We start from the raw sequence: 915,360 nt of genomic DNA on the forward strand, positions 1-915,360 counted from the left end.
CAGATGGGAAAACTCAGCATCTGGTGGCTAAGGACAGAGCAGGGTCCCAATTCATAGCTGCTCTTCCATCCAGAATGAACAAATAAGTGAAAGCCAATGAAGCCATTGTGTTGTTGATGAGATTCACCATATGGATGGTTTATGGCTGGTGAACAATGAGACTAAAAAAGGTATTCCTAACGGGAATGGTTACCCTGACCTACAATGCCCATGCCGGTTTGGATGTATAATGTCCCCCAAAATGCCATGTTCTTTAATGCAATCTTGTGGGGGCAGATATATTAGTGTTGATTAGGTTGGAATCCTTTGACTGTTTCCATGGAGATGAGACTCAATCAACTGTGGGCGAGACCTTTGATTGGATAATGTCTGTGGAGGTGTTACCCACCCCTTCAGCGTGGGTCTTAGTTGAATCACTGGAGCCATATAAAAGCGTTCACAGACAGAAGGAGGTGCTGCAGTCAAGAGAGACACTTTGAAGAACACACAGGAGCTGAGAGAGGAGCTGGAACACAACCTGGGATCAACAGATGCCAGCCATGTGCCTTCCCAGCTGACAGAGGTTTTCCAGATGCCATTGGCCTTCCTTCGGTGAAGGTACCTGATTGTTGATGCCTTACCTTGGACACGTTATGGCCTTAAGACTGTAACTGTGTAACCAAATAAACCCCCTTTATAAAAGCCAATCCATTTCTAGTATTTTGCATAATGACAGCACTAGCAAACCGGAACAACAACTCACTGGGCCAGAGTCTGCTGACCCCTGTAGACTGTGTTGGAAGAAAATTACGTATCTGCTAAATGCAATTAATTCTCTTATAGATACACAAGTGATTATTTTATATTCTAGATACACAGATAAATTTGGGGGGACACATAAGAAGCTGCTCACAATGATTGCTTCTGGAAAGGAAAGAGGTGTGAGGAAGATGTACATCTTCTTACTTCCCTGTGGGTAAATTATGATTTTGGACTATGTATATGCATTGCCTATTCACACACACACAAAGAATAAAATTAAAACAGTTCCTAATAAAATTACAAGAGAAAAACCTTTTGACCCAGTTATTGCTCTCCTGGGAATGATTACCTACAAATAAACCCAAATGTGTGAAATAATATGTATACAAGATTATTCACTGAAGCAATTGCTTTTAATAGAAAAATTTTGAGGACTTAAATGTCCATCAACAGGGCGCTGGTGAAAAAGATTATATACACCCATGCAATCCAATACTAGCATCCATAAAGAGGAATAAAGAGCATTATGTATTGATAGAAATGAACTACGTGATATTAACTGAAAAAGACAAGTGTTATTGAGTGCTCACATTTGAGTTTTTTTAAAGTGAGAGGATTACATACACACACATACATGTAAATGCACACACATGCACACACATGCACAATACACATACATATGTACACATACACCTACATATATATACACAGAGACATATGTATACATGTACTTTTGCTTTTATAACATATTTCTGAAAACGTACATAAAATTAGTAACATTGTCTCTGGAAAAGGGAACATGCTGGCACAGATCATGTGTGGCATGAATGCTTTTTATTTCAAAAGAATTCCACAGATGTTTTACATGTCCACAGCATCATTTAGATAAGAGAGTGCCCCTGCTTCATACAAACACTTACTTGAACGCCTGAGTGAAGGCAGTTTATTAAAACAAACCAAAAACATCTATCCAGTCACATTTCTGATACAGACAACATCCTGTAGAATAAAAAATCCACATCTATAGGTGGTCTCTCTGTATGTGATTTTTTGAAGTTAATATGTGCATGGCCTTATCACACTGATCCGGTGAAAAAATCTTTCAGTTTGCAGGTACAATTAGCATTCCTTAGTCTGTTGCTATTTTCATTTCTTTCTCTCTTATCAAGCACATTATGTGTGAAGGGAAAAATGCTACCACACCTTCTGACCTCACTCAGCAAAATTTTATTATGAAGACAAGGCTCTTTTGTTGGCAGCCACAGATACTGTTCTAAGAGCACACAGGCTCTGACATGGTCTGTGGGAACGTTCTTCTATAATTGGACCCACTCTTTCTAGTTAAAAGGACGTATCTCATTTTTTTTTTAAATTCTCCCCCCCTCCTTCTCTCCTTGCTTCTCTTCTGCATGAGTTTAAAATCCTCCCAGGAACACCCTGTGATTGCAAAGCTCAAACGATTGTTATTAAGGAAGTTTTCATCTGAAAAGATCTAGAAACTAGGTAGTTTTTGTGTTATATGGCATTCTGTCCAGTATGTCAAAAGACTGGTTTTTGGTTTCATGGGGGTGGGTACAAATAACTGGTTATGGATCCATTGGCACTTTTCTGTATTCTCATCAGTTTGGAGACCAAATTTTGGTTGAGCTAAGTAGGAAAAAAGTCATATAGTTTTATAGTTACGAACCATTAGAACTGGAAGGCGGGTTGGACACAAGTGGGTTGAATTCTTCATTTTACAGGTGAGAGAGACTAAGTGATTTTCCAAAGGTCACGTAACTTACTGCCAGAGTCAAACCTGCCGATTTGTTGCATGATATCATATCTCACTGGAAAGGAAAAAACTCCAGAAAAATTATCGTGTTCTTTTTCTCCCTTACCCATGTCTGTCTTCTACCTGCAGTAACCAATGTTTATGTATAAATCACCTCCTGTGGATAACTAAGATCTTAGAAGTGAGGGAAATTAGATTGTCCTCAAGAGTTAATTATGAGATTAACGAGCATCAGCTGCCTTCCCTGCTGAAACGTTTCCTCCAAATCTACGGTCAAAGGTCAGCTATTTTTGTTAGCATGTTAAGTCACTTGCCAACTTCGTGACACTGGCCGGTGGTATTAACAATCTAGAGCGATAACAGGATTTCATTGTAAGAGTTTGGACAGCAAATCTAAGAGAGGAGCTGGGGGTGGGGGCATGCAGAAGTTGACCGTCCTCCTAGGGCAGGGGAGACGAAGGGCTGGCGGCGGTGCTGAGAGTTTCTTTCCCATTGTCAAGACTCCAGCTGTAGGGAAGGGTCCTTCTTGAATTCTCTTGGCCTCCTGGTCTTCTTCTGATCTCTTTGGCTCCTGCTCTCCCACCTGACCTCTAAAAGGCAGAGTTGCTGAGAGCTCATTTATCTCCTTATCACTTGACACTTCTCTCAAGGTGATCTCATCCTTGGACAAATGTGAAGCTCGACTCCAGGCTTCTTTTGAAATATTCTTTCTTTCCTTTTCCCTCCCCTCCCCTGTCCTCCCTTCCCTCCCCTTCCTTTCTATGTCCTTCCCCACCCTTCCTCTCCCTTCCCTTTCTTTACTTTTCTTCTCTATCTAAACTATATCTCAATTTCTCATCTATTGCTTTATCATCTATCATCTGTCCATTTATCTACCATCTATCCTTCAGTCCATCCTTCTATCTATCCAATCTATGTAAATTTCCACCCAGATGTCTACAGGGTTGTCACAAACTTCACATGTCTACCGTCATAGTCTTGGTCTCTTCCCCATGTCCTCCCCCAATGTGTGTCTCCTCAGTTTCCCCAGTGCAGAAAACGTCACCGTCATCTGCCTGGTTGCTCAGGTCAGAAACTTGGTCATCACCATCCTCGAAACCTCCTTCTCCCTCCCCTTTGATCCATCACCACGATGTGTTTCTACCTCCTGACTATTTCTCGAGGCCACCTGCTCCTCTACCTTCCCTGCTGCAGCCTTGTTCCAGCTCACTATCTCCTCTACTTGCAGGACTGCAGTAACCTTCTGATGAGTCTTCTCATTCACTCTTCTTCCACTGCACCCCATTTTCCACCCAGTAGCAAGTGATCATTTAAAACCACCGGTCACGCCACCTCCCTGCTTAAAACCCATCAGCGGCCTGTGTCGCTCTGCCCCTCCAGCTGGCACCCCGTCCCTCCCCTCCCCTGAGCACGGTCCTGCCCCAGGGGCTGCCATCCTCCTGTGGATCCAGAGCTTCTCACCCCAGACGCTTCACATATCATGTTCTCTCTGTTCAGAATTCTTTTCCCTCCACAACCCTCCTCTCCCCCACTGCCTCCAGCTGCTGCTGACCCTTCAGTCTGACTTGAAATGTCGACTCCTCAGGAGGGCATTCCTTAACTATGCAGTCTGATTCAGGACTCCCTTAACGGTCTCTTGCAGAACCTTCTTTTTTTTTTTTTTCCTTTTTATAAATGTATTTGTGTAATTTTTTTGTCTTTCTACCTTACTTCCAGCAACTAAAAGAGATCTGGCAAACAATGGGCAGTCCGTGTTGAGTTATGGGGAGCTACGTTAGCTGAAGGGATTTTCAAAAGATAATCTGAACGTCTTTATCTTTTTGACTCTGTTCTAGCCAAAGCACACTTTTGATTATGAGTTTTCCTCCCACATAGCTTGGCAGCTGAGTGAGAATGAACTGATTTTGAGGCTCTATTTGGGGGGGAAGCATTTCTTCATATAAATTTAAAAATTGGTGTACATGTACACTTCAATTCGTGGGTGCCAGCCTGGAGGTCCTGAGAAAAGTGAACTTGCAACCTTAACTGGAGGTCAGGGCCTGGACCACCGTTAAGTCACTAATATCAGGTGTGAGGCCTCTTGTCTCCGAAGAGCAAAGGGTCACTTAGGGGAAAGGCTGTCCTTTCACAGCATGACTGATTTCAACTTATATTTCATTTTGGAATGCCAGTGCTGGCTAACATAGGAGGTATTGCCAAATTTTTGCCAGTTCCTGAAGATAGCAGTTACCAAATATAGTTGCTATCATCTGTGTGAAACACTGAGGAGATTAGCCATGCTCTGCTCAGACTAAACTTCTAAGCTGGTATATGACGTCCTTTTCTTTAACATGATTTTGTGGGATTGGGAAATCCACACCTCTACTGACGTTTGCTAACCAGCCCAGCACCAACTGGACAGAGATACTACAGAACTGAAGAAAGTTTCTTAGTGAATCTAAGCAAGAAATGTCCTGTCTTTTTACATGCCAGGGACTGTATTAATTGCTATCCATATATCACATCATTCCTTTCTCATCCTAACTCTACATAGCACAGCTATGGGTTAGGACCCCCCATTTTACAGATTAGGAAAATGTAGCTGAGAGAGGTTTTGTGCTTAGTCAATAAGTAGCAGAGCCTGGCTCAGGTGCCTGAACTCCTAGGCATGCCATGAAACTGCCTCCTCCTGACTTGATCACTCGTCAGTGGGTTGCTTTAGTGGCCCAAATCCCTATCTTCTAAGTCTCATTTATATTGTGATAATAATGCCAATGGGTCATGTTCAAATAAATGTTTGGGTATCATTTATTAATTTATTCAATAAAGATTCTTTGGGTACCTTCTGTACACTAGCTGTTGTGTAGACTCTAAGGAATGTTGATGAAAAGATGCACTGTCCTTTCCCCCCCAGAAGCTTGTAGCCTTGTGGTGAAATATCCAGATGATCAGTGCTATTATGAAGGCCCAGTTCTGCAGATTCAGAGAGGGTATCACAGAAACATGGGTGTGAACTGACCCTTTGAAGACTGGGGATTTGCCAGGCAGATATGCAGGAGGGGAGAACGAGAAGGGAAAAGGGTTCTGGGCAGTGTGAGCACAGACCTGGAGGCATCGCCCAGTTGGCGTTCAGGAGGCCTCTAGCACTCGGTGTGGTGATGGGAGTGTGGGTCAGTGAGGAGGGCAGGAAACAGGGCTGAAGAGACAGCCAAGGGCTTATCCACATTGAATTTTTATTCTACGCAGAGAGCTTTTGAGCAGGAATGGATACCTAGTCAAACCACCTTTAGCAATGGAGTTTCACCTTTTGGGCTCAAGTGTGCATCCCCAAATGACCACGGTCTCTGTGTCTCTTAACTCATGCTATCAAGTCACTGACTCTGTTGGTTTAGATGTATTATGTCCCTCCAAATGTCATATTCTTTAATGCAATCTTGTGGGGGCAGATGTATTAGTGTTGATTATGTTGGAATCTTTTGATTATTTCCATGAAGATGTGACTCAATCAACTGTGAGTGAAATGTTTGCTTGGATTATTTCCATGGAGCTATGGACCCCACCCATTCATGGCGGGTCTTGATTTAATTACTGGAGTCTTATAAAAGGAGCTCACAAACAGAAGGAGCTCAGAGCAGCTAAGAGAGACATTTTGGAGACAACCATTGAAAGTAGACTTTTGCTATTCCAGAGTTTGCCTGGGAGAAACTAAGAGAACACCCCTAGATGCCTAGAGAGAAACATCCTGAGAGAAAGCCATTTTGAAATGCAACCTTGGAACAAGCAGATTTCAGCCACGTGCCTTCCGAGCTAACAGAGATTTTCTGGATCCCAATGGCCTTTCTTCAGTGAAGGTGCCCTACTGTTGATGCCTTTGGACATTTTCATGGCCATAAGACTAACTCTGTAACCAAATAAACCCCCATTATAAAAGCCAATTCATTTCTGGTATTTTGCATAATGGCAGCGTTAGCAAACCGGAACTCTGACCATCCACCTGAGACAGATGTCTGTCCCTCCTGACGGACTGACAGGCTGGTCCAGGTGTGTGTGTGTGTGCATGTGTATGGAGGGAGGTTGACTGAAGCTATTCAAGCTTGGGATCCCAGGTAGGGTCAACCCTCCGGGAACTATGGAAGAGCAAGCTTCCCTAGGTGAGCTGCAGGTGACAAGGGCTATAAAGCTGTAAAGTTTATCTAGGCCAACACTGTGTGACATGGAGAAAAGTCTGGATTCTTTAATAGATATTTACAGAAATAAGAGAAAAACCATCTATTAAAACCTCAAAGTTATCACTTGAACATTTAAAGCAATTCCCATTTCATGACCCCAAAACCCACCAACCGTGTGAAATGATCAGAATATTTTTGCATAGCTATTGATTTTGAATTATTTAAAAATGAGTGGGCATAGAAGTCATCTCATAAAATAGTAACACACAGTGGAGAAGGCAAGCTGTACTGGCAGAGCTACTTCATAAAAGTGACTGGGTCCCTGAGTGACTACGTCGAACAGATGACAGATAACACCCACCACCATCATTCACACTGGATGTTGCTGTAAAAATGATCCATTTATCTTTATGGTGTCAAGAAACTAGATTTGGAGGTAGACTGATTTTGCTTGCCTAGAGAATGCAAGTGGGAATGATGTGTACCAATTTCAGGCCTGGCCTGCCCCCAGCACCTCCAGCTCTGCAGGGAATGGAGCCCACCCTCCCTGTGTCTGGGTCCCTGTGTAAAGGGCTGTCCTGGATCTGTTCACAGCCCGGCACTGTTACGTGAGCGGGACACGGGTTTCTGTTGGGTTTGAATAAGCATATTTTGGGGTTTACTGTTACAGCTTTCAGCCTACCCTAATTAGCAACCAGCCATTCTCATGTACTATCTATTATTTTATATCTTCCCTAAGGGAGTATAGGATTAAAGAAATGATACTCATAAAGAGATATGAAAAAAGTCTAATGTGAGTTTTCAAAACTATCTGTATATAAGCATTTTCTTTAAGACACTAAAGTAAACTTTTCTGCAATGCTTCCCACTTCTGTGTTTAAAAACAAATGCTAGAAAAGGATCATCTGATTTTGTGTCATTGATAGTATCAAAATTAAGAGTGAGCAGGAGAAATTGTTATTGCTCTGATATTATGTAGTTTCATGTATATTTCCTGTATTCTCTAAGTCAAAATTTCATAGAAGAATCTATTCCTTCTCAGATACTTATGGACTTTTGTTTCTTATTCTGAGTTGAAGATAGCTCTACTTATATAAAAGTATTGCTTAATAAATGAAGTAATCTTACAAATAGACACTTTAGAATTTATAGAATAGATAAATAGAAAGGACCAAAAAATCCTAACATTCCATTTTAACAAAATATGTATAGTGAATCTTGAAAAATAAAACATGCAGAGTAGCAAAGTTTTAAAAATTGGTAGATCAGGATGAAGACTGTTCTCTTTATTTAATCATTCTCTATGCTGTACTTTATAAGCTATCTTCTTCATTTTATGTTATCTTAATTTGACTCAATCAGAATATAAGCCCTTCAGCAGATACAGTAATATGGATACTGATGATATCCGCAGGCTGTTAAACCTGGGGAGCTCTGAATCAAAATACAGAAAACATTTCAGAGTGGTAAGAAAGCATACGCCACTATTTCCAACTCAAAATACATAACAGCTTTGAATACCATGTGCCTTGTGTCATACAGTAGGAAGTTTTAGAAGTTCTTGAGTGCTGACTTTATTTTTCAGGGCCCAGAAATGAATGTTTATGTGAAACAAGTACATAATAATGATGAATTACCCTATGGAACTGAAACCTTGAACATCAAACCTTAACTGGTTTTCATAGAAACCTGGCACAGGTAAAAACAAAATTTTCCCTTGAATAAGTAAATAATTCACATTTAAAGAATAAACTGTGCCTAATTAAGCATCTGGAATACTATACGGCTACTTTTATTCTCGTCATAATATTTTCCTCTTTGAAAAACTTGTAGGTTCATGTTTATGTTTGTCATATGTTTTCTATCTTAAAATTGCTATCCTTTAACAATCCACTATTACTTATTGGCAATATAAATAATTTTGTGCTTTTCAATGACACCAATGTCATGTTCCAGTTGCTTCATTTCTTCTTCCAGCTTCTGCTTGCGAATCTTCTTTGGAATGGAATCTATGAATACAGAAAGCGACTGGAACTCTTTATGCACGTCTTCCCAGTTCCTCTTCAGCCCCTGGATATAGGAAAGAAAACCAGAAATACCAGAGTGAACTGCAAAAGTAAAGTAAGCTATAAATGGTAAAGAAAACCCTGCTGGTAAAGAAAAATTGTAAAGAGGAAAAGGAAACGGGTGAAAATAACTTTAAAATGATATGGATTCATCAAGCCCTTGGCCACAGTTGCAAAAAATACTGTACAGCGGCCAAACTCTGTCCTTGATTATGTGCTCCATTCCCACTGGGAGTATTTATTTTCTCTGTTTTTCATGTTACTGTACTTGTTTTTACCATCAGATAAGTATTTGCAGAGTTTTGAGTAGTATGAAACTAAGCTCACAGCAAATACTTTGGTGAAAATAACAACTTGGAATGGCTATCTCCAAGTAAAAACATTCTTGAACTTAAAAAAGTTCTGCTACTTTTCTTTAGGATTTTCTTTCTAAACCATTCTCCTCATTCTGCAACAGAGAAATCACACTGAAAGAATTGATTCTGACTTGCATGGCCATATTTTCTTGTATTTGGCAAAATGGGATTACACAAGATATCAAAATTCAATTTTATGATATGATCTTTTTATGAATTTTCAATGTTAGAAAGAACTCTTCCTCTATATAGTTGAGGGATATATACTTCCCATGAACGTATTCAAGAAATGACAGAAATGTCATTAAATGTAAGACATATGCTAATTCAATGGTCTAGTGAATGTTTTACATACTCAGAAACCAAAAAATCCAAAATCAGGCGTCTCTTAGGAGCAATGACAGTTATTTTCATCCCTGCAGAGTTACCATTTCACAGTGCACTAGAGCCCCATTGCCAAAATGGTCTTAAACTAATTAAATGTATGCAACAATGTTTCATATATGAAAACTTTTCATAATTCACTATGGGGAAACAATCATTTTATTTATGCACAAATAGAAAGCAAAAAACACAAATGCAATGTAAAATATTGCATTGAAAACATGGTCCTTGAGAATCATGGTTGTACATTTAGGTTTAAGGGAGGATTAGAAGTGTCTTAAATAATGTCTTTATAATAAGCTCTCGCAGTATGCATTTAATCTTGTAGAAACATTTGAGAACAATAAAAGGGCCATGATTTATTTCCACACTTAGGTAAAAGTGGTCATAGATAGAGCACACTGGAAGGAATAGGTTGGTTGGGAAAAAAAGGGAACAGATTTTGACCACTAATTGAGTGAGATTATATCAAGAATTTGGGAAAGGTAAAAGGAAAAGACATCAAGCTTTTTTTAAAAAAAAGAGAGAGGTGGATGGGTTAGTAAAATTGTGTAAAAAGTTTATGAGATGTATTGCAAAAAAGAAGTCTACAAAAGAATTCCATTTTTCCGTTGTCTTTCACTGTGAAACGTAAAACGGGTTTCCACAGTGCCCCACGGAGGTGCCTCCTGCGTAAAGGAAATCTATATATTTATATGCTTTCAGATAGCAAGGGTTTTTCATAGTTAGTTGGGTGATATTTCCATATTTCCTCTGGTCACAGCAGCTACACTTTCCCCGTCTTCTTTTCTAAAGGATTGTTTGCTCTTATCTTCTAATGTGTACAACAGTGTTTGGATGAAAGTCAACAGCTGGGGATGGAAATTAATATAACTAATATTTCATATTATGTTGAAATAACCAGCTTGCTGGTTTTGAGATATCTTTTGGTTATTTCACCTGAAATATCTTTTACCTGTCCTAGCAATTGTGATTCCCCCTTATTTTTATTTCATCATTTTTCTCTCTCCTGAGTACTAAATAATACGTTTAATTTTGGAAAAATTCAAATAGGCAGAAGCAGTCATCAAATCAATGAGATGTGCTTTCCGTTCAGCTCAGCTCTATGCCGTTCCACCCGTTCTCTTCCCCTGCCTGGCTCTGTGCCTTGGGATGGGCTGGGGGCTGATCTGGTGGGCTGCACCAGCCCCTTAGCCCCCTGCCTCCGATTGGAGCAGCCATGGGGGCGCGTCTCCCCTCCGTGTCATGCTTGGGCGTGCCTACACTGCCTGTTGGGAGGCTGCCTTCCCGCCCCAGCCGGGACAGGGCCCTGGTAGCCCGGCTTCTTCCCTCTGCCCCTTCCAGCCCAGGCTGGTGGCGGATTCCCACCACCCTTGGTCCGCGGATGCCTCAGTGGTCCCTGCTGGTTCCCTTAATCCTGCTTCACCTCTGCAGGTAGCTCCTTCATTCTATTCTCGTCAAAACCTCTGGCTGAGGGACCAAGGCAGGGTCCCTGCCACCTCCTGAGTGCCTGTGCATTATGCACTGTTTTGGAAAACACTGGCCTGCAGGCTGGCAGACATGGACTTCAGTTCCCATTTAGCCACTTGCTAATTTTGTGACCAAGGGCAAATGCAAACCAAACTCAGAGTTCACTGACAATAAGGGCTGCATTTGTTTGGTTTTGCTTTGTTTTCCAGTCCAGCCCAGTCCCCCAGGTCTGGGTACAATGCCTGGAACAAAGGAGATGCTCAATAAAGGAATGAATGCATGAGGGAGCCAAGGAGCCCACTCACTGCATTTCATACCCTCATCTGCACAAGGAGGGGCTTGGAATCATCGGGCCAGGTGGCTCCTTCCAGGCACAGGGAGATGGTTATGTCAGGAAGACTGGGCAGATGTGGCCTCCTAGGGGCACACAACCATGCGGACCGGGAACTCTACACCACGTGTCACCAGGGAGGGGACTGGTCCGGGGACTGTCGGGAGAAGAGCGAGAGGCTTTGTTGCTCTGGCACCTATACTCCCCAGCCAAGGGGAATGATCTGCTGTGGCAGCATCAAAGGCTATGCCAAGAAATTCTGTAGTGGCCACGGGTGATGGTGAAGTTCATGTGTCAACCTGGCCTGGTGACAGTGTCCAGCTGTTCAGTCAAGCAAGCACTGCCTGATGGTTCCTGTGAGGATATTTCGTGGATTTAACAAACGTTTACTGATGACTATGATGGCATTGATCAAATGTTAAGAATTTATAACGTAGGACTCCATTTTCTAACAGGAATTAATAAGGTAATAAGAGGCTTTTTCTCTTTTTAAAAGGACAATAAAATGACTTTGTAGAAATAAAATAGCAAAACAAAGGATAAAGTACTATTTTCACCTGCATAGGAAACAGCGTAACTACAGAACCCTGTAGGTGCTTAATATAGATGGTGGTGAGGCACAACTGGTCACATCCTCCAATATTTTAAGTGCTTTTGATAAAAGTCTTGCATTAAAAGCTCAAATAGAAATATGGCTTTAAGTCTAGATTATTCAAAATAAGGAAAAAAATTCTAAAATTTGGGCATTTGAATGGTAGAAAAAAAAAAAGTCGGTCAATGACAGTTTCAATTATTCTAGGGCTCCATCTAGTGAAAATTACTTTAAGGATATTATTTTTGAAAGATACAGATAGGGACCTGAGGATGAAAAAGATAATGCTGTTTTGCCTTATCTGTGCATGATTGTGGTAGGAGTGTGGTAGGAGCATGTACGCCACTTCGGGAAGTTACAGCAGCTCAGCACACTGGAAACGAAATGCCAGTCAATGAATCTCTATGTTACATTTTCCTTTCCCCGAAGAGTCAGATTTTCTATATGTCACTATAAGGAAAGGAGATTGTCCCGATTTTAAAATCAAAGGGCTGACTTTGATAATCAGGTTGAGGATGCACCTTTTTTCCAGAGATGCTCCAAAGAGTTGCAGGTGCATTTAAATGTCAGGACACTTACCTGCAGAACCGCCTCCCTTTCTTCATCGGAGAGCCTCTTCATAGACGCTTTCTTAAGGTTTTCCTGGATATAATTATCATACTCCTCCTGGGCTTTCTTTACTTCTTCATTTCGCTTGCAAATATATTCAGGTGTGACACCATAATCCTGTAAGGGTTTTTCAGAAAAAAATAAATGACCAGTATCCTAAATACAGTCTGATATATACATGTATACCCACCAGTGACTGGGAGAAAAATAAATGTTACAGATCTAAAGCCTTTGCTCAAAACACTGAAAATGGACAGAAGTAGGTAATTTTTGCCCATTGGGAATTTGTTAACTCCAGTCTTCTAAAGCAGTTTGTCTTGTCACGGTGGTCGCTGGTTTCCTTCTTTTCTGATCGTTGGGCAGGGCCTGCTCGTGGCTCATCAGCCTTCTTTTACCCCTAATACTTGGCCCTTCTTTATTTTTTTTAGGTGCTTTGGCTTCTGCCTTAAATATCTTGAATTTCTGAGCCCTCTTTTGCATGGTTTTGTTAAATAAAAGAAGACAAATATTTCCAAGGCATTATAAAAACAAGTGCTTAAAAAAGATACCAAGCACATCAGCTTAAAGAGAGAGGAAGTTGTCAATATTCTCTGCCTAGAGAAAAAGGACATTTTTCACTCTTCAAAAAATTATTTGAGAACATACTTGGCATTGGGTATTAGAGTGTAATAATAAAGGTGAGGCTTCTCTTCTCATGTCTTCTGAGTTCTATAGGAAGACCAACTCACCAGACAGAGTATAACATTATATTCAAGTTCCCTGAAGCACAATGAAGGACCCTATTGGGAAGAGAATAATACGGGATATTTTATTTTAGAGAAAAAAGGAGGCCAGGCAAACCCTCTCTGAGGAGGCCCTTAGCGTAACCTCTCCCACCCCCCCTGACCTAAGATGTAGCCTGAGACCTCTGTCACTTCTGGTGGACACCTTAAGAATCAGGGATTACTGTGCCAGGTTCTTTTACTCTCTGCTACAGTGAGTGACTGGCAACGTTTTGGGATGCCTACATCCTGGGGTGAGGACAACGATAAGCATGCAGCACAAGCAAACCACAAGACTTTCTTGCTTGAAGTTACTGGAATTTGGGGATTATTTGTTATGACAGCATAATCTAGCCTAGCTTGGTTGAAACAAAGAATAGAAATCCTAGATAAAAATGGAAAGCTGCAAAGCACTAGGCAAACAAACTATGAAAGCACAGTTTTCTGGTCAGTGAGTGCAGTGGTAAACAGTCCAATCTACTGCAGGAAACACAAAGTCCATCATTGCATTATAGCTCAGCCCAATAATTACATTCATAACGATGATTCTGAGTCATCAAAAACAAAGGACTATATTTGGCAAACCCTTTTTAAGGGCATGGTGCAACACATTTTAGAAAAAAATGATCTCCCAAGTGGGTAGAAGTTTTAGAGCTCTGAAATATTCCCATATGATGGGCCACTGAGGGTTAATGCATATTATTTATTCTAATGATTGAATGTATTACAATACCCACTCCTTACTGAACTTTTATTAGGTGCGAAGAACTGTGTTGAATGTTTAATATACTTTATATCATTTAACCCTCGCTACGGCCCTGGGATAAAGCCAATAACTTGTTAAAGATCACAGTGCTTTGCGGCAGTTAGAATCTGAAATGTCTTACTACTTCTGCTTCATATTCTACGTAATCACCCATGCTTGTTTGTTTTCACAAATTGTTTCTCATGGCTGAAATGGGCAATGACATTTTCTCTGCAACTAAAACATGAGGTTCACTCATTTTTAAAAATGGCACTGTCCTTAAATGGATTTACTATCTTATTTATCAACAGAGATATTTACAATTCAACTGAGATGTGAACAGTATGTTGAACGAGTCCCGCCTGCTTCACCAGCAAGACCAGGAGGACAACAGATGCATAGGAAAGCAAGCAGGTACAGGTAGACTAACCTAATATTTTTCTCTGTCTGTGATGGATACTTGCAATTTTCTGTACAGGGTAGAAAATTCCCTGCCGTGGCTGGGCAGGCAAAGGTGGCCAGGAGGAGAGGGCTGGGAGTGTGGCAGCTGGTTGCATGATAGTGGAGAAAATGTGGACTGGAAGTGGCTTTAAAGAGCCAGGAGAGGGAGAATCCACTTTTCCCCACCCTGGGGGACAAGAGCTACGCGCAGCCTCCAGGGGCTACAGAAGGAGGGAGCAACCTGGGAGAAGCCTGACGCAGCAACCTCCACACGTGCCACCATCTCCTAGGCTCTGGCTCGAGTTCTTCCAAGGTGACCTTTGCCTACTGAGTGGGAGGGGCTCTTCGGAAAATAAATCGCCTCCTCCAACAGCGGCTTTGGGGTTTCTGTTTTGATAATGAACAGGGACTGGATGTGTCACGGCCCATGATTGGGCTACCCAGCGCAAGCCCCCTACAATTGCTTTCCTCTTTTCTTTTCTCTCTTATTTTTCTTCTTTCCTTCTTGCCACATCGTATTATTATTTATTATGTTAGACTTTGTACTCATATTTTAAAAGGTGTGTTTCAAGCACTTTAAAGCATGAAACACAATTTGCATAAGTGTTCTTTGATAAGCTTTTATTGTTAATTTTTAAGATCCTCTATATTTAAACCATTTAACCCAATGTCTATAATTTTTCCCAATGAAATTATATGCCTATCTGATACAGACCTTTTCAGATGGAAATGAGGACCTGATTTTCTTTTATGTCCAAAAGGACTGGATTCTTTTAAAGTACATTCAAGACCTGCTTTACCCCTAACTAAAAACAAATGAATATATTCAAGTGGAAATAGGAATGTGAATTATTTTCACAACACTGATGGGACTGGATGACTTCAAGTTGTATTATTCTTCATTTCTCTCAAGTTGCACAACCTAATGACTAAATATTAGGATCTTCTGAAAGGTTTTCTCTTCTAGATTTACAGCACCAACTATGCTTTTAATGATACTCCCACCATAAAAAAAATAGCATTGTTTAGGAATGTTAGTTATAAGTGTTAAATATATTAACAATTGAATTTAAGGGAAACAATGATAGCTTGCAACTACCGAACTATATGGTGAGGTTCATTCCAAGTTCTCTGCAATTTTATTACATTAGATTTGGATCAAAGGTTGCAGCAGAATGTGAACTTGCAATCCAGATAATTTGTCCAGTGAGAGCACTATTAGGGACAAATTAGACAATCACTATGAACACCTTATTTAATATTTAAATTATTTGAATATTAAGTCAATAATATATCACAAGGCTACCTTTTTATTGATGTACTTTGGAACAAGTCCTGAAGATTCAAGATCATGCTTGTCTCCAGTTCTCTTGTCAACATAAATTGGTTTAGGCCTTTTAGCCACTCCCATAATGACATCAGCCGCATTTGTATTTATAAAATTTTTTTCACTCTGTATTCCCATGATTGGATGATCAGTCCTCAGTGGCACAGGAGGCTTTTTGGGCTCATTCCGATCAAACTTTTTTTCTGTTAAACACAACATTAACTTGTTAATACTCAAATTATAAACATTGCTACTCATATTATTTACAATATTCAGATATTTTACCACTAAAGAAAGTATTTGAGTTTTACTAGTAATATATTCAAATATTTAAGGTAAAAAGCCAGCAGACATAAATGCAAAAAAAAAAAAAAAGTACAGCATAATCAATTAATATGTTAGAAGACAGTCTAGGAGAACAGTATAAAAATTAAAGGAAGATAATATGTACAGACAGGTTAATGAGGGCGAACTTAAAAGGTATGGGAATGGACAGAAGTGATGATATTTCGTTAAAGGAATTATGTGTACGAGTGCTGATTGAAAGGGATTGTTTAAAGGTATGTATCCCACAGATTAGCACTACAAATATAAATAAGTGCTTGCATGATCTATTTCTAAGTAATGACACTGGTACAAAGAGTTAACACAGAATGGTATATGGGAAAAACTACCTATTGCATATTATAGACCATATTTAATAGGGATACCTTACCAGTACCACAAGAATACTAGGGATAAATAACTAGGGGCTAATAAGAGCTTTGGGGTGTTTTGAGTTATGACAATTGTTTAAAATTAAGAGTGATGATGATTGTACAACTAAGTGAAGATAATGTGAGATATTGTTTAACTTTGACAGAATACATGTTATGTGAAATTAGCAACCCCCTACTTAATAAGTCAAGCCCTCAATCTTGAGGCTTGCTCTAGGGAAATTTATGGCTGTAAAGGGAAGGCTATGCCTTCCTATAATTATCCCTAAGAGTTACCTCCAGAGAACGTCTTTTGTTGCTCAGATGTGTCCTTTCTCTCTCTAAACCCAATTCTGCAAATAAATTCATCACCCTCCCCCCAACATGCGACATGACTCCCAGGGGAGTGAATCTCCCAGGTTGACATGGGACATGACTCCAAGGAATAAGCCTGGCCCTGGCACCAAGGGATTGAGAAGGTCTTTTACACCAAAAGGGGGGAAAAGAAGGTAACAAAATAAGGTTTCAGTGGCTAACAGATTTCAAATAGAGTCAAGAGGCTGTCCTGGAGGTTTCTCTTATGCAAGCTCCAGCTGGATATCCCAAATGGCCACAGTATGCCATGCCCCAACCAACAGTAGTCCTGAAATATCTAGGTCCCTACCTGAGATTCTATAAAAGATTCACTCACTAAGTTTACTTTTCAGAAACTTAAATCCCCCAGAGTATTCCCATGCCATATAAGTCCCCAAACCCAGAGGCAACAGCCTCTCCAAGAACGTCAACCAGATGCATCCCCATTTTCCATAATGTTGACACCCCTTTTCAATATGAACAATTTAGGGTGGTCACTGCCCAGATATCCCTGAAGATTGAGAAAGTGATCAAATGAGAGAGAGGGGTAGCAACAGACAAATATTTAAAATATTAATTTGCTATAACAAAAGATTACAAATACTGAGTCTTTAAATAAACTTTTTTTTTTTAGTTTCTAGGGTACTAGAATAGCTAGAAGGAAATAACTGACATGGTGGAACTGTAACTTATAACGTGCTTTGAAATTTGTTCTATAGCTACTTGTTAAATTGCACTTTGAAAGTTATCACATTTCTTTATATGTCATATTTCAAAATTTAAAAATGTACAAAAAAATCAAAGGTAGAAGTACCCCAAATCATATGCTAGCTAAATAATACATTTTTACTGATGATGGTGAAAATATTTTCTAATAAATATTTCAACAAAAAATGTTCAGCTTTCTCATTTAAATAAGTTTAAGAAACATTAAACTTCATTTCTGAGAACTATCAATGTTACCAATAATTCCTTTTTCAGAAGAAAATTACTGTAAATCACCAAGTTAGTAAATTAATATATTGAAAGCCCAAGTATCTATGGATTTTTTTTTCAGCAAAAATATAAGGTATAAAAATAATGTAATACCTGTGTATCAACATTCAGCTCAAGAAATAAAACATTACCAATACAGATGAAATTTCCTCTTTACCCCTCCCTGATTGCATCCTGCCTCCTAAAGTAACTACTATCCAGAATTAATCTCCTTATTTATTTCTTTATTCCAATTTCTCTTAATTAAAAGCACATGAAACTGGCCATTTTTACACAGCCTCTTCAACTTGACCATTCTGACCAATCTATTTTGATACAGCCATATCAAAATGCTAAAATGTAAAATAATTACAATTTATTTCCAAGTATTAAAGGCAACACTTATCTTGACAAGGCCCTCTCCCAATCTGAACCTCATCACATTCACTAGGGACCCTGATTTTACTGACTTCAGCATTGTTTGAACTTTTTATGGGTTTACAGAAATTTCACTGTTAGAAAAACTCCAGTAATTATTGTTAAAAGTCTATGGACTGCACTAACCTTGATCCCTCCCCAAACCATTATAACAGAGTTTTAAAATATTCATTTATTCATTAATTGATTCAATATATTTTTGTTAAGTAATGATTATGTGCCCAGGTAATGTTCTAGGGACTAAGATACAAAAGTGAACAAAAGAGACAAGTGGAGTTTACATTACAGTTGGAAAAAAAAAGATAATAAATAAATAACACCTAATATATAGAACATGAAGTATATATTTGGTTGAACTATATGAAATTGTTTACTGTTTTGACCTACAAGAATGGCTCCTTCTTCCTGTTTTACATATTACTGGGAATGCTTGAGAGTTCTTAGAAATTGATAGAAAGCCTGGAGTGGAGGATAAGGCCTCCTATTGCAACACAAATGGCCTCCTTCCATCAGGTACGTCCAATCGACCAAGGTGTGCACCATCAGTGTGCCTAGGAAACCAGAGGTATCCGTCCTCTAGGTGCAAACATGGCAAATATTCAGCAGCCAAGTTTAAATATGAATGGAATGTATGTGCAAATGACTTCTGTAACTGTAAGGAAATCTTTAGCTTTTGAAATGCTGGCAAGAGAGAAAACTGAATTCTTAGAAAATGGGGAAACAGTTTAGAAGGACTGATAACTTTCTCAGGTGAGTAAGTAGAGTAAAGGTGTAACTCTTGGTTTACGTGGTTGCCCCCTGGATGGAGCCTAAAGCATACTCCCCTTTCCCTTATATCTAAACACCATCTGGTCTCTCGTCCCAGGAGAACAGGCTGGCAATAGGGTGAGGCTCAGAGAATGGGGTGAGCATTTCTCTTTCACATATTGTTTGGTGGGAATGATAATCAAACCGAAAAGCAAATGGCTTTTTTCTTTAGGCTATATCAAAAGGCAATGTCAACACAGCCTTGTAATCATACAGATGTGCTATCAATTGAATTTAGAGAAACGCTGGTGTATCTGTTAAGTGTTTTTCAGTGTGTGCAGCAAATTAGGTGGGGATAGGTTCAAAATGGTGGACTATTCAAAAAGAGATTGGCAGCAGCCTGGCCTGTATTACCCTCAACTCTCTCACTGGACTGGATTTTTAAAGCCCTTTGGACACTCTGGATTTCCGTAATTATTCCTAAGGCCAAGGAGATTTTGTTTCTTTTGTCTTAGTGTATTTCTTAGTGATAGAGAGGCTTCTTCTCTTTCTCCTTCTTTGGTTCATAGGATCTACACAGCTTGGCAGTTGTGTTACACAACATGCTCAACCCTTCAAGATCTGTGAGGGCCCCGGGGATATCACTGGTTCTAAGGTATTGAAATCATCTAATTCCATTTTAGGATTTTCCAGTGTTCTCAAGAGGTTGTGGATGACAAAAGACCAAGAACCCACTAGAAGAAAATACAAAAGAGACTTTGGAAGACAAAGTTCTCCAAATTGAGCACGAATGTGGTATTTTCAGACTTGCTTCTCCCATTCCTCTTGAAAATGTCCCCAACCTCTGTCATGGGATATGAGTTATGAGGGATACAGTGTTGCCACAGGGAGAAGCAGTTCCACTTTTGTCAAAATGTACATCTCTAGCTGGGCTTGAGATGTTGTATTATTTCCTTGATGCCAGCAGACAGAAAAAGGCCAACTCTTTTTTTAAAGACACATACTCATCTGACTCTTCTGTGTATCACCCTAAGCCACCAGGGAACCCCTATTTATTATGGGAAGAAGCTGCTTTCATGCATATGTGGAACAGATCCCTTTTCATCCACTCTCCATTTTCATAAAAACCTTCTTTGCTGGTATCCATATAGTCTCCCACCAGGATCAGCTACATAATTCGCAAGGCCGAGGGAAAAATGAAAATATATGACTCCCAGGTTAAAAATTAAGCATTTCAAGACAGCAAGAGAAGAGCATTAAACCAAGCGTGGGGCCCTTCTAACCCCAGAGCTCTGTACACTAGGACAGGGCGCGCCCATGCGGCAGCTCCGTCCACCACTCGCTCATGAAGCCTCCTCCTTACGTCTGACTCAGTTACTGTCCTAAGAGCCTTAAGAGTTCTGGGAGAGAGAAAGCCCACACGCAAGCCCAAAGTCAAACCAGGTAGTTTCATCATGAACTGATAGTTAACTGTTGTGTTTTTCTTCATCTCTCACCAGAAAGGGTTTCGATGCAGATTGCTCATTGATCAGAGATTGTCTCAGGGGTTTAGAGCTCTCATTATGGCTGCTGTTTGTAACGGAGTCACGTGTCTATAAGGAGCGAGATGTCGAGGCACACAGTGCTGGAGATGGGGCTGCACCGGACGGTCCAAGACGAAGATCAAGATGTTGGTGACATCAGAACGACAGTCTATTGTGGGGGAAATTTATCACCCTCTACTCTCTTTCTACCACATTCTACTTGTACGTTCTCTTGAGTCACCTACATTTTGTTTAATGTGAGGTGAAGTTGCTATCACCTATGCACATTTAATATCCAGAGACAATAAAATAATTTTAGTTAAATTATCTGCTAATACTAGGAAAGAAAAAAGAATAGAAAACCTACCAGGTGGTAGGGTCTTTTCCTTTGAATGTTTCTTTAGAAAATCCTTTGGAGAAGGTACTTCAAGTTTTGCTGGTCCCATAGTTTTCATTGCAGCTTTAACTTTTTGCATGTCATCTTTCACAGATGTCTTAAAAACTGATGAGTACCTAAAATAAAATTTAAAAGTTGTAGCATTTATATTTTTAGTACACATTAAAGTTTAAAAGAGGTAAGTATTTTTATTATGTATGTTTATATTGATAAAGAGAATAACCATAAAGTATAATTATCTGAGCCCTGTTCATCAGGTATAGGAAGGCTAGAGGGAAGCTCTGTCCTAAGAAAGAGGTGTCAAGTAAAGTTGTTCCTAGTATGTCCATATTATCTTTTGAACATCTGTAGTGTTGGTAGTGATGTCACACTCTCATTCCTGATATTTTTGTGTCTTCTTTATTTTATTTTATTTTATTGAGCTTCTCAAAGTACCAGTATTTCTTTGATTTTCTTTAATGTTCATATGTTTTCCATTTCGCTGACTTCTAGTAAATCTTTTTTACTTTAGGATTAATTTGCTTTACTTTAAAAATTTTTCTGGTTTCTTAAGAAGTAAGATTATGTTTTTAATTTTAAGCCTTCATAATTTTCTAATTCAGGTGTTGAAAGCTGTAAAATTCCCTCTAAACACCACTTTAGGTGCATCCCGTAAATTTTGACATGCCATGCTTCCATTTTCATTCAGCTCAAAATAAAGTATCTTTTAAATTACCTTCTAGTATCTTCTCTGACTTAGAGGGTTTTTCTAGATGTGCTTTCATCAGTTTGTAAATACATGAGGATTTTTCAGATAGATTTTACATTTATTTATAATTTATTTCCATTGTGGTTAGAAAATATACTTTCTATGACTTCAATCACTTTAAATTTTCTGACACTTGTTTTACGGCATGAAGGATGCTCTATCTATGTAAATGTTCAGTAAACATTTGAAAAGAAACTGTATTCTGCCATTGGCGGGATTGTTCTATAAATGAAATTAGGTCAAATTAGCTGATAGTGCTTTTAAGTTCTACATTCTCATTGATACTCTGCCTACTTGTTCAAGTTCTTATTGAAAGAGAGATGTGGAACTCTCTGACTATTTTTGGATTTCTTTCTTCTTTTACTTCTATAAGTTTTTGCTTTATATATTTTGAGGCTTCATTAGCAGGAATGTAGCATTTAGGATTATCATGTCTTCTTGAAAAACAGACTCCTTCATAATTATCAAATAACATTCTTTATCCCTTTTAATATTATGTACTTCCAAATCTACTCTGTTTTATATAATATAGCCACTCCAGCATTCTTTTGATTTCTGGTAGCAGTCTCTTTCCACCCTTGCATTTTACTGGGTCTTTCTATTTAAAGGGGGTTTCTTCGAGAAAGCATCAAAGTTTTATACAACATAACAATTTCTTTCATTTGGTGTGTTCCGATCATTCATATTTAGTGTGATTTTAAAAATGTTTGTGTTTAAATTAGCCATATCATTGTCTGTTTTCTATAATCCCATTGTTCATTTTTCTTCTTTTTATTGAGTCTTGGTTTTTATTTTTATTTTTTTGGTGGAAGTGCTAAGGTTTACAGTATACATATTTAACATACCATAGTCAACTCTCAAGTAATATTATGCCACTTCACATATGGTATAAGAACCTTAAAAAAGTATACTTTCATCCTCTCCCCCTCTGTCCTGGTGTAATGTATTTTACCTTTACATGTGTTATAAAACCCACAGTTCATTGTTATTACTTTCCATTTAAATAACAAATTATATTTTAAAGAGATGCAAAAAAGTAAGAAAAATTTACCCACATATTTACCATTTCCAATGCTCTTCATTCTGTTGTGTAAATCTAATTTTCCAAGTGGTATCATTTTTCTTGTGCCTAAAGGACTCCTTAGTCCTTTTTTTCTCCACTGTTTTGGAGGAGAAATTTGTTTTGTTTCTTCCATCCTCTGTATATAATGCTTCTTTCTTTCTCTGACTGCTTTTAAGATTTTTCTCTTGATTACTGGTTTTAAAAAATATGTCTCTTGATACAGTTTTCATTTTTTTTTTTTTTCCTGCTTGAGGCTCATTTTGAGTCTTCGATGTGTAGAATTAGAGATTTCCTCAAATTCAACATTTCTGGCTATTATTGCAATATTACTTCTGTTTCCCATCTCTTTCCTCTCTTTCTGGGATTCCAATTACACTTAAGTTACACTGCTTGATGTTGTCCCACCATTCAAGGATTCTGTTTGTTTTCTTTTAAAGTCTTTTTTCCCCTCTATTTAAAGACTTTCCCCCCATTTCATTGTGGATTTTTCTGTTGCTATGTCTTCAAATTCACCTATATTTTCTTCTTCATTGTCTTGGCTGCTCTTCATTCCATTCGGTATACTATTTTCACTTTAGGCATGGTATTTTTTTAATAGCTAGAAGTTACAGATTTTCATTTTTCTTTAATTTCTCTCCATATTTTGCTCTTGCTTTCCTCTATGTTTTTGAACACATGGAGAATATTTAGAATTGCTGTTTCAAGATCTTTCTGTACTAATTTTTTCATCCATGTCATTTCTGTGTCTGTTTGTATTGACTGATTTTTCTTTTGAGTACTCATTCTATTTTTCTGCTTCTCTACATGCCTGGTAATTTTTTAATTTTTTAATTTTAACTTTTTATTTTGAAACAATTTCACATTTACAGGACAGTTGCAAAAATGATATAAAACCTACCCAGAGAACTCTAGCACACCCCCCCCTCAGATATCCAGATCCACCAATTTTAATATTTTACCACCTTTGCCATTTCTTTCCCCCTTCCTTCCTTCTTTCCTTCCTTCCTTCCTTCATGTATCTGTCTATCTTTTCTGAACATTTGAGAGCAAATCATACACCTCATACTCCTTGAACCACATGATACTTCCATGTACATTTCCTGTGAATCACCTTAAGTGCAGTTTTCAGGTTCAAGAGATTTAACTTTGATTCAAGGCTTGCGTGTTGTATTCCCATTTTTTTTCTTATGTTCCAATAATGTTCTTTTGAGTCTTTTCTCCTCCAATCTTAGATCCCATCCATGACCATGTATTGCATTTAATTGTCATTGTCTCTTTAATTTCTCTTTCTTTTTTTTTTAAATTGTGGAAACATATATACAACATAAATCTCCCTATCCCAACCTTTCCCCACCATTAATCACATTAAAAGTGTTGTACCCTCACCACCATCTATTAGCAGAACTTTTCCTTCACCCCAAACAGAAATCCTACATTCATTTTGCATTAACTCGCTGTTGCCCCATCCCCCACCCCTAGTAACCTGTATTTTACTTTCTATCTCTGAGTTTGCATAATCTCTGATAATTTCCTTCATGGTTAGCATGGAGCCAAAATTTTACATTGAACCAAGCTTGAACATCCTAAATCTATAACACTCTGATTTGCTTTGATACCAGCTTAACTTCAATAGCATACATAAACTGTGTTCCTGTGTTACTATGTTCTTATACTCCTCCGTCCCCCCACCTCTATGTAATTCTTGTCACAAATTATATATTTATGTATTATTAATCCAAAACCATTGATTTTTCATTACAATTTATGCATTTGCCTTTTAGATCCTATAGGAAGTAAAAAGTGGGAGTTGCAAATCAAAAATAAAATAGTACTGGGATTTATATTTACCCATGTCATTATCTTTCCTGGAGATAATTATTTCTTCATGTGGCTTCAGTCAGTTGTCTAGTGTCCTTTCCTTTCAACCTGCAGAACTCTCTTTAGCATCTCTTGAAGGGCTAGTCTAGTAGTGATAAAGTCTCAGCTTTTGTTTATCTGGGAATGTCTTAATCCTTCCCTTATTTTTGAAAATCAGTTTTGCCAGATACAGAGTTCTTGGTTGCCAGTTTTTTGCTTTCAACACATTATATATGTCATCCACTGCCTTCTTGTCTCCATGATTTCTGATGAGAAATTGGCACTTAATTTTATTGAGGCTCCCTTGAATGTAACATGCTGCTTCTCTCTTGCAGCTTTCAGAATTCTCTCATCTTTGGTATTCGATAGTTTGATTATAACTTGGCGCAGTATGGGTCTATTTGGGTTTGCTCTGTTTGGAGTTCGTTGAATGTCTTGGATGTTTATATTCATGTCTTTTGTTAAATTTGTAGAATTATTAGCCATTATTTCTTTAAATATTCTCTCTGACCCTTTCTTCTCCTCTGGCACTCCCATAGTAAATATATATTTGTATACTTGATGGTGTCCCCCAGGTTCCTCAGGCTCTGTTCACTTTTCTTTATTCTTTCCTCTTTCTGTTCCTCAGACTGGATGATTTCAATTGTCTTATCTTCAAGTTCACTGATTCTTTCTTCTGACATCTGAAAACTGCTGTTAAACCCTCTAGGGAATTTTTAATTTCTATTACTGTGGTCTTCAGCTCTGTTTTGGTTCCTTTTGATAATTTCCATCTCTCTATTGTATTTTTCTATTTGTTTTCCTGATTTCCTTTAGTTCTTTGTCCATGTTTCCTTTTATCTCTTTGAGCAGATTTAGGATCCATTTTTTGAAGTCTTTGTCTTGAGTGCCCCAGATCTGGTCCTCTTTATCAATAATTTCTAATGCTTTAATCTTCTCCTTTGCCTAGGCCATCACTTCCTTTGTATGTTTTATAATGTATGGTTCTTTGTATGTTTTATAATCTATTGTTGAAACCTAGATATTTTGATATTTTGTGTGTTATTGCTGGAATTTAGACTGTGAGGTATCTTCCTTAAATCTATATACAGCTAGTGTTAGGAAAGGACTTTCCTTGAATGCCAGGAGCTAATACAAAAAGAAAAGTAAAAAAAGAAAACACTGTTCCCAGTGTTTGCAGATTGACCTGTGTTAGTGCTCTCCTTCAGGGTTTGTCCATACAATGAGTTTAGAGAATGGCTCAAGGCTAAAGTATAGGAACCCCCCCCCCCCCCACCCCCCAATCCTTTCTGTGCAGTCCTGGTCCTTTCTGTGCATGTGTCTTGTCTTGGGCATGTGTGTGGGTCTAGAAATTCCCCCATTTACACAGATCTGAATAGCCCCTCTTCCCTAGAAAACGGTTTCCTTATGGTCCCAGGCACTGTACTGTAGGTCCTTCCTCAGCAGTCCCTTGTCCCAGGCAGCCACTTAACTGCTCTCCCACAGCTTCTCTGGGAGGGTTCTGTGAATCTGTGAGCTGCTTTCTACAGCAGTGCAAGTTCTAGGACAGCAAGTCCCTCAGGTCACCACCAAACAGATTGGGCCAGACATACATGTGTGTTTGATCCTCTGAGAGGCGATGCCGCTGTTCTGTTGTTTCTGTCAAAGAGAGTGCTTAAGGAAAGGACCTGATACAATTTTTAAGATATTAAGTTTTTTTTTTTCCCCCTGGAAAACTCGGACCCCTCCAGAACTGGAACCAGGGATCCATACTGAGTGGGTGAGGGGTGATGGAGGGGCCAGCCAGGGTGCCAGGAGATCCTACTGCTTTTAATTGGCCTTTTTCTTGATTTGTTTTTCACTCTGTTATTGCAATCCTTTAACAGTTTTCTGAAGCTTTTAGAAAACCATTTCTGCCAGTTCTTACTGGTTGTTCAAACCTTCTTTTGGGAGATGGAGCCTTGAAGCTTCTCACTCCGCCATCTTGATCAGGGTGGAAGTGACATCTTATTTGAAGGGGAAAGAAAATCAGTCATCAAAGCATTTTTCCAAATGCTAACTTTACCCGGCACTGTTCTGGCTAGATTTTATGCTGTGTTCTCGGGCATTCCTCCCAATTCAGGTTGGTGTATGATGAATGGATGGTCTCGTTTGTCCCCCCGCAGTTATTCTGGATTATTTACTAGTTGTTTCTGGTTTTTTGTAGTTGTTCCAGGGGGACTACTTAGCTTCCACTCCTCTCTATGCCGCCATCTTGCCCGACTCCCCCATGCCTGGTAATTTTTGATCAACTGACATACATTGTGAATTTTACATTGTTGGTTGCTGTTTTTCTTTTTTGGTATTCCTCAAATTTTTTTTTTTTTTTTTTAGCTTTATTCTGGAACAGTTATGTTAGTTGGAAACAGTGTGATCATTTCTTAAGTTTTAGGGTGGATCCAGAACAGCCTGTAGTCTAGTTCTAATTTGGTCCCAGTATTGAGGCAGTATACTTCTGAATGCATTACTCAATGCACTATGTTTTGGGAGGTGTTTCCACTCTGATGGTAGCAACACAAGCTATACTTGGCTCTGCTGCTTCCTGGTGGTTGTTTCCCTGATCTTTGTAGCTTCATCACATACAAGTGCCAATCACTTCTCAGCCAAAAAATTGAGGGGGATCCTCCTGCAGATTTCTAGAGTTCTCTCTATGCCATTCTCTCCTCTCTGGGCCTCTGGGCCATGAATTCTAGCTGCTTTGGTCTCCTAAAACACTGAACTCTGTTTCCTTAATTCAAGCAGACTGCTGAGCTTTGTTCTAATCTCCCCTTTCTGGGCCTTAGTCTTAAAATCCTCCCCAGAGAGTTACATTGAGGCTGTCACAGGGCTCACCTTGTTTGTTTCCCTTCTCCTAGGGATCGCTGCCCTGTGCTGCCTTTTGTCCAGCGTCTGAAAACCTCTGTTTCATTTTTTTTTTCTAGTGTTTTAGTTGTTTAAAGTGAGAGGGGAAATCTCAATCTTGGTTGGAATTAGAAGTTCAGCTGTACTATTTTTAACAAATGTAGTCTCTTCTTTATGTGGATAAATTTGTCTGGAGAAACATTAAATGGTTTCTTGCTTTTAGGGACATTTCCTCAATCTTGAACTCAATGGCTAGGAAAAAATTATGGTATAAACTGAATGAGGTCATTAGATATCTTCAGGAAATAAATAATGTTCAAGCCAAACCTGTGCCTTAAAATTCTCATGGAATTTGGGATGGCAGATACAGTCTCTTGAATAATAAAATAATTTCCTTTGGTGTAAAACAGGAGTGTGTATACTCCACATACTTTTTTTTCTTTCCTGAATGGAGAGTTTAATAATTGCAATCATGTAATCTTTATTTTTTTAATTTTTTAATTAAGATTTATTCACATATCATACAATCATCCAAAGTATACAATCCATTGATCACATTACTATCATATAGTTTTTCACTCATCACCTTGATCTATTTTTTTTTTAACATTTTCCTTGTACCAGAAAAAGTGAAAGCAAGTTTAAAAAAAAAAAAAAAAGAGTAAAAACAGAACACTCAAATTGTCCCCCATCCCATTCTTCCTTTAGTTTTTTTTTCTTTTTTTGCATTTTTCTACTCATCCATCCACACACTAGGCAAAGGGGAGTGTGATCCACATGGTTTTCACAATCACATTGTCATCTCTCAAGCTACATTGTTATACAATCGTCTTCAAGCTTCAAGGATTCTGGGTTGTAGTTTGGTAGTTTCAGGTATTTACTGCTAGCTATTCCAATTCATTAAAGCCTAAAAATGGTTATCTATATTGTGCGTAAGAGTGCCCACCAGAGCGACCTCTCGGCTCCTTCTGGACTCTCTCAGCCACTGAAGCTTATTTCATTTCCTTTCACATACCCCTTTTGGTCAAGAAGATGTTCTCCATCCCATGATGCTAGGTCCCAATTCCTCCCCGGGAGTCATATTCCACGTTGCCAGGGAGATTTACACCCCTGGGTGTCTGATCCCACGTAGGGGGGAGGGCAGTGATTTCACCTTTCAAGTTGGCTTAGCTAAAGAGAGAGGGCCACATCTGAGCAACAAAGAGGCATTCGGGAGGAGGCTCTTAGGCACAATTACAAGCAGGCCTAGCCTCTCCTTTGTAGTAACAGTCTTTCCAAGGGCAAGTCCCGTGATAGAGGGCTTAGCACATCAAACTGCCAGTCCCCAGTGTCTGCGAGCACATCAGCAACCATCGAGGTGGGGAAGTAGATCAGCAACCATCGAGGTGGGGAAGCCCAACACCCCTGCATTCTTCCCCAGCTCCTCAGGGGGGCTCTGCATATTTTTGTCATTGTTTTTTTTTTTTTTTTTAAGTAACTATTAACTATATAAAAATAAAAATAAAAATATATATTAAAAAAACATTTCAAACAAACCAAAACAAGGGAATAAGAAAAAGACAACTAACCTAAAATAACTACTTTACTTCTAACATGTTCCTACTCTACCCCAAGAAAATATACAGACTATAACCCAGCAAAGGAATAAGAAAGACAGATAACCTAAGATAGCAACACTTCTGTTAATTTATTCCTACCATACCCACTAGAAATTAACAAACCATAGTCATTCCTGGGCATTCCCAGAATGCTAAATTTACCCACGATAACTTATCTGTTCTTATTAGCTTATCATTCCCTCTTCACTAATTGTTCTCTATCGCTAGGTCCTCTACATTCTACATTATAAACCATTTATTTTACATTTTTCAGTGTTCACATTAGTGGTAGCATATAATATTTCTCTTTCTGTGCCTGGCTTATTTCACTCAGCATTATGTCTTCAAGGTTCATCCATGTTGTCATATGTTTCACGACATCGTTTCTTCTTACTGCCATGTAATATTCCATCGTGTGTATATACCACATTTTATTTATCCACTCATCTGCTGAAGGACATTTGGGTTGCTTCCATCTCCTGGCAATAGTGCATAATGCTGCTATGAACATCGGCGTTGGCGTGCAGATATCTGTTTGCGTCACTGCTTTCACATCTTCTGGGTATATACCGAGAAGTGCAATGGCTGGATTGAAGGGTAACTCTATATCTAGCTTTCTAAGGAACTGCCAGACTGACTTCCAGAGTGGCTAAACCATTATACAGTCTCACCAACAATGAATGAGTTCCAATTTCTCCACATCCTCTCCAACATTTGTAGTTTCCTGTTTGTTTAATGGCAGCCATTCTAATTGGTGTGAGGTGGTATCTCATTGTTGTCTTAATTTGCATCTCTCTAATAGCTAGTGAAGCTGAATATTTTTTCATGTGTTTCCTGGCCATTTGTATTTCCTCTTCAGAGAACTGTCTTTTCATATCTTTTGGCCATTTTATAATTGGGCTGTCTGTACTACTGTCATTGAGTTGTAGGATTTCTTTATATATGCAAGATATCAGTCTTTTGTCAGATACATGGTTTCCAAAAATTTTTTCCCATTGAGTTGGCTGCCTCTTCACCTTTTTGACAAATTTCTTTGAGGTACAAAAACTTCTAAGTTTGAGGAGTTCCCATTTATTTATTTTTTCTTTTGCTGCTTGTGCTTTGGGTGTAAGGTCTAGAAAGTGACCGCCTAATACGAGGTATTGAAGATGTTTCCCTACATTATCTTCTAGGAGTTTTACGGTACTGTCTCTTATGTTGAGGCTTTCGATCCACTTTGAGTTAATTTTTGTGTAAGGTGTGAGGAAGGGGTCCTCTTTCATTCTTTTGGATATGGATATCCAACTCTCCCAGCCCCATTTGTTGAAAAGACTGTTATGTCCCAGTTCAGTGGCTTTGGGGGACTTATCAAAAATCAGTCAGCCGTAGATCTGGGGGTCTATCTCTGAATTCTCAATTTGATTCCATTGATCAATATGTCTATCTTTGCCTCCACCTATTTTAAATTTGCAATCATGTGATTCAACCATTTCTTTTGGTGAGCTGGAAGTTACCCATGTTTACGTAAAACAAGGTAAGCATTCTATTCTATATATTTATTCTTCCAAATTAATTACAAAAATAAAAATTAAAAAATGAATACACTTTAGGTTCCCTCATCTCCCCAATCTGTTTCCCAGAATAAACTGTTTTCTATGTTTCTATTTATCAATGAATTGCAACTTGATTTTTTAAACCAATATAAGAATATCTTTCCATGTTAGCACGTGTAAAGCTTACTCTTCCTTTTGAATAGTATCTTATTCCATTTTATAGACAATGTGGTTTTATTATAAAGATCTAGCAGGTAGCCTTATTAGACAACTGGCCCTACTTTCTAATTATTATTAGATCTGGGCTAGAGATCAATTGTTCTAAAACTAAAATTGTTATTCTCAGTAAACATACTATAACTTTGATTTATTGCCAATAATCACTATGTAGTAAGTTACATCAAGTCCCTATATATACAGTTTCAAAACAGTTTATCTTCTTAAAGGGTACACACAGAAAACAACACTTACCAAAAATTGGGATAGTTTGAGAGTGCTTGGTTAAGATTATTTTTCCTAATGGGTGAGATGGGTATCTCATTAATAACAGCTATTTTAAAATTTCAGGCCAAAATTATTGCAGTGTTTCTTTTTTGTGGGGAATTTGGGGCCTAGACTGTGTTAGAAAGTCCCCCAAATTATTTCTTGAGGAGAATTTTTTTTAGAAATGCTAATGGACAACTTGCTAAATTAATCCACTTCCATATGGCAAAATGAATCAATGTCATCTTTTTTGGTAGAGATAACACAGCATGGTGTGTGGGGAAATTCTGGTTTCTTCCTAACTGATGCAACAGTCTGCGTTCCCTGACTCTGCTCAGGTGCCGTGTCCTGCAGGAAGCCCCTCCCTTGCCAGGCTGAGTTAGGTGCCCCTTCGCACACCCTACTGGGTTAATCACCTCATGGGGTTGTAATCTTCTTTCCTCATGGAGGAGAATTCTGCCATGCACATAGATACCCATAAGCACATCTTCAGGCAGAGAAGCAAATGTCTTCAACTCAGCCTCATGACTATATCAAGTAATTAAATTATCAAAAAGGGATGCCAATTCCACCCCGGCTTGGCTGGTTGTTAAAGCTATGCTCTGCACTTACCTGATCAGTATACTTCTGATCTCGGTGCTCCTCAATGCCCAGACCACATCATATTGATGCTTCCAAAATTGCTTTCATTAAGTTATGTTTTGCAATTAGGCCATTGGTCTGTAAGGAGAGCTACAGTAGACCTATGAAATTCTTGGTATTGAATGTAAGAGAATTGCTGAAATCTTCATCCATGACATTACCCACTGTCTCCCCTCTCGAGCTAGCTCCACAGTAAGAGTATTTGTGCTTTGCCTCAGCTACTGCTTTACTCTTATCTTGTGCATAATGTGACGTGGAGTGTAAGAGATCTTTAAAGAATCACATGAAGAATCTTTCCTCCTTTGTAGCTTGGCTGCTTTCTAGTTAGCTCTGAGTCAGAGCTGTTATCAGACTTTAAGCAAACATCTGGGACTTTAAAGCATACATTTTGTTTACAACCCCATTTGTAACATTACCTTACTTCTCTATCATTATTCCGTTACTCAGTCTAAAAGGCAACCTGTTTAAAGTAAAGGGGTTTGGAGCTAGACTTGTGCCTGAATCCCAGCTCTTCCTCCCTCTTCCTAGCTACCTCTTTTGAGTTTCCTCTTTTGCAAAATTGAGATAGCACTACTCATCTCATAGGGTTGTTGTGAGAATTAAATGAAATCATGGTTGTGAAAAACATACAACAGTACTGGCACATTATGAACCCTTATACATTGAACACATTATCATTATTACTAATAACAGTAATAGTATCCTTATTAATATTGGATATCCACATTGATTAAATTTAAAAAAAAAACACTTTCACCCTTTATGTGATTTTACCTGTGCTCTAGCAGACACAGTCTTATTCTCTAAAAATTCAAGTCATGATGTCTAAATGGTAATTATATAAGACAAAGACAGGCTGATATACATTTCTGACCTGTACAAAACAGATTTTCCTACTATGATATATTGTACAGTATGTTTAAGATATAGTACCTGTTTCTGTAATGGAATAAACATCTAAAAATTGGTCTAACATTCACAAAACTCCATTTACCCATACATTATCTGGCAACTAATTTTAAGGAATATTGCTGGCATTTTTTTCTTCTCTCAACACTTTTACAAATATGTGCAATGCCAGAGAGTTGTGCCAATAATTTTTACCACAATCTATATAAATCTAAATGAGAGGCAATCACCCACAATGAACAAACATTAAACTGGTAAGTACATATGGAAGCTGCAATTCTATTGACAAAAATCCTGTTTGTGGATATCCTTCTCCTCATTCACAAGTCTGAAGGAGAATAAAGTGCCTTCTTGAATTATCCTTCCATTACTCAATTTCCCAGGCCTTCAATTCTTCTATAATCTTCTGGTGATTCTATTAACTATACCACATTTTTAGTTGTGGGCTTGCTCTTCCTGGTGATTTTGAAATCTTCTATATGAACTGTGAGATCTAGGTCAAGAATGTATGTATGTATATATATAGATCATATATATGTGATTTTATATATATAAAATTATATGTCAAGAACATGTGTGTATATATATAGTCTATAATTATTATAGATAGATTTATTACAATAATTATTTTAAGATTATCATTACTAATCTTGAGGAAATAAGCCTGAGAACATTTGGGTAAAAATAACACTAGTAATGAAGATAAGTTACTTCTGTGGAAGGCTGCACAGACTGCTGGGCCAGATGAACAAGATGAATGATAGTTTCTAACACTAACTGTAAAACTCTGACCACATATTGCAGCAATGGGAATTCTAGCATAAAATTTCATAATGCTAAAAACAAAGACTTTGGAACATTCTTGACATTCTTTGAATATATGTTCATTTCAAAGAGCTACTGCTTTCTCCAACTGAATTCCTGACTCTAGTCAGCAAAGTAGATGAGACAAGAGCCTCAGGAGAAAGTGAACATGCCATCTTAGGAGTTTATAATAGTCAAGGAAGGGACTGCTCAGCAAATTCACATACAGAACCAGCCTTTAAACAAGAAGATGCTACAAAGACCTCGGAAGACACAGGTATAACAGTATGGAAATGGAATAAAATGGAAGGTAGTCTAAGAAGAATGGGGAGCTCCAAAAATGAAATTCTGACTACATGACACAATCCCGATGAAAAACAGAAAGGCATTTAAAACAATGGTGGGAGCTTAGGGCTTTAATATTCTCATTTTCCAAAAGGCTCCATCCAGAAACTCTACACTGGTGAACCCAACCTCAATTTCTACAAGACTCCTTAGTAAGTTTACAGAGAAGCAATGATTATTGCATGAGGAGCTTCAGGTCAAGGTACATGAGCATAGCTTTTTTTTTTTAAGGGTTATTAGATCCATTAGATCAGGGAAATATCTTAGACATACAATGTGCATCTTGATGTTAGCAAAGAATCTTATTAAATCCTTACTGATAAGGAAGAGAAATATGAACTGGTTGATGGATCCCTTTGGGTTGCTGATTAAACACTCAAAGAAAGTATTGCCGTCAGCTTAGAGAGAGATGTCTAGTAGCCCAATGAAGTACAAAGTACTTGCCCTGTTCGATGGTGGATGGGGATACAAGAGAAAAACTGAGGATATTTGCAAATGACACAAAGCTAGGAGAGTTAGTTAACGGAGTTTATGAAAGATTCATAATTCAAACTATTTTCACAGATTAATGATAAACTTAGTTGAAGAGAATCAGCTACACAATCATATGATGGGAATTTCAATATGAGCCAACGGTGGGACATAAATGTCAAAATGTTAATGGGAACTTAAGCTGTATGTAGATGATATGAAGACAGATACATAGTCCATCAATTTTTAAGGAACAAGGAAGGTGGCCCCAACTTGGGGGAGGATTACATATCTATTCTGAGTATTTTCTTGAGATTTTATATTTATATTTTTAGTAATATTCTGGTAGAAGGAAACTGCACAATAAAATGATTTGGTTTAGTTAAAAAAAAAGTATTGATACACTTCTTTTGTGTATTAAGAGAAGGAGAGAAGACTCTGGGTTCCATGGGCTGTTCAGATTATATCAGGAATATTGCCTTAAATAAAAGGGAAAGAGAATCATATTAGAGATATGAAGTGAATGGAGTCATCAATAGAAGGGTAATTGATTTGGTGAAGATGTTGGAAATCACCTCATGAACCACAACTCAAATTCTGAAAATTAAATCATGGGTTTCCATTGACTTTAGGACTTTCATATCTTAACCCCAGTTCCTAGTTCAATGACAAGTAAGTGCTCTTCCTCCTACTGCAATCACATGGATCCACTGGCTAAGTTCTCACAGCATCTATGATCTGCATCTCTCATTAGGGTTTTCAATAATATCTTGCTTTGTTAATTAACATTATAATGCTTCTATTTCACTTCCTATTAATTAACATTTTAATATCTGTATCTCACTTCCAAAAGGAGACCATAACCTCAGAGGTGTGACAGCTCACAGTGGAGTCAATTGTTGGTTTCCTCAAGGAACCCACCTCTTTGTGAAAGCTGGACAATCATCTTGCCAGTATTGCAAAAGAAAGGTGCTGTGAGCTTTCCTGGAGCTGTGTTTATACAACGGGGTGATGCAAATAGGTCTTGTAGCTTAACAGGCTTCTTTCCTGGTGTCTTTAACTCTTACTCTTAGTGAGGAGTTTAGGCCAGGACAATTTTGTATTAGTGTGGCAAGAGAGAACTAGCTATATATTTTATTGTTCTCTGTTTTTATAATTTAGAGGTTTGTATGCATGCCATCTTGTCAAATTAAAAACCCTCAAAGGGCTCTCTTTCGGCCATCTTCCTGTACCTCCATGATGGTGAGCATGAACAACAAGGCAATGCTCTCAAGAGCTTCAAAAAGGCTGAAAAGAGAGGCAAAGGCCAGCTTCTTCTTAGGCAGTGCTCCAGAGCTACTGTCCAGTTTCCATATGTGATGACGAAGCATGGTTACACTGGCGAATTTGAAATCATTGATGATCACAGAGCTGGGAAAATTGTTGTGAACCTAACATGCAGGTTAAACAACTGTGGAGTGATGAGTCCCAGATTTCATGTGCAACTCAAAAATCTAGAAAAATGGCAGAATAATCTGCTCCTGTCTCCTCGGTTTGCTCTGTTTGAACTGACAATCTCAGCTGGCATCATGGACTGTGAGGAAGCAAGACTAAAACACCCAGGAGGGAAAAGCCTGGGATTCTTTTTCAAGAGATGTAATAGATACAAACAAATAAAATGCTTACATGGGGAAAATACACATACAGCTCCCAATGCTTGTTGCCTACAGGGAGGGTTGACATTGCCCTAAGAAAAAGGGTTCTTTTGGTGCCACTTCTGGATACTTTCTATTCCCTCTCACCATAAGTCCTTTGTCTCCTTATTCCTTCGCAGTAAAACCAAGGAATTCATGCTGTCACTCCAACATTGCCCAAGAACTGATATTCTAGGGCAACATTATACACCTTATAGGGGCTCAGTTAATACTTGCCAATTGAATAAAGATTGCTCCAATAAAGTTTCTTGGAAAAAAGTCACCTAGATGCTTTACTAAGCTTTTTAATTCACCAATGAACAGAATACCTATCTAATAAAATATCTTTACATTCATATTCAGTACCCTATAGAAAACATAATCTACCAGTGGGTTTCAGAGAGGAGATTTATCCTGTATTTTATGCAGGAATATTTCATCAAAAGTCCATTCAGCAACAGTTAATCTGAACACTCCTCATAAAGTCTACAACCGGATAACTTTACTTTCCTGTTCAATCTCTATTAGAGAAGAGAAGCTAATGGAAGTACAATATCGGTACTGCTCCAGTTAAAACCAGACAGGCTTAAAATTGAAGAAACTGCCCATTGGCTGATGATGGTATGCACCCTATGTAATTACTAGTGAAAATAATTGTCTATTAGATCTGAAAGGGACCTTAGAGATTATCTAATTTGTTTTACAGATCAGAAAACTGAGGCTCAGAACCAAGTGAGAATTTTTTCAAAGTCCCAAGAAGACTTAGTTGCAGAGCATGTTTTTTTCAGCCCATTGCTCTTTCAATGACTTGCATTAGGAAAAAGAGAAAGGTAAAACACAGCAAACATTTCAAGTCCTAGGAGAAATGAGATTTTCTCCACTAGTTAGCTTCTTTTCTGCCTGCAGAGTTAAGTAAGTTTAAGAAGACCCTATGCCAGAGAGTAACAGAGTGTTCACTTTGTGGTTACCTTTTTGAGATTTTAAGGGGTCGTATGTAACTCAATTCTACATATTTTTGTCTTTACCCATCCACTCTTCCTTCCATCTAACCATTAGACCTGAAAAAGACCTTAGAGATTATGTAGTCCATCTACTTCTTATCAATCAAAAAACTGAGGCTCAGAAACAAATGGGAATTTATATTTGACAATAAGCTTAGTGGGGGGAGGTTAAGTAATATCCCTTTGGAGAGGGAACAGAGTGCAGTTAGGAATATACCACTCAACTCCTGAAACCAAAAATCAAGTATCCTAAAACAGGATAATAAAATTGTGACTTACTCTTTTCAACAGCAACCCGAAATTTCACAATATGTTGTATATCACATCAGGTACGAACAATTAGAAAAAATTACAGAACAATTACATACTATATTAATAGAGAGCTAAGGTTAACATAATAAAATGGCCATCTCACAGCCCCAAACCGCCCTTGCTGTCAATTGTGAGACGCTAAATACTTTAGATTTTTCTATGTCTTCTCTAAGAAGTTGTCCATCCACGACTACTTTAGAGACAAGAATATTATTTGCTTTTTTTTTTTAATAGGACACGTATGCTTATTTAATCCTGAAGTTGTATAACTATTCCGCATTATTTTCAAGTGGTGATCTTGGCTTACCCACATACCTGGGAGGTTGGGGAGGCTCCTTGAAGTCCCTGGGTATGAGGTTATAAATGCTCTCAGAGGAGCACGTTGGATCCATGGCAACCAAATGAGTCCTTAAAACTTATCCTTAACTTTGTTCTCACTGTACCGATGTCTCGTCCCTTTCTTCACTCCTTCCCTTTCCTACTCCCTTATGAAAGAACTCGGGTTGCCTCCTTCACATAATTCCTCTTTGATCCCTTCTTAGCTGCCCTCTCTTGGAAAGAAAAGAAAATACCCTTCCTATTCCTCTAGAGTCGCTTAGCGTTGTTGACGGGGCGGTTGCCGTGGAAACAGTTACTAGGTGACGGGTCGCTGGAAGGCAGCGCAGCAAATTGGGTTTCTTCTCTTCCCTTTCTGCAGTGCCTTCTTGTGCCTGAGAAGTTTAATATGGAAGACACTGTTGGGGGTAATAGGGTGGAGAACGGCGTCCCTTTAAAAAGTCTGCTCTTTCCTGCCTCTATTCAGAAAAAAACAAACATCTACGATAGAGTCGAGAAACGCACCTATGCGCAAGCGTCCAAAAGACGTCTCTTGTGCGCGCATACCACAATCCCGGTGGGGCGGGGCGAGCGACTGAGACACGCTGACGCACGTCTACGTTAGAACGGGCAAGGGCGGGGCGGAACTCGGTGAGGCGTGGAGGACAGGTGGGTGGAGCGCGGGCGCAGCGTAACGGGCGGTGCAAGGCGGCTCCGGCGGTGGGCGTGGCGCCCGGCCGGCGCAGGCGCAGTGGCCGCGCGGAGGGGGCGGTAAGGGTCCAAAAGCGACTCCCCGTCGCCTAGCGGCCCTGGCGGTGCGGGGACTCTCCGCCCCATTCTCTTTCCCTTTCCCCGTCTTCTTGGTGAGTTGTCTGAGGAGTAAGAAGGAAAAGCGGTAGAGAGCGGGCCGTTCCCGTCGCATGCCTGCCCGGGGGTTGCCTTCCCTTCCCGCAGCGCGGTTGTGACCCCGACTCTGGGTGCGCCCCGAACCCCCAAACCCGGCGGCCCCGCGACCCCTTAGACGCGTGGAGCGGCCCGAGCCCGAGGGGACGGCTTTGACGTGGGCAATCGAACTCGCGTCCAGCTTTTCGTGACCCTTCGTGAAAATCGTCGTCTTTCTGAGGCGCACTTTTCCTCCGTTTTGGGCAGTTTGGCCTTGAATTGTTCATGCGGATGCGACTGCTGAGAGCAGCCCCTGGGGAAGCCTCTGTCGCCGCGAGCCCTATAAGACGCCACGGAGGTGGGGTTCGGGGGAGGGCCGGGCTCCGGACCAGCCCTGCCGAGGCCGCGCTGCCCGGGGAGGGGGCGGCTCGGGGTTGGGGGCCTCGGGGTACGGGGGCCCGTCCTGAATTCCATTAGCCAAGAATAAATTTAGTTTTTCTTACCCAGTTGATCAGATTTTCATTTTTATCCCTGGCGTGTAACAACCATTTCATTTCGGATGAAGGACCTCTTGGGGTGACGTTTTCCTGTTTTCTTCACATCACTGAGCTTCCGTCTTCCAAAACGTTTCATATATGTATTTCGTAGATAGATAGAGAGATACACACACAGATACATGCATATATACACACATTCATGTTCATGTGTGTATATAATATAAACCACTTTAATCTTGTCATTTTCCCTTTGCGTGTCTTTTATTTTTAGTTTTTGCTTAGCATGTAGAGAGAAAAATTCGTTGGAGAACTGTTCCCTATACTTGGTATTTGAATTAAGGACTCGCAGAATGGTAACACCATTCGCTAAGCGGGTAGACATCAGAGAAAGTGTACAAATTTCCAGTTAAAAGGAACACTTTGGGACTATTTATGCTTCAACTCCTGAAAGGGCCAGAGGGGAAAGCGTAATTTCTGCAGTTGGTGCACACCAATTGGCCTTAAGTAACCTTGAGTTTCAGGCGTTACTGAAGTTAAATAATTGCACTGGTGCCTGCTGGTGGTGGGTGTATTTTAAGAATAACAAATAGAATCTGCTTAAGATCTCCTCTCTGTAGGATCATCTGCCATCATGATGAAATTGTCAAATTATTTGGAAAGGAACTTTTTTTTCTTGGATACCTGGTCTTTAATTCTGCTTGTGTTTTGAATGGGTATTTACAAAGAATATATTTCTGATTTCTATAATTCCCTCAAAATGGCAATACTATTCTCAGAAAAATGCCTATGCCCAGCATCATATCCACAAGGAATTAGTATTGGTATACCATCGAGGGTTGACAGTTTTTTTCTGTAAATGGCTAGAGAATAAGTATTTTTGGCTTTGCAAGCCAAGAGTTCTCTGTTGCAGCCACTCAGCTGTGTGCTCTGGCACAAAAGCAGGTGTAGCTAGCTCCTAAAGGAATGTGCAAATGAAGGAGCAGAGTTGTGTTTCAATGAAACTTTATTTACAAAAACAAGTAGTGGGCCAGACTTGGCCACGCGGTAGACTGTAGTTTTACAGATCCTTGATGTAAATGGTATGCACGTGTTTTATGTAGGCAAATTAGGGTTTTTGCTGAACTTTATTTTAATATATTTAAGTGGATAAAATGGGCACAGATGGGGATGTAAGTAAGACACTTGGGAAGAAAATAAATCTTTTATAAAGACTTTCTTTACAGTAGTTTTCAGTTATAGAATTGAGAAGGGTACTTAAAAAGTCTTGAAGAAAATAGTTCAGATGATGAGAGGATATCTAACAACACCAGGCTAAAATAGAAGACTATAACAGAAAGGTTTAGTCAGCTTTGACACTGAGATAAAGGCAGAGATAGGTGGTGAAGTTGTAAAATTGTGCGTTTGGCTTACATTGTGGTCTTTGGATGACAGGGTGTGGCCCTCCCACCCTCTCCATCTATTTCAGAGGCAGACCAAGAGAGGGCTGGCTGGTGGGATTTGGGGTCAGTAGTCAGGAGAGTAGAGCTTCACCTCCCTCCGATTATTTTATGCCCTGGTATAGTTGCATTTTTTTTTTTTTATTATTACTTACTAGAAAACAACATATTACTATAAAAATTCCAACACTTTTTAAGATTTTTTAAAACTCAGAATATGTTTCTTAATATAACAAATAGACTAGATTTAGTCATTTTTCTGAGGAATTTAAAAAGTGGCTGCATCAACGTGTGATGACGAGTGCAACCATGGCCTAGGCTTTTTCGAAGGTGGTTGAGCTATAGCCAGCATCACGAAATAATCTTGGAAGGGCTGTGTCTTACATTTTATTTTAAGTTGTTGGCAAACATTAAATCCTTTTGACTAAATAGGGTGTTGAGAAATTGGTGGTGTGATTCAAGGGTACGTTTGTCTCTGGTCTTTGGTTTACTCCAGGGAAAGAATTTCTTCCCTGAAAGTTTATAAGCAAACCAAACCATAAAAATAATATGCTAGACATTGTGACTCAATGATATATTTTCTTAGTCCATTATCAATGAGTGATTGATATTAAGATATATATTAATATGCGTATGTGCCAAGCCACTGTGATAAGGGCCTGGAATGTATTATGGACTTATTTAAATAGCTAAGCATTCCTTGTATGAGGCAGATCTTTCCTTGAGACTTTACAATAGCTATTATTACATTACAAATCATGTAGTGATTCAAATAGATAAGATAACTTAAAAGAATAATTGAGACACTCAGAGATCTAGCCTGCTGAATTTTTTCCTCTGCACGTTAAACATAGTTAAAATATTAAGATTTCCATTCTTCACGAAAGATTTTATAATTATTATTTGGCTCTATCTTTTACATTGCTTGGTGAAATCCCTTCAATGCTGTTCAGTAAAATTATTTTCTATGATGAGACATACACATATTGAAATAAACCAGTGTCTTAATGTTTTAATAATAGATTTGGGAGGCATGAAAAAAGTCAATTCATTATTTTTCTGTACTTAAAACATTTCAGATGGTTTTTTGAATAATAGTCTTTGTGTGGAATGTTATGATACTGTATGTAGTTATGATTAACTTGATTTTTTTTCCGTTACAGACTCCCCCTTTTGCAAAGATCGGCTTTGCCTCGGAATCAACAAATGCTTCATCTGAGATTGGTTCCTGTGTGTCATGTGTGTGAAAGTCAGTGGGAGTTAAGACAGTACATACAAGCTGAAAGATCAAATAAGGAAATGAGTAAATGAGTTCCTTTTCTTGACAGTTGTATTTTTACTGTAAGTTAAATTCTGAGTTAGCTTAAAATAGTTTAATAGTTTAATTATAGAACAGTTTAAATAGCATAGATTATCATTTTCAAAATGACTGAAAAATTTCAGAACATATTTAAACATACCATTTAACATATAATATGGTTTACTTGCATTTGGTTCTGCCATAGAATATGTAAAAGTCTACTAAGTGTCTGTAAAGCTATTCTGGTCAGTTTAAATGAACATTGTGGCAGTTGTTATGCATTTTACATTTAATTAAAAATTTGACTTTGTTTGGCGTAACATGTTTTGTTTGATAGTAAATATACTTTCAGAGTCAGGAACTTGAACAGTATGGAGAATTGAAGAGCTTCCTTGGATACCAGAATAGTTTTTCCTCTGATCATTGGAAATATTTCTGAATTTTTTAGCTTTACTCTGGAGTGTGATATTTGAGTTAAGTTCCTCCACTGATGATATTTAGAGGATCAGATACAAAGCAATGGTTTCATGCAAAGGAAGTTATAGATATGTAGTTTCTGGCCTTGTTGCTGATTATCAGTTTTTCTTAACTCATTGGCATACTTTTACACCTTTTACTTTGACTCTTTTTCAGACCTTTAATATAAAAAAGTATGTGAGAATGATTTTTAATAGTATGCTTGTAAAAAATACATAAAAAAGAAAATGTCATACCTTTGCTCTATTGTTTGGAAAGTTACTTACATATTTTATAAGCTAATATGTTATTTTACTCTGGTTTTCTGTTGTGAATTCTATGATAAGAAATTTATGATTTAACGTGATAGTCTATCAACATTCATATACTAAAGAGAAATTAAATATTAATATTGTTTAACTTTCAAGGAACTAGTGCTCCAACTCCAAATAGTCCTTATTTGTAGGTGTTATGAACCAATAAACTATGAACCATAATTTTCATTACACTATTCCATAAAAGAAAAGAATTTATATTAATTGGATTTAGTATTCATTTTTTTCCAAGAAGCTATGATATTGGCATTTTTGAATAGAACTTCTATTTATACTTATCAATTTTTAAAGTTTTGATTTTTCAGTGTCTTGAGGTTTGAGAAACATTATTAAAAGGAAAATATTCAATATATGAGGGTTTGGGTTGATATCCATTTTTTAAATGTCCCATAAACTTGAAAAGACTTTTAAACAGTTCATATACTGTAAGCATGATTATATGGGGATTTTATAGTCTGTTGAACTTAATAACCAAATGTGTTTTTTGTTTTTGTTTTGAAAAGGGCTAATGCCAGTTTTTAGATTGGCTTGGGCAGAAAAGTGAAAAGACAATGCTCCACTTTAACCTTAACCGATGTCAGCATCTGAAAAAAATAACACAGAAATGTCTGTCTAGTATACAAGTTAAAATGGATAAACATATACAGCGAATTCTTTTAAGAACCTTTGCCCTTGCAGAATTAAGGAAGTCATGGCATTCTACCCACTCTCTCGCTGGAGACAAAAATATTGTCCTGATGGGACCTCCTGGTGCTGGAAAAACAACAATAGGCAGAATAATAGGTCAGAAACTAGATTGTTGTGTCATAGACGTGGATGATGATATCCTTGAAAAAACCTGGAATATGAGTGTGTCTGAAAAATTACAGGATGTTGGTAATGAGCAATTTTTAGAAGAGGAAGGAAAAGCTGTGTTAAACTTCTCTGTGTCTGGAAGTGTGATTTCCCTTACTGGGTCTAATCCAATGCATGATGCTACCATGTGGCATCTGAAGAAAAATGGGATAATTGTATACCTGGATGTACCTCTAATAGATATAATTAATCGTCTAAAATCAATGAAGATAGATCGAATTGTAGGTCAAAATTCTGGAACATCTGTGAAGGAGTTACTTCAGGTTAGAAGACAGTATTATAAAAAGTGGTATGATACTCGTGTTTTTTGTGAAAGTAAGGCTTCTCCAGAGGAGGTAGCTGATGAAGTGCTTAATGCAGTTAAACGATATCAAGATGTGGATTCAGAAACTTTCATTTCGACAAGACATACTTGGCCGAAAGACTGTGAACAGAAGGTTTCAACAAAATTCTTTAGTGAAGCTGTGATTGAGGGGTTAGCGTCTGATGGTGGGCTCTTTGTTCCTGAGAAGGAGCTTCCAAAATTAAGCTGCGGAGAGTGGAAACGTCTAGTAGGAGCAACCTATATAGAAAGGGCCCAAGTACTGTTGGAAAGGTGTATACATCCTGCTGACATACCTGCTGCAAGATTGGGAGAAATGATTGAAACTGCTTATGGAGAAAACTTTGCCTGCTCAAAAATTGCCCCAGTCAGGCACCTTTCAGGCAACCAGTTCATCTTGGAGTTGTTTCATGGACCGACAGGATCATTTAAAGATTTGTCTTTGCAGCTTATGCCTCATCTCTTTGCACACTGTATTCCACCAAGTTGCAATTATATGATACTTGTAGCTACTTCAGGAGACACAGGGAGTGCAGTCTTACATGGGTTTAGTGGTCTTAATAACAGTGACAAGCAGAGGATAGCTGTGGCCACGTTTTTCCCTGAGAATGGAGTAAGTGATTTTCAAAAAGCACAGATAATTGGCAGTCAGAAAGAAAATGGACAGGCAATAGGTGTCAAGTCAGATTTTGATTTTTGCCAGACGGCTGTAAAAAGGATTTTTAAAGATTCTGATTTTACTGGCTTTCTTACTGTTGAATATGGAACAACCTTAAGTTCAGCTAATTCCATAAACTGGGGCCGGCTGCTTCCCCAGGTAATTTATCATGCTTCTGCATACCTTGATCTTGTTAGCCAAGGATTTATTTCTTTCGGAAGCCCAGTGGATGTCTGTATTCCCACAGGAAACTTTGGCAACATATTAGCAGCAGTGTATGCCAAAATGATGGGAATCCCTATTCGAAAATTCATTTGTGCTTCTAATCAGAACCATGTTCTGACTGATTTTATAAAAACAGGGCATTATGATCTAAGGGAAAGACAGTTAGCCCAAACCTTTTCACCAGCCATAGATATTCTCAAATCTTCAAACCTGGAACGACATTTACACTTGATGGCTAATGGAGATGGACAACTAATGACAAAATTATTTAACCAATTAGAATATCAGCATCACTTCCAGATAGAAAAGATGCTAGTTGAGAAGCTTCAGCAGGATTTTGTAGCCGACTGGTGCTCTGAGGAAGACTGCCTGGCAGCTATTAATTCCACCCACAATACTTCAGGGTATATTTTGGATCCACACACTGCTGTTGCCAAAGTGGTTGCAGATAGAATACAAGACAAAACTTGCCCAGTGATTGTTTCATCTACAGCTCATTACTCAAAGTTTGCACCTGCTATCATGCAGGCTTTAAAGATTAAAGAAATGAACCAAACTTCATTGGGTCAGCTCTATTTACTGAGTTCGTACAATGCATTGCCTCCACCCCACGGGGCTTTATTAAAGAGAACAAAGCAGCTAGAGAAGGTGGAGTACCAGGTCTGTGACGCTGATGTGAATGTCTTGAAGAGTCATGTGGAAACACTAATTCAGAATCAATTCATGAAAGCTTTCTGAGGAAGAGATGTCCTATGTTTTTCTGGCAGTAGGCATGCCATAATAAATATCTCAAAAGTTGATTTTGAGTACAATGGCATATTTCTGTAAATAGCTGTATGTTTATTATCTTTTGGAATTTGAATAGTCTAATCACTAGGACTGTGTCCCTGCACTTGCTCCTTGGAATCTTAATCTGGAAGTGACAAAATGTGGCATAGTGCATGGACCTCTGTGCCCTTGTGTTTTGCTTTGCACTCATGAGGGATTTGTCAGTTTCCACTCTCTTACCCCGGCTGTTAAGTGGACCAAAATGTCTGGTAGCCCTTAGTGACTTGGTGATTAAAATATTTGAACACCGTTGTTAAGTACTACATCTGTAACCATTTACTAGTTCCCTATTGACTAGACAAGAAAGTTATTTTATCACTCACGGTGGCTAACTTGTATGAAGGAAGTAGTAAGCTCATATATTAAGATTAGGGCCAGTGTTTAACCCTTCTCAAACTCCATTTGGACTACAATTAACTTGGTGTATTCTACACTGTCCAAGTTAGATAAATCCTCTGTCCACTCCACTTTAGCTACTTATCATTAGAGTGAAGTTTGAAAATCAATTCACATGATTTAAATCCAGGATGTGGTAATTAACAGAATTAAGATTTTTGAATAGTATTAATAGAAGTACATAATTTGTAATTATAGACATCAGCCTTCCTGTATTATTTGGAGTCCAATCTAACACTGATGTCTCTCTTTCCAATGAATTTTGTCTTTTTCTGAAAAAAAAACGAAAAAACAAAAAAACACACAAAACAGTTGCACACATTTCATTTTTATTCCTTTGTAGTGCAGTACCTTTTAACTGATTTACATTGTAAATGTATTGGATGTTTAATTTCTGAATTAAAGATTGTCATTGAAAGGGCCTATTAATGTAATGGACTACTCTCAACCACAAGATGGCATTCCTAATGTTATTTGTCTTTGCTGATAACCTTCATTTTCAGGGAGAACTATCTACATGAAGAAATATATTAAAAGTAGTTATGATGGAAAGCATTTAATAGTTTAATGAGCATTTGTTTAAATTTTTTTTTTTAAAATTAAACCAATTATTTCTTAACATGGGATCTGTGGCTTAGCTTCTAAAAAGTAAGTTCTAAAATCAAAAACTAAACCAGGAGCAGTTATAAGAAAATAATGGAGGATTCAAAAATTCTATACTTATTCATATATGTCTTTGTTATTTTTTCATTTACATTTAAGTATGTTTGTTTCAGTAGACGGTGTATTTAGGAAAATGTATCTAAATGTTCACTGCATGAGAATGCATTATTTTTCTGGAAGTGGAAGTGACAGTTAAAAAAAAGAACAAGACATGATTGCTGTCCTCAAAAGCTGTAGTTGAGGAGACGAAAACTTGAAAATTAAATCATGTGTGACACAAAAGAGTTATTGCAAGATAGTATGTGACTAAGTGAAGACTGCTGGTTACAGTCAAGTGCTGTGAGGTTTAAAAGGAAAGGGTTACCTTGGAATACCCTAGAGGTTTCTAGAGGACACAGAATCTGAGGAGAGCCTTGAAAGATGGACACATTTTCTACGTGAAAACGAAGGGAATGTGTTATTCCAGGCAAAAGAGGAAAAGGAAACAATTCAGGTGAAATGCCCAAGAGTCCACCTACCTTTATGTGTGGCCAGTTTGTTCTCCCACTGACTAAAACAGTTACTTTTTATCTTCAAAACCAACTCTGGCCCTTCACTCTCAGCTAAAGACCTGTCTTACTTTAGAGGAAGAAGCTATCAGATGTGACCCACCTCAGCCTTTCATCACTGCATCTACAAATCTGCTGCACACGTTCCCATCCTTGCCTCATTCCCTTTGGTTGAGTTGGGTGGTGCTACTCATCCTTTCCAGGGGCCTTCTCCTAGGTGTGTCTTGGACCTTGGATCTATTCCCTTCTGTCCACTCAGATAACTAGGCCACCAGTTACTTCCTCTCCTGTTTCATCAAACTCTCCCTCTCTAATGGAACCTTTATTTCTCTGTCATTTGGACGTGCATCAAAGCAAAACAAAATCTCTGAACATCCCCATTTTCCCTTACCTACTGTAACCAGCCTCTCAGAAGAGTTGTGTACATATATAGTCTCCACTTCCTTACCCCCCATTTTGCCCAGAGAATAAAATCTATATACAGTTTCAAGATATATAATAAAAGCACCCATGTACTTAACCTCGGCTTAAAAATGCACCATCACCCTTAACTTTGATGTCCACTGGGATTCTTCTTATCATGTTTCCTTCTCTTCCCAGAGCCAGCCACTATCCTAAATTTTCTGTTAATTTTCCTTTGCTTGTATTCATAGTTTCACATTGTTTAGTTTTGCCTCTGAATTTTATGTAAGCAGAATCATGCTGTATGTATTCTTCTGTTACCTACTTCTCTTGCTCATGTTTTTAAAGACTTATCCATGCAGATGATACAAGCTACCATTTATTGACTTTTGTCACTGTATAGTATTCTGTTGTATGAATACCACATGCTATCCTTTTAACCATTGGTGAATGTTTGAATTGTTTAATTTTTATCTCTTCTTAAATACCCCATTTTGTGAAAGCTGTGTTTAAGGCAATGAATATGGACTTCCAAACATTTGTGATTATTTCTAGACATTAGAAAATAGTTTTCATATCCTGGCATTAATAAAATAAAAATTTATGATTTATTTATAAATTGAAAAATTATTGATTTCACTTTTTTAGAAATTATTTTACAGTATCATAAATATTGTGAGTTTGTAAGATTTTTGAGAAAAAAGAAATCCAGATTTTTAAGTTGCGTATTAGTGAAAATCTTAGACTGTGTTTCTGTCAAAACAAGAGTTTAGAAGTCAATAAATTTTGTATGAGTTTTTTATTAGATACTAGTAGCAGTTCACTTTCAAAAATAATCATTGCTGGCAAATATCATCTCCCCCAATGCATTATATTGGATTCATTTATAAACATTTTATGATTCAGGCTACTTAATGTTAATAAAGAAAACAAACAGTTGTTTTCATGTGAAGAAACTCAAACCCATGGAAACATAAATAATACTGTTTTTGTCCCCTTCCAGAAACATGAATAAAATGTTTATGAAATGGTTATTTGTGTGGGTCCCATATGTGTACTCCAGCTACTCAAATTATTGGTTTTATCTCTTTGAAACTTAAAAACAAATAGGCTCTGTCAAAAACAAAGTTAGAACAAATAAGCTTTTCTGATACAAAATGCAAAGCCAAGAAATTTGCCAGTGGCATGGAAAAGGGGCATGTCAAAGACAAGCAACCAAATCAGTGGAATTGCTGGGTGGCCGTGCTCTGAATAATTGGCAGGATTTTGGTCCTTTTTAACCTGAGAGTTCACATCTATCTCTGAGTTCTTATGATTTCTTCATCTAATTGGTAATAATTATTTTAAGAAGTCACTACATTGAAGTCTCTTGTGCAGTTGTGGCACTATTTTTTATATTATCATGCCCTTCATTGAGATTTTAATGACTTCTCAAATGCAGAGTTGTTAATGGCAAGTAAGTTTAATTTACTAATGAGGGGAATTTATCATTTTAAATCACTTTACTCCACAATGGATTATTTTTATTAGAGTTTCCTACTTGGTGAAGGAATCCTAAAATGAGTCAATTTATTACCATGTAATAGTAGATTTAATGGTATTTTTGTGATTTTTTTTTTTGAAGCAAATGATTTATTAACCATTTTTTCCAAAATGGAAACAGATAGGAATTTCAGAACTTGTGAGAAATGCTGAAATAAGAAAAAAGCCTCCAGGAATTGTTTTGAACAACTGGAAGAGGTAAAAATGTTTTTAAAACAAAAACAAGTCTTTTCTTGGTTCTCTTTTACTAAAGTGCAAATATCTACATATTTACTTTTACAATCCATATTATAACACTTTATTGTTTTTAAATAGAGAACTTTGAAATGTTTTGTTTTGTTTTTGTTTGTAGCACCCATTGCATTCATTCTTACTGATTAGAGAGCATTTTGGGGGAAAAAAGTGTAAGATTTAAAGTTTTTATTTTATTATTAGTTCTTTGAGGAAAGAATTGAATATACTTATCTGTTACCTAAGGAATCTATTCTCCAGTCAAATAAAATGGAGATTGATGGAGAAGTAGCTGAAATTAAGATAAGTATTTTGATTTTTATTCTGAAAAAAAAAAATTGTCAAGGACATTTTTTTTTTAAATCAGTCTTAAAATTGGATTGACTTTTACTAATTTTAGTTCCATTCCCTGATAAAATGACATTGATTATAGTTATCAAACATTTTGTTAAATGTTGATAAATTGCATTATATTAAAATATGTTTTACAGAAGTAGAGTAGAATTGTGGAAAGCAAGGGGTAAGTATGCTGGCTTTGGGCTCCGAAGGGGCAGGGGTGGATGTTGGGGTGAGATTGAATGGCAGAAGGAAGCCGTCCATCTCCATAGGCTGTTTGATTGTTAGTACCGATATATGAGCAATTTGAAAGAATTCGTCTTTGAATTTCCACTGTAGCCAACACAGTGTAGGCATTGTTAAATGTTTATTGGAATACATTACTTGATTCCTTACTCTAATTTGGTCTTTTTCTGGGCAGTTGACATCTGTGTACCTCAGTTTCCCTATTTGTAGTGTATGTATAATTGTTGCAGTTTGCCCACTCTTGGCAGAACAGTGGTCATTGTTGTCAGTTGGTCACTAAGCACTCATAGGCATTAGGTTGCCATGTAAATAATTGCTATGTAAATTGGAATGCTCTATAGTGACTTGGGAATGAACTCCTCAGCCAGGGATGTATGCCCCTTTTCAGTGTATTAGTTTCCTGGGCTGCCTAAGCAAAGTGTCACAAACTAAGGGGCTTGAAATAACAGAAATTGTCTTACAGTTCTTGAGGCTAGAAGTCCAAAATCAAGGTGTCAATAAGGCCATGCTCCCTCAGAAACCTGTAGGGGAGAATCCTTCCTTACCTCTTATACCTGTGGAGTTGGGAATCCTTGGCATTCCTTGGCTTGTAAACACAGCTTCTCTCTACGTCCATCTTCACATGGCCTCCGTGTGTGTCACTGTCTCTGGTGCTTCTCTTATATCAGATTTAAGGCCCACCTAATCCAGTATGACCTCATGCAAAGACCCCATTTCCATATAAGGTCATATTCAAAGCTGCCTGTGGTTGGGGTTTCAACATATCTTTGGGGGACGTACTTCAACTCACAACAGAAATGCTAGACTACTGACTCAGTGTAAGCAGTGGTCTAATACATTCAGAAGGTATGTGGTTTATTCCTAAGGTAGTGGTTTTCACCCTATAATGCATCAGAATCAACTTGGGATGCTTGTTAAAAATGCTGATTCCCCAGAGTCATTCCCAGAGATTGAGTCAGGAGTGGGATCTGGAAAGTCATTTTTTAAAACTGTGTTTTTAAAAACAAAGTTATACATTTACCTACTTAAAAAAGCTAAATAATTATGGAAAGCTAAATTTTTTTTTAAAAAGTCAGTAGTCTGTGCGTGCTCCTCTCCATATCCACTTTCCAGAGGTAAACATTTCCAAATTAGTTGCTTCCTCTGGCATTGTCCATATTTCTTGATAAGATGTTTATATTGCTATTCTGAATTATAACTTCAGACATTATTTAATGACTTTCTTTCATGAAAGATACTTAGTTCTCTCACTGTCCTGCCCCTACTATCCACTCATTTCCTTTCCTCCTACTCTCCCATTATAGATACAGTATAATTTTGGCAGATTAATATTCAGTGTTTACACTATTATGACTCTAAATATTATCCAGAGCCCAGCCGCATCATATATTATATTACAATTTTTATTTTTCTAATACTTTTGGAGTTGATAATTGTATTTTTCCACCTTTATATAACACAAATTCATCTTCAAACTCTGCCATATGCACAAATGTCAATGCTTGTGAATTCGTTAGATAACCTATCAATTTTATCTTGTTTTGGAAGACATCCTTCTTGCAGCCCTCTGCCCCCTTGTTCCAATGAATACTGGTTGAGCTTTAGGGCTGGGACACAACTGAATCGACCAAGGATTTCTATTCATTATTGTCCTTTCACTGTTCTCCTGTGTTGGATCCAATTTCTTCCTCTTTCTTGGTTAGTTCTCTAATTTTAGTAGAACCTATATTCCAGTAGCTTCCTGAGATAGTATGCACATAATTTTATTTATTTGGGAAATTACTTGTCTAAAAATGTCTTTATTCTATCTCCTCTAGGTTGATGATTTTTCTAGGAATAGAATTCTAAGTTGGAGGTCCTTTTTTTCTTACAGAATTTTGGAGTCACTGCTCTATCATCTAAGTTCTATTGTTGCTTTTGATACCTCTAATGCTATTCTGATTGCTAATGTTCTTAATGCAACCTATTTTTTCCTCTTTGTTGGAAGCTTTTGGCATCTTCTTTTAATATCAGAGTTCTAACATTTTGTCATTTCATGATGATATTTATTAATGTAGGCTTTTTTTTTTTTTTTTTTTTTTGCCTGTTTTGCTGTTGCAAGACTTTGATGGTCTTTTTCAATCTGGAAATTCATGTCCTGCAGTTCTGATGATGAAAAAAATGTATTTTATAATTTCCTGTCCCTCCCCCATTATTTTTCTGTTCTTCTGCACACTCCAATTTTGGGTGTTTTGAACATCTGGAAGTGATCCTAACTGGTAGATTGACTCTAAAAGTAATCCCCCCATCTGTATGTGCATGCTGTTTCTCACATCAAGAGGTGGAATTTATTCCCCATTTCTTGAATCTGGGCTTGTCTTGTGACTTGTTTGAACAATAGAATGTGATGTAGGTAATCTCAAGGACTTCTAAGCCCATGCCATAAGGGAACTGGAAGCTTCAACTTCCTTATTTTTCATCTGTAAAGAAGCATCGAGATGAGAGGTATGTAGAGAGAGGCTTTGGAGAGAAACCATGTTGGATTGTTCCACCTCAGCCAAGTTCCCAAGTGAAAACAGCTATGTAATTGCCCCAAGCAGAAGAGCAGGAGACCCACCAAGCTGAGCCCAGTCAACTCACAAAATTGTGAAAAATAATAAGTTGTTTTAATCCACTGAGTTTTGGAGTGATTTATTGTGCAACAATAGATAAGACAAATATTCTCTAATTCTCTAATATTTTCTTTCCCACATTCCATTCTTTTCTTTGAATTTATTCATTTATTCATCTTTCTTTTGGGGGTGTTGGAGTTTCCACTTTCTGGTTTATTTCTCCTTTAGCCCATCTACTATATGTTTGATTTCTGTTATCCTGTTTTTAATTTCCAATATTCCTTTTTAGTCATCTGAAAATTTTTATAGTTTTCTGTTCTTGTTTCATGGGTGCAAAAATCTTCTTTTATTTATTTAAGGAATTTAATCACAGTTTAATTTTTTTTGAAAAATTTGTTTCCATTTCTTCTGTGGGATAATCTGACTGGTCTATTTCAGTGGGTACCCTCAACTCTATCTGTAGGGCTTTTATTTTGAATTGGTTAGATTTCCTGGAAAGAATCCTCCAGGGATGTGTAACCAAAGAGTGAGGGGGAGGCTATGGGTTGTTATTTAATATGTAGATTTTTCATTATGGGACTTCTTCCAATTATAAATATAATAATTCTGCCCTCACCTGTGCCTGGTGTTCCAGAAATTGAATTCTCTCCATAGAGTAAATCTATAGTCTTAATCAGCTTTCACCCTGCTTCATGGTGTGGGGGATGGTTCACAAGAATCTAATTCCTTTTTTACAGATTTTCAACCAATTCACCTGTCCTCAGCTCCACACTCTGTCCCACATCCTGCCCATTTTCGGAAATAAATGGTACCTGTAGTTATGGAACCATTTTAGGATCTGATGAGCTAATCAATCTGTTTTTGGAGTTCTCATACTGGAAGCAAAGGTCTCAACCTTCTCTAGTCCTTTAAAACAGTGTGCAGTCATCCATCCATTTTCTGGCTTCCAAAACATGCGGCTGCAGGTCTCTTCACCTGCTTTCCTTGTTGGTTTATGACTTTTTAATGACTTGACTGTCATTTCAGTGGTGCCAAAAGGCAATCCAGTTTGTGACCTGGATATTGTTTCTGGTGCTAGACTCTAAAGCTAATTATCTGGACTTTCAGGAGATTCTTTGGTCAACATTCATGTTTTCTTTTTACTTCAGGCAACACATGTTGAGACTTTACAAGAGGGTGTTAGGTTATTTATGCTACAATTCTCAAAATCTTTACAAGTTTTTTTTCTTTTAACTGGATTATTTTATCTGGTTTTTATTATTTATTATTTTATTATAATCTATCTTTTCATAAATTTATTTGTGTTTAAACATGTTCAGAGTGACTTTTATTATTTTCAGTTAACCCTAACTAATACAGTACTAAGTAGTGGTTATAGGTAAAATTAGTGATACTGACACTAAGTATATAGGTTAGTTAAACATTTCCAAATTGTTCCATAAGAACTAAGTATTTAGGGGAAAAAATCTGAGAACAAATGATTTTAGGAAATACTGCATTCTGTATCTCCTTCTTAAAGATTTACAATGTGTGTTAGCATATTGATCCTGCATTGAGGAAACTTCTTTCAACTTTTTAAACTGTTTTTTTTTACCCCAACATATTTGTCAATGGAAGAAAAGCTTGCAAATGTTTTTCAGGGCACGGTTGAAGAAATGTTGGAATAGATCAATTTGGGCTGGGAAACTTGGAGAGGTTTAATAGGTCCTAAAGTAGTCTTTCTAAGCCATTTTTTAAAAATCAAGAAACAATTTATTACAATCTGGGAGTCAAAAACTAGACAGCATTGAGCATACAACAGAAAATTTGGAAGGATGCAGTTGGAATGGGACTAGAAATTTATGGCTTGGAATGCATTTATTTTATATACATGCATACATATGTTTATATATGAAGAGAAATGAACAAGTATTCAGTTAAAGAAACTAGAAAAAGAAGTAGTAAACCAAAATAAAGATTTAAGAATAAACCAGGGGGGCAAGATGGTGGACTGGTGAGCTGAATGTTTTAGTTACTCCTCCAGGAAAGTAGGGAGAAAGCCAGGAATTGCATGGACTGGACACCACAGAGCAATCTGACTTTGGGCATACTTCATGCAACACTCATGAAAATGTGGAACTGCTGAGATCAGCAAAATCTGTAAGTTTTTGTGGCCAGGGGACCCGCACCCCTCCCTGCCAGGCTCAGTCCCGTGGGAGGAGGGGCTGTCAGCTCCGGGAAGGAGAAGGGAGAACTGCAGTGGCAGCCCTTATCTGAAACTCATTCTACTGATCCAAACTCCAACCATAGGTAGACTGAGACGAGACACCAGAGAATCTGAAAGCAGCCAGCCCAGCAGAGAGAAGACAGGCATAGAAAAAAACAGCACGAAAAACTCCAAAATAAAAGCGGAGGATTTTTGGAGTTCTGGTGAACATAGAAAGGGGAAGGGCAGAGCTCAGGCCCTGAGGCTCATATGCAAATCCAGAAGAAAAGCTGATCTCTCTGCCCTGTGGACCTTTCTTTAATGGCCCTAATTGCTTTGTCTGTTAGCATTTCAATAACCCATTAAATATGTGAGGAGGGCCCTTTTTTTTTTTTTTAATCCTTTTTTCTTTTTCTAAAACAATTACTGTAAGAAGCCCAATACAGAAAGCTTCAAAGACTTGCAATTTGGGCAGGTCAAGACAAGAGCAGAACTAAGAGAGCTCTGAGACAAAAGGCAATAATCCAGTGGCTGAGAAAATTCACTAAACACCACAACTTCCCAAGGAAAGGGGGGTGTCTGCTCACAGCCATCATCCTGGTGGACAGGAAACACTCCTGCCCATCGCCAGCCCCATAGCCCAGAGCTGCCCCAGACAACCCAGTGTGACGGAAGTGCTTCAAATAATAGGCACACACCACAAAACTGGGCGTGGACATTAGCCTTCCCTGCAACCTCAGCTGATTGTCCCAGAGTTGGGAAGGTGGAGCAGTGTGAATTAACAAAGCCCCATTCAGCCATCATTTCAGCAGATTGGGAGCCTCCCTACACAGCCCAGCGGCCCAGAACTGCCCTGGGGCGACGGCACTCATGTGTGACATAGCACAGTCATCCCTCAACAGAGGAGCAGGGGGTGCACGGCCTGGAAGAAGGACCCATTTGAAAGTCTCAGGAGCTATACTCCAATACCAAGGACTTGTGGGTCAGTGGCAGAGACAAACTGTGGCAGGACTGAACTGAAGGATTAGACTATTGCAGCAGCTTTAAAACTCCAGGATCACCAGGGAGATTTGATTGTTAGAGCCACCCCCCCCCCCCTCCCTGACTGCCCAGACACACGCCCCATATACAGGGCGGGCAAAATCAACTACACACGCAAGCTTGGTACACCAGTTGGACCCCACAAGACTCACTCCCCCACTCACCACAAAGGCAAAGCAGGGAAGAACTGGTTTGTGGAGAACAGGTGACTCGTGGATGCCACCTGCTGGTTAGTTAGAGAAAGTGTATTCCACGAAGCTGTAGATCTGATAAATTAGAGATAAGGACTTCAATTGGTCTACAAATCCTGAAAGAACCCTATCAAGTTCAGCAAATGCCAAGAGGCCAAAAACAACAGAAAATTATAAAGCATATGAAAAAACCAGACGATATGGATAACCCAAGCCCAAGCACCCAAATCAAAAGATCAGAAGAGACACAGCATCTAGAGCAGCTACTCAAAGAACTAAAGATGAACAATGAGACCATAGTACGGGATACAAAGGATATCAAGAAGACCCTAGAAGAGCATAAAGAAGACATTGCAAGACTAAATAAAAAACTAGATGATCTTATGGAAATTAAAGAAACTGTTGACCAAATTAAAAAGATTCTGGACACTCGTAGTACAAGACTAGAGGAAGTTGAATGACGAATCAGTGACCTGGAAGATGACAGAAAGGAAAATGAAAGCATAAAAGAAAGAATGGGGAAAAAAATTGAAAAAATCGAAACGGACCTCAGGGATATGATAGATGATATAAAACGTCCAAATATAAGACTCATTGGTGTTCCAGAAGGGGAAGAAAAGGGTAAAGGTCTAGGAAGAGTATTCAAAGAAATTGTTGGGGAAAACTTCCCAAATCTTCTAAACAACATAAATACACAAATCATAAATGCTCAGCGAACTCCAAATAGAATAAATCCAAATAAATCCACTCCGAGACATATTCTGATCACACTGTCAAACATGGAAGAGAAGGAGCAAGTTCTAAAAGCAGCAAGAGAAAAGGAATTCACCACATACAAAGGAAACAGCATAAGACTAAGTAGTGACTACTCAGCAGCCACCATGAAGGCAAGAAGGCAGTGGCACGATATATTTAAAATTCTGAGTGAGAAGAATTTCCAACCAAGAATACTCTATCCAGCAAAGTTCTCCTTCAAATTTGAGGGAGAGCTTAAATTTTTCACAGACAAACAAATGCTGAGAGAATTTGCTAACAAGAGACCTGCCCTACTAGAGATACTAAAGGGAGCCCAACAGACAGAGAAACAAAGAAAGGACAAAGAGACTTGGAGAAAGGTTCAGTAGTAAAGAGATTCGGTATGGGTACAATAAAGGATATTAATAGAGAGAGGGGAAAAATATATATGACAAACATAAACCAAAGGATAAGATGGCTGATTCAAGAAATGCCTTCATGGTTATAACATTGAATGTAAATGGATTAAACTCCCCAATTAAAAGATATAGATTCGCAGAATGGATCAAAAAAAAAAAATGAACCAGCAATGTGTTGCATACAAGAAACTCATCTTAGACACAGGGACACAAAGAAATTGAAAGTGAAAGGATGGAAAAAAATATTTCATACAAGCTACAGACAAAAGAAAGCAGGTGTAGCAATATTAATCTCAGTTAAAATAGACTTTAAATGCAGGGATGTTTTGAGAGACAAAGAAGGCCACTACATACTAATAAAAGGGGCAATTCAACAAGAAGAAATAACAATCATAAATGTCTATGCACCCCATCAAGGTGCCACAAAATACATGAGAGAAACACTGGCAAAACTAAAGGAGGCAATTGATGTTTCCACAATAATTGTGGGAGACTTCAACACATCACTCTCTCCTATAGATAGATCAACCAGACAGAAGACCAATAAGGAAATTGAAAACCTAAACAATCTGATAAATGAATTAGATTTCACAGACATATACAGAACATTACATCCCAAATCACCAGGATACACATACTTTTCTAGTGCTCACGGAACTTTCTCCAGAATAGATCATATGCTGGGACACAAAACAAGCCTCAATAAATTTAAAAAGATTGAAATTATTCAAAGCACATTCTCTGACCACAGTGGAATACAATTAGAAGTCAATAACCATCAGAGACTTAGAAAATTCACAAATACCTGGAGGTTAAACAACACAGTCCTAAACAATCAGTGGGTTAAAGAAGAAATAGCAAGAGAAATTGCTAAATATATAGAGACGAATGAAAATGAGAACACAACATACCAAAACCTATGGGATGCAGCAAAAGCAGTGCTGAGGGGGAAGTTTATAGCACTAAACACATATATTAAAAAGGAAGAAAGAGCCAAAATCAAAGAACTAATGGATCAACTGAAGAAGCTAGAAAATGAACAGCAAACCAACCCTAAACCAAGTAGAAGAAAAGAAATAACAAGGATTAAAGCAGAAATAAATGACATAGAGAACAAAAAAAGAATAGAGAGGATAAATATCACCAAAAGTTGGTTCTTTGAGAAGGTCAACAAGATTGACAAGCCCCTAGCTAGACAAAATCAAAAAGAGAGAAGACCCATATAAACAAAATAATGAATGAAAAAGGTGACATAGCTGCAGATCCTGAAGAAATTAAAAAAAAATTATAAGAGGATACTATGAACAACTGTATGGCAACAAACTGGATAATGTAGAGGAAATGGACAATTTCCTGGAAACATATGAACAACCTAGACTGACCAGAGAAGAAATAGAAGACCTCATCCAACCCATCACAAGCAGAGATCCAATCAGTCATCAAAAATCTTCCCACAAATAAATGCCCAGGGCCAGATGGCTTCACAGGGGAATTCTACCAAACTTTCCAGAAAGAACTGACACCAATCTTACTCAAACTCTTTCAAAACATTGAAGACAATGGAACACTACCGAACTCATTTTATGAAGCTAACATCAATCTAATACCAAAACCAGGCAAAGATGCTACAAAAAAGGAAAACTACCGGCCAATCTCCCTAATGAATATAGATGCAACAATCCTCCACAAAATACTTGCAAATCAAATCCAAAGACACATTAAAAAAATCATACACCATGACCAAGTGGGGTTCACTCCAGGCATGCAAGGATGGTTCAACATAAGAAAATCAATCAATGTATTACAACACATTAACAATTCGAAAGGGAAAAATCAAATGATCATCTCAATAGATGCTGAAAAAGCATTTGACAAAATCCAACATCCGTTTTTGATAAAGACACTTCAAAAGGTAGGAATTGAAGGAAACTTCCTCAATATGATAAAGAGCATATATGAAAAACCCACAACCAGCATAGTACTCAATGGTGAGAGACTGAAAGCCTTCCCTCTAAGATCAGGAACAAGACAAGGATGCCCGCTGTAACCACTGTTATTCAACATTGTGCTGGAAGTGCTAGCCAGGGCAATCCGGCAAGACAAAGAAATAAAAGGCATCCAAATTGGAAAAGAAGAAGTAAAACTGTCAGTGTTTGCAGATGATATGATCTTATATCTGGAAAACCCTGAGAAATTGACGATACACCTACTAGAGCTGATAAACAAATTTAGCAAAGTAGCGGGATACAAGATTAATGCACATAAGTCAGTAATGTTTCTATATGCTAGAAATGAACAAACTGAAGGGACACTCAAGAAAAAGATACCATTTTCAATAGCAACTAAAAAAAATCAAGTACCTAGGAATAAACTTAACCAAAGATGTAAAAGACCTATACAAAGAAAACTACATAACTCTACTAAAAGAAATAGAAGGGGACCTTAAAAGATGGAAAAATATTCCATGTTCATGGATAGGAAGGCTAAATGTCATTAAGATGTCAATTCTACCCAAACTCATCTACAGATTCAATGCAATCCCAATCAAAATTCCAACACCCTACTTTGCAGACTTGGAAAAGATAGTTATCAAATTTATTTGGAAACGGAAGATGCCTCAAATTGCTAAAGACACTCTAGAAAAGAAAAACAAAGTGTGAGGACTTACACTCCCTGACTTTGAAGCTTATTATAAAGCCACAGTTGTCAAAACAGCATGGTACTGGCACAAAGATAGACATATAGATCAATGGAATTCAAGTGAGAATTCAGAGGTAGACCCTCAGATCTATGGCCGAGTGATCTTTGATAAGGCCCCCAAAGTCACTGAACTGGGTCATAATGGTCTTTTCAAGAAATGGGGCTGGGAGAGTTGGATATCCATATCCGAAAGAATGAAAGAGGACCCCTACCTCACACCCTACACAAAAATTAACTCAAAATGGACGAAAGATCTGAATATAAAAGAAAGTACCATAAAACTCCTAGAAGATAATGTAGGAAAACATCTTCAAGACCTTGTATTAGGCGGCCACTTCCTGGACTTTACACCCAACGCACAAGCAACAAAAGAGAAAATAGATAAATGGGAACTCCTCAAGCTTAGAAGTTTCTGCACCTGAAAGGAATTTCTCAAAAAGGTAAAGAGGCAGCCAACTCAATGGGAAAATTTTTTGGAAACCAAGTATCTGACAAAAGACTGATTTCTTGCATATATAAAGAAATCCTACAACTCAATGACAATAGTACAGACGGCCCAATTATAAAATGGGCAAAAGATATGAAAATACAGTTCTCTGAAGAAGAAATACAAATGGCCAAGAAACACGTGAAAAAATGTTCAGCTTCACTAGCTATTAGAGAGATGCAAATTAAGACCACAATGAGATACCATCTAACACTGATTAGAATGGCTGCCATTAAACAAACAGGAAACTACAAATGCTGGAGGGGATGTGGAGAAATTGGAACTCTTATTCATTGTTGGTGGGACTGTATAATGGTTCAGCCACTCTGGAAGTCAGTCTGGCAGTTCCTTAGAAAAGTAGATATAGAGTTACCATTTGATCCAGCGATTGCACTTCTCGGTATATACCCGGAAGATCGGAAAGCAGTGACACGAACAGATATCTGCACGCCAATGTTCATAGCAGCATTATTCACAATTGCCAAGAGATGGAAACAACCCAAATGTCCTTCAACAGATGAGTGGATAAATAAAATGTGGTATATACACACGATGGAATACTACACGGCAGTAAGAAGAAACGATCTCGTGAAACATATGACAACATGGATGAACCTTGAAGACATAATGCTGAGCGAAATAAGCCAGGCACAAAAAGAGAAATATTATATGCTACCACTAACGTGAACTTTTAAAAATGTAAAACAAATGGTTTATAATGTAGAATGTAGGGGAACTAGCAATAGAGAGCAATTAAGGAAGGGGGAACAATAATCCAAGAAGAGCAGATAAGCTATTTAATGTTCTGGGGGTGCCCAGGAATGACTATGGTCTGCTAATTTCTGATGGATATAGTAGGAACAAGTTCACAGAAATGTTGCTATATCAGGTAACTTTCTTGGGGTAAAGTAGGAACAGGTTGGAAGTAAAGCAGTTATCTTAGGTTAGTTGTCTTTTTCTTACTCCCTTGTTATGGTCTCTTTGAAATGTTCTTTTATTGTATGTTTTTTTTTTTTTAATTTTTTTTTCATACAGTTGATTTAAGAAAGAAAAAAAAGTTAAAAAAAAAAAAAAAAAAAAAAAAGGAAAAAAAGATGTAGTGCCCCCTTTAGGAGCCTGTGGAGAATGCAGGGGTATTGGCCTACCCCTCCTTGATGGTTGCTAACATGACCACAGACATAGGGGACTGGTGGTTTGATGGGTTTTGCCCTCTACCATAGGTTTTACCCTTGGGAAGACGGTTGCTGTAAAGGAGAGGCTAGGCCTCCCTATAATTGTGCCTAAGAGCCTCCTCCCAAATGCCTCTTTTTTGCTCAGATGTGGCCCTCTCTCTCTAGCTAAGCCAATTTGAAAGGTGAAATCACTGCCCTCCGCCCTACATGGGATCAGACACCCAGGAGAGTGAATCTCCCTGGCAACGTGGAATATGACTCCCGGGGAGGAATGTAGACCTGGCATCGTGGCACGGAGAACATCTTCTTGACCAAAAGGGGGATGTGAAAGGAAATGAAATAAGCTTCAGTGGCAGAGAGATTCCAAAAGGAGCCGAGAGGTCACTCTGGTGGGCACTCTTAAGCACAATTTAGACAACTCTTTTTAGGTTCTAAAGAATTGGGGTAGCTGGTGGTGGATACCTGAAACTATCAAACTACAACCCAGAACCCATGAATCTTGAAGACAATTGTATAAAAATGTAGCTTATGAGGGGTGACAATGGGATTGGGAAAGCCATAAGGACCACACTCCACTTTGTCTAGTTTATGGATGGATGAGTAGAAAAATAGGGGAAGGAAACAAACAAACAAACAGACAAAGGTACCCAGTGTTCTTTTTTACTTCAATTGCTCTTTTTCACTTTAACTATTATTCTTGTTATTATTGTGTGTGTGCTAATGAAGGTGTCAGGGATTGATTTAGGTGATGAATGTACAACTATGTAATGGTACTGTGAACAATAGAATGTACGATTTCTTTTGTATGACTGCGTGGTATGTGAATATATCTCAATAAAATGAAGATAAGAAAAAAAAAGAATAAACCAAAATATCAAACAACATTCAAGACTGAAATACTTTGCAACGTCAATCATAGCCATAGGTTGGCTTTGAATATGATTAGGTAAAAATCAATGAGACTGTTCTGTGCAAATCAATTAGCTATATAGAATTTACATTAAAGAGTGTTAGATTGTTTATTGGGTTACAAATTGTATCAGTAAAATTTATAATAAATTTATATTTGTGTATATATATACGTGTATAAATATATATACACACACATGCACATATATGTTTTCTTCACGTAGTAATTTATAGTGCAGCACAGAATATATGGCAAATATATATTACCATTCTAAAAACCTGAAAACCTTTGCATTCTAAACCACATTTACCAAGTGAGTTTTGGATAAGGGATTGTCAACCTGTTCACTTTTGCACAGCACAGTTTTCTAATCTAACAAAATATGTGGCAGACACTACCATGTGTATTAGGTCAAGTGACCTGACTAAAATGATTCCCTTTCCAAGTTTGACAAAATTTAAGATCATTCATACTTGTTTTGAATTTTACAAGACTTAAGTCACATAGCAAACGTTTTCAGAAAACATTTTAGTTGTCCTTCAAACTACCTTTTTTTTTTTCTGGAACACTCCAATCTGCTTGTGAATGTAAACACAATTGGTTGAAATAATGTTTAAACAATTGCCAAATGAGCATTGGTCATTACCAGAAAATACACCATGCTTTGTAAATTCCACATCAGTGTGGGGTTCTTCTCCATTCAAGTAATGTAATTTAATCCTAAAAGATCCAGATAGCTTATTTTTTCTGCAGTATTGGTATATGTTCCTGAGAAAGAGTCATCAGTTCCAGAGGCCCTCCTCTTTCCCTTAAAATGTTGTAGCCTACCCTGAAGAGACACAAAACATCTTCCTCTTGAGAAAAGTTGAGTAAAATAAAAATATTTTAGTGGCAGCAAAGGGAAGGAAAATATGAGTTTGAATCAGGTCAACAGCCTGAAATTCCTACTGGTCAAAAGCAGTACCAAGATGAAATTTTATTTTATGGAGAAAACAATCAAGGATAAAATGTATAGGCACTTAATAATTTTGAAAAGATTACACATTACACATATATTATTTGATTTGGTTTTTCCCAGGACCTCAGACAGGGTGATGTTGCCTTGATGTGATCACCAGCATGAGAAGTCCAGAAATTAAGTTTTGTCAGTGAATGATAAGACTCAGAGAGCCTGTCTCCTGCTAATCACACTTATAAGAGAATAACGTGTAAACTAAAGAGAAAATGTGTTGACTTCTAATGGTAGATGTATTTTTCCAGGAACTGGGGATTTGGTCTTCTGTACTGATGACTCTCCATCACTTATATGAAGATACTCACAAATGGAATGAACAGTAAGTAGTTTTCTTGATGAACATGAAGTTAAAGGGCAAAGGATAGTTTTAAGGCATATTTCATTCAGAATTATCTGTATCTATCCCACAATAAAGAATGCTTCTGCAGTGAACAGAATATTCTTACCTATTTGAAAAGGGGCATTCTTGTATGGATAGCTGCTAAATCTTGATCTTTGGATCTCAGTTGATTACAATTCAAGATGATACACTTTGAGATGATACACTTTGGATTAATGTGTTCCTTTTTCAGATTTGCTACAAAATGAAAAAGTCATATTCTCAGGCCTTTGGATGCTTATGGGGGACTTAGACAAGTAATTTAACTTATTAAAATATAGTGTGATAAGTATTATAATCAGGACCAGACACAAACATGGTACACCCTGAGCAAGCTAATTAAGTATTTTGTATCCCTTCAAGCTGATGTTCTTTAATATCATACCTGCTCAACTTTCACTTTGAGAAGAAACTAAACCCAGTGCTGGGAAATGATGGAGAAGGGACTTCTGCTGATTCATTATACCCTCTCCTGTATTGTCCTTAGCAGTTCAGCTCTCACTCCAGACTTGCATAGCCTAATTAGCAGAACCAAAACCCTGAATCTAACCAAACTCACTTTTGGTTTGCTAAAGCTGCCGGAAACCAGTTGTCTTTTACAATGAGGATTTATTAGTTTACAAATTTACAGTTCTAAGGCAATGAAAATGTCCCAATTAAGTCATGAAAAGGAAAATACCTTCTCTGAAGAAAGGCCACTGGCACCCAGGGTCCCTCTGTCCATTAGCAACGCACATGGCCAGCGTCTGCTGGTCCTTCTCTCCCAGGTATTGTCGCTTTCAGCTCCTGGTTCCAGTGGCCTCCTCTCTGAGCTCTTGTGAGTCCTCTCTTAGCATCTCCAGGGCTTTTCTTTCAAAGCTCTCTCAGCTTTTTCCATCCCTTATCCTCTCATAAAGGACTCTAGTAAAAGGATTAAAACCTTGAATGGAATGGGTCACATCTCAAATTGAAATAACCTAATCAAAAGGTCCTACCCACAGGAATGGATTAAAAGAACATGGCCTTTTCTGGGGTACATACCAGCTTCAAACCAGCACACTCACCCTCTTTGAAAGGCTGTTTTAATGTGCCTGGGTCATCTCAGGCTTCTTATCCCTAGGAACTTGTCAAAGTAGTCCTATTCTAACCACATACAGTACTGATAAATATAGTTTTCTCTATCTGTGATGTTCCTAATGATGTTTAAGTCTTTGTTTAAGTCTTCTTGAAGGTTGGTGCCCAAGACAATTGGCTGGCTGGCTCCCCCCACCCGCTGCCCTCCCAATCCATCTCAGCTATGACAGTGCTTTAGACTGGAGGCTCTGTGGAGGGAGCCAAGAGGAGAGACCTTGGGACCAGACTGAGGGATTCAAGAAGGCTTTGTTGAGGAAAGAAAAGAGGAGATGATCACATTTGAGCTGAAGTTTAAAAGGCAAGTGACATTTACGAAGGTGACTTGGTGGGAAGAGGGAACAATGTGGCAAGAGTTCGGTATAAAGTGCTCAGATTACCTGGAACAAATAGTGTGCTGGGTCAGGTCTCAGGCGGGATCGATAAGTGGCTAACATAATCAGCTTTTATTTTAGAACATTCATGCTGGCAATTGGGTGGGAGTGGAGGGCTTGGGCTCATGGGCCAGAGACCCAGGAGGAGACCGCATGGCTGAGAGCATGGACTGAAGCAGTGGGACCACAAATGAAAGAGCAGTTTCAAGGGATGTTTAGGAAAGAGCTTTACAGGATTTGGTGACAGATTGGACAAGAAGGGTATGGAGGGGAATCCATGAGAACTCCAATGGTTTACCATTTGTTCTGGTTTGCTAGAGCTGCCATTATGCAAAATACCAGAAATGGATTGGCTTTTGTAAAGGGGGGTTATTTGGTTACAAAGTTACAGTCTTATGGCCATGCAAATGTCCAAACAAAGGCATCAACAGGAGGGTACCTTCACTGAAGAAAGGCTGATGGCATCTGGAACACCTGTGTCAGCTGGGAATGCATGTGACTGGTGTCTGCTGGTCCTTTGCTCCCAGGTTCTGGTTTCAAAATGGCTTTCTCGAAAATGTCTCCGGGCTTCTGCCCTCTTAGCTTCTCTCAGCTCTCTGCTGATTCTCCCAGGACGTTTCTCTCTAAGTATCTCAGAGTCCTCCCTTAGCTTCTCTGGGGCAAACTCTGTGCTTCATCTCTTAGCTTATCATCTCCAAATGTCCTTCTGTCTGCATCTCCAAGCAACAGCATCTGTGTCGGCTCTCTTGAGCTCTCTTAAGTACGCCGGTGCACTGATCAAGACTCACCTGGAATGGGTGGGGCCATACCTTCACGGAAATAATATAATCAGAGTTCTTGCCCACAATTGGGTGACTCACATCTCCATGGAAACACTCAGTTTTCCATTTTGATTAACAGTCAGTCAATCAAAAAGTTTAATAAGTTTGCCGCCACAAGATTGCATTAAAGACCGTGGCTTTTCTGGGTAACATAATTGATCCAAACTGGCACACCATTCATAAATACAGAGAATATAGAAGGTAGGGGATGAATTGGTGTGAATGGGGTGGTGAGGTGATGTTGATTGTTTTGTATGCCTAACTCACTGAACATGTAATTTTTCCTTTTGTTTTCTAACACATTCTAAAATAAATGGCCTCCAAAACCTCTTCAAGGAAGAGGAAGCAAAATGACTCTTAAAGCATCTGGGGATTTGGAGAACTTTTACCTCCAAGCAAATGCATTTCTACTTCTCCTTCTAACTGTTTTCCAAACCTGTCTTGCTCTTCTTTCCCCCTGCCTTCCATATCATGTTCTACTAAAAATTGGCTTCCTAAATCCTGTCCTTCTATTTATGCCCATCAACATTTTCAAGTTGCAGTTGAGGATTTACTTTATTGCACTCTTCTTTCACCAGCCACCCTACCTGTTCATTTTAACTTTAGCATTTATATATTGTTTATAAATATTTTATGGTTAACTTGCTAAAATCCTGGAATTCCTTCTTATAAATATTTACCATTTCCACAATTTAATTATAAATTTATTTAGAAATTTATATTCCTTCCTATCTGCCTCCGTGTCAGTGTATTATTGTCTAAAGAATAAATGCTTAGTTAATTGACTTCTTGGTATACTTCATTCTGATAATTGGCAGTAAAATAAGTTCCACAATACATTTTTGAATTTTAAGCTTGTTGGGCAGCTTTCTTTATATAATGGAATCTTTTAACTTGTAATCACTTTCTAAGCAACTGAATATTATAGGTTATTTCAGATTCTCTCTGGATATCATTACTTGTTAAATATCTACTCCTGATTTTGGTTTTGTTTGCTTGTTTTTTTTCTAGGATACAGTATCATAGGAAATGATGGTTTCCCCTTAAAAGGGGCTTTTGTCTTTACTCTCTTGGAGATCAGGAAAAATAATGGACTTCTGATGACTGTCTGAAAAATTCCCAGGAAGTGTAGAATTGAGTAGTCATGGAACGGTGTTATGCACCCACTTCCCTATCTGTGTTATATTGCTGGCTGTGCCTGTCTGTTGGGATCACCACTTATGACAATACACGTTAGGCATTAGATGACTGTTTTACTCTTAAAGGACTTAGGTTTAAAATTTAAAAGATATTTTTATTATGACAGTGAGCACTTTTCTCATATATAAAGGCCTCTGTTTATTAATCTATAAAATTGATATATATAAGTGTTATAGAAATCTAATAAAATAATATGCATGAGAAAATTTTAAAGCAACATATCATATTATTCTTATGGGTGCTGTTTCTATTACTGTCTTAAATTTTAAAAGAGCCTGCCTCAGGAGAATCGGTGATCTTCTCTTTAGTATAGTTTGCTTTATTGGGAATGATTTAAATGTATTCAAGACGAATCCCTACAATCCTATATCAGGTTGATTCATTTCTGAAGGGAATGCCAATTATAAACACTGGAAGAGAATGGGCAAATATGACTTTTAATGCACACTTTTGTTTCATGCTATGTTTTTAAATAGTTGCTGAGTGATATCTGTTTCTCATAATGTCAACATTGTGGAATGTCCTGTTCATGCATTGCTCATTTAGGACTTGGAAGGAAAAACAATAGTTGTCAACGGTATTGTGAGTTATTGAAATAAGAATGTATAAACTGAGCATCACTGAGCTTACTTTGATCATTTGTTTGCACAGCAGATGTCTCTGTAATGAACTCTAAATTTTCAGTGCCATGAATTATGTTAGTCATTTTAGCAGAACATTGCTTTAAATGAATTACTCTGTTACTATGGATTTTCTGCACCTTTATGAAATGCATTCAATGATAGTTTCCAGTTCTAAGTGCCTGAATCATAAAGCTTAGGAAAAAAAGTTCTTATAATAGGATCTTAGTGATTGATGTCTGCTTGCAAAGTAACTTCACTCAGCTTTGTTTGAATACCCAAATTCAGTCTTCTTTATAGGGACTGTTTCCCTCTTGTACTCTTAACTCAAAATGGTCATGATTTACATTTTTGACATCTGCTTATTCTCTAGCTATAGGTAGCGCATAAGTTGGCCTCAAAATAGTTATCTGAAAGGCATATTCCAGTCATCTATTGTTGCATAACAAATTGCCACAAAACTTAGTGTCTTCAAACAACAACCATTGACTGATGATCCTGTGGATGAAGAGTTCAGGCAGAACTCAGTGGAGTTGGCTCATCTTTGTTCCCCCCAGGGGGCCAGCTGGGACAGCTCGACTGGAGCCAGAGGATCCAAAATAGCGTCCCTCACTGATCTGGGGCCTTGGTGCCTCGGTTCTCCTCCATGTGACCTTTTTCTCCACATGGTCTCCCATCCTCTGGGGCCTCCCCTCACAAGACCCCTCTCTGCAGTAGGATAGCCTTTCCCTGGTGCTGGGTTCCAAAGGCCAAAGCAGAGGCTGCAAGGCCACTTAAGGTACTGGCTCAGAAATCCCAGAAAGTCACCTCTACCACATTAGGCTGATCAAGGCAAGTCACAAGGCCAGCTGGATTCAAGGGGTAGGGAAATTGATTCCACTTCTTGGTGGGAGGAGTGGCAAGGTAACACTGCAAAGGGATCTGGACTCAGGGAGGCATGCTTCATGGGGCCATGTTAAACAATTGACCATAGTTACGTTAAGTGGGTTTTCAAGAGGAACTCATGTAAATCAAGAGGGCATGGCTGCTTGGTCAGGATTTGAGAATTTTAACACCAAGATGAAATGTTGAAAGTAGTAGTCATTTCTGAACCTGGTGGTAGTTTGACAATTTAGTCTTTTTTCCTTAGACAAAGTTGGAGTGCTGTCTTTCTTATCTTAGTGAGAACTTGGCTGTGCCCAAGTTCAGAAAGTATATAGCCTCCTTTTAAACTTTAATGAGATCGTGGGCCTCTTTCTATGTCAATAAATATATGAACAAGATAGGTACAATAATATATTTAATCCATCCCCTACTGATAAATATTTATTTCCTAAGTAGATTTTTGGTTTTAGTGAATACAGTTTTTGCTGTTTCGGAAACATTATGGTGAGCAACCTTATATGTGCATTTTTAGACATTTCTTGATTATTTCCTTAGAACAAATTCCTGGAAATGGAATTGCTGAGATGAAGGGTATAAACTTTGAAAATCTTGATGCTGTCCTTCATGAAAGAAGCCATTCCACTGTCTTTTGGTCTCCATAGTTTTGACGAGTAACTGCAGCTGTTCAGATAATTTTTTGCCTGTATGTTGTGTGTCTTTTTTTCTCTAGTGGTTTTCAATTTTTTAATTTGTCTTTGATTTTCAGTAATTGGATTATAATGTGTCTAGCCATGATTTTCTTTGAATTTATCCTGTTTGGCATTAGTTTGTCATCTTAAATCTGTGATTTATGTCTCTCATCAAATTCGGGAAGCTTTTGGCCATTACTTCTTCAAATATTATTTTTTCTGTTCCAGCCTCTTTCTCTTCTTTTTCTAGGAGTCAGAATACATGTACGTTAGATATTTTCATACTGTCATATAGATCCCTGCAGGCTGTTTTCCTTTTCATAATCTTTTTCTCCTAATCTTTACATAAGATAATTTCAGTTTATCTAAGGTCAGGTTTACTGTTGCTTTCCTCTATGATCTCCATTCTTATTATGAGCCCATCCCATGTTTTTTTTTTTTTTTATCACTCTATTTTTCAGTTCTAAAACTTCCATTTTTCTCTTTTTTTCTTGTTTTTACTTCTATGCTGAGATTTCTCATCTTTTCTTTCACTTCGAGTGTGTTTTCTTTTACCTCAGGGAACATAGTTATAATAGCTGCTTTATGTCTTTATATGATAATTCCAATATCTGAGTTATCTTAAGATTATCAGATGTTGACTGTCTTTTCCCTTGAGAATGAGTCACATGTTCCTGGTTCTTTCATTTGGATTGCATCTGGGACACTGTAATTGTATGTGAGTAGAAGCCTGATGTTCATTGGCAGGCTGTTGAAAAGGGCTTAAAGGAGAATGGAGAAAATGCCATTGTAAGTTAGAGTAATAGAGGATGTAGGGGTGGAAGATTAAAAATATTGTGGCTGATGTAATGTGGAAAGTAAAAAATATTCTTAATAATGGATGATTTTGGAGAAACTAAGATGGCGGCTAGCTGAGACAGGGTGAAAAAAACACCTCCGTGAAAAACACTAGCTAAAAACCAGAAAGTGACCTAGAATACCGGTTACAGCAATGCGCCAGCTGGATGAGGGTTCCTAGCTCCAGACGGGCCGTATACTTGGTGAAACCGGGAGTCAGCATTCTGAAACAAGTGAGTAAGCTGTCCGGAAGACCCGCAGCCACGCGGCGGGCTGGGGAAGCCAGGGTTCAGTGTTTGGAGACCAGCTGGCTCTTTATAAAAAAAAAAAAAAGGAGCAGCTCCAGCAGCAATTGTGGGAACCACACAGTAAAACACAGCAGGAGGGGGCTGGGCTGGCCTCTCGGTGTCTGGCCTGGAGGATAGCCTGCTGCAGACACCCTTGGGTCCGGGGGAACGGAGGGGAGAGCCGGAAGCAGAAAGAAACCCCACGGCTCGCAGCTGGCCCCCCGGAGGGCTGGATAAACTCCTGCCTGGGGACATGCCCACAGCCCAGAGCCCCGCCAGTTGTCCTGGGGCTGGGAAGGAGGAACTGTGCAAGGAGGAGGGGGCTGAGACACCCTGTTCGGCCATTTTTGCTTCGGGCTGGGAGTGCACCACCGCACGGCCAGGCGGCCCGGGGCTTCCCTTGTGGGACAACATGCACTGGTGATGTAGCACAGCATTCCCTCGGCTGAGCTCCTGGAGGAGCGTGGTTGGGAGGGGGGATCTTCTCAGAGAACCCAGGGACGCTACGCCAAGTCCGGTGGTTTATGGATCAGCGAGAGAGAGTGTCTGGGGCTGAACTGAAATGAAGGCTTAGACTCTTGTGGCGGCCTTGAATCTCCGGGATCCCAGGCGATTTGAACATTAGAACTGCCCTTCCTCCCTGGCCGCCCGTACACATGCCCCACATTCAGGGTGGACAGCTCCAGCAACACACCCAAACTGAGTTCTCCAACTGAACCCACAAGAATCATTTCCCTACACAAAGTGGAAACAAGGTTGAGAACTGACTTGAGGGATATAGGTGACTCACAGACACCATCTGCTGGTTAGTTAAAGTATACGTCACCAAACTATGTTCCTGAAAAATTAGATCAATATCCCTTTTTCTTTACAACTTGAAAGAACCCTATCAAGCAAGACAAATGCCAAGAGGCCAAAAACAACAGAAAATCTTAATGCATATGGTTAAACCAGAAGATATGGAGAATCCAACTCCAAACACACAAATCAAAATATCGGAAGATACATTATACCTCGCAAAATTAATCAAAGAACTACAATCAAGGAACAAAAACATGGCAAAGATTTAAAGGACATCAAGAAGACCATGGCCCAGGATATAAGTGACATAAAGAACACCCTTGAAGAGCATAAAGAAGACATTGCAAGAGTAAATAAAAGAATAGAAGATCTTATGGAAATAAAAGAAACTTGGCCAAATTAAAAAGACTCTGGATATTCACAATACAAGACTAGAGGAAGCTGAACAACATCTCAGTGTCCTAGAAGCCCACAGAACAGAAAATGAAGGAACAAAAGAAAGAATGGAGAAAAAAATAAAAAAAATCGAAATGGATCTCAGGGATACGATAGATAAAATAAAACATCCAGACTTAAGACTCATTGGTGTCCCAGAAAGGGAGGAGAAGGATAAAGGTCTAGAAAGAGTATTCAAAGAAATTGCTGGGGAAAACTTCCCCAACCTTCTACACAATATAAATACACAAAGCATAAATGCCCAGCGAACTCCAAATAGAATAAATCCAAATAAACCCACTCCAAGACATATTCTGATCAGACTCTCAAATACTGAAGAGAAGGAGCAAGTTCTGAAAGCAGCAAGAGAAAAGCAATTCACCACATACAAAGGAAACAACATAAGACTAAGTAGTGACTACTCAGCGGCCACCATGGAGGTGAGAAGGCAGTGGCATGACATATTTAAAATTCTGAGAGAGAAAAATTTCCCACCAAGAATACTTTATCCAGCAAAACTCTCCTTCAAATTGGAGGGAGAGCTTAAATTTTTCACAGACAAACAAATGCTGAGAGACTTTGCCAATGAAAGACCTGCCCTACTTCAGATTCTGAGGGGAGCCCTGCTGGTGGAGAGACAGGGAAAGGAGAGAGAGAAATAGAGAATTTTAACAGACATATATAGTACCTTACATCCCAAATCACCAGGACACTCACTTTTCTCTCGTGATCACAGATCTTTCTCCAGAAGGGACCATAAGCTGGGACATAAAACAAGCCTCAAGAAATTAAAAAAAAAAAAAATTGGAAATACTCAAAGCACATTCTCCAACCACAATGGAATACAAATAGAAGTCAATAATTTTTGAACTGTAATTCCACTAGTTACTTCCTACATGATATAAAATACACAAACTCTAAGGACAAATCAGTGGTTTTGAACTCAATGTAAAATATGTAATTTTAGACAACTATATAAAGGTGGGGGAATGAAGGACTATAGGAACATAGTTTATGAGTCCTACTGAAGTGAAAGGGTATCAGAGAAAAACAAGACTGATATGGATTTAAGAGGTTAATTTTAAGCCCCACAGTAAACACAAAGAAATTATCAGAGAATATAACCATAGAGATGAAAAGTAGAGTTTGGGTTACGAGAAATGGCGGAAAGGGAAATGGGGAGTTAAGAAAGGAGTGTAGGGTTGCTGTTTGAGGTGAAGGGAAATTTCTAGTAATGGATGGTGGGAAAGAGCATTACAACATTCTAAATGTGATTAATCCCACTAATGAAAGGCTAGGGAGGGGTTGGAATGGGAAGATTTAGGCTGTATATATGTTTCCACAACCGAAAAAAAAAAAAAGTCTAACTAGATGACAATTGAATGCTAAGGATGAACTTGGATGGGACTAGAGGATAGAGAACAGGTGGCTCAAAGGGACACAGTTGAGACATAAGGACAAGGAAATATAGAATGTAAGCTTTGTATCATTGTTGAATCTATTGTACTTCTTAGCTGCGCTTAATGGGATTGCATAAAAGAATGTTCTTGTTCATGGGAAGTGTATACGTGAATTATAGTGTATGTTCAAGGATGTGTGCAGCTAGCTCTCATATGTTCAGAAGACAGAGCAATAGATGATGGATGATAGATAGGGAGAGAAGAAGGGAGGGAAAGAAATAGCGATGTGACTGCATGTTAAAGTTGGTGGATTGGGATATCGGGGGAGAGGGGTCAGGGTATGATGGAATTCTGTGTATGGGGCTGGTATTGTTTTTGCAACTGTTCATATAACTTTGAATTTATTTCAAAATAAAAAAAAAATTCATAGAGACAGAAAGTAGATTACAAGGTACCAGGAGCGGGGGTGGGGAATGCAGAGTTTCTGTTTGGGATGATTGAAAAGTTTTGCTATTTGGATAGTGGTGATAGTAGCACAACATGGCGAATGTAATTAACAGCACTGAATTGAGAGTGGTCAAAATGGGAAATATCATGTTGTATTTATTACCACAATAAAAATTAAAAGGAAAAAAAATAATGGATGATTTTGCTAAGAAGGTGTTCAGGCATAATACTGAGGTGCTGTCTGGCTTCTTCTAGCTGTCTATAGGGAAATGCAAGAGAAATAAGCTAAAGAAGGAACTCTTAAATATAAAGTATTTAGGACTCTATAGGCTTGAAAATAAAATTCTTTCCCATGTCCAGACATAGATGGAAAACTATGCTAAAATTACAAAATGGCTTCTGGGCAGAGGTTAAATACAAGGTAAGGCTATAAGATCTTTTGTTCAAGACTTAGAAAGCTGCAAGTTGGTGGCTCAGAAAAAAATATTCAACCAGAAAAAGGCCCTCTAATGTTCTTAAAGTCTTGCCTCATATATCTTTTGTTAAATAATAGGGCTTCTAAGAATCCAAAGAGCACTGTTCCTCACCAGCTAAGGTGGAGTAAGTCTAATCGTGATGAAATTTGTGGGTGAGCTTTTCATTTAATGGAGTGAACCCAATAAGATTCACAGAAAACCACAAAGTTTTTAAGAGAATTTTATGAACCATCAGGTTGGACTAAAAGTGACAGCTTGGACTAAAATTTAAATTGGCTTTTGGTCTCCCAAAGTACATCAGCCAGGAACTGACCTGAGAAAACTACACAGAAGCAAACAACAGACATTTCTTATGGAAAAGGCATAATGAATCAGAGGGCATAACCAACAGCTCAGATAGCCCAGCCTAATGTTCTAGTGAATTATTCCTAGGCAGTAGGACTGAGGGAACCCTAATCAAGGATGGCAAATTGTACCCAACCAAAATTCAGAAATGCTATGGACCAGTGGCTCCTTTGTGTCCATTGTTTTCCCTTTTTGAACAAGGTGTCTATAGCAGTTATTATGTGATTCTTCCATCATTATATGTCTTATGGGTGGAGGCCAGGTAACTCTATTCTTTGGTTTGAAGGTTTCTTGAGTTGAAAGGAACTGTACTCAAGCAGGTAAACTTGATAAATTGCTCCCAAAGAGCCTCATTCACACTTGCAACTGATTAAGATGACACAATCCTGGACTTCAGTCATGATCCTGATATCATCATGGGAAACTTTGGAAAGTGTCCTTGGCATGTGGAGGAACATGAATTATTGTGATCAGAGGGAAGATTGTGGCAGGCTGTGTTTTCCAATAATGGCTACAATGATTTTCTGGTTCCACATGTACTTCCAGAATTTTGATTCTTTTCCCATCAAAGCATGGAACCCGATTCCCCTTCACTGAATACTAGCTGACCTTCTTGACTTGCTTCTAGTGAATAGAATATGGCAGAAGTGACACTGTGAACTTCTAGGCTGGGTGTGATATGATTTCCACCTGTCACTATCTCTCTCAGAACACCTACCGTTGAAACCCAGTCATCGGGCTGCAAGGAAGCCCAAACTAACTCAAAGGAGAGACCACATGGAGAAGCCCATGTGGGAAGGAGCTGAAGCCTCCAGCTCACAGCCAGCATAAACTGTCATGTGAGTGGATAAACCTTCATATGACTGTAGCCACCAGTCATTGAGTCTTCCATCTGGGGCTCCAGTGGAGCAGAAACAAGCCTCCCACACTGTCCTAATTCCTGACCCACATAATCCAAACCAAAAAACAAATGGTGGTTTTATGCCACTAAGTTTTGAGGTATTTTGTTGGAATAAGCATCAAAGTAAATAATGAAGTAATGGACTGAAACCCATTGGATAATATATGAATTCATGAGCTTATTCTGATATGAATAATTAATTAAGGCAAAGAAGGGAAAGTTCTACTTACAGTAAAATTCCAACTAATAAATATGGAAGGAATGATAGAATTAGAAAAAAATCACAGTGTAGCAGCCATCATAATAATTGATTCAGCCAAGGATCATCAAAGGATGCTGAAATTCATTGATGAAAATTTGAAGACGAACAGGATAGTTACACAGTCTCAAAGTATGTTCTCATATAATGCTTATTGATTTCATTATTAATAAGGACAAAATACATATTAATTACTTGTTCATTAATAAGGACAAAATCATTATTAGTTAATTTTACAGTAAAGAAAGCTGGCAGACACCATCTTAACAAATAATAAAGATTAACCTCACCAATAATGGGACAAATCAATGTTATATGCCATATGATATGGTGTGGTGAGGATACTGGATCACATATGTGGTATTCTTGACAAAAATGCAAAATTTAATCTAACAATGAGGAAACATTAGACAAATACAAATTGAGGGACAGTCTACAAGATAACTGACCTATAATATTTAAGAATTCCAAAGCCATGTGTGCCAGTTTGAATGTATTATGTCCCCCAAAATGCCATTATCTTTGATACAGTCTTGTGTAACCAGATGTAATAGTGTTGATTAGATTGTAATTCTTTGATTGTTTCCATGGAGATGTGACCCACCGAACTGTAGGTGATAACTCTGATTAGATAATTTCCATGGAGGCGTGGCCCCGCCCATTCAGCGTGGGGCTTGATTAGTTCACTGGAGCACTATATAAGCTCAGACAGAAGGAGCGAGCTTACTATAGCCAAGAGGGACACTTTGAAGAATGCACAGAAGCTGAGAGAGTAGCTGCAGATGAGAGACAGTTTGAAGATGGCCATTGAAAGCAGACTCTTGCTCCGGAGAAGCTGAGAGGACAAACACCCCAAGAGCAACTGAGAGTGACATTTTGAAGAGGAGCTGCAGCCTAGAGATGAACATCCTGGGAGAAAGCCATTTTGAAACCAGAACTTGGAGCAGACGCCAGCCACATGCCTTCCCAGCTAAGAGAGGTTTTCTGGACACCATTGGCCATCCTCCAGTGAAGGTACCCGATTGTTGTTGACTTACCTTGGACACTTTATGGCCTTAAGACTGTAACTGTGTAACCAAATAAACCCCCTTTATGAAAGCCAATCCATTTCTGGTGTTTTGCATTCCAGCAGCATTAGCAAACTAGAACACCATGAAACACAAAAAGGCAAGAAGACTGTGGCACTGTGCTAACTAAAAGGGGACTAAAGAGACATGACAACTAAATGTAACCTGGATTGGATCCTGGATCTGAAATTATTTTTCTCTTGATATAAAGGATATTAGCAGGTCTGTTGACAAAATATGAATGTCTATAGGTTGAATAAGATTATAACATCAAGATTAATTTTCTGTCTTGATAATGGTGCTGTAGTTATGTGAGAAAGTCCTTGTTATTAGGAAATTCACACTGAAGGTTTTAGAAGTAGAGAGGCATCATATCTGAAGCATAGTCTGAAATGTTTCAGAAAAAGTAATTTTATACAGAGAGGGGGAAAGGGTAATGTGATGGTTAGGTTCATGTGTCAGCTTGGCCAGGTGATGGTACCCAGCTGTCTGGTCAAGCAAGCACTGGTCTAACTGTTGCTGTGAGGACGTTTGTGGCTGGTTGATAAACCAACAGGCTGTTTTATTAAATCATCAGTCAATTGGCTGCAGCTGTGACTGATGATGTCAATGAAGGGTGTGTCTTCCACAATGAGAGAATGCAGTCAGCTGGATTTAATCCTATTAGTTGAAGACTTTTAAGCAAGACAGATAGAGGACTTTCAGTTCTTCAGCTGACCAGCAAAGTGTATCCTGAGGAGTTTGTCGAAGTTGCCAGTTTGTTGCCTGAGGAGTTCATTGAACATCTTCATTGGAGTTGCCAGTTTGCTGGCTGCCCTATGGAATTTGGACTTGTGCATACCCACAGTTGCATGAGACGCTTTTATAAATCTTATATTTATAGAAATCTCTCATTGATTCTGTTTCCCTAGAGAACTCTAACTAATACAGGGGATGTCATAAAATGTTAAACTATTTGGGGAATCTGGATGACAATCATATAGAAATTCCCCGTACTAATTTTGAAATTTTTCTGTAAGTCTGAAATTAGTTCAAAATAAGAAGTATAAAAATCTTCAAGATCATGAAAATTAAAGAATGACCAAAAAACTGTTTGATTGTGTAAGATTGATGAGCATTAAAGATATATAAATGCAATGCATGGTCTGGACTTAATCCTTGACTCAAAAAGCAAAGTTTGAGAGGAATGTTTGGATTACTTAGTAGTAGCATATGAGTGTTAATTTTCTGATTTTGAGAGTTGTACTATTTGTTATATTGGAGACTGTCATTGTTTTTTAGAAAGACACACTAAAATATTATGGGGTGATAAGGTATCAAAATGAAAACTTTGAAAATTTTTTAAAGAGAAAAATAATCAGCCATGATTCCTTCATTAATGTATTTACCATCTTTGTCAGGGATTGAATCATGTCCCTCACAAAAGACATGTCCATGTCTTAATCCCTGTTCCTGTGGGTGTGAACCCATTTACAGATAGGTCCTTTGAAGATGTTATTATTAACTAAAGGATGGACTCATTAGTGAATAGGATCTTTGAAGCTCCTGTTTAGATGAGACCAGACTGAATCAGGGTGGGCTGATGTGACTGGAGTCCTCAAAAGCAAAGGAAATTCAGATGAGCAGAGTCAGAGAAAGCCACGTGAAGATGCCAAGGAGACAGATCACTATGTGATGAGGCAGAGGTACAAACCAAGGAGCCCAAAGGATTGCAGCAAGCCAGCGCTAGGATGCTGCAGACCCTGGGAGAAAGCACGCCCTGCCACAACGTTGATTTTGGACTTCCAGCCTCCAAAGCCATGAGAAAATAAATTCCTTTTGTTCAGGCCAATCCAATACCAAATGTATGGTATTTGTGGTATTTGTCATAGCCCTGGTAAACTAAGGCAATCTCTATACTTTTTCTTTTTGTGTATTTTTAAATATCTTTAATCTTATCCTACATGTAATATTTTTTACAATTTTTAAACATGATTTCATTTTAAATGTTCTTTTTTGTATAAATAAGGAAGCAACACTTTCAATTTTGGTCAGTTATAAAATGTTTTGTACTCTGAAATGTCTCAAACTCATTTAAATAAAAATAGTAAAACTTAGTGGAATGACTGTAAAATATATTTACCAATGAAAATGTTTATATCAATAGAATTGTGTGTGTCTATTTATGTTCAATTTTCAGCTTCAATAAAAATGTGTATGAATATCAGTCATCATTTATAAAATATTTCCATCCTTTTTCCTTTGCATGCAACACCTTTTCCCCTGTATTTAATGTCACTTTCACTGGCTGCTTTCATGGTTATCTCTCTAGCTTTGGTTTTTAAAAGTTTGACTATGAAATGCTTAGGCATGTTTGGCTTTGTATTTCTCCTGTTTGGGGTTAGCTGAGCTTCAAGAATCTGCAGGTTGCTATTTTGGACCAAATTTGGAAAATTTTCAGCATTTTCTCAAATACTTTTTCTGTTCTATTCTTGCCACTTCTGCTGGTCCTCCAATTACACATGTGCTAGACCAACTGACATTGTTCTAAGGTCACTGAGGTCCTCTGTTAATTTTTTCCAGTCTTTTTTTCCTCCTTGAGCTTAGTTTAGATGACTTTTATTGACTGAATTTTTAAGTTCACTGATCCTTTCTTCTGTTGTGTCCAATCCAGTGTTAACCATGTCTAATGCATTTTTAATTTCAGATATTGTAATTGTTAGATCTAGGATTTCCATCTGATTCTTTTTCATACCTTCCATATCATTCCTGAAAGTCTTTATCTCTTTAAAAATTATAGTCACATTTTCCTGTATGTATCTAAATATATTTGTCAGAGTTATTTTAAAATTCTTGTCTACTAATTTCAATATCTGGGTCATCTCTGGGACTGTTTCTATTGACTGATTTTTTTCTCTTAACTATTGGTCACATTTTCCTGTTTCTTCTCTTGTCTACTGATTTTTGTCTGTATATCAGATATAGTGGATAAATCTCTGTAAAGATCCTGAATTCTATTATCTTCATTTGAGGAATGTTTAGTTTTGTTTCAGCAGGCAGTTACATTGTTTGTAGCCAACCTTAGTCTTGTGAAGGTTTGATTTTAGATTTTATTATGCTGGGTCTATTTCAGTTTTCATTTGAATTCTAGGGCAAATCCCTTAGAACTGTGGTGTGGACTGATATTCCTAAAGTCCCTCCTGGGGTTTCAGTGGAAATCCTAGGTATTTATCAAGCCTTTCTAACCTGTTGGGTCTTGAACTTCCTTTGTCTTCCCTGCAATAGGCAGCTGCTGAAATCTCTACTAAGTTCTTTCCAGTTTCCAGCTATTTTCCTGTGGACTTCATGGAGTCTTGCCTTGCACATGCTCCATTCAAGGGTCGAACAAGTATTTGAAGATAGTTTATATGCAGATTTGGGGGGTTACCCATCCCATAGATTGCCTCTTTCTTGGAATTTTCAACTTCCAACCACTCTGGCAACCCCAACTCTATCTCTGGCTCCTCAGACCAATAAAACCACTGCTTTCTGCTTGAGATTTATCCTTTCATACCTCACAGTTAGAGAGGAGTACTCTTGAGGGAAAAGTCAAATAAATATGGCTCTTATCCAGTGTAGTTTCCCTTCTTCAAGGGTTGAATCTCCTCTCATTTTTGCCTCCTTTTATTCACTCTCCATTGTTTTTAAATAATTGTCTCTGTTATTTATTTTTATTTTGTCTAGAGTTTACAGTTTATATTCTTGGGTAGGCTAGTCTGATACAAGCTACTTGGCCTTATCAGAAGTTGGTACAATGTACAGGATGAGACAAGAACTAGTTGGCTCCCTCCAGTGCATTTTTGTAATGACCCTTCCTATCCTAGAGCTTTGTGTTTGAGCCAGAGTTCTATTCTTTGCCACTTTGTGGGAAAATAAGATGAGAATATGATATTAACATAATGATTTTTAAAATACAAGTTGTAGGAGTAAGAACAATAAAATGAATTTCCTTTTGGAAAATAAAAACAACTCTCCCAGAAATCAAATAACTTAAAATCTTAGTCAAATGTATTATATTAGCATAAAAAGTATAAACGTATCACTAATAGAATTCTGACTAACGAGCACAATTTTATAAATCATTGTTTCCTAAATTTGTTTAAATCAGTCTTTGGTTTGATTCAGCATTGATTAAAGTCTTGGTCATTTTCTCATTATCCTCGCTGACAACAGTAAAAGGATTAAATGGAAAAAAAACCTACAAGATGATATGGAACAGTGTTTAACAAATGCCACGGGGTGGTTTATTAATTATTATGATTCAATCTGTCTATTTTCTTTTCACAGAGGAAATGGAGTATCTCCTGGTGAAACAATCAGAACGATAGTAGAAGCCATGTCTTTGCAAAACCACAGTGATCTATTAAAAAGCTTAAGTACATTTTATCAAGACTAGCAGCAGTCTCACTGATTAAAAAAAGGAATTCATGCCGAATAATACTTCCAGGCTTTTGATGAGATCATTATGCCAATCATTAGAATGATGGCCTTCATTTTCTAGAGTAAGTGGTAAGCCCTAATTCCACAGTTTGAATTTCTTCTTGCATTTTATAATTTTTATACTACCTTAGAGGGGAAAAGCTTTTACCACATGCTAAGCTAGGCCACCTGCATCCAAGTCTTGGCTCTAACAACAGTTTCGAGACCCTGGGCAAGTTACCTAATCTCTCTGTGCCTTGGCTTCTTCAATTAGAACATGTGGGTAATACCTCCCTGACTGTGTTGTGAGATGACATGAGATAATGGATATAAAGTGCAACAATCTTTTGCTTAGGATGAGGCTAAAATAATTCTGTTTCATAAACTATTGAAGTCTCACTATAACTTTCCTCACACAAAAGGATTTATACCAAATCCTTCTCTGTTGTATCCCAACCAAAGGATTGATTTACTGAAGTGCCCAAAGGACTTTGCAAAATGGTCACTGTCCTTGAAAGTAATCCTATGTGTAGTTTCAGTCTCCTAGAAACTGAGCATGTTGAAATAGAAGCTATTTTATTCCGGTGGAAAAAATGAGAATTTGTCATTTGTAAGTCATTTGAGGTGTGGGCCAAATCGGTGGACTCACTTTGCTTTTTACCAAATAGAATTAGTTTTTGGCAACAAGATTCAGGGTAATTGATTCTGAAGCTGCTGGCAGTTTAAGTATTATCTACTCAAATTCTTACACTTCAGAGAAAAGCAAAACTCGGTTTTTCCTTGTATAAATATATCCAACATAAACACAAACTTTCAAGGTCTGTTCAGGGATGCTGAGTACTTTTTTCTTCAGTGTTTCCATGATGAAGTTCTTGGAAGTCAGCAAGCAGGATTAAAGCTCAGGAGCATTTAAGGCCTCCAGGAAAATGCTTTGTTGTCTTTCAGTCTTCCTGGGTCACTCAGTATTTGATTATCCAGAGTAATTGTGGGCAGGGAAAGCATGAATAATTGAATTGTGCAGACAAGCTCTTGCAACTTATTTTGGCTGAAGACCTCACCCTCCTTAAATGCTTTTTCCAAAAGAGCTAACAAGTAAGGTAGAATAGTTATTTTTCTGTCCTTGCTCTATTTCCTCCATCCTTTCAAAGAAGTACTGACAAAAGAAAAACCGCTTCCCTCCCAAGTCCCCAGTTTCCTCTGCCATAAAGGAGAGGTATCAACAATGAAACAAAAAGCAGTGATAATAATTCCCTGGAAAAGGTAAATTTGCCTTTTCTAGACCTTTTTGGTTATAAAAGGCAGATAGAACTTTAAGCCTGTGTTTGGCTTCTGGCTTTTTCTTTTCCTGCTCACTTCCCAGTAATCTTAAAGGCTGTCTTCCCCTTTCTTCCCATTATAGGCTTTACTGGCACTTCAGAAGTAACAGTGGAGACACATATTTAGCAGATGGTCCCAGCAGCTTCCCTAACATATACACATTGTACAAAAGGATGGCATAAATAATGGAGTGGGCTAGATCTTATTTTAATTTGTGTTATTTTCCACAGAATGTTCTCCTGGTTACAAAACTTTGTTGTTTCTGCCTTTTATCCATGGTTCCTTACACACAGCTTCTGAAACACTCTTCAGGGTCAAGACCCTGTACCTCCTTTATCCCCATGTCTATACCAGGGAGAAAAGTATGTCACTGTCAGCACAGATGGCTCCACCACAGCTCCTCCACAGAGATTCTGCTGGAAAAATTAGGACTGCATCTGGTTCTCTCATGGAACCATGGCCCATGGTATGGCAAGAAGCCAAGTGATATTAGCAAGGAGTGAATCTCAAGGTCTTTAGAGGAAGAAAGGAGAGGGTTGATAGAATACAGAGGGCTCTTAATTGATAAGTGGGAAAACAAGAACAACTAGGAGTAAAAAGGTCAGCCTCAGATTATAGGGACAGCTGTAAGAGGTATGATAAATGACCAGAATTGGGAGATGATACATGGGTTCAAGGCCAGCATGTTCACAAACGTAAAACGGGCACTAGGTGTAGAGAGCAAGGCCGAGTTCTGAATCTGAGCATTCCAAGACATGAAGGGCCAGGCAAAGAGTCAGCAGGCCTAGGTCTACAGCAGGAAGAACAAGCAAACAGAAGGAAAACCAAGCCCAGGCCCCAGTCAGGGGGTTCACATCAAGGAGAAGACACAGATGAGAAGCAGAGTCCTGCACAGGCAACGAGGCCCAAATCAGGAGCAAAACTACACTGGAATCCTGAGCCAAGACCTGAGATAGCTGTGCTCAGCCCTGATTCTATAACTCCTCAAGGGTATGAGCAGGACAGGTTGGAAACAAAGGAGGGCAAAAGATTTTTCTAAACCCTTTCTAAGAGTTGGGGCCTCTGGTGATAGAGGCCTTGCCAGCACCCTTGATTTGGGGTAAAACTTCAGGATTTTTTACTTAAAGACAGATACAGATGGACGTAGAAATATCTGGTGGAAGGTTAAGAGAAAGGGAGGAAATTGGAATGGAAATTGGAAGGGAGAAGGTTCTCAGCGTTTTGTAGGAGGCCATCTATATAGAATGGCGATTAAGAAAGCTGGCTTTGAAGTTGCAATACCTATATTTTAAATGCCATCTCTACCATTTGCTGGCTGATTACCCAGAGCAATTTATTGAACCTCTTTATGGCTCATCTGTAAAACGACGATAATAAAATATTCTTCCTCTTAAGGTTGGGAGGATTCGCTGTAAATTGCTTTGAGGAGCACCTTGCCTAAAGTAGGTCCTTGATAAATATGAGCTGTTACTTTGTTCTCTAGGTATATTCTTAGCAGAGAGTTATTGATCACTGTTCCAGTTTGCTAATGCTGCTGGGATGCAAAACACCAGAAATGGATTGGCTTTTACAAAGGGGGTTTATTTGGTTACGAAGTTACAGTCTTGAGGCCGTAAAGTGTCCAAGGTAAGGCATCAACACAAGGTACCTCCACTGGAGAAAGGCCATTTGTGTCCAGAAAACTTCTGTTAGCTGGGAAGGCACATGGCCGGCATCTGCTTCAAGTTCTGGTTTCAAAATGGCTTTCTCCCAGGATGTTCCTCTCTAGGCCGCAGCTCCTCTTCAGAATGTCTCTCTCAGTTGCTCTTGGGGCATTTGTCCTATCTTAGCTTCTCTGGAGCAAGAGTCTGCTTTCAACGGCCGTCTTCAAACTGTCTCTCATCTGCAGCTCCTCTCTCAGCTCCTGTGCGTTCTTCAAAGTGTCCCTCTTGGCTGTAGCAAGCTCGCTCCTTCTGTCTGAGCTTATATAGGGATCCAGTGAACTAATCAAGGCCCACGCTGAATGGGCGGGGCCACGCCTCCATGGAGATTATCCAATCAGAGTTATCACCTACAGTTGGGTGGGTCACATCTCCATGGAAACACTCGATCAAAGAATTACAATCTAATCAACACTAGTGCATCTGCCCACACAAGATTGCATCAAAGGTAATGGCATTTTGGGGGACATAATACATTCAAACTGGCACGATCACCTACAGTGTGCTAGGCCCTCGGCTGAGTGCTGCAGAAACTGGTAAGCAAAATACATGGTATCCTCACAATCTCAGGAGGTAATCAGTGAACAAAACTTGTAAATCTAAATAAAGTTCTGTAAATGAAATAAAGATTGTGGAAGGTAGAAAATGCCATCTTGGAGTGACATGGAGATGTCAAGAGGTCTTCTTTCTGCTAGTTAAGTCATGGGAAGAGGCAAAAGTAAGGGTATCTTGGGAGAGAGCAGTAAAAGAAACTGGGTCATCCTGAGAACCAGGTTATAATCATAACCAGGAGCTATTGGTGTTAGGAATGTGCAGAGTGGACAGTAAAGCCCAGGGGTGGACACTTGGGGGTCTCTGAAGAATTCCTTGCAATGAAGTGAAGGTGCCAAGAAAGAACAGAGGGAATTCTCTAAGACCAACCCTCTCTCTGAGAGCTGAACAAAGTATTTAAAAATCTGTCTGGAGAGCTGCCATGGCAGTGACAATTTTTTGAGCCAAGATCCAAAAGAGAAGGGACACTCGGAGAGGTGAATGATTGGCCTCAGAGCTTCACTCATTGGGAAAACCAAAGTGGAAAGGTTGGAAATTGGAGCAAAGCTTTCACTGGATTCATAGGGTGGAGAAAGAAAAATTGGAAAAACAAATTCATAGGGTGAAGTTCAGAGATCCAAGGAGGGGAAGGTCTGGTAAATGCCCCAGGCTTTCAGCTGGGGCTCTCAAAATAGGTTGATCTCTTTATAGGCCTTAATTTTTCAATATAAACTTCAGAGTAAGTCTGCTGAGTTCCTTAAAAAAATCCCAGCCACAATTTTGATTGGGATTTCATTGAAAAAAATAATTTGGAGAGAATTGGCTTCTTTATAATATAAATTGGACTGAGACTATGAAATGTGTCCCCATTATTCAGGTCATCTTTTATGTCCTTTCCAGAATTTTACAAATTTTTCCTTAGAGAGCTTATATATTATTGGTTAAGTTAATCTCTAGATATTTGTAGTTTTTGTTGTTGTGAATGGTAACTTGGGTATAAGTAGTTACGTATTTGGATATAACTGGCATAGAGAAACAGTGTGGGTGATTGTGATTTGATCGTGTACTCAGCAACCTTGCTAAACTTGCTTATGATGTTGATTTTTCTAGGTGGATGATCACATCAACTGCGAATGATGACAGTTTTATCTCTTTCTTTTGGACCTTTCATCTCTTATTTCTCTTTCTTTGTAACATTGGCTGTATTACTTCTAGTTCTATGTTAGACAGGATCAATGATAGTAGGTACTGTTTTGTGATCTTAAAGGGAAGCATCTATAATAGCCCCATTAAATATAAAGTTTATCCTAAGGTTTTTAATACCTTTTGCCCACTTTTGTAGAACCTCACTCCTTAATGGTATCAGATAAAAGATAAAAGAGATACATTGCCATAGTTATTTATCTTCCTCCTCCTGTTCTCTCTGTAAAATATGCTTAATTATCATTTTTTATTTGCTTGATATTTCCTTTAAGTAATTTTTTTACCTTAATATAAACAATATCCGTGAGTGATATAGAAACCATCCAAGTAACAAACTTGGATAACTCTGGTCACCAATTTTATTTTCCTTTGTATGTAGGCTGGGCTTTATTTAATTTAAGTTCCAAAGTTGGATCCTAACTATTGAACAGTTGGGTGGCTTTTTTAAAGTCCTGGGTGGTAAATAGTGAACACTGTTTTGTTTTTGTTTTTGTTTTTTTATTAAATTCAGTTTTATTGAAATACATTCACACACCATACAATCATCCATGATACACAATCCACTGTCCACAGTATGATAACATAGTTATGCATTCATCACCACAATCTATCTCTGAACATTTTCCTTACATCAGAAAGAACCAGAACAAGAATAAAAAGTAAAAGTGAAAAAAGAACACTCAAATCATCCCCCCATCCCACCCCATTTGTCCTTTAGTTTTTATCCCCATTCCTCCACTCATCCATACACTAGATAAAGGGGGTGTGATCCACAAGGTCTTCACAATCACACTGTCACCCCTTGTAATCTACATTATTATATAATTGTCTTCAGGAGTCCAGACTGCTGGGTTGGAGTTTGGTAGTTTCAGGTATTTACTTCTAGCTATTCCAATACATTAAAGCCTAAGAGGTGTTATCTATATAGTGCATAAGAATGTCCACCAGAGTGACCTCTCGACTCCATTTGGAATCTCTCAGCCACTGAAACTGTTTCGTCTCATTTTGCATCCCCCTTTTGGTCAAGAAGATACTCTCAGTCCCACGATGTTGGGTCCACATTCATCCCTGGGAGTCATACTCTGCGTTGTCAGGGAGATTTACACCCCTGGGAGTCGGGTCCCACGTAGGGGGAGGGCAGCGAGTTCACCTGTCGAGATGGCTCAGTTAGAGAGAGAGAGGGCCACATCTGAGCAACAAAGAGGTACTCAGGGGGAGACTCTTAGGCACCATTACGTACAACTTTAGACTCTCCTTTGTGGTAATGAGCTTCATAAGGGCAAGTCCCATGCTCGAGGGCTCAACACATCAAACCGCCAGTCCCAATGTTTGTGACAACATCAACACCAGTCCAGGTGAGGATGTCCAACACATCCGCACCTTCCCCCAGATTCTTGGGGCTGGGGAGGGGGAGGCTGTAAATATGTTTTTTATTATCTGCCCAAATTACTCTAGGATGTGTCACTATTTCACTCCAGCCTATACTAACCTACCGTATCTCACTTCCTATTCAAAGTTCCATGCAATTGGAGCACTGTTTTTTGTGTCCTTCTTCAGACGACATTCTAGCAGTCCCCTGGAAAAGGCCGTTTGACTTGACTGCATTGTATGAAGAAACCAATAATCTCCTCTTTCCTCTGATTCATTTTTGTCTTACAAACATCTTTCCTTTTTTTTTTAAAAAAAAACCTGTACCTATACTTAATATCATTTATATCTATATTCTCATCCACATCTATAACTATAAAAGAAAAGCCAGGATATCTTTAAGTAAGATTTGAAAAATCATGTGTTTAAAATCTGTAAGTTCATGAATTTGTAAAATAGAAGTGATATATATCATTGATTTTTGAAATTAGATCAGTTTGCAGATCTATTAGTTCATTGCTTCACTGACAACATGGAAACTACAGACAGGTGAAGGCATATTTGGGGCCATATTCTAGAGTAGGTGCTAGGGGCTAAAGAATAGATGTGTGATAGATTTGGAAACTTCCCATTTTTCTTTTCTTTTTTAGCAAGTAAGACAATCATAGACATTTCCAGTAGAGTAAAGCTAGTAAATGGGGATGCTGAGTCAAGTTATCAAAGGATATATGTATCTTAAGTTTCAAAAAGGATTGCAAGCATTTTATGACAAAGGGGGCTTGTCATGAAAATTAAGATCAGTATCATCCTGTACTGGTGAATTATGACCTAATAAATTAGTTTCTAATTCAATTCAAATTTCATACTTATTCTTTACTGACTACTAATGTTCCTACACATGCTTGTTCATTTTGCTTTATAGGTACAAACTTAGAAAGTTTGAAATTTTATGTAGACACTGAATTTACATGCTTCTACACTACAGACATTACACAAAGTCTACTTAAACAAAAGTATAAAACTGTAGTTGCTAGTCCTGCACAAAGGATGCCTGATTTAAGGGGTTCATGGTTTTCCCTACCCAGAAACATATCTCCTTCTCCTGCAACTGACTTATTAATAGAGAATAAACATTCCACAATTTGAGATAACATTCGAAATGCACCTGCTCATCCACTAAGGGACGTTGGTCCTTTCCTGAAGGCTCAGGAGAGAGTTAAGAAGCCTTTGAAATGAACAAGGCAGAGTGGGAACCTGGAGATGCTGAAGACAGATCCGACCCTGCCTTTGTCCTGTTCCTCTGATTCTTTGAAATGATCCTGTAATTCACTGTTGTGACTCCTGTAATTCACTGTTGTGACACCTAGTGGCATGTAGCTATATCTGCATCGACAGCATGTGGATTTGTAAAATAGTTATTTTTATTTTACAAAATAGCAAAAAAATATACATTGGGCTGCAAAATCACATTTTAAGTACTGGAGAGCAGAGCAGAAACCAGTTGTCCTTTGCTGTTGGTTTTAAAACTGTGTTCCTTAGAGTGCTTGGACAGGATGTGCAGAGGATGGACAGAACTTGTAAATCCCCGGCAAGTTCTCTCATTATGTAATATCCACCTTAGAGCCTAGTAAAATAAGGGAGAAACTGTTACTTAGTCTAACAATTTGATAAGAGAAAAGAGACAAAACTTAATTGTAAGACAGGCTGTTCTCATCTGGAAAGTAAAGAGGCGCGTTTGTGGATGGTGATAGGAGGTACCCCTCATTTGGGATTTTTGTTTTATTCCTAAGACAGCCTCTTTACATCTTCCTGTTCAGGTACTGAACACTCTTACCGGCATGGTAAGACATCCGATGGCATTTCCAGAACCTCAGGAGCACTCACCTGGTGGACACGTTTACACCATCCTGGAGGCTGTGGGGGGATTGTGAGCCCCCAGAGCCAGGCTCATCCTGACCCTGGTCCCGTAAGTGTGGCCTTATGTGGAAATAGGGTCTTTGCAGATGTGATGAGTTAAGACGAGGCCACCTTGGATTAGGTGGGCCCCCACCCAATGTGACCGGTGTCCCTATGAGAAGAGGGAGATGTGGACACAGAGACGGACAGATGTGGGGGAGAAGGTCATGTGACAACGGGGGTGGAGGTTGGGGTGATGCATCTCCAAGCTCAGGAGCACCGAGGAACACACCAGAAGATGCAGGAAGCCTTCTCCCTGCAGGGTACAGAGAGAGCACGGCCCGGCTCTCTCTGATTTGGGGGTTCTGGTCTCCAGAGCCGTGAGATGATCCATTTCTACCATTTAGGTTGTGGTGCTTTGTTATGGCAGCCCCAGGAAACTAACACAGTGGGTTTAACAAAGTGCTGGAGAAAATAAAAAGAAATCTTATTATCAATGTCATTCATTTTCTATCATTGTACACTCAGAGTAAGTAGGTTGACACAGCAGCTGCTGAAGGAGTCCATGCTGATGTAAGGAACATAGGACAGTAATAGTAACAACACTACCTTGCTATTTTTTTTTTTCACTGTGCTGTAATTTATTTAACCAATTTCCTATTTTTGGACACTCAGGTTGTTTGAGAAATTTTGACTATGGCAACTAACCCTGTGTTCTAGTTTGCTAATGCTGCTGGAATGCAAAACACCAGAAATGGATTGGCTTTTATAAAGGGGGTTTATTTGGTTGCACAGTTACAGTCCTAAGCCATAAAGTGTCCAAGGTAAGACATCAGGAATCAGGCCTGGAGAATGGCCAATGGTATCCAGAAAACCTCTGTTAGCTGGGAAGGCATGTGGCTGGTGTCTGCTCCAGAGTTCTGGTTTCAAAATGGCTTTCTCCCAGGACATTCCTCTCTAAGCTGCAGCAACTCAAAATGTCACTCTTAGTTGCTCTTGAGGTGTTTGTCCTCTCTTAGCTTCTCCAGAGCAAGAGTCTGCTTTCAACGGCCGTCTCCAAAATGTTACTCTGTAAGCTGCAGCTCCTCTCTCAGCTCCTGTGCATTTTCCAAGTGTCCCTCTTGGCTGTAGCAAGCGCACTCCTTCTGTCTGAGCTTATATAGGGCTCTAGTAAACTAATCAAGGCCCACGCTGAATGGGCAGGGCCACACCTTCATGGAAATTATCCAATCAGAGTTATCACGGACAGTTGGGAGGGGCCCATTTCCATGGAAACAACCTAATCCAAACGTTCCAACTTAATCCCCACTAATAAGTCTGCCCCCACAAGATTGCATCAAAGAACATGGCTTTTTCTAGGGGACATAATATATGCAAACCGGTACAGCTTGCAGTAGGCACCATGTACATAAATCTTTGTACCCAGCACTCTTTTCCCTTTGAAAAAACTATAAAGAAATATGTAGAACACACCAAAAAAGTATAAATCATGAAAAAAAAATACTGTGTCCGACCATGCAGCTTAAGAAATTAACCTTTCCCCATACAGCTGGAGCCCCAGGATTCCTTCTTGTCCCATCTCCTTTGCTTACCGCGGCAGTAAACATCTCCTGACCACAGTGTTTTTCATTCTTCCACATTCCTTTATATTTTCAAGGCTTACTGTGTATCGCAAAGTCACACGTGTATTAACTACTTAATGTAAGTTTTTCTGATTGCAAATATAATGCATGATCATTGTAGAGAGATGGGTAATATAAAAAAGCATAAGCAAAAGGATAAACAGAAATATAAGCAAAATTATTGCTCCCAAAACACAACTAGGAAATAACTGTTAGTATTTTTATCTGCTTTGCTCTTCTTATTACATACTTAAGATAAAACAATTGGGCTCAAACAGTTGTTTTAAATTGAACAGGGCTTTTTCATTTGGAAGGTGCTTGCTGGTTTCCTGTCACAGGTCCCTCAGCATCCCTGCAAGGCAGGTGTGGCTTTTATGTCCACGTTAGAGAAGAGAACAGAGGTTCCGAGAGATAAGCAGATATCTTGCGATCTCCCAGCTCTCTACTGTTAGGGTCTGGATGTTTCTTTCCAAGTTCAGTGGTCTCTCTGTTAAGATAGCCTGGAAGACACTGCCATTCCTCCCCCTCCCCAGCCACCAAATCTCCCAGAATCAATGCCAGCTCTTCCTTCTCACTTCCTCCTTCTCCTTGCCCTCTTGTGGCTTCCCTTCAATTCAAATGCACACTTGCCTGTTTAACTGGTGCACAAAAGTTAAGTGAGGAGAAGAAAAATAGTGTCATTTGCTTAAAAAGCCGTATCTCCCAAGCATGGTGCTTGTTTTGAATATTTACTGCCATTCCCTACCTTCCTTCCTAGCTAAGGCCTGTATTTTGGTCATAGGTTCTAAAAGGCCTACACTTCTGAAATGTGCTTAAATTGCTCCAGGGTAGTAGAAGCTCTCTCCATAGACATGAATGTCTCACACTGATTCACAGAGCAAATACACTGGGAGAGAGAGACTTTCATTAAGATGACTCACTAGATGTGGTCTGAGTTGGAATGGTAACTACAACAGACAAAAGATTCTACAGAAATCCTGAAAGCCTCCTTTTTGTATATAATGAGTCAATTTTTTGGATACGCATTTTGTTCCTTTCTGTGTGGCTGGTAAAAAGAAACTGTGACGCTCCTCTAGTTATCTCTTCAGCTGCTCGTCCTTTTACTTTCATTGGCAATGTCTCAAAACATTATGATTATGACTCCTCCTTTTCCAGAAGAGAATTCAAGTCACCAGCTCAAGCAACTCCAGCTTGTCAGGTGTGAACAAGACTCTGGGAATGCTTATGGAATAATTCTTTTCTGCCAGTTCAAAGAAGTTGGTGAGGATGCTACATCATCATCATCACCATCACCATCACTGTCATCCTCATCACATCATCATCATCATCATCATCATCATACAGGGTGTCTACCATACTCCTGGGCTGTCCTTAGATTCCTTCAATGTAAACACTATCTTCATTTTACAAGTGAGGAGATTAAGGCTCAGGGTGGTTATTCAGCTAGCCTGAGGTCACCCTGATAGTGAGAGTTAGAGCTAGAACTTGAATCCATATCTGTCTGAAATCGAAGCCTGTGCTCTCCAAAGAGCAGATCCTTTGTGAAGCATCGTGTCACATTTGTGCTGTGTATGTAGCTGAGACAGAGATGACCATAACTGCTTACAGTTCAATGGGAAGAAAAAGGAACACACAGAAACACTTCCAGGGCAGAGCCAATGGTGTGAAGTGCTATGAAGAGGGACTAGCAACATGTCGTGTGAGCCTCGGGGACGATCAATTCATAGTTTGGGGATATTTGGGATTTGGGGCGGAGGGGGGTGGTGCTTGGAAAGGTGAAACTTCATCAGGTATGTTGTAGGGAGTAGTCCAGACAAGTAGAACAATATAAATGTAAGTCTAGAGCAGAGAGAGTGTAGTTGGTGTTTGAATAATTCATAAGAAGATCCAGTGATCATCTGAGGGGAAGAGTTATAGAAGTCAATTTGCAGAGAGGCTCTAGATTTTACTAAAAATAAATGAGTGAATGGATGGCAAGACTAACTGATCTCCGCAGTGCCTGGCGCACTGTGGGAAGTGACTGCATCCTCAACGGCCAGTGGCCTATTTGTATTATGTACGGTGGTGCCAGCTGTTTGGATGTTGTTGGCACTCAATTGTCTCTTCAGAACCCATCACTGGGATGGTCTTAAGGAGACCGGGAGTCACCAGGATGGGAGTCTACTAGGTGGTTTGGAAGCAACATCCCCTGAGCACCTGCCAGTGGAAGCTAACTCACCACACCTGGGGCAGGACTGGTCCCTCTCCCTCCAGACCCAGCTCACAACAGGGCTCTCTGCCAAGGACAGGAGGATGCACTTTGCTTGGAAATAAAACCCCCCAAAAGGCACAACTCATAAACAGTACCTGGAGAAAAGAGTAAGAACAAAATGAGAAATGTAACACAATGTTTATGCAAATTGAAAATATTCACAAAACAACTCGTATTTTGGCAAGAACAGGTACATCCATGAAGATACGCATTAAACTCATCGGAACGGCTGCTTGTGGTGGGAGGAGGGGGAGTGTGAGTGGATTCAGGGTTACCACGGTGAAAAAGTTGTAAATCCTCACACAGCACAGTCCAAAGATAACACCCAGTGATGTGTGGAGGTTTGGAATTAGCTCAACTCTCTGCAACTGAGGTGCCACCACACACACACACACACACACACACACACACACACACACACACACAGTCTCTCTCTCTCTCTCTCTCACTCTCTTAAATTGCTGTTAAGCACTTGTCTACAAGTCCTAGGACGATTAAGGGTTTAGCTTGGTGGCATATTGCGGGGACACAAGTTTTGTCGACTGAATAATTCGCTCGATAAAGCTTTGGGCTCCTGGATTCTGGAAGACTCGATACAGGCTGCTGCTGCTCTAAATCTGCTGTATCAGAATCATAGCCCTGCACTGCTCTCCCTGTAGGATGACGGGCTGCTCTTGCTCTCAGCAGTCAAGCCTGGGCAGGAGGGGCGCTCCCTCCAGGTTGTGCTGGGAGCTGGGCTTAGCCCCCATGTCCACAGTGGCGGACCCTATCCCGGGTACAGCCTGCTCACTCATGTGAGTGCCCCTGCCATGGAATCTTGTAGGACATGCACATAGGCATTTATGCAGGTCTTTGGGAATCTCACAATGCAAAGTAGACAGATAGGATATAGGTGGATAGGCAGACATAGCCAAAATATGCATTGTTTTGTGAATAGCGTCAATGTGCTAAAAGAGAGCCTGTCTCCTTTCCAGCTTTAAGGTAGATCACAAAAGTCTCTCTCCAGTTTGGTTTGCCTCAGTAATATCAGGCCTCAGGAGCAGGGTGGAAGCAAGGATGGTGGGAGGGCAGGAAGCCTCCCTTCTCGCCATATGTTGAAGCAATTCAAACCCAGGACTAATGCTCTCCATTCTAAGAGGCACGTTCCAACTAGGAGCAGATTTCTGGATCAGGAAGACTTTAAAGCTATTCTTTCCCTCCTGCCCTCTTTCCACCCTCTCTTACTTGATTTTAAATGGAGCAGAGAGTGGTTCTCGCCTCTGTTTGCTGATGACAAACAGGAGAACTGACTACGGACCTAAAGGCAGTGGGCAGTTAGGAAGGCTGCGGCCGGCAGGTGGTGGCAGGGGTGGGGAGCCCCCGAGGTGCAAAATAGACCACCTGCCCCTAGCATCCAGGCCTGTTCCCTCCCTGCCAGCCTCACTTCAGTTGACCTTCTCCCTTTTGTAACTTAGTTTTCTATTCAAGAGGGCACTTGATTGATGTTCATTTTGTCCTGATTTTCTTGGTGTAGTTTTATGCTCTGCACTGGGTATAGATAATGAAAGCTCTGCCAGGAGATCCTCTCCAGCATCCAACCCTCTGTGACGGAGGAACCAGGTTTATTTTGCTCACAGTGGCATCTCCAGGGCCTAGACCAGTGCCTGACACACGCTCCTTGGCATGGCAAGCGTCAACAAACACTTGGCAAATGGACCCCTATTTCAGCAGGAATGGAAGGATGGGCCAGCTAATGTTGACATCAGGTGAGACTGGATGAATCAGGCCTGTGTCACCACTTTGCCTTGGGCGTCTGGTGTCGGTTTTACAGGGCGCAGGTGATGAACCCTGTGACCAGTCCCTTGTTGTCCCCAGCGTGCGTGTGGCTCGCCTGTGCAGCTCTGGGCCTGGGCTCTCTGTCTCCTGAGGGCAGATGCCTGGAGGGGGCAAGAAGCAGACCTGTCTGTACAGGAAAAGGCTGAGGTAACAGGATGCTGTTGAGTTTAATCCAAAGTGATCCCAAGACTAGAACCTAATGGTGACTCAGAGTCTAAAGATGTACTGTGCAAGCAGACTGGGTGCCAGTCTCCTGGGAAATTTGGCCGGCCTGGAACCGGCTTCAAATGTGGACTGCTGCTCTCCATTCTAAGAGGCACGTTCCAACTAGGAGCAGAAATATAGCTCAACCAGAAATGGGTCCAGACTCGTTTCTCAGAAAGATCATCAGCAGAAAACATAGTCGTCATCCTCAAAGTCAAGTCAGTGAGGAAAAATAACCCCGGAAAGCCCCTTAGTACCAAATGAACTGAAAATAAACGCCACCCCTGCCCCTGACATACACATACTCACCACACCAAAAATAGGGCACCATCTTCCCTGAAGGAAGTATTTCCAGCTCTCATGGTCTTCAGTCATCAGGCTTGAACAGTGGTGGGCTCTAAACAGAACTGAAAGATGGCTTCCTCTGTTGATGGGGAAGACACCGTCCCGACAGCGTGCAATGATGGTGACAAACTCTCACGCCCCTTTGGGTGAGAACAAAAAGTCTCTAAGTTCTCCTGGCAGGGCCAGCTGCCCAGATGCAGAGTCTCTGAGCATCTTGTCAGCATCACCTTGAGAGCCACCTCCAGCCACCTGTTCTGTCTTTGTGCTCCTGGCAACAAATGCCCGTGGGAGGCTCACATGCCAGAAATGTGCAGCCAGGCCCAGAGTTCTGTTGTCAGACCTTCTTTGCAGCTCTCCGGTTGAGGCTGCCAGACATGTCCAGGTGAGGAAAACACATCTTATCCTGGGATCCGCCCCCGAGAGCAAAACTTCAGGGCTCCTCCACCTGCACCCCTCCTCTCGCCACCTGCTCCACTGGGTCCTTTGGCTTCCTCCTTACCTGGTCCCCTGGAGGGATCTGTGCTCCAGATGGACGGAACCTTCCCAGGGCCAGCCGGCTCTCTTCTCCCTGACACCTTCTACTCTTTGCTAACTGGCTGAGCCTAGAGTTACCTGCACATTTCCAGTTTCAAAGAGGCGGGGAGAGTAGAAAGCTTTGGTGACAGTTGGGCCACTTTTCCTTTGGGTAGGAGGACCAGAGGGCTTGGCCATATTCCGAGTCCTGGCTATGGCTGAAGACCAGTCTCAAATGAAATGGTAAAATAAACATGTTTATCCTTTCTTCTCCTCTCTCCTACCTGCAAGCTCCCCTTCTCCAGCTGACATCCAGGAAGCCAGGGACTTCCGGCTGTGGGGGGCACTGCCCACCTCTGCCAACACCTGGGCCTCCACACTTCTCTCACCTTTCATTCCTGTCCCTTGGGTATGGGAAAGGTCGTGTGAGATGTGAATTCAGTGAACTCGCACTGCTAGATTATAAGCTCTAGTTGTTCACTGCTGTATTGCCAGGCCTGGAAGGGTGGCTGGCACTGGCAGGCCCACAATATTTGCCGAATGTATGTAGGAAGAGCTTGAAATACTGAGCTATCTGCCAACTGGCCCACTCTCCCAGGGGTCACTGCAGAGAGGAACAATAGTCTCTTAGCTGCAGTTGACAAGACACCTTCACATACTCAAGGAAATGGCTTCTGGGGGTGGCATTTCCAGCAGCTGTCGATCTCTGTTTGATGTGCTTTTGCCCGGAAGGTCTCCCTGGAACCCCGTAAGGGCCACCGTTCCGAGAAACTCCTTCTGTGATGACGACAGGCCTATCGAATCACCCTCCCCTGGAACAAACGGGCCTTTCTGCTCTTGCCTCGTCTTCCCAGGAGTCTCCTTTGTTAAGGGACAGAAAAAGAAAGCCTGTTTTTTTAAAAGACTGTTTTGGAACGTTGGAGGCAAACCTTGGGCTTCACGCAGCCACGCCCTGTCTGGGAAGTTCCAGATCAGCCTCTTGCTGTTTTCCCTTCTGTTTGCCCTGTCACGCCCTCCTCCTGAGTGTTTCCTGTGGCAGGAACCTGTCGGCCGGTGGCAGCTCTGGAGCTGGCCCTCAGCAGCTGGTGACACAGCTGGCCGGCCCCCTCCATTCGTAATTGTTGACACTGGGGGGTGAGGTGAGTTGGAGCTCTTTGCTGAGGCCCCTCTCAGGCCTGGGCAGAGAAGCCAGGCGGTGACTCAGGTAGTGGTGGGGGAGGCCGTGAAGGGTGGAGCCGGGCGGCTCACATTTGCTGTGATAGTCACACAGAACTATGCAGAAAACATGGGTGGCAACACATAAAGAACCCCAAATTACCTCTAGACTCATAGCCCCAGTCGTCACTATTAGCATGCTTTTCTCCTTTTAGTGTTGTTCTAGTGTTGTGTGCATTGTTGTTGTTGTTGTTAGTATATGAATTCTTTTTTCTTCTAATAAGAATCTTGTTACCCTGACTCCTTCTTTGGCTGGGGCCGGGGGTGTGTCAGGGAAGATGTGAGGAAGAATCAAGTTTCACAGGACAAGTGAACTTCTAGTTCTGGACCTCAAGGGCCCTTAATTCCAGTGTCTGTGTCTTAGTCCTGGAGGGACTTAGATCCCTGGAGCTGCTCTCTGCTCTTCCTGCCCGTCAGCACTGCCCTGCAGGCCCTACTCTGGGGGCCTCAGGGAGTGTCCAGAGTAGGTGGGCTTGATGGGAAGGGGCTGCTGGACGCAGTGGACGATGGAGCTGTTCCTGGGTGGAGACTGAACTAACGCTTGGAGAACCTGTGACTCTAGTGGCAGGTGAGTTCAGTCTCTGTGAGTCCCGAAGATTCTCCAGCCTTCTCTTTCCTTGGGGGTCATAAGGGTGTTTCAGATGGAAGCTCTCGGACCCTTAAGAGTTGAAAGGCCCCTGCCGGGGGCATCTTGTCCAATCTCTCCTTCCTAAAACACCCTCCAGGTAGCAGCCAACCTCTGCCCAACTTCACCAGGAAGGAGGAAATCGGGGCTGTTTGTGCCACTGTTGGACACTCCAATGGCCTGAAAAGTCCTCATTTTGAGCCAAAATATGATTTGAATGAGGTGGAATTATAGAAATTCATGTATTTTATTGTGATATTTTTGCCCTCAAAGATAATTCTATTTTAGGCTGCATTGAAAGATAGAGTGTTTTTAAAAAGGGGGTCCATGAGCCTCCTAAAATTATGTACAAAATCATATGCTTACATATGTGTCGTGTACTTTTTAATTTCTCTCTGGGAGTCGGAGCCAGAGCTTTGACGGGATCACCATGTCCAGTTGAGGCCATGCTTAAATGGAACACGGGCGGTCCGGACGTGGTTCCGAGGGAGGCCTGCTGGCCTCCCTGCCTGGCCAGCCAGTCCCAGGGGTGCCGAGTGCTTTCTCTCTGTCTGAGAATAAGTCCCCCTTTCCCAAGCAGCGCCCCGCAAGTGTGCAGCCTGCCTCAAGGCCAGCCCGTGGACACCCACACCACCCAGGGCCTTTGTTTCAGACGTGTCCGGTTGTCTGTGCTTTGACTTCTCCACATCAGCACCTCCCAGCTGTGCAACCGGCCTGCACGATCGCAGTGGTGTCCTTGGAATGACAAGGCATTCAGACAAAAGGATGCAGTTTCTTGCCTCCCTAATTCATCATCCGAACACCCGTCCAGGAAGAGGAAATGACTGTGGCCCCGTCACCGAGGCGTGTCCCTGCTTGTCCTTGCCGTTACTCCCTCCACACATGCACAGAGGAACAGTTTTCCCCTTGTTTTAGTAGCAAGCCCCGTCTCAGTGTACATTCCTGTTGATTTCCTACAAGAGCCTTTGGAAGAGTCCACCCATGGGAGCAGTTACAAGGCGTTTGGCATTTCCTAATCAGGCATCCACTTTCCAAGGGTGGCTAGGTAAGCAGTATTTGAAATACCCTAATTAGGGATTGACATTTCAGAGGTGGTCACTTAGCACTTCAAGTGTTATTACTGAAATCTACACCCAAAAGCATAAGGGAGTTTGAAGTAAAGTGTCCACCAGTGGAACGGGTGGAGTTCAAGTCATGCAGTTGGCTGGAAAGATTGTGTGTTCCTCCCCACGCTGGCCTGAGCACAGTGGAAGGATGTGGCAAGGTAAAGTAACCCTGCAGGTCTGGAGCCGTCCTGCCTGAGGCCCTGCACCCCCCCCCCCCCCATTACCTACTGACAGAGGATGCTGTTGTCCTGCCTTTAGCATGTGGTGGCATCTACGGTGTGGTGGACTTCAGAGTGTCCAGGGACAGACTTCAGAGTGTCCAGGGACAGAGCAGGATCAAACCGACAGGCGAAATGACAGCTCTGCACCTGCTTGCTCAGATCCGTTTCAACCGACCAGTGAGATGGGAGAGAAGAGGCGATGGTCCCCACTATCCTACTGGCTGTATTTACTCCCCAGTCCAATACCTGATCAATGGAATGCGTAAATCGGCAATACAGGTCGTAAGGAGAATGAAAGATAAACAAACCAAAGCCTTAAGTTTCTCTTGTCTGATTAGAACCCTTCAAGAGTTCTCAAAAGCTATGAGGGTAAAACTAAAAACGTAATTTTGCAGCTGCATCACCAGGCTGTGGCTCACGTGGAGGGCAGCGGCCACCATCACCTCCCCACACACTGGTTCTGCTTCAGATACGTGGCCCACCTGCGTGGCCCAAATGCAGCCTGCTGTGCCCCTCCCTAAGGCCTTCACGGAGGTGGTTTCCTTGCAGCAAGCCAAAGGCTAGTGCCTCCACAGCCATGGTGGTGGTCGAGAGCCTCGTTCTCCCTGAGCCTCTGCACCCCCTTCCCACGCCCACCCAGGGACATGCTCCCAGCTGGACCTCCACTGTGTGGACTTGCTTAAGGTGCTTGCCATTTGTCCCTCAGTGTTCTCATCTACAAAATGGGAGAAAATCAGTCCCCTTGTCTGTAAGGGGATTAGCTGAGTGCCTGGTACATGGCAATGTGTTCCTGGTTTTTATGATGCCACCTTGTTAATTCCAACTTGAACTTCAAAGGTCATCTCTAGTGTCCTCTTTTCCAGGAGGCTTCTCTAATCACCCTCTGTGCTGGTTTGAATCTATTGTGTCCCCGAGAAAAGCCATGTTCTTTAATGCAATCTTGTGGGGGCAGACTTACTAGTCTTTTGTAAAGGGTGGAATCTTTTGATTGCATGTTTCCATGGAGATGTGACCCATCCAGCTGTGGGTGAGACCTTTGATTAAATTATTTCCATGGAGGTGTGAACCCATCCTTTCCAGTGGGTCTTAATTAGATCACGGGAGTCCTTTAAGAGAGCTCACAGAGAGAAGGAGCTCAGAGAAGCTGAGAGAGAAATTTTGGAGAGAAGCTAAGATATGTAATCCAGAGTTTGCCCCCGGGAAAAGCTAGGAGCTGACACAGACACATATGCTTAGAGATCCAGAAAGAAAGATGTTTGGAGATGCTAAGCTAAGAGGTGAAGCCCAGAGTTTGCCTCGGTGAAGCAAAGAGAGGACCCCAGATGCTTAGATGCATAGGAGTGGAAGAAGCTAAGAGAGTCAGAAGCCCAGAGACATTTTGGAGAAAGCTTTTCAGAAGTGCAACCCAGGAACAAAGGACCAGCGGATGCCATGTGCCTTCTCAGCTGACAGAGGTGTTCCGGACACCATTGGCCTTTCTTTGGTGGAAGTATCCTGTTGTTGATACCTTAGTCAGACACTTTTATGGCCTTAGAACTTTAAATTTGTAAACTAATAAATCCCCTTTATAAAAGCCAATCCGTTTCTGGTATTTTACGTAACGGCAGCTTTAGCAAACTAGAACATCCTCCCACCTCCAATGAAAGCTGGGTGAAATATTTCGCTATAAACTCTCACAAAGCCCTGCCAGCCTCAATGGGAGGACATTCCATACTCTATAGTAAATGTATTTTTATGTGTTTATGTCCACCTATACTCTGTAAACTCCTTGCTATTAATGTGGTGAATGACTAAGATTCCTTAGATGGCCTGTGAAGTGCTGTTAATCCCTAACCTTCTAGGACATTTCCTTATGAGATATAAGGTTCGGTGAAACATGCTCAAAGAGATATTTAGGCTTTATTGCATATTTAATCTTTATCTCTTATTCTAAGTTCATGTTTCATTTTCCAAATGATCTGTATCATCTGTTGATCAGTTATGTTACTTATGTATGTACTTACCCTTAGAGGTAGTTAATACCTAAGACAGTTTTATTGATAAGATGATACCCTCTGTGAGACGTTTCCTTGGCTGTTGGGAAATAGGAATAGATTGTAAATTACTTGTATCAAATTGCTGAATTTTAGTCTATCTACTGCAAGCGCAGGGATGATGGAGAAGGTCACTTCTGCTTCAAAGCTAGAATGTCTCTCAGGAAAGTCTTGAGCTGATAAAACCTCTAACTCCATAGCATCATTGAATGTTGAAAAATTATTTGTGGAAAAAGGAGAATAGTCAGACCCAAGTGAATGAAAGGTCCAAACTGCTTTTTCTAAATGCGTAGCCAGTTAATCATTGACTAGTCTCAAGCTAATAATTGTGGGCAGGACTTCATACAACCCGCGGATCATCCATCTCGCCTCTGGGCAAGTCTTTCTACTCTCAGAGGAACACAGGAGAGGGCTTTCTGCTAAGCAGGAGGGCTTATTTACTTTGTGAATAGGGAAAAAACAGACGTAATCTACTCATCAGGGAGGATCTTGCCATTTTATTGGTCAAAACTGGAAAATAGCAGCACTGTAGTAAACATTTAACAATTTGTTCTGAGGCTTCTTTGGAAAAGCAGAGAGACTCATTATGTCAGGAAATAACCACGTTTTTCTATGTATTTCTATCCTATAAACAATTTTTCTTAATTGCTTTCTGATTTTTTTCTGCTTCTCTTGTGCAAGTGACACAATAAGGATAAGGATAAAAGTCCTGTTATAAGACTCCAGGTGCTTTTGTTCAGCAAATAAATATGGAGCACAAAGCTGCCAACTGTGATACTGCCAGTAAAATAGATTGGAATGGTTTGAAAATGTCCCAGCTAGCATCTGATCTTGGTCAGATGAACAGGTCATTCCACTTGAGGCTCTGTGGACAGGGTTTATGGACATTCATCCTGGAAAACTCTCCTTGGCCGAAACAAAATGTGAGTCTGCTGTCGTTCTTCAGGAAGAAGGTGGCAACTGGTCACACCGTGTGGACGGCATGAGGAGACTAAAATTCCTGGCAAAAGCTATTGAAAATAAAGAGGCTTCAGACCCACCCTCTAAAGCAAGTCATTATAGGGTTTCCGCAGGAATTTCACTATTTGAGATTGTGCACCATGCAGTGCTTAGGACAGGCTCAGGATAAACTCTGGTAGGTTTCTTGAAAGATATCATCTGTATAAAGGTGATAACATTCTCCGTCTCATTATACTGAGGTATTCCATTTTCTTCTTATTTTCTAATATGCCATGTCAAAAATAGGGTGACTAAAATGACATCAAACATCTCCACAGCTGGGTAGTGAGATTAATCTTCTAAGGGTACTCACTGACAGCTATATGTCATCATGATTTTTTAATCTGATTTTTTTTGGAGAGTTATAGGTTTATAGAAAAATCATGCAGCAAAGAGAATTCCCATATACCACTCCCCCTTCACACACCATTTTCTCCGTTAAGATTTTTAATGGGATAAATTTAAGGAATCCTAAGGGCAAGTCAGGCTCATGATGTTTTTAACCAAAGAAATAGCCTAGACTTAAACAGACAACATCAAAACCGTGTGTTATATAAATTCTTGCCTTTGGGCATTGGATAGACTTAGAATTTCATTTCCTGCTTAAAATATTTCTTGCTAACAAAGAATAGGAAGAAGGAGAAGGAGGAGGAGAGAAGAAGGAAGAAAAGGAAGAAGAGGAAGAAAAGAAAAAGAAGAATCCCAACAAGGTTTAGTGAAAAAAAAATACCTTAAAATCCTACAATTCTACCTGAGGAATAATGTTGTACCTTTGAATTTATAATGAATTCCCTGGAGGTAATGCTGATGAGACTAGAATTTTCTTAAATTAAGCAATCCTGTGAGATTCTAAAATATTGAAAGGCAAGTATCTGAATTACACTCCTCCTAAATACTGGAATAAGAATAGCCTTGAGGTTAAGGAAGTTATTTTGCATAATGCAACATTTTGGGAGGAAATACATGAGTGTATCTTTAAGCAGAGATAGATCCGCAGTGAATCAGCTCTGTCAGGACACTGTTTTACAGGGTATAAATTCTGCCCATTCTAGCTGGATAGTGACCATACATGCTGCGTTAGGGTTCTCCAGAGAAACAGAACTGCCAGGAGATATATGCATATATGCAAATATTAAGAGATTTATTATAGGAATTGGTTCATGTGACCGTGGGGATTGGCAAGTCCGAATTCTGTAGGGCAGACTACAAGTTGGAAACTCCGATGAAGGTGAGGTTGAATTTCCCAGTTGAAGCTGGCTGGCCGAAGTCGAGATAGAAATTATTCCTTCTTCCTTCTGAAATCCTCAGCTCTGGCTTGAAGATCTCTAACTGAATGTGTGAGGAGCCTCCGCTCAATGCTGAAGGCGAGTTCCTTTGTTGATTGTAGATGCAATCAGCCATAGATGCAGTCAACTGCAAATACATGCAAATCCATCTGTGAAATACCCTCACAGCAACAATCAGGCCACAGCTTTCTTGACCAAATCAGCCACACTGACATGTGAACTTAACCATCACGCATGCCATCTGGGTACTCCCAGTTTATTTACTGTTCCTAAAAAATATCTTAAGTTGAATACTGCCTACAGAACCTCCACCCACTATTAAGAAATGCTTTATTCTGAGGTTAATCCTGAGTCCTACTACTGACTACCACAACTACAGTAGGACTCTCTTTCTCTTTAATAGTTTTTTAAATGTATTTCTCTATATTGATATATTGTCCTAATACTTAAAGTAGATACTTCAGTAATTTCTTTCCATGAAATAATTTTCCCCCTAAAAACAGTAAGATTAGTCAAGCTGAGGAAGGTAGACAGCCCAAATGTCTCTGCAGAAAACAACAGTGACCTCCTGATTTATCTACATGGTTGGATGCTTTACAGGGTTGGGAAGGGGGAGGTTGGGATGGGGAAGGTTGCATCTCTGACAGTGACATGGTGACCAGGGACCTCTCAGTACAGCAGGACAACATTCAGTGAATTCACTTATAGTTTTTGGTCCCAAATATCTGAGATCTCTTTCAGCCCTGTTGGTTAAGAAAGCAAAAGGAATATGGGAGGAAACTATTAAGGTTCCCCATTGCAGAATGATAGGGGTGAGCAGGGTTAAAAAGTCTGTGTGTGTGTATTTGTATATATGATTTTTAATAGCTATTAAAGTGGCGTGCAAATTTTGCTAAGTACAAGGTAATATTTTTCTTTTTAATGAAAGAATTAGGCATCTTTTCTTTGAGACAATTACAATGTGGAGGATGGTGAGAAGGGGTCATATGGAAGGACCAGATGATGTTTTAGATGTGAAGGACCCATCCCGTGGCAGAGGGACTTGACTCTCCTGCAGGGGTGTTAAGGGCAGAGTGAGAACAAAATGGGTGGAAGTCATAGTTGGGACTGTTGTAGCTCGAAAATCAAGAACTTTCTACCAAGTCAAGCTGCTTGGACTGGACACTTTTCAGAGACTCTGTAGAGAGACTTGTGAATCAGGTGGGGCCACAGCCTTCAAGATTTCTCCCAACTGTAATGTGGGACAATTCTTTTTATAAGTTGAAGTATTTCTTGATCTAGGCTGACTCTCCCTCTGAACTCTTAATCTTTTCAGAATCTGAGCCAATTACATGGCTATGAGAAGAATGGATTCTCCTGGTAGGACTTTTTCTCCTACATATTCTAAAGCCTTGCGTGTGCTATTGAAGGGAGTACATTCTCTGCAAGATTCAAGGGAGACAACATATATCTTTGGCCAAGGAATGTTGAGGTTATTCATTACAGTAAGACAGCAAGATGGGAAGATGAGGAGGGAATATGTGTGAGCTCAAAATCTGATATTGTTTCATTGACAAATGGGATTCATGAAAGTGGCAGATGAATGCAGAATGATCACAAAAATTAACCTTTATTCTTACAATCACTTATATTATTATTGCATACCTTTTATTTCATGCATTTTATCTCATTTCATGTTCATAAAAATCCTATGAAATAGGTTCCATTGTTAGCCTCATTTCATAGCACAGAGGTGTTAATTACTACAAATCAGCACAACCAGTAAATGACAGAGCTGGGATTCAAATCCAGGTCTGTCTGCCCCACTCCCGCAGTCTTAAACATGAAGCCCAGAGGAGTCTGGGGCCAACCGAATATCTGGGGTGGCTGCTGCCCATTTGGCCCTGAGTCAGGCTGTCTGTGAACGACAGTTTACCAAGAACTTGAAAAGCCTGATCCATTCCTGCCCCATAATCTTAGAGTCGTTTGGAACTTCAGAAGCGATGCATGTGAGATATGTATAAACAAGAACATATAAGGAGGAGATGACGAGATTGGGAATTTGTGATCATCTGAACTGCAAGGAAGAAACTTGAGGGTATTTCACATATGTAAAGGTGTATTATCTAATTGTACTTAGTAATATAACATTCTTTATCTTTTATGAGCTCAAAATAAGAGGAAATTTTAACAGAAATGGTCCAGGTCCAAAAGGAAAAATATATTCCTGGCAGAGAAAATTATAAAGCTTTGGAATAAGTTACCAAAGAAAGTTGTGACTTAAAAAAATAATATATATTACATCTGTGTACTGATTTGTGCGTTGACTACATGAGGCTCAAAAAATATCAGTTGGGAAAAAAGTAAACTGTTATTTACTATCATGTAGTCTTAAAAAGAAGAAAAATACATATTCTTTAATTTTCACTTTTGAACTAGTTACATGAAGAGCCAACTAGGGCCTAGTTCACTTTTTCCGAATGGCTGTGCCATGACATCAACGCCACACTGCAGAGCAACGTGTGTTCATATTTTTGGCTGTTTCACTCCTGTTGGCCGATTTCCGAGTTGGAGTGCTGGGTGGAGGGTCTGTGGGTCGAGTCTGCAGCTGCCTCCTGCTGCTTGTGGATCACAGGTCTTGGTTCTCAGACTAGCAGGTGTGGCCTGTCCAGCCCGTGAGCCGAGATTTTGTGAGCACGTCTCGGCCATCAGCTTGTCCCACTGGCCACACAGCAAAATTCACCCTGAAACCCCCAGGCTGCCCCTGAATGCAGGATTCTCCCTTTTGATTCATTGCTTTCATTCCAGAGTGAATAAAGTACTAAGCAGTGCTTTCCAAAGTGAAATTTGGAAATCTAATCCCTTGGAGCAGTTGACATATCTGTTCCCTGAGAGTTGATGAAACTTTGTGAGCACGAAAAAAGAGCTCTCCCAGAGCCTCCAGCTTGCAGCGGTGGTTCAGGGGCTTCTCCTGATGGGCTCTCTGATGACAGCTTTAAAATGCATCAGTGAATTGCATTTTTAAAAAAATAGCTTCAATGTAGTTATTTTAGATTATTTGGTTTTTCTTATGCCTTTGTTTGATTATGGTTAATTTTCTTGGGGTATGATAGCAACACGAAGGAAGCAATGTAGTTATTTTAGATTATTTGTTGTTCTTATTCCATTGTTTGGTTATGGTTTGTTAATTTTCTTGGGGTATGGTAGGAACATGTTGGAAGCAAAGTAGTTATTTTAGATTATTTGTTTTTCTTAATCCTTTGCTTTGTTTTGTTTGAAATGTTGTGGGTTTTGTTGTTGTTTGTTTAATTTTTCGATAAATGAAGTTTAAAAAAATAAAATGGGTCAGTGAGATCAAATCCAGTAGGCAGGTTACTTAGGTGGTGGAGTTATAATGATTGACTTTCCCATGGATGAGCATCTTTTTACAATTCTGATCAAATACTTGCTATTGGAAAATCATCTTCCAAATTAATAATGACCAACTCCCAGTCAGGAGCACTTACCACATATTAAAATACAAGCTCTTAGCCCATAACTTGGGGTTATAATCTCTAGTTGCTAGATGAGGAAACGGAGGTTCAGAGAAAGGATGTCACTTGTTCAGTCACAGGGCTTGGATGAGCTTAGCAGGAATCTTGCTCACGTTTGTCTGACCCATGTTACCCGAGAAGTCCTGCTGATGCTTTAACTTCATCTTCTGCTTCCAGAAAGGAACAACCGGGGTTCTGGAGCAATGAAGGCTGTGGTTAGTGTCACGGCACCGCCTGAGTCTTCCAGCCGCTGCTCTGCCCAGCCCCGCTCCTGCTCTGTGACCCGGGCCAGGCCTGGGCCAGGCCCTCCTCACCTGCCAGGGCACCCATCCCGTGGCTGCTAACACTCACAGCTGTCCCCTTTCTGGAGAATCCACCCTCATCCTGCCCCAGCCAACCGGGGCTCCTCAGGTGGCCGTGCCCACCCACCCACACCGACAGACCTTGGCCGATGGCACAGGACAGCCCCATCACCTCAAAGTGGAACTTTCCTTGTGCAGCTGCTGTGCCAGGGTGTCCCCGCGGGAGCCAGGCTGGAATTAGCCCCCAGCGGAGACACATTCTTGCTTAGCTTCCCCGCTCCCCCCAAACCCACCTCTTCCCCCCGTTCCCCTCTTCCGAGAGCACAAGCCTATACATTGCTTGAGTCAGAATCCCCACTTTAGGCTCTGCTTCTAGGAAAACTGACCTATCAGCTGGATGTTGTTGAGCCTTTCCGTGTTTTAGTACTTAACTCTTATCCAAAGAATTCATGCCTTTAAAGCCCTTATTTAAATTTTTTTTCTCCCTCCACTTATTTATGCTAATTTTTCTGTTTGGCACTAATCCTGGCATCTTCCCCTTCATCTGGGGGACAGACCATCTTAGGAAGAAGGTGAGCTCTTGTGAACCAAAGAGGTCGGTCCTGCTGTCTACCAACTGACAGAAAGTGGCTCAATGGCATCTATTTGGCTCCCTGCTTTTTGTCATAAGTTTACAAAAACGTTGGGGTCTCTTCTCCAAGGACCTGCCACCCGGCTTCTGTTTGGGGGACTGCAGCCTGGCTCCCCGGGCTTTCCCGCATGTGAGGGGTGGTCATCTCTTTCCCCTGACTTGTCTGAAATGCCGTCCTTTTTCTGCCCCAAGGGAGAGCAGCTTGTCGTGGCCCTTTCTCTGCCTTGTCCTCTTGCTGTTTCCTAAGTTGGGCCCCAGAGGAGCCGGTGGCCATTGCACCGGGGCTCTGCGACTCCACCTCATGGGCTCCCTGAGGGAACAATGCAGCACTCTCACTGAGCTGAAGAAACAAATAAAATAAAAATGCATCTTTCCACAGCGGCCTATCTTACAATTTAGAAGACAAATTTTTCTGAAAAACCAGCACAAAATTGGCTGTCAAGAGAAAGTGTCTGTTTGGGGAAACCTGTCAAAAGGATTTAGTTTCTACCAGTTAATCATTTACCATTTGAGGTCCAGGCAGATAAACTCCACCTAGGACAAGAAGATAAGAAAGTTGGAGAGCAGTATAGGAAAATTCACAAGTTCAAAGTCTGGAGACTGTTCCTGTTTTCCCCGGAGGCTGGCAGGAAGAAAGAGTTCAAGGTTCCTCAGTGGCAGAAAGTTCTAATCAAGCTGTCGAGCCTCCTGACACTTACGGAAGACAGAGAGAGCTCTTTGCTTCCCTCCAGAACTTTCTCTTTATTCATTGCCTAAAACCTTTGATTACGTAATCTCTTTAAGCTCCCAAGTGTATCCACTGATAAATCCTGCCCCCATTCCCCCAGTTTCCCTAAGCTTCCCTTGTCCGGGCGCTGCAGGCCGTGACAACCTGTCTCCTTCCCTCTCTGGAGCCTCCCTCGGATGCGTCACCACATGGCTGTCAAAGGAGCTGGCTGTCCACGGCAAAATCCTGGGTGCATGTTCTCCTGTTCCCACAGAGTCTTAGCCAACCACCCCACTTTTCCTGCCCCTTTCTCCCCAGACCATAGTCCTCCCAGACAGACACCACCTCTGTGAATCCCCCAGCCCTAGCAAGGGTCTCGGGGGAAGTATCAGGTTAAAAAAGGCTTGTTCTCAGTCTGCAAGAGACACAACCCACGTCGATTCTTTCTTTCAAATAGGAACATATACTCGAAACACCCCCTATCCAGGTGGTGATTTCCTGCTGATATCCCTTTACCAAGCAGCGTTCTCTTCATCCCGTTGGACATAATGTAAATCTCCTTCAATATATAAAATCCACCATTGAGAGACATCAGCAAATGACCAACTGAATTCTATGAAGTACTGAAAACCACTTCAAACTTATTAAAAATTATCTGGGGCTGTTCTGGTTTGCTAATGCTGCCAGACTGCAAAGGACCAGAAATAGATTGGCTTTTATAAAGGGGGGTTATTTGATTACACAGTTACAGTCTTAAGGCCATAAAGTGTCCAAGGTAATACATCAGTAATCGGGTACCTTCACTGGAGGATGGCCAATGGTGCCCGGAAAACCTCTCTTAGCTGGGAAGGCATGTGGCTGGCATCTGCTCCAAGTTCTGGTTTCAAAATGGCTTTCTCCCAGGACATTCCTCTCTAGGCTGCAGCAGCATCCCGGCCTGTGTGGCTCTTTTTAAAGTACTCCAGTGATCCAGTAATGATCCATGCTGTATGGGTGGATCTACACCTCCATGGAAACATTCAGTCAAGAGGTCACACCCTAATCAAAGGTGTCACTCACAGTTGGGTGGGTCACATCTCCATGGAAACACTCAATCACAAGGTTCCAACCTAATCAACACCAATACATCTGCCCCACAAGATTGCATCAAAGATAATGGCTTGTGGGGGGACATAATACATCCAAACTGGCACAGGGCCATAAATTCAATGGAAATTGAGCTAAACAGAATAAAAATAAAGCTTAACAAAATGGTATCTAATATCCCTGTTTTCTCTGCCTTCCAAAGCCATCAAAGCAAAAATACCAATGTCCATCTATTAATTTTTGTCTTGTTGAAAGGGATTATTGGTTGATGGATTGACTGGCTTAGCTTAGGTCAGAAGAAACTTGTTGATTGACTAATTTTGAATAGCTCTCTCACTTTTTTAGTCTACTCATCAGCAATTGAGATTCATCTCTGGGTTGAGAGAAACATTTATTGAATGTTTTCATTGGGCAATATCTTCAATAATGTTGTCACTTGTTTTTTCTTTCTGGTTTTTGAACCTGGAGAAAGGTGACTGGCTGGTCCCAGCACTCCCCTCCTGCCAGGGAGCTGGGGGCTCAGTCCTTAGTACCCCACCCCCCACACTACCTCTTTCTTAATCTTTCCATCCCTCCTACACCCTCCCTAGTTTTCCCCCAACTCCTTCTCCCCTCCCCATCCGCCTGTGCAGCCCTGTCCTCAGAATCTCCCTTTTAGACAATTACAAAAATTAAGCTACCTCTTTTCTCAGGATAATGGTATTTAACATAACTTCTTTCTGATGATAAAATTAATAAATACTCATTTTGACTTTTTTTTAAATTCAATGAACAAGGAAGAAAATATAAATCTATGTGTAACACCACTTTTCAGAGATATTTGCCTCAGTATTTTGGTCCATTTTCTTTTAGGGTTTTTTTTTGTGTGTGTGTGTGTGGTGGTGGTTGTTGTTAATTAAAATAGTTGAGATCATTTTGCGTAACAGTTCTTCAATATGCTACTCTTCACTTAACACTGTTTTGTAGTGATTTCCCGTGCCATTAAAATGATTGTTAAAGCATGATTTTTAAAAGATACATCATTTTACATTCTGTGGCTACATCATCATTTATTTTCCTATTCCCTGTTGTGGAGTCTCGTCCCTTTCCAAGTTTTGCTATTCAAAATAATACTATAACAAACACAGTTCCCCACATAGCTGTGGCATTTGAATAGAGGATTCTTGAAGACCCCAATAAATGTCTTTTTTTAACATTGAGTTGCAGGAATTGGTTATAGGAGGTGGTTATAATTTTGAGGGGAAAAGGGGGCTCTTGCTTCATCTGCTTGGTGAAAAGGTTACCTTTCCTGGGGTAGCCAAAGTCGGAGGGGGATGAAGCCACTGCTGTTGGAAGGCTGCGCATGCTTAACCTTGGTCATATGAAAAGGAGGTGAAAGGTGGCCAGTCTTCAACTAGTGCATCGAGATCACAGGCTTCCCAGCTCCTACTTTCCCTGCCTCATTCCCAGATGGAGGTAAGGCTGGGGGTCCTCTGGGTGTTGACCCAGTGTTCCCACTGTCTACTTGCTGTGCATACTGTACATGCCTCAATGACTATTTGTTGAAGGAAAGGACAAACCCAGGAATTAAGTGTTCTCCAAAGAGGGATGTGTCTGGGCTAGAGGCGAAACCTCCATTCCTCCTTCTGTTTGCAATTCAGACAACCGCTATTTTTTGGGAAGTCTTTCCACTGAAGGGCCTTGACTCCCTCTAGTGGACGGCACGACTAGGCACACGGGATGATTCTGCCCTGCAAAGTGCAGAAGTCAAGAGTAGATGTCCTGAAATGCCCTCCTGGAATCATCGAAGCTGTGTTTCTGCAGGACACTCTTCCCACTCCAGAGAAGCTTTTGTTTTTAACAGGCCATCTGTGTCTGCTGCTGCCATAGACAAGACATCAGGGCACGCATTTTTTTTCTTCAGGGCAGTATCCCAACTTCTTGCTCCTCTTAATTAATTCAGTCATTTACTGAGTTCTGTTTCTTTTTCACAGTGTTAGCGACTCGCCGTGTCCAGATTCACTTTATGCTGGGCCATGGGGAAGAGGCAACGCTAACAAGAACAAACCCAGAATAAACCAGCGGTGAGCCTGAGAACATTCACAGAATGTATGGGGGGAAGTCATAAAGTCACTTTTGTTTGCTTTTTGTAAATTTGATTTTTAGGGACATAGCAAAAAAAAGGAAGAGAATATTATAACATTATAAGTGTTACCAGCAAACTGGTAACTTAGGACTTTGTGCAAAGTCTCTATGATATGCTTTTCACAATTTGGTTTATCGCCTTAGATAGCCATACCTCTATTTTAAGAATTAATTGAGAAGGCTTTATGCATGAATTTGGCTAAATCCTTTATATATCTCTTCATGTGCTTATGAAGCAGTGGAGCTATAGCCAGATGGAAGAGAAAGACACTAAGAATGGGATAACCCATTCTTGATGGAGTAACAGCTAGCCACCTCCCTCCCTCCTTGCCTACCTCCCCGTCTCCCCCCCCCCCCCAGCTACTTACCTTCCTCCCTACCTCCCCAACTCCCCATCTGTGTGCCCAGCTCCCTACCCACTTCCCTCCCTCTTCCTTACCGCCCCCTATTTATCCACCTCCCTATCCACCCATCCACCATCTACCTACCTCCCTTACCTCCCTCCCTAATCACTACCTACCTACCTAAAACAAACCATAGAAAGCTTTGGGGCTTGATTTTCTTCTTTGCGAAATGAGAGGATTGAATTTGATGATATGTAAGCATCTCTTCCAGTTACAACTATGCATGAAAAAACATTTGACCTCCTCTTAGAGAGTAGCCAAAGGGAAGATTCCTTTCTTCTGTTGTTCCACCACCATCACTGCTTGCTGGTGACCTAAGGTGAATTCCATCAACCAAGCAGAGAGCATTTCCTTTTCAAAATTCCTGGCTGGGGGTCTCCTAAAGCTTCCATTGCAGTTAGGACCGGGGTATCCGTGTCTTAATCTGCTCATGCTGAGGAACAGACAGCCTTCGAGGACTTCACCCAGTTGCAATGGGTGTAGAAAAATGTCCCCATTTCATGGGAATCTCCAGAACGAAGCTTCTCTGTTGGAACCTTTGCCTTGCATTTAAGCTGAGATCAGCAGGAGCACTGCAGCCTCGACCTGTGCAAATACAGGGAGCTCTTGAGCTCAGAGACCCTTTTGCCTCTTTTATTAGGTTGGTGCTCTCCTTATGTGTTTGAAGAGGAGCTATTTATGGTCTTGCAAACAAACTGCTGGAGGAAAGGAATTTAAAGGCTGTCCTTGAGCGAATTCAGGGGGATTTATTTCAAGAGGCTCAACTATGCCTTAACCCTTCTCCCTCTGCTGCAAGTCGCCCCCGTGCTGCTCCCCGAGGCCTGGAAGAGGGAGGTAGTCCTGAGTGAGCACACAGAGTTTGGCCCTGAGGAAGTTCCTTGACTCAGGGCACTGGCTCTTGCTCCGGAAAGCAAGAAGGCTGCCGGTGACCTCATTGACAAACAGGAAAGGAAAAGAAGTTCCAGATGAGAATGTCTCCTGTGGGTGGGTGGGGGCGCCTGGACGCTGGCTGGGTTATTTGCCAGCTCATTCCTGACTTGGTGATTTCAGACCTTTGTCACTGCAATCTGGCTGAAAGAATGCAGGCACTCATTTTGTTTAGAAAGTAAAGGCTCATACTCCTGCTTTTGTGTGAGCAACATAAAGCATGACTACAGCTGCAGATTTGATCATAAAGTGATTTGTTGGAAGAAAATGCCATTAGGCAGGGAAGAGTTTTTTTAAAAGCCTGCATAGCCTCTTCTCTGCATGTTTAGTTGCAGACAATTGGGTGCTGTGACTTAACATGTTACTTTTGCTTTTAGTCTTTTCTGCTGTTCACATCTTAGTCAATTGGCATCTCTTATGCCTGAGTTAGGGAAAGTAAGAAAATAAATCTTCTATTTGATCATTTGATTACCTTTTTAAAAGTGTGATGAGGGAGGAGGCTGAACCTCCTGTTAGAATAGGGCGATACGTGACTCCCAAAATACCTGCATGTGACGCTAATAGATGACACGCCAGAAAAAGGTTCTGTGCTCCAACGTATTTAGTTCACATTTCTTAAAGTGAACAAAGCAATCCCTGCTCTTGGTGGAACCTTAGCTGACCCTGCTGCTGTGTCATCCCAAGATGGGTGATAGAAGGGATGACAGCATCCTGGTGCAACCCGGCGTTGCTTGGAATGAAGTTGCCAGGCTGTTGCTAGGGAGGACGTGTCTCCTAGTGCAGTGCTTGGACTCCAGTGTTGAAGAACTGCTGCAGTTAGGGGGGCAGGAACCCCACTACGCAGCACCCCCTGCAGTCGTCCAGGCTGCCTGGTGTATCTTCTGTGGCTGCTAGTTAGTCCTGGGAACGTGGGCCCTGTGCTTTGGAAGACTCTGCTCGGGCTCTCTTCCAGCTGGGCCTCTTCCCACCAGGGCCAGTGACCCTCCTCCTTTCTTGACCAGTGTGGGCCTCAAAACATCACCCAGGAATTTGTTAGAAATGCATATTTTTGGACCTCAACCCAGAACTAGTGACTCAGAAACTCTGAGGAGGGGACCTGCAATCAGCGCATAGCAGTGTTCAGGTCATTCTGATACATGCTCAAGTTTGATAACCACTGTGCTCATCTTGACCCAGCTCTGGCTGCCTGAGACCCAAGAAATCCCTGCCCAGGTGGCTCTGAGCTCACTTCAAGGGCTTACACAGCCTCTTTCCTGGATCTGAGGACAGATGTACTTCTGATGGGACAAAAGCAGCTCTTGGAGGAAGGTCAGGGGTAGACGGAGCTTGAATTCGTGGGCTGTGTTGTCCACAATTATAATTTGGGTAAGACATTATGAAAATACATTTATCAAGGTAGGAGGATCAAGCACACTTTAACAGATTTTTAGTTTGATTTATAACTTTTAAATATTTAGACACGTGATATATGAGCCTCCATTTTTATTCTTGTCTTGGTCTCTGTAAATGTAAAGGGCGGACCTGCTGCTAAAAGTCCATGTTCTTTCACTTGCCCATTCATTCGTTGGCTCATTCACTCATTTCTTCTTTCATTCACTCACTCACTCACTCATTCATTTATATAGTAATTCATTTGATTTCCATGTTTTTATTGATATTTTCTATTTGCTGCAGTATTGTCAATGATAGCTTCCTATATGTTTTAAATTCATATTTATTGAGATATATTCACATACCATGCAGTCATACAAAACAAAGTGTACATTCAGTTGTTTACAGTACCATTATATAGTTGTGCATTCATCACCAAAATTGATTTTTGACATTTTCATTACCTCACACACAAAAATAATAAGAATAAAAATTAAAGTGAAAAAAAAAAACAATTAAAGTAAAAAAGAACACTGGGTGCCTGTTTCTCTTTTTTTTTCTTCCCCCATTTTTCTACTCATCCATCCATAAAGGAGACAAAGAGGAGTATGGTCCATATGGCTTTCCCAATCCCATTGTCACCCCTCATAAGCTACATTTTTATACAATCGTCTTCAAGATTCATGGGTTCTGGGTTGTAGTTTAGTAGTTTCAGGTATTTACTGCTAGCTATTTCAATTCATTAGAACCTAAAAAGGGTTGTCTATATTGTGTGTAAGAGTGCCCACCAGAGTGACCACTCGGCTCCTTTTGGACTCTCTCTGCCACTGAAGCTTATTTCATTCCCTTTCACATCCCCCTTCTGGTCAAGAAGATGTTCTCCATCCCACGATGCTGGGTCTAGATTCCCCCTGGGAGTCATATTCCACATTGCCAGGGGGATTCACTCTCCTGGGTGTCTGATCCCATGTAGGGAGGAGAGCATTGACTTCACCTGCCAAGTTGGCTTAGCCAGAGAGAGAGGGCCACATCTGAGCAATAAGGAGGCATTCAGGAGGAGGCTCTTAGGCACAATTATAGGGAGGCCTAGCCTCTCCTTTGCAGCAACAGTCTTCCCAAGGGCAAGTCCTGTGCTAGAGGGCTCAGCCCATCAAACCTGCAGTCCCCTATGTCTGTGAGCACATCAGCAGCCATCGAGGTGGGGAAGCCCAACACCCCTGCATTCTTCACCAGCTCCTCAAGGGGGCTCTGCATATTTTTTTCATTTTTTTTCCAATTAACTTTTTTTTTAAATCAACTATATAAAAAAAAATTTAAAACATACAATTAAAAAAACATTTCAAACAAACCATAACAAGGGAGTCCAACATGTTCCTACTCTACCCCAAGAAAATAACTCAATATAGCAACATTTCTGTGAACTTGTTCCCACCACACCCACCAGAAATTAACAGACCATAGTCATTCCTGGGCATTCCCAGAATGTTAAACTCCCCCACGATAGCTTATCTGTTCTTATTGAGTTATTGTCCCCCCTTCACCAGTTGCTCTCTATCGCTAGTTCCCCTACATTCTACATTATAAACCATTTATTTTAGTAGTGTGTTGTTTAACTTCCAGGTGTTTGTGAATTTTCTAAGTTTCTGATGGTTATTGACTTCTAATTGTATTCCACTGTGGTCAGAGAATGTGCTTTGTATAATTTCAATTTTTTAAAATTTATTGAGGCTTGTTTTATGTCCCAGCATATGGTCTATTCTGGAGAAAGTTCCGTGGTCACTAGAGAAGAATGTGTATCCTGGTGATTTGGGATGTAATGTTCTATATATGTCTGTTAATTCAAATTCATTTATCCAATTGTTTAGGTTTTCAGTTTCCTTATTGGTCTTCTCTCTGGTTGATCTGTCTGTAGGAGATAGTGATGTATTGAAGTCTCCCACAATTATTGTGGAAACATCTATTGCTTCCTTTAGTTTTGCCGGTGTTTCTCTCATGTATTTTGTGGCACCATGATTGGAAGCATAAACATTTATGATTGTTATTTCTTCTTGTTGAATTGCCCCTTTTATTAGTATGTAGTGGCCTTCTTTGTCACTCATAACATCCTTGCATTTAAAGTCTATTTTATCTGAGATTAATATTGCCAGTCCTGCTTTCTTTTGGCTGTTGCTTTCATGAAATATTTTTTCCCATCCTTTCACTTTCAATCTCTTTGTGTCCCTGTGTCTAAGATGAGTCTCTTGTGTGCAACATATTGATGGTTCATATTTTTTGATCCATTCTGCCAATCTATATCGTTTAATTCAGGAGTTTAATTATTACATTCAACATTATTACTGTGAAGGCATTTCTTGAATCAGCCATCCTATCCTTTGGTTTATTTTTGTCAGATATATTTTTTTCCCTCTCTCTCTTATTGTCCTTTAATGAACCAATATTGAATCTCTTTAGTACTGAACCTTTCTCCATCTCTCTCTCTCCTTTCTTTGTTTCTCCGTCTGTAGGGCTCCCTTTAGTATCTGAAGTAGGGCAGGTCTTTTATTAGCAAAATCTCTCAGGATTTGTTAGTGAAAAATTTAAGCTCTCCTTCAAATTTGAAGGAGAGCTTTGCTGGATAAAGTGTTCTTGGTTGGAAATTTTTCTCTCTCAGAATTTTAAATATATCATGCCACTGTCTTTTTGCCTCCGTGATGGCCGCTGAGTAGTCACTACTTAGTCTTATGTTGTTTCTTTTGTATGTGGTGAATTCCTTTTCTCTTGCTGCTTTCAGAACTTGCTCCTTCTCCTCAGTACTTGACAGTCTTATCAGAATATGTCTTGGAGTGGGTTTATTTGGATTTATTCTATTTGGAGTTCACTGGGCATTTATACTTTGTGTATTTATATTGTGTAGAAGGTTTGGGAAGTTTTCCCCAACAATTTCTTTGAATACTCTTTCTGGACCTTTACCCTTCTCTTCCCCTTCTGGGACACCAGTGAGTCTTATATTTGGACATTTTATTTTATCTGTCATATCCCTGAGGTCTATTTCAATTTTTTTAAATTTTTTTCCCCATTCTTTCTTTTGCTCTTTCATTTTCCATTCTGTGGCCCTTGAGGTCACTGATTCGTTGTTCAGCTTCCTATAGTCTTGTACTGTGAGTATCCAGAATCTTTTTAATTTGGTCAACAGTTTCTTTTATTTCCATAATATCATCTGTTTTTTTATTTACTCTTGCAATTTCTTCTTTATGCCCTTCTAAGGTCTTCTTCATGTCCTTTATATCCTGTGCCATACTCTTCTTCATGTCCTTTATATCCTGTGCCATGCTCTCATTGTTTGTCTTTAGTTCTTTGATTAATTGCTCCAAGTACGGTGTCTCCTCTGATCTTTTGATTTGGGTGTCCTCTACTTTTTAATCATGGCTTCCTTCAGTTCTTCAGACTACTTTGAAAGCCTTGTCTGTTAAATCCATTATCTGTTTGCTCTCACGGCAATCGCTTTTGCCTGCTTTTTTTTTTTTTTTTTTTTCTGGTGTATGGGTCATACTTTGTTTTTTTGCATGTCTTCTAATTTTTGGTTGGAAACTGGACATTTTAGAGAGTCTATTATAGCAACTCTGGATTCTGGTTATCCTCCTCCCCTGGGGCTTGTCTTCTCATTTGCTCATTTATGTGTTTAATGACTGGCTGGATTATTGTGGTGAAGGCTGTTATCCCCACCTTCTGCACCCATGGATACTTCATGGATGTTGCTCTGTTGTTGTCTTCTGGGAGACACAGCTTTGGGTTTGTCACCTGGGATGACAATGGGTTGGTGGGGCTCTCCTCCTGTTTTTCCCTGGCCATGCCCAGCTGTTTGGCTCCATGACATGCTGGTCGACTGCTGTGATGGTTAGGCTCATGTGTCAACTTGGCCAGGTGATGGTGCCCAGGTGTCTGGTCAAGCAAGCACTGGCCTGTTACTGTGAGGACGTTTCATGGACCTAAATCATCAATAAGTTGATTGCATTTATGGCTGATTACATCTACAGTCAACTAAGGGGAGTGTCTTCAGCAACGAGAGATGTTTAATCCAATCAGTTGAAGGCTTTAAAAGGAAAAGTGATGACTTAAGCAGAAAGAAGAGAGAATTTTCATCTCTAATTCAGCAAGCCAGCCTCTCCTGGGGAATTCATCAAAACCTTCATCGGAGTTGCCAGCTTGCAGCCTGCCCTATGGAATTTGGACTTGTGCATCCCCACAGTTGCATGAGATACTTTTACAAAATCTCATATTTATCATATTTATAGATATCTCCTGTTAGTTCTGTTTTCTTCTGTTTCCCTAGAGAACTCTGACTAACACAATTGCTCTATTTTTTTTCTCAACAGTGCCCTGGGGTGTAAATTGCTTGACAGACAGTTCCAATCAAATTCAGGCTCCTTTTAAGGAAAAGTTCCTGCAGTTGGTGTTTGATATTTTTTCTGACCCCAGGAGGGTTCCTCCCAGCCATGTCCTTCCCTAGCTCTTTCTTGTAAACTTGTCAGCTTACTCTTGAGCCTGTATCTTTACCAAATCCAGGAATGTCTTCCCAATTGCTCCCCCACCACAACCTCTATTGTTCTTGAGAGCACCCTTAGGCTTGATTCAGTTCCATTGGGAAGTGATTAGGGGCTCTCTGTTTTATAGCCAGTTTCTCTCCCCAGACAAAAGCTCTGAGCCATGGCCAAGTGGAGCTGGGTTGGGGACAATGGCTTCTCTGCATGACACTATGCTTTAGGAGATGAGCTCTTGGTGGTGGGGGAGTGAGGGAGAGGGACAGCAGCCTGAGGTCATGTCTGCTTGTCTCTCCTGGAATGGAATCACAGCCTGACGAGCCAGGGCAAGGGTGACGGGGGCCCCAGTGTTCTCAGCACTGCTGTGCCCAAAGTCAAGCCTCCACGTCACACCTCTCAATCACATTCGCCCTGGAATGTCTCAGCAACAGCTAGTCAGGGGCAGGATGGGAAATACTGGCAGCCCTCTGACTGGGAGCTGGGGGCAGAGCGACCCCTGTTTTTATGGCTGCAGCCATCTGGAGTGGAGTTTCTGCCTCGCTGAGCTGGGTGTGGGGAGAGAGGGAGAGGTCTTGGTTCAAATACCACAGACTCTTGTTTTTCTTAATGAATTTTCATAGATTTCTCAAATAGATGTTTCTTCATTTGCTGTATGCTCTTAGAACCACTTGAAGAGGCCTTAAGTGGTTGTTTTTTATATCATTGTCACCAGTTTCACTAGGGAGCAGGTCTGCAGAGCTCCTCGCACTGTCATCCAGAAGTCGATCTTCATATTAATTTATCTGAGCGTTCTGTTAAGCATGTGCCAGGTTCGGTGCTAAATGTTGGAAATACAGGTGTGAACAAAGGAGCCCAGTCCTTCAGCTTATGACCTGTCTTGGTACTTAGATGATGAAGGAAATTCAATAAATATTTGTCAACAAAATGAATGACTAACAGGAATAAAGTGTTTTTCTTTCATGCTTTTTATCAAGAGGTTTGGGAAATTCCTGGCCTATCTTGCTGGCTGAGTTTCCAGACATTTTGAGTCACCAGGAGTGTTACAAGGACAATGCCAGGTTCCAAGAGCCTTGCTCTGTCATGGCTTTTGTACAACATTCTTCCAATCCCAGCCTTACAGAAAGGACTGCAGGGAGTGGTCACCATCATCATTCCCTGTTATTTGTGTGTGTGGATGTGCCTTTGGGAAGTTCCATTGAGAGTTAAAACTGCAGCCTCACCACAAGGACCCAGGCTTGGTGACCACAGCAGTGTACCCTTGGTGTAGTTCTGGCCAGGAAAATCCCTATTTGGATCTGTGCAATGTCAGAAGACCAGTCCATTCATTTCTCTGGGCTTCTCTAATTCACATCTTCTTCCAGCATCTGATTCTGTCTCTTCCAGTGACCGAGGATGTGGCTTCTTCCTAGTCATATTGTTCTCTTAGGGAAACACTACAGAAATGCTGGGGAGAGCTGTGGTAAGAGGAAAAAGTCTCTAGTCCCAGAAAAACCTTGCTGCTGCTGCTCTGATCCAAGCACTTCATGGGTGGAGGCATAATCTCATCCACCCTCCAGATGGGTTGACAGGGTGGGGCTGAAGACATAGCAGAATAACTGGGAAGCTTCATCCAAATATACATTCCTACCACTCAACAGAACGTTCAGATAAATTAATATGAAGATCGACTTCTGGATGACAGTGCAAGGAACTCTGCAGACCCACCCCCTAGTGAAACTGGTGACAATTGTATAAAAAACAACCACTTAAGGCCTCTTCAAGTGGCCCTAAGAGCACACTGACCTCAGGAATTCCACAGTCTAATAAGGTCAGTGCATAATTTGACAACATACAGGGGATGATGGAGGGGTCTTTGGGAATGCAGAAGGTAAGAATCTAATTGTGTTAAGGAAGTGGGGTTTTCAGAGAAGGTTTCCTGGATGAGGTGACACGTGAATTGAGTCTTAAAAGGTGAGAGGCATCAGCCTGGGCATCGATGGTGGGGGGTGGACGTTATGGGCGTAAGGCCAGCCTATACACACACACAGGTGAGAGATGTCATGGGTGCTTGGAGACCCACAGAGCTGGGCTTATTAGATCATGAAGTGCAAGAGGAGGGGAGAGCAATGGATGGTGCTATCACAGGGAGCCTTCTACGGCTCATGAAAGAGTGTGGACTTTCTTCTCTCGGCAAAGAGCCACCATTGGATTGTTTTATACAGGGAGGGGCAGGGTCTGATTGTTGGCTCCAGAGGCAGGGAAACCAGGAGTCTGTTGATCAATAAATGGTTATGAAGGGTTAGATCTGAGAAAGAGTTTGGAGTTGTAATCTGTAAGAACTGGAGACTGGATGTGGGGATGAAGGAGAGGGAGTAGCTGAGGATTGTCAAGCAGGTATCCTGCAGATCAACCTTCCTTAAGAGTAAACACAAAAACGTATGTGCCGTGATAATCTATCTCCAGTCCAATTGTCCCCAAATGACTTGGATTGCAAATCCCAAAGCCTAGAATTCCGTCTTTTTTTATTTATTCATGTGTTGAAGATTCTTTTTTCAAATGCCCCATAATAAAATGTAAAAATGACTGAGAAGCAAATGCATTAAAATATTCTAATGTGCTAGCTGACAATTTTAAATTCTTGAGCTGAGACGGGTATAATTACGATTGGATTACATAAGCGTATACTTCGGGGGCATTTTTCTTCCTCTGGGGACTTTTCACACCAGAACATTTAAAAAAATCTTTTTGCACTTCTTTTGAGGGAAGTAGACGAGGAAGGAAAAGCAAAGGTATATTGCCCTTAGCAACTTGACTTGAGCCTTCCTATCACCACTAAGTAAAAATAGCAACTTGATTAAAGGATAAAGTACTATGGAGCTGTGCCAGTTGCCATGGGAAGGTCAACCCACCCTGGCTCCAAGGATCACACAGAGGACCAGCATTTCCAGACTGGAATAGAATGTGCTTTAGGTGTAGGTTGTTTAATCAACCAATCAATCAAATAATTACCCTAACTGATGTTCCCTAAGCACCTTCTACACACATAACATACAAACAAAGAGAAGCAAAGTCCTTGTGCAGACAACTAGAAAGGGGAAAATAGAGGGGGTGGGGAGAGAATTTCACATAGTGATAAATACTATGAAGAAAGTAAAACAAGGTAAAGAGACAGAGAATGGCTGGCTGGGGCAGGGGTGGGCTGGTGGGGAACTGCTTACGTGGGAGGATTTTAGTGTCTTTGTTTTCCCCAGCGGCATTACTGGTATATTTGACATATGGAGCAAATCACTTTTTAACAACCACCTCCTATACACCACAAAACTATTTCTGGTTACAATTGTGAAATTAAAAGAATAATAATGGCTATAAAAAAATATATAGTAAAATTTTTCTTTCCTTGAACTTTGTTTATATGTACTAATGATTTTTTAAAAAATAAAGCCTAAAGTAAATATTACAGTACAAAAAGGAAACAAGCACAGCTATGCAATAGCTTTTATATTTACTTCACAGTTTGAACTTCAATCCTTTGGCTTGAATCTAAGATAATAATATGTGTAAAAAATAACTTTCTGATGTAAACATATTTATGATTTTCCAGTAATTAGTAAGTGAATATTTTAATAAGTGTTAAAATAAAATATTAGACAAGTTATTATCTATGGGAGTTTGTTTGAGCAGTTTACAAGTCATGACTGAGGCATCATCCAGACTGTGGAAAGGAGCTCTGCCAAGGGAGGGGAAAAGGGGAGCTGACACAGGGCAAATGCAGAGGCAAACAAGGAAGTGTTCTGATGGGCTGCCATTGAGTTTTCATTTTGCCTGGTGGTGGTGAGGGTGGGGGTGTCTTACAAGGTGGGGAGCAGATATACATTGACTAGTATGGTATACTTGTCCACTCTGATAAGCTCTCTCTCCTGGACCAAAACTTGTTCATCACCAGGTGTTGCTTATCTGCTATTCTTCTAGGGTGTACCCCATTATTCCATCTTCTCAGAAAGCCCCTGTGGATCAATTGTTTTTCTCTTCTGGAAAATCCTTTCTTGGAAAGGGGTCCCTCCCAGCAACACCCATTGCAGGTGGCCATTTTATTTTGCTTAACAGTCCTCCCTTTTGGTCATTTTTCCAATGATCTTATTGGAAACTTGACCAAAACACTCTGGCCACCACCATTAGTTTCTTTCCACTGTCTAGTGGTCCAGTGGGCTCATTCTTTCTGGATGGCAGTGAAGTCTGTTGGGTGGCTGTTCAATCACACTTAAACCCTTAGAGTTGGGTTCCTTACTCAGTTGAGTTGATTATGACATGGCCCTCTCTCTAAGTTGAGGTGTCTATTATTATTATTTTTATTTATTTTTATTTTTAGTCTTGGTCCACTAGAGACAGCCCGATTTCTATCTCATTTCTCTTTTGATTAAGGGCAACCCATCTATCTTGAAAGTGGCAAGGAATTTGAGCAGAATCCTTTTTTTTTTTTTTTTAATGTTTTGGTTGTTTCATATAAAAAAAGGGATGTTTAGAATATCATACATTCATTTTAATGCATGAAATATCCATTTATATTTTTAAGAGTTACTAGATAATCTCTTGGATTCATATACACAATAATACACAAATTAGAAATCTTTCTTTAATAATCCAAGAGAACATTCCCTCTCATGTTTTGTATTGTTTTTAGCTAACTAATGATTCTATATGGGTATTAAGGATTACAGTTTAAAATAGAATAAAAGAAAGACCCAAACAGTTCACTAGAATAATTACCTTATGCTGTATTGAATAAACAATAGCACATAATTTACAAGACAAGAATTGGCAAGACAAGTCAGATTTTAAATAAGCATTTTTGGGGTAAGCTTCCATCATTCTCAACATTAATGTTAGAGAAAACATATATAATCACACTGAAAGAATATTTTCCCTTGCATATCCTTTAATTCCTTTAACCTTTTCAAATGTTTTAAACAAGCTGAACTATTTCAATCGAATTGACTTTGGGGCCAATTCCAACTGGTCCAGTTGAGAATGGTGGCAATTACATTTGGGAGAAGGGTAGCAAAAGAACAGAGAAAAGACGGGAAACCTGGTTACTGTATAGATGCCCCCATAAAGCTTGCTTGATGCAGATGTAACTTTCTTATTTAAAAATGACCTCTAAAATGGATTCAAGATAAATAATAAATCAAAAAACATTTCTTTATAAACATAGGCACTTATAGACACACACACACACACACACACACACACACACACATATCCTTTCTGAATATTTCTGTTTCCTGACACTTTTTTGAGGGGAAAAATAAAACAGAATAAATAGAGTCCCCAAAGAATATATTCCGGTGTTTGATCACATTTTATATTCAGTTCTTCTCTCCTATAAATATTTAGTACTGGTGCCACATTTTATTGATTTTTTTAATACCAATTTTGCTGAAATCATGGGCTTTTTTAAAATCCAATTTTATTGAGATATAGCCACATACCATACAGTCATCCAAAGTGTTCAATCAATTGTTCACATTACCATCATATAGTTTTTCATTCCTCACCCTGATCTATTTTTTGAACATTTTCCTTGTACCAGAAAAAGTGAAAATAAGAATAAAAAAAGAGTAAAAAAAGAACACCTAAATCACCCCTCTGCTCCCACCCTATTTTTCCTTTAGTTTTTTGTCCCCATTTTTCTACTCATCCATCCATACACTGGATAAAGGGAGTGTGATCCACAAGGTTTTCACAATCACAGTCACCCCTTATAAGTTAACATTGTTATACAGTCGTCTTCAGAGTCAAGGCTACTGGGTTGCAGTTTGATAGTTTCAGGTATTTACTTCTAGCTATTCCAGTGCATTAAAACCTAAAAAGTGTTATCTCTACAGTACGTAAGAATGCCCACCAGAGTGACCTCTCAACTCCATTTGGAATCTCTCAGTCACTGAAGCTTATTTCATTTCATTTTGCATCCCCCTTTTGGTCAAGATGTTCTCAATCCTGATGACACATTTTAAAAAACTAAATTCCCCGTGAAATCTACAAGATATTAACAAAATCTCCGTCATCTACTATCCCTATTCTTAGACCTTCAGAGTAATCTGCAGATTCACAATATGATACCTCATCAGACTTGCTGCAAGCATCTTTTAGTGTTTCTAGAAAATGATGATTTGATTTCTTCCTCTGTGGAATGACCTGAAATTACTTGTGGTTCAACATATAAATAATGTGTTTTCCTTTATGCTTTCTGGAAGGCTGGGATGATCTGAACTCAAAAACGTCAAGTTTGCACCTGACAGGAGATGGTCCCATGGTTGCAGCTGGTTGTGGAATCACTTTCCACTTTCACTACCATGCAAAAAAGAGAGTAAGCAGAATCCTGAAACATGGTTTGTACAAGAGATGAAAACATATAGACTGATAATCACAATTAAAAGCATAAATGCAAAGCATATTAGTTTTTCCCTGTGATGGTTAAGTTCATTTGTCAACTTGTCTGGGTTATGGTATCTAGTTATCTGGTCAAGCAAGCACTGGCCTGATTGTTACTGTAATGATAGTTCATGGATTTAAATCATTAGTCATTTGATTGCATCTATGGCTAATTACATCTACAGTCAACAAAGGAGATAGGCTTCAGCAAGGAGAGAGATCTTCTCCAATCAGATGAAGGCCTGAAAGGGGGAGCTGATGATTTCAGGAGTCGGAAAGAAGAATTTCTCTCTCTACTTCAGTCAGTCAGCTGAAAAGTGAAAGATCTGCAAAAGGTATAATTTAGGAACTCTAAAATCATGCCACTCATAATTTTTTTTCTTAATTTACTCTTGCGCTTCAAAATAATTATCAATTAAAATGAAAAAATTCAATTTAAAAGATATTAAAGTTCAGGAAAATATTTCATGTATGAACTAATGTTTCTTCTAAGAAAAATTTCGTCTTGCAGTTCTCACTGTTTTAAGATTTAAATATTAAATAAATGAATAAAAACTCTCCAAGTGGTCACATGGAGTGACAGAATTGAAACTCAAGTTTGTCTTTATAGTCACTGTGGCTCATTGTTTTATTTAGAGTCTAGTGTTTAAATGCGGGAATGTGCAGTACCGCAAACTGGCTTCACCCAGAGCTAGCTCAAAAGATTCTGAACTGGTGAAAACTTACTCTCCTAAGAACGCAGGTAGCTAACTCCACATGTGTCAGGGGCAACTGTATGACTGGGATCTTCTCCAGATTAAATTCCATATAAATATACTGTTTGTTAAAGAATAAGTAAAAAAATGTGATATTTTGATGCTTATATTTATTAATACTTAACAATAAACTGCAACCATTGCTTAAAATTTGGACCAACTAAAGATTTTTGGGGGGATAGGGGAGGAGTATTTATCCTTGATGTTTCTTAAAGTTGCTGGTGCATGGTGATGCTAAACAGCAAATGGATTTTGGTGAGATTTATTACTGTTTTTAAATTCTCTATACACAGTGTGCGCCGTGTTGCCTGATGTGGGATGTGGGTGGAGGGTGTGGTTGCTCTGCTCTTGCTGTGCCCCTGGAATTTCCCTAACCTCCTTCCCTTCTGCTGCCTCAAGTCCCCTAGTTGTTCTCTCCATTGGTGAAAGGCTTTTAGAAAGCAGAGCCCTGGTGTGGCATTACTTGGCACCAGTGATCATTTTCATTTCATTCTGGAAGAGTTTATCAGAGCCAGTCCTGAGAGTTTGGCCATTCAATCTTCCATTCAAATGTTTGTGTTTTTTTTTTTTTTAATGCTTTTTTTTATTGTGAACTTTAACATATATACATAACAGTGATAACTTTCAAAATATGATTTAACAAGTAGTTAGCAAATTTCAAAGAATGGCATGGGTCACAATTCCACAACTTCAGCTATTTCCATTATTGTAAAATATAACATACACACAGAAAGGTGTTAGCTTTTCATGTACAGCTCAACAAGCAGTTTCTTTGGTAATTTCAAAAATTGTTATGGGTTACAGTTCCCCAGTTCCAGTTCTTTCCTTATTATGCAATATAGGGTATATGCAGAAAGATGAAGACTTTGAAAGCACAATTCAATGAGTAGCTATAGAGCATATTTCAAAGGATGTTACAGGTTACAGTTCTGCCCTGTCGTTTACCTCCCAGCTACCTCAGCACCCCAGAATCTAAAAAATGTATATATTTATATAAAGTTTCAGTATTCATAGACCTTTGTTAAATCTTATCTTGTTTGTTGCTACACCTTCCTCTCACTTAATCCCTCTCTCCATCTTCAGGGTGTTTAATAATGTTTAATAATCCCATAATCTGGGCCAATGAATGTGACAGGGTTGTGTCCTAAGGGAATGCACAGACACATGGACAAGCAGTTTGTGTCCCGTGCGCTAAGGGTGGGTGTCTACTGGGATAGCAGAGACCTGAGGCCAACGGAGGGGAGACCCCAGAGGAAGCCAGGGGTCAGCTCCTTCACAGCCTGTAGGTTTGCAGCCAATGGCCCTGCAGCTGTCCTCTGAGAGTCCCTGCAGAGGGGGTCTGCAGGCTCTGAGTGCTTTGCAGAGACTCATTTCCGTGGCCGTGGGAGACAATGAGGAGGGAAGCATCTCAGCCCTGGGGAGCGGGGGGGCTGAGAGATTGGGTGACCCCATAAAGGGAAGTCAGGACCCCTCTGCCTTCACAAACATCCCTGACCTGCCCGACGCTCTTTCCAGAGTCCTGCTTCCTGAGAAGGCTTTGATATGAAGAGAACAAGGACCTCCTTCCCAAGAATTTCCTATGAATTAACTCGGCACTTCCTCTGCACAGACCTTTGCAAGAGTTCCCAGGGTCCGGGGTAGCTGAACTCCCGGCCCAGCTGTCTGTCTCGGGCCTGCTTTGCATAATGCACCTTGTGGGAGGCTGCACTTTGCTGTCACCCTCCCGGGAGGGTTCAGGTTTTAAGCTGTGGGATTGAATGGTTGCTAGCAGGGAGCAGGGCAAACTCAAACGCAGCCAGGCCTGGGTCTGCAGTAAAGGGAGCCCACAGGGTCTTCTGAGTCTGTTTTCTTGGGGTGAAAGTGTTCAAATCAAATAGGCTTTCCTTCCACCTCATCACCTATTTGAAGAAAGCCACATGGAAAGGATGATGCGCCATGCTTGCTCGATGACGTGGAGAAGGTCAACCTTCTTCGGGCCTCCATCTCCTCTTCTGGAATCTGGATTGGGTGTCTTGGATTCTGAGATCTCTCCCTCTGTGCTGAGAATCTGGCCTGAAATCTGAGGCCTGGGACCAGGGGTGTGCGAGTGGCTGGTGGGAGAGCGAATGGACACGCTGATGTCTGGAGGTCCCTGCCATCTCTGAGTTCGGATGAGCATCCAGGGGACTAGATTGTTAATAAAGGCTCATACTCTCCTTGAGGATTGGTCACCATTAGGGCTACAAGAAGAACCAAGCATGGTCCTGTGGTCCTTGCTCTCCAGGGGTTTACAGCTGTGAAGGTGGCACACGCAGAGTCCTTGCGAGGAAGCGGCCGACCCGGGAGTGCCTGCTGAGGATCCACAGAGCAGGCTCCTGGGACCCAAGGGGGTCTCAGTGCAGAGCGCGGATTAATTGCACAGAACACATCAACCAGGTGACACCTCCAGAGTTCTCCTTGGGAAAATAGAAGTGGCAATGGTTTGGAAGCTGGACTGAAGGAGGCCAAAGTCATAGGCCCCATATCTGATAACAAGGATAAAAAAAATGTTTGGCCAGCCACATGCCATGCTGGGCAGTGAAGGAGGCCTTGGCATCCATGGCAGGGGTGGGGGAGAACAGGAGGCCCACATAGCAGGCCCTCCAGGATGGGCTGTCGAGACAAACAGAATCAAATGGCAGTGTGGCTGGATCAGGGCACTCCTGGCCAGCTCTACGTACCCCCCAACAGGGCTATGCCCCCTCTCCCACCCCACAGCGCTGAGAGCACTGTCTCGGGCAGGGGACCCTTGACCCCTCAACCCAACCCAAGCCAAGGGATCCCACTGTAGGAGGCACAGTCGGGGCTGGCTGGGCTGTTGGCCAGTCAGACCCTGAGGTGGCTCTCCCTTCTCTGCAGGGACGCTGAGGCAATCTCTACCTCTGTTCCCCCCTGCAGATCTGCTTCTTTCTGTTCTTTCTCTCTTCCTGCTCATCGATGAGCATTTGGTGGAAAATGGCAGGCCTGGCCAGCTTTCCTGGTTCTCTCAGCTCTGGCGCCTGAGATCACTGTCTCTGGGTTACAATTCTAATTCCCAGCCAAAGAATCTCTCAGCCCATGTTGAGTCACATGTCTTTCTTGGGTCCAACCAGCTGTGGCCAGAGGATGCTCTGTCCCTTCCTCAGGGGTATGAGGAATGACTGGTTTCCACAGAAGGGAGTGTGGACACAGCCCTCTCTCCAAGAAGTGTCTTCCATCTCCATGCTGCCACATAGCTTCTCTCATTTTCTTAATTATTCACATGCAGGGGAGCCTCCTCTCCAGGGAAACTGTGGTAGGTGGTGAATTCCAGAGAACATTCCAGAGGGCCTGTTTCCCTAGGTAACGCAGGCCCTGGAACATTTGAGATAAAATTCTGTAGATGAGAGAATGAATGAATGGTCACTGCAGGGTCATCCTGCAGAGATGGACTTCAGCACAAAGGACAGTGCTGGGCCCTCCCTCGGCAAGAAGACAAACTGCTGGCCTTAGAGTGGCGTTGCGTTGGCTGTGTGCTGTTCGTTTTCTTCACACACATTTCCTAGTCATTAACTCAGTTCTGCCTCCACAGAGAAGTTGGCCGGACCTGCCGGACAAGAGCAGCCTGACTCCCTGACAAGTCGTCCATGTCGTGCCCACCTTGCGTTGTGTTCCTGGAAGGGTGCTGGCCCGACCCAGCCGTGTCGCCCAAGGGCTGACGCTGGGCTTCCACAGGAAGCTCGCTGCCTTTGCTGATCTTTCCACATCACTGATTTCACTCTCGGCCCTTCCTGAAGTCGAGAGGCTGCCCCGATGACAGGCGCTGGTCACGAGTGCTGGGAGGAGTTATCTTTTGAAGCTGGGTCCTGGATATTCAGCCCCAAAGAGGGCATGACATCCACCAACCATTTGGCAGTAGCACCCCATCCCCCAATTTGTTGGGTCTCCATTAACTGAAAGCCATCGTGTCCTTACAAAGCAGTGGGCATGGCTGTCACCCGGCTCCCAGCCCTCTGGGGAGTGGCTGTCCCCATCTCACAGTGCTCTCACTGCTACCTGGCAACTCACTTCTGGTCCTTGAACGCTACTTTTCAAATCACTGCCCTAAACCTAGTGCTATTGCTAACATTGTTAAAGTTGGGAAAAATTATTTGGCAGTTAGGAGGTAGATTGCAATTCCAAAGTTCCTCTTCTTTAAAAAAAAATAAATCCAAACTTACATTGTTCTCATTCTCATTCATTCTGGAATAAAGCTTGTTGCAAAGAAGTATTTGCACATGACCCTGTTTGTCCTCCTGGAGAATGACCTTGTTTGGGACACAAGGAAGATGATGTCATTGGCAGGTGCTGAAATTCACCCTGGGCTGCCAGGGGAGTCATCTGTGACGCTCTTAAATACATTTGGCTGAGATTGCAAATGCATTTTTAAAATCTCCCTTAAAAAAAACAAAGCTTTTCATATTTATGATCAATCTCTCAGAGTTATTAAGTACACTGTAGTGCTTTTTTGGACACATTGTGGGTTTTTTTAAATTGTCAGAGTTTTCATAATTGTTGGCTGTAAAAATTTGCATGGACATGTGTTTTCTATTAAGACATAACCTAACATATCCATTCATAACACATTACTCACTGTAGTTCCTCTATTAGCAGCTGGAAAAAGCAATGGAAAGTTGAATTGAAAATGAATTTATATGTGCACTTAGCTTGGTTAATTAGTTGCTGAAATAATGTCCCCATTTCTTAATGGGTGCTCCACTTGATGGATAGGGTGGATGCCAGGGACGAGGTGACAGCTCAAAAAAGCACCTGGCTTCTGATAATGTTTGTCAAAAACATGACAGGAGAAAGCAGGTTGGACTGTTCTATCAGCCAACAAACTCGAAGCTGCCAAGCCAAGAGGCAGCTGACTGACAGCCTGCTTAAAGGGAGGCTGCTTGCATTAGTTACATAATAAAAGTGCCATTTTGTATTCTTGATCATGCTAATCTATGCAAATGCACTAGTGATACATTTCATTAGACCTCAAGGACTCTAGCAGATTATCTGAACACAACTGGGGAATCCTGGCATGAAATCTGAAGCTCTCCGAGAAGCTTGTACAAGATGCTTCCACTTATTATTATTATCTTAAATAAATTAACCATGTGTCCTTTCAATTCGATGAATTGGCATCGCCACTATCAACTTCCTGAGGCCACCTCTGGTTTGCAGTGGTATTATAGCTTTTTTTGAAATTGAAGCTTTCATTTAAATGGTCTTAAAAGTTGGACTGAAGTTTATTCAGTGCATCTCCATTTCCTTGACTCAAATATTCCAAAGTTCCCAAAGTTCATTTTAAGAAGTTGAACTCATTTATCTTCCCAAGGTTGGAGGCAGAGATGGTTGCTCTCGTTTTGTAGATGGCAAAATTGAGCTACAGAGAAATTGCGACTTCTCCACCCAGTTGGTATTGGGGCAACGGGCAGAATCTGCTTCTCTGACTTCTAGTTAATGCTCATGTTCTACCAGCTTCTCTAGGTAGGGATAACTGGTGAGGGACTAGCAAGACCCAACAAACGCTGGAGGTGCAGATGGCGTCTGTCGGAGCTGGGGAGGGGACGCGGGCTTCCAGTTCAGATGTGGTCAGGGAAGGGCCCCTCAGCTCCCGGGGCTCTCTGCTACCCTTTCCCGCCAGGTCTGTCTGTCTGTCAGTCATCAGACAATATTTGCTAAATTCCTGACAATATTTGCTAAATTTGTATCCTTTCCAGCCTGTTGCTGCTCTTTGAATAAATAGAATGTTGGAGGTGGAAGTTACCTCAGAGAACTTCTGGCATAAACTTTTGAATTTGTGGAGACTTGTGAAGAAGGAGACCTGGAGGATTTAAGCAATTTGCCTGGAGTTGCAACCCTCATTCCTAGTAAGTGGCAGTGCCTGTGTGCACACATTCTAGATTCTTTTTATTATTTGTTTTTGTTTTTTTTCTAGTTTTTGTTGCATACCTATGATATGTTACATGTGCATCGAACCCCCACCTTAGTCCTCAAAATGGGTCAAGTTATCCTCATTTTGCAAAGGAGGGAGTGACGTGACTTAGTGAAGTTAAGTAACTTGTCTGTGCAACCGATGTGTAAGGGCAGGGAGCTGAGCTGGATTGGCTGGCTCGGAAGCCCCGTCTTCCCACTCGCCACACTGACCCTCCATCCCTATCCCTCCTCGCTTTTAATTCCTGCTCTGAAGGTGACGACACTGTGACCTTCAGGATGGCCTGGAAATGTTATCTCCTCCTTGCTACCGCATTATAGAGGGATGCTTTGTAACAACGATTTCTTCTAAAAATGCCGAAGCCTAGATCCCTCTCCAGATATTCCAATTAAATGGGTCTGGGATGGTACCCAGGGGAAGTCTGTAGAAGCTCTCGGGCGATTCTATTGCTGGGTTAGAGTTGACAGCTAATGTGGGGTGTTGGAGACGGGAGACACCTCCTCGCTGCTGGAACCCCAGCTGGTGGATTCCCCAGTGGGGCTTTTCGTCATTGTCGCTCCACTGGCATCAACCCACTCACACAATGCCCTAGAAACAGGCCAAGAAAGGGCTCGCACTTTCCCACTGCTTCTCATTGGGCCAGCATTTCTCTCAGAGCTTCCCTTGGTGGAGAAACGCAAGGACATCTGTAGCCGTGGTCTTCCCCGGCTACCCCCAAGGCTGTGGAAGGGGGTCACATCTGGAAATGCTAACGGCCCCCTCAGCTGGCTGTCTCTCCAGGGTTCTTCTGGGAACAGCAGGGCTCAGCTCGTCTTCTAACTGGCATGAAGGTCTCATTTGAGAATATCTAGGGCAAATGTTCTCTTTTTAAGTATGGTGGCTCTTTTGGTTTGCTAACACGGCTGGAGTGCAATATACCAGAAATGGGTTGGCTTTTACAATGGGGATTTATTAGCTTACAAATTTATAGTTCTAAGGCTGTGAAAATGTCCAAATTAAGGCATCAACAGGGCAATACCTTCTCTGAAGAAAGGCTGCAGGCACCCGGGACACTTCTGTCACCTGGGAAGGCACTTGGCCGGCATCTGCTGGTCCTTCTCTCCTGGGTTTCATTGCTTCAGTTTCTGGTTCCAGTGGCTTCCTTGCTCAGCTTCTGTGGGTTCTCTCTTAGCTTCTCCAGGGCTTTTCTCTCTGAGCTTGTCTTAAATTCATCTCTCTGCTTCTTTATCTCTTTCTGTCTTTTATCCTCTTATAAAGGACTCCAGTCAGAAGACTAAGACCTACCCTGAATGGGGTGAGTCACATCTCAATTGAAATAACCTAACCAAAGGCTGCCACTGATGACAGATCTGCACCCATAGGAATGGACTGAAAGAACATGGCCTTTTCTGGGGTACATACAGCTCCAAACGAACACAATGGTGTTCTGGGGTTCAGTGGAGCAAGGAATAGCCCAGTCTCTTCCAATTTTTACTTTGACCGATAAGCCTGGAGACTCTTTAAGGACAGATTCCTGAATCCTAGACTTGTCCTCTCCAATTGTCCTCATGAACCGGTGAGCTGCAACATGCCAAGCAGAAAAGGGAAAGTCATTGTCAACTCAGAACTAGAGGGACTTAAGGGGAGGTGGGAAGGGAGAAGGTGGAGGAGCTGTTCTTTCCTGCTCTGTGTCCACCTTCATCTCCCACCAGGCTGGAATCGGCAGGAACAAACCAGAGAACTGGCCTGTGGAGCTGGGATGCTCACCCTTACTTCTAAGTCAGAGAGCCAGCGGGGACTGAGAAGGAATGCAAAAGGATCAGCCACATTGGGATTTCTATAAACGGTTGTGGAAAAGGGCAGACAAGTGGATCTCAAGGTCCCCTCATGTCACCCTCTTGGGGGTCCCCAGTGCCCCTGGCCCATTAGAACAAGAGTGCAGGCTGGCATGATGACCCCCTGGTCTGAGATCCCATCACCTCTTCAACTCTCCCCTTGTCCTGCTCCTCCTCAGAACCCACACTCACGAAACCCCAGAACATGCCTGCTGCCCCCACAGCTTCACTGGAGAGGGTCCTTCTGTTTGCCCTGCTCTGCTCCTTTCTGCCCACCTTTTATGGCCCAGCTCGTGTCTTTCCTGATGCCCCTTCACCAGTCAATCTCCCTCTTTTATTCACCACACGACACCCTGCTCAGCTTTCTGTCCGAGTGCCGATACCGCGTTCTCACGCACCCTGGTCTAGGTGAGGCTTACGCATCTCCGAGCTCCCAGGCACCCAGGGTCACACAGTTAGTAGATGGTGGATCCGCTACTTCGATCCAGGGAGTCTTTACCCCAGAGCCTGTACTCTGAGGCACTACATCTTGTTGCAGCACTGAAAAGTCCTTGGAGACACTAAACACTGGACTGGGGCTGGGCAGGGGCAGGGAGGGTTTTGATTTGATGTTTTTAATGGAAAACTCCAAAAAACATAGGTGATGTCTGCTTATCAGGCTGTCCAGGGCTGAGAGCTACCGTCTTCGGCTTGCATTTGAATCCGATTGCTGTTCTTCTCTTGAATAGATGGTTTGGCCTCCTTGAGACTGGTTTGTTCCAACCCTAACAACTAGATTTCCTTACGTCTTCCTCTTCTGATCTGGTTCCCACCCGAGGGCATCAAACTCCAGGAAGGAGAAGGCAGATGCGTCTCTGGGTCTCCCACAGTATCTGGCCCTTGTGCTTGGTGGGTGTTCCATGTGTGTTTGCCCATGAATTAAATTCCTTTGTCTTCCTCTGCCACCTTGGCGTACGGGCCTTGGGCGAGCCACCCTCTGGGAGAGGCCGGCGGCCATGCCCCGCCCTCTCTGGACCTTTCTTCCTTCTTCCCACACCCCCTTCTCTGTCTGGGGGCAGCATGTTTTCTTCCTGCAGGTTTAACCCCGTGGGGGTTAGTCCTCTCTGATACCTGCAATGGAGAACAGATGATGCACTTTGACTTCTGTCCATCTTTTGGAGAGGACTGGAAAATACACCATTGACTTCCAGTTGTTTACCTTCAAGTACAATAGTAAATGGAATCTGTGCCAGTTTGAATGTATTATGTCTCCTCAAACGCCATTATCTTTGATGCAATCTTGTGTGGGCAGACCTATCAGTGTTAATTAGATTGTAATTCTTTGAGTGTTTCCATGGAGATGTGGCCCACCGAACCATGGGTGATGACTCTGATTGGATGATTTCCATGGAGGTGTTGGCCCACCCATTCAGGGCGGGGCTGAATTAAATTACTGTGCACTATATAAGATCAGACAGAAGGAGCGAGCTTGCTACAGCCAAGAGGGACACTTTGAAGAAAGCACAGGAGCTGCAGATGAGAGACAGTTTGAAGATGGCCGTTGAAAGTAGACTCTTGCTCTGGAGAAGCTGAGAGAGAACAAATATCCCAAGTACAACTGAGAGTGACATGTTTGAGGAGCTGCAGCCTAGAGAGGAACATCCTGGGAGAAAGCCATTTTGAAACCAGAACTTTGGAGCAGACGCCAGCCACGTGCCTTCCAAGCTAACAGGTTTTCCGGACACCATTGGCCATCCTCCAGTGAAGGTACCTGATTGCTGATGTGTTACCTTGGATGCTTTATGGCCTTAAGACTGTAACTGTGTAATCAAATAAACCCCTTTTATAAAAGCCAATCCATCTCTGGTGTTTTGCATTCTGGCAGCATTAGCAAACTAGAACAGAATCCTATTATCCTATCTTAACTTTGTCATCTCAGATGCTTTTCTCTGCCACTGGCTCCCTCTCCCTGCCCCCGTGTCGTTTTATGAGCATTTCAGATCATTCATTTTGTTCTTCAACTTCTGATCCCTAGATTCTTGATAGACCTAATTCCCAAAAATATGAATTTAAAGATTGGGGCCCATTGTCCAAATGCACGAAACCCAGGAATCTCCAGGATGCAATTGTCTCTCCTGAGCAACTGTATCTCCTAAAGACCCTCGGTTTCTAGAATGGGGCTGGCTCTGCTTCAGAAAAGGAAATTTGTTAGTAGCTGGAACATTCTGGGACCCCTAACCTGACCCGGAACAGCCAGGGATTGCAAGACTGAGGCTGACTCTCCCAGACCTGTGGATGAGACGGCCTCACCTGTTGCCTGTGGCCATGCCAGTCCATGCTTGTGCTGAACATTTGCCCCATTTTTCATCTCTCTTGGCCTACATGTTCCCAACACATTAAAAATAAGATTTCTAAAATGACTTCCTGCATTTAGCCATACCTGATCAACCCCAGAGATCCCCCAGTCTTTCTTTATTTTGCATCCTATCATCATATAAATCCTGTTTTAAAATTCTGTGAAGGATTTTCCAGACTTTTCCCCTAGAAGTGCAAGATTTTTCGACTCTTTTCTGAAACAAATGGCTTTGTGAGGATCTGGAGGTCATATGTAAGTTTTCCTACAATTGTAGTTTTTATATTATTTTGGTACCCATGGTTACGTGGCTTAATCAATTTTCTTCAGACTCTCTGTGTGTTTTTCTTACCAAATACACAGGCATCTGCTTCCTGCTGTCCTGTTGCCTGAGGCTGTGCTCAGGTCTGTTGTGATGTCAGGGTGAGAGTCGCCCCAAAAGGAATTTATCCACGACTGAAAAGGCGTGGCAGCATCCAGAAACAATTTACCCCACCACGCAAGGTGGCAGTTTTGCTGCTCAGCAGAGGCTCGTCCCTCAGGCCTAGTTTTTGGGTCACGGGTCCTGAATTCATTTTGGGCCATATTTATGTAATCTTCCTGTTCTGCACCTGCCCTCAGCCTGTGTAACCTCCCTCAACCTACGCTGGGATTTCAGGGCCTCGGAATTTTCCAGTGAGTCCTTGTGGGGGCTTCCCGCCAGCAGGCCGCGCTGGCACTGGGCGCTAGTTGAGCTGCTTTCCAGTGTCCCCTCTTTCTCCTTATAGGATTTGCTTCTGGGGCCCCACACATGTGCTAACTGACCAGAGGGAACCTGGCTGACATGACTGGAGGGATGACTAAATGCATGGCAGCATTTAATAAATACAGCATTGGAAAAAGATAGTTTTTCTGATCTTCTTGTGACAATGATCAACCTCTTTGAAGGTTTCTGTATGCCTGTGAATAAATTCTCAAAACAGAGTGAGCATATTTTTACCCAGATTCTTATTAATATTGGCAAAACAGCTATTTTTAGTTTGTTACGGAAATAACCCCAATTGGGAAGCATGGCTTTTTAAAAACAAAAGAAAAAAAAAAGCAATGCTGAACAAAACATAATCAATTGGAAAAGCATTTTAATTAATTCTTCTGTTTTTCTTCTGAGAGACGTGGAAAGTAAGAGGAACAGGAAAGTACAGAGGCCAGTAAGTCATGAAGAAATGTTTTAAGAAAATTTCTGGCTTCTATTTCAGGAAGGTTTACATTGACACAGCTAAAACATAGCCAAACCAAGGGCACGGAATTTGACCTCCAAGTATGTGGCTCATTAGTCGGTTTATTCTGAAGGGCTGATTGATAATATTTTCATGTGTTTGGGATAATCAAGGACAGGACAAGGTCACAGGATGTGAGTGACTCCATGACGTGGGGAAGGCGGCTCAGAGATTGCCACCTATTTCCTCTGTCTCGGGCAGTGTGGGCGGCGACTCTCCCACACAGCTTCCGGATCTTTCTTCCCCTGACCCTGTCACATTGGTGGGGCCTTTTCAGTATTCTTTGGCTGATACTGTAGCCAGGCTGGATTTATACAAAGGAAGGTGCTGGAAATAGGTATTTTGGGTTGCGGTGCAGTCTTTCTCCTCCTTGGAGGGGCATGTGCTCTCGTGCAAGGCAGCTTACCCAAGTCACCAATGGCCTTCCTTTTCCAGGTTCTAGGGGCAAAAATTTGTGTCACTGAGCCCAGGTGGGAAAGTCCTTGCTTTTCCCAGGCTGGTGAGGGCACTCCCAATCTGGGCTGCTCTTCCAAGCCTCAGTAAGCCCCCTTTCTGTGGATGCGGTGAGATGGGAGGTCTGGCAATGAATTGTTGAAGCCAAGGATATCTATTATTTCATTAAACAAGTATTGTTTTTCTGGCTGTAAAAGTAATAGTTTTAACTGTAAAAAATACAGGAAAAAAAAGTGAAGGAAGTTAAAATCCCACAAAATACCTGTTCTAGTTTGCTAATGCTGCCGGGATGCAAAACACAAGAGATGGATTGGCTTTCATAAAAGAGGGTTTATTTGGTTTCACAGATACAGTCTTAAGACCATACAGTGTCCAAGGTAACACATCAACAATCGGGTACCTTCACTGGAGGATGGCCAATGGTGTCCGGAAAACCTCTGTTATCTGGGAAGGCACGTGTCTGGCGTCTGCCCCAAGTTCTGGTTTCAAAATCACTTTCTCCCAGGACGTTCCTCTCTAGGCTGCAGCTCCTCTTCAAAATGTCACTCTTAGTTGCTCTTGGGGTGTTTTTCCTCTCTTAGCTTCTCCGGAGCAAGAGTCTGCTTTCAACGGCTGTCTTCAAACTGTCTCTCATCTGCAGCTACTCTCTCAGCTTCTGTGCATTCTTCGAAGTGTCGCTCTTGGCTGTGTCAAGCTTGCTCCTTCTGTCTGAGCTTATATAGTGCCCCAGTAATTTAATTCAGACTCGTCCTGAATGGGCAGGGCAACACCTACATGGCAGTTATCCAACTAAAGTCATCACCCACAGTTGGGTGGGGCGCATCTCCACAGAAACACTCAAAGAATTACAATCTAATCAACACTGATACGTCTTCTCACACAAGATTACATCAAAGATAATGGCGTTTGGGGGACATAATACATTCAAACCAGCACAATACCACTGCTGTTAAATTTCGATGTCACGAAAAAGTTTAAACACACACACATATATATTATGTATATGATTTCTATCACAAGATTAGAACCCTGCTATACATACAGTTTTGTATCCTGCTTTTTATTCACTTAGCATTATAAGGTGGCCATTTCCTCATGAATTTAAATATTTTTCAAAACTATAATTTTTAATAGCTGCACAATAGTTCCACTGTATATGATGGTACAAAGAGTTATTTAACTGCTCTCTTCCTGGTCAATGTTTCAGTTGTTTTTACAGGTTTACTATGCATAAAGTAGTGATAAATATCCTTCAGGTAAATCTGTGTAGTATCTCAGTTTAATTTCTTAGGTTAGATTTCTAGAAGGGTAATCACTGGATTGGGTATTGTTACTTGTGGTAGTTATGTTCTGTAAACTGAATTAGTGAATACTGAGCCGTCGCCTCTAGGAGAAATGCAGGGCTGGTTCCTGTGAGCCTCTGGTCACAACATTTTGTCAATGATCAATACACAACTTGTTGTATGTGTGTTTCTGTTTATAAATGCCTTATTTAATAGATACTGTTGATCCACATTAACATTGAACTTACAGCCAATCCTTACAAAACTTACAAAAGCATATCCAACACACGTATTTTCTTTAAAAGCCACATCACAGCCTTCTTGTGCTTAGGAAAACTAGACAGCACTTCAGCACTTTGCTTGAGGGCCCTTTTAAACTGCAAAATCACCAACAAAAAGCACAAAAATGTGAAAAATGTGGCACCAAATAGATCACGGAAAGGACACTTGCTTACAGCATGAAGGCCAAAACGGGAAAGCAGAGCATCGCCTTGTTTTACCCTCACTGAGAACACGCACATTGGGTGTGGTGGCTTGGAGCCATGGACTCCAGAAAAACATGTCCTTAAATTTAATCCATTTACCTGGATGTGAACCCATCGTTGGTAGGACCTTTCGAAGAGGTTACTCAGTTAAAGATGAGGCCCAGCCGAATCAGGAAGGGTCTTAATCCTATCACTGAAGGCCTTACACGGAAGGTCACATAGAGAGGAAGCCAGAGGAAGCAGCCAGAAGTGGAAAGTCAACAGAACCTGGAAGAGAAGGAGAAGCCAGGGGAGGCCGCCATATGCTTTGCCAGGTGACAAAAATGCCAAGGACCAAGGACCACCAGCGGCCAGCCCCAGAGTGCCTTAGTTTTGGACTTCTCTTAACCGCATAACTGTGAACAAATAAATTCCCACTGTTTAAGCCCATTGCTCGGTATTTGTTTTGGAAGCTAGGAAAGTAAAACATCCAGTGACTCACCTTTTTCAGCACCTTGGGCATGTCCATGAATGATTGCAAAAGCCCCATGAGTATTGATTTTGGGATTACAAATAAATTTTAGCAAGTAGGTGGATTTGCAGATACAGAATCATGAATACTGAGTGTTGTGGATTTGATCGAGTCTCTGGCAAAGACATATTCAAAATGAGTGTGGACCCATTTGTAAATGGGATCCTGGAAACCCTCCATCCTGGACTGAGAGGGGCAGAGATGGGATGGAATGAAGGAGAATGAGCTGAGGAGCAGCACAGTGGATGCCAAGCTCTGTGCTGAAAGGACTTCCTTGTACTGAGAGAGGGGCTACCATCTTGGTTTAGAGAGGGCAGGGCCACCCTGGTGTCTTGGGAGAGCGTTGGGTGGCCACTCCAGCAGGCTGAGAGGACAACGGGTTGATCCACAGATGATTCTCAGGCCTTGAAATCTGATGGACTTTCCTCTCCTGGTTTGGGACTTGCTTGGGACCTGTGACCCTGTTTTCCTTCCAGCTTTTCCCTTCTGGAATGGGAATGCCTATCCTTTGCCTGTACCACCATTTTATTTAGGGAGCAGATAACTTGTTTTCTGGGTTTAACAGGTCCACGAATGGAGAGGAATTTTGCTGCAGGATGGACCACCCCCACAACTGATTTTTATGAGATTTTGGACTTAGAATTGTTATTGAAATGGCTTAAGGCTTTGGGGATGTTGGGATGGGGTGAATGTATTTTGCATGTAAGAACATGTGTTTTTGGGATCAAAAGGGTGGATTGTTGTAGATTGGATCATGTCCTGTGGTTTGAACTCATTTGTAAATGGGATCTTTGAAGATCCTATTAAGATGAGGCCAAACTGAATCAGTGTGGGCCTTAGTCCAATATGACTGTTAGCCCTCATAAGCAGAGGACATTTGGGCTCAGTGGTAGGAGTGAAAGGGAAACAGGAGACATATCACCATGTGATGGGATATTGCTGGCAAGCCACCACCAGATCCCTACATTTCAGAGAAAGCTTGGTCTGTGAACACCTTTATTTTGGACTTTTAGCCTCCAAAACTATAAGACAATGAATTCCTATTCTTTAAGCCAAAGAGTCTGTGGTGCTTTATACAGAAGCCTTGGCAAACTAAGGCGATGAGGATGTATGTCAATGAAATAGATGAGAAGAGATGGTATCTGGTTTTAACTTGCATTTTTTTTATATATAAGTAGTTGTGCCAGTTTGGATATATTATGTCCCCTAAGAAAAACCATGATCTTTAATCCAATCTTGTGGGATATTTGGATTAGGTTGTTTCCATGCAGATGTGACTCACCCAACTGTGGGTGATACTTTTGATTAGATTATTTCCAGGGAGATGTGGCTCTGCCCATTCAGCGTGGCTCTTGGTAGTTTACTGGAGTCCTTTAAAAAGAGGCTGCTGCAGCTGAGAGAGACATTTTGGAGCTGGCTGTTGAAAGCAGACTTTTGCTAGCCCGAGTTTGCCTGGGAGAAACTTAGAGAACACCCCCAGATGCCTAGAAAGGAACGTCCTGGGAGAAAGTCATTTTGAAACCAGAACCCTGGAGCAGATGCCAGCCACGTGCTTTCCCAGGTGACAGAGGTTTTCTGGACACCATCACCACTCTTCAGTGGAGTCACTGAACAATTTGACTACCTATTGTTTATGGCCTTGGACATTTTATGGCCTTAGGACTGTAACTTTGTAACTAAATAAGCCCCCTTTAAAAAAGCCAATCCGTTTCTGGTATTTTTGCATAATGGAAGTATTAGCAAACCGGAACTAGTGCATACTTTTACAAAGACAGTTGGATAGGTCAAATGATCAGCTATTGTCCTGAATTATACTGATTTTCCCAGTAGAATATAAGTCTGATAAGGATTTTTTTTCCTTCATGTTCCTTCTCATCATAGCAGCTAATATCAAACTAGCATTTCACATTTAGTAGTAGACACACAATAATTACTGAAATGAAATGTAAGTCACAGAATTATTATTCTTTTCAAGAACTAATAAGATCATACAAGCCAAGCACTAGTAGAGGGAGGGATTGCCTAAAGCTGATATAGAGAATAGTGATGTTGTTGACTAAAAAAATAAAACGTGATAAGGAAATTAACAACTCCCTCAATTTCATTTTTATTATCCCTTTACCCATGCATCTAGATGCTGTCGGTGGGTAGGCGGCTTTCTTCATACGTGACCACCCAGAAAGTTAAACCATAGTCGTTAAGAATAACAGCTTTGCACCTGACCTGGTTAGGCCAGGTGTTTTCTACTTAGCTCCCAGGTGACCTTGGGCAAAAGTTACTTAACCTCTCTTTGCTTGAGTTTCACTGACGGCAATCTGGGATAATAATACCTACTTCACTGAGTTGCTGTCAGGATGAAAATAAAGAATTTATGTAAGCCCTTAGCTCGGTATCTGGTACATGGCAGGAACCCAGTAAGTGGTGGCTGTGATCGTGGTCTCCTAGGAAGACAAAGCCTCTAGCTGCCGCCAGCATCTGGTACGAAGGTCACTGTGCCATGTCTTTCTGTCATTCTTGGACAGTAAAATGATGGTGAAATGAGTCTCACTCTTTCTTCTCATTATTGCAAATCTAGCCATGTGGCCTGGTGGCTGGTTTCATCGTCCACCCTCTCATCGTGTTTCTAGTGATTATGTTCTCCTGAACCCAGAAGAGAACAGAAAGGACCTAAGGGAAAGCAGTACCAGTGACCAACCAAATATATGTCTGTGTGTTTTAGTCATTCTTCACTCATATTAATTTGACTACAAGAATATTATAATAGCAAGGGACGCAGACCTGGTGTCAGACTCTAAAGGTTGTGTTTTTAATGAGTCACACACAGCTTTGGGCTGCTTGAATGCCTGTCTTTTGGCACCCAGAGAAGTTCTGTTTTTATTCATTTTCCATTTCTTTCAGGATTTAGACTAAATTTTAATAATATAAATTACACATAACTTGTATATTAAAATTCAAACCTACTGGAACGGTGGGATGTTTACTCCTAAAGCTTCTCCCAGCTCCCCTTTCCACTCCTTTTGCCCCCAAGAGGCAAAAACTGCCTACTGGAATATTGGCTGCATGGCTATTAGCTCAGGGACTTGGCAGAGAGAATTTAAGAACCGAGACCAAAAATAAGGGAGATGATGTATGGCACACGCGATTCAAATGCTTGCCGATGGCAGAGTCACTGTTGAGATCTGACAGAAGCCGTCCATTTGTCTCTCCGGCTGCTCCTCTTTGTCCTCCTGCTTCATTAGCACTGGAGCCCTGGTCCCCCGAGTTGCAAGGCCCGGGGGATCCTTCGGTGCAGGCTGGTCTCCCTCCTTCATGGTTTGGTGGGCAGGGGATCGGTTGCCATGGCAACTCCCAGCAGCCACTCCAGGCTGGAGGGAACATTCCCTAAGGCTCGTCCCCATCTGTGTGTCCTTGGCGACTTCCCCGCCCTGGTGAAGTAGGTGGGGAGCCGCTCCCTGCAGGGAGCTCCCCCAGCTCACGGAGGGAACAAACGGGCGGGGGAGATGCGTTGCCATGGCCGTGGCTCCTCTACTACTTCCATTCGAAGAAAGCCTGACTCAGGGGATCTGCCTGGAGTTCCCAATGGCAAAGTCAGCCAAGAAGTGCATTATCACAATGGTTTCCATGCGGCCTTTCCAAGAGAGGGCTTGGCTTTCCGGGGTGGTTGCCGGGGGATGGGCAGGGAGTTCGGCTGAAGGTGCCCCGTTCCCAGGGAGCTCAGTGCCATGGAAACATCCCCAGCGGCAGGAGCCAGGCAGGTGTCTCGCCAGCTCAGCCCAGATGCCGCCTTTCAAGTCTGTTCTCGTTCTCCCATCTCTTCCACAGACCCCAGGGACTCTGAGGGCTTCTCGCATCCTAATTTTTGGGACCTCTGAGATGATGCCTTTCCCCCAGGCTCAAAACTAGTCTCAGGGCAGGATGGTGAGCTCGCCTAGCCTCACCCCTTCCGCTGTCCCCTGGGTTCTGCAACTTCCCCTTAGAAAGAAGGATGATTTTGCTTGTAAGAAAATGGGGACACAGGAGAATCCGTAAGAATAAAGACCATGGGAAAGTCAACCAATTCAACATGCTGTAACTGCGGCCATCCGTGTGGGCATCCTTTTCCTTCAGCGCACAGACCGTCTCGCTAGTCCTGGGCTCGGAGCCTCGGGTGGGAACAACGGTGGCTTTGGTGCTTGAACATCTGGGTTCGAATCTCTTCTTACTAGCTGAGGTGCCCTGCGTGACCCACGCGCCCTTTCTGGGTGTCCATTTTCTTATTTGAGAAAGGAGAAAGTAAAATGCCTTCCTCACAGAATTGCAGAGAGAATCAAGAAGGCAATACATAGGAGAGCACTTCATCAATACTCTACAAATCTTGACAATTGTGGTAATTTTATTCCCCTGGGGCATTCTTAATTGATTGTTTCATCCAGTTATTCTTCCAATGAATGGATTATGGAGCTCATTTTGATACTTCCTTAAGGCGGGTTACGTAACTCTCAGGAGAGTCACTTTCTTTATCTGTATAATGGGATAACACCAGCATCTGAGGGTGATTTGAGGACTCAAGGAGGTACTGAGTGTAAATGTACGCATCAGCACTGAGCTTGATTCGTGCAATTACTGCTACTGAGCACCTTCTGTGTAGTCTTCTGGGGTTCTCTTCTGAATTCTGGAGTCTTTTGCCTCGTGACGCTCTCTAGCATTTTTACAAGCTGAGAATTAGCTAAGAAGAACAAGGCCATAAATCTCCCTCCTGCAGAGAGTCACTGTCCCCTAGGACCAGAGAGGCCATAGGCTTCCCAAGCCCCTTTGTCACTCAGTGGTGGGTTGGCAGATTTGGACCCGTATTTTGGAGCAGGCACATATTGTTGGGGGAAGCTGCCCCTCTTTGTTGCCTCTTTTTCCCTTCTCTGGATCTTTCTGTCCACCCTGACAGGGTCAGTGCCCTCTGGCTGACTCAGGGCTCTCACCCAGGCCGGCCCACCCTCAAGCTCTGTCCCAGCTCTGGGACTTACCCTCGGTCCATCCTCCTGCTGTAGGTTATTCCTTCCAAGCACAACTCAGCGTTCAGGAGTCTAATCAATAATTTATAGATAAGACATTAAAAAGTCATGAACACTTAAAACACTACCCCTCCCAGAAAGTATTTCTGTAGCTCAACCAGGGTTTTCAAAGGCCTCCTCCTCACCCCTCGATGAAAGCTTTCATATCTACATAAGCCTGTGGGGACTGGGCTCTCCTTTCCCTAAACTACCACTAACCTTTAGATTAGTGTTAGATTTAACTGTGCTTTAATTATTTTCTGTGTTCTCCTGTTCTCCCCAATAAGACTGTGAATTCCTTGAGGGCAGGAATTTTTTTATACTTCTTAGTATACCCCACCCTGAGCAGCAGAGTTGGGCGAAAAAAAAAATGAACTCTGCTTAAAATATTTGCAATTGACTAATACTGGTGAGAAGTTCCTCAGCCAGGAGAATGGCTTCTAACACATGGATTTGCATTTGGAAAGCTGAATTCTCCTAAACTCCTGATAGACTGTAATAACTGTTTGGGGGTTCTGTCTCTATATACTTCTTCCGGGATGTATCACCCAAGAGGATGATTCCATTCAAACGAGGAAGCCATTTCAAGGGGGTGGGGTGGCTGTGGGAGAGTTCTTATGACGCCTTTGTATAAATTTACTTCCAAAGAGACATTTGCAGACCTTTAAATATACTATATTAAAAATGTTGACTGACTTCTGATAAACCACTGGAGAGCCTAGTTCCAAGAAGTCCAGGCTTAAAATAGGTCCTATTAAAGGAAGTGATGCCTAATGGGATTGCATCTTCTTTATTGATTAGATATTTTTAAGATGTGCCTTTTGCTTAAAACCAAAGGATGGAAATATAAGGAAAGCATTCTCTAGAATTGTTCAATCAGAAGAAAAGAGCAGGTAAAAGGAATTGAACTGTTAAAACTAGTGAGGCTATCTCGGTTTGTAAAGAAAGTTTTTCTCATCCTCAGCTATGGGAAGGAGAGAGTTCCTGAGACCCAGGGTCCCTCCAGAAAAAGCTGCGGCCTCTAGTTCTCCCAGGTGTAAATTAAGGGAATGGAGTGGTCATAACATCGCACGGTGTTATCAGCGGTTACAAGGCTATAAAAGGGTAAAGCTCTTCTCAAAGGTAACATGCAATGCATCCATTTTTTTCCCCTTGGGGATAAATTAAAATGCCCTTTAGAAGGCAACTCATTGGCTCACAAGGGTGAAAGTCACATCCGCTGCAATGCCAAAGAGCCTGGCTTTCCTCTGAGGCTGTTTGCATAATTGAGACATGAGCAGCCGCCCCATCAGATCAAAGCTGGGCAAGGAGGACGACAGGGCCAGTTTTCCCTTTTGGAGGCCACCAGAGGAAAAGCCGGGTTCTTTGGGGAAAGTTGAGTGTGGGCACAGAGACTGGGAAGGAACAGACGTGGCCCCTGGCTGCCCTGGTTCTGGCATTTGGAGGATGTGGGAGAAAGGCCATGTAGGAGCTGCTGAGGCCGTTTCTCGGGGCAGCTGCCTCCCAGGACTGGCTGACGGTGGGGGGCACCCACCCCTCTTGCCTCCATTTGGGCTCTGAGGGCCCCCCGCCCCAGCTCTCCTGCTCCCTGTGTGATGGCTGAAGGCCTCATCCTGCTCTGGAGGCCAACTGCTCCCCCTGCCCAGCCCTCCGCCCTCCCCCCATAGGCGTTGGTCCTGAGAGCACACCCCACAAACTTCCTGACACAGATCTCCATCTTAGACTCTGTTTCCTGGGGTACTCAGACTAAGACACATCATTTTCATTTTGAGCTAAGACTGAGACTCCCCTACCAGGGAAGATGGCCTAGGACTTCCTTTAGAACTTGACAGGGTAGTTTGCTAATTTTACAGGGGAGGAACTGAGACCCAGAGAGAAGAAAGGTCTGGAAGCATACAGGAGATGCTGCAGCATGTTCAGGCCTGGCCCTGGGCCTGAGACCTCCCGAACCAGCATCCTGATCCTACATCACCAGGTGGCCTCGTTTGCCACCACGCCATGTGGCCGCCAATGGGCAGGGGCAGCTGACTTCTGCGAAGAGAGTGGTGGAGAGACTGGACCAGTGAAGGGCCCTGCCCCAGTCTGGAAAGGTGTCTAGGTTTGGGTTCAGAAGTGGCTGCCAGGAGGTGTGTTCCATTACTGATGCCCTTCCTCAGACTTTTTGTTTTCTTTTGACATCTAGGGGGCTCGTTACGCTATGAAATAGGTGTTAAATATCATGAAGATGAACAAGTAGCATAAGAACCCTCTAGACTTCTATGGCCCAGCTGGTGCCATACTAACAGTCTTGGCGAGGAGGGCTCCAGCCCGGGTAATAGCAGAAAAGTAACCCCGAGGCAGTCTGTGTACAAAGCATTCCAGCGATTACACGCTTATTCTTTAGTGGGTCCTTGTTACAAAATGCTTTACAGGCACTGATTCATTTCCCCAGAGACCGCTCACCACTTACTGCTGTCCTTGAGTGAATGGGTCTGAATCCTCCTGGTTTCGGGGGGTCTACCTCTTGTGTACCACGCTGTCTCACCCTCCAGCGAAACCTCCCCCTTCCTGCTTCCCCACACGAGTGGCTGTGTGGGACCCACTCCCGCTGTCCCCACCCCCAGCTCAGGGCACTGCCTCACCGACCCAAACCTGTCAGCACCAGCCCGCCTTGTTGCCATGGCAATTGGCTTAGCCGGAATCTTCCCAGTCCCACCCCTGTGACAGCCCCACCTGACCCCGTCCCAGTCTCCATGACTATTCCAGGAGGATATGAGGACCAAGTCAGGCAGTCAGAGTGGAAGCTTTTAGGTGGTTGGAGAAACAAAAGTTCCCTCTCCTCTTACACGGTGTGATGTGGAGGTAGGATGGATGGGACGAGGTGTCCCTCTTTCCCTAAAGGAGTCCCGCCTGAGGATGAAGCTGATGAGCAGAGGCAGGGGGAGCTGAGATGACTGCCCAGACGGTGCCGGAGTCGTGATCAAACAGCTCCTGCGTTTCACTCGCTCTCTGGGCTTTTCAGTTATACGTGTGATACATTTATTTCCGGGGACTGTTTGAAATGGGTCTTCTGCTTCTTACAACCAGACACATGCCAGTTGACAAGCTCCCATCACGGCTGCCCCCTCTGCATTGTCCTCTCTCCTAAGCAGCCCCAGTCAGGACCATCCTAGGGAAGAGTGATCCAAAATACAAGATAAAACCCTTGCCAAGAGAAGTCAAAAGATCAGCTCAAAGAGCATCCATGGATGGATTTTGCCCAATGGTTTTGGCCTAACTTAACTCATTGGGTCTCCAGTTGTCGATCATTTATGTTGTCTTATCTGAATATTGAGTTTCCTAATTAGCTCAGTATCTGTGTCAGGGCACAAGCAATGTATTATATTATCTGAATATAATCCTATAGTATTGAATAAAATGTTTTCATTTTATAGATGTTCAGAACTCAAGTAAATTTAAGTCCTACCTCTGCCATCAGCACATTAAAATTGGGGAGCAAGGATACTCCCACCACACCATCAAGTTCTGGGATATAAAATTAAACTCCCTTGGCCTGACTCTTCTGTTAAATCACCAGCAACTAGCAAAGTCTAGCCCTGAGTAGGCACTCAAATATTTGCCGAATATGTTTCACTTTCAATTTGTAATTACAAAACTCAAATGGATAAGAATTTAAGGCTTACAATGTACAGGGTTTCTATTTGGAATAATTCAAGTGTTTTGGCAGTGGATGGTGGTGATGGTAACAAATCATTGTGAACACAGTTAACAGCACTGAAATTTATATCTGAATATGATTAAAAGGGGAAACGTTACACTGTATATATTGTAACAGGATAAAATTTGTTTTAAAAAATCCATGGAACAACATTACACAAACAGTGAACCCTAAGTTAAACCATGAACTTTGATTAATAGGACAATTATAGAATGTGCTATCATCAATTATAACAAATGTTCCACACCAAAGCAAGCTGTTAGCTGTGGGGTGCTGTATGGGAATCCTGTATTTTATGCATAAATGTTCTGTAAACCCACAAGTTCTCTAATAAAGAAGGAAAAACCACACACACCAAAAATCCTCAAGTGGCCGCTTAATACTGTTGGACAATTCCGCACTTCCATTCTCCAAACTCTCATTGTATATCTTTGCCTTTCTTTTTCTTATCCCACCTCTCTCTTAGAAACTAGTTCTCAGGCAACAACTTTGGATCAAATTTCCCAGGCAAAGACGGTTAACCTCTCTTGTATTTTCACCAGTGAATCCTTACAGCTGCTTGCGTCTGCACCCAGTTATTCATTCATTTACTACACATTTATTGAACATTTACCAGAGCCCATCCCTGTGGCTAAAGAGGTAAACAAGACAGATGAATTCTCTTTCCTTGTATATTCTAGAGAAAGTGGATAGAACTAACCAAGTGAAACAAACAAACAAAAATACCAGTCTACTTTCAGAGAGTGATGATGTGCTGTGAGGAAAGTATCTCAGAGCAAGGGGCCGAGAGGGACAGGGGTGCGGTTATGAAGGGCAGTCCGGGAAGGCCTCTCGGAAGAAGTTCCTTCCAAGCAGGGGCCTGAGTATCAGGAGAAAGGTCAATAAGATGGGTGGGGAGGACATCCGGGCAAGGGGAACAGCAGCTGTGAAGACCCTGAGGCAGAACCCACGTGGTTGGTGTTAGGGGCCGCATGGAGATGGGCATCGTGTCCAGGGGCAGGAGGAGACGGGGCTGTTTCTATCTTGATTTTCCACCCTCTCCTCAGCTTTCGCTCCACAGGAGTTCTGACAGCTCCCCCTGTGAAGCTTTCTCTTCTCCTGGCCCCTGTGAGAAGATGGCTGCCTTCTTTGCCTCTTTCTCCCTGGTCCCTCCATCCTAATCTTCTTTGCTGACTCCTTTTTATTGAATCTCTTAATGCTGGAGAGGACCAGAGCTTCTGCCTTGGACTTGGACTTGCTCTCTTCTCCACTCTGTCTCTTTTTCTTCTCTCTCTCTTCTGTCTTTCTTTTCTCTCCTCCCTCCCCTCTCCTCTGCTCCCTTTCCTTCACTCTTTCTCCTTCTCCTTCTCCTCCTCCTTCATTATTTTACTCTTCTTCCCCTCTTTCCTGCCCTCTGTCTCTCTGGTCTCATCCAGCCCCCTGACTTCACATTAGCATCAATTCTGTAACCACCCCTGGGATGGGACAGGCCAGACTTGTCTCTTAGCCCCAGACTCACTCGTTGAACTCCCTACTTGACATCTCCACTTTCGTGACAAAGTAAATATCTCAAAATTAGCATGTCAAACACCACTCCTCATCCCAGCTCCTACAGCAAACATGTAATTCCTGATGTTTCCTCCATATTATTCACAGCACCACTCAGTTGCTCAAGTCCAGTCCTGGGTGCCATCCTTAATTCAACCCTTTTCAGATCCCCCACATCTCATCCATCACCTGGTTTTGTGCTTCCACCCCCAAAAGCTCAAATCTGTCCACTTTACTCCAGCTCCACTGTTGCTAACATGGGCTAGCTTATCTTTCTGCTTCTATCTTGATTTTCCACCCTTCAAAGTATCCATTCTTCATAAAACAAACAGAATGGTCTCTAAAACAACTCTAATTCAGACGATGAGAATTCCCTGCTTAGAACTCCTCGGTACTTTCCAAAGACTTTAAAAGTAAACCCAAAATGGATCCAATATACCTTTCCAGCTTTATCTACTACTCTACCCTCCCCACCCCACTCCCCTCCTCTGGCAATGGCCTCCCTTCTGCATTTTGAATGCACCAGGCTCTTTTCTACATCCGAAATGTCACACTTGTTCCTTTTGTCTAGGTCATTCCTTGCATGGCCCCTTAATTCTCATTCCTCATGTTTCAGCTCAAGCATCAAGTCCTGGCAGAGGCTTTGCCTGGCTCCTCTGTCTTTGCTAGCTCTCCCTCCTGTTTGCCTTTTCCCCACTTTTCAAGTTGTTCTTTCATTTCATCCTGATTATTTCCTCCATGACACCTGGAAAATTTGCAAGTTCTGTGTTTACATGTCTGTTTTCTCATTTCTTGTCCATCTCTTTTTCTGTGAGCGAGGGAACATGTCTGCCTGCGTCACTGCTCTATCCCCACATCTAAACACCACTGGGCACGTAGTAGGTCCTCAATACAATCTTATAAATGAATGACTGGATACAAGAATAAATTACTGAATGATTGGGGATTTAGCTCATGGAAGCCCGCAGCCAAGAATTCTCAGTTGCCTTTTTATTTTCCTTAAGTGCTGTACTGGTTTGTACATATTATGTCTCCCAGAAAAAGACATGTTCTTTAATGCTGTCTTGTGGAGGCAGATGTATTAGTGTTGATTAGGGTGGAGCCTTCTGATTGAGTGTTTCCATGGATATGTGACTCAATCAACTGTGGGCAAGACCTTTGATTGGATAATTTCCATGGAGGTGTTACCCCACCCATTCAGGGTGGGTCTGAATGAAATCACTGGAGCCATATAAAAGAGTTCACAGACAGAAGGAGCAGAGAGCAGCTGTGAGTGACATTTTGGAGAGCAACTGAGAGAGACATTTTGAAGACAGGCATTGAAAGGTGATGTTGGACATTTTGGTGAATGCCATTTTGAAATGCAACCTGGGAGCAAGCAGATGCCAGCCAAGTGTCTTCTGAACTAAACAGAGGTTTTCCAGACGCCAATGGCCTTTCTCCAGTGAAGGTACCCTATTGTTGATGCCTTACTTGGATACTTTATGGCCTTAAGACAGTAACTTTGTAACTAAATAAGCCCCCTTTATGAAAGCCAGTCCATTTATGGTATTTTGCATTCTGGCAGCATTAGCAAACCAGAACAAGTACCTTCTGCTTAGCTTCAGAACTGCAGAAAAATATTCTAAGTCTATCTTCTAATGCAGGTAATCAGCCAGGAATGTTATGAATTTCAAAGACTGCCTACTTTACTTTATGCTAATTTAAAATACAATGGATTAGGTCTCTTTGAAGTCTGAATTGTGCTGTGTGTGGATCTGTTGGACTTCCCTTTCCATCCCCCAGTTGAAGAATGCTGCTCAATGTCTATTTCACTCCAAAGACCAAGATGTGGCAACCCTTGGGGAATGTTATAGTTTGCTAATGCTGCCAGTATGCAAAACACCAGAGATGGATTGGCTTTTATAAAAGGGGGTTTATTTGGTTTTGATGTTACAGTCTTAAGGCCATAAGTGTCCATCAGCAAAGGGTACCTTCACTGGAGGATGGCCAATGGTGTCCAGAAAATTTCTGTTAGCTGGGAAAGCATGTGGCTGGCGTCTGCTCCAAAGTTCTGGTTTCAAAATGGCTTTCTCCCAGGACGTTCCTCTCTAGGCTGCAGTTCCTCAAAATGTCACTCTTAGTTGCACTTGGGATATTTGTCCTCTCTCAGCTTCTCTGGAGCAAGAGTCTGCTTTCAATGGCTGTTTTCAAACTGTCTCTCATCTGCAGCTCCTGTGCTTTCTTCAAGTATCCCTCTTGGCTGTAGCTCCTCTTCAAAACATCACTCACAGCTGCACTGAGTTCCCTCTGCCTGTCAGCTCATTTATATGGCTCCACTGATCAAGGCCACCCTGAATGGGTGGGGCCACGCCTCCATGGAAATATCTAATCAGAGTTATCACCTACAGTTGGGTGGGGCACATTCCATGGAAACACTCAAAGAATTACAATCTAATTAACACTGATAAGTCTGCCCACAGAAGATCACATCAAAGATAATGGCGTTTGGGGGACATAACACATTCAAACTGGCACAGGGAGGGTCCAATAAATAGGCCTTTCTAGAAGGAGGGAGGCTGGGGGTGGGAGGTGATGGTGAGAGTAGGGGTGGTTGTTCAGAGACTTTGGTGAGGCCCTCTGCCTGCAAGCAATATTCCATGGAAATGGTCCTTAAGTGATTGTTGATGATTGTTACGCTGAAAGAGAATATGTATAAAAGGGCTCCTACTGGAGTGTAGGAGGTGATAGATTTCTAAGCAGTTCATAAAATAAGATTGATATTAAACTGGGCAAACTGCTTTACTAGGTGAAAATCATCTTCTCTTGATGTGGGCTTTATACTGGAAGAGAACAGTCATTACTAAGCCAGAGGAAGGGTGTCCTCTCATTTCTATTATGTTGAAAAGCTGAATAACATAGATACATGGGAAATCTGCTTTCAAGAGTCCTTGGGAAAACAGGAGGAGTATTTCCTGAAGAAGAGTGAACAGTGGCTGGCCAGCTGGAAGTGTGTTCTGAATCTGATGTCTGCGCCCACTGACCAGCTGGGGTTCTGAGGAACTGCCTGGAGATGTCTTCACTTTGTGCGACTCCTTCACGATGCATACAACATTGCCGCTGCCCCTCATGGGTATATCCCGAAAGGGCTAGAGTGCCCAGTCAGGCTGGTGGAGAGTTTGTCTAATTGGGTTAAGAACATCTATTTGAGATCGTTACGATGGAAACAAGATCTATCTTGCTGTTTAGACAACACTGGAGATGGTCTTTGATCAGAGGCACAGAGAAAAAAGAACCCAGCCTAGATGTGCCTTGCTCTCTTCTCTGAATTCTCCCAGTACTCTTGCTTCATACGTGCTTGTGCCACTATTACGTTTATTATCATACCTACTTAGCTGTAAGCTCTTATAGCATCAGACCTTTCCTGACTTTTCTTTGCATCCTTTAGAGCCTATAGTGCCCAGGCTTTCATTAATAATGACAATTAATAATGATCACAATAATTGACATTTATTGATCTCATACTCTTTGGCAGTGTGTCAAGCTTGGTGCTGGGTGATTTATTTGTACCAACTTATTTAACCTTCCCAGTAACCTTTTGAGTGATGGATTATTAAAGTTCCTCTTTTCAGATGAACTGAGGCACAGATAAATTGAGGCACAGAGCTGTTAATTAACTTGCCAAAAGACACATAGCAGGTGGTTGAGCAGCCCACCTGACTCTAGAACCTGTGGTCTGAACCTCCACACATTTTCTAGGTGATCAAAAAATGTCTGTTGCATGTGGGTGCATGTGCCCTTGGCGAGGAAGGCTCTTTGGCTCCGGACCACAACAACCTGTAGGCTCTGTGTTGATTTTTACCAATTTTAAGCATTATTTAATCTGGAAGATTTTCAGGAGATCAAGTTAGAATGACTTTATGTTCATTCATTCGACAATATTTATTGCATGCACATATTTATAACGGGCACAGGCTAGGTAGGTGGTCGAGGCTCTGACTTAGCCTATCTTCAAGAGCAAGAGACAGACATTGCAAAAATAATCACAGTAAACAGAATGTAATATAGGAATTGCTGCAGACTCAGGGGTTGCTCTGGAGGGAGAGGAAACTGGTGCAGGAAAGCACAACGCAGGAACCAACCGGGCCAGGCGTCTGGGAGGGCTTCCAGGATGATGGTGTCTTTCAGCTGCCTTCCAGGGCATGTTTGGATGCTGTGCTGGTTTGGATGTATTATACCCCCAAAACGCCATGTTCTTTGATGCACTCTTGTCGGGGCAGATGTATTAGTGCTGATTAGATTGGAACCTTTGGATTAGGTTGTTTCCATGGAGATGTGCCCCACCCAACTGTGAGTGACACCTTTGGTTAGGGTGTGACCTCTGATTGAATGTTTCCATGGAAATGTGGTCCTGCCCATTCAGCGTGGGCCTTGATTAGTTCACTGGAGTCTTATAAAGTGGCTCACAAACAGAAGGACCTCAGAGCAGCTGCAGCTAAGAGAGGACAAAACGCCCCAAGAGCAACATTTTGGAGAACACTTTGAAATGCCACCTGGGAGCAAGCGTACGCCAGCCACGTGCCTTCCCAGCTAACAGAGGTTTTCCGGATGCCAATGGCCATCCTCCAGTGAAGGTACCTGATTATTGATGCCTTACCTTGGACATTTTATGGCCTTAAGACTGTAACTGTGTAACCAAATAAACCCCCTTTATGAAAGCCAATCCATTTCTGGTATTTTGCATAATGACAGCATTAGCAAACCGGAACAGACCCTTATGAGGGAGGGAAAGTGGCGGGGGGGGAGGGGCGGTGGGAGGAGAGAGGGCAGGACAGAGGAAGCAGAATGCGCAGAGTCCTGGGCCAAGAGTGGCCATGGCCCACCGTGACCTGCACCAGTAACTTTGACCGTAGTGAGCTCACTCTAAAAAAAATCTATTTTGCTCTTTTTTCTGTGGTCACAAACATTATGTAAACACACACACACACGCACATACATAAAACGTTCTCACTTTTTGCTATGCATAAAAATGACAAGAACTGAAATCATTTGCAATACTCTTGTACAGAATGCTTTTTAATTTTAAGCATATGAGCATTTTTTGTGTTCCAATTTATGATTTTTAATAGTAGAGTATTCCAGGACATGCCCCCACATTTATTTGATAAATAGCTTTATGATGTATATTTAGCTATCTTCTAATTTTTCATGGTTATAAGTAACACCCCACAGTGCCTAGCAGAAGCAAATACAAATCTTCCTAGAAGAACTACCTGCTATCCCAAGACTTCAGAATCTCCACATACTAAATTGGGCCAAATAATATATCATCAACAATGACAATCAAGTTAGGGAACCACAAGCAAGCCAATGAAAATGACAATCAACAGATTAAGATTTCCAGAGCTTGGAATAAAGGTCTTAGCCTATTTTTTGATTTCTGTCTTAATGTAAATTTTTTTTTGTGAGCTTTTGCTACATATTGCCCAGATGACCCCCAAAAAGTTATAAATAAAAATTTATAACCCCCAAAACAGCATTTATTATCTATTTTACCCCTTCTTCACAACTGTTTTGGTCTTAAGTCTTTACTAACTGAAAAGGCAAAAGTTTAAATTATTTCTGTTTTATTTTGCTCTCCTTTTTTTACTAAAGAGATTGAGTGTTTCTTCTGTAGGGTTAATAGCCCTGTGGGAATTTGCACGTGCGTGTTCTGAGAACAGTTTTCCCAGCCTGAAAGAAGCCCGGCTCCCAGGGCCTTCCACTTGGAGGATGACCCAGGCCTTGGTCAGGCTCTCTATGATCCTCAAATAGAAATAAAACCAAACCTTTCTGTTAAAAGGGGAATAAGCCCATCTGTGGCACTGAGCCTCTCCTGAGAGGCACGGGCCTTGCTGGAGCTCCCTGTGTCTGTGAGGGTGAACCCCTAGTCAGTCTGCAGAGGAAGGTGCACGAATCAAACCCCACATCCAAGCTAGGAAGATGGGGAAGGAGGGAAGAGAAGGAGGGAGGGAGGAGGGAGAGAGGGAGGAAGGAGGAGGGGGGGAGAGGAGGGGAGGGAGGGGGAGGGAGGAGGGGGAGAGACCGGCTGTTGATTCCAGACCCCTGCCTGCCCCTTTGCTGGGAAGGATGCCCCCATGTCCCCATGTCATTCCTTCCTGGACACAGCCTCACTGCCCCTTTCGGGGTTCTCCTTCTCAACGTAGACTCAGAAAAGTCCTTGTTCTCTTGTCCTCGCTTATCCTGTTAAGTTTTACCCACATTAACTCTCTTTTCTGTCTTCTCATTTCTCTTTCTGGAACCATTAACACTTTTTTGTTTAAAGTCAGCTCTTCTTTTGTCCACTTTAGCAGGTCTCTTGCTATTTCTCCCAACCAGCATTGCTCAGGAAGCTGGAGGCCTCGCCTGAGGTCAGGGCGTCCTGGGTCCGGAGCAGAGATGGGGGCTTGGGACCCCATTGAGCCCTGGGCCTGCAGGCAGCTCCCCGGGCGTGGCTGTGCGCTTGGCTGTCCCCGCCGCCCTTCCTTCTGTCCTGAGTCCAGAGAGTCTCGGGCTGTAATTTCCTTGAGTTGTCCCTTTCTTTAGTTTCCTCACTGCTCTCAGTCACCGGGGTCACCCCTGACTCATGTGCCCCCCACCAGCCTTTCTCCCCTCCCGCCCCCCGGGTCAGGGGTGTGAGGAATGGCTTGTGTCACCCCCATCCCTCAAGCCTTCTCTGGCCTCTGAGGCATCACCTAATGACACTGCTGACACCTGCACAGCTCCTGAAATTCTCCATTAGTCATTCCTTTGCTCAGGGCTCTTTAGGTCCCTTTAGAAGTCATTGGCGCTCCCTGGGAAGGGCGAGCATCCAGCCACTTTGCAGGGATGAGCTTGTCTGATCAAGGGGTTCAGAGAACAGGGCCGTGGGCGGATTTGTAAGGAAGGGCAAGGGGAGATAGGAAGTCATGCCCTGGAAGGGATGTTTCAATACGACTGACCAGTGCTGACAGATGTGGGGGGCGACCCCAAAGGCAGGCTGCCCTGTGAGGTGGGTGGGAGGAAGGGTGGACGATTGCCTGGTGCCGCCTTCAAACTGTCCACTCTGACATACCTGGCAAGTTGGGTAACAGGCGACAGTGACACTTTTGAATGAAAGAAGAGAATTCTTAAAATCATGTAGGGACAACAGGTATAAGCAAGGAGGCCCCTGGGCGTACTGGGAGACCAACCCCCCTGCCCACCCCAGTCACGGGAGGCCCAGTGAGGAATCTGTCTGCTGGGGTTGATTAATGAGGAGTTTTGCATCTTCCCCAGGAGTCAAATAAAGAACCTGCTTCCTCTTCTCAGGTCCACACGAAGTCACAAGACAATTGTTCACCTGAATATCTAAAATGTATTGATTCGTATTTATGGATTGTTCATTCAAAGTGAAAGGTGAAATATGGGAACAGACTCCAAATGGACAGGGCCAGGCCGCGAGGGCCCTTGAAGGCCAAGCCGAGGGGCACCAATGGGCTCTTGTCAGCCCAAAGGAAACACCAGGGGAAGGATGCGATGGGACCAAAGGTGGACAAAGCCACCCTGGAGCTGGCGTAAAGGAAGACATTTTTGATGATGCCCAACATGACGATCTTCCAAGTGAAAGCGATGAGGACAAGAACTAGTGCATTAGCCACAGAGAGAAGTATACGAACCTGAAAGACATCGGGGAACCAGAAGCAAGAAGACTTGGTGGATTGCGGGACGTGGGGAATGAGGAAGAGAAAGCAGTCAAAGATGACTCAGGCTTCCTGAAAGATTGACGAGTGAACGGCAATGCTATTCACCCAGATCAGGGACCCAGGAGGAGATACAAGACGGGGGACGGGATGAATTGTCTTTTTACTATAAAATTTAAAGGATGTTTATTATATGCCTGGGGCTTTGCTGGTACTTTCCCTCCCATCCCATGTAATCCTCTCAACAGCCTTTGAAGTAGGTCTTATTTTCACCCCTATTTTAGGATGGGAAACAGAGGCACAGAGAGGTGAAGTAACTTGCTCTGGCCAGCAGCTAAAACATGGTGGAGACTGGACGGGAAGCTGGTAGGAGCACTTGCTCACTCTCATTAAGCCCATCTTTCTGCGACAAACGTTGAACATGTTGAGTTGGTGGCAGCTCTAGGGTTATCTAACTGTTGTGCAGTTGAAGATGAAAATTCAACTTCTTTTCTGATTTGATTTTCTTTTCCTTCTGTTGAGGGGTGGGTATCTCTAAGGTTTGATGCTGAAGCCCACACTCTTTTCTTTGCAGATTACATTCCTTGTGACCTTTCCCCATTTGTGGCTGCAGCCACCACACCCACGGGTGACTGCAAAGTGTTTATCTCAGTCCTTGGCAATTTCTCTCCTCCCTAGTGGCATGGCTTCTGTGGCCTGCTAAACACTCCCAATTGCATGGCTACTGCCATAGAAACATTCAAGCCCTATTTAAGGTTCTGTAAATAGCCAGTTATGCTAATCTCAAAAAGTCACATATCTTTTCAGAGCTCCAGTTTTTCTTTCTATAAAAAGAGGCTATTTGAAGTAGAAGCTCTACAGCACAAGACTTTTAGATCTAGCAGAGCCTTAGAGACCTATTTATTGACAAACCTCTTTATTCTGCCTGAGGTTTCCATAGTTCTAACTTGTGCTGTCCAATACAGTTCAAATGTAATTTAAGTTCATTGAATGTATATAAAATTAAAAATTTGTTTCCTCAGTCTCACTAGTCACATTTAAGAGCTTGGTTGCCCCATGGAGCTAGCAGCACTATCTTGGATAACGATGACATAGAAGATTTTCTTCATTGCAGAGAGTTCTACTGGATGATGCTGTCAATAAATAAACCATGATGTCTAAAGTCAAAGCTATCTTCTCCAAATTAGCTCAAAGTTCATACTTCCTTTATCTCATAGTAGTACATAACGTTGTTCTCCAAGAAATCCAACCTTGGAACCCAGGTATGAAGAAAAGAGGTGACCCCCTCCCACCCATGTTTTGATTCTCAAATCTAATATACCTGTAGCCCATTGATTCTTTTCTTTTGATTTTTAATTATTTTTATTAGAGAAGTTGAAGGTTTATAGAAAAATCATGCAGAAAATCTAGAGTTCCCATATATCCTCCCTCATATCCATAGTTTTTCCTATTAACAGTTTGCATTAGTATGGTACCTTTGTTACAATTGATGAAACAATATTGTTATAATTATATCATTAAATATATAGGGTTCACTCTGTGTTGTACAACCCTATGGTTTTTCAAAATTTATTCTAGTAACATATATTCAACCCAAAATTTCCTCTTTAAGCCACATTCAAATATGTTATTCAGTGATGTTAATTATATGCAGTGTTGTGCTACCATCACCACCATCCATTACCAAAACCCTTCCATTGCCTTAAACAAAAACTCTGTACCAATTAAGTGTTAACTCCTTATTCTCTACTCTAACCCTGGCCCCTGCCCCTGGTAACCTGTATTCTAGTTTCTGATTCTATTAATTTGTTTATTATAATTATTTCATATCAGTGAGATCATAAATATTTGTCCTGTGATGGCTTGTATAACTCAACATGATGTCTTCAAGGTTCATCCATGTTGTTGCATGTATCAGAAATTCATTCTGTTTTCATTGCTGAATAATATTTCATTGTATGTATAGATGACATTTTGTTTATCCATTCATCTGTTGATAGATAACTTGGGTTGCTTCCTTTTTTTGGCAATTGTGGATAATGCCACTGTGAACATCGGTGTGCAAATATCTGAGTCTTTGCTTTGAATTCTTTTGGTATGTACCTAGAACAGGGATTGCTGGGTCATATGTTAGTTCTATACTTAACTTTCTGATGAACTGCCAAACTATTTTCACAGGGCTACACCTTTTACATTCCCCCCATAATGAATGAGCATTTCTATTTCTCCACACCTCTCCAAAACCTGATATTTTCCTTCAAAAAAAAAAAAAAATAGAAGTCATTTTAGTGGGTGTGAAATGGTATCTCATTGTGGTTTTGATTTGCATTTCCCTAATGGCTAATGATGTTGAGCATCTGTTCATGTGCTTCCTGGCCATTAGTTTTCTTCTCTGGAGAAATGTTTATTCAAGTCTTTTGACCATTTTTAAGTGGCTTGTTTGTCATTTTGTTGTTGAAGTATAGGATTTCTTTATATATTCTGGATATTAAACCCTTACTGGATCTGTGGTTTCCAAATATTTTCTTCCATTTGTTAAGTTGGGTTTAACTTTCAAGATAAAGTTCTTTGATGCACAAAAGTTTTAAATTTTAATGAGGTCCCATGTATCTATTTTTTCTTTTGTTGCTTGTGCTTTGGGTATAATGTCTAAGAAACCATTGCGTAATAAAAGATCCCGAAGATGCTTCCCTAAGTTTTCTTCAAAGAATTTTATAGTTCTGTTTCATATATTTAGGTCTTTGATCCCTCTTGAGTTGCTTTTTGTACACGATGTGAGGTAGGAGTTTACCTTCATTCTTTTGCATATGGACATCCAGTTTTCCCAGCACCATTTGTTGAAGAGATTATTCTTTCCTCATCGAGTGGACTTGACAGCCTTGTGAAAAATCCGTTGACTATAGATTATTTCTGAACTTTCTATTCAATTTTATTGGTTTATATTTCTATTCTTGTGGAAATACCATGCTGTTTTGATCACTGTGGCTTTGTAATAAGTTTTAAAATCAAGAAGTCTGAGTCTTCCAACTTCCTTCTTTTTCAAGAAGGTTTTGGCTATTCTGGCCCTTTACCCTTGCATATAAATTTGATGATTGGTTTTCCAATTTTTTGCAAAGTAGGCTGTTGGAATTTTGATTAAGATTGTGTTGAATCTGTAAATAATTTGGGATAGAAATGATAACAATATTTAGTCTTTCAATCTATGAAAATGGAAGGTCCTTCCATTTATTTAGATCTTCTTTGATTTCTTTTAGCAATGTTTACAGTTCTCTGTGTGAAAGTCTTTTACATCCTTGGTTAGATTTATTCCTAGATATTTGTTTCTTTTAGTTGCTATTGTAAAGGCAATTTTTTTTTTCTTGATTGCCTCTTCAGATGGTCCATTACTAGTATATAAAAACACTACTGATTTTTTGCATTTTAATCTTGTACCCCATCATTTTGATGAATTCATTTAGTTTAAGTAGCTTTGTTGTATATTTTTCAGGGATTTTTATATATAGAATCATGTCATCAGCAAGTAGGGAAAGTTTTACTTCTCCTTTTTCAGTTTGGATGCCTTTAATTGCTCAGTTGCTCTGTCTAGAACCTTCAGTATAATGTTGAACAACAGTGGTGATAGTGGGAATCCTTGTCTTGTTCCTGAACTTACAGGGAAAGCTTTCAGTCTTTCACCAGAAAATATGATGCTGGCTGTGGGTTTTTCATATATGCCCTTTATCATGTTTATCATTGAGGAAGTTTCCTTCTATTCCTAGTTTTCTAGATGTTTTTATCAAGAAGGCATGTTGTATTTTCTCATTGCTTTTTATGCATCAATTGAGGTAGATATCATGTGGCTTCTTTGCTTCATTCTATTAATGTGGTATATTACATTAATTGATTTTCTTATGTTGAATCCCCCTTGTATTACTGGGATAAGGGATAAATCTCATTTGAACATGGTGTATAGTTCTTTTATTGTGAACTGCATTTGGTTTGTTTGTATTTTGCTGAGGATTTTGCATCTATACTCTTAAGAGATATCAGTCTGTAATTTTCTTTTCTTGTGGTATATTTATCTGACTTTGGTATTAAAGTGATGTTGGCCTCACAGAATGAGTTAGGAAGAATTCTCTCCTCTTTAATTTGTTTGAAGAGTTTGAGCAGGATTGGTGTTAATTTTTGGAATGTTTGGCAAATTTTACCACTGAAGCCGTCTGGTGTTGGGCTTTTCTTTTTTGGGATGTTTTTGAGTACTGATTCAATCTTTTGTACATCAAGTACTGATTACTTGTTATTTGTCTGTTGAGATCTTCTATTTCTTCTTGAGTCTGTGAAGGTAGTGTATGTTTTTAGGAATTTTCCCATTTCATATAAGTTATGTAATTTGTTGGTATACAGTTGTTCATACTACTCTCTTATAATCCTTTTTATTTCTGTGGGGTTGGTAGTAATGACCCCCTCTCATTCTTTATTTTGGTTATCATGTCCTCTAGCTTTTTGTCAATTATTGGTTGGCAATTGTTTTCTTTTAGCTTTTTAAATATTTCATCCCTCTGCCTTCTTGCTTCCATGGTTTATGTGGTGGCCTGTGGTTAAGTACCCTGAAAAACATGTTCTTAATCTTAACCCATTCCTGTGGGTATGAACCCATTGAAAATAGGACCTTTTGAAGATGGTATTTTTAGGTGAGGTGTGGCCAACTGAGTCAGGATGGGTCTTAATCCTTTACTGGAAGCCCTGTAGACAAGACCGCAGAAAGAGAAGCCATGTAGAGCAGCCAGAATCTGGAACAGACCCCAAAGAGAAATGAGAAGACACCACCATGTGCATCACCATGTGAAAGAAAGGCCAAGGAATCCCCAAGTTTGCAAGCCAGCCAGAAGATAACAATCCTGTAGGGAAGAAAGCCTTCTAAGCCTCTGAAATCTTGAGCTGATAAATTCTTGTTGTTAACCCAACCCACCATATTTGTTTTAGCAGCCAGGAAACTAAAATAGTTTTGGTGCTGGAAAGTGGAGTGTTGCTACGATAAATACATGAAAATTGGAAATGGCTTTGGAATTGGGTAATAGATAGAGGCTAGAAGAATTGTAAGGTGCTTGATAGAAAAAGCCCAGAATTCTTTGAAGAGATTGACAGTAGAAATATGGACATTAAATGTACTTCCAATGTTGTATTAGAAAAAAATGATGAATGTGTTTTGGAAAGTGGAGGAAAGGTGTTCCTTGCTATAAAGTGGTAGAGAAGTTGGCAAAATTGGGTTCTAATGTTGGATGGAAGGCAGAATTTGATAGCAATGAATTTGAATATTTAGGTGTGGAGATTTCCAAGCTAAGTGATGAAGGTGCAGCCTGGTTTCTCCTTGCAACTTACAGAAAAATGTGAGAGGAAAGGGATAAGCTGAGAATTAAAATATTAAGCATAAAGGAACCAGATATTGATGATTTTGAAAAATTTCAGTCTATATGTGTTGCATGCTGTGCTGGTTTGTAGCTGTTGTGTACCCCAGAAAAGCCATGTTCCTTTAATCCATTCTTGTGGGGGCAGATCTACTGTGGGTGGAATCTTTTGATTAGGTTGTTTCCATGAAGATGTGACCCAGCACATTCAAGGTGGGTCTTAACCCCCTTGCTGGAGTCCTTTATGCGAGGATAAAAGACCGATGAAACTCAGAGAGCTCAGAGAAGCTAAGAGAGAAAATCCAGAGTTTGCCCCATTTGCTGGTTTGGATATATTATGTCCCCCACAAAAGTCATGATCATTTAATCCAATCTTGTTGGGTGGGAACTTTTGATTAAGTGTTTTCATGGAGATGTGTCTAACACAACTGTGGGTGATACTTTTGATTAGATTATTTCCATGGTGGTGTGGCCCTGCCCTTTCAGGGCAAGTTTTGGTTAGTTCACTGGAGAATTTAAGAGAGAAACTAAGAGCTGACATGGACCCAGATGCTTGCTGATGCTTGGAGAGGTGCTTGGAGATACAGACAAAAGGATGCTTGGAGATGTTAAGCTAAGAGGTGAAGCCCAGAGTTTGCCCCACAGAAGCAAAGAGAGGACTTGCAGCCACTGGAATCAGAAGCTGAAAGCAACTCAACCAGGAGCAAAGGACCAGAAGATGCCATCCATGTGCCTTCTCAGCTGACAGAAGCGTTCCAGATGCCATTGGCCTTTCTTCTGTGAAGGTATCCTCTTGTTGATGCCTTAGTTTGGACACTTTTACGGCCTTAGAACTGTGAACTTGCAACTTAATAACTCCCTTTTATAAAAGCCAATCCACTTCTGGTATTTTGCATAACAGCAGCATTAGCAAATTGGAACACCCTGCGAGAAGCAAGAAGGACCCCCAGGAGCAGAGAGAGCCATTCTGAAACCAGATCCCAGGAGAGGAGGCCTGTTACCATGTGCCTTCCCATGTGACAGAGGAACCTCAGATGCCAGCAGCCTTTCCTCACAGAAGGTATCTTCCTCTTGATGCCTTAATTTGGACATTTTCATGGCCCTAGAACTGTAAATTTGTAGACTAATAAATCCCCATTGAAAAAGCCAACCCATTTCTGGTATATTGCATTCCAGAAGCTTTAGCAAACTGAAACACATGCTCTGAGTTTGGGATCAGAAGTGGCTCTATCAAAGACTTCCCTGAGCTTTCAGGAAGTGAGTCCCCAGTGGACAGAGCTCCACATGAGGGTTTAACTAAACAACCCTTTGCTAAAACAGGTGTGGCTGAACATGGATCCACTCAGATATTTCAGTGGAAGTAGGGACTGGAAATGTAGTTATCCAGGAAGGATCTGTGGAAGGTTTTGCTGTCTGATGGTTTTGGACACCCCTGGAACTGCACACAAAGTCAGAAGTTTCTTGTGAAATTTGTGTGGGCAGAAGCAATGCCTGAAAGGGACAGAGAAGGGACAATTGAAGGAAGAATGATGTTGAGGGCAGAACATTAGCTTCTAATGTTTGAATGAATTAATTCAGTCTCTTCTGACTGAAGAGAACTCAGGCAAAGAGAGTGGGCCACGTGCAGGCCCACTCTGCACTTGGAGGGGGAAGGCCATCTTCCCCACTGCTTGGAGGGAGTGGGCCCTGTGCCCTGTTGTTCAGAAAGAGTGCCTCCACACCAGTCAGTGCTCGGAGATGGCAGGGCCTGTGTCCCAGCATTCACAGAGAGTCTGGCCACCACCCCAAGTCTTGGAGTTGGTGGGGCCTGTGCCCTAGCATTTGTGGAGAGTCTGGAAACCGTTCTGATGCTCAGAGAGGGTGGGACCCTCACTGCAGTGCTCAGGAAGAGCGTGACCACAGCACAGGCACTTTGGAGGGGATAGGACTGCTGGCCATCAGGCACAGAAGACAAAGAATCAAACCACAGATTGCTCAGAACTTGAGATCAAATGGAGTTTACTCTGCTGGGTTTCAGACTTTTGGGGGACCAATGACCCCTGTGTTTCTTCCAAATTCTCCCTTCCAGAATGGGAATATTTATCCTATGACTGTTCCACCATTGCATATTGGAAGCAAATAACTTTTTTCCTAGGTTTTACAGGTCCACAGACAGAGGAATTTTGCCCCAGGATGGACCACACCCATAACTGACTTTGCTGAAACTTTGGACTTAGTTCTAAAATAGCTGAAGGCTTTTGGGACAGTGTGATGGAATTAATGCACTTTGCATGTGGGAAGAATACATCTTTTGGGGGTCAAGAGGGCCAAATGTGGTGGATTGAAGTTATGTACCCCAGAAAATCTAGAGTTCCCATATAGGTTGATGAGGTTACATCAGTTAAGGTGTGGCCCAACTGAATCGGGATGGGTCTTACTCCTATTACTGGAGGCCTTATAAAGAAGTCCACACAGAGAGAGAGAAAACCTATGATGAGCGGCCAGAAGCTGGAAGTCAACAGAACCTGGAAAAGAAAGAAGACACTGTTGTGTGCATTGCCATGTGGCAGAAAAGCCAAGAGACCCCAATGTTTGCTGGTTGGCCAGAAGACACTGATCCTGGGAGGGAGCAAGCCTTCTCACCTCTGAAACCTTGAATCAATTATTCCTGTTGTTAATCCCACTCATTGTAAGGTACTTGTTTTAACAGCTGGGAAATTAAAACACTGATGAGAAATTAGCACAGAATCTTATTTGGGCTCTCTTGTACATAACACACTGCTTTCCTCTTGTAGCTTTCAGAGCCCTCTACTTGTCCTTGGTATTTGACAGTTTGACTACTATGTGTCTAGGTGTGACTTATTCTGAGTTAATCCTATTTGGGGTTCACTGGGATTCTTGAAGGTATATATTTATATTTTTCATTAAATTTGGGAAATGTTTTGTCACTATTTATTTGAATATTCCCTTTCACTCTTTATTCTCCTTCTGGGACTTCCATAATGCATATATTATGGATGGTGTCCCAAAGTCTCTTAGGCTCTGCTCACATTTTTTTTTTCCATTCTTTTTATTTTCTGTTTCTCACTCTAAATGATTTCAATTGTCTTGTCTTTGAGTTCATTGATTCTTTCTTCTTCCAGCTCTAATTTTCTGTTGAAACCTGCTAGGGAATATTTCATTTAGTTATTGTGGTCTTGAATTGTAGTATTTCTGTTTGGTTTCTATTGAAATTTCTATCTCTTTATCAATGCTTACACATTGTTCTTGAATCCTTTAGCTCTTTTTCTGTGTTCTCATTTATCTCCTTGAGCATGTTGAAAGTCTTTTTTTTTTTTTTAAAGTCCTTGTCAAGAGTGTCCAAAGTCTGGTCTTCTTTGTTGATGATTTCTGAAATTAATCTTGTTCCTCTGGGTAGGCCATCATTTCTTATTTATTTCTTTATTTGTCTTGTAATCTTTTGTTTTTAAAGCACTGATTCTGGGATTTAGTCACTGAGATGTTTGTTCCTTAAGTTTGAATGCAGCTAGTGATATTAGAGATTTTCTTGAGTACCAGTAGCTAACAAAAACAAAGAAACCAAACCATAAGACATCTTTCACCATCTTTGCAAATTGGCTCTGCATTGTACTTAATGTTTCCTTACTCAAGCTGTACACCCTAGTTCTATCAAGAGATCAGCAGGAGGCAAAAGTGAAGTGAAGGGTCTTCTACGTCTTTCCTAATCCCGTATCTTGTCCTGGGCTTGTGTTTGCTTGTAGCCTCAGGAATTTCCCCATTTACAGGTATCTGAATGTCTCCTTTTATCACTTATGAAATAAATAGACACCCCAGGTGCTATAGTGTATGTATTAAAGCTGGAAATCCTTTAGTAAGGGTGTAGGCTGGTTCCACACAATGTGCGGGAGAGGGGAGGAACTGGCAAGGGTGCCATGAACTTCTCTTCCTGTTTGTAAAGCTGCATTTTCTTGATTCAGCATTTTCCCAGTTACTGCAAGCCTTTAACTGTTTTCTGGAGTTTTGAGGAAGATTGCTCTGCCAGTTTTTGCTGGTTATTTACTGATTCTGTGGGGGAATGGCACGCTGGAGCATCTTATGCCACTGTCTTGGTTTTTTTTCATATATCTTGAATAATATCCTTCCTTTCCATTTCCACTATCATCCTAATGTATCATCTCATATTTGAGATGCTCACATCATTTTTCCTACTACCACCCACAATTTATCATTTAATATCAACAGTAGATTGTTTTTACTTTTGTTATCTTTCCTAAACCTTCAGAGATTCTGGATTAACTATAGGACAAAGTCTAAACTAGTTATCCCAGGATTCATGGTTTGACTATAATCTACACTTAATGTTTCCTTACTCAAGCTCTACACCCTAACCAAACGATTTTCTAACTATCCCTCACACTTTAACAATTGACCTGGCTCACATTTAGGCTTCTTGATCCAAAATGTAGGTGACTCCTGTCTTACATTCTAATCATTCCAATCCCCCATCATCCATTAAGTCCCTATGCTATCCCATGGCTTCCCCTTTCTCTTCTAAACTTCACTCATCATTATCAGCAGTATAAAAATAGAGATTGAAATAAAAACAACAATCTACTGAGTGCTTACAATGAATCAGCAACTGTACTAAGAACTTTAGATTATTTAATTTCCACAGAGCCCTATGCAATTCATATCACTGTCACCATTTTTTAAAGTGGGAAACTGAGGATCCTGTTGCTCACATTCAGGCAAATCTTGGGCTGATTACTCTTTGCTATCTTCTCTCCTCAACACTCACTTGGTGCTTGTGCTGCCTGAATGTTTATCTTTTCAAGTGTGGACTCTGTTTCCCATGCTAGCTTGGAAGCGTCTTGGAGGCAGGTCCCAGCTTTACATACTTCATTTGTGGATTGAAGCAGATCTTAAGCTGTACTGATTTTCTTCCTACTTACCTGCTTCACAACTTCTTGCAAACTTCTCTTTCTAAATTCCATCCCTTAACGGTGACATCCCCTCATCTCTGTCTTGGATCCTCAGCTCTTCTTAATCTATATATGTTTGATTCTTGTTATTCACAGTCATGTTCTATGAAGTTGCTGCAAACACTGAATTAGTGAATATTAAACCGTTGCTCCTTGGGGAAATACAAGGTTGGGTACCTGTGATCAGTTTGTCAACTGATAAATTTGTAACCTTATTTCATGTGTGTTTCTGTATACAGACACTTTATCTAATATATATATATTAGACACTTTATCTAACATATATTATATATCTAATATATATTGCTGGTTCATTAACCAACTAAACTCACAGTCAATGGCACTGTAGCTCAAGGCTGAGAAAAACTTCTCTAACACATGTATTTTCTCCATAAGGCACATCACAGCCTTCTTGCACTTAAGAACACTAGGCAGCACTTCAACACGATGCTTAGGGGCCATTTTAAACAGCAAAATCACCAAGAAAAAGCACAAAAATGTGAGCAACATGGCACTGAATATACCATGAAAAGGACACTTGCTTACAGCATGGAAAGCTGAAACAAGAAGGTAAAGCATTGCATCTTACCTCAGCTGGGAATACGCACATTGGGCAAATCAAATTTTTTTCCACTCTGTGCATGTCTGCTAAAGTGCCATGAGTATCAACTTCAGAGTTCCAAATCGATTTCAGTGAACAGATGATCTGCAGATATGGAATCTGTGAATATTCAGGATCAACCGAATCTTGCATTATAGTCTCACAACTCCCGTGGCTTCACCCCAAACTGCACACATGGTTGAGCATTGCTCTTTAACATGTCAAGCCTGCCTGGCAGAGAACACCCTCACACAGATAAAAGAGGAAATCCATCCGGGAGTGGTGGAACCTGTGCCCTTGACCTGGCAGGGCTGGGATGAGGTGAGGCAGGTGAGGTGCCGAGGGTGCACATCGACACTGCATTTGCACAACGTGAGGCTGTGATGGTTTGGAGCTGCAAGTACACCAGAAAAGATCATGTTCTTAAAGCTAACCCATTCTGGTGGGTGTAGACCTATCGTGGGTGAGAACTTTGGATTAGATTATTTCAGTTGAGGCATGCCCCAGGTGGGTGTTAATCCTCTTACTGGAGTCCTTTATAAGGGGATGAAATTTAGAGACACACAGAAGCTCAGAAAGAAAGCCACAGATGGAGAAGCCAGAAGGTGAAAGCAATGAAACTCAGGAGAGAAGGACCAGCAGATGCTGCCATGTGCCTTGCCAGGTGACAGAGGAGCCCTGGATGCCTGCAGCCTGTCTTCAGGAAGAAGGTATTGCACTAATGATGCCTTGATTTGGACATTTTCATGGCCTCAGAACTGTAAACTTGTAAGCTAATAAATCCCCTTTGTTAAACCCCAGTCCCTTGTCCCATTCTGTTTTATAGCTAGTTCTGTGCAGGTCTTTCCCTTTATTGGGTGTTAAGTTTCAGAAACTAATTTATCTTTCTAACCCCTCCCTCGGGGGCTTTATAACCCCAGAGTCACTCAAAAAAATTGTTGTAGAATTGAATTGACTCCGTTCTATCCTTGGCCTGTCTCCTTAGTTGAAGGCCATCTGATAGCTTCTATTCCATGCCCCTCTTGAGTTTCATCCTCGACTACCAGAGATAACATCCATAAAAGACGTGGGGACAAGGTTGGAACAGGCACAGAGAACAGTAATTCAGGAACTAGAACAGTGGTTCTCAAAGAGTGATCCCTGGACCCACAGCATCAGGGTCCCCTGGGAACTTGTTAAAGATGCAAAATCCCAGGTCTCATCACTGACCGACAGAGTCGGAAACCCTGGGAGTGGGGCCCAGAAATCTCTGTGATTTTTTTTTCTTAACCAAGCCCTTTAGATTATTCTGAGCTAGAGAATGATCAGGTAGCAAGTGACGCTTAGGGCGCAGAAAGATTTCTCGGAGCTAGCCAGAGGGAAGAGACTGTAACCTTAGGCTATCAGTCATGTTCAGTAGCAGAACAGGAGCAAGACTAACCTTGGGGAATGTGCTTCTATTAAAAAAAAGCTTGAAATTTCAGATGCTTTGACAATAAAGAGAAGGGCTTAGTTTCATAGACATATTTTATCTGTTGAACAAAAAGTAAAAGGGAAAAATATCAAAAAAATAATGAAAAGGAACTTGAAGAAATTGAAGGGTGTCAGGGGACAGTCAGGATGAAAGAAGGCTGCTCAGGAGCAAGCCCGATGTCAGGGCAGAAGCTAGAGCATGGCAGGGGGCAGGGGGCAGCATGGCAAGGCACTCAGCTCTCCAGTTTGGTCCCTGTAAAGACACAGAAGAAATGGTTCCATTTGAAAAATTGGAAGGAAAGGGTGTGTTTCAGACTATGAGCTTCAGAGAGAATAGAGGAAGTTACATGGCAGGCTTCCCTTATGGATAGGAATGTAATGAAGCCAGTAAAGTATATGCCAGGTTCATCTGTGCAGGGAAATTAACTTTTCCCCAACACCAAGGCTGCACATAGGGAAGCTGCCTGCTGCCAGACGAGTGGTGGTGGAGTGTCAAATTGTGGCACACTGCCGTGGCGCTGGAGACCTGGAAGGAGCAGATATCTGAGGGGCTCTCCACTAGAGGGATACTGCTTTATCCACCTGCCACTGATTCCTACTGAAAAGCTATCTAATACTCTAGTTAGAGGGGAAAACGAACTAGATGAGTTTCTACATAGGAACCACCTGTATGCTCTCGGCTGGACCATGTGCACTGGCCAGGATTTCCCTCATCCCATGACAGAGAAGTTGAGCCTGAAGGGGGGTCGTTCCTGGCCGCTCCCCTCTTGGCTCACACCCTCAACTTGGCTTCAGTGGCTCACAACTCCCATGGCCTGAAAACACATAACTGTCAAACCCAACCACGAATGTACTCAGTGCTGCCTCTTCCCCGAGCTCCGCGCCAGTTGCCTCTTGACTTTGGATTGGAGTCTGATTTTATTATTTTGTTTGGTTTTGTCTTGTTGAGAATGGTGAGGGGTAGGTACTTCTCTCACTGAGAGGGAGATCTTGAGCTCCTGTTTTCACTTCAGGTGCTCAAATGACAAGTTTGAATAAGGAAAGAGATTTCAAAAAGGGAATTCAGGTGGGTGTACTATACAGAGACAAGGGGTGTTTTTTTTTTTTTTTTTCCTTCTTCTTTCTTTTATCCTCTTTATATCTAACACCTAAAAATCTACCCTAGGAATGTCCTGGTCCTTGTCCCAAATCAAAATATCAGCTTTTGTCCTAGGGGAGTGGGTGTGAGGATGGGGGAGGCCTAACTTCCTTGGTAAACATTGTGCCACAAAACTCACTGCCTTTTTATGTCTAGAAAGACAGACAATAACAGATGTTGGTGAGGGTGTGGAGAAGCAGGAATGCTTGAATGTTGCTAGTGGGAATGTAATGTTGGACATCCACCTTGGAAATCAGTTTGGCAGCTTCTCAGAAAATTAAACATAAAACTACCACGTGACCCAGCAACTCCACCCCTACATTCCTGCTGAGGAGAATGAAAACATATGTCCCTGCAAAGACTTGCACATGAATACTCATAACAGCATTATTCTTAATAGCCAAAAACTGGTGTGATAGTTTGAAGCTCTTATGTACCCCAGAAAAGGCCATGTTCTTTGAATCCGTTCCTGTGGGTACAGACCTATTGTGGGTGGGACCTTGTGATTAGGTTATTTCAATTGAGATGTGACCCACCTCGTTCAAGGTGGGTCTTGATCCTCTTGCTGAAGTCCTTTATAAGAGGATAAAACACAAACAGAAGCTAAGAGATTAAATCCAGGGAAGCTCATAGAGAAAAAGCCCCAGAAGAGCTGAGAGAGGAAGCCACTGAAGCAGAAGCTGAAAGCAACAAAACCCAGGAGCAAAGGACCAGCAGATGCTGGTTATGTCTTTCCCATGTGACAGGTGTCCTGGATGCCTGCAGCCTGTCTTCAGAGTTCAGGTATCATCCTTCTGATGCCTTGAGTTCAACATTTTCATGGCTGAAGAACTGTAAATTGGAAGTTAATAAATCCCCATTGTTAAAGCCAATCCATTTCTGGTATATTGCATTCTGGCAGCTCTAGCAAACCAAAACAGCTGGAAACAAATGTCCATCAACCGGTGAATGGATAGACAAAATGTATTAGAGCCATACAATGGAATACTATTCAGCAATAAAAAGGAGCAAACCACTGACACATGCAGTGTTACGGATAAACCTCAAAATCATGCCAAGTGAAAGAAGCTAGAAATAAGAGACCCCATATTGTATTTATATGAATTGTCCAGAAAGATAAATGTGTAGAGACAGAAGGTCTATTCAAGTTTGCCTGGGGTTTCCCATGGAAACTGAAATTAACTGTAAATGGGCATGAGGGATCTTAGTAGGAGGATGAAAATGTACTAAAACTGATTTATGGTGATGGTTGTACCATTCAGTAAAGTTACCCAAAATCATTGACTTGTACACTTGAAATGGGTGGCATGTGAAATGTACCTTAATGAAATTAAAAAAAAACACAAAAACCTGCCAACTCTAGGTAGTCTTGCACAATTCACTTGATTTTCTAGAAAAATCCTTTGCTTCTGTCTAGAATCATCTGAGTTCCTATGAACCCTCTTTGAATGATATGATTTACATTTGCTGATTTGATGCTATCTGTGAACATCTATATGAACAATTGGAGAAATTTGGGGCAGTCTCCTCACTTACCTTATTTATTCTTTTATTTAACAAATAAATACCTATGGGTGTCAATTGTGTGCCAGGTAGTGTTTGGTGGGAAAGGTGGTATAGCGGTAAACAAGTTCAAATTTCTGCCCTCAGGGTGCTTACATTCCAGAGAGGTGAGTAACAATAAACAAGTGAATATAGAATATAATTTCAGAAAGCAATAAGTGCTATGAAGCAAAATAAAATAGGATAAAAATAAAATAGGATAAAAATAAAATAGGATATACATATTGTTGGAAATATAACTCTTATGTTTGTTTCTTCATTTTATTTTTCCATGCAATCCTTGCTTTAAGATGGTATCTGAAATTTCAACAAAATAAACATTACTGGGTTATTTTCCTTTAAGCTTGTAAAAATACTACAAATTTTACAAGCAATTTAAGTGATAAAACTCTAAACCTATCTTCTGTAAGTTTGTTTGGATTTACCACTTTCTGCTCTTGATCAACAAGGCATCATCATTCGTTAGTGAGTGCTGTGTATGGCAGGTGTGTCCTGCAGGCTTGTGCTCCTGGGGGCTGGAAGTTCCCAAGTTTCAAAAGCTCCTGTGATAGTGTGGAGAGTCAAGTCCTAATTGGTCATGAAGTAAACCCCCTTCATGCCCAAGGTCATATGCTGATGGAACATGATGAGCGAAACAACATGTGGGGACAATGGAGTGGGGTGTTTCCCTCCAGAAAGAGAAACAGACAAAATCGAGTAAAGACAAAAGAATCCATTAACCATCTTTTTGTAGGCACAAAACCGCTTGTTGGTACATTTTGTTTTCTTTCAAAGTTGTCATTCTTATTTTTGGATGAGAAAGGAGGACAATACTTGGATTGATGGAGTTGGACTTTCAATGGTTTGCTGTGATTTTTAGTGAAAGCCCCGAGCACCCTTCCCTGTGCTGCTGAATGTCACGTCAGTGCCAACCACGGAAGATCATTTAGCTGAATGTTTTGCCTTGGCACACTCAGGATTTTCCTACATAAATGCCTTTTCCTACTGTTTTTCCCTTGGGGTTGGGAAGTTCTTCAGGTGTCTCTGAATTTGCAGAACTATTCTATGTGCAGGTGGGGAAGGGGGTCGGGGGAAGCTAGCATTCTGGGTCAAAGCCCTAGCGACTGTGGAGGTGATCGTGTGCTTAGGAGGAGTTTAAAAGTGCAGTTCATAGGGAATGCAAGAACAGCCTACGACATGCAAAAAGCAGAGGAGATGACTCTGGAAGAAGTTGGAGTGGCATTACAAGTGATGCTGTCAGGGAGTGCGAGTTTTAAGGGCAAACTGGAGGCAGATGAGAATCAACTGCTAAGTATAAAATATAAACATCTTGGGTAAGCTTTCTGAGTTGGAAATAGACAAACTAGAGAGTTTTTTTGTTTCTTAGAAGATTTCAAGCATCTTTTCTATTAACGTTTTTTTGACTTTCCCCTTTTTCCATAGAAAATACCCGGAAAAGTGTAAGCTCGTAGAAGAAACAGATGATATGGGTGAAAAGCATGTGTGGTGCAGTGGTTCTCAGAGTATGGTCCTGGGACCAGAACTATCAGCAGCAATGGCATCACCTGGGAATTTGTTAAGGTTGCAAATTCTCAGGCTCCATCCCAGACCTACTGAAGTGGCAACTTTGGAGGTGGACAAAAGCACTCCAGGTGAATCCAATGCATATCAGTGATTGAGAACCACTAGTATAGTAACTGAGAACATGAGCTCTGGGGCCAGGTGGCCGTATTGTCTAGGGCTAGTTACATAAATTTTTTCCCCATCTGTAAAATAGTGACAGTACCAAACTGATAGGATTGTAATGAGGACTAAATGAGCTAATATAAGATCTTTAGAACTATGCATGGCCACTGTAAGTGCTATGTGTTTTAATAATTAATAATATTCTTTACTGGTTTTATTTGCATTATTTTCACAGAATAGGTTTCACAATGCACAGCATGGCTGTGTTCACCAGAAGGTCTTCTCCCCTAAAATCTTAGTCTTATTTTCTATGGCTCAGTGTTTCCCAGCATGTGTTCCATTGATCATTTGCATCAAAATCATCTGAGATGCTTCTTAAACATTCAGGATCTTAAGTCCCACCCAGACCCACAGAGATCAGGATTCTGTAGTGATATTTCTGCATCCCGAAATTTCAAAACAATTACTCTTGGATACAATATTATAGTCTCATTTTGCAAATGGGCACATGAAACACAGGGATAGAATATGCTTAGGGAATCCCAGAATCTCGGTAAAACCTGATATAAGAACAGGATTTCTTTGATTTTTTGTGTTACATTTATAGACCATGCTCATTCTTTGTAGTATTATTTGCTTTTTCAGGAATTTCATTGGGGTTATGCCACTTTGTTTACTGACATCTAGATGTTCATTTTGTATATCCAGAGGTATCAACAACCATAGTTTCTGGGAGATATACCTAGACTATATCTGTGCCAGTTTGAATGTATTATGTTCCCCAAACACCATTATCTTTGATGTAATCTTGTGTGGGCAGACCTATCAGTGTTAATTAGATTATAATTCTTTGAGTGTTTCCATGGAGATGTGCCCCACCCAATTGTGGATGATGACTCTGTTTGGATAATTTCCATGGAGTTGTTACCCCACCCATTTAGGGTGGGTCTAAATTAAATCACTGCAGCCATATAAATGAGCTGACAAGCTGAAGGAACTCAGTGCAGCTGTGAGTGACATTTTGAAGAGAAGCTACAGACAAGAGGGACACTTTGAAGAAAGCACAGGAGCTGCAGATGAGAGACAATTTGAGGATGGACATTGAGAGCAGACTCTTGCTCCGGAGAAGCTAAGAGAGGACAAATGCCCCAAGAGCAATTGAGAGTGACATTTTGAAGAGGAGCTGTAGCCTAGAGAGGAACATCCTGGGAGAAAGCCATTTTGAAACCAGAACTTTGGAGCAGACGCCAGCCACGTGCCTTCCCAGTTAACAGAAGTTTTCCAGAACCATTGGCCATCCTCCAGTGAAGGTACCTGATTGCTGATGTGTTACCTTGGACACTTTATGGCCTTAAGACTGTAACTGTGTAACCAAATAAAACCCCATCTTATAAACGCTAATCCATCTCTGGTGTTTTGCATTCCAGCAGCATTAGCAAACTAGAACAATATTCATCACTCAGCTGCGATTTTTTTTCCATTTTTATTGAGATTGTTCAGATACCATACAATTATCCAAAGATCCAAAGTGTACAATCACTTGCCCCTGGGTACCCTCATACAGCTGTGCATCCATCACACTTAATTTTTGTTCAATTTTTAGAAACTTTTCATTACTCCAGACAAGAAATAAAGTGAAAGATGAAAAAAGAAAAAAAGAAAAGGAAACTCTAAACCTCCCCTATCCCTAACCAACCCCCTCAATTGTTGACTCCTAGTATTGATATAGTACGTTTGTTACTGTTAATGAAAAATGTTGAAATACTACTAACTGTAGTATATAGTTTGTAATAGGTATATAGTTCTTCCCTAAATGCCCCTCTATTATTAACTTCTAATTGTATTGTCATACATTTGTTCTGGTTCATGAAGTGATTTCTAGTATTTGTACAGTTGATCATGGACATTGCCCACCATAGGATTCAGTTTTATACATTTCCATCTTTTGACCTCCAACTTTCCTTCAGGTGACATATATGACTCTGAGCTTCCCCTTTCCACCTCATTCACACACCATTTGGTGCTGTTAGTTATTCTCACATCTTGCTACCAACACCCCTGTTCATTTCCAAACATTTAAGTTCATCCTAATTGAACATTCTGCTCATACTAAGCAAGAGCATCTACATTTCTTCCACACGGCAGGAGGGAGAGTCAAAGAAGGTAGAGAGGCAAAAGAAAGAGGAAACAAAAAAAAATGACAGCTAGGAAGCAGCAAAAGGAAAAATAACCTTAAATCAAAGTAGAATAAAGAATCAGACAACACCGCCAATGTCAAGTGTCTAACATGCCTCCCCTACCTCCCCCCTTATCTGCATTCACCTTGGTATATCACCTTTGTTACATTAAAGGAAGCATAATACAATTATTCTATTAGTTACAGTCTCTAGTTTATGCTGATTGCATCCTTCCCCCAATGCCTCCCCATTTTTAACACCTTGCAAGGTTGACATTTGCTTGTTCTCCCTCGTAAAAGAACATATTTGTACATTTTATCACAATTGTTGAACACTCTAGATTTCACCAAGTTACACAGTCCCAGTCGTTATCTTTCCTCCATTCTTGTGGTGTCTCACATGCTCCCCATCTTCCTCTCTCAACCGCATTCTTAGTTACCTTTGTTCAGTGTACTTACATTGTTGTGCTACCATCTCCCAAAATTGTGTTCCAAACCACACACTCCTGTCTTCTATCACCCTGTAGTGTTCCCTTTAGTATTTCCTGTAGGGCAGGTGTCTTGTTCACAAAGTCTCTCATTGTCTGTTTGTCAGAAAATATTTTGAGATCTCCCTCATATTTGAAGGACAGCTTTGCTGGATACAGGATTCTTGGTTGGTGGTTTTTCTCTTTCAGTATCTTAAACATATCACACCACTTCCTTCTTGTCTCCATGGTTTCTGCTGAGAGATCCGCACATAGTCTTATTAAGCTTCCTTGTATGTAATGGATTGCTTTTCTCTTGCTGCTTTCAGGATTCTCTCTTTGTCTTTGACATTTGATAATCTGATTATTAAGTGTCTTGGTGTAGGCCTCTTCATATCTCTTCTGTTTGGAGTACGCTGCGCTTCTTGGATCTGTAATTTTATGTCTTTCATAAGAGATGGGAAATTTTCATTAATTATTTCCTCTATTATTGCTTCTGCCCCCTTTCCCTTCTCTTCTCCTTCTGGGACACCAATGATACGTACATTATTGTACTTTGTTTCATCCTTGAGTTCCCGGAGATGTTGCTCATATTTTTTCATTCTTTTCTCCATCTGCTCCTTTGCATGTAGGCTTTCAGGTGTTTTGTTCTCCAGTTCCTGAGTGTTTTCTTCTGCCTCTTGAGATCTGCTGTTGTATGTTTCCATTGTGTCTTTCATCTCTTGTGTTGTGCCTTTCATTTCCATAGATTCTACTAGCAGGTTTTTTGAACTTTTGATTTCTGCCGTATACATGTCCAGTTCTTCCTTTACAGCCTCTATCTCTTTTGCAATATCTTCTCTAAACTTTTTGAATTGATTTAGCATTAGTTGTTTAAATTCCTATATCTCAGTTGAAGTGTACGTTTGTTCCTTTGACTGGGCCATAACTTTGTTTTTCTTAGTGTAGGTTGTAATTTTCTGTTGTCTAGGCATGGTTTCCTTGGTTATCCAAATCAGGTTTCCCAGACCAGAACAGGCTCAGGTCCCAGAGGGAAGAAATATCCAGTATCTGGTTTCCCTGCAGATGTGTCTTAGAAAATTGCTCCACCCTTTGATGCCTCGGGTCACTGTGCTTTTCTGCCCAGCAGGTGACGTCTGTTAGCCTATAATTCTTGACTGGTGTGAGGCGGTGTGGCTGTGTTCCCCCAGGCTCTGGGGTCTGGTTCTGAATGGAAAGGGTCCCACCCCTTTCCTCCTAGAGAAGACAGACCCCTCAGGTGGAGGTCATTAGCATTTCAATGGTCTCGCTCTCTGCTTGTGCTGTCTCCACCCTTTTCCGCTTCACAGCCCTGGAAACTGAAAATGACTGGGGCTTTCTCCACTGAGCTGAAAAAGAATCAGATAGCCCCCTTCAGACCCAGTCCAAGGCTCTCCAAGGTCAGTCGTCACCCAAAGCCTCTGTCTGTTTTTTGGGGCTGCGTACCTGTAGTGAGCAGTTCACACTCGCTACTTAAAACCCCAGTTGGAGCTCAGCTGAGCTATATTCGCTTGCTGGGAGAGAGCTTCTCTCTGGCACCACGAGGCTTTGCAGCTCGGGCTATGGGGGAGGGGGTCTCCCGACCTGGTTCCGCAGGTTTTACTTACAGATTTTATGCTGTGTTCTTGGGCATTCCTCCCAATTCAGGTTGGTGTATGATGAATGGATGGTCTCGTTTGTCCCCCCACAGTTATTCTGGATTATTTACTAGTTGTTTCTGGTTTTTTGTAGTTGTTCCAGGGGGACTACTTAGCTTCCACTCCTCTCTATGCCGCCATCTTGCCTGACTCCACTCAGCTGCGATTTTACAGTGTGGATTAACTAATACAACATTTATTTTACAGATGAAGAAAAGGGGCTCCACAGTTTGAGGACATTGTCAAAAGTCATATGACTACATACACAGCTGCAGAGGCAAGCCTTGAACTTGAGTCTCCCAAGTGCCAAATGAGTGTCCTTTCCACCACAGCCCTCGGTCCTAATCCTTGCTGATTTAAATGACTTAAATCAGCACTTAAATCTTTTGATGACTCTACCTATATTGCTTGCAAAAATATGATCTCATCAGCTTTTGACCTCTTTTAATTCCTTTTACTTAAAGATATGCTAAATCATATCTTTCTTTCTATAATAGTGATAAATCAATCAAAAAATGAATGACAACTAACAGCACATTACCCCATTACGCATTGCTTCTTCACCAGTGAAAATTTGGCTATTCTAAAGCAATTAGATTAACTTTTCAGGCTGTGATAAACAAGCCTTGGGCCTTTCCAACATGGCCTACAGGTCTCCCATTCATTGTTCTATTATAGTCAAAATCTACCCAATATGAATGTGCATTTAAATAATATGGTTCTTAATTTTGATGCTAAATAGGGATATTTATCTAGATACAGATTATGTTCATATAATTGGGGAGGCATTCATCCCAGGTTCACTCCTTATCTTGGTTATTGTGGTAGGTTGAATTATATTCCCCAGAAAGAAACATATTCTTAATCTTAATCCATTCCTGTGGGTTTGAACACATTGTAAATAGGACCTCTTGAAGATGTTATTTTTAGTGAAGGAGTGGCCCAACTGAATGAGATTGGGCATTAGTCCTACTACTGGAGGCTTTATGAGAAAGCCAACAGGAAGCAGAAGCTGGAAGTCAAGCTTCCACTTAAAGGAATGCTAAAATTGCAAGAGCCCAGCATAACCTGCTCCTTCATTGTTAGATGTGCACTAGGGGAAGGGATGGCCCTCTGGAAAGTGACTCAGGTGCCACCCCAGTACCTCTTCAGTGTCAAATCCTGAGGCCCAGACGCTGTACAGTTTGTGCCCCAAGACACAGAAACTTTAAGTGTCTTGCTTAAAACAATGCTGGGATCAGAACCCAAGTCTTTCAATTATGCTGAGTCATTGAATTACTTACAGAAGGAGCTACTCACACAATTATATCTTCCCTTTTTAAGACATTATAACATTTTAAAGAATTATTGTTATATAGCTTTTCTAAAATATCAATTGATGAGGAAATTATGTCAGTCTTTAGAGTTAAGTAAGTGCAAGATCATATTGCATCCTCTGATAAAATGAAACAAAATTCTTCTGTTATTGCCACATACATTTAGAATAGAGCATTAAGCTGGGATGACATTTATTTAGCATAGGAGCATAGAGACCAAAGCAAAATTTAAGTTGGATATGAACATGAACTCCACTTGTAAGTAAATACAAATCTAATAATCACTCTTTGCCTAGCTATAAAAATTCACTTGAAGACTATGCACTGCAGTTTGGAAAACTGGTTGTTATGTCTTACTCCAGAAGCCCTCTTCATTGACACCAGGCAGAGTTCTCCTGGGAGAGGAGATGGATTTTTAAATAATCAACTTCATCAGCACCATCTTCTGGTTCATTAAAAAAAAAACTATTTCGTGAAAACCTACCATGTGCCAGCTATTGTTCTAGGTACTCAAAATACATCCGTGACCAATACAGACAATGATTTTTGCCCTTTTGGAGCTTATGTTCCAATGTTTAGATAAATTCCCAGTAGGGAAAATGAAATGAAATGATGAAGTAAATCCAAGCAGAGGGATCTTGGAATGCTCTGAGTGGTATTAATGTGAACTGAGGATTGAAGTGAATTTTGTAAATTGCTATTTGGGTCTTCCTTGGTGAATCCGAAAATGGATGTTGTTGGATTTGAATCAGGTCTCCCATAAAGACTTGTTCAAATCCCAATCCCTGGTCCTGTGGGTGTGAACTCATTCAGAGATTATCATTGCAGATATTATCAGTTAAAATGTGAACTCCTTTGTAAATAGGATCTTTGAAGATATTATCAGTTAAAATGTAGCCAAACTCAATTGAGGTTGGGTCTTCATTCAATCTGGTTGAAGTCTCCACAAGCAAAGGAAATTGGACAGGGAAGCAGGAACCAGAGGAGGAAACAGAAAAAGTGAGATTGCCGTGTGAGGGAGGAAGCTTACGGCCTCTGGGAGAAAACATGACTAGCTGATATCCTGACATTGAACTTCTAGCCTCCAAACTGTGCGCCGAGAAATTCCTGTTGCTGTTTAAGACAAACAGCCTGTGGTATGTGTCATAGCAGCCCCGACAAAGTAAGACAAAGGTCGTATATGAAAAGTGGAGGTGCGTGGAACTCTACGTATCCAGTACTAACCAGAATGTCAGAAGACTTTTAAAATTCCTTAATAAATAAAATTTCAAAGCATCAAAATTTTATTTCAAATAAGATAATTAGTTCGTGGTAAGAGATTTCTCAGCATTTTGGGTGGCTTGGCATGCTTATGCGGCTCTTCTCTCTTCTACCGGGGTACCCCAACCTAGAGCTAAGCTGAAGTCTCAGTTCCTAGCCATTAATTCTGGGAACCCCCAATCAGAATCACTCCCCTTTTTGCCCAACTCAGACTCCTTTACTCTCATTCTTTCACAGTCCAAGATTCCTGACTCCCCGGCCTCCCCATCCTGGCCTCCTTTCAAAATCAGAGGTTCTTCAAATATGGCTTTTTTTCCCCCCTTGAAGTTCAGCCGGTAGATGTCTCCATCACTCACTCCTAGTTCAGATCCGCCTCGGAAAGTAGGTTTAATCATTTCTTTAATGGACAGCAAGGAGGAGGACTTGACAATTTGCCTAAACTGAGCAGATGCCCGGGAGGACACGTCTTCATCCTACGTCCCTCCCCTCCGGTTGAAGTCAGAAATGCAACTCCCTTCTCCCTCTTTTCCAGGCAAAAGAAAAGACTGATGTAACTGAGAATGCAAGACGCCAACATCCTCCTCCTCGGCGCCTCCAAGTTTTCTTCGCTCGGAGCCACGAAAGCTCTGCCTCTGGGCTCGCTCCCGCCCACCCGCTTCCACCCCTGGGGTTTCCGAGCCGTGGGGAACAGTGTGGGTGCGCGGACTCCTCGCGCGCCCCCGCGCCCCCGCCGCCCCGCGCGCGCCGCCGCGGGTTCAGCACTGGACAGCTCCCGCCCCAGCCCCACGAATGGCGGGCGGCTGATTGACAGCGGAGCCGACCAAACAGGGAAGACGACGACTTGAGGCCGCCCCGCCAGGGTTTGGTTGCGGCCAAGCCGCCTCTTTAAACCGGCTTTCCCCCCGAGCGCCCGGAGCCGCCGAGTGTGGTTTGCGGCCAAGCCGAAAGGCTCCAATTAACCTGCTCCCAGGCCCTCTCGACTCCGGAGTGACGAACATCTGAAAAGCAACCCTCGCTGCCTGGGCTTCCCCGGGCGCTCGGCGTGCTGGGCTGCGCGCGCTCCGCGCCGTGCGGGAGAAGGGGACGCGGAGGAGCCGGGGCTGGGAGGCGACAGCGACCTGTCCCCGGCCCGATGATGGAGCAGCGTCCCGGGCGGCCGCGGCGGCAGCAGCCGCAACATCGGCTCTTGAGTGCATCTCAGTGAAAGCGGCGGGACCGACGGACGGGACCAGGCCAAGTCTAGCTGCCGAGCGCCGGAGGGGAGCTAAACCTGCTCGGCTCGGGGCTGCAAGGTGCGTAATCCCGAGCCGACCCACTGTGGGGCGGTGCAGCCAGCATTGCCACAGGTGATTCGATTTTCTGTGACGGCAGCTTAGCCATCGGGCCAATTTCAAAACATCTTATTTGAAAGTCCCTTTGGCTTTTCTGGGTGCCATCTGGAGAAGGCGGAAGACACCTAACAGAAGTCTTCCCGTTGATAAATTGATGACCAACATTTAAAAAGAGACCCCTCCCGTTACCTCCTCTCCTCTGCGCGAGGCAGCCGGGAGCCATGGCTTGCCCCTTACTGCTGTGCCTCCTGCTCGCTCCCCTGGGATCGGGAGCTGTGGACGCCAGCCGCGACCCTCCGGGACGGCCGGACACCCCTCGGGAGAGGACCTTGAGGGGGAGGCAGCCTGCCCAGCTGCCGGCTCGCGCTGCTGCCGCGGACCCCTCTGCTCCCTGGAGCCGCTCCGCTGCCGGCAGCATGTTGGCGCAGAAACTCTCCCAGGAGGTGCCCACCGACGTGGCCTCTTACCTCTACACCGGGGACTCCCACCAGCTGAAGCGAGCCAACTGCTCCGGCCGCTACGAGTTGGCGGGCCTGCCGGGGAAGGCGCCCGCCCTAGCCAGCTCCCACCCCTCCTTGCACGGGGCGCTGGACACGCTAACGCACGCCACCAACTTCCTCAACATGATGCTGCAGAGCAATAAGTCGCGGGAGCAGAACTTGCAGGACGACCTGGAGTGGTACCAGGCGCTGGTGCGGAGCCTCCTGGAGGGCGAGCCCAGCATCTCTCGGGCGGCCATCACCTTCAGCACCGAGTCGCTGTCCGCGCCCGCCCCGCAGGTCTTCCTCCAGGCCACGCGCGAGGAGAGCCGCGTCCTGCTCCAGGACCTGTCCTCCTCGGCGCACCATCTGGCCAACGCCACGCTGGAGACCGAGTGGTTCCACGGGCTCCGGCGCAAGTGGAGGCCCCACGTCCACCGCCGCGGCTCCAACCAGGGGCCCCCGGGCCTGGGCCACAGCTGGAGGCGCAGGAACGGGCTCGGCGGGGACAGGAGCCACGTCAAGTGGTCTCCGCCTTATCTGGAGTGCGAGAATGGGAGCTACAAGCCCGGGTGGCTGGTCACTCTCTCCGCTGCTTTCTACGGGTTGCAGCCTAACCTGGTCCCTGAATTCAGGTAGGGGGCGGGGAAAGGGCCGGAGCAAAGTCTTTCTTCCGGCTTCGCGGGTGGGCGTGTGTGCGCGGAAGGAGCGCTTGGCCACGACACTTACGCCTCCGGCTTCCGAGCAAAAGCCCGGCTGGGGGAACCTCACGCCGGCGCCGGTGTCTGGGCGCAAGCGCTCCATGTCTGTCCGCGGAAGACTGGGATCCGCTTCCTGCAAGGGGGAAGAGGGAGGCACTTGATGGAGCGTGGAGACCTCCGCGGCCCTCTGCCTCTCCACCCTCCGGGTTGCAGGGAAGGCAGTCCCCGTCCCTCGGGTGATGCGACCCGCCTTGGGGGTGCTCGCCAGGCGCGCAGAGCGGCGAGCCCCGGATCAGAGAGGAGAAAAGCCAGCGGGAGGAAGGGACAGCTCCTGGTTTCCTCCACTTCGGGTAACCTCTGCCTGTTTCTTGCTTGTGTAGTTGGAGGCACCCGTCTGTTGTTTAGTCAGTTACCAGAGCTTGTAATCAAGACAGTGCAGTCCCCTCCGCCGCTCTGTCCCCTCAGCGGTCGCGTCGGTCCCAGCAGCCTATCCGCCAGCTGTAGGACGCAGACTGCATGGTGCAGGGCGCTCCTTCCACCCGAACCCGCCCCCGCCTTCGATCGGATTCCTTGGTCCCCTCTTTCTCCTGTCCCCCGGGCCAGGCATTCTTGGTTCTCCAGCCCTTCACACACTCATGCCTTTTGTAAAAGAACCTGGTTGAGTTATCTTAGGGAAGGAGGAAACCACCTCTGACTGAATTCTCCCAGGAAGCTTGGAGAAAATTTAATAACAGGTCTGCGTTTCCTTTCTCAAGGTAGAGTGTGGGAGGGAAGGTGAGAATTTGTAAATCCGTAGGTTGTAACTTCTGCCCTGGGAAGTGCTTGACCTTTGAGGTGAGAAAGGTCTAGAAGCAGCATTAAAGAGTGGACATGAGGAATGAACAGAAAGGAAAGGACTAGGAGCTCCAAAGAGCTCTTGGGAGACGGCCCAGCTGAGTGGGGTCCTTCCCAGTTCCCACCTGGAATACCCTGAGAGTTGGGATACCCTGGAAAGGAGGTCTCTGGGGCTGAACTTGCTTCTGAACTTTTTTGGGAACTTGGCAGAAGTAACAAACCTCTCTGGCAAAGCAAGGGCAGAATGCTGTCCTGGTGAAAGAGACCAGTTCGAGTACTGGGTGAGCAAGTGGGGGGAGTCTTGACACTGTCATGAACTGCTGAATGACCTTGAGCAAGTTGCTTGTGCTTTCTGGGCCTCAGCTATTTATTAAGAGAGGGAGTTGGAGTAGATCATCTCTAGAGAGCCATCCAGCTATAACATTCTGTAGCTTTTAATGATGGCAACAGTTGAGAAGGCATGAATGAAAAACTATCTTTGACTCCTTATGACCATATTGAATCTGTGTGTGTGTGCATGCACACATGCTTTTCTTTCTCTTTTAAAGATCCTGTCTTAAACCAGAGTAACTTTTTCTTGCTTTCATGATAATCTCATTTCCTCCTGATTCTTGCAGGATCCTATTAGTAAGAGCTGAGCCCAGCTTGAGTCATTCCCTATTATTTGCTCAGAAAAGATTGGCCAAATGTCGTTCACTGTCAGCAAATTATTTGTGGCCTTCAGATGAGCCTTTTCAGGGAGTCCCAGGATTAATCTACCTTTGTCTGTCTGTCTGTCTGTCTATCTGTCTATCTGTCATCTATGTGTACATTCATCTATCATATATCCAAACACTATATGTCATGCTCTGTGCTGCTTTGCATGTCATATCTTGATTAATCCTCACAACAATCCTATGAGTTGGGTGTAATTATTTTCCTTATTTTACAGAAAACAAAGCTGAAGCACAGAGAGGTTAAGCTTCTTGCCCTAAACCGCATAGCAGTTAAGTGGTGGAGGCAGAATTTGAGCCTACTCTGCACTCTTAACCACTCTGCTACACTCAGTCTTGGGAAGGAGTCCCAGGGTGTTGCATATAATGTAGCTGCTGCTGCTTAAAAATCTATGTATTTCCAAGTGTCAGATCTGGGACTGGGCAGTGAGGATCATTCATTTCCAGAACTATTTCTCTTAAGGATCAGAGGGCATTGGTCACCCGAATGAATCCAGTGCTTCTGCCAGCCAAGATGAAAGGCTTTTATCACAAGGGTCTGAGGTTGTGAAGACTCACACACCCCCTACCTTTTTTTTTTTTTTGTCCTATTCTCAGAAAAGAGTTTGTTTCCTCTGGCTGAGTCTTTAAGCGCTGTCACAGTGCTCAAAGATGATGTTCTCCGCCAAGGCATGAAGCCAGGCTCTCAAAAAAGTCTGGCTCTCTAGAGAAGCTGGCCAGGCCCAGCAGCACCCACAAAAAGCAAAATGAGTTCTGCTCGGTGAGTGCCTTGTCCCATGTTCTGTGCCCCTCAAATTAAGGATTCTGGCAGATATTAATGATAGAATTGGAAGAGATCTTAAGGGGATCAGATTGTTCAACCTGTTGTTTTATTGATAAAGAAATGGAATTAGAAAGGTGAAGTGACTTGTGCAGAGCTCACTTGTGTGGTTTGTAGCAAGAGCACTGCCAAAAAAATGGCACTAAATCCTCTTAATGTAATATCCCTTGAGTCTTTGCTTGTAGACCTACAGTTTAAACATGTTAGTTCTTATCTGCTATCCTATAGGAAAAAGAGATAGTAATTATGTAAGGTATGCCTTAAAATATTTTTACTTACATTAGGCTTGTGATATCCTTGTAGAGTTAAACTTAGGGTCTTTGCTTTAGATACTAATTTTTCTTTGGGGAATTAAAGTAGTAAGGAGCTGGAGCCTATTCTTCTGAATACACAGAGCAGCTCTTGGTGATGGTCAGAACTGGTCAGTCCCTAGGGCAGATGCAAGGCAGTTAATAATGTCTGTTGAATTTAAATGAAAGTTGAGTTCCTTTGGGAAATTAATTCTTGATGAGCTGAAAGGAATTTTAGAAGCCATCTAGTTCCATCTTTTCATCTTACAGTCGAGGAAACTGAGATCCAAAGAGCTAAAGAATTTGCTAGGAGTGGCATAACTCTTTTGTGACAGGGAATCAATATTTTTGAGCACCTACTATATGTTAGATGCTTTATATATACCATTGCATTTAATTCTTAAAAGTAGTTTCTATTTCATAAAAGTTGAGCAATCCACCCAAGGTAATGCAGCTAGTAAATTAGAGCCCAAATCGAATTTAGATTTATCTATGAAAATTGTGTACTCTTTCCACCACCATGTGCTGATTTCCCAATTATGATTTTCATCTTGTTATTTAGAATTTAAAATTAAAAATGCAACATGGTATTGGCTTGAAATAATTAATATATTTGGCTCAAATAAGTGATATATACTTATTCTTTTAAGGCCAACTATGGTCCATTATCACATCAATCTTGTTGCTATTTGAATGGGAATAGAAGAGAAAACATGAATTTGGCCAATTGAGGTAATAAGAAGAGACAAATATTACGTCACCTGAAATTAATTTTGGAAGGAAAATCAAGGCACAGGAATCTTTTTGTTTTAACTTTTAAAAAATTACTATTAGAGTGGTTCTAGGTTTATAGAGAAATCATGCAGATAGTACAGAGTTCCCATACTCCCGCCCACCACACAGTTTTCCCCATTATTAACTCTTAACATTAGTGTGGTACCTTTGTTACAATTGATGAAGCAAAATTATTCTAATTATACTATTAACTATGGTCTGTGGTTTACGTTAGGGCTCACTCTTGGTTTTGTAAAGTTCTATGAATTTTTTTAATTCTTTACAACCTAAATTTTCTCATTTTATCTACTTTCAATTATTCAATTTAGTGCTGTTAATTACATTCACAGTGTTGTGCTACCATCACCACCATCCCTTACCAAAACTCTTCCATCAACCCAAACAGAAACTCCATACTAATTAAGTCTTAACTCCCCACTTCAACCCCCAGCTCCTGGTAACCTGTATTCTAATTTCAGACCTTATGAATATGCATATTCAAATTATTTCATATACATGAGTTATATAATATTTGTCCTTTTGTGTTTGGATTATTTCACTTAACACGATGTCTTCGAGGTTCATCTATGTTACAGCTTGCATCAGAACTTCATTCCTTTTTATGGCCAAAATAATACTCCATTGTATGTATATACCACATTTTGTTTATCCATTCATCTGTTGATGGGCACTTGGGTTGCGTCCATCTTTTAGCTATCATGAATAATGTCAGTATGAACATCAGCGTGCAAGTACATGTTCGATATTTGCTTTCAGATCTTTTGGTTATATACCTAGTAGTGTAATTGTCAGGTCATAATGATAATTGTAAACTTAACTTTCTGAGGAATTATCAAATTGTTTTCCAAAGTGGCTGTACCATTTTACACCACCACCAACAATGTACAAGGGTTCCTATTTCTTTACATTCTTTCCAACACTTGTTATTTTCTTAACAGTAGCTTTAACAGTTTTTTTTTTTTTTCTTAATAGTAGCTAGTCTGGTGGGTGTGAAATGATATCTCATTGTGGTTTTTATTTGCATTTCCCTAATGGCTAATCATGTTGACCATCATTTCAGGTACTTATTGGCCATTTGTGTATCTTCTTTGGAGAAATGTCTATTCAAGTCTTTTGCCCATTTTTAAAAATTGGGTTGTTTGTCTTTTTGTTGTTGAGTTGTAGGAGTTCTTTATATATTCTGATATTAAACCCTTATCGGATATATGGTTTCAAAATATTTTCTCCCATTCTATAGGTTGTTGTTTTACTTTCATGATGAAGTCCTTTGATGTGTAAAAGTTTTAAATTTTGATGAAATTTTGGTTTGCTAAAGCTGACAAAATGAACATACTAGAGACTGTTTGGCTTTTCAATGGTGATTTATTAAATTACAGTTTAGTTTTTAGGCCATGAAAATGTCCCAACCCAAGGCATCAATGGGAGGATACCTGGACCCTGAAGATAGGCTTCCAGCATCTGGGACACCTCTGTCACATGGGAAGGCACATGACCAGCTTCTGCTCCTCTTTCTCTCCTGGGTTTCATTGTTTTCAGCTTCTGGCTTCAGTGGCTTCCTCTCTGTTTTCTGTGGGTTGTCTCTTAGCTTTTCCAGGGCTTCTTTCTAAACTGATCAATTTTATATCTAGCTTCTGTATATGTTTTATCTTCTTATAAAGGACTCCAGTAAAAGGTTTAAGATCCACTTTGAATGGGCTGGGTCACATCTCAGTTGAAACAACCTAAACAGAAGGTCCCACCCACAACAGCTCTGCATCCACAGGAATGGATTAAAAGAACAGGGCCTTTTCTGGTGTACAGAACAGCTTCAAACTACCACAGACCATTTATCGTTTTCTTTTATTGCTTGAGCTTTTGGTGTATCTAAGAAACCATTGCCTAATACAAGGTCCTGAAGATGTTTCCCTATGTTTTTTTTCTAGGAGTTTTATAATTTGGGTTCTTATATATAGGTCTTTGATTCATTTGGGGTTAATTTTTGTATATGGTATGATAGGGGTCCACCTTCATTCTTTTGCATATGAATATCCAGTTTTGCTAGCACCATTTGTTGAAAAGACTATTTTTTCCCAATTGAGTGGAATTGGTGCCCTTGTCAAAAATTAATTGGCCATAGATTTGAGGGTTTATTCCTGAACTTTCAATTCAATTCCATTGGCCTATATGTCTGTCCTTGCAAGGCGCATGAATCTTTGTTATAAGGGTTCTTAGCAAAGAAAAATCTTCCTAATGTTTAATTCAAATCTTAGCCCAAACACTTTGCTTCTGTTTCTTTTACCCATTGAATTTTTTCCCTGTGCAATTCAGGCCCACAATATTCTTACAATAAATAAGTACTTGTACAGTATATACAAAATATTCAAGAAATTGAGTGTTTCATAGTCAGACAGCTATTAGACTTGAGTCAGGACTTTGTCTCCAGTTCCATTTTGTCTCTGACTAGCTGTATTATATCTTTGGAAATCAGTTTCAGCATAATTAAAATGTGGGAATGGACTTAACGATCTCCAAATCCCTTAATAGCTCTTTTTGCTATGAATTCTAAGTAGCCTATCCAAGTGGAAAAAAGAAATCTTTGAAAACAGAGCTGATAAACATAGAAATAGTTCCTTGTGGAAATGATATTGATGGTATTGATGGGGGAGTGACACACAGTGGAAGGCTGACTTCTGAGGGATCACATCTCTTCTTTACACCTGCACCACACGCTTCCATCAGTGATCTGGTACACATTTCTCCTTTCAACAAGAGGGAAACACACAATAGAAGAGAATGATTGACTTGCTCTAAGCCAAACATATCCTATGATTTTAGGGATTTTCTTATGGGCGGGAAGAAGAGGCTTACCTGTAAGAACAGCATAGAGGCATTTTCCTGGGCTATACATCAAAGAGTTTTTTGATGAACTGCTGCTATTGAGGCTTTTGAGTCTTATTTATTTCATCTGTACATTGTGAATGGTAATGCAACTCTTATCAGCCTTCTATAAAGACCAAAGACTAAAAGTAGAATTGTTAGACACAGCTCAGATAAATTTTTGCACCGCAGCTTCTATCTTCCCAAATGTTGTCCTCACCTGACTATAAGCTTTCTTAATGTAGTTGTATTAAAGTCACATTATTTATAGTAATATATAATTTATATAATTGTTTAATTTCATTCCTAATTATTGTGAAGCTTGCAATGTCAGTGGATCATGGTGGAAATACTGGTCTTGGAGACAGAAAATATTGGCACCACTCTGGACCATATCCTTGACTTATGTTGTCACCAGGGACACCAGTTGCCTTTCTAATCCTTAGTTTTCTCATCTGTAAATTGACAGGATTAGACTAGATGACTTCTGAGCTTCCTTATAACCTTAAGTATTATGATTATGCACATAATTAAATATCCCACTTTAACTTTGGAAAATTTATTTGATTACAATGCTGAAATCAGTTAATAGATGTTCATATAAATGCAAAATATGTTCATCAATGTTCAGTGTTTGACTCTGTCCATGGTCATTTAGTCTTAGAGTATTTAGAGAAAGCCCTCTCAACATACACTGAATTAACAAACAAGAATCCTGTTTCAAAATAAGAGTATGATGAATTTCCAGATCTTGAAAGGTCCCCTGAAGTTTACTTACAATCAAATGAAGTTGTTTTACAGATTTCTAAGCCAAGGATCTCAGCATACTTCTGAACTTTCCCTCAAGAAAATCAATCTGAGATTTTCAAAGCTCCTTAGAAAGTACTTAACTCTTAAAAAAATTCTGTTGGCAATGTACTTTGTAGTTGGCTTTAAGAGTTCAAAAAGGGCTATTTATTTTGGAGAAGCAGAGGTGCAGCATCATCTTTTCACTTTCTAGAACATGCATTTGAAAGCAGAAATGGGATTTCCAAGACTGCTAGATATATTACAGGATTTATATGCCTACCCTCTGGAAAGGGAGCTGGTGCCTCACTAGACTGATTTTATAGTCTCAGTTGCTGGACAAGCCAAATGTTACTTTCAACTTCAGAAAGGCAGCAGTTTGTTGTATACTGTTCAGGGTTTAAGGCTACCTGTTGTTTGTTAGTTTGTTTGTTTTTTGCTTTTTTTTTTGGTTTTCAGAGTGCTATTGAATTCAATATACACTGTGTTTTGGGATTATGCCGCAGTATACTAGAATGCAAAGAAGTATGTTGATGCTAATTTGTATTTGGTTGGTACAGAAGCATTAAGGTCCTGTGTGCTTTCTGTCTTCATTTCTGGATTGTTGTTTGCAGGATTATTTAAGTAGAATTATCAAGATAGCACATTGGGATTTTGATAACTTCTGACAGTCAGATGGTGATTATCTGCAGACAGCTCCCTGGTACTGGGGCAATCCCTGGGAGTCTTTGCAGCCAATGGCACGATTCAGCTCATGCCCCGCACGGCTATGACATATGCATCTGTGGGGCTTGTTTGCTGATCTTTTAGTCTTATCAGCTTTTCTGATTTTAGTAAAAACCATTTCAATGTGTATTTACTCCTCCAACAAGTCTTTCTTTCTACATGAGGAATTGTGCTCTATAAAAAGATTTAGGTAGATAGGCTGTTCCATGAAATACTTCCTCAATTTAGGAAGGGGTAATCCTCTTGGCTAAAAGTGATTTTTAGGTCTTTTTACCCTCTCTTTTCTACAATGCCAAAGCTAATACAGCAAGCATGACTGAATTTCTTTTTGATACCTATGGATATTATACTGTACCCACCCCCTCCTTCCTTCCTTCCTTCCTTCCTTTCTACCTTCTTTCTTTCTTTCTTCCTTCCTTTCCTTCCTTCCATGGAAATTTATCGTCTCACAGTTTTTGACACTAGAAGTCCAAAATCAACGTCCAAAGCAGGCCATGCTTTCTCCAAAGTCTGTAGCGTTCTGGTGGTGGCTTGCTGACAATCGGTATCTGCCTCTATCCCGTGGCAATCTGTCTCCTTCTGTCTCCCTCTGGGGCTTGTACTTCTGTGTCCAAATTTCCTCTCTTATAACAACTCCAGTCATACTGGATTAAAGCTCACCCTGATTCAGTATGGCCTCATCTATTTTTTCTTAATTATGATAGCATATATACAACATTTCCCACTTTAACCACTTTCAGGCATACCATTCACATTTTACTTTTATTGTACATGAAATGCACAACATATTGGGCCAGAAACAGCAGAAACTTTTTCTTTTCTTTTTTTTTTTTAAGTTTCCAAAAGTGTATAATGTTTTTTCTGGGTAATGGGTTCACATGAGATTTTCTCCTTTCTTTTTCTTTTTCTTTTTTTTAATTTTATTTTGAAATAAATTCAAAGTTATAGGAACAGTTGCAAAAACAATACAAACCCCATACACAGAACTCCAGCATTCCCTAACCCCCCTCCCCCAATATCCCGATCCACTAACTTTAACATGTTGTCACACCGCTATTTCTTTCCCTCCCTCCCTCCCTCTCTCCCTATCTATCATCCATCATTTATTGCTCTGTCTTCTGAACATATGAGAGCTAGCTGCACACATCCTTGAACAAACACTATAATTCACATATACGATTCCCATGAACAAGAACATTCTTTTATGCAATCCCATTAAGTGCAGCTAAGAAGTTCAAGAGATTCAACAATGATACAAAGCTTACATTCTATATTTCGTTTACCTTATGTCTCAACTGTGTCCCTTTGAGCCTCCTGTCCTCCATCCTCAGATCCCATCCAGGATCATCCTTGGCATTCAACTGTCATCTATTTAAACTGTCTTTTTTTTTTTTCCTCAATTGTGGAAACATATATACAGCCTAAATCTTCCCATTCCATCCCCTCCCTAGCATTCCATTAGTGGGATTGATCACATTTAGAAGTTGTAATGCTATCACCTTCCCACCATCCATTACTAGAAATTTTTCTTCACCTCAAACAGCAACCCTACACTCATTTCTTAACTCCCCATTGCCCCTTCCCCCCTTTCTCTTAACCCATACTCAATTTTTCATCTCTATGGTCATATTCTCTGATAATTTCTTTGTGTTTACTGTGGGGCTTAAAATTAAACTTTTAAATCCATAACAATCTTGTTTTTCTTTGACACCAACTTAATTTCAATAGGACATATAAACTATGTACCTATACTCCTCCATTCCCCCATCTTTATATAGTTCTTGTCAAAAATTACATATTTTACATTGAGTTCAAAACCACTGATTTGTCATTAGACTTTGTGTATTTTATATCATGTAGGAAGTAAATAGTGGAGTTAAACAATTCAAAAATTATTGACTTCTATTTGTATTCCATTGTGGTCAGAGATTGTGCTTTGAATATGTTCAATTTTTTTTTTTAATTTATTGAGGCTTGTTTTATGTCCCAGCATATGGTCCATTCTGGAGAAAGATCCGTGATCACTAGAGAAAAATGAGTGTCCTGGTAATTTGGGATGTAAGGTTCTATATATGTCTGTTAAAATTCTCTATATCTCTTTCTCCTTTCTTTGTTTCTCTGTTGGTTGGGCTTCCTTTAGTATCTGAAGTAGGGCAGGTCTGTAATTGGCAAACTCTCTCAGCATTTTTTTGTCTGTGAAAAATTTAAGCTATCCCTCAAATTTGAAGGAGAGTTTTACTGGATAAAGTATTCTTGGTTGGAAATTTTTCTCTTTTAGTATTTTAAATATGTCATGCCACTGCCTTCTCACTTCCATGGTGGCTGCTGAGTAGTCACAACTTAGTCTTATGTTGTTTCCTTTGTATGTGGTGAATTGCTTTTCTCTTGCTGCTTTCAGAACTTGCTCTTTCTCTTCAGTATTTGAGAGTCTGATCAGAATATGTCTTGGAGTGGGTTTATTTGGATTTATTCTATTTGGAGTTCGCTGGGCATTTATGCTTTGTGTATTTATATTGTGTAGAAGGTTTGGGAAGTTTTTCCCAACAATTTCTTTGAATACACTTTCTAGACCTTTACCCTTCTCTTCCCCTTCTGGGACACCAATGAGACTTACATTTGGACATTTTATTTTATCTATCATATCCCTGAGATCCATTTCGATTTTTTCGATTTTTTTCTCCATTCTTTCTTTTGTTCTTTCATTTTCTGTTCTGTGGACCCCTAGGATACTGAGTTATTGTTCAACTTCCTCTAATCTTGTATTATGAGTATCGAGAGTCTTTTCAATTTGGCCCAAAATTTCTTTTATTTCCATAAGATCTTCTATTTTTTTATTTAATCTTGCAATTTCTTCTTTATGCTCTTCTAGGGTCTTCTTTATGTCCCTTTTATCCTGTTCCATGGTCTTCTTCATGTCTTTTATATCCTGTGCCATGTTTTCATTCCTCAATTGTAATTGTTTGATTAATTGTGCCAAGTATTGTGTCTCTTCTGATATTTTGATTTGGGTGTTTGGGATCGGTTTCTCCATATCATCTGGTTTTACCATATGCATTAAGATTTTTCTGTTGTTTTTGGCCTCTTGGCATTTGCTTTGCTTGATAGGGTTCTTTCAAGTTGCAAAAAGAATACCAATCTAATTTTTCAGAAATACAAGTTGGTGGCATACACTTTCTCTAACTTACCAGCAGATGGCATCTGCAAGTCACCTATACCCCTTAAGTCAGTTCTCCCCAACTCTGTCTCTGTGGTGTGTGGGGAAATGATTCTTGTGGGGTTCAGTTGGTGAACTCAGTTTGGGTTTGTTGTTGGAGCTGTCTGCCCTGAACATGGGGCGTGTGTCTGTGTGGTCAGGGAGGCAGGGCAGCTTTAATATTCAAACCTCCCAGGTGTTCCCAGAGATTCAAGGCTGTTGCAAGAGTCTAAGCCTTCATTTCAGTTTTGCCCCAGATTTTCTCCGTCGCTGACTCACAAACCACCGGCATTGACGTAGCATCCCTGGGTTTTCCGAGCGGGCCTCCCTTCTCAGCTGTGATCTTCCAGGACCTCTGTTGAGGGAAGGCCGTGCTATGTCACTAGTGCACGTCGTCCCTCAAGGGAAGCCCCGGGCCACCAGACCATGCAGGGGCACTCTCTGCCTGATGCAAAGATTAGCCTATAATTCTTGACTGCTGTAAGTTCTGAATGAAAGGCAGGTAGTAGGGCTGGGCCCCACCCCTTTCCTCTTAGAGAAGATAGATGCCATAGGGGGAAGTCATTAGCATTTCAATGGTCTCTCTCTGCCTGTGCTATACCCTTGTCTGGGTCACAGAACTGGGAACTGAAAATGGCTGAGGCTTTCTCCACTGAGTCGAAAAAGGAACAGAGCTAGTCCGAGGCGACCCTCCGGCTCTCCAAGGTCAGTCATCACCCAAAGCCTCTGTCTACTTGTTGGGGATTTGTACCTCGTAGTGAACAGTTCACACTCACTAATTAAAACCCCAGTTGGAGCTCAGCTGAGCTATATTCGCTTGCTGGGAGAAAGCTTCTCTCTGGCACCAGGAGGCTTTGTAGCTCGGGCTGTGGGGGAGGGGTCTCCCAATCTGGATCTGCAGTTTTTACTTACAGATTTTATGCTGTGATCTCAGGCATTCCTCCCAATTCAGGTTAGTGTATGATGAGTGGACAGTCACGTTTGTCCCCCTGCAGTTATTCCGGATTATTTACTAGTTGTTTCTGGTTTTTTTTCAGTTGTTCCAGGGGGACTACTTAGCTTCCACTCCTCTCTATGTTGCCATCTTCTTCAATCTCCTCCTCTCCTTTCTTTTTAATATTTTGTTTGCTCTTTTCTAAAATTTCTACAAGAAGCAATTGTATTAGGGTTCTCCAGGGAAACAGAACCTACAGGAGAATATATATATATATATATCTATAGATACATATCTATATCTATATATATATAATGTAAATTTTATGAGTTGGATTATAGGAATTGGCTCATGTGACTGTGGGGATGAGCAAGTCCAAATTCTGTGGGGCAGGTTGCAAGTTGGGAACTCCGATTAAGGTTTTGATGAATTCACTGGGAGAAGCTGGCTGAATGAAGTAGAGAGAGAAATTCTTCTTTCTCAGCAGAAACTTTTGTTTTTAAAACAGGTGAGGTAAGGATTATCAAAATTTTCCCCACACTATCTAGAAAAGTATTTCACACATATGGTGGGAAAAGACCACTGATAGAACAAGACTAGGAAGGAATATGTCTGTCTCTCCTTTCTAAAGTGCTTAAAGTTTCAGGGTAGAAATCAAAACTTCTTGGTGTAGTCATGTAACTAGCTTTTGGCCAATGAAATTCAAATCAAATTGTGGTGGGGGTGAGTGTTTTTCTTTCTCTTTGCCAACTGGAAATGGCTTGCGTGGAACAGAATGAAGAATTTAGTTTTCTCCTGTAGAGCAGGTTTCCTCAACCTCGGTACTACTGACATTTGGGCCAGATAATCCTTGGTGGTGGGAGCTGTCTTGTGCTTTGAAAGGTGTTTAGCAGCATCCCTGGCCTCTACCCACTAGAGGCCAGCAGCACCCTCCTCCCCAAGTTGTGACAACCAAAAATACCTCCAGACATTGCCAGATGTCCCCTGGGACACAGAATTGCCCTGGTTGAGACACACATATAGATATGCTATTCTGAGGCTATCCTTATTTCAACAGTTCTCTATGTTTGCATGTGTTTATGTTTGTCAGATCATATTTCAATCTATTTATTCATTATTTTTTGTTCATTTGGCATATGTCATTTTATATATAGAACCTGAAATGAATGAGTACTGGAAAATTTTGATGATCAATGAAATGTTAATTTATATTTATATGTCATCAGGGCTTTAAAAGAAAAGTGGGCCAAATTCTTGGCAGAATCTGGTGCCAAGCATGGTTTTACTATGTGGATGGTAAATGTCTTATGTTTAAAATTTCTTGTTAAAATATTTAATTTGAAATGAAATTGTGTATGTGTGTGTGCAAGAAAAAGAAGAGGGGGTAAAGTGCGGAGGAGGACGAAGAGGGGAGAGGGAAAAATGATGAATGAATTGATGAAAAACATTAGCAACCTGTAAGGTCGTGGGAAATTGTTTTACTCTTCCATGAAGCTCTGTTTACCACAAGGCACTTTTACAGTTCCCTTTAAACTGAATATTCTTCTCCAGCAGGTAGTAGGGATCAAGTTTCCGAAGATTTAATTATTATAAAGCCAGGTTGCCTGTGCTTGTGTTTCAGAGCTTTCTTTCAAAAACACAAAGCTATTAATAGGCTGATGATAATAAGCTTATCCCATTAAAGGGGTATTAATACCTTACAATATATATTTTAAAAATATTCCATTTGCCTTTTAAACTTTATTGATTCAACTAGAGATGGACTTATAAATGAACTTTCGCAGAAGAAATGAAATGTTACATAGACATTATATAAACCTTTAATAAACAAATGTTTAAAGATGCAGTTTTTAATATGACAACTGCTTAGAATTCTGTTAAGTCAGAAGAGAGCTTAAAATATAATGACCAAATGAGGAAGAAGAATGTTTAGATGTCACAGGATTTTCTGGTCCAAAATGTCAGTAGTCCCGAGTTTGAGGAACCCTGCTCTACAGGAGAAACAAAACTCTTCACCTTAGTGAATGTAGTTTATGGGCTTGCAGTGACAGGGGTGAGGAGCTCGCTGCTGGCCCTTTGCTAGTGATGGAGAAGGTAGGGGCCACATAGTGAGTGCTGGGGACAAGACTAAGGCTCATGGAAGGAAGAAGGAAGACGGTTTTTCTGGATAAGGCAAACTTGTGAGAAAGGTGTCTGAGGTACTAGCTTAGCAATCAGTTTTGTGGAAGGGCTCTCGTAATACCACCCTCTGCAAGTTCCTTGGCAATATATCCTCTCCACTTTTATGAGAAAGAAGCACATAAAAAAAAAATGATGTTAGGGGTGTTCTTTAAAGAAGTAATGACTTAGTAAATATCTGGGGGAAACTTCTTTCCAAAGAATTAGAATTTTGGAGCAAAAAAAGGATTTTAGAGATCATGTGATCCAATTCGTTCTTTGTATGGGTGGGGAAATTGAGCCTCAGGGGAGGGGTGACCATCACTTTCTAGCTATGGCTGCAGTGAACTCATGGTTTAATAACAGGCACAAATAAAGAGACACTGAGTCATCAGAGAAGGGTTAATGTATGTTCATTAGTCACTGATCCCAAACCTGGCTGGGCATGAGAACCACCTGAAGAACCTGATGATGTGTTCCCAGGCCTTCTCCAGACCCTGTGGATGAAAGAATCTGGAGATGGGAGCAAAAAACTATATTTTTAAAAGGCTTTGTAATTCAGAAGCAGCTGGTCCTTAAACATAAACTTGGGGAAAAAGTAAACAGTATTTCACAAGGTAGAAACATGTAGAATTCATTTTAGAAGATTTTAAGAATTAAAACAAAAAATTGTAAATGCCTAGTCACTTCAGCTTTAATTATCTAGAAAATTTGGCTACCGGCCTTTCTGTATACCTGAAGTATTCCAATTTTGTGAGTGACCCTGTCAGTATTGTCAAGTTTTGAATGACGAACTGCTTCTTGAGGATGGAGAGCTCACAGGTACTGTCTCGAATGAGGAGTCACTGAGACTTATGCTCTGTTTCCCCCTCACTTTATTTTGGGGTTTTCTTTGTGTTGCTGAGTTTAAAATAGGGGCTGTCATGAGAGTGGGCCGCCTCCTGTTATCACTATTTGTCTCTTTCTGTAAATGTCCTATTCCCCCAACCAGCCATGTTTTACAGTTTCTGGTAGCCAATGCCTTGTGTATTTCAGGGAGGCAGCATGGCATTGTGCCTAGAAGGAAGGGCTTTGGGGCAACAGACCTAGGTGTGAATTCAAGAGCTCCCACTTCCACTTGCTGTGGCCCTGTGCAAGTAATTTAACCTTTCCATAGCTCCATCCCCACCCCTGCGGAGGGGTAGAATACCTCTCACTGTTGTAAAGATTAAGCAAGCTTATGGATGTAAAGAGTTAGCATGGCGTCTGGAATTTATTATTGTTTTTTTCAGCTATAGTGTGCGTACCACATGCTTGGCTAGGGCTAGGGGTACTTGGGTAGAATAGTGAAAGTGATGGACAGAATCCCCATCCTCATGGACTTTCTTGAGGGGTGGGGGGAGATAGATAGTGAAGGAGCAAAACAAAAATAAATAAACGATCCTTGATGGAACCAGTGCTATAAGGAAACAAAAGGAGGATACAGTGGAGAAGGGCTGAGAGGTGGGGTGGGTGCATGACATGGGGGAAGTGTTCAAAGGTCCCTCTAAAGAGATGATACCAAGTAGAGAAATGCAGGGTAAGAAGGCGGCCGCCATGGAGCAAGCCCAGATAATCATGTTGCAGGTGGGGAATGGCCAGCACCAGGGCCTAGAGCAGGATGACCTTCGAGTGCTCTAAGAACAAAAAGAAAACCAGTGTTGTGGGGATGTAGTGAGGGCGGGGAATGGGGTAGAAGAGGAGAGTAAGGTAGGCAGAAGGTGCTTAAATATTTAAAATGTGCTTTACAAATTTCTATAGTAATATGTAAATTGTGAATTCATTTTCATTTTTTCCCTTCAGGTGATTTTATTTTAGCTTTCTAGTTTTATTTCGGCTGCTCATTTCTCTTTCCTCCTTCCTTCAGTCTTGGCTTTCCTGCCCATCACCTGCCTCAACTCTAAAGTTTGGGCTTTCCACTTTCTTTAATGAGTCTTCAGCCAAAGAGGAAGCTATTTCTAATTGCATGTGAATGAATGAATTGGAATATTTGAGAGGTATGGGAGGTAGAGATCAGAAATCCAGAATTCCTTGCAAAAATCAATTTAGTGCTTTTTTTGCTCCCAGGCTTAAACCTGTAAAGTGCGACACTTGCCAGACACAGGCAGCAGGAAAACAAGGGGAGAGGCGCAGCGGGTCAACTCCGGCAAAGTGCTTTCTCCCTCCCCAGCAGCCTTGGAGGACACCTGGCAGGTCCCTGCCCTTTCTCAGCTGGGGCTGGCAGGTCCTGTCCTTTGGCTTTTCCTGCTGCCCTTTCCTGCCTTTTATGGTGAGCCCTAAGACCTTGAGGTCAGAGGCTGCCCAAAGAACTGCCAGGAAGAGGTGGAAAGGCACAGAAGTGAGACTGGGAGAGCCAGAAGCCAGACCACACACATTTGGGTCAGGAATTTGTAGGAGGCAGACTTGTATGTCAGGAAAAGCAGTATAGGGAGGAACGTGTCTCTAGTGAAGAGTATTAATGCTAGAAAACTGGAATTATAGGTTTTAGAAAATAAAATCATCATTATCTTCTTCAATGTCACAATTTAGCTTTGTATTCCTTTTCCCCTCCACTTTCCTCTTTTGTTAACTATACTTTTATTTAAAAATTTTCCGTTTACCTTTAAAATGCTAAATAATATACTAAAACCTTGTTTTTTTATTAGAGAAGTTGTAGGTTTATAGAAAAAGCATGCATAAAATAAGAGTTCCCATAAACCATCCTATATTTAACAGTTTGCATTAGTGTAACACACTTTGTTACACTGATGAAAGAACATTTTTATAATTGTATTATTAACTATAGTCCATGGATTAAATTAGGGCTCATTGCTAAAATCTTGCTTTGCAAGTATTCGTTTTACATAGTATCTTCTTTTCTTTACTCCACTTTTCTCCCTTTGCTGTCCCACTCCTGTTGCCTATTCCAATATTTTACCGAATTAAAAAAGTAATTATTTATACTCTGTCATTACAGTAAACAAAATTTTGTGCTTTGTCCATTAGTTGCTTCTAAGAATGAAAATTTGCATAAATGAATGCTTGACATTTTAAGAAGAATGTTCCAAATTTCAAGGTCGAGTGGATTGTCTTCTCTCTTTTTTAGTTCCTTGCTCAAATCTATTCTACACTTGGTTTATGCATGATTGCATGCAGACTTTTTATGCATTATTTCCTCTTGGAGTTGCTAATTACCTTTCCTTTTAATGTTAAAAAAACCGAAAAGGAATCATGTGTTTTACTGATATCTAAGAACATCCAACTTCTTAATCAATCATTCTGTTTTTTAAAGAAAACATTCTTCTTGGAGTCCATGATTTGTATAAATTTTTATAGGCCTTCAGCAAAATAGCTACCATGGAAATCTTTCAATTTATTCATCTTTTGGATTGGTTCAATAATTGTGTGTTGGATGTGGGTTCTAGTTCTAGAATTCTTCTCTCTCTCTCCTTTTTTTTTTGTTTGTTTGTTTTTGGTGTACATTCCCAAATAATTTTTTTTTCAGAAAGGATGTGTGGAACGGAAACATTCTAAATCCTTCTATGTCTAAAAATTAAAAATGTCTTTGTATTCATGCATGACTGATAGTTTGCCTAGGTATAGAAATATAAGTTAAAAGTCAATTTTCCCTCAGAACTTTCAAGACAACATTATATCATTTTTAACATCCATTGTTGCTGACAAGACATTTGATGCTAACATGATTAATTATAGTTATGTAGGTATATTACTTACACAGTATGGACACTTTTAAAATAATTTCTTTTTCCTGGGGGTTCTGAAATTTAATGATTACGTGCTTAGATTCAAATCTTATTATTCATCAGTTTTACCATTTACTGGATCCTTTAAAATTTTTCCAGTCATAAATTTTCTTTTATGATTAAGTAATTTTCTCCTATTCACTTTCTCTTTCTGGAACTTCTACAGTTGGGTATTGGACTCTCTGGTTTGATCTCTAGTTTTCTCAACTTTTATTTTCCTTCTCTTCTTCTTTTTACTTTAATTTCTGGGAGACTTTTTTCTGTTTTCCTTTACTTTTTTCAAAAATTACTTTTCATTTGGAAATATATTCATCTCAGATTGTTCCTTTTTCTTAACAGTATGGTTGTATTCTTAAATCTCTTTAAGGATATTAATTAAAATGTCTTAAATACTCTTCTGTTCCCTGAGTTACTGCTGGATTTCCCAGGTTCTGTTTTGTTTGTTCATATCAGTCCTTCTCCTTTGTGCTACCAGTTCTCCTTTACTCTGGGAGAACTAATAACCATTTTAGGAGGTACAGCTCTTCTCAGGCTTTTCTGTCACTCCCTGTATGGAATAGCTCTTGGTTTTTAACTTGAGAATAAATGCCATCCCTGCTCTCAGGGAGGGGGTGTACCAACTTGTTGAGAAGGAAGTCCTTCAATTAATCACCTTGATGTTCCTCTCAGCTTCCACCCACTTTCTGGAAGCTCTGCTGGAAGAGCAGTTTTCACCTCTACTCCAGCTTCTCCTCTCCTTGGCTTAGCTCCCACCACCCAGGCTTATCATCAGCATGGTCCCAGAGAATTGTGTCAAATCTCTGGTCGCTGCTTCTCTTTTGCAATGTGAATCTCTTCCCTCTTATGCTCATTTACTGCCATTACCGTTGGATTAAGGGGTGGAGATGGTAGAAAGCATAAATGCTAAATTCACCATTTTGAACAAGAACTTGAACCTAGGTTTTCTGGCCAATCTTCTTTCCCTTATATTTACAATATGGACATCAAATTCAGCTCTTTCACTTACAAGCTGTGTATCCTTAGGCAATCCATTCTACCTCTGTGTGTCCCAAATTTCTTATTGTTATTTAGGGAGGATAATATCAACCATAGATAGCTGCAATATAAATTGGGGAAAATAATATCAATCACATACAGTATCAGTGTGGATATTCTGAAGGTGTTTAGCATAATGTCGGATACATAGAGAGTACTCAATAAATGGTGGCTTAAATTATAGGGATCAAAGCCTACAAGTAAAACCTACATTTAGCATCTATCTTGGTTGTCTAACCACTTCTAACCCAAGTTCCTTATTTTAAATTTCAATGGGAACATTTTTCACTTGCCTTATTATGAGTTATTATTTCTGGATCGGAAGTGTTCATTTACATAAGCTGTGTGAAAAATTACCATGAACAGCTGACTTGCCTGATCATATAAAATATTAAGACATAGAAAAAATTAATTAGAAGTAAAAAATCTATGCAGATTATCAGTTGGGTAATTTGGTTTGAAGAGCTATATAAATAAGAGCCAACAGGGGGAAAAAGAGACCAGTATACTTGAATTTAAGAAATTAACAACAAAAGAAGGCATATTTTTGCTTAGATAATGCAGCCAAATACTAACATAAATGGCATGTGTGATTAAATCACCAGGAAATTCCAAGGTATTTGACAGTTATTTTATATTTTAAGACAGATTACATTGTTCCCATTAGACGTGGATTTTCTCTGACAGCAGATGCTTTGTTCTTTATTTTCTTCTCTAGCAATTAAAAAAAAATATGATTTTGGTCATATTATGTAACTTCTCTGAACCTTATTTTCCTTGTCTTTAAAATGAGAAAAGTACTTGCTTTCTCATAGGATTGTTATTTGAACTAAATGAGTAGACAGAGATGAACTCTTTGTACTGGGACAATTGTCCCACCCTATTGAGAAATGCTCATATCCAAAATGGTGATATAAGGAACAGTGTGGATGTGGTTGATAAAATAAATTGCCCTTTTGTTATTTAAAATTGAAATAAAATGTCAAGGTAGCTCAAAATGTTTTCCGTGAAATAAAACCACAAAATGAGACATTAGTCAGCTACCTCTGCAAAAGTAGCAGACTCAAAATACATTTTCAGGGAATACTCATCTATTACTAGACTCTAAACCCTAGCAATTTTAAGAGATGTACTGCACTTAACTTTGAAAAAGTATCTCCTTCAGGAGCTTCAAAATATGAAGATTGCATTTGTGGATGGAGGATAAATGTCCCATCCTGACTGACCTTCATTTCATATTTATTGGTTCTCTTTTCATCACGAGTTATTTTTTTCACTCAAAATGTATAGGTCTTCCCAAGGAAGGCTTGACCTGATTGCCAAAAAGACTTCCAAGAACAAGAAATCAGACAGATGGAAGATGTTTATCACGATGTAAAGTTTTGGCAAGCTTCTCTGGGGACGTCTGCTGCAAAGTAACGTGGGGGAGAAGAGCATTCTCTTGCTTTAAGACAAACTCACTTGTCAAATTCTTCTAGATGTTCTAGCAGGGATCAGGTTTTACAGATAATGTGCCACAGGAATATAAAGTCATGATTAAAACTATGGATAGCTATATGATTGGAAAATAAATTTAAATTAACTTCTAGCAATATTTCAGGAATAGAATTTATTATACTTAAATAATGGTATTAGAAGAAAAGACTGCCACAAAGTCCTCCTAAATTTGACCTCCTAAATAAGCAGAAAACCATTTCATAAAGTTATTTGATAAAGATATTCTTGGCAATATATTATAATACTAAATATTTTTTGTAGAAATGCAGGAAGCAAAAATGAATTTATTTTCTTAAGGCTGCCTAATGGGTCACCATAAAGCAATAAGAGAAAAATAAGGCTATTTACCATGAAATTGTCTTTAGTCTTGAATGGGCCAACTACACTTAGTTGCCAGACGGTCTATAATTAATATTAATATTATTAATAATTTAGCATTCTAATTATGATTGGGGTTTGGTTAAGTTCATTGAGGGTTTGGATGAAGCCTGACATCATGATGACAAAGCAATTTCTACTATTTTGCCATTGACGCTTTCATCATCAGTTTGTTTTAAAAGAACATGCTAGATGATTCTATGGTATGTGAATATATCTCAATAAAATTGAAAAAAAAAAAAAGAACATGCTAAAAATGTTTCTTATCAGGTTGCTGAGATTCAGAGGAGGGTAATCCTTAAGTTTTAGAAATAATCATGCTTTCCTGCCCTGATGTGTATCAGACAGACTTGGATGAACAGATGGACAAGGGCCCTTTAGTGTCCAAATACTGATTTTTAAATATTCAATCTTTTTAGAAAAAGTTAATTATAGAAGAGAAAAAGTTCAGAAGATTGTAAAATCCCTTACTCTAGAGAACTATTTTCTTATTTATTTATTTAATGCAATTTCATTGAGATATATTCACACACTATAGAAACCATCTGAAGTATATAATCACTGGCTCACAGTGTCATTACATGGTCGTGCATACATCCCTATGATCAAATTTAGAACATTTTTATTACTCCAAAAAAGAAATATAAATAAGAAAACCCTAATTTTCCCATACTCCTTAGCCCCCTTCAATAACTGCCCCATAGTATTGGTGTGGTACATTTGTTACTGTTTGTATATCTTTTGTTTTGCAGATTTTATTGAGATATATTCACATACCATATATTCCATTCAAAGTATGCAATCAGTGTCTCACAGTATCACCTAGTTGTGCAATCATCATCACACTCAATTTTAGACCATTTTCATTGCTCCAAAAAGAAAAACATCAGATAGACATAAAAAAGAAAATCCAATCCCTTATCTGCCCCCACCCCCCTGCATTACTGGCCCCTAGTATTGGTGTGGTACACCTGCTACTGTTGATGCAAGAATATTAAGATATTATTGTTAATATAGTCTGTAGTTTGCAATAGGTAATTTTCCTCCATATAAGACTCTAATATTAACTCTTTGTTCAAGTGTCATACATTTGTACAACTTCATGAAAGAACTTATTTATGTCTGTAGTGTTAATTGGTGACATACATGACTCTAAACAATCCCTTTCAACCAAAGTCATCTATAATACAGCACTATTACTTATAATCCCAACAACGAGCTACCCTCACCTCTATCCATTCCAAACATTTAAGTTCTAGAGAACCTTTGAGGAATGAATAGTCATCCTCAAGTTTTAAAAAATAACTTCCTTTACTATAAAAATGTGTGCTCACTTACAAATTGCAGAAAATACAGATCAACCAAAGAACAAAATTTTAACCATTCACAAACTTAATGCTCAGAGACAATCACTGATAACATTTGGGTATATATCTTAGTTGTAAAACTTATCTATTTTAAAAAATTCTTATTGTTTTCTAAAAATCTATATCAAACGTTAAATATTCTTTGATTGCTAATCTATTTTCAAATTCATCAAATATTCTGCAGCACTTTTGACTGAAAATACTGTCGGGTGTACATGTATTCCAGGTTTACTAACCTAATGTGACCTTGGTTTTCTAATACTGAACAATTTACTTGTCGGAAGTAGGGTATTAACAAGCAATTTATAAAGGTCCTAAGCAGAGCTGTTTTCACCTTACTTGCAAGCTAACAAGCTAACCTGTTACCGTTTCATGGATGTTGGCAGAAGACAGGAAGCTCCTGACTCAGAAAGAAGGGACGTTATGCCAGAGCTTCGTGTGCGTCCATGTCAGTTCCCAGTGCTGCCCGGGTCCCGGGGGTGACACACAGGGCTCCTGATGGACGCCTGCACGTGTAGTGGGTTGAGTTATAGGAGTGGAACCCTGAACTGGGGGCTTTGCCACTTTTATATAATCAGAAAGAAGGCTGCTCTTTGTCTGGGTGAAGATGTTACCTCATTCCCAAAGGTCGCTCCTTGAAAAACACAACCCTGAGAAATGGTCCAAGTGGAGAGGTCAGAACCTTGCATTCCTGGGATGCTCAGCATGGCCCTGCAGGAAGCTCAGGCCCATCGCAGACTGCCTCTCCCAACAGGTCTTTTCTATGATATCAGTCTTTGATGGTACTTCTGGACAGATTTCTTGCCTTACTATGGCTCTATTATTATTTCTTTGAGTTCTTATTTTTATTTTTTTTAACTTTACACCAAATTGTAGGATACAGCTTTGAGGTTACATTCAGTACTAACTTGACTTAATATGATTCTTCTTTATATGATTATTTATATGATCACACAGGTATTTTTGGTAGAGCTGGTAGGTTTGGGGGACAATGGCCTTCAAATTTTCATTTACAAGAGTTTTAAGGACCCAAATAACAATGTAAGTTGCTACCTTTCCTGATGAAGATTCTCTGGGTTGGTTAGCCAATTTTGACAGTATTTTACTTGGTCCTTTAAAATTATGAATAACATGACTATTCTATTCTAATGGTTTTGTGAAGATTTAATGAGATAGCATATGTCAAAAGTTCTTTGAAAGCAGAAAAGAGCTAAGCAATTGTGGGGACTTGAAGTAAAATGTTTTCTACATGGCATATTCAATTGTGCAAGCAGGATTTGTAGAACATGTTTACTTTGCTTATTAGTGACATCATTTATTATTGGTTAGGTTTGGTAACTGATGCTATTTTAATTGATTTTTCATATTCTTGTATACTAAGTTAATATAGCACTCAATTGTGAATCTGGTAAATGTACAGATTATTTTTTCCTACCTTTGCTTTAATTTTAGCAAACGCTACATCTAAAAATGGAGGATTTTGAAAAACAGAAAACTTTGTCTCCAAATTACTACCTTATAGTTAAATGAGGAGTGGAAAGGAAAATGAAGCCTTTAGTTGATTGGCAACTAAAGAAATGACTATGCTTCACAGGCTTTTGTAAAAGAAGAAAATTTGCATCCCGTGTATCTTTTAGAGCATTCTCCTACCAACTATCTCATCACCAGAACCATTCTCGGCGAAGAGACTCACTGGTCCTAGGTGAAAGTGCATGTGTGTGCGTGTGTGTGTGCATGTTTGTGTTAGAACTGAGAAGTAAGAGGCGAGGGGAGAGTAGGGACTATGTAGCACGATGCTGGCAGCAAGAACATCTTCAAGTTTCCTGACCACAGGAAGGACATCTTAACATTTCCTGACCGAGAAAGGATGTCTGCATGTTTCCTGACTGCAGAGAGAATGTTTGAACATTAGTTTGTAGAGGCTACCAAATTTGATAGGTCCAGAACCTGCTTCCCCTTGAATTACCCTTCAAGTTCATCAGAGTATGTTTTTGGTTCTGGAACTGCTTGGGGAATGGAATATGAGAACACCTCACTTCCTGTTTTCTTGGACAGCTCTCTTTTCTATGCAAATTTCATGGAATGTGGCTTTCTGCTCTCCTCTAGTCTTCCTTTTGGATTACTACTGTTAGGTCTTTGTACAACACTGCCACCTCGTCTTGTAAGACAAACCCTTAATTGATCTCCATCTGCTTCCTGGATTGACCATACCTAAATACCTCATTTATGGCACAATGCCATAACAGAGGGCTGCCAAGAATACAGAGAACCTGTGTTAATTCAGAAACAGTTGGACTGTACACTGATTTTTTTACCGTATTTCATAGCTGACATGAAAACTGGCATAGTAAGTGCTCAATGCAATCTGGGTGAAAGAACAAATAAATTATATTATTACATTTCCCCCCCATAATCATTTTAGGAATGATATCCTAAAATGATTTTTACTTTTTGTCCACAACACCACCTAACAGAGCTTCACATGTTAAGTCCCTCATTTATCTATGTGTGTATATTGTTAATTATACACACATACATAATAGTTAATTGAGTATTCTGGCATGTTGATCCTGAAATTATTTCTGCAGAATATAGGCAAATAGTTGTGATATATAGAATAATTAATGGACTTCAAATGAAATACATAGTTTTGAGTTCCTGATCTGCCACTTAGGAGCTATTATGTCTTCAGACAAGTTTCTGGACCCCACTTTATCCGTAAAATAGGGATAATGTCTTACAGATTTGTTATGATGAACCTTTCTGGAAAGTTCTTTGTAACTGAAAAGTGTTACAAATATGTGAAGTGTCTGTTTATTGTTGGTGCCATTTAAAAAGAAAATCTTACTTTGACTCTTAGCTTTGCTCATTCTATGGATGCTTGTGATCAAGTTTTGGTTGTAGTAGAGGGAAAGTAAGCTGTGCCCTGAAGTAACCCAGATATCTGCCTATATTTTTCCTAAGTTAGAAGATACCAAAGTATTCTAACACTGAGGACATCCCTGATATGATAGATTTGCCAAGTGTTTTCTCTGTCACTAAAACCTGGGAAGATTGTGTTCTTAGTGCTCTTGTAGTTTTTGTAGTTATGGGTCTTGAGCCAAATGACAGTCTGTGATGCTGGGTGTTTTTGTGAGCAATATTTTCTAAGGATGAGTGGCCCTCAAATGAGGAAATTAGACAAAGATGACAAGCTAAAACTTAACAAAGTCACTGAAACATGAATCTAGAATCATCTAAGTTATATGGTAACAAAAAGAAAATTGCTCTTCCTTCCCCTTAAGATCTCTTCCATTTCCCTTGATCCTGCCTCCATTTGTAACCAATCTGAGAAGTGTTTTCTGTTCCTATATTTTGTGTGCAAATAATTTTAATTAAATAAATGCTGTATTTCTTCCCCTTGGTTCTATCCACATCAAAGATGAGTCTCAGGCATCATCTGAGCTCAGGCAGGTTTATTTAAGCTGCCCTCTTGCAAGAGTAGTGGGAGCAGGCTGATAGCCTGGGCACCGATATGTCACGGGGTCACACAACGGACTAAGGGGGTCTCTGCCTGCAGACCATTCTCAAAGCTTGGGGACTATCTCCCTCTCTTACACCATATTCAGTCCTGGTCATTTACCAGGCGTTTCTTTCATGAAGGAAGTTCAAGCTGTCCTTCTAAGGGTAGGCCTTATTTTGATAAGTTACAGCTGTGCTGAAGTGGCCTAACTGTGGAAATCCCCTGGCAAGGAATGCCTCTTATTCTTAAGTGGCATGAGCTCTTATTAGATGTTTCGTTGACCTATTGGCTACCATTAATTTTATAGCCATAATGTGCCTTTAGAGTATGCCACAATATCTCATTATTTTTCTTATTTTATTCACACAACTTGTAAAATTCTCTTCATGTTGCTACTACACACCCAGTACATTTCTCTACTGCTGTAATAGTGCTCCATGGTGTGGAAAACCTATACAATCCCAGTGAGGGCACCCAGTTGCCTTCAATTTCCTACCACTACAGTAACACTGTGGTAAATTTATATTCCCCTTCATGAACTTGTGAGAATTTCTTTGAAAGATACACCAAGAGCAGGATTACTGAGTCATAGTAGGATATATTCAATTTTACTAAATATTGCAAGATTGCTTTCTAGATTGGCTGCATCCTCTATATATCCATCAAGAGCCCTATTGCCACATATTCCTGCCAACACTTGGCATTATACAAGCTTCTGATTTTTACACTCAAGTAGTATCTGTTGTTTTAATTTGCACTTCTCTGATTACTAATGAGCTTGAGCATTTCTCTTCATATGGACTTGGCTTAATGGGTTTATTTTTGTAAACTGCTTGTTTATACTCTGCCCAATTTATATTATGATTCCCATATTTTTGCTGAGTTGCAACGAATCTGTACCTATGTATATCTAGTATATTCTAGATATTATTTCCTTGTCAAATTTAGACTTTGGAAAATTACCCAATCTGTCATCTTCCAGTTAACTTTGTTCAGAATGTCCTCTCTTGGACAGCATTTTTAAGAAAACTTTTGATGTTATTAGCTTAATCAAAATTTTGCCTTGTGGTTTATGCTTATAGGTTTCATTTAGGAAGTCTTTCAATACCTCTAGTCAAAGATATTTTCTTATGCTTTCAACTATGAACTTTATAGTTTTACTTTTGACATTCAGGTCTTTAATTCATTTGGAGTTTTTCTTCTTTTGTGGTATTGGTGGTTATCCAGTTATTATTGTTTATCTCCATCTAGTGAGCCAGGTTCAATATGACTATGTTTTATTGCCATGATTAGGTAGTAGGTCTTAATATTGGTCAGGCAAGTCTTTCTTCTTGTCCCTTGTTTTTCACAGCTGAGTTTTATTATACCAATTAAAATTAAAGTAAGCTATTAAGTTTCTCAAAAATTCATCTAGAATTTTGATTGGTTCTGCATTAAATTTATTGTTCAATTTAGAGAGAATTGATTTTTTATTGAACTTTTAAGAGCATAGGATGTCTCTCCATTTATTCAGATCATCTTTTTTGTCCTTCATAGTTTTAGAAATTTCTCAGTAGACATCTTGTTTATTTTTTATTAAGCTAACTACTAGATAATTTACAATTGTTGTTATTTTAAATGGCATCTTTTAAATTACTTTTAATTATAGTTTTTAGATGGAGAGCATTGGTGTAGAGAAATGCTATTGATTTTTGCTGTTGATCCAACAACCTTGCTGAACCCTCTTAGTAGTTCTCCTACATGTCTGTTGATTTTATTAAGTGATCGTATCTACAAATAATGACAGTTTAATCTCTTCTTTCTGATCTTAACTCCGTTTTCAAATAGAATTAGGACTTTCAGTACCATCTTAAACAGCATCAGAACTAGTAAGCATTTTTGCCTTAAAGGGAACATAGAGAAAGTTTCTCCTGTAAGTATAATGATGCTATAGACAAGCTTTACTAAGACAATTTCCTTCTATTTCTAATTTCCATTTTAAAAATTAATTAAAATTAAATGCAGTTAAAATTAATTAAAATTAAATGCAGTTAAAATTAAATGCCTTATTTTTAACATTGATTGAAATAATCATTTATTTCTTCCTTTAAATTTGTGCATTTCATTAATATATTTTGTAATGTTAAAGTATCTGTTCCTTATTGAGATATATTCCACTGGATCATGTTACAGATATATTCCATTGGATGTATAATTATTATAATATATTTTAAAATTTGTTTATCCAACATTTCATTTAGAATTTTAGGATGTACATACATAGTTAAAATTGGACTATTTTCTTCTATTACTCTCCTGTGGTTTGGAATCATAATTACATAAAAATGAATTGGATAGTCTTTGAAACTTGCAAAAAATAGAACTAACTATTCTTTGCAAGTTTGGTAGAATTCATATGGAAAACCATCTAGGTCTGAAGCTTTTCTGGGAAGTGAATGATTTAAATTTTTTTAATTTTTTCTATGCTCTTTTTCTATTTTTCTGTTTCCTCTTGGGACAAATTTGGCCATTTTATATTTTCTACAATTGATCTTTTTCTTCTTTCATCCAGTTTTTCAAGTTTGTTAGTGAGTAATTAATAATATTGTTTTATTATTTTCAACATTCCTGTGAATCTTTTCATGCTGTGTATTATTTGCATATTTCTCTTTAATTCTTGATGTTTCCCTTATTCATATATTTTAAGGACTAACTTTTTATAACTGAAAAGCTTTTAGCAACTTTGAAATAATTTTAGACTTTCAGAAGATCAGCAAAGATAGAACAGAAAGTTCCCATACACCTTTCACCCAGCTTCCCCTTCATGTTAATATCTTACATAACCATGGTGCAATTATCAAAATGAATAAATTAAGTGATACAACCCTATTAAATAAACTACAGGCTTTATTCAGATTTCCCCAGTGTTTCCATTAATGTCCCTTTTCAGGATACTCTGAGATTATGCAAATATACTGCTTTTTCTTCAAGTTTTCCCCACTAATTTTAGCATTCATCATTTGGTCTTGTCTGCAGCAATCATTACTCTGGTGTTCTAACGGTGAAATTGTACATTTGTTAATTGGAATTCTACAAGGAAGAGTTTCCCCTTCTTCCCCATTTATTTATTTACTCATTTATTTATATGAGTATGGACTTTGGATATTTTATTTTTTGAGTTATAATCCAATACTATCATTTTGTTGTTCAAATTGCTATCACTTTGGCAATTGGAACTCTTTTAGGATGCCTCTTGTGTTCTTTTGACATGCCTCTGTCCTTATTTTCTGGAATGACACGATAATGTTCCAGGCATATCTTGTATTCTCCCTGCCCAAGCCCTAGAATCAGTCATTTCTCCAAGAAGCTCTGGTTTAATTTATTGGAGAATGGTATTTAGAAACCAACATCTGGGAACTAGGTATGTTTGCAAAGAAATAATTTTTTTCCTCCATCATTTTATTGTTCTTCATTTCATTGGTATCTACCCCTATTTTTAGTATTTACTCATTATCATTCTTTGTATTTTCTCTGGTGCTTCCTCACTTCCAACTTCTTGAATTAAATATTGGAGTCATTATTTTTTTGAACTTTCTTGTTTCCTGATAGATGCACAGTATTTAAACCAACCAATTTCCTTCTAGTTCTGTTTTTATCTATGTCTCACAAATGTTTTATTTGTGGTGTTCTCATTGTCATTCAATTCTAAATATTTTAATTTCTTTTTCAAAATAAATGTTATTTAGGGATTTGTTTTTAATTTCCAAATGAGATTTATTTAAACTATCCTGTTGAGGAACTTAATTTATAATCTAATGCATTATGACTGAAGGACATCGTCTGTATGATATTAATCCTGTGGAATCTGAGGTTCCCTTTGAAATAGTTTCTGGTTTATTTTTTGCTAACTATTGTTAAGTATTCTGCACATGCTAAAACAGAAAGTGAAGTCTGTCATGTGAAGAGCTCTATGTATATGTCTACTAATTATAATGTTTAGATGTTTGCCAACTTTGCTTCTTTTTGCTTGCTTGATCTATTAGATTCTCAGAGGTATATCAAAATTTCCAACAATTGTTGAAATCTTTATTTCTCTCAAGTTATGTGAATTGTTGACATACATACACACAAACTTTACTGCTAGGTCATGTATATTCTTGATGGCTACATCCTCTTGATCCATTGTTCCTTTTCCTAATACATCTGCATTAGTTAGGTGTTCCAGTTACCCATTTCTGCATATAATGCAAAACCCTGTGGAAGAAAGCAATCATTTTTTCTCATAATTCTGTGTGTCACAAATTTGTGGAGGCCTTGGCTAGGTGGTTTGTTTCTGATTTGTGTAGTATCATCTGGGGTGGCTGGGGCTGGAGGATTCACTTCTGAGATGGCTTTTTCACTTCTATGTTTGGTAACTGAGTGGGAAGTTTGGAATAGCTGGGGGATATTTGGGCATTGCTTGAGCATTTCTATCTTTACACAGCCACTCCCCTTGGTTATTTTGGGTTTCCTCATAGCAAGATAAACTCAGGGTAGTTGGACTTTTTACATGCAAAATACACTTGCCCTCTTTCAAGGGCCCTCAAAGTCTTACCTCATATGGTATTGACTTGAATTCCAGAATCTAGTCATCCAAATGTTTAGATGAGGATGAGGCTCCACATGTATGGTCCCTTCAATATAATACTTCTCAATCTAAAGACCTGCAAACTAAAGAAATGTTATCTGTTCCCCATGCCCACCCCCACACTTAATGTATAATTGTGGCACAGGGTTAGGATAATAACAGTAACACTCTAGTTCAAAAGGCAAGGGCATAGGAGACGTATAGAAGTTACTGGTCCACAGCAATTCTGAAGTCCACCTGAGCACCTATTGCCAGTTCCTTGATTAGGTTCCACTCTCAGTCCATGGGAATAATTCTATGCAGTTCTTGTCTTTACCCTCTGGGCTCTTGATTCTGTTCTCTGAGTCATCCTTCCTTTTCCCTAAGAAATGACTTATGTTTGCAACTGAGTAGCCTGCTCTGCCTACTTACTGCCAACAGAAGATAGAAGTAGGGGTGGGCAAAGGACTTTTATCATTTTTTTTTACTGTCTTTCCCTTTTAATCCAAGATGCTAGTGGTCCTGTCTATGCCAGTCACTGAAAAATATTGCGGGTTTTCTATAAATCTTATTGGGCTTCATTTTATTAGAAAGAAACCCTACCCACAAATCTCTTTGAGACCAGGCTTTTCTATCTTGGGCCCTGTTTCAGTTTCCTAGGCTGTTTAAAGTAGGTACCATGAAGTGAGTTGGCTTAAACAAAGGGAATTTATTAGCTTACAGTTTAAAACTGTGGAAAAGTCCAAATCAAGGCATCACCAAGGCAACTGCTTTCTTCCTGAAGACTGGTGATCAGTGATCCTCTGATCCTCTGTCAGATGGCAAGGCACATGGTGGCATCTGCTGGTTTCTCCTGTCTCTTCCAGGTTTCACTGATTCCAGCTTTGTGCTTCCATGGCTTTCTTTCTCTCTGTATTTGTTCTGTTTATCAAGGATTGCAGTTAACAGAAATAAGTCCCATCCTGATTGAGATGGGTAGCATCCTAACTGAAGTAACCTCATCAACAGGAATGGATTTAAGAACATGTTCTTCTGGGGTACATACAGCTTCAAATCACCACAGACCCTGTGACTACTGTGCAATAGTACCCTTGAAAATCTTAGGATCCACATTGTTTAATGGAGAGAGTCTACAAAGCATATCCATAGGACCATTAGAAGGCTTTTGTCCTAGATGAAAGGTTCTATGAAACACTGCCTTATATCATTTTGAGGTCTTAACAAAGGATATTACAGCCCCATCCTGCAGCGGATCTTTCCCTGAAGCCATGTCACATTTTGAGAGTCTTTTGCTAGAAGACCCTGGGGATGAGAAGCAGTTTTATTTTCAAACCCAGCTAAGCCTGGTTTTTTACATTTCTTCTAAGTTTTGCTCAAAATTAACCAGTTCCTTCTTTAGTCCATTATTTATTTTTGCATGTTATCATAGACAGCCAGAAGTCAGGTGGCACTCTCTGAATTCTGCCTTGAAGTGTCCTCAGCCAGATCTACAAGTTCATTTGTTCACAGATGATAGTATTGTCAAAATTTCAACCTATTATACACAAAGTTCCCTTTTTCTTCTGCCTTCAATAATATTTTCCTCTTTGTCCTTCAAGACTTTAACTGTCTCTCTGAGGCCTTTCCAGTGTCTGCCTATTCCTGTTCTCAAAGCCAGTGCTACGTGGTTTTTTGTATGTGTTGTGACCACAACCCAGTTCTAGGCATTGTATTCTGTTCTGGTTATATGTGTTAGGAGTGACTGTCTGATGATAGCTGGTCTACCAGAATCTGTTTTCATCAACTCTTTATCTCAGCAGAACATTTGCTTAATACTAACCCACCAATACTCTCTGGGCTGGTAGTGCCAAATTTTTGTAGAGATGGAGCAGGAAGTTATTGTCTAAGATGACAAGGGGCAGAAAAAAGATTATTTCGAAGCCTTCCTTCAACATATCCAGTCTTTCTTTCCATCTTCAGTCTTTCTTTCCATCCCCATTCACTCACAGCAGTTCATGACAGTTTTTGGTTTTCCTGGGTATTCTTCCTCTATCAGTTGTTAGTTTAGCTGATCCTTGCTTCTCTCTTGTGTATACAGTTTCTCCAAGGCTAATTCTGGAAGTGGGCTGTTTAGGAGCTGAGGAAAAAGTAGAAAAGGCATGGCCAATGTCATCATGGAAATTTTAGTCTAGTGAAGAAAACAGATCAATAAAAATCAAATATTATAATATAGTCTGCTAAGTGCTAAGAAAAAGCTATGGCCAGTGTATTATGGCAGGAATTAGGAAGTAGCTTCCAAATCAGACTTGGAGTTCATGGAAGGCTTTAGAAAGGAGCCAGGTAAGAGTTATAAAGCACAGTTAAGACAAAGGACTTAATCTATAAATGCATCTATAAATTAATGGGTATGTGAGACATTGTATTACGGTTATTCAGGGAAACAGAATTGACAGGATGTATATGTATGTAAATATTATGAGATTTATTATGGTTCCCTCACATGACCATGGGGATTGGCAAGTTGAATCCCGTAGGGCAGGCACCAAGGTTTTGATGACTTACCCAGGAGAAGCTGGCTGGCTGAAGTAGAGATAGAAACTCTTCTTTTTGACTGCTGAAATTCTCAGGTCTCCTTTCAAGGCCTTCAACTGATTAGATGAGATCTCTAATTGCTGAAGGCATCACTTTTGTTGATTACAGATTGAATCAGGCATAGATGCAATCAACTGATTAGTAACTTAAATCCATGAAATACCACCACAGTAACAATCAGACCAGTACTTGTTTGGCCAAACAACTTGACACCATAACTTAGCCAAATTGACACATGAACTTAATCATCACAGACAGTAGAATTGTTTTAGAACCCCATATGTGATTTTTCACTGTCTGCCACAATGAGTCTATGCAGGAGAGTGGTGGGAGAAGTTAGAAGTAGGAGAGATCTGATTATACTGTTATACCAAGGAGCTTAGATTTTATTCTTTAGGAAATTGGGAAATACTGATTTTGAGCAGGCAGTTGTCATAATCAGATTTACATGTTTCAAAATTTATACAGGCAGCAGTATATGATGTTTAAACTTTTGAAGATTGCATGGACAGCAGTGAGGGTTTGCTTGAGAACCTTCTAAAGTCCTGGAATGACATCAGAAATCAGTTTTTTGGTCATTTGTTTTTGCAAAATTTGCAAAAGTAAGATACTGTAACTGCAGTGGCCTCTTTCCACTTGTCTCCCTCACAGTTTCCCTAGGCTGTGGGCATTTTTGGAAACTGGCAAGGGAAAGCTGAAGATAAGTTAGACCATATTTATTGCTGCATATTAAAATAGTTCGCAGTCACTTCTGTGTACAGTTAGTGCTAGCTATTTGGTACAGAAATGGCTTGTGGTGATATTTTTACTGCCCACTGTATCTATCCATCCAGCAGTTATAACACAAAGAAGACGGGCCAGAGAGCTCATGGTGATATGAATGTGTTTCATTATTTTGTACCTATTTCTTAAAGAAGGGTCCTAAACTGTGTAAACCTCAGGAACTACACAATCTGGATCTGTACCTGGAGCAGTGACAGACAGGTACAATTAGTAAGACAGTTTAATGTTTTAAGCCCCGAAAGAGACACAGGCCCCAACCAAGGCGGTGGTAGTTAAAACGGAGGGGAAGGGTCCACATACAAGAACCATACAGGGGGTACAATCTATGGAACTTGGCAACTGCTTTGATTTAGGGGCCAAGTTTCAAAACAAATAGGTTGCCAGCCTGGAAACTGGAAGGATGGAGGCACCACTCACAGAGAGAGACCATAAGGGGACGGGCCACGAAGAATCCAATTTTGAGGTTGTGGCGTTTCAAGTGACTGATAGTCAAAAGAAAGGAAAATGCAGTTCTGTGGAGCACACCCAGGTGTGTGGTGGATATTATTTACTCTAGTTCCCATTCTCTAGAGGCTACTTATGAGTCTTTTTTGGGCCCTCGCTTTCCTGTCCTCGCGCCACCAGGCGGCTGCCACTTCCTCGCCCTCGGAGTTTCCCGGCGGGATCCCACTCGCCGGATGTGGGAACAGCACTTCCGCCCCAGAGAGGCCTGGTCGCCGGATGTGGAAGCAGCACTTCTGTCCCAGAGGCCTCTGCTCAGAGGACGCTGAGCGCAAGCGCACGCGCGATGGCTCTTGGGCGGGGAGTGGAGGGAGTTGACCTGATTCTCCCGTGCTTGCTCCAGGCCGCTGAGGACCCGTTAGGTATCTGAGTCTCAGCATTTTGTTCCACGGGATGTTGTCTCACCTCCCCGCAAAGGGAGCATTCTCTTCCCACCTAAACCTCCAAACCTCCGCTTTCCTTGCTGGAAGTCGAGCGCGCCTTCCCGAGGGCTTTGTAGGCCTCGGGGGCCCAGGCAGAGGCGCTAATGAGGATGAGTCAGCGCTGATTTCCCCGCTGGGGAGCGCGGCTCATTACCTCGTGGCTTTGTGCAAAGCCCGGGATGCTTCGTGAGCAGAGTCGAAATTCTGTGGTGACTTTTTGGTTGCCAGATACGAGCCTGGAATTAAAGGGAGAGAGCTCGCAGCGATAAAGATAGCCATTTCTGAAGCTAGTTTTCTCCAGGAAAGGGACCAGAGTGATTACTGCCTCCTGGAATCCCCAGGGAGCTCCCAGGGGGCTCCCAGGGACATTCGACTGTACTGCGACTATCCTGTCAGTGTAGCAGGATTGTTGAGGAAGACTTGGCCTCCTTGATTAGTAAACAGTTGCTGTGGAGCACATAGAAATGCATTATTTTGATTAGTTAACTCCTTATGAATATCTTCTAAATAAGATTTTCGGGGAGGAATACCAAAATGTAGTGGGCGACAGGAGTCTGGGGGAAATTCTGTGACCCTAAAGAGGATGGCTGGCAATTTTGAGTGTAAATATGAACCTGTTGTAGTTAGACCTTGAAGAGTATGTGGTTAGAACTGTCACCCCAGTGGGGCCCATTCTGACCACCCTTAAAATTTTCAACCTGCCTCTACTTCTATTTCTCTCTCCCTTAACTGCTCAATTTTTTTTTCCATAGCACTTACTACTTTGTAACATATAGCATAGTTTATTTATTATATGCCATCGTTTATTAACTGTTTATCCCACTTAGAATTAAGCTCCATGAGGACAGGAATTCCTTTTATGCTTGCTAGCATATTTCAGAGGCCAAGAACAGTTTTCGCTAGTAGACGACACTCAACTGTTTATTGAATGAATGCAGAAATGAATAGGTTATTTTCTGGAGAACATAATAGAGAGCAGGAGGGGCTTGCAAGATTGGTATGATCCATGTGGAAGGGCTGTATTGAACTCTTCCGTTTGAAGGCAGTCAACAGTGTTTATTGAATCCCTGCTATATCACAGATGATAGTTTTCCAAAGTCCTCAAATTTTAGCATCTCTCTCTTGTACATCCTAATACTTTTTAAATGTCTTCTTTCTTTTGGGTGCATGTGGTTCATGTTTGTATCCTCCAAAGCATCTCTTTTTAATTTTTTTACCTTTTTTTATTAATTGATTCTTCAAAGCATCTCTTATAATGTTATGCACAGACCATACAATATATATTTGTTGAAAGAGTAAAGGGGTGAATGGGTTAAGGCATTAGGTGACCTGGGAATCCAGTTATTTATCACATGAACAAAATTTGTTTTATGGCACTAGGAGCCCACAATGGTAGTATTTTGCAAACTGGGGTCTATTTCTCTGAAGGATTTGCAAGTACCCTATGATAGTTTTTGGTCTTTCATTTCAGTGCTCATCTAAAACATGAATGTAAACATATTCTGGGTTATCTGGGTAAACAAATACAGGCAGGAGGCTTTAGTGTCCCTGTTGCTTTTTGGGGTCTTTTGAGTGTGTTAGCGCCACACAGTGTAGTACTTTGTCATAGGTTAAAGAGAAGAGAGCAGAGATACCAAAAAAGTAAATTATTTATTCACCCCAAGTGACGGCTAAATGACATTAAGCTCCTCTCTCGAAAGATTTCGCAGTGGTTGAAAAGGAGACAGGAGAGTAGAGAAGTGAGTCATAACACATGGTAATATCGGCCTGCTGAAACAGAAATCTGTTACCATATTCCTTTTTTGGGAGTGATTTAGCTTTAGAAAAGCATTATCATGAGTCCCTTTAAATTAATATTCTTGATTTATATTTTGTTGGTTTTATAGATTTGTTTGTATTTTGTAATTTTATTTTGTGGCTACAAGTGCTGTAATAAAAGGATTTTGAGCCTAGGTTTATGTTCATATTTTTGTAATATTATAATGGAAATAGTTTTTGATATGTAGGGGGAATAGGATCTAGAAAATTTTTTTTTACCTTTACAAAGTGTTTATATTTTATCCAAGTTTGGGAAAAACTACATTGTAAAGCTTAGGGCTCAGAACACAGAATATTTATTTCAGTGAAGTCCAAGTGTGGCAGTTCGGTGTAGGACAGGTACTTCTGCTGCTGCTGCTGCTGCTAGTGGTGGTGGTGGTGAGAAATACAAAGGGAGGGATCTTAGGAAAATACTGGGAAATTGGATGAGGAAAATGGGGGAATTCTAGACAAACTTGTAAGGTTTTTTACAATTTTGCTTTTGGCTAGCTCTGAATTTGTGAGTTCTTAGTGAGTTTTCTCAAATTACTAAGTGAAATGCAGTGTTTTTGTTTCCAGCTTTAAATGAAAAAATGTTAATCAGCACTTCTGTAGCTGATGAAAATTTCCATGCTTGGTGTGCACAGGGAAGTTAAGGAGCTGTTTAAAGTCATTGGGATAGAAGATCAGAGGAAAGAGATGTTTATCTTCTGATACTGCTCTTCTGTAGTCCTCAGTCTACTCACCCTCCAGCTTTGCAGTGGGAAGTAGGAATAGAAAGTAATAGATCAGGGCTTGTTTGATTCACTTTACAAGATGGGACACTGGGAGCAGGTAGTATTTTAGAGTCAGCTTTGCTACTTTGTCCGGAGCAATGCTGTCTGGAGTTCAGTCAATCAACAAATATTTGTTGAGCACTTACTACTATTGAAGTGCAAGGCATTATGCTAGGAGCTGAAGGCAGAACAGTGAACATTACAGAGTCCCTGCCTTTGGGACTTACATAAAGGCAGTATTTATTGATTCTATACTATTATGTTTCTGTGTTCACTTGGTTCACTTTACTTGAATGTGAGTGGGCAATTTGAAAATGTTTAGTGCATTATTTCTGCTGATTTGTCTGATTCCTGGGGTAAAATACAGAGTTAGAACAGCTCAGATTAATTTGTTCTTTTCATCTCTCTCTGTTTTTAAGGGGTGTCATGAAAGTTGACATAAATCTTCAGAAGGTGGACATTGACCAATGTTCGAGTGATGGCTGGTTTTCAGGAACTCACAAATGCCACCTTAACAATTCAGAGGTAAGAACATGAAAGTAAAATCCTCTGAAATGGAAAGCCCAGAAATTCTTTGCTTTTCAATATTTGTGTTGTGTGTGTAAGTGAACAAGAGACTTTGAACAAGGAGAAAAATCTCTGTATGCAGGTCTCAGTGCTGCCAAATGAACTGAAAGAAAAAGAAGTAGAAAATGAAACTTAGGCAGAATAATTGATCACTGGAGAACTAAGAGAAGGCTGAAACCAAAATTATGTATGAAGTTTGGATTTAGTTAAAGGCTGACCCTATTCTTCAAAATGAGGTGGAAATTTAAAATAGCCACGAAGTGACAATTCTGTCCTAGGAGGGCCATCCAGGTTTTGTGCACAGCTTCACAGAGTATGATACTTGTCAAAACATTGATGTTATTCATTGAGACACACTGCCATCTGTTAGAAAAGCAATAGAAAAATGCATCAGGGAAATTTTACAAACAAGGAGCGAATTGTATACTGGGACCTGTGTTTGTATGTGTTTTTCCACTTTCCAAGTCCTATCCATGCTTGATTTAATGGGACTCTGGTTGGTAAGGAGCAGGCATAGAGGTCATGCTTCTGGAAATAAGATTATAACTCGTCTTTATAGTTCCAGAGATGAAATGTGGCAACACAATTTCTTTTTCAGTTTTCTGTCTCTCAGATCCCAAAGTGCTGTGAAACAAGAGTACAATACAGTTCCTGATTTTAAAGAAATACTTGGGCTATCCCAACTTTAAGAGAAGGGATTTTAAATCAAAAGGACATTAAACAATAAGCACATTTTGTGCCTTACACAAACAAAAAGTAGGCACCTACATGTGCTCAGATGTACATGCTCCCGTGTACCTGTGTCCACCATGTTTGCCATGCCTGCACCCACCACACAACCCTGCCATACACTACCTGCATACCCCATATCCCTGCACCCCCGAATAACCTTCCACAGTACCCCACATCCCCCATGCCTCCCACAGACACACCTACCCAGCCTCATGCCACTTACCACAATATCCCTTAACCCTTTCCCCTCTTAAATCCCTTAGAAATCCCCCTAAATCCATTGCACATTCCCACCCTACTTCCATAACCCCCGTTCCATCAACTCCCCACACAATCCCACACATTCCCATGCATCCCCACACCCCTCCCACATCCCCTCAAACCCTACACAGCCACCAGCAGCTGCCTCTCACTCCCTATACTTCCCTCAATGATGTGTGCAACTGCTTTAGGTTTGTCAACTCACGAGTGGAAGACCCTCCTTTTGCCTTCTTTCCCTGTTTGCTCTTAATGGTTTTGAACATTTCTAAGTTTCCACTTCCTTTTTGTTGGTTCTGGCATTTCTAAAGGTAGGAATTTCAATCATCAATCTGGTGAATACTTTTAGTCAGATTACTCTCTCCATGCCATTGGCAAATAGCCACTGAACTTGTCTTTTAGCCAGAGTGGAAGTTTTTCTGCATGGGTGTCATATTGTGGATATTGATCTGTGTGTGCTCATTCCTGTATAGCCTTGTTCCAGTGATGTGCTCCTGGGCAGTTCAATTAGCGGCCTGACTAGAAATAAGGGGATATTTACTTTACAGTGTTAAAGTTGCTGCTTGCCTCTAACAATCTTGGTATAGTTTTTTGTTTCTTTATTGCACATCTATTTATTTGACTATGTGGTGGTCATATCAGAGGAAACTGTCCTTTTGAAGGATGCATGTTTTCAGTGCATCAAGATTATTAATTTTCTGGGGTTTGTGTGTTTTAAAGCTTTCAAATAAATTTTGAAAGTATTTGTTATTGAATTATTTCAAGAAAAATTATTATCCTCTACTCTGATTAAGAAAGACCAGGGCCTGGGGTGGGGGTCGGGAATGCAGAGTTAATGCTTAAATTGTACAGAGTTTCTCTTTGGGGTAATGGAAAAGTTTTGGTAATGGATGGTGGTGACGGTAACACAACATTGTAGATGTTATTAACTGCACTGAATTATATATTTGAATGTGGTTAAAAGGCAAAATTTTAGGTGGTATGTATGTTACTAGAATAAAAAGTTTTTAAAAAACAACATAGGATTGTGCAACACAAAAAGTGAACCCTAATGTAAACTATGGACTGTAGTTAATAGTATAGTTATAATAATATTCTTTCATCAATTGTAACACATAAACTATACTAATGCAAGGTGTTAATAATGGGAGGAAGGTTGTGTGGAAACTCGGTATTTTCTGCATGATTTTTCTGTAAACCTGCAACTTCTCTGATAAAAATCATTGAAAATAATAAAAAAGAAAGATAGGTTGAAATGTGTAACTTTTGGGATTATTATATTTGGGAACTTTATATTTATTTGATTATTCTTCAACCATTGGAAAACCATATTCCACGAGACATCAAGCAGAGAGTTCCATGAATCTCGTCTGAAAAAGGTTTGTGGAAAGAAGTTTAATAATCAAAAAGTAACACCACCCTACATTGGGTCTACAGAAATGCATGTTTCCACCTGGGTGCTAGATCCCCTCCCCCACTCCCTTTCCCTGACACTGGTGTTGGGGGGAAGGAGGCCCTTGGTGTGGGCGGCCGCCCTAACTGGAGCTCCCCGGGACTCCTCGCACCCTTTCCTTGGGCTTCTCGAAGGCCTCCTCGTTGGCGCTGGTCTCCTGGGCCCCTGCAGCGCTTCCCTACCACGTGCTCCGTCTATACAAGCAATTGAAAGGCGGGTCCGGGTGCGGTTCGGTTCCTGGGCCTTTCACTGCTCGTGAAAACAGAAGGAAAAATCGCTGATCAGGGCCTTTTTCATCTGTCTGTGTTTTCTTTGTTCTTTGTCACAAATTTCCTGTTCCCATGTGCAAACTGTTTTATTTTAGCAAGGACTTAACCTGGGGATTGCGGGGCCTGTCTTTACGAATATCTGTATCATTTGAAAGAGATACTCAGCGCGGCTTATGGTGGGATTTGTCTTGCTAATATTTGACATTCTGTTCTTTTCAGTACTAGAAGAAGTTATACATTTCAAAGTTATAACTGAGGCAAACTTTTAACTTTAAAAATTTTTCCAGCGTATTGACTTTTCAGCCTCCAGAGTATGTTGAACCAGAACAGCAGGTCTGGTGTTGGAAGTAGAAATGTGGTCTGTGACCCGGGAAGAAAGTCTCAGGTGCGTTTTAGAAGGGCGTGGAGTGGTATATGGAGAAAATAATTTCTCAGTGTCTTTGAAGAGAAGGGTTGTCACACGGGCCAGGAGGCCACTAAGTGGTTTTTGAAGGGCAGAATCAGAGACTACACCCTGAACTGGATTGTGAGATTACCCTGGCTGGCTTTATAAGTGACTCAGGTCACTGCAACATGGGCTTGATCACCTTTTTAGTAGTCATTTCAATAGTTCTTGACCTGTTTTCATATCATTGTTTGCTTTGATTACACAAAATCCTCTCATACAGAATAGTTTATTAAAACAGTTAAAGTGAATTGACATTAATTTTTGTTTTAAAGTTTTTCTTTTGCTTTGTTTTTTTTTTTATGAGAATTAAAAAAAAAATCACTATTTGAAGTAGGACACATTAGGACAGTGGCCCTGAAAATTTTTTGATTACATTTTTTTAATAAAAATGCTTTGAGCATCTATCCCCAATGTCTTTAAGTTTTTAATTTACAAAATATATAAACCTTTTGTTATAAATATGTATTCTCTGTATTATCAATCAAAAAAAACATACTCAGGTTAAGTAAAGATGAAATAATATTTTAAAGTAAATTCCATTTTTATGTAAAATAAATAATGATGATATATTTAATAAGAACAATATGATTGAGTCCCAATTTTTGCAAAATTTTAGTGAGCATGTTATGATCAAATATACATCACCATTTTTAAAAATCTTGGTTTAATACTTGGCAGTGCAGTGATTCAGAGGTCTCAAAGTTCAGCTTATTTTTATATTTGATTTTAATATCTGTCATAGTTGAACAAAGATGCTTTACAAAGATCTGTCAATCCAAATTAAAGAAATAAATTGTTGACTGTGTTTGCTAAATGATGATGTGCACTCATTTTTCAGCTCCATCTACTAGTTTTACAGATTCTTGCAGAAGTACATCTGACAATTTTTCCTCTTACCTGATGTCAGTCAATCCCTGCAAACTAATTGGAAAGCTGAGTAATTTAATATTTTTAAGAATTATGTTAAAAGTCCATTGACAATCTTCATGTGAAGTATTTTTAAACAGATTAGAGAATCTTATTTCCAAGTTTAAAATGTTAGGCTGTATGAGCATTTAAAGCTTTTGGCAACAAAATCACATAACACTGCAAACATTTCAAAATAGCTGTTTCAAAATGCCCACTTCAAAAGACTTTCTCATGGATTGTTAAAAAGTCATTTTTACTTTGAAGTTGTATATTTATGTACATTTTTGAAAATACCTACTGGATGGACACTCCTGACAACCACCTGTTGTCACAGAACAGGTCATCGTATTTTGAACATTTGCTTTTTTTTGTAAAGAATGATGCATAACAAATCTTGTAAGCTCAGAAACAAGTACTTCGCTTTGAGATAATCAGACACTCTTCATGGGAAATGATTTTGTGGTCACAATCACACCCAATATTTGCAATGTTTTACAATTTTGTAAGTATTTTGCATTTGAAAATAATATATGCTCTAAATCCAAATGGCCAAATGTAAGTGGCAGTAAACTGAAGTTTGAAAGCATTTGATGGAACAGAGTAACCACTGTCAATATTTTTGGCTTGAAATTCCCAGTTTTCCCTCAGGATGCCTCAAGTGCCTTATCAGATTTGTGGTTGTATGACATGTGAACTGAGTGAGGGCGTAAATGTCAATCCAAATCCAATGTGTTAGTAAAGCGTATGTCTTATTTTTTTATGTAAACATTAAATATAAATAGAAATTTTAGTATTTTCTTCTCTCATCCCAATTAATCTCCTTGTACTCTGCTTTGGGGACCATTTCTTGAGGTTATCAGATTCACTGTTCTACCCAGAATCACTGGGACAATTGTGTCCTCATCTCAGTCAATGGCTTTATATTGCTTCACGATTGTTTTACAGTTGCTCTTCTTTTCCATTTAATGTATTGAATCAGAATCTGTTTCTGACTCCTTATTGCCCCCTTAGCTGAGTGTTAATGAATCTAAAAATATCTTTTTAAGGCTCTCATTTAGTACAGAGGAAAAGTAATTTAATGCAAAGATCCAAAGTAAACAGAGGGATTGATCTTCTTCTGAAGTCATGTTATAGTACATAGCTTATTCATTTGGCTGCAGTGGAGTTTAGAGTTGTTTTCTAGTCATCATTCATTCAATTCAACTTCTGATTGAGTGAAAACTGCTTAGAAACAGATGTATATCAGATGTCATCTCGTGGCTGCCATCTCACCATTGCTCCTCTTTTCTCTAGAAAGGTCCTGCTTTACAAATCTTATTGTTAATCTCTCTCTAGAATTGTGCTGTCCAATAGATGGCCACTAGCCATGTGTGGCCACTGAAATTTAAATCCAATAATAGTAAACAAAATTAAGAATTTAGGTCCTTGGTCACCCTAAGCTGATTTTAAGTGTTTAATGGCTACATGTAGCTTGTGGCTACCATACTGAAAACTGTAGTGGGTGGCACTGCTGTAGAATCTGGTCTAGCTCACAGTGCTGTCAAGCCACACAGATAATTGCAGCTTCTCAAATGTCTAAATTTCCTTGTACAGTTGAAGCAGTAACATTGCCTTTAAAGGCACTATGGGGCTTTTAAGGACAAACTCAAAATTAATTTTGGCTTATGCAAGCATTCCTATGATCTGTATTAAATCAATTGAAAATAAATAATGAGAAGCTTGCAACTATTTTTAATGGCATTATTTCACACTGAATACTGTAAAAATCTTCCAGTAAATGGCAAAAGTAAATACTGGTAATCTTCTAAATATTTACATTTCTATTGTAATCTGTAGCAAAACTTTTCCTTAGTCTCACTACCAGGACACAGTCTGGTGATTTGACATAAGGTCGCATTCTCCTACAGGATTGTTAGGGCAGTGATCAGGGTTCATTGGTGCCTGGTACGGCCCTTGAGCCGTTTGTGGAATGAAGAGAGCCCACTCTGTCATTAGAGGGTCTCCCTATGACAGCCATTGCTGTTGATTTCTCCTGCTGGAATTGCCCAGATTAAAGTTAATTTTTTTTCTTCATGATAGCTCCTCAGGTATTTGAAGATGTTATCATGTACCTTCAGAGTCGTCTTTTTTTTTTTTTTATCTTCATTTTATTGAGATATATTCACATACCACGCAGTCATACAAAACAAATCGTACTTTCAATTGTTTACAGTACCATTACATAGTTGTACATTCATCACCTAAATCAATCCCTGACACCTTCATTAGCACACACACAAAAATAACAAGAATAATAATTAGAGTGAAAAAGAGCAATTGAAGTAAAAAAGAACACTGGGTACCTTTGTCTGTTTGTTTCCTTCCCCTATTTTTCTACTCATCCATCAATAACTAAACAAAGTGGAGTGTGGTCCTTATGGCTTTCCCAATCCCATTGTCACCCCTCATAAGCTACATTTTTATACAACTGTCTTCGAGATTCATGGGTTCTGGGTTGTAGTTTGATAGTTTCAGGTATCCACCACCAGCTACCCCAGTTCTTTGGAACCTAAAAAGGGTTGTCTAAAGTGTGCGTAAGAGTGCCCACCAGAGTGACCTCTCGGCTCCTTTTGGAATCTCTCTGCCACTGAAGCTTATTTCATTTCCTTTCACATTCCCCTTTTGGTCAAGAAGATGTTCTCCGTCCCACGATACCAGGTCTACATTCCTCCCCGGGAGTCATATTCCACGTTGCCAGGGAGTTTCACTCCCCTGGGTGTCTGATCCCACGTAGCGGGGAGGGCAGTGATTTCACCTTTCAAGTTGGCTTAGCCAGAGAGAGAGGGCCACATCTGAGCAACAAAGAGGCATTCAGGAGGAGGCTCTTAGGCACAACTATAGGGAGGCCTAGCCTCTCCTTTGCAGCAACCGTCTTCCCAAGGGTAAAACCTATGGTAGAGGGGTCAACCCATCAAACCACCAGTCCCCTATGTCTGTGGTCATGTTAGCAACCATCGAGGTGGGGTAGGCCAATACCCCTGCATTCTCCACAGGCTCCTCAAGGGGGCACTACATCTTTTTTTTTCCTTGTTTTTCTTTTTTTTTTTTTTTAACTTTCCCTTCTTTTTTAAATCAACTGTATGAAAAAAAAGTTAAAAAGAAAACAAACATACAGTAAAAGAACATTTCAAAGAGACCATAACAAGGGAGTAAGAAAAAGACAACTAACCTAAGATAACTGCTTAACTTCCAACATGTTCCTACTTTACCCCAAGAAAGTTACATAATATAGCAACATTTCTGTGAACTTGTTCCTACTGTATCCATCAGAAATTAACAGACCATAGTCATTCCTGGGCATCCCCAGAACGTTAAATAGCTTATCTGTTCTTGGATTATTGTCCCCCCTTCCTTAATTGCTCTCTATCGCTAGTTCCCTTACATTCTACATTATAAACCATTTGTTTTACATTTTTCAAAGTTCCCATTAGTGTTAGCATATAATATTTCTCTTTTTGTGCCTGGCTTATTTCACTCAGCATTATGTCTTCAAGGTTCATCCATGTTGTCATACGTTTCACGAGATCGTTCCTTACTGCCATGTAGTATTCCATCATGTGTATATACCACATTTTATTTATCCACTCATCTGTTGAAGGACATTTGGGTTGTTTCCATCTCTTGGCAATTGTGAATAATGCTGCTGTGAACATTGGCATGCAGATATCTGTTCGTGTCACTGCTTTCCGACCTTCCGGGTATATACCGAGAAGTGCAATCGCTGGATCGAACGGTAACTCTATATCTAGTTTTCTGAGGAACTGCCAGACTGACTTCCAGAGTGGCTGAACCATTGTACAGTCCCACCAACAATGAATAAGAGTTCCAATTTCTCCACATCCCCTCCAGCATTTGTAGTTTCCTGTTTGTTTAATGGCAGCCATTCTAATTGGTGTGAGATGGTATCACATTGTGGTCTCAATTTGCATCTCTCTAAGAGCTAGTGAAGCTGAACATTTTTTCATGTGTTTCTTGGCCATTTGTATTTCCTCTTCAGAGAACTGTCTTTTCATATCTTTTGCCCATTTTATAATTGGGCTGTCTGTACTATTGTCATTGAGTTGTAGGATTTCTTTATATATGCAAGATATCAGTCTTTTGTCAGATACATGGTTTCCAAAAATTTTTTCCCATTGTGTTGGCTGCCTCTTTACCTTTTTGAGAAATTCCTTTGAGGTGCAGAAACTTCTAAGCTTGAGGAGTTCCCATTTATCTATTTTCTCTTTTGTTGCTTGTGCTTTGGGTATAAAGTCTAGGAAGTGGCCGCCTAATACAAGGTCTTGAAGATGTTTTCCTACATTATCTTCTAGGAGTTTTATGGTACTTTCTTTTATATTGAGATCTTTCGTCCATTTTGAGTTAATTTTTGTGTAGGGGGTGAGGTAGGGGTCCTCTTTCATTCTTTTGGATATGGATATCCAACTCTCCCAGCCCCATTTGTTGAAAAGACCATTATGACTCAGTTCAGTGACTTTGGGGGCCTTATCAAAGATCACTCGGCCATAGATCTGAGGGTCTATCTCTGAATTCTCAATTCAATTCCATTGATCTATATGTCTATCTTTGTGCCAGTACCATGCTGTTTTGGCAACTGTGGCTTTATAATAAGCTTCAAAGTCAGGGAGTGTAAGTCCTCCCACTTGGTTTTTCTTTTTTAGAGTGTCTTTAGCAATTCGAGGCATCTTCCCTTTCCAAATAAATTTGATAACTAGCTTTTCCAAGTCTGCAAAGTAGGTTGTTGGAATTTTGATTGGGATTGCATTGAATCTGTAGATGAGTTGGGGTAGAATTGACATCTTAATGACATTTAGCCTTCCTATCCATGAACATGGAATATTTTTCCATCTTTTAAGGTCCCCTTCTATTTCTTTTAGTAGAGTTATGTAGTTTTCTTTGTATAGGTCTTTTACATCTTTGGTTAAGTTTATTCCTAGGTACTTGATTTTTTTAGTTGCTATTGAAAATGGTATCTTTTTCTTGAGTGTCTGTTCAGTTTGTTCATTTCTATCATATAGAAACATTACTGACTTATGTGCATTAATCTTGTATCCCGCTACTTTGCTAAATTTGTTTATTAGCTCTAGTAGCTGTATCGTCGATTTCTCAGGGTTTTCCAGATATAAGATCATATCATCTGCAAACAATGACAGTTTTACTTCTTCTTTTCCAATTTGGATGCCTTTTATTTCTTTGTCTTGCTGGATTGCCCTGGCTAGCACTTCCAGCACAATGTTGAATAACAGTGGTGACAGCGGGCATCCTTGTCTTGTTCCTGATCTTAGAGGGAAGGCTTTCAGTCTCTCACCATTGAGTACTATGCTGGCTGTGGGTTTTTCATATATGCTCTTTATCATGTTGAGGAAGTTTCCTTCAATTCCTACCTTTTGAAGTGTTTTTATCAAAAAGGGATGTTGGATTTTGTCAAATGCTTTTTCAGCATCTATTGAGATGATCAATTGATTTTTCCCTTTTGACTTGTTAATGTGTTGTAATACATTGATTGATTTTCTTATGTTGAACCATCCTTGCATGCCTGGAATGAACCCCACTTGTTCATGGTGTATGATTTTTTTAATGTGTCTTTGGACTCGATTTGCAAGTATTTTGTTGAGGATTTTTGCATCTATATTCATTAGGGAGATTGGCTGGTAGTTTTCCTTTTTTGTAGCATCTTTGCCTGGTTTTGGTATTAGATTGATGTTAGCTTCATAAAATGAGTTCGGTAGTGTTCCGTTTTCTTCAATGTTTTGAAAGAGTTTGAGTAAGATTGGTGTCAGTTCTTTCTGGAAAGTTTGGTAGAATTCCCCTGTGAAGCCATCTGGCCCTGGGCATTTATTTGTGGGAAGATTTTTGATGACTGATTGGATCTCTTTGCTTGTGATGGGTTGGTTGAGGTCTTCTATTTCTTCTCTGGTCAGTCTAGGTTGTTCATATGTTTCCAGGAAATTGTCCATTTCCTCTACATTATCCAGTTTGTTGCCATACAGTTGTTCATAGTATCCTCTTATAATTTTTTTAATGTCTTCAGGATCTGCAGTTATGTCACCTTTTTCATTCATTATTTTGTTTATATGGGTCTTCTCTCTTTTTGATTTTGTCAGTCTAGCTGGGGGCTTGTCAGTCTTGTTGATCTTCTCAAAGAACCAACTTTTGGTGATATTTATCCTCTCTATTGTTTTTTTGTTCTCTATGTCATTTATTTCTGCTTTAATCCTTGTTATTTCTTTTCTTCTACTTGGTTTAGAGTTGGTTTGCTGTTCATTTTCTAGCTTCTTCAGTTGATCCATTAGTTCTTTGATTTTGGCTCTTTCTTCCTTTTTAATATATGCGTTTAGTGCTATAAATTTCCCCCTCAGCACTGCTTTTGCTGCATCCCATAGGTTTTGGTATGTTGTGTTCTCATTTTCATTCGTCTCTATGTATTTAGGAATTTCTCTTGCTATTTCTTCTTTAACCCACTGATTGTTTAGGAGTGTGTTGTTTAACCTCCAGGTATTTGTGAATTTTCTAAGTCTCTGATGGTTATTGACTTCTAATTGTATTCCATTGTGGTCAGAGAATGTGCTTTGAATAATTTCAATCTTTTTAAATTTATTGAGGCTTGTTTTATGTCCCAGCATATGATCTATTCTGGAGAAAGTTCCATGAGCCCTAGAAAAGTATGTGTATCCTGGTGATTTGGGATGTAATGTCCTGTATATGTCTGTTAAATCTAATTCATTTATCAGATTGTTTAGGTTTTCAGTTTCCTTATTGGTCTTCTGTCTGGTTGATCTATCTATAGGAGAGAGTGATGTGTTGAAGTCTCCCACAATTATTGTGGAAACATCAATTGCTTCCTTTAGTTTTGCCAGTGTTTCTCTCATGTATTTTGTGGCACCTTGATTGGGTGCATAGACATTTACGATTGTTATTTCTTCTTGTTGAATTGCCCCTTTTATTAGTATGTAGTGGCCTTCTTTGTCTCTCAAAACATCCCTGCATTTGAAGTCTATTTTATTTGAGATTAATATTGCTACACCTGCTTTCTTTTGGCTGTAGGTTGCATGAAATATTTTTTTCCATCCTTTCACTTTCAGTTTCTTTGTGTCCCTGTGTCTAAGATGAGTCTCTTGTATGCAAGATATTGCTGGTTCATTTTTTTTGATCCATTCTGCGAATCTATATCTTTTAATTGGGGAGTTTAATCCATTTACATTCAACATTATAACCGTGAAGGCATTTCTTGAATCAGCCATCTTATCCTTTGGTTTATGCTTGTCATATTTTTCCCCTCTCTCTATTAATATCCTTTATTGTACCCATACCGAATCTCTTTAGTACTGAACCTTTCTCCAAGTCTCTCTGTCCTTTCTTTGTTTCTCTGTCTGTAGGGCTCCCTTTAGTATCTCCAGTAGGGCAAATTCTCTCAGCATTTGTTTGTCTGTGAAAAATTTAAGCTCTCCCTCAAATTTGAAGGAGAGCTTTGCTGGATAAAGTATTCTTGGCTGGAAATTTTTCTCACTCAGAATTTTGAATATATCGTGCCACTGCCTTCTTGCCTCCATGGTGGCTGCTGAGTAGTCACTACTTAGTCTTATGCTGTTTCCTTTGTATGTGGTGAATTGCTTTTCTCTTGCTGCTTTCAGAACTTGCTCCTTCTCTTCTGTGTTTGACAGTGTGATCAGAATATGTCTCGGAGTGGGTTTATTCGGATTTATTCTATTTGGAGTTCACTGAGCATTTAGGATTTGTGTATTTATGTTGTTTAGAAGATTTGGGAAGTTTTCCCCAACAATTTCTTTGAATACTCTTCCTAGACCTTTACCCTTTTCTTCCCCTTCTGGGACACCAATGAGTCTTATATTCGGACGTTTCATATTATCTATCATATCCCTGAGGTCCATTTCGATTTTTTCATTTTTTTTCCCCATTCTTTCTTTTATGCTTTCATTTTCCATTCTGTCATCTTCCAGGTCACTGATTTGTTGTTCAACTTCCTCTAGTCTTGTACTATGAGTGTCCAGAATCTTTTTAATTTGGTCAACAGTTTCTTTAATTTCCATAAGATCATCCATTTTTTTATTTAGTGTTGCAATGTCTTCTTTATGCTCTTGTAGGGTCTTCTTGATTTCCTTTGTATCCCATACTATGGTCTCCTTGTTCATCTTTAGTTCTTTGAGTAGCTGCTCTAGGTGCTGTGTCTCTTCTAATCTTTTGATTTGGGTGCTTGGGCTTGGGTTATCCATATCGTCTGGTTTTTTCATATGCTTTATAATTTTCTGTTGTTTTTGGCCTCGTGGCATTTGCTGAACTTGATAGGGTTCTTTTAGGATTTGTAGACCAATTGAAGTCCTTATCCCTAATTTATCAGATCTACAGCTTCGTGGAGTACACTTTCTCTAACTAACCAGCAGGTGGCATCCACGAGCCACCTGTTCTCCATGAGCCAGTTCTCCCCTGCTTAGCCTTTTTGGTGAGTGGGGGAGTGAGTCTTGTGGGGTCCAATTGGTGTACCAAGCTTGCGTGTGTAGTTGGTGTTGCCTGCCCTGTATATGGGGTGTGTTTCTGGGCAGTCAGGGAGGGGGGGTGGCCCTAACAATCAAATCTCCCTGGTGATCCTAGAGTTTTAAAGCTGCTGCAATAGTCTAATCCTTCAGTTCAGTCCTGCCACAGTTTGCCTCTGCCACTGACCCACAAGTCCTTGGTATTGGTGTATGGCTCCTGAGACTTGCAAGTGGGCCCCTCTTCCAGGCTGTGCACCCCGTGTCCTCTGTTGAGGGATGACTGTGCTATGTCACAGGTGAGTGCCGTCTCCCCAGGGCAGTTCTGGGCTGCTGGGCTGTGTAGGGAGGCTCCCAGTCTGCTGAAATGATGGCTGAATGGAGCTTTGTTAATTCACACTGCTCTACCTTCCCAACTCTGGGACAATCAGCTGAGGTTGCAGGGAAGGCTAATGTCCCCGCCCAGTTTTGTGGTGTGTGCCTGTTATTTGAAGCACTTCCGTCACACTGGGTTGTCTGGGGCAGCTCTGGGCTATGGGGCTGGCGATGGGCAGGAGTGTCTCCTGTCCACCAGGATGATGGCTGTGAGTGGACACCCCCCTTTTCTTAGGAAGTTGTGGTGTTTAGTGAATTTTCTCAGCTGCTGGATTATTGCCTTTTGTCTCAGAGCTCTCTTAGTTCTGCTCTTGTCTTGACCTGCCCAAATTGTAAGTCTTTGATGCTTTCTGTATTGGGCTTCTTAGAGTAATTGTTTTAGAAAAAGAAAAAAGGATTAAAAAAAAAAAAAAGGGCCCTCCTCAGAGATTTAATGGGTTATTGAAATGCTAAGAGAGAAAGCAACCAGGGCCATTAAGGAAAGGTCCACAGGGCAGAGAGATCAGCTTTTCTTCGGGATTTGCATATGCGCCTCAGGGCCTGAGCTCTGCCCTTCCCCTTTCTATGTTCACCAGAACTCCAAAAATCCTCCGCTTTTATTTTGGAGTTTTTCGTGTTGTTTTTTTTCTATGCCTGTCTCCTCTCTGCTGGGCTGGCTGCTCTCAGATTCTCTGGTGTCTGGTCTCAGTCTGTCTGTGGTTGGAGTTTGGATCAGTAGAATGAGTTTCCGATAAGGGCTGCCACTGCAGTTCTCCCTTCTTCCCGGAGCTGACAGCCCCTCCTCCCACGGGACTGAGCCTGGCAGGGATGGGCGCGGGTCCCCTGGCCGCAAAAACTTACAGATTTCGCTGATCTCAGGAGTTCCACGTTTTCATGAGTGCTGTATGAAGTATGCCCAAAGTCAGATTGCTCTGTGGTGTCCAGTCCACGCAGTTCCTGGCTTTCTACCTACTTTCCTGGAGGAGTAACTGAAACATACAGCTCACCAGTCCGCCATCTTGCCCCGCCTCCCCCATTCTCGTTTTTTTTTTTTTTTAGGTTAAATATGCTCTGGTCCCGTCAAGTATCCTTGCTTTATCAGGCTTATTCAAGGGGCCATGCCACTGCTTTATGGATCCCTGTTTGTTTCTGGAATTGGGAAACCCTAACTTGTTTGATTAGTTTTACACAGTCCCTCCTCCTGATTTTTTTTAAAAAATATGATTGTATTTTTTATTATGTTCATGGGTGTTATTTGGGCTAGAGATTTTGGAATAGTTCCAAGACCAGGGTTAGGGTTCACTGTCCTACATGAACTAGGATGTCAAATAAGTTGGTTAAGGGAAAACTGGATCTCTGTTTCAGAGAAAGGTGTTTCTAGTGACTGAGCCGGGATTTCACTAGGGGTTACCACCATCCTGTGAGGGTGAGGTGGGTGGGTGATACATTTTTCCTTTTGTCCATTTGTGTTTTGGGGTCTAGTTAAGTCTTAGACCACTGTTTCTAACACTTGGCTCATGCTCTCCAGCTCTGACTTTTATCTGCTCACCTTCAGTTAGGGATACTAGGCTTCTCTGTTTGAGGTCCACCTTAAAAGTTTGCTGAACTTATTCTTCTTATGATGATGGTTAATATGATGTATGCTTTCTTTGCCAAATTTTTAATAGACTCATTGAAATTCATATATTCACTCATTGATTGTACATTTATTTGTACCTGCTGTTTGTGAGGCACTGTTTTTGGAGTTAGGTATGGAGTCGTGAGCAAGTCAGAGGAAATCCATAATTAAAGAAAAAAATTATTTCATTCCAGAGAGAACCAGAGAACATAAACATGTATCAATTGACTTTTGTTTTAGTACCAACACTACAAAAGGATTAAAATATCATACCTTAGTTTTTGAGACATGGGAATGAAAATGCCTATCATAAAAGGCAAGTTTTCATGCCTCTTCCAGACATGTGAGAATGTACCTATTGGATTGGTAAAGAGTAAAAAAATAGTTTATAATCATCAGTGTTGGTGAGGATTTTGCAAAATGGATATCCTCATGTATTATTGGTAGGAATGCAAATTGTTATCAAGCTTTCTGGCGTGTGGTACAAATGTATTAACATTAAAAAGTCCATATTTATTTGCTCCATAATTTTATTTTTTTCTAATTCTACTTCAAATAATTTAAGGAAATTCAGAAATTTGCATTACATATATAAATATATTAGAGCATTCATCACAGTATTTCATGTTATAATAAAAAATTCAAAACAACTTAAATGTAAAACAATAAAAAATTGATAATAAATTATGATACATCAAAAATAGAATACCACATTACTGTTTAAAATGATGATATCATTCTTCGTTTATTGACATGGAATGATACTGTGGTATAGATTAAGGGAAAGGAGCAGATTCTCCAGTATGATTTAAGGATTAATATGAGTTTTGGAATATAGAGAAAAGTGATGTTATACAAGAAAGTCTTTCTGTAATGTATGTGGATACAGACTTGGTAAGAAGCCACCAACCTGTGTTTATGTTTGAAGATGAGCCATTTTAATTTTGAGAAATGAAATTTATGACTACCGAAATTGTGTGCAAGGTAATTTGTATAAACCAGCTCACGATTTTTTAATCATATTTTTTTTTGTAGAATATAAAATATATATATAGAAGTGATAACTTTCCAAGTGAAATTTAACAAGTAGAAAACAAATTTCAAAGAATTTTATAGGTTACAGTTCCACAGTTTCAGTTATTTCCTTATTGTGAAAGATAACTATGTACAAAAAAGGTAATATCTTTCAAAGTATGCTGTAGCAAGTAGTTATATAGGAAATTTCCAAAGTTATTATGAGTTAAAGTACCATAGTTTCAGTTATTTCCTTATTGTGAAATACAACATACATATAAAAAATGATCACTTTCAAATTACAATTCAACAAATAGCTACAGAGCTAATTTCAAAGGATGCTATGGGTTGCAGTTCCACCACTTCAGTTCTTTCCTTCTAGCTATTGTAATACCCCAGCAACTGAGAAAAAGGAAAGTATATAAAGATTCAGTATTCACAATTTTTAAAATATGAGTGGATTAAAGGGGAGGTGGTGTGGCGATCTTAAAAAAAAAACTTATATGTAAGTGCTGCCTCTATCTAGAACTTGTAAGGAGTATGGTGTTGGGAAGAAGAGGATGGAGAAAGGGAGTCAGTTTGAAGAACCTTGAGGGAATCTATAAGATGGCAGATGCATTGCTATTCAGAGACTTCTTTTTCCTTTCTGGCTACGGCAAGGATTGCTAATGCAAAATAGACAAAAACCCAGAATCAAACACTGCAGGACGGAGTGAATGAATCTACAGTAAAGACTGAAGGCTTTACTTTTCTGTTCTATCAAGTAGATTTTATTGAAATCTTAAAAAATGCAGCTTATTATTAATATTAATAATAATAGTGGCTGCACCTGTTTAGTAATGCGTGCTTTGGGTCAAGTATTATCCTAAATGATCGAGAAAGGCTTCTTGACCAAAAGGCAGAGGAGAAATGAAACAAAATAAAGTTTCAGTGGCCAAGAGATTTCAGATGGAGTCGAAAGGTCATTCTAGAGGTTATTCTTATGTGTTATATAGATATCCATTTTTAGTTTTTAGTGTATTAGAATAGCTAGAAAGAAATACCTGAAACTGTTGAACTGCAACTCAATAGCTTTGATTCTTAAAGATGATTGTATAACTATATAGCTTACACAGTATGACTGTGTGATTGTGAAAACCTTGTGGCTCACACTCCCTTTTTCCAGTGGATGGATGAGTAGAAAAATTGGGACAAAAATTAAATGAATGATAGGGGGTGATTGGGGGACGGGGTGTTTTGGGTGTTGTTTTTTACTTTTATTTTTATTCTTATTCACATTTTTTTTGGAGTAGGGAAAATATTCAAAAATTTATTGTGGTGATGAATGCACCAGTATATGATGATACTATGAACAATTAATTGTAGGCTGTGGGTGATCGTATGGCATGTAAATATATCTTAGTAAAACTAATTTAAAAAAAAAAAGAAAGACTTCCAAGAACTTAAACCAGAGGCAACGAGGAAACAAGTTGTTGGGGATTGAGTCACGTACCCCACAAAAATGTTCTTAATCTTAATATGTGTTCTCGCAGGTGTGAACTCATTTGTAATTAAGATCTTTTGAAAATGCTATGATTGGTTATGGTGTGGCCAAATTGAGTCAGGGTGGGTCTTAATCTGTATCTTGGAAAAGAGAGGAAGACCTTGGAGGCCTTGAAAGAGAAGAAATTCGGATGCAGTCAAAGAAGTTGGAAGCCAGTGGAAACCAGAACAGACAAGAGGAGAGTCAGACATCGCTGTGAGACAGGACTGTCGTCCCTTTAACACCACCAACTCCGGGAGAAAGCTTGTCCTCGCCGGTGTCTTGATCTTGGACTTTTGAGCCTTCAAAACCATGAGACACCAAAAAACAAACAAACAAACAAACAAAAAAGAAACAAAAGGAAAAAAAAGAAGAATTACCCTAAATGTTTTACATGCATTAACTTATTCTTTATAGTTTCCATTTCAGTGATGAGAAAGCTAGGCCTGTAGAGGTTAAATAACTCACCTATGATTACACAGTTAGTGATTGGCAGAGCTGGGATTAGAATCCATATGTGTCTGATACCAGAGCCTAGGATTTTTTTTACTACTAGCTTATACTTATTATTTTCTAGAAAAGTTTTCTGGTAACATATAACCAGAAAAATTCATTTACAATTAGAAGTTAGCATGTATGGGGGTTTTAGATTATAAACGCCTCTTCTCTAGGGGAATTGGGTAGCAGAGGTTATGGTGTAGCACCCTCTGTCGGTGTCACTTTAAACATTGTGCATGGGAATTACATTAAGTAATTGCTGTGAAAATCCTGCTTCCCCTCAGTGAGGAGAGGAATCACTCCCTTTTAGGCTCTGGATTTGCATTTAAGTCTAAGGTAATTGATACACTGGGAATTGATTGAACAGATTGTTTGTAACTTGGAGGAAAGGTTGTAATACACTGTTATATGGCTTTATTTGGGACTTGGTGCTGGTCAGAATGTTCACCGAGTCTCTGAATAATGATAGAAGAGGCAAGTAGAAAAGAATAACAAATTCATTGAAAATGAAAATCAGAGAGTAAAAAGATATTTCCAGGTTGAAGAAATGGACAAAACTCTCTCAAGGTGAAATTTAACAGGAATAAAAGTAAGATCCTGAATATGAATCAAAAAACCTATCTGTTCAAGCCTAGGAAGAGTGACAGGGTTTAGTTGTAGCACATGAGAACAATATTTGGGAAATGAGTTGAAAGATCAAGCGAGTCAACAGATGGTGTGCCTGTAGCAGCAATGATCATGCCATGAAAGCCAAACTAGTTTTGCTTTGCTCTCTAGGTCTGGGGAGGTTCACATTTCACTCACTTCTAAACTTAGCAGAAAAATAACCTGAAACAGGATAATGCATTTCAGTTCCCATACATTAAAATGGACACAGACAAGTCAGAACTTAGTCAAAAGAGAAAATCAGTATTATGAAGGACTTTGAACCTTGTTGTTTGAAGGGCCAAAGAAATTTGGGATATTTTTCCAGAGAAAAGGAGACCCATGCAAGATCTGATAATTGCATTCAAATATCAAGGTGGGTGTTTTGTGGATAATTGTCATTTTTCTCAAAGGACCCAGGTAGGCTGTGACCTATGGGTAAGCCAATAGAAACTGTGGAAGGCCTGTTCAGCTCAACCTAAGGAGAACTTTGTAACAATCAAAATTGTTAAAAAAAAATTGAGAATATATATATATATTTTTAAACAGGGGATTGTAAATTTGGATGTCAGAGTTGTTCAATACCACATTGCCAGGATGTGGTAAGGATGCTGTAGGCTGCATTGTGTTCAGGAAACAGTGAAAGGTATCACTTAGAATTTTGCAGGGCTCGTAAAAACTTTATGTAACTTTGGCTCTTGTATCTCTGCAACCCTCAGATTTTATATTTCTAGGATTCTGTAAAGGGAACAACTAAAAAGGTGTTTTCATACAAAAAGAACACTCCTATTGCCCTGGCAACAATACCTTGCGCTCTCATATTACATGTGGTTGTGTCTGCCAAACCTAAGATTTCCTGATTTTTCTGTTTGATAATGATAAACCAAACTATTATTTGCCATTGCCACCTTCATTCAAGGTAGCTTAATATAGGATTTGATTTCCGGTTACCCATTAAGTGCTTTGGAGAAGGTGATGCAGGACAGATAAATTTTGATGGAAGTGAGAAGAAAAAGCCAAGAGATGTTTAGTTGACATTGGATTGCTAATCTGGGATTTGTCTGAGCCAGAAAAGAGGGAGGGTTGGCACTATTTTTTTTTTTAATTAATTTGCCGCTTTTGCTTATGAATGAATCATGCCTTAGAGGAGACAAGCCCAGATTCCTGCTGCGTAAGGCCATGGAATTTGGTGTCTGCTCTGAATGATGCTCTTTCCTGTACATTCCATGTCACCAGATTGCATCACCAACCTTCTTACATCTCTTGATGGAATATTAGGGCCTTTGAAGTATTTGAATTAGAATGTACGGGGGTGGGGGGTCAGCATCTGTTTGTTTAAGGATTTTACTTGAGATATAAAACCATTAAGTCTTTATTTAATAAGTATCTACTTTATCAACTTTCTGGACAACATAAAATGTTTTAAAAATATCTTATTTATGAATGGTGTAGGTAAAGGCACTTTCAATACTATTTTGCTAGGTTTTCAGTTTAGTAACTAAGTTGTCTTTTGCCCAAGCTTGAAGAGTCTGTGAGATCCTCAAAGTGAATTGTCCCACAGATATCAAGTTTATTTTTCAATTTTTCAATCTCTGTATAAGAAAGTAAGTATTTAATAACAATAAACAATTCATTTTCATTTAGTTTGATATTCTCCTGGATGGTCACTCACTAATTTAGTTTTTTCCAACTTTTTAAGACCTATGATCCCCGTTGATAAATACAGGCACTTCATAAGCCTGGAGATTCTAATATTTGTTCCCCTGGGACTTGCTTCCCTGGTTGCGCATCACTGACTAGCTGTGGCCCATGGGCTGATATTTAGCCTTGCTGTGTGGTTCTGCACATGGAAGCTGAGCTAATAGGTACAACTGGAATCCTACTTGAGAGGGAAATTAGAGAGGAATCAAGGAGAACTGACGTAGTTCTCTGGATGCCAAAATAAATTTCTAAGAGGGCGTGTCAAGCTTACATACAAGTTTGGGTTTCAATCAATGTACAAGGGGCCCCATCTTGTAGGCCTGTGAGTGGAGTCAACAGAAGTTTATTGCTAGTGGGGTACTCTTGGTTCGATGTATGGCAGTGACTTTTGGGGTTATAGGAATGTTATGAAACAGGACCCAAGGGATAAGTTACATCTCCTTGGATAGAGGTTGATGAGGGCTGTACATATTGTCTGGCCCCAGCTGAGAGGGCTTCTGTTGCAGGGGAGGGACCCACAGCCAGCAGGGCTTAGAATAAAAATCAGAATGTAACAAATGTGAGCATGAAGGATTGCAGCTCACTGAGTGAGAGGATGCCAAGGGGATTCACTACATTTGTGGTGATACATTAGTCAGTTTTGCACTCTAACCATTGCTGATGACAAAACAACTAAAATGCTGCCAACTTCCCTGTGGCTTACGGTCTGGATGGGGCTGAGGCTGACGATCGGCTGTAACACAGGTATCAGGGTTAGGATGGGCTGGGACAAGGTGACTCACTTGCATGCATCAATGGACTTGAACTTAAAGTACCAGATTTTCTTTATCTTTCCAATTCAGGGAGAGAACATTTGATGATATATGAAGTTAGTGAACAGGTTGGGAATATGTAGCTAAATTTCTAATAGATCCAATCAGAGGAGCAAAACACACCTCTGCCTATTAAACCTTTGCTTTTGTCATAATCAGTAGCAGAAAAATTGCTGCTTGTCCAATTAGAGTATACAGTGAGTGCCTGAGGGTGACTTTTTGGGGGTTAAATATAGCTTTGCATCATTAGCTTATGTGGGGAAAATCTCATTATGACAGCAAATCAGATCTAATCTGGCACCCCCTCAGCTGCAATTATATAAAATATGGTGGAAACTTGTCAAAGCTTTCAGTGAGAAATGAGGCTACTGGTGCTGTGCAGCCCCCTTTTGAAGCACAATGAGGAATCATGTTGCTTAGCTACAGCCCTTGGCTGATTCAGAAAGCTTTAACGGACTATATTATACAAGTGTTAAACTCCATTCTGTGATGTCTTTTTTCCCCCTTAAGAGAAAAAGCCTGTTTACCACCTTTTTAGTTTTTGCTGTCTTTACCAAATTTTTCATATGTGTTCATCCAGGATGGGTTTCAATTTATTATTGTTTCTCCCTCCCTAGGGTTTATAATTGAGCAAAAACAAGTGGGTGGTTGATGATACAAGCAGAAGGTAAACTATTCAAATAACTTGAAAATGCTTTTGCTCTCCAAGTAATGATGTCTATGTCAACAGTTTTTTTTGTCATTTGAAGTCGTTATGTTTCTGTCCCTCTTCTTCAGCTTATTTGGAGGTTGCTATTGTCTTCACGAGTGTACAAGATGTGCAACATTTAATTATATTTTTGTATTTCAAAATATAAACTCACATATAGGTAGATGGAAAGGTGTAGGGAACAGTGGGTGTAGAGGAGTGGAATTGGAACCAAAAGCCTTTGAAAACAGAAGGATTAAGAGAAAAAACAAAAAAAAGAACAACAGAAAAACCATGGAAGATGTGATGCAATTATTGTACATGGTAGAAAAATAATTATGTAAATGGGGAAATATGTGTCAGAGCCCATGTTAAGGGCAAAAAATTATTCGGGGACTCATAAGGCTGGGAGACCCTAAGAGGCTTGTGGTTCCTGCTCTGTGTCCAGAAAGGCGTACTTCTACATGCTTCTAAATATCTGGAAATCCACTTTATTTTTGTAGCACCACAGGAAAGAGAGCTGTCCCTCAGCAGTGCTTTCTATTATCACACCAAAATTATTGTAATGAAGCAAAGCTAGGATCTAATCTTGACTATGTAATTATTTCAGTCGATTTTACTTTTGGCTCATCAGTACAATCTCCGTTTTATGCATGCAAAAGCTGATTTTCTTGCTGGTGTTGACAATTCCATAATCACCTGGAGGAAATCCAGAGTTAGTTGTGTAGTTTCTTTAGGAAGTCGGATCATGGATAATTGTTTCTATGGGCTTGGTTCCATGCTGGAATCTTTTCTTGAGACAGTATTGCATAGTGGTTCTAGCTTTGGATTCTGACTGCCCACAGTTTCTTAACCTTTGTATACTTGAATTTTCTGTAAAATGGGGAAAATTCTATGATGCATGTAAAATGTTTTGCATCATGCATTCTCTGTGTTAACTCTTCTCCATAGTACTTTGATTGAAATAATTATTAGTACTTGTTTTTTGATATCTATCTTCTATAGTAGACTGTAAGCTCCACTACAGCAGTTTTGTTCACTATTGTATCTCAAGGGCCTACAATAAGGTCAACAGGTATCTGTGGTTGACTGCTTAATGTTCATCAGTGACTTTCCATAGCCCCTTGGATAAAAGCCACCTCATGTACCTGGCTTTCTAAATTTAAATTCTCTCCCATTTCTACAGACCCAACCACTTGCCTTCCACAATACACCATGCTGTTTTATGTCTTCATGCATTTCTTTGCACACATGCTTCCTTTGGGATGACACGCTGTTTCCCACTTTGGCCCCTGACAGACTCTTGCTTATCGATAACTCTGAGCCCCAGGTCGGCTCCTCTGAATCCCTTGCAGACTAGTCTCTACTTCAGGAAGAGCTGATCATTGTTTCCTGTGTGCCATGATGGTACCTTGTACATATTTCTCTTATCACACCTATGATGCTGTTCTAAAATTCATTGGTTACTGTTAGTTACACTTATTGAATGCCTGCCCTTTCACTGTGTCATCTCTTTCAGTGTGTGTGTGTCATATATATACACATGAATATAAGATTGTATTTAATCTGCAAAACAGTCCTAGAAAAGGCCTATTACTATTCAAATTTTACAGGTGAGAAAATTGAGACTCAGAGATTTTAAGCAATTAATTAGTAATCTAAGCCTATGTATCAGTGAAGAACTTGGCCAGATCAGTTACAGCTGCAGGAGTGCCAGGAGACAGGGGCTGTGACCTGCTTGTCTACTCCTTGGTGAGGCTGCTCTTGTGGTGTCATTTCACGTGTGCTATTACATTTATGGAATAGAGTATCTCTGTGATCAAAGGTCTCATCACTATACACATCCAAAGCAAAGATTTAGGCGAATTCTACCATAGCTTACCAGGTACTCCACCTTCCTTCAGGGATGGAAAATGGCAGGTAGAGTCTTCCAAGTATCTGAACACTTTCTCTGATACTCAGATTTGAGGTCTAACTTTAATTTGTTTTACACTTTACTTCATTTAACTTATTGCAAGCAGTTCTAATTAAAAATGAATAGCACTTCAATTAAAATCAATGGTTTTAACTCTTATTAGGGAAATTCTATTATCATAAATACTATAATCAGCTGTTATTTTAGAATGAAATAAAAATCTGCAAATACCATAATGACTTAGCCGTGTGCTTCCATTTCTATTGTTTTTCATTTGTGATAGATGCATTTGTAAAAAGGGTGTGAAGAATTCAGAGTAGGTGGCTCCACAAACTGATTAGTGATTATTCTCAATTCACCATTGTCAAGTATTTTTGTCGTTTATTTAGATTTGAAAGAATGAACAAACACACGCTTTCAAAAACCGTATGTCTCTCTTTTTGACATACAAATAGCTTTGCAAATACTATTCAGCTAAATTCTTATAAAACCTCCTCCACAACCAACCCACCAGATTAAAAATTAGGTAATTTTCTTGACATCAAGTTTTCCAGGATACATAAATGTATAAATTAGAAAAAGTTATTGTCATCAATTAGCTTTCATTTCCTCCCTCCCCCTTCCTTCCTTTCCTTCCCTTACCCTTCCTTCCTTATCTGGTTGCCTCTTCTGTTTTCTTCTTGTCCCCTCTCTCCTCCCCTCCTGTTTTCCCCTCCCCTCCCTTCCCGTCCATCTCTCTCTCCCTCTCTCCTTCCCTCTCCCTTCCTATCTTCTTTCTCATTCATGTACACTCTCCCACTCTTTTCCCTCCCACCCTCCCTTCTCCTCCCTCCCTCCCGTCCCTCTTTATTCCCTCCCCTCTTCTCTCTTCACTCATTCCCTGAAGGAAACGCAAAGGCCAGTAGCTCAGTTGTCCGTATGTGCTGGGCCAAGGTCCTGGGAGTCCCAGGCATTCCGAGAGTAGTGGTTGCACCTAATTTAAAGTATGGTTGTAATTTTAGTGTCTGTTAGTTGAGAAAATAATGTAACAAATTCAATAGTTTGGTATATCATTAATTATAAAAGCTTTTATATTCATTTGAAAAATAAGACAGAAATGGTGAAGCTATGTTTTGTAATTAAGCTATAATGATTGCCTTGTGTGGTTTGTTGAACTTTCTGAGCTTCTTGCAATAATTCCATGAATTCATGGAGGTGTATGGGTTGCAGGTTATATGCTACTGACAGAGAGATTTTTGGTTTATTTTCTGACCATTTTGTTCTGCTTTGATAAAGGCATGTGAGCCTTAAATCCATAAAACCAAATCCAGTCAAGAGTGGAATGTATTAGAACCCAGGATCTGGTTTCATGCATTGTCATATCTAATGCCAGTCCAGCAGACCTTCCTTTGACCGAGTAACAGACCTCCAGAGCACAATCACATTTCAGTTTCTTGTTCAGGGCTCCATGGTGAGAAAATATATTCCATTGAATTGCTTCAATATTTTAGCTTCATACATTACAGTGGTGTTATAGGCATGGAGATCAAAGAAATAATGCTCCTTCTTGAACTTTATAACTGAAAAAGTACCCAAGGGCATTATTTGTGGTCCAATGACTCATGTCAATCACACATTATAATTCATAACTGGGAAGATTATCCTCTGAGAAAGCAGTTTCATCTCCATGCTGGGGAGGTGGAGTCAGTGGTGGAGGGAAAACTTACTGATCAGCAGAAGTAATCCTGTTGATCAGTGGAGTATCATGTAACAATAGCCCTTTAGAAATGCTGGTTTGCATGTGTGTGCATGCGTGTGTGTACACAGATACATACGGGCTTTGCAGAGTTTGTAGAGCATTAGGAGCTGTCCCAAGTTACAAGACTTGATCTTAAGTACTCTGTAGAATGACCTGGAAATATACTAGGAACAGAAGTCTATCTTGAAGTGGGCTCATTTTTCCTTTCTCTAATGTTTGCTGATTGTGGGGAACTGAGTCTTCCATGTTGCCTGAGGCATATCTGGGGCGGTGGCTTAGAACGCTGAGCTGCAGGCCTGCATAGATGGCATGCAGGCCCGCCCTGTAAAGATGTGTGTCTTGTGACTACCATTGCCTTAAACCTAGATTGTATTCACCTGATGTAAATACAACTGATGTAAACATAGGTATCTGGTGGGCTCTCCCCCACCTGAGCACCTTTAGCATATACACCTGATCTTCTGAAATAAATAGCTGGAGCAAGGCTGCATTGTCCTCCACTTAGCACCAGATGCAAGTGGGCCCCCTGCTCCCTTAATTCTTAGCTTTGTGTCCGTGTCTCATTCCTGCGTCGCCCTGTCAGCAGTAGCTGATGGAGAGCTAATTCTGGTTTTCCTCTAGGTGGGAGAGAAAGGAGGAGGTGGGCTGCTGGCAAGATTTCTTTTTCTTTATCAAAGCTAGGAGGAGAGTGGGGTGAGAGGACCGACAGCAGCAGTCAACCTCGAGATTGGCCAGTTATGAATCAAGAAATATTGTTATCACCGACTTTGCCTGGTTGGCTCCTACTACCTTTTATTTTCTGTACCGGAGAAGCCCTAAATAAATAATCTGTAGCATTAAGCTTGTTCATATGTTTCTGCTAGTAAGATTTAAAAGATCTTTTTCTGAAATAAACATATTGTGTACTTACAGTTTCAAATACTGGGCATATTGTGAGTATTTCTAATTTGGTAAATAGTGTTTAAATTTGCCTTCCTCTTCCAGTTATTTTTTTGAATTATTATTTCACTTTCATGTCCAGAGAAGCTAGTTGGATTTGAAAATCAATCTAATAGGGTGCTTCCATAGTTGGTTATATAATTTAACATTTTAATTTTTATAGGATTCTTCCAAAATTATAAAATCAACACTTATTCATTATAGTCTTGGAAACAATACAAAGATGTAAAAAGAAGAAGGAAGAAAAACCCGAATACCTCCTACATTTCCTTCTTTCCACACTGGCCTCTAATCCCACTGACTTTTCCCTCACCTTCTCCGGTACTGGGTGCTAGTTTTTTTTTTTTTTTTTTTTGTCAGTCTGATGGGTAAAAAATAGGTACCTAATTGTTGCTTTAATTTGTGTCTCTTTCATGACTGCTAAGGTTTAGTATATGTATGTGTGTGTGTATATATATTGTGCCAGTTTGAATGTTATGTTCCCCAGGAAAAGCCATATTCTTTGATGCAGTCTTGTGGGGCAGATGTTTTGGTGCTGATTAGATTTGCATGGAAATGTGCCCCACCCAACTGTAGGTGATAACTGATGAGATATTTCATGGAGGTGTGGCCCCACCCGTTCAGGGTGGGCCTTGATCAGTGGAGCCATATAAATGAGCTGACATAACAGAAGGAACTCAGTGCAGCTGAGAGTGAACTTTTGAAGAGGAGCTATAGCCAAGAGGGACACTTTGAAGAAAGCACAGGAGCTGCAGATGAGAGACAGTTTGAAGATGGCCATTGAAAGCAGATTCTTACTCTGTAGAAACTAAGAGAGGACAAATACCCCAAGTGCAACTAAGAGTGACATTTTTGAGGAACTGCAGCCTATAGAGGAATGTCCTGGGAGAAAGCCATTTTGAAACCAGAACTTTGGAGCAGACCCTGGCCACGTGCCTTCCCAGCTAACAGAGGTTTTCCGGATGCCATTGGCCATCCTCCAGTGAAGGTACCCAACTGCTGATGTGTTAACTTGGACACTTCATGGCCTTAAGACTGTAACTGTGTAACCAAATGAACCCCCTTTTATAAAAGCCAATCCATTTCTGGTGTTTTGCATTCTGGCAGCATTAGCAAACTGGAACATACATATATATATATATATTTATAAATAAGCAATTCTGTGGCTATAATGAAAGCACATAAGCATAGATAAGATGCCAGATAAAATATATTTTACCAAGATTTCCCAGTTATGATATCTATAAGCCTGGAAAGTTTGGAAAAACAGAGGGATAGAAAATTTGACATTTTAGAGATAAAATCTGAAGTGATTAGACTTCTGTTCATTAGCTATATTTTCACCATCTGTTTTTCTAAAGAGATTAAGTGAATTTGTTCCTTTAAATGGGGAAAATGATGAATTTTGAAAATAATGTTTGGATTATGGCTACTTTGGATAAGAGATTTCTGGAGGAGTTGTTTTTTGCTGTGTAACTTTTAACTCAGCTACTGCTTAGTGCTGGATTTTTTTTTTTCCTACATTAAATAAGGTAACAGCTATCCTCTGTTTCCTTGTCTTGTTATATGGATATGCCTTTTGCTACACTTCTGTAATCTTTGGATGCTCAACTAATTTCTGATTTGAGTACCTCTGAATTCTTATAGCACTTATAGCTAATTGCTAGACATTTCAAATACATATTTCTACACCTGAACCCATTAGGTGAGGCATCTCAGTGGAGGTGTTTTAAAGTGCTTTGTGCTTAATAAATAGTTGAGTGCCAATCCCCAGTAGATACTTAACAAATATTGGCCAAATGAGGAAATGAATGGTTTGACTGAATGAAATGTTTCTATAGAGTAAACATGGCAATTTTTTAAGTACCAATTTAAAAGGACCTCTCAGTAGCCATATGGGTTTGTGAAATTTTCAGGGAAACCCGAAAGAGGAGGCTGCAGCTGTTGATGGCATAAAATAACCTAGGCCATGTTTAGTGTAATTAATCCACAGATGTAGCCAAATATTGGCAGTAGACCCGGTGAATCTTCATTTCATTAGACAGTATCAGAAGCTACATGGAAGGCACAGATGCTGAAATAAAATAAAATTTCAAAATCTGTCCAGTACAAAAGCTGGCCATAAATTTCATGGGTAATATGAACCAAGAATTAGAATCATAGACTTTTTTAAAACCCAAAATAGAAATTACATTATATAGACAAATAAACAAAATCCTCAGTATTTTCTGAATGATTGAACTCCTTGAGGAAAACTGAGCTGAGTATAAGATTTCTCCATATATTTCTTTATCTCCTTTGCCTTTGCTGACATATTAGTGAATGAGGTATATGGAAAGGGTTAATGCCAGGAAAGAAGCATCATTTATTAGGACTAAATGTTAACAGAAACTTTGTGGTTGACTTTTGGATAAACCCTCACCCACTTTCCTTGCTTCGATAATGCTTTCTTTAACTTGATTTGAAATGTTTTAGATTTAGATTGGATTTTCCTTTACTTAGGATTAATACCATAACAATTCACACAAGAATAATGATTTCATTTCTTTTAACACAACTCTTTTTTTACTGTCTCTACTTAAATTTTTAAACATTTTTATCAATGACATATTAATTAGTGGAGTCTTAATGTTACATTCAGGGTACCTCAGAGAATATGTATTGTGTGGGCAGTTTTAAGACTCATTCAAATAGAAATAAATGCACTTTGCTCCCCGTTGTATCTCCCAGAATTTAGCTCAGTCCCTCACTTGCTGCTCCACTAGCTGCTAGCTCCTGGTCAGATCCATTTCCCACCCAGGCAAGGATTCACAGTCAGGCCTGATAATGTGGCAGGTTCTGCACTTCTTTGTCCTAGGCAAAGAGCACAGTCCTGAAGTTGGGACAAACAGAAGACAGACACAACTGACAATTGGTTCCTACTGCTGTTAGATCTAGTGCAATCTTGTCATCATGGCTTTAGTGAGCTAAACTGATTTTACCCAGTTTAGTTAACTAACCTCCCTCCCAATAACATCTGCTTAAGCCATGCTGTGTCTCACATGTCATAAGATTTCTTCTCTGTTTTGTTTACCTTGCCTAGAATGATATTTTTCTCTTGTTAAATGTACCAGTTCTTCAAAGCCCAATTCTAGACCTATCACTGATCATGAATAGAAGGAAGCTATATTTTGCTCTAATATAGAAGTTTTCTATATTATGCCATTCTACTTGATCTTCTATCATACTTTCTGCTTGTAAATTACAAGCATATCTTTCAAAGCCCATCTTAGATGGATATGTTTTGGAAGGTTTTTCAGTTTGCTAAAGCTGCCGGAATGCAAAATACCAGAAATGGATCCGCTTTTACAATGGGGATTTATTAGTTCACAAATTTACAGTTCTAAGGCCATGAAAATATCCCAATTAAGGCATCAACAGGACACTACCTTCTCTGAAGAAAGGCTGATGGCGTCTGGGGTTCCTCTGTCACATGGGAAGGCACATGGTTGGAGTCTGCTGGCTCTCCCATGTTTAGCTTCTCATTTTTGCGGTTTTCTCCAGAATGTCTCTAGGCTTCTGTCTTAGCTTCTCTCTTAGCTTTTCTAAGCTCTCTCCAAAATGTCTCTCCCTTTTATCCTCTCATAGAGGACTCCAGCAAAGGAATTAATGGGCTGGGTCACATCTCCATGGAAACAACCTAATCAAATTGTCCCACCCACAACAGGTCTGCCCCCACAAGATTGGGTTAAAAGAACACAGTCTTTTCTGGGGTACATAACAGTTACAAACCATCACAGAAGGCTTCTCCCAAATTGCCTATCCCTCATGTTATATTCTTGAGCAAAAGTTCTTTAAAGTTAGCTGAATGCATATGTTCTTGTGGCATTCTCTACTCATTCTTCAAAACCTAGGATAAATGTCATCTTTTCTGAGGAGACTTTCTTGATTCCAAAGGATATCCCTCAATATAAGTTGTCATAGCACTGAATATATTTTTGTAGCACATATAATTTTATTTATTTTTTCCTGTAATTCCTCTTTATATCATGCTTTTCTAACTCTTCTTTAGATTTCATAAGTGTAGGGACTATGTTCATGAATGTGTCTGCAATGCCAGCTGGAGATAGGATGCCTGATTCAAAATGATACTCAATAAATTGCTTATTTAATGGATGTTTGAAACTGTGAATCCTCTATTTCCAGTGAGATTGTAACTTGAGTTTCCTTTATGTGACAGTTTTGTTTAGCATAGAGATTTATATACAGAAGACATAATAATTATTTATTCCCTTGTTTCCGTGTAGCTCCAGCATAGGTAAGGGGGCTGTAGGGAGAAAAGAGACAGGAAATGCTAAATGCCATTAGAAGAGGATAGAGGATTGAAGGGTGGCGAATGTTTCTAGACTTTTGGGGTTCTTATTTTCCTGTTGTGGGTCCCAACCACTTTAAGTTCATCCTATTCGCTTAAAGCAAGAGTCCCCTTTCCATCCACATCTTCACAGATGTTTCATTCTTTACTTATCTGGGTTTGAGAAAATGAATATAGAAATCCCCTTGCTTAGCTCATAATCAGAAGTCTCCAGTGGTCTACTCCATTCTGCTATTTTCACTGTATCTAGCAGCCATGTTATCTCTTTACATGTTCTTCAGACATTTTCTGGGAGTTGGTGCTCTGTTTCTCAAATAAGGCTAAAAATATCCCAGGGCTGGAGCCACTGCTTTTCCTTTATATGATCTTTTACTGCCCATTAGCTCTTTCTTTTTTTTTTTCCACAGTTTTTTTTTTTTTTAATTGAGATTGTTCAGATACCATACAACTATCCAAAGATCCAAAGTGTACAATCAATTGCCACGGCACCACCATACAGCTGTGCATCCATCAACACACTTATTTTTTTTTTTTTTTCAAGTTTTAGAACATTTTCACTACTCCAGAAAAGAAACAAAGACCAAAAAAAAGGAAACTCACATCATCCCATACCCCTAAACCACGCCTCCCCTCCATTATTGATTCATAGTTTTGTTATAGTACATTTGTTACTGTTTGATGAAAGAATGTTAAAATACTACTAACTGTAGTATATAGTTTGCAATGGTTATATATTTTTTCCCTACATGCCTCTCTATTATTAGTCTCTAGTTATAGTGACATACATTTGTTGTAGTTCATGAGAGATTTCTAATATTTGTATAGTTAATCGCGGACATTGTCCAGCACAAGATTGACTGTTTTATACATTCCCATTTTTTAACCTCCAATTTTCCTTCTGGTGACATGCATGACTCTGAGCTTACCCCTTCCACCACCTTCACACACCTTTTAGTACTGTTAGTTATTCTCATTACATGCTACCATCACCCCTGTCCATTTCCAAATATTTAAGTTCACCCTAGTTGAACATTCTGCTCATAATAAGCAACCGTTACCCATTCTTTAGCCTCATTCTATATCCTGGTAACTTATATTTCATATATATGAGTTTACATATTATAATTAGTTCACATCAGTGAGACCCTGCAGTATTTGCCTTTATGTGTCTGCCTTATTTCACTCAGTAAAGTGCCCTCAGGGTTTCTTCATCAACCCATTTCTTTTAAGATGGTTTTGTTCAAACACTATACATTCCATCCTAAGTAAACAATCATTGGTTCCCCGTATAGTCATGTATTTATGTATTGAGCACCATCGCCGCTCTCTATAAGGACATTTTTTCCACAAAGATGGAGGAAGAGTCAAAGAAGGCAGAGAGGCAAAAGAAAAAGGCAAGAGAAAGAGAGAAAAACAAACAAACAAACAAAAAACTTGACAGCCAGAAGGTGACAAAAGGAAAGATAGGATTAACCCAAAGTAGAAAAAAGAGTCAGACAACATCACTAATGCCAGGAGTCACACCCCTCCCCCACTCCTTACCCCCCCATATGCATCCAGCCCTGGTACACTGCCCCTGCTACACCAAAGGAAGCACAACACAATGTTTCTGTTAATTCTATCCTCTAGTTTTCATTGATTGTATTTCCCCCCAATCCTACACTATTTTTAACACCTTGCAACGTTGACATTCATTTGTTCTACCTCATGTAAAAACATACTTGTACCTTTTATTACAATCGTTGAGCATCCTAGGTTTCCCTGAGTTACACAGTCCCAGTCTTTATCTCTCCTCTTTTGTTCTGCTGTCCCACATGGTCCTAACCTTCCTCTTTCAACCATATTCAGAGTCATCTTTGTTCAGTGTACTTACATTGCTGTGCTACTATCTCCCAAAATTGTTTTCCAAACTTCTCACTCCTGTCTTTTCCTTTCTGTCTGCAGTGCTTCCTTTAGTGTTTCCTGTAGAACAGGTTTCTTGTTCCCAAATTTGGTCATTGTCTTTTTGTCAGAAAATATTTTAAGCTTTCCCTCATATCTGAAGGATAGTTTTGCCGGATATAGGATTCTTGGTTGGTGGTTTTTCTCTTTCAGTATCTTAAATGTATCACCCTACTTCTTTCTTGCCTCCATGGTTTCTGTTGAGAAATCCACACATAGTCTTATTAAGCTTCCTTTGTATGTGATAGATTGTTTCTCTCTTGCTGCTTTCAGAATTCTCTCTTTATCGTTGATGTTTGATAATATGATTATTAAGTGTCTTGGCGTAGGCCTGTTCAGATCTATTCTGTTTGGGGTACGCTGTGCTTTTTGGATCTGTAATTTTATGTCTTTCATAAGAGATGGGAAATTTTCATTGATTATTTCCTCTGTTATTGCTTCTGCCCCTTTTCCCTTCTCTTCTCCTTCTGGGACACCAATGACACGTAAATTCTTGCTTTTCTTTTTGTCTTTAAGTTCCCAGAGACATTGCTCATATTTTGCCATTCTTTTCTCTATCTGTTCTTTTGTGTGTAGGCTTTCAGGTGCCTTGTTCTCCAGTTCCTGAGTGTTTTCTTCTGCCTCTTGAGGTCTGTTGTTGTATGTTTCCAGTGTGTCTTTCATCTCTTGTGTTGTGCCTTTCATTTCCATAGATTCCGCCAGTTAGTTTTTTGAACTTTCAGTTTCTACCTTATGTACGTCCTGTGTTTTCATTATACAGTTCAGCTCTTTCGCCGTATCTTCCCTAAACTTTTTCAATTGACTTATTATTAGTTGTTTTAATTCCTGCATCACAGTTGAAGTGCAAGTTTGTTCCCCTGACCAGGCCATAACCTCATTTTTCTTGGTGTAGGTTGTAGTTTTCTGTTGTCTAGGCATGGTTTCCTTGGTTACCCCAATCAGGCCTCCCCAGACCAGAATGGGCTAAGGTCCCAGAGGGAAGAAATATTCAGTATCTGGTTTCCCTGAGGGTGTGTCTTAGAATATTGGTACACCCTGTGATGCCTCAGGTCACTGTGCTTTTCTGCCCAGCATGTGGCCCCTGTTAGCCTATAATTCTTGACTGGTGTAAGGAGGTGTGGCTCTTTTTCCCCAAATTCTGAATGAAAGGCAGGTAATAGAGCTGGGTCCCACCCCTTTCCTCTTAGAGAAGATAGACCCCCTAGAGGGAGGTCATTAGCATATCAGTGGTCTTTCTCTGCCTGTGCTATACCCTTGTCTGGGTCACAGAACTGGGAACTGAAAATGGCTGAGGCTTTCTCCACTGAGTTGAAAAAGGAACAGAGCTAGTCCAAGGCGACCCTCCAGCTCTCCAAGGTCAGTCGTCACCCAAAGCCTCTGTCTACTTGTTGGGGATTCGTACCTCGTAGTGAACAGTTCACACTCGCTAATTAAAACCCCAGTTGGAGCCCAGCTGAGCTATATTCACTTGCTGGGAGAAAGCTTCTCTCTGGCACCAGGAGGCTTTGTAGCTCGGGCTGTGGGGGAGGGGTCTCCCAATCTGGATCTGCAGTTTTTACTTACAGATTTTATGCTGTGATCTCAGGCATTCCTCCCAATTCAGGTTAGTGTATGATGAGTGGACAGTCACGTTTGTCCCCCTGCAGTTATTCCGGATTATTTACTAGTTGTTCCTGGTTTTTTTTAGTTGTTCCAGGGGGACTACTTAGCTTCCACTCCTCTCTATGCTGCCATCTTAGATCTCCCCCCCATTAGCTCTTAATATAGGAATGCCATCATGTGCTAGAAGTTAAAACTCTGAAGTGCTATGTGGACATAATTCATATCCTAGAATACAGAAAGTGACATCCACCGAGATCAGGAAGGTGTCTGGAAATCAAGAGGAATCCAGAAGCGTCTCCTGTTAATGCTTTCTCATTTTCTGTCATCTGCTCTTCATTGGGGTCAAAGTGTGGACCAAAGTAGATCTGAGTTCTCATTCCACATCTCAAGCCCAGCCTCAAGGATACCAAATAGCCTAACCATCAGCCCTAAGGTAGTGAGAGGCTTGAGGAGTTAGGGGTGCACTTGACTCCAACACCATCCTGTATCGATATTTGGGGGCCATTGACAACTATCATCAATGAATAATTTCTGGCAGTCCTCACAGTAGAGATAGGCCTTCTCCTGGGGTCCTTACCTCTTCATAGGCTAGATATTTTTATTTTTGCAGTCAATACCTCCGACTCTAACCCCTTTCTTTTGGGTCTCAACTTTGTCTCAGTCTACTCATCAGAGGTGCCTGTTTCTTTTGGTGGACATAAATGATCCTGGGCCTGCTCTGCTTTCCTGGTTTCATTAATGCTACAGTTACCAGCAAAGCTTTGAAGTAATCTTCCTCACTTGGTGGCTCCTTGGATAATACCCATCTCAGCCATTGCTCCAGAATTCTTCTCTTTATTCCTAAACTGGGCTTTCTCCCAACTACTAGTTCTGTCCATTGTTTCCGGAGAAGAACATGGAAATATCTTTAAAAGCAATTTTTTTCACCAAGATGCTCAACAGGAGCATCAGTCCAGCTGAAGGGGAAGTAAAGGAGGGGCCCAAGAGGGCATCAGTGCAGCTCTTAGCCAGATGACCTGTTGCAAGGCCGTGCTGAGGAGGCCCCTTCTCACCAGGTCTTCTAGGGGCCCCAGGCCCAGGATGTGGCTCTAGGTGAATCCTGTTGGTGACTCAGAACCATGGAATGACTTATTTTAATAGCACAGACGGTAGAGTGTTCAGAGAAGAGGCAGAGAGGATTAAAAAAAAGATGTAAATAGAAACTTGATCTATTTCCAGAATATGACCCATGCTCACATAAAACTGGATTCCGGTTCCTTTGTGAGTGTGTATGTAGTGGAGGAGGGGTGGGGGGTGTAAGAATGTGATTCTCTGTCTTGGTCTGTGACAAATTTGAATACATCTAGTTACCTCACAGATTGTGGTAGAATTATTTTTTTAAAAAAACCTATAAATTTATAAAATTTGCTTACTAAAACCCTGTGAGATAACTCTTCTAAGAATTGGCAAAGACATACTTTAATCAGTCCCAACATAGAGTGTTCTCATTCCTGAGATTTTGGAAATTATGTTTGAAAAATAACAAGCAGGCCTAAGTTTTTATAATTTTGTTGAGAATACCTAGAAGAATGGGAAATGATGCTGACTGTGATGTCAGTACTAAATCTTGAAACATCAAAGAACTATATCTGGTATAGAAGAAAATTATTAAATGTTTTACAGTAGTTATGCTCACATTAAAGTAGACAATGCTATTATTGAAAAGGTATTCTAAAGCTAATTTGAACTTTTTTTTTAAAAATAGAAATGTGTTTTGATGCTTCAGTTTTGCCCATCAGAAGCACACAGGGTTTTTTCGCATAGAGCCATGCCTCCCCTAATGACAAATCTGCTCTAAATTGATTGATTTTTTGAGGATCAGCCCTAGAATAAAGATAGTGAATGATTTCCTCTAGCCACATTTAAAGCCTTTAACCTACTCTGTCCTCGGTAAAGCTCATTTGCAGTGATTTTTAACATGGCTACGTGGACTTGGTCTATCTGAGCAAGTGGCAATGTCAACTTTTGTAGAACACAAATAAACCTCAAAAATATAAATATTATCCTTAAGCGTCATGAGACTTTTGCAAAGAGAGAGACTTCGCTTTATGAAATGATGACATCCTCTTTTGTTAAGAACTCCACAAGCAATAAATCTCTACTGTTTCTTGTTTTATGCAATATGCTTTTTCCCCCTATAAATGTGATTCAGTTTTAATTTCAGGAATGATTTTTAATTTTCCGATCAGAATTTCTGACTGAGGTACTGCAATTGAGAAATCCATCACTAAAGCTTTAATTTTCACTGTCGGTTCAATTCAACAAATATGTGAAGACTGTGAGCTGAGCTTTGTGGGGCAAAGATATGGTACCTGCCTTCAGGGAGCTTGAAGTTTCACTGGGGTGTGGGGTTGGGGAGCATTTATGAAGCAAACAACTCTCAAGTAATTAATGATCAATAAAATGATTTCTAAGTACAAGGAGACCTGACATTTAAAGCAATTAATAGTGACTCCCTCAAAAAATAAGATTCCTTTTACAAGTTAAATAGTCAATGTTTCATGCAACTGATGATAATTGGGGATTTTTGTATGTAGCAGTTTAGCAAGCATGGCTTACTTTTCATCGTGCCTTCATTAGGCTCTATTGTGTCCAGAATAGGCATTCTGGTCAGTTAATGAGGGAATTATATATATTGGTTACTGGGTATTGGAGAGTGGTCTGCAGATAAAGTGGTTATTCTTAAGTTATTCCTTTGGAATCCTCAAATGCTTTGGTGAGGGTCAATGGTGCCTTTTTAACCAACTTGGAGATTTTGGGGCATTTTAACAAAAAAGATACCCTGTAGACCTAATTTGGTTTTTACAACTTTCTAGTGCTAACTGGCGCCACTATCCTGTTTTTGGGAAGGTCATTTGTATTCTGACTTTCCATTGAGATGACAATTTCTTTCTTTCTTTATTACTTTAAAATTGATGGAGCATCAACTATTTTGCCAAATTATTACTTTACTTACCTTTGAACCTTGAACTTAGTCATGTACAAAACAATTTCTTTAATGTCCTATAATGATTTTAAATTTTAATTTTTTCATTAGAATAATGGGGGGGAGGTCTCTGAGAAATGATGCATTCAAAAGTGCTAGGAAAAATAATCCTCAAATTCATGGAAAGCTTAAGAGAAATCCTTAACTATCTAATTCTGGGATTCTACCTTAAACCTCAAGGAGGTTAGAAGGAAGTTGATTATTATAAGTATGTCACTCAGAATCTTTTTTGACATAGGCAGAATATAATTAGAGAAAGAAAGCCAATTTCACAAGTCTACTGTGGAGAAGATACTGTTAAGATGTGACAAACTTTTCAAATGAATGAGGCTCTATAAGCATATGAGCCATGATGAAACCACAATATACAAAGCACTCTGTTTCTGGGCTGTGCTGCAATTCATAATGTATAAAATGGTTCTGATATGTTGATGGGATGGGATAACTTTCTGAAAGAAAATTATAAGTGGAAGAAAATTTTAAGTTTTGCCTTGGGACAAAAGCAGCAAAACTTAATCTTGTTTACTGCTCTTTGCTAGTTTAGAAATTATAAAACCAACACGTCAGTGGAAAAAATGTAGGAAGTCTAGGAAAAGTTCTATCCCTGTTATTTCCAAATAACTGTCTCAAATCTATCCTGATTAGCATTACTTAGCTTGCTCTTTCAAATGTAAGGTAGTATGTGTATGACTCCAAGAGCTTTGACTTCTGGATCATTAAGAGAACTTCTGTTGCTAAGTACTAGGAAATGTGGAATTTATGAAGGGTTTGCTACCACTTTATTTTAGTGTCTCTGGCTGCTCAAGCAAGTATCACACAATAGTTTGGCTTAAACAATGGGAATTTAATGGCCCATGGTTTTGAGGCTAGAAAAAAATGTTCGAATCCAGGCATTATCAAGGTGAATCTTTTTTCCTGAGGACTGGCGTTCTGGGGCTGGCTGCTGGTGATCCTTGGCCCTGGGCTCCTCTGTCACGTGGCCGTGCACATGGCGGCCTCGCCTGGCCTTTCCCTTCTCTTCAGGGTGCTGTTGGTTTCAGCTTCTGACTGCTCCCTCGGTGGCTTTCTCTCTCTGTGTGTCTGTTTCATTTGGCTTATAGAGGACTCCAGTAACTGGATTGAGACCCATCCTCATTGAGGTGGACCACACCGTAACTGAAGTCACCTCACCAAAAGGTCCTACTCACAGTGTGTTCACACCCACAGGAATAGACTGAGTTTCAGAATGTGTTTTTCTGGGGTACAGAGAGCTTCCAGCCACCACACACCTGTATTTTGGGCTTTGGCTCTTTGCAGTGTTTATTAAATACTATGTAAGAAATAACGCCTGCCTATAAAAGTTACCATTGTGTTAGACCTTCTCTCTCTTTTCTTTTTCTTTTTTTTTCTATTGAAACCTCCACAGAGATGCCTTGATGAAGATGTTTTTCTTCATCGTAAAACAGGATGAATTGATTTACACAACCGTAGAAATCAATATAGACTTCTGAAGCTGGGTTTAGGTAAAAATACTCTGAACCAACAGTTCTTGAAGATCAAAGCATCTTATTACATGATAAAAACATAACTGATTTATTTTAAAATATTGTTTCTGAAGAATTCTGGTTTGACTGTTTTAAAAAATGGTAAATTTTTTCTTTAAATCTTTTGGCATGGTCACCAATGCATAAAATTCTGAAAACCTCATAAAAGAATGAGTCCATAGAAGATCACTAAGTTATAAAATAATAAAGAATTTAGAATTTAAATATGAAAAAAAATAAATTCTACTTCTAAAGAGGTTACAATAAAACAAGGATTTCCAGAAATGAACTTGAATCTGTTTCAAACAGATTTTAAAAATTTAGATTCAGAATACCTTTATATTTTTGTTAGAAAACAGTTGAGTATGTGATTGTTTGGAGACTAGAAGTGCTTTTGAAAACACATTGGTGTAATGAGCTTGGTTGATTACTTATTATTCCTAAATCCGTTTGCAAATAAATGCTCCCTTCTTTTAGAAATATCCAACTACAGATCTTTCTAAATCTGCTTTTTCAGGAGAGCTAGTGTCTATAAAGAAAGATAATTTGGAGACTCGGCTACTTTAATGCTCAGATCTTGAAATCAACATAGCAAGTCGAGTGTAGTGCTTTCTGGAAATTCTTGCTGCATGTTTTGTAATGACATCAAATGCCCTATGGATCTGGACTCCCTGCTATTCCTGGATGCTATTTTTATCAGTCTCTCCACTTATACAAATGATTCATATTTTCTCTCTATATATCTCTGTCTCTCTATCTCTCTATCTCTATCTCTCTTTCCAAATAGCTCTTTTGCTGAGAACAACAGCAACACAATACTGTTCCAACTAGATACTTTTACAAATGATAGTTTTATTTTGTTTTCCCCAGGTTCTCTTACAGCTGTCAATATATTCAGCTTTATGCATCAAGTTATCAGTATTTTGTTTGACAGCAGGGCCAGAATGGCAGTCTTTTTTTTTTTTATATGATGTATTCATTTTCTATTTCTGCATAATAAATTACCACAAAGTTAATGGCTTAAAGAAACAAAAATTTATTATCCCACATTGTAGGAGAGAAGTCCAGGCATCACTGAAGCTGGGTTCTGTGTTCATTGTCTCCCCAGGTCTTAGGTTTCTATCAGGGGTGAGGCCTCATTAGCGGCTTAGAGTCCTGTTTGAAGCTCACTGAGGATGTTGGCAGATTCACGTTCCTTATGGTTGCAGGATGCAGGTCCCTGCTTTCTTGCTGGCTTTCATCCAGGGGTCACTCTCAGCTACCAGAGGCTGCCCTCAGGCCCTAGCCACAGGGCTCTCTCACAGTATGGCCACTTACTTTCTTCAAAGTCAGCAGGAGAATCTTACTTACTTAGCCACCTAGCGTAACTTAGTCATGGGAGTGAAATCCATGTGATTCACAAACCTGCCCACACTCAAGGCCAGGGTGGGGGTCCAGGGCTGTTTGCAAAAGGGGATGGGATTCTTGGGGTCCATCTTAGAATTCTGCTTACCACAAACGCCATGTCTTTTCAGAATGAGTTTCCCTGTCAGCGTTTGTTCACTGAGTTGCAGACATATCAGAAAGTGCCGTGACTGACAGACTCCGTTGTTAACCTTGTGGCTGCCATCTGCCTCATTACCTGGTAGCCCTTGCCGTACAATAAGTGAATACTTTAGGCTTAAAAAAAAATGATGTTTAGCAGTCAAACAAACATTAAACAGCTTCTTCAAATCCTAGCATAACCTGAAAATATTATGAAAATATTTGGAAAATGATGTATATCTGTTTAGAAGTAACCTCCAAGAATCTGTTGGAATTCACTACACTTTATCATGCACTCCATAATTATTTTGTGTCATCATTTATCTTTTACATCTTTTTCTATTGCAAATCGTAAGAAATATAATTTGACTATCTTGACTATCAACCAACTGCAGGCAACTATTTAAGAACTCATTTTGAGCTGCCAATCAAATAATTTAAAGACATTTATAACATTTTTGGAGAGTTTTTAATATATGAGCTCATGGTTTGGATTGAATGTTGAGTACCCAGCACAGTGTCTTACCTGTGTAAGTGCTTGTGGAGGCCGGACTTGAAGGTGCTCCATGATTCCCCCTCATGGTGTTTGTGTCCTTGTGTGATCGCCTTCAGTTGAGAGACTGGCTTCTAACCATAGTACACAGCAGGGATGATGGGTGCACGTGATTGTCTGATTGTGTGGTTAGTGCCTTTCTTGCTGGATTCTCTCCCCCTTCCTGGACGGCTGATGGAGCAAGTGACCATGCTGGAGCCCATGTGGCAAGGAGCCGAGGGTGGCCTCTGACTGAAAACCAGCAAGAAACTGAAGCCTTCCGTCTTGCACCATCAGGGAGTTGAATTCTGCTGACAACTGCATGAGTTTGGAAGTAGATTTTTCCCCATCCCAGCATCAGATGAGACTAGAGCCCTTGATTGCAGCTTTGTGAAACCCTGAATCAAAGGACCAAGCTAAGCCGTGCCTGGACTCCTGACCCACAGAAACTGTGAAATAAAAAAAAGACAGGTTGTCTTAAGCTCTAGGTTTGTGATAATACTGTTATGTGGAATAGATAGCTGTCTATATTTGTTGACAGAGGATTTTGGCTTGAGATATTTAATTGAATATGCACAGAGTACTTTGTTCTTTGGATAAAGAAATCATTTTGACACCATTGAGAATATTTTTTCTTATGTTCCTAAATATTTTTCTGGAAGCTTACTTCAAAGCGAGTAACACCTTTTCAGGTTTTCTGGTCAACCTATTACCATTATCAGACTGAAGCTGTGTTCTTTCTGCTCCAGAAAACATATAAAGGTTTTGTGGAGATGAAATGAAACTTACACAATTCCATATTTTTCCTTCAACCCTCTGTAACCCAGGGCAGCTCACATAAGTCTTGGGTTATATTTGCATTAATGTGAGCATTACATTAATGGAGCTACTGAAAAGATAACTTCAGAATCATCAGAACCCAATATTATGCAGTTAAGCTACTTAAAGCAACTTAAATCAGGGAAAGAGTAAATGGCTTCTCCAAACCTTGTTTTCTTCCAGTTTTTTCTAGGTCCATTCGATCCAGCAGTAGTTGGTTGGATGATGCTATTATTAAATGATTTTTAAATGGTTTATGGTTAGATATAAAATATGCTGATTGATTAAGTAATTGCTGCTTACCTTGTTGCAGAATAGACTTTATCCTTAGGAGATGTATTTCTAGATACTTAATCTTCAGCTAATCTATTCCCAGAAGCTTTAGTCTTTATCACTTCTGAATCAGAGGGGCAGGATTTAGGGGCTGAAATAAGAGAATCTGATCTTTAGAAATAGTGTTCTTAGTTGTCATGCTTGGCCATCTTGTTCAATGCTCGCTCTAGTTAACATATTGACATGATCAGCAAGTCTGCAGATAAAAGAAAGCTGATGGCAATAGTAAATGTGTTACAGGTACAGAATTGAGATCCAAAAAATATTCTACGTATATGAATCAAGGGTTGGCAAATTTTTTCTGTAAAGGACAAGATGCCAAATATTTTAGGCTTTTCAGATCATATGGTCTCTGTTGAAATGACTTAACTTTGCCATGGTAGCATGAAATGAAAGCAGCCCATTGACAAAGCGGAAGCGTAAATGGGTGGAGATGGCCGTGGTCCTATACAACTTTACAGAAATAGGTGGCACATTGGATTTTGCCTGTGGACCATAGTTTGCCGACTCCTGATATGGATACTTAATTGTTTTAGACAATTTTTTGTTTTGGTCTTTTCTTTCCCCACCAATGTCCAGTGCTTGCTGTGTTAAATAATGTTTCCATATCCTGTATGTGTGATTCTGTTTCTGGGCTCTGTATTTTCTCCCATTGTTTTCATTGCTTACCTTAGCTCCAATGTCCCATTTCCCTACTTGTTATAACTTTATAATAAGATTTGATATATAGTAGGAGAAAAATGTCCTCCTTCTTTCTTCAGATATGTCTTCATGTTTCTTGGCCATTCATTCTTCTAAATAAATCTTTAAAATGACCTTGTCAAGTTCTGCAAAAACTCCATTTAGAATTTGACTGAATTGTATTAAACTTATAAATCCTTTTGGGAAGAATGGACATTAGAATATTGTTTTCCTATTTATTGAACACATTGTGTTGTTCCTTTTGTTTGGTCCTTTTTACTATCTTAAACTGAAATTTACAATATTATCCAAGGTCTTGCACATCACTTTTTTTTTTTTTTTAAATTATCAAAGCCACGTTTTTATTGAAAGAGGAATGCTCTATCAGGAAAATCTCAAACTGAGGAAGTCAGATTAAAAGTTTCAAAATAAAGAGTGAGTTAAAGTGGCTTATAAAACAATTAAGGCATTTCAAAATGGAAAGTTACAATCATTGGATCATATTTAATTTCTTCATTATATGGTATGGTTTTATAAAGCAGGGAGCAGGTATACATTAGTTACTATAGTATAGTTTTTCATGTTTAATAGGCTATTATTACCAGACCCAGACGAACATATAATTTAGTGTCGCTCAAATTGCAACTTAAAAGGGATGCACCACTTTCTGTTCTGTAGATATCCTAGATCAGTTTTTATCTTCCAAAAATATCCTGCCATTTTTGATAAGGGTGTCTACTTTTGGCAGCTCCTAATTCTTATGTCTGTTTTATTTTATGTAACATAACAAAGGAGTAAAAACAGTAATAAGATGATTCCAAATCCATAGATGATATTAATAAACCATGTCTAAGGGTTTAAAAATAGAATTAGAAATATAAAGAGATATGAATGAATTTCTTAGAATTAACAAATTCTTGTGATTATTATATCAATAAATGAAATATCCATTCCTATATACCCCATTGTTTTTGTTTGCTTACTTTTTGCATGGTAGTTACTCTATATCTAAAATATTGTATACTTTATTAAACAGTTAGTACATGCAAAATTTGTATAGAAAGTGTAATATGAAACCATGTACATGAATATATAATAAAGCAAATGTTTTTGAATATTTAATATTATATCATATTTCAGAAAATAGCATTTTTTCTCAGCTTTTCTTATATTCCTGTCCCTATATTCATCTAATCACATTATTCAGCACTATAGAACACTCTCAAATGACAAACTTGGCAGATAATTGTGTGTTCTTTGCAGAAATATTCTTCAAATCTTTCATTAATTGCAGCATTAAATATTGTATTCCTTTTGAACTTAATGTGCCACTGTCATTTTGAAACACTATATAATATGAATTTTTTAAAATTATTTCCCTTAAGATAATAATAACACATTATTTAATTTTGTTACATTTTCTGAAAAAACTTGCCTTCATCTTATGTATTACTCTTTTTTAATTCATTTTTGTTGAGATATATTCACATACTATGCAGTCATACAAAACAAAGCGTACATTGAATTGTTCACAGTACCATTATATAGTAGTTCATTCATTACCAAAATTAATTTTTGACATTTTCATTACCACACACACAAAAATAATAAGAATAAAAATTAAAGTGAAAAAGAACAATTAAAGTAAAAAAGAACACTGGCTGCTTATTTTTTTTTTTCTTCCCCCATTTTTCTACTCATCCATCCATAAACTAGACAAAGGGGAGTGTGGTCCATATGGCTTTCCCAATCACACTGTCACCCCTCATAAGCTACATTTTTATACAATTGTCTTCAACATTCATGGGTTTTGGGTTGTAGTTTGATAATTTCAGGTATTTACTGCTAGCTATTCCAATTCATTAGAACCTAAAAAGGGTTGTCTATATTGTGCATAAAAGTGCCCACCAGAGTGACCGCTCGGCTCCTTTTGGAATCTCTCTGCCACTGAAGTTTATTGCATTTCCTTTCACATCCCCCTTTTGGCCAAGAAGATGTTCTCCATCCCCACAATACTGGGTCTAGATTCCTCCCCGGGAGTCATATTCCACGTTGCCAGGGAGATTCACTCCCTTGGGTGTCAGATCCCACGTAGGGAGGAGGGCAGTGATTTCACCTGCCAAGTTGGCTTAGCTAGAGAGAGAGGTCCACATCTGAGCAACAAAGAGGCATTCGGGAGGAGGCTCTTAGGCACAAACCATAGGGAGGCCTAGCCTCTCCTTTGCAGCAACAGTCTTCCCAAGGGCAAGTCCTGTGGTAGAAGGCCCAGCCCATCAAATCACCAGTCCCTTATGTCTGTGAGCACATCAGCAACCACCGAGGTGGGGAAGCCCAGCACCCCTACATTCCCCCAGCTCCTCAAGGGGGCTCTGCATATTTTTTTAATTGTTTTTTTTTTTTTAATTATCTCTTTTTTTTTAAAATCAACTATATCAAAAAAAATACAATAAAAATAACATTTCAAACAAAGCATAACAAGGGAGTAAGAAAAAGACAACTAACCTGAGATAACTACTTTACTTCCAACATGTTCCTACTCTACCCAAAGAAAATAACCTAATATAGCAACATGTCTGTGAACTTGTTCCTACCATACCCACCAGAAATTAACAGAACATAGTCATTCCTGGGCATTCCCAGAATGTTAAATTTACCATGATAGCTTATCTGTTCTTATTGGGGTATCATTACCCCTTCCTTAATTGCTCTCTATCACTAGTTCCCCTACATTCTACATATTGATGGTTCATATTTTTGATCCATTCTGCCAATCTGTATCTTTTAATTGGGGAGTTTAATCCATTTACATTCAATATTATTGCTGTGAAGGCATGTATTGAATCAACCATCCTGTCCTTTGGTTTATGTTTGTCAGATATATTTCTTCCCTCTCTCTTTTATTGTCCTTTAATGAACCCATATTGAATCTCTTTAGTACTGAACCTTTCTCCATCTCTCTCTCTCCTTTCTTTGTTTCTCTGTCAGTAGGGCTCCCTTTAGTGTCTGAAGTAGGGCAGGTCTTTTATTAGCAAAATCTCTCAGCATTTGTTTGTCTGTGAAAAATTTGTCTGTGAAAAATCTCCTCACATTTGAAGGAGAGCTTTGCTGGATAAAGTATTCTTGGTTGGCAATTTTTCTCTCTCAGAATTTTAAATATGTCGTGCCACCGCCTTCTCTCCTCCGTGGTGGCTGCTGAGTAGTCATACTTAGTCTTATGTTGTTTCCTTTGTATGTGGTGAATTGCTTTTCTCTTGCTGCTTTCAGAACTTGTTCCTTCTCTTCAGTATTTGACAGTCTGATCAGAATATGTCTTGGGAGTGGGTTCATTTGGATTTATTCTATTTGGAGTTCGCTGGGCATTTATGCTTTGTGTATTTATATTGTGTAGAAGGTTTGGGAAGTTTTCCCCAACAATTTCTTTGAAAACTCTTTCTAGACCTTTACCCTTGTCTTCTCTGGGACACTAATGAGTCTTAAATTTGGATGTTTTATTTTATCTATCATATCCCTGATGTCCATTTCTATTTTTTCGATTTTTTTCCCCATTCTTTCTTTTGTTCTTTCATTTTCCATTTTGTGGTCCTTGAGGACACTGATTCACTGTTCAGCTTCCTCTAGTCTTATACTATGAGTATCCAGAATCTTTTTAATTTGGCCAACAGTTTCTTTTATTTCTGTAAGATCATCTATTTTTTAATTTACTCTTGCAATTTCTTCTTTATGCTCTTCTGGGGTCTTCTTCATGTCCTTTATATCCTGTGCCATGCTCTTCCTCATGTCCTTCATATCCTGTGCCATGCTCTTATTGTTTGTGTTTAGTTCCTTGATTAATTGCTCCAAGTACTGTGTCTCCTCTGATCCTTTGATTTGGGTGTTTGGGCTTGTATTATCCATATCGTCTGTTTTTTTCCTATGCTTTAAAATTTTCTGTTGTTTTTGGCCTCTTGGCATTTGCTTAACTTGATAGGCTTCTTTTAGGACATGTAGACTGATTCAAACCCTTATCTCTAATTTGTCAGATCTACATCTTCATCGAGTACACTTTCTGTAACTAACCAGCAGGTGGTGTCTGCAAATCACCTACTCCCCTCAAGTCAGATCTCCCCAACTTTGTCTTTTGGTGTGTGGGGGTCTGATTCTTGTGGGGTCCAATTGTTGCACCAAGTTTGGAGGTATTGTTGGTGCTGTCCGCCCTGAATGTGTGGTGTGTGTCTGAGTGGTTAGGGAGGGAGGGCAGCTTTAATAATCAAACCTCGCAGGTGTTCCTGGAGATTTAAGGCCTTTGCAAGAGTCTAAACCTTCATTTCAGTCTTGCCGCAGATTGTCTCTGCCGCTGACCCATGAGTCCTTGGTATTGGCGTATGGTCCCTGGGATTTCCGAGTGGGTCCCTCTTCCAAGCCATGCCCTTCTGGGGCCTCTGCTGAGGGAAGGCTTTGCTACGTCACAAGTGCGTGCTGTCCCTCAAGGGAAGTTCTGAGCCACCAGGCCATGTAGGTGCGTTCCCAGCCTGCTGTAAGGATGGCTGTGTGAGATGTGTTAATTTCCCCCTTTTGGCAGAACTCCGCCTTCAGCTCTGGGACAATGAGCTGTGGGTGCACAAAAGGCTATTGCCCATGCCCTATATTGTGGCATGTGTGCGTGTTGCTGGGAACACTTCCTGTCACACTGGGTTTTTTGCTGCAGCTCTGGGCTGTGGTGCTGGCACTGGGCAGGAGCATTCCCAGCCCGCCGGGAAGATGGCTGCAAGGGGCGTGGTTATTTTCCCCTTTTGGCTCACCTCTGCTTCCTTGCTCTGAGACAATTAGCAGCAGGTGTGTGAAAGGCTATCTTCCATGCCAGATATTGAGGCATTCACACAGCCTGTTCCTGCCACACTTCACCGTGAGGTTCTCACTGCCGTATCTGCAGCCGCTTTTGGGCTTTTTAAAAAAGAACTAGTCCACCTCCAAACTTCAACCCACAGTTTCCCCACACCGCAGAGTGGCTGCCAGATATTCAGCAGGCTTACTCACTCATTTCAGAACTCAGACGCCCGGTTTTACCAAGTGCATGGTCCCTGTGGATTTAGCAGACCTTGTCCAGCTGGTGCATCGCTGGAACTGGTGTTCTGGGTCACTTTCTGGCTTTTATCTAGTATTTTTCATGAAGGTGTTTTTTTGCCCTGTCTCTCCTAGCCGCCATCTTAGGTTCTCCCTTGCACATCATTTTTTAGATTTATTCCTTAGCTACCTTATTTTTGTGCTGCTATAGTAAATGGTATCCATTTGAAAATTATATTTTCTAACTTGTTATTGCTGATATGTAGAATTTCAATTAAATTTTATATGCTGATCTTATATCCATTCACCTGGCTAAACTCTCTTAATAATTCTAATAATTTTCTTTTGGGTTTATCATGTCATCTGTGTGTACAATGCCAGTTTTGTTTCTTCCTTTCCACCTGTATTTTATATTTATCATATTTTATTGCACCAACTAGAATCTCCAGTACAATGTTGAATAGAAGTCATGAGAGTAGGGATGCTGGTATTTTCCCTGATTTTTAAAAAGTCAGTTAGCTGTTTCACTATTGCATATGATATTTGTGGTAGAATTTTTTTTTTGAAGATACACTTTATTAGTAAAGGAATTCCCCTAATTTTTTATCTTATGCCTGATAATACAGTATTTGGTTTGATTCTTTATCTTTCTTGCCTTATGCCTCTCTCTCAAGGAAGTTTTTTGTTTTTTCACATCTTGTGGGGCCAAGTTTGTCAGAATTTCAACTGTAAAAATCTTTTAGGCCCAGTTCAAAATGTGTTCATCTAGTGAGGAATTGTGTTTGCTTCTGGTATTGTTGTCACTACCATCTCAGAACCCCTTTAAAGTTTTGGCCTGAGATTTTTTTATGAATATGAATTTCAACAAAAACTAGACATTTTCCCTTTCTTCCAGAGAATCTAAAGCTAAGACTGAGACTGACTTCAATCACCCTTTGGGTAGGGACTATATTTCATTCTTTTTTTCCCTCTTTCATCTTCTGAGCATGTCACCCTTTGAAGGCACAGGTTTAAGAAATTTTCTCTAATCTGACCTTGTCCTTTAAAAGTATCAGAGTAACTGCCAGTTCTCATGCCACTTATTTCTGTGGATTTGTGTTTCTTTTCATTTCCGGCCTCCAGGGAGTTCTTTTAGTTTCTTCTCAGCTAAGCAATGAATTAGAAAAATGTTTTGAAATAGTTTATCTAGCATTTTCAGTTGTACTACCCCAGGATAGGAATCAGTGAACATCTATTCTGCTGTCTTGTCCAAAAAAGCAGAATAGATGTTGTTGACTTGAACCTTACAGTAGCCTCTTGTCCTGAGCTTTCCCTACCCCACCATGGCTATCTTTTAAATCAATGGCTCTTAAACCTCACAGCACATTAAATTCAAATGGGAAACCTTTAAAACTCCTGATGCTCAGGCCACACTCCCGATAAATTAAATTAGAATATCTGAGTCAACAGTAAATTTTAAAGCTCTCCAAGGGGTTCCATTGTGCAGCCAAAATTGAGAACAAATGCTTAAAATCTAGCTGCCCATTTTGATCCGTGCCTATTCCTGTTCACCTACCTTTTCAGCTGTCTTCAGCTGAGAAGTTTACTCCTGAGGCCAGGCAGGCAACATTCACTTAACACATCAGTGTCAGTACTCCTAACTCACTTCTTCAAACCAACACATTTTCTGTGAAACTAAGTCTGCTCTACGTGTGGTTGGCTGAGTAGGAAAATGTTCAGCTTGTTTTTATTTTTCTTTATAACATTCTATTTCCTACATCTTATGCAGTATGCAGATGCAATTTTGTTTTTCTTCACTGAGCAATTTTTAGTGCAAATGCCTCTTAATTTGCTAATTAATTCTGATAGACTAGTTTCACAGTCTCAGCAAATCGGTGTGTGATATGCTTGGATTATGAATAGTTTAGCACAGAAAATGATGTAATTTCAATGGAATAAATTAGAGTCAATTAACATGGCAGTCAGTTATCTTTTTGAATAATGCAGATTTGTTTGGAAAAGCAGTCTGTTTTATTTCTAAAATCATCCCCAAGCTTTTAATTATTATAACTTCCATGGCCTTTCTTCTTTCAGAGCTGATAGAAAAGGAAAAAATAAATGATGAGAGTAGCCAGGCCAGAGGTAGCAAAACAGAGGTAGAGACCTGTCACCATACTGTTTATTATTATTTCTTCTGAGGAAGTAATAAAGACATATTTCTCACCATACTGTTTATTATTATTTCTTCTGAGGAAGTAATAAAGACATGTTTCTCGCTAGTACAATAAATTTCTTCACTTTCTGAAGCTCTCATATGTATCTTTTAGGATTTGGGACCAGGTGGAGTAAATAGAGCTCTAACTAGAGTATTAGCAAATTATTATTTTAATACATTAATTTTAGTGTCTACAAGATAAAAGACCTCTCCCCAAGTGAATAGATGGTTTAACCCAGGAGGGCAGACTTCTCATCATTTAATGGTCAGAGTTCCAGTCTGGAACTGAATCGCTTCAGAGAAAAATCACATTCTTTGGGTTTGCAAGTTGGTGTTTAGGAGCTCACTACTGCTTTCCATAATAATGGATAATTATTATTATTTTCCTATGGGGAACATTTTGTAGAACAACTAATTAATGATTGCAATGCCCTTTGCAAGACATTTGAGTAACTTCTTAGTATTTTGCACTTACAAATCAGTAGAGAACAAGTGTGGATAAAGGAAACTTGTGAGAGAGCTTTTATTTCCTGAGTTTCTGAAATAATTTGCCTGACATTTTATTTTATTGTAGGATTTGTTTCTTTCCAAATGTGCTAGTACTGTATTTGATGTTTAAAGATGCTTTTTATTATTTTTCAAATATTCTCCTGCTGTGTGATAATCATGTGTGCCTAGAAGTGGCTATAAGGTCTAATACATGGCACAGCAAATCTATATGAATTTCATTTTTTGGTTATTACTTCTGTGTATCTGCAGACCTGTATTTTTACCTTGTTGGCTACATTACAGGGTTTTTTTTTTTCAAGAAACCCATTCCTGATTGTTGCATATCAGGTGTTTTTGACTATTGTTCTTGTTTCCCAAACCAGCAGTATAATAACTGGTTTCCAAAGATCCTCCCCTCCTGATGAATCATACCTGCTTCTATTCATGCCCTTGTCTCTTCTGCTCCATGTTGCAATTGGACTGGCTCTCTGTGGCCCATAGAATGTGACCAGAGTGAAGCTGCCTGTCTTCCAACACTAGGTCATAAGAAGCCCAGAGGCTTCTACCTTGGTCTCATGGAAAGCTTGGTCTGGGGGAAACCAGCTGCCAGGTAAGATGTCTGACTAACTTGAGACTTCCATGCTGCAAGGAAACTCAGGAAATTCATTTGAAGAGGTCAAATGGAGAGGTAAATATTAGGCCAGTCTACAACTATTCCAGCCATCCCAGCTGCAATGCTAGATGTGAGAGTGTGGACGTCATTTGGGTGTCCAGACCAGTTATCTCTTCTAATCACCCCAGGCCCAGCCTTCACTGGATTGTAACTGCTTCAAAGAACCAAGCAAGAGCTGCCTAGCTGAGCCTAATCATCGAGCTGAGATGTGATAATAAACCGCTGGTTTAAGCCATTAAGCTTTGGAGTGATTTGTTACACAGCCGAGAGAGCTAGAACAAGTGGCAAAGAAGACTTTGACACTGATGGATAAGCTGTTACGGTGTTTCTTCATTTTGATTATATTTGCTGATAGTATCATACAGTCCTCCATTTGCCAAGATGATGTTCTTGAAACTTGTCATGATATTTATGTATACATTTTCCAGCCTCCAATGCTGTCTTTGGGCCTGATAATCGCTTGAAGGTAGATTTGAGACTCTGTGGCCTTTTTAATATTTCAAGGAGTCTAACCAAAGTGGTACATTCACCCCAGGTAAGACTACACAGTTAATACAATACATTTCTTTGCTTTTAGCAGCTCATATATATCAACCTCTCAGTGTATAACCTTAAAATTAGTGATATTGGAGGGGGGGGCAAGGTGGCAGAGTGGAGAGGTGTAGGTTTTAGTTACTCCTCCAGGGCAGTAGGTAGAAAGCCAGGAACTGAATGGACCAGACAACGGAGAGCAATTTGACTTTGGGCATACTTCATACAACACTCACAAACATGTGAATCAGCTGAGATCAGCAAAATCTGTAAGTTTTCGTGGCTAGGGGACCCATGCCCCTCCCTGCCAGGCTCAGTCCCATGGAAGGGGGGGGGGCATCAGTGCTGGGAACAAGGAGGGAGAACTGTGCTTGTGGCTCTTACTGAAAACTCAGACTGCTGATCCAAATTCCAAGCATAGATAGACTGACACCAGACACTGGAGAATCCAGGAGCAGGCAGCCTGGTGGAGAGGAGATAGGGCTAGCAAAAACAGCAAAAAAACAAAACAAAACAAAACAAACCCAAAAATAAAAACAGACACTTTTTGGAGTTCTGGTGAACATAGAATGGAGAAGGGCAGGGCTCAAACAGAATCAGGGTCATATGCAAATCCAGAGGGTGAGTTTCCTGGTCTGAAGAACCTGTTTTCTCTGCTTTCTTGATTGTTCCTCAGTGGCCCTAATCTCCTTGTCTTTTAGCATTTCAATAGCCCATTAGATCTGCAATGAGGGCCCTTCTTTTTTTTTTCTTTTTTATCTTTTCCTCTTTTTCTAAAACAATTACTCTAAGAAGCCCATTACACAAAGCCTCAAAGACTTGCAATTTGGGCCCAGACAAGAGCAGAGCTAAGAGAGCTCTGAGACACAAAGCAGTAGGTCCAGTGGCTGAGAGAATTGCTGGGTACCACAGCTTCCCAGGAAAAGGGGGGCATCCCTTTGCAGCCATCTTCCCCGGTGGGCTGGGAACGCTCCTGCCCAGCACCAGTGCCACAGCCCTGAGCCTCCCCAAACAACCCAGTGTGATGGGAAGTGTTTCTAACAACACACACACACACCACAATATCGGGCGTGGACAATAGCCTTTCCCACACCCTCAGCTAATTGTCCCAGAGCTGGGAAGGTGGAGCTGTGTGAAAAGGGGGAAATTAGCAGGCCCCATTCAGCCATCCTTTCAGCAGACTGGGAATGCTCCTACACAGCCCTGCAGCCCAGAACCTCCCTTCGGGGACGGCGCTTACCTGTGAGATAGTACAGTTGTCCCTCAGCAGAGGACCTAGGAGCACACGGCTTGGAAGACGGACCCACTCGGAAATCCCAGGGACCATACGCCAATACCAAGGACTTGTGGGTAAGCGGCAGAGACAAACTGTGGCAAGAATGAAATGAAGGATTAGACTATTGCAACAGCTTTAAATCTCCAGGAACACCTGGGAGATTTGATTATTAAAGCCACCCCCCCCCCTCCCTAACTGCTCAGACACATGCTTCATATACAGGGCAAGCAACACTAACTATACACGCAAGCTTGGTGCACCAGTTAGACCCCACAAGACTCACATCCCCATTCACCACAAAGACAAAGTGGGGGAGAACTGGCTTGAGGGGAATAGGTGGCTCGTGAATGCCACTTGCTGGTTAGTTAGAGAAAGTGTACTCGATGAAGATGTAGATCTGACAAATTAGAGATAAGGGTTTGAGTCAGTCTACATATCCTAAAAGAAGCCTATCAAGCAAATGCCAAGAGGCCAAAAAGAACAGAAAATTTTAAAGCATAGGAAAAATACAGACGATATGGATAATACAAGCCCAAACACCCAAATCAAAGGATCAGAGGAGACACAGTACTTGGAGCAATTAATCAAGGAACTAAACACAAACAATGAGAGAATGGCACAGGATATGAAGGACATCAGGAAGAGCATGGCACAGGATATAAAGGACATGAAGAAGACCCCAGAAGAGCATAAAGAAGAAATTGCAAGAGTAAATTAAAAAATAGATGATCTTACAGAAATAAAAGAAACTGTTGGCCAAATTAAAAAGATTCTGGATACTCATAGTACAAGAATAGAGGAAGCTGAACAGTGAATCAGTGACCTAGAGGACAACAGAAAGGAAAATGAAAGAACAAAAGAAAGAATGGGGAAAAAAATCGAAAAAATAGAAATGGACCTCAGGGATATGATAGGTGATATAAAACGTCCCAATTTAAGACTCATTGGTGTCCCAGAAGGGGAAGAGAAGGGGAAAGGTCTAGGAAGAGTATTCAAAGAAATTGTTGGGGAAAACTTCCCAAATCTTCTAAACACCATAAATATACAAATCATAAATGCCCAGCGAACTCCAAATAGAATAAATCCAAATAAACCCACTACCAAGACATATTCTGATCAGACTGTCAAATACTGAGGAGAAGGAGCAAGTTCTGAAAGCAGCAAGAGAAAAGCAGTTCACCACATACAAAGGAAACAGTGGCCACCATGGAGGCGAGAAGGCAGTAGCATGACATATTTAAAATTCTGAGAAAGAAACTTTGCAAACCAAGAATTTTTTATCCAGCAAAGCTCTCCTTCAAATTTGAGAGAGAGCATAAATTTTTCACAGACAAACAAATATTGAGAGAATTTGCTAACGAGAGACCTGTCCTACTTGAGATACTAAAGGGAGCCCTACCAACAGAGAAACAAAGAAAGGAGAGAGAGATATGGAGAAAGGTTCAGTACTAAAGAGATTCAGTATGGGTATGCTAAAGTACATTAAGAGAGAGAGGGAAAAAATATATCTGACAAACATAAGCCAAAGGATAAGATGGCTGATGCAAGAAATGGCTTCACAGTAATAATGTTGAATGTAAATGGATTAAACTCCCCAGTCAAAAGATATAGATTGGCAGAATGGATCAAAAAAAAAAAAAAATGAACCACCAATATGTTGCATACAAGAGACTCATCTTAGACACAGGGACAAAAAGATACTGAAAGTGAAAGGATGGAAAAAATATTTCATGCAAGCTACAGCCAAAAGAAAACAGGACTGGCAATATTAATGTCAGATAAAATAGACTTTAAATGCAAGGATGTTATGAGAGACAAAGAAGGCCACTACATACTAATAAAAGGGGCAATTAAACAAGAAGAAATAACAATCATAAATGTTTATGCACCCAATCCAGGTGCCACAAAATACGTGAAAGAAACACTGGCAAAACTAAAGGAAGCAATGGATGTTTTCACAATAATTGTGGGAGACTTCAACACATCACTCTCTCCTATAGATAGATCAACCAGACAGAAGACCAGTAAGGAAATTGAAAACCTAAAGAATCTGATAAATGAATTTGATTTAACAGACATATATAGACCATTTCATCACAAATCAGCAGGATACACATTCTTCTCTAGTGCTCACGGAACTTTTTCCAGAATAGATCATATGCTGGGACATAAAACAAGCCTCAATAAATTTAAAAAGATTGAAATTATTCAAAGCACATTCTCTGACCTCAGTGGAATACAATTAGAAGTCAATAAGCATCAGAGACTTAGAAAATTCACAAATACCTGGAGGTTAAACAACACCCTCCTAAACAATCAGTGGGTTAAAGAAGAAATAGCAGGAGAAATTGCTAAATATATAGAGATGAATGAAAATGAGAACACAATGTACCAAAACCTATGGGATGTAACAAAAGCAGTACTGAGGGGGAAATTTATAGCACTAAATGCATACATTAAAAAGGAAGAGAGAGCTAAAATCAAAGAACTAATGGATCAACTGAAGAAGCTAGAAAATGAACAGCGAACCAATCCTAAACCAAGTAGAAGAAAAGAAATAACAAGGATTAAAGCAGAAATAAATGACATAGAGAACAACAAAAAAAAAAACAATAAAGAATATAAATAACACCAAAAGTTGGTTCTTTGAGATCAGCAAGATTGACAAGCCCCTAGCTAAAGTGACAAAATCAAAAAGAGAGAAGACCCATATAAACAAAATAATGATTCAGAAAAGTGACATTACTGTGGATCCCGAAGAATTTAAAAAAATTATAAGAGGATACTATGAACAACTGTATGCCAACAAACTGGATAATGTAGAGGAAATGGACAATTTCCTGGAAACATATGAACAACCTAGACTGACCAGAGAAAAATAGAAGACCTCAACCAACCAATCACAAGCCAAGAGATCCAATCAGTCATCAAAAAGCTTCCCACAAATAAATGCCCAGGGCCAGATGGCTTCACAGGGGAATTCTACCAAACTTTCCAATAAGAACTGATACCAATCTTATTTAAACTCTTTCAAAACATTGAAGAAAATGGAACACTACCTAACTCATTTTATGAAACTAACATCAATCTAATACCGAAACCAGGCAAAGATGCTACAAAAAAGGAAAACTACAGGCCTATCTCCCTAATGAATATAGATGCAAAAATTCTCCACAAAATACTTGCAAATCGAATCCAAAGACACGTTAAAAAAATCATACACCATGACCAAGGGGGATTCGTTCCAGGCATACAAGGTTGGTTCAACATAAGAAAATCAATCAATGTATTACAACACGTTAACAAATCAAAAGAGAAAAATCAAATGTTCATCTCAATAGATGCTGAAAAAGCATTTGACAAAATCCAGCATCCCTTTTTGATAAAAACCCTTCAAAAGGTAGGAATTGAAGGAAACTTCCTCATTATGATAAAGAGCATATATGAGAAACCCACAGCCAGCATAGTACTCAATGGTGAGAGACTGAAAGCCTTCCCTCTAAGATCAGGAACAAGACAAGGATGCCCACTGTCACCACTTGTGTCAGTTTGAATGTGTTATGTCCCCCAGAAAAAGCCATATTCTTTGATGCAATCTTGTGGGGCAGATGTTTTAGTGCTGATTAGGTTGGAATCCTTTGAGTGTTTCCATGGAGATGTGACCCACCTAACTGTAGGTGATAACTCTAATGAGATAATTTCCATTGATGTGTGGCCCCACCCATTCAGTGTGGACCTTGATTATTGGAGCAGTATATAAGCTCAGACAGAAGGAGTGAGCTTGCTACAGCCAAGAGAGACACTTTGAAGAATGTACTGGAACTGAGAGAGGAGCTTCAGCTTACAGAGACATTTTGGAGACGGCCCTTGAAAACCAATTTTTGCTCCGAAGAAGCTAAGAGAGGACAAATGCCCCAAGAGCAACTGAGAGTGACATTTTGGAGAGAAGCTGAAGCCTAGATAGGAATGTCCTGGGAGAAAGCCATTTTGAAACAAGAACTCTGGAGCAGATGCCAGCCACGTGCCTTCCCAGCTAACAGAGGTTTTCCGGATGCCATTGGCCATCCTCCAGTGAGGGTACCCAATTGTTGATGGGTTACCTTGGGCACTTTATGGCCTTAAGATTGATGTGTAACCAAATAAACCCTCTTTTATAAAAGCCATTCCATTTCTGGTGTTTTGCGTTCCGGCAGCATTAGCAAACTAGAACACCACTGTTATTCAACATTGTGTTGGAAGTGCTAGCCAGGGCAATCCAGCAAGACAAAGTAATAAAAGGCATCCAAATTGGAAAGGAAGAAGTAAAACTGTCATTGTTTGCAGGTGATATGATCTTGTATCTGGAAAACCCTGAGAAATCGACGATCCAGCTACTAGAGCTAATAAACAAATTTAACAAAGTAGCAGGATACAAGATTAATGTACATAAGTCAGTAATGTTTCTATATGCTAGAAATGAACAAATTGAAGAGACATTCAAGAAAAAGATACCATTTTCAGTAGCAACTAAAAAAGTCAAGTATCTATGAATAAACTTAACCAAAGATGTAAAAGACCTATACAAAGATAACTACGTAACTCTACTAAAAGAAATAAAACGGGAACTTAAAACATGGAAAAATATTCCATGTTCATGGATAGGAAGGCTAAATGTCATTAAGATGTCAATTCTACCCAAACTCATCTACAGATTCAATGCAATCCCAATCAAAATTCCAACAACCTACTTTGCAGCCTTGGAAATGCTAGGTATCAAATTTATTTGGAAAGGGAAGATGCCTCAAATTTCTAACGACACTGTAAAAAATAAAAATGAAGTGGGAGTACTTAACGCTCCCTGACTTTGAAGCTTATTATAAAGCCACAGTTGTCAAAACAGCATGGTACTGGCACAAAGATAGACACATTGATCAATGGAATCGAATTGAGAACTCAGAGATAGACCCCCAGATCTACGCCTGCTGATCTTTTATAAGGGCCCCAAAGCCACTGAACTGGGACATAACAGTCTTTGCAACAAATGGGGCTGGGAGAGTTGGCTGTTGATATCCAAAAGAATGAAAGAGGACCTCTACTTCACACCCTACACAAAAATTAACTCGAAGTGGATCAAAGATCTCCATATAGAAGACAGAACCATAAAACTCCTAGAAGAGAAGTGAGATACGGTAGGTTAGTATAGGCTGGAGTGAAATAGTGACACATCCCAGAGTAATTTGAGCAGATAATAAAAAATATATTTACAGCCTCCCCCTCCCCAGCCCCGAGGATCTGGGGGAAGGTTCAGATGTGTTGGACATCCTCACCTGGGCTGGTGTTGATGTTGTCACAAACATTGGGATTGGCGGTTTGATGTGCTGAGCCCTCGAGCATGGGACTTGCCTTTATGAAGCTGATTACCACAAAGGAGAGTCTAAACTTGCATGTAATGGTGCCTAAGAGTCTCCCCCTGAGTACCTCTTTGTTGCTCAGATGTGGCCCTCTCTCCCTCTAATTGAGCCATCTCAACAGGTGAACTCGCTGCCCTCCCCCCTATGTGGGACCCGACTCCCAGTGGTGTAAATCTCCCTGGCAATGCAGAATAGGACTCCCGGGGATGAATGTGGACCCGGCATCGTGGGACTGAGAGTATCTTCTTGACCAAAAGGGGGATGCAAAATGAGATGAAATAGTTTCAGTGGCTGAGAGATTTCAAATGGAGTCCAGAGGTCACTCTGGTGGACATGCTTATGCACTATATAGATAACACCTCTTAGGTTTTAATGTATTGGAATAGCTAGAAGTAAATACCTGAAACTACCAAACTCCAACCGAGCAGTCTGGACTCCTGAAGACAATTATATAATAATGTAGGTTACAAGGGGTGACAGTGTGACTGTGAAGACCTTGTGGATCACACCCCCTTTATCTAGTGTATGGATGAGTAGAAAAATGGGGATTAAAAACTAAAGGACAAATGGGGTGGGATGGGGAGATGATTTGGGTGTTGTTTTTTCACTTTTATTTTTTATTCTTGTTCTGGTTCTTTCTGATGTAAGGAAAATGTTCAGAGATAGATTGTGGTGATTAACGCATAACTACGTTATACTGTGGACAGTGGATTGTATACCATGGATGATAGTATGGTGTGTGAATGTGTTTCAATAAAACTGAATTTAATTTAAAAAAAAAAAAAGGAAAAAAACAAAAAAAAAACTCTTAGAAGATAATGTAGGGAAACATCTTCAAGACCTTGTATTAGGCAGCCACTTCCTAGACTTTACACCCAAAGTACAAGCAACAAAAGAAAAAATAGGTAAGTGGGAACTCCTCAAGCTTAGAAGTTTCTATAGCTCAAAGGAATTTGTCAAAAAGGTGAAGAGGCAGCCAATTCAATGGGAAAAATTTTTAGAAACCATGTATCTGACAAAAGACTGATATCTTGCATATATAAAGAAATCCTACAACTCAATGACAATAGTACAGACAGCCCATTATAAAATGGGCAAAAGATATGAAAAGACAGTTCTCTGAAGAGGAAATACAAATGGCCAAGAAACACATGAAAAAATGTTCAGCTTCACTAGCAGTTAGAGAGATGCAAATTAAGACCACAGTGAGATACCATCTCACACCAATTAGAATGGCTGGCATTAAACAAACAGGAAACTACAAATGCTGGAGAGGATGTGGAGAAATTGGTCCTCTTATTCATTGTTTGTGGGACTGTATAATGGTTCAGCCACTCTGGAAGTCAGTCTGGCAGTTCCTTAGAAAACTAGATATAGAGTTACCCTTTGATCCAGCGATTGCCCTTCTCGGTATATACCTAGAAGATCTGAAAGCAGTGACATGAACAGATATGTGCACGTCATTGTTCATAGCAGCATTATTCACAATTGCCAAGAGATGGAAACAACCCAAATGTCCTTCAACAGATGAGTGGATAAATGAAATGTGGTATATACACACAATGGAATACTACGCAGCAGTAAGAAGGAACGATGTCGTGAAACATGACAACATGGATGAACCTTGAAGATATAATACTAAGCAAAATAAGTCAGGCACAAAAAGAGAAATATATGCTACCACTAATGTGAACATTGAAAAATGTAAAATAAATGGTTTATAATGTAGAATGTAGGGGAACTAGCGATAGAGAGGAATTGGTGAAGGGGGAGTGATAACCCAATAAGAACGGATAAGCTATCGTGGGAAATTTAACGTTTTGGGACTGCCCAGGAGTGACTATGGTCTGCTAATTTCTGATGGGTATGGTAGGAACAAGTTCACAGAAATGTTGCTATATTAGGTTATTTTCTTGGGATAGAGTAGGTACATGTTGGAAATAAAGCAGTTATCTTAGGTTAGTTTTCTTTTTCTTACTCCCTTGTTATGGTTTGTTTGAAATGTTTTTTTATTGTATTTTTTTTTAGTTCATTTTTACTGAGATATATTCACATACCATGCAGTCATGCAAAACAAAGCGTACATTGAATTGTTCACAGTATCATTATATAGTTGTGCATTCATTACTAAAATTAATTTTTGACGTTTTCATTACCACATACACAAAATATAGTTGATTTAGTTGATATAGTTGATTAAAAAAAAAGAGTTAATTAAAAAAAAAACAATGAAAAAAATATGCCGAGCCCCGTTGAGGAGCTGGTGGAGAATGTAGGGGTGTTGGGCTTCCCCACCTCGTTGGTTGCTGATGTGCTCACAGACATAGGGGACCAGTCGGTGGTTTGATGAGCTGAGCCCTCTACCACATGACTTTCCCTTGGGAAGACTGTTGCTGCCAAGGAGAGGCTAGGCCTCCCTATAATTGTGCCTAAGAGCCTCCTCCCGAAAGCCTCTCTGTTGCTCAGTTGTGGCCCTCTCTCTCTAGCTAAGCCAACTTGGTGGGTGAAATCACTGCCCTCCCCACTATGTGGGATCTGACACCCAGGGGAGTGAATCTCCCTGGCAACGTGGAATATGACTCCCGGGGAGGAATCTAGACCTGGCATCGTGGTATGGAGGACATCTTCTTGACCAAAAGGGGAATGTGAAAGGAAATGAAATAAACTTCAATGGCAGAGAAATTCCAAAAGGAGCTGAGAGGTCACTCTGGTGGGCACTCTTACGCACAATATAGGCAACCCTTTTTAGGTTCTAATGAATTGGAATAGCTAGCAGTAAATACCTGAAATTATCAAACTACAACCCAGAACCCATGAATCTTGAAGACGATTGTATAAAAATGTAGCTTATGAGGGGTGACAATGTGATTGGGAAAGCCATATGGACCACACTCCCCTTCATCTAGTTTATGGATGGATGAGTAGAAAAATGGGGAAAAAAATAGGTAGCCAGTGTTCTTTTTTACTTTAATTGTTCTTTTTCACTTTAATTTTTATTCTTATTTTTGTGTGTGTGGTAATGAAAATGTCAAAAATTAATTTTGGTAATGAATGCACAACTATATAATGGTACTGTGAACAATTCAATGTATGCTTTGTTTTGTATGACTGCATGGTATGTGAATATATCTCAATAAAAATGAATTTTAAAAAATCTGTGATATTAAGTGTAGTTTATTTTAGTAAATGGAATATTTTAAATATGGGGTTTTTGTGAGGAGAATAAAAAGACTTTTTTTTTTGGTGTGTGTTAGGTCTTATTTGTGTTTCCTACTATCACATTCTCCTCCCTTCCAAGTCCGTAGAAGACTGTACTTGCTGATCCGTTCGATTTGGGTTGGGTCATGTGACTGGTTCTGGACAGCAGAGAATAGGCTCTGATCAGAAATGAGAGGTATCATTTCTGAGCCAAAGCATTTTGTTTCTGGCATAAAATAGCCCTCTCTCTCCTTTCCTGCTGCATTGTGCAAGAAGGCATGTGTTCCAGAGAGTGCCTTTCAGATGGTGGAATGTCTGATGTCTTGCATCTGTAGATGACTGTGTTCCGCAGAGTCCCCTATAGACCTGAATTGAGCATGTAATACGAGTGAGAAAGAAATACTTGTTGCATAAATCCACTGGGATTTCAGGACTAACTTAAAAAAATGCAGCATAAGCTAGCCTGTCCCAATAAAACAAATGATTAGCTAAGGTATTTCTCCTCTCTTAAAATAATGGTTTAAAATAATGGGAGAGAGGGCATACTGCACTGATCTATAGGCACCGAGCTGTGATTAGTTCATCACAGAAACCCCAGTGCTGGGCACTGAGGGAGTGAAAGCCTCTCAGTTGACTGCAAAGAAAGGGACAGTTAGGAAAACTGCTATTCTGAAGAAAGTGATCCTAGATGCTTTTTTTTTTCCTTGCAGAACAACTAGGATGAGGAGGCTCTGAAAACAAAATTTTCCTTCTTAATTTTGTCTAGAACTATTCCTCCTATCTCCCCACCCCACCAAAATCTACTCTCCACTTTGATGCCGGTGAAATTTTCAAAATGGAATCTGGTATTATCATTTCCGCAGTTAAAACTTTCAATGTCTTTACACTGCTGTTTGGATAAAGATCGATGTTCTTGGGTTGCTGTCACTTAATTTTGGGTTCTCTGCCTGCTTTCTGGTTTCTTAAATGTGTCCTGCTCTTTTTTACCATGTGAAGATTTGCATATATTCTTTCTTTGTCTTCCACCTTTCCTTCATTATCCTTTCTTCCAGCCTCCCACCCTTCCCAGCTTCAGATCTCAGTTCATCTCTAAATCCGGGAATCTTGTTCTGACCATGAAAGCCCTTTGTTAGAGGATTTCATAGAGCTGGGGTGTTTCTTTAAAGCAATCATCTCAGTTTGTAATTTACGTTTTGAAGTGTAATGACCTGATTTATAGCTGTCTCCCATTCCACACTAGCAGGGCCCTGTATCAGTTTCCTGACCATTTGTGCCCAGTGTCTAGGAAAGTCAACACACTGGAGGTGGAATTAATGCTTTCATGGGCCTTTACCGTGAGGTGTCGAAGACGTTCATGTGGACCCAAAGAGCAGGAGGTGAGAGTGAGCTGTACTGGATTGTTGGCAACACCATAATCCAATCACTGGGTTTTCTGTCATAATGGGATTGGATTCTTTTTAATGAAATTAAACACTTTGGGATTAACTATCTAACGTGAATGGAGTGTTGTTCCATTGTGTTGTTTCATTTGTCTATTTTATGTTATAAGCTTCCTGGAGCCCTGTTTCTTTTTCTTGCAATATAGATAGAAGATGAGCTCAGCACATAGCATGGCAGATAAACTCCATAAATAGTGGCTGCTTTCAATAAATATGTGTAATGAATGAATGACACTATTTTTATGAAATGGCTTGGAGCAATTAATAACCTCATGAATATTCTTTGATGATGAATGTGAGAATGATTGGAAAAAATCATGTAAGAAAATTCCTTTTTGTCCCTGAAAATGCTAGTGAAAATTTTAATTTGGCATCTGCTTGGAATTATTTAATTCATATTCGGTGATGGCCTTATCTTAATTTTTCCATTAAACTACATTATTTACTTGGATCAAATTGTAATTGGCATTGCCTTTTATTTGACCGTTTAAGAAAATATAGTTCAGAGAGATTGGTATTCCTTTTATTTCTTTATCTTTCTATTCTTTATTTCTCTTAAAATATCAATCCAATGTGGTTAAAAACCTCTTTTCTAAAACTACATATAAGCATTATAGCATGCAAGCAAAAATGATTAAATGAAACACCAGTCAGGGTTTAAGAGCATGTACAAAGGATATCTAAAATGTCTGTGAAGGTTTTGTTCTTTTGTCATGGAATTATAGCTTAAAAATTATTATGTCATATTTTAGATCAGAATGTAAAGAAAGAAGCACATGATCTCACTATAATTTCCCTGGGTACAAATGTGCCTTTTAATTTGACAAGCTTCTTTGTGGAAAACCTAGCCTTCATTTTGAATCTGTGGTTGATAGCAGTGTTGTTTTAAATAAGAGTAACTTATTTTTTTGCATATTTAATGATGAGGCCCAAATTCTTGGTTACAACTTTTTGAAAATGTGTGCGTAAGGAATCATTCATTTTGTGTCCCCCACTATATCCAACATACTTTGCACACAGGAAGATTTCAGAAAGATTGCTTAAAGATATGGAGGTTTCAATAAATTAGACTTCTTTAACCTGTTACTTTCAGTTTTATTTATTATTACATGCCTCCCACTATAAATAGAAATATTTACTGGAATAATTTAAATATAATACAAATTAGAGTTGTGGAGAACACTGACAATCCTGAAATGCTTCCAAAGCATAGGTGTTTTGTAGCAAGTGGTAACTTAAAGTCAAGTGCATGAAAAAGTGTCCCACGTACTTATTCGGAATATACACTTCAGTATACCGCATGCAACAATTATCTGAATACTCTATATATAAGATCAAGTGAATACTTAATCAAGTGAGATGAAAGAATATTCTTTATATTCGTACAGTAAAGAGTAAACCGTTGAACCTGAAAATAATATTTACTAGAGTGTGATTTCCTTGAAGTCCTTTGCTTCTTCTTGATCAAGGATTCTTAACTTAGGATCTCTCTGTGAGGGGCATGGATAAGCTTTAGGACATCTGTGAAGCCTTTGAAACTTTACCTAAAATATTGAGCATATAGGCATTAAGAGAGTCTTCCTCGATGAGCTCAGATTCATAAATAAGATTTGGGACACTAAAAACTTATGAACTTACATTTCTTAGGACTCATAGAATTATATACTTAAAATTGATGAATTATATTGTTTGTCAGTTGTACCTCAACTAAGCTAATTCTCCGCACTCCCAGAATTTATCAATCAGTAGTCCCAGTGAAAAGGCATTAAAAATGTGCATAGCAGATGGCAGAGACTTGGAGGTATCTGCTATGTGGAACCCGTTCTTTCACTGCTGTCCTTCCTTCTAGAATGCCACCGAAATTGTTTCCTCTTCTGTGTGCAAACTTCTATCATCCACGTGGAAATGGAGGCAGAGGCTGGTCTAAGACACACAAGAGTAGGTCGGTCACAAGGTGAACTTGTTGTCACCCTTTGCCTTGACAGCCAGGATCAAATAAGGCCTATGAACAGTCACTGCTTGTCAGTGAATTCTTTTTGAATAAATCAATGATGTTTTATAAAAGTCTGTAAATTGTATTAGGAATTTCATAAATATTTTAAGGTGATGCTTTTTTTTTCTTATTTTTGACGTTCTGAAATGTGGGAGTAAAGGAACTTGGTTTCAAAGGCTTTTGCCAATAACTTGTGACTTTATGCAAATTGCTAACTCTTCTTGTCTCTTTTTTTCATCTATAAAATGGAGATAATGTTACTTTCTGTATACACTTTAAATGATATTTTGAAGAGAGTGTGTGTCAGATTAGATATTAGTGTACTTAAAACAAGTCAAAAGTGCCAATTCCATGAATACAGGAAAGATGTTATTAATTTAATAATGCTAGAAAACTTCATGTCATTTTTTTTCCTGTTTGTTTTCTTCTCTAAAGAGGATATGGGTAACAATAATGGAATAGAAAGCACCTCTAGAATACATAACTAACTGACATATATCCCAAACCATGATAATGTTTGACAGAGCACCACAGGAAGTTGAATTTCTCAATATTTCATTTTACATTCACTAGGATATGCTATTTGAGGGAAGAGACTATCTTTTAATAATATCTTGTTTCTCAGTGCCCTGAAAGTAATGCCTAGCACATGGTTGGTACTTAATTTTTTTTAATGATTGAATGAATTTCTGATAATATTTAATAACATTAGTTAATTGATGGATTGATTTTAGTTTGCATGGAGCATGTGATTCATGTCAGAAAATGGGGGAATATGAAGTTGAATTCTGATAACTTTAGATTTTAAACATATACTCAAAATACCCAGGTGTGATTAGCATATGATAATATTGTAAATTCCTAGTGAGCAGAGTTTGTGAAGAAATTCCATTTTACATTCTTTTTCTATAAAATAACTTTGCCGTAACGGGACCAGAATGGTAAAATGACTCTGAAAAATAGTTTTAAATTACAATATGTCAGTTGCCTATATGGCTGAAAAACCTGTGACTTCTAGGTTACGCTCCTCACCTTTACCCCACTTTAGTTTTATGATTTAGGGTAGGCAGAGGAACTGAGGTTTAAATTCTACTTTTTCTAGAATTTAGTAATGGGATCTTTAACAAACTAATGGTTTTGATTAATTTTCTTAATGCGATAACAACATTAGCTAACATTGTTGAACACTATGGACCAGGTACTCATGTAAACCTTATATGAATAACTGGGACAGAGAGCATGGAGGAGCAGTACGCATTTAAGAGATCACTTTGTGGCATGTAGGGTCTGAAGCCTTTTGGACATCCAAGAGCAGATGGTTTTGAGACACAGACTGCTTGCCTTGTTGCCTGGCCTTTCTCATCTCACCTACCCTTATACTTTAAGCATGCCTTCCAATAATTCCAAATTCCAATATTTCTCACCACAACCCTGTAAAGACGTTACAGTCATTTTCCCCATTTCATAGATGAGTAAACAAAGGAACTTATCTGATGTTGTCAGGCTGTGTCTCAATGTGTGCATATTGTTACCAGTACAGCGAGATCTTGATGCACACAAGTATTTCTCTATCCTTCAGAAGTTTGTACTATATCTATGGTACTATTAAGTTTAATTTTAGTATTATGACTGAAACAATTATGACTCTTATTAAGCTTCTGAAAGCTGAGCTAGAGTCTCAGATTCCACCATGTCCAGACTTTTGACCTTTTATATTGGGAATTCAAGCTCTTCTTACCACCTTTGAAACAGGAAGAAATTCTGCTGGTTCAAGGACAAAGCCTTTTGAGTAGATCTAGAGATTGTTGGTTGTTACTGACCTTGAAGGGACATGTAATATTCATCAAGGTGTAAAATAAGATTCTTTAGGTATGTTCATTGTAGAAAGGTTGATTCAGAAAGGTTAATACTTACACACTGGGGGTAAAAGAGAACATTGCTATTTAAAACTACACATGCCTTCCAAGAGAGGTGATTCTTCTAGAGGAACTCTAGATGTTCTTTGTGTGGCTCAAGAACAGATGCTCTTTTGTTTCACCTAAGCATCTTGATTCTTTTTTTCCTCCTCTCCTATTTGCAGAGGAGGAACTGAGTTTGGAAGTAGAGCTGGTATAGAGTTGAGTTTTTCTGCAAAACAGAATGAGACGAATTTGGAATTATTGGAAGACATGCTTAAAGAATAAGGGGAGGTGAGATGAGAAAGGCCAGGCAACAAGGCAAGCAGTTTGTGCCTCAAAGCCGTCTTCAGACCCTACCTGCCACAAAGTGATCCCTTAAATGCTTACTGTTGCTCCATGCTGTCCCAGCTAATGTCACCACCATCTACCAACCTGTACAATCCAGAAATCTACAAATATTTCTTTACATATTCCTCTTTCTCATGCCCTTACCCAATTCCTGTTGATCTTACCTCCTCAATATTTTCATCTAAATATCTACCCAGCAACACCTGTGCTTGAACTAGCACAATCTCAGACTTTCTGGTGGATGTATTCTCACCTTTTCTTGTACCCTCTCATCTGGTCTTTTCACTGCCATTAAAAGTTTAAGAGACTATTGTGTCACAATGCCCTGCTTAGTTTTTGATACTTATCATTGTTTTTAAGATAAAGTCCTAAGTCTTTATTTTGGCCTCTAAGGTGCTGCATGCTCCACCCTGACCACTTCTTCATCTTCTTCTCACTGCTCTCAGTTAATATTACCCCAGCTATGCTGGCTTTCTCTTAGTTCCTCCAAGGTTCCAGTCTCCTTCAAACCTCAGGTGACTTACATGTCCTGTTAACGCTGCTTGGAACTCTCCTCCAGTTTTCATCTGGATAATTCATTCTTTCCTACAGCAGTCTGCTCAGACATGACTTCCTTGGGGAAACTTTCTGACTTCAGACTAGGTTTAGTTTCTCTTTTATTTGTTTTCGTGGCATCTTGTCTGATCTCTTCATGGTATTTACCATCATTTTTAATTGCATAGTTACATGGTTATTTTACTTGAATCTGCCTCTGGCATTATACTGCAAGCTACATGTATCTATTCTGCCCCAGTTTTATCTTTAATTCTAGCACAATGCTTAGCATTAAAGTCACTCAAATATTGAATGAGTGAAAGAAAGGACATTCTAGGAAGCCATCTTATCTACTTACTGCCCCATTGTCCGAAAGTTGTCTTTTTTAAGTTTGGTTCCTATAGTGGTGATGGACATGTTCTTTTCCATCCACTCTGATCGCACATTTAGAATGTGAAACTACAGAAATCAAGGATGCGTGAATGCTACCTATACAAGCAAAGTTCTATTCCAGAATATGTAATTAGAGACGTGAGATCACATTATCATGGTAAGTGTCTTTGTGGCCAAAAATGCCCATTAATACCTTGGATTGGTTCTTCGGTGGTGATGAATGCCTCCTGAGGCAGCTTGAGCCAGCACACATCCTTCTTGCCATTTGAGTACTCAGAGGGTAGCTGTCTGAAATCTACATCAACCGCTTTGAGCAAGGGCATGTAATACTCAAGAGAGCAAAGGAACATTTCTGAGTTACTAGATAAGGTAGCCACTTAGCCCAATGATGTTAACATAATTTAGTAATGTTGCTAAACAGCAGCAATCATTTATGTGCAAGTTTTCCAAATTCATGCTAAATTCTGAAGTAATTTTTACTTTGAGGAATAAATTGTTTGCTTATTTGCTTTTGTGATGCTGTTGGCACATTTCTTAATTAGGGAAGATTTTGATTTGGTGCTTATTCAGGCAATAGAGATGGGGTTGTCTAATCCCTGCTTTGGTATGGGATTTATTTTGTGCTTCCCGTCTTTTCTATCTCCTTTCCTCTTTCTCCTCACCTTCTTTTCCCTCCTCTCTCTAACTCTCTTCTCTTTACCCTGTCTCAAGTACCCATTTCTTATTTATATGCTTTCATGTTTAAGTCAATCCATAAACACAGGCATAAAGACAGAGAAATGGCAGCTTTCTATTTTGAGTAGGAAATTATCTTCCCAGAATGTTTATAAAAATGGGTTACTTTTCTCAGGAGATTCATTCATCAAGACAGAATTTGATCCCCCTGTACAAAATGGCCTGTAAATAGAAACAGTCAAAATATACTAGGATAAATATAGCCATTAGAGATTGGGTAGAGATGAGAAGCCCAATTTGGAGGAAGAATGTTGGCTGGTAAGAAATAGAACGGCAAATGTTCCTTCAAATTGCAACATGAGAGGAAGGTTATCCTGGGATGTACCAGAATTTTGTTTTGTTTTGTTTTGTTTTGTTTTGTTTGTATCTAGGGCTTCCTTGAACCAAGGTAAGGTTGCCGAGCTCCTGGAATTATTAGTGAAGTCCATGCATATGTCAACATCATAATTTTATAGGCTCCTAGAAAATAATAGCTGAAAGTCAGCCAAAGGCAAGAAAGACTAGATTTTAGCCAACACGTCACAACTAATTCATTTTAGAACTGGAACTAGAATTCAGATACTCCGACTCCCAGACCATTTTCTTTCTTTATGTCACTGCGTACAAAGATTGTAATTGCTTTCTGGGTCCCTTGAGATCCACCCTGCGTATCATCTGTGTCCTCCCTTATCCTTTCTAGCTTGCTCTGTGGGCTGTGACCCTAGGCACCATTTCAGTCACCTCCGACAGTTGTCAACTGCAGTATCTCTTAACTTAAAGGACACACAGTATAGTGAACTTTGCAATCTGTCTAGTGTTTCCTCACTTCACCCAGGGAGAAGAAGTTTATTTGATAAATGGGATGCAGTTGAAAATCCATGCTAAGATATTTCTTAAGGGAATTGATATCCTTTCCTTTCCTTTCCTGTCCTGTCCTGTCCTGTATAATATGAAGTAAAAGATTTTGAGTTCTACTTTCTCACCAGGGGCAGAAAATTGCATTTGTCTTATTTTGAACATATTTTGGCATCAAAAGACAGGATAATTCACACCTTCCACTCCAACTAAAGTACTTCAGGAACACGGGTAGGCAGGCTTATTATAAACGACTTTAACTTATCAGGGAGAGATTGTTTGCTTCCCAATTTACTCTTCTCTTCTGTATCTTCTTTATGCATTGAAGAAAATGCTTTCTGCTTTACATAATTTTTCTCTGCTCTCTGTGGTTCAGAAAAAGAGGCAATTCCAGTTGGCAGTGCACAGCTTCCTCTGTGATTGTCCTTTTACAATTGGGATATTTTTCTCTTCGCCTGGTCCAGTTTTCCTGCCTTTGAAGTCACCATATTTAGTAAATCTTATATCTAAGTACTGGGTATTGATTTCAGTGCTCAACTCTTTCTAAACCATTTAGGAGATGCCCATTTTCCTCATATCTTTAGAAAACAAACACACTTATATGCGCTTGCATAAACTTGATAGCGTCTATGACTTCATGTGGTCAAATGTTAACCTCTGTGATATGTGAATGATATGACAGGTTCACTTCTAAAATAAGCTTCTATGACATAAAATGGACCTAATAGAGCTCTACTGAGGGATAGTTTTGTGTGACAATTAATTGATGTGCTCCCCCCAATCAGTATTCCCTAGTTAGCAACATAGGTGATTTAATCTCGCCTGAGCTTGCTCCTCAGTGTTCACCACATGTAGCCTATCATGAGGAAATTGGAGACAGGTGAACGATAAAGGATGGAACTCCAGGGTGGGTGAGAGTGCTTCTGAGGTCAGACTGTGCCCACCCTTTTGATATAGCTAAAAACCCATTAATGCAGAAGTTTTAAAAATTAATTTTGCTTTATGACATCTAGCTATTAAAGTTATACAACTATTTAGATAGGCACTGGAGAGAGATTATGTATTTTAATTCTATCAAGTGATACAGAAATGAAATAAACTGCCTTTATTGTATCCTGTGGTGTATTATAATGAACCAAGTAAATTCCTGATTTTAAATATAGATCATTCTTCATCCAAATCCTAAACTCTGACTTTTGTGTGTCCTGAGATGTGAAGCTTTATAAATTCTGAGTTATAGTGACGAATAGAAAGGATTTAATTTTCAGGAAAACAATACAGCTGGAATTGCAGGAAGTTATCTTTGTTTGAAAACTTCGTTGAGAGAGTAACATCACCAATATGGCAATGTAAGAAATCCCTTGGAAAAGTCTCTCCTCAGAATCAACTAATAAAAGGACAAATCCCACTTTATTGGGACTCTGAAGTATGATAGAGACTGGAGAAGGACTCCACAAATGCTGAATTGAAGGAAAAGGAAAAAAAAAAAACAAAACACCACCACCAGTATCAGCTGGGAGATTTGTGTCTGGACCCATCAGTCCAGATCCCTGCCCTTCACTTGGTCTTGTGTGGCCTAAGAGTCACACAGAGGCAGCAGAGTCGGGGTCCCTCCCTCCACAGGTGCAGACCTTACAGCCTTCAAAAATGTGGGAGAGTTTTAAAATATTCATTCATAAACAGAAACAGAGTTCGAGAACAAAAGACCTGCCTGACATGAATTACTAAAGGGAGTTCTTCAGGTTGAAAGGAAAAGACAGGAGAGAGTAGCTTTTAGTAGTGTGAAGAAGTGAAGATTGTCAGTAAAGGTAACTAAAAGAATAAATATAAAACCCAATAGTATTGTATCCTCAATGTGTAACTCTACTCTTTAATTCCTTTAAGAGTTGGAATATAATTAAACAAGAAAAAGCCATATTTCCTGGTAAGGAACATGCAAAATATAAAGAGGTAATGTGACAAAAACAACATAAAGAAGGGAAATGGAGGGTATTGGAGCAGAGAACATGCATGCTGTTGAAGCAAAGTTGGTACCTTTTCAAATTAGTAGATTATAGACTTAGATTGTGTACTACAAACCCGAGGGTAACCACAAAGAAAGTATTTTAAAAATATACAGAAACAGTAATGAGAAAGGGATCAGTTAGATACATCACAATAAGTAAACTATACAGAAAAGAAAGTGGTAATAAGAAAAAAGAGAGACAAAAAATGACTTAAAATCAATGGATAAGATGGCTGTAGTAAGTACTGCCTTTACAGTAATAATACTGAATGTTAATGGGTTAAGCTTCCCAGTCAAAAGACACAGATTTACAGAATGGATAAAAAAGCATGATCCAACTATATGTTGCTTGCAAGAGACTCACCTTAGACCCCAAAATATAAATAGGTTCAAAGTGAAAGTATGGAAAAAGATATTCCATGCAAATATTAACCAAAAAAAAAAAAAAAGCTGGGATAGCTGTTATACTATCTGACAAAATAGACTTTAAATCCAAAACTCTTATAGGACTGAAGAAGGACTCTGTATATTAAAAGGGGTCAATCTACGAGGAATAAATAAGAATCATAAATATTTATGCACCTAAAAATAGTGCTCCCAAGTATGAGGCAAACACTGGCAAATCTGAAGGCAGACACCTGTATGTAATAGTTGGAAATTTCAATACACCACTTTCAGCAATTGATAGGACATCTAGGTGGAAGATCAATAAGGAAACAGAGAACTTGAATAAAATGATAAATGAACAAGATCTAACAGACATATACAGAACATTGAACCCCAAAGAAGAAGGATATACATTCTTCTCAAATGCAAATGGATTGTTCTCCAGGATTTGACTACATGTTGGATCACAAAACAAGTCCTAATAAATCTAAAAAGATTGAAATTAAACAAATCATCTTCTCTGACCACAGTAGAATGAATCTGGAAATAAATAACAGGCAGATAAATGGAAAATCAGCAAATATAAGAGAATTAAATAACACTCTTGATCAATGAATCAAAGAAGAATTTATAAGAGAAATCAGCAAATATCTTGAAACAAATGAAACTGAGATGACAACATATCAAAATTTATGGAATGCAGTGAAGCCAGTGCTGAGAAGGAAATTTATAGCTCTGTATACTCAATTAAAAAGGAATAGTGATCTAAAATCAAAGACAAAACTTCAAACCTGGAGGGACTAGAAAAAGAACAGCAAACCAAACTTAAAGGAAGCACAAGTAAAGAAATAACAAAGATTAGAACAGGTATCAATGAAATACAGATAAAAAGCAATAGAGATCATTAACAAAACCAAAAGTTGGTTCTTTGAAAAGATCAATAAAATTGACAAACCCTTAGCTAGATTGACAAAGAAAAAAAGAGAGAAGATGCCAATAAACAAAATCTGAAATGAGAGGGGGGTCATTACTACTGACCCACAGAAATAAAAAGGATCATAAGAGGATACTATGAACAATTGTATGTCAACAAATTATACAACCTAGGTGAAATGGACAAATTCCTAGAAGAATAGTAGATCTCATCAGACCAATTGCAATTCGAGAGATTGAATTAGTCATCAAAAACCTCCCAACAAAGAAAAGCCCAGGATCATTTGACTTCAAAGGTGAATTTTAGCAAACATTCCAAGAACAATTAACAAAAATCCTGTTAAAGCTGTTCCAAAAAATTGAACAGGAGGCAACATTCCCCAACTCAGTCTTTGAGGCCCAAATCACCCTAAAACAAAAGCCAGATAAAGATACTACAAGAAAAGAATATTACAGATCAATTACTCCTATGAATATAGATGCAAAAACAACATCTAGTCTTCAACAAAGTACTAGCAAATTGAATCCAACAGCACATTAAAAAATTGAATACCATGATCAAGTGGGATTTATCATTGGTATGCAAGCATGGTTCAACATAAGAAAATCAATTAATGTAATACAACACCTTAACCCAATGAAGGAGAAAAACCACGTGATCCTCTCAATTGATGCAGAAAAGGCAGATTATAAAATCCAGCATACTTTCTTGATAAAAGCACTTAGGAAAATAGGAATAGAAGGAAACTTTTTCAACATGATAATGGGCATCTGTGAACAGCCCACTGCTACTTTCCTTCTAAGATCTGGAACAAAACAAGGATGCCCACAGTCACCATTGTTATTCAACGTTGTACTGGACGTTCAAGCCAGAATAAGAAAAAGAAAAGACATCCAAATTGTAAAGGAAGAAGGAAAAGCTTTCCCTGTTTGCAGATGACATGATCATATGTGTAGAAAGTCCCAAAAATTATACCAAAGCACCTAGAGCTAATAAATGAATTCTGCAAAGTGGCAGAGTACAAGTTCTACATGCAAAAATCACTAGTGTCTCTCAATACCAGTAATGAGCAATCTGAGGAGGAAATCAAGAAAAAATTCCTTTATAATATTAGCTAAAAGAATCAAGTATCTAGGGATAGATTTAACCAAGGATGTAAAGGAATTATACTTGGAAAACTATAATACTTTGTTGAAAGTAGTAAAAAAAAGATCTAAATATATGAAAGGACTTTCTAAGCTCATGGATTGGAGGGCTAAGTGTTATTAAGATGTCACATCTAACCAGAATGATTTACAGATTCAATGCAATCCCAACAGCCTATTTTGAAAGAATGGAAAAAGCAATCAAATTTATTTGGGGAATTCCAGGGAAGATGTGGAGTGAGGAGCTCCAGTACTCAGTCCTCCCACCAAAACAACTATTAAACAGGCAGAGAGTGTCTGAAACAACTATTTTGAAACTCCAGAGGCTGGAAGAATGCTGTGCAGCATCCAGGGAAGAACAGGAGGAAAAGGCTGATAAATTATGAATTGCTCACTGCACATGGTGGCTGCCAGTGCACATCCCTCACTCTTGCAGCAGGCTGCTGTGGGCCCAGACCCTGGCTAGCTACTGATAGTAGAAAGGGACATAAAAATCCTTTTTCCCAAGAACACTTGTGTGCATGGCTGATGATTGAGCACTGCTTTTGATTAGTGAATTTGATCACTGGACAAAGGCTGCAGCAGTCATGGTGTCCACCCCACCCCAGACAGGACCAGTTGCAACCAGTGTTTCAACCCTGTCTTGGATAAAGGTGTGGCACCCATTGTTTCAACGATTCCTGGACAGGGGCAGAGGTGGTAGAGATTTAAAGATGCAGGGCTTCCTCCAGGCTGAAGGGGAAAGTTACCTGAAGGGCAGCATTTGCTGGGCAGGATAGGAAAGCTTATGTATGGGGAGCCATTGGAGTTGTCTTTTTTGCCCTTCCTGACCCCCTCAACAGGATACTTTGGAACAGTGTGCATCCCCTTTGTGGATCCCTGGCCCTGTTTTGGTTGTGAAAGACCAAATTGGGAAAGTCCTCCCCAGGATGACACTCCTCCCGGAATTTGCCCTCCAGGCAAAAACAGCATGAGATAACAAAAGGAGTGTAAGAAGGTATAGAGGCAGACACCCTGGGATAAAGGCCTTCTGGCTTCAGATACCCAGAAGAGGTAGGTTTGTCCTCTGGGAAACAGAGGGGACAACAAAATTTCTGTAAACAGGGAAACTCCAAACAACTAACAAGCAAAAGCCCGGGATAGACAGGGAAAACCCTTCACAGTACTTTCACCTTGGGCATACCTTCCTGTTGAGAAGGCTGAAGCTGAAGAAGATCTCTGTCCTATCACCAGCTGGTTAGAAAACCGGGAAATAGACATCCTAGGGAGTAAAATCCCAGAGTAATATTTTAATATATTAAAATGTACAGTGTGCAGAAAAAGACACAAGCAAAGAAACAGGAAATGCTGGCTCATGCAAGGAAGAGGATAAAAATAGATAAAAATATAGAAAACACTAATGAAGAATATGTGACTGTAGACATACTGAACAAAGCCTTAAAGAAATGGTCTTAAAAATGTTCAAGGAGATGAAGAAAAGTACAGAGAAAGAATTAAAAGATATCTGGGAAACAATGAATGAACAATATGAGAGTCTAAGTAAAGAGATAGAAATATGAAAAAGGAATCAAAAAGAACCACTGGAATTGAAGAACATAATAACTGATAAGATAAACCTCAGGAGGGTTTCAAGAGCAGAATGGAGCTGGCAGAAGAAAGAATCAGTGAGTTTCAAGACAAGACATTTAAAATGAGTCAGGTTGAGGAGCAGAAGGAAAAAAGAAATATTGAAAGTGAAAATAACCTAAGACAGGTATGGGACACCATCAAGTGACCAATATACATGGTATGGGATTTTCAGAAAGAGAAGAAAGAGAGAAAGGGGCAGAAAGAATAGTCAAAGAAATGATGACAGAAAACTTCCCAAACTTAGCAAAATATTTTTTAATATGCACGCCCAAGAAGCTCAGAGAATACCAAACAGGATAAGCGTGAAGAAAAATACACCCTGCCATATAGTGGTCACACAATTAAATGCAAAAGACAGGTTGAGACTTTTGAAAGCTCCAAGAGAAAAGCAATGTGTTGCGTACAAGGGATTCTCAATAAAATTGAGTCCCATCTTCTCATCAGACACTATGGAGGGAAGAAGGCAGTGGGTTGAAATAATTAAAGTGCTCAAGGAAAACAACTGCCAGCCAAGAATTTTATATCCAGTGAGACTCTCTTTCAAAAATGAGGGAGAGATTAAGACATTCTCACATAAATAAACACTGAGGGAGCACATCACCACTAGATCTGCTTTACAAGCAATGCTGAATCAGGGAGTTCTTCAGACTGAAATGAAAAGACATGAGATAATGGTTCAAAGTAGCATAAAGAAATAAAGAATTGTGGTAAAGGTAACAATTTGGGTAATTAGAAATGCCAGAATTATTGTATTGTATGGTATGTAACTCCACTTCTTACTTCCTGCTTTATGCAAATGCATAAAAAGTAATGATGAATCTAGGTTTTTGGATGTACAAGGTACAAAAATATAAGTAACAAGTACAAAAAAATGGTGGGCAGGACAGAGGGGTATAGGAAAAGTATATGCATTCTTTTGAAGTTAAGCTGATATCAAACCAAATATAATTGTTATAATGTTAAGATGTTAAATTTTACCCCTATCGTTACCACAAAGAAAACAGATGAAAAATATATCCAGATAGAAATGAGAAGGCACTCAATATGGTATATCCCAAGAAAGCAAATAAATATAAAAGTAAGATTTAATGGAAATGAGGGACAGAAAAGGTATAAATCTGACAAAGGCTAAACTGCAAAATGGCAGGAAAAACATCTGTATTACCAGTAGGGAATTTAAATGTAAATGGATTAAACTTTCTAGTCAAAAGGCAGAGATTAGCAGAATGGATAAAAAAGTATGAACCAGTGGTATGATGTCTACAAGAGACTCACCTTAAAGTCAAAGATACAAGTAGGTTGACAGTGAAAGGATGGGAAAAAAATATACCATGCAAGTAGTAACCAAAAGGTAGCTGGTGTGGTTATATTAATATCACATAAAATAGACTTTAAATCAAAACTAGTTGAGGTACAAAGATGGTCATTACATACCGATACAGAGAAAAATTCCCCAGGAAGGTGTAACAATTATAAATATGTATGTGTTTTTTTATATATATTTGTAACACCTGAGTCCCAAAATATATGAAGCAAATACTGACAGATTTGAAGGGAGAAATAGATGGTTCTACATTAATAGTAAGAGACTTTAACACACCGCTCTCAATAATGAATAGAATATCTATCCAAAAGATCAATGTGGAAATACATGATTGAATGATACACTAAACCTATTAGACCCAACAGACGTTAAAGAACACTGCACAAAATGAAAACAGAATACACATTCTTCTTGAGTGCACGTGGACCATTCTCTGGGATAGACAATATGTTGGATCACAAAACAAAGTCTCAATAAATTAAAAAATATTGAAATAATGCAGTTTATATTCTCTGACCACAATGGAATGAAGCTAGAAATCAATAGTAGAGGGAGAAAGGGAAAATTCACAAATATGTTTAAATTAAAAAAAAAAAAAACATACTCTTAAACAACCAGTGGGTTAAAGAGGAAATCAGAAGTGAAATTAGGAAATATCTTGAAGTGAATAAAAATGAAAATACAACATGCCAAAACTTATGGGATGCAGCAAAGGCAGTGGTGAGAGGGAAATTTATAGCTCTAAATACTTACATAAAAACGAAGAGGATTTAAAATCACAGACCTATTCTCAGTACGTTAAGAGCTAGAAAAAGGAGAGCAAGTTTAACCCAAAGCAAGCATCAGGAAAGAAATAGCAAAGATTAAAGCCAAGATAAATGAAATAGAAAACAAAAATCAATGAAGAGAATCAACAAAACCGAAAGTTTGTTCTTTGGAAAGAACAACAAAATCGACAAACCTTTGGCTAGATTAATGAAGGAAAAAAGACAGAGGTTACAAATAATGAAAATAAGAAATGAAAAGGGGAACATTACTACCAACCCCACTGAAATAAAAAGTAGGACTATCAGTGGATACTATGAACAACTGTATACCAATAAAGTAGATAACCTAGATGAAATGGACAAATTCTTAAAAACACACAAACTACCTACATTGATTCAAGAAGAAACAGAAGATCTCAACAAACCAATTACTAGTAAAAAGATTGACTCACTAATCAAAAACCTTGCTAAAAGGAAAGCCCAGGAGCAGATGGCTTTATCGGGGAATTCTACCAAACATTCCAAGGAGACAACTCCAATTCTGCTCAAACTCTTCCAAAAAATTGAAGAGGAGGGAATACTCCTTAATTCATTCTGTGAGGCCAACATCACCTTAATACCAAAACCAGATAAAGATACCACAAGAAAAGGAAACTACAGACATTACCTCTTATGAATATAAATGCAGAAATCCACAACAAAATACTGGCAATCCAAATCCAACAGCATACTAAAGGGATTATACACCTTGATCAAGTGGGATTTATCCCTGGGATACAAAGTTGTTTCAATGTAAGAAAATCGATTAATGTAATACACCACATTAACAGAATGAAAGAGCCACATGATTATTTCAATCAATGCAGAAAAGGCATTTAATAAAATACAGCACCCTTTTTTGATAAAAACACTTAGAACACTAAGAATAGAAGGAAACTTCCTCAACTTGATAAATGGCATATATGAAAAGCACGCAGCTAACATCCTACTTAATGGTGAAAGACTGAAAGCTTTCCTTCTAAGATGAGGAAAAAAGCAAGGATGCCCACTATCACCATTGTTATTCAACATTGTACTGGAAATTCTTGCTAGAATAATTAGGCAAGAAAAAGAAATAATTAGAAAGGAAGAAGTAAAACTCTCCCTGTTTGCAGATGATATGATCCTATAAGCTGAAAATCCTGAAAAATTCACAAGAAAACTACAGCTAATGGATTCAGCAAAGTGGCAGGGTACAAAATCAACATACAAAAACCAGTAGTGTTTCTATACACCAGCAATGAACATTTGGAATAAGAAATCTTTAAAAAGATTCCATTCATAATAGAAACTGAAAGAATATCTAGGAATAAATCTTTTTATTTTTTTTACCAAGGATGTAAAGGACTTCTACACAGAAAGTTATGAAACATTGCTAAAAGAAATAGAAATAGACCTAAATGAATGGAAGGATATTCCAAATTCATGGATTGGAACACTAAATATCATTAAGATGTCGATACTCCCCAAACCAATTTATAGATTCAATGCAATCCCAATAAAAATTCCAGCAATCTTCTTTGCATAAATGGAAAACTCAGTCATCAAATTTATTTGTAAGGGTAAGGGTCCCCAAATAGCTCAAGCTACCTTGAAAAAGGAGAATGAAGTTGGAGGACTCACACTACCTGGTCTTAAAACATATTACAAATCCACAGTAATCAAAACAGCACTGTACTGGCACAAGGACAGACATATAGACCAATGGAATATAATTGGGAGCTCAGAAATCAACCCTCACATCTATGACCAACTGATTTTGGACAAGGTGGCAAAGACTACTTGTCCTAGTTTGCTAATGCTGCAGAATGCAAAACACCAGAGATGGATAGGCTTTTATAAAATGGGGGTTTATTTAGCTACACAGTCACAATCTTAAGGCCACAAAACGTCCAGTAACACATCAGCAATCGGGTACCTTCACCGGAGGATGGCCAATGGCCTCCGGAAAACCTCTGTTAGCTAGGAAGGCAGCTGGCATCTGCTCCAAAGCTCCGGCCTCAAAATGGCTTTCTCCCAGGATGTTCCTTTCTAGCAAGCTTGCTTCTCTTCAAAACATCACTCCCAGCTGCACTCTCTTTTCTCCCCCCAAGTTAGCTCATTTATATAGCTCCACCAATCAAGGCCCACCCCAAATGGGCAGGGCCACGCCTCCATGGGAACATCTCATCAGAATCATCTCCCACAGCTGGGTGGGGCACATTCCAAGCAAATCCAACCAACACCAAAACTTCTGCCCCACACAAGACTACAAAGATAATGGCATTTGGGGGACACAATACACTCAAACTGGCACACTACTCAATTGGGAAAGAAGAGTTTCTTTCACAAATGGTATTGGGAGAACTTGATATCCATATTTAAAATAATGAAGGAGGCCCCTATCTCACAGCATATGCAAAAATTTTCAAAATGGATCAAAGACCTAAATATAAGAGCTAGAACTTTCAAATCCTAGAAGAAAACATAGGGAAGCATGTTCATGACCCTGTGTTAGGCAATGGTTTTTTAGACTTTACACCCAAAGCACAAGCAACAAGAAAAAAAATTGATAAATGGGACCTCATCAAAATTAAAAACTTTGGTACATCAAAGGGTTTTATCATGGAAGTAAAAAGACAACCTGATACTCAATGGGAGTAAATACTTTGAAACTACATATCTGATAAGGGTTTAATATTCAGAATATATTTTTTAAAATCCCTACAACTCAACAGTAAAAAGTCAAACAACCCATTTAAAAATAGGCAAAAGAATTGAAAAGACATTTCTCCAAGGGGGATATACAAATGGCTAAAAAGCACGTGAAAAGATGCTCAACGTCATTAGCTATTAGGGAAATACAAATCAAAACTACAATGAGATACCATTTTATACCCACTGGCATGGCTACTATTTTTTAAAAAAGAAAATTACAAGTGTTGGAGAGGATGTGGAGAAATAGGAACACTCATTTGTTGCTAGTGGATATGTAAAATGGTGCAGTCGCTGTGGAAAACAACTTGGCAATTCCTGAGAAAGCTAAAACATAGAACAAACATGTGACCTGGTGACCACGCTAGTAGGTATATACTGGAAAGAATCGAAAGAAGGGACTCAAACACGTATTTACATGCTGATGTGGCATTTTCCACAATTGCCAAAAGATGGAAGCAGCGCTAGTGTCCATCAAACGATGAATTGGTAAACAAATCTTGTTATATACATACAATGGAATATTATCCAGCATTCTTTTGACAACATGGATGAAACTTGAAGACTGAGTGAAATAAGCCAGGCACAAAAGGGTACATATTGTATGATTTCACTGATATGAAATAATTAGAATAAGCAAACTCATAGAGTCAGAAGCTAGAATGTAGGTTACCAGGGGCTGGGTTGGGGGTAGGGAGTGGGGAGTTAATGCTTAAATTGTACAGAATTTCTCTTTGGGTTGATTATTACATTTTGCTAATGGATGATGGTCATGGTAGCACAACACTGTCAGTCTTATTAACAGCACTGAATTATATATGTGATTGTGGTTAAAAGGAGAATTCTAGGTCATATATACGTTACGAGAATAAAAATTAAAAGAAAACACAGGAATGTACAACACAGTGAATCTTATTTTAAACGATGGGCTATAGTAATAGTACAATTATAAAAATGTTCTTTCATGAATATAATAAATGTACTGCACTAATGCAAGGTATTAATAATAGGGTGCTGTATAGGAATTCTGTATTTTATATATTTTATACATGATATTTCTGTAAACCTACAACTTCTCTAACAAAATTATCAACAAAACAAAAAGTGTTTGAGGACCATTTGTTTAGGATAAATTATGTTAAATTACTCTAATAACATTTTCAGTACTAGAATCCTGCTTAGAGCCCCTTGGCAATGATGGATTGTGTGCTGGGATTTTGCTTAAATCATCTTAAATGGTTTCTGTAAAGTGAACACTTTATAATGTGAGCTTTGTTTAGAGATGTGTTTCCCAAAGTGTGATCCAGGACTACCTTCATCAGAATCATCTGGGGTGCTTGTCAAAACACAGAGTTTAGGCCCTCCCCTGACCTTCTGGATTCCTGGCTTATTATGAATCCCAGGTGATTCTAATACATATAAAACATTGCGAGCCACTGGGTTGTTAACTAGTAATCCTTTTCTTTCTGTAGACCTCCTCCCCCTGAACTCCAGAAAGATCCTTTGTTCTTTACCTTAGCTCATCATCAACAATGAAATAATAGTAAAGAGTTAAATGACATTTATATCCTTTGGAACGTATTACACATCCTTTATTTACCTGCTTTTACAGAGAGATTTGGGGAAGTTTTCAGAAGGATAATTGAGAGGTGGATGCTTGAATGCTGGCAAGGCTCTTTACCCATCCTCCATTGCTTCAACTCAGACTTGGCTCCAAAGGGTGGTCATAATAATGACTTTCGTTTAAAGAGCCCTCTGCCATTTATATGGCACATATCATGCATTTGCTTATTTAATTCATAAAACTTGCACATAGAAGGAAATTTCAATCATTTTGCCCAATTCCGTCAATTTACAGGTGAAGAAAACAATGCCTAGAGAGGTTATGTGACTTGTTAAAGATAACACACTGAATTGTTGTCAGAGCTAGAATACGGAGCCAGGTCTCCTGATTTCCAGATCATTGATCTTTTTAGGGAATGTTATTACAAAAATATTGCATATCACACGTTATTTATTTGAAGAGAAAATTGCCTTGTAGCTAGAGCATCATCTTTTTTTTAATTATTTATTTTTTATTTTTTATTTTTTTATCTTCATTTTATTGAGATATATTCACATACCACACAATCATACAAAACAAATCATACATTCGATTGTTCACAGTACCATTACATAGTTGTACATCCATCACCTAAATCAATCCCTGGTACCTTCATTAGCACACACCCAAAAATAACAAGAATAATAATTAGAGTGAAAAAGAGCAATTGAAGTAAAAAAGAACACTGGGTACCTTTGTCTGTTTGTTTCCTTCCCCTATTTTTCTACTCATCCATCCATAAACTAGACAAAGTGGAGTGTGGTCCTTATGGCTTTCCCAATCCCATTGTCACCCCTCATAAGCTACATTTTTATACAACTGTCTTCAAGACTCATGGGTTCTGGGTTGTAGTTTGATAGCTTCAGGTATCCACCACCAGCTACCCCAATTCTTTGGAACCTAAAAAGGGTTGTCTAAAGTGTGCATAAGAGTGCCCACCAGAGTGACCTCTCGGCTCCTTTTGGAATCTCTCTGCCACTGAAGCTTATTTCATTTCCTTTCACATCCCCGTTTTGGTCAAGAAGATGTTCTACGTCCCACGATGCCAGGTCTACATTCCTCCCCGGGAGTCATATTCCATGTTGCCAGGGAGATTCACTCCCCTGGGTGTCTGATCCCACGTAGGGGGGAGGGCAGTGATTTCTCCTTTCAAGTTGGCTTAGCTAGAGAGAGAGGACCACAACTGAGCAACAAAGAGGCATTCGGGAGGGGGCTCTTAGGCACAATTATAGGGAGGCCTAGCCTCTCCTTTGCAGCAACCATCTTCCCAAGGGTAAAACCTATGGTAGAGGGCTCAACCCATCAAACCACCAGTCCCCTATGTCTGTGGTCATGTTAGCAACCATTGAGGTGGGGTAGGCCAATACCCCTGCATTCTCCACAGGCTCCTCAAGGGGCACTACATATTTTTTTCCTTGTTTTTCTTTTCTTTTCTTTTTTTTTTTTTAACTTTCCCTTCTTTGTTAAATCAACTGTATGAAAAAAAAATTAAAAAAAAAAAAACCATACAATAAAAGAACATTTCAAAGAGACCATAACAAGGGAGTAAGAAAAAGACAACCAACCTAAGATTACTGCTTAACTTCCAACCTGTTCCTACTTTATCCTAAGAAAGTTACCGAATGTAGCAACATTTCTGTGAACTTGTTCCTACTATATCCATCAGAAATTAACAGACCATAGTCATTCCTGGGCATCCCCAGAACGTTAAATAGCTTATCTGTTCTTCTTGGATTATTGTTCCCCCTTCCTTAATTGCTCTCTATCGCTAGTTCCCCTACATTCTACATTATAAACCATTTGTTTTACATTTCTCAAAGTTCACATTAGTGGTAGCATATAATATTTCTCTTTTTGTGCCTGGCTTATTTCACTCAGCATTATGTCTTCAAGGTTCATCCATGTTGTCATACATTTCACGAGATCGTTCCTTCTTACCGCCGTGTAGTATTCCATGTGTGTATATACCACATTTTATTTATCCACTCATCTGTTGAAGGACATTTGGGTTGTTTCCATCTCTTGGCAATTGTGAATAATGCTGCTATGAACATTGGCGTGCAGATATCTGTTCGTGTCACTGCTTTCCAATCTTCCGGGTATATACCGAGAAGTGCAATCGCTGGATCGAACGGTAACTCTATATCTAGTTTTCTGAGGAACTGCCAGACTGACTTCCAGAGTGGCTGAACCGTTGTACAGTCCCAACAACAATGAATAAGAGTTCCAATTTCCCCACATCCCCTCCAGCATTTGTAGTTTCCTGTTTGTTTAATGGCAGCCATTCTAATTGGTGTGAGATGGTATCACATTGTGGTCTTAATTTGCATCTCTCTAACAGCTAGTGAAGCTGAACATTTTTTCATGTGTTCCTTGGCCATTTGTATTTCCTCTTCAGAGAACTGTCTTTTCATATCTTTTGCCCATTTTATAATTGGGCTGTCTGTACTATTGTCATTGAGTTGTAGGATTTCTTTATATATGCAAGATATCAGTCTTTTGTCAGATACATGGTTTCTTCCCCTTCTGGGACACCAATCAGTCTTATATTCGGACGTTTCATATTATCTATCATATCCCTGAGGTCCATTTCGATTTTTTCAATTTTTTTCCCCATTCTTTCTTTTATGCTTTCATTTTCCATTCTGTCATCTTCCAGGTCACTGATTCGTTGTTCAGCTTCCTCTAGTCTTGTACTATGAGTGTCCAGAATCTTTTAATTTGGTCAACAGTTTCTTTAATTTCCATAAGATCATCTATTTTTTTATTTAGTCTTGCAATGTCTTCTTTATGCTCTTCTAGGGTCTTCTTGATATCCTTTGTATCCTGTACTATGGTCTCATTGTTCATCTTTAGTTCTTTGAGTAGCTGCTGTAGGTGCTGTGTCTCTTCTGATCTTTTGATTTGGGTGCTTGGGCTTGGGTTATCCATATTGTCTGTTTTTTTCATATGCTTTATAATTTTCTGTTGTTTTTGGCCTCTTGGCTTTTCCTGAACTTGATAGGGTTCTTTTAGGATTTGTAGACTAATTGAAGTCCTTATCTCTAATTTATCAGATCTACAGCTTCGTGGAGTACACTTTCTCTAACTAACCAGCAGGTGGCGTCCACGAGCCACCTGTTCTCCACAAGCCAGTTCTCCCTGCTTAGCCTTTGTGGTGAGTGGGGGAGTGAGTCTTATGGGGTCCAATTGGTGTACCAAGCTTGCGTGTGTAGTTGTTGTTGCCCGCCCTGTATATGGGGCGTGTTTCTGGGCAGTCAGGGAGGAGGGGTGGCTCTAACAATCAAATCTCCCTGGTGATCCTAGAGTTTTAAAGCTGCTGCAATAGTCTAATCCTTCAGTTCAGTCCTGCCACAGTTTATCCCTGCCAGTGACCCACACGTCCTTGGTATTGGCGTATGACTCCTGAGACTTGCAAGTGGGCCCCTCTTCCAGGGTGTGCACCCCCTGGTCCTCTGTTGAGGGATGACTGTGCTATGTCACAGGTGAGTGCCGTCCCCCCCAGGGCAGTTCTGGGCTGCTGGACTGTGTAGGGAGGCTCCCAGTCTGCTGCAATGATGGCTGAATGGGGCTTTGTTAATTCACACTGCTCTACCTTCCCAACTCTGGCACAATCAGCTGAGGTTGCAGGGAAGGCTAATGTCCCCGCCCAGTTTTGTGGTGTGTGCCTGTTATTTGAAGCACTTCCATCACACTGGGTTGTCTGGGGCAGCTCTGGGCTATGGGGCTGGCAATGGGCAGGAGTGTCTCCTGTCCACCAGGATGATGGCTGTGAGTGGACATCCCCCTTTTCTTAGGAAGTTGTGGTGTTTAGTGAATTTTCTCAGCCACTGGATTATTGCCTTTTGTCTCAGAGCTCTCTTAGTTCTGCTCTTGTCTTGACCTGCCCACATTGCAAGTCTTTGATGCTTTCTGTATTGGGCTTCTTAGAGTAATTGTTTTAGAAAAAGAAAAAAGGATTAAAAAAAAAAAAAAAGGGCCCTCCTCAGAGATTTAATGAGTTATTGAAATGCTAAGAGACAAAGCAATTAGGGCCCTTACGGAAAGGTCCACAGGGCAGAGAGATCAGCTTTTCTTCTGGATTTGCATATGAGCCTCAGGGCCTGAGCTCTGCCCTTCCCCTTTCTATGTTTACCAGAACTCCAAAAATCCTCCGCCTTTATTTTGGAGTTTTTCGTGTTGTTTTTTTCTATGCCTGTCTCCTCTCTGCTGGGCTGGCTGCTTTCAGATTCTCTGGTGTCTGGTCTCAGTCTATCTGTGGTTGGAGTTTGGATCAGTAGAATGATTTTCCGATAAGGGCTGCCACTGCAGTTCTCCCTTCTCCTTCCCAGAGCTGACAGCCCCTCCTCCCACGGGACTGAGCCTGGGAGGGAGGGGTGCAGGTCCCCTGGCCACAAAAACTTGCAGATTTCGTTGATCTCAGCAGTTCCACGATTTCATGAGTGTTGTATGAAGTATGCCCAAAGTCAGATTGCTCTGTGGTGTCCAGTCCACGCAGTTCCTGGCTTTCTACCTACTTTCCTGGAGGAGTAACTAAAACATACAGCTCACCAGTCCACCATCTTGCCCCGCCTCCATTAGAGCATCATGTTTTATTTGTTATTTTTAATAGTCTCACCACTTCCCTAGGTCTATTTCTATTTATTGTACATTGTGGGAAAACAGTTGAAAAATACATTTCTTATTTAGTGAGCTTTTGTGCAAATTGTAGCTTTCAGAGGAATTGGATCCTTGTTGCTTGGGTTGAATTTGTTCACACTCAATTTAAGTGTGAAGGCACAGTACAGTTAATCAGCATTTACTGTCATAACACTGAACAGTGTGATTTCTGTTAATTAAAATGTGCTTGGTAGCATTACTGTGCTCTGAGTTGAATCCACCCACAAGCTGTTATGACCACTGGACTACCTCTCTCTCTTTTTCAGTTTTGATATAGCAAAAAAAATAAAAAATAAATAGCAAACCTGCTTTCCCTTTCTTTTTTGGAATTTTTTTATTTAATTAACAGTTGTTTGATATGTTCAAATTGTCCACTGAAATGGGTACATGACTGAGGCATTTTGCTCTTCCTGATTATGTGACAACTCAAATATTATGAGAAACACAGAGCATTAGTCTAAACAGATCAATAGAAATCCTTGTAATTGGGCCCCACTTGGGAAGAGTGGAGGAAAGAGGAATGTTCTAACTTGAGTGGGAAAAGTGTCACATTCTGTATATGAAAAATGATAGTCCTGGAGAACAGAATCTACTGAGAAAAGAAACCATTTTTAATCAAGAAAAACGATTTTTCTATTACAACCCTAAGTAAGAAACTCTCTTGAATCAACCCCAGAGATTTTTAATCAAGAAAAGTGAAGGCAAGTAGAATGATTCGGGAGCTTATTTGTCACAGAAGCAGTAAGGACATAAAACAGTAGTGAAACATATACCCTAGAGTCTTCTTTTTGTTCACACCCAGAGCATTACAAAAGCATGTACCTGTTGTTCAATTATAATTGAAATTTTGCAAGGAAAACTAAAAAGTAAAAGGGGTTTTTGCATGGACTTATAAGAGGAGGGTATCACTGCCAGCATGTATAGGGAAAAAGTCAATTTAACTTCTGCTTCTGCCAGAATGATTGACAAGCTTGATAAAATAAAATAAATGTACATTTTAATTGAATAGCTGACTTTGTAAGAAAGTAAGGGAAATTCCCAAATGACAAAAACAAACAAACAAACAAAAAAGAAACAGAAACAAAGCAAAAAATCCAAACCCCAAGCAAACAGTTGCAATCAGGGAGATATACAAGTTTAGGAACTCTGGCTGCTGTACGGGGAAATGCAGGTATAAGGTCACTTGTCTTGGGGACCGTGGACTCTCTGATGGGAAATTCAAAAAGGGGCTGAATTTGGACCCTCAAAGGGGCTGCCCTCCAGGGAACAGGTGGCCTAGGAACAAACTCTATTTGACTGACAGACTGAAGTACAAAGAAATCTGACACCTTGATGACTCTGGTTTAGGGGGTGGGGAAGCTTTCTTGAGAATGTGCAACTACAGGACTTCCCTCATTGAGATGTGGAGCTTGAATTTAAATTATCTGCTTGGTAGGAGAAACCTAAACCAAGTTAAAATGATCCTTGCTGGCCTAGCAGAAGCAAATACGAATCTTCCTGAATGAACCACCTGCAATCCCAAGGCTTTGGAATTTCCACATACTAAATTTAGCCAAATAATATATGATGAACAAGGACAATCAAATTAGGAAACCACTGGCCAGATAATGAAAATGACAAAAACAGAGTTGGATTTCCAAAATTCAGATATAGGGATTACCTACTAAGTAGTGTACTTGATACACAAAATATAAAATATGTAAAGCAAGAATGAGAGACTAGCAAAAATGGGACACGAATTTAAAGATAAACATGTATAAAATGATGATATAATTAATGAATTAAAAGCTCAACAGATGACCAGCCCCGATTAAACTGGTGCAGTGAGACACTTCAGCACCACCCACCCACCCCAGAAGCTTTGAGCAACCATCAAGAACTGGCAGAAACATCTTTTTCAAAACTCCAGAAAACAGTTAAAGGACTGCAGTAACAGGGCAAGTGCCAAATCAAGAAAAAGGGTACTTGAAAGTGGTGGGATCTCATGGTTCCCTGGCTGGTCCATGCCCCATACCTCACTGGTTTAGCATGGATGTAGCCTGTTCCCCCCGTGCAGATCCCTGGTCCCAGTTCTGGAGGGCACAGAGTAACCCTTGTGTAAATACTAGGAGCAATGTATATCTGCACCAGTCTGTCTGGTGGTGGACTGAGTGACTCACCGCCCCAGAACTTGCCCTGCATGTAAAAGGTGGCTCATGAAGTTTTCCTGTAGAACACTGCAGGAGAGCAGTCATATTGTGCTGCCTGGGGCAAGGGATTGCTGACTGGGACATACAGCGCAGTGCCTGGAACCATATGGAAACTTTCCTGTGGAAGAGAGAATATTTGGGAGAGCACTCATATAGGTCAATATGCAAAGAATGGGAAAGGCATTTTCTTTTTTTCTTTCTTTTCTTCACTAGTTCCTGGCATTCAAGGAAAGGTTTGTCATAACACTATGTAGATGCAGCCTTAAAGAACAGATGCCTTAGAGTCTAAATTTCAGCAATAACATATCAAAAAATAAAAATTTCCAGGTTTTGACAAAGGCGATAATTATACAAGGAAACAGAAGTGATGGCCCAATCAAAGGAGAATTTAGAAATCATCAATGAAGAGTACCAGACTTATGACATACAAAGACTTTTCAAAAAAATGGTCTAAATATGCTTATTGAACTAAAGAAAAATATAGACAAAGAATTAAAGGAAATCAGGGAAATGACAGATGAACACAAAGAAAATATGAATAGAGAATACCAATATACACACTGTGAGTGTCCCAGAAGGAGAAGAAAGAAAGGAGCAGAGAGAATATTCAAAGAAACATGAATATAGAAATCCAAGATGCTCCATGTATGCCAAACAGAATAAATCCATATAGGCCAACATTGTGGCATATTATAATCAAACTGTTGAATGCCAAAGAGAATTCTGGAAACTGCAAGAGAGAAGCAACATGTTACGTACAGGGGAGCTTCAGTAAGATGAAGTGCGTGTTTCTCATCAGAAACCATGGAGGCAAGAAGGCAATGCAATGATGTATTTAAAGCACTGTTAGCAAAAATTTGCCCACTGAGAATTCTGTTACCTGGCAAAACTGCCTTTCATAAATGAGAGAGATGAAGACATTCCTAGAAAAAGCCTGAGGGAGTTTGTCACCGTTAGAATGGCTTACAAGAGATGCTAAAGGGAGATCTGCAGGTTGTAAGGAAAGGACAACAGACAACAGACCAAAGCCACATGAAGAAACAAAGGTCTCAGGAGAGTGTAATGACATGGATAAACATAAATGGACATGTAATTTTGACAAGAATTTCATAAATGTGGATGGATGGAGGTATATAGGAACATAGGTTATACATACTATTCAAGTTAAGTTGGTATCAAAGCAAATGATATCGTTATAGATTTAGGATGTTAAATTTATGGTAATACAAAGAAAATATCAGAGAATGAGAAGGCTCATGGAGACGGAGATTGGAATGCATGTTGCTGGGGAAAGGGGGAAAGTAGGGTGGAGAGTTGAAGTGTGGTGGGTGTGGAATTTCTTTTTGGGGAGATGGGAAGATTTTGGTGGTAGAGGGTGTGGAGGGTACTACAGTGTTGTGGATGTGATTGTTCCCATTGGATGGTATTCTTGGGAAGCGTTGAGATGGGAAATTTTATGTTGCATATATCTTTCTTAATTGAAAATAAAAAGAAAGAGCAACTAAAGAGACAATGACAGTTAAATGCAATACATGATATATGGCCTGGAATTGGGCATGCCTTTCCTCCTGTTGGGCCTTCCTTGTGGTGACTGGGTCAGTCTAGTCTAGAGTTGATATGGGTTTGGGTTTTTTGGTTGCTGTGGTTACTCTCATTGAACCGCAGACTGCAAATTCCAGTGTTACCTTGTGTCTGGGTTAGGGATAGTTTTCCAGGGATTTTTTTCCCCTAATGTCTGCTCTACCCTCAGCTTCAGGTCTTCCCTCTCTGCTGGGCCTTGGAGTTTCTCTCCACACTCGTGCCCAGTTTCCTTACAACATACTATTGCTTCTTGATGCATATTATCCTCATGGTGAATTTTTTTGGGGGGTGATTCTTTATAGTTCTGATTAAGTTTCTGTTTTAGGAAGGCACTGTGTCCCTGGCTCCAGAAGTATGGCTTCCTCAGTGCTCCTACCCCACCCCTGTTGTTAAGTCTGGGACTGACGTGTTCCTGCCCCTACTTAAGAAGTAGAGGGTTTTTCCCCCTTCTCATGTCCTAGCTGCAGTAGGTTTTCACTAGATCTTTATGGGCTAGCATCTTTCTTGACTTTCCACCAACTGTGTAAGGCCTTCTTGATGTAGGGTAGAAGGGGGAGTTGGATCTGGGCAGGGTTCCATGTCTTGCTTGAAGTGTCTGTTGTGACCTTCCCCCAGGTCTGCACCATGAAGGATGCTTTCTCAGGGTCATTGCCAATCTTTTTTTGTGAGTAGCAGGTCATGTCCATGGAGACGAACCTGAAAGCAGTGTAAATTCCCCATATGTATGAGGTTCTCAAATATTTTATACTCTCTTGCTATCCCACATTGAACACTTACCAATTTGTAAAAATTCAGGTGAATTCTTACTGGTTTCTGACAGCATCTGTTCCAGGTAAGCAAGTGCTTGCATCCTGTCTCTCCTTGAAGGTGCTTTTCGATTTTGGATTACAATTGGTTACTCTGCTGCCTCAGCTGCATAGTGGGTTCAGAAAAACTTCGGTGTTTGCAGACTGCCTAGTGTTTTTTTTTTTAGTTATTATTATTGTAATAAGGGTGGGAGCAATGCTTTTTCAAACATTTTACATCTCAAGGAAAAGCTTTGATGTCTCTAACCATTATGTTTCAATAGGATAATGTAAAAATGTGAACTTAATGTGCATGGAATATATTCACAATTTACTAGTTCCCTGGGTTTGGATTAGCTCAGGCAGGACCCCCATTGTAACATAATCTTTACAGTCCTATATACACCTTTCTACCATTAGTGAAAGTTGCAGTGGCAAAAGAATAATAACTAATACATACATAGTGTATACTGTGTCCCAAACACTGTTTAAGCATGTCCCAAATATTAATTCATTTAATCCTCACAACTGGTGGAGGTAGGTGTACTATTAATAGTCTCACTTCACTGATAAAGAAATTGAGACACAGAGAAGTTAAGCGACTTTCTTAACATAACACTAAGTAAAGTTGGGGGTTTAGCCCAAATTTTTTCAATCACTAAGCTTTATTGCCCCTCAAAAAAAATAAATAAAAGGATGATGAATCAGGGAAATTTAGAATTCTGAAGAGCATCTTGTTCTGCTCTCTGATTTCATAAATGAGAAACCTTTGTTAAGAAGATGAGTTAAATGCCTTACCCATGGATAAACACATAGTTTGTGGCTGATTCAATATAGAACTAAGGTCTCTCATTTCTATCCCATTTTTATTTCATAATAGCATTTGATTACAAATGGGAGTACAATTTTAGTGCTCCTGGGTAATCATTAAAATTGGCTTATTTGATTTTCCTACAATTTATGTTGTTGGGAAGAAATGTAATTGTTTTTATTTCCTTTAATTTATGTTGCTGGGAGGAAATATAATCAAATATAGAAACTTAAATTTTCTAGATTTTCTATGTCTGGAAATTCAGTTTTAACTATCTCATTTGGGCAAGGGTTTATTTATAGCTACAGCTCAAGTAATGGAGATGAGGGTAATTTTCAGATTGCCACTTAATTATATAACATCCAATTCTAAATGTCCAAGTACAGAACACATCTCAAGTTAAAATAGCCATCTTAGTTTAGGCAGAGAAAAAAGTAAATACCCAGAGCTTAGCATTTTCTATGAAAGGCTCTTTCCCTCTAGATGTTTATTACTACATTTGATGGTAAAAGCTTTTTGTTCCATTCAGGCAAAACTCTTTTGATGGTTCTTAAAATAACCAAATCTTAAATATATTCATTGTCTTAGCCCTACTCCTGACTCTACCTTTAGATTTAATACAATGCTTATGGAAATTTATATATTCCTTAAATGCAAAGTTTCCAAATCTTATATTCTTCCTTTCTCTGTTTTCTTCTTCTATGGTGGTTGTATTCACACAGTAGAGTATAGTGGGGCAGGAGTCAGAAAACTTGAATTACTAGTAATTTTGCCTCTGTAAAATGCTTTAATAATTGGAGTCTCCATTTTCTCACCTCTGCCTCACGGTAAATGAGGATCAGTAGATCATTCATTTACCTCCAGATATTTATCGAGTATCTATTAGGTGCCAGGCACACTGCTGGGCACTGGGGGTGCAGATTTGAAGAGGACAGGCTGCTCCTTCCCAGTGAGTTCATGGTCTGGCAGGGGACATTGTGTATGGACAATTATGGCATGTGATAGAAAATAAATGTATAACCGAGGAGAGGCAGATCCAAGAGATTCTGAATATTCAGTGGGTGGATTAAAAAAAAAATTAAAAGCAGGTGAAGAGAAAGCATTCTAGGCAAAGGGAAGATTTAGTTTTTTTTCTGAGGGTGCAACAGAGGTATCAGGCTCACGAATGTGAGGGATTGTCATTATTCTTAAGAGATAATATATCAGATGGCTATGAAAGATGTTTGAATTTTGACAACCTCTTGTTAAGGCTATAGATATATATATAGATATATATATAGATATATATATAGATATACCATTAGAGAAATCCTAGTTTTAAATTCATGAATAAGATATGAAGATGGGATGACAAATCAAGACTGTAATTAACTGTAAGAAATTGAATCCTGTAAGTCCTCATTATCAGTAGCCATGTTAAGTTTTCACTAATTACCTTGACAATAAAATCATCACACAATTGGTGAACCTGTGAACTCACAAACACATAACAAACACAAAGTGGCATTGCTTAGAATATCAGGGTTGAATAACTGAATGAATGATTGGCTGAACTCGTAGTCAAAGGCCATATAACCCAGAAAGACCAAGAGATAGGAGCATGTACCCAGATTCAGTGTGGCTCTTTTTATCCAGTAAGTCAAAGGGATTTCATTTCAACACTGGCTTTTCAAAAAGAATTGCATATCCTATATCTCTGATATACTCACATGATTGAATTCCTATTACTACTATCCTCTTGTATAACTTCATTTGAACACTTGGGCAAATTTTGCCTTCAGATGTTAGAATTCAAGAACAAAAGTGTAATGACATATGTAATAAAATGCTTAAAGATGCACTAATAGTCTACAGAATCCATTGATAAAGCTTAAAATAACAGAGGACAATTTGTTTGATAGTAAAATCTTAAATAAGTTATCAATGAAAGGAAAAAGAAAATGTGATTTCAAACAGCAAGGCAAGGGCAATAGAAAGCTTCCAAGGAAGAAATCAATCAATATTCAGATAAAATAATAATCAGAAAATATGGCCTTTCATCATTAGCAATAGAAATATGCTGGATAATCAGGTGGTAAATAATTTTGTAGCAGGGAGGTGTTCAAATGTGTCAAAGGAGTTCATTTAGTATTTTCTTGTATTTATCAGTATTACTATATATTCTCTCACTTTGAACTTAAGTAGGATAATCTCTGTTTCAGTTCTTCTAGATAACTATGTTATACAAGTAAAATTGTCTTTTGAAATGCTTAAAACTCAATCCTAAAAGAAACAAGTTACTGTATTTCTTTGTTGCACAAGGGACCCCAAAGCACTTCACATTAGTAATAAAACTGTCCCATACTAAAAATTTTGCCAAGATGTTTAAATCTTTATTGAAAAGTATATGGCATAATTAGAAAAAAGTAAAAAAGTTTATAATACTAATACCCTCATGCAATTATCTTAATATTTGTCTATTGTCTTCTGCATGCAGCCATATGTTTATCATAATTGCAGTCATAATATACATCTATATATTATAGTTTTAGTATTATAAATTGCCATCTCTTCCTATCTGATTAAAAACAAGACTTAAGTCAGCTTACAAAGATATGCACAATTAGAACAAGTTAACATTAAATAAAAACTAATAGATGAAAAAAGAATTAAGAAGAAAGAGAGGGAAGGGTAGGAAAAATAAGAAATGTATGAGGTAATAAACAAAGCATATGCTATTAGATGCTGAATGTGGGCCACAAATTAATCTTTGAGCAGCCCCATAAATAGGGAAATAAGATAAATTCCTGATTTATTGTGTCTAATCGATTAAAACAGACCAGTTGCTTTAGAGAAGCAACAAATATTCTTAATCCTGAAATCATAGAGAAATTTCTTTTGTTTGTCATCATAAAGAAGATGACAATGACTTCAACATCATTCAGGTTCAGATATACCCATGAGTTCCTTGGGCTGCTGCTTTTTTTAATATATATATTTGGTGTTGGTAAATACTATAGAACCAAAGTTAACATACCATAATACATTTTTTTGTGGTAGAATATTTAATTTGTTTTATTAGAAAAATGATAGGTTTATAGAAAAATCATGCATAAAATTCAGAATTCCCCTATACTCTCACAGTTTTTTCTTATTATTAACAATTTTCATGAGTGTGATACCTTTGTTACAATAGATGAGACAGTATTATTATAATTATACTTTTATTATAGTCCATAGTTTACATTAGAGTTCTCTGTTTATGTTGTATAGTACTATGATTTTTTATTTTTTTATTTATTTTTATTTATTTATTTTTTATTTTTATTTTTATTTTTTTATCTTCATTTTATTGAGATATATTCACATACCACGCAGTCATACAAAACAAATCTCACTTTCGATTGTTCACAGTACCATTACATAGTTGTACATTCATCACCTAAATCAATCCCTGATACCTTCATTAGCACACACCCAAAAATAACAAGAATAATAATTAGAGTGAAAAAGAGCAATTGAAGTAAAAAAGAACACTGGGTACCTTTGTCTGTTTGTTTCCTTCCCCTATTTTTCTACTCATCCATCCATAAACTAGACAAAGTGGAGTGTGGTCCTTATGGCTTTCCCAATCCCATTGTCACCCCTCATAAGCTACATTTTTATACAACTGTCTTCAAGATTCATGGGTTCTGGGTTGTAGTTTGATAGTTTCAGGTATCCACCACCAGCTACCCCAATTCTTTAGAACCTAAAAAGGGTTGTCTAAAGTGTGCATAAGAGTGCCCACCAGAGTGACCTCTCAGCTCCTTTTGGAATCTCTCTGCTACTGAAGCTTATCTCATTTCCTTTCACATCCCCCTTTTGGTCAAGAAGATGTTCTCCGTCCCACGATGCCAGGTCTACATTCCTCCCCGGGAGTCATATTCCACGTTGCCAGGGAGATTCACTCCCCTGCATGTCTGATCCCACGTAGGGGGGAGGGCAGTGATTTTTCCTTTCAAGTTGGCTTAGCTAGAGAGAGAGGGCCACATCTGAGCAACAAAGAGGCATTCGGGAGGAGGCTCTTAGGCACAGCCATAGGGAGGCCTAGCCTCTCCTTTGCAGCAACCGTCTTCCCAAGGGTAAAACCTATGGTAGAGGGCTCAACCCATCAAACCACCAGTCCCCTATGTCTGTGGTCATGTTAGCAACCATCGAGGTGGGGTAGGCAAACACCCCTGCATTCTCCACAGACTCCTCAAGGGGGCACTACATCTTTTTTTCCTTGTTTTTCTTTTTTGACTTTCCCTTCTTTTTTAAATCAACTGTATGAAATGAAAGTTAAAAAGAAAACAAACATACAGTAAAAGAACATTTCAAAGAGACCATAACAAGGGAGTAAGAAAAAGACAACTAACCTAAGATAACTGCTTAACTTCCAACATGTTCGTACTTTACCCCCAGAAAGTTACCTAATATAGCAACATTTCTGTGAACTTGTTCCTACTATATCCATCAGAAATTAACAGACCATAGTCATTCCTGGGCATCCCCAGAACGTTAAATAGCTTATCTGTTCTTCTTGGATTATTGTTCCCCCTTCCTTAATTGCTCTCTATTGCTAGTTCTCCTACATTCTACATTATAAACCATTTGTTTTACATTTTTCAAAGTTCCCGTTAGTGGTAGCATATAATATTTCTCTTTTTGTGCCTGGCTTATTTCACTCAGCATTATGTCTTCAAGGTTCATCCATGTTGTCATACGTTTCACGAGATCGTTCCTTCTTACTGCCGTGTAGTATTCCATCGTGTGTATATACCACATTTTATTTATCCACTTGTCTGTTGAAGGACATTTGGGTTGTTTCCATCTCTTGGCAATTGTGAATAATGCTGCTATGAACATTGGCGTGCAGATACCTGTTCGTGTCACTGCTTTCCGATCTTCCGGGTATATACCGAGAAGTGCGATCACTGGATCGAATGGTAACTCTATATCTAGTTTTCTAAGGAACTGCCAGACTGACTTCCAGAGTGACTGAACCATTATACAGTCCCACCAACAATGAATAAGAGTTCCAATTTCTCCACATCCCCTCCAGCATTTGTAGTTTCCTGTTTGTTTAATGGCAGCCATTCTAATTGGTGTGAGATGGTCTCTCATTGTGGTCTTAATTTGCATCTCTCTAATAGCTAGTGAAGCTGAACATTTTTTCATGTGTTTCCTGGCCATTTGTATTTCCTCTTCAGAGAACTGTCTTTTCATATCTTTTGCCCATTTTATAATTGGGCTGTCCGCACTATTGTCATTGAGTTGTAGGATTTCTTTATATATGCAAGATATCAGTCTTTTGTCAGATACATGGTTTCCAAAAATTTTTTCCCATTGAGTTGGCTGCCTCTTTACCTTTTTGAGAAATTCCTTTGAGGTGCAGAAACTTCTAAGCTTGAGGAGTTCCCATTTATCTATTTTCTCTTTTGTTGCTTGTGCTTTGGGTGTAAAGTCTAGGAAGTGGCCGCCTAATACAAGGTCTTGAAGATGTTTTCCTACATTATCTTCTAGGAGTTTTATGGTACTTTCTTTTATATTGAGATCTTTGGTCCATTTTGAGTTAATTTTTGTGTAGGGTGTGAGGTAGGGGTCCTCTTTCATTCTTTTGGATATGGATATCCAACTCTCCCAGCCCCATTTGTTGAAAAGACCATTATGACTCAGTTCAGTGACTTTGGGGGCCTTATCAAAGATCACTCAGCCATAGATCTGAGGGTCTGTCTCTGAATTCTCAATTCGATTCCATTGATCTGTATGTCTATCTTTGTGCCAGTACCATGCTGTTTTGACAACTGTGGCTTTATAGTAAGCTTCAAAGTCAGGGAGTGTAAGTCCTCCCACTTTGTTTTTCTTTTTTAGAGTGTCTTTAGCAATTTGAGGCATCTTCCCTTGCCAAATAAATTTGTTAACTAGCTTTTCCAAGTCTGCAAAGTAGGTTGTTGGAATTTTGATTGGGATTGCATTGAATCTGTAGATGAGTTTGGGTAGAATTGACATCTTAATGACATTTAGCCTTCCTATCCATGAACATGGAATATTTTTCCATCTTTTAAGGTCCCCTTCTATTTCTTTTAGTAGAGTTATGTAGTTTTCTTTGTATAGGTCTTTTACATCTTTGGTTAAGTTTATTCCTAGGTACTTGATTTTTTTAGTTGCTATTGAAAATGGTATCTTTTTCTTGAGTGTCTCTTCAGTTTGTTCATTTCTAGCATATAGAAACATTACTGACTTATGTGCATTAATCTTGTATCCCGCTACTTTGCTAAATTTGTTTATTAGCGCTAGTAGCTGTATCGTCGATTTCTCAGGGTTTTCCAGATATAAGATCATATCATCTGCAAACAATGACAGTTTTACTTCTTCTTTTCCAATTTGGATGCCTTTTATTTCTTTGTCTTGCCGGATTGCCCTGGCTAGCACTTCCAGCACAATGTTGAATAACAGTGGTGACAGCGGGCATCCTTGTCTTGTTCCTGATCTTAGAGGGAAGGCTTTCAGTCTCTCACCATTGAGTACTATGCTGGCTGTGGGTTTTTCATATATGCTCTTTATTATGTTGAGGAAGTTTCCTTCAATTCCTACCTTTTGAAGTGTTTTTATCAAAAAGGGATGTTGGATTTTGTCAAATGCTTTTTCAGCATCTATTGAGATGATCAATTGATTTTTGCCTTTTGACTTGTTAATGTGTTGTAATACATTGATTGATTTTCTTATGTTGAACCATCCTTGCATGCCTGGAATGAACCCCACTTGGTCATGGTGTATGATTTTTTTAATGTGTCTTTGGATTCGATTTGCAAGTATTTTGTGGAGGATTTTTGCATCTATATTCATTAGGGAGATTGGCCGGTAGTTTTCCTTCTTTGTAGCATCTTTGCCTGGTTTTGGTATTAGGTTGATGTTAGCTTCATAAAATGAGTTAGGTAGTGTTCCATTTTCTTCAATGTTTTGAAAGAGTTTGAGTAAGATTGGTGTCAGTTCTTTCTGGAAAGTTTGGTAGAATTCCCCTGTGAAGCCATCTGGCCCTGGGCATTTATTTGTGGGAAGCTTTTTGATGACTGATTGGATCTCTTTGCTTGTGATGGGTTGGTTGAGGTCTTCTATTTCTTCTCTGGTCAGTCTAGGTTGTTCATATGTTTCCAGGAAATTGTCCATTTCTTCTACATTATCCAGTTTGTTGCCATACAGTTGTTCATAATATCCTCTTATAATTTTTTTAATTTCTTCAGGATCTGCAGTATGTCACCTTTTTCATTCATTATTTTGTTTATATGGGTCTTCTCTCTTTTTGATTTTGTCAGTCTAGCTAGGGGCTTGTCAATCTTGTTGATCTTCTCAAAGAACCAACTTTTGGTGATATTTTTCCTCTCTATTGTTTTTTGTTCTCTGTGTCATTTATTTCTGCTTTAATCCTTGTTATTTCTTTTCTTCTACTTGGTTTAGAGTTGGTTTGCTGTTCATTTTCTAGCTTCTTCAGTTGATCCATTAGTTCTTTGATTTTGGCTCTTTCTTCCTTTTTTAATATATGCGTTTAGTGCTATAAATTTCCCCCTTAGCACTGCTTTTGCTGCATCCCATAGGTTTTGGTATGTTGTGTTCTCATTTTCATTCGTCTCTATATATTTAGGAATTTCTCTTGCTATTTCTTCTTTAACCCACTGATTTTTTAGGAGTGTGTTGTTTAACCTCCAGGTATTTATGAATTTTCTAAGTCTGATGGTTATTGACTTGTAATTGTGTTCCATTGTGGTCAGAGAATGTGCTTTGATTAATTTCAATCTTTTTAAATTTATTGAGGCTTGTTTTGTGTCCCAGCATATGATCTATTGTGGAGAAAGTTCCATGAGCACTAGAAAAGTATGTGTATCCTGGTGATTTGGGATGTAATGTCCTGTATATGTCTGTTAAATCTAATTCATTTATCAGATTGTTTAGGTTTTCAATTTCCTTATTGGTCTTCTGTCTGGTTGATCTATCTATAGGAGGGAGTGATGTGTTGAAGTCTCCCACAATTATTGTGGAAACATCAATTGCTTCCTTTAGTTTTGCCAGTGTTTCTCTCATGTATTTTGTGGCACCTTGATTGGGTGCATAGACATTTACGATTGTTATTTCTTCTTGTTGAATTTCCCCTTTTATTAGTATGTAGTGGCCTTGTTTGTCTCTCAAAACATCCCTACATTTAAAGTCTATTTTATCTGAGATTAATATTGCTACACCTGCTTTCTTTTGGCTGTAGCTTGCATGAAATATTTTTTTCCATCCTTTCACTTTCAGTTTCTTTGTGTCCCTGTTTCTAAGATGAGTCTCTTGTATGCAACATATTGATGGTTCATTTTTTTTGATCCATTCTGCGAATCTATATCTTTTAATTGGGGAGTTTAATCCATTTACATTCAACGTTATAACCGTGAAGGCATTTCTTGAATCAGCCATCTTATCCTTTGGTTTATGTTTGTCATATTTTTCCCCTCTGTCTATTAATATCCTTTATTGTACCCATACCGAATCTCTTTAGTACTGAACCTTACTCCAAGTCTCTCTGTCCTTTCTTTGTTTCTCTGTCTGTAGGGCTCCCTTTAGTATCTCCAGTAGGACAGGTCTCTTGTTAGCAAATTCTCTCAGCATTTGTTTTTCTGTGAAAAATTTAAGCTCTCCCTCAAAGTTGAAGGAGAGCTTTGCTGGATAAAGTATTCTTGGTTGGAAATTTTTCTCACTCAGAATTTTAAATATATCGTGCCACTGCCTTCTCTTCTCCATGGTGGCTGCTGAGTAGTCACTACTTAGTCTTATGCTGTTTCCTTTGTATGTGGTGAATTGCTTTTCTCTTGCTGCTTTCAGAACTTGCTCCTTCTCTTCTGTGTTTGACAGTGTGATCAGAATATGTCTCGGAGTGGGTTTATTTGGATTTATTCTATTTGGAGTTTGCTGAGCATTTATGATTTGTGTATTTATGTTGTTTAGAAGATTTGGGAAGTTTTCCCCAACAATTTCTTTGAATACTCTTCCTAGACCTTTACCCTTTTCTTCCGCTTCTGGAACACCAATGAGTCTTATATTCGGAGGTTTCATATTATCTATCATATCCCTGAGGTCCATTTCGATTTTTTCAATTTTTTTCCCCATTCTTTCTTTTATGCTTTCATTTTCCATTGTGTCATCTTCCAGGTCACTGATTTGTTGTTCAACTTCCTCTAGTCTTGTACTATGAGTGTCCAGAATCTTTTTAATTTGGTCAACAGTTTCTTTAATTTCCATAAGATCATCCATTTTTTTATTTAGTCTTGCAATGTCTTCTTTTTGCTCTTCTAGGGTCTTCTTAATATCCTTTGTATCCCGTACTATGGTCTCATTGTTCATCTTTAGTTCTTTGAGTAGCTGCTCTAGGTGCTGTGTCTCTTCTGATCTTTTGATTTGGGTGCTTGGGCTTGGGTTATCCATATCGTCTGTTTTTTTCATATGCTTTATAATTTTTTGTTGTTTTTGGCCTCTTGGCATTTGCTGATCTTGATAGGGTTCTTTTAGGATTTGTAGACCAATTGAAGTCCTTATCTCTAATTTATCAGATCTACAGCTTCGTGGAGTACACTTTCTCTAACTAACCAGCAGGTGGCATCCACGAGCCACCTGTTCTCCACAAGCCAGTTCTCCCCTGCTTAGCCTTTTTGGTGAGTGGGGGAGTGAGTCTTGTGGGGTCCAATTGGTGTACCAAGCTTGCGTGTGTAGTTGGTGTTGCCTGCCCTGTATATGGGGCGTGTTTCTGGGCAGTCAGGGAGGGGGGGGTGGCTCTAACAATCAAATCTCCCTGGTGATCCTAGAGTTTTAAAGCTGCTGCAATAGTCTAATCCTTCAGTTCAGTCCTGCCACAGTTTGTCTGTGCCACTGACCCACAAGTCCTTGGTATTGGCGTATAGCTCCTGAGACTTGCAAGTGGACCCCTCTTCCGGGCTGTGCTCCCCGGGTCCTCTGTTGAGGGATGACTGTGCTATGTCACAGGGAGTGCCGTCGCCCCAGGGCAGTTCTGGGCTGCTGAGCTGTGTAGGGAGGCTCCCAGTCTGCTGAAATGATGGCTGAATGGGACTTTGTTAATTCACACTGCTCCACCTTCCAAACTCTGGGACAATCAGCTGAGGTTTCAGGGAAGGCTAATGTCCACACCCAGTTTTGTGGTGTGTGCCTGTTATTTGAAGCGCTTCCGTCACACTGGGTTGTCTGGGGCAGCTCTGGGCTATGGGGCTGGCGACGGGTAGGAGTATTTCCTGTCCACCAAGATGATGGCTGTGAGCAGACACCCCCCTTTTCTTGGGAAGTTGTGGTGTTTAGTGAATTTTCTCAGCCACTGGATTATTGCCTTTTGTCTCAGAGCTCTCTTGGTTCTGCTCTTGCCTTGACCTGCCCAAATTGCAAGTCTTTGAATCTTTCTGTATTGGGCTTCTTAGAGTAATTGTTTTAGAAAAAGAAAAAAGGATTAAAAAAAAGGGCCCTCCTCGGAGATCTAAAGGGGTTATTGAAATGCTAAGAGACAAAGCAATTAGGGCCATTAAGGAAAGGTCCACAGGGCAGACAGATCAGCTTTTCTTTGGGATTTGCATATGAGCCTCAGGGCCTGAGCTCTGCCCTTCCCCTTTCTATGTTCACCAGAACTCCAAAAATCCTCCGCTTTTATTTTGGAGTTTTTCGTGTTGTTTTTTTCTATGCCTGTCTCCTCTCTGCTGGGCTGGCTGCTCTCAGATTCTCTGGTGTCTGTTCTGAGTCTGTCTATGGTTGGAGTTTGGATTAGTAGAATGAGTTTCTGATAAGGGCTGCCACTGCAGTTCTCCCTTCTCTTTCCAGGAGCTGACAGCGCCTCCTGCCACGGGACTGAGCCTGGCAGGGAGGGGTGCGGGGCCCCTGGCCACAAAAACTTACAAATTTCGCTGATCTCAGCAGTTCCACGTTTTCATGAATGTTGTATGAAGTATGCCCAAAGTCAGGTTGCTCTGTGGTGTCCAGTCCACGCAGTTCCTGGCTTTCTACCTACTTTCCTGGAGGAGTAACTAAAACATACAGCTCACCAGTCCGCCATCTTGCCCCGCCTCGATTTTTTAAAAAATTTATTCTAGTAAAATATATTCAACCTGAAATTTTCCCTTTTAACCACATTCAAATACAATACCATAATACGTCTTATGCAAACATTTAAATTAATAATTTTGCTTGCTTTATAACTTAGAAAGCTTCTTTGAAATGAGCTTGTTGCTCCTTTTCTCAAAAAAATAACGCAAGTTTACTTTGACAGACACTTTTTTCCTTATCTTTTGTATAAATTTAATTTTCCTATGATAAGTAGATGATTTAAAGCATTTCATTGACCTTAGAGTTATGTTTTTCAATGCAACCTTTCAGCATTCTCTTTTTATCACTAGATTATTAGCTCTGTATTACAAAATCATTGAATGAGGGAGTAAAAGGTTTGAGAACCAGAAATAGGTATAGCTAAATTTAGCACAATGACTTTTGAAAAGAGCAGAAAATTTGAGGCTAATAAATAATGGATTTTAAAGATATTAACCTAATTACACAAAATGATGCCAGATTTCACAAGCAAAGGATTTGCTTTTTTCTCTCTCTATATATGAATTTTATTTCATGAAAAACTCAAGCGTTTTTCTGTTTAGATTGATTTATTTTCCCCAAGAATGACTATATTATTTGTTACAAAATAAACATATTTGTCCATATAATTCCCATAAGAAATGGGTGAGAGATCTGACCAGTTCCAAAGGCAGTGCAGCAAGGTATCTTCAGCTATTAGTAAAAAATGATCTCTTCTGCTATTTCTGACAAGGGAACATTTGCTCATTGATTTGTATATGGCACTTCGAGATTTTGCAATTTTTCTTTCATGAAATTAACTGTAAAAGATACATCCGTCATACAGGCAAGTATCACTGTTTCCTCTTGAGTACAGAATTCCTTTTCCAGGACAGAGCTGAAGAATTTTCGTCAAGTTAGTTATTCTCCAGTTCTATCCTTATGAAGAATAACTTGTGCTGTAATATGGCTGCTTTGTGGGGCTAGGGGAGGTACTTGACCAAGAAACTGAGCCTGGATCCTGACTTATGTAGTAGATTGTACTTCCAGGCTCAGTCTGTTTTAAGTAAATGGGGTAATCTTCACAAGGTTACTCCTTCTTTAGAAGATTAAATAAAATATTCTATACTTAACTCAATGGCTAGTAGGCTTTCAAAAAAGGCAGCCATTATATTATTATCACTGGTGTTATCTTTTTAAGCTAAGGCAAGAATAGTGACCACATTTTCCTCAAGGTTCTTGTAGCCATTATACTTTTATAGATAGATGTTTAGGATTGGAGAGAGGGAGACTTCTAGAACATTAGACACAAGTATTATTTCTTAATAGTAAGTTATACTCATGCTCGTGGGTTTTCCTCTCTTCTTGACCCTGGTTTGGGGATTTTAATTAGGTTATTTTAATTTATAGCTTCTTATTGTTCAAACAATGTAGGTTTGGTTACAAATAAATTAGATTCATCTTATCCTGTGATTGTTGCATCGACTACATCTATATTGCTTTTGTACAATCAATCAACTAATAAAAGATGAATGAGATTCCAGTTATCTGAACCAAGAGAAGGGCTGCTGGCAAGGAGTAGGCAAACAAAACATCTTCAGAGGGAGGAGAGTGGAAGAAACTTTGTGAGTCACCACTATTTAACAGATCTTATAAAATCAATGTTAAAATCATATCTTAATTTAAATACTCTATTGTGATTTTTTAAAAAATGGAAATCCCTCTTAAAATCAACTTAGTTTGCGTAGCAAGATAAGTTCAGTTCATAAAGACATTTTCTTGCTGTGGTTTCTGAGTCATGCTTGTGACTCACTGGGCTGGCTTTGATGATAATGAATCATTCTATATATTCTGGGAATAAGGCTACCTGATTATCTATCACTGCTTTATCTTCAGTTTACAAGGCATTGAAAAAGTGCACCATCACAGGTGACAGTATGGATAGCAAGAGGAATATGGAAAGAAAAGCCAACCTCTGTGATTTGGATGTAATCTCTTCTTTTGGTAAAGGGTGAGTGATTTGTGCAGTGAAAAGAGATTCTACTCAGCAGGTGTTCTAATATTGAAAGGCACCTTCTCCTTTGCCTCCTGAGAACATGAGAGTAGAATCTTCCATAGGCGTTGAAATTCTCTTTGCCTTTTTAGAACAGATGTTTACACTGGGACAGTATGTTGACCATATTGGTGATTCATTTGATGTGAAATCCTTGGTCAGGTTGTCTAGCTTGTCAGGGAGTTATTGAGAGGTATAAAATACATGGAAACTGAAGGTAAAAATGGGAGGAATCATTAACATCTGATAATGGTCAAACCTCTAGTGATATAATCCTTAAAAAAAGGAAGTTGACTGCATTGTCAATATTTAATTGGGAGATTTTCTTTACCTGTCCCTTTCCCCAACCAGTCTTCCCCATGTCAGTCACCCCTATGGAGCCACAATCCTGAGAGTCATCCCTAACTCCTGTTCCTGATAACCTACACCAAATGGACTATTGAATCTTGCCTCTCCCTTCAAAATACACCCAGAACCCAGCACTTCTCATCAGTTCCACCGTCAAGGCCATAGTCCATATCCTTCTAATGTCTTATGTGGTTTTCTGTAGTAGCCTCCTGTCAGGGTAAGGATGCCTGTTACCACCTCCAGGAAGGAGTCCTTTCACATGGAGGACAGCAAAGAGATGTCAGCCACTTGTATACTGATGAAAGACAGGACACATGCAGGATGCAAGTACTAGACAGAACAGCGCTTTACTCACAGAAGAGACAGAGCAAGCCAGCTGCAACAGTGGCATCAGTCTCCCATGGCTAGTGGGTCTCGGTCCATGGCTGATGCAGGGAAGTGGTCTGTGTGCACCCCATTGGACCATAGGTGAAGGTTTCTGCTCCCTCCCCACTAGGAGCAGAGAGAGCAGCAGGGGTGGCCCTGGTGTATCCATCCAAGTGGTCTCCAGTGGATGTTTATGTTTCTTGGGCAAGGGGGAAGGAAGGTGCCCACAGGCCACTCTGTGCTGGGGGATGAGTTTTATCTCCAGGCACTCCAGAGAAGGGAGTCAGCTCAAGTTTATCCTCTAGTCCTAGGTATTGGGCGCATATATCTGGTCTTGAGCACAGGGTTTATTTGTGGGTCCTAGGGAAAGGCAGCGGGCTGTGATTGGGCTGACCCCATTACACCCCCAAACAGGTAGCACGGTGACACACCTGCCCTCTCTGAAGCCTGTTCATCCTGCATCCAGAGTAACCAGTTCAAAAAAAACAAATCAGATCATGTCTTCCCAGCTCAAAACCTCCTGATGGCTTCCCATTAATTATGTTTTGAAGAAAACCTGAAAAAAAACTTTACATGGCCTACCTTGTACATGCTAAATTCTCTCCAGACCAAGACCATTCTCTTTGTCTAACATTCTCCCCCTGGAACTTCCCAAAATGCCCTTCTTCAGGAAAACATTGCCTTGCTGACACCTCAACTTTGAACTTCTCCTAGCTGCAAAATCATGAGCAATAGATCCCCACTGTTAGCATAGTTGAAAATATTTCTTTTAAATTTGTTTTGTAAAAGAGATATATATCCTTCACTTAGAATTGTTTGGACATTTTTAAAGCACACATTTTGAGAGCATTTTACTTATTTTCTTACATGTTAGAAGCATTCTATGGCTGCTGTAACAAATTACCACACATTTAAAACAATGCAGATCTGTCAGTTAGAAGTACGATGTATGTCTCTGTGGGCTAAAGTCAAGGTGTGGGCAGGGCTGTGAGCTTTCTGGAGGCTGTAGTGGAAAATCCCTTGCCTGGCCTTTCCTAGCTTCTAGAGGCCTCTGCATTCCTTGGCTCTGGCCCCTTCCAATTTGCATCTCTCTGGCCTTTTTCTGTAGTCACATCTCCTTCTGACGCTCCTGTTCTGCCTCCCTCTTCCACTTTTAGGATCCCTGTGAGTACTTTGCGCCCACCTGGATAAGCCAGGGTTCACTCCCTATTTTAAGGTAAACAACTATGGTGAAGCAGCAACCTTACTTCCATCCTCAACCTTAATTTCTTTGCCGTTTAAGGTAACAGATTCACAGGCTCTGGGGTTAGGACATGGACACTGTTGGAGGGTAAATTTTCTGCCTACCACTAATTATTAAACAAAATTTTCTTTGTTTCATCTGAGTATAAAAGTAAGCTGAAGCAACGTTGTGTGGTACAGGTTCTCAGGCAACTTGCTTTATTGAATAGATAGGCATGATTTTAGTTTAGAGTATTTATATTCAGATGGATCCTTTTAGCATGGTTGAGGGTGAAAGAAACCAATTTGTTCTCTTATATTGTTTCGATCTCCTGTACTATTATTTGTGTTATGAATTTGCTCAAGAAGCCTTTCTTCGTTTGCAGTATGATAAACTCAGAAGGGATCATTTAGGCTGCTTCAGTACATTCAGAGCAGGTGACCCCTTCTGCTCCAAAGAAATAGAAACTTGCAAGTAAAAGACTCTTCAAGAGAGGGAGAGAGAAAGGGAGAGAGAAAGCAGGAGAGGGAGAAGGAGTGAGAGAAGGAGTGTGTATTAGTTAGGGTTCTCTAGGGAAACAGAATCAACAAGAGATATCTATAAACAAGATTTATAGAAGTGTCTCATGTAACTGTGAGTATGCACGAGTCCAAATTCTGTAGGGCAGGCAACAAACTGGCAACTCCAATGAAGATGTTCAATGAACTCCTCAGGCAGAGAACTAGCAACTTCGATGAATGTGTTTGATGAACTCCTCAGCAAACAGACTGCAACTTCGACTAACTCCTCAGGAAATGCTTCGCTGGTTAGCTGAAGAAGAAGTGAAGGTCCTCTATCTGTCTTGCTTAAAAGTCTTCAACTGATTGGATTCCATCCAGCTGATTGCATTCTCTCATTGTGGAAGACATGCCCTTTGTTGATGTAATTAGTCACAGCTGTAGCCAACTGACTGATGATTTAATAAACCAGCCTTCTGGTTTATTAAGCAGCCACAAATGTCCTTGCAGTAATGGTTAGGCCAGTGCTTGCTTGACCAGTACCTGGGTACCATTACCTGGCCAAGTTGACACATGAACCTAACCATCACAGAGTAGAAGAGAAAGGGGGAGAGGAAGAGAGAAATGGGGAGAGGGAGAGAGAAATGAGGAGAGGGAGAAGGAGAGGGAAAGGGGGAGAGGAAGAGAGAGAGAGGGAGAAGGAGAGGGATTGTTACAGAGACAGAGACAGAACAGACAGAGAGAGAGACCTTGTTATACAAGGGGGCGGGGATCAAATAGCAGAGGCAAAACCAGTTGAATTCATTTGGTTTTGTCTAAAGGAGGCATTATCAAATAGGACAGAGTAAAGACATTGCTACTTCATTGATTGCCATTTTTTCGCATGGAGGTTGGAATTAATGTGGTAGTGAAGTGGCCCCTGAGCTTATCATAGTTAATCTTTCCTCTTCTTGACCATTCATTTGCTAGCAACATAAGCCTTGCATACCGTCATGTGGTTATATTGGGCATTCTTAATCCTTTCAAAATATGTTGTGAGAACTTGAAAAAAGGCACATGTGCCTGTGAATAAAAGAGTTGGCAAAGGGAGGAACTGTTCAGAAATAGTGCAATAAAAAAAAAATTTTTCAAGTAAGAAAAAATTATGTTACTTACCTTAGTTTTTCATCTCTAAAATAAGATGGTGTGACTAGATGACCTTCTAAAACCCTCGTGACTAGCTTTCAAGTATAGTTCTCTAGGCCAGTTGTCAACCCCAGCTATTCATTAGAAATGTTCATGAAGCTTCCTGAAAATATCAGTGACTGAGCCCCACCCCTACAGATACTGATTTTAATTGTCAAATTCCATAAATTTTTTTTGATTCTGTATTTTTTCCTAAAATAAAGACCTTCAGACTAAAAAGAGAGAGAAAGCTAAAGTGAATATTAATAAGGAAAAGCATGCTCGGAACGAGTGAAGAACTTATAAGTGAGAACTTATTTGCCCTGAATTGCTTCCTGGCTCAGATAAATCATATCCTATATGTTGGGATTTTGAGGAATTTGTGAAGATTTAGAAAGATGATGAAAGACTGGAGACGGCAAGAGTTCTGATTTTCAGAAAGGGATAGTAGTTGAACACTGTACTGCACATTGGTAGCTTTGGCAATGATTTTTTTTTTACGAGTCTAGAAGGGATTTTTAAAATCAACTTTAATGAGGTATAATTTCTATATAATAAAATACATTTTAAGGTCAACTACTTTTGACAAAGGTATACACCTGTGTAACCACCACCCCATTCAAAATATAGAGCATTTTCATCTGACCAGAAACTTTTCTGGCATTCCTTTGCAATCACTCTTCCCCCTACCCCAGGCAACTACTGATCTGATTTCTAGCACTATAGATTTGCTTGTTCTGGAACTTCATACAAATGATATTATACAGTATGTACTGTTTTGTGTGTGGCTTATTTCATTCAATGTAATGTCCTTGAGATTTATTCTTTTCTTGCATCTGTCAGCAATTTTTTCCTTTTTATTGATGAGTGGTATTCCACTGGAAAGCCCAAGCTATTCCGGAGCCACTCTAATTTGGCAGAACTTCAGGTTGAAACTGCTTGCCTAGTAGGATCTTGTTGGAGGCTTGTTTTTTTCCTTTGTTGGGTGGGGTCTAGAACAGGTCTTACTCTAGGAAAGAGGTCAGCAATCTTTTTCTAAAAAGGTCCAGGTGGTAGATATCATAGGCTTTGTGAGCCACACATGGGTTCACTCTCACATCATCCTCTTTTTCCTTTTTTTAAAACAATCCTTAAAATTTATAAATACAATTCTTACCTCCCTAGTCAAACAAAAACAGGCTGCAGGCCAGGTTTGGCCCACAGGCTATAGTTTGCCAGTCCCAGCTCTCGGTCAGTGCTGCCCAATGGATTTGCCATGATGACTATATCCAAGGTGTCCATTGTGGCAGCCTCTAGCCACATGTAGTTATTGAGCACAGAAATCCACATACGTTTTTAAAACTATTTGTGAACAATTTAAAGAGGAATCAACAAACAGATAATCCCAAAATAGGTTCTGAACAAATGATATAGGGTAATATATTTTATTTCTTTGACTCAGTTCCTAGTCTGATAGATGAACAAAATGCAGTAATTATAACGCGTGACATTTGACGAAGTATTTCATGAGAACCTCATGTCAGGATGGAGAAATTAGATCTGGGCACAGTTAAGAATTCTTAATTACTAATTGGTTATAACAATCAGGTCAAAATTTTGGAACTGCAAATAGACCAATTCATGGTGTGTTGTTAACTGCTATGTTGTACAAGGAGGTAATAACTAGCGACCTATGGCTACGTGTCTTAGTTTTTCAGGGCTGCTATGACAAATAACAATCAGTGGGTTGGCTTAAATAACAAGAATGTATTGGCCTTTAAGATTTTAGAGTCTAGAAGCCCCAATTCATGATATCAGTGGGTCCATGCTTCTCTAGGAGTCTGCAGCATTTGGGGGCTGGCCTACCACAATCCTTGGGGTCCTTGACTTGCATTTCTGCCTGTGAATTGTGTCAGTGTTCTTGGTCTTCTCCTGTAGCTTCTGCTGACTGTCTGCATCTGAATTTCCTCTCTCTATAAGGCCTCTGGTAATAGGGATTAAGTTGACCCTGATTCAGTTGTTATCTTAACTAATAATTTCTTCAAAGGGTCCTATATACAAATAGGTTCACACCCACAGAAATGCAGATTAGGATTTCATTATGTCTTTTGTGGGGTAGATGATTCAATCCCCAACACTATACAAATTTAAATTAATTAAATTAAATTAAAAATTAAAGTTAAAAAATCTCTGTCCCTCACTCATGCTAGTCACATTTCAAATGTTCAGTGGCTCATGTGGCTTGTGGCTATCACAGTGGACAGCACAGATTTGAACATTTCTAGCATCATGGAAAGGTCCTAGTTTTCTAGGGCACGACAAAGAACTCAATCCTCAATCTCGGATTGTCCAACATCTTTACCATAATTTAGATAAAGATTACACAGATAAAGAGCATTTAATTATCCAATTTGTAGATAAGACAAAACTGGCAACAATAATAAATTCATTAAAATGACTAAAACAGCTTCCTTAAAGATCTTGACAGCATTTTTGGACTAATAACCGCAAACTGTTAGTAAGTTGATCTGAGTTAGATGGAAATGTCTTTCTTGGCCAAGGCTCATTTGTGAGTCAAGATGAATCTTAGCTTTTTAAAGCCTCTGAGAAGTCTTGAGATAAGGCAATATGTTTTATATTGTTTCTTAACCTAGGGAGATGGATGATATATAACAAGATACAACTTAACAAGGATAAATGGAATACACTGCCTTGGGGTCTCCGTATTATTTGCAGATACAAGGAGTGAGAGGTGGCCTAGGAGCAACGTGTGGGGCTTTTCACCATCTTTAGAAGTCAAGCACGTGACCTGTTACCATATATGCATAGAGCCTGTGTACCAAGAGGTGACAGTGTGTTGTTTAGATTAGTTGTGGAATGCCATGTTGGAACTTTCTAAGCAGCTTCATGATGTTTATTTCCTATATTGGGCTTTCTTAGGAGTTTTCATTATAAGAAAGAGTATGACAAAAAGAGTTTGAAAAATCACTTTGTGGCCGACGGAGCAGGGCTTGGGTTTGGATATTTCTGGCTTTAAATCTCAAATTCATGATTTCCTAAAGTTATATTATCTTACTAAGTGTTCTTATCCCCTCAAGGTCTTGGTTTCCTCAACTATGACAATATTAGATACCATCTCATAGTATCTTTAATGGACAATGCCTTCCCTCAAGATCTCTGAAAGGGTTATGTGAGATGCCCGTGTCTTTTCTGCATACAAATCAGAGGTAACTAGAGCAAAGAAGAGGGATAGGATGTTGCTTGCTTTGCTAGCAGCGCCTTCCACTGCTCTGCCACTTTTACCGTCTATATGACCCTGAGCAAGCTCCTGAACCCCTCTGTGCCCCAGTTTTCTTGTTTGTAAGAGAAGGACAGTAATAGAACCCACCTCATAGGGTTGGTGTGAGGGCAGTTGTATGCATTTCCTCAGGGCCGGGCACACACTAGTGCTCAAGTTGGTTGGAACTGCTATGATGTGCGGGTTAGCCTGGGCCAAGTTCACTCCCCTGCCCTCGCATTATTGATACTCCTCCCATGACAAAGAATTTCTTTCAACCCAAATCACATACCCTTAGAAATAGATTTTTTAACAAAATTTGTTGATTTAAATTAATTTTGCTCTATATTGACCATATGGCTAATACTTCTATACTAGCCATCTAGAGAAAAAATGTTTCTAGTTTTTAATCGGAGCCTTTATAGTAATATATAAAAATCAATAATAAATCGAAAGTAAATGAATAAATAAATAATAAATTGGTATTAAAAGAATGAAGATACCATATTCTAGGTGTCAGAAAAACCTGATTTACTTAAGGCTGAAAATTAAAAAAAATTAGTTGAAATCTGAAATTTCTGAAATGACTATAGACTGAAGGGGTGAAGTTAGATGTTTCAAGTGACATTTTTATTATATCACACTAATTTTCTGTTTCAAAATAACAATGCATGATACGTGGAAAGCTACATCACTTAGTTTATCATTTACTCCTGTCAGTTTACTTTTGTCTCAAGACCCACTTTTGCCTTTATAAAGAAATAAGCGGGCATACAAGTGAAAAGAAGAATAAATGATAACACCTGCTACAGCTGTTGAGTGTTTGTTTACACCAGCTATGCTATTTTTTCCTTATATATTTCTACAAACCTTCAAAACAATCCTGCAAGAATTATTTTCCCCATTTTACAAATGGGGATCAAAGACTTAAGCAGTGGATCCAGTGTCATAATGCTAATAAGGAGTAAAGAGAACCTCAGGGTCTAGAGTCACCTGCCTCTGACTTCACCTCTCAGAAGCCGGGAGAATCAAAGGACTACAGGTAGCCTCATCAACCTAATGCTTAGAAGGAACTGTACAGGTAATGTCATCCACAGGTAACAGTAGAGTATAAATACACAGGCAATATTATCTAATAATATAATATAACCCTCTGACTCCTGGATCCCTTCTGTGGCAATTTGACAAATGGTTATGCGGTCTGTGCTTGAAGAGCTCATTCTTTTAGAGGTGACACATTCTACCTTTATATAGCCCTGACTCCTAGAAAGTTCTAAGAACTTCTGCGTTCCCCCTGCTCAGATCCTCCCACACTCTAGGTGTTAGCTTCTGAAAATGTTCTGTAAGCACATTTTGAAAATAATCCTGCTATACTGTGTGGCCTCCCTGACCCTATCTCCCCACAAAACTTGGTGTTCTAGTTTGCAAATGCTGCCAGAATGCAAAACACCAGAGACAGATTGGCTTTTACAAAAGGGGGTTTATTTAGTTACACAGTTACAGTCTTAAGGCCATAAAGTGTCCGAGGTAACATGTCAACAATTGGAAGATGGCCAATGGCGTCTGGAAAACCTTTGTTAGCTGGGAAGGCACATGGCCGGTGTCTGCTCCAAGTTCTGGTTTCAAAATGGCTTTTTCCCAGGACGTTCCTCTCTAGGCTTCAGCTCTTCAGAAATGTCACTCTTAGTTGCTCTTGGGGCGTTTGTCCTCTCTTAGCTTCTCTGGAGCAAACGTCTGCTTTCAACGGCCATCTTCAAACTGTCTCTTATCTGCAGCTGCTCTTTCTTCTCAGCTCCTGTGCCTTCTTCAAAGTGTCCCTCTTGGCTGTAGCTCCTCTTCAAAATGTCACTGTCAGCTGCACTGAGTTCATTCTGTTTGCCAGCTTATTTATAGGCTCCAGTGATTTAATTTAGACCTACCCTGAATGGGTGGGGTAACACCTCCATGGAAATTATCTAATCAGAGTAATCACCCACAGTTGGGTGGGGCACACCTCCACAGAAACACTCAAAGAATTACAATCTAATCAACACTGATATGTCTGCCCACACAAGATTACATCAAAGATAATAGTGTTTTGGGGGACATAATACATTCAAACCAGCACATTCTACCCCCTGGACCCCAAAATGACATTATCTTTCCCTATACAAAATACATTCATCCCACAACAACATCACAGAAACTTAAATCTTCTCAGTAACAATAGTTAAGTACAAGATCCCATCAAAATCAATTATAGGCATGGTCAGTCCTAAGGCATAATTCTCCTTTAGCTGTGGATCTGTGAACTTAGAACAAGTTATGTGCTTCCAATATACAAAGGAGGGACAATCATAGGATGAACATTACCATTGCCATAAGGAGAAACAGTAAGGAAAACAGGGTTAACAGGACCAAAACAGTTCCTAAAACCTGCAGGACAAACTCCATCAGATTTCAAAGTCTGAGAGTCATTTACAGTATGACATTGCATTCTTAGGGCTTGAGAGAGTCGGAGTCTAACCCTTCATAAGGGCCTTTTTGGCAGCCCTTTCCTTTCCAAATGCTGGGGTGAGTCTCCAACATATCCACCCATTGGGGAGACCACCTTCTTGGCCCCACCCTCCTCAAACATTGGGGCAGCACCCAGATTCCCTTCCATTTCCAGGGCACATGCTCAACCCCTTCAGAACAGTGTGGTGGCAGCCAGGCTCTCCCCAATTCCCTGGGAATGTACTCCACCCTGTTTGGGGCTTGGGGTGGCAGAACATTTCCTGAGCATTGAGGTGGAAGGCCCACTCTTGACCTCCAGGGCAAACTCACCCTTTCCATGCGTGTGGGCCACTCTGCTCTCCCAGCCCGAGACCTCTTGACTCCAGACCTCAACCTCCATGGCTCTGTCTTTGAAGAAATTTTTCCTTCAGTTTGTTCCTTGTCTGTCCCCTCCAATCCAGAGCGGCAGTATCTCTGTCTATAAAGATCTCACAAAAATTCTGTTGGCTTCGCATGAAGCACACAGGGGTCAAAGCCATCAGACAATAGGACTTTCCACAAATCATTTCTGGATAACTCCGTCTCCAATCTTGGCTTGTACTGAAATGGTGGTCGGGTTCCAAGTTTGGTTAAATCCTCATGTTGGGCTATAGCTTCTAGAGTTCCACTCCCTGGAAGCCTGGAATTTTCCATCCCATCAGTTTCTGGTTTCTTTGAACCCAAGAGTTCAGTTCTAAGTTTATCTCCGTCCTATCGCATTTTACTATAAGCTGCAAGTAGAAGCCAGGCTGCTTCTTCTGTATTTTGCTTAGAGATCTCATCAGCTAAATATTCCAGGTCATTGCTTTCAAATTCTGCCTTCCATCCAACTCCAGGACTCAATTTTGCCAAATTCTCTGCCACTTTAAAACAAGGATCGCCTTCCTTCCAGTTCACAACAACACATTCATCATTTCTGTTCAAGTCCTCATCGGATGTATCTTTAGAGTCCATATTTCTACCAACAGTCTCTTCAAAGCAGTTTAGGCCTTTTCTGTCAAGCTCCTCATAATTCTTCCAGAATTATCCATTTAAAAAGCCGTTCCAACATGTTTGGTATTTGCAAACTCAGCAGCATCAGCGCCCCACTTCTTTGGTACCAAAATCTGTTCTAGTTTGCTAATGCTGCCAGAATGCAAAACACCAGAGATGGATTGGCTTTTACAAAAGGGGTTTATTTGGTTACACAGTTACAGTCTTAAGGCCATAAAGTGTCCAAGGTAACACATCAACAGTCGGGTACCGTCACTGGAAGATAGCCAATGGCTTCTGGAAAACCTCTGTTAGCTGGGAAGGCACGTGGCTAGTGTCTGCTCCAAGTTCTGGTTTCAAAATCGCTTTCTCCCAGGATATTCCTATCTAGGCTTCAGCTTCTCAGAAATGTCACTCTTAGTTGCTCTTGGGCTGTTTGTCCTCTCTTAGCTTCTCCGGAGCAAGAGTCTGCTTTCAATGGCCATCTTCAAACTGTCTCTCATCTGTAGCTACTCTCTCTTCTCAGCTCCTGTGCATTCCTCAAAGTGTCCTTCTTGGCTGTAACTCCTCTTCAAAATGGCGCTCTCAGCTGCACTGAGTTCCATCTGTTTGCCAGCTCATTTATAGGCTCCAGTGATTTAATTTAGACTCACCCTGAATGGGTGGGGTAACACCTCCATGGAAATTATCCAGAGTCATCACCCACAGTTGGGTGGGGCACATTTCCACAGAAACACTCAAAGAATTACAATCTAATCAACACTGATATGTCTGCCCACACAAGATTACATCAAAGATAATGGTGTTTGGGGGGACATAATACAGTCAAATAGCACACTTGGTAGGGTCAACTAAGGTGGAGAGAAATCAGTTTGTTATGCTTCAGGAGGAGCACAATAGTGGTTATCTGTTCCAGTTTGGTGTGATATGCTATCTCCTTCCCAAAGAATGCCTTCCCCGATACCTGGCATTGCATTTTTAGATCATGAACATTCAGTAGTTCATCCCTCAACCCCTTATTAAGCATTTACTATGTGCCAGGGTCTGTGCTAAGAACTAGGGATGCTAATAAGAGTCAGATGAAGGCACTGCTGTCAGGGTACTCACAGTACAGGCCAGCACATGACTGGAGCAGATGGTTATGAGATGGTGTGGTGATGCTGTGATATCCTGGGGACAGAGGTGAGGACTCCCTTCCAGTTTAGGAGGGCCAAGAAATGTGTCTTAGTGAAGGAGATACCTGAGCTCTGCTGAGATGAATGAGTAACAAAGAAGGAGCAGGCAGGAGGACCAGGTCACCGGGGAAAGAGGCCATTGTGTTACAGGGCCTGCGGGCCCCTCTGAGAGCCTCTCTTGGCCTTCAGCTTCTACCTTCGAGGGGTGATTTTGCACAGAGGAGGGTCAAGAGGCAGACAAACCAGGCAGCAGTTTCCATGGGGCCCTAAGATGTCATGGAATTAAATCAGAAATATGGTTTTGGGTAGCTCTTAGGGTACTGGTGGGGTACTTCAAAAAATTTTTTTTTATTTTTTAAACTTTATCAAAAAATTAAAAAACAAACAATAAAAAAAACAACATTTCAAACAAAACAAAACAAGGGAATAAGAACATAAAAAAGGTGGCTTGGCTTTGAGATCTTCCAGAATTTGGCTACACTGGGCTTTTCCAACCTCAGTTTTTACTTAGTACAACACATCATTTCAGCTGTAGTCAGACTGGTCTCCATATTGTCATTCATTATTCCATAAGTAGTTATTGAGGCTGTCGATACAACTGGGAGCAGAGAAGATGTGGTCCCTGTTGTCTTGGTGCATAGAGTCTACTTGAGGATATGAGTGTTAACAGGATAACTAATTAAGGACAAGCACAAGGACATAATTTAGTCTTTTCCTACTTCTTCACTGCAAACACACACACACACACACACACACTTTTCTCTTGTTTTTGTATCTTTACATACGCTGTTTCTGTTACCTGGGGTTCCTTCCTTTTTTTCTCTCTGTATGTAAATATGCTGCAAGTCTTTTGAGCTGTATTCAAGTGTGCATCCTTAGTTAGGTCCACACTGGGTTGAAGGTACTGCAGTGGTCTGTAAAACAAGATTTGGAAAAAGTATTCTTTGGGGATTTAGATTTACTTTTCAAAAGGCTGGCATTTAAGACTTTAAATTGAACCACAGACAGCATTGCTCATCTAACACAACCAGTTCTGATAATGCTGGCTAAGTTAAAAGTACTTTGTGCATCATCTTTTATTTATAAAAGAAACATGCAGGTGAATGATATAAAATTTTTATTGCTGCCTACTTGGGATAATATATATGTTGGCATGGTGCCAGTTTAAGTTGACCAAAAAGGATTTATATTCTTCTTAAACTTGTTACTTTGAAGCCACAGGAAAGATTGTCATTTGAAAAAAAATGACAATATTTGAAAAAAGTAACATGAAGAATTTATGTCTACTCTAGGTTGTTAGATGTCAAAGTTGGAACAACATTTTCTGTTCAGTGTCCTCTAGAATCATGTCCATGGCATTTGAGATAGTAGCTAGTCATTGTTTTCCCAGAGTAAACCAGTAACCAGTACTACTAAACCTCATGTATGAAACAACATACTGTGAAACACCCTCAGGTAAACCTCTTCTCTGACTTTCCCCCACCCCATTTCTCCCCCTCCCCCCGATTTCACTTGTCCTACTTCACCCCTCCTTGTCTTTATCATCTTTCTGCCTCTGGACTCCATTCATGGATTTTTTCATTTTCTCCCAGTACTGTTAACCCCATTATGACCCTCTTTCTTCCCTACACAGGCTGATCTCCAGAACTGACGGTATTTTCAAGTGTACCTTCGGCTTTCTTGAACTGACTTTTGAATCAGCCCACTGAGCTCCCTTGCACCAATCTAAGCTAACTTCCTAGCTTCCACATATTGAAGTTTCCATGCTGCTGGAGAAAATAATCTAATAAGAGCAACGTGAATGTTTTACTGCTCATCCCAGTGGTGTCCACACTACCATGCATTAATGTTTCAGTTTGCTAGGCTGTTGAAAGCAGATACAATGGAATGGGGTGGCTTTTAATAATGGGAATTTATTAGCGTACAGGTCAAGGTTGAGAACAACGTCCAAATCAAGGCAATGCTTTCTTCCCAAAGATGATTGCTGGTGATCCTTGACTCCCCTGCCACATGGCAAGGCATATGGTGGTGTCTGCTGGCTCTCCCTTCTCTTCTGGGTTTTGTTTCTTTCAGTTTCTTACTTCCATGGCTTTCTCTCTCTCTCTCCCTCTCTCTCTCTTCGTCCTGTTAATAAAGGACCCCAGCAAGAGGATTAAGACCCACCCTGGGCCATGCCTTAACTGAAGTAACCTCATCCAAGGGTCCTACTTACAATAAGTTTACAACGAAAAGAATGGATTATCTTTAAGAACATGCTTTTCTGGGGGTACATACAGTTTCAAACCATTATAATTAACTTCCCTGTTTTCTGTCAATGTCTATTTCACTTTTCCTGTTTTCTGAAACCATTAACCCAACCTGTACCTTCCTCACTCTCAGAAGATTATTTTACCTTCTATCATGTCCTCCCAAATTGAAGGCATTTATGTAGATGTAAATGCTTGTCAGTTTCCCCTGGGAAATCTCAAAAGGTAAACTGTTCCACCTGCTAAAGGGTAAATGCTTTCTCCTTATCCTTGTCATTGCTCCTTCAGATATCACCTCTATTTTAGTTTGTTCTTTTCCATTGCAACTTCTAATTATTTGATAAATATGCCCAATACTAAAACCAACCAACCAACATCATTCCTACCCCCTCCCCCAATTCTTTTCTATTTCCTATCTCTGATTTTCCCCATCCAGGTCTCCTGAAAGAGCGGTTGGTGCTCTTTCCCCTTCTGTCTTTCCTTGGTTACTCAACAATTGACCCAAAATGGGAAATCCTTGACCGTTCCCGTGGGTGTGGGGTGATTGCTTCTGCTTGAGACTCTCTGTCTTTAGCTTTCACGATAGCGCAGACTCCTACTTCTTCCTCTGCCTCGGCCTCTTCCTTTTAAGTCTACTTCATGGACAATTTAAACAATTTAAATATTGACAATGATTTTGGCAACATTTCAGTTGAGTGAGTGTGATGTGAGGTTTTGCTTTGGTTCTTTCACACAGTCTCATAGCATGAGCATCTTTTCATGACAAGACCCCAAAATGAAACTAAGCTACTTCATCACATGGTTTTTCAAAGAAATACTGACTGTTTCCAGTGCCAGAGAAAAAATGATTATGTTGAATTTATCAAGATATAATAAGTCTGGCTATCTCCAACTCAGTACTTTCCCAAGGGCTTTTCAAGGGTAATTGTGACCATCCTTCATTCTTGTCTCTTGTGCTGATTTTAGAACCTGAACCTATTATATTCTATTATTTTTGGTCATTTTTTATTTTGAAATAATTTCATATATACAGGAAAGTTGCCAGGATAGTTTAAAAAATGAACCTCCCATATACCTTTTAGTCAGCTTCTCAAGTTGCAGCTATATTGCACTCTTTACTTCAGTGTCTATTTCCTAAAATGGAGAGTCCTTTACAATATAATTATCAAAATTGGGAAATTAAAATGAATATGCTACTATTATGTGATCTCCACACCATATTCCTGTTTCACCAGTTGCTCCAGTAGTGTTCTTCATAGCTTGAACAAAACTCCTGGGCCTTGCAATTAATTGTCGTGTCTCTTTGTTCTTCTGTTTGGAACAGGTTTTTAGTTGGTTTTGTCTTTCATGACTTTGACATTTTTGAAGTGTATAGGCCAGTTGATTTGTAGCATGTTTCTCAGTTTGAGTTTGTCTGATGTTTCTTCATAATTAGATTTATTTTTCTTTTTGGTTGGGAGTATCAGAGAATGGATGTTATGTTTTTCTTGAGCATCAAAACAGGAGGCACAAAATAATGATTTGTTCCATTACTGGCGGTGTTAATTTTGACTCTTGGTTGTACCTGAGTTTCTCCACTGTAAAGTTACAACTTTTCTTCCCCCATTAATGAATTGATTTAATCAAATAATTAATTAACTGAGTTAATTATTGATTAAAACAATGTCAACTATATCATCTGTATCTATGTCTATATCTGTGTCAATATCTATTTCTATGTCTATGTCTATATCTTTATTTTTATCTATGTATCTGTCAGTATAACCTCACAGTTTTTATTTTATCCGATGTGTTATAATCCATTGCCATATTTATTTATTTAAATTTAACTTATTTTTATTGGAGTAAATTTATATATAACCAAAAGATTTTCTGTTTTAATAATTTTTATGACTTTTTCTTCTTCAGTTTTATTCTGACACTTTTAGGAATTAAAGAGTAGAGTTATTTATTGAGGATACAGTACTATGGATTTTTTTTACTGCAAATTTTATTGAAATATATTCACACAATGTAATCCATCCAGAGTATACAATCAGTGTCTCACAGTTTCATCACCTAGTTGTGCTATCATCAAACTCAATTTTAGACAATTTTGCTCCAAAGAGAAAAATATCAAATAGACATAAAAGAGAAAACCCAAAACATCCCCTACCCCTTAACCCCCCTATTGTTGACTCCTACTATTGGTGTGGTACATTTGTTACAGTTGATGAAAGAATATTAAGATATTACTGTTAACTATAGTCTGTAAGTTGCAATAGGTACCCTCCTCCTTATACCACTCTATTATTAACCCTTTGTATGAGTGTTGTACATTTGTTCAAGTTCATGAAAGAACTTATTTATATTTGCAGTGTTAATTGTCGTCCACCACAAGGTTCACTGTGTTGTACATTCACATATTTTAACCTCTGACTTTCCTTCTGGTGACATATATGACTAAACAACCCCGTTCAACCATATTCATACAATTCAGCACTATTATTTATAATCCCAATAATGAGCTACTGTCACCTTTATCTGTTTCCAAACATTTAAGTTCAACCTCGTTAAAAACTGTACATATTAGGCCACTGCTCCCCATTGTGTAGCCTCATTCTATCTCTTGGTAACCTATATGCTAAGTTTTATGACTATGAGTTTACATATTTTAATTAGGTAATATTAGTGAAATCATACAATATTTGTCCTTTGTGTCTGACTTATTTTGCTCAACATAATGTCCTCAAGGTTCATCCATGCTGTCACGTGCTTCAGGACTTCATTCCTTCTTACTGCTGGGTAATATTCCATCGTATGTATATACCACATTTTGTTTGTCCATTCATTGGTTGATGGACATTTGGATTGTTTCCAATTTTGGCAATTGTGAACAATGCTGTTATGAACATCAGTGTGCAAATGTCTGTTCACGCCCCTCCTTTCAGATCTGGAATTATACTGAGTAGTGGAATTGCCGGGTTGTAGGGCAACTCAATATTTAGTTTTCTGAGGAACTGCCAAAGGGTCTTCCACAGCAGCTGCACCATTTTACATTCCCACCAGCAATGAATAAGTGTTCCTATTTCTCCACATCCTCTCTAATATTTGTAGTTTCCTGTTTAATAGTAGCCATTCTGATGGGTGTGAGATGATATCTCATTGTGGTTTTGATTTGCATTTCCCTAATAGCTAGTGAAGATGAGCATCTTTTCATGTTCTTTTTAGCCATTTGTATTTCCTCTTTGAGAAATGTGTATTCATGTCATTTGCCCATTTTTTAAAGGGGTTTGTCTTTTTATTGTTGAGTTGTAGGATTTCTTTATATATTCTGGATACCAAACCCTTATCAGATATGTGGTTTCCAAATATTTTCTCCCACTGAGTTGGCTGTTTTTTCACCTTTTTGACAAAGTCCTTTGAAGCACAGAAGTATTATCTTGAAGAATTCCCATTTATTTATTTTTTCTTTTGTTGCTTGTGCTTTGATATAAGCTCTCAGAAGCTACCTCCTATCACTAGGTCTTGTAACCATTTTTAAGTGTATAATTAATTACATTTACGATGGGGTGCTTCCATTATCACCATCCATTATCAAAACTGTTTCACACCCCACACAGAAACTCTGTACACATTAAGCAGTAACTCCCCATTACCTCTAATATACTATCTCTATGAATTTGCTTATTCATATAAGTGGGATCATACACTGTCACTTAATGTATTATTTTCAAGGTTCATCTATGTTTTATCATACATCAGATCTTCATTCCTTTTCATGACTGAATAATTGTATGTATATATCACATTTTATTTCTCCATTCATCTTTTGATGGACTCTTGGGTTGTTTCCGTCTTTTGGCTACTGTAAATAATGCTGCTATGAACATTGGTTTGCAAGTATCAGTTTTAAAAATATGACTGAATTGAATCATTATTTATTTTGATGCTCAAATTATGCCTTATTTGCCAGTGAGAGTCTCTTCAGTTTGCCTCCTGTGTCCTTTCACAGGAACCCCTTCTTGCATGAGCACTTTCTTTTTTTATGGCACAATAAAATGTTTCACTCTCATCTTGTACTCTAGCACTGGTATCAGCCATTTTACCAGCGAGCTTTGGTTCCTTTTGGTGGAGAATGGTATTTAGAACCCAAGATCTGGGTGCTAAGTGTTGCTCATTGCTTCTAGGATGGAATTTCCAGGACATATCAGGATATTTATGCATGTGCCCCCACTTGTCTCTTTCTGTGTGCCCATGCACACACACACACACACACACACACACACACACACTATGAGTTCACAATGACATTTCTGCTTTCAGTTCAACACCGTAGAGTTTATTCTATTTGTAACTCCTTTAGCTGACAGTGAGAAATGCAACTCCCTGCATTATCAATGCTAGAATACACCAAAAGTAGTTTCATAAGCAGCAAACCATTCTAAGATGTTAAACCTACTAACTAAAGTTCAATATTTTTATAGTTCTATTTATTTTTAATCTGAAAGTATATAGTAAAAATACTGTGAAGTTTTGTTATTCATTTGAAAATTTCCTTGTGTTCATTTTAGAGTTTTTAAACCCCATTCTCATTAAGATTTTCATTTTTTGAATATGTAAAAATATTAATATGGTTCAAAAGTAAAAATTTTACAAAAAGGTATTTCCTATCCTATCCTTCCAACATCTTCCCACCTTTTTCTCAGGGAAAAGAATAGCCAACCAATTTTGTTAGGTTTATTTCATTTATCCTTCCTGTGTTTCTTTTTTCACAAATGAGTAGATGTGTGGCTGTTCCATGGTTTAACTACTCTTTTAGGTTTTGGCTATCATATTGTTTCTAATATTTCACTTCTTACAATGTAATCATAAATAACCTTGTACATATGTATATTCATATGGTTGGAGATGTATCTTCAGGAAAAATTCCAAAAACTAGAATTGCTATATCAGAATTTAAACGCATGTTGTTTTGTGAGATATTGCCGAATTCTCCTCCACAAGGGTTGTGCCGGTTTGCATTCATGCCAGCAGGGTAGGAATGCCTGTTTTTCCACAGCCTAACCAACATTATGTGTTGTCAATCTCTTAAATTTTTCAGCCTCATATTAATGTGTATTTCTTTTGTTAACAGTGAAGGTGAAGATCTTTTCTTATGGTTGATAGCCATTTCTTTATCTTTTCAGTGAATTAATTGTCCATGCCTTTTGCTCATTTTTAGATCAGATTTTGGTCTTTTTTTCCTTCAATTTTTAATTGTACTTTATTTATTAGGCATTTTCACACTTTGTGAGGGATGCTGCAATCTTTTCTCCCATTTCAATATTTGTCATTTGACATTGTTTATGATATTCTTTTGCCATACAAAGTTTTATTTTATGTACTGAAATTTATCAGTTTTCATTGCTTCTGGACTTTAAGTCATAGTTAGAAATCCTTTCCTACAACCACTTTGTGTGTTAGAATTTATCAATATTTTCTTCTAGAATTTGCATGGCTTTATGTTTTATGTTTGGATCTCTGATTCACTGGGAATCATGTAGGATGTGGGGTATGGATCTAACTTTATCTTTTTCCAATTGGCTATCCAGTTATCCCAGCACCATTTATTAATATGTCTCTTTTAGCCCTGGTAATCTGAGATGTCACCTTTACAGTATACTAAAATTCAATACTTTCTTGGGTCTACTTCTGTTTGCCCAATCTGTGCATCTGTTCAGGCATCAGTACACACTGTTTGAAATAAAGAGAATTTGTGGCATATTTTAATATTTGGTTGGGCTAGCTTCCCTCTCGTAGCTTTCTTTTTTCAGTGGTTTTTCTTAAAATTTTTTTGCATGGTTAGTTTTTCATATGAACTTTTGTATCAACTTGTCTAGCTCTATTATAAAATCTTTTAGTATTTTTCTTGGAATAGAATTAAATTTATAAATTAACTTGAGAAATAACATCTTATGATGTTGAGACATTCTATCCAAGAACAAGTATCTCTTCCCATTTGTTCAAGACTACTTTTGTGTCTTTCAGAGATGTTTTCAAGTTTTTCTTGTATTTTCCTTGCACATTTTTAAAGTTTATTCCAAGTATTTTATTTTCTGTTTTAGTATTGTAAATGTTGTTTTTCTACTATTTTATGCAGTCTACCAGTTTAACGTTTGGATATGTGAAAGCTATTGATTTCTGTTTGTTAATTCGGTGTCCGGATACTTTGCTGAAATCTTTTATTGATTGAATTAGTTTTATGATTGATACTCTGTGTTTTCTTAGCAACTTGACAAATATTTCTTAGCAACTTGACAAATATTCCATTAATACTAATATTCCATTAATGACATTAATATTCCATTGATATTCCATTAATGACAAATATTTCTTAGCAACTTGACAAATATTCCATTAATATTCCATTAAGCGCAGCTAAGGAGTACAGTAGATTCAACAATGATACAAAGCTTACATTCTATATTTCCTTTTCCTTATGTCTCAACTATGTCCCTTCGAGCCACCTATCCTCCACCCTCCAATCCCATTCAGGTTCATCCTTAGCATTCAACTGTCGTCTAGTTAGACTCTTTTTTTTTTTTTTCCTTTTTCAGTTGTGGAAACATATATACAGCCTAAATCTTCCCATTCCACCCCCTCCCTAGCCTTCCATTAGTGGGATTAATCACATTTAGAATGATGTTATGCTCTTTCCCACCATCCATTACTAGAAATTTCCCTTTACCTCAAACAGCAACCCTACACTCCTTTCTTAACTCCCCGTTGCCCCTTCCCCCATTTCTCTTAACCCAAACTCTGCTTTTCATCTCTATGGTTATATTCTCTGATAATTTCTTTGTCTTTACTGTGGGGCTTAAAATTAACTTCTTAAATCCCTATCAATCTTGTTTTTCTTTGATACCACCTTCACTTCAATAGGGCACATAAACTATGTTCCTATACTCCTTCATTCCCCCACCTTTATATAGTTGTCTAAAATTACATATTTTACATTGAGTTCAAAACCACTGATTTGTCCTTAGAGTTTGTGTATTTTTTATCATGTAGGAAGTAAATAGTGGAGTTATAGTTCAAAAATTATTGACTATTATTTGTATTCCATTGTGGTTGCAGAATGTTCTTTGAGTATATTCAGTTTTTTTTTTTTTTTTTCTAAATTTCTTGAGGCTTGTTTTATTTCCCAGCTTATGGTCCCTTCTGGAGAAAGATCTGTGATCACTAGAGAAAAGTGAGTGTCCTGGTGATTTGGGATGTAAGGTACTATATATGTCTGTTAAAATTCTCTATATCTCTTTCTCCTTTCTTTGTCTCTCTGTTGGTAGGGCTTCCTTTAGAATCTGAAGTAGGGCAGGTCTTTTATTGGCAAAGTCTCTCAGCATTTGTTTGTCTGTGAAAAATTTAAGCTCTCCCTCGAATTTGAAGGAGAGTTTTGCTGGATAAAGTATTCTTGGTTGGAAATTTTTCTCTCTCAGAATTTTAAATATGTCATGCCACCGCCTTCTCACCTCCATGGTGGCTGCTAAGTAGTCACTACTTAGTCTTATGTTGTTTCCTTTGTATGTGGTGAATTGCTTTTCTCTTGCTGCTTTCAGAACTTGTTACTTCTCTTCAGTATTTGACAGTCTGATCAGAATATGTCTTGGGGTGGGTTTATTTGGATTTATTCTATTTGGAGTTCTCTGGGCATTTATGCTTTGTGTGTTTATATTGTGTAGAAGGTTTGGGAAATTTTCCCCAACAATTTCTTTGAATACTCTTTCTAGACCTTTACCCTTCTCTTCCCCTTCTGGGACACCAATGAGTCTTAAGTTTGGATGTTTTATTTTATCTATTGTATCCCTGAGATCCTTTTCGATTTTTTCGATTTTTTTCTCCATTCTTTCTTTTGTTCTTTCATTTTCTGTTCTGTGGACTTCTAGGACACTGAGATGTTGTTCAGCTTCCTCTAGTCTTGTATTGTGAATCTGGAGAGTCTTTTTAATTTGGCCAACAGTTTCTTTTATTTCTGTAAGATCTTCTATTTTTTTTATTTACTCTTGCAGTGTCTTCTTTATGCTCTTCTAGGGTCTTCTGTATGGCACTTATATCCTAGGCCATGGTCCTCTTGATGTCCTTTAAATCCTTTGCCATGTTTTCATTCTTCGATTGCAGTTCTTTGATTAACTGTGTGAGGTACAACGTTTCTTCCGAAATCTTGATTTGTGTGTTTGGAGCTGGATTCTCCATATCATCTGGTTTTATCATATGCATTAAGATTTTCTGTTGTTTTTGGCCTCTTGGCATTTGTTTTGCTTGATAGGGTTCTTTCAAGTTGTAACAAAAAAAAGGATATCGATCTAAGTTTTCAGAGACACAGTTTGGTGACGTACACTTTCTCTAATTAACCAGCAGATGGCATCTGTGAGTCGCCTATATCCCTCAAGTCAGTTCTCAACCTTTTTCCGGAGGTGTGTGGGGAAATGATTCTTGTGGGTTCAGTTGGAGAACTCAGTTTGGGTGTGTTGCTGGAGCCGTCTGCCCTGAATGTGGGGCGTGTGTATGGGTGGCCAGGGAGGAAGGGCAGTTCTACTGTTCAAATCTCCAAGGTTCCAGGAGATTCAAGGCCGCCACAAGAGTCTAAGCCTTCATTTCAGTTCAGCCCCAGACCCTCTCTCTCACTGTCCCACAAACCACCGGACTTGGCGTAGCCTCCCTGGGTTCTCCGAGCAGGTCCTCCCTCCCAGCCGCGATCCTCCAGGAGCTCAGCTGAGGGAATGCCGTGCTATGTCACCAGTGTGCACCGTCCGTCAAGGGAAGCCCTGGGCCGCTGAGCTTTGCCGCAGGGCTCTCAGCTCATTTCAGAATGCAGAATGTCTGAGGCTGTCTTCACTGCAACACCTTGCGGGCTGAGAACAGCCGAGGTTTTCTCCACAGAGAAAGAGCGAGGGACAGAAAAACTCCCAGGTTTACCCGTCAGCCAGAGATAGCACCCAATTCTTTGGGCTCCCTATCGTGAGACAGATATGTCCCCCGATACTCCCAAGGTCAGTTGTCACCAAAAGCCTCTGTCTGCTTGTTGAGGATTCGCTGTCTGTATTGAGCAGTTAATATGAAAACCTCTCTTGGAGCTGGGCTGAGAAAGTGCACGGCGCGGCTTCCGTGAGGGAGGGGCTCTCAGCTCTAGGTTCTCGGCTCTCAGCACGGGTCTGCAGTTTTGCTTTCAGATTTTATGCTGTGATCTCGGGCATTCCTCCCAATTCAGGTCGGTGGATGTTGAGTGTACAGTCACGTTTGTCTCCCTGCTGTTATTCCAGGTTATTTACTGTTTTTTTGTTCATTTATGAATTGTTCTGGGGGAGACTAAGTCTTCCACTTCTTTATATGCCGCTGTCTTCCCAGAATCCCCCATTTTTATAAATTTCTTTGACATACGGTTTAATAGAAAACAGGTGGAGACTTACATCTGATTCTGCCTCCAATCTGTTGCAGTACATTGTTTTGGTTGAAATATATGAAGATTATCTGACCTCATACAACTCTATAGTTGGAAAACAAAGGAATATACCTTTTCACATTATTGTGGATATTCTCCTTTATACTCCAAAACCCAGTGGTGATTTTTAAAGGTTATCTGCAGTGTGAAATCTGAAACCCTATCAGTGTACTTTTGTACTATGCTACATTAAAACCCATTAGTATGCTCTGACATTTGAATGGCTCTCAACCATGGATGATTCTGTCACATCATGTATTGGATTTTTGTTTCACTAAGTTATGCAGATTTTCCAAATAACATATTTCATTATAACGTATAAAAAGCAACATTTTTAAAGATCAACACTATTCTCATCGTAAACTTCTTCAAGCATCAAAAGATGTTAAACACATGGTGGTTAGATATAAGTTTTCTCCAAACTGAATTTTGGTCATTGGCAGAAAATCCTGTCAGTTGTTTTCCTTGAAGGGGCATGTTCAATTTATGCATTTTAGGGAAAACATCTGCCAGATATCTAATCTGAATAACCATATTTTTCTGTCAATTGTTCTTTCAAGTAAAAATGGTGTTCCATGAAACAAGTGGTAATTCAGATCACAACTGAAATAATTGCACAAGGGATTTTCCTTGAGACAACTACTGTAATTCAGTATGTAGCAGAAATGCTTCATGCATACTTCCCCTTTTGTAACGCACTTAGGGGTTGAGGTTCCATAGTAATAGTAAGTTTTACTGCTTGATCAAGGACATTGTTAAGTGAAATCATTTTTTCTTCTTCCTTTTTTTCTTGCTAGAACCTGACAGTGAAGAATGCAATAGCTAAAGTGTGATGCCATTGCCTTGATTCATGCTAAGGCACCAGCAATTTTAACCCTCAGGCTTTTGCAACATCAGTATAAATGTCAATAAAAACAATGTCTCTAATTGATTTCTCTTTTCTAATTACGATGATTATTGCCTCCAATATTCGATAGTCGTGGATAGAGTGGATATCCTTACTTTGTTTCAGATCTTAAAGGAAATGTCTCTTGTGCTTCTCCAAAAGTAAGATACTGGCATTAGGAATAAGGTGTGTATGCGTTTATATATATATTCAGGTAGATAGTATATCAGTTCCTGTTTCCTTGAGTTTTTTTTTTAATCAAAAATATATGCTAAATTTTGTCCAAGATTACTTGGCATTGTTCCAGTTTGCTAATGCTGCTGTTATGCAAAATACCAGAAATGGGTTGGCTTTTATTAAGGGAGTTTATTTTGTTACAAATTTATAGTCTGAAGGCCATAAAAATGTCCAAGTCATCAATATCAGTATACCTTCACCAAAGATGGAAAACCTCTGCCAGCTGGGAAGGCACGTGGCTGGTGTCAGCTGATCCTGGGTTGTGTTCCAGCTCCTCTCTCAGCTCCTGTGCATTCTTCAAAATATCTCTCTTGGCTGTAGCACCTCTTTCTGTGTGTGAACTCTTTTATAGGGCTCCAGTGATTCAATTAAGACCTATCCTGAATGGGTGGGGTAATAGCTCCATGGAAATTATCCAGTCAAAGGTCTTCTACCAGTTGATTGAGTCACATCTCCATGGAAACACTCAATCAAAGAATTCTAACCTAATCAATACTAATACATCTGCCCACACAAGATTGCATTTAAAGAACATGGAGTTTTGGGGGACATAATACGTCCAAACTGGCACAGGCATCCGGGGAAATAATCATTTATTTTTGTCCTTAGATGTTGAATATGATGTATTATATTAATGGAGACTGTAATCCATTCATATAGTTCCTAGAATAAATTTCACTTGGTCATATTACATATCTTAATGTAGACTTGGATTATGTTCACTAATACTTTACTTTGTATTTTTGTAATGATATTGGTGATATTGATCTGTAACTTTCTTTTGTTGTACTATCTTTTCAGATTTAGATTTTAATGTTATACTTGCTATATAAAATGAATTTGGAAGTGTTCCTACATTTCCTATGCTCTGGAATAATTTATGTAGCACTGGGTTGATCTAGTCTTTGAAAATTAGGCAGAATTCTCCACTGAATCATCTGGGCCAAGTATTTTTTAGTGGAGATAGTTCCTCAATAACTTTCTCTATTTATGGGATGTAAATTGGTCTGTTTAAGTCTTATATTACTAATGGGGTCAATTTGGTAAGCTAATTTTACTTGGAAATTTTCCATTTCATTTAGATTTTCAATTGTTTGGCACAGAGGTTTGCATCTAAACTTTTGTTTACTTCTTGATTTACAACGATTGTTTCCTCCTTGTCATTTTCTTATATTGTATATTGGCTTTCTCCATACCCCCATTTTAAAAAAAGTACCCTTTTTTAACTTTTTCAAGAAACAAGGGCTTCAACTTATTATTTAGATCTAACGGTCTTCTTTACTCTACCTCATTGATTTCTGTGCTTATCTTTATTATTTCCTTCATTTTGTTTGTTTTAGTTAACTTTGTTATTTTATGTTAGCTTGTGACTGGAGATTTTGCATAATCATTTTAATTTTTTTGTTTTTAAAATCAAAGTGCTTAAGCCTATACATTTTCCTCTGATCATTGCTTTAAATGTTTCCCATAAATTCTCATATCTCCTTTTATTATCATATTGTTTAGACATTCTGAATTTGCTGTTTGATTTTTCTGTTTTATTCAAGAGTTGTCTACTAGAGTTTTTTTTCCTTAATATTCAGAAGGAAAAATTTTACTCAATTTTTTGTCAGAAAGTATTGTTTTTAATACTTCCATTTTATGAAATTTAGTCATCCTTTCATTGTGATCAGGTATTGAAAAACTATTGTGAATGTTTCATATGCACTTGAGATGGTGTGTTCTCTAATTGAGGAGGATAAAAAGTTTGATATATGGGTGGTTTGGATATATTATGCCCCCCCCAAAAAGCCGTGTTCTTTCATGCAGTCTTGTGGAGGCCATTTATTAGTCTTTTGATTAGGGTGGAAACTTTTGATCCAGTGTTTCCAAGGAGATGTGACTCACCCAACTGTGGGTGATACTTTTGATAAGATTATTTCCATGGAGGTGTAGCCTCGCCCAGTCAGGGTGGGTCTTGGAGTATTTAAGAGAGAAGCTAAGAGCTGACACAGATCCGGATATTTGCTGATGCTTAGAGATGCTTGGAGTTGCTTGGAGATGCAGACAGAAGGATGTTTGGAGATGCTAAGCTAAGAGGTGAAGCCCAGAGTTTGCCCCAGAGAAGCTAAGAGAGACCCAGAGACATTTAGGAGAACCCCGTTTGAAATGCAACCTGGGAGCAAAGGAAAAGCAGATGCCAGCCACATGCCTTTCCAGCTGACAGAGGTGTTCCAGATGCCATCAGCCATTCTTCAGTAAAGATATCCTCTTGTTGATGCCTTAGTTTGTAAACTTTTAAGACCTTAGAATGCTAAATTTATAACCAAATAAATATAAAAGCCAATTATAAAAAATTTATAAAAGCCTAAAGATCTGTATAGAATATAAAAGCCAATCCATTTCTGCGATTTTGCATAACAGCCGCATTAGCAAATTGGAACAATATATATCCATAAAATGCAGCTTATAGATTATGTGGTTTGGTCTTCTATGTTTTTACTTAGTTTTGTCCATTTAATTTGCTGTACTGAAAGTAATGTGTTAAAATCTCTTATTGTTATTATGTTTCTGTATATTTCTTCTTGTATCTCCTGTCATTTTTGCTTTTTAAAGGTGCTTGCTTTGTTAATTGGTGCATGACTATTCATAAATTGTGATATCTTTATTATGAATTGTACTTTTAGCATTAATAGTCCTTTTTTGTTATACTTAATGCTTTTATTTTGAATTCTGTGTTGTCAGACAGTAAGAGCACAGCCTCTGGTTTCTGACTGGGTCCACTTTCTTTGGAAGCTTCAGCCTTTCCAATTACTTTGTTTTAGGTGACTTTGAATGTTCAGTATGTAGTTGGGTCTTGTTTTTTGAGCCAAATTGAATAACATTTTAAAAAATAGGCTGTTATTGATATCACTGTTATGTTTGATCTCAACTCAGTAATACTTTATTGTTATAATTTCTATATGTATTTTGTTTTATTTGCTGTTTTTTTTTTTACTGTGATTTGAAAATTTATTTTGACATTTAGGGGAAGTTTGTATTTTTGTTCTCGTGGTTACCTTAGTACTTAAAAAACTGTTTGAAATGCTCTTAAGCTGCTGTTTTTCAATTTTACCTTTTTCTATCTGATTTTTCAGTTTTTAATTGTATCCTTTGAGCTATGCCTAGAAAAGAGTCAGTGAGCTTCTACGATTTCTCTCCTTTAGTCTTCTGTTTTAGTTGCATTATTTATACTTTTTCAGAACATATAATTTTTATATTTTTATATCCTTGTTCTTACATTTGCTTTAGTCTTATATCTATATAAAGTCTCTTTGGTTATCTGTGGTTAGATGATACTTGTTTGTCTGTAGATTATTCAAGAGTAACTCATGTGTGCTGTATTCCATGAATTCTTCCCTGTTTAAAATGGTTTTTCTATGGCCTTGATACCTGAAGGACAGCTTAGCTGGATGTGAAATTCTTGTTTCATAGTTTCTTTGTGTGAGTTCTTGAAAATGCTTGCTTTGTATATTGTTTTGAGAACTCTGGTGCCAGTCTAATTCTCTTGCTCTTGTAAGTTATTTGATCTTTTTTCCTTGAGTCTAGAAATATTTTCCTTTATCTTTAAACTCTAGTTTTATTAGAGTATGTCTCAGAGTTGATTATTGGAGATCAATTTTCTGAGGTACCTGGTCAATTCTTTCAGTATACAGATTAAAGCAGAAGTTCAAAACTTCTGCAGTTGGTGCCCTTAGAGTCTCAGACATATTTCCATAGAGCCCCAGGCTAAAAGAAATACCTGACAGTTCTATTTATTAAATCATTTGGTTCAAACAACTGAATATGCAGTATTTGTGTCCTGACAACTTTGTGGCATTTGAAAAAAATTGAAATGAACAACAAACATATTTTATCTCTTTCATAACCCATGTAATCTGCTATTGGGATGTATAAGCCTATTGGGCATTGCAGTTTCTCAAACTTTAGAATCAGATTGGGCACTGCTGTCCCACACTGATTTTCATGCTGCACATATTGTTCATTACAACAATCATTGACAATTCAACTTCATAAAGATTTGTCTTTAAAAGGAATGCAGTGCTGTCTAATGTTGAATCTGTGACCTACCTTGAACTAGTTTTCATGATATTCAGCAGGAATAGCTTCACTGGACAATGCTGTTTGTTTTTTCTGCATAGCGCTAATTTGATTTTTGTAGTGTTCTTTGGCTTCTAGTGATATTGAAACCATGGATTTTGTATCATTTTATTTATTCTTACATATACAGTTTTTGGAGGATGTCTTGATATATTTTTATTTATATGACCGCTATTATTTTAATTACCCCCACTATATTTTAGTTAAAATGAAAATCTGACCATGCTGCATCTTTGCTTTAAATCTGTCACCTAGCTTCCCATCTCAATTGCCACTAAGCCCCACTAAAGTAATATGAATATAAATAGGGGATTTACTGACTCTGAAGCAAAGAGGTGGGCTCCCCTGTTATAATGTGACAAGGAGCTCAGATAAAAGTAGCTGTTATTTAAAATAATAGAGTGTTTTTCCTTGTGGAACATGGGAGATTGAAGTTCCTTCCTTCAGTATTCAACTGTAAAAGTTCTAAAAAATGTTATTCTGATGAAACAAATCAGTTTTTCCAGTTCTTCAGGTATATTAGGCCTTCTGTACAATTTGCTCTCTTTGGACTAAAGGTCAAAGTCTACATTCTTTAGTATGACGTGGAAGGTTCTTTGCTGTTTGGCCTCTCCAGACTTGCTCTGAGGGAACTAAACTGCTCATTGTTCTTCACATTTACCAGAGTCTGTAGGTCTAATTCCTTGCTTGATGGCCTTTGCGTTCTTTGTTTTTTGTTTGACGTAGACTCATCTTTCAAGACTCATCTTGGATGCTACGTCCACCAGGTTTCTTCCCTGACTGACTTCTAGTCTAGACTAGGTAACCTCAAATGCCAACCCTGATTAACCTGTGAGCACCACCATCATCACACTTGTCACAGTACATTGACATTTACTGTGCACATGATGGCCTGACCCCAACTAGACTGAATACGTTGGAACAGGGGCTATGTCTTATTTGTCTCTTTTTATTCCCAGAATTTAGTACAATTCCTGGCACCTAATTCGTATTCAATGAAGATTTGTAGAACAGAATACTCCCAAGTTCTAAGACAATGTCTGAGGCATTGTACATTAGGGCTTTTAGGATGAAACCTAATACAAATAGATAAAATTCTGAGAATCGGTAAAACAGCTTAGTATACTTTTCTAGTTAATGGGGCTTCTTATTTAGTACCATCTAGGCCAACTTTATCTAAAACAGAAAAGAACATTGCAGTGAAGATTAGTACTTGTGATTGAGTGATTGAGTGTTTTTCTAACTAGGTTAATCACAGTGGTGATACCCTTCGCCATGTAAACCAGGAGGACCCTCACTGCCCATCAGTAGTGCATGCTCTGTATTTCCTTGTTTGTTTGTTTATTTTTTTATACTTGTGGACGGTGATATTCAGTATCGCTAAGACTCAAATAATAGCTGGCCTGATTTTCTGTGTGTTATAGCAAATACAAAGAAGTTTTCAAAATCCAAGCAGGGCTCCCTGTCTCATTATAATAGGGGATTTACTGACTCTGAAGCAAAGAGGTGGGCTCAACTTGAACTTTGGCATGGCTCCTCCAAATACCTTGTTCTTTTTTTCGCCTCTATCCAATTTCTCTTTGACATTTGAGTCAGCACCACCCTAATCCAACCCCTTCAAAGCACACTGCTTATAATTTCTTAGGTAGTTTACAGCATGGCTGTCTTGAGGCATTGTGCGGTGGTGCTGAGGTATCCGTCTACATCCTATAAGCCCTCTTTTTATTATGGCACAGCTGAGCCACACGGTATGTCTTATCTTCCACATATTGCATTTGTGAATTGTTTGTCATCATTTTTCAACCTCTGCAACCCTTAATAATGAACTTTTACTGGCCTGTTTGTGTTTGGTGCTGTTTGTGACCCAGAGGATCAGTTAGGTTAGGAAAAAATTTTTGTATGTTGCATCTGAGTGATTCAAGTCTAGGCTCATACAGATTGCGTACACGGAAGGGAGAGAAGCTCCCTGGGGCATCTGTGAGTCTGGTGTGCTAACCAGCTGAGCCGTTCGTTTATTAGAAACAGTATCTGTAATCACAGTGATAACCTTGCTGGTGATGAGAATAGTTTTGACAATTGCTGTGCCCATTATAGAGGTATCTCTGAGGAGCTTTTTGCTTATAAATTGGCAACATATTATAGGGTACTAAATGTGCAAGTATGGCCTTAATAACTCTAAAGATATAAGTTACAGTAGCCTTGCTGTTTGCCTCTACACATGACACTTCCCTTTTCCACTAATTTGCAATATTGTAATGCCATTTGGTGTCATTCTTAGAATCATTCTTAGATGGATCAGCATTTTGGGGCTGAATTTAAATGATACAAAAAATAATGCTGTCAAGCTAGCAGGATTTTTTTTTTTTTTGTTATTTGATTTTGATGAACTAATTTGTTTGTGAGAAATGTAATGATGTTTGCTAGATCTAAGGTAGAAGTAAGTGAATTTTATTTACTTTTCCCAAATTTCTAATTTAGGAGAAAATGACGAATTTACATGTTTAATTTATACAATGGTATCGATCTGTGACTTCATGTAGGTGGGTTCCTTAAAAGTTTTCATGGCATAGAATAATAGATGGAATATATAAATATATTTTAAATCACTGAGTGACACTAATTTACTGTGTGAAGCCTTCTCTAGGCTTCAGTTTTCCATGACTATAAAATGAGAAAATTATAGCTGACAGTTTCTATTGGTGGGACCCTAGATGTTTTTGTCAGGAAGCTGAACATCATAATAGGAAAAAGTCTCTATGTATTAGGATTTATATTTCAAGGCAATTGTAGTGTCTAATAAACGTTTATATTTGAAGGTCTCAGTCAAAGCATAATGCTTTTGTTAGTAAATACAAAGCTCCATAAATATCTGTTGTCAAAGAGAAACCTGCATCAGTTTAACAGGCATGGATGACTTTATCCAGGAACTGCTATAGCAGGAGAGAGGGGATAGAATTCAAGTCAGTCCCCATAAAAGGACACCAGGCGTTTTAAGGGATGGGAGTGGGTTGTAGGAAAAGCCCTGGGAAATAGTTAGGGGGTTGATCACTGGGGCTGGTGAGTGATTTACTGAGGTTGCATTTAGGAGAGTTTGGTTCCATGGAGATGGATGAGGTTGTGATTAGAGCCTCTTGGTTCAGAATGTTTTCCTTTGTGGTAGTTAGGCTACCAGGAGCCTGTAAGAGCTGGGAGGAGGAGGAGGGAGATAGGAGCCTCCTAGGTAGGAATCTCTCGGGTGCCTGGATAGCTGGGGTGAGAGATAGGAGCCTCCTAGGTAGGAATCTCTCGGGTGCCTGGATAGCTGGGGTGAGAGGGGAGGGAGAGGTGTGGGCATGATTAATATTTAGAACAGTTAGAGTCTGGAGTTGTCTTTTTACTTTTTTACCCCTGTGGTAGGTGTTGTTTATTTCCCTGCAGTCCCACACCTGCAAGATTAGTTTCAGAGTAATCAAGATGGGGAAGGGAGTGGGGGGTTGGCATGCCAGGAGTAAGGCTGGCAGCTTGGTCAGGAGAAGGAACACTGGTTGTGGTCTCTATGTAGAAGGACTTAATGAGAATGACGTTTGGGGAATTTGTATTGAAGTGCTGTTTACTCAGAAATCACACTGCTGTTACTTAGATTTTTTTGGTATAAGTTTGGTAATTTGGAGAGGAGATGAGGGTGATTGGTGCCACCATGGGACTTCTAATGAAGATCTCTTTCAATAGGGAATGCTTATATACCATTTGGCTACCATCGTTTTGTTTGTTTCTTTTTTCCCTCACTGATACTTCCTAGAATCGGGTGGTGGAAAGGTGCCCCCAAAGCAAAATGGGACTGTAGAGACCTCAAACTTCGCCATAAGGTAGATTTAGCTTATATATATTGAATTTTCCTTTATCTTATATTTTTGTATCTCTAACACTTCACATTTTGAATTTGCTTGTAATCAGAAATACTTATAAAGGCTATGTATTTATTAAAGGGAGAGTCAAATATTAGCATTTCCATATGTTTTAGGTCTTCATGGTTTTAAAGCTTGATGCAAAAGCTTCTGGCTCAAAGTTAATTATTTGTATCACAGTTTTTGTGAATGTGTAGGAACGGAATGAATAGACCTTTCAGACCAGGCTAAATTTCTGCAGGTTCTATTCTAGTGGTAAGTGGTTGCTAATCTAGCATGATCTTTCTTCTTTGCTCCTGTTTTTTGTTTGCCTTTGGGTTATTGCAATTGCTGGAGACTCTACAACAAAGTGAGTACATGATAATGGGTCATCTTTTATTCTGAAAAATAAGGACTAAACAGGCTCAAATGTTCTTTTAATGGATTTCTAAAATTTGACCATACTTTGACTGCTTGTTAGCTATATACGTATTAGAAATTTCTTTGAAAAACCAGGGACTCTCATGGACTTATCCTTAAAGGAATTTTCCACCTTCAAAGATCCCTCTTTAGCTAGTAGTGTTATTTTTTATTTTGCCGGAAAGTTTCTGTTTTTATGAAGCACTATCTAAAAAAATGGGAATACAGTGTTTAGCAACAGTCATACAGAATATCCTAAGTGAGTTGGGGAGAAATGAAAATGGCCTATGAGTGGTCAAATTTTCTTTTGTAAGATATTCAAGGGGAGAAGAAGTGAGAGGGATCAAAGATTGTTCTAATCATGATTGACAAGAAACTGGCAGTTCACCTTTGGGTTTAGAAACATCATCTGTGACCGTCACATTTCTGTTAGTATATACTAGATTCATTCCAGACTGAGATATTTTATTTCTAAGTCAGAGATTTTGATGTTTCTCCTCATGAGAAATGATTCTCATCTTCTGTATTTATGTTAATTATGAGGAGATTTGCAAAGCTCTATCTCCACTGAACACCCACCATATTCTTCATTAATTAGGGCATGCAAGGGTGATTCAGAAAACTCCAAATTCCGGGACTTATGGTTTCCGTGTTCTTCCTCCTTTGGGAGATTGTATTCATTTAGTGAATCTTTCTTGAGGTCCCATTAAATGTCAAAAACTGTGATAGTTTCTGGATATAAAGTAATGTATCTTGCCTTCAAGGGAGGAATAGCCTAGCTAGAAGACACATATGAAGATATGATTATAGAACAGGCTCTTAGCCTTATCATTCACAGACAGGTTGAGAAGATAGAGACATTAACAGATCAATACACCATTTCAAATGCTGTAAAAGGTTTATCAGCTGAATGGTATTGGTACTCTCTGGAGGGTTCCACAGTATGCTATAAGTGGACATCAAGTAGGAGTGGGAGGTAGGCAATCTGGCTATTTACTAGTTCTTGCATTATCACTGATTAGTTTTCTGACCATGAGAAAGTCTCTTTAACATCTCCAAGTGTCTGTTTCTTCCTCTGAAAAATTTAGAATTTGTATTTGATGATCTCCCAGCTCTGAAAGGCTATTAAGATCACATGAGTATGAAAACTGTGAATGCAATTTTACTTCTTGCTTTTTAAAGTTAGTATTATATCAAAAGCATTTTACAGCATTAATTCTTTGTGAATATACTTTAAATAGCTTCATGATATTCCATCATATGGAAGTATCATAATGGACTCAGTCTGCCATTGTGATGATTGTTTCCAGTTTTTTGCTGTCGTAAATAATGCTGCCATGAATCTTTGTTCAGAAGTTTATGAACGGAACAAAGTCTTGAGTTTCTGGGCCTTTTAAAAGGTCTGCTTCTACAGACTGAATTTATTGGCTTAAAGGGTACAAACATCAGAAAGGTTCTAGCTACATGTTGTCAATTTTTTTTCCGCAGAAAAGTTGCACAAATTTACATTCCCAGAAGCCATGTGGGTGTTAATATCATTCTCACTTAATCCTTATCAGCATTCAAAGTCATCTCTAAAATGAAAATCTAATGAGTAGGTAAAAATTGGCATCTCATTTCAATTTCAGTTTTCAAATTGTTAACAAGTTGCAACTTTTTCCCATGTATGAGTAATTTATATTTTCCTATTTACGAATTGTTTGCTAGAGCTCTTTATCTATTTTAACTTGGTTGGAGGGGGAGATAACTATTTGTCATATGTATTACAGATATTTGCTTTTTAATATTTCTAATGAATTGGATATGGCAAAATTTTAAATTTGTGCATATTAAGATCTATCTTATCCTTTCTGATGTTCCCCACTCCCTTTTCTTTGTTATTTTCAAAACAGATTTATTGAGGTATAATGGATATACACTAATCTACTCTTATATAAAATAATGCAATTTGGGAGTTTTGACAAATGTATACATCTGAGAAACCATCATCACATTCAAAATGATGAACATATTCATTACCTCATCTCTTTGAGAAGTTTCTTTATATCTCTTCGTACTGTATATTATAGATGTTACTCTGCCATTTCTTGCTTTCCTTGTCTCCTACAAGAAATTGGCTGTCTATTTTGTTCCTCTCTATGTAATGCATCTTATTTCTTTGATGATTTTAAGATTCTCTAGTTATTACTGGTTTTGAGTAATTTGTTTTTAATGTACATCAGTGTAGTTTTTTCCATGTTTCTTTGCTTGGGGTTTTTTGGGCTTCTTGGATGTATGGTTTTATTATTTTTATCAAAGTCGGAAAAATTTTGATCATTGTTTCTTCACGTTTTTTTCTCTTTCTCTCCTTCTCTTTTTAATTCTCCACTTACATGTTCATTAGACTATTTCAGCTTGTCCCATAGCTCATTCAATTGTGTTTCAAAAGAAATATTAAAATTCCATGTTTGGAAGTTGAGTGATACTATATTTTTGTAGGATTGTACCTGTTCTAGTTTGCTAATGCTGCTGGAATGCAAAACAGCAGAAATGGATTGGTTTTTATAAAAAGGGATTTATTTGGTTACAAGGTTACAGTCTCAAGGCCATAAAGTGTCCATCAACAGAGGTACCTTCACTGGAGAAAGGCCATTGGATCTGGAAAACCTCTGTTAGCTGGATAGGCACGTGGCTGGTGTCTGCTTGCTCCCAAGTTGTGTTTCAAAATGGCATTCTCCAAAATGTCTGCATCAGCTTCCTACAGCCGTTTTTAAAATGTCTGTCTCAGGTCCAGCTCACTATGAGCTCCTTCTGTCTGAGCTTATATAGTGCTCCAGTAAACTAAACAAGGCTCACACTGGATGGGCGGGGCCACACCTCCATGGAAACTATCCAGTCAGAGTTATCACCTACAGTTGGGTGGGTCACATCTCCATGGACACTGAACCAATAGGTTCCAACCCAATCCACACTAATACATTTGCCCCCACAAGAATGCATTAAAGAATATGGCTTTTTCTGGGGGGCATAAATATACAAACTGGCACAGTACCCATTAATAATAATACTTATGTAAATTAATATAATTATTTGGTCTTGTTAGTCTAACACAGTATCTAGTTACATGCTAACTGTCTATACAAATTTCTTTTCTTTTCCCTTTTCCTACCATTCCTTTCTCTTCCCTGTGCTTCCAGGACAATTCAGTCATGACATCGTTAGGTTGAGCAGAAAAAAACAGGCATCTCCAGTGAAAGGGGAAGGATGTGTGGTGGCCCACGGCAGGGCATCAGAGTCCAGCCGGGGTGAGCATGAAGTAGCGTTTAAGAGGATGAGCAGGGTGAGGAAGGCATCCAGGCCACTGGGCAGCCTGGTGTACGATGCCAGAGTTTACGTGTGGTGAGGTGGACACCCATCTGGAAGTGGGCAACCTAGCATGGAGTGTCAAAACCCAAGCATGGTGAGGCGGTGTCTGCATGGGTGAGGGTGACGGCCTGGGGAGTCAGAGTTTGAACTGGGTCGGGTGAGGAGGAGGCCCCAGGCAGAGCTCCAGGGGGCTGGGGAAGGCATCTGCATGCAAGGAGGTAGCAGCGGAGACAGAACGTTGGTTACACATAGGGGAGGTTGAATCGATAAGTAAATAAGTTCAGGATAATGAAAGCCGGCTTTCTCATTGTCTGAAAAGGACATATAAATTTGCAAACAGAGAAAACCAAAATAAATCTCTGATATTTGATTAGAATTAGAAGTATCAAGAGGAATTCATGGTTTTAGTTGATACAGGAATAAATGTTGATGTAAATGTGTATAGGCATGTATGTGCTTGTTTGAGTGTATGCGTACTTATAATTTCTAGTTCTCGCCACCAAATGGCCTGGGAACAGCAACATACCAGTAAGAGCTGCTACCCGTCTTTGCTTCTGAATATCATTCTCCACTATAAGAAACCATGGCTTCTTGGAGAAATGGTTAATTCTAGGGCTGGGGCAGGGAAGGTACAAGATGAGCTTAGAACATCTTCCTGTATCGGGAATCAAGAAAGTTTTCGAAGAATGATGAGAACATGTTCAACATTTACAGAACTTACTTGCTACCTTCCAATTCTGGTTCAATTTATCATCAGAATATATATGATAATTATGGATTATATCTCATTGAATAATATAGGAAACCAGGAGCTGAATGAGAAAACAAATCAGCAAACACATAAATAAAGTGGGATGAGAAATGGGATAGTTACAATATTTCAAAATACTTGTTCACTAAATAGGAATTAATTACTAAGGGGTACTAGCTATTTTACAGTGGAGAAGCGTGAAGACACCCCCTTAATCCAGTGATCAAAGTGAACTTCCTCAGTGGTGGGACAATTTGAACCCATGGGCCATCTGATAGGATGAAATGAGAACAACACAGCATCATGTCTGTGATTGTCCTGCCAAGTATATACACCCTGAATCTATTTGTGAAGCAACATCGAGTGAGCCCACATTGGGTTGCATTCCATAAAAGAACTAGCCTGTAATCTTCAAAAAGGATCAGAGTTGCAAGGGTTAAAGAAAGACTGAGAAACTGCTAGACTTAAGGGATTTAAAAGACATGACAACTGAAGGCAATATATGACCCTTTTGCTATGGTGAAAATTATGGGTACCAATAGTGAAACTAATGATTTGGCAGTATTAGATGGTGATCATTAATCCTTATGAAGTTTCTGAGTTTTAATAGTTGTATTAACATTATGTAGGAGAATGTCCTTGTTTTTAGGAGATACACACTAAAATATGGCTAATTTTAATATAACTCCAAGGAATTTAGTGGTTTTTTTCCTAAAACTTTACATAGCTTCGAACTGCCTGGGCTATTCCTGATATTAGCCTCTCAGGCTCCGAAGAGGAGAGAAAACATTTTATAGTTAAAGAAAACAGAATAGTTGAGAGTTTAATTGACTTTCTCATCTTCAAATAATTGTTGTAGCCAGAAATAAAATATGGGCTTCGTCATTTTCAAACCCAGTTAAGTATTTTATGACTTAAAACTGTATGTCAGTTAACAGGTAGGGCCATCCATTCCTAGTCCTAAAATGAGAGAGTTAGAGTACTCTCCAGCTCTGTGATGGTGGAACGTGTATTCACCTCACTGTCAGGTAGACTTGCTGGAGTCTGGTATGATTTTTTCCCCCAAAAGAAAACTCCTTGCAACAAAATATAGCCTGGAATTCCTAGCATTAGGTACATTACATTGGATTACGAGAAACATTTCTTTAAGATTGCCCCTTCCCCCAACCCCCAAGGATCTTGTTGTCAGATACACTGGAAAACTCTGGGTTAAAAAAAGTTAAACTGATTCTTTCACCTAGACTTCCCAAACTGTTAAAAGGCCACAAGGCTTTGTGACTCTATAAGGGAAATATACCATTCATTGTGTCTTTCTTTTTTAAAATTTATTTTGAAATAAATTCAGACTTACAGGAACAGTTGCAAAAATAATACAAACCCCATACACAGAACTTCAGCTTACCCCAAGCCCTGCCACCAATACCCTGATCTACCAACTTTAATATTTTGTTGCTTTACCATTTCTTTCTTTCCCTCCCTCCCTATCATCCATCATCTATTGCTCTGTCTTCTGAACATATGAGAGCAAGTTGCACACATCCTTGAACAAATAATGTAATTCACATATACATTCCCTGTGGACAAGAATATTCATTTATGTAATCACATTAAGTATAGTTAAGAAGATCAAGAAATTTAACATTGATATAAAGCTTATATTCTATATTTCATTTTTTTCTTATGTCCCAATTGTGTCCTTTTGAGCCATTTCTCCTCTATTCTTAGATCTCTTCCAGGATCATCTATGGCATTTAATTGTCATTAGCTATTTAGATAGTTGTTTTTTTCAATGTGGAAACATATATACAGCGTAAATCTTCCCATTCCAACCCCTCCCAAGCATTCCATTTAGTGGGATTAATCACATTCACAATGTTGCAATGCCATCACCTTCCCATCATCCATTACTAGAAATTTCCCTTCACTTCAAATGGAAACCCTACACTCATTTCTTATTAACTCCCTATTGCCCCTTACCCCATTTCTCGTAACCCATACTCTACTTTTCATCTCTTTGATCATATTCTCTGATACTTTCTTTGTGTTTACTGTGGGGCTTCAATTTAACATCTTAAGTCTATAACAATCTTTTTTTCTTTGATACCAACTTAACTTCAATAGGACACATAAACTATGTTCCTATACTCCTCCATTTCCCCACCTTTATGTAGTTCTTTTCAAAAATTACATATTTTACATTGAGTCCAAAACCACTGATCTATCATTACACTTTATGTATTTTAGATCCTGTAGGAAATAAATAGTGGAGTTACAAATCAAAAATACAGTAGTATTGGTATTTATATTTACCATGTGATCTTTACTGGAAATCTTTATTTCTTCTTGTGGTTTCAGTCAATTGTTTAGTGTCCCTTCCTTTCAGCCTACACAGTTCCCTTTAGCATTTCTTACAGACTGAACTACTGGTGATGAAGTCTCTCAGCTTTTGATTTTCCGGGAATGTTTTCATCTCCCCTCATTTTTAACCTCCAGATGCTTGTGAACTTTCCAAGTCTCTGATGGTTACTGACTTCTATTTTTATTCCACTGTGGTACCTTGAATAACCTCAATTTTTTAAAATTTATTGAGGCTTGTTTTATGTCCCAGCCCATGGTCCATTCTGGAGAAAGATCCGTGATCACCAGAGAATAATGTGTGTCCTGGTGACTTGGAATGTAATGTTCTATATATGTCTGTTAAATTTCTCTATATCTCTCTCTCCTTTCTTTCTTTCTCTGTTGGTAGGGCTCCCTTTATTATCTCCAGTAGGGCAGGTCTTTTATTAGCAAAATCTCTCAGCATTTGTTTGTCTGTGAAAAATTTAAGCTCTCCCTCAAATTTGAAGGAGAATTTTGCTGGATAAAGTATTCTTGGTTGGAAATTTTTCTCTCTCAGAATTTTAAATATGTCATGCCACCGCCTTCTTGCCTCCATGGTGGCCGCTGAGTAGTCACTACTTTGTCTTATGTTTTTTCCTTTGTATGTGGTGAATTGCTTTTCTCTTGCTGCTTTCAGAACTTGTTCCTTCTCTTCAGTATTTGACAGTCTGATCAGAATATGTCTTGGAGTGTATTTATTTGGATTTATTCTATTTGGAGTTCGTTGGGCATTTATGCTTTGTTTATATTGTGTAGAAGGTTTGGGAAGTTTTCCCCAACAATTTCTTTGAATAGTCTTTCTAGACTTTTATCTTTCTCTTCCCCTTCTGGGACACCAATGAGTCTTATATTTAGACTTTTTATTTTATCTATCATATCCCTGAGATCCATTTTTTTTTCCCCATTCTTTCTTTTGTTCTTTCATTTTCCGTTCTGTGGTTCTTGAGGTTGCTGATTCGTTGTTCAACTTCCTCTAGTATTGTACTATGAATATCCAGAGTCTTTTTAATTTGGTCGACAGTTCCTTTTATTTCCATAAGACAGTCTATTTTTTAATTTATTCTTGCAATTTCTTCTTTATGCTCTTCTACGGTCTTATTCATGTCCCTTAGATCCTGTGCTATGCTCTCATTGTTTGTCTTTAGTTCTTTGATTAATTGCTCCAAGTACTGTGTCTCCTCTGATCTTTTGATTTGGATGTTTGGGTTTGGGTTATCCATATCGTCTGTTTCTTTCATATGCTTTAAAATTTTCTGTTGTTTTGGGGCTCTTGGCATTAGCTTTACTTGATAGGGTTCTTTTAGGATATGAAGGATTATTCAAACACCAATGTCTAATTTGTGAAATCTACAGCTTGGTGGCATGCACTTTCTCTAACTAACCAGCTGGTGGCATCCGTGAGTTACCTATTCTCCTCAAGTCAGTTCTCCCCAACTTTTGTCTTTGTGGTATGTGGGGGTCTGATTCTTGTGAGTCCAATTGTTGCACCAAGTTTGGCTGTGTTGTTGGTGCTGTCCACCGTGCATATGGGGTGTGTGTCTGAGTGGTTAGGGAGGGAGGGCAGCTTTAATAATCAAACCTCTCAGGTGTTCCTGGAGATTTAAGGCTGTTGCAAGAGTCTAAACCTTCATTTCAGTCTCGCCACAGATTGTCTCTGCAGCTGACCCACAAGTCTTTGGTATTGGTGTACGGTCCCTGGGATTTCTGAGTGGGTCTCTCTTCCCAGCTGTGCCCTTCCAGGGCCTCTGCTGAGGGAAGGCTGTGCTACATCACCAGTGCACGCCATCCCTCAAGGGAAGTCCTGGGCCACTGGGCCATGCAGGGGCATTCCCAGCCTGCTGGAAAGATGGCTGAACAGTGTGTGTTAATTTCCCCCTTTCGCACAGCTCTGCCTTCCCAGCTCTGGGACAATTAGCTGTGGGTGCATGAAAGGCTATTGTCCATGCCTGATATTGTTGCCGGAAACACTTCCCATCACACTGGGTCACTTGGCGCAGCTCTGGGCTGTGGCTGCAGCACCAGGCAGGAGCATTCCCAGCCCTCCGGAAAGATGGCTGCAAGGGGCATGTTTTTTTTCCCCTTTTGGTTCACCTCTGCCCTCCTCGCTCCGAGACAATTAGCAGTGGGTGTGCGAAAGGCTATCTTCCACGCCAGATATTGAGGCATTCATAGCCCATTTTTACTGCACTTCACTGTGTGATTCTCGCTGCTGTATCTGCAGCCGCTTTTGGTTTTTTTTTAAAAAAGAACTAGTCTGCCTCCAAACGCCAACCCATGGTTTCCCCACCCCGCAGCATGGCTGCCGGACATTAACAGGCTCACTCAGTCATTTCAGAACATAGACTCCCGGTTTCACCAAGTGCACGGTCCCTGTGAATTTAGCAGACCTTGTCCAGCTGCTGCATTGCTGAAACTTGTGTTCTGGGTCACTTTCTGGCTTTTATCTAGTATTTTTCATGGAGGTGTTTTTTTGCCCTGTCTCTCTTAGCTGCCATCTTAGGTTCACCTGTTGTTTCTTAAATTTAGTTGCCAGAGTAACTTTTCTCAAGGACCACTTTTTTGGAGGACTATTCTGTGGAAACACTTTGGGAAAGGCTGGGTAAAGACATAGTGCATTATTTGGGAAAAGTATAAATGAAACATTATTCCATGGTCTGGTGTGCTCTGATGGGAGTGGTTGTGTTCACATAAGCTCAGGCCACAGGTTCCTCGTACAAATGTCATAGAGTGGGAAGATGACAGACTTGGAACCACACTGATTTCCATTAAAATCCAGGTTCCTCCAGTTCCATGCTGTGTGTTGTCAACACTGTCTCTGTTTTCTCATCGTCAAAATGGAGATGACATCGTAATGTACTAACAAGAGTTGTAGGAACAAATACTTGGTGTTCTAGTTTGCTGATGCTGCCAGAAAGCAAAACACCAGAGATGGATTGGCTTTTATAAAAGGGGGTTTATTTGGTTACACAGTTACTGTTTTAAGGCGATAAAGTGTCCAAGGTAACACATCAGCAATCAGGTACCTTCACTGGCTGATGGCCAATGGTGTCCGGAAAACCTCTGTTAGCTGGAAAGGCATGTGGCTGGTGTCTGCCCCAAAGTTCTGGTTTCAAAATGGCTTTCTGCCAGGATGTTCCTCTCTCTAGGCTGCAGTTCCTCAAAAATGTCACTCTTAGTTGCACTTGGGGTATTTGTCCTCTCTTAGCTTCTCTGGAGAAAGAGTCTGCTTTCAAAGGCTGTCTTCAAAATGTCTCTCACCTGCAGCTCCTGTGCTTTCTTCAAAGTGTCCCTCTTGGCCGTAGCTCCTCTTCAAAATGTCACTCACAGCTGCACTGCACTGAGTTCCTTCTGTTATGTCAGCTCATTTATATGGCTCCACTGATCAAGGCCCACCCTAAATGGGTGGGGCCACACCTCCATGGAAATTTTCTCATCAGAGTTATCACCTAGAGTTGGGTGGGGCTCATTTCCATGCAAACAACCTAATCCAAAGGTTCCAGTTTAATCCCCACTAGTATGTCTGCCCCACAAGATTGCATCAAAGAATATGGCTTTTTCTGGGGGACATAATACATTCAAACCAGTACACTTGGGTAGCCCCTAATCTAATGCCCGGCACTGTCCTAATCATTTAAAATATGTTAACTTATTTAATTATCGCAGAAAGAAATATATGAGATTTTATTATCTCCATATAAAATGCTAACCATATGAGATTGTTGGGAGGATTAGATAAAATATATAAAAGTCCTGTTGTGGTGCCTGGCACAGCCTTAGCATTTGTTAAATGCTGATCACCTTCGTTTTCCTCTTCATCCAGGGGCACTGGGTGTGGGGTGCTGGCAGGGAAGAGAGAGCAAGCACTGGTGTGTGTGCGCGCGCGTGTGTGCACTATGCTGCAAAAGAAGAATGGAGGGCCACTTGAGAGAAATTTCCTGGCTTTCACTGTCTTGTGTAGAGCTCATTATGATCAGAACTTCCCACTCTTTCTTATTTTCATACACTCAAAATCTTAATTTTCCTCCTATATCATGATGTCACCTTTAGCAAGCAAATGTTTTTTGTTTAATCAACAAATGTTTTATTTACTGAGTGCCTAGTATGTGTTAGTCACTATTCTACCTGCTAGCATTAAACTAATTTATGAAAGAAATAGAAAAAAATCCCTGCTCACTAATCAACAAATTCAGCAAAGTGGCGGGGTAAAACATCAGCATGCAAATTTCAGTAGTGTTTCTGTACACTAGTAATGTGCAAACTGAGGAGGAAATCAAGAAAATTTCATTTACAGTAGCAACTAAAAGAATCAAATATCTAGGAATAAACGTTGTACTCAGAAAACTACAAAACATTGCTAAAAGAAATTAAAAAAAAAAAGACCTAAATAAATGGGACAATATTCCATGCTCATGGACTGGTAGACTAAATATCATTAAGATGTCAATTCTACCCAAAATGATTTAGAGATTCAACACAATCCCAATCAAAATTCCAACAGCCTATTTTGCAGAAATGGAAAAGTCAATCATCAAATTTATTTGGAAGGGTAAGGGGCCTTGAATAGCTAAAAACATCTTGAAAAAGAACAAAGTTACAGGACTCACACTTCCAGACTTTAAATTTTATTACAAAGCTGTAGTGATCAAATCAGCAGGGTACTTGCACAAGGATAGATGTATCAACCAATGAAATTGAATTGACATTTCAGAAATGAACCCTGACACCTATAGTCAACTGATTTTTGACCAGCTGCCAAATTCACTCAACTGGGAAAGAATAGTATCTTCAACAAACAGTGCTGGAAGAACTGAATATCTATGTGCAAAAGAATGAAAGAGGACCCCTGTCTCATACTCTGTATAAAAATTAACTCAAAATGGATCAAAGATGTCACTATAAAAGCCAGGACTATAAAACTCCTAGAGGAAAATGTAAGGAAGCATCTTCTGGATTTTATGTTGGGCGATGGTTTCTTAGACTTTACTCCCAAAGCATACACAACTAAAGAAAACATAGATAAATGGGACCTCCTCAAAATTAAAAACTTCTGTGCATCAAAGGACTTTGTCATAAAAGTGAAACGACTACCTACTAAATGGAAGAAAATATTTGGAAACCATGTATCTGATAAGGGTGTAATATCCAGAATATATATAACACAGTCCTATAACTCAACAATAAAAAGAAAAAATACCCCAATAAACAATGGACAAAAGACTTGAATAGACATTTCTTCAAACAGGATATACAAATGGCTAAAAAGCACATGAAAAGATGTTCAACATCACTATACAAATGGCTAAAAAGCACATGAAAAGATGTTCAACATTTTAAGGAAATGAAAATCAAAACCAAAGTGAGATACCTTTTCATCCCGACTAGAATGGTTATGATTTAAAACAGACAATTACAGACATGCAGATAAACAGGATACTCATTCATTACTGGGGGCAATGGAAATGTGTGGCAGTTCCTCAGGTATGACCAGTAATCCCACTTTAAATATACAACCAGAAGAATTGAAAGCAGGGACTCAAACAGGTATTTGCACACTGAAGTTCATAGCAGAATTATTCACAATAGCCAAAAGATGGAAGCACCCCAAGTGTCCATCAACCAATGAATGGATGAACAAAATTGGTGTATACATATGATGGACAACTATTCAGCTCTAAAAAGGAATGAAGTCCTCATTTATGTGACAATATGGATGAACCTTGAGGACATTATGCAGACTGAAAAAAGCCAGATACAAAAGAACAAATATTGTATGATCTCCCTGATATAAACTAATTATAATAAGGCAACTCATAGAGTTAGAAACTAGCATATAGTTTACCAGCAGATAGATTGGGGGAGAGAATGGGGAGTTGATGCTTAATTTGTACAGAATTTCTATTTAGGTTGACTGTAAAGGTTTGGGAATGGATGGTGGTGATGGTGACACATTATTGTGAGTATAATTTGTAGCTCTGAATTATGTATGTGAATTTTGTTAAAAGGAGAACTTTTTTGGCATAAATTTTACTAGAAAGTTAGAAGATAAAATATGGGCCTGTATAACACAGTGAACCCTGTTGTAGATGATGGCCTAGGTTAGTAATACAAGTATAAGAATGTTCTTTCATAAAGTATAGCAAATATACAACATTAAAACAGGGTGTCAATAATAGGGCTGTATATGGGGGAAAATACACCTAATGCAAACTATGGACTATAGTTAATTGTGCTCTTTTAATAGTCTTTCATCAGTTTTGACAAAGATACCACACTAATGCCAAGTGTCAACAATAGGGGTATATGGGAACATTGTAGTTTTTACATGACTTTTCTGTAAACCTACAACTTCTCTAATTAAAAAATAAAAGTAATAATTTAAAAATTATGCTAAGTGATAGAAACCAGACACAAAGTACTACATATTGTATGATTCCATCTATACAAAATGTAAATATAAATTAATCTGCAGAGACAGAAATAGATTAGTGGTTATATAGTCCAGGAAGGATAGAGAAATTGATAGGTGGCTGCTATGTGGTATGGGAATTTTCTTTATATAATAATAAAAATATTCCAAAATTTATTGTGGTGATGAATGTACAACTCTGTGATTATACTGAAAACCATTGTTGGTACACTTTGGATGGATTGTATGGTATGTGAATATATTTCAATAAACTGCTTTCAAAAAAATTTCCCTGCTCACAAGGAGCATTCCTTCTTCTAGGGGAAGACAGACAATAAACAATATAATAAAGTACAATATACAATATGCCAGATGATCCGATGACTATAGGAAGCGTGGAGTAAAGTAAAGCAGGAGAGGATAGAAGAAGGGATGGGGCTGGTTTTTATGTATTTTTCAACACTTCATGTCTATAATTTCCATGGCTCAGGTCTACACAGCAGAGATAAAGGCAAAAGCAGAAGAGAAGGGGAGAGAGGGAAAGAATTAGGGTGTAGACACCAGGATTCACAGTGAGCATTTGTTTTATTCATTCAGAAGGGCAGCCTGGAGAAAATCCTCCCCCAAGAACCTGTACATTCCACCTCTTGCTCTTCACCTGTGCACAGTTTACAATCCAGCGCCCTGAAGCCTGGATTCAAAGTCACTCAGGAAACCTGATTCCACTCACTTCTTCAGTTCTTAGCTTCTTTAAGTTTTTGCTAATGCAGTGCCTCACCAATGGCCAATCGGTTGCTGTGCTGAGCAGTTTTTCTGCCCAGTTGCTCCAGCGAAGGCAGCACCTCCCGAGGGAACCGTTGAATTAAGTGGTGCTCACCGGGCTGGCTGTGCTCTCTGTGCCTCTGAAATGACTTCACCTTCTCAGTCCCCAAGTGAAGGAAAACCTTCATCTGTGCCTGCACTTGCCTTCTGGGTTTGGGGATTTATGATTCCTAGAGACGGAGGAAGGAGCAATGAAGCACTAACCATGTTTAAACTGCCACACCGACTTTTATAGCTATTACTATTGATGGGGGAGTTAACTGCCTGTGTTTCATTTTTGACTATTGGGCTTAACTGGGAACTGAAAGTTGATAAAGTTACAAAAGGTTTAGAAGAGAGGAGAGGAAAAGAAGGGAGAAAAAGGATTTGAAATTCAGAATGATTTAGCATGTAATACTAGAGATATATATATATATGAATGAAATGTTTGTCAGTCGTTTTTTGTTGTTGTTGACAAGTTGCACTCTAAGGTGTGTTTTCATCCCATTGCCCATCTTGCCATTCAGATCTTCAATGGTGTTCAGATTGTGTGATTCAGATTTGCAAATCCAGTCCCTGGGTCCCACTCTGACTCTCCCAAGGCACAATCTCGAAGGACAGGCTGCTGGTTCTTATATATATGGCGCTACTCCCTCTTTTCTACCATGCAGTATTCAGTAACAGCTGTGCTTATTCCCTCTAATTTTTAAAACCTTTCTCCTCCAGCTCAGCAATCCTTTTCCCTTCTCTTTTCTATTCCTAGTCCTTCCTCTTTTTCTGATTGTCCCCAACATTTATTGAAACTGTAAATTTTATGGTTGCTGAAAGAGCACAGAAGGAAAGTCATATAGACTAAAATTTAGCATAAAGAGAACTCAAGTTTGAGGAGGTGTTGCCCCTTGGGTAGTTTAATACATAGCTTTATAATAGAGGCAGAACAGAATCAAAGAGCAGCAGATACCTTAGAGATGCCACATGGGATTTGCGGCTTTGTGAGATTGATCCCATTATACCTGTGGTCGGATTGTTTAGAATCTGGAACCTGGAAATGTTTAGGAAACATCTTAGGGCCTGCTGTTTGGGTTGAGTTTTGCCTTCTGACACCCTTTATTAAGAAAATCTCCTTTTCTTCATAGATGAAACAAGTTGACTCAACGGCAATTTGTTCCAATTTGATTGATTGACATCTGTGTGGCTAGGCCTTTGCCTTAGCTTTTAGAAAACCACTATTCCTTTAACTACCAAAGAGAATCAAGTAGAGTAGAGTATAATGGAATACAGAAATCTATTCTGTATGGAAAGAACACCATGACTGTAGCATATCATATTTAGTCTTGTATTATTGAATGCCCAAATTATAATAAATAGTTATATAATAATGCATGTCTAAGTTTATTTTTAAAAGAATGCCTTCTTTCTACTGAGTAAAATACTGTTTCAGATCTGCAACAGGAAAGAGAAAGAAAGGAGACCCTCCATAGTTTCTTAGATGTCAGTATGGCACATTTAGCATATTTCCAGTAATTTTTTTCTTTGCTGACATAATTGTGGTACTGGAGTTGGTTGGACAAATGTCACATTTTTCTACCAATTGGTGTTGTTTTGGTATGAGCAGCTGGATTGATCTATTTAGCCCTTATTGAGATTAGAGGTAAGTATGAACAAGGGAATCCCATCTATGAAATTCCATCTAGCAAAAAAACTGACTGACTCACTCCAAGAGGTGTGATAGCACATTAAAATCTTTGGCCTTAGGAAAGGCTAAGATCAATGGGAAGAGAAGTTGCCACCACTGCCTGTAGCATCCACCTGTTCTCCGGTACCCCTGGTATACCTGGTCCATCTCAGCCCAGGCCCCGCACTCCTGGTGAGAGACCTGGCTCATGCAGGCTCATTCTCTACAGCATCATGTTGAGGAGAACACATTTTATCATGGTTCCAAAAAGATCCTTTGCTCCCTCTGGGATTTAATTCAACATAATTTGTTGGGGTGGCAGTATAGATAAACTAAAACTGGCCATGAATTGATAATTGTTGAAGAGTATGTAGGGTTTTACTGTTTGCTCTGCTTTGAGCTTGTTTGAAATATTCCCTAAAAAGAGGTTAAAACAAAACCATTCAAAGTCTGAAAACAGAGTCCAATAAATGATAAAGAGAAAAAGTTCTCTGTTATATCTGGCTCCAAGAAGAAAGAGTATGCACCATAGAGTTCTGTGGTTTTTTTAACTTAGGGAGTCATAGAAGCTTTTATCAGGCTCATTTGGGAAGCTTTTGGCAAATATATTTTGGGGGTCCTGTCCTCATAAATTTTTTATTTAGTGTATCTGGGAAGGGAAACAGCTTTTTTGGTGATTCTGAGGCACTCACAGGTTTGGGAGCCACTGCCATACTTAATTGGCTGGATTATATCACAAAAATAACTTTGGAAAAGAAAGATTTTGGGGAAGATAGGAAATGTTAATGCTTGATGAAGTTGACAAAGTTTGTTAAGTTAGAGCTATGGCACTTTTCTTAGTTTGTAGTCTATGATATTGGTCCACTTGGAATGAGATCTAGCAAGAATCATAGAATATTAGAGCTGAAAGTTTTACTTGCCTTTCATTGTTCTTTGTACCATACCATGTCACTTCTCTTCTCATATTTCTCCTCACTTTAAATCATAGCCTATTTATCTTCAAAGAGAACATTTCAATTGTAAATTCATTTCCGATATCTGGGATCACTCCTTATCACTTGAAAAAAATCAATGCTAGCTCTAGAAATAATGTTCCTTTAATGCTAAGGAAGGTCACTCTTCATGTTAAGGGTTGGTCATGGTCCCAGTACTCTCAGGGTTTCCCTAGCATCAGTATCTGAAGAAGAAAGAGGGCTCGGAGCAGCAGGAGGAAGTTAATGTGGTAGGCTGAATGATGAACCCTCAAATAGACATGTTCTTAATCTCAGTCCTCATTCTTGTGGGTATGACCCCATTGTAAATACATCACTTGAAGATGTTATTTTTAGTGATGGAATAGCACAAATGAATGAGGGTGGATCTTAAATCTGATTACTGGAATACCGGAGGCCTTATAAAGAGAACTGGGAAGTCTCAGAAGTGCAACAGAAGAGGACATCACCATGTGATGGAAGGTGAGACAAGCCAAAGTATCCCAAAGATCACCAGCAGCCAGCACCAGAATACTTCAGACTCTGGGAAGACTTTGCTGACACCTCAATTTTGGACTTCTCCTAGATTCAAAACTGTGATTCAGTAAATTCCCATTGTTTGACCCAACCCACTGTGTAGAGTTTGTTATAGCAGATTCGCTGACTAAGAGATATGGAATACCTGAGTTATTAACCATTGCTTGACATCAGCTGGCTCTAGAGGATGAACTGGGCATTTGAGAACATATGTAGAGAAACCTGACAGAAAGGCATTTTATTTGTTTAGGGCCTGGATGGTTATAGGGCTTTATAGATAAAAGGTACTCAGAGAAGTTGTGGTTCAGTTGATTTTTACTTTTTTAACTTAAGCACAGCTTTAGAATATGTTGTGTTCCCATACGACTTTTCCATTTCCTCTAATTCTCAATAACAAACAAATCTGTTCGCATTACTTGAGATTGTAGAGGCTTAGTACTAAAAGAGAGTGAAGTGGGAGGCAGGGCAAGATGGCAGATTGATGAAGTGTATGTTTTAGTTAGTCCTCTAGGAAAGTAGGTAGAAAGCCAGAAACTGAGAGGACTGGACACCGCAGAGCAATCTGACTTTGGGCATACTTCATACAATACCCATGAACACGTCGAACTGCTGAGATCAGCAAAATCTGTAAGTTTTTGCAGCCAGGGGACCTGCGCCCCTCCCTGCCAGGCTCAGTCCCATGGGAGGAGGGGCCATCAGCGCTGGGAACAAGAAGGGAGAACTGCAGTGGCAGCTCTTATCGGAAACTCATTCTACTGATCCAAACTCCAGCCATAGATAGACTGAGACCAGACACCAGAGAATCTGAGAGCAGCCAGCCCAGCAGAGAGGAGATAGGAATAGCAAGAAACAGCAAGAAAAGCCCAAAAAGAAAAGCGGAGGCTTTTTGGAGTTCTGGTGAACATAGAAAGGGGAAGGGCAGAGCTCAGGCCCTGAGACTCATATGCAAATCTCGAAGAAAAACTGAGCTCTTGGCCCCCTGGACTTTTCCTTAAAGGCCCTGATTGCTTTGTCTCTTAGCATTTCAGTAACCCATTAGATCTGCCAGGAGGGCCCTTCTTCTTTTTTTCTTTTTCTCAAAAAATTACTCTAGGAAGCCCAATACAGAAAGCCTCAAAGACTTGCAATTTGGGCAGGTCAAGACAAGAGCAGAACTAAGAGAGCTCTGAGACAAAAGGCAATAATCCAGTGGCTGAGAGAATTCACTAAACGGCAAAACTTCCCAAGAAAAGGGGGGCGTCCACTCAGCAGACTGGGAGCCTCCCTACACAGCCCTGTAGCCCAGAACCGCCCTGGGGGGACAGCACTCACCTGTGACATAACACAGTCATCCCTCAACAGAGGACCAGGGGGTGCATGGCCTGGAAGACGGACCCACTCACAAGTCTCAGGGGCCATACCAAGGACTTGTGGGTCAGCAGCAGAGACAAACTGTGGCAGGACTGAACTGAAAGATTAGTCGATTGCAGCAGCTTTAAAACTCCAGGAACACCAGGGAGATTTAATTGTTAGAGCTGCCCCCCCTCCCTGACCGCCCAGAAACACGTCCCATATACAGAGTGGGCAATACCAATTACACATGCAAGCCTGGTACACCAATTGGACCCCACAAGATTCACTCCCCCACTCACCACAAAGGCAAAGTGGGGGAGAACTGGCTTGAGGGGAACAGGTGGCTCGTGGACGCCACCTGCTGGTTAGTTAGAGAAAGTGTACTCCACGAAGCTGTAGATCAGACAAATTAGAGATAAGGATTTCAATTGGTCTACAAATCCTAAAAGAACCATATCAAGTTAAGCAAATGCCAAGAGGCCAAAAACAACAGAAAATTTTAAAGCATATGAAAAAACCAGACGATATGGATAACCCAAGCCCAAGCACCCAAATCAGAAGATCAGAGGAGATAGAGTACCTAGATCAATTAATAAAAGAACTAAAGATGAATAACGAGACCATGACACGGGATATAAAGGACATGAAGAAGAGCATGGCACAGGATATAAAGGACATCAAGAAGACCCTAGAAGAGCATAAAGAAGACATTGCAAGACTAAATAAAAAAATAGATGATCTTATGGAAATTAAAGAAACTGTTGACCAAAATAAAAAGATTCTGGATACACATAGTACAAGACTAGAGGAAGTTGAACAACGAATCAGTGACCTGGAAGATGACAGAAAGGAAAATGAAAGCACAAAAGAAAGAATGGGGAAAAAATTGAAAAAATTGAAATGGACCTCAGGGATACGATAGATAATATAAAACATCCAAATATAAGACTCATTGGTGTTCCAGAAGGGGAAGAAAAGGGTAAAGGTCTAGGAAGAGTATTCAAAGAAATTGTTGGGGAAAACTTCCCAAATCTTCTAAACAACATAAATACACAAATCATAAATGCTCAGCAAACTCCAAATAGAATAAATCCAAATAAACCCACTCCGAGACATATTCTGATCACACTGTCAAACACAGAAGAGAAGGAGCAAGTTCTGAAAGCAGCAAGAGAAAAGCAATTCACCACATACAAAGGAAACAGCATAAGACTAAGTAGTGACTACTCAGCAGCCACCATGGAGAAGAGAAGGCAGTGGCACGATATATTTAAAATTCTGAGTGAGAAAAATTTCCAACCAAGAATACTTTATCCAGCAAAGCTCTCCTTCAAATTTGAGGGAGAGCTTAAATTTTTCACAGACAAACAAATGCTGAGAGAATTTGCTAACAAGAGACCTGCCCTACTGGAGATACTAAAGGGAGCCCTACAGACAGAGAAACAAAGAAAGGACAGAGAGACTTGGAGAAAGGTTCAGTACTAAAGAGATTCGGTATGGGTACAATAAAGGATATTAATCGACAGAGGGGAAAAATATGACAAACATAAACCAAAGGATAAGATGGCTGATTCAAGAAATGCCTTCACGGTTATAACATTGAATGTAAATGGATTAAACTCCCCAATTAAAAGATATAGATTCGCAGAATGGATCAAAAAAAATGAACCATCAATATGTTGCATACAAGAGACTCATCTTAGACACAGGGACACAAAGAAACTGAAAGTGAAAGGATGGAAAAAAATATTTCATGCAAGCTACAGCCAAACGAAAGCAGGTGTAGCAATATTAATCTCAGATAAAGTAGACTTTAAATGCAGGGATGTTTTGAGAGACAAACAAGGCCACTACATACTAATAAAAGGGGCAATTCAACAAGAAGAAATAACGATCATAAATGTTTATGCACCCAATCCAGGTGCCACAAAATACATGAGAGAAACACTGGCAAAACTAAAGGGAGCAATTGGTGTTTCCACAATAATTGTGGGAGACTTCGACACATCACTCTCTCCTATAGATAGATAAACCAGACAGAAGACCAATAAGGAAATTGAAAACCTAAACAATCTGATAAATGAATTGGATTTAACAGACATATATAGAAAATTACATCCCAAATCACCAGGATACACATTCTTCTCTAGTGCTCATGGGACTTTCTCCATAATAGATCATATGCTGGGACATAAAACAAGCCTCAATAAATTTAAAAAGATTGAAATTATTCAAAGCACATTCTCTGATCACAATGGAATACAATTAGAAGTCAATAACCATCAGAGACTTAGAAAATTCACAAATACCTGGAGGTTAAACAACACACTCCTAAACAATCAGTGGGTTAAAGAAGAAATAGCAAGAGAAATTCCTAAATATATAGAGACGAATGAAAATGAGAACACAACATACCAAAACCTATGGGATGCAGCAAAAGCAGTACTGAGGGGGAAATTTATAGCACTAATTGCATATATTAAAAAGGAAGAAAGAGCCAAAATCAAAGAACTAATGGATCAACTGAAGAAGCTAGAAAATGAACAGCAAACCAATCCTAAACCAAGTAGAAGAAAAGGAATAACAAGGATTAAAGCAGAAGTAAATGACATAGAGAACAAAAAAAACAATAGGTTAAATAACACCAAAAGTTGGTTCTTTGAGAAGATCAACAAGATTGACAAGCCCCTGGCTAGACTGACGATATCAAAAAGAGAGAAGGCCCATATAAAGAAAATAATGAATGAGAAAGGTGGCATTACTGCAGATCCCGAAGAAATTAAAAAAAAATTATAAGAGGATACTATGAACAACTTTATGCCAAGAATCTGGATAATGTAGAGGAAATGGACAATTTCTTGGAAACATATGAACAACATAGACTGACCAGAGAAGAAACAGAAGACCTCAACCAACCAATCACAAACAAAGAGATCCAATCAGTCATCAAAAAGCTTCCCACAAATAAATGGCCAGGGCCAGATGGCTGCACAGGGGAATTCTACCAAACTTTCCAAAAAGAATTGATGCCAATCTTACTTGAACTCTTTCAAAACATCAAAGAAAATGGAACAGTACCTAACTCACTTTAAGAAGCTAACATCAATCTAGTACCAAAACCAGGCAAAGATGCTACAAAAAAGGAAAACTACCGGCCGATCTCCCTAATGAATATAGATGCAAAAATCCTCAACAAAATACTTGCAAATCGAATCCAAAGACACATTAAAAAAATCATACAGCATGACTAAGTGGGGTTCATTCCAGGCATGCGAGGATGGTTGAACATAAGAAAATCAATCAATGTATTACAACACATTAACAAATCAAAAGGGAAAAATCAAATGATCATCTCAATAGATGCTGAAAAAGCATTTGACAAAATCCAACATCCCTTTTTGATAAAAACACTTCAAAAGGTATGAATTGAAGGAAACTTCCTCATTATGATAAAGAGCATATATGAAAAACCCACAACCAGCATAGTACTCAATGGTGAGAGACTGAAAGCCTTCTCTCTAAGATCAGGAACAAGACAAGGATGCCCGCTATTACCACTGTTATTCTACATTGTGCTGGAAGTGCTAGCCAGGGCAATCCGGCAAGACAAAGAAATAAAAGGCATCCAAATTGGAAAAGAAGAAGTAAAACTGTCATTGTTTGCAGATGATATGATCTTATATCTAGAAAACCCTGAGAAATCGACGATACAGCTACTAGAGCTAATAAACAAATTTAGCAAAGTAGCAGGATACAAGATTAATGCACATAAGTCAGTAATGTTTCTGTATGCTAGAAATGAACAAACTGAAGAGACACTCAAGAAAAAGATACCATTTTCAATAGCAACTAAAAAATCAAGTACCTAGGAATAAACTTAACCAAAGATGTAAAAGACCTATACAAGGAAAACTACATAACTCTACTAACAGAATTAGAAGGGGACCTTAAGAGATGGAAAAATATTCCATGTCCATGGATAGGAAGGCTAAATGTCATTAAGATGTCAATTCTACCCAAACTCATCTACAGATTCAATTCAATCCCAATCAAAATTCCAACAACTTACTTTGCAGACTTGGAAAAGCTAGTTATCAAATTTATTTGGAAAGAGAAGATGCCTTGAATTGCTAAAGACACTCTAAAAAAGAAAAACGAAGTGAGAGGACTTACACTCCCTGATTTTGAAGCTTATTATAAAGCCACAGTTGTCAGAGCAGCATGGTACTGGCACAAAGATAGACATATAGATCAATGGAATCGAATTGAAAATTCGGAGATAGACCCCCAGCTCTATGGCCGACTGATCTTTGATAAGGCCCCCAAAGTCACTGAACTGGGTCATAGTGGTCTTTTCAAAAAATGGGGCTGGGAGAGTTGGATATCCATATCCAAAAGAATGAAAGAGGACCCCTACCTCACACCCTACACAAAAATTTACTCAAAGTGGATCAAAGATCTCAATATAAAAGACAGGACCATAAAACTCCTAGAAGATAATGTAGGAAAACATCTTCAAGACCTTGTATTAGGTGGCCACTTCCTAGACTTTACACCCAAAGCATAAGCAACAAAAGAAAAAATAGATAAATGGGAACTCCTCAAGCTTAGAAGTTTCTGTACCTCAAAAGAATTTCTCAAAAAGGTAAAGAGGCAGCCAACTCAATGGGAAAAAATTTTTGGAAACCATGTATCTGACAAAAGACTGATATCTTGCATATATAAAGAAATCCAACAACTCAATGACTATAGTTCAGACAGCCCAATTATAAAATGGGCAAAAGATATGAAAAGACAGTTCTCTGAAGAGGAAGTACAAATGGCCAAGAAACACGTGAGAAAATGTTCAGCTTCACTAGCTATTAGAGAGATGCAAATTAAGACCACAATGAGATACCATCTGACACCAATTAGAGTGGCTGGCATTAAACAAACAGGAAACTACAAATGCTGGAGGGGATGTGGAGAAATTGGAACTCTTATTCATTATTGGTGGGAGTGTATAATGGTTCAGCCACTCTGGAAGTCAGTCTGGCAGTTCCTTAGAAAACTAGATATAGAGTTACCGTTCGATCCAGCGATTACACTTCTCGGTATATACTCGGAAGATCGGAAAGCAGTGACACGAACAGATATCTGCACGCCACTGTTCATAGCAGCGTTATTCACAATTGCCAAGAGATGGAAACAACCCAAATGTCCTTCAGCAGATGAGTGGATAAATAAAATGTGTTATATACACACGATGGAATACTACGCGGCAGTAAGAAGGAACGATGTCGTGAAACATATGACAACATGGATGAACCTTGAAGACATAATGCTGAGCAAAATAAGCCAGGCACAAAAAGACAAATATTATATGCTACCAGTAATGTGATCTTTGAAAAATGTAAAACAAATGGTTTATAATGTAGAATGTAGGGGAACTAGCAATAGAGAGTAATTAAGGAAGGGGAACAATAATCCAAGAAGAACAGATAAGCTATCGTGGGTAAATTTAATGTTCTGGGAATGCCCTGGTATGACTATGGTCTGTTAATTTCTGATGGATATAGTAGGAACAAGTTCACAGAAATGTTGCTGTATTAGGTAACTTTCTTGATGTAGAGTAGGAACATGTTGGAAGTAAAGTAGTTAGCTTAGGTTAGTTGTCTTTCTCTTACTCCCTTGTTATGGTCTCTTTGAAATGTTCTTTTATTGTATGTTTTTTTAAATTTTTATTTTATTTTTTTTATTTTTCATACGGTTGATTTAAAAAAAAAAAGTTAAAAAAAAAAAAAAAGGAAAAAAATATCTAGATCCCCCTTGAGGAGCTGGTGGAAAATGCAGGGGTATTGGCCTGCCGCACCGAGAGGGTTGCTAACATGCCCACAGACATAGGGGACTGGTGGTTTCATGGGTTGAGCCCTCTACCACAGGATTTTCCCTTGGGAAGACTTTTGCTGCAAAGGAGAGGCTAGGCCTTCCTTTAATTTTGCCTAAGAGCCTCCTCCCGCATGCCTCTTTGTTGCTCAGATGTGGCCCTCTCTCTCTAGCTAAGCCAACTTGGCAGGTGAAATCACTGCCCTCCCCCCTACGTGGGATCAGACACCCAGGGGAGTGAGTCTCCCTGGCAATGTGGAATATGACTCCCGGGGAGGAATGTAGACCCAGCATCGTGGGATGGAGAACATCTACTTGACGAAAAGGGGGATGTGAATGGAAATGAAATAAACTTCAGTAGCAGAGAGATTCCAAAAGGAGCTGAGAGGTCACTCTGGTGGGCACTCTTAACGCACAATATAGACAACCCTTTTTAGGTTCCAATGAATTGGGGTAGCTGGTGGTGGATACCTGAAACTATCAAACTACAACCCAGAACCCATGAATCTCGAAGACAGTTGTATAAAAATGTAGCTTATGAGGGGTGACAATGGGATTGGGAAAGCCATAAGGACCACACTCCACTTTGTCTAGTTTATGGATGGATGAGTAGAAAAATAGGGGAAGGAAACAAACAGACAAAGGTACCCAGTGTTCTTTTTTACTTCAATTGCTCTTTTTCACTCTAATTATTATTCTTGTTATTTTTGTGTGTGTGGTATGAAGGTGTCAGGGATTGATTTGGGTGATGAATATACAACAATGTAATGGTACTGTGAACAATCGAATGTACGATTTGTTTTGTATGACTGCGTGGTATGTGAATACATCTCAATAAAATGAATTTTAAAAAAATAAAGAAAAAAAGGAGAGTGAAGTAAAGTCTGCAGGCAAGCAGCAACACATTAGAATTTTCCACCCATTGTCTATTAGCTAGGCATTTATTAGTAATCTTAAATGCAGATTGGTTCTGAATTTTAACTCTACATATCATTGGACCACAGGTGAGTTTCAAACCCATCCCCAGGATAAGGTGTGAATGCTGTAGTCAAGTACTTGTCCTGGTGTAACTAAGTGATTGAGTGTGATACAGTGGAGTAGGAAGAATGAATGATGGAAAATGGATTTTCATTCAAGAGGCAAAGAATAATTATTTACTGCCTTCTAAATATCCTCCAAAGTGGGTAGAGAGCAAAGACATATTATCTAAGCATATACAGAAGCCACACATCTAAATACTGTGTTCTCAAAGGCCAAGGTGGTGGTTCTTTTTTGGTGAGTGTAGAGTGCTGACTGCCTAACCAGAAGGTGATTTCTCAGAACTTTGCCTGAAAGAAAGAAAATGACTGAGTGGGGCTTCTTCTGTTGGGTTCAGTTTTAAGTATAGACAGCCAACAGACTGCCTCCTCGCTGTCTGCTCAGATGCTGCTCTGTTTTTAAGTCTACAAAACATATATATACATTGCAGTTCAAATATAGAGCAGCTCATGTAGACGAAATGCTCCATTTATAAAATATGTTTTAAAGGAGAGTGGTTTCCTACTAGAAATGAAAGGGGAAATTTTATTATAAAAAACAAAAATGGAATTATTGAAAGGATGATAGGCAACTGATGTAAAATGACTACTAGAAGTGGAGTTAATTCAAGTTTTGGCATATATAATAATAATTTTGAAAATCTCCATTACTTTGCGACAAGCAAAACGTTTTAAGAATTTAAATAGGAGTGCATCATGAGTAGAATTTGGAAGAAATCTTAAAAAAGAATCCAAAATGGAATTCATTGTCAGCTTGCTCTATTACTGTCAGTTCCGTAAAATCAATAATTATCAAATTTGTCCCTCTGGAAAAAACACCTTCCTTGATTTTGCTCAGTCTCTTGCTATTGTGACGCTTAAATGCATCTGTAACAGAGTTGTCTTCAGCATTCCAGAGAAGTACAGAATTTTGAGGACAGGACAGCTTCAGTTTTAAATAAATAATCAAATTTCTTTCATACCCTGCAATCAGAGCTAAAGTTTGCTATATCTGATGGGACCAAGGCCTGAATGGGGAAAATGGGGCTGGGCTCAGGCCTGCGACTCAGACTTTCAACCTCTCTGTGACCCAGTCTGCCATATAAAGTAGTATAATTATTACTTCCTACATTGCCTCTTAAAGTTCTTGGGAGAATAAAATGTGCTACTAGATGTGAAAAGGGAGATATAAGACAATATGAAGTAAGATACTTTACTCAACTTTCTGCTTTTATCTATTTGATTTTTTCATCCTAAAATATTTTTTTGAAATTTTAAAAAAAGTTAAATTCCTTTCAAGTGTATTGTCATAGCTAAAGTGCAGGCCTGGTGTCTTGGGGCTGCTAAAACAAGTACCATACAATGGGTTGGCTTAACAACAGGAAGTTTTGGCTCATGGTTTTAGAGGCTGGAAGGCTTGCTTCCTCTCTGGGGTGGGGGTGGCGCATCAGTATATCTGGCCACTCACAGGAATGGATTAAGATTATGAACATGTTTTTCTGGGGTACATAACTCCAGGCTACCACACCAAGGAATGGGCAAAAATTGAAGCAATGCTAAGGAAAGGTCAGGACAAAAGGATGTCATGGAGAACAGGTGGCTAGATGGAAAAGGTCAACGCAAATCTGTTATTTAAAAAATTTTTTCCCCACATTTATTTTTAGAGGGAATGTTGCACAAACCTCTCAGATACTGGGAGGACCCCAATGTTATACATAATTTACTTGTTCAGAATATAAGTGCACTCTACAGAGTCTGATGAAGTCATAATGTTTTCAGAGCAATCCCACTCAAACTTTTGAGTTAGTACTGAATAGGGAGAGAAAATGAATGCTGCAGTTGGAGTTTTTGGCATGAATACATGATTTACTAACGGCTTAAACTTGATCAGATGCCAAAGATATAACTGCATTCTTATGATTAATATTTCATTGCTCACTAATAGCTTTTTGCATAGGAATTGAATTTCTAGGGTTCTGAGGTACTGCAATAACAACTCCTTTTTGTTAATGTAATAATAGACAGGATATTGTTTTAATAAGATACCTGGTAGACTTTTATTAAATTGTGTACATGAATCCGATCTAAACTATCCAACATGGTAGCTTCAACATATCATGGTTTGTGTGTTGTATAAAATGTTCCATTGTGATTGCTTGTTGGTCCTGTGGAATTTTCCTAAATGCGAATGACACCCTGTTGATGGTTATTCATTCAGTAACAAAGGTCTTCTCTCTGGATAATTCCTTCTTCTCCCTGTCCAGGGAGTTGCAAAGTCTGAAGGCATGGCTGTTCTGAAAGGTCTTCTGTGCCTTACTTGAAGCTTATAGAACAATGCGAATGAAGTATATGCCTATGGGTATGTTTTTTTCTTTTGTCTTAGTTTTGTCATTTTGTTTATAGTTTATTGATAATCTAGTACCTTAATTGCATCATGTTTATTTTTCTGAGACGAAGTCATTTATTTGTAGGGGTAAAACCCCAACCTTGAAATACAGCAGGGATTAATTTATTGTATTGGGTGGCTTCTTAATAATGTTTTAAAATTGCTAATCACAGACCTGATTAAATGACTCCACTACTTATGAGTTGTGTGGCTTTGGAAATTTTAAAGCACCTTTCAGTGATTTTGTTCCATTATCGATAAAACGGGATACCAGTAGTATCTAAAGAAATTTCTATGAGGATTCAGTGAGAATTTTTTATATTTTAAGTGCTGACCATAGTTCTTTTCAAACAATAGGTGCCTGATAAAAATTAGCTTTCATTGTTATTATCAAATGTGAAGATCAGTAATTCTCATAGTACTGTTCTTGCAAAAGATATGGAAGATATAAATATGTGTACTCAATGACTTAAACTGGACAGTATTTTAAAAAATGTATCCCTGTATTTAGCTTCTCTTTCTCATAAATGTGAGTCACAATATATGGATAAAGTAGACTAGTTGAACTTGCATTATTTGAATTCTGTATAATTCTTCCAAGAGAAAAAATACATAGATAATAGAACCAGAAAGACCATTTAAACCATTAATACATTAGAAATGGTACCAAAGAACCATTTATAATGTGTCCCTTTTTGCATACGAATTGGCTATTGTAGCAGACACTTGTGGTTGCCTGCCCAGCAATCATCTGCCCTTCACTTTCTTCATTATTATCAAAATTCTGATTCTGTTCAGGTATCTACATTTTCCCCAGTGACTCAGGAATACTTTGTGGTAGATTTTATCCAATTTGGTACGATCTCGTATTCCTCTTGCCAGTAATTTGTTTAAGCAAGGGCATGTTATGCAATTGTAGTTAATGAGGCAGCAAGAGGGAAAGTCTGCGAAAGGGATTCTGGGAAATGTTTTCTTTGTTCTAAAATGGAAAGGTCTCTTTTCTGCTTCTGGAGATATTGTGAGGATATGATGTCTGGAACTGTTGCAACCATCTTGTGATCACGTGGTAACAAGCTTCAAGGCAACACTGGTACATGAAGATGGCAAAGCAGAATGGTGAAGTGAACTTGGTTCCTTGAAAATATTGCTAAGGCATTGAATTAATCAACCCTGGAATTGTTAACCTCTTGGGTTCTTTTGTAAGACAGTGCATTCCTTATTTGTGTGAACCAATTGAATCAGGGTATTCTGATATCGCTAAAAAATACTATATAATATTATTAATTGTATTTTTTCTTATAATAGTATGTTGAAGATTATGCAAGGGGAAAAATAAGTGTCTTAGTTTGTCAGTCCTGCTATGACCAAGAACACATAATGGGTTTCCTTAAAAAAGAATTTATTGTCTCATGGTTTTGGAGGCTGGAAGTCCAACATCTGGGAACTGGCAGGGCTTGGTTTCTCAGGGAGTCAGTGGCATCACAGCAGTCCTCTGTCACATGGAAATCTCTCTCTCCTTGTGTCTGTTCCCTTGATTTCCACTGACTTCTGGCTTTGTCTGATTGTGTCTGAATTTCCTCTCTTTCTAAGGCCTCTAGTCCTATGGATTAAGGCCTACCCTATTTCAATTTGGCCACACAAAATTAATAATATCTTCAAAAAGTCCTATTTGCAAATGGGATCACAACCATAGAAATGTGGATTAAGACTTGAACATGTCTTTATAGAGGACATAATAAGTTATTTGTAACTGTGGGCTTCTATATATATATATATTTAAATATTTATAAAACATTTTCTAAAAATAATTCAGCATTTGATATCTCTTTCTCAAATAGAAGTAGGACACTTCCTGTAGTGTTATCTTGGCAATAACTTTTAAAATTTAAGGATGAAATATATGTGGTAAACTGGGCAAACATTAGGTGACACTCAATGAGATTTCTTAAAGCAAACACACCCATGTGAACCACTACCCAGATCAAGATATGGACATTACTGGCTTCACACAAGTCTTATTGTGCACCTCCCAGTCAACACCACCCCCTCATCCCAAGGATAACTGCATTTCTAGCACTATTGGTAAACTTTCCGGTTTTTGAAAGTTGTATCCTTGGGAAATGTAATATGCACCCTTCTGTAACTGGCTTTTGTCACACAAAGGTTTGAAACATGAGATTCATCTGTGTTATGCAGACTATTAGTTAGATCATTTTAATTGCTATATAATATTTTATTGTATGAATATCCTGCAATTTATCCATTCTTTTATTGATGGACATTTATGTTTTTGGCTACTATTAATGATGCATCTGTGAACATTCTTGTATACAGTCATACTTCTTTTATTGCATTTCGCTTTATTGCACTTCACAGATACAGCGTTTTTTACAAATTGAATGTTTGTGGCAACCCTGCATTGCGCAAGTGTTATCAGCACCATTTTTCCAATAGCATGTGCTCACTTCACGTCTCTGTGTCACATTTTAATTAAATGTGTCACATTTAATTTTGCACACTTAATAGACCATAGTATAGTATAAACATAAATTTTGCATTAACTGGGAAACAAAAATTCGTGTGACTTGCTTTGTTGCAATATTTGCTTTATTGGGGTGGTCTGGAACCAAACCTGCAATATCTACAAGGTATGCCTGTATGTCTTTTGGTATATAAATATATATTCATGCATTTCTATTAAGCATGTACTTAAGTATAGGTTGTCTGAGTCATAGGGTAGACAGATGTCTTGTTTAGTAGATATAGTCAAAGAGTTTTCTAAAGTGATTTAACAATATACCTTTCTACCTCATATATAAATGTAAAAGTTGCTCCACATAACTTGCGAACAAATTATATTGTCAATTAATTTAATTTTAGCCTATCTGATGTTGTATAGTGCTATTTCTTAATAGTTTTAATTTGTATTTCCTTGATTATTTCTGAGGTTGAGCACCTTTTAATATGTTTAGTGGCCATTTGGACATTCTCGTTTTTGAAGTGCATATTTAAGTCTTTTGAGCATTTTTTTTCCAAAATGTGTTTTCTTTTTATTATTGACTTATAGGAATGTTTGTCTATTCTGGATACAAATCCTTTGTCAAATATAGCTATTAACTTATCTTCTTCTCCTATGCAGCTTCTCTTTTCACTCTGTTGGTAACTTTTGCAGAAACAAGTTTTTAATTTCAGTGAAATCCAATTTATCAGACTTTTCTATGGTTAATGGTTTTTTCTTTTTGTAATATGTTTAAGAAATCTTTGCCTATTCTATAGTCATGAAAATATTCTCTATTATCTTCTAGAAACTTTATTATTTCTTTCATCCATCTAGAATTAATATATTCAGTTGATCCCAGTGCTTTTCAAGGAAACTGTCATAAATCAGATGACTACTATTCATGGGTCTGGACTCTATTCTGTTTCATTGGTCTATTTTCTATCCTTTTGCCAATACATCACAATTTTAATAGTATGTTTTATAAATTCTCCAACTTTGTTCTTTCTTCAGAATTGTCTTTCTTATTCTTGATGTTTTTCATTTCTATATAGATTTTTAAATGAGCTTTAATTTCCATTAAAATAACCCTGATGGGATTTTGATTGGGATTTTGTTGCATCTAAAAATCAATATGGAGAGATTTGGCATCTTTACAATACAAAGTCTTCTAATCTATGAACATTTATTTAGGTTTTCTTTATTTTTTATTTTCTCTCAATGATGTGCTATGGTTTTGTTAGCTTTCTTTCTAACATATAATGTTTTGATGCTTTTGTAGTGATATCTTCTAAAATTTTATTTTCTAGCTGCTTGTTGCTAATGTACAGAAATACAATTGGTAATTAATTCTAATAATTTATATTTGATTCAGAGTCACTGTGTACACAATTTTGGAATCTGTGATTAATAACCTGTTTTCATCCTCTTTTCACTTCTTGCATCTTTAATATTTTTTCTTTCCTTGCTGTGCTGGCTAGGGGTCCAGAACAATATTGAATAGAAATGTTGATACAAAGATAGCAGACATCCTTGTTCCCAATTTCAGTGGGGAAGCCTTCAGTATTTCATCATTAAGTATCATGTTTGCTGAAGATATTTTTCAGATAATCTTAATAATATTCAGGAAGTTCCCTTCATTGTTTCATTTGCTACGCTTTTGTCATGATCATGTATCAAATGTTTTTACTGCATTTGGTGCACTATTGAGATAATCATATAATTTTTATGCTATGGTCTATTAATGTGGTGAATTATGTTGAGTGGTTTTTAAATGTTAGACCAACTTTGCATTTATGGAATAAATTTTATATAGTGCTGGATTCATTTTGCCTCACAAAGGTGTATCTTAGAAATCAGAAATGACTTTGGAACAAGTGCTTGCAGAATATCAGCTCATTTCTCTTTGGTGCCTTTACTCTTGGGTCTTAGTCCCTTGACTTCTGTCTTCCTTGAGAGCACTGAGCTCCAGCTTTTGTCTCCTCAGCTCAGTAATACTTATACAAGCTATAGTCCACCTCATTTGCTTGGACTCTGTGCAGATGACCTGAAGGCAAGAATATGTGGTGAATGGAGGGCTCTCCTCTGTGGAATTCTCTTTTCTCAGGATCTTGGTCCCACTGGTCTTGAGTGCTCTGGTTGCTCACCAAAGCCTTCAAAAAATTAGGATTAAAAAAATATATATATGTATAGGTCTTAGAATTATTCTAGCAAAATAATTAGTTTGAAACAAGTTATCCTTGAATGGACAGAAATGGGACTTACACAATATGTTTTAAAAAGATTTATGAAAATTAAACCACATGTATTTCAGGAGAATACTCAAGAAAGAAATGTGTTTGCACTCTGTTCTGGTTTGCTAATGCTGCCGTTATGCAAAATACCACAAATGGATTGGTTTCTATAAAGGGGGTTTATTTGGTTACAGATGTACAGTCTTATGGCCATAAAAGTGTCCAAACTAAGACATCAGTAAGAGGATGTCTTCACTGAAGAACGGCCAATGGCATCCAGAACTCCTCTGTCAGCTGGGAAGGTGCATGGGTCACGTCTGCTGGTCCTTTGCTTTTGGGTTGTGTTTCAAAATGGCTTTCTCCAAACTGTCTCTGGGCTTCTGTCCTCATGCCTCTCTCTTAGCTCCTGTGCATCTTGCTTGTTCTCCCAGGGCATTTCTCTCTAAGCATCTGGGGATCTTCTCTTAGCTCCTCCAGGGCAAACTCTAGGCTTCACCTCTTAGCTTAGCATCTGCAAACGTCTTTCTGTCCACATCTCCAGCCAACTCTACACATCAGGAAGCATCTGGGTCTGTGTTGGCTCTTAGCTTCTCTCTTAAATACTCCGGTAAACTAAGACCCACCCTGAATGGATGGGGCCATACCTCCATGGAAATAATCTAATCAAAAGTATCACCCACAGTTGGGTGAGTCACATCTTCATGGAAACACTCAATCAAAAGAGTCCACCTTAATCAAAAGATGAATAAATCTGTCCCCACAAGATTGCATTAAAGAACATGGCTTTTTGGTGGGCATAATATATCCAAACCAGTGCACACTCTCTCTTCTAAATGCATCTGTTAAACAGGGAAATTGCAAGTCTGAGAAAGACTTAAAATAACTCTGCCTAATATGTTAACAAAATTAAAAAAAAAAGGAAAATTTCATCAGAGAACTGGAAACTATAAAGAGATTCAAATGGCTAGTCTGGAACAGTAATTCAGTTAACTGTTGAGAACCCCATATTAGGATCTAAGAGCAAATTAGATAGCTGAACAGAAAAAGTTAGAGATTTGAAAGTTAGGTAAGAAGAGGGTATCCAGAATGAAGCGTGGAAAGGCAAAAGAACAGAGTATGCAGTAAAGAGCTTTAGAAGCATAGAGAATACAGTGAGAAGGTATAACATATGCATCTGGAGTCCCAGAGGAAAAGAGAGATAATGGAGCAGAATCAATACTTGAATAAATAATGGCTTAGAATACTTATAAATGAAGCAAGTCATGGATATAGGAAGTACTGTGAACCCCAATCAGGATAAATACAACCATATAATGGGTAAAACAAATACAAAGACAAAATCATAAAAGCAGGTAGAGAAAGAAACCTTACTTTCAAAGGAATAACAGCAAGACTGACAATTGACTTCTCATCAGATAAAAAAGAAATCAGAAGACAATGTAATGACACCTTCAAAGTGTCCAACTTAGAATGTTGTATCCTTTGTAAATGAAGTTGAAATAAACATATTTTCAGACAGGAAAAGTCTGAGAAAATTCATCAGCATTAGATTAACTCTAAAGAAAATATTAATGGGTGTTCTTCAGGCAGAAAGAAAGTGATTCCAAATGGAAGGTTGGAGATACAGGAAAGAATGGCGAGAAGTAGAAAGATTAAACATGGGTAAGTATAAATGAATATTGACTATACAAAACAGTAATAATAATGTTTGATTAAAATATGCTAGAGCATAAGTTGATAGGGAAGTAAATTATGGTAAATTATTTTACTGTCCATGCATTGTGTAGGAAGAGAATATATATTACATAATATATACTATATTTTGCTGAGTCATGGTTCTATAATGTAAACTCTAGGGAAACCTCTAAAGTAATAGTAAAAGGATGGGTAACTGTGAAGCTAATGGATAGGAAAAAATGAAATTAAAAAAATAATGAATGCAAAATAAGGGAAGCAAGGAGAGAGAGAAAGGAACAAAGTATATTTTCTCAAAGATCTACATGCATTGTGGTGGGTAGGTCCATCAGAATATCTAGGCCACCTGTTATCAGCAGTGGAAATGCCTTTGTTCTCTTTTTTTGGCATAAGTAAAGCAGTCAAGCAGTCATTCCTCTCCCCTTCATAAACCATTATTTTGAGCATTTTCTACTAAGTGTTGTTTATTCTGGAATTTAGCCCAACACCATTCTTATAAGGCCTGTGCCAATCTTTTATCCAGTGTTCAGTCCATTCTTAACATGTAATCTGAAAAAAAACACAGACAAATTTTAAGTATCTGAAGAATCTACTTTCTGATTCTTTCCATGCTCCTTAAATGCCTCCCCCTTTCTCCCTCTTTATTACCAGTTATGCTTTAATTGACAGAGTTTCTGGAACTGTTTTTGCTCTTCTGTTATTTTCCCTTCTAACATCTTTGGTGGAATAAATATACCAGTCCTGATACAGATCAGAAGTGGTGGGTTCTCCACCCAATGTGCTCAAATGACTAATTCCTGAGACACTGGGGTTTCAAAGAGAGAAAGAGTATATTGCTAGGCATGAAGTATGAATCAGATATGGCCTATTGGCCTAAAAATCTGTCTCCCAGCATCTAAGGAATTCAAGGTTTTTATGGATTCAAACAAGGGGAGATGGAGTTGTTACCATTTCAATAACACGTATAAGCAGAAAGGAGGGGAGATGTAGTTGTTACCATCTCAATAGCAAGTATAAGCAGAAACAAGGGGGAAATGGAGTTGTTAGCTTCCCAATAGCATAAGCAGAAACAATATACAACTGTAAAGGAGTGGAGCTATGCTAGAACCAAGCTAACCATCACAGGAACAAGTCAATGGTTAGTTCTGAGATGATTTGAGGTCCTCCATTAGCATTAGGGGGTTGCCTTCGTGATTATGAGAATCTAAAGTTGAAAAAAAAATAGGTAATGGGGTACAAGTGACAAGTCTTTTACAATCACAAGGGCACAAGATAAAGGCTATACAATCATTATCAGAGAGCAAGGCAGCTGGATTACAGTTCAGAGATTTCAGGTATGTCCGTCTATCTACTGTAATAAACCAGAAAGTAAAAAAGGAATATCTAAATTATTCAGTAATCATAATCATCCCCTAAATCCTAACTTCTTGGTTACAATACCTTCATATTTTCTTGAAATATCTTACACTAAAATCTAGTATACATTTCTAAATGAGCCCAGTTTATTTTGTTCCTTGGGTTATAGCCCTCTAAAATAGCATTCTAGTTTTTCCCAGAGTTCTTATTTCTTACGCTTCACTTTGAGCCTTAGCCCCAAAGTGCACCTCTTCTCCAGCTCTTTCACTTCTCAGGGGGGCATTTTAAAGCCTAGATGCCAGCAATGACCCTCTACACCTGGGTGCTCAACCACCTTACACCATTCCCACCCCCCACCCTACTCCTTACTCTTGCTTCTTCAGTTCTGTCGCCCTGTGCCTTCTCTTTTTGGATCCTGATACTTCTCTTCTTTAAGAACCTGGAGAGATGTGCTTTTCTAACTGCCTAGAGTCTAACCTTTCAACTCTTACTTTTTAAACAATTAACTTTAACAACTCTTATTTTCTAAGAAAAACAATTTACTTTGGTTGTAAAATTTTGGAAAATACAGAAAATTATGACAAAGGAAAAACAAGGCAAAACACCTGAATCTTACCAGGTTTTATTCTTGGAGAAAAAAAATGTCATCCTTTCTGTTGTTTCAGACAGTTATTCTCGTGGTCTCTGGAATCTGTCCTTTTTGGTTGATGGTTATATACGAATAGAAGTTAGGTACCCTTTTCCAGTCTTTGTTGCCATAAATTTAACTTAAGAATGAAGACCAAGCTCTTTTGTTTCCACATAACTCATGTTACCTGTCACATGACTGATGATTTTGCATACTTCTTGGTTTTGATACTCTCACTGTTCTGGGTAAGATGTTCCTGTTACCAGCTCCAGCCCCATGGAGATGGTGCTCAGGATGAGTGAATCTCCAGCTTTCTCTATCTAAGGAAAGGGTTGCATCTTCTTAGGTCTTCCAATAGATAAAATATTCATCAAGTCAAGCAAAGGTTCAACGCAAGTGTGTAACTTGAGTAAAGTGAGACCGAACAGATGAATAGCAAACCACCTGTTTTTACTTCTAGGAGACTGAGATTTAGATCTTTTTCATGGAAATGAGTTAAAGTCTCAATGGACCCCGTTAGTCTCTTCAGGTATTAGAAATGAGCACTGTTTGCCTCCTTAAGCAATTGCTAAATTTCTAGACTCTCCAAAATTTAATGTTCAGGGCAGTTTTAGAGGTAAAAGAAACTATGACTCTTGCTTCTAAATTTTGACTTAATTGGAGGAGGAAGAGAGTAAGCAGATGACTAAAACCTGATAAGTTTCCTGATTCATTTAATTTTGTTCAGCCCACTTAAAATTAAATATAAAAGATGTGTCTCAACTTATTACTTACTATCTGAATGTTCTTATGAAGACATTAAATTGCGTAATCTACTAGGATAATACAATTACTCTGCTTACAGAGATGGCAAATTACTAATTTTTACCACATGGCTTATTTACTAATTTTTTCTTTTCCAATTTGGTCATAAAATCCTGGAATTGGTGCTCTCATAAGTCATCCTTGACTTATTAAAATCTTATTTGGTGGTTTCTAAACTTAAGAGTGCGTGAAGATCATCTGGAATGCTTTTCAAAGCTTTTCCTATTCTTCCTTCCCAAGATGTTTTGAATTAACGGGCTTAGTTAGGTCCCAGAAAGCTTGACAAGTATCCCTTCCAAATCTGAGGCAGTTATTCCATGGACCATTTTATGGAAACCATTGCTTAATTTATATGAATTCTAGCAGGGGTTTATATACTTTCTAGAGACAGAGAAGGTTCCCAGGCTTTGGATTATTTAAAATTGTCAGCTTGTTCCCAAGAAATAGAAAAAAGTATCTTACTCTGCTTTCACAAAGAGAGAGGTGCTGTTATAGATATTTTACTTAAGATCATCATTCATATCAATGCAAATTAGCAATAGAGGTATCTAATTTTTTCCTGATCTTCTGTCAAATACCACACAATGGGTTGTCTTAAGCAACGGCATTTATTGGCTCACGGTTTTCAGAGGCTCGCTTCCTCCAGGGGTTGATAGTGTCCTGCTGGGTGACAGTCCTTTGGTTCCTTTACTTTCCCATCTTAGGGCAGTGTTTTCTCCTTTCTCTTCCGGGTACTAATGATTTCTGGCTTCTGGCTCCTCCCTATGTCTTTCTCCGACTATGGCTGAACCTCTTCTGCTTATAAAAGCCTCCAGTGACCCAGATTAAGACCCACTCTTATTCAGATGGGTCACACCTTAACTAAAAATAACCTCTTCAAGAGATCTGATTTATAATGAGTTCACACCCACAGGAATGGGATTAAGAACATGTCTAAATTGGGGTACATAATTCAGTCTACCAAAAGAGGTTGGAGTATTACTTAGCTCTTCTACACTAACCTAAAGCTATTGGGTCACATTTGCTTTCATTAGTAGCTGAATTCCTATTGTTGTCCTGCACTTGGCACTCTTCACAGAAGAAACATTACTTAGGATTCTCTGCCTTCAGGTTTCTACCAGCTGGAAACACTTTTCAAATTGTGGACAGCACTGAATTAAAAATAGATCTCAATATTTAAGGACCTGAAGAAGTTACTACTTTTTGATTTGTTTATTTTGTTTGGGGATGAAGATTAAATTTTGAACCAATTATCTTGATTTTTTAAAGCAATTCCAAGATCTCAGATTCTACCTGCTTTATGGTTTGATTCATTCATGGTTAAAACATTCCAAATGATTTATATTAAAAAGATTTAGCCATCTAAACATGAAGCCTTTACATCCTTGTTTAGCATAGAAATGCCAGTTTTATTCAGCACTATTATATTCAAGTAGTGCCACTGCCCTCTCTGAATGCAGGCCATATGCCCTAGCGGGCCCGCCTGGAGAAGGCAGCCAGTGGTCTGTTGCCAGGTAACTCAGGAGAGACCTCCATCTGTCCTGTATTTTGCCTCAGCGGAACATCTAACTTCACCCCTCAGTGCTCCTGTCAGGCAACGTTCTGCGAACAGAATCAAAAAGGACCCTCCTGCTGGCCAAGCAGTAGGAGCCCTGCTAGGCTCTCTCTGAGGGAGGCCCTTCTCTTGCCCATCCAACTGTGTGGCAAAGTTCTGACAAGATTCCTGCCTTCTGACATAGAACAAAAGTTTAAGAGGCCTTTTAGTACTTTGATCTCTTGTGAAACCAGGCACCAAAAGTACCCCGCATGAATCCTAAATCAAAGTGTGGAAAAATATCCTATTAATCCTGTGGTGTATCCATTTGTAGTTTTTATGAATAATAAATGTAAATGTAAACTGCATTAATATTAAATATTGCAAAGAAAACAAGTAAAGGGTTTCTGACTAAGCATGGAGAGATATGAAACTCCATTTCAGAATCCTAGCAATTTATGGTCATTAATAATGCAAGTGTACTGATGATATGCTACATATGCCTGTTTTTTTGTTTCTTTTATTGAGGTCATTAATATTAGCTACACTTCTGCAAAAATTGGAGTTTTCTGGCCAACATTTGGCTTTCACCATGTTTGTTTGTTTGTTTGTTTGTTTTGCAATTTCAGCTATGTAAAATGTTAAAATTTTTTTAATTGAAGAAGTTGTAGGTCTACAGAAAAATCATGTAAAAGTACAGTTCCTATATACCCCCCCTATTGTTACCCTTTGCATTAGTGTGATACTTTTGTTAAAATTGATGAAAGAATATTAAAATTGGACTGTTAACTATAGTCCATAGTTACATGATGGTGTATTTTTTTCCCCATATACCACCCTATTATTAACACCTTGCATTTGTGGGGTACGTTTGTTATAATTCATGAAAGAACATTTTTATACTTGTATTATTAACCATAGTCCATCACTTACAGTAGGATTCACTGTGTTATACAGTCCTATGTTTTATCTTTTAATTCTTATTCTAGTAACTTATATACAATCTAAAATTTCCCCTTTTAAGCTCATTCACATGAATAATTTGGTGCTGTTAATTACACTCACAATCATTTGCTACCATCACCACCATCATCTCCAAATCTTGACAATGAGCCTAAATAGAAATTGTGTACTAATTAAGCATTAACTCCCCATTCCTTGCCCTCAACCCAGTCCCTTGCAACCTATATTCTAGATTCTAACTCTATGCGTTTGCTTATCTTAATTATTTCACATCAGTGAGACCATACAATATTTGTCCTTTTGTGTCTAGCTTCTTTCACTCAGCATAATGTCTTCAGAGTTTGTCCATGTTGTTGCATGTATCAAGATTTTATTCCTTTTTACGGATGAGTAATATTCCATTGTATATGTATACCACATTTTGTGTATCCATTTTTCAGTTGATGGACATGGGTTGCTTCAGTCGTTTGGCAGTTGTTAATAATGCTGCTATGATCATCAGTTTGCAAGTTTCTGTTTCAGTCCCTGCTTTTAATTTTTTTGGGTATGTATCTAGTAGAGGGATTGCCAGGTCATAAGGTAACTCTATACTTAATTTTCTAAAGTACTGCCAAACTGACTTCCACAGTGGCTATACCGTTTTACATTGCCACCAGCAATGAATGAGTGTTCCTATTTCTCCACATCCTCTCTAACACTTGTAATTTTCTGGGTATTTTTGTTGTTGTTGTTGTTTTTTTTAATAATAGCCAGGCCAGTGGATGTGAAATGGTATCTAATGGTTTTTATTTGCATTTCCCTAATAGCTGATGATGTTGAATATCTTTTCATGCACTTTTTAGCCATTTGTATATCCTCTTTGGAGAATTGTCTGTTTAAGTATTTTGCCCATTTTTAGTTGGGTTGTTTGTCTTTTTCTTATTGAATTGTAGGATTTCTCTATATATGCTGGATATTACACCCTTATTAGATATGGGGTTACAAATATTTTCCCCTTTGTGTAGGTTGTATTTTCACTTTCATGATAATATCTTTTGATGTGCAGAAGTTTTTAATTTTGATGAGGTTCCATTCATGTTTTTTTTTTTTTCCTTTGGTTGCTTGTGCTTTGGATGTAAAGTCTAAGGAACTATTGCCAGGAGGTACTGAAGATCTTCCCTACATTTTCTTCTAGGAGTTTTATAGTCCTGGTTCTTATATTTGGGTCTTTGATCCAATATTGAGTTAATTTTTGTATATTGTGTGAGACAGGGCTCCTCCTTCATTCTTTTGCATATGGATATCCAGTTTTCCCAACACCATTTGTTGAAGAGACTCTTCTTTCCCAACTGAGTGGACTTGGCAGCCTTGTCAAAAACCAGTTGGCTGTAGATGTGAGGGTTTATTGCTGAACTCTCAATTTGATTCTGTTGGTCTATATATTTATCTTTGTGCCAGTACCATTCAGGTTTGATGACTATAGCTTTATAATAAGCTTTAATTTCAGGAAGTGTGAGTCCTCCAGCTTCGTTTTTATTTTTCAAGATGTGCTTGCCTATTTGGGGCCCTTTACCCCTCCATATAAATTTGATACTTGGCTTTTCCATTTCTGCAAAGCAGGCTGTTAGAATTTTGATTGGGATTGCTTTGAATTTGTAAATCATTTCACCATTGAATATGATGTTAGCTGTGGTTTTTTCATATATGCCCTTTATCAAGTTGATGAAGTTTCCTTCTATTCCTATTTTTCTAACTGTTTTATCAAGCAAGGATGCTGGATTTTGTCAGATGCCTTTTTCTGCGTCAGTTGAGATGATCATGTGTTTTTTTCCCTTTGTTTTGTTAATTACGTTATTTGATTTTCTTATCTTTAACCACCCTTGGGTACTTAGAATAAAACCCACTTGATCAGTACTGGGCAGAAGGCAACCACTCTGCGGCTTGGGATACACGAAGAACAAAAGTTTAATATACCAAATTTTGTTGTTTGATGCACTTAGTTTAGTGTCAATATTTTGGGCAATTTTTAAGGTTAAAAAAAAGTCATTAGAAGCTTGGGCAAGATGGCGGCATAGAGAGGAGTGGAAGCTGAGTAGTCCCCTTGGAACAACTGAAAAAAAACCAGAAACAACTAGTACATAATCCAGAATAACTGTGGGGGGGGGGGGGACAAACAAGACTGTCCACTCATCATACACCAACCTGAATTGGGAGGAATGCCCAAGATCACAGCATAAAATCTGACCTGAGCCTGTTCTGGTCTGGGAAACCTGATTTGGATAACCAAGGAAACCATGCCTAGACAACAGAAAATTACAACATACACTAAGAAAAGCAAAGTTATGGCCCAGTCAAAGGAACAAATGTACACTTCAACTGAGATACAGGAATTTAAACAACTAATGTTAAATCAATTCAAAAAGTTTAGAAAAGATATTGCAAAAGAGATAGAGGCTGTAAGGAAAACACTGGGCATACTTAAGGCAGAAATCGAAAGTTCAAAAAAACCACTAGTAGAATCTATGGAAATGAAAGGCACAACACAAGAGATGAAAGACACAATGGAAATATGCAACAGCAGATCTCAAGAGGCAGAAGAAAACACTCAGGAACTGGAGAACAAAATACCTGAAAGCCTTCATGCAAAGGAGCAGTTGGAGAGAAGAAAGTTAGAATATGAGCAATGTTTCCAGGAACTTAAGGATGAAACAAAGTACAATAATGTATGTATCATTGGTGTCCCAGAAGGAGAAGAGAAGGGAAAAGGGGCAGAAGCAATAATAGAGGAAATAATTAATGAAAATTTCCCATCTCTTATGAAAGACATAAAATTACAGATCCAAGAAGTGCCACATACTCCAAACAGAAGAGATCTGAATAGGCCTACGCCAAGACACTTAATAATCAGATTATCAAATGTCAAAGACAAAGAGAGAATCCTGAAAGCAGCAAGAGAAAAGCGATCCATTACATACAAAGGAAGCTTAATAAGACTATGTGCGGATCTCTCAGCAGAAACCATGGAGGCAAGAAGGAAGTGGTGTGATATATTTAAGATACTGAAAGAGAAAAACCGCCAACCAAGAATCCTATATCCGGCACAGCTGTCCTTCAAATATGAGGGAGAGCTCAAAATATTTTCTGACAGACAATGAGAGACTTTGTGAACAAGACACCCGCCCTACAGGAAATACTAAAGGGAGCAATTACAGAGTGATAGAAGACAGGAGTGCGTGGTTTGGAACACAATTTTGGGAGATGGTAGCATGACAATGTAAGTACACTGAACAAAGATAACTATGAATATGGTTGAGAGAGGAAGGTTGGGACCACGTGAGACACCAGAAGAAAGAAGGAAAGATAAAGACTGGGACTGTGTAACTTGGTGAAATCTAGAGTGTTCAACAATTGTGATAAAATGTACAAATATGTTCTTTTACGAGGAAGAACAAGCAAATGTCAACCTTGCAAGGTGTTAAAACTGGGGAGGCATTGGGGGAGGGATGCAATCAACATAAACTAGAGATTGTAACTAATAGAATCATTGTATTATGCTTCCTTTAATGTAAAAAAGGTGATATACCAAGGTAAATGCAGATAAGGGGGGGGGATAGGGGAGGCAGGTTAGACACTTGACATTGGTGGTATTTCTGATTCTTTACTCTACTTTGATTTAAGGCTATTTTTCCTTTTGCTGCTTCCTAGCTGTCATTTTTTTTTTTCCTCTTTCTTTTGCCTCTCTGCCTTCTTTGACTCTCCCTCCTGCCTTGTGGAGGAAATGTAGATGCCCTTATATAGATAGTGGTGAAGGTGGTGAACACATAAATATATGACCATACAGAGAACCATCGATTATTTACTTAGGATGGAATGTATGGTGAGTGAACAAAACCATATAAAAAAAATAGGTTGATGACAACACCCCGAGGGCAATATACTGAGTGAAATAAGCCAGACACATAAGGACAATTATTGCAGGGTCTCACTGATAGGAACTCTTTATAATATGTAAACTCATAGACATGAAATATAAGGTACCAAGATATAGGACAAGGCTTAAGAATGGGGAGCGGTTGCTTAGTATGAGCAGAATGTTCAACTAGGATGAACGTAAGTGTTTGGAAATGAACAGATGTGTCAGTAGCAAGATGTGAGAATAACTAACAGTGCCAAATAGTGTGTGAATTAGGTGGAAAGGGGAAGCTCAGAGTCATATATGTCACCAGAAGGAAAGTTGGAGGTCAAAAGATGGGAATGTATAAAACTGAATCCTGTGGTGGGCAATGTCCATGATCAACTGTACAAATACTAGAAATCACTTCCATAAACCAGAACAAATGTATGACAATACAATTAAAAGTTAATAATAGAGGGGCATATAGGGAAGAAATGTATACCTATTGCAAACTATATACTACAGTTAGTAGTATTTCAACATTTTTTCATAAACAGTAACAAATGTCCTATACCAACACTACGAGTCAACAATTGAGGGGGGTTGGTTAGGGATAGGGGAAGATTAGAGTTTTCTTTTCTTTTTTTCTTTTTTCATCTTTCACTTTATTTCTTGTCTGGAGTAATGAAAAGTTTCTAAAAATTGAACAAAAATTAAGTGTGGTGATGGATGCACAGCTGTATGAGGGTACCCAGGGGCAAGTGATTGTACACTTTGGATCTTTGGATAATTGTATGGTATCTGAACAATCCCAATAAAAATTAAAAAGCAAAAAAAAAACCCACTTGATCATAGTCATAATTCTTTAAATGTGCTGTTGGATTCAATTTGCCAGTATTTTGTTGAGATTTTTGCATCTATGTTTATCAGAGAAATTTGTCTGTAATTTTCTTTTCTTGTAGTATCTTTAGTTGGCTTTGGTAATAGGTTAATTGTGGTGGTTTGGAAATGTATGTAGCTCTGAATATCATGTTCTTAAAGCTAATCCATTCATGTGGGTGTAAACCTATTGTAATTAGTACCTTTTAGGTTATTTCAGTTAAGTGTGGTGCAGGATGGTTCTTAATTCTTTTACTGGAGTCCTTTATAAATGGGATAAATACAGAGTAAGAACAAGAGTGAGAGTGAGAGTGTGCATGTGTGCACTTGAGAAAGCCATGGAAGCAAGAAGCTGAAATCAATGAAACCCAAAAGAGAAGTGAGAAACCAGCAGATGCCACGATGTGCCTTCCCATGTGGCAGAGGAGCCAAGGATTGCAGACAGCCAGTCTTCAGGAAGAAAGCATTGCCTTGGTGATGCCTTCACTTGGGCATTTTTCTCAGCCTCAAACCTGGAATCTAATAAATTCCCATTTTTAAAAGGGAACCCATTTTATGGTATCTGCCTTCAGCAGCCTAGCAAACCAAAACAGTGACATTGGCCTAATAGAATGAGTTAGGTAGTGCTCCATCATCTTCAATTTTTTTGATGAACACGATTGGTATTAATTCTTCTTAGAATGATTGGTAGAATTGGTAGAATTCACCAGTGAAGCTGTCTGCTACTGGGCTTTTCTTTCTTGGGAGGTTTTTGATGGCTGATTCAATTTCTTTACTTGTATTGGTCTGTTAAGGTCTTCTATTTCTTCTAGAGTCGGTGTAGGATTTTTGTGTGTTTCTATTTCATCCATTTCTGTTTCACTGATTTCATCTTGGTTGTCTAATTTGTTGGCAGACAGTTGTTCATACTATCTTCTTATGATCCTTTTTATTTCTGTGGGGTCAGTAGTAATGTCCCCACTCTCATTTCTGATTTTATTTGCATCTTCTCTTGTTTTTCTTCATCAGTCTAGCTAAGGGTTTTTTTAGTTTATTGACCTTTTCAAAGAACCAACTTTTGGTTTTGTTAATGCTCTCTTTTATTTTATTCTCAATTTCATTTATTTCTGCTCTAATCTTTTTTTCTTCTTTCCTTTTGTTTGCTTTATGTTTACTTTGCTGTTCTTTTTCTAGTTCCTCCAGGTTTGCAGTTAGGTCTTTGATTTTAGCTCTTTCTTCATTTTTAATGTATGTGTCTAGGCCTATAAATTTCCCTCTCAGCACTGCCTTTGCTGCATCCTGCAAGTTTGTATATGTTGTGTTCTCATTTTCATTTGCCTCAAAGTATTTACTGATTACCCTTGTCATTTCTTCTTCGACCCACTGATTGTTTAAGAGTGTGTTATGTAACTTCTATATTTCTTGATTTTTCAGTTTTCTGCCTGTTGTTTATTTCTAGTTTCATTCCATTATGGTCAGAGAGGTTGTTTAGTATAATTTCAATCTTTTTATTTTTATTGATACTTGTTTGTGACCCAACATGTGATCTATCCTGTACAGTGATCCATGTGTACTTGAGAAGAGTGTATGTCTTACTGTTTTGGGGGTGCAGTGTTCTGTATTTGTCTGTTAAGTTCATTTATCATTTTATTCAAACTCTCTTCTTATTGATCTTCTGTCTAGATGTTCTACCTATTTCAGGAGTTGGAATACTCAAGTCTCCAACTACTATTAAAGAGGTCTATTCTGCCTTCAAATTTTCAGTGTTTGCCTAATGTATTTTGGGGCCCTGTGGTTAGGTGCATAAATATTTATGATTGTTATTTCTTCTTGGTGTATTACCCCTTTTGTTAATACATAGTATCCTTCTTTGTCCATTTTATCTGATATTAGTATAGCTACCTCAGCTCTTTTTTGGTTACTGTTTGTCTGGCATATCTATTTCCATGCTTTCACTTTAAACTTATTTGTGTCTTTGGGTCTTAGGTGAGTCTCTTGTAAACAACATATAGTTGGATCATGCTTTTTTATCCATTCAGCCAATCTGTGTCTTTTCATTAGAGAATTTAACCCGTTAACATTCAGTCTTATTACTGTAAAGGCAGTACTTATTTCATTCATTTTGCCCTTTGGTTTTTATATGTCATATCATTTTTTTTCTTTTTTCTGTATAATTTATCTGTTGTGATGTATCTGACCGATATCTTTCTCATTACTGTTTCTGTATATTTTTTCCATACTTTCTTTGTGGTTACCCAGGGGCTTATATCACATAACCTACATCTATAAATGTTCTGTGCTGTCTTATCCCTCTCTTTCCCTTCTTTATGTTGTTCTTCTCCCATATTACATCTTTATATTTTGCATCCCCATTATCAGGAAATATGCATTTTTCTTGTTCAATTGTATTCCCACTCTTATAGGAATTAAAGAGTTGTATATTGAGGATACAGTACTACTGAGTTTTGCATTTACCCTTTTGGTTACCCTTATCAAAGAACATCATTTCTTTACACTACTCCAAGCCACTCTCTCCCTTCTTTTCCTTTCAGCCTTCAAAACTCTCTTTACTAATTCTTGTAGGGCAGGTGTTTTGTTCATGAACTCTCTCAGTTTCTGTTTATCTGTGAGTCTTTTAAACTCCCCCTCATTTTTGAAGGACAGTTTTGCTGGGTAAAGAATTTTGAGCTGGCAGTTTTTTTCTTTCAGTACCTTAAATATATCATACCACTGCCTTCTTGCCTCCATGGTTTCAGATGAGAAACCCTTAGTATGTTGGAAAGAATTCACAATTTTAAAAAATAATTTAATAAAAGTAAAAAGATGGAATCCAGCAGATAAAGTGGCATATGTCATTAAACTTGCCCAATTTTTTCCAGGCATTATTGTTCCTTGTAGATTTATTGGGTCTTTTTCCTTAGGTATTTAATTATTCCCATAGGACATCCAGATTAGTAAAGAATTAAAAATGCATATATGATAAAGAATTGAATTCATCATTGCTTTGTATCATATGAGATTTCACACTGGGGAATCTGCCTGCAAATTGAAGAAAACTGAATGTCAGAGTTTTGAGTTACAGAACTTGAACCTTGTCATTTCAATAGCTGATGAAGGGCCTAATTTCTGTTCTCTGCTATCTTGTAAAGTATCTGACAGCAATTGAGAAGCCCTAGAGCATCAGGCTAAGAACAGAGATGTGGGTTCATGTATAAAAAAGTTCAAATCCTGACTTGATTTTCAACAGTTGTGTAACCTTGGAAAAATATGTCTTAACCTTCAGAGCCCAGTGTTCTCATCTTTAAAATTTTAATATTTATAATTCTACCACATAGGATTGTGTTGAAGGTTAACTGAGATGTTTGCAACCAAGCACAGTGTCTGTGTTTGTTTTCTATTGCTCTTCTGACACATTACCACAAATTGAAGGGCTGAAAACAACATACATTTATTTTTTTATGGTTCTGATGGTTAAAAATCTGGCATGGGTCTCACTGGGCTAAAATGAAGGTATGAGCAGGGTTGTTTTCCTTTTTGGAGCCTCTAGAGAAGACTCTATTTCCTCGTCTCGTCCAGCTTCTTGAGAACACCTGAATTTCTGGGCTCATGGCCCCTTCCTGCATCTTCACAGCCACACTGTTAATCTTCTTGGCCATTTCTGTGTTGTCCTGTCTCCCTCTGAACACAGTTGGGAATGTTCTCTGCTTTTAATAACCCATATAATTAGACCAGGTCTACCTGGGTAATTCAGGGTGATCTCCCCATGTCAAGTTCCTTAGCTTAGTCACATCTGCCAAGTCCCTTTTGCCTTGTAAGTATCATATTCACAGGTCCCAGAGTTTAGGATTTGAAGGGGCCATTTGGGGGTGGGGGGGATTATTCTGCCTACCACAATGCCAAATGCATTATTGGTAATAATAAATGCCATCATCATCATTATAAAAGCCATCATTTCCACAATCAGCATTGTATTTGACACTTTTAAGATTTAAATAAATTTTTATTTATTTTTAATAAAGGATTATCTAGAAAATTGGAATATTCTGTTTGTGGGTTACACAAATAATGGCATTGGCCACACATTTTAATATTTCATTCATTCATGTATTATATTTTCCTCATATTTTAGTGTACTTTTACCTAGTTTTTTGAACTTTTCAGAAGAATTATGGAATTTTGAAATTAAAAAAGCTGTTAGTGATTGGATAATCCAATTCTCATTTTACCAATGGAAAAACTGAGGAATAGACAAGCGGAATCACCTGAATACAGTCACACAGCTTGTTAGAGGCTGTGAGTGTGAGAAGCATAGTTCTCATTCTCCTCTGTCAGGTGGCTTCCACTGTCATCACTGTCAGCACCCCCACTTCCTATGGCTGCTCCTGGGTTAAAGTCTTGGGTGGGAAGGGCTGGTGGAGGACCTTGGTGCCCCTGTGGTCCGTGCTTGCCCTCTTCCTCCACACGTCCTGCCTGCTGCTTCAGGCTCTGGGCCTGTGCTGGCCTGAAAGCTGCCACAGAGTTCCTGCTGATCTGTGGATTATTCTGTTCCCTGGCTGCTGTGTGTTTCAAAATCGTTATGTTATGATGGATAGGTTATACAAATTCTGTATTTCGGGTTTGTAGACTGAGGTTTCAATCAGAATCCTGAAAATCTTGAGGAGAAAGCTTTTATAGATAGACTTGCTTTCTTCAGAGTGATCTTTTATGTCTGAGAGACAAATACATGTGGGCAAGAGAATTTAAGGTTGTTTATAATGAAACCACAGCTATTACCCAGAAATGATATTTTAAGTAAAAAAAATAAAGAAAAACCACATTGCGTATTGTTCATACACTGGAAATAAATACATGTTGATATTCTTACCAATAAGTATTACCATTTTTCATAAGCAGGTTACAATATTAATGGCACTAAAAAACTACAAATAGTGCCCTGAAGTTAATGCTATTGGCCCTATCTGGCATCCAACACTGCCAAGGAAATAGAAACTGATCACTTACCTTCCCAGGTGAAGCCAAACATGGATTGTTACTGGACTGTACAAATAATGAATCCGTAATATCCAGAAGACTCCCCCTCTTAAATCCAGTGTACGTGTTCCCCTATCTGTTGGAGAATCCCACATTTGAAGTTAGAGAACTGGGAGAGAGGATATGTTACATAAAAAGAAGCAGCTTCAATGACAGGTCTCTTCAGATACCTCATCTGAAAATTGCTTTGAATATTGACTCTAGTCAGGCAGTTGCTAAACTTACAAACTGTTAAATTCCAGTTTGGAGCCTAAAGAACACCACACAACCCAAACTCTGATGGAGCTCATTATTTCACCATGACAACCCCTTTGAGCAAGTGTATTTGTTTCCTATAGCTGCTGTAACAATTCGCCACAAACTTAGTGGCTTAAAACATCACCAGTGCATTATCTATCTTACAGTTCTGGGTCCGACATCAGTCTCACTGGACTAAAGTCAGGGTGATGGCAGGTCTGGTTCTTACTGGAGGCATGAGGAGCAAATCTGCTTTCATGCCCTTTTCAGCTTAGAAGCTGCATTCCTTGGCTCTTGGACTCTTTCTGGCATCACTCTAACCTCTGCTTCCATCACCACATCTCCTTCTCCTGCCTCCCTGTTATAAGGACCCTTGTGATTACATTGGGTCCACCAAGATAATCTAGGCTAAGCTCCCCACCTCAAATTCCTTGACTTAATCACTGAGTCCCTTATGCCATGTAAGGTACCACGTTCATAAGTTTGGGGAATTAGGACATGGGCATCTTTTTATGGGGAGGGGTCATTATTCAACTTAACTCGGCAAGCTACGGGCACCCCAGTGTCCAGTGAGGTCAAGCTGGTGATATTTTCAGGTGAGAGTAAAAGAAAGCTATAGTTGCCAAACTTATCTGAGAACTTGACAGTGCAATAACATCATGTAAACATGCCTTGCCTGTTTTGTGGAGGTAGTTTGATTCTTCTTGCAAAGAGATTCTGGCAGCAATAAAAGTTGAACTATGGGGTGTTAATATGATGTTCAAGTCATATCGTAGGCTTTTGGTCCTCTTCCTCAATCTTCAAAGCCAGCAACATTGCATCTCTCTGACGTATTTCTGAAGGTGAAGTTGAATTCATCTTTGTACTGTTTCCTATAAAGATTTCACATTGGAGAAATGCCTGCAAAAATGAAGAAAATGTGTCAGAGTTCTGAGTTACAGAACTTGAACCTAGTCATTTCAATAGTTGATGAAAGGGTAACTCTGTTCTTTGTATCTTGTATTTCTGGTATAAGAAACCCTGAAGCATCAGATTAATTTCCACCCCTAGCTAGTGAATTGCATCCAGGCCTGCCTGATGAATAGATTAATTAGAATAGGCTCTGTCTTAATTGGGTGACCCCAAGTTGCAAATGTTGGTGGGGCATTGAGGGGTAACCTCTTTCAGTTGTGACTATGTGGATTGTTAATTTTCAGAAATTCATATTTTTAATAGTATTAATACTTTTTAATAAAATAGAGTAGTGGTCATAAAATTTTGTTGCCAGAGTTATAATGAGAAGAGGGCTATTGAAGAAATAGATTAAAATGGCCCCCGTGTCCCTTTTCCCTAGTAAAATTACATCCTCAATATTTTTTATCTAAATCTGTTCAAGTTTCTTTGATTTGCTATCTTTTCTTCATTTCTCTCTAATCTGCCCTTTACATGTGGAAATAATATTGAAGATGTTATTTGTAGAGCTCCAATTCTTCTTTTTTGACTTGATCTTTTGACCAGTTTTATGTAGTAAATTTTAAAGGAGTCGTGCCAGGATCGGAAGTGGGGATGGTGAGGAAGGGGAAGGAGTAACTTTTCCATGTTCTTTCTCTGGGGAGGGGGTCACTGGCAGAAAAGTCAAGCTTTCTTCCTACTTCCTAAACTTCTGAGAATTGGTTGCCTTGGAGACAGAACAGTTTTTCGGAGTTATACCTGAATGCTGGAGAACGAATATCAGTTGCTGACCTCTCCCACCTTTGCCAGGATCGTTCTGCCCTTCTTTCCTCACCCTCTGGTGTAAAATAAAAATGTTTTTTATACATGTTTTCATTGCATTATTGTCTGGGCATGAATTTCTCTCTAGCTCATTTGTTTGTCCTCTCATTTGGTCATTCATTTATTCATTCACTTATCCACTGAACAAATGTTTGGTTGCCAGGTACTCCCAAACCAGTTGACTATAGATAAATGATTTAAAACAAGTATGACAAGCGTTGTAATGGAAACATGACCAAAATGATAAGATAAAACAGCCCGGCTCCCCCAGGTGAGATGGAGACCACTTCACAGAAGAGTTGCCGGTCCAAAGCCTGTGAGATGAACAGGTATTTGCTAACAGGGACGGACTGGCTGAATTACCACATGCTCTATCTAAATCTCTGCCTGTGAAGAGAGGTTATTCTTGGGATTCTGCTTAAAACTTCATTTTCCTCATTTCAAGTAGACTGCCTAACATTTGCAATACACATGTGACCGCTAAGATGAACTGAGGGAGGGAGGGCTGAGCCAATCTGTGTGACAGTTCCAGCAGAATGGAGTGGGTGGTGGTGGTAGCAAGCAAACAATTCTGTTTTCATGTTAAATTGTCCTGTCCTGGGGGGAGTTGGGGTAGGGGATGGCAGTACTGACATCTGGTAACGTAGAGAATTCACACAACACTGGCTGTAATGAAGGTGTGAGCCGCACTCAGGATTCCTGAATTGGACCCAATGGTGTCATATAAAACAAGGGCAAGGGGTAAAGGCATAAAGGTGGCCAAGATCTCCTGGCATTTGAATCAGGTGGGGACTTGCCTCTGTTGAGGATGATTCTCTGGCCACCACATCAGTGCTGCCATACCAATAGTGAAGATGCTCTAATTTTTCTCTAATAGTGGGTAAATAGCCTCTGGTAGGTTGAATTTTGTACCCCAATCTACACATGTTCTTAATCTTAGCCCACATTCCTTGGGTGTGAATCCATTGTAAATAGGACCTCTTGAAGATGTTATTTTTAGTTAAGGTGTGGCCCAACTGGATGAGAGTGGGTCTTTATCCGGATTATTGGAGTCCTTTATAAGCAGAAGAAATTCAGACATAGAGAAAGACCTGGGAAGGAGCCAGAAGCTGCAAGTCAGCAGGAACCTGCAAGAGAAGGGAGACTTCATTGTCATGTGACAGGAGAGCCAAGGGACCCCAGGACGGCCTGCCAGCCAGAACACTCCCGACCCAGGGAGAAAGCAAGCCTTCTCGTCAGTGCCCTGATTTGGCTCCTGGCCTCTGAAACTGTGAGCCAATAAATCCCCATTGTTTAAACCAACCCACTGTGTGGTGTTTGTCATAGCAGCCTGACAAACAAAGGGATAGCTCTTACCCAGAGCTGGTCAAATAATATTTAATGGTTAGTTAAATACTTCGAATGACACTCCAGTGGAAATCCTCAGTGATAAAGCCATCAGTTCAGTTATTGATAAACTTCAATACCTAAGACTTCCAGCTTCTTGGCAAGCCTACTAATGCCCTACAGCTGAATAGGGCACACCTTGTATAGTTTCAGATAAAAAAGTGTATCTTAGGGTTAGCAATTAAAAGTAAGCAGATAAAATAATTAATGCAGAATTCTAGGATGTTTCTTGACATTTATTCTTGCTTTAAAATGGTTTCTCGACTTCTAGAACCTTTCTTGTAGAGTTTGAGCTCTTATGTATGTTTGTGTTAATGTTATTTTAATAATTATTTTGTTTTAGTAATTATTTGGATTTGCTGATTGGTTGCTGCTCCCTTTTCAGCCATCAGAGGCTATATGAGAAACAAAGGCTCAGATTACACATCCTTTTAAGCCTGCCCTGCCATTAACCATGCTTGTCCCAGATTAAAGACACAGGATCTGGAGATCACTTCCATTTCTAAGAGGGTAAAGCTGACTAATGCTATAATTACACAGTGTGTTACAAGCCACTAGATTTTATTTATTGGTATCTAATGTGTCTGACCCATATTTTAGGTATTTAAGGAATCAAAATATGCTTTGAACAGCTACTTTATATGTCACTGTCCTAATTCTACCTGAAATTTCTTAGAATTGAGCATGGCCATTGTAAACATATAACAGAATTAAATATGCACTCAACAGAGGACATATACAGTTCTATGAAGGAGATAAATGGGAATCTGAAGTGGGCTGTTTTTAATATTCTGCAGCTTTGCTTATATTTTTTGTTATCCTTAGTATTACAGTGTTGCTGTGATAAAACCACTTACTAATACAAATAAACAGCCTTGTTAAATTTCTGCAAAGGCAGTAAAGACTAAAATTATCAACAATTTAGGAAAAATAGATTTGTGCTCTTGAGTATGTTGTACTCCAAGAAAATCCATTTTTTTATTTAATAGTTAAATTTTTGCAGTACTTAAGCTTATTCCTTAACATTTAGTAGCATGTGGAATTTAAAAAATGTTTTACAATGATTAATTATTGCCTACACCTCAGTTTGGTAAGGTGGATTAGCCTAATTAATTAGAGCAGTGGAATCTAGCACAAAATGGAGACTAGATTTCCTATTTTAATATATATATTAAATATATATAATTCTGTTACATATATGTTATATATATGTTAAACACATATAATGCTGTTATATGTTTACAATGGCCATGCTCAATCCTAAGAAATTTCAGGTAGAATTAGGACAGTGACATGTAAAGTAGCTGTTCAAAGCATATTTTGATTCCTTAAATCAACTTTAAACTGAAGGATTCCATTACTGCTTTTTGTTTATAACAAAAGTTGAGTTCATCATCTGAAAATGAAAAGTAAAATTCAGAGCTTGGAACATCTGCCTCCTTGCTCATATTTTTGCTTATTGTGTGTTATTGAGGGACTGGGGAAGGATCTTTGGGTCTTTCTCCCATGACCTAGCCACAGAATTTCTCTCTGAAGAGACGCTCAGCAGTACAGAAGTGACCGTTTACTGATGGTCAGTGAATCTTCTCAGGTCATGGAGTAACAGATGTGAACCCCACAGGAGAGTGGCTTCGCTTGCCAACAACCCTATATACTGTGTCACTTCCTACAGTAATCTGGGCTCTATTCTAGGAAACTAGGTATCGATTTTCATGCAGATAACCAAAGATTTTACTTCTCTTCTTATTCTCATCTTAAAATATGTGACAGATATTTAACAAATATTTTATTAGAGTGTGATCATATGATCACCTTTGCTTCCTACTCCTAATCCCAAGTTAATTGGTTCTCTTATGTAAGAAAAAATGATTTAATTAATTAATTAACTAACATTTGTGGCTGATCATTTTTTTAGTTTAATAGACCCAGAGTATTTGCTTACACTTAACAAGTATAGTTCTTAGCTACTATTCATGGAACCCTAATACCAACTTTGTGTCAGTAAATTGTTAGAAATCACGCCAACATTTTCTTCATGAAGATTATAATTTTTTGTAGCAATGTGTAATAATAATTGGTGAATCATAAAGTTATTTAAGCAGGAGTGTCAGAATTGCCCCCTGGCTTTATTTCAGTGATAAAATCAGATTGCTCATTGTCATTATTCAGATACTGGATCTTCCTCATTTTCCAAAAGGAAACTATCTTGTTGACTAAAGTTATATTGAATTATTTTGATATAATAGGGAAATAACCAATCCAAATTGGTAAAACACTTTTGTCTTAGATATTTTTCTAGAATTTAAAATTCATGAGATGGGAAGCTATATCAATATTCATCTAGACCCCACCATTCATCTGGTTTTAGCGTCTTTTTTAGAGCGTTTTTGATAAGTGGTTGTCCAACCAAAGCATGGATCCTTGTAAGACAGGGAACTCACCACATATTTTTATTGACCATGATTCTCTACAATGAGTCTTTATTTTCTTTGGCCTTAATAGTTCTGCTTTCTTCAAAAATAGCTTGTGTGATGCCATCCTGGTCACCATTTTCTTTCTTTTCTTTAAAGTTTATTTTTTATTTTCCTAAGCCTGTAGAACTCAATGTTTTTGTAAAGGCACAATGTTTGCCAGTATCACCACTAATTTTAGAACATTTTTTATCACTCCAGAAAGAAATCCTGAACTCTTTAACAGTCACTCCCCATTGCCCCCTCCTCCCAGCTCTTGGCAACCACTAATCTACTTTTCTGTCTCCAGGGGTTTACATATTCTGGATATTTCAGATAATGGAATCATATGTACAACGTGTAGCCTTTTATGTCTGCCTCTTTTTATTTAGAAGCAAACCTTGTAATGTGCCAGTATTTCTTTTTGTGGCTGAATAGTACTTCAGTGTACGGAAATACCACATTTTCTTTATCCATTTATCAGATGATACACATTTGGGTTGTTTCCACTTTTCGGCTGTTATGAATAATGCTGCTGTAAACATTCATGTACAAGTTTTTATGTAAATATATGTTTTCATTTCTTGAGTTACACTATGGGGTGGAATTTCTGGGTCTTATAGTAACTCTACGTTTAGCTTTGTAGGGAAGTGCTAAACTATTTTCCTAAATGGCATTTACATTTTACATTTCCACCAGTAATGTATGAAGCATCCAATTTTTCCACATCCTTGTCAAAACTTGTTACTGTCTGCTTTTTTAAAATATAGCCATCCTAATGGGTATGAAGTGGTATCTCATTGTGGGTTTTATTTGTATTTCCCTACAAGAGCTGGACTCTACATTTTTCTGTTAAATTTTATTTTGTTCTAATTACCCTTGAAGTCTTTTCATATTCTGCTTGTATCATCTGTTGTATTCATTATCATTCCTGATTGTCATGAATACTAACATTTCATGGGTGTGACTGAACACTCTGCGATCTAATTTAAACCCCACTCTGCTATTTGTTACATGTGTGATGCCATACATACAATGGAAATGATGATAATCACATTGACCTCACAGGGTTGCTAGGAGAATTAAATTAATTAATATGTGTAAAGTACTTAAAATAGTACCTGCATATAATAATAATCAAATAAGTATTTGTAAAATGCAGTAATTAATGAGATAGGAAGAATTATTATTCCCGTTTTATTGGTAAGGAAACTAGGATTTAAAGAGATTAAATAATTTGCCCAGGTTTCCAATGCTATTAAGTGATGAATCTGGGACTTAAACTGAGGTGTGTCTAACCACAAAGTCCATATTCCTAAACAGGGATTCTCCAACATTACCTTTCCAAAGTTTGATCCAAATCATTTTAAGAACATTGAAGAGAAGAGGGCCAAGAACAGAAACTTTTGCACTTACCACCAGATGCTTTTCCTTATTAATCAGGGCTCTTTTTGTATGGTCATTAACAATATCCTCAAATCCTTTTTCCATTTGTCCATGAATTTAAAATTTTTTAAATCAAATTCATGGGAATTGCTTTCGTGGAGTTCATATAATGCCTACTATATATAAATGCATGACTGGCCATCACAGATATCCTCAAAAACAAAATGATAGTACTTTAAAATTTTTTGACCCTTAGTTCTAATGCTGATTCTCTCTTGTATTCTTTATAGGGATTATTTCTAATTCCACTGTCAGAATTATTTCTGATTCTGTTTTCAGTTCTTTTCTTTCTGAATTGTATGTGTAATTTTCTGGTTATTTCTCTCTTCTTCTTTTAAAAACCTGTCTTCTTAAAGTCTAGGGCACATGTCAAGTATAATTGACCTTGCCATTCACAGCTATCAGGAACACAAAGATGATATAGCTGCTTTCCCTAAGATTAAATCTCTATCCAAATGTGTTTTGTTGGTCAGAATTAAGTTAAGAGTAGTGGGAAGGCAGAACCTAGTAAAGTTCTATGAATTAAATCATTTGTGAAGAACTTTGACTGTATTTTGCCATAGTGATTATTTAGATGGGCCTAAGTAATGATAAAGTAAGAAAGGTTTATAACTGATAGATATTTCAACTGTTTATGTATAAAATGGATATTCCTAAAGTACTTGAAAATATTTTTGTACTATTTCTTTATAAATGCTTTTCTTTTTTATGGTTCAGTAGCGAACTAAAGACATTTATGCAACTTGAAAACTTTTCTGGAATAACAAGATAAATTGTTTCTTAAAAATTTTTTATGTTTTTTCATCTGAGAATGTTAGCAGTTATACCAATTAAAATAATTTTGTTAGCAAATGATAAATAACTTTATTTTTTCCACATGAAAGAAAATTTCAGTGCCATTTGCGAATATAGCATTTAGTTTTATTTAGCATTTTATAGGCAGTGTATTGCCTGGCTTTTGGTTTAGCCCTATGCCCTTTATTCTTTAGCTGATTTGCTAATTACAGTTGAAAAACCCTCCAAAATTTCACTGGGGAAAAACAAATGCACATTTGATTCTAAATTGAGAGGCAGCCAATTACTGAGTACAGGCAAACACATTCTGAATTTTACATAATTTTTATATAATGACTTTTCATGTCCAGAGGCTTCCTTCTCCAAATCAGTGCACAAAGCAAATCTTTTTTTAAAACATTTTTTATTGTGAAATATATATATATACAGAAAAGTGATAGCTTTCAAAGTACAGTTGAATACATTCTTACAGAGCAAATTTCAAATTATGGTATGAGTTACAGTTCCACAATTTCAGTTTTTTCCTTCTAGCTGTTCTAATATATTAAAGACTAAAAAGAAACATTCATATAATGTTTTAGCAGTCACAGTCATTTGCAGAATACTGTTATCTGTTATATCTCCTCCCTTTCATTTGATCCTTGCACCATTTTACGTTCCTACCAGCAGTGAGTAAGTGTTCCAGTTTCTTTGCTTCTTCTCCAACATGTGCAGTTTCCTGTTTGTTTAAGGGCAGCCATTCTTATAGGTATGAGATGATATCTCATTGTGGTTTTGATTTGTATTTCCCTAATAGTTAATGAAGATGAACATCTTTTCATGTTTTTTTAGCCATTTGTATTTCCTCTTTGGGAAACTGTTTATTCATATCTTTTGTCCATTTTATAATTGGGTTGTTCTTTTGTTGTTGAGTTGTAGAATTTCTTTATGTATACTGGATAAAACCCTTATCAGATATATGGTTTCCAAATATTTTCTCCCATTGTATTGGCTGCTTCTTCACCTTTTTCACAAAGTCCTTTGAGGCACAGAAGCATTTGATTTTGAGGAGCTCCCATTTATCTGTTTTTTCTTTCGTTGCTTGTGCTGTGGGTTTAATAAGGTCTAAGGTGCTACCTCCTATTAGGTCTTGAAGATGTTTTCCTGTATTTTCTTCTAAGAGTTTTATGATACTGGCTCTTATATTGAGGTCTTTGATCCACTTTGAGTTAATTTTTGTACAGGGTGTGAGGTAGGGGTCCTCTTTCATTCTTTGGATGTGGATATCCAGTTATCCCAGCCTCTTTTGTTGAAAAGACTATTCTGTCCCAGTTCGGTGGATTCAGGGGCTTTGTTAAAAATCAGTTGACCAGAGAACTGGTCAACTGGGGGTCTGTTGCTGAACTCTCAGTTAGATTCCATTGATAAACATTTCTATCTTTGTGCCAGTTCTGTGCTATTTTGACCACTATGGCTTTATAATAAGCTTTAAAGTCAGGAAGTTTACATCCTCCCACTTTCTTCTTTTCTAGGATGTTTTTGACAGTTTGAGGCCTCTTTCCCCTCCAAATAAACTTGGTAACTTGCTTTTCCAAGTCTGCAAAGTAGATTGTTGGAATTTTGATTTGTATTGCATTGAATCTGTAGATCAATTTGAGTAGAATTGACATCTTAATGACATTTAGCCTTCCTACCCATGAACACGGAGTATCTTTCCACTTATTTAGGTCTTCTTTGATTTCTTTTAGCAACATTTCATGGTTTTTTGTGTAGAGGATTTTTACATCCTTGATTAAGTTTATTCCTAGATACTTAATTATTTTAGTTGCTGTTGTGAAAGGATTTTTTTTTCCTTAATGGCCTCCTCAGGTCATTACTAGTGTATAGAAACATTACTGATTTTTGCGCATTAATCTTGTATCTCACCACTTTGCTGAATTTATTAGCTAAGGTAGCTTTGTTATAGATTTCTCAGGATTTTCCAAATATAGATCATGTCATCTGCAAATGATAAAAGTTTTACTTCTTCCTTCCCTATTTGGATGCCATTTATTTCTTTTTCTTGCCTAATTGCTCTAGCTTGAACTTCTAGTACAGTGTTGAATAATTGGTGACAGTGGGCATATTTATCTCATTCCTGGTCTTAACAGGAAGGCTTTCAGTATCTCACCATTGAGTATGATGCTGACTGTTGGTTTTTCATATACGCCCTTTATCATACTGAGGAAGTTTCTTTCAATTCCTACCTTTTGAAGTGCTTTTATTAGAAAAGGATGTGTGTTTTGTTGGATGCTTTTTTAGCATCAATCAAGATGATCATGTGATTTTTCCCTTTCGATTTGTTAATATGTTGTGTTACATTGATTGATTTTCTTATGTTGAACCATGCTTACATGCCTGGAATGAACCCCACTTGGTGTGGTGCATAATTCTTTTAATGGGCATTTGGATTGAATTTGCGAGTATTTTGCTGAGGATTTTTGCATCTGTATACCTTAGGGAGATTGGCCTGTAGTTTTCCTTTCTTATAGTATCTTTATATGGTTTTGGTATTAGAGTGATGTTAGCTTCATAAAATGAGTTAAGTAGTGTTCCTTATTCTTCAATTTTTTTTAGAGTTTGAGCAGCACTGTAGTTAGTTCTTTATGGAATGTCTGTTAAAACTCCCCTGTGAAGCCATCTGGCCTGAACTTTCCTTTGTAGGAAAGTTTTTGGTGGCTGATTGGATCTCTTTATTGTGATTGGTTTGTTGAGGTCTTCTATTTCTTCTCAAATCAAAATAGTTTGTTGATTTATTTCCAGGAAATTGCCCATTTCCTCTAAGTTGTCTAGTTCATTGGCATACAATTGTTCACAGTATCCTCATGATTTTTAAAATTTCTTTGGGATCTATGGTAATGACCCCCCTCATTTCTGACTTTGTTTATTTTCACCTTGTCTCTTTTTGAGTTTGTCATACCAGCTGAGGGTTTTTCAATCTTGTTAATCTTCTCAAAGAACCAATTTTGGTTTTATTGATTCTCTCTATTGTGTTTTTGTTCTCCAGTTCATTTATTTCTGCTTTAATCTTTATTTCTTTTACTTTATTTGCTTTAAGGTTAGTTTGTTGTTCTTTCTCTAGCTACTTCAGTTGTTCAGCTAGGTCTTTGGTTTTAGCTCTTTCTTCCTTTTTAATGTTTGCATTTAGAGCTATAAATTTCCTGCTCAGGATTGCCTTCACTGCCTCCCATACATTTTGATATGTTGTATTCTCATTTTCATTCATCTCCAGATATTTACCGATTTCTCTTGCAGTTTCTTCTTTGACCCACTGATTGTTTAAATGTGTGTTGGTTAACCTCCATATATTTGTGAAAGTTCTGGTTCTTTGGTGGTTATTGATTTCTAGCTTCATTCCATTATGGTCAGAGAAAGTGCTTTGAATAATTTCTATCGTTTTAAAGTTAAGACCTGTTTTGTGCCCCAGCATATGATCTGTCCTAGAGAAATGTACCTTGAGCACTTGAGAAGAAAGTATATCCTGGTGTTTTTGGGGTGCAATTATCTATATATGTCTGCTAGATCTAATTCATTTATCACATTCTTTAGGTTCTCTATTTCCTTATTGATCCTCTGTCTGTTTGCTCTATTTATAGAAGAGAGTAGTGTATTGACACCTCCCAATATTATTGTAGAAACATCTATTGCTCCCTTCAGTTTTGCCAGTGTTTGCCTCATGTAATTTGGAGCTCCTTGATTGGGTGCATAAACATTTATGATTGTTATTTCTCCTTAGTGAATTGTCCCTTTTATTAATACACAGTGTCCTTCGTTGTCTCTTATGACATCTTTGCATTTAAAGTCCATTTTGTCTGATATTAGTATGGCTACCCCTGCTTTCTTTTGGTTACAGCTTGAGTGGGATATTTTTTTTTTTTCCATCCTTTCACTTTCAATATATTTGTATCCTTGGGTCTAATATGAGTCTCTTATAAATAGTGTATAGACAGATCCTACTTTTTAATCCAAGTTCTGTGTCTCCTCTGGCTTTTTAATTTTGGTCATTTGGCTTGACCATATCTTCTTGTGCTTTTTAATCTTGTATCTTTTAATTGGGGAGTTTAATCCATTCACATTCAAAGTTATTACTGTAAAGAATACAGTAATGAACCAACCATCTTATCCTTTGGTTTTTATTTTTCAGATCTATGTTTTTCCACTCTCTCTTTTATCCTTTCAGTTACCCTTACCAGTACTTTCAATTCTGTGTCCTCCTCGAGACCTTTCCCTCTTGTCTTTTTTTTTTTTTTTCCAGCTGACAGAACTCTCTTTAGTATTTCTTGCAGGGCAGGTCTCTTGTTAATAAATTCTCTCAGCATTTGTTTGTCTGTGAAAATTTTAATCTCTCCCTCAATTTTGAAGGAGAGCTTTGCTGGATAAAGAGTTCTTGGCTGGCAGTTTTTCTCTTCCAGAATCCTAAATATGTCATACAACTGCGTTGTCACCTCCATGGTTCCTGCTGAGTAGTCAGTTCTTAGTCTTATGTGGTTTCCCTTGTATGTGGTGAAACACTTTTCTCTTGCTGCTTTCAGGACTTTCTCCTTCTGTTCAGCATTTGACAATCTGATTAGTATGTGTCTTGGAGTTGGTCTATTTGGATTTATTCTATTTGGAGTTTGTGGGGCTTCTTTGATTTGCATTTTTATGTCTTTTATAAGGGTTGGAAATTTTTCCCCAGTTATCTCCTCAAATACTCTTCCAGCCCTTTACTCTTCTCTTTTCCTTCTGGGACAACAGTGATTCTTAAATTTGTGTGCTTCATGTTGTCCATAATTTCCTAAGATCCAATTCAAATTTTTCCATCCTTTTCACCATTTGTTCTTTTGTGCATACACATTCAGTTGCCCTCTAGCTCACTTATTCTTTCCTTTGCTTCTTCAAATCTGCTGTGTGTTTGTCTAGCATATATATTTTTTTCAATATTCATTTTATTGAGATATATTCACATACCACACAGCCATACAAAACAAGTCATACATTCGATTGTTCGCAGTATCATTACATAGTTCTACATTCATCACCAAAATCAATCCCCGACACCCTCATTACCACACACACACAAATAACCAGAATAATAATTAAAGTGAAAAAGAGCAACTAAAGTAAAAAAGAACACTGGGTGCCCTTGTCTGTTTGTTTGTTTGTTTCCTTCCCCACCTTTCCACTCATCCATCCACAAACTAGACAAAGGGGAGTGTGATCCCCATGGCCCCCCCAATCCCACTGTCTCCCCTCATAAGCCACATTTTTATACAATTGTATTCAAGATTCATGGGTTCTGGGTTGTAGTCTGATAGTTTCAGATATCCACCACCAGCTATCCCAATTCATTAGAACCTAAAAAGGGTTGTCTATGTTGTGCATAAGAGTGCCCACCAGAGTGACCTCTCGGCTCCTTTTGGAATCTCTCTGCCACTGAAGCTTATTTCATTTCCATTCACATCCCCCTTTTGGTCAAGAAGATGTTCTCCATCCCATGATGCCAGGTCTACATTCCTCCCCGGGAGTCATATTCCACGTTGCCAGGGAGATTCACTCCCCTGGGAGTCTGATCCCACGTAGGGGGGAGGGCAGTGATTTCACCTTTCCAGTTGGCTTAGCTAAAGAGAGAGGGCCACATCTGAGCAACAAAGAGGCATTCGGGAGGAGGCTCTTAGGCACAATTATAGGGAGGCCTAGCCTCTCCTTTGCAGCAACAGTCTTTCCTAGGGCAAATCCCATGGTAGAGGGCTCAATCCATCAAACCACCAGTCCCCTATGTCTGTGGGCATGTTAGCAACCATCAAGGTAGGGCAGGCCGATACCCCTGCATTCTCCACCAGCTCCTCAAGGGGGCTCTGCATATATTTTAAACTTTTTTTTTTCTAAATCAACTGTATGAAAAATAAAAAAAATTAAAAAAAACATGCAATAAAAGAACATTTCAAAGAGACCATAACAAGGGAGTAAGGAAAAGGCAACTAATCTAAGATAACTAGTTTACTTCCAACATGTTCCTACTCTACATCAAGAAAGTAACCTAATATAGCAACATTTCTGTGACCTTGTTCCTACTATACCCATCAGAAATTAACAGACCATAGTCATTCCTGGGCATTCCAAGAATGTTAAATTTACCCATGATAGCTTATCTGTTCTTCGTGGATTATGGTTCCCCCTTCCTTAATTGCTCTCTATCGCTAGTTCCCCTGCATTCTACATTATAAACCATTTGTTTTACATTTTTCAAAGTTCACATTAGTGGTAGCATATAATATTTGTCTTTTTGTGCCTGGCTTATTTCACTCAGCATTATGTCTTCAAGGTTCATCCATGTTGTCATACGTTTCACAACATCGTTCCTTCTTACTGCCGCATAGTATTCCATCATGTGTATATACCACATTTTATTTATCCACTCATCTGTTGAAGGACATTTGGGTTGTTTCCATCTCTTGGCAATTGTGAATAATGCTGCTATGAACATTGGCTTGCAGATATCTGTTCGTGTCACTGCTTTCCCATCTTCCCGGTATATACCGAGAAGTGCAATCGCTGGATCGAAGGGTATCTCTATATCTAGTTTTCTAAGGAACTGCCAGACTGACTTCCAGAGTGGGTGAACCATTATGCAGTCCCACCAGCAATTAATAAGAGTTCCAATTTCTCCACATCCCCTCCAGCATTTGTAGTTTCCTGTTTGTTTAATGCCAGCCATTCTAATTGGTGTGAGATGGTCTCTCATTGTGGTCTTAATTTGCATCTCTCTAATAGCTAGTGAAGCTGAACATTTTTTCATGTGTTTCTTGGCCATTTGTATTTCCTCTTCAGAGAACTGTCTTTTCATATCTTTTGCCCATTTTATAATTGGGCTGTCTGTACTATTGTCATTGAGTTGTAGGATTTCTTTGTATATGCAAGATATCAGTCTTTTGTCAGATACATGGTTTCCAAAAATTTTTTCCCATTGAGTTGGCTGCCTCTTTACCATTTTGACATTCCTTTGAGGTGCAGAAACTTCTAAGCTTGAGGAGTTCCATTTATCTATTTTTTCTTTTGTTGCTTGTGCTTTGGGTATAAAGTCTAGGAAGTGGCCACCTAATACAAGGTCTTGAAGATGTTTTCCTACATTATCTTCTAGGAGTTTTATGGTACTGTCTTTTATATTGAGATCTTTGTTCCATTTTGAGTTAATTTTTGTGTAGGGTGTGAGGTAGGGGTCCTCTTTCATTCTTTTGGATATGGATATCCAACTCTCCCAGCCCCATTTGTTGAAAAGACTGTTATGTCCCAGTTCAGTGGCTTTGGGGGCCTTATCTAAGATCAGTCAGCCGTAGATCTGGGGGTCTGTCTCCGAATTCTCAGTTTGATTTCATTGATCAATATGTCTGTCTTTGTGCTGGTACCATGCTGTTTTGACAACTGTGGCTTAATAAGAAGCTTCAAAGTCAGGGATTGTAAGTCCTCCCACTTTGTTTTTCTTCTTTAGAGTGTCTTTAGCAATTTGAGGCATCTTCCCTTTCCAAATAAATTTGATAACTATCTTTTCCAAGTCTGCAAAGTAGGTTGTTGGAATTTCGATTGGAATTGCATTGAATCTGTAGATGAGTTTGGGTAGAATTGACATCTTAATGACATTTAGCCTTCCTATCCATGAACATGGAATATTTTTCCATCTTTTAAGGTCCCCTTCTATTTCTTTTAGTAGAGTTATGTAGTTTTCTTTGTATAGGTCTTTTACATCTTTGGTTAAGTTTATTCCTAGGTACTTGATTTTTTAGTTGCTATTGAAAATGGTATCTTTTTCTTGAGTGTCTCTTCAGTTTGTTCATTTCTAGCGTATAGGAACATTACTGACTTACGTGCATTAATCTTGTATCCTGCTACTTTGCTAAAATTTATTTATTAGCTCTAGTAGCTGTATCGTCAGTTTCTCAGGGTTTTCTAGATACAAGATCATATCATCTGCAAACAATGACAGTTTTACTTCTTCCTTTCCAATTTGGGTGCCTTTTATTTCTTTGTCTTGCCAGATTGCCCTGGCTAGCACTTCTAGCACAATGTTGAATAACAGTGGTGACAGCGGGAATCCTTGTCTTGTTCCTGATCTTAGAGGGAAGGCTTTCAGTCTCTCACCATTGAGTACTATGCTGGCTGTGGGTTTTTCATATATGCTCTTTATCATAATGAGGAAGTTTCCTTCAATTCCTACTTTTTGAAGTGTTTTTATCAAAAATGGATGTTGGATTTTGTCAAATGCTTTTTCAGCATCTATTGAGATGATCAATTGATTTTTCCCTTTTGACTTGTTAATGTGTTGTAATACATTGATTGATTTTCTTACGTTGAACCATCCTTGTATGCCTGGAATGAACCCCACTTGGTCATGGTGTATGATTTTTTTAATGTGTCTTTGGATTCGATTTGCAAGTATTTTGTTGAGGATTTTTGCATCTATATTCATTTGGGAGATTGGCCAGTAGTTTTCCTTTTTTGTAGCATCGTTGCCTGGTTTTGGTATTAGATTCATGTTAGCTTCTTAAAATGAGTTAGGTAGTGTTCCATTTTCTTTGATGTTTTGAAAGAGTTCAAGTAAGATTGGTGTCAATTCTTTTTGGAAAGTTTGGTAGAATTCCCCTGTGAAGCCATCTGACCCTGGGCATTTATTTGTGGGAAGCTTTTTGATGACTGATTGGATCTCTTTGCTTGTGATTGGTTGGTTGAGGTCTTCTGTTTCTTCTCTGGTCAGTCTATGTTGTTCATATGTTTCCAGGAAATTGTCCATTTCCTCTACATTATCCAGTTTGTTGGCATACATTTGTTCATAGTATCCTCTTATAATTTTTTTTAATTTCCTCGGGATCTGCAGTAATGTCACCTTTCTCATTCATTATTTTGTTTATATGGGTCTTCTCTCTTTTTGATTTTGTCAGTCTAGCGAGGGGATTGTCAATCTTGTTGATCTCATAGAAACAACTTTTGGTGTTATCCTCTCTATTGTTTTTTTGTTCTCTATGTCATTTATTTCTGCTTTAATCCTTGTTATTTCTTTTCTTCTACTTGGTTTAGGATTGGTTTGCTGTTCATTTTCTAGCTTCTTCAGTTGATCCATTAGTTCTTTGATTTTGGCTCTTTCTTCCTTTTTAATATATGCGTTTAATGCTATAAATTTCCCCTAGTACCGCTTTTGCTGCATCCCACAGGTTTTGGTATGTTGTGTTCTCATTTTCATTCGTCTCTATATATTTAGTAATTTCTCTTGCTATTTCTTCTTTAACCCACTGATTGTTTAGGAGTGTGTTGTTTAACCTCCAGGTATTTGTGAATTTTCTAAGTCTCTGGTGGTTATTCACTTCTAATTGTATTGCATTGTGGTCTGAGAATGTGCTTTGAATAATTTCAATGTTTTTAAATTTATTGAGGCTTGTTTTATGTCCCAGCATATGATCTATTCTGGAGAAAGTTCCATGAGCACTAGAGAAGTATGTGTATCCTGGTAATTTGGGATGTAATTTTCTATATATGTCTGTTAAATCCAATTCATTTATCAGATTGTTTATGTTTTCAATTTCCTTATTGGTCTTCTGTCTTGTCAATCTATCTATAGGAGAGAGTGATGTGTTGAATTCTCCCACAATTATTGTGGAAACATCTATTGCTTCCTTTAGTTTTGCCAGTGTTTCTCTCATGTATTTTGTGGCACCTTGGTTGGGTGCATAAACGTTTATGATTGTTATTTCTTCTTGTTGAATTGCCCCTTTTATTAGTATGTAGTGGCCTTCTTTGTCTCTCAAAACATCCCTGCATTTAAAGTCTATTTTATCTGAGATTAATATTGCTACACCTGCTTTCTTTTGGCTGTAGCTTGCATGAAATATTTTTTTCCATCCTTTCACTTTCAATTTCTTTGTGTCCCTGTGTCTAAGATGAGTCTCTTGTATGAAGCATATTGATGGTTCGTTTTTTTTTGATCCATTCTGCAAATCTATGTGTTTTAATTGGTGAGTTTAATCCATTTACATTCAACGTTATAACCGTGAAGGCATTTCTTGAATCAGCCATCTTATCCTTTGGTTTATGTTTGTCCTATATATTTTTCCCTCTCTCTATTAATATCCTTTAATGTACCTATACCGAATCTCTTTAGTACTGAACCTTTCTCCATGTCTCTCTCTCCTTTCTTTGTTTCTCTGTCTATAGGGCTCCCTTTATTATCTCCAGTAGGGCAGGTCTTTTATTAGGAAAATCTCTCAGCATTTGTTTGCCTGTGAAAAATTTAAGCTCTTCCTCAAATTTGAAGGAGAGCTTTGCTGGATAAAGTATTCTTGGTTGGAAATTTTTCTCATCAGAATTCTAAATATGTCGTGCCACTGCCTTCTCTTCTCCATGGTGGCTGCTGAGTAGTCACTACTTATTCTTATGTTCTTTCCTTTGTATGTGGTGAATTGCTTTTCTCTTGCTGCTTTCAGAACTTGCTCCTTCTCTTCCGTATTTGACAGTGTGATCAGAATATGTGTTGGAGTGGGTTTATTTGGATTTATTCTATTTGGAGTTCACTGGGCATTTATGGTTTGTGTATTTATGGTGTTTAGAAGATTTGGGAAGTTTTCCCCAACAATTTCTTTGAATACTCTTCCTAGGCCTTTACCCTTTTCTTCTCCTTCTGGAACACCAATGAGTCTTATATTTGGATGTTCTATATTATCTATCATATCCCTGAGGTCTGTTTCGATTTTTTCGAATTTTTTCCCCATTCTTTCTTTTGTGTTTTCATTTTCCATTCTGTCATCTTCCAGGTCACTGATTCGTTGTTCACCTTCCTCTAGTCTTGTACTATGTGTATCCAGAATCTTTTTAATTTGGTCAGCAGTTTCTTTAATTTCCATAAGATCATCTATTTTTTTATTTAGTCTTGCAATGTCTTCTTTATGCTCTTCTAGGGTCTTCTTGATGTCCTTTATATCCTGTTCCATGCTCTTCTTGATGTCCTTTATATCCCGTGCCATGGTCTCGTCGTTCGTCTTTAGTTCTTTGATTAGTTGCTCTAGGAACTGTCTCTTCTGATCTTTTGATTTGGGTGCTTGGGCTTAGGTTATGCATATTGTCTGGGTTTTTCATATGCTTTAAAATTTTCTGTTGTTTTTGGCCTCTTGGTGTTTGCTTAACTTGATAGGGTTGTTTTAGGATTTGTACACCAATTGAAATCCTTCTGTCTAATTTTTCAGATCTACAGCTTCGTGGAGTACACTTTCTCTGACCAACCAGCAGGTGGCGTCCATGAGCCACCTGTTCCCCTCAAGCCAGTTCTCCCCTGCTTTGCCTCTGTGGTGAGTGGGGGAGTAAGTCTTGTGGGGTCCAGTTGGTGTACCAAGGTACCAAGGTTGCGTGTGTAGTTGGTGTTTCCTGCCCTGTATAAGGGGCATATGTCTGGGCGGTCAGGGAGGGGGGGCGGCTCTAACAATCAAATCTCTCTGGTGTTCCTGGAGTTTTCAAGCTGCTGTGATAATCTGATCCTTCAGTTCAGTCCTGCCACAGTTTGTCTCTGCCACTGACCCACAAGTCCTTGGTATTGGCGTGTGGCCCCTGAGGCTTGCGAGTGGGTCCCTCTTGCAGGCCTTGCACCCCCTGGTCCTCTGTTTAGGGATGACTGTGCTATGTCACAGGTGAGTGCCGTCCCCCCAGGGCAGTTCTGAGCTGCCAGTCTGTGTAGGGAGGCTCCCAGTCTGATGAAATGATGTCTGAATGGTGCTGGTTAATTCACATTGCTCCACCTTCCCAACTCTGGGACAACCAGCTGAGGGTGCAGGGAAGGCTAATGTCCATGCCCAATTTTGTGGTGTATGCGTGTTATTGGAAGCACTTGCATCACACTCGGTTGTCTGGGGCAGCTTTGGGCTATCGGGCCGGTGATGAGCAGGAGTGTTTCCTGTCCACCAGGGTGATGGCTGTGAGCGGACGCCCCCCTTTTCTTGGGAAGTTCTGGTGTTTAGTGAATTTTCTCAGCCACTGGATTATTGCCTTTTTTCTCAGAGCTCTCTTAATTCTGCTCTTGTCTTGACCTGCCCAAATTGCAAGTCTTTGAGGCTTTCTGTATTGAGCTTCTTAGATTAAATGTTTTAGAAAAAGACAAAAAGATTAAAAAAAAAAAAAAAGGGCCCTCCTGGCAGATCTAATGGGTTATTGAAATGCTAAGAGACAAAGCAATTAGGGCTATTAAGGGAAGATCCAGGGGGCAGAGAGATCAGTTTTTCTTCAGGATTTGCAAATGAGCCTCAGGGCCTGAGCTCTGCCCTTCCCCTTTCTATGTTCACCAGAACTCAAAAAGCCTCTGCTTTTATTTTTGAGTTTTTCTTGCTGTTTTTTGCTATGCCTGTCTCCTCTCTGCTGGGCTGGCTGCTCTCAGATTCTCTGGTGTCTGGTCTCAGTCTATCTGTGGTTGGAGTTTGGATCAGTAGAATGAGTTTCCGATAAGGGCTGCCACTGCAGTTCTCCCTTCTCCTTCCCAGCGCTGACAGCCCCTCCTCCCACGGAACTGAGCCTGGCAGGGAGGGGCGCGGGTCTCCTGGCCGCAAAAACTTACAGATTTTGCTGTTCTCAGCAGTTTGACGTTTTCATGAGTGTTGTATGAAGTGTGCCCAAAGTCAGACTGCTCTGCGGTGTCCAGTCCACGCAGTTCCTGGCTTTCTACCTACTTTCCTGGAGGAGTAACTAAAACATACACCTCACCAATCCACCATCTTGCCCCCTCTAGTATATTTTTAATTTGATCTACAGTAGCTTTCATTTCCACAAGATCTGCTATTTTTCCTTTACTCTTTCAAATTCTTTATGGTCATCTAATTTCTTCTTGTTATTCTTTATATCTTTAGCCAACCCATTGAAGTTGTTTTGGAGATTTGTATGTGCTTCTTTGGTTAGTTGTTCCAAGTTCTGTGTCTCCTCTGGCTTTTTAATTTGGTCATTTGGCTTGACTATATCTTCTTGTGCTTTTTTTTTTTTTTTTTTTTTCTTTTTTTTGTTTTGGAGATGCAAGTCTGTCTGGACTGTGTAGGAGATTTGGCAGAACAGCAATTTGCCAGAGATCAGTTTCTCTGTCTCCCCACCAGATGGAGCTCTTGGTCACTTCTTCCCTCGAGCCTGCTGTTCCCTCTGTGAGGCAGCTGCTGTGCAGGACCCAGACTAGATGAGAATCCAGCCCCGGGTGTGGTGGGTGGGCACTGTGCTGCCCCTCGTTGGAGAATCCACTTGTATTAGTTAGGGTTCTCCTTGGAAACAGAATCAATGAGAGATGTCTCTGATTATCAAATTGTAAAAGTGACTCACGCAACTGTGGGTACACATGAGTCCAAATTTTGCAGAGCCGTCAACAAACTGTCAACTCCAAGGAAGACATCCGACGAACTCCTTAGGAAACGAACCGACAACTTTGACGAACTCCTCAAAACTGTCAGCTCCAAGGAAGACGTCCGACGAACTCCTCGGGAAATGAACCGACAACTTTGACGAACTCCTCAGGAAATGAACCGGCAACTTCAACGAGTTCCCCAGGAAATGCTTCACTGAGCAGCCGAAGAAGAAGTGAAGATTCTCTAACCGTCCATCTTATAAGCCTCCAACTGATCACCCGGACCAAATCCAGCCAATTGCATTCTCTCATTGTGGAAGGCACACCCCTTGATGAGTCATCAGTCAGCCGCAGTCAATTGACTGATGATCCAACAAACCGGCTGATCACCTGGACCAAATCCAGCCAATTGCATTCTCTCACTGTGGAAGCACGCCCCTTGATGAGTCATCAGTCAGCTGCAGTCAATTGACTGATGATCCGACAAACCAGCCCGTTGGTTTATTAACCAGCCTCAAATATCCTCACAGCAATCGTCAGGCCAGTGCCCGCTTGACCAGACAGCTAGGCTACCTAGCCAAGTTGACACATGAACCCAACCATCACACCGCTCGAGGGCACGATGGGTCTGTTGATTCCCAGGCTTCTGGGTGGATTAACTTCGGGCTGTAGGGCTGAGAAATTAACCTTCCCTAGCCCTCAGCCATCTCAGAGGTGTACTGCATATCCCCACCTGTTGTGCACACCCGGGCTTCTAGGGTGGAGGAGGGGCTCTTGGTGCTCCTGTGTGGCTGTCTCCCTTGTCCCCGCCTTTCCTTCCACGCAGCCTCTGTAGAGAAAGAATAAAGCCAGCAGAACACAGAATGTCCCTCTTGCCTGATAATTATTGGAGTGGCTCTGCTCAGCTCTGTGTCCTCACTCCTCCTGTAGAGAGGGTGCCCCAGTCCTCCCCCAAATCAGGTGCCCACAACAGCCTGTCTCAGAGTTGAGGGGAGGCCCTGTGCACGGTAGCCTGGTCTCTCTGTGTGTGGCTAACACAAGTCTGTTGGATCCAAGTTCCCACACGGAGCCCCTGGATGTGGAGCTGAGGTGGGTTGTCTCCCCACCTGGTTGCAGAGATGGGGATGCAGGAGTGAGACATTCCTCCCTCACTGGTTCCAGGTGGTGCGCAGCAGCCAACCCCAGTGGCTGTCACAGTTGAGTAAACTCACCTCATCCTTTCAGTCGTAATTTCTCCACTTTTTCATCCAGGTCCTCTCTATATAATGTAGAAGTCCCTCTCTGCCTTTTCTCTAGTTATTCCATGGTGGAGAAGTTTGCTCTGCCTCTCTTATTCCACTGTCTTCCTGGAAGTACTCCCAAAATCCAATCTTTACCAGCAAAAATGGAATAGACAAAATGTTAGGATTCTTTCAGTTTTGTCAGAATGAAAAAATTCAATTTCTGTGGCTGATGAAAGATAAGAGAACAAAAATGATTTTTTGATGGGAAGTGTGGCACATGGTTAATTTTGTAAAGTTCTTATACAGTTATAGTCGATCCTCATTATTTGTGGATTCTTTATTGCAAATTCCTCTACTTACTAAAATATCTTTGTAACCCCAAAGTCAGTACTTCCAACGTTTTCACAGTCCTTTATGGATGTGTGCAGAAGATTGAAAATTTGAGTTGCCTAATGAGCATGTTCCCAGCTGAAGTCAAACAGTGTGACACTCTGCCTTCTTGTTTCAGCTCTCATACTGTAAATAAATGTCCTTTACACAACATATTTATTGCCATGCTTTTTTTTTTTTTGCATTTTTGTGCTTTTTTGTTGATGATTTTGCTGCTTAAAATGGCCACCAAGAATAGTGCTGAAGTGGTTCAAAGGGCAAGAAAGGTGTGTTGTGCATTATGGAGAAAATGTGTGTGTTAGGGTAACTCATTCAAGGATGAGTTGTAGTGCTGTTGGCTGTGGAGTTCAGTGATAATGAATCAACAATATAGATTAAACAGAACACATAAAACAAGGTTATGTATTGATCAGTTGATGAAAATATTGTGAAAACAGGCTAGCAGAAACATAACCTTGTATTTCCCCTAGGAGGAATGATTGAGTATTCACTAAATCAGTGTTTGTGGTGATTTTATACAATATAACTAATGTGACTAACAAGAATTGACTATAACATAGATACAAGTACACAATAAAAAATATACACAACAATAACTGTCATAAAGGGAACACACCTGTATAACTGCCATCAGCTCAAGAAAAACATTTACCAGGACCCCAGAAGGTCCCCTAGACCCCTACCCAATCACCCCCTCCTCACTCTTCCCCAAGTTAACAAATATCCTGCTTTCCAATACATTTTCCTATCCTTTGACATTATGGAAATAGAATAATGTGACATATAGACCTTATTTTGTTCAGCATTGTTTGAGAGATTGAGAGATTTTTCCATGATGTTGCATAATGCACTAGTTTATTTTCATTGTTGTATAGTATTCTATTATGAATATACCTCAATTTATTCATTTTACTGTAGATGAACCTTTGGGCTTTTTATGGTTTGAAATTATTATAAATACTGCAGCTACTATATTTGTGCATGTCTGTTGAGGCAAGTTCACATACATTTCAGTTGTCTATATACTTAGGATAGTAGGATATTTTATTTTCAAATTTAGTAGGTAATGCAATTTTTTTCCAAAGAGATTGTATCAATTTATTCATCCACCAGCAGTATATGAAGGTTGGTTCTATTTAGTTCACTTCTTCACTAACAATTGAATTGCCACTTTTTATAAAAAGGTTTACACATTTGAGTAGGTGTATAGTAGTTATTTTAAATGTGCTTTTCTCTGATGACTAATGAATTTGGGAACTTTTCATGTTTTACTAGCCATTTGCACATCCTTTTATGTGACTTTCTCTTCAAGATCTTGCTCAATTTTTCTTTTGAAATCTTTTTTTGATGTGTAAGAGTTCTTTTATAGTCTAGATATGAATCCTTTTTTATTATATGTGCTGAAAATATTTCCTCCTACTCTGCAACTTTTTTATATAAGTTGTGTCAATTGGTCAAAAGTGGTTTCTAATTTTAATGTTTCTGTATGTTTAGTGCTACCCCAATGTCAAGTGTTATATTCTTGAAGTTTTGTTTCATTTTTCTTATTTAGACCTATAATCAAATCAGAATTTATTTTTATATATGCTGGGAAGTAGGGAGAAAGTTTCTTATTTTTACATCTGGATAGCCATGTGACCTAAAACCATTTACTGACAAAGACTGTTCTTTGCCCACTGATATGCAGACACACCTTTGTCATAAATCACATCTTTGAATTCATGGATTTGTTTCCAGACTCTCTATTCTGAATCATTGTGCAATTTTTATTGACTTGTGCCAATACATCATTATAATTACTGTTGCTTTATAAAAAGTTTTGATAATCTATAGATTAAGTCTTCTGATTTTGTTTTGTTCTTAAGATTCTTCTGGCTGTTCTTGGTTATTTGCATTCCCATATAAATTTCTGTATAAACTTTAGGATCAGATTGTCAGTTTGGAAGTGCATTATATCCATAGATGAGTCTTTGAAGATTGGGCATCTCCACAGTAATTAGCCTTTCAGTCCGTCAACAAGGGGTTATCCTTTCATTTGTTTATATTGTCCTTAATTTCTCTCAGTGAGGTGGTGTGTGTGTGCGTGTGTGTGTGTGTAGTCTCTCAGGCATCTTTCATTTATTACTTTACATATTTTGAAGCTGTATTTTTAGATACAGACAAATTCAGATTGTGATATCTTCCTGATGAATTGACATCTTTATTACTATGAATGTCCTTTTGTCTCTGATAATGCTTCTTGCCTTAAAATCTACTTTGCCTGATAACATTACAATTACACAAGCTTTCTTTTGATATGTGCATGGTGTATTCTTTGCAAGGGTCGATGTCCATTCACATTCCTTCAGGACTTGCCACTGATTATATTGCACAGCCTGTATTTCCAGTTGCCCGAGGGCTGTCTCTGTTGGACTGACCATGGAAGTTCCAGGGAATTAATGTCCCTGGAAATAGCCTTCAGCTGAACTCAGGTGGAGGAACTGTGATTTTTATATTCTAAGCTGGCTTCCAGGGTTCCTTGGAGGAATTAAGCCCCAGTTACCAATATGACAGATGTCTTGATAAAGAATCATTTATTTGATCTTGCCTTCCTTTTTCAGTCTCACTTCCTTACTCTTCTTTCTCCTGTTTCAGGGAATTACCTCCTAAATAAACTACTTGCACTCAAATCCTTATTTCAGGATCTGCTTCTGGTGGATCCCCAACTATACGACACTATGTTTTCTGTCCTTTTATTTAGAATATTTCTGTGGCCTTGTATCTAAAATATGTCATTTGTTAGCAGTTTTGTGGGGTTGTTTAAGCCAATTTGAAAAGCTTAATGTTTTATTTGAAATTGGCATTCCATGTGCACATAATGTAATTAATACAGTTGGGTTTCAGATCTACTGTCTATTTTATGTTTCTTGTTTCTTCTTTACTTCCCTTCTTTTGGATAAATCAAATATTTTCAGGCTTTTTTCTTTTCTAATATATGAATATAAGGCTATAAATTTCATCTGAGCACAGATTTAGCTGTACCTAACAAGATTTGAAATGTCATACTTACATTATTATTTAGTTTAAGATGTTTCCTAATTTTCATTTTGATTATTTTGACTTAAAGATCATCTAGAAATGAGAGTATTGTTTACTTTCCAAACATATTGGGATTCACTAGATAGGTGATTGTTATTGATTTCTAGATTAATTCTAATGGGCTAGAAAACATACTATCTATGGTTTCAGTCCTTTGAAATTTATGGAGACTTCCTTTTAGTATAGTATATGTTCAAATGTTATAAATGTAATGTATGCATTAGAAAAGAATGGTGTATATGCTGTGCTTTTGGATAGAGTATGATGTATATATTATTGGTCAAGTTTGTGGATTGAGTTGTTCGAATCTTCTTTATATATAATGATTTTTTGATTGATTTTTCTACCAGTTACTGTGGAAAAAGCACTAAAATCCCACACTGTGATTGTTCATTTTCACAGTTAATGTATACTTGCTTTAGTAAATTTAAATTTTAAATTTTATTTTCTTTAGTAAATTATCGATGCATACATATTTAGATTTGTTTTATCTTCCTCATAAACTTATCATTGTGATATGCCCCTCTTTATTTCTGAGTTATTTTGCCTTATACCTTACTTTGTCTCGAACTATTGTTGCTATTCCAGCTTACTTTGGTTAGTGTGCCAGTTTGAAGGTGTTGTGTCCTCCAAAACGCCATTATCTTTGATGCAGTCTTGTGTGGGCAGACATATTGGTGTTGATTACCTTGTAAGTCTTTGATTGAGTGTTTCCGTGGAGATGTGACCCACACAACTGTAGGTGATAATTCTGATTGGATAGTTTCCCTGGAGGCATGGCCCCACTCATTCAGTGTGGGCCTTGATTGGTTCGCTGGAGTACTATATTAGCTCAGACAGAAGGAGCGAGCTTGCTACAGCCAAGAGGGGCACTTTCAAGAACACACAGGAGCTGAGAGTGTAGCTGGAGCTGAGACAGACATTTTGAAAATGGCCGTTGGAAGCTGATGCAGACATTCTGGAGAACGCCATTTTGAAACACAACCTGGGAGCAAGCAGACACCAGCCACGTGCCTTCCCAGCTAACAGAGGTTTTCCAGATGCCAATGGCCTTTCTCCAGTGAAGGTACCCTTGTTGACGTATGCTTTATGACATTAAGACTGTGACTGTGTAACCAAATAAACCCCCTTTTATAAAAGCCAATCCATTTCTGGTGTTTTGCATTCCGGCAGCATTAGCGAACTGGAACAGTATATTTTATTCTCAAAATAATATTAAGCAGAAAGTTGCAAAAAAAAAAAAATGTACAGGGAGGTGCTGCATAGCCTTCACCCAGTTTCCCCCAATGGTAGCACCATGCATAACTAAGAACACTGTCAAAACCACAATATTGACATTGGAAATGGCCTACAGAGCTTATTCAGACTTCACAGGCTTTGTATGCATTAATTTTTGTACGCATACATGGGTGTGTGTACATGTGTGTTGTGTGTGGTTGCATGTAATTTTATGACGTGTAAATCCATGTGTCACCAATGCAGTCACAACGAGGAACTGGTCTATAATCACAGGCTTCCTTGCATGTTTTATAATTAGATGATATTAGGAGTGGTTATCAGTTCTTTGGATTATGGAACATAACACAAAGACACTCAGGTAGATGAAAGGCAGAAAGAAATCTTTTGTTACTCACTGCTCTAAATGAGAGAAAGCTGCCTTGTGGGGCCACGCAGGGATTTGCATCTGGGAACAAGGTGAGAGCCAGCTGGAACTGGAGGCAGTTTACACGTGGCAAACAAGATGAGGTTCTTTATGCTTTGAGGACTCCCTGTGGATTGTCAATCTGAATAATCTCACAGGTTCCAAGGCATGTGAGATGTCCCTCGTGGGTACCTGGACCAGGGTGATTAGGACACATGAACAGGGCTCTGGAGTGTGAGAGCCCTTGAGGGGTTGTAGTTTAAAGGGTATTAATTTAATCAGCAGCTCAAGAAGGGGAAGTGACAGACCTCTGACCAGGGTCTCAAAGCTGAGTCAAGACAGCATTTCAAAGAGACTCTATCACATCATGCTCTTCGTTTACAGCCACACTTCCACCCATCCCCATTCCGCCATCCCTAACCCTGACAACACCTAATTGCTTCTCTATCTCTATAACTTTTTGATTTCAAGAATATTACATAAATGGAATCTATAATATATAACCTTGAGATTGGTTTTTCAGCATAATTCCCTAAAGATCTAACCAAGCTGTTGCTTATATTAATAGTTTATTCCTTTTTCATTGCTGTGTGGTATTCTGTGTTATGGACAAATCACAGATGAGTAACCATTCACCCATTGAAGAACATTTGATTTTGTCTAGATTTGGCTCTTATTAATAAAAGTTCATTGAGTACTCGTGTACAGGTTTTTGAGTGAACATAAGTTATCGTTTCCCTGGGATAGATGCCCAAGAGTGCAATTGCTGGGTTGTATGGTTTGGTCTAGTTTTAGAAGAAGCTGCAAAAGTACTTTCCAGAGCAGCTGTTCCATTTTACATTCCCAGTAGCCATGTATGAGTGATCCAGTTTCTCTGTCTCACTTGCCAGCATTTGGTGGTATCACTATTTTTTATTTCAGCCATTCTCAACATTATCTAATTATAGAACATTTTTTATCCCTCCAAAAAGAAACCCTGTACTCATTAACAGTCACTTGCCATTCCCCTCTCCTCCCAGCTCTTGGCAACCATTAATCTACTTTCTGTCTCTAGGCATTTATGTGTTTTATATATATTATAAATATATATAAATATTTTTTTCTTCAATGAAGTGTCTATTCATATGCCTTGTGCACTTTCTAACTGGAATGTTTATTTTTTACTATTTAGTTTTGAGAGTTCTTTATGATTTTAGATACAAGACCTCTGTGAGATATATAGTTTGCAAACATTTTTCCCTTTCTGTAGCTTGTCTTTTCATTGCAGAGTAAGGTCCAATTTTCTATTTTTTTCTTTTATGGATTGTGCTTTTAGTGTCAAATATAAAAACTCTTTGCCTAGCCCTAGACACTGAAGATTTTCTCCTAGGCTTTTTTCCTACACTTATTATAATTTTCCATTTTACATTTAAGTCCATTATTTATTTTGAGTTATTTTTTGTATAAGTGTGAGGTTTAACTCAGAGTGTTTTGTTTTGTTTTGATTTTTGCCTCTTGATGTCAAGTTGCTTGAACACCATTTGTTGGAACAGTGATCCCTTGTCTATTTAACTGCTTTTGTACCTTTGTCAAAAATCAGTGTGGCGTATTTGTGCATGTCTACCTTTGGCATTGATGTATGTGTCTGCCCTCTGCCGCAGTGGCATGGTTATTGTCACTATGTAGGAAGTTGTAATATTGAGTAGATGGATTCCTTCCACTTTATTTTTCCTTGTCCAGATTGCTTTACTTATTGTAGGGCCTGTGCCTTTTCATATAAATGTAGAATAAGTTTGCTTATGTCTACAAAAAACATGGTAGGATTTTATAAGAACTGCATTACATCTGTAGATCAACTTTACAGATATATAGAAAGTAGAAGTGAAAGAAGTTGGTGAATGATGGACTGGGGAAAATGCGTAAAAGTGAGATAGAACTCCAGGCTTCTGCAGTCAACACGATGGACAGAGAGCATCGTCATTCCCTTGAGAGCTATAAGATGACATTGGGAACGAATGCAGAATAAAAATAAGGCATAGAGCAGAGCCCTAGGGGTCCCTTGGTGAGTGCAGGAGGTGGGGGAGTATCACACAGGATTGATAAGGAGCAGCGAGAGAGGCAGGAGGAGAATGGAAAATTTGAGAGTGCAAAGGGAAGAAAATATTTCATGAGGAAGGGGAGGCTCAGCAGTAGCAAACTGCAGAAAGCTTTTAAAAAATTACCTGAAAATATGGTTACTGGATTTAATTACATGAAATCCATCATGACTTTGGGCAAGATCAGTTCACTGGAGGAAGGGTGATGGAGCCAAATTCCTGTGGTTGGAGAAGTGACTGGGCGGGCGGTAAGTAAATGAAAATAATGAGTGTAGATCAACCATTCAAGAAGCTTGGGCAGTAACTAGAGGGGATTTAGAAGTTAAAGGAAGGTTTGCTTTTGTGTTTTTTTTGTTGTTGTTGTTATATATGGCTGAGATTTTAACATCATTAATAATGCGGGTAATTGCGAGTAGAGAGGAAGAGGTTGAACAAGAGAGGGGAAATTATTGCTGGCAGAAGTTCCCGAGGACATGCATGAGGAGACTGGATGCAGAACATAGGTAGGGGGATAAATTAACTCTATGTTGGAGAAGAAAAATATGTCTCATTTTATGAGGAGTACGGCCATAGATACTTGCAGGTTTGTAGATTGTTCAGAGGCAATTGAGGGAGTTTCTGTCTCATGATTTTTATTCACATTTCAAATACTTTATTTTAATTCACCTTGAGCTCAAAGATATTATTAATAGTAACTTCAGTTATTAGTATGGCAATTTGTATTTTAAAAATAATTTACTTTAGAAAAATGTCTAAAAATGGGCTGTTTACAGAGAAACAAAGCTGAAGCCCTTTAGTTGTGAGTAGGGTAGTGCACATAGAGCTGCTCTGATTTTTCTGCTGTGTTGTGAGCTGTAAGCATTCTGAGAGCCAGAACATGACTTTTCTCTCCTCTGTTGCCTCAGCAAACAGCATACAACTGGGCTCACACAGTGTTTTAGTTTCCTAGACTGCTCAAGAAAATACCATGAAATGGTTCCCATTCAAACAATAGGAATTTATTTCCTCATGGTTTTGAGGCCTGAAAATACCCAAATCAAGGCATCTTCAAGGTGATGCTTTCTCCCCAAAGACTCTGGTGCTCTGGGGTTGGCTGCTGGTGATCCTTGGTTCCTCTTTCACATTGCAAGGCACATGGTGGTGTCTCCTGGGCTCCCTTCTCTTCCAGGTTCTGTTGATGTAGCTTTGTGCTTGCTGTACCTTTTTCTCTCTCTGAATTTTACTCCTTTTATAAAGGACTCCAGTAGTAGGATTAAGACTCGTCCTGGTTAGCCGTGGCTACACCTTCTTAACTGAAGTAGCCTCACCAAAAGTTGGTACTTAAAATGGGTTCCCACCCACAGGAATGGATTCATTTTAAGAACATATTTTTCTGAGGTACATACAGCTTCAAACCACCCCAGAGAGCAAGAAATGAATTAAGTCAAGAGTGCTAAGGAAGTTGGCAGAGCCTATGAACGGTGACCAGGAGCACGGGGTTTCAAAGGTGGAGCCTGAATGCACCATAGTGAGTTTGTGGTTTAGTGGAAGGCAATGTCTTCTTTCTTAAAAAGTGGTGAGCACATTCAATGGTTTATCAAGATGTTTGGGCTGTTTCTGTAGGAAGGTCTAGAAAAATGGGGCTTGCTCACTCGGAGAGATGTAATTCTGACATTTTCTGAGTCAGCTTCAACCCCCACAAAGCATCTTGCTGTGTGTCAGTGTGAAGTTTGTAGACTTGTCATGACTCTGGGCCAGATGCTACATTGCCATCGTTGATATAACAACATTTCAAAAATTAATAATAGAAAACAGTTTCTTTTTAAATTTTAACTATGCCATAAAGGTAAATAATCCCCTCCCCCCTCCAGTCCATCATGCTTTTTAAACCCGATTGTGGCAGCTGCTGAATAATAGAGACAAAATGTAGTTCTCTTTCTCCCTGGTGAAGTACTGCATTATTTTTTATTCATGAGTCATTGTTTTCCTGGAAGATTGTTTGATGAAATATGCGGGTACTGTATACCCTGTCATTGCCTGGAGGACTTCTATATTCCCTCTGTTTGAGTGTTTTCCTTTTTCTTTAATAAATTTGCAAATAGTTGCAGGGAAGAAGCTGCTGATGTTACTATAATTAACCTGGTTTAGTACCAAGTTCCAAAAAAACTCACTTCCAAATTAGCAGGTTCTACATTGTACGGTATTTCTTCACAAGTTACATAGAAAGGGGTAAAAGAAAAATAAAAGCTGTTGTCTTCTGAAGTAATCCAGAAGACCCAGTGACTGTTTCATCTTCCCATTGTCAAGCCTTTCATCTTTATGCCGCTGTGGCGCTGCCATCTGCTTTTTGAGTAAGGCTTGGTGCATTCAGTACAGCAGGAAACTCTTTCTGGAATTAGAGAAGCCTTCTGACAACACAGAGCAGAGCTGTGTCAGATATTTTCCACCAAGGAGAGAAAGAAGGAGCAACAAGCTGGATTGTCATGGAAACCCATTGTCTCCATTGGTGGCTTTCCCAGTTGGATTTAGGACTCAGCATCTGTGAATCAGCCCTCATGACTCCTTCATCACAGAGAGACTTTTGTTCCCAGGAGACCCAAGGAGAAAAGAGATATTCCATTTCTATGCCCAGGAATGAGAATTTTTCTTTTAATATCTGAGTTGAAGAACTCCACCTAGGAAAGGGAGAGGCTTATTTTTCCAATTTTAATAGGTGTAGGGATTAATTACATTTCTTAAAGTACATTTCATATATGCTTTTTTTTCCTTAATAACCTTTACTTATCCGAAGCTCAATGGTCCAGCAAACTGATCCATCTGGAATACTGCCTGAAGCAAGAAGTATGGGAAAATAAGGGTCTTTGAACAACCAGAACATATTCCAGAGTGACCAAGCACTGGCATCTGTTCGTCATTTATGAAATACTACTCCCTGCCCATGCCTTGTGGGGTCGCAGTTCCTTGCCTTGGAGTCAGACCCCTAAGGTTGAATCCTGGCTCTGCCAGTTGGTGGTGTTGTGGCTTTGAGCAAGTTACTTTTGCACTCTATTCCTCTACTTTCTCATATGTAAAATGGAGATAAGAATAGAACTCATTTAAGATTAAGTGAGTTAATACTTCTGCAGTACTTAAAATAGTGCTTGGCCTATAGTAAACACTCAAATATTAACTCTTACCTTATTTATTCTTACTTTATCAATTATCTCATATACTCTTACTTTGGACATATGGTGATCTAGTTTCCAGGGACTTAGGCAATGGTAACCATAATTTAGAAGAGGAAAGAAACTTCGAGATTTAAGTTCATATTTTAAGATTAAAATGACAGCTGGTAGCTCAAAACAAAGAAGGAAAAGAAAAAAACACCATAAACTAAACATAACTCAAAAGTCCAGCAGTCTGGAGCTATTTAGCATATGAGAAAATAGCCATAAAACTTCAATAGCTCCAGAGGGCACTAGTGTATTTCAGCACAGTTCAGTACCTGTTGTTCAAGTAATGGTTCTGACTCATGAAGGAATGTTAAATTCTGTTCATGGTGTCCAGTTCAGAGAAGCCAGAAAGTGTTTTAAATTTTAGAAAGATTCCAACAAAGCAGAGAGAGAAAGAAAGAGAGAGATTGAAAGAGAGAGGGAGAAGAAGAGGAAGAGAGACATTTAAAGGTCCATTTCTAGAGGATTTTGAATTATGTAAATTTATTGTATTTTAATTTTTTGCCTTCTTGTCTGAGTCCCAAATTAGTTTTTCTTCAGAATTGTATGTAAATATGATCCTTGGGCACAAGTGTAGTTTCCATTAAATGCCAAACCAGACTTGCACTGTATATATCTTCTATTAGCCTGCATTTTAGCCATTCTGCTTCTTAGTAGTACCTCCAAACAAAATTTTCATGACTGTCAAGCTGGCTAGGTTTTGTTCTGCAAATAATGTTTACCAGGGGTTGGCCATCCATGATGCATCATGCCAATTGTGTGTTGCAGCATGGTCTTTGGCGTTTACATATACGTCGTTGGGGAAGAAATGTCATTTTGCTCTAAACTCTTGACCACCATCTCTTTCCATCTGGATCTCTTTTAATTCTTGTGGGTTCTCAAGAACTCTCCTTAGTAAGTCTCTGTTGTTGTCTTGGAGCATTAGTGCCAGGACTACTAAGACAAATGCCAGAGACTTGTTGGTATAAACAACAGGAATTTATTTGCTCACAGTTTTGGAGGATAGAAGTCCAAAATCAAGGTGTTGGCAGGGCCCTGCTCTCTCCAAAGTCTGGAGCATCCTGCTGGTGGCTGGCTGACAATTCGATATCCCAATCTCTGCCTCTGTCACATGGCGGTCTGTCTCCTGTTTCCCCTCCACTCTTATGCCTGTGTCCAAATTTCCTCCACTTATAAGGACTCTGATCATATTGGACTCCATCTGGCCTCATCTTACTAGGATCTTTGAAAATTCTCTTTACAAATGAGTTCACATCTTCTTGACCAAAAGGGGGATGTGAAAGGAAATGAAATAAGCTTCAGTGGCAGAGAGATTCCAAAAGGAGCCGAGAGGTCACTCTGGTGGGCACTCTTATGCACACTTTAGACAACCCTTTTTAGGTTCTAAAGAATTGGGGTAGCTGGTGGTGGATACCTGAAACTATCAAACTACAACCCAGAACCCATGAATCTCGAAGACAGTTGTATAAAAATGTAGCTTATGAAGGGTGACAATGGGATTGGGAAAGCCATAAGGACCACACTCCACTTTGTCTAGTTTATGGATGGATGAGTAGAAAAATAGGGGAAGGAAACAAACAGACAAAGGTACCCAGTGTTCTTTTTTACTTCAATTGCTCTTTTTCACTCTAATTATTATTCTTGTTATTTTTGTGTGTGTGCTAATGAAGGTGTCAGGGATTGATTTGGGTGATGAATGTACCACTATGTAATGGTACTGTAAAGAATGGAAAGTACGATTTGTTTTGTATGACTGCGTGGTACGTGAATATATCTAAATAAAATGAAGATTAAAAAAATAAAAAAAATAAAAAATAAAATAAAATAAATAAAAAAAAAAAAAAACAAATGAGTTCACATCTAAAGGAACATGGGCTAGGACTTGGGCATGTCTCTGTGGGGTCACAATTCAATCTGTAGTACTTGGTATGTGTTCCAGTTTGCTAAAGCTGCTGGAATGCAATACACCAGAAATGGTCTGACTTTTATAAAGGGGATTTATTAGGTTACAAATGGACAGTTCTGAGGCCAAGGTGTCCAAACTAAGGCATCAACAGAGGATATCTTCACTAAAGAAAGGATCATGGCCTCTGGAACACCTCTGTCAGCTGGGAAGACACATGGCTGGCATCTGCTGGTCCTTTGCTCCTGGGTTGCATTGCTTTCAGCTTCTAATTCCAGTGGCTCTTTCTTTAAAGGTCTGTGGGTTCTCACTTAGCTTCTCTGTGGCAAACTCTGGGCTTCATCTCTCAGCTTAGCATCTCCAAACATCTTTCTATCTGCATCTCCAAGTGTCTCAGTCTGTGATGGCTCTGAGCTCTCTCTCTCTCCCTGAGCTTTCTTAAGGACTCCAGTAAACTAATTAAGACCCACCTTGAATGGGTGGGGTCACATTTCCATGGAAACAGCCTAATCAAAAGATCCCTCCCACAGTAGGTCTGCCCCCATAAGAGTAGATTAAAAGAACATAGTCTTTTATGGGGTACATATCAGATTCAAACCAGAACAGTACAGGTTCATCAGAGAGGGTGTCCAATCTTGTGGGCAGCTACCTCACTCCAAGGGTACTGCAACTCTTATCCTAATAAGCCCAACAGGTTATCAAAGGCTACTCAAAGAACAGCTACACTCATGGAATAACAAGTGCTGCTTTTTCCACTTCTTCCTTCTTTGACTTCATATCTGAAATGGATATCAAATGCCAAATTAGAGTAAAATTCTTAAGATTTTCTCTTGATTTAAGTGAGAATCTGCATTGATATTCTGGATCCCTGAGGGGGAGCGATGAAGGGGGATGTAAAAAGTGGCCCTTTAGTCCATCCACATAAGGCAAACATTAGTTGAGTAGTTACCATACTTATGGTATTTCTTTGAACAAGATTCTCTATTTAATTGTCTAATCTTGAAGAGGTATAATTTTGGTTGGAACGTGGCAGGGGTGAGATAGCTAGGGAATGAATGGTCGTGGTGGTTGGAGCCAGGAAGTGTGTGAGGTTCAGTGTAAATTTAGAGTTGTTGATAGAATGATAAACCAGGATCATTTGTGTACTCCAAGGCAACTGCATATGAGTAATAGCACCTTCCTTTCTACACAGGCTCTGCAATCTTGGGGGTGGAGTGAGTGAAGGAGGATGATACACTGTTACTGAATTTAACTGACTGAAGCGTTTTTTCTCCATTTGATATAATAATTTAAGAATAGAACAAAGAGTTTGGGGCAATACTTCACTTCCCATAAGGAAGTTAGGAAGCATTTTATATTTTGAAGTTCAAGGGGCTTTATATTTGAGGATGCTTATCTAATCAACTATATATATTTTACTTAACTGTTCATTTTTCTCTCAGCTCTAGGGTTACCTTATAGCAGAGAGATATTCTTATTCCAATGAATATTCAGATCTGCCCTAAACATTGAAAATTCTCAGCTGAGGTGTTGTTGCAGTGCTGAGCTGTATTTTCAGGGAACTGGTGCTGTTTTAATGAATAGCATTAACTTCCAAATTCCAGTAGGGAAAATATTTAAAGTATGCTGTTGAATTCTTAGTATCTAAGACTTAGTTTACCAGGATAAAGCTGTTCTAGGAAAATTTTTAATAAATGTAGCTCACAGTAAACTGTACACGTTATGCTCAGAGTGTCAAGATCTAATTAAAACACTGCATGCTCCTCACAATATTGTTTGGTTCTTCCTTTCTGCCTGACCTTCTAGCACTGGAGTGCCTGAGTCTCACACTTGGACCTCTTTCCTTCTATGTCTGCATGCATTCCATTAATGATCTAGTCTTATCTTGTGACTTTAGGTGCCATCTTTATGCAAATTCCTCTCCAATTGTACAGACATGTCTCCTAAACTCCATACTAATATATCAAACTGCCTATTTGATATCTAGAATTAAATTTCAAATAGTTATTTCAAGCTTCACAGGTGTGAAACTGAACTGCTCTTTCCCTCAGAAACTCCTTCACCTGCAGCCTTTCCAACTCAGTTGAAGGCAAATCCATTCTTACGGTCGCTCAGGCTCCAAACCTGAGTCACCCTTTAAGTTCTCTTCTCTTCATACCCCCTTCTCAACTCATTGGGAAATATTGTTGGCGCTACCTTTTTCAAACCATATGTGTATACTCCTGAATGATTATTATCTTATCAATTGAAAGAATAAGGCTCAAAGAGATCAAGAAAACAGCCCAAACTCCCATAGATGGTAAATGATAAAGTTAGAAGTCAAATCCACATTTTCTGACTCATCAGAAATCATATGTACTTTCCATAATACCAGTTCTTCTGCAAAGTAATGTTATAATTGCTTTGTTAAATTGAATATAGTCAAGAAATATGATTTAACACTGTATAACTGGATCTTTCTAATAGTATGAATTATTTCAGAGAAATTCTGCACTAACGCTTTAGGCACATAGTACTTATTTTGTAAATACTTGCCAACTCTATTGAATTGACTGGTGTTCACCTTTTATTTTGTCTGGTCAAGAATTGTGTTTTCAATTGCAAGACATGATTTGAATATTAGTGTCTTAGTGAAATAGAAGCGGTGTTAATATTTCATTAATATTTCGTATTAAAATATATAAGGTCTTTCAGATAGCTTTCTCAAAGATTTTCATGTTACAGCTCTGAATTCAGAACATTCATTAGCTCTTTCTACCTTATGTATAAATAATTTCCTATTTGTTAGTGTTTTCATAATATGTAGCATTGATCTTGATGCTATTCATTTAAGCTAGTATTGCAGAATTATTATTTAAATTATTTGTCATTTTATCTCAAGGGTCTGTGTATCAGAGGGATATTTTATATTTTTTTTAAAAAGTTACTAGATTCTAAGCTTCTCTAATAGATTTTAATGCCAAAGAGGCAAAGGATTGGGATCTTTGTAGACAGATATCCAAAAAGAAATGTCAATGTTGATTAGATTCTTGAAAGGGCCCTGTTTTACATATGTAGTGTTCATAGTTTAATAGAAGTTATTACTTGCTTATATAATTAAATTTAGCAGAAATAAGGTATGCTAAGCTTAATTTTGCCAGGGTTAAATGATATCCTTAAGATGTCTATGAAGTCTGTTGTGACATATTTGGAAAGCTGATCACTGCTTTTCTTCTTTTTATATACATATAGAATCATTTCTGTGTGAAACAAATTTTAGGAGAAGAGCCCTTGGGACCATTAATTTATTTCTTCTTTCTTATGTAAATTTGAATTGAAAAATCTACTTGCTTTCTTATTCCATTAATTAGTGTTATTTTGTTCTGAGGATGAAACTTGATGAATATTTAACTCACAAAAGTAATTTTCACATCTCAAATTCTATCTCTTTACCTACCTACTTACCTACCTTTCTATCTCCATATATACCTATCTGCCTTGCTTTGATAGAAATATTTAGTATGAAATCACTCAAAATATTCTTGTCAGCTTCAGCAATCTCTCTTAAAGCAATTAGATGATATGTGAAGCATTACAAACAGAAACTATGTGTAGTAATTACTCCCTCATGGCAAGCGAATGAGTTAAAGATGTGTGGCAAGTGCAGCTGTAATGGCATATATTTAGAAAGGAATCTCAATTTGCTGCTTCTAAGAAAATGTTTGTTGACAAACAAATCTAAAATAAAAGTTTGAAAAAGGGATTTTATTTCTGGAAAAATGTGTTAGTTCTGCTACCATTTGCAAAGCTGCATATCTGTGAGTCTTTAGCCTGTGAAATACACTATGATCAACTGTATTTCTGTATTTCCTTTTTCACAGTGTATGCCAATTAAAGGCCGGGGATTTGTGCTTGGAGCCTACCAGTGCATTTGCAAAACCGGATTCTATCATCCTCGAGTCTTTTCAGTGAACAACTTTCAGAGTAAGTGCCCTTTGCTTCTGTGCAAATATATGTGTATACTAATATATCGCATTATTAATTAGGCTAAGTCATCTTAGAGTTGTGCCTACCACAGTTTGTTTGCTTACACAGTTTGAATATGTAAATGTTGGAAAACCACAGCAAGTATGGTCTTTGTTTTTTTTCCCATAAAATTTAAGCCCTTCGAGGCTACTCAAGAGCACTTTGATAAAGAATTATATTATACGTTAGGAGTGTAGATAGATTCCTCTTGGTATGTTCCAAGTAGAGAATCTAAGAAAAGGGAAATGTAGCCCGTTTTAAAAAGTTAGTGATTGCATTCATACCTTATTTCAACAAATAAGTGGTAGTGTGATTTTGCATAACTTTGTTAAGCTTTCTGTGCCTTGAGTGTTTTGCTTTTGTTTTTATTCTTTAAAACAAAGATTTTCTGTTGTGAGATGTAAACAAGGCAGTGATCATAAAGCACATGGAAAGCACTCAGTGGATGTCAGTTCCTACTAATAACTAATAATACAGTAGAAGGGGCCAGCCATTGTGCAAGATTCTAGGGACACTATAGCACACACCTTTTATCTGCTTGCAAGGACTTCATACTTTGATGGGAGAGACAGAGAAAAATTACCAAAATCTACTTTAAAATGCAATGACAAATATTAAAAGAGATTGGGGCAGCTAATTATGAGACCATAGAAAACAGTTTTTTTTTTTCCTGAGGCTGGCAGTGGGTGGGAGAGTATGTGTGGTGGTGACATTAGAGATGAGTCAAGGAGAAGTGGGGAAATGGTATTTTAGAAGAAGAAAACAGTAGATGTGAATACAGAAATGTAGAACAGCATGACAATATTTTAAAACATAAAGTAACTTTATATGGATAGACCAAAGGGAGGGTTCACTGATTCTTTCGACAATATTTATTAAGGCTCTACTATATGTCAGATACTATGCAAATACTATAAATATTATTAATGAAAAAAATGTGGTCTCTCCTTCAAATATCTTTGAGTCTAGTGATGGATGATGACAGGTAAATAGGCAATTATAGCTCGGTGTGGTGTGTAATGTGATGGAGCAGCATAGTGCTGAGGGAACACATTGAAGGGAGGGTACCTAACTCAGGTCATAGAGTGGTAGGAATGAGTCAGGAAATGTTTCTTGGAGGAAGTGTTGATTAAGCTGACAATTGAATTACGGGTATGAGTTATCCAGAAAAGAGTTGTGAAGATTGTAGCAGGGAAAGGGAAAAGTACATGGTTAGTCTTAGAATTGGAGGAGAACACAATACAATTATTTTAAACTTAAAGACAAGAAAAAAATGTTTGTAGTGGCTGAATTATGGAGATACAGTGGATAAGAAGATGCTTCTGCCCTGATTCCTTCTCTAGGGCTGAAACACCCACATGCCTCCAGCTGCTGGGAAAATCAGCGACTGAGAACTCATAGCTGAATTCATTACTGAACTTGCCCTGGGCCCCAGAACCTCACCTTAGGCCAGGCCCCCTATCATGGAGGGTCAATCACTGGCTGATGGGGACACAAAGACCTTCTCACTTTGCTTCAATTTGGGCCACCTCTGAAGGGCCAACCCAGCTCCAGAGCTCCCCAAAGCAATAGCTGGGCCTCAGCAACTGTACTGACACTCAGATTTCCCCTCTGTCCATTCCTGCTTTTCTCATTTCCTGATGGGTTTATTTCCCAAGAGGCTCCCTGTCCCCAGTAAACCTTCTGTATACAACTCCCTGTCTCAGAGCCTATTTCCAGGGAACTCAATCTAAGGCCGTGGGAAATGGTAATGATGAGCCTGCCTCTGTCCTCCATCTGTAGGAATTTAGTCATTATATGAAGAACAGCATGGAGTAACTAAAATACTATAACCAGAAGAGTGACAAGATCAGAGCTGTGTTTTATAAAGGTTACCCTGGCTCCAGTGTGGAGAGCATGCTGCGGGTGGGAGGTATAAGGCTTAATGTGAGGAGACCAGTTAGGATGCTGCTGGAATAATCCAGGTGAGCAGTGATGGTGGCCTGAGTTAGGGAAATGGCAGAAGATATGGAGAGAGGTAGACAAATTGAAAGGTAATTCAGAGAAAGTCTTGGTAATATATTTAATATCATGAGAAATAGAAAGGATGCTGTTTTAAGATGATTTCCAGGTGTCTGATTTGAGAAACTGAGTTGATTGTGGTATAATTCACTATGATAGGGAAAAAAGAAAAAGAAGTAGATTTATGGGTTACTGGATATGAGTTTAATTTTAAACCATTAGGAATCTGGTAGAGATGACCAGTAAGCAGATGTATATATGGATCTAACATTAATGAGAGTGGTCTGGACTGGAATAAAGTTTTAAGAGTCAGTAGCATAAGGAAAATAAAGCCATAGAAGTGGAGAAATTTGTCTGAGGAGGTGTGTTGAGGTGGAAGAGAAGACCAAGGATGTGCTCCTGAAGAAAACAAAACAGAGAAGAGACAAGCAGAAAAAAAGCCCACAAAGGTGATAGAGAATGAGTATCTAGCATGAAAGAAGACCAGGAATGAGTGGTATACTATAAACTAAAGGAAGAGAGGATTTCAAGAAGAAGAAAGTGGTCAAAATAGCCTGTACTGTTGAAAGTATTTGCAATAGGCTGACACCCAGAGGGACGTGGATTAAGATTAAGAACATGTGTTTATTGGGGCACATAATTCAGCTTACCATAGTCAATCACTTTTGATTAGGTTATGTTATGTGGGAAAGGTGATGGTATCGTCACTTTTGTGATACCTTGCATTATATATGACTCTCTTAGGAAATTGGAGAGAGAGATTCTCCTGCTGGTTTTGAAGATGTGAACTGTCATGTTTTCAGAGGGCCACATAGGTAAGACCTGAGATTGGCCTCTGAGAGCTGAGAGCATTCCCCACCGGCAGCCAGCAAGGAAGCAGAGAACTCAAATAAGCTTGGAAGAAACCCTGAGCTCCAGATGAGAGTACAGAGAATGTAGGCTGGCCCAAACCATGCCTTCAGCCTGTGGAACCCTGAACAGAGATCAGAGCGACTATGTGCCCAGACTTCTGAGCCACAGAAACTGGGGGATAGTAAATTGGTGTCATTTTAAGCTTCTGTGTTTCTGGTAATTTCTTAAGTAGCAGTAGAAAGCTAATGCAGTAATGATGATAATAACTTGCTTTCAGAATGGCAATATTTTTCCTTGTGTGTGAGAGAGTGTATGTGTGTGTGTGCGTGTATGTTTACACCAAACAATGGCAATACCAGAGCTACTTTGGCATTCCTCACACTTGTGGTCCAGACACAACATATGATTCAGCCCTGAAGCGTTAAGGCAATAGGTTTTAGCTTATGTTCTGTGAAGGTATTTTGTGTCTGGTTTACCCACATTTGTTCTCAGCTCCCACTATGTGACTGAAATAAAACATCTAAATATTGAAGAACCAGAGAATGACTGTGCCATTTGCTTATAACACTACCAGGAGAAACTGGTTAACCTTTAACAACTTATTTTAATTTAATTTGCACACTCCTACTTTCTTCCTTATTTTAAAAGCCAGTGTTTTTTTACTGGACCTACTATCTGTAAGAAAAGGCTGCCTTTCTGTGTGAGTCTCCCGTGTGGTACACGTTGCAGTCGTGGAAGGGAGGCTGCAGTGTTCAGAAAGATAATCTGTAGTTGGGCCTAACTTTGATTCAGTTTTTACTTTAGCGTGTTACTTAACCAGAATTTTCCTCAATGACAGAGCAATGAGCTGGCTACATGTTATCATTTGAAGTCAATAAAGTGCCCTTTGACCACAAACATCTTTCCTAATGGCCTTGCCAGATTGCATGAAAATCCACCATTCCTTGTCCTAAGGGAAAAGTTCTACAACCTGAACAGGACTAGGAGCTATCATTCTTTGGGGTCATCAGTAAAGGACTTGGCAAACATTTTTTGGGCTTTTTATTCATTATTGGACTATATAGCATATCTCTGTGTTTTAATATAGTCAGTCTTTTAATCATTGCACCCAGGCAGCTCATGTGGGCACTTGTTTTCTTCCTCCTGTCTTTAGGAGGCATCCATTAAGTAAGGAATGGCCACATTCAGCCCTGAGGCCAAAGATAAAGGGGGTTTGAGGACCCAAGAAACAAGAATACATGTAACTGCACAGCACATGGCACAATAGGTATAATTAGAAAATGAATATATATATATACCTGCTTATATAAACCAACACTAGTGATACATGTAAAAAGATAATCCCTCAGCACCAATGATCAGTAGCTCTTTGTCTCAGACATTTTATCATATTAGATAATGAGTCTCTAAAGCTAGCATGTTTGGAGAATGGATTCTGTGTGGGCCTGAAGGGAGGTAGGACAGGGAAGTCTGTAGCAAATAGTACTACACCGAGAGGGGCAATAAGAAAGAGTCCTCGGAGTTAGGGACAGCCTGAGGGAATGAGGTGCCTGACAGTGAAAACGTGGCTCAGAGAACAGGAAGGATGCAACCTCACAGAGAAATTTCACTTAGTTTATAGCCATAAATCTAGAGCAAGACCTGAAATTCCCACAGTCTCTCGTAGTTTGAGAGGGGAGCTAAGACATGGTGCTGATCCCTTAGAGAAAAGGTAAAGATGACTGAAGTTAAAAATCGTGTTAAAATGTGAAGTGATTTAAAATCTTTATCTAGGCCCAGGCCCACGGTGAACAAAAGGCTTGGAAAGGCCAAAAAGGAGATGTCCAAATGATATGATTTAAAATTGTGCTGACAGCTCGAGAGTGTTCCTGGTATCTCTCTTGAAATGGGTGGTCACATGTGAGCTAACAGGATCTGACATCCTATTTAGTAGCAGGATTTCAGAATAACCAAGTACTGATGTATAACTGTCTTGACAAGTCTAGGTTGTTCACTTCCAGGTAGAGGAAAGAAAAGTTTGTGACAAGCTCATCTTCCTCAAAGCTATCTTGGTATGAGTTCTGTCTTCAGTGAAACCTCTTTCTACTTGTATGTGGACATATCAGCAGCCTTTCAGTCTTATTTCTTTTGTCTTTTGGATTGACTTCCATTCATGTACATTTGCACATGAATCCAGCTTATGAATAACTTGTACCTAAAAAGGGTAATCCCTACTTTGTCAACTCCAGTGCTATTGAAATGAAAAACTTATGGTGGAAAAAAGGGCAATAATATAATTAGAGATTTATAAAAATATATAATTTTGGAAGAAAAAGAAAGGAAACTCTTTGAAAGCAAGTACAGTTTAGGAGAGCTGAGCTCTGTGGCAAGGCTTTCCTGTCTCGGGGTTGGACCTCTTTTCTGTCTTCTTGGGTCTCAACCTCTCTATCTCCTCTGCTTCGTGACCAGAGAGCTGAACTATTTGGTTTTCTGCAGACCAGGCTTAATGTCGGTCTCTAGCACCAATCCCAAACTTAGATGGAATAGATTTAAAGAGCTTTAACACCGTTCTCAGAATCAGCTTCACTACTTATGCAGCTGGTCTGACGTCATTCAGCCTTGTGATCTGGCTCTAAAGCTAGACTTTTGCTGAACTGCAGACACCTAGGCCTAATAATTTTTACTCCAGTTCTAGTAGCAAAATTCTCCATCTAATTGCCTGTGCTTATGTTTCTGCTTCAGTCATTTACCTGATTTTCAGTTTTCATATCTTCTTTCACTTAGTTCTGTCTGTAGGGATTGGAGTCCAGTAACTAAATGCATCTGGCAGATGGGCTCCGCTGCCAGTAGACAGAATTCCCAGTGTTGCCCGTCCACGTGGAGCACTGACCATTCATTTACCTTGTTTATCGGTGACTGTGTTCAACAATTAGGACACACCCCATGCTATTTTGGACTTCACTGGTTGCTAATCTCAGAGCTGAATATCCACCCATAGTATAACATAATCAATGAGAGCAGAGGATTTGGTGTAAATTTGGATCCTAGCTTGACTACTTACTTGTACTGTGATCCTGGCTGAATTATTTAGCCTCCCTAGCTTCATTTAGCTTATATGTATTATTGGGATAATAATACCTGCTTTACAAACTTATTATAAGTATTAAATGAAATAATAAATGTAAAGTTCTAATATTAGAAATTGCTATGTGTCTCAAAAATAGTATGAGCTCATATTAATTGGTCAAAATATTGTGTGATTATTTCTTGGAAGCTTCTGTTTATTTTGCTTATTCTGTTTCTCAAGTATTCTGCCCATTTTAACCACCTCTTCATCTACTGTCTGCTGCGTTTCCCAGCAAAGGAGCATATTTCCACATCTCAGATTTTTTAAGTTCACCTGTCCTCCAAATGGGCCTTGCACTAAGAACTAAGATATAGTACCCAGCACTCCAGAAATCTTCCTTCTACCCTACTGGCTGAAGTCTTACTTTATTAGACGTTGTTTTATTTTGTTGTTTTCATTTATTTGCTTAATTAGACTGCTAATTAGAGATTCATTTATGTTACCACCATCTTCTCTCCATTGTTAAGAAGCCTCTGGCAGGGAAATTGGACTATCGGTCATTCACACATCAGTTCAGTCTGACAGGCAGAATGTTTGTCTCCTCAATGCCTCCCACATCCCATTCTCCGGAACATGGCAAAAAGGGACTTGGCAGCTGTGAGTTAGTTGTGGACCTTGAGATGCGGAGATTATTCTGGAGTATGCAAAAAAGCAGAGCATCTTTTTCCACCGTGGTCAGAGGGAGATGTGAGAATGGAGGGATGGTCCAAGAAAGCTACGCTGCTGGTCTTAACAATGGAGAAAGAGGCCATGGGCCAAGGAATACAAGTGGCCTTGAGAAGCTGAAAAGGGCAAGTGTTCCAGTTTGCTAATGCTGCCTTTTTGCAGAATACCAGAAATGGATTGGCTTTTATGAAGCGGATTTATTTGGTTACACAGTTACAGTCTTAAGGCCGTAAAGTGTCCAAGGTAAGGCATCAGCAACAGGTAACTTCACTGGAGGATGGCCACTGGTGTCCAGAAAACCTCTGTTAGCTGGGAAGGCACATGGCTGGTGTCCACTTGCTCCCAGGTTGCGTTTCAAAATGGCATTCTCCAAAATGTTGCTCTTGGGGCATTTTGTCCTCTCTTAGCTGCAGCTCCTCTTCAAAGTGTCACTCTCAGTTGCTCTCCAAAATGTCACTCACAGCTGCTCTGTGTCTGGGCCTGAGTGGCTCTTTTTAAAGTATTCCAGTGATCCAATAAAGACCCACTCTGAATGGGTGGGGCAACACCTCCATAGAAATAATCCAGTTAAAGGTCTCGCCCACAGTTGATTGAGTCACATCTCCATGGAAACACTCAATCAAAGAATTCCAATCTAATCAACACTAATACTTCTGCCACACAAGATTGTATCAAAGAACATGGAGTTTTGGGGGACATAATACATCCAAACTGGCACAGCAAGGAAATGGGTTCTTCCCTTGAACCTACAAAAAGGAATGTAGGTCTGCTAATGACTACCTTGATTTTAGTCCATGGGACCTGTGCCTTACATCTGACCTACAGGCAAAATAAGAATGAATATAATTATATTTCATATAAGAAGAAATAAAAATTGTGTGGTTTTAAGATATTACGTTTGTGGTAATTTGTTATAGCAGCAATAGAAAACTAGTACACTCTGCTTGTTTACCACCCAACATTTACTCCAGTAGTAATGGTAGGCCCTAGTGTTGTTTCTAGAGGAAATTGTTTACAAATTCCAATAAACAAATTTGGAACAATTTATAATCTGGTGGGTGGTCTGAAACAGTCTGGCCTTTGAATCAGACAGACCTGAGTTTGAATTCTGTCTCCACTTCCTAGCGGAGGACTTGGTCAAATTTGTTACGCATTCTGAGACTTTCCTCCCTTATTGATAAAGAAGGAGTAAGGAGTAAGATAACATATAATACCCCCCAAGTGATCACTATTATTATATTAGTGTGAATGTGGGGAATTTAGTTCTTTCACTTATGGTACTTATGGGGTACTGTGTAGACTGAATGGATAAATAGTCTATAGTTAAAAAATCCATTTGTGCTTAATAACTGTGTAATTCATAAAAGAATCTTTCCAAGATCTATCTAAGGTGATAGTTTGTCTAAAGAAAAATGCCACTAAAATCTCTTGTGAGAAAGAAAATTTTGGGAGATGATAAAAAAGTGAATGTAAGATGTAAAGATAAGCATCTGGAAATACAGGGAATTATTGAACTCTGATTGAACTCACAGTGAGAGAATATAAAATTTAAAATACTCTCATTGATCTTCATTTTGAGCCTATTTTCACAGTTATTCATTCATGATGTAAGTGTAAGAAAGTGTATTAGCTAATGCTGAATGCATGGTGTGAAAAAATTTGGGAGTACGCAATACATATATTCATGTCCTAACAACAGGAATCTTTTTTGTAAAGCAGATTTGCTATGGTAGAACCACAGACTGCTAACTATTCTCTCCTTATGTATATTACAAATAACAAACCAAATATAAACCAAAATCTCATGAATGAGCTGGAGCCACTAATGTGCATAAACCTTTTCTCACTTAATTTTGGACATAATTTTATCAAGCTAAAGACTGGAATCAGATTACTTCATCATCCGAAAACAGTGAAATGATGAATATATATCTTCTCCTGGTTAGCTCACCCCAGCATTTTAACTCCAAACATTGATGGACAAATATGTTCACTCCAGTTCTAATGAAAAAGCAAATATGAGTATGGAAAGAGTATGTTTACCCTAATAATGATTTCAGATGAGCAGTATTTATATTTATAGCTGACGCTGAATGCTCACCTTGATGCTCTTCTTGGTTACTTCCGGCTGGGTTATGTTCATTGTCTGTGCCTCATCTTTTTCTTGCATACCTGTGGAATAGAAGGAGAAGGGGTCCTGACTTATGGTCTTGTGAAGGTCAAGCTTCCTTTTCTAGAGCCATTCCCTATCTGTGAGGTCTACAAGGCCTCTGAAGAAGGCACCTGTGATGGATTGGTTTGTTGATTGATTTTTATTTCTGAAAATCCATCTGTAAAAAATATTTAATGATACATATATATGCTGGTCCCCTGGTCTCATAACACGTATTTTAATGGGATACTGTATATTTCAGGGGGACCGGTCAAGGGAGGTATTAGACATTAATTTAGTGACTACAGAATATACAATTTCTGTTGTTGTGAATGTTATGTAAGAATGATACATGATGCTAGGAAATAATGTGGCAGGAAGACCCGAGGGTCAGGAAAGTCTTTCTAGAGGAAGTGACATACAGGTTGAGGTTTGAGGAATCTCAAGGTTGAAGTTGAAAAATTAAGGTAAAAGTATTCCAGGCAGAGAGAATGGTGTGTGCAGACCCTGTGGGCATCAGTGAGCATGGCACAAGCAAGGTCTGTGAAGCTGTAGCACAAGGATGGAGGGGGGACTTGGTATAAGATGAGGCTGGAGGTTTGGGCAGGGGACAGATTGTGCAAGGCTTTGTAAACCATGATAAAGATTTTTATCCTCATCCTAAGTACACAGGGGATTGTCGTTATAAGGACTTGAGGTAGGGGAATTCTGCGGAATTTCTGTCTTGAAGATGTTACTTTAACTGCATTATAGAGAGCAGCTGGCTGCAGAGCTGATGAGCTAATAGAGAACTGTGATCATCCCTGGGAAAGACGATGGGGGCTGGGCCTAGACAGGTCTTAGCTGAGATGGAGAGAAGTTCTCAGATTCCAGAAATATTTAGGAATCATAATGGAAAGAATTCAATGATGGATTGGATTTGAAGAATGAAAGGGACAGATCATAGATGACTCTGAATTTCTGATTTATATAATTGATTGGGGAAAACAAAACAAGTTGAAGTTATTGCGAGGGCACCAGGTTTTTTGGGGGGAAGATCATCATGAGTCATGGCTTTCTTTTGGGTCTGTAATTTTGAGGGGGCATTGAGACATGCAAGAGAGAATGTTCAGTAGGCAGTTAGATATATAACCAGCATTCAGAGAGCTCAGGGGTCAGAATGTGGTTGGCAGTTGAAGATTTGGGAATGAGATTGCCTGGCAGAAGAGTTTAGGAGGGATGAAGGATGAATCAAAGACTCTAGGAGAGTTAAGGGCGGATAAGGTTTATAAGCTTCCAGGACAGACCCACATCTGCCCAGAACATACTACAATACCCACAAACAACAACTGTGGGCAGTCTTTTGGAATACAATTCACTGTCTAATATTAGAAAACTAGATCAAATTTAAGAGCTTTAGAATTTAACTGGCCTTGAAGTGCTAGGCTCGGCATGATATTTATTCAGATATTCAGACATCCAAATGTTATATTTTTGCTGTCATAAAACACAATCTTATACAACTGGCATGTAAGAATCTTCCTCAACAAAATCCTTAATCCTATGGTGATATTTCTACCTAATGTTTACAATATGAAAACTGAAATATGCAATGTTTGCTCTAATCGACAATACTTCCTGTTCTGGTTTGCTAATGCTACTGTTATGCAAAATATCTGAAATGGATTGGCTTTTATAAAGGGGGTTTATTTGGTTGGAAAGTTACAGTCTGAAGGCCATGAAATGTCCAAATGAAAGCATCAACACAAGTATACCTTCACCGAAGGAAAGCCAGTGGCATCCAGAAAAACTCTGTTAGCTGGGAAGGCACGTGGCTGGTGTCTGCTGATCCCAGGTTGTGTTCCAGCTCCACTCGCAGCTCCTGTGCATTTTTCAAAGTGCCTCTCTTGGCTTCAGCACCTCCTTCTGTCTGTGAACACTTTTATAGGACTCCAGTGATTCAATTAAGACCCACACTGAATGGGTTGGGTAACACCTCCTTGGAAATTATCCAATCAGAGGTCTTGCCCACAGTTGATTGAGTCACATCTCCATAGAAACACTCAATCAAAGGATTCCAACCTAATCAACACTAATACATCTGCACCTAGAAGATTGCATCAAAGAACATGGCATTTGGGGGGACAAAATACATCCAAACCAGCATACCCACTTCAACTCATTCTTTTATAAAGCAGAAACTCAGGACTTTTTTTTCTGTAGAACAAAAGAAGAAAACTTTCTGCGATACATTTTTTTTTAATATATTCACATACCATACAGTCATCCAAAGTGTAAAATAGTTGTTCACAGTATCATCATATAGTTGTGCATTCCTCACCACAATTTTGAACATTTTTATTACTCCAAAAAATAAAAATAAGAATAAAAGTAAAAGTAAAAAGAACACCCAAAATGTCCCATACCTCTCCTTCCCCATATTATTCATTTACTTTTTGTCCCCATTTTTCTACTCATTTGTCCATATACTGGGTAAAGGGAGTGTGAGCCATAAGGTTTTCACAATCACATGGTCACACCATATACGCTATATAATTATATGCTTGCCTTCAAGAATCAAGGATACTGGATTGCAGTTCCACAGTTTCAGATATTTCCTTCTAACTATTCTAATAAACTAAAAACTAAAATGGAATATCTATATAACGTGTAAGAGTTACCTCCAGAATGACCTCTCGACTCCACTTGAAATCTCTCAGTCACTGAAACTTTATTTTGTTTCATTTCTATACCCCCTTTCGGTCCAGAGGCTTTCTCATTCACATGATTCTGAGTCCAGGCTCATCCCCAGGAGTCATGTCCCACATTGCTGGGGAAATTTATACCCCTGTGAGTCATGTCCCATGTAGCAGGGAAGGCAGTGAGTTTACCTGCTGAGTTGGCTTAGAGAGAGAGACCACATCTGAGCAACAAGAGAGGTTCTCTGGGGGTGCCTCTTAGGCACAATTATAAGTAGGTTTAGCCTCTCCTTTGCCGTCACAAGCTTCATAAGGCAAGCCCCAAGATCGAGGTCTCAGCCTAGTAAGGTGGTGATATTGTGAGAATATCAGGAATTCCCCAGCTGAGGAAGTTTAATATTTCCACATTTTCCCCCAGTCCATCAAGGGGGCTTCACAAATACTTGATTTATTTTCTGCCTACATTATTCTGTGTTGTATCAGGGCTTCATACTAACCTGTGCAAACCAATAAGATCTCACTTCCTAGTCGAGGTTCCATTTAATTATGGTATTTGAGTAAACTGACCATACAAGTTAAATTATGTAGTGTGCTCCAGAAAATATAGATTTTGCACCATATAAACATCTCTTCCTTTGATTCTGAGATACATTTTGACAGTTATGCCACAAGTTGTAAAAATGTAGATCCTTTTGTGACCTAGCAATTTGATATTTCTCGGAGTTTAGTCCAAGAAAACCTCAATCAAAAAGATTGAAAAAGGTGTATGTACAATGATTTTATCAAATAACTATTTATAGCATTGAAAAATTAGAGACAACTTAGATGTTCTGTATAAATAATTTATGATTTTGCATTCAGTCAAACATTATGCAGATATCAAGAATGGAGACATGTATATATCCATATACTTGGGAAGATACTTATGATACATTATCAAGTAAAAAGAACAAATTATGAAACACTATTCATATCATGCTCCCATTTTAGCCATATATTGATAAGTGTCAGAACAGTGAAAGTTTGTTTACTAAGATGTAATGATTATTCTCCCCGAACAGTGGAATTATTAGTGATTTTAATTTTTCTTTTGCCTCTCTGTGTTTTCTATTTTTTGTGATAAAGATACATTGCTTATATAATAAAAATCACAAAGTCTTAAAAATAAAATGTATCATGCAGAGAGTACTTATTCAGGCCCATTTTGTTCAGGTTTGGGTTTGAAAAATAAAACTTTAAAAATCAAATTTTAGCAAACTTTGTCAAGGAATAGGATGGTTACATAAACTTAAAGTATCTCCCTACAAATTACTTGTTATTTACAAAGGAAAAAATAACCTTATAGTGAAGAAACTTCCAAGTCATCAAAGTTAATATCACCAATTTTCAGGGTGTGCCAACATCTGATGCCTCCTGATGTGATACGTACAGAAGGACACAGCATCACCTCAGTGGTTTCCTGCCAGTCATTAGGCTGGCATGATTTTCCTAGGGAGATACTAACACACACACACGCGCGCGCGCGCACACACACGCACACACTAGCAAGATCTAGTACAAAATGATGTTGTCACATTGGGTACTAATTTCTTGTAATAAACCAGCAGTGTTGGGGACTGTGGCAGACAATGGTGATGTTACCTTGTTTAAGCCACACCTTCCCCCCATCTTTCTGCGCCCAACCCTTCCTCCATAGCTGCCCTTAGGTGCTTAGGCCTTCGGGGTAGGGGTAGGTGAGACAGAAAGAAAGGGGCTTATCTTACTGAACTTGAAGTTAAAAGTTTTAAATTAAGGCAGTGGGATTTGGGAGTTTCTATGCTCTACTTTTAATTATTTTGAATTATTAGATCTATTTCACTTAAAGCTGTGATCCAGACAATTGGGAAAGGTCTTTGCCTTTCCCAGAGGCAGCCCTCTGCAGCCTTCTGCTGCCTTAGGGAAATTCTAAGGGCAGTTTCCTTTTAGTGTCCAGGTTTGCTCACTGTAATTACAGAAATAAAGCTTTGAACCCTGCTGCCAAAGGTTTTTTTTTTTTTCCTTTTTTCTTTTTTCTTGTTGGACTCCAGGAGTACTAATGTATATATAAAAGCACTTATTTATTTTTACTGCAATTCAAATAGAGCTCTTTAAGAATTTTTGTTAATTTATTATTACCATCCGGAGGTATAAGACTGTACATTAAACAGGCAAACCAAGACAACCATACATTGAACAGGCAGACAGGACACAAACAGAAAGTCACAAGAAACAGAAACACAGAAATACTTTTGACAGGGGCAAATACAGGATTGAATATATATCATTTCATCCCATTTCTACACTTTTTCAGAACAATTCTAAATATAATACCATGTTCATTCCATAGAGCCATTTCTCTCCTGATTTCAAATCATGTTGAGGCCAGATTGTGTTACAGAAATATACTTTTTTCTCCTAGGCTCATAACTAAATCTTTACTTTTTTTTTTTTTTTTTTAATTCAGTCAAATGGTTCTATGGGGTCTCATGCTTTGGGGTCCTATCCCAGAATAGCTAAAATTCTCTGGACTCCATCATAAGGCAACTTATGGCCTCTGATTCATGCATATCTGCACAGCAGAGTCTCGAGCTGATTGTCCACTTGGAGCAGGCAATCAGTCAGAGAGCCCTTCTCTTCCTCCTGGGCAAGGCTCATCTCTCTCTAGTTTTTTTTTCTCTTCTAAATGGCATGCAGTAGCCTTTGCTGCTTGTTCTGCCTCGGCAGCCATTCACAAGGCCCCATGGCTGCCACTATTTGGCAGTCACTTTTCTTCTCACTCAAATCTAGCTGTCCTGATATCTGTTACAAAACAATTAGCAACTCCCCAGAGTTTTCAGGGTGTCCCCATACTCTTGCAGCAGTCCCTATTGGTCCAGGGGAGCAGCCCACCTTCCCACGTGGATGATATGGGACAATTTGGGATTCCCCCCATGGACTCTCCCTTCCTATGGAATTCATGCCTGCTGTGGCTGGTGGCTCTTTGATTCCTCCTGAGTGTGCTCGCCAATTGTCACAACCCAGCTTAGCCCTAGGACCAAGAACACACCAGGCACAGGGTTAGACATGAGTTTAAAGGACTTACAAGAGATGATGTGTTCCATGGTGGCAGCGAGCCAGGAAAGATGGAAGTCAGGGTTAGGGCAAAGACATCCCATAAGGAGTGAGAACAGAGTTTTGGCAGAGTCTTGTGACACAAGGGTGTGAGATTTATTGTTGACAGTGATCAGGGGAGAGGAATTTCAAAGCTTTGTTAACAGTACATTTTTTTTCCTCCTTTGGGGAGGTCTGATGACTTCTAACATCTGTCCCTGTCAAGTAGGTGGCTACTTGAAATCATAGTGAAATCACTCTGGAGGGGAGGGGCCTGGGCCCTGGGTCTCCACAGTGTAGTTTTAACATCCCAATCTGGAGGGAATTTTTTTTCCAGTAAAAGATGATATAAATTATATGGAGAAATATAATATTAAAAGGCATTGAGAAGTAGCCCTTGTTGTTTAAAAGCATTTAAGGACAGCCAGCAGGGGTTAAGTGATGTGCTAGACCCCCAGGAGTTTTATCAGTTTCAAAATTAAAAACAATTTTCTAAGATAAAAGGAGTGATTAATAACAATAAAGAATAATCGATGCTGAATGGAATGATTCACATGAGTTTCCAACTGAAAACAATAGAGCTTATTTACTTTCCTAACAAATAATGACTTTCCCTTTCACTGTACAAAAATCAGATCTGTCATTTATAATTTGCCTGGATTATCTGAAATGGTAGGTCTTCTGGGGAAGTGTAGATCCGGTAAACCCAGGTGAGCTGTTCTTATTGAGCAATAGCTCATTGGCATTGAGGTAGAGCAGAGGCACACCCATGGATGCAGGTCAGTAGATTAGTCTTTGATGACCATGGTCCAGAGGAGCAGCTGATCAGTTTCCACAGTCACTATGCCAGATCCATCATAGATATTAGAAGTCCTGACCAGTATTCCCAAAACCAACACATGATGGTGAGGTTCTACTTTAGGCCTGTTGTGGTAACCTGATTGCAAGGCTGTCCAACAGGTTTAAGGCCACACCAATCACCTCCATTCCAGGATTTGTTTTAAAGATTCAGCAATGGATAGCAGAATACTGTGTGATGGTAGCACAATATTGTAAGTGTAATCTGAGTGTGAGTATGGTTGAAAGAGGAAGGTTAAGGACATGAATGACACCAGAAGGATAGATAGAGGATAAAAACTGGGATGTAAAGCTTAGCAAGTCCTAGAGTTGACAATCACGGTGATTAAATTTACAAATGTAAGAATGTTTTTACCATGAGGGAGAACAAATGAATGTCACTATTGCAAGGTGTTAAAAATGGAGTAGTATGTGGAAACAAAACAATTAAAGCAAACTAGGTTTATAGCAAACTATCTAATTTAACCTGTTTGGTCAGTTTATTTAAACAACATAATTACATGGAACCTACAAAAGGGAATGAGATCTTGTTATTCTGTACAAGTTAATGTAACGTCCTGATACAATCAATCCTGTTGAACTTTCTGTAGTCTTTCAGCGTCACATGACCTTTATCTCCTGATAACCTGTGTTCTCAACTTTAATTCTCAGAGTTTGCTCATTATAGTTAGTTCTTATTAGTGAGACCATACAGTATTTGTCCTTTTGCTTCTGGCTTATTTTGCTCAACATGGGCAAAAAAAAAAAAAAAAAAAAAAAAAAATTGCAAAATACCCTTGAAGGGCCAGGACCAGGGAAAAATGTGAAACTATTAAATTTCCCTACCTGGGGAATCCCTGATGTTCTCTCAAGCATTAGAGACTCTCAGTTTAATAAGCCAAGCCCTTAATCTTGAGCCTTGCCTTTATGAAACTTATTTCTGCAAGGGAGAAGCTAAGCCTACTTTTAATTATGCCTAAGAGTCACCCCCCAGAGAACCTCTTTTGTTGCTCAGATGTTGTCTCTCTCTCTTAGCCAACTCCACAGATAAACTCACTACCCTCCCCCCTACATGGGACATGACTCCCAGGGTGTAAGTCTCCCTGGCAACATGGGACATGACTCCCAGGGATGAGCCTGGCTCTGGCATCACGGGATTGAGAATGCCTTCTTGACCAAAAGGGGACAAGAAATGGAATGAAATAAAGTTTCAGTGTCTAAGAGACTTCAAATAGAACTGAGAGGTCATTCTGGAGGATATTCTTATGCAAGCTTCAGCCACATATTGCAGATTGCCATAGTACGCCAAGCCCCAAGCAACAGTATTCCTGAAAATCCCATACCTGAGCTCTATCTCAGACTCTATTAAAGTTTTTCTTAGTAAGTTTATTTTTTTCAGAAATGTAAAGCCTCCAGATTGTTCCTGTGCCAGATAAGACCTGATACCCATAGGTACTAGTCTGTCCAAGAACATCAACCAGTTTCATTCCTCTACGCCATAAGGTCAACACCCTTTTCCATCATGAAGACATTAAAATGATCATTGCCCAGATATTCCCTGGGACTTTGGGTATCTGTGTGACATGTGAGATTCAGAGTTAGAGATCAGCAGCTTTGTAAGTCAGCATTCCTCCAGACAGCAGCTGTTATAGAAGCTGAAAAAGAGATGAGGCTACAATTAGAGATATGAATTAAATGGACTTGGTTAGGTTTAAGGTAAATTAGAATACAGGGTAAGAGATGATATTGACTATATTTTAAAACTCCAGCTTCTGTGTGAGACCAAAGAGATTTATTTGGTATAAATTTTAAATTTTCTGTACCATAGTATCTAATTTAACCTGTCTGGTCAGTTTATTTAAACATCATAATTACATGGATCCTAAAATAGGGAATGAGTTCTTGCTATTCTATACAGGTTAATGTGAAACCCCAATATATCCCAGAATATTTTGAGCAGAAAATAAAAAATTATTCGCAAAGTCCCCTTGGGGGACTGGGAAAAAATGTGAAGCTATTAAACTTCTCCACCTGGAGAATTCCTGATATTCTGTTAAGCAATAGGGGCTCTCAATTTAATAAGCCAAACCCCCTATCTTGAGCCTTGCCCTTATGAAACTTATTTCTGCAAAGGAGATGCTAAGCCTGCTTATAATTATGCCTAAGAGTCACCCCCAGAGAACCTCTTTTGTTGCTTAGATGTGGCTTCTCTCTCTCAGCCAACTCTGTGAATAAGCTCACTACCCTCTCCCCCCTCAATGTGGGACATGACTTCAAGGGGTATAAATCTGCCTGGTAACATGGGACATGAGTCCCAGGGATGAACTTGATCCTGGCATTGTGGGATTGAGAAAGCCTTCTTGACCAAAAGGGGGAAGGAAATGAAGCCAAGTTTCAGTGTCTAAGAGATTTCAAATACAAGAGGTCATTCTGGAGGTTATTCTTATGCGTTATATAGATACTTTTTTTTTAGTTTCTAGTGTATTAGAATAGCTAGAAGGTAATAACTGAAACTGTTAAACTGTAATGCAGTAGCCTTGATTCTTGATGATTGTATCATTATAGCGCTTTTATCATGTGACATTGTGATTGTGAAAATCTTGTGACTGACACTCCCTGGATAGTGTATAGGCAGATGAGTAATAAAATAAAGACAAAAATATATGAATAATAGGGGGGATAAGGGATATGGGATGTTTTGGGTTTACTTTCTTGTTTTTTTTTTTATTATTTTTATTATTTTGGGGGGTAGTAATGAAATGTTCTAAAATTGATTGTAGAGATGAATGCACAACTATAAGATGATACCACTGATTGTATACTTTTGGTGAATTACATGGTGTGTGACTATATCTCAATAAAATTGCAGTTAGGAAAAAAAGAAGCTAAAAACTGGACCCTGCCCTTTACGAGTTTCATTTTTATTATTGCCAATTGTCTTCAATTACTCTGAGTGACAATGTTTAACTGTCAAAGGAAAAACAATAATTTTGTTTGAGTCCAAAGATAAAGTAACCTTCTCTCCTAGCAAGGGGGTTGATGAAAGGTCTTTAATAAATGGGGAAAGAAATAAAGAGGCAAAGATGTGTTTTGACTGTACTCAGTCTCACCCATCTCACATGCAATGACACTGTGGTTTTATTTGGAACTTTCAGGAAGGGATGCAGGTCACCATTTTGCAGAAAGTGCAAAAGATGTGTCAGAAGAAGCCCACATCTGCCTACCCTGCAAGGAGGGCTGTCCCTACTGTGCTGATGATAGCCCCTGCTTTGTCCAGGAGGATAAGTATTTGCGACTTGCCATCATCTCCTTCCAAGCCCTGTGTATGCTGCTTGACTTCGTTAGCATGCTGGCCGTCTACCACTTTCGCAAAGCAAAGGTAAACCCAGGTACCCTGGTTATGATCTTCCTTTCTATTATGGAGAAAACTCTTCGTTTTTTAAGCAAGTAGAGTTTTCCAAAATTCATTGTTTCTCTCCTAAGCAGGAGTCTTTCTATAAAATGGCTGGACGGTAGTAAGCAAGTTATATTCCTTTGTTTCCCAGGAGAAATAGGGATTAACAATGTGAAAATTTATTATAGAATTTTCTTCTACAGAATGTTTCCCTCTAATTTAGCCTGGAGCTTGAATGCCTCATTGTCCTAAAGGATGCTTCTCTGGATCATCTCTTTCACTTCTGGAGGAACTTATTCTATCAGCACCCAATATATTGTTAATTTTTTCATATTTAGAAATGTTTGTGATGTTTATTATGTTTCATTTTTATTTTTCTTGACCATATTTGAAGGTGCTAAATGGACTCGACCATTTTGGAGTGCACTCTACTTTGAAGAATTAACTTATTCATGACCTTATATTAGTGTCCGAGGATAATAGTAAACTTGGGAAGAGCTTAAATGGCTTTTGAGAGAGCCTGTCCTTTGGTTCTGTTCTGAGAAATCAAAGAGTGGGATGAGGATTTGTATCCTTCTCAGTCAGTGGTAGTCAAAATGCTATAAAATGTTCAGCGCAAAGCTTTCCGAGAAGCTTTCCCTTGTTGGTCACCAATTAATTCTTTGGCACTGTGCTGTTTCAGAATTTGTAAAGATTCTGCTGCTTTCAGAAACTTATTTGTGTCATGGGAAAGAAAAACAAAGCCTACGTTTTTCACCTGGTCTGAATTCAAATGGCCCTTTCTTTCTGGCAATGTTGTACAGATTAGGTCAAATTACAGAACTCATTGAAAGTATAAAGTGTTCCCATTAAAACTTAAAAAAGGAAAACAACCCTCTGTGAATGGCATCTATTAGGAGGCTTCCAGTTAACATAAAAAATATCAGTCAAGATTCTATAAAAATATATCCATTATAATGTTATAGACTTCAGTAGTTACCTTAAATCGACAGTTTCATTGATAGAAACATACAACACAAGTTAAAATTAAGCTCTAAATCAACGAAGTGCAAACAAACAAATTGTTCTTTAACCAATACTTGCCTTTATTTTGCAACAAAATTTGCATTAAATTGTGTGTGTGTGTATATATATATATATATATATATATATATATATATATTATATATAGTAGTAGCCAAGTGGAGTTGGGAAATATCTAGCCAGTGTTTCCTAAATGAGATTATTAGGTTTTTTAAAAGACTGCTACTGGCAGAGCAGGTAGAATTGAAAAGTTTATTTAAACTGCTCTGAAGTCTTTCTGATAAAATGCAGTTCATTTAAATGGTGGATAATACATAGTTCTTCATGAATTTTAATTGGTTTTAATTACTAGTGATTGCTGTGTTAAATGGAGTCCATCATATACTTTAGGTAGAATATTATAATTGGATATTAAGAAACCTGAGATAGCTCTGGCTAGATCGATGTCTTAATCTGTGTTAATATTACTTAACATTGCCAAAGATATTAACCTTTTGATTTTCCTTGGAACTGTGTGGGAAATGGCAGGTTAATTTCTGCATAGATTCCACTTTACCAGGGCTATTGTGAAAGTAGGTATCTTTACATGTCATTTGAGAGAAATTTCCTTAAATACAAACTACATGGAAAGGTAAATAGGCCACTATCTAGTTTTAAAATGGTTACCTTTTAAAGAATCACTTAGTTTTTACAGAATGTGACATAATATAAGGGGGATAATTTTAGGAATAAAATAAGTTAATAAATTATCAGTGAATATGCATCTGATATATTGAGGAAAGGAAACGTTTGGTGCAATGTTCTCTTCTGTTTTCAATTACCAAAAGCAATAAAGTATTTTCAGGATAAGGACTGTAGATTTATAGCATATATAAATTGGCTTTGCTTTTTAACATTTTCCTGTGTCTTTGCAACATTTTCTTGACTGAAACAGAAATGTAATGATCACTTTTGGAGGAACATTGACATTTTTCTTAGGAGTGTTCCATTATATTCTCTACCCACTGATAAATAAAAGAGTAAAATCCACATAACTTATGGATTCACATCTATTTTTAAAAGAAAAAATATTCCAGTTGCAATATAGAAGTAGAATAATATTGTAGGTAATGGTGAAGACTCTGGAGCCAGATTGTTTAGAGTTGAATCTTGTCTCAGTCTTTTGAAAACTGTGAGAATTTAGAAAAATTGATTAGCCTCTTCTGGTCTTGCTTTCTTCTCTATAAAATACTGTTTGCTCTCCATATACAAAAATTAACTCAAAAGGTATCATAGACCTAAATGTAAGAGCTAAAACTATAAAAGCTTTTAGAAAAGCATAGGCATAAGTCTTCATGACCTGGATAACAAAAAAAAAAATAATTAAATTGGACTTCATCAAAATTAAAAACTTTTAAATATGTTTCAAAGAACATCATCAAGAAAGTGAAAAGTCAACCTATAGAATGGCAGAAAATATTTACAAATCATAAGTTTAATAAGGGACAAGTATCAAGAAAATGTATGAAGAACACTTACAATTGAAAAATACACATATCCTAGTTAAAACATTGGCAAAGGATCTGAATGGATGTTTATTCCAAGAAGACACACAAATGGTCGATAAGCACATGACAAGATGCTCAACATCATCAGTTATTAGAGGAATGAATGCAAATCAAGCAGACAATGAGATACCGCTTCACATCCACTAGCATGGACAAAAATTAAAAAGATGGACAGTAGCAAGTGTAGATGAAGGTATGTAGGAATTGAAACTCTCATTCATCGCTGTTGAGAAGGTAAAATGGAGCAGCCATTTTGGAAAACAGTTTGGAATTCCTCAAAAAGTTAAGCTAGCATTACTGTGGAGCAAGTTGCTACGCGGTGCATCATGGGAACACAGGCTCAGGCACAGCAGAAGCTTTCAGCAAATGATCACTTTATTGCTTGCACAGCACAAAGGGTCCAGAAGAACAGGAGAAGAGATGCCATCATGGCCAGTCTCCTGGGGAGCCAACTGCTTGGGTGAGGATCTGGATGGCAGCGTGGCATGCCCCACTTCACTTTGGAGAAGAAAGATAAATCTGTGCTTCCCAAGGATGGGGTGTTTATAGACCCCAGGCAGAGGGGGCCCTGCCACTGGGGTTCCTGCCCTGATAAGTGGCTGGGGCTGCTTATTGCTGGTTTGCAGGTTGAAGGAATGGTCAGGCCTTTTCACTAGACCTAAGGAAGGAAGGGAGGAAACATATTGAAACATCTGCACACAATAGAAAAGGAGGTGTGGGTTGTGGGGGTGGGGTTAGATGAGGCCTGGGGAATAGCTTCTGAGTGTGTCTGTGACTTCCCCAGCGGTTGCCATATATGACCCAGCAATCCCACTCCTTAGGTATATTCCTAAAAGAATTGAAAATTTATGTCCATGCAAAAATGTGCACACAAGTGTTCATAGAAGTATTATTCATAGTAACCAAAATGTGGAAACAACCCAAATGTCCATCAACTGATAAATATATAAATAAATGTGATATGTACATACAATTGAATATCATTCAGCAATGAAAAGTAATGAAGTACTGATACATATTAAAACATGAATGAACTTTGAAGACATGCTAAGTGAAAGAAACCAGTTATAACAGATAACTTATTTTATGATTCCGTTTATACAAAATGTACATAATAGGCAAATTCATAGAGACAAAATGTAGATTAGTGATTATGAGGGGATAGAGAGAGGCAAGAAGGGGAGTGATTGCTTATGGGTATGGTGCTTCTTTTGGGATGATAAAAATGTTCTATAATTTGGCAGTGGTGATGGTTGTACAATTTTATGAATATATTAAAACCAGTGAATTTGCACACTAAAAGTGTGGATATTAAAGTATGTGAATTACATTTCAATAAGGTTATTATAAATTTTACCTACTTTATATGATTGTTCTGAAGAGTAAATGAGATAAATCTTGTAATTTACCTGGTACATAATCAATCTCCACTAAGCATTATTTTATTTGGGACCTCTTTGTAAAATTAATGATCCATGCATGCTTCCCATTTAAAACAGTTCAAACAGTTCCAAAGAAAAGGGCTTGTCTGTTTGAAGTTGGCATTTGTATTCTAGACAATAAAGTCATTTAAATTATCTTTACCATTGGGAAAAATCATCCTGTGCTAATCCTAACAAGTTGTTCAGTTGCCTGAAATGAACATAATGCCTTTGATATGACTTCTTTTATTTTGATTCTTTTTTTTTTATTAGAGAAGCTGTGGGTTATAGAACAATCATGCATAAAATTCAGAATTCCCATATACCACTTTATTATTAACACCTTGCATTGGTGTGGAACATTTGTTATAATTGATAAAAGAACATTTTATTAATTGTACTATTAACTATAGTCCATGGTTTAACTTAGGGTTCACTACTTATGTAGTCCATGGATTTTTTAAAAATATTGTATTCTGTTACTATATATACAATCTAATCTTTCCCCCCTTTAATCGTTTTCAAATATGTATTTCAGGGCTGTTAACTGTGTTCACAATTTTGTGCTACCATCATCACCATCCATTACCAAAACATCTCCATCATTCCAAATAGGAACCAAATGTTCATAGCAGCATTATTCATAATAACCAAAAAGTGGCACTGAGTCTTGAAAGGAATTTCTCCTGGGGATATTTATATAGAGAATTTTGTAAAATGTAATGAATGGTAAACATCCTTATAAGGAAGCTTTTTGAGTATCTAGATTAGGGTTGTCCAGTGTGCAGACATCCTACCTTCTGCACCCACGGCAGACATTCACAGTTCTCTTTCCTACTGCATCTAGAATCAGCCTCAGAATCCTCACCGTATCAGACTCTAGGCACTTTCTATGCATGAAATTGATTTTCCATCCTGAATCTAGAAAAATGAGGGGACTGCAAATCCTTCATGTAAACTTTCATGAATAGTGTTGCTCTTTGCTGAGCTCTCAGTAGGTGTTGAGTGAGTGACAATGAATTTGAGGTTATCATCTCTGTCAAAAACTGGACAGCAGCTCTTACATGGTTCTATTGAGGGTGAAGCTGTGTGCTATAATGGTGAGCCCAGCTGGGTGCGGAACTGACACGCACTAAAGAAGGTTGGTGCATCTACGGAGGACACGTGCCTTAGGAGGGGCCCATTCTGCCATCTACAGGAAGGCCCACGGACACCTGATTAGGGAAGGAGCCTGCCTAAAACCTGAGACGTTCCCTATTTCCTCTTTCTCCAGCATGTGAAACATGTTCTTTAATCCATTTTCATGAGAATTCATGGTATGTAACATGTTAATTGCTCTTAGTGTTTGGGCCATATTTCATTTAGGGACTACTAGAAATGGATCATTTTGGAAATTAATCCCCTTTTATTTATATTAATTTATGTGAATTGATAAAAATAACTACATTGGTGAATCAAAAATAGGAAAAGTGATGGTAATATCAGTACATTTTCAAACCCAGAAGCTGAGTCAATTCGTCTAGGCAGCAGGCAAATCAACTGTAATGATAATAGGAGGTTCTCTGTTCTAAAATGAAGTAATCAGGGTATCTTACCAAGAGACAGAAGACTGTAGAGAAAATTGTCTTTCAGTTGCATTGTTCTTTCAGGAAAGTCTAATTATGAATACAGGTAGTTGTATGAGGTTTCTCCATACCCCTAATATCAATTCTGTAGTAAGTATCAGCAATCATCTATCAAATGTTGGTTTAACATGGCATACCACAAATGTCTGGATTCTGTTACATTTTTGGGTAAGGCCTGTGGGGTGGCACCTCAAAGAGGAAATTACATTTCACTCTGAATGAACATTTTGGAAACTAATTATATACATTTGCCTCTGTGCCTTGGTAAAAGATTAAATTGGTCAGTAAACAGTGAATTATTTTGAACACACACTGTTCTTCTAAAACAACAGCAATTTTTAAACAGTATTTTTAAGAGCCTGAAAACTAAATATTTCAGAATTATTTCTACATTGAAAAATATTATGACAAGTAACATCTTTTTCTATTAGCTATTCAGAAGTGAGAGTATGGTTTTGTACAGCTTAATAATGTTAAGTGTTAGTACGATTTATTTTAGAATGAAAATTTCAAAGAAAGGAAATACACTGAGAGAAACAGCAGCTTACTCCATTCCTGAAAATAATCTTTTCCTTGATTTATTCTTAGTAAATTTTGGCATATTTTGTTTGAGTTTAGTAGTTGGGGGAGAAAAGCAATAGTGATTTTTTTTTTTCAGTGAAGTGCACTGGGTTTGTGTTTTAACTTCCTTCCGGGTAATAGTTCTGTGTTCCTTTTTAAACCAGAAATTAATTGAGAAGCAATTTTATAACTTTGCTGATTTTTGGTTTGGAGAATGAGATGTTTTAATGTAGTGTATGAATTGATTTTTATTAAGAAATTCTGTTAAGCTAATTAGGATGTTCTCATGCCTATTATGGCGTAATAAAGAGATATCACTTTTTATTAATAGGTTTGTCATTTGTATTCTCCTTCAATTAAACACATTTTCTCACATGTAGTCCCAATTAATAACAGGCCTATAATTTTTCCCTTTGTATTGAGCCACTGATATTCCTCTTCGATGCTGTTTGATTTCTTGGCCACTTATGAGAGGGAGATGAGGCAGACTCACGAAGAGGGATAAAATGTTAGGGGCCGAGACCTGTGGCATTTCTGGTACCTTCAATGCAGCTCTAGGGGTGTGGTGGAAATTCTAGATTTATTTAAGGATTTTTCCCCCTAAATCTCATTCTAGTACTGGCCAATTCAACATTAGAATGTTGTTACTTGTTTTTACTTCTGTGGGTTTGTGATGGATGCTATTTCCCTCAATTTCTGTTTTTCTAGGGGCTAGTTTAAAATAAGGAATGGATCTTGCATCTTAATAACTAGTGCAATTCTGTTGAACTAATAAAATAAATATCAGAACAAATAATATTTTCACTTCCTACTATGGAATATGAACAAGAAAGTTGGCACTTTAGCCTCATGTCCCCCCTTCCTATTTTATTAAAATTTAATTTAGCATTAGTTCTCCTCAGTTTTCAATAATAGCAATCATTTATTTTAAAGGGAAAACAATTCTCCAATATATTTTGACTCTCATTATATTTAAATTAATTATTTAGACTTCTTCCTATATGTTTAGTTTAAATGCCACTATGAGATCTTTCCAACTGTGATTTCCTCACTTTTAGTTCTGACTTTTGACTAATCTTTTCTCATTATGAAACACTATGCCTTTGGTTTGTTCAGAAAAGGATAGTTTTGTGCTTATGATCATATATGAGTACCTGTCTCACCCCACTGTGGCTTTCGTATGACAGCACCTTGGCTAGGGACAGAATTTGGGAATTATTGACTTTGCCTTTCAAAGATCTCTTATTGCTGCTTCATTTATCTTCTGAAATTGAACGTGGAGGAAAATTTCCAGAATGGCTCACTTTTTTTCCTCTATGGGACAGCCTTTACATTGGAACTTACCGTCATCTTTACTTTTACTACTCATGATGCAGTTCTCTTTTCATTGAGGTTGCAAAAAGTAAAATTTGTTCCATATGCTCAGATTTCAGACCGAGCTTTTTTTCCTGAGGTTGGAAAATCTCTTGTTATTTCTTACGCTATCTCTTCTGCTCTGGTTCTTCTGGGCTTCTTTTTCAGGAGCTCCAATTATTAGGTAAAGGGTGGGTTCCACAATGCAGTGCATTTTATTTTAGTCTTTCATTGTAGTATGCTTGAAAGGCTTTCCCTGTATCTTAAGAAGCCACTGAAGTTTGTCTCATGTTTCTTACTTTGAATTTTCAGCACAGTCAAACCCCTGCTATTCCCTATCTGTGGGATATTTTAAGATTCAGCAACTGTTTTGAATCTCTGTACAGCTATCCTTAGGTTTTTATCTCTTTTTGCAGTGGTTTCGAAGTCAGAAAGCCTGAGTTAAAAATCCGTGTTCTCCCACTTTGTAAATGTATGACCGTATAATTACTTGACATAATGAGCAAATTACTTAGTCTCTTCAAATGTGTTTTGTCTTTGGTAAAGTGGGTTTATAGATTATAGATCTCTTAGGGTTTTGTGAAAAATAAATGGGATAATACATGAGTCACTTAGCACCACAGTGTCTGATACAGTCTCATTACTATTGCTACTTCTAGTCTTTCTTACTGTATCTCAAAGGTTCAAGTCCTCTTGACTGTCACTACTTTGTGTCTTTCTTCTTAGCTTCTACGATATTAGCCTGTAGTGAAATAAAAGATGGGGAAAGCACTGTCACAGATTAACTCCAAAGCCTAGCTTGAAGATGAAAAAGAAATAGATGGTTATCAGTCAGGATTGAGCAGTTCAGGGAGTCATTGGGAGAAGACGGAACCTGGCATGAGTGAAACTTGGGGCCCTTGATAGGGACAGTGGCCATGGAGGGGGACCCACGAACCTCCTGCCACCCTCTTCTGTTCCCTTTCTCCCCGTGCCACTTTCAAGTTTGTCCTGCTGGTCTCTGCTTTGTGTGGTCCCTTAGACTGAATGACCTTGAGTCCACTCAGTGCTGAGCCATGTGCTGAGAATTTATTTCTTTTTATTTGGGGGGAAATTGATCACTTCTCAGACCGTAATAGTTTCTTTCAGTCAATATCATATCAACCTTAAATTTTTTTCTGTTCTCTGATACATGAATAGCACCCACAAATGGTTCTCACTGCTGATATAGATACAGATATAGATGTAGGTATTTTGCATTTTTCTTTATTCAGAAGTTGTGGGTCTACAAAACAATCCTGCACAAAATATAGGATTCTCGTATGCCACCCTATTATTAACAACTTGCATTGGTGGAACAGTTGTTACAATTGATGAAAGAATATTTTTATAATTCTATTATCTGCAGTCCGTAGTCCATAGTTTATTTAACTTAAGATTCACTGTGATGTATGCTTCCATGGATTTTTCTTTAAATTTCTATAGTTACCACAGATACAATGTTTTAATTACATTCAGATATATATTTCAGTGCTGTTAATTCCATTCACAATGTTGTGCTACCATCACCACCATCCACTACCAAAATTTTTCCATTATTCCAAATAGGAACCCTGCAGAACTTAAGCTTTGACTTTTCATTCCCTATCTCTGCCTGAAACACTGGAAACCTATATTCTAGATTGTGACTGCATGAGTTTGCTTATTCTAATTATTTCAAATCAATATTTGTCCTTTTGTGTCTGGCTTATTTCATTCAATATGATGTCTTCAAGGTTCATCCATGTTATCACATGTTTCAGAACTTCATTCCTCTGTATGGCTGACTAATATTCCATTGTATGTACGTATGACATTTTATTTATCCGTTCATTGATGGATGGACATTTGGGTTGCTCCTTCTTTTGGCAATTGTGAATAATGCCACTATGAACTTTGGTGTGCAAATATATGTTTAAGTCCCTGCTTTCAGTTCTTCTAGACCTAGAAGTGTGAGTGCTAGGTCATATACTAATTCTATACTTAACTTCCTGAAAAACTGCCAAACTGTCTTCCACAGTGCCTGCATCATTTTACATACATCCAAAAAAATAAATGTGTTCCTATTTCTCCACATCCTCCCCCACACTTGTTATTTTCTGTTTTTTTAATAATAGCCATTTTATTGGGTGTAAAATGTTATTTTATTATGGATTTGATTTGCATTTCATTAATGGGCAATTATGAGGATATCTCTGTGTTCTTTGGCCATTTGCATATCTTCTGTTGAGAAATATGCACTCAAATCTTTGGCCCATATTTTTACTTGGGTTGTTTGTCTTTTTGTTGTTGAGTTTTAGGATTTCTTTGTATATTCTGGATAGTAAGCCCTTATAGGATATATGGTTTTCACATACTTTCTCCCATTGTGTAGATTGTCATCTTACTTTCGTGATAAAATATTTGATGCACAAAGTTTTAAATTTTGATGAGGTGCAATTTATCTATTTTTTTCTTCTGTTGCTTTTTCTTGGGGTGTAAAATCTGAGGAATCGTCTAACACAAAGTCCCAAAGATTCTTCCCTGTATTTTCTTCTAGGAGTTTCATGGTTCTGGTTCTTATATTTAGGTCTTATATTTAGGTCTTTGATCCACTTTGGATTGATTTTTGTATATGATGTGAGGTAGGGTCCACCTGCCTTCTTTTGCTAATGAATTGCCAGTTTTCATTTGTTGAAAAGACTGTTCTCTCCCAATTGAATGAACTTGGCACCCTTGTCAAAAATCAGTTGTCCATAAATGTGAGGGTTGATTTCTGGAATCCCAATTTGATTCCATTTTTCTATTTATCTGTCCTTTTGTAGGCCTTGCTGTTTTGATTTCTATGGCTTTGTAATAAGTTCTAAAATTGGGAAGTATGAGTCCTCCATCTTCCTTCTTTTTCAAGTGTCTTTGGCTATTTGGGGCCCATTTCCTTTTCAAATAAATTTGATGATTGGCTTTTCCATTTCTACAAGGAAGGCCATTGAAATCTTGAACTTGGAATTTTGAATTTGGAACTTTCTCTGTAAAACATTTTGGATAGAATTGACATCATAACAAAATTTAGTCTTCCAATCCATGAATTCAGAAAGTCCTTTCTTTTATCACTTTTTCTTTGATTTCTTTGGCAATGTATTGTTTTCAATGTAAAAATCCTTTACATTCTTGGTTAAATTTATTCCTAGGTTTTTGATTCTTGATTTCCTCTGAAGATTTTTCATTATTTGGGTATAGTCATTACTGACTTTTGCATGTCAATCTTCTACCTTGCCACTTTGCTAAATTTGTTTATGAGCTCTAGTAGCTTTGTTATGGATTTCTCAATATTTTCTGTATATAGGCTCATGCCATCTATAAATAGGGAAAGTTTTACTTCTTCCTTTCTATTTTGGATGTCTTTTATTTCTTTTTCTTGCCTAAGTGCCCTGGCTAGAACTTCCAGAACAATGTTGAATAATAGTAGTGACAATGGGCATCTTTGTCTTGTTCCTGATCTTAGAGGGAAAGCTTTTAGTCTTTCGCCATTGAGAATAATGTTAGCTCTAGGTTTTTTGTTTGTTTGTTTTATCATGTTGAGAATTTTTCTTCTATTTCAAGTTGTGTTTTTATCAAAAAGGTGTACTGGATGTTGTCAAATGCCTTTTTCCTGCCTCATTTGAGATGATTATGTGTTTTTTCCCCCTTTAGTCCAGTATTTCATTAATTGTTTTTCTTGCAATGAACCATCCTTGCATACCTGGGATAAAGCCCACTGATCATGGGGTATAATTCTCTTAATGTTCTGTTGGGTTCAGTTTGCTATTCTTTTGATGAGGATTTTTTCATCAATAATCATAAGGGATATTGGTTTGTAATTTTTCCTACCTTGTGATATCCTTCTCTAGCTTTGCTATGAAAGTGATGTTGGCCTCATAGAATGAGTTAGGAAGGGTTCCCTCTGCTTCATTTTTTTGTAAGTGTTTGCAGTGGATTGGTGTTAATTCTTCTTGAAATATTTTGCAAAATTCTCCTGTGAAGCCATTTGGTCCTAGGATTTTCTTTTTTGGGAGGTTTCTGATAACTGATTCAATCTCTTTGTTGGTTATTGTTCTATTGAGATCTTCTGTTTCTTCTTGAGTTAATGTAGGTAGTTCGTGTTTCTAGGAATTTGTCCATTTCATCTAGGTTACCTAATTTGTTGACATAGAGTTGTTCATAGTATCTTCTTATAATCTCTTCTTATTTATGTGGGGTCAATAATACAGTCCCCCTTTCATTTCTGATTTTATTTATTTGTGGCCTCTCTCTTTTTTTCTTTGTAAGTCTAACAGTTTGTTGATTTTATTGATCTTTTGAAAGTACCGCCTTTTAGTTTCACAGATTCTTTTATTTCTATTCTCTATTTCATTTATCTCCTGACTAATCTTCATTATTTCCTTCCCTTTATTCACTTTAGATTTACTTTGTTCTTCTGTTTCTATATCTGCTAATTGTAAGGTTAGGTCTCTGACTTGTGATCTTTCTTCTTTTTAATGTAAGCATTTGGAGCTATACATTTCCCTTTCGGCATTGCCTTTTTGGCATCCCATGTGTTTTAGTATATTGTGGGGGTTTTTATTTTTTTTTCATCTCCAGATATTTCCTAATTTCCATTGTGATTTCTTCTTACACCCATTGGTTAAAGAGTACATTGCCTGGGAGGAGGGGCAAGATGGTGGCATAGAGAGGAGTGGAAGCTAAGTAGTCCCCCTGGAACAACTACAAAAAACCAGAAACAACTAGTAAATAATCCAGAATAACTGTGGGGGGACAAATGAGACCATCCATTCATCATACATCAACCTGAATTGGGAGGAATGCCCGAGAACACAGCATAAAATCTGTAAGTAAAACCTGCGGAACCAGGTCGGGAGACCCCCTCCCCCATAGCCCGAGCTGCGGAGCCGCGTGGTGCCACAGAGAAGCTCTCTCCCAGCAAGCGAATACAGCTCAGCTGAGCTCCAACTGGGGTTTTAAGTAGCGAGTGTGAACTGCTCACTACAGGTACACAGCCCCAAAACACAGACAGAGGCTTTGGGTGACGACTGACCTGGGAGAGCCAGAGGGTCGCCTTGGACTGGGTCTGAAGGGGACTATCTGTTTCTTTTTTGACTCAGTGGAGAAAGCCCCAGTCATTTTAAGTTTCCAGGGCTGTGACTCTGGGAAGGGTGGAGACACCACAAGCAGAGAGCGAGGCTATTAAAATGCTGATGACCTCCACCTAAGGGGTCTGTCTTCTCTAGGAGGAAAGGGGTGGGGCCCTTTCCATTCAGAACCAGACCCCAGAGCCTGGGTGAACACAGCCATACCTCCTCACACCAGTCAAGAATTATAGGCTAACAGGCGTCACCTGCCGGGCAGAAAAGCACAGTGACCCGAGGCATCAAAGGGTGGAGCAATTTTCTAAGACACACCTGCAGGGAAACCAGATACTGAATATTACTTCCCTCTGGGACCTGAGCCTGTTCTGGTCTGGGAAAACCTGATTGGGATAAACAAGGAAACCATGCCCAGACAACAGAAAACTGCAACCTACACTAAGAAAAACAAAGTTATGGCCCAGTCAAAGGAACAAACGTACACTTCAGCTGAGATACAGGAATTTAAACAACTAATGCTAAATCAAATCAAAAAGTTTAGAGAAGATATTGCAAAAGAGATAGAGGCTATAAAGGAAGCACTGGACATGTATACGGCAGAAATCAAAAGTTCAAAAAAACAGCTAGTAGAATTTATGGAAATGAAAGGCACAACACAAGAGATGAAAGACACAATGGAAACATACAACAGCAGATCTCAAGAGGCAGAAGAAAACACTCAGGAACTGGAGAACAAAACACCTGAAAGCCTACATGCAAAGGAGCAGATGGAGAAAAGAATGAAAAAATATGAGCAACGTCTCCGGGAACTCGAGGATGAAACAAAGTACAATAATGTACATATCATTGGTGTCCCAGAAGGAGAAGAGAAGGGAAAGGGGGCAGAAGCAATAATAGAGGAAATAATTAATGAAAATTTCCCATCTCTTATGAAAGACATAAAATTACAGATCCAAGAAGCGCAGCGTACTCCAAACAGAAGAGATATGAATAGGCCTACGCCAAGACACTTAATCAGATTATCAAATGTCAAAGACAAAGAGAGAATCCTGAAAGCAGAAAGAGAAAAGCGATCCATTACATACAAAGGAAGCTTAATAAGACTATGTGCAGATCTCTCAGCAGAAACCATGGAGGCAAGAAGGAAGTGGTGTGATATATTTAAGATACTGAAAGAGAAAAACCACCAACCAAGAATCCTGTATCCAGCAAAGCTGTCCTTCAAATATGAGGGAGAGCTCAAAATATTTTCTGACAGACAGACAATGAGAGACTTTGTGAACAAGACACCTGCCCTACAGGAAATACTAAAGGGAGCACTACAGGGTGATAGAAGACAGAAGTGTGTGGTTTGGAACACAATTTTGGGAGATGGTAGCACAACAATGTAAGTACACTGAACAAAGGTAACTATGAATACGGTTGAGAGAGGAAGATGGGGAGCATGTGAGACACCACAAGAAAGGAGGAACGATAACGACTGGGACTGTGTAACTTGGTGAAATCTAGAGTATTCAACAATTGTGATAAAATGTACAAATATGTTCTTTTACGAGGGAGAACAAGCAAATGTCAACCTTGCAAGGTGTTAAAAATGGGGAGGCATTGGGGGAGGAATGCAATCAGCATAAGCTAGAGACTGTAACTAATAGAATCATTGTATTATGCTTCCTTTAATGTAACAAAGGTGATACACCAAGGTGAATGCAGATAAGAGGGGGGGATAGGGGAGGCATGTTAGACACTTGACATTGGTAGTATTGTCTGATTCTTTATTCTACTTTGATTTAAGGTTACTTTTCCTTTTGCTGCTTCCTAGCTGTCATTTTTTTTTTCCTCTTTCTTTTGCCTCTCTACCTTCTTTGACTCTCCCTCCTGCCTTGTGGAAGAAATGTAGATGCTCTTATATAGATAGTGGTGAAGATGGTGAACACATAAATGTATGACCATGCAGAAAACCATCGATTATTTACTTGGGATGGAATGTATGGTGAGTGAACAAAACCATATTAAAAAAAATGGGTTGATGACAAAACCTCGAGGGCAATATACTGAGTGAAATAAGCCAGACACATTAGGACAATTATTGCAGGGTCTCACTGATAGGAACTAATTACAATATGTAAATTCATAGACATGAAATATAAGGTACCAAGATACAGGACGAGGCTTAAGAATGGGGAGTGGTTGCTTAGTATGAGCAGAATGTTCAATTAGGATGAACTTAAATGTTTGGAAATGAACAGGGGTGTTGGTAGCAAGATGTGAGAATAACTAACAGCGCCGAATGGTGTGTGAATGAGGTGGAAAGGTGAAGCTCAGAGTCATATATGTCACCAGAAGGAAAGCTGGAGGTCAAAAGATGGAAATGTATAAAACTGAATCCTATGGTGGGCAATGTCCATGGTCAACTGTGCAAATACTAGAAATCACTTCATGGACCAGAACAAATGTATGACAATACAATTAGAAGTTAATAATAGAGGGGCATTTAGGGAAGAACTATATACCTATTACAAACTATATACTGCAGTTAGTAGTATTTCAACATTTTTTCATAAACAGTAACAAACGTGCTATATCAATACTAGGAGTCAACAATTTAGGGGGGTTGGTTAGGGATAGGGGAGGATTAGAGTTTCCTTTTCTTTTCTTTTTTCATCTTTCACTTTATTTCTTGTCTGGAGTAATGCAAAGTTTCTAAAAATTGAACAAAAATTAAGTGTGATGGATGCACAGCTGTATGAGGGTACCCAGGGGCAAGTGATTGTACACTTTGGATCTTTGGATAATTGTATGGTATCTGAACAATCTCAATAAAAATGAAAAAAAAAAAAGTACATTGCCTGGTTTTCTTGTATTTTTGAATTTTCTAGTTTACCCTCTGTTATTGATCTTTAGCTTCATTCCTGTGTGGTCTGAGAAGATGCATTGTATTATGTCAATATTTTGAATTATTGAGAATTGTTTTGTGACCTAAAATAGGTTTTATCCTGGAGAATTATCCATTTGCAGGGTGTATATCCTGTAGCTGTTGAGTGAAGTGTTCTTTATATGTCTGATAGGCCTAGTTGGTTTATGCTATCTTTCAAGTATTCTGTTTCTTTATTGATCTTCTGTCTATATATTCTATCCATTATTGAAAATGGAGTATTGAAGTCTATAACTGTTTATATAGAACTATTTCTCCTTTTAAATCTGACAATTTCTGCTTAATATATTTTGGTGCTCTTCCATTAGGTAGATACATATTTATAATTGTCAAGTTTTCTTGTAAATTGTCCTCTTTAGCAGTACGTAGTGATCATCTTTATCCCTTGCAACAGTTTTGAGTAACATTAGTAATATTAGTATAGCTACCCCTAGTCTCTTTTGGTTACTGTTTACATAGTATATTTTTCCCATCCTTTTAGTTTTAACCTACTTGTGTCTTTGAATTTGAGTCTCTTGTAAATAGCATATAGTTAGGTCATACTTTTTTAAATCAATCTGTCTCTGCCTTTTGACTGAAGAGTTTAATCTGTTTACATTTGAAGTCACTACTGATAATGCAGGGCTTTCTTCTGCCTTTTTACTATTTTGCCTTTGTAAGTCTTATACCTTTTCTGACACTTAATTCTTCTATTAATGCCTAGTTTCACATTTATTTTTTGTATTATACCATTTTGAGTCTCTTCTCATTTCATTCTGTGAATATTTTTCATGTATTTTCTTTGTGGTTAGCATGGAGCTAAAATTTAACATTCTAAATCTGCAATATTCATGTTTGATTTGATCCCAACTTAACTTCGGTAGCATGCACATATCCTTTTCCTATATCCCTCTGTCTCCCAACCTTTTTGTTGTACTTGTTACAGATTATATCTTTGTACATTGTATATCCAAAATCAGTGTCATTATTTTTTATGCTTTTGCATTTTAGCACCTGTAAGAAGTAAGAAGTGGATTTACATAACAAAAAATACAGAATACTACTGGCATTTATAATTAACCATTTGGTTACCTAGATACTTCTACCAGAGGTCTTTATTTCTTTTTGCTGCTTGTATACAGTGTTTAGTTTCGTTTCATTTTAGTCTGAACATTTCCCTTTAGCATTGTTTCTAGGGCAGGTCTAGTGGTGACACACTCCCTCAGCTTTTGTTTAACTGGAAACATCTTTTCTCTCTGATTCTTGAAAGAAAGTCTCACCACATATAAAATTCTTGGTCAGCACTTTTTCCTATTTTAGAAGTTTAAATATTGTCCCACTGCCTTCTTGCCATTCTTATGAGAGATTGGCACTTAATCTTACTGGGAATCCTTTGTACTAACTCTTTGCTTTCCTCTTGCAGATTTCAGATTTCTCTCCTTGTTCCTGACCGTGGACAGGTTGATTACTGTGAGTGTGAGTGTGCTTCTTTGAATATATCTTGTTTGGGGTTCACTGAGCTTTTTGAATGTGTATATTCTTGTCTTTCTTTACATTTTGTAAGCTTTCTGCCATTATTTCTTCTTCTCCTTTCTTTCTTCTTCTTCTGGGACTCCCATAATACTCATACCGATATGCTCAATGCTTCTCTTAAGCTTTGTTCACTCTTTTTTATCCATTTTCCTTTGTGCTTCTCACTCTGAATCACCTCAATTGTCTTATGTTTGCGATCCCTGATTCTCTCTTTTGCAATCTCCAATCTGCTATTGAAACCCTCTAGGGCTTTTTTATCATTTCAGTTGTTGTGGTCTTTAACCAGGAATTCTGTTTGATACCTTTTTAAAATTTATGTCTCTTTATTGAGATTCTCGTATTGTTCATGCATTGTTTTCTTTATGTCCTTTAGTTCTTTCTTTGTGTTTTCCTTTATCTCCCTGAACTTATTTAGGATAATTTTTGAAAGTCTCTTCTAGTATGTCTGAAGTCCAATCCTCTTCATTGATGGTTTCTGGATTTTTATCCTGTTCCTTTGGCTGGACCATCATTTCCTGTTTCTTTCTTTGCCTTGTAATCTTTTGTTTCACATTGTATGTTTTAATATTTTTAAATAGTGACTCTGGGATTTAGTCCTGGAGCTGTCTGTTCCTTAAGTTTGTATCAAGATAATGATATGACAGAGATTTCCCAGAGTGTCAGGAGCTAACCAAAGAAACAAACCAGAGCAAAAAGCAACTTTCACAGTCTTTGCAAATTGGCTCTGCTTTGGCTGGTGGTTTTCCTCAGAGCTTAGTTCTCCTTTCATGAAGATCAGCCTAAGGTTAATGTGAAGTACAGGATCGTCTCTTCTTTTCTGAGCCTGTGTGGAGTCTGCTTCTTGTCCTGGGCTTCTGCTTGTTCATTTACAGGAATTGGAATAACCCCTTGTGCTGGTTTGGATGTGTTATGTCCCCCAAAATGCCATGTTCTTTGATGTAATCTTGTGGGGGCAGACATATTAGTGTTGATTAGGTTGGAACCTATTGATTGAGTGTTTCCATGGAGATGTGACTCAATCAACTGTGGGCAAGACCTTTGATTGTATAATTTCTATGGAGGTGTTACCCCACCCATTCAGGGTGGGTCTTAATTAAATCACTGGAGCCATGTAAAAGAGCTGAAAAACAGAAGGAACTCAGTGCAACTGCAGCCAAGAGAGACACTTTGAAGAATGCACAGGAGCTGAGAGAGGAGCTGGGACACAATCTGGGATCAGCAGATGCCAGCCACGTGCCTTCCCAGCTAACTTAAGAGGTTTTCTGGATGCCATTGGCTTTCCTTCAGTGAAGGTATACTTGTGTTGATGCCTTTATTTGGACATTTTCATGGCCTTCAGACTGTAACTTTGTAACCAGATAAACCCCCTTTATAAAAGCCAATCCAGTTCTGGTATTTTGCCTTCCTGCAGCAGTAGTAAACTGGAACACCCCTCTACTTCCTTCAGAACAGACTTTTGCAGCCTCTGGGTGCTCCATTCTACCCAAGGCTACTTTAACATAATTATTTATTATACTGCTACTTCTCTGTCTTCTGGATAAATTTTGGTAGGCAAGCCATAGACAAACTTCCTGGTTCAGATTTTGGATTTCCACCTGATAGATTGGCACTCACATACAGTCACCTAGTATGTACATAGAAGTCACTGTGCTCTTTCTGTAAAAGAGCCAGGAACCCACAATGGCAGCACAGGCCAGCTCTATACAGCACTGAGGAGGGGACGAGGGAGGGGATTGCAAGGGAACCAGGAACTTCGCTTATCATTTTTCAAGCTACTTTTTCTTGATTCAGAGCTTGTCTAGTTTCTGCAACCTTTTAACTATTTTCCAGAGTTTTGAGGAAGATGGCTCTGCCAGTTTTTGATAGTTTTTCAAAGATTTTTTTGGGAAATGGTGTACTGGAACATCTTACGCTGGCATCTTGGTCAACCAGAAGTCCTGAAATATATTTTGACAAGTGCTTTTCCCTAAATGTTCAAAGATAAGAGTATTTCAAGTAAAATGTAATGCTTTCAATTCTTATTCAGTTTTCCTTTTAGTCTGCCAGATATGCCTGGTATGTATTAATAAAATGCTGGAAAAATTTGTCTTAAAAAATAAGCCCTCTACCTTAGCATGCAACATGCACCCCTCCATGTATTTTATAAAGAAGGAAATATTTTATGAACTCTGAGTGGGACTTCATCCCCCAGCTTAAATGCAAAGCTCCAATTTTTTTTTCCTCATTAATGTAGAGATTATCCAGTTCATTTGTAGGTTGCCATTCCTTAAATCTACATTTATTAGCAATCAGGAATGTCTACTTTTTATGTTCGTTAAGCTTTGAATTATAAAGAGTGAGCTTTAAAACTAAGTATAACATTTAAACAATTTAGTTAAAATTAAAAGGCAAATGGAAAACTGGAAAAAAATTTTTAAACACATATAATAGTTAAAGGATTAACATCCTTAATCTGAAAACAAACAAACAAAAACCTCATAGGAATCAATAAGAAAAAGAAAAACCCCAATAGGAAAATGGGCAAAGAATATTGGTAAGAAATTTGTAAATAAAGAAACTTAAAAATATATTATCTATAGCCATGAATAATTACTGAAATAAAAATTAAAGCAATGGCATATACTTTATGAAAATAATTCTCTGTATGGGTGAATGTTTTTAGAACTAGGTACTCCCATTCATTGCTGATGGTTGTGCACATCAATAGAACCCTTTGGATGAAATTTGGCATTATGTATAATGAGCTCAAAAATGCAAAGGCATTTTACTTCTAGAAGTTTGTATTAAGGAAAGCATACATGGGCACAAGGATTTACAAATACATGCCTATGTGTTTAAGTGTTTGTCATGTTTATTGTACAAACAAGTTGAGAACACTTAAGTGTTCAGAATTGGATTAGGTCATCCATGTGTTTAAATATGCAGCCCTTAAAAATGATATTGTTGAATATTTAATGATGGGAGAAAATGGTTTTAATATAGTACTTAATCATCATGTTCACTACCATAGTTTCACCTCAGTTATTGAAATTTTAATATTTCCTAGGTATTGTGCTTTCAGACTTTTCATCTTGCATCCGTCCCTCTCTCCTTCTTGTCTTCCTCTGTCCCCCCTTTCTTCACTCCATCCATCATCCATCTGTTGAGTATCTGCCATGTGCTTGGAAGTGGGATCCATACTGGGAATACAATGAGGAAGGACTAACAAGAAGTCTCTCTCTAGGAGTTTAGATTCTAGTGTGGGGCTTGTGGATATCACTAGTGAGGAAACAGGAGAATCATCCAATAGTTTCAAGTGCTGAGATCAAAATGTAGCAGTTTACTGTGGCAGGGAGTGACTTTGGAGTCACACAATTATTAGGGCCACATCTAAGTTTGGTGTTATACTCATTTCACATTTGCAAAAACCAAAGTATAGAGAATTTATGAAACCAGCCCACTATCAGATAGTTACTTGTGGAAGTGAGGATTCTCATTCAGGTCTGTATGACTGTATAGCCTGTTGTAGCTCTGAACTACTGTGTTATGCCATCCCTCATATGCCTGCAATTCAATTTGATCTTAATTTTCTTAAAAAAAATAAAAAATGAACCCCACCACCCTGGTCTCACTATAGTAATTCTGCCTGAGTTCTCCTTTTCTCATTCCCTTCTGCCTCATCAAAAATTACATCCTCATCAATAACACTACAGATTTAAATAAGTTCTTGCATGCACTAGTACAAATGTACAACACTGGTACAAAGATTTAATAGAGTGGTATGTTGGGGAAAATGCATATTGCAAGCTACAGACTGTAGTTAACAGTAATACCTTAAGATCCTTTCATCAACAGGAACTGGTGTACCACACCAATACTAGGGGTCAATAATAAGGGGGGATAGGAATGTGGGGTGTTTGGGGTTTTCTTTTTTAGTGTCTATCTGATAATTCTGTTTTTGGAGTAATGGAAATGGTCTAAAATTGAGTGTGATGATGATTGCACAACTGAGCAATAATACTGTGAGATATTGTATAATTTGGATGGAATATATGATAAATGAATATATATCAATAAAAAATGTGTTCAAACAAAAAAGCAATTGAGGATGGAGATGTATGCACAACTATGTGATGATACTGTGAGCCAGTGATTGTATACTTTGGATAGTTTGTATGGTGTGTAAATATAACTCAATAGAACTGCATTAAAAAAATTTGTGTGTCCTATGCCCCATGCCTGCTAGGTGCCTACTAACTAAGTAAATAAAGTCCTCCTACAGCACCAGTTTGATGCCTTTATGTTTTCCTTGTCCTTCCCATGTTCTACTCTTATATGCTAATGCATACTTGCACCTTCAGTGGCATCCTTTAATGCCTTCACCCAAGGGACAACTCGTATGTAATGGTTTAGCGTGTGTGCACGTGCATATGTGTGCATGTGAAAGCATTTGAATATCAGAGGAATGGTAAGGGTAAATATGGGGAGAAGCAGGGGAATGGAAAACATAGTTTTAGCTAGAAAGATCTCTTTCTTTGAGTATTTCTTAAGAAGTACCATTTAAGTAACCTCTTACTCCATCTGGTGGCAGCAATGCTAATTATGAGTTATGAAAAACAACTAAAGTGATTATACTATACTCTATATATGCTTTAGGTGATTTAATGCTCCATTCTCAGGACCGTTTGAGGCATTTATATTTACCTATGGTTTATTTGCATGGTAAAGCCAATTAGGTATTAAGTAAGTATACTAAAAATAGCTTTTTAAAAATTAATTTTGTAATGTACTGAATTGCTTGCTTTGAAAAATATTGTGGGAGACTAGTCATTGGTATTTTTTCTAAATTCCAAGGTTCTCCATTTTTAAAGCCCTTTGAAATATTATGTAAGCCAATGACTTTTCACAATAATAAAGGGACATCTTAATCATTTATTCATGACCATCTAGTTAGGTTTACAAAGATAATTTTTATTTTGCCTGTGAGAAGCTCCCAGCCTCATGAGGAAAGGAAAGTGAGGAAATAGGATGCTTACAAGGAGAGGTAGTGCAGCATGTGGATCCTTGGGCAGGCAATATGGCATAATCGGGGTGCGGGCCCCCAAGGAGCCTCTCCTGGCCTCTCACTTGGCAGCTCTTCAACTTGGGTAAGTTACCACCCTTCTCTGTAAAACGGGGGTAATAATAATTCCAATCTCAAGGGTTGTGGTGAGGATTAAGATGTGTGGGATTCTTATAATCTTTCCATTACAACTAACAATAGGTAGAGAGTGCTCAGTGACCATGAGCTGACTATAGGGACGTTACAGAATATGACAGTAGCATAAAATTCAGAGTGATTAGGTCTACCAGGGACTGTCTGGAAAGACTTCAGAGAAGTGACACTCAAGAATAATCTTTAAAAGTGAATTTCACTGGCTGGTCTATGCCGAGAGAAACAACACGAAAGGCATTAGAGAGCAGATGGCTTGGGCAGAGAAATTCAAATGGCAATATGTGTCCTGAAAAGCCTGGCTAAGCAGTTTGGATAGTGACCTATAGGCGTTAAGAGAAATTGTAGATCAGGCTGAACATATTAGATATATGGGTCTGGCACTATAGAAATAGTTTCTAAGTCATTCATTCATTCATTCATTCAGGGTTTTATGAGGGTGCACTCAGTTCCCAGGCACTGCTTATTGATAGTGACGAAAACAGAGATGGTCTGTGATCCCATGGGATGGAGTTCCTAATCTTGTGGGGAGGAAGATAAGTAAGTAAATAAATACAAATGCTGATCAGTGCTATGAAGGAGAGTAACAGAGTAAAGTGAAGAAGGATGAGAAGCTTGTGGAGAGCAGCGGGTAGGGGAGACTGGTTAGATGGGGCTGCTGAGGCAGACTTCTCTGAGGTGGGGGCAGTTAAACTAAGCCCTCCGGGATACCCAGGACAGGGGAATAATGGGGATGGAAGGAGAGCATTTCAGGAAGAGGCAGCCATATATCCATGAAGGTGCCAAATTGTGAAGAAGCTCGAGTGTTCTAGGAAGTGTAGGAGGCGGGTGTGGATGGGAAGTGGTGGCAGAGTGGGCGAGCTGAAGGAGAGGAGCCGGGAGAGATGGTCAGGAGCCAGTTGTTCAGAGTTTTCTAGGCCGTAGAAAAGTTTTAATTTGTTTGAAGTGCAATGAGATCCACTGAAAGATTTGAAGTAGGGGAATAAATGTCCCATTTAGGTCATTTAGGTTTAAACCAATTTGTCTAGCTGCTCTGTGGAGAATAGATTAGTGAGGGACAAATGTGGAAGTGGGAGAAATGAGAAGCAGTCTATTCAGTTAGTTTGGGAAGAGGTGTGGTGGTAGTGGGGACAGAGAAGAGTGGCTAAATTTGAGATGCTCAATTTGAGAAACTAAGGCCTCAAATCATTTATTGCTATTCCCATGCCATACTGTTTTAAATATTATAGATTTCCTGGGACTTAAGTGTTTGATAGCTGGTCATCTTAATCTTAGAATCTTTTGGATATTTCCATTTTTTACTCTTTCCTATAAAATTTGGGGAAATCTTGTCAAATTCAATACAAAGTCCTATTGGGATTGCATCTAATAGTGCAAGAACAATTTTCTATTCATGTGGAAAACGTTAGATCACATTCTACTACAATTCACAGTAAATTTCAGATGGAAGGGGGCATGAACACATGGCTATAGGGGAGACTCAGGGTTGAAGGAGTTTTTTTTTTTTCTTTTTTATTAGAGCAGATGTAGGTTTACAGAAAAACTATGCATATAATGTACCCCCTCACAAACACACAGATTGCCTGATTATTAACATTTTGCATTAGGTTGCATCAGTGTGGTACCTCTGTTACAATTGACTAAACAGTATTATTGTAATTATACTGTTAACTATAGTCCATATGTTACATTAGTTTTGTTTATTTTTAAAGATGGGAGCATGTTTATATACTGTTAGAGGAAGGAGAGAGAGAAGGTTTAAAATACAGGAGAAACAAGGAATAATTGATGGAAGAGGACCCCATGAGAAGCGAAGAGAACAGAATCCAGAGGGCAGGTAGACATAGTCATGTTGGGCAGGAGACGATCTGAATTTTATCTGAAATTAGACAAAAGGTGGTGCTGGTGTGGCAGATATAGATAACTCGTGTCTGAGACAACATAGTAGAGGAAATTCTAGCTTGAATTTTCTGGCTGAGATTTGGAACAAGGACATTTGTTGAATGATCCTGAGTAGAGTAGGATGGAGGCTTGAGAAATTTGATGAAGCTTTGCTAGAAGCACTGTGGGGAAGGAGAGGAAGTGTCCAAGTGCATGTAAAAGGATTGCTGAGAGCCCAGACCGAGTTAGAAACCATTGATGTTTCTCTGAAGTTCTGTTGAAAGGAAGAAAAGAAAGTAGAAAAGATAGAAAATATTAGCATAGGTTTTATGTTAACCGGTTATCATCCATAGAACTGCGAACATTTTGCAAGCAATGTTTTGCAAATATTTTCTTAGTGTCATTTTGCTTGTTGTCCATTTGCTTTTTTCTTGAAGTGGATTTACAGAATGTTCACTCTTCAATTTCTCAGTGCTTTTACAGTCTTAATATGTGTGACCATTAATCTTAGAGAAAATCCCAGGAGGGAGAGAAATAACAATTAACATCTTCAGTTACAAATGGAGAAATTGATGCCCAAAGATATTCCTGAGGTCACAGTGCAAACCACTGTTTACTCATAATTAAATGAACAATCCTCCAAATTAAATGAAAGGAGCATATTTGATAAGACTTGTGGGGATATTATAGTTACAGGGCATTTTGAGCCAGTCCTGTTATAAAAGCTCAGATATAATATTGGTAGTCCATCTTAATTAAAACTGAAGCCAGGGAGACTTATTTTATGTGTCTTATTTTTTAATAAAGCAGGGTTAGCAGACTAAGGCCTGCTGCCTGTTTTGAAAACAAACAAACAAACAAAAGAAGTGTTTCCTGAACCATGAAAATTATGTGACATTTAAAGTTCAGTGTTGATGGACAGAGCTTTGTGGGGACACTGCCACCCTTGTTTGTCTACATGTAGTCTGTGGCTGCCTTCGTGCTGCGACAGCAGAACTGAGTGGCTATGACGGAGTCCACGTGATGGCCCACAAAACATAAAATATTTACTCTCTGGCCTTGACAGAAAAGGTTTGTTGTCCCTCACTGTGCAGTACCAGCCAGTTTGGTCTCCATCCGCATCGCTCAGTCCCTCTCTCCTCAGTGCAGTACATTCCAGGGTGTTTGTCTTTTTCTAGGAACTTCTCAAACACTAAAAATCTTGAGACCCAAATGCGTGATCATACAGTGCTAGGGTTTCAGGCTTGGGACAGAGTGCCAGGACACATTTCAGATTGAAGGCATCCTTTAATTCCATCGTGCTCTTATTTAAGTTAGTCCAAAGATGCTTCTAATTTGGAGCATTTACTAGTTTTTTGACCTGCTGCTTTCTTTGTGGCTTATCAGCCCCTCTCTGGCCCTGAACTTATACTTTCAACACGATCTCCAGGGGCAGAATGGTTGAGCAAGGCAGCACGGCAGTGAGCTTTCATCTGTATCTCAAACATAGCGACTTGGAGCCCAAGTCCATTGCTTGAGTCTAAGTTCTCCTCTGTGATTTTTTTTTCCACTGTGTGTTAATTTCCCTTTATACCAGCTATCACAAAGCAACTATGTCCTTTGGTATATGTTAAGAAAAAGAGAAAGAGAGAGAGAAAGGCTGCAGAGACATAGAAAAAGATGAGGAGGAGGAGGAGAGAAAGAGGTAGAGAGGAGGGGAGGGAGGGAGGGAAAGAAAGAAAGAGAGAAAGAGAGAGAGAAGGAGAGGAAAAGAAAGAAGAAACAGAACCTAGCAGCTTACTAAGAAAAGAACATCTGTTTTAAACATTCTCTTCTCGTAGGCATTGATAATCTTAGCGGGTCTATGGCAGCTGGTCTAGAAAAGTGCCCTTGGCTGCCCTGGACCGTAATTTTCAATTGTACTGAAGTTTTTCCTTTACTAAACCAAGTTTTGCTTGGGCCCTGAGCTCCTGGGCTGTGGCTAATCTGTGTCCAGCTTCCCTCTGTCAGTGCTTTGGAGGGTGGCTTTGCTCAGCCTGGGCTGGCGTGTGTCTCCTGTGTATGGAGGCCTCTGACTTATCTCCTATGTCACTGTTTCTCAAAGTAGAGGTCGGGAGCCATACCTGGAGGGTTGCAGAGCTCGTCCTATTTGGCTTCGCTCTTCACCGAGTTGGAATCACAGGGCTCTAAGGCAACAGGAAGGGCACCCATGATTTCTGTCTGTTGGAGACTTTTAGAGATGAGCTCTCATGAAACCCTGGCCCTGTCTCTCTTCTTCTCCCACATCCATAAAAATTAGAGTCTCTTCACACTTCCATAAATCAATAACCCAGCTTCCTCAGGGCAAAGGGGGAGCCTGATCTTGGTAGGTTTCCTTGCCTCCAGTATTACAGTGTGATGGATTTCCCTGGGGTTTCATGTTGTCTCTGAACTCATCCTACAGCTTACCCCCTTTTCTGTCTCCACCAGACCACAGAAGGGCAGTGGACTGATGGGTGGCTGCCCTCATGAGCTGGGGCCACCATCTGCAGGCTGAGCCAAACTCTTCTTAACCTTGCCTCGAGCTGGATGCCTTTCCAATAACCCATCCAAGAGAAAACAAGACTGCTCAAGCAACTTCCATTAATTGACTGCTAATTGATGTTTGTAGAAGCAAAGCCTGGGTTATCATTTCCCTTTTCATCTATCCATAAGAGCACCCTATCAGTGGTCCCCAAGAAATATATCTGAGAGGGAGACCTTTCTTTCATTTGGAAGAAGGCCTAGTTGACATGAGAAAGTTTAAGTTCAAGAGAAGTAGGATTCTCACTGACTTTTTCCTCTTCCTTCTTTTGTTTTCCAGTCTCTGAGACTTAAATTACCTTTATAATGCTAATTAGCAAAGTGACAAATTTTTATTTATCAAAGATCCTAGAAAAGTACAGGATTTTTGAGTAATTAAAATGTCTTTAAAGCTTGTTTACCCATTCTCTTGACTTAACCAGTTTGTACTTTCTCGATAAAATATTACTAAACTTAAATATAACACATAAAACTGTTCTGTAATACTGCTGAGGGCTCTTTTGGGGTATCTGCTATTTTTTATTTTGGAATATAATATTCAGATAGGATGATTTTTGATATTTCAGTAATGTAGTAAATTTTTTGCTCTAGGACTGAATTTAAAATAAATTATAGATAAGAGTCATAGTCTCATTTCTATAACATTTGGCATCATTTTCGTTATGAAAAATAGGGAGAATAGGGAGGCAAGGTGAAGAGCAGAGAAGCTTAAAGCAAATAAAAAAGGTGATAGCCCTTACTGACCTACGGCAGTAGAAATGTAATACATATTATTATGTGCCCTATTATCATCCATATTTGCTGTTTATTTGCCTTCTCTCCTTGAGCTTCAGGACTCTTTTATCCCTAAAATTTTCTCTTCCTACTCAACTCTACCCCCTTGACTGAGCAAACAGAGGCTGCATGGTTTGCCCACCCTGCCCTGGCCATGTGCCTCTATGTAGAGGTGATTCAGCCTGCTTCCTTTAGCGTTTAGAAGAGCCAAGCTGGCAATGCCAAGGCAGCCCGCTTTCCTTCTTCTGGCCCTTCTCTTGTTTGGAGTTTGCCCTTTCTGCTTAGGGAGTCATTCCATGTTTCTCACCCTCCTGACTGCTCGGCCCTGACTGGCCTATGTAACACTATTATTAGACACTCACTGATGGTTGGTGACTGTTACTTCCAGTAAAGTTGCATGTGCTTGGGTTAGGTGGGTGTCACTTAAATCCATTAGCCAATCAGTTTCAGAATCCCTGCGCAGTCTTTTAAAATTTAGATGAGCAGACTCCTTCTCAGATCTTATGGATAAGAATTTTCTTGGAATGGGATCCATGCAAATATAAATTTTCAAATCTTCGTAGGCTGACATACCTCCAAAGTTGAGAATCATTAATTTATAGCCTTGAAAATTATCTTTTATCTCTTTTTCAATGGCTAGAGGTTAACCTGAGAATAGTACTTAATTGGGGAAGCAGGTATGGGACTTTTCTTTACTAGCCTTGCACTTATCACAATCACATAGACACTAAACTTTTTGAAAATCATAGTGAATTTATCTTTTTTACTTTTCTAGGCCAAGGAGAGATATAGCCATGAGGATGTGTGTTCCCTTAGGGCAGTGAATTTCAGACACAGTGGAGTATGAATGGGAAGAGAGAGGGCTGTTTGAACTGTTCAGGATTCACACAGTGAAATTAAATACACAGACCGTGAAATAACAAACAGGACATTTATTGCAAAATGTCTATGAATTTAGAGAGGGTACCAACATGAAACACGATTCTAAAGGAAATCAAAGATGGAAGGAAACCTTTGATTAAACTGCTCTTTGAGTGTTAGCTACATGAAGTGACTAAAAGATAATCAAAGCTGCAAAAACCAGTGTGCCGGTTTGAAGCTGTTATGGACCCCAGAAGAACCAAGAACTTTTAATCCAATCTTGTTGGTGGAACCTTTTGATTGACTGTTCCCATGGGGATGTGACTCACCCAACTGTTGGTGAGACCCTTTAATTGGATCATTTCCATGGAGGTGTGATTTCACCCATGCAGTGATTAGTTCACTGGAGTCCTTTAAGAGAGCTCACAGAGAGGAAAAGCTCAGAGAAACTGAGAGAGATATTTTGGAGAGAAGCTAATAGCTGACACAGACCCAGATGCTTGGAGACTCTGGGAGATGCAGACAGAAGGATGTTTGGGGATGCTAAGCTAAGAATGAAGCCCAGAGTTTGCCCTGGAGAGGCTAAGAGAGGACCCCCAGACGCTTAGAGAGAAATGCCCTGGGAAAACAAGCAAGAATGCACAGAGGCTGAGAGAGAGAAGCTAAGAGAGAAGCCCAGAGACATTTTGGAGAAGCAATTTTAAGACCAGAACCTGGGAGCAAAGTACCAGCAGATGCCAGCCACGTGCCTTCCCAGCTGATAGAGGTGTTCCGGATGCCATCGGCCTTCCTTCCATGAAGGTATCTTCTTGTTGATGCCCTAGTTGTACACTTCTATGGCATTAGAATTGTAAATTTGTAACCCAATAAATCCTCTTTATAAAAGTCAATCCATTTCTGGTATTTTGCATAACAGCAGCTTTAGCAAACCGAAACAACCAGAGAGGAGTTTTAGGTTGTTTTTTTTTCCCTCTTTGACACAAATAAGCACACAGTGAAATGCTTGCCTGAATACAGATGACAGTTAGGAACAGCAGCAAATGAACCATCAATGCAGAAGGGAAACACTGGTGGCTCATAGTGAGATAAATATGGGAAATAAGCTGAAAGACATGACCATACCAGGCAGATGTAACAAAAACAGACAGCAGATGAGAGTAACATAAATAATGGAGGCAGCTGGAGCCAAATTGAACCCTAGGTCATCTCAGACATTTCTTCTGCTCTCCAGAACCAGAGGCCCCACTGCCAAATGGATATCTCTGCTTATATGTCAGTACATCATCTTCATTCGGTTTAAAACCAAATTCTTGATTCTTCTCTGCCAAACCTAATCCTTTTATACTATCTCTTATATCAGGAAATGCCACCAACCATCAGCGAGAAAGTTAGAACTGCAAATTCATCTTCCCCACTTTTCTTTACCTTATTCTCTATACCAAATCCTTGACAAATTCACACCCTCAGATTGATGCCCTTCTCTGTCTGCTGCCACCATCCTAGTTCAAGATGCCATCATCTCTCCCCTGAATTGTTGTAGTATTTCCTACATTCATTCAAGATCTTCTTGAATCTTTTCTGCCCTGCAGCCAGAGATGTTTTCTAAATTCAGTTTCCATCATTTTAAAACCAGTCACTTCCCTCAAAACTCCTGTGCTTTTTCTTCACTGCTATAGGATAGAGGCCAAAATCCTAAACTAGACTTACATGGCATTTGCTATCTTTACTGCTTCAAACCTGATGTCTCCCCTCTTCCTCTCTGCACCAGCCATGCCCCTTTCCCTTGCTGAGACATGCACCACGGGGATCTAACACTTGCTGGTCCCTCCATCCAGAACATATCACTCTCCTCTCTCCGTCAGTGCCTTTTCCTCCTTTAGAATTTCCAGATCTCAACTCATCCATCATTCACAGTAAAGTCTCTCCCAGTCTCTTGGTCCTGATCTATTTCCTTTCTATGTTCTATCATAGTTCTGGGTACTTTTCCTTTAGAGCAGGGCCTCTCGACCTCTGCATGATTCACATTTTGGACTGGGTAATTCTTTGCTGTGGGGTGCTCTCCTGTGCATTGTAAGTAGCATCCCTGGCCTCTACACACTAGATGCCAGTAGCACTTCCCTGCTAAGTCATTACAGTTAAAAATGGCTTCAGACATTGTCACATGTTCCTTAGGAGGCAAAACTGCCCTTGTTGAGAACAACAGCTTGAGAGCAACTGCCTCAATCTGTAACATGCATCTTTTCCCAAACACTGAAAACTGCATGGGAGCAGGAACCATTTTGGTATATGTGTTTGTGTATTGAATGTAAGAGTAGCATAAAAATAAAAAAACAAAACAGTGGGGAATAATGCTACTACTTGTTTCAAGTCTCCAAAGTTCATTCTGTCTTTCCTGTCCAGAATAAAATTTGAGAGCTGCATCTATAATATTTAATTCTAAAGCAGCACAATCCCAAGGTAGATTATGAGAGAATGTCTGTCATAGGATATATGCTTCCAGTCCACTACTGAGACCAGATCATTAAGCTTCTTTAGAGGGGACTTAACTTCACTGCATCTCAACAGGCACCCTAAAATCTGTATACATTCTTTATGTAGTTATGTGGCAACTTTGTCTGATTAACTATTTGGGGAAAACTATACCTACAACTAACCAATGTTGAGGCTTCAAATGGAGATGGAATGCAAAGCCTTTCTGAGATGTAACAGGAATATGCTCCATGCCTTCTTTGGGGTGTCCCCCCAGCAGCTCCAAGTGGCTGCTGAGAAGGTACACATAAAGACATTAATAATGGACCTGATCAGTGAGCAAATAGAGAGGAATGGGTATGCAGAGGAAGTAACAGTAAATTCTAAATAGAAACATTAGGAAAGTCTTCACAGAAAATGTGATCTCTGAACTGCTCTGAAAGATGAGTGGCATTTCCTACATAAGGGAACAACATCTGAAACGGTCTGGGGATGAAAAACAGCACAATATATTAAAAGAACTTCCTTGGCTGAAAGATATACAGTGTGTGGTAGATAGAGGGGTTTGGGATGAAGCTGGAAAAATTGGTTGGGCTAGACATGAAGAGCTTTAAATGCTGAGCTAAGGGTGGTAGATTTATGTGGCATGAACTGTCTCAAGGATTGAAGAAGGTAAGTGACATGGTCATGTTTGTATTTTACAGAACTCTCTCTGGCTGGATGTAGCAGGTGGTCTAGAATGTTCAGGACTGGAAATATAGCGACCCTTTAGAGATCCATTAGAATAGTTTCAACGACAAATAATAAGCAACATGATGCAAGGCAGTGACACTAGGGGTGGAAGAGAGGGAAGGATTCCCAAAGACAATCAGGAAGTGGAAATGACAAGATATTGGTAGTGGTGATGAGGGAGAAGAGTCCAGGATGATGCTCAGGTTTCCAATTTGATTTTCAGCATGAACTGTAAATGCGTTAGCTGAGAGAGGAGCTTTAGGAGCAGCAGGTTAGAATGGACAAAGATGAATTTGGTTTTTGGCTGTGCTGAGGCTAACACTCTTGAACCCCTAGTTGGAGAAGTCAGGACTGGTGCTCAGAAAGATCAGAATTAGAGACAGATCTGAGTTACCATGATGAGGTGTGACTAATACCTTGGGGAGGATGGAAGTGGCTCAGGAAAAGGGTGTGGAGAGACACTGAATCCTGCTGTGTTTTGCTCAGGAAAGATTTAGATAAGAAGAACCTTGTTCTAAGTCTTTATCCAAAATTCAGTCACCTGAAGGATTGGTCTTTAAAGATTCAGGAAGAGAAAGTAATTGAATTACTTCCATGTCCATTTGCACTGACTTCTTCCGCTGGTATCTGGAGAACTAGAGTTGAAATGCCTTAAAATAAGTATCAGCTCTATTTACAGCTTTCTGAGTCAGGAAGTCACAAAGCCTTCGTAAATTTTGCAAATCTTTTGAGAACAGCCTTCACAAAATGTGCTTTCAGACCAAAGGCATATGGTAAGCAAGTCCTTGCCTTCCAAAAGCAGTGATTGAAAAATAGGAGTTTGAATATAGTTGAGGAAGTTTTTTAATTGATTTGGCATTAATGGATTCCTTCTGTTTTAATGACTATCTTTATTCCATTCTCTTGGGAGCATACTTGGTCCATGACTTTCCATATTATAGAAGTCTTATATTTTATCTGGCAGAAAATTATGTTATATTATAAAATATAAATATCCCATAAATTTATATTTTATCCAGTCATGTTATTGATTGGATGTGTGATTATGGTCATTTTAATTAAATCAACCAGAAACATTTATTGAATTATTTCATCATTGGCATGCTCAAATCAAGTTCTAGCCCACTTGTATATATGTTACATATACATATATATGTTATAGTACTGGGTTATTATAAAAATGTGTCTGGTGAAAAACAGTTGCGAACAACTAGGTAATATGAAATTAATCTGAAATGAATTGGTCTGAATGTTCAACAGCAAATGGATACAGCATTTTTTCCTACATCGGTCATAAGACAAATCCGTAACCTTTTAGTATTTGTAGTGATATTTTAAATTGGGAAATAAGATAGGGAAGACAAAATCTTTTGTTTTAATAATAGCAAATGTAGCTTTTGTTGCTCTTATTTGTTTTTATGGTGCCCTTTTGGATAAAAGGTATTATTATCTGAGGCCGTAAAAAGAGTGACTTACAAGCTAAATGATCGTAAAATAATGTCATTTCAAACTTAGATAATTGAAATATATTGGCAAAAACTCACTCATATCAGAAGTTATTTTGAGGGCTCACCAAATGGCAAAATTGTTTACACCGAAGAAGGACGTAATCGGAATTTAATAATAGATTTCTAGACACTATTTTTAAAATAATTTTCTACATGCATTGCGAAGTGGGCATGCATATATGTTTTATATAGTTATGGTACATTTCACTCTACATAGTGTATTCTTGAAGAGTCATGTTTAAATTGAATTTTGATAGCTTTTAAAATAAAATAACATTAATACTAGTTTAATAAAGTTTCCCAGTGAGCAGCAGAGAGTACACACACGCGGGTTATAAATCCTGAGGAGCCTGCGCGTTGACTCGCCCTCCTCCGTGCTGTTCCTGCTCTTCCTTGAACTGTGGGTAGAGAACTGAGAGCTTCTTTGTGCCTTTTTCTTGGTCTCTTTCTTGTAGGGCTTGCTTCCGTCTTTGCAAAATTATCAGATAGGCGTAAGTGAATGGGAAGTATAGAAATATGATTGGCTTGAATATGGGCTAATAGAATATAAAAATTGAGGGCACAGGTCTTAGAAATACCATAAAATTATGTAATTTAGATATTTTTTGGTTAGTTTACCCCCTTTCATGGTAAGTTTTGAAAATTGGTGGCACCAACTTCATGAGATTTTAGAAGTAATAAAATGTCTATTGATTTTTATCTTTAGCCACTTTAGTGTAAGTTTCAAGTCCTTTCTTCTTGTCTATTTTTTTATGGAGGTAAATTTACATAGAGTGAAGTGTATTGATCTTAAGCGTACAGTGCACTGAGTTTGACAGATGAATATTCCCAGATAACCCATCCCTCCATCAAGATGGAGGACGTTTCCATCACTCTCAGAAAATCCCATACCTCCCACCCCTAACCAGAGACGACATTGTTCAGATTTCTGTCATCAAGGATTTGTTTTGCCTGTTCTAGAATTTCATATCAATGGAATCATACAGTATGTTCTCTTTTGTGTCTGGCTTTCTTGCTGTGTAGTTTTGAAATATATCTATGTCATATCAGTACTCCTATTGCTGAAAGGTATTTCATTGTATGAATAGTATAATAAAATTATATAGGGAAAGCCCTGGGGACCCCTCAGAGCCAAAACAAACAAAACAAAACAAAAAACCACACTCGGCTCCCTCTTTGAACTCCCAATTGAGTTTCCTTGAAATTTGAAATCCCCACCAAGACAGCCAACCCAGATAACCAATCAAGCCCTTAGTTCATTTTATTTGACCCAGTACAAAATAAAGCCCACCTGCCGTTAACCATCCCCTGTAAGACAAACCTTGTCCAATCAATAGGAGTCAAGCTAACTTCCTTTTTAGGTCTATAAAAATCACTTGCCATCACTGGAAACCTGAAGCTACTTGGGTTTTTGCAAGTGATCCGGCTTCCTGCTGCAGCAAAACTTTGGTGTCCCAAATAAAATAATCTGGAAATTCAACTCTGATTTGTCTTTTGACAGTTACATAATTTGTTTATCCATTTGCCTGTTGGGTGGATATGTGAGTTTCTATTTTTGGCTGTTATAAATAAAGCTGTTATTCTGTACAAGTATTTTTGTGATCAGATGTTTTTATTTCTTTTGGGTAAATACCTAGGAGTAGAAGTGCTTGGTCACAAGGCAGGTGTATGTTTACCTTATAAGAAGATGCCAAATCATTTCCCAAAGTGGTAGTACCATTTTAAATTCGCATTTTATATTCCCATTAGCTATGTATGGAAATTCTAGTTGCTCTAAATCCTCTCCAGCATTTGGTATTGTCAGTCTCTTTAATTTTAACAATTCTAAAGGGTATTTCTTTGTGGCTTTCGTCTGTCAAATCCTTTTGTGAGGTTAGATTTTTAAGCTCTTCTGTACTGTAAAAGCAAAATTTTAAGTAATAATGTAAAAATCACCTGTACATCCACAATTTGGTGTTTAAAAAATGTTTACTGATTTATATATAAAATTATGATCATATACTTTTTTGCCCTTAAATGTACCTCAAAACCTTGAATTTTATGACCTCGTATTATTGTACCGTAAGAATATGTTATAATTTGTTTTGCCGTTTGCCTAACTTTGGGGATTGTTTCTAATTCTCTCCCAGTATGAATAAAGCATTCTTAGTACTAAAACTTGTATGTGGTTAAGATGGTTTCCTCATGACAACTTCCTGTCAGGTAATGAGAGTGCTGTCTCGTTTCCAGTCTTCATAGTGGTTATTTCTGTTCTTATCTCATTGTCTTAATGGAAGTTCCAGAACAGTGTAAAATCTCAGTGTTGACAGCAGGTGTCCTTGTCTCCTTCTTCCCTTTGAGGAGAGGCCTGGCGACTAAGTAAGGCTTGGCAGTCTGTTTATGGTAGGTGTCCTTTCTGTTAAGGAAGTGATCTTAGGAATGTGGCCTTCAGCATTTATTTTCAGGTGTGGTTGCCTTCTCATGGGAAACCTCACCCAGTTTGGGAGATCAGAAAATTCTTCCCTGAAACCCCAGGTCTGCCACCTTGCCTGGCTCCCAACATATTTCTTGGGTGAAATCCAGCAACCCTGGGACCTGAGGGATACGTTGAAGTTAGCCAGGTGAGGGTGGGGGAGGAAAATAGGATGTGCTTTAAAGCCCTGTGTTGGGGAGCAGCGGCCTCTGTGGGGCTGAAAACCATGGTGGTCGGCCAAAGGCCAGTGTGCGAGGGAGCTTGGTGCCAGGCCAGGCTGGGGGTGCAGGCTGGGCAGCGCCCGCGCCCCATGCTGAGGTTTCCTACTGTTACAGCTTCAGAGAAAATGAGAGCTTTGGGTGATGCAGGTTTCCTTTCTCATGCTTTTCATCTTCAGTTTCACTTTGATACATATTGGTGTCATTTTTTTTTCTTTTGTTGCTGTTCATGGTAGATAAATCTTGGTTAGTTTCCTTTTTCTCTGGACTGTTTTTCTGATCTTCCCTTCCTTTTTGCTTTACTCTTCTTCCTTCCTTCTCCTGTAAATAATTATTGAGTGCTTACTGCCTTCCAAGCCCTGGAGATAATTTCTTGATGACTTCTTTACTTTTTGAGGACTTCCTGAACTTCACAGATAAGTCTCTAGTAAGTAAACTCGAGTTTAATTGTATTTTGATGTGTTTTTTTTTTGCCTAATCTGAGAGTATCTGTCTGTCTCTGTCCCTCCACTCTTTCTTCCTGCTTCCCTTCCTCTGTTGGCATTTAGGATGTTTTGGTTGACTATTGCTCAAATAAGACCTGAATACATTGTTGTGCAAAATTAACACAGAGGAAAACAAGCAATCAGTGAAAGCCCCCTGTTCTCTCTCACTTCCACTTCTTCCAGAAAACATCTTCTGTTGTTGGCTGCAGACATGCATGTCTTTCTCATTTTTAAAGAGCTGCATACTGTGCCATCATGTGGATGAACCACAGTTTACCTTCTCTACTAGTGATGGATAATCCAATTGTTTCAAGTTTTTCACCAGATAATGTGGCAGTAGTGTTTTAGTAAACATTATCATGCATAGCATGCAAATGGTCCTTTAGGATAGACCCTTTAGAGGAAGAATTGTTGGAACACTCAAGAGTAGACACTTCAAATTTTGATAAACACTTCAAAAGTGCCTACCCAAAGGCCTCATCAGTTTGCATTTATACCAGTATGGAGGTGCCCATTTCCTAGCATTCTTACCAGTGATTGATATCAGTCTTTTTAACATTTTCAATCTAATGGGTTAAAAATGAAATAAAATTATTTTAATTTACATTTCCAGATTACTTGTGAGAACAAGCATTTTTTTTCATGTTTTTATTTCTCTTGTGTTTTTGCTTTGGATTCCCTGTTCACAACAGTGTTGTGGTTTTCTATTTCACATGTGTCGTTCTATTTTAGTGAGAAGTTAGTAAAGTCTGCTTCAGAAGCTGCTATACAGATGCTGCTTTAAATGGATTTTGAAAGTGATAGGGACGAAATTGAGTAATGCTGCTATGTGATGTCCTTCTACCAATTCCCTTGGGCAAGATTTAAACCTTTCTCAACCTCAGAATCCTCACTTATAAAGTGGGGATAAGAAGGAGTACCTACTATTTTTTAATTTGAAATTTTTAGAAATATTTACATTTTTAAATGTTTTTGTTAGGGATAAGGAACATAATGTGCTTAGAATAATGGCTGGTGCATAATCATGGCTATCATCATTGTTATCATCATTTTTGCTTTATTGCCATTTTTATTATCAACATTTTTTTAAATTTAGGAATTATATTTGATTGGAAAAAATCCCATTGAATGGGCTAAATAGCAGTGCCAGATCTACTTTTAAGTTCCTGTTTTATCCAGTACAGTTTCTAGATTTACCTCCTTCCCCTCAAGTTTGCTTTTTTTATTCCTCACATTTATGCTCTTAAATATCTTTCATAGTCTTAAAAGTGTAGCCAAAAAAGAAACAAACTGAAATCTCCAGCAACTGGAGTATATTCTTGGGGGTGAAAGAGAACTGTTACTGGGGACCCTGAAGTGATACCTACACAGCTTGTGAAACTGATCATGTCAGGAAAGCTGGAGGTCAAAGGCACCTTATTATACAAACTGCTGCTTCAAAGAAAGAAATAAACAAAGGGAAGCAAATCTATTCATTTAGCCTGCTCTCAGCAAAGGCTTAGAGGGCTTACTGAGACACAGATATATGATAGTTGTGATTTGATGGATTTATTCTGGATGGAATTTAAATGCATACCTGGAAATAAAGACTTAAAAAATACGAATTGCTCCTTTTTAAAAAATCATCTCCAACAGAAGGTGGGGTCCCTTTCATTCCAGAAAGCAATCTCCGCATGCAGTCATCTGCTGGAATGTAAATATCTTGGTTTGCTTCCGTGTAGAGACCGTCATAGACAGTGATATATGGGGGTACCAGAAGGTCTCTCTGACTTTCAGAGTTAAATATCTTATTCTTTAGATTTTAAGTGCTGCTATCTATTCTGTCTTCCTTCTAGAAGTTATTAAATTATTATCAATCACTAACATTCTAATTGGCATTTATTATATCTCTTTTCCTTCTAACTGATAACTAAGATTAAGGCATGGAAGAAAAAGGAAGTTGGAGATTAAGAGGGATAAGGGAATCAGTTTGAAATGTTGCCTTGCTTGAAGAGGACAGGCCTGGATGGGACGGCAGGAAAGTTGGGGTATCCGAGGTGGGAGGGATGAGATAAATACCCAGGAAGGCATGTGTGAGGAAGGTGGGAGGGCTGTGATGTCATTCCTGCTTAGGTCCCGCTCTTCCTTCACCTCCCCAGTCTGCTCTCCCATTTCTATTCCTGTGAAACCAAGAATGAGTAGTAGGCTAAACCAAGCATAAACAGGCAGTTCCTTCTGCTTTCTTCCTATTTGCCTTCTCCTCTCCTTCCCTTCTTCTTAGGACTGTTTAATCTCTTGTTCCCTCAATCATAGTGGAGCCCATGGATTAAAAATGAAAGGTTTCCTGTCCACTTGAAAATGAATCAACATCTTGATTTTCAGTCTATTTATTTAGTCATGCACTCATCCGTTTATTTAGTGTAGGAGTCAGCCAACAAAACTTTTAGATTCTGAAAAATACTGAAAGTAATAAAACCATGAATATTTCATAAAGCCTATTCCATTTCTAGGCTGTAGATGTTTATTTCAGCGTCTTTTTTTTAATAATTTGACTACAAACTAGATAAATGATTGATTACCCTTAACTAGGATGGGAAATGTGAATAGAAACACAGCTCTGAAAAATTTAGCTTTTGCCATCTTGAGTTTGGTATGCCTGTAGGCCATTCAGGTGGAAGAATCTTATAAACAAGTGAAAATATGGGACTAGAGCTTCAAAGAGAGGTTTGACTGAAGATATTAATTTAGAATCATTAGTTGAAAAATCCTCAAAAAAGCTTATTAATTCCACAAAGCTGCTTTAGTAGTAGTTGAAGTTTTGATGAAGTTAAACACTATTGCTTTTTAAACTCGCTTGGAAAACTTTTATCTAATTTTTGGTTTTGTAACATTATTTTAACTTTTAGGTAGTTCTCTACTGTCAAATTTTTGTGTGTAATTAATTGTACATATTTCTCTTGCATCTTTTTTAGTTGATTGTCTGATCGTGATGCATTCATATAATATATTTTAGAGCAGAGCAGGGAGTAACAAGTAGGAGCCTACAGTGAGAAGAAAGGAGACTAATTAAAACATCCATCATTAGTGTGACCTTTTTGAATTCTGTATGGAAGGGTTAGCATTTATTATCTAATTAAAACTTATGAGTTGATTATTTGAAAATCTTTCCTGAACCATGTTCATGATATAAGATATAAAAGTCTAAAATGTCAAGGTAATTATTTAATTTCAAACATGGTGTGATTTGCTAATAAGCATAAAGACTGAAACAGTAGAATTCAGTGAAACAAATAGCTAGAATTGACATTCATAATGTAAACAGGATGCTAGCTAATTAAGATATCCTCTTTCTTTTTTTTCATTTTGTCTTTTGACAAACAATTTTAAGAATCATGCACTCAATATAGATTGAATTCCATAACACCTTTTTGACAGTTCTTTATGCTCCCAAGTTTGGGGCAAATCAGAATCCAGTTTATTCCAGGTAATCTAAAAATATTTATACCTTTTTAGAGATTGAGTTTTGAATTCCTTGTTTTTCCATAATCCTTTATAATTAATTTACCTTTGTTGCTTGCCTACCAGGTACAATATTGCTATTTTTAAATTTTTGAACTGTTTGCTCTCCTTGCAAATGGTAGGGAGGTCTCTTACACCTCATTAAATCATATTGGATTTCTCACTTAAGTGCTCCTCATATTTCTAAGTACATTTGTAAATGCCTTTTCAGAAATGAAACTTTTCTAGTGTGACGTGGAGAATAAAACAAGGGCCTTAAACAAGCCCTAGAATGTTTAGACTATCTCCAAATATCAGACAAAGTATAAAATTTTTCTTTGTTTTTGCACTTGCTCTAGTTGTTCCATATATTTCCCAACATGCTAGAAATAACAGGCAAGCTTAAGAGTTCTGAGCAGTTCTGTTCCTGTTCTCACATTTTTTTTCCTGGATAAGAAGACTGAGGAGAGGTTAATATAGCCTAGCTCACAGTTGATGACTTCCGTTGCCTAGGTATGTGCCCTGGCTTTGTAAAGCACCTACCTTGCAGATCAGTTTTCAACATACCAAAACAAAACAAAACAAACAAAAAAAAAAACAAACCCCCCCAAACAGAAAACAGATTAGACAATGGTCAAAGGATAAAGAAAGATTACTTAGAGTTGTTGGAGTTTAGCAATCAGCTGAAGGTGAACCTGAACAAGGATTTGTGAAATTTCTTGAATTTCTCCAGGAATAAAAAATATGTATCTTTAAAAGGAATGATTGATATCAAATAAATTTTAAGAACATGTTTTAATAACATATTTGAGATTTGAAAAATTAAGCAAAGTGTTTTAGTTCATTGGTGTCAAGTTTTAAAATACTTAATAATATTTTATATTGTTATCATTCCATTCTGATTTTCCATTCTGATTTTTTGAAATGTTTTAATGACATTTCAATGATCTACTCTTTATTTGAAAATTATATCAATTAATCTCAATAGTTTTTGATCAATAATAGAGAGCTCACTAAATTACATATTTTGTTTCAACAATCTCACATCACTTTATTTAAGGATGTACAGGAATTCCTCCCAAGGCAAGATCCTCTTATGTGATATTTTAGTCTATGCCATTCAATTTTGGATACATTTTTTTGACAACCAAAAGAATTAATCGCCATTATGTGAAATATGAGTTACTCTATTTAGTAGAATTGAAAGAAAAAAGGGAATTAAAAATTGCACATAGATTATAGAGATGTAGCAGCTCCTAAATGAGGACAAACAAGGCCGTGATCATCCAGATCTTAAGAATGCATTCTGGTCACATTATGCATTCTAGTCACATTTCAGCAGAGGAAAGGGGCTGATAGATGAGTAAAGAGGCTAATAAGAAAGGCTATTAAGTCATTTGGGACATAAGCACCAGTGATAAGCTTGGCTGTGTAAAGGTTATCCAAAACAGCCCCTTCCTGCGTCTAAAGCTCTGCATCTGTAGTGAGAGTCAGCAGCTCTGAGTCAGTATATCAGGTGCTGAAATTCTTAAAGGTAAGACTCTGTGGGGGTGAACCTCAGATTGGTCACCTTATCTAAAACAAAGCAAAGCCATTTGGCAAACATCTCCTGTAAATCCTGTGAAAGCAACTATGAAGTTTCTACCAGCAAGAAATGGTAAATCATAATTAATAATGAAATGATTTGTTATATATGATTTCACATGTATAAAATACCTGATTTTCCTATTTATTTAGTATGTTGTACTGTTCTAAAGGCATGAAGCTATGTATATGTCACTCTGGGCTTTATTTTTTGATAAGCTTACTTTTTTAATGTAATTTTATTGAGATATATTCACACACCATATAATCCACCCAAAGTATGCAATCAGCGGCTTGCAGTATCATCATATAGTTGTGCATTCATTGCCACAATCAATTTTAGAATATTTTCATTACTACAAATTAAAAAAACAAAAATAAGGAAGAACACCCAAAACATCCCATACCCCTTATCCCGCCTATTATTTGTATGTATTTTTGTCTTTATTTTAATACTCATCTTTCCATACACTGGATAAAGGGAGTGTCAGTTACAGGTTTTCCCAATCATATGGTCCCATGATAAAAGGTATATAGTTATACAATCATCATCAAGAATCAAGTCTACTGGATTACAGTTCAACAGACACAGGTGTTTCCTTCTACCTATTCTAATACACTAGAATCTATATTATATATTATATATTATATATCCTATATATCTAGGATAATATATATAGATATATTATCTATATAATGCATAAGAATAACCTCCAGAATGACCTCTCAACTCTATTTGCAATCTCTTAGCCACTGAAACTTTGCTTTGTTTCAATTCTCTTCCCCTTTTTGGTCCAAGGAAGCTTTCTCAATTCCATGATGCCAAGGCCAGGCCCATCCCCAGGAGTCATGTCCCACGTTGCGAGGGAGACTTACACCCCTGGGAGTCATGTCCCACAGAGGGGAGGGTAGTGAGTTAATTTGCAGAGTTGGCTTAGAGAGACAGGCCACATCTGAGCAACAAAAGAGGTTCTCTGAGGGTGACTCTTAGGCATAGTTATAAGCAGGTTTAGCATCTCCTTTGCAGGAATAAGATTCATAAGGTCAAGCCCCGAGATGAAGGGCTTGACTTGTTACATTGGGAGTTCCTAATGCTTGCAAGAATATCAGGAATTCCCCAGGTGGAGAAGTTTAATATTTCCCCATTTTTCCCCAGTCCCTCAAGTGAACATTGCAATTTTTTTTTTTTTTATTTTCTGCCCCAAATACTCTGGGATGTATTGGGGTATTACATTAACCTGTACAGAAGAACAAGAACTCATTCTCTATTCTAGGTTCCATGTAATTACATTTGGATAAATTTACTTTTAAGAAAAGGTTTTAAACTGTTCTACTGCAAATTATCATATCAGATGAGAAACAGACTTTCTTGTGAGGTCTTAGGAATTACAAAAAATACCTAGTTAAGACAAGGCAATGTGATTATTTCTTTTAATATTTTATATAAAACTATCAGGAATTTGAGATTGATTGGAAATTTTTTTCATAATTCTTGAAACACTTTGTATCCAAGTGTGCCAGATTGGATATATTTTTTCCCCCAGAAAAACCATATTCTTTAATTCTTTACTTGTAGTTTATTATACATTTTCTAGGATTCTTAGCTCTCCTTGTTATCGTATTACATATTAACTACTTCCTTTTACTTTTGGCAGAAAGCCACTATGGGTCAGATTGTGTACACAAAGGAGATAGCCCTTAGGAATCAGCAGCTGGGGCTGACAGGACCCGAGCTGTGTGAGCTTAGACACTCTGTTGGCCCTAGTTCCATCTGCTGGAAGGATGGATGGTGAGCTAGCCTGGCCTGAGTTCTCCTCTGGGCCAGGCAGTGCCATCACTCATCTTTACGACCACACTACAGGGTGGGCTTCACTGCAACCACTTTCTAAAAGAAGGAACTGGAGCTCAGGTTAAGCAACAGGCCCAAGACCACACAGCTAACAAGCAGCAAATGCTGAGATTCTGAACCATGTGTGTGTAAGGTGCACGTGCTTTAGCCCATGGATTTATACTTCTCTGAGCTACTTACATCTCACTTTGGGCCCTTGTCCTGACCACATTCTTCCACATTTTTATAGCTGAGAATTATTCTGAAAAACTAAAATTGATTTCAACTGACCACATTTTGGACAATTGTTTCTTGGCAAACTTTACTAAATCTGATTGGTTTTACACTACTTCCTCATATAACTTCTTAAGACAAAAATAACTACATGCAGCCTGTTGAGCTCTGTTCTCATCCATTCATCAAATTGTTAATAAAATAATTCAAAAATAGTCTCCTTATACTTCTCAACTCTAAGAGTCTCTTCAGGACCAACTTTTACATCTCATTTCCAATTTATTGTTATGAATTTATTCCATCAAGTGTTCATTAGGTTTCATTTATAATGTCTCTGTCAATGGCTTTCTCCATAGACATAGAAGAGTTTTTTATTTTTCAGGTGCGATTCATAGGTCTGTTCTCTTGCTACTCTGGCTAATTCTTTCTGTAAATGATACAGATTTATATTCTTCGTTTATCATCCAAACCAATGCTAATTCATTTCTTTCAGAAACTATTTCTGTTGCTTTCTTATGTGTTCATCATATATTCTGAAGTCCAGCTGTATAAAAATATCTTTGTGGTCAGAGGTTTCTTTTTGTAAGAAAAAGAAACTTTAAATGTAGTCAGGCTGAAGAAATCTGCAATGTTCAAAAATAGAGACACTTTTATCAAGATATACACTCATTTCCACTGAGGTTATAAATATTTTAAAAATGTAAATGAAGTAGCCTGGTAGATTCAAGGACATTGTACCAAACCATTTTATTTTATTTTTAATTCAGCCTTTGACACTGTTATCATCTTATTACTTCCTACAATTTGGCATCCTCTTGTGCTTACATCATAGCAGCTACAACTGGGCTTCATCTTTGTCTATACACTTTGTATCCAAGTGTGCCAGATTAGATATATTATATCCCCCAGAAAAACCATATTCTTTAATTCAGTCTTCGGGGGCAGACTGATTAGTCTGTTGATTAGGGTGGAAGCTCTGATTGAATTATTTCCATGGAAGGGTGGTGGACCCTGCCCATTCAGGGTGGGTCTCGATTGGTTCACTGGATTACTTAAGAGAACTCAAGAGCTGACCCATATGCTAGCTGATGCCTAAGATGCTTGGAGATGCAGACAGAAGGACGTTTGGAGATGCTAACCTAAGAGATGAAGCCCAGAGTTTGCCCTGGAGCAGCTGAGAGGACCCCCAGATGTTTAGAGAGAAATGTCCTGGGAAAAAGAAGCAAGGATGCACAGGAGCTGAGAGAGCAGAGCTAAGAGAAACCCAGAGACATTTTGGAGAAAGCCATTTTGAAATGCAACCCAGGAGCAAAGGAACAGGAGACACCAGCCGCATGCCTTCCTAGCTGAAAGAGGTGTTCCAGACACCATCGGCCGTTCTTCAGTGAAGGGATCCTCTTATTGATGCCTTAGTTTGGACGCTTTTATGGCCTTAGGAATGTAAATGTGTAACCTAGTAAATCCCCTTTATAAAAGCCAGTACATTTCTGGGATTTGGCATAACAGCAGCTTTAGCAAACTGGAACAGATTTTGGTACCAGAGAAGTGGGGTGCTGCTGAATTTGCAAACACCAAACATGTTGGAATGGCTTTTTAAATGGATAAGGGGAAGATTCTGGAAGAATTGTGAGGAGCTTGATGGAAAAGGCCCAGACTGCTTTGAAGAGACTGTTGGTAGAAATATGGACTCTAAAGATACTTCTGATGAGGCCTTAAACAGAAATGAAGGATATGTCATTGCATACTGGAAAAAAGGCAATCCTTGTTTTAAAGTGGCAGAGAATTTGGCAAAATTGAGTCCTGGTGTCAGATGGAAGGCAGAATTTCAAAGTAACGAGCTGGGATACTTAGCTGAAGAGATTTTGAAACTAAATGTGGAAATTGCTGCCTGGCTTTCCCTTGCAGCTTATAGTAAAATGAGAGAGGAAAGAGAAGAGCTGAGAACTGAACTCTTTGGTTCACAGAAACCAGAAATTGAAAGTCTGGAAAACTCTGGGGTTCCAGAAAGTGAAACCCGGAGGCTACAGCCCCATGTGAGGATTTAGCAAAATCTGAAACCAGCCAGCCATTTCTGTACAAGCCAGAATTGGAGATGGACTTATCCAGAAAGGATTTGTGGAAATTCCTGTTGTCTGCTGGTATTGACCCCTGTAAACTGCATGCCAAGCCAACAGATTTTTTGTGAGATCTGTATAAATGGAACCACTGCCAGTCTGGACTAAAAGGGATAGAAAAGAGACAGACTGAAGGAAAGATTTCTTTAAAAACAGAACATGGAAGCTAAGGTCTGGAGCCAAGAAATCTTGGGCCAGGAGAGTGGATTAGCCCATGCACATGGAAAGGGTGAGTTTGCCCCGGAGGCAGAAGCAAGGAGAAAGAAGCAAGGATGTACAGGAGCTGAAAGACAGGAGCTAAGAGAAACCCAGAACATTTTGGAGAGCACCATTTTGAAATGCAACCCGGGAGGAGAGGAACAGCAGATGCCAGCCACGTGCCTTCCCAACTGACAGAAGTGTTCCATATGCCATCAACCATTCTTCAGTGAAGGTATCCTGTTGTTGATGCCTTAGTTTGGACACTTCTATGGCGTTAGGACTGTAAATTTGTAACCGCATGTGCCCGTTTGGATATATTCTGTTCCCCCAAATGCCATTGTCTTTGATACAGTCTTGTGTGGGCAGATGTATTAGTGTTGATTAGGTTGGTTCACTGTTTCCATGGAGATGTGACTCAATCAACTGCGGGCGAGACCTTTCATTGGATTATTTCTGTGGAGGTGTTGCCTCACCCATTCAGGGTGGGTCTTGATTGGATCACTGGAGTACTTTAAAAAGAGCCACACAGGACCAGACGCAGAGCAACTGAGAGACACATTTTGAAGATGGCCATTGGAAGCTGACGCTTTGAAGAGGAGCTGCTGCCTTGAGAGGAACATCCTGGGAAAAAGTCTTTGAAACCAGAACTCCAGAGCAGACACCAGCCACATGCCTTCCCAGCTAACAGAGGTTTTCTGGACGCTATTGGCCATCCTCCAGTGAAGGTACCCGATTGTTGATGCATTACCTTGGACACTTTATGGCCTTAAGACTTTAACTGTGTAACCAAATAAACCCCCTTTTATAAAAGCCAATCAGTTTCTGGTATTTTGCCTACTGACAGCATTAGAAACTAGAACACCAAATAAATCCCATTTATAAAAGCCAAGCCAATTCTGGTATTTTGTATTCTGGCTGCTTTAGCAAACCAGAACAGCAAGAACTACAGCATTTAGAAATTGACTTTGACGTAATTTGATAAAATTGGTGTAATATAATAAGCACTTTCATTTAGTCCACAGGTTTACTATCTGGCTGATATAAACCTTCATAAGTCACTTGTAAAATTTTGAGTGGGGAATGTGGGATGGGAGTGAAGGGAGGTGGAATGTGCTCATCTCTATTGTGAATTCTGTAATTAAATTTAATGGGCTTTTATGGATTCTAAACCAGGAGTTAGCTTGATGATAACTCCCCCAGTGTCATATTTATCTATAATTATCACAAATACGCTCTTTGATAATTTTATGCATGCAGTTGGTGCTGATTAAAAACTTAAATGCATATTAGTTAAAGGAAGAGCTTTGTTTAGACTTTTTTGAACATCATGATATCTAATGGAATTTTTTTTTTCATTTTTATTGAGATTGTTCAGATACCATACAATTACCCAGAGATCCAAGGTGTACAATCACTTGCCCCTGGGTACCCTCATACAATTGTGCATCCATCAACACAGTTAATTTTTGTTCAATTTTTAGAAACTTTTCATTACTCCAGACAAGAAATAAAGTGAAAGATGAAAAAAGAAAAAAAGAAAAGGAAACTCTAATCCTCCCCTATCCCTAACCAACCCCCCTCAATTGTTGACTCATAGTGTTGGTATAGTACATTTGTTACTCTTTGTGAAAAAATGTTGAAATACTACTAACTGTAGTATATAGTTTGCAATAGGTATATATTTCTTCCCTATATGCCCCTATTATTAACTTCTAATTGTATTGCATGCATTTGTTCTGGTTCGTGGAAGCGATTTCTAGTATTTGTACAGTTGATCATGGACATTGCCCACCATAGGATTCAGTTTTATACATTCCCATCTTTTGACCTCGAGCTTTCCTTCTGGTGACATATATGACTCTGATCCCCTTTCCACCTCATTCACACACCATTCAGTGCTGTTAGTTATTCTCACATCTTGCTACCAGCACCCCTGTTCATTTCCAAACATTTAAGTTCATCCTAATTGAACATTCTGCTCATACTAAGCAACCACTCCCCATTCTTAAGCCTCGTCCTATATCTTGGTACCTTATATTTCATGTCTATGAGTTTACATATTATAAAGAGTTCCTATCAGTGAGACCCTGCAATAATTGTCCTAATGTGTCTGGCTTATTTCACTAAGTATATTGCCCTCGAGGTTTTGTCATCAACCCATTTTTTTTTTAATATGGTTTTGTTCACTCACCATACATTCCATCCCAAGTAAATAATCGATGGTTCTCTGCATGGTCATACATTTATGTGTTCACCACCTTCACCACTATCTATATAAGGGCATCTACATTTCTTCCACAAGGCAAGAGGGAGAGTCAAAGAAGGTAGAGAGGCAAAAGGAAGAGGAAAAAAAATTGACAGCTAGGAAGCAGCAAAAGGAAAAACAACCCCAAATCAAAGTAGAGTAAAGAATCAGACAACACCACCAATGTCAAGCGTCCAACATGCCCCCCGTCCCCCCCCATCTGCATTTACCTTGGTATATCACCTTTGTTACATTAAAGGAAGCATAACACAATGATTCTATTAGTTACAGTCTCTAGTTTATACTGATTGCATCCCTCCCCCAATGCCTCCCCATTTTTAACACCTTGCAAGGTTGACATTTGCTTGTTCTCCCTCATAAAAGAACATATTTGTACATTTTATCATAATTGTTGAATACTCTAGATTTCACCAAGTTACATAGTCCCAGTCTTTATCTTTCCTCCTTTCTTGTGGTGTCTCACATGCTCCCCACCTTCCTCTCTCAACCGTATTCATAGTTACCTTTGTTCAGTGTACTTACATTGTTGTACTACCATCTCCCAAAATTGTGTTCCAAACCACACACTCCTGTCTTCTATTACTCTGCAGTGCTCCCTTTAGTATTTCCTATAGGGCGGGTGTCCTGTTCACAAAGTCTCTCATTGTCTGTTTGTCAGAAAATATTTTGAGCTCTCCCTTATATTTGAAGGACAGCTTTGCTGGATATAGGATTCTTGGTTGGCGGTTTTTCTCTTTCAGTATCTTAAATATATCACACCACTTCCTTCTTGCCTCCGTGGTTTCTGCTGAGAGATCTGCACATTGTCTTATTAAGCTTCCTTTGTATGTAATGGATCGCTTTTCTCTTGCTGCTTTCAGGATTCTCTCTTTGTCTTTGACATTTGATAATCTGATTATTAAGTGTCTTGGCGTAGGCCTATTCAGATTGCTTCTGTTTGGAGTACGCTGTGCTTCTTGGATCTGTAATTTTATGTCTTTCATAAGAGATGGGAAATTTTCATTAATTATTTCCTCTATTATTGCTTCTGCCCCCTTTCCCTTCTCTTCTCCTTCTGGGACACCAATGATACGTACATTATTGTATTTTGTTTCATCCTTGAGTTCCTGGAGACGTTGTTCATATTTTTTCTTTCTTTTCTCCATCTGCTCCTTTGAGTGTAGGTTTTCAGGTGTTTTGTTCTCCAGTTCCTGAGTGTTTTCTTCTGCCTCTTGAGCTCTGCTGTTGTATGTTTCCATTGTGTCTTTCATCTCTTGTGTTGTGCTTTTCATTTCCATAGATTCTACTAATTGTTTTTTTGAACTTTTGATTTCTGCCATATATATGTCCAGTGCTTCCTTTAGAACCTCTATCTCTTTTGCAATATCTTCTCTAAGCTTTTTGAATTGATTTAGCATTAGTTGTTTAAATTCCTGTACCTCAGCTGAAGTATACGTTTGTTCCTTTGACTGGGCCATGACTTTGTTTTCCTTAGTGTAGGTTGCAATTTTCTGTTGTCTAGGCATGGTTTCCTTGTTTATCCCAATCAGGTTTTCCCAGACCAGAACAGGCTCAGGTCCAGAGGGAAGAAATATTCAGTATCTGGTTTCCCTGAGGGTGTGTCTTAGAAAATTGCTCCACCCTGTGATGCCTCAGGTCACTGTGCTTTTCTACCCAGCAGGTGATGCCTGTTAGCCTATGGTTCTTGACTGGTGTGAGGAGGTGTGGCCGTGTTCCCCCAGGCTCTGGGGTCTGGTTCTGAATGGAAAGGGCCCCACCCCTTTCCTCCTAGAGAAGACAGACCCCCCAGGTGGAGGTCATTAGCATTTCAATGGTCTGGCTCTCTGCTTGTGCTGTCTCCACCGTTCCCAGAGTCAAAGCCCTGGAAACTGAAAATGATTGGGGCTTTCTCCACTGAGCCAAAAAGAAACAGTCCCCTTCAGACCCAGTCCAAGGCGACCCTCTGACTCTCCAAGGTCAGTTGTCACCCAAAGCCTCTGTCTGTTTTTTGGGGATTCGTACCTGTAGTGAGCAGTTCACACTCGCTACTTAAAACCCCAGTTGGAGCTCAGCTGAGCTATATTCGCTTGCTGGGAGAAAGCTTCTCTCTGACACCACGGGGCTTTGCAGCTCAGGCTATGGGGGAGGGGGTCTCACGACTTGTAACCGCAGGTTTTACTTACAGATTTTATGCTGTGTTCTCGGGCATTCCTCCCAATTCAGGTTGGTGTATGATGAGTGGATGGTCTCGTTTGTCCCCCCGCAGTTATTCTGGATTATTTACTAGTTGTTTCTGGTTTTTTGTAGTTGTTCCAGGGGGACTACTTAGCTTCCACTCCTCTCTATGCCGCCATCTTGCCCCTTGGACCTAATGGAATTTTATAAAAATTATGTTGACACATTTTAGATAGTTTTATCTTTAATTTCATTTATTTAATTATTTTTAAAAGTATTTTACACAAGCAATGAATACATAAACTTCTGAGAAATTAAAATACCCCCAAATCTATCTGCTTCTTCAGAAGAAACCACTGTTATCAGCTTCATATGTGTCCCCCACACCAAGCATTTAATATCTTTATATATATATATGTGTGTGTGTGTGTGTATATATATATATATATATATATAGAAAATGCATAGAACTGTTTTGTGTGCATGTGTTTTATGTAAACAGTATCACAGTGTATATTGTAGATCATTTTTCAAGAAAAATTTTTAAGGGTTCTCCAGTTGGCAGCTCTGATTAAATATAGGTCCATGCCACAATTTCTACCCAGGCAAAACTACAATGGAGATGAAACTTATTCTTGGTCTCTATTATTTTGCTCATTATCTCTCTCATCCATCTTCATTTTCCAGTCCCCCTTCTCCCACTATCCCCACACTAAGTAATTCCTCTCTTCTTTCTCACCCTACTTCTTAGAGTCTAAAGAAAAAAATCCTGTACTTTATCTTGATCTTGTCAGTGTATTATTTACAACATTTGTATATTAATCCTTGACACCATGTGCAAAATGAAAGGCTTTGTTCCAGTTAAAAGAACTTTTAGTACCAATAAGACAGTGGGAGAATGGCCCAGGGCTCAGGTGGCCTCTTCAGCATCGCTGAAGTCTTACCTCTTAGCTTCCCGAGCATCCAGTGAGGCCGTGAAGCTTGCAGCTCTGCCAGTGAATACACTTGAAAGGAAAAATGCGTATTTCGAATGGACTTTCCATTTGATTATAAAACCATTTGCTAGAGTTCCAGTGTGTAATTTGAAATTACGGGCCCCTCTTCTCAACCAGGAGCAAGGCAGTGAAGTGTTAAGAAGATTGTTCAACATTTCCGGAAAGGTTGTGTGCTCTGAGAATACATGAAACCACCCTGCTGCTGTAATGTGGTGAGGTCGGCCATAACCCAGTTACAGAGCAGAAGAGATTGCAGGGCGGGAGAAGGGGCCGCCAACCCCAGCTAAATTACCACGGCCCTAAGGAGGAACTGCTGGGCTCTCTGCTCACTGGCCTGTGGCGCCTCTGAGGTCATTTTGGACCCAAACCATTAAGAAAACTATTGACTACTAGCTATACATAGCTCTATAGTTTTCAAATTCCACATCCACGTGCTTCTTTCTACCTTGAAAAATAAGTATCTACTTAGTAAGTTCGAGGCATGATGCTAGCCAGTTCGTATAGCGCATATTCTGTCAGATTTGATAAGGTAAGGATTAGGGTCCTGTTCTTATGGGTGAAGCTCAAGGTCACCTAACTCAAAGTGGTTGTTTCATAATTCAAACTGAGATGGAGCTAACTCTGAAGTCTGTCCTTTCCAGTATGCCATGTCCCTCTTTGATCAATAGTGCATGCATTGTTCTGAAAGTAGTCTTGTGTAACATCTTGGACTCTCACTCTAACAGTGCCATTTCTTACATGAGTTCAACAAATAAACTGTAGGCTATTCATCATTAGATAGACTGTGCATCAGTTAAAAAGAATGCAGAACATCTCTGTCTGCTGATGTGGGAGTATCTTCATGGCGTGTTAACTGAATTAAGTTACCAAACAGTCTTTACAGTGTGATGCTATTTATGGAAAATCAAAACAAAACTTAGATTGTCTTTATTGTATAGGCATATATGTACATTTTTGGGTACACATGTATAAAAACTACAAAGGAAGCAGCCAAGCAGTACAGATGCCTGATTGAAACATGTCTTTCCTCTGGGAAGGAGCTGGGGAGATGGCTGCCAAGTGGAGCTTGACTTTATCTGTATTTAACTTTTTTAAAAAGTAACATGAATGCGTTTGGTTATTACATATATATTTTTAAGTATGTTAATCACTTGATAAGTATTTTTTTAAATTGGAAACCATATATAAAATCCTTCAACGTAATTTGCCGTTTTGGAAAGTCTCCAAGTCCAAACCCATTTAAATGATTGCTGATGGAAATTTTCTTTTTATTAAAAGCATCTGCCAGCTATAATAATAATGGTGAGAAGCCACTTGGATAATCAAGTCTGTTCACTGACTAAACTTATTTTCCCATTCCCAAATTCTTAGATTCATGCAAGACCTGAGCTCTTTTGAAGGATTACATAAAGCATCCCTATGTGTCTAACCATGTCCTTCCAGGGTTTGGGGGAGGAAGACTTACAATTTTGTTTCTCTGGCTATCCAGTTGCCTGATATTTCTTTTTCTATGGTGAACTATTGTAGTTTGGTTGTTGTTGCAAAATTAATTGCTGCTACCTCAAATTTACTTTTCTGTTTAGTAAGATGATATGCTTGTACTGGGTGTAATTTGTGTATACTTTTTATGTTGCATTTAATGAAAACACAAGGAACCTAGAATGACCTGTTTTATGTTTATATTCTTAATTAATATATTCATCCTGTACTCATGGTTGGACTCATTGGAACAACATTTGTCATTAGAAGATAAGATTGGGTTTGTTTGTTTTTTTTGGTCTTTTTACTTCTTTTTTCAAATCTAAACATTTTACTATTAAAAGATATTGCTATTCTGAGTCTAACAAAATATTTGAAGGTTACTAGGTATATTTATGCCTGATAAACTTTAAATATCCAGGCAATTTACTTGAAAGTCAACTTATTCTTTTGAATTTTGAGTTAAGAGTAACATTTAAGCATGTCCACATGCTGAGGTGCCTTTGTTATTTATTTAGCGTTGTTGTCCATATGCTTAGTTTATCCACTGAAACCTTCTTACAGCTATTGGTGAATTGGTTTAGGAACAACATTCAAGATGTACTGGTGGCCGATGTTTCAGAAATGCAGGATCTTCTGTGTCTGTATCTTCTGTAACTGGGACTTTCCTGGAGTGACAGTGTCTTCCAATAATGTTCTCAGTTCTCAGCGTGTTCAGTGATTCAAACTTCAGAAGATGAAATTCCATGAAGCCCCTGGTACTGTCGCCAAGCCTACCCCCACCTACATGATGGGTCTCTGCATGTTTCCGTCAACTCCACCCACCTGAGTTATGTCATTTATGGGTTTATTTCCCCCCAAGGATGCTGTTCTGCTGCTGGAGGTATTGTCACAGAGCAGAGATTTTCCCGTGTCTAGAAATCTAAGTTAACAGTGACATTTTCTTTTTTGCTTTTTAGAGCATCAGGGCATCAGGCCTTATCCTGCTGGAAACAATCCTCTTTGGGTCTCTGCTTCTGTACTTTCCGGTGAGTGACACAACTGTGTTTAAAGTGGTAATTGATTTATTTTGTTAGGCAGTATTTTATATTTTATTATATAAATATGTATTATAAGGGCTTTACAGACATTAAAATCCTGGCTCTTACCATTTGGGTGATTCCGGGCAAGTTACTTAGCATTTCTAAACCTTGGTCCCCTCTTATAAAATGGAGTTAATTATGCCTTCTCAAGTTTGTGAGAAGGACTAAATGCTTAAACACGTTAATATATGAAAGCCATATTTGGTATGTATGTTTTATGTATAAATATAAATAGCTATTTCCTTCTTCCTCTCCCTACCCCTGAATCAGAAGCATGAAACACATGCTAATTAATGCTGGAAAATTCCTGTTTGAAAGAACCAAAAGGCCACGTAGAAAAATAAACAGAATACCATAAATGTATGTATGATACTCTGGTGGCTTAGATCGTCATAGTAGACTCTGCCTATCGCACCAGTAATGTGTTTTTTAACCAAATGTACCAATTTTACTCAAATCAATTCAGGCAACATGCATTCAGCGGTTATTATTTGCCAAGCACTCTGCTAGTTTCTGGGGAAACTCTGGTAACAAGATAAACTGAATCTCTCTTCTCAAAAAGCTCGCAATCTAGAGGAGTAGACAAGTAAGCACAGGCAGAGATAATACATGTGATCAAGGCTAAGAGAGCAGCAAGGGCAGGATGCCGTGCAGATACTCGGGAGAGACGCCTGCCAAGTCTGGAGAAGGAAATACCCTTCATGGAGGGCTGAAAATGAGTAAGAAAAAGGAAATGGGGGGCTGCCTGGACACTGCATCCTTTTTGGCCTCCCTCCTACCTCACCAGCGGCTCCACCCTGTCTGCTGATTCGGAGTCTTCTCCCCCACCACTTAATTCTTGAGGTTCTCAGCACTTGGCCCTTGCAGCAGCTCCTAGTCCACACCTTCTCCCTGGTGATCTCCTCTGGAGCCTCACAGCTTTGAATACTGTTTTTATGCCCAAGATTCCCAAATTTGTATCCTCAGGCCAATCTGTCCCCTGAAACTCACACGCGCATATTCAGTTGCTTACTTGGCATCTCCGGTGGCATTGCTTAGCATGTTCTTATCCGAGCCCTGGTCTCCCAAACCCCAAATTCAGTCTCCCCATCTCCACTGATGGCAACTCTGCCCTTTCAGTTACTTAGGCCAAGAACCTGGGAGTCCACCCTTAACACTTCACTTTCTCTAACAACCGTCAGAAAAATCCTTCCAAATACAGCAAGAATCCTGTGATTCCCACCTGCTCACTGTTCCTGCTGTGCTCTGAGCAGCACTCGCTTCCCTCTGGATCATGGCCTTGGCCCATTTGCTTGGCTCCTCCTGCCTCTGTGCTCACTCCCCATGGTCTGTCGATTTTATTTTCAAAATAGCAGCTGGTTTTAGCACCAGGGTTAAACCACGTCATTCCTGTTCTCAAAACTTGCCGATGGCTCCCTGTCTCATTCAGTGTAAAAGCCCAAATCCTTCAGTGCCTCTAGGGCCCAGCATGGTTGGCGCAGTCTCCCTCCATGAGCTCATTTCTGAATCCTCTTCCATTGCTCAGCGTTTTCACGCAACCTTCATCTATTCAGCTTTTCCACTTTTAGAATTACATTTTATATTTTCCCTAAAATTTAAATATATTCACATATAACCTGTTTTTATTTCTCCATGAAATTATCCGTTTAACTTAAGTATTCTCATTTACTGTCACAGAATAATGTATAGTAATTAGTAATATACTTATACAAATACTGAGTGTTTGTCGGATCTGGTACCACTCCTGTGTAAATGACACATCATACATCATAACATTTAGTCTACTCCTAAATATACCACGCAAGTGTTTAACCAAAGCCATAGAATCATGTAAGTAGGAAGTGAAAGAGCTGAAATGATCTCAATAATCTGAAAAATAATCTTAATAATCTGCATATCTATTGTTGCTACCATCATCTTTTTCCTGAGCCTCTGTGCTTTTTATATATGTTTTCTACGCAGCAGCCAGAGGGATTTTTAAAAATACCCAGTCTGTCATCCCTTCTTGTGGCTTCCTAGTGCTCTTAGAATAAAGATAACTCAACATGGTTTATGAGGTTCTATGTAGTGTGGTCTTTGCCCACCTCCCCAGCCTCAGCTGATACCACTTTTCTCCCCGCTTTCTGCACCCCAGCTCCCCTGACCTCAGTTCGCAAAGAAAACATGATCCCACTTGTGGTAGAGTAATGGTCATCTAATGATGTGCATTTCCTGAACTCTGGAGCCTGGGAATATTTTACCTTACACCGAAAAAGGGACTTTGCAGATTGGATTAATTTAAAACCTTGGGATGGGGAGTTCACCCTGGATATAGTAGCTGGACCCAGGCAACCTAAAGGGTCCTAAGTGAAAGCACGAAGCGGGAGAGAGAACAGGAGAGATTGCAGTGTGAAAGACTGGGCTGGCATTGCAGGCCCAGAAGATGGAGGAGAGGCCACAAACTGGGAGAGTGGGAAGCCTGTAGAAGCTAAAAAAGGCAAGGAAGTGCATTCTCCCCTAGATCTTCTAGAAGGAACCAGGCCTGCTGACACTTTGATTTTGGCCCCATACAAGCCATTTCAGATTTCTGAACTCCAGAATTGAGAGATAATACATTTATGTTGTTTTAAGGCACTAGTTTGTGATAAATTGTTTCAGGTGCAATAGGAGATTACCTTTCACATGCTTTTCCTTCAGTCTTGAAGTCTTCTTATCTTCCTTTCATCCACCAGTCCTTTTCCTTAATTCATATCTAGTCATATTTTATATTTCTACTTAAGTATCGCTGTTCTTTGACTCCCAATCTCACTCAAGATTCCATGTAATAATATGGAATCCCACCCTTTTTCTTGACAACACCTATCTGTTTGTAATTACACATTCAAAAGTTCAGTTACTGATTAATGTCATTCTCCCCACAGACTCTAAACTCCAGGAGAGCAGGGCCTGTTTCCATATTATAGCGCTTGGCCCAGCATCTGCCCTCATAGCAGAAGCACAGTACATCTGCACTGAATGAATGAATGGGGTTACACAGGGATGAACTTAGAACTATACCCCTAAATTAGAGGCTTCTGCCCTGTTAAAGCAGGTAAAGAGAATTTGCATGATCCTTATTATATAACTTCATTTAGTACCTACAATTAGTCAATAAAACATTTTTGAATATTTTATTTGGGGTATTTGGAGAATTTAGTTCATTTTGACTTGTAAGACATACTTACTCAGATATTATGGTCATATGATTGGACATGGGCCTCAATCTATAGAAGATTTTAAAGCCTCTTCAATGGAAGAGGTTTCTTTAAAAAGAAGGGTATTTGAAAGAATAGAAATGTCAGCTTCTAAATGTTCAAAGCCATTATTAGAGACCCTTTCATTGACGGGGGTCCAATTTGAAACATGTCTGATAGAGATGTACCTACGATGATATCAGGTAAAGAGAAAAAGAGGAGCGAGAAAGGCAATTTAAAAGTATAAAGGCAGCATTTCTGCTTGATAACCCTAACATGCCTGGGAGGAAGAAACCAGCAAAAGAGGCCTACCAAACAAATTCTGCCTGACAGAAACATTAGAATACCTTGTGGTATTGACTTCAAGCATAACTATCTGTCTATTTCATCTTTTGTAGCATAAGTTTTTTTTTTAACTGTGTGATGTTCTCTTGTGTTCTTATAGCCTAATCCTTAATAAACTCCCAAGATCATGCTGTGCACCTCGGTTTCAATTAAGTGGGTATTCATGCTCCAAAGACAGAAAGGGCTAAATTAGAGTATTTATTTAAAGAATATTTGGATGCAATATAAAATACAGGAGGAGAAATGTGATTTAAAGACTGAGTTGACTTGGTCTGGAAAGGAGAATGATTTTATTTTAGAGCTGTGAGAGAGTGGGATATTAGGTCTGGGCCATTGGTGGTAAAGTCTTTGGCCCCATAGGGGTGCCTGTGTGGACACACATAAAGTGTTCTTGAAGAGGAGATGAGTAACCTGGTCATTCAGAATGAAGTTTAGAACTTTCTGTTATTCTGTTACAAGGAGGACCTTTATTAAGTGATTGAGGAGATTAACTAAACTGAATATAGATGTTTTAGTTTGCTAAGCTGCCAAAAGCAGATACCATAAAATGGGTTGGCTTTTAACAATGGGAATGTATTAGCTTATAGGCTTACAGTTTTGAGGCCATGAAAATGTCCAAAGCAAGGCATCATCAAGGCAATGCTTTCTTCCTGAAGACTTGCTGCCAATGATGCTGGACTCCTCTGTCACATGGCAAGGCACATGGCAGCATCTGCTGGTCTCTCTCTTCTTTTGAGGGTTTCATTGCTTTCAGCTTCTTGCTTCTGTGGCTTTCTCTCTTTCACTTCTCATTCTCTTCTGTATTCATCCTGTTCATAAAGGACTCCAGTAAGAGGATTAAGACCCACCCTGATCCATGGCTTAACTGAAGTAACTTAATCAAAGGGTCCTACTTACAATGTGTTCACACCCACAGGAATGGATTAGCTTTAAGAACATGACTTTCTGTGGCACATACAGTTTCAAACCATCACACTCCACCCTCTAGACCCCAAAAAGACATGTTCTTTCCATACACAAGATACATTCTTTCCATCACAATATCTCAAAAGCTTTCAATCATTTCAGTAATAATATTAAGTACAAAGTCTTATCAAAATCAGTTATAGGTGTGGTCTGTCTTGGGGCACAATTCCCCCATCCCCCAGCTGTGGACCTGTGAAACCTAGAGAATGAGTTATCTGCTCCAGATATACAATGGAGGGACAGTGATAGGTTAAACATTTCCATTGCCATAGAGAGAAATTGGGAGGAAAACAGGGGTCATGGTCTCAAACAATTCTGAAAACCTGCAGGACATACTCCATTCAGTTAGAAACCCCACAGATCTGAGAGTTGTCTTCGGAAACCATAGTTTGTCCTCCAGAACTGATGGAGCAGCAGCCCCACCCCTTCCAGGGGCTTGCACAGTGTCCATGTTCTCCCCTTGTACTGAGGTGAAGGCTTCAACCTCTTCTATCATTAGGATGATGGCCAGGCTCTTGGCTCCACCTTGTCAAGCGTCAGGGTGGCAGCCAGACTCTCTGCAGTCTCCCAGGCATGTGAGAAAACTGGGTGGTAACGCTCTTCCTGAACAATGGGGTGAAAGGCTTGTCCTTTCCAAGTACTGGGGCACACTCACCCTTTCCATGATATGGGTGGACTTGCTCTCTTGTCCCAAGAAGATGTCTTCATTCCAGACCTCCACTCCAGTGATTCTGCCTTTGAACTTGTTTTTCTTTCAATATGTCCATTTAATGTCCCTTTTAGTTCAGGCTGGCAGTGGTTCCTTTCATACAGATCTCACAAAAATACTTGTCAGTTTTGCATGCAGTACACAGAGGTCCACACTATCAGATAGTAGGACTTTCCACAGATCCTCCCTGAATAACTGTACCTCCAATTCTGACTGGAACTGAAATGGCTTATGGGTTCCATGTTCAGTTAAACCCTCACATGGAGCCCTCCTCTCTGGGGACTCACTTTCTGGAAGTTCAGAATTTTCCAAATTCTCAATTTCTGGTTTTTTTGGGCCCAGGAGTTCAATTCTCTGCTTATCCCTTTCCTCTTGCATTTTTCTGTAAGCTGCAAGGAGAAGCCAGACCACACTTACCATATTTACTTTGGAAGTCTCCTCAGCTAAATATCCAAGCTCATCCCTTTCAAATTCTGCCTTCCATCCAGTGTCAGAATTTAATTTTGCCAAGTTCTCTCTACCAGTAGGGTCACCATTCTTCTAGTTTGCAATGCCACATTCATCATTTTTGTCTCAGGCCTCATCAGAAGTACCTTTAGCATCCATATTTCTACCAATAGTCTCTTCAAAGCAATCTAAGCCTTTTCTATCAAGCACTTCACAATTCCTCCCACCTCTGCTCATTAGCCAATTGCAAAGCCTTTTAAACATTTTTGGTATTTGCAGTAGCAGCACCCTAATCCTGGTACCAAAATCTGTTTTAGTTTGCTAAGCTGCTGAAAGCAGAAAATGGGTTGGCATTTAACAATAGGAATGTATTAGCATATAAGCTTTACAGTTTTGAGGCTGTGAAAATGTCCAAATCAAAGCATCACCAAGGCAATGCTTTCTTCCCAAAGACTGGCTACCGGCAATCCTGAGTCTTCGGTCACATGGCAAGGCACATAGTAGCATCTGCTGCTCTCTCCCTTCTTTTCCGGGTTTTGTTGCTTTCAGCTTCTCTCTGTCTCTCTCCATCCCATTAATAAAGGACCCCAGTAAGAGATTACAACCCACCCTGGGCCATGCCTTAACTGAAGTAACCTCATCAAATGTCCTACTTACAATAGGTTTATACCTACAGGAATGGATTTGCTTTAAGAACATAATTTCCTGGGGTACATGTTCAGCTTCAGATCACCACAGTAGCCAAAAGGTCCAATCATTTGATGTGTAAATGCATCCAATATCTTTCCTATTTTTAAATATTTTACCTAATTTCTCTGTCCCCATGGTGCCCTATACCAAAATTGCCATGAAAGTTTTCCTGGGGGTTACAGTTTTAGGAAAAAGTATATTTGATAAAGTAGAATTGTTTTTAGGACTGGGTTACCCCACAGAAGGAGGTTTTAGGGATATTCACTGTTCTACTGAGTTACATAATGAGCCTTTTATTCTTTTTATGCTGCATATTGTTGTTCAGATTTGCAAGAATTAAGGTTATTTTTGCCTTTTCTAGACAATCTTAGACTACAGACAATTTCATAACAATGCTTATATTGGAAAGTCCAAATTAGAGATTATCATCATTGTGCAGATGAGGACAAATCAAAATCTGACTATATTTAGCATTGTTATAATTAGGTGGTAGAGAGCCAAAGCATTTTCTTACAGATTCTCAAAAGAGACTCATGATTTGAAGTCCATACATTTGTGAAGAAATAATTTATATTCATAACCACCCAAAAACTTTCATAAAAGAAAGAAAAAGAACTTAAAAAAAACCGAAATGTATTTTTCTTGTTAAATTACATTTAAAAAGGTATTTTAGGGATTAGCAAAATGTATTATTGGTGATATAAAGTCTAGGTGTTAGTTTCTGCCTTGACTGAACTCTGTTTCAGCTAACAAAGTGGGTATTTTCCTCTGATTCTGGTTATCTACTTGGTTTGCTGATGTGTCTTGGTTTCTTGATGACACCATTGCATGTGTTAAATAGATCCCCTAGGTACTATTAAAAAAATTATTAGAACTGGAAAGGACATCAGACACAGCTTAGTCTTTATTCAGCCTCTTTATTTTGCACATGGAAGAAGAGAAACTCAGAGAAGTGATGACTCAGCCAGCTCATCTTGGCTGGGCAATGGGAAAGCCAGGAATAGAATTGGGCCTTCTGACTCCTGGTCTAGCACTCTGTTCATCTGCGATAATCCTTCTACAGAGGGTGTGGATGTGAGATTCAAATGTGTTAAGCAGGGCAACTAGGGAGGCCCACGCTCTAACCCTTGGCCAGTCACCCTTCCCCAGAAAGTCTCCAATGAAATAAAAGGCACAGAGGATGAAACAGGCTACCTATTTATGCTGGCTCAAGTTTGGCTCATGGGCCCCATGTTTTCTGAATTACGTCTTTAATGTTTTTCTGTTCTGTTTTTCTTATTATTCAGACTTGAATTATGTGGTTTTGAATTTTCTTTTCCTTCTGTATCTATAATCTTTCTAGTCATTTGCATATCTTTGCCTATTTCTTTTTGTTTTGTGTTTCCCTCAAGTCTTTATTTCATGACCTTTACACTATTTTCAATTATGTTCATTCTGCTTTAGTTGACTCAAATATTCCTTTAGCTTCTCTATATTTTTTTTTTCATTTTCTCCTCCCTACCCAAGATTTCTGAGTAATTTTCTCTCTCTTGTTTTTAAACTCTTTTATCTCTAATATCTTTTTCATTGAGCTTCTTTGTCGAAGGGAACATTTCTGTAATTTCTTTGAGGCTATGAGAAATATTTATTTGAACCTTGATCTGTTTTCTTGACTAATGCCCCTTTTGTTGTATATTCTTCATCTGCCTCCCCAACCCCCACCATTATTCATGCAAAGATTCTTTGCTGATTCATTTCTGATTATTATTCATTTTTGAATGAGAACTTTTCTCAGGACAGCTATTTTTGGAAGCTTCATGTGGAGAGCAGCAGGGAGAAAGGGCAGAGGCGGGCTGCCCTTCACTTTGACATCACATGAAGCCCTGCGCTCTCTGCGGGATCACACTCTGGCGCCTCCTTCCTCCTCTGCCGCAGTTCAGCTCTGGCCAACCTCCCTGGCTAGTGGGCTGCAGGGCGATGACAGGTCTTCAACTCTCCTGCCCATCTGGGACTTGACACTGCTTTTCCCCAGAGCGATTCCTTAATTCTCTTTTGGCCCCCCATGCCCTAAATTTCAAATCTTTAATTAACAGTGATTGAATTACCATTTCAGGACTGCGACTTTGCTTCCTGTTTGAGCTCTCAATTAGGTAGGCAATAGCTCTCAGACTCTTCCTTCCTTTTGGTGCAAATTTAATTCAGTTCTTGGTTCTTTCTTTTCTATTTTCTCTTTTCTCTGTTGGTCATCTCATTCATTCTATAGCTTAATATACCCTCTGCATGTCAAGAACATCCAGATTTATATTTCCAGCTCAGTTCTCTTTCCTGAATTCCAGACTGGAATGTGCATCTACATATTCAACATCTCCACTTGGATATTTAATAGATATTGCAGACTTCATCTGCCAAAATTTAACTCCTGGTCCCACCACTACCACCAAACTTGTTCTACCAGCAGAATGCACCCCCCCTTCCAATTGGTAGCAACTTCGTCTTTCCACTTGCTCAGGACAAAAACCTTGTAGTCATCCTTAACTTTCCTCTGTCTCTCATGTAACATCCAATTCATCAAGAAATCCTGTTGGTTCTACCTTCAAAACACATCCAAAACCCAAGCACTTCATACTTCCTCCACTGCTATCACCCTATTCTGACTCACCATCATCTAGCATTGGACTATTGCAATAACCTTCTAACTGATCTCTTTCTCTCCCCCCTCCCCCCGCCTCCCATAATCTATTCTCATCACAGCAGTCAATAGTATCTTTTTAAACCTGTCACGTAGTGTCACTCCTTCTCGAGCCCTGCAGCGGCTCCCTTCATTCAGAGTAAAACCCTGAGATGTAAAGGCCCATGTGATCAGCTTGCTCACCTCCTACTCTTTCCCTTACTCGCTCTTTACCAGTGATGCTGAGCTCTTCATTGTTACCATACAGGCCAGGCACACTGCCACCTTGAAGCCCTTGCACTGGTTACTCCCTTTGCCTGAATTCACTTCTTCCTGTTACCAAAATACCAACTTTCTCCCCCCTATAATGTCTTAGCTGAAATGTCATCTCAGTGAAGCTTGCCCTGGCCACTCTATTTCAAATTGCTGCCTGCTCCTCTCACAGTATGTCCAATCTCCCTCACCCTGCTCAGTCATTTTGCATGGAATTTAGCACTTCATACATACTCTGTTATTTTTATTATCTTTGTTTCTTACACACATTAGGGATATATATTTTATTTTCTGTCTCCCTCACCCAACTGGATTCCAGCTTCTGGAATAGCACTTAGCTCATAGTGGGTGTTCAATAGATATTGTTGAATGAATAGGTATTTTTCAGACATTCTTCATAAATTAACATATGGAATTGTGACTTTTCCCTTGTATTATTAATGATGGGTTTCATACCTTTTAAAAATTATTTTTGATGTTTTTGGTTATACTCAGATTTTTTATTATAAACCTTTCAAGAGCAGGACTTTGCTGCATCTGTTTCTATCATAGCACATTAAATATGTGCTCAAGTTCAGTGTAATTCTGAGTAATTACACATATACACATACACAAAGATATAGCTGTAATTCTCTGTCGTTATCTTTGTGTCTGTTTCTAGTGCTCTATCTTTATGTCCATCTCTAATTTCCCTCTGGGGAGGTTCCTTTCTAGGAATCTAGAGACCTGGATTCTGGCCCACAGAGTCCAACAAGCCTGGCTCATCCTTCCCTCTTGGACTTCAGAACCTGCTTGCCTCCCTTCTCTTGCTCACGGCAACAGTGCCAGCCTCCTCTCTCGGCCCTGACCAGGCTGGCATCGGTCCCCAACAGCCTTTGCGTTGGCCGTTTCCTTTTCCAGGAGTACTCTTAGCCCACCTATCTCCATGCCTGACTCCTTCATCTTTAAATTTTTGCTTAAATGTCACCATCTCAGTGAAAGGAAGTTCAGGAACTGATTATTTTGGAATAAACAAGAAGAGGTTAATTCAGAGATTGTGACCTAAAGTAAGAGTAAACCACTACAATTGCAGGGAACTTCCAATGGGACCAAATGGAGGTGGATTCAGTGAGGATGTGGAGGTGGAAATGTCAGTTTGGCAGTAGACTAAGAGCATAACAATTGGTCCTGCCTTCGTAGGAACAAGTGAGAAGCTGGCTGTCACATGGGAGGGAGCTCGACAGTCAGGTGGTGTGAGTCGAAATGTATGAAACGGTTATCTCTGCAGCAAAGTCGTAGCTGGAATGTTTTAGCTCTCTAGTAAAAATCCTGAAAAAGGGAAAAAATCAGTTCATTTCCAATTCCCTTGCTAGAGTTTGTGGGTTGATGTTTTCGCTTGTGGGCAAAACATGGAGGTAGCTGGCAGGGACTCTTTCTGTCTCTTTTTCAATGGTTACTGTCTCTCCCTTGATTACAAAAACGCATCTTGGGTTTTCCTTTGCCAGCCCAAGACACATAAGTAATTAACCATTTCTGAAGTGTGGTAAAGTCTTTTCAGTTAATAAAAAGGCTTAAAAATTTAAACTTTACCTTTTTGGTATTAAATGTGAACATGTGATTTTAGAGAACCATAACACTCTCTGGGAGAAGTTATTCTCAGAATTGTCAGACATTTCTATTAGCAGACTACAATATTCTGATGTCCAAGTTTATCTCCGTGGTCTTCCAGATGAATGATTTGACATAAGAAGATAAGACACTTAGAAATATTTGAGAGATAATTAGGAAAATAGCTAAAGACCAAAAAAAAAAAAAAAAAAAAAGTTGTTAGAGTTGGAATTAGCAGCATGTCCTGGAGAAATAGTTTCCTACTCAAAGCTGTTGGAAAAATGTTGTAGAAAACTTAGCCACAGTTTTTAAATGGTTGCAGTTTTTCTTTAAAAAAGTGACAAGAAGATGAAGATGTTTTGACAAAGCAAATCAAACTGCAAGTGTCAGGGGCCACACAGTATCTCTAGAGTCACAATTCAATAAAACAATTATATTATTTAAAGAAAATAACAAAAAAAGGAAAATTTTGTAGGCATAATACTTGGATGGAATCATATTAAGAAAGCCCAACCCCAAAAGATCAGGAGCCAGCTATAAGCATTATTGAAGGAAAAATATTTGAACCAGTAACCTAAATTAAAAAGGTTAATGCGAACTTTAAGGAAAAATAACATGAGGTCTTCCCAGAATATATCAGACAAGTATTTCAATTTATGTATTTATTTTAGTTGAACATAGATCTAAAAGCAGTGATTACTGCATCTGAATATCTCTTCATGTTATAATTTTTGGAATATGAGGAAAAATAGACTAATTATGTTTTGTGAACATATAAACACCATTGCCAGATCTTTAGAAATACTTAATATAAATCATCTAAAGGAAACATTATTTGTGATTAGGTGTGTATAATCTCTGTGATTTGTCCATCCTTGAGATTCCAAATTTAGGTTCTTCTTGAATGCCCTCTCCAGGCCTCTGGCATTATATAAATATGATTAATTCAAATATACACATATCCAGATAACTTCCTACTCCATACCTGACTTTCAGTTCCACTTTGACTTTCTTTTTACATTCTTCATACTTTTATTTCTGTAACTAATATCTACTTTACATCATGGAAAAATGATTGTCCTGCTCAAGGATCATGTCGTCCCTTCACTCAGCCATGGCATCAGAGCCTAGTGTGACCTAAGACAGCCTCTGTACTGGGCTGGTGTCCTTTGTGAGGAAGGCATGCAGGGGTTTTCTTGTGTAAATGAGTTCTCTCAACACAGTTGCACATTTTGTTTTTTGGTTTAACACCACTAGCAGATATTTGCAGCACTTAACCACTCTTGGCTCTTCTGGGTTCTTGTCTGAAAAGCTTGCTGGTTACTGAGGGTAACCTCCTTGGTGGGGCTGTCTGACTAATGCTGTGGCTCTGCTACCTCTTTTTAAATCAGACTTCCATGTATTTCTTGTTTCAGACTGCTATGTTGTCTGATCTGGTAGTATTTACTGGAATGTCCTCCTGCCATTCTTTCTGTATGTATATCCCAGAGACATGATAAGGAATACAGTTAAAACATGTCGCTCTGTTTGTTGATGTAGCATTTCCTAAAGAAAGCTGGTAATAGTCCTCAATTCCCTTCCTAAGAGACCATCAGTATTTATCCCACTGGAGGTTATTCAGAGCAGTAAGTTCAGCAATCAGATCAACCAACATGGGTTGGAAGTCCAGCATTCTCTGGACCTATACCACTGTCTCATCAGATGCTCCAAACCAAAAGATGCTCGCAGAAAAGAAGAGGCCAAGTGGATTTGGCAAATGCTCCTACTTAGGGAGTCCCAGTAAACAGTAGCACATTAAAGGCTCTGAGAGCTGCAGTAAAAGAGTACACATAAAACCCAACATTTACCCATCTTGCGTGATTTCCTGAAACCCTTTCCACAGAAGACTTATTGAAATATTGAACTAATAATAAAAATACCATAAGGTTTGCCTTAAAGAATACATGTTAAAATCCCATAGTGTTGCAGAAGTATTATTCTATTTGTATAGAATAAAATTGTCTATGTAAGTGTGCGTGTATATGTATGAGAGAGAGAAAAGGGAAAGAATGTGTATGGGAATGTAACATAAGCATATGAGGTAAAACCATAAGGAAGTAAAAGAGTGAGAGACACAAAATTCAGGATGATGATTACCTTTTAGAGGGAAGGGAAGATGTGGGGATCAAGGAGGGGCTTAAAGGGGAACTGTCATGTAAGAGTAATATTCTTTTTCATAAACTGAGTGGTGAGAAAATGGGTATTTATTGTATTGTGTATATATATATATAATACCATGCTCTGAGATGCTCTAATGTTTAGAGGTCTTGAAAATGAGGAGGATCCATCAAAGAAGTTAGGGAAGAAGTGGGCAGGGAAGCAGAAGGACCATTTGAAAGTGCACGTTTTTCAAGAAGGAAGCGTGATCAACAACCTCAGATGTGCTGATTAGCCCCATAAGGCCAGAACAGGAATTGCTCACTGAATTTGGCAATGTTGAGGTGATCTTGACAAAAGCAGTTTTTGTGCAGTGATGGGTGATAAAAGTCTAATTGTGATTCTCAAGAGGGAATGGAGGAGACAGAATAGAGATAACAAGTAAAAACCATTCTTTCTAGGAGTTTTGCAGTAAAGGGAAGCAGAAAATTGGGGTATTGGAGGAAATTGTAGATCAAGTGAGTTGTTTTTTTTTTAAGTTAGGAGAAATAACAGCATGTCTGCATGACTATGGAATGATCCAGTAAAGAAGGAGAATGACAGTGCAAGAGAGAGGGGAAACCCTTAAGTAGACATAATGGACATGTGGGATCCAGTGAGTAAGTTGAAGGGTTGGCCCTAGGTAGGGACACGGCCAGGTCATTCATTGTAACAGGCAGGATGGGAGGTACTAAGATGCCTCTTCCATAAATGTCAGAAGAAATCCTGGAAACAGGGCAAAAATGAGAACTTGGGGCGTCTCTAACACCTATGCAATTTTTAGCACACACACACACTCTCTCTCTCTCTCACTCTCTCTCTGTCTTTGTCTCTCTTTGTCTCTGTCTCTCTCCTTTTCCCATTCTTTATGGCTTCACATTAAAATTCATGTGTTTCAGCACAGTTGGAGTTGGAAGCCCTTGTAAGTACACTACAGCCTTCTAATAATTGGTGGTGACATCTCAGACTTTGTGGAAACTATTCCAGGGTGTACAGTGTATCTGGTTTCCTGCTCCCATCCCCAACAATTGGGTACTATCTGGCAACATGACTCTCTAATAGAATAGTGACTCCAGGTGTGCTGGTTTGAAGCTGTTATGTATCTCAAAAAAAGCCCTGTTCTTTTAATCTGTTCCTGTGAGTGCAGACCTATTGTGGGTGGGACCTTTTGATTAAGTAGTTTCAATTGAGATGTGACCCACCCAATTCAAGGTGGGTTTTAATCCTTTACTGGAGTCCTTTATGAGAGAATAAAAGGCAGAGAAATACCTGGAGAGAGCTCACAGAGAGAGAAACACCCAGAGATCTTACACAAAAAAGCCCCGGGAGAAGCAAGCAAGGACCCACAGAAACTGAAAGAGCCAGAATCTGAAGTTACAAAACTTGGGAGAGAAGGGCCTGCAGACGCTGGACATGTGCCTTCCATGTGACAGAGGAACCCTGGATGCCATCAGCCTTTCTTCAGAGAAGGTATCGTCCTGTTGATGCCTTAATTGGACCATTTTCATGGCCTTAGAACTGTAAACTTGTAAACTAATAAATCTCCATTGTAAAAGCCAACCCATTTCTGGTATATTGCATTCCGGCAGCTTTAGCAAACCAGAACACCAGGTAATGGTGCTGTTTGTTAAGTTCTGTTCAGTCCAGATTCAGACATGATCACATTCATCATTCCACCAGTTATTCAGATACTTAGGTGATTTCTGCCATCAGAAAGCAAATTGGAGATTTTACCATAATCTTGCTAATCTATTCCATGTGGGCATCGTATTATAAAGCAGCCATCTTTTCATCATGTCAAAGTTCTGCATTGTTGGCACATCTAATTTCTTGTTTACAGGTAACTGGAAAAACATTTATTGGATTCTTACTATATGCCAGGCATTTGCTATACTCTAGGGATGCAAAGATGTATAAGACATGAGATGACATAGGTAAAGGCTTAGGACCTAGAACGTATGCATGGTCAGAACAGAGCTTCAGGACTAACACTGAATTGATACCAGTGATATGAGCTTGTGTAGACTTTTAATTAAAATTTTTGAGCTGCAAGAATGGATTAAACACTTAATAGGCTTCTTTGGCAGCTCTTTGCAACACTGCACAGTGTTGGAATTTATTTTTCCTTCACTTTTTCAGTCTTTTGCCATTCTGTATCACCTTCTTGTCCTACTTTGTTTAAATAGAATGTTGAAAGTAGAAGTTGAATGTTGAAAATTAACAGACTGTATTTTTTTTTTTTTTTTTTTTGTAGGTAATGTTTAAATGATGTTATTTTCACCCTGCAAGTCTTGGCCTTGAGGGAGTGGAACATTTATTTTTAGGGGTCTTCTCAAGGATAGCGAGTTTATTTCTGCCCTTTTGTTTTTGAGAGAAATAGAACATCCATGATTTAGTTCTTTAAAAAAAGGCTTATGGTGTTGAACAGGAGGAGGAATGGTGAGAGGAGACAGGGAGGGCGGAGTGGAATCACCCCTCTATTGGCCCTGGTAAATTTAGGGTGAAAGTGTCAGTATCACAGAACAACTAAGTATTGCCGCTTTTGTTTCTACTATAGTATCAGCTCTGTTCTGTTTAGTTTCATAGCTGAGTTCTCCCACTATAAGCAACATCCCAGCAGAACAACCTGATAATAGCAAGAGCTGACACTTGCTGGGTGCATTTCCTTTCTGTGCATTGGGTTCCACAGCCTGAGTCTTTATAGGTGTTACCTCATGTGCTACCCACCTTTGCACCCCTAAACTATAGCATGGTGCCATATGTATACCACTATTTCTGTGAACCAGAAATTAGATGTGCCAGCAGTGCAGAGCTTTGACACAATAAAAAAGGTGGCTGCTTTATAACATGAGGTAAAAGTCTCTGACAGTTATGAGCAAATATAGCTCTGTGGATGACATGCTAGCAAAATTGAGCTGCTACTTAGGAACTTTCTAGGTGCATATAGTTAAGCTGTGTTAAAGCAATTTTTCCCTGAGAAGCTGAGTACACTACTAGTGAACACCTTGTCTGTTATCTACTTATCTGACCAATCTTCGGCTTTATAGCAATTAAAAGTGTGGATTCTGGAGCCAGATTGTAACTGCAGCTCAGTAGCTGCGTGACCTTGGGGTGGCAATTTAATTTTTCTGTGCCTCCTTTTCCTCATCTGTAAATGGGGATAGTAATAGTCTCATGAGAGATTAAGTGATTTAGTGCATGTGAAATGCTTGGAATTGTGCCTGACACATACTGAGTAGTATGTGTGTTTATAAGTTAACAAACTAGCATAGTCTAAAGCAGTGAAATGGTGCTTGTCCAACTTTATCCTGCATCAGAGTCATCTGGGACCTAATAAAACACAGATAGCTGGGGCCCATCCCAGAGTTCCTGATTCAGTAGGCCAGGGTCAGCCAGGAGAGTCTGCACTTCTAGCAAGTTCCCAGGTGAGGCTTCTGTTGCTGGTTCCCGAACCCAGAGCAGTGCTTTTAAAACTCTGGGTGGGAAAGAAAGAGTTGATTTTTTGCTTGCTTGTTTTGTTTTGTTCTGTTCATTCCAATCTGTCACAGACTAGTTCTTTGGAAAAGTACAATAGAAATTAATTACCAGAAAAATGAAATTTAAAAAATAGATAAATGGGGAATTTTCTATTCTTTGACTTTTCCAGTTGGTTTGTTTCCAGCTGAATGAGACTTTTTGTATACACCTCGGAGGAGGGAGAATATTCCTAGAGCAAATAAAGTGAAGGTGTGTGTTTATGCTTCTCATTAGGCTTATCCTAATTAGAGCAGCCCTTTGTCTTACCCCCTTTTAAATGGACATCAAGACAGTCTTAACTTGTCTTTAATGATGCCACATTACTAGGAATTCGCATATAGAATCTGATGTAATAATTACATAAATTACATAATCCATTTTCAGAAGATTAGGTGAGCCACAGGAATGCTTTGACCATCAAAGGAAGCGTATTTATCAAACTGTTAAGTACAAAAGATAAGTTCCAAACACTGCACTTTCCATGTATATGTTAAAAACTAATTTTTTTTTATATTGGGATTTTAGACACAAAGGTAATTGAGTTCCCACTCCCTGCTCTATTATTTAAAACAATTCATTCAAATAAATATTTTTTCAATTTGAGTTTGTCTTTTTGTTTTATTATTACATTGAAACTGAGGACAGAGTGGCTACTCTTTCTTGAAATCATAGCAGACACACCATTTTTTACTTTCATCTTGTTTTTCTGGGATTTTCTTTGTTCGCCCACTTAAAATTTCTCCTTTCTCAGGCCCTGGCCTAAAGGGGCCCTCTGATATGATTTCCCAAGAGGCTCAGGTTCCAGGTTTTGTGTTTTGTCCCCAGTAAATGTGACCTGAAAGACCCAGCCTGGAACTGCTGTTCATGCTAATGACAGTGTAATGAGAAAAGTTGACAGCATAAATGGAGCAAACAGACAGCAGAGGTAGAACTTCCCAGTTTCTAATTGCTACCAACTTAGAAAAAAGTCTAAAGAGTGTGTGAACAGTTTCTACTGAAGAAAAAATACAAGAACATGAAGGAATCCATCTGAGTTCTGTATAAAACAGTGCAATCAATAATAGTTAATACTTATACTGTAAATGCTGTATATGCACATAATTTTAAAATCAAATATTTAGACATAAGTTAGGAAGTGCCTTGTTCTTGTGTCATGTGCTTGTTTCTTCTCTTCAGTCATTCAGCACATGCTATTAAGCACCTTCTCTGTGTCTGGCACTTTCAGGGTGTTGGAAATAAGACAGTGTCCCTGTGGCTGGGGCATCACATAATAGTCAGGGAGCCAGACACTTAACAAGAAGGATCTTGATGTCTGATGGTGGTACATGCCATGAAGAAGAATAAAGGAGATGAGGAGAGAGACAGGCAGAGGAGTGGAGTGTGAATTTACATGGCGGCTGAGAGAAGGCCTCTCTCAGGGGAGCATCTGACCAGAGCTTTGAAGGATGGGAGTGGGTATTTGGGAAATATTTAGCTGAAGGGCATCCTGGAGAGAGGGAACAGGACAAACAAAAACTTCCACAACTTCCACAACAGCTTCAGCTTCTGACTCCAAGTGCAAATACTGCAGTAACTCAAGTCAGTCCAACTCAGACTCTCCCCGGAGTTAGGCCAGAGCCCACAGGTTAAGGGCCATCCTCTGTGAGATGGCGCTCACTCAGACACTAGTGCCAGTTTGGGAGTCCAGGCCACCCGCACTTCTAATCAGCTGGCTACCAATTCAGGGGTCCCCGCCGCCCCCTCGGGTTTGATAATTCACTAGAACACCTCACAGAACATGCTGAAAGCACTATACTACAGTTATTGCTTTATGATAGTAAAAGGCTACAAATCAGAAGAAGCCAAAAGGAGAGATGCATATGGTGAGGATCTGAGAGAGTCTCAAAAGTAAGCTTCCATGTGCTCTCCGTGTGGGGTTGGGACCTGTCACCCACTGAACCCAGACATGTATTTTCTCAATCATGGAAGCTCATCAGAGCTTCAAGTGCTCTGAGTTTATGTGGGGTCTCATTACCTATGCATGACTGATGAAATCAATGCTGACTGATTTCCCTCTCCTCCCAGTGCTTGGGGAGATGGGCTGATATGGGCTGATGTGATGTGACTTAAAGCCCTAACCTCTCCTAATCACTTGGTTGGTTTGTCTGGTATGGCCACTTCCCTACCCTTTGGCCACAGGTGCAACTGGCCCTAACTATTAGGTATGGTCCTAGACCCTCCATGAAGAAAAAAAAGACACTCCTGTCATGGGGGTTGCTTCCCCAGGAACTGGGGACAAAGAGCAGCAAAGCTTTTCATTATATGACAAACAACAAGCACAGAGACTCTTGAAGAAGGAGGTGTTAGGTGTCTTTGATGATCATCAAGGAAACCAATTTGACCTTGGCAGCTTGCTCGGGGTGCAAATAATAGGCAGTGCATCTAGAGAGGTTGCGAGAGCCATCACAGAGGCCTCGAAAGCTGTGGAGAGGACCTCTGCCTTTTCTTAGTGAGGTGGGTTGGGAAGCCACTATAGGATTTTGAGCAGAGAAGTCTCATGATCTGACTTATTAAAACAATTGTCTGGTTGTTGGGTGAAGAAGAGACTGTGGGGGGCAAGGGAGGAATTAGGAAGGCTCTTGCAACAGTCCAGGTAAGAGGTAATGATGGTTTGGACTAGAATAATAGTAGTGACAGAGTGAAAAGTGTCAGATTCTGGGGATTTTCAAAGATAGAGCTGACAGGTTTTGTTAGCTATGTTGAGGTGTGAGAGTAATACAAGGCAGTATTTGGCCTTTGCAAATGGAAGGATGGACTTGCCATTTCTTAAAACAGAGAAACTGGGAAACTGGGTGTCCAGTTTGCTAAAGCTGGTGTTACGCAAAATACCAGAAATGGATTGGCTTTTATAAAAGGGGTTTATTTGGTTGCAAAGTTACTGTTTTAAGGCCATAAAATGTCCAAGGTAAGGCATCAACAATAGGTTACCTTCACTGGAGAAAGGCTAATAGCATCTGGAAAACCTCTGTTAGCTGGGAAGGCACAAGGCTGGTGTCTGCTTGCTCCCAGGTTGTGTTTCAAAATGGCTTTCTCCAAAATGTCAGCTTTCAATGGCCATCTTCAAAATACCTCTGTTGGCTGCAGCAAGTGTGTGGGCCTGTGTAGCTCCTTTTGAAATACTCCAGTAAACCAGTCAAGACCCACCCTGAATGGGCAGGGCCAAATCTCCATGGAAACATTAAATCAGAGTTATCACCTACAATTGGGTGGGTCACATCTCCATGGAAACACTCAATCAAAGGATTCCAACCTAATCAACACTAATACATCTGTCTCCACAGGACTGCATCAAAGAACATGGCTTTTCTGGAGGACATAATATATCTAAACACTGGGGGTCAGGGGCTTGAGGAGATGAACTGGCAGAGGTTATGCTTTGGACATGTTAGGTTTGAGATACTCACTTGGTGGAAATGTTGAGTAAGTAGTTGCACAGGAGTTGTCTAGTGAAGAGTTGTAAACTTGGGATTCATCGGCACAGAGATGGTCTTGGAAGCCATGAGACTGGTTGCTGTAGGCATGGGAGTGAACAGATAAGAGAAGGTGTTTTTCTTTTTGTCCCTTTCAAAACTTTTTAACAGTATAAGGTAAAAAAAAAAAAAAAAATCCTTAATTTTATGACCTAATTATATCAGAAATTGAAGCTAGAGAAACTACTGCATTCCAAATATTAAAAAAAATCCTGAATAAAAAAATTTGTTATGTTTGAATAAGATAATTCTGCTTTTCTTCTGGTTTAAGCTTTCATATAACTTAAGGCAAATATTTTAAATTCTCTGGGTTTGTTATGCATATGGTGCTTGAGTTATTGATTAAGGAGTGGTTGTTGAATCTTGACAGGAAGTAGGATCTTTGGAGGTGATTGGTGAGGCTAGATTTGGAATATTTGGAATAGGAGCTTATTAGCAAGTTTTGTTAAGGTTGTAGGGAAAAGAAAAACATTTTTAATATATTTGGATTGGGAGTGATTCGTTTGGAAGAAGACAATTGTGTTTCCCAATAGAATTAGAATTAGAAAGCATTGTCAAAATTTAATGCCAAACATAATCCACTAAATTCTGTCTTATCCAAATACTAGTTTCCTAGCCTTTTCCAGCTTCTAGAGCCTTCCTGCTTTCCTTGGCTCTTGACCTCTTTGTCCATATTCAAAGCCAGCAATGTCAGGCTGACTCCTTCTCACATTGCATTATGTCAACCTCCTCTTCTGCCTCCCTCTTTTGCTTTTCAGGACTCTTGTGATTCCACTAGCCTACCGAAATCATCGAGGATGATCATCCCTTAGGGTCAGCTGATTAGCAAACTTAATTTCATCTGCAACCTTAGTTACCCTTTACCTTGTAACAAAGCATATTCACAGGTTTCTGGGATTAGAATGTGTATATCTTTGGGGGGTGGGGACAGTATTGTGCCTACCAACACTAATCATCAAAAATTTGAATGCAACATGTAAGTGGACCTCAAAGTAATCAGTTCCAATCCAACCAAAGCGACTACAAATCTAAAACACTTTAATCTCCAGGATTTCATTTTCAGTGTTATCAGTTTACAAAGCAGACAGTCTTTTGCTTTAGTGTCTATGTCAAGGCTCTGTCCCTTAGGTAAATTTTGCCCGGCCTGCATACTGACTAATTTGTTTTTCCTTAGTTAGCTGCCAACAGCATTTGAAAATTAGGGAAGTTCACATAAAGAAGCCATTTTCTTGCTTGACTGTAAGTACTGGGCCTCCATTCCCTTAATACCAGACATTGTTGAGGTTAAATGGTACTATCCCAATTAGGAATGGCCTTATGTATTCTAGTTTTTCACAGCCCCACCTGAGCTATCTTATTCCTTTATAGGAAGCTACTGCCTGACCTTTCAATAGAGTGTTTGATTTTGCTGCCTTTGAAATGGAAAGTTTTGACAGGAAAAGACAAAGCATCCTTCTTCTGGCACCTACTTAAAATTCCAATTAAAAAGAATCAAACAGTGTTTAAATTAAGAAAGCCTCCCCATGTGCTCTACCAGTCCCCAATATAAAAATAAATATATGTATGAATGAATGAATGAATGAATGAATAAATTTTTAGAGGTAGTGCCTGTGGGTGAGTGTTTAAAAATTCAAGGTAGGAAACAAACAAACAAAAATAGTTCATATCATTAGGTGGAGGTAGTACATCATGTTAGGATTACAATTGCCTGTGAGTGCCAAGGAACATAAAAATAGAAGCTTTAAAAAGTTAAGCTTTATTTCTTTCTCCCATAAAAAGAAGTATGGATGTGGTGGTCCAAAGCTAGAGGGTATTTTACAGTGACAGGGATCCTGAGTGACTTCCATTCCTCCCAGCATCTCCAGCCATTACATCCTCATGCAAGAAAGCCAACAGGGCAAAAAGGGGGTGTTTTAGTTTCCTATGCTGCACAAAGCAGATACCATGAAATGAGTTGACTTAAACATTGGGAAATTATTAGCTTACAGTTTGAGGCTGAGAAAATGTCCAAATCAAGCCATCATCAAGGCAATGCTTTCTTCCCAAAGGCCAGCTGCCTGAGATCCTTTGCTCGTCTGCCATGTGGCCAGGCACATGGTGGCGTCTGCTGGTCTCTCCCTTCTCTTCTAGATTTCATTGCTTTCAGCTTCTTGCTTCCATGACTTTTCTCTCTATATATGCTCATTCTGATTATAAAGGACTCCAGAATAGGATTAAGACCCATCCTGCCCATACCTTTTCTGAAGTAACCTCATCAAAAGAGTCCTACTTACAATGGGCTCATACGCACAGGAATGGATTAGATTTAAGAACATGTTTTTCTGGGGTATAGCGCCAAACCACCACAGGGAGTGAAGGGAAAGAAACACTACATGTCTCTTCCATGAACCTCATTGGCCCAGAATTTAATCACATGGTCACGTTTAGCTTCAGAGTAGGCTGGGAAGTAGCCTTCTCCCCAGGTGGCCATGGGCCCAACTGAACAACTCTGCCATGTATGTGGTTTTTATTTTCTTCTAGTTTCTTATTTGTACTTTCTACATTTATGCAGTGCATACATAATATCTTTATAAAAAGAAAAAAAAAAAAGGAAAAGAAAAAGAAATCCTTCTTTGACTGTGCCTAGCCATTACTTTTGGGGAGAGAACTAAGGCTGCTGAGGAACTGATTATGCAGTTCACAGTACACCTTCATTTGGGGGAAAACTGTCTATCATTATTAATTGTAATCTTTATATAGCTCTTCCTCCTTGTTGTTTCTCTTACTGCTTGGAAAGACAGTAGTTATGTAATAGAGGTGATTCACACAAGAAAGAAAGTACCTATTTAATCTATGGGGCTATTATATAATTAATAAGGAAGGGTTCACCAAAGATGGATTTTCTCATATGGGTTTTCTGGTGGCAGCTAAACTCCTTTTCAGGTGCACTAATTTCAGCAGCTCATAAACCTTTGGAAGTTATTTTAAGCTATTGTGTAGGTACACTAAGTATAGGGTGCTAAAGATTGGGAAAAAATTAAGAACTATGGTTTTACTCTAAGCTTTATTCTATTTACAATGAAATTTTTTTAAGAAAGTATTTCTACTAAATTACTCATTTCAATGTATAACAAAATGCTTGGAATTTCTTGGGAGTCATTGAGAAGGAGGGGGCTGAAACTTCTGTTGTTAAAAATTGTCCCGAATTTTTAACAACAGAAGGGAAAAAAAATTGTCCCGAATGATTTTTCTAAAATAAAATTAAATTAAACAATACTGAAATTTCTGCCTATCTAGAAATTAAAGATGCCCTGTCTAAAACTGTGGGAATTCCCACATCTAGGCAGGGTTTGGACTGATTTGTCAAGTTGTGGTTATCATCTTATATATTTTCAGTTTTTATTTCTATTTCTATTTACTTCCCATACTTTACCTTTTATTTCTATCCACTAAATAGTTGGTGGAGATAAGATTCCATATTGTACAGAGTACTGATAAGAATTTAAAAAGTGATTAAGAAGACTTTTATGCTGAGAATCCATTTACAAATTGTGTTTATAGATTTTGCAGAGTGCTCGGTGAGGTACTAAGTTTTCAAAGATAAGGGTTTCAAATTAGAATCATATTTGATTTGGTCAGCCCCAACTGCTCACCCCTCCGTGCACTTGTTTAACTCCTGATTATCCTTCATTTAATTCCTTTTAATCCTTCAGGTCTCAGTTTAAATCTCAAGTTCCTAGGGGAGACTTCTTTGAACTGCTTCCCTCTCTTCAGTCACCTTCTTCCCCACCTCACGTCTGTAAGGGAACTTGATATATGCACAGGTGACATTAAAACACAGTAGGGGAAGTACAGATTTTTCACTGAATGCTGTTGTGACAAAGACTTACATATGGAAAAAATAAAATCAGATCCTTATCTAATACCATAGACACACACAAACACACACACACATACACACAGTCCAGATAAATTGGAAATATAAATATAAGAATAAAAACTTAAACTCTTAGTAGAAAACTATTTTTGTGACCTTGGAAGGATTTTTAATTGGTACATACAAAAAAGAAGCCATAAAAGCAGATTTTTTATTATCAAAATTAAGAACTTATGTGTGAAGAAAAATATTATAGACAAGGCAAAGGGTTTCAAAAGGAAGTTCACAGAAAGAAAATCCAACTAGGCAATATGTACATAAAGAGATGCTCAGCTTTAAGTGCAGTTACGTAAATGCAAATTACAATAAGGAGATATCTTACAGTCATAATGAAAGTTATCCAAAGAGCAAAAAACATGTAAAAACTTATAATGCTCAAAAAGAAGAAATTGAATGTGGTATTCATCACGCCAACCCCAAATCTTTTATTCAGACAAGTGTGTAAAAGACAGTGTGCCGACAGGACAAGATAATAGTCAGAACTTCACCACTTTTGGAGACAGCAAATTATTTGAGCTGGACTCTGATAAGGAGCACCCCCTCTGATTCTGATGACACTATGGAGGAATGTCTTCAAATTTTCAATGAGTCCACAGAAAGTGAAATTCATTAGGGAGAGACTGCAAAGCAGGCTTCAGGAAAGCACATGGAATTAGGTATGTTGTATTACAAAAACACTTTTGGATGGAAAAAGAGAATTGCACACACTGCCAAGTTTGATGCTTCCACCAGTAAAGAGATCATCAGCTCGTTCAGGGGACCAGTCTCACCACTAACTTGCCACACTGGAATCCTCTGGGTGTGGCAACAGGCAGTGCAGATTATGGCTTCCGTTAAGAGTAGGCAGTCCTTTGTTGCTGCCACTTCAGAACAGAAGAAAAATGTGTTAGCTCTTCAAGCCTCTCAAGCCCAAAGAACAGCCTCGGAAGAAAATTCACTGGCATCCAACAGCCGTCATCTGGATGTAGTTCTTTCAAGGGAAAACCGAACTGAAAAACCAAGCAGATCTCCCATTCCTGTGAAAGATGCCGAGATACAAGTAGGCTAACCGGAAGCGGGCTTCGGTAGCATCAGAATCCTCATCCAGAGTATCTGGAGAAACAAGACTACGCTATATCAACCTCTGTGTTGAGAAGTATTTGAAAGTTTATGAAAAGGAGCATGAGGCTTTTAACAAGGCAATAATAGAAGAAAAAGTCATTTATGAATGCTATGGCAGTAAAAATATGTATGTGAACAACAAATGCTCTTAAGAAGCTGAAAGATCAAGATGTGTCTGGAAGTGGTAACAACAAGACAACTGGATGTAAAAATAATGAAAAGAAAACCAAACTCGCAGGAATTGTTCTCTACAGACATCTTAAAGACTGCCTCCTAACTGAAGAACAGTTACATGAAAATAACTACCCCAACCAGACCTTGACAAACGAGTGCTGGCTATAGAGTTTGGTGAAGGTAAAGAGGTTTGTTGACACTTTCCAAAAGAAAAAGAAGAAAATACTGTTGATGATTATTTATTATATATTGTAAAAGTTAAAATTTCACAGTGATTTATAAAATGGGAGTATTTTTTTAAATCCAAGTGTAACAAAAACTCCTGAAAATGATGCTTCTAAGAAGATCTGTTGTCACTGTGGGAAAATATATGGTGTGACTCCCTCCGGCAAACAGATCAGGAGAGAGGAATGTAACTACCACTTTGGCCGAGTGTTCAGTCATGAAGTCCCTGGAAGCTTAGAAACTCAGTACAGCTGTTGTGAAGGTGACCTTGGCTCACCCAGTGTCAGTTCGCCAAGCTTCATGTTCACAACCAAAAGGAGAACCTAGGGGGCTTTATGAAGACTTTTATCAAGTTCCCTCCCCTTGATGGTGCTCATGGTGTATTTGCAGTGAATTGTGAGATATGCTATATAGCCAAAGGCTTAGCACTTATTCAGGTGAGAGTGGTTGATCCCAGCCTCCAGGTGGTCTATGTGACATCTGTGAAACCAGGTGAAGAAGTCATTGACTGTAACACTAGGTTTTCTGGGGTGGTGGAAGATGACTTGAAGAACACTGAAACATCAATCCGTGATGTACAAGCCATCTTGTTGAGCCTGTTTAGTGCTGGCACTGTACTAATTGGACATAGTTTTGAACATAGCCTGCATGCTCTTAAGTTAATTCATACTTCAGTTGTGGGCACAACAGTTGTGTTTCCTTATCAGCTAGGGTTGCTTCACAAGAGATCCCTTAAGAGCCTGGTAACTGACTATCTGTGGAGAATCATTCAGGACTGTGGTCACAATTTTAGTGAAAATGCAGCAGCTTGCATGGAACTTGTCCTCTGGGAAGTAAAAGAAGACCTGAAAGGAAAGAATTAATCTCTTTGCCAAAAAGCATCTTAAATCTCTGCATTGCTGCTTGTGCCAGTCTGAATATATCGTGTCCCCCAAACGCCATTATCTTTAATGTAATCTTGTGTGGGCAGATGTTATCAGTGTTGATTAGATTGTAATTCTTTGAGTGTTTCTTTGGAATGTGCCCCACCCAACTGTGGGTGATGACTCTGATTGGATAATTTCCATGGAGGTTTTGCTCCGCCCATTCAGGGGGGTTCTAAGTTGATCAGTGGAGCCATATAAATGAGCTGACATAACAGAAGGAACTCAGTGCAACTGTGAGTGATGTTTTGAAGAGGAGCTACAGCCAAGAGGGACACTTTGAAGAAAGCACAGGAGCTGCAGATGAGAGACAGTTTGAAGACAGCCATTGGAAGCAGACTCTTGCTCCGGAGAAGCTGAGAGAAGACAAATACCCCAAGAGCAACTAAGAGTGACATTTTTGAGGAACTGCAGCCTAGAGAGGAACGTCTTGGGAGAAAGCCATTTTGAAACCAGAATTTGGAGGAGACACCGGCCATGTGCCTTCCCAGCTGACAGAGGTTTTCCGGACACCATTGGCCATCCTCCAGTGAAGGTATCCGATTGTTGACGCATTTACCTTGGACACTTTATGGCCTTAAAACTGTAACTATGTAACCAAATAAACCCCCTTTAATAAAAGCCAATCCATTTCTAGTGTTTTGCATTCTGGCAGCATTAGCAAACTAGAACACTGCTCCAGTGACTGACCCACTGGCCTCCACTGCTGGCTATAGAGTTTGGTCTGTGAAGGTAAAGAGGTTTCTTGGCACTTTCCAAAAGAAAAAGAAGAAAATGCTGTTGATGCTTATTTATTACATATTGTAAAAGTTAAAATTTCACAGTGATTTATAAAGTGGGAGCTTGGGGGAAATTAAGCCGGCTTGAAATTTTTATTCATCTTCCTAAATGGTATGGTTCACTGTGTGAATAACAGTGGAAGATGGTTTAGGGTTGGAGTGAAGGGTCCATGGCTTTCCCAAAAGTAATTTCTCGGACTACCTACATTTCTTTTTCTCTCTAAACAATTGAAACCATCACCTAAACTGCTTGGATTTTTTTTTTTTTTTTTTAAAGCTTAATAAAATTGTCACAGTTTTTCTTAGCTCTCCTATACAGAAATAGAAATGGAATTTTTTTCCTCACAAAATATGTGGACATTAATGTAGAATTTTCAGTGCACTCTGTTGACATAAAGGTGTTGGTTATTTGGAAAAAAAAATAAGGAGATACCACTTCACATCCATCAGCTGGGGGATATAGAAACTGGAATTTTCATTTGTTTTATTCTTGTGCAAGGCCATTTTGCAATCAAATTGTCAGCATTTATTCAAATTAAAAATATGCATAAATGCATTTTTACATATGCATATGTGTATTTCATGCAATGCATGTTTCATACAATCCAGCGATACTACTTCTGATATATCCTTTAGAGGAAGACTCACACTTGTTTATAAATAGGCATATTTAAGGATATTCATAGTGAAAAATTGTGCAGAAGTTCCTGAATATCCATAAGGGAAATAAACTGAATATATGTTCATTTTAGAAACTTTGGAAAACAAAGAAAAGAAGGAAGAATGGAGCTTTGTGAAATTTGAGGTAGATTTTCTGCATTGGCACATAGGTACATATGACATATGCTTTGTGTGTGTGTACACGCACATACACTAAAAATTATTGTGACAGTTCATTTTCCTGTAAATCCTTGTGGTAGAGGCCATTATTGCCCACCTAATATCCCTGCGTCTCTTTACATTTCCCAGCCTCCTTGCAGTACCTTTGGGAGCCATAGGACCAGTTCTGACTAATGAAATGTGCACAGTGACTTTTTTAAGAAGCAATTAAGAGCCATTATATCTCCTGTCTTTCTCTTTCTCTTTCTCTGCTGTGGCAATCTTGGAGGACATGTCCAGATGGGGTGTCTGCAAGATGGAGGAAGGCTTCCTGAGCCACACTGCTCAGAGTTGATTTGTTTCTGCAGCTTAGCCTAGTTGAACAGAGTTTTAGTTTGCTAAAGTTGCTGGAATGCAGATACCATAAGATGGGTTGACTTTTAACAATGGGAATTTATTAGTTTACAAGCTTACAGTTCTGAGGCCATGAAAATGTCCAAATTTAGGCATCACCAAGATGATACTTATTCCTGAAGACAGGCTGTCAGTGATCCTGGACTCCTCTGTCAGATGGCAAAGCACATGGTGGTGTCTGCTGGTCTCCCCCTTTTCGTCTGGGTTTTGCTACTTTCAGCTTCTGGCCTCTATGGCTTTCTCTCTGCCTCTATGGCTTTCTATTTGTTTATCTGAATTTCATTCTTTTATAAAGGACTCCAGCAAAAGGATTAAGACCCACCCTGAATGAGGTGAGTCATATCTTAACTTAAGATCCTGCTCACCAAAAAATCCCACTTATAATAGGTCCAGACCCACAGGAATGGATTAACTTTAAGAACATACTTTTCTGCAGTACACACAGCTTCAAATCATCATGAACATTGACTAATAACTCTTATCTCCAAATAAATACACATTTCTCAAAATTGTTGAGATAACGTATCACTTATCACTATAAACCAGCTGGGATGTCTCTATGCTCCTGAAAGTACTCAAATTCATTGTCTAATTTTTTAAAAAGTAATTTCAATGTTTCTTTTCTTAATATAAAAATAATATGTTTATTGCTAGAAAAATTACAAATTGATGATAAGTAAAAGCATGGTAAAATTACCTATAATTCTGCTACTCGGGAGTAACTAGGATTGACAGTGTAGTAATTCTCTTCTTTCCTAAATATGTATTTGTTCTTTGCATCTTGAAGTACATTTAATTCAACATTCTATTTAATAACTAATTTATTATGTGGATGAACCAAAAATACATTTAACATCCCCAATTGTTGGACATGTATGTAGTTTCCTATATTTGTCATTATAATTAGTTCTATGAAAAACATCCTTGAATCAAAGATACTCTTCAAACTGAAATGGGGACAGCGAATTTCTTCTATAAAAGACTATCTCTTAACAGACTTTCCTTTGCCATCTGTAGCTTCGTCAGTGGCACATTGTTTTTTTCAGTTCTGTCACATGTTGTTTCAGACACATGCTGTTGAAAGGCACTGCTAGTTTTCTGTTGCAAGTATGTTGTAGGTAATGATGATGGACTTGTTCTTCCCAGTCCACTCTTCTCATTCGTTGGTCTTGGATTAAGCATATCCTCAAAAAGCAAAATATTTTCATATTTGGATTGTAATCTCTTCCTTCATGCTCTGAATCAAAACATTAGCAACTTACTATGCTTGATCTACATATGGACTTTTTTTCAAAATATTTTTAAATTGTAGAATATAACATATTTACATAGAAGTGATAACTTTCCAAGTGCAATTTAAGTAGTTAGCAAATTTCAAAGAATGTTATGGGTTACAGTTCCACAGTTTCAGTTATTTCCTTATTGTGAAATATAACATATATGCAAAAAGGTAATAGTTTTCAAAGTATAATTTAACAAATAGGAAATTTCCAAAAATATTATGTTACAGTACCATAGTTTCAAGTATTTCCTTATTGTGAACTATAACATATATACAAAAGTGATAACTTTCAAATTATAATTTAACAAGTAGCTATAGAACAAATTTCATGGGATGCTATAGGTTGCAGTTCTACCTTTTCAATACTTTCCTTCTAGCTATTCTAATACCCTAGCAACTAAGAAGAGGAAAGAAATTCAGTGTGAAGACTGTCTATACACAAGAAGCAACTACAGTAATAAACCAAGATGTTTCACATTAAAGAGGGAAAATGAAAATATTCATCACAATGAGCTTATTTTACTGGTCTTATAATACATGATAGACAATTCAACCTATCTAAACAATTAAAAATGAACTATTTTTTCCTATTTTGATATTAATGATAATCGTTATCCAGCATGATAAATCTGTGACCAAAATGCTTGTCTGGCTATGTTTCTCCCTTTCTTTTTTAAAAGTTATATGAAAATGATTTATTGGGTTTGAATAGATTCATTTACAAAGTATGAATCAACATTGGCTGCAACAACCTTTAAATACGGAATTGCAGTTTTAGGAGAAAACCATGTTTCCTAGCAGGCTTTTTAAAAATTACTGACCTAGAGCTGTTTCACAAAAAGACAGCTTTGGGTGTGTGTTTATCATTGAACCCCGGGTGCCTTTGTTCAAGCTGCACGGAGGAGCCGGGCGCCTGGGGCTCACCTCTCAGAACTCAGCTGCGGGAAAGCCCCGGCGCTGCCTTTGTCCTTTCTGTCCCTTGGAGCGCTGTCTTTTGTGTAACCCTCCGCCACGCTGTTCTCGCCCAGTTTGTCTCTGCAGTACTCAGATGAGCCCCATGCTGCTCTTTGTAAATGTCAGCTTAGAAGAGGGTAGTCTTGGGTTGGTCTCTGGAAGAATTAATTTTATTTTTAAGGGTTCACTGGCTAACTTGTATCTGAAGGAGAGTTTGGGTTGGAGGTTATTTTTTTTTTGACCTTTCATGAGAGTATTTGGAAACAGGGCAGGTGGCCTGTCTTTGGCTTAGGAAACTCAATAGACCTTTTGTTCTAGTTTATTATGCTGCCAGAATGCAAAATACCAGAGATGGATTGGCTTTTATAAAAGGGGTTTATTTGGGTACACAGTTACAGTCTTAGTGTCCAAGGTAACACATCAGCAATCAGGTACCTTCACTGGAAGATGACCAATGGTGTCCGGAAAACCTTTGTTAGCTGGGAAGGCACATGGCTGGCATCTGCTCCAAAGTTCTGATTTCAAAATGGCTTTCTCCCAGGACGTTCCTCTCTAGGCTGCAGCTCCTCAAAAATGTCACTCTTAGTTGCACTTGGAGTATTTGTCCTCTCTTATCTTCTCCAGACCAAGAGTCTGTTTTCAATTGCCATCTTCAAAATGTCTCTCATCTGCAGCTCCTGTGCTTTCTTCAAGTGTCTCTCTTGGCTGTAGCAAGCTTACTCCTTCTGTCTGATCTTATACAGTGCACCAGTAATTTAATTCAGACCCACCCTGAAAGGGCAGGCCAACACCTCCATGGAAATTATCCAATCAGAGTCATCACCCACAGTTGGATGGGGCACATCTCCATGGAAACACTCAAAGAATTACAATCTAATTAACACTGATATGTCTGCCCACACAAGATTACGTCAAAGATAATGGCGTTTGGGGGGACATAATACATTCAAACTGGCACACCTTTTGTGTGGATCAACACAAGGTGAACAAAGAGCTCTGGGGGATACATCACAGATTGTCATATCCAAATTGGGAAATTATCCAAAACATGTCAACTATCTAGATGAATGAATTAGACTTCTGTAATAAAACTTATGATTTGAATCTCAAGGAAATGTATATTTCATGACAGTTGGGTCAGATTTAGATTCTGTTTGCTTGGTTGGAGTTGACAATATAGATGACCTTTGAGGCCTTCCTCCTTATTTACAAAAATAAGCATAGAAGGTGATTTTGGAAGTATTTGTTTATTGTGCCACCATTTTTCCTTAGAAGTTCCTAAATGGCTGGCTGTAATGTTTGAATCAATGTCAGTGATGGCCTATAAGGTTTAAATCACTTTGTAAATGTAACCCAAGAGCAAATGTCATTGAACTTCTAAAATGTTTTAGGGTTAAAACAGATTCATCCATAATAAACTCACAAAAGTTTTCAAACTAGAGAGGAAAGTTAACTTCTGTGTTTGATGGATCACCTTTGGGAGAAGGGAGGGAAAGGGGGATCCAAGAATAAAATCTACCAAGATCTACAAAATCAACACCCTATGGCATGGGGCGCAGGGTGGGGAAAGGGAATCTTGCATGTACAATGGAATTGCCAAGGGGTGCTTGTTTTATGTGTCATAAATCAAATACAAAGATAACTCACCAATCTCTGTTGTGAATTAATTTTAATTCCAAATACTTATTCACTAACATCTCAATAAATTTTAATTTTGATGTATTTTTCTAATCATAGATTCTTGTCATGATTCATTTAGAATTTTGCAAAATGTAAAGATAACTGTTGTTAGCATAATCAAATATTTTTATGTACTTCTTTTGTCCAAGTGTGAAAATTGAGATTGTACTATAGATAGTGGTTCATATCCTATTATTTTCACTTACTTATAGCAGTAAGTATACACCAACATTATAATTTATAATGGCTGCATAGTAGTCCATATATGGATGTACTAGGGTACCAAAATTATTTTGCTTTTCCCAGACCTTTAGTGTTTCTTTTTTCTTTTTATTGCTTGAGTCTATTTTATACCACTCCACATGAACTTCTTTGTATGTGATTATTTTTCTAAGTCTCTAATTGTTTCTTCAAAGTACATTGGTGCAATAGTGTGTTAAAGAATATGAACTCTTTTATGTTTTAAAAATTAAGTATTTTCATACCAATTTCTGTTTTAAAATGTGATTTTTTTATTTTTAAGAATAAGTTTTATTTATTATTTATTCATAATAGCCTCAAATTGGAAACAATCCAAATGTTCATCAACATTGTTGCCACTCAAAAGAGTTCATGCTGTATAATCCCATTTATATGAAACCCTAAGAAAGACAAATCTAATATATAGTGATAGAAAGCATATCAGTGGTTGCTTGGGGCCAGAAGTAAAGGGTGGAGATTGACTCACTGCAGAAAATTTAGAAAGTATAGATAAGGAAACAGAAGGAGGTTATCTCACCATTTAGAGAGATGTTCAACCCACTAACTTTTTTTTAGGTGCATATGTATGTGAGGATCAAATTCAGCTTAGCGTGAAAGCAAGATTCCTTGGGTACCTTTACCACTTTTGGTATTCCGAAGATTATTTTAAGTTACTATCCTTTGTTGGTGATTTTCATTTTATTTTTTAATATCCTGTGCTGTTGCATCATTCAACAGCAAGGATGTCCTGCCGTGATCTCACGGTGGTGAGATAGGCTATGAGGGGCCTTGGCAGACACCCCAGTGGCTCCTGAGCATCCATTGACCTCAGGAATGCCACTGCCTTAAGCCCTGAGAAATTGAGAGCCTCAGAGGATTTGACTACAGTCCTCTTTACAACTTCGCACCAGGCCTTTAACGACACAACTTTCTGCTAAGTCTCATTCAAAAAGGATTAAACAGACTTAATTTTACTTTGTCCACACGTAAGTGGGTCTTTAACAAGATTAATAGTAAAGGACTCTGGGGAATTTTCAAGTTTGTAGAAATTAATACTGCTTTTCCAGTTCGCTGGCAAAGAATTTTTGGAAGAATTAGGAGGCATTTGAGAGGAAGGAAAGAACTTCAGCAGCTTTATTATCATTCTGGGTTAGCTATGGATTATCCTCCAAGGGAGGCAGGTGGGGAAACCATAGAAGCAGTCATTAACCCATATGCAGTGGTTACTGTGCTAGAGACACTGTGCAGGCCCCTTAGGGGAGAAGCAGTAAGTAGAGGGCAGAGTCCTCAGCCCCCAGAAACACCCCTTAGTTTCCTCCCAGCCATGACCCAACCTATCCACTGGGAGTAACCACTATCCCAGCTTCTTTTCAGCATAGCTTCCATTTGCGTGTGTGTGTGTGTGTGTGTGCGTGCGCACGCGCGCGTGTGTATGAAAATGCAATCATTCATTATATGGGGAGTTTTAAAGGAAACCAAGAAGGCATTCCTAGTTCTGAACACAGATATTCCTGTAATGCGATGGTTCTTAAAGTTGGCTGCACAATGGAAGCACGTAAGAGTTTTAAAAATGAATGACATTTGGGTCCCACCCTAAAAGAAAAGTAACGTAGTAATAAGGGCCTGGTATCGTCATTTTTAAGAGCTCTCCAGATGATTCCAACGTGCACGCAAGGTTGAAGATCACTACTGTAATGTTGAAGGTAAAATCATAGATGTTTGCATAATATTGGAACTAGCTTTATGCCTATCTGGTTAATGTTTGTAAACCTGGGCTTCTGTGTCTAGCATTTAGGTTGTAGTTTGGCAAAAGATGTAGATATCCTTTGTGACTAATATCCCTCCCACATTCTGTCACCTGGGCTGCAAACTGCTTTTGAATTCAGGACTGTGTGTGTTGCTTTGCTTGAGCACAGCCTCTGCTTCTGAGATGTTGGAATGCCGTCAGGTACTGGCTTGCAGAACTGTCGGATTCTGGTTGAACGGTGCCTTCCCAGGGCATTGACCCTGGGCAATAGGGAATCATTGGCCGGAGGGCTTTAGAAATCCTGGGAGCCTGCTGGGCCTGAAGAGAGCCCTGAAGGCTGGGGAAGATTCTCTTCTCGGTGCCTACAGAAGCCTGCAGGGATGACTAAAAGATTTCAGACTAGAAAAAAACAGAAATTTGAGTCCTCAGCAAGCTAGAAATGGGAAGTGTAGAAACACCTGAGTTCTACGAACTTATTTTCATTTTAGCCTGAAGACTGATTCAACAGCAAGGTGACAAAAGTTATTATAAATATTTTATTTATTTATCTTTTCCCAAAGTTTTCTGACTTTTATAAAATTTTGAAAGAATCTTATTTCACAGATGATAAATTGCAATTTTAAGAGTCTAAAAGAAGTGTATTATGATGTAGTGAAAAGACAATTTACTTTCCCTGCAATATAATCAGCTCAATATTTCCCTACCCAGGAGTCCCACCTGTTGAGCAAACACTCCCAGTGAACCCTCAGCCTCCCCAAACCTGCCTCGAGCCAGGTGGTCAGGAGAACTCCCAGGCCATGGCATTCAGAAGAGTTGGGGCTGTACCACTCAGGATGTCTTTGTATTATGGTGCTGTGTTGCATCTCAGCCATCCAAGGGCTCAGATCTTTCTCTCCTGTGCTTTGAAGATCATTTATGCTTCTTCATTGACTTTGTGAATTCCTATAGTCTGAATTAATTATCTGGTTGCTTTTTGGGGATACTGTGGTTAATGAGAGACAAGATCTTTAATCTCATAGAGTTTATATTCTAGTAGTGGAGATAGAAAATAAACAGAATTAACTAATAACCAAGAGTTGCAGATAGTGATGGATGCTAGGGTGATGACAAAACAGTGAAATCTGACAGAGAGTGACTGGGTGAGAGGAGTGGTTGTTTGAAAAAACATTAGAAGACCACTCTGAGGAGGCGATTTGTGAAGGGTGACTTAGATGCAGATAAGGGGCTATCTTTGCAACAGCCTTCCAGGCAAAAGGAGCAGCAAGGGGAAGTCTTGAAGACAGGGATAGACTTTGGCGAGTCCGAGGTCCAGTGTGCTTGGAGCATAGAGAGCAAGGGGGCGAGTAGTGGGAGGTGAGCTCAGAGATGTAGTCGGGCTAAATTATGTGGGGCTTTGTCAATTATTAAGGAGTTTGGTTTTATTTTGAGTTCAGTGAGCGGCCTTTGAGCCCAACAAGTTGATTGCCTTCAATTGATTTGATTGGACATAGAGTATTATTTTTAGTACGAAATTAACCAGATTTTTTAAAAACAGAATGAATCCATTTTTCTCAAAAGATCAAACATTTGTGAATTTTCTATTCAGCTACATATTAACTTCAGAATAACTAGTTATATCAAAGACGACAGGAGAGACACGTTTGGATTCCTGTTCTTTACTCTGGTGACGATTGAACTTGTGGTCTGGGATAATCATTACTGTAATTGGATTAGATTTGCTGAGAGCTGGGGACTTCTTTGAAAACCTATTTTTTATGAAATTATGAAATGTGGATAAATATTTTAAAAATAAATATGGAAGGAAGCTCAGGCATACAGCCCTGACTGTGTTTTAGAGTGATATTTGCTTTTAATTTGATGGTTTTCTTTGACTTTTTTCAAACCCCTGGGGATCACTACATGCCTTTTGGCAGAAAAAAAAGGAAGAAATGAAAGCACAGGTTGGATTCCTGTCAGTTCTAAATCCTGAAGAAAAGTCAGAGAGGACCCTTATTAAGTTACTCTAGAATATGACACATAACATTTAGACAGTGGTTTGTTTGAAATGATCACTTTCAACTGAATGGTCAGATTTCAACTCATTTGTTTGGAATTAAACCATAGATGCTGGTGAATTTTTTGTTTGCTGAACCATATATCTGGCTGGGCTTATACTGAAGCAGACGCATTTAAATCTTGGAGAGATGTACCCAGTGTGAAGTGACTAGCAAATGAATAGGGTGCATAGTTGTGAAGCTACTCCACATGGCAGCTTATTGGCATATAAATTAAACTGCTGCAAGGTAAATGAATGGGAGAAAAAATTAGGTTGCTGTGTGAGATCAAATTAATTCAGGAATCATATGGACATTTTATTCCTCTGGAAACAGTTTGCTTGGCGGCCTCCAACTGTGTTTGGCATCAGGCCACATCCACACAGAAGGAAGACATGCTTTAAGCCTTCAAGTTATGCAACAGGCAGTGTTTTAGTCCATCATGCACGTAGATGGATGGATGCTTTATGGAGGAAGTTTCTGGTCGAAGGTGGAAGCGAGGAAGGGACACGGGAAAGAGCAGGGCCCCCAAACCTGCCTCGAGCCAGCTGGGCAGGAGAACCCCCAGGCCATGGCACAGAGCAGGAAACCTCAGTGGCTGCTGTGAGGGGCACGAAGGAGTGGGGTTAGCACTGGACAGTGTGTGGACTCCTCAAGGGAGCTGCACTGCTGTCCCCCTGGCCGGGCACTCTGCCCTTCTCCCCACACGCCCTCAAGTCTTGGCTCGAATGCCACCTCTTCAGAGACCCTTCCCGCCCATCTTGTCAAAAAACTCTCCTGCTGTTTTCATTTACTGAACCTAGTTTTTTCTTCATGATAATATGACATTACACATTTATTTATGTGTTTATGTATTTATTGTTTGTCTCCCTTATTAAAGCAAACACAGCAGGCTCTGGGGTGGGGTTTTTTCTTTGTCCCTGTGTCCCAAACAGATAGCAGGCATATAGGGTGCATGAGTATTCAGAGCCCAGGGAAAAACAGTCCTCAAAGTGCTGTGGGCTGGGTCACCTCCTGCAGAGCAGCATTGGAAGGCAGCTGGGCTCTGAGGGAGGATATGCTGACACAGCTGACCAAGGGGGTCAAGCTGAGTCGGCACAAGGGCAGGTCTGGGAGGGTGCCCCATGCAGTCCGCAAACTCTCCTAATAACCTGTGAACTAGACTGGAAAAATTCAATTAAAAAGGCAGCTTGAGAACTTTCTCTGGAATTGTTTGGCATTTCTATGTGTGAGGTGCCCTTGTTTGTCAAGGCTAAATCTATGTTTATCCATTTTAGTGTTGGGAAAATAGAACCCAATTTGTAAAAGAAATTGCCTGCCTTCCACCAGTGATAAATAGCAGGACCAGGGCTTGAACTCGCCCCCTCCATCTGCCCCCTCATTCTGATGCTGGTTTCCTTACCTCAGCACTCCCAGCAGTTGTGAACTGTTTGTGTTTGCCTGCTTACACCAAGCACCAGAAACTGTTCCTGAGCTGAGCAAATCTGCAGATTTGCAGTGTCCAGTGTGCTGACTGATCATGCTGCTCAGGAAGCTGTCCAGCTCTGATGGGGACTTCTCTCAGTGACAGCCAGCCCAGGCTAGCCCTACACTGCACATGCTTGGGTCCGAGACTCATGTAAGCTTTCCCCGAGACAGAGAGGCTTCATGTAACCTCGGACCAGCCTCGGTTCCTGAGGCCGATTGCAGGGGAGTTAAATTAGATGTAACCAGGTGTGTCTCTTCTTTGAGCTGCCCTCCCAGGACCTCTGATGGGAGAGGCTGCTGCCCTGTGGTGCACATGGCCCCTGCGCTGGGCACGCTGCACAGATGAGCCTGTGTGGGGTGAGCCGAGGTAGCCGTGGGTCTGGCCAAAGCCCGTAGTGACGCTCTGAGTCGGAGCCATGTGGGCAGAGGCTCTGTGGCCTGGCACTGTGACCGAGGATCAAGGAAAACCATTTTGCAGTCTTGTGGTTCGCCGAACACTGAACATAAGCTGGCTTGTTTTCCCTGCCCCTGCCTGGCTGCGATGCCCTATCCATTGGGCAGGTTCTCAGTCGTGGGGGACACACTTGCGAAAAGCATCAGGTGCAAACTGAGACCAAGCGTTAGTGGTGACCAAGGACATGGTCTCCAGGCAGGTCACCTCTGCTGCTGATAAAGTGCACTGTGAGCGGATCTCAAGGAGGGAAGGGTTTTGAGCTAGTTACATCTTTGTTTTTAGACACCTTCTTCTTGAATATAATACCCCTTCCTGAAACAGTTGTATGGAAAAAATGATAAACATAGCTAGCAAGTTGTCTGGTACCTTTATAAATACGGGCACCCAGCACATGGAATTGCTCAAAAATCCTTGGGAAAACCCCTAAGCCACTTCAAAAAAAATTAAGCTGTAGATGGTGCTCTCAAGAAGGCAAAGCTTCTGTCCTTACATAAAACGTTTCAAGGAAGGTAATTTTAAAATCCTCGGTCTGTTATCAGGATATAATTTTATAATTAAGGAAAAGTCTAGGAATATGTCTAATTCAGTTCCTTTTTAGCATTAATCAAAAATCCCAACCTTTGTCTTAACTACTATAAATATCTCTGGACATGTGGCTCTTTGTTCTTCTAACAGGTTCTTACAGAAGTGGAGGAAAAGTGCAGCCAGCATGGGCAAAGAAATTTATCTCCCCACTAAAGCAGAACTCAAAATCTCTAATACTGTAGTACTTGAAAGAGACTATTTGGGCACTTCTGCGCTTCCCAGTTCCTTGGCACACTCCAAACCCTCTCCCATCGTAGGCACAAACAGACATGCTGTGAGTGCGGCTGGAATTACGCACTGCTCATCACACCACTGTACACGGACTTCCTCCCTTACGTGTCACTTCCTCAGAGGGGTCTGCTTTTCCCAAAGAAACCTCCCTCACCGTTAATTTCTATCTCTGCACACTGCTTGTTACTTTAGTCACATATATAATAATTTGTAATTAATACTGATTTGTTTACTTTTTTATGGGGGTCTCTCCTTCATTCGATGTCAACTCCATGAGTTCAGAGACTACATTTTGTATTTATTAATTTACCATGTAGTGCCTAGCACAGGGCCTGGAATATAAACTCAAAAATCTGTTGAGTAAATAAATGAGTGGATGATAGAACAGATGAACCAGAGAGATGGAGTGGCCAAGCAAGTACCCCTGGCTTTTTCTAGGCATGTTTAGTCCCTGCTACCCTTCCCTTGTCTTGATCCTCATTTACTCCAAGGAATTTACTGCTTTGGTCTCTGGTCCGAGCATAGACCCCTCTCTGTGCTTGCCAGGTCCTTACTTCCCTGCCCCGGGCCTGCTTGTACAAGGTAGGCACCAGCTTACACTCCATCGTCTGGGAGTCGCCTCTAAACAGCTTATCATGTGGAGACGTGTATCCATCCATTCTCTCATCTGTAAAATGGGAATAATAATATACCTATCTCATAGGGTTGCAATGAAGATTAAATGAGATATGTTTAAAGCTTAACATGGTGTCTAACACATAATAGACATCATATCAACATTAACTTTTTGAATGATGATGATGATGATGACGCTAAAAGCTTTGTATCTTTTCTGTTTTCTGTTTTTCATTCTTAAAGCAAAGTAGCTGTATGAGATGAGCTCTAAGTTCCCTTCCAGATCCAACCAGATTCAAGGGTCAACACTACTCTGTTTCCAAGCACAGAATTCTAAGCCTGAAAGATAGCTTCCTACAGGATCTGCAGGCAAATTCAGAAGTCTTTTCGGTGGTAAACAAGCCACTTTTACACTTGCCTTTAAAAATTTTCAATAGGAACGTTTCCTCTGACCTAGTGTCCCCTATTCTCTTCTCCACCTCCCTGGGTGCTACACTTGAGGGTCCACCTCAGTGGCTTCATTTTCTGATTCTTCCAAGTCCCTTTGGTTTCTCTCATCTCCATATTTCTTTTGTATATTTTACTTCAATTCCATCCGTCCTCCATACAACTGCTGGGATTAATTTTCCAAAAGGCAAATTTGACAATGTTACTCTCCTACTCAAAACCCCTCAATGTTTTTTTAATCACCTTTGGGATGACATCCCAGCTTCTTGGTTTGGTTTACAGGCCCCCAATGACTTGGTCCCATCTTCCTCTCCCCTCTCTCCCCACTGCCCTCTATTTCACACTTTGCAGATGAGGTGGTGCTTGTAATGCCCTGGAATCACAGGCCTGTCCCACACATTTCTGCCTTTGCGCATGCCTAATGCAGAAACTCGCCCTTTTCTTCAACCAGATCACTTCTCCTTGTCCTTTAAGACTCATCTCAGGGCTTTCCTCACCAAGGAGGTTTCCCACCAAGTTAGGGTCTTTCTCTTGTGCGTGTCCCTCCACCCTTGGTCCTTATGATGACATGGTTTGGGCACAGTTTATCCCCTACTTTAGACTCTACATTCCTCCATGGCAAATGCAGAACTTAGTTTTCTTTATGTTCTGAGCACAGTCTAACATATTTCAGGCAATCAGTCATGTTGAAATGAACTATTTTGTATCTCTTTGAAAACTTGGTGGTATGTTCTGTATGTATCACAAATTTGTGATTTGTCTTTAAATGCTATAATCCCACTATAGCCATGGTTTATATATTTTAAAAAATAACCATAAGTGAGGAAATGCAGAAAATGCTGAAGGTAATAATAGTATTAAAAGAATAAGATATGTCTTCCATAAGTTATTACCTTGAAGAGTGACATTCTAAGAAGTCTCATTAATTTATAGTTATACAGAGGTCATTTTAAAACTATCCTCCAGAAAGTGAATTGAAATCTCAGGCGGATTTCTCACACTGAAGGGCTGGGAATCCTTTTGTTTCTTCCTAACTTAACCCAACATCAGGAAAGCTAAATAAGCATGTAGAAATACAAGTGAAGAAGATAATGTTTGAAGCATCCTATTCTATAGATGCTAAGAGACTTCATATATAGCGGTAGCCTTTTAAAATACTGTTTGTTGCTATAGTCTTAAAATATAGGTGGAAACATGTCACTGAAAATGGAAGTATATTAACTAATAATGAAAGAGCTGCACTAATGACTAATTGACTTCATTTTTATTCTGTGATGTATAGAAAACAAGGATGTGGAAGAGCTAACAAAGATCACTCCTAGACAACAAGTAACCAAATATTTCAGAAATTACAAAATACAAAAAGGGATGTAAAAAGAAGTTTACAGAGATACCTACAGAACAAGAAAATAACAACATAGTTCAGAAATTTTTAAAAATATATATTTTTGGCAGAAATCAAAAGGAAAAGGAAATCTTGGTAGGAGGAAAGGATGATGGCCAGTTAGTTCCCAAGATGTATCCCATATGGTTTTGTGGTTTTATGACTTGACCAGACATGAGCTAAAAATCTGACTTTGAACTTGTTAGCAACTGCACACAGTGGGAAACAGTTACATGATTTATAGCTTCCTTGAGATAAAAGCAAACCTCTCTTAGCACAGCTATTTCTTATATTGAGTCCCAGAGATTCCCATAAAGAGAAAATCATTGTGCTTTAATGTTCCTGTGATAAATGCAATGAGTTTTTTATGGGTAAGTAAAATCTCTAAGGGCCCAGCCAATGTAGCTGAGTGTCCAGCACTCTGACAGCATGCCTTATTCAGATACTTAAGAGTACATGGAAAAGTAAATGATTGTTATTTCTTGCAACTGAGCTTTTGCTCATATTGGTTAGCATAGAATTTAAGATAACATACTCTGATACTCAAAGTACAGATATTACGTACTGCTATTTGAAGATCAAATTACCAAAAAGGAGGCTTGGCTAATGCCCATTTTATCAGAGTGTTAAGAGAGGTTTAGGCTATGCTGTGGCAACTGACAATCCCCAAATCTCAACCAGTTAAAGCAAGGAGGACTTCCTGGCTTGTGCCACACATCTGTGCCGGGTCAACTGGGGGCTGTGGTCTGCATCCTCGATGCCCTCGTTCTGGCCCAGGCCACCAGATGGTCCAGATGGATAAGGCAGGGGCGCGGAGACACGGGCTCCTACGGGTCCTGACGAAGGTCACAGGGCCCTTCCTCAGTGTCAGAGGGAGGGGAAGTCTTACCTTATCGTTGCCTGGAGAGAGAGACAGGAAAATTTGTGAACAGAAATAATGACTACCTTGCAGAGCTGAGGAGTGCGATTAAAAAGTCACTACCTGTGCCAGTTTGAATATATTGTGTCCCCCAAATTCCGTTATCTTTGATGTAATCTTGTGTGGGCAGACGTTATCAGTGCCGATTGGATTTTAATTCTTTGAGTGTTTCTGTGAAGATGCGCCCCACCCAGCTGTGGGTGATGACTCTGATTGGATAATTTCCATGGAGGTGTTGCTCCGCCCATTTGGGGTGGGTCTAAGTTGAGTCACTGTAGCCATATAAATGAGCTGACAAACAGAAGGAACTCAGTGCAGCTGTGAGTGACATTTTGAAGAAGAGCTACAGCCAAGAGGTACACTTTGAAGAAAGCACAGGAGCTGCAGATGAGAGACAGTTTGAAGACAGCCGTTGAAAGCAGACTCTTGCTCTGGAGAAGCTAAGAGAGGACAAATACCCCAAGTGCAACTAAGAGTGACATTTTTGAGGAACTGTAGCCTAGAGAGGAATGTCCTGGAGAAAGCTATTTTGAAACCAGAACTTTGGAGCAGACGCCAGCCACGTGCCTTCCCAGCTAATGGGTTTTCCGGACGCCATTGGCCATTCTTCAGTGAAGGCACCTGATTGCTGATGTGTTACTTTGGACACTTTATGGCTTTAAGACTGGAACTGTGTAACCAAATAAACCCCCTTTTATAAAAGCCAATCCATTTCTGGTATTTTGCATTGCGGCAGCATTAGCAAACTAGAATACTACCCTTCAGAAAGAAGATGGAGCCAGGAAGTACAGCTACTCAGAGCTAATGTTTCCCTCAGAAAACAGTTAGGGGTCTGTTAATATCTACAGAACCCAAATATGTTTGCAACAAAGCAGTAATTTTCACATTGTGTTCTGTATAATTCTAGAGTTCACAGATTCTGCAAAAAAAAAAAAAAAAAGAAAGAAAAGAAAAAAAGGAAATGGAAATCTGATTCTGACTCTGAAAATAGGTTTATAGCATTCTTCAAGGCACATTCTATCCCACCAATGAGAAAAAGATACACACCATCAGGGAACATTTGTAAAACTATCTGATGATTTTGTAGCAATTATCTGACATGACAATAATCACTTGAACACATTTTATGATAAAACTACCAACCATTTAATTTCTCTTTACATCCAAAGGAGGCAGGGAGAATTCCCAACCTTCTCTAACAAAATTATTCAAATATTTATACTTTCTGAATTCTGAAATTCCAATCTGAATACCATTACCTAGCAAGGAACAACCTAAAATACTAAAGTTACATTCCCTAGGATTGGTCATAATATTTCTAATGTACAAGGAAGTATTATATGTATTTTTGTGAATATTTTTGGTCTCAATCTTAATCGTAATGCAAATTAGATGTTTAGAATTTAATCTCCTTTATAAATTGCCTTGGCATCTTTTTTCTCCCAAATGTCTGTTAAGAATTTCATTCAGAAGTAGCTAATAATTGGTGAAGTCTATATGATCAAAGCTAAAGGATGACTTAGTTCAGGGTTTCTGAACTTTGGCATTATTGAAAGTTCGGGCTGAGTAATTCCTTGTTGGGGGAGGGACTGTCCTGCTCATTGTAGTATGTTTGGCAGCATCTCTGGCTTCTACTCACTAGATGCCAGATGTGCTCTCCAGTTGTGACAACCAAAGATGTCTCCAGAGATTGCCACCTTTGCCTAGGGGCAAGATCGCCCCTGATTCATCTAACCAGAGTCCACCTGTGGGGTCGGATGTAGAGTAAGTGTCCCCTGATTCCATGGACTTTTGGTGTGGGGTTGTTCTAGTTACCATGGCTGCTTAACAAATCACCTCAAAACTTGGTGCCATACAACTACCACTTATGCTTGCGGAATCTGTGATTCAAGAGTTCTGACAGGGTACAGCAGGCATGGCTTCCCCTTGCTCTGCAGTGCCTCAAGCCTCAGCTGGAAGACTTGAAGGCTTAGGGTGATGTTTTCTGAAGGCTTCCCCCTCACATGTCCATTGCTGCTGCTCGCTGTTGGCTGTGAAGACTGTGGCGGCTGGCACTGCGGCTGGGTATTTACGCCTGAGCTTTCCACATGGATGCTTGGCTTCCTTACAAAATGGTGGCTGTGTTCCAAGGGTAAGTGTCCCAAGAAAAAGAGAGCCAGGGGTGAGCTGTATTGCCTTTGATGGCCCAGCCTGCAAAGTCACCTGACATCTTCCACCACATGCTATCAGCTTACGCTGTGACGGAGGGTCAGCGGGGCTTATACACATCGCACTGTAAGAACCGCTTGTGGGATGGGACGTGTATTGACTTGCCCTTCTTTGGAAAACACCATTTGCCACAGGGATGGACTTTTGAACAATACCTGAGTCCTATGGCAATGAAGAGGGGAGTTTGTTTTGGATAGGGCAATCAGTAGTGTTTACTGTTATTTGACAAAACAGTCCAGAGGAAAATAAAAATGTACATCTTATACAATTAATAAATTACTGCCAAAGCTGAGATTATGCAGGAGCTTTGATTTTTTTTAGTTCAACCACCCTTTAATTTTTTTCTTTGGGGGGAGGGGTAATTTTTATTCCAGTACCGTATATATAACCTAAAATTCACCATTTTATCCACTTTCAGATATACAGTTCAGTGGTGTTAATTACATTCACAGTATTGTGCCAGGAGCTTTACATTTTAATTAGACTAAACTATACATGTTGTGATTCCCTCCATTTTGCTTATTGCAATATGTAGATGAATACAAAAGCAATCATAATAATGATAATATTTTCTTTGGCCCAGTAAAATTTCAGTGTTTAGATAATTTTGAGACTCCAGAAAATGAGGTTAGCAAAAATAATGGCATCTTACAGATGGTATGAAAGCAACTGGGAGAAAATATCATACAAGTAATAGCTCATATGAAAACTGTTGCCAAAGTGCATTCAAGGAATCAAGGCAACTCTACATAGATAAATAGTAGCTATAAGAAGAAAATAATTATTCAAATTTGAGGCACCCTGGTGAAGGGAGATGAGGACCCAGAGACTAACTTGCTGAACCTTCTCCCACCCCTGGGATGCCTCCACAGAGCCAGTTTAACAAGCAGTAGTTAGTGTGAAGAGCAGTGAATGAGGAGCCGGGAGGCCTGAGTTATAATCTGGGCTGGCCATCTGTGTGACTTTGCTCAAGTCACATAATCTTTTTAGGTCTGTTTCCTACTGTATGAGTTGAGAGAGTTGGCATTGGTGATCTCCAAAGCCCCTTTCACTTCTTTAATTCCTGCCAGTTTTAGGGAAATGTCCTAAAATAGTCGAATGAGCATTCTCAACTAGATCCTGTTCGCTCTGTTACCACCTAAATGGGAGGCTGGAGCTTGGCTTGATGAGGGTATGTAACAGATCCCCTGAGGGTCCTGTTTTCAAGGAAATTATAGGCTTAATCTTTCATAAAGAGATATCCAATGGGAATACAACCTCCATATTCCTTTGCAACTCTGTTGAGGTTAATGCCAACTTTCATCAAATTCTCCTTAACTTTAGTGATGAGATATGGAGTTGGGAGAAAATTATTAGGAAAGAGATCTGGATGTAACTGTGCCTTGATGGAAATTAGATCAATTTAATTCACTATAATGGCAGATCTGTGTGTTTCACAAGGCTAATACACAATTTACCACTTATTTACAAATTTTAAAACTCACAAAATAAGGTTATATGATTTTATGGATAAATATAAATGGAACAAAAGTAGAAAGACATGTACTAGGTGGATATACCTCAAATTCATATTAGTGGTTACTGCTGGATAATGGCAGAGATCTTAGGATGGTGGAGGGTGATGAGGAAGATTCCACTTAATAAGGGTAAAGGTTCAAGTTTTACTTAAAAACTCAAAGCAAAAATAACAAAATATATATATTTATTAACTTGTGTGATGCACAAATGGCAAGATTATTTTATTCTCAGTTGATTTCTGTATTTTAAAAAAGTTTTCAAAAATAAAAAGGCAAAATTATATTAAAGAGTTCTAATAAATTTAGTCTCTTTCAAAGTCATATAAGTGAGAGATAAGTGATTTAATAATAATAATATTTGGAAACTTCAATCCCTACTTTCAATAATGGATAGAACAACTAAGCAGAATATCAACAAGGAAGTAGTATAAACCAGCATGACCCAGCAGACATCTGTAAAACACTCTAACCCCTAAGATCAGGAACAAAATAAGGATATCCACTGTCACCACTTCTATTCCACATTGTGCTAGAGATTCTAGCCAGGGCAGTTAGGCAAGAAGATGAAATAAACAGCAGCCAGTTCAGAAAGGAAGAAGTAAAACTATCTCTATTTGCAGATGACATACTCTAACACATAGATAAAATTCCAAGGAATCCTCAAAATAAAACTAGCATAACTAATAAACAAGTTCATCAAAGTTTCAAGATAAAAGATCAATATACAAAATTAAATTTATTTCCAGACAGTAGCAATGAACAATCCTGAAAGAAAATTGAGAATGCAATTCAATTTGAAATAGCATCAAAAAAGAACAAAATGCTTAGGAATACATTTAAAAAAAGAAATATGACTTGTACACCGAAAGCTACAAAACATCATTAAAAGCAATTAAAGAAGATGTGAAGAAAGACATCATATGTTCATGGATTGGTGACTTAATATTAAGATGGCCAAATTGATATACAGATTCAATGCAATCCCTATCAAAACTTCAGCTGTCTTTTTGTTGAATTTCCCAAACTGAGCCTAAAATTCCTATGAAAATCCAAGAGACTCAAAATAGCCAACACCATTTCAAAAAGAATAAAGTTGCAGGACTTACATTACCTAATTTCCAAACCTACTACAGAGCTGCAATAATTAAGAAAGTGTGGCACTGGCATAAGGATAGACCCATAGACCAATGGAATAGAATTGAAAGTACAAAAATAAATCCTTACATTTCTGGTCAATTGATTTTTGATAAGGTGCAAAGATAATTCAATGAGGAAAGGATATTCTTTCAATAAAGGGTGCTGAACAACTAGATACTCCTATGCAGAATAATGAAGTTGGATCCCTTCCTCATACCATCTGAAGAAAATAACTCTAATTGGATCATAGACCTAAATAGAAAAAGCTAAAATTATAAAACTCTTAAAAGGAAACATAGGTGTAAATATTCATGATCTTGGATTAGGCAATGGTTTCTTAGATATTCACCAAAAGCACAAGAGACAAAAGATAAAATAGATAAGTTGGACTTAACCAAAATTAAAAACTTTCTGCTGCAAATGATATCAAGAAAATTAAAAGAAAACCACAGAATGGGAGAAAATATTTTCAAATCATATATCTGATAAGCGACTTGTATCCAGATATATAATAAAGCCTTACAACTTGATGATAAAAGTACAGATAACCCAATTTAAAAAGGGCAAAGGATCTGGTAGAAATTTCTCCAAAGAAGATATTCAGATAGCCAAAAAGTACATGAAAAGGTGCTCCACATCATTCATCATAAGGGTAATGCAAATCAAAACTATAGTGAGATACCACTTCATAACTAGTAAGATGGCTGTAATAAAAAAGACAGACAAAACAAGTGTTGGTGAGGATGTAGAGAAATTGGGACCTTCATACATTGCTGATGGGGGATGTGAATAGTATAGCCACTTTATAAAACAGTCTGGAAGTTCCTCAAATGATTAAACAGAATTACCATATGACCCAGTAATTCTACTCTTAGCTATACACTCAAGAGAAATTAAAACATATATCTACACAAAAGCTCCTGCAGAAATATTCATAGTAGCATTAATTTGCAATAGGCAAAAAGTGGAAACAACTCACATATCCATCAACTGATAAATGGAGGAACAAAATGTGGTATATCCATACAATGGAATATTATTCATCAATTAAAAGAATAAAGTACTGATAATATGCTACAACATGGCTGAACCTTGACAACATTATGCCAAATGAAATAACGAAGGCACAAAAGGCCACGTGTTACGTGATTGTATTATATGAAATGTCCAGAATAGGCAAATCTATAGAGGTAGAAAGTTGATTAATGGGGTCGGAGAAATTGGAATTGAATGCTAGCAGGTATGGTTTCTTTAGTGCTTTCCTAAAATCTTTACTTCTTTATATTGAATTGAATACATGTCATCAAGAAATTGAATACATGTCATCAAGAGTGATGTCTCTCACATTAATTGACATTTTTAATTTAACTTTTTTTTATTAGAGCAGCTATAGGTTTACAGAAACATCATTAAGAACATGTGGAGTTCCTGTGTACCACACACAGTCCACACATATAGTTTTTCCTTTTATTAATGTTATGCATTAGTGTGGTATCTTTGTTGCAACTGATGATCCAATATTATCATAATTATATTAACAATTTTAGTCCATAGTGTACATTAGGAATCATTCTTTGTGTTGTACCATTCTATGGGTTTATTTAAAAATTTTATTCTGGTAATATATAAATCTAAAATTTACCATTTTCATGACTTTCAAGTATACAATTCAGTGGTGTTACTACATTCACAGTGTTGTGTTACCATCTCCACCATCCATGATCAAAACATTTCCATCACCCTCTTTAGGACTTTTTGATGCCATTGTAAATGTAACTTTTGGAGTATAAACAACTGGAAAATGAAAATTTCAAAATTACATTTACAAGGGCATCAAAAAGCACTACTTAGAAATAAATGTATCAAAAATGTGCAAGGCATCCTCACTAAACATTATATATTAATGAGAGAAAATAAATAAAATCTAAATAAATGTAGAAATATATGATGTCCATGAATTAGATGGTGAATTAGATGGTGTCACTTCTCTTCAAATTGATCTGTATAACCATTACAATCTTAATCAAAACCCCAGCAGACTTTTTTTGGAGAAAATGACAAAATTGATTCTAAAATTTATATGAAAAAGCAAGGGATCTAGATTAGTCAAATCAATATTTTAAAAGAACAAAGTTCGAGGACATATACTATCGGATTACAAGAGTTACTCTAAGGCCACAATACTCAATACAGTGTTAACTGGTCTAAGGATAGATAAATAGATCAGTGGAATGAAATAAAGCATCCAGAAATTGATCAATTTAAGGTCAACTGATTTTTCACAAAGGCTTCAAGGTAATTGAACAGGGAAAGGGGAAGTCTTTTGGACAACTGGTGCTGAAACAACTGGATGGTGAAAAGATGATCACAACCTATGGGATAGGCAGCAGTTCCTTTGAGAGGACCTATGAATCACTGAACGAAAGAGAAAAAAAATGATAATTTGGAATTCATGAAAATGTAAACCACTCATCGAGAGGCATCTTTGGCAGGCCTTCTGGGTGGGGGTGGCAGGCTGCACTGGAGGCCGCTCCGTCTGCTCTGGCATTGCTTCACTTGTGGATTGTACTAGCTGGAACAAGTAGAAAGCGAAAGCATTGTGGAAGGGTTATTAATACAGAAACCATTTGAAGACATTGGTGGTGAGATGCATTAACGCCACAGTCGCTGTGTTTGAAGACTGACATGGGGTGAGACGAAGCCCGGGTCCTGCACCGTGTCCGCTCCGAGGGAGGAGAGCTGCGGTGCAAACAGCCGGCTGCGTTCCTGCCCGCTGGGGCGTGGGCTGCTCTTTTGCTTTCAGTGGTTTCCCCCTCTGTGTAAAAGGCCTTGGGTCTCCCTCCCAGGGCTGCTCTGCTCTGCCTGGGTTTCTCTCTTGCTCCTCTTTTTCTAACAACTGGCAAGCAACCAACAGTTTTTGTCTCACTTTTCTACCAGTTCGAATTAACAAAACAAACCAACAAAATCCGACCTGGCCTTTCTTACGTAACTGCTTTAGTATGACTCCACCAAAACATTCTAGTCTCAGTCCTCCTCCACCCAGGGACAGGGCCTTTTGCCACCTCAGTCCTTGTCCCTTCAGGTTGCAGGGGAGAGGCAGAAGACTGGGAGGCTGTCAGAGGCCCGTGTTCCGTATCTCCTCCTGACACCTGTGGGGTGATCTCCCTCTCCTGAGCCAGTGTGGACCTGTACCGCTGGCTTCTTCAGTGGGGTAATAAGGGTGAAAAGATACTGAGAAACTCAAAAGGCTTTTTCCATATGGCTAATATTATAATAACGCCCATGTGAAGCTGGTCACCACACTGAGGATGTCTAGTGATTTAGTCTTCCAAAGGAATGCTGCACAGTATGAGTGCATGTAAAGGAAGCTCAAGAACAGCCCCAACTGACCTGTAGTGATGAAACGTTGTCACAATGGAGAATCCACAGGACGTAGCACCTGGCTGGACACTGTGGAGAGAGAGGAGGCACACCTGAACGTGTCTCTGCCCACCTCCCAGTGGACAGTGTCCCCGACTGCCAGGAAGGCAGCCACAGGCCTGGGAAGTCCAAATGTGTAAAACAAACAATGCCAGTCGGTTATCTAGATTCAGAGTGCAAGTGGGAGAAAATTAATGCAGACCAAAGTTCAGTTCATGATCTTGTTCCAGCTAAGCAATTTTGAAGTGAGAACACTCCTGAGAGATAAGGCATCTTTACTGGAAGCACCAGGAAACAGGCCAAGGATCTGCTCCTCCCACCTTGGTCTCACTCTGTCTTCCTTCCCAGAGCTTCTCTCTTTCTCAGTGTCTGCCTTCTCTGGTGTCCTGGGGAGTGCCTCACCAGGATCTCCCCACCTGAACTGCCCAGGTCCTGGATATTTTCTCCCCTTCTACTTTCCATCAAAACGTACCCACCCTGTTCCATTCTTTACCAACATAGTCTGTCCTAAGTGGCTTGCGCTTAGTTGCCATCACTATAAGCCTTCCAGATAAATTCTATAGAGGTCTTTTGAAGACATGAAAAACGATTCTAATGGTAGGTATTTTAGACATTGTGATGACCAGTAAGAAAATATTTTTAAGTAATTTACCTTTTTATTGGCACCATTAAAATTATACCACTTATAATACCTCCTAGATGCACCTGTCTTATGTATAGTTCCAAGAGAAAATAGTGGCAAAGCAAATGAATATGCAAATACTCTTACAAAAAACTATTCCAAGAGCTCCTCCTTTTCTTTGTGACATAGGAATGGCCTCGTGCTTCTGAGTCTCTCTTAGAGCATTTGGTGTATTATACCTAAGAAAGCTGAATTTGGAGCTGGTGTTTCCTAAAGGAGCAACATTTCCATTCATTCATTCATTCATTAAATAAACAGTGGAGGAGAGATACATAAAAATGGTGTGATGATACAGTGTAATATGTTCCACAATAAAGGTCTGAGCAAAGGACTCTGGAAGCACAGATAAAGGGGCCACTACCTATGGAATTCAGGAAAGAATACAGAGAGTAGTCGACATTGGCTCTGTGGAATAGTGAGTAGGAGGAATGCTGGGCAAAGACAGGAAGAGAATATTCTGGGAATAATAACACAAGTACAAGCCTAAGTTATGAATGCTTGTGCTTGTTTAGGACTGAGAACTTCCACACGGCTATAACATGATGCATGTTAGATGGGGTTGGAAGAAAGGACTAATAAGAATGGTGGGGGCAGAGAAGAAGGGCAATTTGTATGCCGTTATCAGCAATGTAAACCTTATAAACAACAGGAAGCCAAAAGTGGTATCTAAGTAGGGGTGGAGCATTATGCAATTTGTACTTTGGACAGAAAAATTCTAGCAAGGACATAAATAACAGTGATCTTAGAAGAAAACACATAAGAAATTATGAGACTCAGAGCTAGAGCTCGGCAGATATGAATGTCAGTATTAGTGCATACAGCCACTGTTAAAAAAAAAAAAAGCTTAAAAAGAGCCCAGACTTCAATTAGTGATATGAATGAAGCAGGTCTGGTTAAGACCAGGGCAAGCCAGGCCAAAGGGTAAAGGTAGAAACTGATTGTGTTTTAAAATTTCAACTTCCATATGAGACCAAGGGAAGAGATACCTATTTGGTACAGGATCTAAATTTTCTAAACGGTGCAACTCTACAGCCGATTTGTTCAAACACCACAATTGCATGGAACTTTGAATAGGAAGTGAGATACAGTAGGTTAGTATAGGCTGGAGTGAAATAGTGACACATCCCAGAGTAATTTGGGCAGATAATAAAAAATATATTTACATCCTCTCCCTCCCCAGCCCCAAGGATCTGGGGGAAGGTGCGGATGTGTTGGACATCCTCACCTGGACTGGTGCTGATGTTGTCACAAACAGTGAGACTGGTGGTTTGATGTGCTGAGCCCTCGATAATGGGACATGCCCTTATGAAGCTTGTTACTGCAAAGGAGAGGCTAAACTTGCATATAATTGTGCCTAAGAGTCTCCCCCTGAGTACCTCTTTGTTGCTCAGATGTGGCTCTCTCTCTCTCTAACTGAGCCACCTAGACAGGTGAACTCGCTGTCCTCCCCCCTACATGGGACTCGACTCCCAGGGGTGTAAATCTCCCTGGCAACACAGGATATGACTCCTGGGGATGGGTCTGGACCTGGCATCGTGGGACTGAGAGTATCTTCTTGACCAGAAGGGGGATGCAAAATGAGACGAAATAGTTTCAGTGGCTGAGAGATTCCAAATGGAGTCGAGAGGTCATTCTGGTGGACATTCTTATGCACTATATAGGTAACACCTCTTAGGTTTTAATGTACTGGAATAGCTAGAAGTAAATATCTGAAACTACCAAACTCCAACCCAGCAGTCTGGACTTCTGAAGACAATTAAATAATAATGTAGATTACAAGGGGTGATGGTGTCATTGTGAAGACCTTGTGGATCATACCCCCTTTATCTAGTGTATGGATGAGTAGAAAAATGGGGATAAAAACTAAAGGACAAATGGGGTGGGATGGGGGGATGATTTTGGTGTTCTTTTTTCACTTTTATTTTTTATTCTTGTTCTCGTTCTTTCTGATGTAAGGAAAATGTTCAGAGAGAGATTGTAGTGATGAACACATAACTATGTTATCATACTGTGGACAGTGGATTGTATACCATGGATGATTGTATGATGTGTGAATATATTTCAATAAAACTGAATTTAATTAAAAAAAAAAAAAAGAAATTATGAGAGCCTGAACTAAAACAGTAATAGTGGGGATAGAGCTAACTTTGAAAGATACACCTGAGGCAAAATTGATGTATTTGGTGATTATTTAAATGTGGGGAATGAAAAGCATGGTTGTGTAGTAACACTTATAGGTTTGCACTCATTCAGCAAAAAAATATTGATGACCCACTGTGTGCTTGGCACTGTGCTTGGCTCACAGAGGTGTGCAGATTGTGAACACTGTGTTGGACACTCATTGTGCTGGGGATACAAGCATACCCTCAAGGAGCTCGCAATCTGATAAGGGAAATAGAAAGCTTTAAAAGATTACTTCTAAAACAGTGCAGTAAATTTCACACAGACCATGAAGCCACTAACTTCCTGAGAAAGACATAGAACCTTCCCTTCCTCAAGAAGTAATATTTGAGCTAAATATTGAAGAACGACTAGGACTTTGCTAAGTAGAGAAGGAAAGAACAGGCTAAGGCAGAAGGGACAGCAAAGGTATCGTCATGCTGGAGTCAGGCATGGGTGGAAAACAGTGTGGCAGGGTGGTCTGTGGGGTATGGTGGGAGGTGAGACTGGAGGGGTCGGATCAGAGTGTGTAGTCCACATCAAAGAGTCTGGATTTCACTCATTCAAGGAATGAATTGCCCAAGCCTTGCAATTCTTCAGGGGCAGAGCAGTGTCTTGCAACTCCAAATCCCATCACCTTTCCAGTGCACCCAAATGCTTCTCACAAAATAAATGCTTCTCTCTGCCAAGGCATTGGGACAGCTCCGCAGAGGGAGGTAAATGAACCACAGTCCAGTTGTGAGAGCCTGGGTTGTGGCCATCTCGCACAGACTTTTAGTTTAAGTTGTGGCTTATGAAACCTGACATTTTATATGTTTTACGCACTTTGATCAACCCAATTGGGAAGGGGGTCTATTGATATGAATCTTTGGACTCTGAACAGAAAGGCAGTGCTCCCCCACCCCCACCCCTCAATGAATGGTCTTTGCAAGATGATCAGTGAAACACATGATCCACAACGTCAAGGTGGACAGACAGTTCATTGCCCAGCGACACGGGCTGCGTGAGGACCAGGACACAGTGCGCTGCTCAGGTTTCTGTGTATTCTTCTCTTTCGCCTGTAGTCATCTTATTATATATGGTGTCTCTTCATCCTTCTTTCTCCTTTGTTCTCAAAGTGCTTTATTTCAGCTCTTTCACTGTGAACTCTTTTGTGCCTTAGTTTCTTTATTAAATTCTGGGATTCTTAACATTCTCTAGTTTCTCTTAGGTGATTCTTCTGTATCTTGCCACCTTCACAGCATGTCACCTCATTAACATCACATACAGTACCTTCTCCCTTCTGCTCTCTGGTCTCCAATACTTGCAGACCCCCCTCCACACTCCATTTGGAGAGCCAGTCATTTACAGTGACTACAATGAAATGTTCAAAAATCCTTTCATGCATCATTTCATTTCTTTATTACAAGAGTGATATACCCTCTTTACAAAAAAAAAAAAAATTCAATTAGTACAGCAGGCTATAAACTAAAGAGTAAAATTCCATCTCTCCCTCCCAGCCCCCCTCAATTCAGAACCCACTTACTCTGAGGTAGTCTTAATATCTTGAGTGTACATTCAGACATCATTTCTATGTATACACCAATGGAATTATAATACTGCTCTGCAACTTTCTTTTTGTTTGATAAATTATCTTAAGGATATTTTGATAGCAACAGAATCAGATCTATTTAATTATTTTTACATGTCACAGTTTTCCATTGTGTGGATGTAACTGAATTGCACTATTTAATGCATCCCTTGTGAGGGGAAAAATTTCAGTGTTTTTGCTTCTGCAAACAATGCTTTAGTGAATAGTCTCAGACAAACCTCTTTGCATATTTTGTATGAGTGTGTATGTAGGACAGTTTCTAAAAATAGAATTCTTACTGCATGTTAGTAATTCCCAGATACTTTCCTCTCCTATCCCTACTTTTAGTTTGAGCTTTGGCTATCTCAGTCCTGAATATGGCTGGTTCTGGGCTGACAGCTAGTATCAACAGGTTTGGGCCCTTGTTGAGAAAAAATTGTTAGGTAGTACCCCACCCCCAGTCCTTAGAAATTCTGCAAGTCCAACTTGAGCCACCGCCCCTGCCCTTAGGAATTCTGCAAGTCTGCAATAGCGTTTAAAATTTAAACTTTCCAGCTCCCAAGCGCCCCCCTCTCAACCAGCCAATGGAAATCTGCCGACTATCCCTGTTCCCCAAAGTAGCCACTGGGAAACTGCCAAACCTCGACCTGCCAGCTCCCCGTCCCTGGACAGAGAACTTCCCACCAACCATCCTTTGTAAGCCCTGCTGTTCCCCTAGCTCGGGGTTGTCACCATCTTAGGCTTCACCTGCCTGCGCACGGCCGGACAATAAAGCTCCTTTGATCAAGTTTTAGTCTTTTCTCTTCCCGATCTAAAAACCTAACAAAAATCACCTGTAAAGATTTTTAAAAAAGGAAATTATTTGGGCTGTCCCCTGGACCTATTAAATCACAGTTTACATGGGGGGAACCTGGGTGTTCATATTGTTTACAACTGTCGTAGAGGATCCTGATGTTTGGTCAGAGTTGAAGATCGCTGAATTGGTTAACCATGTAATTTTATCTTTCGTTATAGTTTTCATTTCTTTTTATTTGAAATTTATTTTTAACCTGTCAATGATATTATTCAGTTCATCTCCTCCTTGTTCACGACACTGAACAAGCTGGTCAAAGTTCTAGGGCCCTGGACATTTTAGACACCAGCCACCATCAAAGACCACTGTACTTACATTCACTTTGTTCCTTTAGCCTTTCTGTCCCATGGCAGGCAGCAAAGCGCAGTGATAATGAGCTTGGGCTCCAGGCTCAGACCTTCTGGTTGTAAACCCAGCTCTGCAGCCTGCTAGCTGTGGGACCTTGTGCAGATTCCTTAACTTCAATTTCTCACGTATAAAGTGGGGATAATGAGAATGCCTACATTGCAGGATTGTTGTGAGGAAAAAGTAAGTTATTTTAGGTAAGGCACTTCTAGAGGAACTGGACTATAACAGGCAGATCCCTAGGGCTGCCTGTACCACAAACTGGGTGGCTTTAAACAACAGGAATTTATTTTCTCACAATTATGGAGGCCAGAAGTCTGAATCAAGGTGTTGGTGGGGCCAAGACTCCTCTGAAGTCTGTAGGGTTGGCAGTGGCTTGCTAGTAATCCGTGGTGTTCTTTGTCTTGTGGCAAAACTCAATCTCTGCCTCTATTATATGGCCATCTTCTCTTTCTGCCTGTGTTTCTCTCTGCCTGTGTCTAATTTCTTCTTTTTATTAGGATACCAGTCGTATTAGATGAGGGCCCACCCTTATCCCATTTGGGCTCATCTTAACTAATATTTTCAAAAATCCTAGTTTCAAATAGGGCCACGTTCACAGAACTGGGGGTTAGGACTTGAATATGTCTTTGAGGACACAATTCAACCCATAACAGATGTTATGATGATGATGATGATGATGACAACGACGATGACGATTGCCCAACCCCCACCAAAAGATTACCTGATAGACCTCTGAACTGCTTCTCTCCCTTCAGGCCCATATTCAGCTTTCTTTGATTTTTCCATTGTTTTTACCTTGCCACTTGCTTCCCATCTTCCAGAATTTTGTTGATACCTTTCATGTATTGTCATTGCCACTCATGTTCTCTTTAGTTTGGATGTTCTACAATCATTTACCAATGCTTTCCAGAAGCATCAGAGATAAATATGTTCAATCTGCCAGCTTTAATTTGAAGTACTCATTCTTTTTCAGTCACAATTGAAACATAAACGTATATACTTAAAAAGACACAAATTATTCAAACCAACCCACCATGACTATATCATATTTTTATTGTTAAAAATATTACAACCAAAATTTGTTTCGCAGCAGTTCCTAGTCGTGAGCTATGTGCAGCAATCCCAAAGTTCTGTACTTGATGATGGGTTGGACTCTATTTGAGAAGGCATCCTTGGTGGATTTCTTTTCCTCTTTTAAAAATTTCTCCTTTAAAGTTATTTTTCACATTGCCCTTTCTCCAAATCATACCCTATGTATTTACTGACTTTTTATTCTACATTCTCCTTACATCCATTTACTTTGGACCCAGGTAGAGAAAAGCATTTCCCACGATTTAAAAGTAGGGTCTCCTTCTGTGGTGGATTGCTTCTAAGATGGACCCAGTGATCCCTATGTCTTGGTGTTCACAGCTCTGTATAATCCCCTTCCCTCAAGTAACTTGCTTCTAAACAATAAAATACATCAGCATTGAGAGAATGTCCCCTCCGTGATGAGGTTACATAAGATTGTGACTTCCGTCTTGCTAGTGGACTCTCTGGGTGGCTTTGATGAAGGAAGTTGTCACGTTGGAGAGGCCCACAAGGAAAGCCAGTGAGGACTGAGGACCCCAGTTCCTTCAAACCTCGAAGAACTGAATGGTGCCCGCAACCACATGAACTCGGACGTGTATCCTTTCCCAGTGGAGCCTTCAGATGAGACCCTAGCCCTGGCCGTTACCTTGACTACAGCCTCATAGGGAGACTCCAGGGCTGGGTAGTGCCTGAGTTGGTGATCCACCGAAACTGTGAGATGGTCAATGTTTGTTGTTTTAAGCTCCTAAATTTGTAGTAATTTATTATGCAGCAATTGAAACTAATGCACTGTCCTTCCCCTATTTTTATCCTTCTGCTTTAAGGAAGCTTATTTGCCTTTTCTGTTTCTTTCCTCTTCCTATGTGCTCCATTCTCAGCTGCACAGTATTCAGATGCTTCTTTTCCAGAGATATCTGAAGATACAGGTAGAAGAGAACTAAACCAATTATTGTTTCAAAGTGTCAAATCTCAAAAGTAATTTTCATAGATTGATAATTTCCATGACTGTATGATTTATTAAGTGCTACCATCAGCACTATAGCATTTGGCATTATCTTCACTGAACTGTTGAGGACACTAAGGCCCAGAAAATTTAAGGGATTTGTCCCAAATCATATATATAATTAGTGGTAGAGGCCAGGCTTCAATTTAGGGCAGATAACTCTAAATCCCTGACTTCATCCACTACACGAGGCTGCAACCCCCTCCAGCTGACTGGTAGGTAACTCATATATTTGTACTATTTTACCAATGATCTTTAAAATTTTTTAATGTATTTTTATCCTGTTCAAAACTTTTCTGCCTCCCTATGTATAGCTATTTTCTTTAACCTAATTAATTCATTGTGTGTGTGTGTGTGTGTTTGTGTGCATATTTTTATTCAACTCCAAATTAGGTAAGTCCTTCTACCAGCAAACACATTGGTTCTTCCTAAGATAAATGTTGCACATATTTTGTATTCTGAATGAAGTAAGGTCCCCCAGTTTCTAATGGCGTTTCATTTACACTCTGTTTACTAACTCTTGCACTGTTTTTGTCCATTATCCAAAAAAACTGCATCAGTAGATCATTGATCATTCAGAGCTCATTTCTTTCTGAGCCTATCCCTTTCTCGAGAGATGCATCATTTTTTACCTCTCTGACAATTATTTTAGCTCATTGATTAACTGCATCTTTCTTTTAGTCACATTTTCGAGAGGACCAAAAAGGGTTAACTTTTTGTGCCATTATCTGCATGGATTAAACGGAGCAGCCCAGTTGTCCTGTGCTGTCAGGCTTCCCTTCTGTACTTTGCCTAATTCAGCCAACCTTTGCTGCTCAAAGTGGGGCCCATGGACCAGCTGAGTCAGTGTCCCCTGGGAGCTTGAAAAAAGGCAGGATGCCGAGACTCCTCCCAGGTCTACGGAAATGTAATTTGCATTTTCACAAGATTTCCTGGTGATTCTACCTGAAAGTTTGAGAAGCCCTCTTCTAAGGCCCTTTGATGGCAAAGGGCCAAGTGCTTTCTGCCTTCATGCAGCACTGCCTCGAGCTGCCTCAAGCCTCTTTGCCACCATCTGCCAGAACATGGTTGTAATACACATAGGCGTGTCATGTGGAGCATACAGGGTGCCCTGGTAGTGGTGCCAGGCATCAACTGCACGATCCAGTGCAGAGGGTCTGCCTTATAATATGTCCTTTCAAAGCAAAAGAAAGTGCTTCCCAGAAATTAGCCCATTGTACTGTCTACTTCAATTGTTTTTAAAGCCTCTAAATTTAGTTTGCTATTTCAGTCTTATATATGGTACCTAAGAAATTCATCTCATTCCTAGAGCTTAAGATCTTTTACTTGTTCCACAGCATCATGACATAAATATATTATTTGCCATTTATTTAGAACTTGAAGCAGATATTGGAGTAGGGTAATTTTAAATAAACATTTCATCTAATTATAGACAATTTGTAAAGTACCAAGAAATGCATGATGTCTTTTATGCAAATCAGGGAATCACTGTCAACATTATAAATTGTATGCGCGTATATGTATAACATAAACCCTGAGAGCAATCCCAAATTCATTAAAATTTTTGAAAACATGATTCCTAAGGATGGTAAAATCTTCCATCATAAGTCATGTTCCATAATTTATTCTTGACCAACACATAACTGCTTTTGAACAAATAAACTGAGAGGCCATAAAATGTTAACAAAAAAAGTCATTTGGTGCTTTGTTCATTAGGCTCATAGGGTGGTGCATTTCCGTAAGGTGCCTTTCCATGTGGCGAGGTGGGGAAAGCGAGAATAGAGAGGTTGCAAAGCCTTGTTTTCAGGACTTGCCAGGCCCCATTTCTGATTTAAGGCCTTGTTTTCAGGACTTTCCACGCCCCATCTCTGATTTAAGGCCTGTTTTCAGGATCCTGCCATGCCCCATCTCTGATTTATGACCTGTTTTCAGGATTCGCCATGTCCCATCTCTGTTTTAAGGCCTGTTTTCAGGACCCTGCCATGCCCCATCTCTGATTTAAGGCCTGTTTCAGTCCTCCTCCATGCCACATCTCTGTTTTGTAGCCTTGTTTCCGTAACTCCTCTATTCATCTCCCTGCCTGTAGCCATCCTCCGCACTCTCCCCGGCTCCCCACCTGTTTCTCGGGCGCTCCCTCCTTCCTTCGGTGGCACCGTGACCCAGCTCCTCCCCTTTACGTGGGACATGACTCCCAGGGGTGTAAATCTCCCTGGCAACGTGGGACATGACTCCTGGGGGTGAGCCTGGACCCCGCATCATGGGATTGAGAACATCTTCTTGACCAAAGGGGGGAAGAGAAATGAAACAAAAGAAAGTTTCCGTGGCTGAGAGATTTCAAATGGAATCAAGAGGTCACTCTGGAGGTTATTCTTATGCATTATATAGATACTCCTTTTTAGTTTTTAGTGTATTGGAATAGCTAGAAGGAAATACCTGAAACTGTTGAACTGCAACCCAGTAGCCTTGTTTCTTGAAGACAGGTGTATAACTATATACTTTTATGGTGTGACCATGTTATTATAGAAAACCTTGTGGCTCACACTCTCTTTATCCAGTGTATGGACAGATGAGTAGAAAAATGGGGACAAAATGTAAATGAATAATAGGGGGGTTGGGGGAAATGTATTGCTTTGGGAGTTCTTTTTTACTTTTATCTTTCTTCTTATTTTTGGGGGGAGTAATGAAAATGTTCAAAAATTGACTGGGTGATGAATGCACAACTATATGATGATACTACGAACAACTGATTGTACACTTTGGATGATTGTATAGTATATGACTATATCTCAATAAAATCGCAAGGAAAAAAAGAACTCTGTGCTTCAGTTCCCTCTTCTGTGAAGTAAGACTACCAACTCAGTAAAGTGGTACAAGGATGAAATGAGTGCCTGTATGCAACATGACTAAAACAGTGTCCAGCCCATAATAAGTGCCACATAAATGTTTGGTGTGGTCATACCATTATTTATTATATACATGTAATATCCACTTTGCTAATTAAAATTTATTTGCAAATCTAGTCAACATCTGATGTATTTTTATGACTTCCAGATCCTTTACTGCCTTGCACAGTTGACTATGTGAACTAAAATCACTATGATTAGTGAATAATAACCTGAGGTTTCAAATAGTTATTTTGAAGATATTATTTTCTTTACATAGATCATAAGATAGATCATTAACTTCCTGTATGATAAAAAATAAAATAGATCATTAAGCAAATATTTAATACTTGTGGATTTTCTTTGGGTAAAGCACTCTGGAATATACAGAGAAGCTTGCCTCCTCCAATTTTACATCTATTCAGAGAGACACCTATACAGATGAGTATGACATAAGATAGGGTACAAAATTATACAGTCAAAAAGTGACTACTGAAATTCAAAAGGAGTGCCTAGAATGATGAGAAAAGAATACACTGAGATGATGAGAGAGAATTTACTGCTGTGAGAATGGTAACTTTCAAAACAAAGCACAAACACCTAAACTCTAATAACAGTCAACAATATTTATTGAATGCTCACTGTACCAGGCATCATGTTTAATTGCTTAACAAACACTATAACATTTAAATGTCAAAACAGTCCCATGCAGAAATATTATTATTATTATTTGAGAAGTTGGGCGACTACAGAACAATCATGCATAAAATACAGGATTCCCATACACTGCCCCACCACCAACACCTTGCATTGGTGGGGATCATTTGTTACAATTGATGATAGTACATTTTTATAATTAAACTATTTATTAAAGTCCATGGTTTAGCTTAGGGCTCAGTGTGTGTGTAGTGTAGTTCCATGGATTTTTTAGAGATTATTATTCTTTTATACAATTTAACATCTCCCCTTTTAATCATATTCAGATATATATTTCAGTGCTGTTAATTATGTTCACAATACCGTGCTGCCATCCCCAGCATCCATTACCAAGATATTTCCATCATTCCAACTGTAACCCTGTACATTTTAAGCTTTAACTTCCCATTTCCTGTCTGCACCTTGGTAATCTGTTCTAGATTCTGACTCTGTAAGTTTGCTTATTCTAATTGTTTCAAGTCAGGGAGATCATACAGTATTTGTACTTTTGTGTCTGGCTTATTTCCCTCAACACGATGTCTCCAGGGTTCATCCAGGTTGTTGCATATATCAGGACTTCATTCTTTTTTATGACTGAATAATATTCCACTGTCTGTCCATACCATATTTTATTTATCTGTGCATCAGTTGATGGATAATTGGGTTGCTTCCATCTTTTGGCAGTTGTAACTAATGCTGCTATGAATATTAGTGTGGAAATATCTGTTTGAGTCCCTGCTTTCAATTCGTTTGGGTATATACCTAGTAGTGGGATTGCCAGGTCATATGGTAGTTCTGTACTTAGCTTTCTGAGGAACTGCCAGACTGCCTTTGAGAAGGGCTGCACAATTTTACATTACCACCAGCAATGAATGAGTTTTCCTATTTCTCTGCATCCTCTCCAACACTTGTTATTTTCCATTATTTTAATAGCAGCCATTCTTATGGGTGGGAAATATTATTCATTGCTGTTTTGATTTGCATTTCCCTGATGGCTAATGATGTTGAGCATCTTTTCACATACATTCTGTCCATTTCTATATCTTCTTTCGAGGGATGTCTTTTCAGGACTTTTACCCATTTTTTAATAGGGTTTTTTGTCTTTTTGTTATTAAGTTGAGGGATTTCTTTATGTATACTCGATATTAATTCTTTGGATATGTGGTTTCCAAATATTCTCTCCCATCATGTAGGTTGTCATTTTACTTTCATGATAAACATGATAAAGTCTTTCAAGGAACAAAAGTTTTTAATTTTGATGAGATCCCATTTATCCATTTTTAATTTTGTTACTTATGCTTTGGATATAAAGTCTAAGAAACCATTGCCTAACACAATGTAAAGATGCCTCCCTACATTTTGCTCTAGGAATTTGCTAGTTCTAGCTCTTACATTAAGGTCTTTGATACATTTTGATTTTTATATTTGTTGAAGGTAGGGGTCCTCCTTTATTTTTTTGCAAATGGGGATCCAGTTTTCCCAGCACCCGTTGTTGAAGAGACTATTCTTTACCAATTGAGTAGTCTTTGCCACCTTGTCAAAAATCAATTGGGCATAAATATGGGGATTGATTTCTGAGCTCTCAATTCTATTCCATTGGTCTGTATGTCTGTCCTGGTGCCAGTACCATGCTGTTTTGATTTCTGTGACTTCCTGACAATTTTTAAGATCGGTAAGGTATAAGTCCTCCAACTTCATTCTTCTTTCTCAAGGTGGCTTTAGTTATTTGGGGCTCCTTGCCCTTGCATATAAATTTGATGACTGGCTTTTCCATTTTTGTGAAGAAGGTTGTTGGAATTTTGTTTGGTATTGCAGTGAGTCTATAAATTGCTTTGGATAGTATTGATACCTTAACAATATTTGGTCTTCCAATCCATGAACATAGAATTGTTTCCATTCATTTAGGTTGTCTTTGATTTCTTTTAGCAATGTGTTATAGTTTTCCATATACAAGTCCTTCATATCCTTGGTTAGATTTATTCCTAGATATTTTATTCCTTTTCTTGCTATTGTGAATGGAATTTTTTTTTCTTGATTTCTTCTTTTGATTGTTCGTTGCTTGTGTATAGAAATATGACTGATTAGGGCATATTTGACCTTGCACCCTGCCACTTTGTGGATTAGGAGCTTTATTGTGGATTTTTCAGGGTTTTCTGTGTATTGGATCATATTACCTGCAAATAGGGTAAGTTTCACTTCTTCCTTTAAAATTTGGATGCTTTTTATTTATTATTCTTGCCTAATTGCTCTGGAAAGAACTTCCAGTACAATATTGAATAACAGTGGTGACAGTGGGCATCCTTGTATTGTTCCAGATCTTAGAGGGAAAGCTTTCAGTTTTTCACCATGAAATAGGATGTTTTCTATGCCCTCTTCATATATGCTCTTTATCATATTTAGGAAATTTCCATCTCTTCCTAGTGTTTCAAGTGTTTTTATTAAGAAAGGTTGCTGTATTTTGTGAAATGCCTTTTCAGCATTGAGATAATTGTGTGTTTTTCCCCTCCTTCATTCTGTTAATGTGCTGTATTACATTAATTGTTTATTTTTATTGAGCCAATCTTGCATACCAGGGATAAATCCCACTTGATCGTGGTGTATAATTATTTTAATATGCTATTGGATTCAGTGTGCTCATATTTTGTTGAGGATTTTTGCATCTGTGTTCATAAGAAATATTGGATTGTAGTTTTATTTTCTTGTGATCTCTTTATCTGGCTTTGGTATGTGGGTGAGGTTTGCCTTGTGGAATGAATTAAAGAGTGTTCCTTGCTCTATAATTTTTTGGAAAAGTTTGAACAGAACTGGAGTTGAGTGTTCTTGGAATATTTGGTAGAATTCCCTTAGGAAGCCATCTGGTCCTAGACTTTTCTGTGTTGTTGGTAGTGGTGAGTTGTCAGTTACTGATTCAATATCTTTACTACTAATTATTTGTTGAGATCTCCTATTCCTTCCTGAATCAATGTAGGCAGTTGTTTCTAAGAATTTGTCCATTTCATCTAGGTTATCTAATTTATTGGTATTCAGTTGTTCATATAGTTCATGTAAGTTGTTCTTATAGTCCTTTTTATTTCAGTGGGGTTGTTAGGAATGTCCCCCTTTTCATTTCTGATTTTAGTTACTTATATTGTCTCTTTTTTTCTTTGTCAGTCTAGCTAATGATTTGTCAATTTTATTGATATTTTCAAAGAATCAACTTTTGGTTTTGTTGATTCTCTCTATTGTTTCTTTTATTCTCTATTTCATATATTTCTACTCTGATCTTTGTTATTTCCTTCCTTCTGCTCAGTTTGGGTTTAGTTTGCTCTTCCTTTTTCTAGTTCTTCCTGTTTTGAGATTAAGTCTCTGATGCTATAAATTTCCCTCTCAGCATTCCCTTTGCAGCATCCCATAAATTTGGGATGTTGTCTTTTCATTTTCATTCACCTCACGATATTCTCTAATTTTCCTTCTCATTTCCTATTTAACTCATTGGTTGTTTAAGAATTTATGTTGCTTGATTTCTACATATTTTTGAATTTTACATTTCTCCCTCAGTTATTGATTTCTAGCTTCATTCCAATGTGGTCAGAGAATTTACATTGTTTGATTTCAATAATTTGTAATTTATTAAGACTTTGTTTTGTGATCCAACATGGTCTATCTTGGAGAAGGATACATGTGCACTAGAGAAAAATGTGTATTCTGTTTTCTTTGTGCTCAGTGTTCTATAGATGTCTGTTATGTCTGGTTGGTTTAGTGTATCATTCAAGTCCTGAACTTCCTTATTGATCTTCTGACTAGATGTTCTATCCTTATTGAGAGTGGCATGTTAAAGACTCCATTAATGTAGAACCATCAGTTTCTCCCTTCATATCCATCAGTATTTGCTTCATATATTTTGGGCCCCTGCTGTTAGGTGCATATATATATATTTATAATTATTACATCTTCCTGTTGGATTGCCCTCTTAACTGTATATAATGACCATCTTTTTCTCTCATATCTGTTTTTGACTTAAAGTCTATTTTATCTGATATTAGTGTAACCACCCAGCTTTCTTTTCATTACTACTTGCATGGTATAATTTTTCCCTTCCTTTCACTGTCATCCTACTTGTATCTTTGACTTTAATATGAATCTTTTGCAGGTACCATACTTTTTTATCCATTCTTCCAATCTCTGCCTCTCAACTGGGGGATTTAATCTATTTACATTTAAAGTCACTACTCGTAGGAGTTTTTTCTGCCATTTTGCTATTTAGCTTAGGCAAATCTTATAAATTTTTTGTTCTTCACTTCCATTAAAGCCTACTTTTATATGTATTTGCTTTTTTTGTATTTTACCATATTGAGTGCCTTCTCATTTCTATCTGGATATATTTTTCATCTGTTTTCCCTGTGGTTACTATGGGTTAAATTTAACATCCTACATATGTAACAATCATATGTTGATACTAACTTAATTCCAATAGCATGCATATATACTTTTCCTATAACCCTCTGTCCCCCCCTTTTTTTGTTGTTTTTGTTACCAATTATAATTTTGTACATTGTATGCAAAAACCTAGATTTATCATTAATTTATATGAATTTGCATTTTAGCACCTGTAAGAACAAATGGAGTTGCATACCAAACAATAAATACAATAATACCGGTATTTATAATTACTGAAATGGTTACCTTTACCACAGGTATTTATTTCTTTATGTTGCTTTGAACTTCTGTCTCGTATCTTTTCCTTTCAATCTGAAGAACTCCCTTTAGTATTGCTTGTAGGGCAGGTCTAGTGGTGATGAACTCCATCAGCTTTTGTTTATCTGAGAATGTTTTAATCTTCCCCACATTTTTTGAAAGAGAATTTCACCGGATATAAAATTCTTGGCTGGCAGTTGTTTTCCTTCACCACCTTAAGTATTTCAACCCACTGCCTTCTTGCCTTCATGGTTTCTGATGAGAAATCGGCTTTCAGTCTAATTGGGACTCCCTTATATGTAACATGTTGCTTTTCTCTCGCAACTTTCAGAACTTTCTCCTTGTCCTTTTCATTTGATAGTGTAATCATATGTGATAGGGTTATTTTTCTTCATGTTTATCCTGTTTGGTGTTCTCTGAGCTTCTTGGTTGTACATATTCACATCTTTTGCTAAGTTTGTGAGTTCTCTGTCATTATTTCTTTGAATATTCCTCCTGCCTTTTTTCTCTCTTTCTTCTCCTTCTGGGGCTCCCATAACACATAATGGTGCAGTTGATGGTGTCCCATACCCGTCTTGGGCTATTTTCACTTTTAATATTTCTTTTTTTTTCCTGCTCCTCAGCCTGATCCATTCCCAGTGTCTTGTCACTGGAAATTCCCTGATTGTTTCTTCTGCCAATTCCAATCTCCTCTTGAAACCCTTCTGAGCATTTTTCATTTCATTTATTGTGGTCTTCAATTCCAACAGCTCTGTTTGGTTCCTATTTAAAATTTTTATCTCTTTACTAAGTTTCTGATATTGTTCATTCATTATTTTACTGATATTCTTTAGTTCTTTCTCTGTACTTTCCTTCCTCTCCTTGAGCATTTTTAAGATCATTTTTTTAAAGATTTTGTTTGGTATGTCTACATTCTCATCTTCCTCAGTGTTTTCTGCATCTTTATCCTCTTCCTTTGGATGGGCCATCATTTCCTGGTTTGTTTGTTTGTCTTGTACTCTTTTGTTGCACAGTGTATATGTTAATATTTTGAAATGTTAATTCTGGGATTTACTCCCTGGGATGTCTGTTCCTTGGTTTTGTAACCAGCTGGTGATAGGACAGAGATTTTCTTGAGCTGCAGCCATCCTATCAGGAAGGTCTGCCATGTGCAGTGTTTTCCCTTTCTTTTGAGGCCTCTGTCTTGTCCTGGGCTTTTGCTTGTTAGTTATTTTGGAGTTCCACTGTTTACATGAGTTTCGTTTTCCCCTCTGTTTCTCAGAGACAGACCTTCCTCTTCCAGGTATTTGAATCAGGCAGGTCTTTGTCTCAGACTGCTCGGCTCCATAGTTTTTTTAATACTCTTTTTGTTGTCACATGCTTCTTTTGCCTGGAGGGCAAACTGTGGGACAAGGTGGGCATCACTGTGGAAAGGACTTCCCCAAGTTGGTCTTTCTCAGCCAACACAGGGCCAAGGACCGACGAAGCAGGCACAGACTGGGGAAGGCAATCAAGAAGGGCACCAAAATCTTTCCCTATGGCTCTCAAATACTGAGCTTTCCCGGCCTGCCCAGCAAATGAAGCCCTTCAGCTAATTGTCCTCCACACTAAGGAAGCAGTGTCTTTAAATCTCACTGCCCCTCTCCCTTCTAGGATGGGTTGTAACAGTGGCTGCCACCCCCTATGTCTGGGGCAGGTTGAAACAATACCTGCCCTCAGAGCCAGGACCAGGGATCTGAACTCGCTGATCAAAAGCAATTGGCCATGCCCACCTCTGTTCTTGGGGAAGAGGATTTCTAAGTCCCTTTCTGTCACCAGCAGCTAGCCAGAGACTGGACCCCACAGTCTGCCATGAAGGTTGGGGTGGGTGTTCATAGCCGCTCCATGGAGAGAGCAATTTAAAGTTCTTCACCATGAGTTATCAGCCTCTTCCTCCCACTCTTCCCTGGACCCTGTACAGGGTTCTTCTGACTTCTGGGGTTTCAGAAGAGTTGTTTCAGACAGTTCTCTGTTTAATAGTTGTTTTGGTAGAAGAACTGAGTCCTGGAGTTCTCTACCCCACCATCTTCCTCTGAAGTTCTCTTCCCTAATTATTGTTATTTTTGTATCCATTTTACACATGGGAAAACTGAGACACGGTAAAGTAGTGTCAAGCAATTTGTCAAGATCATACAACTAATAAAGGATAGAACCCGGATTGGAACCCAAGGAGATGATCCAAAGTCTGCACCCTTCCCCCAGCACACTATTTGTTGAACTGTTTCTGGAATTTCATTTTCTGTTACTTTTTAATATTCTATCACATCAATGGATGCTGAAAATAAATTAGTCGTTATTCTTTTGTTTATTTCTGACTGATTCATTTTAGCATTTACAGAAACAAGTCCCCCAATTCTTCATTTGTGAAATAAAAGTTTGAAGGTGCATCAGTCATTTCCAAACATTTCAAGAACAATTATTTCTTTTAATACAAAAATTATAGATTTCTTTATCAGAGTTGTTGCACCTTTGTTCATTCCCTAAAGAGAGCTTGGTGTGCAATTGAAAACTTTGCAATAACTCACAGGGGCTTGCAACCCCCAGGCCAAAAATTGGTCAGCTCCTCCAGCAGAAGCATATAAGTCTTTGTTTTTCAACAGCATTAATCCTTTAGCAGTGCACAAGTTTCTTTAAGCAGTGCCAGTCCGATACTTATTTGGCAGGTGCTTGCTCAAAACCACACAGTAGCATATGAAAGGTAGCAAAGTGCCATGCACATGCCTTTGAATCATCTTCCTGGAACTGGCCATTGTTCCTTTGTGGGCCCCAGAGCCTCCACAGATGTTTACCTCTACACTTAGGCTACTTAATGCCCTTTCTTTTCTGGCAAGCTAGACTGTGAGGTCCATTGGGTGGGTGGCGGGGGGGAAGGCTCAGTCTTATTGTTCCTTGTATCCCCAGTGCCTAGCACAGTGCTCGGTCATGGTCACTGCATAATTAATACCTATTGAATGAAGACTCTGGAGTGAGAAGTGTGGGGTTTGCAAGGTAATTGAGCCACGTACTAAGTTAAGTAATAAATATGGAGTGGTAGGCTGTCTGTGAGTTCAGTACTAGGCAGTCTTGTCAGGGTGATTTCAGACAGAAGCATGCAGTTGGGGAATCAGGAAGGCCTATTTTAGTTTCTTAGGCTGCTGAAAGAAATACCGTGAAATGGATCGGCTAAAGCCATGGGAATTTATTATTCTCTTACAGTTTTGAGGCTGGGAAAATATCCATATCAAAAGCATCATCAAGACAATGCTTTCCTCCCAAAGACGGTGCCAGTGATCCTTGGCTCCTCTGCCAAATGGCAAGGCACATGGCGGCATCTGCTGGTCTCTCCCTTCTCTTCCGGTTTTCACTGACTTTAGCTTCTTGCTTCTGCAACTTTCTCTCTCTCTGTAATCATTCCATTTATAACGTACTCCAGTAATAGGATTAAGTTCCATCCTGAATAAGGCGGGTCAGTCCTTAACTGAAGTAGCCTCATCAAAAGGTCCTACTTACAAGGGGTTCTCACCCATAGGCATGGATTAGTTTTAGGAACCCATTTTTCTGGAGTACATGGAGCTTCAAACCACCAAAGCCTGGGTGGAGAATGGCAATGGAAACTGGCCTGAGTTGTGTGTGTTGAGAAGTAGAGAGGTAAGTTTGGACAATCAAAGACTTAGAGACAATTTATAGAAACTCCTAAAAGTTAGATTTAAAGAATTTAGATTTGACTTTAAAGCAATAGGGAGATTATATGGTTCTTTGATCTGGAGAATGAATGATGAAAATTATGTTTTAAAATATTATTTAGAGGGAGTGTGCTTGTATTAAAATCCATATCAAACATCAGACTGTGAAATAATTATTTTAGTCTCTGGGCCATGAGTTGACCCTAAAGCTGATCCACTCTCTTTTCATCCAACAGGTGGTTCTTCTGTACTCAGAGCCAAGCACATTTCGCTGCATTCTCCTAAGATGGGTTCGTCTTCTCGGTTTTGCTACTGTTTATGGAACCGTCACTCTCAAGCTTCACAGGTATTGTGTATTTTATTGGTTTTTATCATGGATGATCAAAGTGCAAGCTGGATTGGCCACTTAAATGGTTTAATTTCAAGAGTTTAGAAAACAAGATGATATATTTTTTTCAATTTTAAGGCAATATCAAATGAATTTACTGGGAAAATCTTTACTATTACTGAACTCTTTGAACAAGATGCTTTAAAATGTTGTGCCATTGATTAGGGAAAGGGTTAATTCTGAATAAAATACAGCTTTAGAATGGAAAAGAGTGCTTACTAGCTAAGACCAGAAAGGAATACAGACTGTACAGCTAAATAATGCATGTCCAAAGCTAGCTACCATAGGACCCTGGATAGCAGAATTGAGCAGAGTGCTTGTTGACAAAAACTACTAAATTACTATGCCCCATTCCCAGGGTAATCCTCCTGATAGTCTGTGGATGAAGTTCATCTAAAAAATAGTGTCTGGCTCTCCTGCTGAACCAGTATGCTCTGGTGGTTACTAATCTTGTATTGGAGAACACTCCAGAATTTCCCCTTATACTTAATGTTTCAAAACTACCAGCTTTTAAAAATAATTTGTAGGTTGTATGTTTATAGAAAATAATGCAGAAAATACAAATTTCCCATACCCCTCATTATTAACTCTTTACATTAGTGTAATACCTTTGTTACAATTTATGAAAGAATATAATTAAAATTGTACTATAGCTATAGTCCACAATTTACATAAGGGTTCACTGTGTTGTACAACCCTAGGGATATTTTTAAAATTTTTATTCTAGTCACATATATATATAATCTAAAATTTCCCCTTTCAGCCACATTCAAATGTACAATTCAGTGGTGTCAATCACTTTCACAATGTTGTACTACTATCACCACCATCTCTTACCTATGCCTTTCCATCATTCCAAACAGAAATTCTCTACCAATTAAGCATTAACTCTCCATTCTCCACTCCCCAACCCCCAGTCCCTGGTAACCTGTATTCTTGTTTCCATCTCTATAAATCTGCTTATTCTAATTATTTCATATCAGTGAGATTATAGAATATTTGGCCTTTTGTGTCTGCCTTATTTCATTCAGCATGATGTCTTCAAGGTTCATCCATGTTGTCAGATGTATAAGAACTTTGTTATTTTTACAGCTAAATATATTCCATTGTATACATAGACCACATTTTGTTTATCCATCAGTTGATGGACACTTGGGTTGCTTCCACTGTTTGACAATTTTGAATAATGCCACAGTAAACATGGATGTGCAAATATCTGTTCAAGTCCCTGCTTTCAATCCTTTGGGTATATACCTAGAAGTGTGATTGCCAGGTCATATTTTAATTCTAAACTCAACTTTCTGAGGACCCACCAAATTGTTTTCCATAATTGTTGCACCATTTTACATTCCCACCAACAAAGAACAATTGTTCCTATTTCCCCACATCTTCTCCAACACTTGTTATTTTACATTTTTTGATAGTAGCCATTCTAATGGGTGTGAAATGGTGTCTCATTGTTGTTTTGATATGGATTTCCCTGATGGCTAATAACTTTGAGCAACTTTTCATGTGTTTATTGGCCGTTTGTATATCATATTGGAGAAATGTCTCTTCAAGCTATTTTCCCGTTTTTTGATAGTGTCTTTTATTGTTGAGTTGTAAAATTTCTTTATATATTCTGGAAATTAAAACCATACCAGATATATGGTTTCCAAATATTTTCTCCCATTGTGTAGGTTATCTTTTTACTTTCATGAAAAAGTGCTTTGTTGTGCAAAAGGTTTTAATTTTGATGCATTCCCATTTATCTATTTTTTCTCTTGTTGCACATGCCTTTGGTGTAACATCTAAGAAACTATTCCCTAACACAAGGTCCTGAAGATCCTTCCCTATGTTTTCTTATAGGAATTTTATAGTTTTGGTTCTTGTATTTAGGTCTTTGATCCATTTTGGGTTAAATCTTACATATGCTGTGAGATAGGGATCCATCATCATTACTTTGCATATGAATATCTATTTTTCCCAGCCCCATTTGTTGAAGAAACTGTTCTTTCCCAATTGAGTGGACTTGGCAGCCTAGTCCAAAATCAGTTGCCCACAGATGTGAAAGTTTATTTCTGAACTCTCAATTTGATTCCATTGGTTTATATGGCTTTCCTTGTGACAGGATCATGTTGTTTTGTTTTGTTTTCTTTTCTTTTCTTTTCATTTCTTTTTTATCTTCATTTTATTGAGATATATTCACATACAACACAGTCATACAAAACAAATTGTACATTCGATTGTTCACAGTACCATTACATAGTTGTACATTCATCACCTAAATCTATCCCTGACACCTTCATTAGCACACACACAAAAATAACAAGAATAATAATTAAAGTGAAAAAGAGCAATTGAAGTACAAAAGAACACTGGGTACCATTGTCTGTTTGTTTGTTTGTTTCCTTCCCCTATTTTTCTACTCATCCATCCATAAACTAGACCAAGGGGAGTGTGGGCCTTATGGCTTTCCCAATCCCATTGTCACCCTCATAAGCTACATTTTTATACAATTGTCTTCGAGATTCATGGGTTCTGGGTTGTAGTTTGGTAGTTTCAGGTATCCACCACCAGCTACCCCAATTCTTTAGAACCTAAAAAGGGTTGTCTAAAGTGTACGTAAGAGTGCCCACCAGAGTGACCTCTTGGCTCCTTTTGGAATCTCTCTGCCACTGAAGCTTATTTCATTTCCTTTCATATCCCCCTTTTGGTCAAGAAGATATTCTCCGTCCCACGATGCCGGGTCTACATTCCTCCCCAGGAGTCATATTCCACGTTGCCAGGGAGATTCACTCCCCTGGGTGTCTGATCCCATGTAGGGGGGAGGGCAGTGATTTCTCCTTTCAAGTTGGCTTAGCCAGAGAGAGAGGGCCACATCTGAGCAACAAAGAGGCATTCGGGAGGAGGCTCTTAGGCACAACCATAGGGAGGCCTAGCCTCTCCTTTACAGCAACCGTTTTCCCAAGGGTGAAACCTATGGTAGAGGGCTGAACCCATCAAACCACCAGTCCCCTATGTCTGTGGTCATGTTAGCAACCATCGAGGTGGGGTAGGCCAATACCCCTGCATTCTCACAGGCTCCTCAAGGGGGCACTACATATTTTTTCCTTGTTTTTTTTTTTTTTTTTTAACTTTCCTTTCTTTTTTAAATCAACTGTATGAAAAAAAATTTAAAAAAAAAAAAAACCATACAATAAAAGAAAATTTCAAAGAGACCATAACAAGGGAATAAGAAAAAGACAACTAACCTAAGATAACTGCTTAACTTCCAACATGTTCCTACTTTACCCCATGAAAGTTACCTAATATAGCAACATTTCTGTGAACTTGTTCCTACTATATCCATCAGAAATTAACAGACCATAGTCATTCCTGGGCATCCCCAGAACATTAAATAGCTTATCTGTTCTTCTTGGATTATTATTCCCCCTTCCTTAATTACTCTCTATTGCTAGTTCCCCAACATTCTACATTATAAACCATTTGTTTTACATTTTTCAAAGTTCACATTAGTGGTAGCATATAATATTTCTCTTTTTGTGCCTGGCTTATTTCGCTCAGCATTATGTCTTCAAGGTTCATCCATGTTGTCATATGTTTCACGAGATCGTTCCTTCTTAGTGCCGCGTAGTATTCCATCGTGTGTATATACCACATTTTCTTTATACACTCATCTGTTGAAGGACATTTGGGTTGTTTCCATCTCTAGGCAATTGTGAATAATGGTGCTATGAACATTGGCGTGCAGATATCTGTTCGTGTCACTGCTTTCCGATCTTCCGGGTATATACCGAGAAGTGTGCGATCACTGGATCGAATGGTAACTCTATATCTAGTTTTCTAAGGAACTGCCAGACTGACTTCCAGAGTGACTGAACCATTATACAGTCCCACCAACAATGAATAAGAGTTCCAATTTCTCCACATCCCCTCCAGCATTTGTAGTTTCCTGTTTGTTTAATGGCAGCCATTCTAATCGGTGTGAGATGGTATCTCATTGTGGTCTTAATTTGCATCTCTCTAATAGCTAGTGAAGCTGAACATTTTTTCATGTGTTTCTTGGCCATTTGTATTTCCTCTTCAGAGAACTGTCTTTTCATATCTTTTGCCCATTTTATAATTGGGCCGTCTGTACTATGGTCATTGAGTTGTAGGATTTCCTTATATATGCAAGATATCAGTCTTTTGTCAGATACATGGTTTCCAAAAATTTTTTCCCATTGAGTTGGCTGCCTCTTTACCTTTTTGAGAAATTCCTTTGAGGTGCAGAAACTTCTAAGCTTGAGGAGTTCCCATTTATCTATTTTTTCTTTTGTTGGTTGTGCTTTGGGTGTAAAGTCTAGGAAGTGGCCGCCTAATACAAGGTCTTGAAGATGTTTTCCTACATTATCTTCTAGGAGTTTTATGGTACTTTCTTTTATATTGAGATCTTTGGTCCATTTTGAGTAAATTTTTGTGTAGGGTGTGAGGTAGGGGTCCTCTTTCATTCTTTTGGATATGGATATCCAACTCTCCCAGCCCCATTTGTTGAAAAGACCATTATGACTCAGTTCAGTGACTTTGGGGGCCTTATCAAAGATCAGTCGGCCATAGATCTGAGGGTCTATCTCTGAATTCTCAATTCGATTCCATTGATCTATATGTCTATCTTTGTGCTAGTACCATGTTGTTCTGACAACTGTGGCTTTATAATAAGCTTCAAAGTCAAGGAGTGTAAGTCCTCCCACTTGGTTTTTCTTTTTTAGAGTGTCTTTAGCAATTCGAGGCATCTTCCCTTTCCAAATAAATTTGATAACTAGCTTTTCCAAGTCTGCAAAGTAGGTTGTTGGAATTTTGATTGGGATTGCATTGAATCTGTAGATGAGTTTGGGTAGAATTGACATCTTAACGACATTTAGCCTTCCTATCCATGGACATGGAATATTTTTCCATCTTTTAAGGTCCCCTTCTATTTCTTTTAGTAGAGTTATGTAGTTTTCTTTGTATAGGTCTTTTACATCTTTGGTTAAGTTTATTCCTAGGTACTTGATTTTTTTAGTTGCTATTGAAAATGGTATCTTTTTCCTGAGTGTCTCTTCAGTTTGTTCATTTCTAGCATATAGAAACATTACTGACTTATGTGCATTAATCTTGTATCCCGCTAATTTGCTAAATTTGTTTATTAGCTCTAGGAGCTTTATCGTCGATTTCTCAGGGTTTTCTAGGTATGAGATCATATCATCTGCAAACACTGACAGTTTTACTTCTTCTTTTCCAATTTGGATGCCTTTTATTTCTTTGTCTTGCTGGATTGCCCTGGCTAGCACTTCCAGCACAATGTTGAATAACAGTGGTGACAGCGGGCATCCTTGTCTTGTTCCTGATCTTAGAGGGAAGGCTTTCACTCTCTCACCATTGAGTACTATGCTGGCTGTAGGTTTTTCATATATGCTCTTTATCATATTGAGGAAGTTTCCTTCAATTCCTACCTTTTGAAGTGTTTTTATCAAAAAGGGATGTTGGATTTTGTCAAATGCTTTTTCAGCATCTATTGAGATGATCATTTGATTTTTCCCTTTCGAATTGTTAATGTGTTGTAATACATTGATTGATTTTCTTATGTTGAACCATCCTTGCATGCCTGGAATGAACCCTACTTAGTCATGGTGTATGATTTTTTTAATGTGTCTTTGGATTCGATTTGCAAGTATTTTGTAGAGGATTTTTGCATCTATATTCATTAGGGAGATTGGCCGGTAGTTTTCCTTTTTTATAGCATCTTTGCCTGGTTTTGGTATTAGATTGATGTTAGCTTCATAAAATGAGTTAGGTAGTGTTCCATTTTCTTCAATGTTTTGAAAGAGTTTGAGTAAGATCGGTGTCAGTTCTTTCTGGAAAGTTTGGTAGAATTCCCCTGTGAAGCCATCTGGCCCTGGGCATTTATTTGTGGGAAGATTTTTGATGACTGATTGGATCTCTTTGCTTGTGATGGGTTGGTTGAGGTCTTCTGTTTCTTCTCTGGTCAGTCTAGGTTGTTCATATGTTTCCAGGAAATTGTCCATTTCCTCTACATTATCCAGTTTGTTGGCATACAGTTGTTCATAGTATCCTCTTATAATTTTTTTAATTTCTTCAGGATCTGCAGTTATGTCACCTTTTTCATTCATTATTTTGTTTATATGGGTCTTCTCTCTTTTTTATTTTGTCAGTCTAGCTAGGGGCTTGTCAATCTTGTTGATCTTCTCAAGGAACCAACTTTTGGTGATATTTATCCTCTCTATTGTTTTTTTGTTCTCTATGTCATTTATTTCTGCTTTAATCCTTGTTATTTCTTTTCTTCTACTTGGTTTAGGGTTTGTTTGCTGTTCATTTTCTAGCTTCTTCAGTTGATCCATTAGTTCTTTGATTTTGGCTTTTTCTTCATTTTTAATATATGCAATTAGTGCTATAAATTTCCCCCTTAGCACTGCTTTTGCTGCATCCCATAGGTTTTGGTATGTTGTGTTCTCATTTTCATTCGTCTCTATATATTTAGCAATTTCTCTTGCTATTTCTTCTTTAACCCACTGATTGTTTAGGAGTGTGTTGTTTAACCTCCAGGTATTTGTGAATTTTCTAAGTCTCTGATGCTTATTGACTTCTAATTGTATTCCACTGTGGTCAGAGAATGTGCTTTGAATAATTTCAATCTTTTCAAATTTATTGAGGCTTGTTTTATGTCCCTGCATATGATCTATTCTGGAAAAAGTTCCATGAGAACTAGAAAAGTATGTGTAACCTGATGATTTGGGATGTAATGTCCTATATATGTCTGTTAAATCTAATTCATTTATCAGATTGTTTAGGTTTTCAATTTCCTTATTGGTCTTCTGTCTGGTTGATCTATCTATAGGAGAGAGTGATGTGTTGCAGCCTCCCACAATTATTGTGGAAACATCAATTGTTTCCTTTAGTTTTGCCAGTGTTTCTCTCATGTATTTTGTGGCACCCTGATTGGGTGCATAGACATTTACGATTGTTATTTCTTCTTGTTGAATTGCCCCTTTTACTAGTATGTAGTGGCCTTCTTTGTCTCTCAAAACATCCCTGCATTTAAAGTCTATTTTATCTGAGATTAATATTGCTACACCTGCTTTCTTTTGGCTGTAGCTTGCATGAAATACTTTTTTCCATCCTTTCACTTTCAGTTTCTTTGTGTCTCTGTGTCTGAGATGAGTCTCTTGTATGCAACATATTGATGGTTCATTTTTTTTGATCCATTCTGAAAATCTATATCTTTTAATTGGGGAGTTTAATCCATTTACATTCAATGTTATAACCATGAAGGCATTTCTTGAATCAGCCATCGTATCCTTTGGTTTATGTTTGTCATATATATTTTTCCCCTCTCTCTATTAATATCCTTTATTGTACCCATACCGAATCTCTTTAGTACTGAACCTTTCTCCAAGTCTCTCTGTCCTTTCTTTGTTTCTCTGTCTGTAGGGCTCCCTTTAGTATCTCCAGTAGGGCACGTCTCTTGTTAGCAAATTCTCTCAGCATTTGTTTGTCTGTGAAAAATTTAAGCTCTCCCTCAAATTTGAAGGAGAGCTTTGCTGGATAGAGTATTTTTGGTTGGAAATTTTTCTCACTCAGAATTTTAAATATATCGTGCCACTGCCTTCTCGCCTCCATGGTGGCTGCTGAGTAGTCACTACTTAGTCTTATGCTGTTTCCTTTGTATGTGTTGAATTCCTTTTCTCTTGCTGCTTTCAGAACTTGTTCCTTCTCTTCCGTGTTTGACAGTGTGATCAGAATATGTCTCGGAGTGGATTTATTTGAATTTATTCTATTTGGAGTTCGCTGAGCATTTATGATTTGTGTATTTATGTTGTTTAGAAGATTTGGGAAGTTTTCCCCAACAATTTCTTTGAATACTCTTCCTAGACCTTTACCCTTTTCTTCCCCTTCTGGAACACCAATGAGTTTTATATTCGGACATTTTATATTATCTATCATATCCCTGAGGTCCATTTCGATTTTTTCAATTTTTTTCCCCATTCTTTCTTTTATGCTTTCATTTTCCATTCTGTCATCTTCCAGGTCACTGATTCGTTGTTCAACTTCCTCTAGTCTTGTACTATGAGTGTCCAGAATCTTTTTAATTTGGTCAACATTTTCTTTAATTTCCATAAGATCATCTACTTTTTTATTTAGTCTTGCAATGTCTTCTTTATGCTCTTCTAGGGTCTTCTTGATATCCTTTGTATCCCATACTATGGTCTCATTGTTCATCTTTAGTTCTTTGAGTAGCTGCTGTAGGTGCTGTGTCTCTTCTGATCTTTTGATTTGGGTGCTTGGGCTTGGGTTATCCATATCGTCTGGTTTTTTCATATGCTTTATAATTTTATGTTGTTTTTGGCCTCGTGGCATTTGCTGAACTTGATAGGGTTCTTTTAGGATTTGTAGACCAATTGAAGTCCTTATCTCTAATTTTTCAGATCTACAGCTTCGTAGAGTACACTTTCTCTAACTAACCAGCAGGTGGCGTCCAGGAGTCACCTGTTCTCCACAAGCCAGTTCTTCCCTGCTTAGCCTTTGTGGTGAGTGGGAGAGTGAGTCTTGTGAGGTCCAACTGGTGTACCAAGCTAGCGTGTGTAGTTGGTGTTGCCTGCCCTGTATATGGGGCGTGTGTCTGGGCAGTCAGGGAGAGGGGGTGGCTCTAACAATAAAATCTCCCTGCTGATCCTGGAGTTTTAAAGCTGCTGCAATAGTCTAATCCTTCAGTTCAGTCCTGCCACGGTTTGTCTCTGCCACTGACCCACAAGTCCTTGGTATTGGAGTATGGCTCCTGAGACTTTCAAATGCGTCCTTCTTCCAGGCCATGCACCCCGGGTCCTCTGTTGAAGGATGACTGTGCTATGTCACAGGTGAGTGCCGTCCCCCCAGGGCAGTTCTGGGCTGCTGGGCTGTGTAGGGAGGCTCCCAATCTGCTGAAATGATGGCTGAATGGGGCTTTGTTAATTCACACTGCTCCACCTTCCCAACTCTGGGACAATCAGCTGAGGTTGCAGGGAAGGCTAATGTCCACGCCCAGTTTTGTGGTGTGTGCCTGTTATTTGAAGCACTTCCGTCACACTGGGTTGTCTGGGGTGGCTCTGGGCTATGGGGCTGGCGATGGGCAGGAGTGTTTCCTGTCCACCAGGATGATGGCTGTGAGCGGACACCCCCCTTCTCTTGGGAAGTTGTGGTGTTTAGTGAATTTTCTCAGCCACTGGGTTATTGCCTTTTGTCTCAGAGCTCTCTTAGTTCTGCTCTTGTCTTGACCTGCCCAAATTGCAAGTCTTTGAAGCTTTCTGTATTGGGCTTCTTAGAGTAATTGTTTTAGAAAAAGAAAAAAGGATTAAAAAAAAAAAAAAAGGGCCCTCCTCAGAGATCTAATGGGTTATTGAAATGCTAAGAGACAAAGCAAGTAGAGCCATTACGGAAAGGTCCACAGGGCAGAGAGATCAGCTTTTCTTTGGGATTTGCATATGAGCCTCAGGGCCTGAGCTCTGCCCTTCCCCTTTCTATGTTCACCAGAACTCCAAAAATCCTCCGCTTTTACTTTGGAGTTTTTCATGTTGTTTTTTTCTATGCCTGTCTCCTCTCTGCTGGGCTGGCTGCTCTCAGATTCTCTGGTGTCTGGTCTCAGTCTGTCAATGGTTGGAGTTTGGATCAGTAGAATGAGTTTCCGATAAGGGCTGCCACTGCAGTTCTCCCTTCTCCTTCCCGGAGCTGACAGCCCCTCCTCCCAAGGGACTGAGGCTGGCAGAGAGGGGTGCGGGTCCCCTGGCCACAAAAACTTACAGATTTCGCTGATCTCAGCAGTTCAACATTTTCATGAGTGTTGTATGAAGTATGCCCAAAGTCAGATTGCTCTGTGGTGTCCAGTCCACGCAGTTCCTGGCTTTCTACCTACTTTCCTGGAGGAGTAACTAAAACATACAGCTCACCAGTCCGCCATCTTGCCCCGCCTCCCCCATCATGTTGTTTTGATTACTGTGGCTTTGTATTAAGTTTAAAATCAGAAAGTGGGAGTCCTCCAAGTTCATTCTTTTTTGTGATGGTTTTGGCTATTTATGCTCCTTACCCTTCCATATAAATTTGACATTTGGCTTTTCCTTTTATGCAAAGAAGGCTGTTGGAATTTTGATTGAGATTGAGTTGAATCTGCAAATCACTTGAGGTAGAATTGACATCTTAAAAATATTTAGTCTTCCTATCCATGAACACAGAATGTCCTTCCATGTATTTAGTCTTCTTTGATTTCTTATACAATGTTTTGCAGTTTTTTGTGTACAAGTCCTTTACCTCCTTGGTTAGATTTATTCCTACATATTTAATTCTTTCAGTTACTATTGTAAATGAAATTTTTCTTCATTTCCTGTTCAAATTGTTCATTACTAGTATATAGAAATACTACTGATTTTCACATGTTAATTGTGTACCCAGCCACTCTGATGAATTGGTTTATTAGTTCTGGGAGCTTTGTTTTGGATTTTTCTGGATTTTCTACATATAGGAACATGTCATCTACAAATAGAGAAAGTTGTACTTCTTCCTTTCCAGTTTGGATGACTTGTACTTCTTTTTCTTGCCTAATTGTTCTAGATGAGAACTTCCAATATGCTGGTGAATAACAGTACTGACAGTGGGCATTCTTGTCTTGTTCCAGATCTTAGAGGGGAAGCATTCAGTCTTTCACTATTGAGTATGACATTAGCTGTGTGTTTTTCATATATCTATTTTATCATGTTGAGGACATTTCCTTCTCTTTCTTAATTTTCTAAGTGTTTTTATTAAAGAAGGTGGTGGATTTGGTCAAATTCCTTTTCTGTGTCAATTAAGATAATCCTTTGGCTTTTTTCCTTCATTCCATTAATGTAGTGAATTACATTATTGACTTTCTTATGTTGATCCACTCTTGCATACCTTGAACATGATAAATCCCACCTGAACATGATTTTTCTAGATCCTCAAAGTGTGAGATTATGCTTCTAATTTGATGTCATTCTTCCTTTTTAATTTTTCCTTTTTAATGTAAGCATTTAGATCTATAAATTTGCCTCCCAGAACTGCCTTTGCTGTATCTCATACTTTTAGGTATGTTGTGTTTTTGTTTCCATTTGCCTCGAGGTATTCATAAATTCCCTTTTGGTTTCTTCTTTGACCATTGGTTGTTAAGAATGTGTGTTTACTTTCCACATATTTGTGAATTTTCCAGTTTTCCCTCTGTTATTGATTTCTACCTTCATTCCATTGTGGTTGAGGAAGATATGTTGTATGATTTTAATAATTTTGAATTTTTTGAGACTTATGTTATGACCTAACTTATGGTCTAGCCTGTAGAATGTTCCATGTGTACTAGAGAAGAATGTGTATCTGCTGCTGTTGGGTGCAGTGTTTTATATGTTCCTGTTAGTTCTAGTTGGCTTATAGTATTGTTCAAGTCTTCTGTTTCCTCATTGATTTTCTGCCTAAATGTTCTATCCATTATTAAAAGTGATATATTGAAGTCTCCTACTATTAATATAGAACCGCCTATTTCTCCCATCAAATCTTTCAATATTTGCTTCACATATTTTGAGATTCTGCCATTAGGTGCATGTTCTAGTTTTTTAATGCTGCCAGAATGCAAAACATAAGAAATGGACTGGCTTTTATAAAGGGGATTGATTTGGTTATACAGTTACAGTCTTAAGCCCATAAAATGTCCAAGGTAATGCATCAATAATTGGGTACCTCCACTGGAGGATGGCCAATGGCGTCCAGAAAACCTCTGTTAGCTGGGAAGGCACGTGGCTGGTGTCTGCTCCAAGTTCTGTTTTCAAAATGGCTTTCTCCCAGAACTTCCTCTTTAGACCACAGCTCCTCTTCAAAATGTCACTCTCAGTTGCTCTTGGGGCATTTGTCCTCTCTTACCTTCTCCAGAGCAAGAGTTTGCTTTAAATGGCCGTCTTCAAACTGTCTGTCATCTGCAGCCCCTGTGCTTTCTTCAACATGTCCCTCTTGGCTGTAGCAAGCTTGCTCCTTCTGTCTGAGCTTTTATAGGGCTCCAGTGAACTAATCAAGGCTCATGCTGAATGGTCAGGGCCATGCCTCCATGGAAATTATCCAGAGTCATCACCCACAGTTGGGTGGGTTGCATCTCCATGGAAACACTCAATCAAAGAATTACAATCTAATCAATACTAATACATCTGCCCACACAAGATTACATCAAAGATAATGGCGTTTTGGGGGACATACTATATTCAAACTGGCACAGTGCATATATTTTTACTTGTTATGTCTTCTCATTGAATTGACCCTTTTGTCAGTATGTAGTGAACTTCTTTGTCCCTCATAATAGTTTTTGGCCAAAAGTCTATTTTATCTTGATGTTAGTATAGCTACTTCAGCTCTTTTTTGGTTGCTATTCACATGGTGTATTTTTTTCCATCCTTTCATTTTCAACTGTGTATTTGAAGTTAAGATGAGTCTCTAGTAAATAGCATAGAGTTGGGTCCTGCCTTTTTGTCCAGTCTCTTCCTTTTGACAGGAGAATTTAATCCATTTACATTTAAAGTGACAACTGATGACACAGGGCTTTCTTCTGCTATTTTGCTGTTTTTTTTACCCTATACTTCTTCCATAAATGCCTACTTTCATATTTATTTAATTTTATTTTTGTATTGTACCATACTGAGTCCCTTCTTTTTTCTTTCTGTATATATTTTTTCATACAGTTTCTCTTTGGTTATCATGGGGCTGAAAACTTTGAAATCTGTAAAAATCACTTTTGATTCAATATGACCTTAACTCCAATAGTATATAAAATGTTCCTATAACCTCCATTCCCCCACCTTTTGTTGTACTTGTTACAGATTACATCTTTATACGGTGTGTGTTCAGAACTATAGATTTATCATTACTTTCATGCATTTGCATTTTAGGGCCTCTATGAAATAAAAAGTGGTGTTGCATACCAAAAAAATACAGTCTGATAGTACTGGTATTTACAGTAACCCATGTAGTTACATTTACTAAATGTCTTTATTTCTTTATGCCACTTCAGTCTAAAACCTCCTAGTTTTAGAACTGAATATGATAGATATCAGGAAGAAAGTGGTAAGTAATAAAATAGATTCTCTTTGCACAAAGTCTAGGGATGACTGAAAATGACTCCAGTGCTTCCCTTGCCAACTCTTCTCATATGTTAAAAGAAAATCTCATTGTAGTGGATCCAAAGAGCATGAGAAACAAAAAATAAATTTTTTGTGCAGGATAAAACTGTAGCCCTATGAAGAAAACACTTAGGTTGATTTGCTTTGAAGCGTAAATGTTTTAATAAGCACAGGTCAGTCATTCATATTTTCATGATAATTTCTCCATAAGTGTTTCTCAATGAAAGACTATTAACATGGTGTCTCCTCTCCAATGTGAGCTTGGATGTCTGTAGCTGCCAACCACCAACTGTGACACAATTATGCAGGTGGCCTCCCCAGGAGACCAGCTATGATGGGATCTTTTTCTCTTCTCTTTTCGTCTCATTGAGCTGGGCAAAACTCTGTCTGCCAAAAATACCAGCAAAAATAATGTCGACTTCTGGGAAGATGGCATATTAGGAGAGACAGGGCAAAATTCTCCTCTATGAAAAACACTAGATAAAGGACAGCAAGTGTTCCAGAACAGTAGTTCCAGGGTTCCACTGGCTGGGTAGGGACTTCTACACCCATGGTGAATGTGTGCTTGGAGAAACTGAAAGACTGTGTTCAGGATGGATGTTTGGCCCATAATGCCACTGGGGAATGGGTGGTTGGAGCTGGCTGATGAGCGTGGAGGGGAGCAGCCTTCCATGCCCCGGGCACCCTCTTTAGCACTTGGTTTGGGTGATAACCCTTCACAGACCTGTGGCCAAGAGCCCCCATGCCAGGGACTGGCAGTTGGAAGAGGCAGATGAGCATGGAAGGGGCTGCTTTCCACTCCTCATGCAGCCATCTTTGCAGTTCACTGGGGAGATGATTTTTCACAGCCCCACAGCCAAAATCTTCCTTGAGGGAATTCAGGACTCAGCATGCTTGTCATGGTGTCCACTCTTCCTCCTTGGAAGCTGCGCTATAAACAGCCTAGAGGCAAGAGCACTGCACAAAATTGCAAGGAGCCCTCCCTAATCCCAGGCACTCATTGGGGCATGGCAGACAGGGACTGTGGGGCATTTGAGCTGGAAGGTGAGACCCACAACTCTGCAGCCCCAGAGTACTCCACCTATGGCCCCGGGAACGGCTGGGACCACTGTGTCCTGGAGTGGACTCCCTGCCGAACTGCACAGGGCATACTCCCCACGCACAGGGCTGGCAATACCCAATGCACATGGAAAATTGGTGCACTGATTGGACCTACTTGGACCCCCACTCAGGGCATAGACGAAGTTGGGGGAGACCTGGCTTGAGGGCAAGAGGTGGCTCAAGAGTGCCATAGGCTGGTAGGTCAAGGAAAGTGCACTCAACCAAGCTGTAGCTCTGTCAAATTATAGACTAATGTTCAAGTTATCCCATATATCCTAAAAGAACCCTATCAAGATAAGCAAATGCCAAGAGGCCAAAAACAACAGAAAATTATAAAGCATATGAAGAAACCAGAAGCTATGGATAAACCAAAGGTTCAAATTAAAAAGCCAGAGGAGGGTCTCGGGCAAGATGGCGGCATAGAGAGGAGTGGAAGCTAAGTAGTCCCCCTGGAACAACTACAAAAAAACAGAAACAACTAGTAAATAATCCAGAATAACTGCAGGGGGACAAACGAGACCATCCACTCATCATACACCAACCTGAATTGGGAGGAATTCCCGAGAACACAGCATAAAATCTGTAAGTAAAACCTGCGGATCCAAGTCGTGAGACCCCCTCCCCCATAGCCCGAGCTGCAAAGCCTCGTGGTGCCAGAGAGAAGCTCTCTCCCAGCAAGCGAATACAGCTCAGCTGAGCTCCAACTGGGGTTTTAAGTAGCGAGTGTGAACTGCTCACTACAGGTACGCATCCCCAAAAAACAGACAGAGGCTTTGTGTGATGACTGACCTGGGAGAGCCGGAGGGTCACCTTGGACTGGGTCTGAAGGGGACTATCTGTTTCTTTTTTGGCTCAGTGGAGAAAGCCCCAGTCATTTTCAGTTTCCAGGGCTGTGACTCTGGGAAGGGTGGAGACAGCACAAGCAGAGAGTGAGACCATTGAAATGCTAATGACCTCCACCTGGGGGGTTTGTCTTCTCTAGGAGGAAAGGGGTGGGGCCCTTTCCATTCAGAACCAGACCCCAGAGCCTGGGGGAACAAGGCCATACCTCCTCACACCAGTCAAGAATTATAGGCTAACAGGCGTTACCTGCTGGGCAGAAAAGCACAGTGACCTGAGGCATCAAAGGGTGGAGCAATTTTCTGAGACACACCCGCAGGGAAACCAGATACTGAATATTTCTTCCCTCTGGGACCTGAGCCTGTTCTGGTCTAGGAAAACCTGATTTGGATAACCAAGGAAACCATGCCTAGACAACAGAAAATTACAACCTACACTAAGAAAAACAAAGTTATGGCCCAGTCAAAGGAACAAACGTACACTTCAACTGAGATACAGGAATTTAAACTAATGCTAAATCAATTCAAAAAGTTTAGAGAAGATATTGCAAAAGAGATAGAGGCTATAAAGGAAGCACTGGGCATGTATACGGCAGAAATCAAAAGTTCAAAAAAACAACTAGTAGAATCTATGGAAATGAAAGGCTCAACACAAGAGATGAAAGACACAATGGAAACATACAACAGCAGAGCTCAAGAGGCAGAAGAAAACACTCAGGAACTGGAGAACAAAACACCTTAAAGCCTGCACGCAAAGGAGCAGATGGAGAAAAGAATGGAAAAATATGAGCAACATCTCCAGGAACTCAAGGATGAAACAAAGTACAATAATGTACCTATCATTGGTGTCCCAGAAGGAGAAGAGAAGGGAAAGGGGGCAGAAGCAATAATAGAGGAAATAATTAATGAAAATTTCCCATCTCTTATGAAAGACATAAAATTACAGATCCAAGAAGCGCAGCGTACTCCAAACAGAAGAGATATGAATAGGCCTACGCCAAGACACTTAATAATCAGATTATCAAATTTCAAAGACAAAAAGAGAATCCTGAAAGCAGCAAGAGAAAAGCGATCCATTACATACAAAGGAAGCTTAATAAGGCTATGTGTGGATCTCTCAGCAGAAACCATGGAGGCAAGAAGGAAGTGGTGTGATATATTTAAGATACTGAAAGAAAAAAACCGCCAACCAAGAATCTTGTATCCAGCAAAGCTGTCCCTCAAATATGAGGGAGAGCTCAAAATATTTTCTGACAAACAGACAATGAGAGACTTTGTGAACAAGACACCTGCCCTACAGGAAATACTAAAGGAAGCACTACAGGGTGATAGAAGACAGGAGTGCGTGGTTTGGAACACAATTTTGGGAGATGGAAGCACAACAATGTAAGTACACTGAACAAAGGTAACTATGAATACGGTTGAGAGAGGAAGGTGGGGAGCATGTGAGACACCACAAGAAAGGAGGAAAGATAACGACTGGGACTGTGTAACTTGGTGAAATCTAGAGTATTCAACAATTGTGATAAAATGTACAAATATGTTCTTTTACAAGGGAGAACAAGCAAATGTCAACCTTGCAAGGTGTTAAAAATGGGGAGGCATTGGGGGAGGGATGCAATCAGCATAAACTAGAGACTGTAACTAATAGAAAAAAAAAGTGGCAAAAAAAAAAAAGAAGTGAACGTTTAAGTCATCACCCAATTTTCTATGGGCTTCTCTTATTATTATTTGTAGGTGTTCTTTATATATTATGCATACTAGTCCTTTGTCATTTATGCATGTTGTGAATATCTTCTCACACTCTGTGGCTGCCTTTTCATTCTCTTTAGGGGGTCCAATGAATAGAAGTTTTTAATTTTAATGTAGTCAATTTATCAATTTTTTTCTTTGTGTAATTGCTTTTGTAATTTTAAGAAATCTTTTCCTTCCTTGAGGACATACAGATGCTCTCCAACAGTATCTTTTTTTAAATTCGGTTTTGTTGGGATATATTCATATATCATGCGGTCACCTACAGTGTACGGTCAACTGTTCACAGTACCATGATGTGGTTGTGCATTCATCACCCCATCTGTTTTTTGAGCATTTTCCTCGTACCAGAGAGGGTGAAAATGGGAGTAAAAAGTAGAAGTGAGGGAGAGCGCCCGGATCATCCCCCACATCCTATTTTTCATTTAGTTTTTTGTCCCCATTTTTCTACTCATCCATCCATGCACTGGATGGGGGGAGTGCAGTCCGCAGGGTTTTCGCGGTCACACTGTCACCCCTTGTAAGCTGCATAGTTATACAGTCATCTTCGGGAGTCAAGGCTGCTGGGTTGCAGTTTGATAGTTGCAGGTATTTACTTGAATAATAGCTAGCTGTTCCAACAGCATTATCTTTTAAAAGCTATATTGCTTCGCCTTTCACATTTGAGTCTCAATTCATTTTGGCACATGGTATAAAGAAAAGGTCAGGTTTCATTATTTCCTAAATGGATAACCGATTGTTCAGCACCATTGACTGGAAAGGCCATCTTTGTCCCATCCTTTACACAGTCACCTTTGTCATAAAATGACTGTCCACATAAGCCTGGTCAGTTCCTAGACTTTCTAGTCTCTTCTCTTGGTCTCTTGGTCTCTTCCTTTGCCGATACCACACTGTCCTGAGCATCACAGCTTTACGTGGCGTGTCCTCACCTCTGTTAGAGAGTGTGCCCCACCTTGTTCTTCAGTAGTTTCTTGGCTATTGTTGGTCTTTGGGGCTCCCCTATAATTTTAACTTATAACTTTATAAATTTATAGCCAGTTTTTTAATCACACCAAGAAAACTTCTGGGGTTTTTATTGTAATGGTATTGAATCTATAAATCAATTTAGGGAGAACTGACATCTTTTGAAAGTTAAGCCTTTGTTCAATAAAAATGTCTTATGTCAAAAAAAAAAAAAAAAAGCCAGAGGAGTTACAGAACTTGGAGCAATTAAAGAAGTACACACAAACATCATTGTCATGGCTTAGGATATAAAGGACATGAAGAAGAACCTAGAAGAGCATAAAGAAGAATTTACAAGAGTAAATTTTAAAATAATGGATCTTATGGAAATAAAAGATACTGTTGCTCAAATTTAAAAAATTCGTGAGGCACATAACAGCACATTTGAAGAGGTAGAGGAACAAATTAGCATACTCAAGGATTGACAATGGATTGAGAAAGAGCAAAAGAATGAATGGTGAAAAAAATTAAAAAAATTGAAATGGATCTCAGAAAAATGATGGACAACATGAAGCACACAAATATAAGAATCACTGGTGTACCAGAAGGTGAAGAGAAAAGAACTAGGAAGAATTTTCAAAGACGTTGTTGGGAAAAACTTCCCAACCCTTCTAAATGACATAAATATGCAATTCAAAGGTGCCCAATCAACTCCAAATAGAATAAATCCAAATAAACCCACTCCAAGACATATTCTGATCAGATTGTTAAATACTGAAGAGAAAGAGGAGCAATTCACCACATACAAGAGAAGCAACATAAGATTAAGTAGTGCCTACTCAGCGGCCACCATGGAGGTGAGAAGGCACTGGTATGACATATTTAAAATTCTGAAAGTGAAAAATTACCAGGCAAGAATTCTTTATCCAGCTAAGCTCTCCTTCAAAATTGAGGGAGATCTTAAAATTTTCACAGATAAACAAATGCTGAGAGAATTTGTTAAAAAGAGACCTGCCCTATAGGAAATATGAAAGGGAGCCCTACATGCTGAGAAAAAAAGACAGTACAGAGTGGCCCAGAGAAGAGCACAGAACTGAAGAGTATTAGTAAGGGTAACTTAAAGGAAATAGAGAGAGGAAAAAATAGATAAGACAAATAAAAACCACAGGATAAGATGGCTGATTCAAGAACTGCCTTCACAGTAATAACATTGAATGTGAATGGATTAAACCCCCCAATTAAAAGATATAGATTTGCAGAATGGATTAAAAAACATGAACTACCAGTATGCTGTTTACAAGAGACTTATCTTAGACCCAGCACCACAAAGATATTGAAAGTGAAAGGGTGGAAAAAAATATTCCATGCAAGCTACAGCCAAAAGAAAGCAGGGACAGCACTAATTTCAGAAAAATAGACTTTGAATGTTAGGATTTCATAAGAGACAAAGAAGGACACTATATGCTAATAAAAGGGACAATTTGCCAAGAAGAAATAGCAATCATAAATGTTTATGCACCTAATAAAGGTGCCCCAAAGTACATGAGACAAACATTGGCAAAACTGAAGGAAACAATAACTGTATCCACAATAATTGTGGGAGACTTCAATACACCAGTCCTGTCTCTCCTATAGATAGATCAACCAGACAGAGGAGCACTAAGGAAATTGAAAACAAATTCATATGATAAATAAATTTGACTTAACAGACATATATAGAGCATTACATCCCAAATTACCAGATATTCATTCTTCTCTAGTGCTCATGGAGCTTTCTCCAGGATAAATCATACGCTGGGGCATAAAACAAGCCTCAATAAATTTAAAAAGTTTGAAATTATTCAAAGCACATTCTCTGACCACAATGGAATGCAACTAGAAGATAATAGCCATCAAAGATCTAGAACATTCACAAGCATCTGGAGGTTAAACAACACACTCCTAAACAATCAGTGGGTGAAAGAAGATATAGCAAGAGAAATTGCTGAGTATCAAGAGATGAATGGAAATGAGAACACAACATATCAAAACTTATGGAATGAAGTGAAGGCAGTATTGAGGGGGAAGTGTATAGCTCTAAATGCGTACATTAAAAAGGAAGAAAGAGTTAAACTCAGAGAACTAATGGAACAACTGAAGAAGCTCAAAAATGATCAATAAACTAATCCTAAAGCAAGTAGAAGAAAAAAATAACAAGGATTAATGCAGAAATAAATGATACGGAGAACAAAAAAAAAATAGAAAGAATAAGTAAAACCACAAGTTGGTTCTTTGAGAAGATCAACAAGATTGACAAACCCTTAGCTAAACTAACAAAGTCAAAAAAGAGAGAAGACCCAAATGAACAAAATAATAAATGGGGGGGGGGGGGACGACACTACTGTGGATACCAAAGAAATTTAAAAAATCATAAAAGGATGCTGTGAACAACTGTATGCCAACAAACCAAACAATTTAGAGAAAATGGACAGTTTCTTACCAAACTTTCCAAAAAGAACTGATACCATTCCTATTCAAACTCTTTCAAAAATTTGAAGAAAATGGAACACTACCTAACTCATTTTATGAAGTCAACATCACTCTAATACTAAAACTAGATAAAGATGCTACAAGAAAGAACAACTACAGGCCAATCTACCTAATGGATATAGATGCAAAAATTCTCAACAAAATACTTGCAAATTGAATCCAAAGACACATTTAAAAAATCAGATACCATCACCACTTGGCGTTCATCCCAGGCATGCAAGGGTGGTTCACCATAAGAGAAACAAATCAATGTAATACAACACATTAATAAATCAAAAGGGAAAAATCAAATGATCATCTCAATAGGTGCTGAAAAAGCATTTGACAAAATTCAGTACACATCCTTTTCTGATGAAACCACTTCAGTAGGTAGAATTGAAGGAATCTTCCTCAGTGTGATAAAGGACATACATGAGAAGCCCACAGCCAGCATAGTACTCAGTGGTGAGAGATTGAAGTCTTCCATCAAGATCAGGAATGAGACAAGGATGCCCACTGTCACCACTGTTATTCAACATTGCCCTAGAAGTTCTACCTAGAGCAATTTGGCAAGACAAAGAAATAAAAGGCATCCAAATTGGAAAGGGAAAAGGAAAACTGTCATTGTTTGCAGATGATATGATCTTATATTTGGAAAACCCTGAGAAATCAGCAACACAATACTTGAGCCAATAAACAAATTCAACAAAATGGTGAGATACAAGATTAATGCACATAAGTCAGCAGTGTTCCTATACAGTAGAAATGACATAACTGAAGAGACACTCAAGGAAAAGATTCTATTCACAATAGCAACTAAGAAACTCAAGTACTTAGGAATAAACTTAACCAAGGATGTAAAAGATCTCTACCCAGAAAATTACATAACTTTACTAAAAGAAATCAAAGGGGATCTAAAGAGATGGAAAGATATTCCGTGTTCATGGATAGGAAGGCTAAACATTGTTAAGATGTCAATCCTACCCAAACTGATCTACAGATTCAAGGCAATTCCAATCAAAATTCCAGCAACCTTCTTTTCAGACTTGGAAAAGCTAGTTATCAAATTTTTTTTGGCCTTGAATTGCTAAAAACATTCTAAAAATGAAAAACAAAGTGGGAGGACTTACACTGCCTGACTTTGAAGCCTACTATAGAGCCACAGTAGTCAAAACAGCATGGTATTTGCATAAAGATAGACATATTGATCAATGAAATTGAATTGATAATTTGGATATAGACCCCTAGAGATCTATGGTCGACTGATCTTTGTTAGGGCCCCCAAATCCACTGAACTGGGACAGAACAGTCTCTTCAACAAATGGGGAGGGGAAAACAGGATATCCATATCCAAAAGAATGAAGGAGGACCCCTACCTCACACCCCATAGAAAAATTAACTCAAAGTGGATCAAAGACCTCAGTATAAGAGACAGTACCATAAAACTCCTATAAGATTATTTAGAGAAACATCTTCAAGACCTAGTATTAAGAGGTCACTTGTTACACCTTACATCCAAAGCAAAAGCAATGAAAGAAAAATAAATGGGAACTGCTGTAAGTCAAAATCTGTGCTTCAAAGGAATTTGATAAAAAGGTGAAAAGGCAGCCAAACTCAATGGGAAAAAAATATTTGGAAACCATGTATCTGATAAAAGACTGATATCTTGCATATATAAAGAAATCCTACAACTCAATGACAATAGTACAAACAGCCCAATTATAAAATGCGCAAAAGATATGAAAAGACATTTCTCCGGCGAGGAAATACAAATGGCTAAAACATACATGAAAAAATGTTCATCTTCACTAGCTATTAGGGAGATGCAAATCAAGACCACAATGAGATATCATCTCACACCAATAAGAATGGCTGCCATTAAACAAACAGGAAACTACAAATGTTGGAGAGGATGTGGAGAAATTGGAACTCTTATTCATTGCTGGTGGGACTGTGTAATGGTACAGCCACTCTGGAAGACAGTTTGGTGGTTCGTCAGAAAACTAGATATCTAGTTGCCCTACGATTTGGCAATTTCACTTCTCAGTATATACCCAGAAGATCTGAAAGCAGTGACATGAGCAAATATTTACACACCGATGTTCATAGCGGCACTGTTCACAATTGCCAAGAGATAGAAACAATCCAAATGTCTTTCAACAGATGAGTGGATAAACAAAATGTGGTATATACACACGATGGAATACTATGCAGCAATTAGAAGGAATGAGGTCATGAAACATATGACAACATAGATGAACCTTGAAGACATAATGTTTAGTGAAATAAGCCAGACACAAAATGAGAGATATGTATATTACCACTAATGTGAACTCCGTGAAAAATGTAAAATAAGTGCCTTATAATGTAGAATATAGGGGACCTGGAGATAGACAGAAGCTAGTGAAGGGGGAATGATAATCTAATATGTACAGATATGATAATGAGGGTGAATTAATGGTATGGGAATGGTCAGGTGTAACTACGGTTCGTTAATAGGATCATAAGTATCAGTGACACATTGAAGGCGAACATGTTCATAAATGGTTGTTTAAAGGCATGTAACCCACAGAGTAGCACCACAAATCTAAATAAGTGTTAGTATGATATACTTACAAGGTATGACACTGGAGCGGAGGGTTAACAACAGAGTAATATCTGGAAAAACTACCCATTACATATTAAAGACTATATTTAGTAGGAATATCTTACCAACACTACGCTAATGGGATAAATAATTAGCAGCTGGTAAGAGCTCTGTGATGTGTTATGTTATGATAATTGTTTAAAGTTGAGAGTGATGATGATTGTACAAATAAGTGAAGATAATGTAAGAAACTGACCATTTATCTTAGGATAGAATATATATTAAATGAAATTAGGAACCCACTACTTAAATCAAGCCTTTGACTTGAGGCTTGCTCTTGTGAAACTTAGGGTTGTAAATGGGAGGGTGAGCCCTCCTATGTATATGCCTAAGAGTCAACTCCAGGGAACCTCCTTTGTCGCTCAGATGTGGCCTTTCTCTCTCTAAGCCCAACTCGACAAATGAATTCATTAACCTCCCCACCACGAGCGACAAGCCTCCCAGGGGAATGAATCTCCCTAGCGATGTGGGACTTGACTCCCAGGAATGAGCCTGGCCCAGGCAGCGAGGGATTGAAAATGCCTACTTGACCAGAAGGGGAAAAAAAGAAAGGTAATAAGCTGAAGTCACAGTGGCTGAGAGATCCCAAATGCAGTCAAGAGGCTATCCTGGAGGTTTCTCTTATGCAGGCTCCAGCTAGACATCCCAAATGGCCACAGTATGCCATGCCCTTATCAAAAGTAGTCCCCAAATACCTAGGTCCCTACCTGAGATTCCATAAAAGATTCACTCACTTAAGTTTTATCTTTCAGAAACTTAAATCCACCACAATGTTCCTATTCCAAACAAATCCTAAAACCCAGAGGCAAGAGCCTCTTTAAGAACAACAATCAGTTGCAGCCCCCTTCCCCATGTTGTTGACGGCCCTTTTCAATATGAACAAGTTGGGGTGCTCACTGCCTAGATATCCCTGAAGATGAAGAAAGGGATTAAGTGAGGGGAAGGGGTAGCAACAAACAAGATATGATTTAAGAAAGGACTATGAAAACTGAAACTTCATATAAATATATATATATATATATTTAGATGCTGGGGTGTTGGAATAGCTGGAAGGAGGTAAATGACAGTGGAACTGTAACCTATAACATCCTTTGAAATTTGCTCTATAGCTACTCATTGAATTGTGCTTTGAAAGTCTTCACCTTTCTGTATATCCCCTATATTGCATAATAAAGAAAGAACTGAAACTGTGGAACTGTAACCCATAACGATTTTTGAAATTACCTGCATAACTGCTTATTGAGCTGTACATCAAAAGTTAACAACTTTCTGTATGTATGTTATATTTTACAATAATGGAAATAGCTGAAGTTGTGGAACTGTGACCCACACCATTCTTTGAAATTTGCTCTCTAACTACTTGTTAAGTTGTACTTTGAAAGTTATCACTATTTTGTATCTATGTTAAAGCTCGCAATTTAAAAATGCATTTTAAAAGGCTGTTAACATGGCTCCTATACAGTTTATCAGAAATGCCAAAATATTTAACATAGTTATCCTTAAATGACCCCCTTTTGTCAAACTTTAACAAAAAATGTGATAATTGTACTATCTACTATACAATTATCTCCATTACTTTTCTTCTATTTTGTTTTTGGTACGTTAATTACTGGGAATGCATCAGATCTTATAAGAACAAATGTGAAAATCCTTGACTCACAAGATTCCTTTATTATATATGTGATATAGGACCAAGAATAGTGTACTCAATTTCAGGAGGTCCAGTGTAAATCTCAGCTTGTTCTCCAAGATGTCATAGACCTCTATTCCTATAAAAGGAAGGGATTTGATAAATCTATAAAGTACTTTCTGCCTCTCTCTTATGCTGTCCACATCACAACACACTTTTTCTTTTCCCCAGGTTCCCATGCCTTCCATAATAGCTCTCTCTCCACTAGTGCTCACCAACAGAAATGAGGAATTAGTGACAGCCTATAATGGACAACAAGCCTTCTGGAAACTCTGAAGGCATGGGTGGCCTCTTCTCCTTGAAGTGAGGGTCTTGCATTGAAGCCCTGGCACTTAGCACAATGACTGACACATGGAGGTGTTGGAAGCCTATGAGTTGACGAATGAATGAATAAAAATATCAGATGCACACATATAAGCCACTTTCATCTCTTGCTCCACACATTTACATGCCCCTGACTCACTGAATAATACATCGGGGTTTCCTGAAGTATGTGGAACACATCACACCGTGGCCCTCAAAAGAATGTTTGCTGGGGCACAAATAAAATATTAAATGATTCATATCATGGGAAAGTCATTTCCATTTATGTTCTCTTTCAACCCTTCTGCATATTTCCAAGAGAAATATTAGTTTGGAGTAGGTAGGTCTTTGACACCTGTGGAAGAGGTGCTCGTCCTCTTTTGTAACAGAGAGACCAAGCTTCAGGCTCAGAGCTTTCCACTGTCTAAATAAAATTCATTAACTTTGTTTTGCTGAATTTGTTTTTATAGATACTTTCTATTTATGGAACCTGATTTATTTTTTCATTTAAAAGAGAAGTATAAAGTTTTCTTAAATATATGGTAGGCAATAAATAGAAATTTATTTAAAGAAAATATTAGCTGGTGCACCAATACAGCAGAAATCTCCCAAGTAGTATGCAAATGGTTGAAAACTGGGAAACTAGATTCCTTCATCATTTTTTTATTTTTATTTTAAAGACTGGAATTAAACTATTTTCTCTCTGGCTATATTTCTTTAGAAGCCAATGCAGTGAAGAATCACCCCCACTTAATTTAAATCGAGTAGAAACTATTTCCAATTTAATGAGCTAAATTATTCCTATTCTACCTGTACCATATGACTTTACTATTATATGCTGGTTTCTTCATTATTGCTTAAATTCTAATCCTACTTAAGTGTATAAATTGAACACTCATGCCAGAAGAATGAGAGCAACTTGCAGGAAGGAACCGACTGGGCCAGCTGTGCGTTCCCCATGCTCAGTGCTGTGCCTTGCCAGCATTGGACCTTCAGATATTTGTGGGATGGATGTATGGATAGTTATAGTCAATGGAGTAAAGTTGTTGAAAGGATGAAACATGAGTTCAATAAATGTAAATATATCAAGTATAATTTTTTTGGTTGTGAGCCACAGAAACTGACCATGGCTAAAGCAAACAGGAAAGGAATTCATTGGTAGGACATGGGGAAGCTCACCAAATGGAAGGGGGAGCCAGAGAACCAGCCTGGGCAGGACCCGACCCAGGGCAGCTTTAGGGGGAGAGGTGGCAGGAGCTGAGGGATAAGGTCTGTTGAATGCTATTGCCCCATTTTCAGAGGAATTTAATTTTTCATTTAAAGATTAAAATGTAAAAGGAAATCACATCTCTTTCGGCAGAAAATTCTAAGGATATTATGAGTATTGATATATAAAATGACTATTTTAGTCCCTTGAGAGTAGGATACGTAAGAGAGAAGACCTGAGATTTTGTTTTATTTCAGCTGTTTCCTTCAAGGCTGAGTAGAATTATTGAACATTTCATCTTCCATCTCCTGGTCTCTGACTGGAAGACTGTAGCATTTACAGAATTTCTGTAGCACTGAAAACCTGAAGCAGTTGTGAGAAAGGAGCATGCTCTCATTCTGTCACCAGAAACAGTGCTATTAACCTGAGAGGCCTTCATTTACTTTTACCAGATCTTCCACTTTTTTTCCTTTAATGGTCTCTGTCCATTTTTGAGAGTCATACAGCCAAAGACCACCAAACCAATCCAAAGGTAAATCACAAAATAGCTTTTTATCAATAATGCAACACATGAGCTTATCAAGTTGGGGATGGGGGTGAGCTGCCTCTTCCCGGAGAAATATTGTCAACACTAACAGGGTTTGAAATCACCCACTCATGGGGATAATAAAAGCAGACCAGCTTTTAGTTTGTTTATTATGGCCTTAAATTCTCCCAGACTTTGTCCCCTCTATGTTTGCCTGTCCCAGAGCCTGCCCCCACTGCCCCACCTTTTTGGAGTGCAGTACAGAAGATTTGAACCTCTGATTGCTTGTTCATTTCTGGATAAAGAAGGGAAATAGAATGTTACAGGCTTTAGCTAGCACAATATGGATCATAAGAAGAAATGGGGCCTAAGGAAGCAAAAATGAAGAACGTTCATTTATGAAAAAGCAGATTCCTTTACTAGCCACGCATTTGTTTGCCTAGTACATGTATGCTGCTGGAGCATCTAAAAGAAAACCCAGCACCTCCATTAATGTGTGGGTTCACAGAATACTTATGAAGCTAGTTTTATGGAAGAAATTCAGGAAGGCAATATTTCTATGTTCAGAAAACCGAGTATATTTTCAGGAGGCAAAATGAGGAAATGTTTTTAAATGAAAGGGGGTAGAGAGAAATTAAAAAATGAATGCCAAAATAACACTTTCTATTCCCTGTAACACAGATTCTGAAAACACTGGTCTTTTCCTTTTTCTAAGGCTAATCAAGAAGAAACAAAAGACTTTACTGTACTGTGCTTAAAATGTATGTTTAAGGAGCTGTGAAAAGCCTCCCTCTGACTCTGGATTAAGGGTTTTTCATTTCATGCATTATTCAGCATTGCTTGCTCTGGATGTAACACAGAGCAGTTATTTTTACCATGCTCATTAGCACCAAATATTTAGTTTGTGAGGTTTATTTTTATATTTTTCACTTTGTGTCCTAGTAAATTTTGAAAAGTGACTGGGAGATATTTACATTTATTCATATTATATGTTCTTATAAGGATACATAAAATATATTGATACCTTAAATTTTAAAAGAGCTAAAGGAAAAATAAGAGTATGCAGTAATATAGAGAAGCTAAGAATGTGTAAGATAATAAGATTGTCTCCTTTAGCTACTACTGGGTGGTAGGGAATTTAGTGCCCAAAGTGCAGCCTTGAGGCATAGTGTTGGCTAGCCCTGCATTTATTTAGCTGGCTAAATAAATGTATGCACATGCACAAGATTCTTATAAAACCCTGCTTGCATTTGCCCCAGCACACAGATGAATTGGTATAATTTCCAAGCCCTGACCCAAGTGTTTTAATATGAAGAAATTTCATAAGTTATAACCAGTTGCCCACTTCAGCCAAAATGACCTAGTTTTAATAAAGCACCCTCAGACCACATATCTGCGGACATTGCATTTTGACTAGGAAATGAGAAAAGCTTACCACTTGGGTGCTGGTGACAACAGGGATTTCAGGCCCTCCTTTGTGCTCCCTGTGGTTTCTCATTGCTGCTGCCTGCCCATTCTGGAACAGAGAGTCCTTCAAGTGGGGAAGAATTACTGACAGTGACATTTCTTAAGAACCACTTTGTCACCACAGAAAAGGGGCCCATTCTTAGTTGTGTAGAGGTTTCTTTTTCCCTGGCAGGGTGTGCTTTTTGGACAGGCAGCTAAAAGCATGCTCCAAAGCCAAGGAAAGTTACTGTGTCTCGAAGGTAAACTGGGTAGTATCCAAGCCTTACCACAGACACGGAGGGTTCACCTATACTAGAATAGCTGGATTCCCTACAGAAAAATGACGTATCAAGATGAACTCTAGGGGAGCGAAGGCTTCAAATTGATGTTGCAGAACTATATCTAGTACTGGTATTTTTAAAAATTAAAAAAAAAAAAAAAAAAAGATTTGCAAGTGATCTCTTTTCCTATTTCTTAATTCAGTAAGTACCACCACCACTGGGCTTTCTGAGATCAAGGTTTAAACAATTTCTTTAAGACATTTTATCACTTACAAATTGTGCTTAATGAAAGAGAAAGATCAGAGTCATTTGGCTCTTATCAAATATAAATTTATTTCATAAATCATGAATTAAAGGAAACACGGCTGTGCGATGCGCGGGTCTGACCCACCCAGTGCACATTGTGCGCTGCCCGGACTCCGGCGCATGCTCAGACCCCTAGGTAAGCCGTGTTTCCCTAAAGCTTGCTCGGGCTCTTTGGACAATTGTAAACCTTAGCTTTGCAGATTACATTTTTGTAATTCTCCTCATTCATATGCCTGGAAGTGCCTGAAAGGAGGGCAGCCCTTGAAAACCTGAGAAACCAGGAAGTAGCTTCCTCTCCCTTCTTGCTGCCTGGGAGCTCCCTGAGTCGACTTCTTGGGAGCCTGCACCAGCTGGCTATTATGAATGGCTCCCCCGAAACCATAAACACGAAACCCTCTAAGCTCCAACGAGTTACTCTTTGTACGTTCTCTGACTAGCTAGAGGGTAAGAGAAACCCCTCTGCTCATTTCTCCCCACCCTCACTTCTTCAATGATTATCACTCTGCTCTGTCTAGCACAGGAAGGACCCAGCTAGGAGTTGTGTTGGTGCATACATGTGGCTTCCAGAAGCTAAATAAGGATGTCTTACATAATTGTAAAGTAAAATGATCAGTTTAGTCTACTAATGTGAAAGAAAAGATTTGAGAAACATGCGTAGTGATAAAAGATGCCTTTTATTAACTAGAAGTCTGTGATTTCCTTTAGAAAAAAATCAAAAGCAAAATTCACTTATTTCACTGTTCTTTCTTTCAGAATATATTTAATATTAGCCATGAATAAAACAGGAATTTAACTCAGAAAACTAAGGAGACAAAGCTTTACCTATTTTGTCTGACTTCAGAAGTCCTACTTGATTTGTTTTGTAAAATAAATACATTTTATTTTATAAATCTACACTCAAAATTTTTCAATACTTAGCTTCTCTTTCTTAGTTTTTTTTTTTTTTAAATATGCATGCTCTAATTTATAATTACAGCATCAGTGTTTTATTTATAGATTTCTGGGAAAAGGCTCACATTAAAATATACAGTTTAGGGACTGTGTGCTGCATGTGAAACATGAGGTTTCTTATTGCTTGCATTATGGTTTCAAATTGTTACATGAGTGCATGTATGTATGCATGTGCATACGTATGAGTTAATCAACTTTAAAAGTACTAATAAAAAAGCATCTGGTAATTAAGAATAGTAGAAATATTTCTCTTCCTTATATAAGCAGACAAGAGAGAATAAATAGGGAACAAGATTAATTCATTCATGTAGCAAAAAGAAAGGGTAGCTAGTCTTTAAAGGCCAGGTGAGACAGCTGTTTCTGCACGCTGCCTGCTGGCATCACCTGCCTGCTGTTGTCACTTGCCTGCTGCTGTCACCTGGGCCCAGAGGCATGGTCCAGGCTGGTGCTATGTGGATGCACCCATATTCCTTCCAATGTACCACCTGCCCATGGGTGCTCTGGTTCCTCTGCTGCCCCGCCCCCAGTATCCACACGACCACTCCAACAGACTGCAGTTGAACACTGAACAAAGAATTTAATACTAGAAGCACCCGAATCTGTAGCCATTTGGTCAGAAGTGCAGGTGGCCTGGATCCCGAAACTGGCACTAGTGTCTGAGTGAGCGCCATCTCACAGAGGATGGCCCTTAACTTGTGGGCTCTGGCCTAACCCCGGGGAGAGTCTGAGTTGGATTGACTTGAGTTACTGCAGTATTTGCACTTGGAGTCAGAAGCTGAAGCTGTTGTGGAAGTTGTAGAAGTTTTTGTTTGTCCTGTTCCCTCTCTCCAGGATGCCCTTCAGCTAAATATTTCCCAAATACCCATTCCCATCCTTCAAAGCTCTGCTCAGATGCTCCCCTGAGAGAGGCCTTCTCTCAGCGGCCATGTAAATTCACACTCCACTCCTCTGCCTGTCTCTCTCCTCATCTCCTGTATTCTTCTTCATGGCACGTACCACCATCAGACATCAAGATCCTTCTTGTTAAGTGTCTGGCTCCCTGACTATTATGTGATGCCACAGCTGCAGGGACCTTGTCTTATTTCCAACACCCTGAAAGTGCCAGACACAGAGAAGGTGCTTAATAGCATGTGCTGAATGATTAAAGAGAAGAAACAAGCACATGACATAAGCATGAAGCATTTTAAGTGTATGTATTTTATTTTGTATTGATGACAGAATTTATTATAATTTTACTTTCCTGCCTTTAATGGAAGCAAACTCCTCAAGGATGTTTTCATGAAAATCCATGACCATTTAAAGAATGCATTAAGCCATGTTGCAGAGGTGCACACTTTTCCATTTGCCTCAGGCTCCAATCTAGCTGAGACGGTGCTGGAGGGTGGCCCAGCTGCCTCTCCTGCTGTGCTTCCTGCTGCTGCCTCAGCCGTTGAGGCCCATGGGGCTGGGATGAGGCTCCTTCTTAAAGCTTCCAGAAGGTTCTCAGTGATGCATTTTGTACTCACTATTCAGGAATAATCAGTTACTTTCCAGAACTTACATTCAAGTGCCTACTCGACACCACCTTGGATTTCTAATAGGTATCTCAAACTTAGCATGTTCAAAACCAATTGATTTTTCCTTCCTGGAAACTTCTCCTCTCACATTCTTCCTCATTTCAATAAATGCCAACCTCTATCCAGTTGCTCAGTTCTTAAAACTTTGGAGCCATCTTTTGTTCCTTTTTATATTTCACTTCCTGTATTAGTTCTCTAGGGCTATCATAACAAATTCCTACAAACTGGGTGGCTTAAAAAAATGGAAACAAATTCTCTCCAATTATTTAGACTGGAAGTCCAACGTCAAGGAGTCAGCAGGGCCATGCTCTCCCTGAAGGCTCTGGGAGAGGATTCTTCCATTCCTCTTCCTTGCTTCTGGCAGCTACTGGCAATCCTTGGTGTTTCTTGGCTTGTGGCAGCATAACTCCAGTCTCGGCCTCTGGCTTCACATGGCTATCTTCCCTGTGTCTCTGTGTCTCTGTCTCTTTTCTCTTCACCCTTATTCAGTGTGACCTCTTTTAACTTGATTACACATGCAAAATCACTATTTCCAAATAAGGTCATGCTCACAGGTATTGGGGGTTAAGACTTAAGCATATCTTTTTGGGGAACACAGTTCAACCCACAACACACTTCAAATCCAGTGTGTTATCATTAACTTCAAAATATCTTAAAAATCCAATTACTTTTACTACCTCTACTGTTACTACCCTACCAGGCTACCATCATCTCTTACCTCGACTCTTACATTAGCCTCGTTACAATCTGTTCAAGAGCATTACGAGGGATTCTTCTGAAATCTAAGTTAGGTGATGCTGTTCTTCTGTTCTATACCCTTGAATGGTTTCCCATCTCACTCGGAATAACATTCCAGTCCTATATTATTCTACCAAGCCCTTCATGATGTGGTCTTCCATCCGCCATTCATTCTGTGTACTCTTACCCTGCTGTAATCTCCATTATACCACTTGCATTAGTTAGCTTTTACTGTTAACAGACAACCCCAAAATTTGTTAAATGGTTAGCAACAACCATTTATGTAGCTCAGGATTCTGTGAGTTGGCAACATGGACTGGACTCAGCTGTCCTTTTGCTGATCTTCGCTGGCTCATTTACGCATCTCTTCCCCCTGAGCACTGCTTTTACTGCATCCCATAAGTTTTGGTATGTTGTATTTTCCTTTTCATTCATTTCTAAGTATTTTCTAAGTTTCCTTGTGATTTCTCCTTTACCCATTGGTTGTTTGTGTGTATTGTTTAATTTCCACATATTTGTGAATTTTCTAGATTTCCTTCTGTACTGATTTCTAATTTCGTTCCATTGTCATCAGAGAAGATACTTTAGATACTTTGTATGATTTCATTATATTTAAATTTAGTGACACTTCTTTTGTGGACTAGCATATGATCTATCCTGGAGAAATGTTCTTTGTGCACTTGAGAAGAATATGTATTATGCTATTGTTGGGTGGAGTGTTCTATGTATGGCTGTTATGACTAGTTGATTTATAGTTTGTTCAACTTCTCTGTTTCCTTGTTGATCTTCAGTGTAGTTATTCATTCTATTATTGAAAAAGATTTGTTGACATCTCCAACTTTTGTTTTTGAACTGTCTATTTATCCCCTCATTTCCTTTAGTTTGTGGTTGATATATTTTGGCACTTTATCGTTAAGTGCATATATGTTTATAATTGTTATATATTTTTGATTGAATGATATTTTTATCATTACATATGTCATTCTTTGTCTCTTCTAATGATTTTTTTTTCAGAAGATGTATTTTTTTCTATTGTTAATATAGCCATTCCAGCTCTTTTTTGGTTACTGTTTGCATGGAATACCTTTTTCCATTATTTTTCTTTCAACCTATTTATGCCGTTAGATGTAAGCAGACTCTCTTTTCAATAGTATATAGCTTGATCATGTTACTTCTAAATCCATTTTGCCAGTATCTGCCTTTTAATTTGAGAGTTACATTTAAAGTAATTACTGATAAGAAAGAACTTCCATTTTGCTATTTGTTTTTATGTGTCTTGTATCTTTTTTGTTCCTCAATTCCTCTATAACATACTTGGTGATAAATAGATACTTTCTGGTATAACATTTTGATCTTCTTTTCATTTCTTTTATTATATATTTTTGAGTTATTTTCTTAGTGGTTGTCCTGGGGATTACAATTAAAGTTTTAATTTTTAACAATTCAAGTTGAATTAATACCAACTGAGTTTCCATGGTATACAAAAACTTTTGTCCTACATGCTTCTTCCCCACCCCCTTTCACATTAATATTGTAATAAATTACATCTTTGAACATTGTGTGTTACTGAACATAATTAATATTTTATGCATTTTCCTTTAAATCATATATGAAAAAAAGAGGAGTTACAAACCAAAATTACATTAGGAATGACTTTTATATTTACCTATGTAGTTAGATTTGCCAATGTTTTTTATTTCTTCATGTGGATTTGGGTTATTGTCTTATGTGCTTTCATTTCAGCCTGAAAGACTTCTTAACATTTCTTGTAGGGCAGATACACTAGCAACAAACTCTCTCATATTTTATTTATCTGGGAATATCTTAATTTCTTCTTCGCTTTTGAAGGATGGTTTTGCTGGATACAAAATTCTTGGTTGACAATTTTTTTTCAACCCTTTGAGTATGTCATCTCACTGCCTTCTGGCCTCAGTGGTTTATGATGTGAAATCACCTGTTAATCTTGTTAAGCCTCCCTTGTGTGTCATAACTCACTTCTCTCTTGATGCTTACAGGATTCTTTCTTTGCCTTAAGTTTTTGACAGTTTATAATGTGTTTTGGAGTGGCTGTCTTTGAGGTTGTCCTATTAGGAGTTCATTGAGCTTCTTGGATGTGTAAATTCACATCTTTCCTCAAATTCTGGAAGTTTTTCACCATTATTTCTTCAAATACTCTTTCTTTTCCTTACTCTCTCTCTTCTTCTGATAGTCCCATTATGTATATATTGGTAGGCAAGGTGATGTTCTGCAAGTCTCTTAGGTTCTGTTAATTTATCTTAATTTTTCTTTCTGCTTATTAGAATGGATGATCTCAGTTGACTTGTCTTCAAATTCATTGACTCTTCCATCTGTATTCTCAAATATGCTATTGAAACTAGTGAGTTTCTCATTTCAGGTAGTATGTTTTTGAACTCGAGAATTTCTGTTTGGTTCCTTTTCAGAACTTCTGTCAATTGATATTCTCTATTTGATGAGACATTATTCTCTTGATTTCTTTAATTGTTTGCCCATGGTTTCCTTTAGTTCTCTGTGAATATTTAAGACAAATGATTTAAATTTTTTATCTAGGAAATTCAATTCCTGAGCTTTGCAAGGCACCGTTTTCATTAACTTCTTTTTCCCTGTTTATGGACTATACTTGGCATACCTCAAAAATTTTTTTGAAAACTGGACTCTTTAATATTGCAATGTGACCAATCTGGAAATCTGATCCTCCACTCTCCCAAGGGGTTTTTTTTTTAATTCAGTTTTTTTTAGATATACTCACATAACATACAATCATCCACAGTGTAAAATCAGTTGTTCATAGTACCATCATATAGTGCATTCATCACCACAGTCAATATTTGATCATTTTCCTTCCAAAAAAAAAAAAAGAATAAGAATAAAAATAAAAATAGAAAAGAACACCTAAAACATTCCATCCTCCCCTATCTCACCCTATTTTTCATTTAATTTTTGTCCCCATTTTTCTACTCATATATCCATACACTGGGTAAACAGACTGTGAGCCACAAGGTTTTCACAAACACATGGTCACACTTTGTAAGCTACATAGTTATACAATCATCTCCAAGAATCAAGGCTACTGGGTTGCAGTTAGACAGTTTCAGGTATTTATTTCCTTCTAGCTATTCCAATACACTAAAAACTAAAAAGGCATATCAATATCACATGTAAGAATACCCTCCAGATTGACCTATCAATCCCATTTGAAATCTCTGCCACTGAAACTTTATTTTGTTTCATCTCTCTTTCCCCTCTTGGTCAAGAAGCTTTTCTCAATCCCACGATGCTGGGTCCAGGCTCATCCCCAGGAGTCATGTCCTGCATTGCCAGGGAGATTTACACTCCTCTCCAAAAGGTTTTTGTTGATGTTCTTTGTAGTTGCTGTTGTTTGCTTGTTCAGTGACTTTTCAGAACTAATTTTGTAAATTCTCTATTCTTTCCTGTGCATGGTCTCTTATGCCTCTGCTCTATCAGCTTATGGTCAGTTAATGGTTCCACAGAGATTTACTTATATACCTGGAACCAAAGTGTGTTCTTTTTAAATCTCATAGTCTTTGAAGATGGACACTGTGTATGTTAGTGTGTGCCTTCAACACTCAGCCTGGCCATTTACAACACTGCCTTAGTCTTCACTTCCTGCTTGAGCAGTTCCTCAGTTCAGCAGTAGGTGAGAGATTAGGGCCTTCGCCAGTCTTTTCTGAGTATGTGCTAGCATTCTAAATTCCCAGGAATATATGGAGATTTTAAAATTATTTATTCCCTAAGCATTTCATTCCCCAACCCTTCCTCTCAAGCATTTTGCTAAGTCTGTTTTTTTTGTCCCAGCCATTATATCTTGAACCAGGCAGCACTGATTAATATATTTGCTTGTAAATGTTTTCAGCAGTTGCCCCTGGATAAACACTTCAGCCCTGAAAGAGTTCCTAGTTAGGTCAAATAAAGGCAAGCTTTTTCCACCAGTCCTTCAGGGAGCCACCAGACAGATCAACACCAACAGCCACAATTCTTTGAGCATAAGGTCCATTGTGCTCCCTCTGGTATTAGGTACCTGTACCGTAAATCTCTTGTCTTCAATTTCACCACCGAACTGGGGAGCAGTGGATGGGTCCAGGGCAAGTTAAAATGCCACAAAGCTTTCTTACTGAGATTCAGCTATTTTTTTTTTCCTCAAGTGTTACCCTGGTTGCTGTAAACTTTTAATTGGTTTCCATCATTCTGGAAAAGTTTATTATAAAATTTTTAGCCAGGTTCTTCATTTCCTTCATGGAGGGAAAGGCTTTTGGAATTTCCTACTCCACTACTTTTGCTGACCTCAGTCTCCAGGAATCACTATGTTTTAATTGCCTACACATTTATATTTAATAGATAAGTCATTTTACCTTTTAAATGATTTAAAAATCATTTCATAATTACTTTGAGAGCAGGTATATATCTGCCACTTTCATAATTGAATTTCTAGGATTTAACAAAGTGGTGGCATTTAACAGGAGCTAATATTTACTCTCGTATCCTGTCTTTTTATCAAAAGTCTTCCAAATTCCCTGTTTCACCCTGCTTCTTCTAGTTTCTGGGATCCTCACTTTTACTTTTTCCTCCTCTATCTTATTTTCATTAAAACATGCACACACGCACACAAACACAATGAACAACAACAACAAAACTCTTTCTTGCTTTTCATGACAATTAGCAAGGTGTGTTTACCCAGTTAGCCAACTAATTCTTCTTGCCTTTAGATTTGAATCCATTGAGATGGAAGGGAAGGTATTCAAGCTGTGGTCATCTGGATTAGAGAGAAAGATATGTGGGAAAAGGAGAGGAGATGCAGCATTTGAGAGGCAGAGTCGTGGTTTGCTTTTAAAAAATGGCATTGCCCTGAACTAGCTAATAGTTTAATTTTTGTAAGCTGTGACAACTGCAAAAAAAAAGGAGTCAAGTGAGAAAAAGAAAACAAGAGTTTTGCACTGATTCTGCTACTCCTGGATCATGTGACTTTGGACAAATCACTCCCCTAACTGGGCCTCAGTTTTCTTCTCTATACATTAATGGGATAAAAAATGACAATCCTCAAAGTTCTAACCAGCTCTAACCGTCTGAGATTTGAGTTGCAATATTTTTGCAACCCTCCCTTCTTTCCTTCTTTTTTTTTTCCATTATGCCCCCTTATCTATCGACCTACAATCAGGTGAGTAATAAAAGATCAGAGTGAGATATCAGCACTCCAGCAGTTAACTGAAAATTTTAAAAATACCTATATTTGGGAGACCCAGTTATGAATTTTATTTCTTATGTTCATAGTACCTTAATATCCTCACAATAATTTTGCCATACTTCATGTTAGATGAATGTCCCAAACCTACTTCTGACCAGGGGAGGCCAATCCTTTATAATACATATCTAAAATCCATCTAATGTCCAAGGAGTTTACTTCTGAAGATGAAATTTCAGGGAATTGCTGGAAAGCTTATCGAACTCGGTAACTTATGGGCATTGAAGGTGGTCTGACAGGAAGCGACCTCCAGCTCTTTTTGTGTTGTTCACTCTCAGGATGCTTTGGCCAAGAACTGAATTTCTCCATTTACAAGAGGTAATCATCGCCTCATAGCATTTATCACACACGTTTGCATCCTGGTATTTCTGTGAAGGCAGTAGGATTAATAGGAATTAGATCCAAATGGAAAACTTCAGGATTTTAGGATTATTCTGATTAAATTGATAGAACAGAAAATTGGAGGACAGGAAGATGTATATTTTCATTCATTTTAGTAAACAAAAGAGATGCTGGAAAATCACAACCAAGCGCAAATGTTATGAAACTGGAACATTTATTTTTTTCTTATGAGAGGATTTAAATTCTGTTATCAGCATAATAAATGCTCAAAAGTCTATCTGGCAGGCTAGAGCATTTGGGCTATTGGAAAGGCACCCGCACCAGTCTTACATCTTCAGGAAAAATTGCTTAGAGCAAAAGTTCTGAAACTTTAGCCTCATCAGAATTAACTGAATTTTTTTTTTTTTAAATACAAATTTCTGGACCCCACCCCCAGTTTCTGATTCAGTAAGTCTGGGATGGGTTCCCAAAATTTGCATTTCTAATGAGTTTCCAGGTGATGCTATTGCTTCTGGTTTGGGGCCCACCTTTTGAGAACCACTGACATGAAGGAATAGGCAGGAATAAGTAGGTATTCGTGTTGGTGGAGGAAGGGGAAAGCCTCAGATGGGAGCCAGCACATGGTCCAAAAGAACTTGTAGGACCCTGAAACAGGGAGAGTGGTGCAGATGAGCCTGCCCAAGAGACCCCAGTTTTTGAAGGCCTTATACCATGCTAAGGAGCTGGGATTCAGGTGGATTGTAAATGCGGGAGCAACATGATCAGAAGTGCCATTTAGAAAAATCATCATGGCTAACGTAGATTGTGGATCGAAGGTGGGCAAGATAGTCAGGAGACTAATTAGGAGGATAACGTTCAAGCAAGTTGGTGGTTAGTAGCTGTGTAGTAGCAGTGATGATGGAGAAAAGTAGATGGCTTCAAACGATATTTATGAGGTAGAAATTAAACCTTGGTGATTCATTTGATGAATGGAATATGAGTGAGAGAGAAAAGGACTCCAAGTTCATTCCTGTGTTTCTGCTTTGAGCAATTAGGTGGTGTTGTTCACTGAGTCCAAAGTAGTTTACAGGAGGGAGGAGATGAGGGAGGGATGATTTGATTTGGGGACCTGTTGGTGTCCAGTAGGTCACTGAGTATCAGATGTTGAGTGCATGAGATTGATATGAGATGGAGATATGGATTTGTGATCCACTGCCTAAAGATGATAACTGACCCCAGGGAATAGCTGGAATTACCTGGGTATGGTGAGTGAGAATTGGGAAAGGGCTAAGTTTAGTGGATCCTTGAGGAATGCCACCATTTAAGGGAAGACTGAAGAGGAATCTGCGATGGAGACCAACAGAGAAGTAGGAAGAAAATCAAGAGAATGTGACATAATGGAAACCAAGTGTTTTAGCCATGCCAAATGCTGGAGAGAAATCAAGCAAATTAAGGCATGAACAATTTTGATTAGATATTAGAAGAAGATAATTGATGGCCTACGTAAAAATCCTTGCAGTGGAGTTGTACAAGCTCAAATCAGATATGTGTGGGAAGTATGAAAGTCAAGGCACATAATATAGTGACAGCCCACTCCTGGGTTGCCCTTTCTCTTCATCACTTCAGCATGATTTCCACAAATTTATATACTCTTAATAATGAGAACTAAATGTGTAAATTAAACATGCCTTTTAATATTAAATTCTGGAAATTCTTTTCATATATGTTGCTGCTTTCATTGGAAATAATGAGCCCTCTGAACAGATGGTAGCCTAAAGATTTATCTTTGAAAATATCATGGAAAAATCATCTATGCAAGAATTTTAATGATTGTATTTTTTTTCCTATAGCTGTATTTTGGACAAACACATGTCTTGAGATTCTTTATTAGAATTTGGGTTCTGGGGAATGAACTAACTAGAGTTCCTTTTTTAAAGATATAGCAGCATTTCCTTATTTTGTTTTAAGGCAATGCTAGAAAAATGCATTTTATTCCATTTCCTAAAACTTGGTATTCTGAAATGTTTAGACTGAGGTGCAGAGTTATGTCCTTAAGGTTCCTAGTATTTGAAAGCCAACAAAATCATTAATGGGAGATTCCCGAGGCTTTTTGCTTTGGTTTTTCCTCTCTGGAGATGCTGTTAGAGGACCCCTGGTAATCTTGAATTCTCAGGGTATACAATAAATACCTGAAAGGTCACCTGGAAAACGTGAAAATTTCTGAGAATTTAGGAGGTGGAATTTCTTGATTAAAACATCACCAAACTGGTATCATATAGCTTTCCTCTACAAAAGACAAACTCATTTGATTAAGAAGTTTTTTAAAGGAGACGATTATTTAACAAAACCACTATTAGCTCTCTTTGAGGTTTAGCGTTGCAGTGGGGATTGTGAAAATCTTCAAGTATCAGAAAACAAATTATTTCCCAAATCTTGGCCATGGAAATAAAATATAAAACATAACTATTTTTCTCCACATTAGTGATTCTCAACCTAATGAAAACAATGCTTAGTAAATGTAGGGATTGGAAACTTCTTACAATAACTTGAAAGCTGTCCGGGAGTTCCTGTGTACTGACGACCAAATTTCCACTTCAGCTAAAAAGTCCCACCCACTGTCCCCCAAAGATGACTTACATTTTCCTGCCTTTGTATTTTGTGTATGTGATTCCCTTCAACTGAAATAAAGCCTTGTGGCTTCTCCACTTTCCGCCACTTCTACCTAGTGAGTTCCATCAAGGCCCAGATCAAATATTGCTTGATCTATGAGGTTACTAGCAATTACAAACACATAATCTATGTTGTTTCACATGGTAGCTATTTGTAAATTTACTTCTAATTTGATTGTAAACTTCTAGAAGGCAAGAACCATGTCTTATACCTCCCATCTTGCCTAACATGATGCCTGGCATGTGGTTGTCGTTATATGGATGTTTGTTCATTGTGTTTCAAATATTTACTTTAAGAGTCAAGCTAGAATTTAGAACCATTCTCTCTTTTTCTGCCGTAACCAAATTATATAAGACTTGAAAAGTGGGTCTGGGTTCCTCTTTTGAAAGCCTAGTCATTCAAAATTTTAGAATTCACTCAGATACAAATGGAAATAATTGTTTACACAGTGACTCCAAGTTTCTCTTACAGAAAATAAGACTGAAACCAGAAAAAATATTAATTTCCCAAAAAATTTCTGTCACTTCTAAGATTTGTTTGAATCATTTGATATTTATATCTAAACTAATGATTACAATAAAATCCTTCTTATCCAGTATAATTGGAACTAGTAATTGGTCAGTTAACTGATAAAGTTGCTTAAAGCAGAAAGGCATTAAAGAAGCATATAGATGCTATAATGTAAAACTTACAAATAATCACTCAGCAATCTTTTGAAATAAATCCTCCTCTTTGACCATGGGTCTGATGTTTGGAGCTCATTCTTCTCTTTCTAGCAAAAATTTCTACAGTGCTTCATCTGCAATTCACCTGGTGGTTCTTTAGGTAGGAGTGAGAATCTAAAGACTCTTTTGAAGCATTCTGAGTGTAGAATCTTTCTAAGTTTCTGTGTTTACTACTCATCCCCATATTTTGCAATTTCCTCATCTTTCCCTAAGTTAACAATAGCTTATTTTAGTGACTCACCTTTATGAAGTCTTTCTAAAGTATTCAACATGGATTTTATACAAAGACTCTCTACATTTCACAATCATGTATAATCACTTTATTTAGTATTTAGTTAAATTACATAATACGACAACAAGTAAAACCGGCATTAACAAATATAACTGATTCTTAACAAATAGCAGTTCAGCGAGTTGGAGCAGAAATGCTTGCAGCGTCCTAGAGGGGAGCGTGCTAACTGCGCGTGGTAGCACTCAGAACAGGTACACGGTTCTCAGTGTGCTGGGCATGGGAATGGAGAACAGCTGAGAATCTGGCCAACTGGGTGAATGGAGATCTGTTGAGGGCTTCTAGTGTTCTCCCATTTGATACTTTCTAATATCATCTCACTGAAAAGGATAAGTATTTTATGCATAATTAAATAACTTCATCCTGTGTGTTAGCTGAAGGACATTGTGGTGAAAGATACTGGAATAAAAGGATACAGAAGAACCTGCTGGAAAATTTCTTTACTAGATGTGTTGTGTTAATTCAGGAAAGATTCCAAAGGTCTGTATGTAGAAAAATATCAGAATACATCCAGGCTATTTCAGGTGTGTCGCTTCATTTATGGATTTATAGTGATTTTTATGAGGAATCATATGGCTTTAAAAATTTTGAAAGTAAAAGATGGGGAAGGTATAGACAGTTTGGAAAATGCATTTTTGTTTTTTTGGAAACTGATTCTCTGTGGTGGTGGTGTATGTCAGATCACAATTTTAGGGACATAAAAATTTCAGAATTTGGAGAGGGGGTGGTGAAGAACTAAAATAACTTGAAGATATTAGAGGTGGAATTGAAGAGTGGGTGGTTGTATGGATTCCTATGGTAAGGTTAGATTTTTGTCTTCACATCGCCTTTAGAGCTAGAACAGCCCTTAAATATCATCTAATCCAGTAGTTCTCAACCTTGGATATTCATTTGAGTCATATATACAGAAACAAAAAAACACATTAAAAAAATCACTACATTTCTTACAGTGATTTATCCCAATCTTCTTCCTTAATATAATGATGTTATCCAGTTAACCAAGTGTTTAAATACACCTCTCATCATTTTAATATTTATCTCATAATTTTTTGATAATGTGATCAAATGACTGTGAAGGAAGGTCAGATGGCATGATTTTCATAAAATATCTGTAATTTCTACTGTAAAAAATTTATGGTTTAAAGAAGGATTTAAGGAAGTTTTTGACTTAGTATAATATAGAAAAATCCAGCTACTTATTTTCAAGACTATTTTCAATCCCTCAGAAACTGTATTTAGCTGAGCAAAATTTTTCCGTGAACCTTTTCAAATTCCTGAGAATTTCCCCTGAAATATTAAGACATATTCAAAAGAATATGTGAGTCTGTTGACTCACTTGTCTCTAATGCAGGCTGTTTGTTTTGCTATTGGAAGATAAGCTAGAAAGAAATTAAATAAATATATGATAAACTGTTTCTGGATTTTTTTGTCAAAACTCTGCATAAGTGGATTATGGTGGGTTTACATTTAATCTAAAAATATATGATAGTTTTTGAATTTTACTTTCTGAGTGTTGTTTGCCTTTTCACATTTTGCTCTCTGGCTTTTCCAGGGTTTTGAAGGTGTTTCTCTCGCGGACAGCCCAGCGGATTCCATATATGACAGGAGGGCGGGTCATGAGGATGCTTGCAGTGATTCTCCTGGTGGTATTTTGGTTTCTTGTTGGCTGGACTTCGTCTGTGTGCCAGAATTTGGAGAGGGAGATTGTACTTATTGGCCAGGGGCAAACATCTGATCACCTCATCTTCAATATGTGCCTCATAGACCGCTGGGATTACATGACAGCAATAGGTATGTGGTCATTTGCCTTGTGTGGTTGTATTGTCCTTTTTCCAGTGGGACTGTCAACGACTCCTTTAGAAGACTTGTCAAACCTTTTCACAAAGCCTAAAGGAATTTTACCTACTATGGTTTGGGTAAAGCAACGTTTTGAAAATGCCAATAATGACGTATGGAATGCAAACTTTTATGGGGAGTTTCCATTCATTTTCAGAAGTATGTAGCATTGTTGAGAAAATATAATCAAGTAAACCAGGAAGAGAAAACATGGCAAATAAAGGCAACTATTTAGTGATCTTCAAATCTTTTGTTCAGAGAGACTTTTGCTTTCCATATAATGAATTGGTCCCTGTGTGTGATAAACAGTAGCCGTTCTCTTGATTGATTTCTTTAGTTGGGAAGCAAGCCTGCTGGTATTTCTAAATAGGTCGGTCCTTGGATAATCCAGTAATCAAGATGAACTTCCTGGAACATAATGATGGGTAATCTCAGTTGTGCTCTGGGCGTTGCTTAACCCTATTCCTAGACTATTCTACACAGCGATTATTACAGGTCTTATAAATTTTCTTCATATCGCCAATCTATCCATGTTCCCCTTTTCTCTTAATAGATGACTCCTACTTGAAAAGGTAAATAGAAGCCATTAGATCAGAGCCTCTTCACATTCCTGCCTACAGATCCATGTCCTCCTCTGTCTCCACCCATTCTCATCTTTTCTCCTTCATTGGCTCTAAACCCCTCAACCTGTGCTCTCCCCATCCGACATCTTGACCCCTCATCTCCAATGAGTTCTCTCACTTACCATGAGCTGACTCTCATCCCAAACTCCCCCACCTCCAAAACCGCTCCCTTTAGAATTCCATCTGACCACAGCTTTCTTTCCTGGCTCATTGGTTACCTTGGCCTCTGCCATAGCTCTCAGCATCTCGGGCTGTTTTCATTGCACTTTACTGCTACTAAAATCTGCTTCCCTCCAGAGAGGAAGCTTACCAGCCAGCAAGGAGGGAATAAGAGAAAAAACTGGCAGTTTTATACATTAATTCTGAATAATGCGAGGAAGAGGACAGGAGAGCAAGGAAGGCTCTGAACTCACCTACAGCTGTGACAGGGCGTGACGTAGGCAGTGCAAAGAGAATAAAGATGCACAGTGTGAGGGGGCTGCAGGGTTGCAGCTCCTTAGGCTATAGCCAGGTCTCAGCTAAGGCAAGGAGGTGGAGAGAAGCTGAGAGAGGAGATGGTTATGGTGGTATGAACCTAGGTGTTAGCTTTAGGAGTAAGAAAGAAGTAGTAAGGTTTAAGAGACAGGCATTGGTTAAATTAATACCTTCCAAAGTATTAGATGGTAAGGTTAGTGTCTCTTAGAAAATCAAAAGACTGGTTACAAGGGTGCAGTTGCTAAGAGGTAAAAGGAAGTTAACTTGTTGTTGCTGCTGTTGATGTTAAGATAATTTTCTCATTCTCATTCATAGTTTTTCTCCCTTAAACGACTAGAACTCCTTAGTTTTGGTAATGTGCTTTTCCTGCAGGGGCACCATTCTTACAGAAAAGTCAGGATACCTGATTTAACAGCAGGAGCAAATATTTGAAATTAAGGTTTTCTTGAAATATCTGAGACAAGGTTGCTGTGATTTTTTTTCACACTACCCTACAGCAATTTTCATTTGTTTCTCTTTCAGCAACATACCATTAAAATATCCTGCATTTAGCTTCTCTTAATTTAATATTTTCTAATGTGCAGCATATGCCTCTTTTAAGTTCTCTTTATAGATTTTTCTAAGTAGCATGCTTACTATTAGATTTTTTTTATATTCAGGCTTTGGCTCAAGAGTAAATGCATGTATCTCTAGTCAGGTGGAAAACCTACACTCAAAGCTCAGTCATCTCCTGTTTCCTGTATTTCTTGCAGAGGGGCTGTGCAGAGGCAGGAGGTGGGTTTTCTCCCTGAGGTTGTGGGAAATGTTTCTCAAGCTGTGTGTATTTCCGTTAGTGCCAGGGTCAACTTAGAAATAAAGAACAAGCAATGGTTAATATATTGATAACTAATATTCTAGATCAGCTTTTCCTGTCAAAAACAATCTATTTTAATACGAAATAAAAAACCATTTGAAATTTTGAAACATTAGTTTTTCCATTGAAGCATAGATATAGTTAGAAATATGAGTCAAGAATTTAAAGAATGGGTCCATTCTAATTTTGCTTACTGCACAAGGCTGTTTCAAACTGCGCAGATAGATGATTTTTCTACCACAAGTTTTTTTTTTTTTTTTTTTTTCTTTTTCAAAAAGCAGAAACAGGTAGAGAAAACAGCTGGGAAAAGTCTCTGAGACTCCATGAGCCTGAAGTGATTTGAAAACAGGGAAGAAAACTGACTCTCAGAATCCTATCGCCATTTATGTCTATTTATAATTTTCAGTAATCATTGTATATCCTGCAGGAGACAGATGGACATTGGATAGTGTGAGGGGTTTTTGACAGGCCCAGTAGTCTGTTGTTATTGTTGTTGTTTTTAAGGTTTTATTTTATCTAGTAGAAGGAGAATTTCAGAATTTGGATGTCTCAGAACATTTCTAGATAGATTAAAAATCCTATAAAGGCTTAATCTACTGTCCCTTTTTGAGAACTATTTATATCTATAATAAAATAATATCATAGTACTTACTCTATTCATCATGATCAGACTCAGCAGCTTTAATTTTGCTAAGGATGTTTCAATATATTACCTATAGCTTACTGATGACAGAACAAAGGCTCCTTCCATGTCCTCACTGCTCTCTTCCCCCAGGCTGGTAGCCTGATGCTCTGCAGCAGGTCAACTACAGGTTTGACAACCTCCCCTGACAACAAGCAAAGTCCAATTGTCAATTCTTGGCTTTTGACAAATATTTGCCCAAAGAACAAAGAACAGACTCGGCTCCCTTTATCTTCTGATTATTTCTATGACCATGGTAAAACCAGCATGAAGAAGCATGCTAAAGCTAAAATCCAGAAATTACACAATTGTCCTCAGTTTCATTTCAGTGGTAAAAGTGTATGTTCAAATTTTCTGAGATGTTTTTGAGGAAGTTATATAAACTAAATTGATGGTTTCCAACGCTTTTTTGAAATTCTACTCCTGAATTCTCCAATAGTCAAGAATATAGATTGGTAAAAATTTGTCATGCAAATAAACTTACAATTTAAAAATAGTGCATAGGGCATTTACAAATATTGAGATAGACTAAAATTGATTTGCTTTTGATTAAATTTTTATTATTTCACTGTTACCCCACCCCCACCCCACCCCCAGAACTATGTAAAGAATAAAGGATTTGAGGTTGGGAAATACTCTCCTAAATTAATGAAGAAATCAAATAAATATCCTGTGTTACTTATTTTGAAAGAGAAAAATATTGGTAGTAGGACTGCCAGATTTTTTTTTTTAAATCTAGTTCCCTTTGTTGATACTCGGTTGTCCATGGTCAGCATTGCTTTTTACCAGTAGTGTTAAAATCAGTCATATTAAAAAGTCAAAACTTTATTCTCTTACCAGTTGTCAAATTGGTTGGTACAAGCTGATTGGCCAATGAGTAGAATGGACTTTTCATGCCTGAATTAACCTTTATGATTTCTCCCCTAGAGTCAGGTAGACCACCTCTTGACACCTAGATTTAGAGGTCCCAGGCAGAGTCCTCCAAAATAGTGTTTCCCAATTTGGGACAAATTAACAGTAGAGGTGGTAATATAATGGAGATTCATCCTTTAAGTATATTTAGTTAGTAAGCACTCAACTTCTGATTACACATTTAGAACATATCTGAAGCAGTACCAGTCACCAAGATAAGTTAGGATATACAGATACTTATTTACTTTACCTACAGGAAAGAACAAGTCTGCAAAAAGTAGCTAATAGATGGTCAAGTCAAGGACATTGAGGCCTTCCATTCCATGACTAAATCTGCTCTCAAACATCAGCACAAATATAGGCAAACACTGAAATGGTGCTTCTGTTTCTTCCAGAAGCTAGGTGGTGATAATCTAATGTGGGATAACCGAAAAGGGAGATAATTGAGAATAAAGCTATTTTACCGCCTTCTCTATCCTAGCACAAGAATAACTTCCAGCATTGATTACCCCATGTTCAGAAGTACTGAGTAGCTTCCATGGATTTCACATGGAATCTTTTCACTACAGAAAATATAATCTTTACTCTTCTCCATTGACATGCTCTTCTTCTTTGTTCTCCTTCCTGGTATAATATTTTAAACACACAAAAGACAGTGTGTTCATTAATTTAGTGGTATGCCAATGTTTGTAAGGAACTGAGAAAAATACAACTCTCTTTCTGAGTTGAATAGAGAAATTCTAAAATAGCAGTTGTTTCTAAGGATTTAAATACTTAATTGCCCTACAAGATTAGGCTATATTATGACAGGTGAAGTGTGATCTAAATGCCATTTAATGAGTATTAGGGAAAGTAGATAGACTCCTCTTCATCTGACTTAGATGACTGTTCTTTATTTAGATCCGTTTACATACATTTTCTTTTATTCTAATATACCGTATTCTTTAATCCATGCTGCATTACTTGTTGCCATTATAAAAATGTATCTTGACGCTTCATTCTTTTATAAAAGCCTGACAGTAATGGCAGTTTTCTGCCTTGGCTTGGACTCCTTCACTAGAAACTCACATACACTTTTTGAAGAGCATTGTTCTAGTTTGCTAATGCTGCAGAATGCAAAACACCAGAGACGGATTGGCTTTTATTAAAAGGGGGTTTATTTGGCTATACAGTTACAGTCTTAAGGCCATAAAGTGTCCAAGGTAACACATCAGCAATCGGGTACCTTCACTGGATTCACTGGATGCCAATGGCGTCCGGAAAACCTCTGCTAGCTGGGAAGGCACATGGCTGGCATCTGCTCCAAAGTTCTGGTTTCAAAATGGCTTTCTCCCAGGACGTTCCTCTCTAGCAAGCTTGCTCCTCTTCAAAATGTCACTCACAGCTGCACTGAGTTCCTTCTCTTTGAGTCAGCTCATTTATATGGCTCCACTGATCAAGGCCCACCCTGAATGGGTGGGGCCACGCCTCCATGGAAATATCCCATCAGTTATCATCTACAGTTGGGTGGGGCGCATCTCCATGCAAACAACCTAATCCAAACGTTCCAACTTAATCCCCACTATTATGTCTGCCCCACAAGATTGCATCAAAGAATATGGCTTTTTCTGTGGGACATAATACATTCAAACTGGCACAAGCATGCTTAAAGTTTTTAAGAGAAATGGGGGTTAGTTTTCAATATATTTATGTACCACTTCTGAAAAAAATTTACTTCTTTGAGGCTTAGTTATTTATATGATGCTACAGGGCAAAAAAGAAAGTATACATTAATTTATTTTAACCCTTTAATTTTATGCTTACAGTGTCATTTTGTCACTGGGGTGGGGATTGTCCTTTGGTGAGCTTAAGGGACAGGGAGCCAAAACAACTAAGATGTCTATGGTGATCCTAATTCTAAGAAGTTTCAGTTCCCCTGTGGAACCCTACAATTTTAAGAGAAAAAAATTGAAAAGAAAAATCTGTCTTTTTGCTTGAACAGAGATATCCCATAGATTAATGCAGTTGTCAAGAACATTTCGGCAGAACTATTCCTTGAATTGAGAGGAATGACATCATAGTTTACATAACAAGCTGCTGCTGATCCAGGTGGGCTGAAGGTTCCAATGTGTTCTACAGATCCACTAGTTCTGATTTCTGCAGTAACTTTAAAGAGAAGAGCCTGGCACCATCCTTTTCTCTGAGTTCAAGTTACTTACTAGAATATGCGGAGTAAAAGTTTCAGGTTTTCCCGCTTCAGCTCACCGGGATCCATTCCCCTCAGTAGTGGAGACCCTGGCCTGACTCAAACAAGAAAGACTCTCTGGCCATTACAACAGTAGATTTGTAATTGACCTGCTGAGCCCTCCCTCCCTCAGTGGCCAAACAATGTCTGGAGCCTAACTCCACAAGATCACCTCCAAGATTTTATAAGCAATAAGCTGACTAACTTCCCAAGGACTCTCCTACCAATTCCAACTTCCTCTCCAAACGATACACATGCAAACAACATGGAGAGGGAAATGGAAGGAACATTATTGAAAGACAGAGCTTGCTGCTCTGATCTTGACCCTGTGCCCCTAGAGTTGTCCAGTCGTACTCTGTCTTTGTGAGTTCTTCATATTTATGATTGTTAACATTATCCATAAGCTTGGAAGTACCTGGGTTTTGCTAAAGTTCTCTCCATACCAAACAAATTTCAAAATCTTAAATGTATACACCAGAGAGGGAGAAAAAAGTATATTTTCTCTACCTTGGTTCAGTTCTAGAGGTATGTTTATTTAACAGAAGTATCCTAACCTAGACTAGCTGTGGAAGGAAGCAGTAAAGAAAAGCCAGTGTGCAAATGTGTAACCTTTCACAGCATTTCCTGCCTTAGAGAGCTTCCCTGCCAGCCAGTGGGTGAGAGAATAGAATCATCAAATCACAGGACTGGTTTAATTCCTAGGATGAATAATATTATTCCTTAGTCTTTCCGTATGATATATCTGACCCAAGCTTGAAACTTCTGGATTCAGAATTTTGTCCATAATCTTTTTAAATGAGTTTCATATTCTACATTTAAACTTTCATCTTTCATCAATGTAGATAACATACAAAGTGCATTTAGCACAGTTCCCAGCACGTTCAGAAGATATCAACTATGAAATCAGACTTGCTTAGGGGGCAAAAAGGACTTTCAAGCAGAACTCAGTTACCACTTGCTATTCAATTCTAAATAACGTACTAGTTGTTTATAATATAAACAAACTGGTACTTTGAAAAGTATGTGTTTTCTTCAGTAGGATAAGAATATGTCCAAGGGTTTTCTCTATGCTGCCATTTGTAATAGAGCAAAGGAAAACCTCCGTCCTGGACAGATTCCGGGGACCGCTGGGCAGACACCAAGGAGGCCCTGCTCCAGGCTCTGCTGTGCTGCTACCGGAACAGGTACAACTGGAGTAGAAGATGGTTCTCAGCTAGCAGTGCCCGCGGCCCAGCAGTGCCCTTCCTTCGGTGGGCTGGGAGGGACCACACGTTCTCTGCTCTGTGGTTCTGGGTGTGAGATGTATGGCAGCACCCACTTCTCCTGCTTCTCCATCCCAAAGCTGAAAAAACTCACCTCAAGGCCAGTGGAGTAACAGCAGCTCAACAACCATCCCCTGCCCAGCCACACGCACACTCTAGAATGTACCCCTAGGCCACATGGTCCTAGAAAGTTACTCCTCCCTTTAAATTCCATCAGAAAGTCACTCTCATTGTTTCCCCCAATGTAATTCCCATAATGGTGCTTCATTTCACCAAAGAGAAAGCAGAATATCAAGGCTTCCGTGTGCCCATTGAACCCTGGAGGAGGCATTTGAGATGGTCTCAGAAATGATTGAAGCTGTTTGATTTAACACAACAATAACCTCTGTACTGCCCACCATATTATTGGGATAAAAAAATGTAAGTTATCCTTGTAGAATCTTCATTCTTTACCTTGACCATGAATTCTCTAAGTGGCTATTATTTACAGAAAAGTGGAAGAGGGCATTTCTTTTAATCTATGGTTTATGTATGCATCTGTACCATGTAAATTAATTTTTACAGGGTCTAAGAAGGGTGAAATGATATTAATGTCCACTTCTGCAGCATTGCAAAGCCGCAAGTGGTAGCTTGAGTGCCTTTGGCCTTTGGCAGTGGTCTTTCTCTCAGCCCCTCTGGCTGGTCTAAGGTCACAGAGCCAGGGTATTTTCAGGGTCAGAGGACTAATATTAATTCTCACTTCTTTGGTTGGCCCTGCCAACAGATAACATGAAATTATGTTTAGTATGATGCATTAATTTTTAAAAGTCTGTGGTCATTAACTTTTTAAACCGAGTGTTGTCTTTCATAGATTAAAAATAAAATGCTTTAGTGTTCTGAAAGCCCAATTTGGCCCTTTAAATAGAAATGTGTTCTCTTTTTCACTACACTCCTGCCTCCCATCAAAATCATTTAACACAAGAAATGATTTTCTAAAGCAGAAGCCCAATACATATTTCATCTCCCACGTAATAACACTGCAAAATTTGGTAACATCTGCATATTTTCTTTACTAATTGCAGTGTTAGACTGAAGTTAATTATGTGAAACTGATTTTTTTCCCAAGCACAACTTTTATATATCACATCTAGTTTAATTGGTACTTTGGGTAATAAATTGTTTTGTGGCTAAAGCATGTTGTTTGATATTGCTAATGAAAGGATTTTAACGTTCAGCTTAGCTATTATGAAGAATCTTATTTTGTCTTCTATTTTTAAAGTAATTCTCCATTGTAGCATACTAATTAACCTGATAATTATTTTCCTTTTATATAAATCTTCAGTATGATAAAATTATATAAAAACACTGCGATAAGTGGCAGGAGCTACAGTTTCCGATGCAGCTGCATATGAGTCCTTCAACTGCAGCGTGTTGTGTTCGTGTTGCTCAGTGATGTTTTCACCATCTCCCTTCCCGAGTGCCACTCTGCTCGTGGCCCCGTCTGTTAGGAACATGCCACAGTTGATACTAGGGCCGGCAGGATCTGTAGATCACATCCAAGCCCTGCAATATTAGATGGAGCTGCAGGGGAACAGAAGTCTACAGCGCTAATGATTTAAACAGGAAACGCAGAAGACTGGTATCACTTATAGTCATTCAATCCAACAGATATTTTTGAAATCTTATCTAGGTGTGCTCAGTACCGTGCGTTCTTTTGTGTGGGCAAGGGGAGAAAAATCACTGAAAGCCTCAACCTTTGCCCTGAAGGAGGTCAGAAGCTAGTCGGGGCTGGGGTGCAGGGTGACTAACAAGACTCCATGAAACATTTTCTCCCAGTTGTGTATCGTGTGGCATTATTCTCTGCAGTGCATCTTGCAGATAGTTAAAAACTATAGAGAGTAGAAGAAGGGAAATTCAACATAGGTTAGAATCATATAGAGTGGCTTTTGATGGAAGTAGGACCTGAATTGGACATTGAAAAATAGACTGAGATTTGGAAATGTGGGGGAGAGGAGATTGCTACCAGAAGCAATAGCCTGAGGAAAGAGTCAGAAGCAAGACTAATCTTTGGTGTTTTCAGGGGACAATGAGACATCCTAGGTCAGCTCTAAGAGTTGATATTGGGAGTGGGAGATCACATTAGATAGATAAAACAAAAGCCTACTCTAGAAGGCTAGGAATGTCAGGATAGGACGGAGTGTTTGTGAAGTAATTGTGAGCTGCTGGTGGTTTCTGAATATAGATGCACACAGTGCCTCCCGCTGAGTGTGGAAATGCTGAGGAACCATGGGGACAAGGCAAAAAGCTGTGACTGGGAGATTCAAGGCAGCCGGGGGCAAAGCTGGGGAACAGAGGGCAGCGGTGCTGACCGGAAGGTCAGAGGCCAGTGGTGTTGACCGGAGGGTCAGAGGCCAGGCAGGAAGGCAGGGTCTGGGAAATGCAAACACAACCATGTGGGCAGCTGACACAGAGCCTGGGCAGCAAGGGAATCTGATTCCAGTTCTGGGTGAAGAAGGCAATAGTGGTACATAGAAGAGTTGGGAAAGGAAATTGCACGTGAAAACATCAGCGTTTCCTGATTTCTCCTTCCCCACCCAGTAGAGCTTGGCTGGAAAAAACATTCACAGCCGATGGTCAGAGGTCAACATACTGAATAATTCAGACCTACACTGAATTTCATGGAGAAATTTGAGTGAAGTTTATTTTCCTCTTTTGGCTTCTGGCGCCATTAGGGTTTGGGAGTAACTCCCGGCAGTTGTGTTTATTTAAGGGGTTTTCAATAATTGGGGCACTTACTGGTTCTTAAGTGATGGTAAAATTACACTGAAACTTTGGCAGGTAAAACACTTTGGAGTCTGAGAATGGAGGTGAGTGTTTCAGTATACAAGTAAGTTACCCTAGATAATTCGTTCAATGAAATGTTTTTTTGTCCAATTTAGAGGTTTCTTTTTGGTTAGATGTTGTCTGCCAATGAGGTTGTGTCACTAAGGCAGATAGAATGGGTTGTAAAGATTATTGCTCAAAATGAGTTAACAAATAGTCATGTTCAGTTTGAAAAAAGTCGATAAGATAGTTAATAATGAGAACCATTTATTTAACATCTACTATATATCAGAAAAAACTGTTAAGTGCTTTATATGCATTATGTGATTTTATTAGCAAATTATCTTATGAATTATGTACATTTTTATCTTTATTTCACAGATAAAGAAACTGCGATCAGAGAGGTTAAGATCCCTGGGATTGTAACAGAATTAGTTAGGGACAGAGCTAGGATCCAAGATCAGGTCTCCTGGGATGCTGGCACCCACAATCTTAATTGCTACACTGTGCTTGTCTCTTTTGGCTTGAGTGATCAAACAGAGTGATTGTGAATTTTCTGGGCTTTTCAGCACTCCACTCCCAAAAGACATGATTTCTGTCAAGTGTAAGGATATAAAGTTTCATTTATTAAAGGTGTCACTGAGCATTTAGCAACATATTGGCCCACATTTCTGGTCATGGATACCTTTACATATTGCACTTGGCTCAAGGCAGGAAGAATTGAAATTTCTAGAAGCTGAAAAGAACTATGTTGCAAGCCTTTGTTTTTCTTTCTCAGATGACTTTATTGTGACCCAGATGCTCTTTGAAGATCCTAAGCCTCTGTTGGGAATGTGAAAAATTATTTCACATAGTTTTAGGAAAAAGCCAGATTTAACAAAAATCTCTAGGATTCCAAACACTGTTTTAAAAACGTATCCTTTAAAAAAATCTCCTAGACACTGTCTAGAATTTAAAAATAAATATCTATTGTATGTATCATATGTGGATGACATTATGTATGCATCTGTTTCTAAGTAACTTATACAAATGCATGCTGAAGAAATTAAAATGACTTTTATCTTCACCTGTAAGACTAATGGCAGCTTGTTTTTTGGTTCTTCTCACAGCTGAATTTTTATTCCTCTTGTGGGGTGTTTATCTCTGCTATGCAGTGCGGACGGTGCCATCAGCATTCCATGAACCACGCTACATGGCTGTCGCAGTTCACAATGAGCTCATTATCTCTGCCATATTCCATACAATCAGGCAAGTGACCTGTGGGGCCAGCCATTAGCTGCTTTATTTTCCTGATGTGTTGCAGTTTTATTTAAATAGCAAAATTGGATAGGATGCATAATGGAAAGATTTAGGAAGGACAAGTGTCTTATAAGTTGACTAATTTCTTCATCACCGAAATGGCAAATGTACACAATTTCTTTAAAATTCTGTTATTCTTAATTCCTCCTGATGCATTGGTTATTTCCTTCATTTTGTTAAGATTAATTCAATGATATTGTATTATGTTAAACTACTTATGGAGATGTCATTGGCTATTGTTATTTGGACATGTAATACTTTTTGTTTGCAAGGCACAAAGAATCCATACATACGTTGTAAAGCAGATATAGATAAATTGCCCATGCTTTCAGTCATGTTTAAATGCTGGTTTAAATCTTCAAAATCTTAGTACTCAGATAGTTTACCTATGTGAATTCTGCTGAATTCAAAATGAAGCATGTGATGGTTATGTTCATGTGCCAACTTGGCCAGGTGATGGTGTCCAGGTGACTCTCAAACCTGACGACTGGATATCGGGTGCAATAGGTTTATCAACAACACATTTCAGCGATGAATTTCTGTGGTAGGAACGTGTGTCCTGGTCTTCTGTTTGGATGGTCCCATGTATCTCTATAGCAGCTAAGTATAAAGGAAGAAGAAAGTAGCTTATGATGAAGTGAACACATGAAATATTAATGGCTTATCTTCTGAAAATTTTCACCTGGTCATATTTTAAAATGAAATGAAAAGTTCAGGGTAGAATTAAAAAAAAGACATCTTGTTTGAAAAACAACAAGATGCCATTCAATTGCTTGACATAATTCAGAAGTTAAGACACACTCAAGTATGTGATTAGTTTTTGAATAGGAGGTGTGGAGGGGAGCCCTGTCCTTGGCTTTCAGTTCCTTGTTGGTATTCAGACTCCACGGGAAGTCAATAGGAGCTGGGGGGAGGGTTTTGATCTTGTGTAAAGTTTTCAAGATACTTATCTCTCACTTTGGCCAAAAATCATAAATGGTCTCTTGTGCCTAGAGGAATAGATGATGCTGGAGAGCAGCTGTGCCTTTGGCGTGGCCTTCACTTTTTAAACTCTTAAGTGAGGAAAGGGGATGTCTGTGGCCTGACAGCATGGGCACTCCACCAAGGAGTCAGCAGTCCAGGGGATTTGCCTCCTCGCTTTGGGTTGCTGTCCTGACTTCTCTCGTGAGAGAGAGAAAAAGAGATAGAAGAGATTACAAGTGGGAGGAAAAGTGAGAAGGAAGATATGAGATTATAAAGAAGCACAGGGAAGGATGTTTCCTCAGCTGTATTCAGATGGGAGTTCAAGGGTCTGAGGGGGGATGCCCTCTGTCCAAAATGTAGTGAGGACCAGAGAGGATGTTGTCATGGTAACAGAGCTCCATGGCCTTTACCATCTCCCAAATCTTCCCCCCCCCCAAAAAATATTCTTTTTTGTTGTTGTTTCCAAAACAGCCAAACACATATGTTACAAGATCTAACAAACATGCTTTCCTAGAACCAGTTATAAGTTAAATATCATATGAACAAATCAACAGAAGAGTTATAAGCATGGAAGAAGCCTTATTACAGATGAGTTTAAATGTCTTCTCTTGTCAGAATAAGCTCTGTAGTCCATGTGCTTTCTGCTTTTGCCCTACAGTTAGCTGCTACAGTTTTTAGAACCAAATTAATTACCCAAGAAATTATATCACTTGAAAGCAGTTGCCTGAATTATCTATATCTTCTTCTACCTTCAGATTTACTCCGTTCAGTTTTCATCATTAAATATGTTTTTTTCAACAAATTTTAAACTCTAAACTGGCTCAAGTCCTTTCAGAAGTAAGAAAGGTGAATTATTATTTTAATGAACTTTGAAAATAAAACTCTTAATAACAGAGCATTGGATAGTGTTCTGGTTTGCTAATGCTGCTGCTATGCAAACTACCAGAAATGGATTGGCTTTTATAAAGGGGGTTAATATGGTTACAAATTTACAGTTCGAGGCCATGAAAATGTCCAGATTAAGGCATCAACAAGAGGACACATTCACTGAAGAACAGCCGATGGCATCTGGGAAACCTCTGTCAGCTGGGAAGGCACGTGGCTGGCATCTGCTGGTCCTCTGCTTCCAGGTTGCATTTCAAAATGGCTTTTTCCAAAATGTCTCTGGGTTTCTCTTAGCTTAGCTTAGCATCTCCAAACGTCCTTCTGTCTGCAACTCCAAGCATCTCTGAGCATCTCTGTCAACTCTCAAGCAGCTCTCCAAAAGTCTCCCTTAGCTGCTCTGAGCTCCTTCTGTCAGTGAGCTCTCTTATAGCATTCCAGTGATTTAATATAGACCCACCCTGAATGGGTGGGGTAGTACCTCAATGAAAATAATTTAATCAAAGGTGTCATCTACAGTTGGGTGTGTCACATCTCCATGGGAACACTCAATCAACATGTTCCACCCAAAAAGATTGGATTAAAAGATTATGGCTTTCTGGGGGACATAACACATCCAAACCAGCACAGATAGCGATTATGGACAAATCATAAAATGATAAAGAAAAAAGTAACTAAATTCCCTAATCAACCACCCAAATAAGCACTGCATCACTTTCAGATAAAAGTGCTTTTATGTGCAAGTAGGTATTTTATATATGTAAGTGTTTTTATATGTAACTGTCTATGTGTGTGTGTGTATTACTTTTTATAGCTCCCATTTTGGAGCCTCACAGTGCAATTTAGCATAATAAGTCCTGCTCTAATGAAACCTATTTACCTTTGTGTAAACAGCATTTTTCAAGTTTAACTGACCTTAGAATCTCCCCAGCCATTACCTGGCATCTGATAACAGCAGCCACACTTCAGAAAATACTGTTTTAGTACTGGGCCAAGCTAATAGGAGATATATGTGAAATATTGATTGAAAACAGCTTTCTTTCTTTGCTCTGAGTCTTTCTAACAGAACCTGAAACAACCCATCAGCCCAGCCAAAAGAATCATATAAATGATGAGCTGTGCTCATGAAGACACAGGCTCTGATGGAATCACTCATGTGGTCCCTGGCAGATTGGTGCCATGTGGCATAACCTACTCACAAGGTCGGTTTTCTTGCAGCAACTGTCCAGAACCCTATCAGGTTTGGATAGGGAGGATTTCCGTTGGTGCAAGTGTGACAACACAAAGAGGAGCCAGATTTGGAAGGCCTTGGTGTTTTCTTAGGCAAGCATGAATAAGCCTTAAGGAGAAGCCTGATGGTTAAGTTCCAAATTTGATCTATCTGCACAGACCAGATTGGATCAGATGGTGACATACTGGCTTCAAATTATCATAGTATATATGACCTACTCTCTCTTGAAAATTTTATTTGTGCGGCCATAAAGGACCAAGGAATGGAATTCTTTTTTATTTTTTTTAATTTTTAACATGTATTTAATATGGTCAATTGATATTTTCTTCTAAAATAACATAATAAATGTATTTAACATACATCAAAGGAAGTTAAAAGATAGGGAGTTAAGACATCTCTCTTTTCGTTTGGACATCCAACTTTTAAAAAACAGGAACAACTTTTTCAAAAACATAATTTATAAATAATACAAAATGAGATGTATATGTAAGACTGACAAAAAATTATTCAGAAGATATTGCCTTTTGCTGTTTCTAAATTTATATAAAGTGATGGAAGCAGTCTCTAATATGTCAATCAAAAAATACATACGCGATTGCGCGCTAGCCTTATAGATACTACATATACATAAGAAGTTAAAGTTGGGGAGCCAAGTAAAATTTACAAGCTTGATAACTTCTCAGTCTCTGGATATTTTAAACATGTTTTAAAATGTTAAACAAATAAGATATCACTATGATCTTAAAGAAAGGAACTATTAAAATAACACAATATTATGGAATAGTGAAATTGAATTGTTAAACACCAAAAGCAGGGAAGTTTCTGTTGATGTCCTCAGACTCTAACTAAGACCCTGTTTACTTCTACCAGCCAAATTTAACCCAGGAATTGACTTTTAAGTACCAATATTGTCAGACTTCTTTTAATAATATTTGAAAATACACATGGGCTAATATATTACTTAGAAGTTAACCTCATTTCTTTGAATATGGGCCTTGGGCTAACTTGCAGAATACTAGAAAAATATAGAGATAAAAATACTGAATTAGTAATTTGCTTTTTTTCTTTTTAAGTATTTATCCCTGTACTAAATAACATGACTGAAAAAAATCTTGTGGTGGAAGAATATGGTGGATGACGCTAATTTGGGGATTACAATGAAAAAGCAGGGAGAAAGGCACTGTTTTTTGGTTAACAAAAATCTGAAGGGTTGCAGTTTTTCTGACAACTAAAAAATCTGAAATGCAATAGAAAATCGAAGGTAATGCCTCTTGGTGTAGAAGATATCAGAAGTGTTTTCACAAGGAAGTTGCAAATAGCTAATTTTTCATTAAATCTAAAGAGTTTGTAAACAGACACATGTATCTTATTCAGAAGAGGCAGTGACTAAGATTCTTAGATTCAGCTTCTTCTGGTTCAAATTGAAGTCCAAATGTTTGGAATTAAAAGACCATTACTCTCCGAAAATCCACAAAATATTCACGCAACACAGACCAAGATGATTCCAGACTCTTTGGTCTTTATGATATAGAGGAACATTAACAGTATATGAAGCATATTATTTCTGTCCTTTGGAAGATTGTAGACATGGCACTCGTAGATGAGCTCATAATGGGGAGGGTTGAAAGCAATCTAATAAATGCAGAAGACATTCTCATTTGTAGCATCTGGTTTATTTGGTGTCTGAACAAAGTGCTGAGAAGTAAATGTTTCTCTACCAGGGTACTTAGGATGTGGAGGCAATCTGGAATCAAGGTAGGTGCAAAATACATGCGTGATGATAGAATCCATGGGCAGGCCTGTATCCCACTTCCGTTCTTGAAGCCTCCACCTCTATTCTATTGAAAAGAGCTCATACAGCCACCCTGAGAGAGTTCTTTGATCCTTTCAGACAAGTATTCCTGATTTGATATAAGGTCTAGATGCTGCACAGTTGTGTTCAGAGTTGGAATGAGAGGAGCTTTGACCAGAGCAGCTTGTTTCAAGCTAGTAAGACTAGCTTCTCCTGTTTGTAGTTCTGGACAACCCATTTATCTCATCTGTGTGCTGACAGATTGAATCTCTTGTACAAGCGCACTAATATTGTCTCCTTAATCCAGTTTCTGAATTTAGCTGTCCATGAATCCATATGATCAAGAAGTTGTCTAGTCATGGTCACTCTTGCCCAAACCTCTTGTGCAGCTTGTTTAGAACTGAGATCGGCTTCATGTGTTAGCACATGGTGTCTGAGACCTACAGGCAAGTTGATATTGAAACTTCTTTAATGTTTGTGCATAATCTCCCATGAAATGACTATAGTTCCAGAAAATAGGACTGGTGGAAAGAGAGGCAGAATCTAGGCTCCCCAGCTTGACTCTGCTCTTCTCTTCTTCATCTCTAAGATAAGTGTCCAAAGTTTGTAGATCTGTCATGTAGTCATCTTTGTCAGTAGGTGAGTGTGTTAGTTAGGGTTCTCTAGGGAAACAGAACCAATAAGAGATACCTGTAAATATACGATTTTATAAAAGTGTCTCACACAACTGTGGGGATGTACGAGTGCAAATCCCATAGGGCAGGATGCACAAGTTCATTTTCCATAGGGCAGGCAGCCAAAGAAGAAGTGAAGGTTCTCGCTCTTCTCCCTTAAAAGACTTCAACAGATTGGATTAAATTAGCTGATTGAATTCTCTCATTGCAGAAGACACGCCCTTCATTGATGTAATCAGCCACAGATGCAGTCAATTGACTGATGATTTACTAAACCAGCCTTCTGGTTTATTAACCAGCCACAAATGTCCTTGCAGTAATGGTTAGGCCAGTGCTTGTTTGATCAGACACCTGGGCACTATCACCTGGCAAAGATGACACATAAACCTAATCATCACAGTGAGTTATAGTCAGTGGGTGAAGAATGGTAGTGAGTTCTCAATCCACTGCTCTCCATTGGTCCCAACAGTGGTAGGGTATGGAAAAGAAGGAGAGGAACTATAGTGTGCCAACTTGTTATAAGTACTGACAGGTGAAATAGGTCACTCCAGGGATATAAGAACCATTGCCACCTGATGACAGACCTTGCAGTTGAGGACTATATCCTGTCATACAGCTGATGGTGAACTTGGGGCTGGTACTAGTTGAACAAGATGGACTATAACTCAACACACTCTGATCTTGAATTGAACGAGAAGATGGAGAGGAGGGATGTGGGTTACTGTCAGATCATGTGGAGGAATAGTCTGTACAACAGCTGTTTTCAACCTTAAAAGCATTTGCTGTCCAGGGCTAACAGTGAGACTTGTTGGTGCCACAGCATATTTGAAATATCTCCAAAAATCAAATAAGGTATTCAGGCTGAAGAGAGATGCAAGGGCAAGATCAATATATGTCATAGTATATTGAGGGGTCCAAATGTCATATTATAATATGAATTAATCAATTTTCCAGTCATTTCAGAATATATCATTCCAGCCATAGATACATTTAGGAGTCTCTAGGCTAAGACCACTTCCCTGGCTTCAGTTTCTTTTCTCATCTTGATGGTTCTGTCAATAAGGAAAGCACTAGGGTTTGACTCCCCTTGCATAGTTTGAGGCTAAAAAATGTCCAAATCAAGGTGATGCTTTCTTCCTGAAGACTGGCTGCTCGTGGTCCTTGGCTCCTCTGCCACTTAACGGTGTCTGCTGTTCTCTTTCTTCTCATGTGGATTTTGTTGCTTTCAGTGTCTTGCTTCTGTGGTGCATGCATGCACATTCTCTCTCTCTCTCTCAGTCTCTCCCTCTCTCTCTCTCTCTTTCTCTCTCTCTCTCCACCCCCTCATCCCCAGAATTATGTTTTATTCTAACTCAGTAAATCTGCAGAGCACTAACTTTTGGGGGATGAGTAGGGAGTGAGTAACAGACAATAATAATTAAATAAATCAAGTACACATGATTTCTTATTTACCACATAGACTTCATTCATACATGCTATGGTTCCAATATTTGTAAAGTCCAAGAATAAGAAGCAATAATATAATAATTTAAATTGGCTGGATCCATCTTGGTAGTTTTTTCCCTTGAAATAACTTTAAATAAGGCTTCCAATATCAGCAAAGATATCCTCCCATAATATGGCATATATATGTATGTGTAAACACACACATATATATGTAAATAAATTCACATGTGTGTATATATTCTTGCTTGCTTTATCTGTGTGTATACATAGATAAACTATGACTACATGTTATGTACAAATTATTTACCTTCATCCTGACTAAATTTTCAGATTGGAGAAAAAAACTAATATCAGGTTTTAAGTCTAGAAAGATAAATAATGTAGAAGGCATTTTTTCCAATATGTTTTAAACCTTTACTTATTTTAGTTGTAAGCATAAAGCAAACCTTTAGGAAAGTGCAAAACTTTAAAAAGTTTTTGTTTTTAACCTCAATTTTCAAATATTTCTGTGATCCTGGTTTTTAGACCTATTTTTTAAAGTTAAAATACTCTTCTAAAAATGAAGCTTAAAAAGTAATATAAACCCTTTTTTTCTTAAGATGTTCCTAGTCAGAACTGCGACTTAAAAAGCCTGGCAATAGTTAAAACTGATTAATTTGAGAGAAATTGATGTCAGTATACTTCAGCGTTGGTTTTTAGAAGATTCACATTTTAAATTTAAAATATCTGTAATGATCCTTCATCCGGATATTGACATATGAGGTTAAAGGTCATGTGTGTTGGCATTTGAGATAGGAATTCCCAGTGACTGAGGGCACTTTTAGAATGTAAGTCCATCCACTTTGATGTTATTTCCAGTGCATTGCTGGCACCAAATGCAAAAAATGGTGTCATCTCTGGTTCATTGCCAGCACCAAATGCATAAACGCACTTGGCAGTGCCTGTCTGGTGCTGGCAGTGAGCACCAACATATTGGGATTGTATCATTTTTCCAGGGTACATTGTGTATTGTTTATATGCTCCAATACTATGCCCTAGAAAATGGGACCTGTTATTGTGTGTGGTAATCACATTACAATACTTTAAAAAACTCACCTGACTCTACAAACAGATGATGTCAAACATAGTTCAACCCTAAACAAAGCGAATATTCACGTATTCAAGGCGACACTTTGATGAAAATTTTGTTTTAAATATAATTCTTGAAAAAATTTCTTATTACTTAGTAAATTTGTTATGAATATGGTAAACAGATACAAAAATTAGTTTCTTCTCTTTTTTAATTATTCATATATGTTTGTTTATGATTTTGGTATCTTGAGTATTTTCATAGGATGTTAACTCTAACATTTGATGAGGTATATTATTGAAACAAAATTCTGGTTCTCTAATTCCAAAACCAGAGACATTTCATATTTAGCTCTCATGGATAAACACTGGAGGAGGGGTGGATTAAAAGACAGATGTAATTGGAAAATTACCTGTATAAAAGCTGCACCTGATTTCTGCTTAAGGATAAGTCCTTTAAACATGACTTAGTCTGCACATGCACCTATTGATTTACAAAATATTCCAAAATTACCATAATAGGCATCAGTCCTGAAACTCTGCCATACCCATGATTCCTGCAGGGCCATCCCAGAACACAACTTTACAAATTCCTCAGTAAAATCAGATTTTAAATATTAGCTTATAAATTATTTTAAAACATATTTGATGCTTTAAAACAACTAAGTTTTATTATAATCAGAAAGTTGCACTTGACAAGCCATTGGCATGTTCATTTTATCTGTTACATGGTTTACTGTCTATCCCCTGGGATTATTCACAAAGGCAGATAATGGCCCACTCTTTGTAAAAATTCTAATTAATATTTTAATGACTTTAAATAAAGAATATTAGAATTGAGAGTTATTTGGAGATATAACCCAAATTTATCTAAAACTGCCAATTTTTAACCTCTTCCCTTGAATTCATATTTGTTCACTGCTTTTGCTTTGCAGATTCAACTTACATACAAAACAATAATAATCTTAGGAAATGATTAGCACATTATCTCTCTATATATTTTATATATATATACACATATACATATGCTGTTTTTCTACTATTGATAATCTAAAAAGTAAATAATAAATTGTTAACAAATTGTGCATCCAATTAGGTTTACTTTGATCCTTCTTCTTCCATGATGAAAACATATGTCATCGAAACAGCAATGCAGTTTCTTCTTTTTTGTTAACACACGAGGAAAAGAGTTGCCAGGTGTCCTCATGTTTTAAGTAGAGACCTTGTTGGGTCTCTAACTCAGCACATTCTCATTTCAGATTTGTCCTTGCTGCCCGCCTGCAGCCTGATTGGATGTTGATGCTGTATTTTGCGCACACCCATTTGACAGTGACTGTCACCATTGGGCTGCTTCTGATTCCAAAGGTATTCTTCTATCGCCCCTTTTCTCTTGCAAAGCAATTATTTTAAATGTGCATGGAGTTATTTCTCCTTTAAACAGTATCTGGTTATACAGACAAGGGGAGGTGTGGAAAGTTGCATAACACTCTAAAGTATTTTTAAAGCTCCTCAGGAAACTGGGTGTCTGGGTTTTTTGTTTTTGTTTCTTTTTGGATTTGTTAAACATCTTACACGATTTTTAAATGCCTTAACTTGTACAAAATCTGTCCTCTGCTTGTTTCATTCCATTTCCAAATATTTTGATGTGTAGTTATGCTTTAATTGTTACAGGTTCAAGATGAGTTAAGTTGTTTAGTAACTGTAACATCAAGACTGTTTTAAAAAGAGCAATCCTGTTCTATGAATCCTCTGGTTTGAATTCATATTCAGAGAAGTCTTATGTTTTAAACAATCAAAGAATTTTATTCTTATACAAATATATATTCTTATACAATAAGTATAATATTGTATAAGTATAATATTGTATAAGAATACAGTATTCTTATACAAATAAATAATAACAATATTGTTTATAGAAGAATCTCACTTAATAATGCTGTATTCTGACAAAGACTGACCAATGCAGGATAAAGCAGTAGGGAAAGGGGGCTGGCAGTCAGAACTTGCCCACCGCAAACTAGCTGTGTGATCTGACTTTAGCTAAGACTTTTAACCTCTCAGAGTTTCAACTTCCACATCCATGACATAATGGCATTGTGTATGCCTGCTTATCCCATAAGACTGCTTGGAAAGAAAAAAAATGAAATAGGAGTTTTGAAAATAAAAACTTACTGAACAAATAACAGCGTTATCATCATTTTCCTTTTTTACAGATAGAGGATCAACATGTTAGAACCTTTTATATCTTTGTTAGTGCCACACAGTACAACAGTAGCACATCTAGAATCAGAAATGTGATTTCTTGTCTTTCACTCCAGGCTTCACCTCAATGCTCCCAATTAGCCAAAATATTGAGATTCAGCCTGATTGAAAAGGCCAAATGGTTATAAACAGAAAAAATTACTTAGGTTCTACGCACAGTTTCTATTTACTGACTGCAGTTTCCATGAATTAGTCTGTTATTTCAATCTATCTTAATCATTTTAGTGCTCTTCATAATGTAATTACCCGTTTATTAGATTGCTTTATACTCTATTTATTTATTCATTCAACAAATATTATTATGTTCCCAAGAGAAGTGAAAACATATATTCATACAAAAATTACACATAAATGCTCTTATCAGTGTTATTCTTAATAGCCCCCAAGTGGAACAACTCAAATGTCCCTCAACTGATGAATGGATAAATAAAACCTGGTATAAACAGTGGAATATAATTTAGTCATAAGAATGAATGAAGTACTGACACATGCTACTACATGGATGCACCTTGAAAATCTTCTGCCGAATGAAAGAAGCCAGGCATAGAAGACCACACATTGCATGACTGCATTTATATGGAATGTCCAGAATAGGCAAATCTATAGAGACAGAAGGTAGATTAGTGGTTGCTGGGGGGTGGAGGGAGAGAGGGATGGGAGTAACTGCTAACATTTGTGGGGCTTTTGGTGGGGGTGGGAGATGATGTAAATGTTCTGGAATTAAATGGTGGTGATGGTTTCAGTTTATACACTTTAAAATGGTGAATTTTATGGTATGAGAATGATATCAGTTAAAAATACACTTTTAAAATATCAAGAGGCTATACCAGGCGCTGTTCTACACATTAGAATAAGAGGAGTGGACAGATAAAAGTCTGTGCTCTCATGGTGCTTATATTTTGGTGGGTGAGACAAGATAAGTAAACAAGATACAGATTTAAAATAGTATTTTTACATAGAAGTGCTGAGGAAAAATAATGAAGCAGGAAATGGGGATGTGATATATTGACAAGAGAAGGATCTTTTCAACTGCTTTCACAAGCTCTGTATTTCATTAATAGCTACAACATCTGACACATGACTCTGCTTCTTAAACTCATGACTGTCTCCAAGACTTGCTAAAGAACAACACTTCCATTCTTAGAAATAGAAATACCCTCCAGGGTGGTTTAACTAGTAGCATGTGAGATTCTGGAGGGCAGAGATGCTACTGTATTCCCCTCCAGGGCCCTCAGTGCATTGCACATGTGGAGGCCACAAATGTAAGTAGATGATGGAAGGAAAGACTTACAGTTTCAGTGGTTTTTCTGAAGCCAGTCCTGATTACAGAACAGTTATTATTGCTGGAACACCAGTCTTCCACTTCATGTGTTATCTCATATTCACGTTCAACTGGCCAGCCGAGTATTTTAGCAAACAGTGATCGTAAGATATCTCTGTACTAAAAGAGAGTGTGGTCTGTTAATTTTTTAAGGGAATATTTGATCTGATGATAAACTGGGATTAGAGAGCCTGTGTTCTCTAAGCTTTTCTTTCAATTTTCATCAGGCAGTCACTTGGTTTCCAGATTATCCGAATGGCTGGATTGTGTTAACTGTCCTTCCTGCTTTCCATTATTTACCCAATTTACTCTCCCTGATTTCTCCACTTAAAGAAGAGTAGAAATAGCAAGAGAATATAAAACTTAAAAATATTTTTGAAAAATGAAAATAGTCAAATGATGTCAAATGTGATGAAGGATGAACTTGAGAATGATAAGCTTGGGCATAAAATCTGTATTTTCAATGAATGTTTGAATTTCAAACTGGATGCCGTCTACCTCAGAGCTCTTTAGGCTGTCGGGCGTATGCTCCCGAGAGATCCCATGACTAGTTAAAGATCCCACTGTTGTCAGAGTTGAGTGTGGAATTCAGACCCCCTGTCCACTTAGTTAGGAGAATGGCGTTTTTGAAGCTATGGGTAGCAGACCGAAAGTCACATTCCCATGATTGGGACCACTTGTGCCCAAGAGGAAATAACATCCTCACCTGAAGTGAAATGACTAACACCAGATAGATCCCACTGCTCAAAAAAATGTTCCCGCCCAGCTGCCTGTGAATCTAAGTTGCTACTCTTAGAAAACATATCTTTGAGTTCTTCTACTTATTTTCATTTTCAAAATGAAAATACGCCATGGAAGAGGAGTAAATGTAACTTAACACCGGGAGCTTGCAGAAAAAACTGGGGGAAATTAGAGTGAAAAAGGAGACCAAGTGCTAATACTGCCTTACTAATAGCTGCAGCACAAAACATGGAAAATAAAACACAAATATAGTAGCAGGCCTTGTGTACAGAGTTTCAAGTGGATTCATGTAAGCTGAAGAATTGATATTAACATTATACACTTTTAGAAAATTATTGTTCTATGTCTCACAGTGGGTTAATGCCTATAGTTCATACTGAGTGTTTATTGCAGTTTTCACATTCAAGCAATAACCCGCGAGATGACATCGCTACAGAAGCCTATGAGGATGAGCTGGACATGGGCCGCTCTGGATCCTACCTCAACAGCAGCATCAATTCAGCCTGGAGTGAGCACAGCTTGGATCCAGAGGACATTCGGGTAATGCCAGTGTTTCTTCTTTCCTGTTGCAGATTAGGCCCATTTGGGCAGGCAAGAATGTGTGGGTTGGATTTTATGTGTGTTCACATGTGCGCATGTGTATGTTAAAGAGAGAATGTGTGTTTGTTTGTGGACTGATGACATCAACTGCAGAGTTAATCCAGTTCTAAAATGTATAATCCTGGTATAAATTAGAATGCACAGGTTATTTCAGCTCTTAAAGTGGCCTGGCCAACTTTGATAGTGTTGGCTGATTATTCACGCTCCATAATACTTGCTTGTGACCACTTGCTGATGGAAAGGCATGATAAGATCTGTGAGCAAAGAGCCCAGGATATTTAAAATAATCTTTGGTGATGAATCAGCATTTGGAGGAAGAAGATGCTTTTAGGATTTTGTGGTCTATTGTCCCCTAACCCTTACCTAACATCAGTAGCTTTATCAGTGCTACAGTGCTTCCAACATCATGCAGGGATGTGGTTCATCAGTAGGGGATGAGCTGTGCTTTGTTAAGGTCCAGGCTCAGTCTGGTCCACACAACATGCAAGTTCAAAGTGCTTGCCCCATGAAGCAAGGGTAGAATGCATGAGTTCATGTCTTCAAGTCCAAACGCTATGTGAAACAAAACCCAAAATAATCAGAAAGCAGGAATGAGGAGAAAGTGGATGAGTACAGATGTTAGAAAACTGTAGAGAAGTTGCCCTAAAAAAGCTCAGGCTCACTGAATTCAAATAACTTTTAGCAATATTATCTAGCTAAAACTCCAAATTCTACATCCCTTTGAATGTGCTTTTGTTCTGGCAGGATGAGCTGAAGAAACTGTACGCCCAACTGGAAATATACAAAAGGAAGAAGATGATCACGAATAATCCCCACCTCCAGAAAAAACGGTGCTCTAAGAAGGGCTTGGGCCGTTCCATCATGAGACGCATCACCGAGATCCCGGAGACGGTCAGCAGGCAGTGTTCCAAAGACGACAAGGAGGCTGCAGACCATGGCCCAGCCAGAGGCCCAGCCCTCATTAGGAAGAACCCACAGGAGTCTTCAGGTAACGCCGGGAAACCCAGGGAGGAGTCTCTGAAAAACCGTGTCTTCTCACTGAAGAAATCCCACAGCACTTATGACCACGTAAGAGACCAGACGGAAGACTCCAATAGCTTAGCAACAGAGAGCCAGGAAGAGGCCACAGAGAACTCCACACTGGAGTCTCTGCCGGGCAAAACACCAACACAAAACCTGAAAGAAAACTGTGAGGCCGAGTCTGCAGAGTCAGTGCCTCTGGTGTGCAAGTCAGCAAGTGCTCACAACCTCAGCTCCGAGAAGAAGCCTGGGCACCCGAGAACGTCCATGTTGCAGAAGTCTCTCAGCGTCATAGCAAGTGCCAAGGAGAAGACTCTTGGATTGGCTGGGAAATCCCATGTGTCGGGCATGGAAGAACATGCTAAATCCCAGAAACCCCTGCCAAAGGATAAAGAGACATTCAGAAACTACTCAAATGCAGAGAATGCAGAGATGAAAGAATCTGTCCCCCTAAGCTCCAATAATTGGGAGGAGCCAAGAAAACCTCAGAAATCTGGAATTATGAAACAACAGAGGGCCAACCCCTCCACTGCCAATTCTGACATGATCTCGGGCGCCACGCAGATGGACAACTTTGACATAGGGGAAGTGTGTCCTTGGGAGATTTATGACATGACCCCTGGCCTGGTGCCTTTAGAATCGAAAACTCAAAAACATGTGTCTATTGCAGCTTCCAAAATGGATAAAAACCCAACTTTTTCCTTAAAGGAAAAATCTCATCACAAGGCCAAGGCCTCTGAAGGATGCCAGCAGTCCAGTCAGCTGAGCACGGGGAAGGCTGAGGCAGGCCCTTGGGAGAGCCGGGGGCCGTCGCTTTTTGAAGACGAGAAGCATTTGGTCTCCAAATCTCAGGTTCTCCCAGGGAGAGCTAAAGACGAGAACACCGGCCAGCATTATGCAGCCAGTGTGTGTGCTGAGCAAGAGGCAGAGCGGCCCCCCAATGCTGCAGCACCGAAAGTAGAGAATGGAAACCTCAAACAAAAAGGAAACCGGGAGAAAAAGACATCTTCCCCTGAGGAAAATGTGCCTGGCCCCTGTAACTCGAGTAATAGCTTTCAGCGACCTCTGACCTCACGGGTTGAGGTGTGCCCTTGGGAGTTTGAGTCCCCAGATCAACCAATTTCTGAAAGAAGTGTAGCTTTATCTGCTTCTTCTGCATTAAATGCAAATAAGTTAGCAGAGCCTCAGAAATAAGAGGTCTGGGAAACTTTGAAAGTGTAGTGTCCCCAGAAAGCCAAGGAGAAGGAAGAAAGCCCAGATTCTTTATAAAAGAAGATGCAAGGATCAAAAATTCCCAAGGAGTAGTTTTCAGTCAAGGGAGATGTGACAGATAATGAGGTGAGGTCAAAGGCAAGGGGTGGAAGAGGGCTAGGAGCGGAGGGGGCACCTGGGGTTCCCTGGAGAGGTCAGACTCGGGCGAGAAAAGTCATTCCCCTGGTGGTGCAGGAAATGATTGCTTGGCAGCAGGTGCAAGAGAAAGAGCTTCGAGTCTGCCCCTGATCGATAATTACCCACAGGGCTTTGAGGATCCTAAGCAAGCAAACCAGAAGGAAAAGTTGCAGACGAATAGGACTGGAATTCTGAAAAGAACTCTCACTTTATCTATTTAATCTTGATAGCACTGCTAACCTAATGCATCCCAAATCCCTTTTTTATTAATGATTGCTCTCATTTTCTTATAAATGTGTGTTTCAGTACATTGTTGTATCTCATATAAAGCATTCCAGATTGTGTAATTTTTGCAAATAACTTTGATATTATGTGACCCAATACATTTATGCAATCTGCAGCTACTCAATTGTTATTGCAACTTACAGAATATCTGCTCTCTATCAACTTTAGTTGGTTCTTGAAGTACAGCAAGCTTTCTCTTGGGAGGCCATAACTCTTATGATTTAAAAAAAAAAAAAAAAACTTTTAGTTTTGGCTGTGGTTTAATGTATTGTAAATTTGGATTTGACTCTATTATTTCACATCACGATTTGTTATACTGTCTTCAGCAGGGTTTTATGCCGGCTAAGTTACTCGTTTTGCACTTCTTGTTAGGACTCAGATGCTTCATTAATATTGGAGATCAAGTGGTCCTACTTAGTCATAAGTCTCAATAAGCTAAGGACAACTTATCCACTGTTTGTTAAAGATCAGAGACAACACCTTCATTCCAATTTATTATCCCTTTTAACTCTTTCAGTATTTCATACTTAGCAGCATTTCCTAAGGAAGAAGCTAAGAATGAGAAAAATATGCTGTGGATTATTATTTCAATTGTAAAGGGAAGTCCCTAGGAATGACATGAGAATTAACAGCAGTACTACAGAGCCAGGGAATTTTGCCTTTGAAAACAAAGACAGAAAGGTAGCTCTTGGCAGCACTTTCAAGGGATTATTTTTCTAAAGAGAAAAGTTTTGGTAGCATCAAGATCACTGTATGGATATATTTTTATTATGCACACTAAATATATATTTTAAATTACCTTAAACTATTTATTCTCATAAGCTCCTATTCATTGCTTCAGCTAGGGTTAGAATTTTCTGGGCTCAAATACCAAAGAGGCTTATAGCTTGAATTATTCAAAACCTCAGTGTTTTGAGCTCTTCATTCTCCCAAGCCCTGTGAAACTTACGAATCCTTCAAATTGCCACCTGGCTCAAAATTAAAACCTAAGTTTCATTTGCAAGGCAAAACAGCCCCCAAAGCATATTTTATAAAACTTATTGCCTTCCACACTGATCACTTGGCATGAAAATCCTAAGCTGCTGACTTAGCCCCACTGATGTGATCATACAATGAAATTTCATGCCAAAGCTCAGTCTCATTTTATTTAAAAATGAGTTGCTTCAAAACAGAATCCAGACTTTCCTTTCTCTCTCACTCATCACTGAAGTATCATCAGCTTTTTTGGCCAGGGCATTTACAACCCAAAAGACCAGCCTTCACTTCATGAGGGGCAAAGGAGAACTTGCTAGGATAAAAGATGCAAAGAGGGAATCAGAAGGTAGACACAGGGCTGTTCTTGGAGAAGATTATACTCAGTGGAAGGTAAAACTAGAAATTCTCCTTATCCATCATCACAATCTTCTCAGTGATTTTTGTTCAGGTAAGTGAGCAGTTCGCTATTTTGCAAGGCTGTGCGTAATTCTTCCTCACCCACGTGCTTGCTTTATGCGTTACTCAGGTTGATGAGATAGGTTTGAAGAGACAGAACTGCGGCTTTGTGTGTTTCATTCACTTCTGTTTCTTCCTTTCCTTATCAGGTAAAGCTTATCTATTTGATGACCTTGGATATTATTCTAAGGCATATTTGTTAATTTGGCTTGGAGTTTCTAGACCCATCTAATTGTGTCATTAGCACTCTGTTCACTTTTTGAGAAATAAGCAGTCAAGCTTCAATGACTTTCATTGCACCTCAGGATGATCTTGCCAGAGATGTGACTTAAAGAAGACCTGCCTAATTGTACCTTAGTGACAGTCTACTTACAGTCCACAGAGAATCCTGCACCAGCATAAATCAGTGAGCGTGCCTAGGGCCTTTCCTAGAGTTTCATTGCCATTGCTTACCACCAAGACAAGTTTAAATCTGCAATTTTTGAGTCTCTTTTACCAGCTTCACAACCACAAGAAAGTGAATAAACACTATTAACCTCACAAACACGTGCTAGGTTGTCCTTCTCAATGCATGTGCAGGCTGCATCCTGTCCTTGTTTTTAAGCCAGGGTTTATAAATAAGTAGATTTATACCAATCTTAATAGGTCTGTATATTTTATGCAAGAATTAAATGCTTTAAGACATGAATTATAATTCAACCCATTGTAAACTTTGGTGGCAATATGGATTTGAAACTCGACAGTTCTCTTGTATTTGCTTCCTAGGTTACTGCATGCAAGTGATGACAGGTAGGATTGAAAAAACACTGCCTTTGACTTCTAGCATTTAGCAACTGAGAGTTGTAGAGTCAATAAAGCTGTAAGTCTCTTCACTTAACCCGTGGTTCCTCTGAAACTATTATCTGAAACCTACAGCATCCCACCATGAAATATTTGGTAACTTTATGTTGTGATGTGTTGCAGCATGTAAATAATTATAACTTCTCTGCAATAAAGCATATTTATATGAAAGCAATGTGTGGTGATGTGTGTGTTCAACTACCAAAAACTGAATTTATTTCATCTAACCAACTTTGGAAGACTTCCATATGGATCCTTGATTTTGGTATGCCTGTACACAGGCGTCCTCATATCCTGCCTGTTTACAGGAATATGTGATTAGCAGACAAGAATTCAAACATGCAGATAATCCTTTTGGAGTCAACAAAATCTATCAGAACTATTGATGTTGATTTAAGAAACCTCCCCCCAAATGGGAGCTAATTCAACTACCTTGATTTATTTAGTTATTCAGTACACGTACCAGGCAATCTGCTAATCGATGATACAAAGTTGAACAAGATTAGCAAGACCAAAACCACTCAGGGCCATCAAAGTGTGCAGCCACTGCTATGGCAGCACCCGGGAAGACGTGACCAAGTCAGGTGTCATGGAAGGATTCAGAGAGTCAGAGTCCACCAGGCTGAAACTCTGCACAGGGGTCAGGTGTGAAAGGGACAGTGTGCAAGGCTGGGGAGGTCATTGTGTTCAGCTTCGCCCGCCGTGCTGTAGGGGAGCTGCAGCCCTATCCTGTGGTATGGGGGCTCCCAATAGCTTTCAGACAGGGGAGTAACCAAGTAATACATTGGAAGGATCATTTTGGGAGTAGCCCAGAAGGGGACTGGAGATGAGAGGCAGCTAGACTAGTTGGGAGACTAGTGCAAGAGTCCAGATGAGAGGAGGCAAGGGCCTAAGGAGAGAAAAGAGTATTGGTGGTTTCATCAGCATGGTATCTTCAAGTGGTTTTATTGTTTTGTTAGGATCATTTGAAATCAGAATAATTAGATAATTTCATCAAATATGAATGTTCCTTCTAAATTTGTTAACATTTCAGTTAATTTCAAAAGTTGTAAAAGCCATATTCGAAGATGTGTAGACCTCCTGTCATCTGCTTAGGAGAAGAGCTATGGAATAGCATCCCAGGGTCATGCTGTGGGAACCTTGATACTAAGCTGGGCTGGGAGAGAGGAAGCTGCTGCGGTGTAGACAAATACTCATATCCGGAAGTGGTAACTCCCTGAAGGTGTTCTTAGAGGAAGGCAGGCGTAGCTGGTTGCCCCACCCTATACCTGCACTTATCTTTCCATTAAATGCCTTACAGTGATTTCCCTTCCCATCTCTTTATACAGTGGATATTCCAATTTCTATATACTCTTGGAACGTACACATAGAATTAATGGTTTCAGCTCTTTGAAAAACCCTAAAAGACAGATGAAAATGTTTGGGAATTAACAGCTCGTGCTTTCTGTGCGGTAAGGAAGATAGTCTTTTCAGTTATTGTTAGAATGCTTAGTTGTTGACTATATTATTTTTCTATATATATGCATAATACTATTAATTGTTTCTTTTTTATTAGAGAAGTTGTGGGTTTGCAGAAAAATCATTCATAAAATACAGAGTTCCCATATACCACTCAATTAATAACAACTTGCATTGGTGTGGCTCCTTTGTTACAATTGTGGAAAGCACATTTTTATAATTGTACTATTAACTATAGTCTATGGTTTAAGTTAAGGTTCCCTGTTTGTGTTGTACAGTTCCATGGATTTTCTTTTAAATTTTTATTTTTATTCTTTTAAATTATACAACTTAAAGTTTCCCCTTTTAACCACATCCAAATATATAATTCAGTGCTATTAATTACATGTTGTGCTACCACCACCACCATCCATTAACAAAACTTTTCCATCATCCTAAACAGAAGCTGTGTACGTTTTAAGCCTTAACTCCCTGTTCCCCACCCCACCCCATCCCCTGGTAATCTATGTTCTGGTATCTGATTATGAGTTTGCTTATTGTAATTATTTCAAATCAATGAGATCATACAGTATTTGTTCTGTTCTTTCTGGCTTATTTCACCAAATATGATGTCTTCAAGGTTCATCCTTCTTGTCACATATATCAGAACTTCATTTCTTTTTATACCTGAATAATTTTAGTTTGAGTGTTTATACCGTCTTTTGTTTATCAAGTCTTCAGTTTATGTACACTTGGGTTACTACCATACTTTGACAATTATGAATAATGCTTCCATGAATATCAATGTGCAAATATCTGTTTGAGACCCTGCTTTCCATTTCTTTGAGTATATACCTAGAAGTGGGATTGCCAGGTCATACGGTAATTCTATACTTAACTTTCTGAGGAACTGCCAAACTGTCTTCTACAGCCACTGCACCATTTTACATTCCCACCAGCAATGAATGAGTGTTACTGTTTCCCCACATCCTTTCCAACACTTGTATTTTTCTATTTTTTTCATAGTAGCAGTTCTAATGGGTTTGAGATGGTATCTCACTGTGGTTTTATTTACATTTCCCTGCAAGATATAATGATGTTGAATATCTTTTCATGTGCTTTTTGGCCATTTGTATATATCCTTTGGAGAAATGTCTATTCAAATCTTTTGCCCATTTTTAAATTGGGTTGTTTGTCTTTTTGTGGTTCAGTTGAAGTGTTGCTTTTTATATTCTGGACATTAAACCCTTACTGGATATGTGATTTCTAAATATTTCCTACCATTGTGTAGCTTATAATCTTATTTTCATAATAAATCCCTGTGAGGCACAAAAGTTTCTATCTTGATTATGTCCTATTTGTCTATTTTTTCTGTTGTTGCTTGTGTTTTGGGTGGAAAGTCTAAGAAACTGTTGACTAACACAAGGCCCAAAGATGCTTCCCCACATTTTCTTCTAGGAGTTTTATAGTTCTGGCTCTTATATTTAGGTCTTTGATTCATTTTGAGTTGGTTTTTGTATATGGTGTGGGGTAGGAATCCTCCTTCATTCTATTGCAAATGGAGATCCTGTTTCCCTGGCACCACCTGTTGAAGAGATGATTCTTTCCCGATTCAGTGGTCTTTGTCCCCTTGTCAAAAATATGTCAGCCATAAATGTGAAGATTTATTTCTGAGCTCTCAGTTCATTCCATTGTTCTATACAGCTGTCCTTGTTCCAGTACCACACTGTTTTGATTCCTGTGGCTTTGTAATAAATTTTAAGAATGGGAAGTGTAAATTCTCCAATTTCATTCTTCTTTTCCAAGATGGCTTTCAGTATTTGGGGCCCCTTACCCTTCCATATAAATTTGATAATTGGTTTTTCCAATCCTGCAAAGAAGGTTGTTGGAATTTTGATTGCGATTGTGTTGAATCTATAAGTTGCTTTGGATAGAATTGACATTTTAACAATTGTTGTTTTCCAATCCATGAACACAGAATATCCTTCCATTCATTTAGGTTTTTTTAAAAATTTATATTAGCAATGTTTTGCTTTTTCTGTGCACAAGTCCTTTACATACTTAGATTTATTCCTAAATATTTAATTCTTCTAGTTGCTATTTTAAATGGAATTTTTCTCTTTATTTCTTCTCCTGTTTGTTCAGTACTAGTGAATAGAAGCACTACTGATTTTTGGATGCTGATCTTGAACCCCACCACTTTGATGAACTCATATATTAGCTTTAGGAGCTTTCTTGTGGATTTTTCAGGATTTTCTGGATATAGGATCACGTTATTAGCAAATAGGGAAAGTTTTACTTCTTCCTTTCCAATTTGGATGCCTCTGACTTCTCTTTCTTGCCTGATTGCTAGACTAGAACTTCCAGTATAATGTTGATAACAGTGGTGACAGTGTGCATCCTTGTATTGTTCCAGATCTTAGAGGGAAAGTTTTCCGTCTTTCACCATTAGGTATGACTAGCTATGGGTTTTTCATATAAGGCCTTTTTCATGTTGAAGAAGTGTCCTTCTATTTCTGGTTTTCTAAGTGTTTTTATCAGTAAGTGGTGCTGGCTTTTGTCAAATGCCTCTTCTGCATCAATCGATGATCATGTGGTGTTTGTTACCTTTATTCTGTTAATGTGGTGTATTGCATTAATTAATTTTTTTATGTTGAATGACACTTGCATACCTGGGATAAATCCTACTTCATCATGGGATTTTTATATAATTCTTTTATTGTACTGTTAGATTCTGTTTGCTAGTCTTTTGCTGAGGATTTTGCTTCTATCTTCCTAAGAGGCACTGGTCTGTAATTCTCTTTATTTCTAGACTCTTTATCTGGCTTTGATATGAGGGTAATTTGGGCTTCATAGAATGAGTGAGGAAGTGTTCCCTTCTCTTCAGTTTTTTGGAAGAGTTTGAGCAGATTTGTGTTAATTCTTCTTGGAATGTTCATTAAGATTGCCCAGTGAAGCTATCTGGTCTTGGGCTGTTCTTTGTTAGGAGATTTATGATGACTACTTCAATCTCTACTAATTTTTGGTTTGTTGAAATCTTCTATTTCTTCTTGAGTCAGTGTAGGTAGTTTGTGTCCAGGAATTTGCCCATTTCATCTAGATTATCTAATTTGTTGGCATAGAGTTTTTCATAGACTCCTCTTATAGTCCCTTTTATTTCAGCAAGGTTGGTTGTAATGTCCCCCTTTTCGTTCCTCGTTTTAGTTATTTTTACCTTCCCTTTTTTTCTTCATCAGTCTAGCTAAAGGCTTGTCAATTTTATTATCTTTTCAAAGAACCAACTCTTGGTTTTGTTGATTCTCTATATTATTTGTTTATTCTCTATTTATTTTATCTGCTCTAATCTTTGTTATTCCCTTCCTTCTTCTTATGTTGGATTTAGTTTGCTCTTCTTTTTCTAGTTCTTCCAGTTTTGAGGTTAGGTCTCTGATTTGAAATCTTTGGTCTTTTTTAATGTAAGTATTTAATACTATAAATGTCCCTCCCAGAACTGCCTTTGTTGCATCCCATAAGTTTTGGGATGTTGTATTTTCATTTCCATTCTCAAGATGTTTCCTAATTTCCATGTGATTTCCTCTTTAACCCATTGGTTGTTTAAGAGTGCATTCTTTAATTTTCACAGTTTCAATTTCTCTCTCTGATATTTATTTCTAACTTCATTCCATTGTAGTTGGGGAAGATACATTGTAGGATTTAAATATTTTTTGATTTATTGGGACTTTTTTGGTGCCCTAAGATACAGTCTATTCTGGAGAGTGATTCATGTACACTCAAGAATGTGTATTCTGTTGTTTTGGGGTGGAGTGTTCTACATATGTCTGTTAGGTCTAGTTGGCTTAGAGTATCATTCAAGTCTTGTATTTCCTTACTGATCTTCTGACAAGATGTTCTATCCATTATTGAAAGTGGTTTATTAAAGTTTCCTACTATTAATGTAGAACCATCTATTTCTCCTTTCAAATCTGTCAATATTTGCTTCATATATTTTGGGGGCTCTGCTGTTAGGTGCATATATATTTATAATTGTTGCATCTTCTTTTGAATTGACCCCTTTATCTGTAGATAATGACTATCTTTGTCCCTCATAACAGTTTTTTACTTAGTCTGTTTTATCTGGTAGTAGTATAGCTACTCCAGTTCACTTTCAGTTACTACTTGCCTGGTATATTTTTTCAAGCCCTTTACTTTCAACCTACTTATGTCTTTAAATATAGGATGAGTCTCTTGTAAACAGCTTATTGTTGCATCATACTTTTTTATCCTTTCTGCCAGGTCCTTCCTTTTGACTGGATGGTTTAATCCACTTATATTTAAAGTCACTACCAATAATGCAGGACTTTCTTCTGCCACTTTGCTATTTAGTCTTTGTAAGTCCCATCCCCTTTTGTCCCTCAGTTCTTTCATTAATGCCTGTTTACATATTTATTTGATTTTTAGCCTTGTACCATATGAAGTCTCTTCTCATTTTTATATAGATATATTTTTCATATATTTTACTTGTGGGTTAAAATTTAACATTCTAAATATAAAACAATTATACTGATTTGACACCAACTTAACTTCAATAGCATACACATACACTTTCCTAGTCCCCTCCCTCCCCCCACCTTTTTTGCCCATTACAAATTATAGCTTTGTTCATTGAATGTATAAAACCATGGATTTATTAGTACTTTTTATGCATTTACATTTTGGCACCTGTAGGAAATAAGAAGTGGAGACTCACACAAAAATACAATACAATACTACTGGTATTTATAATTACACAAATGGTTACCTTTACCAGAGGTCTTTATTTCTTTATGCTACCCTGAACCACTGTCTAGCTTCCTTTCCTTTCAATCTGGAGAAGTCCTTTCAGCATTGCTTATAGGGCAGGTCTAATGATGATGAGCTCCCTCAGCTTTTGTTTATGTGGGAATATCTTAAACTCACCTCATTTTTGAAAGAAAATCTCACCAGATACAGAATTCTTGGTTGGTAAGTGTTTTCTTTCAACACTTTAAGTATTTCAACCCACTGCCTTCTTGCCTCCACAGTTGCTGATGAGAAATTGGTACTCAGTCTAATTGGGACTCCCTTGTACATAGCACATTGCTTCTCTCTTGCAGCTTTCAGAATTCCCTCTTTGTCCTTTGCAATCTAAAGTTTGATCAGTATGTGATAGGTTGTATTTTTCTTAAAGTTCATCCTGTTTGGAGTTCTTTTGACTTCTTGGATGGGCATATTCACATCTTTTACTAAGTTTGGAAAGTTTTCTGTCATAATTTCTTCAAATATTCCTCTGCCCCTTTCTCTCTTTCTTCTCCTTCTCAGACTCCCATAATGTCTGTATTGGTGCAGTTGATGGTGTCTCTGAGGTCTCTTAGGTAATTTTCTCTTTTTATACTTCTTTTCTCTTTCTACTCCTCAGCCTGACTCATTTCAATTGTCTTGTCTTCGAATCCACTGATTCCTTCTTTTGACAGTTCCAGTCTTCTGTTGAAATCCTCCTGGGAATTTTTCTTTTCAGTTATTGTGGTCTTCAACTCTAGTAGTTCTGTTTGGTTCCTTTAAAAAATTTCTTTCTCTTTAACTCTAGCAGTTCCGTTTGGTCCCTTTAAAACATTTATTTCTCTTTATTGAGATTCTCATATTGTTCATTCATTGTTTTCCTTTAATTCTTTCTCTGTATTTTCTAACAGTTGTTGTCTGGTATGTCCATAGTCTGGTCTTTTTCATCAATATGTTCTGGATTTTTATCCTCTTCCTTTCGATGGGCCATCTGTCATAGCCCATGAGGGCTTTACCAGTCCAGAGGTCAAAGAAGACACCAGACAATTCTGAGATGTGAGCTTTTATTCAGGGCTTACCTACAGGGTGGGGAAGTCAGTATAGAGATCATAATGGTTCTCTCACGCCAGGCAGGTACCACATTCTCAGGGCAGTTGACTGCATGATTAAAGAGGATGGCAAGCCAGTTATAAAGGTTTGAGACAAAGACATTCCTAAGGGTACAAACATGGGGATGGAGTCTTGTGACATGGGGGTGGGGGGTGATCAAAAAGGAAGTAAACTATTAGCACTTGATGGTGGGAGTTCTGGGGACCATAGACGAATGCTTATTCAAATCTGAATGCAGACTTTACATTTACATCTCATTCCTTTGTGAGATCAAGAGTTCTCACCCCCTGCTTACTTCCTGTTTCACGTTTTAAAGTTACATTTTAAGGTTAATTTACCATTTTCTCTCTACTGGTTTAGAAAGATGATAGGTTAAACGTCAGCTGCCCAGGTCACACAGACTGCTATGCGATGGCAAGTTCCATAGGCCTGTTTTAATCAGGCCAGGGGCTGCTACATTATCTTTTCCTGTTTCGTTGTTTGTCACATAATCTTTTGTTGCACAAAAGATTTTAAAAATGTTAACTCTAGAATTTATTCCCTGAGATATCTGTTTCTTGAGTTTGTAACCAGCAGGTAATATGACAGGGATTCTCTTGATTGTCAGGGGTATTAAAAATATAGTTTACTTTGCAAGCAAACTTAAGCAAAGAACACCTTTCTCCATCTTTGCAAATTGACTTTGCATTGGCTGGTGCTCTCTGTCAGGGTTCAGCCTTCTCTGTCAGGAAAGTCTGTACAAGGTAAATGCAAAGTGCAGGGCCTCCATATCTTTTCTGGGCCTGTGTCATGTACTGGGCTTGTGTTTGCTAGAATCCTTAGGAGTTCCCCTGTTTACAAGAGTTTGAATGCCTCCTCTACTTCCCAGGAAACAGATGATCTCCCTCTCCCTGTGTGCTACTGCAGAACTTAAAGCAAGTAAGCCTTTGCCCCAGGCCATCTGCCTGAGTTTCTTACACTGCTTATGTTGTTTCAAGCTGCTTTTGCCTTGGGGGTGGGAGACGTGCCAGAGAGTTTTTCCCAGTCAGTCTTTCCCAGCCGGAACAAAGCAAGGCGCCCACAAAGGGAGTGCCAGCCGGCTCCACATTGCCCTGGGAAGGGGATGAGGGAGTGGCCAGGAAGGCACCAGGAGCTTCTTCTATGGCTACCCAGAGTTGCACTTTCTCGACCTACCCAGCAAATGCAGCCCTTCAACTGTCCTCCGCAGCTCTGAGGAAACCTACCATCTCCAAGGGTCCTCCCCTCCCTTTGTCCTGAGTTGTTTGGAATGATGGTTGCCCTCACTCAGAGCTGGGCTCCCAGGGATCCGTAGTAGATAATCGACAGCTCTCATCACTGACATTACCACACACCCCTCCCGCTGGATCTTGAGGAACTGGTTTTTTATGTCCCTTTCTAGCACCAGCAAGCTACTCCAAGGGCCGACCCCCCTGCTGCCTGCCGTGAGGATGGGAGCTGGTGATGGTAACCACCATGAAGAGAGAGCAGTTTACTAGTATTTCCCATAATCTACCACCTCCTCCCGCTCTTTCCTTGGGTGCTGTACAGTGTTCTACTGGACTCCTGAGTTTTGAAGTAGTTGATTCAGTCAATTCCTGCCTGTTTAATGGTTGTTCTGGTGGAGGGACTGATTCCTGGAGCTCCCTACTCTGCCATCCCCCCACAATTCTGGTCATTGTTTCTTGATTCTAAATGTAGAAACTTACTGCTTAAGAAATACCTCGTGGAAATGATTCTATCAGAAATAGACTTTGTCAAACAAAAAGTCATATATAAATCTATCGTTCCAAAATAATACAAGTTAGCTAAAATTGTCTTTATTATTTCAGCACATTACATCTTTTCCTTCTGAATAATTATGAAGGACAGAAATAATATCTTTCCAATTTTGGTTATTTTCTTTTTTGATGTTTTGCTTCTTGGAGCATACAAGGGCAAATTCGAGCACATTGTATGTTGTAACTCAGTGTTAGAAGCAGATAATGAAATGCGTGAATTTGTTTTTAATTTCCCTCTTCCTGTGATGTGAAAATAGAACTTGTCAGAAATAAAACTGTCTCATCCAATTAAAATGGAAAGTAGGGATAAATATAAGAAAAAGTCTATGCTGCACAGTAGTCAGATTCCTAGAATGAAAAATGAGAGCTAAATATGCAAATAGAAGGTTCATGGCAGTTCTTCTAGAACATCCTCCAATTTCAGTTCAAATAGCAATAGAAAAGAAAAGAAAAAAAAAATTTCTTTTGTGCATACAAGAGACAGGTTTTATACAGTCTTTCCCCAAACATACCATGGGATTTTATTCCCATGCCTTTTGTCTTGCTGTTTGGTCCACCTGAAGTTCTTTCCCCTCCTTCCACCTGTCAACATCTTATTTAAGCTTCAATAATAGGAAGATCATATAATTTATTGTCCAAAGCAGAAAACATTTTAGAGTTAAAGTGCAATATTAACAGTTATGCTCGGATGCCAGGATTAAGCTGGGATGTTCACTCCTTCACCCTTTTCGAGGCCCCACTAAGCCCTTTCCCTCTGGGAAACCTTTCCTAACGCCCCCGGGTTGGAAGGAACATCTCTGTGCTTGCCTTAGGGCTTAGCTTATGTCTGCTAGTGCATTGAACTGCAATTTAGTTGCCTCTGCCTCTGAATTATCTGTTGAATTAAGAGTTCTTTGCAGCCAAGGATTTGCCTTACTCCTTCATCGACTCCAGTCTCAAGCGGAGGACTTTGCCCTGAGCTCAATAGATATTTGCCAAATTGAAAATTTTGATTACTAATCGTTGTCTAAAATACACTTAAAAAGAAGGAGAAATTCTGACACAAGCTGAATGAAAGTGTGCTTCACAGTTTCTGAAATGTTGAATACCTACTGGTCTTCAATATAAATTTTGGCAGTTTCTGGAAAATTCACAGATGACGACTGAGCTATGTTGGCTGTAACACTCTGGCATTATGAGGTAAGTGTTTATTGCCACCATAAAGAAGAAGAAGATTAAAATTTGGACCATGGCCGAGTTTATTATAGCTATAAAGGATTTTTCTGTATGTCGAAAGGAATAAATATTTAATTAGGCTCTAGATACTTGCTTTTAGTTATTTGAACTCTATGGAAAATATCCACATAAACACAAATTCTGATGATATGTTTCAGATGTTTCTGGGAAATGGGATAATTAGTTTGAACAACCTATCTGGAATTTGACTGACTTTAGAATTTCTCACCCATATGTCTCATGTTATATAGAAATCAACAGAAGTGTGCATATAACCCTATAAATGTTCCATATGTGAATATAAACATATAGGTTATATGTATGCATATATATATGCATATAACTTGCTTATAATTGGGAAAATATAAAAATAACTTTGCCTCTTAATGCTGCTATTAAAAGATCATGAAAAATGTATATTTCCTTTGTTTACATCTTAAAGCCTAGTAGCTATAAACACATATGGTGAATAATGTAACTTAACGGATTTGCCTCCTGATTTTTAGACTATTCCCACATATAGCAACTTGAGAAACTTGAGTATATTCCTGTGGTCCCTGGACCAAATTCAGTATCAGACACATGTAAATCAATAAGCATTGACCCAGCAAGGAGTGGCCTGTAGGGGAAGAACTTTCTAGTGCAGGAGAGGCCTGTGGAAGTAGGGTCATTCAAGAACACCTAGGTACAAGCTCAGTTCCAGAACCACTCAATGAAGAGCCAGGAGGCTGAAGTCACGGAACCACTTGCTGGAATACCAGAAAGCTCTAAAGGCTGTTACTCAAATAGACACTGTTCCTTTCTATGTCCCCTGGAAACGATGCAAAAGAACCCTTATTTTCTCGGTTCTGACAGCATACTACATTTGCAGAGTCACCAGCAACTGTGCAACATACCGCAGTAGTCAGGGAACCAGGGAGCCGTGGAGCAGCCACAGTGAGCCATGGCTCTCCTCTAGCTCTGTGCGCAGCCTTGCTTTCATTCAGTTTCTATCTTTTACTGATCATATTTAAAAACTATATTCCCTGTACACGTAAGTTGGGGAGAGGAGGATCTTCCCACCAATCCGTAATTCATCCATGGTGATCCAGATTGACATGAACATTTTAAAAGACTTTTTGAAGAATTCATGTAGATATTTTGTAACATATACAAGTAATGTAAATATTGCTGACAGGGAGTCCAACACATGTTTCTGAACATGGGTTCTGCTACCACTTGATTCTGAAACTGGGTTTTCCCACACTTGGTTTGGGAAAGTCTCTTCAACTTTCTGTATTTACATTTCTTGACCTGGACAACTAGGGGCTTGGATGAGATGACATCTCAGGACCTTTCTAGTTCTATGACTATAAGATTGTTAGTGTTTTTGTGCATGTGTGTGTGTGAAGTTTCACTTTTGGTTAGGATGCGCTAAATTGCTTTGCCAGGATGGTTAGAGCTAAGCAACTTGTTAGCATCTCGCCAAACACTGGGCAAATTTAAAATCAGTTAGAGAAAGAAAATACACACAAGAAAGAAGAGCAGAAGTGTGGTGAGTAATCCCCAACCCTGCCTTGAATTTTTACCTATTTTGTACTAAAATATGATTACAGAGTTTTCTGACATCCTCAAAAACGGTCATAGGAAATTTACTTCCAGAAGCAAAATGGAGCTCGAGTCAAGACCTGAATTAGAAGAAGCTTGTGAGCAGTTTGCTTGCAGCCTCCTATTCCTTGCTCAGTTTCTCACTGTGACTCAGTCCTTGCTGAGAATTGAGTCCACCTTTTCCAAGCAGAGGTAGTTCTTAGTGTCCTTCATATAGCACTGGAAGTGGGGCCAAGATACTTGTGCAGAATCAAATGAATAAAGTTCTTTACAATACTGAAGGTTAATAGAATCAAACATGATAGGTATACAACGTAACTATTTAGTATGGATGATTAATCCAAAGATAGTCTATGTTTTATGAGAAATAGGAAAAAAGAAAATGCCAGTTCTTCCAAAATGATCCCAAGAATACAGACCATATTCTCCTCTGGTGCACAGCTTAATGCCAGTTTGAAGAGTAGACTGTTGTTACTTATCAGAAATAGCATCCGTAATATAAATCATATACTACTTTTTGCCTTTCCACATTATTGCTTGCAATTTTTCCACTTTATTTAAAAAGAAGGGATGGCATCAATTTAAAATTGTTTTAATTTTCCTGAGACTTGACACATACACCTCTACAGATATTCATTACCCCCCATTGCTTCTTTATACAGTAAAAAAGCAAATCTTCCCTCAAGTGTCACAAAAATGCATCATGGTCACTTTGCAGTATATTTTTGTTGTGGTTGTTGTTTTATAAACAAATGTTTAATTGAAGAGATTTTGTTATTCTTTGATCCTAAGGAGTAAGTAAAATATTGGGAACAGAGCAAAGATGGCCCATGGAGAGCCTGGGCTAGATTAGTCATTGATCGTGTTTCCTAAGGAAGAATAAGAAAACCTGTGTAGTGGGCAGCAGATAGAAGGAAGTTAAATGTAGAATGGAAATTTTATTTTTTCTTGGAATTCCTTCCTAGTTTCCAGCTGAAATGAATGCCACTCAACTTTTTGGACCATTTAGCCCAGAACCAGAACACACAATAGCACCCACATCATCAGCACAGACCTTCAAGTGTTGGAGTCTTCCAGTACGCAATTGTGAAGGGGCAGGACTTATGTGCCCATAGCTGACCCTTTTTCTTACAAGAGATGGGTGTATAAAAATAGTAGAGCAGCTAGTGGGAGCATAGCTAACAGCAAGACCAGAAGGAGGGCAGGCCAGATACTAGGCAGAAATATGATGTGACAAAATTCTGAGCAGAGCCAGCTTGAGCCTGTACCACAGGCAGCTGGGAAAAATCTCTGAAGTGAAGCTCTGTGTTGATAGCTGCCATTAATATAGAAGAACCATCTTGTAAGACAAAACAAAGCAAAAAAAAGTCAGCCAAAGCCCTCTTAATTTTAAATGAGTTGAGGTTTTTAATTACATTTCCTATGTCCCCATTTAATCCTGGGTTTTTAGCTGCACACATAGTGCCCTTAGAATAAACTACAGTTCACAGCCTCTCTTTCTGCTAGATGTAATCAAATAGACAAGGTTCTAGTCAAAAAGATTAAGCAAAAATGCTTGTATAACTTCCAGGAAGTGTCCATAAAGGGAAGGCATGCCTTTTATCCTGCCCTTTTTTGCTCCTGACAATTGGAACTCAAGCAGTCATCTTGGTCTCGAAGTGAAATCTGCATGTTGAGGATGACAATGCACTGAATAGAAGGATCCTGTGTACCTCATCACCAGACCGTCCCTGAACTACTTTCCTGGAGTTTTTGAATACGTGAAGGAGAAATGAACTATCTTTCTAAGCCACTTACTTTGCTTTTCTCACCTGAAGCTGAACCCAGTCTTAACTAATGCATCTTCACGTGCAGTATCTACTGGACCTTCAGCTGCAAATTTCCCTTTTGGACCCTGGCACTTCATACTTTACCCCCCATATGATCAAAGAGATTTCTCATTATATCTTAATTTTATAGTGCATGTAAAGCCATACGTTTCTGTACTTGTTTTATTTTTAAAATCTATGGGGACTTTTTTTCTTTAGAACTATGTGTTAGAATTGATGGTTCTTTTCCCAAGGAACCATACATCATTTGCCCCAATCCAAAATAACCCCACTTTCTACCTCATCCCTTTGTGCTTTAACAGAGAAAGTGTTAGGATTCCTAATTTATATTTTATCAAGTTTTTCGTGATGGGTATGACCATATAAATGTGGAGATGTGGGAGATTGTATCATGGTCCTGTTACCTGCTGCCCTCCTTGGAGGTCCCATGGCTTCCCATTGCCATGCAGCTTACAGTGCCTCTCTGGCAAGTGGGGAGGATGCACTTCCCACCCCACACACATTGGCCGTGTGCCTTGCTCTGACCCGTGAAAGGTGATCAGACGTGGCACACACCACGTTTTAGCAGAAGCTTTAATAGTTCTATTCTCTCTGTCACAAGAATGCAAATCTGGGATAGACTGGATACTTACTGCCATCCTAGGCCAGGACACAGAGCCCAAAGGTTCAAACTAGGTTCATTCATATTTCTGTCTTTTATTGTGGCTGCGTCTTCAGCCTGGATTCCAGTCAAGAAGACACGTGGAGCAGAGCTGCGTAGTGTTGCAGGCATGCTGCAGACAATGCATAACAAGAGTGAGAGAGAAACCTTTCTTATTGCAAGCCACTGAAATGTAGGTGTTGTTTGTAATACATCCTAACCTAAAAGAAACCTGACTGATACAGAGATTGGTACCAAAGAGGCGATGTGCTGTGCATCAACAAACCCATAAAATATGTGACCTTGACTTTAAGGCCAGACGGTATGAGTCAAGGAAACCATAATTAGAGGTTGGCATTTTTAGTGGTAAAATTTTGGTAAAACCGTTGTCTGTAATAATTTGAAATGCAGATGATGTCTCTAATGAACTTGTAACTTTAGACAAAAACTGAGAAAACAGAATGTTGAAAATGTGAGTTGGTAGCCATCGGCTGCATTTGACAAGATATTGCAAGAAAGAAATGAGTTCAGAAAAGAATTTGTTGGTTTGCAAGGAGAATTGAAAGGGATGTAGTGAATCTAGAAATCCTGGGACTTGCAGGGTTGGAAGTGGAACTATTTCTCAACTCCAACTGTTAAAAGTTAAAACTAAAAAGTTTTGAGCCAAAGGGTCAATTAAGTTTCAGCCTGGGTGCGAAGCTCTAAGACTGAATTGCACTGGCCCCCAGCGAATCCTTTCAAATAAATAAATGGCTCATGGAAAAGCAAATAAGGGCATGGTCTCTCGTGGAAGCCTGATAACAGCAACACACCAGCAAATTAATCCAGAGAGCAAAGCCTGTCCTGAAAAGAATGTGGTTATTGGAACAAGACATGAAGTGAGTGAAAAGCCAGGTGGGTTTTTGAGAAATATTTATAAGATAAAAGCAGAGTAACAATATAGTTTATCATCCTCAACTGGGCATTTTTGAGAGACAAAGGGGCATTAATTATACATTTATGGCCAACAGCCATCAACCAAGGCTTCTAGGGAAATGGATGTATGTTTACTTTAAGAAAAGAGACTGTGACAGTTTGAGGCGTAAAATGAGCTTTGGGCCCGCAGCCTTCGATGGACAGAAATAAACCTTCTCCACCTCTATGAAATCTACATTGTCCAAAGCCATAATCAGATGCAGCCAAGAGAATCGTGGAAAAGGAAAGACTGCCCAGGGGTGGGGCCAAAGGTCATTCAGTTCGTGGGACACGGAAGCCACGTGCAGAGAGTAGACCCAGTTCTCGTTCCGGGAGCGTCCACACCGCAGGGTAGAGGCCACCTCACATCTGCCCGTGGATTTTATATTTCCTGCGCCACGTGAGTGGCTGCTGTGTGCTCTGCTCTATGATTCCCCCCGAATCCCCCCTTTCCAAGTGTGCGTGATTATGGCTGTTTTCCTTTGTGAAGGGGTGGGAGGGGGGCAGATAACTTTTATTTTTAGTGCATAGAACATTAGATCAAGGAAAAACTTATCTGAACCCAATATAGCAACTGCCATGAGATCACAGACTTTTAACTCGAGACAGTGACTAAGTAGGATTTTACAAGTTCCTCAGAGAAGGGGTGAGTGAGTGTTTTTTGCTTGCAGAAGGGAGAGAAGCTAATATCCCTGACCCAAAAGGTGGACTGTTGTAGACTCCATTACGGTTTCCACTTATCTGCAACTTTCTCTGAGAAAGCCCATCGCCCTGTGGCGTGCGGGGCCCTCCTGGGGGACTGGACTTCCTTCCGTTGACTTCATGCTGGGCCGCATTGAAGCAAAAGCTCTGCGAGTCTTCGAGGGGCTCTGGCTTAGTTGTTTTCTCCCTGCCCTGAAAAGAGCTTGTCCTATATTGAGACTTCTCCTTCGGCCCAGACCCCAGAATGAAAGAGACGTGTGGAGCAGGGCTGAGCAGAGCCCGGAAAAACCACAGCTGTTCCACGGCCAACACGTAACATGAGCCAAATCTAAAGCTTTGTTGTTTGAGGCACTCCGGTTTTAGGGCCGTTCGTTACCACAACATAACCCAGGGAAAGCTGACCAATACAGAAAGTCTGTTCAGTTTATTTACCAAACTGTAGCTTAAAAGCCATAATTTTAACCCTCTTTTTGGTCCTTTTAACTATGGAGGTGTGGAGGGAAGGGGCAGTACCATAAATAGAATAATTATAAATGGCATCGGATAGACTGAAAACCGTTCCGTTAATGAGGAGTTATCCCATACCCCATATCCATATCCCATATCCACTCTACCTGCTGCTTGGAGGTAATACATGAGAGGAAGGTCCAATTAAATTTAGATTTGAGTCTCCTCTTGGGATGTACCAGCTGTCTCAGGTCCTATGGACTCAGTGATATTTTGCATCTGAATCGCTGAGTAAACTTCCTAATGATGGGTTTTGGGTGTGCAGAAAATTTTGAATGTACAAGGGCACTCAGCAACAACAGAGGCGTTCCAAACTGAAGGATCTGCCTCTCATGAAGAAGTTTCGAGTGCTATGACACCACTAAGACATTGCAGGTCACAGGTGACTTTTCTGACTACCTGCAACCAATTTACTTGACTGGCTGTCCCCTCTTAGAACTGGCTTCACAGAAGGCCATGCACTGAAAATAACAGCATCTGAGTCATTTTGAAGCCCAAGTTTCTGTGCTTCTGTATGTTCTGTCTCCTTGGTCCAAGATGTTCTCATGACACTGCACTGATATAATCTCCTCCTGTCCCTGAGCAGTTGGAAATAGATAAGGCACCAATCCTGCCACCTCGCTGGGAGCAGGTGCCATGTGCTTTTGGTTGGTTGTAGACAAAATTTCCAACAGAGCAATTTGTCAAAACTCATAAAGCTTCTCAGGAATGATCCTTTCATAGGTTTATAATCAAGAATCTAACAAAAAATCCCGAAAGAGAACTGAGCATGGCCTCATGGTGAAGATATAATGCTACTTTTTCCTAGAAATGGTCATTCAACATTAATATTCAAACAAAACAATTCCAGTAGATCCAGGATAGACTCTCTCCAATATTAAATTCAGGAAAGAAGATAGTGAACTGACAGTCTGTCTCCTGGCTTGAAAGATTTCTTTGTAATGCATAGCTCAGCTCTCCACCATGAGCTAACATTCCCTTCAAACCAAGTCGGTTCAGTGAGTTTTTATTGAGTGCCTTCTACGAACTGAGGACTGAGCTTTGACAAATCAAGCTTATTATTCTTTCTGAATGCATTCAATCCCCGGATCTGCCAAATGAATGGAAAGTTTTTTTATGGATTAGGATTTGAATCCTCTTGAGGCTAATTTGTGAGTGTTAAAACATAGTCAAGATATTAATATTTTAGTAAAAATTTGCAACTGTTGCTCATCCACCTTGCCTGCAAGATTCCTGGTAAGTTCCCTCCAAAATGAATCGGTTTAGTTCATTACAGGTGGATGCATTTGCATTCCCAAGAATCGTTTCTCTTTGGCTGATGCTTGACCTTTCTGGAGCATCTTAAGTGTCAAGGATACAAAAATAACCTGGCATTTACATAGCATCTCTCTTCCACTCAGCTCAGAGCTCATTGTTATAGGAATTCTTACAGGCATTTTAGTAATCAGTGTGTCTCCCTAAAAGAACCCCACATTCTAAGATCTAATCTTACGTATTCCCATTCCCTTAGTTTTATCAAGGGAGTACTAGTATGCTTACTTTTTTGGATTCATTTAAAATAACACAATTCTAGTAATCCAGATGCTTAATTTTCATTCCAAACATAAATAGAAGTAAATATTCAGTATCTATTCTCATTTCCATGATTTCTTTACTGTTTTTTAAGCTTCGTCTGACAGTTGTTGGGTTAAATCTTCTTGATTTTTTTTTTTTTTCTTTTAATAATACTTACGTCTTCCATGTCTGGGAGCTCCAACAGTCCCAGGGTTCAAGAACAGCTACAAACCTGGAAGTAAATGAGCACTTGATAATGACTGGTGGCCAAATAGTCAAAAAATGCTGGAAAAGCTAAAAATACAGAAGGCACAGGGTGAAGAAGAGACCTGAGGTAGCTTGATGAGGCCTGTACAGCCTGGGTCTAGCAGCATCAAATTGAGAAGTATCAGAAAAGGAGCAATAAAAAGACAAAAAGGAAGCAAAAGGGAAAACAAAAAAAATTATTAAGAGTAACTGTGGATTGTGCAGAGATTAGTAGCAATGGGGTGAGCAAAATCATACCAAGTGCTAGCAGCAACAAGTAACCTCGACAAACGGGGTGGTCGGCAGTCCTTAGTACAGAGTCTAAAACACAAATCAGAAACTTTAACAAAGTCTGTAAGAATCACGACACCATAGCACAATTACATGTGTTATTATCAAATGCGCACAGAATCATCTAGCTCTTCTTTACAATGTACAGCCGTAATATCCCTGTGGATAAAAGGGGACTCCTAGCACCAAATTTACATGGAAATCACTATGAGGTTTATGGTGCTCCCTGAAAGAAAATTTATTCTCTTCCCTCGAGAAGTTTACAACCCAACAAACATGAAACAAATTCAACAGAGACGTAGTTCATAAAAAGATGTGTGTAAGACATTCTAATGTTTTGTAAATCAAATTCCATTGTAAGTGATTCTAAAGGACTAATTAAAGCAACTCTCTAGAAAATCACTTTTGAAAGATGGAAAATAAAGTTACTATCCTTAACATCAACTTTCAAATTTACATGTTCATTTAGAACGTTTGGTTTGCTTACGGGGGTTCTAGGGCAATGTATAATAATAAAGAATTAACTACACTTGCACAAACTGAAGCAGAATTCACTCTATGCTTAGATGCACAAAGAAGATGTAAGTTTCTGTTCTCTAGCATTGCGCTGATCGTCTTCCCAGGCCTCCACCCTCTAGGAAGTAGAAACAATTTAGATTTGCCAATTAATTGATTTTAGTCTCTTCTAATTTAAGCAGTTTTCTTTCTGTTTAAACATTCACTCTTTTCGCTCTCTTTTGGGATTGTCTTTGGTATGATGAACTTTTATGTAAATGATGTTCCATTTTGGCCCTCCCCTCTTTTTCCTCCCCACCCTGAGCATCTGGGTATTGGAAGGGCCTTGTCAGGTTCTCACGGTGGTGGAGGGAAGCAGGGTCCTTGCATCTATTTGGTATTCTCTGGAGCTTTCTAATCACTGTTACCAAATGGCCCTATTGCTTTGCTCCTTGGTCCAGTGATTGCAGAGGAGCAACTCTTTATGGGCTTTTGAGACCTGTACAACTGCTGTCCCAGAGCCTGTACTCCCAGAAATTTGCCCCAGATTTAACATCCCTGGCCCTGTAGCCTTGTGTTCCTGACCCCAGGGCTCTGCACCTGCCCGTGTCCTAACCGAGACACAGGGAGTCTGGCTCTGACACAGCACGTGGAGGCCTGGGGATCGGGAAAGCCACTCCTCTCAACCCTCTGTCTTCTGCTACCACCTGCCTGCCATCACCCTGGGTGTGCTGGAATTGCCCATAAGCAGATTTTCTCCAATGCCGGGGAAAGTGTGCCATTAACCCAAATATTCTCTTACACACACCCCCACACCTCTCTGGGTTTTCCAAAGCCTCTCCTACAACAGGTGATTGAGCCCAGAACCCTGGGATCTGACCTCCTCATTCTCCCTCTCTCTCCTTTCTCTCTCCCACATCCTCACCACACTGTGACGGTAGGCTTCAAGTTTTCCCCTCCCCTAGGTCATGTTTTCTTCTACTGACTTATATGTGAAAGGGGAACCTTCTCAACCTATAAGGAATAAACTCTATGATCCAAATCCTTGAGGCCAAAATAATTTAGAAAAGTCTCTTTCCCTATGTAAAGCCAGGCAGGCAACCCTATTGTCTTGCTACAAAATCCTAGCAGAAGTTTAATATTAACCCTTTCTTTTAAGACTCCTGCTGTACAGTCCTGATCCTTACCCTCATTTTAGGCAAATGGAGGTATCAGACTCACAAAGGAGATGGGAATTTGCAAAGAAATACGAAAGAAAAAATATGTTAATTTTAAAAACTCCTTACACAAATACTGAAATATACTACAGAAATGAATGTTAAAGAGATTTCCATGAGTTTTGAGTTCAGTGTTGAAAGCTAGGAATTAGCAATACTTTTTGGGTAACACTGAACGGGAAGGGGTTCTTGAATGGGAGTGCTTGAAAATTCTCTGGGGGACCCGTTGGCCTCACTTATTTCAGGCTTTACCCACTACTATGTTCTCCAGGGGTTTCTACCTCTACCTCCCTGGATTCCATATCTCCATGCTATTTTTTGGAGAGATGACACTTTTTCTGACACATTTAAGCCTTTTGCTAAGTTTTCCATATTTTTCCTTGATATGGCATCACTGTCTCTGCAATACTACACTAATGTGTGGTTTTTTTATTAAGCACTTGTAATTTCTCCTGGTATCTTGGCATTCGAGTCCCTGAAAGTAAATTCTTGCCATACTTCAGTCTCTTAGCTTACACACACACACACACACACACACACACACACACACACACACACTTTTGTCAGTCCCCCAAAAAGATCTATGAATTCCACTGTAGTTCACCAACCATGATTTATGTAATAATTCTTTTTTTCAAGGATTTTTCTTTTCTCTCCTGAGGCTGGGTTGAGTACTTAGTCATTTTCTTCTAGTTCCCCTGAAATTTTAAGTGTTTTCATTAGGAAATATGAATAAATGTGTCATAATTATGTAAACCAACAGCTTTGGTCAGGGACAGATGTCAGAAGGTGCTGATCAGGAATCCACAGAGTGCAGTAGAGCACATGTGGACTTCAGTATTGGAGTCTACACCTGAGATAAAATCACATCACAGCTCTACAAAGTGCTGTATCACACTTGACTTCTTCATTCCTCAGCATTAAAATGGAACTGGCAAACACATACATGGTACTCACCAGCGTGTCAGTGCTACACTAAGAACCTTATGTGTATTAATCCATTTAAACTCACCATAACTCTGCAGGGTGGGTAAAATTATATCTCCATTTCTCAGCAGAGGAACAAAGCCCAGAAATAGTGAATAACTTGGCCTCAGTTCTTGGCAAAGTTACCTCTCTACTCCTCACTCTTCTGCAAAATAGAAATAACTCCCAACCCCAAATGACCCCACAAACACCCCTAATTCTAAACTCCCCCACAAACAACTGACAGCAATTTCTTTGCTTCCCAGTGTGCTTAGTATGGTTCTGTTGTAAGATTCAACGAGCTCATGCAGGTAGATGGCCTAGCACAGAGTTGGCCCTCAAGAAACTTTGTCTCCCTCCCACTCCCTCTGCCTCCAGAAGCCCAGGTGTGTCTGGAACCTGACTGCTTCCAAATCATACACATCCTGCAAGGGCAAAAGGACTAACCTGAGTTATGGAGTTATTTTAAGGATTTGAGGTACAAAAGCAAGATAACTTGAATGAAAGCATGAACAGTTCAAAGAGATGACTCCCACTTCCATGGGGTGAGTTTGCCTGTTACAAGCTTTACCTTGTGCAATTTAGTATGTCAATTTGCCCACAGGACCTTTCATGATTTTCTGCAGAAAAAGAGAGGCAAGGAAAAAAGCAAAATATTTACTGGGGTAATTTGGAGTCACCTGAAGAGTGGTGGCGGGTAAAACTGAACATCAAAGCAAATAAGTGTGTTGTCCATGTTAAGTAATGATGAGTAGGTCATGATTCACTGTGTCTTCTGTGGCCTCGTATGTCCCATTTCTCTCCTTTGTCTCCAACCCAACTCTTAGCCCTAAAGTGAATGGTTGTTTATTAAATAGGTGAAAATTACTTTTCTTGATAATGAATTTCCAGCTACTGCAGGAATCAACTTGTGTATGGGAGAAAGTTGAAAATAAAATGTTACTTTCTTTTATCTGAAATACCAGCTTGACATTTTATGTGAATACCAACCAGATCATAAACTGAAAAGGCAAGAATTTTAGAGCTTCCAAATTCAAAAGAAGTCACGGAAGTAGCTGATAGTAGAGATTGGAAAGAGGAGTTTGTCTTTAGAATCTAGGTAGGAAAAATTATAATGCCACAGGGGACCTCACTTTAGGCAAACTAAAGTTTGATGTAGGAAAATCTAGATTTATACAATATAATTCAGGAATTGCTTACTTGTTTTGCAAAAGGATTAAGACAGGAATTCTTGAAAATAGGCAGCACCCCTAATGCATTAAAAAAAGGCTTTATTAAAAAAATGCAATTAATACTTGATTTTCCCAGAAGCACATCTGTGGCAACCATTCTTCCCTGAGGGCCCTTATTTGAATTATTTATTCCTAGATTTGCAACTTACCTTTAGCAAATTCTCTATTACCTTGAATCTCTCTAGATTGTATCAATGTGTAACTCATGGAAGTTAAATTTTGTTCCACTGCCCTAAAAGATGTTGAGAACCTGACACAATGACCTTCCTGTGATGGAACCCTCCAGAGCACGAGGAATGCCCAGGCCCAGGTAACTGAGGGTGAACCTGCCCTTGTCTGAGTTAAAGGTTGATGGATCATGGTGAGAAGCTTGTTTTGGGTTTTGTAGCTGTGGCTACATTTACTTTGGTATAGGGTTGATTACCTGCGGATTCCCAATCTTATTGTATGGACAAGTGGGAAACAGACCTGACCTCTCTGATCTCTTTGTGGATAAATAGCACTGTTGCCTGGAGGACAAGAAAAATATTTGCATGAAGGTATTAAAGCTTGAGCTTTGAGAAATAGATGGACCTGAGAAAATCTGTTACTAATTGGATGAGTTTGAGCATATGGCATCATCTCTATGAGTCTCAGATATTTCATCTATTAAGTGGGAATACTAAAACTAACATTATAGGCTAGCTATAAGACAAATGAAATATATGTGAAGAAGTTAATATGTGCTAGCACACGGCAAGCTTTCAATAAATGATGGCTGCAGCGGATACCATTCTGCAATCTTGGGAGGGAGGGAGAGTGGGACAGAGGAAGGAGGCGGGGAGGACAGGGACAGAGAGAGAGCAAGAGACAGAGGAGCCCCTTCCTCGTGCAGTGCCCCCCACCCTCCACTGACTGTGACCGACATGGCTCTAGCTGACCAAGGAGAAAGTTTTCAGGGCCCAGCTCCGGCATCACAAGCTGGGCGAAGAAGGATGAATTTGGAGCTGAGGGGCAATAACTTGATCACTGGAGCAGTTTCCAAGTAGATCAGACAAGGGCACAAGTTTGGAGACCTGCTCGGAGCCCGCCGAGATGATTCTCCAGACCACGCTCGTGGCCTCTTCCTTATGCAGGGGTGTCAGGACTGACCGTGGAATACTGCGCGCACAGGGGCGGCTGCCGTTTCTAAGCAAGTTCCTGATGGCTGCCACCCCCACATGTTGATGCCCCAGTTCTTCAAAGAAATGCAGCACACCCACCGGCTCCTGATCTGCCCCGGCAGGTGGGTCCAAGACGCAACGAGGTGTCTGCAGCCTGCCCGTGTCAGAACACAGGACCGTCACTAGTCAGCCCCAGAGCATCCCCGGGAGCTGAACTGAGGACGACTTGGAGTAGACACTGGCTATCGGAGTGTGTCAACCCACTCCGAATATTTTAAAATTTAATGAGCCATTACTGTGACTTATTTGACTGAATTCATCAGCTAATTAGCAAAAACAGTCAGACGGTTTTTAATGCAATGTGGTCTGACTTCCCAACCGCGCCATCATGCAATGATTCCTTGAGAGGCTCTGAGAAATCCTTTCCAGCGAAAAGTTTAAAAATAGAATTTTATCACCCAGCATCTCAAGACTCAAGGGTCTCAAGGGACTTAATTTAGGTATAATAACTCCTTTTTCTCTTTCAACTGCTGAGATTTGGTGCATCCCTGACGAATGCGAGTGGTACGTGGTGATCCACCCGCGTGAGCACCACACGGGGCTGACGGCGGCTGGTGAGAGGCGCTGGAGGGGCCCAGCTGTCGACTCCAGCCTGGGAAAGTCTCTTCTGGCCCAGGAGCTTATCATTCCTGAACTAAGCAAGTTACCCGGCAGCGGGCCCAACCCTACGCTGAGGGCCCAGGGAGGCGTCTGTGGAAACAGGCAGCCTCACCAGGATATGCAGTCCTAAGTGCGATGGAAGGGGCTGAATTACGCGTCACAAACATTAACTACAGGAGATATTCAGAAAGGGGTGACGACTGGGAACTGGACAGACCGAGGCGGTTGCGTGGCCTCCGCCTAACACGTGCTGTAATTTTGTGCGTGTGGCCGGAGGGGAGTGGAGCGTCCCAGCCGTGGAAGGAACATAAAGCAGATGATACGAAGGCTGGAGGCAGTTCTGGCCCATCCATTCCTTAGAACCATGACTTTATGCAAAGCATCTAAAATCAGGAAGCCTCAATTGGCTTATTTCTGAAATGAGACTGATGACAAACGATTTGTCCACACAAAATCAGACTAGGTAAGTAGTGAAGTTCCATCCCACTGATATGATTAGAAAGGCGTGCTTCACGGGGATATATGTGCTCACCAGGAGTCTCTCTTCCCCTGGCCACACCTGGTTAGAGTCACCTTTGAAAAGAATTTCATTTAAATGAATTTGAAAAGAAAATCTGCTCTTGTTATATAATTCACTGGGTATAAGAGGGTATATAGCAAATGAAACAATATTCCAGGCTGATGCACTTACATTTGTTTATTCTTTATTTTAACCAAAAGAATGCAGAGACTCTTTTAAAGCTGTCAGGAACCATGCTAAGTGTCCAGGTTTCTTCAGCATGTGAGAGCTGGGAATCCAGGATGTGTTGAAGGCTCTATTTTTAGTTTTTAGTCAAAGGACAAAAAGCACACCTTCCTGAGGGAATCATCTACTCTGAGTCAGACGGCACCATCAGGTCAGGATAAAATAGCTCTTTGACCCAAAGCATTCATTACCTGTGAAATAAAGAAGCAGAAGCAGCTTTAAAGATTGCTTCCCCAGTAACCTGAGAGCTCAGCGGTATTCTGTGAGAAGAAAATGTTGTCTTAGCAGTGGCCAAGCATCAGACCTTCCCTTTCAATGGGAAAAGAGCCTTAAACAATTCAGTGTGAATTAGATATGAGAAATCAATTTCAATCCAAGGCAAGTTAAAAAAAAAAAAATAGCAACTGGCCACTCTAAAGAATATCCAATAAATTGTTTCGCTGGTGATGTCTAAGCTTTCTGCCCAAACCTGAGCGTCTAAGTCTGTGCTTCTATATTCTAGGATCAGACACACGATTGCTCCAAGAATGTGATCACAGAAACCATATTAGATATTAGATATTGTCTGGGCATCAGGGGCTCTTACTCAGAAATTTAGAAATCATCTGATTTAAAACCCTTCAGTTTTTTTCCAATTAAATTCAGTTTTATTGAGATATATTCACATCCCATATAATCATCCATGGTGTACAATCAACTGTTCACAGTACCAGCATTCAGTTATGCATTCATCACCCCAATCTATTTTTGAACATTTTCCTTCTACTCATCCATCCATACACTGGATAAAGGGAGTGTGATCCACAAGGTTTTCACAATCACACTGTCACCCCTTATAAGGTACATAGTTACACAATCATCTTCAAAAGTCAAGGCTACTGGTTTGGATTTTGATAGTTTCAGGTATTTACTTCTAGCTATTCCAATACATTAAAACCTAAAAAGGATTATATATATAGTGCATAAGAATGTCTACCAGAGTGACCTCTCGACTCCACTTGAAATCTCTCAGCCCATGAAACTTTGTATCTTTTCATTTCGTATCCCCCTTTTGATCAAGAAGATGTTCTCAATTCCATGATGTCAGGTTCAGATTCATCCCCGGGACTCATATCCTGCATTGCCAGGGAGATTTACACCCCTGGGAGTCAGGTCCCACGTAGGGGGGAGGGCAGTGAGTTCACCCGCCAAGTTGACTTAGCTAGAGAGAGGGCCACATCTGAGCAACAAAGAGGTACTCAGGGGGAGACTTTCAGGCATAATTATAAGCAGGTTTAGCCTCTCCTTCCAAGCTTCATAAGGGCAAGCCCCGAGAGAGAGAGGGCTCAGCATACCAAACCTTCAGTCCTCAATTAAACCCCTTCATTTTTTAAGTGAGGTAACCGAGACCCATAGAATTGTAATAAACTGCCCCAGTCAAATAACAAGTTAGAGACAGCGCAGAATCCCGAATGCAGAAAACAGAGATATTCTAAGACTGTAAATGATGGTTAAGGTCTTGATTTTCAACAGAAAAAAAGAGTAGATTTCCAGAACTACAGACTAATATAATGGAGAAATCATGGATTCCTGGCTGAGAGAGTGTGTGAGGGCTCTAGTATGACCCACTCATTTTGGAGATGAAGAAATGGAACGAGACAGAGTGAGGGGCTTGCCTGGCAGCATTCAGCTCCTTAGGGCAAGAACCCACATTTCCTGATCGTGGGCCTAAGGATCTTTCTGCTTCACAAGCATTGAGATTCTTCTCAGGCAAAATTCTAGAATAGATGATTAAACAGATGGCTTGGGAGCATTTAAAAAAGAAAGCAATCATTAGCAGCCAGCATGGGTTCAGTTAGAACAAGTAAGTCATGCGAGGCTAACCTCATTTCCTTTTTAATATGGTTACAAACAAATGGCACAGTGTTGTGGTATGCTAAAACAGGAGGTCTTCCAACAGAGTTGAGGTGAGCTGTTCTCACCCAGCTTAAGGTCCCAGCCAGCCTATCTTGGTCTAAGTTCTTTCTCTCCTTGTTTCCCTGGCCTGTGTTTTTTTTCCTTTTTGTTCTTTTTGGAACCCTGCAATCCTCCAGTTCTCTACTAAAGGCTGGGGCCACCCAGTGAGACCTTACATTGCTCTTTTTATAACCTTTGAGCAACTAGGATCCTGTAACCTCTCCAAATTGCAGATACAGGATTTGCCTAATTGTAGGACTTATTTTGTCTGTGGATACTGAATATTGGGGAGAAGGCATACAGGCATAATTGATATCCTTAGTGGGAAGACAGTGGGAGATTTAGATTCAGCTGGTGTTTTCCCTGGTGCTATTGAACAGCTACTCTGCAGCCTCAAATGCCAAGAGCCCCGGTAAAGAAGATGCCTCACTGCATGGCATGAACAAAAATGAACAGCTCTCAAATTGTGATGCAAGTCGAATTATCAGGCCTTCCACTGATTATCAATCACACTCTGCATGGTTATGGAGATGAAAGGTGGATGAACCTTGAGGGAATTTTGAAAATTTTGCAGTTGGAGAAGGAGAGCGAATCTATGTAATTCTTTGTCAAAGCCCTATCTTGGGCTGAGCGTCCTCAGTTGCATTGCTTTCTTCCAGGATGCCAGAGGGCAGCGTGATGTCACTGATGCTTCCTAGACTGGGGAAGGTGACCCAGGAGTCTTGACAGTGCACAGCACTCCTTGACTTCCATAAGACATTGCCAAAGCTCCTATGGTCTCCTCATCAAGCATTACGACAAGACTGTGGGGCACAGCATGGCATGTCTCCACCAGTGGTTCTGGAGTTCTCTAGATGTTAACCACTGTGGTTCCTTCTTGGATCTTTAGTATTCAATTGAGGACCTGGATGAAAACATGTTAGGTGCTAATCAAACCAGCAAACAAAAATTTAGACTTGACTTAACTTTCTAACAATTAATGCTGTGCAAAAGATGGAGCAGCCCAGGCAAGAGTCAGTTCCCATGGCTAGAGGTGGTGAACTAGAGTCTGGATGAACAATGGTGGAGACATAGCCAAGGGGATTTAATATATCTATGAGGCCACTGGGCTGAATCATTTCAAGAATTCTTTCTATTTTAAATTTGATTAGTCTAACATAAAGGTCCATGAAAATATCTGAAATGCTAATGCATACCACTTACTAATGGTTAGGAAAATTAACACAGGCTTCTTTTGCCATTATCCTCTCTTGGTTTTGCCTGTCCAAGGTGACCCATAGCATATGTGTTCAATATGCTCAAGACCTGGGTGAGTAACTCTGAGGAGACCAGGAGACGATGGGGAGTCTCTAGGTCAAAGAGGGGAAAATGACTCACAAATGGATGTAAAACTTAATTTGCATGGCAATGTTTGGATGAGAAAAAAGATTCCAGAAGAAAAATGATCTGTTTATTCTTTGATAACCTTGTTTAGAGAAAATATTACTTAAAGGTAGAAACTGGGCCTAAATTATACTTCCATGTTAGATCAGAGCACTGGTGATGAGATGTTTCCCCAGATCATTTTTCTTTTTTTTACAGACGTCTTCAGGGTGTTTTCAAACAAACATGTAGCAAGAGAATCCCTCTCCCTATGGATTCTGATAAGGAACCCAAGTGTGCATGGCACCCAGGATGCTGGTAAGCATTCATGTATCTGGGTACTTAGACAGCCAAAATCCCTCCTGCCAGAATCAATCTCAATGACGCAGAAATTATTTATTTAACATCTGCAACATCCTCCCCATTTTCCTAAACATCTTAATTAGAACACTGGAATCAAAGAAAAATGGAAGACATTGCCCCTACAATTTAGGATCTCCCTAGTTAGTGGCAGAAGAAATGCAAGAAATGCATATAAAACACAGGCTGTCCTGAGCTACTGCAGGTGTGATGCACAAGGAGTCAGAAGGAGGTTCTATCCAGTTCTGCGCTTTCACGGTTATGAGTCCTTATCTTCTAAAGGAATTCCAGTTTTGTAATATGCCAAGAATGTGGATAGTTGTACTGTTCTAATAGATATTCATTTAGCAAACATTTATTGAGGATCTATTCTGTATCAGACATTGGCAGGGGTTGGGAATTCAGTTGTGAAAAAGATGAAGTCTTTCCCCTCATGTGGTTTCCTTCTGCTGGGTGGTCAGATAATCAAAGTAAACACATAGATCAGTGAGACAAGTACAGCCTGTGACAGCAGCTCTAAAAGGGCAGTGTGATTTAACAGAGCTGCAGACAGGCTTCTTGGACTGGAGATGGGGCAAGTGTCCTTGCGGGTTGGGGATATTTGAACGACAACCTGAAGGATGAGAAGAACTCAGCCACACAAAGAGCTTTTCAAAAGGAAGCATCAGCAAGTGCTAGGGTCCTCAGGGAAGGATGAGTTTGGGGTGTGGAGGAACCTGAGGGGGGCTGGCGTGGCTGGAGGGCCGAGTGCAACGGAGAGCATGGATGGAGACGTCAGGAAGAGTAGATCACGCCTGGCCTTTGAGTCACAGTAAGGCATTTAAGTTTTTCCCAGGAACTTCAGCAAACAATGAGGATTTTAAGCAGGGCTGAGATGAGTTGTGAGTTATGGTTTTTAAATCTCACCCCAGCTGTGACATGGAGAATGGGTGGTAGTACCACCAGGAGTGTACAAAGGAACACCAGTTCGGTGGCATTTAAAGTCATCCAGGCAAGAATGAAAAAGATTTGAGCTAGAAGGGTGGAGGGGAGAAGTTGGAGACTGAGATATCTTAGAAGTGGAGCTGATCAGGTTTCCAACTGAGGGCTGTGATGATATTGTATGGATGAGCCAATGAAAGGTAAATGAGCTGGAGCAAGTCTGAGCGTCCACACATACACAAGGTATTGCTGTCAACAATGCCACACACCAAAATGGGTGGTTCAGGCCATAAAGGCCACTCTGGGTAGAATGCTGGCTCAACTGATTCCTGGACAAAAGGAGCAGAGTCACATATACAAGGTGACAGCACGTGGAAGCCACATCCACCCACCCTTCGGAGAGTGACTCACCTGGCAGTATCGTGATTGTTTTCCCAGAACAAATTTGCACCCCCACGGAGGGAGGCCACCTGGGATGTCCCTGAGAGCCTTTTCACTTGTACAGGGCATTGTGACTTGTAGCAGGTGCATCTTTAAGCCAAAATATCCACACGTTTCCAGAAACTCCAGATCAAACCATTTATGGAAAAATTAAGTGGTGTATTAATGGAATTTTTCATCTTTTGGCTATAGGCATGGGCCTTATTTAGACATAGCCAAGGATCACTGCCCCATAAAGAACTGAGAGCTGCCCTGGTTCTGAAGAATGCTATAGATAAAACTCAGTTCTATTTCCAAGACTGCTATAGGACCAAAATAAATCATCTGCAGTCTGTACATGCACTTTTACATACATACTGTATCTTCTCTAGCTGAAATAATTCGCACAACAGATTGAATTCAATATGCTTTCCCTGAAGATGCAGTTCTGAAGAACAGAAGTGCTATTACCTAAAATAAAAAAGATAAGAATATTAATTGCACAGTGATTCCATCACCTCCAAATTATTTCCACTGATGATTTTTGACCTTTCCAATCACAAAGTGATCAAAGCAAGCACCTAAGTTTAATTAGAAAATATGTGGTTGAATTCTTAGATTGTGGTTAAGTCTCAGCACAAGTGAGAAATTAACAGCTTTAGTCAGGGAAAGTGTCTTTGGGATGCTCAGGTCCCCTTGAAATCAGTATTTACTTTCTAGATATTGCAAGGCAGAAAATAGACACTGGAAGAAGGCAGGTAATGGGTGGAATCCCTTTCAAACTGCACTAGTAATTCATTTTCTGTTAAATTAAGAAAGGCCATCTAAAGTCATACAACTCAAAGTTAGCACGGGTATTATCAATTACCAACAGTGTTGTAATTCTTCCTGTACTTTCTTAAAAGCAATTTAGCAATACAAATCAAAAGTAATAAAAGGTTCATGTTACATACTTTTGGATTCTACTTATGAAATTATAGCTTAATAACATATTCCAAAATATGGAAAAAAAACTGGATGCACAAACAAGTATCTCAGATCATTATTCATAACAGCAAAAATTGGAAGAAACCTACATAAACAAAAATAGGGAGATGAACTAAATTATGCACATCCACTCACTCTAATACTGGACTGGCTACCAACTCCAGAGGTCAAAGAAAAGATAGGGCAGGATCTGGGGTACAACTCAAAGAACTAAATGAGGTAAAGAGAGTGAGGGGTCACAGGAGAAAAGCAAAGAAAAGGCACATCCCAAGTGAAAGTTCAGTGACCTCAAGGGTCTAAAGAAAGACTCTTCCTGTCCATTGAGGAGCCTGGGAATTAGCTGAATGGAGTACAGAAGCCACTGTGCAATCCCTCCTCTGTGCATTCATTGTGGGTTATAAAGTAGAATGGAAATGTTACCCTTCACAAAAGGCTACACTGTATGTTCTTCTGGACTCTGTGTTTTTGAGCCACTAGGAGAGACATGGCACTGGGGTTTCACACTGTGAAGACAGCTAAAGATACGTGCTGACTGATACGTGTTCATACCTCTACTTTACATTCATATGAAAATCCCTAGCAACGAAGAAAACAAAGGGCAACTCTTGGTAAATCCAAGATGCCTGCATATCTAGTTCAAAATGTTAATAATCAGTCCTTTAGGAACATCACACATTATGCCATATAACTGACCATTTTTTTTCTCTGCCCAGTTCACCAGTTAACAGTAATGAGCTATTGTTATACCTTGAAAGTGGCCTGGTGATCATTTCCCTCTGAAATGTACTTCTTCCCTTTCCGCTGTCCTCTCCAGTGAATCTGTGTTCCCCAACTCTCAAAAATCCATGTTCTACTGAAAACATGCCAGGGTTGGTGTGACAGTTTGAAGTTGTATGTGCCCCAGGGAAGGTCATGTTCTTTTAACCCATTCCTGTGGGTGCAGACCTCTTGATCAGGTTATTTCAACTGAGATGTGCTCCACCTCATTCAAGGTGGGTTTTAATCCTCGTACTGGAGTTCTTTATAAGAGGGTAAAACATACGGAAGCCAAGAGATGAAATTAAGAGAAGCTCACAGAGAAAAGCCCTGGAAAGGTTAGAGAGGACCCACAGAAAACAGAGGACGCCACCAAAGCCAGAAGCTGAAAGCAGCAAAACCCAGGAGAGAAGGACCAGCAGACGCTGGCCATGCGCCTTCCCATGTCACAGAGGCGTCCCAGATTCTGTGAGCCTGAATTCAGAGCTCAGGTATTGTCCTGTTGATGTGTTGAGTTGGACATTTTCATAGACTAAGAACTGTAAATTGTAAAAAAATAAATCCCCGTTGTAAAAGCCAACCCATTACTGGTGTATTGCATTCTGGCACGTCCAGCAGCTTTAGCAAACCAAAACAGTTGGGTAGAGGAGAGCTTTAGTCTCAGGGCTCCTTGACTCTGAATCACTGGCTTATCTGTCTGTCTAGCTCTCAGAGAAGTAAGTATGATTCATATGTGAAAGCCACCCTGGGGCTCACAAGGATTCACAATTTATCTCTACGGTTTTCACATTATCTTGTTATCATGATGCTGCCTTGAGGCTCTTAAAAATAACACTATAAAAAGATTTGCATTTCTTACATATAAAGGAAGTTCTCTCTTTTTTTGAATGCTACTTTGTTAGAAAATGGATCAGATCAGCAGAAGCTTGTTACAATACAACAGGGTTAAAGAAAGAAAGAAAAGAGTGAATCAGGAGAAAAAGAAAACAAAGGTAGAAAACTAAGCTGTGGCTAGGAAAGGACAGCATTCACCACGCTTGTTTCCATGTCCTGACAAACTGAGCTGTATGATTCAGCTGCCCCAGCTTCCAAAGTAAAAATGGAGAACTGATTATTATCACCAACATTTACACTTTGTAGTTGCTCAGGGGAAGTTTCTAAAAAGAGACTTTGGTGGGATGAGGTTATCTTCCCAACACACATATCTGATTATGCATAGATTTTTTTATTTAAAGATGGTTAACAGAAATTTTCCTTGCGAATTAATCTGCATAAAAGTATGGATCAACCCGCACCCTGATTCAGCTTCCGGAAGTGACTTCGGGGCCTTGGCTCCAGCAGAAATTGCCCTCGTTCTGAAGGTTTCACTCATCGGATGGGTGGTAGGACATGTGACCTTACAGGAATAAAAATAAAGATATAGGGGTTCAGGGTCAATAACATCTTTGCTTCATATATTTCCACAGAAGTTGGTGCCCTTCAAAAAATTTTAACAGTGAGTTAAAATAAACAAATGTATCACAGAACTCCATGCAATCAGGATAGGGTAGCAGCTTCTGTGCTGATTCAGCACTTGCACGAGAACACCCAGGCTCCACTCAACATTTGTTAGGTGCCTTCTCACTCCTACATTCCTGAGTTCAAAGGAGATTTTTGTATAATAAGCATACCATGAGGGTCCAGGGCCCAGGAACCTACCCCCTCCTCTATTACTGACATACATGCAGCTGCCCACGTGACCAAGCAACTGGCCCCAACTCTCCTGGGGGGGAGCATTAAAACTTCCCTCCCCGAATCACTGTCAGTAACCAAATCTCGTGAGAAACTCTGTTGTCACAAACCTTTATAACCACCCCCCCCCCCCACCTTGGCACATCTCTCTGCAGAATGGCAGAACGCTGACTTTACTCTCCCTGCCTGCTGCCATTGGGAAAAAGCATCTCCTGTTTGTAAGTCCCTAATTAAACTCATGGGCAACTGCTTGCGAAGCATGTTTTTTGCTCTTGGGGCTAATCTGGGTTGGAACAGATACAGCTGGTTAATGGCAAGGCTGGGATTACACGTACCCCATTCTCTGCATGGAAAGAGCCTGGTGGGTTAGTCCCCAAGGCACCAGTGTTCTCACTGTTGGCTTGTTTTACATTATGACTTTATTGAGGTATAACTGAAGTACAGTAAGCTGCTCATACATAAACCTATCTGATGAGATTTGAGATCATATACTTCAACAAAACCTTTGCAACCATCAACATAATAAATGTTCTTATACCCAGAAAGCATCTGTGGCCACCTCTCAGGCTCTGTCATTATTATTACTGCTTTCATCTGCCTGTCCCCATTATAGAAGGAAGGACTGACTTTTCAGAATGGAGTTCATCATGATACGATGGTTTGTTTGTATCACCTGCTCTTTTAAACTGTGAATGATGATCCCATCACTTTTATAGGAATCACAAAAGGAATATCTCCTTATGGAGAGGACTCAGACTCAGCGAGTGCATTTGGGGAGAGCACGGATGGTGGTGTACTGGCCAGGCACTCTCTCGAGATGGGGGAAGGGCATTCAAAATGCAGAAGAGGGTGGGGGTGGGGCAGTGCCTCTCAGCGACCACCTGTAGAGGGGGATGAACACCTGGAGACCTGCTCATGAGGACCTGCAGGGGGGATGGACACCTGGAGACCTGCTCAGTGAGGACCTGCAGGAGGGTGAACACCTGGAGACCTGCTCATGAGGACCTGCAGTGGGGGATGAACACCTGGAGACCTGCTCAGTGAGGACCTGCAGGGGGGATGGACACCTGGAGACCTGCTCATGAGGACCTGCAGGGGGGATGGACACCTGGAGACCTGCTCATGAGGACCTGCAGGGGGGATGGACACCTGGAGACCTGCTCATGAGGACCTGCAGGGGGGTGAACACCTGGAGACCTGCTCATGAGGACCTGCAGGGGGGATGGACACCTGGAGACCTGCTCATGAGGACCTGCAGGGGGGTGAACACCTGGAGACCTGCTCATGAGGACCTGCAGGGGGGTGAACACCTGGAGACCTGCTCATGAGGACCTGCAAGGGAGATGGACACCTGGAGACCTGCTCATGAGGACCTGCAGGAGGGTGAACACCTGGAGACCTGCTCATGAGGACCTGCAGGGGGGTGAACACCTGGAGACCTGCTCATGAGGACCTGCAGGGGGGATGGACACCTGGAGACCTGCTCATGAGGACCTGCAGGGGGGATGGACACCTGGAGACCTGCTCATGAGGACCTACAGGGGGGATGGACACCTGGAGACCTGCTCATGAGGACCTGCAGGAGGGTGAACACCTGGAGACCTGCTCATGAGGACCTGCAGGGGGGATGGACACCTGGAGACCTGCTCAATGAGGACCTGCAGTGGGGGATGAACACCTGGAGACCTGCTCATGAGGACCTGCAGGGGGGACGAACACCTGGAGACCTGCTCAGTGAGGACCTGCAGGGGGGACGGACACCTGGAGACCTGCTCAGTGAGGACCTGCAGGGGGGGACGGACACCTGGAGACCTGCTCAGTGAGGACCTGCAGGGGGGATGGACACCTGGAGACCTGCTCAGTGAGGACCTGCAGGGGGGATGGACACCTGGAGACCTGCTCAGTGAGGACCTGCAGGGGGGACGAACACCTGGAGACCTGCTCAGTGAGGACCTGCAGGGGGGATGGACACCTGGAGACCTGCTCAGTGAGGACCTGCAGGGGGGATGGACACCTGGAGACCTGCTCATGAGGACCTGCAGGGGGGATGAACACCTGGAGACCTGCTCATGAGGACCTGCAGGGGGGACGAACACCTGGAGACATGCTCAGTGGGGACCTGCAGGGGGGATGAACACCTGGAGACATGCTCAGTGAGGACCTGCAGGGGGGTGAACACCTGGAGACCTGCTCAGTGAGGACCTGCAGGGGGGTGAACACCTGGAGACCTGCTCATGAGGACCTTCAGGGGAGATGAACACCTGGAGACCTGCTCAGTGAGGACCTGCAGGGGGGTGAACACCTGGAGACCTGCTCATGAGGACCTGCAGGGGGGATGGACACCTGGAGACCTGCTCAGTGAGGACCTGCAGGGGGGATGGACACCTGGAGACCTGCTCAGTGAGGACCTGCAGGGGGGATGGACACCTGGAGACCTGCTCATGAGGACCTGCAGGGGGGATGAACACCTGGAGACCTGCTCAGTGAGGACCTGCAGGGGGGACGAACACCTGGAGACCTGTTCATGAGGACCTGCAGGAGGGTGAACACCTGGAGACCTGCTCATGAGGACCTGCAGGGGGATGAACACCTGGAGACCTGCTCATGAGGACCTGCAGGGGGGATGAACACCTGGAGACCTGCTCATGAGGACCTGCAGGGGGGATGGACACCTGGAGACCTGCTCAGTGAGGACCTGCAGGGGGGATGGACACCTGGAGACCTGCTCATGAGGACCTGCAGGGGGGATGGACACCTGGAGACCTGCTCAGTGAGGACCTGCAGGGGGGATGGACACCTGGAGACCTGCTCATGAGGACCTGCAGGGGGGATGGACACCTGGAGACCTGCTCAGTGAGGACCTGCAGGGGAGATGGACACCTGGAGACCTGCTCAGTGAGGACCTGCAGGGGGGATGGACACCTGGAGACCTGCTCATGAGGACCTGCAGGGGGATGAACACCTGGAGACCTGCTCATGAGGACCTGCAGGGGGGATGGACACCTGGAGACCTGCTCAGTGAGGACCTGCAGGGGGATGAACACCTGGAGACCTGCTCATGAGGACCTGCAGGGGGGATGGACACCTGGAGACCTGCTCATGAGGACCTGCAGGGGGGATGGACACCTGGAGACCTGCTCGTGAGGACCTGCAGGGGGTTGGACACCTGGAGACCTGCTCATGAGGACCTGCAGGGGGGATGGACACCTGGAGACCTGCTCATGAGGACCTGCAGGGGGGACGAACGCCTGGAGACTAGGTCAGTAGACAGTCCATGATTAAGCAAACAGGCAAAATCATTTAAATATGCTAGAGGCTGGCAGAGTCCTAAAGAAAAGGAAAAAAGGAAGGAAGAATGCGAGGAAAGGAAAGAAGGATGAAGGAAGAGAAGGAATGAGAGATGGATGGTGGAGAGAAAGAAAATATTAATATTCAGAGAAAGAGAAAAAAGAAATCACTGCAGTAAGCTCTGGCTGAACAGGCAGCCTGTGGTGCTGCAGCTGGATAAAGAGCACCAGAGACGAGAGGTGGCTCGGCCGTGGTGAGAGCCCCCATCACTGCCCATAACCAGCCCTGGAGGCAGAAGAAAACTTTCCTACTCAAAAAAACGGAGCTATTTTCGTTTTCAATTTAAATGAGACTGAACCTACAGAGCTGGATTGCCAGATGAATATTGTCAGTTGGTGCAGTTTCTTCAGTGTCGGAAAGAGTCTCCAATCTGACTAGCACTCCATTTGCCACAGGAATAGCAAATTGTTAACAAAAATGAAATGTCGTCTCAGGATCCTTGTTAATGATGAGCTCGCGCTCCCCTGCGCCTGCACCTCCCTAGAACAGGAACTCCGCAGGGACAATGCACTGCAGTATCTTCTCTCTGCCATGCTTTACACGGCACAATTCAAGCAATTGGGTTATTTTTCTCCTGAGAATTTCTACATTTAAATGTCATATCCAGCTGCTCTAATTGCCTAATTGTGATTCTCTGTCCATCAACAGATTCTCAAGGAGAGTCTGATTCAGAGTTACCCAACGACTCCGCTAGGTGCGTCTTATTCTGGAAAGCAAAACAGGCGACAGAGGGAGGCAGGGAGGGGAAGCGTTTCCAGTTTTTAAGAAAAAACTTTATTGAGGCATACTACATTTGTGTTTTAATGAATTTGACAACTGTGCACTCCCATGCCACCACAACCATAGTGAGATATGGAGCATTTGCATCTCCCCAAAGAGATGCTTGTTGCCCTTTGCAGTAACACCTCCCCCCAAGCATCATAGACAACTGCTGATCTGCTTTCTGTCACTAGAGATTAGCGCTGACTTTTCTAGAGTTTCATATAAGTGAAGCATGTGTGGTTTGGAGCTGTGTGTACCCCAGAAAGACATGTTCTTAAACTTAATCCATTCCTGTGGGTGGGAACCCATTGTAAATAGGACCTTTTGGTGAGGTGATTAAGGTGTGGCCCAACTGAATCAAGATGGGTCTTAATCCTATTACCGGAGTCCTTTATAAGCAGAATGAAATTCAGGCACATAGAAAGCCACCAGGAGCAGCTGTAAGTCAAGGGAACCCAGAAAAGCCAGGAGAGGCCGCCATATGCATTGCCATGTGACAGAAATGCCAAGAACCAAGGATCACTGGCAGCCAGCCCCAAAACGCCCCAGTCTTCTGGGAGAAAGCATCGCCTTGATGATTGATGCCTTGCTTTTGGACTTCTCCTAGCCTCAAAACCATAAGCCAATAAATTCCTGTTGTTTAAGCCAACCTATTGCATGGTATTTGTTTTACCAGCCAGGAAACTAAAGCAAAGTGATGCCTTTTTATAAAACTCAGCATAGTGTTTTTTGAGATCCAATCTACATTGTTGTAGGCGTATCGGTAGTTCATTCCTTCTCATTGCTGGGTAGTATTCCATTGTACGAGTGTTCCACAACTCATTTATGCCTGGACATTTGGGTTGTTTTCAGTTTTAGCCTAATATGAATAAAGTTGATATAAATATTAGTACCCTAATGTTTCTGTGGACATATATTCTCATTTCTCTACCTAGGGGTAGAATTGCTGTGTCATTTGTGTTTTGAACATCATAAGAAACTGCCAAACTGTGTTCCACATTGATTGTACACTCCACATTCCTGTAAGCAATGTGTGAGATTTCCAGCTGCTCCAAATCTTAAACTCTTTTTAGGTTCTTTCCTTCATGTCCTTCCTTCTTTTAGTTAAATTTTTTTTTTGCATTCCATTATATCTTATGTATGTAGCTTTTTTGCTCTACTTATTTGATTTACTTTTTTAATGGTTGCTCTAGGGTTTCAATACGCCTTTTTAACTTTTTACAGTGTACTTTCAAATAATATTATAGTGTTTAATGTATGAGAACCTTAAACCATAAGACTCAATTCTCTCTGACATTAGTGCCATTGTCATAAAATGTATTTCTACATGTTGTAAACCTAATATATAGTATTCATATTTTTGCTTTAAACAGTTAATTATATTTTAAAGAATGTAAAATAGAGTAAAATAAGTTTGACTTGTATTTATTATTTCTGACACTCTTCATTCCTTTCTTTAGATCAGCATCTCCAGCTGGTATTATTTTACTCTGCCTGAAAAACTTCTTGGAGGGCACAATTGCTGGCAATGAATTATCTGAGCTTTTGATTTGCCTGAAACTTTCATAATTTTGCTTTCACTTTTGAGGGATTTTTTCTGGATATGAAATTCTTGATTGACACTTTATATTTTTCCTTTCAATACTTTAAAGATATCATTCCACTCTCCTCTGACTTGTATTATTTCTAAGGTGACTTTAATAGCTTTCTTATTTTTGTTTTTCTGTACACAATGTCCCCCACCCCTTATCCAGCCACTGACTGCTCTGAATTTTCTCTTACTCACTGTTTTTCAGCAATTTGATTATGGTATGCCTTGGTGTAGTTTTCTATGGGGTTTATTTTGCCTGAATTTGTTGCGCTTCTTGGATCTGAAGCTTCATAGGGTTTATCAAATTTGGATATTTCTCAACCATAATTTTTGAAATATTTTTTTCTAGCGTCTTCTATTTCATGGGACTTACATTTTGTTTGCTTGAAATTATCCCACTGGTCCCTAAGACTCTGTTCATTTTTTTCATTTTATTCACTCTATAACTGTGTTTGGATAATTTCTAAAGCTGTGTCATAAACTTCAATGCTATTTTCTTTGGTAGTGTTTAATCTCTGTTAACCCATCCAATAGAATTTTCAATTTAAATATTGTATTTTCCAGTTCTGTAAGTTCCATTAAGTTATTTTAAAAAAATATTTTCCATATCTCACCTTATGATGTTTATATTTTCCTTTAAATCCTTTAGCATATTTATAATAAACATTTTAAAGCCCTGTCTGCTAATTTTTTATCTCTGTCTTTTGTGGATCTTTGAGAGACTTTTCTCCTAATTATAGATAACATTTTTCCTTCTTCTTCACATCTAGTAATTTTTTATTGGAAGCTATACTTTGTGATTATTATGATGTTTAGTGCTAGATTTTGTTATATTCTTTTAAAGAGTGTTGAACCTTATTCCAGACTGCACTGAAATTACTTGAGGCTCTTCTGAAGCTTATTTAAAGCTATACCAGGGCAGATCCAGTGTTACCTCTACTCTAGGAATGGTCTATCCCTAGCAGTAAAGTGGGACCTTTTAGGAGCCTCTACTTACTGCTCCAGTTGTTCCTTCCACTCTGGATGATTGGAAGCTGAGCATCTCCCCAACCTGTGTGAGCTGTGGGAATTATTTAGCTTCTTAATTTCATCATGTTGTTCTATTCTCAGACTCATGGGATTTTAGTGCCTTTCAGTATTCCGTGATACTAAGGTGACTGCCATGCATATTTCAGGAAGTCTGTCACTGTGCAGCCCCCTCCTCTATGATACTTTGCACTGCAAATTCCAATCATGTCAGCCTCTACAGACGATGAGCTCTGTCCCCTTCACTCAGTGAGACTGTTCTCTGCTCAAGTTTCTCCTGCCTGGATGGATGCCAAGAAAATGCCTCCAGGCAGAGAGCCAAGTGATGAGAGGGCTCACTTTCTTTGTTTCCTCTCTCTCAAGGATATCAGTTCTGCACTACTTTTTGTTCCATGTCTGAAAACAGTTTTATGGTTGTTTATGGCAGGACAGAAATTCTGGTGCCAGAGACTCCAACATGGCTTCAATGAAATATCCTTTTTAAAACAATAAAATGTAAAGAGTTACATAATTTAGGATACAGCAGACATAGCCAAATTGTAATCGCTTGTGGTTTTATCATTTGCACCAGAGAACTAAGATTGTTTTATTCTACAGTTTGATGTAATTACACATAGAAACATGGTAGTTCCTCTTTTTTTTCCATTAAATTCTCCTAAATGTGGCTAGAAAAATCAGGTCTAGACTCTTTAATGAAAGTTAAAGTAAAAATACTTCTACTGGTAATTGGCATTCAGAGTTTTTTTTTAACTTTTTTAAGCAATTCTATTTGTCAGAGAGTTTGACACCTACTAAGAATAAATTTTATTGTCCGCTTTTACAATGGACAGAGGAGTGTTTAATCAGTATTAGACAATGACAAAGGGCAATTTTTCTTCTGTTTTTGCATTTTTCCTTTCCATCTGATTAATCTTCAATGAATACTTCAAGAAACTACTCAAGTCCATTTCTCCAGAGAGTCTTATCCAACTACTTCATCCTTATTTTAGTTATGATAAAGCTAAACTATTGCCAAAAAATACCATAAAATACAGTACCGTTAAAAAATATAGAAATTTATTTCTCTCTCAGCTATTTCAAAATAGGCAGTCCACGGCAAGCAATGCAGTTGCTTCTGAGATTCTTCCCTAGTCATTGTGCTGACATCCCTTAGATAACTGTGGTCCCCTATGTGGTCAAAGCCGGTTTTCCACCACGTGCTGTTCCAATGGTGAGGCCAATGGTGAGGGAGGACACACGGTGGAGGTGAGCACACCCACGTGTCAGGTCCCAAACTCTCCCTCTGTTGATGAGAACTTGGTCAGGGGGCCCTACCTAATTGCAAGAGAAGCTGGAGCATGCAGTTCAGCTAGGCCGCCACTGCAGAGCCACGTAAAGATAAAAGAAGGGGGCGAGGTTTGGGTGGACAGCTTGCAGTCCCTGCCACAATCCCTCTTTAAGTTCTCCCTTCTCTGAACTCAGCGTCATGTTCAGATCTAGTGTAACAGTCAGCTCTGCTAATCGGACAAGTAGGAGGGGATCCTCCAATTCGGACGTTCCAGTTAGAAAACTTTTTGTCCAAATAATGGTTGGTAAATCTGATCTTGTTTGATGGTTTTTGTTATTTCTTCACGTCAGGCTGCATGTTTCTTGAGTCTACTAGTTAGACAGTCTTCAGTCCACTTCCTGTTTAGTGTTCATTTGAGACAGGCAAGAGAGGTTTGCAATGTAACTCAGTTGAAATACAGTCTTCACTTCTACTGGTTTCGGGGTCAGACAGACCAGGTTCAGAGCTTGGATTTTCTTATTTCTAAATTTTGTGACTTTGGGTAAGTTACTTAACATCTCTGAGCCTCAGATTTTTGTAAGTGTACCAAAATTTATCTTTCAAGTTATGGTAAAGATTAAAAGAGGTAATGTAAGTAAACACCCAAATGAGTCCCTGAGCACAAGGTGGAGATCAGTAAGTTAGGGCTCTGTCTCTCTCTCTCTCTCTCTCTCTCTCTCTCTCTCTCCCTCTGTCCCCCTTCTCTCTCTCACCTCACCCTCTTTCCCTTTCCAAGGAATGTCCAGCAGTTAACAATGTATACCTAAGAAGTATTGGTCCATATTTTATTCTGATCCATCATTTGACAACCCAGTATGTTTGATGTCTAGCTATATTACATAATCAATAAAAAGTAAAGATTTCCTTTCTGGAAAACCAGCTCATACCCTTGAAGTGCAGGCCCAGCACTCCATAAGTAGCAATTATCAACTGAACTTAGAAAGAACATTTCAAGCAGCAGTCAGCATGACCAACAGAAGAAAGATCTTTTTTTTTTTAATTTTTTTTGGAGAAATGAAAGAGACATGTGAAAAATTCTTTTTGAGGACTCAAAACAATATGAAGTGGCATTAAGATCACCTGTCTGGTAATCTTCATACTGGTGTGGATTCTTCCACAGCTAGCTGTGGGACCTTGAGCAAGTCACTCAGTTTGCCTGGGCCTAACAATAATGATGATTATAACTGTCATTTAAGAGAAATTACTGTATAGCACACTATCCACCCATTTTTATATTTACTTTTACAATCAAGGCTAAATGAATTGAAATAACTTTAAAAACTTGTCTAAGCTTTCTGAGCAATGGAGCAGTGGTTTCAATCCAAATCTACTTTACCCAAATCTTTTCTCTTAATCAAACAGCAGGGGGTCAGCCTAGCTTATCTTTGAGGTTGGATCGAATTCTACAATTCAATGATCCTATGAACTTGGGCCAAGGAAAGATCAAAACAGAGGACAGTTGCCTGGAAGGCACCACATCTTCCTACACTGCAGTTCACTTCAGAGATCCTTGCTGCCCACCGACTATCTTGGCACAGTCACTGGTTTCCAAATTCTACCCCTTGGTTTTATTTTAATGCTCAATTTAGTAAATATTTCACTATATAAATTTGCAGTAGGACTCCTCAGTGGTGACTAAGCTCAAAATCCACTTGTTTTACAAATAGCAAACTGAATTTCAGTTTGTGCTCAGCACACTCCTTGGTGAAGCTGAGGTTCCTTCAGGCCACTGACTTGGACATCTGGTTCCCAAAAGCCGCTACATCACTGACTCTGTATTGCCCATTCACAGGCACCCGTAGCTCCCAAGGTGAGCACTAGCTGGGGCGGGAGCCTAAGACCGCAGCTGGGTGCTTTCATTGCTGCCCTGTTTGAGTGGGGCTCTTTTCTTTGTGTACCGGGAAGGGATTCTATTGTCCGGTCCTCGCCCATCTGATACCTACAGCTGGAGAGACTAAAAGTAGACCTCACCAGCACAGGGCGTCGCCAAAAGGATCAGCTTTCCTCCTTCCGAGGCTGTATCCAGGGACCGTTCTCTAGATACACCTGTTCTCATTACTCTCTCCACACATGCACATATGTGTTCAGACCACAGGCAATCTCTTTTTGTTAAAAGATCACGTATGATGGGATTGGGAAAGCCATAAGGACCACACTGCACTTTGTCTAGTTTATGGTTGGATGAGTAGAAAAATAGGGGAAGGAAACAAACAGACAAAGGTACCCAGTGTTCTTTATTACTTCAATTGCTCTTTTTCACTTTAATTATTATTCTTGTTATTTTTGGGTGTGTGCTAATGAAGGTGTCAGGGATTGATTTAGGTGATGAATGTACAACTATGTAATGGTACTGTGAACAATCGAATGTACGATTTGTTTAGTATGACTGCGTGGTATGTGAATATATCTCAATAAAATGAAGATAAAAAAAAAAGATCATGTATGGAGAAAGAAGCAAAACTGTAATTGCATCCGCACATACCTGTTAACAGTGATATGTAAATTAACTAAGGGATTACCAGCCACTGCATGTTTTTGGGGCATATTTGGTTTTCTATTTTTTGGGGTTATATAGTTTACTAATCTATGTTCAGAGTTAATAGTTATTAATGAAAATTAATTCCTTGTCAGTCTTATGAACAACCTGTCCCAGAAACAGCCAACAGAGGGTGACTTTCATATATATGCAATTTCAAAGTGTTTGGAAAACCATGCAAATAAATGTTTCTAAACCCATTGTGTGCATAAGAACAATCATACCAGTTAAGAGTGCATTGAACTCCAATTCTACCAGTTATTAGCATGTTTCCTTGGGCCTCTCTGTGCCTCAGTTTCTCCATCTGTAAAATAGGCCTTAAATTAGTTAACATGCATAGAGAGCTTTGGAAATGTGTCTGCCAAACAACACACACGCAATATGTATTAAATATTGTTCAATGAAGATTATTAGACTGTACTTTCAAAGACCTTAGACTATTAATCCAGTATAGAGCCTGGGAATCAAATTTTAAAAAGTATTTCTAGCAATCCCAAAGCCAGTGGTTCAGGGATCATAGTTTGGGAAACAGTGACCTAAACCAGTGCTCTTCAGAGCAATGAATTAGCAAGTGTGCAAGATAATCCACTGGGTTTCAGGAGGAAATGCATGTTTTTCTATTTTTTAAAAATTTTAATAGTATTTAAAATCCTAGTTGCTCCTGGGGTCTTACATGGTTTAGATGCAGAGAGTGTACTCGGGGTCCCCCATCAGGGGACAGTGGGAGCCCCATACTTAATGATGTGCTTCCAATGTCTTGTCACACATTGCAATTTATGTTCAAACTGGTGAAATGAATTTATAGATCACATGTTCTAGTTGTAAGTCACATGTACCCTTACAAAATGAACAACTGGCATAAACATTTTTGCTGAGGAATTATAGGTCAATGGTAATATCAGCAATCTCAACAAAAGCAGAGAACAGCAACAAGACAGAGCACCGTTTGCCTTTCTCTTCAGAGTCGCCATTTGCAAAGTCTCCACCAACCACATCTCAAGGAAAAACAAAAATCCCCTCATCAACCTAACAAAAGAGAGGCCCAGAACAGGGCATTTATCAAAAAGACTATTTGAATTATGGATTTGCTTCTGCTCTCATTAATTTCATCCCAAGAATATATTATGCCTTGATATATTAAGGAATGTTACTACTCCATTAAAAATTTTGGAGAGGATTAGAATAAGTTTGAAGCTTCAAGATTATCTTTGTCAACAAGTAATTTCACATGAATAGGGATAAATAACAAAAGTAAGAAGTTTTCCTTCTAAATTGGAGAAGAAAATAACCATCACATTTGCTAAAGTATGGAAGTGTAGAGTGCAATCTAAAAGATCCCATGCTTTTTAGATGAAGTTGTTTCCTTGGAGCATAAACAAAATTAAAACCTATTACTCAGCATGGGCCCAATTACAATGGGTTTCTCCTGTCTGTCTTTAAGATAGCTTTTAGAATTAAAGCTGTTTTATGAGCTGTATGAATATATTTTCTGTGGGCAGAAGTTGCTTTCCTCTTAGCCTTACGGGAAAAATTAAGAAAAGAAAATATGTGGGGTAAAAAGAGATGACTAGACAACAGACAAAATGGGTGTGATCAATGCTTCACTGCAGGGCAAACGGAATTTGTGTAGACCAAATGGTTTTGAAAAGCCTTTGCTGCATTGTGTGTGTGTCTCTCTCTCTGACCACATCAGAGAGTAACCCTTTTGCTTTATACCTAAGAGATGCTCATCGTCAAACAGACATCAGCCTTCTGCTTAACATTGTGTAGAGGGAGGTGGATAGAATGAATAAGTCCCTTAGGCTTTTTGGAGTAGAGAAAATATCAGGTACCCTAGATTGCTCAGTCATCCCCAAAGCACTGTCAGCGACTTCAGACCTAAGTATTTGTATTTTACGAGACACATGCACTGATTTATGTAGCTTCTGTTCTATAGACTACACTATCCACAATAATCTGCCCATGAAAATCAAATATCAGTTCATGGTTAATATTACGACATGCAAGCGCAAACCAAAAGCAGCAGGGCATAAAATTAAGTCGAACTAAATGAAATTGCCTTTTTTGTAGCCAAGAAATGGTGAAAACGGTGCTCTGAGGGCAAGCACCCATGAATTCAGGTTGGGCTTGCCAATCCCAGTGGGTGCTGTGCCAACAGTTCAGTGCTGCTGGGCTCCAAAGCCAGCTCCTAAGCACTTTGAAAATCATACCTGCATCCATGCCCTCATCAGTGTAATCTTTCTCAAACCCTGGGCTAAAAATCTCACGTGCTAGACTTAGGTCCATGAGAATCATCTGGAAAGAGAAGGTGAATGCTAACTTCTTCATGTCTTTCAAATGGAAGGCAGTTACTTTGCAAGAGTGATCTATGCCTATCAAGGACCAGAAATTTGCAAACTCAAATGAAACTGATAAATGAATGAATGTACATAACAGATATTAACCAAACCAATGAGAAGTTTCCTTCAAGATAGCCTCTCTGGGAGTCTGCACCCTCATTCCCAAGATGATGTCATCATTTAGAACTCAGCTGGTACCACTGCTGGCATTACATGAGAAAGAGTTTATAGAAGGCATCCTAGTTCTCTTGCAGTCATGCCCACAAAACTGCTATTAAAATTGATATATTTTAATAGCGATGAAGACACCACTTTGTCATAGTTTAAACGAAGGCTTCTGGAACTAGCCACTCTGGGCTGAATCCCAGGAATGTTTACAGATTTGTTTGGTAAGACAATTATGGTTTCAAATACTCACTAGTAAGTGGAAAGGGGAGTGAAAGAAGCATGAAAAAACCATTATGAATGTGGTTGGATTTTAGTAGTTAGGAAAGTGTGTCCATCCCATCCTTTTTTCTAAGAAATCACTGAATTCTGCAATGGCGCTTTATGGAAATTTTCTTAAGTCTAGAGTGAAGGTTTCTTTGAATGTTCTCAATTCTCTCACGTTACTGATCTTCAGATGCCCAGTTCTTCACGGCCTCTCTCCCTCCACACCACAGGATGATCTGATCACTGGAAGCAAGAAAGGTGGAGTAAGAGCTGGTGGGGCAGGAAATGTCCCTAGACTCTCACCTCTTTTAATTGTGCCTCAGTCTACAGCATGGCTACCCCCACTGATGGGGTGTCTTCCATGGCATGTTAGAGAAGACAAGGTTAAGACTGATTGACACCAAAGGCCACGGGAGTTTAGAGGGAGTGAAACAACACCAGGAGTACTTAGAGGAGTGATAAATGCAGGGATAACATTCTAGAATCTAGGAGCTGGTTTTGGAGCTTTGGAGCAGGGCACTTGCAAGCACCGGCAGGCCAACTTGTATTCAGGATTGCTTGGCTCCAGAGCCAATTTCTGACACATACTGGATGACAAAAATGGCTATTTCACATGGTTCAACTTAATGTGCAGTTCTGTAGAATGAGGCTTAACTTCAGGCTCCCTCAGATCTCCTTGCACTTCCCCATCTCTCACCCACACTCCCCAGGTGCTGCCAATTGCTGAGTGGCCTCTTGCTGGGTCTTATATTTTCCATTGACCTTGGAACTCTCTTTCGTTTTCCTGCATCAAAATTTGTCCTTCTCCATTTAGGGACCACACTTAGGTTTTGCTACAGCTTAATGCATTACTCAGCTTCCACCCCCTGATCACAATTTCATCCACAGGAATTCACAAAGGGAGAATTGTAATTGGAGGACACAGAGAGGTCAGCTTTGGATAGATCTGGAATGTGGGGCAGGGGAACCTTGTGCCCCAATTCCAAGCACAGACAAGTGGCTGTCTGCCTCATCTGCATAAAAGACAGCCTTTTTGGTGATCATGAAGCTGGAGAACATATTAAATTGTTTTCCAGGCCACACTCAGGATGTGTGTGTGTGTGTTTGTAAACTCATTTGCGAGGGTTTAACAAATAGTGTACCCTGAGAGACTTATTGAAATCAAGAGGCTTACCTTTGAGATAAGTTGTCCTCTTTGTCAGCTTTGGGGCCATTCTTTGGCACAAGATTCATGCTGTTGTGATACTGCAATCTGCTGTGATAAAAATAACTCATGATGTCAAGCCTGGGCCCCAGCAGAGCTGCCCTCATGAGATAATTTGAGAGGAGGGAAGTGGGGCTGGAAGGCTCCACGGAGACCGAAATAGATCACTAATGGCCTGCAGTGCCCTGGAAGGGAGCGGGAAGTGGACAGATACATTTATGAAGGAAAACGGCTCTGAGCATCTGCTAAGTCCCTATTCTCTTATTTTTCCCGGGTTCTGTTTCTGGCTTCTCTCTCCGCAGCCCCAGGCAGCGCCTCAAAATAGAGAGCCTTGCTCCTGCCAGCCCCGGCCTCCGACCGCGCTCCAGAGGGAGGCTGGGAGCGACGAGGGCGCGGGTCTGGAGTTTTAATTGGAAAATACTCCCCGAAATGGAAAGACACACGGAGGAAGTGACCTCACCCTCACCGAGTCCCCAACTTTGGCTGCTGGTTCTGGGGCCGGCGCTCGGGGCAGCAGCGGCGCCCAGTGGCTGCGCCTGGAACTGCAGGGAACCGGCGGCCGGGCCCGGAGCTCGGCGGGGGCCGCGGGGTGGGGGGGGGCAGGGAGGCGGCGGGTCGGGGGTCTGTCCTGGCTCCCACCGCGGCTGCTGGCTGACAATCGCTTCTTCCTTCCCGGCTTCTGTCTGGGCTGTGCTTTTGGTTCTAATTCAGGGTTCTGGAATTAGATGCCTGAGCTTTTGGGGTGCTAACAGAGACTAGGGGTTGCACTGTGTACCCCCAAAAGACGTGGCCAAGTGCTAACCCCGGTCCCACGAGTGTGGCCTCAGTTGGAAATTGGGACTTTGGAGATGTGGTTGGCTGAGAGGAGGTCAGCCTGGGTTAGGGTGGGCCCGTGTCCAGTGGAACTGATGTCTTGTTTATATGAAGGGGAAATTCTGACACAGACAGAGACAGACCCAGGGGAGACCGACAGGGACGAAGGAGAAGCTGCATCTGGAAGCCTGGGATGCCCAGGAGTGGGGCGCTACTGGAAGCCGGGAACAGGCAGGAAGTTCTCCCCTAGAGCCGTCAGAGGGGGTCCCCCTGCCCACACCCTGATTTGGGGCTTCTGGTCTTTCAGACGTCTAGAACTGGAAAACAATAAATTTCTGCTTTTTGAAGTCACCCCGTGTGTTCTACCTTGTAGTGCAGCAGCAGTAGGAACCAGAGGATGAAAATTATGTGCACAGGAATTTTCACAGGAATGTTGCACAGGAATTGAGAAAAAAAAATTAGCTGGAATTTGTATTGGCTGGTACTCAGATAAGATTCCTGTGTAGCAAAGTTTATTTGGGAAATCATGTTAATATATTTATTTTCTGTTCATAGTATATGACTGCTTTGAAACACTTATTATTATGATAAATCACTCTAAAGAACCTAGAATAACTGCATTAATTAAAATTCAAGTTGTCTTTCTCCTTAAAAAAAATCAAACCAAAAAAACATCTTCCTTTGCGCGTCTCTGAGTTCACAAAAGCAAAAGGTTAGATTGTGATTCTGCTTATTGGGGCAGAGATGGAGAATGAAAGTGATCACTTATGTCCATATTTTCACACCATAACTACAATGCATCCACAAGAATAAAGTTTATTTCTCTTGATATCCAAACAATCTACCTCACAGAAAATAGGTCAGGGATTTTATGTGTTGCACAGCTAGAAAAGTGAATCTGCATCCCAAATCTGGTTCTGGCTCTAAAGACTATAACCAAAGAATTTGTCTGCCTCTCAGAGAAACAAGTGAAGGGATACATCTCCGGAAGAAGAGGAAAACATTTTAAATCCATTTTCTCCATTCTTTCCAGTCAGGAGGTCACCGTGGTGAAGCTTCTGGAGAAGCCCAATGGAGAACCCACTGGAAGAGGACTCTCAGGTTGGCATCGCCTTGCCGTGGTCTCCCGATGTGGTCTAAGGGGTTTTAGCCTTGCAGGTTCAGAAATATGATCTGTCAGTTCCCTAGGGGTGATCTGTCCCTCAGGGATTTGAGAGACTGATCTATAATCCAGAACTCCAAATGCACAGTTGGAAATAGACACCATAGTGAACTTGACATGTCCTAGCTGCTAACCACCTTCTCACCTTTTACAAAATTATATGGGAAGAGGAATCATAGTTGTAGGATAGTTTGGTGATCGTAGAATCAAAGTGTGTGGAGGGGGGGCAGGAAGTGGAATTATCTGAATAGCTAATCTTGCTGAACGGTAATAAGTTGGCTCAGCCATCTTGCCTGAGATACGCCTGACAAACAAATGGGGGACCTGTTGTCCTAGGTGGGTTCCCCAGAAGCAGACTCCGAGACAAGGATCCACGTGGAAGTGATTTATTAGGACGTGTTCCCAGGAGAAACCGGTAGGTGAGTGGAGAAGCAGCGCAGAAAGGAAAAGTCAGCTAAGCCAGGGCGAATGGAGAAGCAAAGTTCCCAAGCGGCTAACATTGCTTCAATCCCACAGAAAAGCTCTGGAGACAGAGCAGTTCCCACCTCAAACTGTCCCAATTAGGAGCAAGGAGCTGGAGTGGCTCTAGTCCTGCAAGAACTGCCCTTCTGTCCTGAGTGCCCCCTGGGGGCCAGCTCCTTCCTCAGCTTCACGACCCGAATCCACCTGTTGGCGAATGTAATTTAGGGTGACTTCTGCATACAGTTGAACTTGATTGTTATGTGTTCACATAGTCTTATTCTGTGCTCAGAAAAAAACCATCACATCACCCCAGGTACTACACCCCACGTCCTACGTTGCATAAAGTGGGGAAGAAAGTCTTGGGAATGACACGTTTAACAAAGATGGTGTCATGGGTCAAGTCAACCTCCCCCACTGTGGGGACTGAATGGGGGGGGTGTCATTTCAGTGAAGACTCTAAAAGACAACTACGGACTCTAACTACTTCCCCTGTTGACTCTGCGAGACTAGAGGTGAAATTACCCCCAGGAGAAAGGGTTAACCATGTGGAAAATACCCCACCGAGACCTTTTGCAGGTACATACAAAGTCTCAGAATCCTACAAAAATAGACCCAGAATTGTCAAAAATTCCTCCTCCATCAGCTTCAGGTAGGGAGCTCCACTGCATCTATAGGATGTTACACAGCCCTTTCCCTCCCCCTCCCACCCCCCACCACCCCCTGCCACATTTCCCAGCCCTCCCCCCAACTCTGTCTCTGGCTCACCCTTACTCCTATTTCTGTCTAGAATTCTTTCACTTTAGTTCCAGGGCAAACGCTTTCCTAACAAGGTTAAAATGAAAGCATCGCTCTTAATGATTAAAGAACAAAGATCTTTCTCAGCCCAGACATTTCCATCACTACTCTAAAGTGAAAAGTATTTAAATTGGCCACCAGTGAATTTCTCCCCAGCTTCCTCTGTGACAGGACTTGAGCCTGACATCACCTAATTTCAGACCAAAGATGAATTTTTGAGTATGAAAGCAATGTGGATGGCGAGAAAAGCTTTCCTAATGTTGAGGGTAGGAGAAAATGCTGTCGGGAGAGGAAGGTGTCTCAGTGCGGCCGCGCTGTGGCGAGGACACCGAGCTCGGCCCTTCCCCTTTGCCTGATGAGATGGCGACTTGGAAGTGTCTCCTAGAGGGTGCGGTTTGGAATTCTGCTCCAGGACTCGCGAGGATGCACCAACCCCAGCCCTGGGTGCTACGTGTGCAGAGGGAGGGCAGCCTCCTGTGAGGATAAATTGCACGGAAGTGGGGCTGGGCTTTGCTACTTGCACCTCTTATTTCTCTAGCTTTGGTTCCAGGGGCAGCAAGTGGGAGACACGTTCGCTCCTCCCTGTGATGTCCAGGGTGAGGAGGGCCGTTCCCAGCAGGGGCAGCCCAAAGAGCAGGCGAGGACAGTGCTCCTTCCTCCAGGCGGATGTGCCACAGCAGGGCTCATCCCAGGATGTGGTTCCCATAACTTGTCAAATAGCTGATGTTTTATAAGACCTTTGGCTAAAATCTCTTTTCTGTGCTTTGTGGCCAGCGCCCTGGCAGTTTGGGGATGGGTGCTCTCCGATTGACCGGCCAGTGAGGAGATCAACTTGGAGTTCAAGGTGAGGTCTCCAGTCCAGCAAAGCGAGACCCCAGAAGCTCTACACCTTGGTGGGCAGAGGCGCTTCTGACCCAAGGCCCCAAGGCCCATTTCTGCATGGCTAAAATGAGGAGACTTTTTTGTTTGGAAAGCCCTCACCCTGCTCCTCCTCCCCCATCCTTCTCCACACACTGTCTCAGAGTCTGTAATTCCTACATGATATTTAAGATCCAATTCAGATGCTTAACTTCTCTGTGATCCCTGACAGAAGACTTTCCATCCTCATATCCATGAAGACTTGGTCAATGTTCGTCTCATATGAAACCTGTGGGTATTTTTTTCTGTTATGTAAGTGCCTTGACTTATCATCATTCATTATTCAGCGCCCAGGTTGTGCCTTCTGTGCTTCATTTTCCTCATCTATAAACTCGGGATAATAACAGCAGTAGTTATCTCAGTGGATTGCTATGATGATTAAATTCATTCCAAAATATTGACTGAAACTGTATCAGATTATTATAACAATAACAGATGTAATCATAATAGCTAACATTATTGATATATAGTAATGCTCAATAATATTAGCTATTATGATTACATCTGTTATTGTTATAATAATCTGATACAGTTTCAGTCAATATTTTGGAATGAATGAATAGATTTAAAAAGTATTAATTACCCAGGGGCATGGGTGACTTGGAAACTAGTCCTATTTCCTAGAATCTCTGAAGGAGTGTTCTGATATCACCGGGCTCATCTGGAGAGCCAGGGAGTTATCTTTTGTTCTAGGCCATGTGGTGGCTTCCAGATCTTACATACTTGTTAAATAAAACCCCAGATAAAGTTAAATAGGCTAGATATGAACAGCAAATTCTCAGAAGGAAAGGAAGTCATCATGAGCTTTATCATAGTTCTTTCAGAATAATAGTAATTTCTACAGATGTGAATAATTTTTAAATTGTCAAGATTTGAGAGTCTAGAAAATGATAAAGAGCCTTGTTCTGTAATTACCTGAAGACTTTGAACCCAGAAGACTTTGAACCTCTTGAAATTTTTCAAAGAAAAATTTTTCAAAGAAAGTCTGATGATATCAGTCACCACTGATGAGTTCAATTTGTAGATACTGCTTGGTTCTGCTGGATTTTCCTACCTTACTCTAGGTGTCCATGCTCTCCCTCCCTCAGGAAGCCAGTTAGCCTTGAGAAGAGCTCAGTATTCTGCCTTCCCTCATGGCCATTCTCTCCCAGGACTTGACAGACCAATGGGTCTCAAGATTTGGTGGGAACTTCACAAGGTTTCAGGCCATCCCCAGGTGTCCAGGTTCAGTGACTCTTTCAGAAATAGGCACTTAATAAAACCCTTAAATTGTTCTAAAGCTGATGTTCCTGGTCCTCTTATTTAGAAACGCTGCTTCCTACAGATACAAACCCAGACCCCAGAGAAACTCCACTTGGAGGTAGGCTCTGGCCCTGCCAGGTGCATTGAAGCAGAGAGTCACGTGGCAGCCACTGCTGGCATAAAGTTGAGCAGATTTCTCCTGCAGGACAGGAGACAAGAGCCTGGAGGAGTGGCTCTCTGGTGTTCAGCTTGTGGGTACAGAGCCTCCTCCCCAGGAGTGGGGTGCAGCCTTCCGGACCACAGCCTTCCCATACAGCTCCATGTCTCTATGCCTCAGCCCCCCTTACCCTTCCAACCAGCACAGCTTTCAGGAATGAGCAGGGTGACAGAACCATTGACACGGAAGACTCTTTCCCAAGTGTCAGAGCAGCTCCTGCTTTCCCCCCGAGGATGAGCAGCCTCACCCCTTCCTTGATGTAGATCCAACTCCTAAGGAAAGAGCTCAAAGGTCTGGGTTCCCCAATGACCCAGTGTTATTTCCAGGGGAGAAAGCTATGACATTTGTCATATACCAACCTGCAGAACCTAACCACCCAGAAGAGCTATTGGACTATTCCCACTTTATCCCTGGAACATCTCCAGGATGCTGTGGCTCTGTGCTGGATCTCACAAGCTTCTGGATAATTTTCAGGGACCGTGGGCTTGTGGGATGGGTACGACTGAATCCCTGAGCTGTTGCTCATGGCGCTTGGGTGGAGATGTGGCCTTGCCACTGAACAAGTCTTGGCTGTGTCGTCTAAGATGAGGGAGCCACATACAGAGGAGACCATGTGAAACTGTTAAGGGTTGAGCAGCCAGAAATCTGACCTGCAGCCTGTGTAACGAAGAATAGCTATTCTGACACTGATTGTTTTTGTAATAGGGTTTTCTAATTTGCAAACTGGAATTTTTCCCTTTATGTTTGAATTTTAGTCACTTGTGGGAAAAGTAAATTCTAATGATGATAATTAAGTTGTGAAATGATTATATAAAAAATTAACTTGTCTACTATAATTTTGTTTTTAATTTTTACATGGTGATAAAAAGAGACTTTTTCTTCTGGAAGGAGGCCAAGGTGGTGGACAATTCTTTCTGAAATTGTAAAATAAATGTTCATTGTATTGATGCCTACAAAAGCAAAAGAAAATCAAGTGAAGGAATGAGCTAGAGGAGTAGCCATGGAAGTCCACGAGGAGAGGGGAGGTGGGGCCCAGCCAACGTCCACATGCTGGTCCCAAAAAGCTGGAGGAGAGAGAAGCTGCCCTCTTGCCCACCGAGCCTCACTCCCCAGAAGGTTTCTGGGAGCTTCCAGCCTGAAACAAAGGACGGAGTCACCCCAGGGTTGGTTAAAAGAGAAAGGAAGAGGAAGGCCAGGTGTGGTGATGACACAGTGCAAGTGTCTCCAGCAAGACCCTGGTTTTCAGGTCCATCACCTGGGCAATGGGCCTCTGGACTCTCCTGGCCTCCATCAACCATTGGCAGGATGATCAGAGGTCCCCCAAGCTCTGCATGCACCTGCAAAGGGACATGTGCCCTCTGCCCTCCTCTCAAGCTTCACAACCACTGTCGGTCTGAGGCCATCTTGTACCATCTCATGATGCCCTTTTCCCTGTTGAGAGGCCGGGACTCCACGCTATCTCACCCCTTCCTGGACTCCAGGCCATCCCTCTGCCCTGCTGGGCTGTCCAGACCTCATTGTCCATCACTCCTCAACTTAAAAAAAAATAAATTTATTGTGGTAACATATATATAGCATAACATTTGCCATTTTAACCATTACTAAATGTACAGTTGACTAACCTTAATCCCATTCACAATGTTGTCCTACCATCACCACCTTCTGTCACCAAAACGTTTTCATTGCCCAAAACAGAAGCCCTGCACCCATTAAGCATTAACTCCCCTTTCCCCAGCCCCTGGTAACCTCTAATCTACTTCTTGTCTCTGTGAATTTTCTCATTCTAGGTATTTCACATAAATGGAATCATACAATATTTGTCCTTTTGTATCTGGCTTATTTTTTCTCGACATGGTATCTTCAAAGTTCATCCACGTTGTAGCATGTGTCAGCTTCTTTTTTCACAGCTGAATAAGATTCCACTCTATGGCTACACCACCTGTTGTTTATCCATTCATTTGTCAGCAGACACTTTGGTTGTTTCTACCTTTTGGCTGCTGTTAATAATGCTGCTTTGAACATTGGTGTACAAGTATCTGTTTGAGTCACTCCTCAACTTTGATGCCTTCCACTGCACCCTTTGGAATCAAAATCCCTGTATCCTCCATGGCATCTTGAAATTCCCTTTGATTGTTTGGCCTCCTGGGGCCGCTGCTCCCACGGTCCCTGATCGCCACTCTCTTCACACCCCTCACTGGGCTCCTTTCTCGTCCCTCTAATTCTCATGCCCCAAGGCTATCACTCCCTCACGGCTCACTGAGTTACCCACCCCTTGTGTCTCTGTGGGTCCAGGTCCTGACTCAGTGGTACCCTCTTCATGCTTGTCAGAACCCTTGATGAGTCAATGTCTGCGAACACTCTTTCAATATCCTGATGTCTAACTCCTTAACCTCCTCTCCTCCAGTGGCCTTCCCTCCACGTCTGCCATCCTCCCACCATCACACCCCAGGAGCCATCACAGTCTCTCTGACCACCTTCTCCTTCCCCGCTCAGCTTACTATCCTGGTGTTAACAATTCTTTGACTCTCTTTTGACATTTTGGCTTTCTCTTGGCTTAGAGGGCCCCATGCTCTTGGATAGAATTTGGATAGGTCAATAAACCTGGGGAAAGTTTGGAAGTTGTGTGTGTGGAATTTGTGGGGGCGTCAGAGATGGTGGAAGTTGAACAAAGAGCTTGAGAAAAAGGTCAGAGTATTGGTTTGCTTCATTTGAGATTAGGTTGAGACCAGCCTGCTTGAAATTATGAAGGTAAATCAGTGATAACCTTGGAAATTTTAGATGCAGTAGGATTAAATGTAGGGTACAATGCAAGTTCCAGTTCATCAGTGAAGCATTCTCTGATTATTCCATTCTCCTGGGAATTTCTCCATCCATTTAACCTCATGCATCTATTAATAATGTGAACAAAGCCAAATGAGATGTGGTTCCCGCCCTGCAGGCACCTAATGTCTATAAGAAATTACAGACCAAGGTCATCAATATTATCTTAGAGGTGTGTGTTGGGCCATGGAAGAGAGAAGGTCATCAGAATCGGATGGGGAGGGCAGGGGGAGTCCTCCTGGAGGAGGAGATGGTTCTGCAGAGTGTTGAGGGGTAGGACGAATGTATGGACAGACCAAGAACCATGCTCAGCCCAAGGGGAGCTGCCTCAGCCACACCTCCTGCTGAAGCCACGGTGTGAACCACAAGACCCAACCACCAGCCCACCCCAATCCACAGGAGCCACTGGACACCAGCGTCCTTCAAGAAAGCCTGGTTCAAAACCCAGGCCAAGCCTACCACATGTTGGCTCTAGAGAGTTTGCACTGATAAGCCAGGGAGACTGAGTCAGCCAGGGAGGGAGGACAGGAGCATTAAAGGAGCCATGAGATGGAACAGCCATGAGGAGTCTTTGGTACATGAGAGCCCCTGTCATGAGGAAACAGATGTCTGGACACCGAGTGAGCCGGTCAGCAGGAGGGGGAGTATGAGAGTCCCAGAGCCTCAGAGAGGTTGAGAGGGGAGGGGACATGGGAGCACCCCACACCGTTTCTGCTCCAGCTTCAGGCCCCCTGCAACCTTACAAAAAACAACCAGAAAATATATTTCCAAGTATATAGCCAAGGAAAAATTTTGCTTGTGTGTTCAAGGAAGCATATAAGGATATTTACTGGAAAAACATAAATAACCATCAATAGAGGAATGAATGATAAATTGTGATACATTTAGGTGCTGGTCTAGAACTCAGAAATAAAAGGGAATGAATAAATTTCTTTCTCTTTCTCTCTCTCTCTCTGTGTGTGTGTGTGTGTGTGTGTGTGTCCATGTATTGAGTATATTTATCTAGATTTAAATATATATGTATACACAAATATAGATATCAATCATATACATCATACATGCACAAATATCGACAGGCATACATCTTAGGCTACAATGATAAATTTGAAATTCCATTTAAGGTACACATAATACCATTCATAAATATTTAAAACAACTATAGCACATGTTTCTTTTTCTGGATACATGTATGTACATGTAAATGGAATAAAATCTACTTTGAAGGTTCTAATCCAAATTCAATAAAGCAGTTGTCTCAAAAGATTAACAGGATCATTTTGGGAAACAAAGTATTTGTCAGCTGTATAATGTTTAATTAATTTGTGATTTAATAAGAATTAAATAAAATGTGGCCAACAGTCAAAATTGTTAATTCTTGTTTTGCTAAGGCTTTAAATATAAGAAATGACCAGACTGAAGGTGAGCAGAAAGGAGGGAGAAGATGTACGAGCAGTCACCTGCAAGATGACCAGGAGCATGGCCTAGAGAGGAAGGTCAGTGAAGAACCTCAAGGAAGAGATTACTATAAATGGTGTCAGAAAGAGAGAAGCACCCAGATTTGTGATTGTTTCCTTGTGGGACAGAGTAAGTGGGGGCAGTGTAACTGGGATCTGAAGTTTCTGACTTGGGGTTTAAACGGATGTTAATATAGGGAATATAATACATGGAGAGATGATTATCCAGTCTTTTTATAAATAAAATTTTATTTTAAACAATTTCAAAATTATATGACAGTTGCAAAAATAATGCAAAACTCATACACAGAACTGCGACATACCCTACATCTGGATACATGGATCCACTAACTTTTGACATTTGCCACATTTGCCATATCTTTCCATCCATCAACTTATTCATCTGTCCATCCATTCGTCTGTTCATCCATCAATCCATCCATCTTTCTATATCTATCATCTACCTGTCTATATCCATCATCTATCTATATCTATCATCTATCTGCATCTCTATTTTCTAAACATTTGAGAGTAATTTATATACATCATGCTCCTTGAAGCCTTAATACTTCCATGTACATTTCCTAAGAACAAGGATATTCACTTTTTTAACCATCTTAAGTCCAGTTAACGAGTACAGGGAATTTAATACTGATATAAAGCTTGCAATCTATATTCCAATTTTTTCCTATGTCCCAATAATGTCCTTGGGGGATTTTCTCCTCCTTTATTAGATCCAGTGCAGGATCGTGTATTGCATTTAGTTGTTAGTTCAATCTGGTCTTGGACATGCTGAGTTTGAAGGTTCCTATGTTTCACCCAAGTGGACAACATGCAGGAGGCATATGTAGATGAGGGACATAGATTAGAGATGTAGTTGAAGCCACATGTCATGGAGTCACCCTGGAAAGCATATGAAATGAGAATAGATGCCAAAGGATGGAACCTTTGCCAAAAATGGACTTGGCATGATCAGAAAAGGAGTTTGTGGGTGTATGATAAAAAATAGTTCAAAGCACCATGAGAGAATGATTTACAGAGGCTGAGGAAGGCGAGTGCCTTAGGAAGGGAGTCCTCAGAAACGTCAAAAGTTAAGAGAGAAACATGAATTAGAGTTTATTCAGTTTGGACACCACAGCACATCAACATGGATGTCTCCAGATGGTGCCAAGGAGGAGCCGCAGAATCGCCTTTGGTCAGTCTTTGCCCGTGGTCCCTAAGTGCCGTCCCTTCTTTGTCTGGCTCTGTAAAGTGCATGGTCCAAGGGTGTAGGAGTGGAAAGGTCTTCAGTTCTGGACATTTCTCATGACAGCCCTTCAACATGATTGCTGGAATTATATGGTTAAAATTTAATCTTATTTCTGTGTGGTTTCAAATCCATTTTTCCCCACAAATCCTTCAATCAATTTTCCAAACCTGGGATCCTAGAAAATAATGTTTACAGCATATAATATCCTTCTCTGTGTTTTCCACTGAAGTGATGGGATAAATTTTTAAGACTGCTAAACAAAGGTTTTCATTTTGTGTTGACATCTGTAGATGTGGAAAATAGCTTTTATATACTACACTAGAATTTTCTAATACATCACCATAGTGAATTTGGTTTTTTTGTTTTTTTGTTTTTACGTTTTAATTTATTTTTTTTTTCAATTTTATTGAGATATATTCACAAACTAGCCAAAGTATAAAATCACCGGCTCACAGTATCATCATATAATTGTGCACATATCCCCATTATCAATTTTAGAATATTTTCGTTACTCCAGAACAGGCATAAGAATAAAATAATAAAACTCAAATCCTCCCATATCCCGTATCACCCACTGTTGTTGACCCACAGTATTGGTGTAGTAAATTTGTTACTATTGATGAAAGAATATTAAAATATTACTTTAAACTACAGTCCATAGTTTGCAATAGCTATATTTTCCCCCATATACCCCTCTATTATTTTTTTTAAATTTGTAGTGGTTCATGCAAGAACTTATGTACATACATGACTTTAAAGAACCACTTTCAATCAATTTCACCTATAATATGTTACTATTTCTTATAATCCCAAGAATGAGCTACCATCACTCTATCCATTCCCAAACATTCAAGTTCAACCTCATTAACAATTCTGTACATATTAGGTAACTGCTCCCCCTTCTCTAGCTTCTGTTTATCTCTAGGTACCCTATATTCTACATTTTTTTCCCATGCATGTCTTTATTATATTACTCTTCCAGCCATAGACTGGATAAGGGGACTATCGATCACAGTTTTTATAATCACACAGTCACAAGATAAAAGCTATATAGTTATACAATCATTATCAAAATTCATGGCTACTTGGTTGCAGTTCAACAATCTCAGATATTTCCTTCTGGCTATTCTAATACACTAGAGACTAAAAAGAAATATCTTTATAATGATTCAGTTGCGGGATACTGATTACGTGCTTCGACTTGGCGGGCCTGGGCTGGGGGACCTGATCAGCCCCTGGGGAGGGTGGTGGGCACGGGCGACAGCGCCCTCCACAGCCCCCCAGGCCTGGGAAAGTGGAGCCGGAGGCAGGCCCCATTTCCTCACCCAAAATACCACCGTTAGGGGAGGCTTGCCGGAGGGAACCGCCTTTTCCCCACCCCCTTATCTTGCCCCTGACACTCCCCATTGCCAGAGCAACTCCCCCACCGTCAGTGCGCATGCGCAGTTACCAGAACAACTCCCGCCCCTTGTCTATCAACCTCCGCGCCCTCTCCGAACCAATCCAAGCCTTCGACCTCTACAGCTACCCCGCCCTCTAATCGCCCAATATAAGCTTGTGCTCTCGCCTAATAAAGCTCTCTCTTAGTTTTCTTCTATGACCCTAAAAGAACCGTGTCCTGCCTGTTCCTTCTCGCCGCCCTCCACACCTTGCACGCCCCCCCGCCGGGGACCTGGCCAAGTCCCCCGCCTCGCCCTCGCCTCCGGGAAAGAGCCCCCGCCGCCGGTACCCTCCGAGCAATCCCGAGAGCCTAGGATTTAGCAACCGGCCGCCACCCCCCCCCAGACGAATCAACTGCGACCGCAACTGGCGCCCAACGTGGGGCCCCTGCAATTAGACGTCCTCTCCACGCAGCGGTCCCGTGAAGCCACTCGCTCGCCCGGACGCCTCTCCAGCTCTCCTTTTCCTCGCCTGCAAGGTAAGGGCCGCCTCTCCCTCGCCGCTCCCGGAGCCACTTCTCCCTCGCCGCTCCGCGTCAGGGGCCGCCTCTCCCTCACCGCTCCGGAGCCGCTCCTCCCTTCCCCACTACCCATTCTTCTGTCTGCCTCTCGTCCTTTTCTTCTATGACCCCCATTCCTCCTAACGCTCTCCCTCTTCCCCTCCATTACTTTCCTGTAGTCCTTTGTGCCTTTGTCTCTTTGTTTGGCGCCCTCTGCCTCTTTGCAACCGCCCCCCCAGATTGCTCACGCTGCCACAGGGTCCTGCTTTCTGCTCTCGCCGTCTCCTTCGGCCTTGCGGCCGCGATTTATCTCATTTTCTTCACTCACTAATTAACCCCTCTCTTTTTTTTCTTTTTTCCTCTTTTCTTCCTTCGCTATGGGTAATCGTCTATCAGCACAACAAACACCCCAAGTTCGTGCTTTGGCGGGTCTCCTAGACACACACCGCTGTAAAGTGTCTGTCCGGCAGCTGCAGGTATACTGGGATCTCCTGCTGCCCTTTAACCCATGGCTCACCACTTGCCATCTTTGGGACCCTGTTACTTATGATCACCTTATTGATCGGGTCACCAACGCCATGGAACATGAGAGCAAGCGCTTCCCTCCCGGTTTGCTCCCCACCTTAATAACCATCCGCTCCTGCCTTCAAGGCTCCTTCCCCCCTGATCGAGGCCCCATTAAATCCAAGGAGGCCCTATCAACCCAGTCTACAGATTCAGACAGCGATAATAATTCCACTCATGACTCGGACACGGAGTCCTTGGTCGAGCAGCTTAACAACGCGCTCGACGTGACTCCCAAAAAACAAAATAACACTGCCCCATGCCAAGATGGCGCACTTCCTCCTTCTTCTTCTATCGAGGGGAGGAAATGCTCCGGCGATGACGTCAGCCTTAAGCTGGGTCAGAAGCCGCATGCGCTTTACCCCGCCCTTCCGCAGGGCGGAGCTAGTCCGCCATCTTATGCCTTAGACCCCGCCCTTTCACAGGGAGGAGCTAGTCCGCCATCTTATGCCTTAGACCCCGCCCTTTCACAGGGCGGAGTTAGTCCGCCATCTTATGCCTTAGACCCCGCCCTTTCACAGGGCGGAGCTAGTCCACCATCTTATGCCTTAAGCCCCGCCCTTTCACAGGGTGGAGTTAGTCCGCCATCTTGTGCCTTAGACCCCGCCCTTTCACAGGGCAGAGCTAGTCCACCATCTTATGCCTTAAGCCCCGCCCTTTCACAGGGCGGAGTTAGTCCGCCATCTTATGCCTTAGACCCCGCCCTTTCACAGGGAGGAGCTAGTCCGCCATCTTATGCCTTAGGCCCCGCCCTTTCACAGGGCGGAGCTAGTCCACCATCTTATGCCTTAAGCCCCGCCCTTTCACAGGGCGGAGCTAGTCCGCCATCTTGTGTCTTAGCCACGCCCACCGCGCCGCCATCTTGCGACGCTTGGGGCCTCCCACTTCCACCTCCCCCTTCGACAAGCTCCCCCTCGGAGCCGCTACCGGCAGTTGCCGCTACTCCTCCCACCCTGCCGACTAACAACCCCTGGCTGCCTTCTACACCTCAAGGCAACCCTTAGGACAGCGCTGCCCCTACCCCCACTCCCGTGCCAGGCCCTCTACTTTGGGTGCACCCTGCTAAAAGCCGGCTTAGGAAAATTTGCCCCGCAGTGCGGCTCTGAATCAGCCTAGCTTCAGATCTAGTCACCCTGGCTGTTCATGTATTCGGAGAGCCGCCAGAAAAAATTGTTTGGCCCCTGGACGCAGGCCAAACCCGCCTGCTTATACATGATAACCCGGACATGCAAATCCTCTTAGAAGGATTTCAGAGGGAATTCAGCTGCCACTATCCTAGCCATCGACTGTTACAGGGGCTCGCCAAGCTTCCCTTCCGCAGCCCCTTCCATCCTTTCCCCTCCTCTGCACCCATCCCGGGTGCCACTACCGTCTTCACTGACGCCTCCAAAACCCGTTTCGCCTTCCTCTCTTATTCTCAGGACTACCCAAAACCCCGCCTATTCAGCTATGTCAACCTTCATTCAGTCCAAGTGGGGGAAATTCTGGCGGTGTCATACGCGCTAAACACCCACTGCAACCACCCAGTAAACATTTTCACAGACAGCCTCTACACGTATCAGGTCTGCCGAGTCCCCGCGTTTTCCACCTTTTTCCCGGGAGACTCGGCCATTGATAAAGCACTTTCTGACCTCAGAAACATCCTGGAGCATCGACAGAATCCTTGGTTCATTAGCCACATTCGTAGTCACTCAGGCCTTCCGGGGCCCCTGGCTAATGGCAATAGTATAGTAGACCAAGCGGTCTCAGCTCAGAATACCCAAGCTATGCTAACCCACACGGCAGCCCCTCCGGGGGATGCTGTTAACCAGGCCAAGTTATTGCATTCCAGGTTTCACTTTTCGGCTACGTCGTTACATCATTTATGTGGCCTCCCCCTAGACACCTGTAAACATCTTGTCCGCAAATGTGCAACTTGTGCGCCCTTTGCGCCGCTTGGCCCCCTGCAACCTCAGGGAGTCAACCCACGAGGCCTAAATGTAACTCACGTTCTGTCCTTTGGACGCCTCAAATATGTGCATGTAATAATTGACACCTTCTCGGCCATGTGTTATGCAGTCCCCCTTGCCGGGGAAACGGCCAAACACTGTATCAAGGCCCTAAGACAAGGAATTCTCTTCATGGGAGTTCCCTGGGACCTAAAAACAGACAATGGGCCTGCCTATCGCAGTGCCTCCTTTGCGGCCTTCCTTCAGTTATATAACATCACCCATCATTTCGGCATCCCCTATAATCCTCAGGGTCAAGCCATTGTGGAAGCCGTCCATCGCCGCTTAAAAACACAAATTGAAAAAGAAAGGGCAATGCTCCCCCAGGCAACTCCAGGGGACCTTATCATAGCAGCCCTTATTCACCTTAATCTACTCACATTCAATAAAGAAGGGCTTTCGCCCCTACATAAACATTGGGGGGCCTCGTATAGGCCCACCCAGGCCCCGATGGTTTACTGGAAAGACCCAGAGAATAATGCCTGGAAGGGTCCCTCCCCACTCCTCGCCCAGGGGCGCGGGTTTGCTTGTGTTTTCCCAGATGATGCAGCACAACCAATCTGGATCCCAGGAAGGGCAATCCGGCCCGCCACCAGCAACCACGCGTCTAACGAGACGAGAACGCCGTCGTCTCCGCAACCTGGTGCACCAGATGACAACAGTACACCTGGGCCTGGACCCCAGTCCGAGTGAACCCCCTTTTTCCACAGCCCTCCAGCCGCACCTCAGCTCCAACCAGTCGCACCTCAGCTACAAACAACGCATCGCCAACCCCATCACCCCAACCTTTCCTACCCCCCTCTCGCTACTCCTCTCCCCTCCTCGGCCTTATCCAAGCGGCCTTCATCTCAGTGAATTCCTCCAGCCCTAATCTTACCTCTTCTTGTTGGCTTTGCCTCTCCATCTCCTTCCCCCTATATGAGCCAGTTGCCTCCAACCTCTCCTTTTCGGAAAACACAGAGGACAGCCCTTCGGAATGCAATTGGAATACCTCTGCCGTCCCTCTAACTTTTCATTCAGTCTCCTTTACAGGAAAGTGCATCCGTCCTCGCTCAAGTAACTCTCCCAGCCTCACAGCTTGTGCCAGCTACTCCTCTCCCAGCAGCTCTGCCAAATTTCTTATTCCCCACAACTCCTCCCAATGGCTCTGCTCCTCTACAGGACTTACCCCCTGCCTTAACGTACTGACCCTCAATACAACTCATGAAACTTGCCTCTTGATTGTCCTCATCCCTAGGGTCCTATACCACAGCGAGGAAGACTTCTTCCTCCGCCTGGAAACAACTGCAGCTCCTGCCCCACTGCAAAAGCGAGAGCCCATCACCGTCCTCACGATTGCCTCCCTCCTAGGTCTTGCAGGCGCTGGCACCGGAATCGCTGCATTAGCCAGTCAAGGCTCCGCCCTAACTCACCTCCGGGCGGCTGTTGACGAGGACATTCGTCACCTACAAGACGCTATTTCCCATCTTAAAAATTCTGTCAATTCCCTCTCTGAGGTAGTGCTCCAAAACCGCCGAGGTCTCGACCTTCTCCTCCTCAAAGAAGGAGGCCTCTGCGCCGCCCTAGGAGAAGAGTGCTGTGTATATGCCAATTCCACAGGTCTCGCCGAGGACAGCCTAAAGAAGGTCCGAGAGGGACTGGAACAACGTAGAAGAGACCGTGAAGCCACCAGTTATTGGTCCCACATCTTTACCCCCCTCCTCCCTTACCTCCTCCCTCTCCTCGGCCCCCTACTAATGATCATTCTAGCTCTCACTTTAGGACCCTGTATTATCCGTAGAATTGTCCAACTTGTAAGGAAACAAACAGATGCTATTTTTTCCTCGTTCGTGCAAATCCAGTACCAGCGACTCGCCACCTCTGACGCTCCCTACTCCGAGATGACAACCAACCCTCCGCAACCTCACCGCCACCGGTCAACCCGCCGACCGCGAGGCCCTTCTCGATCGCCTGGACATCACACCAACCTCGAGCTCCAGCTTATCTGAACCTCCAACTTTAAACCTCCCATCCTCGTCCATCCCGCAAGCAGCAAGGCCCCTGTCGAGCGCCTGGGCGCCACACCAACGCTGAGCTCCAGCCTTGCTGAGCTACTGTCAACCCTTTTTCCCCTCCCCAACCTTCCCCTTCCCTCATCCTTTAGCGGACGTCTCCGGTAAGCTTCTTCCTTTAATTAGAAAAAAGGGGGAAATGCGGGATACTGATTACGTGCTTCGACTTGGCGGGCCTGGGCTGGGGGACCTGATCAGCCCTTGGGGAGGGTGGTGGGCACGGGCGACAGCGCCCTCCACAGCCCCCCAGGCCTGGGAAAGTGGAGCCGGAGGCAGGCCCCATTTCCTCACCCAAAATACCACCGTTAGGGGAGGCTTGCCGGAGGGAACCGCCTTTTCCCCACCCCCTTATCTTGCCCCTGACACTCCCCATTGCCAGAGCAACTCCCCCACCGTCAGTGCGCATGCGCAGTTACCAGAACAACTCCCGCCCCTTGTCTATCAACCTCCGCGCCCTCTCCGAACCAATCCAAGCCTTCGACCTCTACAGCTACCCCGCCCTCTAATCGCCCAATATAAGCTTGTGCTCTCGCCTAATAAAGCTCTCTCTTAGTTTTCTTCTATGACCCTAAAAGAACCGTGTCCTGCCTGTTCCTTCTCGCCGCCCTCCACACCTTGCACGCCCCCCCGCCGGGGACCTGGCCAAGTCCCCCGCCTTGCCCTCGCCTCCGGGAAAGAGCCCCCGCCGCCGGTACCCTCCGAGCAATCCCGAGAGCCTAGGATTTAGCAACCGGCCGCCACCCCCCCCCCCAGACGAATCAACTGCGACCGCATTCAGTGATGATGATCATTTGTTAAATCCTAACTTCTCAGTTAGATCTCCTCCCTCTCATTTGATCATTCTGTCAATCTTCAGGGATCAGGGAGCAATGACCATTCTAACTTCTTTATGCTGAAAAGGGGTGTCGACATTATGGGGTAGGGGAATGCAACCAGTTAATATTCCTGGAGAGATCGGTACCTGCAGGTTTAAAGGCTTATCTGAGATAGGAACAATCTGGAGATTTTAAGCTTCTAAAAAACCAAACTAAATAAGTAAAACTTTTGAATAGTCTTAAATAGAGTCCATGGTATTCTTAAGGGTTTTCAGGAATATTGTTGTTTGGGGCTTGGCACACCATGAAAATTTGTAATATCTGGCTGAAGCTTGCACAAGAGAAACTTCCATATTTGCAGCCTCTTAACCACTGAAGCCTTATTTTGCTTCATTTCTCTTCCCCCTTTTGGTCTAAGAAATCATTGTCAATCCCACAGTGCCAGAGCCAGGCTCATCCCTGGGAGTCAGGTCCCATGTAGTGGGGAAGGAAGTGAATTTATTTGCAGAATTAGGCTTAGAGAGAGAGGACACATCTGAGCAACAAGAGAGGTTCTCTGGAGGTGACTCTTAGGCATAATTATAGGAAGGCTTAGCCTTGCCATAATAACAAGATCTCACTCCCTACTCTAGACTCCATGTATTTAGGATGTTTAAATAGCCTGGCCATACAGGTTGTTAGATAGCGCGCTGCAGAAAATTTAAATTTTGTGCAAAATGAACATCTATTTGGTCTCTCACAGAAGTTGAAGATTTGAAGTATAGACAATATCATCCTTTACCCTGTATTCTGCTTTATATTAGTCCTAACCAGATCAGCTTTGCTCATATCTCTAATTGAAGTCTGATCTCTTTTCCAACTTCTTTAACAGTTGCTATATGGAGTAATGCTGACTTTCAGAGCTGCAAGAGTCTAACTCTGAGTCTCAGGTGTCACACAGATACCTAAAGTTCCAGGGAATGATCAGGTAATACACATGGATCACAACATCTCAGAGTTTAGAAATAACAATTAAAACTCAGGAAAAATGTGACTGTTATAAGAACTTATAACCTAGGCCCTAATTTTCTTATGGGCATTTTCTACATTAGACCATAGAATATTTGTCCTTTTGTTTCTGGCTTATTTCGCTCAACATAATGTCTTCTAAGTTCATTCATCTCGTTGAATACCTCACAACTTCATTCCTTTCCGTAGCTGCACCGTATTCCATCACCTGTATGCAACACCGTTCACCCTTCTACTCATCAGTCTATGGAGACTTGGCCAGCTCCATCCAATGGCGAGCATGAATAATGCCACCATCAACATTGGTGTGCAAATGGCTGACATAATTTTGAAAACCTTCTTTGGGCAGGAAAGGATGGAAGCCTTCCACCAAGCAGTCCTGTATTCCTGGCTGTGTCTGTTGTGCATGTGTGTGTGTGCTAGAGAAGGGTGTGTTTGCACACCATGAGCTGGGAGCTCAGGTTGCACTCTCTAAAGCCAAAGGGGAGGAGAGTGAAAGATGAGGTCAGAACAATAGCAAAGGGGTCAGATTGTGGAGGTCACTTTAAGGACATCTCTGTTGATTTTTTTAAAATTAGGATGCCTTGGCTTGATAGGCCACTGAAAAAATAGGAAACAGGGCATCCAAATTAACTGCCTTAATGACATCCATCCCCTTGCCTCTTCAGAAAGGTGAACAAGGGGCAAATGATGCAAATCTGAAATGCCAGGAGGGGACTTTTGCTATCACACAGGGAGGCTGCAAAGGTGTCTCTGCCTGAGTAACTTTGAGTGGTGTGCATAGTTTCAGGAGGGTTCCTTAAGAGAGAGAGGTGGAGGGCAGAAAGGGGGGGCATCCCCAGTCCAAGCCCCATGCCTTGTCTCCCTCGTGCCACCTCCTGGCATGCCAGCACCCCTTAGATATGGCAAGAGGAGCTACTGCCCCTGGCTCCATGTCAGAAGACCTGCTCTGGCCCAGGGAGCCAGGGGGCCCTGCACCCCCTCTAGACCACTTTCAGGGTGTGTGGAAACTTGGAACCATCTACTACCACAGTCCCAAGCCAGCACCATGCCAGGTCTGGAGGGCCACCCAGGCTTCCAGGGGCCTGAGGGGCTGCTGCAGATGGAGCAGGGATATTCACATGCAGGAGCCACATTGCAATGCAGGAAGGAGCCCAGGGGCGAGGAAATAAGGGGCTACCCCACCATCAGGGCCCCAGGGGCAGGCTCTTCTTGCAGGCTGATCCTCTGGCAGTGATCCCCAGGAATCCGAGCTCCGAATTCAAGCCAGGCGTTCCATGCCACTGCAAAGACGCATTTGTCGAGGTGAGAGGGCAGAATGTATTTTTTGTAACAGTGTGTAGCTTGATTAATAACTCTAAATATTGGACATTCCACATGAGGGCTTCTGTTAGTTCAAATGCTGGGGCGGCTTACCCTTTGCCGGAGCTACTGGCTCCCCAGGCCCTTTTAGGATCAATCCCAGTGACCCTCATGTTGATTGATTTTCCCTTGACTTTGGATTACCGGAATGTCCAAATTCTGCCATTTCCTCATTAAAGCATCAAGTGGTGCTCCGCTCAACTAAATGTTTATGCATAAATACCGGGATCTGTGGCATTTGCCCTTTGCTTACATAGCGGAAGAGGCAAAATGATAGCTGTACATTTCCTTTTAACTCGATGATTTGACATTTGTACTCTCCTTTTCTGCTTGCCCACTATCCTGTCCAGCCACATTGAGACATTGCTTTTGTTTTTATCCTAATACCACAATGGTCATTTTTAAATAGAGACGTTTGTTAACTCAGAGGCATCCAGGCACGGGCAAACTGCAGTCATCCCTTCTTAGCCTAGCTATCAGGTTTGAAGTTTTATTTGCAGTGACTGAGACTGGTCAGCAGATGGCAATAAACATTTTGGAAGAAAGACACAAATATGTAGGTTAGGTTAAAAAATTAAGAGAAGAGAGAGCGAGAGACTATTCACAAGACATGGGAATGCAAAACTGCTGCAAAACAGTCTTTCCTGTAGGACTGTGGGATGGGGCTGGGGCAGGGAGCTCACTTCTTACAGGACCTGTGCCCGCTCAGTCCCCAGACACCCCTTGCTTCTTGCACCCATTTCTATTCCATTCTCTGCATGATCCATAAACCAAAGACGCTTGCAGATTGGGGATCTCTGAGAGGGGGAGATAAAGTTAGGGTGGCTTGGAGCCCAGAGGTCACCCCTGTTTCCCACACCCTGGGGAGGGCATGGCTGGCTGGGCTGGTGCTGGGTCTGACTGTCCCCCTCCCACGTGCTCTCAGCTGCAGCCGCTTCTCGGCCCCCCTTGCTGCTCAGAGCCAAGCATTGCCTCAGGCAGCCCCGAGGGGCCCAGACAGCTCCTTTGACCGTGTTCAGGTGCTTATCTGGCAGTTACTATGGCAACCCCCAAAGCTCCTCAGGCTTTCTCACAGACTGACCAGGCCTTGAAACCTGTTTTAGAATTGACAGGGCTACATTCGGGGGAAATTTTAACGAAACAGCAGCTTGACCTAGTTTTAATGCAACACAATGAAATGGTGGAGATGTGAGGTGTCAGTGAACAGGGAGGGGTGATTGCCACCAGAAGGATGAGGAAGCTGAATGGAGGTGGAGAAATGACTTCAGCCTTTGTTATTACCTCATCTTCTGAGAAGACAAATTCAACGCTGGCATTAGTGGGACAATTCTCTGGAATAATGGGGAAATTTCTGAAAATGCAGAAACACAGAATTCTTTTCCTATGTTTTAGTAAAAATATAAATCCAAGATTATTTTACTTCTTTCAGAAAGGGAAATAAAACACAAAAATGCATTTCCTCTTTGAAAAGGTGGAGAACAGATCCCCAACCATTTAAAACTCAAGTGCACTTGTGCTGCTCACATTTATTTGTCACAGTCAAGAGGCAATCGAGGCTGGCAGCACCTGAGACGCCCCCCGTGAGCATCACCTCCCAGTCTGCCTGCTCTTGTGTAAGCCTCTCCCTTGGGGTAGGGCCTGGAAGGAGTGATTTGCTTCTTCTGCATGCAAGTTTTTTTGGTCCCTTCTCTGCCGGCTCTGTCTGGGGCACTCTCGGGCTGAGTCCGGGGCCTCCAGTGTGACGTTGAAGGTCCTCGGATGGCCTGTGGAGAGGTGCACAGGTGAGCAGCCAGATGAGTGGCCAGGAGAGTGTGTTGGCAGCGGGCCCTGCTCCGTCTGCACCTCAATGCCTGCACCCCAGCCAACAGCTCGGCTGCACCCTCTTGGGGACCCTGAGCCAGGGGCACCCAGCAAAGCTTCGCCTGGAGTCCTGGCCCACCGAAACTGTGAGGGAATCAAAGTTCATTGTTCTAATCCACTAAATTTTGGGATAATTACAGGTAATTTGTTACATGGCGGGCGATGACTAATACAGCTGCAAATCTTTCTTTTGCATCCATGTCTGGGTTGTGGTTATGGGTTTATGCTCTGAAAACGGCCTGTCATCTCTGATCCCTGGTTTCATCCCTTACCACATGTGCAACTTCAGGAAGGCTACCTGGCCTCTGTGAGCCTCAGTTTCCTCAGCTGTAAAATGGATTGTTTTATGGATGAAAGGACTTAGAATATCCTAATTCATAGGGAATGCTTAATAAATTAGCTTTTAATATTACCACTGAATTCATAGCGTTCATATTTCTATCCAACTGCTTTCCTCTATGTAAGTAATTTGTTTTTCATTTCCCCCCAATGAAATAAAAAATGTAGCCATTTCAGAGTTTTGTTTGTCCATTCTGAACTGAACTATGCAGAGAAAACCCAAATAGGGTGCAGAGGCTTTGTGATCCCCTACTCCGTGAATCCCATCGCAAACGCTCGCTTAGATGACCTGAGCATCACAGCTGGCCCAGAGGGGGACAGCACCCGACTGGCCAGAAGAACATGCAAATCTCAGGTAGGGACATCGTGGACAGTCCATCATTTTTAAGACTAGGCAAGTGAAGTGTGTTGGATGCACTGGGTGTGAGAGTGTGTGTGCACAACCCTGACAACGTTGGCATTACTTGGGATGTGAATCTGTGCAGTTCACACAGCAGCAGCTGATGGTGGGGACTGAGCTGATCCAAAGGCCGTGGAAGTTGCGGTCCGTGGACAACTGTGCCTGTGGTCGATCGGGGCGATTTCAGGGGAATCTCCTGGAACCAGAGCAGAAAACTGAAAGAGGAGCAGGGTGTGTGCAAGGTGAGGTCAGGGAAGGAGCTCTTGCTCTGAGAACAGGTCTCTGCTCTATCAGAGAGAACATAAGAAATAAAGGGCGGCTGTGTCTGCTCCCCCTCGGCGTCACCTACAAAGCACATCCATGGCAGAGAAGATTCTTGGTCTTAAGGAAGTTTCTTTCCTCCCAAACTAGTAAATTCTAATCTAGCCTGTGTCACCTGCAGGCATCAAATTCAGGTGCTTGCTGTTGTTGGTTCGTTGCTATAATCCGCTGAACACTTAGCGTGAACAGCCCTGGAAGGTGGGTGCTAGGAGACTCATTTTCCAGGTGAAAAAATTGAAACGAGGACCTTGGTTTACTTTTCCAGCTGCTAAAACAAATACCACAAAGTACGTTAGATTGGCAACAGGAATTCATTGGCTCACAGTATCAGAGGGTGCAGAGCTGGCTCCCTCCTGGGGTCCGTGTCTTCTGGCTGGCTGGCAATCTTGGGGGATCCTTGGTTTTTCCATCACGTGGCAATGTACATGGCGGCATCTTCTCTTTCCTCTTCTGGGATCCCTTGACTTCCAGCCCCTGCCTTCTCCTTCCCTCTGTCTGGCTCTCACTCTGCCTGTAAAGGAGCCCAGTCATCTGGATTACCCAACCCGTTTCCGTGGGGTCCACCTTAACTGAGGGCACATCTTCAAGAGGTCCTGTTGATGGTGGGGCCACAACACAGGACCAGGGGTTGGGACTTGAATGTGCATTTTGAGGGGACTTGATTCCATCCCCAGCGACACAGGTAGTAAGCAGCAGAGCTGGGGTGCAAAATTGGGCAGTTGGTCAACAGAACCTGCATCCTTACCCACTAGGTGCTATTTTCCTAGATTCAACCTCCTTTTAATTTCAAGCCCATATTCTGCTAAACGGAAGAAACTTAATCCCTGTCAAACAAGGGTGTGCCAGTTTGCATATACTATGTTCCCCAGAAAAAGCCATGTTCTTTAATGCAATTTTGTGGGGATAGATTGATTTATCTTTTTGATTAGGGCATGACCTCTCGATTGAGTATTTCCAAGGAGATTTGGCTCCACACACTCAGGGTGGGACTTGATTAGTTTACTGGAGTCCTTTAAAAAGAGCCCACATGCTTGCTGATGCTGACACTTGGAGACGCTTGGAGATGCAGACAGAAGGATGTTTGGAGATGTTAAGCTAAGAGATGAAACCCAGAGTTTCCCCTGGGATATGCTAAAACAGGACCTCCAGATGCTTAGAGAGAAACGTCCTGGGAGAAAGAACCAAGAACACACAGGAGCTGAGACAGAAGCTAAGAGAAACCTAGAAACATTTTGGAGAAAGCCATTTCAAAACACAACCCAGGAGCAAAGGACAAGCAGACACCAGCCACGTGCCTTCCCAACTGACAGAGATGTTCCGGACACCATCAGCCATTCTTCAGTGAAGTTATCCTCTTGTTGATGCCTTAGTTTGGACACTTTTATGGCCTTAGAACTGTACAGTTTTAACCTAATAAGCCCCCTTTATAAAAGCCAATCCATTTCTGGCATTTTGCATGACAGCAGCATTAGCAAACTGCAACAACAGGGTATTTTAGTTCCCTAGGCTGTCCCAAGCAAATACCAAGCAATGGGTTGGCATAAACAATGGGAATTTATTAGTCTACAGTTTTGAGGTGGGGAAAATGTCCAAATTAAGGCACCATCAGGGTGATGCTTTGTTCCTGAAAACCAGCTGCCAGTGATCCCGGGCTCCTCCGCCGCATGGCAGGACACACAGCAGCATCTGTCGGTCTCACCTTCTTGGCCGGGTTTCACTGGTTTTAACTTCTTTCTTCCATGGCTTTCTCTTTCTTTATCTGAATTTCATTCTCTTATAAAGGCTTCCAGTCATAGGATTAAGACCCATCCTGACTGAATTAGCCTCAGCAAAAGGTCCTTCTTACAATGGGTTCACACCTGCAGGAATGGATTACAGCTAAGAACATGCTTTTCTGGGGTGCATACGGCTTCAACTCACCACACAGGGTATCCCCCTTTTTCCCTAGGGTGTGTCTCCGGTTTTGAGGAACTTAAATAGTGCTTTGGTGTCTAGAGTGGCTGTGGGGAATCTGGTCCTTGGCCATAAAACCACAAAGTTGCTGCTGCTCTTTTCCTAGCGGTGCCTCAGGTCCAACTCCTTCTCCCTCTGCCCAGGCTCCCCTCGGGGGCTGGCCTGTGGGAGACTCTGCACAGCGTCCATCCTGAGTGTCCATTCACACGCTCGGTTCTCCACAGGAAGTGGGGAGGGGGACAGGGCACGGAGGACACTGTCTCCCATCCTAGCCTGAGGGGCTCGAAGTGGGGGGTGAGATGAGGAGGGCACAGATGCTATAACCAGGATGACAGACCCTGCATGGTTTCATCTCGCCGCCCACCTTGGTGTGGTCCCAAATATGCCAAGGAAGTTCCTGGGCTTTCATGCATCAAGTAGAGGCGAGAGACCCCGCACCCAGGTTTTACTTCAGGCGATCCAGGCCCCTGACTGATTCAAGGACTGTTTTGCTGAAAAACTTTGCAGTTGGGATTTTTTCCTTAAGGTACTGTGGAGAATTTAAAGCTGACATACTTTGAAAGACAATGGATTTGCTTCAAGAGAGACAAGAAAGTGATGGAAATATGGGCAAAAGAATTGGGAGAAAAGGAAAAAAAGCAAGGGTAACCACTTAACATGGCTTTCGTGTTAAAATTCCTGACTTTGGGGATTTGGCCACCTCGTTAACGACATCACTATCAGCATCATCATCACCTGCGTCACTGACGTTTACTGAAGTGTCACTTGGTGCCAGGCTCTGGGTTATGTCACCTGTGACCGGTGTATGTCGTGACTAGCCACACCCTCAGAGGTCAGAAACCCGAGGCCCGAGGGTGGGGTGCACGTCCCAGGGCAGGCCCACCAGCCACGATAGCCCCCCCGGCTCACGTCATTCACCTGGCACCTGCCAAGCCAGGTGGGTGTGGAAATGTGCAGACCCCGGTCCTCACCGTGAGTCCTTGCTTGGGTCAGGAGCACTGGTGGATGAAACCAGCCTTCCTCTGCACCCATCACATACACACGCACACACACACAAACATATGCACACCACACAAACACACATACACACCACACACACCACTTACACACATACACACACACCATACACCACAAACACAGACCACACATATGCCATACATGTACACACAGGTACACAAGCCACGTACATGCACATCCACATGCACCACACATATACACACACTGCACACACCACACATGTCCACTCATACACACATACACACATCACACACACAGACATACCCACCACACACAAATATATGCACACCACAGATGCATACATCCCACACACACAAACACACCATATACCACAGACAAACACAGACCACACATGCACACGTCATACATACCAACATATATACCACACATGCACACACAAATGCCATACATGTATACAACACACCACACACATGTGCACCACGCAGATAAGCCACGTGCATACACATATACACACACCCCACACACATACGCACACCACACATGTATTCATATACAGACACACATCCACCATGCAAATGCACACCACGCCATACACACTCATACACACACCACACACACATGCAAGTGCACCAAACACAAACATGCACACCACACACTTACACACCCCCATACAAATATACACAGCAAGCACCACGCACAAACACAGACCACACATACATACCACATACACGCGTGTACATGAAACATCACACACCATACACGTAAACCACATGCACACATATACATGCACCACACGCAGACACACACAGACACACACACTTCTGCTCCCTGGCTGGGGCAGGCCGAGGTGGGGGCCTCACGTAGTTGTCCACGGTCCATCTGTCACGTTGACATCGTCCAGATGCGTCTCTGCCCCACGAGGAGACTCCAAACAGGAGTTTAAGAAACTCATGGAAGCAGGTGAAATCCAGGACCTTGGTGGCCGGGTCAGCGGGGTCCCTCGGGACTTTCCCTCCCCACCAGCTGCATCTCCGACTGTGATCTCCGAGCCAGGACCAGCGCCGGCCCTGGGCGTCTGTCCTTCCCTCCTCTCGCCTCCTGGGGCGGGACTGCGCTCAGCCCTCACCCCTCCCCGCACGGCTCTCCCCACCAGAGCCCGTGTGATTTGTGGATGGCTCGCCCCAAACCTGTCCCACCCCCAAAACAAAGCAGCCACAAAGTTCCCCTGACAGTCTCATGCTTGGCCCTTTATTTCAAAGTTTTGGGGTAAAACTGATAAAATGTTTTCCAAATGAAGTCATTCATTCAGGCATTGACAGCCATTAATGCGGCATTGTGAATGACTTTACCAAATGAGTCAATCAATTTAGTGGAATAATCAGATCAAGCAGATAACAGGCCTGCTTGAGCTGGTCTGATTCGATTAGATGAGTTAAAAGTTCAAGTGAGTACATCCGATGGATCAAATTGCTTTTATCTGGGTTCTGTAGGACGGCAGCTCACAGAACAGAAAATGGAGGCTTTCCCTTACTCAACCCCCCCTCACCTGCACCCCGAGCATGAGTGGGGGGCTGAGCTGGTAGCCAGCAGGTGCCAGGGATCCTGGGCTGCTGTCCTCAGCTCAGGGTTTAGCAGCCCTGCAAGTCCAGATATCATGCACAGCAACTGGACAAGCATACCAAGTTCCTATTGCTGCTATAACAAATTATCACAAATGTAGGGGCTTAAAACCAAATGCAAATTTATTCTCTTACAGTTCTGCAGGGCAGACATCTGACATGGATCTCAGTGGGCTAGAATGAAGGGGAGAGCAAGGCTGGTTCCTTCTGGAGGCCCTAGGAGACCAGCTGTTCCTTGCCTCTTGCAGCTTCTAGAGGCTGCCTGCATGCATTGGCTTGTGGCCTCTCTGCTCAGACCCCTGCTCCCACCATTGTGTCTTCTCTGGCTCTGACTCGCCTCTTTCAATTAAAAGGGCCCCTGCAATTGTCTTGGGCTGACCTGATAATCCAGGATAATCTCCCCATCACAAACTCCTTAATTTCATCACATCTGCGAGGTCCCTTTTACCATGTAAGGTAAGATACTCACAGGTCCTTGAAATTAAGATGTGGGCACCAGTGGTGGTGGGTGCATTACTCTGCCCACAACCACAACATAAGCCACTGCCAGATTGTCAGAAGCCGTGATAGCAAGTCTGCCTAAAGCTCTTACAATTAACCTAATTCCTTTGGATTTGGGCGTGGCTTCCAGAGAGCACCTGTCGCCATAGAAGATACAAGCTGGGGGGATAAAGAGCATGCTCCCCGCACACCTAGGATGAGAAGATGATGGGGGAGAGGGGTTATCAAACACCCGATGATTAGGAGGCACTCTAATTACATGCTGGGACATCAGGTGATAATGCTCAGAAAAGACAAAACACATTGAACTTACAATTTCTTCTGCCATAAAATATGTTAACTGGAGACAGTGTCCAATGGACTGAGTTATACTAATGAACCTAGACACAGTCTTATATTTTTCTCATGATATGCCTCTCCCAACAGCAGAGATTCTTAGGCACTTAGTTGGCCCAATGCTTGGAATGGGGGTAAAGTCTATGAGGGTAAGAATCAAAACAGGTTAATATGTCCCATGTCCCAAACAAGTAGGGAATGACACGGGAGTCAAACGTTGGCTGGGTCTCGAAGGAAGTGTAGGACTTTGTGAAGCAAAGAGGAGGTGGCGAGGGAGAAGAATTCTTGGTGGGGAGAGGGAGCCCATATCCAGTGGATTCTCATTATTCACAGTAGTTATGTTCTATGAGGTCACTGTGAATGCTGACTTAGCAAATATCGCACCATTACTTCAGGGGGAACATGGGGCGAGGATCTGGCTGGACTCTGCAACATTTCATCACCTGATGAATACATCATCTTCTTTATGTGTTTCTGTTTAAAGACACCTGATTTGATATGTATTGATTCACTAACATCAGACTCCCGGCCAACAGCACTGTAACTCACGCTTAAACAAAGCTTATCTAACAAAGGCACTTTCTCCATCAGGCTCACCCCAGCCTTCCTGGGCATAAGAACACTACGTGGCACTGCCTCACTACAGCTGGGGGCCATTTTAGACAGCGAAATCCACAAAAAGCACAAAAATGTGACAAACCTGGCACCAGACAGGCTGCAAAAGAAATGCATTTACACCGTGAGAATAGAAGCAAAAAGGCCAAGTGTCACCCTGTTTGACCTCAGCTGGGAACGTGTGCACTAGAGACTCAAAATTTTTCATCACTCGGTCCATGTCATGAATGACCACGAAAGCACCATGAGTACTACTGAGTTTGGGGTTGCAGATAAATTTTATCAAGTAGGTGAATTCACAGATAAAGTGCGGTCGCAGTTGACTCTTCTGGGGGGGGGTGGCAGCCGGTTGCTAAATCCTATGCTCTCGGGATTGCTCGGAGGGTACCGGCGGCGGGGGCTCTTTCCCGGAGGCGAGGGCGAGGCGGGGGACTGGGCCCGGTCCCCGGCGGTGGCGTGCAAGGTGTGGAGGGCGGCGAGAAGGAACAGGCGGGACACGTTTCTTTGAGGGTGAAGAAGCCAAGAGAGTTTATTAGGGGAGAGTACAAGCTTATATCGGGCGGTTTAGAGGGCGGGGTAGCTGTAGAGGTTAAAGGCTTGGATTGGTTCTGAGAGGGCGCGGAGGTTGTTTGAAAAGGGGCGGGAGTTGCTCCAGTAACGAAGAGGGTGGAGGGTGCGGGTAAGGCATGGGGGGGGGTTTTCTCCGGCAAGCCCTCCCCAACGGTTGTACTTTGGGGTGAGGAAATGGGGCCTGCATTCGGCTCCACTTTCTCAGGCCCGGGGGGCAGTGGAGGGCGCTACCACCCGTGCCCCACTACCTTTCCTAGGGGCTGATCAGTTCCCCTGGCCCAGGCCCGCCAAGTCGGAACTCGATAACAGTGTCCCGCATTTCCCCCTTCTTTTCTAATTAGAGGAAGAAGCTTACCGGAGAGATCCGCCAAGGGATGAGGGAAAGGGGAGGTGGGGGAAGGGATAGGGGTAGATGGTAGTCAGAGAGGCTGGAGCTCGACATTGGTGTGGCGCCCGGGCGTTCGAGAGGGGCCTCGCTGCTTGCGGGATGGACGAGGGTGGCGACGCTGCGGAGGGTCAGCTTCTTCAGTGGAGGCAAGTTGTTGATACTGGACTTGCACAAATGATGAAAAGACAGCATTGGCTTGGTTCTTAGCAAGCTGGACAATTCTGCGGATAACGCAGGGCCCTAGGGTGAGAGCTAGAATAATCATTAGTAGGGGGCCGATGAGAGGGAGGAGGTATGGGAGGAGGGGGGTAAAGATGTGGGACCAATAGTTGGTGGTTTCACGGTTTCTTTTGCGTTGTTCTAGTCCCTCTCGGACCTTCTTTAGGCTGTCCTCGGCGAGACCTGTGGAATTGGCATATACACAGCACTCTTCTCCTAGGGCGGCGCAAAGGCCTCCTTCTTTGAGGAGGAGAAGGTCGAGACCTCGGCGGTTTTGGAGCACGACCTCAGAGAGGGAGTTAACAGAATTTTTAAGATGGGAAATAGCGTTTTGTAGGTGACGAATGTCCTCGTCAACGGCCGCCCGGAGGTGAGTTAGGGCGGAACCTTGACTGGCTAACGCAGCGATTCCGGTGCCAGCGCCTGCAAGACCTAGGAGGGAGGCAATCGTGAGGGCGGTGATGGGCTCTCGCTTTTGCAGAGGGGCAGGAGCTGCAGTTCTTTCCAGGCGGAGGAAGAAGTCTTCCTCGCTGTGGTATAGGACCCTAGGGATAAGGACAATTAGGAGGCAGGTTTCATTAGTTATATTGAGGGTTTGCACATTAAGGCAAGGGGTAAGTTCTGTAGAGGAGCAGAGCCATTGGGAGGAGTTGTGGGGAATAAGAAACTTGGCAGAGCTGCTGGGAGATGAATAGTTGGCACAAGCTGTGAGGTTGGGAGAGTTACTTGAGCGAGGGCGGATGCACTGTCCTGTAAAGGAGACTGAATGAAAGGTTAGGGGGACGGCAGAGGTATTCCAATTGCATTCCGAGGGGCTGTCCTCTGTGTTTTCTGAAAAGGAGAGGTTGGAGGCAACTGGCTCATACAGGGGGAAGGAGGTGGAGAGGCAAAGCCAACAAGAGGAGGTAAGATTGGGGTTGGAGGAATTCACTGAAGTGAAGGCCGCTTGGATAAGGCCGAGGAGGGGAGAGGAGTAGCGAGAGGAGTAGCGAGAGGGGGGTAGAGGAGGTCGGGGTGGTGGGGTTGGTGATGCGTTGTTTGCAGCTGAGGTGCGGCTGGTTGGAGCTGAGGTGCGGCTGGAGGGCTGTGGAAAAAGGGGGTTAATGACTTTATTGGGACCAATGGCAGAGGGGCTTTTTAGTACAGCCTCCTTTTTTATCAGAATAAGTGATCCTTGGTCGGCTCCTTTCTCATAGATTCTGAAGCCCCAAGTTCGACCGAGTAACCAGGAGGGATCAGTGGGGAGCTGCACTGTAAGATTAAGATGTGTGCAGGATCCCTCGCTTTCTTGGCCGAGCCAGTTAACTGTAGGGAGTTTGCACCCTGTAGGGGCCCACTTTAAGGTAAGGTATTGATCAGGAACAGGAGGCTTCCAATTAGTGGCTAATGTTTCACACCCCCAGTATGCACAGTAGTACTCGTTGGGGGAATTGCAGTACGATTTTCCAGGATTTGAGGATGGGCACATGTAATACTGGTTTAGATTTTTGTTACTGCGTACTCCAACTCGGCCTCCCCTTCTAGAACTACCAGAATTGCTATTGGCGGGGGAAAGGTTTCGGGAAGAAACAGTTCAGAGGCATTAAAAGAAAAGGAGGGGGGTGTTGATTACCGAGCAAAGAGAATGAGGTAAACCGTGGCCGCGAGGCCGAAGGAGACGGCGAGAATAGAAAGCAGGACCCTCTGGTAGCGAGAGCAGTTTGGGGGGGGGCGGTTGCAAAGAGGCACACGGCGCCAAACAAAGAAACAAAGACAAAAAGGACCACAGCAAAGTAATGGAGGGGAAGAGGGAAAGCTACTGGAGGAAGAGTGTTAGGAGGAATGGGGGGACATAGGAAGAGAAGACGAAAGGTAGTCGGGGGCAAAAGCCAGGTTAATGCGGGAAAGGAAGAGCGGCCCGGGCGCGGAGCGGCGAGGGAGAGGTGGCTCCGGACGTGGAGCGGCGAGGGAGAGGCGGCTCCGCGGGGCGGCGAGGGAGAGGCGGCCCTTACCTTGCAGGCGAGGAGAAGGGGAGTTGGAGAGGCGTCCGGGTGAGCGGGTGGTTTCACTGGACCGCTGCGTGGAGAGGACCAGCCCCACGTTGGGCGCCAGTTGCGGTCGCAGTTGACTCGTCTGGGAGGGGGTGGCGGCCGGTTGCTAAATCCTATGCTCTCGGGATTGCTCGGAGGGTACCGGCGGCGGGGGCTCTTTCCCGGAGGCGAGGGCGAGGCGGGGGACTGGGCCCGGTCCCCGGCGGTGGCGTGCAAGGTGTGGAGGGCAGCGAGAAGGAACAGGCGGGACACGTTTCTTTGAGGGTGAAGAAGCCAAGAGAGTTTATTAGGGGAGAGTACAAGCTTATATCGGGCGGTTTAGAGGGCGGGGTAGCTGTAGGGGTTAAAGGCTTGGATTGGTTCTGAGAGGGCGCGGAGGTTGTTTGAAAAGGGGCGGGAGTTGCTCCAGTAACGAAGAGGGTGGAGGGTGCGGGTAAGGCACGGGGGGGGGGTTTTCTCCAGCAAGCCCTCCCCAACGGTTGTACTTTGGGGTGAGGAAATGGGGCCTGCATTCGTCTCCACTTTCTCAGGCCCGGGGGGCCGTGGAGGGCGCTACCACCCGTGCCCCACTACCTTTCCTAGGGGCTGATCAGTTCCCCTGGCCCAGGCCCGCCAAGTCGGAACTCGATAACAGTGTCCCGCAATAAAGGACCCATGAATAATGAGGATCAACTGTACCTGTGGAAGGGCAAGTCCAAAAGGTGGCCAAGGAACAACCAGCTATAACTCCAGCAAAAGAAAATTTTACGCAGACTCATTTGTCCTTAGCTAGAGGGGATGGTAAGGAGATGCAATTGTGAGGAGAGCCCATACCTCTGCGTGCTGCACCCAGGAAGGTTTGGTTTGCAGGTTTTTAGGTCTTCTCTCATCTACACTCTGCTCGAGGCAGCAGGTCCCGCACACCCACAACCAAGAGTGCACAGAAGACTCCACCTTCCTCTGTGAATAAAAATCTCTCTCTTCACCCTTCTGTTGTGAGGCGATCAGTCAAAACAGAAGAGATGTGTGTGTTTCTCATGGACCACCCTGGGGACAGAAAACTCTGACATACATTTACCTTGTTCCGAAACCTCTGTTCCTCAATTTCCTCATTTACAAAATGGGAGGCTATCCGGATGATTTTAAAATTCTATTCTTGGTGGGGTGAGTTACTCAAATCTACTAATGACTCTAGAGAAAATTATTTGTGTTTCCCAGGGAAATATTAAAATCGTGGCTATATAGTGACTAAATATGAAATGTGGATTAACATCAATGAAAAGAAAACAATGAGCAAAATAATCCTGTTTGTACTCTATTATTAAAATTCATCACTTCCTTATGGCTATTACAGCCCATCAGTGGGTTTAAAAATAGCGACAACCCTTCCGTTTCATAACGAAAACTCAGGCTCAATCGATATGTTCCCATTTTTCCTGTAATAACACTTGTCATCAACAATTAAATTTAAAAAAGATTTTTAAAAGTCAACTAAAAACAGAATCCTGATGGTAAAATGGTTCTTGCTTCATGCCTTCATAAAAGCTGTCTGCCTCTAGACTTTCTCCGGTCCCTTTGCAAATCTGTTTTTGTTTCTCCAGCCAGCACATGTCTGTGTTAGGTTAGGAGAGTATACCTTCCATTTAAGAGTGAGTGCCTTGAAACAACAAAAGTGTTTATTGCAGACCACCTGTCAGAATTCCAATTATGAGATATTTTTAATGAAGAGAAATCTTTCTTGCTGGTAGATGACAGCAAACCACAGTTTAGAAATATTTCATAAATCTAAGGGGGATTCTCCCTAATTCCTGTCTAGACTCACTCAACATTCCCCAGAGCCCATGTTTAAAACAAAAGAAAATAGAAAACTGTTGTTACTCTTTTATCTTGTGGTAAAACATCGGTAGCATAGGCTTTTCTTTAATTTGCCTTCAATTTTAATTAGCTTTTGCCTCTAAATACCAGTTAGTAAGAGGAAGTAATAACATCTTCTGATAACCTAAGAATTCAGGATAGCTGCAAGGGAATTTCACAATTGAAATTGAGCCTTTGAAAGATAAACATACATTTAGCATTTGGGAATATTACCCTAACTCTGGTTTGAAGATGGCTGCTACTCTGTACATTCAATATCTGATTTCTTGGGGCACAAAATTTTTAAACCAGATTTAGAGCAAAGATCTCATTAAATATCATTTCACTAACATTCCCAAAGTAAATCAATTGAAATGAAAAAAAAAAAAAAAAGACTTTCTCCAGGCATGTTAAAAATAAAGCATCTTTTAGAGCTGTGGGGCCATCTTGTGGCCAACTTTATTAAAGTTTTTTTTTTTTTTGGAGATACTTTGACTCAGACACAGTGAATGGTTACAATGTGTTGATAAGTATGCTATATGCAAGTAGCATACAAATAAATAAAACATAAGCTGTGTTTTCAAGAATCTATCATAACAGAAGTATGCTGAGCTATTTAATATATCTATGCCTCATTTTACTTAATTATACAGAAGAAATTCAGTATAATTGGTCTTACAAAACCAATTAACGGTACAGAGGGCAAGACCCTGTGCAGTTTTGCCTGTGCTCCACCCAGTCCACCGCCCGCTGTCTTTCTTCGGAGAGTGTCCCACCCTCGCTCAGCATCCATGCGTTCGGGTTGAGTTCCTGCTCAACCAGGCATCTATTTCCTCAAGGGCATATGATCCAATCCAGGGTCAGGGAGTTGACTTCCAGGGCTGTTGTTTGCTCTTGACGAGAAACGCTCTTTTTCTGCAGGTGGGTTGTGAGCCCAGAGCAGGTAACCTGCCGCGAGACGCAGGGAAAGCACACCTGGGCACGAAGCTGTCCCGGGAAAGCAGAGCCAGGACACGAGAGCACAAGAACACCAGGACCCAGTCAAACCACACATCACAGCCTGTTCAGGGAGACGCGTTAATCCCACAAGGAAAGAGACTGAGGAACACGACAGATGAGCAAAAAGCAAGAACAATGAACTAAAGAGCAACCGTGGAAAACTGTTAACAACTTCCAGATGGACACACACACACACACACACACACAAATACATTACATATACACAAATATATAATAACAACAAATTTATATGTAGTTCTGCAACTAGGATTTGTAGGTTCATGGAAAAATTGTGCCTAAAATAGAGAGTTCCCATATATCACCGTATTATTAAAACCCTGTGTTTAGTGTGGTATATTTGTTACAGTTCCTGAAAGAATGTGTTTATAATTGTACTATTAACTCTAGTCCAAGGTTTATGATAGGGTTCATCGTTTGTGTTGTACAATCCTATATTTTCTTTTTTAAAGTTTTTTATTCTAGTAATATACCTACAACCTAAAATTTCTCCCTTTAACCACATTCAAATATATAATTCAGTGCAGTTAATTACATTCACAATGTTGTGCTACCAAGAGTTCTTAAGTAGCTAAAAAAAAAATCAAAATAAACCAAATTAAGTTGCAGGAAGAAAATAATAAAGATGTGGCAGAAATCAATGAAATAGGAAACAAAAGAGGAAATTAGTAAAGCCAAAAATTGATTCTTGGGAAAGAGTAATAAAATTGATAAGCCTCTAGCAAAACCAATCACACACACACACACACACACACACACACACACACAAAATCCATAGTGAGGAATGAAAAAGAGGCAATATCAGTACAGAGTCTACAGACATTATGAGGATAATAATGAATTATTGTGGAAAACTGTATGACAACAAATACATCAACATAAATGCAATGGCAAAATTCTAAAACTGACAGAAGAAATAATAAACCAGAATAACCCTGTATCTATTAAAGAAGTTACATTTATTATAATTCACCTTAGAGTAACTCACTACAGTTCTAGACGGCTTCAGATGGTGAGTGTTATCAAACACTTAAGTGAGAAAAAATGCCAATATTACACAAACTCTCTCACAAAATAGAGGTGGGGGGAGCATTTCCCAATTTATTTTATGAGGACAGCATTACCCTTTTTAAAAAACCTGAGATTACAAACCAGAAAAGAAAATTTGAGATCAACGTCTCTCATGAACATAGATACCCCAGCCCTTAACAATACAAGCAAAGCCAATCCAGCAGAGGATATAAACGTGGGCTGCATCATGACCAAGTTGAGTTTATCCAAGGAAGGCAAAACTTGATTTAATAATAGAAAATCATCAGATAATTCACCACATTGACAGAATGAGGAGAAAAAACAAATGATTATTTCAACACGGGCATTAAAAACATTTGACTAAATTCAACATCATTCATGATAAAAACTCACAGAAAACTAGGATAGAGGTGACTTCCCCAACCTGATAAAGTGAAGCCACAGAAACAACCTGCGGCTGGCATACCATTTGTGTTGATATTCAATTGTGTTCTTGCTCTTAACCCCATGTCTGTGGGTGTGAATGTGTTGTAAGTAGGACCTCTTAAAGATGCTACTTTTAGCTAAGATGTGGCCCAACTGAATCAGGTTGGGAATTCACCATATTACCGGAGGCCTTATAGAGAGAAAACCAAGGGAAGGAGCCAGAAGCAGGAACCAGCAGTCAGGAGAACCAGGAAGAGAAAGGAGAGGGCATTTCCATGTGACTTGAGGTGAGAAAACAAGCCGGGGAAGCCAAGGATGGCTGGCAGCCAGCACCAGAATCGTACAGACTTTCAGGAGAAAGCTTCGCCTTGCTGATGATGCCTTGATTTGGGACTTCTCCTAGCCTCAAAACCATGAGCCAAGAAATTCCCATTGTTTAAGCCAAACCATTGTGTGGTATTTTTCTTCAGACCTGGGAAACTAAGACACTACCCAACAGTGAAATATTGAACACTCTTCCCCTAAGCACCTTTGGATAGTGTTCCAGTTTACTAATGCTGCCCTTTTGCAAAACACCAGAAATGGATTGGCTTTTATAAAGGGTGTTTATTTGGTTACACAGTTATAGTCTTAAGGCCATAAAGTGTCCAAGGTAACACATTAGCAATCAGGTACCTTCACTAGAGGATGGCCAATGGCGTCTGGCAAACCTCTGTTAGCTGGGAAGGTACATGGCTGGCGTCTGCTTGCTCCCAGGTTGTGTTTCAAAATGGCATTCTCCAAAATGTCTGTATCAGCTTCCAAAGGCTGTCTTCAAAATGTCTGTCTCAGCTTCTGTGGATTGTTCAAAGCGTCCCTCTTGGCTATAGCAAGCTTGATCCTTCTGTCTGAGCTTATATAGTGCTCCAGTAAACTAATCAAGGCCCACCTTGAATGGGTGGGGCCACACCTCCATGGAAATCATCCAATCAGAGTTATCACCTACAGCTGGGTGGGTCACATCTCCATGGAAACACTCAAAGACTTACAATCTAATCAACACTAATGTGTCTGCCCACACAAGATTGCATCAAAGATAATGGCATTTGGGGGGACACAATACATTCAAACTGGCAGACAGGAAGAAGCAAAACTGATTTTATTTGAAAGTGACATTTGTTTTTATTTAGAAAATCCTAAGGAATCTACAAACAACACACCAGAATTAATAAGTGAATTTAACAAGGTCACAGACTGCCTGGTCAGTATACAAAAATCAATTGTTTTTCCATATACTAGCAGCAGACAATTCAAAAATAAAATCTAAAAATTATTCCATTTGTAATCGAGACAAATATTCAAAATACTTAGTAATAAAATTTCAAAAGTCTTGTAAGATCTGAACACCAACACAACAAAAATTCCTTAGAGAAGTCAAAGAATACCTAAATAAATGGAGAGCCATGTGCATGGATTAGAACACTAAATATTCCAAAAATCTGAATTCTCCCCAAACTGATCTATGGCTTCATGTATATTCAAATTCCAACAAGACTTTTATTTATACAGAAATCAAAAAGCTGTTTCTAAAATGTATATAAAAGTACAAAGCTAGAATAACTAAAGAAATCATGAAAAATAAGTAGAAGTTGGAAAGCTCATATTACCTAATTTTAAGACTCACAATAAAGCCAAAGTAATTATGACAAGTTAGTTTTTTCATAGGCAGAAATAGATGCGTCAAACAGAATAGAGTCCAGAAAATGACATGTATGTTCTCTTAATTATTAATGAAAAAGTTTATTCAATACTCTTTTTGAATTTATGTGTCTGAATAGTATAAAAATACGATACAGATTTGCATTTTTAATGCTTTATTAAGAAGTGCCTAACTCCATCCTTCAGGAAAAGCAAAAGGCTGAATGGGGAAGACTGTGAACTAGCACAGCAAGAAGTCCAACACAAGTAGATGCAGAAGTAGAGAATATATAAACAGTATACTATATTCTACAGTCAATCCTGTAACCAAAGTGTACAATATTCCATTTCAAGTATAACTCAAGAAGAATAAAATAATAGCTGGGACCCTTATAATGCATCTCAAAGTCTAGCCCAACAAGGATAGTATATCCAACTCGCTGTGAACTCTGTGTACATGGTGACAGGTAGATGCAGGTTTTGTCAAAGAGGCAGAAATACCGAATTTTAAGTTTTATTTTAAAACTCTAAAGAGGCTTTTAAAGTTATGCATTCCTTATTGTTATTTATACTATCTAACTTTTCAAAATAAATACAAGTTATTAGAAAGTATGTAAAATGCTTCTCCTACATTACTAATATCTGAACTATTAATAATTTTTCCTGAAGGTTTTCAGAAAAGAAGAAGTGAAAATACTTTGGTTTGGATTCAAGGGGGAAAGGTCTTTCATAAACATTTTAGAATTGAAGAAATTCATTTCATGATTTACTTACCACTTTAACATTTCAAATTTCTTGAAATCTGAATGAAAGAAGCCAAATCCAAAACCAATCTACTCAGTTTGTTTGCAAATAGAATTTTTACTTTAAATATACAGAAAAAGTCCTTAAACTGATTGTTTAAATCAAGCCAACTCATCCACACAGGTAAAGATCGACTGATGCAATCCAAAGCCAACACTGAATGGTATAGAATTTAGTGACGTGAACAGTCATGTAATACAACGATCAACTGATTTTTGCCAAGGGCAAAATACTTACTGATTAAATAAGTGAACATATGGGAAAAATGAACCTCAACCCACAATTTACACCATACACAATATTAATTCAGGATAGATCATAAACCTAAATATAAAGTTAATTTTTTTTAGGAGAAAAGGTAGGAGAACGTCTCTATGAACTTTGGGTAGGCACAGATTTCTTAGATTACTCAAAAAAAAATTCCAAACATAGAGATAGTGAGAAGTTGGAGTGCAATATAGTCAAGAACTTGTTAATCACAGATTGAGTGAAAAATATTCTCGATATATAAATCTGAAAAAGGACTCATGGCCAGAATATATTATGGATGACTCTAAATCGATAATCAAAAGAATCCACCCAGTAAAAATGGTCAAAAGGTTTAACAGACACTTTATAAAAGAAGGTATGTAAATAGCCAATAAGTACATAAAAATGTTCTCAACATTATTAACCATAAGGAAAATAAAATTACTCCCACAATGAGATGCTGCTTCACATCCACTAAAATTAAAAAGACAGACAACACTAACTGTTGAGCATGTGGGGTCACCAGAACTCTCCTACCTTTTTGGTGGAAATGCACTATCATCCTACCACTGTGGATAGCTGGTAAACATGCACCTACCCTCTCGCCCAACATTCTTCTACTAGAGAAATGGCAATGCAATAGAAATGCCAACATATGCCACAAAAAGACTTGTATGTGGATGTCTATAGCAGCTTTTTTTATCATAGCCAAGGAACAACCCAAGGGGCCCTCAAGCGATGAACGGATAAACAGATTGTTTCATATTCACGCAATAGAATACAATTCTGCAATTAAAAAAAATAATTACTGATAAGTCCAACAACGTGGACAAAATGAGACAACATTAAGTTGAGTGAAGGAAGTCAGATATGAAAGAGTCCATGCGATATGAGTCCATTTATATGAATCTCATGAACAGGCAAAACCAGCTCTGGTGTTGGAATTCCGGACAGCGGTTGCCTACTAGGGAAAGAGTATTGACTGCAAAAGGGAGGAAAGAATTCCCTGGGGTTTCAGAGTTGTGTTTTGTTTTGATTGAGGTGTCTGATATGCAGGTGTACGCCTTGTCAAAACTCATTGAACTGTACACTTAAGAACTGTGCATTCCACTATACAGAATATTTACTTCAATTTAAAATAGCGTAAAAAATATAGAACAAAAATGCATGTGCTCAAAACAACAAAACATATACATAAAAATGGGGGAGACTTAATTCTGAGATGTAAGCACAGCCTTCATTACAATGCTGAACCCCAAATGTGACATTTGGTTATGTGTTCATTTTTGAGAGTGAGGTCGGTAAGCCTCTTTGGGAGAAAGAGAAAAGGGCTTGGGAACGGGGGTGAAAGGAAACAAGTAGAACAGGTGGGGGCCTTTACGTGGGCAGGATACCAACGTGCCATGGACGTGACAAATCAGTGCACTACCTCTGTCACACATCCCCGTGTGTGTTTTCTGTCTTGCAGAGATGTGTTTGAAATCTCTGGGCCTCTGATGGCCCCTTTCCTAGTTTCATCACCGTAAGAGTCTATATTTTTTAAAACAAGTATTTAATTCCCTTACTATCATATTTTTGAACTGAGATAGAAGATAGTGTCATTGTATTACCTTTAATAATTTCTAAGTATGACATTTAAAAAATATTTTGCATTTCAAGTGATAAATTATTGTAACTACAGTTGTAAGAATATGTCTTAGAAAATGGAGCGGGTGAACTGAGATGTAAATTGCCAAGGCCTCTCTACTCATTGCTTCTTGTCTCATTGGTTTCCACTTTTAATTCCTGTGTGAATTCTTTTAAATACAAGTCTGCTCATTCACGGGTCTCTACTCAAAAACCTTGGCTCTGCTCCCTTTTAGCTCCACAATGCTAAGTAATTGTTTTAGTATTTGACCTGTTCTTTCTCCTCCAAAACATGTGAGTTTTCCCCATGATGGGTTTGCTAAGAGCAAAGGTAGTAATCCTGAGTACACATGACTTAAAAATATTTACTATTTTAAAAACAGGGAGAATTTATTTCAGCAGAATATTCTACTGAGTCCTGCAGAGAAAGCCATGAGTCTGGTAAAATACACTCCCTTTTTTCTTTCTTTGTTTCTTTCAGCATTTTGTTCCCTTTTGTTTCTTTATCCCCTGGGTACTGGGCACTGTCTGGCTCAGCCTCCAGAGTATTGACCGAAGAAATTAGGAGCTGGCCCTGTGGGGGTGAAGCTGGTTTCCTGACTGGCAGTCTTTATCTGGCTTAGTTTTGCAGCGCCCGCTGGACTGGAAGGCTGCCGCTCTTGTGATTTCTGACATCTTGTCCTCTGATATCCATAGTTCCCAGTAGGCAAAACGATTGATCTTCTGGTCATTTACATACAAGGAAGGTTCAGCGAAGCCAGGGCTGGCCACAGATAAGGTAAAGGCAATCTGGGATTGCTTCTCTAATCAATTCATTGTTGGTACACCCGCCAGCTTCCTGCCTACAAGCAAGTTATGCAAACACACTTGCCTCAGTTTCTTTATCTATGAAACAGGGATTAATAACTTTACCTACATCTTGTAGTATTTTTAGTATTAAATGAGTAAAGCTTCTCCTGAGCGAGCCATAGTAGGTAGTCAATAAATGTTAGAACTAATAATGGCAATGATTACTGCTATTATTAACATAGGAAGACAAAAAAGTTAAAAGGGAGTTAATGATTAGAAAAAATAGATGGGATAACTTAGGGGACAACATAATTTTTTTTTTAAATTGAGGTGAAATTCACATAACATAAAGTAACCATCTTAAAGAGAACAAATCAGTGGCTTTTAGTGCATTGAAAATGTTGCACAACCATCACCTCTAATTCTAAAACATTTTTCCTCACCCCAAAATAAATCCCTGTACCCATTAAGCCATTACTCCCTGTTCCTCTCTTCCTCCTAGCCCCCGGAAACCCACAACCTGTCTCCTGTCTGTACGGATTTACCAATTCTGGATATTCCATGTCAATGGGATCATATAATTGGTGGTCTTTGTGTCTGGCTTTCATACACTTAGAACACTGTTTTATGGGTTCATCCGTTTTGTAGCATGTGTCAGTTCTTCATTCATTTTTATGGATGAGTAATATTCCAGTGTAGGTATAGACAATATATCAGTGAATGAATGGATATTTGGGTTTTTCCCTCTTTGGGCTATTGTGAACAGTGCTGCATGAATATCCACATAAAAGCTTTTGTTTGAACATAGGTTTTCAATTCATTGGGGTATATACCTGGGAGTAGAATTGCTAGACCATATGGTAATTCCATGTTAAACTTTTGAGGAACTGCCAGAATGCTTTCCACAGTGTCTGAACCATTTTACATTACAACCAGCAATGTACCAGAGTCCCAGTTTTTCCACATACTTGTCAACACATATTATTTTCTGTTTTTTCTTTATTACAGACATCCTGGTGGGTGTGAATGATATCTCATTGTGTTTTTTATTTGCATTTCCCTAAGGACTAATGATGTTGAGCATTTTTTCATGTGTTTGTGGACTATTTGCATGTCCTCTTTAGAGAAATGTCTATGCAAATCCTTTTCACATTTTTAATTTAGTTATTTGTCTTTTTATTGTTGAGTTGTAAGAGTTCTTTTTATATTCTGTATACAAGTCTCTTATCAGATATATGATTTGCAAATATTTTCTCCAATTCTGTATGTCATCCTTGCACTTTCTTCACAATGTCCTTTGATGCATGCAGGCTTTTTTTTGAAGAAGAAGTCCAATGTGTATATTTTTTCTTTTATCTCCTGTGCTTTTGTTTTTCTAAGAATCCATTGTCAAATCCCAAATAATGAAGATTTACTCCTATGCTTTTTCTAAGAAATCTATAGTCTTGGCTCTTATATTTAGGCCACAGATCCATTTTGAATTCATTTTTTTATATAGTGGGAGGTAGGGGCCCTTTTCCATTCTTTTGCACATGGATGTTCACTTGTTTTAGCCCCACTGATGTGGATGTATTGCATCGATTACTTTTGTTTACATTGATTAATTTTGTTACATTGAACCACCCTTGCATTTCTGGGATAAATTCCACTTGGTCATGGTGTGTAATCCTTTCAATATGTTGCTAAATTAGGTTTGCTAATCCTTAGTTGAGTATTTCTACACCTATATTCATAAGGGATATTGGTCTGTTGTTTTCATTTCTTGTAGTGTCTTTAGTTTTTTTAACAGGGTATACTGGCTTCATAGAATGAATTAAGAAGTGTCCCCTCCTCTTCTTTTGGAAGAATTTGAGATTGATTGGGGTTAATTCTTCTTTAGGTGTTTGGTAGAAATTACCAGTGAAACCATCTGGTCCTGGACTTGTCTTTGTTGGTAAGTTTTCAACTACTGATTCACTCTACTTATTCATTACAGATCTGTTCAGATTTTGTGTTTCTTCTTGGTTCAATGTTGGTAATTTGTGTCTTTCTAGGAATTTGTCCATTTCATCCAGGTTATCTACTTTGTTCATATTATTCTATTTGTTCTATTTGCTAATGCTACTGGAATGCAAAACACCAGAAATGGATAGGCTTTTATAAAGGGAGTTTATTTGGTTACAAAGTTACAGTCTTAAGGCCATAAACTGTCCAAGGTAAGGCATCAACAATCTGGTACCTTCACTGGAGGATGGCCAATGGTGTCCAGAAAACCTCTGTTAGCTGGGAAGGCACGTGGCTGGTGTCTGCTCCAAAGTTCTGGTTTCAAAATGGTATACTTGATGGTGTCCCACAGGTCTCTTAGGCTATGTTCATTTTTCTTCATTTTTTTTTTCTTTTTGATACCCCAACCAGATAATTTCAATTGACCTATTTTCAAATTCACTGATTCTTTCTTCTGCCTGCTCAAGTCTGCTGTTGCCTGCCTCTAGTGAACTTTCCACTTTGGCTATTGTACATTTCAGTGCCAGAAATTCTGTTTTGGTTACTCTTAATAATTCCAGTCTTTTCACTGATATTCTCTATTTGTTCATACATTGTTCCCCTGTTTTATTTAGTTCTTTTTTCATGGTTTCCTTTAGCTCTTTGAGCATATTTAAGACAGTTGATTTAATGAAGTCCTTGTCTAATAGCCTGACATCTGGACTTCCTTAGGGACAGTTTCTATAGATGTATTTTTTCCCTATGTGCAGGGTCATACATTTCTGGGCTTTTTTGGTGTGTCTTGTAATTTTTTGTTGAAAACAGGACATTTTGAAGGTCATAATGTCATAACTCTGGACATCAGATTCTCCTTCCTCCCCAGGGTTTTGACGTTTTTGATTGTTGAGGGATTCAGTGCCCATTACATTTACTTAGTGATTTTCCAAATTATTTCTCTAAATCTGTATATTTTTTTTGTCCTGTATGGTCACTGAAGTCTCTGTTTGTTATTTTAACAATCAGCCAGTGACCTGACAGAGATGTATTTAAATGCCTGGGGTTCATATATATATACATATATATGTATATATGTATATATACACACACACACACACATATATACACACACACACACACATATATACACACACACACATACATACATACATACACACTACTTTCCCATCTTTGCTTCTTGGCTCTAATCTGGTGCACTCCTTTGATGCTAAGCCAGTTTGCTTACAACTTGACTCTAGCCTTTACTTCCTGCTTGCACAGAGCCCACAGATCCAGCACAGATGCAAGCCTACTATCATCTTGGGTCTGTTCTGAGCTCATATCTGGTCCTGAGCATGTATCTCTGGAAAAACGGTTGCCCTTCCAAGTCCTTATTACCCTGAGAAACATCCTCCTCAGCTTCCTGCATCCCAGGCTTTTGAGTGGGCGTGTCTGCTGCCTGCCCCTTTTGCTGCCCCTTGACCTGTGCAGCTATAGGTAGTGTATGTACTTAAATCTTTCAACAGATGCCACTGCTGCCCAAGAACATGCTTCAGCCTGAGGGGCTTGAAACGCAGTCTACCTCTGTGCTGATCCCTCAGGGAACCAACGAGTAGGTCAGAACTTGCAACCACAGTATTTTGAGAGCAAGGCTCTTGTTAGCCCCTGGCACCAGCGAGCTGCCTCAGGAATGTGGGCTACATCCCCTTGGCCCCTGCTGTGCTGGGGAATTGGGGACGACAGAACAATAAGCAAAAATGCCATAACACTTTTTTCTTTTAACCAAAATTCAGCAGCCTTTTTTTTTTCTCATTAGGCACTTGCATTGTTGCTTTAAGTTTTTGGTTGGTGCCTAGAATTCTAAAACAGTTGATTCTTTCAGTTTTTTTCCAAACTAATGGTTGTTTTGGTGAAAGACAAATACTTTGAATGCCTTTTTCTGCGATGTCATACCACCTTTTTCTGCGATGTCATCATTAAAGATGTTTTTAAATGGAGGCTTTGTCTTAAAATCTCTTCGGACTGGGTAGTAGGATCATTTGATAGGTTACCAAAGGCTGTTTAGCAGGGCAAAGGGTAGGATTAAAACACATTGCCAGACATTTAAAAAGACACATACCAAGCTTCCTTGGGCTGTGTGTGTGTATTGAGGGAGGGGAGGTGGAGATGTATGCTAAATATTTGCAATGTTCTTGGATACTGTTACATATATTCAGGATTCTCACATAGAAAGACATGCATTTGGAGTTGGGGGCTTTACTCTCATAAAAATAAGAGGCAGAGACTGACCAAACTTCAACCCCTGCTGTGGGGAAAATGTCCTCCTTCACTTTGTTTCATGAAGTCACAATATAATGCAATAAGAACCCTGCTGTCCTGCTTACAGATGGTGTGCAATTGTCTTGAAATTTGAAGAGCTTTTCATTCTACACTTGTGGAGGAAATAGCTATTCTTCCTGCAGAAGACAGAGGATTATAGAAAATGAAGAAACCATGTTCCTGTCCTGAAATTGGTCTTCTACTTACATTTCCAGAATAAGAAGAAAGATAAGTTTAAAAAGTTTCGGGGATATAACATCACACTGCAGTTACGCATTCAGTTTCTTAAATATCATTCCTTATTATTATGAGAGAGTTCTTGTAAGATGTGGAAATAGATGAATAGAAAGTGGAACAGGCTTGAGTTATTTCCATCATATAAAGAAACCATGCTCATAAATCATAAATAATATTCTATGCAGCCATACTATATTATTTCTGAAAATTGCTTTTGTTGCTTAAGGCTTTCTTACCAGGTAAAATCAGATTTTCAGAAACAATAGATTTAAGTTTCTAGAAAACAACTTGATTTGTCCCCAGTCCCCAAGGACTTCATATAACTGTTCCTACAAGGTTTGCAACAGCTCCCTGGTTGTTAAATCTGGGGGATAACGCTCAGTCCTGAATTACAGCACATGTCTGAGACTTTTGACTCTATCAGCCATCTCCTCTTTAAAATGTTCTTGTTCTGGCTTTTCTGAAGCCACATGCCCTCTAGTTTTCTTACAGCTTCTCAGTTTACTTGATGGAAATTTCCTTCTCAGTCAGGTCCTCAAGATTATAGAGGATCCTTCCATAGCCTCTTAACTTTTATTACACACTCACCCAGTAATCACCCAGCAATACCTGCCCCTACTGCCAAAGGCAAACAGTGTTCAGATATTTTTCTACAATAAATTCATTCTGCCTATTCTAGGACTTCATGTCAATACAATCATACAGTACATATTCTTTCATTTGCAGGTTGGTAAGTGGCCCACAGGGAGCAAAATGTCTTATTCCTCTCATTTTATCAGAGCAAAATGAAATTAATGACTGTTCTAGTTTGCCAATGCTGCCAGAATGCAAAACACCAGAGATGGATTGGCTTTTATAAAAGGGGGTTTATTTGGTTACACAATTACAGTCTTAAGGCCATAAAGTGTCCAAGGTAACGCATCAACAATCGGGTACCTTCACTGGAGGATGGCCAATGGTGTCTGGAAAACCTCTATTAGTTGGGAAGGCACGTGGCTGGTGTCTGCTCCAAAGTTCTGGTTTCAAAATGGCTTTCTCCCAGGACACTCCTCTCTAGGCTGCAGCTCCTCAAACATGTCACTCTTGGGGTATTTGTCCTCTCTTAGCTTCTCCAGAGCAAGACTCTGCTTTCAACGGCCATCTCCAAACTGTCTCTCATCTGCAGCTGCTGTCTCAGCTTCTGTGCATTCTTCAAAGTGTCCCTCTTGGCTGTAGCAAGCTTGCTCTTTCTGTCTGAGCTTTTATAGCATTCCAGGGAACTAATCAAGGCCCACACTGAATGGGTGGGGCCACACCTCCATGGAAATTATCCAGTGGAAGATCTTGCCCACATTTGAGTGATCACATCTCCACAGAAACATCCAATCAAAAGTCTCCAACCCAATCAACACCAATACGTTTCCTGTCCACACAAGGCAGTATCAAAGATAATGGCGTTTTGGGTGACATAATACATCCAAACCAGCACAATGACCAAAAGACATATGGAGCCCAACACTGAAAAAGACCAAAGTGGAAGGACAAACACTACTTGATATCAAGACCTACTACAAAGTTTTTGCAAGCAAAACAGTATGGGTATTAGAAAAAGAATAGACACATAGATCAATGGAGCAGAATAGAGATCCCACACAAATATAATCAATTGATCACTTACCATGCTCATGACAATCATCAAGATCATCAAAGGAAAGACGAGAAATTGTCAAAGTCCAGAGGAGATTAGGGAGACCTGATGACTAAATGTAATGTGACATCCTGGATGGTGTTCTAGGACAGAGTAAAGTACTTTAGGCAAAAAGTATGGAAATGTGAGTAAAGTATGGACTTCGGTTAATAATAATGTATCAATATTGGTTCATTAATTGTAGCAAATGTACTGTAGTAACACAAGATTTTAGTATTATGGGAAATTCTATGTGAGGTATATGAGCAGTCTCTGTACTATCTTTACAATTCTTCTGTAGATATAAAGCTATTCTAAAATTTAAAAAGTTTATTAAACAACAAAACATTTGGAGCTTGGGCCCTACCTTTTGGCAATGCTGCCAGGCTGGCTGATTATCCACACAGGTGACTTGATTGAAAAGTGAAATTGTGGGAAAATGCCACTGACTATTGCATGGCTTTGCTATAGTTCATAAAAAGTGAATCTATAGTATGGGGCCAATTCTTTGCAACAATTGAGATGTAATTGTTATCAAGAGAGGAAAATGAATGCAATATCATGTTAAAAATGGCAGGTCTGAGGGTTAGAGGGGATCATCTCAAAAGTTTCACTTTGGAAAAATTCTTGGTGAATGTGTGATGGATCATAAACTCTCATTTTGAGGAACAAATCTGCAAAAATGAGGTCACATGCAAAGTTTTTATGGGGGAAATTATCCCTCAAGGTGATTTTCATTCTTTTTCTAGATTTGTGACTTTGCTTTGCTGTAGAGTAGAAACAGTAGGAATTCTTTTGTTTTGTTAGGAGAACACCAAAGATAGGGGAAAGTTTTTCAAAGGTGACACATTTTGAATGCACATGTGTCTATGTAGAATTACTGGTTGGATTAGTTTGAGTTTTCTGTAATTCATGAACTTCATGAGTTGCCTGCCAACATTTCATCTTTAAAATAAATCCTGGGTACTATTTTTGTTCCTTGCATTTCTCTTTAGGAACAGCTTAAATTCTTTCTCTTCTCTATTAAACTGTTTGTAAATTTGACTCTGTTAAAAATGTTGTGAAAACTGCTTTAATTACTTTGTCATCATCATGAATAATAATTATTCAATGTTTGTCCATTATGTAAAGCACCATGTTAGGCACAAGAGTGTCTAAACCACTCCACTACCCCCTCCCCCAATACACACACACACACACACACACACACACACACATACAATGAATTGATGTCTTGGTATCTTCTAGAACAGCCTTCTGCATAATTGTTCTATTTCTCATTTGATCCAGACACAGAATTGAGATATGTTAAAGTCAGGTTGACGAAGAAGTAATGAAAATCCAAGCATGTGTTTATTTAGATGGATGAGCATTATATGGAATTATAAGGAGTAATTTAATTTCAAATCATTCCTGTCTCTTTAAATCTTATTGCATTTATATTTTATGAACATTAATATTAGGGTTTTTCAATCAGATATTACAGTGTTATAACACTGTTTCAGAGCTACAAGTGCATTCTTTCCATCTAAATTTAATTTGAACCATCTGAATACATAAATGCTATTTATGTTTCTCTAAGAAATCCATCAGTATCAGAAATTTGGTGACTTACTTTCCTATTAACATTTAAACAAATGCAACTTGGTTTTAACTGGCTGATCTTATTCACAGCCTAACAGTTCAAGGCACATCTTCAAGATGAAATGTAATTAGAAAAATACAAATGAAATTTAATATAAAATTGCCACTCCAACTCTGCCGAAGCTCATGGATAAATATGATGTGTCTTTCTAGTGAAGGGTTGGAACAGTCACCAACAATAAATATGTGATTTGGAGAATGCTACCTGGATTATAACCTTTTGGGTTATATAGTTATTTCCAAAAAAAATCAGATGTCAAGCACATCCTCCTATAGTGATACTCAAAATAATTTGTGTATTTTTAGGCCCCAAATATATTTATGGAAATTAACATGTCACAGTACTTGGGACTTATCCCCAAAGAGGTTAAAGTGGAATTGTCTGGCTCATTATTATCAGTGACAGAGGTCCAGGGAAACCAGTTTGCTTCCTGACATATGGTGTGTTTTAGCCACTGAATGATTCAAACCAAATTGAAGACCTGAGAATAATGGTGACTGCTTAATTCCAAAGACAAATTAGACTCTTCACTCAAAGATAGCCAAAGAAGTGGCTGTCAAATCAAGAAGACTACTAGCAAAGTTTAAATTATGAAGTCTGAATTGAGAGCTGTGATTAAATACGGACCAGTCCCAATTAATTACTAAGTAAACTAACTTCTCTGTGTCTCCTTCACTCATTCTGACAGCAGTTTTCTAATGAAGCTGTAGAGAGGATTTGAGGAGAAACCTAAACATTTAGAATTTCGGGTTGGAAAGTTACATCAGAATGTGGAGGTTGTCAGTGTCTATGGATATTGGCAGGCTCTCGTGGAGAAACAGCTCAAGACGTTCAAAGAGAAGATGCCACCAGTACCATCCTCCCACAGCTGTTTTCCCACCCTCATCCCCTGAAAATGGTGCCAATTTGTGAAGATGACTGAAAAGTTTATATATTTTGGAAGTGAAATGGAAGCAGGCAGAAGTAGCATAGGCAAAATGGATTTCCAAAATGTCCTTTCTCGTTTCACTTTGAGAAACTATGATGGTTTCATCAATTTAGAAAGACATTTGGGAAAATGTGCATCCTCCTTAAAAAAGGCGGGGAGGGAGGGTATTTTTGGGATGTTGAAGAGCTACTACCGTAAAGTTGATTTTGAGCCACTGTTCATGTCCTCTCATGCAGAATGGAAGCCAACTGGGCTTAGGGCATGAGCATTTTGATAAGGTGGAGTGTGGGAAATAATTTGTGGTCTGGGTCTTTCTGGAAGAAAGAGCCTGAGTCGGAGCAATAATAAGGGCTCAAGGAAGTATGAAAAAGGGTTCAGAAGAGAAGGGGAAAAAACAGTGCCAATTTAAAAATTATTATTATTATTTAGTCTGGTCTTGTACTTAAGAATGAATGATGAAATTTCCTTTCCTCTTTTCTTTACCCTTTCACTCTCCCCCTCCTTGTCTCTCTCTTTTCCTTTTTCCATTTCATTCTTTCTCCTTGACACAAAGACCATCAACTCAACTGATGCTGTTACGGATGAAATAAATGGTTGCTTCCTCACCTGGGAATCTAGCAGCCACAAATAACAATGCTTTGGTGGACACATGTGCTTGAATTCTGAGCACCCAAATTTATGTCAACTTGGGCCAAAAGTCATGAGTAAAGTGCTGGCTTGCCTGCACACATCCCTCACAGGGAGATCTTCTACCAATAACTTCCTCTCCTCTTTCATTGTTATTTTCCTCTGGTGACTAATGCTGCCAGAGAGAAGCACTCATTCCACATTATTCCCTCTTTCTGAGCAGCCTTTGTGATTAGAGATGATGGAAAGACTTACATAAACAAGGGCTGATCTCTTCCTTCAAACCTGAATCCCAGGAAGGAGAAAGAGGGGCCAGAGAAACGAGGGGCCCTTTCGGGCTTCAGGGGGAGATGCTAAGGGAAGTGTTAGCAAACCAAGGGGGAGATTGCCTCTTCCCCCACAAAACTGGGTGTTTCTATAAGTGAGAACCTTTCTCAAATGATCTGTGTTTTGCTGAATTTTCATTTCAGCTTTTAGTCTAGGGAAATCATTAGAGATCTTGATATCTTTTTTTTTTCCTCTCACTAAACCTCTATTTAGATTTCTTTACTTAAAATTATTTTTGTTAACTAAATAGAATCAAAGTTCATCACAATGGGGAGAATAATCCATAAAACAGTCAATGGTGTTTCTTAAGGTTAAAAACATGACAAATGTTAGAGAATAGGTGGGTTCTGTAGAGTGAACAAAATAGAAGGTGTCTTCTAAAACCAGATGGGCAGTTGCATAAAATATGGCTAATTATTCTAGGAAAGAATGCCATTATCTGGAATTCTCTTAAACCCAAGTTTACCACCAGTGAGTCATCCATTCTAGCAGCTGGATGTTTGGGGTCAACAGATGAAGAGCATATGCGAGGCCATCCATGGAGATAGAACAATGACTATTAATGAGTGTCTATGTGCTGGGGAACTCCAAAGATGGCCCCATTGAGCCACATTGAATCTGGGTTGGCCCCGGGATGCTCTACCAGTCCCAGGTCTAATATTTCAGGTCTGATAGTTTTTATTTTGTGTTTTGGGCAGCCTAGATCCACCAGGTAAGAGGTCAGCCTACCCTGCTGGGTAGACTGAGTGGCAAGGCCGCGTGGAGAAGAGGCACTGATGTTGCATGAAGAGAGGGACCCAGTAGTTTAGGGTTCCAGCTGAGCCCCACTTTCCAGCCATTCCTGCCCAGGCACCAGATATGTGATGAATCCCTGGGGATGTTCTAGCCCTAAGTTGCCTCTAATTGCAGCAGTATGAGGGACTCCAAGCCAGACCAACAGAAGAACTACAGAGCTGAGCTCAGTTAACCCACAGAAGCAGGAAAGAGAAGGAATATATTGTTTTAAGTCGTTAAGTTTGGGGTGATTTGTTATGCAGCATTGGAGGACCAGGAACAGTCCACTCTGCTCATTTAGGAGTGTTAACTCCAGGTCCCTGGGGGGACCTCGGAGCCCTCCAGGCCTGCAGCACTCACGTCCACAATCCCTGTGTAGAACGGTGCATGGGATAAACTGCTCGTATGTAAAGTCACAGTAACTGCTGCTCCCTTCCATATCACCTCCTCTTCACTCTGACAGGGATCCTTTGCACTGAACTCAAAGGAAGGTTTTGTGATTGTCACCATGGTCCCTTTCATTCAACTAGTACAACATGGGAGCCCACTAGGTACCAGAAACTTCTCTGAGATGCTTCAGGGGACAAACCAGGCAAAGAGCCACACTCTTAGGGGGTGTGCATTTGAGTGGGGTGGGGAGGGATGTGGACAGGCTGACAATAAACCCAAAAATATATATATATAATAAGTAAGGGCGTCATGCAATATGTCATAAGGGGGAGAGACCATGGAGAAAGGAAAAAGGAAGGCAGGTAAAGGGGGTGGGAGTGTTGGGGGAGATGCTGCAGTTTCAAATGAGGATGAAGTAGGCCTGTTTGGGAAGGTTCTGGGAGCTCAGGGCAAAGGACACATTCTGGCAGGCAATGAACAAATGAGTTAATAATATCTAATGCAATATCCCATGGTGAAAATAAAGCAGCGTAGGGAGTAGGGAGTGAGAAGTGCGACCTCAGAGGGGTGGTCCAGGAGGCCCTCCCGGAGGAGGGGTCATTGGAACTGACATCCAAGTAGAGTGAGGGGCAGCCTGTGAATATCTGTGGGGGAGCTTGTTCCAGGAAGAAGGAACAGCAGGTGCAAGGGCCCTGTGACCGCCATGTTGGGGGGCAGCAAAGGAGGCAAAGTGACTGAGGAGCAGAAAGAGCCAGAAGCCTGGAGGAGCAGGGCCTCCAGGTAATGGAAAGACTTCGGGCTTCGTTCTGAATTAGACAGAAAGCATCAGCATCAGGCACTTGGGTGCAGAGGCATGACATGGTCCGATGGACTCTTAAAAGTGTCCGTCTGTCTGCACCATTTGAGAATCGACAGCAGGGTGGCAAGTTTGGAAGCAGAGGGACCAGGTAGGAGGCTGTTGTGAATTCTCAGGAGAGGGATTGAAACGTCATGACTTTTCCTACATGGGAAGTAGAAGGTGGAGTTAACTGGTTTTGTTGATGGGTTGAAAGCAGAAGTTGGAGGAAAAGAAGCAATTTCAAAGATGACTTCTAGATGAGTCTGATTAACTGGTGATTGGTGATGACATTTACTGAAAAGGTGACTCTGCAGGGAATGGAGCAGATTTTGGGTGGGGAGGTATGTTGGTTTGGATGTACCATGTCCCCCAAAATGCCATGTTCTTTAATGCAGTATTGTGGGGCCAGAGGTACTAGTGTTGATTAGGTTGGAATCCTTTGACTGAATGATTCCATGGAGATGTGACTAAATCAATTGTGAGTGAAACATTTGATTGGATAATTTCCATAGAGGTGTTACCCCACCCATTTAGGGTGGGTCTTAATTAAGTCACTGGAGCCATATAAAAGAGCTGACAAAAAGGAGGAACTCAGAGCAGCTGCAGCTAGAGACACATTTTGAATACAGCCATTGAAAGCTGATGCTGACATTTTGGAGAATGCCATTTTGAAATGCACCCTGGGACCAGCAGATGCCAGCCACATGCCTTCCCAGCTAACAGAGGTTTTCTGGATGCCATTGGCCTTCCTTTGGTGAAGGTATACTTGAGTTGATGCCTTAACCTGAACATTTTCATGGCCTTCAGACTGTAAATTTGTAACCAAATAAATCCCCTTTGTAAAAGCCAATCCATTTCTGGTGTTTTGCATAATGGCAGCATTAGCAAACTGGGACTGGAGGATTGTGATTTTGGTTTTGGACAGGTTTGGTCCAAACTGCCTATTAGCCATTGTTCCACTTTGCTAGACCTGCTGTTATGCCAAGTACCAGAAATGGATTGGCTTTTACAAAGGGGATTTATTCAGGTACAAATTTACAGTTCTAAGGCCATAAAAGTGTCCAAACTAAGGCATCAATAGAGGATACCTTCACTGAAGAAAGGCTGATGGCATCTGGAATACCTCTGTCAGCTGGGAAGCATGTGGCTGGCATCTGCTGGTCCTTTGCTCCCAGGTTGTATTTCAAAATGGCTTTCTCCAAAATGTCTCTCTCAGCTCCTGTGTGTCCTTGCTTCTTTCTCCCAGGGCATTCCTCTCTAAGTGTCTGGGGGTCCTCTCTTAGCTTCTCTGGTGCAAACTCCGGACTTCATCTCTTAGCTTAGCGTCTCTGAAGGTCTTTCTGTCTGTATCTCCAAGTGACTCCAAGCATCAGCATCTGTTTTGGTTCCTGGTTCTCTTAAATACTCCAGTGAACTAATCAAGACCCACCCTGAATGGGCGGGGCCGCACCTCCATGGACATAATTTAATCAGAAGTTCCACCCTAATCAACAGACTAATCAGTCTGCCCCCACAAGACTGCATTAAAGAACATGGCTTTTCTGGGGGACATAATATATCCAGACTAGCACAGCCATCTAAGAGGAGATGGTGAGCAGACACTGGAGTGAGGACAGAGGTCTGGCCATTTCAGTTTGGGACTCACCCACACACAGATGCTATTTGCAGCAATGGGGCTGGGATATCAATGGGATGAATGTAGATAGAGAAGGAAAGAAATCTGAAGCCTGAGCCCAGAGTACACCAATATTTACAGTTTGGGGGAAGAAGGAGGATGCAGCCAAAAAGACTGAGAATAAGCAACCACGGAGGTGGTAGGTGAACAAGCCAAAAGGAGAAAGGCACTCAAGGAGGAGAGGGCATAATTGTGCCAAATGGTCCCGAGATGCCAAGTAAGGGGAGGGCAGAGAAGTCAGGGCTGGCTCTGTACCGCGCAAGGCTTGTGACCTCGGTAAGGGTGATTTCTTGGTGTGGTGGGTTTGAAAGCTGGTTGGCATGTATTCAGGAAAGCCTGCGAAGCCAGGAAGTGTTAAGAGTAGGCAGAGACAAACCTTTTAAGGAATTTTGCAATGAAAGGAAACAAAGACGTGGAACAGTAGCTTGAAGAGGGAGGTGAGAACAAAGGAGCCATCATTTTATTTTCTTTGGAGGAGCAATATCCTTGAGGAGGTGGAAGGAGAGGGACTCAATGACAAGTGGAGTGGCTGGCCAGAGATCAGTTTAGGACAGTCTATCCACTGTAACAGGAGGAAGGCAAGGTTATGGCAGAGATCCAGATAAGTTAGTGAAAGTAGAGATGGGAGAAGTGAAAGTTCTTTTCACGTCGCTTCCAACATCTCAGGGAAGTTAATAGTATCAGCTGAGAGACAGGAGGGAGAAAGGAGAGTCTGAGAAGAGAGGAGAAGTGACTAGTTATTTGGGATTGTAGGTGAGTGAATTGACCAGGATTGTGGACAATACTGAGGCCCATTTGAAGTTCAGGTTCATAAATCACAATGATAAGTGGTAAAGCCAGTATTGTTGTTTTTCCTCCAAACATATTCAGCTCCTTGGATACAAGAGTGGAGGAGATACACAAGTGTGTTGAGTCCAGATAGAGGCTTTGCCAAGTGAAGATGGTGGAGGGAGATGGGACCAAAAGAGAAATTATGTGGGCAAAGAAGTTATAACGATGGACCGTGGAAACTGATCTGAGCAAAAGAAGGCAGTGGAAGGGTAAGGCGAGGGGGTTATAAATCTTCTCATACTGGAATTTCCCAAATCACACAGGGAATTCTAAGTGCATCAGTGAGTACTAAAACTGGATTTACCTTTGGGATGAGAGTAAGATAGATGGAGAGTATAATGTTGGAGAAATTTTTCTTCTTTTGTTTAGAAATTTCATATAAGCTAAAAATCCTCTTTGAATAGACTGATGAATAGACTTTGAATTCACTGATGAAAAAAACATGAATCCTATGAATTGAATGCCTCTGGGAAACATATCTAAATACCTACTATGGTAGCTGGAGTGTGAAAAAACTGTTAATTGGGTGATTTTTCAAAAGAGGAAATTATTTTAAAAGGGGAAGTTATAAATTGTGTGAATTCAGGAACATCACACCGGAATTATTTGGGCCCCTATTGGTTTCTGCCAATTTCAGTAAAATGGAAGTTTTACTCCAGCAGGAAGGGCCCAGAGAAGTCAAGAGCAGATGATCAACCTGCTAGGATTCATCTCCAGCTCCCCAGGCAGAACAGCCCACGTCCCAGCTGAGCCCTAAACTGGGCACTCAGCAAAACAAATTGACTCTTTTGGGGCAGCAGTGCACCTCTGCACATCTAGTGGCAGGAAGTTTAGAAGTGCTAAACCTGACAACACACTTTCTAAGCCAGAAGGAATTTGCCACAAGGCACAACACAGCCCAGTGGCCATGTGCCCAAAGTCAGTGACGTCTTAGAAAATGTTTGAGCAAAGCAGAGCAAAGCAATCATTTGAGTTTCCCCAAGTATGACCCAATTTTATCCATGATGAAGAATAGCCAGAGATGCTCAAAATATAAGTTATAAATCTGATCCAGAAAGACCTTGGCCATTCTTCCTTTTACCTCTTACAGTTATCTTTTAGGCTTTTCTCATCGACATTTCCTGGAGTGCTGGGATTAGATCAGAAACATGTATGGAAGGAAAGCAAATACACTCTAGGCTGCAGTTTGAAGGTGTAAATTGCATAATCTATAAATCTGCGGCATCCCCAGTGGCCTGCATGTGCCAAAAGAACCCTCCCCTAAAAAGGGCCCCCACATCCTGGAATCACATCTTGGACTCTCCACAGCCGGTGAGTGGAGACCACCTGTCTTTCCATGGAGGAAGGGGACTGAGATGTGAGCTGCCCACTGTGTCCCAGACACTTTCCACACGTGTCGGATATGCAGGAGGGCTAAGTGGTACCGAGGAGGAAACAGGGTTTCAGGCGTTTGTCCAAGTCACAAATTAAGGAAGCAGCTGAGCTGGGATTTCAACCCAGGTTCATAATCCTGACTGATGAAAAATGCCCTGCTCCTTTGACTGAATCAGACAAGGTGGTTTGCTTCACTTTGAGAGCTAGTGCCTCTTTGACTCCTCATTTCCTTCTTTGGAAACTTTCTTCCTTATTGTATGGGAACCTGAAGAGCCACTCCAATCTCACATTGTTGGAAAACCCTATGGTGACACCTCTACTTGAGTGGGAGCCCCTTTTGTTGGCACCGGGTGGGCCGTGAACCTTCTCAGCTAAGAGCAAAGGCCCTGGGGCCAGGGAGACCGGAGGATCCCATCTCTGCCGTACCAAACCCCTGTGACCCCAGCTCACAGGGACAAGCCTCCGTTTCACCCAGGGCAAAATTACACCAGATGCACCATGACTGTCTTCATAGGGTTACCGTGAGGATTGAATGAACATAAATTGTGGAGAGCCGTCTCCCGGGACGGGCATAGCGCATGCGCTGTAAACCTGCTCCAAAGTCCCCCCGCCCATCGAGTGGTGCCAAGATGGCGCCCACATCCTGCTTCCGGCTTCTGATGTATGTAACCACCCGCTGTATTCACCAATCATGCTTGTGTGCGTGGCGTTAGCCCATTGGATACACGCAAGGTTTATAAGAAAGTTCCCGGGCAAAGCTCGGGGAGACAGCCCACAAGGAGCCGTACCTGACGGCCGCATCGAGGTTGTTCTCCCCCGAGGTGTCTCGCCCCGGGTGGAACCTGTAAAGATGATGATTGCCTAGTCCCATTAAAAGTTTATCTGCTTTACCACCGCGAGTCCTGAGTGATCACAAGTGCTCCGGGTAAGACGTTGTCCGCACCCTCTCTCCCCTTATCTCTCTGGTCCCCATCGCCGGCCGACCGAGGACTCGAGGCGGGGCGGAGAGGCGCCGGACAAGTGGTGGCCCGTACGGGGAACTTCGAACCCGCAACCTCATTTGCGTTCCCCTCGCCCCGACGGAGACGTGCTCCCGGGATCCGTGGTTTGACCTCCACGACTGATCACCGCGAGAAGGTAAGCACCCCCTTTCCATACGAGGACTAGGGCCCGTGGGCGTTCAGGTAGCCCCGGGGACTCGGAAGAGCTCTCCGAGTGATTAAGAGATAGTGCCGACTGCAAGCATGGGGCAGTCTGGGAGTTCACCCCTATTAACCCCCTTAAAGACCCTTTTGAAACAGCGGGGTATCTCAATTAAGAGAAGTTCTCTCCAGCGATTTCTTGATGATGTGGCCACTTTTGCCCCCTGGTTTCCTTGTTCTGGCAGCCTTAATCTGCCCTCTTGGATGAAACTTGGTCGTGATATAGACCGAGCGCGCCAAACGGGTGTCTGTTTGGACCCGATTCTAGTCCTTATATGGGAGACTGTTAAGGGCCATATCGCTCCCTCCACGTCACAGTGGAAAGGCCCTGACCCGGTGCTCGGCTGGGCCGGAGGCTCTGTTTGTGTTTTTCCCCAGGAACCAGGACGTCAACCAGTGTGGGTTCCGGAAAGACTGGTGGGAACCGTGGCATCACCTGGGGAGGCCGGGGAGCAGCTGTCAGAAACGCCAACGAATATACGGCCTGGGCCATTGGACCAAGCCTCCGGCCTTCAGGGACTTGAGAACATTAGGAAATTGAAGCCTGTTAGTTTCGACCTTTCCACACTGGGCGAGACTGTAAAAAATCTGTGGGACCAAGTCACCTCTTGGTTCTCTTGGCCCAATATGACTAATTGGATTCTCTTGATGGTGGGACCATTGGTGGGATTAGTCATTGTTAAATCTTTGCTAGAACGCCTGTTTCAAGCGCGGCAGTACCGTGTTACCACTATGATGGCTATGTCCTCCACCTTTGATACCCCCAACAGCGACCATTCTGATGGCCATACCCCATCCTGGCCGCCTCGGGCGGGGCACTCGGGAGCGAGGTTTGTAGCTAAGCGCGCAGCTGTGTCCCGGGTATAACGGGCGACGCCAGCAGTCATAATTTTTGTCTCAGGTAGGTCCCTAAGGCAGAGTCATAGTTGTGGCCAGACTTGACTCTAGCCAATGCATAGGGACGCCTAGTGACGCCTCCGACTCTGGTTAATGCTATCCCTGCCCCCGCCTTTGTCCCCCAGTTGCAAGGCAAAGCACTGCAGGGAGAGTCATGTTGTTTCCAGCTCACGGACTCTCCTGTCTCCATATGAGGTGAGCATTCTGGTCGGTGCTAGAGGCTCCGCCGCTAAATGGCTGAGACCTAGTCCAGACTCCCCAAAGCACCGGAACAAATTGTGAGCCATCTGGGTTCACGGGAGCACACTCATCACTGGGGACACTGGGTCGATATAAATAATAAAGGGGGAGATGTGGAGAGCCGTCTCCCGGGACGGGCATAGCGCATGCGCTGTAAACCTGCTCCAAAGTCCCCCCGCCCATCGAGTGGTGCCAAGATGGCGCCCACATCCTGCTTCCGGCTTCTGATGTATGTAACCACCCGCTGTATTCACCAATCATGCTTGTGTGCGTGGCGTTAGCCCATTGGATACACGCAAGGTTTATAAGAAAGTTCCCGGGCAAAGCTCGGGGAGACAGCCCACAAGGAGCCGTACCTGACGGCCGCATCGAGGTTGTTCTCCCCCGAGGTGTCTCGCCCCGGGTGGAACCTGTAAAGATGATGATTGCCTAGTCCCATTAAAAGTTTATCTGCTTTACCACCGCGAGTCCTGAGTGATCACAAGTGCTCCGGGTAAGACGTTGTCCGCACCCTCTCTCCCCTTATCTCTCTGGTCCCCATCGCCGGCCGACCGAGGACTCGAGGCGGGGCGGAGAAAGCGCCGGACAATAAATATTAAAATGCCAAATTGCCTTTTCCACTCTTTTAACAGTTAATCGAATCCATTCTGGTGACATCCATGGACTGTATTTTATTTTACCTTTAATCTGCTCTCGTCTCTAACTTATTTAAAAGCCTTTAAATGCACCCATCTCCTAACCATGGCCCAGCGCCCCCAATGCAGAAGGTTCTTTAAAAATACTGGTGAGCTGATTTGATTTCATAATGTAATCTCCTTAAATAGCAAAGGGAAGAAAAATTCAAGAGACTGTTATATATATATGTTACTAGAATACAAATTTAAAAACAAACAAGCATAGGATTGTACAACGTAAACAGTGAAACCTGTTGTAAACAATGGACTATAGTTAATAGTACAATTATTAAAATGTTCTTTCGTAAATTGGAACAAATGCACCACACCAATGCAAGGTGTTAATAATAAGGAAGTATAAGGGAAGTCTGTATATTATGTAAGATTCTTCTGTACAGCTACAAGCTCTCTATTAAAAATTAAAAACTAATACAAGGAAGATTGTTGATTTTGATAATTTCTGATGCTGTCTCTTTGTTTCGCTTTTTTCCCACTGAGCCCTTGTTTTGAAACAACACTTGAGGGCATCGTTGAGTCAGCTTGCAACTTCACTGCTGTGGCCCAGAAATAAATAGAAAATCCAAAGGCTGACAGAGAGGAAATGAATAATTCTCAAAAAATACATTGCTAGCTTTAAAATGACTGTGCACTTAGCTACTGAAATCTATTTCAGAGGAGCACATCCTTCTGCCTGCCTCACAGGAGGTTCTGAGGATACATGATTTGTTTTCTCCCTAACCCTGGGTGGTAGAGCAAACGGCAAGGCATTTAACCATTTGTTCACACAGCAAAATGGAGAAAATGTGCAAGCTACAGTACAAAGGAAGGTAAATTCAGCATGCATTGATGATGTGAAAAGGTATATCTACTGTGTCGGGGATTCAATACTTCCTTAGTAATTGGATCAATTAAATCAGTCAAATGAAATATTAAATTAAAATGCTCCATTAGCCAGAGTTTTGCCGGGCAACACCTAAAGAGAAGAAAGGAATAAGTGGCAGCATAAGTCGATAGCAGAGGTTTATTTAGTCAAGCAACTTCCAAAAACCTTCTATGTCCAGGAAATGTTTCACCCAATATCCCACAGCTGCATTTTCATCACTGCAAATATTTGCTCAGATGATTGAATGAGGCTCCAAATGCTTGCCTCTGGGTACTGCAGGATCCTCACCACCAAACTCTTTTAAATTATCCGATAAAACAAAATGGACTCAGGCATTTCAGAAAATTTTCTAAGACTCGAGAAAAGGTTCAGCGAAAGCTCACAGATCTCCTTGGCTCAGAAACCCGATCCTCTCTCTACCCTTCACCATAATCTGAGGAAATAGCACAGATTTTTCTGCCAACAGAGGTTTCCATGAAAAGCAAACTGATAAGTGTGATAGGATACACGCAGTTTCTCCGTGGGCCCACAGCTGGTAGGGGGATTGAATCACGTCCCCCAAAAAGGCATGTTCAGGTCCCAACCCCTGGCCCTGTGGGTGTGCACCCATTTGTAAACAGGACCTTTGAAGATGAGATTAGTTAAAGTGCCCAAGCTAATTGAGGGTGGGCTGGAGTCCCTATAAGCAGACGAAACTGAATGCAGAAAGAGAAGCCGCGGGAGCAGCCAGAAGCTGGAAGTCAACAGATCCCAGAAGAGAAAGGAAAAGCAGCTGCCATGGGCACTGCCATGTGATGGAAAACACAGAAAACCCCAAAGACTGCCGGCCAGCCAGAAGACACCCCAGGAGGAAGCAAACCTTCTAAGAGCCTCTGAAATGGTGAGCCAATAAATTCCTGTTGTTAAGTCTACTCATTGTACGGTATTTGTTTTAGCAACTAGGAAGCTAAGACAGACTTACTCCCTGATTCGCTATAGAGGCATTAATTTTTCTTCCATTCGTTCAGCAAACATTCACTGAATATCCAATATGTGTCCAGTCATGGAGATATAAGGATGGATGAAAGACATATTAGCTACATTTTGAAGAAGTTTAGGAGGAATGAAAACACACATGCACACCACACAACTGCAAATAATTGTAATCATCTTGATTTCTTTGGAGCTTGGACTCTATGACTTTTCATAGCCAAACAAAATTATACCACTGTCTCCAAAGAGAAATAATCCTAAACCATCCTATATATGAGCATCACTATTTTAAAAGATGCTGTCAAATTACTTTTTTTGGAAAAATAACATGTATTTTCATAATACATATTTGGTAAGTAAGCACGTACCACCTTATGATATGATATGCTCCTTTGTGTTGATTATTTTCTTTTTTGCAGCTAAAATAGTGGAATTTACAAGCTCTAAAGATCTCAGAGAGCATAGATCTCCTCTTACAGATCAGAAAAGTGAGGTCCAACAATGTTAAAAGACATGAACAAAGTCAGGGAGACCATGCAAAGCCATCAAAGAAACCAGTTGGCTTCCAACGGATGCATTTCCATCACACATATGATGATTTCTAAGTGCAGAATGGGTGAGATGAGGTGCTATAGCTTGTATTTCTTTGTTTATTCTAGGTTCCTAGTAGAAATCTTCAATAGATATCTGTTTATTGATCTTACTTTATCTCTCATGCCCAGATATACCTCTCAGCATCATAGCATGCCAGCCAACTTCCATAAACCAGCTAAATTGTTTGGTCTCTGAAATTATTCTCTGTTGACCAAAGGAGACCTTTTCTTTTCACTAATGCTTCATTTCCCAAGCCTTGTGGTTGAGGAGAGGCCTGTGGGCACTTGGTACTAGTGCATGTGAATTTGACCTACCTTACCTTTCATACTTCCCCCTAAACCATCTCCCTCTCTGCTTGCCGTGCATTTAACATTTGCAGCCTTGTCTCAGAGGTCTGTTGGGTAATTTGTGTCTCTGCACATCCAGTTGTGTGCTGGGAAATGTTTAACAATCAGCTAGAAGAGGAGAAAAAGAAGAGTCCTGCTATGTAGCTTTTGCCAATTCCTGTAGTGTAAATACTTCCACTGTAGTGGATTGCGAGCTTCCAGTGTGTCAGCACATACTGGATCCAGAGTAGGGAAGGAATGTGCTCAGTTTCCAGCAAGCTTCTCAAAAAAGTAAAGTATCAGCAATGGCCTGTCCTCACCCTACGCCTTAGTGCTCTTATGGTGGGTCAGCTGTGCAAGGACACGCTGACTTTGACTTATGGGATTGGCCAACAGAACCAGTGAATGGGCTTAATTTTAAGACAGAGATTGAACGTGGTGGTGATACAGAAAATATCAATTATAAAATTAAATTATTACATTAAGATATGAGAAAAGAGGCACCTAATTAAACTCCCCTGGTAATCATCATTGCCCTGACATGCCTGTCCTACCTGTGCCTCTCTTTGCGACCACAGTGGAGAGGCTCCTGGCTAACGTTTCCAGTAGAATCTCTCCTGTGAAAAGCAACCAGCCCCAGAGGGGTTTGAACCATCAGACCAGCCTGGAAGGTTGGAATTCAGGAGGCAAAGAGAGGGTCCAGGGAAGGTAGTGAGAAAAAAATAAGCGGAGATGCAAAGCTTGAGTAGCAACTTCACTCATGCGTTTGCTCAGTCAATCCGTCCATGAACATTTATTGCAAGTTCTCAAACTTTACTCTTGGAATGATGTTATTCAAACCAGAAAAAAAAATACGTTCCTCTATTTCCTTTCCTGGTCCCCCAGCCCCACTCCACCCCACCCCCCATCCCCCAAGCAGGTTCCCACCTGTTCTAGGTTGTCCGTTTTACAACGCCAGCTCCTACTTTCATCGCCCTTCCTTACAGCGGTGCTTTGATTTGGGGGTGTTTCTTTGGCCTCCCGCTGAGCTGTGTGGGCCTGAACAGCCCTTCTCTGGGGATCATCCTAAACAGGCTGATTTTCTTCCAAACAGGAGCAAACCTTCCGGCACTGTGGTCAAAGCCATGTAATGACATGCAAGTTAACTTTCCATTAAGACTTTATAAAAATCTGTCCTTAAGTTACATTTCTAAACAGACCTGTCTGAGTTTTCATTGTCTTTATATTGTTGATTATTTATTGAATTTAGATGATAAAGCCTATGTATCTAAAATACTCTTTAAATACATATTAATAGATGTTAATCTACATTATAATGTGGGTCCTGGTACTTTTAATCCTTGACAGCAAATATTAACAACCCTACATACTCTGATGTAACCCAGGGTGCCGTGCTATTTCCTGCCTGCCAGGTTTATCTGTTGACCCAGCCCAGCTGGCAGCTAAACCGAAGAATATCCATCATAGCAGAGATGGTCCCATACTCCTTAGCTCACAGAAGATGCTTTGGGTGTGAAACAACGAAACCTGAAACAAGGGAGGGAGATATTATGGGAGAAAAAATTTCTCTCTTCTACCTAATACCCCGAAATTATTGTGGCAGCAGGGGTCAGGAGGGAAACGGCTCTGGAAGTTGGAGGAACTGTGAGAGAAGTGAGGGCCTGCCCAGCACCTTCTCTGTGTGCATTTCACAGACGTGGTGGAGGGCTTTCCCACAGTTCGGAGCTGAAATGAGGGCGGAGTCAGCCAGAACAGTCACCAGCCATGGTGAAAGGGAAGGTAGCTATGGACTCCCCCGTGCCTGATGCATACATGTTCCTTGAACCCCAGTGCCCCCACCCCACCATCCCTGCCTCCACAGCTTTGGGGAAAGGTTGGGAAGGGGCACATCCTTCACCTCAGTGAGTTTGAGAATTGTGGAATTAGACCTTGCACTGGATGTAGGAAAGAGAACAAAACGAGATATAGAACTGGATGATAGGGAAATTGCTGGATTGGATCAAGGGAAAACTCACAGAAATGATTAAATTGTGTTTTCAGCCAAGAGTGCAATTGAACACTGACAGTCAAAAATTAAGTAGAGTCATAGAGATAAGAAAGCTGCATTTATGGACACCTGAGTCTTGTCAATTATCACGACTGTGAAAATATAGGGCTATCGCAAAATAATCTGTCATAAATTTAAATTAGCAATTCAGTGCCTTATCACCCAAAATACCTGCCTCCCACCCTTCTATCCCCCAGGATGGAGGTGGATGACTGAATTCTAAATCTGTTTCTTTCACTTAAGGGCCAGAGGTGACAGTGCTGTTTAGATAGACTGTTAATCGTCTATTCTGTTTATATTGCTTCTGAGTCTTTCCAGCAGATGGTGTTAATTCTGAGTCTAAAAGTGGAAGAAATTCTTATTGAAATATATTCCAAACATTCGCTGTGAAAGGAGCTAACAAGTCATTGTATATGATTATTAGCAACTACACATTTAAATTCCTTACCCATTAGGGATTCTCAAATCTCCACATAGATTGTCTTCGGAGGTTCATAAAACACCAGTGGAGAAGGAGGTGGGATGCTTTTCAGTGGATCTGAGAGACCCAGGGGGTGTCCCATCAGGGTCCGGGGTGTCCCTGAGGACCAACTCTTGCCACAAGCAAAGTTTCAAAGTGGAACTGAATGTGCTCATCTCATGTAAGAGGACTTTTATTGAGTTGCAGAGAGGAGGATGGTTAGGAAGAGAGAGAGAGAAAGGAGGGGGGAGGGGAGAAATAGAAGGGATGGGGGAAATCCAACTTAATACATCAAAGAAGAGAAGACAGCTTCATTATCATTGCTTCTTTTGGCAAAGGCAGATTGGTACATTCACATGAAACAAATTGTCCCTAAACGGTATCTCAGGGAACAAAATAATGACACAGGAAAGGCTCTCGATTTTTAAGGCTTCAAATATTCTCCTCAAATATTGCCACTTCAACCATTTGCCTAGATCTACACAATTGCTAATTATAATTTAAGAAAATGCTAAAAATCATTGATTTGAAAAATCTTTGTCCTGCGTCTCCATAGCCTATTGAAGATCTTTTACGTTTAAAGTAATTTTAGTTTTAGCTCCACCCTGCAAACCGAAATGAGTTCCTAACTCACCTTTCTGTTAAAGCGGAGTGTCACATTCACGTTGATGTCCTTAATATAGCACCGATGTTGTTATTCACCTTCCAAGAACCCAGGAGTTTAACCAAAACTTTCCAGAGGCTCTGACTCCAGTCCTGCCATTTCTGAATTAATTTATTTACATCACAGCTAAATCATATTTATTGTTACTCTCCCCTTTTCCTCATTTTTCTTTCATGAAGTACGAAGCAAAGTATAAGCAGAAAGGTCAACTACCATTCCCAGGAATTTAGGGGTCACAGTTTTTCCCTGTGACAATTCTAGTAATACAATTCCCCTCTCTGCATCCCTTTTTTCTCAAAGGGGTGAAAACACTGTGGGCTGAGAGGAGCCATCACTCCTGGTGGGAGCCCTGCCCCCTCCCCAGAACCTCCCCACCGCGCCCAGTAACACTGTCTGGGACCCTTTGTTCCTGCTGCATGGCGATGTGAGCTGCGTGGCTTTTCCTTTTAGGAGCGCACACACATTATGCAGAAGCCCCCGGGATTCCTTTATCAGCCGCCAACAGATGGACCCTCTCGGCGCCCTGTCAATCATCCACACCTGTGGATTGCACAGCAGAGCCAAAAAATTAATTGCTTAGAAGTACAAAATGGGCAGACTGAGATGGGAAATGATTAAGAGAAAAAGAGGTTAAGCAAGGAGAAGAGGAAGCCCGGCTGTGCCAGAGAAGCTTATCAACGTTGGCTTATCTGAGCAGGTGACGTGTTCAGCATTTGCTTTGGTGTAAAAATCTAAGAAAGACAGCAGGGAAGAGAAGAAGGCAACTTTTCAAAAAAGCATCATACACATTGCTTCAAATGGGTGTTCACTTCTATTTTTACATTTTTGCCTTGTTTTTATATTTTGCTAGTGAAATGTAGGGAATTCTCGCATTCAATTTGTTGGTTTACTCATTCTCCACATTTATTTCCATCTTTTTCAAGCTTTTTCTTTGCTTCCAAAATTTCAGAACCAACAGGGAGAGGTTTTGGTTTTTGTTTTGCTTTCCATGATGGTTTCATGGGATTGTTTTTATAACTCCTATTTTCTTTTTTCCCTTAAACTTGTTTTATCTTTTTAATTTTTTAATCTCTTTTCAACAGAAAAAAAAAGGTTGTGATTCCATTGCAAAAATTATTCCTCGCCATGAGACCTCCAGTAATTCATCTCTTTTGGCTTCTGTTACTGCCAAAATGAAGCATGGTTCCTAAGAGTCCTTATAGTTCTTGCAATGTATGGATCAATAAATCAATATACAGCAGTATTTAGAAAAGACTTAGACAAAACATGGACTTTGGAAATCAGGGTGCAGAAAAAGGAAACCAAAAAGATGATATGCTACATTGTCCAACACAGGGCTCTCACTTTGGACATTTCACCAAGAGAAAACAAAGGTTCACCAACGTCAAAGTGCAGAGGTAAGAGTTCAACAATTGGTATTGCTGACAGGGCGGTGCAGGAATGAGACACAGACACAAAGCTAAGAGTTAAGGGAGCAGGGGGCCCACTGCATCTCGTGCTAAGTGGACGACAACGCACCGTTGCTCCAGCTAGTTATTAGAGAAGACCAGGTGTACATCCTAAAGGTCCTCAGGTGGGAGAACCCACCTGACACCTATGTTTACATCAGGTGCATACGATCTAGGTTTAAGATAATGGTAAGCACCGTCATCATAGTCACAAGACACGCATCTTGTGCATGGCATCTATGCAGGCCTGCGGCTCAGCGTTCTAAGCCACCACCCCAGATATGCCTCAGACAACATGGAAGACTCAGTTCCCCACAAATTAGGACACCATTGGTGGTCTATAAATACTTATGTAATTGATTAAAATTAAATACATTTTTCATTTGCCAACGTTTTGCTTTATTTTTGCTTTAAAACAAAATATGTTTGATGCTGGCAAAAGTAGTGCATATTCTACATCTGAATTGAAATAACCAGTTTTTTCTTTCTAGTTACCTATTTAGGGAAAATTTAGTTCAATGAAGAATGAAATAATTCAACAAAATTTTATCAAATTTCAACTCCCAGCATACCCTAGAATTTTTAATTCCTCAAGGAATTTTCAATCTGCTTGCCTGGATAAAAACAATTGCATAAGTAAAAAATGATAAAAATAATATTAACTACTACTTACTGAACATTTATTATGTGCCAGGAACTGTGCTAATCACTTGATGTACATCCAATATATCCAATCCTCAAAGCAATACTGAAAAGTGTCTCTATTACCCTGCTGTTACAGGTGACATGAGGTCAGGTGGCTGGCCTGAGACCACGAGTCCGGTAGGAGTCGGAGCTGCGTTGCGAGTTCAGGGCTGTCTTTGTAGCACCGTCTGCCTGTGACACCCCACAGGGCGTTACTACTTTCACACGAGAGCCTTAACAGGGGTTCAGAGCTGGGGTAAAGGTCAGTGCTGAGCACAGTTGAGCAAGGAAGTAGGGTAGTAAGCCCATGTTTGACTTCTCAGCACCCCTCAGCTAAGTCAGACCCCACGGCACCCTGTAGCCCCTTTCTGACTGCTCATCCCACTTTTAATCATGTCCTACATTCCTTCCCCCACTGGAGGGTAAGTCCTCTGAGAGAAGGAGCCTCTAATTTGCCCATCTCTGTGGTTAAATACTCCCAAATTGCCAACGTGACATCAGCTGGCTTATAAGGTTCCTGAAAATTTAACAGTTAGCTCTTGTGAGCCAGCCGTGCCCAGCTGATGCAGACCTCAGACAGGAACTGACACCGGGTAGACACTCAGCACTTGGTGAATGAATAACAATTCCTTCCCAGTGGAAGTTTCTAGAAATTTCTAGAAGACTATGTCAGGAGATCCATGCCTGCTTGTTGCTAACAGCCTGGACCTAGGGGAAGCTGTGAAGAAACTCCATGAGCTACAAGCTCTCTCTGGGATCTCGTCATCACAACCACTTTCATACAACTCTTCTGAAATAGTCATGGTGTGATTCGCCATCTCGGGAAATATGGACAAGAGGGGACGAGAAAAACACAGCCATTATTTACATTCTTCAGTGAAAGTAAAATGTGCTGTATCTATTAAAACTTAGCTATAGCCATTGAAAATTGAATTATTTAGATTTTACAACTCTTAAATTTTCTGTCTGGTAGGTAGCACAGCCAGCACGGCTCCCAAGAACTGAGCAGGTATCTTGGTTGGGGGACTTTGCCACCTTCTCCTCATCTTTAAAATGTAGAGGATTAGAAATAATGATAGAAAACACCCAAGACAGATCCCAGGGCATTGCAGGACACTTGGCTAACGGCCATTAGGATTGTTTTTATTGTTTGAAGCATATACCTACATTTGTGCATTTCCTCACTGACTGATGCAGCCAAGGCGGGAAACCTGGGAATGTTCTGCAAGTTGCCCTATGTCTTTCCAACGTGGGTCACTCAGTAAATTCCCAAATTAAATATACCTTCACACAGGGAGTTGACTATACCAACAATCCCATAAAGGCAGAAGGTGCCAAATTGTTCAGGAAAGAGCTAACAAAAGCAGAATTTAGGAGTCTGTGCATTACAAGTACATTTAACTGTGACTTAAGCATCCTCCTGGTTTGTAGGTAAAAGAGGAGATCCTGCAAAGCACCTTATTTGGCACGTTGCTGTTAAAATTCTCTACTCCTTTTCTCTCTCATTTCACAAATTGTATTTCCCCTCAATGTTGTTAAGAACACTGGGTTAAAATCCTGGCTCCGACTTTGTCAATTTTCTTAACCTCTCTGTACCTTATCTGTAAGGTATGGTAAGAATTGTGCCCATGCCATTGGGCTACTGTGAAGATTAAATATTGTGCGGTGTATAAAGTGCTCACACAGCGAACGTGCTCAATAAATGTTAGCTATTTGTATTCTTCTTATACTGCCCTCCTACCTTAAAAATATTTCTAGATTTTTTTGACACATGGTTGAGTTATCATTCGGATGTGTCTGAGCTTTTATGTGCATTTATGATCTCTCACACCAGACTACAATGATCCCATTTAAACAACACTTGAGGATTATTCTATATATCTGAAAAGATTGTGGCTTTTAGCTGGAAAGAAAGTCACTATACTTCTGTATAAAATGTTGCTTAAAATATATCTTGATTTAGGTAGCATGGGTCATACTGGAAAATGATCTTTAAGTCCTTTAGAATCAACTCTAACAGGTGTTTCATAGTGCTTGACATGAAAATGATTTGTCACTAGGTAAAAATATATTGCACAGAAAAATGGCATTTCTAGAGAATGCGTTATTTACTATAACAGGCACATTTGCTGTGGTCAGTGGAGAAAGTCCGTGACTAGACACATAAATGAAACAGATCAGATAAGACATTGCACACTGAGAAACAGTGTTTTGTAGTGAAATGAGAGTGGCCATAGAGTAGAGGAGCAGAGTTCTCATCTCGCAGTTGTACGTTGTTGTATGACTGTGTCCAGGGCTGATCACCTCTGAGGGGGTCTGTCTCCACATCTGTGAAAGACAATGACTGGATACAACTGTCTGTGATGTCTTTCTAGTCCTGCAATGCTGGAGTTTATACCTGTTCAGCATCCTCAGCCTCAGAGATACCTGAGTTGAATGAAACTGGGAAGGCGGGACCACTTGATCCTTTGTCTTATCAGTTGATGATGTCCTTGGGGCTTACTTTTCTCTCTTTGGCTGGCATCTGGTGTAAGCAACAGCTTTCTGTGGTGCCTTCCATGGCCAATTTCATGAATCCAGGATCAGATATATTAGAAGAAACAAGTGTAGGTTGAATAAACATTTTTTTCAGAACTTCATTCTATCTGATAAAGCCCAACCCTTGCTTCTGCCTCCTACGAAATCATTCAAAGGAGAAGACTCGATTTAGTTTCCTGCTTCCAAGGCTTCGGTTTTTCAGATGTAATGTAGCACCTTTATCCTGAGGTGGCCATTCATTCATTAATACATTCATTCATTATTTACTGACGTCTCCAGACAACAGGGACATTTGATAAAGTTGCAAAGATTGAAAAGCAAGCTTCTCACTCAACTCAATGTATGCTGCAAAGTATGGCCTCTTCTTGCTTGCATTATGTCCTCATCCAATGTGGACACCGGTACATTCTGTGAGCCCCAGGGAAGAGAAGAGTCTTGCCACCTTTCTCTGGGACCATAAACTTGGACTGTGGAGAGAGAGAGCACCTTGTGTGAGCTCCTTCAAAAAGTAATATTTACTTTCTTTCTGGTTAGAAAAAATATTTTAAATGATACTTAGTTTTTATTATTATGAAAATAATACTGTATTATTGTAGGAACTTTGAAAAAGTATTTATAAGTAATTGGAAGTGCCAAAATTACCTGTTATCACCTTACTCAGAGATAACCACTCTAAATACTTTAGTATATTTCCTCCTGGTTTGCCAGATATTTTTTCCCTATGCATGTGTGTGTATTTAAAAAAATTAAGGATTATGCTGGACATACAGTTATGTAACCTGCTCTTTTCACTTAAAAATATATTGCCATTTCCCAACATTCTTAAGTATTAAGAAAGGCATGGTTTTTAATGATGGCATAATATTCCATTATATAAATTTGCCATAATTTGTTTAATTAAGTGTCAAATATTTAAGTTATTCCACTTTTCACTCACAAATGATATTGAAATGTCCATCATTATACATAAATTATTGTGGTCATCTATGATTATTTCCTTGAAAAAATATCATGGAATTACCAGGTCAAAGGCTATTTTTCCTTCTCTCCAGCAGTCATCAAGATGGTCTATCTTATTGGATGCTCACCAAGACATCAAATGATTATTTTGAAAATATCTGTCAATTAAATGAGAGGAAAATGATCATTTGCCATCTCTGGCTACTAAGGCAGTAATTTTTATCATGTGTAAATAGACTTTTAAATTTTATTTTGTATGTGAATTATCTACGTGGGACTTCTCTGCATTCACAGCAAACCTGTTAAAACAACCTCAAAGAAGCTATGATACTTTGTCATAGCCACCATAGAAATGGTAACTTCCAGATCCTTGCAGAAGCCCCAAACTTTGACAAAGTCCCCTGGCAAGTCTTATGTCACCAGCCTTGCACAGGTAGTACACTAAGATAGGTAGTGAGTGAAGATGTCTCCTGCCTGCTGACACTCATTCTTGCTATTGAGAAATTCCAGTTAGTGTAGCGATTAACTCCAAAACTCAAGTGATTCAACTTCAGGGAAAAAAAGGGGGGGGGGGGCAATTCTCCAACAACAATCATTTATTTTGGCCAAGCTGCTTAAAATCCTTTTGTAATCAGGGTCAAAAATTATGGAGGATTTAGGAGCTCTTCTAGTTTGGCATAAAAATGTGGGAGATGCTCAAACATTTTAATGAGAGCCATTCCTACATGGCAGGCAATAAGAGGGCCATCTCCAAGGAAATCCAAGAAAATATGACCACAGGCAGGCACACCAGCACTGTGGAAATCTGGGGAGTCTAGCATTTGGGCATTTCAGTCAATGTTGGACACAATATCATTGGCATCTTGACTTCCCAGGAGTTAATTCAGATTAGAAATTATTTTGATTTTTTAAAGTTGAGCTTGTCTTTTTGGCTTAGTTGAGTGACTCAATTGTTTGCCTTGGTGGACAGACAATTTCTGTTAGATTCATTCACAGCTATCCCAAGGGCCATCGCCTTTTCCATTTAACTACATAAGACATCCACCACTTTTTGACTCCAAATTCTTCTATAATGTCCCTTTATCTGTTGCTCTTCAGATTCCCAGAAGCCCATTTTTTAAATTTTATTTTGAAATAAATTTAAAGTTATAGGAACAGTTGCAAAAACAATACTAACCCCATACAAAGAATTCCATCATACCCTGACCCCCTCCCCCGATAGCTCAATCCACCAACTTTAACATGCTGTCATATCGCTATTTCTTTCCCTCCCTATCTATCATCCATCATCTATTACTCTGTCTTCTGAACATATGAGAGCTAGCTGCACACATCCTTGAACATACACTATAATTCACGTATACACTTCCCATGAACAAGAACATTCTTTTATGCATCCTGTTAAGTGCAGCTAAGAAGTACGACAGGTTCAACAATGATACAAAGCTTATATTCTATATTTCCTTTACCTTATGTCTCAACTGTGTCCCTTTGAGCCACCTCTCCTCTATCCTCTAATTCCATCCAAGTTCATCCTTGGCATTCAGTCATCTATTTAGACTGTCTTTTTCTTTTTTTTTGGTTGTGGGAACATATATACAGCCTAAATCTTCCCATTCCATCCCCTCCCTAGCCTTCCATTAGTGGGATTAATCACCTTTAGAATGTTGTAATGCTCTTTCCCACCATCCATTACTAGAAATTTCCCTTCACCTCAAACAGCAACTCTACCCTCATTTCTTAACTCCCCATTGCCCCTTCCTCCATTTCTCCTAACCCGAACTCTACAATTCATCTCTATGGTTACATTCCCTGATAGTTTCTTTGTGTTTGCTTTGGGGGTTAAAATTAACCTCTTAAATCCATATCAATCTTGTTTTTCTTTGATACCACCTCCACTTCAATAGGACACATAAACTATGTTCCTATACTCCTCCATTCCCCTACCTTTATATAGTTGTCTAAAATTACATATTTTACATTGAGTTCAAAACTCAAACCAAATGTAAAATGACTGATTTGTCATTAGGGTTTGTGCAACTTATATCATTTAGGAAGTAAATAGTGGAGTTACAGTTCAAAAATTATTGACTTCTATTTGTATTCCACTGTGGCCAGAGAACGTGCCCTGAGTATATTCAATTTTTTTTTTTTTTTTTTTTTTTTGTTGAGGGTTGTTTTATGTGCCAGCTTATGATCCCTTCTGGAGAAAGATCTGTGATCGCTAGAGAAAAATGAGTGTCCTGGTGCTTTGGGATGTAAGGTACTATATATGTCTGTTAAAATTCTCTGTATCTCTTTCTTCTTTCTGTTGTTTCTCTGTTGGTAGGGTTCCCTTCAGAATCTGAAGTAGGGCAGGTCTTTTATTGGCAAAGTCTCTCAGGATTTGTTTGTCTGTGAAAAATTTAAGCTCTCCCTCGAATCTGAAGGAGAGTTTTGCTGGATAAAGTATTCTTGGTTGGAAATTTTTCTCTCTCAATATTTTAAATATGTCATGCCACTGCCTTCTCATCTCCATAGTGGCCACTGAGTAGTCACAACTTAGTCTTATGTTGTTTCCTTTGTATGTGGTGAATTGCTTTTCTCTTGCTGCTTTCAGAACTTGCTCCTTCTCTTCAGTATTTGAGAGTCTGATTAGAATATGTCTCGGAGTGGGTTTATTTGGATTTATTCTATTTGGTGTTCGCTGGGCATCTATGCTTTGTGTATTTATATTCTGTAGAAGTTTGGGGAAGTTTTCCCCAACAATTTCTTTGAATACTCTTTCTAGACCTTTACCCTTCTCTTCCCCTTCTGGGACACCAATGAGTCTTAAGTTTGGACGTTTTATTTTATCTATCGTTTCCCTGAGACCCATTTCAATTTTTTTTTATTTTTTTCTCCATTCTTTCTTTTATCCTTTCATTTTCTGTTCTGTGGACTTCTAGGACACTGAGATGTTGTTCAGCATCCTCTAGTCTTGTATTGTGATTATCCAGAGTCTTTTTAATTTGGCCAACAGTTTCTTTTATTTCCATAAGATCTTCTATTTTTTTATTTAGCCTTGCAATGTCTTCTTTATGCTCTTCTAGGGTCTTCTTTATGTAGCCTATATCCTGGGCCATGGTCTTCTTGATGTCCTTTAAATCCTTTGCCGTGCTTTCGTTCCTCGATTGTGTTTCTTTAATTAATTCTGCAAGGAACTTTGTTTCCTCAGATAACTTGATTTGTGTGTTCCCAGAAGCCCATTTTGTCCAAATATACATCATGCAGACCTCAACGTAAGGTTATGAAACCACTGGAAATATGGCATTTCCAGGTAAGAGGATTTCTTGTTTTATTTAATTGCTCAAGCAAGACACCAAGAGGATCACCCAGATGGATAAAGTTCATGTTTGCAACCAGATTATGTTTGCATCTTGGTCTGTTGCACTTGGTTCTAGGTGAGACATAGAAGCGGCCCCTGAATTGTCCATAAATATGATGCAGGGAAAAGCCAAAGGGAGAAAGCGTCAACGTGAAAGCAGCAGCAGAAACGTCAGGAAGACAGAAATGGTGCTGTGCCCCAGGCCAGGCTGGGTCCAATTTGTCTTCAGTGGACCTTGGTGACCTCCAGAGACACTGAGTCCTGGGGAAAGGAATGTGCACTTTCCACGTGACGGTGGATCCACTCCTTGTAACATCACCAGACTCCTAGTGGTCACCAACTGCTGGCATAGTTCTCCCAAATCTGCAAACCAAAGAACTGCTTCTCAGCATAGCAGTCTTCACTGGCATTCCTGGAGGAAAATATACACAGGCATCAACACAAAAATCCTCCAAAAACCTGTCTGGTTTAAATGATCTATAGCCAATATCAAAATTTTGACTTATTAATTTTAATTCTCCTTATATTATAAAATTCCATGAACATAATGAACTAATTTTTAAAAACAGCATAACTGTTCAACAAGAAGGGAAGCAGACCAGAATGATCTCCTAGATTTATTTTTCATTAAAAAATTATCGATGTTCAAGTGCTGATTGTGGTGATAAATGTACAACTTTATGATGATACCATGAACAACTGATTGTACACTGTGGATAAATGTATGGTATGTGAATATAACTCTATAAAATTGTAGGAAAATATATATATAGGAGTAAAAGTGTTGGAGAAAACATGGTGAGAGGGATGATGCCTCACCAATATGGACTAACTACAATGTGTAAACTCAGAATTGAATCTTAGAACATAGCCTAATATGGACATAATAATTGTAATAGTCCCTAGATTGTAAGCTCTTACAGCAGTTAACTCTTTCCCTGAACTGTAATGCCTATCTCTAAACTTTGAGATGCTGATCCCCTAGCGTATAACCTGATTGGTCTCTGGAACAATGCATATCTCTGAGACACCTGAAACTCAGAGCTAGAGCTTGGCAGATATGAATGTCAGTATTAGTGCATACAGCCACTGTCAAAAAAAAAAAAAAAAGCTGAAAAAGAGTCCAGACTTCAATTAGTGATATGAATGAAGCAGGTCTGGTTAAGACCAGGGCAAGCCAGGCCAAAGGGTAAAGGTTGAAACTGACTGTGTTTTAAAACTTCAACTTCCATATGAGACCAAGGGAATAGATATCTATTTGGTACAGGATCTAAATTTTCTAAACGGTACAACTCTACAGCCGATTTGTTCAAACACCACAATTGCATGGAACTTTGAATAGGAAGTGAGATACGGTAGGTTAGTATAGGCTGGAGTGAAATAATGACACATCCTAGAGTAATTTGGGCAGATAACAAAAAATATATTTACAGCCTCCCCCTCCCCAGCCCCGAGGATCTGGGGGAAGGTGCGGATGTGTTGGACATCCTCACCTGGGCTGGTGTTGATGTTGTCACAAACATTGGGATTGGCGGTTTGATGTGCTGAGCCCTCGAGCATGGGACTTGCCCTTATGAAGCTCATTACCACAAAGGAGAGTCTAAACTTGCATGTAATGGTGCCTAAGAGTCTCCCCCTGAGTACCTCTTTGTTGCTCAGATGTGGCCCCCTCTCTCTCTCTAGCTGAGCCATCTCGACAGGTGAACTTGCTGCCCTCCCCGCTACATGGGACCCGACTCCCAGGGGTGTAAATCTCCCTGGCAATGCAGAATATGACTCCCGGAGATGAATGTGGACCCGGCATCGTGGGACTGAGAGTATCTTCTTGACCAAAAGGGGGATGCAAAATGAGACGAAATAGTTTCAGTGGCTGAGAGATTTCAAATGGAGTCAAGAGGTCACTCTGGTGGACTTCTTATGCACTATATAGATAACACCTCTTAGGTTTAATGTATTGGAATAGCTAGAAGTAAATACCCGAAACTACCAAACTCCAACCCAGCAGTCTGGACTCCTGAAGACAATTATAATAATGTAGATTACAAGGGGTGACAGTGTGATTGTGAAGATCTTGTGGATCACACCCCCTTTATCTAGTGTATGGATGAGTGGAGGAATGGGGATAAAAACTAAAGGACAAATGGGGTGGGATGGGGGGATGATTTGGGTGTTCTTTTTTCACTTTTATTTTTTATTCTTGTTCTGGTTCTTTCTGATGTAAGGAAAATGTTCAGAGATAGATTGTGGTGATGAACGCATAACTATGTTATCATACTGTGGACAGTGGATTGTATACCATGGATGATTGTATGGTGTGTGAATGTATTTCAATAAAACTGAATTTAATTAAAAAAAAATTATTGAGCCATGTCCAGTATCATTTTTAGTCTTGGTTTGTTTTTTTAATTTAATCTATTTGCAGATGTTTTCTTTCATTTTTACTCAATTTTACCTATCATATGTTTTCCCTTAGCACTCTTCTGTTTGCTTTAAAATTAACTCTCCTATTCTTACATGACTTGTGTTGCCATTTCCCCAAGATCATCAGCTACTTCCTGTCTTTTTAAAGTTTTATTATGCTTATCAACATATTTTACTTTGTTTCATCTTCTACCTCTTTTTTTATTATTACTGATTTCGTTACGCTACATTCAGAGAAATGACAACTGGGCAAGGCCTCATTATCCTCTAGCCTATGGTTTTGGGAACAGAAAATACCCCTTGGGCAGGGGTCTCAGCTCAGTCTCCCCTAAGCTCCCTTTGAGAAGGAATTCAAACCCTGCATGCTTGAAAAAGTAACTTCATTAGAAAATATCTTCCTACTCTCAATCTCTAAATTTTTGTCATGCTACGTGACATCATTTCCAAGTTCCCTGCTTCATCTTGGTTGGTAGGCACTATGATAGGAAGTCACTGTTCTTCCTGTTTCCGGCATCCCTGCTCTCTTCGCAGGTGGTGTACTCACACTCTGCTCTGCTTTGCTCTCCAGTTGGCTTTCTGCTTTCGTGTTCCCAAGGCCAGCTCCCTGCTGTGTCCACTGGTGCCTCCTGGGCAGGAAGAGGAGGAATGAGCTGGGGCTCTGCACACAGAGAGGGCAGAGCTGATCATGTGTTTGCAATTTCATTTCAGTTAACTGTTAATATGAGTGGTTTGGCTCATGCTGCCGTGGTTGTGTTTAATTTTCCATTTGAGTTTATGCATATGCATTCCTCCTGTTGTATTTAGATTGAAGCCATTGCTGATTACACGGGTCTGGACACTTAATAAAGTGACGATTGCGTCATCTATAAAAGAACAGGGGTTAACACCGAACAGCAGTGCCCTAACAGGCCAGCAGTGTGCGAAGGGGATGTTTCACAAACAACTCTGAACCAGTTATCATTGCCATTTATTATATCACAGTTCAAAGCAGTTGGATTAATTAAGCAAAGCAGGCATTCTGCTTGCATGACTAACATTCGGTAGTACGCCAGTTTATCAACTACTTTCTTGACCGCCGTCTGTTTATTCTTTGATGCATTTCATCTTAAAGGAAGATTTATACTAATAAAACAGTTTAAACTACCAATAAAAGTTACCCTTGTATATTCCCACACACTCTTTGGACCTTCTGAGTGTGCAATTGTTTAATGTCTATTTAAATTGCTCACGTAGGGTAAATGCTAACAGGCTGAACCTGCTTTCCTGCCCAGCATCTATTTGTCCTTTACATAGGACATTCCTGGTGAATCTCACATTTCCTTCCCTTTGATGATAACAAGGGTGATATTCGTGTCACTATGGGAACACCTGGACATTTACTACATGTTTGGTTCTTTTCAGTTGGGTTTTGCATGCATCTGGGCACCAGATCTTCTGAGGCTATCCACCACCAAAAGACCCTACAAACAACCGTGAGAAATGGACCACTGGGGTGAAAGCAGGATCTGGCAGGTATTCAGTAAGTGCCTACTCAAGGTTGGATTCCAATGTTGAAGGTGACAGTTGTGCTTGCAATGTACCTGGGGGCTCTGCCATCTTCAGGGCCACTGGAGTCACTTGTCCTTCCAGTTTCTGGGGTGACCTGGGAGATGAGCAGCGGGGCCTGGGGTGTCTTCTCTATCCCGTCCTCACCACTCACTAGAAGGAAGACGCTGTTGACCCAGTGGGCCTCCTTTTCTAATCTGCGGGTGGCATTCTGAAATCTTATAACCCAATCCCTGGGTTTAAGACAAGAAGCGCTTCTCTTCATTTCCCTGAAGACAACGTCTTCCTTTCCCTCTGGAGGCTCGTGGGGGAGTGACTGACAGTGTCCCGGACCCCCTCTGCTTTCTGTGCTTTTTGTTTGCTCCTGACCACCTGGACCACCACCCTCCTTCCGAGCCAGGAGCTTGAAAGCAAAGTGTGCTGTTTGCATGCATTTTTAAAATTATTCTTTTAAAAAATTTTATTGTGGTTACAAATGTACAACTCAGGATTTCCCATTTTAACCATGTTCAAGTGTACAATTCAGGAGTACTAATCACATTTACAATACAGTTTCTACCATTACCAATATCCATTACCCCCTACTTTTCATCACCTCACACAGAAAGTCTCCACCCTTTAAACTGTCACTCTTTCTTCCAGCGCCCCTACGCTACCTTTTTGTGTCTGGCTTATTTCCCTCAACAGGATGTCTTCAAGGTTCATCCATGTCCTAGCATATCTCAGAACTTCCTTCCTTTTCACGGCTGTATAATATCCCATTGAGTGTATATAGCACATTCTGTTTATCCATTCGTCTGTCGATAGGCATTTGGGTTGCTTCTACCTTTTGGCAATTGTGAATAATGTTGCCGTGAGTATCAATGTATGAACATCAATTTGAGTCCCTGCTTTCAATTCTTTGGGGTATATGCCTGGAATTGGGGCTGCAGGGTCACGCAGCAATTTAATTTTCAACATTGTGATGAACCGTCCAGCTGATTCCCACTGTGCCGGTTTGAATGTATTATGTCCCCCAGAAAAAGCCATATTCTTTGATGCAATCTTGTGGGGCAGACATAATAGTGGGGATTAAGTTGGAACATTTGGATTACGTTGTTTGCATGGAGATGCGCCCCACCCAACTGTAGAGGATAACTGATGGGATATTTCCATGGAGGCATAGCCTCACACATTCAGGGTGGTCCTTGATCAGTGGAGCCATATAAATGACCTGACTCAAAGAGAAGGAACTGAGTGCAGCTGTGAGTGATGTTTTGAAGAAGAGCAAGCTTGCTAGAGAGGAACATCCTGGGAGAAAGCCATTTTGAAACCAGAACTTTGGAGCAGACACCAGCCATGTGCCTTCCCAGCTAACAGAGGTTTTCCGGATGCCGTTGGCCATCCTCCAGTGAAGGTACCCGATTACTGATGTGTTACCTTGGACACTTTATGGCCTTAAGACTGTAACCGTGTAGATAAATAAACCCCTTTTTATAAAAGCCAATCCTTCTCTGGTGTTTTGCATTCCAGCAGCATTAGCAAACCAGGACACCCACAGTGATGGCACAATTCTGCTGTACCTCCAGCAATGCCTGAGGGTTCCTATTTGTCCACATCCTTGCCAGCATTCATTTTCTTTTTAATAAGAACCATCCCAGTGGGTGTGGAAGCTCATTTTCTTTGTACTTTGAAGAAGGCAGACCATCCCCTGATGCATCTTGCATCCTAAAATGCAAGGGCATTTTAGGGTGGTGGGAAGTCCCTGAAAAACACCCTGAGGCTACATGGTTAAGTCAAAGCTAATTAAAATGCAGATTCTGAGAGTCCACCTCCAGGAGATTCTTACTTAGACACAGGCAGGAGGACCAAGAATCTGCGTTTTACATTGTTCTGGGAGCTACAGCAAGCCAACTTCAAACTTCCTTTGAGGAACTCTGATAAAGCCGAAAATTTGATGTGTGGCATTCCAGAAACACACTCTGCATTTTAAGAGGAGAGAAATAGCTGGTTCCAGTTCATCAAGGCAGAGGCCACATTTTGGTACCAGAGAAGTGGGGGTGCTGCTGAGTTTGCAAATACCAAACATGTTGGAACGGCTTTTAAAATGGATAAGGGGAAGATTCTGGAAGAATTGTGAAGTGCTTGATAGAAAAGGCCTAGACTGCTTTGAAGAGACTGTTGGTAGAAATACGGGCTCTAAAGATCGCTCTGATGAGTTCTTATCCCAGAGAGGGATAAGCTGAGAACTGAACTCTTGGGAGAAACCAGAAATTGATGGTTTGGAAGATTCTGGACTTCCAGCAAGTGAGACCCCAGAGTACAGTGCCCCATGCGAGGATTTAATGAAAACTGGAAGCAGCCAGCCATTTCAGTACAAGCCAGGATTGGAGATGGAGTTATCCAGAAAGATTTGTGGAAACTCTTATTGTCTGACAGTTTTGACCCCTGTGTGCTTCATGCCAAGCCAACAAGATTTGTGTGAGATCTGTATAGACAGAGCCACTGCCGGTCTGAACTGGAGGGGACAGAGAAGGAACAAATTGAAGGAAAAATTTCTTCAAAGACAGAATCATGGAAATTGAGGTCTGGAGTCAAGAAACCTCAGGCAAGGAGAGCAGAGCAACCCATACACATGGAAAGGGTGAGTTTCTCCCAGAGGCAAAGGGTGGGCTTTCTGCCTCACTGCTCAGAAAGAGTGCTGCCACCCAGGCCTCAGAGAAATGTGGAGCACATTCTCTGGGGATTGGAGAGAGCTTGGCTGCCACCCCACTGTTCTGAAGGGGTTGAGCATGTGCCCTGGAGATGGAAGAGAAATCTGGGTGCTGCCCCGATGTTTGAGGAGTGTGGAGCCAGAAGGTGGTCTCCCCAATGTGTGGATATGTTGGAGCACTCACCCCAGCGTTTGGAGAGGAAAGGGCTGCTGCAAAGGCCCTTAGGAAGGGTTAGACTCCTGCTCTCTCAAGCCCCAAGGATAAAATGTGGTTCTGTAAGTAACTCTCAGACTTTAAAATCTGATGAAGTTTGCCCTGCAGGTTTTAGGAATTGTTTTGGTCCTGTGAACTCTGTTTTTCTTTCAGTTTCTTCTTATGGCAATGGGAATGTTTACTCTATGACTGTCCCTCCTTTATATGTTGGAAGCAGATAACTTGTTCTAAGTTTCATAGATCCACAGCTAGAGGGGAAGTGTGCCTTAGAACAGACCACACCTGTAACTGATTTTGATGGGATCTTGTACTTACCTTTTGTTACTGAAAGGATTTAAGCTTTTGTGATATTGTGATGGGATGACTGTGTTTTGTATATGGAAAGATCATGACATTTTGGGGTCCAGGGGATGGAACGTGCTGGTTTGGATGTATTATGTCCCCCAAAATGTCATGTTCTTTAATGCAATCTTGTGGGAGCAGACATATTAGTGTCAATTAGGTGGGAATACTTTTCCATGGAGATGTGACTCACTCAACTGTGAGTGAAACGTTTGATTGGATTATTCCCATGGAGATATGAACCCCCACCCATTCAGGGTGGGTCTTGATTTCATCACTGGAGCCCTATAAAAGAGCTCACAAACAGAAGGACATCAGAGCAGCTGAGAGTGACATTTTGGAGAGCAGCTGAGAGAGTCATTTTGGAGGCAGCTATTGAAAGCAGAGTTTTGCTAATGCTTCAGACATGCTAGCCCAGAGCTTGCCCTGGAGAAGCTAAGAGAGGACAAAACACCCCAAGAGCAACATTTTGAAGAATGCACAGGAGCTGAAATAGGAACTAGAACACAACTCATGATCAGCAGAGGCCAGCCACGTGCCTTCCCAGCTAACAGAGGTTTTCCAGACGCCACTGGCCTTCCTTCGGTGAAGGTACCCTGTTGCTGATGCCTTAATTTGGACATTTTCATGGCCTTCAGATTGTAAACTTGGAACCAAATAAACCCGCTTTATAAAAGCCAATCCATTTCTGGTATTTTGCATAATGGCAATATCAGCAAACTGTGACAGATACCTAGTAACAGAAATAAGGAAGAAATATACTCACCTCCTTCCATTCCATTGCTCCCCAGAACATTTTCCTGCCCGCACTTCCAATGTGGTTAACGACCACCTTATCCCGGGGAGGTTGGAGGCAATGAAAGGGGCCTTTCACTGTTCACCGGGCATTCACCGGTTCTCATTCTGGCGAAGGAACCAGTGGCTATGGGCAAAGCCGACTGGGGTCACCTGGCCAAGACCACGTTCCCCCGGGACCCCGCCTGGGAAAGGAGCCTGCTGGTGCCGCTCAGCTCACCTCCAGCCTTCTTCTAGGCTCCGGGAGAGAAAAGCTCGGAAAACTGCTCTCCCTATTTCTTCCTTGCGTTTTCAACTCTGGCTACACATTAGGATCAGCTGGAGAGCTTTTCCCCGGCCCTATCCCAAGCTCTGCTTTAAAGGTCTAAGGAGGCTGGGGACTGGGCACCAAGGGTCTTCGGGGAGGAACACGTGTGCACTGGCAGAGAAGCGCTGCTTTATTTAACAACGATGTACTGACTATCCACACTCGGCAGGGCCGTGGGCTAAGAGCAGAAGAAAAGGGAAAGTGAGATGCGCCCGGCCCCGGGGCCGTGGGTGTCCTCCCGGCTGGTGTCCCCGCCTCCTCCCTGACCCTCTCGGGCAAGTCCCAATTCAGCAGCCACGGACCTGGGTAAACCCCACCCCGATGAGACCCAGACCCCAGACCGCGGCTCCCGCAAAAGCTGCCAGTGGTTTCCCACGTCCGTGGGAACAGAACCCTCAGCCCTCACCGGGGTCCACCAGCCCCTTCGACGTCGGGGCCCCTCTTCCTTCCCCCTCACTGCTCCCCTTGCCCGCCCTCATCCCCGCCCCACGCGCTCCGCCTGGGGTGCTTGGCGCCCCCTGCGCCCTCCGCCTCCAGGGCGCTCCTGTGACTCCCCTGCGTGCTGCAATGGATTGGTAACCCCCAAATCAGTCCTCGCGGTGCCTTCCCGGTGTTTCCAGGACAGGCCCAGAGTGGGGGAAAGCTTGAGTCTCCCACACACACGTTCCCAGCTGAGGGTGAGCAAGGGGCTCTGCCTTCTGTTTCTGCTCTCACACTGTAAACGTGTCCTTTTTGCTGTCTATTTAATGCTGCGTTTTATGCAATTATATGCTGTTTGTGGATGATTTTGCTGTTTAAAATGGCGCCAAAGCATAACCCTGAAGGGCTGTCCAGTGTCCCTGAGTGCAAGGAGGTTGGGATGCACTTTATGGGGAAAAACAGGTGTGTTGGATTCAGGCCTGAGTTACAGTGCTGTAGGCTGCGAGTTCAATGTTAATGAATCATCAGTATATATTAGAGAAGGTGTCTTTCAACAGAAGCACCCCGAAACAAGGTCGTGTCATGGTGGGTGGAGGAAATATGACCAGAGGCTGGTAGGAAGCCATCCCTGTAATTTCCCTGGGGATGGTGCAGGATTTGCAAACTCAGCGTTGGCAGGGACTTTGTAGAACATCACTTCTGCAAACAACGGGAACTGCTGCACCTGCAGGGCTCCCTCCCTTACCTGCCTTCACCTGTTTCCATTCACCTTTCACCTAATCAGGGAGGAGTCACTGGCACCTTCCATGGAAAGCAAACTGGTGTCTCCCCATGGGCGACTTGCGTCCCTTTACCCTGCTTTATTTTTCTCCATGGCACTTATCCCATGTGATGTACTGTATGTTCACTTCTTGTTGTGCTTTCTGTCTCTCTTTTACCACCAGAGCCTGTGTCCCTTGGGCGGGAAACTTTGCTGTAATCCTGAGACAGCCAGTGAGTGGCAGAGCTATGCACTAGACGATGACCGTGCCTGGCTCACGGTGGGCCTGCGTGCATGTTTCTGGGATGAATGACTCATTGGATGACAATAAGCGGTTGGGTGTCACTCCAGTGTGGAGTGTGGGGTGAGTGGATGGGAAACGTGGCTGGGGAGGGAGCCGGGGACAGCTTCACCCAGCCAGCTTCACCTTGCAGGGGAGCTGACATTTTTACTTTAAAGAAAGAGACAGGATCAGATCTGTGCTTTCCCTATGGTCAGAGTGTAGAAGATGGGCACAAATAGTTCCTCCTTTTATGGATGAAGACTCAGAGGCACAGGAAGGTGAAGTGGTTTGCCCAAGTGCACAACGCTGGCAAGTGGAGGAAAGGAGATTGGAAGTCTGGATTCGGCTTTAATCACTGCCAGTGTCCCATAGGATTCACCTTTCTAACCATTGTCTTTGACTCATTGTGTACTTTAAACCCAAACAATCAGTATCTGAGCCTAAACAGGGTAGGTGTGCATTTAATTCCCTTTTTCCAAAGAGGAAAGAATTAAAAAAAATAAAATCTGTGCAAAATCCCCCACCCTTATGCTGGCCTTCTCTGCCCCTTTAGTCTGTCCCCAGGATGGAGTCTTCAGGTGCATTTTCCGGGCTGGTACCTGGGTGTGTGTGGCCGGATTCCAGGCTGCAGGGACACAGTGGCTCAGAGGAAGCAGACAGCCCCTGGCTGCTCGGAGCTGCCAGCTCCACGGGGCACAGTCAGGCAACAGAGAAGGTTAGGATTTTGATAAATGATGCTGAAGACTAGTGCGTGCAGCTGCGAGTGGGCTCAGGAGGGGCCAGCCCAGCCTGGGTCATGTGGGGCAACGAGGGGTCAGAAGGAGACAGGCCGAGACGGTGAGCAGAGAACATGCTAGACAGAGAACAGGAGCAGACAGATGGCACCTGCTGACTTGTCCAATTAAAAGCAATAATTAGACTAATTCTTGGTAATGGTTCTGTTACTCAGAATGAGGTTTCCAGAGAATTCTAGTCTTTGATATAAGTAGAGATTCTTCTTTGGTCCCATTTAAATATCTTTGGCCTAGGTTGAAATCCACTTTCTCGTGTTTGGCCTTGAAGATGATGTTTCCTCATACAGTGAGCCTGTGTGCACCTGTGATTTGGAAGGGATTTCTGTGTAACTCCACAGAAGAGCTGGGCAGATAGAATAGCGCTTAAGGTTGTTATTGTGTTTTGTCCCAGGCAATTCTGCTTATATTAATCTATACACTTTTGTAAAACCTGGAAAACTGAGCTAATTATACCTCTTTTAAAATTATCTCTGCACCTTTTTTTCTTTAAGCTTTTAAAAGATCAATTAATTACGGATTTATGATTTCACTGTATTGAACAGTGGTGGTCTTAAAGCAAGGTGCCTGAGAAAATAAAATGAAAGCCATAATGTCCAATTATGTTTAAAAAGCAGTATAATTGTATGATGAGGAGCGGGGTGGGGTGAAACTAAGTCATTTTCCCTCACATCCAAAACTGCTTTGCTTACTTTCCTTTTGAGATGTAATCTTACACTAGAACTAAATCTCATGTCATTGCACATACAGAACATCTGAGTTTGTAACCCATACAAGAAGGTACAAGAGAGGTGTACAAAAGAAGTACAGGGGTATACAAGAGGTATACAAGACATATATTCAAAAGAAAGTACAAGAGGTATACAAAGGGTATGCAAGAGGTGTGCAAAATAGACATTATTTTCCCCAGTTTACAGGCAAGAAAACTGAGGAAGTATGTTTGAATATGTGGTAAATGTACTTGGTTAATTCATTGATGAGGTAGCCTGGGTCCAGACTGGTTTCATTAGATTCAAGCCTCCTTCTTCTACAGTTTAGATCACTGTCTACTGGGAGCAATCATACTTGGGTTGAAGGAAGGCATTTTTTAGAATTGTGATTACTCCTTTGGCTTCTTTCATTTGACATTAAAAGAGACTTAAAATGTCAGAATCAAAACACACTATCTCCCACTGGGCAATGAAGAAGATAAAATGATCGTTTTTTCACACTGCAATATCTGGCTCATAGTAGATTCTCAATAACTATTTATTGAAATTGAATAAATAAATAATAGGACAAAGGAAAGGAGGAAGACTGAATTAAATATGCAGGTTCTATTTCAGAGATCTATGGGATATTGTGGAAGGAAGTTTCATTTCTCTGCCAACCACGCCCCACCCAGCCCAGGCAAAAGGACCCATATTTTATACTATATTGTCTCACTCCTTTGACACAACCAGTTAGACCAGGGATGGACACCTGATCTCAGAAAAGCCAATTAGTTTGAAATGATCAGAGACTCTCAGATTCTTTTTTCTCAACAGTTTGAACAAAGAGGCCAGAAAATGTAGTCAGAAAATTAAAGTCACCACAGCAAGACGCACCACATACAATAACAGGGAACCAAAGAATGAGACTTTATTATTATTATCAAGAAGCCCAACCTTAGTTCATTTCCTCAAGACCCCCTTATTGTTTCAATAACCACTCCTCTCCTTATTTCATTTTATTTCCCCTTTCTCTTTCCTTTGCAGCCAAGAATTCTCACTAGAACAGCACATTTCAAAGTTAAAAACCAAAACTTTTCAATAAAGCTTTGAATATGAAAAGCAATATATTCACCAATTTTGTTTCAGGTGGACTCCTTTAATTAGGAATTCTGGGCCAGAGGCTCTAGCGGTGCCATTGCTAGCTGGCATTGGTATCTAGGGCATTTGAGCGAGTAAACGTGTCCTGTCACCTTGCCGACAGGCTGCTGGGATTGGTTTCCAGATAATTCTGGCACTATGAACAAAATGAGTGTTATTACAGGTCCAAAACATTTATGAAAGGAAGTTTATTGTCTCTGGGAGGATGAGAAAAATATTTAGTTTCCTTGAACATGACAAATGAGTAATTTGCTAATAAAGGGATAATGTTAGCTCTGATATCTTTTTGCATGAATGATTACCCTCCTTAGCTTTTTAGATATACAATTTGCTTTTTTGCTAATATAACTATGATTTATTATAGCGATACCCCTTACATGGTAATTCTTCATTCAAATTAATAGAGTTGATATGTGCCATGATAAACCACTGTTCACCTCTAATATCTATAGTTCTTCTTTTAACAAATGTTCATTGAGGGTCTAATGTATGCATGATGATATTAGGTGTTGATTGGGGATAAAGATTTTCCCTACTCTTAATGTTATATCTAACAACAGTTTGATTATTGATTTAATAAAATGTTCAGCTAAAACCCAGGCATATTGTGTGGTTCCTAAGGAGACCGGTTTGGAGAATTAAGGTCCTTTTCAAATCTAGAGGTCCATATGCTGTTAGGGGAATTTGATTTGGATGAGTGTTTGCCTCTGATTTCTTCATCTTTTTATCCACCATGCTTAGTCCAAAAACTCTGATGGATAAATGAGTGGCTAGATGAAGAAATGCACTGGTAAGAGTATAATCTAGCAGTCTGCATGTAAAACCTGGCACACTCAGGGATGCACCTACCTTGGTGTGATGAAATCAAGTAATAGATAATTGTCATTTTTTTCAGGTGCTTCCTTGGAGTGCCAGAATTTTGATTCCAGCAGTTTGGCAAGGTCCACCTTTTAACACGGAAACTGTTTTTCTCAGTCTTGATCCTTGTCTGTGTGCTGCATGTAGCCTGTATAGTAAAATATACGAAACTGGAACCATGGATTCTTAATTCAGGACCCCAGAGAAGTGATTAATTAATGAGGAAGACTTGCTTCCCCACCACCTATTTTTTTTTTTTTTTGGAGCGCTGGCTGTTGAGATTTTACAGTTAAGAAGAAAACTTTAAAATACCACAAGACACTTTGAACAAATGGAAAACTATTAGCGCTTCATAGACATGAAATTCAACATCACAATCCTGATGATTCTTTCTGAATTAATCCATAAATTTTACAGGGCCCAATAGAAATACCAATAGGTATTCTAAAAATCAAATAAAGAAAGAAAAATTATTCAGGAAAATTCTGAAAAAGAAGAATAAAGAAACCCTGCAGAGCCAACATATTATAAAGCTACATTAATTAGCATAGTGCAAATTAGTTCATAAATAGACTGACAGATTAACGGAATAGACTAGAAAGTCCAGAAGAATCCCAAACATTAATGGGAATTTAATATAACATAAGCAGCATTTCAAATTGGTGGAAACATGAATTATTCCAAAGTGGTTCTGAAATATTAACAGAGCTATTGGGAAAATAGTAAAATGAGAGCTCTATTCCACTTCTTATACTAAATAAATTTTAGGTGCACTGTAAGTTTAAATAAAAACAAGTGCACTAAAAATAATAAAGAATTTTAAAAATTAATCTCAGATATGAAAAGACTTAAAATGTAACAAGCATAAATAACACAAACTGGATAAATAATACTTTTAAATTATGCATGGAATTAAAGTAAAACTGAAGAAGAAAAACAGCAAACGGGGAAAAATATATGCAATATATAACACAAAGTGTTAATTTTCTTATATAGAACATTAAATTCAGTAAGAGAATGCCCATAATTCAATAGAAGTTAGCGATTCATTGAAACATATTCTCATGGCTTTTAAATATATGAAAAAATTCCAAACTTTAAAAAAGAAGAAATGCAAATTGCAACCACAACGTATCATCCCTCATTTAAAAGATGTGCAAAAATAAAAAACGTTGATAACACACATTGTTGGTGAAGGTGTGGAGACAGATGGCTAATGGTGAGTGCATTAAACTGAAAGGCAATGTGGCAATAACATCAAAATTATAAAATACATTTACCTTTGATTTACCAATTCCTCTTGTAGAAGTTTAGTCAAGATATGCCTGCAATTGGTCTAAATACACTTCACTTAGTGTAGAAAAAGTTTTTCAGAATTGTTCATATTCGCAAAATATCAGAAATAACCCAAACCAGGTTTTCTCAAGCTCAGCACTATGGGAATCTTAGAATAGATCATTTTTTTGTTGGGTGGGGCTGCCTTGTGCATTTTGGGGTGTGCAGAAGGATCCTTGGTTTCTAGATGCCTGCCCTCCACCCCCAGTCACGACAATCAAAAATATCTCGACATCGCCGAATGTCCCCAACAGGGGGTGGTGACCCTGGTTGAAACCGATTGACTTAAACATTTTTCAATAAGGATATTCAATAATTATGGTATATCTGTACAAGGAAACAATAAAACTTAAAGAGAATGAAGCAGCTTTATAAACAGTGATATGGAAAGCACTCTAAGATACATTATTAAATAATGAAAGCAAGGTTCAGAACAGTGTGGAGTTGTTTGAGGTTGTTATTTGTTGTGTTTTTATGAAAAATATCAGAAATATTTATACATACATGCTACTTGGGTGTGCATGCAATATTTCCAGAAGGATAAAGAAGGAACCCTCGGGAGAGCAATTTGCTTGCTAAAGAGGAGAGACTCATTGGCTGTGTGTCTTGTTTCTGGTTTTCTCTCATGTGAATACTTAGGAATGCTAGGGAATGGATACTTCTGGCATCAGTGGATAACTACAGCTCATTGTTTTTTTCTCTGAGATAAAATATAATCTCCAGAGGTGAGGCTGAGCTCTGTGAAAATGGCTGCATCTTTGAAATGATGTCCTTTTCTTGCAGAATAATTGCAATGAAAATGTAATTGCTGGATCTTGAGTGTAATTACGGTTCTAAGTGAAGTGATTATTTGACACTCAAAATCTATCTCTGTATGCCAAATATAGTCCAAAGAACTGTGTACTTTCTAACAATGGCTACCATTTATTGAACACTTACTATGTGCTAAGAACTATTCCACATAAAAGGTTATGTGGCTAACCTTTTTAATCCTACGAGTTAAGGACGAATATTATTCTCAGTTTATAGACAATAAAATTGAGGACAGATGAGTTAAATTATTTGACTAAGGTCTCACAGTCAATAGCAAAGACAAGATTTGAACCAGGCAATCAGGCTCCAATTCCTGTGCTTCTAATCTTTATGTTATATTTATATGTGTCTGTAGCCTCCTTACTTCAGCAATTACCTTTGAAGGCTATAGCGACCCAAAGTTTGCCCATGTACTCCTTGATAGAATTATATTTTATGAATTACCATAATTTTACATAGTTTTTAAATTAACAACAGTAGCACGACAGTTGTCTCTCAATTTATGATCCCCCCCTGCTTAACAGTCTTCAAGCGGTTTTCAGTTTCTTGATGGGTCAAGTGAAAAATCAGCCTGGGATTCAATGCAATATGGACCCAATCTTCCTTTGCTTGTATTATATTGATTTTTTAGAATTGTGTTCTCCCACTTCACCGAATGCAATTCTGCCCATTCTTTAAAGCCAAACTGAGATGCTGCCTTCTTCATGAAATCTTTCTCAATCCCCCATCTACAAACCATGGCTTCCTCCTTTGAGCCTGCAAAATATTATCCATACTTACGTTATGGCAGATACCATATTTTGTCAAGCTGAAGGTCTAATCTAAAATACTGATACAACTTGTGATTGAGCATCTTAGGACTGCAATAAAATAAGTATCAGATCTGACTTCTTAACTAGTTTTACCATCATCAACTTGAAAATGTAAGTGTCACTAGTAAATGTAGACAAGAAACCCTAACAATATATTTCCAGAACCCAGTCAGTGTCTGAGTCTCTAGTAGAAATATATGGAATCAATTGCTTTTCTGAGTTCCTATAAAATATCAAAAAACTCATTATGATCGAATTGACATTTATGAAGTTTGATATCAGGCATGGTAGAGTTGCTTTTATAACTAACACTCCCTTTTTTAAAAATTCACAACTGATAGTATATTCATTATTATCTTCAGGATCTCTCAATTTGAAGAGGAAAAAGATCAGTAATACAAACATTTTGATAATCACCTGCTGAATAAAAATCTATATTAAAATCAATAGACTTTTAATAAGCTATCTATCAATATGTATTAAAGAAAACATAGCCTTATATTTCTCCTTGCAAATCAGTCTATTTAGTATATGCACTGTGGTCACAAACAGGCTGATAGTTATCAGACTTAAGAGTTACAAGTGAAATATTTAAATTGGGTAACTTAATCCTATGCCCCACTAAAATAAACTAGAGTTTCTCAAGGTCTAGTAAATAAGATTATAGTTAGCCAATCCCTATTTAAGTGAAACAGAGGGGGTAAGTAAGCCTGCCCATTTCTTATGGAAATAATGAGTTCATTTTCTTGGTAAGTGTGTGAAACCCTGTAGTAAGGATGTGAAACTATGTTGGCAATCCAAAGTTGTTTTTTAGCAACTCACAGTCACATTCTACCTACCTCTTTTGTAAATCTTCCCTTATTCACTTGAAATAAACACTTTCCATTTTAATAATCTGAAAAATATAAAAGTAGTTTAAATCATGAGATAAACGACATTGCTTCATGCTCAAATACCTTGAGAAAACCCCTTATATCCCTGGAGAAAATAATGAAATGGAAAAGTTGGAGCGCCTGTGGATGCATGGAAATCCACTGGGCTTGCTGTCCCAGTGGAATAAAACACCGGTTGTCATGCGTATCTGCTACTGGTTATGCACTGGATGGTCTCATCATGGTGGCAAACAAGCCCAGTGACAAGCTCATTGTAACCAATCTCGGTAAAGCAAATATTTTTGGCCACCTCAAAATAAAGATAATCTCAGGAGCACCAACTACAAGTATAGTTACAGGAAGTTTCCTTGTGAGTTCTTTTGGTGATTCTGAAAATCTGTTTTGATTTGTTTTGCTACAAAATCTAAGAAACAGGAAAATGTATTCCTCTAGAGAAGACAGCAGAAGAAACTCAAATACCCACAGCAAAATGGGGTAAATGAACAGGAGAGCAATAAATTTATTAGAAAACATGGACCCTGTACTTTTGAAATGATCATGGGATTTCTAGACCCCTATGGAAAAGAACTCTCATTTATTTTGTTTATTGTTACTTTTGATTTCTACTGAGTGGTTTGGAAGTGTCAAAATGTGTTAACTCTGTGCTCTAATATTTAAAATCCATAGTTTGAAACTGTAACAATATATTGGCAATAATATCTGTTACTTAGCTTACTTTTGATCTCTTTAATGCAAAATTATTATTAAATATATAACTATTCATTAAAGAGTCTCAGTTTTCTCAAGTCTTGATTAAATGTTACATTTAATAACCTTTTGTATTTAATCTTACTAATTCATTAATAAAATATCCACATGCAGCTTTTCAAAAGCCTGACTATTCTGTATGTTAAGTTTTCCTCTAAAGGTAAAGATTCATCATGATATATGTGCCATAGTACAGAGCATATGCAAAACCTAAAAGTAATTATAACATCAAGAAAACATGCATTGTACATTTTACTGTAATATGCCACTTATTAGAGCTCTATGTGAGCTATAGCTGTGCTGATGTTAGAAATGGAGATGCAATGCTATGTGCTTGCACTATAATGCTAAAAGAAGGAACCAGTCCTACTCACAAGACAAAAATCTACAATTGCACTTATTGGATTTGCCTCTCCTACACAGAACTCAGCATGTCAAACAGTCATAACCCCTATCGCCATTTTCTCTCAGGTTAGCAACAGAAAAATAATTTGCCAAAACATCTGTCAAATGACAGGAGGGTTCCAGCTCATTGAAATTTGCTTACAGTGAATGTCTGCAGAAGAAAGAGCGAGCTGGGCCTGGACCGGCCAGTGAGCTCCCAGCTGCCGGCCCCGCTGATTCCAGTTGCTGGAGATCACACCGACTTTGTCATTTCTGGGGAACAGAACTTGCTGTGTGCACCTGCCTGCTTACAGCTGGCAGAAACAGCACTGGCTCTGCTCCCAGGGACCATCGTGCTGAATCAGGATAAGTGACCATGTGCTTGGCTGGGAAAGGGTCTGACCCAGGAAAGCCAGATTCAGGGACAGACAGAGCCCAGTATCTGGGCAGCCCTCTATCTCTGTTAAAGAGATTGATGAGCATATTTTCAATATTGCAAAAGATCATTTACCATTAAAAAGCTCTTTTTAAAAATCAATTGCTAATTCACTAATCCACCATCCCCCCCCCCCCACCTAACTCCCACCGACTATCTTCAAATGCACTTGCCAAATTAATTAGGGAAAGCAAGTCCCCTTTCCTTACGTCTGCCAGCATGGGTAACTTCAGGTTTAATTTAGAACCGGTAGTGGGATATAAAGTTGCTTTTGAAACTTCTCATTACTTTGTTTTTACAGATGTATTTCTGCTTTTTTTCCTCTATTGTCTTATTCCTTCTAATTTATATAGGTTTGCTATGTCCCTATCCTACTTTATAAGTTGAATATTTAGCTTTCTAACTTTTCTTCTATTTTTTTAAAACAAATGCATTAAAGTCTATAAATTTACCATAAAGTACTGCATTGGGTGCACCTCACACATTTTTTTTATGTAATGCTTCCATGGTGGTTCAGTTCTAAATATTTTGTTCTCTTCTTTGGACGTGAGTTATTTAGGAGTGCATTTTGGGATTTAACATGCATTTTAAATAGTTATCTATATTGTGGCCAGAGAATATGTTTAAGTAAGATCAATTCTCTGAGATTTATTGAAGCAGTGACATATATATGGTCAGTTTTTTGTAAAAATTCTTGCATATTCTAAACCTATAAATATTCTCTATTTAAAGGGTGTAAAAGATAGATATATCTACCTTATCTAGAGAGATAGGATTAGGTATGCTTGCTAACTTTGTTGTTCAAAGCTTCTAAAAGCCTTATTAAAGAATTTGTGCTTTGTCTCTCGGTTTCTGATAGACATATATTATCTCACACTTTGGTTAGACTTTTATTATTTTCTTCTAATAATATTATCAGGTTTGGTTTCATATATTTTAAAATTAAGTGGTTAGGGTTATCAAGTTCATGATTATTATGCCTCTTGGTGGGTGCTCCTTTTATTTTTATGTAGTATCCCTTTTTGTCCTTATTAATACATTTTGTTTAAATTGTAATCGCCTGATATGACTATTGCTATGCAAGTTTTCTTTAGATTAGCATTTTCATACTTTACCTTTCTAATGCATTTGCTTTAAACCTTTCAGTGTCACATGTCAATGGCATATAGCTAGTACCTGTTTATTTTTATCTAATCTTATAATCTTTTTCCATAGACTAATTAATTCAATTCACATTTAGTACAATTACAAAACTTAAAACCATAATCATCTTAGTTTTTGGTGTGTCATACTATAAATATTTCTAATGCAGTCTATAATTATTCAGTATTTTTGTAACCCTTTTAGACCATGACACAGACCTTAGCATATTGTAACTGCCTTTTGCTATTGTTGTAATGCTATCACCTCTAATATTAATAACAATAGCCAACACTTCTATACCAACATGTGCCAGGCACTGTGTTGTGTGCTTTGCGAATGCCAAGTTGGTTACTTCTCCCAATGACCCTGTGAGGTAGATACTATCTTCCTCCCATTTTACAGATGGAGAAAGTGATGTGAAAAGAGCAAAGTGACGTGTCCATGGGAACACACCTGGTAAGTGATGGACCAAAATATGGAGTTAAAAGCTTTAAACCTTGTTGGAGGAAATGGAGGCTCATATAATTTTAATTTTAGAGTAGAATAAGATTTCTTAAATAAGAAAGAAACCAGGCAAAACCCACAAAGTAAAAGCTCAATAATTCAGACATTACAATTTAAAACTTCTATCAGACAAATGACACCTAAAGGAAGCTTAAAAGACAAGTAATGGCTGGGAGAAGTTATATGTTACACACTTAAAAGACGAAAGAGAGGTTTTCAGCCATGTAAAGAATGTCTACCTTCAACAAGAATAGGACAACCCATCCCACTTCCCTCTCCCAACCCCAAATATCAGCAAATAATTTGAAAATGCATTTCACTATAAAGGAAATCAGAATGGCCAACAGAATACCCCCCATGGTAATCACATAAATGTGAAGTAAAACAAGGGGGCGATTCTTTCTTTCATGCTGGTGGGATTGTAAGTTGTTTCTGGCTGTAGTAGCAAAGGCGAGCGAGCACACCTGTGAGGGACAGTGCCACTCCAGATTTGTGTCCTGGAGCTCTGATAGTGCCATATGCTGTGGGATACTTGCAGCCCACCTGGAAGCCTGCTCTCTGACAGAGGATGGATAAATAAATGGGGAGACTGGAGCACAATTAATATGAATGATCTGGAGCCACAGGTACCAAAATGTATAAATCCAGACATTAGTGAATGAAAAGAAAAGGCAAGTTGCAGAAAGGCATTAGAATGGGATACCATTTATTCAAAGTTTAAAAACAGAAACTCTGTATTTTTCTTTATATTGATAAAGGATAGATGCATGTGGTGGTTTGGAGCTACCTACCCCAGAAAAACATGTTCTTAAACTTAATCCATCCTTGTGGGTGTGAACTCATTGTATGTAAGACTTTTGGTGAGGTGACTTCAGTTAAGATGTGGCCCACATCAATCAGGATGGGTCTTAATCCTGTTACTGGAGTTCTTTACAAGCAGAATGAAATTCAGGCAGACACAGAGAAAGCCACCAGAAGCAAGAAGCTGAAGGTCAATGGAATCCAGAAGAGAAGGGCCAGGAGAGGCCGCCATGTGCATTGCCATGTGAAGGAGGAGCCCAGGACCAAGGATCACAGGCAGCCAGCTCCAGTCATCAGGAAGAAAGCATCACATTGATGACAGCTTGATTTGGACATCTCCTAGCCTCAAAACCATGAGCCAATTAATTTCATTGTTTTTGCCAACCCATTTGCTTTAGCAACGAGGAAACTAAAACAATGCATATGCAAAAGAAGTCTGAAAACATACACAAGTTTGATATTCACTTTTAGAGGATAAGGATAACCTCTGGGAAGGAAGAGAGATTTGAGGTCATTGGGAGTTGAGTATAATATGTTACTTCTTTAAGTGAGGTATGTGAATAAATAATATGGTAAAATGGTTACATTTGTTAAAGCTGGGTGAGGGAAGTCCATGGATACCTATTATATGTAACATTTGTATGCTTTTAATATTTAATAATTTCAAATAGAAACAAAATATGTATTACACATTCATTAAAAATTCCAATATTCTTTTAAAATTTTAATTTAGAAAATTAATTCTTTAAGTATTACTGCAATGTTTTCTATAAGCTTAAATATAATAAGGAGCTGTTTTGGTGCAATTGAATCAACCAAATGGCATTTAATCATCTGGGGTTCTGGAGGATTTCCTCCCATAGAAATTAACTAAAACACTTAAACAGCATAGGATTGTCTACCCTCGTAGACAAAAGTGTGCATTTTTCAATGCCTGCCGCCTAGCTGCAAGTTAAAAAAAAAAAAGAAAGACTCTTACAGCCCTACAATTGCATCCTCTATGATTTAATTCCCTAAAAAGTTCATTGTCTAGGAGTATTATTGTCCAATTTTTCTGTGAGATCCAAGCATATAACTTTTAGGGTAGTTTTAATGTTCTGAGTCTCCAGTCCATTAGCACTGTGTTAGCCTAAAGGTTCACGGCAATATGGCTCTTCTACATGTTTTCATTAGAGGAAGGAAAAATATTGCTATTACATATCATCAACAGTCATGGTTGAGCTACAAAACTACCTAACACTTAATACCTAGCCATGTCCATATATGTTATGTGTGTATTACAAACACACACAATAATCCACTGAGCCCTCAGTTGGGGAAAGGGTCTTGCCTTCCCCATTATAATGCATGTCCCTAAAGGAAAAAAGTGACCCCAGGAAGAATATCTAAAATGACTGATGAATGATTAAAGTACTGGCAATGGTGCATGTTAAAAATGCTGAGACCTGCTTCGTTGGGTAGTGACAAACAAGCCTATTGGCTCTGTAAAATCTGCAAGTGCTAATATGTTGTTGTTTCTTATATCCACTCTCTCACTATTGACCATTCTATAATATTGGTGTTGCAAAGTCTTACCAGCTGCCTGTCCTTCTACTCTTAATAACAGTAAGTAGATAAATAGGTTATGGATTTTTAGATAAATGGTTTCTATTGTATCATCTAATGGTTTCTGACCTCCAAATTTTAAAACAAAGAGGAAAATAGAGTCAATGTCTCATATAAGCAAATGGTCTAGGAGCTTGAGGTTTATGAGCAGATTATGAAGCACCACATTGCACCATGATAAACCCAGTCCTCCTGATGGAACATTTATATCTTTGGCTGTGAGGTTTGGATGCTTCTAGGATGGTAGGAGGATCTCACCAGGGATACTGAATCAGTTTCTGATCTCCAAGCCATAATTTGTTTTACAAGATTATCCATAGCTTTACTGCATTAAAACTCCCCTTTTCCAAGCTGGTGAAATCACTTTCAGTTCAAATTCTAGCAAATGTGTGTCTCTCTCACACACACACAAACATATTTTTAAACCACTCTGTTTGCCCAATAACAGATGCCAACAGTGCAGTGGAGTCTGGAAGTGCGTGCCGGCAGCAGACGGGAATGCGAATCTGGCCTTTATGCAAGCTCCATATTGTGTCATTTGTGTTTGAATATTTGCGTGTGTGTAGCAGTCAGCCCACTTTCTCTCTGCAGTGACTGCCGAAGAAAAGGTCAGACTTGTGTCTGTGGTGTGGCATAGAATACTGCTGCTGTTTGATTGAAGGGCACTCAAGGAGACATATTGTCTGTGCTTTAATTGGATTTTTTAGGCAGCTGGAGGTTGAATACAATGACAAAAAGTTAAGATTCCATTTGGAGCTGAGTCATTATTTCTGCCAATCATTCACTCCCTTCTGAGCAAGATAAACATCCAGACACTGAATCATGGGGTCCGGAGTTGGAAAGACCTTCAATGTCACCTGGTGCGATCTCTCACTAATTGGAGGAATTGCTTTTATAGCTTCCCCCAAAGAAAGTCTGAAAATAAGGCCAATTCTCCCATCAACCAGTCTCTCTTTCTCTCTTGATTCTCTTTTTTTTCTGTCTACTAATTCTCTATCCTTGTTTCTTTCCCTCCCTCCCTCTCTCCGCCCATCTCTCTCTCTCTCTCTCTCTCTCTCTCTCTCACACACACACACACACACACACACTCACTCACCTACACTCAAACACACATACATTTTTCTGCTTCTCTAACTTGGTTCATTTATTGACTCTAGTTTCACCAGCTTAAATAATAAACAGAAAGTTTCATCTTCCTCATTTTCTGTCTCATGATAGTTCTTCAAGTATCATGGCATTTGAATTTACTTTCTTCACACTAAATAAACATTACTTTATAGCTTGTTTCCATACCTTTACCAACTTGGTCAGTCTTCACCAACTTGGATACAGTCTAGCAAGAGAAGGAAAACTTTCTTCAGTTGATATTACTTCTAGATATTTAAATGTTTAGTTAAAAATTACAATGGTACCAAAAGTGACTAAAAATTATGAATATTCTGTTAAATACAAGAGTAGACTCAGCATATATTTGGCCATGTCTTAACAACAATTCAGTTCCTCCTCCTGTATCCCAAGAGGCACTAAGCCCTCAGCTGTGTGAAGTGCTGGTTGCTCCAGATAGAGACACACCTTCTTGGTCTTGAACTTAGGATCTGAATATGAGCAAACACATGACCAGGCTGGGCCAGACAGGCTCCCTGCCAATGTTCCTTCCATCATTTCTGATATTGAGAATGTCGATAGGGTTAGACATTCCTGTTAGGTGCTGCATAGACCCAGAGATGACTGAGACATAGTTTTGCCTTTAAATGACTTCCCACCTAATCTGGGAAGAAGGTAAAGAAGTAAACAAAACATGATTTTCATGAGGCAAAACTGAAAGCTGCTCAATGTTTATTATTTCAATTATCTCAAATGTTTTGCATTTTTTCAGAATTTCAGAATGAATTTCAGAAACATTTCTGGCATGGAGCTAGTCTATTGGTATGATTTTCCATGGGTGGAAAAAGAGGTAATTGACAAAAAGCAAATCTCCAGACAATGAAAGTTTAACCCTTTAGGCACAAGAGTCTTAAAATCAAACCATTTGGGAGATTAGCTCCTGAAACATCCTCCTTACTTGCCTGGCTCCTTAAACAGATGGACTGAGCATAGCTTAGCCGGTCATCGATGACTCTTGTCAGCTCTGTGAGCCTCAGCCCTTGTTCTGGGTGATCATACAGCAGAGTGCTCAGGTCGCTCCTGGGGAGTCAGCTTTTAGCTTTCTGTTTTGACCTCGTGTTTATTGATTCAGGACAGTTTAATCTCATGCAGTATTCTCAGCCCCCTCCTCTGAAATGCATAGCTCTGGGTGGCAACTCAGAGCAAGGTTCATGGAACTTGGCATGGCCAAGAGTGGTCCTTGGTCAACAGAGGAGTAACTGGACTTTAGCCCTTAGTAAATCACCCTGAAATGTTACATCACGTTGAAAATGACACCAAGGGGCTCTAGATTTAGAAGAAAATATCACGTAGGGGAAAAAATGCTTGGAAAGAGCAGCGTGAAGCCCAAGTGATACCAAGGGGCTGGCTTGCTGTTTCTACCCCGAGCCCCGACTGCACACGAGCTACAGCCACACGTCTGCAGGGCAGCCCGCCAGCCACATGGCCATTTCCCTGTCCGTCCCCGCAATTCTGCTACTCGGAGGACACTGACTCTGCACTCTGGGTTTGTTCTGCCTGAGTGTTTGAACCAGACAAAAGGTGCTTTATTATCCTTTATTATCGACGAAACGAGAAGTGTTGTAGTGGTTGAAATTCCAACATGTGGGAAAAGCAGTGCTGTTTTTAATTCATGCCTTGTTGTTTTAAAAGAAAAATATAAGATAGCAGTTAGAATTATCGAACGTGACCATCTATGACATTCATTTCAACATGTAATCACTAAGTTCCGTTCCATGCCTGGCACTGGGGACTCAGATGAGTGATGGATCGTTTCTGCCCTTGAGGAGCTGAGAAACGCAGAAACCAACAACTGCGGTTCAGCATGGTCAGTGCTCTCGGAGGCGTGGAAATGGAGCTGGGAAAGCACAGAGACCAGAATAACCCAGTGGAGAAAGTGCTGAGTAAGGCTAACTTACTTAAGGAAGGGAATGGAATTTAAAGAAAGAAGATGATATACAGGTTTGGTTTTATAGGATGCAAAAAAGTGGCAGCGAGAGGGAGGGACAACTTGACAAAAGAGAGAAATGAGCGAAGCACAGCAGGATCCTCACACCTCAAACGGGCAGGTGCCTATAGGGTTGGGGTGCTTTAGGGACCGACTGGCAGAGGGGAGAGGCTGGGCTAAGCTGACGGCCATGACAAGGAATTCCGCGGGACAGTAAGTATTTTAAATCAGGAGAATGACAAGGTGATTTTTATTCTTTTAATTAAAAAAATGAAAGCAGTGTGGAAAAGGGCCTGAAGTGGGAGAAACGTGAAATGAGGAGACCCGGTGACAGTTCACTGAAAGAGTTCAAGCCAGGGATTTGGAAGTCGTGATGTGTCAGTGGTGTCAGGAATGCAGAGGTGGGAATGAATTCCTGAGAGAGGAAAAAGAAAGGTAGAATTGGCTGGATTTGGCACAGAAGTGAAAGAGAAGACAGATTTTAGGATAAGTCCTTGTTTCTTGTTCGTGAGACTTGCTGGACTGAAACACGAGACTAAGGGGAAATGGTGAGTCGGGTGTTGTGGGCAAGGACTTTGAGAAGCCCGTGGGACACGTGCAAACGTGGGTCAGTGACTGACCCGGGACTAGGTAGGACTGGGAAAGATAAGGATGACGTGGCAGGAAGCGAGCCCTGCTTGAACACTGCCTAGGTCTGGAGCAAGTTTAGCTACTGTGTTTTCCCAAACACAAATCGAGATCCTTATTCTGCCAACATATGTGCACTTGCAAGGAGAGAGGCGCAAAACACTGAAAGCCGGGGCCGCCTCAGAAAGTACTGGTCACAGGGCTGCATGCTAAGTGAAAAAACAAACAAGACACCAGAGGGGCAGCACGGCTGGGATGGCCCTGGGGGTGCAGGAGCCTGGACTTGCTCATCACCCCCCTTTGCACGCAAATGCACCCAGGCGCTGACTTCTGAAACGTCTCCCGTGTCTTTGGGAAGGAGGCAGCTCTGTGCAGGGCAGAAGCGCAGACACACATTTTACTGCCTTCATAGCTCCTGCGGCCACGCTGCTGGGCCCCAGCTAATGGTTTTGGCTCCTATTATTCAGATGGGCTGAGTAAAGTGACATCCTTGAATGACAATGACCCACTTTCTCTGGTGCAGCCAGTATTTTTTCACATTTAAAAATCTTCATTAAAAACAAATGAACAAACCAACAAAAACTCTATTTACTGAAAGAAAAAAAAGCCCTGTTTTCTTACCATTCTCCCTTTGGCTTGGGTGTTCGGTTTTAAAGTCCTGTCTAGCTTTTAGGGGCCACAAGTGGAGTTGATTGTCCCCCTTCTCAGGAGGACCAGGAGGCCAGGTTGGTTCTCACCCATTGGCAGCAAAATCTTCCCGGAACCTGCTGTCAGCTGCCCTTGGCTTGAGTCCCTCTAAGGACGGAGGTGCGAGATCTGAAAACCGGAAGGCAGGCCTGAGAAAGCCCCAGAATCGAGCCCACCTGCACACCCCACCAGCCCATTCTGAACACGCAGCTTCTGTGCGCTTTTACAGCTGAAAGACAGAACTCACAACCGAGGAAAACGCCCACAGCCTTTCTCTTTTGTTTCCATGTAAAGCTTCTCAGCATTCGTCAGGCATCTTGAGGCAGGGGATTCATTTTCGCCAAATGGAAATGTCAGAACTGTGATGGGCAAGTGCCTATGTTTAAGAGAACCAGCCACCAGTGCAGAAGAAAAATTAGTATTCTAGGCAGGACTGGGAGAGCTTTATGCTGGAGTTCATTCTGAGGAGGTAATGACTAGGAAAATGACAAAGAAAACTGTTACTGACCATTAGTGAGCAATCACTCTGTCATATTACCAAGATAATTTAGATAAATGTGGGGTTTCGCGGTCGCCCAGGGAGACGGCTGCTGGTGTCTCTGATAAAGGCAGCCCACTTAAGGGGTGCTTTAGACAGATGTAGTTTTTCATCAGGCAGATGTAGAATAGGCCTGTCCATGCCTGCCTGTTGGATGTTGTAATAGCTCTTTAGAGAAGTTTGTGGAAAAAAAAATCTAATTCCCTGTGTTTGGCACCCAGGGACACCCGCCTGTAGGTTTTTTGGTGACTCTGGAAAGCAGTGTTTGGAAACAAAAAGTATTTAATAAATGAATGCCGAGTGCACCATATTTTTGTGCAATTGACTTCTATTATTTTAGCAGCTGCTAATTATGCACTGTTGATATTTGGAGGCCAGCAACAGATTTTTCTGTTCCATCTGGGTACTCCGGCTTTTCGAGAATGGACTTGCCCCCACCCTACCTTTGGTAGGGTTTTGGCTGCTGAATTTTGAGGGTAAGGCGAATCCAGTCAAAACAAGCAGGCGAGTAGCAGGTTTCAAGGGAGAAGATGAAATGGAACTTGGGTCATTTGTAAAACGCTGTGTTTTATCTTTGATGTCACCATTCATGATGTCCAGCGCCAGAGGCAAAATAAGAGCTACTCTGCCTACCTTTGGAGCAAACAAGAGACGTGCAAATTCTGAGAAGATTTTATTGCCACAGAGTGGAACCCAGCATTTGTAGTTGAACCGGGCAGGGTAGGGCAGGGTGACTGAATGTCTCAGCTTTGAAGCCAGACCTTGGGGGCCCAAAGACAGCTACTGCAGCTCACTAGCTGAATGAATGGGAAAGCTGCCCATAGTTTCTAAAAGGCGTCTACTTCATATGTAAAAAGGGGTAAAAAAAGCATCGAAGTGTTAGGATTTTTGCAAGAATGACCTAAGATAATGTATACAAAGCTCTGATGATGACAAGAAGGAGACGCACAATTAAAAAGATGCAAAACCCGCCTTGAAAAAAATAAAGGTGGGTTTACTTATTGTGATGCATTTTCTCAGGGATGACTGGCAGCTCTTGAGCTACACAGGGACGTCCACTTGCTAGCTTCCCTTCGCTTTATCAAATAGTCTGCTTTTTAATTTATCCTGGCGCATGCAGCATGTGCATTTGTTCCGTGTGCATAATGGGTGCTTATGTTTTATTCTAATGTGGCTAATTAATTGCATGGCTTGCTCGGGTGAGTGGCTGCCTCGCCCCGGGCAGCGGGGCTGGGCTTGCACGTGGAGGTTGCTGCCAGCCGAAGGGCCCTGCCCTAGCTGAGCATTCAGGGGCGTCCAGCCCAGCGCAGATGCGGGCTCAGTTGTGTCCAAGAGAAGAACATGTCCCGACACTCCCAAATCCCTACTCTTAAAAAATACCCTTAGAGACTATAATCAAAAGAAAATGGAGGGAACGGCCAGTAGTCCTGCTTGATGTAAGTGGTGGTTTCATCTACACAGAGGAAAAGTATGATGGAATCTCTAATTACATCATTCTGTGTAGGCATGTTTTCTAATGTGTTTTGAGGATTTCAGACATATTTTTGAAATTTGATTCTTTTATATCCCTAAACCCTTTGCTAACTTAAGTTCAATGAGCTACAGATTTTTGCCTTTAAAATGTCTAATGCTGAATTGTTCAAACCTAGTGGCACATTGGAATCACTGGGGATATTTGTTTGTGTGTTCTGTTTTTGTTTTTTCTTTTTAATAGTGGTCCCGGGGGGGCCCCTCTCAGGCCATTTCCATCAGAGTCCATGAGCGTGGCTGTGAAATGTGCAAGTCCCTGCGGTGATTATAATTCAGTACAAGGGCTGAGAACCAGGGCTATAATGAATTCCAATTTTCAATTTCTCTAAGGCCAGAACTTAATTTTTTATGAAAAAAGATGTAACAAAATAAACAAAACATTTTATACGCATTCTGGGCTGAGAGCGACGCTGCTGCAAAGCATCTGTGCACCGGCCCCTGCGCTCTCCCAGCCGCCAACCCGCGGGGAAGGGGGAAGAAAGGGGATGCGCTTGTTAAGGCCTGGGAAACTGATCGTGGAACCGCTGATGCGCGTTCCGGATTAGCGCCCATCTCCAGCTCCCAGGAGGAGTGAGCAGCCAGGGGTGGAGGGGAGGCGACGGCTGTCGAGAGTGCCGGGTGATGGTGTCAGGTCACACGCACCCAGGGCAGCGGAGCTCCCCGTGCGAGGAGGTAACGGGCCAGGCTTGTGTTCCCAGAGCCACATCCAAATGTCTTTCCTCGTTCTGGGGGAATTGTGAAATGTGGGTACGACTAGCCTGGGGTGCGTGCCCCTTTCCCCTTCCGAAAACCCTTTGACAACTGCTCCCCTTTAATGATGCCCAGGGTGAGACCCTCCGATTTTGCGGGAACTGGGCCCTACTTAAAATATTAGGTCCTCGGGGGTTCCCTCCCCGGCCCTCCCCCGCCCCTCCTCGGGGGGTTCCCGCTGACTGAAATCAGCTTTCTCAGCCCAGTCTCTCACGGTGTCCGTACATTCCAGGCCTGCACATTTAAATTCCCTTCCCCTCCTCCTGTAAGCCAGCCCTGCTTACCACCCTCGCCGTTTGGTCACTGTTCTCTGTGCTTTCCGAGTCTGTTTGCATGCAGCACTCGGCACACCGAAGTATAGTTGTTGGTTTATGGGTTTGTTTGCTTTCTAGTCTGTCTGCTCCTGGAGGGCACCAACCTGCGTTCCCGAACCTGGGATATAACAGACCCTAATGGAGACTGGTGTTCATGACCCCCCCCCCCATTTGTCTTACCCTGGGGCCCTGACACCCCTTCTGGTGTGCATCACCAGAACAGCCTCATTCTCCAAAGCCAAACCAGTGCCTTTCCGCTTCCATTTCCCATCCCAATATCTGACCCCATCGCATGGACCCTGAGCATGGGCACCCCACAGTGATGAATTTGCAGGTACGATGCACAGTTGTTACTTCAAAGTGATAGGAAAATTAGGTGGCCTGGGGGGCTCACCCTGGCTGACAATGTCCCGAGCAGCAGGTGGGGGAGCCTAGAAGTCTGGGGAATGAGATTCCACAGGACAAGGATGCTTAAGTCGTGTCACATTTGCTGTAGGAAGAAACCCTAATGAATGCCTGATGCTACTGCATTGACTCAGGGTTGGGAAAGTGAGGCTCTGAGAGATGAAATAACCTCACCTGTCCCAGGGAGGGTGAGTTGGGGTCAACTCAGCTTTCCAGAGCTTTTTGTCCTGACTTCTTTCTGCAGAATTGTGGGAGCCCTCTTTTAGTGTGTGCTTGGCTTTTAGAGGGTCAGCTTTATTATCACGCATGCTGGAGCTCTCAGCTTGAGCCTGAGCTGCACTCGCTGCTGAGGCACAGACATATCTGTGAAGGCTCTGTGGCCTCAGCCAGCCAGGGATTTCTTTGCAGGAAGAACCGAGAATTTCACAAAATAGCTCATCCTAAGGGGGGACTGAATTAAGGTCCTATTGTAGGGCTAGTAAGAGTGTCTTATTGTCAGAGGAAAAATTAATTTGCTGTCAGTGAACATCCTTCAGCTCATACCTGAGTCCTAGGGAAGCAGCTGTATGCATCCAGGAATTTATGTAGGAGCAGAAAGCAGGGAACCCCTGGATATCACTGGCATGGTGCAAGTCCACAGACCACCAGCAGGTGGCAGCATTCTCCATTCCCTGCACCTGAGTCTCCAGGAATGCCATCACCAGTTGTGCAGTGCGCAACCTGTGCAGCCAAACGCAGTGGTCGTGGTCTGGAATATGAGATTCTACTCACTGGTGGACTAGGAGACAGAGTGAGGGTGAGGGAAGGATTCAGAACAAGGTTTTGAGACTTGACTCTCACTAATAACCAAGTTATTTCAACTTTCTGACCAGTTTCCTCATCTGTGAAATCAATGGATTAGGAATAAATTCTATGGGGGCAGAATGTCTGAGTCCATGGAACCAATTCTTTGGGCGTTGTTGGAGAACTTCTTTGAACACTCCATGGACCATGTCTCAGGAAAAGTCCTTCTGGAACAGATGGCATTTAGCACGCAAACCAGATTACAGGTGTGATGGCCCCTGACTTGGAAAGAAGTGACTCAGGCAGGTGGTGGGCATGAGGGAGCTGCACCCCAGAGTCAGGACGCAGGCTCGTGCGCTGGCCACAGGAGCCGGTCAGCCCAGCAAACCCTCCACCCTGATGTCAGCCTGGGTGCAATAGGGCACTCAGGCATGTGTTCCTGGAAACGGGGTCCCATGGGGCCGTTTCAGTGCAGTGGCTCATGCGCTCTGGAAAAGTCAATCACGTTCATAGAAACATCTCTCAGGATATGTTACTGGTTAGGGTGTTGAATTGTGACCCCAAAAGGATATGTTCAAGTCCTTCTCCCCAGGCCTGTGAAAGTGGTTTTTTGTGAAATAAGGTCATTTCAGATGGGACTGGCCAAGGGGAAAGCAGGCCATACTGCAGCAGGTGGCCCTGAATGCACGGAGGCCCTAAAGAAGTAGAAGAGAGCTACAGAACTGCATGGGGAGACGCCAGGTGACTCGGAGGCAGAGATGGGGTGATGCCTGACAAGCCCAGGCTCCCCGAGTGGTCACCAACTCCAGAAGCAGAAGAGGTGAGGAAGGGGTTTCCCCTAAGTTTCAGGGGACTCGCGGCCCTCCACCACCTCTGCAACTGTGAGAGAGTACATATTTTAAGACCCCAGTTTGTGGTGCTTTGTTACAGCAGCCCTAGAAAACAAAGATTGGAAAAGGGGACTGTGCAAGCCTTTTCAAACATTCAAGATCGTTTTGCTGTCCCTTAAACCGTTCTAGAACACAGAGCAATGAAAAGCTCCCAAATTCTCTTTTATGCAGCCAGAGTACAGTAATACCAAAATCAGACAAAGGTGCCACAAAAAGGAAAACTAACAACAATTTCGTTTATAATAAATGTCAAGGAGAGAAGTTTAAATAAAATAATGTTGAATAGAATTTATCAGTAGATTCAAAGAATTTTGTGCCCAGGACAAATAGGGCTTAGCATGAGGTGCCATCACGCAGGACCCGGACACCCCGTCACTGACAGCTGTGTGACCCTGGGCAAGTCACTGAAGCTTTCAGGTGCTCCCACTTCTGCATCTGTAAGATGGGGCAATTGCAGGTTCTGTGTGGATTAAATTAGTTAATATATACGAAGTGCATGGACTAGGGCCTGAGCATGTAACAAGTTAGCATTTAGGGGTGTTATTATTTTTCCAAGAATACAAGGTAGGAAGGAAGGCTCTAACATTTTTTCCCCAAATAAAATGACCATTTGTCCTGGCACAACTTACCAAATAGGGTTCATTTTCTGACTGACTTTAAATATGGCCATTGCCATATTCTAAATATCACTGTCCATTGATGGACTTTCTGTTCTATCACATTTTCTTGAAAGCCTGTTTCTGAACCAGTAGTGTACTGTTTTAATTACTATGTTTTTAAAACAATTTTAATTGCTTATGTTTTGGTTCCCTCATGACTACCTTATTTGTTCTATAATTTTTTTTTTCAGTCCTTGTCCTGATTATTGTTTATGGTAATACAAAAAGGGAAACTAATTTCACTTATGAATGTCACTGCAAAAAGTTTAAGTGAAAGAATAGCAAATACTAGTTGGGTATTATTGGAATTTCTACAAACTTACACGTGATTTAATGGTATTTGTTATCTTGACTTTTTTCTAGATAAATGATGTGTTTCCCAGTTGCTCAAAGTATGCCTTTAATTCTCTCTGTAATGTTTTAAATTTTTCCTTTAATGACTTTTCCTTCTTTTATTGTAAAATTGATTTATTGGTTTTGTTCATTTCTTTTTTTCTTTTTTTCTTTTTTTTTTTTTTGTTATTATTGTGAATTGGCACTTTCTCCCTGTTCTATGTTCTAATTGGTTGTTGTTCACAGTTAGGGAATTGGTTAATCAGTGTTTTGTATTTTAAAAACATATGGTTATCCCTTTTCTTAGTTTTAGCCTACTTTTGCCCTTTAATTTATTTTCCTGGACTTTATAAATATAGAATGATATCATCCACAAATAATAAAAATTTGGCATCTGAATACCAACTTATATGCTATTCTCTCTCTTGACTAGCCAATGCTATACCTTACAGGAATGTTAAATAGTGGTACTGCTCCCTGATTTCTTTTTTCCCTGACTTTATTGGTTAAGTGCCTGTGTTGTTTCCCCATTAAAGATGTTATGTTTGAGTTGAAGTATACCTGGTAAACTATGCTATATGAGGTTTGTTCAAAACCTAACTTAATGATCCAGTTTAAAAATCAAATACAGAGGTTAAATTTCCCAGTGCTTTTCATTGTCTGATAATTTTCCCCTTTTACTTGTTTATGAAATGTAGTATATTAAGATATTCCTTCACATTAAGTGATCCTGGCATTCTTTGAAGAAATAGGTTATGGCCTCCTATTATTGAAATACACTGGTAGACAAGATGTGTCAAAGCTTGACTTGGAAATGTTTGCATTTATACTAAAATGTATGATTGGACTTTCCTACTTTTGTGCTGTCTATACCAGATTTGTAATTCATTGTTATGATAGAATCATGAATGAGATGTGCCTCTCTCCTTCCATGTTTTGGTTCATCATGTATAGCAAACTAGTTGATTGTCCTTGGAAATGGAGCAAAAGGCTTTGTGGAGATATTTTTAATAACATTTTAAATTTCTTCCTTTACCATTGGTCTATTCAAACTTGCTATTTCTTGTGTTAATGTTGGTACTCTCTATTTTTAGGCAATTTTCTGCAATTATATTTTGTTATAATTACAATAGGCATTCCATATGATATTATTTCATCTTGGCTCCATATTTGTTGTATTCAGGTTCTCTCTTCCTTTAATAGCATAGACATGTCTATCACACACACACTCAACTAAAACAACAAAAAAACTCATTGATTTTATCATAAGTTCTTTTTTTCTATTTATTAACCTCCTCTTTTATCTCAATTTTTTCTAATATCCTTATTTTTTTGGTGTCATTTTTCTAGTATTTTTTTCTTTTAAATGCTTCATTTGGTTTTTAATTCTTTCTTATTTAATGAGGTAAAACATTTAGCACTAAGAATCTGCCACTGAGTACAGCTTTAGCTCCATGATAGGAGTTTGCTTTGTAGTGTACTTGTTATTTTTAGTCTTTGTTTGTTTTGTTTTTGTTTTCCACTCTTGGATGAAGCAGGCAAGAGTTCTGTCTTATTTTGTCCTACGCGGTCAACCCATATTGAAAAACTACGGCTGAAACATGACATGGAGTTGAAGCTGGGGCAGTCATTTTGTCCATTTGTAAGTCAGTGAATAAGTGGAGGAAGCAGTTCTGCATAAGGCCTCAAGGAATGGGACGTAGAAATAGATACTTTAAAACACCTACAAGTGTAATGAGACCACAGACTGATATTGGAGAAGAACCATTGTACTAAACCATAATACCTCTTAGCTAAAGAAAACCAACAGATTAAACTCTGTCCCCCTCACCTCTCTGCCACTCCATCATCTACACCTTTACATCATAATAAAAATTAAACACCGCACCATGTTATTAAAACCAGACTATGACTACCACTTACTGAGTGCTTACTCTTGACTTTTCAGAATTTAAGTAACTTACATAATGACACGAAGCTAGAAGATGGTAGAGTTGGGTTATAATCCATATTAAATTGACTCTTATCAGTGCTTTTAACCAGTATACTTGGAAGCTTCTCTTAAGTTTTAATTCAGATGCCAGTGCTTGCTGTCTGCAGGGCCACATCTAGTTGATGAAATGTCTAGTCTTGTAAACATAAATGCTACATCAATTGAACTGAATATTTTGTGCTTGCTATTTAGACTTCTGCAACATGTGGGTTTAGGGAAGAGCAACTGACAAATCAGTTATTTGCATATCATAAACACGGTAGAAAAAATGTATTTTTACCTTCACGAAAATGGATGCATGCAAAAGATAACCTTTGAAAAAATTCTGATTCATCACCCCTTTCAAGATACTTTCTATATCTCTAGTTGCATTTCAGTATAACTGGACTGTAATTTTTATATTTTCCATATCTTTTTTGCTCTTAATAATACAGATATTCATGTTACATATCTAATCAAAATCATTTCTATTACAACTTCAACTGTAATAACCTGCCCACCAGTTAATATTAAATAGACAGTTTCTCCCTCCATTCCCCCACAAATACTGCTTATCTCAAAGGAAACAGTTAACCACAGGGCTTAATTACTTGCCTCATGATATACTTGTTTTGCAGAAAAACCTTTCATAGAACAACTTATAAATGCATCTCCCAATGAACATTCTGCAAATTTTACCAATTATGTTGTTTTAAAAATAGTAACTAGTGATCATGAAGAATTAGATATTATATAACATTAGAGGTTAATGCAGCCTCCATGCCTTGGAAAGTGGTGTGGATTATGCTGAGGCCACAATTTGTTGATATTTTCCCTGATCAGGGCTAAGCTTATATATGCACCAAGCCTCTTGCAGATTTTCATTCCAGAAAGTCAACATCCAAGGGCATATTTTGAATTAATCAAACCTGTTTCTGAGAGATAAGCTAAATTAGTTCTTTAAAAGGAGAATGTGAAATGAAAACTTATGTATTCATCATTATATTTAGCTTCAAAAAATAACCTTATATAACACCAAAGTGGATTTAAATGATGACTAAAACCCAAATTCTGGTTTGATGCTGATACAAAATCTCTTAAAGGAACATGCTGCCACGATTTTCTATAATCATAGGTTGCATTCAATATGTTTTAGATTGTTTTATGAATTTGCTTTATAATTTAAATTATGGGAATGGAATTATGTCAAGTCAATAAATATTTATTAAGTACTCTCATCTACTATGAATTTAGAAAAGGAATGTCAGACACAATCAGTCTACCTAGAGAATTTACTGTCTTACTACAGAGGAATGACTTAGATTCACGAAAACAGTCATAGACAAATAAGAATTATATGCAAAGGTTTCTAAGTGTATGGCCTCCGAAAGTTATGATATGCCCTTCCAATCTGCTCCCTGGTTCAATCACAGCCCCAAGTCTCGTTCTTGCCCACCTAACTGCGGCTTACAGAAACCTGGGACTGAGGCAAGTTTTCTTTACCAAATGGGAGATTAGCATCTTCCCTCAATTGGGGATAAAAGATTAAGCAGTCTGTAAAAAAGGAGCTTAGAGAAAACCAGGGAGGTGTCTCTAGCCATATCAACCAGCAGCAAATTCCTTTCTGCAAATTCCCTGAAATCTTTAAATATCCATAGATGTCTTAACCCTTGGGAATGTGACGATTTCTAGACTGTACCTTCATTGACTATAATAATTTCATCCTGATAGCCCAAACCAAAGTACTTAGCACACACTGGGCAGAGGTCAACATTCCTTGCTTGCTTGATAAAAAAATGGATGGATGAGTGATAGTGTCTTCTTTATAATTTGTGTTAAAATACGTAGCACAGTATGAGTTTGGAAAGATGTCTATTGATTCTTCTAAATAAACAAAACTGCATTTTTAAAAAATCCGTAAGATGAGTTAGTCCCAGTGTTTGCCTTTGATAGATAGCTACCCCTTGCATGAACAAATTGTTAAATACCAGAGCTATGACATTGGAATACTGCTGTTTTCTTTGGGTTTCTGCATGTAAATATGGGGGTTCAACTTTTTGCAAATGTAATAAGGAAGATTCTTCCAAATGATGAAAAATAATCCTGATTTAAAGGAAGAGAGGTTTACATCTGGCCTCCCCTGCCCCTGGGTTTCAACTGATGTTACTGCTATTGTAGTTTTCATTCCCAGAGTTGCAATCTTTCAAAATCTGATTTTATGGCTGGCAATTAAATAGATGACCTCATAAAACAAATTGTTGAATTGCCACTGGAAGATTCAATATCCTTCATTTTGAACAGTAACAGTAGTCACCAATGAGGGAGCACAATTTGTAGCCCACAAAAAAATGGATGTGACTCTCCAGGGTCTGAAATGAGACCAAATTCTAGTTTATCAAGCAAATTAAAAATCAGTTAATGCTTGCAGGTACATATAGATTCCAGTGCAGTAAGGTGAGTGTAAATAATTCCTTCCTGTATATGTGATATGTCAAAAGCTAATTTTTCTGTAGCTGGGCCTCAGCAGCCAGTATGGGCTCCCATTTCATAATTGGAGTGGTCTTTGCATGCAGACCCCGCCAATGCACTACAAACTACCCAGTACACGCTGGCAAAAATTATAAGCCATTGCCCACCTGGAAGCCTGGGCATTCTGAAAGAGTGTCGTTACAGGAATTATTTTCGAGGAGGTTGCTATGGTTTCTGTGCTGCACTTTCTCCTCTCTCTATAGTTGGATGATTTTAGTTAATCAATGGCAAGCTACAGTGTAATCATTTTCTCTTCAGTGAGCAGAAGGAACAAGATAAGCTGGAGTCTCTTGCACAATGTCACTGCTGACAGTTGTTTTTTCGACTCCAAAGAAAGACAATGTTCCCATTCTAAATACAGAGCAGAAAAGGAAGCCTGCAAGAAAATTGCAATCACTTTCCCATCCAGGTGGAAAATGCCATGTGATGTCCTGCCTTTGGAGAAGCACAGAGAAGCTGTTCACCTAAATGATCTTCCTAGGATATATTTTATTAGCATGTTCATCCAGGAGGGCATGAGAAAGAAATAGCCCCTGCCCACAAGAATCTTGGGGTTTTCTTATTACTTCTGCAAGGTGTTGGTGCATCAAGATTCCTTCTTACCTTAAAATTCTCCAAGGCTGAGAATTGTCAAGAAGCCATCATGAAGGCTTATTATTGTTCTACTAAAGTCAATTGCTTCCTTAGCTTTCTACAGTTGATGTGCATCCTCTATTACACAGAGTTTCTAGTTCAAACAAAATATGGGAAAGAATCCTATTGAGGGAAGCAGAGGTGTGGAGACACAATACAGATAAAACCGCAAAAGAAGTGTAGGAGATTGTTGAGAAAGCTGAATATTCAGGAATTGGCACCAACTTTCTTTTCCAATCCCCAAAGCCGATGTGGCATAGTTAGGTACACCACTCTCTTTAGATGGCTGGCATGTTTAGTACATTAGAAATCCTTGGCATTAAGGACCAATGAGATCCAACTTTGGCTATCCCCGTGCAGAGCCCATTCTGTCCACTGATGGTTCAGACAGTGGGAACACACATGCCAAGTCAGATGAAACAAGTTCTTCTTGGAAGAAGTTCAGGATTTCTGTACTGCACCATGAAAAGGGATGAGTGGTGGGAAATACAAAGAAGGAAGACAAAGCTGGTGTGTTGAAGAACTTCATTTTGTGCCAAGAAAATAGGAGCCTTTGAGAGACTGAGGAAATGTTTCTAATTGTGAACATTGTAGAAACAGAAAATTCAGTCAATCTCCTTTTTAAATTTTTAAAGAAGTCAAGGCCAGGGTTCTGTGACTTTGTATAGACAAGTCACATCACTACCAACTGTTTTGATTTGAGGGCATGTGTTAATTCATGCTGTTTGATTTTAGCTCCTACTTGAAAATGGGCCCATTTTCAGTTAGACATGGCTTTCCCCAAAAAGGCTGTGTTCCCAGCTGAAGCGAAATTCTGAGCCTTAGCATAGTTTCATGTACATAAGAGAAAAAAGAGACAAGTTTCAAAAGGTGTTGTGGATTTAGCACAGATATTACTATTTCCTTTAATTTTAAATAAAAATACAATAAAATAGATAATTGTCAAATTTGAGATTTCTAACAAATGCCATGTTTATTTCTAGTATTATTAGATTGCACTTTTGCTATTTACTTCTTGATGAATTTTATGTACAATAACACAGACAATAATTTTGATATTTGAATTCCCAAAGATTTACACTACTGGAATGTCATTTTGGAGATGCTGGAGAAAAGTCCAGCATGGATTATATATCTGTGCTGATTGCAGTGGTCATTTTCAGTCATTTACTCTCTGGGAAGTAATTATGGTTGGAATGTGCAGTCACGCATTTTGATCTTGCTACCTTTAGGTTACAGTGCTCCCTATAACTAAATATTATGGAGAATGATTAGGTACCTTGTACTAAGCCGTCTCGGTTTGGGAATGATTTACAAACTCCCTCCCAACCTGTGTATAGTAGCATAAATTTTTGTTAGGTGAACTATAAAGTTCCTAAAGGGAAAGGAAAGTTCTTCTGAAATTAGTTACAAAAAGTAAATTAAAAGAAGTCGATATCTACATGTGAAAGCACCCAGCATGATCCTTGGGCACACAGCATGTGTTTGTAAATGTTAGCTTCCTTCCTATGACTTTTATTACTAAAAGCAGGACTCCATTATACTGTACTTTATATAAATTGGATTTTTTTATTATCTAGGGCATGTCTCAATTTCAGTTATTAAATGTTTCTGGACCTTCAATTGACCCTACATCATAAAGCCTTATGCGATTAAGCAAGATAACACAGGCGAAAGACTCATTTTGATAGCTGGTACATATTAAAGGATTAATAAGAGATAGATACTGTTACTTCCGGCAGGTAGATTAATCCGTTACCTATACAGCCTGTCCTTGGCTGTAGTTGTTACTATTGCATCTAAAGCCTGAAACACTGTTATTTTTAGATTTGGCCATGTGGATTGTAATGTCTTTATTTTTATTGCTGACTTTATATAGGAGAAAATGGATTTCCCTCTTCTTGTCCTGTCATGCAGGCTGAGAACTCATCAGGCCTTGCAGAATTGAGTTTCTGTTCACAGTGGCTGGCTGATTTTGAGTACCAAATCTACCCAATTCTTCCAAGTGAGCTTTCCATTGAGAATGTACAGTTTTTTAAGAGAATATGCAACCTGTTCAATTTGGGGTCTATACTCTTTTTAGCCCTTTTGATTAAAGCCTATATATGGTACACAATATGCACCACAATTTCAAGTTCACCCACGAACTATACAATTGAGATTCTTTTCCTATGGTGAAAGTCAGCTGTAGGTGCTCTTTTCAAGTGCATACACCCTGAAAATGCTGCTCACCCACATAGTCTTTCCAAACAGAATATGAGATGGTGAATATGTTTCATGCTTCTGCTTGAGATGGTTTTGCAATATCTTTCAGACTATTTTCTCTGATACTGCCCAGTTATCATAGAATGTTTGCAAAATATAGAAAAGTCAAAATAATAAACATTAAAAATTATCTACAATGCTACAACTCAAAAATAATTACTATTAACATATGGTATATTTTCTTTAAAATATTATACATGCACACAGAAAAGTACAATGAAGTATTACAATATATAGGATTGTTTATCCCCTTTCTCATTTGTTTAGTAGAATAAGCAGTTACACATATTATTAAATATTCTTCTAAGATATATTTTAAATGACTGCATAATGTCATTCCTTAATAAAAATTACAAGAAGTGGTATTAAAGGATCAAAAGTAAGAATATTTTGAAGATTCTTGTGACATCTTGCTGAATTCATGGCCAGGGAATTGTAATAATTTTCTCTCCCTCCAAAAGTTTGTGCGTGCCCACCTCGCCCCATTTTCACCAGCACTGAATACCACTATTTAAGCATTTTTCCAGTTTGATATTTGGAAATTGGCATCTAACTGGCATTTAAGTTTCCATTTTTTGGATTGTTAGCGCAGTTGAACAGACTTTTCAATTTTATTGTTTGTATATATTTTTTTCCTTTGTGAATTGTTTGGTTATAAGTACTGTTCATTTTTAGCATTTATTTGTCTTACTATAAGGCACTTTATAGTAAGGATATTAATCCTTTGTTTGTCGTAGTATTGCAGTTATTTTATTCTTATTATAATTTAGTTTTTGAGAAAATTGATGGGCACAATTTTACTTTTGTTAGTTTTAATAAATTGTCCCTTGTGATTCCTCTAATTGCTTTTAAGCTTACAAGTTTCTTCCCACACCAATTTCTAAAAGAGTTGGAGTCCTATCATTTCATTTTCTATTTATCTCTTGAATACATCTGGATTTGTGTTTGTATAAGATGTGAAGAAAGTATCTAATTTATTGACCAATTAGTTCACCAATTGTCTCAACAGCATTTATTGACTATTCCTTTCTTTATTCACTGACAGTGCTATCACCTTTATTACACTATTATTTACACAGTAAACTTTCTTGCTATATTAAATATTATATTACATAGCTCTGTCTACCTGTTCATTCATTCATTTAACAAATATTTCTTAGGGTCCACTATGCATTAGTTACTATTTTATGCAATGGGAATAAAACAGTAAACAAAACACACAAAAACCCTTCCCTTCTGAGACTTACACCCTGATGAGGGGTAGGGAGGAGGTGAATAGTAAAATATGTATTATGTTAGAGAGTGACGAGTGCTGTGAAGAAAAGGATCAAGAGGGGTAGGACGTTTGCGGTGAGGGTGGTTGTTTTGAATTTTAAATAGTGTGATGTGGAAAGAGCTGGCGCCAGGCACCCCTGGCAGAAGGCCACAAAGCAGGAGTGGGTGAGGGAACCCAGGGGCTGGGCTGGCCAGAGCGGAATCTGGGGACTCCCCGTTTGTGTGGGGCCCTCTGCTCCTCCCCTCCACTTCTCTCTGCCCTTTGTGGGGTCTCCCGCTCACGGTGCCCCTGGAGGCCAGATCCCCACGTCGGCATTTGTGTGTCCACGCAGGTGGCTCATGGCTGCCCTCCCTAGTTCTCACAAGAAAGCAGTCATTCTTCTCGGGGAAGCCCGCAGGAGCGCCACCTCGTTAAGCTCAGGGTTTCAGATCTGTGACTCTTCAAGGTGCATTGCCCAAGCAAGCAGGATGGGTTTGCTTCTGTGCCCTGGACACTGCTCTGAGCTGCACGGCACCATTTGCATTCACACCCCCCAGATGGAAACCATGAGTAATCTTCTCATCTGTGGATCTGGCTTGCCATCTCCCCTCAGCTGTCTGCTCCTCTGCCTTTTGGGTGTGTTTTAAGCTCCTTAGATCTGCCTCTCTCATCAGAAGGAAGCATCTTCTGTTATCACTTGTGACGACTAATGGACAGGAGAAGATAATGTTCAGCTTTCTCCAAGGAGAGAACAAAATGTCTGCAGTTCCTTTCTTCCCTCCGGCTGGGAGGCACAGTGTAGGAAAAATCTGAAAAGAAGGGTAAGGGCTTTCATCTCAGACTTAGGGATCTGGGGACTACCAAAGTCCCTATTAAGAGCACGAGGATATGGGATCATTTAGATCATTTCCTTCCATGACAATCAATCCTTCAAGAGGACAGGTGGCTGGAAAACCACAAACGGTCTTCAGCCCATTGAACAGTGCCCCAATATTTTTATATTATCATGCTTTGACCAAGAGTAATAAAATATTACTTAAGTAGTTCATATAAACATGTTTATATCCACAATACTTACAATAAATATGTAGATTTAATTAATGAAGAATGAAAAAATACTTAAATTTTTGCTACTTTCCCCATAGTTACTTGTCATAGAAAATTTGCTAATCCCAAGTATCCATATAAACTATATTATCTATTTATATCCAATTACTATGATGTACAACAACAAAGATGAATGATATGTAAAGTATTTGTTGATTTGTGGGTCTGATTTGGTTTCCACATTTAACACACTGGTCTTAAGTGGGAATCATGTTAACTCAGGGGGGTTATTGCATTACAATCTATGATAAGTAAAAGAAAACAAAAAAAATTGTTTTTTAATCCTTAACATTCATGACATTTCTCTACTTCCTGTCCGTGAAAAAGCTGGTCACTATGGAGTAGGTGGGACACTCCTGAAACAGTAAGAGTAAATTTTGGCAATACCTGCAGCTCCGACAGGAGGAAATGGTGTCAGAAGTTCTATATAGCAGTATGCAATACTCATTCCTTCTCTTTGAAGCATTGGCTTCCTCACCTTAACAGTAAGTCTCCCATTTTCTTTTAAGCTTTCTAATTCTTCTTCTGTGGGCTTGCTCTTCTGTTTCTAAATATCTTATCTTAGACCTCATCTCATCTCACTTTCTACCGGCACTGTCCAGCAGAAATATAATGAGAGCCACGTGTGACATTTTAAATTTTTAGTAGCCGTGTTAAAAAGAAATAAAAAGAAACAAATGAAAGTAATTTTGACAATATATTTTTGTAACAAATATATCCAAAAATGTTATCATTTCAACATGGAATCAATATAAAAAGTACTGAACTATTTTACTTTCTTGTCTGCATACTAAGTATCTGAAATCTGATGAATATTTTATGCTTACAGCACATCTCAGTTTAGACTACCCATATTTCAAGGGCTCGATATGGCCACATCATGATGGATAGTGCAGGTCTATAACCTCATTCTGGGTCATCTCATCCATCCCTTTAGACATATCTATTCATAACACCCACACCTATGGCTTAAGCCCAGATCTACATATAGAAATGGCCTCCCAAACATGCCTTCAGACCCTTAGAATTAAAAAAATGATTAATCTAGGTGTCATAGTTGTTGGTGTTGTTCGACGATATTTCATTCCTCCTCTTTCCGGCACATGGTGAGATAGCATGTTCCTGTCCCCTTGAAGTTAGGTGTAGATTTGTGACTGTCTTTGGCTAAAGAAATTTGAGCCAAGATGATGTGGGTCATCAAGACCAAAAGCTTTTAAGGACCAGGGCTGATTTATCATGTTTAATTCTCTCTGCAGCAGACCAGGGATGCACCCCTGGGTGAAATCTTCATTCTCCAGCCTCCCTCAGTGAGGACAGTATCCCAGCCTACTAAAGATGGATATGTACTGTGAGGGAGAAATAAAGCTCAGCTTGAAGCCATTGGGAGTGGGGTTGTTTGTTACTGCAGCATAACCTAACCTATACTGACTAACACAATAGGCCCTATTACATCCAAGCCTAATAACCTATGACTTCACTTTTGACAACTAGACAACAACCACACAGGGCAATGAGAATAAAGACCATGGCCAGTGCAATTTATAAAATAAAACTGGGACACTGAGGGACCATCAAGACGAACATGAATTAGGAAAAACAAACACTTCTCAAAGAAGTCAACAAGGAAACTTGACTGGCTTATAGTTATTATAATTACAGTGGTGGAGGGACTGAGAGAAATCTGCCATTATTCAGCTCTCACATGGGTTTATGGACTAAGTTCACACTCCCTGAGCCAGATGCTGTCAGATGATGCTCAGCTCATTCCCACCTGTTCTCATCAGGAACTGTGATCCAGCAAACTACATTTTCCAGATTCTCTTGTCAGCTTGTTTCTGATGAGGATCTGCCAATGGAAAGTGCTGATGGACGGTTGGAAGGTAGGAGAAAAAGAAGTAGCCATTTGCTCCTGGCTCAAGCAGTGTAGCAGCAGCAGAAGGAGACTTTAGGAACTTCATGATATATTTCAGGAAGACAAATGATCCTGGGGTGAAGGTGTGACATGATAGAAGAAAAGAAAACAGTAAACAATTGGGTAAATGTTAACTAGAAACAATGTCTAATTTGTTTTTTTAAGAAAACCCCAAACCAAAACCCCTTAAAACAATAGTGTATATAGTGAAAGCTACAATTAATGCAATTAGACTAAAACAAAGATTTTCAGGCTGGGTAATGTTTACAAGAGACAATTCTGAAACAAAAGATATAACTGGAAAAATGATATAACTATAAAATACTAATTAAAAAACTCAGGTTGCCTTATTTTTATCACACGAAATTAAATTTAAGGGAAATGCATTATCAAAGATAAGGATGTTCACTACAAATGGTAAATTAAATTATCCTTAAAATGAACAGTTCTAGATATGAATGCACCTAATAATGTAACTTCAACATGTATGCAGCAGAAAAAACAGAGAAACCACATAGTAGGAGCTTATTAACATGTCTCTCTTAGTAGTTGATAGATAATGCCATCTAAAAGCATTTAGAATACTTGAGCATATGTTTAACAAGCTTGAACCAACAGACACACAGAATCTTGTGCCCACATTCAGAATGCCCACTTGCTAAAATTGTTCATGCATTAGGCCATTAAGCAACTTCCAATAAATTTAAATAGTTGATAATATAAAGACCTTATTTTCTAAACACAAAGCAATTAAGTTAGAATTCAGTAACAGACACATAACTAAAGAAAATCCACACATTTGGGAATTTAAGAATCCATGCACTTCTCAATAATTTATGATCTAAAAATTAAATCATAATAAAAATAGAAAAATATTTTGAGTTTAATGATAATAAAAATGCTAAATAACTTGTGGGAGGCAGCTAAAATGTTTATTACAGTGAAATGTATGGCCTTAAAATGCATAGGTAGGAAAGAAGAATGTCTGAAAATTACTTATCCAGGTATCCAATTTAAAAGTTAAGTAAACAACACCAGAATAAACTCAAAGAAGGTAGAAAGAAGGAAATGAGAGAAACAGGGTAGAAATTATCAATATAGAAGGCAAAGTTCAACACAGAGAATCAACAAAGTCAAATGTTACTTCTTTGGAAAGACTGATAAAGCTAAGGAACGACCGTCATCAACAATAAAAAACATAGGCACTAATAAACAATATTATGAATGAAAACAGTGACAGCTACTGAGGCATCGGAGATTTGGGGAAGAAAAGAAGGGAATATTGTCAACAACTTCATGTCAAACTTAACTTAAAAACCTAAGCAAATGGATCATTAACTAAAATAGAAATAAATTTTAAGAAAAGATAGAAAATCTTCCCATTAAGAAAACATGATGCCAAGGTGAATTTTTTTTTTAGGTATGTTTACCAAATATTTAAGGAACAAATTTTTCCTAGAGCTGAAAAGAATGAATGCTCTTGAAGTCACTTTCTGAAGCTGATGTTCCATTTGGTGGTGTTAGAGCCAGCTCGTGCCGTCTGGAGCAAAGTCTCAGTACACCTGGGAGTATTCCGTGTCATCACCTTTCAGTTTAAAATTGGCCACAGTGGGAGTATTTACACCTCACAAATCAGCAAATGCTACAAATTAGAGCTTTTTATTATCCCTGAAGAATGGGTTGTTAGATATAAACCAGCATGTTGCTGATTACATTAATAGCAAAACCAAAAAGTCCATGAGAAAAGAAAATTATGGCCATTCTCAGCCACAAATATAGATGCCAACATTCTGAAGAATACATTAGCAACTTGAGCAGTTAGGACTTGAGTTCAGCTGTGAGAAATGGAAACTGACAAATTAGAGATTATACCCTAAGAGTTTATTTTATTTATTTTTTTATTAAAATGAGAAGGAAGCTAGAGTAAAGTAATAGCTGATAGTTTAAAGATGTCAGGGCCATGGGCTGTGTGTTTCCTTCACTTTGTCACAAGTTGTTTGTTTCAGCTCCTGCCATAATGTTTTAATGCCAAGAAGGAACAAGGAGAAAGGAAAATAAAAGGGGAGAGTGTGGTGTCTGAGTCCAAAAAGCAGAGGATTTACCAGAAATTCCCAGCAGACTTCTATTTACATCTCATTGATACACTCCAGTTGAAAGGGAGATGCACAGTCTAATTAACTTTCAAGCCTCCCTACTAGAGGAAGACAGAGAAATCGGGGTTGTTTGTTAGTGTATTGGTTATTCAATATCTGTCATGGCAATATATTAAAAATGATACCTCATGACCAAGCTGGGTTGAAACCAAGAATGCAAAGTTGACTCAACAATGGAAAAATATTTTAAAATATTTTATTTGCCACACTAACAGATTAATACAGATAGTGATGTGATCACCTAATAGATGCAGAAGAAAGATTCCTTAAAATTCAGCACCCATTCATGATTGGAAAGAAATCATTTTAGCACACCAGGAATAGAAAAGAACTATAAACAAAGACTTTGGCTAACCTTATATTCAAAAATGAGGTATTAAAATTATTGTCTTAAAAATCAGGAAAAAGGCAATGCTTCCTGCTGTCACTCCATCTATTATATAAAGTGTTGGTGAAAAAAATAATAAAAAAAAATAAAAAGTATTAGAAGTGAAAAGAAACATACACAACTGGTCCTACTTGATTACTTGAAGACAATATGATTATATATACACAGAAAACCACAAAGAATCTACACATAAATTGGTAGAACCATTACGAATTTAAGTTGGTTATCAGAAGTGTGATTTATACACACATACACACACATAAACATCAATTTCATTTGTAAAAGCAAGCACACATAGAGCATTTTAAAGAATAATATTCAATAGAAACAAAGTTTAAGCTACCTGGAGTGGGGGTACCTAAGTTAACTAAAGACTTTTGTAACAAAATTTAGAAAATTTTACTGAAAGTCCATAAAGGAGACCTAAATAAATAGAAAGACAAACTATGTTCATCAGTATCATAAAGATATCTTTCCTCCTTTACTATGCTATGTGTTTGGTGCAAACCCCAACAGGATTTTTTTTTTTTTCAGGAAACCTGAGAAGCTAATTCTAAACTTTATATCAAAAAAGCAAAGCTAAGAATAGTTAAGACATTCCTGAAGAGCAGCTGAAGTGACTTGCTCTAGCAAGGATCAAGACTGGTTTGGTGACATTATTCCACCAAAAGACAAATCAACCAAGAGTCTGATCAGGGACCCCAGAACCATAGCTAGGCATGTGTGGGCCTATAAGTATGACTAAGGTGCACTGATCAATAAGAAAGAAAAAAATCTAGGTGATATATGTTAGGATGGTTGGTTATTTATCATGAAAAAAAAAAAAAAAAAGAAATTGGATCCTTACCTCATACTGTGCGTTAAACGTAACTCCACGTGGATTAAGATGTAAATGTGAGAGATAAAAATTCTAAACTTTAAAAGCAAAAAAGTTATATAAACACACACACGCTCACATACGAAATTGAGGGTAAGGAATGATTTCTTAAAGGAAACAGAAAAGCATACACCATAAAGGAAAAAAGATGATAAATATGACTACTTTAAAATTTAAAACTTTTGCTCATCAATGACTCCTTAAGAATGTGAAGAGATATAACTGTGAGAAGTTATAAATGCATATATCCAATAAGGGATTTGTGTTCAGAACATTAAAGAACTCTTATGGCTCAATAAGGAAAAAACAACCCACAAGAAAAAAATGGGCGAAAGACAATTCCCAAAAGAGGAATTATGACAGGTCAATCAATAAATAAAAATATTTCCATCCTTATTTTCAATAAAGACAATGTAAAGTAAAACCATAACAAAATATCCATCTAGAAGAATAAAATTTTAAAATCAGATGATAAAAATAACAGGCAGGATAAAATAATATGTAATGTTAATATACAGCTTGTGAGAGAGTAAATTAGTACAACCACTGTGCAAAACCATCTGGCATTATCTGGCATATACTACAGAGAAACTGTTATACATGTATACACACAGGTAAGATATTGTTTGCAATAGCAAAGGAAAACAGGACTAAACGAAAACTGGAAATAACTAAAATGTCTATTTGATAGGAAAATGAAAGAACAATACACGAGTATATACAGCTGTTGAAATGAATGATGTGCAGTTATATGATACAACACGTATGAACATCAGAAACAAAATGTTTGAGCCACAATCACAAGTGGCAGAAGAACATGTACAGTATTTGGGGGGGGGAGAGGTGGCAGTAGGGGGGGGAGCTTGATGATGATAGTTGGAATTTGTCTTTCATACTTAGTGTAATTCAGTTCCTTTGCTCTTTTATTTTGTTTTTTAACTGTTTATTTTGAACTAATTTTAGACTTTCAGAAAGTTGTGAAAACAGTACAGAGTTCCCATGTACTCCTTACCCAGTTTACCCTTACATGACGTAATTATCAAAACCAAGACATCAACATTGGTATAATACAGTATTATTAACTAGTAATTAAGGACCTTATTTCAATCTATCAATATATCCCCAGGATTATATGTGTATGTGGCAATTCCAAATGTGTATATGGAATTGAAAGGGAGTGATGAGCACATTCCGAAAAGTACTTAGTTCTGGGGGTGGGAAGGAAAAAGGAAGAGAAGGAGGACTTGGAGCTTGGATGGGAATGTTCTGTTTCATTAGGTAGGTGGAGGCTGTAAGGTTGGTCATTGTTTCATCTTTATAACTTGCATGTAAGTTCCATATAGTCTTTTGCATATATGCAATTTTTCATACTTTAATTTTTTATTTAAAATAAAATAAAAAAGTGTTCTGTGCCAGCAAGAGATTTAAGTCCTTTAGCAGACCAGGCAATTATGGCTATCATGAGAAATTCACTAAAATCTGTCATTATAAGTCATCAGATTAAAGCTGTTTCACTTTTTAACAAACAAACAAACAAAAATCACGTTAACAAGAAAATATTAAATCCTACCAAGCAGGTAATCTTGACTGTTTTATATCATCCTGGCTTCAAGCTTCAAACTAATATCCCAGTCTCAAATAACCACAAATATCACATTTCACTGCTTACACAGGGCCCTTAGCACTGCTCCTTCCGATTTAACAGGACCATCTCAAAATGTGGCAGATTCTAATAGTATCAGAGTCTTATTTATTGGACAGAACTCTCCTAACAAGTGCACTTAATTGTAACATGTATCTTAGCAGTTTCTCTGTGTGAACTCAAGAAAACTGGTCATATACAAAGTGGGGGTGAATAGACAGAAAAAGGGCCAATGAAATTGCTGGTTATCAGGTAACGGCTGCCATCACCCTCAGAGGTGAGACTCGCCAGCTTTAAATACCAAGGGAGAGCAGCGATAATGATCACAGTTAAAAGGCAGATTGATAGAAAACATAAAATGAAAGCAATGACTAAACAGAAACCAAATTTCATAAAAGCATAGAATAATATAATACAATTTTAATTTAATAAGGAAATCTTTGATAAGAGACTTGGTAAACTCAACTACTCTGATTGGAAGAGACACGATTAACTACAAAGGAGAGGAATTTTCTTCTGATTTACTTTACGCTGAATAGTTCACATCAGCCAGTGCCTTAGAAAACATTTAGATATTACCATGTTTGTGAATATTTCTCAACACCCCCACCCCTGCCTCCCAGATAATAATATTCACTGTGTCCCAGAAGTCATTATATGGCTATTTAACTTTGGACCCCTTTCAATAGAATCTGATTATCTCATTGAAAGCTGGGCCTGGAGGCTAATGGTGTGTGTGTGTGCGTGTGTGCATGTGTGTGTTTGTGTGTGTGTGTGTAAAGGCTATCAAAAATGAAATATATGTACATATACTCATCATACACACATATATATGGAAAAATATGGCTGTAAAATAATTCTAAGATTCATAGATTTACCTTAGAAGAAGAGAGATGAAAGGCCATTTTGTTTTATTTCATTTCCTCTAATTTTCAGCTTTGTTTCATTGTTTTATTATCTGAAATCTGTTTCCCTGGTGCTTTCAAAACTCTTCTGGCAAACAAGCATTGGTGCATCAGCACCAGTGGGGTCTATTATTTGACTTAGGCGAGCAGTGTAAATGAGCAAAAGATTAAAACAGATTATGTCAATAAACATTTTGAAAATTTCAAAGATCATATGACACCAAAGGAATATTGCCAGAGAAGGAACGGTCCTCTGTGGTAACTGGTCCCCTGGGACCTGCCCCGGATGCCCAAAGGAGCTGCTCACACATGGGTACAGGATACTCGCTTCCCTGTGGACAGGCCAGGTCAACTGGCCAAAGGGCTTGCACGGATCACTTATGCCCTCATTTCAAATGGAAAAGTACGTACATCTGGCACTGTTCTGCTCCACTGGTGCTCGCTTGTGGCATATGAGCAGCTGAGGAATAAATTTAGGGACATTATTAACCAAGACCCAAATGCGCCACTCAATTTCTGTAGCTTAGAAGAGCAGCTCTTGTTTGTCTAAAGTGTGGCCACCTTAGCATTCGAGCATGTGAATTTCAGTGTTGGTTACCAGTGCATTTATAGCCAAGCAAGTCATAAATCAGCCAGTTGTGGCAGGTTTGTTTCTATTTTCTAGCAGACTGAAAACAAATTTTAAATGGATAGTTTAAAAGACTTCACATGTCATGTTATGACATTTGGGTTTGAGGAAGAGTCAAGCCGTTTTTGTAAAGTGTTTTGCCAGATGCAAAATAAAATCTCTCTATCAAAGGTTTTCTGGGTCTTCTTGAGAGGCCACCATCCAATGCCCTGGGGATAAAAAGAGGAACCAAACACAGCCTGTGCTTCAAAGACCTCAGTGCAGACAGGAAATGATCCATGCAATGAAGCGCTGCACTCAGGCTAAACCAGAGGAATGGAGAGAAACGATGGGCAAGAAGTTTCCTGCAGGTAGCCTGGGTGAGGAAGGAGAAGTTAAGTGTAACACAAAGGTTAAGCAATGGGTGAATTGGTATATGATAGAATCCTTAAAAGATCCAGGATCAAGTTTGGGTGGAAAGCATGGTAAGTTTGTGCTTTGACACTAGAATAGTTTAAACCCCAGTTCCCCCCAAAATTATCTGAAACATATTGGGAGGAAGGGTAGAAAATGTTTCAATAATGATGATTGTAGCAAAGACCAGGGAGAAGTATTGTAACTCCTCGTCCGCCCAGCTGATGAGACAGCTAAGAGGCTGCTCTGCCCGTAGCTCAACCCGCCTCAGCAGAGAGCAGAAGGCACAGAACAGGGGAAGCACGAGCTACTGGCACCTCCTAGGAGAGAGTCATTTCAGACTGAATTTGGAACATTAATTTATATAGCCTTTGATTATGGAGGGGCATATGACCTCAAATATTTGATAAACAAATTTGGGGGGTTTGTGTAATGAACTCGGCTGTACAAAAGAAGTCTCTCTGTGTATCTTCATCTTCAGAGAAGGGAAAAGTTATCTGAGCTTTGTCTTGAAAAAAATATTTTAACTGAGTATATAACAAATATGAGAATGATTGTTAAGTGAGATTTCAAGTTAATGAAGAAGTGCAGTTTAAATGATCAACCCACTCCTACTGACACTGTACAATATGCAAGGAATCATATACTCATAAAGACAGATTTGATTCTGCCTTCACATGAAAAGTACTACTTTGATTTGTTCTAAATGGCTATGCCAGCAAGCAGCTACAAAGTATGAAAGAATGAGGATTGGAGGCAGGGCAAGACGGCGGAGTGGTGAGGTGTAGGTTTTAGTTACTCCTCCAGAGAAGTAGGTAGAAGCCAGGAACTACGTGGACCGGACATCGGAGAACAATTTGACTTTGGGCGTCCTTCATACAACACTCATGAACACGTGTAACTGCTGAGATCAGCAAAGTCTGTAAGTGCTCGTGGCCAGGGGACCTGCACCCCTCCCTGCCAGGCTCAGTCCCATGGGAGGAGGGGCCGTCGGTGCTGGGAACAAGGAGGGAGAACTGCAGTTGTGGCTGTTATTGAAATCTCAGACTGTGATCCAAACTCCAAACACAGATAGACTGAGACCAGACACCGGAGAATCCAGGAGCAGTCAGCCTGGCGGAGAGGAGAAAGGGCTAGCAAAATCAACAAGGAAAACCCAAAAATAAAAGCAGAGACTTTTTGGAGTTCTGGTGAACATAGAACGGGGAAGGGCAGGGCTCAGGCAGAGTCAGGCTCATATGCAAAGCCAGAGGGCCAGTTTCCTTGTCTGAAGACCCGGTTTCTCTGCTTTCCTGATTGTTCCTTAATGGCCCTAATCTCCTTGTGTCTTAGTATTTCAATAGCCCATTAGATCTGCAAGGAGAGCCCTTATTTTTTTTAAATCTTTTTCTTTTTCTAAAACAATTACTCTAAGAAGCCCATTACAGAAAGCCTCAAAGACTTGCAATTTGGGCCCAGACAAGAGCAGAGCTAAGAGAGCTCTGAGACACAAGGCAGTAAGTCCAGTGGCTGAGAAAATTCACTAAACACCACAAATTCCCAAGAAAAGGGGGGCGTCCCCTTACAGCCATCTTCCTGGTGGGCAGGGAACGCTCCTGCCCAGCCCCAGTGCCACAGCCCAGAGCCGCCCCAAATGACCCAGTATGACGGAAAGTGTTTCCAACAACACACGCACACACCACAATATAGGGCATGGACAATAGCCTTTCCCACACCCTCAGCTAATTGTCCCAGAGCTGAGAAGGCAGAGCTGCATGAAAAGGGGGAAATTAACATGCCCCATTCAGCCATCTTTTCAGAAGATTGGGAACGCCCCTACACAGCCCTGCAGCCCAGAACCTCCCTTGGGGGATGGTGCTCACCTGTGACATAGCACAGTCGTCCCTCAGCAGAAGACCTAGGAGTGCACGGGTTGGAAGAAGGACCCACTCGCAAGTCCCAGGGACCATACGCCAATACCAAGGACTTGTGGGTCAGCGGCAGAGACAAACTGTGGCAAGACTGAACTGAAGGATTAGACTATTTCAACAGCTTTAAATCCCCAGGAACACCTGGGAGATTTGATTCTTAAAGCCACCCCCCCAATGGCTCAGACACATGCCCCATATGCAGGGCAGGCAACACCAACTACACATTCAAGTTTGGAGAACCAATTGGACCCCACAAGACTCACACCCCCACACACCACAAAGAAAAAGTAGGGGAGAACTGGCTTGGGGTGAATAGGTGGCTCGCAGGTACCACCTGCCGGATAGAGAAAGTATACTCCACAAAGCTGTGGATCTGTCAAATTAGAGATAAGGGTGTGAATTGGTCTACATATCCTAAAAGAACCCTATCAAGTTAAGCAAATGCCGAGAGGCCAAAAACAACAGAAAATTTTAAAGCATATGAAAAAAACAGACAATATGGATAACCCAAGCCCAAACACCCAAATGAAAAGATCAGAGGAGACACATTACTTGGAGCAATTAATCAAAGAACTAAAGATGAACAATGAGGGCATGGCACAGAATATAAAGGACATGAAGAAGAGCATGGCACAGGATATAAAGGACATGAAGAAGACCCTAGAAGAGCATAAAGAAGAAATTGCAAGAGTAAATAAAAAAATAGATGATCCTATGGAAATAAAAGAAACTGTTGATGAAATTAAAAAGATTCTGGATACTCATAGCACAAGACTAGAGGAAGCTGAACAGCAAATCAATGACCTGGAGGATGACAGAACAGAAAATGAAAGAACAGAAGAAAGAATGGGGAAAAAAATCAAAAAAATTGAAATGAATCTCAGGGTATGATAGCTAAATTAAAACGTCCAAATTTAAGACTCCTTGGGGTCCCAGAAGGGGAAGAGAAGGGTAAAGGTCTAGGAAGAGTATTCAAAGAAATTGTTGGGGAAAACTTCCCAAATCTTCCAAAGACCATAAATACACAAATCATAAATGCCCAGCGAACTCCAAATAGAATAAATCCAGATAAACCCAATGAGAGACATATTCTGATCAGACTGCCAAATACTGAAGAGAAGGAGCAAGTTCTGAAAGCAGCAAGAGAAAAGCAATTCACCACATACAAAGGAAACAGCATAAGACTATGTAGTGACTACTCAATAGCCACCATGGAGGCGAGAAGGCAGTGGCATAACATATTTAAAAATCCGAGAGAGAAAAATTTCCAGCCAAGAATTCTTTATCCAGCAAAGATCTCCTTCAAATTTGAGGAAGAGGTAAAATTTTTCACAGACAAACAAATGCTGAGAGAATTTGCTAACAAGAGACCTGCCCTACTTGAGATACTAAAGGGAGCCCTACAAACAGAAAAACAAAGAAATGAGAGAGAGAGATGGAGAAAGGTTCAGTACGAAAAAGATTCAGTATGGGTACATTAAAGGACATTAAGAGAGAGAGGGGAAAAAATATATATGACAAACATAAACCAAAGGATAAGATGGCTGGGTCAAGAAATGCCTCCACAGTAATAACATTGACTGTAAATGAATTAAGCTCCCCAATCAAAAGATATAGATTGACAGAATGGATAAAAAAATATGAACATCAATATGTTGCATACAAGAGACTCATTTAGACACAGGGACACAAAGAAATTGAAAGTGAAAGGATGGATATATTTCATGCAAGCTACAGCCAAAAAAACCAGGAATAGCAATATTAATCTCAGATAAAATAGACTTTAAATGAAAGGATGTTATGAGAGACAAAGAAGGCTTCTACATACTAATAAAAGGGGCAATTCAACAAGAAGAAATAACAATCATAAATGTTTATGCACCCAATCAAGGTGCCACAAAATACATGAGACAAACACTGGCAAAACTAAAGGAAGCAATGAATTTTTCCACAATAATTGTGGGAGACTTCAACACATCACTCTCTCCTATAGATAGATCAACCAGACAGAAGACCAATAAGGAAATTGAAAACCTAAACAATCTGATAAATGAATTTGATTTAACAGACATATATAGAACATTACATCCTAAATCACCAAGATACACATTCTTCTCTAGTGCTCATGGAACTTTCTCCAGAATAGATCATAGGCTGGGACATAAAACAAGCCTCAATAAATTTAAGAAACTGAAATTATTCAAAGCACATTCTCTGACCACAGTGAAATATAATTAGAAGTCAATAACCATCAGAGACTTAGAAAATTCACAAATACCTGGAGGCTAAACAACATGCTCCTAAACAATCAGTGGGTTAAAGAAGAAATAGCAAGAGAAATTGCTAAATATATAGAGATGAATGAAAATGAGAGCACAGCATACCAAAACCTATGGGATGCAGCAAAAGTGGTACTGAGGGGGAAATTTATAGCACTAAATGCATATATTAAAAAGGAAGAAAGAGCCAAAATCAAAGAACTAATGGATCAACTGAAGAAGCTAGAAAATGAACAGCAAACCAATCCTAAACCAAGTAGAAAGAAAGAAATAACAAGGATTAAAGTAGAAATAAATGACATAGAGAACAAAAAAATAATAGAGGATAAATAACACCAAAAGTTGGTTCTTTGAGAAGATCAACAAGATTGACAAGCCCCTCGCTAGACTGACAAAATCAGAAAGAGAGAAGACCCATATAAACAAATTAATGAATGAGAAAGGTGATATTACTGTGGATCCAGATGAAATTTAAAAAATTATAAGAGGTTACTATGAACAACTGTACGCCAAAAAACTGGATAATGTAGAGGAAATGGACAATTTCCTGGAAACATATGAACAACCTAGACTGACCAGAGAAGAAACAGAAGACCTCAACCATCCAATCACAAGCAAAGAGATCCAATCAGACATCAAAAAGCTTCCCATAAATAAATGCCCAGGGCCAGATGGCTTCACAGGGGAATTCTACCAAACGTTCCAAAAAGAACTGACACCAATCTTACTTAAACTCTTTCACAACATCGAAGAAAATGGAACACTACCTAACTCATTTTCTGAAGCTAATATCAATCTAATACGAAAACCAGGCAAAGATGCTACAGAAAATGAAAACCACAGGCCTATCTCCCTAATGAATATAGATGCAAAAATTCTCCACAAAATACTTACAAATCGAATCCAAAGACACATTAAAAAAATCATACCCCATGATCAAGTGGGGTTCATTCCAGGCATGCAAGGATGGTCAACATAAGAAAATCAATCAATGTATTACAAAACATTAACAAATCAAAAGAGAAAAATCAAATGATCATCTCAGTAGATGCTGAAAAAGCATTCAACAAAATCTAACCTCCCTTTTTGATAAAAACCCTTCAAAAGGTAGGAATTGAAGGAAACTTTCTCAATATGATAAAGAGCATATATGAAAAACCCACAGCCAGCATAGTACTCAATGGTGAGAGACTGAAAGCCTTCCCTCTAAGATCAGGAACAAGACAAGGATGCCCGCTGTCACCACTGTTATTCAACATTGTGCTGGAAGTGCTAGCCAGGGCAATCAGGCAAGACAAAGAAATAAAAGGCATCCAAATTGCTAAGGAAGAAGTAAAACTGTCATTATTTGCAGATGATATGATCTTATATCTGGAAAACCCCGAGAAATCGACAATACAGCTACTGGAGCTAACAAATTTAGCAAAGTAGTGGGATAAAATATTAATGCACATAAGTCAGTAATTTTTCTATACACTAGAAATGAACAAAGTGAAGAGACACTCAAGAAAAAGATACCATTTTCAATAGCAACTAAAAAAATCAAGTACCTAGGAATAAACTTAACCAAAGATGTAAAAGACCTATACAAAGAAAACTACATAACTCTACTAAAAGAAATAGAAGGGGACCTTAAAAGATGGAAAAATATTCCATGTTCATGGATAGGAAGTGGCCGCCTAATACAAGGTCTTGAAGATGTCAAGACCTAATGTCATTAAGATGTCAATTCTACCCAAACTCATCTACAGATTGAATGCAATCCCAATCAAAATTCCAACAACAATCTACTTTGCAGACTTGGAAAAGCTAGTAATCAAATTTATTTGGAAAGGGAAGATGCCTCAAATTGCTAAAGACACTCTAAAAAAGAAAAACAAAGTGGGAGGGCTTACAGTCCCTGACTTTGAAGCTTATTATAAAGTCACAGTCATCAAAACAGCATGGTACTGGCACAAAGATAGACATATTGATCAATGGAATCAAATTGAGAATTCAGAGATAGACCCCCCAGATCTACGGCTGACTGATCTTTGATAAGGCCCTGAAAGCCACTGAACTGGGACGTAACAGTCTTTTCAACAAATGGGGCTGGAAGAGTTGGCTATCCATATCCAAAAGAATGAAAGAGGACCCCTACCTCACACCCTACACAAAAATTAACTCAGAGTGGGTCAAAGATCTCAATATAAAAGACAGTACTATAATATTCCTAGAAGATAATATAGGGAAACATCTTCAAGACCTTGTATTAGGCGGCCACTTCCTAGACTTTACACCCAAAGCACAAGCAACAAAAGAAAAAATAGATAAATGGGAACTCCTCAAGCTTAGAAGTTTCTGTACCTCAAAGGAATTTCTCTAAAAGGTGAAGAGGCAGCTAACTCAATGGGAAAAAATTTTGGGAAACCATGTATCTGACAAAAGACTGATATCTTGCATATATAAAGAAATCCTACAACTCAATGACAATAGTACAGACAGCCCAATTATAGAATGGGCAAAAGATATGAAAAGATATTTCCCTGAAGAGGAAATACAAATGGCCAAGAAACACATGAAAAAATGTTCAGCTTCACTAGCTCTTAGAGAGATGCAAATTAAGACCATAATGAGATACCATCTCACACCAATTAGAATGGCTGCCATCAAGCAAACAGGAAACTACAAATGCTGGAGAGGATGTGGAGAAATTGGTACTCTTATTCATTGTTGGTGGGACTGTATAATGGTTCAGCCACTCTGGAAGTCAGTCTGGCACTTCCTTAGAAAACTAGATATAGAGATACCCTTCAATCCAGCGATTGCACTTCTCGGTATATACCCGGAAGATTGGAAAGCAGTGACACGAACAGATATCTGCACGCCAACATTTATAGCAGCATTATTCACAGTTGCCAAGAGATGGAAGCAACCCAAATATCCTTCAACAGATGAGTGGATAAATAAAATGTGGTATACACACGATGGAATACTACATGGCAGTGAGAAGGAACAATGTCGTGAAATATATGACAACATGGATGAACCTTGAAGACATAATGCTGAGTGAAATAAGCCAGGCACAAAAAGACAAATATTATATGCTACCACTAATGTAAACATTGAAAAATGCAAAACAAATGGTTTATAATGTAGAATATAGGGGACCTAGTGATAGAGAACAATTAAGGAAGGAGTGGTAACCCAATAAGAACAGATAAGCTATCATAGGTAAATTTAATGTTCTGGTAATGGTCAGGAATGATATGGTCTGCTAATTTTCTGATGGGTATAGTAGGAACAAGTTCACAGAAATGTTGCTATATTAGGTTATTTTCTTGGGGTAGAGTACGAACATGTTGGAATCAAAGTAGCTACCTTAGGTTAGTTGTCTTTTTCTTACTCCCTTGATATAGTTCATTCAAAAAAAAAAGTTAATTAAATAAAAAAAAAAAAAGCAGTGAAAAAATATGCAGAGGAGCTGGTGGAGAATGCAGGGGTATTGGGCTTCCCCACCTCAACGGTTGCTGATGTGCTCACAGACATAGGGGACTGGTGGTTTGATGGGCTGGGTCCTCTACCACAGGACTTGCCCTTGGGAAGACTGTTGTTGCAAAGGAGAGGCTAGGCCTCCCTATAATTGTGCCTAAGAGCCTCCTCCCGTATGCCTCTTTGTTGCTCAGATGTGGCCCTCTCTCTCTAGCTAAGCCAGCTTGGCAGGTGAAGTCACTGCCCTCCCCACTACGTGGGATCTGACACCCAGGGGAGTGAATCTCCCTGGCAATGTGGAATATGACTCCTGGGGAGGAATCTAGACCCAGCATCATGGGATGGAGAACATCTTGACCAAAAGGGGGATGTGAAAGGAAATGAAATAAGCTACAGTGGCAGAGAGATTCCAAAAGGAGCCGAGAGGTCACTCTGGTGGGCACTCTTACATACAATATAGACAACCCTTTTTTAGGTTCTAAACAATTGGAATAGCTTCAGTAAATACCTGAAACTATCAAATTACAACCCAGAACCCATGAATCTTGAAGACGATTGTATAAAAATGTAGCTTATAAGGGGTGACAATGTGATTGCGAAAGCCATATGGACCACACTCCCCTTTGTCTAGTTTATGGATGATGAATAGAGAAATGGGGAAAGGAAAAAAAAACAAAAACAAACAAAAAACAAACAAAAAAAGGCACCCAGTGTTCTTTTTTACTTTAATAGCCCTTTTTCACTTTAATTTTTATTCTTATTATTTGCGTGTATGTGGTAATGAAAATGTCAAAAATTAATTTTGGTGATGAATGCACAGCTATGTAATGGTACTGTAAACAATTGAATGTTTACTTTGTTTTGTATGACTGCATGGCATGTGAATAAAAGTGAATAAAAGAAAGAAAAAGAAAGAAAGAAAGAAAGAAAGAGAAAGAAAGAAGAAAAGAAAGAAAAAGGAAGGAAGGAAGGAAGGAAGGAAGGGAGGAAGGAAGGAAGGAAAGAAGGAAAGAAAGAAAGAAACAAGGATTATATCTGATTAAATGTATCACCACAGAGCCCAGCCCTGATCCAGGGACATCCAGGCTTATAAACAGTTCTTGATAAATGAAGAATAGATTGATAACTAATTGAGTATCGTAAAATCTTTCCATTTTAAATTAAAATAACAAATGTGGTACCAATACTATCACAATCATGGGGACTCTAGTTTCTTTTTGGCTGTTCTACTAATTCAGAACTTTGCTCGTGTAGAATTGCTGATAGTATAAAATGCAGCAGCATAAATTGGGGAGAGGGAAAAGCTGGGCTTTTAATCACTAGTCACATTCATAATTTTAGCTTCTGAACACAACTATTTCATTCTTTTATATGGGCACTGAATTTCCAAGTGTAGGGAGAGGGATCGGGGATTGATGGCTTTCAATTTGGATCAAAATTCATGATGAGGTTTGTCTTGCTCTCCTTGCCACCACCTGGTCAAAATGTGAGGTCTCTCAAGCTGGAGGCTAATGCTAAATTGCTCTGATGGCCATTACCCGCCCCCTCAGGTAAGGAGGTGGGGTTGGCCCAGGATTTCCACTGGTAAGTGTGAGGAGCACTTTTAAAGTGGTATGGTGCATTTCTGCCATAACCAGGGATGCTAAATTAACTCCCTATTTTAAGGACTATTTGTGTATGTACATGTTCTGGAGTCAAAAATCAAACATGTTAGGCTATCCTTAGCTTAATTTGGGCAAATTGTGATCTGGAATGGCAGGCAAATTTATTCATCCACAGTTATACCACTTTCAGTTTATGAATCCTTTCAAACAGCCATAAAATATATACTATGATTTTTCTGATTATCTACAGTTTTCTTCGTACTTTTATCAGAAATGATAAAAGTAGCATAAGATATAAATTCTTAAAATACTGGACAATAGTTACTTTCTATTTGTCCTAAATCAATCTAAGTCACCCAAACTAAATATCAGCAGTGTGTCTCCCAAACTAAATATCAGCAGTGTGCTTGACTCAGCAAAAACGCTTAAACGTTGGCCACACATTATGTTACAATTTTTGAGCTAATCACATTCCTAACAGTTTTAAGTCTCTGAAATCCAATATATGGGGAAAGAATATGAAGGAAGCTGAGGGAATAGAATCTTGCAAGAAACTGGGTGAAGATTAGCTCCCATTTGCAATCCTTTCCCAATCATCTGGTGTAGCCTGCCACTTCTTGGCCATGGCTCCAGATGCCACCCCACCCCCCACCCAAATACTATTGCCCGGGGAAAGTGCTCTAAAAGAATTTCAGCAGTGCCACCAACTTTTTCCAGGTTTCACAGCTGAATCTGTGGTTCTATAACTGGGAACTCCATCTTCAGAGATCCCTCAAAGAAGTTTCTCAGATGAAGACCTAGGAGTTTGGAATGTATATATACTTCTCTTTGAGAAATGTGTGAAAATTAGTCAAAGGAGTATTTGTAATATAACATTTGTAATGTTAAACCTCCCTTGAGCACTTACTTTGGGCAGACACTGTTGCAGACACTTTCTATATTACCTCCTGTGACCCTCCCCGTGACACTGTGAAGCATCTACTGTTCCTATCACCATTCGGCTGAGGCGCAGAGAGCTTCAGTAACTTACTTAAGGTCACACAGTTTGCAAGCAGTAGAAATGGATACGAGCCCAGACACACACTCTCTACTTCTCACGTAACGATGTCTCTCTACAGTGCTACTTTGTGACAGAGTTGTTCTCTAAGGTTTTTGGTGGTTTTTTTTGTTTCTGTTTGTTCTATTTATTTTAAATGTTATTCAATTTATTTTTAATCATAAAACCCTGCATTTCTTCTACACTTTCCATTGAATTACTATACTTTATTTACTATTGCTTAATCTTCAGAGTAATGTATGCAAATATCTTCCAATAGCCAAAACTCTGAAATTGTCTATTTTATACTATCTGGCTAAACATTTATTGGGTCAGGTATTGAGTCTTACATTTAACAGGAAAAGAAATCAGATGATAGAACTCTGGTGTTATAGAAGAACTAAGGTGGGTAAATATTACCTCTGCTTTTTTTCAAAATTTTAAACTTATGACCAGATAGTTGTGCCTTTATGATCACAGGAACCACTGCGTGAATACAAAGGCTGTTTGCAGAACGCATTTGGTTTGCATTTTCTTTGGATGTCTGGAGGACCCGCCGTGTCTCTCCTCCTGCACATCAAGCTGGTAAGGTCCAAGACAGAAGTCTGCAGCCCTCCATGGCTTTGTATTTTGAATCCAGAGATGAATGTCCGTTAACACCTCGGAGTCCGTGGAGCTCCTACGATAATAGTGGAGAGATTAAGTAGCAAAGCATAGAACCAAGCTTTTTTACCAGAAACTGCTTGGGGCTCAGACGCTTATATTTTACTCCCCAACTACCACATGAAATATTGCAAATCAATGTCAATCCATTTAAACCAGAACAAATGCTCCTTCAGGAAGTGCAAATTGCTCCCCGGGGGCACTTCGTTCCTTCTAGAACATGGACAATGGCGTCCTGGGAGATCCTTGGTGCTGATGTGCAGCGGACACCGTGGTAGGGTTTCCTGTGTAATGAATTGGGCTCATTTGGATGCCTTTTGTGGCCAGTGAAGGACAAGGGAAGCACATTAATGGAACAGGCTCCAGCAATCAAAGCACTTTGCATTCCCAGCTGCTGCAGCGTGGCTGGCTGTGGGAATTTACATACACTCGGGCCTCGGAAGACCGCAGCTGGCTGCTGGCCAGTGGCTGGACCGGACGCAGGGGCCCGCAGTGCCTGGGCCTGTCCTCGCGGCTCTCTAGGAGTCAGCCTGAGTTGGAGAAGTGCTACAAGGAACAAAACTGGATGCCCTCCTGACCACCCTCTTGCTGGAAAACCTCCCGGTACACCCAAAGCCACAGAGTCCCCTGGGATCATAAGTCACACAAGGGACTGATTGGAACACAGGACACCAGAAGTGATGGAGAAAGTGCCAACACCCAGTTTGGTTGTTTGCTTCTAGTCTACTTCCATTAAGACATATTTGATGGTGATGGAGAGAAGGTTAAGAATGATAAACAGCAACATCAGGGGGAAAAAATACCAAAAATCAGCTATATTTTGGGTTTTAGATCTTCAGTGTTACCCTCTGGGAAGGAAAATTCTCTCCTTTAAGACAATATCACGGAAAAGTTGCACTGAGGGGAAGCACAGCAGTGGCTCCAGAAGTGTGCCCAGACGACACAACTTGAAAGAATGAAAGAAATATATGGCACTTATGAAGAGAAACGTCACTCCTCCTTCTTAAATTGGAACTTCTGCTTAGGAGCTGTATATGACTTTTCATTTGTGGTCTATTCTTTCATTAGATACTGACTTTGGGTTACAAGAAAGTTTCTGAAGGTTTATACCAAATGATGTCAGTGGCCAGCTTGTTTTCTTTTACTAGTCCAGCAGTAAAGCGATTGTTGGGCTGGAAACAAGGTGATGGGGAGGAGAACTGGGCAGAAAAGGCAGTAGATGCTTTGGTGAATAAGCTAAAAAAGAAAAATGGTGCCATGGAGGAACTGGAGAAAGCCTTGAGCAGTCCAGGACAGCCGAGCAAATGGGTCACTATTCCCAGGCCTTTGATGGACACCTGCAAGTTTCTCACAGAAAAGGCCTATCCCACATTATATATTGCCATGTTTGGCCCTGGCCTGACTTGCAGAGTCATCATGAGCTAAAGCCATTCAATATTTATGAATTTCCTTTTGGATCTAAGCAAAAAGAAGTTTGTATCAACCCATACCACTGTAAGAGAGTGGAGAGTCCAGTTTTACCTCCAGTATTAGTGCCTCGTCGTAATGAATTTCATACACAACACAGCCTTCTGGTTCAGTTTAGGAACCTGAGCCACAATGAACCACGCATGCCACAAAATGTCACGTTTCCAGATTCTTTCCACCAGCCCAACAACACTCCTTTTCCCTTGTTGCCAAATAGCCCTTACACCCCTCCCCCTGCTAGCAGTACATATCCCAACTCCCCATCAAGTTCTGGACCAGGAAGTCCTTTTCAGCTCCCAGCTGATACTCCTCCTCCTGCCTATATGGCACCTGATGATCAGATGGGTCAAGATAATTCCCAGCCTATGGATACAAGCAATAACATGATTCCTCAGATTACGCCCAGTGTATCCAGCAGAGATGTTCAGCCTGTTGCTTATGAAGAGCCCAAGCATTGGTGTTCGATTGTCTACTATGAATTAAACAATCGTGTTGGTGGAGCTTTTCATGCGTCTTCTACTAGTGTATTAGTAGATGGATTCGCAGATCCTTCAAATAACAAAAGTAGATTCTGCTTGGGATTGTTGTCAAATGTTAATCGTAATTCGACAATTGAAAATACTAGGTGGCATATTGGAAAAGGTGTCCGTCTGTGCTATGTTGGTGGGGAGGTGTATGCAGAGTGCCTCAGTGACAGCAGCATATTTGTACAGAGTAGGAACTGCAACTTTCATCATGACTTTCGTCCTACTACCGTATGTAAGATTCCCAGCAGCTATAGCCTCAAAATTTTTAACAATCAGGAGTTTGCTCAGCTTCTGGCTCAGTCTGTCAACCATGGGTTTGAGGCTATATATGAGCTCACCAAAATGTGTACCATTCGAATGAGTTTTGTCAAGTACTGGGGAGCAGAATGTCACCAACCAACAGGATGTTACCAGCACCCCATGTTGGATTCATCTTCATGGGCATCTTCAGTTGCTGGATGAAGTCCTCACCCAGATGGGTTCACCTTTGAACCCCATATCTTCTGTTTCATAGTGCAGAAGTATTCTTTACATTTATAATATTAGTGGACTTGTTTTAATTTTAGAGAAACTTTCAGTACAGATACTGTGAGCTTACATGGAAAACTGATATTACAGCTTTTTTTCCTATGTAATTATGACCAATACATTTGCATTTTGTGATGAATCTACATTTGCTTTTGTTCACGTTCATGCAATTAACGCTCAAAAGTGTCATGAAAAAAAGTGTCCTGAAAGATGGCAGAGTTAAGTGTAATGAGCATGCCCCAGTTCAGAAATTTGGCATTTGAACTTAAATTAGAATATGTTTTTGTCTTTTTGTCCCAATACTTTTTTTATTTGGTAATTCTTTTTGAAAAAGTATTACATCACATGAAGAAAACTTTTAATAATTGTAAAAGGATATACAGTAAAAAGTAAGTCTTCCCTCTTGCTCTTGATCCTCCATACACCATATACTTGTATCAGTTTCTTTATCCCACCAACTTTAAAAAATATCATTCATTGTTTCACAAAAACATATGATAGGGGCTTAAAGAAACTATAAAAAATATTTTATTTGAAGGAACACTATGCCCTGCCCTAACAAGTAGTGTTCAGTAAAAGAAAAATAATCCTTTTCTAGGCGACATTGTAAAATCTACATTTAATACAGCTAAATGTTCGTCAGTGTAATGTAATGTCATTCAGTATATCTTTTGTAAAACATTTCCTTTTAAAAAAAAAAGTATTGCAAGTGTCTGTTCTCCATTATATGTCATTTACTCAAATTCTGTCATAAATACTACTTTATAGCTAGTGATAGTGCATGTGTGGCCTCGTTCAGCTGTTTGCTACTTTTGGTCAACGTTGCAAGAACTCTTAATTTTGACATGCATTAATCTTTTATTTTGCACTTTTGTGGGTGACAGTTTTTAGCGTAACCTTTGGTGAAACACACTCAAGTGACTTGGATTTAGACGCGTGTCCTTATTTCCTTAGTACCCCTTTTATATTAACAAACACCACAGTTCAGAGATAACAGTTGTAGGAAGTTATGCCTTTTCTACCTTTTATTTTCTTTTCAGCCTAGATTATAGGATATTATTCTATAGCTCCAACATTTTAATTCCCCACAATTTTATGGATGTTGCTAGTGTTGAGAAACATGTAGTTCAACCTATTGCTTTTACTTGCATCCATCTCCCCATGTCAGGACCCGTGAACTGTAGCCATAGGAGGCTCTGCAGTCGGGTTCCAAGGATGAGACTACTGGTTTGATACTTAAACGACTCAGCAGTGGATGTTGTTGTTTTTAAAATATTCACGTATTACAGAATGCAGTTTCTCCCAGGTACCATGCACACTCTGACATTTTCCATTTTTTAGTATCTGCATTGATGCTAGTCTCCCAGAACACAATTCCGAGACAGGAAAGACATGAAAACTCTAAAATACTGATTTGATCAATCATGCTTAAAGGTTAAAGGGCTTAAAATGTAAAGGACTCTTAACTACCTTTTTTAGGGAGCAGTCAGATGGACACTTAATTATGGCATGAAAACCAAGAATTATTTTGAAAAAATGATCTTATTTATTTATCAGAAGCAGCTTTATTTTCTGGTGCTTTTTGAAAGTATACGGACATGTCATTCTTCTGTTTAAAACGTTAGTTTAGTTTGACTTTATACTTTGCCCTTTCTGTCTTTATGAGAAAAGAATTACATCTTTTGAGGAAAGGAGAATACGATTCCTTTTGTTTTCTATGACATTATTTATTGCTTTTACAAAGTGTAGCCAATAGATGGTTTAGTTCTTTCAGATGAAATGCCTTATGTATTCCAGCTCACTTCTTCATTGGGTAAAAAGGAATACTTTCTGACAGTCATCTGAGACTTAAACGTATGTGTATCCTGGTATGCACTTCCAGATTTGAGTTTGCCTTATGGAAAGAGGATTATTTCCTTAGCAATAGAACATAGCTATTTTCATCATTCTTTTTATCTAACAGCCTCATAGCAAAATATTCGGGACAAGTTGGTAGAAAAAGTTGAAGGACAGAAACATGTAATCAACCTCAGGGAACTCATACTGGCAGAGACTATTGCTTTTACTGATGTTTTCAATTGAGTTAATTAAAACTTGTCTCTATTTTGGGATCAATATTCATGTCACAGCCTTTAGAATTAGCAGGATTTTATGTGATTGGCCTCGTCTTTGTTTTCTTTAAGGAATTGTGTCTCATGAATGATAGTCCTGAAACTATTAACCCTTAAGTGATTCACGGAGAAGTATAAGTTTTATTTCCTAAAAGTTGTCAATTCCATGCCCACGGATTTTAAATGAAAGCTTTGTTCATTTTGGCTGTTCATTTAATCCAATCCCTGAAGATGCCCATATACACCCACGGATGGGAAATAAAAATTTCCAGTAGGATAAAAAACTAAGTAAGATGCTGGCCAACCAAAGGAAAGAACCTCTGAAACTATTTCAGAAAATTAAAGTTTTTTTTTTTCATCTCCAGAAAGATTTATAATCAAATTTAAGAAAATATCAACATCACTAGAATAATCACATTGTATAGAATATACTCCATATGCCAGCAAGACAAGAGTCTGGGAATAATAAAATTGCAACCAGTTTGGTAAACACAAATAAAAGAAAGGGCTCAAAGTGAATTTCATTAATAAATTTAAGCAACAAAAAGATGTTGACTGGAAAAAAGCAGGATTTGAGAGGTGGGTTTGACTAAAATGTCTGTATGATGAAAGTATTATGGTATGGTTGGTTTTGCCTGGCTAAAGTTCTGGAATGTGAAATAGTAGGCTTGTTATTGATCTACTGAAACTAAGAACACTTGTTCTTTAGAGAAAATTTAAAAGACATCAATCAGAAATGCCAAATATATGCATCAGAACATAAATCATTTTTCACATTTCATTGTTGCTATATAAGAACACTGGTAATACAGTTGGCTGGGTTTCTGAGGTGAAATCCAGAGGAAGCAATAGATAGTTGGTTCTACAAGCCACACTGATTGATATAGACAGAGCTTTTAACTATTTAACATTTTTGTAACATTTGAGAGTAAGACATCCTTTTAGGGTGTAAAATGATAAATATGAATTCAGATCTGAAATTTATTGTCAAGGTAAGAATTGGAGCTCACATAAAACCTTATGTGTTACCTGATGTACCTATGGAGAAAATTTACATAAAAAATGAAATCCTACCAATGGAGAAACTCTATAAAGTTTGATAGTATGTATTAAGGTGAGCATCTAACTAATACACCAGTTTACAGACATTTCTTTATGCCTATTTGTTGTACTTTGAATCATCATTACCTTTTCCACTTAAAATATTTAAGTATCTTTTTGTACTTCCTAAGGAAGGAAGAATTGTTTAGTAATTATTATATTCATCCTCCCGTGATGACTTACATTTTTGATCTGTTAACTTTTACAAGGGTTTAGGCCCTTCTTTGTCTTATTTGTTTAATCTCTTGGATAAAAATGTAAATGTCTGTCTTCATTATACCCATCAGCTAAACAAGCAAGGCTCTGTTAAGGTAGTAGACAGCCTGGTGGTTTCAGGAGTGTTTAGTGATTTTTACGGGAGGGAGTTGACCCATGTGGTGGTTTATAGATGGTGGCCTCAGACATTACCTGGGGCAACTTCTTTGGGAGTAATCTCAGGTTTGATGCCTGTTTCCCCCAAATCAGCAGCAATTTCCTCACTGACACAGGTGGGATTTTTGGAGTTTTTCTTCTCACAAAGGATGCACATATGGCAATTGAAGATTCAAGGTATTTCTTCTGCATAAACAAAGAATCCTATGTCTTGGAATGAAACTTCGGACAGTTCCTTGGAATTTACTGGATCGCAGTTGAGCATGTTCTAATTACAAGACATAACAGTATTTATCAAGCCTTTGTCATATTGGATTGTTTATAACAGAGATTTGAGACTTAGCTTCTAAAATGTAGCTCTTTTATAATTGAAGTAACACTGTAAAATTGGATGATGGTTTCCTAACACCACTGAAAGATTTTCACACATCAATTTTTTTTTTTAGTAAAAGCACATACTGTAATATTTGCTATAAGAATTGATGTAAAACAAGTGGGGAATTGTTTTGTTGAAGAGATCCAGTACTAGAGCAGAATTCTTCTGTTATGCATGTGAAAAAGGTTTCTGTGATTCTTGCTCAAATAATTCAGTCTTTAAAATTCTTAAGATCATCATAAACCATTATCTTTCAATGATTTATTTAAGATGTTATTTTAAAAAAAAGTTCGAGTTACTAGCGGTCTGTAGCAACAGAATTTTGTGTACAGGAAGTTTTTTCCCCCATTGACAGGTAGTGCCTTCTTAATAATAGCTGGTACTAGCTATGACGGAACTGGTGAGGCCAAAGAATCTGAAGTTCATTGTAAAGGAAGAAATCTTTTAGGGTCAGATTTCCCCTTCTAATACCATTGGGGATGATGTTGCTTTGATTTATTCATAAAGTCTCTGATTAAATGGCTCAATTCAATTAGAGACTTTTGAAGAAAATGGTTGGGCAAGTGATTTTCCTTTTAACTTGGTTGGTTATGGTTGCATTTCAAAATTCTCTTATTTTAAAATTGGGTAGGGGTATAATCACAAATACTGAATGTTTGTATGTGCCTGCCCATGTTCTTTTGAAATGACATTTCATATGCAGATGATAAAGACCAAACCAATGGCTGCATTGTAGATCTACTTATTTGTACTTGTTCTGCCCATTTATGTTGTAGAAAATGAAATTTAGCAACATGCTTCAATTCTGTTGTCTTGTTGATACTTATAAAAATATATTAGCTTTTGCTATACTGTGCTTTTCAAAGCCTTAACTCTTAACTCTTTGTTTTTGCATATTGCTTACTAATACTTTATTTTAATAAACCTTGAAACCTTAAAAAAAATGACAATATCATGAACTTAATTAATAGAGCCCCTATATTTACCTTAAACTACCTGGAATGAAGTAAAGTTACAAATAAATAAATGCTTTAATTTTTTAAAATAATATAAAGGGAGCTCCTTCATCTATAATGAATTAAGATCAAGTCAAGCTATACCAACTGTAGATAGATAGATAGACACACAATTGTAAATAAATGTGAGAATGGTTATGCTTCTCAGATGTTACACATCTCTCAGTCATCTTACTCTTTCTCTCTCTTTATATATGATCTGACTTCATCCTTCAGCAACCCCTACTTTGCTGGAACAGACACTGCAGAGGTTGTTTTTGTCCCTGTATTTCAAATACTGAGACTGAAGGAAGTTTGGTGACCTGCGCAATTGAGGTTGGGTGGCAAACGGTGAAGGACTTGAGCTTGGACTGAGATCTTCAAAAGCAAGGCCAGTGTCCTTTTCCACTCACCAGACTCATTCAGTATTTTTATCTGTAAGTTATACAATTTTAAGGCCATATTCTGATATATGCGCAATTTACTGGAAAAGTCTACATGCTCATAGTTATGGTTTGTTGAACCATCACACCCCAATCCTCTGAATTAATCAACTTTGTCCTAAAATTGGTGTAGAAACAAACTGTGCCAGTGTCACATTTCTCTTCCTGAGACCCCAAATCATGTTTTCTGGGGAGCAGCTCATGGGCACCGTGCTCAGATTCTCTCCGACAGATTCCGGAGACCCGCATGCTCTTATTCTGCCTCATATTTGAATCTACCAGGCTTTTTCAATAAAGGATCCTCAATGTTATTAATCTGTGCCTTCAGATAGATCTCATCTCTTTTCTTTATCAGTGATTAATGATCCACATGAACTTGCCTGTGACTTATTTTGTGGTCCCTCGTATTTTATAATGTACATAGCCTTGAGTAATAAAGCCTTATCAAAGGAAAAATTATTGGCCATTCATCTCTTGGCCATCTATAAATCTTCTCCATCTCTCCAGCTGCCTTTTTATTTACACCTAAATGTGCTTAATGCACTCTTTCTAACAAATGCTCTCCACCCCCACCCTGGCTTTGTTTTTACTGGCAAAATCCTAGCTTAGCAATTGTTGCTCACCTTGACTTCCGTGGGAATGATTCTGGAGCAAATGCAGCACATAATAAAAGTTTTGCTTTGGTCTAAAAATCGTTGCTATTTGCAGCATGCAACTAAGGTATATGTCAGGGATGCTAGTGGCATTTAGGCTTGGCTAATGTTTCCAGAGCTTCTTTCTAACACAGGGCTACTCCTGTGAGTGGCCCCTGCAGAGGAAAAGTCAGAAATTGAAAGTAAGCAGTAGATGCCTTAAAGCAATTTTATGCCTGTTGCATCTACTAATAAAAATGTTAGTATTAATGTACTGAGTGTACCTTTGATTTTTAAATTAATTTTCTAGTAATTTATTTTTTATTGTACTTTATAAAAGTATTGACCCATGATGGATGGGAACTTTTTAAAAGTGTGGTGTGAGAAACACAATTCTAACAGGCCATAGGTAGTGTCCAAGTTTTGTCCATCAAATTGACAAATTTGATACAAAGTAATAATACCCCATGTTGGCAAATATACATAGAAGTTTGGAGTCAACAGAGAAAGTGCTTGTTGGGGGACCTGAAGATGGTTCTATCTGTCTAGCACTGAAGTTCAGGGCAGGGTCTGAGTGGATTGGAAGGGAGACAGTGGATAGAGAATGTGTGGTATCTGAACTGGGGTAACAGTAGCAATTTGGATGGTAAGTAACAGACCTGGTGACCAAAAGGGATGGGGGTCAGGGAAAGGAAGGAACCACGGGGGCTTCCAGGGTTCTTGGATGAATGCAAGTAGTACAGAGTGGTGTTTGCAAACCATTTCTTTAACCCATGCCCAGGAAGCCAGGGCCATGTAGACCTTGATATTCTGCAGTATGTATCATGAAAACAGTATTTTTCCATATTCGAAATATGAAATTACATTATAAAGCTCATCATGCTTTTTGACACCATATACAGTCATGGTTTCTCTTGGATTCTGGTGTGATCTCTCTACCCTGCTGAGAATCACACGTGGAAAGTACATGAAAATGGAAGCAGGCAGAGCTGGGCACAAACCCTAGATCCATTTCATGTGAGTAACATTCGTCCAGTCACTTAAACTCTCGAAACCTTAGTTTCTTCACCTTAAATTGGGGATAAATATGCCTGCTTATTTTAACTTATGGAGAGCTTGTAGGAAATTTTATTTCTTCACTCATTCAACAATACATATTAGCATCTATGTGTGCCAAACCCTGTGGCATCATAAGGTGTAGCCATCAGTGAACAAAATGGTCATGGTTTACAGCTTACAGTCTAGTGTGAAAATAACAAAAGTGAACAAGTAAACCAACAGCAATAGGATTATGTTCTATGAAAAATGCAATGAAGGAAATGAGCAGGCTGCTTGGAGAGAGAATAATAACCCGGGGAAGGGGGAACAAGAAGAGCGGAAAGGGACATAGACCCCCAAGGTAGATTGGCCAGGAAGACCTCACTGCAGAAGTGCATTGAAGCTAAGATCAGAAGAATAAGAAGCCACCAATTCTCTAAAGACTGAGAGGTAGGATGTTCTAGAAGAGGGAACGTAGGTGCAAACTCTCTGAGAGGGGAAGTTGCTATGTGTTCAAGCTGAAAGGAGGCTGTGTTGCTAGAGGGCAAGGAGCAGGGGCATGAGATGAGGATGGAAAAGTAAAAGTTTTGCAGGTAATTTCTCTAGTTTTCATAACCACCAAAAAGCTGTTACACCTTCCTTTGAGAGATGAAGACAATGAGTCTAAGGAGTTGAATGTTTTGCCCGAGGCCCTGGAGCTGCTAAGTGATGGCTCTGAGAGCTGGGCCGGCACTGCCGGGCTCCAGTGCTGTGCGGGTGCCCTGTGCCATGCTGCCCAACCGCCATGCTCAGAGTCGCAGAAGATGGCAAGTCGTACACACGTGGGGCTTTCTGGTTATCGTAGACAAAACTAGACGGTCGTGGCTGGCTCTCTTCAAGGAACATGCTCCTTGATTTCATGCAAGACTGAAACTCCCAGAACACAAAGAAATGTGCACATAGAGCCGTCTGTGAGCACCAGGAGCTTGGCTAGTGTGAGGACGGTGAGGCCAATGGCTCCAGAAGGACTTCTGGCGTAAGAGGGAAGGAGAACTAGAAAAGTCCTTTGAGGATGCAGTTGAGCCAGCTGGAATGATCGTTCTGTCTTTATCTGGAGGGGCTATTATCCCTCACTTGAAAATACTCCAGTATGAGAAGTTATTAAGGACTTTGTTTACATGGCACTGGAGGGAAAGCCCACCAGGTCAAAGCTTTAGCATAATTTGAACGAAGGATAAATTATTGTCATGTGGACTCAATGTGGAGTCCGACTTTATGAAACCTTGAATTTTGTCCCACCAATTGCGGACATGGTGAGATGTTTCCCCTTGTCCTGTACCAAACTGATGGGGGAAAAGGATGCTTGGTGACCAAGCTTCTCCAAGTGGCTGATGGGGCTGATGGAAACCACTGGGTAAACCGATCTATTTTGAGAGCACAAACACAGCAGATTGAGCGGTGACTTCATTTGATTCACTGGTTTCTCTGATTTGGTGAACTTTAGAAATGCCCTCCTGGATCCTACAACAAAAACAAGCTTAAGAAACAAGCAGAAACGAAGTCCTTTCCCCAGAAAGGAAGTAGTGACAACAGCTTGGAAAAACATTAAGAAAACATGGCGACTGGTGTGGTTGTGTTCAGTGCCTTGATGTGACAATGTCAGTGCTTTAATAAGGGTGATAAATTCAGCTCAAGGGGGGCACAAAATGCCAATTCCTTCACCAGAGCCTTGTCACACACTGTCCCTAAGAAGGGAAAATATTTCCCATTGAAATATACTTCTGAATGTCTCAAAATACACCCACTTATTTGGGAGAATTTATTTCATAAACAAAAAATCCAATGTCTGTTTGCAGGAACTCATTTTTCTTTCCCTCTCATGACATAAGATTCTGCCTTTATTTTGCCAAGTTTCTCTCCTGCAGGTTTCCAAGATGCCAGTTTTAAAATGTCTATTATTTCTTCTGCTCACAAAAATAGAAATAATTTTACCCTTGCTTGAAAGTCCCAATACAAGACATTACATGTGCAATCATTTACATTTCTATTGATAGACTAGAAATTCACATTACGAAAAACTTAAAAAAAATAAAACCCATGTCACTCAACCTGCAGGGTTTTACAGGCTTTGTTTCCATGTTGGATAGAGCTAGCTATTCAAGGCATTTTTTTCATGAAGAAAGAGATTACGTAACCTCAGTAAAGAGCTATATATATTAGATGACAAATCAGCCAGTATCTTGTGCGATCACATCCATTGTTCCCTTATGATCTGAAACATCCTGTGTTTTAGTCACTCACTTGATTGACAGAGACTTTCTTCAATAAGGGTGGCAATTTAATGCATAGGTCTCGGGGTTGTTGGGATAAAGAAAAGAGGAAATGCAAGAAATCACTTTGTAAAATAAAATACGCTATCCCAGGTGGCTCCATCTTCCTGTTGGAAGGCCCTGGCATACCCAGACCCCTCGGATTTCACACTATCCTAGTTTAAAGATAGGTTGTGTTTGCATTTTACCAGGCTCCTAAGACTTTCAGCCTCAGGCCCTGATATAGAAAAACCATGACTGGGGGAATGGAAAGTGGGTTTTGCTGCTGAGATGGATAATGTGATGGGTCATTCTTTAAATGGATCGTGGTGCTTTGCAAAGGCTTGGAAAGGACCGTTTAATTGCCCAGTACTTAGTCTTTAACTTTATGGTGTCGGAGGAAGACGGTTTCTGTCTAGCGGTAAATGCAGTCATGTGACACTGAGATGCACACAACAGCTCCAGAAGTGAGGAGGAAATTGATGTGTTTGATTCTGAAATGAATCACAGCAGTCAGGAGCTCTCTGCCTGCCTGAGAGAACCATGTGTCAGGCAGGCAGGTGCTGTAAGGTGCATTTGGCAGAGTGCCGGAGGCTCCTTTCCACTTTTAGGAAAATATCTTGATTATAAGAATGTCCCGAAAGCAGAATCAGTAGGAACAGATCGTTACAACCCTCTTTCTTCTTTTTGTATTTTTTCCCGTTGGGAACTGTTTTCTCAATTCTGTGATCACCTGCTTCAGGTAAAGTAAACATGGTGTGAGTATAAGGCAGTGGTTCACAGCCAGGGGTGGTTTTGCAGCCCCCCACCCCCACCCCCCGGGGGCATTAGCCAATGTCTGGAGATATATTTTGGTCACAAGAGGGAAGGTGCTCCTGGCATCTAGAGGCCAAGATGATGCTAAAAGCCGTGCAAGGCCTGGGTCTGCCCCCCCACGTAAGATTTATCAGGCCCACATGTCAATGGTGCTGAGCTCGAGAAATCCTAATTTAAGGTAAGTTCTGTTTTTGTCTTTGTTTTAAATTTTCTGGTGAGCCACATTTGCGATGACTCTCAAGACCAAGCCCCCAGCCTCGCCACGTGGTTCCGTGACACCTCCCCCGACCCCCGCAGGACGGCTGCTTCTTGCAAATTCATGGGAAAGTATTCACTCCCCTAAACCAGGAGTCGGTAACACTGTTGTCGCTATCTGCCTCATGCAATTTGCTGAGAAACTATGGATTTACATTGAAACAAAATCACAGCCATGTATCATAGAGCTTGCAAACCACCCTACCCCCACCCCCTGCAAAAGAAACTTAAAAGAATAAACCAGCAACACCCATCTACAGGATAATCTCCGTGTCTTCAGGGTGATTTCTCATCGTCTTGGACCCACAGCAGGTCTCCGTGAGATGGATGGATGTGTTCCACGACCCAGGAATGCAAATAACTTCACAGAAATGTGGTCAGAGTCTCGGGGAAAATTGCTCCTATTATGAGTCGCATCAAGAAGAGCAGGAGGTGCCGCCGCTCTTTAAGGGCTTGGCTCTCAGCAGCTTCTCTCCTGTCCCCGTCACCCCACAGGCCCTGCAAGGTGCCCCCCCAGATGGGGTGTGTTGTCTCAGGACTAAAGAGGGAAAGGAACCCACCCAGGCCAGGTGGTTGCCCGGGGGACGGGGATGTTTTCCACCCCCACCCTTGTCCCCTGATTTGGGGTCTGACACATTAACTCTGGGGTGACTGAGGGGCCCTCTGGAAGTGGAACCTGAGGAGGACAAACAGGGTCGTCTTAAATGGGCAGCTGGAAACGTCTCCTCCGGCAGGGCTGGTTTTTCCCCTCCAGCCTCAGCCTGCAGGGCCAGACACCCCCCCTTCTGCTGCCCCCAGAAGCTGAACTGAGGGGAATGAAATAACCATGACCCGGCCATGGAGGGCCCGGCGAGATGGGCTCAGGGGGCAGCCAAGGACCACGAAGGGCCAGATGGCATCAGAAGCCCTGTTTCTCTTCCAGCTGGGAGAGAAGCAGGTGCAGGGGCATCCTGAGATCAAAACACCCTAGCTTGGTACCCAAAAGACTTTGCCCAGGGTGGAGAGGGCCACAGCCTCAGAATCTGGCTGCGTGGGGAAACCCCAGGTCTCCACTGCTTCTCTGTGCCTCCTCAGGACTCTTCCATCCCATTATTGGGTTCCTTTTGTGTACTGAGCCTCACTGAAATTCACCCTAAAAAGTCAGACACCCTATGCTTAACAGAACCAAGAACTAGTCCCAGTTCCTCTAACTCAATGTTTGGGTGTTTATTCCATAGCACAGAAATGTTCTCATCTGGAGTAGATGGGCCACTGCTGCTAGGAAAATGGTATTGGGGGAGGAGGAGAAGAAAAAGGTAGGGAAAAGGGAAGAAAGTAGCATCCAGAAAAGGATGAGCAGGGAGGGGAAACTATTAGAAGGGAAATGATGAGAAGTAACAAAATGAGGGTCAGATATGAAAGGAGATGGTTGGTGAGTAAAAGACATCATATTTATGTATCTTAGTGATGGGTGAAGTGAGTCTGTGCATTACAGTGTTGCTATTTTAAACAACAATGTATAAGCCATATTTTAAACAACAGTGTATAAGCCATAAATGTTTATAATGAGTGTAATTTGTTCAACTCATATTAATAGAATAAAGATATAGTGGTAGTGATTAAAACATACTGTGCAGATTTTACAAAAGGATAATTAATTTTTATTGGGACATAATAGGTTCAAATATAAACCATTTTATTGATTTTACAAAACAGAGAAATTTAAGTTTTAGATAAACCTAAAACATAATCCCATCTACAGCTACTCTGGTATCAGGATTTGAAATATAAAAGCAGGATAACTGTTCTAGATCAAAGGAGACAAAAGAGGAATAACTACTAAATGCAATACCTGATTCTTGATAAGATCCTGGATTGAAAGAAAAATTTCCAAAAAGGATATAGTCATTGGCACAATCTGATAAATTTTCCCAGAGACTGTATATCAGACAATATTGCCAGATAATATTATTATATTGATGTGACTAAAGTTTTTAGTATAAGAACAGTCTTGCGGTTATATAAGACAATGAGCTTGCTCTTAGGAGACATGTGCTGAAGTAGCTAGAAATAAAGTGTCACAAAGTCTACAGCTTATATACCTTCTTTCAAATGGTCCAGCAAAAACAAAATAGCAACAATTACACACATAAGGAGAGGGGACAAATGTGGCAAAATGTATTTATTGGTGAATCTGGGTTAAGGAAGTATATAATTTTTTTCAGGTTTCCTGTAAGTTCTTAAATTTTCAAAATAAAAGTTGGGAAATAGGCAGTTTACTATTTATATGAAGTCAGAAATCCAGAAGAAAAATGGCTGAGATTAGTGAGAAAATCACAAAGGTGAGTAATTTAGCCTCTCTAGACTCAAAACATTGAGTTCTCTAATTCCACAAAAAAGAGATGTAAGCAAGCTATTTCTCTTACTGCTAGTCAACCACTTAGATGGCTCTCCTAGCATCTAGCTGATTCAATTTCATGAAATGAAGTTTCATTTCATTTCATTCTTCTAGGGGAGAATAGAAGTGCAAATCAGTAAAACATTTTTCTTCTCTGAATAGATCAATTTTATGAAATAAAGAAAATTGGCAATATCAAAGATATGTAGCCTAAGTTACATAAATGATACGAAAGTTCTTAAAATGATGGAGGCAGCTAATACTAGAAATATGCAAAGATAGAATTCCAGGTCATGAGCCCAGGATATCAGAACTTTCTCCCAATTTCCCATTAAAAGCATTGTGTAGGTAGGAAAATAACCACAAAGTCCAGTTATACCATTTGCAACTACAAATAAGAAATTCCCACTAAATTCAAATTGTGGGAGAGAAAAGAGAAGTGCATTCCTCAGCATTGTACACTCTGCCTTCCATTGTGGTGGAGGAGGAGAGTTCAGCCTGGAGGTGGGAATGGGGTGGGGGTGGGGCAATAGAACACCTGTGGGTAGAAGACATTATCCCCGCCACCCTCACCTCTACTCCTGAGACCAGAACGTTGGCAACCAACTGTCTGTCTCCCTGCAGGAAATCAGCAGCTCCTGGGGTCTCCAGCTCAGGTGACTATCCACCTTACTCATCGGTCAACAAAATGCACCCCCCTCACTAACCCAGAATTCTAGTTCAGCTTTTCAGTGCCTCATTCTTTAGCAACACCAGACATGCATGGAGACCTTTCAACATAAAAGAAAGAGACTAATTGTGCCAGTTTGAATGTATTATATCCCCCAAAACGCCATTTTCTTTGATGCAATCTTGTGTGGGCAGACGATGTATTAGTGTTCATTAGACTGTAATTCTTTGAGTGTTTCCATGGAGATGTACCCACCCAACTGTGGGGTGGGTGATGATGCTGATTGGATAGTTTCCATGGAGGTGTGGCCCCACCCATTCAGCATGGACCTTGATTAGTTTACTAGGGCACTATATAAGCTCAGACAGAAGGAGAGAGCTTGCTACAGCCAAGAGGGACACTTTGAAGAACGTACAGGAGCTGAGAAAGGAGCTGCAGATGAGAGACAGTTTGAAGATGGCCACTGAAAGCAGACTTTGGCTCTGGAGAAGCTAAGAGAGGACGAACACCCCAAGAGTAACTGAGAGTGACATTTTGGAGAGAAGCTGAAGCCTAGAGAGGAACGTCCTTGGAGAAAGCCATTTTGAAACCAGAACTTTGGAGCAGATGCTAGCCACATGCCTTCCCAGCTAACAGAGGTTTTCTGGATGCCACTGGCCATCCTCCAGTGAAGGTACCCAGTTGTTGATGTGCTACCTTAGACACTTTATAGCCTTAAGACTGTAACTGTGTAACCAAATAAACCCCCTTTATAAAAGCCAATCCATTTCTGGTGCTTTGCATTCTGGCAGCATTAGCAAACTATAACACCAAAATTAAAAGAAGTAAGAAAAAGAGAGAAGAAACAACCAGTGAGGAAACAGGATTAGAATTTCAAAAATATCTATTTGTTACCCATAGAAATTTTTTAGAAGACTTGGTGTCTATTAATATGATCAGAATGCTTCCATAGTTTTCCAATGAAAGGAAGATAGAGTCAAGGAAATATCCTCAAAAGACAGAGATGGATAATATAAGGGGAAAGAGGCAAAGAGTTTCAATCCAGGAAGTCTAGCATCTCTCTAATAGGTATTCCAAAAAGAGACAAGACAAAAAATTGAGAGGAAGTCATCAAAGAAATAATAAAAGAAAATTTCCCCAAATTAAGGACATAAGCTTCCAGATTCAGAGAATCCAGAGAGTGTCCATTACAAGTTCTGGAAATGAAATTACATCCAGTAGAAATGTCCACTCCATTTGCAAGCCCATATCAACAATTACTAGTAGCTGATGACAATGATGTTCAACAGTGTTTCAATTCAATTACTATCATTGTGGTTGCTGATACTGGATTCATGATGGAGATTGGCTGAGTTGTCTGGTGTGGGTTCCGCGAGCCGTGGGGCCTGAGCGGGGATCCAGATGGGGCAGGCTGGCTGGGGTCCCAAGATCTCGAATGGAGGTTGTGTCTCGACTGGACCTTGAGCTTGACTGAGATTTGGGCACTCGGGTACATGTAGGCTGCCAAACAAGAATTGGGAAAATGGGTAGCTTAGAAAATTAAGAAATTTAATCTAATAAAATTAAGCAGGAATGCATTCCAGGAGAGGGATCGCAGATGGAAACTGTGGCAGTGACCCCCTAAGCAGAGAGGGGACTGGCTTGAAGGAGGATAAGGAGTGGAGGGAAATAGAAAGAATCACGGGGTGGGGACAGACTAGCTGTGGGAGCCGTGGAGAGCCAGGCACAGGGACTTAGAGTTCAGGCACCAACACGGGGCTGAGCAAGGCGGCAGGAGGCTGCACGTGAGGCTTAAATCGCGGGGCAGAGCCCAGTGCAGCAGGTTTTCCAGGAGGCCGGTGAAGCTACCCGTGGAACGGGGCAAGAGCTATCAGTGTGCAAGGATCTTCTCAGCCTTCACAGCCCCTTTCTAAGGAGGAAAGAGGACAAGTTGGCAAAGAGTACCACACATATCCGGATCCCGGGGAAAGCACCACGAGCATACCTGACGTGCAGAGGCAAATCATTTTAACTCTGCCTGTTCTATGTGAAAATCATTTTCAGTAAAAATCAGTATTAATCATTATTTTCTTAATACCTCTTTTAGGTTTGAAACAATTAATTTAAAAACAATTAGTTTCCACTCTAAAGGGGATATGCAAATTCAATAAAATGCACCTTGCACTTCACTCTGTCTCATTGCTTTAAATTTTAAACACAGTTAAAACCCCAAGGGGTCATACAGAATGCCAGAATTCAAGTAACTCAAGTTCAGATTCTCTGCCTTTGCATCACTGTGCTATCGTTGTATATTTTGAGTCTGCTGTTTCAATGCAGGGTCGTGCAGTACCACGGGGTTTGAAGACAGGAATTGTGCCGGAAGCAGTTTGGAACGATTCCCAGCTGCTGTGAACTTACTCTGGAAAAGAACACGTGTAGATGAGTTAACATGTGCAGAATCCAATGTTGTCTAAAGGAGAAATAATAAAAATGCAGTAATGCCAAGCTTACCCATACATCCCGTGCTAGGGAACAATGCAAGCACAGCCTGCCGCCTTGCCCTGGGACCCACAAATAAACCCTGTGTTTGGACCATGTTAGCCTGCTTCTAGGGCAGGGTGATGAGTGTGGATTGACCCATCTCAGGTACACCTGGAGATTCAACACATGCCCTAGCACAGGGGGACGTGCCTCCCCATCTTCCCGTATGTGAACATTCACTGGGGACGGTACGGCTAAAGTGTGTCCCTTCTATGGCAGCCAAACTTTCTACAGCTGCTGGCTCACCTCCTCAGTGCTCCATCCATTCCTGACTCACCTGCCCAGTGCTTCATCAGTTCCTGCCATTCCTGACTCACCTAGCCAGTGCTCCATCCGTTCCTGACTCACCTGCCCAGTGGTCTGTCTGTCCCTGGCAGGGATTGTCCCTCCACTAAAGCACATGCTGCGCCTGAACTGCTCCTGGAGTCACCCAGCAGATAGGGTGCCAGTGGCCATTGGGGACGAATGTCTGCTAGTGAAGCTGCCCTGCTTAGTCTCATCTTTAGGTGAGTAAATGTGTTTCCACGTGGTGCATGTGTGAGCCGTGCTTATGCAAAGCATGGAGGGGGTGGGGTCCCCAGGACTGCTCTGTCCAGTGGCAGCCGTTGGGAGGCTCTGCTTTCCCTCCATGCGGTGAGACCCCTCCCCTGGAGGCGGTAAAAGGTGTTTCTCCTTCTGACCCTCAGTTTGGCACGGCGAGCAGGCACTGACGGTCTTACACATCTATGTCATCTTAGTCTGCTGTGGCTGCTGAAATAGTACAACACACTGATTGGCTTAAACAACAGGAATTTATTTGCCCACAGTTTTGGTGGCTGGAAGTACAAAATCAAGGTGTCGGCAGGATAAGGCTTTCTCCTAAGGCTGTAGCGTTTGGGGTGGCTTGCTAGCAAACCGTAATTCAGTCGCTGCCTCCATTGCATGGCTCTGTCTGTTTGTCTTTTACTGCTGTGCCCAAACTTCTGCTTAGGAGGACTCTAGTTATGTTGGATTAAGGCCCACCTTGATTCAATTTGGCCTCATTCTAATAGAATTTGCAAAGATCCTATTTACAAATGAGTTCACACCCACAGGGCCAGGGGTTAGGACTTGAATGTATCTTTGTGGAGGATTTCATTCAATCCACAGCATACACACACACACACACACACACACACACACACACACACGTGTGATGTATGTTTATGTATATATGTATGTATGTATGTACATGTTATTAAAACTCCACAGTAACCCAAAAATTAGAACAACAAGATTTTGGGAGGGGGAGTAGTTTATCACTGATATTTTAAAGAATTTCCAGCACATGGTGGAAATAAAAACCAAGTTGACTTTCTATGAGTTGCATTATGGTTTTTAAATATCTACAGCCCAGGTACCCCTTTTCACCTGTAGCTGTTGGACTGATTCTATTGTCCTCTCCTGGGTAGAAAGTCTGAAAAATCAGAGATGGGTTAAGGGATTTTACCTTGGAAATAGTCAAGAAAAGTGTTGAGCAAGTTGAAAAAATGGCCAGTGGTTTTAAGAGCGATGTGGCCTGTCTTCTGGAAGAAGATTCGGGTGGGGAGCTGAGAGCAGAGTTGAGAGATAATTTGGGCAGTATGCTGGTTTGAATCTGTTGTGTCCTCCAGAAAAACCATGTTATTTTAATCCAATCTTGTGGGTGGCTTCAGACCCTTGTTTTTAATGACTACACTGTATGTTTCTTGAGAGACTAAGTAAAGACTTGAATTGCCAACAATTTCATATTTTTATAATATTTTATTTTCCTTTCTCTGAATTGACAAAGCACAGATATTCAGGTTCATAAGGAGTGTTTGAGCTAAACAGGGACAAGATGGTGAGGTTATGAAAAGAGAGGAAACTGGATGTAATACAGAGATATTTTGCAAAACAACTATATAGGACTTCATGATGACTAAATAAAAATCAGAAGATGAGAAGAATGAGTCAACGATGACTCAAAAATTCAAGCTTTTAGTAATGTGGAAAATGATGGTGCTATTGACAGCATGGGAAATTGAACAAGTGGGTGGATTGGTGGTGGAAGGTGATGGTGTTTTTAGCAACAATCCAAGGAGAAAGTTTCAATAAGAATTTTAAAATACTGCCAAACTATTGAGAAGAGAAGAAAAAATGGAAAACTAGATTTCAGAAATAGCAACAGAGATGCCAGAGTTAAAATTGTACCCTCTGTTTGATCTTTAGTGTGTGATAGATTGATTAAATGATTTATACCCTGCTTCATCCTGCAGAGGGTTTGAGGTGTTTTATGCTAAAATGAACAAAAGATTATCTTTTGGTATATCAAACTTATCTATAATTAAATTCTTTTCTTTTTAATTGCACTTTTCTCCCCCCCCCAAAAAAAATGTCATTTTTCTTAATCCCCTATCCTAGATCCAAATGTTATTGATCATGTGATATTATTTTTAACCAAGATTTTTGTAGTCCTCTGAATTACATGGCAGCACTACTAGTTTGGTCTATTTTATGTGTGCTGGTTTGTCTTGTTCTATTTTGCTTTGTTTTTATATTTTATGAAATAGTGGAAGTCTGAGCGGTAAAGATCATGCTAACGGTATTTGAAATTCGTGATTGAAATGGTATGTGCATACATGTATTTTTTTTCCTACTATGTATTTAATATGCTTGCTCTTCCTCTATTCCTTTATTCTATTCTTACTATGAGGAATAATTTTTGCAGATTTTTATTTGAAAGTTTTGAAATGTAGTCTTCCTCCTCCTGGATCTAAGAAACCAAGTACACAGATGTGACTTAGACTTAAATAGCAATAATTACTATAACAGATGTGTCCATTAAGAAGAATTAGTGAGTGGCATTAAGCAGGACTTTTGAGTTCTTTCTGATTTTATTTTATTTTATTTTTTGGCAGAAGTTTATGTTGAACTGGGAGTCTTTATTTTGTTATTTAATGGAATGAATATTGAACTGGTAGTATGAACTTGTCAGGTTTTCTCCATTTACTGCCACTGGCTACCCCTTTACCCTAAGGAAGCCCATTTTTCAAACCACACATTCAAGAGGCACAGAAAATCTGAAACAGGGTAGACTCAAGCAAAAGAAAATCACACCTAAATAGTATCATGGTCAAACTGGCAAAAACCAAAGAAAAGAGAATATCTTAAAAGAATCCAGAAAAAAAAGGCATATTACTAGAATATATAAAGAACTCCTAGAATTTGAATATTAAGAAAATAGACTATCTAATTTGCCAGAGGTGGGAGGCCAAATATATGAAAAGGAATTTCACAAAAGAAAATATACAAATGGCAATTGGGAACATTAAAAAAAGTATTCAACACCATTAGTCATTATGGAAAAGGAAATAAAACCACAAGCAAATAGCACTCCACACACATTAGAATGGGTAAAATGAAAAAGAATGAAATGCTATATGATACATGCTGGTGAGGATGTGTGACAGCTGAAACACTCATACATTGCTGGCAGGAACGCGAAGTGGTGCAGCCATTTTGGGGGACAGTTTGTTAAATTCTTATAAAGATAAACAGATATTTGCCACACGATCAGTAGGAAATGGAAATATATAGCCACATGAAGACTTGTAGGTGATGTTTGGAGAAGCTTTATTCATAATAGCAAAATACTGGAAACAAGTTAGGTGTCCATCAACTAGTGAATGGATAACTAAACTGTCATAAACCTGCACAATGGAATACTACTCGGCAATAAAAAGAAATGCACTACTGGGACATGTGCCAATGTGAGTGAGTCTAAGTGTTATGCTAAGTGAAAGAAGCAAGTCACCAAAACCCACACATTTTTATGATTCCACTCATTTGAAACACTAGAAAAGGCAAAACTGTAGTGACAAAGCAGATCAATAGTGACAGGGATCGGGATTAGAGAGAGGAGATGGAATACAAATGAGCATGAAATACTTTGTGAGGTGATGAACATATTCTATATCTTGATCATGGTGCAGTTACATGACTCTATACCTCTGAAAATACCAATGAACAGTAGACCTGAAGTGGTTGATTTTATGGTATATACATTTTACTTCAACAAAGCCGGCTTAAAAAAAAAAAAGTGTTACTTTCTAAGTGGCAACAATAATACTGACAGCTGACTTCTCAAAAATAAATTGTAGAAACCAGAGCCAATGGAATTATATCTTTAAATTGCTGAAAGAAAACTACTTGCAACCCATAATTCTATACCTAGAAAACTACCTTGCAAAACTGAAGGTGAATGCTAATGCAAGGTGTTATGAAATGGTGGTATATGAGAACTCTGCTTTTTATGCACGGTTTTTCTGTAAACCTACAACTTTTCAAAATAAAAAACAAAAAACCTGAAGGTAAAAAAAAGAGTTTCAGATGAAGAGAAGATCTGCATTAGAAGAAATAAAACTAAAGATAAATTAATTATGGTGTATTCACAGTGGAATATTGTGTAACTACATGCAGTAATATGAATAAAACACATATGCATAGTTTTGAGTAAAAGAAGTCCAGGTGAAGACACTTAAAACCAGCTGCATAATTCTATGTATGTAACTTCCCAAATGTGGTAAAAGTAATTGATATGGTTGAAACGAGGACAGTGGTTATCCTTGGGGGAGGGTGGTGACTGGCGGGGAGCATGGGAAGTGTCCTGGGGGCTGGTAGAGTCCGTTTCTAGATCTGGGAGTTGGTTCTTACTTGACCTGAACTGCTGTAACAAAGTAGCAGAGACTCGCTGGTTTAAACAGCAGGAATGCAGAATGCACTGGCTCACAGTTTGGGGACTGAAAGCCCAAAGTCACAGTGTTGACAGGACCTGCCTAAAGTGGGTTCCCTCCCCTTAATCTGTAACAAGAGAGTCCCCTTCCCCCTCAACCGGTAATGACTGCGAAGTAAACATTAAAGCCCTGAGAGGAAGGGAGTGAAACTGTGCCGTTTTAGGGAGTGAGACTTGCGGATGTATGCATTAGGCAAGCGTAACCGTTCCAATAATTAACCATTGCACCAGCCTTGAGAAAATTTCTCAAGGTTGCTAAAGATCTTAAGCACCCATTAATTAGCCGCCAACTCTGCTTTTGTCAAAGTAGCTTGCTTGCATTTTCAGGATGTGATTTCTGCCTATATAAGTCTCAAGCAATCTCCGGTCCCTGCTGCTGCTTACTGAACTCCCTGCGCGAGTGACAGGCAGTAGCCGCCAGCTAGCTGACTAATAAAGGCTCTTTAAATTCTGTTTGGCTCTCTCGTACCTTAACTCGCGGGCACCGTAACACTGCCCTCTCTGGTCAGTGGAGTCCGGTGGTGACTGTCAGGAACCATCACTCAGTCTCGGCTGTCATCATGGGGCCATCCGCGTCCTCCTCCTGGGTCCACATTTCTTCTCCTTATAAGGATTCCAGTCACACCAGATGGAGATCCCCCGACTCAGTTCAGCCTCATCTTAACTAACAACATCTTCAAAGGTCCTGTTTACAAATGGGTCCACACCCACAGGACCTGGGTTGGGACTTGAAAATGTCTTTGTGGGGAACATGATTCAATTTGTAACAGTTCGCTAAGTGAGTGCGTTACGTTTATGAAAAGTCATAATGCTATAGCATATGATATGTATACTTGCATGTTTTCTTTAAATACATACACACACACACACACACACACACACACACGCAAGAAAAACTAGAAGGAAAACCACCAATATGTCAGCACATTAGCAACAGTAACATTTGAATAGTAGGATTTGACTGTGTTTTCCATCTCTTTATTAATATTTTCCCATGTTTTCCAAATTTTCTGTAATGTTCATCTGTTAGTTTTATAATTAGTAAAATATTATAGGAGAAAAATTGGAAATTACTCAGAAAATTAACTTTATTTTATCATGATACTCTAGAAACAGCTTATAAGTAGGATGATCTTTGTAAACGTCTCTGTTGAAAATTTAAAAACAAGGCCAACATTTAATAACTTAATTAAAAAAATTACCATTGCTTTTTCTTATGTGATTTACAAATAATTGTACTCCTGATTAGCATCCAACAAGACAAACCCGGCAATTCCAAATTTATAGTTTGAACTCTGACCATCTCCCCACCGAAAACAAACAAATAAAATGAACAAACAAATGAAAAACCCTCTTTTCTCTCTAAATACTTAGACTTATCTTAATAAAGAAGACTGTCTTTGGGATTGTCCAAAAGAAATTAACTAAAGCAAGCTGCAAGCTCAATTTATCTTTTTTGATATCCTTTTGAAAATAATTAATCAATAAATGCATCCTGAACACCTATAGTTAGCAAGATAATACATATTTATAAAGACAGAGTTATTAAGACAAGAATTCAAAGTTATAAAGGCAAGTCTCCTGCACTAAAAGAGTTAAATTCTGGTTGAAGAAACAGGGCTCAAATGTTAGCATTTAATATGCAGCTAATAACACAGGTCACACAGATAATAAATACTGTAGGAATTCAGAGGAAAAAATGGTCACTTCTGACTGGGGTGGTCCACTGGTTTTGAGATGGACTGTGAAGAATGAAGAGGATTTAAACAGATGGAGAGAAAGGTGGGTGTATGAGTTTCCGATTTCCACTATAACAAGCGACCACGAACTCGGTGGCTTACAATAATAGGAATTTACTGTCTCATGGTTCTAAAGCCAGAAGTCCAAAATCAGAATGTTGGCAGGGCTGTGCTCCCTCCAAAGGCTTTGGGGAGAGTTCTCCCTGCCCTTTTCAGTCTCTGGTGGCTCCTGGTGCCCTTGGCTCGTGGCAGCATCATTTCAGTCCCCACCTCTGTCTTCATGTGGCTGGCTTGCCTCTGTCTCTCCGTCTTCTCTCCTCTTCCTACAAGGACACCAGTCATTGGATTTAGGATCCACCCTAATCCAGAGATCCTTAGCTACTTACATCTGCAGAGACCGTATGTCCAAATAGGATCATATTCTGAGACTCTTGGTGAACACGAATTTTGGGGAGACACTTCAACCCACCACTGTGGGTCACGGGAAGCATCCCCAAAAGGCAAACCACAAGGTGTGGAGGGAGGACTACTAGAGGTGTTGTTTTAGGCAGTGGTCTCCAAGGGAGACGGCCACTAAATTAGCCAGCTCATTGGAACAAAGTTTGTGTAACACATCAGGGGAAGATAATGGCCAGTTGGGGCAAAATCAAGGGGCTTGAGTGTAAAACTAAGCCATTTGTTCTGGAGTCTGCAGGCAGGGGAAGCATTAGGGTTGATGTGCAGGAAAAATCAGGGGAAGCAGAGATAGAAGGAGCACATTCCAGCTGTGAGGAGAGCTGTGAGATCCCACAGCCTCCACCTGCACTTTGTAAAACGACACACTTGCCTTCTGACAGTGTAGGCAAGTGGGGTTTCCTTTTGAGGCTGTATTAGGGATGTTGATGGATGGCAGTAAGAGCCAGAAACTCTCCTCAGCTTGAGTTTCCTGCCAATATTTATTTCCTGGCTGGGAACCAGTCTTAGGGCCTAGACTTTTTCTTCAGGGACTCCTGTTTCAGAGATAAAAGAGGGCTGACAGGCCCAGGCGTAAGGGAGAGCTAGGCACACAGAAGGAAATCGCCAATATCATTGTTATTTGAGCCAGTGGGCTGTTAAGGGCAAACCTGGATTACCTCATTCCTGGTGGGCTTCTGTGTTAGATGTCTGTCTTAGGACCCCCATAGAAAATGGATCTTTCTATAGGTTTTAGCTGTTCAAGTTGCCTGTTTCTTGTATCCCCAGTGGACATGTATTTGACGTGAGTTCTCTCTCCTGCTTGTCTTGGTTTTCTTATTCAGTGAACATGAAAGGCCAAGCAAACCTGAACTTTTCAGCTGCTGTTCTCAGATACACTGAGTCTGTGTTAGACTAGGTTGTCGGAAAGATGAGGCGGCTGCCTCAAAGAGGAATCCCAGATGGCTGAATCCTGTATGTCTGCCCTGACAATTTCTGCTTCTCCAAGCCATGTGTATCTTCCATGGGTTTTAGTAAAAATGGCATTTCCCCTACCCTAGTGCTCCCTTCTCCCTCGGAATTTACAAAACTGCTCCCTGAATAGCTTCCTACTCACAAAGGCATGGAAGAAGCAGAGAGAAGCACCGAGTATTACGGTTACTCTGATGTGCTCAGTTATAAACAATGTCCCTCACAGAGAAGTGAGACAACATCAACGTGATCATTAAAACAAACTCTTTTGCATTTAAGATTCCTGTAATTTTCCAGAAACTTAAGTTTGTTTTATTTCTTTTTAATTCAATTTTATTGAGTTTTATTCACATACCATACAGTCATCCCTGGTGTACAATTGTTCACCATACCATTATATAGTTGTGCGTTAATCACCACAATCAATTTTTGAACATTTTCATCACACATAAAAGCTAAAGTAAAAAGGAACACCCAAAACATCCCATACCCCCACTCCTTGCTATTATTTATTTACTTTTCTTCCCCATTTTTCTATTCATCTGTCCATACACTGTATAAAAGGAGTAAAAGCCACAAAGTTTTCAGAATCATACAGTCACACAGCATAAGCTATATAGTTAAATTATTGTCTTCAAGAATAAAGACTACAGAGTTACAGTTCAACCATTTCAGGTATTTCTAGCTATTCCAATACACTAAAAACTAAAAAGGGATATCTATATAATGCATAAGAATAACCTCCAGAATGACCTCTTGACTTCATTTGAGAACTGTCAGCCACTGAAACTTTGTTTTGTTTCATTTCTCTTCCGCCTTTTAGTCCAAGGAGGCTTTCTTAATCTCATGATGCCAGGGCCAAGCTCATCCCACAAGTCATGTCCCACAATGGCAGGGAGATTTACACCCTGGGAGTCATGTCCCACGTAGCGGGGAGTTAACCTGCAGAGTTGGCTTAGAAAGAGAGGCCATGAGTTGGCAATGAGTTTACCTGCAATGAGTTTACCTGCAGAGTTTACCTTAGAGTTGGCAGTGAGTTTAACTGCAGCGTTGGCTTAGCGAGAGAGGCCACATCTGAGCAACAAAAGCGATTCTCTGGGGGTGACTCTTAGGCACAATTATAAGTAGGCTTAGCCGCTCCTTTACAGTAACAAGCCTCATAAGGGCAAGCCCCAAGATGCAGGGCTCAGCCTTCTAAATTGGTAGCCCCCAATGCTTGTGAGAATATTATTAATTCTCCAGGTGGGGAAATTTACTATTTCCACATTTTCCCCAGTCCCTCAAGGGGCCTTTGCAAATATATTTTTCTTCTCTGCCTAAATTACTCCAGAAGGTATTTGGGCTTCACACTAAACTGTAAAAACCAACTGGATTCCACTATCTATTAAATATTCCATGTAATTATGTTGTTTGAATAAATTGACCATAAAAGTTAAATTATATAGTGTGTTATAAACAATATAGATTTTGCACCTAATAAACATTGTTTCCTTTGGCCTCACACAGAAGTTGAAGTTTTAAAAACACTGTCACTATCATCCTTTACCTTTTAGTTTGATTTACCTTAGTCCTAACCAAGTCCATTTCATTCATATCTCTAATTGAGGCCTGATCTCTTTTTTTAAAATGCATTTTATAGAAAGCCCATTTTTAGGGCCAGTCCCGACCCTCCTGTTTTGCTAGACAACCAGTATTGGTGCCTGGTTCTCTGTGCTCATTTTCCTGGGACACAGCCATTTTCCAGCATTCTGAGCTCAGCCATCTCCAAAAGCCTCTGTTTTTATTTAGTTATCATTTTTTCCATCAGCCCCACCTCCTCCTGCTTGCTCTGGGTTTATCTGTGCTTGTAGCTTGTATTCAGTAGTCCAAATTTGTTAATTAAAACCACAATTGGAGCTTGGTTGAGTTATTTTCTCTCGCTCCAGGTAACCTGCTTCTTTTTTTCACAGGGAATGTTTCAGCTCAGCCTGCCATGCCAGTGGGGGGCAGGTGCCTCTCCACAATTTGGGGAGCTTTACTTAGAGTTCTATGCTGCAATCTCAGCTGTTCCACCCATTCCAGGCTGATGTATGATGTGTGTTCAGTCACAGATGTCCCCCAACAGTTGTTCCAGACTATTTACTAGTTGTTCCTGGCTATTTACTAGTTGCTCTAGGGACTAACTAAATTCCATACCTCTCTATGCCACCATCTTGCCCCACCTCTCAGTTTTTTTTGTTTTTGTTTTTTATTTTAATTTTTAGTTTTTAGACCTCATAGGCAAGGCTGACCCTAAGCAAATCCATGAATAGGCGATCATTATCTTCATCAGTGCCCCCTTCTCCCTGGATTGTTTCATACAACTTTTCTCTCTGTCCCTCTCAGCCACTTAGGGAAGGTCTCATCCCTGGAAGGATGTGCTCCCTCTTCTAGGAACTTCACCTTGAATCTCATCTCTAACTACGAATGGAAAAGCACATTCCCTGTTAAAGACATTTAGGGCACTGGGGTTTATTGTTGGTTTTACTCAAAGTCTCTGAACAGACATTTGTCTTCTCATGTTTTCTCCTGCAACAGCATTTAAATTAATTACATAAAGGAGATACATGTGGTTTTGATTTGATCAAATGCCTCAGGAAAGGAGAAGTAGAGGATTGCTTTAAGCCATCAGAGCCAACTCCCTAATGCCACAGGTGAGGAAACTGCAGGACTTCCCCTTAAATGTGGTATATTCAGCTGATATGTGTCCTTATGTGCTCCCTATAAACCCCATTTAAATGTCAGCAAAAATAGTTTATATGGCATAAACTCACTACAACAAAGGAAATAAGAGCTAACACAGTAACCAAAATTTTGAAGGCCACAGGTGGATGAGTGATAAATTGACATAACAGATCTAAAAAGTTGAAACCTAAGTCAATACAGCTGAGAAAACAAGGAAGCAAACTACTTAACACAGTGATACCACAAAAAGCTCAGGAACTGACAGAAAGGGGCACATGATTTGGAAATCCTTCTCTGAGGAATCTTACCAGCCAGAGGGAAAAAGGAAAAGAACAAAGATAAGAACAAAGTTGTGAGTGTCCTGATAAAGGAACCCAACCAGGTCACCCTGCAATGAAGACTTCTTGTTAACAAGATGCCCAATCAAATGCCAATGTTCACCAGATATTTAGAAAAGTCTCTGAAACTAACAGGAGAAAAAAGGGAAGTTGGAGAAAACAGAGACACTGCAGGGAGGAGAAATGTCAAACAAAGTATTATTATTATTTTCAGAGAAATAAGAGACATTAATGCATTAATGAAACAAAAACAAGATGCTATAGAGAAGGAACATTCTGTAAACAAAAATGAACTATTGGAAAGTTTTTTAAAAAACTGATACCTGAAATTGAAATTTCTATAAAGATGGAAGAGGAAGCAGATGAAATTTCCAGAAAGTAAAGTAAAAAGCAAAGGATGGAAAATAAGGGAGGAAACAAGAAAAATAGAGGAGCCCTACACAAGTCCTCATCCAAATACTAAAAGTACTAGAAGAAAGAACAGAGAAAACAGAAGAAAGGAAATTTTCAAATAATAAGTTCAAGAAAATTTCCCAGAACTGATAAGACATAAGTTTCCCAAGTGAAACATTGAGGGTCCAATGTAAGGGAGTTAAAAAAAAAGACTCACCAGAGAATATTGTCATGAAATTTCTGATTACTAGGGACAAAAAGAAGAGTCTATTTTCAGAGAGGCAGAAAAAAATATCACACAGGAAGAACTGGAAATCAGAAGCATAATGGACTTTTAGTAGTCATTTAATTTGCTTTTAATATTTTTAATGTTTTATAATTTTAATAGAATGCTTGCAGTTGGCTTTTAATAAATACCTATTGTAAAGTTAAGGAACAACTTCTGCTCTATTTCTTTTTTCTTGAAATATTTCATTACGATTGGCTCCTAAATATCACATAACGACTTTTGGCATATTTGATAAAATCTATGGTTTCTTAATTAACATAATGAAACACTTTGATAGATTTTCTAATACTGAACCATTCTGAATTCCTAAAAATTCCTGTTTTATTGTTTCAATACACAACTGTTTTTCATTTCCTTATATTTTATTTGGAATGTTTTCATCTACATTCAAGAGTGAGCTTAGTCTATAATTTTTTTTTTCGGTACTGCATCTATCAAGTTGAAGTATTTGCAAGATAAATTGGCAGTCTTTTCATAGTTTATATTCTTTAGAATAATTTGACTCTAAAACTCTTCCATACAATCCTTTGGATCTGATGACCTGCGGGACACTGATTACGTGCTTCAACTTGGCGGGCCTGGGCTGGGGGACCTGATCAGCCCCTGGGGAGGGTGGTGAGCACGGGCGACAGCGCCCTCCGCAGCTCCCCGGGCCTGGGAAAGTGAGGCCGGAGGCAGGCCCCATTTCCTCACCCAAAATACCACTGTTAGGGGAGGCTTGCCGGAGAGAACCGCCTTTTCCCCACCCCCTTATCTTGCCGGGACACTCCCCGTTGCCAGTGCAACTCCCATTACCACCAGTGCGCATACATTGTTGCCAAACACCGTTACCGGAGCAACTCTCGCCCCTTTTCAATCAACCTCCGCGCCCTCTCAGAACCAATCCAAGCCTTTAACCTCTACAGCTACCCCGCCCTCTAAACGCCCAATATAAGCTTGTACTCTCCCCTAATAAACTCTCTTGGCTTCTTCACCCTAAAAAAACCGTGTCCCGCTTGTTCCTTTCTCGCCGCCCTCCATACTTTGCACGCCTATGCCGGAGACCAGGCCCAGTCCCCCGCCTCGCCCTCGCCTCCGGGAAAGAGCCCCCGCCGCCGGTACTCTCCAAGCAATCCTGAGAGCCTAGGATTTGACAACCGGCCGCCACCTCCCCCCCCCAGACGAGTCAACTGCTACCGCAATGACCTTTTAATTGGTAAATATTTGATATCATTTTAAATGCAGGTAATGTGATTCTTAAATGAAGAAAATGCAAAAGACTTATCTAAAGCTTGTGGCACTGAAGAGCTTTTTAAATCCTCGGCTTCCTCATTGTCAAATGGGCATAATCATAATACTGATTTCATTGGGCTGCTGTGGGGATGAAATGAGGTGATGCATACGGAGTTCAGCATAGAATCTGACATGTGGTAAATAATGTTGGCTGTTGTTATTATCATTATTGTTATTATTAACTTGCTATAAATTACTGCTCAGAACAATATGGGAAGTTGAGGTGTGTGTCTGTTGTAAGACAGCGGTTGAGGATGGGCTCTGAGTCACGGCCTGAGTTCAAATCCCTGCTCAGGCTGTATAGTCTTGGGCAAGGGCTTAATCTCTCCGAGTCTCTGAGGGTTTCAGTAAACAAACATCAACTAAAGATGGACAACAATCTGCAACTGTGAGGATTATGGGAAAAGTGAGCTCTGTGTTCCTCATCTAAAACAGGTAGAATAAAAATACCTGCTGCAGAGGGTTATTGGAGGAATAAACAAGCTACCAGTTAGCATAGTCCCTGGATCACCCTTCCATGCCACCAGCCATTATGACTTTAATTCCAAAAAGCTGACATTTCCAACTAAGTTTCTCATGCTGGTGCTTCAATAATCTTTGAGTTGATTTAGGCCCTAAATATAGAAATGTCGTTTTCAGCATTTTGAAGACAACTTGGTTTTATAAATGTGAAGTTTTAATCTTTTCATTTGAAATATGTGTCATTTAGTTTCTAAATCATCATTGATAAATCATTTCATCAAATATATCAAATCAATTGGTTGTTCCCATGCACCAGGAAATAACTGCTCTGCAAATTCCTGACATCTTGGAAAATAAAGTCATTTATCCGGTCATCAGCATATCGCTATGAAATTAGCTAAGTGCTAACCTTCTTAAGCAAACAGTATATAAGGTGACAAATTGTTTTTATGAAGGGCTGAATACTGAGCTAAAATACAGATGTCTGATAAACAAAGATAAGAACCTTCTCGACGTGTTTTAGTACAGAGTTCAACCAACCTTGAATCACTCTTTTCTTACATACCAGAAAACCTTTTATGTAAAAGATCACAGCTCCCATGTTCCTAGCCACTCTACTGATGGAAAGATATGCCCGGGATTTTTGTAAAACAAGCATCAACTAAAGATGGGCAACCATCTGCGGGCATGAGGATTATGGGAAAAGTGAGCTCTATGTTTTGTTTTGTAATTTTTCTGTCTTTATAATTAGGATTTCCCTGATTGCAGAGGAATAACATCAGTGTGGAGAACATTTGATTTTGTGAGTGTGTGGCTAGTTGAGGAAGAGGGAATCCTGGAGAAATTCCTGGATGATCCTAGAGGGATAAACAGTTGTAATTTCCCTAAACTGCTGTATTTGTTTTTTATCTCCTTAATACTAAGGGATGGGTGTGCTATGATTTCTGTCCCACACTGGACGCTGGAACGCTGTTGGAAGCATTTGGCTGCCTAAGATCCGCCTCCTCTCCTTCAGCCTGGAAGACGAGACCCCCCAGCTCCCTTGTGGTGGGCTCAAGAGACAAGTTCTGGTCCAGGTGGCCTGAGTAGAAGCACTGCCTCCATGCAGGTAAGTGCAGGTGCAGACCCTTCCCAGCCCCCTCTCCCTCTGCCTCCTGCGGTCAGTGCGAGGGCCGGTGGCTGCTCCATTCGCCTGGACCCAGAGAGGACAGTGGACAGACCCTCAGCTCACCTGCAGTGGGCGGGAAACCCAGAAGAGAAACGAACACGGTGCTGCTGAGATTATGGCGTTGTTTTTATCCATGCCGGATCCCACACTATCCTGATTAATATAAAATGTACAGCTAACGACACACCAGCCCGTGGAATGATGGCCGGTCATTGTTTTGGGTATTTTGACCTAATTTCTTGATTGCTCTGCCTCACCGTTATTTTTCTTTTGTCATTCAACACAGTTGCACGCATGCAATCCTGTCATGTTATGTGTCTCATAAGACATTTTTGAGAGTAAGATGGATGATTCATAAATAATATAAAATGGTGGCTCTGTATGAACCCTGGGGAAACCCGTCAGGGTGAGCTGACTGTGCAGTATAAACTGGGTGTTTAAGGACAGGGCGCTCTGGAAATTGGGACCCTTGTGAGAGAAAGCACTTACATAAGCCTGGGAATAACGTGCGTTTCCAGAGGCGTGCACTAGAGGGCGCGTGGGATGCGGGGGACGGCGTGGGCGCGAGGGGACGCTGCCCCAGGGGCTCTCTGGAGATGCTGATTGCCTGCTTTTCCATATTTGACATTTCAGAAACCCATAGTGATTGACTTTCCTTTGAGTCAAGTCAGCCCTAAGCAAAATCATGAATAAATTGAAGTTTATCTGTCTGTAGGTCATTTTATCATAAAATCCCAGGATTGAAAGGCATCTGACTTGGGGATCCTACAGAGAATTTTTTTTCAGTGCAGGTTTCTTCCCCAAATTGACCAATATTCTTCAATTTTTCTGACCTCTTCCCTCAGGACTGACAAGCCCTTGCCCCCACTTCCTGGGAGGAGGCTGCCAAATGGCCAGTTGGTTCATCTAATGCTGGAACTTGAGATGATGTGTCAACGGTGTGTTTATCCAGTACCCTACCTGTGGGGCTAGTTATGTTTTTAACCGGCTCTAGCTTCACCCTCAAAAGGGACCACTGGATAAGGGTGAGAATCCTTTTAGGGGAGACAGGAGATTCCAGCCCCCAAAGCAGCTGCCCAAATGTACCTAAGTTTGTAGCAATTTACCTGTCACCCAGCTAAATAGTCCTACAGTTATTAGAACAGCTGCTCATACAGCACCTGTAAGCTAAATACTGTTAAATATTTTATAAAAGATTTTGTTATAGCTAAATCTTGTTATTCAGATCCGCAATTTGAGTACTACACCTCTGGATTCTTAGCATGTCACAGGCTACTGTTGCGGCTGTATTAAAACCTTTAGTAACAGTGACAGAAATTGGATACAGGGTTCAACCCTCATTGATAACCTCCAAACATTCTTTCAATCGATGGCTTTAACCTTCTCCCTTTTGGGAAGGGATAAAGGAGAGAACACAGACTTTGGAGTCAAATAAGTCTGGACTGAAACCCAGGCTACCATCTTACCCTGAGTTTCATATGACCCCAATGTAAAATGGGATAATAATACAAAATCTCACAGGTTTTGGGGGCTCCTCAATGCCTTGTGACAAATACCTGGAACATCTCATCAAAATGTCAATTTTATCTTTTCCATCAAATCTTTCATCAGATGTGAGAATCAAGAACAAAATTAATGTTGTCAACCTAGAAATAACAAATTAAGCTGCAAGGCAACAAAGGCATGTATTGGGGTCTTAGAATTGCAATTTGGGGAACACAGATTCAGGTAGGAACCCAAATCCTGTCCTGTCTTGGCACTTTCAGGCAAGGGTTTTTAAAGGAAAAGATTAGACAAGTTGTTTGTGATTGGTGGATTTGTGGGGCGCTCACATTGTCCCTCAGGCTAGATAGTTAACTGAGCTCTGTATCTTGTGGTTTGTTTATGATGTGGGGTGTCCTTAGGGTTTTCAGGATCACTGTTGCTTGAGGCTTTGCATCCTGTGGCCGTTTTTGATATCTGGCTGACATCTCTGTAAGTCACCTCCAGAATGACCTCCGGACTCCATTTGAGATCTCTTAGCCATAGAAGCTCTATTGTGTTTTATTTCTTTTGACAATATATTTAAATTGCATTTCCAATTTATAGAATTAGAATGGCATTTCTAGTGAAAACCGATCAAGAGCAGCAGCTTATGAAAGCAAACGAGAGGCACCCAAGGCTGGCAGAAAGGAGCTGGCTTTGGTGTTGGCAACTTCGGGAAGAATCGGATGTCCCAGGCTAATCTCCCAGGTCTGCCCACCAGGTGGGGGTCCCCGGTGGACTCAGCCAGGGGACACTTTGACTACACCCTCAAATATTGCCCCTCACCTCTGCAAGCCTTCATTCCCAGCTGACCTTTGTCTTATGACCCGCCTGATTCCACAGGAAAAGGAGGTACGAATTTAGATCAAAATGGACACTATAGTTCTAAACTTTATGTCACTTAGACATGACCTAAGGTATATTTATTATTATTTTTTAGTTAAAAAACTCTTTGTTTTAGGCGCATATAAAAGTTGTAAAAACAATACATTATTAGTCTTCCCAATGGAACAACAAACTGTTTTAGAGAAATATTCGATTTTTGGAACAATTCCAGGTCATTATATTATGTTTGCTTCTGCCAAAAGAACTATGTACCTGATTAAATTCAATTATTTTAACCTGTCATTTTCAAAACAACTAGCTTTCGGCATGTTGTTTTCTAACTAATTAGAATAGATAGGCAGAGCCCATATAAAGCAATATATAGAGGAAGATAATGTGCCTTTTAGAAAAAGTATAATTTTGGAAAATGATTACCAAAATATCAGCAATTCTTAACAATTCTAGGCTACTCTTCTCTGCAAGGGAACACAAAGAGAAATAGGATGTTCTGGGCAAACCCTGATTACCCAGACCCAATTTTTATTGCGGCTTGGTGTAATCCTTGTTGCTCTTTGTTACACATCTTTCATGTTTTCATCTATTTCCTGGAGCCTGCACTAATCGGGTTGGGGGCGGGTGACACAGATTCTGTAGTTCCGTCCTGGGTCTCATACCCACCTCTCGGAAGAGGCAAGCAGCTCTAGTCAGAGGACTAATTTCCATGACCATCCTATTACAACACCTCTTTGAGCCAGGGATGGCAGTCAAAACAGATTAAAATAAAACAAGTAATGTGTCCTCTCTTGGGTGTAACTGTAAAACATAATTTTGTGCGTCTCATATTTAGTTATTTTGTATAGCTAAATTTTCTGAGTGTTTGTTAACTTATTTCATTTTGAATCATGTGTACATTATTGAATAAGGTTAAAAGGTGCTGTTTCAGAGGGGAATCCATTCGGGTTTTCGAATCTGCTGTTCTCAGTTCCACCGAGGGTCTAGGAGACTGAGTAAACCCCACTGTGATGCAGGTTCCTTGGCCCTAGCTCTGAGTTCCCGCCGCACTCTCTCTCCCCCTCCAAATCCTCTCCCCAACATCCCCCTCTGAGCATCTTGTTCTTTAGTATTAAAAGAATCCCCAGTTTGTCCTTTTAACCCTGGAAAATTAGCAGAAATTGCACGATTGCCTCAGTTGTTTTGAACAATGAAATAGGTGAGCTGTACACTACGAGGAAAGAGAAGGGGAGATTGGAGAAAGGGGTACAGTTCGGGGGTGGCTTGAACAGAGGAAGAACAGTGGTCAGAAGAGGGTCCCCATGCACCCTGGGGGTGTGCATGAAGACGGATGAGAAGCCAATTCGGCGAGGACTCGGCGGAGGGACAGGCAAGCTGGCTACTCAGGCCCTGGGCAGGGAGCTGGGGACAGGGGCCCAGTGTGGGCGTTCAGATTTGGGGTGAACAAGAGCATGGAGTGGCTGCCCAGCCTGGGGTGATCAGGATGTCAGTGGGTTTTGTTGTAACGAAAGACAAGACTAAAACCAGTAATGCCAATGAGACTGATGCTGAAATACTGGGTCCCTCTCGGGATGGTTAGGTTTACAGGGACATACCACAGCCCATTGTCTTATCAATCAAAGCTTGTTCAGATATATTTTTGTGGGCGGGGTCGGGGCTCCCTAAGCAGGGAACTCACTACTCTTCCTTCAAGATATCATCCGTGAGAAACAGAGAGATGCAGAGGAAGGAGCGCATTGTGTGTTCATCAGCTGGACCCAAGGGACGGCTGGGATGCTGAGTCTGATCAGGAGACGGACATCTGGTCAACAGATAGAAGTGAAAGTGCTACAGCATGAAGGCAGGGAGAAATTCATAGAGAGGGCACTGGAGGGGAAATAGCCACTGACGGCACCAGTAGAGTTTTCAGTAAAGAAGGAGGCAAGTTCAACCACTGAGCCTAAGGAGAGAGAAGGGTATGGGGGACTGATAATGGCCCAGAATTATTAATAGTGCATGCCAATTAGAATCTTAATGCATTGTATGTGAAAACTAAATAGCGACCCTTTAATTGGTACCAGACCTATGGATCAGTAGCATAGAATAACAATTCTCTCTCTCTCCAGCAACCCTGGCATCTACACTGGCAGTCTAGGTTTAGAAGTGAGGAGAAGAAAGAAAAAGCACTGACACGTTTTCAGGAAAGAAAAATGGGGTTAAAATTAGGACCGAATTTTTTTTTTCCTGTTTCACTCTTGCATAATACATACCTATAACATTTAATCTGGTTGGTAGAGAATTAACTAAAACACTACATAAATGCTTACCAAAATTACACCAAGAAGAAATGAAGCGTAATATTGAGATAATGATATAAACTTCTGAAAAAAAGTATCTTTGCCACTTTCTATTTTTATTTTCCATAAGCAAAAGGAGCTTTGAGTGAGGGAGGCTGCGTATACAATCTTAACCAATTCATATTCTATTTTTATTTTGTATTCCAGGATTACAGGACAGTTATTACATTTATCTGAAGCATATTGATGGAGGAAAACAAACACAAAAAAATACTCGCTGCCATCACCCTACCCCAAACCCTTGAAACAGTTCCTCCTCTTCTGTTATGAATAGCCTTATTTTGATATGAGGGAAAGCCCCCTGGATGTGGGATTCGAGGCCCCACTGAACCGAAATCCACGTATTTGGTCATGAGCAAGTGACTCAACGTCCTTGGACCTCAGTTTTCCTATTTACAAAAACGGGAGAAAGCACCAGCCCTGCCTCTTTTTCTAGGGCACTGGGCCTCACAGACCTTATCTCGTTTAATCTCCATAGCAATCTCATGAGAGAGGAATTATTATCCTCAGATTACAGATGAGAATGCCGAGCTGTGGTGAGTTCAGTCTTATTCAAGATCACCCAGTAGAAATTACAGAGCTGAGATTCTAACCAGCAATTTCCAAGTACATTCTCTGGCTACAGGAACACGTGGCTTCACAAAAGCCCTTCCTGTCCAGAAGTATTGAGGCAACATATTGTCAAAATAGAGATATTACACTTTCTATGGCTTTGGCTTTCCATTAACATAGGAGCACAACTTTCTGTCACTTGGGTCCATGATTCGTCATATTTTTGCTTCCTTCCTGCCCCCTAACTGCTCTCTTCTCAAGGGCAAGAGCTGTGCCCTCTTCTCAGGAGCTCTCCAAAGCCAAGGAGATTGTTTCCAGTGAAGTGTTTGCTGAATGACTCAGGGTGTGTATGAACAGGAAATGAATGAATGGATGGATAAATGTGCAGGGGTATATCTCATCTTCCTTGCCAGTATGTACGCTCCTGCAGAGTGTGGAGAGCAACTCTTTTGACCCATAGCATCAGGTGGAGAGCTCAGGAAATGATGCTCAATGAGTAATTACAATCCTCTGGCTGAAAGTTCTAGTGTGATCACATCAGAAACACTGATGTCTGAGTCACTTTATCATAAGTGCACATTAAACCACACCAGTTGATGGCCACACACTGCAAACCAAGAATAATATTAAGAAGACTCTAGAAGAAAAGACAAAACATTGTAGGGACAAGTGACATCAGCAAAAATATAGTTACTGACATGGTCTAGTTATCTCATATGAGTTTCTGCTTTTTACTTCAAATCACAAAATATCTGGCCACTCACCAGGCATAAAAGGGTCCACTCTAGTTGATTGAATATGCTTATTTTTAAAAATAATCTTTATTTCATATTTAGAGTATGTATTCTGTTTACTCATATTTTTTTTGGAACAAAAATCACTTTATTCTCAATAACTCACAAACAATGAACATCCCAGCAGCTCACTGAAGGAGGCCATACAAACGTTTGTTCAGGCCCAACTCAACTGCCTTCTGTGTATTAGGAACCCCATTCTCCATTGGGATTCTGAAGCAAGGAAGCTATTAACGATGGAGGAGCAGTTTCACTGGTGGTTTTACACTTTATCATTGCACTACCAATTATAGTTTTATGCTAAATTAAGTCAGTCATGGGAGCTGGTTTCCATTCTTCCACTGGACCTCCTTGATTAGCTAATCCATTCGCAAACCTGCACTGCTTCAACACCTCACCTGGAAACCCCAGGAGGCCTAGGGTCATCCTGTTCCCGGCACGCCACGATTGTTGCACCAGGCTGCCTGAGGTTCCTGGGTGAGAATATCAGGCATCGGAGGCTCAGTGTTGAAGCCCCCAGAAATGGCACGAACCATACAAAATGGCTTGAGAGCCCAGCCCATAGCCACACTGGCTCAGTGACTATATCAGGGCTATCTCACCTGGCTGCTAGACACCTCAACAGGTGACTCCACTGCAGGGCTTGGGCCCCTGCTGGGTTCAAGATTCTGGTGCCGGGTTAGGGGTGGTTCTCCTCTGAGGCACCCAGCTGGCAGCATGCTCCGGCTCTTACCAGGCATTACAGCTCCCTGGGGAACTAGGCTTCCAGGAGCTTGAAACTGCAAGCATTCATTTACTTTTCAAAATTCATCTGTTGGGTAACTTTGGGTATAAAGTCAACTCATTATTTTTACTGATACAACACATCAGAAAGACACTAGTGCAAGCCTTTCTTACACCGTTAGTTGTCACAGATATCATTCCATGTTCCCTTGGTTTTCATTTAAAATATGAGGGTTGTCATTTTAAAACATGTTTTTATTTTAAACAGGTGTGTGGTTGTTTTAGGAGCAGTTTCCACATCCTCAGCCATCCTGTGTCAACCTGCATCTCATCAAAGAGCTTGCTATTCTTCAAGGATAAGGTAGACACGGGCTTACGACACCCTTGGCCTCTGGCTTGGCTAAGATGAAGCTTTTCTAATGCACAATCTCCTTCTCAAAGTTTCCCTGAACCTTCACCTTTCCCAAGGGTAGCTCCTTATCTGTGTTCTGAGTCCCTCTAGCTGGCTCCAGACAGCCTTAAACCTTCTCTTTCCCTCTTTACTACAAATTAGCTCTGATCTTCCCTAGGCTTCACTTACTCAACACCCACTCACTTTTAAAAACTAATGTTCTGTTGAAGTATAACTAACGTTCATGCAGAAAAAGGCACAAATGTAAGGGCAATGTCCATGATGTCCTCAAAGTGGACATAACCATGTAACAGCCACCCATGTTGAGTACTGGAATACCCTCATATCCCCCAGAAGATTTCTTCTGTCCACGCCACTGAATTCTGTCACTATCAATTAGTTTTGTCTGCTTTTGAAGTTTATAAAATAAAGTCATAAAGTTCATATATTCTTTTGCACTTAGCTCTTTTGAAAAACATTGTGCTTGAAAGATTGATTCACTTGTGTTCTTGCATATACCACTAGTTAATTCATTCTCATTGCTGCGTATGATTCCATTGTTTGGGTGTATCATGATTTATTTGTCTTTTCTACAATTATTGTTTGTTTCATTTTTGGATTATTGCAAAGACTACTATAAAAATTTTTGAAGCTGGTTTTTGGTGCACATATGTATTCATTTCTGTTACATATATACCTGGGAGTGGAAGGATGATGTCTGGCACATAGTAAGCCCTCAGTTCCTTGAATGAATGAGTGAAAGAATGAATGAACAGGACTTGCACACTTCTTCAGTTTACTAGGTAGTATATGTTAATTCTCAATGGTATAAATGAAACTTTTCCATTGCATTTTCAATTTGTTACTGTTGGTGTATAAAAAATGATAGATTTTATATTGATATCTTATCTGGCTATAAGACTGAGCTGTTTTTTGAGATATAATAATTTATATTCACTTTTATTTTCTAGATAGGGTACCAAACAAACTGTAAGGAATGAGAATTTTTTTTCTTTCTGAAATGCTTCTTCCACATTTCTTTTTCTTGCCTTCTTGTAGTGGGACTAGAAGCTCTAATAAAACACTGATTAGTAGAGGTGATGAAAGGCCATCCTTGAGTTAATCCTGCCTTTTCAGTGAATGCTTTTAATGTTTCACCTTACCAGCGATGTTGGTTGTGGATTTCAGATTCCTTTCTGCAAGGTTTGAAATCTCCCTTCTATTCTTAGCTTACTGAGACGTATCATTACAAATAGTTGTTGAAAATTTTGTGCATCTTTTGAAATGATCATTTTCTTCTATTTTAATATGTTGAGGTAGGTTTTTTTTACATCAAACCATCCTTGCATTTATAAAATTTTATTGTTTTCATTCCTACTTTTAAGTCCATGATGCATTTTGAGCTAACTTTTGTGAATGGTGTGAGATGCGCTTCTAATTTCCTCTTTTTTCCATGTGGGTATCCAATTGTCCCAGCATCATTTGTTGAACAAACCATTCTTTTACCATGAATTACCTTTTTATCTTTGTAAAAAATAAATTACCTAAGATATAAGGATTTATTTCTGGACTCAGTTTTGTTCCATTGTTCTGTATGTTTATCCTTATGCCAGTACCATGCTGTCTTGATGAGTAAACCTTTACAGTAAGTTTTGAAATAGGGAAATGAAAGTCCTTCAATTTTTTTCTTTTCCAAAGTTGTTTTGGCTCTTCTAGGTGTTTTGAATTTCCATATAATTTTTAATATCTGCAAACAAATTTTTGTTAGGATCTTGATAAAGATTGAGGATGTAGCATCCTTGCATTTCTGATATAACCGCTACTTAGTATGACTCTTAATACACTGATGGGGTTTTTGCTAAAATTTTACTTGACATTACAAGTTTCATAGTTTGGATAGCCTGTAATTTTATTCCTTCCTTCTCTCAAATTAATTTTTGATCAGTTATTGATCAGTTTTAGTATCTGGTTTATGCTAACATCTAGTATAAGTTAGGACATTTCTATATTTTTAATATGATAAGAACTATTTACTATAATAAGTAGTTATACCAAAACTACAATAAACTATATTGTTTATTACCTTTTATTCCTTGATTGGAATTGCCAGAAATGATATTTTATTTTATTTTTTATTTTTTTATTTGATATTTTCTTTTTTATTAAGTATACTGACTTTTAGTTTGCTCTCTATTGCATATACTATTTCATTATTTCTATGATAAAAATTATAATTAAGAAATTAAATTATACCTTAATTTTTATCTCAAGGGTTGATATATAAGTGCTCTTACCTTATTCATTTCTCAATAGCTTATAATTCTCATTTTGTTTTCTTCTTTAGCCCAATGATTATCTTTTTTGTCGTTAATAAATAACATTGGATTCTAGTCAATAAATGACCTGTAGGATCTCTGTTTCTTAGAATTTATTGACTTTTATTTGGACCTAATCCACAGTCTATTTTTAAATATTCTATGTGTGTTTGAAAAGAATATTTTTCATGTATTGTGTCAAAATTCTATTTATAACTAAAAGATCAAGCTTGTTGGGTTATTCAAATTATTTACATCTTTGCTTAGTTTTTCTTCTCTTTGATATATAGTTTCCTGAGATGTATGATAAGTTTCCCATCATAATTGTGGTTGTGTCAAGTTTTTAATCTCTACTATTTTTACTTTATTTATCTTAGGATGTATTGTTAGTTACATATTTATAATGCATATATTCTTTTTTTTTTTTCATTTTTATTGAGATTGTCCAGATACCATACAATTATCCAAAGATCCAAAGTGTACAATCACTTGCCCCTGGGTACCCTCATACAGCTGTGCATCCGTCACACTTAATTTTTGTTCAATTTTTAGAAACTTTTCATTACTCCAGACAAGAAATAAAGTGAAAGATGAAAAAAAGAAAAAAAAAAAGAAAAGAAAAGGAAACTCTAATCCTCCCCTATCCCTAACCAACCCCCCTCAATTGTTGACTCGTAGTATTGATATAGTACATTTGTTACTGTTTATGAAAAAATGTTGAAATACTACTAACTGTAGTATATAGTTTGTAATAGGTATATAGTTCTTCCCTATATGCCCCTCTATTATTAACTTCTAATTGTATTGTCATACATTTGTTCTGGTTCATGGAAGTGATTTCTAGTATTTGTACAGTTGATCATGGACATTGCCCACCATAGGATTCAATTTTATACATTCCCATCTTTTGACCTCCAACTTTCCTTCTGGTAACACATTATGACTCTGAGCTTCCCCTTTCCACCTCATTCACACACCTTTCGGCACTGTTAGTTATTCTCACATCTTGCTACCAACACCCCTGTTCATTTCCAAACATTTAAGTTCATCCTAATTGAACATTCTGCTCATACTAAGCAACCACTCCCCATTCTTAAGCCTCATCCTATATCTTGGTACCTTATATTTCATGTCTATGAGTTTACATATTATAATTAGTTCCTATCAGTGAGACCCTGCAATAATTGTCCTAATGTGTCTGGCTCATTTCACTCAGTATATTGCCCTCGAGGTTTTGTCGTCAACCCATTTTTTTTTAATATGGTTTTGTTCACTCACCATACATTCCATCCCAAGTAAATAATCGATGGTTTTCTGCATGGTCATACATTTATGTGTTTACCACCTTCACCACTATCTATATAAGGGCATCTACATTTCTTCCACAAGGCAGGAGAGAGAGTCAAAGAAGGTAGAGAGGCAAAAGAAAGAGGAAAAAAAAAGACAGCTAGGAAGCAGCAAAAGGAAAAATAACCTTAAATCAAAGTAGAATAAAGAATCAGACAATACCACCAATGTCAAGTGTCTAACATGCCTCCCCTATCCCCCCCTCTTATCTGCATTCACCTTGGTATATCACCTTTGTTACATTAAAGGAAGCATAATACAATGATTCTATTAGTTACAGTCTCTAGTTTATGCTGATTGCATCCCTCCCCCAGTGCCTCCCCATTTTTAACACCTTGCAAGGTAGACATTTGCTTGTTCTCCCTCGTAAAAGAACATATTTGTACATTTTATCACAATTGTTGAATACTCTAGATTTCACCAAGTTACACAGTCCCAGTCTTTATCTTTCCTCCTTTCTTGTGGTGTCTCACATGCTCCCCATCTTCCTCTCTCAACCGTATTCATAGTTACTTTTATTCAGTGTACTTACATTGTTGTGCTACCATCTCCCAAAATTGTGTTCCAAACCACGCACTCCTGTCTTCTATCACCGTGTAGTGCTCCCTTTAGTATTTCCTGTAGGACAGGTGTCTTGTTCACAAAGTCTCTCATTGTCAGTTTGTCAGAAAATATTTTGAGCTCTCCCTCATATTTGAAGGACAGGTTTGCTGGATACGGGATTCTTGGTTGGTGGTTTTTCTCTTTCAGTATCTTAAATATATCACACCACTTCCTTCTTGCCTCCATTGTTTCTGCTGAGAGATCCGCACATAGTCTTATTCAGCTTCCTTTGTATGTAATGGATCACTTTTCTCTTGCTGCTTTCAGGATTCTCTCTTTGTCTTTGACATTTGATAATCTGATTATTAAGTGTCTTGGCGTAGGCCTATTCATATCTCTTCTGTTTGGAGTACGCTGCGCTTCTTGGATCTGTAATTTTATGTCTTTCATAAGAGATGGGAAATTTTCATTAATTATTTCCTCTATTATTGCTTCTGCCCCCTTTCCCTTCTCTTCTCCTTCTGGGACACCAATGATACGTACATTATTGTACTTTGTTTCATCCTTGAGTTTCTGGAGACGTTGCTCATATTTTTTCATTCTTTTCTCCATCTGCTCCTTTGCGTGTAGGCTTTCAGGTGTTTTGTTCTCCAGTTCCTGAGTGTCTTCTTCTGCCTCTTGAGATCTGCTGTTGTATGTTTCCATTGTGTCTTTCATCTCTTGTGTTGTGCCTTTCATTTCCATAGATTCTACTAGTTGTTTTTTTGAACTTTTGATTTCTGCCGTATACATGCCCAGTGCTTCCTTTACAGCCTCTATCTCTTTTGCAATATCTTCTCTAAACTTTTTTATTTGATTTAGCATTAGTTGTTTAAATTCCTGTATCTCAGTTGAAGTGTACGTTTGTTCCTTTGACTGGGCCATAACTTTGTTTTTCTTAGTGTAGGTTGTAATTTTCTGTTGTCTAGGCATGGTTTCCTTGGTTATCCAAATCAGGTTTTCCCAGACCAGAACAGGCTCAGGTCCCAGAGGGAAGAAATATTCAGTATCTGGTTTCCCTGCGGGTGTCTTAGAAAATTGCTCCACCCTTTGATGCCTCGGGTCACTGTGCTTTTCTGCCCAGCAGGTGACGCCTGTTAGCCTATAATTCTTGACTGGTGTGAGGAGGTGTGGCCGTGTTCCCCCAGGCTCTGGGGTCTGGTTCTGAATGGAAAGGGCCCCACCCCTTTCCTCCTAGAGAAGACAGACCCCCCAGGTGGAGGTCATTAGCATTTCAATGGTCTCGCTCTCTGCTTGTGGTGTCTCCACCCTTCTCCGCTTCACAGCCCTGGAAACTGAAAATGACTGGGGCTTTCTCCACTGAGCCAAAAAAGAAACAGATAGTCCCCTTCAGACCCAGTCCAAGGCGACCCTCCGGCTCTCCCAGGTCAGTTGTCACCCAAAGCCTCTGTCTGTTTTTTGGGGATGCGTACCTGTAGTGAGCAGTTCATACTTGCTACTTAAAACCTCAGTTGGAGCTCAGCTGAGCTATATTCGCTTGCTGGGAGAGAGCTTCTCTCTGGCACCACGAGGCTTTGCAGCTCAGGCTATGGGGGAGGGGGTCCCACGACTTGGTTCCGCAGGTTTTACTTACAGATTTTATGCTGTGTTCTTGGGCATTCCTCCCAATTCAGGTTGGTATATGATGAGTGGATGGTCTCGTTTGTCCACCTGCAGTTATTCTGGATTATTTACTAGTTGTTTCTGGTTTTTTTTAGTTGTTCCAGGGGGACTACTTAGCTTCCACTCTTCTCTATGCAGCCATCTTGCCCCTCCACTCTATAATGCATATATTCTTGATTGGTTTTTCTCCCACTAAAGGAATTAATTTCTGTTCCATATAATACATTTTATATTGAATTCTATGTTTTGTGTTGTTATTACTACTCCTGCCTTTTCTCCTTGTTAACTTTTATCGGGTATATTTTATCCACCTTTTTATTTTGTACTTTTAATTTTTGGTCATATTTTCATGTGTCTCTTGAAAACAGTTTATAGCCAGACTCTGATTATATACCTGAATGTCTCTGTCTTTTATTCAGAAAATTTGATCAATATTGGGCTTGGAATTGTTAATGTCATTTTGTTGCATGTTTTCTTTTTCTATACTTTTTTGGTTGTTTCCTTTTCTTTCCTTTTATGTCTTTTGCTAGATTGATGGATCATTATTTTCCCTTTTTGTTGGGAAAGTTGCTCATCCTAATTCCTTACATTTTAAACATACATCTTTAAACATAATTTACCTTATTTTCTAAATTTAGATTATTCATGTCCTCTCCATGTATGAGATGAGAACACGTGTGCACTTTCACCTCCGTCCCACACGAGTAGCTTGTTTTCTGAGAGTGAAGGCTCTCTTTCATGCCCAAGTGTTGGTATCACTCTGAGGTCTCCACCTTTACCTCAAGCTCAGCCCTCATACAGCTGCTTTAGGCTGTGGGCAAATGGCCCTGTTGCCCACTGTGTAGCAGGAGAAGGGAAGTCCAGTGCATCTTGCAGCTCAAGGTCAGTTCTTGAGCGATCACCCAGATGACCAACTCAAGGCTCTCGGTGTCCCTTGGGTTCTTGGCTTCCGGGCTTGGAGCAACCCTACACTCTACAGCAGGTTTGATGAGCTGACATTTCCTCCAGTTTCATTCCTCCATAGCCCTGATCCTGACTGATTTATATCAAGGATTCTTCAGAGTTTCTGGAGCTTTGATTAAACACTCCTTGTTTTCCCAGGCTATTGTGGATTTTTTAAATACAATTTTTTCGTAGTTTAATTTGTTGGGAGGGAGGGAAGTTCCAAGTGCTGATCTGCCATTTTGACCCAGTCTCATTTCTGTCATGCCCATTTTCATGCCTTGCACACTGAGACATTCATCTAATAACTACATGCACATAGCTTTTGATTTTCTACCTTCAAGCCTTGCCTACTCTAGTGAGACACTCACCACACATTTATTTTATCATTTCTTTGCCCATCTTGGAGGCTTTCTGTTTCTTGAAGCTTACTTGATACGTCCAAATGTAAAAATTCCTCCCTTGAGAAAATATGGTCCTTACTACTTAAATCTCGGTTTTGACTAAGGTATAGCATAAAGAATAATTTAAAGTCTGTGAACTCATTACTCCTTGAAAACAGGTTATGGTAACTTTCTTATCTGTGTGTTCCCTCTGCACATGGCAATGCCTTCCACATAATAGACACAAACATGGGTGACTGAAATTGAATTCATTTGAATTTGTAGACATCAATAGTTCTCATCAATAAGAAAAAATCCTTCTGCATATTGTACCTGGGTTGATAGTTGCATGCCGCTTGTGTGCTTACTTAATTAAATGGTGTTTCTTAGGACATAAAATGATATTTATTTATAAACACAATCAAATAAATCTTGTTTGTGATTAACTTTTGTCTTTGAATTGAAATGATGTTTTTCTCACATACCACATTTTATATTCAGAACCCTATGGGGGATATTTTAACTATTTCTGATTTGCTCCATAGCTGATATTAGATATTTCCTTAAATAATGCTATCTACACAGCACACATCCCCTTAATCTCTTGCAGAGAGTGGTACATGGACACAAATCCTCATTTATCACGGCACTGCACCCTGATCATTCACTCTGTCAACCTCGTCAGTGGTCCTCCCATCAAAGTGTATCTCCATGGTAACAGAAGCCAGATTTGGCCATTTGGTGACTGGAACACAAAGGTCACTTGAATGTTTATGACATTTGGATTTGGATTTTGCAGCATATTTCCAAATAACAAATTCTGCACGATTTTGACATTTGGATACACTATTAATAGCACTTTTCCCCTGATGTACAAAGATGTTTCAATCTGGAATTATAATTGTACATTGGAAACGAAAACAGCCAATGTAACCATTTTTAATACTATTCATTGTTTTATCTTCTTTACGTTTTTTTTCAAAAAGACTACTGTCTGCTTAGAAGAGTGCTATGAAAGAAAAATCATTGTAAAATGATTTTATCACTGAGATTATTAAAAATAATTCGGACTAACAAAGTTGAAAAAATTGATCTTTGATTATTTTATAATTTTCTGTCTCACCTTGAAATATAATTATATTTTTAATTATAATTGAAATGGGATAACAGAATTATATACTTTGTCAGCAAAGATTGCTAACGTTTATATCAAGGAGGTACTTGATTTGTGGACAGCATGTACAAATATGTTGGCATTAAAATATAATCATGTACCTCTAATTTGGAGATTGCCTAATAAAGAAAAGCTTTCAGAAAATGTTTAAAACTCTACAGCCTTGAAGATGGCAGAGTGAGATGCTTCAGGGCTCCATGCCCCGACAGAGGCTTTGAACAACCAACAAAGACTGGCAGAAACACCTCTCTTGAAGCATCAGAAAGCATTAAAGGACTTTGGTAACAGGGTGTGTACTGAATAAGAAAAAGTCTCCTTAAAAATGGTAAGCTCGTTGGCACCTGAATGTGCCCCACCCCTTCAATGGCTCAGCGCAGATCCCTGGTCCCAGACCCAGAAGGAGTAGAATAAACCTCATGCACGTATGGGGAGCATGTATGTCAGCCCAATCAGTCTGGTGGCAGCCTGAGGGACTTACCCAGTATACTCATTGCAGGCTCACCACCCCAGAACTTGCCCTGTGTGTAGAAGGTGGCTCACAGAGCTCTCCCACAGAATGCTTTGGGAGAACTGTCAAGCCATGGCTGCCTGGGGCAAGGAATTGCTGGATGTGGGACATACATGCTCTGTCCAGGACCAGGAGGAAATTTTCCTAGGTAAGAGGGGACAATCGTATCTGTGTAAACCGGGGAATTCTTAGGGCTACATACATGCTCAAGACAAGACACATCTGCAGAAAAGATGAAGGAGGTCTGTACACTTGATTTTGAGCAATTCTCTAAACTCATTGTATGGGTAAACTCTGAAAGAGAGTACTCACAGAAGTTAATCTTCAAAGACTAGAAAAGGCACTTCCTTCTTTCCTCCCTTTCTTTTCTTTCCTTCCTTTCCTTTTCCTTGCTTCCTTTACCCTTCTTTCCTTCCTTCTTTCCTTCCTTTCTTCCTTTGCTCCTGGCATTCAAGGAAAACTCTGTGATACTAAGAGCTAGATACGAGCTTAAGGAACAAATGCATCAGAGTCTAAATTCCAGTGATCACACATTAAAATATCAAAATGTACAGGTTTCAGGAAAAGATTACACAGCAAACAGACAAACGGGAAGCAATGCCCAGTCAAAGGAGAAGATAAAAACATTAGAAACCATCAGTTAGGTGGACCAGACCTGAGACATAGCAGACATAGCCTTTTAAAAAAATGGACCCAAATATGCTCAAAGAGATAAAAGAAAACATGGCAAAGAACTAAAGGAAATCAGGAAAATTATAGATGAACACAAAGAGAATATCAATAGACAGAAATCATGAAAAGAAATCAGAGCTGAAGACCACAGTAACAGAAATTTATAATTTCCTAGAGGGGTTCCAACAGCAGATTGGAGCTAACAGAAGAAAGAATCAGTGAACATCAAGATAAGACAATTGCAATCATCCAGTCTGAGGAGCAGAAAGAAGAAAGAATGAAGAAAAATGAACAGAGACTGAGGAGCCTGTGGGACATGATCAAGTGCACCAATATATGCAGTGTGGGGGTCCTAGAAGGAAAAGAAAGAGAGGAAGGGGCAGAGAGGATATTTAAAGAAATAATGGCTGAAAACTTCCCAAATTTAACAAAAGACATGAATATACACATCCAACACACTCAATGAACTCCAAACAAGATAAACCCAAATAGATGCATACCATGACATATTGTAATCAAACTGTCTAGTGCCAAAAATAGAGAATTCTGAAAGCCACAAGAGAGAAGCAATATGTCACGTACGAAAGAGCCTCAGGAAGATGAAGTGGGCATTTTTGGTTCTGGCTCTGCCTCTGCCTCAGCTACCTCAATCACAGTGCCGTCCTCATTCACCCCTTTGCACTCTGTCCAGAGGACTTCTGAAGACCCTGCACAGAGACTCCTACATGGAGCTGAGCCAGTACCAGGACCAGTGCTTCCAGGGTGACAATGAAGAACAAGGAAAATTACTGAAGACAAGCTGTACGTTGGATGTCAGAAATCTTTCCTTTTACACAACTGAAGAACAAATCTATGAACTCATCAGCAAATGTAGTGACATAAAGAAAATCATTATGGGCCTGGATAACATGAAAAAAAAATTAAAAACAGCAAGTGGATTCTGTTTTTGTGGAGTCCTATTCAAGAGCAGATGCAGAGGGGGACTTTCGGTAGATGGCAATTAGGAGAGACAGGGCAAAAAAACACCTCCATGAAAAATACTAGATAAAAGCCAGAAAGTGACCCAGAACACCAGTTCCAGTGATGCACCAGCTGGACAAGGTCTGCTAAATCCACAGGGACTGTGCACTTGGTGAAAGTGAGAGTCTGCATTCTGAAATGACTGAGTAAGCCTGCTGAATATCCGGCAGCCACACTGTGGTGTGGGGAAACTGTGGGTTGGTGTTTGGAGATGGACTAGTTTTTTTTTTTTAAACCCAAAAGCAGCTGCAATTATGGCAGTGAAAACCACACAGTGAAGCGTGGCAAGAATGGCGTCTCCACAACCTGTGGGTTCACCTCAATATCTGGCATGGAAGATAGCCTTTCGTGCACCTGCTGGCAATTGTCTCAGAGCGAGGAAGGCAGAGGTTAGCCAAAAGGGGAAAAAACATGCCCCTTGCAGCCATCTTACTGGCGGGCTGGGAATGCTCTTGCCTGGCACCGGCGCCACAGCCCAGAGCCATGCCAAAAAACCCAGTGCGACGGGAAGTATTTCCAGCAACATGCGCATATGCCACAATATCGGATGTGGACAATAGCCTTTCACGTACCCACAGCTAATTGTCCCAGAGCTAGGAAGGCAGAGCTGTGTGAAAAGAGGAAAATTAACACACCCCACTCAGCCATCCTTTCAGCAGGCTGGGAATGCCCCTACATGGCCCGGCAGCCCTGAACTTCCCTTGAGGGACAGCATGCACTTGTGATGCAGCACAGCCTTCCCTCAGCAGAGGCCTTAGGAGGGCACTGCTTGGAAGAGGGACCCACCTGGAAATCCCAGGGACCATACACCAATACCAAGGACTTGTGGGTCAGCAACAGAGACAATTCATGGCAAGACCAAACTGAAGGTTTAGACTCTTGCAACACCCTTAAATCTCCAGGAACACCTGGGAGGTTTGATTATTAAAGCTGCCCTCCCTCCCTAACTGCTCAGAAACATGCCCCACATGCAGGGAGGACAGCACCTACTACGCATGCAAACCTAGTGCACCAGTTGGACCCCCACAAGAATCAGACCCCCACACACCACAAAGACAAAGTTGGGGAGAACTGGCTTGAGGGGAATAGGTGGCTTGAGGATGCCACCTGCTGGTTAGTTAGAGAAAGTGTATGCCACCAAGCTGTAGCTCTGACAAAGTAGAGATAAGTCTTTGAATTAGCATATATATCCTAAAAGAACCCTATCAAGTAAAGCAAATGCCAAGAGGCCAAAAACAACAGCAAATTTTAAAGCATATGAAGAAAACAGATGATATGGATAACCCAAACCCAAACACCCAAATCAAAAGATCAGAGGAGAAGCAGTACTTGGAGCAATTAATCAAAGAACTAAAGACAAACAAGGAGACCATGGCACAGGATATAAAAGACATGAAGAAGACCCTAGAAGAGCATAAAGAAGAAATTGCAAGAGTAAATAAAAAAAATAGATAATCTTATGGAAATAAAAGAAACTCTTGACCAAATTAAAAAGATACTTGATACTCATAGTACTAGACTAGAGGAAGCTGAAAAAGAATTCACAACCTTGAGGACAGCAGAATGGAAAACGAATGAACAAAAGAAAGAATGGGGAAAAATATAGAAAAAAAATCAAAATAGACCTCAGGGATATGACAGATAATATAAAACATCCAAATATAAGACTCATTGGTGTCCCAGAAGGGGAAGAGAAGGGTAAAGGTCTAGAAAGACTATTCAAAGAAATTGTTGGGGAAAACTTCCCAAACCTTCTACACAACATAGATGCACAAAGCATAAATGCCCAGCAAACTCAAAATAGAATAAATCCAAATAAACCCACTCTGAGATATATTCTGATCAGAGGGTCAAATACTGAAGAAAAGGAGCAAGTTCTGAAAGCAGAAAGAGATAAGCAATTCACCACATACAAAGGAAAAAATATAAGACTAAGTAGTGACTACTCAGCGGCCACCATGGAGGTGAGAAGGCAGTGACATGACATATTTAAAATTCTGAGAGAGAAAAATTTACAACCAAGAATTCTTTATCCAGCAAAGCTCTCCTTCAAATTTCAGGGAGAGCTTAAATTTTTCACAGACAAATAAATGCTGAGAGATTTTGCTAATAGGAGACTTACCATACTTGAGATACTAAAAGAAGCCCTACCAACAGAGAAAAAAAGAAAGGAGAGAGAGATGGAGAAAGGTTCAGTACTAAAGAGATTCAGTATTGGTTCATTAAAGGACAATAAGAGAGAGAGGGAAAAATATGTCTGACAAACATAAACTAAGGGATAGGATGGCTGATTCAAGAAATGCCTTCACAGTAATTACGTTGAATATAAGTGGATTAAACTCCCAATTAAAAGATACAGATTGGCAGAATGGATAAAAAAATATGAACCATCAATATGTTGCATACAAGAGACTTATTTAGACACAGGGACACAAAGAAATTGAAAGTGAAAGGATGGGAAAAAATATTCCATGCAAGTTACAGCCAAAAGAAAGCAGGAGTAGCAATATTAATCTCAGATAAAATAGACTTTATATGCAAGGATGTTATGAGAAACAAAGAAGGCTGCTACATACTAATAAACAGGACAATTCAACAAGAAGAAATAACAATCATAAATGTTTATGCACCCAATCAAAGTGCCACAAAATACATGAGACAAACACTGGCAAAACTAAAGGAAGCAATTGATGTTTCCACAATAATTGTGGGAGACTTCAACACATCACTCTCTCCTATAGATAGATCAACCAGACAGAAGACCAATAAGGAAATTGAAAATCTAAGCAATCTGATAAATGAATTTGATTTAACAGAAATATATAGAACATTACATCCTAAATCACCAGGATACACATTCTTCTCTAGTGCTCATAGAAATTTGTCCAGAATAGATCATATGCTGGGACATAAAATAAGCCTCAATAAATTTAAAAAAATTGAAATTTTTCAAAGCACATTCTCTGATCACAATGGAATACAATTAGAAGTCAATAACCATCAGAGACTTAGAAAATTCACAAACACCTGGAGGTTAAACAACACACTCCTAAACAATCAGTGGGTTAAAGAAGAAATAGCAAGAGAAATTGCTAAATATATAGAAAAGAATGAAAATGAGAACGTAATATATCAAAATCTATGGGACGCAGCAAAGTGATACTGAGGGGGAAGTTTATAGCACTAAATGCATACATCAAAAAGGAAGAAAGAGCTAAAATCAAAGAATTAATGGAGCAACTGAAGAAGCTAGAAAATGAACAGCAAACTAATCCTAAACCAAGTAGAAGAAAAGAAATAACAAGGATTAAAGCAGAAATAAATGACATAGAGAACAAAAAAATAATAGAGGATAAATAACACCAAAAGTTGGTTCTTTGAGAAGATCAACAAGATTGACAAGCCCCTCGCTAGACTGACAAAATCAGAAAGAGAGAAGACCCATATAAACAAATTAATGAATGAGAAAGGTGATATTACTGTGGATCCAGAAGAAATTTTAAAAATTATAAGAGGTTACTATGAACAACTGTATGCCAAAAAACTGGATAATGTAGAGGAAATGGACAATTTCCTGGAAACATATGAACAGCCTAGACTGACCAGAGAAGAAATAGAAGACCTCAACCAACCAATCACAAGTAAAGAGATCCAATCAGTCATCAAAAAAACTTCCCACAAATAAATGCCCAGGGCCAGATGGCTTCACAGGGGAATTCCACCAAACTTTCCAAAAAGAACTGACACCAATCTTACTTAAACTCTTTCAAAACATTGAAGAAAATGGAATACTACCTAACATATTTTCTGAAGCTAACATCAATCTAATACCAAAGCCAGGCAAAGATGCCACAAAAAAGGAAAATTATTGGCCAATCTCCCTAATGAATATAGATGTAAAAATTCTCCACAAAATACTTGCAAATCGAATCCAAAGACACATTAAAAAAATCAAACCCCATGACCAAGTGGGGTTCATTCCAGGCATGGAAGGATGGTTCAACATAAGAAAATCAATCAGTGTATTAGAATACATTAACAAATCAAAAGAGAAAAATCAAATGATCATCTCAATAGATGCTGAAAAAGCATTTGACAAAATCCAACATCCCTTTTTGATAAAAACACTTCAAAAGGTAGGAATTGAAGGAAACTTCCTCAATATGAGCATATGGGAAAAACCCACAGCCAGCATAGTACTCAATGGTGAGAGACTGAAAGCCTTCCCTCTAAGATCAGGAACAAGACAAGGATGCCCGCTGTCACCACTGTTATTCAACATTGTGCTGGAAGTGCTAGCCAGGGCAATCCGGCAAGACAAAGAAATAAAAGGCATCCAAATTGGAAAAGAAGAAGTAAAACTGTCATTGTTTGCAGATGATATGATCTTATATCTAGAAAACCCTGAGAAATCGACGATACAGCTACTAGAGCTAATAAACAAATTTAGCAAAGTAGCGGGATACAAGATTAATGCACAGAAGTCAGTAATGTTTCTATATGATAGAAATGAACAAACTGAAGAGACACTCAAGAAAAAGATACCATTTTCAATAGCAACTAAAAAAATCAAGCACCTAGGAATAAACCTAGCCAAAGATGTAAAAGGCCTATACAAAGAAAACTCTACTAAAGGAAATAGAAAGGGACCTTAAATGATGGAAAAATATTCCATGTTCATGGATAGGAAGGCTAAATGTCATTAAGATGCCAATTCTACCCAAGCTCATCTACAGATTCAATGCAATCCCAAGCAAAATTCCATCAACCTACTTTGCAGACTTGGGAAAGCTAGTTATCAAATTTATTTGGAAAGGCAAGATGCCTTGAATTGCTAAAAACACCCTAAAAAGTAAAAATGAAGTGGGAGGACTTACACTTCCTGACTTTGGAGTTTATTATAAAGCCACAATAGTCAAAAGCAATTTATAATTAATAATAATTACAGTACTGAGATTTATAATTTACCTAAAGAAATCACACCAGATTCCAGGAAATCACTATAAAATTGTCATTCTTGCACACTTGAATTCCAGTATACTTTCTTGAGTGGGAGAAAAAGTGATAGAGTTATACCCAAATGCTGGGGGTCATGCAAGGACAATCTTTCACATGTGAGCATCATTAAAAAAATAATAATAAAGTGCTGAAAACAAAAAATTACCACTCAAGAATTCTATATCTGACAAAAATTCTTTCAAAAATTAGGGAGACATTAAGACATTTCCAGATAAACAAAAACTGTGACATTTGTCACCACTAGAATGGCCATACAAAGAATGCTAAAGGGAGTTCTGCGGGTTGAAAAGAAAGGACAATAGACAATAGAATGAAGCTGCATGAAGAAATAAAGATCTCCTGTAAGGGTAACGACATGGGTAAATATAAATGCTAGTACTGTTGCAGTTTTTATTTATAGCTCCACTTTTCTTTCCTGCAGTATATAAAAGGTAAATGCATCAAATGTAATGATAAATCAGTGGTTTGGACTCATAATATATAAACATGTAATTTGTGAGAAAAACTACATAAAAGTGTAGGGGTGTGGAGGGATATAGGAACATAGTTTGTGTATGCTAGTAAAGTTAATTTGGTATCAAAGCAATTGAAACTGTTACAGATTTAGGATGTTAAATTTAAGCCCCATGGTCACTATAAAGAAAATACTGGGGAATATACATGCTTACAAAGGCAGAAAGTAGAGTACCGGTTTCTGTGGGGGTAGCGGACAGTGTGAATGGGGGAGTCAATGCATAATAGGTACAGGGTTTCTGTTTGGAGAGATGGGAAAGTTTTAGTAATGGGAGGTTGTGAGGATACCACAGCAGTGTGAATGTGATTAATCCCACTCAATTGTATACTCAGGAGTGGCTGATACGGGAAGATTTATGTTGTATGTATGTTCCTACAATTAAAAAAAAAAAAAGAAAGAACAACTAAAGAGACGATGACAATGAAATGCAATATGTGATCCTGGACAGGATCTAATAAAGGAGGAGATAAAGGGTCAAAAGGACACTATTGGGACATGAAAAAAGTGGAATATAGACTGTATGCTTTATGTCAATGTTAAATTTCTTGATTCGATAAATATACTTAAGATGGTTACATAAGTGAGTAGCCTTGTTCAAGGAGCATGATGTATACAGGAAGTATTCAAGAAGTGGATTGTTAAATGGATGGATAGATAGATGATAGAATGATATGGAAAATGTGACAAAATGTTAAAATTGGTGGATCTGGGTATCTGGGGGACAAGAGTATGTTGGAGTTCTCTGTATGGTATTTGTACTATTTTTGTAACTGTCTTGTAAGTTTGAAAGTATTTCAAAATAAAATGTTTTTAATAATCTAAAAAAACACTCTGCAGTCTTATGAAAGGGAATTGGATATAATAAAGAGCATAGTTGTTTATGAGTAATAAGAAAATATCACTGAATTAACACTTTCTAAATAGATCTATTTAAAATAACAGCTGATGTTTATTAAGCAATTTCTGTGTGCCTGGTTCTGTTTTAAATGTTTTACAAATATTCACTCATTTAAACATCACAGCAACACTGGGAATTCAATGCTACTATATCCCCATTTTACAAATGAGAACTGAAGTTGTACAGCTACTAAGTGGCATAATCAGGTTTCAAACTCAAGCAGTCTGGTTTTGGAGACAGGGTTAGAATATGAATTAAGGAGATTCCAATAAAAATCCAATAAGATTGTTTCTTAAGAATCGGAGAAAAATTTAGTTTTCTTCTGAAGGAATAAGTATGTGAGTAGCTATAAAAAGTATTTAAAAAAAAAAGAATAGCTTACCAAATTAACCAATAAGAAGCAGAAAACTAGTTTAAGCAGTAGCTTTAAGAATGATCAGTTTTATTCCTCTCACATACCAGGAAATCTAGGGGCAGGCAGCTGGGGACCAGCACAGAAGTTCCACAATCCCTTCGGGAGGAAACGGCTTCCCCAATCATTTCTTCTTAGCCATCCTCAGCGAGTGCTTTTATTCTCAAGCTTGTTATCTCGTTGGCACAAGATGGTGGCTCCACATCCAACATCACTTTTGGGATCCAGTGAACAAGAAATGCATGGACAAGAAATAAAGGACGTGAGTCAGGTGAGTTGGCCCCTTTTAAAGAGCCTTTCCAGAAACCCCCACAGTGATTTTCATTTATGTTGCAATCACCTAGAACTGTTGCATGACCAACCCAGCTGCAAGGAAAGCTGATTTAAAAAAAAAATATGCTTTGACTCAGCACATTGACACTCTGATCAAAACTGGTCTTCTAATAGTAAGGAAGAATGTGAAAAAAGGATGAGAATGAGAATGAATAGTGGGTAAGCAACCAACAGTGTCTGCTGGTTGTATGGTACAAGTCCAGATAATAGATAGCTCAATGGAAGAAAATAGAGAATTCAACTGAGATTTAGAATTAGGACAAGAATATGGGGAAATGTGGTCTATGATAAAGATAAACCTTCTTATCAGTTGGGTAAACATAGATTATCCAATAAATGGTGCTAGAAAATTGGCCATTTTGTAAAAATAAAGATGGATCTCTACCTCATTTCCAACAAACAAAATAAGTTGCAAATCGGTTTTTTCAAAAAATTCTGTTTTATTGAGATACATTCATATACCATACAATCATCCACAGTATACAATCAATTGTTCACAGTACCATCATATAGTTGTGCATTCATCACAACAATCAATTTTGGAACATTTTCCTTACTCAAAAAAAAAGAAGAAAAATAAAAGTAAAAAAGAACACCCAAAGCATTCCATCCCCCCATCCCACCCTATTTTTCATTTAGTTTTTGTCCCCATTTTTCTACACATCTGTCCATGCACTAGATAAAGGGAGTACGAGCCACTTGGTTTTCACCATCACACTGTCATATCATGTAAACTACATAGTTATATAATCATCTTCAAGAATCAAGGCTACTGGGTTGCAGTTCAACAGTTTCAGGTATTTCCTTCTAGCTATTCCAATACACTAAAAACTAAAAAGGGATATCTATATAGCGCACAAGAATGCCCTCTAGAGTGACCTCTCGACTTTACCAAATGGATTTTTAAAATATAGAAATGTGTATCCTGAATCTGAAAAAATACTGAAAGAAAACCTGAAAAAGGTAAACAAATACAATATTGCATGGGATATGCCTTTTGCAGCATGACAAGAAAGACAGAATTCATAGCAGAGGTTCTTAACCTTTAATATCTGGACATCTAGACCCTGGGGATATATGGATAGATTTCAGAAATTTAATGGAACCTCCTGAAATGTGTGGAAAATTGTGCATTGTCAGGTAAAATCCTTAATGTATAAAAAGCTTTTACAAATCATTAATAAAAATAGTACTATAATAGAAAAATAAATATGACTAGACAATTGCTATAAGAAAAAATACATATGAATCATAAATATATAAAGAGATTCACATTTTTAGGGCCCAAAGAAATGTGCATTTTTAAATAATATGATGTTTATCAACTGTCAGATTGCACATGCTTTAAAAGGTTGGCAATATCTAGGATTCAAGATGATTTTGGTAATGCCGCTAGTAGGAATATAAATTGGCACAGTCTCTTGAGAGCCTAATTTGGCACAGTGTTTAGAAATTTTAATGCCAAATACATCTTGAGAGAGATTCCAGATGCTACAAGCCTGGTGCTTTAGTTAAGTCAGTGTGAAATAATAAATCATAGATTTAGAGAACCATGTTGTATTGCCTGGCTGATACCAGCTTCTCTACTTGGAGGGAAACCCCTGGACAAGGAATCCTGAGCTGGAAAAACGTGCATGGTCCATGCACTCTGAAGGTTCAAAGCAATCTGGGCACTTGCTTTTGGAGGCTTCCTATGTTGGGCTTGCTCTGAGAGGGGAGAAAAAGAGAAAAATATACATAAACCAACTCAAGGTCTCCTTTATTAACTGTGTTGGTTTGCTAAAGCTGCCAGAATGCAATATATCAGAAATGGATTGGCTTTTACAGTGGAGATTTATTAACTTATAATTTACAGTTCTTAGGCCATGAAAATGTCCCAATTAAGGCATCAACAGGATGATACCTGGATTCTGAAGAAAGGCTGGGACATCTCTGTCACATGGGAAGGCACATGGCCGGTGTCTGCTGGGAAACCCTTCCCTCCCACGTTACGTTGCTCTCACCTTCTGGTAGCAGTGGCTTCCTCTGTGACTTTCTGTGGGTCTCCCTTAGCTTCTCTGGGCTTCTTCTCTCCAAGCTCTCTCAACCTTTTCTGTCTTTTACCCTCTCATAAACGACTCCAGTAAAGGGATTAAGACCCACTTTGAATGGGTTGGGTCACATCTCAATTGAAAAAACCTAATCAAAATAATTGAAAACTATTAACTTCAATTGAAATAACCTAACAATCACCCATTCTAGACCCACAATAGGTCTACTCCCACAGAAATGGATTAAAAGAACATGGCTTTTTCTGGGGCACATAACAGCTCCAAACCAGCACAATAGCTACAATTTTTTTATCTTTTTTTTTTTTTTTTCCTTTCTGGCTCTCTGTTCCTCTGCAAAGCCAGGCTCACAGGGAACTCACAATCACACGAGAGAAGCCAATTGCCAGATAGCACATCTCAACATTGTCCGACAGCATCACCACTTACAGAATTGCTTCTGTTTCTGAAACATGGCATATGAGTTTGAAATGGTGACAACATTAAGTTTTCATTCCATGTCATCTAGTGAAGAGTTCTTAATTGGAAATTCCAGTCATGGTTTTTACACTAACTTTAGGGTATTAGAAGCCATTTGTCTTCTCTGGGAAGAATAAAGCCTGCAATTCTAACCTTATAGAGAATTTTGAAAATTAATTCTATTTAAAAATTCCCCACATTGATAGAGTTCAAGGAGAAATGTTTCTCCTTAAACTATAAATTTTGAGCTAGCATTTATGGAAGACTTTTCCATACACCATGTTTAAGAATATTCTGATGAACAAAGATCGCTTGAGTCCTAATTTCTGGTGGAATTGAAAAATTGTAGCTATTATACAATCAGCATATGGTAGCCTAATTTTGGCCAGGCCATAAATAAAGTGTGGATGAAATTTGCTATCAATTTCTCATACTTTCCCTGTCTGCTGAACCTCTCTCTCTCTCTCTCTCTCTGTCTCTCTGTCTCTCTCTCTCTCCTTCTACTACAACATTTTTCAATGACTCACAGGTCTTATAGTTTTTGTGTTTGCCGCTCTCTCCTCATCCTAAAATTACCCAAGGATTCAATAATCTCATTCACTCTAAGATAGAAGTGACTGATAATACCTTCATCAAGATATCTGTATTAAAATGAGGGACAGAGGCTCACAACCAATAATTTATTTTTGTAAATTTCTAAATGATAGAAACATTTTGGATTTTGTGGATGTGGAAGAACACATTTCTATGTTCATTAAGTCATAAGACGTGAGTCATACCTTCCCCACGGTAAAATGACTATGTGAACTATGTCACAAGCATGATGAAATATTTTTTAACAGTATGAAGCAAGTAAGAAAAGCTGTCATTTTTAAAATCATCTTTTAAATTACATAAGTTATGTATTTTTAAATGAATCCATTTTAAGTGAACAGTTTGATGAATTTTGATAAATGTATTTAAGCATGTAACCATATTAGAATCAAAATTTACAGCATTACTCCCAAAAGTTCACTTGTGCTATTTCACAATCAATCCCCCCCCCACCACAGGAACAATTGATCTGTGTTATATCATTATAGATTAGTTTTGTCTGCTCTAGAATTTCATATAAAAAGGCTGATATGCTATGTTCTCTTTTGTTTCTGAATTCTTTCACTCAGCATAATGTGTTTTTCTGATTCATCCATGTCATTGTATGTATTAGAAATTCATTCCTTTTTATTACTGAGTAGTATTCCATTGTATGAATATACCGCAGTTTGATTTTCCTTTCACCTGTTGATGGAATTTAGGGTGTTTCCAGATTAAAGCTGTTATGAATAAAACTACTGTGAACATTCATGTACTATCTTTGAGTGGACATAGGTTTCCATTTCTCATAAGTAAATATTTAGGAGGGAAATGATTGGGTCATATAGTAAGTTTATATTTAACTTTATAAGAATCTGCCACACAATTTTCCAAAGTTATTTTCCCATTTTACACCAGGAAGGCATTAAAATTCCAGTCGTTTTGGTATTGCCAGTCATATCAATTTGGTATCAACACTTGGTATTACCAGTCATATCAATTCTAGTGACTATGTATGGGATCTCATTGTGGTTTTAGTTTGTATTTTCCTGATGACTAATGATGTTCATGTTTTATTTTTGATCCTTAGTATATTTATATAAATGTTTAAAATCTACTAATTCCAGATCATCTCCAGGTTTGTTTTAATTTATTGATTTTGCTCCTGATTATGAGACATATTTTCTAATTTTTTTGCATGTCTAGTAATTCTTTATCAAATGCTGAACATTGTAGATACATTGTCGAGTGTCTAGATTTTGTTATATTCCTTTCAGCAGTTCTGAATATTTATTTTGAGAGGCTACAAAGCTACTCACTCTCCCAAGACTTGTTTTAAGCTCTGTTAGCACAGATGTAGAATAGACTTCCTGCTAGGGCTAGTTTAGCCCTACTACTAAGGCAGGGCTCTTTGTATATCTTGGTTTTCTTATTTAGGTTAGTAAGAATTCAAGTATTTGCAAAGGTTCAGTTTATAGTTCAGTTTCATGGAGAGTCATTCTAAAGCAGCTTCCTCCTCTCCAGTGCCCTTTTAGAAAATCTCAGCTCCCTCACTGTCCAGGAACTCTTGTCTCCCTCCAATCAACTCATGGAGATGGCTGTCTTCTGCTTTGATCCCTTCTTCTTAGGCTAGCATCCCAAAGTACTTCCTAGTAGAAACCTGGGGCAGTTGAAGGCTCATATTATTTGTATCATTTGTGTCAGAGATCAAAGCCCTGTGCTTCCTGTTAACCACTGTCTAAAAACAGTTTGTTTCATATATTTTGTACAGTTTTCCAATTTTTTCCAGTGGGAGAACAAGTCTAGTGTCAGTTATTCCATCATGCGGAAACAGAGGTCTAAGTCTTTTCTAACTGAACTTTACGTTGCTCGGATCATTATATAAGACAATAAAAAATAAGTTTTCCACTTGTGATTTGTATATAAGAGCTCCTTTACAAATTCTTTATTCGGAAAATGAAATACATTTTATCATAGAAAGTTTATGAAGCATTATCAAATCTACCAAAGATTTTCACTGCTCCATGGGCACAAGGCTTTAATAATAATTTATAATAGTGGGTTGGTAGGAAAACCTGGAGAATTCCAAATTACTCTCAGATATGACAGATGGGCTATATATTATTGATTCTCTGGTGTAACAGAAGCCATGCTTCCAAAACCAGATGCCAGTCATTCCCAATATTTTGGAAGTTATGATTACTTATCACTTTAAAGTTTTGATTACAGAAATCTGTGATATCTCATGATAAATGTGCTACTGCATATTTATTGTCAACATTAAAGAAAGTTTGGGTTATGATTTTTGAGAGCTTTACAGGTAATTTTACAATATACCTTAAGATGGAGATCATCTGACGAAGATTCCCAAATCCTGTCATGATTAAGACTACTTCATGCCAGATAAACTGTAATCGCTTTTATAATTATATTAAAGCTAGCTTAATAATAAATATAATCACAGGAACTTGAGATAAATTATAATTCAAGGAGATTTGGTTGTTACTTTGTTTTTGGTTTTTGTTTTGTTTTGTTAACTATTCAGTGTTTTAAAATTGACTCTCCAGGTATGACTAACTCAATGAATTGAAGATGTTAGCTTTCAGGGAGGTGGGATAAATAGCTTCCTGCACAGAATGATTTGATTGGCATATTGCACTATGTACCTCCTCCCTCTCATCTTGGGATCACAGCTAATGATCCAGGCAACTCCACTGGGTGAAGACAGGCTGGAAGATGATTTCTTGGCTTCCTCAAGCACCACAGAAGCGGGTTCTTGGAGACAGGTCAGTTGGGCAGGAAGAGCTCAGCATCCAGAGCATGTGGACACACATGGGGGCCTCTGTGAGCAGCTGACCTCGTGGCCAGGGAGGAGGAGCCGGTACAGGCAACTAGAATGCAAGGCCAGGTAGATCCAACACAGGTGGGTTTCGGAAGCAGGTGAGCAGAGAGAGGTGGCATTGAGGGAAATCTGTCAGAGCATAAAGGCAAACGAGCAAGCCCTCTGGGTTCGGGGCAAGGGTGCCAGCCTCTCGGAGGAAGACTAGAAAGAGGAGAGCTGGACTTACTTCTAGAGGGACAGTGGTACCAGGATGGGACAAGTCTGAATTCCTAAGATCAGAGTTCAACCAGCAGCCCAAGGACCCATTCAGGGTCTCAGAATGCCATGGGGAGCTCCTCCAGAACATTCTGTCTCACCTGCAGGCTGACCTTGGAGGCTTTTACAAACCTGAGCCTGATGGAGGAGGTCAAGGGACAGAGCCTCGGGAGAAAACCCACCTGCCTGCCAGCCGTGGTGCTCCAGCGTCTCATCTTCACAGCTGCTCTTTTGTTTCATTTGGGGGATCTGTTAAAATGAAAAACATTACCAAAGAGGTAACACATTAGGCTCAAAAGAGACCAGCTATTAGCAGGTACTATTCTTTATCAGAGTAGCAGTCAATTTTAAACAGAGAGTAAAGTCCTGAAGGAATGAAATTTAGGCAGTTAGATTTAAAGGAGAGTTGAAAGAACTAGAGTTCCCAAGCATATATATTGCAATTTAGGAGGAAATTTGTCTTTTGTGCCCCTTATTTCCTATTCCCCTCTAGCCAATACACACGGAAAATTCATTGTGCGTTGGGCACTGCCCAAGCCCTTTAAGTATAATATTTCCTTTAATCCTCTGTTCAACCCTATGGGGTGTGTTTTATCATTTCCATTCGAGAAATAGGCAAACCAAGGGTCGAAGAATCCCTGAGGCCACACAGCTAGGAAGTGGCAGAACCAGGATTCAAACTCATATGTCTGATGATTCCAAGCCTTCTTACAGCAGGGTTTTTCAAAAGAAGGTGTTGTTGGGAATGGTGATAACAGCGTGGGACAAAAAATATAAATATCATGGAGAGCAGATCAATAGTCAACCAGTATTTGTTGGGTGCCAACAATTACCAGAGTCTGTGCAGGTGCTAGAGATACTGCCATGGACAAGCAGACACGTCTCAGAATCCATGGGGCTTTCAGCCTTGCAGGAACCATCAGACAGTCGAACAATAACCAGGCAAGTAAGTCTAGAGGCACCTGACAGGGCTGCCCCCAACAGAACGGGCACTTCTGTCTCCTTCACTGTCATATTTAAGCAAAAGGAGGGACTCGAGAGTGATTCTGAAGAGGAGAGAGAACGGCGATGGGAAAATCAGGGAGAAGAGCGTTCTGGGAGGACATGGATTTAGGACAGGTTGGATGTGAGACACGGAAGCAGAACTGCCTGATAAACAGCTGGGAGATACAGGGCAGGAGCCAGAAGCCAGGAAAGTAGAGCTTGTGGTGAACCCCAGAGGACCCCTCTACACACAGCCGAGCTGCACCCGGTGGGGTGGGACCACGGACCCTCCAGGGCATGGCCTTTAGTTCTTATCTAGGCCTAGGGACATCCCAGGGTGGAAAAAATTATTATTGCTATTATTATTATTATTATTTCCATTTTAAGCACCAGAAAATTGAGGTCTGGGGCAGTTAAGTCACTTCCCCAATTCCCATGGCTACTGAGGCTATAACCAAGATTCCTGCTCGGGCTGGTACTTTAAACTAAAATTATTTTATTGGTTTAATAATTTTAACCAATTATATTGGCTTAAATAACTATAGAGAAATATTACTTTAAAATCTGTAAACTCTCTAAAATGAGCAGTATTCAGAAACATTTGAAAAATATAAAATTTTATGACCATAGTTCATTAAAAATGTGTGAGAA

At 39.7% G+C, this 915,360-nt stretch overlaps 4 protein-coding genes, 2 long non-coding RNA genes and 1 pseudogene across 11 annotated transcripts; 4 read left to right on the forward strand and 3 right to left on the reverse strand.

The window, feature by feature from the left end:
• Positions 1-6,703: 6,703 nt before the first annotated feature.
• Positions 6,704-37,773, reverse strand: ENKUR (enkurin, TRPC channel interacting protein). The gene is made up of 5 exons (XM_037837889.1): positions 37,487-37,773; positions 20,845-20,990; positions 15,725-15,948; positions 12,442-12,588; positions 6,704-8,733 (listed from the first exon to the last, which is right to left on the reverse strand). The coding sequence occupies exons 1-5, from the start codon at positions 37,561-37,563 to the stop codon at positions 8,560-8,562; spliced, it is 768 nt and encodes a 255-aa protein (XP_037693817.1). The 5' UTR covers positions 37,564-37,773; the 3' UTR covers positions 6,704-8,559.
• A 436-nt stretch (positions 37,774-38,209) lies between these two features.
• Positions 38,210-45,960, forward strand: THNSL1 (threonine synthase like 1). Of its 6 annotated transcripts, XM_037837886.1 has the most exons (4): positions 38,252-38,349; positions 38,636-38,726; positions 41,465-41,642; positions 42,896-45,960. In XM_037837886.1, exon 4 carries the CDS (start codon positions 42,944-42,946, stop codon positions 45,188-45,190), a length of 2,247 nt encoding a protein of 748 aa, XP_037693814.1. In that variant the 5' UTR covers positions 38,252-38,349; positions 38,636-38,726; positions 41,465-41,642; positions 42,896-42,943; the 3' UTR covers positions 45,191-45,960. The 6 variants fall into 6 exon arrangements, with proteins under 6 accessions (XP_037693811.1, XP_037693816.1, XP_037693813.1 ...); XM_037837883.1 differs by lacking the exon at positions 38,636-38,726 and having other exon boundaries at positions 38,210-38,349; XM_037837888.1 differs by lacking the exon at positions 38,636-38,726 and having other exon boundaries at positions 38,210-38,349; positions 41,465-41,550.
• A 50,672-nt stretch (positions 45,961-96,632) lies between these two features.
• On the forward strand, positions 96,633-130,150 carry LOC119535101. Its single transcript, XR_005217167.1, has 3 exons — positions 96,633-96,743; positions 111,300-111,389; positions 129,401-130,150. It is a non-coding gene; the product is annotated as an uncharacterized LOC119535101 (long non-coding RNA).
• A 52,877-nt stretch (positions 130,151-183,027) lies between these two features.
• GPR158 (G protein-coupled receptor 158) lies at positions 183,028-662,723 on the forward strand. Its single transcript, XM_037837890.1, has 11 exons — positions 183,028-183,920; positions 221,485-221,590; positions 447,107-447,209; positions 465,807-466,030; positions 519,540-519,608; positions 590,265-590,374; positions 633,193-633,431; positions 644,418-644,556; positions 653,923-654,028; positions 657,381-657,527; positions 658,332-662,723. The coding sequence occupies exons 1-11, from the start codon at positions 183,028-183,030 to the stop codon at positions 659,799-659,801; spliced, it is 3,606 nt and encodes a 1,201-aa protein (XP_037693818.1). The 3' UTR covers positions 659,802-662,723.
• LOC119535542 lies at positions 631,657-636,213 on the reverse strand. The gene is made up of 2 exons (XR_005217199.1): positions 636,079-636,213; positions 631,657-633,884 (listed from the first exon to the last, which is right to left on the reverse strand). It is a non-coding gene; the product is annotated as an uncharacterized LOC119535542 (long non-coding RNA).
• On the reverse strand, positions 649,137-651,242 carry LOC119535541 (annotated as a pseudogene).
• Positions 662,724-850,707: 187,984 nt separating the features above from the next.
• Positions 850,708-852,102, forward strand: LOC119534869 (mothers against decapentaplegic homolog 5-like). The gene is given in 3 exon segments (XM_037837425.1): positions 850,708-850,915; positions 850,918-851,981; positions 851,983-852,102. Coding segments are annotated over 3 exon segments (1,392 nt in total).
• The last annotated feature ends 63,258 nt before the right edge of the window (positions 852,103-915,360 follow it).

Source organism: Choloepus didactylus, chromosome 5 (assembly GCF_015220235.1).
Source record: "Choloepus didactylus isolate mChoDid1 chromosome 5, mChoDid1.pri, whole genome shotgun sequence".
NCBI lineage: Eukaryota > Metazoa > Chordata > Mammalia > Pilosa > Megalonychidae > Choloepus > Choloepus didactylus.

What these genes read in the sequence shown, in the direction of transcription:
- ENKUR (XM_037837889.1), bottom strand. Translation starts at nt 37,563, where the DNA reads ATGGATCCAACGTGCTCCTCTGAGAGCATTTATAACCTCATACCCAGG. An exon ending in GGAAAAGACCCTACCACCTG is followed by an intron (nt 15,949 to 20,844) that starts GTAGGTTTTCTA and finishes TGTGTTTAACAG; the next exon opens with AAAAAAAGTTTGATCGGAAT. An exon ending in AAAGGGAGGCGGTTCTGCAG is followed by an intron (nt 8,734 to 12,441) that starts GTAAGTGTCCTG and finishes TCCTATATCCAG; the next exon opens with GGGCTGAAGAGGAACTGGGA.
- GPR158 (XM_037837890.1), top strand. Translation starts at nt 183,028, where the DNA reads ATGGCTTGCCCCTTACTGCTGTGCCTCCTGCTCGCTCCCCTGGGATCG. An exon ending in GGATTACATGACAGCAATAG is followed by an intron (nt 633,432 to 644,417) that starts GTATGTGGTCAT and finishes TTCTTCTCACAG; the next exon opens with CTGAATTTTTATTCCTCTTG. An exon ending in GCCATATTCCATACAATCAG is followed by an intron (nt 644,557 to 653,922) that starts GCAAGTGACCTG and finishes TTCTCATTTCAG; the next exon opens with ATTTGTCCTTGCTGCCCGCC.
- THNSL1 (XM_037837885.1), top strand. Translation starts at nt 42,944, where the DNA reads ATGCTCCACTTTAACCTTAACCGATGTCAGCATCTGAAAAAAATAACA.